Source organism: Phalacrocorax aristotelis, chromosome 13, assembly GCF_949628215.1.
Source record: "Phalacrocorax aristotelis chromosome 13, bGulAri2.1, whole genome shotgun sequence".
Taxonomy (NCBI): domain Eukaryota; kingdom Metazoa; phylum Chordata; class Aves; order Suliformes; family Phalacrocoracidae; genus Phalacrocorax; species Phalacrocorax aristotelis.
This window is the reverse complement of record NC_134288.1, coordinates 12,579,943-13,733,375: the sequence shown is the minus strand read 5'-3', so window position 1 is coordinate 13,733,375 and position 1,153,433 is coordinate 12,579,943. Positions and strand designations below refer to the sequence as shown.

The following is a 1,153,433-nucleotide window of genomic DNA, read 5'->3' as shown; positions in this document are numbered from 1 at the left end:
TATACCCTGACTACCTTCCCTTTGGCTAGACTCTGGTTTTAGTTTCCACATTAAGAGTCACTGCTGATGTGAACAAGGAGGACAGAGGGGAATGCAAGCATTTATTAATACTTTGTGCTGAATTTCAAACAATCCTAAGAAATATGGATGCTCGATGCCCATTAAAATTAATAGGAATTGGCATCCACCAAGTCTCTGCGGTTTTGATGTCTCAGCCCTAACACGCTGTTTGTTTGTTTGGTGGCTTGTTTGAAGTGCGCGTACCCTGAGCTGCATATTGCTGCTAAGATCTAACATTGTTTTCACCCAGACATGATAACGGTGTCTGTATTTGCACTGGTCTTTTCTCTTTTATCACCCTGCACACCTTGGGTCAATTCTACCCCAAGAGTTCACTTCAGACCACAAGTCGTTTAAGCTGACTCTGTTTTTCCTCTTAATAGAATAGCCTAGGGGACTGCATTGTCCCAGTGTTTTGTGACTAGGATCCTGTCATCAGTTCACACATTTGATAGATGAAGCTATGGAGAATTGTAATATTATTCATATTCACACCCCTGAGAGATACAAAGTGCAAATTGAGACAGGAAACTTTAAAAGCTCTCCCAAGAGGCAAAATCACTTCTTTTTGCTGCTGATTATAAAGAAGATTGGCTGGCAGATGTTAATATTGGCAGTTACTCTCTGACAAATTTTCTCTAGGTACGGCTAATCAATTTTTGCTGCATGGAATGAGAAATGGAGCTTGAATATTCAGATGTCTAGACATGTAAATACATTACCTTTATAAATAGATTTAAATGATTAATATCTATGAAAAAGTAAACATGAAAAACTAGAAGTGTTGGGTGAAGATTCATGGACTATTTAGATGATGGATAGCAAAATTTATCTATACGTTAGGAGGATGAAATGACCTACACAGTTATCATGTGTATTTATAGGCAAAGCTTGACTTTCTAGAAAAACTCTCTCAATGTAAAAACTCTCTGACCCTAAAGACAGTTTAAGGGACATTATTTGAAAGAGACCTGTTCTAGACAGAAGTATTATCAATATAATAAGGATAATGCAATTTGACCCATTAACACTGTAGAAGTAGGTGCTTTCTCTGTGCAGCATCCTGCAAATACTTGAAATAATTTAATAGACCCAAATGGGATGCTCTGAAGGCTAAGGGTTTTGGGAGTGACAGAAGTGATCCCATAATTGCAACATGATTATTTTTTTCATAAATGTTCTTACTTCATGGCAGTTGAGTAAAATTCTCTGGGGGAAAAAGATGAAATTTCCTCCCTAGAGATTAGCTGTATCATCACAGTGGCCATTCCCTGATGTGTTATTAACTGCTTTGATCTGCCCGTGGGAGAGGCTTTTAACACTATGATCCATCCCCAACCCAGCTACCCTGATAGTTTTATGCACCAAATCACATCAGATTCCCATAAGTGACTCTGACAATCCTTGGCGGACTGCCACAGGGCAATTTTATTATCTACAGGTAACACAGAAGATACTACCTGCTTTACCAGCGTATCTGCTCACTTAGCTATGGTAATATAATTAACCTTATTATTTCTGAATCAGTCCACTGTGGTAAATGATGAAGCACCATATGGCTTTCTGAGAATGCAAGCAACATGTCTGTGTGGTGCAAGAAATTTTTCTGGATGGGTGGGTGAATTATGTATTATGATTCACAGTTAAATACCGACCTAAAAGAAAATTCTTTCTATGGAGACTATTTAGACTATTTCTATATTTTATAAAAGGCAATGGATCAAAGAAGAAGTCTGAAGCAGCAATGCGTACTTAATGACCTGTTCCAAGGAGTAAATTATGGCTGGAATTGTCAGGGTATTAAACTTAGTAGAGCAGAGCTTAAGCAACAGGGATGGAAATTTTCAAAATATAGTTCATTCTTTTACAGTGACACAATAGTAAAATAAAGTAACCTCTGACAATATGATTTATTGAAGAAACTAAACAAAAGATGTTGGAGCCTCTGCGTACCAAAGTTATTTAGCTGTTCTATTACTTTTAATGAATAGCCAAGACCAGTGAATATATTCAGTGAGATAAGGCTCAGTGCATTTCTGATAAGGGAAGAAAGGTAAAAAAAGAAAACCTGCATCAATTTTTCATTCAGAGATTTATTTACTAGAGGTTTATATATATAAAATCCCAAACACGCAACAAAATGAAACATCCTATTTTCTCTCTGGTCCTTTTATCCATTTAGAACCAAGGTCTGACTGGAAAAATGTATTTGTGTGATAATGTTTCAGGAGAAGTTCAGATAAAAATCAGATGAGAGTTTCAGAAATTCACAGGTATTTGTGATATGTTTTTCTGTTTTCAATGGGACAAGAGGCTGAGACAAATCATGGCCTTTACTTGTAGCAAGTGGCTAAAAAGGCATTTTACAGAAATCTTACCTGAGCAAAGACCTATGGGCTAACCAGTAAAGGACTATCATTTTCATTAGAGCTAAGCCTTCAGTGACTGAACAAGCCTGAGTAAGTGGTCTTGCTGTCCTCAAATTGTGCTGTATATGAAGACCATGATGGCATTCATGATCTCAGCTTATTTTGCCAATTTAAACACTTGTAGCTTTCCCACTGTTAAAGAGGGTGAGGACATGACCTGCCTCTTTCCCAAAGATGACAAGACTGTATAATTTTTTGTGTGGACCTGCTTCAAAGTGGAACATCCATTTCTTATGCTGTATTTTCTTCTTTGCCTTCATCTCAGGGAAATACTTGTTGCAGGTGCTAGAGAGAGTAACAGAAATGAAGCATTTCTGTTGCTTTTAGATGCACAGCTGCATCGGATGTTCCATGAGCTGACTCAAAAATTATTACCAATGAAGATTTGGTGACAGCTGAAAAAATACATCTGTTAGAACTCATTTGGGCCTCCTAAAAATATATGTCTATAAACATAGTACACTAATAACTGTTTTAAAACTGTTAAAAGATATTGAATAGCACATGGATGATTAATTTAATAAGCTATCACAAATTATTAATTCAATGACTAAAATCACCACTGATCACAATTTTAGTAATATATAATGGCACCTTTTTCAAACTGAAACTACACAGTCCCTCAGGTACCATAAAATTATATAATGAAACGATGGTCTTTGCACAAAGTGATGGTTTTAGTAAGAGTAACAGGAGTGACAGCATTGTCAAGCTCTTTACATGGAATCATAGTAGTACAAGTTACAAGGCAGAGTCAGAGGAGGGCACTGTAGAAACTTCATACGCTTTCACAGGGATCACATTCCAGACATGCAAGGAAACAAAAAGGTGCTTGTGGGAAATTTTACTAAAAATCTCTTAAAGCTGGCATCGTTGAAACAGAGGGAGGCTGTGATGACAGCATGTAAGATTTGAATAGACTTTATTAATAATCCATTAAACAGCCTCATAAATATATGAAGAGCTATGCAAGACCTAGATTAATATAGTCCTTCCTCCAAAGAGATCATTCAAGTACCTCAATTCTTCTCCCAACTGAAGTAAATGGCAAAGCTCTCATGACTTCATCACAGTCAAAGACATAAAAGCAAAAGCATGACACAGTGTTTTAGAAAGAGAAAACCCTTTCTTTAAAAAAAAGTTAAAAAAGAATTTCTTGGAAGCCAGAACACTTCAAAATATATCTGGAACAAGGAAAGAGAACATGAGATTGACTTTCTGAATCACAGGTCTGCATGAAGGACAGATCTGAAGGATACTCTGAAAGACAGTTTAGAAAGTTACACAGTTTAGAAAACCCAAGCTCTATGGTGCCAGTGTTAAAATCTTGGCTAACATTTATTCTGGAAGAGATTTCTTCTGTCACTACGAGACCTGCGGTCAGATGTTGACCAGCCTGATACAGGACCTGACTATATTAATACTGCCTACTCTAGCAGTTCTCCCCCTTCAGCCCTCCAATCTCCAACCAATTATTACAACTTATCTGAGACCCCTGTGGCTATATTTTGCTACTGATCCAGACCTCTCACTGACATTAATGGGAGCTTCTGTTCATCATGGATGGAGTATAGTATGTGTCTTTACAGAATCTTGCCAATGACTGTGAATTATTTTAAAAGTGTAGTAAAAAAGAATAATAATATTCAATTGTTCATCATCAATATATTGGTACTTGAATATCACTTATATAAAAACTTTATTATCAAACAATAATAATAACAAGCTATAAAATAAATAAACAAGACAAAAATGCAGGCGAGTCTGCTATCATTTATACGCCTGTGTCATGAATTACCTGTAACTTTATAATGAATCTTAACGGCATTGAGAATTAACACTGTCAAACAGTTCAAGTCAGTTAAATGGGAAAGCAGAGTATTCTGCCTGTTCAGGAAAAAATGTCTGGTAAAACCAGTGAGGAAGGTGAGGTGTGATGGATAGCAACTAGCTGTGGTAATGCCCTTGTAACGCTTTAATGCAGAGGCTTATCCATCTCACAATTAACACATCAGCTAGGGTCCTACATTCTTCAGTGACTGAAAGCTCAATGCCTGTCTTATTGTCCCCAGAAGCCAGTGGTTTGATGGGTGACAATATTGGGAAGCTCAGCATCAAGATACTTGTCTAAGCCTGTTCTGCTTCAGTGCACCTCTGTGACACTGAACATGGGACTCCACTTCTCAGTAAAGAGACTCCCTAGTTTGGGGCCAGCCAGGAAACAAATGAACTGAGAACTCAGTCAACAAGAGAACACACAGGTTTTTGGCTTGTTATCTTTCCTTTAAAAAAGTCTGACTTGACTCAAAAAATTCTGCAGTTGATCTTGTTTCGTTATGGAGTTGCGTATTTCAGAAGCTCTGAGATAGTTGTGTCAGTGCTTGAAGGCAATGTATACAGAATACATCAGTTGGAGGTGTTTGTTACTGGGCCATTATTTGCTCAATAGCTCATGAGGTCTCCTTAACACTGTTCAAGTGCAACATGGAAGCGCAATGCAGCTGGCAATGTTATACAACACTTGGTTAATGGCAGTAACACATACCTCCTCTGCAATCAGGTTTGTAACAAGTGGTAGTGTTTTTGGGAGAATCTGGGGTATGTTTGCAATTTACCTGAGTAGGTCTGTTGCTCTGATGCTGTGATTCTTCAGCTTTTGGAGCCTGCAATGTCCTTTTGGCTCATATGTCTTTGTACAACTGCCTGAACTGTTGCCACCAATTAATGATAGCTAATAGGTCCCTGACTAGTGAGAACACTTGAAGCCAGTAATTACAGCCTGTTCACACTCCTCTGCCCTGTAGGAGCAGAGCTACTGCTGAGTAACATTTTATGACCCCTTTTAGAGGCTTGGGAAGGCTGTGATCGAGTGTTTGAGAAAACATTGATCTAGTATTTATAAAAAGGTATTTTGTAGGAGTGTGTAAAACATGTTTTGTGTCCATTTATACTGCTGCATAGTACGTGGGCTGAACCACATCTTACAGTTTTATTTTTAAGAAAGAGTTTGGCGTATCTAAACTATGTCTCTTTTTCCTCTGAGTGCATCAAAAATAAGCAGTGGTGTCAAATTACATTATTTCCCATCACTGAGGAAGAAGAGGAGGGAAAGCTCTTGTTTTCATCTCTTCACTGCTTTAAAACCAGATCCTGAACCCTGTGGTACTGCTGTATTGGTTAGCAAAGAGTTTTATTCCTGCCCTGGACTTACTTCTTGCATGAGAGGATGATGTTCAAGGAAGCAAGCAGGCTGCAGAGTTTTAGTAGCAATTCTCCTCAAAATGGTAGCCATCTCGGAGTAGAAAGCAACACCATATGGGTTACTGGCAGAGCTTATTTCTTCTGCTACAGCAAACTAGAAACTTCATGGAATCATAGAATCACATAATGGTTGAAGTTGGAAGGGACCTCTGGAGGTCACCTTGTCCAACCCCCCTGCTCAAGCAGGGCTACCTAAAGCCAGTTTCCCAGGAGTGTGTCAGCACTGCTTTTGCATATCTCCGAGGATGCAGACTCCACAACCTCCCTGGGCAACCTATTCCAGTACTTAGTCACCCCCCCAGTAAAAAAGTGTTTCAGGGTGTTCAAATGGAGCCTCCTGTGTTCCAGTTTGTGCCCGTTGCCTCTGATCCTGTCACTGGGCACCACTGAAAAGAGCCTGGCTCCATCCTCTTTGCACCCTGCTTTCAGGTATTTATATACATTAATAAGATCCCCCACCCCGAGCCGTCTCTTCTTTAGCCTAAACAGTCCCAGACCTCTCAGCCTGTCCTCATATAAGAGATGCTCCAGTTCCTTAATCATCTCTGCAGCCCTCCTCCCCAGTATGTCCATGTTTCTTTTGTACTGAGGAGCCCAGACTGGACATAGTATTCCAGGTGTGGCCTCACCAATGCTGAGTAGAAGGGAAAGATCACCTCCCTCGACCTGCTGGCAGTATTTTGGCTAATGCAGCTCAGGATACCATTTGCATTCTTTGCCACATAGGCTCATCGTTTTGGGCATGACAGGGCAAGGGCGTTGTGACTCTGTGAATGACAGCTGAGCTCAGTGACAACAGAGACCTTTTTTTTCACTGGGTTTCATATATTCCATCTCCATTCTCAGGGCAGAATGAAATGTCCCAATTTTACTTTTGATATCCTGGATATCTAGAAAATTGCTCTGAAATACACAAAATTCAGAATTATTTCTTGGTTGGTTTGAAGGTTGGGGGACTTAGTAACAAAGGAATTCACCTACAAATTCTTGATTTGTTCTTGGTTTCACAAAACTTTCTTTGCCCAACAAAATGACAAAGTTTTCTCTCTAGGTTCCTCTCTATAAACAAAGGTGAACACAATAAAGAGAAGTCAGGATGTATTGACATTACCCCACTGCTGGTTTTCTTCCCTTTTCCCTGCTATCGCCTATTTTATCTTGAACTTCAAAGAAACGTTGTCCAGCTATATCTTCTGAATATTATGCACTACTTTCATTCTCAGTTGCACCATTATTAAATCAATAGTTTTGATAATGTTGTACAGATTATAAAATATTGCCTCTGTTTACCCTTTCTCTGGCAGTAAGAACTTCCTGGGCATTAAGAAAATACTACCAATATACATTTATTTAACATAGGTACAGTCAGGCTGATGAAAGCAGTAGGTGTCCCATTTCCAATTACCCAAACATCTTCTGCCACAGAGAGCTTTACTTCCCAACAACAGACAGAGAGATTAGGAGTCCTGAGGCTTTCGACAACCTCTCATTGCGTACTTTTTTCCCCTCCATGTAATTACATGCTCCAGCAGCCACAATCGTGGTGACTGTGAAGGGAAGCAGTTTCCTTCAGGGTTATATTATCCTGCCTCTGGGTTCTAATGAGAAGAGGCAAAAGAACAAAACACCTTCTTTCTTATGATACATCTCTGGTGTCCACCCCCACGTTGCTCATGAACTCTGGTGTCCGACACTACAACAATTTATAGAGAAAACAAATTCTTTCTCACTTTATGCATAGGAAATTTTTTAAACCCTAGATACAATATCTTCAGGAGACTGCAGGCACTAGTTAAAACTCAGTAAGCACTCTTCGGAGAAGAAGAAAGACCACAAAAGTCACTTTCAGTTAACCAGAAGAATTAGCAAGTGACTCAAAGATATTCCGTATAAAAAGTGATCTACACCGAGGATACATTTCTTACTGCCTCAGTGCACATATTTCATCTTCATGATTTACAAATATAGAACTCTGGGTAATTCTAAGTACAGGCTGGGCTACTTCTGATTTAAACAATTTTGGCAGATTTATGCTGACCTGTATAGATGTAAACTTTGGAGACTGGTTCATAGGTGAAAAGGCTTTTAGGAGGTCAGGATGTTCTTGGAGAGGTTTAGAGAAATAGATAAAAATTGGAAATAATTTTCCAGCAAGGCTGCACGGAAAGGTGCCTCAGGGTGAGCAGGCTGAGTATACCTCTCCGGCAGTCTGGCAGGAAGGATAAGCTATCTTCCTTCCATGACCTTATTTTTAACAAAGAGACAACTCTATTAAGAAATCAATAACAAGTTAATTACCACTTGGTCATCTCTGCTTTGCACTCATAGTAATGATGATCAAAACTTCCTGTAGTCTGAGTTATACAAGCTCTTTACAAGCAACTGTTTATGCAGGAGGTGCGTATGTTTCTGCGGGATTGCTCTTGAGACCGGGTACCATTGAGGAAGCAGCTGTACAACCTAGCCTTACAGCATCACCAAAGCAAAAAATTCAACCCTTTTACTCCAGAAATACAACCTTATATGGCTGTCTGAAAGAAGAGGTACATAACTGAATAATTGTAATTCCATCCAGGGGACGCCAGAGGTATACATACACATAAACCAATTTTCTGGCTTCCTAACCATGCTGCTGCTCCTAAATGCCAGCTGGGACATAAAAGACTGTGAGAATCCATCCTGGAGCCTCCCCCAAAATTCAGTGTTTCACAACAGCTATCGCGAGCCAGGCAAGAACAGTGTTCACAAGACACAGCAGAGGCCAGATGTTGTACACTATTTAAGTATTTGATGTATTAAGCTCCCTGGAACTGTATTTCTGGAATGAGGAAGGAAAAATCCCACCCTCTGGATTTATTAACATATTTCCATTTTGTTAAAAAGAAAAAAAAAGAAAAAGAAAAAAAAGTGAGCAATGAGTACCCCAAAATCCCCATCAATGTAGTATAATGAAGCATGAAATGGTGTTCAGAGATTAAATCCATCTCATGAAAAGCTTTTGATGGATGTGAATTAACTGTTTAAGCTAAAAAGGATAAAACTTCAGAAGCAGTTTGTACAATTAGATTGCTCAATAGGTTTGCCATTAAGTGTCTTATTTCTTTTAATCCCCTGAGGATCTGTGTCACCACAGAGGAAGAATAGAATGCTTCATTACTAATTTCTTTGTTTCAAAGGACAGACAAAAGTCATCAAATAGTTTGTTTTGTACTCTAAAAGACTAGTAACAAATTGGAAACTCTTATTTCCAAATCACCAGAAGCTCAGCTTTCCCTGGCAAATTCCTGTTTTGCAATTGGAGGTTACTTCTAAATCTTATTTACCAAAATAGCTTTGTTTATCAACCTTTCCATCCTTCACTCCTTTGCATACCACTTCTGTTACTGAATAGATGCACCGAAATCATTAGCGCCTAAAGTGTTAGGATTTTTACCTCACATACCACATTTATTCATATCCTTGGTTTTGCTAACAGACTTCTACACATAGTGCTTATTCTGGGGAAATGGTTTATTTCCTACTAGTATTAATAACCTTCCTATGCTATTTATTCTATAAATATCTGTGCTATTACAAATATGATGTAAAAAATACACTCTGAACGTGTCAATTTACAGCTTGTCTCTTTTAAACTATCTCCCTCATTCTGTGAACTGTGGGCAAATCCGGTTGATGCTGTGCAGCAGTGAGAGAGGCAGCTGCTGCAGAACTGCAGTAAAAGGCTCTTTCATTTGCTGGAGCCAAATTAACTTTTTGTGGGTCCGTGTAACTTGACTGTGACATCTTTTCAATCCTCACGTATAGTTTACCTGTGACTGTTGCTTAACATCAGAAGCAGAACCACCTCGTTGCCTTGTGTGCTCACTGCATGGTTTACTATCCAGGGTCTGCTAGGAGCTTGTTAATAGGCTGGATGGTCATCTAGTGCTCTGTTCCATATTCATAGCAGTGCTTTCTACACTGAGGCACTGGTCTCTAGCTGTTACTGCAAGCAAGTAATAATTTCTAGCTCTAAATTGGCCAGAATAAATGAGCACTATCATCTATGAGGGAGGCAGAATGTGGACACAGCTGCAAATGGGGCTCAGCTGCTGCAGAGGGAAGACTAAAAAAGTTCTACCTCTTTCCCTATAGCAAGGGAAAAAGGCAGACGGAAAGTGTGTTTCACAGGTGCCTCCACTGCCTAGTGCTGTCTAATGTTCTGTTCAGGTCAGCAACTGAAATAATCTTTCAACCTTCAATTTATTTGAGCCAGAAAATATCAAATGTCTGGTTTACAATGCATTTTTCTTTTACTTTAACAAGCCTTTTGATTATTATTTTTGCAATGAATTCCAAGCATGTAATAAAACCTGAAGCAGGGCTACTTTCACATCATTTAGCACACAGAGAAGGTGCTATGCAAATATTTTACCCAGCTCTCCTCCCAGTCTTTAGTAACATTTTTTATACACACAACAAGCAGAATTTTTCCTATGGAATCTTGAGAACAGACACAGGAGATGAAACATGAGTATTTTCCTGGGATAGCAAAATGTGTGTATCTTTCTGAAACTCATGTAATAAATTATGTGAAAAACAACAGCTTGACTTGCTAAATGCAAATGAAAGTGGGTCTCAAGTTGTCTCTCATCTAACAGTCACTTATTTCAATGATGCACAAATGAGTAGGTCCCACTATACAAAATTATGGATTGACAGAAAAACTTAATAAAACAACCTACTCTATTAAGATGTCTAGGCAGTGTCATCTGTGATAAAACTGTTGATTTGATTGCCCCTTTTTAGTAAAGATTTTATGATAATAAAATGGTAACTAAGCTTGAGAAGTTTAGATCCTTAAAATCAACAGATCCCGCACCTTCTTGGTTGGAATCAAATCCATCCACTCAATGATCCCCAATGTAAGGCAGCTGGAGGATCAATTCTAGCAATATACTTCAAAATCCCAGTTCATTCCCATACATCAAAGCCTATGCCCCACTTCGAGGGGGAGGCTTTTTCAAAAAGAAGCAAACTACTTTAATGCTTAAACAATGACAGTCTGGAGCACAAATTCTGAGCAGGACCCTAGAATAGTCTAGGGAAGGAAGTAGCTCAGGTCATGTCAACGTTTTAATCTCCTTGTTTCAGCAGCAAGTAACTTTCTGTTTTCTTACACTATCTCCAAATTAGCTTGTCATTGAAGGTCATTATGTGTTCTGCTTTGGGACCAATGCTCTACTTGTTCCTCATTCATACAGACGAAGGGTTGGTGCCTGGTAAAGCCAAATATGTGCACGACAGGAACACAAGGTAGGCTACATAGGGCAAGCCACAACGGGAATTTTTTTTCAGTAAGAAATTGGGTAAGATTGAAGCACTCTGTTTTATTTTGCTTGAAAAATAAAACATTAGCACTTTCCACTAGGCAAGTCTTCTGTCTGCATATTTTTTATTTCAGTCCAGTAGGAATAGAAAATCCCTGATTTCGAGCACCACAGTATAATCTTGTCTACAATAAAAACTACATTACAGCAGTCTTGGTCCATAGCAGACACAGAAATACACAGCTTCTCAGTCAGGATGTTTGCCACAGGATTAACCACTACATGGTGAAGGATGTTTGACAGAGAATCATCAAGATTCCTCCTCAATTTCTACGCAGCAATTTTTCCAGAGGGTTGATTGTGATCTCTTACTTTGTTTTAGAAAGAAAATCCCTCTCTGAAATATTGCTTGCTGCTGGAGCACATGTCATCTTGTCAATGCATTCATCACCATTATCATATTCTACTAAAAGATTGGCAAATTTGTTCAGCTGTGTAAGATAGATATTATGGCATTTGACAGATTATTTCAGTACTGAAATGAATTTTTTGGATGTGCTGTATACTTTGGCACTCCATTATGCAGCACAAGAGTGAATTTTCTCTTTGTTATCAGACAAACAAGCCTTGAAAACTGGGAGTCATCAGGGAAGAATTATTCCTAAAGCCTGAAAATGGATTTTCTGAACACTATGTTTTCGGTTCTAATTCCCTTATTATAATACGGCTTTGGTCACCGATTGCTCACATTCCTATTCCGATTGGCTGGAAATAGGTTTAAGATGATGTCTTCCCCTCTTCTTTAACTCTCTAGAGAAGATGCTGTTTGGGGAGGATGTCTCCTAGCTCATCAGCTCATTTCCATAATGGGATTATGATGCCTAATGCAGCTAATGAGGAGCAAGGAGAAAAGCAAAACGGTAGAGAGAAAAGCTTGTAAGGGATTACTGCTCACGAAGAAATACCTTTTCACTGTTTCTCCTGTCTGAAACCTGAGAAAGAACCCCAGCTTCCTATTAACTAAAATAGTTTTTATGACTGAAATCTCACATAGCCTTTGTGCTGCCTTGTCTGAGCCTCAGAATCTGCAGATTACGGTTGATCCAGTGGTTGAAGTGACAGCTTCCAGACACCAGAATTCAATCTTTGCTCCACTGCAGATTTCTTACACCTCCATTACCTCCTCTGTACTGGATTTAACACTGCTTCCCTATCTCATCAGGGATTTGTGATGGTAAATACATTAAACATTAAGCGGTGCACGGGCACTGTGATGAACTGCGTGGACAAAAGATGGCATAAAGATTGAAAATCTTCACAGCAATCCTGTGAGGCAAGCTGATTTGATGGTTACTGTAGATTTGATAATCACCACTTTACTTTTGTGAAAACTGGAATATATGACAGAAATGACTGTCAACTGTAGGAACCTGAAATTTGGCATTCATGACATCACAATAACCGCTACAGTGGGGAAAGGCAACTCACTTCTCTCTGTTTTGGCTTTCGTTGAGACAAATGAAGGTGCCAAGTGGTGGAAGATGGATGTTGGGCTCAGTAAGAGTAGCAGGTCACCAGCTTTGAGATAAATTTGAAGTATGTGGAAGAAAGGTCCATATACCTGACACCTCTCTCTGAGTCACTTCATCACAGAAACTACATGTTTTAACTATAAAGTCATGATCAAAAACCTCATGAATTTTTACTGAGAAGTAGCCTTTTTCAGAAGCAGGATGTATTTGGAGGTAGGCAGCACCTCTAATATCTTCATTCTGACATGTTCTGTTACAGAAGAAGGAAGTAATATAGATAGCAGATGTTCAGCCTGCTTGTTAGTACCTTACATTTTCCAATGCAGGGTGCTCTAGCTTAAGTGACTCTTCAATTATTTTCAAGACTGAGTGCTTTGTTTTGTTTGGTGTTTCAGTGTTCCAGTAATTAACGAATGTGGCAGAACATTTGTCTTAATTGCACAATGAAAGTCCCTAACAATAGTAATTGCTCTATAAAAGTCCCATAAAACAAATCCACTTGGCTTGTGAAAAAGCACTGTCCAATAAAAAATTGATGAAAAAAAAATTTTTAAAAAGCCCATGTTCTTATCAGAAAGCTTCTATGTGTAAACAACTAACCTTTTCAAAGAAGGAAAAGAAAAAGCGGTCATGGAAAAAGTGTGTAGTAGGTTAGAATGTGAATAAAAATTGGGATTTCTTTAAAAATATTTTATGGGATGTCCCCAAATGATAGTTTTGTAGTCATGAAATAAACCTGTTTAAAAATATATCCTGTTCTAGAGTGGAAGTAAAGACAACAGTGAAAAAAAAAAAACAACCCTACAATATGCAGATGTAGAAAATAAGAAAACCAATCACAAAATATATGCCAAAAATGCAACATTGCCTCAAACATATCTGTAACTCCCCAAAATTTTTAGCTGCTTTAAGGAATGATGGATATGACAGAATCACAGACTCACTGAGGCTGCAAGGAGCGTCTGGACATTGTCTAATCCCGTCTGCCTGATCAAAGAAAGATTACATTGAGCAAGTTGTTCTGGACTGTATCCCGTTGGGTTCCAAATACATCCCAGCATGGAGACTCTACAGTCTCTCTGGGAAACCTGTTCCAGTGTTTGACCACCCCCATTGGAAAAAATAAATTGTTGGGTTTTCTCCAGTGTGTCTTGTCCTTTGGGCACCACTGAGAAGAGTCTCCTTTTCTGTCCACGTACTCATTTGCCTGACCAGTCCTTCCTAAAGATTCTGTGTACATCCATTGCAGCATTCTGGTTATGTGAGCTATCCCACCACATGAAAAAATTTTGGTTCTGCTTTGAATATAGCACAGCTTTCATGGGCTAATGTTAAAAATACAGCTTCATTTATTTTTCACTTTAAAACTACAACTTTTATTTAAATATCCTCCTGGTTCTTCTAATTTTTCATTGAAGATCTATTGGCCTAGCTTCTTCTAACCTTTCCTTTCACTCAAAGATAGGAACATTAAGAGAGACAGCTGGAACTATAGATAAATCTTTTTGGAAGATTTCGGTTAAGAAAGAACAACTATGCTTTGTGTGACTCAAAAAAAAATGTGTTGGGTACAAAAAAAAAGTTATAATCTTTACTTAGAAATGACCACCTTTTACCCTGTGATGCTATGCTGCCCAGATGAATCAGCAGAACTGCTCTACATTTGTGCGCAGTACTCCTGAGCAAGACATCCTTTTCGAGTTTTCAGAAATTAAATGACTGCACATTTCCCACCATAAAAATAATCACTACAACTTCCATCTGTAAAGGTGGGGCTGAGTTCTAGTACCTCTAAAACATTTTTCAGGGAAGGAAAGAGAAGAACAATAATGAAAAGGCAAGGAGATCCATTTGTCATTCTTCATAGGAAAGGGAATTTAAAAAATTGTCTCGAGCATACACACTCTTAAATTTCACCTCAAATTTGATGATACCCCCTTAATTGGTTCAGTGAATTAATTGTAGTGGCAATAGCAACAACATGCAATGTCAGTTATTTTGTTAGTAACATAAACTTTTAGAATAAAATATATAATGCCTAAAATGGATTTTAAGTTTTTTATTGATAACATGATAAAACTCCTCACTTCCCCAGCAGTGAGAGGAAACCCCCTATAACTGAGTTTTAACCAGACTTCTATGTTCCTCCCTCTTAATGTGCCTTCCTTGCCTGACTAAATCTCTCATTCAAACCAGTGGAATTGCCATGTGAAGATTGGACTGCATGCAGCCAAGACTCTGTACCTGCTTCTGAGGATAGTCGGAGTCAAACACTTCAGAAAAAATAGAAAATACCTGAAGTGTATAATTATGAAAATACCTGGCTTTGTAAAAAACTGTTTGAACCTTCTCTGAGATTTTCTTTATACTGTGAAATAAATGGGAATTCAGGTCCAGACATTTCACATACTCTTGTTGATTTTCATAGGATATATGGAACTGAAACTTAAAATTATGTTTACAAAAAGCAAGATATTCCATCTCTCTGTTTAATTCAAGGTTTTCCAATTAATTCCACAGCTAGTAATCAAAGGGCCTTTTCTATGGGTTGGGTTTAGGGTTTTTTTTAATAATCTGAGAATGAAAAAGGCTTGCCCCACTGCTCTCTCTGTATTCTTGCCTTTCAGGGCAAATTACTTATTGGATATGCAAGTTAAAACAGCTATCTTTGAATAGTGGCTTGATAACCTGAGAAAGGATATGAAAATATATGTCTACTTTTTCATACCCAACAACAGAAAAAAGGAAAAAGTGTTAATCTCGTAATATTTTTACCTTGCCATTTCCACGTTCCTTTCTCCACATTACCCTGCTATCCATCTTCCCAAACTGTTTAAAAGCATTTTCTTCTGTACTTAAAATAACTGTTAACATAACCAAGTCTTTTTGCATTAGAAACTCAACATCAGTTGTTAATGTGGTAATAGAATTAAACAAAGACTTTGTCTCCCAAAGAAAGTAATTCAGGTTCACCAGTCCAGTATCTCAATTAGCACAACCTGCCCTGTTGAGTAAATATAATTGCTGATAGCTTAAATATTATTTACCAAACCTAAAAAAAATAAATAAGTTATACATTAATTACAAAATTTTAGGACTGAATTGTCACTGTGTTTCTCATTCTAGAAAGATGAACTCAATAACATACAACCAGTAAGTAAATAGACATGGTGGCAGTATTTTTCGTCTAAAAAGTCATATATTCTTACATTGGATGTAATGGAAAATTCCCCTAAAAATAGAGAGAGAATAATCAGACCCTGCTGACAAAGATGTTCCCAGCTGACAAGCAAGAAACATCTGAATGTTTAATTTTATTGGTTTTGCAGTCTGTAAGGCTACAGTGAGAATGTTATTGTCTGCTTTCTCATATCTGGTTGTTTTGGGGGATTTTGTATTTTGAAGTCTATATAATGAACATTTTCATGGTTCATTTTTGTACCCAAATTGTGCATGGAATTTTCATCTACTCTTACATCTTTTTTAACCTTTGCACATTAATATATATTTTCTTCCTGAGTTGTTTGAAGATAAACAAGTCATACGCTTAGATTAGAAAGCAACAAAGTCTGTTCATCCCATAGCTGTTCTAAGAGCAAACCTTAACTGTCATTGTATTCTCAATCCCTTTGGCTTAGTAGAAACAACACCTAAAGATCTATAGGATCTATACAACTACAGCAGGAATTGTAGAACTACAGATACTAGAGATCTTTTATCAGAGATTTAACTTAGGCTTCAAATATGCTGTTATTCTTCCTAAAACCTCTAATTTATATATGCACTCTAAATCAATTTTTAAACCATATGAAATGCTGCCCTAATACACTCCAGTTGTAGTATCTTTTTTGTTAACATAAGCAACATTTACCTCATTCATGTAATGTTTCTAGGCATACAATGTTGTCAAATATTTTCTCATAAGTAACTTTGAAAATATGGCTAAGTGACAGGTAAGAACACAATGCTAGAAAATCATTATACCCTCAATTATAAAAAAAGTCAAGGCTAACACGTTAATGCTGTATATTAACGCTGGCAAGTTGTTCTAACACAGTCCTAAGTAGCTTATTACGTTATTAATAAAGACAGTGTAAACTTCCTTATACCATGTTAAATGCCCATACTTATTTTGTTCTTAAATTCAAGGTCCAAGTGACCTCTAATCTATTATGCAAACTAATGATCTTTTAGTTACATCGCTCAAAAGATCAACTTTGTATTTGGAGTAATTTCATTATACATAGTGCATTTAGAAATACAGTCAAAGGGGTAATGTTTAAACTGCTAGAATTTGGTTAGATTGAGGACTTCCAAAAGCTAGCCACAGGGTGAAGTTTCAAAGTTGCAGAATTAAGGGGCTATATTGTACTATGGAAGGGTATATAACTTTGTAACACACTCTTGAGAAGGAAAAATCAAAAGATGGACGGATACCTGGAGAGCCCATGTAGAAGAGATGGACGTGGTTTTTTAAGAGAAATGTTGTATTTGAATTCACACAGCAGGGCTTCTTAAGCACTCGTCCAAGCCAATAAAAACATAATATCACTCACTGGAAAAATTTCAGCAAACATTTCATATAACAAACAGTGATCGATCTCAGGGGAGCATTTACTTATGAATAATAGATAAATGTGAACAAAATAGGGTTCCTTTTGATAGTATTCTGAATGAAAGAAAGAGAGGTTAAATTTATTTTCTAAATTATTCATTCAGAAATCCTGACTTATTAAAAACACAGGGATATTTGCATGGTAGGACCTTTTATTCATTTCTGCTGCCTTTTGCTGAGCTTATGTACTATAATTTTTTAACACAGACACCAGCCTGGCAGTCTGATCTGTACTGTGGAGCCACTGTGCTTTCCCTGGTCTCGCTGACTTCATCAAGACAGACAGTACAGTTAAAAAGACAATCTAAAATAATCTCTTTTGTTTACAGATTAATGAATTTTTTTTTTTTTTTCCACAGGGATAAGCTACATGTCCACCAGGCCTGTGTGGCCTTAATGTTTTCAGGTGAAAGAATGTCTTTAGGTGCAGGAAAATCTAGTTATCGATTAGGTAGCTGCAAGGACTGGAACCTGAACTGTGTTTGAAGTATTATCCAGGATGCTGTCTCTCATGATTAGATGTGATTTCAAAACAATTATTTAGCATAATTTGTACGTAGATCTATGATAAAATCATACCTGATTATGATAATACCTAACTATAGGTTATCAAGTATTATGAATCATGATTAAGACATTTAACACAAAAAATTGAAGACACATAACAGACTTCATCTGTGGTACACCTGTTTACCAAGTCAATTTTCCACTTTTAGAAGGCACTATATATTATGTACTGAGACTGTATACAGACGGTGGAGATGGAATGAACAAAATGTATTTTGAGCATGAATTAAATATGCAGGTAATTTATTCAGCGTCTTCCACTACTATAATTTTAGCTGAAAGCCTCAGAAATCTTCTGCCAAAGTTTTCTCTATTGGCTTGAAGGATTTACCTAAGAATATTCACTGGATGGGGTAGAGGTGTATTTGCAGTTGTTATACACTCATGCATGCAGCCTCCAGCATACTGTGAAAAATGTACCTCTAAATTGTTGATTACTGACTGTACAACACACAGGTAGAATTCACTGAGGTGCCATCAAAATTCATGGAACCACTCTATTAAATTCAGTGCACTTAAATCAGACTTACTTTCTATTTAAAACCAGCTGAAATTCTTAGGGCAAACAGCTATGATTTTGCATTTTTTAATACTTTTTAAAAATGAAAATGTTGACCTGCTTCCCATGATTTTATCTCAATGGCTGGTTATAGCAATATGTTAGTAATTACATTTTTCCTTTCTTGCAGATTCTGAATTATTTCTATTAAATATCTAAATTAACAGATTATTCTGCGTGCTCTACCTTAGCTAGCCAAGCTTCAATTCTTTTGAATGTCATGAAAACAACATAATTAACAAAACCAATATCCAAACCCTGCAGAATACCAAAACTGTATTTAGCCTTTATTTACTTTATGGCATGCTGAGTGCATGTTCTTCCAGCTGCTAAGTATGCACTTAGAAAATTCACAAAGCTTAATCTTTATACCTGGAGATTGACTGCTTAAAGAGTACGTCTATCGTTTTAGATAAAGGATGTGTTTTGCCAGATGTGAGCTTTCTAGCCTGGTGTTAGCTAGGACACAGTACACCAAGCAAAAGTTGGGGAGCCTGAAGGACTGAGACGGAAGAACTAACACAAAATAACCCCCATGCTTATTAGACAACAAGGTTACAGCCTGTATTAGGAAAAGACAAGAAAGCAGCAGCATCAGAGGTGCTGGGAAGCCAGTAACAAAGGTGAAATGTCCAAGAAATTGAAGGGATGCTGGATACCAGGAAATGGCATAACAACCCTTGCCAACAGCTGCATCAGAAACACAAATTTCACAGCAAACCACACTTGCCTTCCTTACGGCAGGATGCATCCCAGAGTGCCAGGGTGCCGTAGTCTTTAAGTCACAAGAAGATGAAGTTTGCAATCATGTTAATTTATTCAGTTTCTGATCTGCAGTGAAATGGGACTTGGCATCAGATATTGTCATGTTAAAGTTTTTTTGTCTCTCTATAATGAACTATCATGATTTGTCTCTTAAATAAACCTACTCTTATCAAGTGAGCACATCTGTGTTGGCTTGCAGTCGATTGCTGGCCATTTAATAGTTCTTTCATTGTACAGTCCTGTTCTTCACAAACTAATCCTCAATATGATAATATTCCAGGAGTAATGTCTATTCAGCGAGTGTTACAGTCAACTTGTACTCTCCTCATGAGCCCTATTTTAAGCATTTGTAGGCCTTAATGATCCATGTGGTGCTGTGAACTTGTAGACAGTGGGATAAAATACCCTATTTTTACCAATAACTTTACTTGAAAATAAAACTGATTTCCAAGGGAGTCAGGTGAAGAAAATGGGTAAATGATTTAAAAAGTGTTTGTCGCATTGTCTAGAAACAACAGCTATCACAAACCCAGCTTTGGGCCACATAGCTGTAGTTAAAATTTGTTTATGTACCTAAAAAGCTCAGAGCTAGCCGCAAAAGACAACAACCTGGTTCAGTGTTCAGAAATCAGAACAGCACAATTCAGCAATAAATACAACTATTCTGTCTTTCTGTTTCAAACCTCACATGTATTCACAGCCTTAGAGAAACTCCAGAGCAAGAACTATTCACACATTAAGTCTTGCTTTGTTTTTTTAAAAGCATAAGCCACAGTTTTGAAGGACAGAGAAGTAAAGCATCAGCAACTTAAGTTATGGAAGCAAAGCATTTCAAGTATTAGAGAAAAATATCCCCACAACATCTGTCTGTTCTAAATCAAAACACATGCTGTAAACTGATACTATGTGGTGGAAGCTAACACCTGCCCACGATACATACCCAGACATTTGTTCTGCTTTGTAACACACGCTATCATCTAAACACCAATAGTGACTATTTTTCTTCTACTTTGTAACTTTTGCATGCCTGCTATCACAGAGTCTATCTCTTTACAAGAAAATTCTGCAAAATTCCTGTCATTGCTGTTTCTATACTGCTATATTTACAATCTGGCTCTAAATGCTACTATATAGTATAAGCCTAGAAGGATCAAAGTCTAGTGCTAATAATGATAATACTTGCATCGACTGCAGTGCGTCAGGCCTTGGCAGGGGAAAACCAAAATATTCAGTAATACACTCGAATTAGAAGACTATACTCTTCTGTAAACAGAGGCACATGCGGAGCAGTAGTCAGATCTCCAGCAAATGCAGTACTTCAGTTGAAATGAACCATTGACTAACAACCTCGAATTATGTAAACCTTCCAACATGAAGCCAGAAACCAAATGAAGTCCGACTGATTTCGGAAGATTAAAATTAAAGTAGGTTAGATTGATTTAAATATCTTGGCATGATGGCTCTTCTGAAACATCAATTTCTTGAAAGTTGACAGGAGATAGGAATAAAACACTTTTCTATAGCTATTTTAGCTGTTGTAAGCATGTCCTGAAGTATAGTTTTGTTAAAAAAAAAATCTGTTTTAATATTTATAGAGATGTGTATTCAGCACTGTAATCCCTTCCTAGACCATCAGCAAATTATTCATACTTAAAAGCCTTGCAGCTTTTTCATGACTTATTTTCATTTTTTTTCCTGTGACAGAAGGAATTAATCATAGCTCTAACAGTTCTTTGGCAAGTGCTACTTAAAAACAACAAATGCATTTGAAAAACCATTAAATTTGCTTGCCCAGTTCAGAGTTTAAAAAAAAAAGTAAAAAAGCTATTGTCTTCTAAAGTGTTTCGTAGCTTGAAAAGAAAACCATGAAAAAAGAGAGGAAGGAACAAAATCACCTCCTAGAAAAAAAATGCCCAGTACCTACCGTAGTCTCTTTAGACATATCCTGTATGACTACAGTGACAGCAAAGTTGACTAGTTCGGGAACAGACTGGCGTTGAGATCTCAAAGCAGTGTTGCAATTGTCTCTGTCTAAATACAAGCAAATATCTTGCTCATCTGTAAAATGGGACTGATGTTTCCTTTCTGTAAAAAACACCCCTGAGATTTGCTGATGCAAATCTCTGTGTGAGGGGCAAACGTTAGTGATTTTACTTGTACTTTTTAGCATTTATTTGCTTGTATCGCACAAAAAATCAGTTTCTATGCTTATGTGCTCCAGCTTGCTTTTCTTGCCAAATCACAGTAACTCTGTACCTAAACTCCTTCAGTATTCACCAGTGTTAATACTGGCAACAGTCTTCAAGTAAAGGTCCTTTTCTTAAAGTCTATTTCTGATGCTCCTAAATAATTCTATTCAAATAAGAGGAATGTGAGCTACCAGACTGCATTTGATTAGTAGGGTTACTAGAAGCCTTTACTCTAACACACCACATGAGGGAAGTGTAGATACTCTAGCCTTCTCCCTCTGAAAATAAGCACCCAATTTTTGTTGTGGTTTTTTTTTTTTTTTATCTATTTAATGGATTATGAATGACATGTAATTATTTTCCCTCTGAAAATCATGTTAATTTTCAAGAGAAAAGGCACAGCAATAGAATTAGCTATTGAAATGTGATAATGTAACACTGTTTATTGGTAAAACAGAACAAGATTTTCTAATCCTCTGTAAATTATTTCCATCAATCCAATCATAGGTGACACTGCTATATTAATGAGAATGTATTCTGTCCTCCAGGCACAATGTGCACAGAAGAGCGTTTAGATTTTTGTGTTAGCAACTTGAATCTAAGTAGCTCACAAATGAATCAGGCTTTTGGATGAGGACTTTAACTTGAGGTGGACTTAAGAGCTGTAACAGCCATCTTCCAGTACACTTTGGCTTTATGTCTCTGATGGTTTGGACCTACTGCCAAGAGACTGATGGACTTTCTAGCAGACCCCCTGGTTAAACAGAATGGTGAAGTGCAAGTGCTCAGCATCATGATTTAATCTTCGAGTAGAAGGTATCAGTTCAGCCCACTGAAAACATACTTATAACAAATTAAATCCTCTTTCTGAGTCCTCATAACCCAATTGTTAGTTCCTCTGGTAGAGCAGAGGGTAGATGACTGTAATGTTATATGTTCTAAAGATAGGTTTCTGCTGACACTTCTTCTAAACATCCCAAAATCAACAGGTAATTCTTTATTGAGCTGTACCCGGTCACCAATAAACCAAATTGTCATGTGTTCAGTAGTGCCCATTTTCAAAAAGCCCACTGCTGAACTGCCTTAATATGATAGTTTAAAAACAGTCCTGGCCATTCCTGTCATGTTCTTTTAATTATCTTCTAACACTAGTATATTTAGTTCTTAAATTTGAGATCGTAGACTAGAAACAAAATCGGACTTGATATCATGCTGCATTTTATTGACATGACAAATAACTCAGGTTGTTCTACTGAAAATGGTCAATTATTTCCTAGGTAATTGTTACAGTATAACAGTGCAGGTAATCAATCAGATGAAATAATAATGATCCAGTTTCTAGTTGAGTCCTGCTGCAAGCAATGACTGGAAATTCATAGATTATTGTATAATGCACGTTTTCTCATTTTCTCTTTCCAATATTTGTTGACTTAAAAAAACCCCAAGCTCTACATTTATTTCTACCCATCCCCATTGTTTGATTTAGACTTCTCAGTACCATTGTTTTGTAGGAATTGATTACAATTAATTGATTACATTTTTCTGTTAAGAATCAGATTTGGGGATCCACCTTTCCAACTCTTGACTGATGTGAGTTAACATAAACTGCACGGACTTCACAGATTTATGGGCTGTCAGATTTTTCAGTGGCCTCCCAAAACCCCTAAACTTCAGGGTTTTTTACAAAAAAACATGTTTTACAGCCTACCTCACTGCAAATCTAGATGTCTAGGTGTAAACAAGTATAGTACTGTTTTCCTGAGTCTTCAGCCAGGAAGGCTGAAACTATACATGACCTGAGCTGTGAACTTTCACATTCATCTCCCTTTGGAATCAACTCCATAATACTACCTGTTAGTCTGTATCAATTACAAAACAAACTGGCAGGCTTTGCAAATCTTGTGAAATGGGAATCCAGCTGAACTCTGTGATGATGATAAAACTAAGAAGTCTATGAGAAAGTGACTGCCCAAATCTGTCTGAACAGCCTTTAGAAACAGCATCAAAGAGCTGCTTCTGCCCTGGAATGGAAGAAAGATCTCCTTACATTCTTTATCACCAGAGATTTACAGAAGAGGAGAATTGGAATGTGAGGAAGGTAACGTCGACCCCTCTTGTTTCACAGATGGCCAAGATGCTGGGATAAAGCAGCCATGCATTACTGTCTCAGCCATAGCTCTGGTTCTTTTTGTTAGAGTCTTTCTTTTCTCTGCTTTCCTACTTCCTACTCTTCACATTCTACTTTTATTTTAATGGCCTTTTTTTTTCCTTAGTTCCTGAGCTAGGACTCAGTTTTTTGGTTTGGAAGAAATCCACCTAGTACTTAAAGGAAAGAATCAATTTGACCACTTGAAGTTCCATTGTAATTGACCTTGCATTGCAAGAAAGTTGCATGTCTTAGAACCATCAGAGAGATACAGATGCCAAAATCTACAATTTAATCTGGAAAGGTGGCATGGAGAAACAGGGTATAAGGAAGAGAAAGTAGAAAGAGAAAAGTACAATAATGTACAAAAGAGGACAGAAGAGCAAAACGGGTCCAGGGAGAATGCAGATTCCCTGCCTACCCTGTTCACCATGAGGTACCACTTTCCAGTCACTCCTCCCTTCAAAATCATCCATGCCATCAGCTGATCCTACATGTTATCATAGCCTTTCATCTCTCTCCCCTTCCTTCTTCCAACACTGCAAATTCACACACAAAAGGTAATAATAAGCTCCATGTAAACCACAGTATATTTCTTCAGGATGTTCAAATTTCTGTTGTATACAAGCACAATGAACTGTCCAGCCCCTCACCAGAAGATGGTTATGATAGAAAGGTTTTAATGGTCTAATCTTCAGTTTCCCTTGTTCACTGCCATCGTGATGCTATGGAAATCTCCACTGATCTTCATTTAATGTTTGGATACTGCATTGAAGATAAATTTTGGAAAATATCCCTTACAAATTAGTACATGCATTAACATTTCACAGTAGCACAAATAGTTAGAAAACTAATTTCCTGTGAAGTACAGTATGTTTTCTTTATTAATAATGGTGTTCCAAGTTGTATATATTACAATTCTTTCTTAAGTCATAATTCAGAATAGTATTCTGTTTCTTTATTTTTGGATTTCAATAAACTTGACATTATTGAAGAGTATTCATAAATTTTGCTGAAATTCAATTACTATAACAATTGGTTCTTGCACAGTGTCCTGACTGAGCCGCTGGTAGAAGTATGAGGATTATATATTCTCACCTCATTTCACAGGCAATAATGAAAGAGGATGAGATTAAATCCCTTCTATCTAGGTCTTTATTTAAAGAAATAACTAGGGATTGCAAAGATTTTCTTTCCACTCATAGTTGTTTCGTTGCTTTCAGAGCAATGAAAACAATTAAAAGTATTGAATGTCTAATTAGGGAAAAAACCTCAAAGGCGATTTCTTCCTATATGAATTTTAGATTTTTTTAAAACACACCAACTGAAATTAGAAATAGATGGCTCCACATGTAATAACCTACCTTTCAGAGGTAGGAAACATATTTACAAAAATCATCGCTCTATGCCAAAACCTTAAAGCTAACATCCTTCAACTTCCCCTTCCTTGTTATAGGCCCAACCTGCAAGTGTGGGGCAGGATTGAGCATCAGCACTGTGCAATGGGATTCTTATCACTGTTCCTTTGAAAAGGAGCAGCAATTTATGCCCCTGGCTAGCACACTGTGAGGCTGCTCTGTGGCTGGGGGCAGCTCCAATAGCTCCTTTGTGCTCCCAGACCTTATTTGACTCACCCGGGAATTTGGACTAACATTTTTCTCGGTTTGGGAATATTTTTGACTACTAGATTGTCTATGTCAGAAAGTACTTTCATTTATTTTTTCAATTTCTTATTATTGTTCTGCATTTTAAAAGAAATTGCAGAAAATGTATTTGATGTATTGTTTTCTTCAAATGCATCATTAATTATAATATCAGTTGAAGATCAGAGTTGCAGAACTTAACTCTCTTTCCTATTAAATTACAGATTGCCTGCAGATTTAAGAAACAATCATTTAGATGCTTTCAGGTTAGAATGCTCAGTTAACTAATGTGTGCTACATTACGGTGAACTCTGGACCTCGGAAATGGAAATAGCGGTGCCCTGTGTCACACCTAACCTGTAAGCAGTAAGAGGACTGGAGATACCAGCATTAGGAGTACAGGGCACTGTCTTCTAAACTGTTTACAGTTTTCATTAGTTTTCCTCTTGGTAACTTTTCCCTTATTTTATTTGTTAAGAGCAGATACTTATAATCATGAACACATTGGCTCATTCTGGAAGGATTATTTAAAAGAAAATTGTTACTCGGTATACAGGAAAATATGCCCTAAGCTCTTCGGGAACAAGGTAACAAGTAAAAAAAAAAAATCTCATTACAGTTCATCACTAGGTATAGAAAATTCAGGCCATTATAAGGTATAACCTATCAAGAACACCGGCTAAATTTGCTGCATATTATGACCCATTTTGGCAAGTAAGAATGGCAGTCAGCTTTTCATCAGAAATAACTGTGGAGACCCTCAAGAATATCCTAAAACAAAATCTTTGGGGAAATCTTACACTGAAGTTCATGTTTACTTATTATTACCATACGTACTAAACAAAATCAAACAAAAGTCTAACATTACATAGTGAGAGAATGTTGCCTATTCTCAGCTATTGAATTAAATATTAATTTACTTTTCTTATTTTTGACGTTAGATTTCATTTTCCAGTACATGTAGGTCAGGACTACTGTATTGATCTGGCTGCCTCTGAATGATAACTTTACCATTAATAGTCACAGGGCACAATGGAGCCCAGGTTTTTTTTTTTTAAATCATCTTAATTATTAGGACACTCAGTGTAGTATTTTGTCAGAAGAACTTAAAATTTATGAGACACTATATAGTATGTAAACTTTAAGGGAAGTTCATCTTTAAAAACATGTGTGTGAAACATAGTTTTCTGTTTTATTAAATAATATCTATTAACTTAGCTTTATTTTATTTTAAATGGTAAAGAATGTCTGACCTTTCAAAGCCTTTCATTTGGTGCAGTTTAAGAGAAACATTATAAATGCCAGAAGATACTGCTGAATGGGAAACACAAAGGATTCAAAGAAATTAAACTTGGATATGAATACAAAAGACAACTTGAGCTGGCATATGTACACACTCCTTGCTATTGTATTAGTTTTCTATCAAACAGCTGACATTCAGAACATTCAAGAAATATGACTGCCCTTTCAGACTTCAAATTTGGATTTATTTCCTTCCCATGCGATGTTTATTTGACCTTGTATTAATGTCAGACAGCAAAATCATGTTGTGATGAAAATGAAATATGTTATTTGACTTTTTGATTCACATATACTGCACAAATGTCATTAGAAGAAGGGAATGATATTCTATATTTGCTGATATTCTATAGATATTCTGAATATTCTGATAGCCATGTGGAATCTAAAGTTTTGTACCCAATACCAGTTGGAAATAGATAATTAGTCCTGTAAATGTTAATAAACAATAATCAAACAAATAATAATAAATTTATCTCCTTCAAAAATCTCCAAATGCTTTAGAAGGATCAAATGCGCTACTAAAACCATGCTATAAAGGACAGGGGAAAAGATCACACAAGATCCACCTATTTTTAGAATTCCAACTTCAGATATCCAATGCTCTAAGTGCTCTGCTATTCTGCAGCTACACTTACGACATCCTACTACCCAGGGAGAAGTATTTCAGTGAAAATAGATATTACAGTCATCACACTAACTCATAAGACTTTCAGTTATTCATTCTGTTTTTCATTTGTTATTGCTTAATAATGTCATTTATGATGACTGATACAACATTCCATTGGCATTTTTCACTATATTAACATAGTCATCCCAAGCATATATACTGAGGTTTCTGTTAAGGCTAGCACATTGTCACATAATTGTTATCCACCAGCATGAAATTCTGAAGGAATAAAAATTAAATTTTCCCAATTGCCATAGAAAAGCAAACAAATGAACCAACCCACCATAGGCTTTCTAAGTATTGAGTTTGCCTGTTGCGTCACTTGGGGAACTGAACAGCTATTCCAGTGTTCCTGCTAGTACAGGAACTTGACACTTTGATGGCTGGAGCAAAATAATCAAACCTGTTTGGAATATATAATTTCTCCACGAATGGCAATATATTGGATTTTTTCTGCATTTAACCTGAACTCTGTACAGTTTTAAATGCAGGTTGTGCCACTTTAAAATAATCTCTTGATGCTGCATCAGTTGGCTTGTCAACAGTTTCTTCATTTCCATGTCTGTTTGCCAGGTACTTAAGCTGACCAAATAACAATAACCTCAAGAGAAAGTGTTTGAGATGCATAGCACAAGAGCTATTAATTGAAATTTCTTAATTTGTTATTATGTAAAGGATAATATACAAACATAAGCTGATGTGAATTGCACATTTTGTACAGGAATGGTCTGAAGGACGCATTTAAAACCTCATTTATTACACTCTACTGTGCTGGGAGTGCTCAGATGGTATTCTGCGAGACATTCCTTCGTTACCATAATTAACAATTCCAATAATTTATTAAATTATAATAAATTATTGTAATATAAATTCAAGAAAAAATAACTTAGAATAAAAAACTGAAATGTCAGTTTGCATAAAAATTAATAGCAAATGACATGAGCAATTTCTTCTGTTGTTGAAGGAGCAATAGGACATCTTTAGGCACTTGATGCTCTGCTATGAGGCATATCAGGAGTTTTATTAAAGAAATGCAGTACTTGATATTCTGTGTTCTGTTGATAATTCACAATTCCTCCCAGCAAGCTTATTAGTTATTTATAAGTGAGTGTGTATATGACTTATCAGTAAATTCCTACCTGACATCTGACAACAAAACTCAGCAGAGAAGATACCTGCCAGCAAGCTTGTGCACAGTGCATTCCTCAGAAGAAATCTGTGTGCAACATAGCTTCTCAAAATTTCTTCTCAATTCATTACTTATTCCTACATGTTATTAATTGACACTTAGCTTTAGAGGTTCAGATTTTCGAAGCTAACTAGGCTTTTTTTGGTCTTCATCTGTCTTTGCAACTGATCAAATATTGGTTCAGATGACTGTACACTGCACACAGATAATACTGTGCAAAAAAATAAAAGCTGGAAAAGCCACACAGCTGAGATCTGCCATTGTCTAGGTGTGTGAGAAAATCCACAAACCCACTCTGCCCATTTATTTTAGCTGAGTCCCATTTTCTCAATGCTCCTGACAAAGGTTATAAAACTAAAAATTGCCCTTCAAACTCAGGGCCAATACCTCCTTCAAATTTCCAAAAGCAGTCATGGCTGGATAGCTATCATCTTTCCCATCCATAGAGGTCCATAATAGAACAATACACTCTGCAATTTCGTTTATTGGTCAGTTAAGGTATTTGGTTTGTTATAGGTTGATTAGATAATCCCATGAAGGATAAATAAGGACCAAGCAAAACCATGTTCTTGAGACTAACAGTTTGCTAGTCTAGCTTTACTTGCAGAGTAAAGCTGGAACGGAACATTGGAGCCTTTTCCTGCTCTTGTCTCATCATCTCTGTTAACCCTTGAAGCATACATAGTATCTTGGGAGAATGCTCATTTTGTCCATGTGCACAGAATTCTAACAGAGAGACTGGGTTTTTAAAGGGTATAGTTTGCATTTCTCCTTGCTGAAAATTGAGGTGCACAACTGGAAGTCTCCAGGAACATTGTGGGGAAGCAACAAAGTCTTGAGTTTACTTCCTTCCTTAGAAGTTTTACTGCTGGTCTTTTCATCTTCAGGCATACTAATTTACAATCAATAATTATTCGGTCATTAATTTTGAATGGAGTGGATGAAGAAAAGGTAATTAAAAATATCTCTATAGTAGAATAAAATTAAGAGACACAGAGTGGGAGGCAGAGATAGTGAACCAATATATCTGAGCAACTGTCTAGTCTTCCTTCTTCGTCTACTGGTATATAGTTCATTTTCCAGGGAGAAAGTTCATTTTCTTTCTGCAGTAAATGATATTGTTTATTGATAACATTTTCTCTAGCTAGCCTTTTTTTCTTTCCTTTTTTAAAAGGACTCAGCCTCATGATCATAGTTAAAACACTATTGAAGGCTGCACCAGTGCTACCACAATGGCAGGAGACCTTCTAACAGCTTCAGAACATATCTAGATACAGAGCAGGCCCACATAGAAATTTGAGCTACACTTCTTTAGTGTGGCTGTCTAATATCATGCTGATAAACCTTAGTTACAGTGGACCCAAAATGTCGAATTCTTCAGGCTTTGCCCGAAGGATAGATAGACTAGAAAGTACTTTAGAACAAAACAGACAAAGGAGTCCAAGACTGCAAAAACACTTTTTCTCATTGTTAACTGCCTTTTCCCCTGAAAGATAAGACAAGTCAAAAAGAAATGTATATTAGAAGAGTAACAGATAAATTATTAAAATGGAAATCTTTTGAAAGAAGAGAACTCTTAACCTTAAGAGCTTCAGGATCAATTAGAATGGCTTCAGGACCTTAGAACAATGACATCAATTTAATTATGAATGTGAAAAGAAAGCCCTTTACTTACAGAGTTACTTATGAAGTTACTCTTTGAATAACTAAATGCATGGTAGTGCAATATTTATTTAAGAAATAGGACAATGATCACGGAGTAAGAGAAGTACTGTGTTATACTAAGTACTAACAGGATGTGATATCATAACCAACAACAGTATTCTTGGTTAGTTCTTAAAACAAATGAAATAATTCACCAGACCGAAATTAGACACTGTCTCCAGTTCAATAGGGTGTGCTGATGGAGGCAGACTAACGCCTGCGGGCATCCTTGACTTCAGAGAGTTTGAGAGCAGCCTTTAGAGGGAAAGATACTGTACAGAGAAACTAGCAAGAACAAATGGAAAAAAGCATAGTGCATGCATGACATTAAGGTTCTAGAGGGGGTAATTCTTGCATAATACAGGGCTTTTATAGCATAAATTAATCCACCTATCCAAACCAATCTATACTTGGCACTTCTGCCCTATTAGAACTGGCATATCAAGTTGTGAGCAGGAACAATGCCATGGAAACAGATGGGAACAGTACAGCCAGCCAAAAGCCTATGTCTGAGCATCAACTGTGTTTGTTGAAGACAAGCTCCCCAGCCAGCAATGTCAAATACTGCAATTCAGAATATCTCTGTGGTGGAGGAATAACAGCCTCTAGCCACAAACCACTTCAGTGAAGTTTAACTCTGGTGAATCAGATTAAACCATGCAGAGGAATTACTAATGAAGGGACTGCCTTCCTCTGGTTTACACTGTAGATCTCATACCGAAAGCTTCTCTTCATATGAACGCGTAACTACAAAGAGGAATTTTCTTGTTCTTGGAAAAAGCTGTAAGAATTTCACTGGAGCAGAAACCTTAAGAAACCCCCAAACTATTCCTTCCTCTCTGCCCCCATGCCCCCAAAGTGAATAACCAAAATGAGTAAAGAAAATTAGATGACTGGACACAAAAATAGTACAAAGCTTTCTAGACTGATGGAATAAGGAAACCAAGGGACACAAAATATCAAAAATAAAAGGCACTGAAAGGTTTTTGCTACAAGAGCTATACAAAGTTAGATCCAAACCAATCTTATTAGTGGACAATATATTCAACAGGGACACACACTTTCTGGTGCAATTTCAATATGAAAGGTAAATGCATACTCTTGCAGTATAATACTGTTGTATTCCCTGTGACAGCAGCTATTAATATTACAGATGTTCCTGAAGTATTTAGTACTGAAAAACAATGAAAGACCTATACTCATTGCAGATCATGCTCTCTGCAGTTTTGTGCAGGAGGTGTTGAGCAGTTTCAAAGAGGAGGAAATTGAGGCACAGCAAGCTGAAGTCACTAAGGTCAACCAACAGGTACCTGGCAGTGTCAAAAGAAAAATATGTTCCTTTGAACTCCAAGTCAGCACGCAGGCTACCGAACTGTATTGTCTTCCTATCTCTTTTATTGATAAAAACATGGCTTTTAGAATCAGCAGGAATTAAGGCATACAGAGAGCTTTTACGGGAGTGAATTTTACTACAACACCTTGCAGGAAAACAGCTAGCAAACATAGTTTATTTCCAGTGTAGTCCCATGGAAGCTACTTTAGCTGTTTTTGTATGTAAACTTGAGAATGTGATATCTTTACAGAATTAGGGCCTTGGTTTGCATGTGTCGTCTTCCAAAATGCCAGTGGGAATCATGCAGTCCTTGACAGGGTGATGACTGAATAATTTCTACTCTACTTATTACTTAGGCAACACGTTTCAAAAGATAACCTTATTGGACAACCTGACAACATGTTTTTATCATAAAATGCAAAATCAAGTTTAGGTGAAACTTTTTGATTCATTTTTAACCAAAACCTGCAGGAGCCTTTCAGGTTTTTATCAGGAGTTATTTTGACCAAAAGAACCTCCTCCCTCCAAAAAAAGCATAATATGAAATATTTTGATTCCATATCTTTAAATCATAATTTTAATCCACCATGTGCAAAATGTTTCCTTATGACATTTATATTATTTATATTTTAAAAGTTGCCATTTAGGAAACCCATCTTTCTTTTGATGTGATTATTTTTTGTTTGTTTTTACATTGGGTTTAGAACAAAACATCCAATTATTTTGTCCAGTAACCTGAAACAGACTTTCTACAAAAAGTAAAAACAAATATTTATAATTTTACTGGACAGAAAAGATAAAAAGAGTATGAAAATAACAGACCACTAGCAAAGTCAGCAAAAATTAAAACAGCTGCATGTTTTGCAAAGCTCATCACTTGACAGAACAGCTATGAAGGAACCTAATAGGATGAATAGATATATTTTAAAAAGCAGTAGTGACATTCTGAATGATACCTTTGCTATTAACCCCTGAGTTACAAAATTAACTATTCCATTTTTCTGTCAAGCTGGACAGCTTGGAGATAAAACGCAGTCTCGGGGGGGGGGGGGGGGGAGAAAAAAACAGGAAGAAAACCACAAAATGTACCTACAAAACCCCCCAACCCTCACAAGTAAGTGTACTTGATACCATGGGGCATTAGACGACCCCTGTAACAGCCCATATTCTTCATGTAACCTACCTCACTGTCACTGACTTGGCTTTTAGATAAGACCTGCTTCTAAGTAAAAAAATAGCCGAAGCCAAATCAAACAGGACAAAGGCTATGGGGCGGACAAAAGAAAGGACTTCAAAAAGTTTGCAGTCACAGTGAAGATTTTTCTAGTTGATGGAACAACTTAATTCATAGCTAGAGTTCTCCTGGATTTGCCAACCATCCTAAGTTTTCATTCCTTATATGCATGCATAAGCAGTAACTGGTGCAGTACTCCTTAAGAAAGGAACTGAAATTATATCTGAGCTGCTAAGAACTCTGTGTGTGCACACATTTGAAAAGCTGTACCAATAGAAGACATATTTAATTTACTCTTTCCTGTGAGGCCATCTTCAGAACAGTCTAAAGAAAGATAATGCATTCACAAGACAGAACTTCTCACCATTGTTTGATAAGGAGACACCATCTTACTCTGTCTGGTATGACATTTGTCAAGTGACAGCAATGTGGTATAAGTGGTAATGAAGCCATCTGTCCTTGAGAAACACAGATCTCTCAGGTTTACCAAAACTTGGAGCTAAAAGCAAATGCAGAATTTTTCCAACTCAAACATTCTGTTTTATTTATTTTCAACCTTTTTATGGAAGCATAGCAAACCCAGTGAAACCCAATGGCTTCCAACTATATACCTCCAGTTCATGTTTATCCCCATTTTTCTCTACAGTTTCAGCTCAGTACTACTCCACTTACTGGTTTAAAACTAGTGCAGCAAAGCAGTAAATCAGAGCCAATGGTTTAATTTAAAATTCTGTGTGTATCCAGCTTTAAAACCCCATGTTTCATCAATCAGGGCATAGATTAGAACAAAGAAGTCCTTTCACCTATTCACCTTCCTGTCCCTTGAGTTATCTTCAGTAGCCTACAATGAGTCCAAAGTGTAACTGCAACTCACATTGACATACCCAGATGAGCTTTCACCTAGCTTTGATATGCCCATGTGGGATGCAGTCACACATTTGGACAGCTAATCTTTATGTCTAGGAAGGAAAGTGTTAAATCTGAAATCCTTTTGGCATAAAAGGGATATTGAGATGAAAGAATAATCAATCTTTCATAAATAATATACATGGGTGGATACATTATATATTCAAAGCTACAGTCAAATGGTTGGGGAGAATGATAATTTATTCTGTTGAATTTCTTCAGAATGAATCCTGGAACAGATCAAACAAAAAAGTTATAAAATAGGAATTACAGGTAATGAAGGGCTCCTTGTTGCACAGGAGATCTGCTAGCTCTTATACATAATTAAAATATATGAGGTCAGGGGTAAGCTTAAAGGTGATTATGTCAGGAATCATTTTGTTATTTTTTTATTAAACAATACTAGACCTATATTTATTTTACCAATACATATATATACAATACGAAATGACTGGGATTGAAATGCATATTTTAAAATAACTTGTTTTGATTAAACACAGAAGAAGCAGAGTTACTTTAATATTTGTACCACGTACTCGTAGCAGGCTTGTCCTAGATATCTAAATTATCTGCCTTATTGCAATTTTATTCAAGGAAGTAACATTACCAGTAGTAATGTTTTGGGGAACGTTGTGACAGATACCACCAAGTTTTCTTTTTTTGCAAAGTTTTTTAGCCATTGTACCTTGGGCTGCTGAGAATGTGATTAATCAATGTCTGCTTGGCTGAATAGCATTCACTACACTTAATACATCTACTTTGCATAACTTTTGCTATGGATATCCTTATTATTTGAATATTCATTTAAATATTTGATGCATGATAACCATGATGTGGTACATGCCTGTACCAAAAAAGCTACATAAACCAATACACATACATTTAAATTTCTACATATAATGTTATGTATCATATATAGCTCTGAGCTACAGGCACACTCATGGGCTGGGGAATACAGGCATGTTACTTGGTCAAAATGAAAGCATGCACATAAGTGTATTGTTACGATACCTGTTCATCTCCTTTGGTTGTAACTAGTGAATAGCTCAGAAGTTTTGATGGGGAACCCTGACAGATAGAGATGGGTAACTGGACAGTCACCACTGACAGTGTAAGCCAGGTTTCCTTATGAAAGCAAAAGGAAAACACCAGAAAAATACAGGTAACATTGGAAGAAACTTTTTTTAAAAAAAATGTTTATATATATATATCTGGGGAAATTCCACTTTTGTTGTTATCAAAACGGTGAAAACTAAAGGTGTTGAAAAAGCTATGATCTACAAAAGACAGAATTAGGAAAGAAGCTAGGAAGGCTAGATGATAGGAGATGGATGAAAGAGAAAGAAGGGAACCTGAGGTAACATCCTCGTATGAACAGTAACTGTCAGGGAAAAGTAGAGATTATTGTGTGCAAGTTGTACAGAGGCATAAACCCTGACAGCCCTTATCCTGTGGCAGATCACAGAATCACAGAAAGCTTGAGGTTGGAAGGGACCTCTAAGATTGTCTCATCCAACCCCCTGCTGGAGCAGGCACCCCCAGAGCAGGGGCACAGGGCCGCGTCCAGGCGGGGGGTGAATGTCTCCAGGGAAGGGACCCCACAGCCTCTCTGGGCAGCCTGTGCCCCTGCTCTGGCACCCGCACAGGGAAGGTTTTTTCCTCATGTTCAGGTGGAACTTCCCATGTTCCCGCTTGTGCCCGTTGCCCCTTGGCCTGGCGTTGGGCACCACTGAAAAGAGCCTAGATGTTCAATTGCATTTGAGAGAACACGACTGTGATGATTTGTCCCATTCCATTTCTAAGAGAAAACAAAAGGAAGAAAAAAGTTTCTAATATGCCTTCCCTTATGCTTTCAACCCAGATTATAGTCTATTTAAAGACTAGTGCATTCTTAGTTTTCCAAATAGTTTTAAAGGAAATATATAAAATGAATTTTTACGATTTTTATGCTTCTGCATGACAGACTGTCAGAAAATTAAAGTAGCAAATTCAAGAATGTTTTTTTCTTTGTTTTCTGTTACTTTTTTCTTGGCATTCACTCAGAAAAGCATAAACAATTCTCTTTGTACTGGCCACATATGGGTTTTTTTTCTGGGGGAGAAGAAAACAACATTCAGGGAGATAAGGAGCTCTTGGATCCCTTTCCAGCATGAAAAAAAAAAAATATTTGAGGAAGGTCATCTGTAAGATAGCAACCACCTTACCCAGGTTCACCTTTGCATTAAATTACATTTCATATACAAATATTTTATACTTAGATGCAAATTAGGGGAAGGACCTGTCTGCATTTCAGATCTAGGTCATGTTCCTTTGTGAGTCAACTGTTCCTGTGCAAACAAAAAGAAGGAAAAGGAACACAGGTGGCTGCACTTTTGGAGGCCTTTAAATTATTCCTGAAGATTTTGGTGTTTCTTGAGTTCTGATGGGAAAGTATTGACTTCCAGCATACTGCTGACAGTCAGCATCAGTTCACAGAAACAAACCAGGAGCAGAGTAATGGATGCATATAGTAATTAAGTGAGCAAAAGCAGAATGTAATGAAAGTGTAAGGAATGTAAATGAGAGCAATGTTACTGGTTATTCATAACTACAATGATGTTATGGAGGATAGATTGTACAGTATTCAACAGACTTTTGTATCAAAAATTACAAGGAAATTGCAAGTTTTTGATGATGTGTTCAAACATCTGAGGAGTTTCTATTTTCCTCTGTTTTTTCAATCTAGACAAAAACTTGTAGATGATCTAATGAAAATGAAAAAATTAATTTACTGTTCATAGGAAAAACAGTTTAATTTTACTTCACAGCTGAAATTCAAAAAAACATTCAAAGAAAATTCTTACTTGAATACAACTTGTTATACATCACATTTTTGAATTCGAATAAACGACATTTATTCAAAAGCAAGTTCCATTTTACTGTGCTTGCTTGAGCCCTATCTCATATCAAAGAGGCCAGATATAATATGTAATAATTTGCCCTATATTAAATAAAAATATTCCAAAATATTTTCTAGTACTTCTGCTTTTATTACATTCATGGGTGAATATTCCAACCCCTTGGAATACAAACATTGAAAAATTATCTCCAGATTTCTTTTGAATGTGCATATTTAAGAACTGTGGCTGAACAATATCGTACAGCTTAATATTATTTTTGTTATTAATAAAATAATCCAATTAGGGGTCGCCAAAGAGGCAATCTGAAAAGTTATCAGAAATTCTGAGTCTGATTCTAACCCTTTTATGACATATCCATTAATGGGACAACTTACACTAAAAATATTTCATAGGTCAAATTAAGAACTGAATAGAACATTGCATATTTCATGAGGTAAATAATCACATCAATAAAGTCTCTATTCAAAGACACAGCAACACCACAATCACCCATATGGGGATTTGGTTAGTAAAACTGTAATTATAATCCCAGTCTGTGTTTTGTTCCATTGCCTGTGACACACTGGAGTTACAGGGAATTCATAGTACATAAAACAAATGCCATGGCGTCAGATAAATAGTAATATAGAATGAGGAGAAAGACTGCAGACAGTATATCCTTGACATATACTTTGAGTAGAAATGTGTCCAAATGTTTTAAAAGATTTTCATGAGCTGCTCTTTAAAGGTCACATTATATTGCTGCTGTTTATTTCCTCATCAGTTAATCAGGTGCTTCTCCTTTTCGTAAGGTCGCCAAATCCTAGTAATTGAGTTTTAGATTTTTTTTTTTTAAAATGTCATTAGCCAAACCAGAGTAGAGTGTTTCTTTTTCAGATCAGGGATTACTAAGAGGTGGAATTAGTAGCTACTGTGCTACTAGAACTGTACTTAACTGTGCTCTCATCTTGAAAATTCATAAGCATGTATTTAATTCACATATTTGAGTGAAACTGTGCTTGATGCAAGACATTCAAACCCTTACCAGTAAAAAAAAAAATGCAAGAAGAAGTTGCATGGAAGGTGTCTGGGAGACAATTCAGAGCATTCACTCCTGTGGCTCTCAAAAAAGGATCAATCTCAGAATGAAAAGAAAGAGATATTGATAAAACTGAAAACTGATGTATTTTGGTGCTGTTCAGGCATGTTTTTGCAAAGGATCAAGGACCCCAAATCCCCCAGACCTGATATCCTTTACACCCTTGTAAAATTTTGTCCCCTGTAAGTCACTACTCACTCTGTGCTTACTGCTTCTTTCTGAACCAAAACTCACTACCCTTAAGGTTAGAAGCTAAAGAAAAAAAAAACAAACACGAAAAACCTAAGCCAGGTTGGCTGCTAGCATGTAAGAAGGCAAATGGGTAAAACATCCCCATACACAGTCATGCCTCAGGCACAACCTCTAAGAAATCAGAGATTATCCCCTGGGCTTTGCCAAACACACAGCAGGTTGAATACAAAGGACAACGAAGGTATTTGTTGAAAGTTCCACACGTGGTTTTTCTTCACCTCTCTGCCTATTACATTGTATCAAACCAGTGATTTTCCAAGCAGGATGCATCTGCAAGCACTAAAAGTTAAGCACATGCAATTACAAAGGCAGCTCTTCTACTGCTTCCTACATATAGCAGGAATTCTGATCCCATTTCTTTTCCTCCCCCCCACCAAGTCTCTTGAAATTGAGAGGAATACCAATCAATAGAAAATTTCAGAATCTGACAGTTTAAAATAATATTTGGAGAACTGGGGGGGGGGGAAACGAACCAAAAAAGCAACGAAAGGTAAATTTGTCTATCATTTACCATAAATCCATTTAGGTTTGAAAAGTCCAAGAAAGTCCTCATGTTGTCCTGATTCTCCTTGCCGACGCTCCTTTTACTTTGAAATGTTCTGTCTTTCAGACTAAAGACTCTTGACATCAAACCCCTCTAGTTTTCCAGGATTCATTTCAGAATTTACTACTGTTCTTTTACATTTCTGACTTTTTCTCACATTTATATTCCTCCTGGATTTTGATTAAATTCTAGCTTGCTAGAGATTTTTGTGAGAATTTTTCCACACCCTCTTTCAAAATAGTCTCCAGAGGTGGGAAAAGATATTCTACACTCCTCTTGCTTCCCCTTAGTGACTGGTTCAATTCTTGTGTCTTTCAGGTTTTTATGAATTATGCTGATTCATGGTCCAATCCAGGTCTCAGTAACAAACACATTTGACCAATGGAGTCAGAGAGAATAAATGCCAGCGTGACCCAATGATGCAGCCATTAGCCTATTTTATTTGTGGCTACCATGGTGTTACTCCCAATTTATTCCTAGTTTACATCACAAAAGACTCAGATCCCACAAGCTTGAAACTTGATAAAAACCCCGTTAGTTTATTTTGTTGCTAAATAGCTAGGACCTGATAACAGGTCAGAGTAGAACACTTATAAATTCTGGGACTTCCTTAGCTCTGTTGTTACTTCCCCCCATTTCCTTCCACCACGTCTGCATGCATTTATCAAATTATTGTTTCCACTCACCAACTGGCAGGTAAAACTACAGCACTTAATAGGAAGCATAGCAATGAAAGACTTCCTTTATGCATTTTTTTTTTCCCTAGACTCCCTTGCAAAGGCACTGAAGCAGTCCCAGAATGCTACAAGATTTCAAACACCAAACTGACAACAGTCATACCTCCAATGAATGCTCAGCTCTAAATGTTACTCAAGAGGAACTTAAAGATGATGTTGCATCAGTGACAGATATAACTACTATTTTAATTAAAGAAATACATCTTTGAAGAAAATTGATGACATTGGAGAATAAATTAAATGCATGAACTCTTGCAAGCATGAAAGGGGACATTAAAATTAGGGATTACTGAGGGTATTTTTTAATTTTAGAACATCTGTTCAATGCTAAATTTATGCATTTTTGGAAAAGCTGTTAAAAATTCTCAATTCCTCAGTGATGTCTTTACCAATTCTTAGTTCACATTGTCACTGGTCTGTAGAGCAAAGGAACTGTAGTGATTATCTGGTTTGATCTGAATCTGTAGCAGGAAATGCTTCTGTTCTACAAGGCAAGTGCAAATGCTCAGATACTTACAGAATGCGGGAATTCAAGAAATCTAATGCCAATGTACACAACAGCTGAGAGCGCATTCGGTATTCATTAAATGAAAATACTCATTTTCTGAGTAGTGTTTTCCTGCTAAGATTTAAGAATTATTTCAAAGAATCGATACAGGTTTTTGCCTACAATGGTGATGAAATGATCCTCCAAGAAGTAAAATATAATTATTTATTGAGAATTATTAATTAAAAGACGGCTTCCCTTAGAGCTCCTTTGTCCCACAATTTTTGAAGTTGGATATTGAAATATACTAGCTTAGTTTTTCCATTTTCTAGCCCTTGTTTTTAGGGGAAATGTATATAATCAATACTTCATGTACAAGAGTCTGAAGCCAGGAAATATTGATTGCGAAAGGGTTTACAAAGAGAGATCTTTCCCTTATTTGTGCTGATTTTCTGACTTTGAAAAGTTCCCTAAGTTCCTTTTTTTTTTCTAATGCCATCTTTAGCTACTCAGATTGCCCCATAGTCCTTCAGCCAACATGACTGAAGTGTATTTCATGAGGGAAGATGCAACACTGTTTTTAGTGATTTAATAGTCTTTCCCTTAGAGATATTTTCCTAATTAGAATGATTGTCCAGTATTTTTGATACATATATCATAACAAATGTTTCATTTAAAGCATCAACATCCCAATAAGCTAAGAACTGTGTAAATATATAATAGAGCTATTGCCTTCCTTAAATATCATTCATGTTTACAATTAAGATGCAAAATGAGCTAACAGGATAACATAAATCTAAAGTTGTCTGTAGATATGAGGCCTGATTCTCCCATGTTTTTAGGACATGAGACCTTGTATTTGAAGTATGTCTTTTTGGCATAATTAAATATCCTACCATCAGACAACATTCATTTTATTTGGACTCAGTGAAAATCTGTCTTACCAAAAGAGCCCTAGGGAGTTAAAATTATACTGAAACCATCCATTTATGAATTCAACCTATAGGAGAATTTCTAACTTCTATTGATAATTATTTGATAAATCATGACAAGAAACCTGTTGGCCTTGAAATGTTTACTCATTTTGCACACTACATGAAATAATCCCTAGATACCATACTGACTGCCCTGAATTTCCTTTGGATCACTAGCTGGGAAAAAAGTCTGTCTGCTGATCCTTGATGATAATTCTTTCCTGAGGATAATTAGTTATTTTTCTTCTATTAAAACCGTGGAAATATAGAATAGAACATTTACTTCAGTTACAATTTAGTGAAATTCATTCCATGATAATAATTACTCCCCAAAGAGAAAACAACTCTTTAGTAGGGTATATACACCATTATTATTCTGGTTTGTCTGCTTCACCTAAATTTAATTTAGAAATATTATTCCTTCCTTCATCAAAGTAACTTTGACACAGCGCTATGGGTGTGCACACTGACTTTCAAAGAAGTTTATCTCTGCACACTTGTGAACAACACAAGTTCTTATTAATCCTTGGACACTGCTTCTGTAGGACTTTGCATTATCTTCAGTGACCAGAATTGCTCGGGCTTTGGCTCCTGTTTGATATACCACTTCAAACAATAGATGTATGGTGGACACTTGAGCAGATGCTGATCATTTTCATCTCAATGAGACTCATTGTGTGGTTTTTTTTTTCAATCACAAATGAATAGAAGCTTGAGAATCTCATCTCAAACAGCAACGGCAGAAAAATTAAAGTAGCGACACAGGTAGGCAACAGACATCACAATGAAAGGCTTGAGATAAATAGAAGTAACTTTCAAAAAGTAAGGCTTCCACTACAACCCTTCTACACAATTTTGAAAGTGCAGAAGGGCCTGTAAAATACTTTGAAATGTGAAACACGCTCCATGAGATGAGCTCTTCTGTTTAGTGTCATCTCACTTACTAAAATTTTCAGTTGGGTTTGTCTTGTTTTGTCTTTTTGTCCATTATAATCAGTATGCATTGCCCTTTTTTGGACACTCAAACTTTTTTGAAGATTGAAGTTCAACCATGCTCCCAGTGCACCAAGAAGATTTTATCCACTAGCTTGGCATGTCTCACTGGTTTGTGCTGTCACTCCTCACTTGACTTTAATCTGTAAAATTCACAGAAGCCAAATTGGATTCAAAACTGGGCCACATTTATTTGAGCCTGATTTTGCAATCAACTAGTTTCTTACTTCAATCTATGAAATACACCATCTCAAAAACAAAAAAAAACCCATTCATGAGGATAAACGAATGTCTCAATATCACAATCTTCTGCAGTAAGTACAATGCTCTGAGTTTTCCGATAGCAAGAAATGCCAAAGCATACTTGCAAGATACTGGTTACATCACTCATAAAGGCGCTCACATATTACTCAAACACAATACAGACTTGTCCAGAATAAGCCCGATACATACATTTAATAGATCAGTTGCCATTGCTACTGTAGCTAGGGGGCTTGTTACATTAATGACAATAGAGATGTTCGACTTGAGGCATCTTTCCTTCTGTGGCTACAATCTGAAGGTTTTATAATTTTTTTCACCTCTTTAAATCCACCAAAGTATTGTGCAGAGTTTGAGCGTTCTAAGCTCCAATCCACTGCCCTTTATAAACTCCCTACTACCATTCACTTAGTTTTACATTTTATTAAGTTTCCCTCAACATAATTTGTACACACATGTGTGCACTTAGGCACATAAAACAGTGTTTAAAAAGTAGCATTTGCAGAATTTTATGGCAATTCATTAGCAAGCTAATGAATTCAGCCATCCTTGGGCAGGAAGCACTGCCAGCCACAAAGTTCTTATGTGACTATCTTTGCTGCTTCAAGATAACTAGAAGGCATTTTTTAGCTAAATGATTCTGTGGTGCTCTCATTGATGATGTATAACTCCATTTACAGTTGTAATCTGGGTAACAAAATGAATAATCCATCATTGTACTATGAATAGTAAATTAACCCAGATAAAAGTGTTGAACATCCAATCAGAATCACTAAGTAACCAAAAGACTAAGATTGGTGAGGACACATTGGAAGCAATTATAACTAATGAATACATTAACTTCAGGCATGAGAACAGCGTCACTGATATTCTAGTCCATCAAAATAAAATTAGATTGGGGGTGAGCAGACACAATATGGAACAGACTCTGAAAATAAACAGTTATCCATGAATATAATTATTTTGAAGAGAAAACTTCCTAGCAATAATATACTTTACATCACAGAAGACCTGGTAGATTCACTGAAGGTAATTCTGTGTAAAACAGAATAAAGACAAGTGCTAAAGAATATGCTGCAACAAGCAAACACATCAGCATCGCAAGGGGTGGGGGAGAAGGAAAGACAGCATAAGTTACAAATACTTTTCCATGTAATGCCAAAATTGTTATTTAGCTGCCGTGAAGATCATGGATGATGCATTATACCAATTACATTTGTTAACATGCAATGTAATAATATAGTAGCACACTGATTGAAACATCTTAGCAGAACCAAACGTGTTGCCAAAACCCAAAATACCTAAATGCTTTCATCTGTACACCTAATATATTGTGAAAGAGGATCACTAAGCTTATATTAAAAAACAAAGTTAACCCCCTCAAACAAACCTTTTACGTATACATTATTGCTTCATTGTCCTCTGAAAAGTGCTTCTGGTTATACCAACATCTACCGATTCACCAAGTCTCCTACTACAGTCTAGAGTCCACCAGTGTACACCAGCCTAATTACTGTCTTTTCCATGAGAAAAAAAGTAAAATCATCTTTGAGTTTGTATATGTAGCTCTCCTGCTTATTCCAGTTACTTGTGAAATCTCTGCATACCAGAGTGGGTGATGCTTTTTGCATTCACAATGCTGCAATATTCATTGACAACTTTAAGTAAGCTCCAAATTTGATTCAACTGTTGTGCCACAATTCCCTGGCAGACTGCAGAGTCCTGCCTGCTCCCTGCAGGCTGTGTAGGGTTGAAACGGTTACCCAAGCTTTGCATTAAATAATGCATCCCTCCATCCAATTAAATGTTTGGCCCTTCTACACAAGTACAGGCAACTGTTTATTTACATAAAAATCACCAAATTAGATTTTTAAAGTAATTTGATGATAATAATATTCAGTTTCCCAGCATTTAAGGAATGACATATTGTTTACTTATTTGTTATTCTAGAAACTATAAAACACATGTCAAAGATGGAAACTCAGGGCAAGAATTAAAGCATAAGCTTCCACTAGAAGAGACAGGAACTGTGTCCTGTCTACAGTAATAATTAACTGCATTAATTAGCCATTAATTAAGTCAGTTTTTAAGTAGTTTACAGCTGTGGTAGGTGCTGAAAATTAAACATTAAGGCACATGCATTAGGCATTCACAGTGAAGTCTGGAGTCACGTTATTTTCATCACAAAAGTAGATGCCCAGCAGTGTGAAAGCTGGAAGCAGAATCGGTGTCTACTTCTCCAAATTTGGAGGGAAGTCACCGATGTTGTGTTAAACATTAGTGGTAGCTCGTCTCCAGTTCTCTCAAAGAAACCCACCCACACTCAAATACCAAATTTTTGAAAATTTCAGAATTTGGCAGCCCTCATTCATGAATCTACTCATGCAGCCAGATCTTGTTAAAAAAACTACCTCCTATATAGCACCTAAACAAAATGGGAGGATTTTCAGAAGTGTTTGTCATCTAATGCCTTACATCTTATTATGAATGGCCATAAATAATTAACTGTTAAGTATTCAGTGGCAAAACACTGCACATTAAAGCAGTATTGTTTCTTTTGCAGGCTTATTTTTTTCTGAATTCCAAATGAGCTTTCCGTAAAAGCCAAGCTGAAATTACCTTAATTAAGAATAACAGTGAAAGATTGATTTTACTTAGCTGAAATAACTTGACAACGTCTTCCTTGTAACTGGTTACCTGCCAGTTTTTAATGGGCTGGTAATTACTCATTTTATCTTAAGGCAAACAGTACCAACAAAGTTTTAAAAACATTGTTACTGCAGAGCTATTATTTTTGTTGTGGGCCTAATACAAAAGTAATTATGTCATAAAACTGGGAAAAACTCTCAACTTGATACATTAGCTTATTCTGGTTTTGACAATATGATTAAAATTGCTATGAATCTTTCTCCCCCAACAATTTACTCCAAAGTAAAAATGCTGAGTATTGCTATTTATAACCTGAGGTTTCTACGAACAAAAAAGAACAGTTTATAAACATGCAAGGTGATAATAATGTCTAGAAAAACACAGGGGGAAAAAGCATCACTGATTTGAAGATGATTACTATGTAGCTGGAGACTTTCAGGCTGCAGGTCTCCTGAAGAAGCAGGCATCAAAATCCTTAGGAGTTGAGTCTCCAAATCTCCTATCACTTGAATCTTCTCCACCACCACCACCACCACCTCCTTTTTTTTTTTTTTAGAGATGATCTCCCAAAACAAAAAAACCCCAGACCCTTAGCAGATTTAATCACACATAGATGTAAATATAAATGGTTATATCAGCTGGACATTTGGTTAGTGCTTTGCTCCTGTAAGGCAATTAAAACACAGATTCTAGTCCCTTCTCCTTGGTTGTTAGACTCTAATTCTGACTTCCAGTTTTAGTGAAACCTTGATCATCCTTTTCTACCACAGCAAACTGAAAAATTGATACAAAGCACTTTTTACTTGGTGCATGAATTCAAATACGAAGCAGGAAGAACAAACCTTAATTTTAAATTTATATTTCAGTTTGTACAACTGTCATAAAAATCTTCACTTATAAATGCAATAGATCTGATATGGAGATCACTGGCAGGGAATTAATACAAGACTCTAAGCTGTCATTTTTATAGTTACTTTCCTGTTCATTATCATGCTTTAAAATTGACAACGCCTTGAGTTTTTATTTTCCACCTATCACAAATCCCTTTTTTTAATTACTAGTCTATGCACATTTCCATTGTTTATGGATAACAAGCCTTTTCTTCCTTCCATTATTGATTAATAACTACTTTTAGCAGGCTATTCTTAGTATTTTTAGCTTTCCTAAAGTACAGTGAACTCGATATGACAGACCCACTACCAAAGTCCAGCTACTCAGTCCTTTTCTTTTCAAATGCCTTTCCCATCCGAAGTGAGAAAATCAAATATAACAGAGATCATATCAAATTAAGAAACCCACATTATCCCAGAAAAGGGTAAGAAAGCTTAGAGGTCGAGCCCATGCATCACTCATGAAAACTGTCCCATAGCTACTAAGCAACATATTTTATTTTGAAAAAGTTAGTTCTGAGGGTGTGTAAGAAGCCTTACATCATTAAGTGAGCAGAATAGTGTGAATCTCCTAACATTTCCATTGCTCTGAGCCATCTTTCTTATGCTAATATCTTATTTAACCAGGGCACTCTCCTCCCATTGTCTGCCTTCACAGCAGCTAATATTCTAGCCTTTAAATACCATTATTTCAAGTACACCATACATTCACTGCTTACTGTACAAAAGAGTCATTCAGGTGAAGGTCTTTGCACACAAGGTGTGTTTACATTTTTTGAATAGTGATGAGTACAGCAGATGATCTCCGTAGTGAGGGAAAATATATCCACTTGAGTTCAACACTTGTATACACTTTACTGATGGGTAACAAACAAACTGTTCAAGGCTGAGTTTGACTATTAAAGTGAAGGACTTAATAGACTGCAGCTATCCAGAGAGATATTATTATAGCATCAAATTTGTGAAAAGAAACTCAAAAAACCTTTCTCTTGTGAAGTGGAAATGAGGAGGAGCAAGCAATGAATTTTTGTCTGTCTTCAAAATAGAAGTATTAGATACCCTTATTTTCAGCAGTGGTTGAGCCACAGATACCAGTCTTATACAGGGCAAGTAAATGCAATGAAGGAAACAAATGCTCATCTCAATTCTCATTAAGGAGACATTATTTTTCCTGTTTAAAATAATGATTTTTCAAATTTTATTTTTCCTCCTGCAAATTACATAAATACTAAAGTCCCATTGGATTAGGGCTACTGAGACTGACTGTTCATTGTCTTACATATTATTCTGCAAACACAGATGAAACCTCTACATGGTTAAAATATAGCACCTAGCAGAACAAAGCCATATTAAAGATTGTGTGAGTTCAGAAGATACAGGTTATTATTTACTTATGTAACTCCTAAGTTCAGGCAACAAGATTGGCCCCACTGTGGTTGGTATAAAATATAAATGTATATATTAAATATCTTTACCACCTGCCACCACTAGCTGAACTAGATGCTTTCTCCGAACAGATGCCTGACTGCTACGTTGGAATACATGACAAATGCTTCATCTGCTCTTGCTTGCCTTCCATAGGTCTCTATGCTAGTCACTAGTAGGTCCTTTACATTTTCCTAACTCTGCTCATTAGCTTCATCTGCACATGCAACGATTGCCAACAGTGGGTCTACTAAGCCTATTCTATGTGGAGAAAAGCATCATTTCACCTTAATTTAAGGACAAACACAGTTTATTTTTTATTCCTTTCAAGGCTAGGGTGGTGGTGATGTTTTCAGAACTGGGATTTTGATATTTTGTGCACAAAGTCATCTAGTCATCTAGACCATCATCATCCTTTGCACAAAGTAACAGACTAAAGCTTCTCACTGTGTAGAAAACAGTAGCAGCAGCCAACATTTATCCTTAAATCTTTGCAGGAAAACTTACCATTTACCATTTGAGATTTCTTGTAACCTCAGGATAATGTAAACAGGGTAAGTTTTGCAGCTGCAATTTACCTATCTGTTCCTATTTTAAAGAAAAATATTTGATGGTAATCTTATACAGAGCTTAAGAAAATCTGAGAGAATTTGTTTTAAAGATCTCCAATCTTATAAGTTTTAACTACTTTAAACTCACACCTATCCCTTTTAAATATGTAATTGCAATGCGGTTTTGCCACACATTTTTCAGTAGAATACATATTTTAACTGAAGTTTATTTCTTCTTCAATAGCAAATGCAATTTTCCAGTTTCAGTTCCCGTGTAGTTCTACAAACCGAACAACAATAGGGATTCTCAAAGGCTCCTCTCACATATGAATCAGGCACTGAAAACCTTCATGAAAGACCCAGCCCACTGCAGGCTGCTTACACAAAGATCTGTGTAAAACCATACCTTTACTTCAACATGTTTGAGATACACAATTACACACTTCAGTATAAGACAACCATTCCAAAGCCTTTTGAAATCCATCACAAGATTTTCATAGGCTTTTGTGAAATTGAATTCATCTAGCCCTAAATATCGTGCCCACAATGTTTTGGGCTGTACTGAATCAGGAACACTTAGGTTGAAGCTGCACCAATATCAATGACAATTCTTAATTTTTCAGAATTTAAATTGACCCATTTTCGACTGAGAGGCATTCACTTCAGCAAGTCACAGCATGAACTATGTAGCCCTATTCACATATCATTTTGCAACATTTCCATGGCCTACCACAATTAAAATGTTATCACTTGCCGAACATCATGTAGATGTTCTACTTGGAAGGGTGATTTGAAGTGCACTTGACTCTTGCTGGAGAAAATAAAAGGAAAATGTCTAAAGAAAAATAGCTCTGTGTCTACATTTTATTGCAATCAGTCAGGAACAAACAAGAGAAAAACATATTTTTTCTTTTCTATACTCCTAATCATAAAACCAGCCTTCATTTAAAGCCTATACTTAACCTTTTTGTATTATTGCAATTTGCTGAAAATCAGAAACATTGAAACATGAAATTGAGCTTAAAAATGTTCTTGCTTATCTAAAAGGAAATGCATCATTCAGCACCAGACATTTCATTATAGTAATATTTTTCTTCTCTCTTTTTCTCTTTGGATCTTTGCCCTTCTGTAATTATACAACATTAATTTCTCATCAGACAAAAAGCCAGATGTTTGCAGGCTCTGATCTCAGACTGATTTTCTGTTAAAAGCATCAAGTCCAGCATTAGCTGCTAATGGGTGTCTTCCTTCCATTAACCCGGATACAGGTAGCACTCCCAGAAGGAGGAGCTGTCAGCACCCAGTTTTGAATTATATTTTCTAGGAAGACAAGAACCGTTAGACCATGATCAGGGTCTAGACACATACTCAAATAAACATCGAATAGATATTCAGATAAGATTTGGGTTTTGGGTTTTTTAAAGTTACAAACCAATTCTAGAACAGCTAAAAGGCTGCTTCTGTGAATAGGTTACTTTAATCATTTTATTACTATGAAAGCTAATTTGTAAAAAATGTTTTTTCATTATGGCAGTGGTGTGGAGGGTTCAGTCAGAACCATTCAGCTTTGGAATAATTCTCTCTGTAATGTTCTGTGGTCTACACTTGCATATGAGTCTCACCACTAGGATTTAAAGTACATTTCTTTCAGTCTTTCCTGCTGAAGTTTTTCATACTTTATAACAAGCTGAGCATTTAGTCTGAGACAGAGAAGCTTAATCAGATGCTTATACAAGATAAAGGTTCAAATCCCTTTCTGAATCTATGCCTTGAACCCAGATTTCTCATATACATCTCATAAAAGTTAGTTCTTTCCCCATGTAGGCACAACATTTTCAAAGACCATTTTCTTTGCCCTAAAAATGGGAAAATTTCACACAGCGAAGGAAAAGGTGTTTTCTGCTGAAACATACCAATGCTTTTCTCAGCACTTCTGCTTCCCATAACAATGGTCCAAGTATTACTATTTTGGCTGCTACCAACATTACTCTAGGCATGTTAAGAGATCCTGCATAAATACACTGTCAAGATGTCACCATACAATTCTGCAGGTAAATGACACACAGTTGTCATCATTTCAATGGATTTTTACGTAAGCTCTATTTGTCAGAAAGGATTCCCCTGACAGTCTCAGTGGATAGTACTCAAAATTTATACAATGGAAGTGAATGCGAGAGTGATTTACAAATGTACAGAAAGTCTGCTGTCATTAGTACTAAACTTGCCAGCGGCAAAGCAGTACAGCCAACTCTGATTTTAATGATCTTGAAATTCTTGACTGAATTGTTATCAAAACCTTAAAATCTGAAAACAGAAAGGATTTGTATACACTGATTTAGGGGAAAACTTCAGCAATCTGCCTTAATAACTACACAAATCTTAATTTTTTGTACAAATATGAATATAAAATATTGATCAAGACTTACTACCTAAAAATATTCATCTTGTTCAGCCAGTCACATGCTGATATAACAATGCTTATTGTGTTAATTAGGACTGTATTTTTTCTGTATCCTATTCTAAATTGTCTTGCTTTACACCTAGGCTTTTGGTTTACATTTTACACTTGGCAAGCAGAACACCTCTTCCAGCATTCCCTGAAAGAAGTTACAAAACCTTCTTCTAGGAACCTCATTCATGAAGTTTAGCAAGGTCTTTCCTGGTTAATTTAATAAATCCAAAAGCATGAAATCAGTGTCCTGATGAAGACACTGGGGTGAGATTTGATCTAGCTGTTGTACACTGCGACGTGCTGTTCTCTAAGGCTGTCTCAAAGAACACCACTTGCCTACATAACCTGCATGTAGCAGAACTGGAAGGTAGTTCTGGGGCTATGCTATTGATATCCTGTAAAGGAAACCTGAGCTACATTTGACATTTGGTCCTTTTTTTTTTTCAGACATGCTTATCTATTCTGCAGAGCCAGAGCTGCCAGCTACTCCATCTTCCCTTTCCAGGAAGTGTCAATGGGAACAACCCTTGCAGATACCCTGGCATCCTCAAAACAAGTCTGATATAAGCTGGCTTGTGGACAAGAGGACACTCATAGACTGCCAAAGGATGAAATGGATGCCTGGAGCCAAACCTAAATATCATAGTAAAATATTAACTGACCAAGCAGGCATGGTATGAATGCAGGCAATAAATCTCAGGTAGAAGCTAGACTTCTCTACCAAACCTGAACTAAGAACTTCATTTTACTTCTGGTTTTCCCCTCATATCTACTAAAAAAACCAGACTTTCATTTAAAAAGAGGGAAGTTGTGATGTATGAAACACCATGTTAATAAGACAGACTGTGTTAATGGCAGCTTTTAAATGATATTCCAAGAGGCTGTTTCTGCTGTACTAGCATGAATAAATACAAAGGAATGCATCGGCAATAATAAAACCATAATGAAACGCTTAAACTGAAATTGTAGTGGATCAACAGTAGACTAGTGCTTCTATTCCCTTTGGATACATTTGTAATATTTAATCTAATCATCATTCAGCAGTAGATACAATTCCAGTCTACATCAAAGCAACTAAAATACTGCTTTGATGGTTTATTAGTAGCTGGCAGTGTAATGACAGGTGGCCACAACCACAACCTAATTTGAAACAAGCTGCAGTGTTGGTTGAAGACACATAACTCTGAATTCTGTGAAGCATATTCCTTTGAATGAAGTGACAAATTCAATTGAGACCCGACTACAGTAAATTTTGAGTACTGTGCTTGATATACCTTCCCCATTGACACTGCCTTTAGCAGCTGCTTCGGTGAGTGCATTATCCAACAGCAGCAATAATATTGCTGCTTGTTTAGCACTCATTTTGTATTAATTCAAGAGGATGAATGAAAACTGTCATTGTAAGAATTCTACAAGACATCATACAATTGAATTAACAACTGGGTAGAGGCTCTTAAGAAACTGAATTAGGATAAATACAATGCCATCAGCTGCAATGGTGTGGCTTTCATTGCCGTGCCCTCATTGCTGGACACACTAGATTTTCCATACTGGATAGGAGAAAAATAACAAGCAACCACTTTATTGAGAAATAATGAAAATACTTTTTCTGCAGTTACTTTTTAAAAGTAGCCTACTTTGGAAATTCTTCTTTAGCAAAGCCTGTTACCATAACTGTAAGATTGCCAAAACAGGAAAAGATTAATTACACGAGCCAGAAGCTAAAATTACAAGGTGCAACAAAAATTGCTCATGTACTCCAAAGTTTCACAGCAGATGAGGCTTTCAAAATATTATGGGGTTTTTATATAAGAAAATACCTGCGGTTTTTTGCATGCAGTCATACACTTTAGAAATAGTATACGCTGTTTCTAGGCTTAATTGCAATGAAGACAAAAAAAATCATTCCATTGTAAAGGCATTACTCACATATTCAGAGGGCTAGAATTTAACACTCTGCTATGCAAAAGAGAGGCTCTGAAGTCATGAGAGGTCTTTCATGTTTCTCTGCCTCAGCTTTGTAGTATGGAGGCAATCCTCTACACCTCAGATTCCACAATAACAGCAGCCACACAAGTCCTTGCACATTCAGAAGGTTAGAGGCAATGAGGAAAGGTGTAATTTTACAAGGCTAATTAAGCTAACTATTGTGTAACCCAGCAGGCTATGCAAAATATCTCTCAAATGTGGCTGGAATGGAGCGGTGGGTGAAGGCATGCTCCCCTACAATCCAGCCCTTCTGATTATACTGATATACAAGACCAGACTTTCACATAACTTTCCACAACCTGTCTGCAAAGCCTTAGTGCAACACTAAAAGCAGCACATTTTTATTAGGAAGAGATATTCCCCCATCACTAATAGTAGCAAAACGTATTTACCCTTCAAAATATTATCTGTATGGCATTAAAACATAACTGCTTTGAAATTCAGTAGGTTTCTTCAGGGAAATAGTGTAAAACATAACAGATTAAAAGGCCCTTTCATGAAGCAGTGAATTAGTGCTACTTGTTATCAAAATTCTGTGAGCATTCACATAGCAGAGGAAAAAAATTTGCAAACATTAATTGGTAGAGACAAAATTTGCTCTTAAAAATCCTGTAAACTGAAGGGAGTCAGAGAATCAATTTCCTCTGTATGTTTTATCCAAACAACAGGAGCATATTTGTAGAAATAAACTGTAAAGAATATATTATCTTGGAGTGTTATGCTACTTAGTGGAAAATTTTTATGGGTGTAATAATCAACCTTGAAAGATTCTTTTTTTTCTTTTTTTTAAGAAAAATAACTGCCCAGCAACACATTGATAATTACTATAGCAGACAATTTAGAAGGTGTTGACACTGGAATAAGACTAAACTTCAGTTAAATGATTTGTCTCTAAACCTGTTATAAAAATTAAGTGGTGAACATTCCCTACACATCTGAAGTTCCCATCTTCCATCAGTTTTGTGCAAATCATGACAAGTTCAAGGGTCTTCAGATTTTTACTGCACACTGTACTTCATAAAGTCCTCCTCTTAATCAGACTTCTGCATTGTAACAGTTACGAGTTTCACCATGGAGACTAAAAATACGCACTATGAATTTTTCCTTTAGTTTGATGTTGAAGTTGTGTGGTTTGGCATTTCAGAGAAAAAAGTATGGGCTGGTCAATATAATTACACACACTAGAAACAGTTCAATGTGTTTTACCTTAAAACATACTCTGTTTTGAAACCTATACTGTCCTTTGCATTGCTACAAAACACAGACCACCTTGTAAGTAACATTTTAAATGAGTTTATTGCACTGTGCTATATAATACTAAAAAAGGTAATAATGGATTTGGATTTAAAACTCTCTAAAATCCCAATAAATTACAAAGCGCACACAACAGAGAAGGCATTATTATGCTTTAAATTACATTGCTTTCAAGCTCAGGAGTTTGTGACTAATTAAGAAACCTTTAGAAATGTAGAAAGGCCAATAACATTGCACAGGATATTAAGGGATCAATTTTGTTTTTTTGTGCATAGTTTCAAATCACGGGCAAATAACGATCTGACTCTTCCAAGAAGCCTTCTAGATCACCTAGGAACGCTGTTATTTAACTTCTGTTTTGGAAAAAACAATGTGCACCTTTCTAGCCCACAGCTGGAGGACTGCACAGTACTTTGGCCAAATCTCACCTAGAAATCCTTCCCACTGGCTCCTAATGGCTGTTTTTCATTTTGGTTCTGATGAATTGGGGGACAGTAATAAACTCACTTATAGAGACAATGAAGAAAAGGAACTCTAACTTAAAATTAAAAACTCCAACTATTAGAGTCTGGGTAGGTAGGTACCACGTTTTGGAAAGTTTTGAAAGTGGCAAGAAGTTATAATCTATAGAGTCTTAAGGAAGATAATGCACTATAAATCTATACAATATTTTAAAAGTTTAAGGGTTTCTCCCTCAATCATTATAAACATCTACTATGTTTGTTTATCAGCAACAGAAACACTGAAGTACTTGCTAGGAGAATTTCTAGGAGCATTGTTTTCTCCCAGATGAGAGGGGCCCATACATTGCATAACTTTCAATGAAATTATGCTGTGCCACCACACAAACAGGGGTGTGGCGGTGTGGAACAGTGTTCTGACATTTTGGTGTATTTTTTGTTTAAACCTAAAGCAGAAGAAAAAAAAGGCTTTGATAATCATCTATAATCCAGTCCCACTAATACACGAGTGGTACCATCCTCCCATAGCTGGTAATGTAACAGTCATCCCAACGTATAAAGGGTTTCCATACCATTGGAATGAAAGCTCTGCAGACAAGCCAAGATTTTGCAATCCCAGCCATCAAAAGAAGTTCATCACATGCAACAGATCTTTAAACATATGATAATCTTCCATTCTATTTTATGTTGCTTTATGCTAAACTTAAAGACTGCCACCATAGACATTTGGAAACCTTTGACTTAAACTAAACTCTGGAGTACAGGATGAATGCTCAAGCCACATTTTTGTACCTTTTAAAGTGCTTTATTGAAGAATGCTCACAACTAAAGGTGAGCCACAGGGGTTCTAAAAGAATTAGAAAAGTTTAATTGTTACTTAAAATGACCAATTAAAATAAAGCCATTTCCTAAAGCCTTTTTCTTCTACTATATGGACATAATTAACTGTAATACTGTCATGTGGCCTCGTTTTCAACCTGGGAACCATAACCCAGATCCCAAGCCATTACCTTCTTGGAGAGCTTGTAACAGAGAACTTAAGTTATATGCTCAATTCTTTACATACCTGTCAGGAAATTACGATGTAAAATTTGCATCCTCATGTTACTGGCAAGTACTCAACACAAATCTTACAATCCACCGAACAGCACCCCAAAACAAAACCCAAGGACCTTTAACATTAGTTATATATTCTTCACTTAATTTTTATTAGCACTTAGCAGGTTACCCTTTGTTTTGATTTCTTTCTTGAAGTCTAATTATTCTATATGTCCTTTCATATTTTGTCTGATTTGTAATTGTATTTCTCATTATCATTTTGTGAGGATATGCTGCTATTTCCTCTGGTTTCATTCTCTCTTTTATGTTTCGCTTGTACAAAATTAATTACATTGTACCTTCAAGCGTAATTTTAACAGTGTCTCCATTGCACTGTCTGCCTTTAATTAATGCTCTTCTAATGTAGGTTTTAGAGCCAAATGGTGCAATATTCTGAGCATCAAAGAAACAAAAGATCTAACAAAGTTGAAATGAAAGAACTCGAGAAAGCAGCAGACACTGTATTCTCATTTGAAAAATGTCACTTCAATTTTATTTTAGATAGTAGAATGAAAGAAGATTGTTTCTACTTTTTCCTCATTCATCATCAAACTTTGTGGTAAGGCTCCCTCCAAACTGGGAGTAAATCTGTAATTCATGAAATGAGATTAAATTTCTCAGTTGTCTGGTTATCTATTTCAACTCCCCAGTCCACATTGCTCAGGTAGGTTTTCTTTTGTTTTGGTTTTTATTATTATTATTTTTAAAGACCTGGCAAGTGATGGAGCTCCCCTTCAAACAATATTTGTGCACTCACAAAAAAACATTGAGGCAAATAACACTGTAGTTCCCTTCAGTAGGGCAATGGGAAAGGAACATTCCATGGATTGTCCCATTTGCACATTTTTTTGAAATGCCTAGTGTTCTCTAACCATTGGTCTAATACATATTCAGCCAGGAACTTCAGCCTACCACAGACACTGAAGTATATAATTGTAGTTATACAGGACTCTGGATATTTTAGTCTCATTCAGATCTTTAGGTTTCAGGGACTGCAAAGTGAAGCCTTAGGTGTTTCCTGTTTCTATTAGGCAGAAAATGGTTTTTACTGAGGTCAGGAGTTTTCTTATCACATTAAGTTTCTGAAATTTATTTTCAACATAGAGCAAGCATGAACAAAAGTGAGCTTTTACAACCTTCTGATCTGTAAAACCCAATTTGTCAGCTGTATTTACTATTTACTTAAGTGAACTCAGGTAAGTATCAAGATCTAAAGTGAACTTTCAGTTAGATATTCAGATAAAAGTGACAATGGGATTGGTTAAAAATAAGTATCTTTCACAGTTGCAGAACCTATTGAGCAACAGCGCTTGCATATATCACACTGACTTTATTAAGTACAAAGGTGGCGCATGGTTTTCAGTAAGACCATTTTCTGGGCCATAAGAAACAGAATGTTTATGAAGGAGATGACTATAGGTAATTAAAACATTAGGGATTTAGTTTTGTTGGATGAGGCACTCAGTTTTAAAACAAAACTTTGCGTTTCAATTTTGGTTTTGATTTGCATTTGTGATTTAAAGAGGTCAAATGAAAATTATTTTCACTTAAAAACGAGGGGGGTTGTCTGACAATTATTGTAATGAAATATATTTTTAATGGGGACAAAGCTTGTCCTGGGATTCACATGAACAGCTATCACTGACTTTGATCAGCACTGTATCCACACATCAAAAGACGTAGCTTGTTCTAAATCGCTCTCGCTCATTGTTTGGTAAGTACTAGTCAGTTGAAATGAAGTTTGCACACTGCAATCGCCTGCCTACATTGATATGAATTATGCAGAAGTCGCTTGAAACGTAAGTTTGTGGATTTTTTTATTTGTTTAATTTTAAAAAGAAAAGCAAGTTTTGAAGCACTGGATGTAGAAAATAATCAAATAAGCTTTTTCATAGAATAAGAGGTAAAAGAAACAAAACTAGTTGGGTCATATTTAGTGCCTAGCAAAATTGACAAAGTCTCTTTAAGGTGAAGGAAAAATACTGTTAGTCAAAGTTCTACCTTTCATGGTCTTATAATGTCAAGAGAACAGTATTTCAAAGCATGACATTACACAGGCTCAGTCTTTTCAAGAACACAAAAACTTTGATTTCAGAAACAAATGAAAGGAAAAATGTGACTCTGAAACAAAGCACTCCACTCATGTATATTTTTAGTGCCATGTGTTCGGACTAAAGGGCCATATGCCCTCACATTAGTTAATGCAGGGAAAAAGGCATTTCCAAATCACCTTTGAAATTTCAGTTCTTAGACAGTAAATTTGAAACTGGCCAGTAGGCAGGGGCCAGAACCACATTTTGAAACATTAAATGCCTTAAAACACCTTTTGTATCTCAATTTTGCTTTCATCCCTGAATCTTTTTCTTTGAAGATTTAACAATAGACCATCTCTTTTTTTCCTCCCGCCGCTTCCTTCTAAAACCTAAAGGGGTACTTTCCACACAGTCAAAAATATGGTAGTTACTTTTCATATGCCAAAAGATCAAAATGTTCACAGAAAATATTCAATTTAAATACCTCGCATACATAGCAGATGTGGTGGAATTACACCCTTTTCCCTTTAACCTCTGCTAATATTTGTTCTTCTAACAAAGGCAATAGTCATAATAGTGTTATATCACTGTGAAACCAGCATATATTCCTTTTACCTTAAGACCATAGCAATGAGCACTTTGACACAAATGTATTTTGTGCCTCAATACCTTTTATTTTTTATAAGACAAACATTAATAAATGCAACATTTTCTTTGGGTAATGTTACACTCCAGCTTCAGCATTCACAGGACTTCTTGTCAAAACAAATAAAAGGCCAAAAGCCTCACATGATCTATTACCAACACTCTGCTACAGTCTGACAAAATGGGCAGGTTCTCTTGACATCTGTAGGTATAAATAGTGTCATAAGCACTATAATGCTGCAGAATAGATCAAAGAGAGTAGAACACTTGGTTTCAGTGTCTTTTCACTGATTCAAGGTCATTGATTCATGTGTCATTATTGGAAGAACAAGGACATTTCAGAGGCATTCACATGGCAGATCTTCATGAAGGAGAAATGGATAAGCAGACATTTAAATACCTCTCATGAAGATGATATAGCTTTTAGAGAGAATACTAAATTCATATTGGTTTTTAGATTGGGAGACAAAGGTGTAGAATTTCTGTAACATGAAACTAATACGGAGCATGTAAGCAACAAAGAAAACAAGGGAAATACAGGAGAGCTCTTGTTTGGAAATCAGAACATTGGTAGAGGGCATGTTGGTCAGTTATGCTATTTAGTTCCAGTTTATTCTAACCTATAATAAAAATGCTTTACCAGCTGTGGCATTCCTCTTGGAATGTACTCAGAACTAAGTGTGCACATCATGTCATTTGCATTGATACCTTAGGTGCAACTTCTGCATGGACAGGCTTGGACTACTGAGAAAAGTCCTGTATCTGATTGTTCAGACCTATGTATACATTTAAATTTAGCAGCCTGGTACTTAACTGGCAGGATCTGGATCTTAATATTTAATGTATTTTATATAATCATACATCAACCCACATCCTCCAAGGTGTTTTTCTTTTTTGGCAAGAGTTTCTGTTAAATATAATCTGAGGTTAATTTGCTCTAACCAAAACTATTAAATGATCTAGATTAACTGACCCCATGGCTCTTGGAAGTTTTCCTTGGAGACAATCTTGAAGTTGACTAGGTAGATTCTTTTCTCAACCTTGAGGAAAGGAGGCTCAGAGGGGATCTCATCACCATGTACCAGTACTTAAGGGGTAGCTACAAAGAAGATGGAGACTCTTTTTACAAGGAGTCACATGGAAAGGACAAGGGGGAATGGACACGTGTTGCTCGGGGAGATTCCAATTGGACACAAGAGATATTTTTCACAGTGAGGACAGTCACTGTTGGAATAATCTCCCCAGGGAAGTGGTTGACTCAGCTACATTGGACACCTTCAAGAGTCATCTGGACAGGGTGCTGGGCCATCTTGTCTAGACTGTGCTCTTCCTAGAAAGGTTGGACTATATGATCCCTGAGGTCCCTCCCAACCTGGGATTCTGTGATTTTATTCCCAACCACCAAAATCAAGAGGATGCTGCTTACTGACTTGAAGTCAAGACAAAGCCCTGGCATGTAGTGATTAAAAAGAAAAGGAGTTGGCTTAGTAAGGAAATGGGGAGACTGTCTTTAGTGAAAAAGGCATATTTGCTCTCTTAAGAGACAGCAGCTTCCTTTAGACAGCTTCTTATGCAGAACGTGGTTTCTTAAGACTGGATTGCAAAACAACTCAACAGGAGACTGTGGAAGGATTGCTATTTAGTGAGGAACTCTGAAAGAACTCTGACTGATGTGAAATGTCATGCTACATTTGAGAAAATATGCAAAAATCAATGGAAGAATCAACATAAGCAGGAGGAATACTATGATGCAGGCTTTCTGTCCTCTCAGTTATGCAAATGCTAATTCTAGGAACTGCAACTGGAACAAGGAAATCCTACTTTGACAAGAACAGGTAGCATTTCCAAAGGCAGAGCTTTAGTTTTTCTGTGAATGCAGTTCAAGTAGATACAGATATTGCAGCTTTCAAAAGAAAACTGTCTGTTCAAATTTGATTCTGATTGGTGACCAGTTTACAAAGCAAAAAAGCAGAGTGGTTTTACCTGAACCCAACCATCTGGCTTAAGGAGGACTATTATGAAACTGCTTCACATATATTCAGCTTTTAAATTCTCCCACAGTGGGAAAGTGCTAGTTTTTCTGCTCATACAGCACTTGAGAATGCACACTAATATTTGGACCTTCCATCTCCAGCCATAAGAGACAAAGCAAGGGTCAAAGGATTCTATAGCAATTTTTACTGTTTGATGATCTCCTAGGCAGAAACTGGTAATGAAGCTTGGATTAGGCCTCTGGTAACTATTTACTTCAAAAAATCACCTAGTTACCTCCATAATCACACAGTATTCCATTAGAATGAACTTCAATACTCATTATTTTATCACTGTGAAATGCTTTTTCTATGTAGTGATACCTATAAGAAAGAAAATGTAAGGATATTTTAAAGATATAGTGATATCAGAGCAGCAGTAGTTCTGTAACCTTATTCATTCTAGTAAATGAACTGGTGTACACTGTGACCATTACTGTGATAAGCTCATTCTGAGCACCAGCAGACAAGTAGATGACATTAAGTACTAGCTGGAATTTGAGAATGAAGAAAACATTCTATTAGCTCCCTACTTCCTATATTTCTTGAGTCACTGGGTCTCATCAACAATGCAACAAGATGATTGTCATGCAGCATGAAAGGGGGATTTAGGGTTCCAAAACAGCAATTCTGGCAAGAATCCCGATTGACAGTCTTCATGATCAGAAATGTCACAATACACTTAAGATAACTAAACAGTACGCAATGATTTAATGATGATTAGTGGTATAGACATCTGACTCATTTGTCACCTTTAGTGCTACTAGCTAATTTAAACTTCTTAAACACCTGAAAATACCTTTTGTCTATCTTAAATTACATGTTTGAAGCTTAATCCTTTGGCAAATGATTTAAATTTGGTAAAAGTTTACTTGCTTCAAAGCAGAGATGGAAATCTGAGGTCTGTGAGCTGTATTAAACATTCATTTTTGAATAGGTATTATCTATGTTTGCCAGAACACTAATGATTCAGTGATGTAAGACATTAATCAGATACTTACCTATAGAAGAGGCTGATTTGACATTGCACTGGTTCTCAGTTTTTCAAACAGAAGCATGAATTTTGTGCCACCACTATAGGCAATCTATACCCTCTTAACTGAACCCAGTGAAGATACAAGATATAGGTATCTAATACTAAGTTATTTTCAGCACTGAAGAACTTTCTAAGGTATTGAAAAACCCATAGATTTGAATGAAAATAGTCTATATGAAACATCTCCAGAGAGAAACTACTTAAGCATCAAGGTCTGTATTTAACTAATCAGACTTCTGTGTGCATTCAGTTGGCAGATGTCTGTATCTCAGACACATGCAGGGACAGGTCCAGCCTCAAAAATTAGGTACAGCTCCTAACATCATAGCTTGACTTTTTTTCCCAATAAGCATTTTATATGTATTATAGCCTTATGGCTATGCCTTTCAGCTCCTGTACTGTTGAAGAAAAATATTTTAATTAGGGTCCAGTTCTGAAGTCAGTTTTGTCTATTACAGAAACACTTCCATTTTACTGCTCATTTCCTTGAATCAGACACATATGAAAAGATCTTTTTAGCTGCACCACTAGTGCTGTGAACTCTTCCCTGCACCATCCAACTCTTCTAACTCCAGATATGCTGGATTATCTAAGACTTAGCTGGCTATTGTAGCTGTGCTAAAACACAATCAAGGAAGCTGTTTATTTCTTCATGTTGCAGCTACAATGCAGTACAACTGACTTTGTCGTTATTGACTAATTAGTGGCATTAGGTCACCTAAGTGAAAGCCAGAGAATATGGATAGCTCAGGTCATGTTCAAACATGGAAAGAAAGAAAAGTCATTGTTTAAGCACACCACTACGCATATCCATCCATGCTATCTACTCTTGCTGATCCTCTTACAGCATGCACATTTCAGTCTCTGTGGAGTAGGCTACCAGGCAAATAGTTGAAGCACTTCAAACATACCACTGCAAAACACCAAAGCTTCAAAATGAGTGACCCAGCAAACTGAATATTGCCACCAAAACTTCAGCACAACCAAAAAATGCTGTGGACAGTATATTCAGTCTTTCATGCTGCAGTTAATTGAACAATTGTGATTGTGCTCTGCATCCAACTGAAAGAGGCCATTTTAAAACAACCTTTCAGCATGAATTACTTTCAGATATTTCCGAAAACTTACAGCACTTGGGAGTTAATTTCTAACTTTCTCACATTTAGCACATGCACATAAGTTCTACTATGCTTTGATCTTTTCATTTAAAAGATAGGGGCTGATATTATACTGCACGATTTCTAAAAGAAAAATTAAAGTAAATTAAAAGCACCACTAAAACATGGGGAGGTTTTTGTACTAAAGAACTCAGATAGGGATAAAACATCTCTTTGGCTCAAAATGGAACTGATCAATTGTTCAACAGTTGGAATTCATGCAGCCTTATTTAATGATGTGCCCTAATGGCAGCCTTTTTATGCTTCATTTCCCAATGGCAATATACAATGACACAGAGGAAAAGCCATGTAATGTACTGTAACAATATCACGGACTGATGCTAAGATTTAAGGGAAAGAAAGGAGTGCCAAACTCTTAACACTGAGGAAGCAGGCTGATGATGAATGGGTGGTCGGTGCAAACTAAAGCCTGGTGGATACAATATACATTCTTCTGTAGCTGCACAAGCACATACACTTGCACTTGAAAACAAATCAGTTCCAGCCATTGGGGGCTTGCTTTTCAGGAATGATACTGAGAAGTTTTACTGGCATAGCTACACACACATGATCATCTGCAATATGTTCACAAGTGTACACATCAATAAAATTCTGTTTCCACCTTTGGATGTTCATCTAAAATTATCTGACTTGCTAACTACCAACATTACAAAGTGAGCATAATATCAAAGACCAGCTTATTACAAAAAGACAAGCTTCTGATACTTGTGGGGCATTTCCCAAAGGCAGCTGAATTATCCAACATTTCATACAATAAAAATATTTATCTCTAAATTCAAGACATGTAAACTCTTAAAATAGAGGGATATATAGAAAGATTTGGGCACTTCCAAATAAAGATGTGTGTGTACTTTCTAAACCTGTGTATAAAATAAAAAACCAAAATCTTTATCTTAAAATCCTAACAAGCTAAAAAACTTGACCAACAAAAGGAAAAACATAAGGTATAGTTATTTTAAATGGTGAAATGTATACTCAGGAATATGAGTTAACTTAGTACATGGATACAATAAAAGGCTTGTGCATACTGCAGTAGGCTCACATTCAAAGGTTTGTAGGTTCATATGGCAGTGAGAACTACCAAGAAATCTGAAGTGGTATTACGATGACCAACGACAATATCACCTGGATAATCTTAATTTCTTTTTCTTAAATCTAATGCTGTTCTTTGAATGCCTTTCCCCTTTGAAATGGCATGCATCAGCCACTCCTGCATCTTGCATGACAGTTTGATCCCTTGATAGAAGCCAAGCATTTAGTACTTTTTGCTCAGAAAGGCACGCTTATTTTGACTATGCAAAAAAATTTAGCTTTCTGCCATTAGTCAAGTAAACGCACTTTCCTCTGCAGAAGTGCATAGCAACTGCTTTTCCTGCCAACTGAAGAAAGTAGCATACACTGTCATATCTTTGAATCAAGTAAAAATTCAACTTCTTAACTACATGTCTTTTTGTAGTAATGAAAAAGTGGACCCCTTCCTGAGCCCGTGTCATACGTGCATACATTACATGTACTGACTTTAAAGCATATCAATCTGTTCATGTAAAGGAACAACCTCCACAAGCAATGTGTTTTCTCAGTGAAACTGCAAAAGTAATTATCCTTTTGATAAATCAATCGGACCACAAAGAAGTCTCACTTTTTCTGTAGAAAAAGGCTTTTTACTTTATTTTTTTTATTTGTGTACTAATTGGCCATTCAGAGAAAGATGCATTCTCCTTTGTCAGGCTTCGATTTATATAGCATGCTCCCATTTTAAATCTCTCTAAAGGCATCTTCACTCAAAGTCACAGTACATTTAACTAACAGTTTCATTTCAGCCTAAGATCTAAAGGAACTAACATATTTATTACAGCATTTTGATCCTTCAGAGACAGATTAATAAGAAGCTTGTGACAGTTCAGCATGATAAAATAAGTCAATAAACAGAAATGTGTGCTGACGTTAGATATACTGATCCACAAATAATACAATACATATTTGGTTTGTCACAAAGAAAAATCACTTGAAAAAGCCATCGCCATGATTAAATACTTTCTGCTATCTCACAATTTCTGTATTCTATAGACATTTTCCTTACAAATTCCCTTGACAAATAAACCCAGCAAGTCTTTTTTTATACATAAGGAAATCACAGCTTTGTATGATATCGATATGGAATAATGAGTCATCAAAATGCAGCATGAAAAGGGTTTAAATATTTTATGGATTTTTTTTGGTAAAAATAGAGCACTAGATGCCAGAAGTGCTCAGTGTTCATTCACTGTAAAACAGACATTAGGGCTTGCCTGACTAGCTGTCATTTACCTATGAATTATTATCTGTACTATGCATTTGTTTTACAGTAACATCTCAGAAGTTCAAAATATTTAATGTGGTTGTCAGTAAAAATAGGGGCTTTAGATTTGGACTTGGGATACTCTTTCCTGTCCAACAACTTTCTCTATTAGAATTAGAGCCTAAAAATCTAAACATAATTTTACTTCTCAAATAATCTACAAGTAATAGTTACCATACTTTATTGAGCAGATATCATGACCTAGGAGCCAGAAGTGATCTTGTACCACAGTTCATTAATTTCTTTATCAATACAGACATTACCTGAACTATTGGTACACTTTATAGACAAAAACCAGAATATGTGCATGCATAGGTGATTAGTGTCATTATGCCTAATTTTTAGCATAGGAGAAATGCAAGAACCAGAATGAATAGAAAGATTTTATACTGAAGGGTCAGACATTGGCGAATCCTGTCCTATTCTTGTGATGAAAATGACTCTTCCTCTGTCCCTGTTCTTGTCCATTCATTGACTCATATCACCTAAAGATGAAGCTTGGGAAAGACACATGCTTTACACACTTTTCTGCTACGAAACATTGAACAACAGAGTCAATGATTGTCTCATTTTCACTGTTTTTACATCAGTGTTGCCAAATGACTTTCCTGGTGTCCATTATGATTTATGATGTGAGAAAATACTAAAACTAATTTATACTAATAAATGTGAATGGTTCCATTAACATCAATACATATTCTAGTTTACACTACCAGAGAATCCATACTGGTATACTTGCAGCAATTTCAGAGTATTGCCTAATGAAGAGAAAAGGTCATTGTGAAAACTAGCAGTGATGGAAAGTTTACAGTAGCCATTCCGAGGTTCCAACTGCTGTACATAAAACTTAATGTAGTGTACTGCATTTTACACTAATGCTTAAAATAATGGCTCCTGAGATTCTGGTTATAATGATCCTGATATAAATGTGAAAGTAACTCGTCTTAATACATTTTCTCCTCCAGTCATTACTACTTGATCTACTTTCTCTCTTCTCATCCAACCCAGACTGATGGGACTTTATACATAGGAGGAACTGGAACTCACACTACAAGCTGCTCATCACTTCATACTATGAGATTCATGTTGCTTTTTCTAGCATGGATGTTAACAGTACCAGGTAATCATATTACATTGAAACACTTATGCAAAAATACAAATACACAGTAAACAGTAAAAAGCAACAGCAAATTAAGTAGTAATAGAATACTCAAAAGAATTAAAATCCCATGAAATAATTCCAGTTTTGTTCATTAACCAAAGTTTTTTTGAAATCAGCCTGAAACAAATGCCAAATTCGTAGTCCATAACTTTACCTTACTTGTTTTTCCCTTCATAAAAGTGTTCAGGGGAGAACAGATAACCTAGAAGGTACTGACCTGATGTTGGCATATAAATTATACTGCCTTCTTAAGTGTCTCCAGGTGTGTCACTAGGGCCAATCTTTGGCCCAAAACAGAGCCATGGAATTTAGAACACTCGTTGTTGTAGTCTTTTTCTCAAGGTGATTGTAAGAAAAGCCAGAGAGCTGTTCAAACCTTATGCTTGGTCCATGCCCATATATTACCAATCATTATAAGCACCTTTGCTACCTAAATTTCAGCTCAGATGCATCTCACCATATTCTGTCTAGTCAAACGTGCAGCTTGACTAAAGAAAAAATTCCTGGACTTTCAACAGAAGTGTTGTAACACCAAAATAGTTTTTTCTTCAGATAAAATATGCCGACATTAGTTTACAAAGTTTAAATTTAAGTTTGTTTTTCATCCAATCACCTCATCCCAGGAAGCAAAACTATTACATGCAGTTAGGAGTATCAGAAGTTTGTCAATAACAATTAAATGAATTTTACCTTTCACCTTTCAGAAGGTGGTAAAAATTTTACTTCTGGAATTTCTTTAAACCTTCATCACCTGGGAATGGGCATAATTTGCTGTCTGCATTCTCTCCTCTTGCAGTTGTCATGCAATGATTTTCTTCATATATAGATGTCCTAAGTTTGGAAAGGAAAAGTTGTAAGCCATGGAGAGTCTTAAGTGTCTTTGTACAGCAGAAACCAGATCCTGTCCTAAACAATAGGAAGATACATTCTAGTTTGGGTTTCATTTTTGTCTAATATTTTTTCTTCCAAAATACTTAAGCTGTCTTCAAATCCTTCACTCCAATGACTAGAAATATTTGGATATATTTTATTGTCTTCTCAAAACTGCATAGAACATTAGAAACTTTAAAACTAAGAGGCCATGTCTTATACTTTAGAGACAGCTTTAGAAAGTTGCAAAATTTTTACCCTAACAAATTGAATTCAGAAAACAGGACAGTAGAATTAATGTAATGCTAATTTATTGTAATAAATTTATTTCTCTACATAGCTACTTATACAATTCCCTTCTCTATAAGATCTCAGCAGTGAACAATACTAATTAATATACCCTTCCAATATCCCAGTGAAGTAGAGAGCCTGGTTCTTCATACATATACATTTAAGAAACAGACAGATAAAGGGTCTGATCCAAAGTCAACTGCAGCTAATGCAAAAAGTCCTGCTAGTCCCATTGGCAATTTCTCAACTGCACTGTACTCATAATTAAAAGCTGATGGGTGCTGAAAAGCTAACCCTCATAACTAACATATAACCCAAGGTCACATAATGAGTCTGACTCAGATCTGAGAATGGAACGCAAACCTACTGAATTTCTACCCAGGGATTTAATCACAAAACTACTATTCTTAATTTAAAATCAAGAGGTTTTGAAAGAGATATTAGTAAGGTGCTAATTTTTCACTTCAGGGAAATATATCATTACTCAGCTAACCAGCTTTTTTTCTTTCAGACCAAATAGGAAACCGAAATTCTTTATTACTGTGTTAATTAAGGATTTTTATTCATACCTCTAAGCAACATACTTACCTCTAAATGATATTCCAACTGTAGCCCGAACAGGAATAAAACTAAAGTACAATTAAGGTTTGCAGATCTGCCTATATTGTAGCCGTCTAACAGTAACCTTTTCACCCTGCTCTGTAATTAGCAAACTAGCTTGTAAGTTCTCCAGACAAAAGCATTTGTGTAGAGCTTAGACCTGCTTTACAAACTGTAGAACCACCCCAAGAAAGTAAAGTAATTCTGAACCAGAGAAACAGCAATGCTACACACAGCACCTGGCAACAGAGATTTCCCCCCCCCCCCCCACTTATCAGGCCACAGTTTTTAAGTAGATAAAAGACAGGTCTTTTTACCTTTCACATTTCTCACACAACCCAATTCTTAAAATCATGCAATTATTTTTATTTCGCATTCCACACTCAGCAGAGTAACAGCTACACATCCCTTCTGAACACAGCTATAGACAAAAGCAGCTTCCCTCACACCTCAGCTCCTTTAGAAGAGAGCTGAAACAAGGCGCAATACCTTCTGCTAGGAGACTGTAAGAGTCAGGCTTATGTGAAAGTATTGCAAGCCACACATGGGACTGGACATGCAATCACCATCTATATTATTTCTCTAGCAGTCTGTGAAACAGGGCTTTTAGGTCAAAATCCAAGCTCCTTTTTTCCTCCAGACTCTGGAACCTATAGCAAGGGATCCACAAACCAGCTCCCACAGGGCTGAGTCTTATCAAAATCTAGATGAATACCTGATATAATATTTGAGAGCTCTGGCTGCCTACCTCTCCCCCATAAGCAGTGTATGCCCCCCACCACCAACAGCCCCTTGGGGCAGCACACCCTCTCCAGGCACCCTGTAGCCTCATGTCAGCCAGGAACAGAACACTTACAACCTGCTAGGCTCAAAGGCAAAATCATCTGGAACCAGGGCACTACCACTCACAAGGCTCTACAGCCAAGCCACAGCAGACTGTGGCTTAGCAAGGTGTGGACTAGTTGAGCTAGCTTAAAACCAACGGAAACCCCTACCAGCCCCCAGGAGAACACACACCCCCCACCCACAGAGACCATCTTAGCTTTATTACCTTTTCATAGCCTGTAAGGTAATCAGGTAAAAAGCAACAATTGCGCTGAAAAAAACCCTCCTTTCCCCCTAATTGGAGCCAGCTGGTGCTCAGCTGAGCTGGAGCTGCACCTGAGGGAGCACCGTCAGCCCCTCCTCACAGGCCCCAGCCAGGCCCCCTTCCCCCCAGCAGGAGAGGACTACTAGCACAACCAGCCCCTACCCAGTCCCTAAAGCTCTTTGGTCTTTGACTTCTAGCCCTTTTATGTCCTCTTTCTCCTGTCTCTGCAGCTATAAATCCTGGAGGGAGAGACCAGGTTAATTCTTACCTAGAAAGTTGAGAGCAGATGGCTGAGGTAAGTCTGAGAGGGCTTCCTCTCAGGGGAGGGGGAAGCAGAGGCTGTTGCTCAGTTGTAATTTCAGTTAGTGTTTTGCTTAGAGTGCATTGATTAAGCAAAAATTCATGTGATATTTTAAGCTTTATTGTAAAGAAGCACACATGAGCATTCTTCAGCAGGGCTATGGTGTGGTAAAGGTAGCATTGTCAAATAGGCTTGATATAGCTAGGGCAGAGCAGGTATTGTCCTGGTAGTTATTTTCCTGTGACAGGAAAAGTGTGAGAGAACTTTGTCTGGAATATCCTTTGTTGTGGGGTGTTTGCTGGCCTCCTGAGGGACAGGGGTATGTTAAGTCATCTCAAGGACAAAAGGAAAATCCAAGGGTGATTTTGGTGGGGCACACTGTATGTGAATAACTTTGCCAGGCTGCAAAACTTGTGTGAGCAAACAGGCCATGTCACTGTAGAAAAACCTACCCTAGTTTGCCACCCTTTATGCATCATGGTAATGAGAAAGTGATACAAGTGAAATTATTTTACTGCTGTTTAATATCAAGCCTCTGCTCATCCTGATAGTGCTCCTTGGAAATACTTGGCCTATTATACATTGTACCAGGTTTGTGACATTTGTATAAAATATAGGTTTATGATCAGAATGCAGCACTTACACATAATTGCTTCATGAAACCTAGCAATTAAAAAAACCTCCAACAAGCAATTCTGAGAATACATTAAGAATGTATTCTCTGGTTTTTGTTTTATTCAGAATAAACCTTTTCTTTGCCTTTCACATAGAGCTTTTAGAGTACACTTGAGTCATACTTTTGTACTGTTCTCCAGAACCTGAGAGCTAGCAATAGAAGGATTTTTAAATTGAAGTTGGGATTCTCAAATAATCTTAAGAGCCTGAGAACTGGGACTGTAGGAGAAATAAACATCACCAATCTAAATAGCATGTGTGATAACACTGAATAAGTATAAACCAGAAATTTATAGGTGAGTGGGATAAAAGAAGAAAGCATAAGATGAAAATAATACTGTAACTTCCTAGTCTTCTTAGTTTTTCTTTTCAACTTTGATTAGCTAAAAAGTCAAAGTGGGAAGCTACTGATGAGAAAGTAAAGGGAGAACTGAGGCAAGCACTTTATTTGGGGAGGTTTATGCTTATCAACTGAAAGGGGAAACAGCTTATTATCAGTGTGGGTGAGAAGTGGGTCTTTCTTGTAATCAAAAGATAGCTGGCTGTGCCAGAATATTTGGCTGCATACTTGCTACTGTAGTTTGACTACTTAAACTGTTTTTGTCACCATGTTGGGTATCTGCTTGTATCTCTGAGAAAACAAGTTCCTTAAATAGCCCTTTTTTTGCTGCCTCTAATTGCAAACAAAGTATAATAGAAATCAGATCAAAGCATATCCTGTTGACAGTGTGCCTGCAATGTTAACAAAGGAATAAAAATTCTACCCAGATCTAGGAGAAAGGTGTTATATGCTCTTACTTTTTTGGTTTTGTTTTGTTGTTTTTTTGTAAACAAAATATGTTTACGGAATGGGTGGCTTTATGCAAGCTGTTCTTTCAAACCTGTCAATATGCCATTTGGATTTACACTAACAACCGGAAATTCAGGAGTACCTATTCCCCAAGTACAAGCAAAGCAGATCTCTAGCAGGCTCCTATATTCTGTGTGGCATCTACAACCAAGACTTTATCATCAATCAGAGCTAGTGAAGTAAGCTCCGGATAAATGAGAAAACTTTTAAAATATTAATACAGCCGTCATTGCATGAGGCTTTGATTTTACAAAACTGGCTCTTGATAATACTTCTTTGTGAGAAAACCACCACATATCCAGGCCAGTTATCTTAGCCTGACATAATTGTTTTTATATGACTGAAAGTACTTCTCAAACAGCGCTTAGACAAAACAATTTTGTTGATCTTTGGAAAGATATTGTCTGCTTTTGTCTGTCCATGAATTAACAGCAGTGGTGCAAAAGGTAAAGGTTTTTCCAAATAATGAAGATTCTATATTCTTATCACCAATTTTTCTAAAATTATCAAAACCCAGATGTTGCATTCTGTACACTTTTAGATCAGCTATTGGAAAGTAACTTGAATCTTGATAGGGTGGCCCAAGGCGAAGACCCCTGTCAAGGTGAGGACAGTAGGTGAGAGCTGTCTGAGCAGCCTAGAGACAGGGCTTCTAAAAGAGTGTTGGCAGCTTTTTCATTGGTTTGTTCTAATTGCCTAGACAGATGATCTGTTGTCAGTTCACCTGACTATAAAATTAGAATAGTAAAGGTCTTCAGAGATTGTTTGTGGGAATTTTAATTATGTAATGCTTTTAAAGTACTCTAAGAGGCTTTGGTATTTTTATTGCAGTATTTTAAAAGCATAATTATTTTATTTGTACTAATTATGTAACTGCTTATAGGTGTAATGTGTTGTCTGAGAGAAACACTGAGGCATAATATGTTTAACTTTTACTTTACGCAGTAGATCTCTTTGTACTCAGCACTTTTGCTATTTATTTGATAATTTTCCATACTTGAACAATGTGATTCACTATATGTCAAAATAAGACTAAATTTGCTTGGTAGGGGAATAAAAAGGAAATGGTACTTCAGGCAGTGGCCCTGGTGTTACACTAATTGCACTGGTTTATTTTGTTTCACTGTTAAAGTGGTTTGAAGAAGCAAAATTTTTTTTTGTCCAGGCAACCTCATTTTCCCTTGCTTGTACACCTTTTCAGAGTGATTTCTAAGAAAAAAGGACTACACCATGCGAGGTGCTTCTCAACTAGGAATAGGTACACATATTGATAATATGGTTGGCCCGTGTAAACTTGCATCTGATTAATATGAATAACCCCCCTTTCAAATAGTAGCATGAGCCAAAAGTCAACTTAGTGATCTGATGAGGCACTGACAAATTCACATCCTAACCTAAATGACATTTGTCACACTGAAGTAGAAACAATTATTAATAATTTTCATTTCATTAGGAGCACTACAATGAAATGTCAACAACTTTAAAAGTGTAGCAGAAGTGTACAAATTAATTTTGATTTTCTGAAGTGTAATTATTTTTGTAAGTACCACACTGTGTAATCACTTTTGGCGCTATTACTTGTGCAATCAATAATACTTAAATGTACTTAGCTGTTTTCAAATATGGTTTCCTAAGGTCACCCCTTTCTGGTGAGGATGGTTCAGTGGAAGAATGTAAGGAATAATTTTCCAACTGGTCAAAGATGTAGGAAAATTTAAGAAAATCCGTATATGTATATTTCTATCTTTTATATAGATTTCCGTAAGGGAGCATTTGATATGCACACACCTTTGGTACGGAAAAAAAGTCATGATTTTAATTGCAAGTCCATTTTTGTACGCCGGGTGGCAGCATTAGCTCTCGCTCATATGCACCTGCAGCTCCTGGGGCTCATCCTACTTTATAAATGCAACCTGACTGCAGAGTTAATTATATTCCCTTGAGCCACGCAGTCAGGCCAGATTTGGCCTCACATTAGCCAGATGAATTGTTGGTAATCATCTAGAGGAGTACGTCGTTCCCACAAGCTTAGCCAGTCCTCAAACGCCAGCATTTGTAATAATTCACAAGCTTGTAATGCTTGAATACAGAAAGACCAGAAGAAGATGTATCTTGATGGAAAGTTACTTTTCTACCTCGTGGCTTAAGACCTATGCAGTTCTAGCTGACGTTCTGATAGGCACACATTCATGTTTGGGCAGTATCATTAACACCATCTTGCTCATGTATTTGTTTATTTGTTTATTATTTTATCCGTTTTTTTGGTGATCAACAAGGTCAACTGCTCTGGGGGCCTCTGCCAACACTATTGTGCAGGGTAGGAGCAGAGGGGGTTGCCAGTTCAGCCTATTAGTAGCAACTTCCCATGCAGACAGTATTTAATCTGGTTTCTGGAACAAGCAGCAGGCCCTTAAAGGATCCATTTTATAAGGTAGCTTGAATGGGTCCTGGAGTCTCTTTCAACCTTAGTTTAACTTCACCTGGAGAATTGTATCAACGACTTATTTGTATTGGAAGATATCACTTAGAAGCAAAGTTGATGTAACCAGAGCTAGGAATGGAAGAATGTACTTAAATTATTCAAGTTGCAGATCCCCCCATTAAAATTGAAAAACAAATAAAAATAGATTGTTATTTCCTCCCTGATTAATAAATTTTCCATTAATATTAAGAAGTAAAACCAGGGAAAGTGACTATGCCATAAAGAAAACAAAGCCTGAAAATGTACAAAAAGAAGTGTCATCATAGCAACATGTCTTGACATCTATTGCTAAGTGTCATTTAAAATAGTAGTCCAGTCATTTATAATAACATGTTAATTCATGAATGCAGCAAATAAAGTATTTCAGGCACTAACTTCTTTAGAGGCTGAACATGCTAAAGTCCAGAACGATATTAACATAAAAGAAACAGTTCACACTTTTAAAATGTTTCAATTTCCTCCTCAGATGTTATCTGCATTTGTAATTTGTATGAAGAATAACTTCCTCGGTACATTGTGGGCAAGTTTCTTCCGCTATTTAGAAGTGCACTTTTCACATACCTTATAGGGAAATACAGTTAGAAATTGAGGAACTGCACGTGAATGTACCTACTTAATAACTGCCTGAAAATTCCTGTTTGAATAAGTCACTTTGGCTAACCTTGTGTACAACATATATCCCTGTCTCAGATTTCAGTATTCTGAAATTTTGTTTGATTCTTAGGACAACTAAAACATTAAATTCTTGCAAATACTTTAGAGTCCACAATTTCTAGGCAATTGTGCTGAAACAGTGTAACTGGGCTAACTGCCAGGAAGCCAGGTGGGTTTTGTTCTGCTTGAAACTGAGCTAGCTACTGTGCAAAAATATTTGATTTTTGATGACACAGCAAATGCTGTTGCGAAGTGTTTTGTTGGAACTTTCAGCTAAATACAAAGTCCATATATCAGTCTGTTTTCACCTGAATTTGACATTACCAAAGAAAGCTGTTTACACTAGTGGACAAATATGTTTTACGCTCTCAATACCAGTGTATTATTTCATTGTTATTCATGCTCTCAGTCCCTGTGTATTATTTTAGTGTTATTCAAGTGACCATCAGCACTATATACCAATGACTCCAATGTAAAAGAGATATCAACTGAAAAACCCCTATCAGACTTAATCAACTATACTCCATAGTCTTAGCTCCTCATCAGCCTCATTGGAGCCTCTTTGATGTGCACAGCAGTGCTCTCCATGCCTGTTCTCCTGGTTTCTTGAGAAGAAAATCTGCAAGAGAAGCTACCACAGGTTCAGCTGTTCTGAAATATACAGGCAGCTATAAAGTCCTTTGTTTCTCTTCCAGTATGAGGTAAACAGAGAATTTGATTTAAGTAGAAAATTTTACTAAATAAAACCAAAACCAAACCCCAAAACTAAACATCTTGCTGGTTTGAAATTTCTGGGTAATAATCGAATTCAATCATGTGCGTCTTTAGTTGAGTTACTGTAAATATGTTCAAAGTACTGTAGCAGATAATGATCTTGTGTTATTTCCATTTTGCCAGAAATACTGTTCTAATGAATTACAGCTTGATTTTCATAGTTTATCAGGTTTCATTAGATACTATGAATATCCAGGGTTGTGGGTAACTACCTCAGCTTAACTAGGTGACATTTGGAAGTTACACTACAATTTGGATTGTATTTTTAATTTTATTTGGATTTTGGGTTTTATTACATGAGCTGAAGCACACAAGATGAAAGAAAAAGGATATGGTAGGTAACATGCTCATTCTTCTAGGAATCAGCAAAGATACTTCTGTCTGCTTTTACAGGGATTGCATCTGTTTGTACGTTTTCTTTACTTGCCAGCAGGTGACTGTGCTAACCAAAGAACGTTTCATGCAATGAAATGTAGTTTCAGGATAATAGGTCTTATTAGTGAGTAAAACAGAGGTGGTTGATGCCCCATCCCTGGAAGCATTCAAGGCCAGGCTGGACAGGGCTTTGAGCAACCTGATCTAGTTGAAGATGTCCCTGCTCACTGCAGGGTGGTTGGACTAGATGACCTCTAAAGGTCCTTTCCAACCCAAACCATTCTATGATTCTAAAACCAGGAACAGTTAACACTGCAGTACACCAGATCACTATGGAGAAGACGTCTGAACCATATTCAGTAGATGTGTGACCTGCTGGGATGCATCCTAAATCCTTAAAAAAAAATTATGGGATTTATTTTTTTGTTTTCCATGGACTATTGTATTTAAAAGCCAGGATCATTAAGTCAAAACTGGAAAAGAAGAAAAAAATTAAGCAGACCTTGTCAGCTGCAATTACATCTTCTAGTCACTGAAATATAATTCAATGTCTGTGTTAGCATTCAGCAATCTTAATTCATGGGCGAGTAATTTAGTTGAAATCTCAGTGAGAAATTGAATTTGAGGTGACTCAGTAGGAAAATCAGTGTGTTCTATAATTGAATGGAAAATTGTTGAGTTATCGCTGGCGGTGTGCTTGATGTAACAAGCCTTTGTATTGAGTGTGCCATGAAGAGACTTAACAGTTCAACAAGTATTACATTTATTTCAGATAATGAAGCACAATAAAATGTGGAGTAATTAAGTACTAAAGAAAACTTCATGACCCAAATCCAATGAAAAAGCTCCCAATTTAGGCAGAAGCTAGAAAGTATTGATACAAACAATGTTTCAGGTACAGTGTTTCAATTTAGACATAGTTGATTCTGGCTTGGGATATGAGATGGTTAGACAATGTTTCTAGGTCCTTATCAATTTCTTTTTTACACTTCTGTGGTTGTTAGATTACAATATTCACATCAATATCCAGCATGAATTTGGAAGAAGCAGAGTGAGAAATGTCCTCTGAAAGATAACTTGCCTGATAAAATGGCTGGTAAATGTACTTCTCTCCTTTAGGAGCTGCATCACAGCACATTGCTTGTCTTACTCTGGCCTAGCATGCAGTTTGACTGCAAACAGCAGAAAATTGCCTTCTGCATTATATGACTGCAACACTTTGCAATAGGCAGTTCATTTCTGGCTGAAACATTCTGCTGAGGAAAAGGTGAAGTTCAGCTTTGCTGAACAAAGTACAAGACAAGGGAACAACCCTTCCAAGGGAACAGGCTTTTGGGGCATTTTAATGAATAAGTAAGTTTCTATAGTCAGACTTTCGAAAAGGATTTCATTCTAGAACTGATATTTTTGGTTCAGGCCAAAGATAACTCCCCTAAAACACATGGTATCAGGGAATACTTAAATTCCTTGGTATAACTTTATCTAGGGTCCCTTTTAGAAAAAGCCCCCAGGTACTCTCTGAGCCTCCAGTGAGGCTAGTGGAAGTTGTAATGGTTCAGCGGCTATGCGGCTGCAAGAGCGTTTTACATATGTGTATCTTTTCATGAAAAGGTGCTTAATTGTAACTAGGGCATTTACTCCAAAATGGCTTCCTGCTCAGGGCAGCCTCGGTTCAAAGATAGCTTGCTGGCCTTTGTCGAAGCAGTTCTAAGGCTGGAGCAGCCATTGGTTTTGGATTACAGTGATTAGGAATGCATGTAAAATCGAACAAACTCAGAAAGGGAATGGTTAAGAGATAGCGACAGAACAGTTTGCATGACTTGGAAGTCTGGATGTTTGTGTGCTTTTAAGCTAAAAGGTTTTTTCCTCTTGAATTAGGTTTGTAAGATAATGGACATAAATATTTTTAGGAAGGTCTTGACTCTTCATCTAAGTAGACTTATCCATGTAAGTAGATTTTCCTTGTCAAGGGTTTGGGTTTTTTTACTCCAAATGCAACTTTCCTTGGCTGGCTTGTTAAGTCTCTAAACATAGTGGTTAAACTAGTAGTATGTTCCCATAGATTTAGTTTTCCCCTAATATCCAAGTTTTTAGCCTTATATCCAAGATCTGTGTTAGTGTTTAGAATGCCAATCTCTGCTGTGAAATGCGTGATTGTAAACCTTAGTGGAAAATATACTTAACTCCAAGGCAAATATCATAGCAAATAGGCAACGTGTGACAGCTGATCGCAGCTTTCACAAAGGCGTGCTAAGTAGCAGATGATTATCAATAGCATTACAAGAATTCTTTTGAATGTACAGGTATCTGCATTTTTCATTTGTCAAATGCTTTAAAAAGGATGCTAAAACCTGATTTAAACATAAAAGCAGAAGCATTCTTTTGAAGAGGGATTAGAAAGCAAATAATTAATCATACATACCTGAGGATTTATGTAAGCAGCTACTTAAATAAGAATCATAAACCTACAAATACAGTCTCCCCACCTATTTTGCATTCTCTTGAATTAAAAAAGTGTGGATTTGTTCGGTAGATAGCACTTGACATCAAAAGAAAAATGCTAAAATATTCTCCTGGTACCTTACAGAAATAAAAATATTCTTAACAAACATACTATACTGTTTTTAACTAAGTGGTAAATGCTTGACAAGTACTGGAGCTGGTAAGCTGTACTGCTGATTAGGTAAATGAGACTTGGAGTTACTGGAGGCTGTGTAGTCCTCCTACATAAACGACATTTGCTTTCCATTCAGGAACAAGTTGGAAATTTGCATGAGGGTCACGAAGAAAAGATTGGCCTGAACAGGCTTCTAAATGTTACAGGAAGTGTACAAAACTGACTGGGTTTGACTTCAAGCCAGGTGAAACCAAGTTGATTTCACAGTTACGTTTTCAAATCTGCACATCAAACCAAAATCAAAAGGTCTGGATCTGAGGGAAGTGAAAGAGAAAAACAATTTTTTGCATGAACAACTACAGGATGAGATCACCAAGAGTCACATATCTTTAGTGTTTAGTGCCAGTCTCTGCCACATACTGTAAGAAAGGTCTATACTCTTTGTTTAGCTGACTGAGTTTCTAGAAGTTCATGACTTGATATGAATTCCATGGGATAACAGAGTTTTTATGACTAAGGGTATGTAATTCTGGCAAGACTTCTGGGGTTTGAGGGACCAATACTTTACATATCAGTTTATTGAATTCAGACTGAGGTCCTAGAGCTGTAATAATCAGTTTAAGCTTATGGCAATAAAGCTACCTGCAGTAACGTACTTAAGCACAAGAGCCCAAACTCCTGCAAAGAAAAACTGAGTGACTCACTTTTGTTCAAAATTTAGTTCCAATTGCATTGGTATCCCTGTTACTTCCTCTGTCATACACATGCTTCATAACACTTTTACTTGGCACTTCTCTGCCAGTTAAACACTCAAGATGTAGAATGAAACTGCAATAAAGATGGAGGAATAAATAGAAGCAGGAGGAAATGGGGTGCCTTGCCAGCTACTCTGAGGGTTCCTATACACATCTATGCTGTCTTGCGCTCTCACTCTATTCTGTCAGGGAACTTAAATGATTATTTTTCTTTTCTGGGCAATATTTTTATCTTGTTGCTACCTTGTCACTGTGTTCATGCATTGCAGCCTTGGTTTTATTGTGCTGGGCTTGTTTTCATGTGTTCCTGTTTCAACATCTCTGCCGATGAAATTGAACATTTGGGGTTTTAAATTCAACAGCTAGAAGAGGGGAGAGGGTGTCTCTGATCCCAGCCTCCAGAGAATTCCCACAGTGTCCCCTACATTGAAAGGCTTTAAACGTATCTCTCCTTTGAACATCTCATGCTGCTGAAAGTAACGCTTTTGTAGTGTCTACAACTCACTTTATCTTGTTCTAGGAACTGACAGTGTCCCTAGAATACTTTTAAAAGGAGAACTTCTTGGATAAATTCTTCCACTGTTGTGTTTTGGGCTTTTTGTTTGTTTGGGGGTTTTTTGGTTGGTTGGTTGGGTTTTTTGTTTGTTTATTTTTCCAAATGGCATCTTATTAATATTTTCCTTGGACAGTTTATTTCAACAAAGGTTACTGTGCAAATTTTTAACCCTGTACCTTGTCAAAATGGCCTCTTTCAAGTATACAGGACTATAGGATAGACAGTCTGCGCTAATTAAAGATAAAAATGATAGAATATGACAGGTCTGTTTTTTAAGGTATGGCTGTGAATCTCCACTTACAAAGTCAGTGGTGTTAAAGTACCACAGGATCCATGTCCTGTGGATCCACATGGATTTTTAGGTGACTTGTAATCTTCTGTTTCTCCTCCCAAGCTGTGAATTTTCTCATTTTCTCATCAGATGATAAGCAAGTCAAGGGTTCATCCTACCATCAGAGATGAAAGATTCAGTGGAAAAATATTTGCATTGTAACCTTTATAGTCATTGCTTATGACTCACTGCAGTCTATTTAGCCACTTCTTAAACTTCAGAGTTGTAAAACCATATTTAAGCTTGTCATTTGGAAACAATCCTACACAAGAAGGCAAAAGGAGCATTTTCCACAGCAGTTTGGTACATAACAGCAATTGAGAGGAGCAGAGTGCTATAACTGCTGTGAAAGGCTTTGGGAGGTAACTCTATTCTAGCAGTCATTAAGTCTTGCATCTCAAGAGTTGCCATGTAAAGTAGTAACTACCACTAGTGCTCTGAATTTCATTGATGAACAGCAGTTTGCCTTGAAGCTATTTAAGCCTTTACGTGCACTGGTACATGTGTCCAAGCTACCCTGATCTGTATTGTTTTTTCCTACCTGGAAAACACTTTTTGGAATTGTATGCTTCACTATCAGGCGTGTTAAGAGCAAATAAATGGGACACATGTTGACTCTCTCAGTAATGGAGGGTATTCATAAACCAACTGCATACTGGAAGGATGAAACCAAATATGTAAGGATTAAATACTTCACTGAAACAAATTATGGCACTTCTTTATAGGAGTGGACAGGTGGTGCTTTTAATCCAACCAAAACTAACCTGTGTTCAACAATTTATGCACTCAGATTGACTCTAACAAATGCTGCTTAATTATGCATTCTTGGAAAGATGCTTTACATTGGGTCGCAATTTGGAATTTGGATCCAATCTTAGTTATCTTCCCACAGCAGTTTTAGTATATAATGAAATAAGGAACTCAGGATATAAGGAATATTCAAACTTTGCTCCGAATCCAGTTGTAGTTGTCTACATAATGTAATTGTCAGATTTTCCAACAGTGGAAATATTAAAAACCTATCTTTTTAAAAAGCTGTTCATGTCAAAGAACATTCTCACAAAAAGGAAATAAAAATAGAGCAGTTCATTAGATCTGTAGCTTATCTCAGGAAAGAATACAGAAGTCAGTCTGTGTTTGAAGAAGAGAAAAGGAGGACAAACACACAGGTCATCAATAATCTTTAATGCCTTTCCACTATCTTACTCTGAAGTAGAAGCAACAGAAACTGTTGAAAGATAGGGTTACCCCATTCATGCTAATGGACTATCTCTTTCCATCCCCTGATTAGTACTTTGAATAATTTTTCCTTATTGATGTGTTATACATTTTTGTGTGTGTACCTTGCTATTCTGTTCTAAAGAAAAAGTGCTACTGCAAGATGAGCAAATATAACTTTGCTGTGCAATTTGGATTAAACTTAGGAAACTGATTTTCTTCTGCTCTTAGTGTTGTCATAAAGAAGTATTTCTGTACTTCACAATGGGAAAAATGCAAGATAATGTATTTTTCTTATAACAGGAACTGGAATAACACTGCAGGAGTGAATTAGCATTAGTTCTAATCTTGCTCTGAAAAAAAAAATCAGTCATGCTTTTACCTTTCTGCATGTGAGACGTCAGTGAGATTCTCCCCATGAATAAAGCCAGGTCCTTAATTTTTATAAGACTGAGCAGTAGCCCAGAACAAGGGGCCCAGTCCCTCACTAGGTGGTTCTGTGTAAGAAAATTGCATAGTGGTTTATATAAAACTTTACAGAAATTGGATTCTTGGTAATTTCAGTGGGGCCACATCTTCCAGAAAGTCTCAAAGTTTTCTACAGCAATAATAACATTTTCATTTTTTTAACCATCAAACTTTACTCTAGTGGTAACTTATGAATAAAACACTCAAAACACCATACGAGATCAGTAGTATGCTTTCAGTCTGAATAATGTAGCAGTGCTTGTGTAATTTTTAGTGTTCAGTTGATTAATTTTCAGTGAAAACTGAAGTTTTCCCTTTACATAAGCCTGTCGTATAACATGTCCATTGCTGCTACATGGGATGCCGCTAACTCTGCATTTGCATTGCTAAAAGTAGATGTATCGATTTTTACTTGTAGAGTTGATGAGAAGAGAAAAAGCAGTGGAGGAAAAACTAAAGCCTTTGCTGAAAGTACTAATCTCTACTCGGTCACGAGTGGCCAGCTTGAATATAGTTTTTGAGCAGTTTGGGTCCCACTCTTATGAAAGTTGCATCCCCCAGGTTGCAGCAGGCTTGCTGGTGAAAGTACGAGTTTCATTTTGACGAGCAAGCAAGGTTCCTTGTGAGGCTAGCTTGAGGAAGCTGAGTCAAACCTGGAACCAGCTGCATATTCATCCCACTCCCACATAGCGTTGGGACTTATAGAAAGGCATTGCTTTCTCTTGAAAGCAACTGTTGTCTCCTGAAGTATGTGACTTGAAGCTCCTGAATATACAGAACTTTTAGGTTTCAATTCTTAAAATCAGGAAGGCTGTCTGGTGTTTAAAACAGATTGTCAGACAGGTCTTGCTTTACAGGAAAGACCTTAAGTAGCATGGAAACCTGCAGGACATCTGGGAAACTAAGGAAAGGACTGAACTGAAACCTAAACATTCTAACTTATTCCTGATCCTCAGCATATTTAAAATCTTTATTCCTGTTCAAATATTGAAATGCAGTGAAACATTACTGTTTTAAAGAAGCACTCACTGAAGGCCTTTCATGAAAGGTCGTGAGTTGTTAGCATGAAGAACAGCATCTAACCAGAAGCCTGGATTTGCTTGTCTTACCTTGTTACATTATTCTTAGCATGTTTCTATACAGATAGCTCCCTTCTGTCACGGCATGTTGGTAGGCAATGGAAAAAATAAGATCCTGGGTGACATCTAGGGGATGTGGTAGGTAGGTAGCTAAGGCTACTGTGAATAAGTAGGGAATGCAGGCCACAAATCCATAGCAACCCATGCTTCCTTATATTTGCACCTCTTGGTACGCCTGGTGCGTTTACATATGCTTATTTACATATATAAAATAAGAAATACATGACAAATGGATATTAATTAAGAAAACTCAAGCAACTGTCACAGGAAAGCTTAGGTAGAGGAGAGTATACAGAACAGTCACATTGTATACATGTATCACTCTGCAACATGAACAGAAACTACTTTTTGTTTCAGCAAATAGCAAATTAGAATTCAAAATCTCTATTGGGCTAAAGTATTTGAAATAATATTACAGTAAACAATTTTATATAATAATTACTGAATAAAATTAGTAGTTCTACTGTACCTTCAAAGTTTGATACTTGGCTACTGGTTGCCATTTAATATGCATTCTTGTAATAATAGGGTAAAAAGGAGTACTTGGGGAAATGAGACCTTCCTGGGAAATAAGACTGACCACAGCTTTCTCCTGTGGTTCCTGTGAGCAGCTAATAGTAAATATTACACAACTCATCTTGTCTCTGTAGTATACTATAGATTACAGTGCAGAAGTTAAATTTTTAGAACTCATAAATTGTTGAGTATATGCTGTTAATTATCAGCCAATATGAATCACTGAAGTCATAACCTAACTCCTAAATGAGTCTCCCATAAATCTGTTCTATTCATTACAGGTCAAACTGATAACTGCTAAGAAGGAATATCAATGCTGCATATCATTCTAGAAGGGTATAATTATCACTAAAAACCCCCAACCCTCCCCTTTTCCTCCACTATAGATATTATAAGTGTGGAATTCAAATCTCTCAGGTAACTGCTATTTCTTAACAAGATGTCATGAGAGCAGGAGAACAAATGAAAAAACTTGCAAAATAATTATGGAGAAAAGGACGTTTATCATTATCTTGTGCATCTATGGAGTAGAGATCTAATGATCTAAGCATTTGTTGTGAAAATCTTGAAGATCTATGACCAAACCTTTTGCTAAGTATGTTATCCATTATAAGAGATAGTGTTAGGAAAAAGTTCATCCTAGGAAGAGAACAATAGGAGGAATCAATATCAACATTCAGATACTCTATGAAGATCTACTCTAGCATCTTCACAATTCAAAGAAAACCAAGTTTTCTTCTAATATATAATGGTTGAATGATTAGAAAAAGCAGTTTTTCTCATTTGCCTTTTGCTTCTGGGTAGCTGGCAAAAAATGACATTCTTGAGACTAATAGTCTAGAAAAAGATTATACTGAAATGGTCTCATATATATATATTTTTTTTAACAGATAACAGACCCCATCAGGAGTTAAGGCATACTCATATCCAATATGGCCATGAGTGTAAAGTTGAAACTTATTTAGAGCATTTTAAATTAGACCATTTCTTCTGTGTACACTATAAGGTCACATAAATTTCAGGAAAGCTGCTGAAAGAATCAAATTATGAGCTAGAAATGTAATATAAACATAGTCTGAAACAAAATCGTATACTTCATATATACTATATTTTTGGAAGTTATATTTATGAGCTTTCAATAACAAATAGAATACAGTGAAACTTTTAGAAGCATTTTTAATTTATTATTGCTTGCAATATATATTTAACATAAACATGCAAGTTGTCTTTGGAAGAGCATTGATTCAGACAAATTTAAATTTTAATTCTGAGCCTTTCTTCCAAGGTTGTTTCCTTAATATCTGTATATAGTTATTGCTTCTCAGATACAATATCCACATTGTATCCATTTCTCAAGCTCTGAAATAACATGGTCCTTGGTAAAAGATTGGAAGTATATCATGTCACATCAGGCAAAAAATGCATGCAGAAACGGTACTTCTGTCTTTTAGACCTCCCCTCAATAGTCTCATTGGGGTCAGAGCTTTAAATAAATTATCTTAATGGTAGGGGCATCAAAAATAACATGCAAATAATCAACACTGACTTTTTGATAAAAGGCTTGTCATTTTCAGGTACCAAATTATCGTGTGATAGAACACCCCATGCTTCTGCTGAAGTTAAATATCCTGACAATGATTAAGTTGGTCAGAAGAAGTTTTTTCTTTTGATGGGCCACAATTCTTTAATCCCAAATTGACTTACTGATTGGGACAATTTTGTACCAAAGGGAGTGTTTCGAAACATTTGCGGAAACTGCTGGCTAGATTCTACATACCTGAGCACCATTACGTGGTGGTTTTGCTGCTGCTGTGAAATGAAAGCTAAAATATAAATGCGTAGGAATTTCACAACATTTGAAAGCTATAAGATATTGTTCCTATATAACAGGACAAATACAGAGGAAGAGATGTACACCGATATTAATTTCTCACTATCATAATTCATGGCTCATTACTAATGTCAAACTTTCATGCATCTTGAGTCCCAGTAGCTTGGTTACATTTTTTTAGACTTGTAATTTGGTCTGAGACTAAAGGAGGTCTGAGACCTTCTCAGTCTGGTTCTTAAGTTCTCTCTCACTTTAAAGTGTTTACACATTACCAAGGAGTTAGGACTGTAAGCTTTATCCTTTAAAAAATGAAAAGAAAATATTGGCCAAAAGAAAACTTGCACTAATTTTAGGGTAACAGAAGATAAGATGTACTTTCTTTTTCTGCTGGCTTTGGGTGGGATAGAGTTAATTTTCTTCACAGTAGCTTGTACGGGGCTGTGTTTTGGATTAGTGCTGGAAACAGTGCTGATGACCCAGGGATGGTTTCGTTCCTGCTGAGCAGGGCTCACCCAGAGCCAAGGCCTTTCCTGCCCCTCACCCCACCCCACCAGCGAGGGGCTGGGGGGGCACAAGGGGCTGGGAGGGGACACGGCCGGGACAGTGACCCCAGCTGACCCCAGGGCTGTCCCACACCACACGGCGCCATGCTCAGCACATGGAGCTGGGGGAGGAGGGGGAAGGGGGCACGTTGGGAGCGATGGCATTTGCCTTCCCCAGGCACCGTTGGGTGTGATGGAGCCCTGCTGTCCTGGGGATGGCTGAGCACCCGCCTGCCCGTGGGGAGGAGGGAAGGGATTCCTTGGTTTGCTCTGCTTGTGTGCGCGGCTTTTGCTTTACCTATTTAAATCCCAACACTTTTGATGTTTTTAATCATCATTTAAAGTGTGAACAGGCATAACAGTTAAAATAATGAGAACTATGTTTATGTATAGCTGTTGATAGCCTGTTTTTATGATTCAGGTGCTTCTGGAGACTTTGGAGTTTTTTATCAAAATGAGATCATGTGCATGGTAGAAGCGTTTCTTCAGTATCCATGAGTCTCTTGATGTTTTTTGATAGCATGATGTTTTCATTCAAGAGTCTTAAAAGGCTTTCTAGGATAAATTTCATGTAAGATAATGAGAAAATTCAAGATCAAGCAGATTCAAGTTGTGATGAAAGTAAACAAAAAGCAGTTGAAAGGCAAGAGAAAAGATTGTTCCAAAGTGATTTTACTGGCTGTAGAAGGAGACGTAGTTAAGGCAGATAATTATGGTTGTCAGTCATAGTGATCGCATATGATTACATTAAATGTCAAGGCTTAGAATGCTGGTATATTATCAAGATTGAAGTAGGATGTTCAGTCTGAGTAATGAAAGAAATGTACAATTTTAGTTAGGCCAACTGCAGTCCTTCTTTGCTCTGCTGTGTTCGTACGCTTCATGTCAAGTGATCCCTGGATCATGTTGTTTTCACTTCATTGGAGAAGCAATGCATCCTGGGTGAAACTTTGAAAGACATAATGACAGAGGAGATTCTATCTTTGAACAGGATTGCAGTATAGGAGGTGAGGCAATGGAACAAATGCCAAGGAACTTTGAGACGAAGAATGATCTGATAAAGTCTATAAATTGTTAACATATTTATAGTTGGTTTAATGGACCCAATCAAATATCATTGACCTAATTTTATTAGCAAAAATTATTCTGTTCAATTAGCATAACATCAGGAAGCACCTACATCAAAAGCTTAATATTAACATCATCTTAATACATAGCATCTTACAGAGGCTATTATAGTCTTCCTTTGTACAAGATTGTCTGTATTTGGATTATTTTAAGATTTCTTCCTATAACACGGCTGATTTGCTTTGAGCCACATGAATGGTTAGAAAGTGTCATTATATTGACATGAGTGACAATAACTGTATAATGTTTATTGTATCATATGTTCATGTGTCCTACTCCAATAGTCATCAAATTAACTGGAAAGTTATCAGCTGACTTCAAACAGGCTTTTAAATAATGCCCACAGATAAATGTACTGTCATGGACTGAATGTGCAGTTCTGAGATTTTAGAGCTTCCTCACCAGACACTGCTCTTGAAGATTTTAGATGAGTTAACCCGCCAATGCCATAGGATCAGAAGCTTCCTCTCAAATCTGAACTTTGCTCTTTGGGAGAAGATGAATAACTCATAATCTTTGATTCTTAAATACAGTGGGATAACAACGAGACGTCTTGAGATTCTTCCTGAGAAGGAAAAAGAGGGTTGTGAAAGGGGTACAAAACTCAATTGTTAGCCTTAATGAGGTAACTGTAAGGAGGCAATCAAATTATTTATTTTTCTTAACCAGTGTACAATGCATTATTTCAGGATAATGGCTGTTCACCAATACATGACTTGTAAATAGAATTGAGGAAAAAATACAAGTTCTTACTCTTGCTGTTGTCTTCAGTAATAGTTTGTCCATATAGAAAGTTATGCCAAGTATAACAAAATACACATTCAAGGAAATTTATTTACATGACCAGATCTTGCTTACCTGAAGTTCATGGTCCTTTGTGCTTAGATTTGACTAAGGCACTTACTTAACCTATTCCCTACCTTCAGAATGTTAAAACACATCTTTAATAACTTCATATGCTTCTCTTTACAAAGATGAGTTCTTTGAGAAAACATTGCAATGCTGCATTTTAAATGGCCATCCTATAGCCATAGTGCTACAATCATCCAAACTTTATTTGTTGAGAATAAGCTGAAGAAATCCTGAGTGCTTTTTTTGGAGGAGTGGTTAGTGGCACTGGTACTTGAATGGCTGCAGTGGATTTGACAGAACTGTCCAGTTCTGCAAATAAACTGAAAAGAATGCTCAGCTCAATTAACAAACTTCTGTAGTCAGTAGTGGCTGCCTTTAACAGACACAGATGTTTTAAGAGTGAAAAATTATCTCTGTGAAACTGCAATATTGTAATATCAAGGTCTCCTACAAATAGAGTTTCTTCAATTTGCTTTTAAATATTTCATTGCTTTGAAAGGGCTGCAGGAAAAAAAATTGGTCAGTAAATGTGACAGTGTTAGACCCATTATTAATCTCTTTTCCTCCAAGTTTTCAAACAGAAAATGCAAACTTAAGCAACACACCAGCATACACAGATTAGTTATTTGTATGCTTTGTACTCTGTCCATTTTAACACTGATGAGACTTGTCTGTACCTGAAATCTTTGATCCCTAGGTTGGTTGTATGACAACATTTTACTTTTACCACAATTCACTTCAAATTTGTCCTGAGTTTCTGTTGAAGATTTTAAAGGCCCAGCTCCAATCTCAGAAAACCCTTCAGCTGAATTCTTACACCCTGAGGAAAATATCTCTGTATTTTGCTTTAGGCTTTTTTAGCCATCAGTTGTAGGTCTTTTACAAAAGATGCTCCAAGACCATCTTTAACCTCCTTTTCTCCTTTCACTCTCCAGCTGCTGCACAGCAGGTGAGGGATTTTTAAATACATGCTAGTATCTGTGGAAAAGTAATTCCTGACAAGTAACTGTCTTTATGCATTCAATTTCTCTTCACAAAAGTGGCTTAGTTTTTCATAAATTTCAGTATCAGCAATTATCAGTTTATAATTCATTTTTGAAAGTGACTTGGGAATATTTGACTAGATTGGTCACTTGTGTAGTATGTTGTATTTTCATTCCAGCTAGAAATAGGATAATAATGTAAAATTTTCACAGAAAAGCAACTCCATATTTTCAGTTTGAACATTTTCTAGCACATCCAAAATATTCCTCCCATATCTGTTCACTAGAGTTTTTCTAGGAAATAAATACTGGAGTCAGAAACACAAATGAAGTGAACGATTAAAATTTTACAAGTATTTTACATAATTTCTTCTGATCTACCTGTGTAGCAACTCCTGTACCACAAAGCAAACAGCATTTCTCAAACGGAGGAAAAGAAAACTAAGGAATTTGGTGTAAGAGATCGGATGTATGAGCTAGTAAGTGTAGAAATACATGTTTACTAATATAGGCTTCTAGCTCTTGTCTTGCAATAATTGGTGATATTCCTAAAGGTTTGCCTTCAGGAGTCATTAAATGGCTATGAATCATAGCTTCCTTTCCAGGTAATATCTGGCTGTCAAGGCCGCAGAGGAAAACATGAAGCATGAACTCAAGCATATCCTGAGGTTAAAAAACTAAACAAACCAACCCTTAAACAGGTGAAGAAGAAAGATAAAAGAAACTAAAAATTGAATTTCCACAGTTTTTAAAACGTATCATGGTTTTTCAGGTTCTACTTGTTTTCTGAGCATGGGGTTTATTAATACTGCTTGTATTTGTATGCTGAAGACCATAGCAGCTTTTAAGTCTTTGGAAATGAGTCATCTGACTTCCTATAGGATGCTTCTGGATCCCACTACTAGCAAGGGGTCTTGTGGTGGAGGTATTGGCATTGAGACGGATTAAAAGGCTTGGAACTCTTGGTGTTCACATACTGTAAACTTGACTAAATGCGGTTGCTCTGTATCTGTTGCACATCTTCCTTTCTTAAAATTAATTTTACAACATGTATTTCTTTCAGCAGTAAATTTCTCTTGCTGTCCTTCAGAGGCATTATTCTATCCTCTGTCAGCATCTTATTCCTTTATATACTTGAAAAATATCTTCAAACTTCAATACTTATAATTCTGTATTTTTCCCTTATTGTGTTTAAAATTCCTGTGAACCTCAGTCTGTGACTTGCCTGTTCCTTAAGCACTGTGTTACTTTCATACCTTCAAATCTTCCTGTTTTTCCTTCACCTTTTCATCATCGCTTCCTTAAAGTGCTTGCTGTGGGTAAATGTGTAGTCTGGGAAGACACATAACCCTTGACAGTATGTTGTATAGAAATACTTTCCTGAGACTAACACAATACAAGCCAGAATGATAAACATTCAAAGAGCACTGTTTTCACGTAACACCTGACAGAGAAAAAAAGGTTAAAGTGAAGGCTAAAATGAACAGTACCCCCCAACCCCGCTCTTGTCACCTAAACAGAGAGATTGGAGATTGAGTACTGATGTGCTATGATGAACTGTATCATTCCAGTGGTATTTTGCTTTAGATGTTATGATCTAAAGGTCATTGACAGGACAAGAGGAAATAACTTTTATTGGAACATCTGATATAGTTAGAAAAATCAGATCTACTTTTGGGAGCAGAGGCCTTTGTTCAGGTCATCTTAGATGATTTTTTATATTTTTAAAGGCCTCCTTTTTCTGCTTTGTAAATAATCAGTGTCTAATTTGGGGGATCCAAGAAGGACGTGGAAAGTGGCACTGCTCTTTGAAGACTTTTCTTCAGTATCAGGATCCCAATCAACTAGTGTGTTTTTGATTGTCTGCTCCTGGGTTTTTCAAAAACATATTATATAAATGTACCTAGGCTGTAAATTTGACTCTTACTTTGCCCCAGGCCTTAGTCTACTGCTAATTTATTTCTAGACTTCCTGATCAACTAATTCTCTCTCAGTTGAACCTAGGCATGGCACAGTTGATAAGAAACCTCTCAAACTGGTTATCTGCAAGCATTCAGAGCTGAAACCCCTACAAAAACTTTTTCCATGGCCCCAGGAGCAGCATCTGGGAAGAACCTGGCCAAATCCTGCGTGATGTGGATGTGGCCAGACTGTCCAGAATGTGTTAGCTCTGGCAAGTGTGGACATTAGCCAGATTATAAATGCAGATTCATGGGTGAGGTTGTCCACCTAGAGAAACCAAAGGACTGAAGTTATTGTTGACAATATAAAGCATACTGCTTAGCCGCACTCTAATAAAAAAAAAATCAGCACAAAAAGAAGTCTCAGAAGTGCCATATGCTGGATGAATATCCACAAAATGTATTTTATTATGTGTTTAAATTGAAAGATTAATTTAGACTTACATTAAGTTGCTTTATCTTATTGTGAAATTAAAAAAGTATTTGTAACTGGTTTACATGCAACTTAATACTATTTTAAGAGTTCTGTATGGCAGGATCAGTACTGTGTATAGAAGGGGAAAAAAAAATCTGGTCTTCAGATCATAGAATCATTAAGGTTGGAAAAGACCTTTAGGATCATCAAGTCCAACTGTCAACCCAACGCTACCATGTCTCCTAACCCATGCCCTTAAGTGTCACCTCCAGGGATGGTGACTCTACCACCTCTCTGGGCAGCCTGTTCCAATGCCTGACCACTCTTTCAGTAAAGAAATTTTTCCTAATATCTAATCTAAACCTCTCCTGATGCAGCTTGAATCCGTTCCTCTTGTTCTATCACTAGTGTCCTGGGAGAAGAGACCGACACCCTTTCTTCCTTTCAGACAGTTGTAGGGAGCGATAAGGTCTCCCCTCAGCCTTCTCTTCTCCAGGCTAAACCCCCCAGCTCCCTCAGCCGCTCCCCAGCACACTTGTTCTCCAGACCCTTCCCCAGCTCCGCTGCCCTTCTCTGGACACGCTCCAGCCCCTCAAGGGCCTTCTTGTCCTGAGGGGCCCAACCCTGAGCCCAGCATTCGAGGTGCGGCCTCACCAGTGCCAAGCACAGGGGCACCATCCCTGCCCTGCTCCTGCTGGCCACACCAGTGCTGACACAAGCCCGGGGGCTGGTGGCCTCCTTGGCCACCTGGGCACTGCTGGCTCATGCCCAGCCGGCTGTCAGCCAGCACCCCCAGGGTCTTCTCTGCCAGGCACTTTCCAGCCCCTCTGCCCCAGGCCTGGAGCGTTGCCTGGGGTTGGTGTGACCCAAGGGCAGGGCCCGGCACTGGGCCTTGTTAAACCTCATACAACTGGCCTTGTCTCATCCATCCAGCCTGTCCAGGTCCCTCTGCAGAGCCTTCCTACCCTCGAGCAGATTGACACTCCTGCCCAACTTGGTGCCATCTGAAAACTGACTGAGGGTGCACTTGATCCTCTCATCCAGATCATTGGTAAAGATATTAAACAGAACTGGCCCCAAAACTGAGCCCTGGGGAACCCTGCTTGTGACTGGCCACCAACTATATTTAGCTCCATTCACCACAGCTCTCTGGGCTTGGCCATCCAGCCAGCTTTTTACCTAGCGAAGAGTACACCAGTCTAAGCCATGAGCCACCAGCTTCTCTGGGAGGATACTATGGGAGACAGTGTCAAAGGCTTTACTAAAGTCTGGGCAGAGAACATCCACAGCCTTTCCCTCATCCACTAGGTGGGTTACCAGGTCATAGAAGGAGATCAGGTTGGTCAGGCAGGAACTGCCTTTCATGAACCCGTGCTGGCTGGGCCTGATCCCCTGGTTGTCCTGCATGTACCGGGTGAGTGCACTCAAGATGAACTGCTCCATAACCTTCCCTGGTACCGAGGGCAGGATGACAGGTCTGTAGTTCCCTGGATCTTCCTTCCGGTCCTTCTTGTAGATCGGCATCACATCAGCAAGCCTCCGGTCATCTGGTACCTCCCCTGTTAACCAGGACTGCTGATAAATGATGGAGAGTGGCTTGGCGAGCTCCTCCGCCAGCTCCCTCAGTACTCTCGGGTGGATCCCATCTGGCCCCATAGACTTGTGAGTGTCCAGGTGGCTCAGCAGGTTGTAAACTGCTTCCTGCTGGATTATGGGGGGTTTATTCTGCTCTCCATCCCTGCCTTCCAGCTCAGGGGGGTGAATACCCTGGGGATAGCTGGTCTGACTATTAAAGACTGAGGCAAAGGTGGCATTTAGTACCTCTGCCTTTTCCTCATCCTCATTTACAATGTTCCCCTCCAGTTGCAAAGTTACTGTGGCCCTAAGTAATACCTACTTAGGCAGTATTGTTCATGCAGCAGAGTGACCAGTGCATTGGAAAGAGCTGAATTTGTATCCCATATTGTGATGTGAAGAGGTTATGATATAACCAGTGTACATTTCTGCAGGTGAAGTTAAGGTTCCTTTTTTTCAGAAGTAAATAAAAGCAGAAATCCAAATAAAACCAAACAAATACCCTCAGTGGATGGCAAATAAATTGGGGGGGGGGGGGGGGGGGGAGAAATTAATCATGTAGGTAGTTTAGGATTTTTTGGTAGAATGCTTTCGATTTGTGGAAGGATGTGTGTACATGTAAACCTCACACCTGTTTATTTTCTGGGGGAAAAAATAATCACATTAGTTTCCAGTAACATTGGCAGCACCTTAAAATGTGGAAGTAATTGTTTAACAGTTAAGAAATTCCCAAAATGTAGATAACAAATGCAATTTTAGTAATATGTGAATTGAGTTGCATGTTTGTGTATTCGTTTGCATTTTTAAAGGAGCAATTTCAGTAAGTAAACTATGAAATCTATGTTCATTAATTTTACAATTAAACAATAATAACTGACTGTAGAATTATAGTTAAATGGAATACCGCACTAGGGTAACTTGTTTTGCTTCTGGCGTTTTTTTTTCCATTGTGAATATATTTTTTGGTGGTATTGCCCCCTAAAATTAGTTTTGATTGGGTTTTATTGATTCATGAATCCTTTCAGAATGGAGATTTAATCCTGCAAAATATGGCTATTTCATATTGCTCTTACAGCAGCTAACACATGTTAAAAGAGGACTTCTGATTGCTGTAGCTGAAGATTTTGATGCTTTGTGATTATGCAGATTTCGACAAACAGTCTGGATTGGTACCCACCTTTGGTTAAAGCACAAGTGTCACCAATCATTCAGGTGTCAGCAGGAGTCTGTATCTTTGTTCCTCATGTTAGATCTGCTATATTGACAGAAAAGGTGATTGCCTGGAGCAGAGGAACATGTAATATCTGTCTCCCTGTCTAGAAGAGTGCCTCATAAAGCGGATAGTCCTTGGTTTGCTTACGCTAGCTCTGTCTTTTCTTATGGAGATCTAGAAAAGTGTTACTGGTATATTCCTGTCACTTAAAAAAGTTTCAGAACTCCAGAATAGAGGTTGCATTATGTTATTCTGAAAATGTTGCATTCACATGAATGAATTTGATTAATTCAGTGTAAATGTCAACAATGGCCAAAAATAAACCCTGTTATTTTAAGATTTGTCACAGAAATCTATTAGCAGATTTGGAAATAGAAAAGACTGCACAAAAACAGTATCTATAGTATTTTTTAATGCAACTGAAAACTGCTAATTATTTGCTTTCTGGTTTTTTGAATTAATTTTAAAACCTCTGAATACCCGTCAGATTGTTCTAATAATCTAAATTACAAATGTGGGTGAAATAATCTTTTGAAAACCAATCATATTAAAATAGGCAAAGTAGTGTAGCGTACTGCAGAAAAACTATATATGTCTGAAGATTTGGTTTGCCATGATGCACTGGATCTCAACTCAACCAGAGCTTTCGGAAAAGCCAATATATATAAAATAACCAAATATTTCCTGATAGACTCTTTTTTATGCAGTGAGGCAACAAGGAAGTACATCTGATAGTCTGCCAAAGTGTATAGAGCATACTAGACTTCGTTCTTCCTATATGAGCATTCAGACATAAATACAAATGTTACTTGTAATACTCGGGTTAGCCAGACTTTTAGCAATATGTTCAGGCTTTGAGTCATCTGGCAGGTAGATGTGGAAAGAGATAGTTTACACTATGAACATTTGAAGTGTCTGAAGAACAGCTCTCAAGTTGATGAGATTGTAGCTAGCACAGCAGTATTCATACAACGAAGACTCTTTAAAAAAAACAACTCAATAAAATAGCTCTTTTCTGTGGCTTATAAAGGAAAATAAAAAGATAAATGTGATTGTGTGAATCTGGTTTAAAGAATTTCACCTTCTACTGTGAACTGCATTTTATTGTGTTTAAGTGGTCAGAATTAAAAGAACATATCATTTTTAATCTAAGATTTACATCATTTTTAGTTTCTATAATAGTTTGAATATTGAGATTTGAAACATTTTAGCTTAAAAATATTACTATACTACCTCATGGGGTTTGAAAAATATGATAAAACCCCCCTGAATTCTGTGAAAGGGCAGTAAAGCTGATAAAACCATGAAAAAAACCCACCCTTATTCAGTGTTTCTTCTGTCAGACTTAAACTTTGGATTCAAGAAGCAAATTCAGAAGCAGGTTTGAAAGGATGCAGCTCTGCTAATATTCCCTTACTGTGTGGAAAGATGCCCAAGTCTGCATGTCTTATTGTTACCAAGGAGCCAGAAGCTGTGATTTAGTGTACCTTATACATTTACAGACGTAGTTGCATTAGACAGTGAATAGCCTTTTCCACCTCTCTGTTAATTCTCTTTCAATAGCTTCCCACTAACTACTCATTCCTCTTAGGTCTGTGTTACTAAAAACATAAAATTCTGATAAGAGTCTTAGGGGAGGAGCAGTGTTTACAGTATTGTAAAAGTACTCTACGTACATTTCAAGATACTGGTATGAAGTGTGACTCATCAAAAATCTGGGAATGCCTTCAGATTCCAAAAGTTGAATATTTTATATGAAAACTGTCTCTGGGCATATCTACTTAATAAGACGGTATAGTGCTAATGAAAAGATACCAGTCCCTCCTGCATTGCAATCTCTGAGGATGACAAGTGTATAGCGGCTTTCAGTATATGTGTGTATTCTTCCCTGCTCCTTTAAAGGATTGTTGCATCATGGAGGATATTAATTGGTCACTGAAACAATAGTGAATGACTTTCAGCACTGAAATGAAAAGAGATTCTTCTAAGGTACAGAGATGCACAAAGCCAAAAAACCCCGAAGCGATTTCCCTGCTGATAGAGCTTAGTTAGTGTTCTGCATTATTTAGAATATACAAAAACTAAATTGCTATTGAAGATAATTGATGTCATAACAGGACTATTAAATATCCAAAAAGTCCAAAAGGCAGCTGAAAAATTTAACAGGCTTTTTGTTAGTACCTTTAAGGTTATAGGGTCTGAAAAGAAAGCAGACATTATGTCATCCTGCACTAGGAACATGTTCTTCCTTTGGTTGTGATAACAGTGAAATCAGGCTTATAATCACCTCTGCGTGTGTGTGTATATATCTTACAGGCTTCATAACTGGGGATGTAACTACAAAGTTGTCGATGAATTTTGCTATGCTGAAATGGATTACATTTTAAAAAGAATGGAATAAGATTAAATATAGTTATTTCTCCAACTAATATAGTAGGAAAAAACTGCATAGACACTTAGCGTAGCATTTCAAAACAGAAATATAAAAACCTACCTTTATTTTTGCCTGTTTGTAGCACTGTTGCATGCGCAAGCCACATATGCTAAGAATTATGATTGGTTTACTGCCTTCACATATGAACAGCTTTTGGGATCAATATGATCCAAGCTGTAGGGATGCAGTCATCTGTCCAATAAAAATAGGATAATAAAACCCAAGTCTTTCACTAGGTTATTTCACTGTATGCTTTAAATACTCTGTAGGAGAAAGGTTCAATGTACAAAGGCTTTGGACAGCTGAAGGCTTATCTAAAACATTTGTAAAGAATTGGTAAGAGCATAGAATGGGAGTATGAAAATCTCCTGCAAATTATGCCTAGGAGCATACTTTGCAATGGAGTTCAGCAGAATACTGTCAAATTATGGACTTTACATTTTTATGCCATGAATTTTCTATGCATAAGGTTTGATAGAAATAAAGTGAAATGCCTATTTCTACCATGGTTCTAAAACAATCCACCCGTAAAACTATTAGTTCAGCCAGTTTTAGCTCAGAAACAGTCTATTGCTTTCATAAAACTGGTACGTTTTTACTTGGGGGGGAGGGGGAACATGACATTAAGCATTGTTATATCAAAATGAACCAAATTGTCAACTTGCAGAGGTGAGTGCTGCTTCTCAGATTTTACAGCAACGAAACTGAATTCAAAATTTTCTGTGAAATTGATATTTATTCAATGTAATCTCTTGATTATTGAGTATCACACTTTTGCTTATTCAGCAAACATTTTTTGTTCCTAAGCTATACTGTGTGCATAACATCTGAAGTATTTCAGTATAGTAGATGAAGGATTTCAGAATAGTGCTGTTCTAAATGTTCTCATGCTACAGTGCATCACGCTGAGCGCTCTCTTCAGAAGAAGGTTAGAGACCTAACATTTGTATACACAGCTATTCAGCAGAAACTTTTCAGGACACAAAAAAGTTTGTGCTAACTTCCTTTCTTTATTCCTGTGCAGAGAGCTGAGACACCCTTGAAATACAGTACATTCTGTTCCCTTCCTTGAATGGTAGCTCTGTTTACAAGCATTGGAACACCTTGAACTGGTTTTAGTTTGTTGGAATGGACATACCATTACTCAAAAGTGCCAGTTGTAAAGAAGTGTGATTCAAATAGTCAACTTCACAGAAAAATTGTTTGCTTTTCTCTTGATGGTTAGGATGCCTAGTAGTTTTGTCTGGAGGACAGGAAGTATATGCCAAACTGATCAAAAAGTTATGAAAATTGTGGGCTCAGTGTGAGTATTGTGGACAGTTTGAAAAATGTTTACTATTAAAATGCAGTTTTAAGAAAGGCATAATTCCAAAGTTTAAGATTGAGATACATAAGTGATTATTACAGATATCCAGCCTAACATCTTGCATGACAGGTCAAAAGAGAAAACCTTACAAATTCTTCACTAGACCACTGAGTTATGGCTGGTAGCACAGTCTTGATTTAAAAACTGTTTAGTGAAATGCTGAAACCAGTGGATTGAGCACTACCAGATATTAGAGCCCAGCCAAGCACGTTATTTGCCTGGTTTAAAAGTCTGGTTATTATGTTTGTTTCCATCTCTAAATATAGGGAGATGCTGTACAGTTAAGTATGTGTTTTACCTGCATCATGTGCCAGAAGGTGTTGGGTGGTTCTGCCTATGTTAGAAAACAAAGAAAGTGAAGATGATGGATGTAATTTTATTTAAGATGACTCCCTGTAAATCCGTCCACCTGTCTGTTAGAGCTGCCAGCATATTTTTTTTCCTGACAGCTGACTACATGGGTTTCCTGTTTCAGGCAGATCCAGAATCTCTTCCCAGCTCACAAAATACCAACAAACTATAAAACTATTTAGGAGATTTGTATGGTTTTGTTGTGTTAGAACATTGTCCAGTGCTGAACAGAGATGGCTTGTCCTGCAGGAGGAGTGATAGTCTGCTCATATCAAGAATGAACAAGTAATGTTGCAGACTGTTCTGCAAGTGAACATATAATATCAAAGAAGAAATATCATTTTAAAATTAAAGACTTCCTTTTTAAATTCCTCCATATGCCAAGGTAGGATTTTACTTTGGAAACAGAACAGAGCTCTGCCTTCATTGACTTCATCTGACTATTGTTTGAAGTTGCTAGATGAGAGTCAACTATGTATCAGAAGTTGGGCACATGCAGATAGCTGGTTGCCGAACCTAATAGACCCTGAGGTATGAACATAGGTTAAGCTGAGTACTGTGTTAACATGACTTCCATAGCTTCTGGGAGAGTGGACTCCTATCCAGGTAGCTTGAGGCACATACAGAGGCATGTAGAATATGCCTTGAAGACATACCCTAGAAGATATTGGATACAAATATCTTACAAAACTGGGGAAAGAAGAAGAAATAAGAAGTGGTGTGAATCTTGCCATGGTATGTGACGATTATGTATGAAAGCGCAAGGTTCAGTGGCAAAATACTTACATTTACATGTGTTCATTTTCTGGGCCCAGTAAATCATTTGCATGGTTTGCCTATTTATACTAATTAACAAAAATTGACTTAACCAACCAAGAATATCTATGTTGGGGTACCAGAAAATAAAGAGCATGTACCTTTCATCACATGGTAGAGAGATAGTTTCACATTACCTTAGGCAGATAAATAAAATGAACACTTGCTTTGGTACTCAAAGATGAAGCTTCATGGTTTATTTTCAAAATCGTATATCTGCAAAAAAATGAGAGCTGCAAGGATCCAATTAGCTCAATGAAGCATTAATTTATGTGTCATGAAGTAGACACAGAAAGGAAGGTAAAGGTATGTTTAGGAAGGCTGAATTGGTGAAGTCTTGCTGAGTCGCAGCTTGCAAGCTATCTGATGTAGACCTCATTAAACATCAGCAGCTTAAAACCATTCATGATGATGAATAAAACTGATATGAACTTCACATGAACAGATCTTAGTCTTTTTCCTAAATGCAACAAAGAGGGATGTTTGTTATACTACATAAGGTGGGTTTCCTATATATTGAACACTGCTGTTAACAAGTATTATATAGCAGGAAACTTTTATCCAACACTTGTGAAGATTTCCCTGGTGGAATCGCTGATAAAGTGAGTCATTGCATTTGCTCACTATTTCCAGTGTGCCGAGAATCTTAACTGCACATTTGCATTGATTTTTTTTTTTAAGGGAAGAGGTAAATCAATAACTGTCAGTGGCTGAAAACTTCAGATATTTGTTGAAGAACAGGATAGTCATGTTTGTGTTGGTGGAGACATTGCTCACAGCTCAAAATTACCTGGCTAAATAACATCTAGTATAGTAGTTATTGATAGCAGACAGGTCAATGTGAAAAGCTGTTTGCTATGATTAATCTAAACAAGAGTAACCCATAATGACTTGCTCTTTTGTTGCACACTTAAATGACAAATTATTTTCACTTACAATTTGAGGAATATATCCTTATCCCTGCTGAACTCTACAGACTTCTTCAACACGGAATGTTGAAGGAATGTTTTGCAGTGCTCCCCCTTTGCTCTTATTCCCCAAGCCCAAATATCATCTATCATGTATTATCAACATTGCTGAGAAAACACAGCAATTGTTATCTCAGCTACACCCTGCATATTACTGAAAGGAAAGGCAAATAACATAGTGCAGGAAAATCCTAAAACCTACTTGCTCTAACAGAACATCTGAAATACCAAAGGGTATGATTTTAAAACAAATTAGTCATGATGACATAGGCAAAATGCAACAGAGTGGAAAAAAAAAAAATCAATAAATTGATGGTTCAGCCACAAGGGCTGTCATTTTGGTTTTTCAATGGATTGAAGGAATCTTTAAAAATAAAAACAAAACAAACAGATCAAAAACCATAACCCGCTAACTACTGCTGGTTGAGGAGCTGCCTCTTCCCTTGCAATACAGTGGCAGCTGCATTCAGGAGGGGGGCTCAAACCACCCAGTTTTAAGAGGAAAATTTGAGTAGCATTTTCCTTATTAATGGCATCTAGCAACATTCTACATAGCCTGAAAATCCACTCATTCTTATAAGCTGAAAGATGCCTTGTCAGTAGAATACCTTGGTTTTGACTTTATTCCTGTGGCTTAGAGTTGACGTTGTGCAGTGCTGTAAGCCGCATGTTCAGAAGTAAGACATTAGATTTTCAAAATTTAATCTTTTTAAAACATGTTTCTATTTTCCTTCTGGTTTCTGAAACCTTAGGTATATCGCTTAATTCTTCCAAGATCTTCTGAACAACTAGGAGCTCATCAATCACAGTTAATTAAGAAAATATTTTTACATAGTAGCCTGATTCCTTTGTCCTTTATTTCAGGAAGGATAACTAATAGTTGATTTGTGGGGAGGAAAAAAGCAAATTAAAGATGCTGGCAGCAGTAGGTGGGCAGGGTTGCAAACTTCTTGATTATTTTTTTTTATATATTTTACAGCTTGTCAATACCGGTAAAACTAGCAGTATATGCTGTAGAAGAAAAACAAATATTATGACAGTAGTACATTTCATATACTGAATTGACACATTTAGCCAGTTTGTGTACATATGTTGCGCTAACTGTGCAAACAACAGAGTGAGAAGCTCATGCAAAATTTTGCCAGTCAAATAATAGTTAAAAATGAAGTATCTTTTTTGGAATGTTCAATACACGTTAATTGCTTTTACTGTATGAGAGAACAGGTTTCAAGTCTAAGGAAACAAATGACCAGAGAGGATGAGGGAAAGAGATGAGGCAGCAGAAGTAAGACATCTCTCCCTATTCTGAAAAGGAGCATGTGGTTATCAGTACTGAAGTAAGAGCATAAGTTAGTAGGAGCTCATTGCATCTGAATGGGTAATGCAGAGTCAGAGAGGCTGGAAGAGGTGCATAGAAGTGATCTCACATGACCTACCTTTGACTCTGATATCTAGATAACAAAGATCTGAAAAGAACAGAAAGAAGGAATTACGTTTTTTGAGGAAAGAAGTAATTAACAGAAGAACTCTACAAACCAAAGGAAAAGTAAAAGATAAATTGTAGCAATTTTCCAGAAGTGATAGGCAGATTTATAAATAAGAAAAGTGTGGGAGTAGGGGGAGACAGATTAAACAAAAGATTGTTTTTCAACATAAGACATATGTTTTTGCTGTGGGATAAAATAATATAACTTGAAAAGTGTCTACTTTATGGAATTCTATTCCTCTGTAAAGAAAAAAGTACCACTTCCTTCAGAATTCAAGGGAAATAAGTAACTAGACTTTACTTATCACAATAGAAGACCACTCTTGTAAATTTGGTTTTCAGGAGATCATTTTGCAATATTTATGGATGATGTAAATCTTCAATCTCTTAATGTTTTGTCTGTTAAACCATTCAAGTTGCACTATAACAAGAAAAATGGATGCTTAGCGTTGTCAGTGCACTTGGAAAACATGACCAGGTTTTGTTTTATGGAAGTTAGGTGCTGTTCAGACCTCAATGCTTTTTTCCTCAAGTCTAAATGGAAGAGACATTTGAACAAATTATGAGTCTCTTCCTACATCCAATCCTTCTTTGATAACATATTGTCAGTTGGTATTTGGAAAACCCACTTGATCAGTTATTTAAAGAAAATGCTAGAAAATGAAACAAAAACATAAACCCACATGTACTAAATGTCTCAAGAAAATGAAGAAATAAACTAGGAAAAGGATGAGGAACTGAATCTTAATCAGTTGGCTGTTAGATAAAGAACTCGTCCTCAGTTATGTACTGTAGTCAACCACAGGATCTCTTCAGGCTTACTCTAATCCGCTAGTTTACCTTCCATTGCATGATACAGGACGATTTGGGAAAGACTGGTTACATTTTCTTTAGAGACCACTCTGATCAAGGTACTATACATTGAGTGCCTGAAGTATGCATCTCTTCTGATTTGGGAAGCGTTGTCTGAACATAGGCATTCTAAATCCAAATGAGTTTTAAAAATACTGGTCTGTAAAAGTATTGTAAGTGTCTTGTTTTGAATATCTATTAAGAATGAAGAAGGAAAGTTATATATTGCAGAAAATTAAAATTATCCTTGGATTTCAGATAAATTCTGTTCATTAACAGATATTCTGGAGGAAAAATATATGTTCAGGTTTTTTCCAAACAGATATTTAATCCTCTTTCTCCTTTGCCGCTGTTCAGTGGAATAAAAAAATCCCTAGTAATTATACAATTCTCATACTTATAGACTGCTGTGTGGCTTTAAAAAATTACTAGTTCGTATGTTGTCTTTATGCATTATGCTGTAGACAAAATAGAATATGTGTCAGAAATTATGAGATTTGCCTTCCTCTGCTATAGATTGAACCATGCACTTGAAGAACATAGAGGGACAGTGTTATTTGCAGATTTTTCACAGTTTTTAAATATTTAATTGCAGCCATGTGGTTTATTGATTTCAGAAACATTACAGTGCAATTTATAAGGACTTTAATCACAGAATGCTACTGTTTTGTTGATTTACGCCTCGGAATTGTGTCATATTATTTGCTGTTTCTCATGTCACTGATAAAGGACAAGTATCAATAATTTAGACTCTGCCTTTGCTTCAGAAAAAGGACTGCTTTCACCTGTCTTGTGTTGCTAAAATAACCAGACAGTCGCAGTGGATCACAGGGAAGCTTTACCATCCTCAGATTTGAAGAAACAGAAAAATATAAAATATTAAAAAAAAGAAACAAAAAAAAACCAAAAAAAACCCCCAACACAACAAAGCAGACACAAATAAGGGCAGAATTCATACTGCTTTACAATTTTTTAAGAAGGGTAATATGACTTAAGATGCCAGTATAGAATTAAGTGGTAAAACATCTTAATTTGCTGTTGGCCAGGATATATCACAAACCTCTTTGAGTAACACTCCCTGGTGAGATCAGTAAACAGTTCAACCTAGAACATGAAGGCACAATCTGATCCATAGCAACACTTTTGATCATTACAAGGTGGTTATATAATTGTTACAAGTTTTTCTTTCTGGTCCTCAACTGTTTGAGTTGCACAGATTCCCTCAGGTGCCACATCATTAAAAACAATAAACCAAGTTATGTTTCAGTTTATACCATTTAAGACTCCACCCAGAATGACTGCCATGTTTAGAAAGCTTGAGATATTAAACTCTGAGATTTTTGACTCATAATATTGCAGGTTAGAAGATTTTCTTTAAGGACAGTTAAATATAGTATACGATTGGGATGTTATTTCACAGTCCCTGTTGTAAAACATCTGTCACTGGTCCATGAAAAACAGCATATAGGAGTGAATGTGAAAATCGGTCTACCTTGTTTGGATGTTACTCTGAAATTCAAAGTAGTTCTCTGCTATTTTGTGTTACGGAAATACATTCTTGGCCATAAGGACAATAAGAGTGACCCCTTTCCATTATGAAATCCTTTTCTCACTTGTGTAAAGCCTAGCCAAGTCACCACACTTTGTTTCAGTGAAATTATCAAACCACAGGAAATGTTATCTGCAAAATGTAATGGTAGTGAAAACGGAGGTTTCCAAAATATTTTAAATTGAACGCTAACTAATGTGGCAGGGCCACCTGCTCCCAAGGAACAGGGAGCTCAGGGAGGTGACAGGGCTGCCAGGACAGGTCAAGTATTTCAGCTGAGTTCAACCAAAAGCCCAGGCCACCAGGCGAGTTTGTGGTGACAAGGCCAGGCCAGTACATCAGCCCACAGTTTGAGCCTGGCTCAGCAGGACCAATGGCCAGGGAGGGCCCAGCTGTGGCTGCGCTAGAGACCAGTACACCTACGGTGCTGTTGAGACAGGGACGGATGGCCCTGGGCCTTTGGGCAAGGGTGTAAGTGCAGGCCATTAAGACCAAATTAGCACAGTCAAGGTAAAAATTATCTGAAAAGGTTATATTTGAGGTGAAAAGGTTTTGCTGTTGCCAGTTCTTGAAATGGGAATATTTTGTCCATTTTAATGGTTAGTAATTATCAAAATTTCCAGTAGACCTTCATCAATTGAGTCAGCTTGATTTATTTTCCCCTTTTTTCCTTTTCTTTTTGTTTTGCTTTTTCCCTGAGTTACCAATAGCTTTAGAATTTTTTAATTGGGACAATCTCAAACTTCTAAAGGCTTTTTGGAGTCCACCTTCCCATCTCCACTGTCTTAGCAATGTCAGTTTATTGTGATGCTTCTCTGTTATTGTCAGTGTTAATTCAGTTATTTTTCTGTGTCTGTGTTCTAAAGAATATTTTTTATAAATGTGAACAAAAAATGTTGTATAGGGTCTATGAGACAGTTATTAATGAACTCCACTTTTGTAAGGGGACCATGCTGTGTGCCCTTGTCCTAATGCCATGAAGCAATAGCAAGGACACATTCAGAAAACTACTGGATTTCCTCACCCCTAGATTTTAAATCGGCCTTTTTGTGAATTCAGGTACTATTAATAGAGGTGGCAGAACTTTCCCTCCAAAAAGATTTTTAATAGAATTGTGTTATTGTTGCCAAATTAAAATTGTAACAGTATCACTGCTTTAATATGTATCTTAATGTGGTATTCTTTTACTTTTTTGAAGAGTACCTCACCAAGTTGCAAAGCTGTTTAAGGGGCTGTACAGATATTTCTACAAATGATTAGGGTTCTGCATGTTTTCCTTCCTGATACAATTCAGGAGCACTGGCTCAGTAGTAATGAACAGTACACTGGAAATTACAAATTACCTCATATATTCTCTCTGAATTTGCATTAAATCTAACATTGTCTAATTAGTCAAGAAAAGGTTTGGGAAAAGAAAAAAGAACCTTCAGAATCTGTATTTTTATTTTAACAAAGAAATGAAGGGAAATGTCAGAAATCGGGAGAGGTGTACTGTTTACAGGACAAAAGCCAGGAGCCCTATTTAATGCAGGAATCCAGGTCAATGGGATATTCTCCCTTTTCTATTTTCTCATCATGACATTTAGGGATACTGCTGTGGTAGAAACTGAAGATGTGTTTATTCACCACTTCTTGATTTTAACATAATATATGCTTAGTTTATAGGCTTCTTGGGAAATTTGTAGGTGTTCCTTTTTTTTTCTCACAGTCCTAATTTTATAACTCTTATTGATCACAAAAGTGATCCCCATTCCATATCTGGAGGTGCTTTTTAGACAGGGCATTACTGAAATGCAAGGTTACATTCTATTTTTTAACACCATAGGGTAAAAAAGAATCACAGTGGCTTTGCTCAAGCGGCCAAAATTGTATGTTGCATTGCACTCCAAAGTCAAAACCATTAGTGGCACAGAGACAGATTTTACGCTTATCGTTACCTTAGGCTGTCTTGAAACTGCAACATATTGCAACCTGTTTATAAACCTGGCAGGCCAAAATAACTGGTGTAAATCCCAGAACAACATTTTTTTTTTCCTACCCAAATGATTAGTTAAAGGAATGTTGCACTAGAGATACAGAAACTTCATCCCAAACAACACAAACATTACAAGCTCTTTGACAGTTTTCCAGCAGAAGGCAAAAAGCAGTGCCTATGTATTTTTAATGGAAAATGGGGCTTGACAATGCAATATATATATATGCAAACAAACTTTCTTATCAGTAGGTATGTTTTCAGAATCAATTGATTATCATGTTGGGTTTTTTCTAGTTGCTGCTGTTGAATAGAAATATATTCGATCAAATGGAGCTGAGTCCAACAAAAGAATATCATTCCTTGTAGCAAAGCTCCTCTAAGCTACATGGGCTTTTATCAATAATCAAGAAATTATAACAATGAAACTATTTTTAAAGAACTTTGATATATTGGGTTAATGACATTAGTTATGCTGCTTTTGATACTGCATTTATTTAATTCCCCTTAAAAGTGGGGAAAATTATGCCATGTATTGTACTGAGCAAGGCCAGACGGAGTATTATTTTCATACTTCTGGGAAGTATTTTAGTATCTTCCTGGTTGGCTTAAATGTACAGGAACTATGTCAAGAGTACCACAGATCTCCTTTAAAATGCAGAAAAAAATCTTAGGAAAGGGAAGATAAGAAACAATGTTGAATTTAAAAGACCAATAATTTATATTTCTAGTTGAGAGGACAGGACAGCAAACAAGCAATCGATAGGCAATTTCCCTCACCAGTTGCTTATTTAGTGCTGTCCAAGATCTTATTGTATACCCCTATTTGATTTTACTAGTCTTGAAAATTGAATATTTTTGTTGTCTTCCTCTGTTGCTGAATCGTAATCATTCAGGCTTAGCCTGAATAATTTATTTGATCAGGAATTTGCTAAATTTAATTTTAATTTAATACATAATTTTTGTGTGTTTTTGTTCTAACAACGGTATTTCTTAGGTTTTTTTATTTTCAAGTGGAGCCCTCTCATTTCCTTCATCCTTTCAGTGTGAGTCTTCAATCCACCACCAGAGCTCTCCACAGCCATGACAGCAGTGAGGTTCTTTGTCTTCCTGCATAAAATGAACCTTAAAAGTTCCCAGCCAGAGAGTTTAACAAAACCTCAGTTTTCATTCATAAATACCCAGTTTTCCAAATCGTAAATCCTAAACTGAAACACAGAAGGTGCAATTATTGTAGGAGTAATTTTCCTCCCCTCACCTTTTTCATATTTCTTTCATATAAACATACCAGGTGCTTGGTGCTTCTCCAAGTAAGAGTTGTGAACTCAGAGGTAAATGGAGAACAAAATATAAAACAGTAAGAAATTGGGTGCAAGTCACTCAACACAAAATGAGGATTTCACTTGGGCATTTGCAGACAAACATCAACAACAAATTTCAACCAGGTAACACCTGCTGTTTCAGTGAATCCTTGAACTCTAGCTTGAAGGTAACAGTTAATAATAGTTAAAACCAATGTTGCTGTTGATTAGTAGAATTAAACAGTATTCCACACTGCCTCATGTTTACACACAGTGGATGCAATGAGCTGCTTGTAAAAATTAATTATCTAGGGTTTTTTAGTCAGGTATCTGGGGTTTTTTAGTCAGGTATCTGTTAGAGTATGTGGTGTTTTGCTGTTAAAATTGTCAGTATTTGTCTTCTCAAGCTTGGTCTGCATTGCAGGGTAATGGGCTAATGTTTATATCAGACCAAGTTGTGGTCAGGGCTTTTAATAACTGGAAAATAAATAACTTTCACCCAACAGTAAACCTATCCATCAGGGCACTACAACGAGGCCATTGGTTGGTCTGTTAAACTCCCCTATCTTCATTTTGCATGGAGTAGACTGCTACCTTGACAAAGGTGCACTCTCTCAAGCAGCCACTCTCTGCTAGCAGCTTTACATTAGCCCTAATGAGCAGCACGATGAAAAGCTACATATATCACTGGCTGTCTCAAACCATCCAATTCTCACGCCACCTCTGCACATGTTAACATGTTGATAATGACATCTTCTCTGGGTACAAGTCCTTCATTATCAAGATTAACCTTAATTTTATTCTTCATTCTAATATTATATATTCAGTGTTAAGCCTTCTTCAGGGATCTCTTATAATTTCCTTAACCCTCAATTTAGTAAATGCTGCTTATTCATGGCCTCTTATTCTATTTATCTCCTTTAAGGGTATCTATTCTTACCTAGAATTGTCAAGGAAACCACCACCTTTGGCTGAAAAAGCATCCTCAGAGCTTGAAAGAGCAGTGTTATTAGATGGAAGAGTGAAAATTATATTTTAATTCCCTTCCTCAATTACATTAAATTATGTATGATCTGTCTTTTGCTTAGTGCATCCTTTAAATTAGAAGGTTTAAATAGAAAATAACTGTTTTTCATGACTTCCTGATAATTAAGCATATACTGAATTCTTTTCAAAAACCATTAAAGTTTTAAAGTAGAGTCCCAGGATCCCCAGATCTTTTAACAAAGCTCAAGAACACATCCCATCCTGTATCAAGTATTATTTTAGTTATTATTTTATTGTAAAAAGCTAGTTCAGTGCTGCTTCTCTTCTCACTTTGTAGGCAGGACAATGATAGCACTTGATAAAAGAATAATAATTATCTGGGAGTTCCTTCTCCCTTTGCTCTATAAAGGAACATTTCCCCCTTCTGACCCCCAGCTGGAGAAAGCTATTCCTCCTTTGAAAAAAAAAAATAAATTAAAGGCAGAATCATCAGTTAATGCTACTTCAAATGCAGAAAATAGATCAAATATACTAAATAACGATACATCTCATTTAAAATTGTAGGTGAGTAGAAATAAAATGTATAAACTATTATAACAGTATCAAGTTTCTTTCAGAAGTATCTCACCTTGCTTATTATCATAATTGTTTAAAACGTGATAGCACGGTGAGACTTCAGCCAGGTGTCAGGTCTTCATTTCACTGAACTCTGCCTTTGCTTTTAAGGAACAGGGTTGGTCACAAAGAGATCATGAACAGTGCAAGGTGACTAAGGGAAACAAAGACTCAGCAGAAAGCACAGGAGATTAGAGATCAAGATAATTGTAGCAACTTGATGGCAGTTGTCCATGGCATATATGGTTGTAATATTTTATAAAGGGGAAATCTTCCTTCTCGTGGCTTAAGTATAAATTATAACCTTTTAAACTAGACCACAGAGGGTGTGTCAAAATATAAAGCAAAAGCAGAGACTAGTGTATTTAGGAATTTCACCTACTAATCAACCCCTTTCTTCCAATGCAGGCCCTGGCTTCTTCCCTGGGCTTATTGCTTTGTCTGCCACACTTCCAAACTACTAAGAATTCTTATGCCCTTCCTAGAGCATGCTCTGGCAAAGCTTAGGGAACATGGCTTGAAAATAGTATCAGACATGACTTTTACATGACTTTCTATACACACAGTATAGACTTTCTATATGACTTTCTATACACACAGTATAGACTTTCTATATGACTTTCTATACACACAGTATAGAAAGAGGTGGTTGAATCCAGTTTTCTGTTTTTTTTTTTTTCTCTTGCTTAATGCAAGTGTAAGAGATTAAGAACATCTAAAGAATGGAGATTTTTCCCTCATTTTCTCACTCTCTTGGTTTCATTAAACCAAAATTAATTTGGTCTTTAGCAAACATCAATGCTTCAAATATTTTGTGGAGGGGAAAAATACATTTATATCTTTGTAGCAACATTAAGCAAGGCAAGAAAAGTGACAAACATCCCATCAGGCAGTATAATTAATCACTTCCACAATATCCTTAGCTATACATTTTTCTTCTGTACTTTTTTCTCCAATCCTCCACTGCAGTGAAAAAGATCATCTACACCTACACCCGCAGAGGGAACACAATGAAATTATAGACATTCTCGTTTAAATTTAATAAGGAGTAACATGTGTGTTCCAGAGATAGATCCTGGATTTTGTTACCTCTAAACACAAGAATTTTCTTAAGCTTAAGACAAGAAAATTTTTCACATCCTGGGCTAAGCTACAGCCCGCTTGAATGAATCACAGAGCTACTTACTAGCATTGTGAAATGACAGGAGTGACAAGTAATTGTAGCAGTTTGTTTCATTTTCTTTTGTTAATAATGCAATAGCAGAGGACTAGATGAAACTACTCAAACTATCCAGGAAAAAAAATAAAATCTAATTATGATGGTGTTCAGAGAAAGACAGCCAGTTGTATTTTACCATCTACTTTCTTTCAATTTCTGGTGAGGAACCTTGATCCTAAAATAATGTTTCCTGTTCCATTGGCTTTGTAGTGCTAGACTGTTATACAAGTGGAAGGAGAAAAAGGTGAAGTTCAGGCTCCCAAAGGGGAATACTCTAATAACCGTACATCTTTAATACCAGCCCTGGCAGGTTTACAAATGAAACTGCCTCTGCATAGCCATTGTTCATTGCCTTAATTTAAAAACAAAATTTTCTTTAATCACAAAAAGAATCAAAAGCTTAAAAATAACATTCTAAAAGCACAGTACGCACTAGAAGCCTGATAGGAATTTAGTTCCAAATTGATTCAGAGGGTCTTCACTAACCTCTAGCTGCATGTGGACTTTATAGTGTAATGACGTTTGTACAAAAGATTTAGAAGTTGATACTCTGGTTCAAAACATACAGAGGAGGGAGAGGAGAAACACCTTCCTCCCCTCTCCAGCCTCTTTATAAATATGTATGTATGTGGATGGTACTTTAGGGATTTTACAGTTTGAAGCCCAGAATTTTGCTTTCTGTCAATCAGATGGTCCATGAGATTTTCCTTGGTTTGTTTGCTGTCAGAAATATTCTAGAAGCCGTCTGGGTTATTCTGTAAAAAATTCTCCAAGAACTCAGCTTTGAGGTTTGTAGCTGCTACTCTTCTACTATCCCTCCAGGGTACAAGTAACAAGGGTCGGAACTTTCACAGGTGTACTTGTCCCTTGCAGAGACACTGAGAGAAAGTGCTCTCATTCTTTATATTAGATACCCTGTACTCTAGAAGCTGGAAGGATGAGACACAGTGGGATGTAATAAAAGACAGATCAAAACACATGAGAAAGGAATATACTGTCAATATGTATTAGGGTTGAAGAAACCAGATTATTTTTTTTCTAATTTTATCTCTATTGAATGATTTTTTTAATGAGAAGCAAGAGCCTGAAAAGCATATTTACAGATACAACTCCATTGACTTCACTAGAAACAAACTTAAGCCATAATTCTGAATAAATTGAATTAAAGTACGTGGGTCATATTCACCTTCTTAGAAAGGCCACTAACCAAACACTTCAGTTTGGTTTTAGCACAATAACCACCTGATACTCTAAATTCCTCAAACATGGTAAGAGTAATCTGTCAGGAATTAAAACCTGATCTGGTAAAGAATTGTGTTAAGTACTTTACTAATTATAACAGCTGAGCTTCTTGTAAAGTTCTTAAGTTCACAGGTGTCCTATTAAAGTTAAATGGTGAGTGCTTTTCATCTCTGGGATTGTTTGCTCTAGTTGAATCAGCAGATGGATTGCGGAGGTTGCTGTGGGTACTAAGTGTTTAGCTGGCAGCATTCTGACTGGGAGAGGGTGTATGTCTTGATGCAAATAGACCACAAATTCTGGAAGGTAATGAAATGTTATCCAGTTTTGTAGGGTTTTTACTAATTCCTGTGATACTAATAGAGCTAGGCAATTACATATATTTTGCTCTCTGGTGTATTGTTGTCTTAGAAACCTTTTTTTTTCCTCACAGTTCTGTCTTGTCTGTCATTCAAGGATACTAGCAGTGACCCTCGTAGTGCAGAAATAGGCGTTATTGTTTCATGGTAGTGTGCTTAGAAGCTCTTTTACTTATTATGTGTATATTGTGAGATCTCATTGTTTTATGTCCGCTCCTCAGCTTCTCCATCATTCAGGTTAACCTATTAAATAGCCTTCTAAATATAACAAATATTTGATATATCAATATTTCAACTTGGTCTTCCTTATATCAGGTATTCTCAAAGGCAATATCTCACCCTTTCAGGTCACAGTTCTCTCTTTATACCTCTGTTTCCTTTATCACTGCTATCTTTAGGATCTTTTTTGTACCTCATGCTTAAATTATTTTTTTTTAATTGGATTCCCTTGTTCTCCCAGGAAGGTTTGGCTTTTTTTAACAAAAAATTCATTTATTACCTGATGGATTTTATTTCTACTTTTCATGCTGTCTTAATTTTAAAGATTAATTCAAGTAACGGAAGCTTTCTTAGGACAGGATCATTCCATGGCATTCATAATATAGTGGCGCTTCTGTGTTAGTCTATAGCTTACAGTAATTGCAGAAAATGGACTGGTTTGCTTTAGCGTTGCCTTCTAGAATTTGGTGTGTGTGTTTTAAAAATTTGTAAATTTTTCAAAATAGAGCATATTTCTCTAAAAGTCTTAGGAACAAGTAGTTTACTATGATTTTCATGGTGGGTGTTTGTGTGGGTGTTTGGATATTTTAAATAAAATAAGGGGGAAGTTAGCAAGAACTTTTGTATAATTAATGTAATATCTATTGTTCAAGGGCAAAATGTGTAGCTGGGATATTTTTCTTTACTGAAGGCAGACAGAAAACTAGCTATGTGAGCCAGTGGGTGGAGGTCAGAACAACATCTGCTTTATCCATGGGAGTACAGCCTTTTACAGCTTGCTGTTGTTCAGTGAATCAATTGAGCATGTAATAAGAGCTCCAATATAGACAAGATGCATGGAACATATTGATTAGAGCCTAAGTAAATCTGACCATGGAGCATGTGCAGAGGCTGACTGTACCTCAAGCAATTTAATACACGTTCCACAGGCATTATTAGCAGCAGTTTTTCTACAATGTTTAGGTATAAAAAAATCTGAGATCAAAGTCTTTATTTAACAAATTATGCTGTTTGTCTCAGATTGCTGTAAAACTGTCAGCGTAGAAGATCTGTATTTCCATAACTAGTTGAATGTGTGATTCTTGGAGTTTTATTAGATTCTTCCATTTTATGGCAAGTCAGATACGGAAAAAATGTTCATCCTCTTGAACGTTAAGTGATGTGAATCTAGGCAGACCTTGGATTTACTATGGAGAAAGTAATTCATAAATGCTCTCTTTTGCACCCACACTTAATATGTATTCTGTATATAATTTATTTTTGTGCCTGTACTTGTGTTTTGTCTGGGTGTTGTCGGGAGGAATGATGCATTGCAAGTTATGGAAAACATTTTAGGACAGCTGGCATTAAACTGATCATGAGCTCAGAGATTCTGATCAAAATTAATTATGTGTCTGCTACTTTTACATTACTATTTAATCATCACAAGCCTTTTTAGAGAAAATGACTTCTTTAAAAAAAAAAATAAATTTGGTAGTCCTTGTCAGATTTTCTAGAAAAACTGACAATTTTTTTTCATTTAATAATTTATTTTAGGAAACCTGATCTCTTTCTTTTTAAGGCAACTTAAGGCAGCACTTTCTTATAGAGAGAAATAATGTGTGTGTTTGTGTATATATCTGTGTGTGTATATATGAAATAATTGACTAGTTAGGCATTGTCTCTTATCTGGCATTAACACTGACTATGTGCGACAAATCATATTTTAAACCATCTCTCTGCACAGCTTTTCTCCCTTTTAAATTTCACTGTGGTTACAGAAATATTGCTATATAGACCTTATAGCTGAAATAGCTTCTCCCAAAGTCTTAAAAAAATGTGACAGTCCAAATTAAGAAAAAATTATGCAGAGCTCTGGGCCAACTTTTTAAAAGACAACTGGATGCCTAAACACATAGCCACATTTGTTATTTCAGAAGTTCAGCTCCAGCTGGTGGTATCTCTACAGCCTCAGATATCTTAGTCTGAGTTTCATTGGGTAATTCTCAAAGTGTTTCTTTGAGAAACTCTCCCAGTATGGGGTTTGGTCTGTTCCCACTCTTCTTCACTCTGTATTACCCCTTCTAAGTCCCAAGCAAAAAGTTAAAACCAACGTCAATTATTTTTGTTGCATTGTATATTCTTTTGAAACTACAGTGGTTTAGGGGTGGGTGGGTGTTTGGAAGGTGTGTTATTACTTAAGGATACATTAAGAAAAGGGAAGGTGTAGTTTTTGAAATTTGTGCTTGATTACATGGACAGCTAACTTAAACTATTTACCTTCTAAAATTATCTCTTGCAGTTTAAGTAAACCAGTTTTAGTAAGGATCCTATTAATTTTAATTGCAGAAATGTAAGACATGCTGACTTATATAGGTTGATATTTTAATAACTTATGTAAGATTGCATGGTGCAGAAGCACTGGCAAAAAGAAAATTAAAATTTCGGAAGTTTTTTTCAAAAAAATAATTTTTTTGAATGATTAGTTGGGGAAAAAAAATTGTAAATTGAAGTAATTAGGAAACTGATGTCAAATAACAGACATTTCAGCACTGGCTAGTTCCAGAGAACTGTCTGGATCTTGAAAGAGATTTCTAGTGTGACTTTTAAGAATATTAAAATATCAGAAACTTCACATGAATACTGATTATTTATCAAAACACTGCTTTTGGCATAAAAACTCTATAGTACTTCAAAGTTTATGTTGTGCTACTGGTATTTTTAAGTATATTTCTTTGTGGGTGGGTTTTTTTCTCCTGCCTTGCACCCTGCATAAGAGCTCCTCTGGCTTAAGGGACACAGATGTTATTGGTACAATCTTAAAGTATTATGTGTGCTTTGCAAGGCAGCACAGGTGAGTGGTTGCTTATTACCATCGGTGGAGCCAGAGAGAGAGGTCAGATGAGAGGTATTTTTGCTCAGTAAGGGGAACCTCCACATCATGCACTGGATGCTCTTCAGCTTCCTGCTGCCAAAATGGCAAAGCATGTTAGCTTTGACTGTAAAGATTAATTGATAGGAAATTAATTATGAAGCAGTTGTTCTGGGCAAGCATTGTCTAATTCAAAGCCCATTTAATTAGTCGCAGGGTTTTTTCATCTTTGAACCTGATGACTACAGATGGGAATGGGAGAAGATAAATGCACTGCTGATCCCTCCTTGTGTGTCCCTCTAAAGGGACAAATGAAAGCAACTGATGGAGACTGTGCAGAGCACACCCAGTTTGGACAATATGAGTTTGTGCTGAATGTTGACAGTCTAGAATTTAGTCAATAGCAATGCAGGTGTCTCGGGGTCATCTCTGCACCACCACGACTTACAGTAAAGCTGCCTCACCACAGTCTCCTAGGTGACAAATCTAGAATTTATCTAGATTTTTTAATCTTATAATTTTCTTTGTGACTGTAATGGGTTCCTGTTACTTAGAATTAAAATATCATAGTACCAAATGTCTGTATCTCTTTCTAAAGCCAAACACTGCGTAACTGAAAAATTAATTTTCTTTCATGACCGCAATAAGTGCCATATGTTTTGCTGTTAAGGTTTCTATAAATTTGAAATAGCATAAATTTCTTCCTTTCCTGAATACATACTCATGTGAATCTATTTCTCAGAATTGCTTCCTCTGTCATATCAATAGTGTTTTTGCAAGAAGGAAAAAAGGTTAACTATTTATGTACCAAATTTGGAATACTGAAACATGATTTAATTAGTTTATTTTAGAGGTTGTTATTTAATTATGGAATTACTTTTTCTCTGTAGCAGTGTTTAATTTGGGTGAAGGGTTTTGAATGAAATTTGAAAACAACATCAGATACTTTGTTGGAACTTGGAATGAAAACTTCACCAGTGTCTAGTGTATATTGTAGGCTTTCATTTTGGATGGCTGTTGAGTCTCTTTCAGGACTGGCTTTGGATGGCAGCTTTGTAATTCCATTAAAAAGGTTCTTCAGATCCAAAAAGCCTGGAGACCAAGTGTAGGAGGAACTAGTTCCTGTCTCTGGTCTTGTGTAGCTGAAATGAGGGCTCAAACTGGGGTGTCTCACAAACTAAATATATTCAAAGGCTATCACCCGTGCTTATTTCAGGTCTATATGGGCACAAGAGCTTTTCTCTCTGCACTTGCAGTGTTCCTCATTATACCCTTTTTGATGTATAATTTCTACATTATCTCAAGTTTGATAACAGTAGTGGGAAAAGTCATCACTGTTAGAGGTATTGTAATTGTTCTAGAAGGCCCCCTCCAAGCTTGAATGAAATGGGATTCCTACATTTTGAAACGTCTATAGATTCAGGTTTCTGGATGTTGCCTATATGATGTTATCAGAGTACCATACTGTCATTTTTTTCCATCTTCTCCCTTTTTCTTATGTTCCTCATGTTTAAAAAAAAGCCAAAGTTTTTGGAATTTCCTTTATCTGTACCATCTTTTACGATTGGTGGTAAGTATTTGTTTAAGCAAGCTGAAGTTGGAACATCACATAGCTTTTGGCCAGAAGTTTATAATTTTAATACAGCAGTTGCAAATTAAAAATCTGAGGGTGCTAGAATGTACCCAGATGTGATGTATACTTCACATCTATACATAAGTAGAAAAACAAAAATTTAAGCTGTAGCATATAATCAAGTTGTCAGGCTGTTCCTTTCTACTTCACATTTTTAGGATATGATGCAAATGAGCTTTTAAAATTGATTTGAATTTGTCAACACTGTTAATGAAAATGTTAATGCCTTGTTAGCTGTCGACTAATGATAGTGGAGGTTTTCATTCCTTACTTAATGGCGGTACCGAATGTAAGAAATCATGATTTATAGCCTGCAAATGGAATAACAGAGTAAGCTTTTCTGATCAGAGAACTCCCTGAGCTTACCTAATAACTGTGCTGTACTGCACAAGGTGTGATATTGATGAATAGTTTTATGACTCATTTGGTAAGATCTATGAAGGCAGTTACTTCATAAGGTGGCATTTTATCACAGTTGCTTTTGACCTGCTGCAGTTGACTCATTGATTGGAGTTAGTCAGGGGAAGAAAAAGCTAGAGACTTAGTGAATGCTAGTGAAAGTGCTGATATTTGTATCTTTTTTTATTTTTTCTAAAGACTCTATTTCTGACAATGTGCCAATGATTGCTTTATGTATGCCTAATTATTCTGTCATTAGATGAGGTTTTGTAATTCTGTTTGGAGTGGCAAAGTCTGAGTTTAATATTAGCAGATGCTCTTTTTCCCTTTTTTTCCCCCTCCTTTTTTTTCAAGGCCTACTTTGCCAATGCCTTCTGGATTTTTGACTGAAGAAATTGAGCTTTGAATCTATATACAGTTATGCATCATTTAGTTAGTTTGCAGAACTCCACTCAAAGTTCAGAGCTGAGAGGTAGAGATTTGCGTGAGGATCCCTTTCCTGAAGAAATAATACAGGGTTTAAATGCCCTTTTGTGGATGTGGTTTAGGACTCTTGACAAGATGAACAATTTATATTAAATGCTCTGTTCACATTCAGAACTGCACCTTTTTTAAAAAAATAAAATCCAAATCTAATACTGAAGAATTATTTTGGTCAGCGTTTGGCTTTGTTTTTAACACTGTCATTGACTGGTAGTTAACACTGTGTATAGTTAGGACCCACTTCTCAGATCTGCATAGATCCTGATTCTAGTCTTGCCTTTCAGTTGGAAGATTCCTTTCTTCACTTTTAAATAAGGCTTTGGAATGAATTTGGTGTATGCATGGTTTGTTTTTTTTTTTTAATTTGTTTTGGTGGTGATTTGGTTTTGGGTTTAATATTTTTTAGCGTAGTACTATATTGTAGACACAACAAAACATAGTCACACCAAAATTCATAAGTTCTTAGGTTTTGAAGGAGATTATGTCTCTCTTCATTGAAGGAACAAATGAAGATTTGCTGGATATTTCTTATTTACTCATTCCTGATTTAATGTGCCCCCCACTTGTTGTATGAACGGTAGATATCTGAACTAAATACGAAGCTTGTTCTCAAAGTTAAGTATTTGGCATAAGGGGATTCTGATTCCAGAAGTGACGTCTGTATGAACAGGTCCCAACAGACTGGTGTTCTTTTCAGGAATGGTGTTGTCAAGAGAAATAAGTATCCATTTCCAACATGTATGTCCAGAACTTTTCACTGGAATCTTTATTCTAACATAGAACTGTTCATATTTATGTTACTCAGAACTAATGAATTTTAAATATATTGGAAAAGAGCTGATTTCTATTCTTCCCTTCTCCTCCTTCTAAACTCATGATGTACTGGAGCACTGAAAAACAAAGCAAAGAACATGCCTGTTCAAAGTAAATTGATACTGAAAACACTTGGTAAAAGAACTGATTTGTCCTTTTCCCTGCTGGGTTTAGATTTCGGTTAACAAAAAGCTGTGCAGAAGTAGCCGGTCATATATCAAAGAATTGAGATCTAATAGGTCTTTGAACAGATAGTGTAAACATATGGGAATAGAGGTTGAAAGCAGAGAAGTTCTTTTATTACAAGAGCTGCCTTTTTAATCCTGATCAGTGTTGTAAAATAGCTGTTGATAAGCAAAAACTTGCTGTAGCTGGTGACTTGGTTAAGCAGTATATTTGTTGCACATTTTACATTGTATTATTATGGTAAATGCTCTTGAAGTACACTCCTAAAAGGGCATGGACTCCTAACTGGACATAATAAAAGACTTGAGGTTTTTGGTTAAAACTTGGTTTTATTGATAGTCCAAACTGGCTCTATAAGAGTTCATGTGTACAGGGTTTGGGTTTTTGTTTGGTTTTGGTTTTGGTTTTTTTCTGCTCCTGTTCCCAGTTGAAGGGCTTGGGGGTGGAAGTAGCAAAAATTCCACTGAGTTTAGTAGAAGAATGAAGCTCTTAATATTTGCAGTGTTGTGTTAAATTATAAAGTTACTTTGAAGAAGTATTGTTTCTTCTATGAATATATCTTGCAGGTTTTTCTAGGTCTGTTTTGCTACTATGACTAAGAGGAAAGTATTTCTATATGAGAAATCCATTTTGTAGTTTGTAGAAATTAAAGTTCACTTTTATTCTAGGTAACTGATTAGCTGTGTTCATTTGCATTTCACTTTTGTCAGTGGCATAACTTATGTCCACTATACTTTGACGAGCGTTTATGTAACATAATTTCTACAGACTTCACACTGTCTCAAAAATAATTAGTCACTTGTGGGGGTGCAAAATTACTGCATGGAAGAGTTTAATTGAAAAAAGGAAGTGATGAGTATCACATTATTGGCTATAAAATGAGCTCCGTACTTGAAGTTATTCAAACCACATGTATGATTTAGGACAAAGCCTGAAATAAGTATTTGAATGTTCTAAAATATCAAATTCTCTTGTAATGGCTTGAGATTTAAAAAACTTAAGACTTTTGAGGGCAGAGTGTTTACTAATTATTTTTTATTTAAGATAGACGTTTTGATTGTGAACTTACAGATAGGATTTAACTAGCCTCTCCCAGCTAGTTAAAAGCAAATATAACAAATATCTAAAAGCAAACTTCTTAGTGATGGTTATTTTGTTTGATGTTTTTGTCTTGATATTCAGATTAGCAGACTTCGTAACCCCAGCCACCCTAAAATTGTTATGGCTGGTTACCCTCATTGTCTTAGAGAAAATTCTTAGTTTGTGTATTACTCAAATTTGGCTAAAGTCTCTTCAGATTGAAAAGACAGTTTTTACAAGGAAACATTATGGCTGCTTAATGCTTAGAGGAGATTTTTATTGAACTTGAGCTTTTAAAGGGAGGACAATTCATAAAGGAATATAAAAGCATCAGATTAGTGTAATATCAAATATTATTTCTTAAAGGGAGAAGCACATGAATTTACTGATTCCTATTATTACCTCAAATACATTCTCTGGATTTTGGTTTATTATGAAATATTTTTTTTGCAGTACTGTGCCCAAATATCTTTCATTCTTTTAAAGAATCCAATTTAACCTGACCATAGCTTTAATATAATATTTTGATCAAGAATGTAAACACTTTATTAGACTAGAAACCTTACCATTTTATCCAATTCCAGCAGTAAACTGTTCTTGCTTATCTGATGACAATTGCTTAAAAGAAGTGCTACAAGTAACTTAAGACTGCTGAGTTATTTGTGTTTGTCTTCTGCACGTTCTGTTCGCAAACATGGTTTGAGTTATACTTAGCGTTTGCTTGAAAAATGCTGTTCAGATCATCAGCTGCCTCTAAAATCATTCTGGATAAAGTTGTGTTTTTTGCATTTTTGGTTGTTTGGGGTCTTTTTAAGTGAAGAAAATATATTTTAAAATAATCCCACATTTAGGAAAGTTTGCCATTGTCTCTTCATACTATGCTGATTAGAAGCCAGAACCAATTTTTACACGACAGCACAGAACAAGTTCTGTAATTGCCTTAAGATGTTATTTATATGTGACAGCATATTACAATCAGGGTAAAGTCCTTCTCTGAATGCTTCTAGGATTACTGCCGGAAAGCACCTGGGGAGGAGTGGAGCTGTGTGCTAGTGAGTGCTGCCTATGCTGATGATAGTATAGGGAGAGAAAAGGGGCAGTGGGAAGTGTATCGAACTACAGTGCCCCTAGCTGTTGCTCTATAGAAGATTGACCTGTATTGCAGCTCTACTGCAGTGATTCTCGACTATTTTGTAGCTGCCCTGTTGTCTCTTATTTTCAGTAATAGTGGGTTTCTTTCTCCATTCTGTTTCGCCTTCTCAATATTTGCTCCTATTTGCCTCTGTTTCCCGGGCTCAGTTACTCTGCGTAGTTGTAAGCCTAGGAAAGATGAAAAGAGGAAGGCACATGAAATTTTCTTTAGATACATCATACACCACCCCTTGTTCGAGAGCCACTGTTTGATCATGAAAATAATCTCAAGAGAGGGCAGCTGAGCCATTTGTATAAAGAACCTAATTTTGATGCAATCCAAGTGATAATTGGACTACTCAGGAACAGCAAAGCACCAGGTGTTTGACAGTGTTCCTGCTGAATTGCTGAAAGCATAAGGGGCTAAGGAAGTCAAAGACTTAACAAATGAGTTCTGTTGGTTAGGAGGAAGATGTGTTGGTAGAAAGAAAAACAACTAAGAAATGGAGGCAGCCAGATGTATACCTAAATAATTTTCAGTTACCTTGTGGACTACTTGCCTTTTAAAGGTCTGTATTTGTAAAACATTCTTTTTTTCTTATATAGAGGAGATAAAGTCAAGGATTCCAACATACTAGATTAATGTGGAACAAAGGCTGTTAATTAACTAATCTAGACAGGATGGAGGGTGTTTGCATACACACTTCTCTTAAATTCTAATAAAATGTATGCTGCATAGATAAAAGAGCCTAACCATGAAGAAAGAATAAAGTCTTTAAAAAAACCTCACAATTTTGAAGTACAGTTAGAGCCTTTATTTCATAATTTTTTTTATTAAAAGAAAACCATGAAGTTAGTTGTCATCTATAGGTAGCAGACTTTTCTGACTGGTGTGAAGTTTCTTTCCATCTGTGAATGGTAGTTATTCCCAGGTCCAAACAATTAATGGCAGGAAGTGCTGGTTTGTGCTCAACTTCATTATTTTGGAGTATCTGCAGCATATTAACTGTCTCAGTGAGAAGAACAAAAAGTCATTATTAGATACTGTTCTTTCTCATTTGAAAACCTGACTCTCTTACCTCTTTACTAACTTAATAGTTTGTTGTCAGCCACTCACAGAAAGACACTGGTAAACAGTAAGTCTACGTTGATATGGCAGTTGTTGCTTATCATACAAAATCAATTTCTCTGGTAGGTGAAGAAAAATCACTCAAGTTACGACAGTGGCAAACTAAAAAGATTCTTATTTGTCATGTACTTGAAAGTAATAGTGCAGTTAGGGCTAACCAGCATCATCTGAAATCACAGGAAGAGCAAAGGCAGAGTTTGGTGGAACATGATGGGGACTTTGTCTCTCCATGGTAGAGCTTAGGAGTGCAATTAGATGCATGCGCAGTCAGATGTGAGGATCGATGGGCTTCTGTCATTTTGTGCTAGCTGAGCATCTGGCCCTCTATGTGAGGCCATTGCATTGTCAAGTTTTACAGCAAGGAAGCAAAGTCCATGCCTGTTCTGGCAGAGCATAAGAAGTAAACTTTTTGCAAGGACACAATGGGGTGTTTCCCCAGGTTGGAAAATGCAGAAGAATCTATAATTCTGTCGTCTTTGCTTCTCCCTTGTTTGATTGACCATTACATTATGCATTAAAAAAATACACATGTGCACAGCTAATTTCTTGAAAATAGACTTTTATGAAATCAAAGATGCTGTCAGCTGATATCTTTTAAATACAGCATATTCCGCCTGTGTTGGGTACTATCAGATTTAAAATGTATGGCAAGTAAATAAGAACATAAAATTGATGAACCAGAAAATAAAAGGGGTCACATGCTGTATTTTGTTAGTCAGCACAGCAGTAAAATACCAAAGGATGTTGAGATGTTGTCTCCTGATATAAAGCTAAAAATGCATCACTCATAACGATATCAGAAGAAGGCAGAGAGAAGGTTAGTCCCATGCACTGTATTTATATTTCGCTGCTGACTTGACAGCATACGGTTATTTCAGTTTTGGTTGGGGAACAATATTAAGATCTCTTCCTTTCTTTAGAGGCTCAGGCATTTAATCTATTCTCAGTATGCACCAGTTGCTCACAAGTACACTGTAAAGGAATGTGGCTCAGCAGATGTTACATGTTGAATGTGTAGCTTTGAATGCAGAGGTTTGATCAGGTGACATAGTACAAATCTCAACCACTGCCTTATGAAAAAAGGCTTTCAGATGTTTTTCTTTTCTTGTGTTTATGACTTTTATTTTCAAATCCTGACCTTAACTATGATTGGTATTAGGGTGTTGATTGGCAGTACAAAGGCTTCAGCTTGCCTATTCTTTAACTATTCTTTAATTAACTAACTCTTTAAATAAGCCCAAGCTTTAACTGGCAATTTAGACAGGTCACCCATTACAAAAAAATAAAATAAATTCTTAAATATATTGTTCAGTTTTCACCCCTGAAATTCTGCCTGCACAAGCAGATTATTTTCTTTAAGTGTCATAGAAAGGCATCTTTTCATTCTGCTGCTTAGGGGAAAAAAAATAAGCCTGCGAGACTGTACTTCTAACCACTTAAAACAGTGAAGTCATAGCGCCAATAAATTAACTGTGGTGCTGAATTCACAGAATTCTGCCACTCTATCCTTGTACGTTGAGCTCAAGGACAGCAAAAGGCGAGTAGACAGCATCAGATGTCAGGGCAGCAACTTTAGCGTGTCTGTGGATACATGATGCCCTATTAGTGTACGTGAATATGTCTGCAGTCAGTGTGATGGATAGATGGCTAAATACAATCCACCTGGCATCATATCTGGACATAATTACAAAGCAGGAAAAGTTTTCTTTTTTGTCATAAACTACAGTTTCTAGGCAAAAGGGATATATTTGAATGTTTATAAGTGGGTGTTAGGAATGCTTCTGGCCTTAAACACTGGCAAGTTACTGCTGTGTGCAAACATCCGCACTAGAGGCAACATTTGCTTCAAAATAAAGCCTCCCACTCTGTCTTGTGAGCAGTCCAAGACTTATGCAGTAAGAGTTGGTTATCTGAGGAATCTATGTATAGCTACAAACTCTGATGTTTTGAATTGTCAGTACTGAAAAGGGTGTTGATACAAACCCCATAATTATTTTCTGATCGGATCATCTATTCGAGTGCTGCTCTCCTGATTAGTAAACTAATAATCAGAAGGACCCATATCCTTTAGGTGTCCAGCAATACTGAATTTTTTGACAGGCTTTGAGATTGTATACTTAAAAAGGAAGTATATTGGAAAAAATAAAAAGGAATAAAGGATATTAGACTTGTTCAGAAAGGCTACTGTAGGTTTGGGAAGGTTTTGAAAATATCAGAATCTAAACGAAAGCTGTGTTAAACCCTGCTTGCTGTTCATTCTAACAGCAGCTTTTCACAGCTCCAAGTCTGTGTCAAATGAGGCCAAGCACGTTTTTTTAGAGGTTAAAGCACAGCATAAAGGGAAGTGGGAAGGTGCCCTCCGAGCCACTGCTTCACTTATTTCTTCTCTGTTTAGCCTTGTTCTCTGCTGACTCTTGTGTCCTGCACCCCAATTTTAATTTTGCTGTTATTACGTTTCTCTCTCCCTCCCCCCTTTTTCTACATTTTCTTCTATTTCTGGTTTGGGGTTTTCTTTTTTAATCTTAGCCCTTTTACCATCATTTGTTTATTCAGAAAATCACTGAGATTTGTATATTGCACATTCTTTCATGCTTTCCTGAAACTGGGCCAAATTTGGTCTCTTTTTTTTTTTTCCATTTCTTCCATATTTCATGTTTCAAGTCACCTGCTTTGGATTTACATTTCTTGTTTAGGAGAGCTTTTTAGGTCTTGCTTAAATCCCTTCTGCTACAGTGTTCCACTCTGAGAGAACATTCTTTGATGACGAAAGTTACTATTGGAAGAATAGCACAAGCTGGGTCTGGTGTTTGTTTTCTTCAAGTATTATATAACAAGAACTAAATGGCCAGGTGGGTAAGTGCAGAAATTGTGGCAATTTGCCCAATTGAAGGAATAGCTTTAGATTTGTCCCCAAGTTTGTTCTGGCATAATTCCTAATTCATTTACCAGCTGGTCAGCCATACCCTTGATTACTGCTTTGGCAGGTGCTAACTCCAACCCTGCAGCTGGTATCCCTATTTATTTACCTATTTAAAGGTTCAGTTGCTTTAAGCCTTTTTCTCTTAGGATGTGTTACTCATTTTGCAAGAGTGGTTACTTGTACATTATAGAGAGAAACAGACCCTGATACAAAGCCCATGAAGTCCAGAGAAAGAACTGTGTTATTTTCAAATAGCAGTTGGATCCAGCCCACGGAGAGATCAGGTGAATGTTTTGCTCTAAATATAGATCCATTATGATTTTTCTGATCTTCTTGGTTAGACGAATGTGAATCTCTCAGGAAGGATTATAGGGGTGTTTTTTTGTTTGAATTGCTTCTGCCTCGTTTTTTGAAAGGAGAGGGAAAAATACACCCAAATTATTTTATCAACTTTATTCAAACTTCAACAATTTTATACAGTGAAACTCCAGAGTATCTCAAGCTGCTCATATTTGAAATGAAAACCCCTGCAATTTGTAAACTGTCAAACTTAATACAAGATCTTAGTGTTAATAGGATTTTATTGACTTTTACCAACAGCAGAAGAAGAGGTTGATAAAGTGCCACCAAGGAAATGAAGATACAATACTCATTTTACTTGCATCTCCAGAGCTGTGTAAATTTGATTGCTGAATTTATGATAATCCAGCTCATTGGCTATTGCTCTTCTGGGGGAGTGGGGACAAGAGAGGATTTCTGGAAATGAGAGTGACTTTACAGAGCTGTAAAATCAGACTTTGTGGAGATTTTGTGAAAATGGATTAAAGTATTGGTGTCCAGTTACTGTGAGAGAATGCAAGAATGCACTGTATTATTTATTTCATATGGTTTTGCTGATATCCTGCCAGTTTTCCTTTTCTCTGCTCCCATAGGCAGTTTCATTTGCACAGCTATTTTTGAGAGTTGTTGATATAATTAGCACAGTAGAATGAACAAGTGCAAGACTAAGAATATTAATAGAGTGAAGCAAAGTGACAATGCGAACTTCATGGCACTTGCAAATTAAGGTGGTTTTGTTTGTGTTTTTTTTTTTTACATGTTCACTAAAGGCACAACCAAATATTCATAGGCTTTAAAATGTGTGGCCTTTGGGGAGTGGGAATAGGTTGTGAGTTAAGTACAACACTGAGGTCCTTGGAGATTAGAAAGAAAAATGAGGTGACTGGTACTTACCGTAACACCAATCAATTCTGTTTTCCAGAGAGAAATACATGGTCCCGTGCCTTTAAAAAGGGGTTATGTATTTAAAGTGACTGTTACACATCTTTAATGTTTTATCCATTTGATAAATGTGGAGTTAGGGAAAATGTATAGTTCTAATAGTTCTGAGAAGGGAAACACACCATCTCCCCAGTGGGTACCAGTTACTGAGACAGTTTTATGCTGAGATCACTTAACGTCTTCAAAATAGTGGTAAGAAGCAACTGGGGTGGGGGTGGGTGGAAACCACCCAGTTTCAGTTGCTGCTTTGTCTCCCTTTTTCTTCTGTCTTGCATGTTTTCACTACTTATTTGCAACTCTTGAGACCTAATTGGTGGGATTCTCAAACTCTACTTTGTGTACATCCGTGATTAATTTTTCCTTGCTGAACATGATACAGCTGAAATGGTTTGCTTTTTTAATAGCAATTTGTTTACTACATTTCATCATTCATTTCAGTTATTTTCTGGAGTCTTTAAATGTTACAAATTTTAAAATTTTAAAAGCAGAAGTATCTCAGGTTAAAGGAAATCATTACTCAATATTTTTCTGTTCCTGTGCCTCTGTCTAGTAGTTTACTAGTCTAGCAGCTTTAAAATCTCAGAATGAAAGCCTTTTCTTTTTTTCTTTAAATCATAAAGCATACTGAGCTAATGTGCTCATCCATACATAGTTATTGTTCCTACAACTGAAGGAAGGGAGCACTAGTGGAACTTGACTATCTGTGACCAATAGACATCAGTTTTTCATTTCATAATTGCATCTGTGAGTAGCATTCAGCATAATGTCTGCAGTTGCCTGATACTGTCAAAATCAGATTTTAAAACTCTGACACTTCAGGCCTTTGTATGTTTTGAATTCGCATGTATTTTCTGTCTCCTTGAGAGTAGTATTTTGCTGTTTCTACTCAATGAGATTATGTGAAAAGTTCCCCGAATTATCCTTATTGTTAGCTGTGGATAGAACTACTTTAAAAATCTGCCTTTTCACTGGAAATCAAAACCTGAAAAGTTTCACATAAAACCTAAAGCTTTCTGGTACTGCAACAGCATAAAGGTGTATGTGGGAGTTGTAGTTTGGACTGTTGAAGTAACTGTTCTTACTGGCAGATGCTTCTGCTCTGAGTGTGCATCCTGTTGTGACACATTTTGCCTCTTAGGAAGAATGAAGTTGGGATACTACAGAGCAGAAATAGCACACGACACATTTAAGTCAACTCTGTTTTGATGATTAGTCAAAAAGCTGCATTTTCAGGCATTATGGTTTTGATAGAAAAATCTGTAAAAGTGTATAATCTCTGCTGATAACAATACCATTTAAGTATCCATTTTGTGCTATCTAGACACAAGTTTTTGTTTTGTGTCCTGGAATTTTATCCATAGTTCTTTCAAAATCTTTAGCTTTTATAATTTAATGCAAATGCAGAACCATAAGCTTTGCTTTTAAATAAAGCTTCCAGATTCAGCTTCCAGTTTGTGAAGGAACTGTACTTTTAAAAGGTTCTTAAAGCCATATTTATAAGGGGTCTGAATTGCAAGATGGGGGTTACTGGCACTTGTTCTGCTTCTCCGGTTTTATTTCCCCCCCTATATGTGCATCTCAGAATCTCACATATTGTCCAGCTCTTGCAGGAAGTGCAGCATGATCTTTGCAAATATGTGAATGTACTGATGTGCTATTACAGGTGTATACTCTTCTCCCAGTGTGATCTAAAAGTCATGCTAGATTTGATTGTACCATTTTTTGTTTGTGGGATAGGCTTATTTAACAAGGATTAGGAATTTAAAAAAAAAACCCACAACAGATGAGCGGGCACTTTACTAACCTGACTTCCCCAAGTTCTTATAATAATAATTTCCTATATTTATGAAATTTCCACAAGTGATGTCCAGTCCTAGTGAAGGAAAGCGTGTTATGTAATTCATTCAGCCCCAAAGGCTTTTTACATACATTACCATTTTAAAAAAAAAAAGTTCTGCTAACACTCAGGGCAAATGATTTTCAGTATAACCAAGGAAATGAATTGTGGCCACAAAACTGCAAGCCTTGAATATCTAAACCACAATGATGTCTTCTCTATTTCTTTCATCTTGTTTCAGTACAAATTGCAAATGGCCTAGGCAGTGACTCCACCATTTCCTGACTGATCTTTTTTCAGTCATGGATGCCATGGATGCTCTTTATGACAGAGTTTGAGCACTTGAACTAAAATTACTGGGTGAAGTATTGGTACAAAAACCCTCTTCATGCTTTTCTAGAGCAGATCGAAATTTCTAAGAGGTACTGTGGCATGAAGAACTCTTAGATCTGCTCACACAAAATATTCCTTCAGACCCCTAAAAGGAGGGAGTGAGCTGAGCACCTAAACTGAAATGCATTTTCCTATTTATGGACCAAATACAGGAGGACTCTGAGGGATTAATTCAAATATTATCTACCTCATTTTAACTGTAGGTCTCCGCAAGGAGCCATTTAGGTCTCCACAAGGAACGATATAAAACTCCTGTGGTATTAGAAGCTGAGTGTCTTAGGTTTTTATATGATTTTGAAGAACTTCTAAATCTTCTAAACTAGTTTTGGATCAAGCACACAGATTCCCAGTTCAAGTATTTACATAGAACTGAAGCATGTTTTTGACAGCAGTACCTTACAACACAGCTTAACAAAGATGAATTAGCCAAACAATTATCTCTTGCTGAATATGTGCTTTTTGGCTAAAGGAAAATTTCATCCAGCCACTATGTCTCACCACAGGGAAAAAATGGCAAATCATTACTTTTTAAACATTGAGACATTATCTAGTGGTGTTTTAATTCAAAGGAACATCTAGCAATCGCTAAATGAAACACTTTCGTCTTCATTGATCCTTTCTTGACAAACAGTTTCATCTCTCCACCTTCATGTTTACGGTTTGATAAAATGGAATGGAATTATTTAAGTGATGTGAAAGACTGGCAGACTGGATTTATTAATATCTAGGATCATGTTATTACTTATCTCTTTATAAACTGAGACCACTGTCATATGCTCTCATGTTTGCTGCAGTCTGACAAAGACGAAGCAGTACTTTTGTCAGCACCTATCTGTATAGAATATGGAACTGTGGATGTTTCTGATGGTGACAGGCTGCATTTAAGAAATTCTCTTGAACAGCAGTAGTATAACTTGCCTACATCTAATCAATAATTTGCTTACAGTGTATGAACTTCATGAATTAAATGCAACCTGAGAGAGGCATCTTGCTGACCTTACTGTAGTTTTAGTGACCTGGCTAATAAGGTATTTATGCTTTGATTGCATTGTGTTTTAAATGTGTTTGAACATTATGATCTAGAAGAGGCATTAATGGATTGCTTTTGAGAATTGCTTTCCCATTCATGTAAATTTTTTTTAAGAATTGAAAATTATTATATTTTAGAATATCAGGACTTCTAATAATGAATGGCTTTTGTCATTTGAAAACACATCTTATTTTGAAGCCAACCAGTCTTTCAGCCCACACATGTCTTAATAAGGTACATTGTATCTGTTAGATATATTCAGGACAGAATTTATCTAGTTATAAGAATTATTCATAACCCTGAACTTGTCTTTGAGATTTGTTTTGAGAGATATGATGATACCTGCAGGTGATATGTTGTCAGATCAAACAAAAGCATGGTAATGTTTCTGCTGGCATTCAGACAATATGAATGATGACTTTTAAATGGTGGTTGCTGTTGAGAGTCATGGCACGGGAGCACTACTGTCAGGTGGAGGACAGCAACGTAATCCTCTCTTTGGCTGACTGCAAAGGTTAAGATTCTTCAATTTTTGTTGTGTATCTTTTCTATAAGTCCCAAACAGAACAAACTTAAATGATAAAATCCAAGGTATCTGAGGGATTTTTATGCCCTCTTTTCTCCTCAGTATGTAAGCACTTCATATTTTATAACCACATTTATAATTTTTAAAAAATATGTTTGCATGCAAAGGCAGTATTTATCAGTCCTCAGTGAAGGAAGAATTGAGGGGAGCAAGTAACTGACTTGCCAAAACTTATTGTTAACATCTAGGAGTGGTTAAGTCCTCACATGCAAGTCATCCAAACTGCAATATAGTCTCATTCTGTTTGGAATGGGTAGACAGGCTTTGTAATACTTGATGAACTACAAATTATATAACTTGTCTGGTCAAGGAAAAGTTCTTCTGAGTACTTTGAACTTCTGTTAGTCAACATTTTGAGTGAGAAAAGTTCTGCAGACCTGAAAACATGGGAGCGCCAAGCTTTCAAAATGAAGCAGTCATACAGGCAGAGAGGTAAAATTGTAACCCACCGTGGGTTAAATAAATTCTTCCTCTTTGGCTTAACCTTTATCTGTGCATGTACTCAGTTCTGGAAGTGGTCAAGTTACTTACGAAGATGCCATAAGTAGACTTTTCAGTTACAGATGCCTCTTCATCAAATGTGGCTGCTCATTTGCAGCTCATCATTGAAGTTGGGTGCCCGAACAAAAAGGAAGCAAAACACAGAAAGATGGTGCACATTGACTTGTTTGAACTTGTTTCTTCTAGTAGAAAGCTTAGTCAGAAAAACAGTTTATTAAAAAATGAAAGCAAATTCTGAGTAACTGAGAAGGAAGATACTAATCTTCCTTTCAAAACATGCAATATCTTACTTAGCCACACTCCGTTTCCACACCTGCCCCCACCCCCCCCAAATTAGGACATAAATTTTTCCAAAACTTTGAAAGAGCTAGGATTTGAAGGAACTTTCCTGGAAAAGATTCTGTCCTTACCAGGACACAGAGGTGCTCGCTTAAAATGTGAATATAAAATAATAATTTGTCTGTGTCCTCAGGCATCACTGACTGTCTGACAGACTGTGGCTAGTGCAAGATTAATCATGTGATCAGATATGTTCTAGCTATGCGGAAAATCTGCAGAGGTAATTCAGGTGTATGTGTTAGGAGCATCTTTCTTGATTGGCAATTGAGCTCTAAAATGAAAAGGAGTGTGTTTATTCCTTGCATGTGACATCTTTTTAATTGCCTGTTTTTTTTAAGTAAGATTTTCTTGTGTTACTAATGGTAAGCAGTGTAAGTACTGTAGTCTCTTAGGGAAGTTCAGCAATAATGTTATAGAACTGGTTACAGCCCGATCTCATTATTGGCTACATCTGGTTTAATACTTGTGGTTCAAAATGTCTTCTGTGGCTCATTCGAAATTTACTCTATCTCAGAAAATTAGTCCACTTTAATTAGACAAAATGTGCATGTATTTCATGAAAAATCAGTTATTACTTAGCACGTGGGCTTTTATTCCTTTCACTTCATAAGCAAAAATACTCAGTGAGATGTGGTTTAAGGTTTCCATATAGGCTAGTTATAATCTATTTTCACATATTTTATCTACCTGTTCAAGTATTTTGCTAGGGTGTCCTTTTTCTCTGGCTGCCCTTGGTTTGTAGCCTTTGCTGGAGCAGATGAACCCTGGAAAAAGCAAAACTTTCTACAGTAATGGCTATGATAGTCTGTAATGTTGCTATGACTAGTCTGTGATGTAATTTTGGGGTAAACTTTATAGAATGAGGTATTTTCAGTGTACCTGATTTCAGCACTTTTCATTCTAAAATGAAGCAACCAACCATAAAAGGAAAAAGAATAGCAATGCAGAAAAAGTAAAGGTGTAAGCTGCTATCTCAGGCTTTATACCCAATGGTGAAGAGTGCATTTCTCATTACATTATGAATAAACGTGCCATATTTAGGAAAGGAAAGAGTGAGGCATAAGCCTGGTAAAAGTGAACATGTTTAAATCAGCAGGCTTAGATTAGTTGTAGGAGTGAGCTGAAAGCTCTTGGAATCAGTATCACTTTTTATTAAAAAAAACAAACCAAACACCGAAAACCAAGGGGGAGGGGAGTAGGGGTTGGGGAAGCCTTCAAGTCCTTAAGGGATAAGCATTAATATATTTAAATGGTAAGTGCCCAGGGATCTAGGGACTAGTCTGGCATCAGTCCCAGGTAAAATACTGAAAAGGTTAATTTAATACTGCGAGCAAATTATTAAAGGTTAGGCACATGGTCAGAAGTTACACAGGTAGTCCTCCCTTGTAGGTATCTTGACAGACTTTTGGTTGGCCAAGAGCTTTTATCGTCAAAGAAGTTAGTTCTTCATTTTGAGAAGTTCTCTCTGCTTCACTGGGGTTTAGGGTTTGATAAGATCATCTGACATGATCTGAAGTGACCTGTGTGACAGATTCTGATGACCACCATTCCTGAGTTTTATGAACACTTCAAACTTCTAGCAACAAAACCGACCGCATGATCAGGCATGCTTTTTCTATATGGCAATCCCTTTAAAAGAGATTTCTTTTTCCTGCAATACAGCTCAGGAAAGAGGTTCCCTGCTTTTCATCTCTGAAGCACTAAAAGAAGTAACAAAGAAAGCTATCCTATCTTCTTAAAACAGGAGCTGAATACATAACCCTGATATACAGATTTGAAAGCTGTGGAATATTGTTTACTGTCCATACATCAGGTTTTTGTGTAATTTGATTGGAATGCCTAGCTCTTTTGTTTTTCTAAATGGAAGAAATCTTGTTGCATCTAGAATATATGCCATGTATGAAAAGAAAAGGACCTAAGGAAGCAGTAAAAGCAGTAAATATAGCGCATGCATGCACACACAGAAATCATGCCAGAAATTTATTTTTGTCTGAGGAAAACTGGATACAGAAGTTACTACAACTGACCCTGTGTCAGCTTTCAATTGCTCTGTCAATGCCTACTCAGTAGATCACCCCATTCCTCACTGAATTTGGTAGTATGAAAGGTTATGTTCTTTCTGAAATAGACTTTGATCCTCAAGATACTTCCCCACTGTGTTAGTTGCTAATGAAATTTGTCCCTTCTGTTACTTTTTTTATATAATAAATATGTGGTTGTCAGAGCAGTCATTCTGCTCTTCAAATATGTAGACCCATAACTTCCTGTACAGATGCTATTCTTCAAGAGGATATTTGTGTGCAAATTCATATTAAAACTTATTCTTGAGGACTGATGAGTACTTATAACTTTCATTGACTTTCCAATGCTCTATCTCACTGAGCTGGCAATTGTACATGAAATATAGCTGTCAGTTCAGGGTAGCACTGACAGGGCATACAAGGCTCTTGAGAAATATACTGTGGAGTATTGTGGGAAGCTGAAAAACTTGGTAAAGAACCAGTAATTTTACTCATGATTGTTCCAAAATTGTATACAGGAATAGCTGCTACAATCTCCTCCAGCTTATGCATAAACTGATTTACTTTTTCTGATACTATAGCTCATAGCTTAATAGCATGCATTTTCACAGGTGTAATATTCAATGTACGTTCTCATTTATCAGTAATTTTTGATACACAATTGGGAGTTGAAAACTATTGTGTTCTGCTGTGTACAGACCCATAAAGAGGACAGTATGAATTGGAAAGAAATTTGCCATCTAAATATGAAGCAAAATGAACTCTTGAAATGCAAGATTTGTAGCCATCTATTGGAAAATGTGGGCCGTGAACTCTGAAACAATGACCTGTGTCAGGAGGGACTATTCCAGTCCTTGTTATCTGAGTTTCAGTGAACTCTATTGTCATGGACATTTGTCTCAACTTAAAGAACATGTGAGGGAGAGGGCTGTGAAATTTTTGTCAGCCGCTAAGCCTAGAGCGAGTATCTGCCAAGTTACTCAAGTGCACATGTACTCAGTGACTCCCACTTATGTCACTTTTATGCAGAAAAGACAAGAAATTTAGTAATGCCTAAGTTGTGTTACATTTGGTTTAGTGTTTGAACTTGTTTCTCTAAGCAAGATTTTAAAAACAAAATGTACATAGACATATAGAGATATGCACAAGTTGACTCTTCTCTTTTTAAATAAATGAGATATTGCTCTAAAATTGAAAACCAGAATGAATCAAAATTTGCAACACACAGCTTGAATATGAAATAATCTGTGGGTGACTGGGTTTTCTGTGTGCATTCCACATTGTCTCCATCTGAAATTGGCTGTGCGAGAGAAAGGACTTCTGTGTCTGTATAATCCATACCCAGAAAAAAAGACTTTGAGAACGCTGCAACAATTATCAAGTTCTCTGATTATGTCTCTACCCTGTTCAGGTAGTCCTGTAGCCTGATATCTACGTAACCAGCTTAGGAAATTTCATTAAAAATAATAATTCCTATGTAGAAAGTACTTGCTGATTCATAACACTAAATTACTTGGCATTATTGTATTCAGCAGAACAATTCATGGGTTGTACTGATTCACTGCTGTAACTTTAGTTACTGATATCTTTGGTAGGCCTTATGGTTTGTTGTTTGTGCTTGTTTTCTGACTATTGGATGTAAAGGTGGTAGTGGTGGAATTTAAAAACTTGTAAGAATCGTAGAGCTACAGACTAACCTCCTTCTCTTGCCCCCCATTCTCCCATTGGAAACTTACAATTTTAGCAAATTCATAGCATTTTCTTCCTTCCCTTCAAGAAGCAAAGCTGTTCAAGTAGTTTAAAGGAAGTAGTTCAAGGTGAGCTGCTAAAATTTTAAGGGCTTGTTTGTTACATAAAGTCATCCAAACAAATTTGGTATAGCTATGTCCAGTAAATGGAAGAAAACGCTCTTCTGGGAAAGGCATTTTCTTGTTTGGTGTGTTGGGAATTTTTGCCCCACTTTTTTTCCTTTTTGATAAAACCAGTATTCACCACTTGTGTCCTCTGCCTTGTCATCATCTCCCCATGCCCCCAAAAAATAAACTCATGTATGTTTTAAATAAATAACCTTTTTCCATTGCAGTCATTCTGGTTGAAGTTTAAAGCTGAACTTTGTACTAAAATGGTAGTTTCATTGAATCAATAAGCTTCTATCTACTTTTCATCTCTAGTTCTAAAGGAAGCTTGTTTGCACTGTTTGGTTTACTTTGAATGTTAAATATCAAATCAGCTTGACATACACAGTAAAACTTGGGCAACACCTCCATGTTTCTCAAAATGAGTTTTGAATTGTTTTCTTTAAGCAGAAGCTCTATGAATTATTTTAGGTTCATTGTTCTTTATCCGTATCTGCTTTTTTCTGCTTCAATTCCAAGAAAATGGTTTACAAAAATTACAAAACAAATTAGTTTAAAAAAGACACAATTTACATCTTAGGACTCAATTCATGAAGCATGACTTCATTTTTAGGTATATATTCATACATGTATAACCTTTTACATGTCTTATTAGTGTTTGATTAAAAAAATATAATTCCTTAAAGTTCTAATTGTTACTAAGTGGTAACATGACTATTTTTGGGTGGGTTTTGGGTACAGACCATATGTGTACATCTATACATACACCTAATGATTTTGAGTGCTTCTAACATGCTCTGTAATTAGAAGCTTTTGCCAAATACATTAAAACTACTATTTGGCTCGCAGCTTGTTTACGAAAGCTGCTATTGGCCAGCTTGCTTTTGGAACATGAGCTTTGAAGACCAAGTCATATGACACTTTCTTGCTTCGGATGATTTTCTTCTGTGGCTTTAAGTTGCAATTGCCCATAACACCATAAAACACAGGCTAACATAGTGCGTAACACGCAGGACACCGTGTCTTCTAATAGCAACTCCTAGAAAAATATTTAGGTTATTTTGCACAACCATGGGAAGCATTTATTTTCTATTAGAATGAGACGTATCTAACACTTGTTCTACTATTCAGAAATGAGGATAAAACAGAGTCCTAAGTGGTATTAAATCAAATACAGGAATTCCATGATCATAATAACAACTGTAGTGTTTCACCAGTTGTAATTGTGTAGGTCCTTTCAGGTCATGCTCTGAGCCTGAAAAAACTTTCCCCAAGACATTCAGGAGACTTACATTCACTACCTTATTTCTACTGAGGTGCCTGATTTTTTGTAAAAGAAAAATTAAATCAGGTAACTTAGGAGTATAATCCTTAGTACTCAAGGAACAAATCTTCTGTGTCTTAGTGGAACAAATTATACTGCCTGTTTAGGCTATCGCTTTCTGCTCATTGAGGATAGGTGAAAAAGAAATGGTGCTCATAGATAGGGAAGCATCCCTCAAGGCAAAGAAGAGAAGCCAGCTCTGCAGGCAGCTACCCTTATGTACCTGTTTCCCTAGCACTCTATCTCAGCAGCAAGGTTACAGTTTACTGCTGAGGTGGAGCCTTTTTCATCTCTTCGCTATTCCATTTGATGCATATTTTAGAAACTCATGTCACTTACAATACTGCAGAGAGCTTTCTGGCTCTCTTTGTCTCTCCTGAAAATAGTGCACAGCACCAGCCCTGCTTTAGGCATTTCCCTGCCCTTCATGAACTTCAGAATGTGTTCCAATCCCAGGTTGTTAATATTTATTGGATTATTTATTGTAACACCCTAGCACTAAATTTCCCATCAAATAATACCATACCTTGCAAAATAATTTACAGACTCTGCATGTTTGGTTTTTTCTTTTCAGTTCTCCTGTTTGTTCTGTGCTAGATAGATTAGATATATATCACTTTGGTTTATCACTATATATGAAGAAGGTGATAAAGTGTTCCTTTGTTTCTCTCCTCTGTCTTGTTTTTTCTTTGAAGTATACATCCTTCCAGATTTGTTATTTTCTTTCTAATGTCTTCGCTCTGGGTTTTAACCAGGTCCTGATTCACCATTTTCTCTCTGTCTACTCCTCACAGTTCTTCCCTAAATACTCTTTTTATCCTGACCTCCTAATGTTTTTCTTCATCCTATTATTGCATTGAGATTTTTCCCTTGTTTCCAGAGTGAAATGGGTCTAGCTTTAGCTTGGCTTGTTGCAGGCATGCTCTTGGGACTTGGAACACTAGACCAGCAACACTAGGTTTTGGCAAGTCAGTCAGCAGAACTGATTGCACACACAGAGAAATCTGTTGACTAAGAAGATGCCATGCTGACTATTACTTTTCAGAACTGTATGTTAAGCTTTTCAAAGAATAACTAAATCAACCAGTGTGAAACCACAGAGCATGTCTCTAGCTAATATCATAAGATCCAGTCTTAAAACTGAAAGCGTGTAGTAAAGCTGATTTCACGTCAGCAAATCCCAATGCCGAGTGTCACTGCTGGGAATCTTTACCAGAATATTTCATGCTCACTACATTTACCAATGCAATATAAAGAGGAAGGCAACAGCTAATATAATGGACTAAATGTCTGCTGTGATCCCCATGTTCAATAGGGGAAAGTAGTGAAGCAGAATCTAAAAAATGGGAAGAATTTAACTCCCAGTTTTGTTCAGATGTATATAATATGTTTGCAGAAGTTTGACCATCCTACTAGCAGATGAATGTCTTCAGTCAAATGGTGACATCAGGTTTCCACAGGAGAGAATTCTTACTGTTTGAAATGGTACAGATGTAAAAAAGTGTGTTTACATGAAGATTTCTTTATCTGGAAAAATTTCTGTCTGGAAATAATTGGAAAAGAGGGTGACTTCCTGACTGTGATTGAGTTCATCAATATCTTTTGTGGATATGCTAGGCAAATTATATAACCTAGACCTTGGATATAGTTTTAGATCTGTTTTGGGGTTCTGTGTTTTATCATCCCTGCTTGGACAGCAGCAGTAGTGTAGTCCAGAAGCCAATGCTACTGCTTATGGCAGTGGAAAATTTGGCTGTCAACTTCTTTGATGACAATTAGTACTAATATACTGCTTAAACATTAAAATTGTGTGAAAATATCTGCACAATTTTTGGATTGTGCCAAATAAAACTTTTACTCCTTCACTCAAATTTGGCAGACTTTGGTTAGAAATAATTTCTTCAAAGAGACAATGGCACACTGAGTCCTCTTATGCAATTTACCTGGGAAATACACCTGTAAAGTGGCAAACACTACCAAAAGGACCTGAGTTTCAGTGGTAGCTTAAATTCTGCCACTTCTGGTTTGTTCCCCTAAAAAGAAGGGGGGGGGGGTTAAAAAGGGCACAACTCAATAGCGGTGAGCACTGGCAATAAGTCAAGTCCATATGCACTAATCACGAGTAATTTAATTTACTATGAATAGGCTTTATACAACTAAACATTGTTGTTGGGTTTTTTTTCTTTCAGTAAATAAATAACACCATCCTGCTGGCTCTGGAGATTATCACAGTTTATCCTCGATATTTACGCACCAAAGTTAATATTGTTGATCAGTTTTCTTCTTTTGAATGCCTCTCAGATCTAATTCCTTCAGCGCACATGAAACAAATTAGTAGGAACTCTAGACAGTTTAATTTATTTTGACAGCAAACACTTGTCTCTTATCTTCTGAGCAACCTGATGGTCATCTTGTCTCGTGGAACTAATGTTTTCGTCCTCCTTTTTTTGGGGTGACAGAAATGGAGAGTTCCATACTAAAAGGGCATTCCTGATCTATCTGCATTCATTTAATATTGCTCATCTGGTCTTTAATAGTTTATTTTAATAAAATCTGTAAAATTTGGCCAAATGTGTTCCTAATCACTTGCTTTTAAATGTCAAGAAACCACAGGATAGACACAAAGCCCCATGATTATATGATAGTGTTGGCTGGCACATACCATTGGAGTTTGAATAACTTTTTAAAATCAAGATGCTGTTAGGTTGTTCTCTTCTGAAGTTCAGCAGATGCAAACGAAACAAAACTCCCTCCCTGCAGAAGCACAGTCCTTGCACAGAGACTGCAGGATTTCTAGAAACATCTCTGGATGTGTGGAGCCACTTCTCTTTCCCCCTGTGTTCAGCTTAACACTGAGTGCGTAAAAGGTAATTTATGCACTATATAACTACATGCCTTGAGATATGTTTTCCTAATTCCTCCCTAAGGATTTCTGAAGAAAGCAGGTAAAAACTGTCATCTAATATGCGCTGAGATAGCAAGGAGGTATTTTGGCATGTATTCATATAACTTTTCTTCCTTCTTTTATTTCTTTAAAAGTGTATTTTGCTTTCAGGTATTGGTTGACTATATCAAGTTGTTTGACAGAAAAAGCCTGGAGTTCACTGTTCCTACAGTGGATAAGAAAATAGCTGTACTTATTTTTTGTGTCTAATAATGCCAAGCGGTAAGGGATTCTCTGAGTCAGACTTTTGAAGACATCCTATTTAACATATCTGGCTTTTGATACACCCATGCATAAAGTAGAAATAAGAAACTTGTATCGGTTGTAAATCTAGAAAAATTCTTGGATGTATTGCATCTGTTTAAATAATGCTCTGTAGTGTCAGGGAGTTTCTATGAGTGAATATGACTGTTTTACAAGGTTGGAGATCTACCAGCCTCAAAGTGCTATGAAAATGGAGAGCTTATCTCACGCTTTTCATAGTGCATCAATCCCATTTGAATGAAAAAAAAAATAAATTTCAAAAGTACTTAAACAACTAAGGAATTTTCACTACTTCAGTGCTTTTGAAAATACTACTCCAAGAAACATAAACGGGAACAGCAAAGAGAAAACTTTGCTGGTTCAGAAGTGGAGCAGCAGGTGATCTGAATGCATGAGGCAGGATTTCTTCCCCTGTAATATAAGAGTCAACTTCCCAGAAAATGCTACATGTGAAAAAGGGGTTTTAATGAGAAATCAGTTATACCTACAATAAAACTGAGACTCAACATGTCTGTCCATCTTTGATAGATGATACATTTTTGCATGCACAACACTTTTAGCCTACTAGTAATTTGAACACTCAACTATTAGTCAAGGAAGATAAAGCTGATTTCCTTTGACTTCTTACTAAGATGTCACTCAGATATGATTTACTAGGCTATCGGTTCAGTAACTTCTGGCAGGCATTTCAAAGCACCCTAAAAGGTTCTTATTTAATTAAGTAATAATGAGGTCAGGTCAAACTACAAACCTGCACATTTTGGACAATGCAACCCAAATGCTTCTGGGCATGCAGTTAACTTCACCTGGACAATGCTTTTTCATAAAATTAGAAACATACTGCTGTTGGAATAACTGTACTATGGATGGGTTATTGGGCTTCGCTTTGATTCCAAAAGAGTAGGAAAGTTAAAGGCTATTTTGCTGGAATTTCTTCTTCCTCTTCCTTCTGGAAAATCTGATTAAACCTCTTTCTAACCGTTCCTCCCTAGAGGTCTCATTTACTACTAAGAAATTTTAACATTGCTTTTGAACTGCAAAAAAAATTGCAACACAAGCAACATTTTAATGATTACCTGGTTATATTTAACATCCATAAAATTCTCTTGTTTAGGGAGCTCAAAATAATTGAAAATATATTGGTTTTAAATTATGTATGGACTGTCAAAGTGGAGCAAAATCGGAAAAAAAGTTTCTTGCAAACCAGCTTCAGCTGAAATAAGCCTCCTGTATAGTCCAGTTATCGTGCAATTTTTTGAACGATGCTTCTAACACACAGAATGTCGCACCCAAAAGGTCCTTCATTCAAATGCAGTAGACCTTCTGTATTTAAAGGTAGGCTTCTGTATATCCAAAATCCAGTCACAAAAGGAGGTAACAGTGTTGATGCGAGCAGGTAAGTGGAGAGGGCAGCGTTTTGGCTGCTAACACCTCCAAGCAACAGGAGTGAAGAGCAAGGTGCTCCCAGTGGTGGTGCTGTGGGGTGAGCTGCTGGGAGTGTTCTTCCCAACCCTGTTACCCACATTCATGCACAGTTCACTATAAAATTCTGTACCTGCTAGACACGTAATGCAGTCAAGATCAATGAAACTGAAATATCCTGATGCAATATATCCACCAACAGTTGATTTTGGTCACAGTTTCTTACCTCAGTTCAGTGTACGGTGAAATATTGACATGTTAACTGTTAACAGGTGACATTAGAATGGTACGTGTGTAACAGTGTAAAATTTGCCTGTCTTTGTGTGATAGGTGGTTGTTCTCATATTCTTCAGTATGTCCCTTAAATATATTCTGTTTCAACACTTAAAATTTGTAGCCTAAGAGACTATAAGGTTTGAATTTGCAGTACAGTTTGTTGGGGCACATGGACCAGTGGAAGGTTACATAGTTCATGTTGGTGTCTTTCTGGCCTTGTCTGTAGCTGCCATATTTCGCTAACTGCCAGGATGATGGTGCATCTGTCACAGCAGATGGAATGGCATACGTGTTTTTGCAGAGAAACCTAAGATTTCGTACTGGGTTTGAACGCTCTGTTCTGCTGTGGGGTGGGGAAGACGAGACGGAGAGAGAGCAGAAGAAAGGCTCTAGTGTGTGGAGCACTGACCAGGGTGTGGGTGGCTGCTGTCAAAGTTTATTCCATCATATACATACCAGAGATTTTCACTTAGGTCTCCTACATCTGAAATGTGTGTTAACATTTCAGGTTAACATTGAGGTTCTGACTCAATGAATGCTTAAGGAGAATGAAGAAGCTGCAAGTATGTTTTTTGCCTTTTCCCTCAAAGTCCTTTTTGGAATGTACTCATGTAAATAACACATTTTGTCATCTCTTAGCTCACAAAGGGACATACAATTTGAAATATTTTTGGTTGATACAGTATTTCAAGGACGCAATGTTCAGATAGGGTTTTTTTCACTTTTATTTCTTTAGTATTTATACTTGCATATAACTAATATTTGGAGATGACTATTCCTTTTACAATCTCCTTTCTTGTTAAGCCAAATCCCTTTTATCTATCGAAACAGAGTATAATTGCAAGAAAAATCTTATATTTGACTTTTTTGTAAGAGAAAGCATTACACTAGAACTAAAATAACACATTGTGATGATAACACATCACATGATAAATAACATCTTGTGATGGTGTAGCATCAACATGAGCATTCCCCCACCCACCCACACACCCTGCTCTGCAAATACATTCCCAAAAAGCCCTCTTCTTTTGACGGATGGTTAGTCTTGTAAAGCCAATGTACTTGAAGATGTCTTGCTAAGTCAGAATTATCTATATTTTGTGGATGTTAAAAATTTTTTTTGAAACTGATTACTTTCTAAAGAGTAATTTAAGAGGTATTAACATTCATATCTGATTCAATGAGAAATGCCTTTCATCAGAGAGATCTAAATTGTCTTTATCATTCACTTTGATATTTTCAATGACTTGAATTGTCTTGAGTCACAGTAAGAGAGTACTAACTCAATGTTTTTATGTTCATCTTACTATGTAAAGGCCTGGCTCAATATTTTTTTTTTCCTATTCACAGTATTACAGAGACATGCAAGAATTTGGTATACAAGAAAAACTTCTGAAGTTGTTACAAATTATATTCCCCAAAACATTTCATGGTCGTCATTGTATTTCTGTAAATTCTTTTAGTTTTGACAAATGGATATTTCTTATTTAAAAAAAAAAAGTAACTGAAAAATTTGTTGTTTAGTAACTTCTCCCTGGCCTTCAGTTGGAATGGGAGAGTAGAAGTATGCTATTTTCCATGCATCCAGGATTTCATAGTGTAGACCTCAGGAGTGTTGCTGTTGAGACAGTTTTCCTTCTGTTTTGCCAGCTGAGCTGGGCACTGCTGTTACTATGATTTAAAGTGAGAAGCTTCTGTTCCTGATGTTGAGGAGCATTCAAGAACTCTTCAGGCAGAGTCTAATGCACACAGATAAAGTCAAGGCAAAGTGACAAAGACAGCTTATTCTTGAGGAAAGTTAAATATTTTTTTCTCGCTAATGTATGTGACACCTAAAGGAAAACTACAGAATGAAGTATTCTGTAACATCGGGTCTGCCTACAACTACTGCTAATAGAAAGGGACAGTAACTTTGTATACTGTCTGATGCAATTTATTATTTTATTCCTCACTATTCAGATACAAATATGTTTTTCACTTACATTTTGTTTTCCTTGTGCATTGGAACAGCAGTCTGTAGGAACTAAGGGACATCTTTAATTTTTTTAATATTTTTTTAATGGAAAGTATCAGTAGTCAAGCTTGAGATTATGTATTGAAAGACTTGATCTCAGTTCATACTTGGAAGACAAATTCCAAAGTGTTTTATTAACTTTGCCAGTAAATTATGTCTGTACAGATCTGTGCTGGACTTCATGCTGAACAGACCTAGTGTTACTTATATTCAGAACAGACACTGTGCTTCTGCCACCCACCAAAAAGCCACAAGGGCTAACTCAAACCAAGAGGGGTGGTAGTGGGAAAAGAGGTTAATATAACACTGGTCCTTCTAAAGGGATATATTCACTTACAATACTTGTGAACACCCTGTCACTCCACCCCACCCTTATCTGGCCATAGTTAAACATAATACTGGCATTTAGCAGGGTATGAGACTAATCACAATATATCACAAAATGGTGGGGGTTGGAAGGGACCTCTGGAGATCATCTCATCCCACCCCCTGCTTGAGCAGGCACACCCAGAGCAGGGGCACAGGACCGCGTCCAGGCGGGGGGTGAATGTCTCCAGGGAAGGGACCCCACAGCCTCTCTGGGCAGCCTGTGCCCCTGCTCGGGCACCCGCACAGGGAAGAGGGTTTTATTCATATTCAGGTGGAACTTCCTGAGTTCCAGCTTGTGCCCATTGCCCCTTGTCTTATTGTTGGGCACCACTGAAAAGAGCCCAGTCCCATCCTCTTGACACCCGCCCTTCAGATATTAGTAAGCATTGATGAGATCCCCCCAGTCTTCCCTTCTCCAGGCTGAACAAGCCCAGGTCTCTCAGCCTTTCCTCATAAGGGAGATGCTCCAGTCCCCTGATCATCTCGGTAGCTCTCCGCTGGAGATGCTCAAGCAGTTCCCTGTCCTTCTTGAACTGGGGAGCCCAGAAATGGATGAAGCACTGCAGATGTGGCCTCACCAGGGCAGAGTAGAGGGGTAGGATAACCTCCCTTGCCCTGCTGGCCACACTCCTTTTCATGCAGCCCAGGGCACCGCTGGCCTTCTTGGCCCCAAGGGCACGGTGCTGGCTCAGGGTCACCTTGCTGCCCACCAGCACTCCCAGTTCATTCTCCGCAGAGCTGCTTTCCAGCAGGTCACCCCCAGCCTGTACCAGTGTGGGGGGTTGATCCTCCCCAGGTGCAGCACCTTGCACTTGCTTCTGTTGAATTTCATGAGGTTCCCCTGGGCCCAGCTCTGCAGCCTGTCCAGGTCTCACTGGATGCCAGCACAGGCCTCTGGTGTATCAGCCGCTCCTCCCAGCTTGGCATCGTCAGGGAATTTGCTGAGGTTACGCTCTGTCCCTTTGCCCAGGTCACTGATGAATATGTCAAACGGGACTGGACCCAGCACAGACCCCTGGGGAACACCACTAGTGACAGGCCTCCAACCAGACCCTCTGAGTTCTGCCGTTCAGCCAATTCTCCATCCGCTTCACTGTCCACTCATCCAACCGACACTTCCTAAGCTTACCTATGAGGATGCTATGAGAGACAGTGTCAAAAGCCTTACTGAAGTCAAGATAGACAACACCCACTGCTCTCCCTTTGTTGACGCAGCCAGTCCTGGTCAAGCATGATCTCCCCTTGGTGAATGCACATTGACTACTTCTGATAACCTTGTTCTCTACATCCTGGAGATGACCTCTGGAATGAACTGTTCCATTGCCCTTCCAGGGATGGAGATGAGGCTGCCTGGCCTATAGTTTCCCAGGTTCTCTTCTTTTCAGGAGGAGGACAGGAGGACACCTCTCCCATCCTCTGTGACCTTTCAAAGAGGATGGAGGGTGGCTTAGCAAGAGCATCTGCCAGCTCCCTCAGCACTCACGGGTGCATCCCATTGGGGCCCATGGGTTAATGACGATCCAGTTTGCTGAAATGATCTCTAAAAGTGTATATTCTGTTCCTTGTATATTGAACACAATAAAATACTTCAGTATTGGCCAGTCAGCTTTATTTTCCCATCAATAAGGACTGTGTTTAAAGAGGGGTTACCTTTTAGAAATAATTTAGCTGCTAGTATACCATGAATAAATGGCAGGCTTGTAGAGGCACTGCACAGCCACCCTGGAGATTTGGCTAATGCCTAACAGAATGGAAACACAGCTGACTGACAGGAGAGACCTCAACTATGGCTTGAGCCTCCAAGTATAGCTGTTAAATTCATCAGCAAGAGGAGGTTTAAGCAGTATGTATGGACCCCGTGCTGCTGGGGAAAGAAACCACTATTCTGATTCCTTCCCTGAAATCACACCAATGCTGATGGGCCTTAATGCTCCTATTTTACTTCAAAAATTCTGCCTGCATTCATTGAAACATGAAAATCAGAACTTGCTTGTTAACTAATTGCCCTAAAATGTCTTTAAGGGTTTTTGAATTGGGAGAAAATACCTTTCAGCAATGTAGGAAATAGCTGCATTTTGTATATATTTTTTACATTTAAATAGAATAAATTGTGTTACCATGCTGTACATCTGAGTGCAGAATGCTTATTACTGATGGAAAGCTTGTGGAAGGAGATTTTATTCTCTTTAATGTATTTTGGAAGTAGGATATCAGAACGATTTTTTCATTTGTATTACTTTAAGGTAGCAAAATAAGGAATTGAAGCTTTTCTTACTTGATTACTCTGATCATCTGTAATTGTGTGTTTGTTGGCATCCTTTCAGTACACTCTTGCTAAACTCGAGAGTAAGAACTGGAACTTGCTAGTGAAAAAACCATGACAGAGTTCTCCCTAAATGATTGCCTCAAGTGCAACCACTCAACCTGTGTTTATTCATCTAAATGCAGATTTTAAGAATGTCATCCTGCTTTTAGCAATGTTGCAATTTAAGAGACAATACAGGAGTTGCTGACAATCAGATTCTAGGAAGTCTGTGCAAATATAAGATTGGTTCTTCCGTTTGTGGGATTAATACCTTCTAAAACATTTAACTGCCCTTCTGGTGTTTGTGCTCAAATAGATTTTATTGTTTTCACTCACTAACTCAATTGTCCTTACAGCTTATGCAGGTACACACTTCTAAATGCAGGGGTGCTAAACTGGAGATATTTGAAGCAAACCAGTTTTATTTTGCATCCCAAATGACTAGGAGATCAATCAGCCATCTAATGTCATTTTAGTTGCTGAAAAATATCTTCAAGGAGTGAGCAGACCCTGAACAACTGAATTATTTAACCTGATTGATAAGAGCATATTTGACTATGCCCTTATATCTGTATGTACCCTCTCAACCAGATGCATATGAGAGCACAAGAAGAATTTCACAGGCTTTTGTATAGCTTTGCAACTCATAACCATGCAAAAATGTGCCTGGGATTTTCGTATGCTGAGTAATGGAAACACGGTAGCCAGCCCCTCAAGCTTTAAGGTCAATTTATTAGCATTACTGAGCTGCTTGCTGTTGCACCAGCCTGGTGCAAAGTGTCACAGTTCTCTGCTAGTAAAATTTCTACTCATGTAGAATTTTTTCAGCACCTCATGAGCTGTGGCCTAGCCTAAAGGAAGGAGAGCTGTGCTGTGACTTTGCAGAATATCGTGGAGGAAAATAGAAGGAACGGGATGTTTTTGATGAAGCACAAAACTGCTACATGTGATTCTCTGCTAATATAAGTAGTCTGGCTTTTGCTTGTATTTTCTTGGGATACTTTTATTTCATTTTTTGTTTGTTTTTAAGAAAAAATAATTCTTGCCTTTTTAGGTTCGTTTTTATACTCTGGCAAAGTAGGGAATAAAATCTTGGAGTCGTTACCCATTAAACTGCAAGGATCCAACTGCCCCATTTGTTTATATACTGACCATTATGTCCTTAAGTCTAATTTTTAGGAAACTTGGCTATTCCTGCCATCTTATTTTGACAGAAACCATTTTTGAAGCCTTTGCAGTCAAAACATTTCAAGTGTTCTCTTTGCTTTTTATTTCTCCAGCATTCCCTCACACAAATCATGTTAGTACAGCAAACATGGGGATGTGATTTATACCTTTTTTTTTTATGTTCTCTTAAATTAAATCTAAGCTGATGACAAGGGGCAAACATCTTCTCTAGAGAATCTGAATTAGGGCCATTTCCATTATGGGACCTGAAATGAAAATTGAATTGGTATCACAAGACACAATCATGTTCAGAGTCCTTTCTGAACCTAGCATTATGTTTGAATAGGAAGTAATACTTAAGTGGCTTGGAAAGTAATCTAATTTTTATGGTGGCTTTTTTTGGAGTGGGTCATGGGTCGTGTGTGGGCCCCCTCCCCCCCACCCCTGGTCCCTTTGAATTGCAACATTAGTCTCAGCCTGCTCCTATACTGAGAACAGGTTGGGTGTGGGGGTGGTTGGCTGTTTCCAAATCCATCCAAGGAGAGAAAACAAGGCAATTTAATTGTGCAGGTGTGTTGGAAAAGCATTCAGATTAAATGTTCCTATCCAAGACTTACAAACTGGAAGTTGGAACACCTCAGCAGATGGGAGTTATTTGGCTCAGATGACTACCTGTCATTGGCTGAATTGTTAAATAATGGCTGCTATAGAATATCTGTAATAGAAACCTGAATAGGGAAATTGGTGAAAAAACTACTTTCTGTACTATTTGTTACCAAATGCAGACACTTCCCCCTTGGGTACCTCAGCTCAAGAAAAGGAAACATGTAAAATTGTATCAGAAAGCCATACAGTAATTTGCTTGAATGTATCAACCACTGTTGCTCTTAGAAACTTTTCCCAGATGGCAGACTCTGCCCATGAATTGTTCAGATCTATCAGGGCTCCCCCCACCCCGTACAGTCAGAAACATTTTACTTTTTTGTTGTTGTGGAAAACAACAGGGATTTTTTTGCAAAAGAGCAAGGAGTGGAAAATGAGACTAGAACAAGCCAAAGTGCATTCCTGCTTCTGCTTGGAGATGATGATGGAATAAAGTTTGCTGTGGACTGATGAGATCCCATTTGTACTGAGTAGGCCTGACAAAACAGGAATAACAAGCACTGGCAGATTTTTCCTTTCTGTACGTTGCCAGTAGCGGGATGTTTTGTTTAAAATCTTCATTTATTGAGACTAACTCCTCATTTTTGTGGCATTTCCAATTTAGTGCAGATTCTGCATTCAGGTACTAGAAATAGCTGCTCGTTTTCTCTCTATAAAACAGATGGGAGCACATGTGGGGAAAAAAACCAGTGTTTACAGGATGAGTAGTTTTTAATGCTTCAGTCCTGAAGTCAGAGAGTTGTGTAAAAAATTCAACTCTAATTACTAAATAATAGTATATTGGTGACAGCAGAAAGCTTGAAGTGTTTCCTGGGTTTGTTTGTTTATGGGTTTTTTTTGTTGAGGTTGTGTTTGTGGTTTGTGGCTGTTTGGTTTTTTTTTTCTCTCTTTTTCTTTTTAAACAAAACTCATACAAGTCCTGTCTGGATACCGTGATGGAGTAGTGCAGTCTGCAGTTGAAGGTAGAGCTCTGGGGCTGCAGTGGGAACAGGACAATCTAGAAATGTGCGTATGTCTGGCATTTTTGTATTTATAAGGCAAACACTAGTGCTATAGCTTTATTGATGTAATTTTTAAACTGATATAATGGATATTCACCTTTCCATAGATGGTTGAGTTCTTCCAGAAACACTCCTTCCCTATTTAATCAGCCACTGCACCTGTGCAGCTACAACAGGCAGATGAGTGTAGTATCTCTCACAGAAGAATCAGCTTTAGCAAATTCAGCCTAATTCTGCAGAAAAAAGAATCCTACTACTCCTTAAACTGGCAACACTTGTGGCAGCTGCACCAAAGAAAACAGTGTACATACAAGTACAACAAATAGTAAAGGAGACACCTGAATGCATAGAGCAGTATCTGTCTAATCCTCTCAGGCTTGAAACACCATCTGGAAATATCTTTTTTTAAATTTTGTTTTGGGTTTTGTGTTTGGTCTTTTCATTTGTTTGGATTTTTTTTAAATTAGTAGTTTTCAATCTATCTTAGGGAAAACTTTAAGGAGTAGGATCTTGGCCCAGCTGATGACAGTGAGCATTTTGCTCAGCTGGAAAGGGGTGTTCTTGGAAATCAATTCCTTTGGCAGGGTATTTGTATCTTTTATGCAAGGCTGAAGAAATTAGAAAATTATTTAGTAAGAGAGGTTCTTTAACTTTTTTGAACCTTCAAAGGCAATTGTATTTGGCTCCTATCAAGTTATGGAGGCAGATTCATTCATCCCTAAAGAGATATAAACAGAAGGATGGTTGAGTTATAGTAAAGAGTCAGCTGAAAATGGTCTTACTAATGCTGGTCTGAAGTATAAATATTCAAATAAAAGGAAAAATAATGAAGCTTTTATTAAACAAAAGAGCACCATCGGTGACTATTACTGAAGCCCAAGGACAAGCATAGCTCTTGTACCAACAATAATGCAGATTTTGTGCATATATTATGGATTATATTCTCTTTTCAATGCACATGCATTAGCATTAATGGGCAAGAAGAGATGATAGATCCATTTGAACTGCTACCCAGTATCAGCAACAAAATTCATTACATTCACACACTCTCTGACTCTTTTGATTCCTTCTGAAATAAATCCAAATATTCATCACTCAAGGACGTTAGGGAATAAATTATTTTCCATTTCTAGAATGTCCACAAAAAGATCAAAATGATTTCATTTGGTAGTATAATTTACTCAACAAAGTTTGCAGTTTATTTTGTCTTAATTCATTGATTGTAGAAGGCGATTGCTGCAAAGTCAGTGCTGCAAATGTTGGTAATGACTGATCATGTAATATTGTTTTTTCTCTCCATTAACTTATCCAATGTAGGTAAGAGGAATGATTTTATCATTTGATGCACTTCTCAGTGAGGCATCTGACAGAAAGCTTTTTTGGGGAATCCCTTGTCTTCTCTGCAGCCAGCCTGACACAAGTTCAGCCTGTCTAAAATCTTTCTAAGGCATTGCCTGTGACCTTCTGCAGTTTTGTGACCTTCATAGTTAATAGTGAAAAACAACTTCATTTACCGACTCCTTCATGTGAAGAACACGTTTTTGTTAGTGTTGGTAAATACTGAGATCACTTACTGGTGTGTTTTTGGAAAAGATCTGTCGTGAGGTTTTACTGCTGCCCTGGAGGAGCAAGGGCTGTTCCATGTGAAGTTACTTCTGCTTCTCAGAACGTAAGACTGAAACTTGTTTCCAACACACCTCTAAAGGTCTGATCTGTCGAGCCCCCCTGCTGGCCCAGGTTGGACTTGAAACTAAAATTCTTCCTAATTATGAAGAAAGAACAGATTCTTTGTGTTTAACTACTTGGCAAAAATGTTAAAAGGTTAATAGGCAGAATAAGAGACTTGTAATTATGAAGTAAAATTTTGACTTGACTGAAGCATGAGTTAACTAGAGAATAACTAAAGCAATAATAATAATAATTATATATGATAACATTGTTTAAAATGTAAGAGATAATGAATTTTAAAAGCTTGGTGTTGAGAAAATACCACATGCCAACATTGCTAATAATTTTGGTCATTGCTGCATTCTTTTCTGTACAGCTGAAGCATATTATCCCAGCACTTCCCTTTAGCATACACAGCACCAATGCAGAGGGGAGGACGGGAAGGTTGGGCTGAGGAAGGGCAGCCAGGGCTGGCTGAGCTTTGCAGCAGCAGATTATCCTTGCAGGATGCATCTCTGCAAGGGATCCTGCGTAAAAGGAGGGAATGTTTCAAGTGAGATGCAGTGTCCAACACTTTAGACCTGTTGGCACTTTGCTGCCAGAGCTGCTGCAGAGGAGTCGAGATTACTTTAGTATATCAAGCTGCTGCTACAAATCCTCACCTTATATGTGTTAAGTAGGTAGGGCAGTCTTGCAAAGGCTTTCTTAGCACTGAAATGACTGCATAGTTGAAAGGGTTAATCCACATTTTGTTGTCATCTCCAGGCATGCTTCAGATGCTACATCTGCAGCGGGACAGCAATTCAGGTGTTTGCATTGTTTGATAAAACACTCAGATCACAGGAATCTACTGGTGTTTGTTTACAAGCCATAACTTCAGAGCAACGTTTCTGTGGGTTCTGTTGGCTTGGCTTTGCCTTTTTGTCTACTAGAACATGTGATGGTGCTGCTTTCAGGTGGGGAGCGTTTGTTAAAATGTTCAGTCTTAGGAAACAATGCAGGTCAATGTGCACTGATTGTGAAGTGTTTTCTGTACTAGAATAAATTTTTGAAGTTGCTTCTGAAATACAATATGTATTTATGGTTTTGAGAAGCTAAGAGATTATTTGTAGTGAATTGGTAAAAGCCTGACAACCAGTGCTATAGTTTTTCTTATTAATGCCACATACAATACTTTACCTGGGGGGGGGGGATGTATCTTTATGCCAAATGTCTCTGCTCAATTACAATTTTTAAATACAAAATGCCATCTTAACTGTGCTGGGAACCTGAATGGTTCTTTTTAAGCACTATGGTAAGAATACATTAAAAAAAAAACACTGTTCAAGTTTTCAAAACATTTGTGTGATGCTGTTATTGAAAGGAAAAAAAAGTAAATATTGTTATTTTAAACACAGAATATGTGTTAGAGATTTGTATTATGTTATGTCTTTCTCTTGTCATAAGAATAGAGAGCGTAAGTGAAGATTAATTTGGATCGTTCTTAGGGGAGTAAGCCCCAAATTTTTGAAAATTTGAAAACTAGATTAGAAATGCCATATGCAGCATATGTAGATGTGATATAAGAAGAGCAGCATGAGATACTGTTTCAATATATATAATATAAGTCAACAGTGTCATGCGGTTTATGGAAATACAATTGCTTGGTATTTATTTCATTTCTTGCCAAGCCTATGGCAGTAACACAAAACTGTTTAATTAGGTGACATTCTTGATCAGCCAAGAGGCAAAGTTCAACCCATTTATATCTAGTATAACATTTTAAAGAGCTTTTAAAAAAAATGTAATTATTCGTTTGTAAAGTTAAAAATAAATAGTGCCTCCTGTGAATAGCATAGGTCAAGACACAAATGCTCTGAAGCTTAGATGTTTCTAGTGAAAGGAATGCTCAACTTTAAAATATCAGAATAGCTTATTTCTCTTTTCCTACACAGCTGAGAGGGACAGGTATTCTCACTTAAGAATTTGGAGATATTATGGTACAATAGAATATTTTGCTGTATAATGGAACCAAAATCCAAACCCCCTGTGTCTGTGGTCCTTGTTCCATCTGATTAATCTTGGTGGATATGTGAACATTTTCTTTAACATCCCTGAAGGAAGTACTATGAGGACTACTCAGTGTCTAGAATAGAGTGGAAGTAACTCATGTAAGAGAATGTCAGTCAGCTGGAGCACAAGCCATCAAAAATTCCAACTTGCAGTCCTTAAGATCAACTCATGAAGAGGCAAGAGTGTAACCCAGGTGGTCTTGACCTTCATTATTTTAATAATTAATTCTTAGCCTTGCATGACAAAGGTCTGGATGTTCATCTCAATATCATTAATCTTACTAATATAATATTATTCACATAGAAACAGGACTACAGTAGGTTATTAATATAAAAATGTGCAGGAGAATCCAAATTTTTGCAAAACTCAGAGCTGTAACAAAGTAGCATTTGAAAACCTGTGCTTGCCCATGCCAGCAATATGATAATCCTGAATCATAACAAGTAATGGAGCTGCTATCAGCCAGTGATATGTAAAAACAGCTGTGAGCAATGTGAAGGCATGTTGTATGTCTGATATTCCTTACTGTCAATGACTATAGCAAATTCTTCAGTTCCTCAAATGCTAAAACAATTGTTGCACCAGACTTTCCAGATATGCATAATTTTTATCTGGTCTCTGCATAATGAACACTGCATTGAATCTGTTCCAGTTACCAAATTCTGTTTCTTAGTTTGTTCAGAAGAACAAAAATGCACCAAATCTCCTTTTCAGTAGAATTTCTTTATAGACATGAAAATGTTTCTTTTCCATTATTTCCCAGTGCTCCTGACTATTTTTCAAGTCCAAAGAACAAGCCAGTTCTAAGAGTGACTTTCAGGATACTTTAAAAAAAAAATAGCTCCTGTCCTGAAAATGGAAGAAATTAAATAGTATCTTCTGGAGAAAACTGTGTAGGTATTTGCTAAGTTTAATAGAAAAAAGTACATAGCCTGTTACATCTGCATTCCAAGGAGAGATGAAATATTGCTAATTAATTAGGACTGGTTGTGGAATGGGGGAGATTTCCATGTTCCTCCTGTCATAAAACTACTTGAGGCTGTTCCATTGTTATTTATCATGAAGTAAACCTGATCCTGTAGTTGTGGAAATGCAGTATGCATTCTAAAAGTGTTGGTAATCCTCGTCCAGTGTCAACATGGTTAGATGGGTCTGCGTCTGAAACGCACATCAAAATAATTGCTGGTAAATATATACAGGAATTAAGAGATGTTTTCCAGTTTTCCATATACAAACCACAACTTAAATCCACTGTGATGCTTAAGCTTTTCATTTATTCATATGCAAACATCAGATAAGAGTTCCTTTCCCAAAACCCAAGCAATTGCTCTTTTGAGCAGTTACAGGAATTTCAGTATCTAGTGCTATGCATTTTCTTGCTGTGCCAGATGCTGACAGAGAAGCAAATGGGGAGGGAGAATATAAGATCTTTAATGGGGCATATTTTCATGCCAGGAGGAGTACCGCACTGGAGGTGCAGTACCATCAGGTCAGGGTTGCACCCACTCACATAATCTGTGTTTTCATAACTGCAGTTGGCAGCTGGAAAACTGGTAATGTGCAGGTACTTCTTTGCTCTCATTTTAGAGAAGAAATGCTACAGCTGAAAGGGAGATTTTTCAGGATGCTTGTATCAGGGGCCTAAAATAGTCTCCTTTATAATTTTCCATAGGAATGTGGAAAGCGGTGGGGATTGGCACATTACAGATGCACTTTAAAACTTTACAGCTTTGAAGTCAGTGGGTGTCTTCTACAGTTTGGGATCCATCTGTTACTATATCAAATAAAGACTGGGGGGAAGAATGTATTGGTATGGTTTTGGTTCATAAGGAAGGGTACTGAGGTTGAAATGTTGTAGCTGTAGATATGAAAATATTTGCAACAAAAGGAAATAGATTGGAAGGTTAGCTTTTGGGCTACTTAGCATTGGGAAATAGCAAAATGCTAAAAACAGAGTTTTTGGAGATAATATCTCACATGTTCTTAAAATGCCTGTTTTTGCAAAGAACAAAGAATTTCTTTGCCCAGGACTGGCAGGGCAAGCATAAAGGGGAAGTGGGAAGGGAGAGGTTAATTTCATCTATTTTTTTACATAAATGACAGATTTCTTTCTGTTTAAAACCCCCACTGGCAGAACCAGGGAGAGCTCCCTAAATGGAGACAGCATATATATATATATAAAAAACAAAAATTTCCAAAAGGAGCAAGTGGGGAGAAAAGCAAATATTCTGTAAAATTTTAAGTGTTTTATCAAGGTTTCCATTCCTTTCTTAGCAAAAATGTGTAATTTTTAAGTGATACAGGCCTCAGGCAATGAATATTTTGTGTCAACAAATTATGCAGGATTCATGCATCATATTTTTTTTAATTTTCTGCCATTCAATACAAATCTTTTTGTTACTATGGCAACCTTGATACGATCTGAAATGTATACAGTATTAGATACCAAGGGTCAGATTCAGACCTGGTATCTCATGGGATGAAAGCACCTTCTTATGCATCAAGATTATTCTACAGCAAAGGGACTGACCAGTGAAATGAAGTCAACTCCCTAGCCTTTTTCTCTCCTCCTTCACAGCTACATTTGGATTGTAGCCAGGGAAAGTGTGACATGCACCTAGGCTTATTTTAATTTGTGCCCCCAGATTAAGAGACGGTAATGCCTTGGTCATGTGGAGTAATGAGACCACCCTGAAAGCTGTGAGGCTGCTCTGTGTTTTCAGACCTCTAGCCATATTGCATGCTGCCGTAGGTAGGCTCTGTTCTTTCATGGCTACTCAAAAATGAAACTACTAAATGACTTGTCCAAATCTGCTTGAGTCCAGGACCAGAATATGGGATTTCCTGACACCCTGTCTCACACTTAACCTGGTAATCCGCCCCTTTCAGTATATCATAAGTTTTTAATTACTGTGCATCTATTTATTACTATTATCACATCTAAATAAGACAGATAGTGTTTTCTGTTGCACAGCAAGGATAAGGTAGGAGCAAGGTTTAGTATTGAACATGTGCCTCCCCTGTAATACAGATACTAAATAATTCACGTTCCAAATTTGCTATTAGGAAAGGGAACATCATAACCTCCTTAAGTTCTTATTAACTGATTTTACTTTCTTTAAAATGTATTTTGTTAAGCAAAACATAAGAACTTTGCATACTCCGTGATTGATGACCTTTCTCACACTCTATGAACAGAACAACTGAAGAATATTGGAGCAATTAAGAAGTTTCTGCACAGGCTGTACACTTATCAAAATGGCTCGGACAGGCATTCAGCTGGATCATTGCCCCTTATACCTTAACTACTGTCAAATCAACTCTAACAGCACCCATGAAGACTATTTTAGGCACATCAGTAAAATGCCACTGTGAACTTTGAGCAGCAATTATAGGCATAAAATATATTGGCCTTGCAGTTATTTAAGATGAACTCCTCAACAGCATCTGTCCAGACACTAATACCTTACCATTTACTATCTTTCCTTGCCTTACAGGTAGTAGTTGTTAAGTTAGCATTCACGTTTTTCCAGACAAAACCCAGACTTTTTAAAGTGTAAAAGCTAAACTAATCAGAGTGACATAGAGCATTTGTGTGGAAAGTCTCCCTTTGAAATGCCAGTTGCTAATGCAAGTAATTCAATGGAATGGAAAGTAATTCAGGCCAGATGGCAGTGAAATGAATAAGTCTACTGGATATTAATATCTGCTGTTCTGGAATTGTTTAAAAAAACCCACATTTTTTAGGAATACAAGACTGGAAGAGACCACCTTGGGCATTGAGTTGTGCTCTTTCTGTTGATGGCATTGTCATCTACAGTCTCTTTCCTGAATTTACCATACTGTTTCGATGCAGTGAAGTTCTTAGCCTCATTGCTTCCATTACAGGGCTATCTAAAAATCATTTGCTTTAATACTTAGAAACCTTAAAATAGAATCCTAGAATAGTTGACTGGAGGTCAGCTGGTTGAGTCCCTGCTTGGAGCAGCACCAGCCTAGATCAGGCTGCTCAGGGCCTTGTCCATCAAGTTTTTAATATCTGCAAGGGTGAATATTCATTCAATTGAAATCTGAAAATATCAGTGCCAAAACTGGTCTCTAGCTTAATAGGTTGTTGTCTTCTCTAGTGCTTGCACCTTCATTTAATTTATAAAATATTATCATATTCCATCTCAGCCTTCATTTTTGTAAGGGGAGGATTCCCTCATTCCAACTTGTCTCTATAATAATTTTAAATTTAGTGGTCACCGACAACCAGTTATCTTCCAGATAATACCTAAATGTTTTAAAGTTAACTTCTTTGTATTTTGTATTCTTGAGTCTTGTCCCTGACCTCCTGGTAACATTTCATACGTCATGGTGATGTGTGAATTCAGCCCAGTAACTGTTTGGGTAAGTCTGCAATGAACAATGCAGAACTTTGGTTTTTTTTTTTTTTTTTTTCCTCATTCTGCATGTGTTCTCTGGGTAAAAGCTTCTGTAATATTTTGAGGAAGCAAGCTGGATCAACGGTATTTTTCCAAGTAGCTACACCTTAAGGTATACTACATTCCAGCAGTATATAACACCTTAAGCCAAAAAGTTGGGTTTGGTGGTTTTTTTGTTGTGGTTGTTTTGTTTGTGGTTTGGTTTATTTTTTGGGGGTTTTTTTGTCTTTGTATTTCTTCCTTTGTAAAAAAATTTTAGTGCACTGACAAGGTAAGATACCTTCCACAGATTATTCTCAAATTCTTTTGTGCCATATTCTGCAAATGGAGATTTGAAGAGAAACGTTTGAAGGGCACAGAGTATTTCAGCCTAAGAAGAAATCAGTGGTATCTATTAAGCACAAAAGGGTTTCCAAAAAGTTAGGTACCATCAAGTGGATACCAGTAATGTATTTTTAAATTTGTTGTTTGTTTGGGTTTTTTTCCTTCTTTTGTTCCCCTTACAACACTCTTACTTTCCTTTTAAATACTTTTATGGTTTCTCCTCTAACTACACAAATTGATTCACTATATGTGAGTAGTTTCTAAAGTAGGCAAAACAACCAATCCACTTTTCATAAAAAGAACCATGAATTTCAGTTTCCTTATCGTCTTTAAATCCTCTTTTTCTCAAGCCAATGTCTCACTGCAGTTTATGAAAGAATGTTCTTTGCGTGTATATAGAAGCCTGACCTGGCAGGCAGGAAGGAAGGAGAAACTCTAGGCTGCAGAAAGGACAGTCCAGGAAGATCTTAGCAAGCAAAGTTATTAGCAGATTGAGGAGGTAATCATGAATCTCCTTGTTTCTCCAACCACACAGGAGAGCCACAGTAAGGAAGAAGTACAATTTCTTTGAGAGAATGGGAAATGTCGAATTTGCATTGGTGCTCACTGAAGTCAAGGGGCAGAGAAGTGAGATGCAAATAGAACTAGCTATTGACTCAATGACAATGCTGCTGCTACGGGACATGGTTTAGGGGGTGTGGTGGTGTTGGGTTGACAGTTGGACTTGATGATCTTAGAGGTCTTCCAACCTTACTGATTTTATGATTATGCACGTGATAACTGTACCATGATATTAACAATTTTGTACATTTCTATGCAATCTATACATAGTCCTTGTTCTCAGCTTACTCTTTTCATGATACACTTGTTCTTTCTCTACAGGGCTACAACCACAGTTTTTCTTTGACTGTTGATGACCTCTCAGTAATTCTGTCAAGGTTGAAGGTGAGACATCTTTACCCGCTAAATGAGGGAGCTTTCTTTCCACAAGAGACACTCTGTTTCTTTGCTGAATGCATACAATATAAATCAAAGTATGTGCCATTATTAATAAATAAGGCATCGGGTAGGCTTTGTCTGGAAGTCTTGTTGAAAGTACTGATTACTATCCAATAACTTTTGAAAAATGCATAATTGCCTTTGGGATATTGAAGCATGGAATAATTAGAGTGCAAGTTTGAGAAAGCAGAGTTGTAACTACAGAGAGGGACTATTTGCACCAACTGTTTAATTTTTAGGGTTAAATCTCTTTTGGGTTTAGTTGTTTTGTTTGGGTTTTTTCTCTTCCTGATTTATGTATGACTATTCCCCACTTAAGTGTTTTAGAATACAAAATGAATTATCAATTATTTTCTGTAGATACATTTCAAAACTGTGCTAATGCTAGATATCTAATATCAATGGTGTTTGTTGCACTTCAGGTTTCTGATATTGATATTTAGGATTTTGGGACCATTGTGGGCCAAGTAGTCAGAAAATGAATTGACTGCTGTTGAAAGGAAATCTTGTGTAGCAGTGCTAAATTCAGATGCAACATCCATATTCTTATTAGAATTAAGCACCTCTCAATTCAAGCTTCAATCTTTGTACAGAAAGTGCAATTGCACTGTAGCTGGTTACAAACAGGAAAGTTTATTTCTTCTGGCTATTACTAGGAGAGACAGGCAAATGGACTTTTCTGTTTATGAAGAGTCAGTGCCTGCTTGTATGCTTCCTCTCTCACTGGAGATGGAGAGCTTGTCCCTGACATGCCATGGTTTTGTTTCCTTCCATCTCCAGGTCTGTTGTCTGTAGGATCAATTGTTTACAGCTGTAGGAAGTACAGCAGACAGTGTCTAATGTTTTTTCCGTATTCTTTTGCAATCACATCTGTATAATTCTCTATATATGCAAAACATACATTTCTTGGGGAAGGTATGGACTTGAAGATAAAGGTTTCCAAAGGTGTCATTAAAGCAATCTGCAAAATCTACAGCGAGAACTGCTGCTCAGGTCTCTTTGTGTATTATCTGATTGATAATCCCAGCACATCTTAATCTATCACAACTTTACAAGTAAGTGCATTACCTTGCCTGGAAAACAGATAATACAGTTGTAGGAAAGAGAAGATTTAACACTTAACAATACCGATAAGAGGGAAAACAGCATATAAGTGCAGAATAAAATTGTTTTCTGTTACAGCATTTAGCTGGAAGTACATTGTGGTCCTGGAGTTTAACAGAAATCTTTAATTAAGGACATCACTGGGTATTATAATCTTTTGGTTTGATAGCCTGTAGACTGACTTTTAAAATATGTTGCATCCCTTTTTCTTTAGTTTGCAAATTCCCAAGCTAAAAATCTTTCAGCAACATGTACTTGTTCTTCAAATCTCATCTTCTCTCACAAGTATGAATATTACAATTAGCAATTTTGAACTCTTTATATCTTAGTAACCATGCATAAAAATTAATTCAAGCAAAATTTAATTTAGAATAATAATAACATGCTTCCCAAATGTTTCGTACATTAATCATGGTGAAGACAGTTACTATAGTACCACTGCTTGATTTTATTGAAAATAAAGTAATTCAGCATGGCACACGTTCTCTTGAGAGTGTTACTGTTTGTTAAAAGAAGGGAAGGATGCAAGTATGAGACAGTAAGAGAACCTTCTTTTTTCTGTTGAGTGAATTCAATGCTTCTAACATTTTGATACAAAAGCAATAGAGCAGTGTTTATTTTCAGGGAAAGGTTCTGAACTTTGCTATTTGTCAATGGATATTTCTAAAATTTACGTACATATGAGAGTCAAAAACAATAAAACGTGTGTACCAAGTTTTCTGCCAAAATAAATTTTAGACCCAAGACAAATAGTTCACCCAAGTTATTAACTGTGTGGTAAATAAACCCACTGAAGTTTGCTTACTGCTGTTTACTCAAGGCATTTTGCTGACATGAGGCTGAATGTACCACCCAGGCTTCCAATTAAATGTCACTGAGGAGCCTGCAAAAAGGATTGACTCAAAAAAAAACATACACAGGAGTCATAGGCCAGATTTTTTTTGTAAATGTGGTTGTAACTTCGTTACAAATTTCCCAAAATGGATTCCCAATATATTAAGGTTCCAGTAGAGTTTATGCACACCATTCTGTAAGGGTAAGGCCTTTGTAGCACCTTTATAGCAGCAAACACACCCTCCCTACTAAACAAGTAGTTCTGTGTAAGAAAATTTTACTCATTGAATTGCTTGAGATGAGGATAATGTTCATGATGTGGTTGTCATGCCCTAGATTGTCATAACCCAGAGGGAATCTAATTTGGTGCAACTTGGTTTATGCACTTTTCTGTCAGTTGGTCTGTCTGCCTCCCCACTGTATCCCCATGTGTTAATTGCCTTCACTCTGTTTTCCTGCTGGTTGTTAATTTGATGCACCTGCTTTTGTGCTTTGGACCATCATTTACTTCAACCTGTCATTTATATTACTGCTGAGTTAAGTTAAACTTGTGATTCTGGGTCTGCAATCAGCTCTTTCTCATAGTCGAATAATAAATAAGTTACTATCAATAAATTAGATCTACAGTCATCTGCCAGCATGTGTCACGGTCACAGGAAGTTTTATGTGACTGTGAAGAAAATTCAAAGTTTATTAATCTTTGACCTGGCAGACACTGGAAATTCAGTCAAAATAGAGACAAAAGACCTTGTCCTAGCTCTTTATGTTCCTGGAAGAGCTCAGAAGCAGCTGGGAGTTGGTTTAAGAGGCCAGCTGGGGAGTCTCCCTGTGGAGGGGAAGGGTTGAGGAGTTGTGCAAAACCAGCTTTCAGCCAGTGGATGGGACATGGCAAGGGGGAGGAAAAGAGCTTGGGGCAGGGTATTCATGTGGTCAGCAGCCAGGATGAGTAAAGTGCTCCTAAGTTTCAGGTGGGTTAGTTTTTAGCACAGCTAAACGCCAGCTGGATAGAAGTCTTTCCTCCTTCCAGTGGCTTGTCTTCTGCATGTATTATGTTTCTATACTTTTCATAGAAACCGTTTTGTAAAATTTGTAGATTTGAGCAGAGGCAAAAAATGAAGTTAACCTTACGTTCCAGGTTAATAAAACCTTCTGCCCAAGATTTTGGTCCAGACTCTTGAAGCATTAAAATTCATCTTATTCTTAATGAGGAGCTACAAAAGCCTTTGTTTTCTTTCCCATTGTATGCAGCATTTATTAGAGTGAGGTAGGAGAAGGCAATAGAAACTCAAGTGGCCCTTTTAGCACCTGGGTTACACAAGAAAAAGAACTGCTAAATCATTATCTCAGCTCTAAGTGTTAATTACTTACTTTGCTTCAGATTAGCACATTAAATGTGTAGCACAAATATTTTTCTCTTTAGCTGCTGTGTGTGTGTGATGTAGCTTGCCAAGTGTTTCTTGTTGCGTAATGTGAGTTTTCTTTTTGTAGCCATATTTTATTTAAACTTATGCACCAGGTGTCTCCAGTAGAAACGTGAGTCTTGAACTGAGCCTTTAATGCTTACTTAGCTTCAATATGTGAAGAAGAGCTTTCACAAAATCCAACTGATAAAATAGTTGAGGGTCAGGTGAAGTCTTCCAATTCACAGGAAAAATATATCTCAGTGTGGAAATTCTTAAAAGATACTTTAGGGCGTTGGAGAAATCCTGCTTCATTCTGAAGTAGGAACTTAGAATTGTCAGATCCAGACTTGTGTGACTGCAGGCATCTCAGTGTGTGCATATATATGTATTTTATATAGTCCCTAACCGTGGCCCTGTGGAGCATCCTGTTTTGTTACTTAGCTATTACCTAGTATTCATAGAGCTTTTATTTTCCTTCTGGCCACAATCAAAGCTGGGTCTTTCTTTGAAACTTTTTTTTTTGTAATCCTGCAGTTCACATCTGTATGAAATATCTCTTAAGGCTCATGCGACATAGAAGAGGCAATTGTAGATAAAAGAGAAAATGGATAGACTGTAAAATAGCACCTTGAAAAAAAGTAATTTTCTGAGATTCCTAAATAAATTGCTTTCTAATTCACAAATAATGCAGTACATATTTAGGTTGTCATAAAGAATGATTACTGAATACAGAGCTCAGAATTCGTAATAGAGCAAAAGCATATATGGAATTGTTGAGGAAAGAATGAACTATGAAAATAAAGAACTTCTAATATTTAACTTCTTTCCTTCATAAATCATTTGCTAATAAATGCAAAACAACAGGGCATCAGAAGCAAGATCAATTCTTTAAGGAAAATAAATTTCAAAATCACTTTTGTCTATCATAAATTCTACTGCGAATATTGGATATAATGTCTCTGTTTTGCATATTAAAGAAAGCCTCAGACTGTTTGCATCTCTTTTGTTTGGTTCTGTTGTCAATCAGAAACAAGATTCATCAAATTTGGATAGATTGAAGATAAACCCATTGGTCCAATCTTGATGTGGCTTAACTTAATACTAAAAGCTTCATTAGATTCCTTAAATATAAATGCACCTACTGAATTCTTAAAAGAGGTATTGCCATGAGGACAAGCTGGAACAAAGTCTCTCAGAAAGCTAGTGTGTTGCTAAGATCCAGCTAGTACAGCTCTTCAAAAGTGAGAGATGTCTACCAAAATCCTACAAAAGAAACACAGGCCTGTATATAATTACAGCTGCTGGTAGGTGTAAAAAGTGTAAAGCCCTAGTTCAATTCTGTTTTAAAGCAGACTTGGAATTCAGCTTCTCCTAAGAATTGCTGTGTTTAGACAGAAGGCACATGGAAACACATTCTGCAGTGTTTGAAGAGAATTCTGAAATTGAGCTTTGACCATTGATTTTACTGGCATTCAGGTTAATACAAGGTTCATTGGAAGCTGGAACACCTGTACTTTCATCCGCAAAATATAGCATACAAGAAGAGGAAACAATGCTAATGTTAGGGTCTATCGGAAAATGCAGTGGAGCAGAACCAGAGTGTTCAAACACAGAATACTAAGGCAAAAATTCTATATCATACTAAAATTAGGTTTTAAAATTAAGTCATTCTGATATTTAAATATTTGGTCACCCACAATAATATTTTGATGCCTCAAAGTTGCTTGGTTGACAATAATTATTTACTAACCTTATCCTTCAGGCTTGATAGACACACTTGGCTTACTACTGTCCAAAATACTCTGCCTCCACCAGAGAAAGCTATTTTCAGATATAGCTAAGGCAGAATGCCTTTGAAAAGTCTCAGAGAGATAGAAAGTTTCATCAGGGTGTGGAAAGCATGAAAAGATGAAGTATTCTCTGCTGTATTTTGACAAATCAGCTCATTTAGCGGCTGATGATTCTTGGCACAGTACTATCTTTTTTTTTGTTTTTTTCATGCTAACCTACTCAGGGTCTCAATGGTGGATTTAGTCAAGTAAGGACTAGAGAAGTGAGCCCCTATCAACAGCCCCAGGTTGTTGTTGACTTTCTGAGTTTGCTTAATCTAAGCAGGTGTTTGTTATCAAAGCCTATTTTTCCTATTTTTTTTTTTAATTTGAATATCCTTGATGGGACCTTCTGTCCCTGGTGTAAGAACTTGTATGTTTTTGTTACTGGGAGGCAGGAATTTTTTAAACTCTCTGTGTTCAATCTTGTTATTGCTGCTCCAACAGCTTTTGTGGTGGTCAATATTACATGGGTGGAGTAACACAGACATTTTCAGACCCCATCAAGTGCACAAGGACACACTGAGGGAGTGGAAATAATAGCAGTGGCCATCTGTGTTCTTTGTTATTGTCAGTGTAGAGACAGCGAGCCTGTTCACTATTGCGAGCCTGATACGCACCATGGCAACAGAGGGATCATTATAAGTAATGCAAGTCAAACGATATCAGAGATGTATAGAAATGAAAGGAATTCTCCATTTCTGAACCCAAAAGCTAACCTTGAAATAGCTGTTGGTAGTTGTATTTTCAGGACTCTCAATTCATGTTTCCCTGCCCATTCCATCTATATGGATAAAGCCAGGAAAAGAACCATCTGTGCAAGCTCAATGCAGGCAATATTAGCAGAGTTCTAGAGAGGTAAGTGGCTCTGAATTACTTTTTAAATTCTCTAGATTGTAGTGAGGGTAAAGTTAAATGTTATGGCTGGAATAAAGACAGGGTTAGGAAAAGTAGAGGCTGTATGTCAATAAGTGCAGTATTTGACAACATCCAAATATGTAAGCATAGGTCTGGCATAAGTAGAATTGAATTAGTCATTCCTTATTTCTGGATGGTTCCTATAGCTCAGAAAAGTTTAGGGTTAGAAACCAACTAACTAGATGCAGTTAGTAGCTTGTGATCCCAAATGAACTGTGGTATTCAGGAAGTTCCAGAAAGGTAAACTGAGAGTTGACATAAATTTCTTTTGAAGTCTTTAGTCTGGATTTCTAATTTATAGCGGCATCTGAAGCCCATGTTAAAGCTAGGGTTATATTTAGGGTTAGGAACAGTATGGCTAACAGCCTCAATGACTGCAATTACAGGTAAATTCTGGAAAGTCCACTGAGAGCTAGCACCAGAAGTTACAAATTTCCTGATCTCTTTTTTTGGGGTTATAATAGGGCCTTAAGCTGATGGTACTTGGAGTCAAGAATAGCAAGGACAACATAAATTGAATGTTTACAGTATTTGTCATATTCCAAAGAGGTTAACTGAGGCTTGGTAATAATGGCTTCCTATTACTTATGAGTGAGTTGTAACAGGTTCTTACCACTTCATGCCCCTATTGGCGTTCCTGAATGTCTTTGAAAGTTCTGTTCTCACTTGGAAAACAAATGTATATGGTATGCAGAGCTAACAGGTACAAATTCAGCTGGCATGAGCCTTTTCTCTTCAGGCAATTGCTGATCTTTTCAAGCTTGTATTTCTTACAAAAGGCCACCTAGAGTGATGACCTCTTCCCTGTAGGAGTTATTCGTTTGGTTTTGGGTTTTTTTTTAAGATCATTGAGAAAGTCACATATCTGGAAGTTGCCATTCCTCATATGCTTTTACAGCCAAATATTATGTCAAAAGTTTTGCACATAGGTTTTTGACCTTATTTTCAGATACCCAGTAGTTTCCTATAGCCATTTTCACATCATTGCTGGCAAGAAAAGTATGTTAAAAATTCTGTAAACTTACCTCACATTGAACGTGGTGGTGAACATCAAGCTTCCCATAGAAATATGTGCATGGAAAAGAGCGCGTGTGTGCGCCTGTGCATTGTCTGTCTTCAGCTACCGCATAAAGCTTATTCATGTTGAGCATGGGGACTCCTTCTGTACACTGTAGTCATGCTGTAAGCTCCACTGTTAACAGGTGCTAGTTCAACTTCTCTCTTTTCTTTTTATCTATCCTGAACTGAAATTCCAAAAGGTTGAAAAGCTAACACTGCAATATTTTAAAAACATTATTCTGTTTTCACTTAGAAGCTTCCCCAAAGGTATGGCTTCTATACAGGATGTATTTTCCAGGTAGAGTTTCTGAGAAGTAGTAGAAGGTACAAAATTCAAATCAACTGACTGCTGTTTACATAGCCACTTAATAAAGAACCATTCCAGAGTTTTTCGTGACCTTGTGGAATTCTGCTATAGTCAATAGGAGCAGGGTGGTCCTTTTACTGTGATGCCATCTGAATCCTAAGATGTTGAGGTACACCTGCATCACGGATCGCTCATAGCTTATTTCTTGACCATTTATTTGGCACAGTTTAAAAATTGTTGTATGATACAGATGTGACAACTTGAAACGTTTAGCATGAGAACCGATGCCCTGTTGCATGAAAATGTGATGTAATTTTTCCATTTAAGGAGGTATTTAAGAATCTTAAATGGTGTTATCCAGCTTGGCTTTTCTTTTCCAAAGCAGCAAGTCCCCATGGCTGTCTCCAATGTTTTTAAAGTTTAGTGTGACCTAGGTGTTTTCCCATCAAAATACCATGTTTTCATAGTATAAAAACATGTGGTGACTTCTGCTTTTTAGTGACTAGAATGAGCACTGGAGATTAAATTTCCTTAAGATGTAAAGGGCTGGTTTTAATGGGAAAAGCCTATTCAAGAATAAACAGTTTACAATATGTAAAGAAATTAATAATGTAATTCTTCTGGAAGATGGACTTTTTAGTAGCCTCTTCCACAGAAGGTAAGGAGAAACATTAAAAATACATTTGCCACTGATAGGTTGAATTCATTTTAGCTGGCATAAATAGGACAGATGAGCTATTCAAATGTCTGATGAGTACTATATAATGAAATATTTATCACTTTCTCATGGTCACTGGATGAGAGGCCAATAATTTGTTTTCTCTCAGCACTGGTATTTTGTGGCGCTTATAATAAATTATACATTGCAAGCTTACATCCTTCACCCTTTTTCTATTTACCTATCTAGTCTGAGATCTCATTCATCAAAATGTAGCTAGTTCTGGGAAAAAAAGTGAGGCTATAAATTCATGTATTCTAAAGAATCATGGAATTTATAATACATGATGGTACTGGGGCAACATGGATAGAGTGTAACATACTGAAGAGGTGACCTTTAGAGCTGTAAAGTGGGAAATGGGAAGAGAAAAATTTTGATAAAGGTGTAAAAGTGTATATATCTAGACAGATGTTAGCCTCAGTCATGCTGTCTGCTGATTTTGATTTAGGATAATACCTCCAGACAATCAAAGCTGTTGACGTTTTTGCCTATTACCAAACTTAAGCCAATGCCATGGATTTAGTTCTTATTATGACCATCAAATTCCCTGAAGCGTTCCTGTATGTCAGAGGCATATAAATTATGTTTTATTTGCTTTGTATTAATGCAGTGTATTTAATGCAGGAAATTAGGATGAAATGGAAAAAAGTGTCCCCAACCAATAGTCTTTACAGTATTTAGATATAAAGTCTTCAGTGCTAAAGACAAGAGGTTGTATTTCAAAAACTGAAAACTTCATTCTGGGATGGCTTCAAAATATGAAGAAAATTAGCATCCTTTAGATCTCAAGCATAATTTTTCTTCAATGTGGAGGGGAAATGAGCCTCTTGCTTTGCATTGCCACATTTTAGCAAAGGTCCCCTGTTTATAATTCTTGAGAACTACTGCTGAAGACCTTAAGATCAAACTGTGCTCCCTTATAAGAAACAATGATGTCGTCTTACACTGTGTTCTTATGTGTTAGGAAGCAGAAGTTTTTGTCTTATTTTTGCTGTTTCCAATCAGAAGTCATTTGACCTCAGTGTAGAGATAAGACCACCACTTGCCTCATTCAGGGAAGTAAATCATTCAGAACATTGAGGAGGCTGACAAAGTTCATTACTCACTGCTCACAAAGTCTTTAGAGATCTATCATTTCTGCAAAGTCCATAAGCCTGTAAATTAATTTCTCATGACAAAATCATTCAAAATGAACAGCCTAAAGGATTTAAAAATGACCTTCTACTTGGGTGATACACGGAAAATAAACCTAGAGCCTTTCTTAATCAATCCAATTGAAATATTGTGTACATTTTGACCACACAGTCCCATAGTGAGGTAGAATTTGTGGGGTTAGTGTTGCCCAAAGATGTGTGAAATCTATAATTCACACTTTATTTAATGAGAAACTTAAGCATCAAGATTCTTGTGCATATGGAACACAGTGTTTCAGTTTAACAGTGTCCTGTCTGAGGGCTCAAGATTGCAGGTCTTGGAAAGCCACGCTTATATTTTAGAAATCCCAGAATTTTTAAAGTTGTGGTAGGATTTTGGTTTACTGATCCTAACACTTTTACAAGTTGAAAGGGCCAGTTTTCATTCTTAATTTCATTCATAATTTCAAATAGTCTTCTCAGCATGTGCCAACAAATCAGTGTGTGTTAGGTCTGGAAGCAGTGGCATATTTCTGTCTTGTTGTCACATCCATAGGGATTCCAGATATTGCAGAGTCTCCATAGCTCCAGTGTAAGTCCCAAGTTGACAATTAGATGCCCAGATGATACCTGTGAAGTCAGGAAGTTTTGAAATATTAACTATGTAGTTAAAGTAGAGCCACACAGAGATCATTGGTTTCTGAAATTTGATTTTTAGAAGGTGTGTTATACTTGTATTAAAAATAATTTGCTGGATGCACACTTTTCCCACTTCCGGGGCAAGAATGCTTTCAGGTTTGTAGTACCTAACCTACTGGTGTCATCTCCAGCTTATTATTACTTGTCCATCATAACCCTGTGGTCCCATTGGTATAATTTTCCATTATGTAGGGGTTTTTTTAATCATTCCCAGCATCTCCACTGAACAAAGGTTTGGTTCCTTTCTTGAATATACTGCAGTAAATGTAGTATACCAAGAGATTTTCCTTATAACTGCATAGAAAGATTCTGTTAGTGCTACTTCCACAGCGTGGTGATAGTTCCAGTAAGATTTTTAGAAGTGAACCTATTCTTATGAAGATAGCAAAGGAAATAAATGACAAAAGTAAAAGCTGTTGGTCCTGCATCAGGATCCCTGTGTACCGAGTACTGTGTAAACACATAGAAAGCGTGTGTGTTCTTTGCATATTTTATTAATACATAATTTAGAATCACTTTAACTTTTTAAGGAGTTAGTTAAATTACTGGGTAATTTATTGGCAACAAATAAAGTAGCCTTTCTCTTTTAATTGCTTTCGTTTGTGTACACACATGCAGATAAATACAGATAGGCATAACTGCTACATGTGTTTGTTATTTCTGTAGGCAAATTATGCTATCAGCTGTTTTTAGAACTTCTCTATCTGCAGTTCATGGAAGGATGGGATTAAATATAAAAGAGGAGCTCCAGTGTCACTGACTTTCAACACTGACTGTCCGTTGTGCTTTCAAAACCTTTCCTTTTTTCAGTTCTACTATTGCATCTGTATTCAATTAATTAAAGCTTCTGCCTGAATTACAGTTTTGTATTTTTTGGTGGTTTGGGTTTTTTTTGGGTGAACAATAAAATATGAATAATGAGTAATCGTTCTTGTTAAGAAAAATTTATGGAGTTAATGATGAAAATTTTTTGACTTTGAGGAAAGTCAAAGTAACCTTGGCCTCATCTGAAATAGTAGGATTATTTGGTACAACAAAGTGCTCATTAATAATTTCTGCAATTATGCAACATCATTTTTTATTTCTATTGTTATAAGTAGAATAATATTCTGATTAGTATTGTAAGTATGTTAGTAAACTGTATAAATGAAAACCATTTAATCATATCCTAGAAAAGCAACTAAGTTCTCAAACCTCAGCCTTTTACCACACTGCACAAGGATGATGTGAAAATACATGCTTTTGATCTTATAAATAGCTGGGGTTTTTCCTTAGACTAGATAATAGAACTTAGTTGCATAAAATACAGTTTTCAACTTTGTCATAGTCATGACAGCAAAAGGTATAAAAATGCTCCCAAGAAACAAAATGAGAACTAAAGCATTCCCTTAGGTGGTTTTAAAGCTTGACAAGAGGTAGAGAATACATACTGGAACCTGACAAATCAAGCCAGATGTTTGTGTTTTGAAAGGTACCTATATACAATAAAGGTATTTATGCTTACGCTGATTATAGAAAGAAGTCCTGGAAAGATTACTTGTTAAATTATTTTCTAAAAAATGTTCTGTTAAAAATCAAGGGAAATATCCGTATGACTTTTTTTAAACTTGTGGGCAATGTGCATGTAAAAAGTACCTTAGCTTCTGACTTCAGGTTCTTTATCTATGTACCTGTGCACTGTCTCCTTGTTATGACAGACTACTTTATATATTTCACTATAAAACTACACAGCCACTTTCTGACTGCTTTTTAGGAGCAGCTTTGCAGGGAGAGGGAGGGCTATAAGGGAATTCCCATCTGTGGTTAGAATTGCTCTATGCAGCTGATGTTTTGATTTATTTGAGTGACAACTAACTTGTTATCTTCCTTACTAAAAGCATATCTTCAGGATTACACAGTCTTGACAGACTTCAGTAAGAAATTGCCACAATGCTCCCTCTACTTCACAAACACCTACCTAGACTGGTCTTTAAATTTGTATTCATAACACAGTCACTCTCTCAGAAAGGGTAACCACTCTCTTAAATACAGCGTAGTAGGCTTTCCTTTTTTACTTAGGGTACAGTGATGGAAGAGCCTTAGTGTCTGTTGTGCAGCTGTGCTGATAAACTATTTAATGGTGGAAAGGAGTTGGCTGCTTGAACTTTCTTATTCACCTGAGCTGAAATATCAAACTGGGTGAATTTATATGTAAAGCCATATAAACTGGACTACTTATCTTACATACAAACCCCTGTTTGTCCTAAGCCTTGTCACCGAACTATGGACTCCTTGATCTCTTGCAAATATTTATGCATGTTTCTGCTGGCATAGAAGTCCCAATATCTGTCTGTTCTGCAAATCTGCAGCCCTTGTGGGGGCGGGGGATGAAGCTGTTAACAACTTGGCAAATGTGAAATTATAGGGTACTACTCTATACTAGAAATATTAGAGGATGTGATGATAGTTTGATCAATAAAGACTGAATGCAGACATAAGCAAAGACTCATAGAAGAGAGACTATTTTTCAAAATGTATTTCTAATTATAAATAAGTAGGAAGGCGGTTTTGATAATTGACTTTCATATAGTTGTACGGACAGTGCTTACTCCGGCTTTAAGGAGAAGAATGTACTGCCACGATGAATCAGAATGAAAGATGCTCTTCTAAAATATAGACTGTCTGTTAATGAACTCACGCTCTTTCATTTTGGTAATACAAATGTTTAAATACCAACCCTCGCTATCTTAAATGATAGTGAAGCTTTAAAAGAGCAATGGAAAGCCAAAGTACTCATTCATATGCCAGGAGAAAGCTAAAACTCTTGTTTTCAGGAGTACCTCAGAGAAAGTATAGTAAAATATGAGGCCCTGGCTTTGTGAGCTGTCACCTATATGCTAATTTAACATTTTTATGCAAAATGTGGTTTTAATTGAAAACTGTCTTCCTGATCTTTCTGAAAAGACTGTTGTTATGGTAGAAATAACATTTAATTTTTCTAGTTGTAAATGATTACTTCTTCTCTGCAGTTCAAAAATTGCCCGACTGTTTTCTATATATTTTTTTTAAATGTCCCTTAGTAGCAGGTGTATATGATGAATGCTAAAATTTACTTTGGGATGAACCCATCTAGGCAGTTGTTTCCAAGAACAGTTATGTTGTTTGTATTGAAAACATATTAAAACTCAAATAGTTCAAAAGCATAAACAGGCACAAAGCAAAGCCTATTATGGTACTGTTTACCAACAGATTTATAATTACAAAATAAATTAAGCATGAAATGGAACACTTTTCATTTTCTGCCATAATAGTATGAGATACTTGATGTTTCTTTACAGATTATTCTGGAAAAGCTTTGAAAATGAATAATTCTGAAGGTAGTCATGGTATTTTAGCAGAACCTAAACATATCTCCTTTAAAACACCCATGTCCTTTCCTACAGATAATCAGAATTCCCAGACGAACGGGAGGGAGGTTGTTCCTGAACTCAGTCCTCCAATCAGAATAATTATAATGCATAAAATAACTAATTTCATAAGAAAAACAGAACACCAGTCTTTTCTCTCTCATAAATACCTTCATTTAAAACTGCCAATCAAAATTATGGAATACCTTAAACAACATAGGTGTTACGCACTTTTTGAATGTGAAGGCCACGTCTAAAGGCTCCCAGTCCTATCTACCTACAATTCTGACAAAGAAGTTCAGATTATTCTCAGTTCGTCTGTCTGTCGTTACGTAAGCAATACTGTCTGTGCAGAACATATCACCAGACAAAAATCTGTACTTCAGGTATTTTTTGGTTTGGGCTGCAGGAATCTGGGCTTTTGGGGGTTTGATTTGTTTTGGGTGGTGTTGGTGTTTTGGTTTGCGTTTTTTCCAAATGAAGAATCAATTTATGTCCAATCCCTCTGTTTCGCTTCTTGGCTTTTGGCTCCCTGCCATGAGCCATTCTGTCTTACTGTGCAGCAACAAAAGACATGCAAACCTAATTTTGACTTATATACCTAATTTCTATGTATATGAACTCTGCCTTTTCCTATTTTTATGACCTTTCCATGTGAACCTAAACTTGAGCTACAGTGTTTGGTGGAAGTTAAACTAAGGGAGAAATATGTCAGTACTATGCAGAATGTTAGAATTTTTCAAGGTGATGTTTAAATTTGGTCAAAATATTGATAATTATAAGTTTGATCTGTCCTTCCCCCATATTAGGAGCAAAGGAATTGGGAGAGACGCACATGTGCACATATACAGGCATTGAGATGCACAGAAATATTGAGACTGTTACTTATTACTGCATGAAGTAAAAGCAACAGGCTGGAGAGAAAGAACCCTTACTCAAATAAACCTTTGCAGGGAAACCTACCTAGCTGCAAAAGAGCTCAGAAATATTTCTCACAACTTGCCTTTACAACAGAGTTGCATTTTACCCTTTTCCCCTAAGTATATGCCTTTGAAAAATTATTTTGATCATTCAAATCATACTCAGGTAAAGCGAAATTTCCCCATATTCCGTGTTGTTTTGGATTAGGCCTCTCAGATCTGATTTGTCTTTGTATTACTCACCTGCATCAACAATTTCCAAAGCTTGTGTTGCTTCCTTTATATTGCTTGCTTTGAAGCTGGTATTACTGAGTCCTTCCATAGTAATTATGAACAGACTCAAAAAGTTCAGTACCTGGAGAACACCAGTTTATAGAAGCCACACCTGGACACTGAAACCTTGCATAGAAGACAAATGTACTGTACGAGGAAAGTCACTCCTAGTTGTCTCAGCATCCTCATCAGCACCACATACTGCGTTCCTTCCCATCAACTGTTCGCTTTATTTTTGTGGTTTATGCCCCTGCATTTGCAGAGGAGATTTAATAGACATCCTTTCCAAGGCTGGTCCTTGGCAGCTGATCCTTAAGAATTTGGTTTGTAGGATAGGTTTTAAAAAACCCACACCAGTAGTTTAAGCCTTCTGTTGAAGGGAAGTTATGACCTTTCCAGTGTCTCAGGCTATAGAACACTAGCAGAAAGCTGCCTCTTCAGTTACAACAAACAGTTTTCCTGTGTTCATGGGTATTGTCTGTATTGTTCATCCCCATAAACGGCAGACATCTTCATTTAACACTTATGCAGTGTAAATAACTGTTGTATACATCCAACAGTAACTGCTATCAATAGCTGACTGCAGTCAGAAGCTTTCTGAAGGCCAAATTCCTGTCCTCCCAAATGGAGGATGATCTCTGCGCCCTGTGTTCCACACACGGCTGTTAGTGGCAGGGTCATTTATGTAATTAATGCCTGAGTTGATTTCAAAGAATAGACTGCAGGAAAGGCAAAGATCTCAGCATGAGTTTTGTATTTGTAAATAGCTTACCTATGTGCTGTAATCTAAAGAACTTCTTTCTCCTCATTTTTCAACAAATCTAGCACATATGTTTCACACAGAGGAAGTCTGGCTGGTTTCCCTGTTTCTGACATCTCCTGATTCTTCATTTTCCAACACTCATTCCAGTTCAGGAAGATAATGAATATTCAGGAAATCATCTCCTGCTAAACAGTAGGATTTTAAGAGCCTAAACTGCAGTTGTTTTGTTGTGGTGGTTTGGTTTCTTTTGTTTCTTTGGGGTTTTTTTGGTTCTTTTAATTTTTTTAACAGACCCAAATTAACATTAGCTGTCCCTAGATTCCTTAAAAAGGAATCTTTTCTAAAAGTTAGGCTACACCACCTGAGGGTCTTGCCCAGCCTTTACTCATTCTGCCTTCTGGCAAACGCTTTGCTTGTTCAGTGGTATTTTTGCCTACTTAAGAGTCTAAGCATTTGCCTTCTGTAATGGTGGAAATTTTCAAATAGTTTCGAACAGTGGCCAATGGTACCAGCATCCACCAGCTCAGCGTGAGGCATTGAAGCAGGCTGTGTCTGTGCTTTCTTCTATGCTGTTCTTGTGCTTGACAAAGACTCCTTGTAAACATCTAGAAAGATATATTCCTCCTCCTCCTCGGCTCTTCTTCAACCTCTCCTTTGCTACACAAATTTAACAATAGCAAGGCTTGCTGTGGTGCTGAGCCTCCTGCCCTTACTAATGTTGTGGTTTTGTTTCCCGGGACTTTAGCGTGCATTTGTATCCATATATTTTCTGGTTTGTACTTTGCAAGATCCTTGGCCTGGGATCTCTTTGTTCTGTATTTGCACCGCACCTGACACAACAGAGCCCAGATCCATTACGGCACTGTGATAACTCAGGTAGTAATAGCCAGTCTGTAGAGTTTAAAATGGCTATTGTAAGAGCTCTGTCTGTTTTCTTTCTTGGAGGCTCTGGGATTTAGGTTATCTACTTATCAGGGCTATTTAAGTTGGCCTGGCCAGACTTTGTAGCTTAGTAACTTCTTTTGTTAAAAGTAGATTTATTGTGAGGATTCATTCCCACACCCTGTCTCGCTCAGCGATAGAACAGAAGGTTGTAAATCAAGCAGATTTTAGTGTAAATTATTCAGTTTTTTTCTCTTCATTGTGTAAGATTCCCCACAGAATATGTCTGCCCAGTGAGCTACTCCTGATTATTTCTTGAGTTCCAAAACTATATGTAGTTCACATATGTGTTCCTTTAAAAACAAACTAAAAGGAACATGTTTGACTTGGTCCTTTCTCTCAAGAAAGGTGCACTGAATGTATGATCAGCGTGCAGTGGAAGCCTTACTGCTAAGCTGATGAATTCAGAAGATTTTGAGACACAATCCTGTAAAACACACAGCTTGGTGGTTCTGCATCACTGTAATATTTTTAGTGGGTTCAGTACTGTAAAACTTTGCATGTAAGTAGTTGCTGGCTTTATAATTGAAATGCTGACTTTATTAAGAAGATTTGCATTAATAAAAGGTTACACATAAGCAAAAGGGTTTGTAGGATCTGTCTTGCTTTTTCTGGAGGTGAGGCTTGGCTGGGAGACAAAGGAGGGCCTTGTGCTTTGTTTCCTCCTAATTTTCTATAGTGGTGTTGCCTGTAATTAGACAGGCAACAGGTAGTTTAATAGTTATTGCTTCCCAGGCAGGAAAATGTCTGTTTTGCTTTCTTCTCATGCACTTTAAAAACTAAATGCATAAACTCACAATGATTTCACCATATGATTTTGAGAAGATCATAGAGTGAACAAAAAAGGTATAGCATGTGCTAAAGAAGAATGGAAGTTGCTGGAATACTCTGGATGGAAAATAGACATTTCAAGTTACGTTTAAAAATATTTTATCTACCCTTTTCATCAGGGAAAAAATAAAGCATCCTTTCTATAATGATACTTTAGAATATTCATATTTCATAAAGAAACATTAATCCTATACAGCTATTCCAATTCCTTCAATTAGATTTGAAGTTGGATGCTCAGAGATATTCAGTTTAGAATAAATGCAGCAAAGTTTTCCTCAATAGCTGTGAATTCTCTTTGCATGATTTTTGACTACTGAATCTGATATCTGTATGCCAAGCTGCGAGGTGTGAGCTCAGAGCAAGCAATTTTGTTCAACAGTTTTAACAAATAAGATCTGAACAATATGAAATCTGACAACCAATGATTCTGAAAATTAGATTTACGTACAGTATTATGTTTTTCCTCTGCACTATCTTAGGAACTTTTTCAACATCTAATAAATTTAACTATCAATGTAACTTGATTATGAGTGATAAGTAGAACAAAAATTAGTTTAAATATTCTTGTTAAATATTCATCTTAAAAGATGACTTCATAACTTCAACCCAAATGGTTGCAGGAGTGATTTTGCCTGGTTGTTTTGTGCTGAATCTAGGCTTTTATTTTGTGAAGTTGACTGTAAGCATCCTTAATGCCTTTCATAGGATGAGTTCTGCTGACTGCAATCAAATCCTGGAAAAAGTAAATTCTCCATCAACAGACTAAATTTTGTTTGACAGACAGTTTAGGCAAGCACAGAGTTGTAGCTCCCATGGTCTGACTCAGTCATCTTCAACTAGCTTAGGTATAAAAGTGTCTGAGGCAAACCCTGTTTCCCCAGGGATACTGGACGACTTAGGTGCAGAGGGAAAGAGTTAAGATTAGCGTTAGGGTTGAAATAGCCAAGATTTGCAAAAAAGCAGTGAGAAGGTTTCCTGTCCTGTTCTTGTTCTTCAGCTAAAAAGCCTGAAGCAGTTAGCAGTATGGAATGTGTCCATCCCCTAACATGACTCTAGGAAGAGAGAAAATGTAAGGCATAAAGTTCTATCCTTCCTGTGCAAAAAAAAAGCAATGGTTAGAAGAAGTGTTTCAGCACATGACAGAAATCTTGCTGGAAGCTGCAGTGACAAAACAATGTAATTCCAGCTGGGAGAGGCAGGAGGAGGGACCAGCAAATCCCACTTACTTGAAGAGTATAAGCAGAGTCCCTTGGCCAAGGTGGGCTGCAGGTGTTATGTCTGTGTGAAGGCCTTTTCCCTTTTTTTTCTCTCCTCTTTTTTTTAAAGATTACTCAGGCAGCCTTTCATTCAGTGTCCCGCTGCCACAGCCTTCCCTTTCCCCTTCCCCTTCTCACATCCCTCTTTTCATTGCTGAGCTCTCAGCATTCAGTTCTTTTTTTCCTCTCTTCCCTTTCCAACTCCTGCACTACTGAAAGGTTCTTCTCGCTTGATATTCCTACTTCCCACAACCTTGTATGTATATTTAATACTATTTAAACAATTAAAAAATTTAAAGCATTTAATTTTACACACGGTTAGCTCTGTAACTTATTTTGGAGGCTCCTTTTCTCCCCCTTTTGCTTACTCAATAGCTTTTGTTAAGCACATTTATTACAGCTTTTCTGTGATTGGGTGTTCAACAAATTAGTCTAAATAAAAGCAGGTAGGCTGAAAGGATGGATGGTTTTGTAGTTAAGGTACTGAGGTAGGACTCAGGAAATTAAGTTCAGTTCCTGACCTTGCCACTTACTGTCTGTCTCTGTGTGCGTGTGTGTGTGTGAACTTGAATGAAGTCATTTAATCTCTCCATGCGTCCTTATTCATGAGGCGGAATTAATTGTAGTGCTGTTTCCCATTTACTATCTGCTTTTTCTATTTCTCCTGTAAATGTTTAGAATGGAAATAATACGTATGTGCAGCATTTAACACAATGTGTTCATGATAGTGGATGATGGTTCAAGTAAAAAAGGAATTAATCACAATAATTTTATTATGTACTTTATCATATAGACTAAATTTTACTATATATTTGCATATTGTCTAGCAAAATGGGTTCTAGTTCTGAGATGACATTCATAATAAAAATAGAAACTAATAACAGTGATAGTTGATAACTGAATTGGTCACCTGGTTTTCTAAGGCATACTGCAGTGGTCTAATTAAAGCTGCATATGATATGTTGAAGGAAAAAGTTAATTTTTTTTTTAACTTATAAAACCATTAAAAATTAATGTTGACGGTGTCATAGCATACATGATCTGTTTCAGTGTGGAACCTTGATGTGTTTAACTGTTTCACCTTCGATGGAGTCTAAACCTGCAGGGGAAAAAAGATCAAGTTGACAGACTAAGTATTTAATCCACTCAGGAAATATGAATTGTGCACCCCATCTGTCACTTAAATGGTTAGGAAAAGGTCAAAGTAGAAACTGTACTTAGGAAAACACATCCTGGACTTAGTGATGAAGGGGTTTGTTGATTCTGTTGCAGTCTCCATGTCTGCTCTCTCCTTGGGAAACTTGCTTGATGTTGACTGCATTTCTTGTTGCTCACTTACTAAATAATGCTGATGAATACGGGAGCAGACGAGTTAACTTGTTCCAAAGACATGTAGTTCCTTGGGTGGTAGTTCCCTGGGATGTTGGAGGAGACAAGGCTTACTTGGTACCTTAATACAAGGTTTCTAAGCAGCCTGGAGTGGCAACTCATTTTCTGCTACTCAGAAATATTCAGAAAACTATTACACCTTGAGTCTTGATTAAGAAAGTCAAGAAAAAAGTTTTTGCACCTCCTCTGACCATTAGAGATGCTCTTAACACACAGATCAGAGTAACACAGAGTATTTCCATTCATGTTATATTGCTCTGGACTTAGATGGTACACGTGATACAACTGAGCAGGAACTGATGATGGATGATGTTACAGCAGTTCAAATCTGTGAGGAGTCCTGCGATGGGCAGGGTCATGATACAAGAGAGAGCAAGTGGAGATTAGGAGTGCTTGTGCCACTTTCTTGAAAGATTGGATGGTGTTAGCTCTGAGAGGTCTCCTATTCAAAGCAACCTACTTCAACCCAAATGTTGGGGAGATCTGTTATAATCCAATGGAGATTTTCTGGTCTCCATGGTACTAGATGCCATCTCTGCTGGATGAATCAGGCTTGCTTTGAAAAGGCTATTCCGTGCAGATGCTTCCAGTGTCATATGAAGTTTATTGCCACCCTTTCAGGATTTTAATAAAAGATCTATCCGATCCTATGCATGGTTCACCTCTACCCAGGTCATAGTGAGCATCCAGCTCGTTCTGGTTCTTTGAATTACTTTGTTTCTGTGTCCTGGGATGTGTAATGCATGTAGCTGGATGCAGAATTTTAACTCAAAAATCTAAATACGAGCCAGTTAATGAAGAGAAATTACAAAATTGGAATCTCTGACACTATAATAATTAAACTGGTGGAAAAGAGCCATATCTTAATCTGCAAGCACATAAAAAAAATTATTTTATTTCCTTCTCACAGAGTACTTGCTGGTTTCTCAGGCAAGAGAAGCGCTTATGTTATGCTACTGTGTGGCAGTTAATTCTCCAGGTTGGTTTTTCACAACTATTAACATGAATGGTGTGTTTACAGTTGGATGATACCTTCAGTTTGTGTTTCCAGTGGGGAACTCCAAGTCATCTTCCAGCAACTGGATTGGGACTATCTGCCAGAAGGTGGGGGAAACAGGAAGGTGCTTTATTTGAAAAATGGAATCTAAATTTCTCATTTAAAAACTAAAGAACAACATGGAAGTAAAATAGTCACACTGAAAAGTATACAACTAAGCACTTGATTGAGTCAGATGCAAATGTTTTCAATAAACATTTATACCTTTAAATTATTTATTTCTTATTTTAGTACAGATGTATGCTTTTGGGGATAGAGTGTTGAGCTAAATCATTTTAAACCTGATTGCAAAGAGGGTAACTGAATGTTTCCTTAATGAATGCATGCATGGTGCTATTGCTATGATTATAGGCATGGCGTGACTGGAATCTAAGTTACTACTCCTCCCCAGACTTGCATCCTCAACTTACTTCCTATTATATTCAAGGCACCTGTTTTTTCCTGTTAAGAATGTAAAGTGTTAGCTGAAATCATAAAAGGAACTGCATGAATATATGAAAAGCAGCCACCTAGTATGATTTTAATAATTCTGTAGCATTTATTAAATTCACTGTTGAATCACTTCATGATATTGATGGCATAATTTAAAGTGACAGAAATGAAGGAACATGACCTTTAATGTCATGACATGAGTTGTCACAAGAAAGGAAAGATGAGCTTATTTTAGCCAAATGGCTTACTAGGAAGTCTTGGTACATAATAAACTGAGATTTACCTTTTGCTGAGATTACTCAGCTCAAGCTGTGATTTTTCTTTTAGATAAGACAAACTGACTGAATAGAAGATGAAAATATTGTTCTAATTTTGATCTTCATATTACATTATAGCAAATTAATACTAGTTTTTAAGAAGGAACATCTAAATGATGGCAGCTTGCAACAGAAGGGAGCTAGATACAGTGATCACAAAGGTGTTTTCCAGCACAATATCTGATGTTTCTAAATAAAGAAGTGTTTATAGTTCTCTAAGTGCTGTGTCATTAGACACAAACCTGCAGTCAGCTGTCTGAAGGCACAGATGTATTCAATGGTTGTCATCGATGATGTCCAGTTTTATAACTTTAGCAGCAAGACAAGTATAATAAAAAGAATAGATTTCTTTAAAATTTTCGGGTAATGTACCTGGAACATAAACTGATTTCCTCTTCAGAACTCGTAACAAGCATGGAATGAGATGGAAATACCTAACAGAGACAAAAGTTCTTGAGTCCTACCAGCTATAATGATTGCTGCTGGTATTGCTGTGTTAGAAGAGGGCCTGGATATGTCTGCAGATAATAGTGGCTGGAAACAGCAGGCAAGGATGGGTAAGACCACTGGGGAGAGGTGCCTGAGCTTAAGGGAAACAGTGGTTCAGTTCTTTGTTACACAGATCAAAATGAGTGTCACAGTTGAAAAATGTCTCAAACTGAATTACTCAGATGTGAATGGTGCCCCTCTTCTGTATGAAGAGATTTAAACAAGAATCTTATATCTTGGATGTTTTTTATGTCTTTACATTTTATTTTAGTGGAATGCTTTTAAGGTGAAGTTGAAGCTTTTATTGGGTGGGGTTTTTTTGGGGGGGAGGGATGAGGGAAAAGTCAAGGTGTATTAAAAAAAAAAAGGATTCTCTTTTCAAATTATAAAAATCAGTGGGAATTTACTTCCAACTAAATCTTCTCATTTTAAACAAGATTGCATAGAAAGTCAGCAAAAGAGGTGTGGAACAGAACATATATCCTCTTCCAAATGTGATCATATGGCAGCATCATATAAACTTGTTTTCAAAGTATCCGTGTATTGATTCAACTTTAAAATATTATCCCACTTGATCCTTTCTTTTTTTGGCTCAGTTTAATACAGACTGCTTCAGGACTGTGTTTATATGTAACTCAGAGAACAACGGGGAAAGTTATCAGCTAACCATCACACCACCCCTTTTTCTTTTGTTATATTATTGAATATTGGCCAGAGAGGGTATAATCTGTGTCTTAGTCTGGGCTTGTCAAATCTGAGCATCTTAGGTTGTTTTCTAGGTCTAAAAAGCACTGGTTTTTGTGTTGAAACAAAACACTAAATCACAGTGGATCAGTTGTAGTGTCTCCTTCTTTGTTCAAGTATTTGATTTTTCATGTGATTGACTCTTCCAGAGTTAGCTAAGCATCAAGGATTTTTTGGAATTATTTGGTCAGCAGGTCTTTTGTCACAGTCTAGAAGGCCAGTCTTTATTATTAGGTTGTCTTTGATTTAAGTAGAATGATAACTACATGTTCCATGATGTCAGTGAAGGCCACAAACGTGGTATCGGGGGCTCCCTACATATACCCGTGGGCAGCACGGCCACATGCTGGCTGTTCAGCTGGCACTTAAAGAGAACTTATTAACTAGCATTTTTCCACAGCCTAACTGGGTAATAAATGGAGTCCATTTCTACCTGACAAAGTCTGAACAGACCCAGAATGCTAGTGCTGTATCAAACTAACAAATCCAATAGCAGTGTGACAATTTATGAAAGCAGTAGTTGTTCTAGTGTATTTACTGGCAAAAAAATATATACATGGGGGATATCCCTTATTTGGACGTAGAGAATGTGAAACACAGGCTGAAGTTTAATTTTCTGTGGAACCTCATTTAGAAAATAGTAGTCTCTATTTTACCATACATTGTTCCCTAAAGAACAGCAACAGAAGCAGCCATCTAGAGTAGAACTTTTTACTAATGACTAGTTTTCTTTTCATGGAAAAATCCATTAAGAATGAAATGTAAAATATCTTTATGGATACACAATTACTGAAAGAAAGTACAAATAAAAAACCCAAAAATCCCTGAAATAAAGTACTTTATTTTTAAAAAGTGTGATGTATGCTTAAACTGAGGAAAAGTAATTGTTTGGGGATTTAGAGAATATATAATTCACACACTGTAGGATATTAACAGCAAATTTTTTTAGTAGAAAAAATACTGAATATTAGGATTATAAATTAAAATGGAAAAATAACTACCATGTTAAAATAACAAAATTAAAAAAAAAAAAAAAAAGGAAAAAGATGGCTTAAGGCAGAGAGAAGTGTTTCTAAATGACTATGTAAAGCTTCTGGGTCATGGTCAAACAACCTGAACTCAGTTTGAAAGTATTTTTGCTACAGTAAGTGTGACTTCTTCTCTGACTACCGTGGTTTCAAAAGGCACTGTTGACTGAAAATAAGAAGCACTAGAATAGCTGGTGTGTAGTGTCAGTTCTGCAGTGAACTTCAAAGAAGCTTTGGTGATGAGACAATTCCATATGTTTGGAACTTGGTTCACAGCAGGGTCTCTTGTAGAAGGTGTCCGTTCCTCTTGCTTTGAGGTTACCAAGTCTGCTCCTGATGGGCTTCTAAATAGTACACTGTCCTGTAGTTACCTGTAACTTTAACAGCGTTGTGTAAGACCCAGTATAAAGACAAAATAAGAAAGCAGAAAAAAAGTTCTTGCTCTCCTTCACTAAGAAACTTGAGGGTTCTTTTTCTGTTCTTGATTCTGTCATTAAATGAGAATTATTATAGAAGTCATGCAGTTCAAATAATGTAAGGGACTTTGCCCATGCAAGCATTGTTTTATTGCTTCAGAAGCAAGGAAATAGCTAACTGGGACTACAAGAAGAGTTTGCAAGAAGAGATTCACATCTGTGAATCTCCTTGTTTAACTAGGAAAGCTGATCCCTTTCAGTAATGTGTATGCTACATACTGATATTATATATTACAGAAATAGGATTTTTTTCTTAAAGGAAAATAGGGGTTGGTTTCAAAAGTTTGCCATAGAAAATCTCTCATTACACAGGGCTACAGGTCTCTATATCCCAGGGTCAATTCATCCATCAGTAGAATTATAGCACAGCCCCTTATTTCAGAATGATCCATCATTTTCTTAAGCAGGCTATTGCTTTTAGAGTAGTTTATTCTATCAGATGGTGCTTTTTTCTAATTATACCAGTACACTGATGAGAAAAGTAAATTACCAGCTGAAATACTGGGTAGTGTGTGTGGTACTGGACTAGGCTGTACAGATTTCTATATCATCTTTTTAAGAACAGTGCCAAAAGCTAATGACTGTGATTTGATCCCGCATTAGCAGGGCTCTTGTTATTGAAGGGATTCATCATGCATAGAAATTATTTGTGCTTTAGCTAGAGGCCATATTCTGTGCTCTCGGTATTCAGCATGGAATGTGCCATCTTCATTTCTACCCACTTACCCGTGAAACAAATGATAGAAGGGAAGGGACAAGTGCAGCCTATTTGTCATTTTCCCTCTGTGCCTCCTCTCCCCCGGATCAATAGAAGAACGGAAGGAATAAAGAACAATCCCACTAAATGCAAAACTAAAAAAAAAGAGATGTGCCTTTTTGATTGTCTGCTTTAAAAAAAAATAATTTTAAAAGGCACAAAAAATAATAATAATAAAAAAATGCAAAGCCCAGCAATAACAAACTCCAAGCAGTTTAACGTCACACTGCTTTCCAAAACCATTGTGTACCTGTTAGTGCTTATTATTAACAAGGGAATTGTAGCTCTGCTTCCTGACGGTTGAGAAATCCTAGTAAAGTTCTAATAACCTCATACTGTTTGAGGAGTAAAGTTTCCCATGAGAGACCAACTTCCATTGGTATGTCCCTTGCTATCCCTGCTGCTGTTAAAGGGAAGTTTCTCCTGATAGCAGGCAGCGTGAGTAAGAGCCTTTCTTCTGCAGGAGTAGGATAAATAGATCATGCCACAAAAAAACCATCAGCACACCATGGACATAGCTCCTTAAGAGCTGAGGGATACAGCAGGTGACTGAAAGGTAGGCATCAGCTGAAGCTGCAGTCAGTAACCTCCGTAACCCAGAGTCTCCCTTTGGGAATCTGTACTATAGGTATGGCATTTTCTGTGAAACCTAGGAATCATAAGAGATGAAATGTTAATATTTATTTCCTCCAGTGGAGATTAGAAAGATGTTTTAGTACAACTTCAGAATCAAATTCATAAGGAAATATTGTACTCAGAGTACATATAACGACAGAGATCTTATTTTATTTTTAGCAATGTGGAATAAGCTAGGAGTCAGCCTGAAACTAAGAACACATCTATTTAAATGTAACAAAGTTCCATTAAGTAATTTAAACTAAGTTGAGATGTCAGCAAAGCTTCACTCTACTGAATGAAATGGCAGTTTAAATAAATAAACTCACTAAAAAATTGGCAGGTTTTAAGTGTAGATGCAAAGTCCTATAGCCTTATTAAGTGGCCCTGTAATTTATGATGCCCTTGCATATATACATTGTGCTGCTAATGTAATATTTGCTGCTGGAAGTAAAAAAAAAAAAAATAAAATAAATCTTTAGACCTTTGAAAGGGCTATCGTTTTTCTCTTTCTGTAAATTAACCCCCAACAGGGTAATAGAGACTACACATTTTATGTTAATCCAGTAACAGAATATATACTATTCCTGTGTATGAATAGTTTTAAGTATAGCAGCCTCTGGTAGTACTTGGTGATCTTTAATATTTATTTCTGAATGTCAAGAGAGTTTCTATTTTCATTTAACTGACAGGTGAGCTTATATTTTAATTGAATCCAGTCACTCATGACTAGAAAATAAATGTCTTTGTAATAAAGCAAGATTGATCAGAAAATAGGAGGTTTAGTCCACTGTGTATGTCATGGATAAGGAGAATCTACATTTTTTTTTATACTTTGACTCCAAGTGACTTGGTGCTATTTTTCCCACTCTTATTTTCTCTCTAGTCTAATTACTTCCATACATTGAATTCTGAAAATCTTTCCCCTAAGCAAGCACATATTTGGGCTTATTACTCTTTCTTGCTTTCAGTAAGTGCACTTATTGCCAAAGCAAGCCCTTGCTCACATCCCCTAACATGAATAATTAGTTCTATCCAACTAAATCTTGTTACCACTTTATCACCATTCATTTTTTCCCTTAGAAATGTTTAGGTTAATGTTTTCCCTTTGCTCAAGAAACTATACCTCTCTGGAGAGCTCTCTATTTCATTGCCGCACGTTATATTTTCTCTGGACCTTGCAGCTTCTGGCAGGAGCCTCAAAATAATATCCAAGAGATCCATAACAACAACAGATTATGCTGAAAGGAAGTGTGTTTGAATGTTGCAATTTGGCACCCATTGTAGACCATGGGTGTTGTATGTGCTCTTAGGGTTGTCTTCTATACGTGGGAAAGAAACTCTTTGTAATTTCTCAGATATGACAGCACAGTAAGAAATAGGAGTGTTTGAGGTGTTGCTGCTGTTGTTTCCACGGTTTAGGTGCTTTGTACCGAAGAACTGCAGTAAAAAAACAAGTGTTTTCTCCCTAAATCTTGTGTTCTCAGGAGAAGACAAAAAGACCACAGATGCTTATGAAGGAGCTTGAATAACCCAGGAGACAATATTTCTTAAGATGCAGCACAGCAGTGTCGATATTCAGCTGTCCAATTCAAGCTGTCATTGCTTTGTAGGTCCATTACAGCACTGCAGCTTTTAAGGAGGGCTGTAAAGGGAAACTTTGCAGATGTTTACTAATCATTCTGTTTAGGTGAGCAGCATGGGAGAAAACAAAAGGGTTTTTTTGAAAGTTTAGTGTTCGAATCACGAGGGCTTTGCTGCGGCTTATATGGGACTGGCAAAGCCTGCAAGGTACACTTTGTTAGCACTACTGTACTCATGGGGTCAGTCAAGTCTTTCCACTCCAGCCTGCTTTCTGAAGAAAAGTCATCTATGCCTGTCTTTCATCCCAGTGAAAAATTGCTTTATTTATATATACCAAATTATTTTTAGTATATTTAGTTTGTTACTAAGGCCTTCAGGTTTTATTTGCCTCCTGCTATTGAGGTTCTGGGATTCCTTCCCTGCTTCTTTATTCTTTCCAGTTCCCATTTCTTTGTCTTTCTGTTTTCCATTCTGAACCGTTGTGAGAATTGAAGAATGGCTGAAAATTTCAGCATTACAAAAGAAAAAGTGGAGGAAAAAAAGAAAATACAAAATCTGGATACTGTTCACTTTATTGTCTGTATATAATATTTTAAAAAGAGCGCACGCACATAAAGGAGAAAAAATACGAAATTTTGGGAGTATTTTTTTCTTTTTCTCTTCTTTTTATTCCCTGTCTCTGTTTCTTTTTTCAGCTTTTTCCTTGAATAAGTATAGAGCTGAACTTCAGTAGACAGGAGCATTTCTAAGTTAGCATTCATGATTTCTTCAGCTTTGGTGAACGGAAGTACTTGCTTGCCCCATTAAGCAAAGCCCCGTGGAGTTTGCATTTATTCAGTTACTTGTTAAATAGGGACGTATTTTGCTGGAGGGGCTTAAGAGTTTCCTTTACTAGAGGCGCAAAAGGACATTATCATCAGTAGGTTCTTTTTGCCCCTTGTGAAAAATGAAACATGCTGCACAGCAGGGAAGGAGAGGAACTGATGTTTAAAGGATAAATTCTATTTATGGACACATTTTTCACAAGCCAAATCTGCAAGCATTAGCACACAAATTCATCCTGGGTATAGGCTAGAAACATTAACAGGGATGTAAAAGTACAGAGCCAGAAATAGTACCAGATATTTGTTAAAACATACCTATTTCTATTGCAGCTCCCTATCATCTCATAATAATTGTGATCGGAAATTGGAAGGCGAGAGAATGTTTTGGTATTGTCCTTCTCTGCACAAAGATTGAGTCGGGGGCTGACTGGGAATCTGCTAAGGCAATGGGACAAAGAACCGTGAGGGAGGAAGAAAGAGGTAAGCAGACACCACACCATCCCTTAAAGGCTGCAAAATAGAAAATAACCCGCCTTCTCCCTTCCAAGCTCTGTCTGTCCTTTTGGGCTGTTTAACATACAACTCTCCAGAACAAGGGTGCGTTACACTGTATCTTTGTAGCAGCAGGGTACAGTGGGGCTTCAATTTCTGGTAGGAATTTTAGGTGCTATTTTTTTAAATATAGCAAATAATGTGTTATTTGAATATTGATATTCTCTGTCCTACTGCCAAATTTCAGGACACTTGAGAATTATGTCATGAGTGTCTCACTGTAAAAAAGAAATATAAAATATACAATAAGGCAGAAAGGAGCAACCCAGTTAGCGTTTAAATGTTTGGTGTGGGCACCTTCTAGAAATGCAGAATGAATAGAACTCTTTCCATGTTACTTTCACAGGATTACGGCCAAGGATGTGCCATAAATCATGATGTTCCAGATGTGAGGCTAGTTAGGTAGTAAAGTTAGCCAAATGAAAATGCACCTCCTCCCCATGCAAAGCAGTCTCCTCTTGTAAGTTGTTAAAAGGTTTGTGATTTATAATCAGCTTATACGAATGTTTATTGGGTCTTTCAAAAAGATTTATAATAGCGATGCTTGGAGCAGATTGACTTGCATGGGACCACAAGGCTTACAACGCCACAAGCTGTTGTTTACTTCTGTGTTATAATTCTTTGGAAACAGTTTACTTGAAGTTCTTGAAGCCAACTATCGTGCTTCTGAGCCCTACAACCAAGACAAATACTGAGTGTAAATCCTACCATATGATGTAATCTGGAAACCCTGAAAATAGGCTAACACTAGGTTTAGTAACAATCATAGTCTATGAGATGATCCAGACTTTTTAGAACTATATGTATCAAATATTTTTAATTATAGAAATTCCTCTCAGATTTACTTGTGGCCAGATTCATGTCGCACCTGGCAGTTTTAGATAATGTGGGTGACCTTTGCTACAAGAAAGGTATAAATTAAATGCCAGTTATCAAATTAAAGGCCTACTACCTTGAGATGGTGTTGCAAATATCCTCTACATTACAAATACTGCTTCACTGTAGCACACCTAATTTGAGATTGTGCCCATGTTGCAATGAGACTTATGATTACATCATGAGCACGGAGCTGGGCTAGCTTTTATCTAGCAATTATGGAGTTCCTGTGGCAGCATGGATTTCAGAATGGACTGTTCAATGTTGTCAGAGAGGCATCCTGGACATGAACTGAAAGAACAAGCCATCAGTGAGGTCTGTGCTGTGGCAGTTTCATTGATTTCTGGTGCTCTAGGTATATTAAAGATAATTCAGATATGTCTATCTGTGTGGCACTCTCTGCTCGTATAGCAGCACACCAAATAGAATGGTAGCTTGTGGTATGGAGATAATGGTTATTATTCAGCATATCTCCTCTATAAAGATATTCAGTCAGTGTCTCTCCCCTTATGAGCTATTCATCTAATTCTTTCCTGAGGCTGTGAGTCATAGTACATCAGATTTGGGTTTAAAATTCAGAACCAACTGTGCTAATATCATATAGTGTCTTTCTGGCAAACACTGCAAATTCTCAGAACACACATCTGCAATTCTAAACATGCTAGAGACTTGGGTTACAAAGTTTAGTTTAGAAGCAAGCTGCCAATATGCACAAAAAAGTTACCGCATCACAGAAACCATCAGCCAGTTACTGAGATGATTGTCAGTTCTGCCTGAATTTAGGCTAAAAGCCTTGGTGTTCATAGGTTCATCTACCTTTTCAGGTAACTATATTTTCACTTACATTTCAACAACTCTCAGAACAAGCATTCTCTCCCACACCCTGACCCCATCAGGGCATCACAAAGATTTTACATGACCCATTTTACCATAGATAATCTCTATGGTAAAAAAATAATCCTCCTGGGTTAGATGTTTGTGTTCTGCTCCCAGGCTGCTCAGAGAAAAGGTCTAGGGAAGATACTCAACGTTAATGATCCCCTGGTTTTATTGCTGAAGATTCCCTGTTAAAATAGTGTGTATTGAGCACAGGTAAGACACAGTGAAATAGGAGGGAGAAGATGCCCGTGTCCCGCTGCTGGATTGCAAGATCACAACAGTCATGTGGATATGGAAGAGTTAGAGCAGCTTTTTGAACCTCTGCCCCTGAAGTACCTATGGAGGCAGCTGGTTAGTGTCTCCATTGCCTCGGCTGTTGCACTTTGTAAAAATAATTAAATATTCATCAAAGGATGTGAAGGTGGGATCAATAATACTTGAGGGAAACAACTGAAAGTTTCGGCAAGGTATTTTCACTATGTTCGGCACTATTGTGGATAGCAATTCAAAGTCTAAAAATAGCAATTGAGAATCAGGCCCCTAATATTCAGGAATTCAAATGAATATATGCCATACTCTGAAAGATAGCTCAAATATAACGTGAAGTCCATGACCTGATGCTAGAAGTGTTTAGCAGTTTGGTTGATGGAATAACCCTGGGTCTCCAGGGATCTATTGCCTTTTACCTCTGAAGCAGGTTCAAGTTATGTCAGATGTAATATGTATCAAGCTTATGTATATACATATACGCCTGCACATTATATGTATGATGTGTTTAAATTAGTGCTTTTTTCATGTTCCAATTTAAACGAGTGTCTTTTTCAAGTTCTAATTTTATGGATGCAGAGAAAAGAAAGATATACACGCTATGTCATAACAACAGGATAACCATATGCCACTCAATCATTTGATTTACATTATGAAAACAGCATCAGGGTTTTCTGAAAACTGTCATTTTGGAATGCCTAAGCTAACAGCTAAGTCATTCTTATCACATAGTGAAGTTCCTGAGCCTGGAGTATTTCATCAATGACACTTCAACTGAAGAATTTTTAAAATATGCTGATTTGTTTGAAGGGAAAAAATTGTTTAAAAATATCTGTAAAAAAGGAGGTTTGAAGAGATTTTAAAATTTGTATATATGTTGCCTTTTTTGAACATGTATTTGAACAGAAGTTTGAGTATTTTTCTTGAGAATCTATTTTATAGATGGGTGGCATGTGTGTATGTATGTGTGGCATGTATGTCTATATGTTTATGCAAGTACTTATATAGATGTTACTCCATAGTACACGTGCAAAGCAGGATTACATTTGTTTGGTCAAGATCTGCTGATCTCGCTTTCTCATATCCAAAACAGCACCATAACTGGAATGGATCCAGTCATTGTATAGGTCCAGCCCAATGACTGCTTGGTCCTTTATCACTGCCTCTAGCTTTGGGATGCAAGTAGTATCTATTTAGCTAGTGAAATGAGCGGCTACTTAGCTGGTGTCTTCCAAGGAATGGTGGTGAGTTATGTCCTATCAAGCTGATTCACTGCAAGACAAAGGAAAATATCCCACTCTTACCTCCAAGGCATACAGTCAGGTAGCAGATATTTATCAGTTGTTTGTACTGAGTCTACCCCAGACCTTGTGTATCACACATCCTGATTTCCCTCCTTGATTTGTCTCCTTTCTGGCATCCCTGGCTTCCTTACCGTTGGTCTGGTTGGGACCGTGCACTGGGTTACAAAGTGCTGTAGGCAGGGATTTCAGTTAACGAATGTGAGGTAGGTAGGATGAGTTTCTGGTCTCTTCATAAATGTTAAAGACTGTAATTGCTGGTTTGCCCCTTTATTTAATGTTACAAGAAGACTTAGGTTTGTCATTGCGTTTTTGGCTAACGAAGATCTGCCCCAGGTCTCTTCATGCACAGTATTTAGCTTATGGTCTTGTTTACAGGAGCTGGAATCATTTAGCCAGAGGAAAAGCATTTAGAAACAATGCTGTAGGGGATGTAGGAATATTGGTAAGTCTGTTAACTATATAATGAGAAAGGATAGGAGCAGGTACAACAGCAGCTCTTATATGGAGCACTCACCTGGGAATCAGGAGACCTAAATTTAAATCCCAGGTCTACCTTTGGACCCCTTTGTAATGGTAGGTAGCTTAATTTTTGTCTCTCTCAATTCCCCATCAGGTACAATGGAGGTAATATGCAATTTACAGGGAGGCTTAGAATAGATAAAGATTGAGAGATAGTCAGAAACAATGGGAGAAGGGGCCCACACAAGTAGCGTAAACAGACATATATCATCATTATGGATCCTTCCCTCACAGCCCAGCAAGGTGGCTCTTTACATGTATAATCCCCATAGTAAAAATCATCCTAGTGAATTAGATGTTTGTGTGCTGTGCCGAGAAATGTTCCTTATGTGAGAAATCTCTACCTAAATAAGAATGCTCTGGAGACACTTAAGGTACAAATAAAAAATGGTTATGTCAACCGCTGTGTATCTTTTAAGCAAGAGAAATGTTACTTTTTTTACATTGCCTCAGTCTTTCTCCTGATTTAACTGCCAAAATGTCCTCTGATCACAACAGTGCTGTTGTATAGCTTGACCTGCTGTGCTGATCCTAAGTGCTGCAATATATTTTAAGGTGGAATGAGCTGTGAGCATTTTAAATTAGGTTATGTGCCTTAAGGTGGCAGTTGCTGCTCCCAGGCACAATTAGAGTAATGAAATGAAAGCTGATTTAATGGTTACAATAAAAGAAATAAAATAGCGAGGTCTGGCCAGACCAGTTTTTATTCAAGTTTGTTATTAAGAAAGAATGGAACTCATAAAAGTAATACCAGGCTGAAAATCATTATGTTTTTTCATATAATGATAAAGATGGGATATGTTCTTGCTGAGAATTTTTTAAAAATAAATTATCTTTAGTATTTATACTCAGTACCAGGAATACATTTCAAAGCGTGTTCTCCCATAAGGAGGCTGGCTTACATTTATCTGAGCTATATTTTGTCAATAAAATGGTAATAATATATATAGATACACACCTGAAAATATTTTAATGGACTATTCGTCTATCATCTTTGATCTGTAGTGAGAGGGATTTACGGATGCTGGCCTGGGAAACAAGCAAACACAGAAGAACTTTGAGTTTCTTCTCCCGTAGGAGAGGCTATGTGATTATTTTTGTGCAGTAAATGTAGCCTGGCAGAGGTGAAGCTACATTCCAGTTTCCGCCCTGTGTGGTTTGTCCAGCCCAATGCTAAAGTCAGGGGAGCTCTGACAAGCCTGGTCCAGTTGCCCTGCCTGGTGATATACTCCACAGGAATCCCAGTATGCAGGAATATCCTTTAAAACGGCTAATTATAGAGGGAGTTGCTGTGTAAGTGACAAGGGGGTCTTGTCCCTGTTGCTGTCAAGCTCATGCTGTTAAGTATGGTTTCAGTTAGTTATTATCCTGGGACTGAGTCTAGAGTCAGCAGGTGCAGAGTATGTCTGCAATTTTAATTTATAAGCCTGTACTTTCTGAACATCAGATGTCCTTAGGTAAACGATTACAGCAGGGTTTTTTTTCATAGCCCGCACTGTAGCCTGTACTTTCTGGAAATCAATAAAACCTTTAGTTACAATATTGTTTGGGAAAATATACAGATAAATAGCACCTGAGACACCTGAAGTCTAATAAGGCGGAAAGAGAATGGTGTACTTTTCATGCAAAGCGTTACCTCCTAATCCACCTTTCCCTTAATAACCAAGAATTTGTCACTTTTCTTTCAACAACAGATAAAATGACTAGATAGCTTTGAGAATTAAAGATACCCTCGTATCTTTTATCAGTTTTTCTAGGTAGTAAAAAGCAGTTTAGTCAGGCCATGCGTTTACAGGAGGCCAACTCCCACACACTGTTACTGGCTTTCAGATATTAGTTGCAAAGACGGACACAAAAGCTGGAAGGGGAGTTATTCAAAGATACAAATACAATCTAGATGCTATACTATTGTGGAGTTTTTATGAGAGTGGCTGTCATAAATGAGAAAAATGTATTTAGTATAATGTAATGTATAAACCTCTTACTGAAGTCAGAGGAGAAAAAAATCCTACTGGTTTCCAAAATAAGAGAATTCAGGGGTCTTTTTGTTCTATATATTTGTGTTTCTCAATAACATCATCTTTCTCATTGTTAATATAGGCCCAGATAAAGCACTAATAGTTTACAGTCAGTCTGCTAAATTAATCAGTCTTGACAGAAGACAGATAAGTAACAGTATATTCCATTAATACACTATAATTTCTCATTCATTTCATGTTTGACTAGAATCATAACTAGCTATGAACAAACCTTAGTTTTAGAGGTAATAAAGAAATAAACTGAAGTGACTCAGGGAGGCAGCTGTCTTGTGTGACAGAAACATCTTTTAATATAGCAACTCTCTCCTAGAACCAGGTGACTGTAGAAAAAATGGCTACATCCCCATGAGAGTTGTTAACGGAGGCTCTCCTTCATGCTTAAAAGAAAACTCTAGCCACACTGCTTTGCACAGCAGTCTAAAGTTCACACAGATAAGGAGACCTTTTCTAATGTGTCATGTGCAAAACAATGTCTTTTAAAGTAAAGTGTCAATTAAAATCGACGCTTCTTACAGTGGCAGTGCTAGAAAGTACTATCATTTGTAATGCCAATTCACTGTGGACCAAATTTGTCTGCTGTATGCCTATTTTACATTCATCAAAATGACAATTAGGCATTTTAAGCAGCTCAAAACATTCCAGACAACTAAATATTTCCTGTGCAGAACACCTAAACCTTAAAAAGATTAGTGAAGTCTGAGCTGCAAATTACAACATTTCTTTTTAAACCCACTCCACTCACAGTTCTTAGGGTTTTTAGGGGAATGATACTGCACCAAGCAGAGCAGTGCAGAGGAGGTAAATTGTGGCCCAGGCACTTGAACTCCTGAGGGTTTTTCTGGGCAACATAGAGTAGAGAACTGGTTTAATGTGGACCATTCAACTATATTACTGACAGCCAGACTGGTTGAACTGTGATTCAGTGTATTGATCCCTAGATACATTTAGACATCTGACTTTTTAATATGTTGAAGTATGTGACATTTTCACCCTGACTTTTCTTTATCCTTATACACAGATATAACGGCATGGTTTAGGAGACATGGTATTGTTGGGTTGACAGTTGGACTTGATCCTACAGGTCTTTTCCAACCTCTATGATTCTATAAATATATTTATATTTTGCAAGTTCTTTCCATAAAGTGTACCTACGATATGACTTAGTAATCCACAATTTGTGTATGCAGATAACGTATCATTTCATGTCTTGATTTGTAGTGCAACACCCTTTTCTCTGGTATTGACCAATAACGTCACCCACTCATTTCCATTCAGACTATTGCTGCTGAAATCATACCCTGGATTATGTGATCATCTCCTCCTTGTCCACTGAATCAAATACTAATTATTTTCCCTCTATAAAGCCATATCCTACTTTTCCTGTCATCTTCTAGGAAGTAGAAGTAGTAGTAGCTTGACTCTTCTCCCCAGCCTGACAACTGCCCCCTTAGACTACTTGTAGTATTTTGGTGCTTTTTCCATGTTGCCTTTGATGCTTTCTGTAACCCTCAATGAAACAAAAATATTTTCTTCTTGAGAGCTCTCCTGACAGGAGTTAGGCTGCCAGTGTGCTGAGAACACTGACTAAATTGCTGACCAAAGCTGTGTCATGGTTTCCTTGAACTGTCCCTGGTTTGTTTTGTCTGTTGTTTGACATCTTCAGTTATAAACCTTTTCAGTCAAGGACTTTGATCTATTTTCTTTGTACAGTGTGTTAAGGCCATAGACCATAAGTGAAACAACTGCTTTTTCACAGTAGTGCAAATAAAAAAAACCTCTGAGGTGGGACTAAGGTACGCAGATCAAAACCTTTCAAATCAATGTTCCATATGGCCATAAGTAAAACTCCATAAATACACTGGTTGTAACTTGTGAAATACATTCTAGGATATACAAGAACCCATCTTCTTGCACCTTCCACACTTACAAAAAAGTAAATTCATGTCACTTCATGCCCAGATATTGCCTACTTAAGTGTGCAGTTTGAAATACAAATGGGCACTTGAACTTCAGCTCAGACTTTGTTCAAGTTAAACCACATAATTCCGAATGTTCCTCTGGGATAATGATTTTTTAAATATGTCATTTTTTACTCCTATCAAAGGATGAATTTTGCCAGTGTTCCACTGGGACAATAATTAAAAATAAACCAAATGAAATTTTAATTATTTTATTCCTGTGTAATACAACTTATTTTATAATTTATCTAAAATCTTATAATTTTTATTGTATGTCTTATCATTTATCTTACCATGATCTTATAATTTATCTTATAATTTATCTCCATCAATAATGGTATGACAGAGTTTTTGATTCTTGGAGAAGTAAGGAAGAGGGTCAACAGAACTGCTACCTTGGACTTCTGGAGGGCAGACTTTAGCCTGTTCAGGGCACTGGTTGAGAGAGTCCCTTGGCCAGCAGCGCTGAAGGGCAAAGGAGTCCGGGAAGGCTGGGCATTCTTCGAGAAGGAACTTTTAAAGAGGCAGGAGCAGGTTGTCCCCGTGTGCCAAAAGACAAGCCAGCAAGGAAGGCTGGCCTGGCTGCACAGAGGGCTTTGGCTGGAACTCAGGAAAAAAAAGGAGAGTTTGACCTTTGGAAGAAGGGGCAGGCAATTCAGGAGGACTATAAGGATGTTGTGAGGTTATGCAGGGGGAAAATTAGAAGGGCCAAAGCCCAGCTAGAACTTAATCTGGCTACTGCTGTAATAGATGGCAAAAATGTTCCTATAAATACATTACCAACAAAAGGAGGGTGAAGGAGAATCTCTATTTTTATTGGATGGGGGGCGGGGAACATAATGACAAAGGATGAGGAAAAGGCTGAGGTACTTAATGCCTTCTTTGCTGCAGTCTTTAATAGTCAGACCAGATGTTCTCCGGGTACCCAGGCCCCTGAGCTGGAAGACGAGGATGGGGGTCAGAATGAAGCCCCATGATCCAAATGGAAATGGTTAGCGACCTGCTACACCACCTAGACACACACAAGTATATGGGGCTGGATGGGATCCTCCCAAGGGTACTGAGGGAGCTGGTGGAAGTGCTTACCAGGCCACTTCCCATGATTTATCAGCAGTCCTGGCTAACCAGGAAGGTCCCAGTTAGCCAGAGGTTAGCAAATGTGACGCCCATCCACAAGAAGGGCCAGAATGAGGATCCAAGCATGTCAGCTTGACTTTGGTTGGCCCTGATGATCTTAAAGACCTCTTCCAAAATATATGATTCTATGATCTTGACATAACAGTTATGTCACTTGCAGTTACTGTGATCTCAATTCTGTTGAGTTTAATGGGAGCTTTCCAGTCTTTCTGGTGAGTTTTCAACCAAGTCCTCAACAGAGGATGTGCTAGTTTTGTCTGGTTTTGAGAATTAAGAGGTGACCTGATTTAATTTTTAGCATCATGAGGTGAGGATTTGCAACTCATCCTCCTCTGTCTGTTTTCAAGCTTCTTCCTGAACTTTGAACAACCGTTATTGAAAATGTGAGTCATGATAGTGTATTAAATATTAAAACCAGTTTAAGATTTAATCCCAATTTATAGTGCAGCTTTGTCTAATTTACTGCATATTACACAATTTCCTTTACAGATAACTTTTAGTGTGCTATATAAATAATAAATCAGCCTCTCATGATTCTCAATTGTTCTAATATGGTTTTATATTAAACTTACATTTGACATCATTTAAACGTTGCTAGACCAATTTATTTTATTTTTTCACTTTTACCTATTCAGCCCACACATTAGTTCTTTTATAATGTTATAGGTTCTATCTAGAAAATTATAGGTATTCAAGCATTTTAAGTTCTTTGTTTTCATTTCTTTTGAAGCAGAATAGAAGTAACCTTAGCACGCATAAATGACAAAGCAAAAACATAGGTTCAGTAGGTTATAGACGTTCATCCCCAATCAGTGACAGTAACTCTGGTGCCACTGTGTTCTGTAGTCTGCTTATACAATCAACTGAGAGCATTAGATCCTCATCTTGCTAATACTTACGCAGCACTTTGTGTTTAGTATTAAGTGTTTGCCCTTAGGGAGGTTACTTTGCCTTAGTTTAAAAACTTCAAGCTTTTAAAACTGTCCAGCTTTCAGCTGTAAGTTAAACTTGTTTTTCTAATTCACTTAGGTATTTAAAAATCTGATGTGGTAGCTATGACCTGTGAAGTATTATCAGCAATGTCTCTTTTTCTCTGACCTTTGCCCTCCATACACAGAAACACACAGAGAATTGTGCAGGTTGGAAAAGACCTTTAAGATTGCCAGGTCCAAACATTAACCTAACACTACCAAATCTCACTAAACCATGTCCCTCAGCACCACATTAAATATCTTTTAAATACCTCCAGGGATGGTGTCTCAACCTCTTCCCTGGACAGCCTGTTCCAGTGCCTGACAACCCTTTCAGCAGAGAAATTTTTCCTAATCTCCAATCTAAACCTCCTCTGCTGCAACTTGAGGCCATTTCCTCTAGTCTTATCACTCATTACTTGGGAGAAGAGACCAACCCTCACCTCACTCCAGCCCCTCTCAGGCAGTTGTAGGGAGCGAGAAGGGCTCCCCTCAGCCACCTCTTCTCCAGGCTAAACCCTCCCAGCTCCCTCAGCTGCCCCCCAGCACACTTGTGCTCCAGACCCTTCCCCAGCTCTGCTGCCCTTCTCTGGACACGCTCCAGCCCCTCAAGGGCCTTCTTGTCCCGAGGGGCCCAACCCTGAGCCCAGCATTCGAGGTGGGGCCTCACCAGTGCCTAGCACAGGGGCCCCATCCCTGCCCGGCCCCTGCTGGCCACACCAGCGCTGACACAAGCCCGGGGGCTGGTGGCCTCCTTGGCCACCTGGGCACTGCTGGCTCATGCCCAGCCGGCTGTCAGCCAGCACCCCCATGGCCTTCTCTGCCGGGCACTTCCCAGCCCCTCTGCCCCAAGCCTGGAGCGTTGCCTGGGGTTGGTGTGACCCAAGGGCAGGACCCAGCACTTGCCCTTGTTCAACCTCATACAACTGACCTCGGCTCATCGATGCAGCCTGTTCAGGTCCCTCTGCAGAGCCTTCCTGCCCTTGAGCAGATCAACGCTCCTGCCCAACTTGGTGTCACCTGTAAACTGACTGAGGGTGCACTTGATCCTCTCATCCAGATCATTGATAAAGGTATTAAACAGAACTTGCCAGCACTGAGCCCCGGGGAAACCCGCTCGTGACCAGCTGCCAACTAGATTTAACTCCATTCACCACAACTGGTTTTTACCCAGCCAACAGCATGCCCATCCAAGCCATGAGCAGCCAGTTTCTGCAGGAGAATGCTGTGGGAAACAGTGTCAAAGGCTTTACATTATCTGGTTTGTAACGCAGATAGAATTGCCAAGTCTGTGCCCAAATGAGAATGGTCTTCCTCCTTCTCAATCTCCCTTATTTTTTTTTTCTTATTCACCAGGAAGGATCAGATGTATGATTCTGTGATCTGCTGTTAGTAATGTATGGTGGGTTTAATTGCAGCCTCAGTCCAACTCAGTCTTCGGTATTTTTCAGCATACCTGCAGAGTGTTGATATTTATTTCATACTGTATGTGATAAGTAAGGCTTTTCTAATGTTTAGATTGTAACCATTAATGGCAAGATTTCATTAGGTGGATACAGCCAAATGCTTTTTTCAAAAGCATGAAGGAAACTGTTTCTAAAGGTTTTTTTATAATGGGTGAGAGAAAGTTGTGGGGGTTTTTTAATTTCTATGGGTTGATGGATGAAGAAGTAGTTAGGAATTATTTAACTAATCTTAATTTCCACCTAATATGAACAAGGAAGTAAACATTGGGGAAATTAAGCACATTAATGAGAGTTTTGATCTTGAGAATGTTTAATTGAAGATAGAAAAAAAAAAGATTGTCTTTAGGGTAAAAAAAAAAAAATTCACTAAAACTTTCTTTTCTTCCAAATCAATTGAAAAAATTCTGAAAGCAGAAGAAAGTAGTAGTATATTATACAAAGAGGTTACAGCCTATGGGTATCCTAGAGAACAAAACTTGAGACATAAAAGAAGCCAACAAGGAATAATGATGTGTTTAAGGCTCAACATCTCAGTATTTTTTATTTTCTATTCCCTTCCACTGAACAGGTGGTTCTGACATTATGCACATAAATGTTTTATTTAAAGCACTCCTTCAACCTAAGTGTAAATTTGGAGGAGGGAAGATGTTAAATATTGAATATTGACTATTCTGATAAACTCCCATCTAAGAAAATAAGTGTCTATAAACTTTTACTCTGATCTTCAGACATTGATAGGTAGAGTCTACACCCAGAATGTGACCTGCTCATAGTGTCAAGGCCTTCTGCCTTTCTTTTGCAGCATTTCTGCCTGACATTCAAATGAAATTAGAATTAGGATCATGAAGTTTCCCAATCTTCTCCATTGAACAAAAGCTATAGAGTCCGGTAGAGTACCTGCTTCTTACCTTAAAGTGAGTATTTAATTCATAGAAGAATCTGCATACTGTGGAGCTATGGCTTGAAATGCTTTTATAAAAAAAATAAAGCCTGGGGTTGTCATTCTCTTCTGTTACCTTGTTTATAGCAAAATTGCTTAGCATTCAGGGTGGCTCCTGTAAAGAAGAAAAATTTTCTTACTCCAAAAATGACATGTAGCAGTTGGGAGGAAAAATTCAGCAGACAGCATTTTCTTACAGGGGCATTTGGAGGTGCTATTGTAGCCGGCTCCTAGGAGAGGTCAGTTTTAGGCCATTTATCATTTACAGCGCAGGTGCATCATGGGCACACTGAGACCAACCACAAAGGGATGATACATGAGCTACAGTTTCTTCTGTAAACCTTCACTTTGAACTGTTATTTTATTACTTGCTCATTTTATATTCTATTAAAATGGGAAAGGAGTCTTTCTTTGCTCTTCTCCATTATCCTGAGTGTAGCTTGTACATAAAAGAAGAAATCAGGTACTTTCACGTTCTTTGCCATCATTCTCCGTCATGCAGTGTTCTCCACTGAACTGCCAAAAGGGAATGGGGGACAGAGACACTTTCCCCTACCTGATACCCCATGGTAGGGGAAGCTGTAGGAGATGGCTAGTGAGGAAGAGAGTCAAGAAACCTGAAGTTTTAGAGGAGGGTCTGAAGACTGACAGGCAGAGCCAAAAGCAGTCCAGTAGGTGGAGTGGAGGGGAAAGGAAGGAGTCTGTCATCTTTGATGTTTGTCTTTATTTTCAAAACATATCCCTGAAACTTCCAAGCAAATGGCTAGTGCATTTGACTGTTGGTTTAGATTAACTGGAAGAATAATAACTCTCTGCAACACTTTGTGACATTTTTAATTTTCTAGCAATGGAAAATTGCATAATAATTAACAATTCAATTATCATAACACTAAAAATCTTCCACAGTCTGTACCTCTCATTCAGAAGAGTTGGTGTAAAAAAAACAAAGAGGACATTATAGACAGAAGTAAAAGAAGAAGAGATTTTAGACAAGTATGGTATTGACTGAAAACAAGAATTGCTGGGCTTAGTGCTGGCTTTATTGATTATTTAACCCATAAATAAAGCTCTGCGAATTTAAGGTTTTAAGGACTTGTGGAATAAAATACCTAAGGAGGTTTATTCAAGGAAGCACTGAGTTTTTTGGTTGCTACTACAGAATCTGGTATATATGCAAGTTTTATGTTGCCCTTTGCAGTATGACAGAGACATTACCAGCATAGAGTGCCACACAGTTGCAGCATTTATTATATTCTTATGAGTTACTTCAGTAAGCATAGTCGTATTAGAAAGAGCGATTCACGGGTAGCTGGAGCGGCCTTTTCTATATATTGGGCAATGCAATAATGGAAAGGTCACCAAACCTGCCTTCTGTGCTGATTGTGATCTTGACAAGAAACTGATTTTAACTAGTCTTTGTTATTATTTGGCTTTGTCATATCTAAACACACTTCTGATATTTTAAGAAGTGTGGCTTTCTAAGTAACATCTGAAATGAATGCCAACATATAGCACTAAGGGGTGTAGTGATGTAGTGGCTCCATGTTTAACAAAAGAGCTGTAACTATAACTTTTGTTATATGTCTATGAGCAGGACATAGAGTTTAGTCTCCTGCCAGTGCTTCTGAGAGTCACAGCGTCATTACGGAAGAGACAGAGTGGCTGGCAGTGCCAGCTTTAAGATGCAAAGTATAAAGCCAAAGCCCCGGCCACCTCCGGTCATTAAAATTCTCATGGAAGCTTTTTTTGTTAGAGAAGTGGTTATTAACCCAGTGTGCTGGCAAACTTCCAGCTTGGGCCAATGACATTCCACAAAAGTTTCCTTGTGTAGAAAAGTTATTAGTTGTTTTATAACATGGAGCATTTGCTCTGTTGTGGAGGTGACTGCCACTTCTGAGAGGGGTGAGTGTTCAGGATAACTGATGCTATACAAATTCAGTTTTAGACAGAATAAATGAAATATATCATTGTCATGGTATAACTGTATCTTTGAATTACAGATTCTGTAATTGTCTCCATGAACAAAGCAACAAGGCCAAACTAACTTCTGGGGAGTACTTAGTGTTGTTGTCATTTATGGTCAAGATTTTGGGTTTGACATTTTAAGTTTATGAATATTCTTCCTCCTTTTTTAATAGTGTAAGTCCCAAAGGGACCAGCATTGTTACAGCTATTATCCTTAAAACAAAAAGGTGTTTATAGCTGAATTAATAGCAATTTTGAGGACAGCTCTCTCCAGGAACACACCCTCCCCTTTCATAAAGAAATTTCTTTGGACCATAGAGTTCTACCTTTATTATTTAAATCTAAATATTCTTTAAATCATTGGCTAATATTACACAAAGTTTTTTTAATCTTTCTGTGTACTTTTAAAATATCTGTGGATTTTTCATGTTTTCTGTGGGTATTTCATGCTCAGTTCTTCAGTCTGTCTCTCCAAGAGTTCTGCAAATTGATCAATAACTTTTATGCACTACAGTAGGAGCCAACTGCAGCAATATCACCAAGCTAAATTCTGCTTTTATATCAGCATAAAGCGAGTGAGTGCTGAAAGTGCTTATTTGAAGTCGACTTAGTTTGGCAAATCTTAGTAGGAGGCTGCACGTCGAGTGGCCAGATTTTCTAATAAATGCAGGCTTAGACTATGCATTTTTCAAAAGCCAGCATGTTTGGTCTCTGAAAGAGTATTTTGTTACTGTCTTGAACTAGAAGATACTTTACTGTTAGATTCAAGGCCAGCTGTAGAAGCGCTGTATTGGTATTTGTATTTGCATATGTAACTGCCTATTCCATGCAAAAAGAACAAGGGCATCAGATTCAGTGTGTGTCAAATCAAACACATTTGTCAGAAAACTCTGATCTTCCTGTCTGGAGCTCATTAAGCATCTCTATAACATGTTTGTAGTTCATATAATATTGCTTTAATTAAGGGGTTGATAATTTGCAGATTTTACTGTACTGTCAGCATAATGCTTGGATCTGTTTTTTTGGAATCTAGAAGTCTAGCTCTCTAGATCTCTTTCATTAGATGCTGGCTTTTCTTTCCTAATTGCTTAGCCTAGTGCTGCTGTTTAATTCCTACAAAAATTTTCTTGCTAAGCAGCATCGTAGCATCAGCCTGCAAAGCTGACCTGTTCTCTGTGGATAACCAGCTTCAGAGTTACCAAAACATCTGTGGGATGTAGCCAGCAACATCACTGAATTTCTAAGGTAACCATAGGAGGTACTGGAGCCACATGAAACCTAGTCTGAACACACTTGTAAAAGCTTTTAAGCAGCAACCCACAGTGTGATTGCCTCTGATCATTCTGAAAGAAACGTTGTTCAAGATTTTTCAAAGGCTGAACATTGATCGAATGTATTATTTGTGATGCAGAACAAGTGTGTTTACATCATGATGCCCAGAGGAAATCTGAACTTCTGTTAGATTTTCTTTAATGCATTTGCTATATTATTTTGAGCTTTAAAAATGCATATGGGCATAGATTGTTTATATGGACAAACTGTGGTCTTATTTAAAAGCCGTTGGTTTACACTGGGTTTGTTTGTGCCCCTTCATAAGTAAATTAATGATTTAAAGTTAGGGATAATCAGGGTATAGTATTCTAGGACAATCCCAGTCATGCAGAAAACCAGGGGACACAAATATTGCGTACCAGCATTGTTACAGTTCCCCTTCAGCTTTATCTAAATCATTGTTTCTTATATGTTGTAGTGCATGTACTAATCAAGCCCGCTCATTTAGTTTCTTATCCTCCTTCTCTCATAAGTGTCTCTTGCTCAATGAATATAATTAAGGTACTCTGCCTGAAAGGAAATGAATAGAGTTGATAATAGCCAACAGAGCATTTATAATGTGTCCCCAGACTTTTGAACCATGTAAATTCTGGAGATGCTTGTACCTACCATTTTGTTTCATACTTAAGCTGTTTATTAGATTATATATAGTTGTACAAATGATCTATAATCTGCATCATCCATTGACCATTAAGTAAGAATATATCTGCCTCTGTAAAAAAAAAAACCACTAGGAAAACAATATTTGATTATAAAAATGTTCTTCAGCTGTGATAGAAAAGAACATGATCTAAGAAAAGACAACTAGCTCTAGAAAAATTCTTCTTAGAAACAAAGCATTTTTTAAAGCAATGAAATACAGTCTGGAAGGGGTGATATAATATTACTGAATGTGATTAGAAGTGATGACCCAGAATTGTTTAATGACTTGATGATGCAGCTTCCAAAGTATCTAGGGATGCTACAGATTCTTCATTATGTTGCAATGCAGTATGTGCAAGTTAAACCAAGGGGTATGGGCATGATGTGGGAATAATTCTTGACTGTGTGGACATAAAGCATGGACAACCAAAATGGTCCCACCTAGCTGTAACCCTACATCTAGTATTTCATAACAGTATTTATTTTTACCTCATATCTACAGTTCAGAATTTGCAAATAATTTATGTAGCTGTATTTACATATTAGAGCTGCTTTGTGTAATTGCCCAGAACATAAAGTCAAATTTCTTTTTTGTTACTTTTTTACCAAAATACACTTAGAAATAGTTCAGGTTGTTCTGAGTTTTACAAAAATCCTTTTGAACAATTTTCAGACAACTCTAGAAGCGACATGAAACGTTATTACTGGAAACCATCAAGGTAGAATAAGACCCTAAAGGAAGCAATGCATTATCATCATTCAGTAGAAGAAAGCAGATAGTCAGAAAAGTCTGGGATTCGTTATGTCTCTGCTGTTTATTTCTAACATAGTTGAAGAAAAAGAGCTTAATCTGAAAATAACAAAGAACAACTCTGTCAATCCTGTTTAGAAAATATGTCTAAAAACCTGACATGTTTATCATGTGTTCCTTACTCATGCAGGCACTGAATCAGTGAGATTTATGCACCGGGCATGGTATAATATGCGTGTCACATACATTAGGCTATCAACCAGTAACCAATTACTCCCCAAACTGTGTGGCAGGCCTGTGACACTGAAATAGTGCGGAAAAGACTGTTCACACATCACACTATGCTAATGTATACAGTTTTGCCTTAAATAATACAGTAACTAATGCATACATTTTCAGAAAAATGGCAACCTTTTAGAGTCTGTGTCTGCCATGAAGTAATTTCTCAGGTAAACAGGAGGCTTTAGCCAGTTATTTAATAGCTCTTGTTTTGGCACACGCTTGCTGAGATATCTTGAGCAAAAATTGTTCCAAACATTAATATCTATGTCCAAAAAGAAGCATCTGAATTGTCCTGCAGGGTGTGCAATAACAGAGTCGGTCCCTCACCTGTAACAGGCAGTATAAAAATATATCAAAAAAACCAGCAACCCTAAACTGCCTTTATGACTCCCAAGTCTGGGGACACCTGGTAGTCTGTTTATCCCATGGTGTAATTTAAACAGCTTTAATGCTGCTTTCATCTGCACCAGCTAAATCGGGGATGGTCCAAGCTTAGCAGTGTGCCAGAGGATCCCCTGCAAGGTCCTTCTGAGCTGTAGACCAGGAGGGGTTTGGCACAGACCTGATGTGTCTGACTCTCAACTGCTCAGGTTTCCTATTCAAACACTGGAGCAGGTTGCCCAGAGAGGTTGCAGAGTCTCCATGCTTGGAGATATTCAAACCCTGACTGGACATGGTCCTGGAAAACCTACCCTAGCTGCCTTTCTTGAGCAGGGAGTGGGACTAAATGATGTCCAGATGTGCCTTACAACCTCAGCCACTGTGCATGTGACTCTGTGAAATACTCACCTGTTCTGCCTGCTAATAATAAATGAGGGTCAGTTCATTTGTTTGTTCGTTTTAAATGAAAGATCGTGGTTCAGGATTGTGCCTATCTGGATGTGGAACATCACCTGAAGAGATTCTTCTATAGGGCTTTTTGTGCCAGCCTGTCCTAAGATAGGGCTTCTGGGAACAGCCTTTGCCTGGATGTGAATGTACATTCAGATCCATCCCTTGTTTTAAGGAGCTTGAGGTAGTGATAAGGGTCTCTTATTAGCATATAGGCACATTTCCTACCCACGGAGGCAATAATGAAGTATAGCTCCCGCTAGCTATTGTCTGAGGCAGGATATATGCAGACAGTGCTGGGCCTGCAAGGTACAAGGCAGGAAATCAGGTTTGCTTGGGTTTTTTTTTCCCCCCTATTCTGCCTCCAAGGCTTCTCTAGGGATTTCTGTTGAAACTTTTCTTGTTTTATATCGGGCTAATAATTTGTAGAGCATTGCTTCCCTGTGAGCAGGAGGACAAAAAGCAAGGCAAAATTGTTTTACATTAATCTTATTTTTCAACTTTATACGTTTTTCTTATCAAGTATTCACACTTTGCTTCAAGTGAAGAACAGTATGATAAATTCTTTTTTTTTTTTTTTTTTGTTTTCTTTATAACACAGCACTTGCCCTGCAGTGAGAACCAGCATCTCTGGATCACTTGTTAGCTGCAAGTGCATTCATTTGAATTTTACCATCGATCTGTTCTACCCTATGACTCACTTTTGTGCTGCTTAATTTCTAACACACTGCTTATATACTCCAAAGTGTGGTGAGTTTTTTTCTGTTGCCCACCTTAATCCTTTTCTAATGAATAAGTTCAGAGCAAAACACTGCCTGCATGGATCTATAGTAGTAATTTTGCAAGCAGACAAAATGGTCTGTTTCTGAAGGTAAACTGATGAAATGTTAGTTAGCAGAGACAGCCTAGAATCCCTTTTACTGTGAATTAAAGGGTATGGACTAATACATCTGTACTGCTTGAATAAAATATGTATCACTGGGAATAGATAAAAGCCTGAAGTATTTTAAACAATGTCTTGTCTTATTGTACAGCTAGACGTGGAATTGAGGCCTTTAACTATTTTCAAATGTTAAAATTATTCACGTCTTGTCATACTTTTCTTCTCTGCAAAATGTTCTGTCTCAGCTGTAGTGCAGAGCATGCACAGAGGCAGTGCAGACACCCTCCTGGGCACCCCAGTACTGGGAGGGGATATGAGCAGCTTATGGTGTAGGTGCACAAGGGATGGTGGCTGAGACCCAGTGGTGAGCGCAGCCCTTGGCTACACAGCCTCACCTTCTTAATTGTGATTTTGTTTGTGTAGCTCTGCAGACCAGTCCATCTTCTTGCGTTGAGGGTAAATACCCACTGTGATAACTCAACATCCTGGCACAGGAAGGTACCTGTAATACTTCACAGACAGTGAGTATTTACCCTAGTGCTGTGCTAAAGAAGACCCGCTCCCCTGTACAAGCTGTGCCCATTCCTCTGTGCTGGAGATGGAAGGAAAAGATGGGGAGACTGTCTTCACCTCCCTACTGCCAGGCAGCTTCTGGGACAGGAGCAGTCCCCAAGACTGACAGAGAACAGGCAGTTCCCTTCTTCCTATGGGAAAATCCCCTGAGAACTGCACTACCGGAATAGCAATTCCATGTGCCGAGGAGGCTTAGTGGTGATGCTGTCAGCAGCGCGGTGTGAGGAGCCTGCTATGGAGAAATACTTGATGACTGAGATGCGACAACTACAGAAGGAAGCATATGCCTCGTGTGAATCTCCAATGGCTGCTTCTTAGATGTTCTTCATGATAGATGTCAGGGCCATTTGCAGGTTCTGGTGAGTCACGGGACACCTTTAAGAAGGCATCTTCCCTGTGCTTGCTGCTCACATTGTGCTGGGGGAAGCAGCTGAGGTCTTCTCAGATTTTCTTTCTGTGACAATAAGACTTTCTTTTGCCTCACCCACGTATGACATGCATAGGACTTAGAGCAAATAAAGACACCCATTTTGAGGAAGCTGCATGGATGAACTGCTAGCCCTAAAATCAAAGCAGCTACCTAGCCAGCTGGGAAAAAATGTGGTTCATGTTTGACCTAACTACATTTCAGAAAATATGTTCATTTTCCTCTATGGCTTGCAGCCACACTTGTCTGTGTGCTAGCTTTTAATAGAGTTGTGGCCTCTGTGCCGTGAGCTATCCTTAGCTTGAGTGCCGGTGTTTATAGGATTCCCTTGGGCAATCAGATACAGTCACCGGGTAGAATATTTACTATTTTACTTATCCAAAGGAGCTTGCAGAAACTCTTAACTTTTCTTTTGTTGTGGAAGTAAAATCAGAAAATGTACCAGTGCTCAGGCTATTTCTCAAAAAACATGGGTGGTGGGGAAAGGTGGCCTGACCTCTCATTAGTGTATATTCTGCAGGAACACTCTGTTCTTTTGCAGGGCACAGGTGTTGTTTGTCTTCTGCTATCACGCTTAGAGGCAAAACTCAGATGTGGAGGGGGTCTGAGAGCTGTTCTGAAACTGAGTCATAAATGCAAATGAATAACAAGAACACAGTTAATCTTACTGAGAAACAAATATAAATATTGTACAAAGAGAGATCTGTGGCATTGGAGTGTATACATCAGGCTATGAAGACATCATGTAGTTGTTTCATTTATTCTGACTTCTTTTCATCCTGTGAACAGCTGTCCCTTTATTTCTAAAAGCTATTTTAATGTGGCAAGGGTGTTTTTAGTTTAATCTGCTACAATACTCCTTTTGTCTCCTTGTCATACTTCCAGCTTTAAAATATTAATCCAAGCTAACAAAGAGCATTTTTGATGTATTCTAAAATCCTGAATGCAATGTATAATTTAAAAATAAAAACATTTTATTAGGTTATGTTCATATTCAGATCCAGATATGTTTGGCTTGAGTTAGGCTTCTACTTGGAGATGTTTTTAAAGAAATAAATATTTATTGGGCATTAACAGTCTCCCTAAGCACAGCTATTTACTACAGTGTGTTAAGTGCCCTTTCTATGCCTAGACTATAGAGGTGCTGAATCTTTGCATTCCTATAATAGACTGGACTAAGCGTTTAATACTCTAAATTGAAGATTCCACATTCGGTTCCAGTCATGATGAAAATCCATTTACCCTTGGGTTGTGTCCTCCTCCCCACCTGGGGTCCCCATGACTGAAACATTCTTCAGACCCAAATTCAGAAACTTCAGCACCAATGATCTTTGTATAAAGGTTCCAACTGGAAAGGAAAGCATTGATTAGTGAATATTTTTTAGCTGACCTGAGGGTCACGGAGTCACAATAAGGCTGTTCATAAAACTGGAAAATTGCTGGAATGGCTTCTGAATCCCAAAATTTTGGATTGTTTAGGATATCACAGTTCTGGTAAGCAAGTGTTATGTACCTATGTGGTTTCATAGGAAATGTTATACATAAAAAAGCTATTCATATAAGCTACACAGCTTATAAAAAGCAGTTAAAAATTAATCATTTGGACCATCTGATACGGCATATTTGCTGAAATTGTGTCTAGCTGGAAAGTGATTTACTAGCCAAAAAAACCAGCTGCAACTTACCTCAAAAATTTAGACTAATCAATGCCAGTTCAGACATACAAGCAACTTTTTCTATTATTTGTAAATTAATCTCTTGGTATTTAGATAATGGTATTTCTCAATGAAAGGATTTAAGAAAATTTGTAACGCCGTTTTCACATTTCCAACATGATTGCAATTAAAAACCCTGAGGAAAGAAGTACTATGGAATTTTGTTGTGTTACAAATCTTGACTTCACTGGTTTGACATTTTTAGGAGGAAAAGAAAAAAAGAGGAAACTCTCTGCTGGGATTAGCTATTTGTAGCAGTTACTATTGTAATTGTTCTGCAAATGGCTAATGTAGGGTAGGTCACCTGAGACTTGTTACGGGGGATGGTTTCCAGTGGTAGAGCTGCATTATGTGATTAGTAGAGGAACTCTGCTGTTACGGGACTTGCGGGGTAATCCAAACCCTAGCCATGGGAGGAAGCCAGCCAGCACAGGCTTTTGTTGCCAGCACTGCTAGGAACTGGCTCTTCGGTTAAAGTCGTGCAATGCAATGATGACTGGGGTCGCTGGCAAGCCTTCGTTAAGTTGTACATGTGAACAAGCTCCTCTTCCCTCAGTTCTCTGAGGTGTGGAACTTGTGTCTCCTGCTATGCATGTGGTCTATTAAGCCTGCTGATCCTGGGCTAATGTGGGACCAAAACACATTGTCTAAAAGGCTAGACTGGAAAGCCAAGGAAAGAAATGTGACAAATTAAAACTTCACGGTGGAGATTAGATATCTCACCTGAGATAACGTTAGACTCGGTAGCTGATAACTTTGTGAGATTAGCACTTTGCTGAAGTGTATTCAGTCTGGAAGTCAGGGGCCATAATGCATTCAGAAGATTTATTTAGGATAGAAATTATTTTCTGCTTAAATGCAAACACACAGTTGAAAGAGTTTTAATTCTGCTGTGGCCAAAGTGGTTCAGGGAAACATCCCAGCTTTCAGTGTTCACACCAGAGCATGTGCGAGACACTCTCTGGCTCAAAGGTCCCTCTGAGTTACTTGGCCTTTACGCCAGAACAGTTTGTACCAGGCAAAGGTTTGATCTCTTGTTTTCCACTGCTGTAGAATTCAGGAAAAGCCTTTCTGTTTGAGCTATCTACACCTCTCTTGCAGAATGATATCAGGAGCTGCAGGAACAGACAAACTCAATGCCCTTCTGGTCCCTGTAAATGCACTGTGATAGAGGCCAGCTAATTGGATTACGTTCTGAGGTTTTTTGGCCCTGATGGACATAGCTTAGAAGAATCCACTGCAATTTGTGTTCTTATGCTCTTATGTCCATACTTGGTATCCCACCTTCTGTGTGGCGGATGAAATTTGCATCTTGACTTTGTTACTCATTACACACCTGAGATAGCTCTTGGCTACTTTACCAAGGCCTCATGCTACCTGCCTGCTACTGCTCTGGGGAACTAACCAGCTCATCCTGAGCTGGGTGAGAACTGACTGAACTGAATTGTCATATTGCAGAGACTCTGTTACTGCTTTCTGTGTGATTTTTGGATACTCTCGTAAGATGCTTGCCTTTGATCTCAAATGCTTTGAACAAGTTGGAGACAGCACCTGTGTTTAAACCACTTCCCCCACCGAAAGTTACTGAGCAACTGTAGTGAATAGAAATGCAGAGTAATGTGAAAGGAGGAGAAGGGGGTGAGAACTTGGTAAAGCATCATCTAAAGCAGGACTTTCCAGCTCATTGGAGCTCTATTTGCTGCATGCTCAAGAGAGTAGTGGAACAACAGAAAGCACTGCTTGAGTGTGTAGGAAAGAAAAAGACAGCTGTTGTGCTGTCTTCAACTAAATGAAACCTGATTGCTAGGTTGGTTGCCCTTCTCCAGTTATTAGAATGACCATCTGGGAAGTCAGTAATAATTAGTCATTGTTTGGCCAGGTAGTGCCAGGAATCAGCTGCCTACATGGACTTGCAAATAAGCTGGGGCTCAGCATAAAATAAAAGGGGAGTTTATTTCTGGGGCAGAATGTGGATCTCTGAACATGAGGGAATAATTTTGTCCTCTAAGTAAGAATATGTGATGAACTGTAGCTTTTAAATATGAGCCCTGATCCTTCCTCCTATGATTTCTTTTTCCCCTTTCTTGTCAAAATAACCATTCTCATCCTATACCTTCTCGCAACAGCCAAAGGCCCTGACTTCTGCTGGACCCAAGTGCGTTGCTGCTACGTGGAAGAGAGGGGGCAGAACAGTCTTGTTGTATTGTACGCTTCATGCTTTATGCATTTCTCTTACACACTGATACACATCAGAGCTTGGAAGTGGTAGCCAGGGAAGCTGGAATAGCAGCAATGGCAAAAAATGACAGATCTATGGTTACGTGGATCTATTGCTTTCAGGTGTTCCCCTGCTCTGCAAGGAAAGACAATTGCATTTGCAAGAACACACTGATTTATGGATATGAGTAGTGTATTAGGACAAGATTCCCAAGCCTCTTTCCCCTGCAAACATGACTGTTTCAGCTTCCTGCAGGAAGGAATTTTGGTTCTTTATCTGTCTGCATGTAGTATAACAATTATCTCCTAACAAACACACCAACCCTACCTGTGAACTGCAGATCTGTGTACTGGCTACCAAACACCAGTGCGCTTTGCACAGGTTCAGAATGTCAAAGGATTTGTGCTGATCTCTTATAAAACTGTTTGTTTTTCTAATGAGATAAATTAATGAATTTGAAAGCCTTCCTTATAGGAAAAAATTGCTGTGCAGCCACCTGCAGCACTGTGACCTGTGTTGTGTGCCCTAGATGTTAGCCAATTAAAAAAAAACAAAAAAAAAGGGAAATGTGTTATATACATGGCCTATTATTTTTAATCCTCTTGATATTATTGATTTTTCTTTTATTCCTTTTCATTTCTGTTTGGACTTAAAGTGGTTTTATGTTGATTTTGCTTGTTACCATATTTCAGGTACCCTTTTCTATGTTGATTTGTCATGTAATTTTGGTTGCTTACCTTTCAGTTGTGTGTGTACGTAAATCATATGGGTGTGTATTTATTTTCAGTTCTGTTACATTTCGTCCCCCCTTTCTTTTCTTTTTTCACTGTGTTGTATGCTGTTATGTCTTATCCATTTTATCTTCATTTTAATATCTCTCTCCTGTGCCCTGTGAATTATAAGTTTTTGGTAATATCTTGTCGTGAGTTGTTTCCTGGTTTGTTGGGATTTTTCCCCTTTTCTCGAGTAGAAGAATGGTTTTTGTTGGAATAGGATTCTTCATTCTAGACTATTGTCAGAATTCACACTATACTGTAGTTACTAAGCACAATATTCTATACCTACGATACCTTAATTTAAATACTCTAAATTATTCAGTTTTAAACTTAGAGGTCAGCATTAAAGTTAAGTAAATTTAAAGTAAATTAAGTAAAATTAAGGATTAAGTAAATGAGCAGTGAATTTCTTTAGATAAAAATTTAAAATGTACCACCTAGATAAATACGTTACAAATTTCTCAATGTCTACATGAGCATAGGTTTTGTATGTTGCCTTGTGAAGCTTTGAGAACCTCAGTGCAAGTATGAGCCCATTGTTGATGACCTAAAAGTAGGAAAACTCAGTGATCAGGTGTACATTCAATGCTTGTTTGAATAGAATCAAGTGTATGAGGGAAAAGTAGGAAATACAATTCAGGTATGAAGAATATAACGAAAGTGAAGTGACTGAAGTGTTCATGGCAAAAAAGCACTTTTAATCTATAAAGCAGGTTTCAAGGTTAGTCAAGTGTGCCAGTTCATTTATTCTAAAGCTCCTATTGCTTAGATTTTAATAATCATTATGCACTATGATAGATTATTGTTAATAAGAAATGTATTGGATAAAATGAATAGCTAATGGTATCACTTTTTAAGTGCTGTTGAATGCATTCTTCAAAATGGAATTAAACAGTTTGAACCTTATATAACTTTTATGAGCAGGCTGAGTGGTAACAAGGAAAAGAAAAGAAGAGTAGAAATTGAAATGTTTGTTGCCTGCCCCTACAAATCAAGTATCTCACTATTATAGCCTTATTAATTAGAACCAGAAATGTAAGGCTGAGCCTTGTTCTCATCCATACAAACAGCAGAGGCTTGAGTGAAATACACAGATAGATGCTTTAGTACAAAGAGGATGCATGGACTGCAGACAGGCATCATTTCATTGTTGATAACTTATCACATTTACCCTCCCTGTCTGCTACAAGTAGAAGTTGTGTGCTCCCAAAATCAGCACATCGAAGGTTAGTGAAGAAAATTATTTTATATTATTGCAGTTCCATTATCCCAAACGATTTAATTTTCCAGAAAAAGCAGTTATGAAGAACTGTAAAAATAACAGATAATGTACCAAAATAGGTGATCCCTTTGAAAACCATCTCCATGGCATCTCAACTGGTGAATTCAAGAAGCTCTGTTTCATTTCCAGTTCAATTCCTAAATAAGCCGACCTTTAATAACCCTTTTTTTCTCCTCCCATGGCAGATGGAATACTCTTATAGAGCCTTAAAAACCTCAGATAACCTCCTGTCCTGCTGCAAATGAGACTTTGCAGCAGACACCTGTCACAACCCCCATCTCCTGCTCCATGTGCAGTCTGTACTGGTTCCGCACAGAAGCTGGAGCAGCCTCTCAACACTGTAGTGCCAGGAAGGAACTGGCCCAGGACCTCTGTTCCTGGCTGGCAGAAGCTCTGAGGCCTTTTAGGTGCAGACACAGCAAACAGGTTGGAGGATAGCAGGAAAAAACAGTGCTAGAAAATGGCCGGAAAGGGAAGGGCTTTCTAAGGCAGCCACTCGATGCATTCCCCTCCCACATCCCCTCCCTGAATTTGTAGGGATAGACACCAGGTGGCGATGGCCACTCTTCTTTCCTTGCAAACTGGAAAGAAATTAAAAATCCAAGGTTTCTGTGTGTCCTTTTAATCAGGAGTAGACACGGTGTGCAAGGCATTGTCATCTTAGTGTGTTCATTTTTCTTGAAGAATGCATATTCTAGTCATAGTAAGCAGTATTTAAAATGAGGGTGATTTTCTGTGCAAGTGTGCTCTAATGAACCGCTGCATGCTGCAGCGGCTGGTTGCTGTGGGCAGTTGTCCCTGTTCCTCACCTTCTGCCTGCCTGTTGGAGAAGGATGTGGTGAGCAGAAGGTGGCTCTGCAGGATCTCGCTGTATGGGGAGGCAGCGAAACATCCAAGCAGCGAAGAACGCGTCCCTTCAAGTTTGGTATCACGGTATTGTCTCAGCAGTTCACAACTTGATGCGACATATTATGCTGCTGTCCCAGTACAATACCTAATTTTTCTTGGCAAAATTAAGTGATTCTTTGCAGGAGTGGGACTCTTGTGAATTTTTTTTTGCCTGTTACAGAGTTATTTTTAAAAAGAGTTACAGCTACCTAAAAGCCTTACTTAAACCACTGGCAATCCTCTGAGTTATAAAGTGAGATAATTCCTTCAAAACTAAACCCCAGCAGCAAAGGATAAAGAAGTGAAAGGTGTTACATGATGTTCATACACGTGTGCTGTGTCATTGCAAGTATCTACAAAGGGCTCCTTTATCTTTTCTCTTGCTCAGCAATCCCATTGGGCTGCACAAAAACAGCAATCGAGTCACCTGTCTGGGGCAGATTCCCTGTTTGTTGGCTTGCTTTTTTCTGAAATTCTTTTAGTGTACGAAACCCTCTGTGGGCTTGACGTGATCAGAAGTCTGTTTTAGGAGTGTGTCTTTTAGAGTAAATAATCTCACTGAAGCATCCAAGGAAGCTGTTGCTAGTTCCCTTTTTTCCTAGTTGCATGTTGGCCACATCTGCTTTTCCTGGATGAGCACAGAAATCACGTAATGAAGAAGCGCAGTGGGAGGCAGAGCGCTACCTCTTGGTGGCATGGCAAAATAGGAGAATGCTTTTCATGTTCAGATTCAGCTCTTGCTATTAATGTGCTCACAGGCCAAGATGTATAGTACGCACAGAGCAAACTGCTGGGAACAGATTTTTTTAAACAGTCATTTCAGCATGACTAAATATTAGAAAGGTTAAGTTCTAAAAACCATTGAACTTATGGTCTTTTGACCACGTTAAAAAAAATCTGGAAAAAATGACCAGCTTGCTGTCCTGACCACTAATTCAGCTGCCAGAACAGAAAATAGTAGGTGTTAAACAATTTGAAAGCCTAGCCCAGACTTCTGAAGAGTAATTTAATAGTCTGTCGAGGTGGTAGTTAGTTGTCAAAGGAGGAGATTTTTCCTGGGCAACTCAGATGTCTCTGTGAATCAAATTTCAACAATGTCAGAAGCAGGAGCTCTCCAATGCAATGATCCTGTAAGAACGATACAAAAAGATGCCATTTTTTGGCACAAAATTGCATGGAAAACTATATATTTATATGTATTTTTAGTCCTTATTTTTTCTGGCTCCTATTTGGCACAGTATTCCTGATGTTTCTTTCTTTGTTCTCTCTTCTTAGTTATGCCAATGAACAAAGAAAATAAGACATGCAACACCTAAAACCATACTGTGAAATAGAAAGTAACCTCATTTATCTGTGAACCTTTCCCCCTTAAATTCAATTCAGGGGATCCAGAGAAGCAGCTTTTGTAAAAACAGGCTGCATGAACTTTTCTATGAGCGAAGATGCAATGCCATACTGCGGTTTAGCCTGACCTTCTTGGCTTGAGACTGCTGTTCTCCCTAAATGTTTCTTTTTGCCATCCATCTTCAAAGAGCCAAGGGGAAACCTTGTCTTGTTTGAAGTCAGTGGCAAAACCCCCATTAACTTGAATAACATCAAGATTTCAACCTAGGAACATTTCAGCCCTCAGAGAGAGTTTGAAGCAGTTATAGATGTAGAGATGCAGCTTCCTGAAATACAGAACAAGAAGCCACCCAGCCATCCGACTGAGCTGGAAATATCCTTACATCCTCTCCTTAAGTTTATCTAAAAATTATACCATGTCTGCTGTAAGGTTCAATTCTTCTGCATCTGTTAAATTGCTTTGCATGAAAGTGTAGTTCTCAGGTACCATGGCAACCATGTTTTCTAATCTGATTTTAAATTTTCACGGTGCAATGCATAAAATATTGGTACATTTTCTAGTTTTTTATTTATAGGTGGGAGTAAAGTTAGGGATAGCAATTTAAAAGGCATATGATTCTGGACAATTAAATGCTTTCTTTTTTGGATAATATATGGAAAGTGGTTTCTTATCCTATTTTCTTCTGAAAAGTAAGTATTGATTGGCTCATTACAGATGTGTCGATTACGACTGGCATTTGAGGTGCTAATAGTAAGTAGTATTTCTAGACGTTATGTAGGACATTTTCCACTGAGTCCGGGTAGATTATAGAAAATACAATTCTTTCCTGTATTTCCACATATAGAGTATATATCTGTAAATATCTGGCAAATTCTTCCTCTTACTGAATGCATTTATTGTCTCAGCAGTGTGGAGGTAACTTCATTTTTTTAAGAATGATTCTGAAAGACCTGCTAAAATCCATAAAAATTGCTCTTTTCCCAAGAAAGCTAAAGATAACACTTAGATTTTAACCTTGTATTGTATCATACTCTTAATATAATCTCTAAGTTATTATGTTTCCAGAAATGTTCTATGAAGAAAAGCCCATTGTGCTTAAATGATTGTACATGTGAAATGTGTCATGGTCAGTATGAAGCCTCTATTATCAATTGAATTATGTTGGCACAGAGCACATTCTGCAATTCAGATGTGCAAGAATGTCCCGGAAAGATGTCAAGCACAATTCATCTCAGCGTTTGACCTGATGCCCATTACACCTACCTGCAATGGAATCACAGTCTGTGCTAATATACAAACTTTGAATTTTGCTTCAGTTGAGCTTTATAATTGGAGAAATTGTGGGTTTAGGTGGAGGGAGGACACAAAGGAGCTCTTTGCATGAGGAGAAATAAAAGAACAGAAATATTTGGGTAGTGTTATAATACATCAATTAGCTTTTTAACTAGGTATGCATGACTTGCTGTTTTGACCGAATAGCCCTCCTGTGAACCTTATTCTTGTCTCCGCATTATGCCTGCTACCTTTATAAAAGTACAGCCAGTGTCACAAAGAGATAAGAGGAAAGTAAGCTTCCTGTTTCAAAATGAGTGAGCAAGGCTGCTTGTATAGCAAGAGAAATCAGAGCAAACTACGCTGTGGAAATTCCAGATAGCCTTTGTGTACGAGCTATGCCTGAGCTCCATTAATAGGGGAATGATTTGAAGTGATATTTGTTCTCAGTCTTACCCGGAGAAGCAACTTTTGATGAATTTAAGAAAGTAGGGGTGCATGTGTGTGTTGGCAATGATTGCTTCTGTTTCTACTGAATTAGATTTTCATTGGCTTCATGTGTACAAAGGCAGTTGGCAGATGACAGATATCTGTGACTTTTGCACTAGAATGTGTAGGTGACAAAGAAGTAATAAGATCTCTAGTGTATACATCATTACTGTATGGTTTATAATCATTTTAGCCATATCCTTTTCTCTTTTATTTTCCCCCCAAAGGTAGTGGATTCTCATTCTTAAAAGTGCATTTGTCGTAGCTATAATGTTGATACAAGTCATTTGTTTCGGGTGTTTTAGCTGACATGTTGTATTGGGCAAAGTCACTTTGGATTGTGTCACTCCTGGTGAATTGTATCATAGAATAAAGCAAGACTGATGCAACCTGACATCACATGCCACAATGTGATTTTTCAGCTAAAATTCTGAGCTAATTTGTTTTTCTCAAAGCTGTGAATTTCTAAAACTCAGGCTTTCTGTGAGGAAGGAAGCAGCTCTGAATGACTTTCATTCATTAGAAGTCAGTATTACTAAGGGAGAAAACAAAGCTGTTTTTTCCACTAGTTTTCTTGGTCTGAAACTTCTTTTTGAGAAACTCAACTTCATCTTAGTTACACATCTGCGAACCAAGAGTAAATACACTGAAGCTAATGGCTTATAACTGTTAAAGCAGAGCAGCAGATATTAAGTGCAAGCCCTCAGAAGGAAGCAGTAAAATTCACATTTTGCAACTAAGAATTATGCAATTCAATTTTGCAGAAGTCTTAAAGCATTTACTTAAAGTAAATGGAAGCTGAAGTTGTTCACAGAATACTGAGAAAGTAGGTGCATACTAATTTTCCTTGTCCTGTACAATAGGTCTTAACATGAATATCAGGAGAAGTGGATGGTTATATTTCTTGACTCTTAAGTACTGTAGCAAAATGGAATTATTTGTCAAATTAACTTTTTTCCTCTATTCTAAAAATTTATCATGAATATTACTGAAAATCTTAGTTCAAAGAACAATTACAATAATAGAATCTGTGTACTTATCGCAGAGTTTTTTTATTTATAACTGTTTTATCACCCTGGTACATACATGCTTGTCCAGAACTGAGAATATACACCAACAGAAAATCCTGGAAGAGCATATGGTGGGATTTCCGGGGTAAAAATGGAGACCTTTTCAGTTATCTAAAGAACTAGGTCACAAGCAGGGCATTGTAGGGTAACAGAGCTTCCATTAAAGTAACAAGAAATAAGGAAAGCTCTGTACCAGTTTGTATTAAGTTATATTTTTGGTTAGTGTTTGAAAAGGATGTGTGGCTTTGGCTTTCTATTTTGTTCTTTTTCATACTGATAAAACTGGAAAAAGTTGCCTCTGAAATCATGGCATATCGGATGAATAAATAAATAAGTCCAAGAAAATATTTATTTTACAATTTTTTCCCGATTATCTAATTTGTCTTGTATATGTGAACAAATGTGTTTCCTCTTAGTCATGGCAGCTTTCCTCCAGAGCTCAGTATATTAATCTATGTGATCTGCAGTGCTTAGTTTTGCCTAAGCTTTTTGTGTGCGAGAGAGAGAAACTTCATAAAATTTTGAAAAATAACACAGCATTGCAAAGTAATGGGAGGAAAGAAATTTTAATACCAGCCAGCTGTAAGCGTTGTGATTATTGTGAGTATTGGCATATGTAAACAGCAACAACAGTCTTCACTATTCCCCCTTCTGCTGGGGAAGGATTAAACTCCATAGTAAGATGTGCTTTAAAAGTTACTTTCATGCATTTTAATCAAACAAAATAGTCTATCACATTAAATATGGGCTGACACAAGCTTACGAGGACAAATGTATCGTGTCTCCTAGGTGCTCTCTCGGCAGCGACTGCAGGAGCTGCCATGAGCAAATGGATTGAGAGAAGTGTGGAAAAGTGTGCAAAGATGACTTGTTTACCGGTTTATGCAGTTGTCCTAGGATTGTTCTTTTTAATTTCAGATTATTCCAAAATAGCCATTATTGTACATCAAATGTGTTCAACGATTACAAAAGCATAGGAAGCTTAGAATAACTGCCATCTAAAATTGTCATGACAGTGTGAATTCAGAGGCTTATAGAGTAGATGTAACTTTAAAAAAAACCAAGCAAACAACAAAACAACCCCACCTGTGTCTATATACAGACTCTCATATATGTGAAATCATCATTGATACTGCTATGCATTTACTTTAGATTTAATTATCAAAAAAGTTGATGTTGGTCTACAAAAAATAGTGGTATGTATAAGCAATCTAATAACAAAGAGTTAAACTGTGATGTAAGAACCTGGGTGTAAGGGCTTTCTATGGGAAAGTCCTTGATTTCAGTGAATTTTATAGTGGTCATTGCAGTAGAAGTCTGAACTTAAAGGTCATTACAGAGGCAATGCATTTTCCATTAATATATTAATATTTAAAATACAGTTTGCAGCCATAATAAATATTATGGTTTTACATAGATAAAAGACTCTGTGGGTGAAGCCTTTAAAAAGGCAGATCTCTCTTTTTGTGTGGTAAAGGATCCTTTTTCTTGGATCTTTTTCTGCCTTTCATCCATTGGCAGCTTCTGCTGTAACCGTGTGCTTTTCTTGTATGTGAAATTTTGATTACTCTCCATGCTTCATGTTCTTCTAAGTCAGATTAAAAGTCTATGCTCAGTCTTAAAACACAGTTTAAGCAGCAACCATCTCTCTACTAATGCCTTGTGATAGTCCACAAGTGTGAGTACATTGAATTTTTGCATTCAGGTTACTTAGGTGTTAACAGTTTTACTGTCCTTAGAAGATGTCATAATGCCATACCTGGTGTTAACAACTGAACATGTGCCTTGCTTTATGATTTATGTAGAAAAATCTGCTTGCAGCCCAATCTAGAGATTATTAGCTCAGGCTTATATCAGCCTTCATTTTTTTTTTGCTTCAACAGCTCCCCAGTTCAATCTCCGGTATGTCAGCAAATATGACAGCTGTCACAAATATTCTAGGTTTAAGATAAGCTACCTATTTTCAGGTCTGCTAAAAGTCAGGTGGTGGAATTTGAAGTAGTTCAGATTTCTAGGAAAGCAGATAATGTGTTTGAAACTATTTGCATTTTCCCCAAAACTGCAGATTTTCTGCAAAGATTTTCTTGCCTCAGTTGGAAAAATCCCCTGAACTCAGCTTCTTAGAGTGTGACCACTTGAGTCACTCTTTATAAGCACAGCTTTTTCTTTGCCCTGTATTTCCACTCTGAAGATCTATCACTAAAATTGTTCCTTCAAATATACCCTCTTTGAAATCAATAACAAATCAAGCAGTTATTCAGTGAGATTCGTTGATGTAACCAGATGAGGCTGCCAAAATCTCCAAGAATAAGTTGTTGATTATCAGGATGGCAGCAGCGATCTAGCTGTGGTGGTACTCAGGCTGATTGGATACATTCACCTACATCATTTGGTAGTATGAGAGCTACCTGAATAGGTCTCTGAGGTACTGCATGGTTGTATCTACTCAGGTTTAATGAGATTCAGGTCAAGGATGTGAAGTACCACATAGGAATATTTTCATCTTGTGCTTTATATAATTTTAACTATATTTGTAGAATTATTTCGTGCTTGGATTGGGTGATATGGATCAGATTAAATAAGATTTGCTTCCTTTCTACGGGATTATCTTCACAGCTTTTGGTGGCCTGCAGTGAAATGAGTTGCTAGAAGTTGGGAAAGTAATAAGTACATCCACCAGAAAATCACAGTAGCATAAATCAGAATATTTGCCCACTCTGCTGATATCCTCAGCAGAGAAACCAAGAACCAAATTGACAGAAAAAGAGATGTTTTCAGTAGTCAGTTCAGAGCAATGAAATAATCTGCCAGTCTAAGGCAGAGGTCTCTAAATTCAACAGAGAACTGCATCAGCAGTTTGGTGGAAGAAAGCTTACCTTGGCACGTAGGAGCTCTGCCTATTCTGTGCGACTGGGGAATTTTGGAGGTAGTATTATTTTCATTAGTGCAGTAGTTCATTTAACAGAGCTTTACTATTCTTTTAACTTTGTAGATGTCAGTTGTCAGCGTAAATCCACATAGTTTCTTATAAATATGAGGAAATATATGAATTTATCTTAAGATTTCAGTCTACTGTATCTTAATGTACTTATTCAGATAAAAGATAAAACCAAGAATGAACACTTTCCTGCAATGAGTCAATCTATACATTAAGTATTGAAAAAATATGAGATACAGTTAGTATGTATTTTCCAAAATTTGTTCAGTTCAGAACTTTGAAATAATATCAGTTCTGCTAAATAGAATCTGAAGCATCTTTGTAATTAACTAATATCTCTTTTGGTCTTTGGCTGTGAAAATAGCCAATACTCCATGGAGAACACGTGCTTTGAACTGCAGTATGTACCGTGATCCTTTCATTGACATCACAACTCGCCTCAGATATGCAACACCCCTGAGATGATAAAACTTTTAACTGGGGCACAGTCATAGTACATGACTGTTAGCTTTATATGAGTGAAGTCTGTCTGACAGCATCGCCTGAATCAGGCTAATCAAGTGTCAGACCTCTTCAGGCATGAAAAAAGATGCATTTAGAATCTTATGAATGTAAATAATACTTTTTTTTTTCCTCCAACATTCACTCACACCAAATAGAAGATCTCACAGACCCTTTATGCTTTAAGATGTTTGACATCACAGACAAAATACAAAGTTTGTGGATGAAGCACAGCACCTGCATACAGTAGTTTGGGTTCAATTCTTGCAATAGTATTTCTTTGCTGTCTCTAGCAAATCACTTAGTCTTTCTGCATCTCCATATTTTTAATATGCAAAGTGCACATTAAAAAGAATTAAACTTTCCAGTATCCTTAAGTTTCATTTATCTCAATGAATTTCTGATAAAGTAAGAAATGCTATGAGAAATGTATGGAATAAAAGGAATACTCTAATGTGAGGCTACATAAATACTTGATTCAGTTGTATTTCCCAGTATCTCAGTGCATGAGAATTTCCAATTCGTTACTGATCACTGAAGGATGTTTCTTCTTCTCCTAATCTCTGTGGTACCAGCACCTGAACGAAGAGCACACTCTTTTACCCCATGGGTATCAAAGAAAAAACCAAAAAGACCCAACATGTCGAGGAGCAGGAGCATGAATTTAGGTACCTCAGCACTCTGCTTTACAGGTTTTCGGTACTCACAGATGAAGAATGCTTGTAATTAGCTAAGTCTCTTTGAAAATGCTCTTAACTCTGCATAAAATGCAAATAAAGTACATGCAACATTCTTAAAAGACAATACAACTAAAGAGACAGGTGAGGAAAGGATGAGAAAACCATACTTAATCTGCTAATACACAGATTAGATCTGAAGGGTGTCTCTTCCTGTATCCAGCTGCTGACATACACCTCATTAAAGATTCTGTCTTCCTGCGTCCCTGTGCGCGTTGGGTTGCATTCATCAAAGCAAAGCCCTTCTGAACAGGGCTTTTTCACTGTCTCATTTTGGAACGCTACTGAGGGTCCGGTCAGACCTAATGCCCCCTCCCTCCAATGTGGTCAGGAGGTAACCTGCCACTCTCCTACATAAGAGAGGCATTTTCTCCTTGACTGGGGGGGCACATCACATTGTGTTAGATCAAATTGTTATTTTATGTATTTGACTGGTTAAGCAGTGCTTTCCTGCTTCCACAGGAGGGAAGTTTCCCCTCTGCTTCCCTTGGCGATTCAGTGAGCATGTTTCAACATTAAGTATCTTCATCCAGAGAATTTTACATTTTAGATCTGTCTGTGTAAAAGCAGGATGGTGGCTGTTCATTTTGGGGTTACATTGGGCGGGGTGAATATATTCCTCCTAAGGACTAAAATGATATGCAGCCAATGGCTTTTGAAAAAAACTGAACTTGTGAACACTGGAAACAATCACCACTCCTTACTTTTGTGCAGTAAAATAATGCTCTCTCTCAGCCTTTGTGTTCTTGGCGTGTTCTGCCAAGGTTAAATAGTTTGTTAAAAAGGAGACACTCCAAAATATACTGGGAATATCAAACCAGTAGAAATGAGATATGCATCCCTTTTTTTGCTGCTCAGAGTCAGGACAGATTGACTGTTCAGTAATAGCCTTTATTCTCGTCTAAAAGATGTTCAGGAGCTATGGAAGCTATTTCTCATAATCTTGTCTTTTGTTTCCCTTTGCTTGTTTTTATTGGCAGGCTTCTAATTTCTTAACTGGAAAACTGTCAACATTTGTTAATGTAATATTTGAAACAAACATATATAAATAATCTTTTAATGTTTGGATAAATGGGCTTAGTAATTATTATTTTTCTTTGGAAGTTTAGTTAGAAAGGGGTTTATAGAAGAGTTTATACTGATCATGTGCCTGTGATAGTAAAAATGGGAATAAAGGTTGTGTTCTTTCCTTGGCAATTTTGAATATTCACAGCAGCCCTCTGGTATCCTCATGGCAGATTTCTTTCCCCGTTCCCACTGTTTTGAGGAAGGTTGCTACTCTGTCCTGAGGACTGCTGGAAGTTACACTCTTTCCTATGCTCCCTTGAATCAAAACTGTAAAGCGAGTTCCTTTGGAGGAACTATCTAAATGAGTGAGGCTTGTTGGGTGGCAGCCTGGAGAGTTTTGTTGGAATGTCTAATTTTGCCAGTTATCAGAGTATTCCTGTTATCATGATAGATAGATGATAATTCTGTGTGGGCGTCCAGAACTGACTGCAAGAACATTTTTAACTAAAATCCAAGACACAACCTAAATCATCACAGATCCGCCTTTTACTTCTATGCACATATAGGTCTCAGACACTTCTTGATCTGCTGATACATGAAAGTGCTTCCTTACATATCCCTCTTCAGAGAGAAGACATATTCTTCTTTTTCTGTCTTCCTGCTGCTCTGCAATTGGTTTAATTTTTCTACAGGCTTAATGTTACATTTTGTCCTTTTTATTGTATTTCAGTAGACTCTTACCCTTGCTCAGTGACTTCAGGAGAGTTAGCAGAAGTTTTCTGTCTTTTTTAAGTGATGGAACTTAGGCATCATTGCCTCAGCCTCCTTGGTCTCTGTATAATAATTGTACTTCCTGGTAATATATTTTTTTTAATTGTGGAAGCAAATATTCTGCATACTTAAAGCTTATGAATTCAAAATAAGGGAGCAGACTGGAAAAAGAAAATAGAAATACCGAAACCTATCCATAGAAGCCCTACAAAGAATTTACTTATCCACGTTGTGCTTCAGGTTTTCATTTTTATATAGTTTGACTGTTCCACGGAAAGGCTCTGATTATTTACTGGTGAAGTTCCCTGAAATTTTGAGATGAAGGACTTGATATAAATCCAACATGTGTGAGCTGTAGAAGGTGGAGTTATAAACAGCAGATTAAACCCAAAGACAAGTCAGTTGCAATGGAGCTACACTGCAATGAGAGGGCAGTCTATATGCTTTTTCTAGAACGGAGAATGCCTCTATTTCTGAATCTGCCTTCTTAATCCAGTTTCCTTTCTTCCTAGAAATAAAGAAGTGAAACCAGTGCCAAAATATTCCATCTAATATACCTGTCCACCAAACCTCTGTCATCTCTTCTTTAGAACACGCCATCTCTAGCCTTTTGGAATTGCACCTTGCCATCAAGGGATATAGATATTTAAGGAACATGTTTCTATCCTGGCTGAGATACAGCTTCAGTGAATTTGCCTACCAGTGGAATTGGGGACATGGATTTAGCACTTGCATAGCTATCAACCTGGCACGTATTCATAAATCAGGTCGTTTTCCATTCAAATGTTAATATTTGCACCAGCAATTCATGTGCAGATGTAGGTAAAAATTGTACCCCAAAAATAAAGCCTAGCATTTGAAAATGTGCATTTAAAATGCAAGCAATTATCCTTTACCATACCCCATCTATCACTGGTCAAATCAAGGAAAAGGAGGAAAAAGGGGGAAAGGGCACTGCAAGTTTTTTAGCTCAATTCTGAATACTGCAGCAAACAGGTTTAGGCGAACAAGGTAAAAACCTGTATTCTGCAGAGTATTAATATGGTTAGACACTGTTCATGCTCAAAATCTGGGTGAAGTTTAGAGCATTTTCTTACAAAACAAGCTTTTTCTGGCTTTTAGAATTGTCTATTCTGGACTGTACAATTAGTCCATCTTCTTGGCTTCTTTGTTCAGCTTTTGGGAACATTTCCAGCACAGATTTAGGCATCTGTGTGGTTTTATACAGTGAATATTTCCATTGAAGCCAAAAGGAAATACTAGCATTTTATAAAACCAGGCACGTGCATAAACCTCTGCAAGTTTGTGGTCTTGGTCCCTGAGATGATGTCCAGCTTCAGCTGGATCATTGATCTCAGTCTGGTGTATTTGACATCTATATTTCCCAAATTGTTCGCCGTGAATATGCTAGGACTGTTATCTGTGTTACAAACAACTCTGCTGGCTGTTCTCTATCACTGCATTTGTAATATAATCGTAGTTATTCCAGGGCTCCTTGCAAACATCAGGAATCATGTGCTATCACATCGGAAAGATGACAGATTGTCAGGGGTTTTGCGTTGTCATCTTAACCCTGCCACAGATAATGGCTATTGAATTGCACTCAGTTCCACAGCTGAATCTCTGCAGCTATATTGTACCTGTGGAGAGTTCAGCGTCCAGGTTTGAGATCAGATGGATGCTAGTACAGAATATTAATAATGTACTTACATCTGTGTGCACACAGGCTTCTTTAGTTTGTGTAAATCTTCACAGAAGCATGTGGTGTTAAATAACCTGATAAAGAAAGGATGGTTGATTGTTTAGGTTTGTGCTGCAGTGAGTGCATTTAACGGTTGTTTTGTTGGTAGAAAGATTTTGCCACTTTCTGGGAAACTACCTATATTTAAAACATTGAGACTTGAAGATACCAGTAACACCTTTCAAACAAGTGTGCCCTCAACATACTGTGAGAGAGCAGTAGGGTTATAGTTACAGCTGACAAATACAAAAAGGCTGTTTGAATTCTCTGGGACCGTTACATTTCTACGAACAGTTTAAGCCTGTGTTTCTCAACCATTTAAAGCCAGAGGACCAGCTACACTTTTTAAAGTATAGTGCAAAAAAATGATGTTGGCACTGTACTTTCCATTCATGGGCTAAAATTCAAATGTCCATTTATTGCTTGAATTGTCTTCCATTATGTTTCTTTTCTTGCTTGTGGGATTTATAAAGAAAAAGGAAAAAAGAAGAAAAAACAAAAAAGCTTTGCAGATCAATTCTAATTTCTTACAGGATGTGATTGGGCTCCTAACAAGGAGCGATGGCTTGCCTTGCTTTTGCTCTGTGGTTTTACCGTTCTGAAGAAAATCATTAGTTGCTGGGTTTTGCCTAAAATACAGACTGAAGCCATACAAGCTAGGCAAGGGATTTGTTTCCAGGATGAAGAGCAATGTGGTTTTGGCCTGAGTTGCATTAGGAAACAGATTCTGTGATGCACCTTGTGCCCTCAAATTCTATTGACACCAAAGACAGTTTAGATCTCCCAGCACCTTCCTGTATCCAACCCTAGATTTTCAGGACTCTTTGCAGACCCCAGTATATCCCTCTGTTTGATGACTGCTCCTAATAACTTACAGTATCTGCTACAATTTTTTAGCAAGTGAGTGAAAGCACTTCAGACAGAAAAAGGATGCTTAAAATCCACCTGTCTTACAGGAAGCGTATCCTTTCAGGTGTGAGATAAACGACAGTTGCAGTGAAACCTTCACAAAAGCTGCAGCCTAATGAGAATCCATCAGGCTGAGCTGCTTACTAACATACAGCTGAAGCCTTTCAAGGAGAAAGGTGAGAATAGACTGAGTAACAGCCATGGTATCAGCCTGTGTCTGGTAGAAGACAAAAAAAAAAAGCCTGAACACAAGCTTTCTTAGATTCCCCAAGTAAGAAGGCCAACATGCTGGCAGGAAAAATACAACTTGTTATACCGATTTTGTTCACAAAACCCATTCAGTTAATTTAACATGGCAAAGAACTTGCAGCAGCAAGAAAAAACAACCGCAGAACACTCTGAGAATTGTTATTTTGCTGAGGCAAAGGCATTAAGTTTGGATCCTGGTCTTGCTAGAAAAATAGGCCACTGTGGCATAATCTGCTTCATATTATCCACATACTTCAAAGGAATTAAATATTGTTTTCTTTACAGGAAAAAAGGTAACAGCAAAAAAAGCTATTTTTATCTAGTGACAATAGCAAAAGACTACGGACGCAAGCTGACAGACACATTTCTGCTTTGAATCAATCTTTGTGAAAATGGGTTCAACATTGGTATGAGAAAATTTCCTCAATGAGGACTTTCACTGCACGGTTCTTCCATCTACTAAATCACAACCATGATATGCATAATATTGGATGGTTATAATAGAAAATGTCTTTGGATCATCACTGGTGGCAAAATCTGAGAGCTATCAGATTAATCTAATAATGCCTATAAGGAAAGCATGAAACTACATTAGAGACAATGCTATGATTCCCTCTCTTCTCTTCCTTTCCCTACAAAAAAGATGCATATAAACATTTTCTGATTTTCTTTCATGGTAGATTAGGACACAAACCATCATGCATGCTAAACATGTAAGAATGGGACTAAATTAAATTTCTGAAACAGAGGAGGTAAAATACTGTATGGCCAATAGCAAATACTTAAAGAAATCTAATTGCTTGAAACAAGATAAATGCATAAACAAGTATGCTTCTTAAGCTTATTAAGCATCTTACTACATTTCCCTTCTGGTATTCTTGGACTATGATGTTTGAGAATCAGTAGTAATTTTGGCTGTGCCCACTGCTTGTGTTTTCAAGCTGAGACATCTCAAGAAACTGATTTTTAAAAAAATTAAAATAAGATTGGACCATGTGTGATGACTCTCGGTTTGTCCTCAGCTGTTTTTCTCTTCTACTTTATCCTTCAACAAGACCCATTCAAAACATATTCCTATGTCAGACACCAGATCTCTTAAGAATTTTATTGCCTGATCATGCCTGTGGGAGCCCTTCCAGGCACCCTCCCTCCCCATCCCTTCCTTCTTCCATTTTTTACTGGGTTTTCTGTCTCACATTCTCTAAAAAAACTCAAGCACTTCTGAAATGTCCCAAACCAAGCCTTCAGAGCTGTACATTATTCTGGAATTCACAGATTCAAAATAACAGACTGAAAGACAAAGCCTTCCTAAGCATATGAGGTTCAGTACATGACTTCTTGCCTTTCTTATGTATAGTTTGAAAACTGATGAAAGATGGTATTCAGCATGGATAGTTCCTCACAGACAAGTTAGTTTCCCCTTGTGTTATTCTTGTTTCTCTTAATGCCCTGAAATATCATCTGTGAGCTGTCTAATTTGCTGTAATTTTTTGCAGGCTCAGGTAACCTAACTGTACCTCTGCATAACCAAAGTCAGTAAATTTGAAAGCCCCTGATTAGCTAGGGTTTAAATTTTTTTTTAAATGAAAAATTAGTGATTTCTATCTTTTGTGAGAACTGAGGACCTCAATGGAGTACTATCCCTGAATTATATCTGCCTGTCAATGTTTTAAAATGCCTACAAAAGGCCCATAGAAGTGTTTGAGTTGAGTTCTCAGACCACATCCTTCAGTCAGCAGGAGCTCTTAAACAGTTTTTTTCTAAGATATATATCTAGCTATCTGGGACTGTTTGAAAGTACTAAATAGGGCAAAATGGCACTCCAACTGGTCAGATTCCAGAAGGTTTTTATCTTATGGCATGTTTAATGTGCGTCTCTGATCCCTGGTAGGCAATCACCAGCATCTTACAGAGATGTCAGCCATTTGGGGGTCCCGCTGTCCTTTTAGAATTCTCCTGGCTGCCATTCTATTGCTGAAAATTAATACAGCACAAAAGGCAACTGTAGTTATTGTTCAGTGGGTATCAACAACCTTTCCTATCTAATCCTTCCTCTGAGCTGAGCCATAAAAACTCAATCTCCACTTTAACCTTTTCCTTTGCGAAAATACAATAGGCTAAATTGTATTATTTTGTCCCTGTGCAATGTAGTGCTGGTACCTTTTGTCAAAGGGCACCCACAAAAATGTTCCTCTTTAACTTGTAATAAATCCTTTGTCCCCAGGACGCGTGTGCTTGCAGACAAGGCAGCAGAAGAGGGAAGACTTTAGTGTCTCTCTCCTATCCTTCCCATTCACCTTTAAACACAAATTTTCCCTGATATTAAGACGCAGCCCTGGAGGCAAAATCTATAAATGTGCTTGGAGGGAGGTACTTGTACATGTGTTTGAAAAGTATGCAGAAAGAAACTGAATGGTGTTGACCTGAAACTGCACCCACTAAGACTAGGATTTTTATTGTTGAATTCAGTGGGTATTGAGTTAAACTGAAACCAAATTGTTTGAAAATCAGGCTTAGAATTTCATTTCATGATGTGGATTTAGCTGGACAGTTGACTTGAGAGAGCTGCGTCATGGACGCTTCATCCCTCCAGAATACACACTTCAAATGACCTACATTCCAAAAACAAGCAAAAAATACATATCAAAAACCCTGATGTAGTCACTGGTAAAAGTGGTTTTCCCCTTACACAGCTATCGTTCCAACAGAGCTAGGCGAGACAGCTAAAAGCTGCCCAGAGTGCCAAGGCCATTCGCGTGCAAGATTGTGTGCTCTGGGATACAAGAGGGCTTGTCCCACACACAACTCGGAGCACGCTTCAACAGACAAGGGATGCATCAGTGTGGCCAGTTTTGCTTGGAGGCTGCTCTGAGTGCGTTTTACTCAGCAGTGTAGATCGTCCAAGAAAACGTGCCTCCTGTATTCTCTTTCAGTTCTGATTGATGGTAGGAAGATATGAGGACTGTTTGCTGGCCACTTTTTCAGGAACACACAGAGAGATTTAAAGCCTTCCTTAACGCTTCTATTTTGGAATGTTATGGCCCTCAGAGTGTTTCTTTTTTCTTAGATTCACATCACAGAACCACGAATAGAACCTATGTCTGCTGAACCATGGAATAAAATTTATATCCATTTGAAAGGCTAATATAACAAGGTCGTGAGAGTCCCCTGAGGTATTTTGAGTGTACCCTCCAATCACACTGAAATTAATAGAGAACTGTTGAACAACCTGGACAAAGTGACTGGGCTTGCTGGAGCCATAGATGTGACTTGAAGGATGGGAAAATTCTCAGCTGGTGTGAATATGTTTTTCTAGCCAAGGAGAAAAGAGGACAGTCAAAACATTTGTCTTTATAAGCATAACATCATTTCAGTAAAAATACTGGTGTCTCGGGTGAGATGAAAGGGTCAGAATAATTCAACTAATGCCCTTCTTTTGCCTCCAGTTACCATAGTACTATTGACCATGTGAACATAAGTTTATAATGTTATTTATTGGTAAGTCATCACAGGTGTCCCTGATGTGTTAAAATAAAATCAAGACAAGCATTCCTGTCCACTAGAACTTATAATGCAAATTAATTCTGTTTTTCAGTAACAGATGAAGGGAATCACAGAGGAAAGGTTAGCACAGTATGGAGAAATGGTCATTTTGTATGCAGGCAGATGTGTTAGGTGTTAGGGAGCACAAAAGTTATAGAGAGTGTAATGCAAAGAACGCCCAGTTTTGGATTATTATCAGCCTGGAATAAATCAGATAAAATTTTCTATGAAACATCTGTGTATTTGAGTAAGTTTCTACTTACATGTGACATTTTCTGAAGAGGACCAGGGTTTCCTTTTGGTAGCTTACAAAGGAACGTTTTAAGGAGCCGTCACTTCATTTGAAAAGACAACACTAGAAATACCAAAATATTGGAGAAATATGGCTTTTTTAACTAATTTTGCTTAACTGTACAGGGGACTCCTGTATGAGATGCAATCCATTCTGCTTACCGAGTATTCTGGCCTGCTTCTCTGTAGATATTTTTAGTTAGGGGTACAGGGCAGCAGGAACACTGCTCTAAGCAAAAGACCATGAAGGAACTACTTTTAAGTTTCTCCTGAACTCAAATTTTTGGTTAACTTGAGAAGGCTGTTGTATGGAGGTTAAATAATCTCAAGCTTTTGTTACACATGAATTATGTTATGCTGTTTTTGTAATGGCTGTGCTAATCTTTTTCATATTTGTATGGAAGACATTTGTTTTGGCTTTAATCTATATATTTTGTGGACTTTGCCCTTTTTAATATTTTAACATCTAAAGAAGAAATAGTCTTTTCAAGCTAATTGATAATCTAAGTAGCTTGGGCCTAAAATAAAACTGAATCTAGCAGGCAGTTTTCAGCTTTCACCTCAAATCTCAAAGCTACAGAAGACCTCATCATAGAAACAGAATATCCTTAACAGAGTAAGGTAATTGATTTTATACAGTAGCATAAAAACTATACAATGTGTTGAATTAGGGTATTGCCACTCCTAAAAACTTGCACATGAACCTGGCATCTTGGTCTTGATGAACCCGAGACCTCCAGTGTTTCCACTGTAGTTTGAGTTTTCTTTTGTCTTAAATGCTGTAAGTAAACCACTTGGCACTTAATGAAGAAGCAAATTTGCAAAATCAAAAAAACTATTTTTTTTTAGTTAAAACTAATCTCAAAATACTTGTACTTCTAATAATGATTTTCACAAAGATCTATACTTTTCTAGTACAGTAACTACATCAGTTGAACAGAAATTTGTCACTGAAAGAACAAGAAGAATAGAGATGATACCTCAAATTTTAAGGAAAACTCTTTGAAGTTATAGGGTAAAATATTGGTAATAATGCAAATAGAGAATTATTTCCAATATGAAAATGAGAGCTAGGACTGAAAAACAACACCCAATTCAACTTTTTACTAGGATAGTAAACTGGGAAAGTTCAGATCTGGGTCTTGACACAAATTTCTCAGCTTTGACCCCTTCTAATTAAAATGTCATGTCACGTAACTGAGGCTAACAATAGAGTATGTCTGGTTTGAACTCTCTGAGCTCTGGTCCCTTCTCGCACTGAATGCTCTAAGTGGCTTCCACCTAATTGTTCGGAGAATATCTCTGAACTATACATTGTGTAACCCTCTTGTGGCTCCTTTGTAGGAGGGAACAAGGGAAGCTACAAAGACAGCTCCAAGCTCTCTAAATATTTCAGAGCTGCTGCTTCATCAGGACCTACAGATTTTGCAGTTTGGGGTAGGTGGGGACAGATGGTGGCTCGATGTTCAGAATGAACCATTGCATGCAGAAGGAGACCATGGAATCTGTTCAGCATTGCTGCCTGACTTAGTCACAGCCCAAAATTATACCCGCTGTCCCCAAGTATCTACATGTAGTCACTACTACGAAGCTTTTGTGTTCTGACTTTGTGATAAATACGGTAGCAAATAGCAATGATATGGAAGAGGCTAATTTCACCCATATCTGTCCTAGAAGGTATTTTTTACTGTTTCTATAATAACGACAAATGTATGTCTATGCACTCTCACGCATGTATATTTTAATTGATTCCTGCTCCTGAGTTTAATTACATGCTATTCTATCTGCAGATCGTGTCTTATAATGCAGAGACAAATTGATACTTTGTCAGGGTACCCAAACATCTTTAGGAAATCGTAAATCAATCGGCACACAATATGAGGTTTAATGACTCAGCCATTCCTTCCAAATTATAAAGTGAACAATACATACACTTCTCTCCAGACTTGAGTATGCTAATGATTAACTGAGAATATTTTCTGAGTGATTTGTTACATTAAAAAGCACTAAAATTACTTATGCCAATAAGTCTGTTATAGTTAAACTCTATATATTATTTAAACAGTTTAGTTACTGCTAGCATGATTTATAAATTCAATATAAAAATGCTCAGATTTTTCACCGGTTATATTATTAGTCTGTTGATAAAAATTCCTTGCTTTTCTTCCATCTCAAGGGAACTTAATTTAAATATGAATAATGGAAAAAAGCCCACTTCCAGAAATTTAAACTAATCATGCCTTTTAAGGCAGAGAAAACTCTGAATTTTGGAGTTACTATAAAAGAATGAAATGGTAACACATTGTCTTATAACTTGACACGTGATAAAGTGCTGTACATGTTTGATGCAGCATTTGTGTTTTGAAAGTTTGAAGGATGTGTATCTCAGTAAAATACATTTATGAAGATGCTAGCAGTTGATAATTAGTAAAAAAGGTATAAATTGACAAACCTCGGAGGGAAAAAAGTCTTTAGGTTATTTGCAGTATTTTCCAGTCACAGATCCCAGTAATACTGAATTGAAAGTAAGTGCAAATACCTGGTGGTGAGAAAGTAGAATTATGGTTCTTGAATGGCCAAAGGTTTGGGGACACTAGCGTGGGGAAATAGTTCAAGCCCATCATTGTAAAGGAAAGGGAGGCATTATTCTAAGTTATCTACTATCTTAAATAGCATACCTCAAATTTAGGGTAGTTTGTTGTGAAAATCAACTCCTAAGGCTTTTCTTAGGCAAAGTCTCTTTGTCCTCAGAAGGTCTGCCTTGCAAGAACTTAAAGATCTTCTGGCAAACAGCCTTTGGTTAAAGTGGAAAAGAGTCTGCTGCAACCCCATATTACTGTGAGCAACATTGATGAGTCACATTTTTTTTAATACAATGAAGTTATTTGGCCTTTTGAAAAAAATTGAGACTCTGAACTAGACTCAGGGGTACTAATGTCTAACGATCTGTCCCAGCTGTTTTGGTTTTCAGTAAGATATGGTCCTGATGTTTGGGGGATCTTGGAGAGTAGGTGGTAAACCATCATCAACACAAGTAGTTTGTCTTCAGAGTTCCATAAATCTGAGCCTGGTTTCTACCATCCATTCCCCTGAGTGACAGTGCCTTCCAAGGGTCATCAAGGTAGCTAAAAACCAGCTGGATTTAAGGAAGGAGGAATATAAGTACGGACTAGCTTCCATGTTTGGTGCTATACGAGGGTGTGTCAAAAAGACCATTATTGAGCATATCCTACAACTGACCTTGCTTTTCATATTAGGTGTATAGATCTTTATACCCAATGCTATTTAACTATGCACATCTTTACTTCTGCACATCTTGATTTCTTTTGATCTTTGGCATCTCCATTTCTATAGCTTTAAGATAGTAAATTGAATTGCTGGGATTTTCAGTACATCAACTTGAGACACATCCTTCCCAAGAGAAAAAAATGTTTTGCTGAAATCAGATTTAGTTGGTTGTTTTGCTGTTGCTTAATTCTGGCATGTTATACAAGCAAAGAAGAGTCTGATTGGAGCTCCCACGTGTGGATGCACTAAAGCAAACGTCAATAGTGGTTTAAAGAACTTGGAAGAAAATACCCAATGGGTTAATTAGGAAAGTTCCATAGCAGGATTCAAATTAGGCTCAACGGGTCATGGAGAAATAGTTTTTACTTATCCAAAACCAGAAGTGGGATTCAAATCTTGATTGTGAGTTTCAAGTAAGTTTTCAGGTTGCAAGGAAATGACACATTTTGAATAATTTAGTAAGGTCACTGCGTGTTCTGACTGGGGCCTTGAATTTCCTCTGCAGTCCTCCTCTCTGCTGCTCCGGTTTTAGTTTACAAACATTATTGGCACTTTGGCAAGGTAAGTTTCCTTTTTCCTCTCCCTCTCCAAGATGTCTCATGCTTTTGTGAAGGTTTGGCACATGTGTGCTGCCCAACAATCACAGATGTTACCCATGTATTTCCACTCCTGGGTAGTAAAATCCCTCAGTGTGATAACCTGTGTGTTTCTGAAGATTTAGCTGCTACTGCAAAAGTCGTATTGTTCCTTGCTCAGGGCTGGAAATTCGATATCCTGTCTCTCCTTTCTTTTGTCTTCGTTTCCTTATTTGCAAAAGACACGGAATCTGTTAAGGGATTGACTGATAAATGAAAATTAGTAATTACTATTAATAAGCCTTCTGTACATGCAAATTCTAAAATTACAGCATATCTTCTAGTATAATTAACCAGTATTATTTGTGCTGCTATGGCTAAGGTTGGGTCAGCTCTCTTATCCAGTAAACTTCTTTGCGGAGCTTAAACCCCAGGAAATAGATCAATTTATGATGAAGGTCTGGCTCTATAAATTCAGGAAAGGACTGAATACTTCAGATAATATTATTTAAAAGGCATTCAGTTATTTTTCATTAGAAGAAGGTAAAAGAATATTTTGCTTACCAATTGATCATTATGATATTTTTCGTTTCGACCATTAGTTTTTTAACAGCTATTAGTATATTGCAAAAGACTGAAGGAGTAAGCGATTGTGACACTGTAGGTCATATAGTTATTGTATATACCGAGAAAATATTCTGTAACCTATTCCCAGTGTTTTTCCTTAAACATTTATCCTCACTGAATGCCAAATCGAAATATTAGTCTGTTGCTGTTTCTTCATTCTGGCAGCCTCAGAATCTGTAACCTCTAGCTGCATTTTCTGATGGTAAATCATGTCATTTAATCTTGAATAACTGAATAGTGAAGTCAGTGTTCTTCATTAGCATACAACAGATCTTGTGATGACGATGATTTGTGCAGCAGTGGTTTCAGATGAGCTATTGAGGATCCCTAGTGAGATCCCATCAGAGGGAATACTCTTATTTAAGACCATAATTCAACACCCGCTCCTCTCACCTAAGACTTGTCCATTCAAAAAGCTGAAAAAGTGCTCTGGTGGTTCAGAAGCATGATGTTTTCTGGCAGACGGTCATGTTCCTGCCCTCCCATCTTTCAATACACAGTTGTCTTAGGAAAACTGTGCCATAAAATGTGTTGAATTTCTTTGGTTTTGCCTTCCAAGGTTATTGGAATATGTGACAGCGAGCATCTCTCCTGTTTGCCCTCAGCAAGTGTGCTATCCTCCTTTGAGGAATCTATGCCTTGATCAAGTAGCGCATTTTGGAAGCAGGAGATACTCTGGGAGTCGCAGATGATGTGCAGGGATGGGTGCCTCCAGCCTGATGGAAGCAGAGGAAGGGGAGCGTTGGCACAAGGCTCAGGGAAGTTACAGACCAGTATTCATGGTAATGGAAGGAGAAGCCTCCTAGAGACTAGATGGGACCAAGCACAGTTTTCTGAATCCAGGCCGTGAAGCGAGAGTTTCCCTACAAGGACCCAGCTGGTAGGGAGATTACTGCTTATAACTTTTTCTCTCTCTCTTCTGGTTTACTTTTCAGTTTTCTCTGTTTAAGAAATCTAATCATACCAGTTTGCATTCTCAAAACAAACAGGCTTTGGTCTGTTAACAATAAGGAAAAGATCTAGATGGATGCACCTCAAAGCTCTGGCTGAGTCTGGGAAGTGGCAGTGGCAGGGTTGCCTTGGGAACTGTAAACAAAGGCTGTGTGATTTGGTAATCAGGAAGAACCATACTTGGATATTTTGTTTTTAATCTATTTTCTGCTGATATAAAATTTCATTCAAAAATGATTACTCTGTTTGGCTTAAAGCATTCCATGGGCCACTAAAGATTTCTTTTGTGGCACTTGGCAAAGAGAAAAGTAGCTAAGGTCATGGAAAGAGTTGGAAAAATGAAATATGTTTTTAAGTGAATTCATTTCTTACCAAAATAAATTTACCCAGTTGCTCTTGCCACTTACATGGACTTCACTCCCTCGCCTTTTCTGCACAGAAAGACACCTCTTACAGCCTTTATAATAAAGCACAGATCGATGCTGTTTTCAGAACAACAGTTAAACTTTTTCAGCTGCTTTGTCACTCTAGAAGATGCCATTTCAGATGTGATTAAACAGAGAAGTCAAACATGCTACAGTAGATTAAGTTTGAGCCAGTCTTTGGGGATCTGTTGAGTGATAGTGAAAAAGAATTTAGCAAATCACTTTGGGATTTGGGATGTTAGTGACTCTACAGGCTGTTTTGGGCTGTTTTCATTAATTGCTTTGTGCACTTGTGGTCCTTTTTCTTTTTCAAGCTTGTTATATTTATAAAGTAATGTAGCAAACAGGCTGTATTAGTGCCTGATTAGTGGAAATAAATAACCATATGTTTGTGAGCGGTCCTTTGGCTACTTGCCATGTTCACATTATTGTGAACAACCAATGCTTTGCAAGCAACCACATGGTCCCTGCTCTAAATGCCTCGGAATAATTTGATCACTTAGTGCATGGCTTTTGATTAAATAGAGTAATCTAGGAATTAAAAAATATAGTAATGGTAATTCTTTTTTTTTTGCTTTAATGATTGTCTTTGGATCCCTAAGTATTAATATGATTTGGGAGAATTCCTGGTTTGACTTCTATTTTAAATTGCTAGACATTTTCTCCATTCTTTTCAAACAGTAAAAATATTGACTATAATGTTAGTGGTTAAAGTTAAATGTTAGTGGGAACAGCCATTGGAAGAGAGAGGCATGGCAGTGGGGAGAAATCAATAAATACTTTCCTTTTTTTTGTCTGAAATTTATCAAAGCTGTGCAAGTGACCATAAAGTTAATAGACAATAAACAGGAGACAAATTTGGTCCAGGATAACTTCATCATGCTCTAGATTTGCCATGGATGTGTCTTCCTAGTTAATCCAAATCTCATAGGAAGTCACCTGTTTTAGTGATGGAGCAATGATGTTATCTTCAATTGGAGGCCAAATTGACCCTCAGAGCTTTGGTTTTTGGGTTAGACGTGGGGACAGGAGTCAACATGTAACAGTCCAACAGTTCAATAGTCGAAAACAAACAGAATAAGCCAACTTGTAAACTGTGTGTATACAATATTAACTTAGCTTCTGGTTGGTAAACCAACTTGAAATCAAAGAGATCTGTGGTTTATTTCTCTATGGAAGAAAATAGGCCAGACGATGAGTGCACACAGAGAAGCATAGGTCTGGTTTTGAAGATTTTATGAAGTCCACAAGCATATACAGATGACTTCATGAACTCAACAACATGTTTTTATGGGGATGCTAGCTGAATTGTTGATTGTACACTTTTCTTATCGATTAAGAGATGCTAGTCTTTATATTTGCATTTAATAGTTCTTATATCTGGCACAAGTCTTTAACTACAATGGACTTATATTTGAAAATGTAGAAAATAATGTACATCATTTGCATTTACAATATTTAAAAGCATATACAATCTGTTTCATGCTGTCTTCTGACTTCGTTAATGCATAAAGCTTAGAAGAAGCAGTAACAGTAGTAGGTTCTGCTGTATTCACCTTGAACTTCTTTTAGTCTGATTCTCAGCCTGAATCTGCACTCAGAGCTTCATTCCTAATTTACACATGCAGTGTTCTTAAGGATGTCAGCACCTAACTATTTATGCCTGTGGATCCTGAACTTAGGTATGCCTGTGCAGAGTAAGTGGTCTTTTGCACTTGCATTTGCATATTTCTCCAAACTCCGGAAGGGAAAGATAATTTCTGGTTTACAAATGCACAAAAAAAGTGCAATATTTTACATTGCTAAGGCTGCATGCTGATAGATCTAGGAACCAAATACAGATCTCCTGAGCCCTGTTTCTTCACCAAGTGGCCACCCTTTCTTTTCAATAACTTTCTGCAAATGTGGACTATTTTGAGCATATAGATCAGACAGCACTTTACAACCCCTGCATTTGAGATTGCTCTACCCTTAGTACTTATCAGCCATGTGTCTCAGCTCCCTAAATTGTCATTCCCAAGGGTGTGCTACATGATCTGCCTGAGGCGGTAATTGCACAAATTATGATACCATGATGTATCAGGGCAACAGGCAATAGCTGTAATCAGTGTGTAATAAGGTACTGACGCTTCCTATCTGTTGTGTGAGGATCAGTCTTCCGAATGAACAGGGTAGTTTTCTTTCTAGATTTCGTGGATCCCATTTATCAAATCCCAAATGAGAGGCAAGAGTTACACCTATGTTTCAGACCCACATCATCTGTCCCAGTAAATAACTTTGGTGGAAACACAGCAGTCCAGCTTTTCCTGTCATTCTTTGAAAATTTTTTGTGTGAAGCCACTTTATTTTAGCTGAATTCCAAGCCATTAGTGACAAAACCTGCTACAGAAGAATAGCAATTTTTTTGTGTACCCTTCTCTGATTAATACCCAAGATGCTGTTCTGATAGCAAGTGTTACTCCTTTCTTCCTTCTTTGAAAGACCTGGAAGAGAGCAATGTGCATTTCTGGTCTCTCTCCACATTGGACTCTATCCTAATTTAAATCTCTGCTGATGCCAGTTCTATGGTGAGTCTCAAGGATGCAGCACATTGAACTATGCATTTTCTTGTACATGCCTGCTTCAGTGCTATGAGTAAGAATGTTTCATTTTCAGTGGAAAATAATTTAAAATGGTTCATTGAAAATGCATGGTCATACAAATTCTAATCATTCTGCAAGCCCTATAAACCCAGATGCAGGTCTTTTGCTGCTGGCTGGTGTGCTGAGATCCCTAGGATTTTTTATATCCTACAAAACAAATGTTGTTTCTCAGCTCAAGCTCACGATTCTGTAGAAGCAGGTCACCAGTTCACCTGTCGTGAAAAGCAGTGGGAGATGTCTTCATGGTTTTGGTAATGTTGTTGAAGCCTGAGCAAGAAGATTTCTGCCCAGAAAATCTTTGAAAGCTGGCATGACTCATTTTTAAGTTCTTCTACAAAATGTTCTTTGCATATGGCTTTTCTCTGCGATTATGCTTTAAAAACATCTAGTACAATATTCTTTATGGATGTGTTAAAGGAGAAACCACTGCCCGAGCATTCACACGCCATTCAGGGAGTCACACACACCCCTCTCGAGACTTTAACTGCTGGGACCGGAGTCCCTTTGCAGCGGGCAGGTCTGCTGAGCCAACAGGTGCCTCTTTTCGACTCCTCGCTCACACACACGCTCACTCTGGAGCCCCTTCTCTACCCTCAGGCTTGACCCTAGGTTTCCCTGAAGCAGAGTCTCAAGACAATATAAGCCAGATGAATTTATCGGGTGGCACAGCAGTAAAAAACAGCTTGAGCTGGGTGCCTCTGGAGGGGGACCCTGGACAAAGAAATCTCTGGGCGATTATACTTTACAATCCAAGTTCCCCTCTGCTCATGTGACACATCAGTCCAATAGCAACATTTGGGTCTGGGGTCGTCTTGCTCCTCCCGGAGTTTTTCTCTGTCTCCAGGCAGGACATTCCTTTTCATAATGGATGCAGCTTCTGCTGATGGTTGTGGCTGCCTTACCTGCCTGGTTGGCACCAGCTTCAAGGTCTTCCTTCGTGTAGCTAAGTAAAAGTTCAGCCTAGGGTCAGCCTACCTAGGTGAAAGTTCACAGCTTGTGGCCTAAGGCTTTAAGCAAGCCTTGCTACTAATGCTGTGGACTGGATTCTGTTGAGCTAGAAAGTGACTTCTACAATGATGTATATCTCCCCCTGAAAGACTGTCCAGAACACCGGCGGGATTAGACCTCCAGTAATTGCAGATTTCAACATGGCTGTAACTGTTTACTGAGCATGGAAAATGATGTAAAAATGAGACCTCTAGAGTGATGCCTGATTTCATTCCACTGTTATTAAGTGAAGGTTCATTTTTACAGAATGGTTTGTTCAATTTTTCTCCATATTAGAGGAGCTCAATGAAATAATATGATATTTGACTAAAAGTGACATCTGGGGTTGTACAGTAATGCTTGCTTTTCTTAGAAAACCAGCTTTTCCAAAAAGACTCTGATCCTTTTCTTGTATCCACAGTCTTTGAGGAGTCAGTGCCTCTGAGGTACTTCAAAGTATAACCTGGTGACATTATGGTTTAATAAATATATACCTTTCCACTTTCACTGCCACTGACAGAATACTCTTCAGATTTCCTTTACCTAACTTTTAGTATGCCTATCAGCACTGAACTGGCCTGTAGCTGCTCCCATAACAAGAAAATTTGTTCTCCTAATTCTAGCCACACTGTCTCTCAGGCATCAATTCATCACTTAAATTTGTCGTAAGTGCATTAAATAGAACACTGAAATTGTTCTTGTCAAATAATCTCTAAGAAGTATAGAGTATGAGTCTGCTACATCCTTGGATTCTGCTCTGACATTTTACACTGTCAAAATAAAGCAGACATTACCCTCCTCCCCAGTAAAAATTCTTTAAGCCATTAAATTACATTATTATTTATACTTATTTTTATCTGCTGTATTTGCATGGCTATAGTTATGGATCTGTCAGTATTTTCACTGCAAACCCCTATTTCCAGGGATTTAGACAGTAACTCTGACTTAATTATTTGCTCCAGGCTAAGGCTTAAAATGCAAAGTCTCGGCCTGAGAATAGTTTTCTTTCTCTCCATTTTGAAAAGCAAATCATTCTGCCTGGGCTTAAGTATGGGAACTGCAGTTGTGCCTGCAGGGAAGAGCTCCCTGGAGGGGGCTGGGGGGGGTGTCCTCCAGGCAGAAGACGAGCCTGCTCAACTGTACCTTAAACAACAGGGTATTAAGTGGTTCAAGCAAGAGATATCGTTCCTAACCCTCATAAAAAAATAAAGGGGTGTCTATGCAATACTCTAAAGATTGACTGCAGCTTGCAAAGATGTATGCCAAATAGATTTAAATTAGGTAGTTGGACAGTGATAGCAGTAGAGCTCTGGCAATGCAGAACGCAGCACCGGTTTTTGGGTGGGGTTTTTTTTCCAAGAGTATTCCCAGATAGCTTTTGCTGCAACTGCTGAAACTTGGCTGTGCTTTGGTATTTAAGTGGAAGCAATCCCCATCTCTTGCCAGCTGCCATGGTAACAGAGTGTTGCCCTACTATTGGAAAACCAGTATTATCACCCCAAAATTATGGGAGTGGCTTTGGGGCCTCTCTTCAAAGACTTTTTTGGTGATGGCTATACTTGTCTGGAACTTTTAAGCCTTTCGGTCATTTCAAGCTTATTTTGAAAACATGCTTTCAATCTTTATGCTATGTGAGAAGCCGGTTTTATTTATTGTTATAATTAATGAATTCTGGACTAATGAGATGATTCTAGGAGCTGTGATTTTAACAAAAATGTAAAAAAATATTGCGGGGTTTGAAGTAAAATTATAAGTTAGCACAGATAATTTAAATGCTTTCTGACACTTAACACATACTTGCTCTTTAATTTCTCTCTCCCCCTCACCCCATTCTCTCCCTATCTCTCACAAAGTGCCATAGACACAAGAGCCTAAATTTCAGTCCATCACCGAAGAAATCAGATGGAGGGTGAATAAATTGATCATAAAAAGAGAAAGCAGCCATTATTTGCCTGATAATCTCTGGTAATCAGCAATAATGAGAACAGAAATAGAGAAAGTTCTTGCTAATTACATCATTTTTTTGTGTGCAAAATGTTAATGTTTTCATGAGAGGCAGCAACCATTCAGAAGAAAAGGATGTGTTTTCTTAGAATATTTGTTGCAGGTGGCTATTGTTTAACGAGGTTTCTTTGTATGACTCATGTTAATTATTTAAAGTGAGCTGCTACGATATCTAACTGAATCTGAATTGCAGAGATTTCTGGAAAAAATATTTCTGCTGCAAAGTTTAAAAAATGGGAATGAAGGTAATGAAATAACTGTGAGAAATAAGGAAATAAGATTAGAATTGACCTTGCTGCTATGAAGGCTCCTCTCAGCTCTTGTGCAGGGGGAGGGGAAAAATCAAAGATGTTAACCTTATTCTCTTTTTTCCCTTGCCTGCAGAAGGCCTCTTGGCACATACATCACATCTAATCTTATTTCTCTTCCTTGTATATATTGCATTAACCTCAGTTTGCATTTGGCTTGTTTTCTGCCTTTTAAAAAATGATATGTGGGGGAGCTGTACCTTCCATTTGGCAGTCTCCAGTGATTTGGATCTTAATTTTCACCAACAAATAATTTGGTTGGAGGGCAGGTCAAGTGGCCTCCAGGCTAACTTAAAATTGGTTTTGAAAATACACCATATGCATCTGTTGACAAAAGGGTTTGTCTTCCCTGGCTAAGCAGCAGGGAAGTCAGGCAGCAGACTTTTCCCTATACCAGGATGACACCTGCAGCACTGGTAAAAATTAGCTTCCAGGTTAGCTTGAGCTGTAGCACCGTATACTGTGGCTTGCCACATTTTATGATTCTGTGGAGCACAAAAATGTTGTTGTAGAGAGACATACTGGTTTTAGAACAGCGCTGTGGCTGTGGCTGGCAGAGATGTTGCACTTTGCAAGTAGGTGCAATGGCAGTTGTTCGGGAAGTGGCTATTTGTGAAAGCCAGAGGCACCACCGTCCCTTCATCTCGTCTCGGTAGTCACTGCTGCTGTTGAATAATTTGCTGGTTCCCTAGGCTTTTGTTGTTAATTCTGCCTAACAATAGAATCCTATGGAAAAAGTTCTATGATTTGGTGTGTGCCAAATGCCATCTGCCTGCTTGCACAATGATGCAGGGGGAAAGAATAGGACTTACTTCTGAATGCTAGCACAAAGCATACATCTGCACTTGACCTGGCTGATCAGCCAGGAAGGGTGCAAAGCAGGTATTTTGAAGAGTCGTCTTACTATGCAGATGCTTGGAGAAGCACCAAAACCCAAACCAAAATTAAGCTACGTGATGTCATTTAAAACAGAATCACTGGTTGCTACAAGGGGCAGGGAGACTTCTTGCTCAATCCTAATAAAGTAATAAGCTCCAGATGTACTACCAGAATAGCAGAAGAGCCAAGAGTTTCGTCCTCTCTCAGAGAGAGCTACCCGAGCAAAAGACTGTTGTGAACTCTCTGAATTTTATTAGAAATCTTAAGAAAATTGGGAATGTTGTTCCTTAGAGTTCCCTTGCTCAAGGGAATACACCTCTCCAATAATTGGGAAGACGTGAATAATCTCAGTCTTCTCTGTACCTCCCTTATCTACTCTGTGCGTCCCGAAATGGTGAGTTTTGACAGTATGAACAGATCTTGTCTTACTATTTGCAGGATTCCTAGTTCTTGGCAAGGCCTCAGTTACTGAGAAAAAGATCCTTGCTCTAGCGTGTGTACGTGTATATATATACATTCAAGATAAAAACATTCTAAAAGCAGAATTGAACAGAAGAGTCAACAAAGTACCTGTCATGGAAATACTTGCAGTTTGGTCTAAGAAATGGGAATATACTGCATTTGTGGTGGAGGAATCAGAGAAAACATGATGTTTATATTATTCTATGTATATTTTGAAATAGAAAACCATTAAAACTGACATCACTATTTCCTTCTGCATTGTTTAAATGACATTAAATGCAAATTTCAAGCTGGCAAAGTATCATAAACACATCAATATTTTTTCCTCAGTATTTGTGTCATATTTACAATTTTTCTAAGCATTCCTAAACCATGAAAATATTAAGTCATATTCTCTTCTATATAGCAATACAGAGCTGTTTTTTCTTTAAGCTAAGAAAGGAAAGACTTTCCAAATAAGATTTTAGGTATTTAAGGAAGCATTTTACATGATTTCCTCATTTTTATGTACATAAGGGCTTCTGCTGAGGCCAGTTATTATGGTGACAGTCTTTTTCCTGAAAAATAAAAATAAACCTGCTGCACCACCCCAACTGCAAAAACTGTAAGGCTGAATTCTTGCTTTTCATACCTGCTGAGGTAATGGTATTTTAGAGTGCTTCTACTTTCTTTAGTGTTGAATATTGATTAAGGTGCTCAATATTTGACAATAGGAAGCTTCTTTTCCCAAGATATTTGTAAGAGAAAATCTATGCTTTCCCATTTGTACTTGTACTTTTCCATGAGTACTGTGTCCAGTTCTGGGCTCCCCATTTCAAGGAAGACAGGGAATTACTGGAGTCTAGCAGAGAGCTGCCAAGATGATCAGGGGACTGGAGCATCTCCCGTATGAGGAAAGGCTGAGAGACCTGGGCTTGTTCAGCCTGGAGAGGAGAAGGCTGAGGGGGGATCTCATCAATGCTTATAAATATCTAAAAGGTGGGTGTCGGGATGATGGGACTGGGCTCTTTTCAGTGGTGCCCAACACCAGGCCAAGGGGCAACGGGCACAAGCTGGAACATGGGAAGTTCCACTTAAACATGAGAAAAAAACCCTTCCCTGTGCGGGTGCCAGAGCAGTGGCACAGGCTGCCCAGAGAGGCTGTGGGGTCCCTTCCCTGGAGACATTCACACCCTGCCTGGACGCGGTCCTGTGCCCCTGCTCTGGGGGTGGCTGCTCAAGCAGGGGGTGGGATAGGATGAGCTCCAGAGGCCCCTTCCACCCACAATCTTTCTGTGATTCTGTGATTACAATGAAAAACATTAAACACACATCTCACTGCTTATGTGTCTTCCTAAGGATAAGATGTGCAGCCTGCACCGGGAGACTGAGAAGTATGGTATGTTGTTTCTTGACACTTAATAATTCCTGTCAAGTAAAAAAATCCAGCATTTGAAAAACCAATCATTTAATTCAAATTTCCCCTAAAATTATAACCAGATGTCATGGTTTAACCCCAGGCAGCAGCTCAGCCCCACGCAGCCCCTCACTCACTCCCCACTGGTGCAATGGGGAAGAGAATTGGAAGGGTAAAAGTGAGAAAACTCGTGGCTTGAGACAAAGACAGTCTAACAGGGAAAGTAAAAGCCGCGCACACAAGCAGAGCAAACCAAGGAATCCCTTCCCTCCTCCCCACGGGCAGGCGGGTGCTCAGCCATCCCCAGGACAGCAGGGCTCCATCACGCCCAACGGGGGCTGGGGAAGGCAAACGCCATCGCTCCCAACGTGCCCCCTTCCCCCTCCTCCCCCAGCTCCATGTGCTGAGCATGGCGCCGTGTGGTGTGGGACATCCCTGGGGCCAGCTGGGGTCACTGTCCCGGCCGTGTCCCCTCCCAGCCCCTTGTGCCCCCCCAGCCCCTCGCTGGTGGGGTGGGGTGAGGGGCAGGAAAGGCCTTGGCTCTGGGTGAGCCCTGCTCAGCAGGAACGAAACCATCCCTGGGTCAGCAGCACTGTTTCCAGCACTAATCCAAAACACAGCCCCGTACGAGCTACTGTGAAGAAAATTAACTCTATGCCAGCCAAAACCAGGACACCAGAATTCTCTTTAAAAAGCAATTTCAACTTAGATAAAATGATGGTTTAATGCATTTATATTAGGTTTCTTTATAGAGAAACATCTGCTTTGATGTCTTGCTTCATAATTTCTCCCCTTTCCAATATGAGCAGGTTCTTTGCTTTTCCCACCGCCACCACATACAATTGTGCACGAATTCAGTGATCTTGACGTAATTCTGTCAGTCAGTGCTAGTTACAACAATCTGTAGGGTTGCATATTTCTATATTTCTTTTAAGAATTTCCAGAAATACATCTAATGATCATGATCATGATCATTTTGTGAAGGATAGAAAACCCTCTGTCAGAGTTAGTATGGCTAATGGGGTGAAAACTAGATGATCTAACCATATATGAACAGTTGCAGTAACTCATAAATTATAGATGAATGCTGTGATTCTACATTCTGTAGCCATCAGGTGCTGCATATGATCCTTTCTTCCGTCCTTGCCTGTTCTCTGACAAAATACAAGATTGAGTTTCAGCATAATCACTCTCTTATAGCTTTATTTTATAAATATGTCTAGTAGATATTAACTATTTTCAACTCCTTTACAGTACATATGATCAGCTCTTAAAGGAAGAGCAGATTTCTCTTTTGGTTTCTTTAAATAACTTTATGGAATATTCTTCCGGGAGACATCAAAACTATCTCTAGTTAAAGGCGGCAGCGTACATAACTGCTACATCTTTTTGGTTTTTAGCCAGTCCTTTTCTTTCAAAGTTGTGCGAGAAACCACATGGCCGCCTCCTACAAAGCCTCCACGCAGAGACCTAACCCTCGTATTGTATTAGATATATAGTGATGTCTGCAGATGTCGTAAAGGGCAGGACAGGAAGCTTATCTGCAGTTTCTCAAGAACAGAAATATGTACTATGAATTAATTTCAGTAGCTGTAAATTTTTGCATGTGTGTGCATGCATGCTTACATAGTGGTGACTTCATTAGCGAGTCATCAGAGCGAGCTGTGACTCATGCTCTGATAGTATTGAACTGCATTGCAGATATACATATTAAGACTTAATTCATACTTGATGGGCAATTTGGAAGGAAAGTTTTGAAGAAGTTGATTTCCACTTTTTTTTACCTTCTGGGCAATACTAGACTGTTAACCTCTAGTGACTGTTATGGTGAAGTAGGTTGAAGCAGCAGAACAGGAAATATATAGAGAATGAACTTTGAATGATTTGAAAAAGCCCATTTCTTTTACCCCCTCCATCACATGCACACATACTCTTCTTATAAGAAAAAAGAAGTACACCATATATTGTTTACCACCATAAAAGTAAAGACTGAAGTTTGATCATAAAATGTACTTCTGCATCAAGGAACCTGGCAGAAGAAATCAATAAAAAAGAATTGCTTGTCTTGTTTTTTTCCAAACTAATACTCAGAGAAAATATGATAACACATCTTGAAGGCAGGTCAGAAAGGGCAAGTTTAAGTGAACAGAGGCATCGCATGAACAAAGTGTGCAACTAATCCATATATTCCTTTACAGTCTGGGCACTCTCTTCTTTTCTCTGTTGGACAAAATTCAAGCAAAACATCTTTTAACGTTTTGTTTACCCAGACATTTCTACAACCATTGAATTAGCAAGATTTCAGTGGCATGCAGAAATATGGCAAGTTTAAGAATGTTTATTTCTCCTGTCACATGTTTGTACTCCCATTCCGGTGCTAGGTGAGATTTGTTCTAATCTGCAGAGCCTCATTCTTCAATAATGATCATATCTGGTGTGCTCTTCCAAAGGTACTGGCTGCGGATGCTGGAGGAGCAGAGAGGTTGCTGGTTTTCAGTGATTCTTGTTCCTCTCGATATGAGTGCAGGCAAAGTGGTTGGGTGCTGCTTTACCAGCTAACCGGTGCATCGTCACTTCTACACTGTATCATCTGAGTTCTTACCTTCAGTGCTGCCAGTGACCCTGCTGCTGAGCTCGCTCATGTCAGTCTGCAGACAGTCGTCATGGCGGAGTTCAAAATGGCTATCTGAAGGACCTTTGCAGGCAAGCAGAGGCAATGACATATGCTGTCAATGAGCATCCTCCCTGGAACACGGTAGCTTCTGATAACATTGGACGCTACCAGCGAAGCAGCCGTAGCCTGGTTTGTGAGCATTCATAGAACGGATAGTTTTGACTGCTATGGTGGAAATGACTGCAGGTGACAAAGGCAGATTTGCATTAAGTTTTGTTCATCACTTGCTTTGGATTTTGCTAAGACCTACTATACATGTGATAAGCAAAGGATTTTTATTTCTTTTGTTGTACTTGTAGATTTTTGGCAACTTATGTGGGTTATAAACATTTTACATGACACGAGAGCAGAATGCATTTTTCAGCATGCAAAAATGGCTGAGTTCCAACTATGTCTGTCCTTGCCAAATTCATCACCACTCTCTTTCTGTTGGTTTCACAATCATTTCTTGAGAAACAATTGCTTCTTCCTGAGGAATCAGGTATATTAGTGGAAGCTCCAGGCTCTATGCAGCGTATGATGTTGGAAGTTTAATTTAGACTTGGAGAAATGAAAAACTGTGAAAGAAAATTTGTGGGTTTTTTCATATATTGCAAGACACTAAACTATATTAACTTTATGCAATGACTTTTGCTCAGCCTACAGATTCATTTTGTGGAATTGACACCACCAAAGCTATAGAAAGACACAAAAGATTCTTTATAATAAATGCACTGTCCTTACCACATCCACTTCCCCAGGATAATGATTAACTATTTGTATTCTTCGGCATTTCTTTATTTTGACAGACTAGAACTCAACTCCTCGGGGTGCTAACTCCTTTTAGTAAATGTGCAGCTATTTTTAGATATACCATAAACATATTAAAGCCTTGGTGGATTTTTTTCTCTTTTCAAGGGGGTACAGGCCTTTTGATATTCTGTAACTCCTGTGCCTTAGTAATATATTATGATTCTCATTTTGACAACTAGGAACTAGGATATGGAGAGCAAAGGACAACCACAATGTACGTGGCTGCCCCTTAAAGCCAGAGCATTATCTCCTGAACACTGGGGCAGCACTCTGACTACAAGACCATCTTCCCCCGTTGTGTAACAGTATGCAAATTTCTAATGACTTCTTGGGAATAAGGTCAAGAATACAAAGCTAATGAAGACTTTCTGTAATGGTGGTAAACAGATTTTTTTTTTTTTTTACTTTTAAATTTCAGTAAGGATTAAGCTCTGTACAGAGCCATGGAAGCCTGCAGAGCTTTAATTACTCAGCACTGGAAAAGCTTAATTTTGCTGAATAGAGTCTTTCATGATTTAGTATGTTTCTGATATGCCCTTGAAACCTCACTCAAAGAAAACAAATAGACAAAAATAAAATGGTAAGGTTTTAATGCACCTGCAGTGATTTTTAATGAAATTCCATGAAAGCACTTTGAACATGTCCTAACTAAAATTAACTAAAATATTCTGTATGTGATCCTGATATTTTAGTTAAAATGCCGGTAAAAGGAGTCAGTTAGTTTGGGATTTTATAGAACTACTGAAAAGTAACTGCAGACACAAATTCTTAGAGGAATGACAAAAATATTGAGAGATTTGCTTACAATTATTTTAGCAAAAATGTGCGATTGTAACACATTCCTGTAGTCTGCATTAGCTACTTTGAATGAGGCAGATTCAGTTGTGCGTTGCATCTGTGACTCTTTTTCGGGGTATTATTCAGTCTGTTGTGCCACTTCATAGAACAGCCCATAGGGGTTGGTCATTAACTCCTTTAAGATTAATCTGCTGCCTGTTGGCAAAGAGAACAGAAATAAGGAAATATTATAAACGCACAACATACTGCTTTCTTTAGAACTGAAAAGTAGGTTCAAGGTTAATTTGGCTCTTGATTGTCATTTTCATGTTTTTTATGGGTTGACATCATTTGTTCCTTGGAATTTGGGTTTCATCATTTCTCATTGTATGATCTGTTGATGAAATAATTGGGGGAAAAATATAATAAACTACCCTTTCAAAATTGTACATCTGCAAATCCGAAAAGCTTAAAGTGCTCAACCTCGTGAGAATGCAGGAATGAGAGAGAGAGACTTCCACCACATAAATCTCCTACAAATAAATGGCAAGGACTGTAATCTGGTACTGATCTCCACCTTCCCTTGGTAACCCCTTCGCAGCCCCACTAACTCTCAGGCTGTGCACTTGCTCTGCTCTAACAGTGAGTTTCTCCAGAGCACAGCAAGAAAACAGAAATTCTCCGCAAGAGACTTTCACAGATAAGTGGCCGGGACTGAAACCTGTCGGCAGCCCTCCCCTTCCCTCGGCAGCCCTTTCACAGCCACACCAACACTGAAGTTCTGCACTGGCCTGGCCTCCCCATGTTCCCAACACTCTCTCTCACTCTCACCAGAGCCCAGCTTTGAAATTTAAATCTTCCAGCAATTGCTCCCACGCCAAAGGTGCCAGAACTGAAAGCTAAACTGAGAGGGGGGACACTTCTTGGAATAAAATTAAATGGCATTATAGATACTATTATTTTCTAAGAAATAATCTTTTATACTGCAAAGAAAATCTTTTCATAGGTACAGGACATACTACTTACGGCAAAAGGTTGGAAAGCAATTTAAAATTTCCCAAAGCAGCGTATGCCAGTGTATTCCAGACCTCTGAGAACTGGGGTGACGCTGTGGGGCGCTTAATTATAGAACAAAGTTTTGTCAAACTAAGAGAAATAGAAATTACTAGACTTAGTATAAAGCTGCAAAGACTGTTCAGTGGTTAAATACTCAAAGCCAAGTAAATTTGTTTATTTTTTTTTTTTAATCAAGACCAGCTGCAGGACCACTGATAAGAAGCACAGGGGAAAGACAGCCTTTGGGCTACTTGTTCCATTATCTCTGGATGAAGATGCCCGCGATTGTGGATGGATGTTATATCCACCTCTATCTGAACACAGGGAATATACTTTTCAGAAATATTTTAGACTGAATAATGAGTGGACATGAATTTTCAAAGGAATATTTTTTTTCTTCTAACAAAGACGTAACGTCTTTGAGGGAGGACTGATCTTCACCCCCCTAATGAAGTGTAGGAACACCCATCTCAAAAATCTCTTCCAGCTTCCCCAGCCATAGACACTCACCTACAGAATATGAAAATGCTACAAGGCATTCTCCACAGACTGGAAATGGATATTGTCTTGTCTCTGCTATTCATCATGGCTACGCTACCAGGAAGCGTGCCAGCCTTCCTCTCTGGGGTGAGCAAGGCAATCAACTCAGATGAGCACTGATGCCCAGTGCTTTCCGGTGTGAGACACCTTCCCATCACGCAGTGTGTTGTCTTTTACGTGCTAGCCCTTGTCGTGTTCAATGCATTATATGTTTCAACCTCAATTCCTTGTTCTTCATTCCCTTCCAGTGGTCATTGCATGTGAGCAAGAGCAAGGTCATGATAAAGTAGTGCAGAGGATTTGTTATTTAACTGCACTTTCATCTCTCTGCTCAGGCCATTTTCTTTCTGGTCAGCAATTCGTGATTACGATATCCAACTGGAGAAACATCCAGAAACCACATTTGTCATAAACTTGGTACCAAGTCTCTACAAGTTAACCTGAACCTAAAATTCCTGTTTGTTAGTGTTGTTCCATATATCAATGAACACAGAACACTTCTGTGTGTTCACTTTTAAGGTTTTATTCACCTTGAGATGTGTGTACTTCAGAGTCAAAGGAGATAATGTCACTCATTCAAGAGATTAATGTCCCTCGCTGAATCTCTCTCTGCTTTTTTCTCTGAATAGTGTTCCACAGATTTCAGCTTTGCTGTGCTTGAGAGCCACATGGCTGAAAGCCACAGACGATGACATCAGGTGGAGTCCATCATGCATGCCTTGATGTCATTACTCTGGGGGGGGAATCTTTTCAGAGTGACATGGCAGCCGGCCGAGAGCCATCTAGATTTACCTTAAAAGAACCTACACACTGAGAACATTTAAAAATAAATGCGTATCAAGTTCCTCTTCTCTCCAAAAAGCAAATATCCCTAAGGGACAGCCAGTGGCTTTCTACTTCTTTATCCTCTTGTTCCCTTTCCATTCCCTGTCCAGGATTTTATTTTCTGCCCATCCTACCCTCTCTTAAGGCTTTTCTCATTTCTAATTTGCTTGTCCCCTTCTCTCCATTCCCTCCTTCCTACTCAGCTAACTCCTGTCCTCCTCCTCTCCCTCGGGTCCCTGCTGCCGAGTCCTCACTAACATGCTCACAGACCCCTCCATCCCTCTGCTACAAGCTTGAAGATGAAGGGAGTGACAGGCGGAGTAGATAGCTGGAGTTTGTCTGACATGACGGTTTTCCCTTGTGCCAGAGATTAGTATTGCCACCGTGGTAGTGCAGCCAAATATAAAATACAACCATAGACTTTTTCGGAAATATGCCCTATATAAATTGCAGTCCTTGAGTGAGAGAAAAGTTGACTATATTTTATATCACCTTTTTTAATGAACGTATACAATCTACACATACTTTTTATATCTCAGCTTTCTCCCAGCCTTCAGTCTAAGCAGCAGTTCACAGGCTCAAAATGAAGTACACATATTTAGTTTTTAAAACCTGGTTGGTATTCTATGTTAATTGACAAATAATGGCAGGACTGCCTGTATCACTGTTTAACACAACCAGGCAGTAACTATCAATGTTTACTCTAGTCAGGAAAACGAGCTAAATCTATCTTTACAGGAAAAATGTTTCATTTATTGCTCTATAAAAATGCTGAGTGAGCTACAATATTAAAAGTCAAGATGACCTGGATTTTATATGTCACTAACTTATTTTAGGTATCTTATTTAACCCTTATGTTCTTTAGTCTGCACATATGCCAAAAGGGTTTAATAATTTATTTCTCACTGAAGTTGTAAAAATTAATAATTGGTAACTCCTTGGAGACTTCCAAGTAAAAAGTACCATATAGATATAGTCATAATTGCAGCTGACAGCTTTCAAAAAACCAGATAGCTATGGGCATAATAATAATATCCAGTTCCACTAGACCAATTTAAAACTACAAGGAGTATCAACCCTCCCACTTAAAATAACTAGTTTTCTTTGCCTTTGAGAAAGGAGAATTTGGGATTTCCAAATACAGAAAAGCCTACAAAAACTTCAACACTTTTTGTTGTAGCAATTACTGTTGTCTCCTGCATACAGCAACTACATTCTAGTCTATATCTGGCAGCATGATATTATTTCGCATGAGAATTCTCATGTTCCTATTCCAGAAAGCAGGATTTCATTATTCAGTCAATGACAGTAACCTAAAGCAGCACATTAATTACTTTATTTTACAGAATTCTATCATACAGTAAAATCCGAATCTGCCTTCTTAAACAGGGGGTTGAAAATGCGGACGTAAATCTCAAACCCACGTAACAGGTGGAAATTTTCACTTGAGATCACAAATGTTTTTCACAATTATTTCAGACGAATTTTGTGGTTTTCCTGTACCAATCTGAAATTTCCTGGGACTTTCACAACTGATCTAAATTAATAACTAAAATACTAAAGCTTTATTGCCATAAAAGGATTTCTGTTTTCCAAATGATAAGAATGTTATGACATGTATTGATCTCTGAGGCGGTAGTAGTCACTGAAAGATGGATCTCCCCATTTATTTTTTGTCCTTTTGCTATTATTATATTTATTGAGAACGTGTCAGAACAATTGGCACAAAACCATTGAGATGCTGATAAACTGATAAGCTGTGCATATATTTGAAGCAGTAGTTGATCAATGTATATTAACTAAGGTTATTTGGACAGGGAAATGTAATACTTTCCACATCTCCTCTTGGAAATAAATTTAATAGTGTATCTCACCTCCCATGTGTTTCCCAGTAATGGCCTTCAGTTATTTTTTTCCCAATTAATTACAGACATTTAGATGATGAACGGAGTTTCTCTCATGGGGACACGTAGTCAGAGTACTGCTCAGAAAAATTCTCCTTTGAACAAAGCAGCCTTACATGCAGATTATTTCTAAGCAGATTTTTTTCCCTGTGTCATACTCATTTTAATGTGTATTCAGAGAATCCAGAATGTATTCCAAGCTAGTTTACAACTAAATTAAAGGAGAGGAAGGAAGCACCAGAAGGAAGATTTCATCCAGTTTGGCAGTGTAAGCTCTTAGCTATTGAGGGTTATTCCCTTGTTTTTGTGGGATTTTTATGATCTTTACTGTGATTTAAGGAGGAAAGTGCATAGAATTTATCCTGTGTTACGTTCTTTTCTGCATGTGCGTGTGTGCTTCCTTCCTCGTTGTTCATTACAATGTTTGTTTAGTGAATATACAACAGTGGCAACATTTAGTGGCAGCAAAAGATTTTAATTGTAGTCATCCAAGACAACGACAAACATAAACCATTCTCTGTGAATTATGTTACAGCAGAGAATATAACCGAAGAATAATGAGGAAGCAAACAGAAAATATTTGCTGGAGGGGAAAGTTGGAGACAGGCCAGACTGCAGATTTCTATAATACTTTTTTCCTTAAGCCATATACCCACTACGGAACAAATATATCCAAGAGCAGGAATTAACAGCTTAAGAAATTCGTGCTAATGGGGATAATTTTAAAGCATCAAAAGTTATGCTGTTTGTGTTTCAACACCAGTAAAAGAGGTATCATTTGCAGGGATACTATAGTATATCTATGAAAGTAAATCTTCATGCAGACATCTTCTGACAGGTACAAATATGTGGTGTGCATAAATAAATAAATACTGTCTAACAGTATTCTCATGGAAATTACCGTATTGCAGAGAATATATTTTTTAAAAATCTTCAAGATATTAAAAGCACACCACCCACTGTGCTGCTTAGTTTCTTCTTGGATATTAGGGCACACTTAAGATCCTAGTATTTTTAATGCTGTCAGTGGGCCAGACTCCTGGTATCTATGTGACTGAGTCAATCTATCAGCTTTTGCATCATGGGTAACTTTTCACTTTAATATCAAGTTACAGGCCTGAATTTAATTTAGACTACTTGTGTGATCGAGTATATTCAGTGTGGGCTTTAGTTAATAGATGGACCAGGATTACAGAATTGATTTGCATAGAAATTAGAATTGATCAAAACTAAATTATTGATTATTTCAAGTTGAAAAACACTCTCTTCAACCTTGCATTCTCAGCAGCTCCTAACTGATTAGCTGTTATTATTATATAAATGATAACAAGGTAAACCTCTGTAGGTAGGGTGGAATTTGCTGATCTTTTGGAGCACTGTAGAACGGCTAATGAGCTTGAATCAGAAGCAGCCTCCTTTAAATGTTATGAAGACATTATGACAGACACTGATATCACTTCCGACTTTATTTGGGAATGAATAATGTTTGATTTTCAGTTTCTTATTAAAAATGCAATCTGCTTTTCCATTTAAATGTAGAATTAAAAATATTCCTCCTGCTTAGTTTTTTGTGGTCAGACTTTTATATATTAGAATTCCCTCATAGTACTTTCCTACATTAAATTGCATTGAGTTTTGTTCCTGCTAACACTTCCAATTCTTTACCTTTAATGATGAAATACTCCTCTTCCCTTGTCTCCTCTTTTCCCTGTTAAATGCTATTTATTTAAAGGACTCATGAACAGTGGCATTTATTTGAAAGCTATGAGAACAAAGTTTAATTCTTGGCTCTACTACGTGATCCCTTTATGGCACTGAACAAGTTAGTCCAGCTCTCTGTATACTGTTCCCTATCTATAAAAGGCAGATAACAGCACTTTCTAAACTGGCAAATCTTAACAATGAAGGTATTAAAGGTTATGTGTACTTGTGCTGAGATATAGCTAGAACTTTTAAATAGATACAATTTTTGAGGTAGGTTGAGAGCCATTTCCTTCCTTTTATTTTATTGCTAACCTCTGAAAAAGTTTTCTTCCTGTTCCTTCAAGAATGTGTGTGTTTTCAGGATTTGCTGCAAGTGTCACAGTTAATCACAGGTATCGGAGATCCAATTACGAAATGGTCTGATTTTAGAAACTTCAGAAGTAGAACTCCAGAGCCACTTTTTAACTATTTAGTCTTTATCTGAGGGAAGCCTGTGCAGACGAGTATCTTGTTGGAATTCAATAACCTGAATATTACTTTGATTTTCTTTTGGCAACTGAAGATAGTAGGGAGATGATGATAAGTTCAGTAGTATTTATTTTGCCACAAAGCTCTCTTGCAATGACTTCCCTTTGGTTATTAATGTAAGTGTGGTTTTTTGTCGGGTTTTTTGTGTGTGTGTGTTTTGTGGTTTTTGTTGTTGTTTTTTTCTTTTTTTTTGCCTTTTGAGCTACATTCAGGTCATCTAGCTTGCCAGTAATTTGAATACCAACAAACTGGGTCTTTCTGACAGCCTGAGCTTGACAGGTTGCTCTAAGTCCCTCCACTGAATCGTTGGTCTGTCGTGTTATTTCTCCTAGTAATGGTATAAGAGCTGATAGAAACCTGAATACCTAAAAATAGATGGAAAGAATAGGCCTTAGAATTTGTAGGTGGTATTTTATCATCTTGGCTCCCTCTGCCATTGCATGGTGGAATGTGATAGCTTAAAATAACTAAGTGCCATTTTTGTGTCAAAAATATAAAATGTCATTCAGTGTTACAGTATCCATTTCAGCTATGGGCACTCCTAACACTTGCTGCAGCAGCTTTCCCAGCACAGCTAATCCAGAGACTGCCAGAAATAAAGCTTTTGCAGGTGACCACGTTATCCAATTGGGAGAGACAAATTTATGAAACGGGGAGAGACATCGTACTCTATCGGCATCCATGTGTTCAGTTCTTTTAGACTATACGCATGGCGTACGATCTCGTACAGGCCTTACAACAGCTGCTTTGTCTTTCCGCCACAAGTCAGGTAGTGAGTAAAAGGATAAAATCTGCATTGCCATCTTACACTTTCTTCATAGCCACAGGCTAATTTTTGTTGTTACGAGGAGTACTCATGCATATAATGAATATACTGTAGATCTGATGAGCTGCAGCCTTCTGTTTCAGATGGTGTTTCAGCAAGTTGCTTCACTGCCGTAACACAAGCAAAATGTTTCCTTGTTTTGACAGAATGTGCATCGCTACCATAGATTTAACATGCCTCTCCTGAAAAATACATCAAGTGGTGGAATTACTTCATAGAAAGCCAAGCGGCAATTTTTAACAAGCTAAAAGATACGGAACTGTGTCGTCATTCATTTACCAGTTTGCCTGAGCTACAATGTTGTTAATCTCTGGGTAAAACCCAGACGAGTGCTTCTCATCAGCTTTATCATTCTGATAATGATCAGATAGGAGAACTGGAGGTGTAAAGCCAAACAGCTGTATTACAAGCCTCATTTTAAATCAGATAGAGGGACTATTTTAGCTCTTAAAACACCTCGCTCACATCCCAATTCATCTTTATTCTTCCCATCATTTCCACAAGAGCTGTTTGGGCTGCTCAGGTCTCTGCCGTTGTTTTGGTCAGAGGGGAATCACACCTGCTAACGTCTCAGATGCAGTCTCCGCAACGGAGGGTGTAGGTAGTGACATGGAAAGGAAGAGATAAATTTTTGCTGCTACGGTGGGACAGGTTTTTTGAACACTTTTATACAGTTCTCTGGCATTTGAGAGGCTTGACCAAGCTCTTGATGGGTTGAGTTTATAGGCAGTTACTAGTTGCAAAGGCTTTGTAGTTTGTCTAAACTTTTCTTTTTCCTCTTGGGAATACATTGATACCTCTTGTAACTGCCAAACATTTTGGTTTTACTGTAGTGAGGATGGGAAGGGGTGAACTGAGAACTGTATAGCATGTATTCTGTCATGAGAAATAATTAGTGGGTAAGAGAGTTGGGCTGTCATAAATTTTTATGCCAGTGTTAAAGCAAAATGAATTGCTAGACAATGAGGAAAAATAACATTTAGAGGGCCCTGTGGCTTGTCTGTTTTTGATACCTTTGCCTCAGATAGTTTCACTAGGCCCAAGTGCCTCACTTCATCCTTTCTCATCTTATTTCAATTGTTTTGGAAGTGCCAAGAGCATCTTGTTTGATTTAATAAATGTTTTGTCAGTCACAGGCAGATTGTTTGCAGAGCTCAAGTTCTCTTAGGTATGTGTTTATGAAGTATATAAGCCTGTTAGTGATGATTTTTCTTCATATTCTCTTGTGTTTTGTATTTTTGTAGAGCAGAACAGAAACACTGTATTGTGATAAAGTTGGGATGGTGGCTGACTCATTTCCTTTTTCATCCTCCTGAGCTGCAATTTTCCGTGTTTTCATTTTTTGTTCGAGTTTGGCAAAATAGTGCGATTATGCAGTTCACACTTTGTATTCCTGAGGTAATGTTATGGGTCTTGATTCTGCCATGAATTTGGATTCAACACTACCCTGGGTCGAATATTTGGATTGTCAAAAGTGTTTGAAGGGTGGCAGGATGGTCGTTTCAGCTCATAAAAGTGTATGTAAAAATCAATGAAATAAAACACGGGACAGAGGCAAGAAGTGATTCATTAAGGGTGGACAAATTGGCTTTCAAAAGACAAACTAACTGCTCTCCAGAGGGATAATACAGCAAGTTGCTGAGCAGTCTGGCTAGAATCCAGAAAAGCATTTAATTGTGTGCTTAATTTAAAATATTCAAGCAGTGCTTTAGCTTTACATGGAAAATCCATGTGTGTAAAGCAAAACAGAATAGAGTCTTCACACAATTAAGCTCTAAATCTTGCTCCATGGCTTCCAGCTGCTGATTCCACCTTGGAGTGATCTTGTGTTTCATAGCACACATCTCAAGTGTGCGTAACCCTCAATTTCTGGTGGACCTTATCTCAGAGGTTTCAGGACATTCACATACAGCATCCTCAGAATTAAGTTTACAAACACTAAAAGAGCAATCGAATACTGTTCTCCCTGACAACAAATCAGTGTCTGTCCTCCTCAGTGCAACAGGTTTCAACTTTTCATTGCAGGAAAAGAGGGCAGTACGAGAGGGCTGCTCACTTAGGCAAGAGCTTCTGTTGGTAAGTGAATATATACATTAGCAATTAGCTGCTATACGATGGCTAGGGAAACACACAGAAAAGTTTTGGATAATAAGATGCGTTCAGGAAAATGTTGCTAAAAGACCTGAAGGCCAGATTCTAATTAGTGAATGACAAAATTGTTCAGAAAATAAGACTAGGACTGTAAGAATCTTGCAATAGTCAAAGACTACCATCAGCAAAGATGCTTAATTATCCACTGCATATAATAACTCCCTTGTGGAGTTATATGATAAGTATAAAGGGCATTGAAGTCAGAATTACCCTGAAAGTCTTTGGCCTGAAAAGCAGGAGCTGTGAAAGAAACTATAACAATGAAAACAGTTTGAAACAAGTTGCATCTTTTCAGTAACTTCTTTGTTTTAGGAACTGTGTAAATAACAAAGCAGAAAAAACAATGAAAAATTGTGTGGGCTGGAGTTTCTTCTCTTTTACATGAGCTTAATTGTGTTTCACTGTTCTATTCCTGATTTTCATTAATACTAGCAAGAATGAAGTCAAGGCTTACAGCTTCTTAAGCTGCTCAGTACAGTTCCATGCAATTCTTTGAAAACAACAGGGGCAAAGCAATCTTTGGGTAACATAATACAACCCCTGAACTTTTGAACTTTGATCTCAATCAAGGCAATCTAGAAAGAAACAATAATGCCCTAACTCTTTTAAAGCTTGCAACACCAAAAAATAAAACCGCTATCAGAAACCTACCCATAAAATGCTCAGAAATAATTCTCCTGACCCACAGTACTCCTCCATAAGTTGTATATACTAAAGAGAAGAACTGATATTTATTTGTACCTACAGCTCCCACCAATTACAGCTAGAGTTGCTGCCTCCCTGTCTGTTTTCATTGACACAGATGGCTAAAAACAGATATGGGGTATAAGATAAAGAATATTATAACTCCAAGCTCTCAAGTTACACCATAGACATGATTTAAATTCCTTTATACCCTTTTAGCTTGAAAAGTTCTCTGAGAAATAGGGTCTGCATAAACTAAAACTTAAACCCTTTGTGTTAGCATTCAGGCTTGAAGACACAGCAGAAAGAAGTGATCCTTTGGGGCTAAGAGAATTTTAGTCACAAGTTGCACACGGGGATACAGACCCTGCTCATTTCGGGGAAATGGATCAAGACATATTTTCTCATCGAGATGAGCAATAAGTAACAACGTACCTATGTGCCCGCCATGCAGAGGTCTTGTCTGTGCTGGAGTTGCACTGGCTTAAGTGGCAACACTACAATTTCTTTGTCCCCTACTCCTCCACCACCTGGTGCTCCTCCACGACCTTCATATCCCCTATTGGCGCGCGTGCGGCCAGTCTGACGAAGAGCGGCCGCTTGGCCCGTAACGCTACCGACTGGCATCCAGCAGAGCGGGAGTTGTTAAGTGTCGTTGTTAAGCTCACGTTGAGAGGACTCGCTCGTTGAGGTGGTGGCAGCACTCGCTCCCCACCAGCGGGGCATCGCCGTGCCCGTCGTAGCAGCAGCAATGGCAGCAGGCTCCAGCTGGAAACTCCTCACGTCAATCATGGGCGAACGCTCAGGACTGGGAACTGGCTGTTGCTTGGTTACAGTTTCTCCCAGCTGCATTGGAAAACGCTCTGAAAGGAGGATAGCTTCAACCCAGCAGCAATTCTAGGAGAGGCAGGCCCCAGCTTTCATTTTAGAAACCAAATATACAAATGGTCCTTCCTTTGCAGTTAACATTTCATTATGGTTTGAAGGTGCTTCCCGCGGTACAAGAGCTGGGTTGTGAGGCAACAGAACTGAGATGCTGAGGTTCTGTGTCAACAGTGATCCCCTTCACCTCCAAACTGTGAGCTAGTTTTAAATATAAAAAGAAAAAAATAAAAAGAGAGATCCTGGAAGTGGCTGCAGAATACGTTTCGATTTGAGTGACCAGCAGCTCTTCTAAGAGCAGGTTTTAGTCAGTCCAGCTTCTGTCACATACGTCTAGAGGTTTTGTGAATGAGAACCTCGTGTCCTGGATGTTTCTGGTAGGGTTTCACATGGTAAATACTTTAAGCAAAAAGCTCAGGAAAGCAAAGCAGGACTCACATCAGTAACTGTATGTGCAGTGCCAAAAAAAATCACTTTTCCCAGTACACAAACCTGCAATAATAACTGATTTTAAAATTACAAGAATGATCACTATGTATCAGCAACCACGGGAGATTTTTCTAATTTTACAACCAGCTTTAAGGTTTTTGTTATTTTCAGTCTCTCTTAGATTTTCTATTCACCACAACTGAAAAATGGTGTTTAATGGCCTTTTTGAATCTTGTTAATGAAGTCTTTAAACTAAGTAATAGCCACCTTAAATCTAAGTGAAATTATTCCTTTGAATTTGCAAACACAATGATCCTGATAGGTATGAAGGCAGGTAATGTTACATATATGCGATGCAAATCTTTGTAGCTGAGAAAAGTTGTACCTTTAAATCACAGGATGTGGGAGATGAAGGGTGTAATGCTTTGAGAAGCAATTTTCCAAAGCCTATGCTTTCAGTTTAAAAACATTGCATTAAGTGGTATCTAGAGAAAATGGCAGGAGAGCATAAAAGAATGAGTGCGGACAAAACGCTTACGAAAATTAGGTAAAACTGCGATAACTTTGAGCAATTACTCCACACTGAAGTCCTGAAATTTCCATTCCACGCAAATCTACAGACCAGTCCACAAAACTAGAGAGGAGGCATAGAAACTGCAGATGTGATATAAAATCAGAAGTAACAGAGAAATACTGCGCTTTGGGGGAGGGCTCAGATGACACCCAGTAACTTTTGCCATGTTTGAAGGGATGATGTGAGTACTATTATAATATTAATCTTAAAATTTATAGCTAAGATATCTAAAGTGATTGGCTCATAAACAAATTATATGCCAGTGTTTCAATTTAAAAATACATTCTTGGGAGATCAGAACTATTTCTTAATGATTTAGAAAACAGGAGTAAAACAATCCCAAATTCATGATGCATGTAATTTGCCATGCATAGTTTGACAGGCTCCCACTAATTGCTACATATTCCCTGCAGAATAAATACCAGCTTTGGTGGCACGGAAGTTGTAGTATTACTTCTGATTGTAAGGGGCCTTCTAGGTGTCGTTATGAAATCGCTGCTTAGCCGCTGGGAGCTGGCTCAGGGTGACACTGCTGGGTTCTCTCTACTTCCATTACCTTCAGCTGGAGTAGAGGTGATCCTGACTGTGCCAGATCAGGCTTTTTTTTTTTCCTGCGGCACAGGAAGGCTGCTTCTCACAAGTGTCCGATGGCATTTCTCCAGGCAAATGTTCTGTCCGTGGAGTAAAACTTCATTTCCTATGCATATTTACATATACTTGCTAATGTTCATCTGAAATTACAAACCCAAGGTAATCTCTATAATGGGACACACCTACATTTTTTATTTCTTTATTTATACTGCATTAGGCAAAACAGAAAATTAAGTGCTTCCCACGAGACTTTTTTAACATAATTGAGGACACTGGGATCTGTATAAAATTAGCTTAGGCATCCCACCGATTCCTCTGTCCTCCATGTAGTTCTGAGTGATTATAACACATCCATGCCATTGACAGCTGTCTCATTATCTTTAAACGGCAGTCTCTGGACTTATTTACTGAAATAGTTAGGTTAAAAATGAATGTTGAGGCTTAACTATTACTTGGTTGCAATTAATGTTTATCAGCACTCTTTGCATTTGAACCGACAACAGGAAGATTGCAAGAGGTAATAACAGTGCTGATCCTGCTTAATGCAACATAATTGCAGGGTCAGGCTTAATATGTTTTATACCAGTTTGTTCATAAAGCTGAAAATGCTTTTAGGAGTCCACGGTGGCGTTGCAGTAAGGCAGCTGACCTGCCAACCAGTAGAGGTGAAAAGGCCATCCCAGCCCAAACGCTTCAAGAGCACTCAATGAAAAATCCCTTTTTTGTATGTGTGTGAATGTGTGGATATTTTTGCACACTGGAAAATCAGTTTCCATGAAAAATTCCCAGAAATGCCTTAAATAATTTCAAGTGTTAAAACATACATATAACACCAACCCTCCAATGGTCTGACTTCTCTGAAGTTCTCTCTTTGATTCTGTCCGCAGAAAATGCCATACTGTTATTAGAAAAACAAAGGGGGGGCGGGGGTGGGGAAGGGAAAAAATCCGAGGGCATTTAATGAAGAATTCTAAAATCAATTTCTCCCCTGTCCTGTCCTCCCCCCACGTGACAAAGGAAGATGTCTGCTGGGGTCTCCATTACCGCAATCTTCTTTTTCCTTTAAAGAGAACTGAAACCCAAAATAGCTCTATCGATTGACAGAGTTTATAGAAGCAGAAGTTTGCAGGGGCAGGAAAAGCAGTCTTTGTAATGAAAGATAAACCAAGCTTCTTTGGAGATTTTGAACTGCAAGATACAGGGGAGGTGGTGGTATAATATGAGTAAGTGGGCTAGCAAGTATATTCTAAAGGAATCAGCAAACGTAGAGGTTTCTTACCTCTTCTGTAATGCATAGGTGCATATTTATGTATGACAGTATATAGATATGCACATACACATTCTTACTGCTTGTGCACATATTCTCATTACTAGTGAGTTTTGCTTTTGCAGCACAACCCATTTTTCCTATTTGTAGAATTTTTATTTCCCATGACTACATGTTTCAGCAAGAAGAGAGCTGAGCCTCTCTTTGGCAATGATGCTGGTTCGCCTCTCTCCTGAAATCCATGCAAAATGTCAGACTGGGCTTTGTTGATGGTCAAGTAAAACCAGAGGGGGTTACACAGTAATGTTTGTGATCCCAAACTCTTGGTAATATAATGTGTCAGAGGAGGAAGATACAATTGCTGTGCCAGCATCTCACTTAGACAATGTCTTTTGTAGGTGAAGACTGTAGACTAGTAGATGTCTTCAATCAGTGGACACAGAGAATGATCTGTGTGCTGGGCAAGGCTTAAAATGGCACACTTCTGCAGTGGTACCTGTTGTTAAAGGTAAGTTGCGAAGTAGGAGATCTGAATACTTTCCATTAGAAAAATCACTTAACTGTGGATTACCAGTCATTGCTGATATTGATTAGCAATTATTAATGTCAGGTATTGCTTTGGCACAGTCTTTCTTCTTTCTGAAGAATATGCAATGTCTTGTTTCACACTGAGTTTTCCCCTCCTGCTACTGTCTCTTTGCTTCGTAGCAAAACAATAACCTCAGTTTTCCTGTGGCTACACAATATTTTGGCTGAGCATCTCTCTATCTAGTATCACTTTCTCTGTTTTAGAGAAATAATTATTTGAGATTGCCAGAAATAACGACAAATCAAACAGCATTTACTCCTTCCATGAGATTGAAAATGGTTGCAGTCACCTTCTCCTGAATTATTGAGCTAAGAGGTCACAAGTAACAAATGCAATAAAAAGCCATTTGTTTTAGGGCTATTAGCACATTTTGGAGATAATTATGTAATTTTTCAAATATTCCAAGGGATTTACACCAGTAGCACAATCAGGCATTTGAACTTCAGCAATGGAAAATTATAGGTAATTTCTGTTTGTCTTGCTTGTTTCTATAGAAATAAGGCTAATAATTAACAAACAGAACACTTCGTTCTGATAAGACATGTTAGGAGAGCCTCTGAAATAAAAAGCAATGCTAAAAGAGCACAGTCGCTCTCCAAGTTCCCCACTTAAGTTTCCAAGTGGTAACATACCCTCTAGTCTGTTAGCAGGCAGCGTTGTACAGTCGTCTTCTTCCTTTAGAACCATTGCCATCAGTGGAGCTACACTGGTTTACATCACTTAAAGAAATCACTAGTATGTTTTAAATACATTGTAAAATAATTTGACCTGGATAATTCCACCTGCTTTTAGTGTGTATTGATATTAGAGGTCTATTATGAGAAGCCTAGAGGTATTAGAGCTCTAGGTAGATCCCATTTTGTGGAAATGAGAAAGATGTAAAAAAGCACTTGATTTTTTTTCAGAGTTTGCTTTATTTAACATGAATTGTTCTCAATATTCCTATTATTGAGAATATAGAAACTTACTAGTTAACTGTCTGAGAAAGTCAGAAGCATTTATTAAAAGCAGGTGACTGACTGTGTAAGTTATCGGATGTTGGCACACATCTTGCTTAAAAGCTAGAACTGGAGAGAGGTACTAGGTTTGCTCGGAGGTGTGGTCAAAGCCATAGCTCCTTTATCCACTTGTCCAGAAGATCTAAACAAGGACTTAATTTACTTTTTAGAAGACCGTATCCCACAGTGTAGTCTCTTTGTTTTCTCTACCACCAGCTTCAGCACTGCTATTTGTGTTGTCGTGGCTGCTCACTTGAAGAGCTATGTTTTTCTTGCTGTCTTTCCTGGAGGACAACCATAAATATTGTGGGAGGCCTGCAGGACAGAAATAAATGCTTCTTTAAGTCCAGAGAAATCAGGGGTAGAAAATCAAGTAGTAGTTACGTTGTGGAGTCAAGTCCATAAGATTAGTGACAAATTTTCTGGTGTACCAGTATAAATTGTGCCTGAATTCAGTGTTGTGTTTGCATGTTTTACTATACAGAAAAGGTCCTGCAAACATGGGAGGCAGATTTAACAGGGGGAGTCTGCTTTGAATCTGTCTCAATCATCAGGAATAGAATTGTTAATTGTGTTTTGATTACAGAATAATTTATAGCTGCTTACACAATACCAAGGACACTGATACTAAATTTACAAGTTTGTTCTTCAGGCTGGTAAGCAGGAAAACTTTTTCCTTGGAAACTATTGCAATTTTATGTTAATCCATTGATACAAAGCTTCTATGACAAATTCTCAGCTGTAGACTCTAGTTCTGCTCAAGAGAATGAATCTGTGCCAGTTTACAGTGTCTGAGACTTTGGTCCCATGAGTCCATTTTTAGATTCACGTTTTGACTGTGATCGTATTTTAAAGTGTAAGACAGAATAAGAAAGAATGTATTATGTGACATTTTCTTCTACTCCATTAAAATGATCCCAGTATAATGGAAACAGGAAAAAAAAAATATTCACTCAGGCAGTTTCCAAAATTGCGGTTCTGCAGAAAGGAGGGAAGTGAGTAGTTATATATAAAAACATTGGTAAATCTTCAGGCAAAGTAGCATGGATGGAAGAAGAAATGAAATTGGGCATATCTGCACAGCTTTACCAATTAATCTGTATTTGTGGGCAGAATGGATGCATAACTCCTTCGGTAGCATGTGCAAAGGCTTCTGTTTGCAGAGTCAGCTGTGTGGTCTGGCAAAAATTGTGTGGGGCTTGGGTAAGTTCTGCTTTGCATTATGCTCACCTGACTGTACCTAACTGTGCACATCAGAAACCTTACTCTTCTGTCCAATAGGAAAATTACTTTGGAAGATACATAGCCATCTTTCTTGGATATATAAGAAGATGATGTCAAGCAGTTTGGTACATTCACCTATGAATAATTCATCCAGCTGCACAGAGTGGTTGTTATTGCTGTTGTTATTATTATTAATAATAATAATGTGGGTATAGCTGGAAAAGACAGTAAGGCTGTAACTGCTGTGTCATGAGACACTTAATGTTAAGAATTTGGTTAGACCAAGATGTGTCATATGAGAAAAGGAAGACAGACAGTGATAAGTAGATCAGAGGACACAAAGGCTTTAATAAGGTTGATGGGAGGAAATATTTATTTCAGATGATAGCCTTGAGAACACAGGCTACTACTAGTTCCCTTGCCAGGAGTTTAGCTCTTTGCTGCTTTCTGTGAGCTACAGATATTCAGAGCAGACCTGCCTTAGCGCACCTCTGGCTTTCATCTGCAAAAAAATCTCAGTGTGGACATGGCATCTGAATTATGGAAGCAAGTTAGGGAAAGGGCAAGACGTGTTGTCCAGTTTAGACCAGGCATCCAGAAGAACGTGCATGGGCCCAAAAGCAGCCCTGTTTGAAAAGCTGGACTGCAGTATTCTTGATATCACATTATTTAGCTCGCTGGAAAAGGAAAAATATTTGGAAGCAGAAAACAAAGATGCAAAGAGGAGCTTCACAGCAATAAACAACTCTCAGACATATGCCCCCGCATTCATACCCGCCATGCAATTCCAAGATGTCACAAAAACCTGATCAAAATTACATCAAATGTAATGTTTGGGATTTATTTCTGGTTTAGCTCAAAGAAAATCTTTACATTTCATGACAGAACTGAGTAAAGCCTTAATAACAATTAATCTCCACATAGATACTTATAATACCTATTTGCTGTGTTTAGACATTTAGGAAAATGTGTAAGGAAATAAAATGAACTTAGTGCTGGTGAAAAGTTATTAATCTGGAATTCTTTATTATGCAGTAGAAATGTAATATAGGAGCTGCCCTTTGGGAATCTTAATTTTCTTTTTTTTTAATAATGCCCTTATAATTGAAGGGCATTATAAAAAATAATTGAAAACTTTAGCAAATGGAACTAAAAGTGATCAATCTATTTCAATATGGTTTTGTCAATTCTTATTTACTTTTAACACTATCCTGGGCATTAGAATGCCCTGTGTCCTCTAGGCATGATACTGACTGTAACCATAATGCGTATGTATGGACTAGCGTGGACCCTGCTGCAGGGTCATGAGTGCAGACTCACGATCTGGAGAGCATGAGAGGCTCAGCCTGACAGCATGGGCTGCTGCTCGGGAAACGCTCCTACAGTCGTGTGACCGGAGTCAGACAGACTTGTACACTGAAAAGTTAATTCAGTCACTCTGACTTTCTTTTTCTTTCACTCCAGTTCAGAAAGAGTGGCAGCTTGTTATTCAGTTACTCAAGCACTCGCAAGCGTACTGAGACCGGCACAACATACACGTGACCCGCTTCTGCGCTGCATCGTTCTTTGCTCTGCAAGGACACCCAAAGATTCTGCTTTGGACAGAGGTACCTCCTCTTGTACATACAGATGGGAAAAACATCTGTGCTGGATTAAGTAAGTTTTTAGATAAGTGAATTTGAGTTGTTATTGACTAGACCCAATGCTACGGTTTTCAGGCTTATGGACAAAATACTATTTAATGCTATCTGTCCCAGTCATTATAAAAATGTGTTAAGTTGGGCTCAAATCAATTGTGGTTCTCTTTAAAATTAATTCTGTATTCCAAATTCAGTAATTCAGTGCTCTGGATAGGTTGTGGATTTTCTTCTCCCCCTTTCTTTTTTGTTTGCTTTTTTTTTTTTAATTAGCCATATTTGAGAAATCAAAATTTAGCCCTGAGTGTACAAGCAACATCTTTAATTTTCACTAGTATTTTCCTAGTATTTAGCTTTCTGTCTAAAAATGTTCCAGCTACTAAATAGGTGAAAGCTTACAAGTTGCCTCAATCTATCAATAGGAAAAATAATAGTTTTTCTTCTCAACAATCTAGGTGTTGAAATCATCTCCAGATGCATTAAAGCATACCGTGGAAATAATTTTCTAGTGGGGGATATAATGAATGCATGAGGCATTTTTACAACATGCAGGATGCTATAAATTTTTAGAGAGCTTTTATGACTATTTCTGTGCTGTAAGTCATATTTTGCTATATGTCATAAAGGTTTGCAAACTTAGAATGCTTTGTAATTACTCAGAAAAAAAATTGACTCATTACATCTTAAATTCAGATCACAAAAGAAATGCAGTGTTTGTGCAGGATGTTTACTAGTTCTGCGTATTCCAATGGGCCTTGGCCAAGGGCAAACAGTTCTAAAACTGTAGCTGTGTAAAACATCCTTTGCTGTTTGAGTGCACACAAACAATAACAGAATTCATCTGAAAGTGATGGCTGATGGGTTTCAAGGTGAAAATGTCCTCAGAAAGGATGTATTTTACATAGTGAGGCATCCACCTGTCGTTCTGTTATAAAAGCTCTGCGTATATTTTTGCTTTGGCAACACGGTCACTACCTTTTTTTCCTGGAGAAATATCTACACATATATGCAGTAGAACACTGAATAAAAAGTGTGTCCTCTTAAAAAATTAATAAGCATTAATTGCAGTATCTATAATACTCTTCCATAATTAATTTTCTATCCAATACAGATACAATAGAGTAACTCCTGTGCAAAATATACAGAATAAGAAGGGTTTGTGGGGATAGTAATGGAGAACCGTAGCCCCTTGGTCAGCACTGGTTGATACGATATGCACCTCTGGGTTGTGCAATCTGGCTCTTAGTCCACCCTTAATGCAGGAAGTATGAAATCGAGGGGAACGTGCTTTGACCAGTAACAGAAGAGAGTCACCTACCAAATATCCTGAAAGTGTTACAGACATCAATCCCTAAGCGTTCTCAGTGAAAGGCTCTGACTTGAATAGCCCCTTGGCTTGCCCCTCCTGCTGGCTGTGGCGACGTGAAACTCTCTTCTGCCTTCTTGTATCATGGGGTAGGTTGCTGCACCTGCTTGGATGTGGTCTGGATCCCTTTTGGTTTTAGATCATTACGTGTAAACTGGAGAAGGTTTGGTGCTCTTCATTGCTAGAAGAGCTGATCGGTCTATTCAGCGTACTAAATTTAAGAGCCATATTACTGAAAAGTCTGTTTGCAGTCATGGTGTGGGTGAGGAAGGGCAATGTGTAGGGATAATAGGCAGAAGTGTAGCATTTCTGAGATGTACTAGTCCGAGACTGAAAGGGACAGTGTACACATTGTATTTCACTTAAATGTCATTTTCCTTGGAACACGCTTGTATGAATTGCATGTACTGATTTTGTTCCCTCTCTAAGGTGTTTGTTTATATCTTTGCACAGATGTCTGAATACGTTGGCTTTTGTTTTCAAGGTGCTGTTTTCTTTTAGGAAGCTTTAGTCTTGCTGAGAAGTATTACTTTAAAAATCAAAGCGAAATTTCAGAGACAGAGTGAAGCCTTCCTTATAAACATGTTTGGAAAATAAGACACAAATCAGTTGTTTGTTAAAGGCAGTTTATTACATCGTGCGCATGACCCTTTATAATTCACCATCTGCAGTAAACATCATTCCCAAACTCTCATTTCTTTAAAACAGACCTAAAATACCTGTAATAATAATTTCAAACAAGTCACTGCCTGTCACCGAAGTTCAAAGTCCAGGTGAAGAGAAGTATAGGATGCCGCCATGCTTTACATGTCAGAATAGCTGTTGTAATAGCTAATGAGCCGATGGGTTCCTCGGTAGCAGGGCTTGAGAACAGCAGGAAGCTCCTCTTCTTTGAAAAATTACAGCATTAGCCCCTGGAGTGTAGAAAAGTGAAAATGAGCCCGTCCTTAAACACTTTGTTAATGTGTGTTGGTACAAATAAGCTGCAGAGAACCTTATTCCACCTTCACATCTGAAGCTTTAAAACTTTTTTTTTTTCTGCTTTACAACAACAAGGAAGAGAGAAAGATCTTTGTGTTGCAACATGTCGATTCCTGCCAGTCAAGGATGAGACAGTCTGCTCAGCCAAGGATATGTGTCCAAATGTGAGCGGATTTTGCTTTATCTGCTGAAGAGTAAAGCAGTGGTGGCATAGGGAAAAGTAGCAAGAGCAACTTTAACAAATATTATAAAAATATTGCAGTGAATAATTCTTACACAAAACTATGCTTTGTCTCCTTATCTGATAAAAAACAATCACGTAAATAATTTTATGCCAGTGAAGTACAAGTTTTCCAGGGAATGAGAGAGAATTTCAGGATCAGGGAGTTTGCATGGTGGGTCCTGGAATGTGATAGGATGCCGCCATCCTCATCTGACAACTCTCATTCCATATTTCGAATGAACTCTTGCCATCACTTTAATCTTTTTTTTTTTTTTTTTTAACATTGCAGTATACAGGAAGCCACAGCCTCTTAAAATTGCAGGTATTTTTGATATTGAATGTGCATTGGGAATATTTCAACTCTAAGTCAAAGAAAGCGAGGACGGAATGATGGGTTTTTCTAATGGCCCCGCTGAGGATTTTTTTGGCAATAACAATATGTCTGCACACATCTGTATAACTGTCTACTTACGGCACAAAAAGCTATCATTATATGTGATGGAACATCAAACAACTATTTCATTAATGGTCCTATTATGAGAAAGTACAGTGACATTAGAATACCAGCATCTTGTTACTATAGATACCTGATTTCTCTGTAACACTCATGTTTTTATAAACTTACATGTATCTGTGTGTGGTTTATCTATATGAATGTATAAATGTATACGTAGATACATTTCTCTCTCCTTCAGGAAGGAAGATCTTGCCTTGTCAAGCATTTAGCATACTTTGGTAGACATCATTATCCAAAGGACACTAGACAAGCTGCATTTGAATGGCTTGAATTAGATGAAAGTGTTGTAAATGCAAATGCTCAAGAAAATAACTTTGTAATTCATCTTATCTAACAGCCAACATATTTACTAAAGTCTCTCAGACTTGTCTGGTCTGTTTTACACATTTGCACTATAATGTTTGCATGTTGAGAGCAGGGGCTTGAGGGAGATCAGGTTTGGGTGTGATCGCTTTAGCTGAGGCACAGAAAATTGTTTTAAATGTGCTGGAAAATGAAAGCTATGAATAATTACCATTCTTTTCCTTAGTTGTGCTCAGATAATATGTATTCAAAGCATTTCAGAAATGGTAATTGGTTCTTACAATTTGTATGAGCTAGAGAAAGATGGGAATAATACTTTCCTGACCATGTGGTAAAAAAAAGTTACAGAAACTACATAATTCGCTTGAAAGGAGGTGGGGAGGGTCACACAGTAAATCAGTGGTGAGATGAGATTTTCAGTCCTATTCGTGTGCTTTAATCACTGGACCTTCCGCCTCTGGGAAGACAAGACTACTGATGGGTTCAGATGTGCATCACTGCAATACTGGTTTGGATTTTCTATATGGGTTGGTTGGTTTGATGGCTTGTGAATATTTTTAAGACACTGTTATGTTTAGAGATAAAAGCACAGTGCTAAGTACCAGCATGCTAGCTGGTAGATATAAAAAAATGCCGGCTTCAGTAAGGCAGTTGGACCAGACCTTACTCATTAACTTTGCAACAGCTCTATCAGCATAACAGAGGAGAATTCGTCCTCCAGCTAATGAGAAAGCCATATAGTCCAAATTGTCTATGATTTAGTATATATTTACTGGAATTTTGAGTTTCTTTGACGCTTATTTGCTTTGTATTTATGTTGACATTTTTTTTCTATATTTTCCAAAAATTCTCATAAAAATGATGTGGCAACTTCCAATGTGAAACGTAGGCACTCTGCACAGCCAATGTCTGAAGCATGCAGAGATTTAAGTTCTCTGCATTTCTCTGACCTTGAAGTCATTTTGTTCCTGCGCTGTCAGTTGGAGTATAGGCTGTGAGACGTTGAGCATCTCTGGCAAGCTCTCTCCACTTCACTAGAGCTAGCGCGTTGCAGGATTAGTCCCCTCAGTGAATTCTTCTTTGGAAAAATTCTATCAGTAACTGAATGCAAAAATGTAGGATTGTAGTCGGAAAACCTTTTCTACTTCTTCTCCACTTAAGCCATGAAAAGGAAGCGAAAGGAGAAGCTCTGTAGACATATCAAAGCAGCTCATTTTCTTTTGAACACAGCTTGATTGTGATGAGTTGTGCAGTAGTTTTGTGATACAAGCAAAAACCTTTTAGAGGTACAACTGTTACCAAGTTCCTTGGGGAGAGGAGTGGGGGTGAGTATTCCTGCACACCAGTGCAGGGCACAGTTGCAAGTTTGGTTTTCATTCAGCACGCACACGGCAGAGCAGAGAGAAAAATGTGCCATGTCATTAAATTCAAACCTTTGTTCTTCCTAGTTAAAAATGGTGGCATTAATGCAACAATGTCACCTTGCTCTGATTCAGAATCATTTCCTTTCAGAAGAAATACAAGGCCTCAGAAATTAAAAGTAACAGCTATTCTTGAGAGCCTATACTTTATCCCAAAGTTAGACAAGAAAGGGGGGGGATCGACTACTCCATCATACTTATGTTTACAAAAAAATGTAAATCATTTGCTTATGATTAATTATACCTTTATGTTCTGTTATCACTGCTGAAATTTGGAGACCTGAAAAATGTGAGACACAATATAATTTTAGTTTAAAGTTTGGATGCTAGCTAAGATTAAAGTCAAGGGGGTTTCTTACTGAGATTTTCTTATACTCCTTTCTAAATGCTACCATTTCACACAAAATTGGGTTCTCTTTGGATTAATACATTTGAAAATTAAGTTGATTTATAACCAATTTTCTCCTCATTTAAACAGCGACCTGCAAGTGTTTCTCCAGGGATCAAACAGGATCAGAGAAATTATGTGTTGTTCGAGTTGTTCACTGAAGCAGAATCCCTCACAAACATGTGCATATGGTGCTAGGCGCTTTAGGGATCAGACTAATACATTTACCTTGTTGTACATTTTTCTTCTCATCTTGAACTTGTATTTTCCCCTTACTAGGAATTAAAAAAAACAAAACCAAAACCAACAAGCTATTACTAATTTGATGGCTGCAGAAATAATATATTCCTTCTTAGTCTCTTATTCAAGTCACACCATTGAAAATGTGTAATGTGCTAATGCTGAATGCATCTGTTTGGACACCCTGGTCAGCTGCTCAATGACAGTTGGCAATTCCCCACCTCAAAATCAGAGGAAACCGGGCAGCAAAATTATCCTCCCTAAAGCTTTGAGATCATGGGATTCTTTTCTCTTTATACAGTCAATGTTCAAATGCAGGCTATATTTAGAAACCACAGCCATATGTCACCTGAGAATGAGACAAAAAATAAACGAAAACCCTAAATTGTTCTCCAAGCAGCAGAATTAATGGCACATGATTTCCTACAGTTTAGTCCCTTGCAGTCCCTTTAAGTCATTTCTGTCCCTCTGGTATTTTAAGTGTGTCGATTTCCACTGGGCAAACCCACGTGTAAATGTAATGCCTGACATCTGCTCTGCAGAAGCTTCCCCTGCAGATGCACTTACCTGTAGCAACATCTTACTCTGTGGCAACCTCTTTCTGCGTACATTACCCATAAACCAGGTCTTAAGTTTGCTGGGAAATGATGGCAGTGAAATTACAAGATTTAAAAACTTGTCAATATAATTTCTCAAATGATCTAATCAGCTTTAGTGCTATTGCTGTTTCTGCTGCTAGATAATTCCCCAGTCATAACTTGTTCAACACGTTCCTCCAAACCACCTTTAAGAAGGGTCCGCCTCGATGCGGCTCGGTTTGCATAATTGCTGTGTGTACCCTGAACACATCGGATGGCTTGCTGTGTATAATCACAGCGGGAAGTTCACTTGCTGCTTGGCTACCTGAAGTGATAATGCAGGCCCAAAAAAATGAGTTTAATGAAAATGTTTAGGATATCAAATTCAGCATCAGGGATGCTTAGAAAAGCACTTACCCACGGAGTAAGGGCGGCATAACGCACTAAGCTGTTGTAGAAAAGGTCAAGGTTTAGAATTTCTCTCTTAAATTTCATGAAGAACAAATTAAAAATAACTAGAAAAAAGAAAATTCATGAGAAAGCAACTCCAATTTTTGCTTACTCCAAAGCTGTAAGAAGCTTGTTTTCATTATTGAATATGCTAATTGTTATAATGTATCAAAGATTGTAAAATGAATACACTGATTTGATAGTAAGCATGAATTATCAAAACCTGCTGCAAACTAATTATTTCCCCTCCATTTTAAATATTTCCACTGTAATCACAGGAAAGGATATTTCATGTCTCAAAATTCCCTCAGGACACAGCATGAGATTTCTCAGGCAATTCCCTAGGCTAATTTCCCTATTTGAAAACTAAAATAAGAGTCAGGCTTACAAATGTCAGGTCTGTGGACCACATCGAAGCATTTCATTCTTAGGTGCATGACGGGGGGGTTATGCATTAGCAGGTTACATTTGATATTAATAACACCAGACAAAATCTGTCTCTGAAACAAATGGAGTTTTATTATCCCACTACTGATCGCGAATGATTGCGTGGAGCCACGGATGAGACAAGTTAAGGCGTCTACAGATTTCAAACTGTCACGTAGAGCAATAGCAAGAGCTGATTCCAGGCTCTCTGGTGCCCAAAAGGACCTGGTGCTTCTGCCAGCTCTGGGTCAAGCTGTGCGATAGGAAGCTTCTTTAGGTGAAGACGAGGAGATTTACAGTCTCAGCCAAAAGAGCTAACACCAACAGGTTTGCCGTGGATAGCTTATTGCAGTCAAGTGACTCGCCAGTGCCTTCTGCTGCATCTGATATGCTTTGCTAATGATCTCGATATGCAAGAAGATAAGAGGAAACAGGGAACGACACACTTTATTTGTAGCTGGATTCAATATATGAGTGAAGCTAGGAAAGGCTGTGAGAGGCAGAGTTGTTATATGAGAGAAAAGTTAGGAAATGTAAGGGATGAAAACTGGCTGGGTAGGGTTAGGTTTAGTCTCGGAGCTAAAGATTTAAACCTGAATGAGGAGACTCATTAGGCTTTCTGTAAAGAGAACAGTGATGTTCCCTGGTGCTCCTGTGGAAGGTTGTGGGTGGAAAGAAAAGCATAGACAATGAAATCACAGGGAGAAATGAGGCATTGCTATAGGATAGTGGTTCCACATTTCAGAAGCTACTGTTACTCAGGTCAAGAGCCAGGGAAAAGGAGAAAAGCCGAGAAATATGAAGGCTTTATTTCAGGCCTCAAACTGTGATTTCACTATTTCTGATATTTTTAAAAAACTTTTTTCTGGTGTGCAGAATCCTTAAATGGCTGGGTTTTAAGGTCTAGTGTCGCTCACTCAATTCTCTCGCACCAATATGCAGTATCGCAGAGTCAGGCAAAATGCACGCACGCCAAAAGAAGCACATACTGAAGAGACAGGCATGTAAGGGACTTGGAAGGAAATGCCAGAAGATGGAGCCGGGCCGACACCAAGGCGTGTGGCAGCAGGAGGTGGAATTCCTCCCAAGGGTGAGCTCAGTACTCTGGCCCTTGATGCATCCTCACAAAGACACAGCTAAAGCTCTGGTCAGGGGTTCCTGAGTCATGACCTTGCTCCCTGAGCACATCAAATCCTGTTTGTCATGGAGTATAAAACATTGCCTAGAGACTTCCATGAGTAGGCAGGTAGGCAGCAGTGCTCTTAGTTGCTCCATGTCCCTGTTTGATGCATACAAGGAATTGCAAAGGAAACGGTTATGTTTGCTCTTTATATTTTCTTTAACAAAAATAAAGCTATATTAAAAAGAGACTCTTAAAAGGGGATAACATCAGTGCTTTCTTGACTATGGTCTGCAGTGCATTCTTTAGGAGGCAGGAGAAGGTAAAGCCAGTAAAAGTGAGCTGGTTTACACCAGATGGGAATTCAGTCCTAAGAAATTAGCTTTAAAATTATTTTAATTTCGCACCTTTCAGTGGAGCTAGGAGTATAGTAATTTTTATGGCTTACCTCAAACACCACAAGAAGAGAATTAAGGGGAACCCTCCCAACCTGAAATACTTCCATTTTTCATTCACTGTCATGGTCTGTATTTGCCTGATGACAGATGTTAGTTTCACTGCAGTTCAGTCCTTTTTTTCCCGGTACAGATGTGATTTACTAGATCATAAATCAGTCACCACTTTTGGAATTTCAGCTAACAGATGTCCTCTTTAGAGATTTTAATATAAACACTGTTAACCCACAGATTCTTTCTGAGGACATGCCAGTTGTGTATAAGAATGCCAATTGGCATGAACGTAACTTGAACATTTGACATATTAATAGATTTTTTTCTGAGTGAAATAGATTTATTTTTTAGAGAGAAGGCATGGCTGCTTTAGTTCTCCATTAGAGCCCCAGCTTGCGATATCTGTTTGCTTGCAATGATGTCATTAACTAGAAAACAGATGCACTCGTGAGCATCAGAAATCAATCATGGCTGTTGGCACTTTAATAAACAGCTGCCTTCTTAAATGGTTTGGAATAAACACTGATCATCACCAGCTCTTTTTGAAGGAAGATCAGTAGGTTATAAAACTGCTGATTAGAGGAGGGGAAAACCTTGAAATTATAAACTTAGTGGTTGAAAACCTCTGATTGAGTTATTTTAGACTGTCAAAAGATCTACAGTAGAAAATAATTGCAAGATACTGGCTGCACTGTGGAATATCTGTCATATGGCCACTGGAATGGTGCCTGATATATTTACACGAAATTTCTTCTTCAGAAATAGATTTTATGTAGGAGAGTCAATTGTATTAATAAGTAATTTATCAAACTTGAGCACAGCAGAATCTTACCGCTTCATTGTGCGGTTCAGAAGGAATTTGTTTCAAGATACCAAATTCCTTCCCTCATTCTCGGATGCAAAATACGAGAAAATGTGTTATCCTTCTTTTCAGGAGACGCTTATACATTCAGGGCCTTTTTATGACCTGTGTATGGGCCCAAGGATTTAGCTTCGAGATAGCAGCTGCAATTCACAAAAGGTGCCTGGAAAGAGGCAACCAAATATCGAACAGTGGCACAGTGAAATAGCACATCACACTTCTCACACTGTACTCAGATTAGCTTCAACTCTACCTTGCTAAGTAGCTTATCAAGAGAAGAGATGTAAGAATAATTCTACAGCAAATTCTTCATATGGCTTAGTGACAGAAAAGGAGAGATATGTTACAATATATCCTGAAGTTGCTGGTAATCTGCTTGTTCTGGCTTCTGCTGCTGATGCATGTGCTAGGTATAACCTGCCCCTCTATAGCTTCTGTGATTTGTATGTATGCTGTATTGTGCAATCAGGTCATAATCTCACCCTTTAAAGTGTCAGTGGACCACGCTAGTGTAACTCCTGGTATTGTTGCAGAAAGTTCCTTGTATCTCTTTGTCATGGTACTGTAAAAATGTCTGCAAAACAGATTAGAGCCGAGAAAAGGAGTTTATCTGCAGCTGAGGTTGTAAGCTGTGTGAGGCATAGTCACAGGTTTGCCATGGGCCTTTTGTGCAAGGCTTTGCACTTGGGGATTGTGATCTATGGCTACGGCTTTTGGGGACTAATACAGATGATGAGAGCGATAAAATGGCATTCATGAAAGTCATACTGGATCCTTCGGAAATGTTACTTATCTCACCCAGAGCACCCATATATAGTGGATCCATGCTGCACTCTATTATGAAAAATATCTACTCCAGTGTGGTTACAAGTGCTATTTGAAACCATATTCTTCGGATCCAGACCGCCGTATTATTTTATATTTAGGCCCTGTTTCCAAATAGCTTGCAGACATCTACTGAAGGATTATTCAGTGGAATCAACATCAGAACCTATCCTTTTCCCCTGGGGTCCTAATCTCTCTGTGTTCCCTGTCCCTGAGAATTTCACTGCAGCTGTTTCCTCCTTCTCTCTGTGCTGCTCGGGCTCTGCCAGAGGGACGTTTTTCTCTCAGATCTAATGTTTCATACTGCTGTAGTCCCTGGCAGCCAGGACAAGGAAAGAAAGTCCTTAGCATCTTGCCGCATTGAGCAAAGCCAGTGTGGAATGAATTATCAGAGAATTTAGGTGCCAAACTCCTGGTCATATATAAAGTGAGATTTTAGGGGATGACACTTGGCAGAATATGAACAGATTTGGAAAATATATGCTCTCATAGGGAGTGTTAATACCTTGTATTAGTTAAACCAGTGTTCAGGAGGAAAAAAAAAAAAAGACAGGTATGAAGGCCTGTGAACCTAACCTGAAGAAGGAATATCCCAGAAGCATCTCCCCTCTCACTCCCCATTTCTCTCATTTAGTCTAATAAGGGAGCGTTACTTCTGGCAATAAGACTTGTCTGGCTACAGAACTAGCTGTGATGTTCTTCTGTTGGGAAATTATTCACACTTCCATTTCTGCATAGGAAGAACCCTGGGACCTATAACTGCCTGACCGAGTGTGAAAATCTCATAGTTCTCATAGTTGCATGTACACACACAGTGAATTGGTTTTTGCCTGTGGTTAATTCTGTGGACAATATAAGGCAAACATTAAAAGACCAAGGAAAACTTTTCCCACTGCAAACTTTTCCCATAACAAGAGTAACGCCTCATTGCCTTACTCTGGGAATCTCTGGCAAAGCTCACTAATGCCCATGACAGCAGCTGTCAGGCGGTGGATGGCAAACAAATGCTTTGCTTCATTACTGAATATTTAACTGTTTTAAATCCCACTCCAGCTTCCCTACAAAAAAGTCATACAAGTGCTTTGTCTTTCAAGTTTTGTCTCTGTATTTAATGGCTGGCTGGGATATCTGTTCTGGTGGGGATTATCATCATGGCTGACCGGTGTATGCCTCATTTACCCTCCGAGAATGTTTCAATATATCTTAGAAATCCACTCAAGATCATGGTGCATAGTTGCTAGGTTTCATTAGCTGCAATACAAAAGAAGCTTGTGCTCCTTTTTTGATGCTGCTTGGACCTTGATACTCACTAAAAGAAGCTCTCCAGGAAATGAGCAGTGTAGGAAGCTTACACTGAATTCTGTTATTAACACGGCTGTGTGGTGTCATGGAAGATATAATTCAGTGCTGCCTCAGATGAAAAATAATTTCAAAGGGAAGTTCCTCTTGCTGACTTCTTTGGGTCTGCTTGTGAAAATCGGTACTCTGAATTTCAGCTGGCTCAGAAGAACAGAAAATAAATGAACTGGCTTGTACCTTGGCCTTGCACCCAGGTTATCAGAATACTAAGATGGCTTTACTAGTTTTGATTATGGGTATAATTTCTCCAGAATTTAATCTTTTCATTGTTAAAATGGATGACACGCTCTGGAAATTCGTATTTCTATGGCATATTTTTTATAACTGTAGATTTATGTCTTCTTTTGTGGGTGATTTTCTAAACTTCACGAAAGTACTCCTGAAATTCAGGATGAGGTGCATACAGTACCTGTATGCTAAAGCATTCATGGGAGGCAGAACATATTCCATTATGTGGTGATGCTTTTGTGTTACAGACCTGGATTTAAACCTGGCTGGTTGCAAAAAATATCATGTTCCCTAGAACTGTTCCCTATCCCAAGTCCTAAAACTAGGACTATTTTTTGTTAGAATCAGTATGAATATCCCAATGATAATGTAAGCATGATTTGCTGTCATTTTGGTCTGAATAAGGCAGTGTGCTGCCCTGGATTTCATGCACAATGGAGATAAGACTCTGATGTGGAGGATTGAGGAACAAATCTCCTTTTTATGTAGGGAATTTCAGAATAGAATTCAATTTCACAGAGACTTCTATGTACGAGTAGTCCAGTGCACTCTGTGAAGTGAGGAGTGAAATTCCGTTAGTTCATTGGCACTCGCAGTTGCAGCTGCCATTGTGCCCTTTGCCACCGCTCACACGCAGCCTTGGATATTCAGGTGCTTCAAGAGAAAAAGTAGAGTAAGATAGAGAGGGATTGGCAACAGAGTAGTGCATAATACAATAGCTACTCCTTCACCCACTGCCCACTATTCCATAACCTCCCTCCATACCTTTGAAACTTTTTTTACTAAAGATTGGCCTGAAACCTATCATCTTTTAACCTTGGAAAGCCCATTCAAATTTCATGACTTTTAGTCTGTGTAATAAGCCAGGCTGAATCCCCATGCTTGAGGAAGCTTCGGATCTGAACTCTCACTTTGTGGCTCAGATCTCCTTCCCTCTTTTTTTTTTTTTATTTCATCAGTAACCAGGAAAGGAACAGAATATAAAAAGCTGTGGCAGATGATTACCCCACATTTATCTCTAGTACACGTAGGCGTTTGTGAAGTTTTCATTGGCATGACTGAAACAGGCCAGTTTATCCCTCTATCCTAATCAGACCCAGAAACAGACATTCCCCTTTATTAAGTCTCCCTTCTAAACTGAACCCGTAGTCAATTCCCAATGGATATATAACATAATCTTGGGATTTGCAAAAGATTTAATTACACCATTACAGCCTAAAGACATTTTTCCCTTTTTCTAACATCTTAAATTACCTGCATCACTCCTGTTTTCTAAATGATCAACTTGAGATGGAGGGGTGGTTGAAGAAGCATGTATAGATTAAAGATCAGTTCTGCTGTTACACATAGTGCAACACTTTAATAAGACTGTAAGGCGCTGCACAGCTAATTCAGAGCGGGAAGCTGATGGGTATCAAATAGCAGTATGTCGTGGGTACCTCTTTCATTGACTCACCAGCTGTGAATGAGATTTTAGTTATGTTTAGTGAAAAGTTATCTTACCTGCATCCTGATGTTACGCTACGCACATCAGTAGATAAATGTCACGCATGGCTAATTAATTTCTCTAAAGGGCACGTATTGCACAGTATGTAAATGACAAGGAGACCATATTGCATTTTGCACACCGGCTAATCTTAAATGAAACAGCTTGAAGTTTTGTCACATCAGATTTTGCCTACCTTTGATTTAAGATATGCACAGTAAATATATTTCCTTATTAGTCTTGATTTTTAACTCCAGCCTTTTGCTCGTCACACTAGAGAGTCACACATCACTGGATGCATGTGCGCAGAATAGGGTGAGTACTCTGGTATGTGTGTCCAAGCACACAATCACTTCAAAGGCCAGCAACTTACTGCTCTGTTTGCAAACCAAGTGTCATTGTGATCTGGATTAATAAGGAAGCATATTATATGTGACTGAAAAGAGAGAGAATCTCAGAAATCAGGCCAAGGGCTTCACATTATGAATACTGCGATTTCACTAGCCAAATCCAGGTCAAAAATGGTCAATCAGAACACAAATCTAAGCACCTGCCTAAATCATTCTACATCTATTCTAGCAGCAAGGATTACATTTTAGATGAATTAATAAAAATTCTAGTCTAGGAAGTTTTTCTTCTGGGTTATGCTGACCTGGATCAAAGCAGCCAAACTCCTGAATCATAATTGTGGCTGAGAAGGGTTTTGTCGTGCTGTAATTTATGAATAAAAACAAAACCAACAACAATTAAGGTGCAAGCCCCACCCCTCTAAATCAGTAAGGAATCATCAGAGCTGTGTCTCTCCTCATTCTTCCCACAGGAGAAAGTGGCATACTTGATATCAAAAGAGCACTTTAAACTTAGCAGGGTGGCTTTACTCACTCATTGTTCTTTCCCACAAGCCTGTCCCTCCGAAGCCAGCAATATTGTGGAGGTTTTTTCACGCATTTCTTTTCCTTTTTTCCTACCCTTCTCTGTAACGTTGACTTTTCTGGCACACCAGTACATGTGATCCTCTCCCAGCATTCTCCAATGCGCAAACCGTGGACAGCAAGGCATCAAAGCAAACAGGTTCCCTCACTTCATACTGTGATATTGTTTTTTCTGGCTATAAAGTTCCTGGTGGTTTGGGAGACGGGAGCACACATCCTGCACTCCGTGACTCATCTTCAAAGTCACGTCTGTTGTTCCCAGAGCCTTTTAAGATGTTTCCTCAAAATATTAAAAAAAAAAAACCACAACAAACAACTTCATACCTAATGGTCCTGAAGTGATTGAACACAGCAAATGTGTACAAATTCCCTGTCTTATAAAAGTACAATCTGGAGAAAGAGAGAAGGCTGGTTTTGTGTCCTTTGTACTTAGAGCCAAACTCTGGGCCAGGAAAGGGATTTTGGTGGGGAAACGGATTATCTCCCAGATCCTCAGATCATCTGAAGCTGCTGTTGCTCTTCCAAACACGCAGTTCTGGACTTAATTGTGCCTTATTTTAGCTTCGTCTTCACCTTTTGGCATTGATGTAAAGTGGGAGGCAGAATTTACTACTGCTGGAGCTTATTAACATTACCGCTATTGCTCACAAAGGATAACAATGCAGATTATGTGATGAGACTCTCATGTGATATAAAACAGCATCAGTTTAGTGAAGTCAGTAAAGGTATGGCAGTTTGCATCTGCAGAAGGGCTATTCCATTAGTCCATTTTATGATTGCAAGTTAATGAGCTTCAGAATCATAAACATAACTGTGTCTGTAATGTGAGCATCAGTGACAACCATCCATATCTAAGTGACGCAGACCTCAGTATGGGAGAAGAAAAGGCATGCAGTTCTTGTCAGGGCAGCAGCAGAAAGAAACCTCCTTGGGATAACTGAAACTTTTGCTGCCAGCCCTGAAATTTGGCAAATCTGGTTACAGCTGGTTCAGGGGGGTTGTGTTTCCCCCCGTGCATGTAGAATATTTGAGCTTAGACTGGAAATTTGAATAGTGGAGCCTTTTGGCTGGTAACTAATCTAACTGAACGCTGCTGCAGCATTACAGATTTCATTTTCATGAGAGACTGAAATATTTGTTTGAAAGCAGTGGCTTGAAATGTATTTTGACTGGGAGAACATTCGGCGAACTTAATGCAGGCCTGTCTTTGTCAGACATTCACATGTCTCCCAGGCTCATTTTCAGTCCAAAAATCCTGGACTGTGCTTGCAACTTACTGTGATTTTACACAGTTCTGAGCAGAATAACTTGGGGTGATTTGTTTTTCCTCCTCTCTCCCCCAAATAAGGCAATTTCACAGAGCCTGCAGGGACTTAGACACCCAGTTTTCCCTGAAACCTCCCCAAACCCTTCAGGGTCCTTTGAAAATCCCAGCCTAAATTTGAAGTTCTTTCCAGGTGGAATTCTCTGAACAAGTGAAGTCAATGCCAACACTTCTTACACTTACACACCTGCAGCTCATTTTCTCGTAGGAACTGCTCTCCACAAAGAGCACAAAGAATGTAATTACATGTAACTTTTTCTATTATTTTTCTATTAAGGGATTCCTTAATGCAAAAAAAAATCCCATTTTTTTAAATAACGAATGAACAGAGAGATGTCTAAGCATCAAGAGGGTTTTAATTAGAAATGCTACCTGTAAGTACATCTAAACAGTCGGTAGCAGCCATGGAACACTTCTAATTATAATCATCATTTTGTTTTTCTCTCAGGTAGCTTAGCTCATTAATTACTTTTAAAAAATCAAGTCTAGCATTGAATACTGCTGTGCAATATAAAATTCAAATTAGACTGATATCGCTACCAAAATATTATGAGCTGATTTATATTAATGGTATTCCATACACACAAATATCAGTAAGTTATTGTCTATAAATAAATTGGATGTCATAGTCCAAACCTTTTGATTCCCAAAATTCACCTGTGCATATCAAATTTCTATTTGTCTTTTCCAGATACTTTTCTCAATTACCCTGTTGGGATTTCCATATGCATCTATCAACTGTATGAAAAACCTTTTACTGCATGCACATGCCACTGTGAATATAGAGAGTTTGGGTAACCGCGCTTCTCACTGAGTGCGCAGCTGGGATTTTTGCATGCGCCAATCTGTCTGGTCCTGCCGATTTATAGATCCAAGGAGTGTGGGACTGTTGGCTGTTTCAGGATACATGAATAGAAAACAACTTCGACAGACATTTCGGCTGACAGAACGCCGTCTGGCCTTTGAGGGAGTGCATAGAACAAAATGGAGACTTCAAAGCGCTGAGAGTGAAAGTTCCTTTTCTGAAGATAGATGCTTTCTCTAATTTCCCCTAATGGTTTACAAGGCAAACCCCAGCTATCTATCACACATAGAAAAGCCAGAAGACCTGAGAAATATGGTTGTCTTAAATCATAGAATAATAGAATCATTAAGGTCAGCAAAGACCTCTAGGATCATCAAGCCAGCTCATCATCAGCTGGGACGCGGCCCTTGAGCAGGCAGGGGCCTGAGGTTGAAGGATCTCAAAGTTTCCTTCTTGTTAATAGAGTCCATTGTAAATTAGGATTATTGTTTTCAGTGGGCAAGAGGAGAAACAGATTCTATAATCTTGGAATAGTCCCTGCGTTTTGCTATGTATCAGTATCTTGCCTTCTCTGCTGAAAAGGGAGCTCTGGTGTCTGACATGGCCATATTCCTTTCTCTAATGGCCGTGAGAAAGTCTCTGCTCTGATATAGCTGAGGTGATTGATTTAGTCAATGCAAATAGCTTGATGTTCATTTTTTCTGTATTTGATCTGCACAGAGCAAAATACCTTCATGTATGTGGGCTTTCAATGCCCCATTCATAAGAAATAGTGCACTAGGATATCATTGATGCTAAAGTGCTGCTCATGGCAGGACGCACAGTACAGCAATACCAGCCTTTGCTTTTCAAAAATGTGATGGGATGTTTGTCAAAGTCAGTCAATAGTAGCAGAAGCTCCAGGAATAAGACTGGCACTGAATGTAATCCCATTTTAGTGGTATGGAAAGGATGACTGGCATGTTTTGCAATTGGCCCATGAAGCTTTAAGTATGCATATTTCTGCATTTTCACCTGTTTTATAATTAGTTCTGATTCCAGATGCAGTCTGGCAGGATACATTTTGTCAGTGCGGTAAGCTCAGGACATGACAAGCAGTACAGGATTCTTTTTCTTCCTTGAAATAATATCCTCACGTGGACAGTCTCTCATGGGGATGAACTTGAATTCCAAAACTGTGTTGGCTGAAGAAGGTCTGAGTTCAGCCTGCTAAAAATACAGCTCCGACATATTTGCTTTACTTTGCTCCTTTATGTCCCATTGACTTAAATGAGGTCACAATAGAAAACTGCTTTGAATAAGACCCTGATAAAACCAGTGCTTTGAGAAAGACCCAAGCTGCTCACAAAGGTGTGAGGAAAAATGGGACTGCACAAAGCTTCCCACCCCTTTGCTCACTCTCATCTCTGCCTGAGTCAGCACGCTCATTGCGGAGCCTTACAATCCCTTTGCATCTGGTTGCTTTGGAGGGGTTTGATACCTGTTGGGGATGTGAGGTGAGGCTTTCCTTTCTTGGTGGTATCACAGAGAACCATTGTTGAGGATTTGATGTGAAGGAGTGCAGAGATGTTAAGGAGCCAAACCTTCCATCTAAGCGTAACTATGTGCTGTCTCTTCTTTTTGCTGTGCTATATTCAGTCCAGTCTTCATGTAAATGTGTTATCCGGATGTCTGTTCAATGAGCTCGTTATCTATACAGAAAGCATCTTTGCTTTCAAGTCAAATATTTTCAGAAAGCAGTGCTCCTTCTGGCACTTTACTCAAGTTCACTTAGTTCCATGAAGAAAACTAATGAAAACCATAAAAAGTCACCCTACGTCAAATGACTGCATCAGAATAATTTTGTGCTAGTTTTTCTTAAAGGAGAAAGGAATGCACCACCCTCGCCCCAGCTTTAGATATGCAGTCTTTTCTCCAGCTTTGTAAATGTTTACCTACTTGTTTGTTCAACACCGGCTTATTTTCACACTGTAAACAAAGACCTTGCATTTAACTGCGTTAATTTGACAGTGTTCAGTGTTGGCAACATCCCGCCAATATGTGGTGGTACTTATTAAAAGGTGTATCGAGCAGCAAAGCTGTATTAAGCTTAATAAGAATGATGCAGCAATAACAACACCCATTGACTCACTGGGTGGATGCGGGTCAGAATCGCTTGACTCAGAGTCCTCTGACTCTGTTTGCAAACCTCAGTAAATCATATACAGGAGATGTGCTGAGTAGATCTGAGCACTGACGTGTCTAAAAGGAGCGCTTGGCTCTTTGGAATTTCTGTTCTGATTTATAAGCAACGGCACAACTGGAAAAATCTGTTTCGTAAGTACAAAAATCAAAGTACCAATTTGGTTACGTTTACCTGAACAAATGCTTAAATAGAATGCTTCAGAGATGCCTGTATTTCGTATGTTTAGCTTATTGCTCTGCAATTTAAGTCTTAAAGTAAGTCACTGTGGTATCAGAAACCTCTCACTGAACCCACGGTTTACTTATTACTGTCAAATTCAGCTGGCATCTATGTTTCTTGGAAATCCAGAAGAATTTATGTGGGAGATGGGGTGCTTGTTCTTGAATAAACCAGGCTAAGGATTATGACTAAGGCTGAAATTTAAAGAGGAATGAGGACTCAGGCTGGGAGCAAGAATGTTCTGAACTATGTTCTGTTTTCAAGGGCTTGAAATAAGTATCATATTATAGAGGAAAAGTTATTATTGTAAGCTTCTTCCAATTTGGTATATGTAATAGATATGTCATCAAGGAGATAAACTGTATTTAATTTTACTTTTTAGTTCTGGTTGTGTGTTGCTATCTTTGGGGAGGGGCAGAGGGTTGTTTCTCAGGCCTTTTAGTTGTTAAAAATGCCAGAATCTGTTAGAGTGCTGTGTAATATGTACAAATTTTTCTCTCTGTGAGCCAGGAATGATTGTGTTGTGAAACGCTGAAAGCTTAGGAGCTTCAGAATAGCTGCAAGTAGTTTAAGAAGTATGAAGAAGTATTGAACTGTGTTGTATCTTAGAGGATTTGGGATTGGATTTTATTTGCAATGAGGAAGTTGATAAAACCTGTCATTCATTTGCAAATTATATACCTAATATGTAGCTGGATTGCACCTGAAGAAGTGAAACGTTGCTCATTTTCTCTTCTACTCAGGACCATGCATCACACAGTAGTAGTTTAAAAAGCAGCTGCTAAATTTGGCATTTTATGCCAGCAAGAAGCAGCTTCTCCGCACTAGACTGTCTGGTGTGTTTGCACATCGCTGCCTTCTACTGGAAGGCCTCAGAGCAGCTGTCTCAGAACTGCAGCCAAAAGCTAAAGAGTCTTTTTCAAGTGTTTAGATGTCTGTGATTTAGTAATTAGAACAACAGGAATCTCTATCTGGTTTTGCTGCCAACACAAAGTTCAACAGTTCAGAGTTCATCAACAGATGAACTATCTTTTGATGTTTATAAGAGTTTTGTGATAAATGCTAGTGATTGAGGTTTTTACCTCAAAATGTCTGTATTGACAACTCAAAAGTCTGAAAGGCTATGGGGTTGTGTAATAAATATTAATTTGGTTATATGCTGGTGGGACTTAGCGCAGGCCCAGCATATGTCATTCCTTATGGGTTTTACGTTCAGCAAGAGTGTACGCTGTCAGAAGACATTTATGCAGCACATGCTATGTCCTGGTAATGGCCAACTCACTTTAACTTCAATTGTATACGAGTTTTGCTTGACAAAAACCTCAGGATTGAATCAACTTTGAATTGTCATTTCCCCTGAATTGCTCAAACCTTCCCACACCCCCCCCCAAAATATATTTAAATGATGAAAATGACTGCCTAGACACAGCTGTTAATAATATGTTAATGGTATTGGATTTCAAAAGTTCCATTAGAGTTTAAACATTAATATTACCCTATTGAAACTGTGGTACAAAGATGTGGATTCCACGTGTCCTCCAGGGAGGGGCTGTGGTAGAGCTGAAACCTACACACTGGTGGGGACCAGCCTACAAAAGGATGTGTAAGATCTCTTAATGCTTATCTGTAGTTGGCCCTACACAGGTGCTTTCATGCTGGAAACGATTTATAGAAGGTAGAAAACCCAAACATTGTGGCTTATTCTGAAACAGAAAGTTGAATCATTGTATTAATGTGTTGATTATGTATGCTTTGTAACGCAAGCTTATCTAACAGAACAGTATCAAAGATATTTGGGACTTAGGCTGTGAATGAGAACAGAATTGTTAGCACTGCTCATGGGACACGCAATGTCTCCGCGGGCCTCCTGCCCCGTCATTTCTACCATTTGTTCTCTTCTCCTGCTGGACTGGTAACAGGGAAACTCGCATAAAGTCGTTTTCCCATTGCTATATTACATTTTCCCTTTTCTGGCTTTTCTGAGCTCAAATTGTGACTATAATTCTGGCCTGCCTGAAAAGAACATTGCTGCCTGTATTCACCTGTGGGCATCACTTGGCATTTCAGGCACACGGCGGTAGAACGGGAGGTGCCGGTGAACGTACCCCCATGGGGCTGGGTGGGGTGGGCAGGTCACCCCCCTGCTGTCTCGTCCTGCAACGGTGCCTGCACAGTGGGGCTTGGGGGAGGAGAGGATTAGTCAGGATTTCCTCCTGGTGAGGCTCATTGCTTCTCCTTTCTCTCCAGGCAGGGGACACATGGGGAAAAACTTCTGTGACATATTTATGAATTGCCTTACCTTTTGGATTTTTGTGGGATGGTCTTAGCACCCATATAGACTGCTGTTACTGAATCACACTCTTCTGGAATTTGTGTCTTAACTCCTTAAAATGCACTAATCTCTCGCTGGAGTATCAGTTACTAACCTTCAGTCATTTATATGCCGGTGCCCTGTCCCCTTTTTGTGACTGCTTTTCCATACGGCACATATCCATTTCATTCAACCTGACTACCTAGGACAAGCAATGTGTCCACTTTATCATTTTTATTGCTCTCCTCAGTAGTGTCTCTAGTTTATCAATGTACCTTCTATAGAGCAGGGCCCTAAAATATATATCCTGTATCAACCTTGAGCTGAGTTTGTGTAACTGGGAATTAATCACCTCCATGGTCTAATCCACTCCCTTCAGGTGCCGAATACCTTCTGCTAGGTGCTAACGCTCCCGATTTCTACCGAATTTACTGTGAGTAAGAAGTTCCTAACTCACAAAATTGAGTCTCCTGTGTCTAGGATTAAAATAGCTTACAACTTTCTATGTGGAAGGATTGTGCTGCTCATTCATTTTCAGTTGTTCTGTTAGTGTCCTCCTAGTACCATACTTCCTTCTTATTTTTCCCTCTGATTGACAGTCTTAATCTTTCTGTTTGTAGAATTTTGTTTCCATTATTTTTTTCCTGGAAAAAACTGCCTAAAATAGAAATTGCCCTTGATTTCTACCCATCATTTAAAATATATTTCCTGTAAGCTTACTATCTGTTCTTTGTTGTAAGTGTGGCAATTTCCAGAACCTATCCAATTATTCTCTGTAGATAAACCCTAATTCGACTGAGACAATAGTGAATAAGATACCACCCCATGAATATGCTTATAGCTTTCATCAGCTGTGTTATCTAACAAAGCAGACAGAAACATGCCAGATGACTGTATGTGCTAAGGACTCAGAAAGATAAGTAGAGCGTGATTCACCACCACCAGATGACAAAGGCTAGCCTAGCAAAAACCAGAAAGCCTTAATCACTTTGTGCCAGAGGTCAGCAAAAGAAATAGTCCTTTGCTGTGTGTGACCAGAGCAAGAGTTTGTGGGTTACTTACCTGCATTATATGTTTTTATTGTTGTAATGTTTTTATGGGTGTTTTGCCGCTTCATGGGAGACATGTCCTCTCTCTTTCAAACTTATAGCGGCACTTCAATATGGATCTTTTTTTTTTTTTTAAAGAAGAGGCTTAAAGTTCTGTCCCATAGATCCAGATAAAAAAACTGTATGTGCACATGCATAGTTCACAACATCCCATCATGTGAGATGTGCACTTACTAAGTAGAAGCACAGTGAGGCTGAACGCCTGAGTAGCTCTGGCTTTCATGTTCAGAGAATATGTAACTGGAAAGCAAAATTCGGCACATACCATTTCCACAAGTTGCATCCCCCCAAAAAAATTAGTTGCTGTGACCCAGAAACCAGAGAGGAAGGAAAGGAGGCATCGCATACAGTAAACAAAAGAGCTTTTAAAAAAAAGTTTAGAGCTGTAGTACTTATGTTGCAACTTTGCATCAATACAAGAGTTCGTCTAACGTACAGTGGTATATAATATCACCAGAAGAGCATAGAGTGATGAGTCTGGTAATCTTTGCAACTGGCTTTGATCATCAAGCGACTGGCAGCCCAGCAGAGCTGGTGCTCACTGAATTGATTTATTTATTTCCAGAAAGGTTATGGCTTGATTTCTTTAATGCTTTCTAACTTCTAGTTGTTAGAGGAAATTATAGTTTATGTTCTAATCCAATCATGAGGATACTCCTTTTGGGTTGGACCCTTATCAGGCTATTCCACTTAATGTCACTAAATAGGATGACCGGGGAACAAAGTAGTACGCCACAAATTGTCTCTGGTTCTTTGACAATACATGTTGTATTTGTCTGTGCTTAAATGCAGTTCTGAACCATAATTTTAACGGGGGGACGTGGGAATATTATCAGGGAATGATTCATAGCATTAGATATTACCCTCCTCTTGCAAAGCATCTTCTCTGTTACACTCTTTAGTGGTTTTTTTTCAGGTGTCGCATTAACATGAGTTGTGAGCAGAGTTCCAGAGGCAATGTATTGCATACAGGAGTTGTTATAGAACATTAAGTCCACCTCATAATTAAATGCTCTATATATTTTCTTGTAAACAATAAGACCATAAAAGATGCAATAGGAAAAAATGATGTCCCGAGTGTAATGGTTTATACAAAATATGGCAAAAAGATCAGGGCATTACAGCATGCTGGAAGTGCCAAGTCCTTCGGCTTTGTCCTTAACCCAGCAGAGTAAAGTTAGTATCATCCATGGGCTTTTGAACACAACAGATCGTCTCTTCATGGGTTCTGAGCATTGCATGGCCAGGATTCCCCAGCTAATGAAGGAAAGAATGCATTTCTCCGGATACAAAAGTACTTTAAAAAGCAAGTTTTGTAATCAATTTAAAAGCTAGACCTGAATTAGTATTAGAATTTCCTTATGTTTAATTAAGTCTAATTAAACAATGCAGACATCTTCCTGTCACCTGTGGTGTGATTATGTTAAATATTTAATGCTTGTGAAGGATTAGACTGCACATCTAATCTATATCTAGCAATCTGTTCTCTCTCTGGAGTATTTTTTATTTAGTTCTGCTTTTGTATAATGAGTTGCATTTCAAAGGAAATTGTTAAATACTTTGGTGGGAAGGGGGACATGTCATGCTGTACTGTTTGGAGAGGAGAATATTGCTAACTAGGCATGCGACGTGTAGGCTGCAGCGCGCTGCCAAGATGGTGTAGCAGGGATAGTACCCTCTGCCTTTCTGCAAGGAGAAGGAAACGAAATCAAACCCTTTCTGCTTGTTTTAGGAGCTTCAGTATGCCCCTCTTCCACGGCAGAGCCAAATGATTAAGGGCTTTGAAAATCAGAACACAGGGTTCACATTGAAAATATCCCTTGCAGCATGCACACATTTCAAGGTTGCACATTTCTTAGACTTGTTTTCCCAAGGGGCTGTCAACTGTGTAATAGAAAAAAGTATTTGTACATCTCTCCCCTTTCTCCCCTTCCGAGCCCCCCTCCTCCTTCCTAATCTTTGCACTGCCTCTCAAACACAAGAATGCATTTGTATATATCTGGTCAACGCTTTAAAGGAGAGGCCAAGGATTTGTTTCTGGGAGCAATTGCTTTAAAAGATGGGTGTTTGCATCTGGTCCTAATAATCATCTTCTATAACAAAACCAGTGAAAAAAATTATTCAGCTATTCATCAAAAATGCGTTAAATATATTCTCATTCGTGCTATAAAAAGCACATAAAAATACTTCTCTGGCAGTTTATTTGCATTAGCCATTATTTGCATCTAAGGACAAAAGACAAATTCACATCATTATTTTTCAATTGGTTGGGTCTGTGTCTGTGTAATCATTTTTTCACAGTGTATGAAGCCCTTTCTCAATAGACCATAACAGTAATAGCTATTTCTTATTTACAACTCGAGGAGGAGATCCAGCAACCAGATTTTATTATGCAGAGTGAACTTTTCAAAATTAAATTAGCAGAGCTAACGTGGTGGCCCATAGTAAACTAATTAGTTGTTAGACTGTTGGCAGAGATAGTATCAACTATCTCAGAGTTCCTAACATCCTTAAAAATTACAAGCAAAGGTTGTCTACTGCGTTTTGGTTAAGCATGAAAATATGCATCCTCTTTAGTCGAAATGAGAAGATAATGTCATAAGAAGCAGCTAAGGGGCAGGGAAAATAGCCCCCCAAAACATGCTGATGAAAAGCAAAGCCCAGTCAGGTGGATAACAGGTTTTCATTACTGCAGTTTAAGTAGCTTGAACATTGGTAGCTTTATGATCTCTAGGTAAGCCCACACGCTTTGATCTACAAAACCAGTATATCCTTCAAGGGGGCTTTATGAAATGGAGCTCGCTAGGGTAACCCGAGTGGAACAATAATGCCCAAATGAACACACCCACTGATGTGGTGCTGAGGGGTGGGGGCTATCACTCGAATAATGTCTTCCTGGCACCTGTTGGGACGCTAGATCATGTATATTCAACAGCCTAACTGGCTTTTCAGAAGTAACTTTGCACTTATGTGAAATTAATAGGGTATTCATTCTGAAATCCATGCAGCATCTTATTAAAAGTGCTCTGTCATTGAAAGTAGAAGGTGGAGGCTTTTTAAACTGGGGTTTTGTTGCCCTCTAGTGAATGAGGTCAGCATTATGCATGTGAAACTATTTTGATCACTGCATAATTAATGTGTTCTGAATTGGTACAAAAGTGCAGCCAAATTGCATCCTGTTCCCTCTTGAATTAGTTAACCTACGGATACTGTTTCTTTCAATGTGTTGCTTCCTTGCATGAGCTTTTTTTTTTTTCCTTGCAATGAGAATGCATGATTGTGTGGGTATCATGATACGGCAAGGTAGCCAGAGACAAGGAATAAATCAGCTAAATGGATCTGCAGCACAATAGCTTTAATACATTGGTATATACTTAATATGTCTCCTGAAAAGAATGTCTAATTATACTGTCATGGCACAAAATGCATTTTCAGTAGTGATAAATTATGCCACCATTTACTTTCTGAGAACATGCTGAGATTTAGGAAAGATTACTGCAAAATTATCATGCCGGGATAAAAAAAGCCAAATGCCGTTATCACTGGCATGAGGAAAGAAAGAAAGGGGAAAAAAATTTTTTTGATAGTGGAAAGGCTAGTAGAATTGATAAAATGTTATACAGTATGAAAATATGCTACTATGGAATGAAATTCAGCTTTACATTGTAGTCTTCTTCTGGCTTGGTTACCTGCTAGAGTGTATTTTTTGGCCTCAGCTGACGAGGTTGTCCCAGTCCTGTCTATAGCTGGAAGCCACAGGGCCTAATTCTTCAGTGAGTAGAACTTGACATTTTTGTTTATCTGGTATAAAACCAGTGTGAAGTGGTATCAAGCCCCAAACAGCACATTAGAAAATATGAACATATTCTTAGTGGCTTTTACTCAAAACAGCTGCCAACTCAACATGAACTGACACAGAATGCACATGTAGAGGCTGCTCTTACTGAACATACGTTTCTTACATGTGACTTGAAATCCCCATTCTAAAAGTTTCCCAGGATTTTCCTCTTTATTCCTCACCTACGTTTAAAGACATTGACAGAATTGACGTCATTTTGTGCAACCTGTGCTGCCGTCGCCACAGCCCGCATTACGCGTTCCAAGGGGTGTACGCAGTCACCCCCACCCGCAGCTCAGTAGCGGGTCATCGTGAACCTCCCCTACTCCAGAGGCTCCTTCACTTTCGGAAAGAGGAGCAACGCTTCCATGCACCGCGTGGTCCCTTGTGCTTTTTTCTGCATCACACACAATCCAAAAATAAGGAAATTATTTTCTTCCCTCCACACGTCCTCCTACCAATCCCTTTTTGAGCTGATGCTCCCCTCGCTCGAAGGTAGCTATTACGGACTTGATTCAGACCCTTTTTTAAAAAAAAAAAAAAAAAGGATTTTTCTTCTGTTTATTCTAATGGGATTGGGAACAAGATTTATATTTCCCTGGTAAAGACACCGCAGTCCTGTATATGATTAGAGAATATAGAGTTGAAACAGCGGCTGTTAAGGGTGACAGTAGCCCACAATGGTGTGGGACTGGGTAACCCGGTGAGGTCAATTAGGGGTTCAGATAAGGTTCAGAGAATGACAACCAAGCCCTTTATTGACCACTCTGGGAGACAAACGCAACTTAGAAGCAAGGACATAAATAAAATGTTATGGTGTTTGCTGTACTCCATGAAAAACAGAGACCGGGTAAAGATCAATATTCTCCAACTAGAAAGGACAAAGTTAAGGGGAAAAGTATTGCTTTCCAAGGCACTGAGGTGTATACAAAACAGGGGCACAAATTCTGGATATTCCACACAGACCAAGCTTCGCTGTCAGCCTGGTGAAAGCGGTGTGGACTCCCCAGGTTACTCCCAGTTTCCTGTGTGAAACAATGGTGATCTGACCTGTTAACTTCTGTGAGAATTTTACTTGAACGCATAATTCAGGGTTCTGCCGATACATCTACAAAAAAGTCCAATCTGGTTTTTTTGAGAGTGCACAAAGGGTTCCTAGTTTTGACGTAGGTTGTTTTGGTTTTTTTAATTACTGAGTGCTTCGACTACTCCTCGCAGACTGGATGGGGTGGTTGGGAGAAATGGGACATTTGATCAAAATTCTTATTCAAAATAAGACAAATATACTTAGTGGCACACAGCGCTGTCCAAGCAGTCTCACTGAATTAAAAAGGCCTTCTCAGTAAAACAAGATATCACTGAGTATAACGATAATTGCTGGCGTAAGTAAACCATTTACAAAAAAAAAAAAAAAGACTTTTCTTAGACAAATAAAATACAAATACAACTCCTAAGTGTATGAGATGCTTGCTAAATGTCCCAAAGCTACCGCAAACAGCAAGGCAACCTGTCTTTCAGTAAAGAGTTGCCTTCATTGTCTGCTGCTGTATGAGAGGTTTCCAGCAAATCCTCTGTGGTCCCATTCTGATTTTCCACCTATTGGCTGTTTTTATTTGCTCAGCTATTCTGTAACAGCGTTTTCAGTACTGTCACATGATAATAGCAGTTACAGTAATAGATGGTATACAGTTCATAGCCAATAATGTCACTACCTCTCTTTGTTCTGCAGCATATGTGATCTAAAACCAGAAATGTGAAATAAAAATGTATATATTATTGACTGAGATGTTAGAACATGAGAACAGATTCTGATCTTCACTGTGCTAATGTGGGTGTGAGGTGACAGTATTGACTTCGGTGCAATTCGATGACATTTTGTTAAGCATAACTGAGTTTAGTTCAGGCACATTTTATCAGCTTTGCTTGATGTACGCAGCATATTCTCATAACCTGTAGCACCTAGCACTGAATTGCCTTTCAACATTTTAGCTCTATTTTAGCTGCTCCATGTTCTTATTAACAAACATGATTGGCAGCTGTTTTCATTAGACCCAGTTAGCAAACAGAAATCGATCTCTTGTTCCGAGCAAACTCTTAATTTTTTAGAAAGTTTTTCCCTCTAGTCATTAGCAAGTACTCTTTGCCGTAATAAAATTAACAGCTTTGGTATATTTTATAAGGACATTTACATTCCTCTTCATGCTTTACACTTGTTCCCTAACATTTTTTTCTCACATGGTGAAATTTTTGTAAATATTGCTGGCTTCCTGTCTGAGTCTACACACTCTCTGGAAAATGCTATAAATAGTGAGGATGCCATTGGAAAGTACTATTTGCTGTTTGTGAAATTCAACATTATGCTTATGCTTAAATTAAAAAATATTATTGCAAATATTACAGCAAAGGTTGAAAGCGTTTCCTAAATGCGTGGCAACTACTTCAGGGGACTGTTGTTGTTAATGAAATGGCAGGAAGAACAGATCCACGGTTATTTTTTTGCTTTCCTTTCTCTGTTTATTAAATATGGAGGTGATAATTGCTTTGTTTTGTTCACAGCTGGCACTAGATGATAAGTTTCCTTTTCATTAGACATGTAGACCGCTGACATACTTGCTCAGCTTCTCCAGTTTCATCAGATACAGTCTCAGCTGATTTTTGTATATCTAAAATGAAGGGTATGTTTGGTCCCAATAAGCATATTAAGTATTTTGTAATTGAAACCCATTAATAAAATTTTCTTTTGGTGGAAAGAGGTATTTTAAGACTTGGGTATTCTCCCCCTCTATTCATTAATGAAAGCACAAGTGGACCAAATTTCAGAGTCCAAATCCATGGGGGCAGGAGAAGTATCTGATCCACCAGTCACTGAGGCTCTCCACTGCAGGAGCCTGTGTGTCATGGGGTGAGAGCACATCTGTGACTATAAATTAGGTGAGATCTTTACACTATGGGTTTTTTTAATATTTCTGGACAATACTAGCTTTAAAAGATAAGGCAATCCCGAATGCTTCCACACTCACTAATCCTCACTTTCAGTTTATTTTAAAATGACTTTTCATTTTCTTTATATTTATTGAATCATATTTATTAAATTGAATACAATTTATGCGGAACAAATATTAGCTGTAGCACAAAATGAGCTCACAGTGTGCAAGAGAAAGAGGAAAAGAGTAGTGCTAATAAGATCTGGCTTTACTTACAACACATCTGCAACATGAATCACTAGAAAAACTGCTTGTTTCTGTTACTGAATGGACCTAAAACAGGACATTACTAACCAAGGACAGATAACTTATGCATGTGCATTTGTTCACAAATAGCTTTCAATACAATGAGTAATTAAGGAAGTCATATCTCACCGTGTTGATTCCAACACCCACATAACACTTATTTTCAACCCTAGCTCAAAAATATAATCTCATCATTAGTGAAATTTTGCATCCTGATTTCTGTAGAGCTTCCACAGTTTGCTGCATGAAGTCTGAATGACCTGAAAATTATTCTTCATCTTTGGCTGGTGGAAATAATGGAGAAAGGACTTGGAGTTGCTTAATCCATTCAGACTTTATCATAGAATCACAGAACGGTTTGGACCTTAAAGATCATCTAGTCCAACCCCCTGCCATGGGCAGGGACACCTTCCACTAGACCAGGTTGCTCAAAGCCCCATCCTACCTGGCCTTGAACACTTCCAGGGACGGGGCATCCGCAACTTCTCTGGGCAACCTGTTCCAGCGCCTCACCACCCTCACAGTGAAGAATTTCTTCCTTATATCTAACCTAAAATTACCCTCTTTCAGTGTAAAGCCATTACCCCTTGCCCTGTCACTGCATGCCCTTGTAAAAAGTCCCTCTCCTGCTTTCTTGTAGGCTCCCTTCAGGTACTGGAAGGCTGCTAAGAGGGAGCCTTCTCTTCTCGAGGCTGAACAACCCCAAGTCCCTCAGCCTGTCTTTATAGGAGAGGTGCTCCAGCCCTCGGATCATCTTCATGGCCCTCTTCTGGACCCGCTTCAACAGGTCCACATCCTTCTCTTGTTGGGCGTCCCAGAGCTGGACGCAGCACTCCAGGTGGGGTCTCATGAGAGCGGACTAGAGGAGGAGAATCACCTCCCTCGACCTGCTGGTCACGCTTCTTTTGATGCAGCCCCGCATACGGTTGGCTTCTGGGCTGCGAGCGCACATTGCTGGGTCACGTTGAGCTTGTCATCAACCAACACCCCCAAGTCCTTCTCCTCGGGACTGCTCTCAATCCATTCTCCGCCCAGCCTGTATGTGTGCTTGGGATTGCCCCGACCCAGGTGCAAGGCCTTGCCGTTGGCCTTGTTGAACTTCATGAGGTTTGCACAGGCCCACCTCTCAAGCCTGTCAAGGTCCCTCTGGATGGCATCCCTGCTCTCCTGTGCGATGACCGCACCACCCAGCTTGGTGTTGTTGGCAAACTTGCTGCAGGTGCACTCAATCCCACTGTCCATGTTGCTGACAAAGATGTTAAACAGGATTACATTATAGTCCTGATTAACGTTGTGTATTCTGATCATGCATCTACGTAGCCTGTTGAAGATTTGTCATTGTAAAACTGGAGTAAGCAGGTCTAATCTAATGCTTCGGAGTAAAATTCATTTTTGAATTGTTGCTTAGAAAGCTGCAGAAATTGTAAAAGTTGATGTGAAATGGTTTTAAGCAGATGGAGATTCAAGATTAACTACGCAGAGTTGAAAAGTGAAGCACAGCATTTGATTTCAACTATAGTTATGGATTTGAGAGGGTGAACAGATTTTGTGCTTTCCTAGGTTAGTGAGGTTGCTCTGATTTCAGCCAGTGCACTTGGAAGCAGAATTTTGCCTAAATATGAATTATTTTAACTAAAAATACACAATATTTGGATTTTCATGCACACCCTGCCCTGAGAACACTTCCTCTGGGAACCTATGAGAAAATTGTCATTGATAAAAAAGAATAAAATTCGAGGACTTCATTTTTTTAAGAATACCTGCAAATTTGAGGCGAAAAAATATTTACTGTTCCTGCTGTAATGTTCACACATCTTCTCAGTCAAGAAGGCCCTGATCTCCAGTTAGATTCTTTAGAAACTGTAGTAGTACAAATAAAGAAAACGGATGTTTGCTGTCATCTTTTAAAATCTCCAATGTTTGCTTCATTAAACTCCATGAAAATCTCAAATGTTGGTTCATGTATAGATCCTTTCCTTGCTGTGATATTTTTCAGTCCTCTTTTCTATTTGTTCTTCCTTCTTATTAGCGATTCTGAGGATATTTTGTACCTTGTGCACATTTTTTCTTATTAAAAATATAGAAGTAAATATTGCTTTTAGCTGTTTTGGAGTAAATCCAAAATTAACTTAATGCTGTCACGGAGCTGCCTTCATTTTTGTAGTGCCATATATCAGTAGTCTGAGCCAGAGTCCCTGCAAAACTTAAAATTTAAGTTCTAGACAATAAAAATATTTCAGTGGAATGTTTTTTCCGTTTTTCCTCATTAATCAAAATAACACATTTCACAGAAACACAAGCTCTGATCATTCTCATTCTCTCTGTGAAAAACTGAAAATGGATTATCTTGTTATAAAATGTAAATCTCGGAACCTGAATGACACATTTCAACTACCCACAAATCAGATTCTCTTTCCCAATAAACTTCTTTTCTGGTTTTGTTTTGTTTCATTATGAAAACCTAAAGCCTGTCAAAACCTCAGAATGACACATACAACAGAAAATCAGATTGCTGCCCACCTCTATTAGTTTCTATAATAGTCTTCAACTACAAGGAGGAAAAATGAAGCATTAGGAACAAAACTGTTTCAATGACAAGATGCATCTGAACTTCTTATTTTCTGACAAATAAGAAGAATATCTTTGCTTTTCCCTTTGCTGCTTTCCAGTATTCTGACAGTTATTTCTCTGCCTTCTCCAGCACCAACAGAAATGAAAATATAAACTGTGATTTAAAAACTGCAAATACGTCTCTGTGGGTACGTGATTGTGCACACACATGCTGGGCACATTTTTTTTTCTATGGTGCCAATTAAAAACATGCATGTATCAAGGCTTATGTGCTTACCTGACCGCGCCTTGATATATATTTATAATAAGAAGGTGTGCATTTTTCGGGACCATTTTTTTCGCCCTCAGAGAAGGACTAGGTTGGTGTGTGTCTTACTTGACAGATAAGGGTGGCATTCACTCGAATAGGATCATCAAAACCAACATACTTTGACAGAACAGACTTCATAAATAATGTGCATCAGTTTTTACTCTGTCAGTGTAAATGCATATCCTCCAGTACTGGTTTCCACTTGTTTCATCCGGAATGTCTAAGAATAATGAATAAATCATAGTCCTGTATACATGTATGTATGCATATGTATGTGTGTATATTTATACATAATTCATGCCATAAATATCTATTTTGGTCTGGCACAGAGCTCATATATAAAAGTGGAGGTGTGCTATACAGACACTGGTCTCTGCTTGACCTACACAATTAATTGAGATTCAGATGCTGCAGATTATTTCATTTAACTAGAAAAATAGATAAATGCAGATTATGTTGATGCAGTCCTTTATTTTCTTTCCCCCCACAAAGAACATGCACTGTCCGTGATCACAACTGGAAAGTTCTTTTGCTTATCACTCCTGGCTGTTTCCAGCCATTAATTGGCCCCAAATTGCTCATTAAGTTTTTCTTAGTCTGCCAGTTCTTCTAAACTGTATGTGGTGCTTTCTTCTGCCTTCTCTGTCTGGTTCTCCTGTCACATAAACCTTCATAAACAAGAGCCATTGCCTTTCCTTCCATGTGTGTGTTTTAAAGAGTGGCACCTGCCAGGGTCTTGATTTTGTTTCTTTTCTAGCTCCATACAGGGCCATAAGTTGTTGACATATTCCCTTTTACTTATCAAACACATTCGAAGAGCTTGAACAAAGCAAGAGACACAGTTTCCTTGGAGCTCCATTTATTGGGCAGATTTTTCACCACCTTACTCCAGTGATATTTAACCTGCTTGTGATTTAGTACATAAAACTGATAACTCCGGCATATGATTTAGTCTCTCTAGTTACCACATCCTCATACGGCCTTCAGCCTTCCCTCTCTGTTGTGTCTTTCTTCTCTCCACAGGATAAGAGACAGTCTTTGTTTTATAAATCACTGTGCAAATCCCCGTTGTTAATTTGCAGACTGTAATTTACAGAGTGTTGCAACACTTCATTACTGAAGCACCTGAAAAAAAAAACTGCAGAGAGAATGTGCAATATTGTCTGGAAATCAGCCCACAGGATTGTGGGGTGCAGAGTCCATTTTTCTGTGTCATTTACAGGAAAAGAAGATAATTTAGACCTCATTGATGTATAATTAGTATCCAAGAAGTAATATCTTCATCAGACAAGAAGAAAGGAATGGGAAAGGGTCCTCAAGAGAAAGGTCTCTGACTAGAGCTGTCGCATCAGCTCTAGACGCTATTGGATTTCAGCAGATATGATACACTAATAGAGGCACTTGTCCCACAGTACAGTAAACGCCTGCGTGCTGGGGCTCCCAATACACTAATTACTCTGTTTAACCCAAAGACATTTGTGAAATAGTATTTGGAAAGAAAAGCTGAGCTGTGTCATCTATATGCTGTGGGATTCCTACTAATGCTGAGTCCCGGACCAAATGCCCTCCACATGAGAATAAACGACGAATGACTTTTCTACTTTCCTCTTTCTTCATTATATTTGAAATGCAGGATGTGATCTGTTGAACGTTTTCAGTCTACCTTGTTCTCCCCAAAATAAGGGCCAGTTCAGGACACTCAGAAAGTGCCGAGTCCATCATGACTTTAGTGTATTCTAGAACGTTTTTGCCTTTCAGATTAAACGTGATTATTTCCAGGTATTGTACACTCCTGATGACTAAGCGCTAGTATGGGAGATTTTTTGTTTAAATGCACCCAAGCACATTGTAAAGGGAGATGGAGGAAATGCATTTATCAAAGATGGCTTTTACATTTCTGCTCAGGCACCAAAGAAGGGCTTGAATCTTCCGGAGGGTTGAATAGCTGCTAAGTTTTTGGCAACTGGGCCGTATCTGGGTGAGCGGGTCTTTACACATACGTGGTCCTTCTGCAGGTGTCTGACTGGAAGCTGATTCTTTCAAAAAAACAGACAAAAATATTCAGTCATGGTTGCTATGAGTTTTGCCTGAACCCTGGAAATTCAAGGTATTTCTCTACCCGTGCCTGCAGAGGGGCAGTGGATCACCGTAGGGTCTGCGTACCCTGCAGCTGCAGCACGTACACTTGCTACCTGGCAGGTCCACCTGCACTGAGTTACCTGCTGCCGCCTCTGAGCTGCCCCAGATCCCTAGGTTAGCAAGACTATATACCTTTATATCAGTCTGCAGTTGCGTACATCTGGCTTAAGTTTAGGCTGGCCAGCTCACTGTGGTTTGCAAAAGAATGCACGGAAAGTTGTGCAGATAGAAATAAAGACAAACCTCCTTCAAATGATTCCTAACCTCACCTTTTTCCTAAAGAGAGTTTGTGGTGTTATTAACCGACTGCTAAGGTCACTGTCTGGCCGCCTTTAATGATATTTGCCATTAGTCAGGGCTGTTAAGCCCAGCTATGTGTTTGTATCTTTGTTGGCCCTGGCTGGCTACAAATATCGGCGGTGCACATTGCCATTGAAAGCTGGGTAAGTCATTCTACGGGTCAGGCAGTTGTGCGAGCTGTTTGCTCTGAAATCCAGCGCTCAGTGTGGCTATCAAAGGGCACGTGCAAGTTAAAGCGGGGTAAACAGAAAAAATACGCACCAAGAATAGCAGTGAGTTTCAACGGTGTGCTGCTCTGTGGAGTAAAGGATCTGCTGCTGGATCCAGGGTTCAGTATGGTCAGTTGGTGTTTTCCTATATAACTGTGACCTTCAGATCACATTCCTAGAGATATTTCTCCTTCAAGCAATTGCCATGTTCCCTCTCAGACACGGGGCTGAGGCAGCCATGCTCAAATTCACCGTCAGTCCAAACTGATTTCACTACCAGCACGTCTAGCCTCCCATGCGAGTCAGGAATACGATTAATTCAAATTACGTAACTGATGAGCAAGTTGTATGTTTAAATTAAAAATATTAGAGTGAAAATATGAAAGGGACTTCATTTGTGATTTGAACATCCGAGAGTGAAGCAGCTCAGCAGGAAGGATGTTCCTCCTAGTGTGGGCTGCTGGTGGTTGGTGAAGACTGGAGCAGTCACTGCAGAACAGAGCAGTGGCTTGTTCGCTGGTCGGACCGGTGATAGAGGCACTTACAGGTTTTGAAGGAACATTTGCATTTCCCAGACAGCTCTGGGCAAACAGTGGCCTGGTCAGGAAAAGGCCAAACTCATTCCTAATTGAATGTTGCAGTAGAGGGGGAAAAAACAAGTGGAAGAGATCAATACTTATGTAACACTGATTCCTCCCTCTGCTTTCTTTTGCACAAACCACCCTTGTTTCAAGTATCAGAGTGTGAATGTAGTGCAAGCTGTTTTACGCTGGCTCTGTGCCTGCTGTGCAGTGTGAGAAACTCCACTTTCAGCCTGTGTCCAAGAACGTCCAAATGGAGAGCTGGTGGGGAGCGCTGAGCGTGCGGCGAATTCATCCCAGACCATGCGTGCTTAGATAAACTGCAGTTAACTCAGACAAGCTGCCCAGAATTCGCTGGTAGCATTTCAGAGATGGGACTGGGCTTGGGCTTGCTTTTTTCTGTTTCCTTGCTTTTTGTTTTTGAGGGAGGAAAAGTAGGTTTAAGTTATAGTCAGAAACTTGGCAAGTTTAGAATTGTTTGACAAATCCAATATATTGCTTGCAAAGTTTGTGAAACATCAAACTGCAAGAGGTTAGAACACCTACAGTAACAAGTAAGAAGCAAATCATGACAGACTGAGTGACTAGGGTGTTAAATAAAGTCACAACAAAACCTGTCACAGGTTTTCTGATAAGCTTTGGAAGAACACCTGACAAGTCACATTAATAGCAGCAGTTATTGTTTGATTACATTAGTGCTTTGAACTAGGAGCTATTATTTTCCCTTGCTGTCTTCATAAGAAAGAGTGTTTTGGTCACCGTATCATAGTTTGTGAAAGCTGCTGAGCGATAGTAGTTTTGTATTAATTTACGATGTCCTTTTTTCTATGGGGAGATGATTTTACTTTGACAAAGTGCAGTAACACTCAGGAACTCCCAATATTTAATGTATAGGGAAGGTCTTGAATTCATATCCAAGCTGGGGCAAATACTACAGTACATGTGCCAGAGCTGGACAGCACTCGTTTTATGCTACACTGCTAAGGAAGGCAGTAAATCATAAGATGTTACTTCTCACCCTGCTGAAGTTGTAAAATGGATATAACATTTCTTCATATTGAAAGATCCAATTAGGGATGGGGAAGGTCAGGTCATACAGAGCTGGGCTTCCCAAAAGCTACAATTACCGCTCCAGGGTAACTGAGACACCTTTTGGGACACGGAGAACAAAGTTTCTGCAGTGAAAATCAATAAATACCTGGCTATCTATCGCTGTCTCTTTGCATTCCCATAATGAAGTTTCCTCTTGGCATCTGACTAAAAAAAAATGGGCTTGCATTGCCACTTCTGTTAACACAGGGCTTTGTGCTGCTCTTGCTGTGTCAGGCCCACCGTGCAGAGCTGGTTAGGCAGCCCAAGGGAAATCCCAGTACATTACGCTTGGGGAACACCCCAGGGTTTGGGGGATACATGGGTTTTTTTCCTTTCCTGTGCTCCTTTCCGTTACTTCATCTTGCTGGAAGATTTGATAGGCTACTTTTAAGGAGGCTGCCCGGCGCATTTTAGTCAGTATGAAGGGGAATATTCGAGCACGGTGTGGCTTGGCCTCTTCACCTCCCAGCCTAGGAAAGAGCAGTCTTTGCTGTCAGTTGCTTCTAAATGAAACTACTTTGCTCCCAGGGAACTCAGCACTCCCTGAAGTCCTGAGAACTGGTAAATAGCAAAGCTATATTTATTATATTTGGCAAAACTGGAGCAGGCTTAAGTGTAAAGGCCAATTAAGTGTACAGAGGAGAGAGGAACAAAATGTTAGGGACAAACAAGCTTGTGGTACCTGGAGAAAGTGTCACACTTGAAAAGGAAGTGATGGACAGGTTTTTATTAGAGGTGGGTTGCTGGACAGGGTTGGCTATCTCTGCAGCCAAAGTCTTTAATTTTTACTTTTGTTGCTTAATTTGTGTTCAACCAATAAACAGATCAGATGGTAATCTTAAACAGTTTTTTAAAGAGACAATAATTTCATATCCTTCTTTTATTGTTGACTCCTTCCTTCATTTGGGGTTCTTTCTGTCTTTGCCATCTCCTCCTCTCTTCCCCACCTGTCTACTCTTTCTCCCCATATCTTCTGGATATTTAATATTAGAAAAGACGGTTTAGGAGACTTGGTCCTACTAGGTTGCCTTTCCTATGGATACTGATATCAGAGTGATCGTGCTCTGCACCTTCTTTTCACTACCTGTAAAAGGGGATACAGATATTTGACCCACAATTATAAAACATGTTAAACGTGTTTTGCCGGGAAAAGTGTTGCTGTTTTTACTTCATTGACCATTCACTTGATCAATCTGCCCTAATGTTGAAGAGAGTTAAGGAGGCAGTTTAGCATTACTTGTTTTTGTGGGATATCAGACATTTAACATTAGCTTAAGATAGTTACGTAGCTTTGCTAAGAATATTCCAGCTTAGTCAAATCAACTTTGCATACGTGGACTAGCTAGTGGTTAGCAGGCATCCATGTTACCAACACTTCGGTTAAGTGGGGGAAAAACTCCTGAAGCTTGTTCTAGGTAGCTGATATGGCATTAATTTCTTTTGATTTACTTCATAAATGTGGGCTTTTTGTTTCTTTTTTGGTTTAGTTTGCAGTGTGTTCACCTTGTGCTTAAAATTTGCAGAATTGAATAATCCCCCTCACACCTTTTGCAATAATCCACCTTTTACAACACTCAAAATACTGTAGTGACCTAAACATAAAATGACTTACAAAAGCCTGGAGAGCACAGATTCAAGCTCTGATTTTTATATTACCATCTTTATTTGCTGAAACAAATGGGAACTAAAGGAAGCTGCTGCCACAGGCAATCTGTGTCACCAGTTGCAATGTACATCTTCACGGATAGTTATAAGCAAAATCTTCAGAATTGTTTCTGTACAGTTTGAGGGGGTTTATCCTGCATTTGGATCCACGCTTGATAATATATGTAGAAAATAACAGACTCCCTGATAATATAATATATATATATATCTCTTTAGCAAATGATTTAAATTCATTTAGTAGTGGGCATAGAATAACAGAGAGATGCAAAGAATACTAACCAGCGGGAAGAAGGATTGGTCTCTGGGAAAGAGTCAGGGTTCGCCTTTTAAGTTTGATGCAAGTATATGTCACTCAGCAGCGAAATGTGTAGTAGTTACAACATTAGTTGTTTGGACGGTTAATAACTTTGACGCAGAGAAATTAACAAAAGAAAATAGATGGCATTTCTAATAGCAGTTTAGGGGAATAATTGTTCTATCTAACAATTGATTGAATAATATGTCAAGCAATATCAACATCAAAAAGAAGGTAAATGCCAAACAAGTAAATGAAACAATGATAGCTTTTAAAGTTGTAATATTTGATTGGGAAATAAACGAGCCTGGCATTATGTAAGGACTTGTCTACATGGAGAAATTCATCAATGTAACTCTATTGGTATAATTATACCTTTCACAGCAACATAAGCCGAACAAAGAAAAGGCACTCTGATTGCAGAACAAGATTCTCCACATGGGGAGTTATACAGCTCTAACTCCAGTGTCGTAATTATACTGGTGTGGTTACAGGGGTCAATTTGCCCATGAAGACAAACCCTAAACCATTTGATGGTGGGCCCGGCTCCCTTTGCACCAGGCGGAGGCATTTTGCTCTGCCCAGCGAAACGGAGGCTGTACTTGTGTCGATGCTTCGAAAGGATGCAGAGGCAAACGATGAACGGTGGTGTTGTTCAGGCTGTGACACACCATGCAGTAAAGTGGCAGGCCCACGCAGTAAATGTCATTTAAATGCATTTGGTTTTATTATACACAAAACAACCCGCCCTCTCCGCCATATTTTACTACGGCATATTTTCTAATTGTGATAATATAATTTTTAACATTCTTTAACCTGCTTGCTAGGAAGAAAAATAAGTCTGTTGTTCTCTATACCTTAATTAAGTTGATAAATGGTATCTTGGTGACATTTGAATAAAAAGTTAACTCGGAGCTTTGTGCTTGCAAAGAGACAGTAATTTTCACAACTCAAGTTTTGATAAGCTGAATTTGAAACCCAGTTGACTGGGAAGAAATTGGGTAAAAGGAAAGATGTAGCACTTCTTTCCCAGGTACCTCACAAGTAACCACATTCTGATGAACACAGTGTAACCCTTTAAATAGGAAAATTTGATCTAACAGGTGAAAAAGACTAAATTAACAGATCTGAAAATCTGGGAAAGGAAAAATTCATCTCCCGTCGAGGGTTTGAGCTGAGTCAATGTGCAGCAGTGGGTCAAGAGGAATGGCTAGCCTCATGTCTGCCCGCCTGGTCCTCTGCTTTTGAGAAAAGCGCTACCACAGACTACAGCAAAAATACATGTGAACAATTACACTTTCTGGGTGTGCATCTATGTGTTTCTCTATGTTCTAGACCTCCTAGAGAAACTGTGCTACAATTTGCAGTGTGTACCCAAGAATGCAACTGCAAAGTCTGCATCCAGCATGCCCTCGTAAGCAGTGTCAGCGGATGCAGGCAGGCAGAGCAGCGCCCATCCGTGTGTGTAACTTGCATTTAGGTTGTGCATCTGCAAATATTACAGCCTCAGCTTAAAGGAGCCTAAAGACAGCATGGCCTGTAGAATATTTTATGATTTTAACATGCTTATGTACTATGTGGCCTTTTTAAAAATCACTGTAAATGTATAAAGATTATAGGTGTTCATGTACGCTATACTTTACAAGAAGAAAATCAATTTTTCATTCCTCTGCGGCAGCTTGCAATACAACTGGAATATTACCTGAACCAAGTAAACAGAATTATCTTCTAACCTGAATAAGAAAAATGTAGCAGAAAGTCTTTATCTCTCTATTTTCGACTTTTATTATCTAAGTTTGACTGTGATTTAAAAGAAAGAAGGGAGGGGAAGATGAGCCAAATGCAGGATTGTTATGAGAGAAGCTAAAACGAGCCCCGTGAAAGGCCTGTGAAAGGTTCAGAATGGAAATGATTTTCCATTTAAATTACTTTTACAGGACTGGAACGTGGCAGTCAGGAAGCTTCCGTGAAAAGTCCATTCTTTTTTCTTCTACCTTTTTTTCCTTTGTTGGTTTGCATTTGTATGAATTGCCTATGGCCTAGGCTGAAAAACGCCTACCTTAAATGTACATCCCTGCATACCTGTTCCTGGAGTACCCCAGCACTCCACGAACATTAAGAATTCCTCTTTTATAAACCCTCTGTAAACATTATATTGTTGTTATTATTAACCTTCTATTACAGATATAAGTTCCTCAAGGTCACATTAAAAGAACTGGGAATCAGATTTTTGTCATAGGCCATTCTTTTCCTTGTGTGCTTATGACAGGTATCTGCTTGTAGGTATCTATCTCCAAAACTCAAATGATACCTAGATTTGGGGGTCATTGCATTAGCAGCAGCACACGGCAGCCCAACCAACAGAAGAGCTGGACCTAAGGCAGAAGAGGAGCCCCTTTACTCAAAGAGAGAAAAGAGGTTTATGGTCTTTAGCTCTGAAGCTCCCTGAAGCAGGCAAAGGTGGCATGGATTCAAAGACACTGTCTAGCCGCAAGTGCGAGGATTCAGATGAAGACTTAAAATGGGGGTTTTGGGCATGAAAAGCCCACACCACCTTTTACAGTGGTTGGTGTTTTGTCTCTAACAGCACAAGTGTATTTGTCTCGTTAAATCTTGTTTTAAATATTCAGCAGTGTACAGTGCTCCCTACTTCCTACCCCTACAGGCTTCTTTAGGTGTTGCATCTCACTGTAACACTTGGTACGTTGTTTTCAAAGGTTGGCTACTTCTCAATGTATAACACAAAGAGAAGGACAGCCCCACTTGTGACACATCGATACATTTCGGTGTTTAGAAGTAAGAATTCGGATTCTTTTTTAATTACATATGCTGTAATTACTGTATCAGAATTAATGGAACTGCACCAGGGTATGTCAGTGGAGTGCTGTACTCGGGAGATTATCTGGATCACGTCCATATCTCACATTTTGGGGGAATATTCGTCCCCTGCAGTAACACAACTGGCCCATTATCCAGTGCTGCATATGGAAACAAATGAAAATTCATTCCTGCTGTGATCAGATGACTTTCACAGTTACAGCTTCTCTCCTTCTGAATGCATAAGTAGAAACGTCTTTAGTGTCTTTAAAATTTACATTATATAGTCTCTTGTACTTTACTCTCCCTTATAAAATCCAATTATAGAATTTGACTTCATGAGCTTTTTCCTGCTCTAGTGAAGTCCACAGGCTGACGTATCCCTAAAAAAAAAAAAAAGTGTGATTAAAAAACTGTGGTTTTAATTTTTCAATATATATTGGCAAAAAAAAGAGGCATCATGCTGAATCTATACATACACTATAATAGCTGTTCTGTTGCTTTCTGTGTGGAGTGATATCTGGCATTTTACAGACAGGGCAAATGACTGTCAGGCATAGTGTCTAGCTGCTATCCTGGAAGCCGCTCTGTGCTCTTGAACTTAGGGACTTAGAGGTAACTAATGCCTGTTTTATGGATCTAAAATTGCATGTCTCAATACTTTGCAATTTTTTGTCTTTTATACTTCTAGATTTGCCTTTAATTTAAGGAATTTAGTACAGTATTGTTTTCTTTTCCTAAATTTCTAGATGATGTTTTCACCTCCTCGAGCTTTTAGTGTTTCATCTTTTGTCTTGGAAGTAGGTCTGGATTGATGTGGAGATGATAATAGTTCTGAAAAAAATAATTTTATTGAACCTCAGGTTCTTTCTCCCTTGAAATACTCTAGATAATCTTCCTTATTCTAAACTCCATAATATGATTCTTGAGTCAGCAAAAGTTTTTTGTGTGAACTTATTAGTTGCCAGTGATCTTTCCTGGAAAACGGATAGCATCTGTTTTTTGGTAAGACTGATCTTGCCTTGTTTTTTAAAGGCACCATCTGCTTTCCAGTGCTCCAAAGGGGACTGTGGTGTCCAGCGGGATTTTTATCATATGCTTGCCTACTTTTCTGAACATCTGAATATTTTAGAGAGCAGCTAAAGGCATAATTCTCCCTCCTAAACTGCATACTTCTTTGTGTCTTAAAATCACATGAAAGTATTTTCAGCAAATTGAGGTTAAAGTTGTAAAATGCTTCTTATAAATGTTATACTTCCATATGTAATAATGGATATTTAGTGTGTAGTCATCAAGAGTGATTTTTGGTACAGAGTCATTGCAAATATATTAAATTAGGCAAAAAACGGACCCATTTTCTGAAATGGGAGCTTTGGATTTGGTCCCCTAAAAATTGCTCACAAAAATGCTCTCAGAAATGCCTTTCAGTATCACCAATCACATCTACATTTTAAAAAGAACAAACAAAATCTAGCTTTATTCAACTGTGAATTCTATTGACCTGATTGAGCAACTTCTGTTCCTGTGAAAATTCGTTACTTGCATGCTAATTACAATGAAAGCCTCCGTCAGGATCACGTCAGGGTGCGGGTGAGGATTCTACTGACATTTTATTTCCTTTAAGTTCAACTAACATCCCAGTCCCTTTCGGCCACCAGCAGTAAAGCACATGCTCAACTTTAAGCGTGAGCTTTAGTATTTTGTCGAATTAGATATTTGGCAACTAGTGGGAATACTAATGTGAGTGAAATCATATAGGTGCTTAAGGCCAGAAAGATCTGAACCATAGAAATAATAGAAGAGTAAAATATAATTATTCCCCTCATCTGAGGTCACATTCTGTGTTTCAGAACCAAAGCAAGAGGACCGGTTCATTTGCCACTGTTAAAAAAATATTATTTATATCCACGTTGTGTAAAGTCCTTTACTGTGATTACTGCTTTCCTGCAGTATTCTACTGTGGAAGATCTGAGGCAGTGGCCAAAGTATCTGAGTGGATTGTTAGCACGGTTATTTCCTTAACAAGGCTCATAAATTTACTAGACCATTCTCATGTAATTTTTCTTTGTTTTCCTCTGCATTCAACATGTGCCAGATGTCATTTCCAGACTGATTTTTTTCCATGTGTGAAAGATGCCCAACATGAGGGACAGCCAAGAAAATGCATTAACGGATGCAACTTTATTGATGAGTAGCAGCGTCTGGTGTTCAATGGCATCAGGCTGCGCTCCCCACGGATAATCTCAGGAAATGCCACCCCAGCCCCATCTGTTCACGTTGAAGAGGTTCTACAGAAATAGGGAAGTCACATACCTGCCTTGTTTTATGTCACTCACCTATAGCACATCACATGTAATGTCTCGCTTTATATACAGTATATTCAATGTTTGACCCCCTTCATCCCTATACATTGCACGTGTCTTTGTAGCCTTCTACATTTTATGTATGTAGATGCACACACTTGCATAGAAGGTGTTAAATACTCATCCCTTCATACTACGTTACAAAGGCAAGACATTATTTTGCTGCATACCTTAGAAGCACATTGTCCCTGAATAAAAACTGTTCCAGAGTAACAAGATGTTGTATAGTGCTTAATTCTGTCTTGTTGCATAGAATGGAATTATATCAGAACACTTGATTCAAACATGACTGTAATACAATGAATTTTAAGCTCTATTTCAGCCACTATTAATAAAGGAGATTATTCCTACTAGGGTGTGACTTTATCACATAATGTCAATAAATGCTGTTTGGCCTTTAATTTTTACTACAGGTGTTAAGCAGGTGATTAAGAAGTTAATCAAGATATATACCTGTTTAGCGACATTTTGTCAACAAGTGCTACAGAACAGAGACATCCTGGCTGAATACTGTTCCTTTTAACTTTTCAGGTCATCCCACTCCTCTCTGTCAGACAAATACAATAGGAATTACTCAATTTAACACCATTTCATTTCTAATTGAATTCCATTTGCTAAATCCTGAATAAATACATTACAACTGCTTCTTCGGTCAAACAGAGAGAAATAGCCATCTTTTAATGACTCCCCTGTGGATTTAATGCCTATTCTATCTGTTAGAATAATGATTCCTACATCACTGGAATATATTTAAAGGATAATAGTTATTTAAACATGCCAAGTCTTTATACAGCAGATAAGTATTTTGAATTTGCATTTATGAAATCAAAAGGAGGGCTAGAATAACTAGTTACCAATTTGTCTGTTTTCTAAAGTGTCTTGGTATCAAAGCAAAGCTACAGGATTATAAAAGAGGTTTATGTTTGCTTTTAATATCAGTCTTGGGTGGGGAAAAAGGATCTCATCAAGGATGGGATTCCCGTCACCAAATACAGATAACTACCCTGGAATTGCACCCCCTGCTCGTCACCCCTGATAGCCTACTGGGGAAAGCAGGCCACCGACATGTGATTCATCTTTTCGGACAGCAGATATATGGAAAAGCTTAGACAAATGACTCCATAAAAGTAATCTCAGGAGGATTAAATTTGGAGATATTTTGTCCATTATAGGGATCTGAAGTTAGGTGAGATGAATCCCCCTTAAGACCATAAATGAGAAGTCTGTCTGTTGAAATTAGGAGGCTCTCCCTGGAAAGGCAGGGAAATGCCTTATAAGGTGTAAGATGGAGGGAACAGAGGGAGTGAAATTGTCTCACTTGAAAAAAACAAACCAAACCAAAAATTGGAATCTTTCATTTGTTTCAGACCAGCTGAATATTTCAGCTCAAATTATCACAATTTTTTTCCTTTCTTTTCATAAGAGATGAGAATCTTTGTTGCACTGCTGTCACTCATAGACTAGTGGTTAGGCATTCCCTGCAACATGGGAGCCGGCACTTCCCAAAATCCTGCTCTGAACCAGGCAGGAGCAAGACTTGAACCCACATGTCCCCGTATGGAGATTAATGTCATCGTTACTGAGACGTGGTAGGTATGCAGACTTCTCTGCCTTGCTAGTTTTGTGAATGGTCACCTAAGTTCCACTTCTTTTTTTTTTAATCAGCCCAAGTTATTTGCCAAATTCAACTCAAAATGCTGAATAATTTCAGTTCTAATTAACTTTTTTTTGAATAAACTATTCACAACCTCCCACTCGCTCTGCCTCCAAAATTCCATCTTTAGCGCAGATCTTGTGAAACAATGTAGATCATGAGAAATAGAGTCTCTAATATAAATCATGTACTTTGCAGAAATTCTTTTAAATATAATGTGTTAAGCATAATGGCCTTAAATATATGGTCTTAAAAACATATCAGCGCTAGATGACTTTTTAGGGCTGTGTGCCAATTAAATCCATTGAAGCTTGAGTTAGAGATTACAGGCTGAAGATTCATTCAGGACTTGAATGACTCTCGCTGCAGAATTGCATTTCATCCCTTTGAACAAAGGTGGTCTAATCTGTGGTTAAGGCACCACACAGAAGAAAAGCCAGTTCTCGCTATGCGGCAGGATTTCTGTGTGAGCCCTGCTCCCTTAACCTCTCCCACCCAATTAGCCAACTGATGATATTTGTGTCTTGGTAGCAACATTTTTATGAGGAAGCTCTTTGCCCTTTCTGGTGAGGTAGAGACGAACCCTCAACAATGAAGAGTTCAAAGACTCATGTTATGTTTTGTCTCAGAAAGTTGCCTGGAACGTTAAATGAGTAGAATGAACACTGAAATTGAGACTCTTCCCTTATCAACCAGAACAGAGAGAAGAAGAGTTACCTCTCCTGCTACCTCCAGGCATGCTGCTTTTTCTTCTTTGCCACCTCCTCTTTTTCTGTACTCTTTCCCAAACATTCAAAAACTCCTTTGATTTTTATTTTACCCTGAAGAATTTTTAATGTTTTACTAATGTTCTGAACGCAGATCACTAGGAGAATATAATTCACCCAGAAATTAGCTAAAATGTAGCTATGGCAAAAGTATCACGTACCAGGAAATAGATTTTATGAGTTTAAAAATGTTTGATCTGTTGCGTGTGATTCATTCTCTTTTGGAGTTCCTGCTCAGTTCTTTCAAGATAAAAGTTTAAAGCTATGCAGGTGGCAGAGTGGCTCCTGCTTTCTTTGCCTCTGGACAGCTTGCTCGCAACGCTTTCTCCACCACCAAAGGAGAGTTGTTTCAAAATATATTCACAGTAGTGTTGCAGAAAGTTACATTTTTTTTATCGCAGCTATCAGTAAATATGCACCCGGCGGTGCGTCGTCACTAAGGTGAGCCACCATGGATGTGTAAATATACTGAGTTCAGGATTTCTAACAAGTAATTTTATTTGTAAGTTTGAGCTGAATGAACGGATGCGACACGGAGCCACTGGCGATTGCCAAGACACCAGAATGCATCTTCATTACTGAAGCTAACTTTTGCTGATTTTACAGTCTCCAGGGACTGCCTTCATGCTTCCCACTCACACACTTGCCCTTCTTAGTATGTTGGTAGCCACCTCCCTCGTAATCACGGCTGATTCAGAGCCCCATGACGGCTTTCAAGACTGTACCAGCAACGGTATGTTTAACATCCCCATCGACAGCACGGTGCCACTGGGGAATTCACAGGGGTCACCTTACTTAATGTCACCTTTAAGGTGACACTTCTTGCCTTCAGATTTATATTAACTGAGTTGATGACAGAATAAGTGAATTTCCCCCTCCTTCAGTTATTTTGGTATGCTTATGGATGACGGTACAAAATCTTACAAATAGTCCACTCCAAGCTAAAAGACCAGAAACTACCAGCTCCTGAGTCTCTGTGCTGTTTTCACACCTCAGGGTATTTCCACTGTGGTCAATAAAGGGAATAAAGGAAAAAACATGCAGTGATTTTGCTTCTTCAAGAATTAAACACCGAAGGAGATATTTAGGATCATCCGGCCATGCTATTTGACCTTTTGAATATTATGGCCAAATGGTGACAATGTCTTTTTGGAAGAACTGACAAGAGATAGTATTTGGGCAGGTGTTCGGAGGATCCCCTTTAAAGTCATCTAGGTTTGTTTCTTGTATTCCTAGACCTTAAAGAGCAGTAAGAACGATTTGAAGATGTGGCTAGTTGTGATGATAGGATGACTTATGTTAGAATATATGGCGTTCTCTTTTTTCTTTTCTTTTCTTTTCTTTTCTTTTCTTTTCTTTTCTTTTCTTTTCTTTTCTTTTCTTTTCTTTTCTTTTCTTTTCTTTTCTTTTCTTTTCTTTTCTTTTCTTTTCTTTTCTTTTCTTTTTCTTTTCTTTTCTTTTTTCTCTTCTCTTCTCTTTTTTTTCTTTTCTTTTCTTTTCTTTTCTTTTCTTTTCTTTTCTTTTCTTTTCTTTTCTTTTCTTTTCTTTTCTTTTCTTTTCTTTTCTTTTCTTTTCTTTTTCTTTTCTTTTCTTTTTTCTCTTCTCTTCTCTTTTTTTTCTTTTCTTTTCTTTTCTTTTCTTTTCTTTTCTTTTCTTTTCTTTTCTTTTCTTTTCTTTTCTTTTCTTTTCTTTTCTTTTCTTTTCTTTTCTTTTCTTTTCTTTTCTTTTCTCTTTTCTTTTCTTTTCCCTTTTCTTTTCCCTTTTCTTTTCCCTTTTCTTTTCCCTTTTCCTTTCCTTTCCTTTCCTTTCCTTTCCTTTCCTTTTTCTCTTTTCCTTTTTTTTTCTTGTCTTTTTTCTTTTTTCTTTTCTTCTTCCTCAGGGTGACCTTAAACTAATCTAATCTATGTAGATAAAAAAAAAAAATCTTCTACCTAATGAAAAGATAAGATAAACCCACACAGATCTGAGGTGTATGATACACTGTTGTGTGCTTACAAACCCAAATGTATTGGCAGCAGCCCAAAAGTGTCTTAGAAGATACACAGAAATAAGATAGACAGGTAGAAACAATTATTGATCAAGACCTTTTGTACTAGGAGCTAAAGTTAATAACATTTTATATCAAAATCAAGTGTGGATCCGCAGGGTGAGAGATGTATTCTGAAACTTTGCTATGCACAGGCTTCTAGGGAAGCAGTTCAAACTCAGTAGCATGGGAGCAGAGAAATGGAAGATCACAAAAACTTTGGAAATGTTAAGTGCTAATCAGTCATTATTTGTTCTTTTTTTAATGTTGCTACATGTGGCCAAACGCAACTAGATTGGGGCGCTTTTTTAAAATTTAAAATTTTGCTACACAGAACAACTATTTCAGGAACGAGCAGTCCGATTATTATATTTGCAACATACATTCTAGTTATGCTGTTTAATTAGTGAGACCAAATTTAGTGCACGCTCACAGTGTAAAATAAAGACTCTCGGTTAAGAACGGGTTAGGAAAACAGCATGTAAAGCTAGCATTTTGCAGAAGTGAGCTGTGTTTCAGTTGCATACACAGTTATTGCAGCCACACATGCAAATCTGGAGAGTTGCAGGCATAAGACTACTTGGACACTTCGCACATTTCATTATCCGTTTTGTGTGTGCAGCCAGAATAAGTAAGTGCAAAAGCTAGGAGCATGAGTACCTGGCTGCCTTGAACGACCATGTCCAGCCTTATAATGCCTGTGGGCAGAGGAAGCCTGAGATTTTATTCTGGTCCCTACATATACTCAGTCATTAGTTAATGGGACAAATATTCTGTCTCGTCTGTGGTCAGACATGACAGAAGAGGCATAAGCTGCCCTCAGGTCTTTAGGGGTTACCTCCAATGGGGTGCAAACCCTTACCAGTGTGGGCCCAGTCTAGCCAGCTTGCCAGCTTTCCTTCCCATGGCCTGTAGCATTGAAGATCCATAAGAGCAGGAAGATCAGGCAAGCGTTAAAAGGATGGCACAGGTGATACCACGGTGCTTACACTAAAATACAGCATTAGCTTGTGGCTAGGCAAGGACACGAACTGGAAAGATTCCAAAGGTTCCCTCTCGTCGCTGAGTGCAGCATAACCTGGATGCAGGAGAGAATCTAGTTCACTGAAGATACCATGCTGTAAGATTGCTCTAAGGGAAGGTTTTACCAGGAATATTTTGGGTCTAGCCTCTTCCAGCGAAAATAACTTTGTTCCAGATTGAGACAACTGTGAACAAGGGAAAAAACCAAGCAGAGTGGCTGCATTTACACCCTGACACCTTGAACCAAGCTAACAATACTCCTGTTTTAGGCGTTAGGAATTGTCTGTAGCTCTGAACTTATATGTTCGCAGTGGGAGATTTGAAAACAATTTCCAAAGGTTGCCAGCAGCCGCTCACCGCTTGAAGGTGTCTTTGTGCTTTTGCAGGCATTCTCTCTCCCATTTCAAATTAATGAACTCTGTGTCCTTCTTTGGGTCTGACCAACTGCAGTCATGTTGTTGCTGCATGACAGGTGCACGACAATGTTTCTTTAATGTACAATTATGACTGGGCTGGGGTTTTTTCAACCAGAATTATTTTCTTCTTTCCATTTCCTACCCTGCAAAAGCATGTGTATAATATTTTATTCCCTTTCTTCTTGCAAGCTTTGCTAATTATACTACAAGTAAAGGCCTTACTCTTTTCTTTCTGTAATATTTGAAAAAGGATGCTTAAAGATGGCATTACCTTTAGGAAAGATTTCTGGCAGGAGAAATTTCTATTCTTCCAACAACACTCGAGGCTGTTTGTTTTGATTGAACACTCTTCAAATGGTTTGGGGTGTTTTTTCCTTTATATAAAAGAATAGCTTTCCTTCGAAGGAAAAATGATATCTAAAGTCTCTCTCATACTTCGGAGGTTCCCTCAGATACTATAAAGAATATTTCTTGTTTCAGAACAAAAATGAAAATGAAGACATTTTCAGTTTCCCGGGGGTCTGATCTGCATAACTGAAAACTCTGAGACAAATGGCCATTGGTAAAAAATCCAGAAGTATTAAGTAAGTAAAACAGGATTTCACCTCCTGTGGCAAATTAGAAGAAAGTGGATTACTAAGTCATATACATTTGAAAAACATGCTTTTTACTTTTTTTCCTCTGTAATCCTTGTCACAATCACTGATTGCAGCACCCTTTGTCTCCTAAAAGGCCTTTCAAAAATAGACTAATATCAGGTCTTACATGAGCTTCAAAAAGCCCTAAAAATGTCACAAATCCCCCCAAGCAGGGCAGTGTTCTGTCTTCCAAAAGGGTCCAAAACGCTATGGTGAACTATAGCTAAAACCAATGATCATTTAATATTAAAATAGCCACACTTTTCATATCAGGGATGCAGCTTTTAGGTTTTGGAATTGTGAAGAATCTCGCTGGCATTTCATCTCTCCTGCATCATTTCCAATTCTGAACTTGTCAGACTATAGAAATCTACACACAGCACCTTCGGTCACCCTGAGCTGCTCCCACAGACAGCCTGGACCGTCTCGTCTTTGGAAGGTCAGTTATGGACGGAGGTATGGAAGGAGCAGGCGGAGCCCAGAGGGGAGCCCTCTTGCTCAGCAGTTATCAAAGCAGGATCCACTGCTGCTACTGCAGTTTCACGAGGCAGAGCTAATTGCAGTAGGGATCCTACAATGATGATGTCTTGCAGGAACGGGGCAATTAGCTCCGTTTGAGAAGGTGGTCTCATGCCTTCAGATCTTTGGAGTAGTGTCTTCAGATTCTCCTTGTGGTTTTACCGACTTAATGGGCTACCTTTTATATAAGTAAGGTAAAGTGAAAGTCTCAGACTTAAACTTCTTTTTCCACTCTGTTTTTATGCAAGATGAGATGAGATGAGACTGACTTATGACCTTAGATATTAAAAAAAATCATAATTGCATACATGCTGGCTTGATTTGCACGTGTGTCTGAACATTCGAGCTAACATACATTAAAGATGCATACTGCTTCTTGTCCTGAGCACCTTTGTAACGGGGGATGCTGAGATTACCTAGCCGTGAGCTTCTAGTAGGTATTTGTCATGAAGCTGTGGCAATTACTGAAATGACTGTGCATTTGCTCTATTGATTGTTGGCCCACTAAAATAAAATTACTTTTGCCTTCACATAATTCATTTTCTGTACCTGAATATCAGTTTGCTCTCTGCTGAGACCTATCGGCAAAAAAATACAGTTAGTGGGCTAAATGCTAACATTTTTCTTCTTATTCTGAAAACACCTCGTTATAGATAAAAAAATCACAGTGAGATACAGGCATGTAAATGCCACTTCATGTTTGTATCTTGTGAGCGTTATTTCTAGAAGTCAGGCTACTTGCAGGCACCACCAAAGTAATGAGAGGAGTGGCGTGTTTAGAACAGTCCCGATGTGTCCATGAGCCTGAAAGGCACAGAAGGTAGAAGGACCGACAGCTGCAGTAGATGGGTGAAAAGGATGCATCAAAATTGAGGTAGTCTTCTGTGCATTGGACTTCAGTCACTGACTCTCTCTGATTTGTGTCGTTGCTAACTAGTAACGTAGCACTAACAATTTAGAAGGCTAGGAAACTTGAGGAGCACAATTTTGCCCAAGATGCGTATCTTCAGTGCCTACATTTTCCCTGTGCGTTATCTACGTTTAGTCCCGCAGGCACCTATTTCTTGCGAGCAGAAGCAAATCTTCAGCATTCATAATTGTACGTACGCAGTGAGGTTCTCTGCTGAAAATTTGGCTCTGTGTTCACAAGGTGGTTGTGACTAGTGCAGAAAACAAAGAATTCCTCATACAGAGAAGATACCGTGGGTTGGTAAATGCAGACCGACTTATACCAGTCGTCACAAAAGGGAATTGTAAGCGCAGTCAATAAGTTTGGCAAACGCACCGATATCTTTAGTGGCTGTAACACAGCGCAGTTTTTAAAATGTGACATATCTGAATGCAACAGCATACAGTAGTCCTAAAAACCCCCACTGTTATCACCTGATACACAGACCCAGTGATCACAAAATGCTATACATTAACATACGAAACAGCTACATTCGAGACGGTTGGGAACAGAGGGTTTGATTCCTCTTTATCTTGTGGCTATTTAGTACCAGTCTAACTGTCTCAGAAGCAAAGGCTCAAATTCCTCTTTGCATACCCTCTCTGGCAAAATGCTGAATGCTTCCTTGATTCTTTACAGATGGTTATAGCATAACCACTTCATTATATTGTGTGAGATGCACATAGCTCATCATATAGAACCGTAGACATTTAACAGGTTCAAATAATTTTCCCTTGAGGTTAATATAATGATTCCTCTTGATTTCATTGAGCATTGGACGGGGCCCTTACTGCAGCTTTCCCCCATATGTTTTAAAAAGAACCTTTCTTGCCAATATTTTCAGGTTTATTGCAGCTTCCTTCTGCCTCAGGCAAGGAAAAACAATGGGACACAATGACAGCACATTATTGGAAGTAGCGTGATAAATTCTAAATAGATATAATTAGCATGTGACCCAAAAGAGACCTGCATATAATTAATATTGAAATATGGTGCATGCATTATATAGGAAAACATATTGTGTATTCAGAGTGGAATGCTTGGAGAACGGAGGTCTGTCTGTAAATGGCTTGTCATTTCTTCATTTTAATCGGAATTGAAATTTCTGCACTTGAAGAAATAGAGAATGATCATTAAAAACACTTGGACTTTAGAAATGACACCACCTGCTTCCTTTTCCTCTTTTTTATTGTGACAGTGGGAAAAAATCCTTAAATCTTCAACTGGGGAAATGTGCACTAATGGGGAAAAAGACCTCTGAGGAGCTAGCAGACTGACAAGCTGTTCAGGAGCATGAAGCTTTTCAGCAAATAACATTCATTCCTCTAGTAGGTTTTGGTAGATTATGTCATATCTAGAAGTCCATACTTATTTGAACCCAGCAAAGTGAACGAGTAACAGATACATAATGAGCACCCATGAAAAAGGGAAAGAACATCTCAGATATAAGGTGAAGATTAAGAGGGGTAAAGCCACCAGTGAGCTGTGAACGTGTCGCCTTCTGAGTGACATTCAGTTCACATCACACAGCAGCTCATTACACAGTCTGTTTATACCACAGGGAAACAAATATGAAAGTTAGTCCTTTATATTTCACATTAAATGCAAAGAGTTCAAGGGAACTGAAAGCCTTCATTATGGAATCTGATACCACCCTTTGTATTTTGCTGGGTCCTACTTTAAGTAAACTGTATAATTTTAGTGGGTTTTAAAAAGACTTTATATCAAATATTTCATTAACATTTATTCTGCAACTTTGGAAGCTGAAGCTTCGGATCCAGGATATAATTTTTTGTCAGAAGGAATAAATATAAAACAGATATTAAGCAGAGGCAATAAATTTCATCTTAATTGTAACTCTAGAGATGATTTTCTCACCAAAACACATTTTTTTTCTCCCTCTGCAGCTTTAATTCTCAGCTCTGTAATTGACACAGCGCACTGTCCAGCTATATTTTTGGTTATATTAGCTCTTCCAGTGATATTTTTGCACTAAGTTAAATGCAAGTTCATAGTCACATTTTCTAGTAGTCATCACAGACTATGTCATGGTTTAGTAGTTGCAAAGTCAACGCCCTGGATTTTGCGGCAGTTCTGTCTGATAAGGTTCTTGCTGCAGAAGGTATCTGGCATTTTTGTCCTGAAAGTCTCGCGTGTGTGTGTGACTGTGTAACCGACTAAGGGATGGCTGGTGTCTGCAGGCAGGCTCTCTTCCATTGTGACCTTGCTAGATTTCCTTGGTTAAATGAAGTTTGAGTTGAAGCAGAGCTGAATAGATGCTCTTTAAGGTAAACCCAGATTGCAGTGGGAAGTGCTGTCAGGCAGTTACAGTCTAGCACTTCTCTGTGAGTTAGTGCTTGGGACTGATGTGTCTCTGGGTTTTGAACCACTGCCCAACATAAAATTGAGCTTTCAAATGTGAGTTCATTAAAGATAGCGTAACACTGTTCACAGAAGTGGCATAATTGGACCTAATAGTTTGTTTCACCATGTGTCCTGAATGTTTTCTTCAGCTAATAATTATTCTGCGTTATTCTTTCCCTTTGCTAAACAGTTGTTAAATATTATGGTTGAAAACAATGAAACTCTTCCCTTACTGTGATTTCCAACCAATTCGTTCTGGGCAATGGGTTGCCCATGAAAACTCCTGACATGTCTCATGGCCAGAAAAAATAAAAAACCAAAGCAAACTGAGGTTATTATAGAGCAAATTATAGACTTCTGCGCGATATTGCTCAGTATTGTTGCCTCTTGGCAAGCCGAGCTTTGGATGGCAAGCCTAGAAAAAAGCTGAACTGTCCCGTGTGTCTTTTATTTACATTAAATGCTTTTAGAATGAATCTGGTACAGAGTCAAAAGACTGCAGAAGAGGTTATAGAAAGATCTAGAAAAAAAAGGGAGAATGAGAAAGGTTCATTGTGCTGGTCATAATGATAATTGAACTTATCTTGAAATGTTTATGAATTGAGTATTCAAGCTGCTTCAATCTCCACCTTTTCATGCTTTTCATTATAAGACAATTATATTACAAAATGCAGATATTTTTATTTAATTGCTGCAGAATGTTTTATTAGCTTTATTTCCAGGACTGTCCTGTTATCACTCAGTACTGATAGCAAATGGTTCCTCTTTGGCATACAATGCACAACACGGACCTTCAGACCTCAGTGAAGACAGGCATGTTAATACATGAAGTGCAGTCTTTCCTAGGCCACTGTCTCATCCGCAGCAGAACTGCTGTGCATTTTTTTTATGACGCTTTGATAAGCAATTAAGCAAAGAAAATTATAATTCAATCCAATCATACTGAAATCAATGGAGCCATTACACTGGGCTACTGAACTGGCTGGTTGGACTGGCCTAAGCCTGAAGACCACCAAACTTCTAGCGATACTCTGTTCTTGATTCCAAAAAATGGGTGGCTACTGAAGATCATTTACAAAATGTATTGTTAAACCACAAGCGCGGTGGCCTCTCGGTTTCCCTGATTTCTCTACCCATTCAAATGGTCCACTCATTTTTCTTTTTTTGTTGTTAAATAGTAAGCTCCAAATAAGGTTCTCTGTCAGTCAACATTACACATGTTTTTATTTTACCCTTTCCAAACAGGTAATATAATTTTTAAATTGTTACAAGGTACTGGTTGTATACAAAATAATGCTTCTGATGGTAAAATTGCCAGTTACACGTAGTAATTCCTTCACTGACTGTCAGACCTGTCATGTTGCAGAAAGGTAGGTCGGTTGAATTGGTTATTAATGGATCTACTGAAAAATAAGCATTTAGGGTTTGTTTCCACATAAAAAAAAAAAAAAGGGACTGGCTGCATCATTTATCTGTGGGAAGTGAGTAATGCCTTTATCCTTTTTAGCCGATTAATAAACTGTGATCCCTAGAACAGTAATTTCAGGATCATGCCATTATTTGCTAATTCTTCATTTCTTAAGAAAATATTAAAATTGCAGTTGGCCACAGCAGGACAGGCCCATGCATCATTGAAGAAACCAGTAATTTATGATGCATTTGGAACTCTATATTAACATTCCAGGCTGTAATGAAGTTTCATATCGAACAAGGTCAGGCCTGATTGTATGATTAAATAATTTGAAAATGTTATTAAAAGTTTGCATTTCTCTTCAGATTTTCAGCATGACTATTTTACTTTGGGGCACTCCATTAATCAAACCCGCATAGGCTTCATTGGGTCATGTTCATTCCATCGCCTATTTATGTGGACCTGTAGGGGTGAGGTTAAACCAGCTGCAGAGGGGTTATAAAGTTTTCACAAGTTTTTGTTGGGGTTTTTCTCTTCAAACCTGGGAATTAGATCTGTATCAGTTGTTGTAGCCTGGTATTACTCATGCCTGGGCCACCATGCTGCGAAAGCTAATGACTTGTACCTCAACCAGCTATCTGTATCTTTTGAACAGTTGTTCTTCTGTTATACTTTCAAATAATCTTCCGTTTTTAGCAAGATCTCAGGGAACAGAGCTGTGTACCTGGTACACATCGGCAGCTCCAGCCCTCGCTGATCCTCATTATGGCAGCATCCAGTCCTTCAGAATCTGTCGGATTTGTCCTGACACCCCCTCGCAGCCCTGCAACCCCTGTTTGCCCGTGCAGAAGCAAACTACTGAGCTGAGAGGACAGAGCTGAGATTTCTCAGGGCTTCCAGGATAGAGTGGCTGGTTAAACTCAAGCCTCCTAAATCTTCTGCTTGAACCTAATCAGTATTTTGGGAAATGCGTAGAAACATTTTGCATGTTAATGAAGTGCTGTTTGGTAATGGGTGACGCCTACAAATCTGGGGTTTGAGCATAACAGTAACTCAACGGGCTTTTTTCTTGTGATTGTGACATCAGCCTCTACAGCCCCTTAAATGTAAACTGGGGTACAATACTTTAACACTTTATGGACTTTTAATTGAATAGGACTATTATTTTGTTCGCTTGTTGCAAACACCCATGAATATCCGCCTTTCCTGTGTGGAAATCTGTGAAACTGAAACCCTCTTGCAAAATTACACTAAGCCATCTTTCATCCTGCTACTTAGCAAGGACCTTTGGTCCTTGTTTCTCGCCTCTTTTCCTCAGCTATAGCACTTGTCAGTTTGTATTATGCATACTTGTAAATAACCGAAAATGAAGAAAGATATTATCCAGGTGGAAGGACAGGGGAGTTTTACAATGTGGGCTTTGAATAATCCCAAATGATAATTACAGTGTTAAATTTTTTTTTGTGTGTATATACATGTATTTATCTATATTATATGTATTATATATACTTTATATCTATATTTATTTATATAAATACATACATATAAATAATATATACATATATATAATATATAATGTATGTTATACATCCCTATATACTTATATAAGGTATACACATATACATAAAACCATTGTAAACATCTCCTTTCCTGGTAATAGCTAAGCTCCTGTACTGGAAGATGTAGCAGGAGTTTTGCCATTGATGTCAGCAGTGTTGGATCATGCCACAAGGATAAAATATAAGCCGTCATGTATGTTTTGTTCCCTGAATTGACTTTCTTTTGCTTCGGTGGCAGAGCCGGCCATCCTCCTCGAGAAGCCAAAGCACCTAATGAGGAAAGAGATCCTTAAGTGAACACTGTTGTTCAAGCCGATCCTGCACTTGAGAAGGATGGGAAGGCTGCATGCAAAAAATATAGCAGCTCTGACTTTTCCCAGAAAGCCTGTCAAGAAAAAAAAATCTTCAGAGCTGGTATTTTTGCATTACATATTCAGCACTCACAACAAACTCATAATGCCAAAAAATGCGGATCGTAATCTGAATGGAATGAAAGTGAAGCTTGGAAAGCTGAATGGCCAGTTCCCTGCCCTCTTCTCCTCTCTTTGTAAAGGCAATGAAGGTTAGTAATGAAGGTTAACCTGAGCAATCAGATAGGGATTCCCTTTGTATAATTGAATTTCTGATGGCTTTAATCCACCTACCAGGGGTGTATTGCATAAGCAGCATGTCAGGGAGCGGAAGGGGAATGCCTGGAGAGTTCAGCAATACCGAGCCAACAGGATGGTTCCAGGTGCTGTGACCAGGAGCTGCCTTCCAGCTGCTGCAACTGTCACTGCAGACCACATACTCTGTCCCCAAGTCCCCAGGAAAATCCCGGTGCCGTGAGACACCAGACACAGCTGAGGCGGATTTGCTGTAGTGCTGGATCTGCAAGTTTTGTTCTCCTTTTAACACTCTGAACTGTAAAATAATAAATGTGCACTTGCAGGCTGTTATCTGTGGGCCTTGCCAGAGATATGTCATCTGATTATGCATGTAGGTAGCATTTAACATAATCTGCCCTGACACATTCATAAGATAAGACAAAAATAATATTTTATCACCATGCAGCAACAGCCTCTTATCAAACTCCAAAGTCTTAATTAGGGATTTCTCTCCAGGTCCCCACTTGTCTGATGACCATATAAATGTCTAAATTAGATAATGAATATATAGTCCATACTGTGTGACAGTATACAGCAATTTAAAGCCCTAGGCAGTGAGCCCAACAGAAACATTTCCCTTTTATATCACCAGAAATTCAGCTAAATATGTGCATCTGGAAGTTCCTCTTATGATATTGACTCTACTTTTTAACGTCTTTATAGTTTCTGCGAGGGAATGCTATTGTCTCCATTCTTCATAAACTGAGAGATGAAAGGATATTGGATTGTTTATGATACTTGGCAAAAATGACATTTTATATTTTATTTCAAATTTTAATCAATATTTGGTCTGTAGTTTGCAGATTAATATATATATGAGACATACACATTCTACAGCAGGAAAACCTAGCCAGTGCTTCGTTTATATTAAAAAAAAAAAGCTTCTTGCAAATTTAAACGGCAGCTTTCAAGTTCCTTATCCATTTCTACCACTGTAGGAATTATGTCTAATATTAAACGAGTTTTTAGTGAGTGAGACTAACACTGAGAAGTAATATCTTAGTCTCTAAGTAATGCAAAGCCATGTTTCCAGCATATTTCCTTGATTGTTTTTTAAATATAAGTAGTTGTATTTGTTTTTTTCAAGTAATTACCAAAGATAAAACAGTCCATGAAAGTGTTCACAGTCCAATGCACGAGTGTGCGACTCCTGTCTCCTAAATGGAGAGATGCATGAAATAACTTGACATTCCTTGGAGGTCCAGCCTGGGAGAAGGTCATCAGCCCTGGGGGACAGAATTTTAGGTTAATTTTCCAGTACAAGGCGGCTGGATAGGTGGGACCGCTGTTTTTGGAACATCTCCACGTTTCCTCCAGGGCAGTGGGAGCAGCGTCTGACCCAGGCTGTGCATAGCCAGGACAAAGCTCCAGAAGCCATGAATTGAACATTGTCCCTCCTTGAACTTAACACGTTCGGAGATGGTGATGTCAGAAACCAGCATTAACTGTATGTAGCAAGATCCGAGGCCAAATTTACAGGCAACAGAATATAAAGGAAATTCATATCAGAATGTCAATAACAATTTCAAACTCAGCTGAAGAAGTGAGGTCCCTGCTACTGAATTTGTAGTATCTGCTTAGAGATGCAATAGTAAGACTTCATCAGCTCAGAAAGTTAACTTACTGTTGGCTTTGCTCTAATCAAAAAGCCTGTTACGGAAAAAGAAGGAAGTCCAAGAACAGTAGGAAAAGCACAGAGACACGCAAGGCGGACTGATGCACTGTGCAGTACTGGCCCTGGGAAACTAAACTGTAACGCTTGCAAAATATTGTAACAGCCTGCATCATAGGGAAGACATTGATGATGAAATACACTAGTTAAATCTGGGGAGCCCCGAGGATGAATGCCGAGGTGCCGAGGATCTGCTCTGTGTTTGCGATGGTGAAGCCACTGATAAAATAAAAAACTTCCCAGAGAAATTGTGAATGGTTGTAAATGTAGTTTTAAATATGTAAATGGATGGCTAAAATGTGCAAATGGAACAGTTTGAAATTTTTGAAATAGTATTTTAACTAATTCAGATACTTGATTTGGGAAACTTTTTTGAGTTTTCAAGTTTTTCCTTGTTTGGGATGGCTGATTAATGCTTACTATGAACAGCGAATAGTTCCTAGGATCATCTACCATTTAACTTGTTAGATCTCTGCTTTAAGCAAATTCCTGATTTGCTAATATTTTTGGTGGTGCTTGGAAAAGAAGTAAAAGTCAGAAGAATCGTATTGTTTCTGGCTCTGCGGCTGACCCTGTTCGTGACACTAATTTTGCATTTCTGCTGCTCTCTCCCGAGGACATTTTGGACAGCTATTGTTTCTTATTGCATGTTTCATCTAGCACTTGTTTGGGGCTCAGAAATTATGCTATAGTATAAATAACTCATGTGCCGTTACTTCGGGTGTTGCCATTTCCTCTAAAATTGAAAAGGGTTCCTTCTTCTGTTAAAAGTTTACTTATTTTTCAGCCGTTATACTCATCTTTATCAGATTTTCTGGTATGAAACTGATTTACCTCTGGTATTTCTTTCTCTCCTGAGATATTCACATCTGTCTCTAGCATCTGTCTCTAACTTCATTCAAAAACAGTGGTGGGAGGGAACATGGATTTTATGGATATATTCGTATCGTTGCGTTTCTGTCAATAAATCATTTGTTATGTTCAAGAAGAACCTGCAACCTCTACCTATCAATATTTTTCAGAAGCAGAGCTAATGCACAGCAGCTAAAAATAATCTCATGGAACAAAAATGAAAAACACAGAGAAGTCAATGTTGTGAGTTAACACTGGCATCTTCTGAATATTTTTACCAGAAAAGGACCAAAGAATCAGCAAAGCGTCAGCTTGTTTCAGCAAAATTTATAGTAGTAATCAGTTCCTGTACAGCTTTGATACCCTTTCGGCTTTTGACTCTTGATTTAAATCACTTCTCTGGGAATACTGTGAATAAACCAACACCCTGCACACAAATACAGTCCACAAAAGGCACTAATTCTCTCCCCAGAAGTTCCACCTCTTTTTTTTAGAGGCATTTGGCTCAGCAGAGCGACTCACATAGACAGATATTCCTTGGGTCTCAGCGTGAGGCAACGTTTTAGGGTCTTTAGATCTGATAAAAAATGCTGACTCCCAGATTGTGTCTGGGCCTGGCTGTAGACATGCCATCTACGTGGGGGTCTGAACACAAAGTACTGCATTGGCTCCGTCACGAGCTGAGAAATGTGCCAACAGACCCGGGGGGTCCTGGAACATGAGCGTTCCTTGCTCCATCCTCTCTCCCCGTCCTTTCTTTATTTTCTAGGACAGACCAGTGGCAGAGAAAAGGAGTAAGCTGCTTCCTAGACGCTACAGTCTAAATAAGTTCCTCCTCCCTCAGTGAAACAGGAGAAAAGCTTTGTGATTCCTGAACTCAGTCTCTCCATTCCTGGGATAGCGCAGTTCTCTCCACCGACCCTCTCCCAGGATGTACCGCCGCAGCCACGACCGAGAGGCAACGTGTACGTAGGGTTGCTCGGGGCGAGAGATCGCATTTGTGTCAAAATGTCAAAATAGCTCCTCTGCCTGCTGTATTTACACTTCTCCGGGGACTGAGGACAGCAGAAGTTGCAAGCTTGCATTCTCCTTCCAAATTTACATCCTATTTTTAAATTGCATCTTTTTTGGAGGGTGGGAGGGAGTAAATCTACACGTAGATATGTACTCCAGAAAGAACATGTTCTACTTTTTTTTGTCAGCTGATACAAAATAGGGCATCTTTTTTAAAAATAAGATTACTAGTTCTGGAATAATTGCAAGCATTAATTAAACCCACTTTTTTTCCCCCACCAATTTTATTTGGTAAGTACTTGGGTTCTAACACCCGTAAACTTCGAGAAAACATTACTAATAATTAAAAAGGAATAAAAATAAGCCAGACAAAGCTTTTAAAAAATTGGAATTGTTTTCTGTAATCCTCTGCTTCAGATGCAGTATGCCAGGGCTGAATCTTTGGATTTCTTTAATGATTTGGATTGGCCTGTTCTTCCTCCTGATTTATCCAGTGCTGCAGAAAGATTAAATCAGCATAATTGACACTTGTTAAGTGTCTACATCAGTCTAATCAGCCTGACACCGTTCTGGTTTATTCCTCCTTGTAAACTGTGGTATCATAAAGATGCTGTACTGTATATAGCACCACTTAGTGGCAGAAAATCTCCTTCAGATACTGCCTTCTGAAATCTAATCTGAGGAACTTTGTTCCAAGTCAAACCAAACCAAACCAAAGCGTCCCTTTTCCCTCCTCCCTGACTTTTCACGTTCAGAGCCTCACGATGCTGCTGTGAGTCCATCTCTCCAGCAGAACAGCACTTCGGCAAACCGATCACGGCACATCCCTTTCCAGGCTCTTTCCTCCCGCTCCCCTTGTGCGTTTTCCTCATTCAACCGTGCCCACAAAGGCGGAGGGGTATCCTTTGCCTGTGCTAGTGGCTGGCTGAAGCTTAAACAAAAGCATGCTACCCTAACTGCTGTTATACATGGTTATGAACACAATGAACAGAACAGAAAATAGGAAAACATCACAAAGCAGGCCAAGGGATGTAGGCAGGGTGCTTTCAGCAGCCAGAGCATATCAAAACAATACAGGTATTTTTCTTTGCAGGACACTGATGTCAGGGATTTTTACCAGATCATATTGAAATAATTTGTTTACTGCATTGAATTTTAGCAATGTTAGTGTGAACTTTCTCACTTTGGGGATATAAAAAGAATTAATCAGTGTTTTGGGATAAAGACACTTATAATAATGTCAATGCCTGGAAAATTAAAACAGACAGATACCCCCTTTTCTCACCAAATCCCACGGAACCTTCCAAAGGGACATCGTGCTGTCATACCACAAACCCTGCTCGGATGAGAAGAAAGGGTGCTTGATCAAGCTACATGCTATTTCCAAAACACATACTGGGCAGGCAACAGTGGGCTACAAGCTTCAGGTGTCAGTTTAATGACACCATCTCTTGTGCCATGGCACTAATTTTATTTTGCCGAGTCCTTCTTTGCAGTACGTACAGAGATGTCTCTTTTTAAGTCATAGATAAGCACATTATCGTTACAAGTGAATAGGAAAACTGTAATGGTAGAGATGGTAAATTCTGTTCTTACTGTAAAGCCCCTCACAGGCTTTTGCAGTGCCTTTCAAAGGCCCTATCAGTTGTTGTATTTCTGACCGTGTGCTACGCATCAGTTATTCCAACACGGTACTGAGAAACAATTTTTTCAATCAGTTATGTGTCCAAAATGCATATGCAATTGCACATCTGAGTTGTGTGTACAATTACTGAGATTCCATGCGTGCATTGGGTAATTTCTCACATAAATGCACTTAATTAGTCATCTGTGCATGAGTTTTCCTATTTGCATACATACTTACGGCAATTTTGCATGCAAATTAAGCACTTTATATATATATATGTAAAAGTTTGACTCTCATCATGTTTACTAAACAGAAGCTTATGTTAGATCTGGAAGAAAATAATTGAGTTGTCTGACAGCGTACAATACAACGTGGTAGCTTGCATGTGGATTATTATAGCGCCCGCATCCCGCCGAGGTTTTCACAGAAAGGTTCTTAGAATTATCTCTCATAAAGTACTTAAGGACCAGCTGTGCAAATGATGATTCCGTTGAAATATCTGGGTGGGTAAAGTACAGGTTACCCTGTTCAGCCCGTAACTTGCACCAGATATAATTTGTATTTGTTATTGAAATCTTACAATAAAAATGTCCCATCTAAATCCTGTGCTTCTTCCCAGGCTACAATAAAATCTGTTACATGATTTTGCCATTTTCTATTGATGGATTAGCACGATCGGAGTCACTGAAGTAATGTCACTTACAATAAGCTTTATTAAACCACAAGTCTGCCTGTAGTTCATAACGGAAGATGGTGCCGGAATATCTCCCATAGTATTTCTCTCTCAAAGAGATTGAAAACACACATTCATCCACTGTCTATCAGAATTACTCTTTAGCTGGGGGTTACCCAGTCTTGGATGTACCAATATTTTTAGTGCCTGTACGTGTGCCCTAGACACGGTTATGGTCTGACTCGGACGCACGTGTGCCGTTGGGTGCAGATTAGGTGATGCGAGATGGCAGGATCTATTGGCCAGTGTTAGCAGGATAACCACGGATAATCATTAGATGAATGCGTGAATTTGAGAAATTAATCTTTGGAATTCAGGTATTTCTAGACACTGGCAAAAGGCAGCCGTTACCCTGTACACAGAACTCATTGGGCTCATGCAAGAACCCCACCAACATAAAAAAGTAGCATGTAGCAGTTGAACAGCGGAGTCAGGCGATAACTTCCAATGGTGGTTACCAGGTTACCAAAATTTTAACTCCTGTGACTCTGCTCTTCCTCTTCCTTTCTGTTTATGCGTGTGTGGAGGACCTTGTTTTTTAATATTCTTGGCCTACAATTGGTTCCTATTATTCAGCTGACCGTGCATATAGTGTTCCTAAACAGCTCCCTTTCTTTTATCTCTAGGCTTTATTTCACTTAGGCGTGTGATATTATTAGTGGAACTCCTCCACATCATATTACTATCCTCATTTACAGCTAAATCGGTGATTCAGGTAGTCAAATAAATTTCATATACATCTTTAACTTGACTGAAGTTGTATGGAGACAAACACTCTAAATTTCTCACTACCTTTTTAATTGGAAACCTGCTGAATTTCTTTGTGTGTGTGATATTTTGTCGTACTCTCTTACAAGAGCACATCTCCTCTATCCTCTCTCTCCAAGTTTTCTTTGCTTATTTTTTCAGTTCTCCTATTCAAATCCATAGGCTGTCAAAGCTGTCTCTTGTAAAGTGTTTTGTCTTCTAGGTGGTTTTTGACCAAAAATGCTGACAGCTCCAGAAAATGACTTCGTATTAAAAAGGTAACTGGGGCTTTCTCTGAGGAGTTCTGCCTCGGCATTTAGCATGCAAGCACACACAGTTTAGAGTATCTGCTGTGGTGCTACAGCTGTTGGATATATTCAGGAGGAAAAAATATTTGGGAGGCATACAAACGAGCTGGGTGCCACAGAAGGCAGAGAGAGCTCAGAATAAAACTTCTATTTATGCTTTACCAATCTGTGCAGAAGAAAACATACACCTTTCTTTCTGATAAAGAAGAAAAGCATGTATTGTCAGCAGTATAAGAAAGCCTGATCTGGGCCTCACGTTTTTGCTAGATAGAAGAATGTTTATTTATTAATATTGCTGCTTGTACCAGTGTAACTTATTTTGAGATCTGGACCAGAATAAGTTATATTAATGTGAACATTTCAACATAGATAGAGCCATGTCCACCAAAAGGGTGGGAAGAAAGAGAGCTGATGGTGAAGCGATGAGGAAAATTGCTGCTATAAACAATAAAACCAGCAAAAGCTGCAAGTCTGAAGAGCCCTCATTCTCCTTTGTCAGTCGCTGTAAGAAACCAGGGATGTGAAGTGTAGTTATGTTGATATTCATTTGGAGTTTTCTGGTGTGCGATGAGTAAAAACTACAGAACTGTAAGGCTGCATAGGTTAGATCCTGCCCCCTTCCCGACACCTCGATGCACCTGTAAGTGTGAGCACACCCGGTGGCACCGGAGACCGTAGCGACGGGACTTGTTAGAAAAAGCATCTCCCCCTCAGCTGCTGAGGAGGGTGCATGGAGAGGCTGGGGAGGAAATCACTTGGTTTGTCTTCCTTCGATGAGGTTCTTCTCAGATTGCTGTTCTAGTGTAAAGCCTACTGTGAATGCAACCATTTTAGATGATGACTACTTTAGGTAACTCTTTGTTTCTGAGGTGATGGCACAATCATGCTTAAATACACACTTGTATGAAGAGCGCCTTAAAATCAGTCAGTCTGGGGAGACTTTTGGGAAACTGGGAAACTGCGGCCTTCCTCCCACTTGTAAAACGGCACAATGGCTATTGATCTTTTTTTTTTTTTTTTTTTTTTACTAACTCCGGTGGGTTTTCATTGTTTCTGTGAGCACAAGGCACGGCATCGCAGAGCAGCCCGGGGAGCCGATGGCCTGCTGTGTTAGGGATCTCTCGCAGATTGTTCTCCTTGGTGACTTTGTCTGAGGCGCACAGGTTTGTCCGCGGACCGAGAGGTCGCTCTTCTGAAGCTGTTACAAGGGTCGTATTGCCATAAATAGGCACTCCCTGTACCTTCTGAGAACAAACCTAATTCTGCTTTTTTTTTAATACCAGTACTCTAAATTCAGTCCACTGTAACGATACAAACCTATTAAACTGCTCAGTCTGCTTTTGCCTTATTTCTTCGTTTTTGTGAGAATACAATAAATGAATCAAAAAAAGTAGTAGAAATTTTGCATAGGTCAATTTTGTATTACAATATTTTAATAAGAGTTACATTAGTATAAGGTGTGTTACCTCACCTAAGGTGAAAGAGACATAGAATTGGGATTTTTAAAATTGATTTTAATATAGCCATCGCTGGCATGCTGCCATTAATGCTTGCATAGTTCAGTGAGGAGACCACAGCGTGTCTCATAATTGGAGGTCAGGCTACACTAAAGTTGGCCTCCCTTGGCCAGTGTAATTAACTGAGCAGGAAGGTTTTATATAGGGCCTCTGAAGATATATTTTCCTCATTGCCATTCACATTACCAACTCGGAAGGAGAATCAATAGGAGCCACAATGTACTGATGAGTAGATAGTGTAAAAGAGAGAAAGTTCACATTCCTTGGCATTGCAGCACGTCTAGGAGGACTGAAAATGTGACTTCAAAAGATCTGTTTAACCAGGAAGAGAGTTGTATCTTTGTCACCATCCCAGCACACAGGTAGCCCGTGCAGGGTGGTACAGAATCAGCTTAGGTTAATGCACATTCCATTCCTGTTCGGTGCTGCTTTTTCCTGTGGATTCTTTCCTCCAGTCACTTTCTCTTCTGTGACTCATCGTTTTGTCTTTAGATTTTGTACTGGAGCCAATCATAAGTAATCCAGAATTCTGAGCTCTGCCCAACCATTCCTGCAGTTCCAGTGATTTGCTGTTGCTTTAAAAAATTACATAAATGTTCCAGAGTCTGGCTTTTACAGTTAGTTATTTTCTCTCTGTGGTTGTGGTCTTCCTTACTCGGGAGCATCTTTGTTTCCTCTGTTGGCCTCTGCCTAGATCTGGTAGTGCTTATGTCTTTCCCAGATCATTAATTTCCCACAGCTTTGATTTACATTTCACTTTACTGTTCAGTTCCATCCTCTAAAAAGATCCCAAATGTGGAGTAAGTCTGAAGGCATTTCTCCCTCACTGCAGTTTTGAACTGCTGACAGAAACTCATCATTTGCCATTATCTATCAATCCAGAACCGTCACTATTTCTCTGGTTCTGTATACATGCCTGCCTTTGTTACTACTTTTGACAGGAACCAAAATCAGTAATAATTACTTTCTAATCACCGGTTAGCTAACTGTCTCCTAGAAGAAGCAAAAATCATCAGGCCAGAGAGAAGAGAGCAAAGGTGTGGTCTGCACACTGTATTAATTTCACTTCTCCTTGTCTGTCAGATTTTTTAATAAAACCACTTTTTATCCTTAGCATCTAGGCCATAATTATTTACCCGAGTTCAGTGAAACATTTCCTAACCAGAGAATTAAACAGGTTAAGCCGGGGGGAATATTTGCCAAATAAGGAATTCAGATCCCAGCACTAAACTAGGAAGGCAAAAGTCTCCTGAGACTTTGTTTTCTCACCTCCTGTCCATTTAATTTGTTATTCCCATGCTTTCACATATTTGATGGCTGCTTGACAATTTTATTGTATGTTGTACCGTCCCTCAGCGATCACACCTCCCTCTCTCTCATTTCCTATCCGTGGTAACGCAGCTCACATCTGATACTCATCTCCACCACTAAGGGTTCTATTGTCCCCCTGATATGTACGTGTAACTCCCGCTGCTGTCAATAGGAATTACATGTGTGTATCAAGGAGAGAAAAATCCCTTGTGTACTCTACGCTCCTCATTATCTTGGCACAGTCAGTTCTGTAGATGTCTCGGCTATGAGCCTTTTATTCTCTTGAGTGTTGTGCAGTATAGCAAGTTGGCTCTTAGGATCAGCAGTTTTGCTCTTGAGGTGTTTAGCAAGTTGATTTACTGTGCATGTGTACGCTCTTAAATGTCTTCATCCAGCCAAATCCACATCTTGTAGCGTTCGTACATTAGACGGTAGAGCTTCCTATTTCCTCTTTACATAAGAATACAAATTCCTAACCAGTGTGCCAGCAGACTCAGGGTTAAGCGAGAGCCTGAAGCTAACCCTCCCAAATGACACGTGCTCAGGCCCAGCTCAGGCCTGTACGCTTAAATGTAACAGTTGGTGAAAAATTCAATAGGTACAAAAATGTAAATGGCACATTTTAATTTTCCTGAAAGATCTGAAGGAAGGTATTACACAAGCATTTCATGTCAAGTGCTTCTAAACAAGGGGGGAGTTGAAATAGTAACTAATGGGTTAGCAAAACTTTAATTCCTTTCAAAATTAATCGGAGTGTCAAGAGTTGAAGGAAAACGGTAGAGCGAAAACAACCACACATGTAAATCAGTGATTTCCATTTCTGACCACTGGATGTGTATTCTCCCCCGATCCTTCTGGGAACACCGCAGCTTGGGAAGGTACCCGGTTACTGGAAACGTAACCAGAAAGCACACTCACCCCATTTGCTGACTCTTCCCCAAGCACACAGTCAGTTACCACAGCTTAGAAAAGAGGGACAGTAAACCAGTTTGGGAAAAAAATCAATTTGCCATCAGATTAGAAATCAACTGTAAACATGTTGAAGAATTCTATTTTTTTTCACTACTGCTCTGCCTTTTCTTCACAATCTGTTGCGGTGTCAGACTTATTTTGACAATACTTGTAGAACTTGTCATATTAACAAAGTTATCAAACAGAGCGAGCGCGTGCATAGCAACAGCTGTAGTCCAGCAAGAGTCAAAATAACTGGCCATAGGTAGTCACAAGGAAACATCCACACTGTTGTTGCACAAATCCAAAATATCCCCAGAAGTCTCCAGAGTTCTTGTAGTTTTATTTAAATAGCAATGACCGCAGCTGCCCTTCAACCTGGAACAATCTACTCCAAACTTTGGAATTTAGGTTAAAAATACAAGGAACAAATTTAGATTTTATATATACATACAAGGATTTATTTTTGCTATGATAGCATCACTTGATTATTTCTACTTTTGTGAAAGTGCTTCATAAAAAAGGGTATACATGAAATTTAGTACCACAATGGGATTTATTTGATGTTATGTAACAAACTCAGAAATACTTGTTTAAAAACAAAATAAACCCCATAATCCACTAAGACTGTAAATTGGTGGGGTAGGAACAATCTTTTCATTATTCGTGTCTACAGAGCTTAATACAATGAGGTCTCAGTTCTTCGCTAACATCTCTAGGTGTTAACACAATGCTATTAAATCTACTCAATAGCAAAAGATGCAGTCAGTGGATTTATGTGTCTCATTCCTTTGGAAATGTGCGAATCTAACAGAAAAGTTTAATGGCCAGATTTTTCAGCTGCGATGTCTGATTTTGCACGTACATCGGATAGTATGCATCTATTTATGCAAATCGATGTTGGATTTATATGCACAAAATATACATGCCTGAGAACTCCTATTTGGGGAGTTGAGCTGCATTCAGAAAGGAAAAAGAGCATATTTGGATGCCAGGGTCACACCAGAGGAAAATAGCAGGAGCCATACTTAGCACTCGAAAACGCTGCTTTCCATTTACAGTCTTTTGTGAAAACTAAACTAACTCGAGTTTCACTTTCTGGCCCTATTTTGATCTGCCTTTATTTTTACACCAGAAACCCTCTAGTTTAGTAGAGTTAGCTTTATCTGCTACTGAGGCGACCGTGGACTAGGCCTGACGTGCCTATTTCCCTCTAAGAAAGGAAGGGCCAGGCTCAGACTGGCTCACGTACACGGCTGAGGAGCGAGTTCAGGCACTACCCATTCTCTGCCTGACCCTGACACTGCCCTCCACTCAGATGTATTCTCTTCCCAGGAAGGCACCTGCGGCGCCTCCCCTCTGGCCGCCCAAGGAGCGAAGAACGCCAGCGCAGCGCCCGAACCGGGGTGCTCACTGACCCGCACCCCATCAAACCCACCCGGACACAAACTTCACAGCCCTGCAAGGCCCTGGGCCCTGCGGGCGCCGCGATCGCTCCGGCCGCCCTGTGAGGCCTTGCCCTCCCAAACGAGGGGACGCTCAGCAAACGCCTTTGCAGAACGGGAGCGGGTCCCTGTCACGGCTGGGCTGCGACTGCCTCTGGTGCCACTTTTTTGTTTCTCCAGGTATCCTAGTTTTAAGTCTCTGGATATGACAGTTTTTCCCTCCCCGATTCGTTATTTTCTCCTGTAGGTACACCACTCTCCCCACACGCCACCTCTTCCTCACAGCTACGCTCTCCCAGCTGGCTTCCCTCATCACCCCCTGGGCGACCGCCTTTCTCACAGACGTGCTAGTTTTCCCTCACTGGACACGCTGGATTTTCACCTGGGCACGTTAGTTTTGTCACCACTGGGTCCATCTTTCTAATGGAGATGTTACTTTTCCCCTGGATATGCTACTTTTTCCTCAGTGGCTGCATCTCTCCCATGGATAGGCTGGTTTGTTTTTTTTTTTTTTCCTGAATATGTTAGTTTTTCGCCTTTGGACATGTAAGTTTGTTCTGTGGAGAAGTGAGCTGTGGCTCCCGGGGTTCCCCCGCGCGGCCGCGGAGCCTCCACTCCCGCCCCGCGCAGCTCCTCAGGCCGCCGGCGGAGGCGGCGACACTCCCCCCTCACCGTTCCCGCGGAGGGGCGGTGCCTGTCGCTTTAAGGCGGCGCGCGCCCGCGCGCAGCGGGGCGGGGCCTGGCGGCGGCGCGCGGCAAGCGCTTCACCTGCAGCCCAGAGCGGGCGCCCGGCGGCGGGAGTGGGGCGGCAGCGACTCGCGGCCCCGGCACTGCGCGGCACGGCCGGACCCTCCGCCTCTGCCATCGCCTCCGCCACGGGCACGGCGCGGCCGGCGGGCGCCGCCGCCGCCGGGGCCATGAGGACCGGCTCGCGGGTGCTGCTGGTGTTGCTCCTTCCCGTCTGGGGCTCGGCAGCGGTAAGTGGGGCGCACCGGCGAGGTTGGGGGGGAGGGCGGGCAGGCGGGCAGCGTCTCCGCGCCCAGAGCCCCGCGGAGGGGCCGTTCCGCGCCCCCCGCCCGCGGCCATGGCAGCCGCGGCAACTTCGCGGTCGGGGCGCGGAGCCGGTCCGGGGTGGGCGAGCGTGAGCGGCGCCCCGCAGCCCCCGGCGGTCGCACCCCTCCTTCCGTTTTCCACCACCCTGGCGGTTTTCAATGATTATATTTTAGCGCCGTCGTTCGCTTTGAGTCCGGTGCCTTCGCGATGCCGGCAAAACTTGCCGCCCGTGATGCGCCTCGCCGGGTAAACTTCGGGGGTAGCGGCGCGTCCCGGCGGCGCAGCCCCGCGCAGCCTCCGCGCCCCAGCACGGCCGCGCAGCGCTGCCCGCTCCGCGCCGGGCGTCCCTCCCGTGCCGCCGCCGTGCCTTTAACTTTTTATTTTTCCAAGCCCGTAAGCACACGGAGCGGGCCTGAGCCGCGCTGGGGGGCAGTGATCTGAAAAGTTCGGGGTTTTTTAGGGTTCCCCCACCCCCCCCCGAAATATCTGCAGAACATCAACAACCGCCTGAACGCGTGGCTGCAGCGCTACGGTGCGAGCGGGGCGGCTGCTGTGTTTCCCGTTACTTACCGGCTGCAGAAACAGGAGCCGCGTATTTTTTCTGCCCGAATCCCCCCGTGCGAAGTAGAACCTGCGAAGGTGTCCCGCGTCCGAGCCCTCGGGAGGCCGGTGGGCGCGCAGAAGCGGTCCCGAGGAGCTCTCATCTAGCGGGCGCCGTTATAATAACGGGATGATTTCAGTTTCAAAGCCTATTATCTTCAGTCAGACCCTTTGAAATGTTTCCTAATGGCAACATCTTGCTAGCGACTGTCGGAGTCCACGGAGCCGCTGCTTCCTTGCGCTTCCCGTGCAGTAGCTGGCATCCGTCTCCCGAGCGTGATTTTTAGCAGAGTACGTTGGCTTGCTTTTCGCTTACTAAGCTCATCCGAAAGGACCCTTCGCTCCTCTTCCATCCTGTCTGTCTCCGTAATGCAGCATCGGCCGCGTCCGGGAGCGTTTCGGGAAGCCCGGGCGAGCTCTGCTCCCTCCCCGGGGAGGTGGGTGCGCGCCTGGAGTTGCACTTGCTCGGGGAAGTGACTCTCCAGGTCCCCCGGCTTCAGCCTGCCCAGCTGGGACTGGAGGCGTCGGAGGCGCAGCCTGCCTCGCTAAGCGATGCTCTGGCTAACCCTGCCGACGGTCCGGCAGCATTAGAAATCCCTTGCTACCAGCGCTAGTTGGTGCATAGATCACCTGGCGCTCGTTAGGCATAAATCACCGGCTTATGTGCTTTCAGTGAGTTGGTTGGAGCTGGGGTCTGGGACCCTCCTTGCTGGGGAGCGTGTGTACTCCTTCCCAAGGAGCCTGGACTACCACGACAGGACTAAGCTGTCCCTGTGGCAGGGGCTGGTTCCCCCCTGCGCAGTCCAAAGTTGCAGCAGAGAGTGTTTAGCTGGATGCTTCCCCCTGGATCCTGGCAGGCTGTGCGTGGGGCTGTGCTGTTCAGTCGTGTTATAACATTTTTGATTGGGCATACCCTGCGTCCCCTCCATCCCTCCCCACTGCTGGGGCAGGTGTAGAGCCTGGAGGTCGCAGAGGCAGCGGCAGGCAGAGCCTTGGAGGATGCTGCAGGGCGAATGGAAGGAAGGGGACTTTAGCTGGCCACAAGCTCCTGAGGCTAATGCGAGCTGGGGATTTTTCTCCCCCTTCAGTCCCGGGGCTTGCCTGGTTTTTCAGTAGTAAAACTCAGTGATTTGGATGTTGCAACATCAGGCCTTTGCGTGGCTCCAGCGGGAGCACAGCTCGCCTTGATGAATTGCTGCTCTTTGTTTCCTCCCCTCTTCTGATAGTGCCCGCTATCCCAGCCTTCCTCCAAACAATGCTGTCTATTGTAGTCAGGCAACTATTTTCTGGCCCATTTTATTTTTGCAGCTACAGTATGGATCCGCACCAACAGATAGGCACTTCACCAGGAGCGGTTTCTACTTGCGCACTGCTTTAGCGTTCAGGTTTGCCCATGCCTGAACGCCTAGTCACTGGGTGCAAAACATTTTCCCAAATCACAAAAGTCATGGTGTGCGTTTCCCTTGTTTTGTTGTTGCAGGCACACAATGGGGATCTTACAGTTAGACCCACATGCAAGCCTGGCTTTTCAGAAGATGACTACACAGCCTTCGTCTCCCAAAACATCATGGAAGGGCAGAAGTTACTCAAAGGTAAGTGGAATAAAAAGCTTAATAGGTGCTGCAATAATTGTATTTTTGGGAGGTGAAAGGAGGCTTAAAGATTCTGGTTTTGATGGTGAAATTGTCTGCAGAATTACGTTTGTAGGAGGATGAAACACTAAGTAGTTTACCTGAGCGCAGTTTTGAATATAGATGAATCATTCAAAGTCCGTGTGCTCTGTGCTGCAGGTGGATTGTTTGCCTATAGTATGCGAGGTCATCACTTCACTTTTAAGTCTCCCACTCCCACCCCATCTGAAGGAATTCTACATTTGATATTTTAGAAAGTATTTTTATGTATGAAATTCTAAGATCCTTAAATTATCTCTGCTTTGAAATGCATGATAAAGCAGACGTTGTTGTTGGAAATGTGGTAAACAAGCCTACAGACATTCTGTTCACAAATGTGGCATTCATTTTCATTACTGCCCCACTGACAACATGAAAACACAGGCAAAAAGAAACTACCAATTAGCTTTATAGTAATTGCAGGATTATAACCACTTTTGTGATTGTAAACTCTAAGATGTCTTTGTAATCCAAATAACAATACATTATGCTGTGTATTGATCTGTCTCCCTTTCAACTTAAAAATAATTAAACTTTATATTTGCATCATGTAGGAAATCATTGTTTTACTCCAAGAGAACTTTTTGAAGATCCAAATCTGCCCGCCCCGCCCCACCTCCCCCTGCACCCTCCTCGAGTTAAATCACTAACCATTAGTGGATGCTGCAGCAGTTCTAAAAGCAGTATATTTTGGAAGTTGGGGAGCACCTCAGGACTTGATGCTCTATTCAAGCGTTTATAAACCCTTTGCTACTTTCTCTCGAGTACATTTACTCCCATGCATATGTCTCTGCCAGAAAGCTGGGATTTCTGTCTTCCTCCAGAGCAAACACCTGCTCCGTTACTTTGATTTTTCTCAGAAGAGAGGCAGAGTTGTCAGTACTCTTTCTGGCTTCAGCAGAATCCAGGACTGGACATATTTTCTCTACATGAGCTGGCAATCAGTTTTGTTTCTGAGCCCAGTTGTCTTAGTTTTGCTGTTCAGGAATTCTCTTGACTGGCCTGGCATCAATTAGTAGACATTGGGGAGTTTATTTTTAGTTTGAAACATAACCAAATAGGGATTTGACATAGACGAGCCCAAGAATATAGCAACATATGAAGAGACCAAGTACCAATTGTTTGTGTTTAGCAGGGATTTCACCCAAACTTACACACTGCAGGGCTTTACAGGTCAGTCTGTAAACTTAGTAGATTTCATGTTTTTTTAGCTTTGGAAATGATTTGATAAACAATGTCCTCCAAGTACTAGAAAATCATGTCATTAACATACTTGCTTGGAGGAGTATTTTTTGCAGTTTAGTGCCTGATAAATTGTGCTGCGTGTTTCTGTAGGTGGACAATGGGGATGGAGCAGAAGGTCTGTTTAAAGGTGTTAGCTGGCAATGACTTAGAAGACAGCATAGCGGCTGTAATTTCTGTTGCAACTGATAATTTTTAAATATGAAATTATGTTTAGATAGGCTGTCAAGTTGATTTGAATGAAAATATATTTCTATCAGTCTTACCCATTAGGGGCCAGTTGTAGTTTTACATTAGTCATGGCAAACCTGCCACTGATTTAAGGCTGAACTGGCCCTCAGGGTACTGCTCACCCATGCACCACTGCTGACAATGTTATCAGGACATGAATCTTGGGAATTCTGCCATTTGTAAGGATTTTTGTCAACTGAGGAAGAAAGAAAAAAGTGCGAATGCTGTGTTTGCTAATGAGTAAACTGTCGTCTTTACACCTTTAATCTACAGTCAAATACATGCTGGTGTTTATCATAGGAAAGAAATATATCTAATTAATTTGTACAATAATGGGGAGAAAATCTGCTGCATAAAATTCTTCTTCATGCTTCTGTTGTTCTTTATATATATTCTAGCATGTAAAATTGGTAGTTTTCCAGTTTAGGTTTAATTTTGCTTCTTAACACTTGATATGTCTGAAGCATAAAATGTTTATCTCTTTCTTCCATCTGGGTGAAGTATTGTACAATAGTTCAGACCAAAAATGGGTTCGGATTGCTTACATTATCGTGTTTGATAGATTGACATATGTACTGTTTCACACCATCTTACCACGCAAAGCTTTGCTGCCAGCTACCACCATCTTATTCATCAGCATTCAGTAATTCATCTCCAGGCCAAATGGGACTGCTTGCCTGAAAAACGTGGGTAGGAATTCACCTTTTAGTGCTTTCATGGAATTGGGGCGGGGAAGTGTGTATGTAGTTCAAAAGGCTCTCAGGGGATGCCAGTGGGCAAACGTGAAGTCTTTATGCTGCGTAATCCTCACTTTGTCCTTAGGAAGGAGGTTTGATGAGTCCTGGGACCGTTTATACTGCCTAAAGGTTTGTTCTTCAGAAATCGGGTAGCATGTAGCCCTCAGCATAGAGCTGAACTTCAGCCGGCAGTGGGAAATTTGGATGCTATATAGTTTGGGGATAAGCTGCGTGTCAGTAAACCCAGCGTTTCCCTTTTAAGCTTTATAATATCCAGCTCTCCAATGTGTGCACTGTTATGAATGTATCAAAATCAAAGTTTATTCTAGGTTTGGATCAAGTTAAACAGATAATGACTGCTTATAATTGACTTATTCCAATGGAAATAGCTTAGCCTTAATTTGACAACAAGAGCTTTTACAGAGTCATTGTTTTATTCAGAGTATGCCATAAGCTATTAACGACTACTTTGTGGTTCATCTTATTTGCCTGAGTCAGCTCTCTAACATCCTCAAAACATACAGATTTTAGCAGGAGCTATTTGTTACACAGTAATTAACTTGTTTATGATAAATGGATTGAAGAAATGTCACGGCATTTTGTTTTATGTATAAATGAAAAGCATTTGCATTCTAAAAATTTCATGTAAATTAGACTTAAAATAGTTTTCCCCAGCAGTGCCACAAATACCACATATTGCACATCACTGCCAACATCGTAGCCTGATGATGGGGTATCAGCTGAGTTGATTTGTGGAGCCAGTGCCTCCCTTAGAAATGCTGTCCCTGTGTCTCTTAATAAAAGTTAGTGGGGTGTGTTCTGTTATATTTTTTGGTCTTTGGTTTTGTTTGCGGGATAATAAACTTAGTCTTGATCACTGATGCACGGTAGTGTTTAAAATAGGATCATTAACTATTTTCTTTAGCCTAAGGAAAAATCTCAAAGCTGCAGTATGTCAGAGGACAGTTACGGCACAGGTATCTTTTTCTCTTTGTTAATTATTAATGTTAACTTAAAATGGTGAGAATATTGGTCCTGAGGGGTAGGGAGCAATGACACGCAGCACTGCTCAGAAGGCAGTTCAGGACTGACTCGGGTGATCTGCCCCTTAGTATTAACTCAAGTGTATGGGAATGAGGATGCCTAGTGGCCTCTTGGGGAAGGAGAGGAGTAAGAGTAGGGTGCTAAAAGTGATATGCAGTATGATCTAAGGGGGGTTGATACTCCTGGTATTGGTTTTATGCTCTTTTCCATTTTTGTAAGATTTTTTTTAAATTGTAATTTAAAAAAAAAAACCACTTTTCTAAATTAGAAATTCAAGTTTTATTGGCACGCTGTGAGACCGTGGCAACTGGTAGTGGGTGGAATGACATCACGGTGTTAAATGCATTATTTTTCCAGCCTAGTACCATCACGGTTGTAGCAGGTCACCTCTCAGAAATATCACCAAACAACATAAGTCATAGCTTTCCCTACGATCGGGAGACGGCGTCAGCAGTTGAGACGTTCAGCCCCTTTTTTGTTTTTCTGTGCCTCTCTCCATCTGCAGTGATTCATGTTTTTGTTGCCCATCCTAAATAGTGCCTATACTGATGTAGCAGGATAGCTTCACTTGTGTAGGCAGCTACGTTTGGGTAGAAGCGTGTGGAAGCAGTTTATTTTCATATGGGAAGATGAATAAACTGTGCCAGCATGTTCTGCTTTAAGCAAGCGTATGAAACCGAAAGTAGCCAAGCTTCATGCAAATGTATAAAAATGTAATTGCTTCCACGCTAGGATTTTTACTAGCATTATTTTTGGTTAAAAACAAATAAATAAAATATATTAAAACTTTACTGAAATAGCTGTTTTTATAAGAATTCAGGCTGGAGGCTGTATCTCAAGTTTTTTTTATAGGTAGGATATTCTTCATGGACAAAGCTTTTTGTTCCTCCCGCTGAGGTTTCAAAACCTCTGTCCTATTCAGCCTTCATCACCTCCAATAGTAATACTTAGGAATGCTGCGAATGCTGATTAGAAAATATACAACAGAGAGACCAAAAAACCCCAACACCCCAAATCTTCATGGGATAGTGTAGAACCAAACATTAAATAAAAAAAAAAAAAGCGGGGGGGAGAACCTGAGCAAGCCTTCACAAACTATGTTTGAGTCTGGTTACTAGTAATCCCTGTAGTAGTCACTGTAGGGAGGGGTATACGCTGTGCCTCCTTGTGGAGGTAAATGTGCTGTGTTCTTGTGGGTAAGGTAATATAGGAAATCGAATGCAGAGTGTGTTAGTGACATGCACTAACGGCTCTGCTTGTAAATAATCGTACAGCCCCAAAATACTACCACATAGGTGAAACTTGGCCCCTGCGAAAGCATGAGCAAAAGTTTCAGGAGGAATAGTAACAGCTTTGAGTGCTCAGAGGGAAGGAGCCTGCCTCTGGGGTAACAGACGCTAACCCAGCAAGCCAGTGTGTATCTGCAGTGGTGTGTCCCCCGATATGTGAATTTGCTAATGGGGACATTCTGCCTGTCTATACATGTGGCCTGCTCTTTCTCCTGAGTCTAGAGTCCATAAAATGCATAGGCTGCTGTTAGTTTTGGTAGAAGCTTCATTCCTAAAGGCTTCTCCAGGTCAAGGTCTCCCTCTGAAGCGTGCTTGGGAGGACGCTCCATCCCGAAGGCTCGCGGCACCGCAGTGCTGCCTGGGCGTCCGGTCGTGCTTTGTCTTCCAAGTGCCCTTTGGCGCGTCGTACGGAAGTCTTTTGGAAGCAAAGACTGTGAGGAATTTTTGGATTTGTTCTGGTGTTTGGCAGGGTTTTTGAGCACCTCTTGAGGATTGCTTGGTCCTTGTAGCAGTACAGAAGCTCTGCTGCAGCCTGCTGAAATATCCAATGCCTTTTCTGAGCTGCTCGAAGTTTAAAAGGCAGAGAGACTTTTCCATTCCTGCTTTCATTATCTTCTGGTCTGTGATTCTGCATGAAAAGCAGTTACTGAAGTTGTTGTACACATAATTAGCTTCACAGTTCCCTAATTAAATCTGAAAGTAGGCGAAAGTCCACCAGGAGCCCAGAACTCTTTCCCTAACCTTTCTTCATTCCTTTCTTGGAGGAAAAAGAGGCAGACAGACATCAGCTTTCCATGTTAAGCTTGTACATGCTCCAGTGAAGCTGCCTCTCAGAAAACGCTTCTCACATTCCACAGGACGACTTATTTGAAAAGCAGTTTCTCTTGATGGGCATGTTGCAAATCAAAACCATAATTTCAATCCTGAGTTCCAGGGGAGACCCCAGAAAGAGCTGCTGCAGATTTTGGAACTGCTGATGCATATTTATTTTTAATGTTTCTCTTCAGATCTAACTTCTGACAGAAAAATGATGTTTAAGATGACATTTTTATCTAAATAAAATTGCAGCTAATGAGACCGGAGTAGTCAATAATGCTCTGTAGAGTTAATCCCCTTTACACTGTTTAATAACTGTATATATTGCTTTCTAGATCAGAGCTTTGAACCAAATTCATCAAACCCAAGTAAAATTACTTTTTTTCTGCATTCTGGGGAGCTAACGGATTTTTATCTGAATAAATCTGCTTCTCCAACAGCAGACTTGAGGCTTCTCTCTTTTTTTCAGGACTTTGTCTGTTAAAGAATTACGCTGCTTCAAATTAGGCACTCTAAACAAATAGATATTAAGGAAGAAAATGAAACAACAATTTCTGTTGAATAATTTATTCATTTATTTATGCTTAGGCTTTTAGGAAATAAGCCATGTCTGGAACAGTATCAAATTATTTATTGTGAAATACCTGTTCTCCTGATGTTTTGAACTCCAAACAGGTAACATTTGGTCTTTTAAGGTTAGAAAATGTTAATTTTAAAGTCACTTCTTTGTTAAGAAGCTGACTGTTGCTGACAGAGCTCGTGAGCTCTGATCTCTCAGAGCAGATGCTGAAAGCATTCTGGAAAATCTGGTTTTTTTCATGTAATAAATGAAACTTATTTATTCTAGCAGTGAAATATTTTCTTGCTTAATTCCAATTGACCTCGTGCCACTTCTCGTCGCCTAATTTCATTGATATTTGTGTGCAAGCCTCCTTCTGCCTTAATTTCTACCCTGGAAATGAGTGTAATGTTTTGCTAGAAATGGCTTATTTCATTGCAAACTAAAGCTGGTGAAGTACTTAGTTTGACAGTAGCATGGGCCATGTGCATAGCTCATAGAATATTTTAGTAATACAGATAATACTTGGAAGTCTTGTTTGAAGGGCAAGAAGAGATTAAAACTACAGAGAATAGGGTTTCATTGGAAATCTGCTGCTTAGTGTTTTTTGTATAATAGAATGAATTTGAGTAACATAGGGAAAGAAGGGAGTTTCTGGTCGATCTGAGGTTACTGGTATATTTGGAATTAGTGCCATTCCTGTATAAAACCTACTTTTTTATTTTGAGGCAAATGGAAATAGTAAGAACTAAGACCACAAAGGAGCGTGAAAAATAAAGGCCAGTATTTGCCTCTAGGAACTCCAGTTTTGAATGGTTTGATGAGGGTTTTGAGATGAACCAGTGCCAGTGACTAGAGACTGATTTCTCCAGGGCCCTGAGCTTGAGCACTTCAATAGGAATTCATGCAGGTTTTATGGACTCGATCTGTATCTGTTTTTCTGTATGTAAATCTTTCGTGTACTACCTAAAGGCTCTGAGGAGCATTTGGCTTCACATTTGATTTTCCTTTTGGTGCTTAAATGACCCCCCCAATGTTGCTTTTTCAGGTAAAGCTCAGAAGTGTCCGTAGTCAACTGTGCCATCAGAGGGTTTTCTTACTGCTCAGTATACTGTCATGTACTGGTTTTGATATTTGGTTTAAATATTTATTCACATTTCTGAAAGGGGAGGCTGGGAGAACTGGCATTGGTTAGCCTGGAGAAGTCTCAGACTTCATCATCATGTATAAACACCTCGTGGGAGGGTTTAAAGACGGTGAAGCCAGGCTATTCTTGGTGGTGCACAGAGAAAGGGCAAAAGGAAATGGGCACAAACTGAAACATGGGACACTCCACTTAAATGTGGGAAGAAACTTTCAGTGTGAGGATTGTCAGATGCTGGAAGAGGTTGCTCAGAGATGTTGTGGAGTCTCCATTCTTGGAGATACTCGGAACCCAACAGGACACAGTCCTGGAGCCTGTTCTGGCTGACCCTGTGCTGAGCAGGGGCTTGGATGAGATGCTCTGCAGAGGTGCCTTCCAGCCTGTGCTGTGCTGTGATCCTGTGAAATGCTTTACAGGTGAATATATGAAAAGGCAGAGTGATGAACTGAGCTTTTCCGAAAATACAGATAAAATAGCTTTAAAGAAAAACATTGCAACAGCCTGCAAAAAATTATCCTTACAGGGAAGTCGTGTTTCTGTAACTTTGTGGAAGTATAACCTCTAAGGAGAGAATAACTGAAACACCACTATTGTGGTTTAATCCCAGGCAGCAACTCAGCCCCACACAGCCCCTCGCTCGCTCCCCCGGTGAGAGAATTGGAAGGGTGAAAGTGAGGAGACTCGTGGGTTGAGACAAAGACAGTTTAACAGGGAAAGCAAAAGCCGCGCACGCAAGCAGAGCAAGCCAAGGAATCCCTTCCCTCCTCCCCACGCCAGGCGGGTGCTCAGCCATCCCCAGGACAGCAGGGCTCCATCACGCCCAACGGGGGCTGGGGAAGGCAAACGCCATCGCTCCCAACGTGCCCCCTTCCCCCTCCTCCCCCAGCTCCATGTGCTGAGCATGGCGCCGTGTGGTGTGGGACATCCCTGGGGTCAGCTGGGGTCACTGTCCCGGCCGTGTCCCCTCCCAGCCCCTTGTGCCCCCCCAGCCCCTCGCTGGTGGGGTGGGGTGAGGGGCAGGAAAGGCCTTGGCTCTGGGTGAGCCCTGCTCAGCAGGAGCGAAACCATCCCTGGGTCAGCAGCACTGTTTCCAGCACAAATCCAAAACACAGCCCTGTACAAGCTGTTGTGCAAAAAAATAACTTAATCCCAGTGAAAACCAGCACGACCGGGGACCCGTATTCTGCTGTTCGCTGCTGTTAGTGTCCAGACTTAGTCATAGTTTGCCTCCTGGTGTAAGGAAATGTTACACTTAAATGCAAAAAGCACTTGGTTTCTTTTTTATTTTCAGTAGAATAAAAGGAGAGCATACAGAGCTTGCGTTTTCCCAAAATACTTGTCATTAGTACTGGCTGCTTCACTTCTTTCAGCAGAATACTTCCCAAGCGAGTTTTCTGTGTTATAAAAAATAGTTGGGTTGAAGAAGATTTTTTTGCCACACGCTTTTTGATTTTTTTTCCTTGCTTATATTCATTGTCCCTAATTTATTTATTAATTTTGAATTGCAGTTGCACAGAGGGAGAGAGAAGTGGCAAATGTTCTGGCATATGGGCTGCACTGTCACTGGAAACAGCGACTTTGAGCCGCTCTTGCTGCCTGGTGCCTCGTGACCCCAGGCTCCAGCATCTCTCTTTCCCAGCCTGTTTAGATTCCTGCTTTCTGCTCCCTTCCAATACAAAATTTTAATTATTTTTTGCCTTGCCCTCACTAGTTTCCTGCCACTGTTCCTCACCACTTGTCAGCGTTTTGTAATAGAGAGCCAGTGGCAGTAATTCAGTGTGCTGCTAGTGATGCTGTGCAGTAGCTGCTGCTCGGAGGGGTCACATAAGCGACAGCCTATTAACATTAGCATGGTAATAGCAGCCACTATGTGGAACACACAGTGGGAATGTTGGAAGCTCCTCCAAGGACCCCGAAGATATGCATGGGCCACCCATGAAGGAGGGGGGAAAAAAAAATGCCCGTTCTGCTTCAAAATGAGCTAATCTGTGTGTTTCATTGATACCCGGAAGCACTGCAATCATTAAGGCTATTACTATGCTTATTATAAATCACAATTTTGTAGCCGTTCATAGATTAGTCACAAAAATTGCTTTTAGTCTAAAATTTCATTATACTGAGTTTGTCTAGTAGGAATTCCAATACTTATTAAGCAAAATTGTCTTTAAAATAATTATGAATATAGCAATTATCCAAAGATAAATAGTCAAGATTACAAAAACTGTTCCATAGAAAGCTAAGTATGAGCCTGCTAAGTCGGTTTGTGTCTGGAGAATCATAGAAGGTAGGTCAGTGAAACGTTTGTTACTTCACTGTGTAGCAGGAAAAGCATATTGGGATTCTTGGCATATGAAGTATAAACATCAAGGAACAAGCTTGTGAAGATGTTAGGAAAAAAAATGGTTGGACTTGAAAAAGTGCAAATCAGGACTAGTTTAAAGCATAACATTTGATATGTTTGTTCCTGATACAGTCAGTGGTGATTAATAGATAGCTCTGCATAAGCCAGCCCCGAGTGTTTGATATCTGCCCTGTGGTTGCCTCTGGCCGTACAATTTTTTTCAGGAGGTCTCACTGATTTCTCTGACAGCTGTTTGTGGTATTACCTGGGCCTGCCCGTGCTCGTTGCAGTGCGTTGGTGTTTCATGGACTCATAGAAAAATGGGCTGGAGGAACTCGAGGCTGTCTAACACACGCTCCTTCCTCAAGGCACAAGTGGCTCCTTTGTAATAGGTTTGTCCCTGGTGTGGTCTTGAAGATCCAGTTGTAGGTTCCACAGCCAATATATTATATTGCTTCCCTTTCTTGCCTTTGTGCTTATGCTGAAGCTCTCTTGATGCAGTTTAAACCTGTTGGTATTTGTCTTATTTGTCATAGGCACAGAGAACAGTTGTTGCTTTCCTCCCCCCCGCAACACGCTTGAAAAATACTTTTTTTTTCTTGGGTTCTGTAGGCTGAACCACTGATTGTTCCCTCTCGTGTGTCGTGCCTGGGCTCCCTTCTCGGAGCCCTTGTTGTTGCTACTAGCTTGATGCCCCAAGTTGATCTGACTGTGCCAGCCAAGTCTCGCAGTGCTGAGCAGACAAGGAGGACTACTTTGCCTGTTTTGCAGGCAATACTCCATTTGATTTATCTAATGTGATGATTGCTTTTTTTTCTTAACAGTATGACACTGTTGACTCATATTCAGCTTGTGATCCAGTATAACCTCCCACATCATTTTTTGAAGAACTGCTACCTACCCAGTCATTTTCTGGATGTGTAGTTGATTAATCCTGCTGAATTGGGTTACCTTGCTCCTCTTCTATTGAATTACATCTCTTTTTTTAGTTTTTATTGGCCTGATCTGACTTGTTAGGATTGCTTTGAATTCTAGTCTTGACCCCCCGACAGAGTTGCTGTTGCATCCTGCTTTCGTATCATTTGCAGATGTAACAAACATATGCTGTGTTTTTTTATCTGTTCTGTTAATAAAAGCATTGAGCAAAACCAGTTCAGAACAGGCTGTCACAGAGCCCATGTGGTAGAGCCTTCTGCTCTGACCATGACCCGTTAAAACTTATGCTCCGGGTGAAGTTATTGAAATAACTAAAATTAAAATAGTGGCTTGTAGTCTGAGCCTTTTATGTCCTGATGTTGTATATGCGGGATCTGTAGGAGCACAAATATAAATGTCCCCATTTGTCAGTACTTTTCCTGGCTTTTATGAGAGTTACAAACATTGGGATCTTTGAATTTTCATCATCTAGAAACATTCCAGATTAAAAGCCTGGGATAGGCTCATGCAAGTTAAATACGTTGCTGTTGGAGGGGAAGGACTGCAAGTCTCTGTCTGGTGTTAGACACACTGAATTTGTAGGGTTTTTTAAATGCCCCGACTCAACTGCTGGCCAACACCCCAGGTCTGTTTCCAGGCTACAAGACATGCCTTTCAGACTGGTTTTCCCCAAGTCTGCAGTGTTGTCTGCCCAGTAGAGGATGTTTTTGTTGAGGGAGCTGTTACTAATCCCAACATGAGTGGAAAGAACAGGATTAAATTAAACCTAAAGTAATAAGTGGAGCGTTGTACCTATACGTGGAGTATGGACTCTTCAATATAGCCTGTTTTCACTGTAGTGGTGGTTGGGGATTTTGACCTTTGCTGTGTCCCATTTCCCATCCTGTGATCTGTGTCGGGTCTCGTACTGTGTTGAGGGCACAATGCTTGCTCCACACAAAACAGTTAGGTATTGCGCTGTCTGTTTTTATCACATCTGTATTATTCATAAATCTTATTAAAAGGCCCAGCCCACACTTAAATATTTTAATGTTTAGTAGCTGCTTAATTTTGCCTGTCGTGCCTGTGTGTTTTTGGTAACTGAAGAAAGGAAGATGCATGCTCATCTCTTCTGTTAGGGGAAGAGACTCCCTCTGCTGATAAGATCCGATTCTGGAGCATCTCACTTCAGGGGGGGAAAGAGAGTAGGGCTAGTGGATTTCCAGATGGAAAGTTATTTATAGAGTATTTTCCCCCCAGTGAAAGTGCTTCCCTGGGGAATCAGAAAAAGTCATCGTTTCAGGTCCTGTATGCCTTGCTACTTGTCTTTCAGGAGCCTAATTATTGCTGGCTGGTTGCTTAGCTCCTTTGAAAACAGAAGGTTTACACAATTACACATGAAAGGCAACTGTTTTGCTCATCTCCAGCAGCTTTAAATATTTTTATTTTGTGCTTGAATTATTTGGCTGAATTATTCTTTCTTGTATTTATTTTTTCATGGGCTTCTGAACACTTTTCAGTTGATTCTATGTCCTTTTGACCCTCTGTGGAGGGTAAAGAAATGTGGGTAAATGGCATTAAAAATAAAGGATTGTTGATTTATTTTTTTTTTTTTTCCCCCCCTGTGGAGAGAACAGGTAGGTTGAGGATGAACAAAGATACCTGTACAGTTGCTTGGACAAAGGAGAAGCTATAGGTCATAGTAAGATTTGGTGTGATGAGGTCGTCTTCAAGGATGGCAGCTATCAAAAATGCTTGGACTGCAACCAAAGATTTCCATATACTGTGTTCAAACTGTGGGAAGAGACCCTCATCAGAAGTTTAATGATCTCTAGATCACTAAACTCTAGATGCTTGTTCAAATAACTGAATAGTAGATTGATTATCTCTGTGCAAAGTTTAATAAAAGAGATTTTTTCTTTTTTGTTTGCCTGGAGTGTGAGATGTAAGAGGAATTGAAAGTTAAAAGGAGTGTTGCTATACCTGATACCAACCAAGCTACTCTAATCATACAGGATGGTTTTTGACTAGAAGAAAGCCAAGTAGAAGGGTTGTGTGGGGCAGTGGGCAATTAGAGATGTTGGGGTTTGTGTTAAACATAAAATAGAGGTTCAGTCCCATGCTGATCACTGAATACCTGTTGCGTGAGTCTTTGCGGGAATTTCTGCGAGCGGTAATTTAACTGCGGTGTTCTGGCAAAGCTCAGTGCAGACAATGCATTTCACTGGAATGAATTCTCCTACTACTTTCAATAAAACAAAGTTTTATTTTCCCTTTCTGCTGTGAATTGAGGCATAATGTTGGCTGTATCCTGTTAAATAGCGGTAGAACTGAGCAATAGTGGCACAGCTGGCTTTACCTTTATAAGAATATAGGTTTCATTGCCTGGGTAGGCATGATGACGAAGCAAAGTTCTGTTAATGCAGCAGTAGTGTCCTTTGGCAAAGCAACTCTAAGGAGAGTTTAACATCTGTGGAGTGGGGTTGCTCCTGGGGGGAAAAAAGAAAATTAAAATTGGGGTGGGTGGGAATAAGAGATATTGCATGCTGGATGCGAGGTGACTTGGGTACCCCACACAGCTGCTGGGCCATGGTTCATACTGGGTCTGGACAACTCCAGAAGTGGAACAAATACTCCAGTGTTATGGAGACCTAAAGAGAAGGCAAAATTTCTGCCACAGTTTAATAGTCTAAGTGATTTTTTTCAACCTTTCATCTGCATTGGGGTCCCTTGTGAACAGTCTCTGATTGCAATACATGTGTCTGCACCTCCAGGAAAAATCTGTAGGGAATCCACACACCAAGAAACCTACTGTTCTTAGGACAGCTGTCCTGAAAAAAGGGGAGGATTAAAAAAAAAAAAGAAAAGAAAAAACAAACCCCAAACCCCTCAAGGTTATATACCAAAATCTGTAATGCATGCTCAAAAACGTTAATATCTGGTGAATGTCAATTAAGTACTTCCCCAGCTAATAAATAGCTTAGGAGGTATAAAATTTAATACTCTTAAAATTGCAGAAGCCTTTGAAGAACACTTTTAAATCAGACTCATTGGAAGCTGGAGGTTTAACGCTGACCTGTTCAGAGGTGAGTACTGAAAAAGATATGATGGAATGAGGGTACGTTTCTTGAATATAGAGGCATTTTGGCTTAAGCTTTTCTTTTGTTAGGTGGCTTTTGAAACAGTTTATTTTAAGTTCTTGTGTAACACATTAGTCAAATTGCACTAGTAAACAGTCCTGGTTATTTATGAGCCTGATTCAAAGTGTTTCTGAAGGCTCAGCTGGCTTGGGAGTGGGCCACTGTGCCACTGAAATAGCATGAAAGGGAACTGCACGTAGTTTTTCACATGGCCATGCCTACAGGTTCTGCTCACTTTCAGTCTTAAAACATAAATCTGTTGCCTGCGTAAGGATCTTGAGCACCAGAATGATTCTCGCTTTCCTTCTGTTCTTTCCCCATCATGGTCACATATGGGAAACAAATGAGAGATGCATGTTTCTGAGGACGGTATTAGGCACCCTCTGTCTTGGGCAAAGAGCTTTTTTATTTTATTATGGAGCTCTCTTTAAGAGGTGAGCAGACAAGCAATGGAATCTACTCTGAGGTCACCAAGACATGGTGTAATAGTTAGGAGTTTATTTGGAAATTGGAGCAAACCAAACTTTGCCCTAGTTGGCTTGCATCCTGACGAGCTGTACCCCCTGGTTTTTTTTCCAGTCATGTGTTTTTTCCTAATCCCAATGGCAGTCATTTTTTTGGCACTTACAGTTAGGAGGAAAAAATAAAATGAAGTAATACATGGCATTTGTTTTGGCCCTAGTCATGACTCATAAATAGGGATAACATCTGTGCTGATAGTTTTTCATCATGTGTAACCAGATTGAATGAACAAAGTTTCTGTTTATTGCTGTTCTTTTGCCTTTGTTATATTTAGGGAGCTCCAGTGTAAAGAGTGAAAGTATATGCTTGTATATTACTCATATATAGATCAGATTTTATATACATCTTGTGAATTTTAATTTAGTCACCATATCTTCTTAAACTAAAAATGGCTTATTGCATTACCCTGAGCTTTACAAAACTTTTTCAAGATCCCTCCCAAATCTTAGTTGTTGAATACTCGTACTGCTGCCAAGGCTACACCATTCTTCTAATTAAAAGACAAAAAGAAGTGAAACTTCCAGTGGATGTAAATCCTTATAATCCTGAAATGATGATGTAAATCAGTGCAACTCCTGAAGTCATTGGAACTATTCTGACTTACATCTAGTGAAAATCTGGCACATAATATTCCTGCTGGTCTTTTCTTTTGCCCAATAGTTGCTCTACATGGGGTTGGCACCGCAGACAAAGCGCTCTCTTACTAGCTGATAGAGGGTGGCACGGCTTCCAGCACTGCTGATTCAGCACAGCAGAGGCCATTTTCCTGATTTCTTTGTGAGCTAGATTAAATTACTCTGCAGGCTGGACTGGAGCCACAGGCCATAGTTTTACAGCCTTATAACATGGTATCCTAGCCTGTGGCATCCGAGAGGTCTGGCTGTGCGTAAAGCTCTTCTGCTTCGCTGCAGAGGATTTTTAGATTTGGCGATCCGTCCCTTTATAAGGCTAACACCGGCAGTACTGAAAATATTTTGATTGTCTAGTTGAGATATCATAAAATGGGGTTCTGTTAATTGAAGGAAGGGATATCGTGGGGATCAGGTTAGTATGAAAACTCCACTGTGTGTGTTTGTCATGGCAACATTTCTTTAGATTTGCCTTACAGAATTACAGGATAATAAATAATGGATGTAAGTTTTTAATGAATATGACACAACAGTAGCACCAGTCAGGCATCCTGCCTGAGATCGGGGGTTGTACTGTTAGAGCTGTTCGAGTGACTTAGCAAAATTTTGGGAAATCCATTTACTTTTGTGCCTCAGTATATGGACGTTTCTTGTCTATTCTGAGCAGGTTTGGAATTAAATCAAGGGGGTGAAGAAGTGGGATGCACTTTGTGGTAAGCTGTGTCTTGTTCACATCCTACAGAGCTGAGAAGTGGGATGTCTGACTACTATAATAGGCACATGGGTAGAGGCAAAAGCATGTTTTTCTGTTCACTGACAACTACTGGCTTTGTGTATTTAAAAAGTATAGCTAGCTCTGCCATGCTCTCCAGTTGGGCTTCACGATCGCAGCAGCCCATAGCAAAATTGGACTGGCTTTCTTTGGCCGGGTACAGATGTTGCTCCGATTTAACGTCTCCTTTCCAATGTTCATGAGCTATCCAAAACAGATTGTGGTGAACAGAGAAAGCAACACTGTTAATGAGGGGAGAAAAGGTCAAACAGATCAAAAAATGAAAGCCATCCTGCTTCCAGCACAGAGAACAATCTAAGCCGATCCTGTCTAAGCCAGGTGTTCAAGTGAAGTTGGGATCAGGCTTAAAGAATTTTCACAGTAACTTTAGAAGTTTCACTTTTTTCCTGCCTCGCCTGAGTGTCTAATCACATTGTTTTCTCACTTTAAGGGACTTGCATTATATCAGGAGGATGGGCACCCTGTACACGTGGTTATTTTTGAGTTGCCTGATTGCTTTTCAGCTCTATCTCTGTACCTTTAAAAAACAAAAGTACCACCAAACAATACCTCCTGTTTTTAATACAAAGATGGAACTATTTTTACAATTAAAAGGAGTTATTGAATCAAAACGTTTTTCAAACAATATTTCCCTGTGTGTGATGCAAAGGTGAAGGTCATGGTGCTGGTTTCAATGCCAAAACAAAAGTGGGCAGATTGGGAAAGTTGTTTCCCAGTGGTTTGGTCTATTTTCTGAGACCTACTTCAGTCTCGTGGTATCGAGCAGTGGTGCCAAGCAAAGGGTTTATCTATTGATTTCTGAATGTATTGTGCTGTTAATCTAAGAGTTCTTTACCCAGTGGAATGTCTATTCAGAAGGCTCTAGCCAAGCTCAAGAAAGTTATTTGATTTGGGAAGTTTGAAAGAATAATAAAAGAAGGATTGACGCGGTTGGATTTTCATGAGCTCAAGTCTTCTAGTAAAATATACAGGCTTCTTCCTCCTGTGTGTATCCGTGATGGTTTGGTTCGTTATTTGGGAGGAAAGCAGAGTATGAAGATCACTTAAGTTTTACTGTCTGAGAACTTGCCATTATTAAACTCATTCAGAGGAAAGTTGAGAACAGTTTTGGTGATATAACAAAATATGAACAGTAATGGGTTAGTGCAGCTTTCTCTTTTCATAAATGTCTGCCTCATTTCTTAGAGATTAGGCCTATTCTGCTAATTTTTAAACTATTAAAATTTAGTACTAGAAATGCCTTCTTGTAATTACCTAATAAGAGAAACGTGGCAAGGTGATTGCACCATATATACTGAGGGACTTTGCCCCTTAGATATTTCCAACATCCTTTGAGTATTTAAGGAAACTAAACCTTCTAAAAAGAGCTATGGCAGGAGAGTAGATGGTGCTTTAGGGGCATTCTAGTTATTAAAATGTTCCTTACTTTTTCTAAAACCTGATTACAAAAATAAACAGTCTTGTATTACAATAAAAAACCCATACTTTTTGAGTGGACTGGTGTTTCTTCAACTATTGTCTATAGTGCAGGAGTTAAAGACAGAAATGGATGAGATGCAGTTGGTAGCAAAATGAAAAAAACTGATATATTTTTGCCTTTTTGGGTGTACAGTCCTGTCTTGCTGAAGTCAGTTGCCTTCACGGTGCCCATGACTGGTCCAATAATAGGTTTCTACTATTTCATTAGGACACTGTCAAATTAAATCAAGGAAGGTGGACTCGTGTCTAAAAAGAGCCTCCTTGTGAATTTTCCCTGTCTCTGGAGTGCTGTAGTTTGTTAGAGATGACGATTATTACTCACTTGGGTTTGGAGGTATACTTGTTGCTTTTATTTATGCAAAATATGCAGCTCTGTGGAGGTACGTGATTAACCCGAGGCATTATTTTGTTGCATACCCAGGTGGGAAGCTTGGAAATCAAGAGTGTGCATGAAGAATTATCTGGATGTGGGGAAAAATGTTGTATTAACCACGCAGTTAGTCTTTGTCAGTAGCATTTACAAATTCTTCAGTCCTTGTAGTGAGTAACCTAGCAGAATTTATTGGTGAATAGTTCAGTTTGCTTAAATGGGCTGATTTTCTTGAGTAGGCAGAAATTACATCTTATTTCATGTGTCAGACTTACCTTAAATGAAAGGCCAAATCGAGATTTGACTTGCTTTTCTTCCCAAACTCCTATTTAAGTACTGGGCGAATAGGACACATAGGATTTGGCCTAGTGAACTGTTCAGAGTAACTTAATTTACTGGAGCTGGGGTAGCTGCTAACATTTAAGACTCTGCTAAAGAGCCGAGTTTTTGCACCAGATAAGAAAAAAAAGTTGTTGGGTTTTTTTTAAATCCCCCATGTAGAAATAAGTGCTTTGGAATATCTGAAACATCCACCAGTATCATTTCACTGCTGAGAATTGGGTAACTGTGTAAAATTATATTGACCTGAGGGGATTGAAATATAGAAGTGGCCATGCGCTTAACTGTGCAGGAATCAAACTGTTTTACTGATAACATTTTATTGATTCATCTTCTCTCGGTGTTACAAGTAGCCTGAAGCTTCGCAAAATGAGCTGGCAATGTTTTTGTGTTGTGGACGTTGCAGTATTGCAGCTCTTCATAGGTATTGAAATTTTATATATGGGCTGAGAGCTCACATAATTATTGTGATTTGTAATGACTGAGCCTGCAAATGGGCCTTCCCAGAGGTTTCATTTCAAGCTAGATAACTGGTAATTCCTCTTTTCTGTTTAAGAATCTGTTGTCCCTCCTTTTCTCTGCAGCTGTTGAGGTTTCTGTCTGTGAAAAGCTGAACCATGTCTCTGACTTAATGAAGATGTGTAAAATGATTGAAATTTCCTTAACAAGGCAGCGCTCTATATACAGTAGCAATGAAAATGTGTCTTGCTGTTTGGAAGGGATACTTTGTCCTTTTCATAAAGGAACCGTGGTTTCTAACCGTATTACAAAAATAACAATTAAAAAAAAAATAAAAATCCTTCTTAGGACAAAGCTTTAAGAAAATGAATGGCTTAAAAACCCACAATGGCAGATTGTGAGTTTAACCTGCATGTGTTGACTAATTAAATTCTTTCGAAGGAGCTAATTTCATGTATTTTATTTAATGAAGGCTTACTTAAGATTTTAATGATGTGGGTCTTTTCTCTTCAGTAGAATGCCATATTGACTCATGACATATTTTTACACAGGCTTCATTCTGCCGTGAACAACAGTAGTTGAAAATGTGAGCGCTTGATAAAGTATCATTAAATTAGCTTATTGTAGTTGCAGATTCTTATTACACTACTTCACTGAGATATGAATTGATCGTGTTGTACTTGCTGTTTTTTAAAGGTGCAGCATTGTTATTGATTATGCTACTTTATCTCAAGTGTTTCATCAGCCTGCTGGCAGGCTTGTTCCCTCTACAATTTTAGAAAGTACTAGCCTTTGTGCATTCTTTTATTTTTTTGCTGTGTATTTCATGTGTGTGCATGTCTTTTTCTATTGTAAATACAGTGAAAGGGATTGCATTTCGTGTTTGTACCGTGCCCTTGTGCACAGCAGCTCTCCTCTGTCCTGGGGCTCTGGGTGCTGCCGGAGGAAGGAGACGCGGTTGGCGTCCTGCTCGGAGGCGCTGCTGAATGGTCTGTGTCCTGGGCTGATTTCCAGAGAATCCGTGAGATTTACCAATGCCGAGGGCAAAATCAATTCTGCCCAAATTTTATAGCGTATGCATTTGGAACAGGGGTTTCATCTGTGCAGTCGGTGTAATTGTTTGTGATGCGATGTATGTCACAAATGGAGTTGGAAAAATAAGAGCCTATGTCTCGGATAGTCAAAACTTTCAGATTTTTTTCCATGCTAACTCGAACAGTGGATTTCTTCTATAAATCTTGGTACAGCCAGACCTATTCAATACTAAGTGTATTGGAAAAGGATTGCTGTCAAGGCTTGTCCATCTAATGAAATTCCCTTATTAGCACTGGAGCTGCAGTCTTTCAGGGAAGACATTACATGAATAATCTTTCCAACTTGTCTAGGTTAAAACTGGACGGCCTTTCATCAAGTGCTAAGCTAAAAGTCCAACAACAAAATATATTAAGTGTTGCTCTACTCACCCTTTTTGTGTGATCTGGGGTAATTCAATATATTCCTTAAATATACATTGGTATTTCAGCTGTCTGTGAAATATTTTCCGACTTGAATTATCACAAGCGCTTGATGCTGTGAGGGCTCTGGCACCTTCCGCTTCAGGCTGACGGCATTCCGGCAGCGATGTCTTTTGTATGTTAATAAAGTTTGCCATGATTCCTTTTGACATATGCTTAGCCAAATGTAAGAAATCTTTTGTCATGAAGTCCTGCTGATCCACAGGGGTTGTTTGTGGTCTGCCTTGGTGATTGTTGTCTCCTTACCGGTGAAGGGAATAACAAGAGTTTGATGGGGAACCAAAATACTCATATTTGAGTAAGAGCCCTGATGTTATTTTCTAACAGGTGTAGGACTTGCCATTGGAGGGAGCTGCCAAGTGAAATGAAATACGCTTTGACCCCTGAGCTTTGCAAATGGCCATTCAGTGACTGCCAACAGATGTGCTTCAGCCTAGTGTAATCTGTTGACCCTGTGGAATGTGTGCGGCTGGTGAGAGCATCCAGGGGTCCTGCTGCCTTTCGGCTCCAGGAGCACTGGGGGCCTTTCATGTGGAGGGTCGGGGTGGTGCAGGCATGAATACCTCGTCTTGTATAGATGGAAGAGAAGACTGTCCTTGTGGCAGAAGAAAGGTCTGCTCTGGCTTGGGGTTGGTAACGGAGAATATCATAATTACACTGAGCAATAGATGTTTAAAAATTGCTGGAAGTTTCAAGAAACAAGATATTTGTGCTAATTAGACTATTTGCCTGTCATCTTTATTCACTACTTTAAACAACAAAAAACCCTCAAGTGAAATCAAAGCATGGTAGAATATAATTTTTAAGTCTCCTTGATCAAAGCTAATAGAAGGAGGGGAATACTGCTTGTAACTATTTTCTCAAGTACGGATTCGGGATATGTTCTCTATTGTAGCGTGAGGACTTTTGTATAACCTGGGTGATGGCAAAGTGTTGACAAATGTCTTTCAGATATTAGACAGCCCGCTCCCTTTCAGGTGTACCTGCGATGACTCAGTGTTAGATTTTTTTTTAGGATGTGCCAAAAATGAATGCCTTAAAAAAAAAAAAACACACCACAAAACCCAACCAACCAAAAAAAACCCCAAAAACCCCCCAATCCACACCAAATGTGTATTGTTTATATTCTTATGTATTGAGTAATACTGGCTCACTGTGTCCTTGCCTTCTTCTGTATCTACCTCTTTATCTTTTCTAACATTGCAAATAATATTTGAGATGGAGATCACAGTTTTCCTGACCTGAGTTTATAAAGAATAGTGGGGTTCTGGCCATGTGTGGAGTCTCCTAGCGTATATCTTGAAGTGAATGATTAATAAAACAAATAGGAGATGCCTTTGATTAGCTGTTCAGTCTCCTGCTCAGACGTTGTAGAGTAGGGTGATAAGTAGATCTGTCAATAAATTTTTTTGTTTGGTTAGTTGTGGTGTTTTTTTTGTTGGGTTTTTTTTGTTGTTATCTTTAAGGACATGTTTTTTTCAGAAGGGGCTGTGAGCAGAAGAAAGGCTATTCCTAGATTTGAATAATTGAGAAAGAGGGCTCTTCAAGGTTGATTGTCTGTGAATGGGAGAAAGTAACTTCATTGGGTCTGGCTGGGATGGAGTTAATTTTCCTCATAGTGCTGTGCTTTGTATTGGTAGCTAGAAAGGTGTCGATAACACACCAGGGTTTTGGCTCCTGCTGAGCGGTGCTGGCACAGCATCAAGGCGCTCTCTCCAACATTGCCCCCCTCACCAGTAGGCTGGGGGTGGGCAAGATCTTGCGTGGGGACACAGCCAGGACAGCTGACCCAAGCTGACCAAAGGGGTAGTCCATACCGTAGGATGTCTGCTCAGCAATAACAGCTAAGGGAAAGGAGGAGGAGGGGGGAGCATTTTTCATTATGACGTTTGTCTTCTGGAGCAACCGTCACACCTACTGAAGCCCTGCTTCCAGGGAAGCGGCTGGACATTACCTGCTGGTGAGAAGTAGAGAATAAATCTTTTGTTTTCCTTTGCTTTCACACACGGCCTTTGCTTTTGCTTTATTAAATTGCCTTTATTTTGACCCATGAGTTTTTTTCCCCATCTTATTTTCTCCCTGTTTTGTCCTGCTGAGGAGGGGAGCGACAGAGCGGCTTGGTGGGCACCCGCCAGGGTCAACCCACCACAGCAATAAGAGAGATGGAAGCATGCATATATAGCGATTGCACGCGCGGCTTGTAGACCGGGACGGACTGCCTGAGCTGGCAGTGTGACATTGCAGAGGTCAGCATAGCTGGTACTGTAGCACTGAGGGTTTTCAGTGTCTCATTGTGCAGTCTTGAAGGAGGGCTAGAAAATGCCAAGGAGAATGGAAAGAAGTCTGCCATAATTGTGACCCAAGATAAGTGGGAAATAATATAGTACAGTGCAAGAGCTCATGTGCTGTCAGCCACTGATGTGCATCGTACTCCATTCCTGGCTTAAAAATTTGCACTGAAAATCTTTAGTCAGAAGCCAGCTGATTTCTTTGTTTCTCTTCACTCTGCTCATTCTAGATAAGGGAACGAAAGGATTACTTCATAGACATGTAATTCAAATGTCGATATTTTGGCTTGTTACAGAAACCAGCACAGCCTACTAAAAAGAGTAAAGCATCAACATGATACCCTGTCTGATCACCTACTCAGACATACCTTTAACAGGCTCAGGAAACCCCCCCAGCCTGAAGGATTTCCTACTACATGAATTCCTCACCTGTTTTTCTGTAGCTGACTTATTTTGAATTCACAAGTCACAAATGGTGTGGTGTGCCTTTTCTGTTCAGGTTACTGCGAAGGATTTCTTGAATTCGTGTCCTTTAGTCCACTTCTTCTATGCAGTGGTCGTGTTTACTTTTTAGACAAATAGATAAGTTGGAAGAAGAGGCCCAGTGTCCAAAGTCAGTGTTTAGGAATGTTTTTATTAATCTGTAAACAATAAAGAAGAAGTTTCAGAGTTGGTTGCTCTTGAGTGGTATTGGAACTGCCAAAACTAGATTTTTAGATCTGTTGTTTGAAACTTGTCTCTATTAAAAACATTAACAAGTTAAATGTCTTTCAAATTTATGAATTTTATTCTCTTTCCCTTATTTGCTCAGCTAGATGAATGCTTAGAGGAAGGGCATGCACTTCTACTCAAAGGCATGCATAAAAACAGACACCGAAAAGGGGGGCAGAAATCCAGGAGAACTCAGTTAAGTGTCTGCTGGGTTTAGGGAATAGTTTAATTTATGATGTTAACTTCTTTTCAGCAGTTGACTTGCTGTGACCTTAAAGGAAGCTCCTGCAGACTGAGCTTTCTCTATTTCTGGGAGGAGAAATTGTGCATTTTGTGCATGTGTGTTTTACTGCCATATATGGGTCTCACTGAAACTGGAGGCCAAGGGTAGTGGCTAAAGGTTTTATTTAAGGATGAGAGTTATGAGATGGCACTTCGGCATAGTAAGTTTCTAAAAACAAACACATCAGTGTTTAATGCTTTTTAACAGCACCCTGTAAGGTCTGGTTCAGAAGACGTTTAAAAACTGTAAAAAAAAAAAAAAATCAAAAACAAACCAAAAAGAAAAGAGGATGTGTTTGCCTGCTTGCATGCAAGTGTCCCTGAATAGCTGATGGGTTCAGTTTTACTTATTTATGGGCGAATTACAGAGGTGCATCTGTTCCTCCTCTGTAAACAGTCAGGCGTCTCAAGTTTTTAAGATACTTTTTGACATTCTTTGAAGATTTAATGCCAGGTGGAAGATCAGTTAGAATTACAGATATCCTAAACTTTCAAAATAATGCTCCTGCATGAAAACTTTTTTACTTTTGCTCCCAACTTTAATGAGGCAGAGTCTGAACATCATAGTAACTGAGGCAGCAAAAAGGGAAAAAGAACCAACGCAACAATTCTCAAGAAGAAAATCTTTCCACATGTTTACAGTAAAGCCAAAATATTTGTGCTGTGTTTATTTAACTTAAATGCTTAGGGATATGTCATCTTATAAAAATGTCATTTCTGGAATAAACCAATAAGTAGGATAGGAGATACCAGAACAGGAAACACTTAGCTGGACTCAAGCTTTTCATTATTTTCACAAGTTGCTTACACTGCTGTCAGTAAAGAGGGCAAATAATTGTAGATAACGCTCTTTGCCTGCCATTGGTTGTGAGGGTATGCATGTGCCTTTAGATTGCAACCAACCTGATTTGCGTGTGCCATCAGGCAGCTAGGTATCCTGCAGCTAGCCCTTCCACGCCTTAATTGTGTCTGCGGGATTGCGTCTGCGGGATGGGAAGCTTTTGTTTTAAAGATCACACTCCTAAAAGTGAGGAACACATAAGCTGTCTCACTGGGGATTTGTTTGCCTTGCCTTTTTTCTCTAAATTCAATCACTCATTCAAGTAAATACATATATACCCTTTGAAAGTATGGCCTGAGGAATCTGACACTGGCCATCAGTTAGTGGATTTTGCTTAGTAATTGCTTCATCTATTCAATACTATTGAAAATACCCTTGAGCAGAATATAGCTGCAGGGGAACAACACTCTAAAGCAGCAACCTAATTAACGAATCTCATTGCCACTTAGACAAGCATTATGCAGTTGGCCTTGGTTGTCAGTATAGATCGGTTCTTACAACGTCGTATATTTGTCCAGAAAACATGTGCAATTATTAGAAAAATGAGTCAAGTGGGTTTGGGAGGCTGGTGTGTTAGGGTCCGTTAGTGAAGCAGATTGCACTTTGGGTACGCAGTTGCATTCCTGACGTTACAGGTGGAACCAACGTCTTGTGGCTGTATGGAACAACAAATGAATTCTCTTTGCTTTTATCTTGGTAGCTGTGACCAAGATTATTCATTGCATTTAGATGAAGTAAAAACAAAGTAATTGTAGCCGGAGCGTGAAAGCAGGTAAATTGTTTTCACATAATAGAAGGGAGAGCAAAACAGAAACAGATTTTTTTATTTAATATTTAAAAAGACACAAGCCTTTGTGTGCAGCCAGTGAGCACCTGATTTTTGTAGTCTGGATGGCAGGTGCAGTGTTTGTCTCCAATTGAATAAGTTGGGCAATAATACCTGCTGGTGATGAGCCTTTTCTGAAGACCTTCTGAAGAAAGTTATTTTAATAAAAGTCATGCCTAGAGTTAACGAATTCTTAATTCCTAGCTTTAAGAAAATAAATGTGATGCTTGAGATCTGCATTCCTGAAGTCATTCTACCAACAAAAACTGTAACTGTGGATGCAAGTCAGAGCTTGTGTTTTTAACTAAAGTCGTACAGCAATTTACTGAGCAGTCAATAAATAAAAATTTTGAGGTTAGACCAGATGACCTTTCGAGGTCCCTTCCAACCCAGGCTATTCTGTGATACTATGAAAAAGGCACATACATTTCTAAAAACTCTCATGTAAATTAAAGGCTAGAATAACCTGCTCTTCTTGAAGTTCTTTTCTGGATGACGTTGAGCCTTTTCCAGAGCCCAGTTCGGCAAGTCCCCGCTATGATGTGATACGGCCTCTGTGCATATGAGACCCTGCATTAAGGGCCCCTCTATTGCTTATAAATCCTTCAAATTTATGCAGCATTTTAAAATGTAATTTTCTGCTTCTCTATGGAGACTTACTGAAACCTGTGATTTCTACTTCGGCTTATGAGAGCTCTTTGGATAAAATAATTTTCATTAGTAAATTCCTCTGATGGGGTTATGGACCTTTAATGTGAGATCGTCACTGGACCTTTTTTCTGGTCTCTGAAGTGACCCTGGTACCTGACGAGTTTTGATCCTGGAGTATCTTTACTGGTTTGCATGTGGTGATTAACATGGCAGCTTGTCTGCTTCAGCCTGTTCCTGCAGCCGGAGCTCCTGCCTGGCCGCCTTGGGCTGGCACAGATCTGCCCCTCTTCTGCCTTCCCTTCAGAGCTGCTGCGGGCATTCCTTATCTGTGTCTTGGCGTCAGGTCCTTACTCTTTCTTTTTTATTTTGGCCATCTAAGCCAATGCGTTAACACAACTAATCGTGAAATTTTGTGAAAAACGTTTAATACTTGCAAGTGGCACTTGAATGGGGAATTGTAATAACTCAGGCAGACAGTTGATGAAGTATTCTTTGCCTTATGATTTGAGTAACAGAAGTAATAACATCTGTGGTTCTATATCAGAAAAATAACTTACCTAGCTGTGTTCAGTCACTTTTATCCACTGGACGTGGCCACAGTGCCTTTTAGTGCTGGTCAGTTGTCAAGTCGGTGAGCATCTGGGTTGGTCATTAGCCAGCAGAGAGTTCAATTAGGGCTAGTGGGGCTGTGTTAGAAGGAAAGGATTGAAATACATGAATTCGATTGATCAATTGTCCTGTACAATCAGCGTCCCCACAAGCAGGTCTTAAAGCTGTGTGAGAACTCGATGGAAGTTCTGTTCTGCTCTTGCATGTCTCTTGAATCAAGAATGAATCCTCTGGTCAACGGAGATTGCAACTTTGGGAGGTTCAGAATTCCAAATTTTGATAAAGCTACAAGCTAATTAGTAAAGCATAAATTGTTAGCATTATTATGCAAAGCAGTGCTGAAGATCCATTATTTTATTTAGTGTATTTGTCTTAAAGTGATTATGTTGCTAATTATAAGGCTCACTAGTCTGTTTAACAGGAGTCCAAATAATCATAATTTCTTTGCAGTTCCCACCCTGTGTATTTTCATGCAATAAGACAAATATTTTGCTGAATGTTTCATTTCCTGCATGCCTTTTTGTGTGTTTAGGAAAAGTAAATGTTTCTTCTTTGTTCTAAACCAAATATTTCCAATTTCGCTATTCTTGTTCTGACAGTATGTTAGTAAACTTTGAAGAAACTTGAGGATAAGGCCACAGGAGGGATGAATGACTCTCAGGGTTGGAACTGAGTGTGTTCCCAGTAAAGGCCGTAAAAAAATCCTTTTGGCATCAATTGATTTTCCATAATTTATTTTGCATTTAAACAAAATAGATCAAAGTTCTTACTTACAGGTTATCTTGAAGCAGGAGAAACCCTCCGGCCTTGGAAGCAATTTGGGAGTCAAGTTCCATTGCTGTTAGGGGAGTAATTTGAAGGACAAAATTCTTAACAGGCTTTTCGGTGAATGATCAATTTGGGCACCTTGGAATCAGCAGCGGGCATCTAAAAACCCTGTGTGAACTTGGAACATCCAAAGAATGTGTTATTTAATGTTAGGAAAAAATTTGTCAAGCTTTTATAAAAAGCTCAGAAAATTGAGGCTAAACTACCTAAGTCACTCTTAGACCTAGAGCTGTACTTCAGAAAATGGCTTAAATGAGAAGTCAACATTGTGAAGTTAACTCCTTCTTTTATGGCAAAAAAAAAAAAAAAAAAGGTATGTAGAGTTCTGTCTCTGAACCTACTTGTAAGTTTGCTGAAGTTTAGGTAGCAGAATGCTTGCTTGGAAAAAATACCTAGCAAAAAATTCACAACCTCAAACTTAGATAATAGTTTCTGAAAATAGCTGGGCTGCCAGAATGTCAGTATTTGGAATGAGAAGATTGCTAAGGGGAAATGGCAAGTAATAAGGGGACTAAAGAGACATGAAAAGCTAGCAGCTTCATTTTAGTTTGAGGGAGAGAAAATTGCTTAGCACTACTTAGAGCATCTTTCATTCAAAGATCTCAAGGCTTGCTGAACCAAACATAATTCTTTGAAGAGAGGTATAGACTAATGATCACTTTACTCATCATTGAAATGCAGCCTTCTCTGCACTGGAGCACACCGACTATTTGGCAGCAGGCATCAGTGCTTCCCCGTAGCTCAATACAGGAGGTAAAGAGGAAGAATGCAGTGGGGAAAAAGCTGGGGCAACAGAAGGCACTGAAATGCCATCAGCTAAGTCTGGACACCACCATGCTTTTAATTTAAAAAATAAAAGTTCATGAAGTGCAGGTGAAGATAATTCCTCTCTTCTAACATTCATGTTTGTTATTCTGCCAAATGTTTCCTTTATTAGGAAAAAAATTGGGGCAGCCAAGATTCTTAATATTGAAAGACCTTAGTGGAACTGTTAAAATTCCGTTGTGTTCAAAACTTTAATGCCACTTGGCTGTATTATCTCCTTATAATTTTCTTCTTCAGTGCATACATAACTGCATTAGTTGGTCATTTACCAACAGACTTGAAAGACCAATACCATTTAGCTGGGAAAATAACTAGATTTTTTTATGAGGGAGAAAAATGGACCAAAGTGTTTCTTGCTTTTTGATGATGATGATAGTAGTAGTCTTCATCTGTTTTCTTCCCACCTCCCATTTTCCCATAGAGACAGGAGCTGCTATTTTATTTACATTAGTGTGAATAAGGAAAGTGCGTCCTCATCCGAGATGCATAGATAAAACCCCTTCTACTATGCAAGTAATAATTGCACTTGTAACTCTCTTAAGAGCTGTTATAATGCCTGAACAAGTCCTGAGAGAGCATTTGTCATGGTTATTTCAAACACAGACCTTCACTCTGGAGTTTATAGCCTGGGTCCTGCAGAAAGAGCCTGTGTGGGCAGGGCTCTTCACAGCATCGGCCTTCGGGTGGAGCGAGGGAGAGGACAGAGAAAGTGGGAACAACTGGTGAACACAGGCATTAACCTGGATACTTTCTGAGTGTTGGAAAGTCTTTGCAAGCAAACTATTACTTGATCGCTGCTGATTATATATTGTCAGGCGTTTAAGTGGCATAACTGTGTTTATGCCGAGGTCTCTGGACCAGAAGGAGAAGGAAACTTCCTAATGAACCTCCTGGAGAGCCAAGCCCCAAGCATTGGGTCTAGCACTGTTTTTTGATCTGATGCCAGACGGCTCTAAATAGGTCTTAAAGCAGCTCCAACAGTTTATGCTATTTAATAAATCTAATCTGTAAAACAGGTCACGTAAAAAACCGAAAAACTTTTCTTCTAATTACAGTAAGATTTTATTGAATGCAAATTATACATATAGATCATAATACTTATTAAAAAAGACTATTAAGATTTTACAGTTCAAGATTTTACAGGCAATGGGAACAGTGGAAGCCTAATGCTTTCTGAGAATCATATCTGCATTAGCAAGATAAAGGACAATTTAGGAAGATTACAAAAGCAATGATTTAGAGTACAACATAAAAATCTGCTGAGAACTAATTCGTAATGCCAGCTGCTGCTAAGCTTCTTAATCTTTATCTAGTTCAATTAAAATCTGAATGTTTGGGATTTCATTAACAACTGGGGACTTGGAAATTACATGCACTTTTACACTGTATTCAACTGCTTATGCACATTATTGGAAGTTGCCCAAAATGTCTTCAGGTAGACTTGAGATATAATTAAAACTTAAGTACTTAAAGGATAATGCAGGGGTAAAAGAGGATTATTTTAATTTTTCTGTCAGATCCAATTGACCAAAAAAAATATAAAAATTCACAAGTTCAAATGAGTTGCAAACCAGTAAGAATTTTAATGCAAGTGATATTTACAGGTGATTGTGCAATCAGATGTGCAGATCAAACAGCTTCATTGGAGGGTAGAGTGAATTGGATACTGTAATTGTGCCCTGCATGGGTTGTATTTTTTTTTTGAAAACCCACTTCACATCTATCGTTCACTTCTGTACTGATGTAACCACGCTGCTATCAATTAATTATGCATTTCAAAGAATCTGCAAGTAGGCCTTTCTAAAATTAAACTAAGCAAAGTGATGAACAAGCTTTTAATCACTTAATGCTGTGTATAAAAAATAGTTTCTTTCCATTAATTCCTCAAGAATAATTCTTCTAAAAGTTTCTCAGAAGTAGAAGAGGATTTTGTGTGGTTTTTTTTCCCTCCTTCATTGTTTTTCTTCTATTTTCCATTAAAGATTTGCCCATTGTTGGCATACGTGCCTATTTGAACAAGCAAAATAAAAAAATGTGTCAGCCTTTAGCAGAGCAGCCCTGTGTTTTGCAGAGGTCATTGAAAAGGCTGAAGATTTGATTATTTGATGGAGTACAAGAATACTGACGTTTTTTTTTTTTTTCCATAGAATGGAATAGATGTCATGCTGGCTGTGTTTCCAAGGAGAGGAGGGGTGCTGGCAGGAGTGCCGCCGGGTAGGGTTTCGCGGGGTCGGGGACAGCACTGTGGGACCTGCTAGTTAAGCTCTGGGTCAAATTCTGAGCTGGTTTAAATTTTCAAAGTTTCAAACTGGAATGGATTTCTTTCTCTTTAATTATTCAGCTCTAATGATCTCAGGTGCCACTATAGGATGTGGAGATAAGAATATTTTCAGAACGAATGAGGGTATTTAAGGTGGTGATATTTCTCTTGGAAATGTTGAAAAGGTGTAGTACTGCAGGATAATTGGTACAAGACTTAGAAACAGCCTGGACGTGTTTAAGTGGTGTGTTTTGATCGCATTAACTTTTAAAATGATATAATAAAAAGAAATTGTTCAGTAGTGAAATTTCTTAACATGTTCAGGGAGGTTGTGCTAACTTTTGTCATAGGAAATTAGGATACTATTCTCAGCAAAATAAAACAGGGAGGTTGTATCTGCCTGGCTCCTTGATCTTTTTTTTTCTTTTTTAAAAGAAGTTTTGTTTGTAAAGCAAGACCAGTGTGTAGGAAAACTGCCATATGTAACTTTCAGAACCAAAATGTCCCCATCCCCCCACCCCGTGCCATCATCTTTCTAATGGCTCAAGGTCACTCAAGACAAATGGAGAATGCAAGAAAGAAAAGTGAATTTTGACTTTGGCATACTTTGGCTGAGAGGGTAGCTAGTGTGTTCTGTCCTTTCATATTTGTGCCTAGAAACTTTTTGATATGCTAGGTAGAAAGGATGCAGATATCTCCTGGAAGTAAGGTTGTTTCTGTTTTTAAGCAAGTATATATTATGTAGTGTGTGTATTTGTCATAATGAGGGGAAACGTCTTTATGGAAATATGTATGTGGTGGTTTTCTTTCCCTCTGCACGTTTGGATTTTGGGTTTTGAGTAGTGATGCCTTCTATACTATTTAATAAGGTAGGCTGTAGTTTCAGAGTTAAAAACAGGCCTTTTGTGTCCTCATTTAAAAACTGAAGTCAATGTGTCTAGATCGCAAGAGTTAAGTACTCTTGAAAAATCAATTACATGTATGTAGGGCTTTGCACTTCCACTGCAGAGGGAATCTCACAGATGATTTCCCCATACAGAATTGCCAGGGCTGGAGCTATGGGAGGTGGGAGAAGATGCAATACCCAGCAGTGATGCCTGAAGGTGTTATCCATGCATACGGGAGATTTTGGTTATGTAGAAGAAACCCTCGTGGCCGGCTGTACCGCTGGAGCGGTCGTGGTGTGCTTCCATTGCAGGGCTCTCGTGTGGCGAGCTGCGGCAAGCCTGAGCTCCGCCGCTTCATACCATCACCCGGCCGCGCTGGCACAGGGAGGACTGAGCTAGCGGCATGGTCAGCAAATTTGGAGAGGGAGTTTGGGGAGAACAGTATCGCATTGGGGGAGGGCGGGGGAGAAGACAAAAACAACTTTCACCTCTGTTCAGAGAGGTGTTGAGAGCCTTTCGGCAAGCCTCTAGCAATAAAGCACTGCTGATGTGACTGTCCCTGCAAGGTTAGGTGCAGTACAGATACAGAACACTTTAAATCACGCTGCTGCTCCCGCTTAGGGCCATCGGTGGGAGATGGGCTGAGTCTTTTTTTTCTTTTGTCGAGCTGATCCTATGACTTCAATAAATTGAAATCTAGCTATAACCTTCCTCATACATGGATGCTGAGCCCAGTGAGGTATATAGTATTTCAGCTTCAGAGATCTTAATTTGCCCTGATATGTACTGGGATAGGTGTCCTCAAAAGAGCAGAAAATCTGCTCTTCCCTCTGACTGTTGAATACATTGAGTATTTTGAGGTATTTCTTTAACTCTAGGGTTTTAGTCTCTGATCTTAAAATGGATCTGTCGTTACGTAGGTAGCCTGGTATGAAAATCTGGACATAAGCTTTTACTCCCTGGATTTAGGCCCTTTCAGAAATGTAGGGGTTGTTATCAAAGATTAAAATAAGCTTCCTTTTTTCTTACAAAGAGAAAACCAAAATAAATAAAATGAAGAATATTGGTGTATCACAAATGGAAACAGTGAATGTGTCGCTAGGGAGATGAGTGAGAGTTGAGAGCAAAGATAACTACAGATATGATAAGTATCTGTACGTTTGGCTTCAGATATGAAAGTCTGTGCCACAGACTGATCCTATAGGAGTAATAAATACACATTATCTGTAATTATTCTCAAACTTCATAAACCTTACTTTAATAACATCCTTTGCATCATCTTTTCTGAGATCTTTTATTTTTATGACACTGTCAGGCTTTTTAATTTTAATTCCAAGAAAATTGCTCCAGCTGTTACGGATTTTGTTTTAGCTTCCATTTCTGTCATTCTCTTGAAAGCTGATAAACTGTCCCACTTCTGTTCTCTGGAGGCTGAGAGTTTCCTTTGGCGAGTTCTGGTAGCAGGTTGGAGGGGTTTTGTTTCTGAGCTATGCCTAGATGATCTTTTTTTAAGAAGATCACAGGCGATGAATTCGCAACTTTCACAAATACAATTTTGGATATAATTCCACCTCAGGGTATGATCCTACAGCGGGAACCCATTTTAATTTGGGTATATTCCCTTTGGTGGAGCAGGAGTTGCTGAGAGCTACCATAGTGCGTGATGGGTCTCCTCATGGTGACGGCAGTGTTACTGGGTTTCTTCAGCTGTTGTAAGTGTGATCATATTTTATGATGAGCTGAGGTCTGAAAAAATCAAGAACCGACAGCAGAATTTCAAGTGCAGCTTTTCTGAAGAACAGAAATTAAATATAGACTAGTGTATTCTTTTGCATATCTGATATATTGACCACATGTTTTGAGATGGAGCTGAATTTTAAACCAGTAGATTTGTGTACACAGTTTTATTTCCTAATAGCAATGAATATTCCAACTTCTTTAATTTCCGTAAGTGTAGTCCTCCATCTCCTCTTCTCTAAGGGGAGGTACTCAGCTGCAGGGTGAAGGCCACATCTGCTCCAGTAGAAGCAGCCATGCTTATGAAACATGAATTTTAGTGAAAAGCCTCAAATATTTCACTTGCCTATAAAAAAAAGATTCAGTTTTCAGGTTAATGTCTCCATACTGCTCTTTTTTAAACTTTTTGTAAAAAAAAAAAAGGTAAATTTTTAGGATGAAAAGTAAAACCAAACCAATAAAAAACATTCTGTAACCCTTTTTGTCTTTTATAAGATGAAACTAGAGTAATTCCAAATAACTTCTGAGCAATTTCTGCCCTTGAATAGAATATTTTTTTCTCATACAGTTCTAATTTCAAATTTTATATTTGCTAATGACATATTTTTATTATATCTGAAGATTGCCATCTACTGGCATATAACAGCTTTGGGGTCTGTTATTGTTCATAACTCTGAAAATTCAATAAAGTTATTTTCTCACTTGATTTCGTGATTGCATTTTGCTTCATAAGATAGGGGCAATAGTAGGGGAAACATTAACAGCATTTACTTTATCATACCAAGCACTGTGCAATGTCTGCTTAATTAAAAGCTCATTATAACGAGATACTGATGCTTCCCATGTGAATGATCTTTCTATTCCCCCAAGTTAATCCATGTTTTGTATTTCTTTTCTATAAGAACAGAAGAGCACATTATTAAAAGGTTAAAACGTACAGTTTCTCTAAGCATTTGAAGTGATTCTGACCTTCTGGCATGTAATGTTTAGGTGGTTCAATAAACTAGAATATAGTAGCATGAATTCCAAAATCATGGGAGGTACCTCTCCTTCCTCAAGCAAATTTTTAGTTAACCTTAAAATTCCTTAGGCTTCCAGACCCTGATTCCTCCCAGCATCCTCTCTAGTCAGTAGGGCGTAAGGCTTTGCAGGGAAACTGAACGGGCTGATGTGACCCCCACCAAGCTTTGAGGGGGTAAGGAGGAGCAGTAAACCTCTGCTCTCAGGCTGAATGTTGATGTGCACCTGGAACAATCGTCAACTCCGGGATTTGGGGCAGCTGTGGGATTAGAAGAATGCTCCTGCATTGATTGCATGTGTGGGACCTGTTTTTAAGGAGGCTGGTGGGTGCTGGGACCCGGTGCTTGCTGGGGTAAGCCGAGGAGCCAGTCTGCGTGCCTGGCAGGGGCCGTGACTCCTAAGCAGGTGAGGACGCTGTAAGACAGTCAGAATTCTGGTTTTTGCCCAGTTCCTTGATATTTCTCAATGGCAAAGTGCTCAGCGTGCTGCCTCTTCTGTATCTTATTTTTAGATATCCCTTTTCTGTGAGGAAGCACTCGGGTGCCTAGCGTGTGGCTTTGCTTTCCCTCCCAGGGACGTGGCACCTAAACCTGAGCTTTAACTGGCCCTGGCCTGCTGTGTGTGACCTATGTGAAATATTTCAGCTGTGCAAACTAATGTTTTTGAAGTAATTTGCAAAGGCCCATGTTGTTCTTTTGGTGAAGATAGTGTAATTTCAGCTGCGTGGGCAAGACTGTGGTTGGTATATTCTTGCTTGAAGCAGCGCTTGCCACAAAAGTGCCAATACCAAACAGATGATATTGTAGATGTGAATATACTGTTGCTTCTTCCACCGTGCATGCAAAGACTTGCTTTGCTCTGGGAAAGTGGTCTGTAGCTCAGGAGTGAAGCACGTGTTGAAGGAGCTATTGCCGTACTGTAACTATTCAAGCTTTACTGAATTGTGAAGTAAATAGTCATGTAAAACCTGTGTAACTTGCCGAGACATTAACTAAAGCTGCCCTAGGGCTGCTGTCGCGCACACGTGCTGTTGTTGTTGATTTCCTATTCGCTATTCCGATTTTATTTGGCTATTTGCTACGTTTGTATATTGGCAGTCCTCCTGTCTGAGTTTTCAGCCCTCTTAGTATCCGCTATTCCTCTTCTACATGAGAGGTCTTGTCTGCAGGGAAGACTGAAAATAATGGGAAAACAACAGGTGCGTTTACATAAAAATGTGTGTCCTAAGGTGGTTCTGTATGAACTTCGTAAAGTGTATTTACTTCCTGTAGATGTTCAGCTGTTGGCACTGCATTTTGATTTCTACTAGAGGAGGAGTTGTCAGTTACACACTGGGTGTATATTTCCTGGTAATTATAAATGCTTGTCTTGGATTTTTAAGGCAGGTGGGTTTTCCACCATTTGCTTACATAAGCTTGTTCGATGCTGCTTTGGTGTATAAGTATTTTGAACATAGAAGAGTGGGGAGATCTACTGAGAGGCCATACAGCGTGAACCTACAGCCTGAAGTAAAGCTGACTGTAAAGATAATTAGATACAAAGAATGAGAGCACAAAATTATCCCATCTCTAGTAGATTGAGGGTGTTTCTGATGTACACCAGCTTGTGCAAACACTAGATTCATGCAATAGTGCTCCTGACTGAAGTCTTCTGTGCATGAGGAACGTGGCAGCATGAGCCAAGCCATCAAACCAACTGCTTGTTCCTTCTCCCACCTAAAGAGAACATTTACCTCAGATTTTTATTTTACCCCTCGTTGGATAAATATTGACTTTCTTAATTCTTCAAGAAGCACCCTTTGAGAGGTACGTGCCGATTCCCGCCTTCTATAAGCGTCTCTACAAAGTAAATACATGTTTACAGTGGAAAATGGAGCAGCCCATTAATGTGGTGATTGATTGATGTGAAAATGCAGTTCTGTGACTGATGAGACAAATGTGTGTTGTTCACAGAAGCTCTGAGGAAAGGCAGTCTATACTATACTGCTTATTACAGAATTTTTAGCGTTTATTTTTATTATAAGCAGTCAATTTGTTTCCAATTATAACATGAACTGCAGTAAATCTTGCTGTGGTGGTGGCGGTTAATCACAGATCAACAGGCATAAATCACGTAAGACAAGTCTTGGCTACTAAGAGAGGGACCATTCATTAACAAAAGCAATTGCATCATTCTGGTCTCCTCCATGGCACACGTAAGTCTCATTTCCTGCAAGATGTTCACAGTGCTCGTGTTGGCCTGTAATACGTTTCAGTGTCATTAGATGTACTGTGGAGTGAGAAATTCCCTTGGCTACAAGAATTAGAGAAGTAGTTTGAAGTTTCTCAGCTGCTGACTTGCCCAAAGATTCCTGTCAAAATGCAAGCACAAATTATTCAGGCACACACCTGTTCTGTGTGTAAGTATATAAAAAGCTGGTGAGATGAGAACCTTAAATTGAGAGACATTTGACCTTTTTTATGTAGTGAAATTATCTTACCTCTTACCCTGAGCTCAACCTTAGCAAAAACTTCATGTGGATTATTTAAAACTTGTGAATCACTGTTGTTGTGATTTTTTTTTTTCCTAACAGTTAGGATGATTTTGGAGAAAATCAGTCCAGTTGTACTTGTGTCTGCTGGGTAGCTCTCCTAAATTGTCAGTGGTGACAAAACACATTTTTAAAGTGAGGCTGAATAAATCTTTGGCTGGTGTATGGTAGGGGGAAGGGCAGAAAGAGGAAAGAGAAACTCATCAGCTTCTCAGCTGTTAGATTTTTTTTTTTTTTGCAATACTTCCCTTCATTAAAAAATGCTGCATCTTTTGAGAAAATAAATCTCTGTGCTTGCTAAAGGCAGAGCAGGCTGTCTTTGGCAATGATGGGTTCCAATATTTGATAGTAAATAAACTTGTTAACAAATGAAATTAAACATGAGACTAAATTGAAGTGTTTTCTCTGGTTTGTTCACCAGTGTGAAATGGGATTGATCAAATGCCCATAGCAATCCATAGGAATCGCTGATTCTGATGGACTTTGGAACAGGATTAAAACTGTTTACAGCTTTTTGGTTGAGTTTATTTACAATAAAGTGTGCTTACAGCTAATTGTGTGGTTTTCAAGGCCTTCAGATAGCTGACTGATGATTATGCCTATAAATGTGACCTTTAATTACAAACAAAAAAGGGAAGGGGGAGCTGCCCTGCCTCTCTTGCTGATACTCGCAAGAGCAGAAGCGCTTCTCTCAAAAATATAAATTTTCTTGCTGTGCTTTGTCTGCCTCAATAGCTCCTTATCTGTGAACCCATGAAAAATGAGTCTGTGTCATGGATCATCTACCATTTGCGTTTTGATTTGCATTCCGGAATGTGGCTTAGATCTGATATAATGGGTTCCTCCTCTATTGTGGTATCTCTCCCTGGCTACACACTATTACCTCCTCACAGGCCCTTATTGTGCGGGGATCTTATGCCTGCCCTGAGCACCCCCTTTTCGTAGGTCTATAAATTACGTGTATGACCTCAGGAGAATCTTTGTGCAATTCTTCCATATGTGGCAGAGATGATAAAGCTTCCTTATCTCATTGCGGCATTTTATGGATAAATTCATATATGGCTCTGTAGGGCAACCATCAAATAACCTGCTGCTGCTGTTAAACAAGCTTGGGAATGTCCACCTGTGGGTTTAACTGTCCCATGTTTCTCTGTGTGAAGGTCTGCTCAGCAAAAGCCTTCTGAAAGCAGTTCTTGCACATCTTCACCTGAGCATCTGTGATAAAAAAGAGTAAAAATTTGAATGACTCCCTTTAAAAGTAGGAACCATGTTGAGTCTTTGTAGCACATTATCCAACCTTGTTCCTTCTACTAGCAACATAGAAAAGCTGGTTAATTACAGTACTTATTTTACCAGCTGATGCACTTCCCATCACTAAGTCTGTATAATACTGCTCGCACTGTAGCGTGTACCTCCAAAAGGGCACCCCAGGATGTGACCCAGGATGTGATTGGATAGGTATATATTTAGTCAACATATTGTTTATTATATGAAAATTTGACCTCATTGGCTGTGGTCCCTCTGTATCTCTGTTATCGGAATTGTATAATAATGAGGAGAACATCGTCTCAATCAGTCAGTGCAATCAGACAAAGACATTCTGTTGCAAACCCAGGGAAGATTGTGTCCCACATGGGAAAAGCAAATTTAATTACTGACAATGGAATGAGTACAAAGTGTTTCTGCACGCACGGTCCTGGACAATGCACTGCTTCAAAAGCCATGAAACTTGATTTTTTTTTTTGCAACATTACACTGGGAAGGGTTAGCGGATGGTAACCACCTAACCGGAGAATGAGTGCGTGTTACTGAAAAGCTGATGAAATGCTAATGAATTCGTTGAGTGAAGTCAGCGAAATAGCTAAACATCTAAAGAGCAAATATCAAGCACTGATATTTATGTAGAGATAGTACAGAGGACAGGAAAACTGTTCATCTTGGAGAAGCTCTGTCCTTCCAGGGATGAGGTGGTTGTGGTTTTTATTACAGTGTGTTTTATTTTAGGTGGCTGCCTTACCTTGAGAACATACCTCTGTGATGGTGCTGTGGTTTTTCCTTTGTAGGCAAAGGGCATAGGGTGTGTAAGTCAAGAGTCACTGAACAAATACTGCACGTATAACTAAAATCTTATTATATTGCCACTTACAAGATGAGGTAGAGACTGATATAGCACCATGTTTTAGAGCCCGTGAATCCAGGCTAGGTCTGCAAAAAATTGTCCAGAAGTTGATTACAAGCTCTAATTCTTCCAGGACTTGTCGAACAGCTGCCTGTTTGCCATCTCTCTTGCTCTCCAGGAGATGGATCCCTGTGTGCTGGAGGTAACTACCTTCTCGGTGCTTTCTAATAAAACAATGCAGAGCTGACTTTATCATCCTTAAAGCAAATTACTTTTCAAAAACGCTTTACAAATATCAAGGGTGCTCTTTAGATAGGGATGTTTTATATTAAAAAGTGTCGAACATTTCTCTGCCCTTAAGTGGAAAAGTTTTCTCAATCCACTGAGGTATATAGGTATAGCTCGTACAGAGAAGGCAGGGGTTATTTTCTGTCTAGATCTGTCTAGAAGAGCAGTGTCGTCATATTGGTTTGTTTTAAGTTGTCTTGAAGAAGGCATAGTAAATTAAGTTTTTTTTTTTTTTTTAATTTTTTGTTGGGTTGTTTTTGTCGTCTTCAACTAATTATATCACCTTCATTTCTCTACCTAAAATGATCTCGTGTAGAGATGTGGTAAGTCTATTGGTGTCTTAAATGTTTGTCTCGGGCTCTCTGTTATGGCAAGACGATAGCAGTAATGCTGTGAGGCTGGGGCTGTGGTTTTACGGGAGGGGAAATCAAGGGGAAATCCTCAGTCTGCACACACAGCGTGTGGATGTCTTGTGGCTCAGCCCCATGATGGTGTGGATCTGGTATTGCTGGTGCTAGTTATGCAAACACCTCGGTTCCCCAGTACTTTAGTTATCTGTTTATGTTAATATCGGATAACAACAAAAACACTGGGCTTGGCCCCAGTGTACGACCGTGGGCTTCCTGCTGACTTGTTTACGCCTTCTCATCCCACAGGTTTGTCTGTTGTCATAGTTCCCGTTTTCTTTCCGTTCTGGAAAGCAGGACAGGAGGTCTCTATGGAGACAGGCATCAGTTCCACTCCGTGCGCTAAACTGTAGGGGTTGCTGTAAGAGCAGAGCTGCGAACATGCTCCATCCCCTGTGGAAGCCAAAAACATTGCCACGCTGACATCTCCAATACCTGGTGTCTCCGGGAATTAACATTTCAGGGTTGCAACAGCTTCACTATAAGAATATTGCATGCTATTACCTTCATTGCATCAGTAACACTGTAACAGGAACATCATCTCTGCACAGTACAGCTTCAACTTCAGGGTTTTTTTTTCATTAACTGCGTAAAAGACACCAAACCATGACGATGTGTCTTTAGAAGTAGGACAGATTAAATTACTCTGAAATGAGAAAGTTAAATGTAGGTTCCACTAAGTCACTGGGACATGGGCAAAAAACTTTTTAGAGATGTCTTTGCCATAGAGAAGGAAGTTCATGTGTTGTCTTACCTGGTAGTATATGTAGTTACTCAAACATGTACCCAGCTGGGTGGCTGAGAAGTGTTGTGTACAAGACATGACTTACAGCTCCAAAACCCTCTGAGCAACAAATCACTGGGGGCAGGGAGGTATCTGTCTCACGTGCTGTGCTTGTTTGGGGTTGAACATTGTTGTTGTCAGCCCTGTGATGGATATGATGGGAAATGCAGTCAGGTTTGGCTCAAACAACTTCTATTCATGTAATGATGAGGTAGGTGTTATGGGTGTAATTTTCAGGAGTACCCAAGCAACTTAGGAACCAAAATCTGTCAACGGTGTAATCATTGAAGTTCAGGTTTGTACATCAGACTGCTTCAAGTGTTACTCTGTCACAGTTTTGGTTTGTGCCTAGCTTCATCTGAAATTGAACCAGGGATCCAGAGAAGTGTGAGTGTGTGTGTATATACACACACACATCTGTATATATACACATGCACACACATTTCTGCCCAACCACATTTCGTGTGTGTTTATCCGTAATCATAGACAGCTGTACGGGAGAAGCCTTTGCTCGCGAGGCAGATGAAAAGGGAGAATCGTAAGTGAGACTGCTGTGAGAACAGAAGGGTTGAACTGTGCAGGATAAGTAGAATCTGAAGACTCTACCAGACAAGGAATAAGAGAGTTACGTGATGTTGTGTGCTCCATTTTTCCCTTCTGGGGGGATGGTACTGATCTTACACAAGGTTTACTTCAGAGTCCTGAATGGTCTGAAGTGATGCTGAAAAAAAAATATCATCTCTTGTTAGTTTGCAGCATATGCTATGGAACAGCAGTTGAATTTTACAGCAAATTTCCTGGGTAGTGCACGCATAATTAGCTAGGTGTGCTGTTAATAGCACATTGGCTAAGTGGAACCCTAAGGAATGTTCAAAAAAAAATCAGTGATTGAAAGGCGATGTATTATTTTGCTCAGTATTATGACCCCAATTTTTAAAAAAATAAAATTCTAGGATCTGGTGTCACATAAAGTACCCAAAACCTGGAAATGCAGATCATCAGTTTGCTTGAAAGATAGCATCTGAATGTTGTGTTTCTGGACTCGTGGTCCTCAGCCTGTTACCGGTACCACAAAGCTGTGTATCATAGTACCAGATTTAGAGGGAGAACAGTGAGATTGGCTGTATGGTATTGGTTATGAAAGAAAGGTCAAGTTCTGCCATCTTATAAATCTCTTTTCTGTTAACCTCCTTGTATGCTATGAAATCAAGATTAATTCAGATGAAGTCATCAAGGAATATTTTGGTGGGCAGAGGGTTGATGTAATGATTCCAAGTCTGTGCATAGTTCATGAGAGGGAGTAGTCCCTGCGGGCTGTTGGCAAGAGATAAAATACTCTTTTTAGTACTGTAACGTCTTTTTTCATGCATTTGTTGGTTGCTTCGCACCAGCTCCTTAGGCACAGGTTGTTGGGTCTGTCTCAGCATAGAAGCGTATCAGGTTAATACCAGGTCCCTGGGAGCTCAGCTTCTTGGCATATTTTCACAAGCAAAGACAATTAGGAGGATTAAAACCACCTTTATGTTGTAATCTAAGTTAGTCTTCAAGGCTCCAGTTGTAGTTGTACAGAGAGGGGGGAGTCTCCAGAGAGATTTGTTTTGTCTCAAGATAGGTGTCTGATTTAGGCCATCCTCTGGGACTGTCTGTTGGAAGGGCTCATTTGCTATGTCCACTGTGAATGGATTTTTATTGTATTTCTCTATACTTCTAGGATGAAACATTACTCAAAGTGTAATGATGGCTTAAGGCGGTGATTTTGTATGGCTTGCATATGGTATTGAAGGAGTGTCATAAGATTGTACTCCTTACCCTGGGTGGAAAAAATGAACACAAAAGTCTTCTGACTTACTGACATACTTCCATTTTCTAGTAATTTATAGATAAGAGCAAATGTAGGAGCTGTAGATAGGAGCAAATAAGAATAGGCACCAAGTCAAATAACAAAATTTTGAAAAGGTCAAATTAATATATTTTTACAGCTATCTCTCACAGAATGAACGAGGCATTAAAATTCTGATTTTAAGTTCTCGTGAGAATGGATTGTAATGAGAACAGGAACCAGCACATTATAAATCCACTCTCCTGGTGATAATTTAACTAGAACAGTAACTGGTACAAATGTAATTCATTAATTCATTTTTATGACAATTTAAAGACTGAAATCTGGTTGTTATCATGTGGCCTTCTTATGCCATATCTAGGACATTTTTTCTGTAGTTACTGAGTATTGAGCCTAAGATACGCTATGAAACAGATGGATATAAACTTTCTTGGAGTCTACCTTATCACAATTGCTGCCTTTTATAAAGTTCTTGTTTAATTTGAGATCGGGTTGAAAGAAAGAATATTAAAAAGTAGTTCTGATTTGTGTTTATTTAGGACAGATGGCTAATTTAACTAGTCTGATCAGTTTCTTATTGGACTAAAGCCAGCGGTCCTGGGTAGTCTAATATCTGAATTCAGCGTTTCCCAAAACCATCAGATGCAAATAGCAAAAGTAATTAAAAGACTGCGTCGAACTGTAAATATCCATTAAGAAGTGTGAAATCTTTGCTAATAACAGTTGTGGAGCTTTCATTATTTTGAAGAGTTTTAGTTGCACTGACAGTAAAGACTGACACCAAATATGGTGAGTGGTTTTATTTGTTTATTTGGGGTTTTTGTTCCCCCTGCTGCTTTGAAAGTATCTTAAAGGCACTGTAACATGCCTGATGGTCACAAAACTTCTGCCCTTGTTTTAGCAGGGGAGTGAAGGGAGCGATGATATGACTTTAGGAGTTAGGGTTGTTCAGGATTTAGGACTGACGCTCTCGGTGTCCTCTTATCTACAGATTCCGCTCGCTGTCCTTAGGTAGGTCTGTAGGGCTTCACGTGCTTTGCCTGCCCTCTCGGGAGCTGCTGATGGATGTGGCCTGTGCAACTGTCATAGAGGACATTTATATGACAAAATTATCGTCATCTGTCAATGTAAGACAGCTAGTTTTGTTATCTGAATTTTTGTGTGCTGACCATGCCAAAAAGAAGTATAGCCTATTCTTAGTAAACACTTGTGATTGGGGGAAAGCCTAGAAAAATTAAAATCTGTATTTTAGTCTGTCGTGCTTAGACATCACAAGTGAAGCCTTGGCTCTGCTGAAGTCAGCAACATAACTCCTTATTGATTATACCTTGATTGTTATTTATGCTGAAATAGATGGGTAGAAGACACGAAATGATAAAATCCCTGTTATTAATCTTTTTTGTTGTTTCAGGTTTTCTTTCGTTTGGTTGTTTTCTTCTGTTCAAAAGACCAAGCACCTTTCCTTAGCCTGGGTTCGTACTTGTTCTGTTCTGCCTGTCTGCATCAGCTACGCCGTTGCCCTCTTGTGTATCAGCTACTAGTTCACTGTAACTGTCTTTTCTGGCATCTTCGCCGTGGGACACGTAGCTTCATCTTAATAAAGATGTCCACATGAACTCCCATCTGATGAACTGCAGCTGGAGGGTTTCTCTTTAACACCTCGCTCACGCATACCAAATGATCAGTGCTTCCAGTATCTTCATTAATATCATCATTAATGTCTCTAAACATTGATAATCTTTATCGTAACCATAAGCTTAATAGAAGATTGTTCAGGCAGTAGAAGAGACCCAAATACATGCTGTTAGGGTGTTCTTACAAGGATTGCTTTAAAAACGGGTTTATTTGAGAGTAATAGCTGTAGTTTGAAATATTAAACTGCAGACACTAATAGATCTTCCTTGTAAATAACAATGTGTCTTCATGAAATGTCTCTCCATTATGTTTTTTGGAAACGTAGGTTCTTCCCAATGTCTAGGCATATATTTAGTCTTAACCTTGTTGGTGAAAGTCTATTTAGACCACAGGATTTTGAGTTTTATATCTAAAGTCTCTTTTTGTCCTTCCTACTCTGTAAGACTGTCTCTGTATTAGATTGCAGGTTTTCTGTTTCAAAGATCTCTTAAAACACCAGATTGTTGAGTTCCTACCAGAAAAAATTAGAAAGGAAACCTTGCCATAAGCAAAGTTGCAATCATAACATGTCCTGAATGAGGATATTAAAATTCTGAGTAGAAGCAATGAATTATTTCTCATAAGCCATAGACTAATGGAGCAGTAGCAGTTTACTATTCCACAAAAAAGGTCTCTGTATTAATTAGGAGGTGCTTTGTGCAGTGCCAAAATCCACTATAGATTGGTTAAAATGAGGGGATAAATGTTGCTACAGAGAAATCATTGACAAAAATGATTTTACGTAGAGACCTGTGCCCGTGAGTAGTTTATCCCAGCAGTGTGTGCTAGTTGGTGCGGTACTGCAAGTTGAAGGGGCTGAATAGTTAAACTAGAAAAATTGCAGCAGCTGCTACGCGCTGGGCTTGGCTAACACATCCAAGTGCTGCAGAAACTGAGCGCCCTGCAGTGGTGCTTCAGGGGAACGTGGCAGAACAAGAAGTTTATAGACTGGTATGAACATGCCTAAATCTTCTCCTCTAGGCTGTTGGGGAAAATATGGTGCGAAAGCATGGAGCATAAGACTAAAATGCCCTTATTTATGTTACTGTAAAGTGGAGCAGAGAGAGGGTGTGGCATGTGTGTGGTACCAATTTCATCAGTTGAAGGTCTGTGGTGGCTGTTCCTGCCGGTGGACTCAGCTCTTCAGCATCAGATGTGGCGGCCAAAAACTTTGGCTTCCCTATGCCCAGTTAGGCCTGCAGTTGTCCAAGACAGAGGCCATCCTCTCGTTGGGTCTGCTATATGTACTCATTAGGATAAATTAATATAAAAGCGGCCTGGTGTCAGAGGGCTTTCGATCAGCTCAGCACACTGGCTGCACAACTGCCAGAGTTCTCCAGGAAACGTCAGTAATTTCAGTGTACAGGTGGGTCTTTGTCCTGGCTTGAAGACACAACAGGAGCCCTTTAATCAAGCTTGATCCACTGACATTGTATGTGCAACTTTCCTGTTTGAGGGACGTGTGGTTTACTGTGGGTTTTGCTTTTGCAGAGTCTGTAAGACACTGGTATTTTTAATTTCGATCTTGCTGCCCAGAACAATTTTCATTCCACAGGCATCACCTCAAGGGTAGGTAGATGGTAGTGCATCCTTAATATTGTTTCCTTGCTACTGCAAATCAACATAACCTCATTGAAATTCAGCTTTCCAGCTGGAACAAGTGGGAAATGGCTTAGAATTGTTGATTGTGGCTTATGGAGACTCTGGGAGTCCCTAGCTCCAAATTCTAGGAAGATCACTTAGTTCTTGTGAACTGGTCGTGTCTCAGATGCTCTGTCCAAAGAAGCTGCTGACAGCAGAACTGAGGAGTGAGCTGCCCAGTTGTAATCTCTTAGTTTTTTTCTGCTAGTTTCCTGGCTATATGAACTTAACTGTAGGCTATTTTTCGTGGCTCAGAAGAGTGATGCAAGGATTATTTCTGTCAGATGCAGAATAGAGAGAAGAAATGCTTGAGTCTTCGCTCTAACTTCAGAAGATCTTACATGGCAGTGGGAATTTTTGTCATGGCAGATTTCCCATAACTTTGAACAGGGTGCAAGAACATAAACTTGATTGACATTTGTTGCTGAGTGAAACTAGTAGGATGCAATATGTTGACGAGTCATGGCTTCGTATTGTTCAGCCTAAGTACAACTTGAAAAGTCAACAGTACTGGACAAGTACAACTTTTGAAAATGTGAATGTATTTACATGATTTGATACGCAATGTTGAAGCCAATTTGTTAATGGGCAGCTTCAATGCTTGGTTTTATATACTTAATAAAAACTAATAGGTCAATTGTAACGCAAAAATGCATGTTTTCTTTTGGCTTTCTGTTTCTAGGATTAAGCCACATATTCAGCGTAACAAGGAGAGCAATAACCTCCTTCTGATTTGATGATATACAGCACCTTTTATGAAAACTCATGAAAAGTGATTACTGGTATCATGAGGAAACAGCACCTTAGGGAGATGACTAGGCAAGGCAAACAGCTGGAACCCATAATCTCCTAAAAGTCTGATTGTCTGTGGATCACCATGTCTACCCTAAGGTGCTATAAGTAATACTTTTGTTAATTATGCAAAACAATAAATTCTTTGAGAATTTTGAATTTAAAATTGTTAGTAATCATGAAATTTAACCATGTGTGAAGCCAGATGTTCACAGAAATTTGTAGTTTAGGACTGCAGAACTTGGCTTTTTGTATGTAGATATGAGACTTTTCCTATTACTTTTCTTGACATTTGAGATGAACTATTCCATCAGTTTAACTGAAATGTAATGTAACTGGGGGAATACATATATCTAATCTATTTGACAGGTTGTTTTTTTCCCAAGTTAATTTAGAAGAAATTTTAACTGCATCTTTAGCTGAAATAAGTCTAGCTTTGTGGATGTTTGCATTGATTTCATTAGATAAGCCTAAAAAAAAAAGACAACTTCAGTGGAGATAGAATGACTGTGTTTTTCTCTTCTTGAGTACAAAAGTCTTGAGAAATGTTGCTGTCTGTCCGTTGACCTGGTAGTTATGCCCTTGGTGTTACTGGTGTGTGTTAGTGTTTGAAAGGCTGCAGTTTGTGTGGCTTTCCTACGGGGTTTAGTCCATGCGTATTCACTTAAGTCATGAAGTGCGAGCTATGCTTTAAAAAGGGAAGTTAGATCATTCTTGTAATCTTACCTCAACCATCCGCTGAATATTTTAGTTTCTTACAATTAAGGTAAAATATCCAGACCACTTCTAGCACATGCAGTGATCTGACATAATGTTTTAAAAAGTATATGAAGCCTATGCAGACCTCGGTGCCCTAAGCTGTCCCTAGCGATGCGGTACGGTGTTGCTTATGTTGAGGGAGTGTTTCTCTTGGCGCTAATCACAGGATATCGAGCTTCTAGTGTTGGTGACACAGTGCAATGAAACAAAAATTACTGTTTTCAGCCAGGCATCCTGCTCCCTGTTGGCTTGAGAGCCCTGATGTCACATGGCTGGCTACTGACTCCAGAAGTGTTTCGGAGAGGGGTTGTCAAATATTCAGGCACCTGCTAGAGATGTCTGCATGGTGTGTTTGTGTCTGTCAGCTCTTCCAGTGTGCTAACTTTCCTGGCAGTTTGTATCACTCTTCCTCCCAGAATTCTCGTGCCTTTTGCATGGTCTGGATATCTGGGGGAACCGTCCGAGAGGCACCTGGGGAAAAAGGTGTTTGAGCTTCTATTGTTAAAATCCTACTTTGAGAGCCTTCCAGAAGGGTGTTCCATTATCTTTGCAACTAGAGGTGCTAGCAAAATCTGCAAAACCAGCTGTTGGACTTAACAATATAATTTTCACCTGAAACTTTTTGTTTTAGCAGGTGATAATGATTAGGAGTTGGATATTAAAAATCTGCTTTTTTTACCCCAGGATGAGGTTTTAGCCAGACATCAACATAGGCAGAATGACTATGTAGCTAAAGGCTGTTTTCTCTCATCTTAAATGCCCCGTTGCAAGCAGCTGCATCATTCTTGAAATGTCATCGTAAAGCTTGTCAAGCAATTTCTGCCCCTCAAAGGCAGATTCTAGCTGATCTAAATGTGTAACTTGCATGTTAGTTTAAATGTGTGAACTGGTTTGGGGTCAAACGCACTGTTTTGATGAAAGCATTGAGGAGAGATTATCAAACATCAAGATGAGTGATTAACAGGCATTGTGCAAGGTGAACATCCAGCACTTCTTGGCACTTGTGGGGGTTTGTTAGAAAGCCTCAGTTCCAGCAGGATCGTTAAGTCTTTGAGCATTTACGTTATCTGCAGTAGAACTGTTATGTCCTTAAAGATAGGCATGTGCACCTTCTTCAGGAATAGCTCTTAGAGCTATGCTGGAGGACAGGCAGACCAGCATCTCCAAGTAGCCATCTCCATTTATCATCAATAAGGTTTGGATATTCCCTGTATAACTGTAATTGATTAAAATGCAGTTTTGCTATGTGTGACTTTTTCTGGCTACTGGAATTATCAACTACTTCAGAAAACTTTGAGCTTTCTTCATCTTTAAAGTTCCTCTGATTATGTATCCCTGAATAGAGACAACAGTTGAACTTCTTCGCCACATGTCTTTCTGTAAGTGTTTCTTATATAATATTAATTGTGCCTTGCCATACTGAGAAGTAAAATTTTCATGAAACTTGACTTATAGGTCAGGGTAAAGGGTATCGTCATTGTGTACTGGGATGCTTTTTTCTTAAACAGTTTATATCTATCCTGTGTTGGTGGGGGACGGATTATTTGGCCTAATTGTTCTTGCCTACCTCTAATTTCCCCAGTTTTATCATAGCTAGGACATTAAAAATCATAATGAGGAGAAACTTCCCGTGCCAGCTGCCAGACTACTCATAAATTCTACTCGGGGACCAATATTTTTCTCTCATCTTACATTTTATTAATTATTCTTTAAAAAATTCTTTGTTATTCTTGTTTCTCACTACTTCGCTAAATTAGCATGCTGTGTGATGTTCCAGTCTGAGTCATTATGGGATATTAGAAGAATCCTGAGGTAGAGAAGGACAGACACTTAATCTCAGTGGGAGGGACGGGTGGTAGTGATGGTGTCATGACAGTACCACATGCAGAATTTTAGTAAGTTCCCTAAGCGTTGATATTACCTTGGGTAACAGTAATTCATATAATTTTGTGTTGAAACAGTGCCTTAGAGCCTCATTTTCAAGCACAGAATAAACCCCCAGAAAGATGTACAGTCTCTGGACTAAAGAAGCACTAATCCAGCTGTGAGATGTCATAGAATCATAGAATCATTAGGGTTGGAAAAGACCCTTAAGATCATCGAGTCCAACCGCTAACCTATCGCTGCTATGTCCAGCACTAAACCCCATCCTCAAGCACCACATCTACCCTTCTTTTAAATACCTCCAGGGATGGAGACTCCACCACCTCCCTGGGCAGCCTGTGCCAATGCCTGACAACCCTTTCGGTGAAGAATTTTTTCCTAATGTCCAACCTAAACTTCCCCTGGTGTAGCTTGAGACTGTTTTCTCCTGTCCTATCGCTTGTTATTAGGGAGAAGAGACCGACCCCCGCCTCGCTACAACCTCCTTTCAGGTAGTTGTAGAGAGCGATAAGGTCTCTACAGGTCTCTCAGCCTCCTTTGTTGCGGGGATACCAGCAGATGCAAGGTGTAAGAAAAGGAGCCAAAGCTGCAAAGAGTGAAGTTTTGTGTTGTTAGGTTTTAATTTTCAAATATTGATAGATAATTGATGCTCTCATTTTTCAGTAGGATTCAATCCTCCCTTTTGGTGTTACCTGAGAAGCTACGGAGCTCGCGTAAGCCTGCTATGCTGTGCTATTCCTGCTTGAATCAGCCCCTCCTGATACGAGTTATGACATTGCTTTCCCTTCAGTAGAGGCACTTCAGGCGGTTTTGGAAGAAGTACTGATCTAATTCTGCCTTACCCACTCGTGTAGTTCATGTGATGAGATTTTTATCTCTTTTTAAGAAATATTAAGGTTACAAAGCTTGAAAAAAAGATGTATAAGGTGTCTCTGTAACACTTTGAAAATTTTCTGTATGGGAGAATACTTGATATAGTGCTACTATCTTTTTTTTTTAATCCATAACCTTATTTAAGAAAAAGCATCTACAGAGTTTACCTGGAGAAATCCTTCCAGAGCACAGTTCCTTGTGAAATGTTAATGAAATACCAGCTGTGACCAGCTCTGTATTTCTCCATTCAGGATCACAGCAGTAACCCTCCTTAAAAACTAATGTTTGATTTTTATGACAGCGTTTGGAGAAGAATAATCCTGATTAGGCTGCTCCAGGCTTGCCCCTTTGCTTTCCTCTTCGCCTTAGTGACTGCAAGACAGTGGAGATGATAGCTGTATGTAAGGAGCTCCATACCTCCATGTTCTTTGAAAATAAACAGAAAATCATGTCCTCATGCTAAACGGAGCTGCATCAGCCACTTTCTTGGAGAAATAACCAATAGCCTGTTTTATGTTTTTATTTAGACCAGAGAATGAAGTAATTCTGGAATCAGGTTAGTAAATGCTGTGGTCTGGCAATTAGGAAGTTGATTGGGGACCTAATTCACTATAACATAGTCCATCTTTGCCAGGACTGTAAATATCTCCTTATTGCTTAATTCTACAATATCCTTAATAGGAGACCGGGTAATTTGTAAGAAATCAGCCATACATGTGGGAGGTCATCTGTCTTTTTTTAATGTTCATTTGCAACAAAAGCAACTTGGTACAGGTAAAAAAGAGCAAATGGTAATGGGCTTGAAGGTGAGAGCTCTTAGCTTTTACAACTCAAGCCCTTGAAGTGGAGGATTTGGGGATAAAGAGACTTTACTTATGGGTTGCAGTTCCTTTGTTCTGTGGTTGGCTGTGGTTTTTTTGTTTGGCTTGGTTTTCCTATAACATTAGTAGATGGCAGGTTGCGTGCAAAGTAAAGACACTTAATTCTAGGGTCTTGAGCTCATAAAAGATTTTTAAAAATGCAAAGGCAGCACTCACTGGAGGGCCTTTGGCACCCATGACACTGTGTCAGGATTATGGATTACTGCCAGTCGTGCATTTCAGTCTGAAAAATTGAGTTTTAGCTTTCTGAGAACACGCGCGGATTGTAAGAGCAGTCCATACCACTTAAACTACTTGTACCAGGCACCCTGGGCCTCCTGGATTCACAGTAGCTATATGCTTCACTGGAGGTTTGCAGCGTAACTTTGAAGTGATTTCATGAGAAAAGGAATAAACCTACATTGTAATCCTTGAAAAATATATACCCAAAAGATCATATATGTTACTTCTGTACAGTGCATTTCCACCTGACTTGAAAGTGGGTAGTTTCAAGGCCAAGCAAGACTTATTACCAGAGCCAAACAGAATCTCAATCAATAGTAAAATGAACTTCTAAATCCTTGGCTTTTGAAGCTTATATTAAGCAACAGGGAAAAAGTATTGTTATGAAAATGCAAGTACAGGCTTTATTGTTTAGGGGCAGGATTGACATTTGAAGCTTCTTCTTAGACCTTTAGGAGTATCAGCCTTGCCAGAAAAGAAGGGCAGCTTCCAGCTCCCGGTGAAGTGGGTTTGCCCAAGCTGAGGGAAAGGGTCTCTCTGGGCCAAGCAGCAGTAAATGAAGTGATGGCTCCGTGTTCCCGCGTTGCCACTCCGCTCATCCTGATGGCCCTGTGGGCAGCACTATGAAAAGGATATGTGCTACAGCCTTAAAGGTTGGCACTGGTGTACTTCATTTGCAGAAGGCACACCCTCTGTCGCTTGACGCAAATACAGATAGGTGTGTTTGGTGAGGGGTTACGAGTGTGAGGTGTTTTTATAACACTTGACACTTCCTCGACTCGTACTTAACAAAGAGGAAGAACAACCTGGGATGTGGACTCCTATGATCCATCTTTGCGCTGACTAAATAAAAACATCTATGACAAATTGTGGAAGGATGCTTTAATGGCAGTTGTCAGAGACATTTAAAATGGATTAGACCTTTTCAATTTTCCCTCTAATAATGAATATTTAGTAAGACTTTTAAAGCTGTTAGCTATTAATTATAGTACCTAAAAATATGATCATGTTCAGTCAAGTAGGAATCAGAACGACTATGCAAAAGTACGTTCTCCATCTAGCTTTTGTGACGTAGCTTACTGCTTTACGTTTCCTTTATAAATACAAGAAATAATTTTTTAATGATGACAGCTGGTGATGAAGCCGCATTGCCCTTGAAAGTTGTAAGCAGGCTGAGAATATTAACGCTAAGGAGGTAAAAGGATAGATTAATAGATAAATGTTCTGATACTTAAATAATATATGATAAAATTAGATTACCATAAATTTAGTTCGGTTGTAGACATTAATATTGTTCTGAGGCTAGAAATTCAAGTGTGGAAATAGAAAGTTAGTGATTGCATTAATAAAAATGCAGACCATTGTCCTTTGCTAGTGTTGTTGCTGCTTTCTGCAGATAAGAAATCGCCTTTCTCTTTAAATTCGTTTATACTACCAAGGGTTACTTTTGCAGATTGGAAATAAATAGGGTTATATTTCTACAGCTAAAATAAATGTTTCTACTGTTGAAATAAATGGCTTATTCCAACAACAGAAAGCTGATTATACTATTGATAAAGAGGCTGTCAGTCAAATAATTCTCATTTATGTATTCAAAAATCTTAACTAATAGTGCAATGAAAAAAGCTCTAGTGGCTTTATTAAATTCTTGCTTTTCAGGGTAATTTTTTTTTTGTAGCTGGAAATCATCTTCTGTTTGCAGCTTGCAGTCATTTCCCCGAGTGAAGTGTTAAGAGTAGAGCGAACAAGCTTAGAGTCTTTGTTTAGGTTTGGTTACTCTGTTTTGTTGGTGGTTTGTTTTGTTTGTTGTTTTTTTTTTTCCACCCAAGTTAGTCAAGTAGGGGGAAACCAGCTTGTGGGATCTAGTTTCAGTCTTTGCGGGTCAATTTCTTTGGAAGAAATTGCATCTTGAAGACAGCTCAGCAGTGTATTTGTGCTCTGTGGAGACCTGGCCCACTAACCTCTTTAATAATCTGTCTGCAGGCTCCGCAGACCGTCCATCTCGGGTCGCTTGGCCTCCCAGGGCTGTTGGGTAGCAAAAACTGCTCTTGCCCCTGTTTTCCTGGCTGAAGGATTTATCTCCTCTGCCATTAGCTGTGAGAAGTTAGGCATGTAGCCAGTGCTAGTCTTCTGGGCTCCCCATTTCCACAACAGGGAGAGGGAGAAATGTCCCGAACGTTTTGTCCTCTCCTGGTAGGGGAGGTCTGAATGCTTTTTTTCGAACATGTTTTTCTGTGTTAGTAACAGAGACTGACTTAGACTGTGTGTTCTAAGCTCAGGTTAAGTGATGTGACTCACACAAAGCCACGTAGGAAATGTCTGCTAGACCAGTGTCCTACATGGTATATTTTTTTTTGCATATCACATCTGATGCCCTGGTCAATGGATCGTTGTTCTGCTATTGACGGAGCCGGGGGCTGGGGTGACTGTTGCGCAGCCCCCTCACTAAATCTTCCCTGAGGGGCAGCATCAAAAATATTCAAATTCTCCCATGTCTTTCCTGCTTTCTTCCTGGAAATGTCTTTGTGCTCCAGGCTTCTCATGAAGACCCTTCCACGGCTTTTGGCCCAGCAGCCTTGCCAGACCTGGGTGAAGTAGTTACGGTGTGAGCAGTGGGGAGACAAACTAGGCTGAGTTCCCTTCCACATATAAGACCAAGGTTCTTGGGTGTTGATGGGGATGGGACTGGAGCCTTTCGTGACGCTTCGGCAGAGCACGCTATTAACCTCGTGAGAGCTATCACAGCTCCAGAGAGAGCAGTGGGTGAAACTTTGAGGTTATCTTCTATGGATTGGAATGCTTTTCCCAGCTAACTTTTGCTGTAAGAAGTGTGAGAAAATGAGAGCAGAGATACATAGAGGAGAAATTTGATGGGGAAGGAGCCCAAGAATTTATTCTGAGTCCACCTGTGTGTGTGCGCATGCATTTATTTCTACTTAAGCGTTGACATTCCTCAAAGTACTCTCATTTGATAGCTCTGAGTGCCCTAATGATAATTACATTTACACTAAATGTGGAGCAGCATCAATACTGATATACAAATAATTTAAATCTGCCAGCCAGCTGTCTTAACTAATCAAATGGAGATTGCCCTCTGTCTCAGTCAGTAAATGCAGAGAAGAAGTCATCTTCTTTAAGCAAGAGCAATACAGAGGGTGAATGTGGTGGCCCTTCCATGAGGTGGGGTTGTCCTTCTAAGAAAAAGGATACAGAGAGGAACAAGCAAGCTTTGTCTGTCTCCAGCCTGAAGAAAGCTGTGCTGACTTGCACCAGCCCTGGGGTCTGGAGCGTAGCTGTGTAACTTAAAACAAATGGTTAGTTTTTCAAAATGTACAAATTTTGTAGCAGCGCTCTCAAACCAAAGGACCTCTGATTCCATCCCTTGGTATGGTCATACCCAAAAAGCAAAATTTAACTGATATTTTTGGAAGGAAAATAGGCTTTAACCTTGAGGTGCTGAAACAGCAAATAAGATACTGTGTTCAGGTAAGGATCTGTGACCTGTAACAGGTGTGAGGGGCTGCAGAAGTGACCTGCTTTTACTTCACAGCATAGAGTAGAGGGAACCTTGCTGAGTGCTAATTAATTGTTGCTTTCATGCAAAATAATTCTTACCTTCAAATAGCCTTGAAAAGAGTTCTCTGTTTTTTCATCTAGGAAAAGTTGATATTCAATTACAGCTCCGTAAAATGGGATCTAACTCCGAGGACTGAGCTCTTTAAAATTATGGATTTTGACCTTAAATAGTTTTTCTACTATTTAAGCAAGCCATGCGTAATTTAAAAATAATCCTGTCTGTTGAAGTGCATTGTTGTGAAGGGGCTTTGGTATTACTGTGGAAATACCTTTTTTTGGTGGGTAATTTCTGGGTAATATTGCCTTTTGGGGGCTCTGCATGCAGTACTTCTCTGGGCTTGCTTCTCATGCCCATGCTCACAGTGGGATAGAAAAGAGCGCTCAAGCACGATGAGAAGTTGGGGAACGACTGCCCAAGCTGGGCATGAGCAGCTGGGTGAGACCAGGCTGGCCCCAGCCTGCCTGCACACAGGGCGTTATTGAGCGAGCTCACCTGCAGGTGTGAAGGGGCGCAAGCACGTGCTGTAGCACAGGTAATGCAGGTCCCGTGGCACACTGCTTGCCTCGAAGTGTGTGTCGTAAGCAGTTGTGTGGGAATACCTACAGTTGTATTCATTCATCCCATTGCAGTGTCCTTCATCCTGAGCAATGGGAACGGTTTTGTGCCAAAGGAACCGCCCATGCAAAATACGTAAATGAGACTCTTTGATATGTGATACTTTAAAATACAGGAGAGGATGTGGGAGATTTCCAAGGAGTGTTTATTATGGTGACAAGTAGAACTGAATGAGTAAAAGCCTCGGCTGGCTCTCAGTTCTGGAAGGTCCTCATTTGTGATTATAGTCATGATGATAAAGCAATTAAATGCCAGTGCACATATATCTTCCGTGTCTGTGAGGCTTCTGGCATAATTATATAATCAAAAATGCCATTAAAGAGCAATAATGTTATTAGTGCGTCACTTGGAAGAAATGCGCGGCTTGGATGCTAAGTGTACAAAACAACAAAAGTCCAAAACGTACCGCAGTGTTTAGGGTAGGACATGCATGGCTGGATGGTGCAGTCAAGCTCTTTGCTGATTCCTAACCAGCAGCAATTACCTAATCTGTATGGCACCTTGATATTTCAATGTCGCATAAATTAGAGTAGAAAAGCATGCAAGTGCGGCTTCTGTGCTGTGTATTTCCATGATCATTAATTTTAGTATTATCTTTAAAACATTTGTGATTTCATCAGGGTGGGAGCCCTGCTCGGCTTTGATTCGGTCCAGTCTCCTGGACCAGGTTCTGGGTCCCGTTCCACAATCACAATTGTCTCCGTGTACATCATCCAGACAGAGCAGGGGCTATTAAGCTCTGGACCTGTTGGTACACAGAGAGGATAAAGAATGTCTCTGTTCCTGAACCAGTGAAGCATCTTTTACGTTAAAACTTTAAGCTCAGTTCATGGGAGGAAAGCAAATAGGGAGTTTTGAGTAAGTATTTAATTTCCGTTGTCAATTCAGAGTGTGACGAGCACTAGCATCAGCTATTCCTGCTGAACTGTGACCAGTTGGAGGTACACTCATTGACTGAGAGTTGTCTAACCTTGAAGCGATGAAGACCTTGCTGTATAGTTTGGTACTTATGATGTAAACACGGGTGAAGCTAGCGAGTCAATGGAATGTGAAATAAAGTTGATGGATTCATGGATATTAGGGTCAAAAGGGTCAACTAGATTTTATTTTATTTTTTTCTGACTAACTTTGTAGCACATCAATGAATGTCACCCATTTATTCCTGTTTAAAGTCTAATAACTGTATTTAACTAATGCATAAATATGTTACAGTAATGCTTGTGTCTATCACTGATTGAAATATTCAGCTGAATTCCCATGAATGTTTTTGAGTGGAACAATTTATTCTCTTTTTCTTAACCTCCTTCTGGAAAATAGGCACTTAGAAGAGAAGGAACTTGACAGAAAATGCTGAAATCAAAATGAAGTTGTTTTTAAAATTAGAGGCAAATAGATAAATATAAGGTTCTTTTCTCCCATATGTAGTTGTCCGTTAACAAAATGCTAGCTGAAATCAGTTTCTGTGAAATATTTTGATTTATGAAAGTTGTCCTTTGGGGGATAAATTAAAATACAAGTGTATTGAGCTTAATGGCAGCAACCCCAAAAATAAAGGGTAAAAAAATCTCTGTTCTTACTAATAATTTCCATGATTTTCAGGGAAAACTTATTTTCCATAGTAGCTCTCTTTTCCTGCCCAGCCTCTGTTCTGGGCTGAACTTGGATCAGTTGTTTTTCATTCACATATTGATTTCTTGGTGCTTTCGATAGATCTGCACAATGTCAGCTCCCTTAGAGTGTTTTGCCTTTTAAGTATCTGTAACCTATCTGAGAAGAGATGGCAAACAGCAACGTGCTGCAGCTTTACATTTAAATGAATTTGTATTGATTGTAAATAATGTAAAATACTGTTGCAAGCGAACTGGGTGATGTCTCCCGGGTATGAAACTAGGAACAGAAATATGTTCTGTGCTGGTTTATGCATATGATACTCTGAGGCACCAAAGATACTTGCATCTCCGATTAGCCAAATCTTTTTTGCTGTGAGTCCTTTTAGCTTAGAAAATCTAAACCCCAAGTTTGGCATTGTCCATTAGAAAACACAAGACACTTAAAGTGATAATCCCTGCATCCTGGCTAGTGTCGCCTCTTTCAGTAAAACCACCTGCAAGATCAAACCTTGCAAAAAGAGGAAGATACATTTCCAGAGTGCGAAGCCCGTTTTATTCCAAATTCTGTGTGGATGTGTGTTTCTGTTTTTAGACCATATACATTCAGTCACTGGCACAGTCCTGTCTTGCATCTACCGAGATGTGCTGTGTGAGTGGCACAAAGGCTGCTTTGGTCCCATCAGTCCATGGTCCAGCTCATCATTCTTGAGTACTTCAGGGTTTAGATTAAGGCAGCAGACCTAGGATTCCTAATTCAATTTAATCCTATAGCTAGAAGAGTTCTTGTTTAATAACTCGCATTGTATTCCCTATTTTTAACTTTTGGATAATCAGTTGCTCTGAAGGACAAGCAGTGCTGGTGAAAATATTCTAGAGTGAAAAGCACTTAAGTAACAGCTGAAACTAGTCATGTAGTAAATCTGCAAAGTATAAAATACGTTGAAGGATATATCTGGAGGAAAAATGTTTCAAAATTCACTTTTTCTGGCTTGATTCTTGAGACCATGGATTGATCCGTGGCCTGGGTCACTGCTTGCTCAGTATCACCTCGCTTTTGTATGAGCGACGGGCATGCGGGAATGGAATGGCTGGTAAATGAATCTGTTCCGATGCGCAGAAGGTCAGGCAGTGACTCCTGGCCTTAAACTCCAGATCACCTGTGGAAACTTAATAGTACCCTGCACAAAAGGGGCAAAACATTTATAAAGGAGGTCAGGCATGCAATTCAACTAAAACATAATAGTTTTGCTTGTAGTCTTTTGAGGTTAGGATTTAAAATCTATTGTTAAAAAAAACAACAAACAGAAAAACCTGCAGTTGCAGATTTGTTTCGTGTTTTGTTTTCATCACTCAGGGAAAGTACTTTTTAAAAAAACATTGATTTTAAGAAGGAACAAACAGCCAACTAAGTGAGAGTGTGTTTTTTTTCTTTGTCTGAAATTTTTTAGATATCTGAGTGTAACACAAATAAGAGTTACAACAGCCTGCAATTAATCTAGCTCAAAAGCGCAGATAGTTTGGTTGGGGGGGAAAGGCAGCACTGAGCTGATTTTGCTTGATCCATCCCAGCATTGCCGGCCCCTCCGCTGTGTGCAGAGCCTGTGTTTGGTTTGCACTGACTATGGACGCTGCGGTGCCCCAAATCCAGCAGCCTGAGGAACATTATTGCTGGAGGATAGCCATTACAGACCTGTCAGAGACGCTTCCAGCCCAGCCTTTGCGAGAGGACAGCGAGCCACGTGTGGGTAGGGAGCAGGGGTGGATTCTCTAGCTTAAGTTTATAACAAGCACAGGGCAAGATGACTCCAGCTTTATTTAGACACTGCTTACGTTCACATGTAACGAGCCCTTTAATTAAGTTTTCACAATGTGACAAAAAAGTCTCTAATTAAAATATTTATAGTTGGTTTTTGACTTGAGTCGGCTTCACATATATAAAACAAAATTTGTCATCTGAGATAAAGCATCTGGCAAGTTGGTAAGTGTTAGCTCATGAATTGAGCGTGACTATTTTGGGATTAGGAAGTTACTCAGATGTAGTATGGATGTGTCCAAACAGGGATGTGGCTAAAATGAGGCTGGCAAGTTTAGGATGTGGTTTTTCTTAAGGCTTTGTTCAGCCAACAAGTTTAGACATCAGCTTCTCCAGCTGCTTTTCCAGAGTTAGAGTTGACAGACACAGGTGTTCATGGGAGCCCACCACAATGTTAATTCATAGGTGACACCTATGGGAATTAGACTCTAGGTGGGCTCAAGTCTTAGGGAGTGGGGATCACAGGTACACAAAGGTTTCTTCCAAAATACTGTTCCTGCAGTGCTGTGATGATGGGGATAAACGTTGAATTCCTAGTTATGATCTGAAGTCTGCTTGTTTTAACCTGGTGGCGTGAGGCGGCAGAGGGAGAGGGCAAAGAAATCTGCTGTGAACTTAGAGCTGAGTAGCAGCACGGTGGGACCTGATCCTGGGCCCCCTGGGTCCCCTGGCTGCGCATCCCCGCCCCGGCTCCCGAGCTCTGGCTTGGACAAGCAGCCCCACAGTAAGTAGCTGGAAATCTTTATAAAATGGAAACTTCTGTGAGCCTGGTGTTTGGGGAGGAAGGGGAAGAGCTTATCCACAGCTCTAACTGTGGAGTTCTCCCAGACCCGTTTCACATCCTGAAATGGAGCAGATGCAACTGCAAGATTTGTTTGAATTTTGATGGGAAAGTTTGCCAGTGTTTCTGGTTTTTAATTTTTTTTTAGCATTATTTGTAAACCCTTGCAGAAAACCTCTCTTTCTTTCCCACAGCAACTCTTTTAAGAGGACTGTTTGATCTGTTGTCTTATCTAAGATTATGGCTAATTACTCAATAAAGAACTTACTTTCCAAGGCCTTTTTTCCCCCCTTTTTAAGTATCATCTCATGGGGTGAAATTTCTTCCTCTTTTGATTTTGCTCCATCACAACTGAGCTTTCATCGAGACACGTCTCAGAATCTGAAGGGAGCAGTTAGTGCGAAATGAAGCCTTTAGATTTTTTTTTTTCTTTCCTTTTTATGCTAAAGCTGAAAGATGAAGCATATGGGAAAGAAAACAGCATTAAATCTCCCACTCCAAAAGGAAAGGCACTAAGGATCTGGCCGCTGCAGGAGAGGTTTGAGCTGCATGCTTCATTTACTACTTTGTGTAGACATAACAAAGAATTTACTTTAGTCCCCTTGGTACTCACACAACCTATTGCGCTGTAGGCAGAGAGAAAGCAATGAGCCTAGTGTTACAGTACAGCAGTGACCTGGGAATTAAGGTGGTTTAAAGACAAATGTTTCCTCAATAATCTCATAGCATAGACCTAGTTCCTTTCCATTTTAGCTTTCCTATTTCTGAAAAAGGTGCTTTTGTGCAATGTGCCAATAGCTTTATTTGAATGAAGCATAGAATGGGGTCCATAGCAGAAATTGTACTCAATAATTCAGAAATTCCTTTAAAAAAAAAAAAGAGGAAAACAAAAAAAGACAAACTGTCACAGGACATCTCTCAGGATTATTTCTTTTACCAGAAAAATGTAGAGGGGGAAATGTCAAAGACCTGAAGTCAGATTTCACTTAAAATTAGTGAACTAGTTCGGTTAAGGAAGGAAAAATATTCCGGTGTTGCTTAGTCTATCTAAACTGAATTCCAGATTTGAGAATTCATCATTTCCATACATTATTAGCCCCTTGGAAAAGTCTTAAAGATGAAAAGCCCCCAAAGGGAGTTTTCCTGCTAGGGACTGGGGGGACTCCTGTGAGATTCCAATCCAAAATGAACCTTAATTCCTTGAAATATTGAAATGCACAATGTGGCTCATCACGGCCATTTATATAGCACTGCATTGTTATACCGCAAAACACAAACTTATCACTGAAGCGATGGGACTAGATAAAAGGCTGATCGGAAGGCAGAGGTTTCTGTATGTGTGCATGTCTTTGCATTGACAAGCAGAAAAATATTGAAAAGCGCTGGAGCATTTAATTGAGTTTGTGAAAAATGTCCAGGTATGTATGGCTGGGCTGTGTGTGCAATTTAAGCATTTGTGCTTGCAAATGAAGTGGGCCCATCTATCCTTCAGGTTGTTTTTATGATGATATTTTTTACATTAGAAATATCAAGTAAACAACTTGATGCTGTCCCACCCCTGCCCCAAGAACCCAAACAGCTTGCGTGTTTCTCATGAGAGACATCTCGTCAGACTTAAAAAATAACAAGCAGGAAGAGAAGTGGGTTCCTCTATATCCCATAGAGAGGAAAGAATGGTAGAAATAAGGGAAATTTAATTAAAAGTAAAAGGTCAAATGGATTCAGCTCTCCTCCTGCCATGTTGCTTAGGCTAAATTATCTTAGGTAAAGGTGTGCCTTGGGGGAGGGAACTTTTGTTAAACGCATACACAGATGGGGTCTGTAAATACTGAACTGAAAAAGAAATAATTTTAAAGCTCACGTTCACTGTCTAGAAATATTGTGTAAAATAAAGAATTGAAATTCTATTTTCTTTGTGTTCTGACAGTTCTGAGTAGGGAGTGTTTCACCAAGAGCTTTTCAGCTCATTTTAAGGAAACAAAGCTGGATGCCCCTTGTCTCTCTCCCCTGTTGACTTCCCAGTAATTTTTCAACCAGCTGGCCAGCTTCACTATCCCATTCCAGATTTTGCAGCAAGAAGCAGAAGGGTCAAAGATAATAATGTTGCTTCAAGGGTCATGGGTGGGCTTAAGAGGAGAAATCTTCTACCGAAGGGAAAAATATGTATCTTACATCTATTTGACACTGGAGCATCTAGGTGGCAGGCAAAACCTTAGAACTGCTTCAGCTGGGGGAAACTCTTGCCTAAGCTTGCGATTGACCCTGGGGAAGCCAGGCTTTATTAGCGCTGGTGTTTCCAGATCTACTTGTTTCATCAATGGTGAGGAGACTGCTGCGAAGGGGGTTGCCCAGAATTCCACACATTTGCTGGGGTGCAGTCCCCGGACCTCCTGTGTGTCTTGTTCTCTGATTGCATGAGCAAGTGCCATTTGACTTTTACTTCAGTGAAAATGAAAGTGTTTCCCTGACTTGAGAAAATATTTTTGTTTTAACACATGTTAAAAATAATATTTTGGCACTTCGTGTGTATGTTCTGCAAGGCAAAATATGGAAACAATGAAGTTCAGTGTTTGGTATTGTTGCAGCAATGCCATCATTTTACCCACAGCTGAATCTTCTCTTGGGGCTGTCCCTGATCCTCTAATGGCAATGCACTTTTTAATTTATATGAAGTTGTCTTTCTTAAGTTTTCACAAAATGTGATCACCTGAAGAGATCTTTCTGTGTGGGAATTCAAGGCAGACTTTTGGTCTTGCCCAGTCCATTGTTGTGATTAGAACTTCATTAGTTGTCACTGCATTTCAGTGAAAAAATAGAGAATGGTGGTGAATTAAATGAACAGAAAAATCAGGTGTGGAATGTCTTTTGTTGGCAGAGAAGTGTCACAGTATTTAAACTGTAAAGTAATTTTTCTGGATTAGAACAATGATTGCTGTCAGCTGACAATCAGCTCATTATTCAGAGGACTCTGTCATTCCCATCAGCCTTATTTTTTCACATTTCCCAGCTTTCTTAGAAACTGTTAGGAGAAAGTCCTGTTTACTGAGGTCTCTGGCATTCCCTGAGATCCTGGAGTTAGTCCCAAGAGGAGTTTTAGAAATTGGTGTTTCATTCAAATTGAAAAATGCCACAAGTTTGAGCATAAGGACTTGCAAGCCTAATTATTTGTTACGTGTGTGTTTATAGAGTAAGACCTAGTGAAAAAAGGATCGTATGTCTCGGGGAGTGCCTTTATGGTAATGATGGGGGAGAGGACTTAGCAGATCTTGGGGCCGGGCGGCTAGCAAGCACAGGCCAGTTGGCATGCAGAGCTAGCATCTGTCCCTGATGCAGAACTTTGCCTGATTAGACATGTTGAAGCACATGTTGGTACTAGTGAGTAGAAAAATCTGCTTCAATTTTGAACTTAACCAAATTAAAGAGAGTGTAAATTTAAAGTTGGCTTCTGAGAAAAGATTGTCTCTCTAATTGTACCCATCTTTGGCAAAGAAAATCTGCACTTGCCTGTTTAGCCTAGTTTCAGAGAGATCCTTTCACTTCTGTGTATGAAAATGAGATTACATCCCAAACAGTTCTGTGGACCATTGTCTTCTGTTTTCCAAATTAAACACTGAACTTGCTAGACTGTTTTTCACCGAGTGACATTTTTTCCTAGCTAGACTGCAATTTAAATCTTCAGAGTTTGCGACACTTTGCAAAACAAGAAATTCAAATGTCAATATTAGAGGTCTAATTTCTAATGTAACTTGAAGAACTATTTACAAAAATGTTTATGGATTTTAAGCCCCCTACTTCTTGAAGTTTCCCAGAGCAGTTGTTGGCTCTGAGAACTTCTCACTTGTGAGCACTGGAGTTCTCTTCCTCTGCTGTGATATCGTTATTGACTTGTGGTTTAGCTCCACTAAAAGGTAAAGGAAGAGTTGAGCTTCAGCAGCATTAACACTGCCGGTCAAACGTGACGAGCCACGCCAGTAACCTTCCCGAGCTCAGCAAAGGTGACGCAATTTGCTTACTCTATTCTTGAAGAAAAACATAAATATGACTATTTTCCCCCAAACGATAACTTGCATCTGACATACGATTTCTTTTGATGTAATGCTAGAACATGTGGCCAAAGACAATGCAGCCTGTGGGCCCTTAGAGTGGCAGCTTAGGTACCTTGAAAACTGCTTAATAAAATGATTATGGAAAGGAAAGCCACTATGTGTACTCCACCTGAATTCTGATGACACCCTGCGGTTTCTGTTTTGACGGTAGTTGTGGCAGCCGGCGCATACGCTATTCTGCGTGATTGTTAGCTGCAGGAAGCTGGTATTTTTATTTATCTGCATGCCACCAAGTTTCCCACAAACGTTCCACACCTGCGCTAGCTTGTTCAATAACTGAAAATTAGTTAAAGCCAGCTGTTGAGATAAGGAAAGGCACTTTGTCATACTTTTATTTTTGTCGTATTACGGTGGGAGCTTTCTTCAGGGGTCTGAGGCAGCTACTGAGAAGACACGTTAAAACCAAAAGATGTTCAGCGTGAACACTTAGGAGTTTGGGGTGTTTTTCAAGGAAGGGAAAATACAGTGCCTTTGTGGAGATCGCTGTGTTCTCTGTATTTAAATGCAGGTATCCTGATTGCCTGTACATTAGCTTGAATAGTTACAGTAGCACAGGCACTGCTGATTTGAAGTAAGGCTGTCACTTATATATGTGATTAGGGCACAAAGGATTTCTGCCACCAAAAAAAAATTACTACAACGTGGCTTTTCTTATTGGCCAAAGTGTTTTACAAGAGGTATTTCACAAGAAGTCCGCTCTGGTGGTCAGCCAGGAGCTGTGCCAGAGGACTGGGTAAGCCAATGCATTTCCAACAGAATTGCTCTTCCCTTTCTTTTCCTCCCTACGTTCATTTGGCTGCTTAGGTCTAAAAAGATAACTGTTTAATTTTGACAAAGTTACCTAAAGGGAAGGCTTTTCATGCTATTTCTATTAGGAGAGGGAATTGCAGATGTGTTTGAAGGTTGCAAAGGGAGTGGGAAGCCCTCTTTCCATGAGAGGCATGGTGCCTTCCTCCTCGTGGCGGTTCCGTGGGTAAAAAACATTTTCAGAGCCTTCCCTCAGGGATTTCCCTCCTTGATTTGCACAGGCCATGCCCAATTTTTTTTTTTTTTTCTTCCTCCTGCCTCTCCTTTTAGCATTCTTTAGTTCTAATGCAGCAGGGCAATAAATCCTCCCATCACCTGCAGGGGTTGGGATTGCTTGGTGCTGCGTGTCAGTGTCTTGGGCGTAGTGGGCAAAACCCCATGTGGCTCTTCTGGTTGCTTTGTATGAAGAGTAGGAAGCCAGTGTGGATCATCATTATTTCTAACACCCCTATTTACCTGACTTTCCTCTCAGAAAATCGCTGCTTCACAGGTAGTACTGTTGGCCCACTGAGTCATCAGCATATTTTTTGATGACCATTATTTATTTGCTCAGATTTCAAGCATGGTTGAAGCACCTAGTATTGAGTGGTGAAAACAAGACTACAAATAAGCTCCAGAACTGCTGATTGCATTGATTGTTTTGAACCTTTTGATAATGATGTTTTACCACAAATACGATGAAAGCTTTCTTTTTTACTTCATACTAAGTCCTTTAATTAGAGGACAAAATTCAGTTACTGTACGTAAGTTACTGTACAAGAAGCAATGCTGGAGTTAATATTGTATTAAACTAATAACTGCTTCATTAACCACATTAACGCTCCTGTAATCAGAGCATGGAAGTTTGATGTCTGTCTTTTAATATCGTTGGGTTTCAGCTTTGTTTATAGCTCTCTTGGCATTCCTGGAAAAAACACGCCGGTATGTCAGCAGGTATTCTTACTTTATAGTATGCAGACCTTTTAATTGCCCTCATTGTAGAGGAATTAATTTCTATTGAATTTTGAAAAGTGATAGCTGCTGAAGCGTGTAATCGGGTTGGGATGTATTCTGCAAACATGAGTCCGCGGCCCCTGTTGTGACAGCTGTTGTGCCACCTTTGTGTTTTGCTTTGTGTTGCAGAGATAGGGACAGTCAGTATCGAGGGAAAAAGAAAGATGTTTGACTGGGTCAGCAAGCTTCACTTCTGCATTTGATGAATAATTAGGTGATGTTAATGCTATTGTGATAGTTGAGGTGACTCTTCCATTGAGAGTTCTGACTTTGAATGAAGGTAAACACCTATTTATCCTGCAGCAGAGTTGACGTCTGTGGTTTTATCTCCCCCAAAATTAGTTTTTGGAATGAAATGTCTAGTGCTGAAGTAATATTTTCTTAGATTTTTTCCCTTTATATTAATTTGTACATTAAATTATTTGGCTTATTGTAGCATGCAACATATACTGCAGTGTGTGCTTTAAAAGTAAACACCCCCCACCTGCTCTTGGCCAGCAACTGCTCTCCAGTCTATTCATGCTGTCAGAGCTGTTGTGTTTTCCATAAAGCTTGGAAATGGGACTTTGACCGGGTTCCTCAGAGCACCCAAGTCTGAATTGACTTGCTTTCCTTTCCTGACCTCCTATAACGAATGCGGGATGCTGGACTATTTGACCACTTGGTTCAGTTGCCTTGAATGAGAGTAGAAGTGTTGGTTCCTCTCTGGACCTCTTGGTATTCTGAGAGTTCAAGTGCTGCCCTACAGCGTTGTCTTGAGCACAAACCCTTCAAACTAGGACAATGGCTGGTACCATGACCATTGTAGCACTGTGACCAGTCAGTGTAATGGCATCCCGTAAAACTGAAGGCCTGCAGTGATTAAAATGTCAGTATGAATCCTTTCTAGGAAATAGCTTAAGAAAGGATGGAAATAATTGCATATAAATACCTTATGAATCCAAGAGACTTGGGGTTGTAAGGACAGGGGACTGGAAGGGTACATTGACGACATTTTTCAGGTCACTTCATAGCTGATGAATAGGTGCCATGTAATGAAACTTGCTGGATTTTGAACTTGGTAAAATACTGAGTTTTCTGGGACACTGTAGGGAATATGTGCTGGGTTAATCTTTATTTTATTCCTCTTTTTTTTTTTTTTCATTGAATATGTAGGAGTTCTGGGAGCCAGTGTTCAAAGTAATCCATCAGCTTTTCCGTTTGATATCGCGCAGCCTGGCTGTGTGAATGTCGGCTGATCCCACTGTCACCATCTCCCACGTGGCATCGCGGCCGAGTGCTCTTTTGGGTCACTTTCCCTCTGCTTGTGATCCTTGTGGGGAGCAAGCAGAAGGGATCAGCAGTTCACATGCACTATTGAGAATAGCGAAGCTGGAAGTCCCACTGGAGTATGCTTATTGGGGCTGGGAAGGCAAAATGTGGCTTTCTCTTGAATTTGACCAAAAGTCCAATCTGTTTTCTCAGTCATTGAGGCAGGATTTGGTTCTCTGGGAAAACCAGAAAGAATTGCTATCAGTGTGCATTGGTATGAAGATAAGCTTGTATTTCAGAAGATGTTGCAGCTGGGCGGTTTCTTTCCCAGCTGTGTTCACCGTTAGCCCAGTTTATCGTCCCGGGGTGACTCGGCTCCCCAGACCCGCTGGCCGTCCTTCAGCCCTTGCATCCCAAGGAGGGAGACATTGCTTGTGGGGACAGTTCGGGGTGGAAACTGGAGAGTCAAAGGCAGATTTCTGTCTGTGCTGCTAATCGTCATGGCCCAGGGCCCTGAGAGATCAGCGACCTGCCAGGGATGCCAAACACCATAATACATACCTTGTTTGAGTAACAGACTATCGACAGCAGGCGCGGGTTGGTGATCGGTCTCTTAAACACTCTCCCAAACGTTCTGTTATTTTCCAGGCTGAAAGAATGAAATGAGTGCTTCTAGCAGAGTAAGTACAGGAGCATGTAAATGACAAAGTAAAATATTGCATCCTTGATAAAACTGCAAAGTAATCCTGAAATCCTCTCTTAATATTCTCGAGTGTGTTTTGCCCTATTTCTAGAAATTACACTGATGCTGTTACGGCTGTTAATTTCTTTCACCCGTTGCTGCTATTCCAACTTCTGTCATTTATAAAAGTTCAGTTTAATACTAGAGACAGGAAAATAACCTCCAAAAATGCTTTTACTATCTCTGGAGGAAATAGGTTTTTTATTTTATATATAAACATTGGATAAATGCATGCATTGCCACTGCAAGTACCACCTGTAGTTAAATGGCTGCTGTTTCTGCAGAGAACCAGAAAAGCTCTATTTTCCAATTACAAATGGGAAAATCCACAGGGTGATATTGGATTAATTGACAGGCAGCCATGCATGAGTAATCCTGCACTTCCAAATGTAAATAACAAGTGCTTTGGAACAGTTAGAATAAAGATTTTTATATTTATTGAAATTAATCCAAAACTCAGAGCTGTGTCTGTACACAGCAAAGAAATAAGTGATCATTAAACAAAATCCACAGCCTTGTCTATGCTGCACAGAACTTGTGTACCAGCCTTTTTAAAAAATCATTGTTGGGGTAATTGCTTTTCTTTCTGCTTTAGCATATAATGGCTCCAACATCACAGTTTTAAAATGGGAAGAAAAATGTGCTTTAAGTGGTTTTACTTAACTAATTACATGGTTCGGCGCGTAATTTAAATAAAATGGCTTGATTTGTTAATAAGTTGTTTAAATTAATGGGGGGGGGGGGGGGGGGGGGGAAGTGCTGCAGCGGTTCATCTTATACCCCTGCAGTTTAACGTGGTCTATGACATGCTCCTGCTGTTTAACAAAGAATACAGTGTTTAATGTGACGACTGAACTTTTGGAAGTAATGCACCACCACCACCAAAAAAACCCCAAAACCCCAACCTGAAAAAGAGCCTTTAAACCCCTGGTAAGATGTATTTGTCTTCCTCCCAAAAATAAATCGGTGGAAGGAAATCGCACTCTGGGCATATTTTTGTTTTGTTTACTTTTATGCAAATCAGGCTGCGGTAGGTGAATTTGTTGTAAACTCCCGTACAGACTAATTTGATATTGTCCTAGGAAGATGTACACTTGAATATTTAACAAAGGCAACAATGCCAGTGAATAGATGACATTAAAAGTATTACTTTTGCATAATTTATGTTCAGTGGTGCCGATATCAGGCTTCACTTCATCACCCGCTTACAGAGAGTGCTAGATGTTTCAAATCTCATTAAGCTATTTATTCATTGTAATGAATGATTTTAATGTACTGTATTAAGGTTATGCCACACTGCACTGTTCAAAAATCCATCTTACTGTACATATTTTAATGTTTGCAGCCAAATTAATACCTTTATTACTGCCTCAATGGTTGAGTGGACACTGTTCATACATTAATCATTGTTGTCTCTGCTTCATCCCACTCCTTTGCTTAAGTTTATAATGCCATATTCCTTGATAGAGATGTAATAATCTAGCCATCTCTGTCTTTGTATGCAAAGCCTAATGTCAGAGGCTCTTGGTAGTCTTATTACTCAGATGTCCTTAGATCCACAAAACGTGTGACATTTCCCTGCATGTTGTCAGAAATATATCGAATTTTGAAGTAAAATAAATGTACACACTTTGCAGCTCCTGCTAACTTCCCCTCCAGAAATCCTTCATATTGTCTTCTATACACAGCAAAGGCAGGCAATAATACTCCATTGCACCGAGAGCAGGCAATTTTAATTTAATTTCTTGTACTCCTACAATAAATCTGATTGGATTTCCCCATTAGATGTGTTTTTAAAAACATACTAATTGCCAAGCGCCAATATTCGGGTGGCTGATACGGGTTTCGTACCTCACTGTTAACATATCAAAGGGCAGATGTCAGGTGTTACAAATGAACTTGCCAATTATATGTATTCACTTAATGTGGTTTAATAAATAATGTCTTTTCAGTTGATTGTTAGTCTCTTCCCTGGAGTTTTTTTCACTCCTGGTTCTTTATCACCCACTCAGTGTTTGAAATTATAACCATGTAAAAGGTGAGTGGAAATTGCTCAGTTGAGGGGGAAAATAAAAAGTTAAAAGCTGTATTTTACTGAAAAATGATTGTGGAAAATTTGGTTAAATGGGCTTCAGGTGATGAAGGGCTGAATCTGGTCCTAAGACTGAATGATTTGACGGCAAAGACTCACTACTTATATTCCAGCAAAATCAGGAAATAAAAAGCAAAGCCTCAGCTTGGGTGGTAGTTAAATTGACTGCCCAAATGTTAGTTACCTAAAATCTTGATTTCTCTCACAGTACTTCAGACTAGTAGTGGTAGCTTTTAGCCTTAGATTAACTCCTTAATAACATCAGATAATACCTGTGTATTAGAAGGATACAAGAATAACAAAGGTTTTTCTTCAAAAGTTGTTTCATGTCATTAGAAAGCAAAACAAGCGCCACTGAAATGCATACATTGAACGTGTGGCATCCTATTCGATAGCTGTGCAAGAAGTAAATGCTGCTTTTTGTCTGAAGACCACTAATCTCCAATGGTTACCAGCACCCTTGTATAAATGCTGTATACTTTTTTAACCGTCCGTGCCAAGAAATGCTGCGTCGCTCACCGTTGCGTTAGAGTAAGGGGGAGTGAGAGGGTCCTTAGCTTAAGTCTACCTTCCTAGCAGCTGCTGTATGAGAGCGTGGGTGGTGCTCAGCGCAGTCAGGTTGAAATCAGTTCCACCTCTGTGGCAGAGCCTCCCATTTTGGTCAAGGAGGGCTATAAGTCCCTCCAGTTGGGAAATGACGGTGAAATTTCTGTCCTTACGATTACGTTAGTAAAGTTTGCGGACAGAGACATGTAGGTGGGCTGAGAGCAGTGTTTTCTAGTATGATGTTACTTAGACATTTAAAAGACCAAATGAAATTAAACCTTCTGCCCACAAATTCTTCCTATTTGATAAGCAGTCTGGCACTAAGAGGCATTAGTGGAGTTCTCGGACTCCTGACAGTTCACATGATCAGGCTTTTTGGGAGTTTACCCTGGGCAGATGCATACAGCATTGGCACGCTACTGAGCAAGCTAAAAGAATTCCCAGCTATCCCAAATTTGGGCCAGTTTTTTTCCTAGTTGACAGAATGTCAGAGAGCCAGGAAGAAATTTAAAGGGGTTATCTTCTCAAGATATTAAGCTCTTCCAAGCTGACAGCTTTGTTGCAGAGGTCAGCTAGGAGGAACGAGAAAGAGGCCCTGTGATCTAAAGATGGACTGACAGATATGATTTCTTTTCCCTTTATTGAATTATAATGTCAGTGGTTGCATCCCATTGCTCCTACGAGGCTGGAAACCTCCATCTGAAATTGGAAGAAATGGATTTTAGGTGGTAAAGATAGATATTATTTTTTTTTGTTGTTCACAACCACCCTTTAAGGTAGCTCCAGTGTAGAGCTGGCATGTGGGTTGGGCCTGACTGATGAAATCTGAATTAGTTCAGCATATTGAAGAGAAGCAGTGTGAATGCAAGCACTGAGTATAATTTTTTTTCCCAGTGATGAATCTGCTGAGGAGTCAACCTTGCAGTCTACAAACAAAGGGATTTGTTTAGCTCAACTCAGGAGATGCAAAATGCTGAAGGTGTTTTCTGTTTGATTGGGTCTTTGTTTGAAGGGGAATTGCAGGTACAGTTTTTCTGTGTAAATTTTCTCCATAGCTGCATGGTTGTGATAATAGTGGGCTTCTTTTTTAGCCTCGTTTTCCATCTAATTTGTTTCACTTCAGTCTGTTGCTACATATCCAGCGGAAAGGTCATCTTGCCTTTTGTGCTCTACTTTTGGATGGCATTGGCTCCATTTTGAAAAAGCTGTATCATCAACTGCAATCAGCAGCCTTCCTCACGTAATTAAAGAGAAGACAATCCTTAGGAAAACTGCACCAAACATGCACAATTATTTTGGGTAGCATTATGTTCAGCAAAGATAATTGGAGAATTTGAAAGTGCATCTTTTCAGCTATATGTGAAATGTCTCGCACAGTATGTCTAATAGAGTGAATGTATTTAGTGTTTAAACTTTCATGTCAACAGCTCTGCTGAGTAATAGTATCAGAGAAGAGGGAATAGACTCAGTCAAAGACTGTTGGTTCTGTGGCTTCGGAGAAACCACCCAATTTCTCTTTTCCAGTCCTAAAATGTCTTTATAAAACTGTGAAGGCAGTTCCAGACATCAGAAGAAAGCATATGAATTAACTAGTTATATGTAAGAACCATTTTTTTGACTTCATGTGTTCGTATTGCCTAATGCTCTGAGCGGCAAGGGTGGCAGAACCTGGCTCTAATAACACTGAACTTGAGCCTTATCTGGTTGTGTCTGGTGGTAATAATGCATATAGTGACTCTCTGGAGTAGCTGAGCTAAAGGTTTGGTCATCCTATAGAGATGCTTATAAGGGAACAATTAATTTAAAAGAATGCTGTTAAATACACAGTGTGCTGCTGTTCTCGAAAGACCCTATATAAACATTGGAATTGCCTGGCCATTGGAAATAACAAAGAACAGAGAAAGGTTAATTAGAAGAGTGAGTCATGTGGTAAATTCTGAGACCCAGAAATTATGGATAGAAAAAAAAAAAAGGAAAATGACTTTTTATATTTTTTTCTTCCCCAAGAACATACGGCTAGCTCTTAAGTGTGTGAGATCACAGCCTTTGAGAGCACTTTACTCTCCTGATTCAGAGGAAAATCTTAAGTTTTTTTTCTGTAATGTTAATTATCTGATTTTGTCCCGCTCTTAGTCCCAAGGACTGATCCTGATTTCCTTGACAGCAGTGATCTAATTGAAAAGTGAGTGCAGAAGACAGACAAAACTAAACAACTTCTGTGATTGTGCTTTATTCATTAAATGGCAGCATTTGTGCCTTCCCTTCCCTGAGGAGGACAAGCTCAGCTTGCGCAGACATGGTGGCTCTAATTTGGATGATTCCTTGTGCATCTACCCCTGCAAAATGGCGTAGTGAAGGGGGAGAGCTGATGGGTGTGAGGTCCCTGCTGTGGTTCCTCCTGGAGAGGGTTGAAGTTGTGGAGCCCGCCTGCAGCTGGGCTGCTGGAAGAGTTGTGGCTGGGGCACCTGTAGGGCAGACTGGGAAGCATAGGAGGTGAAGGCACTTCACACACACCCCTCACCATCTTGTGCACCTTTAATCAGCATCATGTAGGCAAAAACCTGTTTTAAAGCACTTGAGGAGCACTCCTGCTGAAGCTCTCGCGTTGGTGATGTTGTTTGATCCACCTCCTCTTGCCAAAGCAGGTAGAGATTGGGGATCATTATGCTGAGTAAATGGGCTCTCCTGATTTAAGAGGTCATCCAGGAGATTGGTTGAATATTTAGCTAGGTTACTGTCAGTAAACTGTAATTTCAAATCTGTGCAGTTTTATAGCTAAAAAACTAGTTGCAGCTGTGTGTTATCTAACAGAAAAATAAACATCCCAAAAGAGCTGTAGAGATGCGAGTCGTACCTTGGCCAATCTCAGCAGTTTTGCAAGGGAAGTGTTTCTGGCGGAGCAGCGCAGACGAACAGACGAGAACCAACATCACGTAAAGTGGGAGAAGGTGCAGAGAAGGTTTATTAGAGGAGAAAATGGAAAGTCTAAGTGCTTTGCGTTGGTACCTGCAGAACACATTAAATCTGACAAGAGCATCTGATGAAGAAGGCCCAGGTGCGGGCGCGTGGCCCCACTGGCTTGTTGACAGAACACTGCTGGGAATAACAACAGTTTTCGGTGGTGACTGATTAGGCATGGCACTTCTGTCACTCCCTGTAGTGGACCAGAATGACAACCTCCTGTGTCCCATAAAAACGGTTAAACCTTTTTATTAGACTGAGGAAAAAATTTAGGAAGCAGTGAAATGAGTTCTCTGTGACCCAAAATGCTTTTTCATGGATGCTTTCAGTGCAAATTATCTGTGCAGCTTGAGAGACCCCACAGAACTCTTTGGATGCAAGGCAGTGTGTTTATGTAGTTAGATCTCATGCAGATATATAAGAAAAATGCATGCTGGCTTTAAACTTCTTTTTTTTTTTTCCTTTTTTTTGATACCTAGTAAGTATGATTTTAGGGAAAGGTGACATAAAACGGTTTCTTACATGTGCAGAGCTAAAGTGAGCAGAACATTATTTTGTGTCTGTGGAGTTAGTTACTTCTCATGAGAAGAATCCTTGCGGAACTCACACGGTATATCCTGGCTGCTATTTGAAGCTAACAGGGATGTTTTACTAAGGCATGGTTCTGGGAATTGAAAGAAATGTGGCATGAAAGAGGTTAAACCAATCTACAGATTTTCAGAAATATATTTCAAAAAGAATTGCAGCAGTTGCTTTTCTCCATTTTTCAGGGAGGTAATGAAAAATAAATGGGTAGACTACTTTGTACTTTATGTCTGATAAATCATATAAAGCATATATACAAAACTGTAGACAATTTTGAAGGCATTTAAGGAGCAATGTACTTGCATATGAAGGCAACATGGATGGTGTCCTTGGATGTACTGTCTCAAACAGGGTCTGTGTGTGCGGCAGTGTGGTCACCTCTGTACATTGGATTCTCTTTCTTTGATATTCTCGTGCCACTGACCAAAACCTCCTGATGCTTTAATTTTGTTTTCTCAGATATGCCATTGTGATATCAGGAGGTGGTGTAGACAGAGAATTGTGAGCTGCTCTTGAACAACTGCAGGCAGATGCTCTTTATAGTACTGACTAAAAATACTTTGAATTTAGAGATAATTGAGAGGCTACGTTAATAAACTTAGTTTTAGTGCTTCCTACCTCTTGACTACTCAACAATGCAATTTTTGCAATCTTTTAATGCACTACTTCTGGATGAATGTTAACGGGAGCTACACAGCTTACAGGTGTTATTTGTGAGTGATATTACTGCAAGAGTGGCTCTGTGTGCATGAATGATGACAGAAGAGGGATGTTGTCGCACTTCTTGGTCCCACCGATGACAGTGGCAAATTCCTGTTGACTTCACTGTGACAATGATTTTTGCCCATCTACTGGAGTCTTTGATTCATCCAAAGCCATGAAATAATTTAGTACGTTCAGGATACACGTGCCAGGATCTTGCAGAAATGCTGAGCCAGTTCAGGTGCTTGATTTTTTTTCAACACATTTGAAATGTGAATTCTGTGTATTTTTGAATGTCATTTTATTTTAGAGTTCCCATAGATCTACCGTCTGTTTGTTGTAGCTACATTATTTTGTGTATAATGCATTAATACGCAATAATTAGCTAGGTCTTCACTTTGAGGTCCATCACAAATTTTTAGCTATGTGAATTCAATTAATTAAATAATTTCTTGAAATCTTAACCTCCATAGTGACTAAAGGAAGCCTTGCTGAGGGCTGGAACATTTTATAGATAGCACTATTTATCCAAAGTTCTATTATTAGCCTAGAAAGAAGGGCTCGCCATGTATTTTTATTAAAAATGACAACGTACTTAACATCTTTAATGAAAACTAACCATTGTGATATGAATTTAGAAACCCTGACACCTTATTTCATAGAAATGAAGTCCCCATGTATATTAAAATTAACATTTTTTAATAACAAAAAGTGATATAGTCTGCTGGAGTAGGGCTAAATTTATCTTATGATTGTACTTGTCATGGCCTTGAGTATTTATTGAGTAGTTTTAAAAGTTCATTAAACTCAAGAGATTAAATATTGCCCCGAGCAGTGCTCCATAAAAGAAAAAATATAGTGCTATTACTTGGTAAAATGTTGTGCTATGTTGTTAATTTAACTCCCCTGAGTGCTCATTTTCTGATTCAAAAGACGTTTCCTCATGCTGTTAAATTTGACATTTTCAAAGAATCTTGGACTGTCTCTGCATTCACCAGAAACTCCCTATTTCACGTTCCTTTCAGAAAGGCAAAAAGGAAGCGCGTGACTTCAGCAGGCCGTCCTTCCGAAATGTCAAGTGTACCGGGCTCATCCATTCAGCCAACTATCATTTTACTCCCTCTTAGCTTACTGCCATCTCGTTGCTCGCCAGAGGCACATTTCCAGGCACAGGGGCAGAGAATAAACTTAGAATTAATGCTGTTACTGCTATCAATAATTGAGCTTTTTTTGGTCCAAAACTAGTCGTTGTTTTCATTCTACTGAAAGGATTAATAAAAACAATGTTACAAAACACCTCCACAACGCTTCCTAACATCATTAGGTGATGTCTGCTGTTTATTTTGCTTGTGATTTCCCACAGAGCAGTTTCCCACTGAATCTCCATAGGAAAATACTTTTTATCTGTTTATTAAATAAAGCTGGAGGCACATTTAATTGATGCATATTTATCATAATTTGTGACCTCAACCACAGCGCTAAATCTTTTTCATGTGTAGTTGATACAGACGTAACTTTTTATGTTCTGACAAAAGATTACCTGCGTGTGGGGGAACGGGCGAGAAGAATGCTTCCAAGAAGAAATGTCAAGTTTGCACTGGTTACCCAGCACAAAACCTGAACTGTTCACATTTCTGAGCTGTGCTCTCATTCTTTCAAGTCAACTTAAATGAAATTTTGCTGTGCCATTGTGATTTTTCTTAACAGCATTTCAGTGCATCTTGCTTGTTTGCTTGTGAGCTCCTGGGCTTTTTGATTCCTTTGCTATTGTATACCTGCTCGCTTCGGGCCTTCTGTGTCTAAAGCTGTTCTTGCTTTTATGCTTTATCACTGCCAGAGCTTGACTGGGGATGGGAGAAAATAATAAGGCACTTCAGATGCAGAAAGAGGTTGCATATCCAAGTCAGGGTTTAGTTACGTTCCTCTGGTTGTAACTCGTCTCATTAAGCATGGCAGATGTTGAATTCACTGCTGGAGCATTTGGTGTTGGATAGAGGCAGAAGTTCCCTCTCTCATGGATGTCGTCATCTTCAGTGATTCAAAATTCACGGGGAACATTAAAATGTTGTAAATAGCAAGATAAGTCATATGTTTCAAATCCTTTGGTAACCTACAGGTGGTGATGTGTGCATGGCCTTTCCTTGCCAAAAATGCAAGGAAAATGCAAAAGTCCTATGCCATTGGTCTGTCTTAGTAAAACAGTTGTGAGGTGGGTTTTCTGCTGCAGTTCCTGTTCGTGGAGCTCCCTTCCCCCGTTGTGAGGTAGCATCGGTTCTGTCGGACACGGCGCCCGCGACGTTTGCAGGCAAGGCCCAGCGCTGCCCACGCCACCACGCTCCCCTGATGCTTGTGAATGCCGGCCGAGCTACGCATCAGCCAGGAGAGCTCTGCACCAGCACAGGGGTGAGCCTCCGAGGACTCCTGGGATACCTTCCAAAGACTTTGCTCCTGCCTTTAGAGTTTTCTCCAAGAATATGCCTTTGAGGCCGCCAGGTAGCAGAGTATTTCGGATTTTCAAGCTGAAAACACGTGGGACAACTGCGTAAAATTATTTTAAATAACGTAGTTAGTGTTGCATGTGATCTCTTGCGCTTACGGAGCAATCTAGTAAGAGCATCTTGTGGCAAAATTGATGTGCTCCTCTTTGACTTTCAAATAAATTTCAGAGGAATCATAAACTGAATCATTTCTAAACGATTTAACATCACTTGCAAGAGATCAGTCTTAGCAGGAATGTTGTTATACTTTGTGTAGCTTATGCAGAATGACTCCTTTCTAACATATACCTGTGAAAAGATATTCTAGAAACCTAGCTTGCTTCTAAGATTTGCTTATTTACTGGTGTGCGTTTTTCTGCACCAGGTGCTTCGCATTTTCTGGGCTCTTGAGTTTTCTGTACTCCTTTCTCCTTATGCAGGTGTTTGAGGGCTTTCTGTAATTATTATTTTTAAACCCCAAGATCCATGTGTGCAGAAATGAGGTAGGTAGATATTTTTCCAATTACGTTTGTATAACAGTCATGCCTGGGGACGTACCGTTTACACATTACACATGCACACCAGTCAGGGCGTGTGTGTAAATCAAGCATTGATTTGAAAATTAAACTCACTGGCCCTGTAGCAAAATCTAAGTTTACAGTGACAAAACAATAACAGGGAATTAGAGAGAACCTCTCCTAAAATCAAATCAAGCTCTTGTTTTGCAGCAGGTAATTAGATTGCAGTTTGTTTCACTGCAAAACTCGCCATGGCCAGTAAATTAAACTATCACTTGTCTTGCAAAAATAGTAGCCTTTGGACTGTTTGACGGTGGCCTTTCTTTGCCTGTATTTTCCCTTTTTGTTACCAAATCAAATAAAGTTTTGTGTTAGCATCTGTAGCAGCTGCTGCTGTTAACTTTATAGGCTCAAATTTGTTACTCTGTTTACTCTGGGCTCCATTAAGAAATTTAACCTATTACTGATCTGTCTGATAATGTTATGTATCTTGGGACAACCTGAGTGCATCAGAAAAAGGCCTGAATGAGACGCCTTATGCAGGAGTTATGCAGGATACTGGAGTCTTATAGCCAAGCCTGTGGTCAGATGTTGTGCATCTCTTTAATTGCTTCAGTTAAAAAGGGTTCCTCTTCTTGATGAGTGACTCTCAGGCTGGTAAACTTCTGTAACCATGTTTCAGTGGTAAAGAACAAACTATAAGATCATGTGAAAACTAAAAATATGTTAGAAATACCATGACATACTTCTGCCAGTGGTTTTCTGTATGGTTGCAGTAGTGTGTGTTATGTGCCTTATTTTGGTTTTATTGAAGATCCTTGCTGTGGAAGTAAATATGTGTGTGGGTTTTTTTTCTTTTTCAATACATTTAAGTACAAATCTTCCTGAGATCTCATCTCTAAGACAAATACTAGGTTTGATTCTAGTTTTGCTGATAAATACACCATGTGGCTGTTTGTTCATGCATGCCTGAAGTCGATGGGTAAATACCGGTGTGATTTTGGAAGCCAGATGCCTTGTGTTGCATTTGCAGTGGTGCAGTTGAAGTTGGGTGTTGAATTATTCAGGGATGTCAAAGGGAAGGCTGCAAACCTGATTTAAGGGTGTGTGAAATCAAGTTCTGGCACAAGACATGGTGAGACCTTTTAGTGCTTGGGTGTGTCAGCTTTTCCTCTGTTTTTTTGACAGTTCTGTGGTGTTTGAGACCACAAGTCAGCGATGCAGCAACTGTGGGACTTGGCTGGGATTTGCACGCACGTCAGTACGTCCTTCTTAGCAGATACTCATCAAGCCTATGTGACAGGTTTTTAATGGTTCAGATGGATTTTTGTGACTCACTCCTTTACATAGCTGTTGCAGAAGTCCCCTAAAATCTTCCTCTATTTTTGAGGTAGAAAGGCCATTTCTAGCTGTTGCTCTTGTTCTTCTTTAGTTTTGTTTGTAGGGCAGTAAAGCTGCTTCTCCTGTCCTTTTGTTGGTTGTGTGGTCATGGATGGCTGGGACAGATGGACAGGAGAGAGGATGGGGGTTTGGAGAGGGGCATTGCACTGTGGCCACTGGGAGCTTCTGTTTTCTCGTGCTTCTCTTAAAATCTTTCAGGTCATTAGGCAAAAGACAGACTGTGCTGGACCTTCACCCGTGTGCTGGTTTAGATTTTAAAGTAAACTACATTCTGGTCAAATTTATCATGTAATGAGGATTGCTGAAGGAGCTTAGTCTCTTCATTTAATGTAATGAATCCATACCATCAAAGAAGCCACATGGGATTAGATTTGCAGCCTTTTTGGTTTGCCAAAACAGTGATTGAAATTTTCTTTAGAGTTGTGACCTTTGCCACTGTGCAGGACAGGAAAAATAACATATGGTTCATCTTTTGCCATTATATCCATTTAATGCCTCCTCCTCTGAGCAAAATGTATTTAGCAATTAAAGGAGTTGCGTGGAATATTCCATTTATCAACTGATTGCCCTTATGCATTTTTTTGAATCTCAAATGTGTTTTTCAGTTGTGGGGAGATGTATCTCCTGTCTGTACAAATAAACACGAGCTTTAGCCTTTAGCGAGATATTTCTAAAGGGAGATAAATACATGTTTAACTTATGAAGTTATGCAGAAAAATGACAAAACAAAATTGGATGATGTTGTAGTGCCTTTTTGTGCGCAGGGGAATGAGAGATGTAGCTCTTCTGTGGCCAGGTAATAAAAGCTGATGTTTGGCCATTTGACTTTTAAACTCCTGTGCACCTTGCAGGCCTTAAATGGCTGATAGAGAATCTGGGAGATGTGCAAGTAGATGATAATCTGCAGAAAATGAAGCACTTCACAGATACTTGCTGCTGTTGCCGAAGCTTTGACCTCGGCACAGACATATTTAGAGGCTCATCCGACTTCCCACCAGCGTGTCCAGGCTGTTGTCCTCTCTTACGCTCCCATCTGTAACACCATGGGACTGTTGGTGCTGGAGGGGTCCTCAGCGATATCAACAGGGGCGTTAGATGTTGACCATGACTCTGTGCATCTGGTATCTCATGGATGTGCTGCCAATAATGAGTGCTCTGTTCTGTAAAACTCTGGGTAACAAATTGCTATTTTTCTAAAATTTTGGCTATGTAGGGACTGGAGTGTTGCTCAGCATTTGCACGTGCTGTGCCAGAATCAAGGTCAGTCTTACTTGACGATCGCTTTTGGTGTGCAGTGGCAGTTTTGCATAGTAGCGATATTTTTCCTTGGAAATGATTGAGAGAGAATTTACGCTTTGAAGCATGGGGGAACAGGCTTTTATCAAGGTAGGAGAGTTGTTTGGTTTCACTGCCAGCTTTTTTTATTATGAGCTTATATTACAACCAGATAGCTTTGTAGAAATGGTCAAAAGATCAGTTAAATTCAGTCGTAAATTCTGCTGTGGTAATATCCAAGTGTTGAATGGTAGTTACATTTGACGGCATCCTCATTGCAAAATACCAAGGTGTTTGTTTCAACCCGATCAAAATATAAGATTGGAACCCTATTGAAGCAAAGCACTGTTTTATGCTTGTTGTTCTACGATTTGTAATGTGAAAACTCTACCACATAACTTTTCAGGTGATAATTTATTTTCACAAATAACTTTGCATAATGTAGGATGAGTTCTGAAGTAACGATCTAATTACAGGTTGAATATTCAACTTTTCAATCAGTTTTGATGCGTTAAGTAAGCAAATTATTTCTGCTTGCTTTTCTAAATTAATCTGGCTCTTGTCAACTCTAGCATTAAGGAGCTGTGGTTACACTCCTGGCAGTTTCAGGTTCAGATAGAGCCCCAGTATTTGAAGTGGAAAGGCTGGTTTAAAACTGAATGCAAGACTACAGGTGCAGACTTCTATAGTTTGTGTTTTCAGGCTCAAATTTGATTTCCTGTAATGTTTTTGCTGCAAGTATGTTAACATGGACAAACACGATTAATAAGAGAGCTGATTAAATGTACCAAGTAAATTATCTTACCAGGAAGCGAATTCCTATATTTGAGTATATGGGTAAACTTTTCAGTTTATTTCCCCGCAGTTCACAGTGCTTCTCTTAACTGAAGTAATGCTTACATGATCTCAGCTATTGGTTTTTCTCTTTAAGTAAAATCTGAAGATTACAGTAGGTAACCGTTAGAAAACATAAAGATCTTTGTGCATTGTTTTAATTATTTTCTTGAAAAAACATATAAATGACTGGAAACCATGGTAAATTAAAATGATAGGCATATACATTCCTTTCACTCATTATTGACCATAAAGCTTATGGAATTGTGACACATACCAAACTGTTTTAAATTGGCAGCCTGAAAGTAAGAAAATATTTGCTATTCTACTGTTTTGCCTGATACCATTTGTTTGACTCAATTTTCTGTGTAGCAGTAAGAATAAGAATTCCATTTTACTTTCAAAAGTGAGGTTTCCTTTTTTCCTCATGTAGGCAATAACATCGCATAACAATGCTGTTTTTTTGAAGATTGAGCTAATTTATTTAATTTTCACAGTTAGCATGCTCTGTCACAATGGTGGGTTACTGCCACATCAGAAAAAATTTTATGCTTCTTAGCATTTCAGAAATGCCCAGTGACATTAAAACTGTATATAGCACCTGGTTTGGAGGTAATTCTTTGAAACTTAATTGTACTATGATGGTTGCAAAAAAGCTATATGATGATTCTTGATGATTACATTGGGAAAAGGTAAACCTGTCAGGTGTGGGATGGCTTGAAGAAGAATTTTCTGCCTTTGTTCTTCCTCCGGTTTTGTAGTTTCACTGTAAATTTATTATATCTCTAGTGCCTTATGCGTATATAGTACATCTAAGAGAGAAAACTACAGACATAGTCAGAGATTGCGATGTTTCAGAAAGTCCATAGTGTGCTATCTATCACAGATGCGTGAGGGTTTTTTTGAGTGGGGAAACTTGTGTATTCAGTTTATGCTGCGTTGAAGTCAGAAGACCTAGTCCAGCTCAAGTGAGTGCATAGCTCTCTGCATTGAGACATATATACGTATAGAGGGGGGTGTGTGTGTGTGCATATATATATATATATGTGGTACAAAGGGAATGGTTACCTTAGGGAAGCACAAGACTGATGATATCTTGGCTTTTGTCATCAGATCATCCTATCGGCGAGAAGCCTTCGAAGCCCGAATATGTTGACTGAGTGGTTTGGCTGATGAAACAACCCTGGCACAAACTGAATGGAGCAGCAGAGAGGCAGTTGTGGTTGGAAAACTGCTTGAGAGAAGGGAGTTTTGTGAGGGATTTGGAGGGCAGAAATGAGCTTACAGCACCCAGCATCAAGGTCATCTTTTTCCCAGAAGAGCTGCCGGCTTTGAGGCTGGCGATGTGCAAGCTTTGGGGGAGCAACGCGCCCCGAGCCCACGGCGTGTGGGAGAGGGTGAGAGGTGAAGAGCGTGCAGGGGGCAGGATGGGGTCTGCACCGCATGGAGCGCCAGGCTGGCAGACCCTAAATGTGATACGAGCGAAGCTCACGTGTAGCCAGAGATGTGGAAGCAGCACGTGGATGGATGCACAGAGAGATCAGAGGTGTGAGGGGGCTGCTGAGGGCAGGGGGAATGGGGGCCTGAGGAATTGCTCCTTGGCATTGCTTACGGGTAAGATTAAGCACCTGTATAAACACTTTACACCATCCAGGCCCACATTTTATTTTTTTATTTAAAGGATGGATTCTAGCAACATTATGTAGGAAGAAGTGGCATGAGCTGGCAGCACCGTTTCCACTGCAAAACTGTTAAACAAATAAATGTTACAGAAGTAAACCTGTGAGAAATGAAACATCTTTGTACTTTACTGAGCCAATTAAAAAAAAAATCAGGGAACCCTTCCTACATGTATTAGAAATCTGTTTTAAAATCTGTTAAGTGGATATTTTCAGTTGAAGGAAGTTTTGTTGCTGTAATGTTTTCTCATTCGTTTCATCTCAAATATGCGAAACCTGCTGTTTCCTAAATAAGTAAAAGCAGATGGAGCAGCCTCGGTGATAGGTTTTGCTGAACACTTCAGCTCTCTTAGTTCAATTCTCACTTACTTAATGCTGTTATATTAGAGATCTACTTGAAGGTCGCAGTGTGGAATGTCTCACAAATACAACATTGACTGGAAAAGTCAGTGAAATATATAAAAATAGTATTTATCTAATATGTTTTATTCTCTTAAGTAGCTTTTACTCCAAAGGACTATTTTGGCCAAATCATAACATACTACATCAGAGTTGTGCCAACCTCAACAAAAAACAAAACAAACCAAAATTAAAAAAAAATCATGAGTCAGTCTCCAGATGTTTGTGAGATTGGTAGTGGGAGTTCCCAGTTGTGTTTTAAAGTTCTTTATTTGTTCCTTGGTCTCAAGGACTTCAGATGTCACAGTAGTAATTTAATGTTTTCCAGCTTTTGTATTGCACCTCACAAAGGTTTCTATATATTTGTTTTAAATGAAGACTTTTCAAGTAACCTCTCTATTTTCCAGGATTTAGAAGAAAAAATAAATGTTGCAGGGCTTTTAGTGTCTCTGGTAACAGCGACTATCATAACCGCGAAGTGAATTCACCACGATTTTGTTTGGTTTTACTGCTTTCAGAGTGAGGTTGGGCTGTCAATTATTGGAGTGTCAAGGTTAGCAGTAAATTTTTAGTTGTTGCACATTATGATTTGTACAAATTAAGTCTTTGACCTTTTGGTTTTCTTCACCCTCAGAGAGGGATTGCCGATGAAGGTGTTGGAAAGAGTGTTGTAGAGGAAATGAGAAAGGTAAGGTGGGAAGGTTTCCAAACAGAAATCAGTCTGGAATCATGTTCATTAATCTTTGCATCAAATCCATATGGTGTAATCCTGCCTAGGCCAAAGTTATCACATTCCCATTGCTTCCGGTAGGTAAGGGTTTCATCCCAGAGCGCTGCTAGAGTGTTGTGAGCTTTGATGCAAGTAGCTGATGCTGCCCGATAGTCATGATCTGGTGAATAAAAGGGACGTTGTGTAGGATATATCCTCTTTCTTCAGGTACAGCAATTAAATTCATTCCTGAATTTTTGCGTGCTGAGAAAATCTCCTTTGAGTTGCATAAATTTCTTCACATTCTTTATTTACTTTATTGAACACGTGTAGTAAAAATATCAACCCTAAAATTAGTCTTCCTCATGGAATTAGTTTTGCCATCTGGTAGTCGTGAATGAGAGAGAAACTTTTCATTCCTGCTGAGAGAACTGTGAAGGCTCCCCCCATCCTCCCTTCCATGTTTTGTTTAATTCCAGTAGTTTCTGTGGAACAAAACCCTAGCAAATGGCCGAGATGGGACCAGGCTTCTATCAGCAGGACCCTGACTTTATCCTCCAGATACGTGAGGAGAACAGCAGGAGTGGAGAGCGTGATGCTGTTCTTGGTTGCATTTGTTTTCAGAGCTCCGTGTCGTTTCTGTACACAATGCCCTTGGAACTAATATATTTAGGGGTAGTGGAGCAACTTGCATTTTCGTAATGAGACTCATGATAGTCAGCATTGCGGGTCTTTTGGAAATGTTAGTGTAATAGAAGCTTTCAGTGATGGGTATTGTATCTTCTTGTCTGCCTTAAAGCCTCTCTGGCAGATGGACTACAAGGAAAATAGTTTAAATGGGGACATGGGTTCAAAATAACTAGCCAGTTAATTGCTCTCTTTCAAAATCACTGTGTATCCTGAAGGTTTTACTACTAGTTAACATTGCATTTACAATTCTTAAGTTGTTCATTATAGAAACACAGTCAAGAGACTTTTCTGAAGGGAGCTGGCTTGAACATTCCCAAGATATTGTAAGCTGCAAGGCACAACTTTTTGTTTGGTTTGAAGCAAGGTACCAAGTGCTTTGTGATGAATTTTAATTGATTCCAGTTGCGGTTAGTTTTCAGCTTGTCATCGTTAAGGAGAGGCTTGTTTAGCATGGGGCAAAATATCTCTGTATTTTTCATTCTGACATATAGGATTTTATCCTCTGTTGGTGTAAATCAGCCGAAAGCCATTGACTGCAATGAAACTGTGCCGATTTATGCCACTTGACCTCCTCTTTTTGCTGCTTTACATACAGAACACAAAGGGATTACTGACTATCGAGTGCCTGCAGAATCAGGCCCTTCAAAACAAATTAGTCGCATCTCTGTCCAAGCAGATTGCAATAAAACAAGAAATATGAGTGGTGCTCTTAGAATAATTTCGAACATAAAATTTTTACTGTGTTTCTTTTCAAAGGAACTAAAATGTGGTCTCTTACAGATAAATATAAATGAGCAGACCAGTGAATTTGGATTAAATCATACCTTTTTAAAGATGCAAATTGAAAATTAAGCCTCAAAACAATAGAATCCTCCTGGGCCTTTCAGGAAGGATTGTATATTGCTCATCAGACTCCGCTGCCAGGTTGCAAATTTTATTTCACAGTGAATTCCATGGGAGAGCTGTTGGAGCTCGCTTTTATGATGAAAAGAGAAAGATCTATTGAAAAAACGTGTAGCTCTTCTCACAATCTGGATCATCTTTTTTAGGAAGGATATTATTCTTTTATGGGACAGGAACTGTAATATGGAGTGTTGGATTTACCGTGCTTTGCCTGGGCCTTTGTATTAAAACCAACACTGTTGTGTGAGCATTCATACTGGTAAAGGAGAACCTCATCTTTGTCCCCAGTTTGTGCCAATGCCAATGGCAAATCATTTATTTATATTTTTTTTCATGCCATCCGAAAGCCAGCTCCTTTCTGCCTTCTGCTTCTCGCCATCCATACTTTCTCATTTTCTTCCAGGGAAGGTTTTTGCCAAGCTACTTTGTAATGGCTTTTGACCGCAGTCATTCAGCTTGGAAGTATCTTCCTGAACTGAAAATATAGCAGGAGAAGAATCTGTTCAAGAGCTATTCCAAGCAAAATATTGTCCTAGTAGCAGAGGTTAAGCAGTTTACCAATTGGTAAGCTCCAGGTGGAAAAAAGGCTGGTTAAAACATATGAGAAATTGCCTACTTATAAAACTACAGTCTTCTAAGTAAGGAGGAAAATTCTGTAGTCTGGGTCAATCTGGTAGGGACACAGCAGGGCTTTTAGGAGGTATTTCACAGCGGTATCATCCTGTTTCTGCCCTTGACTGCTGCTTTTTATGGGATGCAAACACTGGACAAATGTGGGAAAGATAACAATGCATTTACAAACATAAATCCTAAGGGTAATCTGGAAGTGTCTCTCAAACCTCCAGTTGGCCATTGGGTATGCTTGAAATGAATCTCAGACTTGGACTTAAATATTTTCAGTGATTGATCTTTATAGCATATTGCCATTAAAATATGATATGTAGAAGCAGTATGATTTGGGTTTGTATAGTATAAAATATCATGGTTAGTACCACAAAGCAGCTGCTGATCACAGAAAGCAGCTTAACTTCAAGAGCAAAGTATAATTCTGATTATGGAGGAAATATTTCCATTACTTCCAGTGCTGTATTCAGAAAATTCTTCTGCTTGTGCATAGCTCTGGTTGATGCAGATTAGGTTTAAATACGCAGCTTTACTGGACAACTCTGAACAAAGTCAATAGTTAAAAAGGCAGAGACTTGCTGCCGGCAGGAAAGGATTCAGGACCTCTCAAATTCAGCTGTTTACAAAAGTTGTTCATTGGTCGTTTGATAAACTGACCCCCTTACGCGTAGCTTCAGTTTGGGCCTGGTTATAGTAATTTTTGTTATGCAACTGCGATATTAATAAGCCCATGAAATACTATAAGTACAGCAGTAAGCTGGCATATAGAGGAAATAGGAGAGGAAGTGGTTTAAAAATGTGGCTTTGCATATGTTTTCAGTGAGCTAGAAATGTATTTTAACTTGGAAATTTGCAAGTGCAGTGCTGTTACTAGCTGAGAAGGGGGTTGGACCCTGCATTACAAATCAGCGTTTTCTTCAATAGATGCATGCTTCAGATTATCTTCAGAATGTGCTTATTCCCCCCCATCAGTTTTTATTTAATTGCCAATCCCAACCTGTCTTTGCATCCGTGCCGTATTGGGGTGGAAGGAAAGTGCGTTTGTGTGAAACTGTGTGCGCTGCAGCCTTTTCTGTTTGCCCTGGTTGTGAGAATGGGGTCAGAGGGTTGATTGACTCCTGGGTGCATCCAGTCAATCACAGCAAATTCCCTTGGTGTAGCCAGGCTGAGATGGACAGAAGCAGGGTCCAGTCACACTTCAGGTTTCATCTCAGCAAGACTGTTTAGCTTTTTAAATATTCCAGTTTAAAATGTTCAGTTCAAGGCTGAAAATGCACTGCAATTAGAATTTAATTGCAAAGAAATACTAGAAAGCATACCCTGACATGCCTCCCCCATAGAAAGTTTAATTCAAATTGTTAGGAAGGTAGAGCACTGAGTAAATGAAATGTGAGTAATAACTTGCAGATTGCCAGAGAAGTGTATGCCTAGGCATTTTAAAAGTAAAGGTAATATTCCACCAGCTCCTGAGAAATATATCAAAGATTCATAGATTTTAAGGCCAGAAGGCACTGTTAGATCATCTATTCTGACAACCTGCATAACAAGCTAAAAACTTTTCCAGTAATTGCATCAAACATACACAAAAATATAAAAGAAAAGTTTTGATTAAACAGCAAGAAATGTGCACATTGAAGGTATCGTTTCTTCAGGCTTCAGTTTGCAGAAGTTTTGTTTGCTTGCATGATGCAAATTGGATCTGCTCCCTGGCTCATCCAGCAATACACGGTTTCTGATTCCTTGTTTCATCATTTATAGCCTTTAGGTGGATTAGATGTTTTTATATATGAAGAAGTTGTTTCACACGGAGGTGACTGAGTCCTGAAGGGGAGAAGCATGAACTGAGCAGCTGGAGCTATCCAGTGTTGCCAAGTCTGGAGACATCCAAACGGTGCCCACTTCATTGGCATGATTTCTGCTAGACATCACAAAATACCCAAATATTTTTTGGAAACAAGCAAGTAACAATAATTTTAAAAAAAATCCTAAATAAAAAAACCTCATGACTTTTTGAGTATCAGTGGCCTGTTTGGTTTTGGAGCCAATTCCATTATTTCCTGCCGTTTAGATTCAGTTTGAGCTCTTTGTCTGAACTATTCCTATGCCAACATATCCTTTTTCGCCCCTCACCACACCCTGAGTGATTTGGTTTGCTCTGGAAGTAATGCCTTTATGCAAACTCTGCGAATGGTATGCATATGGGTCACTTACAAATAAATCTGTGTACAGAAAATATAGATTGCCACATAGGCCAAATACAAAGATGTCTGTGTACTCGTAATTTCTTAGTGTTACTGTGCACCACACTTAGGCAGGATTAAGAGCTGTGTGTTTTTCCTGCAAAACATACGTTCAAACTGGAGAACCACTTGCATTAATTTTCGTTTTCAGCTGTCAGTGCACACAGATCTTCACTGCCTGTCGGGATTCATATAAATGGCTGATGTTGCATCTGAAGATAACACGTTGTACTTGGAGGAAGTATACTGTATGAACTTAGATGCTGCTAATATTAGTGGTGTTCGGCTTCTCTGGCCTCCGTCTGCTTAGCTATTCTCAGTGCAGGTATCCAAGGCTACTTGGGTACTCGCCTGGCTTTAACCATTGTTAAAGGGTGAGTTTAATACGTGGTAGCTGTCAGATAGAAGGCATATCTAATTTTACACAGGGCATTTTATAAAGTGCTTTTCATTACTGTAGTGGTGTGCTGATGGTTATGATGAGTTTGTATAGTGATAAAATCATTCAATGGTGCATTTGTCAACTGTGTCGGGGTAATAGAAATGACTTGAACATCACCTCCTGCAATTTATGCTTTGAAGGAGCTGAACTCTTCCATAAACATACTTGAATTTCAAATAATTCTAATATATCTGAGAAACATAGTTTTCTTTTGCAGAACCTTTAGTAGTTACTCCCTGCAGTTTCACACAGGTGCCGTTTCCATTACTCTACATGCCGTTCGGCTGGTATGGCATCCTGTCTCTTTCTCCCTCCCTTCTGCCAGCTTTGTTTCTGCATGTTTGACATAATTGTTCAGGCAAGATGTACAGCAGATGGATTGTAGAAAGCTTACATTAGAATAAAGTGAACAAAGATACTGACTAAAATCACTTACTGATGCGGATGTGGTAAGTGATGTACTTGAAAATGCTCATCCTTTCTTGGTTAAGTAAGTGATCATGGTTAAGTTTTCCTCAGTAGTATTTAATAGTCCATTAAAGACTCTTTGAAATACAGCTTTTCTGAGAAACTGAAGATGGAAGGATGCTCTTGTTCTTTGTGCTGATTGATATCAACTTGACCAGCATCCACAACTAAAGGACTTACAGCATCAGTTGAGATATGTGCTTCTCTCAACCACATTATTAACCATGGTGGGGCAAAGGTTATTCACAGATGATATAATCTAAATTTAGTAGAGGCCACTTAAATTCTGACCACAGCTTGTTTCTGCTCCTGTTCATAAGGAGACTTTCAGGGCTTAATCTTTCTCCTTAACCATCAAACCTCACCTGTGAGAGGACATGTTGAAAACAGTCACTGAAATCTTCTTTGCAAAGTTGGACCTACCTCACATTCAACAGACTAATTCAGGGTGGCGTGGTTCTGATGGGGTCTGGTTTGGCTTTGGCACTGGTTAGTCATCGATAGTCAGCAACATTTCATGAGGCTTATTTAAACAAGTATTTAATGTGATGAGTCCTGATTTGCTGCTTTGCAAATGCACGTTATGCAGAAATGGCTATTATGTATGAAGTTTGTTGACTTTCTCCTTTTATTGGTAGCAGCACGGTCTTTATTGCAGACTGGTGTCCTCTGTCTGTATCTGCCTTCTCGCACCACTTTACCCATTTTTCTCATTCTCTTCTTCGTAGTTCTGAATGGAAGGACCAGCAAACCTCTCCAGGTTTAAAACCAACAACAATAAGACTACCAAAAGAACCCACCCAGCCATACTTTAATAGTTGCTTATTTTTGGAACTTTGAAGAGGTTTTTCTTATCCCTGATAAGATTTCAATCTGGAGCGGCACTTGAGAATTACAGCAAGCGTTGTAACAATGCCGCCTAAGAGAAGATGCCAAGAAAGAAGGAAATGGTAATTTTATGATGAACAGCAGTGGCTAAGTTAGAGTAGCGAGCAATGCCAAACGTGTCTGAGTTTGCAGGAAGTACAAGGGTTAGAAAAGGTCTCGTCGTGGGATGGCAAAGGTAGAGTCAAAGATACAGGTAGCAATGAGGATAAATACGAAGGGCGGATGCAGCGCTTGCCAAGGCATAGATCACCATCAAAGAGGTAGATAAATCTTCCCTGTGTTTACTTAAATTTCCTGCTATACCAGCAGTTCCTCTCCCATTCAGGCACATTACTGACTTGTTTCACTGGTCCTGTTTTACTTACCAACATGCTAATATTCAAAGCTTTATTAAGTTTTATTGAGGTACCAAGTGCCCTCTTCCGCCTTCCTTGCTGGCACCTCTCTGCTTCCTGGCAGTGGGGTTGGTTAGGCTGGCGATGCCGATAGTTCTGGAGCCCTGCGTGTGCGCAGTGCACGCTCTGCGCATAAATGCGGACAGCGTGGAGTCACAAGTCGGATCATCTGACTGATCATTCTGTTACTGTGAACGACTGCCTGAAGCTGTTGACTCCTTCCTGAAAGGTCGTTGCTGCTCAGGAAGTTAAAATGTGTTTTGAAATGGACACGGTGCAGTCCTGCTTGGGAGGGCTGGCATATGTGCGTATCCTTTGACAATTGATTTAATCAGAAAATTAGGTATATGTTAAACACCATTAGTTCAGAATGTCTTTTTTTCAAAAAAAAAAAAAGAAAAAACAAACGAAAGCCCATTTCAGGCAGCAATGACAGCTGAGCTTTTCAAAGGTTGGGAATGAATACTAACGTACCCCGAGGCATATTAAAAAAGGTCCATGTTCCTCATGGATGGGGTCGTTGGAGAAGCACAGGAACAAGCTGTCAGCTATGGCATGCAAGGAACTGCTTGTTCCTGTTCATTTTCAGTGGCTAAATGCTGCTGGTTCACGTTTTCTCTGACAGTCCCTTTGTCATGCTATCTCGCAGGGGTGGAGGGGACACAAACCATCTATTATTTCAGATCAGTCCTAAGACTTGTGTCTCATGTTGCTGTTGCCATCATTTGGCAAAGGGTATAATTCAGGCAGCGCATATCCCTGCTGTGCAACTGTCTGTGAGGGCACGGGTAGAGGAGGAGAACTGTGTGTGCTGTGGCAATGGTGGTCTCTTCTTAGTCCCAGCATATCATTAATGGTATCTCAGGGGTGGCCGCTGGGAGAAACTGCGTGTTCTGCAGCTGGCAGCACCCGTAGCAGTTCCGTGCATTTTCGTTGCTATTGAGAACACCATGTGAGTTGACCATATGCATCACAGGAGCTGCAGATGTTGTAACAGCTGTCACGGTGTTGAGTTTGGTGGAGTCCTCCTGAGGGCTCTGAAGCTCAGAAGCGGGTGGTTTGTCATGGGCAATCTCGAGCTGGTGGGGATTATGGCTTCTGCCATATCTCATCTTTCTTCTCATGGCCAGCATGAAAACTGAGTAGGTGAAAGCTGTAATTTCTGGGTGGGATTTGTCCTCTGCTTGGGTCCATAGATACCACTGCAGTTGTGTTTGGCTCATACTGGGATTCATTGGTGTTATGCCAAGTTAGATATTTGCGTTTGAGCAAATCACAGTGCTGGTATACTTAAATGTGGAGAGCAGTAACTTTATTTAACCTTGCCTTGTTTCCATCTTAGCATCAGTCCCAGCCTTCAGCTTGCATGTTGGAAATTCAGATGCTACAAGCATTTTGCTAGTTGTAAAGATCTCCGCCTATCAGGAAGGCAAGAGCTACATTTATAGTCTCAAAGTGTTAGCACACTTTGGGAGCAAGCATGAAATCAGAGGATAGCTTTCTGGTGGTGTCAGTGTAATCTTGTTGGTACTATCTACATATCTCCTTGGATCTCTGTGCTAAAGAGACAAAGCTGGTGAGCAGAGAACAGAAGTGGCTGCCTCGCAGCTGCAATCAGGTCTGCAGCACCCTGTCCATAAGGATGCACTGGCTTTGCAGAGGGTAGGTAAGGAGCTGCCTCCCCTCATTTACAAAGGAAGTACAGTCAGGCAGGAGGTGGGGAAGGGGCGTTACATCTGTGAAAATAAACTGTTTGAAATATCTATACCAGAGTGCATGAATTGCTTTAAACAGAGCAATGGGAGAAAGATACAGTCTTGGCAGCATTGCTGTAGTGTGAAGCAAGGTTTGGAGCATCTGAAAACCAGACTCTTCAGCCTATTATCAGTCTGGGATTCCAGGTAGCCTTGTAGAGGGGAAAAGAAAAAACAACCAATGAACAAAACCAAACAAAACAAAAGAAAAAGCCCACTGTGTAAATATGTAACGTTATGAACAGCCTTCTTATGCAGACGGTGGCATGCTCTTAGTGTATGCATGGCTTTCATCTCCTCTTAGAGGCAGCTCCCGTTAATGTTGATATAAAACTGCCTGTTAATTGGAGTACATGGAGATAATGGCAGGAATAATCTCTAAGTAAACTCTTAAAAGCTCGGGAAAAAGGGTATTAAAAAAAAAAAAGCCTCTCCCCAAAACCTGAGTTTGCACTCTGCTTTGAAGATAGACTCATCAGTGTGCGAAGCAGACTTCTGCCTTGAGGCCATTTATAGTGCCGAAGCTTGTGAAGCTAAAACAGTTTGATGTGTAATTGCAGGAGGAAATGGAAAACCTGCTGAGCATGGCAGGATGTAGTGCCTTATCACCCTTTATGTGCATCCAGTGCTTGCTGAAATTGCCAGCGGATCCGCAACATCGACAGAACGGTGACATTTTTCATGGGCCGCCGTGTTCTGAATCAACACTGCAACAGTGCGATTAGAGTAGGTAAAGTAGGGGGAACAATCAAAGAGTTGCATGTGACAGATCAGGTTTTAGTCATTCCCTGCTCCTTATTGCCTGCTGTCTTGTGTGATATGCAAAACAGCTTCTCCAGACACATTACACCTTCACATTACCTGAAAATTGAATTTTATTTGGTGGCCTGCATATAATTTATAGCAGTCTTCCAATGCACTTCAGTTCTCATTTAGCTAAAAGTGTGTTCTTTATTTTCTACTGGCAGGGAAACAGAGAAATAAACCTGAATATTCAGCACCACTTACAGTATATAAGAAACCAGGCTATTGAAGTTTTAAGCTGCTTGGATACGTTATTGACAAGAACTGTCTATTCTGGAGTTAAGCACACGATGTATTTGATTCCCAGAGGTATCATCTCTCCATAGTAATTAATCAGGGAAAATGCACTGACTGAGTAGCAGTACTTGAAGTTATGGGCCACTACTAGCACTCAAAAAATAAATGGAAATTGAACATACTGTATGGAGGAGAAACGGGTGTCTGGCCAGGCTAAGAACTTGGGATCAACCCTTGCAGGGCAGGAAGAAAAAAGGTATGTTAATTATTCAAAGAGAGTACTTCTTCCGCTGAGCGTTTCACTGTCTGGAAAAATGCACTGTAAATAATTTACTGCTTGTGTTGTTCTGTGTGTAGTACCTCCTGTTGGAATCAACTCTCGGTCCAGCACAGGTTGCCCACCCATGCGCTCTAAAATACATAATGCTTGCAATGCAGTATCCCTGTATCAACAAGTTAGTTACACATGGAAGAACTGGCAGTGAAAATTCATTTGGAATGTCAAATAAATATTTTTAACTAAGAGTTAGGGTCTGCATTTATTTCTCTTCCACCTTAAAGCATAACGTAATGGACTAAAAGATCCTGGGAAGTTCACTCAGCAACCAGAACGTTAATTGAATCCATGGAAGGATCAAGAGCTGGAAGAGCTGGCCAAAAGGCAAAAGAAGTCATTAGAAACAGGGAAGTAGCTAGCGAACTGTGCTAGAGAAGTAGCAAAACTTGTGACTGGCAGACAGGCGAAGCATTGATGATAAATAAATAGCACTGTCTGTTCTGCACCCAAAGCATCAACGCGGCGACGTCTTTTGGGTGGAGGGCACAGATATCTGGCTTGTGCTGCGGGGGTGACACAGCTTATGTTGATTTATGCAGCCCTCGGAGAACATCTAAGGCAAAGACGCATCAAGTCTCTTGGCATGTCTTTCGGTCAAATTTAAATTGCTCCATGGTAAATCTAGCGATATTGGCGTTACTGTGTTCTACAACTGAAGCTGGCGGTGGGGATATCCCTCATTTGCAGTGCTGCGTGATCCGCATTTTGACTGGGGGAACCTGTGTTTTAGCTGATGCTTTTTTAATTATTTTGCAGCTACTTGTCTTTTAATCATATGGGTTCCTTCTTAGAACTTTAATTTTCCTAAGTTGAATCTGCAGAGCCGATGTCTGCTTTTTTGCGCAAGTTCTTTGTTCATATAATTTCTGAGCTTGATTTATATAGCAGGTCATTTGTTGTAACCAAACATTTATTTTGGTCTTGTCCTTACAGCTTGATCTTTCAAAGAAACTCAATTCAGTTTTATTCTTCAAGAAAATTTCATCCTACCTAATGTGGTTTCAAATTTGATACGTTTGAGAAAAAGGAAACAGCTTAAATGCTGTTTTCAGGAAAAACTTGGGCCATGTAGGACAACTAACGGTGTGAATTTCAAAGTCTAATTACAGATGTTATCAACGATGAAATTTATGATCTTTATGAGGAATTTAACTGTACAAATGTATGTTTTAAATGAAAACAAATCTGCAAGCACTGAGCAGAACTCATTCCCACTCCTCCTTTTTGTTTTGATTTTATTGCAAGGCTTAGATGCGAAGGTGTGTCTTGAAGTCAGAGGTGATTTCAGACAGGAGGTCTGTTGGCAGCACCTGCTTGGAGATTGGCCTGATCTAAACATATATCCTTGGGTATTGCTTCCCATGTTACACGTAACGTGTTCTGGGCTCGCGCTGGATTTCAGTTTCACTGGCCTTCTGTATCTCTCTGGTCCCTACCAAGGCTGTCTTCCTTCAGAAAAATGTAACTTCTAGTAAAGACCAATCCCACAGCTGGGAGCTGAGACTCCTTCTTGGGGGCTTGGGAGGAGAAAAGTTGCCAGGTGCCCAGAGAGTTTGTGAACCTTGGTAGAGGAATCCTGCTTCCAGTGGGGCATTCAATTAATTTCTCTTTCCTATTAGAGGATGCAGATGAACCAGCTTTCCTTTTATCTCATAGACTCAAAGGCTTCCAATTTTTGGCAACATTTTCCAGGGATGTTTGTTTAGCAAAACTATTGCTCCAGTGAATACAAGATAATGTTCTTTGCATTCTTAATCTGACCTATTGAGCAGTGCTGCTGGATTGATGTGCTTTTGACTTGTAACTTCTTAAAACTAAAGAAGTCCTATAGAAGTGTGCGTTGTGGAGCATAGCAGAGGCAGTGCAATTGCCAAAGGAGAGCAGGAGGAACTTCAGCAGCAGCTTTTCCAGGATTCTCATGCATCTTCTTGATTTATGTAGTTACATAACACAGAAGTAGTGGATCAGTAATAGAGAGTATATTATTATTAGGTATTAAAAGACCTCCTAATCAGGTCTGTACACACCAAGATCTCTGCAAATTCAGGAGTTACACCTTTCACATCTTGAAGTGTACTGGCTATAAACTTCCTCCACAAAGCCTTGGTTGTGAGACTTGTACGTACGGCAGTAACAGGGTGAGACTTTTATGGATGATGTGTTTAATGTCTTTGAGCTGTAAAGCGTGACACGCTCTCACTTGTAATTATTTTGCTAGTTGTTTACACCACAGTTGTAAGCTTAAGTAAACTTTCCTTAGCAAATGAATAACGGTTCTATTTTACCTGCGGACTCTCTTCGTCATTGCTCTAGGATGTTTTACTACAGAAGCCCTTCCCTGTGTACTGATTTCCTAAATGTGGTAGCAGATTTTTTTTCTGTTCTCATGAGAACCGATACTGTTACCACGTAGGCTTGAACAACATCAACACAGATCTCATCTTCCCAAGGTAGAGATGATTTTTGTTACTTTGCACAAGCATAACCATTGCTTTGACGGAGTAGCAAGCATCAGCAAGGTTTTCCCCATACCCACCTGTGACTGACTCATTGCACTTTATCTTGATAAAACACTTTGTAAACAAAAATTTATTGAAATAGAAGTTAATGGCAGGAGAAGAAAACCAGCAGCAATTCTGTTCTGAACACGCGCAAGTCTTGATTACAGTCCTATGAGAAGTTGGTAAGTTATTAAAGAATTTAAGATTTAACTGCAGAGCAAACAACTTGGTTTCCTTGTATACCTGTTTGAGGCTCAGATCCTATTCTCTAGTACTTTTAACAAATGGATTTTTAGCAGCTTTCAATTTCTTAAATAACAAGCTTTGTTTAAATTATGCATTACATTAGAAGTGCTGATTACTTTGTACATTTATAGGTGCATTTTTTTGCCTTTTATTTCTCTTTATGTGAAGTAAACAATGGTAGAACATAATCTATCAGAATTGATGAGAATCTATATCCCCCTCACTAATGGTATGGAGCTTCCTTTGCAACAGTCAGTTGTGCTTTCTCCTAAATTTTAGCTTTATAGACTATGTTTTGTTCTCCTTGAAAGTACATTATAAATCAATAAGATGCATTTTACTGTAAAAGGAAAATGTTACATGTGTAGTGTACTCTTTGGAAGACTTTTATATTTTATTGAACACTTGAAAAGTTGCAAAGTGCACGCTTGGAGTAAGAGTAACTTGGCTTTCCATTGCTGCTGCCTTCTGATTATTGTATATCACCTCATATGCAAAATTTATTGCCGATTTGGGTATCTGTATTTCAATAATGTCTCAAGAGTGTTTATCAGAGTGAGCTCCCCTCTGCAGTAAGTGAAGGCAAATACTTGCCTGAGAATTGATCGATATATATGGAAAACTAGAGCAATAATATCAGTTACTACAAAAATATTCTGGGTGAAAACTTGGAGTAAGTGGGAGTTTAGCTGTTGAGCTGTAATGAGCTGATGATGTTTTTGTTGTTTCTGAGCACAAGAGTCCTCAGGTGCTCATACAGTGGCAGTGTCTTAGTCTAAAGCCCTTTCCAAGATCTTGCAGTGTGGCAGAGCAGATTTTAGAAATAAACCTTGAGGATGCAGCAAGCTGCAAGGGAGGGATGTTCCTAGTTTTGAAATTACTTCTTTTTCCTACTTGGAAAACACAAGAGAAGAATTGCAAACAGGTTTTGAAGGAGTCTGGGGCTCCTCAAGAATCTGCCTTTTAGCTTCACGGGTGATCAGCGGGTTTGGCCTTGGTCCTGGTTTAAAGGACCATCTCAAAGGTCAGTTGGAGACCCCACCAGGAGTCCTTGTCAGGGAGAACTGCTGACCTGAGGGCCACTCGTGCATGCAGTTTTTGGTACCCTGTGGTATTGCTCGCTGTGCTCTGAAGGCATGCATGGACCAATGAGTCTCGTGCCGGCTGTTTCTCTTCTCGCTCATAGACGTACCTCCTCTTCCTCGTGGTTAACAGCGCAATCTCTGCCACTTCAGTACAACGTCCAAGGCTTTACAAAGGCTGACTCTGATTCTCATTTAGTTGATTAAGAAATTAAAAAAAATTTCTTTTTTGCTGTTCTTATTGTGTTTGAAACATGATGTGCATGCCCTGAAGAGGAAAATAAATAGAGTTCAGACACTAGAAAAATTAAAACAGCTAAATTAAGCCAAGATCCCAAATCACGGGAAAATACTTTGATTGGTATTTCCCCTTCATACTTCGCTGTGATGGATTTATTTTAGTCACCAGTAAATCTGTCAAATCAAAAAGTGTTTATTTAAAGGAAATATTTATAGCAGTGTTTTCTTTTAGGAATCGTATAATCTAAAATTAAAAAACCCACCCCTTTTAGCTGTGTGGTTAAAGGCAGTTCAGCAATGTTAGAATGTTTCATTTTGTTTCACCTGGGTGATGCATTGCCTTGCTGTCTGGAGGTTCAATCTTTCTTTGAATACTTGACCTTTTTCTAATAAACATCTGCTATATTAAAAACCTGTGGTGTTCTCTTTTCTTCTGCATCATCAAAAAAGATGCAGTGAGAAGGGGGAAGCAGGATTGTTGTGGTTTAACCCCAGGCAGCAGCTCAGCCCCACGCAGCCCCTCACTCACTCCCCACCGGTGCGATGGCAGAGAGAATTGGAAGGGTGAAAGTGAGGAGACTCGTGGGTTGAGACAAAGACAGTCTAACAGGGAAAGCAAAAGCCGCGCACACAAGCAGAGCAAGCCAAGGAATCCCTTCCCTCCTCCCCACGGGCAGGCGGGTGCTCAGCCATCCCCAGGACAGCAGGGCTCCATCACGCCCAACGGGGGCTGGGGAAGGCAAACGCCATCGCTCCCAACGTGCCCCCTTCCCCCTCCTCCCCCAGCTCCATGTGCTGAGCATGGCGCCGTGTGGTGTGGGACAGCCCTGGGGTCAGCTGGGGTCACTGTCCCGGCCGTGTCCCCTCCCAGCCCCTTGTGCCCCCCCAGCCCCTCGCTGGTGGGGTGGGGTGAGGGGCAGGAAAGGCCTTGGCTCTGGGTGAGACCTGCTCAGCAGGAACGAAACCATCCCTGGGTCAGCAGCACTGTTTCCAGCACAAATCCAAAACACAGCCCCGTACGAGCTACTGTGAAGGAAATTGACTCTATCCCAGCCAAAACCAGCACAGGGATCCAGAAACATTTGGAGTCACAACTCTTCCAGCGGCACTAATGCCACTGAAATGCAATCAAGCTAGCTATCCTCCATGTTATTTAGTCAGTCTTTCTCAGGGGGCAGTGTGGTCTGTTGGTATATGCCTACAGATGGGTGCAGATCCTGTGAGTGTTGACTTCGGTCTTGTAGTTAGGTGGAAAACACTTCAGACATGCAGAAGTGTTTATTTTGTGATGGGGACTTGGAGTTCTAGATTTAATGCAGATTATGAACATTAGAACAGTAATTATATGTGTGTGTTGTGAGAGGGAAAAGACAGAGGTCCATTCCTTCATCTGAAGCGTGGTCCTGCCTGTGTGGCTCTGAAGCCACTGGTTTTAGAGGGAAGATGATCCTCAGTGGGAGGAGACCGCAGAGGAATGCGGTTCATTATAAAAGGGACCCTTTTTCCTTTATACCTTGTCCTGGAGCTGTTTGGGGAGAAAGTAAGTTCTTTTCATTAAAATATTTTCTTAACCTAGATAAATCAAATTGTTTTCAGGCAGAATCTTACAAAAAAAGACATCGGCTTTTTATGGAAAATCAAACTTTCAAGAAGCATCAAAAGCTTTTAAAATGTAGCCTTGTATTTTGATGAAAACACTTGTCTGGATGCAGCTGCAAATTTTTGCCACTGATGTGCACCTGACTTTGTGGTGAATAAAGGTATGTCTCTATGCCTTCGCCGTTCTCTCGGAGTCTGGATGCGATCTTGCTGATGGAAAAGAGGTGGTCAGCAGCAGGAGAGGCTGTGTCTTTGTATGTGCACATACACTGTGTCCGTGGGCAGGCCGTTGACACGCAGCACGCTCGGGCTTTTGCTGGGCGGTAGCACAAAGTAATTGCACGTGGAGAGTTAAACACAATCCAGGCTCGCTGTGTTTCTCTCTTGCTTTAGTTCCAAAGACGCTTCATTGTTGCAGTAAATACTTCAAAAGGTTGCAAAGCTCTGTTCGTCTCTGATGCTCTCTTGGAAGCATCGGTGCTGTTTTAAGGATCATCAGACAATCTACTGTTTGGTGCTCAGACTCGCGCAACTGTTATTTAACAGTGGTTAAGAAATGACAGGCTGTCAGTACTGGTTGTGAAGGAGCTTCAAGGAGCCATTGTTCTTTCAAATTAAAACATTTAAACATTTAAATCCAAAGCTAGGACTGCAGGCTCATTTTAATTATTCCTTTTGTCTTTTGGAGATACTTTCCTACTGATGATCACACAGCTGTCACATATACATTACCTGTAGTCAGAATACATGACAGTGCTTTCCTATTAGCTGTCATTATTTTACAAGGAAAACTGAAAACCGCTAGAGCAGATATATTAATTTCAAAAGAAGACATTGCTGGCAACGTTATTAAAATACGAATATCTGAAGACTCAAATTCATTTGCTTTATAGCAAAGATCTGCCATAATGTCTCTTGGCAGTTGGTGTGACTGGATTGTTTTGGCTGTGTTATGGAGATGCTTTGAGTCCTGTCTGTCTGATCCCACTGCATCAGGCTGAGGAACGATATCCAGAGTAGCTGGTGATGTGTTAGTTATTCCTCCTTTGTAAATAATTTTTGTCAGAAAGATAAATATCTTACTCTTATATCTTACTGCTCTACTATATGTAGTAATCTTAAGCAGTCATGAAATCTCAAATTTCTCCACTCTCTTTACCTGTTGATCTTGATTCTTGGCCACTAGTTGCCAAACTCAGTTACGTGTGAAACAATGAAGAAATGCTGAAAAATATTAAATGCTTTGGTTAAACATATATGGACAGTATTGGGCCTTTTTGGTGACCTTTCTGTAGGTGTATCTTTGTGGTTTACCAGCATTTTTATATCCCTTGAAGCACTCTGTGCTTCCAGCATGGGGCTCATAACTGAGGAATAATTATCAAAATGGTAGCAGAAGAACAAAGTTATCTAAGCTTTATTAGCAAAAATGATGCTGCTTTTTTCCGCCCTGAAGTCACCGGTATTCACCAAAACACTGAAGTGTGAGTCCAAGTCTCACTAACTTTAAGCATATCTTTGAATGGTTTCATAAGCTGGTTTCCTGGGAGAAAAATAAAAAATAGTGCGTGTACAGGGGAGAACGCAGTGTGCTGATAAATCTTCCGCTCCGCCGCGGCGTAACGCCTCCAGTGTAGGGTGCCCGTGCTCTCCTTCCCGGCGGGTCTCGCGTACGCAGGCGTGCGCCGCGCTTTCGCCGTCACAGCGTTGAGGTGGCTTTGCGATCCTCTGTTAGTGCCAGCGTGGCTGAGTCCCATGGGCAGATGCATCCGTTTTGTGGCATAAGGTGAAGTAATGGTTCTAAAAATGGGTTGCTATGAGAAAATTTCTGATAGAATTATTGTGGTTTAGTGTCCATTTAACTCACTCACTGGCTTTTAAGCCACAGCTGAAGAGTTTACTTTTAAGATTTAGAAACCTACCTGTTGCTCCACTTAACCGTGGTTCAAAATAGTTTGTGTTTCCTGGGAGGATTAAATAGACGCTTTTTCAGTTGTTTTCCTAGGCGAAGTTTTAGTAGGCAATCCTGGGTTCTGGTGCAGCAGCCATGCTATTTGTTTTTCATGGATATTCTCTTATTTCTTATGAGAGAATACACAAAATAGAAAATCAAGAGTTCTAAGCACAAAGGCAGGGTGGAGTTATTTGCCATTTATTGTCCAGCTGGGTACCGCTAATAACATATGCCTCTTTCATGTATAATCTCCTGAAATATGTAATGTAATTTTATCTTCATTTGTATTTGCTGCGTTGGTTTGGAAATACATATATGCAGTATGTTTTCTGAGAGTTCCAGAAGTATTGTGAAAAAAACAAACCAAATTGATTTAATAGCAGATATTTTTAAAGGTTCTTTTTTAATGGAATGTGCTGTGATTGCTACTGCTAGCAGAAGATTTTCATTTTTTTAAGTTGTTATTCAAAGCGAATATGCATGTCCTGAGAATAAACTACAATATTAAAATAATAACCCAAACAAAAAAAGCCCAACAACAAAGAAGTCATAGGGGGAAAAGATTCTTGCGTGAGGATAGTTTGTATAAGAATGGAGCATATGATAAAGTTATTAGGAAACACAAGCTTTCAGACTCCAATTAGTTTACTTAAAGTTAAGTGCAGGGGAGGGAAGAGGATGACTTTTCCTAGAAGCCGCTGAGTTCGAGTAGAGATATTCTGATCCCTGGTAGTTTGCTTTTTGCTGTGAACATGACACATGGAGGCATTGTCACTAATGGCTTGTTAAGAAGCCTGGAAAAGTTGAGGGTGGGAGTTGTGCTTGCTGATGGATTACTTTATTACAGCGTATGTGGCTTGCAGTACTGCGGGGCGAATGGCCTTGGTGTCGGCGCGCTGGTGTGTGCTGCCGAGCAGCCCGTTCTTCGGGAAGCATCAGCACAGGAGCAGATGTGTGCTGAGGAGAGGAGGGGTTCAACAAAGGTCGTGTCTGATGGCTACAGGTAGATGCCAGCAGACTGGAAGAAAAGGAAATAATTAACGCTTTTAATAACCTATTATACAAGTTTCCACTTTAGCCTCATTATACAGAACAAGCTGCACTTTGACAAGGACCGTTTTATGCTCCCTTTCTTTTCCCTCATTACATTAACTGAGTTGCAGAACATGAACAGCTCTTTATGTAAAGACTGCTCTGTCCTGTATTGTTTGCTTTTAAATTGCTTGGCCTAAGCTTTGTTTTCCCAGACCGGGCACTGTGAGATACGTTTGTTAAACCCTAATTTCAGGCTGGTTTTGTTTGTTTGTTTGTCTTTAGGTTTGTTTTTCGGGTTTTGTTGTTGTTGTTTTCCAGTGGTGTGGGTTTTTTGAGGTTTTGTTTTGTGGTTTGTTTTTTTTGTTTGGTTGGTTTTTTCATAATGCAGAAAGCTGCCTCTTGCTCCCCTGCTGGTGAGGTCACTAAGGTGAAGATGCTACCTTGACCATAAGAGGCAGCTGGTAAAGACTCTGCCAGGGCTGTGTGCAAGAGGAGACATGCTTGTATCGCTGCAAATGGAGAAGTTGATGCCATTTCTTTATACAGCGAAAGCCCCCACCTTGCCAACATGTACTAGTCGGCTCGCCTGGTCAAGCTGTAGCCTGTGTTGTCGGCTTTGCAAGTTCCCCATTCAGTTTGACTTCGTTGGCAGTGCTCATCAGGGGACACACGCAGCAGCGCATGTGACGACATATCCTTTTGAGCTTATGCAAACCCAGGAGCGAACAAGCAGAGTTTAAGGTAATAATATGGACAGGCAATGTAAGACTGAGATGGTTTTCATGGGATGCTACAGAGAGAGCAAAGTATGAAGAAAGTTAAATGGATCCTTTTCTTAGAAATAAACAGTGGGTGGTTTGTGGGCATAAAGTCAAAGTGAACCAGAAAACAATGTTTGGAGTATAGGCAATGTTTAAACATTTTCAACTAAGTGTCTGAAGTAAAGGTGCAGCTAAGGTGGCTAACGGAACCCCGTGATTAAATCCCTACTGGAGGCTCTAGCCATTATTCAGCATAGGCAGTCAAGGAGGTGATTTAATTTGAGCAGTGCCTGAAACGATGGAGGAGTGATTTAATAAATGAGCAAGTGGATAGTGTAGATTCATGGACTGTGTGGGTATTTGCGCTAATTCTGATCGTGATATTTTCAAGCATATTCCGATTTCTTTTCACATCTTTGCATACAAATTAAAATATTTAAAGAATAGCACTCTTAGATGGATAACGTATGTGACTATGAACAGCTTCTGATGATGTTTAAATGCTAACATGAACTTGAGGTGCTTTCTGAACTGTAAAAGTTATTAACAGGGGCTCTTCATTGGTAGGAACATTATTCTTTTCATATTGTTCAAGGAAAAAAAGAGAAACTGCAGTGTAAAACTAAGGAAATACTACTTTATATTCAAGTGGAGGTTTGGAAATCATTGGTTATTTCTCTGGGCTTGATTTTCATAACTGCTGAGATGGGAGCGTTAACAGGTGTTAGAGGGCAGAGCAAGCACAGTGCATTTTCATTTTATGTTCTTACAAAGCATGTGTATCAAAATTGACATCCACTTCTTACATACAGATGCATTTTTTTTTCTGGTGGAAACACTTGCATACAAAAATGAAGACTTCTGCCATAATGCATGTTCTGAATTGTCTAACATCTATAAACCTGCAAGTGTTGGATCTTGTCTGGGCAGTGCTGGTGCAAATTTTAATATGGTAATTTTCTTCTGACAGTTGTTTTCGTTTTGCTGCTGCGATGCTAGTTCCTGTGTTAGTGCATCGACATCTGCGTTGGATGTTCAGGTTCTGTCTTCTGTATATGGAAATGTCCGTGTATCTGCAAATGTCCATCAAATTCCGAGTCCATATTAAGCAAGGAAATGAAGATATGCAAATGAAACTTTGAGAATTAACCATGCCAATTTATAATAAATGACTAAATACCACAAAGAAGTCAAGAAATATAGTCAACTTAGCTAAAACCAAAATTGAGTATATTAAGTTATGCAATGCAATTTAAATGTCACTTTAACATGAGAGAATATTAGTGATTTCTCTCTTACACATCTAGTGCAAGATTCTGACTTGAGTGGTAATCCAAGAAGCTCACTTGTATTTCACTGGAAGGTTAGGTATCCATCTCATGTTTTGCTCAGATGAGGAGCTGTTGACGTAAAAGAGGGTGAAATGATAGATTTGTGTTTTGGTGTTTTTCTTATTACGTATCGGTGCAATTGCTGGATGCCAGTGTAATGCATCAGGTTCATACAATCTGGCTACAGGCAGATGCAAATGAGGAAGAAGAAGCTTCCTAAATGTAGCTGAGCGGAAGCATCTCGCTTCTGAATTATAATCCCTCTGGTATTCTAGCGTTAAAGACTTCTCCTCTGGCTGCCAATTTTGCTGAATTGTGCGATGGCTTTGTGATGTACACAGGCGCTCGCTGGGGACTAAGGTAGATCTTTTGACCTAAGGCAAATAGAATTTAATCTCCGGCCCTTGGAGGTTTCCTTTATAGTTAGAGTGGCTTCTGCGTTATATCAGTGTGCCTACTGATTGTTGGAAAATTGGCGTACCTTATTAATGCATGCCAAGTGACTTGTGTGTCGTACATCTGAAAATACCCAGGGGTGTTTTTTTCTTGTGTAGGAAGTGGGTCTTTTACAGCCTGAAAAGTACTTAGCTGTGCATAATCTCATCCTTTCAAAATTTCTTGACAGTTATTATGGCAGCTACTCTCACAACTGTTGACAAAGTCCTGACCAAGTAAGGGCTTACATAGATGCTCACCTTTCTGCGCTGAGGGCGATCATGTTAACTTGAATAGGTAAAATAACAGCATAAAAAGTTAGTACTGGTGCCAGTTTTGAAGTCATTTGAGGCTTGCATTTGTACTTCCCTACTTGTCCCCCAGGTAGTCTGGGGCTGTAAATCCAATTGCTTTTGCTACAAATTTTAGTGACTGGGTCCGCAGGGGAGAGATAATGTGCTTGAAAATAAGTTCCTTTTTAATTGGGATGTAAGTCTAGGAACTTTATGTGTAGCTATAATTTTGTAGAAGTACTAAGGTTAGGGTAGTTAAACTTGTAATATACAGTGAGAATTGTTGTCTTTATGCACATGTATTGAGCTAAAATCTGATTTCCAAAATATGAAATAAATTGCTTCCATTGCCAGTAAAATGATTGAGAAGACATTGTATGACTAATCATTTTGTTTTAATGCAGGATGCTCTCCTTCAAATTGTGTACAGGGTCACTTCTATCTCAGTTATCCCAATGCAGGCTCTGAAGAGGAAAATGCCCTAAATAAATTTCCTGAAGGCAGAGTTTATACGCTGGTAACTATGATGAATTCTGCACTAAACAATTAGTCATTGCAACCATTCACTTTTCCGTCTTCAGCTGAGCCTTTCTCTAACATCTTTCCAGAGGTTAACAGCATCTCCAGATGGTTTTGTTTGTCCCCAACAAGGTGTAAGCCAAGGGGAGCTGTCTCCATGGGAAACAGGGCATTTTTATTCAAATAATCACGTAGCATTACGCTCCATGAAAGCCGGGGCTTATGTAAGGCTGGGATTTCTTTGGTAATGACTGCTACATAATAGAGCCACCTGGTGATTTGTGTGTTGCATTGCTCTGTAGGAAACTTGAGTTCAGGAGCTACTTTAGGGCTCTGTGTGACAGGGAACACACTGGGCAGGTATGTTCAGCTCATTTGCTTCATCTCCGAGTGAGGTCATGCTGACCAAGCAGCACTTTGAATTTTCTTCACCTGCTGGCAGATGTAGCAGCAGTGAGGAAGAGTCACTGCACAAGAAACTCTTCACAGTAGACGGATACTGAAAGCTGGGAAATTATGGAAATGAGCAGCCAGCGCAATAGTGGGAGATGTATTTTCCATGTATTACCTGGCAGGAAGGTTATTGCATTTAATACCGTTTATTAAACTGCTCTATGGTTTCTGTTGTCTATCCCTTGTATTTCTTCATACAGTGAAAGGGTACAGTAATGAACACTGCTGCCTATGAATAAATGCATTCTAATTGTATCATCTTTTTTTCATTAGAGGCTGTATTTTGATAACTGTTGATCTGCATACATTTCTTTCCAGAGTTCATAGCTCTAACTATGAGTTTTAATTACTCTGCTTATCTGCGTTATCAATCGGGTGCTCACTCTTCGTGAAGAAAAACCCAGGACCGCCATGCCGTATGCCGAGAGCTCTCTACAGACAGCAAAGCAGACATAAAAAGAATTACATCAGAGCAGCATTATCAATTTATACCAGCTGAGAATCAGACTTGGAAAGCAAGGCTGAAAAAGTCGGTGTTTTTTTTTAGTATTGCAAACATGCTCTTAGGACCAAACTAGCTTTGCTTTGTTTTTAAAAAAAAAAAAAAAAACAAAAACAACAAACAAAAAACCACAACCCCAATCCAAGCCACACCTTTCCGCTGTTCCATCTAGTCAAGTTATGCCAAACAGGCAAAGTTGTCTAAAACATAGTAATGGTTTTGCGCCCTTTTTGATAAGTGAATCTCTTTTTTTCCTGCCTCCCTCCTGCTTGGTCCCTGGAAGATCTGCTGGCAGGGGAATTCTCTTTGGGACAATGGGACTGGGTCCCTGTGGGAGTTTGGGGACAGGATGCCAAAACGTTTGCCTCCTATAAGGGGATGAGTTAGATTTAGGTCCTGTACCTATTCACGTATGTCCTGTGTCAGCCTGGACGAATAGCCTAGTCTCATGATTGTCCTGTAAATGGAAGATAACTTCTCTTCCTACGAGAACGTGTCTAGGAGAAAAATGTGAAGTGTTTATAAGCATTCAGCTAGTGTAGTTGTGGGACCTGCAGATGCTCTTAGGTGAAGCACCTGTGGCAGTTCCCAAAGTTGTGCTTTCTGATCTCTGTGGGAATAATCCCCAAAGGAGTGAAATCATCAGGATTTACCCAACTTAAAGGAACTTTTAAATACTTAAAAAAAAAAAAAAAAAAAAAAAGAAAAAGAAAAAAGTCTCTTCCAGCATTCCTTTATGTCATAACCAGGGGATAAAATAGACCATGCGAAATTCACCACAGCTGAATTAACAGGAGAGGAGGTTGTTATATTTAAGCTATGCATTTTTCTGTAATTAAATGGGTTTCATAGAGAGAATGTTCCTCCTCAAGGAGAAAATCTCTTAATTGGCAGTTATGAGGGGTTGATGAACTACTTAGAGTATGGAGGGGAAAAAAAGGGGGGGGGGGACGACCCTGAACCCCAAAACATATAGAGTGTCAGAACTCAGCAAATCCATTTTCAGAGAGCTTTAAACGAAAACTGATGAGATCAGACTGGCTCTGAGAGAACGGCGCTTTCTGCTAGGAACGCTCGGAGAGACTGGGGATGCTGTGGATGAGCACAGTTGACTAAGAAATGAACGCTCGAGGGAGAGCCAGTCATATTAAGGAGGCCATAAGTACCAAAATCTTAAATAAATAAAAGGCAGGGGGCGCGGATCTGGAAGGAGATGGTAGATCTGATTATTTTCTTTTTTAGAATGCTACTGTGGGGAAATTGTAACAATCTCAGTTTGTGTTATTTCTGCATTTGTGAGGTTGTTCACTTAACCTGTGCGGTGACCTGGAATACTCAAAGCCACCGAGACAGAAAGAGTAACTGAGAGACTTGTGATTTCAAGGAGGAATTTTATTGAACAGCAGCAGATTTACTTTCCACTTCAGTAGTAAGTGGTAAGAGAGGAATTATTCAACATGCTTTCTTGTTCCGGCCCTGGGAGGTGGTGTAAATTTTGAGGGCACAGAACATAGTGCCTCATATCATGAAAGTGGAATCTCTTATAAAATTAGGATGAGAAATGCCATGTTTCACAGACATTGTTTAAGTTTCTCTAGCGTTCCTCTGAACTTAAAGTTTTTAAGTCATGGTAATGCCTTTTGACAAGACATTTGGACAAGAGCAAAATGCTGAAGTGATTAAGAGACGAAATCTGAAATTTACTTAGAAATTTCAGAGGGCAATGGTTTTGGCAATATACATAAACACTAGTTATGATGCGTCAGTCTGTATTAGACCCTGCTTTTCCTATCTTTCCATGGGCAGATGTTTCTTTTTTCACTTTATAGGTCTGTTAAGGATTTGATCTGCCTTTCTGACACCCTCAGGCTTCCCATCAACCTGACCGAAAAAGGCATGTCATACAGGATTCACCTTTTCCCATTAGATTAGATACTCCTGGGTGGCCAGCTGGAAGCTTTTTATTTCCCCTCCCTCTTTTTTTTTTTGCGGAGTGGGGGTGAGGAGGGGCTGAGACGCTGAATAGACTTGATTATTGGTATTTGCCTTCATAGCTGATAAGCACCAAGGAAGCAAACAGAACAGACTGTTAGAACAAGATAATCCCTCTGACAATTAAAATAAAAAGGCTGATTTGAAAAAACATACATAGTGCCATTTACGCACTGGATATTTTTCCACGTGACGTTCTGTGTCCGTATAATTGATGGTAGTTCGTGCTATGGGTAGCTCTGTGCAGGTGGGAGATAGTTTGGGTCAAATCTTAAAATGCAAACCAGCTTTCTGTAATTCAGTATTGGATTCATACATATAGTGCTTTTGATTTTTTGCTCAGAGGTGAAGTGTGATGAAAAGCTTATTTGTTAAGGAACAGTGACGTGGTTAACAGACCTTCAGTAAGGCACTAAAATATCACTGTGATTTAGCCAATTGACTTGTGGAAGGGAGGAAATCAGGTAAACTATTTGGTAAATCTCCCCTAGATTCTGCGCTGACATCACTAGTGAAATCTGTGAGTATATATGCATTAGATTGTTTTAACGAACTCTTGGCTCAAATATCCTCTTGGTTCGTCAGGCTCCAGTCTGCCTTCTGCACGCAGATGTAACTTCTGTAGGAGGTACGTGATCGGTTATACCAAATGTGTATCTTCTGATCTTTGGGAGTTGTTAGCCTGGTGTTTGAACATGCCTGAGCATCCTTAACATATTTCAAGATTTTCTAAAGATGTGTTTTCAGATTTTTAGAAAATGAAAACTCTAAAGGTTGATAGTTTTCATCTTTTGGATATTAAGTAGTATTGCACATTTTTTATTAATATAGTGTTCTGGTACCAATGCTAATAAGACGTTTTATCTGGCATTGCCGGGTGTAGCTTTGCTATGTAGAGAGTCCCATGAATGCTGTCTTGCCTGGGCATCTTCGCCTTTGTATACAAACTCAGAAATTGGAGACTGTGTGTGTTAGACACGCATCTTCTCTATCCATCTTTCCACTTTCTGAAAGGCTAAAGATACACGTATTTTGTTAACCCCCAAATGCATAATGTTTTGAATACTTATAAATATATACATATGTTCAGTGTAGAAGTGAACAATTCTATAAGACAGAGTAAATGGTTGGTTTTTTTTTTGAAGGCCTGTGTGCTCCTTTGCCAGCTTTGTATGCTGGAGAGTTATCTAACCTAGGAGAAACAAAGTGCCCGGGTTTGGGAACAGATTTTTGGAGCTGAGGGAGTCAAATTTGAAACAACACGAAACAACATAATAACATGCTGCGATCCTGTGCATATCTGTTTGAAATTACCTCTGAAAAACTACTCTTAGTATGAATTAAACAATACTTTTAAAATGCATTATTATATTTAGTTTTCTGTAGTGTATAACACTGTCAGAGGTTAATTGGTTTGTGTACTGCTTGAAACTAGAGTCCTTGATACTTCTACTAGTCTGAGTTAGCACGAGAGCTGCAAGATGTTCATACCAGCTTTGCTGAGCATCTAATAGCTAATTTGAATGCCTCAACCATCAAAAGAAGTAAGGAATAACTCCGAGTTTAATCAGGAATCTCTTTAGAGCAGAACTGGACATAGAACCAAAGTAGGTCAGGTAGTTTTATTACATAGATTTTCATCCAGTGGGGATGAAGTTGTTACCAAAGTGGCTTTGCTAAGAACAAAGTCCCCAGCTTCAAAAACTTGGGAGCACAGCAGTAAAGAATACTTTCATCCAGGTCATGCATTTTTACATTTTCCCTATTTAATAAGCTAAAGCCCGGAGATGTAGAATTTGGTGCATGTATTAGGCAAGTCTTTGGAGTTACTGCAGGTCTTCAAAACACAAGAGGTTTGGTTTCAGTGGTTTTTTTTCTTTAACACTGCTTTACATCTAAAGGTTGTGCTTCAAAATCCCAACTGAAAACCAAGAGAAACTTTGATCATAGACGCTGAACGTTGGCAGGGGTGTTTGCCGAGGGAGCAGAGTGGGCGTTCTGTTGCGGAGCACAGAAGTGAATGCCCAAGAAGAATATTCAGGGGACAGGCTTTTCTCTGTCTTATTTAAATGGGAAAACTCAGCATACTCGCCTCCAAATTGTAACATCTTCAGATGAAAGTTAATAATGTATATGTATGGAATGCACTGGGGTACTCTCCTATTGCCTTACCTGATACAGCTGGGATCAGGGTACTGGCACGTACCTCTGCTGGTTTGAGGACCCTTCTAAATTAGGTCAATAATTTTCCTTTTTCTTCAAGAAGAGTTTTCAACTGCTCATTGATAGCTGCACTGCTTTAGGTTAAGGCAATGGTTTTGACCTCTTTACATTCACCATAATTCTTTAACCTTACAGTAAAGTGCAACTTTGAGCTGCTGCATTAGCTGGTTGACTTGCTCTGGATTTAAGACCTGATTCTTCCCATGGCTATTCTGGCCGATTTAAAATGGGATTTCTGAGCTGGGGTAGGACTGGGAATAGGCCTGCGGCCAGTTCGCTGAGAGCGGTGGATTTTTACAAGAGTCTTTGTACATATTGGGAACGTCTCGGTTCTTTCTTCCCAAACTTCAACGGCAACAAGTTTGGGCTTACCATGTATTGTAAGGGAGTAGCTGTTCTTCACCAAGATACTTGTACTTCTCTGCCAACAGAAGTATTTGTTCAAAACTGAATGAAGCTATGAAGCCAGAGACACTGAGCACAATATGCAGTACTCGTTCAAGTACTGAGATAGTATCAGAACAAAGCTAAAGATTTCCAGCGCTGCCCAGGCATGAATGCTGCTATTAAAGGAAAAGTGTCGAAGTGTGACTGCCTTTGATCCAAGGTTGGTGCAGATCTGGTGGAACTGACAGTCATTTAATAGGAGGCAATCATGTTTGATACTATGTGGCTCTTTTTTTGCTGCTTTTATCTTAAAGTAATTTAGGAAAAGAATTATATGAGTAACAAGTATGCACTTAACAGTGGTTAACATGACCTCAAAGGCACGGGTCAGTGCTTGTATCTACAAGCTCAAAAAGAAACTTGAACTGTCACTGTGCTTGTGAGTACCATACAAAGTTTCCTAATATAAGCCAGGAATTAAAACATACTCTTCTTTAGGCTTTGGTCTACTTTTGGAATTGTTTGCTCTAATCTGAAGAGCTGTGTCTTCTCAATCAAGAAGTGTGTGAGCATTGAATCAATTTTCTGCTCTGAATGGGGTATCTATTCCTAGTAACTTTTAGGCAAAAAGTCACCTGCTGCAGTGGATGTGATATACGTGTCTAGTTCTACACTGTCTGCAAATCTGTACTTAAAGGCACCTTTGGGCAGTCCTTTTACAGTGGAAAGGACTTAACTGGGCAAAATGTGCTAATCTTGCCTGAATCAGGGGAATGACTTTATTATTTTCACCATTCTCATGCTATCATTATGATCTAGTGTTTTCCCGTCATAAATGAGAACAGTAGCCGTGTCTTTGACCTCCATTAAAGTGTATCATAAAGGCTGCCTTTATAATATGCTTCTCGGGAAGACCTCATTCCCTTGCAAGCCGTTCTTTGGTGACAGTTCAGGGGAATGTTATGGATTCCCATGAAACATATCAAGTGGCTGTGATAACCCCAGTGTCAGAGGCTGCGTGAGCCACGATTGAGCACGTGTTGGATAGTCTATTCATTATTAGGTAAACACTTTGCAATAAGATTGGTAAGAAAATAGTTGGATAAAGTCAAACATTGTTGGATCCTGTTGTAGTAGGCAAAATATGCAGCTGTCAGATTTGGGATCTGGAGAGAAGGAAGCTTTGATCATAAGCAGTACAGGATCTAGAATTTCAGCTGTCATTGTGAGCGTCTTGCCGTACGTACTGGTTTATCCCCGAGTACTCTAGAAAAGGTGGAAATCGGAACAAAAATGCTGCTTGATAGAGCAACATCTCTTCATGATCCTGCATATTTGAAGTGATGGACGCAGATGGTTTCTACTTCCAACTGCATAATCTGACACCTATTTGCATGTAATTTAATATTGCAGAACTTTATGGAGCAGTGAAACAAGCAGTGAGTAGATACTGAACAGTGCCTGGCACACAAAGGGCCTGGTCTGTAGATATGTTCACAAACAGAAATCTGCATTTTGCCTTCAGATGTCAGAAAGTTGTTGGAAGAGTGGCCAAAGCAAGTAAGGTACTTCATGTGTGTGCTGTGTAAAGGATTTCCTATTGTGGCTATTTTAGTTTTTTTATGAATGTGATGTCAGTTAATCCTAGCTATATGTAGCCTTGGGAAAATCACTTTATAAGCTGTCCCTGAGTTTCCCTGAATTTTGTAATATGGGAAATTTATTCTCTTTTGCAGAAATGTAGTGAAATAACTTTTTTTTTTAAATACAGCAGTTGAAAAAGCGTGAAACAATTCCATGTTATCTTGCCATCATTTAATTTGTGAGAACAGAAGAATGTGATATGAGTAATAAGTCAGGGATTGTATTGACCAGACTGTCACTGTGATGACCTATTAAAATCTACGATGTCTTATAATTGTCTTAAATTGGATTCAAAATCTATACATAGCTAAGGATAAGGTTATTAGATATTCTGCTAGTAATGCTCATATACATGACGAACAGACGTGTTGGAAGTCATAGAACCATGGAGCAGTTGAGGCTGGAAGTTACCGGTGGTGGTCAGGTAGCCCAATCCCTGTACTCGAGCAGGGTCACCTAGACGAGGTTTCTCAGGCCTGTGTCCAGTTGGCTTTTGAGTATATCCAAGGGTGGAGACGACACAGCCTCTCTGGGTGACCTGTTCCAGTGTTTGACCGCTCTTACAGAAGAGGAGGAGGGAAGAAGGGAAAAATAAAAGTTTTTTTTTTTCTTATGATTAAATGGAATTTGCTGTATTTCAGCTTGTGCCCATCACTTCCTCCCCATGGGCAGGGACGGTGATGGTGGAGCTCAGGATCCTGAGAATCCTCAAGAGTACTGAGGATGGCACTTGGCATCTTTTCAGCTGTATTTTGCTGGTTCCACTTCTTTAATCCATTATTTCCTCCAGACAGTTCGTCATAGACTAGTTACTTTTGATGGCCTGAGCTGTCAATATTAAGTATCAAGACACTAGTAATAGTAACTTTTTCACTAAGCTCTGCATTTCTTGGAGAAGATTTTCTATTGTGGCAGAAGTGCCAGGCATGGAAAATCCTGCTTCGGTAAGTCAGAATGAAGTTACTGTGGAGTAAATCTCATTTAATGCCTTGAAACGTAAGAGCACATTCCTATTTTGATACATATGGACAATAAATCAGGTCTCATAAGTCGTTTTCTGTCTAAGAATAGCAAAGTATAAAGAGAAACAAAATTAATTCATATTGCATATAGATTTAAGCATTAGCCCTTTCTGATATCCAGGATCTTTTCTCCTTTACGGTGTAATAAATTCTCACAATTTCACAATAATCAGTTATTATTCTAGAAGGCCAACAATACTACTTATAGCTCATGAAGGACTGACTTGTTATGTTTGTTTCCCTTTCATATGCTTGCTTTACCCTTTGACCCAGAAAATTTGGGACAGTAACACTGTCTCCTTGGGTGCCTATAGAGTGCACAGGACATGTGTTTTTGGCTACTGTTAAATTATTGGTAATAAAAACAGCACCTTTTGTGTAACTGTGCCCATGTATTTGTTGTTCATCTAAACATGGAATTTCCTCTTTATTAATGCTCTTGAGATAACTCTTGTCTCGGTTGACTCCAAGCTCAGTAGCAGGCGTGGTGGACTCTGTGGCATGTGCTGGAGGGGCGCTCCCGGCACTGGCTGGTGTCAGGTTCGGGCGCTGAGCTTGATTTTAGCACCATCTGGAATTTGCATTGTGCCTGTGATAGCTTTCAGCTAAGGCGGTGTTTTCATCTGAGAAAACAGGAATCAAGTTAGATGTTGATTCTTCAAAAGCAGCAAGCTTGGTCTGACTTTTCATGTGTTTGAATCAGTCAAGGAAAAATTCCCAGTATTTGAGTCAGTTGACTGCCTTGCTAAGAATTTAAAAGTCCCACAAAGGAAGGTGCAAAGGAGTTTAAAGTCACAAACACTTGGATGCCAATGTCGTGGTAACCAAGCCTGTTTTGATATCCTACTTGCTGAGATCTTTGTAGGTCTTTTCTCTTGGGCTCTGCTTTATATAGTTAATGTAGAAAGCGGAACACAAAAGAAAAGATTTCACAAAATTAGCATCCCGTATTAACAGTAGGGTAGGGTTGGGTTGTGTTGTCCTCCATGGCATCATCTGCTGCTGACATTCAAGCAGTTCTAATTACTTTAATGACTCCCATAGGTCCCCTCTGTAACTGCTGGATGATGCTGGATGCTTCATAGGTGAGAGAAGAAAAGCCAGGGAGCAACCAGAGAGTGAAGCACTCTTCTTGCAGGCAAAAAATTGTTTTACTGAACGTCTATGGAGTTATTAGGCCAGACGCTTTACTGTTTCTTTGCCAGTTGTACCTTCTCATCCTGCTTCTGGGGAATGCTTGTATCTCTGAATTACTTTGGATTTCAGAATCAATGGAAACTCTCTGCTGTCTTCTGCTAATGTCGTTTATGTATATCATTTTTTTTTTTAAGCAAGTCTAATTTGCTCAGAATATTTTTTTGGTGGAGTTAGGCTGTAAAGTTTTCCTGTCAGACTATATAAAATGTCTTGATAGTTACTAGTCTCCATTTTTCATCGCATTTTTATATGGTGAGCTACAAACACCTGAGATTCCCGCTAGTGGGAGAAGATTGACATGTTTTCTTGGGATCACAGGTACTGAGTTCTGATTTTCTCATTTTTTGTAATCTTAGACAGTTCTCACTTTCTTGAGATGCGCTTCCATAATGGAATTGTACATTATTATTGGTGTTCTTTGATACAAAAGAAATTCAGTACCTCGGGGGCTATAAATATCATTGATTCACTCCAAACAGAGAAAGATACCGCAATATTTTTTAGATTATTAAGACTTTTCCATTTACTCTCTGATGGGGAAGAGTTATGAATTTGGTAATCGCTATGCCCTAGGTGACTTAGGTTCAGCAATCAAAACCTCTCTTTAAAACATAATTATGATTGTTTCCAACGTTTAATTTTTTTTCTTTTTCAAAATATTAATTTTTAACACCTTGAGCATTTTTTGTTTACTGTTTCAAAGAACTTCTGTGGCCTGTGTTACAACAGAGGAAAGTCTTAGTAGCTGTATGTATGTATTTCTCACCTGCAAAACTTCTGTGGAATTACTGAGCACTTCAAGATGTTGTAGTAGGAATCCAAGCGTGCAGTAAATGTATAGGATTCTTTTTCCCTACTGAGTGACTGGGGTGAAAAATCTTGGGTCTTTTCCATGTGGATTTCAGTTTCTTGACCCGCTTGCTTTAAAAAAGGGGGGAAAAATTAGAGAAGAGCAGGGGGGAAAGCGTCTTGGAGATGCTAGATTGAACCTTACAGAATTTGATAGTTGTTTTAGTAAGTAATATAAAAGCGTGTGAGGCAGAAATTTAACGAAAGTCCATGTGTGTGTTTATACACCAGTCAATAATACATATGGAGATACATTAAAGGAAGATTTTGTAAATGCATCCACACAAATTCTATGTATAAATTTAAGATCCGAGTATCAAAAATGCCTCATTATTTTTAATTCACTTACACTTTTACAAATTGTAATGGAAACGGGTGACCTGCGGTGCATGCGCCTTTCCTCATACTGCCGAAGGGGGACATTCAGAGTCGGGTGCTGCATGGGTGACATGCTTTGGAGTCAGTGATAAGGTTCCTTCTGAGTTTTATGGGGACAAAGGTGCAGATATGAAGAAGCCTGGTCAGAGTTTGTGACTTCAGATATCCTGCTGTCCACCGCTCTTGTATCCAAGTCAGGTAAAACACAAAAGTTCTGCTATATTTTGTTTAGTTTGTTAAACTAATGCTTTTGAAGACTGGGCAGCAGAGAGCTCTCAGGGCAGACCTGGTGGGGCTGAATTGCTTTCTGTCACACCTGCTCTATGCCAAGCAATACCTTTACAACCAAACAATTTTCCGTGAGAGGCTCAAATGTACAGTAAACAAAAACAACAGTTGAAATGTATGCTGTAAAACCACCAGCCTTGTTTGCTTTAAGAAGTTCCAGAAAGTTTTTCTGGGATGGGCGTGAATCACAAGTTAAAACACATTAAATGGTGTGTGGATGTTGACATTCAGGAGAAAAACAGCTTTAAAGCTAAAACCCAGGAGGGTGACTGTGCTCTCTCGTGGGAGCGTTCATACTGGGGTTTAATGTACTGCGACTTCTGCACATTGACTGCACACCATTAGTTGATTTGCCTCAACTTTCCTGAGTGTCCTTATGTTGATATGGCCTTCGGTCCTGCTCTCCATGCTCCCTGCAGACTTAAGGCCATGGCTTTCCATGGACAGACCTTACTCCACAGATTTTGCACGATGTCCCCCTTACATGTCTGTCATTTAATTAACCTCTCAAGCTGTCTCTTCAGTCCCAGATAGAAAGGGCAAAGTCCTGTGGCCTGTTTTAATATTTAAAATGAGAAACGGACGTTCATCACTGACGCTTCGTTTCCTGTAGAATGATGTGCCTCAGAGCCCTTTTATGTGCTGGACCTGATGTGCATGATGATGCCTCTACTACGTTAACGCGCACTTTTCAGCAGCGCTGTTCCTCGTTTCACCTGATTAGGTTAAAAGAAGATCATCCAGAATGTGATGATGATTCAACATTTACAGTTTTTATCCATTGCAGGCTAAATATAATCTCAGCAGGATATTTGGGGGTAGAGAGGGGCAGCGAAAATGCTCTGCTCTGTTGTATTTCTAATAGGGTTAGTAATGCTCAGTAGAAATGGTATCTTCAGTTTTCTTGGAGCAGACCTTCATAACAGAGCACTCTGTGCTATAAATGCAATTAATTGCCTGTCTGATGTGCTTCCTGTACATCAGAATCTGCTGTTTAATTGTGAGTATGAAACTGTGACTGCACAAAGGATCAATTTTTGATTTCCTGAGATATTTAATGAACGTGTTATGAATAAGGAAATAAACCTACAGTCAAGTTCAGCATTTTATTTCCTATTTTAAAATAATTGTCAAAGTTATGAAAATATTTATGCAGAAACTAGTGTTTTAGTTGTCTGATTACATAAAAAAATGTGAACCTGTAGAATTTAATAGTAGACAATGAGGGTTTTCCCCCCCTAAGAGATCTAGCAGCTTTAGACGCATTTTCCAATTAATTCAATAGAAAACATGAGATACCGACACCATCTCAAAACCAGCGACTAATTTAGGAGTCTGTTGGGAACTGAAGTTCTTTAGATAGTACATAAAGTTTCCAGAGGGCTCTGACTCATTGTTCAGAGACTACAGTAGTTAGGTGGAAGCTTGGGTTCCTGTCTACGCCTCTAAACTTCACACCCAGTAGGAAGGTGTGAATACTCTCCTGTGCCTCTAAAGCCACTTCTTCAGGATTTGTGTCCATATGGAAATATAAATGATTAATAATATTTTTTTTAACTGATGGTTGGAGATAAAATAAACATTGTTCTAGAGCTTTATAGTTAAATCTGAAAAAAAAATTTATATATGACAGTATTGAACTGAAGGCTATGTTATAATGGGATTTCGCAGGAAATTCGCAAGTGGTACACTAAGAATAAATTTGCTGCTAGGTTTGAGGATAGAGCAGTTTCAAAATTATTAATCAACATCGAGGGGGAAAATTTGATTTGTCACTGCTTTATGATCTAATTTTGAAGGAGGGTGAAATCCTTTGTTCTTTCTAGTTGTGCTCTTTCCGCTGATAGAAATCTGTGAACAATTAGCCAACGTAGAAAGAGAACATGATAGAATTGGTTTGACCCAGAGCAGCATGAGTCAACTGCAGAATAAACTGTCTGAAGGTACTGAAAAGTGCTCAGCAACATTCATTACTATCCAGAAAAGAAAATATATATGTTTATCCAATTAAAGCTCCAGAAATAAATAAGCACTTTAGGCACAATCTAATTATCCGGTTGGAATTTGGCCAGGATGCTAGGAGCTGACAGCCCGTGAGTTAGAGGTGTCAACAGGGAATTAATAGCAGAGCCCGAGAAGTTCAGGTCTGTGGCTCAGGTGTGGGGTGTTGGGCAGTACTGACAGTGCCCACCATGATGAACAACTTCTTTATCCCTGTCCTTCATCAGTGTGTCCTGAAATAACGTGAAACATAATTAAAATAACCTTGATTATTTTAAGTGCTGCTACTGGCGCCATTTGAGACAGTGCCTGTTTCTACACAAAACAGCCCTTGAAGAGGGTGGTGCTGCATTACGGGGTATCACAGAGCTCTGGATTCTTCATCTTCACGTATTTAGGGAGAAAAGATTTTTTTGTTGTTGTTTGCCTTGTGTGGGGACAGTCTCTGCAGTAGAAAGTCCTGGTTTTAAGAAATAATAGCAGGTATCTGTGCTAATAGTACCGTGTTCGCAAATGTTTTTTCACAGACTGGTTCTTTGCAGCTATAGCTGTTTCCCAAAGAGCAGCTCAATTACAGGGATAAACTGGCAAGATTCATTTTTTAATGTGATAACTTTGGCAAGAGTTTTATTCTTTACCAGTGAAGTTGAGCACCTGTGGACTCGGGGGATGCGTGTCTCAGCAACACAATTTTAAAATTTGGTTCTCCCCCTTCTTCCTGAAAAAACAGGGGAAACAGTTTAATTCTAAGGATCAGAGGTTGTTTGAGATTTTAGTGTTTAATGATTTTTGCGCTTTGGATTTTCTTTTTCCCCTCTTGCTGTTTGGTTTGGCTGACGTGCGTGGGTGTGCACTTCTTGGGTCCACTTTTGAATTGCAGCATTGGTAACAATCACAAATGCCTGCAGGTCAGTTTATGCGCCATAGTCACCAAATATAGAATCATATATAGAATCATCAAGGTTGGAAAAGACCTCTAGGAACATGAAGACCAACTGTCAACCCACACCTCTCTGAATAGAGAATAGTGGTGTGGTTTCCAAATGAGTTGGCGTATCCTTCCTAAGCATTTTGGCTTGACAGCTGATGATGGCTTGATCGTCAATGTGAGCATTTAATTGCTTGCCTTGCTCTTCTTGATGCCATAATTCTATATGGTACTGGTTGGACTGGGAGGAATCCTGAATACAGTTTTGTGTATGTGTCTCGTATTAAAAGTGTGTGTGCTCCAGGAACCAAGGTTCAAAAGGTCCCAGTGAGAGACTAGTAAAACTAGATGAAGTAGTTGTAACCCCAGTCAACCAGGGCACTTATTGCTTTGGACACAAAACTGCATGGCTTTGGCCATGCGCTCCAGTGTCTCGCTTGGCATTGATCTCTGGTAGACACGAACGAAGTACAGTAGTATTGTGAACCTCTAATATTCTCAAAACCAGGCTTTTACACATCTATGCGTGTAATGAAGCGAAGTGGTATATAGCAGAGACTTCATGACAGTTATCTAGACAGGATGATCTTTATCGATTGAGCTAAGTTCCTTATGACCAACTAAAAAAAAAAAAAAAAAGATAAACACTGCCTTGCTTAAGCAGTACCTAAGAGTGATGCCGTTCTCACGGTTGGTTGCTCAACTGTTAAGGTGATGTTGGGGATATTATTGAACAAGACGGAAGCAAGTACCAACGGAGAATTAGCCACTTGAGCTTAATAAATGAGCATTTCATATTTGGGTGGGAACAGGCATTTGCAGATCTTTTAGGAGAAACAGGTAAATTAGGTTTTTATTAAGAGATTCATCTGTGTCAGTACTTATGTCCTAGAAGATTTTCTATCATAGCAGAGACTAATTCTTTCCAGACAGAGTTCTGGAAGCTCTGCCTGGGCTTTCCAGCCACCTGGGCAGCTGCGGTTTCCCTTAATGTTAGGAAATGGGCTGTCGGGTCTCCGCCAGCTGACATAAATAGCTGAGTGCCATCCGTTTTGTCACACATCAGGCACGGGGCGTTTCTGGATGTGTTGCAAAGCACGGCTGTGATTAAGGGGCAGACATCATGGGGACGGTGTCAGGGATGATTCAAGGTCCTCACAATGCTCTTTAGGGAACCAGTTTCTGCAGCTGCCAGACCACGCAAAGTTACGCCGAACCGGAGCCTGGTCACTGGCTGGCGGCTGCTTTCTCGCCACTCCTTATCTGCCCCTCTCATTTACTGATGAGCTGCTGCAATACTGCACTGTACTTCTTTCCGCTCATACAAGAGAGAAAGCAGCGTGTGGTGAGCGAGCTAATGAACGGCACAGCTCATCTTTGCTCTTCCCTCGCCGTGCGTCGCTGCCGTGCTGCTCACTGGCCTCGTCCTGTGCGACGTCTAGCGACTGCCCCACAAGCCTGAACGGTGCAAAGGGGATGCGTCGTGCAGTCTCCCTCCGTCTGATTAATACAGCCCAGTGCTGCGGCTTTGGAAGGACCACGAAGACAAGCCGCCTCTTTTTCTCCTCTTAGGAAAAACTGTTAAATACTTAAATGCAGGCTATTTTTTTTCCATCTCCCTGTGAAATGCCTCAGGGCAAGGTTACAGTAATTGTGTGTTGTGTAGCCCCGCTATACAGGGTCCCATTATAACCTGGTTTATTTTTGGTGCATTTATCTCTGGGGGATCAGTTGCAGTAGCTGTCAGTGTGGTATTAGGAAGGGATCTCTTACATGTGCATGTTTCTTGGGAGGATGTCTTCCAAGGTGTAGTAGTAAGGACTGCTGTGGATTTTGTGACTGACAGGTGGTTTTTACCTTTTTTGCCTTTTTTTTTAACGGGGCGTTGAAAAAATAATATTTCTTTAGGCAAAAAGGATGTTTTTTTTTGTAGGTTAGGTAGAATTGTGGTCTTGTAACTGTCAAGCAGTTGATCCTTCTCTGGAGGAGTACGTAGTGCACAGCACTGCTACCCAATGATGCTGCAGGTTTTCACTCATCCCTCCTATCCCTGTTTCTTTTCCTAACTACTAATGCGGGTCAGCCTGACCCATTTCTGATCAGACGTCTTCATCCGATTCAAGGACAAATTAATTGGGGATCGTGTGTAAAATGTCAGTTCTTATAAAGTCGTGAAATGCTCCTGAGCTCATTTATTATCTTCCTCAGAAGACAAAAGCACGTTGCTGCTCAAATGGGGCCCCTTTTTTAGACTTCACCTTGTCTTGGTACAGGTTGTACTTTGGGGACTGAAGATCTCTCAGGCCAGACACAAATCCCAAGTACTTTTTTCTTAATGATCACTAAGACTTTACCATTACAAAACAGGAATTTGACAAGTTAGAACAAGATTGATTTAAGATCTAGTTGTTTTCCCTCAAGTCGCTGCAGGTTCAGAGAATGGGTTACTTTGTGCGTTGTTTCCCTGCAGGAACATACTTTCTAATATAATGCACTCATCTCTGTCTGTCCTCATCACTTGAATTGTGTTCCACCACACTTCAGACCTGGAACAGTTAATATGGGCCATTCCTCATGACCCTGACCATGTTTGTCCCCATCAATTCATTTCATTTCAGAGGATGATTCCCTTCTGGCTGAGAGTGAGGTGCTGGAAAGCTTTGCTTTCCCCCAGTGCTTTTATCACCTCTTTCAGATGCTAGAACACCTTTATAGCTGCATCACATGCTGTTCTGTACTTCTTCTCTGAGCTAGGTGCTTTAACAGAGGGACAGCTTGAAAAATATAGGGTACAAATAGTGGTTTTAGACATTACTCCAAGCGGTGGGAGTTAGTCTCCTTGTATTCTGCTCTCCTGACCTATTTTATCCCAGCAGCTAGAAGCAGTCTGACTTTCTTAACATGCGTCATCCAATTCATTGCAGTTGTTAAAAAAGAGATTGTGTGGTTTGAGGTGTACAGGCAGCAACATTGCCTAGAAGCTCCCTTTTAGCAAAAAGAAGAAATTCTGTGAACATAGGACGCATTAAAAATTTAAAATGCAACTAGTATTTCCATACTGTATGTACATAAAGGAGTAATACGAGCCTTTGCTAGGGGGTCGTGTCTTTCATACACAGCTGATGTATTGTGTCTGGACTCCAAAAGCTTTCCTGTCCCTGCCTGTTAAACTTCGCCTTACCGCTTTAGCAATCCAGCCCAAACCGTGAGCGCTCCTGTCATCTCATGGGTAATCTTGGATGCAGCACACAAATCCTTATGCAAGTTTTCAGGCTGAAGAGCTTGAGTTAGACCAGGCATATTTCAGAGAGGTGTTCAGCACCATTTGTATTGCTGTTGGACTGTAAACTCAGCTCAGATGTTTATCGCTGGGGTTTTCAGACCAAGTCTGCTGTGTTCCACACAACTTCTTTTCTTGATGGGGTTTGTCTCAATAAAACTTCACGCGTAGCAGCTTCTCTGCTGGACAAGGATGTGTTTGGTTTTTTTTGCTTCTGAGTCTGTAGTCAAGCTCTGTTGAAGAAGAAAAAGCTTGAACGTGGCATCTGAATCCTGTTTATAAAACTGTAAAGATGGGGCAAAATATTTATCAGGAACAGGATTTTTCTGCAAAACACAACAGCTTGCACTTGCTCTTGACACTGTTACCCCGTGCACTGCTTCACCGTTCTCTGGTGTCTTGTCTCACTTCTGCCATCCTGAGTCACTGTTGCACGGAGCTAAATCAGTGAAGACCATCTTGGACGTTCTTCAGTGGGTGACTTGAAGTCCATTCAGAGAGAAGAAAAGACCAAGTCTGCCCTGCCTTTTTTTGTCGTCTTGCATTGTAACGCAGAGCAGTGTTTGGGCTTTCTGCGTTAGGCAGAGCCAGAGCTAATTCTCTGCAGTCTGGTAGTACCATGAAGCACCACAGAAATGCCACGAAGGGGTCCAGAAAGATTGGCCCTGGCATCAAGTGGTGCTACCGTGTCGGTCGGACACATAGTCCAGGGCTGATGGAGCAGAGAGCCCTTCTGTGCCCTCCATAGCTCGCTGTTGTCAGCCTGGGCAGGACTCGGAATGGCTGCGTCTCGCCTTCGCACCAGCAAAACGGCACTGGGGCGTGACCTTGCTCTACAAGGATGCTCAGGGGCTGGTGTCACCATGGTTATGGGAATATAAAAGCTAGCTGCGGCTGTCCCTGCGCGGGGGCCTTGTGGTGGACGAGGCTGCGGTGTGCGTGGGCAGGGCTGTGCAGGAGGTGGTTGTGGCTGTGCGGAGGCGAGGGTGGGCTGGGCAGGTGGCAGCCCTGGAGATAAAAACAAGCTGGGCAGCAAGAGGGGGCTTGGTCTGATGAGGACGTAGGAGTAGGGAAAACTTGTGGGTGCAGAACAAGGGAGGAGACAACTACCAAAGCCAACCGAAGTGTTAAAATGAATTAAACGAGAACCGTTCCTTGGGTTTGCATATTTCCAGCTGATTCCAGTCTCAACTTCCTCTAACTATCCATTTCCTAGCTCTGTGGAGTATGTGTGGCTCTTCCTGAGGGACCTAAGGGCTGCTCCTAATGAATTACAGGCTTGCTAGGCCTCCTAGTTTCTGTTTAATTTGTTTTTCTTTTACAAGGTGAATTTCCTTTGGTTTCATACAGTGGGAGGAATGATTTTTTTTTCTCACTATGCACAGAGCATTATTTTATAAACTGTCTAAGAGGATTGGAGTATCAAAGTTCTGGATAAATCTTGCATTTGAATTTTTGTGACTTCTTCACAAATGTATCATTATTCATTTCCACCTTTACGGGTGTTGCTTTCTGTATGAAATGCAGAATAACCAGCTGCTAAGCGAGTATCAAATGGAGCTTTTCATTTTCTTTTGAGGAAATAACACGAGCTGTGGTGGTAATAGATCATCTGTATAGGAGGCAAATCTATTTTTTATGAGTGTGGTATTTTGATGGCAAGTGCCAAAATTTTATAAAAATTAGAATACATATTGCAGATAATGAGTTCTGTGATTTTTTTTTTGTGCTCTTTTTTTTTTGATTGTACTAAACTCTAACTTCTTCATGGGCAGAGGTGAAGTGATCTTCACTGTAGATTGTCTACTGGAGTTTCACTCAAATAGGTGCAAAGTAATTGTCAAAATTCCCAGGATTTATCAAGAGAAAGAGGTATAGAAAAGAGAAGAACTGAGCCAGTTTTTGAAAGCAAATCTGCCCAACTCCAAACGCCCTCAGCATCAGGGTAGACTGTACTGGGCATCAACAACTCTTGTAGCCAAATTGAGAAGAGGCTTTTGCAAACATTTGTGCCTCTGACCTGGCTGTAAACCCATCCTGTCACTTCTGTTCTCTTCCTAAGCCCAGTCTAACCCCTGCTGAGGGACACCATGTGGATACGGTGGTTGTGAATCCTTGTAGTGCAGCATGAAAACCAGTGAATATGTTGATGGGTCTAGAGGTGGCTGTACAGGCTGTTGTCACTGATGCCGAGAGGAGAGCTGTCATGTTAAGAGAATAAAGGCTGAAATACAATTGTTACAACCACTGCAAAATTTTAAAGGTTGCTTGATGCAAAACTGAAACAAATATTCTCTAGATGATGCCATTTCACGCCTGTGCCCCTCTTTAATTTGTTCATTGATAATGTTTTTTATTTGCCAAATAATGAAAAATATTATTGCCTAAGTTGAAAATGAAAATTAAATTTCTGATAAGATATACTGGAGTAATAAAGAAAAAGAGAACATAAAAAGGATTCTTCCATGATAATTAAAAATTATAAAGTCATTACTTAAACTTGCTTTCTGAATTACAGAGAGAATTAAACTGCTTGTTTCAGAGCAGAATCCTTGTAGCATTCCTTCATTAAAATTCTACATTGTCAAAACGGATAAAAATGCATATACAATGACTAATTTTGTTCAAACCTTGCCTCTGCTTTGGGCCTTATCTCTCTTCACAACAAAGCTCACCTTGAAGGGACTGAAGTAATGATATATATTTGCTGAGCTGGAAAAAGAAAGAAAGAAAGAGCATCTAGTTTTTGCAATCTGTGTTCTTCCCCCTCAAGATACTGAGAAGGAAAAGACCTGTGGGGTACTAAAGCTCTCATGTACCATAAAGTGGTATTATAATGAAAAGTATTACTTTTTATGGCATCTCTACAGTATTAGGGAAAGGCATTTTTCTATAAATGTTAATCTTTAATCTTTATAAATTGCATTCTGTAAGACTAGAAGGTCTGTAAAGAATTTGTCCTGAAGGCTTAGAAGGATAAAAATAGTACTGCAGACTTTCTCTTTTTTCTTGTTTCTTTTTTTTTTTTTTTTCTTTTAAACTTCGAAATATTAGCTTGTTTGGAGGAGAAATGCATGAGAGTGATGTAAGCCATTAGGCTTCCCTTCCAGGTAGCCCTTAAGCTGATGTTCAGCTTTACCTATCTGAAGTCCGGCTGAGTCACTGGGACCTAAGTCTGTGCTAAAATTCTGTCTGGAATAGGAGGATTAATGAATGGAAGCCACAAACTGAGCTTCTCTCCCAGGTTTCTACCAGCTCTAATCACAAGATACTTTGGGCACACAAAATGTCCATGCTCGCTGGTGTTGCAGGGAAGCCCTTGCCAGGCGATAGCAAAAACAAACAGATTTGGCAGATGATTAAAACTGTTTCATACAGTTACTGCCTACGAGATTCTTCCCCATTCTCCTTTCCAGGGAATTTTCTTTTATGTTTTATGCTCTACCTCATTACGCTCAGCCTTTGCTCCGGGTGCTGTTTCTGAGCGTGCTGATCTTCCTTGCCAGGACGAGGCTTCCAGAGGTGGAGCTGGTGTTTTAAAATGACCAAATTGGTTGCACCCTGGTTTTGAACCTTAATATTAAGTTTTATTTTGATATTAGCTTGCCTAGTGTACATGGATTTGTAAAAGCCTGGATTTGGGGCTCTCTTTACCAGCTGGTGAACAAGGGTTTGATTAAACTTAAATTGGGAGTATTAACAAATCACTGCTGGAGGTTGTGATAAGCATCAGCAATTTCCAGTTTTGTTGAACGTATTAAAATTGGTTAGCCATTCTGAAAAATATGCACTAATGGTGTATTAATACTCGATATCTGTTTATCAACGAAACCTTACTATAATAAATTATTTATGATCTGTAATTATAGTCTATAATGAAAGTTTGTCCAATGCAAGTTCATCGTTTATTAAGCAAAACTTTTTCCAGAAGTTTTAGCTCTGCCTGATGTATCTCTTTTTGCTTTCTTTCTTTCTCTAGGTAAGTGTCTCCATTCTGAAACTGCAGGGAAGTTGTCTGAATGCAGAAAAGTTGGATGCCTGTTGAACAAGTAAAGCTCCTCTGCCCTTTGATTTTGATAAAATCTGCCACAGACTTGCAGTGCTTTCTAAGTTTGCAAGAATGTTTTTATCTCCTTGTAATTTTTATGCGTGCCTAATGGGTGTTGGGCTCTCGAAGGAGCGGGGACCAGACTCATGGGCAAAACAGATTTTTAACTGAGATACAAGTTTGAGGCTGACGGTAAGTAAAGACTGAATGGAGTAAAAGTGCGAATAGCCTCCCAGCTAAGTTGAGACGCTAGCTCGTACAGTTGCAACAATGACTACAAAGTCACGTTAACTGTGAAATTGTGTGTGAGTGTGCAGAAGGGCTGAAACAAATGGGTGCTCGTTCTCCTTAATGGATCCTTGACAATGCCACAAGAATATTATGGTGTAAATGTCTGTGATTTTAACTTTCACAGGTTTTTGAGCCATGGAGGTTGGATTAAGGGTTGTCAAACTATTTTTCTTGTATATAGTCTGGTTTGCAAAGCACTTTATTTTGGTGTTCATAGGGGCGGAGATTGGGTTTTGAGCAGTGCACCAGAAGAGCATGTCTCACTTCCCCTGAAATTCAACCCTCCCAAAAAGTAATGAGCTGGGTTACTGAGGGCAAAAATTATCCTGGTGTAGTGCTCTTGTTTACTTTTTTTTTTTGAAGTGGGAATTGCTCCAAATCTGGGCATTCTTCTTTCTTTCCTGAGATTAAGGTTTTTTACTACATCCAGATCTCCAAGGCTTAAAGACCTGGTGCTCTGGTTTCACTCCTGAACCCAGATCTCCGAGGTTTCGGAGCAAATCCAGTTTCACTGTGGTATTTTCTGACTTAATGAGAGTGGCAGAACCACGTCTTGCCTCAAGATTAAAATAATGAGGGTGTGTAGCAGGGGGAAAGGGAAAGAAAAGGTTCTTGTTTTGTTTTTTTTGTTTTTTTTTTTTTTTTACTTCAGAGGTAAATGCACTCGCTCAATGCAGACGTAAATTGTAATTGTGGCTTTACGGTGTGTGTATTAGAATAATGACCTGAATTGATACTACAAATATAATTACATTGATTCTTTACTGATGGCTATAAACAGTGACACTTCCCTTGATCTCTGAACAGAGGTAGTTATAAAACACATGCTCCACTTTCATATTCACACATTGCATTCTCATCACTTTTGTCTCTTACTCCCCAAGGGCTTGATTTAGAAGTGTCTGATTTAATGGAAAAAATGATGAAACAACACAGAGAGCAGTTCAGTGCATTTCTAATGTAAGAGAAAGTGTTTCTTTTTGATTACGTTCCTCAGACTTCATTGCTTATATTTTAATATTTTGCTTAAGAAAAATATGATGCCAGGCTGTTTTCACTTCTTAAATTATTTTAAAACGTGTATCTGTTTTCATTGATCTCAGAAATTACTACTACTGAAGTAAGAGCTATTGCGCTGATCTCATTTATCAAATCATGCTCCCAACTTCCCATCATGTTACCAGACTGGAAAGAGCTTTTATTTAAAAAGGCAGAAATTAGACATGGGAACCTCAGACACTGCAGTTTTTACTAGTGGCAAATATATATGTCATAAAAATAAGAACTAAACATTAGGAAAATTGGTTGGTACTACTGCTTTTAATGTAGCCTCATGGCTTCGTTTCACAAATTCTGTAGAAAACCCTCCAACTTCTGCTTAATGTTCTTCCAGGTAGGTATTGAGAAAAAGATGTTCACAAATAAGCATTTAAAAAAAATGTTGATTTTGTTCAAGAATATTATTGCTTTAAAATTACTTCTGTTCACTTTTCTTGTTCCTCAGTCTCTGCTGCCGAGTTATGGTCGTATCTCTGGAAACGGTTCCTGATTCCTCCCTAACATCCTCAGAATCATCATCCTGAGGATATTGTGAAATGAGACCAAAGTAATTGTAACTGAGATTGCTAAATATGCTGTCAGTGCTGAGATTATAAGTGTGCTTGTTCTGGCAGTGTGCTGTGATCAAGCCACCATGTTGTTTATCCTTATTTAGAGAGGAGTTTTTCTGGAATCTTATTTTAGTAGGCTACAAAAGGAATGATTATAATGTCTTGTTTAAGGAGACAAATGCCTCTGACTGCTGCAGTACAGAACAGTTTTGTGTACCGCTCTCAAAGAAGCAGTAAGTCAAGACAGTTTTCAGTCTCAACAGGAAAAATACCAGTAATGGCATCATATTAAAATGTTTTTAACATCTCCCCTCTGCAAGAGGCACCCATTCGACTTCTAAGAAGCAGAGCCAATAAAGCTGGTGTTTGTGTGAGGTTTCTGTGTAATCTGGTTTATACATAAAGAAGTTATAAAAAAAAAGAAAAATACTTTTTTCCCCCCCACAAAATCTGGAATAACATTTGCCAGTGTCTCATTAGGAGACTGTAGAGTAGAGCAGAGCTGTCTTGATTGTAATAACCATCTTTCAGATAATGCAGCATTACATTAGCACTTTACAGTTGTTTTGTAAGTAGATTTGCTTTATTTTCAATTCCTAGCAGAAGCCAAATGAAAGTGGCTTACGCTTTTGACCATAACAAAGAGATTCCACCCAATCTCTCTTTTTGATTTCAGTTGCTGCTTTTAGAAAGGGTTGGATAGTTTTGAGGCAGATGTTATTGGTAACCACCTCTGTCAGGGAGAGGGAGCCCGGGAAGAGCCTTTAGCTCTAGAAAGATGGACATCTTTGTTTAGCAAGCTGGGTGGTACGTTAGGCTAGGAAGTTACTAACTTCTCTGTAGGTGTGTGTTAGTCCAGTGGAGCCCCGTGTGCTCTCCAGACACTGATACTCTCTGAAACCTTTCATTGCTGTTTGCCTGGGACATGCAGCCTGTGCCACACATTATTTCTGTGATTTTGTAAATGGTTGCAGAGCACTTCGGGATTTCTGCAGTTTTCCACGTGTACTTGCAGAACTGCTCAAAGCCATGATTGTTCCCTTCTTGGACGTTTGGGAATGTTCCAAATTGTTGTGCTTTGCTTCAGCTTGCATTTATTTTGGGCCCTTCTGCTGACAGACGGTGCCCATGATTTGAGGCACCACCAGGGCTTGGCTCAATGTGGTTGGAATGTATTGATTCTGGAACCCCCTGTTGTGTGAACGCTGCGGGTTTCTCTCTGGACTGAGCCACATATGGCGTGTTACGGCCCCTAGAAATGGAAATGAGTCTTTTCAGATCAGACTCAAGTGACCCATTTTTGTGGTTCCTCAGATGCCCTGTTGAGGCCTTGCTTGTGGACCGTGAGGGCAGGCAGCAGGCTGGTGTGATACCAATGTAGTTATGAGACCTGTGTGGTTTAAGTGTAGCATAAATGAGCCACAACCAAATGCTCTTCAGTCCTGAGTGAACCTCAGAAGAGACAACAAGTGCAATGAAATATGTCTGGCCCCTCACATCGACGAAAGAAAAATTGCATGTGGGTGGGCCCAGTGCATGTTGCTGAGTATCGGTTCGGGGTGTACGGGTCGAGGTGCACAGACCACTGTTGCACTTTGCTCCTCAAAGGCTCTGCGGGCACCGCCTTGCCTCAGTCTTTATCCTGCCGGAGACCCCTTGTCCTGGTTTTGCTCTTCTAAAGCACGTGCTATGGCAAATAGCATTAAGAAAGTGGAAGCAGTTGGAAGGTAACGGGTGCATGCATATTCACTTAATATAATAAGTTAGATGAAGAGAGGACAGCGTATTTCAGTAGAAAGTGCTTAAATCAGGCAGAGAAATGCATAGTCTGATCTGTCTTTCAGATATGGTACTGCCTGTCTTGCTCTGATTGCAGTACAGGAAAATACTGGTGTTACTTTAAATACCTGGGGCAATTATCACTGGGGTTTTAATATTGCCTACGATATTACTTTACTGTGATTAGCTTAGTGATATATTCCATAACCTCTGGGCTATTCCTTTGAAATATATTTCCATTTTAAAAGTATAATACTATGACTATACTAAGAGGAAAATTACCGAGTTCAAAAGTCATTGATGCTGGGTATCTTTAATGGCACATAAAACACTATGCTGTCACATTTTGCAAAATGTGCTTTAAACATGCATCTCTCGCTAATTGAATAGACGCTGTTGTTTTCTATATCATGTAAAAATATTGCCCTTACACTTGTGTCAATTCAAAGGGGCTTTTATATAGGTAGAATTATTTGAATTAGCTGATCAGAAAGTGCTAGGACTGTACTTGGATATTTAAAGCATTGCATCTGTATAAATCATGTGTCAGATACTTTTCAGTCACACTGCTAAGTGTGAGGTTAGGCAATTGATTTATCTGGTGGAAATATTCAGCCTCTTCAGCATTCACAGAATACTTTTCTCAGAAAAATTGTTACACGCAAAAATACCTGCATTAAAGGATATTAGAAAGGCTGCTAAACAGGGCACACAAACCTTAAGAAATCCTCAAATTAAGGTTGTCTGAGCAACCTTTATTTGCATCTTTTGTGCATCTGGATTACAATAAAGCCTTTATATGGCCTCATGCTATTTTTGCACAGGACCCTGGCCTCATTCAGTGCACAGAAAGTAGGATACTCAGTTAATGAGAGGCTATTCAATATTTTGTTTTCCTTTCATTAATCAATGTGTCCCCTATGCCTTATTTCTGCTCATAATTCAAACCATGTTCTGAAGACAGAATTATTAATTTCCTTTTGGGCTCCTCTGTAGTGCTCATCATTTTAGTATTTGACTGGTTCATAAGCACTTGGGAGTTTCTTTTGTTGAATTAAAAACTCCTTGTGAGGTAAGGGAGTTCCAGTTTTTCCCCACGTCGTAGGATTGAATTGACCAACAAGAGATTAAGGTCAAAACTGCCCATTAATTTCAGGTGTCCAATCTGAGATGCCTTGGACCTGTTTTTTTCAGCCTACTTAGCAATGTACAGCACTTTACACAACCAAATTGCAGCTCCCACTGAGTCCATTTGCAGCTGTGAATATACAGCCCCTGCACTTACGATAATGAAATCCCCGACAGCAGTGGAAGGATTGCGTTCCTCCATGCAGGCAGGCGCTGATGAAGGGGAGGAAGGACTACATTGGCAGGGGCTTCTTAATTAGGTATGTGCTGGAGGCCGTTTGATCAGACTCGGGAATCTTTAACCTCCAACTCCCTGCATGTTTCATCCTTTCTGCCTCTCCCCGCTGTACCTTCTCCAGCCTGTGCCCCTCACCGCAGCCTTGTCCTCCCCGCCTCCGACACCCCGGTAGCCTTCCTTTGCCTGACTTCTTGCCTGGCCCTGACCCATTTCGTCTTTCCTGTCAGTCACCTGTGTTTTCTGCAGGAGCCCTGACCTGTTAGGTGTGAAATATCAAACAGTGAAACACAGGTAAGTTTTTTGCTCATTGCGCGGGGACTGAGATTCCAGTTTTCACAGGACTAGAGAAGGGGCATAGCTTGTGTTCAAGGGCTGCTGTGCGAAATTCCCAGTCGTTACTCAAAACCATGGAGATACTTTGGCTCTTCAAATGAAAGATTACCAGATTGTTTTAATGCATACGTGCATCTTGTTCACCCTTATCTTGAATCCAGTTGACCTGTTTCAGCTGGAGCTTTCAACCTGTGGAGGCAGTTGGGAAAGACACATCCTGGCCAGCCAGCTAGTGCTTTGGTTAAAAACAGCTGAGATATAGGATTTTACAAAAGAAATATTTAATCCTAGTCAAGCTGTAACACATCTGAAAGGTACCACATGTACGAGACGTGAAGTAAGGCTTTGGATCATAAGAACACTTCTTTCAATGATTTATATTGCAAAAAAAGTGCTCTGATAACCTGACGTGAGTTGACGACGACAGCAGGTATTCAGTACACATTAGTTTGTATGAAAATTAAATATAATCGTTGTCTTTTCTTTCTGATGTATGTGAAAAAGGCTATGATGTCTGCTGTCAGAATGACAATATTGGTTGGGTTCCGTGAAGGTTCCAGCTGATGAAGAGTTGTGTCTCTACCTAAGAACAAAGCCGGGCATAAAATGCCCGTTTCTATTTCCCATCCTAATGGAAAACATACTTGGTTTCTCAGTCCTGTCTTGCTTGTATTTAATAAGTGAGACAGTCACACCTGTAGTAGATTAGGATTGATCATATGCGACTCATACTCTACTGTGAACCCTTGTGGCATCATTATTTCATGAACTTCTACAGTCTGTGTGATGCATTATTACCAGTTTTTAAGGAACATCTGTAGCATTCAGTTTTCTTATATGTCTGACAATGCAACGCTACTAAGACTGTGAAAGGTAAACGAGGCAGCTAGCCCTTGTGAAAAGCTAATTTTGTTAATTGGCGATTGCTGTGGTGAGAATGCAGGTTATCTTTGTTTTGCCACCGAAAAGCTATACGTTTTTATCCTGTAAATGGGTTGATAGAGATGAAGCAAATTGCTGAAGTCCTGGGCTGGAATTCTTTTTGTGTAACTATATATAAAATATACTAATATATGCATATTGTATACTAATATACACGCATATCTAGTAATGTATATATAGTAGTATATCTATATAAATTATATTTTAAACAACAAAAAAAACCTCTCATGGAGTCTCTCTGGTGTTTTAAGTCTTGAGACACGTCTCTCTGTGTAGTGAATGGAAGTTTATTCCCTGTTCACTTCACAGTTTTCTAGAGAGGGGCTCTTGAAGCTATTTCATAAATTAGAGATAGAACAAGGACATAGAGTATTTCCCTGTTCTCAGAATATCTTCTGTGACTGTGGCTATTCCATGCTGCTTGGGGACCTGTTCCAGTTTTAACAGTTTCCAGAAGTACCACGGGCAGAAGGTATTAATAAGAATTACAGACTTTTGCAAAGATTGACAAAATGAAGCTGATGGGATTTTATCTTTCCTTGAAGACTAGGTTAAATAATAATACCTTTGTGTGGTGTTCAGAGGTAACATTAATTTTAATCAAGTAGGGATAAGTACTTTTCCCTTTCTGTCTGTGCTACAATAGACCTGAGAAGCGGTGGCAGGAAGACATCGTTCTTGGATTCAGGGAAGAGGCTTTGCAGGTCTCTGCAGGCTGATGGGGCGCTGGGGGGTGGCCTGGAGGTGCAACCATAGGATTGAGAGCAAGAAGTTGTGGCAACGGAGAGGAATGGGTTAAAACCAGTTTTGGTGCTGTTTTCTGAAGGGAGAAGGAGAGGCCAGGGAGGTCGTACGTGCAGAACCTCTCACTGTTCTTTGATACGTGCTGCCTTGTCCAGCCAGGTAGGTGCTCACGCTGCCGTCCGTGGTGGCCGCGCGATGAGAAAACTGTACTTCTGAACGTGTGTGTTTAACAAGGCCTCCTTGGTTTTCTGGTTTGTAAAGCAAGAGGAGACAAGACTGGTGATTACTGTGAAAATAATGTATTTCCTTCTCATGAAGAGAGCTGTAACTAGAAAGTCTGAAGAAGAAAGGAATCCCATTTTCAATGCCATGATTATCCATTATTGTCATTGCATGTAGTTAAATACCAAATGCACTGGTACAGCAGCAGCAAGTGAACATTTAATTCATGTAAACTGGGAGAGTATATTAATTCCAGAGCTAACTTTCAAATATTGCCCTTTAAATTCTTATTAACTGGTGAATGCATTCATAAATATTTTAAAAGTACAAAAAATACACACCGACAGATGCTGGAGAACGGCATCTCCCAGTGAAGCATCAAGTTGGAGGCAAAACTTCAACTACACTTAAAGGCCTTATTGTGCAAGGATGGCAGTGTGCTGTGAATGCTTTCTTATTAGCCCTCTAAAATGGGTGAATTCACCCATGGTGATGAATTTCCATTTGAAATGAAATTCAAGCAACTGCTGTATAGTTCATCTCCCCTGTACTCACTGGGTTAATTGAGGTGGATCTCACCTGGAAAAAAGTCTTCAGAAGAGTCATGTGCTGATTTTTTTTAATAGTATTCACAAAGACAGAATCTATCACCTAAGGACATCGATACTACAATAAATTGGAAGGACCTATTTCCACATCTCTCATGTATATTGTATATAATGAGTCTCTGGGATGTCTCCATGCTGCTGATAAGCAGCCTGCAGCAAAGTAGATACAGCTCGTTTTATCTTGATTTCAGACTGCGGCACTTGACTTCTGGGACTCGGAAACTTAGCGGCAAACCAAATAACGCCCTTCGCAGGCACTGACTTTCCTGGGCTGCATCTCCAGTCCAAAGTCAGATGATCCCAAACCGTTTTGCCGCGGAGCTTTGCAAGGGCGCTTGTCACTGGTGACGGCTGTTACGTAGTTGAATCAGTTCCTGATTTGCTGAAAAGTCCGACTTTAGTGCTTCTGCATCGGTGCATGTTCTGCTCTGAAATGGTTTCAGAGCAAAGTGAATTCTGACCATTCCCCAGTGTGCCTGCAGGTGACCTTTTTTCCTCTCACTTTCTCCGTGTCTCTTCTAAAATCTCCCATTACGCTACTGTGGCTGCCATGGTAGCGTCTACGTTCATGCAAAAGAACGGTCTGAGGACTCCCCTGGTGGGATTGGTTTTGGTGCACCGAATGTCAGGATTAAGACTGTAAAAATTAGGTTGAGTCAGTTCAGTTGACCGAGCTTTATCCAAGCAGTACAAGTCCAATTGCGGTAATAGGCTTCATTCTGAACAGAGCAGAGAGGAATGAGAGGTTTAATAACAGGGTTCGCTAAAATGTACGTTACTACAGTATTACTTACATGACCCAGTTCTGCTATTGTGAGCCTTATAAAAGATAAAATAGGCCATCAGATGGAGATAAATCAATGGAAGTAAAATTGAATGTGTTCATAATCATTTTAAGATCTTTATATGGGCAGAAGATTAATTAAATAGACAAAAGTAATTTTCAAAAGAACCTTTTTAATACTAAGCCTCAGAAAAAAGGGTAAATGAAGAAATACATTGTGAAGCATGTAAGTGTGGCCTAAAAGTGCTTGTTTGTAGTCGTTTACATGAGCAGCAGGACAATTTCAAAAGGAGAAGGCAGCGCTGGGACCTGCGATCTTGGCTTCACTCACAGATTGGCCCCAAACTACATCGCTGCCCTGGGGCTTGTCTCTGGGTGTCCTGACAGTGCTGTGTTGATTACAAGTGCAAATTTGTCATGAAGGGGGAGAATACTATGGCACAAAAACCTCTTCAGTGGTGATTCTTGAAAATGCACCGTATGCATTATCCTCCTCATATTGCTTTGGATGCATCTCCTGTGCGTGAGCGTGGCCGGAGAGCAGCGCGTATCCCTGAGAGGAGCAGTTCAGGAGGATTTGTATTGCCTAGGAGGTGTTTCGCCCTGGTTACTGATGTTCTGGCCCGTGTGAAAACCGTGGCAGAGGTTTTTAAAGCAGCAGGTGCTGAATTCTGCATGCAGAAACCCACAGTGTGTCGCCCTGTCTGCGTGGGCCGCGCCAGTGTATTGGCAGAGGCGCCGGCGGGGGCCTGCAGTCGCGGAGGTTGCCGGCGTGGTTCCGGGCCCGAGGCACATCTCCTGTGATACAGATCTCGCTCTCCACACGGTCAAGATGGGACTGTACCATTTTGTGTGGTTTCTTATTAACGGCACTAAACTCTTCATTAGGTCACTGAGTAAAGAGGTGGCATGAGGGTATTTCACCCCTTACTTTATAAATCCCTGTGCTTACATAAAGTTAATGGTTCTATACAGTGAGAAGCAAAGTGTTGGTCTCTGATTCGCTCTGTGGGTTGCGTAGTGGTCATACACGAATGCTGCCCAGCGAGCTTTGACGTGCTGTGAGCAGTGCAGTGAGATGACACCGATTTCTTTTTTTTATGCACCAGTCTTTCCCTCTGTTTGCTCCTCTCTTACTGGCTCCGCTCTACCCACGCACGTCATTTCACAAAAAAATTCTCATGGATAAAAGACTTCAATAGAAGTCAGCATGGTTTTGCAGATAAATCTTAAGGCAAAGTCTAGCCATCAGACTCCATATTGCAATAACAAAGCAAAGCATTGGAAGCAGCAGTAACTACATGATGATTTGTAACAATAGAACATCGTTATCTTAATATGCAGTAAATAATACCTGTATGTCCGGGTTCTTTCTCAGCTTCAAGGTGTTTTTTGAAAGGGAAGTCCTGATCAGTTAACTCAAGTTGCAGCGTTTCTGTCAGCCAGAAACCCCCAAACCTAAACAACCCCACCACTCCTAAATGAGTAAGGATTGCTGTAATTGCTGCCTTTCTAGCCTGTTTGCCTGCAAATGCCCATTGCTTGTAGTATTTTCTTGAGCTTCAGATATTTATCATGCAGATGTAATTGAGCTGTGTGCTTTAGGTAGAGATGTCATTGACACTGAAATTTCATGGGTACATCTACAACAATTTGGCTGCTTCAGAGCCAAGTAAGACTGCCTGGCTGTTCCAGGTCGCTGAATTTCTTTCTTCTGTCACCAATTTAAAAAAAAAACAAACCAAACATTATTTGCAATTACAACTAAGTGGACTGTAATCGTATTTGACTTCCCCCGTCACCCCCTGGAAAGGAAGGCAGTGGCTTTTTCCTTTCTTTTTTCTTTCTTTTTTTTTCCCCTAATAAGTAGCATTACCTGGATATATGCTGTTCCAGAGTCTGAAGATTATGCTTGCATTTGTGAGGTGTGAAGTGTGCCGGAATGGAAGCAAGTGTGCTTTATATCCCAACGTGGGAGCAGATTATGGGGGTCTGGAGAACATGTAAGAATTACAGGTGGAAAAAAATTCTCCTCTCTGGAGAAGATGGGGTTTGTATCATGGGAGCATGATGGGAAATGAGGGCTTGTATGGAGAACGCAGCTGTTGCTGAGATTTTGTGTGACACTTGTGCACAGTCCTTGCTTTCTGCTTGCTCATTCTCTGTTTTGTATGTATAGTTTACTTGTCATAAAATTCACTTTTTTCCTGTAATTCTGTGTTTAAATGTAGCGATGGTGACAATTTTCCATGTACTGTTCATGAAGTCATTTGAACATAACTATAAACATGAAATTGAGGATTTTCTGGTTGTTTAAAATGATTATTCTTTCTGGAGGGAGGAAAGCAAGGTGAATAGTGTTAAGAAACTGCTTTACAAGTGTTCATTTAAAATTTAAATTAATTCACCTTGCCCATGATTGCATCACTTTGCTTTTTGCTTTCTGCATGCATTTGGGCAGTCAGCTTTTACTGCTGAAATTCAAAGCCAAGCTGCATTTGTCACAGTGTGAAATCAACTGCATAGGCCATAGAAAAAGAGAGAAAGCATAACTAATTCAATTTTAGATGTTTCACTAAATCAAGGGTGCGGGGGAGATGGTTCTTTCATTGATGCTAAGGCCCCACTCTTGTAGTAAACACTCGGCGAAGTCAGTGGACACCTGTGCAGGCGCACGCTGTAGGAGCTGATACCGCAGTACGTTTGATGGTGACTCTAACAGTAGAGCTTGCTAAAAATCCAGCAACTTCCATGCTCGGGTTGGTTGCCTGCACTCCATAGGTCTTCTGGAGTCCCAGCCCTGCAGCCTTTGGTTGGTTGTCTCCGTGTTATCCTTGAAGACCGCGCTCGTGTTGTGGTACAGAGTGGAAAACCTCATTTCCAGGGAATGGGGAGAAGGGTTTTCTGCATAGGACAAACAAGGATACAATGCATTCAGCTTTGCATGTTATACGTGTGTGTGTGTAAATAAGGTTGAAGTAATAATGACTTTGCAGAAATAATAAGCAAAACACCCTTCACCCCAAGCAGCTAAATTTGCAGCGCCTGCTGTTGTGGTTAGGCATTAAGCTGTTTGTCCCCAGTTAGCATTTACATAGCATGGGAACTGACTGTTTTCTACATCTTTGTGACTTTTTCTAATAAAAGAGTTCTGGCATTCTGCTGGCTATGATGAAAGGTGTCAAACTGTTCAGAGTGTCTAAACAAAAGGCTCCTTACATGGCTTTGTGTTTTTATTATATGCATATTATTACAGCACAACTTCAGCTGCAGCAGCATGGTACTTTGCAAACACAAAGTTCTTCCATTGTTTAGAAACTGTAGCTCTGGAATCCGGTCAGAAGTACTTCTGAAAAATAATTCCTGTGTTTGGGAACTGGTTTTGGCGTCAGCCCTCTTCCCCTTCCCCACAGACATGTGCAATGACATGGTGAAGTGCAGGAAATAGTATTTAGTTTTCTCAGGAAGGGCTTGCTGAAAAGTGGATTCAGAATGAAGTATATACTTTATAGTTGAAAGATGTTGTAAGGGAAGGCACTGCTCTGTCAGCTGCTGTTGCAGCCACTAAAGTTTAATTTGATCTTTTTTAATATCATGCCCAGGTGTCTCTATCTTCCAATGATGTGGTTAGCATAAATCTGCCATGTGCGTTGGTATTTCCTTTTTATTAGCTTTTATTTAACTTGGTAGAAGGTAATCTATTTTTATTAATTGAATCGCTCTCCCTCCTCCCTCTGTCATGGGCAAAGCTTCACTTGAGGGACTGTATTTGAAGGGAAGAAAAACCCAAACAAAAAACCCTAAACACTGGTATGCCTCAAAGCCAGGAGCTTTCTGTGTCTCCCACCTTTTTCCTTGCTGCTGTCTGCAGTAGCTGCTTTAATTGACTGGGCGACTGCTGCTCCTGTAATCTGCTTCAGTGCTCTCGTTCCCTCTAGGTAACAAAACAGGTAACTCCTAACCTGCTGCGTGTCGAGTTTCTCAAAACCGTGACATCGCGTCGAGCGTCTTTTGAGACGACTCTTGAAGACCCGCCAGCTGGAAGGATGCTCTGGCCGTTCCCCATGGGCCGAGTGGCCGTGCGAGCACCGAGCAGTTGGTATAGAGGTGCCTTTGAGCTCGTTGTGTCGGGGTGTTTTCCCTGAGCCTTGCTAAACACACTGAACAGGAACTGATACCTGTTCAAAATAGCTGGTGATAAATTTAAGAAGAATTTGTAGTACTGGGCTGCATTCATAGGGAACTAGCTTTTGGATGATAATCTTCAGGTTTGCCCAGTGCCTGAGCTAAGCTATTATAAACCATTCAGGAGTGACTGCTACAGCTGATTGATTTTTTTCAGGGTAGCCAAGACTTCTGAAAAGGAGTGAGGAAGATTTGGATTCCAACAATGCTTTATTGCCTTGTGCAGAGGGAAGTAAATATTGATACGGAATGGTTATTTACTGAGCAGGGGTAGGGTCAGCAAAATTAAGGTGTATACTTTGCTCCTCGTTTTACAGAAGAAATAGAAGAAATTGATAGAGTTCAGAGTGATGTATGGGACAGGGTAATTCCACACTTCATAGGTTTTGTGGTTGGTTTTTTTTTTCCTCTCCTCTCTTGAGAGGTGTGACTGGGCCGTGATGTGAAACAGATCTCTCTGAACTCTGGTGATTTTATTTTTTTTTTATGGGCCGAATGCCGAGTGGCGTGGTGAGGGGGAGAGAGTCCTCTTTCGCAGGGTCAGGTCAATTCTGTTTCTATAATGTGCAGGCTTCTAAAGAGCTGTTTGGATGCGATAATCCTCCTTCAGCTGCTGGGGGCTTAGGTGGCATCACCTCTTCTATGGGCTTCATAAGGGGAAAACTGGTAAAGATCCAAGTTCATCAGTAATGCCCTTTGTTAGCAGAGGCTATTGACCTGCCTGAAAAGCCCTCCTGCCTTGCGTTAGATGCAGACATGGCCTCTTCCCCAAGTCTGGGGTCACAGGGAGGAAATCCGAGCAGAGCCCCAGAAGCTCCTGCTCCCCATGGTGCCGTCCCTGCCCGGTGCCCGCGTGGCGAGGCTTGCCCTCGTTTATGGGGAGCACTGTAATGTTAGCAGCGGGTGCTGCACACACCGCACAGCCTGAGAAACAGATACCCTGCAGCGGAGGGGAAAAAAATAAAGGCAGGGAATTAGTGTAACTTTTCTACTACCCTGCTAGTAACTGCTGCTGGATCAATGCCTTGTATTAGCAGGACTCTGCTGCAAGGGGAGTTTCGGCGGCATTGCAGTGTAGGCACTTCCACTGGGAATTAGCACAGTCATAAATGTAGGAGAGCTCAAAAAAGGAGTAGCAAGGGAAAAGTATTGTATATCTGTTAATTATAAACCATAGATTGTACTCGCAGAAACAGCGCTGGGAATGAATAGCTTATATTGTCCTATTTCCAGCAGCACTTTAGACTATGAAAACTGATTTTATTTTAAAAGGCTATTTTATTTTCAGCATTACTTCACTCAGCTTGATCAGGGAAGCGAGACTGGAGAGGTTCACCTTCTAGTAATCACGTATAAAACAATGCTTCTGACTCAGTGCTGGTAGTAGTAATAGTAGTATTTTTATGATGATAGCCAGTAATTAAGATCAGGGTTTCATTGTGCTGAGCACAGTGAAAATACATGCAAACAGACTGATAACCTCAAATTGCTTACGTTGTTAAGAGCTGAATAGTGCAATTGTCCATTTAGAAACGACTATCGGGTTGCTCAGGCTTTGACTTCCTCCGTGTAACAACGAGAGTACAAAGAAGAATTCAATACCCATGGATGGGGTGCGAGGAGCATCAGTGAAGGTGACACTTGCAATAAAAATAAGGTTTTAATTATGCTAAAAATAACACAACCCCACCCCGCCATGCACCCCCACCCGCCAAAAAAAAATTCTGCCTACGGTCAGAATTTCAAAGGCACTTCTTTTTCCAATAGCCCAGCCTCCAAAATTGGGCTGGCAATTAATTGTATTTGTACATTTTGAGGCTTAAAGGCTGATATTAAGCATCTGCTCATTACTATTTAGCTACCAAAACAGCTACATTGTAGTGCTGAACACTTTATTAGTGTTTGTTCAGAGTACGTGCAGAGGAGGTTAGATAGCCTAGAAATTTAAAATGCTAATTTGTCATCACAGATTGTTTATCTACTTTTTTATTCATGTTATAAGAGCATTTTATGTAGGCATAAAAGAGATATTTATCACACGTGCCCCTTCTTGGCCCTGGCCCATAATCACTCTAGTAGAGTTGCATATCAAGAGCTGGGTAATTCACAAATTGAGATATCGACAGAATTTTGTACCACTTTTTTTTTTTCAGTTGCATCTTTGACATGGTTTTAAATAGTGCAGTGTTTCAAAATTTCCTAAAAATAATTTTCTACCCAATTGTACAACCACGATGACTAGTTTTGTGCAAAATTGAAATTACTCACATGCTTATTTCAGTGACTAACTGCAAAATTACCCAATGATGTGTTTTAATCCAATTACGTACTTACTAGAGTGAAACTTGCCTAATGCTTTGCATGTATACAGCCACGGCTTTGGTTTCTGGCACGACTTTTTTGTTACGAGCTTTGTCAAGTTGTCCGTTAATACCTTTTTTGAGGACAGCAAGAAGAGTCTGATAGACTTAATATTGCACCAAAGGAAATTATTAGCAATACCAAAATGTTACAAAAATATTCTAATAGTCTTAACTTCTGTGGCATATGTGTGAAAATATTTAGGAGGGACCTGTGGCCAGAAGCAGAAAATTCATAGCAGTGGCAAGATTTTGTATCTTTAAGTAAAGTTTTAGAGCAGAGGGAAATAAGGTTGAAACACTGCTTTTTACAGCCTTGTTTGAGATGTGCAGCTGTACAGGGTGTATGAACATAAATTGTAGGATGCTTTGTAGGGGTTTCTGGTTATACATCTGTGTGATCAAAACCCCTTTCCAGAGACATAGAATCTAATTATGTCACATTACTTTTTAAATAGCTCAGTGTATGCACATGCTATGCCCCTATTTCCAGTTAAGGATTCTCGATGCTTTCCATTGTAAGACTTTTTTTCAGTAACTTTGGCAAGTGAAAATAAAATATTCGCATGGTTATTTTGCCTGGTACATGCCTGCCCGTGCCAGGTAGATTTTGGAAAGCTTCAGTAGTGGTTACGCAGTCATACTCAGCGATGTACTTTGGTGAAAAGCCATCCTGTTTTTCTAAGCTTGTGTCATGTATTTGCAGTTCTAAGGTCTTGCATGACACTGCATCAGAGCAGGAACTTGACGTTTGGCGCAAGGTTGGAGAAGACAAAGGATGTACTATTTCTTACAGAAGTTACAACCAGATTTCCATAGTCTCTGGAAAAAAAAAATTGCGTGAACATGGTCAGTAGAGATGGGTTATGTAAACACCAGACAGGACAGGTCTCGCCTTTCTTGAATTTGGCTCTTACTTCTTTGGTGCCAACACAAGCGCTTGTGTAGCTGTGGCATTGAACAGTCACCTAGCAAAAACCCCCAAGCCCAGGCCATGTTAGATTTGAACTGAGTCCCTAGTTCCCACTGATGGGAGATGAAGGAATGAGGGATTAGCAGGGGGGGACATGGAGTCTGCCCCTTCCAGTAAAGCCAAAATTTAGGTAAGAGAGATAGCTCACCCTTCCTGCTTTCTGCTGCGTGGTCTACACAGGGAGGGCGCCATCCTTTCCCCATCATCTGCGTGATGAGATTGCTTTAGGGAATCCCTCTTGAGGGCAGTCATCAGCTTTATAAATATCAAAATATACTGGGTGCTGTATAAAGGATTCCTTAGCACAAATGTAAATACATGCCTGCTCCAGGTACCTCTATATGTGCCCTTTATATTATGAGCTTGAAATATCTAAAAGAATTATAATGAAGGAGAGCTAATTATAAAACAGGTAATAAAAGAGCTTATTCAGGTGATGCTGTTTTATTACCATCTCATTATGATTAAATAATTCCTATTAAGTTCTGGATCAAAGAGAAATTTCTCACAGGAGAGTTTACAGAGTAGTTTAATGGAGTCTATTTATTGTATAATCCCAGGGTGAGTATTGGCTTTTATACTGTCATATTAACTTATTGTGACAATTCTATGCAGCATTCCTCTATGAACACTGGAGAGTATAAGGGTGTGGGATTTTTTGCCTTTCTTTCTGTCTGTCTGTCGTCGTCTTTTTCTTATTTTTTTACACATTGCTGTCCAGCAGGCTGCAGAATGGTTGCTTGGCTGAAATATTTTGATCCTGAGCTTCTCTGGCTTTAAACTGACCAAACTGACATGAGGCTGTCTTAAGGCTCAGATTAAGAAAAAAACTGCATTGCTTTTTATGTTGTTTATGCTGATACTTGGAAGGATAGAGGCACAGGTTCTGCCCATCAAGGAGATAGGGAGCATTTGACTTTAAAAATAAATAAAATCCATGCAGAGCTGTGCATCCACTTACTTCATATGCATGATGAGCTCTTGGCACTTTCTTTTTTACTTCGTTTGGAGGGTTGGTGGGGTTTTGTGTTGTTTTTTGGGTGTGGGTTGTTGGGTTGTTTTATTTTTTCAGCTTGTGAAACCTTCTTTTAGACTGAAATGTCACAATTTTGCTGTTTGATATGTTTAGGCAGCGTGGCTGTCTCTGGCAATCTGGAGTTGCCGCAGCCTGGCAAGGCTGGACACAAGGTGGGGCGGTGATGGCTGCTGAGAAAAATGCCATAAACAAAAGTAACAAGTTAGAATCTTAAAAAGAGAAATCGGTACAAAGGCATAACTCGGATGAAGCAGAAACAGGAGCTTTCCCAGGTACGTTTGCACCCTGACGTGCCACATGCCAGGGATCTGTTCCCCCCACCAGAAGCATTATGTGTTTGACAGCTTGATAACTTGGGGTGAAGAGTGCCCCATGCCATGCAACTGCTGGTGTCATCCTGGGAGTGACACTTCTCTGCTGTCTGCTATGTTTCACCCCCTGCAATCAAGTAAGTTGAGTGTACCTGTGGGATTCAGGGAGGCTTCAGCTACCTTGGGTGTCAGGGAGGAGCACGATGACCTTCAGGATTCCCTTGTGATAAATGCTGTTTTAACCCTCCACTTCCTGGAACAATGTGAGTGTGAGAAAATAGCCTTTTTCACACCTAATGTATTAATTTTTGTAGTAAATTTCTTAACTTCTTAGGGGTGGAAGGAAGCAGCCTGAAATTGAGTGATATAGATACATGTAAGATAAAAGGCAGATTAAATAGAACCTGAGAGTTATGTGTGAATTGTCTCATTTTAAGTCCCTGAAATGATTTCAAGGGGAGCTGACTCATGATGTTTGAATACTTCAGGCTGAAACACTGGGCCTGGAACCAATACCATGTGATGGATATGAACCATCTTCAAACGAGGAAGAGCTATTGGAATACTTGGCACAAACCTTTCACAGTCATCTTGATTATTGGAAATGTTTGTACACATTTTTAATGCAGAATTTCAAATGCATGTTCAATTTGCTCCTGTTTGGTTCATAAGCTGAGAAACAAATATGTTTTAATGGAAAAAGACTTTTAATGCATTTGCTCTATAGATGAATTCGTTTGGGAATGGATCTTGTTCTGCTGTTTATATGCCCTGTTTCTGAAGATCTGGTTTCCCTTATTCGCTAAGGAGGAAAGGAATTATTCACTCATTTCCTTTCATTTCTTTAATTGAAGACCGCATCAAGGAGACTGTTTAACTGACTCAGTTTGATTTCAGTACAAATTATTGTCTTTCATCCTATGCATTACCATTAGAGCTTACTGATTTCCTCTTGCCCAAACCTGGCAGCAAAGCTAGCCAGGCGAGGGTTTGCAGACGTGACTCTTGCTGCGGTGCCGCTCTCCACGCAGCACACCTGCCGGCCACGTTTGCACAGGCAGTGACGCGGCCTGCGTGTGCAATTTCTTGATGTAGTTGTGCTAATTAGGGACACGGCTCTGCAAGCTGCGGGGAAGTACAGCATGCCGCGGGGAGATCCTCGTTAGATCAGAAGTTCTGCATTGCTGTTGGATTGGCTTCGTCAGAGCAGAGCCAGCTGGAGTACAATACTGTGGCTCACAGTTAATCTTCTAAGCAGGACGCAAAATTAAAACTGAAACCAGGCAGAGTTTCCGCAATGTAAACGTTTTCAAGCTGTGATTGTGCTCTAACTAACATTTGAACGACTGTGTTACAACTGCAGCTGCATGGCAAAGGCTGCTGCAGGTCAATACATACCTCTACAGCATGAGGAAAGTCAATATAATAATTTCATAGCTCTCCTGACTCACCTTAGGAAAGCCCCCTGTTTGCTTTAAAGGACCACCTGTGTGGTGCCCATTTCTTTCCCCCACTTTCCTAGGGGTGGCTCCCTACGGTGCTATTGAGAGTTAATAAGTTGGATGTACAAGTGTCGCTGCGCCCCACGGTCGTTGTGACCACCTGTGCAAATTTGGAGCAATGAGACCTAGATCTCTAGTTAGCCACTTCTTGTGCTCACTTCTTGATTAGTAACTTGTGCATTATGTTATTTGAATTCATACTCTGGACATAGGCTCCATCTTCCAGACCAGCCCTGTCTCTTCCTATTAGGAGAAATGCATCCCTTTGACTCAGAATTTGATTATAGGCTGTTACAGGTTTTGTGTGAACATGTGCAAGTCACTGTAGCTTCCGGGGGATTTTATCGTGGAGCAAGCCTCTCAGAAGACTTCTTTGGGTTGTAGATAAAGAAAAAAAAATGCCTTTCTTTTGTGTCTGTGTGTCCTGCTGTGGGGCGATACTTGCCGGAGGGTCCTCTGGGAAGTGTTCTGCATTCAACAAAAAGTTTGGAACATGCTGGTGAATTAATTTTCATATTTTGGATGGAACTTCGCTTCCTCCAAGAATTCTGATCAGTTCTCACCGGGACCAAGTGCATCAGCCCCAAAACCTTGTGTGAGAAGGAAGCCTGTCTCTTTGAATGAGTTACAAGGGAGACTCGGGGTCTCACTGGGAATTGCAGGTTCTGCTCTGGCTACCCAAAGCTGGACATTGTTTAGTCAGTGCTGAGGGCCCCAAATTATAAGGGCCTTTGCAAATCCCGTCTCTTCACCTTACTTTGCTGCAGTTTCAGAGCCATAAAAGCACCGCTTTACCTCCCGAGGGTGTGGAGGGAGTAAGTGTTTTGCAGTACTGCAGGCTGGTGCTGTGAGACTGGAGCGAGCGTTAGGGTGGCCAGTGGGAGCGGAGTACCTGGCACCTTGTGGGAGGGAGCCTGGAGAGAGCTAAAGCTCAAATTATCAGGAGAGAGGATGAGGATGAAACTCCTGGCAGCTGAGATGAGGAGGACCAAAGAGCCCCTGCAACTTGGCAGGGGCTGAGGTTAATACTCGCTGAATAGAGCTGGAAATTGGACGTGGTAACTTACTTCCCGTAGCATCACTCAGGGAACCACAATTTTTTAAGGGAGGATTTAGATAAAATTGCTTATTAGTAAAGTGAGGATTATCCAGGATTTTAAAGTTTGTTCTTATCTCTAGTGTTGTTCAAGTGTGCAAACTTGAGGATATTTCAGTCCTTCATCATGGATCTTCAGCTGTAAAAAGCCACAGACAGTCTTACTGGACTGAAACCTGTCTGTAGCTCGAGGGCTTTTACAGCTGTGGAAGATTCATGATAGAACAGGAAGAAAAAAGGACTACAGAATTTATAGAGAAGAGAGTAAAATTATAAGCCAGAGCATCTTTCTTATTGTTCTTTGATTCTATTTTTTTTTCTTTCTTCTTTTCGGCATCAAATGGATTATTGCAGTTTTTAACTGCATGAGTGAAATAGGTCTTTTTATAATTTGAACATTTTCTTCTCCCTTGAAGTGTCTTTCACATAAACAATCAAATCCTGACAACTTCTCCCCACACCTGCTTTTGCCATCATCAGTCACTGTGGGTGCCTGACATCAAAATGACCTCATGGCTGTGGAGGCACTGAAAAGGCTTGTGGCTGCAGTTGTTGTTTTGCCTTGCAGTCACTTGGAGCTCTGCCCCGTGCTGAAATAAGGGTAGGGTAAGTAGATGTGCCCTCGTTCCCCTGCTGAGCGATTCCGTGGCTGCTTGTGTCGCATGGCAGAGCTTCAGAGGTGTGGGTCCGTCAGGGCAGAGTTTCTGGTGCTCATCTGTAGAGATGTCAGACTTGAACATGGCTAGAAGCCATCCGTGATGGAGCCTAGAGTGGGGTTCAGTAAATGGTGCAGCAGTCTTTGCTGATGGGTGTATGGGCCGATGTGGCATTTGTGGTGTCCCATCAGGAAGTTCAGCTGACGATCCCTTTCTGCCTGCAAATTTGGCTGCATGAATAATTGATTTTTCCAAGTTGGCAACCAAAGCAGAAGTATATCTCTGTTTGGATTGACATGCTTTTAAAGATTCCCCGCCCCCCCCCCCCAATCTCTTTTTCTTCTCATTTGAAATTAAAAAGAAAAACCAAACAAAAAAGCCAAACATACCAAACCCAACAACTCCCCCCACGCCCCTCCCCCTCAAAAAAAAAAGCGGGGGGGGGGGGGGGGGGGCAAAAAGTGGTTTCTGTTACACAGACCCTTCCACCTGACCTGATAGAGGATATTTTATTTCAGACACTTGCAGGCGAAGCAGTGATGAAACACCAAACTCAGGGAGCAGAGCGGTGGAAGGATGTTGTCCTTGAACAATCTCTCTGTCCTCACCTACGGGCACAGAGTTCAAAATGTGGAAGTTGCCAACTCGCCTTCCCTTCTCCTCCTGCAGGGTCGGAGCACACCTATCCCATGTCCTGGGAGGCCATCGTGGTTCCCCCAGCTCTGAGGATGTGGGAGGAGGAGAGGGTGCTCACAGCTTCCGTGCTGCCGGTGTCCTGCTTAGATAAAATAGTCAAATACTTGCCAGAGAAGCTTTGGTGCCTGGGTGTGCCAGCTGCCGGGTGTGTTATATCTGGGCACCTCTTCCCGGCGCTGTTTCGCTCCGCACCGAATACTGAGGTAGGAATTCAGCCATGTTTAAGGGGCAAATTTACCATTTGCTCAGACATTTTCAGAGAGTTGTACTAGCGACATTCAGGCTCACATCTCCCGTCTGGCAGGAGAGTGCAGGAGTTAACAGTTCTCTCTAAAATGATGTGATGCACAGAGTGATGTTATTTCAGGCTTGGCAGCAAAGCAAGCTAGAAAGTTAGGAAAGGAAATACCAGGAAAAGAGAAAACACGAATGTGGGGTTTTTTAAGGCTGCAGCTCCTACTGCTACAGCTGCTGTCGCAGTAAAAGCTGTTATTGCTCCTTGCTGACTGTCTTGCCTAGGGGCACGAGCATGTTGTATGACTGTCCTGTAATGCATCCTCCTCGCAGAAAACCTCTTTCTTGCTCCCACCCTCTTACCTCACACTTCTGCTTCTTGTCTCTCCCTCTTTCTTTAAGAACATAGTTGGTGGCAAAAACCTTGCTTTCTTGGCTGTGTCGTTAGCGCCCTTCCACACACGTATAATTTCTGTCTCATTCTATTACATTATTGAGCAGGCATCTCGCGGGGCCGGGAAAAAAAAATCTCAATTTTTCAAGGAAGAAAAATAGGGTGAAATTCTTTCTTTCATATGGCATAACCCAACCAAGTGAATATTACACTGCCACTGTCAGCTGTTCAGATACATCTGCTCAATACATGACACTTTTAAAATGAGAATTTTTTAGAAGTATGATTTGAATTCTGTTTCTCTGCTTCCAAAAGACAGTAAGCTTGAATTTTTGCTTTTTTTTAAAAAAACAAAAAACGTTAACGTAGATTGATTTAAATGCAGTCTGCTTCAGATAAAGAAATGCACGAGAGAGTAGAGGCTGTTGGGTTTTTTTCTGGTTTTTGGTTGTTTGTTTTAAGTTATTGCTTTATTTTGTGTTTCAGCATTATCTTGTTTCTACTTCCAGCTGGTTGTATGGATTTTTCTTTTTTTAGAAGTTTATATTTCATATTACGTGCAAGTGTATTTGCACTGCGCTAATGTAATATTACTCTGTGGATTAGAAATATTATTTCGACTGTTATTCAAGGAAATGATAGGTAGTGGGAATGAATGTCCTGTTGTCTCTGCTGCCTGCATTAGCAGTGCATCTCTAAAGAGCACTACAGCAGGAATAAAGAGAAATGCATAAGCTGAACAGGAGATAAGATACAGTCAAAAATAGAGAAGGAAGGGACTAGTCTGCTGATGTCAGAGTGACAAAGCTTAGCCTCATCAAAGGTGAGAAATTAATTTTCTGAATTCATGAAAATAATCTAGATTTATAGAGACAGCTACATGGAGTTTAGGCTGGGTTTTTAAATTCTATTTTATTATTACTACTACTACTCCTACTACTGTTAAATCTTGCATTTTACCCTCAACTTCACTTCCTTTTTCTTGTGGTATCCATTCATAAAAATAGAGTATCTATAAAATGTCATCTTCTCTGAAGATGACCTCTGGTATTTTATGATATTAATGAAGCTGATATGTAAGCTGTGTATTTATTTCCTTGTGGTGTGCCTTTCTGTGTCCCAGAAACTGGTTACGATCTTGAAATACTAATCGCCCCTTGCCTGAAATACAAATTTTTCAGCTCTCTGTACAGCAGTAACAACGTTACATGCTCATGTGCCTAAATTTGACAGTGTAAGGCTGCAATTCCTCAAAGCTTAAGCTTATACTTAACTTTAATCATGTACTTAGCACCATTCCTATACAGCTAAATGTTTTGACATGTGCTTTTGTCCCATTAATACCGATGGGCTTTAAGCATATGCTTCAAAATGCTTTGAATGCATGAAAGTCCAGCTATCAGTGAAATAAGTGATTTAGGGCAAAAGCAGTGCGTGTTTAAAAAAGCACAAGCAAATAGAAGAACCCACGGGTCCTTATATGCTTATCATTGCAAAGATTGAAATCAATTTCTCTTGTGTTTCTACTTTCAGTTGTTTTTTAGGTGGGTTATAAATTGGGAGCACGCTGTAATTTAGCAGGGGAAGTGCTGACCATGAGCAGGCACTTGAATTAGGAGCAGGTGTTACCATGCTGATCGGAGAGTTTGCCTTTAGTCTTGCTTCTCAGCACTGAAAATTAGGGCCCTCTCTTCAGGGCAGAACTAGCCGACAAAATGGAGGTGCTACCAAGTGAAGGTCTCCAACGTGCACAGCAGTGTCCAGCAGCGTAACTTTGCTGAACATTGAGAACATGAAACAATAAATAAAACATTCCCTCAGTGAGGGTGGTCCCGTATCTTTCGTATTCCTAGGAGGTAGCAGTTGCTATGGCAACTCCTCATTTACTTGCCTTTTTTTTTTCTTCATATATTGATAATTATATTAAGCAGCATGTAAAGGCTGCTAGCTGGTGCAGAGCTGCATTGCTGTCCTGGTGCTGCGGTACAGCCTATACTCTTCATTTTGAAAATACATCCCTTCATGTGTTTGCAGTGTGCTGTGCTGCCCTCTCATCACACTACAGCCTGGCTGGTCGCGTAGCCCAGAGCAGTATTAAACTGTACGATAATTGCGTGTCTTTGGTTGTGTTCATGTAGCCCTTCCCAAAGGTTGCCACAGCACCTGCTCATTTCTTTTCCGTGCTTGGTCCAAGACAGTGTGCTGCGTGTGGAGGTGTCCTCAGCAGTGTACCTTCATACCCCTGCTAGCTGCTGCTCGGTCTGCTGGGCTCCTGAGTCCTACACAGCTTTGGCGGGAACAGGTGCTGGGGGGAGAACGTGACGCTGAAATAGGAATCGAAGAAAACTGGAGCTGGGCTGGGAGATTTGTAAGCTGAGTGTAAGTTCCTTCATCAGCATCACCAGATTTGTAAGGCTATGCCTCAGCGTCCTAGCTTAGTGCCTGCTGTCTCTGGGGACTTTTCACTTGAATATGTTAAAGGAAAGCAAGGCAAATGAGCCAACATCCACCCGTCCTGCTCTGGACCAGAAAGCAAGCCTTCTGACTTAAGGAAGTTGCATCTGCTCAGCAGCGTGTCTCAGCATCACTTAAGAATACTGGACTGTAAGTAGAAGCGTAGCATCTATCGGAGAAGAGCTTGTCTTTCACTGCAGCTTCTGAGAGATTCTGTGTGATGCATCTGAGACCTCTTGTTCAGTGTTCAATTTATTATTGTCTGTCTGATAGTTTAAAAAAAAAAAAACAAGACCCCAGAACAAACAACAAAAACCAAACAGAAAATTCCGGAATACGGCTGTACTGTAGATTTTGCGGTGCAAGTGGCATGCAGTGCGCTCCAGCCAAGGCTCTCGTCATATCTCGTGTTCCGAAACTGGGGCTGGTCTCACGCCTGGGGTCCAGCTGCAGCCACCGCTGCGTCTGTACCCAGGGGAGAGCAGGGTCTGGCAGGCACCTGCCCTGCGCTGGGAGAGTCTCTTTTCCATAAGGCCCTTAGTGATGAGTCCAACAGGACCTGACCTTCTTTCTGGTTTTGGGAGTGGACTGGTGGCAAGGGCTTTACCTGTCATTTGAAAGCCATTTGCTGTTCGTACATATTCTCTCAGTTAATTTAATCCATTCTCTATCGTCCTTTCTCCCTCATCTGTGGGTGCAGGTACCCATTACCACAATATGATGGGGTGTAAAATGATTTTATATATTCTCAGCTTCATGGCCAAGGAAGCAGCCTTAATTGCTTTGGCAGTATTCCAGTAGTACTGGAATTAAACGGCTTCAGCGTTATCACACTGACTACCAGTCGTATATAGTCCTAATCAAACAAACAGGATATTCAGTTAAAAGCTCTTTGCCAATCTCTTGAAAGCCATTTTGTCTCTGTGCATCACCTGCTATGAGTAACTTGTCTTCCAAAAAAAGTATCAGTGGGAGCGTGGGAAGGGGATTTAACCGTTTTGCTTGCACAAAGTAACTTGCTAATTGTATATACCCAAATACCTTCACAGTTTAAAAAGTTGTGGTTTCAAACTGAAAGTCTGTCAAGGAGGGAAAACAAAAATGGGGGGTGTTTGTGTGAATTTTCACCTGCTCATCAGAATCAGCAAATTATTAGAGAATTATTTATAATCTGTTTGGGTTTTTGTTTTTTTCCAGTATCAAGTTGGCTGATAACAAAATGGATGTTTTTTGATTGTTAAGTTCCTAGCAGTAAGTTTTAACAGGCAAAGATGACGCTAATTTCATCAGTGTCAGGTTCTCATGTTACTTTCACAGCCATGATACATTACCCTTATGACAGTGTAAACACAGCACTATTCTCTTTAATTTTAGTGATAAAAAATAAATTGTAAAACATCTGTGAATTGTTGCTGCTAAGAAAAGCAGCTATTTTAGTGAATGGCCTACTTACAGCTATATGGCAGGCTGAAATAATTTCTTAAACATTGTGTGATTACAAGTAATCTTGAAAGTGTAAATTGGCCTTTTGTAATGTTTATTTCAGCTGAACTACAGAAATGGTACTTTATTCTACCCAAATCCTGTTACATTAGAGGGACAAACACAAACCCATTTATCGTGGCATGCAGTACTAATTTTTTACAACTGCTTGAATTATGTTAAGTGATCCTGTGCAATTCGAGGAACATCAGCAGAGGTTTTGACCTTGCTTCTTTCTGCGATCAGCAAAGTTGAAATTAAAATATCGAGAGAAACAATTTCTGCAGCAAAATTGTAAAAGTTAATAGAGTTGAAGCTACTTTTGCGTTCATGTTCCCGTTAAGTCAGTTCTATTCACATTATATTTCTGAAGCACATGAAAGAAATAACACCACTACTTTTTTGATATCTTTGATGTAACAGATAAAAGTAAAAAGAAAAGCTTTAAATTGAATTTCCTAAGTGCATATTTAATTTGCATTTAATGCAGCAGGTATTGTGTGTTAATCAAATTGAAGGTTACTGTTAAAAACTATTTATGAAGAATTAATTGCGTTGCCTTTGTGACAGTTGTTGCCTGATGTATTTAGAAGGACGGGATAGTATAGGCCAGGGGCCAAATTCTGTGCTAGTTTCTGTCTCAACCAACTGTCTTTGATTTTACTAGCAGTGTGGTTGAATTTTGCTCTTTTTATGTTGTTTAGCAGAGTTTCTTTTAATTAAATTCAACGGATTTCTCACAGGCTGGTGCTTCTCAAAATGGGCACGGGCACAAGGTGTTTGTTTAGGCTGTGGAAGTGCTTGCTTCTCTGTAGCCGTTATACAGGGACTTTAGGTGCACCGAGTTGGTCACGCGTTAGGCTCAATACCCGCCTGTCTGCCTGACCCACATGTGGGGATCTTCAGTACTGCAAATCACTGAGTGCTGCATTCAGCCCGTTCTGGAGCTCACCACTTCAAATGCTTCCAGATGTGGGGTGATCCATTTGTTTTTATAGTGTTAGTTCTGCTGGTGAAACACAGGGAATGGCTATTTAAGACTCTTCTCCATCCCATATAGTCCAGCATGTGACCAGATGCAAAAAACATGCAAAGCTGTCAGCCCTGAGTAGTAAAGGAGAATAAATTGTAGGTCACAGATAACAATCTCTTTGCCTCACACCACTGAGCTGAAATAATATGGGACTATAACATAGCAAGCTGCCACTGATAGCTGCAATGAAATGTTCAAAAGAAAACATGTTTTAAGAAGACTTGGTAATCTGATAATGTATTTTTAAGGATATATGCAAAAAGGGAAATTGTACTTGTCACTATCTGGATCAATACTTTCAACAAATCATAATAAATGCTACTTACTGCTACTTAGCAGAGCATAATTAGTATTCAGTAAACCAATATTAAAATGTATGTTATGCTTTAAACTGTTTGACTGTATTAGCATTTAAATACCCTATTGCATATTTGCTGTTTCTTCCCTTCTTATAAAGCTGTACTCTCCAGAGTTCAAAATTATTAATTTCCTTTAGAATATGTACAATGCAAGGATTTAACAATTCCTTGTATTTAATAATTGCTCAGTAGCCAGGCTTATTATTTCGCGTAAGCACTTGGGTACAGAGCCATCCAATATTAGGTCAATCATGCTAATAGCGAAATCTACATAGCGCTTCCCTTCCCCTCCCAACGGCCCCCGTGGAGCGGCTGGCCAGGAGGACGAGAAGGGTTTCCACCACGCAAGCACTGTATGAATTCATTTCACATGTCATCCTTCATTTTCTGCCTACGAGAACAATTGACAGCTGGATCAGGGGCTTGACATGTCTTCAGAGAGTTTTGCCCTCCTTGGCATTTGCAGACAGTAGTACAGCTCTGTCTGACAAACAAAACCTAAAACCTTCCCCCCCCCCCCCCCCCCCCCCCAGCAAACTGACTTTCCCTTCTCTTGCTCTTGCTTACAAGCAGTTATTCCCTCCTGTGCACACAGGGCATCAAACACCACCAATATAATTTAAGTCAGACTCCAAGTTTAGCCCCTGCAATGGGATGAAAGGGCTTCCCTCCACTGTAATACTCAAATCAAAGTATTTATGGAAAGTCCTGTGTAACTCTCGGAAATTATATTCCCTCTTTGTCTCCCCAACATATAATCGAACCTTTTTTCCCCTCCTGCAACTGTGAATAAGTTATTAAATACATGGCAGCTGAGCTGGTAAAGTGATTTACATCCTGCTTGCAGGGCTAGCTTTGAATATGATGAGTGTGCCTGTCTGAAAGATGGAGCTGAAAAGGAAAATTCTCAAAAAAAAAAAAAAAAAAAAGTGGTGAGGCAACTTCTCTGTGAGCAGAGGGTGTTGAGGAAATTTGGTAATAAAAATGAGCGTGGAGTTTGGCCGGCTCGAGGGCGGTGTATCGTGCCTGCAGGCTGTTTTTGGAAGCAGCTAACTATGTCATCTCCGTGTCATCCTCCCTGAGGTGGAGATGGCGCGGTCGGAGCTGCCCCGGCTGCTGGGACCTGGCACCGCTTGCTGCCACACGGGGCTGAATGCCCTCGCCGCCTGCCTCAGAGAGGGGGTACCTCCATTCACGTAACAGCTCTGTGCAGTGAGAAAGGGCTTTTAAACTCATTTTATAGGAAGGAAACTGAGGACTGTTAAGGGATCAACATACAAAGCCTGCTTTATAGGTGTTCCTGCTCAAGCAGAGGGGTTGGACGAGATGATCTCCAGAGGCCCCTTCCAACCCCCTACCTTTCTGTGAAATACGGCTCCTTTGTCACAGTTCTTAGACCACAGGGCCAATTCAGCGCATCTTGTATGACTTGGTTCGTCAGTTTCTGGGGAAGAAGAAACCCTGTGGTGGTCCTGTTGTAAAAGCTCCCTCGCACTCCTTTATCGAAGGATGTGGTTTGGGGTGTTTTTTCCCTCAGCATTGCTGAGGAAAAAGGTCTGCTTTCCCAGGGTCCCTCCTGAGGCGCAGTGTCCCCTCTCGGTGTCGGCCTGCAAGGTTCCCGCTTCGGGCCCGTGGCCGCCTTGTTCCTGTGAGGTAAGAGTAGGAAAATGGTCCAGTGGCCAAAAAAAAAAAAAAAGGCAGAAATGTCAGCAGAGGTGGGTGGGAGTGTTTTGGCGGGAGGCAGAGGGTCAACCTTGCCCTTTCCTGAGCACCTGCTGAAGAGAGGGAGTGGGGAGCTGGGCAGAATTCAGCAGGCCTGTGATCTGAGGTAAAATGCTGTGATTTTCCTGCAAATCTAGCCGTGAACATTACAGAGTGATTAACCAAAGCAACCTCTTTGCTGTTTGCTGTGTAGGTGTTGCTGTGCTTAAAGTTTGGAGATGGGAATGTTTCCTTATTCCTGCTGTTCCTAGGGGTGGGAAAGAGAGCTGTTTCCTCAATTAAATAAAAATGTGATTCAGCTTTTTAGCTAGACACAATTAGTAATCTTTAGGAACAGCTTCCAAGCTCAGCATTTTTAAAAATACATTAAAATCCATCTTTTCTTTGATCCAGACATATGAGCAGTTAAAAAGAGAATTAGGGATGGGATTTTAGAAGGAAGGGGTGGGCTTAATAAAGCCACAAATTTATTAAGGTATTCTATCAAGCATTTTTTCAAAAGGATGATACGTGTGAGTTAGGGTGCTTCTGCTGCACTGTGACACAGGTCAGCCTGTTTGTGTGCTGGGCAATTCATTTGTGCCCTTGAATTCTTCACCTCTTCTGCCGGAGGGAGAAGACACCGCAGGGGGAGATCACCGCTCCTCAGAGGTTTTTCCTTTGACTTCTTGTCTGCATAGGCCTCCAGGCATAAGTGGTTTTGTATTAATGTTCCCCTGAATGACTGAATAATGAAGTTGTGAGTCTGCACCTTTTAAGGCGATACCATTCGCAGGAGTCGGCTGGAAACAGGACGTCTGCCTGCCTCACCTGCAGGGGAGGAGGGGAGTGCTCAGACTGTGGTGTACTGAAGGTGCTGTCCGGAGGGATGCCAGAGAATCAGGGTGTCAAAACCGCCTGGTGAACATCAACAGTATTGAGGGTTGCAAATAAGCGTAGAAATGTGTCCTGAGAGGTTTTTATTCCTCACCTGCAATCTGATCAAATCTCCTGCCTTGCTGCAGGATTCTCTCTTCCTACACATTTGTGTGGCAGGGATATGAGAATCCCTGCTCAGATAAGCTTCTGAGTTTGACTGTGTGGACTGAAAGTGTAACTAAAAACCACCCGTGGCCTTGCAGTAATATTTTGTTTTTCATAAATGTAGGCTTTCTAGCCTCTGCCAGTCTGTGCTGCTCAGAGATGGATAGCCTTGAACAAGCCCGCTGTCTGCTGCGGGGGTAGTATTGATAAGTGCTTAAAGAAGCACTGTGCATCCTTCTTTATCAAGGGGATTGCATCTCCGATAAGGAAAAGAACAACAGGAGTTGGATTGATATTTGATTTGAATGAGAGGGATTTCTTAGATCCTTCAGTCTAGCTAGGAGATGAGAGATAAGCCTTATAGAAGAATTGCATATGGTTTCTGAAATACCCGACATGACTCTGGTCCCTCTCCCTGTAGGCTATTTAGCCAAGAAACTCAGCCCGGTATCTTGTGTAGATAAGATTGCCATCAAATCTGTCTAAACTCTTTCTGCTTTCAGAAAATATGTCACCGAGGTGAAGATTTAAATCAGGCTTTTAAATTCTACTGGTAGTGGTAAAACACATTTCACACTAGCACATTAATTGGTGAATTACAATTGATTTCCTGTAGAAGCACGTATTATATTTTCAATAATACCACATGATGCACCATAATTAGTATTGGTATGGTGAATTCTGAACTAATTATTAATGTCTTGCTACTTACTTTAATGCCTCTGCTTGGGTCATTTACACCTCTGACAAGGAACTGGCGTTATGTGCCGCTTTTGCGTTTACTTTCACTGTGATCATAACAACTGTTAACTGAGGATCTGCTTAAATGGAGTCTGATGTTGCCCTTTATGAAAGGAAAGGATGTCCAAAGCCTGTGGTCCTTCATACCCTGCAGAGTACGCCAGTGGGTGCCTGCTTGTGGTGACGGACCTTTTAAAGGTGGTGAGACCACAAGGATAGTGTGTGCTTTCCTGGGTTCTCCACTGGCCTGGGGTTTGTCTGAACTGTTGGTGTGATGGGGAAGGGTGGTGACCCCTTCTTGGTTGTACGTAATATATGGTGCCTTTATTGAACTCTGCTATTAATAAAACTGATTTACTTGCATTTACAAGGAATGGTAAGGGGAGGAGAGCAAAATGGCCAGAAAACGCTGAGAAAGCTGGAAGTTGGTATGCAGTGGCTTTGATGCACCCACCCTGATTTACACCACCTGAAGATCATACCCAGTATATTATACGCAGCAGATAATGACGGGGCAAGAAATTATTATTATGCATCAGAAATACTCAAAATTTTTGTGCTTTAACTGGAGATGCGCATGTTTTCTGTAAATCAAGTAGTGGCACTTGGTATGAGAAAGGTTACTTTACCTATCTTTCCCTCCTTGAAATGTTTTCGTCGTTCGAGTTCCTCCTCGTCTCCACCCTATTTACCCTAACCAGTGAAATACTAATGAGTTATTCTGTATTATAACATAAAGTTGTTTTTTATTCCTCTTTTTCCTATGTATTTGCTGCTTAGGGTCTTTGAGTTAAGTACAAAAAAGTGAGAGAAGGCTTAACAAATACAGTGACTTCCTTCAAAGTGACCTGGATTGTGAGAGCGTTTAAGGTGGAAAACATACGGAGCATTCACTCAAGTATGTATCAACTTAGGAAATATTTTAAAGACCTTAAAGCGTGGTACCATATAATTAAAAACACTTTGGCGGTGATGTTCACTAAGCAAGCTGATTTTTGTAGTAATGATTTAATACAAATACGAGATGTTCCAGAGATCAGCAGTGGTTAAGGTTTGTGTTCAGTTTACAAAAGGATCTGGTTTTCTAAAGCAAGATGATGTCCAACTGTATCAGTTTAGTAGCAAGCAAGGTACAGGCTTGGAGGTATGCTTATGCAAGAACATTATGTCCGAATGAGTCTTGAGGAATACCAGACCAGGCTCAGCTTTGATGAGCTAACTTCAAATATGAGAAGTTTAATCATGAGTGATATGACATTAGTTTTAACTGTTGGAACAACATAACATTTCATGAAGAAAGTATGTCCCTTATGAAACAACAAATAGGATCGTTTTATAAATTAGGCATGGGTTTTGACACACACGTGATGAACTTGTGAAGTTAATAATTAACTGTGTTGAATAAAAGGCACTGATCTTCTTTCTGAAGAGAGAAAATAAATAACTTCACAGTTGTAAATGGGAATCAAAATCCATACAGAAATTATTTTGAAAGAAGGTACTGTAAAAAAAAGTGTTCCTGTCATGGCAAGACTGCGTAAGGAATTAAAATTTCTGATGTAAAAAGGTGAGAATCTTATTAATTATGAACTTACAAAAGAAAATAACTGCTCTCTTGAGGCAGCTGAAAAATTCAGCGAAGCCAAAAACTTTGCTTTGGCAGTGGTCTCTAACACAAGCTTAGGGAGCATTAGATGTTTGATTCTTCCCTGCTAAATGCTTTCAGTGATCAATGAAAGACCCTGTGCACTTCCTTTGAGTATTTTATGTTGATGATGATCTTTTGTAATATTTCACACTGTTGTAAAATCCCGGTATCTGATTCCATTTATACCTGACATTGCAAATTCTGATAGTTTTTCAAAGATATTTTGGAGGTAGTGAATAGAAAAAAGTAAAATATGTATTGGGCTATTAAGGACACAGAAGAAAAATGCAAAAAAATACTTGCCCTGGTAATGTGTTATTAAATAACAAAAATTTAGTGTGATGTCAAGACAGAAATCCATCTTTTTGCAGAAGTCTTGAACTAGCTACAGCTTCTCTATTTTGCTGCTGCAGCAATCAGGTTAATTGATGTAAAACCAGGCTCCGGGACACGATTAGTCCTCAGTGTTCTTAAACTCAGTGTCTAGAAACTCAAAGTCCTTGTTACCTTTCTGATCTTTGGTACCAACGTCAGTGTATAAGACAAGACCAATACATTTTAATTATGTATACTTCAGTGTGACAATGTTCTGTTCTCTCCTGTGGTCAAAAATGGCATGAAGCAACGCTATGTTGTGTGATGTACTCACGCACCGTTAAACACAAGAAGGATCTCTAATTATAAGCAGTAATTAGTATAAGGATTTTTATAAATCTTTTATCTGTATATATGTGAAAAGAAGAATATAGTGTTGATCAAGTATGCATCAGTGTTTTAGAAGAAATACTCCTCAGCCTTCATGGCTCACCACGTAGACTGATAGGAGTTTCAGCCACAACAATTAATTTGGGCTTGAGGTGAATTAACGTTCTCATCTTTTAAGGGGGGAAAAAAACACAAACAAACAAAAAAGCAAACCAGAACAAGCTCCCAAACCCAGCTGTTTCCAGCCAATTTCTGTCTCTTCTCAATCCTGGGTGAGCTAGAGAGACTTGTTGACATTTGAATCTCCACCTCCTGATTAGCAGGCTCTGCTGCCCAGCCCATGTGAAAGCATGAAAAGACATCTGTGGCAAGGCCGGATTTCTGGAGAATGGCTTGTTCTGGTGCAGAGCCAGTCTGCTGGGCTCCGCGGGGGGCTGAGGATTGCTGCAGACCAACAGAGCTCTGAACCTTTCTGCTTGGACTTGCAGGAGGTGACACTACTACGGGTATTAATCCCTGGCTTTAAGATTACTGCTTGTAACAGGGAAACTAGTTCCATGTTCTCAACAGATGGCAAATGTTTTCATCTACTTGTTTTTGCTAAGTAGGTTCTATCCTTAACAGTTTTTTATATTATTTCTACCAAATTTTCTTGGATGCAAATGCTGTGTTTTTATTTCGTTTTGGTTCTTACTTGGCTATAAAATTCATCTTAAATAATGTGGGTTATGCTTGTTTTAATTTTCCACTATCATTTTAACACTGGCAGCTTAAAGTATATTTATGATGCAATCCACTGTTGGAAAATGAGCTGTAATATACATTATACTCAGTTTCCTACAATGTAAAAATAACTTTGCAGTTATATTCTGAGCAATAACTGTCCTTAGGGGCTAAAAAAAGCACATGCAGTTTACTTTGTTTCTTAAAGTTAATCATCACAACTCAAATATAAACTTAAAAAGCATTAAATGCTGAGATAAAATGTAAGGAGTATTTTATGGTTTAAAACCATGAAAGATAATACAAAGCATTTTATTGCAAAGGGAACTTTGTATTTCCTTTTGCAGAAATACGCTCTAATAACTGATGATCAGACAGACTCTTGCGTTGGCCACATATAAAGCTACAGTGGCAGAATACCAGATTAGACACAGCGAGCTGCACCATTCTGGCTGAGCAGCCAACCAAGGAGGAAACTGCTGAATTCCTAATTTTCGTCCAAGTGACTTGTTACTTTTCATCATCTTTGCCTTACGCCTTATCTCCAATCTATTGAGAACATAAATTTCACAGCTGTGGCTTGCTTATTTATTTATTTAAAGTATATTTTGGAAGTAGAGAGAAAACAGCAGAAAGACGAAACAGAACAGAGATTTCACTTACCTTCATGTTTTCAACCATATGTGAATTTCTAGGGCCGTTAGTAGAAGTCAGCCGGCCTAACGCCCATGCAGCACTTAGTGTTGGGCAGCCTCCTCTGACTTGTTTCCTGCATGATTCATGACTCTTTCCTTGGTATAAATAATTTGAATTCTGCTTCTTGCTGAGAGAGTTTGATTAATGTGTCTTCAGAATGGGCTCAGTTCTTAAGTGGGGAAATACCAGCATTAAAAACAACGGCCTTTTGGTTGGGACCAGCAAGCTGTGTGTCACAAAATACCTTATTCTTGGAAAGTTCTGCACAGATCAGCTTTAACAAGAGTAAAATAGGATGTATTTAAAATAATATATGAGAAAAGGGAGGGAATATTCTTTCTCATTAAATGATGCCAACAAGTAGGTTGGCGTTGTTAGTGTGGTAGAAGGGATATTTCCCATTATTAAGTATATTCATATAGCATGAAATGTCTGAGACGAAAAGCAATTTATATGTAACTTAAGGAATAATCGATACTGATTTGGAATGAAGAATGCTATAATCTTGTTTTTGAAAGATTCATACAACTTGCAATTGTATGAAAACTTGATTCTATTACAACTTCCCTGCAGCAATGGACCATAAAGATTGATTATACATTAAAAGCAATATTTGGGTGAAAAAATATGCTACACAGATTTTCAGCTGTCTTTTCTCTAGCTGCTTTTACTTCCTCCTTTCAGATGTGCAAGCATGAATGTTTCCAAGAGGGGCCACAAGCACACTTAGACCCTGGTAGTGTAATAATACCTAGCGCTTAGATAGCAGTGTTGCACCTTTGCAGAACTATACAAAGGGATGAATTCATTCTCAAAACACCTTTGAAAGAAGAACTCTTTGAATACTGTGTATGAAAGGGATTAGTGAACAATCGTATTTGTAACTTATTTTTCATTTTCCAGGAACACTTGTGCAAACAAGATCCTGCTTACAGGGTGGTTCACAAATAAGAAAAACACTTGTAAATACTCAACATACACTATGCTCAAGTGTTTGCATCAGCAGAATTTGATCGCTTTGAAATATCTTTTGGAGATGAGGGAACAAGAGCAAATTCTACTTCAGAAGGTTACCAACACCGATACACACTCAAAGTGGTAATTCTGGCAAGTAGTATATATTGGCAGCTTTGGCTGGTATTTGGTAGTGCATGGACATATACCTTTTTCTATTTGTGGTAGCTCATGCTTCAGAATCTACCTTTTTATTAACCGTGCTTAAAAAACCTCCCCCCGACACACAAATAATGCCGTGGTTTTGCTTGAAAAACTTACCTGCAGAGTGTGAAGGAGAAACGTGTAACGATTCATCTTTCATTTCTGCAGCCAGCTAGAGGTAAAAGTTCTGGGAAAGGCGTACTTTGTGTCCTGCTGGTTTGTGGGTTCTCGTTCAGGAGCCTGATGATGGAACTGAACCATCAGCACTGCTTGCCGTGTCAGTGCTGAGTAAGCCGCAGCAAGAAAAGGCAGCCAGTAATGTTATGAGAAGCTGATAAGAGTAGCTTTTTTCCACCCAGTTTGCAGTTAGTGGTGCTGGTTATTTCACAAAGTTTTCTGGGTGTATAGAAAGGCACTGTCTGGGGCTTCTCCTACAAACAAAAGTCACTGCTTAGGGCTGACTGTTTGATGAAACAAAGAGAAATAATTCCTTTAATGTTCTACTAACTTTGAGACAGCAGCACAGCAATACTCCAATTGGCACACCATAACAGGGCTTTCATTCCTCTCAGTTTCAGTGCACATACCTTCTTTTACTACCTCAATGTATTTGTCCGAGAAGGTTTTTGATTTCTCCATCTTTTTTCTCCCTCAATCCCTTCCAAGTTTTCCATATGTCTGGCACTTGGTAGGAGTTCCTGCGCAATAGGTGTGAGCAGATCTACCATCTGAAATCCAAACAGCCTTCCCCAAAGCTTTATCAGTTTATTACAGGAAAAGTCATCCTTGAGGGCTTGTGCGCTAAACAGTTCATTTGAACGTGCGTAGTAGGGCTGTTGCTTCCTGTGCAGTGCTTGCGTACATATTTATTTTGGGGAAAACCTGCACAGAAACATGGCTGCTTTACTGCACAGCAATCCTCTGGCCGGAACTGGGTTTTGGCTTATTTGCTGTCGCTGCTGAGGTAGTGCAAGTTTCTGAGTAATCACTGGGATAAAACATGACATTAGCTCTTGCCACGTAATGTGACAGCTGGTCTGGGTCACCTGTACTAACAGTGGGTGGAAACAGAATTGGTGTGCAGGAGGCATTGCCCATGTGTTGAGGAGGATGAGGGTTATTTAATAACTGACGCAAAAAGAAGTGAAGCCCAAAGTCAGTGTGCAAGGTTTCCAATATCACCAAGATTGCAAGGAAGAAGAAATTTGTACAAAGACTGAATTGAGCATGTACTTGGGAATTGTGCTTGTTCTCAAGGCTTCAAACCACGTGTGTGCTTCCCCTGCTGTTGCAGCATGTTGTCTGCGAAAGTTCACTGGTATTTTTCCAAAGAAATCCTGCTGGCCAGTTGCTGTAGGTTGTGCTGTACAATTGCTTGAAGCCACAGCACCAAATACTTGAAGACATTTGAGTCCTAAATTCAGTTAGAGATGTTTGTTTGCAATGGACAAGAATTTTGCACAGAGGTTGCTGGGCATCGGGGAAGCTGTTTATCAGCAGATGCTTTTATTTTGCTAGTTAAGGACTCAGAAGCAGTGAATTTTATTGTGGACTTGGAATCCAAACCAACTGCTACTGTGGTAATATTGTGGGTTATACTATTAAAATACAGTTTGTCTGTGGTGTATAACTTTTTTTTTTTAGTTTCTGAACATTCCTGAATATTTTTACTTAGTGGAGATGATGAAGGTTATCCATGCTTAGGTGATTAAGAGGGCTGGGTTCAGAACCTGAGCCTCAGAGTTTTATTAGCCACACAGAAGGAATGCTGCAAAGAGAGAGGGCATGTTGTCATCATGGTAATTCCAAACAAATTTCTAGCTGTGGCTGTAAAGTAGTTTTCAAGGCAGGTTAGACGTGATTTTTTTTAAAAAAATGTGCTTCTCTAACATGAGGATAACTTCCTGATCTTCCTCTTTTAGAAGTCCAGATCTTTCATTTTTCATTGTATTAAATTCCTGAAGGATTGTCTTTTAAATACAAATGATGTATGGGCTTCGAAATAAACGCGTGAATGTCAAAATAAATCAATGAAATAATATCAAAGAATAATAGGAATGAATGAGGCAAACATCGCTATAAATGGGAATCAGTGAAACCCCAATCATTCCAATTCGACGTACATAATTTCGCAGTGAGGCTGTACATACATTAAGGTAACCACCCATGTAAATGTTTGCAGAGTTGGGATCTGACTTAATACTGTGTCACAGAAGTGCATAATTAAATGCATATACAAATTAAAGCACATATGAGAAAGTAGATTAAAATGGAATTGAGTAAACAAGACTTAAAAGTGTCCCCAAACTAATACTGTTGTGTAATTCACAAATGAAAACAGTTAGGAACCTATTTTTGTATATGTACTACCGTATCTAAGCAACATGTACCCATTCTTTATAGCATATTGTAATCAGAGGAAGTAAGATTCTCTTCTTCAAAAGTGTAAAATGGCTTGATACATTTTCCTTTATTTTTCAACTCCCTGAAACAAGGTGACTGCAAACAGTTGCTTGCTATTATGGTGCAGATGGTTTTGAACACACTAAGACACAGGGGTCAAGAGACTGTAGTCCTTGCTCTGCTAGTGACTTCCCAGGTTACCATCAGCGACTTACTTCCATCTACTTTTTTTTTTTTTCCCCCTCTTCTTTTCCTCTGCTCTGTATAGAGACAGTTTTGTAGGGCATGGCTTCCTGTTCGTTTGTATGGTATGTACTGTATGCTTGCCTCTTGTCCTTAGAATAGTTCTTGCTGTACTGTAGGTAGTATGAGAAATGGTGTTTAAAATGACTGTTGTACTAGGGCAAAGCTCAGCTTCATTCCTTCCTCACATTCACCAGTAAAAAGTGGTTTTGGCCCAGGATCTTGTGGCATAACATTATCATTGTCTTCCTCCTGTGGCAGCAGAACCCTACTGAAATTGGGAAACCTCAAGTCAAGAACAATACAGACACATTGCTTGGAAAGACTTGGTCTTCATGTTTTAGTAAAAAGAAGCACCATGCAGAGAGTCCAGAACTGTAAAGATGGGGCTTGTTTCTGGTTTATATGCACATAAATTCCATGATAGTCAGGTCTGTGCAAAAGCTCACCTGCAAACCACATCAGGAGAAAGAAAATAGATGGCACCATGCATAGCAATAGCCATAATACCCTGGTCCTGAAATAGCCTCTTGTGCTCTGCAAGTCTGCCAGCTTTTTGACATTTTTAATCTTGCCACTCTCTTTTCTTCATTTTTTGTTGGAACAATAATAAACCTATGAAAAGAGATGGCTGTTGTCATGCTGATCTGAGGTTTGAAAAATGTGAGTTGGCTTAAATGCAGTTGTGGAGACTCAGCTCTTGCAGAGCTAGGATGGTCTGGTTTTTAATCATTCTCTTCCACCACCTCTGCGTGCCCTCCATTTCCTTCAAAACTCTGTACTGAGTGACCCAAAGCCAAAAGTGATACTGTAGCACCAGGCAGTGAAATCGCAGGGATATAAATTATATATCAGGCAAGCTCTGGCTATACTATAGAGAGGCCCGAACATGTACAGTAACGTTGCCTAGCGAGTCACCTGTCTACAGCGGTCAGCAAACTGCGGTCCCAGGGGTGACTCTAATAGACAGCCTTTGGATGAGTTTGTTTGGCAGCCCGCTGACCCCAGGCTCCGGTACTAATCTCTGATCAGTAACCATCTGCTCGGTGCAACCCAAACAATGAAGCACTTTTCTAACTGTCAGGGATGACCTGGAGAAACTCATGGGGGAAATAAAACTATCAGCCACTGATTGGAATACTGATAGCCATCATTTAGTGTGGTGCTGCAGGAAACCAAATTATGCCTGCACTCCCTGCCTCGCTGCTCAGCAATATTGTCAATTTGAAGTTAAATCTTCTTGATCAATCCAGGCTCAATTTTGCCACCTTTTGTTGTATTGAATTATGCTTCCTAATGGGGATAGTCTCCTGTAATCCGGTGGTATTTATCACTCTGTGAGAAAGTGCAGTTACAGGGTGTGGTGTGTTTGAAATAGTTTGTGTCTTTTTTTGCCTTACTTGGATTAGGCTCCGATCCCAGTTTTTATGCAAGTCTGGAGTTACTTCTTCAGAGTGAAAGGTATTCCGGTAGTTTCACTGCGGTGCAAACATGCAAAGAAGTTGGGTCATTGGAAATCATTGTGTATGGAGGAGAGATTTACTTTTGACTTGTCCAACTCTTTAATTTGCTGTGGAGGCAAAGCACAGAGGCTTTTATAGTTACTCATCTCTGAACAGGAAACAGACTTTTTGGCTGTGGCACGTGTAAACCCATGGAAGCTAAACACCTAAAATATGAATCCTTTGTCAGTCAGCATCAGCTAGTGTACACAATTTCCTAAACATCTGTTCAGTCATTACTATATTAAATCTACAGTACCACAAACATCTGTATGTTAAAACAGAGGTGTGTATTTTAGATGCCCTAACTGAGTTTTACATGTTATTTCATTACCTAGGTTGCAGGACACAGAGAGAAACAAAGTTGTTTGTGAAAACTCAGAGCCAAATACTCCAATCCTCTCTTGGTGTTTGCTCCGGTAAAACTCTGGCTGGCTCTTGCTGGGACTCAGAGTGAGCAATGCAGTATTTGGCCTTGTGTGGGAAGGGTTGATGACAATCTATTGACACCCGCAATGCAGTATCATGATGATACCAGCCAACACGAAAACGATCATGCATCAACACATCATGGTTTTCTGTACCTATGAGACTGGTCTTCCTGACCCTCTCTCTGCTGCCCTGTGTGGGCTGGTCTGACACTGCTCTGCATTGTCTGCAGAAGTCAGGTAATATATGCGACAGGATAATAGGATATTAAAGGGAATAAAAAAAAAAGGCGGCAAAGATTTTCATGCAGGAGCTTCTTTCGTTCAGTGTGCCATGTCTGGGAGTTTTTCTTCCCAGTGGGCAAAGGCTGTGCAGGAATAGACTTTAGTATTGGTGATGTGAAAGATTCAAATCCTGATGCGTATTCCTAGGCTGAATGTGTTGTGAGTAGCGGGCAAGTGCTCTGCAGTCTTTCCTAAATCAAAGCACTCAATTTCTTAGAGGCGAGTCCTGGATAGGAGTGCGTTTCTGACCATGTTTAATTTTTGGAAAATGCAAATGGATTTGTTATGCTACAAAGGTCACAGGAAGGAATTGGAGCATGGGAAAGATGGTTTAAAAAATAAATTATGTATAGATAAAGGAATTTCTTTTCTGTCCTCTAATTCTAGGCATGGATCTTTGAAATGAACTTGGCTCATGGATTTATAGGGATTGGCTTATAACCGTGCCATTTTACTGTCTCTTCTTATTTTCACTCTTTGTTGATGCAATGGTTACTGATAGCATGTGAAATAGTTTGTTGGTCCTGCTAAAGAATCACCTTGCAACTTGTGCAATCACTTGTACCTCGACGTTTATTCCAAGATGCACTTAATACCTATTTTTTGTATGTATATATGGATCCTTTTTAGCCCATAAATACTGAGAAGGACATGAACACCTCTCTCAGATGGACTGTCTCAGGAGAAAAGCTGAAAGATGGACTGTGTTTTTCTGGATATTTGATGACCACTAAAAATTTACTGTAAACTGCCTGGAAAGTGAGAGAATGTAAGGGAAGAGGGAGGTGCGTTTGACAGAATCAAAATGAGGAGAGAGGGAGTGAGCAGAAGTGGGGAGACTTCTGTGAGAGAGTTCATGCACTGAACTCAAGGCTAAAGGGAGCATGTGGTGGGATAAGCAACAGCTAAACTGGAGGTGGCAAAGTTTTTCATGGAAGAGCCCTCAGTTTTTCAGTTTTGGTGCTCTTTGGTGGCCCAAATCCATGACTCAGCCCCTGGTGGGATTGACCAAGCAGCTCCCTTAGCAAGTGTCAGACAGCCTGAGCCGAGGCTGTGCTCAGATCTTGCCTGGGCTTGTGGCCAGGGGCACTTGGATGCCAGTCGGCAGTGCTTCAGAAGGGCAGATGGAGCACAACTCTCATGCCTTTGTGTTTCCTCCGCCGCTTGTAGCACACAGTCAGAGCGTGGTATACCTGGCTCCGGTTTTCCACGTGTGGAGGGGCAGTCCGCTCATTTCTCATGGGGCTCTGCCTGGAGGCATGACCTGGCTCTGTTCCCAGCTCCAACGGGCTGGGAGTGATGGGCTTTCTCTGATGTGCATCAGCCAAGGGCTCGGAGGAGGGCGATGCCAAGTCAGCACACTGGCTGCTGGAGCTGACCCATATATTGTGTTGTAGCAGTGCCTTCCTCCCCTGCCCTCCTCTGAGGGTGCTGTGCCTGGCTCGAGTGCCATAGTGCTGGGACTTGACGCTGGGCAGTGAGTCTTGCAGCCACAAACTGAGCAGCTGGAACTTAATCACTCCAGCTATCCTTAATTAAGCCTTAATTAATACCCCTATCTGCTAGCCAAGTTAGTGTTAGCCCAGTCCTACAGATGGTGAAACTGAGACACAAGGAGGTTAAGTAACTTGCCCAAGGCTGTGCAGTGAATGGTGACAGATCTCAGATTAGAGCTTGCGAGTTCTTGGCTCGCAGTGGCTCCCGCGGTCTGCTGGACCATGCTGCCCAGCCAGCCGGTTTGGTCATGCATGCTGCTTGCATCAGAGCTCTCCCAGCCAGAAAATCTTGTCTCCCATCTCCAGGGGGAAATCTGTCATCCTCTCAGCACAATCAAATCATTTAATGTTTTGGGGTTTTTTTTCATTTATTTATTGATTTGGTTTTAACTGGTACTTCAGCTTCTCTGATTCCCTCAGTCCTCCCAGGATCACCTAGCTGATCATAAAGGGTACTGTATCATTTTTGCACTACCTGGAAAGTCCATGGGTGTGGAATAGCTTTCATTGTTCACATGCTATTTGAAAGCCTTCTCTGCATCATGCCATTAATGTGAAATCACAGGCTAGCTGAGAAGCAGTTATTTTATATACCTTATGGTCGGTAAACAGGTGCTTTGCAAATGGTGGGTGGTGTATCAGTATCATCATAGGAGATACTGACACAAATACTGGTCTTATGCAAGAAGCTGTTATTTTTCAGAGATACTTTGTGCTGAATAGGTCACCTCTTCCCGTTACAGGCAGTTGAATTTTTCACCTGTTAAATTCCCGAATCACTCCGGAGATGCATTCCTCCCTTGCTATTCCAGGGGAGGCTCCATCAGCTAGTGCATGTTGCTTTCACCAGCCCCACCATACCACATCTCTCCGTAGCACAGTGAGACCCCAGAGTGTAGCAGACCCCTTCCACCCTCTGCTCCGCATAGAGACCCCAGTGGTTCCCCACAGCCAGCACCCACACCCTGTTTCACTACATAGTTGATGTGGATGAGTAGGGAACCAGGACGCCTGCACCAGCTGCGGTGTGCAGAGGAAGGTCTAGGGGCAGCCTCTGCAGCGCTGCTCCAGGAGAGGTTTCCGCAAGGTCTTGGCTAGCAAGGTACTATAACTTTCAGCTAGCTTAGGCTCTGCCCCATGCTAGTACCGAATGCCTCGGGCAGCGCTGTTTGAGGATGATGGGGTGCACCCCTCAAACACTGGAGTGCGAGAGGCACAGTTTGGCCCTCAGATTTCATGTTGTGAAGCAACTTGTTTGTGTGATAAGCTCCTAAGGATTAAAAGGGCTAAAAAAAAAATACTTGGTTATGTGATTGTGGTGCCATGGATGGATGACAAAGAGCAGAACGCAGCTCCTGGCTGCAGGCTTTCACTGCGAACTCTGCTGCAGATTGCTGAAATGTTTTTCTCTTTCATTCTGCATGTTGTGCGTCTCCACCCTTCCAGCTTCCTGCCACTACGACAATATGAAATGTCAAAAGAGAAAGATACTGCAGAAATAATCTATCTCTAGCCCAACTGGAAGCAGTAAGTGCCAGAAATGTTAGGCGAATGCCTGTTCTGACCAGACTGCCAGCTTCGTTTTGCTGGCCCAAAAGGTTCAGGTAGGTCGAGTAAGCTTTGGATAAAAACCCATGCTTCTGGGCGCTTATCTGAACTGAACAGCCAAACTGTTTGAGATCTGCCCGTTGCTTCTTGAGACCAGGTGTAAACCCATATTGTGCTTGCAGGGATGGAGGGAGAGCTGGCATGCTTGTTTGTGCATGCTTAACAGTTATGAGGCTGTTAATTACTATTATTTAGCAATATTCTACTATTAGAATGCAACTTTAAAAGAAATATTTCTGATTACTTATTTTCATCTCTTCCTTCTCTATTCTTTTGATCAAGGCTGAGTAAATAATTCAGATATTTTCCTTTAAGGAATTCTGTATTAAAGATTTGACCATGAAATCCTTAGTGGTTCCATATTTGAAATTATTTGTAAAAAGTTTTTGGTGCATCATTCTGGGGTTTTGCTTTCTTTTTGGATTGTGATTTTTGCCAAATTTTGTGGTAGTGGATTTCTGTATTATCCTGTGCTTTAGTTTCCTTTTCCATATTTGACTGTTACACAATTACCCAGCAGAGGATAGGCTGGAATTTAGACTTGAATACATTGTTGGAAATTATTTACAAGTTCAAGATCTGTTGCTTGGCTTATTCCTCAGAGTTAGCTACAAAACCTGGATGCAAGAATGTTTATGGAAAGTGGTAACAAAAGCTTTGTAAATATCATTGAGCTGAATGTGAATCTTGGCTTTCACATTCAAGAAGCCTCTCTCCCCCCGCTCACTTTCTCTCACTCTAATTTCTATTGTAGTCAGATTGACAGAGGCCTTGAGTTTATCTGTGGATCTGATTGCATTTACCCTGCTCTGGTTTTCTGTGTTCACAATCCATAAATGTATTCTTATGCCAACAATCTAGGGATACCCATCACGTTGCTGACGGGCAGCACGAGAGCAGTTCAGAGCACAGAGGGGGAAGGAGAAGGTGAGGGATAGGGACTGTTCTGCCCTTCAGCGGGCGGAAGTGCAGCTCTGTTTCCCGTTTCAATCCACGACAGTTCCTTTGCCATGTAATCTCAGCGTGTAATAACACAGCCACGTCAAGGGAACCAATAATATTTTCTATCCCCAAAATAAATACATAAACAAATAAAAATCGCTATCTAAGAGCCAGAGATGGAAGGAAATACAATATCGAAGAGAATTAAATTCAAACCTCAGGTATGCTTCAGGCATTTCAGGACAAAGAATTGCTTTGTTCTGGGTGGGACTTCAGGGAAGCAGAGGCCATCATTTGTCATTGTCAACACTCGGATTGAAGTTTAGAGGGTCTGAAAATGTTTTCTGAAGGGAAGTGGTACCATTGCTGGTTTGGCAGGGCAATAAAAGGAATACTCAAATGTACCAATTAAAAGGTGTGAATGGCATTTTTATGGCTTTGTTCTCATGCAGACTTTGAGCAACAAATGCATCCTGTATCGTAAGCCTGCTTTGGTCTGAAATGATTCACTCTGATTTATATTCTTTAATTAAGGGCTTTTAACATTTAATTGTATTGGGGAAAATAACATTGGTGCTTAGGTCAGTTTATGGCACAGGAAATAATCTTATTTTTATTTTCTAGGCTGTGATTGCAAACCAGAACTTCAGAATCTCCCCGAGTGGGCAAACCTCCCAAAACATTAGGTGTGCAGAATTGTGCACGCACTTGCACACCTTACATAGCAACTCAATTATTGCACTTACCTGCTTTGCATGCATAATCGCATTAATTACGTGGGCAAGCCAGCTATGCATTATGCATATTTTTACAATCACTGGTTGTACTATACGCTTGTAAATATAACTGAGCTTTTTCTAACTGTAGTATGTAATGTAATGAGAAAATTATCTGTGGAGTGGTAAAGTGGTAGCTTCTCTATTGCCAGGAAGGATTTCCAGCATGCGGCAATTCTAGCTGTGAACATATCTGATTAAAATACATGAGTTTAGAATGAAAGTTGAATCAGTAAAAAGTATTTTCATCTTCTGACTGAAGGCCAGAATTTTCAAGCTGGGCGTTCAGTGTTCTGTACCAATTTTTCCTCCTCTTCATCATCATCCCCCAAATAATATACATAAAAGACTGCATAAAATTGATACAGGCTTAACAATTAAGAGAAAAAAAAACCTAACTGATGACCCTCAAATTGTGCAGTACATATTTAGCTTCCAGGCGATGGATGTATTCTGCGAGTCCACTTAGCTTTTTATCTTAAATTCTTGGATACAGGCCTACCCTTCCAAAACTCTCAACACAAAACTAGATCACAGGTTGTCTCTATCTGCCTGCCAAAAACTGTTGAAGCAGAAAGGGGAAAAGATGAGGACTGCAAAGAACCCACACTTCCTCTGTCACTCAGATATACCACGGTGGCTATCATTCTCTTCCTGGCACTGTTATCTTTCTTACTTTTGGTACTATTGTTCCTTGCTGGTCTTCAGTTTTTGTCTTGATTAAGTATGCAATTTGAATATTAGTGCAAGACTTCTTCATTCATTAGCTGATGTCATGATTTCCAGGCACTGCATATGTTGCATTGCTAGGTAGCACTTAGCAATGTTTGGATCCCCATCTGTTACCTCAATTTGGCACATTGTGCCTGCACTTTAAACTCTAAAAATGTTATGACACTGTTTCCTGCGTTTCTGGGTGCCAGGTGGATCGGAGCCATTCCTCGAAGGATGCGCGTGTGCAGTGTAAAGGAGTAAATAACTTGGAATGGGCATTTGTCCTTGCTGTGAAGGACTGAGGGTGTCATTGTTCAATACCCAGCATAACCCAAGCCAGCTACTTCCCAGAGTAATACTCCAGTTCACGTTAATTATTTACTGAAAAGATGACAGCTATTTGGATGTTGTTGACTCTGGTTGTGTTTATTTTGGTAAGCTGCACACGTCTCTTACAGCAGAGGTACTTTGCCATTACTGCGCCTTTGCACATCCCAGAAGTACATGGTGGTATTAACTAGGTAAACTTCCCGCAATGTATCTGCTTGTTTGATAATCCCCCAGCCGATTTGTGGTGTATGTCTGTTTGCCGTGTAAAGGTTGTGAGAACTACATCCCTCCTTGTCTTGGCGTCCTTTCTGTCAGCTGATGACTTACCTGGTAAAGCTTTGAAACAGTTCTCTCTGTCTGTCAAGCCATCTTTGCCATTTCCCTTTCTCTGTATGTCTTCCGAGTTTGTTAGAACTTACAAGCCATGTTTCTCCTTTTTTCTTCACCCTTTTTTTCCCTGGTTTGGGTGGAGGATTGGGCCAGGTGACCTCCCAAGGTCCCTTCTGGCCTAAACTATTTGATAGTGGTCTTTTGCTCATGCTCTTCCCGCCTCTCTTCACGCTGCAAGTACATAGTGGGCACCTCAGCAGGTTGTACAGAACCATAAGCACTGGAGCAGTGAAGTCAAAAGCAAGAATTTTAATTATTTTACACAAAAATGATGAAATCACCTCAAAATAACTTCACTAACAGTGAACTATATAGTTAGCTCTGTTTGTATTTCTCCTAAAATTCATCAGAATTTAGCTCTGTCTTGTGTTGATATCCTTGAGAATTGGATTAAAAGAGCTCAAAACTGAAGGAAATAATAAACTGGTTTGTAGACAGCACAAATATTTCAGAACTGACCTGTTTCCAACACGTTATTTTTAGTGTATGACATTTCGCATCACTTTGCATTGATATTCCATGTGACAGTATTAATAAACTTAAGAAGAAGAAAAAAAAACCCAACCTTTTTTTTTTGCTGGGCAAGCACTGCTTGAAGTCCTATGGTCTGAGAAAGCCACAGGTAGGGACCGGGAGAGTGGCACCCTCAGGGGCTGGCGTTTCCCATATGATACCTACAAAAAGAGATCATGTAACAAGATACATTTAACCAAACCTCTCAAAATCATTTTATAATTTAGCAGTCACCGCCTGAGGAGCCCAAGGGATTTCCGCACAAAGAACAGCGGAATAAAGCAGAATCCCATTAATGGAAAGGGCAACAGGGCTGCAAAAATGGAGCATTGTTTTTGATAAGCCGTTAGGTTTGCGCTAGTCTCACACACGTCTTCTGATGGCAGGGTGGTGACTCTGACCTGAAGGGCCTGGCAATTATAGAACCAGGCCTATCAGCACCAGGCAGGGAGAAGCGGCAAGAAAAAAGAACAAGACGCCTGCTATCGGGCAGCAGAGTGTAATAGCAAATGTGCTGGTACTGCGTGTGACTGCAGTGCCCGGTCCTGGTCCAAAGATGGGAGCTTTATACTTAGAAAGTCAGCGCTCATGTTTGCTCCACTGCTGTGCAGAATCTCGTAAAAGGCAGATTCTGTTGATTTTTTTTTTTCTGAATTTCATTACTTTTAAATATCTTCGGTGAATGAGCTGCTGATCAGGGCTGACTGCAACCTATAGCTAAAAGTTCACAGAGAAAAGAAGAGGGGGAGGAATAGTGCTTAGAGCTATGCTGTGTTACATAAAACTCATGCTAACGTATGGCATCTGGCAAGGTATGCCTCTTGGTCTGTACGTAACAGGTGGAGTTCATTTCATTTAATTTGTTTTAGCAGTTCTTCAGGTATTTGTTCTCTCTTTTTTTTCCAAAGGAACTAGTCTAAATGACATTTACTCCCCATCTTCCAGATCATGATTGAAATACAGCATTGAAAAATTGAAATTATTTGTCTTTTCCAGCATTTAGTGGTTTGCATTTTTTCCCGAGTTTGCCCCGGGTAGATGTTCACTCTGCAGAGAAAGTAACAGAGCCTAGAAACTTGACTGGAAAAGAATTCTGCTTTTAATAGAGTGTTTGGTTTGTAGTTGTCGCCCGATTAACCACAGCTTTCTCCCAACAGTAGCTGTCACCAAAACCAGAAGATGAATGCTTGACTGAACTGAAAAACTTAGGATTTGGGGAACAACTGAATTGTTGTCATCCTCTCCTATTTTATCTAAATGGTAATTACTTTCTTTATGTAACTTTGTGAGCAGCAAATGCTGTACGTTTCTAAAACAGATCTAAAAAGTGGGCATGCACATGATGCTAAAAAAACCTGTTACAGTTTACAGGAAACAATCTTTTTCTAGGCAGTTACAAAGGAGAAGGGACTTCAGAGCTGAGAAAATGCATATTATTAACTAGAGAAGAGGCCAGTATATCCTGCATTTTAGCATCTCTTTAGTTTGACCATGAAAATACCAATTTCTGTTTTCCTGAATTCTGTTTGAACATTTCCCGTCACCAGTTGTTTAAGTCAAAGAAATGTGTTACGCATAGTCATCCAAAGCTAATTCCTGCTTTTCCAGAGAGGAACTTTCCCATTTATTCTTGACTACTCGGTTGTTTTCTTTAACCTGACGGGGCATGTGTTTCTTGCGATATGCAGGGAGAGGGTTCAGTCAAGAACGTACAAAGAGATTTGAAGTTGGCCAGAAATGTGACCAGCTTGAAATATGACTTGCTTGTCCCTTAACTCATTCCTTTTGAGAAAAACATTGATACTCTGAATGATAAAACTGCACACTCTGAAAAATATATTAGAGGAGAAAAGATTTTGGGGGTACCTGGCTGAGTGTGTAGTGGACAAAGTTTTGAAATTCAGCATCCATTGAAAATAATTTTATTTTTTTTTTAACAAGACCTTTGAAAATACAAAGCTAGTAAATACAACCCATTATGAGATGTTTTTTAAAATTTGTTAGTGTCATTCTTTTCTATGTAACTGCTTTTGACTTCCCTTTGACCTGCAGTTTTAAGTACAGTTTTTGTCTGGAGGCAGTAGTGATACTAAAACAGTTTGGTTTCTGTCTCAGGTACATTTAGAAACCACTGAGCCAGATTTAACCCTACTGTAAATTCCTAAAAGTGAAACTGCACCGTATCAGAAGAGTGAGTTTCAGTTTGTGACTTAGTGAGATAAACGAACGCTGGCTTCTCAGCAGGAAGAAATTCAAGGCTAGGGTAGGCTCACCCTGTAGCAAGACATGATTTGCAGCCGTAGTCGTTGCATCCCAGAAGAAACACTTGGAAACGCAGATGTGAAAGTTCTGCAAGAGCTGGAAGCTTATATCCCCTGTTGTGTCCTGGATGGAGCGCTATCCATGTTGCTGGGATTGCCTCTTCCTCTGCCACCTCCCTAGCCCCATCTTTATAAAGCTCTGTAAGATTTGTCTCTCCAAGAAGCACCTGGGTAGAAACAGATTCACTATCCAAGTGTGCTTGTATCTACATTTCCAAGGATGTGCACGACCTACTTCTAAATATATTGCAACCCGTGCCTTATTCCAAGAGTTTTTTTTCTTGTGGAATGCTTTTCTGTAGCACATAGGCAAATAAATTGTCAAATGCCCAGAAAAGTGCTGTGAGCGCAAGCACGTAATTAGTTTTAGGTAGAGCATTCATTAAAGCAAGTCAGTGAGTTTCTTAAGAACAGTGAGCCTGATCCTCAGGATCCTGAGCTGATGTAACATCTTGCCATATCTGCCCTGCATCTGGGAGAGGAACCGTCTGTGAAAATGGTGTGTGAACCTTCCTAAAGGTAGTGGGCAATGAAAAACACTGCTTAAAAGGAAAAGGGTTGTCTAAAGTGATATAACGTCTTAGGGACTATAAGTGGTTTCAAGCCCTCTCTCCTTTACTTAGATCAGGTTAAATTCACTTTCTATCTTTAAGTAAGAAAGAACTGAGTTTTAATTGTGGCTGCCTACGGGTCAGCTGCAGCTGGGGCTTGTGATTGATTGGGTGCTCCAGAGTAAGCCAAAATGAACACAGGATAGTCAGCAGGAGTAAACTCAGGCCAATTAGTTCCCAGTGCTATCGGCAATGCTATGGGAAATCCATTTTTTTTATCAGTAAGACTGCAGCTTGCATCAGCAGTCTCCATTCCTCATAAGCAGATCATTGACTTATAAATTCCTCTGGTATCTTTGGGATGTTTTTATCCTCTAGCCTATTGCGTGTACTAAATTTGAGGGGACACACCGTCAGCTGTAGCTGTGGCAAGGCCAGTATTTTCTTTTGGAATATTGTGTTGTATGTCAGCTGAAACAGCAAATGCATTTTTACGGTGTGTTTTGCTGCCACAGAATTGCATATAAGAAACGGAACGTGGTCCTGCTAGCAGCCCGTGTTTCTCCTGATTTAATGGGGTAAATGATCAAGGTTTCTAAAACTGGGCTGAAAATTGCATTACGTATTGCTACTCATTTAGAAAGTGGTAAAGCTTAGTAAATCAAGGCCATTGATTAAGCATCTGTCCTAAATTATAACAGAGCAGGTCTTCACGCGGCGTCACTGGTAGTGTGTTTATGGATTGAGTATGCATTGCTGCGTCCTTCAATTTAAATACGTACTGCTGCATAAGGAGTACGTGTGGGACTCCCTGCTGAGTGGTCCTTACCAAATACGGGGCAAGAGTCCAACCAGTAGCTGGAGTTGGTATAGGCCAGAACTGACTGTCGGACCTCTGGCACACCATCCCATGCGATTAATTGCATGTTTAACGTCCTGTCTCTGCTGGGAAGTTGGCCCCATTCCGCAGCTTTTCTCCAGCAGTCGGTCATGCGAGGAGTATGAGGTAACCTGTCACCACTTACAGCGCCTGTCTGAAGAACGTAATGATTTCAGCAAAAGTTTCACTGGCCTGTGTAACCCTTCTGATCTTCACTTAAAACATTTTTGTTTATTCGATACTTGAAATATCCTTGATCTCTTCGAAAATGCTTGTTTGCGTTGTCTTTCTGAAAGTTTTGTCAAAAAAAATAACTAGAAAAGGGAGCAAGGAAATGTGGATCGGTGGTTAACCTCGTAAAGCATGAGAAACCTGTGGGATTTAATGGCACAGGGAAATTGGAACCTCCTTGGTCTAGAGAGGTTTTGGAGCAGGGCAAATAATACTGTGAAAACCATTTTAGTACATTACCTCATCTCATAATAAATTCAGAGAGACCATGCATATTGCATGTACACTACTGTACACCAGCATTCATGTGCCATTATGCTTTTTTGAGTTGCTCCTGCATAAATGGTTAATATGTAAATTAGTAATGAGAAGTATATTTAATGTTTGGTCATAGAAAAAGCTTCTTAATGAATGTGCATTTGATGTGTTTTCCAAGGAAGCCAAGACTTAGGGGCCAGCACACTGCCGTCGCTTTGGGCAAGCGTCTTGTAAAAGCCAGTCAAATGATAGGACAAGATCTGATCCCTTTCCTCATCTGCATGTTCAAGTTCATAGGGTTTTATTTGTCTGACAGCTCCATCATTTATTATCTGTGCTGTATTTTTTTTTTTACTATAAAATGATGCTGTTTCCCCATGATCAGCCAATTGTTCTGTAAGGGTTGTCGTTCATCAAACACGTGTCCACTGTCAAACACAGTGAGCCTGATCCAAGTTGGGAAACAGTAACATTGCTGCTAACAATATGATACACAGTAAGATTTATTCTTTTAATGAAAAGAAATTAATCCATCAAGAATTTAAGAGAGGAAGATGCACCTTCATGCATCATCATGGGACATTCGTATTCTAAATAGCAATAGATAGGCATTTGAAGCAAAAAGGTATTTTATCCTTGTTGTCAATCACTGTCAATTGGAGCTAGATGATGTTTCCTGTGAGTTGCATTGAAGCAAGGACAAGGAGAAAGAGGTTGAGGTTTTCTTTCTGAGTGTGTAGGTCAGGCATGTTTGCATTCAGAAATCCTTTAAACAAAGTGCTTATTGCTCTAACAGTTTCAAGATGTTCTGTAGTGTAATGATTTGCCTCAGGTTACTCCAATTACAGTTTTAACGCAATGAAGTGATAGCAGTAAGTGCTAGTTATTCCGTGCCCCTGGTGGGGTTTCACAGCCAGAGGATACCCGGCCTGTTTCTTGTCAGGGTGTTTGGTTTTGAATGAAGACAACTGTGAAGATTCACCCCTTCTCTGTTACCTTTTATCCCATCATGATGAATCTAGGACTTCAGGGTATAGGGAAGGGCCCTGGGAGTAAATTTAAGTAGACTGTATGTTTTAAGTACGTGGCTGTTCTATGACTAATTTATGCTTTAATACTTTGCTTTTATCACAAATGGTGGTGTGAAAACAGTGAGTAAGATGTTAACAAGAGACTCTGTCTTGTTTTCTGAATCTCCTGGTAATGCCTCAATTCAGGCATTTTAATTTGGGTGGTTTTCCTTCATGATGCAAATATAAGCCAGGGGAGGAAGGACATATTTTTGTCCGCTGGCCATGAGAAGAGTTTTTCTCAGAACAGAGCTGTGCAGGAGCAGCATGCATCTTAGGTCCTGCTTAAGCGCTGGTTTGGGTCAAGTAGTGTGTGGGCCCGTGTCAGCTCTCCAGGCACAGGTAGATATTTTATCTTGGTGTTTTTTAGAAGTGGCTGGTTGACATTTGGCTCCACAGATTGTGTTTTTGTTTACCCAGATATCTTGGATATATTCATGGCCTGGATGTCTTCCCTGGGGTGTCTGTGCTGCCTAATAACTGCAGATACAGGAACCTAATTGTTGTGTTTTCTCTGGCAAAACCCACAGCTCAGATAACCCCTTTAACAGTGCTGGAGCTTGGAAATGAGGAGTCACATAATCCACATTCTCGGATAACCAGATAAAATCAGAGGCAGGGGAGCTGCTACAGGAAAGGGCAGGCAGCGTGTGATGAGAAACTAGAGGGCTTTGGGGGGCGAGATGGCTCTGTGATAAAGTCCCCTGGTGTTGCCTGTGCTGCTGCTCGGTTGCAGCAGGGCTGGGGGGATCAGTGGTGCAGATAACCTGGGGGCATACGGGAGAACACACAGTGTTTTTCGTGTTTCTTGCTTTCTTAACCTTTTCATTAAGATTGAATAATACTTAGGTACTCCTGCTAGGCATTGTCACTGTTTTTTCTTAGCTAGATTTAAACAAATGTAGAGTATGTAAAAGCTTCAAATCAGGGGATCAATCTCCGTGCAAGTGTAGCTTAGCTCTGCTTCCCCATCGTAATGTTTCTGAAACGGAAGCATAATGCTTATTTTCCACGCGCTCGTCTCCCTCCCTTGTAGGCAAATGCCTTGCATTTGAGTCGTTCCAAGTCCAACAGTGCCAAAATGTATTTTTGTGAAATAAAATGGCTAATTAGATCACATAAACTTTCAGAATGTAAAAAATAAAACTGTAAAACAAGCAGCTGTGCACTTGAGGTTCATCCAACCCCTTCTGCACAAGTTGCATTTTGATCAGCATGGAGACTAGGAGTTCATGGCATTCACCCTTTCTATGATCCAGCCTCAGTGACGTTCTTGAGGAACTGCCTTCTTTGTAAGAATCGAGCCTGTAACTTTGCTGGGCAGAGGCTCACTTGTAGAAGTTTTTCTCTAGCACCTTCTTGTAGACATCAATACCAGTTCACCCCACTGTACTGTGGAGAATGATGTCCCTTTAAAAACTTTTATTGCAGTCACGCGTCTCTAAAAGAACATATCACAATGCAAAAGGAGAAGTCAGAACTTATTCTCCTTAACACGGGAAGGGAAAACACTGCCACCTTTCTTTGTGCAAGTTTCCTGTTAAGAACTGATTTGCAAGGAAGAGGAGGAACATCATTCGTTGATTGAGGAAGTAAGGTGGATATTCCTTACTGCTGTCATCTGGCATATGTTAAATAACTCTTTTCCTGACAAACAGTGAATATTCATCATCTTCCTTGGATTCCTGCTAATGCTGAGTAGTGCCTTGACTTCCAAAAATGCCTGCGTGCTCCAAAGCTGAAGGGGCTGAAGCCCCTATGAGGGAGACTTCTCCACGCTGCTGTTGGCCTTGCAAGAACTATGGGCCACAGTCAGGGTTACGTGCTCTGTCGGCCCAGACCATTGAGCCAAGAGGGTCTCTCAGAAATAGGTGTGCCGGCAAGAGAGCTTATAGCCGAGCAGCTCCCAGATTCAACAAGCCCAGTATTAGACAGAGCCGTGCAGCAGCGTGGGGCTTGGCTGCCCTCAGCAAACACCGGGAGGGTCTTTGTACAACTTCCCCACCTCAGATGCACAGTTTTGTAAAATGCAGTGAGGTCTGAGCATGTGCTGCCTGAGCCCAGCATTTCTAATTTCGTTTCTGATGTTTGTGTCCTTCGCTGAAAAATTATTTCTGTTCTTAGAGTTCACATCATCAATATTTTCATTTGTTTGTAAAACTATTAAAAAACAAATAGAAAAGGAATATTAACACACGCAAGCAGTTATTGTACTGAGAGGGGAAAAATTACTTGAAAGATCTGATTATTAGTGTCAGGATTTGACTTTAATTTTTTAAACAACTTAGCTTCTGAAATAATGAGTAGATGGCAGCAATAATTAGAGAGTTCTTAGATTCACAGTGCAATCAACAAGTCACTTGTGTAGTCTTCCTTACCATTTTGAACAGTTTTAGAAAGACAGAAAATTACGTGTTTGTAGAGATACATGTATAATATTATGCATTTGTGTTTAATGTCTTCAAGTCCCCATGCTTCATAGAAAAAAAACAAGTTTTTCTGAACTGTTTTCTTCTGAGGCTGTGGATGTTTGCTTCTGACATAGAATATCCCCCTGTGTTTTACAGCTGTTATTTTTTACCGTGTATTTATTTCTATTCACTGATGATTTGGTACTCCAAGACCTACGCGTGTAAACTGCTCCTGAAAGCGCTCTGTGCTCAGAAGTCCTATTGAAATCAATATGAGAATAAAGAACAAATACTTGCCGATTTGAGCTCTGGGTGCATACAAATACAGCTGTAGTGTGAAAAAGATTATAAAAGCTCAAACACTTCTGCTTTTATAGTTCTACAGAAACGTGCCGTGCTGTGGGGATAAAATGTATACCTCAGCATAACTGTCTCAGGTAGGTAATTAATATTATCATCATCGTTTTACAGATGGCAAAAAAAAATGGCAGCAGAGGAGCTGTAGTTTCCCCAAGGCAAAAAGGCGCATTCAGAGCCGATGCTGAAATTCAGGTTGGCTTGATCTCTGCTCCTCTTCGCTGCGTTCTCTAGAGCCAGTGCCGAAGCAGATGCTGTACTTAATTTTCATGTTCTCTTTCACTTGAGTGAGGAGCACAGTTGCTTCTCAGCTTTCTAGCTTGTTAGTGAGGAGTGAGAGATATTTCCACTGGGCAGTTCAATCCGTTCAAAAACTGAACTGCCATTTTTCTCTTCCTCAACTTCACAAGCAACCTCTGTGTCCTTCTGCTCTTTCAAAAGTGTTTTGGCCTGAAGTGCAAGGAAAATTCCGACTTGGGGAAGCAAAATGCAGTTTGAGTTACTATCACAGATACTTTGGAGATATGATGCCTTACATAGAAACTATAATCTTTCCTGAACCTTTCATTTCAGTTAAAACAAGAGGAATGCACAGTGCTAGTGCAATACTCATCATCCTGGCTACCCCACTGGCACACGTACGGCCATGTGATGTGAGCATCCCAGGGCTGTGGCAAGGCCTTTGCAACTCACGATGGTTTGTCCCGGGAACACCTCTGGCAGTGCTCCCTGGGAATAGTGCCATCAATGCTCCTGGTGCTGCTGGTGGCTCTCTCGGTGTCTGCCCCAGCCCGGTGGAGCCCACAGAACAGATTCTGTGTGCTGATAGACACACGCTGTTGAGATAAACGTAAGGGCTGGGTAGTTTGATCATAAAATAGAAAATTGCTGTCCCAGTAAGAGCATGGTTCTTCCCCGTTCTTGATACCTGGAGGGGTGCTGCTGTTGGAACAGCAGGTAGGAAAAAACTAGAGGCAAATATCAAACTCTTGTTGGAAAAATAAGGGCAAGAGGCAGAAGTTGATTTTCCATAGATTTCACACTGAGACAGGCTCGAATAGAATGTCTTTCTCAGTATGTTAGGACTAATAAGAGCATTTAGTTATTTATACAGAAGAGCCGAGAGTGGTTCACAAAGAAGAATAAACATTAAATTACCATAATTCTTCCTTCTTTCTTTACAATAAAATGCGTAAAGGAGCTCTAAGAGCCCAGGAGAAAAAAATAACAAGAAAATTTTTAGCTCAAATGAGAGCAAGGGATTTTCTCCCAAGCAAAGATTTCAGAGAAAATACTATTTAATATTGAGGCCTTGGAAAGCAAATGCATTCCTTTGTCTTGGTCAGTTCAGCATACAAATAGTGCTCAGCTTTTACTGTGAAAACGTTGGCTCTAAGTTACGTTAGGGTTTTTGTTTTGGGGTACAGTGTTGTAGCACCAGATTTAACTGGCGTTTTCTCTAAGGCAAGGAACTCTAATGATGGAGTTTAACTTCAGCCTGAGAGCTGGTTGGATTTCAGACAGTCAGTATGCAAACACTTTATTTCGGTCTTAGCCTTCATTTCTGTTATTGACCCAGTGAAAGGGAATCTGCAGGCACTGAGCGTTTCTGCCTGTCCAGTGACACACTTGTTCATGTGTCCCATTCATATGGATCAATAAAAAGGCTTTCCTGAATGTTAAAGACAGCAGGCTGGAACTTTAGGTTATATTCAACAATAGAAGAGGGCAAGGAATAGAGATTATTGGTGATGTGTTGGAGAGTTCCCTAATAAGCACTTTGGTGGAAGGGATGCTTTGAAGCCAGAAGTAGAGGAGTACCATCCACATTAAGTTATGCAACCTGGTGCTGTTCAAGAGAACACAAATGGGCAAATGAGCCTACTTTGAAAGGTAGCCAAGATTTTCTTTTTTTGAATAATCCCTTGATGTGTTCGAGAAAAGGAAACAAGGGAATAATATGTTTTAATTCAGTGAATGTTGTGCAGGAAGAACAGGCTATGACCTCATTTAACTTAAAGAAATACACACAAGTATCCACCATGTCCCTGATAAGCATTAGCCCAATAGACAATATTTTGAGTTGAGGGTGGGAGAATATGTTGTATGAGTGCAGGTTAAAGAGGTAGCATACGTTATCATTATTTCTGTTGTTTGTAGAGCTCCTAGCACAATGACTCTATGAGTTGGCCTCATTAGTAGTATTGCAATAGAAATAATAAATCAAGGTAATAAAAGAATTTTAAAGTAGAAGGAATGAAGAAACAACAAACTTGCAGAATGCTGAATTATTCTTTATTTTCATTATATTTTTAAATGCATGATAAGCTGAAGGTATTTGAGTCTTTTAATCATAAGGCATTGTCAAGACAAGCAGGGTAATGTGTATCTTTGATGACTGTCTTTAATTGTGGAGAGGGGAGGCAAATCAAGAAACACTCTCCTTCAGGAGTACAGACAATAGTACTAGCAGAATAGTTTAAAATATTTTAAATTTATTTTTTCCAGTGTTTAAGAGACATTAGACAGGCTTCTTCAGGACTGTGCAGGCTTCAAGAGAATGAGAATAACAGGAACTCATTTAAATTCTAAATGCATCCGTGTCTGTGTAACCAGCTTGTTGTTGTACTCTGCAGAATTGTTCAATGTGGATTAATATTGTTGACTAAATTTACAGAGTTCAGGGGGGAAAGGATTGAACTTAGCTGGGGTCTGGATTTTTTCTGTTTCTTGAAAGGAGGGCAATAGATGCAGATTATTTGTGCATAGAAGGAAAAATTGAAAAAAAAATCACTGACTATTTGCTAAGGGCAGAGAGAGGGCACAATTTGCTTTAAGTGGTGTCTCTACATTTAGCTATTGGAGGAGCAAGTGCTTGGGAAAAACCGCATGGTGCTCAAAGCTCTCTTCCTATTAAAAAAAAAAAAAAAAAATCTGTCCATGCTCAGCAGTCAAGATGGAACATTAATTAATGCAATGCTGAAATCACTAGGAACAAAACTGAAATTAATCCTTTAAATATGCTATTTTTATTCCAAGACTTTAGCCTCTCTACCCAACTTGCATGTATGTGTTTCTCTGTCTCCAGTGAAAGAGGAGCAAATGTATACATGTTGGCAGCATGAAGACCTCCTCATAATCCTCTATCTCTCCAGGGGACAGAGAGCAGTGAGCCTCAGTTTCTCTCCAAATGACCTTCAGAAAGAGCTGTTTCGCAAGGGCTCCAGTGCTGGTGGTCGAGTATTTGCCGATTGCAACAGCTACAGCTGGGCTTTGTGGATTAGTTGGGAAACTTCTTCAAACTTGGCTAGTCAGACGGCTCGGTGAGCCAGAACGGTGCAGCATTACCATCAAAGCAATGAACCCAGCTGATTCTAGAGTAAATAGACTACAAAGTGTAGGTGGGACTTTAGGAACACTAGGCATATCTGCTAATTATTTTAATTTCTTATTGCTCACTGGAGCCAGATCAATTAAGAGGAGAAGGTGATAGTAATTACTGTCTGAGATGTAGACTATAGAATTCCTTCTGGGTTGCAAGAAAGGGGGGGGATAGTCACTGAAACTGAAGGCACCCTGAAGGAAAAGCTTTTCTGCAGTGTCTAATTAGTCTGTGGAGCTCACTGACACACAGTATTGTTGGGAAGTTTCCAAAACCTATTTGGCTGGAGCAGTTGTGACAGGGAAGATGAGCAAACAGTTATAAGGAGGTGAGTTGCTGAAGCCTGGTTTCCTGCTGGGGCATCTCTTGGAGCTGCCCTCTCCAGAGCCCGTGCTCTGACAGCTGTGCTCTGTGTGTGCCTTCGTGGGGACACTGTCCTAGGGGGATTGCTGGGAATATGGTAGGAGCTGAGCTCGCACTGCAGCTTTCCTCGGTGGACTTACAAATACAGTTTCTCCCCAGCTGCCTGTTTTTTCTGGAACTTGTTGGAAAATTAAGTTCTCAAGATCTCTGTCTGTCTGGCAAATTCAGCTGAAGTGGGCTAAAAGCTTCTGAAGTAAGGGTGGCGCATAGATGTAGAGGTGCCTAAATAGTGTTTCCTTGAGAAATGAGGCTAAAGCACCAAATAGTCATACCTCCGGGGGAACACATAATCTCCTGGTATGGTGAATCTGTGAATTTTACTTAGTGGTCATGAGGACGGGTGCTAGATTATTCCATGTCTGCCAAAACTGACTATTTTGAACTCTGATCCAAATTAGGTGTTCTGAAAGAATGTCACGGACATGATACACGGGAGATGACTGTAGTGCCCTGATACTGAAAGACAATTTCTGTTGCTCCTTATTAATAAATATTCCTGGTAAATCAAAAAGTAAATAAATGGATAGGAGAGCAAGAGGGAGAAGAGATGAGGCGATGATATTTACACTTTCTTCCTTCTATTTCATATTTGCTTCCAGGAAAAAACTTTGTCTGTCGTCTTCCTTGCCAAAATGAAATTCTGTCTGGTTGCCATGTACATGTGTGGTGCCATGAAGGGAAGGACAGACTTTCAGTTTCTGCACTGTCTTGGAAGGAAAGGAGACCAGGCTAATGGTCATTTAATGAGCTCTTCCCAGCAGATGCTAATATGCCCAGAAATAATGTGGCACAAACACAGTTTTAATGAATGAAGAATGTAGAACAGGTTTTATTATAATTTTCAATTTGCTTTTGAGTTGAGCAAGCTGCATGAATATCCAAAGACATTTCTCTCTATTTGTCAACAGATGAATGCCCTCTGAATTGTTAAGGGCAACATTTTGTGAGCAGAGAGATGTTAGCCCCAGGCGTCTTGGCTAAATTGCAATTTGGGTAATTCTGTTTCACCTGCCTAAATTCCCCCTGTAGTTTCTGTTGGATGCAGAGCTCTTCTGTGCTTCGGCCCTGCACTGCTGTGCAGTCGTACTATCCACTATTAAACAGCTGCTGCCCATAAGTAGCTGAAACATTTTGGGATCCTCTGGGATGAATAGCACTGTATAAATATAAGATGATACCATTATCATGTTTGAAGTAAGATTTAATATAAACAAACGATTGTTTCAGTAGATGGTGCTCAGATGAGTTATAGCAGCTCAGGGGCTCTGGGGAAGCAGTGGAGTACCAGCAATCCTTCCCACATACCACTGTATGTACAAGTTTTTTCAAAGAAGGGAGTAAGGGGAGAAAGCTTTTTACCCCTTCCGGCTGATCAAGGGAATGATGCTTCCGAGGCGCTGGAAGCGAGCGAGCCAGCTGCTGCTACCCAAAGCAGAGCCCACAGACTTAGGCAGGCTTAGGCTTGTACAAATCCGTTTCTTCCCCATCACCAGGAGGTGAGTTGGTAAAGGGAGATATTTTTTCTGCCTCTGGAGAGAGGTTCATTACTGCCTTCCCTGTTTTCAATGGGATAGAAAAGTATGTTCATGAAAGAGCGGACCTGGTGAACAGTTTCTGTCTACGAAGTTACCTGGTACATTTTTCGGGTTGTGGTGTAACTAGCGGGAAGGAACCGTTCCCCTGGATGCTCTTGTAGGTCAGCTGCTATTAAGTTATCGCACAGCACTGTCACAGTAACGACCTGGCAGTTAGCTGCCAGACACCAGCTTCTCTTGTTTCGTGAAATATAGCTTCCCACAAAAGTTCAAAATGTCACTCACTCTACATTAATGAAGGGAAATTGTATTGTAATCTACAGACAGGGAATTGCTTAACGCATACAGGCAGTCGTGCTGGACAACACCCAAACTTTGCAAACTAGACATACTTTTCAATAAATATCCATTTTGCTCACAGCGTACTTGCTTTATTACAGTAGGTGCCATTAAAAATGTGCCATTTAGTGACAGAATCATTAATATTTTTAATGGTATTTTTTATGATTCCCCATTGCAAGCGTTAGCAAGGATGCAAATTCCGTCAGTAATGGCCAAGGGAAAGTTATTAGGGCACGGAGCTGCACATCAAATAAATAGGTCTTTTCTAGATATTAGAGGGAAAAGAGAAAGTGCTAAATATATAGCCAGGACAGTGGCGATGGCAGTAGCTGTTCTGCGGTGGCACAGCCACATATGCCCTCTGCCCCAGAGATGTGAACTGGAGTCAAACCTCTTGCACCTTCTGCCTGTGGAACAGATGCAGCATGATCTCGGAGTTCCCGGCTGTAACTGTGACTGTAGACTCATTACCCAAAGGATTTGAGAGGATCCCTTGCAAGAATGTAGCCTGTGCAGCTTCACTAAAGTATTTATATTGAATAAATGCAGTATTTAAAAGATTACCCTCTGTGTTTCCGATGGAAACCTCTACTTCAAACAGCTCCTTTTTTGTTGCTTACAGCAACACCAGGAGAATCGCTAGATTTACCATCTCATTATCACCTTCGTGGGGATGCTTCTTTTCTATTAATGTTTTCATGTTGCCTGACTGAAAAAATGAGAAATAAGTATATAGAGACCTCTGAACAAAAGAAACCATGAGATGGATTCTCAGCTGAAGTCTAATATTTAACTGTGATTGTAATCAGTGGAGCTGTGTTGATTGACATCACCAGCGAATCTGGGCAGGACTCTGGGTGGCTGCTGTGGCTTATCATCGACTGTCTGGAAGGCTTCTGTTTCTGAATGTCTCTGATTTTTAGCATTAAGTGTTCTTCAAGGTGCACACCACTTCCTGATGTGTCATCTTCTGAATCACTAAGAAACCTCTAATAATCTCTCTAATAATACTGAGTTATCTCATCATTTACAGAAGTTCTGAGCAAAACATCACAGCTTTAGTGTCATAAAGCATCCTTTCTTAATGAAGCTCCTGTCATGCAGTCCATGCCCCATTTACCATGTGTTAGAGGGGAGTGCTTAAATTCCTTGGTGTCAGCCTCCAAATGAGGTGACTAAGTCAGAAGCCTGTTCTCCCCAGGTGTCCTGTGTAGTCAGTGCAGACAGGGATGCTCCTTCTGTGGATGATTCACCAACTTCCAGGTGAGCCTGTCTTTCTCTTTTATAGAGGAGCACAGACAGATGCTTGCAGCGGATAGAAATGCTCCCGGAGTGCAGAACAGCATTTCCGTCTGTGGCTTCTTGCCTTGTCCCTATCACCAGACTGGCTTCTGCTGGTGCTGATGCTTTTAAGAATCCTGAATGCTCTATGTACCAGCATGTTATTGTGATTTGTTACTGGGAGGTCGCAGTCTTGCTCATCTAATTATTTTCTACTGATAATTACTACTAGTATTTTATGCTTACTGTTTTGTGCTACCACATAGGGATAGAGTCCTATGGTGGTAAGCACAATGCATACCATAATAAGAAAAAGGTGCCTACATGAAAAATTTACAAAGGTAGTACAAGGTACAATCCATCATTGTAATAGGCAGGAGGAGTAGGTGACCTTACGGTGACAACTGAATATGATGGGTAGGATGCATCCTCCAACTCCGACTCTGAAAAAAGAGCAAGCCTTTACACCCATGCTAAGCACGCATGGACAGCAGCAAGCACTGAAGCAGCATTTACCATTCCAGCTGAAATGGGACTGTAGTTGTCAGTTTAATGTCTCGAGGAAGTAAAAAACTTGCCTGTGAAGAATGAAAGAGAAAATCGTTTAGGGTTCAGTTTTAAAAATTAGCTGATTTCTTTTTGATCAGTCAATAGTAAAAGACAGGTGTGTATTTCAGATTTATCTGCAAAGGAGGGCTCAAAGTATTCTACACAGTATATTGTTCATACAGAAAAATGGACCTTGAATTAGCAAATGCAAAGGTGAAATCGGTGAGGTGTCTTCAAAAACATAATAAAAAATCAGGAATGCTTATTAGCCTGTTTGTCATAGGTTTACATAAAATGTAAATCTGGCTGCAGTTCACCACCTTCCCCAAGAAACACATTTAATTCCTGCATCAGGAAGTACAGTTTATTTATAAACTAGGAACAGGTTGCTAGGGCTTTCCTTAATCTTGCTTCAGAAGTGTTGGTGGTAAATTTACTAAGTGTCTTGAATCAACTCAACATTTATAGGAGTTACAACTGTCATTTTTATAGTGAATAAAGAACCAGGAGAATGAGGGGAAAAATACCAGTTAATTAGTTGTTGAAATCTCCATAAATGTTTTGCAGACTCAAGGCAGTGCAGTGATTTACGAAGGCTTACAGCTGTAAATATTTTGATGTATATATGTTTGTGTATATATATCTGTAGATATGTTCCTCATTCAGATAATGCCGCCTTCTCCTCCTCTTTCCATCAGATCAAAGCAATCATAAAATACATCCAAGATTTGTCCTCATGCAAGGTTAGTCCCATTACTTACGTGACATGCGGCTGCAGTTCTCCACCATTGCTCTGTTACGTTGGCAGTACCTCACCAGTCCTCCCAGCTTTATTTTCCTCCTATGTTGTTTTCTCCTTTTCCCTCCTTTTCCCTACGCTCTGATGCCCCTCATGCTGCAGGAGATACCAGGCATGTGACAGTCGCCAAGTCTTTCGTCTTCGGGGTGATACGAATAAAATGGAGGGAGAAATAGGAAAGCTTTCCAAATGGAGAAAGCAGCTGCTGACTCATTGTCTTCTCAGAGCGTGAGCGGGGCCTTCCTGAGAATTTCTGTGGGCTTCAGGAAACCCAGCTCTGCCTTTAATCTGGCTGTTTGATTACAGTTACTGAGGCAAGCCTTTTAACTCCACTTTCCTGCAAATAGGACTTTTCTTGGCCTTTCGCTACAGTGTTTCTTTCAGCGGTGTCTTTCTATTACCTGATATCATAGCAGGCTGTTATAAAGAGCTGGAAACCTCATCCTCAAGTTAAAAGGGAATTTCAGATTATTTTACTGGTGCTAAAATTTGGCAGAGTTTCATGGGCCAGGATAACAAAAGGAATCGATCTGTGTAGTCAATAGGTCGTCTGTCCATTTCTCCCTGTTCGACGACGAAGCCTTTGCAGACAAAGCAGTTCTGGTGAGCTTCAGCATAACATCATGCTCCCAGGCCTGTGCGATAGAGAATATAAAACAAATACATTGAGACAGAAGTACCGTACTGGTCTCAGCATGATGCGTTGGTATGCCAGAGGTCCTGTGTCAGTGCTCCTCAGAGCTTTTTGCTCTAATACCACTTTTCAACAAGAGATCCCCATTATTTTTTGTCTCTTCACAAGGCTATCGGTTGACCTCCAACTAACAAGGCTGCTGTTTCTCTCAACGGACTCACCCTACCTTGACCGTTCTGGCTGGAGTAAATCCTGACACAGTCTCTTTCCCAAACCCCATTTGCTTTGAGTTGTCCCCCTTAGCTCCGAACTATGATGTTTATCATTAGATCCAGTGGCATTAGGGCAAGCGTTTTAGGTGAGGAATGTATATTATGTATAGCTGCCTAAAGATGCTTAAATGGATGTTTGCCTTCTGGCTGCCTCAGGTTTCGTGTGGTAGCTCAAGAAGTTAAGAAGTGCTCATAAGTAGATATTGGGAAATTGTGTAAAAGAGGGAATGTTGGGAGGAACCTGCTGTGAGACGGTGAATAGGAAACACTTCTGTAAGATTCTGCTCAGCAAAAATAGCCTGTTTTCTGTGATTCTGTCCTTAACAAGTAGAATACGGGAAACCTGTATTCCCATTTGTCATTGCTAAACAGCTTGCTATGATGGTTAAACATAAGAAATAGGTATGCCATGGGCATTAATAGTCTGTGTAATTACTTATGGCTCTGAGGATAATTTCAAGAGGAGTAGAAGTAAGCAGCATATAGCAGTTTGGGAAAGGAATCAAGGTAAATGTTTTATCCAGTGGTTTATATTGACAAGGGGTTGGGTTTTGCTCAGCCCTCGCAGGGCTGGAGCAGTGAGTGCATGGCAGCAGGAGTTCAAACCTTGCCCTTGGTATACCTGGAAAGGGAAGTGGAGACACAGGTCAGGGTTGTTTGCCTGTCTTACCTGCTTTATTAATTTGTCAGCTCTAAGAACCCCTGAGGTATGGCAGTTGTCCAAGTTACAAGCTAATATGTGGAATTACTTTGAAACCGGTGGGAATATTGCAGTTAGTTTGAGTAGGAGAAGCAATTTGCTCATTGTAGGGTTAAATATAGTAGTGGTGCAGTATTTTCATATTCTTTTATTTATTGAGTAATTCTTAAAAAGCCCACTTTAAATTTTAATGGTCATTTTTGAGCTATTAAGTTATCAAGTAGTTAATGGTTTAAAGACTTTTAAAAACTGTTCAAAGGGTTTTAGACTAAATATTACAGTATATCAGTTAACACGTTGCCTTGCTTTAAAAATGTAGCATTTCCAATGCATGTTTGACATGCTTGGGGCTGCTCCAGGTCTTGATACTTAGTAGGAACCAACTGCAATATTAAGCTTTAATATTTTATGATGAGAGTCAAGCTGTTTACGAGGTATGTAAGAAAAGTCGATTACATTTTGTCACAGTGCAGGTTCTCACTCAAGGTTAGGTGCATGACTATAATGGAACAGGTTTAGCTCCTCCCCAGCAAAAAAATATAATGCAACTGTCAAAAATTTAAAGAATATATTGCCTGTGTTGAATAAAATGCATTGAAAAATATTCTCGGGAGAACAGGCAGATTTTCAGTTCTGATCCAGCAAAATGCTACTTTCTGTCCTGCTCCGCTAGTCCCCGTTCCTGGAAACGTCCGTAAATCTGGCGTAGGGCGAAGGCTGAATTCACGCACCAGTGAGAAGCTCTTTGATGGCTGGAAAATCCTTGCAGCTGGTGATTTGGATATCATGGCCATTTTGTGCAGTTGGAGGTGGCAAAACAACTGCAACTTGACCGTAGAGTATGTTTATTATAGTGGTTGGAACAGCCCAACAAGGATGTGTTTTTTCCAGTCTTATTGCATTAAGAGTGCTGGATACCCAATTTAAGCTGGATCTCAAAAATGTCAATTCACTTTATCAAATGCATATTTTTAGCAATTTCTGTATGTCTTCTTCAGGCTACCCTAGAACCTTACATTCATTTCTCCCCGAACAAATGAATCCTTTTACTATTTATCTATCTGTACTAATTATGCATAGTTCTCTTTTTACCTTACTATTTCAGATAATTTGGATTTCCTGTAATAGTTTCTTAGGCTCAAATAATTTTTTAGTCAGATGTTAATATCTTCATGAAATAGAAGAATGGCGCCTTGATTTTTTGTTTCCCCCTTTCTAATAAAGGGTGACTATTGAAAACTGAACAGCCTTGGTGACTGGAGAACTGTTATTATACAGAGTGTGAATTACAGCGAAAGGACTGTAAAATGCACTAGAATTTCAGACTTTGATAATAAAGATTCATCTCAGGTCTCCTGAGATTACAAAGGTGTTAAATGACTTTCTTTTTGTGTCTTTCTAATATTTCAGATTTCATAGTAACATCACTGTCGAGATCTATTTGACATTCTATAACACTTTCTCAAACAACAGCCTGTCTCTTCTCCTGACAGAGAGCATGCTTTGAATGAAAGTTCATTAGTCTATTGAAACATCTCAGCTAATTGCTAAGCTAGTACCCGGAATTGTCAAGTTCATATTTCCATCTGTGCCACAAGCATAGCAATAAAGAATTTTTTTGGACAGGTTAATTTGCCTAAAATACCATGTAGTCAATCAGAGTAACAAAGTTGTTGATGGGAGCATCTGTCAAACTAGAGCTTTCATCAGAGCTGTCCCTCTTTGCTAGACGAACATCTCTGGCTTCCACGAGTTGGCAGAAATACAGCAAACAATAACAGCAGCTGCACTAGAATAATGTTATTCCGATGCTAAACACCAAACAGCTGGGTGTTGCATTGGTAAGAATGGTTTATAGTTTAGCTTCTTATGAAAATAAAATTCAGTCATTCAGATATAGCATTGTTTTAATATTTAATTTAGATTGTTTATATTATTTGCATTTTGTTAATTTTACATTTCATATAATTTGCTTGAAAATAGCACTTTCTTTGAAATTGTGTATGTACATGTGCGTGCATAAAGATTCCTAATACGTGGTCCTTTAAAAAACAAAACAAAAACAAATTAAATCTCTGCATTAAAAGCAAATTAAATGTATAAACTGAAATTATTTAAATGAGTTGGGAACTTGCATTGAGATTTCAAAGGCATGCACTACATGGCCCACAGTGTGCCATTAATTTTCTGACAATCAGAAAGATCATTTAACAATTAGGTTCCAATCTTCTACTGCATTTCTCTCATCACTGGTCGTGCATACAGTGACTACATCCAGTGCTTGTTATATGAAACACATCAGTGTTAATGGAGACAAAAATACAATAACTTCATTTTCCTACAAATAACATTTTTCATGCTCTAGAAAATGAGCTCAAACCTTGAGTAATTCCAGCTGAATCAGTGGATTTAGCCTAGATTTACTGTAGTGTGGAAAAGGGTAAAATTTGACCAGTAACATCCAGAGCCACAGAACTTAAAAAGGGATGTGATGTGATGAGCGTTACAGTATCCAAAAATAGTTTTTCATCTGTACCTTTTCACTAGTTTTAAGAAGAATAGAGCTTCCTTAAAATGTTTCCTTGAAAACACCTCTTTTTATTGTTGATGACTATAAATACACATGTACCTGTGCGAACTGCATAACTGCCGAGGAGAAGATAGTCATGTATATGAGTCCTTGTTTATGGGCACACCTGCGTTCTGTCACAAAATTTAGAATCTCTGAAAACTGACTTATGGCTGTAAAGTAGTAAAATTCCTAAATTAAGTACTGATGATTTGATTTCATGTGTGATATGCCACCACCGTATGTGCAGTAAGAGTTTTAAGTGGAATTAGATCTTCTCTGTCTTCTGGTAGGGGCCACTGATTCACGCAGTGCTAGTGCAGGTACTTGTTCATTCTTAGTAAGTACGTGGCATATTCTGTGCAGATGGAATGTGGTGGAGCTGATAAAATTTATAACCTGTCTTCAAAGCACATGTGCGTTTGGGATACATGTAAGCGAGGACAGGATAGGAATCAGTTGAACGGAGTGAAATGTTGCCTTTATTTAAGGCAGAAGAAGCTTCACTTAAATAGGACCAAGATTTCAGCCAATACAGAATTATGTTGTTATATGATGTAACCGCTTTGGAAGGATGCAAGAGGCTGTAAGGTCTTTGTTACAGGGTAGTATGGCGGCAGCACACTAAGGCCAAGTTGCAGCAATGGTGTGTGGAGGATGTGAGTGGAGGTGAGTGAGACAGTTTGAAGAGGAGGGAAGACTACCCTCTTTTTGGGTTGGGTTTTGGTTTTTTTTTTTTTGCCCTGAAAATAGAAGGTAATGTTTCTCATTGCTCTCCTGCTCCTCGTCCCCACCAAGCCAAGGAAGCAGCTCTTTCCCACAGCTGCACAGCTGACTTGCCGAGCTCCCTACCCTGTGTCCGTCTATTTTAGCTGCGCAATGGGATGACAGCCAACCGGTGTGCAGGCTGGAGAGCGCTGTTTGATTGAGAAGGGTTTTGTTGCATCGTACCAAGTAATGCATACTGAAACTTTCCATAGGTGTATAACTTTTGAGAAAGCTTTCATTAGTAAAAGTTTCAAATGTTGGTCTGGGGATATTTTTGTGCGTGTGATTTTCTTTTTTGTTTGGCTTTATTTTTGTTGATGATGATGATGATGTTGAAAAGCCACAGGGCATTTCTGCACATACCTACACAGGTAGCACCAGTAGCTGCATATCTACCAGGCCCATGAGAGACCAGCAGGGAAGGGTCCTGAGTCCGTATGTCCCATCCCTCACAAGGGGACTGTGAAGACATTTGGAAGCACAATGCCTTTTTTAATGAAAGTCAGTGAAATGTCTGAGGTTCACCCCAAGACAGCATCAGGAAAAGAAAGGGGAAAAAAAAAATCACAATCCTCTGCACGGGAGAGTGTTTCTTGGTCATTTGTAGCTTTTAATCTCTGCTACAGTGTGAGGCTTGACCTTGGAAATTAATAATACTTAACAAACTAAGAGGTGTTGCAGGCTGTTTATTTCTAAAAGATGGTGGAAGTCTACCCAGCATTAATACTATTTTGGTCCTTCCTTGAAAAAGTGTCATTCCTCCTTCTGAATACATTTACTTTTCCATCATGGCTGGGCTCCCTGGCAACTTGTTCAGTGAAGTCAAACATATGTTAGAGAGAGAGAGAGAGAGAGTCTGCTGAAGGGGAGAGTGTTACAAAGCTCTTCCGTGGGATACGGAGTCCCTTGTCACTGCCTCATGCTGATGTTTGGCAGTGGGTGGAAAGGAAGAGAGGACAAGGTGGGTAAAGATGAGTTGTGGAACATTTGATTCCATCCCCCATTCATGCTGTCCAGCTTCTCTCCAGGCCTCTTAGATGAGGAGGGAGAGCAGTTGGCAGGGGGAAGACTTGGGCAATAAGAAAAGTCCATCAATTCTGAAAGAACATAATCCTGTCAGCTACTCTGTATTCTGTCAGGCTGTGGGGGAGAACTTAGCTTGTCTTATTAATGTCATATCAACATGTCTTCTTAATAATGATAGAACCACTGAATACCATCCAAAAAGAATATAATAAGATCAGCTCTGGTAAGAGGTCAGGGCATGGATATTTTTTTTCTGAATACAGACTTCCATATAAATGTATATAGGTTTCTCTCTCTCCTTTTTTTAGAGTTTGTGTTCTTAGCAAAGTCAACAGAGGTTTGCAGAAAGCCTCTACCGTTTTCATTGTCCTGACATTGTGACTTTTGCCCTTGGAATTGACCTTGGATTCAGAGTATCTCTGAATCCACAGATGTTTTCAGGCAGGTAGTCAATGTGATATTGTTCTGAAAGTTTGCCCTTGTTTGCCCCAATTACTGTATCTTGTAATTGGAATCAATCTTGTCCTGAGAACCATTTCCTTATCAAAAATATTGCCAATAAAACCTGTGGCTTAATTTACTAGGAGGTAGGGCTTTTTTTTCAAATTTCCAGCTTCAAAGTAGAGCTTTGTAGGTGTGGGTTTCTGCAGAGCTTTGCAGATCAGCCTGCAGTGCCAGGCTAGAAACATGGGTGCTGGAAATCTGGATGCTGGGTATCAGGGCATGCCCCAGCTAAAAAGTAAGTAATATTTAAGTCAAACTGTGGCCAGAGAAGGCCTCACCCCACCAGTGTTTTCTCCTTATTCTAGCACACATCTTCATAAATGCCCTGAGTTGGAAGTGGTTACTTCCAATTTACTTTGTGAAAGAAGGTGGCTCCAGATCATAACATTTTTTTCTTGTTTAAATTATTGGAACTTTTTGTTTTAGATGAATGACGAATTGGAGGCAGTTATGAAATTTTCCGTGTGGCTTGTATAATTTGAATTTGGTTATGATTACTCGTTTTATTTAGAAGTAGAATAATTGACCAGCTGCTAATGGCCAACTTTTGAAGAGAGGTCTTGATCCTGTGTTAACTTTATATTCCTGGAGGACAATTTCTCATGAAACCAACATAATGTGTTGCTAATGATTACTTTACAGACTCCATTGGCTCCCTAGGAACCATTAAGCTAGCAGACCATCTGCTGCTATTAGTCCATGCCTGCCATTCCTCTGGTTTGACCTGTGGGTGATATGCGGGGAGTTTGGCCAGCGTGTGCAAAGCAAGAGTCAAAAGCTGGAGGCTTGGGCAGGTGTGGGCTTGCACTGTTTGTCCTAGTAAACTCTCAGCCACAACTGTTGAAGTAATGCAGAAGACCATCGAGTCAGAGCAGTTCTGAATTTGCGAGGGATCCAGAAACAGCCATTTATGGAGACTTAGTGAGACTGTTAAGTCTATGAACAAAGCCAGAAGTAAAGAAAGCCTAAGAGAAGACAATTTCCCAGACAACAGGAATAACGGGAGATATATTGGAAATTGCTAGAATATCCTCTCTGAACTGACCATGCTGTCTTAGTTAGCTCCTTTTAGCAGATGAACTGCAGTGTGGAGTCTGGACTCGGAAAGCGGCTCGCAGGACACGCAGAGGTTAACGCAGCCCGAGTCCCTGAGGGGCTGGTAGGGCACTGAGTGGCTTTCTGTAGGTCACAAGCTGTAGGATTTTACCCAGTGACTCTGTTGCTCCTGTAACTTCTATGCAGTTGAAATGCTCTTTCCAGACAGGCAGCTAGTCATGATTTGAAAGCAGCAAGGTGTGGAACATGCCCCTCCTTTTGACCCTTTGTTCTGTCTCATAAGTGCCTTCGCTGTAAAGAAAGTCGCACCCTACAGCTTATTTTTTGCCTTCACTCTGTGGCCATTAATTCTTGCTATTTCTTTGTTGGGTGGAGTTCCTTTGTATCCATATTTTCACCCTTCGGTTGTACAGAAGCCTTGAAATGTGATTGTTGCAAGTCCGAAGATCTCACAAGTACATACCAGAAAGCATGCCTGCTTTTATTCTGCCTATCAGTTGGTCTAATAAAATACATTTTCTCTTCCTATAAACTGTGATAACTTAACCTAAAAACCATTAGGGCTGTGACAACACACCACTATGTTGAATTCTTATGTTGCACCTTCTAACTGCACTAATATTTCGGGTATGCGTGTGTTTTTGCTTCGCTTGTTTCTGTCTGTGACCTCCTGCACTTCATGGCACTCTAGATTATGTCATATGAGAATGACAGTTTTATTTGCTTTTATTGTCCACTGTGGAAGCATTGCAGGTTTGATTCTAACTTAATCTTTATTGTGTTTTTAAATTTCTTCTTATTCGTTGACATAACCTGCTGTCAGCAAAGACTTAGCTCAGACTTAGCTTTGCTGGCTACAATCAATTTATTATTCATAAATTCTTGGTTTTGACAGCAGTAGACTGGATTCAATTACTGCCAAAAGGCCCAGTCATACCAGGCTGCGGTGTTAGAAAATTAATTGTTCAGTGACGTGATCTGTCTTAGTGAACATTAAGTGATGCTTTGATAATTATATAGACATATGTAAGCATACGTTTGCAGGGGGGCAAAAAAAAAACAAAACCCCAACAAAAAAATCTTTGGGAACATTTTTTGTTACCCCCTGTGGAAAGCAGTACTGCACAGTGGAGGAAGATAAACTGATAGATTGTTATTAGCTGAGGCATCGTGTAAAGTCAGCTAAGGCCTACTGCTACAGCTCCGCTGCGTGTGCCGCTGGAGGGTGGACCGCAGCAGAAGACTGAAGACTGCAGCATAACACGGAGCAGCAGACAAAATTAACACCATCATTTAGGTTTATTTGTTACAGTTTTAAGTGAGCTGGAAGATAGAAATGTTTAAAATAAGCCCTTAGAGAGAGACTGTGCTGGAGAATCCCAGAATCTTCATATTTCCAAATGACAGAGCCGTACCTCTTCTATTATTTTCATGGAGAAAAAGGAAGAAGGGAAGACTGGTCCAGGTTATCTTTCAAGCTGACAGGTGAGAGGATTGACTGTAGGAGTTCTGAAGGCTGCACAGGGTGTCTGTCAGAAGACAGCAAGTTTTGCTGACGGCGTCAGAATTACACACTTGCATGGGCGCACACACATCCCATACAGCGAGACAGTGACTAAACGCTGGTTTCTTTCCTCAGACTACATTCCCCTTCCAGGATAAAAACACTTTCTGAAATAAGGCCCTGTAGACACTGGGGGGGGGGGGGGGGGGACCAAAAAGCTATTTTGCCCTAAGGTCTTCTTTGAGTCTCTTTGTGAGAATTAATTTTTGTCGTTACTGCTTTCCCTAATCAGAGTTGCCTGTGAGAATAAAACAGATGTAGGAGGAGGACAGAAGAAATCTCCATGCTCATTTGTCACGTAATCAGGCTTTTTTCTAGAGTGAGAGTGGAGAAGTTTGGCATGTGCTGTGAAAATACACAGGTTTGGGCGCTGAAATCTGCCCCATGGTGATAAGAAGGGATGGAGGGATTCTCGGGAGAGGCCGAGTCCCCGTTTCCAGCAGCTAAGCAGAGTTGTGGGAGTTTTAGAAGAACCTCTCTGCAAACGATGGGATGTGTTGTGGGAGAAGCATTGTGGAAATGCGGTCATTTCTGAATGTCTAAAAATGTGCCAGAAATTGGAACTCCAGGGAGCTGAATTCTTTTGAAGGTCAAGACCTAAGTCTTTCAGATAACAATTTCATGTAACACCTTGAGGAGGAAAACTGACTTTTCATTACTGAGTCAGCTGATTCACCTCACCAGCTTACAGCAGACAGCTTGGAAAGTGATAATAATTATGCTCAGCTCTTCTAATAGTATTTTTCATGAGTAGCTACTGAGGCAATGAGGCATTTCAGGAAGTCTGTGTCAATGCAGTTACATTACACTCAGAGAAACTGAGGCAGAAAGGTGTGTGCAAGGTCATTCAGTAACCCACTGGTAGAGCTGTGGATACAGCCCAACCCTGCGCTCTGTGAGCTCTTTTAACTGTTCACACCTTGTAATTCTGAGAGATTCTTCTTAAAAGCATTTTATCTTTCATGAATGCCAGCAAAACCAAAACAAGAGAGTCCAATAACAACTCTTCTCTTCTGGACTCTCTCGCATGCCTTTTTTTTCCCCGTTTCTGTTTCATTATTTTGTTTTTCTTCAGCAGTGACATTCAAAAGATGAGGGAAATGTGAAGGAGAAAAAATGAAAAGCCTCTGCATGAGAAAGGGAATTCTAACACAGGAGCTGGAATAACAAATACTGATGCTGAAGCTAATAAATGTTTTAATATTGTCAGGATAGGAATCCAAAGGGGGAGTTGTTTGTTTTTAATGCCAGTTCTCAGAACAGCAGATAACCTATTTAATTCAGAATAGGGCACTGCAGTATATCAGTGAGCTTGTCCATGATTACTGTATTCCACAACCTTATGAACCTCCTGTAGCTGTTACTGGTTGGTACAGGTATAATATTGGATGTCACGCCACCACATATACTTCTGTATTTAGTTCTGCTTGCTCATGTGAACGTGAACAAGTACAATCAAGTTAACTTCGTCTTTAGTTTCTCTGTATTTTTTTAATGAAAGTGGTCATTTTTGCCTTTTTTACCTGTTCAGCTCTTGAAGCTGCATCTTCTTCACTGCATGCTATCAGCCCCTCCCTGTGAGTTTCCTCTGGCACCCCCATTGATGGTATCATAGCTGCTTGCAACATTGCCGGGGCATTTTGCAAGGAGCAAGAAGCTATACAGCATGCAGACATCTAGCATGACCACGTATTTTGCAAGTAGCTTTTTAGTTTGGCTTTTATGACTGCTTGGATCAGTCAAGGCTTTTTCTGATACCTTCTGTTACCTGTGCTACAGCTTGCCAAATTATTAAATGACGGATCAGTTGTTTTTATTCAGTAATGTATTCTGCACATTAAAATATTATTCAGGGGAAAAAAAAACCACAAACCTTATTCAATTAATATCAATTGCCAGCGCTTCTTAGAATCGTGTCATAAAATTCTGCTATAACTATCTTACCTAGGGGCAAAAAGCAGATGTTTTCTCTGCAAATGTTTCTTATAATGGAAAAGGAAATGGTGGAAAGTAGTGAAGGAGAAAAGCAGAAACAAATCACCCTGCCGTATATTTCCTATATTAACTACCATTCTGTGAGATAGCAGTGGGTGTTTAAAAACCTATCGTTTCTTCTTGTTACTGATTAATGCTAGTCTCTAATACAGCAGGGGTTGCATTAATTGCCACTCTTCTTACTTATGGTAGCTTGACTGCAATATAAATAGGATGTTTCAGCATTTCATTTTTTGGTTACCAGGTCTAATAGATATTTCAAATTCTCCATGCAGAGTTTGGCATCTGTCTGCATCCCTTCCTTTCAAACTGATTATCTTCTACTTCAAACAATGAGTTTTCCCAAATAATAAAATGGTTCCTGGAGAAGCTAAAATAGAATGTGAGTGGGACTGAAAACTTTGCCAAAGTAGCAGCAAATATTTTCTTTCTTGAGTCATGCAATTGTCAGTAAAACTCTAGAAAAGGAAGGACCAAGCACTCATTTGGGCTGTCAGGGGAGAGATTGTATCTGCATGCATGGCTGGGCAAAATGGCATTCACAGTGGGCCAGAGTGGGCTGAAATATGCTAACTACTCATGCTGAGACAATGACACATGGGCAATAGATCTTGTTTCCCCAGAAAATGTTCTGGAGAGATAGGAGCAGACTAGTTTTTGCTACTCCTCATTGCCTTTCTTCCCCTCTCTGTCAGAATCAAATCTTCCACTGGAAAGGAGGAAGATGTAAAGAATATCCTCCTTCTGATTTTGTTTTAAAAATTAATAAATAAAGGCAGGAGTTTATTTCTTAAAATTGTGGACATACATAAACTACCTTTGAATCCATGGGAGAGCCCAGCCTACACTGAGGTCCGGATAGCTCTGGCCAGACTCTTAGGTAGGTGGTTAAAAGCAATATGGTGCCTTGAGGTTTCTGCTGTGATGACACTGTGCAGCTACGCGTGTGTATTTAGTAGCAAGAATGTCAAAAGGTGTGTCTTCGGTGGTTAGTTATCTGCTTCATCAATCTTCAGAAGCCTCAGCTCAACAGAACAGAAAGAGTAATAGTTGAAGAGAAGCTGTGTAGCTCTAGGAGGGAGTCAAGTGTCAGAGCGTCCAGAGGAGGAGAATAGTGTGGATACTTTTCAGTACTATGTCTCACTAGGTACCTCTGCAATCATTGATGGCTCCTCCTTTCCTGAATGGCTTTCGTGCTTGGGCATTACAGATAAAGAACATGTCATCTTCATTTCATTGAAACAATACATCCCCTCCCAATATAGGGAAGAAAACAGCAAACCAAAGCTCTGTTCTGTAAGAGATGAATATTCCAGGAGGTCTTCACATTGCCACTAGATCCGTCTTTAGCATCCCAGTAGGAGAACCACTTTTGCAAGCTCAACTTTTCCCTCGCCCATTCTTCAGCTAGCTGAAATGCTGCTTCCCCTACTGCAGCTGCCACTTCCTTTTGTATATTCAGTTGTAATCCAAATTTCATGCTGTCTTTGGTCATCCACTATCTACCAAAGCAGTTTCTCAGACTTTCTGATAAGGAAATCATCATCAGCGTAAAGTTGATTGCAGCATCTGCACTCCCCCCTTCTTCCCCCTCCCCATCGATGACACCATCAAGTCTGGCTCCACTGATAATGAAGCAAAAAAAGAAGAAACCAGCAAGAGTGGATATTGCTGTCAGAAAAAAACTACGTACGTGCAGCACATAGTCAAGTAAAAATACTGCAGTCTATGAGATTTGGAAACCATTCATGGAGCTCATCAAAGGCAATGAATTGAATATGCTAGATCAGCAATGATTTATTGTCTGTCTGTCTGACCCCTAGCTGACGTAATCAATATGTTTATGATCCAGACTGTGAAGCGTCTAAATTATATAACGTGCATTCAGTGACATCCTACTCTAGCAGTAGGGGAGGCAATTACTCAACAGGCTATTGATAATAACCACTGGCTACATCAACTCGCATGGTAATTTAACATCTTATGTCTCATTGAATTAATTGATTTCCGTCATTGGCTGTATATATAATTTGCTGTGTTTAATTTTTTTTCCTCCCTCTCTTAGTGAATACTTTGTGCCTGTCCAGTGTGCTATAGTAAAAGAAAGAGAATGTGTTAATTGAGGTGTTCAGGTCTTGAGGAGCAAGGAATGGGATATTATTACATAACATATCACGTTATTTACTGATAACTAATAATCCTATTTGTGTCTTACTCATGAAGCAGTTACTGAGATCTCAGAGCAAACCCAGGTACACTCTCTTCCACCTTACCTGGGCTGCAAGTTGAGAACCTGCAAAATACCTGCATGGCACAGGAGTGCTGTGCCTCCCGTGCAATGGAGAAGTGCCCATCTAGAGCATTTTTCTCCGTGAGGTGGTTAATGGGACTTTGCCAGCTAAAGAGATGGTGGAGCTTGTGCATCCGGCTATATCTGTTAATCGCCGTGAACTTGATAGCAGACTTGCCAACCTCCCCTGGGCAAGGAGCAGTTCTTGGCAGTGGTTGTTTGCCAACTCTACCTCACTCCCTTCATCCCCTACACCTCCGCCCCCCAAAGCCCCTGTAATTCCATTCTGCCAGGCTTTTTTAATAGATTTCATTTGAGAAAATAATGTTTTCAAAATGTATCTTTTTAATTGTGATCAAAACCACCCAAACCTGGTTTTGGGGGCTTTTCATCTTCAAAGCAATTTGTAACACTAGCTGATAAATATTATGTTACAGTTAATATATCAAAGCATAATGTGGTTTGAAACAGAATTGGTAGGTCATCCATCTGTGTCACATGAAAGGAACGGTTTTCTTGGTTTGGTCTGCTATTTACCTCTTTACCAAACTAAAGGAAATAACTTTGTAGTGAATCTTCAAAGAGATGTTAGATTGCTTTCTCCTTTCTCCTTTTCTTCTTTTCATAGAGATTTGGAATAGTTTTAAAGCATCAGTATCCTGTTGTGTTTGGAAAGGGTTTCATATTCTGACCATAATCTTCATACTGTTTCAGCTGTTAGGTCAGCTGTTTTACCAAAGTTAATGTCAGTCTCTTCAGAAACAAATGCCTTTCTGGAAAAAAATGGGTGATATTTTATTGAGTTAACCAGATTAGGTGCAGGTGCTGGCTGAAGAGGCTTCTATTTTTCAGTTTCACATAAACTCAGTTCTGTCCCTTTAGATATTTGCTGAACAATGTTAAAAGAATATTACCTTATATATGAAAATTAGGGAATGGCAAGATCTCAAAGTAATCAGAGGGAGCTGTGCATCTGAAAGACCAGCATTTCTCATTTGTGGTTTTGCAGCCCATTAGATGTGTGACTCTAATCAGTCACATGAGAAAACTCTAAAGGCACCTGGTGATTAAAGCCACCTTTTCAAAGATAGCCTCTAAAAAAATATACATGGCAATTAGCTTAGTAAATTGGCTTGCTTCCTGAAACATATTAATTCTTTCTAAATTATTTAGTGACTTCTTTTTAGTTTATAAAGTTAAAGATTTATTGGTGATCTTACAGCCCATGTCCTCAGACTCTGAATTAAGGATAAAATTACACATATAAAGTCCATGGTGAAATGTGAACAACTGCCAGCTACGGCTGTGAACAGTTTTTACAAATAGAGGTGATCTGGTGCCCCCACTCACTCTGCCGGCCTGGAGGAGCTTACAGTGACCCATCCTCATATCTCTGTTTAAATCCATAATCTGATATTCTTGAAATGTGACAAGGAGTCTTGAAAGAAAAAAACTGGCTACCGTCTTTAATTATCATCCTTAAGAAAGCTACTGTAGTCTTTTATTAAACTATTCTGCTGTTAAGCACCATTATAAAAAATTCCATAATCCATCTTGAAGCCGTTAGATTGAAGAATCAAAAAAAACCAAAAAAACAAAAAAACCCCAAAACAAACCATAAAGAGAGGTTGAGTTACAAGCACAAAGCAGATAAGAGAAGTGAGAGCTTGAGAGGAAATCCCTGGGAAGCAGGTGGAGCTTTTACTGTTTCTCTTAAAACCTCAGTTCTCAGCAGGTCATTTTATGGTCTGTTAACTCCCAAAAATTTGAAGGGCAGATGCTTCTTGGCCCTTTAAAAGGGGGACCAGCCCCAGTGCCTCAAGCACTGGTAGTGAAGGAGTTGACATTATAATAGATACTACCTTATCTCTAGCCAAGTATTTTGGATTTCTTAGCATCCCATTTTTGCTGTGCTGTGGGAGCAAGGAAAATGGTTTTGATAACCAGCTATCTTGTCTTGGACTCGTTCCTGCTGTTGCCTTACACACGTTTCTCTTCTATCTGATGAAAAGCATTGCACTCATTTTTATTTCCTTATTATGCTAAGAATTAAACTTTGAGAATGGTGGCTGTTGCATTCACTAGGAACTGAATTCTTTAGCTATAAAATTATGTTCTACTTATTCATGAAAATGGATCAGTTAAAGTCAAGGGGACTACTCGCATAAGTAAATGCTAATTAACAAAACTGATGCTCTAATGAAGAGGACATCATAACACTGCAGATAGATCCTGAATATTAAACGTACTTTGCTTGGCAGCAGAAGAGGTGTTTACTCAATAGTATATAAGCGGTTTATTAAATTTCTGGTTGTAAATAAATGCTTTGGGTTGACTTTGTAATTGGTAAATGTTCTGTACTTCTAGGCTCAAGTGCTGTCTTGAGGTTAGGATGCATACATCCTAAGCGTGCTCTTAAGTCAGTGCTGATCTGTAGCTTGGTGATACGTAGATTGCTGATACCATCTAACTAAATCAATCTGTGATGTTGTCATTACAAGCAGGTGGCTTTTCTGCAGTAAGAGTTTAAGGTATTTCTTGCCCAGCTGGAAAAAAAGCTGCCTTTTCTTTCCCTCTGAAAAAATAAAATTAAAAAAAGCTCAAAAAGCCTAATAATATAAAGAAGGGACATCCATTATCACATGTAAGTCAGTGGGAGAGAGTCTTTAGAACAGCCTGGTAGCTGGATTTTCACATTAATTTATTTTCCTATTCATGGAAATTCTACTTTCATCACCAAGTGAACTTGGTGCTAATTAATTAAATATGAACTATTGATTAATGTATGAAGAACGGTGAAAGCTGTGGCTACAGGACTGGTCTATTTTCAGACACTTTTCTGTATTCTAACTAATATCTTCTTAATATTTCATAGTTCAGGTCTGAATTAGCAGAAATAAACAGCTACTTTAAGGGAGATGAGAGGTGGTGCCAGCAGTGTGTGTTTGCAGCAGAGCTGTGTACAAATCGGAACTTAACTGGGAACAAGGGCTGGGAGCCCTGTGGTACGGTGCCCTGGCCGTGATTCCTGTCCTGCCCGGCAGATCGACAAAGCACTGCATCGATGGCTGCGGTAGCCAGTTTGCCTCAACACAACAGGTGGGGATTTCCGGGCGGCACCAAGAAAAGCAGGACGTCCAGGGAATAACACTTTTGTCTTAAGCTGGAGTTGGATCAGAGGTGTCACATCTTCTGTTAGGTCTTTTGGGGCAGAACTGAAATAGGTGGAGGATATCACAGAATCACAGAATGGCAGGGGAAGGAAGGCACCTCTGGAGCTCATCCCGTCCCACCCCCTGCTTGAGCAGGCACCCCCAGAGCAGGGGCACAGGGCCGCATCCAGGCAGGGGGTGAATGTCTCCAGGGAAGGGACCCCACAGCCTCCCTGGGCAGCCTGTGCCACTGCTCGGGCACCCGCACAGGGAAGGGTTTTTCTCATGTTTAGCTGGAACTTCCCATGTTGCAACTTGTGCCCGTTGCCCCTTGGCCTGGTGTTGGGCACATGATATGTCGCAGAAACAAGAGGCGCGCAGGAGGGGAGGTGATGAGTGCTAATACGGCTGTATTGCCAGCTCCTGAGCATCTCTTCTAGTCTTTCAGCTCTTTATTCCTCTGTTCCTCTTCCATCCTTTACTTTTCCTTTCCACATTTTTTTCTCAAATGGAAAGGGGGAGAAAAACAAAAGCACCCAGCAAGTCTTGTTGACTGAACCTTCTTTCTGCGCACTGCTGACACCACCTAAATCCAGGCTTGTCCTTCTGACTTAAAGCTTAGTTGAAAATGCAAGCATGAAACCAAGCTGATTGAAGTGCCTGGGCATGCCTCTGGCATAGAAGTCTTTCGCATGCATCTAGCAGGGGAGCTGAGGAATGTTCGATGAGGACATTCAGCTGTGACAGATCCTGAAAATTGGGATCCTGGGAAGAAATCCTCTCCATTTATACTTTAAACAGTGGATTTGTTTGAAAGGACTGCTAACTTTGGGCTATTATGGGCATGTATTAGTTGGGCACCACATCCATGGTAAATGGGACGTGTGCTATTGCTGGGGAACCAGCAACAGTGTGTTTCATGTTACTTCTCAGTAAGTTGTTATTTCTGATTTCTAAAATTACTTTATGTTAATCAAAGTTCTGTACAGCCTTAGCACTGAACAGCAAGACAAAATGGACCATAATAAAATGTGTTGTGGGAAAAGGTTTTGAAGAAAAGCAAAAGTTAAAAAATACCCAGCTTTCAGATGCTAGTTTTTCAGTAGGTATCGTGCTCATGGAAGTTTTGTCTTTGCGTTTCTACAAGAAAATAAGAAGGGTAGTAACACAGTACAATCTCAGGCAAAACCAATTTATCCTGTGGCATGCATTGTTAACAGTATATCCAGACATCCACAGTTTTGCAAGCCCATTCCCAAGATGTTCAAAACAGTAAACAGATACGATTCCATTGATGTCTAATGAGGTTCAGTACAAAAAAGCTTTTCCTAAAGAAGGTCTTTCAGACTGAAGTGACAGACAGATGTCAAGGTGATTTGCTAAGTGTGAGATGAAAAGTGGATAGCAAACAAATTATTTAAGTCATTTACAGGATGTGATTTGGCCCAACCACGAAGAATGCATGTCTTTTATGGGTGGGTTGGAGTGTTATCAATCACCCGCGACATATGTTATTTGTGCATAATTATATGGCATTGACCCAATACTCAGTAATAAGGGTTTTGTGCATGCTTATCACATCATTTGATCCCAGCCTCATCAGTCAGTAAGACATAAGGTACCAAACGTAGCGTATTTCCACTCTCCCTGCGGGTATAACTTACTAGTATCTCCACTATAGTCTCTAATTGCCCTAATACCGATGCACAGAAAGCTAAACCTCCCTCTCCAAGACAATCCTATTCTAGCACTCTCAGGAAACAACAACTTTTGGTCAAAGAGGATATATCTAGATTTGAGCAGGGACTTCCAAGGTAATACATTATGGTGTTTTGTTGGTGTTGGTTTGTATGGTAGAGTGCCTTTGATGCATGGTGCGTTACGTAGCCTCTCACATTCAGTCTTTCAGATCTTCATAAGCCTGATAGATAAGTGGGTAATTTCAGGGATGTGATGAACAGTAGGACATTGGCTGGTTAGCTTGGAGGGCCCCGCAGTGCTCATTAAGCTCTCAACCCCATAGCAGTGCTAATTAAGATCTCAAACGTGTCTTGGTGACCTTCGCTCTGCTCGCACATGTTGTGTGAAGGGACACAGTCAGGTGGGGTCAGGACAGATAGGTTGTACTCTGACATACTAAATATCAGTTCATTAAAACAAAATGGCATTGGAAGAACTTACAGGGAAAAAAGTATTAGTGAATGAACTGAGGGCATACGGTCTAAGCCATGATCTGCTGAAGTCAAGGTAACCCAGAGGTTTATATTACGCTTAAAGGAAAATTAAATCATTGCTAATTGGCGCAGACAGTGATAGGGGTGTCTGCGTTTCCAGTGATGGTGTTCTCTGTGTTTTACAGTAAAACATATTTGCCTTTTTTCAATGAAATCTCAAGAGTAGTTGAACTTATATATTTTACAGCATTTTGAGGGATTAAAATACCAACTTTTTTCACTTGCTGGGAATGCACTAACAAGTATCCTTTTCTGTTTTTCATGATTTTTTGCAATGACATTTATTAAAAAGTAAATTAAAATATTTAAACACAACACACTGAAAACATTTGTTCATGCCTGCTGGCCAGATTCCAACTTGTGTAATTAAATCTTGCAGTCTGTTACCTAAATGCTTCCTGCAGTTTCTACTCAGTGCAGTCTCTTCCCTTAGTTTCTGGCCTCAGCTAGTTTTATTGTTGCTTTGCACTGCAGCACAGCTGCCACACTGTATCACAAGGATGACTGCATTTCTTTGGTAAAAATGACAGTCATATATAAATAATTGTTAAAGTGCTTTGGAAACCACCCTGGGGTGAAGAGCACCATTGAAAAATAATAAGCCTTACAAATACATGATTAATATTGATACCGTTGTTGATCACATTCAAAACCAGGCACAGGGAGAAGGTTAATACAGTCTGTGTTGTAGCCTGGGACTCAGGAGACCTGGGTGTGAGATCAAGCTCTACCCCAGAGTTCTCTATGAGATTGGGCAAGTTGTTTATCCCTTTGTGCCTCACCCATCCCTTGGACTTCCTTGGTCTGTGGCTTATTTAATGTTTTTATGCTTTTCAGAACAAGGGCTTTTGGTTAGCGTGGGTAGCCTGTTCTGTGCTGGTTTGTGCTGTTGAGGTAGAAACCATTAAGGCAGGCTGAAATGGGCAACCAGAAGGACCTCGGATGTGGGTTCAGGTTTATGCTTCCCTTCCTGTCACTGCCCTTTTTGTCATTAACCTTTATAGGTGGACATAGATATTTTTCTAAATTGGAAACGATGGAGTATTTCTCACTGTTGGACACAAGGGATCACCCAGCAGACTGGTTTGTTCTGTGTTGATTTTCTGTTGCACAGGGTAGGCATTTAAGCTCCATCCACTGCCAGCTTTCTTATCCTTCTTCACCCCTTATCTACTCTTTTGTAACCTTGGAAAGCAATTTGTAATGCATGTGAATGTGCAGAAAATACTCAGTGCTGATTCCCATACAGTAGAGCAGTTACTTATATCTGTCCTTTAGTTTGAGTGAAGTCCTTCACTTTATGCTCAAATTAACCAATGTTCCAACTGAATTTGATGTTATCTCTCTTTTATTGATGTGAATTATTTATAGCAGAACTGTTGAATCATCAAAACGCGATTCCAGAGACTATTATTTATGCTAAGATATTAATCCCATGTTCCTATTAAGATTTATCCTTCTGTTCCTCATTCTGGATTCCTGAATTAAATTTAATTATTCCATCTTTCTCTTTAGCAGTCTAAGTGCAGCTAGGTTTGCACAGTAGAAGTAGCAGATTGTGGGTAACTGTGTTGAGGTCAACCACAAAGTCTGTCTTTCCTGCTTACCTGTAGGTGTGGATTTGAGTTTGTATTACAGGTAAAGGTAGCTCATGGTTAGCATCAGGGTTAAAGATAAACCTCTCCTGTACGTGGTATATTTCTGCACCTGTGGACGCAATGTTTGGATTCGTCCAGACAGAGGCTGTTACACTCATTCTCTCCGAAGGTGACTTTTTGGCTGTTGGTGTTTCCTGTGTAAATAAGTTTACCCTAAGGGGGGAAAGAAAGTGTTCTCCAGTTAAGGAAATGTGCAAAAACTCCCTAGCAGGGAAAATCCTTAGCCTGAGTAGTAGAAACTGTGCTTACCTACTCTGCTCCTTCCCGATCAAACAGTAATTCGAGAGGAGTCAATCTCTGGCAAGTCCGCTTTCTTTCTATGTTCACTGAAGTGTAAGTTTTTCCATCTGAGTTTTTCAGAATGACATTCGCACGAAACTGGTCCCAAAGGGTGAGAGCGCCCAAGTGATAACACATGGGTGGCCCAGCAGTTTCGCTGCTTACCAGGATGCTTCTTCCTGAACCGCCGACTTGAGCCTCTTCTTTTCTCTTCCTGTTTTCCTTCTGCAGGATAAAGCTTCAGGAAATAGGTGCAGGTGGCAGTTTTTTCTCTCCAGCGTGCAGTTCCGTGGTTATTTTATAAGTAGCTTCTTGGAACAAGTGTTTCCTTTCTCCCTTCTGTTTTTCTCTTGCGCGGCACCAGGGAAAAATGTGCTGTTGGTTCTGATGAACAGAAATCCATGTGCAGCCTGGAGGTAGCATCCACAGCCTACATTGTATTGGCTGAGGGAAGGGGTGTTTGAAGACATGCCTGGGGCAGAAACATGGGCTGAGCATGTTTCGGAAAATCCCAGCAGCCAGGAGGAGCTATGTTGGATGAGTGAGTTTAAGCATTATGGGACCATTGCAAAGGCAGGTTCCAAACTGGTTCTGTCTGGTAGCCTGCAGGATTGGTGCAACTTCAGGTTGAAATGTGGATGCTTTTATTCTCCTGCATTGTCTTCCCATGAGCAGAGACCAGCAGGAGTAAGGACACGGGTCTGTGAGTTCCCTCCCTCGCTTTGGGAAGGAAGAGTAATGAAACACAAATGAAAACTTACTTACATAAACAGATGAATCAGAAATGTCTGTGGAGGTAATTAATCTTCCCAGGCTCTGCAGGCTGGACTGGGCGGCTCAGCACCGCTGTGCACAGCCCCCAGCCCAGAGTCCCGGCACTCCCTGTGCTGTTCCCGTAGGTCTGCACCACCCTCCCGCATTAGCCCTGCTTCTTTGGAGTCAGCGGGGCTCCTGCACTCGGGGTCTGCAGGTTACGGCACTGCGTTTCGTTTTGTGCAACTACAGCCATTCGCCACAAGCTCTCTTGATTTTAGGACCTTTTATAGTAATTACTGTTTTCTTCTAGGCATTTCTGCATCTTTGTATTCTAGGCAAGACTCCCATATCTTGTGCTGTTAGTAATGATGTTATGGCGGAGACATCCCCCTGGCTTCATGAGACTCAGATTTGTACAGTGGTTCTATCTTGCTTAATTCAAGAGAGGACCCAGACCAGGCCTCTGGATAGAAGTCACCCATAAATGTAGGGCAGCCCAGGTGTAAAATTTTGCAGCCATGGTTCTAGTTCATATCGATAAAAAATAATTTATTTAAAAAAACCCAAACTGATTTAAATAGAAAACAGCTCTTAGGAACTCTTCCTTCAGAGTACATGTATATTCACATACCCAGATTTAGAAAACCTTTTGGCTTTAGGTACCTACAGGTGGTCCCTCAGCATCCAAAGCAGGAGTAGGGCCTTCTGTTTATACACGAATGTCATCTCACCTCTGAGGTTTGCTTGCCTTTGATTTGTTCTGAGAACAGAACTTAACACGTCTTCCTCCAGGGTGGCAGGGTTAAACAGCTTCTGATGCCATTCAGTGGAATAACAATAGCGCCAGCCAATAAAGTGCAGCCCATTTCAAATCATTCCTAATGATTTAAAGAAGGAAGAATGTCACCCAGAAGAACCATTTCTGCATTTTAAAAGATTTTCTACAATATTTTCCCGTGAACGATGTGCTAGACGCAAGCCCTTGATCTTCAAATCATTGCTGTCGTTTCAGTGATAAATGGCAGGGTTCTGCGATGTTTGTGTGTAAGCACGAGTCTCCAGGTGTGCTGTTTGGCATTGCTGGGGTGACAGCTTCCCTGCACTTCCAGAAAACACTTACACGTTCATTTAAATAATTTTGCAGAATATGCAGGTAGTCCTTTCTATACTTTTTGAAGACCTTACTTGACCATTTGAAGCCTGGTGCAGCACTGAGATCAGATTAACATTACTGGTGTCAGTGGGGCTTCCTTCATTTACAGTTGTGGTAGTTAGGTTTGGGTTTTCGTTTGCCCTTTTTTTTTTTTTTGTTAAGATCCAGGATGCAGCTTGTTTGCATTGTCGTATGCAAATAAGAATAATATTTAAAACAGATAGTACTTTACATATTCAAAACACTGTGGAAACATTTGCAGTCATTCTCACAACACCCTTGTGAAGTAGGTAAATATTGTAGTATTACTTTAATGCAGTTTTGCATGGGAGGTAACATATTGCAGCATTGCCGGTGCAAAACAAGCATCAGACCTCCAACACCGAGAGTGATGTGAAGGGACCTGACACATTTAACACTGTTTATATTTGTATCTTAGCTTTAGAGCTTTCAGAGATTACTTTTTCAAGTTTTCTTTACAGTGATGAATACTTAAAAAAACTCTGCTTTTAATGAGTGATGAAATGTCACATGTTTCCTGAGGCTGAAGCCCCTCAAAAAGCTAACAAAATTTCACAAGACCTACAGGCAGGGACTGTATTCTGTGCCCTGAAGTTGGTAGAGATATTGTTGCTGAATTTGGTAGGATCTGTATAACACCCATGTCTCCTGGGTAGAGTTGACAAATTTCAGGGACTAGTCGTGGTAAAAATATCAGGTTTCATGATTTGCCATAGATTAATGAAAGAATTATATTTAAACCGTGTGCAATTACTGGAAATTAACATTTCTGGGAAAAAATAAAAATTAAGTGGTTGTCATTCTACATGCCGCAGTAGCATTTGTGTGCCTCCCACTGGCCCCGGGCTATCCGCTTGCTCGTCCGTTGCGTCGGTCTGGGCGTCTGGCTGTATTGAGTGAGGAGGTTGCAACCACATCTCCAACAGTTCTTTATGTTTCTGCAGCTGGCAAACCTGCCGAGGTAGACTTCTTTTCAGGTGGAGAGGATGACTGTTATTGGAATGAACATGCCGATTGAGTGGGACTTACATTTACAAATGCGCAATGCACAGTGTGATGTGGTGTTTGCATCCCTATGAAAAGGCATCTGGTGGCTGGAGTGGCGGTTCTTGACTTCTCTGCAACGGCTTTGCAGCTTGAGCGCTAATCTGTGTCAAGATTCCACATTTTCATGGAAGGAAGGATAACCTCGTTGTAAAAAATTACACTGAGATTTCTAGCAAAAAATGGGGAGCTTGACAGTGTTAACCTTGCATTCCTCTAACTGGATTTCCATTTCTACAAGGAAAGAATAAATGAAACAACAGTCGGTCCATTTATGCACTGCTGTTGGGAAGTGAGGGACCGTAGAAGAAAACCAGACATCCTGTAATCTGTGGTCCATAGGAACTCTTTATTTAAAAAAAAAAAAAAAGATATTTATCCATGATGGTGCCCTCCTGCATTTATACAGATTTGAATGCATATATCTGGTTATCGGTACTAATGAGCTTATAGGAGTCTTTAAAGTGTTTTCAAGATCAACTAGGCAGAGCTTACCCAGGCTGTCCTTGAGGCATCTTATTTTTCTTTCTTTTTTAATAGATTATTATATTTCTTTCTCTGAGGTATTTACGTGATCTCCAATACCAAGTACTGATCTTCAGTACATCTCCAGGAATATAGATGGGACAGGGAGGAAATGACTGATTGGAAGGTGTGGGGAATTGAGACCTACTCTGATATCCTGAATCCTAAGCAAGTATCCAGCCTACTGCAGTTATTGCTGTCTCATAATATTCATGCGGCTATATTCAGAGGCAGATGGGCCTTCCCTCCTGTGCAACACTCTAAAAGTAATTTCAGCTTATGAAACAAAACAAGTATTCTGCAATTATTAGGAGTTTATCGTTTACTTTTCATAATTCTGCCCATCGTAGGGAAGGATTTCAGCAGCTCTGCAGAATTGCAGCAATTTGAAGGATGCCACACTCTTAATATCAGTTTTAGTAGGTGTAATCTTTCACTTCTCTAATACCTATCTGATTCTGTAAATGCGAGGTGCACGTTTCTATGGATTTTCTTCATCGCTAAGATAAGTAAATGAAAAAATTGTCTTATACCATAAGGTCTTTCAGCTGCTTTTACAGCAGAGAATGTAATTATGCCTGTATCATTGATCAGGGGACTCCTCCCATTGCTACAGTCTATATAGCATCAGGATTTAGCATTTAAACTATATTTAAGTAACTGATGTATTAGACAAAGGAAATCATGCAGTAACTGGATTGCCATTCTACTTTTAGCTCAGCGTGCTTGTTGAATGAGGGCCAAACTTAGTGGTTTCCTGGCGTTTCCTTTATTGTAGGCTGAGGAGCAGTGAATATCTGTGTGCAGTTGGAGGTTTCTAGCATTTCACTTCACTGAATTCTCTGTTCCCTGTTGTCTCGTACAGACTGTCAACCATTTGTATTTCTGGGTTGGAACTAATCAGACCCATCTGGTCTTGCTGACAGTGCGAGCCAGGAGAATAGCTCTGTATCATGATACAAGATCCTGGAACTTGGGATACAGAGAAATTTACTGCCTCGCCTAGTCCTCTTTTTTAATAAACTGAATAGTGCCATAGTGCAGCTCATTTTCTCCTTTGTTTTTTGATCAAGGAAAGCAATTATCTGTCAGAGCACAAATATATAAATGCTAAGCAATCTATAGGTTAAAACATTTCCTTCTTGCTTAACCTGTGCGTAGTTCTTTGCATTCGTACTGGGTGGAGAATTTTGTGCTGGAATGAGTCTTTCAGCCACAGAATAAATTAGAAACCAGACAAAGAATAATGATTGTCTTTTCAGTGTTTCTTAATATCAGCTCGTAAATGAAGGTTGGTAGTGTAAGAGCTCCTGTTGTCTAGCCTGCGTTGGAAAGAGCATCCAGGCAGCTCCTACGCTACTAAAAGAATGCCAAATCAAAGGCAATGTGAGGCACTAATGCTGCATATTGTATGAAGTGTGCGTACCTGTGAGTATTTGAATTATGTGTTCATTGTACGTTAGGGAGAGAATTTAAGACAAATCAGAGTTTGTATTGATTTTGGGACTGGGGGAGGGGTTGGGGAGGATTATCTGAATAATTCTGTTATTCACTTTTCTGTTGGAAAATTAAAGTGGATAGTGCAAAGAGTGCTACAGAGAGAGATAAATGAGCTGCTTCATTTCAGAATGAACTCTCGTCTCGGAAAACTTGATATTATGTGCCTAAATTCCTTATGTACTACTTAGAGTTATCTGCATAAAATATCCTTTAAATTCAAGAATGATTTCCATCAGCCCTGTAATGATACCAGAGGATGATTGTGCTCCCATTTTATTTCAGTGGGTGTACACAAATACTCCTATTGTATAAGATTATTAAATCGCAAGGGGTGCATTTTGTGATTATTTAGGATGGATTCCATTTCAGCAGCTCCAAACCTTGCAACCTTGTTCAGAGCAGCAACATAAAGCTGTAAGATGAAGGGAGACATTGTTGTTCTTTGAGTGAACATACCAAACAAGAAGGGAATCTGTAATTGAACTTCTACCAGCACCTTTGCCAATGTAGTATCAAAGGTACATAATATGATACAGCCAGTTACATGCCTTCTCACAAATCGTGAGGCAGAAATGCTGTGCTGGAGGTGTGCTGGAGGACTTAGGGACCGTACTTAAAAATGTGGGAGCCAGATCGCAGCTTTGCGGGACCCAGAGGTGCATTTGTGTCACTACTGCATCATGGCTCTGCCGGGCAGTTTTGAAGTAGTTTTAGTATCAGTGCACTTAGTTTGGCAACTTTAGCTCTTTGAACTGATAACCGTGAAAAAAGAGAGAGTTAAAAAGTCCAAAATCTCAATTGCCAACGAGCAGAAGACCTAACCTGACTGCAAGGGGGGAAGGATGAAACTAAACAGAAAAAGCAAGATATCATGCTGCCCAGTAAAACCGGGAGGAAGAACGGGTAAACGAGGGAGAGCATGGTTTGCTAATCTAGTATGGAAATAAGAAACAAGCACCAGGTGCAGCTGTGGAACTACCTTACAAGGAGTTTCTCAGCCTTTCTTCTCCTACCCCAAAATCTGTTAGAGAATGTGAGGAATGTTTGTTCATGCTGTAGGAAGGGGTGAAAAGAAGGTGTTATATGGGTGAACGCACAGCACTGGTGGAAACAGGGCACTGAAGGAAGAGCTAAGGCTTTTGCAAAAGCTTTTTGGCATGAATATATCTCTAAAGGTTTCTGTGGATGTGAATATCCCATTTTCCTCATCCTAGAGAGGAAAAGGTACTGGGGGGAAAAAAAAATAAAACTACTTTTGAGCATCTCACAGGGTTTTCACTCTGTTTTTCGAGTCCTGTCTCAAATAAACTCCTACTCAAGTCAATAGAAATTTGCTTTAGTCCTAACACTATAAAAACTGAGTAAGCACTTTGAGATTTGCCCCATTGATTTTGCCAAGTTTTGGTTGAGTGAGAACTTAATAAAGATTTTGGATTGTGAAGATACAGAACTGACTTTTGACATCCTGATTCAATTTCTAGCCAGTCATTTTACAGATTAACTCCCATTGAGTTCAGCAGGAGCGTGTCAGTTCAAGGGCTGAGTCAGGATCCAGCCCTCAGTCCACTGCCAAGAGTTGATGTCTGCTTCTTTTAATCTGCCCATTGAGTGAGGATTTTGAAACTTCAGGGTAGAAACAACCACTGTTTCTGTGACGAGTCGATCGTGGGGCAGGGGTCGTGCTGACTCCGAGACGCAGAAAGTTAAAAGGAGCCAAAGCAGAGGGAGGGATGGGGAGGACATTTGGTCCCTCAAGGAGAAAGGGGTTTCTAAGGGCCAGGGGCAACCCATGTGTATAAGCAGAGGAGAGTGGCAAAGTAGTTGCGGCAGTTACAGGGATGATGGTTAGCGGTGTTGGATTAAATTCCAACGTGTAGGAGGAAAAGGGCTATGTGAGGGTTGTGCCTGGGCTGGCAGTGAGCAAGAGGTGCCAGGAAGGTGAGTGGAGTGCCTTGCCATGGCAGGGGAGTTGGGTGCCTTGGTGGGGAGCATTCACCACATTGATCTGCACCACCAGCTGCCAAAATGGGTCCACCTTTGGAGACCAGTAGACTGAGGGCATGTCATTTCTCTATAACCCAAACTAAGCATTGCAGCTTCAAAGGGATTCAGGAGTCCAACAGTTCCTTATGTGTTATTGGAGGGTACCCCTGCAGTGGGGGTGGTTGGTATCCGTGAACTGCAGGTGGGGCAGCTGGCTGCTGCAGCTCTCCTGCTTCAGAGACATCACCTCTGTGCCAGGCAGAGGTGCTAACGCCTCCCTAGCAATGCATCACTCTCCACACCCCTATATTGCACAATACAGGCACTTCAAAACTCCCTGTCAGCCTTCTCCAAAATGGAGGAGCAGCAAGGATGCAGCCACTCATGCTGTAAATATCCCTCCTTCCTTCAAAGGCAGAAATCAGACTGTTTTCATATGGCTTCCGGAGTTGCTGTCATCAACATCCTTCCTTTTCTATTCTTTTCTTTCATGTCTTTTTTAAAATCACATATGTCCACCCATTTGAGCACATTCTTGATGTATCCAGGCTATTTCCTGGAGGAAAAATTTGAGTTTGGTGGGATGTTATGTAGCGTTTGTACAAGTTCCCACATGTAGGAAGTACATTTGGGAAGGGTGGAGGATCTCTAATTTTGAGGGGAGATACTTTTTTTTTTTTTTAAAGCAAACCTGCTTGGCTTATGGTAGAGACTAATACACCAGCAAGATTTTGTTTAGAAACACCAATTTTAGTTTTTTGAGTTACGTAAGCATGACATAGTCTCCTAAATATTTTAAATCAATTTCCTTTGCGTTCTTAGAATTCAAAAACCACAAAATTAATGTCTTTGAAGTTTCTTGTATGCCAAGGTTCAGCCCAAAGGGATTTTTTTTGTGGTTTAGAATAGGGGTTTGTAATGAAAAGCCTGACAGATCCTTTACTATACTGTCACTAGGTACACTGTTATATAGTATGAGATTAACTCATACTTTAATAAAGCATCTTGAACAGAATAAAGGGAGCATTTTAAAGTATTAGTTGAAATCTCTTAGTCTGGCTTGACCCAACGATAAAAGAATACAGCTTCATTTGTTTCCACGACTCAGTCAAGTGAGAGCATAAGTAGCAAAAGTGTGATATAGGGAGCTTTGTTTTTCAAATGGTTAAATATTTCGGTACTCTCTTCCTTACAAAAGTTGATTCCTTTTGAAAATGTAGCTCCACTGTCACCTTCTCAGAATAATAATAATAATGTGCTATATTTCTTTGTGTAACATATCCCTTCTTCCCAATTTCTTCCTAACCAACAAAAAAAAAAAAGGGCAAGCCCTTTCCTTCCATCTTTTTTAAACCGTGGCAGTCATTCGCTCGCTGCCACTCACCAAAAGAGGCCCCAGAGCACAGCCATTCACACAGAAAACCAGGAATGGAAAGAGCACGTTGTACACCTTGCTAACGCCGGACTTGGGCTGATACAGCAATGTGGAGTCACGTTTCCACAGGAGCTATTCACAGCCTGCAGAACTTCTGTGTTCACTTGCTCAGCTTTTGCTTTCAGTTGTTTCCACCTGCACATATGTGTGATCGCTGCTTTGTTGTGCGTGTTGCACTACTGAAGGATTTAAAATTGTTCATTATTAGAAGGTTTTTTTGTATACATGCATGCATTCTAGTTGTGTGCATTGGCACGCATGCGTACATGTGTGTAAAAATATATATATGTATGTTTATTTATCTTATTTATTATCTGTCTAAAGTATCTAGTACTGCCCATTGGCAAAGGTAAGATGCAATTCATAGCAGGACCTTCGATCTGATCCAGTGTATTAAATCTTGCGGGGCATAAAGTTTGATAAGATTTGTGAGAACCCTGATTACTCAGGTAGGAAAGATGGCCAGGGTTGGATCAGTAAAGACTATAACCCTTCACTGTTTGGCACAAGCTCTAATTAAGGGAGCAATAAGCAACATCCTTGTGCTGATAACATCTTCCATAGCTGACTGCTGGGATGTTGTTAGATGGGCTCTGCAGCGTGGGGATGGACTGCAGCTGAGAGGGGAAGAACCTAATGAAATTCAACAGAAGCAAGTGCAAGGTCCTGCTCCTGGGGAGGAACAACCCCCCGCACCGGTACAGGCTGGGGGTGACCTGCTGGAAAGCGGCTCTGCTGAGGAGGAACTGGCAGTGCTGGTGGGCAGCAAGGTGACCCTGAGCCAGCACCGGGCCCTTGGGGCCGAGAAGGCCAACGGTGCCCTGGGCGGCATGAAAAGGGGTGTGGGCAGCAGGGTGAGGGAGGTTATCCTCCCGCTCTGCTCTGCCCCAGTGAGGCCACATCTGGAGTGATGTGTCCAGTTCTGGGCTCCCCAGTTCAAGAAGGACAGGGAACTGCTTGAGCATCTCCAGCAGAGAGCTACCGAGATGATCAGGGGACTGGAGCATCTCCCTTATGAGGAAAGGCTGAGAGACCTGGGCTTGTTCAGCCTGGAGAGGAAAAGGCTGAGGGGGGATCTCATCAATGCTTATAAATATGTAAAAGGTGGATGTCAAGAGGATGGGACCAGACTCTTTTCAGTGGTGCCCAACGATAGGCCAAGGGGCAATGGGCACAAGCTGGAGCACAGGAAGTTCTGCCTGAACATGAGGACAAACCCCTTCCCTGTGCGGGTGCCAGAGCAGGGGCACAGGCTGCCCAGAGAGGCTGTGGGGTCCCTTCCCTGGAGACATTCACCCCCCGCCTGGACGCGGTCCTGTGCCCCTGCTCTGGGGGTGCCTGCTCAAGCAGGGGGGTTGGGCGAGGTGATCTCCAGAGGTCCCTTCCATCCCCTGCCATTCTGTGATTCTGGACCATTGGCTTAATCTCAAATGGCAATTTCCATCTGCCAGTTCACATGATGCACTCAAATATAAACTGCTTTAACATTGCTGTAGAATAACTTCGTGCAGAGTTACTTCAGCTTTACCAAAGCCAGGACCCAGTCCGTACTCAGTAGAAGAGGATCATGTGTGCAAAATACCGTACACCACACACTTTGTGCCACAGGTATGTTACAGCCATTGGGCACCGAAGTGATTAAATGTGCACTGAATTAAGCTTTATATTTTCGTGGGTGCTGTAAAAAGCAGAACCCTTTTTCCATGTTTCTGCTAGGATAGTTGTATACCATGGATGTCTAATCCCTGTTGCACATCCACTTTGACTTTGAAAGTGGAAACTATAATATTACGTAATCTTGTCCTGAAGGCAAATATTAGCTAATTTGACCAGATATAATCTACCCCCAAATGTCTACACTACTCACCACTGAAGCAGTGCTTTTAAAAGGTTTCTTAAAATAAGCATACATTTTAAACTGTATGTTTAGCTCACAGTGAAATAACTAGTATTTAACTTGAACATTCGTTTCCCTGTGCCATGCACTGCTGATTTACTGAAGCTAGACAAAGTAATTCCCATCAGCATTGATTGAGAATGTCCAGGTTTTGCCTTTCAATTAATTATGAAACAATCTGTTGTCAGCATTCCCAGCAGATAGTGAGACTTTGCCTTTCCGAGTTAATGTGGATGAATGTGGATGTACTGAGACACTGGGAAGAAAGGCTGTAATGAAATTCAGACTGAACTGAACTGGAGAAGAAGGGCAGAGAGGAGAAGAAAAGAATGAGCACATTGAGATCCTGGACAAATAGAGAGGGGCTGATGAATCGTTCAGTTCAAGCAGGCAGCATGGCTGCTGAGCTCAGAGGGACTTTGCACGAGGAGCAAATAACGCAACATCTCTCAGTGAGCAAAGTCCATCTGGGCCCCATAAATGAGCTGGGCTGGCAGGGATGAGAGCGGTAGAAATGGAAAAATGAGAGCTGCTTTGCTGAGCTGTCACCAAGGTAGTGGTGTGTTCGCACGTTCACTAGCTTCCAGGTGCTCATCTGTGATAAGGACATAGTAGCAGCAGCAAAAACTTTCAAACCAGATAATATTGATGTAGCTCCATCATCATAATATCTCTTTCATTAACGTTTATTTCTAACTACTCCTCCCTCAGAGTACATCGAGGAATGTTATATGAATGCAGATCAGTGAAAAGATCCATTGATGTTGATTGCTGACGTACTTAAATGTGTAAGACCCAGGAAGGTGCTGTGTTTCACGCAGGCACACTTGTCCCTACCACATGCATGCATGGTTGTTCCTCCCTGCCCGTAGTTATGCAGACGAGTGGACATGTTTAGTGTTTATCTGGATGTCTAAAGGGATTCAGTTCCCCAAGGATGCAGGCAGGTGCTTGGTGGGATTTGCAAAATGCCAAAACCAGGTGGTTCCCTAACACCTGATGAAATGAGTTTGATCAGGTATGTAATTCACTCCTTGCAAGGCACTGGGCTGAATCTCTGGGCCAGCAAAATGCTCTATGAAAATCTGACCCCCAAAAATAATCTAAAATATCACTGAATTGCACATAGGAAATTTTGAAGATTTAGCCTGTATTATGTGCACTGCATGACACAGCTCTTGCATGAGTTTGCTTTTTGATGATATTTTCCCCTCAGTAACTTTAGAAGTCATTTTCCTTCTGTATTTTTAATGCCACAGGGTTTGTGCCTGCTGAGAAATTAGCAGAAAGCCGTGCAGTCCATCCATCATTGTTGGTGTTTCTGTTGTTTTTTTTTTCTCCTCACATTGTATATTGAAACCCATAATTAAGACTAATCTTTTAAATGCCTTTGTAAAAGAGGAACACAGCAGGCACGGAATGGACTTTTTATTAAAATTAACAAAAGAAATGAAATTTGTACATAACGTAATTGCTGAACATAGACTTAATAATTAAAATTACTCCTGTAAGCCTGTTCTTATGGATATTGAGTAAACAAAATTGCTATTTGCTGGTAGACCGTTATTTTTGGTCACAACAAAAATTTATAATTTAGGATAAACAGTTATTCCATTATAGGCTATGAAATTCAGTGGAATATGTCCAGCACATTAACAGCAGCAAAAATAATTAAGAATCACCAGTAGTAGCTGAGAACTGTATATTTATAGTTAAATCTGGGCAGAAGAAACTCTATTCTCGGGTAGAGGATACTGTTCAAAGACTAAGGCGCACTAGCAGCGTTACTGTTTGTAGTGGCCACCTTTTGGGACTTAGATACACCCTTTTTTTTAAGCACGTGCTTATCTGCTGTCCTGGGTCTAACTAGTGACCTGTGCTGAATGAATCAGAGCACATGCCGGTGCATTTTATAACCGTGAAAATGAGGCTATTTACAGCTATCAAGGGACTGATGCCATAAATAAGCCTTGATTTTGGCTTTTTTAGCCTCTCCAATTTAGCATTTAACAGTCCAGTTTTTCATAACCAATAAAACTGCTTTGAATTCTTATTGATATTGACCACTCCAGATTGTGTTTTAATATTCCGGAAGAATTAGAAAATATTTTTATCCCTCTCTTGTCTGTAGTCTTACCTAAAAATGAACTCCAGATTTTAATCTCCTTAAGAAGACATGAATGTTCAAAAGAGGGATTGGGTGATTTCTCTCTTGGGTGGTACAAGTTGATTATCTTGCTGATTGCCATTTCTCCTTGTTAAATGGTTTTAGGGACTACCTAGGAGCTGGAATGTCCCAGATGTAGCTTCTTAACAGATGATGAATGCCTTTTATAACATGCCCTTCGTAGGGGCTTAGACAGTCTGGAAGGATTCACAATAATACCTCAGGATTACTCTGAGCACACGTACACGAAAGCAGACCAGCTTATGTTTATTCATCTTTCGTGAAGCATGTGTAGCCAAGGAGAGCAAGGTTGCTTTATGATTCACTGGGGTCGTTTAACACCAAACATGTCCGAGACCTTTGAGTATATAATGTTAAGGCCAGGCTGCCACTATGTGCAAAGATTACATTTTTAACTGGCACAGTCTGCTGTCATGTGTCATTTTTCCCTTTTCCCCTTCACCGTCTCTTTTTTTCTTTTTCCCCCCCCCCTCTGAATCCTCGAAGATTATACTAGTTTACAATGAGCTTTATTTTTGAATGGAAAAGCTAACGTTGACAGAGGAGCAACTTGATGAGGAACGATTGCTCTAAGCAATCCTATTAAGGTTGTGGTCATTACAGGAAAGTGATTTTAACCCCCCAAATAGGTGTAATGGAGTTGCAACCTTGAAAATTGCTTTCTCGAGGTGTGCTACTGCGGTTTCAGCAAGGGTTTCATGCGGTTTCATGTTGTGTTGTTCTTTTTGCTCAGAGACGTGGCTTTGGAAAGTGCAGGGATCTGCAGGACGCTCTGCATAACTCTCGACACAGGGATTTTAATTCAGGAAAGCTTGGAATTGTTTGTCAGACATTTATGATATGAGCAGGTGCTGTTAAGAGCCTCATCCTGGAGTTAAGGGCTGGCACAAATGTTGTCTTATATAGACGCGAGCCTGCCCATGTTTCAAACTTTTCCTGAAAGGGTGCGGAGGACAAGAAAGGAACATGGTCAATAATTGCAGTTATATCAACTAAATTACTAAAATTAAACACTTTGTTAGCATCCCATCTGGATTGGGCCATTGTGCACAGTGATTTGGAGATCAAGCCTCAAGAAGGGTATTGGAGCTCTACAGAGACCCGAAGGGCAATTGCTGCAGCCTGGCTATAGATTAGGAAAAGGTCCAGTTGTGAGGATATCTCACCTTCTTTTCTACAGCAGGGTACACCTATTTACAGTAGGGTACCCTTGGTTTTGCTTGGATAAAGCCACGGAGTTAGTGAAGTTACAATTATTGCTTTACAACACTTGTCATCTCTTGAAGAATAAATACACGAAATGGAACTTTTTGCTTGAGTGTCTCTTTTATCTTCCTGGAGTGAATATCTGCCATGGTGTTTACTTGTTCTGCGGTATTGTCTGGGAAGCTTTTCCCTTCTTCTGTATTCTTGATATTTTCTCTTCAAAAAAAAAAAAAACAGCAAAACACAAGCAAACAAAAAAGAAGGCGTCTCAGCCCTGACCTCCTTCCTCTACCAACACATTGGAAGGCTTTAATGAAAATAACTTTTGGCAGCTGTGTTTGAGTGACCATTGTGGAATGGGATGTGACATTGGAGCATAAACAAAATGTATAAATGTATGCAGGACGCAATTCTACAGCTGCAATAAAAGATTCAGATGCCTTTCTTTTTGACACATTGCACTGTAAGGTCACAAACTGAGTTGAAGATGCAACTTGAGGAATGAAAATGTCTAGGTTGATGTAAACTGGTTTTAACCCCCTCAGTATTTCAAGATAAATAGCGTTAACTTGGAGGAGGCACATTCTCACTTTACATTCAGCCTCTGTGCTTCCTGTAGAGCAGTTTAAATCTTAGGGGCCTGAGCCAGCCACAAATTAGGCAATAATAGTGATATCAGCAAGGTTGCTTCATGGTGTTGATCTCTTAAAATTAAAGGAACTCTTGGTGAGTAACCAGCAGCTTGGCTCTTTTTTTTTTCTTTGCCAGCTTTTCATTGTATTCATTTTAAAATTCTTCAATGAAAATTGGCATGGTAAGATCAAAATCAGTGCTGTGAAAAAAGCAGGTTTTTACAGTTCAGACCTTTTTTCTCTTGTACCTGGTAAGAAAAGATGTCATTAGGAGGACTGGCAATTTTCACCTCAAATGAAATGTCAGATCTAATATTTCATATGCGTATCTATGTCTTTGTTAAGGTCTCATTATCTCGTGAACATGTGGACCAAGTCCAAAAGAATTATATCTTTAATATTTGTCTATCAGTCTTATGTCCTTTCTGCTTCTAACAGAGTTGAGACAGGGAGGGTTTGTTAGTGCAGGGGTTACTTCATTAGTTTGATTTGGCATGTCTTGGATTCACAGTGCTTTCAAGAGACATCATGAAATAAATTCAGAATGTGTTATGAGGATGCCCACAGAGCAAATAACATGGGCAAATTACCTCACCGCTAAAGGGAAAATAAAAATCACATGTCTACTGCAGACAATATGACAAAATAGAGCAGAATGCAGGGGGGGAATCTCCTGTAAATACTGTACATTCATATTCATGTGTTTTACATTAAAGCAGTAGAACCCATATAAAAAACTGCACTTATTAAAATAAAATGTTTCTAAGAAACAAAACAAGTAGCTAAGTCCTGTGGGAGCAAACTGAAGCCTTTAAAGCACTGCTTCCTAAAAGAATAATCTTCTTACGTAACTTAATGGTTTTTAATTATCTGCACAACTACAGCAAGTGGAGCGGTGGTGAACTTGGTAATATGTGACACCATTTAAGTTTCAAGTGTTACACATTTGGCAGCAACAGTGTTTTAAGTAAGACGGCACCTTTGTGAACTTTACTACATGTAATTAATTTGGAAAATCTCCTATGCACTTGTAGCTGTTTTGAAAGCGTATCCATATGGATTAGTGTTGTATGCAATGGGTATTAGTTTGGATAGAGCGGCTCCCAAAATCAGTTGTTTTGAATAACATGTGTATATATGTATATGTGTGTGTATGTCTGTACTTTGAAAGGAATGAATGAAATCATTGCTTCTGGAAGGATGGATTTGGGTACCTATAGCTTAGAGAAGCTGACAGTGAGTTTGAAGTTTGAGAAATGCTATCCTATATTTTTTATTATGGGTCTGGCAAATTCAAAGCGTAATGAGGTTTATAGAGATGTTACTGTTGACTTCAGCAGCAGCAAGATTGGGTCTTCAGAAGTTTATGTGGGAATAATCTCTGGATAGCTCATTTACAAACATGAGCGGATCACTTAAACTCATGGGACATGCTTATTATTCACATATAAGTGATTAATATTCAAGCATAAGGGAGTTTATTCCTCTTGTTCGCCTTACCGGAACTGACCCTTTTTCCATACAAAAGACACCCCCTTCCCACATGTTCTGGCAAAAGTTGCCCATGCGATGCAGTAGACTAGAGGGGCTTCATCTGACAAAGGGAAGGTTTTTTGATAAGATGCAACTTGTCCATTTAGACCAATTAGACATGTTATTTCCTGCCTAAACAGGTTCATTTGAGGAGTTTGGAATGCAGAAAGTGACAAAATCTCAGGAGGAAGAACATCAGGCACCCCCACTGCTTGGTGTTTTTAAAAAGCTCTCCAGACACTTGATTCCTTAGAATTCAAATGTTAAAATACTGCAGTCATTAGTATAGGGATTAGTTATGTGTGAGCTGGCATGTATACACATACTGTAATTAGGTTTTTTATTTGATCTTTTATATATTTGTTGAAAGTAGTGTGAGGAAAAGAGTAATCTCAAAAAGTATTCCACTTCTCCTGTGATTGCTCCTCCGACGGTGCTTACAGGGCTTTTTCTGAAACTCCTCCTACAGCTGCGGGCAGGGACGGCTGTTGGTGAGATCTTGCAGGCTTGCAGCCCCACTTCTACAGGTGCGTGCAATGGGGCCGGCAGCAGTACTCCTCTTGACGTTCCCAGTGGGATTCTTGTTTCTTCCTCTTTCTCACCAGGGAGAAAAGAAGAACCAGTAATTCCCCTGCAATGGAGTCCCTAACTTCTATCTGACGGGGCGAGTGCCACCCACCTGGGGTGAATGTCTCATTTGCTTTTGTTGACTGAATATTCCTAGGAGAAAATTTGCTGAAATTACTTACAGTTTTGCTGTTACCACTAGGAAGGGCTGTTCCTCTAAATGCAAGAGACTGCTCTGGATTTTTACTTTGGCCTTCTGTACTTTGGGTTTCTAGAAAATCCTTCTGATAAGCTGCCATTATGGTTTTTTCTTCTTTATATAAGGAGGGGGGAAAAAAGTCAGTGTTGACCCAGACTCAAAATGTTTACCTATGCCTCAACACTGCCTCCACATGTGCTGAGAACCACATATTTGCAAAACAAAAATCTGCTAACATTGTGACATTTTTGGAAATCCCTTAAATAGCCTCACACCTACATGACCCAGAATTCTCTCCTGGATTGGTATGACACACAGTTTCTGCTGCTGTTAATGCTTATTTTGGGGTTCCTCCATAGGTCGGTGTTAGTGCAGGCGTGTGCACGCTTATGCTGAAGAGTAAAAATTCATCCCTTCTTCAGAACAAACTCTTTCATTTCCTGCAGACCACACTTGAATTTATTACAAAACATAATGGGACTTCACACTTCTGGAAGCCGGTACATACCGCCTACTTGGCTTTTTGTTATAGTGCGAGGGAAACATTAGCAAAATCATATTTCATGAGGTGAAGAAGAACCTGTGACATCCTGACACCCACATACCAGAAGAGAAAAAAAAAAACATTAGACTAGATCTGTAATTTTACCCTCCTTAAAAAAAAAAACAGAAGCAAAGAAAGAAAGAAACTTCCATGGCTCTTCTTTGCAGTGTATTTTGTGTTTTTATATTCAGTATAATGGGGAGAGAAATTTATCTTTTGTCCTATTTGGTGGCAACGTCCCATTGACATAAGTGGTATCAAAATGTGGCCCTTGATTTAGGGCATCCACATTTCCACAAGTCGTATCTGGGAAGAATATGCCTTATTGTGAAATAATCACAGACTCTCTATGCAGATGTAACATTGTCATTCTTGCAGGCATATCTTTTGTTCTGTAATACACAGTGGAATGGGAGATATAATTTAATGTGAATTACCTACAAATTGTATACAGTGCCAGTAAGTAGCTCTTTGCAATACCTGGTATGAATTTTCTCACACTGACAAACTGAACAATGTGTCTCCTCTGAAATTTTAAAATAAATAAATAAATCTGCAGCAGAATACAGTTAAATTGTGAGGTGGCAAAACACATTAGATGCTTTATCTATCTATCTATCTCTTTGTCTATCTGCTTCTAATGTTAATTTGGCATAATTAGTAGACACCTAAGTATCTTTTAGAATTTGGGTACAAATGCCCCTAAATGGAGAAGACCCATTTGCAAGCATTACATAACTGCTCTCTGTCAGCTGTCAGGCATACAGCACAGGGTCTTGGTGAAAGGACTGTTTGCCCATGAATACACAGGAGCTGACTTCTCAGTATACCTGGCAATGCACCCATGAAAGGGTTGGATCCCTTAAAACTGAAACAGTATTACCTAAAAAAGAGGCAGGTTATTCTTCCATTAAAGCATATGGTGAACTTGCAAATTTTGGAAAGCTGGGTGGAAGAATGGACTTTTATATGATCAGATTTGTCATATTGTTCCTACTGCAGTATAAAAGAATTACTGGAGCTGAAAGTGTTCTTGTCGTAGGTACACACCGGCTGCAAAACGGCTTTCAATGCTGCTGCTCTCCCCCGGGCTGCCTCCCGTACATGGCTGGTGCACTCGCAGCTGCAGCTTGTCCTTGACTCGATCTTGGATTCACCAAGAGCAAAGGCTGGGTCTGCTGTCCTGGAGGTGGGACGTGGATATGGGGACTTGTGAGCAAATACAGCTAAATTGCTGTTAACGCTCTGCCCGTTCTTTCTGTTGCCCAAATGGCCAAAAGGTTAATGCTGGTCTCCCAGGATCTCTGTTAATGCACGTTATGTGAAGTCATATGTAATGCACAGTCATGGCATTGGAAAGTCGGAGGTTGGAAGGGGTGTATCTAAAGACTGAGTTCAGCGGTCCCAAGGCATCGTGTAGCTGTGCGACCAGGGGCCATGTTGAAGAACTCATTTTGGATGGGCTAAAACCAGCGTCAGGCCGCGCAGGGTCGCAAACCGTGTCCCTGGCCAGGGCAGGAGTGGAGTTCAATGCACAGCTCTTGCAGGTTAGTTAAATGTGCCGCTGCCCCTGCATTTAATGCTGCTGCCTTGGGTGTGGTACTTCAGGTGTCCAGATGTTATCCGGAGACTACCAAAACGTTGCTGACAAAGGGAGAGAACAAAATGGAGATTTTTTTCAACTCATTACCTGTCAAATCTGAAATGAATTTCATGGACCAAGGAAAAGCCTTCGGGGCTTTTTCTGAATTTCTAAGGCTAGCTGCAAACAATGACAGTGTTAAGAACTCAAAAAAGGTCACAACAATATTTTATAATAGCAAGTGGTAGGTAGCCTAAATGCAAGGGTTGGAGCCTGCTCTCCCCATAAATAATATATACAAACAGAAAAGCAAGGGAGACAAGAGGTCTGTGTTATTCCTGCTAATATACAGCAGTATCATTTTAATGGAAGGAAATACATATAGAAAGTACAGAAAATGTTGAATACTTTTCAGGCTGCTCTTGAGAAACTCGGTGTCTTTGTATAAAGATGGGAATGACAGCTCATAGTACATTAAAGTGAATAGAGTTCCCAAGTCATTCAGCAGTGGCAGAAATTCACTTAATCTCAGTTTGATATAAGGCAATTTTTTGCTTCCCACCAGAATGATTGTCTGGGCATGTAAGAGTGCTCTTGCTCTCTCTGCTTCCCCTCCCCTGCTCAGCTGGGCTGTTTGTATATGCACACACACCATTTCTGACACTCGGGATGCTAAGAAGCTTTACAGTTGATTTCACTTGTACTATTCAAATTTACGCATCTAAAATAACTTTTAAAAATACTATAAATAGACTGTTACAAAAGTCTCGTGTTTATCATTACCCAAACCAAAAAGAAAGAAGAAGATGAAGACACAGTTTCAGTCCCTTAATTGTATGAAGTCCCTGACAGAATCATAGAATGGTCTGGGTTAGAATGGACTTTTAAAGATCACCTAGTCCAACCCCCTGCCATGGGCCAGGACACCTTTCACTGGATCAGGTTGCTCAAAGTCCCATCCGACCTGGCCTTGAACACTTAGTGCTGGTAAATGTAGCTGATAGAAACATTGCATGGATGACACATGGTTAGTGGTTGGAGTAAGTGTTCAAAGTGATTGTGAAGCCTGGCTGATAGCATGAGCCCTAAAAATCTCTTACTTCCAGCTATAGGACCAGGAAAGCTGCTGAGAAGAATGAGCATTCTGTAGCATCTGCATAATTTTTTCAACCACACTAAGAGATGTGGAACCTCATGAGATGCTGCTGCAGGCAGACATGCTTCCTGCCTTCAAAATTCTGCCTAATCTTGAATGTAAAATCTTTGGCTGTCCTATCGCATTTGCAGAAAGCCAGCTGGAGTAAATTCAACTCCAATTACGATAAAAATTTGTAGGCAAGGCTTCTCTTCAGTAGTGTTCTTGCTGCACTTCTCTAAATCAAACCTTGGCGATCCATAAAATTGGAGAGAGGCAAAAACTGAACTGAAAAATTTAGCTGTAGAGCAAGGGAGCTTGGGACCTGATATTTTAAATGTGTTTGGATAGCCAGCTGACCCCTGTAATTATACCTGCACCGGGTTGTACGCTGCGGTTTATATATGTTGGGTGTCCAGGTGTGTGGTTTTGCCTGCTGGACCCATACAGGCAAATGGCAGGTTATAGACACTGAAACAGGTGCAAGTACAAAGCACGCGATGACTAATTTGCAGGATGCCCCTATAATTTCATGCATATTAAGCCAGTTATGCAAAACAGTTTCAGTGCAGCCTTTACATTTGGAAGCACAGATTTTGCACATTCAAGTTGATCAGTGAAAACAAAGCTCACAGCGGTTTGTGCAGATTAGCATTTGAATATCAACCTACCCAGTTTTGGGGCAGAAAGGGAAATATCCCATGTGATTAGTCATAAAAGTAATTCGAGGTGGTTATTTTTAAAACTCCAGTGTCAGTAAGTTATTTTTGAAACAAAGTAATTCTATTCTAGTAGTTAACTAAACTGCATTCACGTTCTGTTGCACAATGTTCAGTATCCTGCAGAATTAATTTGCCAATTACTTTTAAACATCAGCAAGTCCGTTACCCATTCCAACATCAGAGGAATTTGAAAGAGAGCTCCATGCAGAAATTATCTGTTCCAGCAACATCAGGGTTAGGTTTTCTGGGTTTTTTTCCCAGGTGAAAGTAGACCAGTATGTTCTCAAATCGTAATTTTATATTTTTTTTGCCAAGGTGCAGGAGAGCCTGCCAGTTTTTACTGAAAGAATAAGAATTTTCACAAAACTCCTGTAGATCTACAAACTGTTCGTAAATTTATTGACAGTTGGCAGCCCTGCTGTGCGTGCTGTACTGTTATATATCTGCCTTCTTCACATCTGCTTTGTCGGGGTATGAGACAGCGAGTCAAAAGTAGCTTAAGGAGGCTTAGCAGTGTCTGTAAATAAAATGGGGGAAAAGCTTTATTTTTCCCTTCCTCCAAGAATTTCTTTTTTTCTAACGAGAAAGGATTTTAATGAAATTCTTGAGTCTAAGAACAGCGAGTGCAAAACAAAGGGGTCTAGCTCCTGTGTTTCCTGTGAATAATTCCCTCAGGCATGACATGAATGAGTGGAAAAGAGCATCCTCCAAATGCAGAAAGCAAAGTCTCTATTACCAGGCGAATAATTCTTCTGCTGCTGCTCTTACTGTTGATTAAAATAGGTAATGATAGTGCTAGGATCCCTCTGTTAACAGGTGATATTTAGATTATAATAGCATCCTGGCTATTTTTTTGTCTTCTTCCATTAAAAGGCTACCAGTCACATACAGCATTACAGCTCAGAATATCGATGTATTTCCAAATCTTTCGTTTTTACAAGAAAAACAGGCTGCTTTGGTTTTCCTCCCACAAAGTACCTTGCACAGAGCCAAGCCCAAGGAGGCTCCTGCAGTTGCTCGGCTGTGATGCATTGCGCTGTGGATTGTGCTGACCACACTGTATAAATTGCACCCCTCCAGTCCAGTCTGCAAAGTCAAATTTAACTGGTAAAATTGAAGTACAGTGTCTGGGGCTTAGTGAAGCAAGGCAAATCCTTTCTATAAGCTATAGAGGTGACCTTTTAAACCACCTCCCACACCAAGCCTCCTACTTTTATTTTTGACACTAAATATAAACCATAGGAAGGGCTAGTGAGAAGGCCGTAATACTTGTGCTCTGCTTGTGACTTTTAAAAGAATTCTAAGCAAAACTACAAATCTCTCCTATTTGTGATTTGACACAGTTAGAGGGACTTCGGTGCCATGACGAATGACCATATTAACTCAACACCCTAATTCAGGTGAACAGAGCCATTGGCCAGATTTGATCCTTCCATAGGCAGTGGATAAGCACAGTGACAGAGCTGCTGAATCAGATGATAGTTTAAACATCTACTTCATTTTAATTTTACAAAATGAGCCTAAGAAGTATTTTTAGGGAATGTTTAAAGTACAAAGGAAAACGTCATTTAAAAATAGATTTTTGATAATGTAAAATAGGTTAGTGCTTCCTTTGAGGCAAACAAACAACCCACTTAAGAATTAAAAATTTCCAAGCAAATGATTTGGAAATCCTTCCTTCTTGAAGCATGATCAAAGTAAAGTCTTGACAGGTAGCGTTTATCACAGGTAGTACCTTCTGCTCAGTAAGTACTTGATGAGGCAAAAAGAAAAATTAAAATGGTGGTTCGTGGTTACACGAGTATCTATTGTACTTTGAGCATAAAAAGACTCCCTTTATGAAAAACTCAGTTTGCACCGAAGCTGCAACTCTGTTTTGAAACTACAGGTTTGTCATTACGTAAGGGGATTTCTGGTCAAAAGAAACAGAAATGGAAAAGAGGTGTTGAATTGCTCCTTCCAGCCTACCCTGCGGAGCAGCATCGGTTGGCCACTCGTGTGCATTTCCCAGGGCGCTGGTCCTTTGAAATGTTCCACATGGTGGGACTTCAGCTTTGCTTCTGCAACATCATCCCATAATCTTATGCAAAGCACCTGAGTGCTTAATTTTCAGCCTGGGCATGGACCAAGTGGAATGAATAAGGATTAGTTAGGCTCTGAGGAGAAAACTTCCACAGGTGTAGAGGACAGTTAGGGCATCTAATTCTTTTTGAAAGCCATGGGAAGTCAAGCACCTACTGCACACATTCAGAGATTGCAAATCTTTCCGTAAGGCAAAAAGCATGCATTGAAGTGTTGTGCTGCATTAAAAGAAAGAAGCCTCTCTATGACGAATTCCTCCCCCATCTTAATATTCAGCCTTAATTTCTCTTCATTAATTTAATTCCTTCTCTCCTAGGTATAGTAGCTGACACCCCTCTCAGTATTCATGTTCTTCTTTCTTGCTTTCTTTGAGGTCAGGCTTTGAACCATTATATTGTGCTGTAGGTGATGAAATGATTTTTTTAAAAATCTTTTTTTCCCCCAAAAAAAAAAAAAAAAAAGATTCTGAAAGAGAAATTTTTGTTTCCCTCTTCTTTTGCTTGATTTAGATGTCAGGACATTCCCTATTCGCACAATAATGCTTCCTCATGTTAATTGTGTAGAAGCAGAAAATTTGTCAGTGAACAAGGAGATGATGTGGGAACTGGGATCCTGGCAAGAATGCAAAGAAGGGGTCTGGGTTGTGTTTTTAAATATTTCTGAATTGTCATCATGCTTGGAACTTTAAACACCTTTTCAAGAAGAATTACAGTGCACTAGCAACAGGTTTCTGGTCTTGCTTGAAGTGTCATCAGCTTGATGCTTCTTGAGTGGGTAGATGGTGTACAGTTAATTATCCCCCCCCCCAATGAAAACTGTGTGGTTTCAAGAACAGCCATACCAAAATTTAGTGAGCAGTGTAAGTGGTTATGAAATACAGCAGCAGCCTGTGGAAGGCATCCAAATAAATCCTATTTCAGCTTTTCAGATCCACCATTTTAGATTTATGGGCACTCTTTTCTATGCATGAAGGACAGGATCTCAGAGCAAGGAATGCTGATTCTATTTTCCTGGTGAGAAGTGATCCTTCTCTGTATTTTACCAAGCAGCTGATTCTTAAAGTTAATGGACTAAATGGGGGAAAGATTTATTAAGCATACCTGACAAGTCACAGCCCCACCCCAATTACAGCAAGAATATACAGCCTGAGCTCCAGCCTAATGGATCCAACTTAAAAGAATTTATTTAAAGAAATTTTTGGTTTCTTGTCCATCCTTCACAGCAAATGGACTTCAGTCAGCAATATTCCCTTCAGTGTAAGTACAGAGTTGCCTGATGCCGGGATCCCGTGGGAACCAGCAGTGTGGAAGGTACACGTTTCCTGGGGTACCTATGCCTACGACTGATGTCAAACTTCTAAAATATTTAGGAAGGTACAACTGTAAATTGCAAATAGGAGCATTACCCATGCAATGCTTTTAGTATTTTTTGCTGGAGATTGCAAGACTTTGCAAGGAAGGCGTTCAGACTGTTGGCTGCACTCAAATACCCCAGCTTGCACTTGCAGTAAAAATGAAGCCTTTGAGCCAGCTTTTTTCTTTTGCAGATGTAGACACTTAACTACAAGCCACCTGATTGTCAGCGGTGGTGAGCAATCACAGCTTCCATTCATCTTTTTGAGAGTCTCAGTGCTTGCTACTATTGGAAATAAGGCCGCTTGTGCTTAGGTGCCTAACTTTCAGTGAGTGAGTTTGAAATTGTTTTGCCTTGAAAGGGAATTAAAGTGATTTGCCTTCTTGAAGACGACTGAGCCAATCTAACACACTTGGGTTGACTGTGGAGTCTGAGTTGTTCCTGGAAGGCTTCTCAGGTGACTTCACGGGTTTCAACAATCTTCAGGAGATGACACTGCTTTTCTCTCCATTACATGTGTGCTTTGTGTTTGTCCTTGATGTTGATTCACTGGTCCAGTCTTGACTATTGTCTGTGAGCAAATGAAATGCCATCCTCACTCTGTTCCTCTTGATCAAAATGAGTAAGAAAAGAAGAGTTAATGCATTCATAGTGTTCCCCCAGCAGCCAGTGAATGCACAGGTTCGTTGGTCTAGCACGTTCCTGGAGTTGCTCTGGTTCATGCTGTTTGCAGACATCCTGACTTCTTGCTTATGTTCTGTCCGTGCTGATGTAACAAAATGCACTTCCAAAGGCCACAGATGTCAACAGCCCATCTTGTTTTAGTAACCCTGGTTCGTACAAATACAGAGGGCCATCACCCAGCTGTGGAGGTATGTGACTTTTACAGCTGGTGCCTTATTATTTAAGGACAAACACATACAAAACAGACAAAATCTGGCATGGAAGTGAACCCAGTTCTTTGTGACAAACATCTACAGAGTTTTGGCTTTCTGGAGGCAGGGGACTTCCAGATTTCTGTTACCAACATTTCATCTTCAGCCTATTGTGCATTAGGAACACTTCAGGGGATAGATTACATTCCTTCATGTTTGCTGATCAGTACAGATCAGACACTTCCCGCAGTACTCAGAATCCCGTCCGTATCTAGTTCAGGTATCTGTTCCTCATAGGAAAGGTTCAATTCTTAAGTTATTCTTCAACAAGAATCCTTACTAAAGCCATATTTACAACTGTTTAGTGCAACCACCTTTGAGTCAGTTGAAGGACTAAGTGTTACACGAATGCTGCAGGGAAGTTCTAGGTCAGGTTATGGACAGAGATATATTTTTAAAAGAAGTTGCTACCCCTGTTTATGACATAAATAATGAATAAACTGTCTTTAAATCCAGCCAACAAACTAAACTTGAGTGAAACCATGTGTGGAAGCGGTGTGCCAGTTCAGAAACCCTTCTGCTGAATCAAGGCCGCGCAGATCAGGGTGTGTTTTTGCAACAAGGTGCTCGCACAGAGGCCTGGATTCAGATGGCTTTGGGCTTTTGAGCTCCTGATTCCTGGTTGCTTGGTCTGCAGAGATACCTCACTAATTGGAAACATTAGGTGCAGGAATTCAAGTGGAATTTAGACTGTCTAAATCCAGGCTCAAGTGCTTTCATTTTGCATTTTTTCAGATATGCAGTGGAAAAGTAAATTGATGGTAACACATGTAAAATAGTACAATTGCTTTTTAATTACTTGTCTAAATGGGAAACAGTTATCGGGAGAGTAGGCAGGAGTCTGAGCAAATGTTTAAATAGCAATTGACAAAAATTTTGGTTTTGTCCAGTGTTTTTTCCAGAATGTTCCCTGTTTGCTTTGAGGCACGACTGCAGTGAGAAATTAACATCTTTAGATGTCTTGCTGTAGCATATAGTAGTGGGATTTCCAGTGCCTGAAATCTGTGTTAGGCACTGAGCAGACCATTCAGACAATTTTCCAAATGAAAGAGACTGAGAGGTACTTGAATTATCTAATGCCTTGCCATTTGCCTGTTAAAATTTCTGCCTTTCCTACCTGTTTTCTCCTCAGGCCATAAAAGGCTGGTTGTTGTCTGCCTTTTGTATTTCACAACACAAGACCCTGTGAGTCTTCATCATAAGTTCTCATAAGATGAAAACATTGACATGTTTCAGATATGTATTGTTTATGGTCAGCTTTTAGCAATCTGAACGTACCTAAGGTAATTAGGTAATAAGTCTAGTTTGCTGTGCTTCACTTGCTTCTCTCTTTCTGGGATCCTTCTTTCCCCCGACCTTTAAAAACCTGTGCAAGTAACCTGTATGGAAGTGCTTAATAACAGTACTGAGATACAGAATTCCCACTCACAGCAGTGCTGATATGTGCAAAGATGTGTAAATAAGCTGAATGTTGCAAGTGTTTGAGAAACAACCGTAATGCAAAAACACCCTTTTCTTTAAGGCTATCAAAGGGCTTGACCTCAGATTTGCTGAGAGTAAAGAAGATTCCCACTCGCTTAAGCAGAGTGTGTATCAAGCCATAGACTTTTTGGTGGTTTTTTTTATACTCACTAGACCAACAACACAAAGTGACAGAAGAAGTCTGAAAAAGAAAGTATTAGAACAGACGGAAATGAAATGCAGCTAAAGAAAATTGATTTTGTTTCATCAAATACTTTTTGAAGTTATGAAGTTGCGGTATTTATCTTAGAAATACTTATTTTCTGCATGGATTTCAGAGCTATAAAAAAATATACATTCTCCTTTGTCAACATTTTTTCCTAAAAGGGCTCAGTTTAGATAGCTGGACATGCACTAATCCCTTTTTATTCTACAAAAGAATGAATGAGAAAAAGAGAAAACAAAATGATTTGAGTCCTTATGAACTCAAACAATTTGTTTAAATGTATTTTATGCCAAATTTGCATACTGAGCTGGGAAGCTCTTGGGATGATTCATACAGACTTCTGAAGCCAAAGCATTCAAGCAGTACAAAGGACAAGAAATTTGAAAAATCACGTCTAGATTCTGGGTTTGGTATAACCCTATATATTTTCACTTGGATAGCCCTTTGTATAAAGGGTTATGGCCTGAAAGGGGTTATAAACTCTGACTGCTCAGGGTTTAGCTTTGTGCTGGGCCGAACAGGTACAGGAGAGGCCAGCAGCTGGGATTTCTGCCTGTCCCTCCCATGCCAGCCTTTACCATATGCTGTAGCAAAGAGTTCATTGCCACAAGATGTCACTGACACGAAGAATTTACTGAGGATCTTGAGCGGGAAATATGGCGTTTAGATGGCTGAGAAGCATTCACAGCCTCGAAATACCTTACTTGATAAATAAAAGCTTGGAACTGAGCTGAGCTGCAGTTCTTGGGGTCAGGATAAAGTGCCCAGTTGTCCCCCTGTCTTCCCCCTTGTCTTCGTCTGGCCTGGGGAGGGTGCAGTGTGCTGGGAGAGACAGCTCCAGGTTTGGTCCTGTGCAGCAACTCCTAACATCCCATTTCCAGTTTCTGTTCTAGTCAGCAACTGGTGTTTGCCAGACCCTCAGTCTGTTCGATGGAAGTGACAATAATTACTTGTTTCCCAGGGATGGGGAAATGCTTAATTGCCTGAAACTGTAGTCTTGAGATTAAAATACTTGGAAACAAAAGCATTACTGGGATACTGTATTGCTGTTAAAACAGCAGCTTTCCCCGTCATTAATATATCCACCACATTGTGGAAATACACGCATATGAAACACAACACAAATGACAAATAACACCAAACATTTCAGATAGTGGGTCTGTACTGTATTCACTGCTAGATTTGTGGTTAGTCATAGTGAAAAACAAAATAGTAGCTGGTCTAGCTGGAGCACGGCAGAGCTCAGAGAGGGACAAATACGCAAGCCGCCTGTGCTGAAGGTCCACACTGCCTCTGGCTAAACTCTTAAGGCTGCTGGGGTGAGCTAGTGAAGATGTTATTGAGATATTTTAAACTGTCTCTCAATCACAGGAATGCCTGGAGTGTAGAAGGGATCGCCCCTCAACCCCAGGTCTCCTAACATTTAGTGAGGAAAGCATCAGTATCTTTAGGGTGGAGCCAGAGAGAAGTGGTTCAGCTGGTGCCATGGGGCAGGGCGCTGGCAGAGCTGGGAAGATGGTCCTTGCTCGGCGCAGGTTGTGCCAGGTCCAGCTGCGTTTGTGCATGCTTTGACGTGGGGAGGGTGCAAGGACCGAGTAACTTAGGAGAGTTTTTGCCTCCTCCAAGAAACAGAGATTTTTCCTTATTTACTCGCTGGCTGTGTAGCTGGGTGACTGGAAAGAACTGGCAAACGGTCCTTTGTCAGTAGGTGTGCACCGAGGTGGAAATTGCCATTGCTCATACACATTTTCTAACATATATACAGATTTATTAACATGAATATACTGGATTTCAGTATTCCCACTGAATTGAGGGCAGACTGAGCCTCAGGCAGGAGCACAGTAAAATTGGAAACATCCACTGTGAGAGAAACTTTGGAATTTCAGCTCCAAAAAAAAGGAATGGAAAATTCTCATGCAGTTGTATGTCTGAAGAATTTCAACTGGAAATATTTAAATATTCCTTCTGTTTCAATGAAGTCAAAAATGCTTCATGGCAACTTTATCACAGAACATTTATACTTGAGGTTCTTTCAGAATTTTTCAAGCCAGTTTTACCTATTGTGGTAGTATGAATACTTCCTCAGGGAAATAAATCTAACTGAATCTCCTCTGTAGCATATCGTGATGGTAGCCGCTGGAAGGTTAATAGGAAACTGTGCATGGCACTTCCAGCAAGGTATAACTTTTTGATTGAAATTTTTAATGTGTCAGAAGAGACCCTTCTTTGTGAGTTAGATTTCACAGAGGAAACTCTTAACACTTCCAAATGTGTCTACTAAGTAAAATAGTAGTAAATCAAAAATGTAAGACAGTATCAAGTACAGCTTCATGAAACACCCCTCAGCATCCCGAGATCACTCCGACATCCCTGCCTGCGGGGCTCTCCCTTTTGAAGGCACTGCCAGGAGTCTAGTACGGTCTTTACAGAGGCGAGTTTACCTCTGGAGGTAAACCTTCAACATGCTCTGCGTTTATCCAGATGTGCGATCAGTCAGGGCGAGATGTGCAAAATCACATTCAAGGCGAAGGCAGGTCTCCCTGTGATTGCCAGCTGGCCCTCTGTTGAGAAATGTCCCTAATTCCCATAATAGTGTGCCTATTTCATGGTACTTTAAAGTGAGAACTCTCAAATGGCTGGCCACATAAGCAGCTTTCACATAAACACTTCAGTTCTGCTTCACCGAAAATGGCTTAGGTGCTGATAAGTGAAGCTACACACTTCGACATGACAGAGAGAGCTGTTTATTTTGTGCGGTACAATTACATTGTCTCAGGCATGTTAGACCCACCAGGTACACACGAACTTCTCAGCGATCTCCTGCTGTTTTGCCCTTTCGGGTAAGATCTGTCTTGTTACACCCCCCCACCCACCCCCCATTTCGCCTACTATTTGGATAGAACCAAAACTAGATGCCGCGGGCAAAGCATTATCTGCTGAGCACATTTATTTAAGCTCTGCTTTTTGATAAGGTATGTGTGCAAATTGGCAGGTAGGAATCCCGGCACAGCTGCGCATCTACAGGCTGTGATCATTTCAGGGAATCTCTGTGCAAATGGCAGTTTGACGCACAGAACAATCGTTCTGGCGCGCACATACTGAATGTACGCGAGCATCTGTCATTACATTCGTACATCAGTCAAATTCTTGTTGGGATGCTTGACCTTTGTAAGACGAAGTGTTTGAAGACTTAATATGGAGGTCTAAAGATCCAACAGGTTTTACTTAAAAGACATTTTATACACGTTTCTCACAGCTTTCTCGAGGGCTAAGTCGAGATGTATTTGTACAAAATTCCAATTCCAGACATTCCATGGACTGAATAGGTCAGGAGGCAGATGTATTGTGAGGTCTCGCTCTTTGCTTCCCATGTACCACGCACGGGTTGGTCAGAGCTTCTTGCATCCCGGGACACGGCAGAAAATATAAGTATTGTTGGTTGGGTGATAATTAGACCTTGACTCAGCAGACATTTTCTGTTGCTTAAAGTGTTCTTTCTAACCGGTGTGGTCCTGTCTGGTTGGTATTCCTGAAATGCCATGCTTCCTTTTCTGTGATCCCAGCCACCTGATAAGTATGGCAAAGCTCCATCGGAGGAGTTTCACTGAACAGGTGGTTATCTTCAGACCTTGTGTGCCTTCTTTCTCAAGTTAGCGGTGAGCAATAGATTTGGGGTCTCTACGGCTCACTTCCAAATTTCCTGGAGTAGGATTCTCAAGGGAGGCGTGTTTCTGGCACGCATGCTTCCCCTTTTACTAACGCACTTTCGACACCATTAGTACCCCACTGATTATTCTTGCCATATGGTCTTGGGACCCAGAAATTGTTACGGGAAGACAGGAATGAAGACAGGGTGTTTTTCAGCAAAGGCTTGGAGGTCAGTTTTCTCCTGGTACAGCCACTGCACAGCTGCAAGGCTTGAGCTGTCAGTCAGCTTGCACAGGGGGACAGGACATTTTAGTTGAAGAACCTGCTGTCCGCAGTTCATTCCGGTATCCTCCACGTGCCATAGGGCATAGCTCATAGGCGCTGCCAGAACTTCTCCTCTGCCAGATTTTTCCAAAGCAGATGGGTTGTGAAGGATATTTGTGTTAAGATATTGGCAGAGGGTGCTTAGCACTAAGCTGCTAGAGTTTGTGGCTGAATGTTATTACTTGAGAGAGGACCCCTAGTAAAATGTACGTTTCAGGATTTCACGTGCATATGAAATCATGATGTAGACATTTTGGCATGTTAATAAATGTGGACAGTCAGCCTGTAGGCCAGAACTTGCTTTACCTTGAGAAAATAAGGCATGGGCATTAGTGAGAGGGGGATGCTGAGCCTGTACTTCTGTTTCACAAGCATGAATGGAGTCTGAGGAACATTTCTGGGTAAGTTCTTTGATTCATTCGTACTTTTGTGTGAATGAACCAAAGAACATCTTTCTGCATCTCTTCTGCAGGACCTCGGGTAGATGCAACTAGCTCAGTTTGAAATTAAGAGGTTTTGAGGCTTCAGCAGGCTCTACTGTGGCTGGTCATTGCAGGTTAATGTCATCATCCAGTGCGGTGCTTGGTAAATGGGCATGTCGGGATTTAACCAGCCTATCTACCTAGTGGAGGAGTATTTGCAGACTACGAAGATTAATAAAGCTAAACTAAATGGCATTCAATTATTTTATTATAGGTATTGCTTACAGTATAAATCTGCCTTGAAGGAGGATGGTTGGTCTCTTTGAGATTTTGTTTTCTTCTTTGGCTTTTTATTCCTAGTAGAATTATGCTGGAAGACTCCAAAGCATGGGTTTGACTTTATTATGAAATGCAACACTTCAGCTGTTACTGAAGTATTCAGTGTGTTCTGCTGTTCTGCTGTGAAGCCAGGTTCTCTTATGTGAACACTGATATAAGCATAAAATAGTTTAACAGTAATAACAACTTGGAGGATCATCAACAGAAGTGATGGATGGTCCCTTGTCAAAATGAGTTTCATATCATACAGTTTCTGCCCAAAGAGTTTTAGGTGCATTGGGGGGGAATATTATTCTGTTTCATTTTATTGTATTCTTGTTGCTGTTGGCAGATGCCTAACCTGCTGTCTGTTTCTACTGTGTTAGGTTGCGGATGGAGAAAAATAAATAGTGAATCTTTAAAAAAAACCAATCTTTTATTAATAGGGACAGGATTAAAACCGAGCAAAAATCCATATTTTCATTAAATGTTTCATGAAGTGTTCTTGTTTTGTGGAAACGTTTTAAAAAATATTTGTCAGAGAACCAGGTTCTTGCAGACTGAACTATTCCTGCTAAATACCAAAATATTCAAGGGGGGGGAAGAGCAGTTGTAAAAATCACCCCATGCATTTATTTCTTGAGGCAGTTCAAAACCGTTCTTTCAAAATTTACCTCTACTGTGCCAGTGAGAGGACTAATTCTGTTTGTTGCAAGCCAGGGTTGTATGCTAAGGCCCATGACCAGCCACGGGTGTGCTGCAGAGGGATGCAGGAGTGGTAAAACCCATCCCCAGCTGGTACCCAACTGGGACTTCGGCTTTGCAGCATCACTCCCATGGCTGCAGTAGCTGTGCCCCGCTGCCAACACAACACTGACTGGGAGGAAGGAGGTTTTCTGTAAGGAAGAACAGCATACCTAAAGCAAGCAAACAGCTGAAATAACTGCACAGGCGGCTTTTTGAAGGCTCCCTTTGTTGGCTGGGAAATACAGTGGGAACATCCGTTCCGCACTGGAGCCAAGCGCATTCACTTAAGAATTTTACCACCCAACTTCTCAGTACTTTAAAGGCAAGATTAATGAGCACTTTATCCAGCGCATATGAGCTGCCTATCAAGAATATTTTCAACAGTGCACCAGTGATACACTGCAGATAGTGCTGACAGAAGCTAAAGTGAAATGTCATACTTTCAGATCTGACGCTGTGTGCAGTTGGAAGAAGGCCTGTACTGCCTTCAGAGACTGACAGCTAAATCCTTCATTCTTTCAGCTTCCAACATATGGCATGAAGTAGGGTGTGAAAGATAAATTTCTTTGGATAGGTACAAAAAATATGTGCAACATTTTTACTGGTTGGCTGCATAGAAAGTTCAAAACAGACTTGTTTTCTGAGAGCAGGAATTTAAGGCTTGGAAACCGTACATCCCCATTTCCCGTGTTAATGGTGGGTACCCACTTGGAGGAATTAATGGGATTCTCCATAAGCTTAGCAATGACTGCTTGAGAGAAAACAGGTCAGTGAAGCCACAAGAGTTCCATGTCTGTCCTCAGTTGCCTTGTGCCATAGTTACTGGTAAAATAAAGAGTTGGAGGAAGGTTCCAAACGTGACTCAACTTTTCTTTGCATCACCGGAAGGTGTCCGTGACGCCACGCTGATCTGTCTGTATGAGCACACCGCTCTACGGCTATGTGTAACGCGTACTCCTGAGTTATTTCAGGATGTTGTGACGGGACTGACTATGAAGCAAAACAGTCAGTCTTAATCATACATGACCCTGATACAACCCTGTCAAAAATTTGGTATGTACTTAATATTATGTTGCTTAAAAGATTTCTTCATTACAACTGAAGCAAAATGCTTCATATAGGTGGGTGTTTTAGCCAGACAGGAGATAAAATATTAATCTTGATTAACTCAAAGTAAACAGATGTTCTCTGATGACAATATTACTAAAAACTGTATTCATAACTGTATATATTAGGATCAATGAAATTTATTCTCTCAGGAGATCTTAGCTATTTTGAGTTTACAGGCAAAGTAACTAGGCAGATGTGGAAACCAGATAATATAGAGAATGTGAAAATGTGGAATTTATGAATGGAAAAAAAAAAGGCACTTTTAGATTGTCCTTCATAAGAATTAAGAGAAAAAAATCATACCTATCAAATATGTCTCCTTTTTCAAGCCTCCTCCCTTATCCATCCCCCCCGCCCATCTGCAGGCTGTTCTCTTAATTTTGTGTTCAGTAGGACAGGACTGACTTTTTATGCTGTTCCCCAGACAACAGCTCCCCGTACCCAGTGGTATGGGGTGTGGTAGTCGTACAAAAGATACTCTTTGTTTCTGGCATGCAATTTAAGGAAAATTCTCTGGCACATGTTTTCAAGTATTTATTTTAACTCCCTAAAATGTTACCCAGAACAAGTTAAGCATATGTGACATTTTCACCTGCAAGTTGGTGAGAGAAGCACCCAGTGGGAATATTCCCAATAGAAAATGCAAATATAAAAGGCCTCATTTTGGTGAGCGTGGAAATCAGATGCCTCTGGAAGCAGGATTGCTATTTAAAATGTCGTATTCTGAAAGTATGGCTAGAAGATTTCTCATTTTACAGAATACTTGAAAATTATTGTCTTTATGCCTTTGTCACAAAACCACTGTTCTGTGCTGTTGCATGTTCTCATTACAACACATTATAGCAGTGATGTGTTTGAATTTTAATGTGAAACATGGTCATCTAGGACACGCTTTTGACCTTCTCGGTATTTTATATGTTAACTGGCTGACCACTCCGGGCTTCCATAAAGGTTACTCGGGCTGCAAACAGAGAAGTGCACGGGCCAGCCAAACAAATAAGAGAATACTGGTAAGCTTAGCTCAGGGCACCCCGTGGCCTGATTCAAAAAACACATAGAGCATTGAAAGTCTGGTGTCCTCATGCAGTAATACATATTGTAATGGAAACGCATCTAGTCCCCCAAGTTAATACCTGTGCCATGGACAGCAATAAGACTGGGAAGAGGTATGACGTTAACTTGTTTCATTGCAGCTTTAAGATTTATCCTACTTTTCTTCTGGACTCGTACCTTTCCAGCAATCAGAGGAAGAGTTTGAACGCTGAATATTCCAACAAACTGTTTACATTTTAAAATAATCTTCAGATTTATTAAGGTAACATCTCTGCAGGATGAAACATACTTTAGAGGGTAATAATAATAGCAATAATTTATATAGAGAGGTGCTTTCTAACACGGATAATTCTAAAGCATTCCACAAATGTCTTTCACCTTGGTCTTGTAGCACTGCTTGTACAAAAAGATAGACCATCTATCAACAGAGAGAGTGCTTTAAATTGCCAGCTTTAGGGACAAATGTGTTCTTTCCTCTCCTCCCCTCTGTAAAAGTAGCTCTGCCCAGGGGCTGTGATACGTACAGATCATAGCCTGTGCTTCAGGCAAGCATCCATTTTCCCAGGTGTAGAGACAGGACTGCCCAAGAAATGTAGCCCCTGTAGGGATTTCTGGAGCTCTGAACGTGTGGGAACTCTGCTCCTGGAGGGAGGCAGGGAATGGAGATAGTACAATTTACTGGAATGTAAATTGGGAATAATGCCAGTGGAAGTCGTGAATGTGCTACTATTTAAGACAAGACTGAAATTAGACTCCAGCTGCATTTATGGATATGTGCCCTGGCTATTTGCTGTAATAACCCAAAGGAGCAAACACCTTTGAGTGTATTCTTCTTTTTATTTCTCCTTTTTGGTTACAAACCATGTCATTTATGTATAGTTGATTCATATTATTTCTCTGCTTAGCACTTTATGAGCAAATGAAACTGCCTGCAAAGTTGTCAGTTAGTTCCAGCTGAGCTTGGAAGCCTGCCCGTCAGAGCCAGCTGTAATTCCCCATCGGCAGCCGCTGCCAAAGGGGACTAGCCCAGCACCAGCTTTCAGTCCCTGCTGATCCAGGCTGGCTCTCACTGGGTGGATGAAGTAGGAATATATTTTATCCCAGTATCAATTTTTGCAACCTGATCCCTATCCTAATGTTTAGTTTAACAAATCAGGACCGCAGAGGGAGAAGGTGTAAGTCACATAACATCCTATATCCAGTTCTCATCTGCGATACAAACCTCGTCCTGTCTTTCACCCCACATCCCATCTGTTTATAAATGGCTTAACTTAGCTTTACCATTATTTGTTTGGGGGAAAAAAAATGGAGGCAACCCTGTAATGTTTCTTACAAAGCTTTTTATGATGTGCCTATACCTTGCCTACCGCTCCGGGACCCAGTCTCATTTTGACTCTCTTTGAAGTTGCTGTCAGGAGAAGGAGTAGAGAAACAGTATTGGTTAAACTGAATTAAAGCCCGGTCCTGGTGTCCTGCTAATAGGGATAAATAAATGCCAATCTTTTGTGCTTGCAGGAAGTGGGCGGTGGTGGGCAAATCAGAAGTCACACGTACAGTGAAGTTTGTAGGCAGCAGGGGAGACAGGAACCTGTTAATCTTCTTCAGACATCTGTGGAATAGCACCTGATTGTCTTCATCCTACTAGTTATGGGATATTCCCCTTTAAATCCAGATGCAAGTATAAATCCAGTGCAGAGTTAATGAAAGTATTTTAGCAACAGTGGAAGAGAGACCTGCCTGGCATTGGAGGGGACTGTCGATCTCTGAGAGACATGCGACGATTACAGACTGCCCTTTCTTCCTCTCTGTTCTTCCAAGTATCTTAATATTATGACCTCTAGGCAGGCTGGATGCCGAGCCATAACGGAAGCTGTGCGAGATGGAAGAGCACCATAAGCAAAGAGAATCATGCAGCTCATTGATTTTTGCAGTTTGTGCATTTGCCAGTGTACAGCAGCAAGAAGTTAGTGGCACATACTGTTTTCATTCTTTTTAAAAAATGACTCTTTTCAGTGTCAAAGGAACTACACAAACAGTAAAAAGACCATGAAGGAGTTAGTAAGCAGTTCTGAGAAAAGCCCAGGAAGTGATTACTGTTAGCCATAGTGTTCATAGTATTGTATGCATTAATGTATGTAATCCAAAAATTACAGACCATTAATTCATGCATGGATGCCAGCTTGATTGCATTGTCCTGCTTGTTTTCCTCTTGAGGTATTGAGCCATGGCCTTTCTGCATGCACAGATTCTGTGATTTGGATACCAGTTTTTCTGACAGGTAACTCCAGGTCCGTGCAAGGCACAATTTGAACATGAAGATTTCTTCAAAGGACTCCCGAAGTCTAGGAAAATGAAACAATACATGTACCACAGGATTAAGTTACTTTACAAATTATAGGAGCATCCTTTGTCATGGGCCTAGATAGGCTGTGAATAATATTATACTTCTAGAGAAGTAGAGCTGGGGGGAGGGAGGGTTTATTGTAGTCTGATTACAGAATTACTTTTGCTTATTAAACAGACTACTTACAAAATCATCTCCATGTTACAGAGGTTAATGGATACCCCAGTTTGCCAGTTGTTCAAACTGAGCTCGTGGAGTACAGGTTCATTTCACTGCTTCTGCTCTTTGGCTTGCTGAATTTCAGGATGCTCCAAGCATTTGGCTTCCTGGAACCTGAAACTGGATCGGCCGAAGTGCTTTTCTAAAAGAGGTTCAGCTGATGCACTTGCGAGTTTGTTACCCTGCCTAGAAAATGGGATAAGCAGCTTTTTATTCTCTTTTCTTACTCAGCTGTAACTTTAAGAACTAACGTAACAAATAATTAAAGCTAGAATTTTCAAAAACTGCTAAGCCAATTATGCTCAAAATACAATGGAAAGTCAAGGTGAGTTAGGCTTCTAATTCCCTTAGGGTCTAATTTCCAACAACGTCTAAGAGATTATATTAAGCCTATTAATGCAATATGAAATTATAAGTGTTTTATAAAAAATTATCTTGTGCAGCTATCAGTTTACTTCAACTCGGCAATGGTGGGTTTTTTTAAGAAGGGGAAAAAGACAAGCAAGCGAAAGCAGTAGAAATTGTCTGGCAGTTAAACCAGTTTAGGAATAGAGAGGAGATTTTGTCATACTCCTTTGGAAGACAGAGATCTCGTACAGAAATTTATTACGGCTATAACGGCTAAAAGTAATTTGTAGTTTTTCACAGTCCTGGGTTTCTCTGGGGGCTGGGGAGCCCCTCAGCCTGTGTTATATGGCCCCAGTACCTCTTGTTGTGCCAGGGTCTGTGCTACCATGAGTGTCTCCAGCTGTCCACACCCTGTCCAGCAGCCCTGTCGGGCTCCAGTGCCGGTGCCCTGCCCACAGAGTGTGGCCTCAGTATGGGAGACCTCAGGTGCCAGTTTGGGAACCGTCTTCTCTGGTGCCTCCACCAGGAAAGTCCTGCTGATGCTGGAACTAGGTTCTTAGAAAAATACTGTCCTTGCGACTTATTGCCACATCAGAGAAACGGCGAGGGCAAAAATCTCGTCCTTGATGCCATTCCATTATTGTAATCCATATGTTGTCTTCTGGTCCCAGACAATGTCATCGAGTAACACGTGGAGTGTAAAATTTCTTAAAGCTCATCATCTCTTTTGAGTTTGCAGTCTCAGAAACCAGATGCATGATAAAATGGAGTAACAAATGATAATGTGCCAGCTGTCTCTGATCACCGTCTATTTCTGCGTTCTTCCCTCATGGCGTAGGCAGAGTAATCTGGATTAGCCTAGACCATGGTGAAGCCAGAGGGGCTGTTGGGCTGGTTTGTGCCCAGCACAGCTTGTTTTGCTGCTGGTATGCTCTCGCGGTGATTCATGTCATGCACATAGGTTGGGGGCAGCCAGGCAGCGCGTCCAAGGTGGCTGCGCTGGATCTAATGTTGGCACCTTACAAGCGACTGTCCACGTGCTGCAGCTCTCACGCGCCCCGAGCATTGCGCCTGCACAGGTCTGCTGCTGCACGTACCGACGTGCTCCAAAGCCCACAGGCCTTAGTGGACACGTACGCATTTCATGTGTGCAGCGGTCACCGAAGCGCTTAGGTAAGGCGTTTAGTTTGCCTGATTTTTCACTTGTTAACCTGATGAAAGCCTCACTGAAAGCCAAAATGCTCAGCCAGCTATATGAATATTGGTTTACTCCAGTGCACTTGAAGAAAAACGATGTTTAATATAGTATTCTGTAGTGTGTTTCTAAAACGCGTGGATTTTTTTTTTAACTACACAAATCTGAAATCATCCCTCTGTACTTTCGCATAGCATGGAGAGCTGCATTTGAACATAATCACTTCTTATGTCAAAGCTTTAATTATATGATTTACACTTCTAAAATTAAGCATGCAAGTACCAATAATAATAAAAAGTGTTCTGGTTAATTCTAAAATTACTTCAGCTAGCAAACAGATTAGTGTATTCTTTCTTCAAGTTTGGGAAACATTTTGCATAAAACAGTTAAGGCTGGCAAATGTCATCTATAATTTTATTCCTAAAGTGTCTGTTGGGTGTGTCTGTGTATTTAAACATCCTGTGACTTTAGTCTTAAAATGATACATAATTGTGCATTTACTAAAAATACTAACATATTTATTCCAACACATGGATGCAGACGTGGACTGCGTCTGAGAGACAGCAAGTCTTGCATCATTTTAGCTCTGGATGTAGATTTAGCCTCTGTTTTGCAGGGGAAAATGCTGATTAGTTAAATTCCTCTCTGATAGGAAAGCAGAGACATAGTCGAGCACAGGGTACGATCTGCACTGCAACATCCCTGTGGTGTCCTTCCCATTTAGGCAACCTGTATGTGCAATGGGGGTGCATGTGGGAAAGTGAATTTGCTTTCCAAAATCTTCTTTAAGACTCCTCCTCAAAAAAGAGGGTTGGGGTTTTGGGGGAAATTGGTGATACTTTCCGAAGATCCCGTGACTAGAAATGACCTGTTTTGGTTCTGCAGACTTCAGATGGCTGCTGCAGGTGCAGTCTAGCTAAACCTGTGAGGGCTTCATGCAAACTGTGCTCTTCACCTGGATGAAACTACAAGAATAAGGTCTTTTGTTTATATTTCTTTGTAATGAGAAAAGTAAAGATGAGAACTTAATGAATCTGGATATAAATTGTATCAGAGGTGGTTGTGATTTAACCTCAGGCGGCAACTCAGCCCCACGCAGCCGCTCACTCACTCCCCTCTGGTGGGATGGGGGAGAGAATCGGAAGAGTAAGAGTAAGAAAACTCGTGGGTTGAGTTAAGAACGGTTTAATAATTGAAATAAAGTAAAATAGTAATAATAATAATAATAACAATAATAATAACAATAATAAGTTTATACAAGGCTAGTGATGCACGATGCAGTTGCTTGCCACCCACTGACCGATGCCCAGCCCATCCCTGAGCAGCGATCACCGCCACCCAGCCGGCTCCCCCCAGTTTATACACTGAGCAGGGTGTCATACGGTGTGGGGTATCCCTTGGGCCAGTTGGGGTCAGCTGTCCCGGCTGTGCCCCCGCCCTCCAGGATTCTTGCGCACCCAGCAGAGCTGGGGAAGCCAAAAAAATCCTTGACTTAGTGTAAGCACTACTTAGAAACAACTAAAACATCATTCTGTTATCAACATTATCTCATACTAAATCCAAAACGCAGTGCTGTACCAGCTACAGTGAAGAAAATAAACTCTATCCCAGCCGAAACTGGGACAGAGATATAGACACCACAGTCCCCACCCTGAGCCTGCTGGCAAAATGGCTTCATCAGCTGCTTACGACTATTTTCTGTTTTTGTATTTTACTTTTTAACTTTGTAGACATTTAGATTTTGCAGTTAATTATTCCAGTGTACATGAAACTCTTGCATGGAGTGGATTTGTGCTGTTGAAATTAAACAGGGAAACAAAACAACTGTTGGTAATTAGACACATTTCATGTATCTGTGTACGCATCTTAAAACAACAAAAACTGTCTGTTTGCACTGGAGCCTCGGATTTGATAGCATTCAGTAAATCTAATTATAGGCTACGGGAATTTGTGAAAGTCCCTGAATGTTTATGTACAGTTTACCACTTTTCCCCAAAGTACTTTGATGGATTTTGCAATTAATCTTCAGATTCATTTGATTGGAATTTAGAATTCTTGGGTTACATCTGTTGCCGGTTGTATGGGGCAGGTTTACCCTACAACAGTTAGCATAGTGCGTCCTTTGCATACTCGTGTACATATGGTTTTTCTTTCGTGCCAATAATATTTCTTATATAAGTTTCAAATGAGAATGGAATCAAAGAAATGGAGCTTGCTTAAGTCCCAGAAGATTTTGAGCACTGCAGGCATTGTTGAGGTGCTGAAGATAACAAGAGAACAAAGAAATCCAATTAAAAAAACATTTCTTTTCAATGTCCTTTCTTACCTGTTTTCTGTGAAATATACAATCCTGTTAATTTTCTACTACATCATCAGGACCCATACAATCTGAGGCACTTCAATTAGTTCTAGGATGTCCTTTTGTAGAGAGGAATTTTTTTCTAGATGAAGCCCTAGAAAAGTCTTATCTTTGTATCTGCTCTAAACACTCACTCTGTTTGCCTTTGCTGGCTGTTGTTGCTGACCCCTGGCTCTAAGGCTACTTCTGGAAGGAAAAAAAATGCAGAAGAACATGCTCTGAGGCAAATCAGCCTTGAAAGTCCTGTGGCTTCTCCCCTGCTGGTCTAGAAATGCAGGACACAAGTTGATAGAGGAGCTGGACTTCTCGCTGTCCTGATTTGTTATACTCACGGTGCCTCTTTTGCTAGAATTTGGCGAGGTAAAGTTCCCCAGTATCTTTAAGAAAGGAAAAAAAAGCTTATTAAATCTGGATGCTTGCACTTTACCTGCTCATTTCACATCAGGAGTTGCAGCATTCTCCCAAACGAATATTTGAAACCCTGTTAAACAGCACGGCTGGGATTTTATTGCTTGATTTTCCTGCTTTCGGCTAGAGGGGCACAGTTGCTGCTTAGCACCCCGGCAGCGCCTGTCTGCTAATTTCTTCCTAAATTACAGCACATCCCCCTGGGCCCGGGCCGCTGCTTGGAGCTGGAGGGCTCTTTGCTTCGGCCGGGTACCGCTGAGCCCCGAGGACACCTCCTCTGCCCAAGCTCTGCCTCCCCGCACATGCAGAGTTTCCTGTTCCAGCTTATTTCTGGATCTGGCAGCATCTCTTTACTAATTTTTTCCAAAAAACTGTCCCATCGGCTCTGGGTAGATAAAGCTTTTTCCCTTGTCCTCTGCCTGACTTCAGCTGCAACTCCCAGCACCCGGGGGAGCAGCGGGCAGTTGAGGGGTCATGGCACGCTCTGATTGCAAACTTCTGACGGTGACATAACTTCACGCCTAGAGAGATCCGACGGGCTGGCGCAGTGAGCGCACAGGTTTGTTCCCGAGGATTACCTTTGCTACTTGCACAGGTAATTCCTGGAATGACCTTCTGCATTTGAACACATTGTAGAAAGGCACTTGCGAGATGATCCCAGCAGTGTCTTTATAGATCTTGGCGGTACATGACAGGCAGCAGTTAGCAGGAACAGCAGGCAGTGAGTGGCCTTTGAGACACTGCAAAAGGGGTACTTTGACACGTTATCCGTCAGTGAGGGGAAGTCGCTTGGGAGTTGCTTTTGTATCACTGCAGGGGAGTACAAGGAGCTGCTGAATAAAAAGTGCATTTAATCAGACTTACTTGGTGATATCCTTTCACCTCCCCCTCCTGATTGTATCTTCGCAGTGAGGAGCTAGTTAATTTTAATGATAAAAACGGAGAATCTCCTTATTGAAATTTAAATTAGGTTAATGACTAGTGATATGGCTAAAGGGTATAATTTACAAAACACAAATCCCATATGCAAAAGTGCATGTGTGTGTTCAGTATCACACATGGAAATCCCTTAATTTTGATTTGACTCATTTAAAGCCAAAAATCAAACACTAAAATCTTGTTAGCATTTCCAGGGCTGAAAAACATACCTCTTGAGCGTGTATTTTCCTCTTCGAAAGGGGAGTCTGCCTCTGAGCAGGCCAGACTCCTGCCTGAATGTTTCCTTCCTCCTTTCCTCCCCAGGATAACACCTGGGTCGTGAGAAGGGCTCAACCTCCATTTCCAAAGGAGGCTGCGGTCAGATGCTCAGATGTTCCCTTCTCATAGCTGAAACCTGATTTTTAAGGATGGAGCCGCCTTTGAGTCACCTAATGAAGTTACCAGGTTTACAGCAAGGTTTGAGTCACTGGGGGCTGACCATCTGTTGTAAAGCGTTGTAATGGGAGTGGAGCATCGCCAATGCGATGCCCTTAGTTATTTGTTACCTGTGTTTCCACAGAAACTGCTGGGATGCTGGTCTCTCTGGCCTTGTGTGCTTGCACTGGGCTTTTACAGTGTTGCTTGATACTAGGAGATACTGAAAAAACGTGATAATCATAGATCCCTTGCTATGACAGGAGTATCCAGCTGAAATCGTAACGCAGGGTAATAGTATTCAGCCAAGCTCATCTTCATGCAACTGGTACACCCCAAAATACTCATACGACCCAAAATGTTAGGAATGAGTGGAAATGCATGTAAGATCGCAGCAGCAAAGGAGTAACGAGCTGAATCACCAGCAATCAGCACCATTTTCTCTCCCACTTGCAGTCACCCACTTTACCCTTTCATAGGTGCTGGTCTTGGGCTTTCCCCAAGCATATGTCTCCTCAGCTCTCCTTGCCTCCTGTCCGTTTATGCATTTAAAGTTACACCTGTGTTGAGTAAACAGGAATGAAATGAAGTATGTGGAAGCGAGGGAAAGAAGGTGGGGGACTACCGCTATATGTGGTAATACAGCGAGCAGGGCTTTTTCTGGCTGACGGGTTGACATCATCAGCCACTCTTGTGCACATTAATGTGGGCAGAAAAGAGATCAGAAAAAGTAGTAAAGTGCAGGAGCACCCAGTGCACGTTTCCTTAAATCTTTCGTGCCTCCTGCCCATCCAGCACAAACTTGTCACCTTTAATCTGTGCAAGGGAGCTCCAGAGGTGAGCTGTCAAACACAGAAGGGTAGAAAAGGGGGGCGGTGCAAAACTTTTGAGCTATCAGTTAATTAAAATGAGAATTTCCTGTGCTTGCCTGTGTGAAGGGACGCAAGACTTTCCACAGGGTGTTTTTGAGTAGAACATGAATTGCTCATCTCTTTGGCACTTAAAACAACATAGAAACTAGACCGTGTCTCTGTACTGCCCTGCGCGGCTGGTGTGCCTGGCTGCTCAGACTTGCGGGAGAGCATTGCTCAGGCAGGTACTAATGGGCAGCACGGTGCTGAAATGAACATCGGTTTCCCATTAGAACCAAATGTTTCCTGGTGTCTCTACAAGCTGTGGTGTGCATGAAATAAAAACCTCTGACGTTTATGAGGTTCTTTACGATATAGGAGCAAACATTTACTTTTAGTGTCTTAATTTCATATGGACATTTTACTTGCCTGGTGCATTCAGTGACATCCTTGAAGAACAGGAATTACATTAAAGCACCACACTGAATTGCTGGTAATTTGTATAACAGAACTCATTCTTTTCTTATCATTTCCCATTTTATGAACATGACATTGTGAATTGATTTGACTTCAGAGTGCACTTAGGAAATAGCAATGCATGCAGGCTTTCCGAAGTCATCTCACAGTAAAGTTATGCTACTTTCTATCCAGTGGGGGTTTGGAAAAGAACATTTTAAAATAAATTAATTAGCAGATACTGTAGCTTAAATGAGCACAGCAGTAATAATAAAGGCAGGTACTCTCAAACCTTCAACAAACAGGGCCATGCATTTGTATTTCACAAATAAATTCAACAAGAGGAGGGAAAATAGGAAGTCTTTCAGGAATAGGAATTAAAATGGGTCAGCTGAAGGAAACTAGGTTTATAAGGTAAAAAAATAGTAAGTCCTTGGACTGACATCAAAGACAGACTAACCTCACCTGTGTCCCTAAGAAACTTAGAAAATGGGTGAGGTAGAGTTGCTGTTATAAGTTGGGCCTGGCCTTTCCACACTTTGAATCTTAACCATCTGTAACAGGTAAATCTATGAATGTTTGCTAAAGACAGTAGGTGAGTCAGTATAACAGTAGCTCAAATCAGAAAGTACAGGATGGGTTTTAAATGAGTGAGGCCACAAAATTGTGTCAGGAGTGGGCACTACTCAATTAAAAAATGCTTTCAGTGTCTTCTGCCTGTTTCCTAATGCAGTTGTCCTGGCTTCAAGTGAAATATGAATAGAGATAGACCTTTGCTGGTATTAAAACATGCAACAGATAGAGAGTAAGGACTGTGTATCTTTATACTTGCAGCTACGGGTGTTAATGCTAGGATTACAAGGTGAGCACAAGATGTGTTACATATTTTAATCTGCTCTAGGTGACAGGCTGTTTGGGGCACAGCAATTATGGTCTGGACCTTGCATTGTACAGCAAGGGTCAGCCACCAGCATCTAACAAAGCAATGATAAACCATGAAATAATAAATAAAACATAGCATTTGTTGACCCAGTGCTCAGGGCTTAAGGTCCATTTTGGAGCTCTGTGTAGAAAATGCTGTTGAGAAGAGTACTGGGGTTTGATAGCAGTTTGGAGGCTGAAAGCTGTTTGCCTTTTCCTGTGTGTGAATAATGTAAGAGCAGTTCATGAGTGGAAGAGGGCTAGGAATGGCAATGGCAGCAGCACGTACTCTGCTTGGATTTAAGGCAACAGCGTTCCAGCTCTCAGCATTGCATGTAATTGGCATTTGCCCACTGCACGTTATTCGTTTTCACTTAATATGAAATGAAAACCATTAATATGGTATTGTTTCAGTACACACTTCAAAGAGAGGAGCTGAATGGCGCATGGAGGGTTATATTTCACACCAGTGCCTGCTGAGAGAGGGGATGGGAGTGAACTGGGGGAGCAGCTTCTCTGAGTGTTCCTGGTGCTGGTATTTAGAAAACATCTGTGTAATGCAGGCTCCACTCTTAGCCCTCCTCGCTGGGTTTCCTCTTTCCTATCTGGGTCTCCAGCTTGAGGGCACCCAGCATGAGCTGGTATAGTGCTATTTAAAATGCTCTTCAATTTTTTGTGCAAATGACCTGACTCCTTTTGCACCGATAATCTCTCCTCTTGTGCTACAGAAGCGCTAGCGAGAACCAAGCTGGTACAGCCTGCAAGACCAGCCTTCCTGGTCACTCCCCATTTTCTGGAGGCTGAGGAATAAGAGTTCTGCATCCCCAGTGTGTTTAAATGTCTCCAGGACATGTTATACAGAATCAGGTGAAAACCAGTCCTGGATGATGATTATTTTTACTGTTTTCCATCTAAGGCTCTCATCAATATTAACTATTCCTCATCAGATGCTAAGGGCATCCATTCCCAAACTGCCCTTCCTGCCTGAAGACCTCAGGTGTGCAGCACTGCATGTGCAAGGACAGAATACGGCTCACCACTAAACCTGGATTGGAAAGACCTGGGAAGTGTTATCTTGTCATTAAGCCATGTAACATTGCAGGGTGCAATTCCTGCAGCCGTTACGTGTAGGTGAGCTGTGAGACTTGATCACGGACCAACACTCGTTAGCAGTACTGAGAACTGGATAAAATTGATGTTTTAGCCAAGTGTCTTCCAACGTGCTTTAAAATCTTCAGAATTAATCAGTGAATTGTCAGAGAGCTTCAGATTTATTACTTTTTAATAGCATTTTTTATTACTTGCTAATTATAAGGTGAAAAAGGTGTGAGGCACAGCTGGTATTATAGTTCCTTAAGTAAATTGGAGCAGAAGGTCACAATAAATTGAAAAGTTATTAAGTGCATACTTTGCTGGAGACATAATGCTTATCATTATAAAACACAGGAATACAGATACTCTGGTTTTTTTAATGTCCACAGATGGCACAAGCTAATTATTCTCATTTGTATAGCACCTTACACCTCTGTAGATTTTTTTCAGAATGTTGAAAAACAGATGATCACGTCTGTTTTTGTAGCTGTGTGAGAGTTTTTCATTAACAAGATCAGGCAGGACCATCTGTGTGTTCTAGTAAAAAGTTTACCACCAACAGTGAATTCAAAACTTTCAAACAATGGATGAATGCATAATTTGTCATGTGTAGATACAGTGCATTGGCTAACAGCCCACACAGCTTAGTCACAGGCTCCTGAATGCATTTCTAATCTGTCTTGAGAGGAAAAAAATGCCAGTCGCATTCTGCATTGTATTCTTGACCGAGGAAGATGTTTAGGTTTGTGCCTTTTATGTAAGTACACGCGTTCACCTGGTCCGCCTGCGGACACCTCATTCAGTACTGTCACGGGAGAGGAGCGGCCCCGAAGGATGCTGGCTCCAGAGGAGCAGCTTTCTCTCCCCTCGTGTGGGGAAACGTAGGAAGTAGCCAGGAAATCTAAGGGAAGGTGCAAAGGTAGTTTTACATCATAGGTTATGTGATTCCTCCTCTCCCATAATGAGCCCAGCAGAAGGACGGGCAGGTACGTGCACACCTTGCTGAAAACATGCTGCACAGCCTAACTGCAGCCTAAAAAGTGTTTGGAACATGGTAATGTTGAATACAGCTGATGATGGAATAAAATAGCATATGGAAGTTAATTGTCTGCTAACTGTGATTCTGTAAGAGTGTTGTCCTCGTCCTTTCACACTTCCCATGCAATTTCACGCTGCCCCAGCATTTTCTCACTCCCCAGCTGCCTCTCCCACTTCTCTTCCTTGGGTTCAGCACAAAGAAGCAAAGTGCTTGGAGGCAGGCAACCTTCTAACTTCATGGAGGACCTTGTGCAATCCAGATCCCAGCTGCTCTCCGTTCCGTGCCGGGGTAACCGTCCCCAGAATGTGGTAAATGCCCCACCAAACAAGCAGCCACTGAGGCAAGCCTCTTCCGTCCCTGGTCCAGAGTTGTTCTGCAAAAGGGACGGGTCGTGTGTGGAGAGCTAGGCTGGGGAGATAGTGCTCAGCGCGGGAAGTTGTTCGGAAAGGACAATAAACTGTGCAAACAGATGGGGGCAGAGATGTCTGTGTATTTTAATTTTATTTTGTCACTTGTAATTTCAGCGTGTTGGACACGGCCTGGAGCGTTGAACAGGCGCTTGACAAATACTCAGGAAATCAGCGATTTGTAACCCTGATCACTATCAACTTTTCCAGTGTAATCTCCAGCTTGAGCATCTCCCTTGTGAAGTTGTCAGCATTCGCTCAGAGGTTGTATGGCTTGTTAGCTAGAGATGTGTATCACTCGTTAGAGATAGAAATGCATCCTGCCTTTCCGAGGGAAGCGTTAACAATTTTACTGTGCAAATTAAGGGGTTCATTTAAGTCTCTTCCAACATTCCCATGAAAAATTGTGGCTCATACACACGTGTCCTCAGCCAGTCTCATTTTCACTGCAGTACACCAATTCGAGAGAGGATTTCATCTCAGAGTGTGGTTCTTTAATGAGAAGATGCCTTTGTCCCCTACATAATCCCTATAATTAGTGTATTTTGGAGTCAGCTCAGATGGGATTTTGGAAAGCTCAGTGCATGGGCTACCCTTAGGTTTAGTTTTATTCAGAAACTTAAAACTTACCCCAGGCTAAAATGGGGAGCTTTCGGCATCCCCATAGCCAGTGTGAGAGCAAGTGGCTGATGTTACTTGGAGTGTTTTGCAGTTTGGCAGCTTTCGGCTGGGTTTTCTTGGACGAACCATTTAACTTTTCTCCTTCTCAGGTTCACGATTTTGCAGAGGGGGAATGGTGATGCTTTTGTCTCACAAAGAAGTTTTCTGAATTTTAATTAATGAGTGGCATGTTTTGGTATTCGGGGAAGAAGTCTCACTTGAATTATTGCTTTGTGAGATTATTGTTTTTAGAACGGCATGCGAAGAATTTCTTCACATATATTTCATCTTCTCTTGGTATCCTTCATCTTCCTTGTTCATATGTCCAGAACTTAAGGATAAAATATTCCCTTAGGAAATAAAAATTCTATGTGGACTCCCTCAAGGCGTGCTTGAAATTTGGGGAGGAAGGGGGGCTACTTCTGTTACTTTCTTTGTACCGCAGTGGTATTTAGCAGCTGCAGATGTAGACACCATTGTACTAGGAGCTGTACAAAATAAACACAGAAAACTTGATCCTTGCCCTTGTGGGTTTGGCATTTCAGTGTTAGGCAGGACACGTTTGATGAATTGAGATGGACAGATGGGGTGAGTCCTCAGAAAGAGAGCGACAACAATTTCCGCACAAGAGGCAGGCGTCCAGCATGCCAGCTGCCTAGCCACTGTCCAGGGCTTTATATCTGCTCCGGGAAAGGAGGCATTTTAAGGAGGGAAATGTGAAGGTAGCATTGCTTCTGGCTCACCAGGAGCTCTTCCAAAGTGATGGAGCAGCAAGGGGGGAAGGGCAAAGCTACTTTGTTGGGAACGAGGGGAGCAAATGCCAAGGCTCTGGTGCCTTTGGAGAGGGAGAGGTGTTTGAAGGGTCAGACACTGAGCTGCTGCTCGCTACAATGGAGAAAGGAGACCCAGGGATGTGCGACGAAACAGCACGGCGTGCTGGAAGGGACAGCCAGGAGGGGTGATCCTCACGGGGGGCTGGAAGCTGGGCTCAAGCAGAACAAGATGGCATTTGTGAAGATGAGAGGAGGGAAGCAGAGATGAAGCTCTACAAGCAGTGTTAGGTATTTGAAGGAAGAAAACCCACTCTGTCGCTGAATATGACCGAACTCAGATGGGTGTAGAATTATTTTTCTGATTATAGTCCTCTATTTTTGTTGTAAATATAGATGGTTGTAATCCATTTTGCTAATCCAACACCACCCCCCAAAACAAATGATGGAATGATTCATTGCTTGGCTGGCACATAATTTTGTTATAAAAATATAACCTTCTGAAAATAATAACCAAAACATTTAGGCACAGTATTCTCCAGCCACGGAGGATGCAAGAGTTCATTTTCAGAGTCTGCCGTATTTGCAAAAGAAAGATAAACCTTCAGGATATACTGATGCCTCCTACAATTTGGGGATTTTAGATCCACATACAAAATGTGCTTTGCTACACCTTTTTGACTTGCCCTGTGCCTGCATTTTTAATGATATGTGTGCTTCCAACTAGCACTCAACTTCCTGCTTTCTCATTAAAAGCAAAGGCTAAGGATAGATCGAGTGTTACGGTGAGAAGATGTGTCACAGGAAGAAAAGAAAAAATAGCAATCCAGAGAAACCCATCCCAGTTTGGTACTTATTCTGTCTGTTACAGCCTGAAAGGTATTATTAGCTAAAGCATCATTCCTGTAGTTATCTAAAGGCATAATTGAGAATCATTTTGCAGACTGTGTTCTTTTGTATTTTAAAATAATTAAAGAGAAGTTATTTATCTCTGCCTCTACCCTTACTGGGAAAAAGACCTCTGGTTACTTTTAACCAAGGTTCCCAGCTTTAATAGTTGCGCTGTAAGATGATCAATAGCCTGGTAATGAGCAAGCGCTCTGCCTCCGTAAGAGCTGAGAATATTACTATGGGTGTGATCACTTTAACTCAGTATTGTGGGATGATAAACTACCTTTTAATAGAACATTAACATTAATCTAAACAAGATTAGTGGAGCAAAGCATTGTACGAATAAGCTTGCTCAATTAAAACAGATGGTCTTCCATGCTGAATTCCATTATGTTAATAAAGCCTCCCTTGCATACCCACACTCTTGCGCGTGCTCCTGTGAGCTCTCTTTTTTCCAGTTGCAAGGAGTGTGGTACATATAAATTTGCTTAGCTTTGTGCTACAGTACTCATTTTATCATCTTTTACTCTGAGAGCTCTTCAGAATTTCATATTTATCAAATTATTTCTGAATGATTAACACAAGATCTTTACATTTTCTTCTAATTACACATCTGTCATTAATCTTCACTATTTCTCTTGCCCCAGGCATTTTAGAGAAGGTGGAGAGCGATACGATTCAGCAATTAGAATCAGCTGTAAGCATGATTAAAGCTGTCTAAAACCAGGGGAGAAGAAAAAATCTAAGACTGCAGCAACATTAATGTGTAGTGTTAGCCAAAATTAATGATCAAACCTTGCATCCTAGCATCTTAATATTGTCTCAAGCAAAATGGCTTTGTATTTGGAAGTAACACACAGTCTCAATCTAATCACTATTCCTTCCCTCCAGACAAGCTTTCGCTATTCATTACTAGAAGAAACAGAGTTTTGTTGCTTCAATAATTTTTTTTTCCAGGGCTGAAACACAGCAAAATAGTCACATGTATTAGGAGGCCGTAAGCTTTTCAGATTTTTTTTTAAATTCCTTGCTTTAAAGAAACCTCTTAAGGAGTAATTCATCTCTAATGCAAGCCTTTCAGCCCAAATCAGCTAAATTAAAAGGTGGCATAAACAGACATGATTTCACCTCGTGTCCCCACACCCTGCTTGCTGCTAAGACAGAAGAGATTATTTTAGTATTCTATCTGTCTAGAGCTATGCAAAATAAATCACCAAATACGGTTTAGCTTCAGTTTTAAGGCTTGGAGCTAACGGGATGTAACAATAGAATACAAGTTACTGCTTTCATCATCGCTTATCCTAACGTATTCTTTGCAGACTTGATCTTCTTTTGGCCTTCATTTGCTGCTCCAAACAGTGTCAGGAAACTGCCTAAATTCACAGCTAATGGAGAAAAAGCCCGGTCAGGAGGTTGCAATGCAGTTACCTACCAGTCCTTTGGATGCTCGTTATTTAGAGCGACCCTAAGCCTGCTAGGACTCAGCTGGCTCTTCTTTGTTCGCTGGTAGATCAGGTAGAATTTCAAAAGGTGAAGTGATGGTATTTGTTTGTCAGGTGATGTAACTTGTCAAAATGAGTAAGGTTTGGCCAAGCTGAGGACCTTCATCCTTTAGTCTTCCTCCCTCTATCAGCTTGAAAATCAGACAACAGCATATAATGCCAAATGGAGCCAAAATTTTCAAGACTGTCACCACCAAGCATTGGGGTGAGAGGTTGGAGAAGGCACAAACACCTTTGTGGCTCTTCTGCGGGACATTGAGTAGTAGGTGAAGAAAATTCATTAATCCCTTAGTTGATTTTCTGCCTTGGCTGAGGCATTTGGCACTGCTCAGTTTGAAGCTCCCTTTAAAATCAAAATTACCTGAGTGCTTTTCCTGTACCCAGAAACAGAGAGGTGGCTTTTGGAAAGGAAGTAAACCATCACTAAAAGAATGGCCATGTGTCTGCTCTGTGTTTCAGGTGTGAATTACTTTTTGGGGAAATACCATCGTGAGAGCCAGTCTGCCTGGTAGATGTCAATCTGGATTTGAGAGACAACATTATAGGCTGAACAAATGCTATTAATTATTGATGGTCACTGGAAACTGGTTGGTGGACATGGGCACCACTGCTCAGTCCACTGTGACTCAAACATAAATGAAATTTAATGTAAAATTATTAATGATTGACAACTCATTAACTGTGGTCTAAAACGAGCTAATAGGCTGGTGGGGCTGTTCGCTTTTCATTTCTCGGGTTTCTATGGCTGGCTTTTCCATAAACCAGAGACTGAGATGTCTCTAGTTTGTAACTCAGAAATATCAGCATTCCAGTATAGATAAATGAACAGTAAATCACAGGAGAAAGGAGGAGGTGTTTTAGAAGTGAAAGACTGTTCCAGAGGATAAGCTTTCTACCCTTAAAGCTCATAGAGTTTGCAAGATAAGGGTTAGCTCATGAAGAAATATCCATTCTGCTTGTAGGAATAGCAAACGCAGGGGCTTGGTATGAGTCGTCAATCATTGTCAAAGACAAGCAGTGCCACACAAGGACGAGAGGTGTATGAAGTGAGCTGCAGAGCGGTATCTCACTGATTTCTCTTGCACCAACCGAGCATAGCTGAATGGGATATTGGTCTTTTGCTGCTTAAGCAGCCAGAAATAACAGGGTAGAGAGCTAACATATAATATCACTGCTCCATGGGGGCATTGTGTAGTGCAAATACCCAAGGAGGAGGGCTGTGTAAACATATGACAGTGGTTTTAAACTAGACAGCCTGTATTTTTCTTTCTGAAACTACTGGTTGGGGGGATCTTCCCCAGACGGTTACATTCCTCCTCACTACCTTTTCATTTTACAGCTTCGATCCCTTTGGTGCCCAAGGAAATAAGCAGCTATCAAGCCAAGCATGCTGCGAATGGGTGCCATGCAGGTGTCCTGGCCACATGCAACAGAGGAGAGCACCTCAGCATTGCTTGCCCTGTTGCACATCCCACCTTCCCGTCCGCGTGCAGTGGTGGGGGCTCCTAGTGCACCTCCATGGCCTCATTTTCACCACGTGAGGACACAGGCCATGGTGTTTTGGGAGGTGCATTCACAGGGGAGAGTCCTGCAAGGAAGAAGGACTTGCCGATGGCAGCCAGGTTCAACAAAAAAATTTGCTCATTTTTGTTTGATTTTTTGTATAAACATTCAAAAAAACATCAAGGTTAACCACACAGATCTGAACCATCCTCATTCAGGGCTGGTGGTGTGGCTCGTTGGGGTTCAGTGGAGCTCGATGGCTGCCCCATCCTCTGTGTAATGACCTGGTTCTGAGGTGGGTTCACCATGCCAACCGTACGCTCAGGTCAGACAGGAGCGGTGGGAAATGGCTAAGTAGAATGATTTGCAGTATAATTAACTGACTTGTGCACATAAGTGTAGTGACCGAGCATCAAGCAACACCTCTGCTTGAGCACAAAAATAATCAAGGCTACATGTTTTGGTAGTGAAATAAGGGGTATCCTTAAAAGCCCAGGACCCTGATGCTTCATACAGACCAAGATAAAGTCGTTAATATATCAATGAGCAGGAATCAGAAGGGCTCGTTGAAGTTCGTAAGCACTTTTGGACAATTCTCAGTAATTCAGATGAGAGAGTGTGAGCTCTTGCTAGTATTTGCATGCAAGAAAAAGAAAATAGTATTCTGTTTTGGTAACCACGTTTCAAACAAGTCCTTAGTACAAGGCTACTTATCAGAAACTTTTGGATGTTAGAGTAATCAAAGCAGCAACCGGGTGAGCAATAGGAAGTATCTTCAGACAAAGTGAGGGCAGTGGCTTGTGAAGTTTTGATGGTGTTTTATTTTTACGGTGTAGAAATATTGTCATATTGGAGCCATGGAGAATTCCTCATGGTTAGTTCCTCCTTTCTTTGCTGTCTTTTCTTGTTACTTTTTCTATTTGCCCAGTGGTCTGTGTGAGTTGTTCATACTTTCTGTTTTAAAGGTCAGAAATGTCATTAAAACTGTATGAATTATGGACTGAATAATATTTTTCTTGTTTCTTTTCCCAAGTTTTTTGTTAAAGAAAAAAGGTAGAAGATGGTTACTTTTAGCAGACATTTTGAGGGATTGGAAGTTTTGGTTTTGATTAATTCAGGTCTAGCACCTGGTAATAGACATGAGATTGCTGGTTGATCTACCATTTATTGTCAGTGCAGGTACGGAAGAGGAGGGAAATTTAGGAAAATTTCATATTTCCAGGCAAAATTCTTCATGAAACCTGTGCTAGTCTCCATCATAGAATCTGTTATTAGGTCAATTCACTCATAATATTGTAGACATTAAAGGCAACAAAGAAGAAAAATTTCCCTTGTAGGCTGAGTCAATAAGATGAACCATCCCTATACATGAATATTTTAATTGGTTTAATGGAGTCTGTTCATGCAAGTAAATTTTGTAGAATAACCTGTTTTTTTCCATAAAGGGAGTCTTTTTTTGTTGTTTGGCTGGTTGCTGGGTTTTTTTCTTTCTTACCACATAGTATAAAAGTAATGTGATTAATGAACAACCTGAATTAATTGGGAAAAAACTGAGATAAACAAGTGCCCATTCTTCCTCATCTTTGCCTACTAGCTTAAATTGAGACCTGATCCACAATGAATAATCAAACGGTAAAAATTAGAACTTGTGGTCATAGCCGTGCAGTATAAATGAAAGCATACGTGTCCTGTGAAAAGGTTTATTTCAGTAGTTCGAATAAAACCTGAAGGTGTAATTTCATCACGTTACTAACGAAGTGTTTACATTGAGCTAGACATTACTGACAGTGGTAGCTGACAGTCCTTGCTGAGGCCTGGTTTTGAAAAAACTGCAATGTTTGACTTGGAAGTGTTGAAGTGCTGCTACCCGTGTTGGTAACAGGACGTAAGAGCCAACGCAGTGTCCTCGTAGGGTCGGTGCCAACTGCTCCCTTCACGTCTGTCAGGGGAGGATGAGGCTCCAGCTCAAGTGTCTTCATCACTCTGCAGTAGCTATCTGTAAATCGGGATCGTTGTATCTTTAGGCTGTTGATGTCTGTGTAGTTTGTAAAAGAAGTGGGAATCAAGCTTTGGTAGGGCTTCCTCTGATATCATTCATCACGCTCGTTTAACCTTTAAAATATATCAGCCAGTCGATGTTTCTTTATCAACCAATCGATAAATACATAAATAAAAACTAAAATGACAACCTTATAGCTGACTTTCATGTCTTCAAGTGGCCTGACTTTTTGATGTCAGCTTAAAACTCAACATTGAGCTGAAGTGAAAAGGGACCAGACAGCCGATGATGGGCAGTACTAAGGAAAACTCCATGGAATGCGAGATTTTTTAATCATGTGTCCTCTAGCGATCACTTCAGAATGATAAGTAGTGGGTGTCGGTGTGGATTTGGAAGAAGAGAAGGTATTTGTTTACGTGCAAAACTTTTTAATTAAAAAAAAGATACAAAGCCAAGATATTTCTTGCATTCGTGTTAATCCACCTCGAGGGTTTATTGTTGTGAAGAGGAGGGTTCAGCCTGCGAGTCACGCTGTGTGCTGACACCGGGTAAGGGAAACTCAGCTATCGGCCCTTTTTGCTTTCCAATTTCAGCAATTCAGACACCTGTGGCAATTTCTGTTTTCCGTCACATTCCCAGAAATTCTATGCCATGAGTAGGACAGGATTTCTGCATGCATAAGCGCTTGGGCCTGAGCTGCCCAGTGTGTTGGGCTTACAGAGACAAGGGCTACTGGTGCTTGTGGGGGATGTTTCTGTAGGACCACTGAACACTTCCAGAGGACTTAATCATTTAATAGAAACGTTACGACATTTCCAGAAATAGATTTCAGTCTTTTTGTAAGAGGGGGGAAAAGGCTGGTTGAGTTTGTCACATCTTTTACTTTTTACAGAATTAGTTTTGATGGATGAAGCAGTGGCAGAGAGTTCTGAAGTTTGCAAGCGGTATTTATTTATTGCACTGTGTGGGTTTTTATGGTGGTAGTTATTCAGCCGTACAAATTAAAAAGTCACTTCTAAATCAACTTATTCCCAGAAAGGTCAAGAGTTTCATCAGAAAAAAAAAAAAGTCCTGGGACAAAAGAACTCTCACTATGAAGAGTTCACTTCCAACTATTGCATTCCTGATCGTATTACTCTTTTCCAGGGGAGAAAGAATGTTGTATTCTTCAGGCACAGTCTGGATCTGTCTCTTCTGCAGAGGAAGTGCCACCTTAGAGAGGTTTTTTTGAAACGTTGACACCTGACCATTGAAGCTGGCTGCACGCCCCCTCGAACGGCTCCCGGGAGCGGTCACAGTGGTGCAGTAATGGGAGGTTTTAGTTCATTACCACGCTGGTTAACATTAGGAGCTGTAGTCAGTTTTGTACTCCATTTCTTTGGGGTTTTATTGTAATCAAAAGCAATTTCTTCAGTCTCATCCTATTCAGGAAATCAGGTAAAGGCTTGCTTGCTAATTAGTGGTTTCAGTAGTACTTTTACTTCATCTAAAAATTCAGTATAGGGATTTCCTTAATAAAGGCCGTATGCATATTTTAAGTATATTTTATACTATTTTTAGAAAGAGCTTTCAGTTTGTAGTTAATAGCATAGAAAAACATCTAGATGGATAAAACAAATACAAATATAATAGTTACAAGATCTACTCATTATTAAAATCCAAGGGGAGAGAAGGCATGCAGTGAATCAGAGTTTATATGAAACAGATGTTGTCTATTTTAGGTGGTGGTGGAATTCCATGTGGCTCTCAGAGATGAGGCCGATGCTTTGTGGACAATAAAACACTCTTTTCTAACAGCATCTGCTTGCCTGTGTGTCTTCTGCCAGAATTCACACACCTCTGTCATTTGCTGCTCTTCAGACTAAAGGTGGCCTCGTTTCAGCCTTCTGCAGTTGGAGAGTTTATGGAGCTTGGTAGTTTTAGAAAGCTTTAAAATGGAGGAGGAAAGAATTTGTTTTCTTCAGGAGACAATCCACATGGGTAGTAGGATGCTACTGGTGAAGAATCGCATCCTGCTTCAAAGAACTGTGCCATTGTTGTAAGTGTTTTTGCAAAAACAGTTCTGTTTTAAAAGCAAAGTGAAAAAAAAATCTGATATATCAAGGCTGATGCTGTCTGCGCTCAGGAGCAATTTGATCACAACCCTCTCCTCCTCTGCCTGAAGTTCCCTACCTTAAAATGAATTTGTTCCTGAGACTACTCACTAGGGTAATCTAAACTGGTCCTCGCTATCGGTGACACGTGTATAATGACATTTTACTGCTTGTCTTATCCATCACGTCTGAGGAATCCTACTGCTAATTGTTGTATTATTAGCTGCCCACGCAGCCCTGGGGGAAGAAGTGGCACCGGCGCTGCCGGGGCTGCAGCGCCACGGGGTTGACAAATGGGATGGACTCATACCGGGTGTGTGGGAGACGCATCCCTCCCGCAGGACCTCCCGGCTCCGTCCCCTCTAAAATGTGTGGGGAAATAAGAGAGCAAGGTGGGCTCTGACCGACTGACGGCTCTGCACACGGGATGCTACCGAGAGGTGGTAAAATGCAAATTTTATTGCAGCAAGACAATGTTTTCCTTTTGGATTCTGGGTTTTGTGTGCTTTTGGAAAGCATTTGGCAGCCACAGCAAGTATGTTTACAAAAAGAGCAGAACTGGTAAAGTTCAGGTTCGTGTTTGGATTCAGCCCCAGCAAACTGAAGCTGAAGCTGTGCCAGACGTTTGAAGCTGCCAGACGACAGTTCATCTCAAACAGAAAGCTGAAGAGGGGGAAAGAAATTTGTCAAATGTATTCCATGTGGAATTTCAGGCAATTTAATTTGATTCACTACACTCTGAAATGTCTTGGACTTCCCTATTGTTTCTTTACTTTAACACTAAATTTGATACCTTCTGGGATCGTCAGTGCTTTGTGCTGCATTTGTCATGTTCTCTAATTTACTGGCTTTAGTCCCTCTCTGTTTTAATTGACGGTACTGAGCCCTGCCAAAAGCACTCTGTTAAATTTAAGGTTTCTAGTTGAATCCTGAGGTCATTCTTCAGGCGAGGGGAGCGCTGCCTTTCCGTTGGAGACCGCTGTAGTAAGAAGGGGCAGAGGGGGTAAACGCAAAAGCGGCAAGGGAAAATTACAGTAAACGTCATTCCTGTGTCTCCATCGGAAGCATCAGCAGCGAGCGCCACGGCTGCGGGGATGCGGTTGGCAGGACATGGCCTGTTCAAGGGTGGCTGCAGAGGCCAGGAGGTTCATTTTTATTCAGTGATGACCAACAACAGAGAGCATGGAGCTGTGTTTTATTGTGGTTTTGCTTTTCCAATTAATTTCTTGCTCCGTGGATGAATTTCCTATGAATTCAGTGTACACTGGAGCCCAGTCCTGGGGCAGGATGCGATGGCTCTCTGCAGCAACGCAGCCCTGCCGTCTCTCGACTTGCCCAATATTTATTACCCACTCAAGTGCAGCTTTGGCATCAAGGCCACTTTTTCTTCTCCTGCTCCCTCTGACCGAGTGCCAGAAACAGAACCCAGAGCCTCCATCTGTAAATAAAGCTCTCTGAATTTGTCCAAATGTCAGAGCGGTTGAGCCCACCAGGTACCAGTGTTTTATTCCACATAATATTAATTTCTCTTGAAACCTGAAGACTTGTGTAGGCTACAGCTGAAGGTAAGGACAAACAGAGGGGCACAGCAGCTGCAGGTTAAATATAGCTACCCTGCCTTGATTCTTACAGATAACAGAATTTTCCATTTCTAATATTCTTGCCTGAAACAGCCATTCATTTACTACATTGTGATTTGACTCCCTGGATCACTGCATGTTTGCTCCTGAGCCAGGCTAAAGAAGACAAGAACAGTCAAGCCCAAAGTTGTCAGTGTTTACACGCAAGTCAAGTCCATGAGGAGTTCTGTGTCTTTACTGGTGTGTCTGATTTTTTTTTTTTCCTTGACATGTGCAGCCTCTGTTTCTAGGTGTTGAGAGCTTGTTTGTTTTGAAGAGTGTGAGGAGAGAGGAGCCCGAGGCTATCTGACACGGTTGGAGCATCTCTTTCAACTTCTTTTCCTAGACTGCAAATGGCCTGTGCTCACATTATTTTTTTTCTCCCTAAAATCTTCCTGCAGGTCCCCATGTCTTTCAAATACAGTTCTGGCAAGTTGAAAAGAGATCTGTGACAGAGAGGAAGAACCCCCAGGGCCGTCAGTGGGGCAGCTGGGAGCTGGCAGGGATGGCTGCGGTTGTGCTTGCCTGCTTCCCCCCACTGCTCCAAACACGGGGATGTTCCTGGTACCAGCAGAGCCGGGCTCTTTGCTCTGCCTGGGAGTGCTGGGGAGAAGGTGCTTGGTGCGGCACACCTGGGGCTTCTCCCAAATAATAGCCCCAGCCACCCTATAGCATCTCCCAGGGACACTCCTGCCAACAGGGAAGATGGGCAAGCAGCTGTTGTAACCTAGAGATTGCCCTACAATTATACAGGCTCCTCCCTTTACAATTATCACATTAAGCTACCATAAAATTGATAGTTTTTTCCTCAAGAAATGCATAGTGATGCTTAAAATCTTTTCCCATGTAGGTAGTTTGACAAACATGGGAGCATTGTGAAAATCATTAGCGCTAAGGGTAAAACCTCCAAATAAAGCGCCCTGGGATTTATGTACTGTGTGCTGTAGTAATAATAATTAAAACAAATCCTACTGCAGGTAACTCCCACAACTTGCACTTTGCTCTGAAGCTGAGAAACTCATTGATTAATCCATGGGGTCAATCAGTCCATCTTGTTTGGAGAGTTAATCATAGAAAGCCTGTGCACCAGGACCAAGAGTGAAACAGGTTTATTTCTGCTGCTTAATCAGAGAACCCAGACTCTCCTGTAGAGTGGTGAGAGGTTTGTTTCTACTTAGCCTTTAACTGCAAAATGATCTCATTAGTGCCATAGCGAATCTCAGTACTATCCTACAGATGTATGGAATTTAAAGAAGAGCAAAGAACAAAAACGGTTGCCCGTAAAAAACTCAGCATTTACTGAAAAGTGTGGTGCTGTTGGTATTTGTGAGATTACTCAAACCAGGCTTCTCTTTATTTGCCTCTTAAGCTGAAGCTGCACATCCCAGTGGCTTTCAGTCCACCTTACTGTTAAGAACAGAGGAGGACTGTCATAATGGAACCGCTGTGAAAGGTTTTTATCCAAGGATAAAGATTTCTATTGAGAACATGAATGGAAGCCAACAACATAGTTGCTATGGCATTCACCAAAGAGAGGGGTAATCCTCTGAGTTATCTATCCCAGCTTGGGGTGCTGCTTTGCAGGGGACTTCGGACCATATAAGTGCCCTTCTTACTAGCCTCTGGCATCAGTCCCTGGCTCATTTATTAGTTAGTCATTTCTGAAATGTCTCAGTAGGGTAGAGGGAGAGTGATGGGATCTCAAATGAGTAATGAAATCCCAAATAAAGCAGTCGTTGCCAAAGCAGGTGCTGGAAACCCGAAGGCGAGCTTGCACACTCACGCTAAAGCCCTGAGCATAAAAATGTGGAAAGCAGTGAATAACGTCTTTAACATGAGGCGCTAATAGATGCAGGTTCATGTTCCTATGCTGCAAAAGAGGCTTGAATGTGAGTTCCACATCATGCAAATCCAATTCAAACTCACTGCCCTTTGAAATATGGATAGCAGCTCTCTGCCTTTGCGGTGGGAAGCTTCTGGCTTGGATTTAGAATATTGGGGATGAAAAGACTCATCCTTTAGCCCCGTGCTAAATACCAGGAAGAGAATAGAGGGGAATATTCCCTTTACTAATACTTGTTTCTAATCAGATAAAAATAAGTGACAGTGTAGGAAGAATCCCTCTACTGACTGCCAGAACATGTCAATTTATCAAATTTTTCCACCGTTGCTCTTTTTTGAGCTAGCCTGAGAGCTGACAGTGTATGTTTTACAGTGCAGCAAGGTAGATTGATTGATCCTAAATAGAAAAGCCTTTGGGGTCTTGAGCTGATGTTTTAGCTTTGGGAAAAAACTGAGTAAAGCATGTTAATGTAGAGAAAGGAGCCTGGTTTAATTGGACCAACTCCTGGCTTGCTGAAAATTAATGGCTGGCTGGCTGCTGCCAGAGTGATTCATCTTTTCTATCATGTTCTACAGTCCTTCTCTCCAGGGGTCTGTACTCCCCTCCAATTCCAATACCAAAAGTGAAATATGCTGCTTTTTTTTTTCTTCTTCTTCCTTAAAAACATGTATTTTAGTTGGATTGGCTTCCAGTAAATGAAAAATAGCACTGGTGGTGGTAGTATGAAGGAGACAGGCAGTGTATGGGAATTGGGTTTTGTTTACTGTAGGCCTGGTTTTGTTTTGTTTGAATGGGATTTAGATCTTCCTTTAATGTACTCTCAGCTCCTCGTTGCTACTGGCTGACTGTACAGGTGACAGAATGAGTTTCTAAAGGATCCGGATTTCAGTGTGTTGAAATGTATTGTTCCTTTTCTTTTTATCTGGCCGTGGAAACAGAAACCCTGTGTAAGCAAGAGCTATTAAAAGTGACTATAAAGCTGGAAAAGGTGTTGAAAGCATTTAGGTAGCTCTGGGAATGAAAAGATGAATTTTCCATGTAGCTCTGCCCACAGAGATATATTTTTATTTTTTTTTTTAATAAATGACTTGTGCATGAACAAGGCTTGCAGTTTTCTCCATAAAACCTACTGGAGGCAGTCCTGGCTTTGTGAAAGCAAAACAGCCTGCAAATGAACACGAGGTAGTTGGGACTTTACTAGTGTGCGCCTAAAACCTGCGTGGATAATTTGATCATGGAGGGGGTTGAGCTTTGGAATTTGAAGTGGGGAAATTCAAAATGTACTTTTAAATGTAAATTACTTTTATGTGCCATTTCAGATCTATGTTACTTGCTGCTGGAGACAGATTGCCGCTCGTTTGCTGATTCAGAGGTGTAGCCCAATGACTGGCACTTGGAGTCGCTTCTAAGAAGCGTATAATAGGTTGGGAATGTCGTGAATGTTGTATTATTGCATATTCCGTATAGGAGGATTCACAGTGACTGAAGATTACAGGAAGATAAATAAAGATTTTGTTTAACATAATTACATATGGTAAATTGTTATGGTAATTTATTATTATTCCAGTAAGGCAAATATTAGCAGTCATAGCTCAGAGATCATAAATAATGCACTGGAAAATTGGATGTAATGTTTCACATTGACCTGAGATATGGGAAATGGATAAAATTGCAGCAGATTTCTGTACCATTAATTGCAAGAAAATAGCATTAAGAACATGCTAAATCATGCTAAATATTTTCAGCAGGTGATAGACTGTGGGGCAGTTCATTAATTCTCTTAACTCATCTATTATTTTTGTTTTTTACTCTGAGAACACTTGATGAATAGTCAGTGCTTTGTGAAGCCGAGGGTATGGGCATGCACATTTTTATATACACTCAAATACCAACCAACAAACATCCATTTCTTTCCAACAGTTTTCTGTATCAAAGCATTTTCTTAAACTGTATAGTCTCAAACTTGATCACTAGGGATATGTTTATTAGACTCTGAAGTAGCTGTTCGAATTGCTGTTTTTACCTTTTACCAGTAGAGTTTGGTTCTCCCACAGTGCTATAAATTATTAAATAAAGACACTAAGAGTTTATTAGTGTAATATTTTTTATGGGGACACGGTTGAAAATGTAACCTATAAAATTAGTAATGGGAGGATGAAGATTGTACATTCCTTCTATGAGTTTTTACGGCCATCATTTTTTCCTATTTATGCATTGTTTTTCTTCTACAGAAGGAGAAGGGCTCTGAGTATTTTATTAACTGCATGAAGCAAATCTGGTTGTGTATTGTATGATAGTATGGGATTCACTGTAAGCAGGAATGGGACAGAAACAGGACTCCGGACTTACATGTAGCATTGCATGTAAGCGGAGTGGCTGAAGTCGGTTTTCATTTCCAGCAAACACTGAAACAGCAACGTCTCCGCGTTCTTCCAGTGTGGTCGAAAAGCCTGTTGTACCCAGATACATTCATCCCCTTAGTACAAGAGAAACAAAATCCTCTTGCCTTCCCTTCAGTGTTAGCCTTTTGTAGACGAGCTATTTCAGTGCCAGAACTCCACCACGTGTTTACGTTTGTTCACAGGACTCACTTCTACAAAGCAATTTCAATAATAGGTCGTGTGACATTTCTTGATTTTTTAACCCAGAGCTAATTTGGAAATACACCAGTGGTTTGTAGGACCAAGAATCTGCCCCTGCTTGCTTTTTGAAGTGCCTGTAAAAGTCCATTTTCCCATTTAAAACTTCTGTCTTGTATTTGGTTAGCCTGTATGTGGGCGGTGGAGGCAGTGTGATCTGGCAGTTCAGATGAGAAACGGGGAGCCTGAATTTCAGGATTCAGCGCCCAGCTTTGCTGGGGATTTCCAGCATGGCCATGGGGAAGTCACTTGACTGCGGTTTGTTCCCACTGCTGTAAAACAGTTTTCTCACAGAATTCCGGAGGGGTTGCGTGAACATAAAGGAAGATGCCTCAAAAATGTGGCCACGTAAAAGTTTATACTACATACTTACTTTCTCAAATAAATGAAGCTTTCCAATGAGGCACAGCGCGCTCTGTTTCACATTAGCACTTAACGGAGGAATGAGTTTGTGTGAATGTAATGCACTCACAGGGTGCCCAGGAACACATACATTGTTTTCATTAACTGAATGGTTTCATGCCTGTTCTTAGACAACAGGTTCCTATCCACTAGAAGGCTGGGGAGTTAAATTTCTGATGTGGTGACATGTGGGGGAATGCTGGCCAGGACTGCCGCCCACCCCGCAGAAGCCAGAGAAGAAGGATGGGTGCAGACGTATGGGAGCATTGGGCCAGAAGTGCCAGGGCAGGAATACAAGTGATTTGCTAATGATGACACAAAAGGAACATTTCTATACATGCTCAGGACTCTGCAGGTTACCTGAACATCTGAAATTTCCAAAGGTTACAGTTAAGCCATCCTCATCTTAATGGTGTTCACAGAAGTGGTGCAAGGGGGTGGATTTGGTGGCTTAGGTTTATCACAGTCGCGCCGGGTGTAAAGGGAGCTGTTCAAGAGACACAACTTGAAAAGCAGAAAGGATCCAGCTGTAAATAGTGGTGTGTGTTTGCTGCTTTGAAGTTCATCACGAAAGAAACATCTTTGCAGCGATAATCCTCAAAACCATGGCGAAAAACAGAGTCCTGAAGGGACCCATATCCTGAACTGTGGGATGATGTCCCGCCAGGGGGTATATCCTAATAAATAAGTATTATCCCTCCTGCTCTTCCAGCCCTGTGCAGCTTGCCCGAGGGGGCACTTTTTAATGGACTAGGAGAAGTTAAAGGAGAATCCAGAAGGATAAGGCTTAAAGTGAATGCTTTGGTTTATACCATTTACAGTCCTATTAAATTCAATATATTTCTCAGACATTTGGGGGGCAAGGAAGTTCAGTGTATTCGTACATCTTTCAAGATCCTCGCTTGATCATTTGACTCTGTCCAGCTAGCTTAACAAGCTAAATAATAAAAGGGAACAATGCAAAACTTGTTGAATTTTTTTTCACCCTGTGTCTTTTTTGAAGAAGGGTACTATTTTTTTTCTCAGATGTCCAGCAGATTGCTGCAGACTCCTGCAGCTTCGCTGCCCATCACTCAATACCTATTTCAGCATATCAAATTGTTGTAGGTTCTGCTTTCATAGAGGAGCAATTAAAAATGATGAGGGTAAAGGGTTAAACCTAAAAGCCTGCTAATGAGGGTGCCTTCTTGGTTTTCTTTTCATCAGGCATTTGATGCTGTTTTCAGCATAAGCTTTCGATAAGCATCACTGAACATTTTTCCAGAGTATATTAAAAAAAGTTTTCTTTTTTTACCATCCTGTAAAAATGACAGATGTGTGGCTCTGCTGTTTATCTGAAATCCTAATTACTGATGCTGCAGCTTTTGAATGTTAAATTCATGCAGTGTTCTTCAGACTTCAAACTAGTCAAAGAAAGATGGATTTGTGTCCACAGAGAGATCTAAGTCTAGTAAACAGAGCCAATGTTTGTTTGTTTATTTATTAAATTATTTTAAAGTCAAGAGTTGCATCAACTGCAAATTACGTATTCTTAGAGCTTTGTAGAGGAGAAAAAGAGAAAAAAAAAAAAAAAAAAAAAAGCAGAAGTTTTCTGCCATGGGATGAACTTTTAATTCCTGTTTCCATGAGAGCAAAGAGTAAAGGTAAGAGGTGAAATTTGAAAATATGGGTGAGATCTCCTTTCCTTGAGCTGTGGTGTTTATTATAGAACAACAGCTTGCTTTGTTTTCTAAACCTATACACGTGTATTTGGATAATATATATAAGAAGTACATACGAATGATGTATATGTGTGTGTGTATATATACAACAGTGCATCTCAGTAGTCATGTAACAGCCCAAGGAAACATTCTCCCAGGGCAGCAAGGAGGATGAGCACAGGATTTCTAACGAGACTCCTTGCAGCCATGTGGCGAAAACGTGAGCGGTTCATCTATACTGTGTTGCAGATGTGTTTTCTACGCTGCGTATAAACATGTATAAACGTGGTGATACCTAATATTCATGAATATTCTGAACTGTCTCCCCTGTGTGGCCGCAATCTTCTGCAAAGCCACTCAGGTGAGCCATGGCCTGTTTGGGCAGCTGTGCAAGGTGCCGTCCTTCTTAGTGACTAAACGCTATGGAATCCATACGTCCGTGAAGCCTTTTTGTGTTAGCAGCTCCTAAGGACTCTTCAGAGAGGAGTTGGCTGTGTTAATGCATTGCTGAGCATTCATCTACCTGTGCTACCTGAGAAGAGCAGTGTGGAGCAGAGACATTGCTTGTTTAAAAAATTAGTCTTAATTTCTCTCAGGATTTTCTCTGTCTCTAGTCAAGTTTATTTTAAACTAATGGAAGTAATTAGCGAGTCACAGAGGGACTTTGTCTAAGAGGTAGCCATTTTTAGATAATGGAGCATAAAAGTCGACACAGTGACATATGACACCAGAGCAGCATATTGGAGCCATGCGCTGTGTCTTAAGCAGATGTTTAAGTACTTTGAATACTGAAATCACTACATACACGTATAGGAAGGGGTTGGTTTTTTTTCTTTCAGGCTACTAGTACACTGTAGGGCTTTCTTTTAATCTCAATAAAATGAAAGCAAGCTCTGAATTGTTTTTAATGTGCAGTCATGATCACTCCTTTCTTCAATGCCTTTCTTCAAATGTCTTTTTGTATATGATATGTGGGTACTTCAGGAGGTATAGATGGAACTCGCTTTTTGCATTGCCATTATATAGCAGAGAAGTGCAATAATACACCAACTGATGTACCTCATTTCTAACAACACTGATGGCGTGGAGCTGAAAATAAATAACATCCTAGCAGCGAAGCACTCAATGTGTTCACACGTATTTGTTATAGCTGTGAACTCAGGGGAGCTTTGCAGAAATTCCTGAGAGATGGAGATCTCGCAGCAGGGTGGTCCCCAGGGGTGCGAGGGATCTCCCCTGGCAGCTCCAGCCACCTCGCGGGTATCCGGGGACATCCCGGTTTCTCTGGGTGTGCAGCCCTGGTTCTTGTAGGTGCCACCAAACCTGGTGTGTGTTTAACCTCATTCAGTGCTTTCATGAATTTTTAACTTTCAGACTAATCTAAAAATTGTGTCTTTACTGTTAAAGCAAGCAGGGCCTGGCAGGGATGTGAGAACTGACCGGGGATTGCCCATATGATCAGATCGATGGTGGCACCACAGAGTTTTGGAGTTAGTGTTGACCACGCGTTGTCCCCAGCAGGCCGTTTAGAAGTGAAACTTCGTTTTGGGGGATAAGAAATTTCAGCCTTCAGGAGACAACCTGTTTTGTGCCGGTTGACCTCAAGGCCAGAGCATTGCCTTCTTGGCGTGGACTGGTAGCCCTCAGCAGTGGTTGGGTCTGGGTAGGATGGCCCATGCACTACATGGCGCCTCGAGAAGGGCCCAAGCTCCAGCTCTGACAATGCTCAAGTTCGGAGCCTCAGCATGGTCACATATTTTTTTTAAGTTTGGCTTCCAACTTGTAAACCTGAGCTTTGAAGTTTGAGGTAATTCCTGGCTTTTCTGGAAACTTATGGAAGACTCAATCCTGTAGGTTTTCTTCTTTGTTTATTTAAGTGGATGGAAGTTTCACTTCCGTAAGGCAGAGATCCCCTCCTCCAGGCCACTGAATATCTGCCCTGTGCTCTGACACTCAGCGGCTGAAAGCAAGAGCGCCAAGAGCGTCAAACTGTGGTCAAAGTAGTGATTAAATAATATCCTGTCCCTTAAAAATTGTGACCAAGGTTTCATTTAAACTTTGAGTAATGCAGGAGATGCTACTTCCTGTTACACTGGAAAACATTTTTATGCTTCTGGAGGTAGAAAGTAAAGATAACCCCTCAAATGTCTCAGCTAAAGCATTTCAGATGAGATAGGCGTGGAGGTTATTTGCTGCAGTCTGATCTACAGTGAAAAGTAAAGACGGGCAAACCCCTGCTCTCCAAAACAAAGTTGAAGGACTTTTGTTTTCCCTGGATTCTAGACTAAACAAGATTTTAATGATGTAGTCTATGACAATGAAATTGCTTGAAAGCATTGCCCACAGGTTTTTTGTATGCTAGATAACTTTATCCATCTTCTTTTTTATAAATCAATGTGTGACATTTGCTGTTTGTGCCCAGTAATTTACTGCAGCATTAGGTAACCGTTCCCACCACACACACATAAAAATGTATGATGTGGTCTAAATAAATACATAGCATAGAAAGCCTTTGAAAGATATATAGTTAGAACATGCTGACAGCACCCCGGTTATTGTGGGGTGCTGTTTGGTGAAGGAGGGGCTGATTTTCCTTCCGCCACTACAGTCTGCTCCTCATTTCTCCATACTGTGATGGTACCGGGGGCTTTGGCAGCAGCACTGGTCGAGCACTTCCCTGGCTGCTTTTTTCTTTCACCTGTGCCATCCCTCAGATATTTTTATTTAAATCCAGCTTAGTCCCTGATTCAGCTCAAAGCACCACTGCAGAAGCAGTCAGCTCTGGTATGGGAGGAAGAGGATGGCTGAGGTAAAACTGGCTCAAGAGCTCCTCTCGCCTGGATTGCCACTGCATCCCTTCTCCTCCCACCACAGCCAGTCTAGGTAAGCTTCATCTGACTTAGCTTTTCTCGTGCAAAAACGAAGTGTTTGCTGAAGCTCCCTGAGCCTTGGGCTAGCAGGTTTTCCTTGTCTCATGGCAGGCTCGGAGCATCGTGGCAAAGCACTCGGAAGACACAGCATGAGAACCCCTATAACGATCCTAGCTAGAAAGCTGTGTATCCGTTCTCACTCAGTTGAGATGTTTTTATGGGTACAATATGTTTTCCTTCACCACGTGTGTTCCGCCCCGTGGATTACTCGAATGGCAGAAAGTGTTTTGTTTCCTATCCGATTAGCTGCAGGTTCAGTCTCTATCAGATTTGTCAATTTTGTCATATAATAGTTTGGTTTTCTGCCAGCCTAATGTATGTGACATATTTCATAATGCCAAAAAAAAAAAAAGTTTTCAAACTAGACTGTAAAAGAATTTGACCAAAAAAGGCCAAAAATAAAAATATCAGCAACTGGGGAGCTTTGATCTAAAAGTGTAGGCTTTTAAATGACAAGTTGTGGTTTGCAAAGTGAAGTTTTACAGTTCTTTGCAGTAGCTGTAACACGCGGAGGGGTCGGCCAGGGTGGGATCGCAGCTCTGCTTGCAGGGGTCCAGTCCCAGCAGTGGATGCCGTCTGCAGAACGATTTTAATTTTTCTTCTTTGTTTAAGTTTTTCGGTTTTATATTTCTGATAATGGAATTGTTATGGGCTTTTGAATTTCAGTTAAGAATGTGCAAATAGCCTATCTGGTAAGTAGGTTATTGAAGGGTTAGGGAAATGGAGAACATTTCGTGCAAAAAAATACCCATGGTGTGGGTAATAGACTCCAGTCGAATTTAAAAGATAATGGCGACAAGGGAGAAATCCGCTTGTAGAAATGGGGAACAGCTGTGTTTGAGATCTAATGAAACTGTATCAAATACTTTAAAAATGGCTTACAACTTCTTCCCTGGGGAACAGAGATAAAGCACAAGAGCACTTCTGAAAGGTCGAAGAAACAGTTAAATCATTTCCTTGATGGTTATTAGAGATATAGAAGACATCAGTGAAAATTAAATGTCTGAAACTTGTATTTGATTGCTTTCCTTATCACGCCAATCTCACACGTTTCTCCCATATCTTGTTCTCTGTTCTAGTAAAATTTAATAACTGTGCCAGTAACAAGGGAGTTCGGTATGAAACCAACAGCCTAGACTTCAAGGTGAGAGCAGATGGGACCATATATGCTGCCCACCAGGTGCAGATGCCCTCGAAGCAGCTGATACTGATGCTGACCGCGTGGGATCCCGAGACCCTGCGCCGATGGGAGGCAATCGTCAGGTTTCTGGTGGCAGAGAAGTCGCAACACAATGGACACAAGGTAAGAAGTTTTCAAAGCTCTTTTTCTTCTTTTGTTCTTCCTTTGCTTGCGTTCCCCAAACCTTTAAAAGTTACGTGTGGCGTTGGATTGTTTGTGTTGCCAGAGGAAGTGTCTGGGTAGAAAACATCAAAAGCAGAAGCAAATGTCTTGCAAGTGATCCTTGATCGTCTCTGACAGAAATGATTTTAGGTCACCAGCGAGGGAAGCGTACTCTAAGTTCACAATTTCATATTTTAATGTGATCACTTGGCTCTGCTATATACTGCAGGTTATGTACCTTGTGTTTGCATCTCACTGCTGATACTCTCTTGACGTGAAATAAAACCTGCAAATGAAGGGTGCCTGCCTCTCTCCAGAGTCTAAGTCAACCATCGTCTTCAGAAATACAAGATGAAGTTGAGGTTTGTTTTGTGACAGCATAGTCCTGGGGTCGCGCACTGGCTGCTGCTGCCATGCTGCTAAGACATCTCCCTGGTTTTTGCAGTGATTCCTTTCTCTCCGCGAGCCATCTGCACGGCCCCGCAGCTCTGTGGCAGGCTTCCAGAGGGGAGATTTGGGCTTGTTCCCTTCCGACACATCAAGGACGGGGACATTGCTGCTGCCTGATAAGGGGCATATGCTTACATGCAGCACAGGCCAGCAGGGCAGCAGAGCACAACATGGCATCGCAGTGGCAAACGTACCCTCTGCTCAATGCCAGTGTCTTCCCTTCCCCACAGCCGAAGAGTGAAAAGCCAGCACCGTTCAGTATTTCAGACGAAGGTTACAGATGCTTTCTTTCTTTCTGAGTTTCATACAGGTAGCTGAAAAGCAGGAAGGATCTGTCCCTGCCCAGCAGTCTGAGAGCAGTATTGCTTCAGTTAAATACAGCGGTGGGCTGCACAGTGCTGTTGTAACTGGGGACTGCTCCATGAAAACACATTTCTTCTGGTCTGCTCCTTGAGTAGCTGTCTCTGTCCCACCTTTTCCATATCATCTTTGGCAGCAGCAGTTCTCCAACTTTTCATTTTCTCCTTCCTTTTCAGTGTTAGTCTGGGCTGAAGATCGTGTACTACACTGAGTAAATGCAGTTATATTGTCTGGTGCCTACTCAAAAAACCCAATTCTGTGATGGCTGGGTGGTTACATTTAAGCAGGATTTGGCAGGAAATTTGCTGAAGAACCTTATTTATTGCTGGATCTTGAAGACCTGCAGAGCAAGGATGAAGGTGTGTGTCCTGGGGAACAGTCATGGCTAGTTCAGGGACCAGCAACATCACTTGGCCACGGCTGTAGTTTGGATTAATGCACCACAGTAATTGTCAAAATAGCAAGGCTGGCGTCTCCTTTCCTTTTTTTCCACAGTGCTTGGACAGAGAGGGCAGGGCAGAGAAGGAGGGGGAAAAGAGGGAGGGACTTTCTGTGCCGTCTTGCCAGAATGCCACTATGTGAGCCTGTGCCATTTGGGAGAATTTTTGCCATGTGTGAGACAAGAGGAAGAGACTTGGAGAGACTGAAATCTAACAGTTGCCCAGTGGGCTGACCCCTGAGGTTTTGCATGGCTTAGAGTTGTATAAATACAATTCTGCTGCTCTTCAGTAAGACTCTGGCTTGTGCAAGATATAATTAAGCCCTGTACGTTATGTCAACTGTATTTGCCATTTTCTAACCAAAGAAATACTGCTTCCTTCTAAAAGTAATTAAATATTGAAGGAACAAAGTAAGGTGTCTTATATACTGCTTTAAATTTCTTCGTAGTGTAGCAGAAGGAAAACTGAATAAGCACACATTTCTGTTTTAGTAAAATATTTGGTTGGAAATTCATCTAATGTTAATGTAAGCTGAACTCTGGTTCAAAACAGAGAGAGCTAAGCTTTTTAAAATTCATATCCCTTCTTTCTAAAAGCCTTATTAGTGTGTAGTTCGAGGCTGGAAAAATATGGAAAACAAGACTAATGACAAGGTCATAAGCAGTTTTATTGTGGGTCCCTATAGCAGGCATCCGACTTGTGTTTTATTTAAATGCTTGTGCTTTTTGCAAGCAAAATAATCCTTTGTTTACTAAAGAAATAAATATGATTATGAGATTATTTTAAAAAATAATAGTGTTTATGCTAAAAAAAAACCCCAAAACCTAACAATATCCAGTTCAATGTGTTTCAGGCCATGACCCTAATATGCTACATTTCATGGCTTGTACTAGAAGCAGATTTCACGTTTGGTTTTGTATAGGATAATATGACTCAAGCAGAACTACATAATTTTTTGAAAGACATTTTAGACTGTTGTGTTATATTCAGGCTATGGAGACAGCCAATCTGGGAGAGAAAGGAGGAGGTGACCTGAGAAAGGAATGAGACCAACTCCCTGTTCTGGCGCACACATCCGTTTCCATTTTACTTTGTAAATTTGTGACTGATTTTGTGAAAATGCTGAACAGTTCCCAGACATTAAAAATAATTGGCATGAAATTTGCCTTACCGCACCTACCGGTCTCTGCTGGCACCTACAGCACAAACAAGTCCTTCTGCCTTACTCGCCCATCCTCTGTGTTTCTGTAGGCTTCTCCATGACTGATGGCCCTCAGCTGGGGCAGCCCCACGGTGCGACAGGAAGCGTGCTGCCTCTCTGAATCACCTCTGAAAGGATAAATCAGAATTTAGTTCACAAGTATCCATGGATTGAAGCTTCACGAAAACATGATTAGCCCTCCTGGAGTGGCCGTTATTAGACATTTGGTTTATTATGGAGGTTAATACACAAGAAATCTTATAGGAGAAGCCAACACTGTTGGGAGGCCGTGGGGGACCAGAAGTGAGGTCCCTGCTCTGCTGCGAATTCCTGGTGCCTTCTGGGGGGGAGCAAACCCAGGCTCCTACAGCCTGCCTCCAAAACGGAGACAGTGGTCTACTTCCCAGGAGGACACAGAGGATAAACCCCTCAATACCTGATCCTTTGGATTTGTGATCCTTTATCATCACAATTTATAAGACTGGAAATCTGTGAGAGGGGCTGGGAGAGCTTTGGTGGTTACCAGCATGCTTTCAGGGTGGCAGATCAGTTCAGGATGGCTCCTGTCGGGATAGTCGTCCCCTTGTGTGCTTTCATTGCAAAATCAGAGGTTTGGGTGTCTATACCTGTGTCTCAGATCCCACAGCTGTGCTGCTAATCTCAGTGCAAGCTGACATTTTAATGGTGAGTGACCCAATACAATGACGGTTTCCCCTCCTTCATAGTGTTGGCCTTATAAATGTACTAATTGCTTCAGAAGACTGAATAACCTGGGAAAGTTGCAGATTTTCACTGGTAACCACTGTAATGAAAGAACTCTAACTACTACATTAAAGTTTAATGCTAGTAGAATGAAACGATACGAAAGAAGGCAAATATTTTAAAAATGTATTTTATGATACATGAAGCATACATTTTCCCCTCCTCCTCAGCAAGCGCTTGAACGTAAACTTTTTTTCTGGTTAATACAAGTGATATTAGTAACTCTAGGAACTTTTTTTGTTCAGTCTTGCAGGAAACCTGATAGCAATTCAATTAGAAAATGCAAATGAGGTCACATATTTCCCACAGGAGTGCTGAATTACCCCAGAGGAAATTGAGTGATATTCTAGCATAACAATAAATACTTAAGATAAAGTTTCTTGTACTGTTCTTGTCTGGCTGCCTGTTGTTGCAATTGAAAGTATCAATAGGACCTGTGGGGCCAATTTGGAAAGAAGACTAGAAAGAAAGAAAATAAAAGAAAAAAAGTTTTTTATGAAATAATATAAAGCCCTTGTAGCTTGTGTCAGCATTTATGAAAGATAATAAACTTGAGTGGGATAATGCTCCAGAAGAAGACAAAGTACAGCCAGGCTTTACTTATCTGGAATTAGCAGCACAATGTCTTCTTTTTCTAAGAGTGCTTGCTATTATTTCTAACAATTGGATACTGATTCAACCAAAAGTCTAAAAATGAAGATTATGTTTGTGAACAGTGGTGATGCTGCTGAAGACTTCAGTCTTCAGGGTGTCCTCTGTTTCTTAGCTGCAGAAACTCAAGTCTTCCTAATTCCATGGATAGACGTGTTCCATTTGTCCTTCACTTCCCACACTACCCTCTGTGTCTGTAAGGTCCAAGCCCCTCCTCCTCACTCCTTGCTAACGATCGTCTGCCACTACCTGTGTTGGCTTCTCCCATCTGAAGTTCTGGCCTACTCTTCCATATTGATCTTTTCGTTATATTTCAGTGCTTGTATGTGTCTAAGCACGTTAAGGCACATCTGGCAAATTTTCTTCATTAGATTGTGTATTTGTCTGTAGTTCTCACCTCATGAGTTAAAATCGGGATCATAGAAATACAGCATAGAAAGGAATTCACAGCAAAAGAGCTTGGAGATGCAGGATATATTCAGTACATGTAGGATGCCAGTCATCTGCTGCCAGTGACTTATTTTAGAAAAAAAAAATACTGTTTTCTTTGAATCTTGTTTATGTCAACCTAAGTTTCTCATTGTCTTAGCTTTTCAAATTCTGAGCATGGAAGTATGTAAATTTTTGCAATGTTGAATCACCGAGAATCGTGCAATTAAAATCTTGCAAATGTATGGTTATGCAGCTAGTGTTTAAAACATTGAGAACTACTGTCAAAAATCAATCCTCGCTTAAGCCCAGCTTGTGTTTTATTATGTCTCATCTTATTTTGGGCTTCTTTCATAACCCAGGCATGAGTCCGCAGCCATACAATATGAATGTGAAAAGCTGGTTCTCACGGCCAGGGTTTTTTTTTTATTTAAAGCCTTTAAATAATCTGGCATTTTACGTGGCTGAGATTTTAAATTCTAGTACAGCCTTTGCTGATCACAAATACAAAGGTGTCTGGGCAAGAAAAGGCTTATTCAGCACTGATCTTGTTTATGACCTCAGTTATTGTGCTAGCCAGGATGGTCTGCGCCAGGCCTGGGAGGGAAGAAGATGTAGCCTTCCCTTGATGGAAGAAATGACAGCTTCAGTGGGAGTGGTGCTTCCAGCACTCCTGGTCTTCCTGATGCTCTCAAGTGGGCATGCTCGGAAGAAATGGGAAAAAGAGCCACCACATTTATTCCCTTTCCTGCCTTCCCCGGCATTGGGATGAAATATATATGGCATCAGGGTGATGGAGTTTGCCCCATCAAACTGTGTTATGCCTAGAGAGGGGCTGAAGAAATGAGACTGTATTTGTCATCCTGCCTCTTTCTGGACATATTTATGCACATGTTAAGTACTGGATTGTTACGCTGGGGCTGTCCTGTTTGACTGCCTCTGGGGGAGATCCAAGGTAGTAACTAAGTCCAGTAAAACTGCAGCCGGCGTAATTCCTATTTTTATATCCTCACCAGTGAAACAAGGCTTTGACTGATCAGTCAGTGAGAGTAGATAAAGAGATTTCTGTTTTCCTTAGGTAACTTGTGAGACATTGTTTGGGGTTTTAACAAATCAGATCAGTGGAAAAGATCAGAAAGCAGATGACTAATAAATTAATATCATATAATTGTTACCAGTGAGACTGCTCATGTTAATTGTGGAAGTCTAATGAAGGTGCGTCAGGCGACCTTGTCTGACCTCATGCTTATGAGAATGGGAACATCTAGCATTTAATCATCACATGAGATGAGAGTGTTTGTGAAAACATGTGAACTTAGTTGGCTTGATTTTCAGGTGTGTTGAATCACATTGCCTTACACTGAAACCAAGATAAGATATGACATACAGGTGCTCATTGCCTTGGAAAATCAGCCCACTGTGGGAAGTTTCCAAGTGCTGCACTTGCTGCATTTAGTTCTTAAACAGTCAGCATCTTACCAAGGGTCAGGCTCAAAGCCATACTAGAAAGATCATCCGTAAGTGAAATTCACTGCAGACCTGTCTTCCTTCAAACAAAAAGAAGTCCTAAGGATTGAACTGCCTCCACGGAAATAAGTTTCTTCTGATAAAACAAAACCCTTGGACTGCTGTGTACTGCCTGCCTGTGATGTGTACCTTGCCCTTACGAGATCGAAGCCTTTGACCTCGGGTTTCACATTCTTTGTTGGTAACTGCTGAAGTCTGACTGCCACTTCCAAAAAATATTTTGGACTGAATCTCCGAAAAAAACCTTCATTGCTGGGGTAATCCGTTGACAGTTGCACATAAACATGAATTTGAGTAAAGACAAAAATTGCTTCATGCAGGCATATCTACCAAACCTTTTTTTAGGGGCTGCGAGTGTCCACTTAGCTTCTCTGTAGCCCAGCTTGCTGAGACAGCTTGGTAGTTACAAGCTCAGGGGGAAGAAGAACTTCAGTTCCTCCCGACCTCTGGAGGCCAGGTCCTTGCTCGCCAGACGTGGTCCGTGGTAGAGCAGCTGCATCGCATTCTGCCCCCTCGGCACTGCCGGCGGGAGAAGCGAGGAGAACCAGCCAGGCGCAGGTGTCCGGCGTGGCGGGGAGGGCTGAGCGGGCTGTCCTTACCACCAGTGAGGAGTGGGATTTCAAACACTGCCTCCGTCCAGCAAAGCATTTAAAGACACACTTAAATTTCATCATGCAAATGGAGACGAATTGCACGTGTCCACGTGTTCAAATTTAAGCATTTGCTTAGGTGCACTCCAGGATTGGAGAATAAAAGAAGAACAGCCTTTTCTCAAGAGCCTCTTGAAATAACCAAAGGATGACTTGAAAGGGCAAAGTCACACACTAGCACTGGGGAGAAGTACCGGAATGAATTACTTTGCTTTGTGCTAAAGTAGCAGTGGTGCTTGTGATCTCTTAAATCTCTTGTGATCTTTTTACTTGCAAACATTATGAAGAGAAGGAATATTGTTACATTTAATTCATTATGATTATTTTAATTCATTTATCTTTTGAACCTCGTGGCTTTAGAAAATAAAATTAGATTAAAACTTTTCGCAGGCTTGTTAAGGGGTAGATTTGCTCCTGCTTCTTTCTGTGATGAAGAACAATTGTAGTAGACTGAATTCTAGAAGCAAAGAACTGTATTTTGGAACATTTTTTCAAATTATTTGCTAGAAGCTTTATCTGGGTAGAAGACCTCAGCTTGCTAGCCCAGATATTTCGTACATTTTTCTCGACAAGATATGTGCAGAATGAGAGAGCTAATATGAAGCTGCAGTAGCGGTTTTTACTTAATAGGATGTGACGAGATCTACCACCTTTATTCCTGTCCTATAGGTATCTGAACAGGTAACAAGGATGTAGTATTCTGTAATTAAATAGCCACGCTCTTGAGAAGTACTTGTAGTTCTGAAGCCATTGTGTGTGGTTTCTTCCAATTATGAGAATGACATTAACTCGAAGATAGAAGCGTCTTTTTGTAAACACTAGAAGGTAGAGTACAACAGTAATTTAGATGTTTCTTAAACAATCCTACCTAAGAAGCACTGTGAGATGAGATCTTACAAAGGGGATGTGAAAAGGTCAAGTTGATGTGGGGAACTTTACAAGGAAACAGCCTCATCAGAACTTTTCATGTTGGGATAAGATGTTCAAGCCCTAAAATGAGAAAGAAAAGTACATCGAGAGCTGTGCTTTGTAGGTGATGTCATCTTCTTCTGTTCGTTGAAGGCTCTTGTAATATTCAGAGCCTGACAATGACAAGAAGAGTATCACAGATGCTTGAAACCTGTGGGAACCATAAAAGATTCCACCAAAGGCAGATGGATTTCTTATGTGTCCGCTTCAGTATGTGATTCTTCCAGAGAATGGAAGAGGAAGAACATAATTTGAAATCTTGAAAGCAGTGCGCAGTCCAGGAGATACGTCTAATCATCAGTGCAGTGTTGTGATACCACAGAATAAGTTTCAGCACGGCTCTGCCTCTCCACCCCAGCTGAAACTTCCCTCACCTTAGAGATACCGTTCGCATTTCATCTCTGCTCAGTAATGAATGTGAGCACGCGTTGCCTGCAGGTGTCCTTATTCTGCTAGTACAAAAGCAAAGCATATTGAAGTGCTCTGGTGGCTTACCAGATCTCAACTTAAAACAGTGATAATTTACCAAACATTTAGGCAAATAGGTGTGGGTCAGTTCAGGTAATTTCTGAATTTCAATTAAATTGTACTGGAAAATCAACATATTCTGTCCCAGCGTGGGTCACCTGGTCAGCAGCCACCTGTAAAGCCATGTTCAGGATCAAGGCGCAAGCTTGCATGTTAGACACTGCAGACTGTTTACGAGGTCCTTACCTGGGCTACTAACCTTGTTAGGTTTTCTGATCAAAGAGAATAACCTGTATTTGGTTTTTTTTTAATAAGAGTCTTTTATGGCAATCTTGCGGGTTTTGCTGAGAGCTAGTGGGTGTCTCTCTGCTCTGCAGTCAGACTTAACTTTGTATTTGCAGTTGCCCGCTAAGGGCCCTGCTGCACCTTTCGTAAAGAAAGGATCTTCTGCCTGACTTACGAGCCAGAGTGTTGCGTTCTCCCTATTTAAACATTTCCTGCTTTTAGCTGTCATTCTTCTTCAGCTTCTTTCTTGCTTTACAGCCCTACAATGCTAAGGAACATTTTGATTCCTTGGTCACACCGATTGGGTTTTATTAGTTATACTGGATAGAATTTTCCCAAGCCCACAAAGCCAGCCAGATACCTAACAACCTTATATTTGCATGCCTGCCTCGTTTGTCAGCTGTCAAGGAACCGCGCGCGTACGGGTGGCTGCTCAGCTTTGACACAGACTCCTTGGGAGAGAGGGGCATTTGGCATGGCCAGTGCATGTGTGTGCGTTTTACGTGGCTCGTTCTCCTCCTCTGGGGGCAGTAACCCCCTTAGATTTTAGCAAACTTTTTCTTCCCTGTCACCTGATGTGTTCTGGAAGCTCATGCACTTGCCAAATCTGACAGTTTTTCTTACTAATTGACTCTAATGTGAACGGCTCTATGCAGCGCCACTGCTAGGTGATGATAAAAAAAAAAGTAATGAATTTTTGCCTAACTAGCTGATTTAATTAAAATGTTTTATACTGTAATTGTATGGTTTCTATAAATGGAGAGGTAATTTTGTTTAATGAGTTCCTAACCAAACATAACATTCCTGACTGTATGTAGCCAGATTTGATAAAGGTCACAAACGCTGAGATTCCACTGTTTGCTTTTGTAAGTCATGATGATCAAACAGCTTGATTTGGCACTTGAAATATCCTGTCAGGATTGGTTCCCTGTATTCCTGTTTATACCAGAAATTATTAGTATAGTTTTAGGAGCAGAGGGGGTTCTTCTCTGTATCTGAACGCTGTTCATTATCTTTAAAGTGGAAATCTACTGCCAAAATCACGTCTCATTGTCAATTAGTGGCTTCTCTGCAAACACATTAATTTAATGCCCCTGCTGAAGAACTGCGCACATTGGAACATCTTGCTGCTAAAACACTAGTTTTCAGAGCACTTTGACACAAATCATTCATGAATAGCAATTTATGCCATGATGGTATTGGGACATGATATGAAGCTATCTTTGATTAAATTTACCACAGCTTACAACTATTAGTAAATAGAGCTAATATAGATAGTCATTACAGATTTCTGGAAGGTGGATAAGGAGAAAAACAGGTTATGGATTCCTCACCTGTGTGTTTCTTAAAGAATACCTTCACCTAGATCGACTGTAATGAAAGAATGTCTAAAATAAAAAAAGTCTGTTCTTCCTAAAACTATCTTTTCCTGTCTCCAACTTTGGCGAATTCAGCAACGACCTAAATAGAAAAGAATCAATTACCCTAAAATAAATAAATTTGCCTTTTGTTCTGCAACCCTTTCATTATACTGTACGAGAACACGAAATGAAATATCTCTCTCTGCTAGAAGATCAAAAACTGGGGAAATGGTGCATTTTGGGAAAAAAGGGCTCATTCGTCCTCCACTGCCGTCCCTGATGTCAGCAAAATGTTGTCTCCTTAGAACAGAATTCATGCAAATGTTTATTTTACGGGGCTCTCATGTTCCCTTTGTTAAAGAACTAAGCTATATTTTCGTTGTCTTATTTTCTGTTTGGTAAATATCGTTTTCTCCTGTCCTTTCCACAGCTACCATGGAAACAAGTAAAAATGCTTCAGATTAAATATTTTTAAATAGATTTTTTCCTTGGTAGAAAATGGTACCAGTTTTCAAAATACCTATTGATGTAGGAGATGAAGGGGAATATGTTTGAGCAGTGGGCTAAAGGTGGCTTTGTATCCCCTTGTATTGATAAAAATATATTAAAAACACGTAGCCTCAGTTAAACCCTAGGAGTGACACTAGAAACAAAGCAAGCCAAGTATTATTTCTTTCCTGAAAAATGTCTAGTGTGACGTGTTAAAGATCCTGTAAAAATAATAAGACTGGCATATAAATAAAACACCGGTTAAATCGTAAATAATTTTGATACTTGAGAAATAAAATCCTTATTACCTCTTCTCCAATTGCAGGTACTTTTCATTCCAAGTGCAAGACTAATATATTTTAGTGCTGAATCTAGAGCATTTTGTTTTGCAGGTTGAGCCCTATAAAATTAATAATCTCCAATAAACGTACCCTAAGACGCACTGTTATTTATATGCAGAGAATGGTGGCTTATTTACCCAAACATTAGAGTGATCCAAAATGTTCAGCTAAGCAGGAACACAAAATATGATGTTATATTATGTAAATGGGTTTGTGATACGCTCTGCTGGATAATAACTTCCAGATGTCTCTGTAGCCAGAGGCTGACGGATATCAAAGGCAGGTTGGCTGGGAGGGGAGACGTGCCAGCTGGCAAGCCTGGCTACTGCTAAGTGTAGCGGAAGGTGAAAGCTGGTATTTCTTCACACTCACTGGTTTTATTTGTGGACTAGTGAAAAGTCAGCAGCTCGCAGACTTCTTTTCATGAGCGGAGATGGGGCTTGGGGGACTGTAGGGATCCCACGTGTCCTGTTCTTTCAGTGAATTATTTTTTGACCTCTGTTGGGAGTAGGGGTTGAGTTTAGCCCGAGTGTCCCAAAAAATGAAAGCCTGACAAGCCACGGACTAACAGTGGCAGGAGCTCATAGGCAGCCACTAGCTAGGTGGCTATTCTGACTGTCTTTTATTGCCAGAGCTGAATGCAGACGAGGAATCTCCCTGAGCTCTCAATGCCATGGTATAAAGGGAATCAGAGCACCATGAAGCCTCACCAGCCTGGAGTAAGGTTTCCTAAATCTGTTTGGTTTTAAAGTCTGACAGTCTCTAGGGTTTTAGCTACGTCATTAAATGCAATGCTAGACTGCAAAGGGATTGGAAATTACTCCTGTAAGATGCCGTTGAAGTCAATTCCATGGACTTCAAGAAAGCCCTGCACCTTCTGTGGAGCAACCTTTGAGAAGAAAGATCTTTGCACAATCCTTACAGAAGAAACTGCCTCCTTCAACCTTGCGTTGCTTTCTGAGAGCTGGACCTGTCATCTTGGTGAAAGGTTTCCAGTTGACTTAGGTGTGTTTTTAATTGACTTGTAACTGATAGCCCAAAAAACCCCAGAAGAGTGGTAAGGGGAATTGTAGGGTAGATTCTGCCACACTGCACTGCAGTTAATCCTCAGGTCATTAGTGTGACTTCCTGATCAAACTCGGAGAGGATGGTCTCTGAGAGACTCCTCCCCTGTCCTACAGCTGCTCACAGCCAATATTGTAGCTGCACTTTTCGGAGAAAGAAGCATTTTATTATCAGAAGATGCAATGGCTGCGTTATGATTTGCCCACATGGGCGTTGTGCATACATATGTTGCAGTTATGGGCCACAAACCCATTGGAAGAGACCCTGGGCAACTCAGAGCAAAGTTGATCCCAGGTTTGCAGAATGTAGGCTTTAAATAATACAGCTAGCACAGCACGCTTTACATTGCTTCATTAGCAAGCTCTAAAAATTCTGCCCTAATATGAATACCGAGGCATTAGATCATACTGAATCAAAATTCATAACAAATTTACATCCCAGCATGGTCTTTTCTCCTGTTGTTTTTCTTCATCCCACACTTTGTAATCACTTTTTCTCCTTGAACTTGAAGCTTTTCATCTGTTTTGGTTCAGCTATATTTCTCTAGCTTATCAATGTCCTGAAGTAATAGACAGGCATAATTACTAAATTATCTGACTATTTTATATCCTCGTTTAATTGTCTCTCTGTTGCCAAAGACCACGCTCACATGTTCCATGCTTGGTGTTTGATCCTGTTGTAACGAATTATAAATGTCACCATGTAATTTTCAGAACGGAGAGTGGATTTAACTTCCACTGCGCATGTGTTTCATGGACTGGCTTCTCTGTTTTGCTGCAAACGCCCGTCATCCTTTTGCCATATGTAAGAGGGTGATGGCACCTCACAGAAGCCACGGGAGGGAAGCCACCCTAAAGCAGTAGCACTAGAGGTGCTCAGTTTGGTAGTGAGAAGGAATATGGACAGATTGTGTTCTGATGACACTACAAAAGGGAGAGGAATATTTTATCTTTTTAAAATCTCTGCCTGAGATTCCAGGAAGCATATGGCCAGTAAGGCCATGAGAGAAGGAGCAGGTTTTTTCTCACTGAAAACTGTTATTCAGCAAAAACGGAATCAGAAGCTGTATTTTATAATAAATTTAATTTGGTGTCGCGTTCTGCTTTTGAGTTGAACTTTAGATCTTTGCAAACTCAAAAGTACAGGAGAGTTTTCTGGGGCTCGGGGTTAGTCATTGCTGTTATTCTAGAGATGTTCTTGGATGTTTCAGTCAGAGATCTGAATAGTTCTGGCATTTGTACTCACCAGACTTTGTTACTGCATTTGCCTCACAGCTTTTAAACAGGAGAAAACATGTTCAACGTATTTAAACAACACCAGAGAAATTAAGGTCATGGGAATGCATTGTCAACAAATGAAGATAAAAAAGAGCTGTTGTTTTAAAAAAAAAAAAAAACTGTTGTTGCAAGACGCTTTTGAAATTCTACATACCAAATTCAGAGTCATGTTGATGATTTATTCTAATGCAGGAAAACATCATCAAGAGTGACAAGCAAGCTAGTCACTGTCTAGTCACCTGCCAGCAAATATTTCGTAAAGACTAAAAAGGCTGGTACTGCCTTGCTGAGCTGACACTAATTATTTCAGTATACATGGAGCTTTGGGATTCATGTTAATTCTCAAGTCTGTCTTTAGTTCAGACTCATTCCACTGTGTAAACTCAGCAGAGCACAAATTATTTGACCATCCTTTCATAATCTGTCCCCACGCTCACTTGCCAATTATATAAACTGATCCAAATACCTGCTCTCAAAGGATCCACATTTGGGAATCACAAACCAATTAAAAAAAAAGGGATATCCACTTTTCTGTAGCTCATGTCTGGCAGTCCTATTTCATGTTGACATTCGTGTCTGGGTATCTCCTTTAGATAACATTGTTTTCATCAGGATTTAGAAAAGGTACCTTTCTGGTGATAAACCCTTTTTAGATTAAAACTCTATCAGATATTGCATATTGCATCCCATTGGAAGGATGAGCTCAACACTACCTACCAATATCCTGAACATCCCGAGAAAGTCACCCACTGCTGCATCATGATGCTGTTTCTTTGTTCGTTACACACTTACGTTAGTATTTTTATAACAATACCTAAATGTTGAACAGTGGTATAGTGATCTTGCAGCAGCTTAGTGACGATACTTGTTGAAGGTGTATAAAACAGCATTCAGGCAAACACAAAACAGCAGTCACCCTGGTGGCATGAGTTAGCATGAGAGAGGATTTGAGAAAAGTGGCTATGTGTGTGACTGAAAAAGATCACATTTGCCTGTTCTGTGAAAATTCAGTTCTGGAACTGGTTCATTTTTAAGGTTTGCAGTAAAAATAGCTGCATTTCTGCACAAATGCGTCCAACCATTGCAGCCAGTGGATGTCTGCCCTCCACAGGGAACACTGATCAGAGCCACGATCAAGCTGTACAAGTGGCCTCCTTGCTGCGGTGTCCAACTTTCGGCATCCAGAAGGTCCACACGGCTTTGGAGCCACCACTCAGTTCCATATACTGTTTAGATTAATTATACTATGTAGTTTTTAGGGGACTGCCTGCTTCACTGCCCTTCCAGATCAAGAACTGAAATGTACTAACAGATGGATTTACATCAAATTATAAACCCGAACGCAATGATTTCCACCAAAATCGGTGCCTACAGATAACTGCTTGCAAATGTTTGTAGGATGTTTGAGTTTGTACATTTCGAGTAAGACTGAAAGTGTGTGGCTTAAAATTGCAGGTGCCTCAAAAAATTATTTTGCTGGTTTTTCCTATGATGTTCTTGGGCGTTAGGGTGTTGGTTTTTTGGGGGGGTTTTATTTTGAGAGAATCAGCTGAAAATTGTAAAATGCAAAGAATGGTGTTCCCAGTGGATCTAACCTCAAATGAAGAGAATGAATGTGGCTTACAATCTTTCTGATTTATGAAAGTTTAAACATTTTCTCACCATATGGTAAAAAAAGCTTGTCTTTGTTAGTTATCTTTTCTGTGGACTTTCCAGAAGCAATGCCTCGGATCCAAGTATTGGGACTGGGTAACATCTGAAAAGCTTCTCCAAATGTACATGTCATTGATGCATCATTCTGTAAGGCAGAAATTTTCTAATAATGAACCAGACTCTTTAAGTCCAAACTGTGGTCGCACCAGTTCCATTTTTCTGCCACAGCGTTTTAATGTGTCCAACACCAAAGTATGCCATGGCCAGAATCCGCAGTTTAAAAAAAACTATTGCAAAGGACTCAAAAGCGCCCCAAATAATGAAAATTGTTTTCTGACTGAGGTATGTTACGCTTCTCAGGCTGCACGGGAAGACGTGTTTTTGGGATTTGTGTTCAAAACCCAGCTCTTATAAAGAGGTCATTCCTCATGAAGCATTAAGAAGTTGAACTAATTCACCTTTGTAGCCATGGATCTGATGGTCCCCCGTTCGTGGTTTGGTTTGGCAGGACATGTCTCCAGAACCACCGGCTGGAGGTTACTGCAACCCTGTTAACGCCAAGGAGCAGGGTAATTTCATACTATAAAACTGGGCCTGTGACAAAGGCTGTAAAGGAATTTTGTGTCTTTTTTTGTGTTCTGGTAGGTTGCATTTATTAGAAATTTGCAGAAACTCTTTACCCCAATATGCCACTAAAGCTCCCCGCAGCTGGTGTAATGAAGACGATATATTCAGGGAGGCATCTTGATTTGAGAGTGACAGCTCCGTATATTTGTGAAAATGAAGTGGCAGCAGAGTTGCCAGTAAAGCATATTGTGTCTTCATGGTGCAGAAAGATATCATGTTAATAACAATAATTTTCACAGTTACATGTGACCATTTGCACACAGGGAAGCGCCGCTGTTGGGAGAAGTCCTACGAAGCGAGGAAGAAGCTAACTGGTTTTGCTTTCTCGTTTCCACAACAGCCAAAAGGAAGGAAGACCATGCCTGGAGAACTGGCGCAGCAGCAAAGCGACACTCTGCTCCCGTGGCGCCAGCATCAGAGCGCTAACGGCCTGCGGCGGCAAAAGCGAGACTGGGTCATCCCACCGATCAACGTGCCAGAAAACTCCAGAGGACCCTTTCCACAGCAGCTGGTTCGGGTAAGTTAAGAAAAGAACCAGAAATAATAATAATAATAATAATGGTAATCTTACAGTGGGTCTGGTGAAGTAGTGGGTGTGGTCCAAGCTCATGGCATGGGAGGTCTGGCTCGAAGCACAGGCTCTCTGCTCTTCCTCTCTCATGCAAGAGAGTTGTCTTTTTACACGCTGCTGAAACACTTCTTTTCCAAAGCGACTTGCCCCAGTTTTCCCTCCCTCAGCTGAACGGCAGCCTAATCGCCTCCTTCCAGCCAGTCCCTCAAGAGTCGCTGGTGTTGCTGCCAAGATGGCAGTTTGCCCACAGTCTCATCCAGAAAACGGCTGCAGGTGTAAAGCTGGGCTTGGTGACACCCAGCGATGAGGGGGTGCTGCATCCTTCCCTTCCATCGCAGAGCCGGAGTGCAGATGCGTGGCGGGGCTCGAGGAGGTTGGCTGCCTGCCGCTGCTGCAGATGGATCCCTCATCCTCTGTATGTTGCTAGTTTCTTTCTTTACAAGGATGATCTCTGAGATCAAGTTTACCCATGTGGTTTTCTGTGACGATTATTGGATGACAGGAAAAGAAAAAGAAGGGAAAAGGGGCCTTTGACAGACACATTTGGTTGATGTATTATTGCTATTGATGAGTGTTAGCAAAATACAAATACATGTTGCTATTCCTCTTGCGGGTGCTGGTTTCGGGTTTTGGAGCAGTAGAAAGATTAGCTGCAAAAAAAAGAATTCCCTGGCAGACTTTTTCAACTCTTCCCTTGGAAGAAAACGGCGACAATTACAAAATGTCAGAACTTATTTTGAGCAACACTGGTGTGTCATTGGCATCCCTTCTCAGGAAGTTCACCTAGTCATCTTGAAACAGTGCCTGGATTCAAATGAGTTGTCATCATTACCTGTTCCACACTGATGAGCTGAGACTTTTCTGCACAGCCCATATCTGGGAGGAAGAAAGGAGTTTGCTGAGTCCTTTAGAAGTTCAGGTGAACTTTGCAATGACTCGTGCGATGGCTGAAGGTGAATGCTCCCGATTCACCAAGTATTGGGTAAACTTGAATTGAGAATTTCTTTATGCAATTAGGGAAGAACGACAAAGAATAAAAAAATAACCGGTGGCAAAAGTTTTTATGTCTGTCCTGGAAAAACAGGGAAGCCAAGGAGTCTTTGTGTGGTCAGCAGTGCTGGGTATGGAGTGGCCCATTAACGTGTTGTCCTAAGTTGAAAAAATGTCTGAAGAGGAGAATAATCTGATGTGTCAAAAATATTGTCCTAAATCAGATTAATAATGTAAATTCCTGAATTCCTGTGAAAAATAACCAGGGTACTTACAAAATTAACTTAGGCGCTGTCCCATTTCCTGCTGATTTCTTTTGAGCCTTGACTAGACAGCGAGAGGACAACTTGGCACCAGCTTCCCATGGCAAATTCATTGATTTATAAGGACTGAAATCTCTGTGGCACTTTTTCTCCCTACAGTCTGGAGATGAAACAGAAGGACTTAAGAATGCAAAACTCCAGTATTAATGAAAGTGACAAATAATAAATTTTATATAGGTACAGAAGAATTGATATTCATCACTTAAACTACCAGTAACCTTGGAAAGATAACCTAGCTGATGAAAACACAGAGCTCCCAGATTTTCAGCTATATATTCCATTGCAGTTTTTAAATACAGATGCTGGAGGAAACACTGAAAATGAAATTTAAAAATGGGGTGGGAAGTAAAGAAGTGGCTTACAGAGGGCTGCTTTCCTTTTCACCTGACACGCAGAAAGTATTGTAATGACCGGGAAGATCATACAAATAGTGTAAATTGATTGAGCTTGAGACCCCTGATGTTTCAGGCTTGGGTTGAGTTTGCTCATCTGCAGCATCCTGTTTGCTGGCTCCTGAATGTGAAGCTTGGGTGATTCCTAGGAGGAGTTACAGCTTCCCCTGTTAGGCTTTGCTCTTTAATTATCCAGAGTAGGACAAATCAACGTCTTCAAAGACCAGCACTATCTGATTATTTCCATCCACATAATCTTCAGGTTGCCCTTGAGCATTCAGCTGTCTCCTAGATCTAGGTAACAGTTTTGATCTGATTTCCCATGCTTTTGCTCACTGGGTGCTGAATATTTTTGTGTTCATCTGCTCACAAACTGGAGCTAGAAGTGCATGTGTGAAGGTACAGCTCAGATCCCATTTGTACAGAAGGAATTCTGTCACAGTTTTCTCTCTTGCTTTGTGGGAGGTGTTCAAACCTTACACTAGCTCCTGGACACTGAACTTTTTTTGGTCTGGAGACCCCTGCTTGAGCTGAGCTTACACTTCATAGGTATAACTAAGAAACCAGTCCCTCCATTATGGTATCTTTGGTTCTGGTTACCTCCAAGGAGAGGAAGGGATGGCATGAAAAAATCTGAATATTAAGAAACCAAAAAGCCCTACCAGAAGTACATTTTCATTGTACCATTCGCTGTTTGCGTTTTTGTAGGTCAGACTAATTTGAAATGCATAGGCAAGTCTTTTGGGTTCCCTCCTACTCCTGCTTCCTATTGTGAAGGTAAAAATTCCATTTTATGGAAGTTGATTAGTTACTTGTCAGTATTTTTAGCAAGGCTCTGCCTGAATGAAGTTTAAATCATAGCAAAGGTGAATGCAGCTTGATGGGAGCCACATACCTCGAAATGCAGCCCTATCTGGTTCAGCTGGGATCAACTGTAATTCTCTGCTCATTAAACCATTTCATTCTGATAAAATACATTAAATGAAAAAGTTTTTAGAAAAAAAAAGAAAAAAGGAAGACGTCACAACATTAGCCTTGCCAAAAAAACCCTCTGTTAATTACAGGGCTTTTTCTTTCAAAGGAACATCCGTGTCTGTTCATATGCAACAACCAGACTAACTAGGAAATTTAGTTCAGAAAAATAATATGTAAAAAATAATAATAGGAATTTCTGATTAGCTTTGGCTGCTGAAAAGATTTACTTATTCTTCAAAGAGTTTAAATAAACATCTGACATGTATAAGCTAAAAATAATTTTTATCAGTATAAAAATGTTTTGCAAATTTTGGTTTTGTCTTTGAAGCTGAGAAAAGTTATCAAATTTTCTTGATATATGCTTATTTATTTTGCAAACGTTTATGAAAATCTTGGGTTTAATTTCCTTGTGCTTGACTTCCACCTTTGTATTAGGAATAATATTTTACATGCTGTGAAATATTTTACTGTAGTGAGGATAATTTCATTACTAATTGTCAGGTACTCTCATTATTATAACTATGAGGTCCATAAAAATGCCCATTAAAAATACAAAAACAATATGAAATCCCTCTCCTTCTCCAAGCAAATGACTCATGCAGGCACACTGATCAGCTAAGATAATGTATTAAATAGTTGCGCCCTTGCCGAGTACCATCTATTTTCTTACTGACTCATCCTTTTTAGCTACATGTGTAGCTAATTCTTAATTATCATTATCTAATTATCTATTAGCTAATCTTGTATTTCATCTGCTTTTCAACTTCAAAAAGTACCTCCGTTATGGATCCACGTGCAAGCCTCTAGCTTCTAACGGGAATCGAGTCAGTTTTTAGGCTGAAGTGTTGGCCCATCTCACTGGGCTGCATGAAAATAATTCATTTAAAAGACCAACAGTCTTGTGCAAGACCGGCCTTTGGTCATGGCATGCTTAGCTAACAGACTCCTCTGTCAACCACTGCAACCATATTCACCTTTATGAATGCTCTAAACTTCCAACTTTGTCTCCAGGACCTTTCTAGAGCTCTTGTGAGCTGGCTGTCTCTGACTTGGTCTGCATAGACCCTAATTTTGCCAGTTTGCCTTTATTAAACTTGGAACTGAAAAATGTGGTACTTGCTCATTAGATCTCTTACGATCAGCAACTTATTCATTCTCGTTACACTGGTGTGAAAATCTACTGAGGATGACCAAGGCAGGATCTTGGTGCTTTTACAAACTGCCTTGATTGCGTGCTACAGGCACAGCATGGTCTCTCATATCCGAGCGCTGGTAATCTCAGATACAAGAATACTAGAAATAATCTAATGTGTATAACAGGGAATAAGAGGGAAGGATGCATTTTATGTAAATTTAATCAGAAAGTCCTGAAGTGGTTTGGAAAGTTGGCGGAATGTAACATACCTGAAGACTCTTGCGTTGCTTCTTAGGAGAGGTGTTATTGATTGGTTGAGTTTCGTGCGGCACTGTGCATGTTAATGGAACAGAGAGCTCTTCTTAGCGCTCTAGAAAACCCTGCGGTGGACTCATGGGTCGGTCTAGCACATGTTAAGCTATACGGTGAAATTGGATGCTTAATATGAAAAAAGTTGATAGCGCACTCAAGAGCTCCACAGTCTATCTGTGTGTCATAGCCCGTCCTGGTGCAGGAAATAGGTGTAGTGAGACAGTTCTAAAATCACGCTGTTGGAGATACACTCGTGTATCTCATGATATACCTCATGGTATACTGAGCTGAAAAATCCCCACCGGCTTGGACCGTCAGCCCTCAGTATTGCTATTTCCTTTGCTCATCATGGCTATTTCAGCATGCACCTTTGCACTGTTTTAAATAGTTTTATTGTAGGCAGTCCCTCATGCCTCCTCTATCAACCACGTTGCTTAGTGCTGTGAAATTGGCAGCTCAGAATCCATTAACTCCCAGCTTCAAGACAGATGGCATCTGTCTGTGGTGAGAGAAGGTTTGTTGAGAAAAGGCCTTGCAAATGCTTCCCAAAGGACATCAGACCTTACTTTTCCTGAGAGAGACATGGACAGGCTTGATTACAAATAGGCCTCGATCTTCCTTGTTCTTCATGGAAACGGGTGTTTCTTTTGCCTTACGAACCACAGAAGAAAAGAAAAAATAAAAATCACTAGTTCTGGCTGTCAGTACATCTCATCTTTAGTACCTCTGTGAGCATCACCAGCTGAAATTCAGAAATTAGGTGATTTGGTCTTTATAGTGACAGTCAGAGGTAAGAAGCAAGCCCAGAGGGTGGAGAGGAAATGGCACATTGTGCATGTCCCGTTGCTCTGTAGGGGCACAGCCTTTCTTTGAAAGCTGGTTAAAGGATGTAGATTGCAACAGCTCTTGGCTCCTGAGTGTGATTTCAGACCACAAACCAACCTGACACCAAAGAAAGATTAGAAGGAAAATGGTTCATTAAGCATTTGTGTTGCCGTGGTCTTGGCTCTGGTGTTGATCTGTCTTCTGTGCGTGTTACCAAACCAGGACTCGGCACACTTTGAATGAGTGGAGAAAGGGAAATACAACAGATTGCTGCGTTCTTGACGCATCCATCTGAAATTTCTTATAAACGGGCAGTTTAAAGCAGGTTCCTAAACATATACCACACTATATATATTCTTCAAACTACCTTCCTTTGTTAGCCTTCTCCCTGGCGTATGCAGATGTCATCCTCCATCTCCAGCATTTCACAGAAATAGAAGGCCAGATCCTGATGTAAATTCATGTGTCTCTGCCAAAACTGGTGGGGCTAAACCAGTGTATACCATTTGGGAATCTAGGTCGAAGAAAGCAGATGCCCAGTGCTTTATGGGCTTTACAAGCACGCGCACACAGAGCATTATGGATTGAAAAGTGCAGCTACAGCATAAATGCTCCATTTGAAATTCTCTTACAACAGCATTCAAGCCTATACTGTAATTATACATATTGTATTTCCTTGTATTCAGACCCATGGGGAATTTATATTGTCCTTGCTAAAGCCAGAGGGACTGAAGGAAAGCAGTCATTTAATGATTCAGCTGTCTTGGGCTCTATGATTTAATCAATCATATGAAAGAAATTTTTAGATTCTTTGTGTTTAGAGTTCTCTTGTCTGAGCAGAAAATGTTCCCTTTTTGAATTGCTTTAATAGCTGTATTTATGCAGCTGAAAGTTCCTTAAGAAATGAAAGTAAAATCAAATTGCTGAGAATGCCTAGATAATTTCTCGGAGAATATTCAATTAGAATATATTAATATTTTAGATTTCCATCATTAATTTAATATTCAGAGATTTAATTTAGTCGTTGAATTGCTGTAGTGCCATGCGTGGGTAGATTGTTAGGCTGAGTGCTTAAAACACCTGCCACAAATGGGTGAATCTCACTTTGATTCCCAAGAGAGCGCAAATGCCTTTCTACTGACACAAGTCTTGCAGCAAAAACTCAGACACTAAATCTTGCCTGTGCTCTGCATTTTTCCATAATTGCAGAATGGAATAATACAATATTCTAGCAGAAAAAAATGCAAGAGTTTTACTTATTTATGCATTCAAATCCAGACTGAGAGGGAATTTGGTGCTTTGTGGTTCTGAGTTTGTCGGTGTATTACTGAAGAATTCGTTTCGCCAGCCCAGCCTTGTTACTTACTCAAGAAGAACCGTCATAAGTGAGGTTGGGATTTTAAGGTAATTGACATTTTGCAGGCAGATATCAAGGACTCCCATTGCCCAGTTCAGCTAAAAGTATTGCCCTTGAGATTTTGCCATTTTCCAGGATGCTTTGGGAAGAGTAACATGGGTGGAAAATAGCCCCACTAAATAATAAGAAACCACTAAATCATAAAATGCCATGTGATTTAGAAGTGATAAATTTCCATCAGATACAGGCCCAGTTGCATGAAAGAAATGGAACCCATTATTAATTTCCCACACAACATAAACTGAGATTCTCAGAAGCCATTGGCAGCAGTGAGACTGCTCCCACCCTGATCGGGAAGTCCCAGGATGAAATTTCAGAAGTCTCAAAATTCACTGATAATATCTCTGATTTTCTTTAATCAGGTTTAAGCAGAATCCCAGGATGTTACTTTTTTGTTTGATTGCTTATAATATGGGTTAAAGTCAGGTCGGGGTCCAGGTGCCATCATTAGAGGACCAGTGTTTGTGCTTTGGCACTTTGTGTCTTAAAATTATATCCACGTACAAGGATGATTACCTACTGTTGGTACAAATCCTGGTCAGATTCGTGCTAATACATTCCTAGAAAGGAAAGCCATGGTGTAGCTACCAAATTTGCAAGCACAAAAAAATGGAGAAGTTATGAAGAGTGAAGGACAGTGAAAATCTGGGGTGCAGTGAGTCAAACCGAGAGGGTACTGGGATAACTGACCTCATTTACAATGTTTTGAACTGTTTTGCAGTCATTCAGCATCCCCGTGAGGCAGTGGGGGGCGATATACTAACAGGTATTTGTGACCCTCCCACCAGCTGCTACTTGTTAAATGAAAATTGCAGTCTTTGCTTAGGTATTTTTCCGTACAGGATTTGATCTTTTCAACCTGTTTGCATAAGTGAGGATTGTTTTCTTTCACAAATAAGAAACTGAGGCAGTGAAGATGAGTGGCTTTGTTCAAGACCATGGAGCTGTTGCCATGGCCATGAGCAGCACTTTCTGGTTATCGGCATCTGGGCCTGTCCTTGGGTTATTTGAAGAACCTCATAATGGACTTGGGTTTTATCGAGTGTCCAGTATTGATGGTTATATTCAGTCACTTCATTTAGTGTCTGAGTTCAGGTGCTACATCTGTGCATCGGGTCTGCTAATGTACAGGCTTGTTTTTACAGTGATTCAAAGGTGTTTGTCCGCCACGATCCAGGAACTAAGCAGCAGCTCCTTCTCTGCTGGGTCTCGGTTGATTCCTCCACCACCACCCCCATGTAGCCCTTGCCTTTTAGCTCCTGCGCCAAGTTCACCTCGGGAGCAGGAAATGTAGGAAGCACAGAAGGATAAGTACCCCACGCCTTGAACTGTTGTACCAGCCATACCGCAAAATAGTTCATCAATCACTCCAAAGAGTATTTAGCTGCAATACCCCATTGCACATATTGCAACATATCATTACATCCCCATCCTCTCCAGAAAGTGAGATAACTGTAATAGCAGCTCGGTATGGCTGTCATTATGTGTAGAGGCAAAGACAGGAAGGCATAGTCAGAGCTAATGTACACAGCTCATGAAAGCTATTGAAAATCTGTAAAGACAAAGTGTACACAAAAACAGTGGGTTAATTTGCTAAGAAAAAAAGCTTTGGTTTTGCTCATGCCTTTTCCAAAGAAAAACAGTAATAATGAAAAAAGCTGAGACACGAACAGAGACAAAGAACTTGCAATCTGCCTCTTTGCTGCAGTAGTTCATTATTTAACACTCATCACCCACATTAGTAATAGGTTACTGTGGGACTTGGCTTCCTTGATGAGTTGAAATGGAGTCCCGAAGACATAGTGGCACTGTGTAGGTGTGAGTTTGGCTTTGCAGAATGATGGTGCAGATATAACGTTGACAGCTAGGCTGTTGCTGAAATTCACTGTATCAGGCTGGAATGAGATAGGAAGCAAAAAACCCATCCACACTTTTTCTTTCCTTACTATTGCGTATGTTCTTGCTAGTCTGCACCGCCGAAGAATTAAATTCAGCACCCAGGAATTTCAGATGTCAGCTTTTAAGATTTTAGAGCATTTACTCTTGGTCTAATTTTAAGCTTTCACTGCTGCAGTTAATTGTTTTATTTATAACTGCTGAGATTTTCAGTGATAAAGGTGTCACCATCTAAATCCTTTCTCAGCTGTCTCTAATGCAGACTGATGAGAGATGTAAGCCATGGTTAGATGATAGGGCAGCAAAGAGTGATGTGCAGCAGTTTACCACAGTTTCATGAAAGGCCCCATTTCTTTGCAATTTTTTCTTTCCCGTAGCTCTTACCATATTTTTAATAACATTCGTATTTGTTGCTAATTTCCTTAATTGAATGGACATTTTTCTCCTATCCGAACAGTTACACAACTTAAAAACAAACAAACAAAACCTTGGATTATATTAAGTGAAACATTTTGCCCAAGGCAGTTTGGGTATCTGCAGATGGTACTGAACATTTTGGCCCCTGTTCAGCAGAGATTTTCAGTACGTGCCTAAATTTGAGCCTTTAAGTAGCTCTAGTGGCTCTTCTGAGTCTATTTAGTGACTGGAGACTAAGGACATGAATAGTGCCTTACTAGATTAACACCAAGCATTCAGCATTATGCAGTATCAACCTCTATGGCCATGCTTACAGTTTCTCTTAGATTCCCAATTTTATTTACATTTCTCTGCATGTACTGCAAGCGTACAGAGACCACAATTCCAGGCGTACACACGCATCCAAGCCCTTGTGTATGTCATGCAAGCATATTCCTTTTCTTCTAACAGACACCAAGCCAGAAGACTGTCCTGAAAAGCCAGTTAGTAAACTTTGGTTTCATATTTTGGCATTAGGTAAAGAGAACTGAATTTCTTTTCCCTCCATGAACAAACAGAAGCTCATGCATCCCCTAAAAGCCCCTGCAGCAGCTGGGCAGTGGGAGCTCACTCTTCAGGAGGGATGGGGTTTGGCCGCAAGTGCAGGAGGTTTTGTTTCCTTCTCTGTTGAGAAATGAGGTGTGTTTGACTGCAGCTGACCCTGACTGTGGGTATTCTGTGGAAGAAGCCTCTAGGAAGAGCAGGGGCTGTTTATGCCTCGTTAAGGATGAGGAAGACATGCTGGTGAAGGACTTCAAGGTGAGTGACTTTTCAGAGCACGGTGCAGGGCTTGGGTGGAAGGGAAAGCAGAGGAAGCTGTTCTGGCCAAAGCTCAGGTGTCGCATGTGAAAGAGTGTAAGTGTGCAAAAAAGGATTTGGTGTGGCTGAACATGCGCCCAGCCTCGCGCGGCCCTGGGGATGTGCTTCCTCACTAACGTATTCCTGGAGGTTGACAGGCAAGTGGGGAGATAACAGCGGGGGCATGAGGAGTCAGCATGGGCTGTTATTCCAGTAAGATGATGTTTTAGAAAACTTTGATATAATGTGAATAAGGGAACTCTTCCCTGCCTTACATCTGGGCATGGTTTCTGGGATGTGTCTGTGTGTGTGTATATATATCTATGCACGTATATATGAAATATGGCTGGGAAAGAAGTCATTCAGAATATTCACCCTTGTCATAATGAACTGCTTGGGTGTGCCCTCGCCCTGCAAAGCTTTACATGAGTAATTCTGCTTTGGGGACTGGGTTTTGGAGACCAGGACTAAGCCTCTGTAACTCAAGTTGTAAGCTCCAAAAACCAGAATTTTCTATTGGAAATACTAACAGACCCTTAAATGCCGTAGTGCTGGCAGGTGCCGCTGGGACAGTTCACCTTCCTGACTCCTTTTTTCACTCGTGATCTCTGCTGCTTTTAATCAAAACATTATATGACCTGAGGAGGTATTTGCATCTGTACTCGGGTTTACAGTCCTTACAGGCTGTTTTGCACTTGACTTATTTGTTTGATTTGTGCTTCAAGGCTTTGGGAGCTACAACATTTATTTAAGCAAATAAGCTAGTTTTACTGTTGTAAAAAGTGGGGCAGTTTAAGGAAGCAGAAAGGTCGCGTGGGCTTGTTGTTTCTGTCCAAAAACTGAAAGGCATGCATTGTGTTTTGAAAAGATTGGATGTAGGGCCTGGGCTTGCCCTTTTAGAGGAACTGGTAATCTGTGATCCTCCAGCAGGCCCCTTTGCTAATGAAGCTCTTTTGGGGGAAGATGTAGAGCTGTGGTGCACCTGTTACTACAGGACTACAAAAAAATCAGTAGAAATGGCCAATTTGCTGTATTTCCAATTCGCTGTGGAAAGTGTGGCAGCTAAAAGGCAGTGTTTCTGACCGCTGTTTGGAGTTATTTCTGGAAAGGGAGCGTATTAGTAGAGAGGGAAAGAAATTAAGATTAAGGATCTGCACTAAAAAGTGTTGCTAGTTAATCCACAGCCCTCTGAAGGGATTTCTGTGAGTTGGAAAACAAAAATAAATGTTTGGCCAGCTTACATTTTCAATGGTGTGCTTCGCAGTGAAATGATGACACAATTTACTTACCAGTAAATGGCATTCAACTGCATCTCACAATAAGAAATTAGAGTAGAAGGATCAGACATCATCAGAGCATAAATCTTTTACGGAAGATTATAGCGGTTATTTATTATTTGAAAGCAAAGAATTGAGAAACAAGGTGGCAGTTTTCTTTCAGTGATGGGAAATGCACCCTATAATGTCTCCATGGAAAAAAAATGCTGCACCGAAGCATTCACATTCAGCTTGATGGTAAAAACACTATTCGTTAGCATCTGTTTTTGCAGGGAAACTCCTATTAAGAGAGGAATTTAAATATCGGAGGAAGCATTTCCAACAACTGTCTGGGTTTACCGAATATTTTTCAGACAGTGTTATGTTTATGGTGCAGATTTTTGTATGCTAAAGGAAAAGGCAATTCAAAATTTATGAAACAGCTGCTGTGTCTTTTGAGCACCTAAGGGACAGAATGACACAACATATATGTATTTCTGAAGTCATTAAAAGAAAAAAACTTTGTTATTCCTTTTGAACCATAACCCATGGTATCTGCAAGTATTAGAACGTTTTCTTATCGTTTTTTAATTAGACGTGAATACAAAATCTAACGTTTAGGTATAACGCACTATTAGGAAATCAGCTCTTCTCTTTCTGTATCCATCCAGTTGTTAAAGTCCCCCTCCCTTTATTTTTTTTAACCTCTTGTTCTTAATGAGGCTTCCTCCTTCTCCCCATGACTCTTTATGTAAGCAACCTTAGCTCTTGATTAATCAGTAATTAGAGACGGAGTCATACTGATTTCAAATCTCTAGTATCATACGCTCCAGCTGAAATTCAAAACTAAAATCTAAAGGAAAGCCATAATGTCAATATTATGCTATGTCTAAGCATTCAGTGATAAAATCACATCAGAGTCAGATCAGGCAATATCTATTTATATAGGCACAAATCTGTCCTGCTTGATATTGGGTGTAACATAATCATCATTCTCTCCCAAGGCTGCTTGCTGCACACGTTCCCCATTATTGCCTGCCTTTGTCATGATCAGCATTCAATATTTCGCCTTAAAGTTTACTACACCCTCTGTCATCTTATCTGACACGTGCTGTTTCACTTCACTTCATGTTTGCTGAGCAGTTAGGGCCTAATTCAAAGTTTAATGAGCCCTCATTAACCTCCGTGAGCTTTGGATCAATCCCTTGTAGTCTAATATGGTAATAATGCCAGGGTATTATGGAGTTAAAAGCTACCATACAGTGGTCTGAGGATAAAGTCACTGCGGGCGTGCGGCTTAATGGGGTATTAATTGGATAGAGGGTATTCATAAGTACTGAGCACTGAGTGTGTATATTGTTGGAAGAACTGAATAAATGCTGAATGGTATGATCTTGAAGTAAGGAACACTTGAGTTTCCCTTTGCATCGGTCTTTATTATAACTATGCTTCAGGCATTTGAGGAGTTAACACAGATGAGGGAGAGTTTTCTGGCCCGGGTTAATGGGTGCTGTCACTCACAATACATGTTCTCTCTTGTAATCCTGTACTGAGGTGCTGCCTATGTTGGCTCCATCAAATTTATTCCTCAAGAAGCAAAGTATTCGTGAAGAGGTGGTAGCATAGGAAAGGAGTCATCAAAGGGAGCTGCTAATTACACACAGAAGCTTTTCCATTTCCTTTTTTCTTCTCTGGCATAAGGTACTTTCAAGACATCGTTTAAAATCTAAAACGTTGTGTTGTCTGTGCTGTTGTTGCCAGTAAGCCTCCTGTAAGCAAGCCGTTGAGGCTGGCTCCGTATTTCTGTGGACTGCTTGTAATATCCCCTTGAGGCTGTGCTGGTAGAAGACTTACACCAAGGCATGTCAAAGCATCCCACATTAAATATTTTATTCTGCTTTCTTCTTTTTTACCCTGTCCAGATTTTAAAAGCTCTTAATTCTTGGAGGTGCTGTATTTGTTAAGAGCCACATATGGGAGCTGCTGGGGCCGGGGGTGGGGGAGGCTGCACGCAGTGGGGCTGTGCATGGCCCTGCTCTCCCGACCCCTCCTGCTGCAGCCTTCCTGTAATTCTCTTTCTTTCCCTCTCGCATCGTCCCTCCAAAACCCTGACCCATGGCAGGGCTCAACACCCAGCCGACCCGCGCGGGGGCAGAGGTTGCCTCTGCCTGCGAAGACCAGGTAGACTCGGCCTGCCTGTCTTCAGTCACAGCACTCACCTCGTTGCCCAAGTTACCTGTTTCGACGATCAGGGTTAAGAGCGCTGCCCGGCCTTGCGGGGGATTTTTGAAGATGAACACGTTTCCCTATTTCTTTGTGTCGGGAGCAGCGCGGCGATGGAAGCTATGCCTCTGCCTCAGGCGGTGTGCAGGGGAGGACTGGGCACAGCGAAGAGTTAATCCTTGTTGATTTAGATTCCCTTATGGGCCGATGGGAGTTAGATACCCGGGTGCCTTAGCAAATCCTGCCTCATGCCCAGATGCCTTTACAGTGGGGATCTTTATAGCTTAGGACCGTTTTCTAATTTTTTCTCTGCTGTGTCAGGGGTAGGCCCTTAGGATAAGGAAAAATAGAAAGCGGGAATGGGCCTTCTTGACTCTTTTTATGCTGTTTCAGATCTTTAAAGGTAAAAGCTCTTGAAAGAAAGAGTGTAGCAGTGTGGGAACATCAGCAGGGCAGGAGCGAACCTCGGTCTGGTGCAGCAGAGACATTCCAGTACCCTCCCAGTTCTTCCCAGTAACAGAATAAGGGAGACCACGAGCTCAGGCACAGACCTCTGAGTAGTAACGACTCAGAGGACAGGGATAACCCCCCGGCTGGTCCTTGGGCCTGACCAAGAGAACAAGATCGCTCGGCAGAGCTGGTGGAAGCGGCCAGGCCACTGCAAGTGCTCTCATTCCCAGGGGCACCGGCTCCCATCTTCTCGCTGGTCTGGCTTCAGCAGACTGCGCTGGCTTTCACAGCTCCGTGGCGGGGACACCAAGCCGCTGCCGCCTGTTGTTAGCTGTTACTGCGTGTGCAGCCGTGGAGGGTTTTGATATTTTGACATCATCTTTTCATCAGAGAAGGCCTAATTCCTTTCTCTTATTTATCCTAGATATTCTCTGTGCTGCTTGCTTTTTTAAAGAGCTGTTCCTTTTCCTTCTGTGAAGCCACAGATATAACAAGTCCCCATGCAGCCAAGTGCTTTTCCCTTTGGGCTGATGACAAGTCACTTTTTCTCCATATAGCTAAGAAAAAAAGAACAATCACATATGTAACCATTATAGAAATGTTTTTCCTGGAAACTCCCAATACATGCTAGCTCCAGAAGACATGTCCCAGTTCTATTTTATTTTTAAGCAAAAGGCTGTGTAGTAGTTGTCTCTGTACTGCCTGTGCCAGCCTACGGTTCTCAGCACCAGTTCTTGCCTATCCTAATCCCATATGTGAACCAGGTTTGAACATATATGCTAAGAAGGACTAGGAAAATCTGCTTGATTTGGTGCTGTCCTTTTTATTTTTGAATTGATTAAACCACTGCTAGAATAAGTTCTTCCTTTGAGGTGTTTTATAATGTCCTTTTCTACCCTCCAGAGCAATACTGTAGCCTACATACCTGCCTTTCCCATGTCTCAACATTCGCAGTGCTCCCCTTAGACTTGTGTCCTGTGCCTCAGTTTCGGGTCTTATCTACTTCTGCCTTCATGTTTTGATTTTTGCTGTTGCGTGTTCCTGGGAAAATCTCCCCAAGTGGTTTCTTCATTTCTTCATACCCACACTGCTGCTCACATTCTAAATCAGGAGTTGATCACTGAGAACTGTGAGGTCTGCTGAAGTCTTGTCTATCTCTAGTTCTTGCACCTTCAGTTTCCAATCCTGTGTCACTCCAAACCTTTCTTCTAAGGCGTGAGAGTAAGAAATTTTAAAAAAATGTATCAGGTATACTTTTAGTGACTCCAAGAATTGAGAGTGTAAATACAGAGTAATCTGTGAGGAAACCTTGAGCATTCCACCGTTGTCTTTCCTTGGACTTATGTACCAGTTAAATATCACCACTCCAGTTTTCTTGAAAGGCTGCTGTGTTTTCCTGTGGGACAGCATGGGTGGAAGCATGGACATTTTCCAGCTGAGGGTGTTGCTTAAAGTGTTGAATCAAAGTGTGGGAGATTTTGTTAATCTTTTTCATTCAGGTTTTCTGGTTGAGCTTTTTTTTTTAATTATATATTTATCTGATTGAGAAAGAAGTTTATCCATTCAATTTGATGATGAATGATCAGGAAGAAAGTATGGACAGGATGCTTTTAGAGCCTTTCAGGCCCATAGCTGTAGCCACTTTTACTGATGGCTCACACTGGAAAATGGAATGTGAATCAGAGAAAACATGGGAAATAATAGGAGGAAAATGCAGAATCCATTTCTGATGAGTTATATTAAACCCAAAGATCTTCCACTTCATAGAGAAATTATTTAAGTTTCATGCAGCTTTTGAGATTATGACAAGCTGAACAACTTGTTCTGGCTTGGTGCTCAAGCGCCATATGGTACTACTTCAGCAATTTGATGTGATATTATGAATAAGAGTGCATGAGTAGTGAAATGTTTGGGGTTTTAGTATCATATTGGCCTTCTGCAGTAGACATTAAAAATTAATTCCGTTTAGAGTAAAGGAAGGGGGAGAAAAAAAACCAGACCTGCAGGTTGCAATAGCATAATTGCAGCAAACAAATGGAAAATAAATTTGTGGCGATTAGGAAACCAGTTGCTGAGAGTATCCCTTGGACATGTGGGGATGGCCCATAATCTATAGGCCCTGCTCTTCTTTTAGGTGTTCTCTGGTACAATGCTAATATTATCTTTGAGGAAAAATCTTTATATGCGGGTTTCTATGTTCAAGACTAGTGTTTCGCAAATAATAACTGTTATGCAAGTAGAAATTAACTCTGTGTGTGTGTAAATAAAACTGTAGGGTAAGCATTTAACCTCAGACAAGTGTATGAAAGTAATGGTCAGCAAAAGATAATAATAAAATCTCAATGTACTTGTCTGAAGAAGGGCCATCACTATTCCGTATGGTACTTTTCTACTAGTTACAGGAAATTCCTTCATCAAGTTGTTCATGGGTAGCAGAATGTGACTGAATGTGTGCTGAATTTTGGAGGATAAAGGTGAGGATAGGAAGTCTGGCACAATTTTCAGGTAGTGATCTAACAGTTTATAGTGAATTCTGTAGATACAGCGAAGCCCTCTTCAAATATATGCATCAACTAGGATGGATTTGAAACAATCATTTGTGTAAATTATATATCTGGAGGCAGCCATGGTGAATGGAGAAGACCATGCTGGCAAGTCGCTCTGCAAGACCATCGTGAGCTATAACTGTCAGTCCCGGTGAGCCCGGAGGAGGTGGGACTGGTCCACCAGTCCGGATCCAACAGGAGGAATCACTGGGAGGTGGAGGGGAGGCACACAGGCTGTCTGAGGATACGTGACTTTATTCTCTTTCCTGTAGCTGAAAGGACCTGCTGAGAGAGTTCGAAGCTGGGGCTTTGGCCCAGCAGCTTAGAGGGTATCAGTATTGGGTAATTATATCTTCTTTCTGTTTTTAAGTACACTTCAAAATGGACAAAAAAATTATTTCCCAGCGTGTCCAGAGCAGAGACCCTTGAGGTTGTGTGTCAGGTACTGGCTAAAGAGAGATGAGCCCAGGGCTATTGCTGTTGCTCTTGAAGTGCTTGCTCTGAAACAACAGGAAGGTCTCCTGACCCTTGGGGTGTAAAGGGGAATTTTTCACACGTTCACCAAGATTTTGCTCTCTGTGCTAGCTGCAAAGGAAGGAAGGTCTGGCCTGTGGACAGCAGGATTGATATTCTCGCAAGGTGTGGGTTGGCAGCTAGAACCGGCTGTATCTGCAGCTGTTTGCACAGAAGGTTGCTGCTGGGGCCCAAATGTACGGACCTCTGTAGCTGTGGCTTCATGGAGCCTGCCTTAAGGTAGGTGCTACGGCAGAGAGAGGCCCTGGCGAGCACATCCCTTCTAAATGCAGCAGCTGGGCCACACTTCACCTATGCAAGAGAAGCCTCCCCTGTATTAATGCCCTTGCAGACTCCTTGAAATAATTCTTCTTTGCATGTTTTAGTTTCCTCAACATGCAGTTAATAAATAATAAATTACTAAACGTACTTTCCTTTTTTTTTTTTTTTTTGGAGGGGAGGGGGGGTGTGCAGGGCAGCAGGGGGCTTAAAAATTATAAGAACAGCTGAGACCAAATTTTCTAATTTTTGAATGCAAACTCTTGTGAAAACTTGGGTGTGAGCTTTGCACAAAGGTTGCATGATGCGTATGGAAACACAAGCAAGTGACCAGTTAGATTGACACAGAGCTGATCACTTGAGTGTTTATTTGTGATGCTGGAATAACTAGCTGTACTAATATGTGCCTTGAAAATTTGGCCCCGTTTCTTAGTCTGAATTAGAGCTATAATAGGAGAGTTTTAAGGGACAAATGCTACTTTGAACACAAACTGTTCATATGGAAAAATGTCTGATTTTTTAAAAATAATTTTCAGACTGTAATTTCAGGATTTGCCAGGTCTGGATGTTTCTCTGAATTTTTTTTCAAATGGCGTTTGGCTCAGAATACAGTTTTAGTTCATAATGTGTGTAGTGCCTCCATGCCACAGAGCTGTCTGGTTTTCACGAGCTGTTTTGCATTGGTTTTCTACTCTGAGGATTCCTTTCTTGTTGTTCTTAATATATTCCCAGTTGGAATTTTGTTTCAGAAAAAATTCTGCATTGCTGCAGTGATTTTTAGCAGCTGTACCCTTCAATGCATCAGTCTCACACAGCGTGAACATTTTAACCTTTTCTTAATTATTAGCATTTCCATTCCCACTGTTCATTAATCTACGCAGGGCGAGGACCACGATGCATCACCCGAGGATGCTGCTGCGGCAGCCGCTCGGCTCTTGCTCTGTGGAAGCCCCCTGCCTACAGAGATTTTCATGGGGCATCTACTGTTTCCCTTTTGAAGTCTGAACTTAAGACTGATTTATTTATTTTGTAATGGATAGGTTGGCTTGCCGTCCTGGTGAGTTATCTCCTTTTGTTAAGCTCTTTGAAGCGCTAGATATGCTAAAATGTTGTATAAATCCAAGCTGCTGTTACTGCTCTTGAGTAGTAAACGGTGCATAGCATATTCATAATACAAGTACACAAAACCAATTGCAGCTGAATTATGGCTGTCACCTGGTAAAACCTAAAATGAGGAACTGATAGAAATTAAGCAGTAAATTATCCAACAAGGGTGAGGTTCAGCCTCTCTTCTTATGGCCCCAGTTCTCTCTCTCACTTGCAAATTGAATTGTGGCTGAATCTATGGCTTAAGTTACCTGGCTTTTGTTCTCAGATATTTAGTAGTACGTGGTCTCGGGCTTCAATTCACAATTGAATTGCAGGCACAAATGCCGTTGATGCCGAGAGAGGCTAAATGACTTGGCAGAAGTCAGAAAGGAAATCCAGGGTGTAGTTGAGAACTGAACCGAGTCTCCCAAATCCCCCGGTGTAATCCTCCCACATTACCTTTTTTGCATTTGCTCTGGAGTTGATAAGAAGGTGCTGGTGGTATCTTGAAAGCAGAGCTGATAGATATTTCTGCAAAATCTAGATCTGAAAATAAAATTCAGCCAAACAAACTTATTTTCAGTGTTCATGTTCCATATTATCAGCAGCTTTATACTTTCAATAATGAACAAAGGCCCCAGTATTCAAAATGTGACTGTATTTTGGCTGAAATTATTAAGACGCTATTTTTTACGTAGGTTTTGTTTTTCGTTAATTTTCTGCAGCTAAAGAAAAAGCCCCCTTTCTGAATAGCTTTTCTTTAGCCTACAGTTGGGTTGTGCTTGTGAAACATCAGTAGGTAATTCTCAAATTCATTCAACCTCAGGTTTCCAAACGATACGTGTTGGAAAATGTAACCACTTTCCTCTTGGTGAGAGTATAGTACTTAGTATTCTTTTAAGTCTAGTACTGGGTGAACTGTGCTGGGTTTGATGCTGATGATAAAGCTTTAATTGCACTTCTGCAGTCCTCATCACGTGTAAAATACTTTGCTTTTTAACACTTTACCACTTGTGCAATAGCACCTATTCCCTACCACTGTCCAAAGATTTCCCTCCAGTCTCATAACTTTGTCCCACTCCATTCTGCATGGAAACAGTGAAAACTCTACTTGAATCTTAAAGAAATTAAAAACTGTTAAGATTTATCTGCAGCCAAGCCGTATTTGAACAGCTTGCTGTATTCACGGCTTCGCTATGTTTTGAACATGTTGCCATGTTTGGATGGCAGGAGGTTAGGAGAAGATGGCACCGCTCGGATGCGTGCCCTCTTCGGAGAGGTGCTGGTTGACCCTTAACTCCATGTTTTCATGCCTGATGTGGAGTGCTGTTTTACATATGTAATGATATCGGCTGTGTGGTAGTAAAGCAAAATTACTTTAGAAATTCTTAGTAACTGGAAAACGGGAAGAAAAGATGTGAATGTTGCAAAAAAATCCGCTTTCTTCAGCGGGTGCTAAAGCTGCACCTGCCAGCAAGCACTAATAGGGCTTAGTTCATTTGATTGAACATAACTCGGGGGAGATTTTGGGCCAAGTTTTCGGTCTTGCCAACGGTTTCTTTCTCCACTTTAATTCATTAATTAGCAGCTCTACCTGTTTACATAATGAAAGGTGGGAGAGCTTTTATCAGTGTGTTGCCGTATGAAATGTCACAATGTTCTCTTGATCAGATTAGAAATGTCTGACCAGAAAGTCTCCAACATTCCAGGACGTTGCGTGTGACTCATGAAAAGTGAGCAGCTAATGATGGTGCTATTGAAAAAGTCAGCCCAGGCAAGCTTTCTACAGGATAATTTCCCAATGCTCAAATATTTGAAAGTAAAAAAATTTCCTACTTTTCTGCATGCATTGTTTCAATTTAAACTTGTATTCTCAAATGAGACGTTTTAATTCAGTTGCTCAGTTTTGCTTAGAAACAGAAAACTGTCATTTGATCACAAGTCAGAGTGGTTGGGAAGGAGCGGTGTCAGGCGTCGGGCTGTCCTGCCTCGCCGCAGCGTGCCGATGCCGAGGGACCGGTCCTGCGCGGGGTTGTACGAAGTTGCTATGAAGTTGGCACCAACGCGTATAAAATTTTGGCAGCTCCCTGCCAGAATAGTGCAGACGATCCAGTGTATGATAGCGTGCCAGACAGGCAGTTCAAACACATGCATGGACATTTTTCAGACAGGAGCTGCACAGCAAGCAAGCTTCATGACAGGACGTACACCTTTCCACTTCAGCCACTGCCAGCTGCGTACATAAACTGGTGCAAATCCCAGTGTGAAGTCTCTCCAAACTGTTTAGCCTCATTAGGTCCCTAACCAGTTCATAATAAATGTGGAGATGGCAGGTCTACCTTGGTTTTAAGAGTGACCATGATGGGGTTCGCATCTGCTTAGCTTTTTCTGATAACTGAGTACTGACATCCTCAGGAGTGGAGCACAGCTTGTGGTAGCTACGTACTGAAATCACAGCTTGAGCTGGGGTTGTGGTAATAAGTTTGTACAGGTATGTATAGCTTTCTGCAACTACGAAACCTAAGTATAGATTTCTGGAGAAAGATGTAGGGCTGGCAGCGTGGAGTATATTGAGGTGTGGGGTTTGGGGTTTTTTTTGTTTGTTTTTATCAAGGACCTGTCTCCCTTGTGATGTGATTGGAGATTCATTTCAGTAGATATTAGTATTTAAAAGGATTTTCCCCTCATCTTTCCTTTAATCCCTTTTTGTTGAATGTATGCTTCACTTCTTTCTGTTCTAGACTGAGGTTTGTTGAAAGGGACGGGGAAGAGAGTTTGTATTTCCCTTTTTGGCAGCCTGAGCCTCTATGTGGTTTGTGTGAATTCACCTTTCAGGATAGAACATTTAAAGGCAAGAACTCCTCTTTGTGTCTGTGGAAGGGTAAAATCAAGCTTCTCCTACAGCGCGTTTCAAAGTGCTTCGTTAGGAAACAAGAGCATTTTACATTCACGTATCCTATACCAGAATTCGTTTTGAAGAGGCTTGAAGGCAGTGACAAATAGAAGGGTTTTGTAGTGTCTAACTTGGCTGAACTGCTAGCGTTCTGCAGAGAGGCATCCTTTGTGCAAAGCTAAAAATGTCACAGGCTAGAATGAAGTAATAGTAAAAAGTAAAATGTTGAGATTTTCCTTTAAAAATATGCTTCAAGCATTCACAATAGAGCTGTGCTTTTAAAGCAGTCAGACCTATCCCCTACAGATTAATTAGTAGTACAATGCTTGATTTTGAAAAGGAGAAGATGGTGAAGGTGGCTGCATTGAAAAACTTCCCAAATGTCTTGAAAATACAGAGAGAATAACCAGCAAGAATGCTCTGCAGCGAAGCAGAAGGATGGTCCAGAGTCAGACAAATCCCTCTACTGTGTCCCTGCTCAGGAGAAGGCGGCATCACCCTTCTGGGTTCAGCACGGTGTTCCCTCCGGCACGCAGCCCTGCTCAGCCCTCCCTTATACATTTTGGGACTCTCAAATAAATTATTCCTTTGCTTTGTTTCAGCCTGGGGACTGTAATATCCCTTGGCCATCACAGCAGATCTGTAAGGGAGGGAGACCAAATTCTCTCTGTACTCCAGCCTCTGCCTTCCTGAGAAAACAAGCCACACTGGTTCTGGAACACGTTACTATTAAACTTTACTATTAGTCTAGAGGGAAGAAACCATATCAAACCAAATAGCTCGGCTTTGTGGAGGATTTAACATGCTCTTACAGTGACCTCATGTGGAACAAAGCAGACACCTTGGTGCCCTGCGCTGGGGTAGAAATGCTTCTCACCAGAGCCCATGGCACCTCTCCTCCTGCGCGGCTCTGCCTGGTGCTCCAGCACGTATCCTTCCTCGTCTCGGGGAAGGAGAAGCAGATTTCTTTCCAGCTGAATGAACTCTTACCTTTAGGAAAGACTCTTCCGTTTATTGTTTCAGAGCCACAAGCTGCTTAGCTCGTGCACATCTGAGAGGCCAGAACTAGCGCTTGCCTTCAGCAGTTCAAGTATCCAACCTTGTTCTCTGCATAATGGTTTTAATAAATGTTATATCAGTTTTAATATCGTGGGTATTCCATTTACAAGGTGATGATGTGTTTGTAGAGCATGCAGTGCATTTCATTTAGCAGTTACATGCACTGAGGGATGCATTGAATAAAATATTACTTTAAAATTAAATTATTTCTTTAATTCTATGTACCGGCTCTGCAGGTCGATGCATTTTACATCTGATTCAAATGGTGGTGTAACTTCTGTAACCTACTTCTTCATGCAAGATAATTTTTTCCATTGTGTCGTCCAGTGAATTTTATGAGTATTATTTGTTAATATTTTCATTTTTATGCCATTCAAATAAGAAAGCAAGTAATTCCAAGATGGTAACTGATCATGCTGTGAAATTAGATTTTTTGAGAGCAGGCTTTAAAGAGAAATAAGGGGTCTGTTTGCCTTTTTATTTTTTTGGAGAACACTTGTTCCTGTGGCGTTGGCTTTGCCTTTGTGAGAGTCTCTGTAGCTCTGGAGCGGTTCCTCGGGAGATGGTGTAGCAGCAGCTCCTCAAAAGTAATTCCCAGCCGAGATTAGGGAGAGCAAACATGCGGTCTGAGGAGACGCTCATCGGTGCAGGGGCCCCTTCGTTTAGCAGAGCCTCCACCCGCAGAGCAAGGTATGGGGACACCTCGGATTGTGTGAAACAGAGGAGTGCTTTGAGCAATGCTGGCCGGAGGCAGGACAGGAGCGGACACAGATTCCCCCCTTCATGTGAGGGGAGCTGAGGACGTACCCTCCTGCTGGCTGAGGCTACGAGGACTCTTCCATAGGGGCTCCAGCCTTCCCACAGCACTACATATGTCACACCAGTAGCCTTCCACATTGGGGATGCACTAAACAGTATTAAATTGTTAGTTAGCTGAGGGCTTTCTTTTTGTCTTACACCTTATGCCTTGTTTCGAGAGTGTGTAGAAAGAGAAACCTAGACATTCGGCCACCATGCTACCCGTGTTACTTGTGTTGACCCACTTAAAAGACATGGGGGATAAAAAAAACCATCCTGGGCTTTCTTGAGCTGTGCTGCAGCACTTCGGCAGTGTGCTGCTGAAGGAGTCTGCAAGACCTCTCAAGTACCTCCAGGCACAGTTTCTAAGCCCTTGAAAGTTTCATTGCTGTGTTTTTTGATACGTTATCCAACAGAATAAAATATTTCCAGTTAATGTTTTAAACATGTGCAGCACTAACCAGCTAGTGCAGAGAGGCCAACAGCTAGCACTGACGAGACAGCCTGCATCCCAAGGTGCTCCTGCTTTACGCTTACCAGTAAAGAACTGCTCAAAATTATAGTCCCCTTATTTGCTGCTTTCATGGAGGAAGGGGAGAGGAAAGCAGAGGAAAGGGAAAGCTTTCTGGAGCTGACGCCACCGACCCTGTGTTTCATTCATGCTCTGATGTACAAAAGGGAGAGAGATGATTCTGCTGCCGTGGAGTAAAGGTTTTGTTGGCATGAAGTTGAGATGATCAGAAGATTGAATTCATTCTGTGGGTTTTAGTTCATCAGTTTCCCTTCCCAAAGATGGGCCTTCCCTCCATAAAATCCTGATCATTGTGCAGGGAGATTAGAGATGAGCCCAGCCTGGATACTGGGAGGCAAGCAAATGACTCTGGGGTAGGGCATTGGGTCTGAAGGCAAGACCTGAGTCCCTCTCCCATCTGCAGCTGGGTCTGTGCTAGAGCCAAACCTGAAACTGGGAGGGAGGTTCTCGGGGCTTAGGTCTGGGTCAGTCAGAAGGCCAGCTAAGCCTCACAGATTTCCACATTGTTTTTTTACATAATTCAGTGGGGGAGGCCAGCAAGACTCCACAGGCTGAAGTCATCTCTGTCCTGGAACTGCTATAGTGACCCAGAAGGTGCCAAAAGGCTGCTCTTGGCAAGGAGGCATCATCTCTGATTTCAAACACAACTTCTGAATAGTAGTAGATTGGCTTAAGCAGATGATGCTTCTTGTGTCCTTGTAGCGTGATTTCTATTGCTGTGTGAATGAGCGTGTGGCACAGCAGCAGGTGTTCAGCAAGTTTCAAGCAGATCATTAGTTGCTTTGTAAATTGGCCTTGTCTGATGAAGTGGAGGGAGAGGGGAGGGCATTTAACCAGGTGGCTAGAAAGTTGACCTCAGTGAAGCTGTATAGGAGTTGCATCTTCTGATAATTGTATTAATTATATTCTGAGGGATTTCTCATTTTCCTTGTATTTAAATCAGGTAGAGCTTGACTTTTTCCCCCCCATTCCATTTTCACCCCTTTTTCCTGCACAGGACTGCTTATCTAATCAGCCACTAGTGTTTTCTCTGACAGTCTCACAGCTGTAGTGACGCTCAGTCTCAGCCACATCAAACAAGTAAATGACTTTCATTCGCAGCACCTTTTGTCTGATCAAATAGGTAATTACTATGTGAAATTAAAGGCTTCTTTAACAAAAAAGTTCTATATTGTTCCTGATTGACAGAGGCAATACAAAGAGAAAGTGCCATGATTCAAATGCCATGGTGACACCAGCCCCATCTTTGAAGCAATCAAAGGCATTATTTATACACACTCATTGGAGTGAAAATACAAACCAGGCAGAGTCAGACTGACAGTCTGCCTTTAATCTTTGCTACCCCCCAGAACTCCCTCTTCCCCCCGCCTTCTTTTTTTAAAGGAGGATATCAGTTTATGCAAATAGTGAATATGACAGGAAGATCCAGATATTTGAAATGTATTAGTAGGATCAGTGAAGTTCCCACTATGAGTAAATAGGGTTCTGTCTCTGATTGCCAAATGATAACGGGCTAATTCATGCCTTGGCTTTTGGGACTGGTGCTGTTGATTTCCTTGAAGCAGAAAACAAAGGCACCTCTTTGAAAATGAAGAATTTCAATATTTATCCCCAGCATCTCTTCTTAAAGGCAACACTTCATCCTCTGTTCTCTCTCTCTCCATCCTTTAATCACTTCCTCTCTCCGCTGGTGAGCATCAGTCTCTGCTCTTTGCATTTTACCTCTGGGAGAGGTAGATTTACCACCAAGGTGCTTTCAAACCAACTTTCACAAAGGACTGATGATAGAAAATGGAATGGATACAGTTTCTTGAAATGCCTTTCTTTAATGAGGGCCACAGGGTTACTGCAGTCAGCAGAACTAATCGGGGACCCTGGTTCTGCGGCATTAGCCTGTGCAACGGAGGTAAAGAGAAAGGTAAACATAAAGTAAATATCCCTGTTTGTCTATCAGTTATTAGTGGCGCGCGGCTGCCAGGGACTGAGTCAAGGTCGTGTTTGAGCAGGTATCTGTGACAAGAGATTGCAGTTCTAAATTATGCCAACAGGAAGATACAGTGTATTTGCACTCGCCTTCCCTGTGTCGTAGGCCAAGTGGGTAAACTTTCAATGTAATCTGCTTGTTTTTCCCCTTAGTGCTTGCCAGGGAAACTTGAATTGATGGAGCTGGTTTCAAGTTAGGGGTATGATGTGCTGAGATCAGTATCCCGCACGGATGCTCCCACAAGGGCATCCCGCAGGTTTGGGCTGGGACGGCGCAGCCGGCGCTGGTACCTGTGCTAAGTCAGACCATAATCATGGAGCTGCTCCCATCAACTCTAGTGATATTAGTGGCAGAGCTCCGTATTAACCTGACGCTCAATCTGAACCCAGGCATTTACAAATATGTAAGGAATACTAATAGTAGTATGCCGCAAGAGTATAATCTCTCCTTGCTATGTGTGCCTAAGTGGAGGATGTGCTTTGTACCTTTGCTGGATACACCTGATCAAGTTCTAGAGGTGAGATGACAGCACAGACGAAGTTTCTCAGCAGCAATCACAGATCTTGGAAAGAATAGATTCCCCTCATCTGCAGGAGTAGCACAGAGTGAGCTAAAAGCCAGTACTATATAGTACCGGCAGGAATTACTGGCCACAAACCACTTTGGATCAAACTGCGGGTCATAAATCCAGCTGGTTCACAGACTCATTTGCCATTCTCCAAGCCTGCATCTTCCATGCCCTCCGCTCTTCACTGCGGTGTCCCCACTGAGCGCAATTGAGTGTGGAGTTTTATTAGAAGCAGAGCTGCTTGTGGAAGATCAAACGGCAATTGTAGCCAAAAATAGGGTTTTTCCTCATCTGCCTCTAGCTAGGAATAGGAGACCAATCCTTTCTCTGCGGCCCGTGCTGTACATGAGGTTATTCATTAGGACTAGTTGGGAGCTCAAATTAGAACACAGCTGACAGTCGTTGGATAGTTCATCACGTGGAGAGCAGACCACTTCATGGCTTCCATGACTCTATGGGAGCCAAATGAGCTTTGAGAGGCTGCTTTTAACCTACACATCACCAAATGGTTTGAGTGCAGATTGCTTGAGGGGTGGAGAGTGAGCTCCTTGCTCCCAGGGCTGCTCCATCCCAGGAGTCTGCCTGCCTGCTCCCAGTAACCTCCCAGGAGCCCTGCAGACCCGTCCCTTCTCACAAGCCCTGGGCAGGAGTAGGATTTAGAAGTGAAGGCAAGGTGGGATTTCATTATATGGTTCTACGGGGCTTCTTAAGCTTTTGAGAGTCAATTTAATCAGCTAGAAAGAATGTATACAAAATATGTGCTTGGCATTGAAATGCCTCTGAAGCCTGGGAAGAATTGCGGTATGTGGATGCAGGCTTTCTCTATTCTTGCATGAGGTTTATTGTAGCTAAGGTTTAGCTGCCTGCGATATTTCTACCTGTAAACTGAAGCTACTGCTTCTGCCAATTGTCAAAGGCATCTATGGAGTTTGTGGATCTATAGGAAAATGTAGACTAAAAAGCTTAAGGAAAAGAGGTCTAGCAGACTTCTGCATGGGTATTAGAAAAAATGATAAGAAATATACAAAACAGAAAACTACAGAAAATTACTTTATAATGTCCATTTAATGATGGTTTGGGAGTGGAATGAATAGATAAAAAGACCACAGGGAGTAAAGACAGCAATACACTTCACTTAACGTAGCAGCAGAGATCCCGTTTGCATAGCTTCTGGTGTCAGAGCTTAGCCCGTTACCAGGAAATGTGCACTCCAGCAATGGAAAGTTTGATTTCTAACCTTAAAGATACAATCTGTTTTCTTGGATTTGTTTCAAACTCTGCAGTGCCAGCTGCATAAAATACCACTAAGCTTTTGCACAAAGAGACATTTATAATCACTTTACCCTGTAGCAGAAAAAAATGTCTCCATTTAGACACTCATTTTGAGTTCACAGGCACATTAAGGACAAACTTTAGATCTTAATGAGGTGTAGGAGGGGTTTTTTTCCCCTTTAGTTCTGTTTTCTATTCTCTTATAGATCATACTATATTTCAGAGCATTAGGAAAAGAGATGCTGAATCTTTAATGTAATGTGAAACAAAACAAAAATTCTGAACTGCAACAGAGATGAACTTCAGAATTGTAATCTCTCTAAATCCTGATCCAGCTCTCACTGAAGTCAATGGAAAGGCTTCGATTGATTTCAGTTTATAAAGCTCAGTGGGTTATGTTGGGTTTTGTCTTGTTAGTATAACAACTTGCACTTACTTCTTTGGAATTTTCTTCTGGTAAGTTTATAAATACAAAAGCCTTCCAAAAGCCACTTTAAGACTATAGTAAAACTGCAGTGGTTGTGCTTAGTGCTGGCTGGAGTGGTTTACAAAGAAAGGGTTAAATGGGGACCTTCTCCGCCTTTCCTAGTCCCTCCGGAGTCATTTGATCCCACCACTGACCTTTCCATCCATCTTTGGGAGTATGCCTGTCCAAAGTGCACACCCAGAGCCAGCACAAACGGTTCAGGAATCAAGAGGCACATGCCGTGGTCTGTGTGCACGTCCCCTTATGAATGCTAAACCACTTCCCCGTGTGCTGCACCAGTTCACAATGCAACAGCTTTCTGCAGGAGCAGGTTTCTCATAGTGTGTTATTGCGTCTCTGCGTCCTTGATTTCACCACAACAAGAGTTTCCCAAGCTTCTGAACCTGAGTTTGTTTTGTAACGGGAAGAAAATAAAACACTTCAGATGTCTTTACATTGGGGAAGGCAAGTTGGATGAAAGCATTGCTTTTTTTAATCAAAGAGGTTGTTTGGGGATTTTTTTTTTTTTGTTAGATTGAATTTTCCTCTCTCTGCTGAGAGGTGACCAAAGAGTTCGATACTGTGGACACCTCTTTGTAAGCAAAACGCTGTAACTGCGGAATATTTTTGTTTCACGAAACCTCCTCTTTCAGCAGAGATACCAATTGTGAAAAGCATGTTTGTAATTTTGTCTTAAAAGTGCAGATCTGCTCGATTGTATTAAACTAGAGCATGAACATAAATATTAACCAAGGGCTCTGTATAATTCAATATTTACTCAGCCTGTGTCCCCTTGCCCAACGTTTATAGCTAGGTACAAAAGGGTTGGGTTTTTTTTCTTCCAGAATTTTGTATTCAGACCTGAGGAGCTTGCTTTGACTACTGAAAAAATATGTGTCTCAAACCTTTATTTGCATCTGAGCATTTTGGCTATGTGCTTTGTGTGCCTGGTTGGCTTTGATTCTTGTTAAATGTTTGCAAGTAAGGAAAGAATAAAGAATGTGAACAAAAGGCTTTTAAGGATGTATCCTGCTGGAAAGCAACCTAGAAGTCATGACCATGAAGAAAAAACCAAGTACGGTAGCTTTTATGTATGCTGCCTTTTACCTCTGCAGATCTTATTATCTTAAATGTGATTTCTCATTGTGTTCCATGACAGATTTTACCATTGACGGTAGAAATAGAAAAGTTGTAGACCTGATGCTTATGTGCAGAAGTTAAGATCTGAATGGAAAGGGTGGTCACCTCTGACACTGCACCATATCAAGCTTACTAGGTATGTTAGTAGGAAAATCAGTCAAATCCTACCGTATCTGGTTTATTTAGCAATAAGCCTTTTCAAATAAAAACAGATGTTTCTGATAAGCATGAGACAAATCATATTAAATAAGTACGCAGTTAGGATCCAGTCTGACTGTGGTTTGCTTGTTTGAGAATTGCCGCTGATTTCAGTAGTCTTAGAGCAGTTGCAGAATTGGAAATTGTTGGAATTTGCCATTGGGATTGTAAAAAAAAAAAAAAAAAAAATTGTTATTGAACATAAGGGAACACTTGGTAAAATAAACAGGTTATGAAGATGTGTCTGGTAGAAATTAATGTCTCAGCTAATGTGTGGGCTTAGATTTTTATTCTCCTGTGTAAACCCAAATACAGGGGCTGTTTCAAGTGAGTCACTGGCAGATGAACTTGCTTGCCTGAGCATGAACTGAAGTATTGTTGTGTGTGATATGCACCGGCACAGTCGGTGGGACTGAGCACATTTTGATTTGATGAGATCGGGGTACCAGGGGGTGCGTAGTATGCAAACTGGACAGCAGAGAACAGCATGCAGAGAGTGAGAGCTTTACTCGCTGGATGAAATGGAAGGTTGTATTGCTTGCACTGGAGTTTGTCAAAGAGCAGCTCTGAGAAGGCTCCCAAGTGACATTCCTCAAAGGAATATTTGTTGAAAGAGCTGCTGGCATGGCTTGCCTGGCCTGGGTCACAGAGAGCGACTGGGGAGCATGGAAAAATGCGTGGCCACTTTTTATTCATGCAGAGGTTCAAGTGCACAAAGCACAGGACTGTAAAACAGGTGTAATCTTAATCTCCATGAATGTAATCTCGACTCCACCACTGACTTGCCTTTGAATTTTATGCAGATGGTTTCAACTTCTTGGTCAGTTTTTCCCATGGAGGAACAATTCATCCTATTTGCAAATAATTTTTGCTTTGGCTAAAGAATACAACTCTTAGGCTCCCCCCCTCCCCCCCCCCCCCCCCCCCCCCCCCCCAAAAAAAAAAATACCCAAAGCCAAATATCTGCTGCCTCCTTTAAGGCGGATACTAAACTAGAGCCAGCTCAAGACTTCCCAATGCTGTGGGTAGATTGAAGTGGCTGGTTGCTCCTGCCACAAGAGAGGGGACAGAGCTGGGAAGAGGACAGAGAGCTCAGGAGCTCAGGGGGTGCTGAGCTCTGTTCCTGCAGGGAAAGATGGATGTGCATGGAAATGGTTGCCCTGGGCTTTGGCACTACCATTGCACAATTTCTTTCTTCTTTTTTTTTTTTTTCCCCTCTTTTTTTGTGGTAACAGTAGCAGCAGCCAGGCTGGTTTTCCAGGGCTCAGAAATAGCTAAATGAGGCCAGAGGGAGCAGAGTTGTTTTTGTCACAGCCTCACAAATCGGCTTCCACACACAGCAGCCTTCTGCTCAGAGCCAGCCCTGCATAAAACTGTCACAGGAGTTTCATCTCCTTTCTTATAACATAAATGCAGAGCAGCTCAACTGCCCAAATGGAATCTTTTTTTAGATTTTACAGAGTAAAAACCATGGCCTGTTATATGCACTTGATATTTCCATCAGTTCCAGCATGCAAGCAAACCTGGTCACTGTGGGATCCGTAACAAGCGTCGGGTTTTGCAGTATTTCAGGTAGTGCTCAGATGTCCAACTCTGAGCAGAGCGTTGCACGATCCTGGTGCCATGAAGGAGGGTTGAGCTAAATAGTCACTGCTGGGAAGGGACCCGGGAGCCCCGGGGTAGGCTCAGATCTGAGCACTGCCTGAAAGCATTGAGAGCTCAGCGGTGGCTCTGGAGGGACATCCTCGTTTTAGATCTGGGCAGAGAAGCAGCTTCCCTCTCAGAAAAGGGTGAGGGGAAAGCGTTCTCTCCTGAGAGAGAGGAAAGCTTGCTGGGGCTGTGCTGTGGCCGCCAGGTCCCTCTCGGCACTGATCTGGGGAAGCTCGAGTCGCGCTTAGGGGTAATCAGTCCTTGTATCCTGGGAAATGATCTCTTGCCTAATTCACATGTGAAATGGCTGCATTGAATAAGGAATTGAACATGCTACTTTTCCAGTTTCATGAGAAAGGAGGAGTGTTCCTCTGTGTCTGCTTGTTGGGGTTGGCAGTGATGGTTTTGGGGTGGCCTCTTGGCTACGGGCCATTTCTGTCCGAGTGGGAATCTCGGGGAAAGGGGACCAGTCTGCTGCTTGCAAGGCACATGAAGAGCAAAACTCCTGTAGCTCTGAATGTGTGCTATAATCGCTCAAATCTTGTTTAGAAAGGGCATAATATCTTTGCCAAACACATTTGCAGTGCTGAAGCTGCTCATAATTACGACCTTCATGAATTTATAACACTGTATGCTCCAGCAATGGAAAAGGCTCCTACACTTGAGTGATGAGATTTTGATAAAATAGGATTTAAATATTCTATTACCAGAAATGTTATATTAGATGATGAGGATGCATTCAAATACTGCCTGACTTTCACCATGTGACTGTGAACTACATTATGCTTGGGTCAATTAGGCTATTTTAAACCCATGGCTTTCTTGCATTAATCCTTTTCATAGAAAGCTGGTGTTCCCTCTAAATTTCACCATTTCTCTCCTATGGCCTCCCTCTAATACATAGCAATGTCTCCTGCTAGCAGATCCAGCAGGTTCTGCTTTTTCCCCTTCTGCTGTACTACAGACTGAGCTACAGTGCATGACCACCAGGAATGGGGCTAGCCTTGATCCAACTTGAAATGGGTTCCTCCAGATAGACTCGCAGCTCCTGGTTGAATTTCCCTCCACTCTCCAGCTGCCTCAGGATCAACTCACACCTAGCACCGCAGGGCTCCAGTGTGCTCGGAGGCAGAGGGTGATGCTCTTTGGGGTGCACAGCTGGTGCAGCTAGACATCTAGGGAGGCTGCAGAGGGAGCAGCTTTGTCTGGGTATTGTAGCAGGTTGGCCATCTCTCAAAGGGGAGGGGATGGCTGTTCTGAGTATTTATTTCCTATATTGTGGCTAAAAGCTTAACACAGATCAAATGGGAGTGTGCGGTAAGATAGAGTGGGAATTTACTGCACCCTCATTATTTGCACACAGACGCTTTTTAAGGAGTATTTCATGGTGAAAGTGGAATAAGCTGTCGCCCACAGTGACGTTTCTAATGCTAATATCACCCTTGGGAGAGATAGCGGGAAATAGCCATGAGGTGGAAGGGAGGGAAGAGGGAGTTGGGCCACGCCAGTGTTCTGGGTCAAGGTGGAGGAGAGGTTTGCCCCAGAATTTATGGCTGTGGTCCAGGTGATCAGTAAATCATTACATTTCAGTTTAGAAGTATCTTGTGTGTCTGTATGCAATCTTTTTTTTTTTATTATTGTTTGATGGGCTTATTCTTTTTTGTACTCTAGTGGCCTCTAAAGCAAAGCCGGCACACCTGTATGTCACCAACACGCTATAATAATGCTTGTCAATCTTATTGCTTTTTCATGACCAAGAGTTGACCTGGTTCCTCTCGTTTACCAGGTGATTTCAGTGATTCAGTATTAAAACACAATGACTTTAGTGGGTCTGAGAAGACACAAATCCTGTAATATTAAAATCTTAGTCAAATATTTTGAAATGTGCTGAGGCCACATAATTCTTAATCTTTTTTGATTTTTCAACAAGAAAAAACACCCTGCAAGACCTGAAGGATCACTCAGTGATCCTCCACTCAGTGATGTTTTATGGCACAGTTGGCGAATGTACAAAGGCATTGGATCAGAATCAAGCCAGAATTAAATTTAAGCTCAAGAAACTTGGTTCTCGGTTTTGATTCTCAAAGCTGCTAATCCTAAATTATCATGAGAAAACATGTAAAAAAGAGACATAAAGACATTAGAGTAGCTGAGCTTTCAAGTGGAAAGTCGTCAGACCTGCTGTCTGCACCCTCTTTGCTTGCTAGAAATGGGACATTGTAACTGCATTGTGATCAGGTGTAATTCTGTTTACCTAAACCTGCAATTTTTCTTTTTTTTTTTCCATTTACAGATGTCTTAAGACAGCTATTTCTATGAGCCATTGCAAGAAAACAAACAGAAAATAGAATAAATCACCTACAAAAACCCCACACAAATCAATTCTTGGGGCAACCTATATTATTTCTGAATGTTTTCTCACATCTGGTTGTTGTAAGTGGTATTTTACGTAGCAAGAATACCAAAGACTGTAACCATCCCACAGAACTCGAGTTTTGATGCCAAAGCTGAAAAGCAGAAGCCTGTGGCTCTCTGATGAAATCCAGACAAGCAAGCAGCAAGGAGGAAAGTGCAAGTAACGCAAAGGGGGAGCAAAAGCATGAAAAATTAGGGAACACTTTTATTATTGACATCTTTCATATTGACACCTCAAGTAATTGTCTGGGGTGGACTTGTGCTAGCTCCTCTTTAAGGAATAGGTAAAGGTCATGCAATTTGGCCAGGCAAGATTAGCCATCTTTACAGGCTAAAAAAATCAATTTTCTGACAACATCACAGCTTGCGTTTAGGTGCAACGCATTCCAAATATATGTTTTAAAACAGCCTTAATGCATGGAGTGCAAATTGATAATGAAAACTTTTTAAAGGTTGTTCCATTCTTGCAGGAATGAAAAGAACATTGAGTTCTCCAGTTTGCAGAATTGAGTTTGCCCGTGTGCATTCATTTAAGCAGCCTGGTTGCTTGTCTGTCACTGCTTCTAACGTAAACTTAAAAAGCATCCCATACGGGGGGGAAGAGAAAGGAAGAAAAAAAAAAAAAAACAACCAAAAAGACTCTTAAATTACTAGTCCTGGATTCTGTCTATTTGTGTGTATGGTCATGACAGCAGCACTAAATATTAGTTTTCATCCCCATTAGCATCTCAATGTGTAATTATTATTGTTTGTATTGCAGCAAACAACAAATGTCATCCCCATTGCTAAAAATAAGAAGGTTACTGTAGGTCTCCTGAAAGTTCAAACATTTCATTAAATGGTTTTATGTTAGGTATGTAACTATGCTGGTGATAATATAGTGTAATGGTGATATAATAGAAGCTACAAATAACATTTTATGACTGTTTTGTTCTCTATACTACTAGTCTAAATGGTTTCCCTTACAAGCCAAGCAGAAGGTATTTTATAACAGTGTCTTAAAACCTCCTAATTAGCAGCACTTTTAAGATACACACTTCTTGGCAATCTTTTGGGGATCGATGGAGAATAACTGTAGCAGACTTTAAATCTTCTGCCTGGAAAGATTATCCTAATTCTTTTTCTAATTCCCTTGTCCCAAGGCACCATGATTGGAGATTTCCTAACAAAACATTGTCGTGCTGGCTCCCCTAGCATGTAGGTCAGAACCACCATACCCCATGTGCTGGTTGCATGAGGTTTAACAAACCCATTTGCTTATCACACCCCAGAAGCTGTTGAACCTCCATGTTTAATCACACAGTTAAAAAAAAAATCTGTGCAATATGCGGTACTCCAGTTCATTTGCAATACGTTTTTTCCTCCAGAAGAAAATCTCCACATGTATTCACATTCCGTGGGGTCTTTTAACTCTGTGATTTATCATGTCTCCTCAAAATACATCATCAAGATGATCATATGCATTTATAGAGGCAGCAAAGCTGTAGATGGAACTCATTTTAGGATGTCATTTTTTGTCCGTGTTTTCTAAGGCACTGTTTTGCCATGATTTAGTACTTGTGTGTATCAGTTATACAGAAGTGTCATATTTGATGTCCTCAGTGTTTCTTTTCCTCCTTTCTGTGCTGATTGGTATAATTTATATGAATGCTTTAAACCCCCCACTGTGTGTAGTCTACTTGGAATGCACATATAATTACTGGCCCATCTTCCAGCTTTGTTTGGCTATGTAGAAGTATTTTTAAATCTATTTTAGTTCTGGCAGTGGATACACACCCACACACGTACACACACATTTTGGGTACATGGTTACTTAGTCTTTATAACATACTGTGCATCCCTGATAAGGCCTCCTCAAGAAGTGAACAAAATGTCTTAAAGATAACAGTATTCTGAAGCACAATGTACAGAACGGAAAGTTGTTTTTTATTCTTGCTAGGCTAGCAGTATGTCTCAAAGGAGACAGGCTAATTTGAATGGGTTTCAGGTTTCTGATGCTTAAGTTCTTCTGTAGTTTCTGAAATGATGTTTTTAAGCTCACTGGCAGCTACATGTTCTCCTCCTGATGAGCAGGTGAGCTGTCCTTAGGAAAGAATTCTCTGGTCAAGATTCAGACAACTTCATCGCGCATTACATCTTTTGGGGTGCAGAGATGGAAGAGTCTTTGCAAATGCATTGCATTCTATCATTCCTCTAAAGCAAACATCAAAATGCAAATGAAGTACTACAGCCTTAATTTTTGACAGGGCCTCAAAGGCTCCCATTGGCATCAGTAGATTTGGTATCGGCACATGTTAATAATGTGATCTGGAGTTGTCAGCTACAGGCTGTGCTTCTAAAACCCAGGGTCTGCTTTTGAAAATGGGATTCATACATGTAAACAGTCAAATCTCTTCAGCTTCCTCCTACTTAAAAAAAAAAAAAATAAAAGAAGTCTTAAAAACTAAGGAATTGCTGTCCTTCAGAATGTGCTTGCAGCCCTAGTTTATAGAGGATCGATATACAAATGTTGGAGCTCTAGTTCTGTGTTTCAGGGTTACTCATTTTCTCAGCTGATAGTACATCAGCCTTTAATCCCCCCAAGTGGCTTTCACTGTTGCATAAACTGCCAAATTTGCATTTGTTTTGAAGAGTGTTTGTGCACAGAGGTTGAAAAAGCCTGAAAATCAAAATGTAGCCACTGGTCTCTAGATGTTATGAATTCTGTAGTTTGTTATTCCACTACGGAGACTAATAAGAAAACTGATTTCATTTGCAGTGTAGTGTACAGCTTCCATAAAGACCCCGTGCTCCAGGGAGCGATTGCTGCAGCCAGTGCATCTGCATTACCCACAGGGGCTCTCTGGGAGAGAAAGCAGTCTAAACCTCTGATCCGCTTGAGTAGTCTCTCACCCTCCCTCACATTATTTTCCTTCCCTTAAAAGGCATTTGCTAGCAACATCTGTCCTTCTAGCATGGCTGGGAAGCCCGCACCTGTATGGAAACACGAGACACATGAATGATCATGTTTCGTTTCTTCTGCATAAAGATGCAAAACAAATGTTAGCCATCAAGACCATCAAGTTGCTGTGGACGCTCCCTGGAGTACACGTTCTCTAAAACCACACAAAATCTGCTTGGCAGTTTGTGAAATATGTCATCTGGTTTCCATATGTTTCCTTTCCAAATTCACAGCAATGTCAGAAAATTTAAAGTTGCTTCCCAGTGCAAAGGGCCCAGGTCCTCCGGTGAAATTCGCCTCCCAACATGGCTTAAATTTTCACTTTCCCCTGAGAAACTGAGTGCTTTTAATGACATGTGGGTCTGTGAACTGTTGGTCCATTCTGCACCATAACGTCACTTGCTGCAGAGAGGGCATGTTGTACATCACTGCGTTGCATGTAGGTAGACATGACTTTAAGTGCAAGTAACGGTCTGATTTTCATCCCATGCTTGATTTTTATGACAAGAACAAAACACATTAGGAGGCGAATGTCGTGTTTCCCTGGTGAAGCTCTCCCTGCTTTGCTTTGCCTTCCCATGTTGCGTTCACTGTATTCTGGCATTAAACTGGAGTCACTGGTGACCTGAGACATCTCAAACATGTGTTTATGTTGTTTTGACCTTCCTACTCATTACTGCAGACAGACTGCCGGCGAGTTCTGGGGGCAATGGATGCAAGTCCATTGGAGTTAGTGGAAAGGAGGGAATAAAATCCAAGGCCTGTTTGCCAGTCAGATACAGCAGGTTGTATTACCTGATTTAGGATTACCTTGTAAAAAACTTAGGAGATGTACAATAAAATATATAAACTTGATAATGTTTTCAAGCAACAGCCTGACATAGCTCTGACCTGTGCAGATGGGTTTGCGCTCCTGGTCGCAGACGTGGCTGGGAAGGTGCCTCGGATAACTGAACGATCCCTGTAATAGACCCTGTCAGATAAAACGCTCCGCAAGTCCTGTGCAAGGAGGGCAGGGGCTGGGGATGTGATAAGGGGACATTATTTTCCTCCTTTTTAATGGGGAAGTAGCCAGTGTTATTTTAAATCATCATTAGAATTCAAAGAGCCCTAACATTGCCAACACTGTTTTAGGATTAGAATTTGTTGATTAATTTAATCCTCTCCCCTCCTTCGTCCTCGCAGATTCTGCAGCTGCAGATGGTAAATGCTTAAGACTTCAGTAGGAATAAAGGGTTAAAATCCCAAGGCCTGGATTAGACGGGATTGCAAAAAGTGCCTGAACAATTCTCAGTGTCTGTCTTATGATTTGCCAGCTTCTTGGGGAAGAAACTGCTGAAGCGCAAAGCAGGCAGAGTCCCTGGCCATTAGCAGTATTTAGTTACAGTAGATAAGATTTGGGGCCACATTTCCTAAGCATGTCGCTGTAATAACTTATGTGTTTGTTACAACCGTTTTCCAAAATCACAGGATTGTTCCCTAATGTGTCGGTGAATAATGTGTTTATTATTCTTGTCTGCAGTAAAGGGCATCTCAGTGCCTGGAAAATCACTCATGTAATAAAACCACTGCCATTTTATCATTTTAATAGAATAACAATTTTGTATAATGTTGCAAATATTACTCTCCAATATATGATGGTGGCAATAACAAAGGAAGACAGGCATTTTTATAGCTCAAAATTATTACCTTGTTTAGATTATCAGATAAAATTTTTACCGTCACATTAAAATGAAAATGAAATGAAGACCAATAAAACAAAGAAGGGCCCCGTCCAAGCAGAAGCCCTGGGAGGTTGGCTGCTGGCCGCGGGGGCTGCCGGTCTGCGTGGAGGGCACTCGTCCAAGGAAGCCACGCTGAGGGGTTGCCAGCTGATTTTACACGGACAAATTCAGCTGCCCAATATGCTATTGCCAACCGAGGATAACTTCTTGAAATGGTTTTAAGGTATAGCAGTAAAGGGAGGAATACGGAGGAAGCCTCAAGCTCTCTCCTCTTGCATCTTTGGGAATACGTGTGAAAAATAAGGCAGATCAGGTCTTTTGAAATGTTCTTCCTATGTAACACGCAAACCATTTGCGGGAGCAATACAGCTCTCACTGATTTGAATCAATACTAGAGCAACCTGTTAAAAAGAGGAATATGCCATGAAACCAGTGGGTTGTAGGAGAACAAGCCAGTGGTAACACAGCCGTGGCTCCTGCAGGGGTTTATCGCTTGGCCCAGCGTCTGCCAGGAATGGCTGAAGAATTCAAGAGGGGGTTGTCCCCTCGATCCCTCTTCTTCAACCGCTGCTAAGAGGAGACAAGCAGGATTCTGCTCTGTGAATGAGCACTAACACTGTAGCCTGCTTATTAAAAATCAAATTTGTGACTGCCTCCTGAAGGTCAGTGCAAATTAAATTGTTACTTGTGGTCCAAGACATAAACCACCATTTTTAGTATCGTTATTCTCTTACTGCACATTTTTCTGTCTTTTATTTGCATCCTGATTGGTATCTGCTTTTGATACCTCCTATTAGATTTCTCTGATGCTCATTAATATCTTTCCTACTGGCTCATAGAAGTTTTACACTACAGTCTGCAGATACAGTGAGCTCTTTCCGCTTTACTATGCGGCAGTGACTGCATTCTTTACCATCTCTTCTTCCTATTTTTTCCCTGCCACAGTATCACACAAATGTGTAGTCTGGTTCAGTATTGGACTCATGTTACGATTTTGCTCTGTGAACTCATCCTAATGTTATACCAGTCTTAAAAATTGCCGGGCCAGATCAACTCGGCGAGAGCTATTCCAGCACAGTTGGTAACGTGGGGTTTTGGAGAGATGCTCACACGCTTACCATCAGCTCAGTCAGCCTCGTCAGTGTGAGGCATCTGAACATTTGGAAATCAGAGGAATGATTTTAGTGTGATTTGGTTTTAGCCCTGTTTCCAAAGGAGTTATGCCCATTTGTTTTTAACCTTTCAGTTGACTGAAGCAAATTTTACAGAAGAGTAGCATTTGTTCTTGCAGAGATCATAAAAATGGGCTGCCAGATGCAGGACACCTTGCTGGGGTAAAGAGCGCCGTGTGAACTCAAAGCTTTGGATGTAGCGTCCTGATGGCTTCAGTCTGAGGATCCCATCGTTTCTTACCCTTGAGAATCATGCAATGCTCAGTGCCCAGGAGCCCTTTCGGTTTTGAAATGCTGGCTTCTACCATTCAGTTCTTAATGTGTCATCTAGATCTCAAAAACATTTGAAGTAAAAAAACCCTCTGTTTATTTCTTTGGGCTGATATCCGCCAGTGCTTAGGATATCACAGTTAGCTCATCAGTCCATTGGGAAAGGTATTTGTGTCCGTAACCTGTGTTAGCACCAGTGGTATAACAGGTAAAGTCCTAAACTGGAGCTTTATTAATAGCTCTCAAAAGAGCAGGACAGGTGAGTATTCGTCGCTGAAAGGTATTGTTAAGTTCAAGGTAAATGCTTCCAAGTACAATGTGATATTCTCTGCTAACTATGTTTGGCGTATCTCCCAGCACATCCCAATCAATGCGGAATAAGGTCTACCAAGCGTTGGTGAGAGCTGCATATATAATGTATATGCAGATATACTCTGAATAAATCACTGTAAACAAAACTGAAACAGTGGGACAAGTCGTTACCAGAAATAAATTGGCTGGGACCTGCTGCAGAGCTCCCTCCTAGCATTGCCAGCTCTCCCAGGATCAAAACGCAGTGCCCCGTCTCCTCCACAGGAGCCTGTAAAAGGTAAAGCAAGCTGGTAGCTCTGGGACATAGTGAATGCAGCTTTAGAATAACGAAGCTCCTTTATCCGGTCAGAGCTTGTTTCACCATCAGCGCTTGCAGGAGGCAGAGCTCCCCGTAGCACAGTCGCAGGGCACGTCAACCCAGCGCGGAGCAGCAGCAGGTGGAGATGGCGGCGGTGGCTGTGAGCAGCCTGGAAAGCCTGCCTAGCACAGGGCAGTGTCCTGCAGAGCTACCAGCCCCGGTCCCAGAAGCAGTACAGCTTCATTAGTGTGGCACTCTGCCCTGGCTAATATACCCAAATTCTCAGCAGGACCAATTAGCGAGGGCAGGCTTGGATACACGGCTTCCAGTTCTGGCGCTAACTCGCTGTGCCCTGTAGACATCGCATCTAGCGCTACGCGCTGAGTGGCCAAGCTGTGCCACCCCTCGATGTTTCCTTGAATGCGGCCTTTCCTGAAGACTGGCTCCCTTTCTCCTGTTGCGCTCCTCACGCCAAGGCGCCCCGCGAGGGCAGGGAGCAGCACAAACACCACTTGCCGTCCTCCAGTGGTAATTCCCCATCCTCCCATGTCCCAGCTGGCAGAGTAAGACACAACTTGCCTATCCCAGCATAAGTGGAACAATACAATCTCTTTATTTCTAGCCTCTTTTTTTATGGCGTTTTTCTGCTAATTCCTTAAATTAGGTATTTTTCACATGAAAGGTTTCTTTCTGACTTCCATCGGCATTTGTCAGATTCTTGGGGCAGAGGGCAAAACTCAGAACCTGCATTGGGGAGTGCGGTTCCATTGATGTCAGCAGAAATTTGCCTGCTTTCATCAGTCCTGAATTTAGCCCATAGTGGTTCTTTTGTAGCATCAGAAAGCTTTGTGTGCGTCTGAACTGAATGTCCGCGCTGTAAGATCAGAGTGTGTCTGGGACAATTGGCATGTGGGTAATTGGTACATTTCTGTAAGAGAAAATGGTTCATGATCCTTGTAAAGGAAAGTAAAATAAAGTAATGTTATTCCCCACTGACATATTAAGTGAATTGATAGTGTTTGAAAAGGCAGGTATTAAATCTGGAAGCAGCATGAGTGTTATGAAGTAGCTAGCAGTTTTATCCCAGCAATTTAAAATTCCTATCATTCAGCTCTCATTGATTTGAAAGTCACACATTTATTTTAGATTGTAGCCATGAATTTCTTGGGAATTACCTGACATGAAAGCATGGAAGAGTCACTTGATATGAACTGACAAGACAATATCAGAGAAAACATCTTGATACACTTAATCCAGTTGCAAGTGACTTTATGAAAGCTTTTTCATCCAGCCATATTATTCATTAGTAGCATTTTGATATTAGGAAAACCATTAAGTTAGATAAAAACTCTAAGCATCCTGCAGGGCAATAATCTAAAGCATCCCTGGAGATCTGATTTCAGACTCCAAATGGATTAGGTCTCTTGCTCTCCTTGTACACATAGTTTACTCATGAACACGAACTGTCTGGCATTTATTTCCTTGCTGCGTTGTTAATGTGAAAAATGTTACATAAACATTCAGCATGTCAGGATAAGAAACTTGGTGAGAGAGCCTGGGACTACACTAGTAGGTGTATTAGAAGATAGGGCTGCAGTTTTTACTTTTGGACTGTATCTGTCCTGTTCTGCCTGTGTTTAATGGTCCCAGCTTTCATGGTCACTAAAAATTCACCAGCTGATCTGTGCTTTAAATTAGTTCAGACTGAAGGTGCGGAAGATGAAGCAAACAAGAAGCCCAGATGCATTTGGCACGATCTGACACCGGCACTGGTCTGATGTAGATGACCAGATGTTTCAGGGCACGGGAGATCTCCAGTTCTCTTTTGACTGTCCCAGTGTCCTGACACGATGTCAGAACGCAGAGATGTTCTGGCTCTTGCTGCTGGGGAGCTGTCTCCTCCCATTACTCTACCAGATGATTTGGAAAGCGTGACCCTTTTCCCATGTGTGTGATAGCCACACCATCAAACACACAGGCTGTCAAAGCCAGCTGTTACCCTGAGGAAAGGGCAGCGCAGTACGAGGGGAGGGGGCACACGCTGCTCAGACACCTGCAGATTCATCTTCTGAGGATGCAGAATGTTCCCGGGGGATTCTCTAACACTCCCCCGAGAGCTGATGGGACAGCAGATTTGGTCCGGGTAATATAGTGCTTAACAGTTGCAAAGAGCCGGTACTCCCATACTGTGAGTTAAAACAAGCCAGTGAGCTCAGTGCTGGCTTGGTGTCGCGCTCTGGTAAGAAGCTGGGAGGAGCAGGACAGGGAGGTATGGATGTGTTTGCCTTCCCTCCCCTAAGAGAAGAAAAAAGGATTCTGGTCGGGGTTTTTTTTCACATTGGCTTTAACTTTATGGTCAGCATCTGTCGCTGATGAGCAGTGGGAGCTCTGAAGTGCTGACCAGCTCTTTTCACAACTCTTTAAATAACCAGAAAGACACACAAAGTAATAAAAAGAGGAGATGAGAATCCATATTAAAGGCATTAATAACTTGAACAGAAGTCTCTTGTTTAAATAGTGTTTTGAAGCATATTGTCAAATGTTTGTTTATCATATGGGGTTTGTATCCCAGCCTTTTTTTCCCCTGAAGACCTAGGGCCTGAAGCGTGCCAAGTCACACAAGTGCAGCTCTACATTCAGGAATTTTTCATTAAAATTCTCAGGAGATAGTGGTACTCTTCTGTCACGACTGTCAGTGGAAACAATAAGACCCTTGTACAAGTAAGGATTTAATTGCTAGCATAATGGATGTTTATTCTCTTGCAAAACTTCTTGTGGATGTGTTTCTATGTCAGAACTGAATGGAAGTAGGTTTAAACCGTCGGCGTTCTCATCAGAGGTCCTGGATGTTTTGGATGTTTGTGTACCTTACACCCTTTTTTTTTTTCTTTTTTTTTTTTTATAACTACCTTGTATCTGTAAAAAGATACTGCTTAAAGAATAAGCAATCAAATGTTTTCAAAGCATCTTCTAATTCCTCTCTTGTAAACAGAATTCTTTTTAAGCCAATAATTTTTTAACAGCATTTTCCAGGAAAACAAAATTGAATGCCTTTGTGCTCTGGGTATACGGCATCTCACAGACCTCACTGCACAAATAAGCGTTTTGAAAGAATCTGCTCTGAAAAAAGCAAGAGCCTATGACTTCATAAGTGATAATTGTATATTCTATGTATCATTTCAATTCTGTTGCTAAAACAGTATCTTTGTGTGTGTGCCTTCACACCATGCCTGTCTCTGCAGTATCCGGGAACCTCATGAGAACCTAACATGGAAGTACACTTTTCTTAATCAAATCCATCTACCAGTTTCCAAGGGAAACAAACAACTTTCCCCCATGCTTATTTTCATACTTTCACACATCATACACACAAGAAACATTTCTGCTAATTTAAGAATTATGACAGTTCACCCCTTCTTTCCTTCACACTACAGCAGCAGTACAGTTTGAGTCACATCAGTAGCATTCCCGCTGACCAAGATTATAGCTCAGCAGGAAAACAAGTCATTCCAAATTGTCTCCTGGCGTAAACATTTTGGATCATTTTTATATTACAGCTGAAAGGGGAAAAATCTTGGGTTTCAGACTTTTTTGTGTTCTTGTCATGTGAAAAATGACAGGGCTTTTATTTTTACAATGAACATTACTTTTGCTTCTCTTTACTGCTTTAGCAGTAGCAGCTTTTAAGAAAAAAAAAAATACCGTGTTTTTAGTATGCTGTTATTACACATGCATCCGCAGATTAAAGGCTCCCTAGGTACCTATTGATAAAATAGACCATAACAGCTCCTTTGGAGTCATGTCAAACTGTTATAATCAACCCTGTCAGTGATCCACAGATAATAGGACATTAAGAGATGCTTGAACCATATCTTTCGATCCCAGTTGTGGTTTTCTGAAGCAGTGTGGTGCTACCCACTCTTTGGTCACTGCTCCAGTCGCACGCTCTGAGGTGACCACTGAGGTGATGCTTAGCTGGGAGTGATGTGAAGGAAAGCAATAAACAGCATCTCCCCTAGCTGAACATCATGGTTTAAAATGGCAGCATAGCTGGAGAAAGAGCTCCCAGCAACTACTGCTGTACTTTGCATTCGTACCTCTCAAAGGGTTTGTCTGGAAAGCTTTGGGCCTGGAGCCTTTGGTGGACAATGTTCTGGCACCTCTTCTATCAAAAGCCTGGCGGTCAGGGCTCTGGTGGCTAGACGTTTGTTGGCTGTTTGCATTCTTGTCCTGTTGGTAATGGTGGTGCTGGGACCTTCATCTGGCCATCAAAAGAAAAAAATCTACATGGGCAGATTCTGATACTTACTCGACTACACTTTGAGCAAAACATCCCATTGAATGTTGACGGAAGGAGGAACTAGACAGGATGGAGCGTTTCAACCCCAAATCTTTCTTCATTTAATTGCTGCCTCAAATTTTTCTCAACTGTTGTGTGATCAAGAAAGCCAGTACAGCCTCTGCTGCCATTCGAGCACGGCACAAGTGACTTCAAGTGGGATTTATCTGTTTACCTGCTAAACCTCTTGAGTGAATGAAAGCTGGAGAAATGTAATGCTGGAGTTGAGAACAATATGGTGCTGCTTGTCCCTACAAGCTATTTAAAGTGCTTTCTCAGTTTAGCTTCTTTAATAGGAAAAAACTTATTTCTTCCACAGATCCAGTATGTAATTACACCAACTCTGGGAAGAACCTAATATTGTGAAGGTCAGTAAAGTAATGACCCCCCCAGTATTCAGGCCCGATTTTTCCCTTATAAAATTTAAACGAAGAAATCCCTTTTATACCTCTTAGGCCTTAAGATTTGTGGGGTTTAATGGATGTCTGGCTGTCACATAAATATATAGCTTTAAAGACAACAAAATGTTCTAGGCAGTAAGAGAGAGGCTAGCTTAAAGAAATTGCTTGTGTCATGATTTCATATTCATCCCTCAGAGGAGATGATTAGGTCCTGTGAAGACAAAAGGACAAATGATACATTTGTAGCAAGGAATTAAACATTAATATTTTTCTAGTGAAAAAGAAAAAACACCCTCCTCTTTCAGAGAGAAAATAAATTTCAGTGGAAAGTAAAACTAAGTCAGTGTATGTATCTAAACATCCACAAAATTCTGACATTTTTTCCCTACTTAAGCTAGTAAAGGTCTGGTATTTCTGTCAGTCGGGCTAATGTGCCTGTTTATAGGACTCCGGTACCCATAGCTGGCCGCGCTTGCTGTTATCGGACTCTGTCCTTATTCGCTGGTAGCTTTGCTGGATTTTGACCATTTGAGATGTTTCCTGTTTGTCTCAGGCAGAATCGTTTCAAAAAGTTTCAGCTGAAACAGTTCTTTCATCTCATGCAATTAGAGTTAGGCTAAAATGCATTTTCTCATTTTGATACGTGCTTGTTTTCTGTGTTACAGGCTGTTCCAGAGCCCTTTGAAGTCGATGGAAATCTGTCCATTAACTTCAATAGACTCTAGTTTGTCCCTAATCGATAGTAATTTGATTAAAATAGCTCTGAATGTTCTGGATCCCAGTGGACATTGCAGTTGTTCGTTAGGTTGCAATAGCCCCCAGCTTTTCTGTGCGCGGTCGATTTTGTTTGCCAGGGTAAGGGAAAGCGTAAGGAGACATGTGAGTCTCACAATTACCGCCGTTCTTGCTAAATCGTGGTGGCCAGGTTTGAGTTAAGTTAAACCCACACTGTGCAATGTGCATTTGAATGGCTGAATCTTTCCCTAGCCTGCTTTCTGCAAGCAGCAGGGTTATCCTGGTACAGAATGGGGAGGGGATTGTATTTTCTTTGTTTTCCCTTTTTTTCCTCCCAGCCAACGGGCATGCAGAGTTAGTAATGGTTCCTGAGACTGCTCTTCCTTCAGGTGGCTCAAGAAATACACAGGCCTAGAAAAACATCGTGATGTTTCTTTGTACGGGTTCTCATATTGCTCTGGAACATTCTTTGTGTTTAGACCATAATCCTTTAAAATCTGCAGTTTCTTTCCGTGTCTCTTCTCACCTTGAAAGAGCTTCTCCCCTGGAAGGGGGCATTGGTCTACGGCAGACAGGACACCTGGGCTGTTTCGTCCATCCTCCCCTCTGAAGCTGAATCACCAGCGCCGTGCCCCGGTCAGCTGTGGCTTGGTCTGGCCGCATCCTGGATATCTGTGTGGTCTTTTCTGCCACCCGCTCAAGTGTAGCCAGTGAAACCTTTCTATACCGACTTCCCGAGCCTTTGAGAGAAATTAGATCAGGTGGTCAAAGATGCTCTCTGTCCGATCTGTTGTTTATTCACTGTCACCCTGAGGTTTGGAGCTGAAACGCTGGTGCTTCTTAGATGCCACGGGCGTCTTTTTCTCCTTGCCTGCCACCTGAATGAATGCTCGCAATCTCCCATTACTGTTACCCTGTACCAGTGCACCAATTTCCTTTCTCAACTCCTGTGTCTCTTAATATAGAAGTGAAAGAGAGGAAAAACAGCAATGAAGCTCTGCATTGAAATTGAAGTTCACAGTCTGATACAGATGCACAGTCTCTTCCAAATCAAAGAGAATTGATGAGCCTTGCACAGGCAGGTGCCCTGGCTCAATCACAACCTAAATAATCCTGAAATAAAGATCAGAGTCTGTCGCTGCAGTTGCTGCCATATGTAGCCAGTACTTGGTTCTGACTCCCATGCTGAGGCAGGGAGTTGGGTGCACGAAAGCACCAACCTGCGGAGCGATGGGAGCCCTGGCACAGAGGGGCAGCCTGGCAGCAGGCAGCAGGAGCACTGCTCCTCTGAGGGGAAGGCAAATTTTGGAGTCCTGGGGACTCGGGATCAAAGAGCTGTGGAAATGACAAGTGTGGCACGTCACAGTGCACCCCCTGCTAGGTGATTCAGGGCGCAGGGTGGACAAGCACATGCCACCTCTTAATTAGAGGAAAAATTCTGTTCCCCAGTAGTGGCCTCGAACCAAAAGGGATGAGCTAAGGGGGGTGTCATCCTCTGAATAAAGAGATGGGCAAGAGCACAAATGCCTGGGAACAGGGCCATGGAGGGAATGAATAAGATATCCTTCCAAAGCAACTCTTTCTTTGTTAGTCCTATTAAAAATATATAAAAATAAGCTGCAACTATTATGCTCACCATAGCATTTTAAAAGTTCTCATGGTTTTCAAGCATACCCTGCTAAGCACAAACTATGATTCATTTGGAATTTGCTAATTAATACTGGTATGGCATTGTCCCCTGCTGCGGCCCAACTTCTTGCTTGAGAGAACTTTGTCTTTTGAAAGGAAAGAGGAAATATTTTACCTTGGAACAGTAAGGTGCCTCCTCAGATGTGAAGTCTGCCAAGACAGAACAGGAAGGGGGTGAAATGTGGGGGATTTTCCCTTTGCTTTCACTGATTTACTTTATCATCTGTAGCATAACCTGACTCTTTAGTAAGGTGATGACCAGAAATAACATTGCAAGAAATGCTAGCACTTCTCTCATCCCCATCTTTAAGTACTAAAAGCTGGGGGAGAGTAAATCATCATTTAAACTCTGGATATTGCAGCAGGCAAAATGATTTTGCCTTTTTTCTCTATATAAACTAATGGATGTAAAGTAAAAAAGTAAACCAACTCCTCTTAATAAAGCTCTGCATACAGATATTTAGCAGCTAAGCACTAAATCCACGGAATGGGGGGGAAGCGCAGAAGTAGTGGATTAATATATAAAAGGATGCTTTTTCCCCTTCAAAGCCTCCTTAAGTGGTGACTGATGGAATAAACCCTGAAAACTTTCTCTGTGCTAATTATCGTGTTCCTTGGCTTGCATCCCATTTGCTGTCCATCATCCTCTGCAGTTTAAGAAGTTCCACATAAGAGCTTTCTTCTGTTTACAGGCATGCCATGTAGCGTATTCAAAACCAGGGATAGTTCAGAGGGTCAGGAAATCTTCCTCCTGCTTCTTATTAGAAAGAAAAAAAAAAAAAGAAAAAAAAGCCCTGAAGACCAGAAGATTTCAAGTTTGAAGAAACATCTTTCCCCCACATACATCCAGCTTCTCAAAGGCACAAGAGCCAACTTTGAGCTTTCCTAGAAATAAACATGAAGCGATATCCCACTCTAATCACCACAAAAATACTGGGTCAGCTTGTCAGCCAGTGGAAATCGGTGTAAAGCCACTGAACTAAAAGAAGCCATGCTGATTTACACTAGCTCGGAGAGCAAGGCATGGCTTATAAAGCAGCCACATGATATTGGTGTGTGTCAGACTTTTCATTTCCTCTGATAAAATGATACTGTATGAAATAATAATAATATGTTCCTTTTTAGTATCACCTATTGAGTATGTATGGGACCGATGGAGGAAGATGACCTGTAATGCCATTCCAATTAAATGACGAAAGTCAGCAGTTCACAATTCTTTCACTGGAGGGATATTTCCAACCCTCCCAGTTCCCACAGGACCTATTCCCTGCGTCATTATCAACTTTTTAAAATTGAAAGTATTATGAAGGCTGTTTCCTGCCACCAGCGACTTTCACATCACTTTCTCAGGGCCCTGCAGCCTGAGAAACAACCACTGGGACTAAATCTGTCAGCAAAGGAGGATCAGGTGGAGTGACCTGAATTACAAAAAAACCAAAATGCTCAAAAATGTTCTATAAGAAGTGGCTTTCCTTTACTTACTGCTGATGGTTTTAAAGGTTGTTGAGGACCAGGGTGTTTCAGGTCCACTCTTGCTGTCACCAGTGGTGTATCCAACAAGGCTTTAAGAAGAGACATGTACTGGAAGGGGTGGATCTGTAACAGCTGGAAGGCATATTTCTGACTACAATTGAACTGTAAAATCCAACACGACAGTGGATATAGTGAACAGACTAAAGAGCACAAGAAATCACAGATATGTTGTAAGAGCTCGGGTTTCATTTGTGCTTCAAAATAAGAAACTCAAGCAGAGTTCCCCAGCTTTGTTCCTGGATGGCTGCTCGTGGGAGCAAGGACCAGGCTGGGTGCTGTGCAGTGAAGGCGTCTGCAAAGCAACACCATTGCTTTCCATTTGTGTTAAGTAAAAATCCCTTCCAGGGCTTGTAGTGAGGCTACAAATGACCTGTGGATGCACGACGGGAAGCCAGGGCCAGATTTTTCCGTATATTCATAGTAACGTGTGCGGCAAGCCCTAGAAATAGTTTGACTTAGGTTTCAGGTGTTTTGGCACAAACACAATTGCACTGACAATCTGGCCCTAATTTGCCGGTGTTTAATATCTTGAAATGCGTCATTGATGCTGTCAAATGCACAAAGGAAATAACATTTCCTTCCAATCAGTTTTACTTCTGTGGTAGCACGTGTTAGTTGTAGCTGTACTTGACTGAGAGTAAAAGTGGCAGCAGAATTGTGATGTGGGGTTGGTAGTACTCCTTTAAAAAAAGCCCGGCATACAGATTTCCTGCTTTGTTTGGCCATTCGCAGAGATTGCTGCTGGTCCTTATTCTCAGTATTGCCAGATATCTCTATTACACAGCTTGGAAAACAAGCAGAAGGTCGGACGGGTTCTCTATGCTTGCAGTCTTTCTCTATTTTATTCCTCCAGCTGCGATTGATAGACCCAGTGGTTTGGAACAAACATTGCTCCTGTAATTAACTGCTGCCTGTTAGATCTGCAGGTAGCACACAGCTCTGGGGCTGCGTCATGGTTTAGCCCCAGTCAGCAACTGAGCCCCACGCGGCCGCTCACTCGCTGCCCCCACCACAGTGGGATGGGGGAGAGAATCGGAAGGGCAAAAGTAAGAAAACTCATGGGTTGAGATAAGAACAGTTTAATAATTGAAATAAAATAGTATCAGTAATAGTGACAATAATAATGATAATATAATGAAAAGGAAAATAACGAGAGAGAGGTGAAACCCAGTGCAGGGCGGTGAGAATAAAAAACAAGTGATGCAACCATTCACCGCCTGCTGACCAACGCCGCCAGTCCCTGAGCCGCAGTCGTTGCTCCCTGCAGCCAACTCCTCCCAGTTAATATACTGGGCATGACGTCATACGGCATAGAATATCCCTTTGGCCAGTTTGGATCAGCTCTCTTGGCTGTGCCCCCTCCCCTCCCGGCTTCTTGTGCCCCTGGCAGAGCATGGGAGGCTGGAAAAGACCTTGCCTAGTGTAAGCACCACCTAGCAACAACTAAAACACCTCCGCATCACCAACACTGTTTCTAGCACAAATCCAAAACATAGCCTCCTACTAGCTACTGTGAAGAAAATTAGCTTTATCCGAGCTGAAACTGTGACAGGCTGCAGGGGGGTTTGGTGGCAAACCAGAAGTGCGCGTATCAGAGACATAGATAGGTGAGGTACAGACTCCTGCCATTTCCTCACGTGGGTCGCCTCGTTGCAAGTATTGATATGTGTATTGGGGATCTGTAGTTAAGAAATGGAGTGGCATTTACAGTATTTTGCTAATCTGTTCTTTCAGGCACCACAAATAGTGTATTTCATTGTGCTGTTTTATTGATCAAAGGAAAGATTTGATTTGACAGCAGTTTCAGAAAAGGCTTCAAGTTGTCCAAGATGTGGTAGAATTATTAACTACACTAAGCTGACATATGGTAATTTAGCGTTTAATGTTTGCCCTGACACGCTGAGGAGTCATCATGCCAAGTTACCAGCTGATGCCCAGAAGTTTATGAGTACATAAATAATAGCTAAAATAGTTTTCTGGAGCCTTGTTTAGATTTAATCATCCAGCCTGTGATTCGTTGTGTGTTACAGTTAAACTTTCTTTGACAGGGCGGTGGGGACTGGAACCCCGTTGCACTACCCACTGCAGTTGGAATAAATTAATAGGATTTTGCAGCTTTTTGCAGCTGTATTTGTACAACTTCATCATGAAAGAATTTTAATTTCTGTGCCTAGGCTTATAATTTTTTCAAGCGCGTTACACAGTTGGCTGTACATAATTATGTCTTACAGCCATAAGCACTGACAATCTGCTTACCTAAACTATTCTGCTCTAAACTTGTCATTTAACTGATGGTGAAGGAATTGCATGTAATTCACCAGATCGAAAATTAAATTATCAATTAATAATACTCAAAAAAAAAGAAACAAGAAATTTGGTATGTCTCTCAGAGTATCTGCAATTAAAAAGGCAGTCGAACATCCCAGATCGTATTGGACTCCACCATCCTCATTAGCCAAGTCCACCAAGCTGCAGGTTTGCACAGCAGATCCGAGTAAGTGGTTTGCACCTCGTACCTCTTTGTGGAAGTGCTGAGAAGGGCTAATGCCTTCAGCAAGTTAACAGAAATTATAAGTAAAAGGAAGGCTTCTCGTTGTGAGCCTCTTGAGATCCTAGAAAGTACCTGGCCTTTGGAGCATTAACCGAGCTCCAGGCTACCTTGCAGTGCATTTCACCTGCAGCGCGCCGGCGCCAGGCATGCCGGTGCACGCGAGCGCAGCTCCTCTAACTGCCTGTGCGGTGTTTGGGTGTCCTTGCATGAGTGCATCTGCATCAGATGCCTGTTCAGGAGCGTGGCCGCTCAGACGCTTGTTCAGGCATCCGTGCTTTGTGCCTTCTGCAGACAGAGCTACCTGTGCAGCCGTTGTTGTTGGGGCTTTTGTGGGGTGGGAGGCTTGTGTTTGTGTCCATGCTTGTGGCTTTTGGGGACTGTTACTGGCTTTGGGGGGTTAAATTCAAAACCAGAATGTGCCGTAAATTGAAGTGAGATGTAAAAAGGTGCTAAAACATGTCAGAAATGATTGCTTTTTTTTTTTTTTTTTAAATATATGGCGCCATGTCCTAAAACAGGGCTGTCTGCTTCTTGTGATAAAAGCGTGTGGGCAGGAAGCACATCAATAAGTTATATGAATTAAGTCTAACTTTAATTCAAGTAAAAGTAAGCAGGGATCTCTGAGCTAACCTGCACAGAAGTACAGTTAATGAAAGAGAAAAACTTGCCAAAAATTCAGCCCTGTGCATTCATTCCAAATGAGCAGAATTGAGCTAGGTTTGAAATTTCCTAGAAGGCAATCTCCCGTCCCTCATGCATGAAGCAGATCTGCAGAAATAATGGGTGTTTGAGGGCACTCGTGCCAGAGGGAAAGGCACCTCTGAAAAGAGGAGCCTGAGTGCAGGAGCTGCAGCTGCCGGCGGGACCCTTAGCAAAGCCGCTGAGCTGCGGGAAGATGAGACAGGGCAGCCAGGGCGGAGGAGAGTTGGCTGGGAGAGGGGTTTGCAGGAGGCTCGACACCTGCAGGTGATGGCAAATGCAGCTGGCGCGCACGCGGCAGTGTGTGCATGTAGCTGGTCTCCAGCATGGTTGCATGGGTAGCTGGTGCGCGGTGTATGTAGCCGTACGCGCGCACGCTGAACGTGCACACGTCAGCACGGTGCTGGATCGTGCGGTGTGGGCTGGGGTTCACGTACCTGACTTCTGCCTGTGTGCAGAAGGTAGAGGTAGCCTTTACAGATTTTCCTGACCACAGAGTTCCCGTGGTGTCTTGCTTAGCAGTTGCTTAAGGGAAAATGCAGCTCTTGGGTGTCCTGCTTAGCTGCTGTTACCCATTGCAGAAGGAAGCATGTATCCATCCATGGGTAGACTTTGGCCATCAGGGAGAAGTTATAGAGGATCCAATATTTTGTCTGCATAATGTATGAGGATGAGTCCTAGGACCAAAGTCACCTCACACTGGCTTGGTTCAGTGGCTGATAAATCACAGAATCATAGAACATCTCAAGTTGGAAGGGACCCCTAAGGATCGTCAGGTCTAAACCTGCACTGTTGCCCACTAGCATTACTCCTGTAGCGCACAGGGAGAACTTCATTTTCTGCCTACTCAGAGTTGGCGGTTCCCTTTGCCGACCATTGAAATAACTTCTGTATACACTGTGCCATGTAGTCTGCCCTACAGAACAAATGAAAGGGTTTGCTTTTCCTATAATTAAACTTATTAGAGAGACACTGAGAACTGCAGAGCTTTAAATCCTGCTCTGCAAGCATCCCAAAGTAGTGTCTCAAACATGAACCTCAACAGATTTTTGTCTCCAAAATAGATACACTAGAGGGTTTTATTGTTGTTTCCTATTGTTAGCTATTTGCAGACAGGTCCCAGAACTTAATTTTTCACTGAGACTAGCATTCGCAATCACGCCACAGCACCACTTCTCCATGATCAGTAATATCTGTAGGTGTCATGCAAAATGTGAATTCAGTGCATGGCTATGTATGACTGGAGAAGCCAGAGCTCATTACAAAAGCAAAGGTCATACTAAGACCAACTATATCCCTTGAATCTGGGGAAAACTCCCTTCATGAGGCCACAAGTGTGTTTGTTCCCCACTGAATACTTTTTCCATGTGTCCGAGCTCACTGTCCTACAGAGAGGAATGCCACTTGTGTTAAATTGCTGCATGTCGTTGTGCAAAAACCATTCTTCCCTTGTTCTTCTGCTGTGCAGCTCAATTTTTAAATGCCATGGACCAGATTTTCAACTGAAATAGATTTGCACACCTCTGCTTGAAGCCAGTGAGTCTACACTGATTTATACTAGCTGGGCGCTTCAATCATTAGTTACAGTGACCAGGTAACTCCTGCATAGGTCAGTATTTGCTACCCTTGGTTATCTTCTGCACTGAGTACTCAGGTTGCCTGCTCAGTTTTACCCAGAAAGGTACTAGATTCTCTTTGCCAGGCTGGCTTGGTGGCAGACGTGGCGAAAAGCTTCAGGATGGACACCCTTCAAAAAGAAATGAGGACAAAGTGCCACCACCACGATTTCTTTTTCTTGACTTAGCCTTCATTTAGGCATAGCCGTATCAGGCAGCAGTAGGGTCAGCTGCAAGAAGGCACTGCAGGGTGGTACCCTATGTAAGGATAACAGTGTGTAGCCCTTCATAAACAGATTATGAAGGATGATCTTCTCTTGCCTGTCAGGACTCCTCTATCGCAGTATTAAGAACAGTGTGTTTTGAACTCTCAGAGGTATTTCCTTGACCTTTTGTCATGTAGCATCCTCTACAGCAGAGAAAGGCTTGTGCATCTGGTTCAAATCCCAGTTACTTAATATCAGCCACTTGCATCTTGCACAGTGTGAACCAGCCTCAGTTCTTCAGGGCCAAAATTCACCTGATAGCAGCACATGCAACTCCGCTGGGATGTCTTCAGTCGCTGCACTGAAGAGTCTGCTCTCTTGTAAGAGAGATAAGAGAAAGAGTTGTAAGAACAAGTTTTGTTGCTTCTGCTATCAACGTTCTGGCAGTGATAAGATGTCGGTCACGCGGTGGTATTCTGCTGATCCGTAATAATCTTCCCTCGCCATCAGAGCCGCTCTGCTCCCTCTCACTCACCTTGCTACAGTCTGAAGCATTTCCACAGTGGAGTACTTAAAAAGTGAAGCGGCTGCAAGAAGAAAGGCACATGTTGCTTTAGAAATTACTCTGCCGTATCAATTACCATTAGATGTGGATGATCCATTAGCATTGGCCAGTTCCTGATACAGGCACATTAGCTTCTTGACCTTCATAATAGCAAGTAATGAAAATTGCTTAATTATTTAATCATGAAGACCGTGCAACAAATTGCAATTTACTGTGTTTTCACTGTTAAAGACAGAGGCTTGGCAGGGCTGGCATCGTCTTAGCTGCTGTCAGTCCCAAGTCACCACTCGGAAACTTTGGCCCAACTGGAGAGTTAGGCAGTGAGCAGACTGGCCTCCCGAATCCTGCAGACATCAGTCTTGTTCTGTCCAGACAGTTCATGCTAAAATATAAATTCTTTGCTGTTTCATCAGGTAGGAAAGCAAAGATAAAGTGCAGCAGATCCTGAGCCTGGTTGCGCTGCTGCGCACCAGGTGTTCGGTGCTTGTAGCATCTCATGTGATCATGTACAAAATTCAGTTTCCTAGGTAAAGAGATTGTTACTTTGCTTTTATCCCAAGCAGAATAATGGTAGTTTCGAACTGGACCATAAGTCTGACAAGTCTGTGTTCATCCCACACTTATGCATGGGGTCACACGCAGTTATCGGCCAGAATCACAGGCAGAAATTCTTCTCTCCTGCTGCATTACAGTCTCATTGAGCCTGATTTATATTCTCCTGTCCTCTATCTGCTCGATGTTACATTTTCATCCAGGTAGAGGGGAAAAACCCTGGAAAACAATTCAAAAAAGACCTGGAAGGGAGAAAGGGAGTGAAGACTATCAAAGCTACCGATGGGCATAGGGGAAGCTCCAGAGAAACGTATCCATGTGGACATAATTAGCCTGAAGGGAGCTGCTGGGCTGCGGAACAGCCCTTGGACAGAGGGAGCTGCATGAAAGCCAAAGGACCTGTGAAACGCTGGAAGCTTTCAGCAACCGAACAGTTGGTGAAGCGCCTCAGCCAAGCACTCGCAGGGTCAGTGCAGAGGAAGCAAACTCCTCCTGGTAAGAAGCAGGCGAGCTGGCTGGGGAACAGGTTCCTCTGCGGGCTGCAGGGCACGGGCACTGCAGTGAGAGGTTCCCTATTGGGTTCAATCATTTTATAGTTTCATTTCTTTCTCTAACGGAGGCTGCATCATCAGTTACATCAATAACTTAAATGACAGCTTTAATGTCTCTGATACAGTAGTTTTACTCTGTTTTATCATCAAAATAAATACATCATACATCACTTTGCACAGATCTCAACTGGAGCAGAGGAAGATTTAACCTGACATGAGAGACGACCAGCCATTGGGACAAAGGGAATGTTTTTTAGCTTAGCTTTGGATTTCTGTGTTAAAGAAGAGGAAGAAACTTAAGCTCTTGCATAGTAGTAATGATAGTAGCTAAATGCTGTGAGTAACTGCAGGAAGAACGGCATTCATGGCAGTGAATCTCGACCATGTAAAAATTAGGCATCTAGTCGAAGTGTAGGCTTTGGTTCTTCCTCTACAATACATGGAAAGAGAAAACCACTTCTTCAAGGAAATTTGACATGTACTTAAGGATGCAAGACAGGAGGATGGATTTCAGCCTGGAAGGGCTTGCTTGTCTTCTGTTTATCTGGCTATCTTAGACCAGATACAAAGTTTTTAGCAAGTTATGTATGACATGAAACCAGTCCCACTTGAGGGAAGAAAGAAATCCACAACTACAAATGTGCATTTCCATCCTTTCTTTTTTTTTTTTGCCAGTAGAGATCTTTTCCTACTTAAAGTTGTTTGCAAATGCTGCCCCCATGGGAAACTTTGCTCAACTGATAGTCATATTGTCCAGTAGTGGATAAAGACTTGCAGGCTGCTATTAAGCCCAGTGTTGTAGTTAGTGGAAATAGACCTTGCCATGTCAAAGCATCTTCTTTGCAAGGCACAGAAGAGATGGTTTTCTCTCAAGACAGCTGAATTGTTTTAGGGAATCTTCTGTTTTCTTTTTTCCTTTCTCTCGGGGAAGTAGCTTGGGATCATCGGCAAGTGTGATAAAAGGGAGCAGAAGTTAATAAATATCACCTTAAGCTGGTTACATCTCCAAATCTGTCTTATTTTTTCCCTGTCCATTTGACTTTTGTATCTGTTTATTGAAACCATATGTGAGTCTTTAGGCCACACGCAGTAATTTGTTTGGAAATACAGGGCTAGAGAGGTGTCTCTTCACTGGCTTCTCAAACAACTGTGAAATAAGAGTTAAGAACTTTTATACAAATGAGTCTTAAACATATTGCAGATTCAGTTAAAAATAAATAAGTCCTTAGCAAGGATTTCAATAAGCAATAAGAGTAGCTGAATTAAAATATTTCCACTAAAATTAATGAGCCAATCCTGGAATGCTTAGACTGACTCTTAAGTGTGCTCATTTAAAGACTTTGAATATGTTTGCCTGTCTGAATTTCTGTGGAGCATTTTGAATGCATGACAGATTATAGTCTTCAATTATTTTAATTTGGTTCTCTTAATGGGCAAAATAGCTAAGAGCTTAATAATAAAAAGACACTTACTGCTTATCATTTACATTATTTTATGTGTTCATTAATAATTATAATGGGTTTTATAAAACAAAAAAATCAAGTCTAAGTCTCCCCAGGTCATGTTAGTGCAAATGTTGCATAGTATTCTGTGGGAGATTTGGGAAACTAAGTATTTTTTGAAGGGCATTCTTAACTCCATACGTTATAGAGCAAGTTGAAGAACTTCAAAGGAAATTTATTTTCTGGTTTTCTCTGTGGATAGAAAATGCAGTAGAGTATAAATGGCCTGCTTTGCTTTCTCTAGATACGTTGCCAGGCACTTACATATACCATCACACAGTGATGGGCAAAACCCAGACCATGCACTGCTCAGTGAAATCTTCTAAATATAGTTCATTAGGTACAGGAATATTTTTGTTACAGTCATGTCTTCTCTTCTGTAGGCTCCGTTGTCCTCGTTTGTTCAGCCTTTCCTTACACACCCGGTTTCCTAGGCTTCCAGGCATTTCCTTTACTGATTTCTAAACAATCTCTGACAATGTTGTGCTCCAAAAACTGTCATTTCTGGACCCACAGGTGTCCTCCTCTCTGCTGACCATACAGCTTCCCATAGTCTGCATTGCCTCTGCTCCTGGCGCAGGGATCTGTGGTTCTTCTTGTCGTCTGCTAGGATGAGAGGGTTTGTAAATTCAAAACCCCACAGTGAGATATAGAAGTGCTAAGAACACAAAAGGGATATGGATCAACAGGGGCAAAAGAGAGTGATAAGATCTGGTACCTCAGAGTAGCTCATCAGCTGAAATTTTGCTTATCAGTAGAACTTGTGGGAACAGTTCAGCTGCCCAGTTGCTCCTGATGGAGATGCATGAACCCTAAGATTTTATCTGTAAAAGCAATGTCACAACCACAAGCTGCTTTTCAAGCCCATCTAAATGTGAGACTGCTACAAAGAAGAAAGCAAGCTCTGAAGGGCTTAGCCCTGTATTACCTCCAGAGTTGCAATGTTAATTTTCACACAGTTTAGTTATATCAGAACCTGCAGTGGAAAATACCCATTTGTGAAATCGCACCAATTTCTACTGTTCCTGGGATTACTCTACAGAAGTGAGAGCTGAGTCAAGCTCTTGGTGTTCTGGTTCTGAGTTGCGAACGTTGACTGCAGCTATTGTGCTCCGTTTGGGATGGTGCATCCGTGCTTCAAGCTCAGACCCTCCGCAGTCCCCCTCCTTTGCCGTTGGACTGTGAGCCTGCTCTGTCCTTGCTTGCCGCAGCCAAGCGGAGGCCTGGCAATGCAAGTTCGGTGCCTGGCTCTGCTGCATGTTCCCTCTGTGGATTTGGTGGCTGGTCCTAGAGTTCCCAGATGGTCCATTTGTATCTGTCAGTGTAGGTGAGGATATTCAGCATCCCAGGGTTCCTGCACGGAAAATTTCACCTGTGTCCATGAGATAGGATAGGATCAGGGGATCACATCTTCCACCATAAATTGTCTTTCTGTCTGGGCCATTTTCCTTCACCAGTGTAACAATCCAATCTAAGCTCCATCCCTGAGGGTTTTTTTTTAGAGAGTAAAAGCTGCTTTACCAGCAAATTCCTCCTATGACAGTCACCAGCCATCATCGTTCATCTTGCTCACATCATCGTACACAGCGTTGTACCATGCCTGGTGCTGGAGATGCTCAAAGCTCCATGGGTTCTCCAAGTCAAAAGAAAAAAAAGTATAAATGCAGCTAAGGAAAGCTATCCTTCTGCCATCTGTTCTGTAACCCAGAGCCCTTGACTGCATTATAAAAGGAAAGATAAATGAAAAAAAATTCATGTGTGTGTTCTCCAGTCAGAAGATTATCATACAGATATGTTACCATCTTCTCACTTCCCAGGCATAAATGAATGAAAAAGCAACTCTCTCCTGAGCCAGTAAATTCCCCCAGCCAGTAATTTTTTCTGTTGATCTAGTGAGCTCCTTGGGAATTGAGGTTTTTTCATTATTATTATTATTATCATCATCATCATTATTATTGTTATTGTAAACTGCTCCAGGAACAGTTTCAACAAAAGAAGTAAACCTTGCATTGTATTCAGATAATGTTCTTAACTTCTCAACAAGATTTACTAAATTGCACCCTGGGAATTATGCAAATGAAACCTTTGGTCAAAATGTTACAGGATTACTGTAAAAAAATTCTTTTTTTTTTTTTTAAATCTCATTAAGAGTGCTAAAATTACATGTTCCAATATGAAAATCGTGTGCCTTTGTGCAACGAGTATCTCCCTGGTAGTAAGACGTACTATGCTTCATTGTCAATGGTCTTTGCAACTTTCTGTGACAAGTGCTACTTCTTACACGATTTTTCTAAACACTTCATATCCTTGTATTCTTACTGGAAATGGAATTAAGTAGAGGTAACAGGCAAACCATTGTAGTGTGTTGGCAATTAAAAGAAAATAACAAGCCATTGGTGAGTATTTGCAACATATTTCCCCTGTCTTTGTTTTGCTCAATGCAGTATAATTATCTCATGGATTTTTTCGTAGTGTAATTGGGTAAGTCATGTGGGTCTTATATTTCATCTCTTAGATCTGCAATGATTTACATACAGACAGCTTAGACCCTATTAATGCTAATAAAAGTGCTGCAAGGACATTCTATAGCATACACTTTATTAAACTGTACATAGCTTTCTTAGAGAGCTTCTGTTTATCTGTGTTTCCTGAAAATATAGTGCCTTTAGCACTGAATATTTAAATCCAGGCTCCTTCTTCCTGTTTCTGTCTCTATGCATTTCTAATGCTTCTATCACAATGGGATCTGGGTACTATGTGTAACAGGAAATAGAGCAGAAAAATGCCTACGAAGAACTAACCGACTCTCCCCTTCCATGATTCAGGTTAAAATTGCTTCCATTTTAGTTCCGTGGAGGAAGACTGGTTTGGTGCTTGTGGTCAAGTCGTGGCTGTAGTTGAGCTGGGCTGGGGCTGGCACTGCGGACACCCTCCTGGCTCCCATGCTTCAGTGAGCAAAAGGGAAACAAAAGTGCAGATACCCTGGGTATTGTTTTTTTCTTTCCACCTTTACTAAGGGAAAGCTTTGTTAAGGGTGAAGGGCTGGTTTTATCCTGACACATTACAGGTCCTTTGGAGCCATGCAGGTGCTTGTTGGTAGAGACAGGCGTACAACTGTGCGTCCCAAATGACTGGTTTTTTCCCTTTCTATGTAATTGCTAAGGTGGGAACCCCACGCTGACTCAAAGCCGGAGATCCAGCAGTGGCTTCCTAGATATTCACTTCTGTTGAGCCTAGCTACAAACATGTGGGTAGTGGGTTAGAGCTCGACCTCCCTGACCTGAGCTATACATTTGCACATTCACATAAATTCAATTGTCAGCCCTTTCCACCTGACAGGACGAAATCTGACTTTCTAAAAATGGGGGCTGTGGACTTCAGTTATTGAACTGTTGAGTCGGTTGCCGTCATTAAAACCACAGTTGTGCAAGCAAAACTTGATGTTAACGTTCCTTTTCACCCAATGATTTGCTAATGAAAATTGGATTCATACCTATCTACTTGGGTCCCTATTGCAAATACCCACTGGGCACAGAGAAATCTGTAAAAACTGTTGTGTGCAGCATGAGGGCGCTTTCACTATGTCCCCAGTACCTCTTTTAAGTGATTATACCAGTGTAAGTCCAATCAGTTTTCCTTGGTACTAATAGCCTAAACAAGCAGTGAATCCTGTAGAGGGAAGACAGATGAAACTGTCTGTATTCCCTGACCTTCAGCTCCAGAAGTGTAGGTGCAGCACGAATCAATCCTGGCAGTGTCTAGTAATAACTGACATTATTAGCCGTTAACGGGAGCAGACTGTTTGGTGGAGGCAGTACAAAGAAAACAGTGTACAAACTTGGTAGTCATCTGGACAAAGGCATCAAAGGAGATTCTCAGAGCCAGGGGATCTGATGTTATTCTGCATCGACACTTTCAGCATCTTGTCAGCCTCCCGCGTCAGGTGAGGAAGAAATAGCGGTAGGTCACATGCAGGAGGAGTGCGAGAGCAGCCCACAGCCCCATCCCAATTCCTTCACTTGACAAGTGAAGCCTCCTTTTCCCTTGGGAAACAACCTTCACTCCCCAAATTGGGGCTGCCAGGGGGGCTCAGGGGCCTCCTGCATCCCACTGAGCCCACTCAATCTCCTCCAAAAGTGCAGCTGCCGTAGCAGAGATGCTAACATGCACTCAGCTACGAGATTTCTATTATCTTCCCGCTACTTTGTTGTATTCATAGACCTGTTAGGGAGAAATTTATGCACATCGCTTTTACACTGCCAAGACAGTTTGTGATGGTGCAGGGGGTGGTAATTTATTTGTACCTTGCACATTCTTTCAGGAATAGTCATGCTGTTGCAAGAACTTCTTTCAGCATTTGATCAGAAAATTAAATTTGGGTTTAAAGAGATAGTCAGGGTTGCTAGGACAACATATTAACCTTCCTTTTTTATTTTCTCAGCTCTGTAGCCAAGGTTCATGTAATTCGACATGCTGTGTTCAGTTTGTGGTGGTGTTCTGAAGGTATGGGAGGGAAGAGGTTTCAAAAGTATTGTGCTAAACATGCTTTTCCTCAACAAATAGTCAAATGAAATGGTAACAACCCTCCGGGCATTCCCAGCCTTGCCTTGCCAAGCCAGCAGGGTTGGACAAAGAGGGAGCAAACAGCCCTGTTCTTCCAATTTCATGGGAGTGTTTGTGTGACAGTCACAGGGACCGAGAACAGGATGTGGGAGCTTGCAGACAGCGTTTGCTGAAGTGATTAATGGCTGGGAGACTCCAGGTATGGCTGAACAATTTGGACACTTTAAGGAGTCTAGGGTTTCGATAACACGTAAACAGCATTTTTTTGTGCATATAGGTTCTTCCACATCTAAGGCAAAAAGACAGAATTTCAATGATTCGTAGAGAATCGTCATGAATAAAAGAGGAGAAAAATAACTGAAACTGTGTGGAATACACTTTTCCTGGCTTTTCCCCAAACCTTTGGCGTGCAGCTCCCTTGTCAAAATTGACAGCGATATTACATTTATGCAGCTTTCAGGCTCAGCTCTTTAAAGTTGTTTAAACATCCATATGGCTTTTGTCCAAAACTTATCGATTGCTGTCTTTATTTCATCCAGATTCGTTCTGATAAGGACAAAGAGATCCATATCAGATACAGCATCACTGGAGTGGGAGCCGACCAGCCGCCGATGGAAGTCTTCAGCATTGACCCCGTGTCAGGCAGGATGTATGTGACTCGCCCGATGGACAGAGAAGAAAGGGCCTCCTACCATGTAAGCATAAAACATGTTGAGTTTCATCTAGGTTCACAAGCTCAAAGCAGAACTGTACCAGAATTACTGGATTCAAGCATGCAGCTTTGAGAAGACTGGGATCTTTGTTCAAAATCAGAGCCCAGTTCACAGTTTGGACTGGCTCCCCGTGTCAGCAGAGACCTGAGGAGCTGGCTGCGCAGAGGTGCTCGGGCTTAGCTAAGAGCGCGAGTCTCGGTCTCACTCTGCTGGGGCGATTGCATGTATATACGGAGGTGCTGGCTTTGTTTCTGCTTTCCTTTAGTGTAACCTGCGCGTGCTAAATCAGCCAAACCACTGCAAGGCGGCATTAAACCGGTGTCCTTTTCGGACACAAAGTCAGAGTCATTTGTTTAAAGTGGTGCAACTTCACGCTGCTTATTAAATCCATGCAAATTTATGTGTGAACTGAACCCCCCAAAACCATGAGAAACCAATCGCTACATTAGCATGGCTTGGGAGATTACTAATTTAAGAATCATTACTGCAGCTAAACATGCAATAATTGGTGTAGTCATTTTTCATTTTAAATCACTAGGAGATGTTCAGGCAGGATGAGGGGGGTGTGTCAGATTGGTTTTTAAATATGCAGATAGACTAATATTAAATATGAGAAAATTAATTAAGATTAATTACACTCAAAAGTGGTGCCTCATACTATCCTAGTTCATAAAATGCTCTACCTGCAGAATACTTAGAGTGTAATTGGCCATTATGTTTGGATATAAATCCTAGCCCCTATATTGCACAGTGTAATTGCACAGCAGACACAGTCCCACAGATTGCTAAAAAAATGCGTTGCACCTTGCATGATAGCCCTGCAAAATTTCAAACACTTTCTGCATCTACGCTTTAGTTCTCTCCTGGAGTGGTTGTGAAAGGTTGTTTCATGGATTGCTTTGTATCAGCATTAGCCACATCTATCGGCATCGTAATAGCCATTCACAGGGATGCTGTAATGTCAGTGAAACGGTACGGGTCACTTCCACTGACACCATATTCCTAACTGCGCCGTCGGAGATGCACATTCTGTCAGCTTTATCAGGTATCCAGTTAACCATGTTGACACAGCTTCTGGACTGGGGTGGAAGGATAAAGAAAATAGATTACCTCTTTAGTTGGGTGGAAGAAGATACTTCCCCTGGGTAAAAGAAGATCTGAAGAAAAATTATTTTATCCTCTGTGAACAAGAACAATTATTTTGTTTGTCGTGCCTAGGAAAATATGAAGAGAGGTTGTTTTGAAAAGAGAGTATTTGAGCTACAGTGTGTGTGTCATCTCAGCATTGTTGATATTGTTTCAGCAATGCCACGTTATTATAACAGTGTAGTCAATAATACAATACACAAGTTAACACTTTTGATGGAGCCACTGTGATGTCTGCTATCAGACACTCTCAGCCAAACACATAAGATGCAAAAGATTTTGTCCTCCACGAAAGCAATTCATGTGCCCCCTAATAACGACCTTAACCTACTGGTTACAGTGAATTCAGTAAACCGATTTCTCACCTCGGCAACGGTGACTGGGTAAGTCTGCCTCGTACGCACCGCAGGGTTTCCAGCCTTTTCTGTTCCTTATGGAAACCTTGAGCTAGAGGCATCTGTATGTAAATAAGCATATTCATACTCTGAAGGTTACAGGAAGGTGTAGTTTATAGAGAGTGAGTAACTGATAAGTGTGTTATGAGGCCTTATAGACAGAAATAGTGAGTGATAGGAAATCTTTCTTAACAAAACAGTAGAAGGTGATGGAGAACATTTTAAGTCATGGCTGTAAACAACCTTTAGATCCTTCAGCCTCAGTAGCAATGGATTGATGATTTATTGAACCATCAATTGTTCATTTAAAGACCCTTTACAAAGCATTTATAAATACACCATGCACGAAGCAATGACCCAAACACTAGTGCAGAGACTTACAGTAAGAATGGACAGTCCTAGAAGCTGGAAAAAATTAGGCCAGCTTCCAGAAAGAAGTTACAGTCCAAAGTCTTGGCTGTTGCAAATATTGGAGAAGTCAATTTATGCCACTTCATGTAGCTGAGTCTCTAATTGAAAGGAAAGCAGACGTGGAGCCAGGCTTGTGCCAAGTACTGGAAGAGCAGTGTCTGAGGTGTAGGCTTGGGTCTGAACTGGAGAGCTTGGACATCTTTAAATTGGTTTGACATCTGCTGTAGAGTTATCTTTAGCTCAGAGTAGTAGCTGATCTCTTCAGCTGGGATAAAGGATGTCGGTGGAGCTGCAAAGCACCATCCCTGGGCCCTTCTAGCCAGTGGGACATGGGCTTCTTGTCCGGTACGGGCTTGCTGCTCTGGCTGAAGATGGATGCGCTTATACAGCTTCAGGTTTTCTGCACTCCTAAACAGAATGACGTCTTTTCATCATCTCTGTCACTGTCAAGTGTTGTCCTCGCTGTTTTCATTCCCAGGTAATCTAAAAACTAATTATAAAAAAAAAATAATAATTTGCAAGTGTTTGTGAGGCTACATATGAAGAGTTCTATTTCATTAACTCCCACATTTTCAACACGTATTTTCTTATGCATAATTATCTGTATTGCTTCAGGACTACTATTTTTAAAATACTAGTGTTTTAACTCTCCCTGCATTTAGCAAGCCATTTGTCTGATGAAACCTGCCTTTTTCCCTAAGGTGGAACAGATTTTTTTCTAATTAGATCAGGAATTCTGTAGCAAAACTTCCCTGTACATTTTCAAGATGGTTCTTGAACTTCAGGGAGGATCGTTCTGAGTTTGATGTATGCAGAGATGTATATGCCTCTGGGACTCAGTGTCTGCCCAGGTGCCGTGTGTGCTAGCATTGCTGTGTTAACCTCCCAGCACAAGTGGCAGTGGCGATGATTGCAAGTTCAGATGTATTTTGGCCTCATCTGTTTTGTCGCCTGTGCTACAAACTCTCCAGGGACCTTGCAGACATCCCAGACGCAGAGTCAGCTGCCAATATAAGCAGAGAAAAATGAGAAGGGCTTTGCAGCCACTTAACCAACACCACATTGTGGTGCAGAACTGAACGTGTTGCACTGAGTGACGCTGTGGGAGCTGCTCCAGTGTCTTTAGTGCCCGCGTCTGGGGACGCGGCCTCGGGACACACTCCCAGCACAAGCAAGAGCTCCTTCCCCCCATCTTGCTGCCATCTCACTGCGGTAGGCTTATGTTGTTGCATCTCCCCTTGCAGTCAGCCTTTAATGTTTATTGCATGCCAAATAAATTTCAGCAGGTAGTAATATTTAATATGCATGAGTCCTCTTGGCCTTATTTAACTGCGTTCCCAAAGTCCCGTTTGTACTGCTGACAGAATTAGTGACTCTGAACGTCTTTCTGATCCAGACACCAGTTTCATATCAAGCTGCAGTTAGGCCTGGCAAGTACAAGGGATTGTAAATTGGCAGGTTGGTTTTCCAAGACGTTTTTGAAGCTCTGTTTTCAAAAGACATCAACATAAACATGTCAGTAAGTAGTCATTGCTTATGATACTCAAGTAATGTGCATTATGGGGAAACTTTGAAGCAAGCCCTAATCCAGTCCCAGACATGTGTATGCCTTCAGCATCAGACTGATAAAATACTGTCTCAGAAATGGCTAGAGCAGAACAGGTGGGTTATAGTCTGAGAAGGAGTCGTTTGAGTGCAAGGAGACAACAAAGTTTACTAAAAATGAAGGGATACAAGAGCTAATTCCGGTATTTTGAACCAAGTTCTAGTGAGTAATGCCAGCCATTTGTGTCACAATACTCTAATTTGAACTTTTAATCACCATTAAGAGCACACAAATTAGGCATGACATTGTATGCTTATTGCTTAAAGGCTCTGTCACTGATTGATAATGTGTATTTGTATTAGTAGTATTAGTGTATAAGTAATATTCATATTTAACACAATTCACTGTGTTGACTTTGACTAACTACCTTCAGATATCACCAGCCTCCAGTGTAATCAATAATCATGATACTGAATTATTTGTATGCCAACAGCTACACTTACACTGGAAACTGTCAGTAGAAAAACCTCAGAGACCTGTGGTAGCTGCTGCTGAATATGATAGCAATGATTGTCATACTTTTAAACAATATTTGCTAAAGAATATCGAGCTAGCTGCTTGGCTGGTGTACAGCAGGGCGATACACCAGCTAGAGATGAGCTGGCTACGTGTATTAATTTTTCAGAATCCTCTGCAAGGTATTTCATTTAATATTATTTATTCCTTCTCTACTCCTGTCACATTATCCCTCTTGGGGCCAATGTAAATATTTCAAACCAACTTTATAAATGTTTCTCAACTGTGTCTCCAGCTAGCCACCAGCTTCTTCCATTTGAATACTCTTCCATGACCTGTGTTGGCGTGTGTCCCGTGGCCCAGGTTGTGCTCACTGGCCATTTCAGCAGTGGCTTTTCCAGCTCTGAATGACAGGTGTGTCTGACGGAGCAAAACCATCACACTTTGGGCCATGCTGTGCTGGTTTTGCCTGGGATAGAGTCAATTTCCTTCACAGTAGCTTGTACAGGGCTGTGTTTTGGATTTGTGCTGGAAACAGTGCTGCTGACCCAGGGATGGTTTCGTTCCTGCTGAGCAGGGCTCACCCAGAGCCAAGGCCTTTCCTGCCCCTCACCCCACCCCACCAGCGAGGGGCTGGGGGGGCACAAGGGGCTGGGAGGGGACACGGCCGGGACAGTGACCCCAGCTGACCCCAGGGCTGTCCCACACCACACGGCGCCATGCTCAGCACATGGAGCTGGGGGAGGAGGGGGAAGGGGGCACGTTGGGAGCGATGGCGTTTGCCTTCCCCAGCCCCCGTTGGGTGTGATGGAGCCCTGCTGTCCTGGGGATGGCTGAGCACCCGCCTGCCCGTGGGGAGGAGGGAAGGGATTCCTTGGTTTGCTCTGCTTGTGTGCGCGGCTTTTGCTTTACCTGTTAAACTGTCTTTGTCTCAAGCCACGAGTTTTCTCACTTTTACCCTTCCAATTCTCTCCCCCATCGCACCGGTGGGGGGTGAGTGAGGGGCTGCGTGGGGCTGAGCTGCTGCCTGGGGTTAAACCACGACACTTGACCAGTGCCGCAAAGCACTCGCATGAATGTGCTTTTCATCCCATCCATCACTCTACCACCAAAACACCCGCTTGGTCACAGGTGGGAGCAGATGGCAGCCTGAGCTGCAGAGCACCACATTAGGCTCAAACTGTGCCTCGCATCAGTGAGCCCCGTCTCGGCATCTGAAGAATGACTCCAGAACAAAGTGTGTTGTCTGGCTTGAGGTTGCCTCATCAATACAAAGAGTAGTGCTGGAGAATAAGCGAGAAGGTGAATTAAGGAAAGGAAATGTAGTATCTGATCTGCCTTGGAGATACGACTAGTTTCCCAGTGGACAGGTTGCCCTACTGGAGTTGCCCCTCCCTTTGCTCCCTCCACTGCAAATGGTCTCTAACAGGGCATGGTCTCTAACGAGGAAGAGCTCCCATTGAGCTGAGTTTAGATTCAGCCCTCTGACTCAAGCCTCTCTTCTGCCTCTGCTGCAGTTGGCACTGACCACAGAGGAGCAACGTGTTATGGAAGGATACGGAGGCGTTAGAGAAATGTTAAAAGGGTACGAATAGAGAAAATTCATGCAAGCAAGCACAAGATAGAAGAAGAAGTTAATTGAAGTCAGGAAAAAAAGTAGCAGAAGAGAGAAGAGGGGTGTGCAGATAGGGTGGCAGTAACAACTGCGTTGGAGGGCAGAAGAAGAGCAGCAGCAGCACCAGCATTATCCAGGGCATAACGGGGCAGGGTCTGCTGGGCTGGGGGAGTGGGTGCTGTCATCCCGGCTGCCCAAAAGCCATCAGCCAGGGCACAAGTGCCCGTGTCCCTAGGCACTGTCCTCCCTCTCATAACTCAGCCCAGGGGCTGGTGCGGGGCTCAGGGCAGAGGTGGCACTTGTGCATGTCACGGCAGGTTTGATGAGGTTCCTGCAGTCTTGCTTATTGAATCTTTTTTAACCTGAGTGCAGGCAGTAACGCATTTGTGGGTACATGTGCTCAGTGAGTGCAACAAGCAGATAGATGTGCATTGCTGAGAAATCCCTTACCCTTGGAGATTTCAAACAAAAGCTATCAAATGTAATTAAAAATTTGCAGGGGGAGAGTCAGATCTGAGGGGGAAGATACCAGCTTTATCTCTGAATGGAACCATTTCCGCTGCTGGAAATGCAGCAAGAGAGAGCCCAGTGCTGCCGCAGCTTGGAGATAATAACTTTAATTTTAACTCCGAATTACTTTTTTTCAAAGGCAGTATGACCTCTGATTGGTGAAGTTATTGAACTGCTACATCTGACGTGACGAAGGCTAGCTCAACAGGTGGGAGTCGAAGCAGTTTTATGCAGGCAAGAAATGCAGGTATTAAGAGCATTACAAGTCATGAAATACAAGTGGTACATCCTGTATTGAAAATGAAAGCAGACTTTTTCAGTCTTTAAAGAAAAAGTGCTGCTTAACTTCCTTTAAAAAAAATGGTTTTCTCCCAGCTCATTTCATGTGGCAGTTTGTTCTCTTTGCTTGATTAAATGTTAATCCAGCCCATCCTAATAGTGTGCAGTTTCTTTTGTTAAGCTCTGGACTTCTGAACACTGTACATGAAGAAGAAAGTTGCATCAATCACAGCACAGCGAGAGCGAAAGACGGAAACCAGTGCTAATGCAATTAGCACATTTATTTGTCATGCATCAGAGGAGCTAGAGACCTCCTTGGCACAGGAGCTCTGACTCCTGGCAGCATCCCGATGGGCCGGGGAGCTGCTGCGAGGGACCAGAGGCGCCTCCCCTCTGAAGACATGAGCTGGTTGTGTGTCGGCACGTTCGCGGGGCTTGTGTCATACAAAATGCTCACTGCGGGGCAGCGGGTAGGTCCCCGTCCCTCAGCCCCGCTATTCCAGCCAACCCTTGTGCCAAGCTAATGTCCTCCGAAGCCTTCATTCTTCATCCCGCCAGCTTTGCAGGATGTCACACAGCTGTCCTGAGCACCATCCCCAATTTTCGTGGCGGTGCGGAGGTTCAGCAATGCTCACCGGTGCTGAAATGAAGAGAGGCTAAAACAAAATCTGCAGCGCTCGCACCCAGGTGATGCCTCTCCGCTGCCCAGCCATCATCGGGGCTGTGCAGCCCTTTCCTTGCTTGTCTTATTTTTTTTTCCTGAAGCCAACACCGGCAGCTCCGTTCAACGCGCACACCATTTAGAGTAGCCATCTGTTCCTTTTAATGAGAAAGCTATCCATTTTTTTCACCTGATTACTGATTGTTCCAGACTATTGTTGATCGCTTTGTTTTATTAATTACTCATTTTGACATGCTGTATCTGTCCCTTTTGTTCAGAAAACAGATGCTCTTGTTTTCGAGTATTATTGCTGATGGTTATTGCTAATAAGATAAAGACGCAGTTCCACTTTAACTGAGGACTTAACACTGGGGCTCTGGTTATTGTAATGCTTCATCACTGGGTATTTCAGTTAAGCCTGAGAAAAATATTTCATTCTTAGTGCTACAGGGGCTCCCATCATGTGCAGGAAAGGGACTTTTTTTATGTCTTCTGGTGCATAGAGCAATGGGGTCGGTAGCTCTTGCTGTTCCTAGAGACCGTGATTAAACAAAGAATAAACAATACTAATGCCATTCTGAAATCTCTTCGCTTATTAATCCCTGTTATTGTGGGTATGAAAGGCCGCAGGTTCCCATAAGAAACCTCTCAAGTCAAACTCATTTCCTTGCTGTGTTTGGAACTAAGCAAAATTTGCTTTTCAGATTCTCAGACAAGGTTCACCACGTCTTAAAAATTAAAATATAGCGATCTATTAGCAGTGAAGGAGATAGCCTCACTATACTATAGTTAAAGTGTTTCCACTGACAACTGCTATCTTAAAATATTATTTCAATATTATGTTAAGCCTTGAAAAACTGTCTGTGTCTAGAGTCTAGATGGAAACCACGTTGCTGCTTTCTGCTGGAATTAAATACCCGCTCAGTTCAATTTTGAGAAAGTATTTATGAGGCGAAGTCAATTCCTTTAAAACATGGTCTCTCATTCTGTGACAAATCCAGTTGCTGATATTATGCTTTCATTGTGCTTATTCCCAGCTCCGGGCTCATGCAGTGGATATGAATGGAAACAAGGTGGAGAATCCTATTGACCTTTACATCTATGTGATTGATATGAATGACAACAGACCGGAGTTTATAAACCAAGTCTATAATGGATCTGTTGATGAAGGCTCTAAACCAGGTACAGTTGAAAAAAAGTCTTAAAGTTATCACAGGCTTTCAAACATTAATCTGGCATCATGGATTTGCCTCCTTTTGGAATAGAGAGAACGTAGGAGAGGTTTGCTGTTGCTGGCTCTTTGTTGAAGACTGATGGAGGTGAGAACAATCTGGTATCTCTTTCTCTGGATGCAGAGAAAGTGGAGACTTGGCTTAGAGGGATCCTGGAGGTCCCTTCCTAGATCTGGACTTTGGAAAAGCAGCAGTTTTGTGGAGTGATTCTCTGTATTGCCAATCTCATACACTCATTACATGTGTACAAGGTTGTTATTCTAACTACAGAGTACTGAAGCCAAACCCAGCAGTGGCCTTTCATTGACCCTTTGCCTGAAATGCTGAATATCTGCCACCTTGGTATTTAATCCAGTCATTTGCAAACCCAATATCTGGCTCCCAGTCAGACTCCAAATAGGTCTGTGTCCCAAAGTGTGCAGAAAATACTTTCTTATTTGGGGCCTGATGCAAACCTACTGAAGTGGGAATATTCCCACTGAAATTGCTCGCTCATCCTCCATCCCCATGGGCTTTTCTTCAGAGGGTGAAATGGGAAAAAACCCAAAGTTCATGGAATGCAAGTGATGATTTTTACATTAACGTATTTGCAAGCTTGGAAAAATGCAGTTATAAGGGTCTTTAATGTTTTATTTTCAACTATGTTGTTGTTTTGTTATTTAAGTGCGGTGTAACCCTGCAGTTTCCAATATGGTAGCAGGGTAATAGCAAAAAAAGCATAGCAACAATATGGTTGTTTTAGCTTATTGCTGAGCATAACTAATATGCATGTATTTGTTCTTTAAACAGAAATTATACTGTGAAAACTGTCACCAGTACATTTGTAAATCTCCTAAAATGAGAGGGAGATTTTTCCAAGACACATTTTATCCTCGGTGTTTGCCAGCTGAGGGGTTAAATACTGTGTGACTTTGTTTTCTGTCAGCAAACATTTATCATGGCTTCTCCGCTGCCTGAGGTGTCATAGGAAAGTCTCCAGTGGCCACTATTTTTAACAAGGTGATTCACAGTCGTGATTTATTGTCTTTCAGCATTGTGAGGAATGGGCTGCTGTGGTGACACATAATGGGGACAGAATGTGACATTTTGGGGGGGAAAGAATAGGTACAGCTCCCTTCCTGATCTGCTTTGGGTGGTGACGTACTGGCTTCAAAGTGCTGATCCCGGTCCTGCTCAGCAGAGGGGATGCGAGAAGTCCCCGAGCTGATGGCTCTAATGACATCTTCCCGGAGGATTTTCCGGCTTTCATTTGAAGGCCACTGTGGGGCATAACAAGGTTTGAAGATTGATATGACATTTCCGTAGCAAATCAAATTTCTTACATCTTATTCTAGGACAGATCAATATTCAAAGTGTTCCCAAATGTTTTAACTAGCTCTGCTCATTTGTGTGAAAGAAGCAGTAAATTGCATCCGCTTCTTGTCTGAAATCCAGATAAGCCTTTGAGGTATTAAATCAGAATAGGATAACTTTGCCTACAAAATACTTGTGCCTCTGCTTCTACCAGTGATTTTTGGTATTCTGTATCCCAGGCTGGAGTGCTTGCCTTTAAGGCAGGTAGGTAGAAAGCAATCTGTTTTTATTCAAAAGCAATTACATTTGTCTTTGATGTTTTTAGGAGCTTTTTTCCCTCTAACCTGTTTAATCGGTATGCTTTTAAAGGTTTATATTAGCATTGAATTTCTGTTCTTTGCTGTTGTAGAACCTCCTGGGAATTTGGGTACCCGAGGCCCTCATTCCATGTAGTTGGCAATAAACACGACGTTGTACCTTTGAGAAAGGAATAGAGAGATCATAGAGTTGCTGTGGGTGTCTGCGTACTCCTCCTTTGCCTCCAAGTTACGTATCCCTGTTTTGCGTAGAGACAAGTCTAGACTATATTTAGCTAAGCGTAGATCTTGCAGAGATTTGGGATCTTTTTTGTAGTTCAAGATGCTTCAGACTATTATAATAACTAAGGAGGTACAACGCCAGCCTTTGCAAGAGAAAAAATATGTGGGCAGAATTCATGATTGTTTGTGGCAATGGTCGACAAATGAAAGACATTGCGTATTCTTAGAGGAAACAGTAAAATGTGTTCAGTATTGATTCAACAGTAAGTTAGATTTGTATATGCATCTGCAAATATATATATGCATATGCGTGTATATCCATGTATAAAGTACAGATTTGCTTCAAGCAAACTAAAAAATCTTATTATATGTTACAGGAGTTCAGCATTCATTTTCCACAGTTCATTGCTATTGAACTATGCCTAAGGACCAAAAATGCTTCCCCGGATATCCTGTACAATTGTTATTTCTCACATCTTCCATATGCCCATTTATAATGGCTGTGATTAAAAATGTAGTATTACTCGATTACCACAGTATCTGCAATGCTCTTAATAATTCTGCGCACCTTTTATGAGAAAAGTAGCTAGAGTATCAGAGTATCCCAAATAAATGCTGACTCTGAGGGCAGCTAGTGTGAGCAGCCAATGGCTGTTTGAAGTCAGTAGGAAATTTGCCCAGATTTTAAAAAAAAAAGGAAAAAGGGACATATGGAGCTCAATCTCTACCCATGGAAATTTTGCAGAGCAAGATCGTCAAAAATATGCTGTTGAGCACAGACTGAGCAGGGCACAGTGACCTTGAGCAGCAGGGAAAGCCCCTGTAAGGATTCAGCAGGATCAATAGAGCAGATCCCATTCAAAGAGAGCAGGAAAGGGCTCTGCGGTGCTCTCAGGGCACCCCGCAGGGTGCAGGGCGAAGCGAAGGCATCCGGTGTGCAGGCGCTGCAGGCAGGGCTGTGCCTCCGGAGGATGCTGCGCCACGAAACGCAGCACGGTCCCCTCTTAGTAGCCAGGGTGCAGTGAGCTGGAAGAGAGTGCCGTGCTCTCTGACCCTGTAGGACAGCTGCAAATTGTGCCTGACTATGGCAGGGGGTGGAGGGCGGCCAAGATGTGACCTACTGACTGCAGTGAATAAGCCAAAAGGAGGTAGAGCGAACCAAGAAAATGGGATGTGTACTCCAACCTTCAGCGCGGTGTGATACTGCTGGGCACTCAGCCTCCCACGGAAGAAGCAAGTTTGCTTTAGCCTAAAATACAAATAGAGACAGTCTGATGGGGTTTAAGTGAAGGGGCTTCCCAGACTGCAGAGCACTCAGACTGCCTGGGTTTCCAAGGAGCCTGCTCTCTGCAGTGTACTAGTCACCTTGAAGCAACCCTCGACAGGAATAGAAAAGAAATCATTGAGTATTATTAATTATAATAGGTTGTTGTTGCTGGTTAAGATTATAATAACATAATTGAAATACTGTCTTAACGCTATTGCATGGTGTTCTTGAAATCAGGAGCTCGTTCTTGTGGAGTGAAGTTCTCTGCAGTGTGAACACATGTGTCACAGCCTGGCCCCTTTACATCCTCAGATGAGTGCTGGCTCTTACACTGAACTGCATTTCTTTTTCCTTTTCTGATACTCTCTGGAAAACATTTTAAAGCATTTCTAGCTTTTATAGCCTAACGTCATGCAGCTGGACGATTTAAATGTGTAAATGCAGGCCCTTCCAAAAATGCAGAACAGGAATAGCGATGCAGGATTTCCTTTTCCACAGGACCATCTTTGTTTCTTAGTCTCCCCCTCCACAAGTTGTTCTGATTTAAAGTACCACTATTTGAAAATGTATCTTAAAAGGCCATGTTTTACTCATATTGAATAATGTTCTGCCTCTTTGAACTTTACCTCTATATGAAGAACACAGCCAAGTTTTAAAAATGCAACTGCAAGCTTGAGCTGAAATTCCCCTGGTCCCTCCGGCAGCCTTAATCAGCAAAGTTCTCCCGGAGCTGCAGAAGTTGCTTTTCAAGAGCTGATAAAGCGGGACGGGTTGCACAGCTTCACTGCCCAACGCCGCCTGCCCTGCAAGTATTCTGGTGCCCTTTCAAAGCCCACATCTCTGAGCTGTGCCGCGCAAGCTCCACTGCCTTACAGCAGAAAGGGGCTGGGGTTTGGGGTGGGTTTTTCCCCTCTACAGCACCAATTACTGCCTGCCATGAGCTCAGCCCTTGCACTTGCACCTCTGGGCTTGCAACATCCCAGGGGTGTCCTTGGGGAAGGCTGTTTCAAAAGAAATTCTACAGTTCCCAAAAAAACCAAATTGCTCGATAAGATAGAATGAAAATGCTTAAATATAAAAGAAAAAAGGGAATTTAATCATAAAACAAAAATGTGATGGAAAAAAGATTATTTTGGTCACTGCAGAAGCTTAGTTTTGATATAACCACCGCAAAATATACCTTACCGTAGGAGGTGGATGTCTTACTTAACTGAAGCGTTCAGTTCTGAAAAGGTCAACGTGAAATGCTCAGCAGTGACTCGAGTCCTTTGCTCTGGGTTGTATCTATTTTGTTTTAGCAAAAAGATTGTCAGAAATTAACACATCTCTCCAAAACAATTTGTTCCTGTCAGACTGGCCTTTTCCATTCCCATTCATCCTTTCCACTTCACTAACTCTCTGGATAAATCTTGGTCCCTTTCAAGGCAATAGCAAAAGTCTACGTGCTTTCTTTTGAACTAGGGTTTCATCCAGCTCCTTCTTTCTCATGGTGGTGTGTAGGATAGTTTACTCCTGCCACCCTCCCTGGGAGTGGTGTGAAAGAGTGCTAAATATGGACAGTCCTCCAAAATAAAGGGCTATTAGTATTTCTTAAATGAGAAATGTTGTAATTTAAAATTTCCCCATCTCCTGATTTCATGGAACTCTGATACAATAATTGTTGATAGCGTGCCACGTGAAAAATTAAATAGCTGGGAGCCAAATCTATATGTGGCAAATTGAGTTAAAGAAATCTCATAAAAATAAGCAGTATATAAAGAACCCAAGGATTTTAAAAGCCGATTATTCTACTACTGTCCCAGTTTGTTTATTTTATTTCTATGCCAGCAGAGATTCCCTCAGAGATTAACACAATGGACTAATGCACAGATGGGGCCAGAAACTTGAAAGTCATCTGAATATTAAGAATTTAAATCTTTAGCCTCAGTGATTTGAACAGAAAGCCAATTATGAAGCTGAATTAGTTTTCAAATTAAACTGCAATTTAAGGCTTTTGAAATTAATCTTTTAAGGCATATAGTTACATTTGTGTGTGTGTACATATATATTCATGTGGAGAATTTGGACTCTGCATTTCTGGCGTGTTCCTATTCTCCAACCTGACAGTACAATTCATAAAGAGGCGCCTGGTGTCCTGCAGGTTGTTCTTTCAGTGAAGGAACAGGGCGGGTGTTGCCAGGTGGCAGGGGAGGAAGCAAAAGCAGGAATGCCTGAGACCTGAAGAGAGAAGATGCTTCATTTTATAAAAGGAATAGGACACTGAGTGAAAACCCTTTTTTCCATTACAAACCATTCCAAAAACACCATAGTGCTGCTTTTAATTAGAACATTCAATATTCTTTTACCAGCTTGGAGGTAGATTGATTTACTCTTTATTTAGGAAAGTCCTAATTCAACAGAGCACCTGAAGAGGTTCATGGACCCGGGCTGACTCGGCTGCTGGCAGTGACATGGCTCAGGAAGGCCAGGGTGTGTGCCAGGTGCCCGTTCCTGCTGGTAGCACCAGAAGCTAGAAATAATGCAAATGCTGTATGTTTCACAGAGATCACGTGAGGGTAAAATCTTCAAGAGCCAGAGTAGGTCTCAACAGATTCTCCCAGTTGTCCCAGAACTCTTCACAGGTTGGGTACGTTACTTCTGGGTTCATCACAGGCCTAAATACATGCGTCAGTGCAGTGCCATCTTCTGTGGCTTGGGTGGGTGCTACTCTTATCCCTGCACTTTATATGCTGTTAAAAATGGCTTTGTCCAGCCTGACTCTATTCTCCCAAACATTATACACAGTCTTAGGATACACAGTATTCTTTTTTAAAGTTCTTTTGCTCAGCCGAGCACAATTGTAAGATAAGAAATTGTTTTTCTGCAGACACATGTGGTAGTGCTTTCCATTTTGTTTCGAGGTGAGTGGTTATGAAATCTGTGCTCTTAATTTCCTTTTCAGAAGCATCCAGTCCCAAGAGCAAGGAAGTGAATTATAGTACTGTAGGTGAGAAAAAATGCAAATCCCTAGACTGATGGTTTTCCTTCCTGAAAATGGCCGTGTTGATATAAAGAAAAAAAAATGTGGAAATCATGTTCTGAGACTGCTCTAGAAGCGAGTTACAACACTGCAATAGTCCACTCAGCCTCCTTTTAACCAGCAGTTAACAAACAATATCACAGAATCCCAGAATGGCAGGGGAAGGAAGGCACCTCTGGAGATCATCCCATCCCACCCCCTGCGTGAGCAGGCACACCTAGAGCAGGGGGCACAGGACCGCGTCCAGGCGGGGGGTGAATGTCTCCAGGGAAGGGACCCCACAGCCTCTCTGGGCAGCCTGTGCCCCTGCTCGGGCACCCGCACAGGGAAGGGGTTTGTCCTCATGTTTACCTGGAACTTCCTGTGTTCCAACTTGTGCCCGTTGCCCCTTGGCCTGGCGTTGGGCACCGCTGAAAAGAGTCTGGCCCCATTCTCTTGACATCCACCCTTTAGATATTTATAAACATTGACGAGATTCCCCCCTCAGTCTTCTCCAGGCTGAACAAGCCCAGGTCTCTCAGCCTTTCCTCACAAGGGAGATGCTCCAGTCCGCTGATCATCTTGGTAGCTCTCCGCTGGAGATGCTCAAGCAGTTCCCTGTCCTTCTTGAACTGAGGAGCCCAGACTGGACGCAGCCCTGCAGATGTGGCCTCACTAGGGCAGAGCAGAGGGGTAGGAGAACCTCCCTCACCCTGCTGGCCACACTCCTTTTAATGCAGCCCAGGGCACTGTTGGCCTTCTCGGCCCCAAGGGCACGGTGCTGGCTCATGGTCACCTTGCTGTCCACCAGCACTGCCAGTTCCTCCTCAGCAGAGCCGCTTTCCAGCAGGTCACCCCCAGCCTGTACCGGTGCGGGGGGTTGTTCCTCCCCAGGTGCAGGACCTTGCACTTGCTCTTGTTGAATTTCATGAGGTTCCCCTTGGCCCAGCTCTCCAGACTGTCCAGGTCTCGTTGGATGGCAGCGCAGCCTTCTGGCCTATCAGCCACTCCTGCCAGCGTGGTATCATCAGCGAACTTGCTGAGGTTGCACTCTATCCCAGCATCCAGGTCACTGATGAATATGTTGAACAGGACAGGACCCAGGTCAGAGCCCTGGGGAACACCACTAGTGACAGGCCCAACCAGACCCTTCCCCATTGATCATGACCCTCTGAGCGCTGCCATTCAGCCAGTTCTCCATTCACCTCACTGTCCTCTCATCCAACCCACACTTCCTAAGCTTACCTGTGAGGATGTTGTGAGAGACAGTGTCAAAAGCCTTTCTGAAGTGGAGGTAAACAATATCCACTGCTCTCACTTCATTGACCCATCATGCCATCATAGAGGCTACCAGGTTAGTCAAACCTGATCTCCTCTTGGTGAATCCATGTTGACTAGTTCTGATAACCTTCTTTTCCTCTACATGCCTGGAGATGACCTCCAGGATGAACTGTCCCATCACCCTTCCAGGGATGGAGGTGAAGCTGGCACCTCCTATTATTATAATGCTATAATAATATAGTTTTATATACATTATAGTATTTAATATTTATTATATTAAAATTGAATTATAGTACATATTATATTTATTACATTATTTTATATTATATTGTCAAAATTCAGGGATTGGATTCAAGCCTTGTGGAAGGTGTGTTAAGTCTCAGGTTTTGTGCAGCCTGGTCTGCATGATTTCACTAGTTGCATATGCCGTCAGTTAAGCATGAAACCCAGTCATACTTTTAAGCACAGGTCAGTGATGGTGTTCAGGATATCTTGTCCTAAGTTACGCTTTCTCAATTTTTTGAATTTGCCTCTGGGAATCGAGAGGATTCATCTGCAGGAACTCAGCCAAGCTGAGGCTCATCGATTTATGCAGTCGAAACTATTTGCTCAGAGGCTGGATGTGCTTTTGCCCATCTTGAAGTTTTACTTCTGTTATTTCTCTGCAGTACACGGGGTCTCAGTAGGCTGCAGGCTGCTGTACAGGAGTTACCTTCAAATCCAGCCATGCCCACGTGTATGCTGCATTCAGGGCATCCATTCATTTTCCCTCTAGGGATATTTATTTCATTTTTAACAATAAGGTGTTATTTCAGTTCCGGGTGACGGCAGCCTCTTCAGCTTGCTCAGTCATCTCTCCAGGCCCACTTGCTCTATTCTCATTATGTTGACTCTCACCTTGTTTGAGGCTGAGAATCTGATGCCTCCACTAACTAGGAACTGACATCCTTTATGAATTAGGTTAGTAGCTTGGAAGGTCAAAATTTGCCAATGATTACAAAAATAATGGTCAAAGAGAATAACAGTAGCTATCAATTACGACTGAAGGAATATCCTTCAGAAGGGAAGTGCTGTTTCTATTTAGTTTTCTATCTAGAGCATGTGGGATGCAGTTAAATTGTAACTTGGTTTTGACGTCTTTGTTTTTCTAGCAAGCATTCAGTTCTGGAGACCTTGTTGCAGGAATGAAGCCACTTAAAGGGTGAAGTGCTCCTATTGTGAGTAGGGGCATGAGATTCCCATCCTCAGTGAGGAAGAAAACGAGTATCAAGAAACTCTTCTGAATTGAAAATGCTGTTTTCAGGAAATTTTGTAAATTTTACACTGCTTTTCAGTATTTAGTCTTCCCATCAACAATTAGTGTCTTCTCGCTATCTAGCATCGGATGCAGAATATTCACTAAGTGAGCTTTCCAATTTTGAAAAAAAAATTAGGAGGAAGGGGAGGTTTCCATTAGTACAAAGCCATTATTAACTTGGGTTAATGAAGATCTAATGTAATACAGCCATCACCACATGTCTGCACATAATGATTCAATCCTTTTCTACGGGGGAATGATTAAATTAAGTGTCTTGTAGGTCAAAATTAGACTGAGAAGGTTAACCAACCTTTAATGATTCTGCAACCATTTACCAGCCATTAAAAAACATAAACTGTAAGATAAGGCTGAATAGAGAATCAACGTTATCAGTAAAAACTGGATGAAGTTTTAGCTTTTTATATCACATGAGTAGACAGAGAGGATTGTGTATTTTTATAGTGATGTGTGGTATAAAGGGCAAAGTGAAAGGGGTTTTTTATCTTTTTTTTATTTGGATTCCTGATAAGTGCCCATTAGCTCTTTCTTTTAACATGCATTAAATCTAACTAATGGATATCAAACCAGCTTAGAAAAATGGTAATTATAAAGCAATTGTAACAAAGACTTTGGGAGCACAACTGTGCTAAGATATTGTTTGTATGCCTTAAAACCATGAAAGCTCAGTCTTTACGGAGAAATGAAGTTGCATAGATAGGAGAGCAGAGATTGCAGACAACGTGATGTGAATTAGCAGTCCTTGGCATGCTTTGGGACTGTCTGAGCTAGAAAGAATTGAGCCAATTCTCAGATTCCAGAGCGATTTGGGGAAGCCATTTGTTTGCAACTGTGTGCTTATCTGCTTATACATACACAGGGTGGCTATCTTTCTTGTTTTGCTTCTTTTTTTACTTAACATGTACAGATCAAATGAGATATAGTGAACCTAACAAAATCTTTTTGCGGTCTTTTACAGAGAGATGCAATTAATTCTAAAATAGATAAACAAAACTGAATATGCAGGTAAAAATTATCTCCCTTTGCTTCCATCCCCCCAGATTTTGTAAGGTTTTATTTTGCCTATCCTGTAGAAAGCATAATTAATCTAAGGGGAATATTTTCCATAAGGGGTGCTTTCAAGCATCTCTCTCGTGTCTCTAGTCCATTGTTAGATTGAAACAAAAATGCATCATTTGACAAAATAACATCTAGGAGATTGTGGTCTCTGGGAAGGAAAAGGGAATGCATTGTGAAGTTGCAGATTCTTGGGGTCTTCTATTTTATTGATAGATCGCCTTCGTCATGCCATACATTAATTTTAACTCAGGTGATATATGAACTTGGCATATTAGTTAATGAAAGCTAATGCACAGTAATCTTGTCATCACTAGCTGTGCATGATAATTCAATCCGCTTCTCCGAAGAGCTGTTCAACATGCAACAAATTTGATTTTATATTGACATGATGTACTAGGTTAGGTATTTTATTTAATGTACCATGTGCCTCATTTGTTGAGAAATGTTTTTCTTTCAACAGGTTATCTACCTGAGTTAGTAGGCCAGGTGTGTAGTTTAACGCAGTTATATCAAACACCGTCTGGACTGGGTGTTCGTTATGTGACACACTGCGCTGACGGGGGCAAATTCCCGAGTTTCAGCACTTCATGCGTTGACTTAATGTTGTCAGCGGGCTTGAGAGCAAACCCTTCAGAGCGGAAAAATAAAGCTAATGCTTCTCTCACACACTGAAAGCATAAAGTCCCTCTTGCCCCGTTTATACACCTCTCTTGTAGCTTCATCACCAATGGCAGGGGCTGTCCAAAAATGGGAGAGTACAGCGTGGGGGGTCTTGATGGGGATTGCGGGAGTTTTCCCAGTGTTTCTGGTCTGTAGTAACTGTTGCCAGTCTCTGCTTAGGCAGAGTGCAGGGATTTAAAGATGGTGCGGTTAATACTTTGGGTCCCACAAAACGCATACACGCGTCCTTCAGCCCGGATTGGGCAGTCTGTACTTTTTCACTTAAACCCTAACAATACCAGATTCAGTCCTCAAGTGTCTAAGAACTGTGCAGTCTGCCACTGTGTATTTGCCTAATTTGTATAGTAACGGGCTGGATGTGGGGATGTATTTCCTTCATTTTAATATAAGTATATGAAGATACATCCCCATGTATGGGACATAGAAACATGACATTATTTATTTTTATAGCAGGTAAATCATCACCAACCATCTTAATATAGTGGAAGACATTATATAGCACCCAGAAGACATTAGACACTGTAGCAGTATATATCCACATTGCTCTACTGAATATTCTTGTGCACAGATATATGTTTGTGTTTATGTCATCCACTGCAGCATGCAGGTATCTAGAGGATATGTCTTGCTTAAAGTCAGACCAAATGTACAAAAAACTGAGTGGAGCGTCGATGGTGAGTGTAGGTTACACCAGCCCATCCCCTGCGAGCGCTCCTCGGGAGTGGTACCCTCAGCATGGGTAACAGGAGATGCCATCACGCTCTTATTCTTGGGTCAGCATTGCCAGGTGGGAGATATGTGTGCATGGGAACGGGAATGGACATATCAGCCACCATCTAGACTGCAGAGTGGAAGAAGTAATTTGCAGGCGGTTTACAGCAGACTGTGGTCAGACAAGCAGCCCCAGGGAGCAGCGGCAAGCCGGGGAAGGAAGCGGCTGCTGCAATTCCATCATGCTCTGCAGAGCGCTGCAGCCACACAGGGCCCTTTGCAGAGGATGCTTTATTAAGTTACAAGTTAGTAATTAATGCCAAGTTCCTCTTTATTTTCTCTGTGGTTGGGTTTCGTAATCAAAATTAAAGATATGAGATAGGGAGCAGATTGCCTTTTGAAATACAGCTCCCTGGTGCTCAGTTCATGACTTTAGAGACATTTGTTGAGTTCCATCTCCCTTTATGGGGGTGCAGGTCAAACGCTGTTGTAATAGTCTGTTTTTCTAGAGCAGATGTGCTCAGTCCAATGCTGCGCTACAGAAAAGAGGCAAAAAGGTCAGGGAAAGAGTGAAGGAGACCTACTATACACTCCATCCACAGTATAGCTGCTGTCAGCTCACCCCATGCCCACCACAGCAGCAGCCTGTTGGGTTCCCCTGCCAAGCTGGGAACCCCCCATCTTCTGCATGTCCTGGTTTATTTTGGAAACCACAGTGCAGTCTGAGATCCAAGATGAGGAGGGACCAGAACTGCAGGGTGCTCTCATCTGAACTGAGTAGACACAATAACTTTCCTTCCTAAGCTGTTTCTTGCACTAGAAGTGAATCAGGAGAAAACACCTGTTTTTTGGAATACATCCTAAGACTGCATGTCCTAAAATAGATTCTGTTTTCCTCTTCCACTTGTTTTCATTAGCCCTAGGTTTTGACATTCTGTTCAGAGATATTTTCAGTATAGAATACATTAAGATAACATAAATTCTGTATCAAACATCTCATTTGGCGCATTTAAATTTCTCCTGTACGTTTCCCCTGTACTTATCTAAGGGTTGGCTTCTCTATTCGTATCAGTTGTCTCATGTTAACTGGTTTTGCGAAAGAGTAAAAAAAGAATGCTTGAAGAGAAAGGAGGAAATTCATTGCCTGCACAGCCTTGTTTCAATTCAGTGTTCCTGCCCTCTCCTGAAGTTTATTATCGGGAAAATGTTAAAGTTGTTGAATAGTTTGTTTTCATTTCACAAATGTGAGTCAGGATTATTGCAGAAAGATAGGAATGTATTCATCATTAGAATTTACTTTACACATTCATTTATTTTTTAATCTATAATTCTTATTGAACTAAGAAAACTCACAGGGATATGTATCACCACAGAGAACAAAAAGAGCCTGATTGAGCCAGATGGAAGGAGATCAGCAAAGCACTTTCCACAGTGCAAAAATACAAACTTAAGTGCCACTTCTTGCTAATACTGGGAAATGTTGCTTTCCCAAAGTTGAGGAAGATACTGGGGGGATTGCCTACTGCCGAGTGGCTTAAAGACACCTGCCTAGGCTACAAAATTTGGACATGCTGCAGCCATTTGTAGATCTGCTCATTTAGAGCATGGGATATCCTTTTAAAATCTTGCAAACAGATGTAAGCTCTCCAGCTCTCTGCATTCTCTGAACTGGGAACTTGTGAGCAAGCTGGTGATCTGGGCTTATTAGATGAGACACGATGCAGTGCTGATGTAGCCATGTGTCCTCGTGTTTGCCGGTGGCTGACATATAACCAAGTGGGCAGAACGAACTCAGCTCTTTTTGTAAAAGAATGCGTGGTTCCATCTTGAATCAGCTCAGGAGCTTGTTGGGACCACTTTGCATCAACTCACGGCAGGTTCATAAGTCAGTTCATCCTGTTCAGAGTTCCCGAATGAGCAGTGTTCAGGCAGCACCTTCCATCTTTCCATTGATGCTGTTGGGTTTTGATGGTCACTAAACGAGGTTATGTCTGGTTTCACTGTCTCTCTTTGCCTCCCACTCCTCCTTTCAGGTCTCATATCATTAGATTCATCCACTGTTGCAGATTGCTTTTTGTAAGCAGTGTGTGTCTGCCCTTTTAGACATTCTCTCCTACCAATATAAAAAGCATAAAGCTGGGCCCTATGAGCTCTGGGGGGTCACAGGACCATGCAGCTGCGGGGGTCCATCCAATCAAGAAACATCTTTTACCCTCCTAATGATAATTTCCCACTTTAGCAAAACACCCTGCTGCCAAACTCCAGTGATAATGAGCCTGTCAGTGCATCAGTGCACTCCCAACAGTATCTAGAAAGTAGGGATTGTTTTTTGCAAGGCAAATGAAGATACTGATCATTAGCAAGAAACAAACCAACAATTCAATACATCGCTGGCCACACATACCAAATCATTGATTTTCTGTCCTGCTGGGCAGCAGCTGTTCCACTTGCTCTGCAGAAATGTTTTTTTTTTCTCCAGAAGGGGCTGGAAAGGTGGACGTTTCTCCAAGAACTGGAGGCAGCAAGCAGTTGCTTCCTGCACTGGGCATGGACATGTTGATGGGGTCCTTCTGAAGCTGCTGAGAAGTGTGATGGGCTTTCTGCTATTAAACTGTGCTTCTGAATGCATGTGAATGCAGTGATTGGATGGGAAAAAATCTCCTGTGAGAATCTATATGAAATTGCAGGACAAAAAATGCTGCCCTAAAACTTAAAATCACTGAATGAGTTAGAAGTTAATCATAGATATCCTCATATGACTTCTTGCTAGATACCAGTTATGTGTAATCAGTATCCTTACAGATCATCTAGTCTCAGCAGTGTTGCCATTTTCATAATCCTCGCCTTGCCTAGCTGGCTGGATTGAAATGGGATGTCTACTCCGTAGCATTTCTGAGTAAAATGCATGACCCCGAGTCAATGGGGCTGCAATCTGCGCTGCAATGAGATAGGCCTGATATTTCGTCTTCTCTTGTTCCAAGGTACCTACGTGATGACAGTGACAGCAAATGATGCAGATGATAGTACTACAGCGAACGGGATGGTGAGATACCGAATCGTGACTCAGACCCCGCAGAGCCCATCGCAAAATATGTTTACTATTAACAGCGAGACGGGAGACATTGTCACTGTGGCTGCTGGACTTGACAGAGAGGTGAGTTTAAACGCCATCATACCAGGTTTTGAGGGTTGCTGACTTGCAAAGTCCAAATCCTGTTTCAAGTACAAAGCCTCTAAAAGTTTGAGTTGTGGCGTGGAGATCGTGGTCTTTGCTTCTGCAGCAACTGTGGGGCATCGTGGCTTTGATGTGGTATTTTTGTCTTAATCCATATCAGTCGATGAAACCCTAAAAGAATCTTCAAGCTCGTGAAGCTGGTATTTTCCTTGCTTAAATTTGTACAACTCAGAGACGTAGAAAATACTCCAGAAGGACCAGGGGGATGAATAAAGTGGCATTTGTCCCACTTCTGTTGGGGAACAAATATATGCGATACATCTACAGCCCTTTCTAGACCTGTCTTGCTTAGTTCTTTGCACATTGTCTTTGGAAGCAGTTATACAACCTATACTCGAAACACTTTGCATGTTTCATGATGGCATCCTTGTGTTGTTTCCTAACTAGGAAAATGTCTTCCAGTGATTTTGCTTTTTGTGCAAGGCTCTGCCTTTAGTACCTCTTCTTTCTGACATAGTTGGTCTGGTTCTCACTGCAAAGCTTCTCTAAGTGCAGAAGCAAACTCTGCCAGCGTAAGCCATACGGTATGATTCTCAGAGCTCTGCTTTCTCTAGCTGTGAATATAGCTCAAGGAGAAAGCATTTATACCTCGTGCATTAAACAAAAATTAGTGTAGTATCAGTGGTGGGTTGGAGTGACCTGGGAAGGAGAGGACAGGGGTCAATGAGTGTGAAGGGAGAGCGGGAACTTAAGTTCTTAGATTTTTCCCCATTGGACTGTGCTGGTCGTGAAGTGTCACCAGTCCAATGCAGTTAGGAGATCTTGATCAACCGAGTGATGGGAAGGATCATTTGTTCACGGAGCAACAAGCCGCAGATAGTATGGCTGTGTGGCAAATACGAAACTAAGTACTTACACAGTCTTAGGCTCAGATGTTTAAGTTCAAGCAGTCCCCAGAGATAGTAAGTCCAGTGAAGTCCATTTTGAGAGAGCCCAGCATGCTGCATTTTTGAGAGAAGGCACCAGAAACTGTTTTGTTCTCCTTTCTCTCCTTTCCTCCCCTGTGACCGATGGCTGGGACAGAGCAAGTGGGAGGCCCCACATATGTGCTGGTGCATGGGTTTCCTGCCTGGGACACCAAGCTCAGAGGGGTGAAAACCTGCAGCACCTCAGAGGTTTTTTTTTCCCTTACGCATCAGCCCCGGTGGCATTGTTTTGGCCCCGCTGCAGGTTGCTCTGCCAAGCGCCGGCCGACAGGCATGGCTCTGCCGGGGTTTGTGCCCATTTCGTGTGCGCACCTGGGGCTGCTGTTTTGCTTCATTGCGGCATAGCGGCTTTGGGAGGAATCCCGAACACAGCCGCAGATGAAAGCACCGGCAGCAGCTCAGCAGCAAGCAGAGTGCCCCGGGGCAGCCAGCGGGACCAGCACGGGGACCGGGACTGCCAGCTGGGAACGGCGCAGATTTGGGGCTTGCCCAAGGCACAGTTTCAGGGCGAGCCGACCTGGGGGGAGACGCTGTGTGAAACAGCTTTCCAAGGAGGAGGCCGGCTGAGCGGGGAGCTTTCCAGATGTGAAGATGTGAAGGGGGAGCAGGAGGAGCACCACAGCCTGCTCCTTCCCACCTGACGTGGCAGACTTTGTAAGCACAACCTAGGGCAGATTTGACCTTTCCCTGCTCTTTTTATTTAGACAACCAGAAAGTTAGCTGAATCTTAAGCAGGTAGATTATCCTAGGCAATGCTGAAGCCTGCAGCGTGCTTGCAGTCGAAGAGGAGAAGCAAGTGCTGTAGAGATTGCTGGCAGCCCTCGGGGGACAGTGGCAGAGCACTTGGAGGAGGGATCTGAATTCTGGCAGGAAAATGCTGATTTTATGGAAATGATGGAACTATTATTGCCCCCTTGACATCAGTGGGGGCCAGCATTTTAATGTAGGGCTTTAAGGGTAGAGAAAGGTTGTCAGTTTATATTAATTTCAGAGACATAGATTGGGATAGGTTGGTGGGAGAGAAGTTTTAATCTCAGCAAATCAGCTGAAAAAAGAGGCAGGTGATAATTAGGGGGAAAGGGTAAGGCGGAACGGTCATCTTTTTCAGGTTTATCTCATTGCATCTGAAGTATTTTAAAAATTTGCAGGGGAGCCATATGCTTCCTGTTAGTTCCCCTGTTGCACTGAGTCTGGGAAATCAAAGCAAGCTGGCACATTGTATATGGAAATATGGTGTTGTGTCCCAAATTGAGTTCCGGATTGGGCGAGGGGCATTTGGATCGAGGCAGAACAACCAGCTCTGGGCACAATCCTGGGGCTGCCCTGAAGGTACGGGACACGCTTATTCCCAGCGCTCTCTGCTGTGTTTTAGGATTACATCTGGAATTGGCAAAAGTTGCTGGTTTATTAACATAAAATTGTATTAGGTCTAAATTGAAAAATGCATTTAAGCGCTCCCATAACTGTACCACAGATTGTTTTTTTGTTTTTGTTTGTTTTTCCTGAAATCTTGAGAAAGCTATTAGAGGAGTAAATTTGGTTTTGCTGCTGACATTTTCTTGTTGTTAGGAACAGGAGCTGAAGAGCAGTATTTGGAATGCAGATTTGTGTAAATTAAAATGTTAACAAATCTGACCTATTCAGCTGAAACTACTACAACCAAGATAAATTCCCTGGATACCAGTTATTTCTCCAAATGCTTATTGACACATTTATCAGTGCCTATGACACCATTATGTTAAGCTGTGTTGAAACAGAACCAGGTTTTCAGTCTCCGTCGGACCCTTCTACCTTGCTCCTGCAATGCAAAGGTGCCTCAAAGCAGGCACGAAAATAACGGCCAAAGCTATTCCGTATCTGAGAGACAGGTCCATGTTCCAGATCCAGCATTTGTCTTTCAGAGGGGAGAAAAGTTGCTTCAGAACTGGTGTTTCTAGCTCAGCATTTCTGCTGCATGCTCATTAAATGAGACTTCCTGGTGCTCTCAGCATCTCCACTTAAATAGTGGTTCTTTACTGGTTTCTTACATTACCTTCAATTCATGAAATGTCCAAGATACTGGACGAAGCATTCCAGCTTGTTTTGTGTCATGAGAAACGTTTTGGTTTAACTGCAAGAAACCTCTTTTAAGACAAATGCATCTATTTTGCTGCTGTTCCTAAACCCTCGTTTCCACAAACCAAGGAGGAAATTAAAAACACAGCCTCTCAAATTGTGTTGGTCTCTCGAAATGTGCCTGACGCTGAAGATAACAAAATGAAAAGCCAAGGTATTAAAATATTGATGGCTTTAAAGTTATTTTACCTGCTTCCCTTTAATCTGGATGTAAATACGGTTTCGATGCTGTGTCCATTCACTCATTACAACTGCGCTTAATTGAATGGATCTCCAAGAAAGATAAAGATAATTGGACTGCACTTCATAAAAATTATTAAAGGAGGACAGTTTAGCAACAGCCTGATTTAAGCTCCTGGATGCCTAGGGGTGAGAAATGCCAAAGGTGGAACAAAGGAACATCTGCCCCTTGAATTAATAGGGAAAATGATAGGGATTTAGGGTATGCCAGAGGTTCAAAGGTGCATTCAAACAGCCAAGCTTAGATGAAAAGGTTAAAAGCAGATGCTTGCTCTAATACAGGAAAACGTTAGGGAAACGTAGCAAATCCATAGCTGATTTAATGAAACTAAGGAGGGGAAGATCAAATAGTGGTGGGAGCCCAAAATGTGTGGATTAATGGGGAAAGCTCTGAGCACGTGAGATAGACAGGTTGTAACAAAGTTCAGGGGGTAGGAGGGGACCACACTAGTTATTTAATGGTAGGTTGCTGCAGAAATGGGTGGTGCCACTAGCAGTTGCTACCCAACTGATAACTCAATTTAGCAGTGCATCTGAATTCTAGATTTCATTGCCTTTTTTTTTTTCACTGGGAAGGAAATAACAAGAGGTAAAAAAGGGTCAGCTGTCCCCACTGGGGCTCAGAAACAGGCTGAACATTCATATTTCTGTTTTCTATTCTAAAAAGTTACATTTCTCCTTATAACCATGCAAAAGGGACCAGATCTATTCTGTGTGTTTGCTATTTTGTCCGCTGCCGCTCACGCTGACGTCCCAGGCGGGAGTGGAGCCCAGACTGTCAGTCTGACAGCAAGCTCCTGGTACAGTAATTCAACTCCATCAGCTCTTTTGATTTCTCTGGTGGCAGAGTATCTGTCTCAGTAGCACAGTAAACCTGCACTGGGGCTATAATATAGGCAATATCATCCTCTGAAGAGCTTCTGCTAAATATTTTATGAACACGGACTTTGAGCAAGAAGGGGAAAAAAAAAAAGAAGTGAGAGAAAAGGAGCTGGTTGATCCCACACTGTGCTGGCAGGCCAATAAATGTCGAGACATCTCAAATGTCATCCAGGCTTATTTGAGATAATAAGTATTTCAGTTCTGTGGTGCTTGTAGTGTAATGTTGCTAACTTTTTGAGATCTCCTTTAGAAAGTAGTCCCTTCCTGGTACATTCGTCTCACGTTGAAGAAATAAAGTTTGTTAGGAGCTCTGAGTTACTTCTTCCAAATTTCTGTATGTTTATATTTCTTTTAAAAGTGATTGGAGCTCTGCTACTGCAAATGCTTTTAAAAATACATGAAATCTGATTCTGTGACTACTACACTTGGCTTTCCGAAAACGTGATGTTGCTAGTCTTTCTCAAGTGAGCGAAAGATAAAAGGGAGACCCTGCCAACAACTGAGTTAGTGGCTTATTTTATTTATGAATGAAATGGCAGGATTTTTTTGAGGAAGAGGAAAAGTTCTTCTTATTGGCAGAGACAGTTGATTTCATTTCCAACACTCTGGTTTTGGTGCAACTAGACATTTCTGATAGAGCAGAATTTTGAAATGTTATATTTAAAAAAAAGCAGTAGTCTGCTCCTCCAAAAACTGAGCAGGGATTGGTTTCTGCCATCTGTAGGAACTATTTTAGGTACATTTATCTCCAGGTCGTTGCAGTAGCTTTTCAAAACCTGCTTGTTACTTCATTTCAGATGTTAGCTGGAAGTAAACAAGCCATTGCACTGGTGATAGGAATTAGTTCATCCATTGGGACTGCTATAATTCATCCTTTGTGAAATAGTCCCATAGACAGCAATCTACTAATTTGAGATGACCCAAATACAGTGCTTTTAATTTGGGTCTGGCTCTTCCAGCCAGCTGATACTCTTAAGTGTAGCCAACAGGTAACGCAGGCTGAGCCTTGCTTTCTGTACCAGGAAAGTTTCCTCTGACAGGACAGTCCACCAGCTTTTGATCCTTTTTCCACCCCTGGAATATAACAAAAGGATTTTATTCTGTTCTAAATTATGGTCACCTGTGTTAATTATTTCCCCTCACTGCATATCAATGCGATGTTCTGCAAAGCTGCACCTCCTCCTCTGAGCAGGGTTGGAGGAACACCTGCTGCAGTGTGAGGCTGAAGGATCGCGACATGATATGAGTGATATATGAGTGAATCTGTGCAGATTCTCACATGTGTATGCGTACTGACAAAATACAAAGAATGAGGGAAAGTGACATCTAAATGGCTTGACTGCATCCTAAGAGGTGCTGTTTCCCATTTTCTTCACGCAGATTAGCCATATCCAAGGAGCAGTGAGGACTATTGCAAAATTGGTAAGAGGATGTCACCTTCCGACAGGCACAATCTAGCATGCGCCATATTTGCTATTTGTATCTGTTACAGGAGTTCTTCAAAGTGACTGGTTTTCATGTTCTCTCCATTATTTTTTCTGGAGAAGAACAAAAACAAGGTGGTTAGATTCTGCTGAGCCACGAGTATCTTGCTATTAAAGATGAAGTTCCCATATCGCTGCATTAAAACGTACGGTAAAATGCATTCGCAGCTGAACTCGCAGGAGAACGAGTGAGAGATGAGCAATTATTTTGCCAGTGAGGCACATCCATTTCTATGCATTTGGACCACAAGCCCCTATATCTAGCTTCCAGACTCACAGGCTCCCAAACTGTTTTCCAATGACTGAGATGATGAAGGACTGTAACAGATTTCAAGGGTAAGTGGCTTTCCTACTCCTCACAGCGTTCAGGTAATGACTGGAAGTCCTTGTGGAACATGTCTTCAAGCCAGACATAAACTACTGGAGTCTTAACAGAGGTAGGCAAGTAAAATACTATAGCATCCTCTGTACAGCAGGTCAGACTCTGTGTTTTACTTGTCCCTTCTAGCCTTGGCCTTAATGTTTCCGACAGTTTCTCCCTAGCCGTGTCGCACAGCGGGCTCTGCCCTCGCTGCCTGCCTGGCTGCCTCACACCATCCCAGGGATTTGTGGAGCACAAAGTCATGCTGAGGGATGAAAGCCACTCTATAAATGTCATTTATCACTGAATGCTGTGTTATTTCTGATACCTTGTAATTTTTCAGGTCCATGTAAAAAAAATGTAAATACTGAAGCTTTATATATTAATATGCCTGAAATCATTACTTAAAGATAAAACTGGTTAAATTATTCAGTTATAAAATTATCCCATTTCCACAGCAGCGTATCCTGTCAAAGGAAGAGCTGATTAGCTGTAAGCTGAATATAGCCAGTAGATTTATGCTTGATTCTAGTTTATGTTTCTACATTGTATGTAGGACTGATTTGAGCTTGCTCCATCATTCCAGCATGCATTTCATTTTCTCATTACAGACAAGAATGACCTTTTTCAGCAAATTATAGTGAGGAGCTCTACCACTCATCAGTGGAGAAGGTTCAGTTTCTTAACCCCATTTAGTGCCTTTGGAAATGCGTCGTGCACCCAATGGAGGGCCACTTGTAGTAATTTGAGATACCAGAAGTTAGTAGATGGGGAGGGCCTGAATCTGCTCTGAGTGCAGCTGGCCCAGCATTGCTTAACGGATTCCTCGGGAGTCCTTGTTGCAGGATGGGAAAGATGTGAGCAAAGCCTCGTCATAGAAATAATGCCATTTGTTTTAATTAAGACGGGAATTATGTCAGTGGTTCTGAAGCCTTGTAACAGTACGTGGAAAGAACATGTCTCCCCGTTTGCATTTCTCCACTAGCAGTGGCTGCGTGTCTTTCTGGTGGGTGTTTCCAGAGTCATCTGTACCTTTCGGTCCTCTGCATGATTGCTGTAACTCTCTAAATACAATGCTGTCAATCAGGTTTTGGAGCTTGTGTGTATGGAAGTGTTTTTTGATTATTTTTCCTTGATAAAAACCTGATAGCTAGTAGAATATTACACTGATAGAGGAAGAGCTCTGAGCCATGGGCCTTTGAAGACAATAACATGATATTATAAACAGTTACAAGTAGATATGATAGTGTTTCACTAAAAAAAAGTGTTTGGAGATAATAGGTGAAACTTCTAAAGAAAAAAAGAGCTTTCTAAAAAAAGGAGGTTGGTAAATAGCTTGGAAGCTGTGGGAAACCAGTGAGTAGATAGGAAAACAGCCATGGTATTTACCTCCCAAAAAAATTCACCTGCAAGATGATCAGGACACAAATGTAATGGGCTGGAGACCAACAGGTTATACAAATTGTGATGATCTGCTGGCACCGTTTGAATGTGAGTTTGTGTAAGCTCAGCCTAGCTGAGGTTTCATCCGCACATATTCACTCATTATCCTCCCTCTGCTTAGACACTAATGGCCCTGTCACCACTGGGGGGTTTAGGAAGTTAATAACATTGACAAGCAAAGATAAACACTAATGAAGGAAGTAAGACAGCACAACAAACACGTATTTAATCATGCTCCCTGGACAGGCAGAGCACGCTTTATGGCCACCTGTATTACTAATCCTTGACCAATAGATGTGTGACATTTAATCCTTGACATCTCTGCTTTTGGGGAAGGAGCATTTTGCACGCTCTGGAAAAACATGGCAGAGCAAGGCCTGTTTGGTTAAGCAAGCTGCTCGGTCTGATAGGTTTCCATGAAACCTTATCAAGCTCTTCCCGTTATTTCAGTCTATGCGATACAAACTCTCTGGGATTCAGAAAATCATGGTCAACCTGTCGCCAGGATAAGCAGTCCTTCCAATTCTTTTAATGCTAATTTTGAATCTGTCTTCAGTAATTCTTTGCCTTGCTGTTGGCGTTGCCAAGATGCTTTATTTACGACTGGGACACGCTGTGTCTTCTTTGCCACTCCCCTTGCCCTTTGAAGGAGGAGAGCGTCAGAGCTCTTTGTGAGGGAGGCCACAATTTTGTGGCCATGCTGACGCTCTTGAGAAGTTGGCTTCACATTGCAAAACAGTTGCCAGGGAGGCTTCGTGTCTCCTGATGAGGCTGACAATCCCCGTGCTCCAGTAAAACATAGCAGAGGGGCTGATGGGGAGCCCACCTGGGCACCACAGCGCTTCTCTGCAATACATATCTGACAAGGTGATCTGCTGCACATGGTTTGCATTTGTCTTGGCCCCGCTCCTGTCCGAGGGCATTTCATTCCCCATAAAATTATGTTTTTAATAAAGAGGATCAAATTGAGCAATGTTGCTGCTTTTATCCGTCTAGCTGTTCTGTGAATTTTTCCAGTTCAAGTCCCTGTCTGTTGTGTGTCCCTTCTGAAGATGTGCACAGAAGGACGCTCTAACCGCAGAACAGAGAGAACCAGTGTATAAAAGTAAACCTACAGCCAGTTTACATCTCCTGTGGAGCTGATTCCACCAAGCTTGAGTCCTACCCTTTGGCTGAAACAGAGTTCCCTCCCACAGAGACAGAACATATGGAGCTATTTACTGCCTGCCAGAGTAGCTGCCCAGTTTGTTTTTTCTATTCTTTGTTTCCATTTGGTTTAAATTCTTTTATATACCTGACTTCCTTTAAGTATTGCTAGCATTCAGATGCTGTGTCCTCTGAAGGAGACTGTACGGATTTCCATGTTAAACTGAAATGACTGCTTATTCATCTTTGGGCAAGCTATTGAAGAGATGGTACCAAATTGAAAACCTACATGATGTGGGGTTGACCTACTCAGATAAAACAAACCTTTGAGTTTAATTGGATCCGATTATAGAGTCTGAGCAAGAATAGGACTGATACCCAACCTAATCAGTTCTCTTTTTTTAAACGTGGAAATCTTCAGAGCCTCTCCTATAAGAAAATTCCACATACACTAATAATCTATAGACCCTTTTCTTTCTTCACACACATTTTAGTATGTTCAGAGACTTCTGGTACAGTCTGGTTGCACTTGTTTCAAGTTGCTTGTGAAATCCCACCTCTGACTACAGTGGGTTGGCTTATACATTATTCAGTAGTAAAATCCCAGCTGAATAGGGCGGGGTGGGGGGAAAGTTAAGTATCTGAGTGGAAGGCTCACCAGGTCCTTAGCATAATCTCTCTGGTTCAGATCTGCATTTCTTTTTCCATTTGAGCTTGTCTTACAGTGGAGAATAGTGTATCGTTCCAATTTTAGATAGAAGACTACCTGCTCAACTCAGCCAGATTTAAAGTTTTTTCTTCTGGTACATCACATACTTTCCAAGAGCCCCTTCCCCTCTCGAAAGGGATTATTGTCTAAATCTGCACCAGGTCAAGTGAAATAATTAAACACAAGCTGGCTCCACTAATTAACTTATCCACAGACCATTCTCTGTTATTAGCATTTTAAAGAGAGTCTTTGTTAACTCTTTCTTCCTAGACCTAGTAGTGCTTTTTTAATAACACAACCCATTCCTATAAGCATCTCTGGCTGCATTTCTTACTAAAATATTATCATCCACATGTCTGCCAGAGCATGGCAAACGTTTACAGGATGTTTCAGTCTGCAGCAGCTACTTTTCTTAACAGAGCATAAGAAAAAGGCAGCTTAAATGCAAAGGAATGTAACTGTCAGAAGACCAGATGTAGAGTCTTGTATTCTGAGAGTATTCTTAAAATGGAAAGTCATCAGTGTAAACAATGGGGAGACTTTGTCTTATAGTGCAGCTCGTCAGAGCTTTGGAACCGTGTCAGGATCATGGAGTATGGAGTTGCAGGGGATGTAATACTTCCAAAAAGACAGAAATGTGTGCACAGAGACAAAAATGTGTGAGATTGCTGTTCCGCACCATGAATACTGTCTAACTCCTTGAGTTCTACAGTAATTAGTATCCCAGAAGGTGGCTCTTTGAAGGGGAGAACTGTTCTTGATAGATAGCTCCAAGCATCACTAGACTGGCTATAAATAATCACAGCGTCAGGTACTGAGGTTTGGGATATTCTCCATTCACTACAGGTTGAGAGAGGGTCTCTTGGATAAGGCCAGCACGGTGTCATGTGCAGGCAGGGAGGAGCTGTGTGCTACTTTTTCCAGAACTGCACATTAAAGCACCTCGGAGCTTGCAGTAGCAGAGCAGTGAGGCGGTTTGTCCTTTTGTCATAGTAACCTCAGCATTTTTTCTCATCATTTTTAGGCTAAATATTTTCCTCTCGTTGTTGTTCTGTTATTCCAACTTTCAAAAATTGTAGGGATTTAGTATAAGAAATCCTCATTAAGGAGACTATGTGTCAGTACAATGATGTTGTATTCAAGCTATTCATTTTTTGCACTTAAAATGTTTTCTGTTCCAAATGCCTTTCTAGAAAAATAAATGTAGTTTTCAGTTAAAGTAAACAGGTCACATACTGAGTGACCTCAAATCTGATGGCTAAAATTTAGAAGGGGAACTAATTGGATAAAAATGCGGTGACTCATGCCATCCAGGCATTCAATAAGTTGGCCTTTCCAGTCTTAATTTATACAGCGCTCTGAAAAATAAATAGATTGCAGTTTCACATTTGTACCAATGTGGAATTCATCTCAGTTTATGAGGAATAATCTTGTTTTAATGGTTAAAGGTTTGGGTAGATGCTCAAACAGAGGTAAACTGGCCAGGCTGATTTCTGTTGCCTGAGGATGGGAAGTGGGGTTTGTAAGTCAACAGCAAGTGACTCTTGCAAAATTGGTACAGCTTTTCTGGTAGGTATCTGCTTTTCTAAAGGGAGCGTTTGATGCCGCCCAAGCAAGCATATGGCAAATAACATGCCTGCTTAGGAAGCGTTGTTTTCACCTTCTGAAGGTGAATTTCAGAGAGATAAGAAGAGCAGCATCCTTCTCTCTTTAACTCCGTGCAAACCCTGCGGTTTGCTCGCAGCAGAGTGGAGCTGGCCCAGCCATAGAGATCTGCAGTGTTTGAAATATCCTACAATATATTGTATGTGTTTTGCTCACAGGGGAGCTTGGGCTGAGATGAAGTGAAGTAGGAGATGAGAGGATACTCCACGCATTATTCATTCTGGAAGTGGTTTGTTTTGGAGATATATATGTTTCTGCAATTATTTTAGCCATTAAACTTCAGCCCTGAAAATGTTTTCATCTTGTCTGATTCCATCTTTTTGTGGCCATGGCAATGCAGAGGAGTGTGATGGGAAATGCATTATTAGATTTGTAAATTATGTGCATTTTTTCCCCCCTTGATGTTTGATATCAGAAGACATGATGTTTGACAGAAAAGGTAATGAATGGTATTTGCTTGTAAATCAGCAGCTAGATGTGGTTTGAATGAATGCATATTTAAGCATAAAGAGAAGACTCTGAAAGGGTTACCAGTGCTCCTCACTATCAGAAAATCTGCCCTGCGGATGAGAAGTGGAGGCAGCTTCCATCAGTGTGTGCTGGAGAGGCACTGAATGACTGCCTGACTTCAACATACCAACTGTTTTCAAAGCAATCACTGCCCAGCCTGTGGTGCATATAGACATATCTAAACTGACTTTCCACGAGCAAGGTTCACTAGTGCTAGTAGAATAGCTTGAAGACTGGGGAAATCTGCAGGACATTGGATGAATCTTTGGGTAGGAGGCCCGCCTGCAGCTCCTTTGGCCATGGCAACTTTTCTGTGAACCCACAAACTAGAGAGCTGGAGAATCACTCAGCTTATATCCATGAGTAAAAATTGAAGCATTCGCAATCATTTATGTAGATGGTCCTGATTAGGTAGGAAATGCCCCACAAGGGTTTCCCTCCCCCAGATTAGGACAAAATAATGAGAATTGTAATTATCAATCAGAAAAAAATCTGGAGAGAAACAACATTTTTATTTTAATAGCTGCAAAAATGTCACATTGATATTGGTCTTCTAAAATGATGTTTGACATTTTGAAAGATCAATTTTTGTCAAAGTTATCTCAAACCATTAAAACCATTTTAAAAGGGACTCTTTAGCAAAGTAAAAATAAATTTCAACTGAGGGAGAGGTTTCAAATGCCCTTCCTTGGAAGCAGTTTCACTCTTAGCATCTTCTGATGAAAAACCACTTTGTCATAATATTCTCCACCAGCTTTCATCCTCAGGCCCCTTCAGCTCTCTATATGGTCTCTGCCACTACTGTCATCCTACCATATCAAAATGGGTATTTGGGGATGTTCTTCTGAAAGCTAATTCCACTGCTTGTAATAAGAGCCCATTAATGTAACTCAGAGTGACCGTTGCCTGCAGTATTTAGCATCTTCAAAGGCTGACTGACAGATCTGAGAAAGGGATTTTGCATTATTGTGCTGACCCCTGATGCTGTACCAGGGCAGGTTTAGAAAGCAGCACAGGCACGATGCTTTTCTTACAACGTTAATAGGAAAAATAAGGTAGGCTGAATTACATGCTTAATAACCAGATGTGCAGAGGAGCATTCAGGGAAAACGCATCAAAACATCTTGCAAAAACTCATTTAAAGTTACATAAATTATTGTTTGCGTTTTCACATGCAGTTATTTGCAAGTCTAACCAGCTGTATCTGTTTGGAGTGGCCCTAAATAAATGCATCATTACATAAACACAGAATTTGTTTGGGGATTTTTTCCAGTGAGGTCCAGGCCCTGTTTGCTTCGCAGTATTGCACAGACTGTGAGAAGGAGGTGTCTGAATTTCAATGGGACACTTTGACACAGCAAATCCCATTCTTAGTATGTTTGGTGTTTCTATATTGTGTGGTGACAGCTACCTTAAAAGAAGACACAGTAAATAATATGGCACATTTTTTTGCTAGAGAAATTTGAATGTAAGTAGAAAGTCCAAGCGGGTGATTACATTTCGTTTAACATTTTTCACCCCCTTCTGGAGCATGCTGATGCACTGTACAGGCGTTTTGCTGACAGGCTCCCCAGCAGCATATTGCTTTGCTGCTTATTCAGGGAGCCGGATGATTGCTATTCAAGGAGTGAGCTATGTCATGATCTGGGGTTGATAACGCCGCAAGCCCGCCGCCACTGCATTATCATCTCACAGGATGCAATTACCTGATAAATGGTGATGCTCTCCGTAGCCGTGCGTTGGTTATACGCCACTGCAAGTCCAGTCCACAAAGTTCAATCCAGTGTTCAAAAGTCCTTAAGTACCATTGAAGCGTTCTCTGGTGGGTCCCCGGGTTTTATAAATGAGAAAATAAACGAAGTGACTCAAGGCACAGAGACGCTCATCTGTGACTTCTCCGTTCCAAACCAGAATACAACATGAAAGACTAATCTGAAAGACATGATGGTTTTTATTGAAGAAATAATCACAGAGTCACTTATCAGAATCAGGAAACCTGCTTTATCCTTTGTTGCATTATAAATAAAAATTATATTTGTTCTAGGGAAACAAGGCTGAAGTACACTGCAACACGTTATTGTGAGTGACGCAGGGGGAGCGACTGAATAAATATTGCCTGTCTGTTCCATTAGGTGATTTTGTTTCTTATGTTTCTCTGCATTCCTTACCAGGAATTAGTTATTTTATCATTTCAGAGGTGCAGTCTGACCATTTATTGGGTCACCCGTTACTGGGTCTGAACTTGACGCGGACCGAAGGGAGGATGCTGATTGCCAGGCAGGTGATGTGGTGGTGGAGAGGAGGCAGGGGCTGGGGTCTCCAGCTCTGTCCCCGTCTGCTCACTGCCAAGGTGGGCTCTTCAGCTGTGGGGAGAGCACCATCGGCCGGGCTGGGCCAGGATGATGAGGAGGAAGGGAGAAGAAAGAAGAAACACCTGTCCTGCACCATTCTGCCTCTCCAGGAATGGGGAGATAGAAGGGGGTCAAGGGTGGAGACAGAAAGAGGAGGAGGAGATGTTTGCAGGGATGGAAGATTAAGGAGGTTGTCATGAAGGGGTTGGTAGCAGAGCCTAATGAGGCTTAGGAGCATCTGCTCGCCGAAACTAGCCTAGCACTTACTTGCTTGGACTTGATTGGACATAAGGAGCCTTGAAAATTATTGAATCTGGTTAATAAATAAATAGTGCTGGTAGTGTAGGATGTCTTGTGTTGAAGGAAGAAAAGCGATCCCATGAAAAGTGTGAATACTCGTGATTGTTTGGAGAGAAGTCAGGTAACGATGAGGCATAGCTGGGATGTTGCAACTGGAGGAAGAGGTTGAAGCTCTCCTGTGCACCACAAGAAGAGCTTCTGCAGTTACTATTTTTTGCCCTTTTTCCACTCCTCATGTGAACTCTGGCAAAGGCTTTAAGCTCTGAATTCAAAGGGATATAGAACATGCCATTCTAGGTGGGACAACCCACATAGTTCAGCATCCCGCTCATGATACAGGCGTCTGTCAGAGCTTCAGGCGTGAGCTCTTAGAGCTGTGTGTTTGGTGGTTATGTCTCACACTAGGTGATTAGATGTAAAATTACACAGTATCATCCTAACTTGGAACATAAAACCACTTCCATGCTCTGCCTTGACTGCTCATACGTTTCTTGGCAGAAGTTGTTGCAGACACCAGCTTTCAATCCTTTCAAATTAAATGTCAGTTGATGGCGGAGTCGGCGTCAGCATGAGCGTCCTGCTCATTCTGCTTCCCACGGCTCTGGAGAGCAGTTCTGCACCTCCCGAGCTTGCTGATGAGCAGCTCATCTGGGAGCAGTTTCGAAGGAGATCTTTGACTTTCTTTGGCTTCCCAGAAGAATTCATAATTATTTCCTCCTTTATCATAGAGTGCAGCTGGAGGCTTCAGCTCCATTAGAATTGCCCTGGTAATTTCACAGTGTGAAATTTACAGCAAACAAGGGACATTAACGTTAAATAAATTTATGCAACAGCAACCCTCGCCCAAGTCATTAAAAGTGTGTGTGATTTTTAATGGATGCTTCGGCATGGCGTTTGATAAGTTTATTCATTTCTTTTCCCAGTCTGTTAAGTGTACCTATACACACATACATAAATTTTTCTGCCGGCGGTATCAGTAAAAGCTGCCTATGGCCTCAAATGTCACCTCCTTGTGAACATTTTCAACATGGCTATAATCCCAGCCGCAGCGCAGTGAAGAGAGGCTGTTGCTGAAGAGCAGATTCGTGTGTGTGCGCATGCGAGTGTGGGTCTGTGTGTGACTCAAATAATCCAATTGAACTATGTGGTGATTCTGAATTATGGCTATTTGAAAAGACAGGATACCATAAAGACTGCTAATATGGTGGAAAATTATATTAAGCTGAGACAAGACAAAGTTGATTATGTGCTAGACTGTTGCAGATGTGCCTGGCGCTAGTCATTTATGCATATTGATTGATCTTAAATATAGCAGAGCAGAGGATAGGAGTGGTGTTTGTATGGTTATTGATTTTGTTTCAACTTCTTGGGCTGTCATCGTAAGCTTTCAGATCCAACTACCTTGACTGATACAACTCCTGATCAGAAAGCAAGATAAGAAAGCAGGCATGAGGCTGATGTCCTAGCCAAAGAAAACATACCAGTTACCGTCCTTTTAGAAGCAGACTGTTGCACTTATTTCATGCAGATATTCAGAGACATGCCAGCTCTTTATACCTCAGTGGAGCCTGAGTGTAAAATTAATTGGAAGGCTGCAGTTGGGCTTCAGCAGGTTTTGGGTTTCAGCTGGGTTTGGGTTGACCCTAGACTTGGTAGATGTTACTGATCTGAGCTGTGCATTAAACAGCCTGAGAATGCTCACGTGAGCCAGTTTGCTGCATAATCCGCTTTTCCTCACTCTGCTAGAAGGAAGTTATTTGGTTTCTTAATTGCTTAATTTTGGCTTTTACAAACCTGCACAAGCAGAACAGTTGTTTCTCCACCTCTCCCACGTTCCAGGCAGTGAAGCTGTAAACAGGAGATTTTCAATACCGTTCTTCAGTTGTTCTCTCATTCCTCACGAGTCTCTGTTAGGAAGGTACTCTCTAGTGTGGCTGTGCTCAGGGCCACTGACCATTGCCACCAGGAAGCCAGGCTTCCAAGGGCTCGGTAACCCTGCTGGCATCATTTGCATGGAGCTTGAAACGTGACGGGGGAGTCAAGTAAGAAGCTGGTTTTCTAATAAACAAAGTCTAAACAAAGGAGTAGAGAGAATTAGACCTCAAGCAGTCAATAAAATGGATTTGTGACTGTTTGCCCTGGAGATTTCCTAATACCCCAGTCCCGAGAGTTTATACATATGTATGGCCATCTCCACTTACCTTGACTGCAGAGTGACCTCCGTGCAGGTGACGTCTGCCGACACAGATGAGTTTTCGTGATTATGGTTTAGTTCTGAAACAGAAATTTGTAAGAACGTTGAATTGAGTGCATATCACTTACTTTGATTTATGTTTGAGCTTAGGTGAAAGAACTCTATCTGTGATTATAGACATCAAAGACAATATATTGAAATTCGGTTATTATAATGTACACATCATTTATCAAGTCCCTGCCCAATAATGCCAGCATTTGCTTCACAGAAAATATAGCTTGATGGATTACCTGCTTCTCACCATCTTTCTGAAGGCCAAGGAAGGCAAACACAGAATTGCTTTGGAAATGTCAGACTCGGGCTCTTTCAGGCTGGGGAGAGGGACTGAATCCAAAAACCACAGAGCAGCCAGCAAAATACATAGGCAGGGTGAGAATTTCAAGGAGCTTACAGTCCTCAGAGGAAATTAGTTTCTTTGTTTCCTGCTCTCATCAAGAACAGGAGCGACCCACTGACTGCAGGCAGGGCACGTATCACCTTTTGCAGAATTTGCCTTGGTTTAGTGCCTGCTCTTGAGATGCTGCTGATCTAACAAAAGCACATTTTAACATCTAAAGCAGCAGTGATCTGGACTTGGATCCATACTAGCCAGTTCTTGCCTGGGATCTAAAAAGATATCTTTAAAATATGAATTTAATATTAAAACCAGCAAAAAATAAATAGCAGAAAATACTTTTCTTTCTTGCTGAGCTTCCATTCGGCTCCTGCTTCCTGTTTTGACAGTGTAAGTTATACTTGGGCAGGAAAAAAAGGAAGCCCACAAACATAATTGCAACCATGTCTAATTAGGCAGAGCTATGTAAATTTAGCGTTTCTACATGATTATAAATGTCAGGAGAGCCTTAGATAAGACATGAGAGTTTTGAGTATCTCTTGTGTACCTAGTCTAAAATGTCCTTATTGCTAATCCTATTCATCTGGAGTTGCTTCCTAATTAGAATATTTATGGGCTAATAAGGAGGTGAACAAGACACTCCAGTTCTGTTCCAAAGGTGAGAGTAGGGATTCATTAGACTCAGTGTCTCTGTTTTGATTGCTGTACAATGTAATTAACATTGTGCTAGACAATCATTTTAGATTTACCTTAACAACAAATATTTAAGAAGATTCCTGTTGTTGTTCTCGCTTTGAGTCTAGGTCTGCCGAAACCACGAGCAGTTATGTCATCAGCTTTCAGAGATTTTGAGGTTCCAGGATGGGTTTTTCCTACTTTATTTTGCAAACTGTTTTGACCTCTGTTTGTCAGTTATTGACGCTTCTGAATTTTGTCCATACTAACTAAAAGTGAATCTCTTTTGCATATTTTATTCATATTTTATGAATTTTATATCACTAAGACCGATTTTATAGGAAATGCTTTTTATGGGGGGTGTGGGGGGGTGTCCAGAATTTTCAGTTGCATGCCTATATCCAGTGACATGGTATAGAAAAGAATTTTTAAAGTCAGAGATAGTTTAGCTGTTTGGTGCCATGAAAGCATAGTTATGGGCTGATGTTCAGTGCCCACATCCAGACTGAGACCATACCAGGGCAATCCCATGAAATTTACCCCACTGGGTTGTAGGCATTCATGATCCACCACTGTGTGAGGATTTGGATGGATGGGATTAGATCCTTTAGGGATCTAATCATCCCCCCTTTTCCCCCTTGAGGGAAGATCCTGTCCCTGCCCACCCTTTCAGCTCAAGAGCTGGGTTGCAAAAGACATCTCCAGCCGTCTTCATGCTGCATCCTCTCTGGCTTTGCAAGATGTTTCTTTCTTCGTGCTGCCAAAGCCCCCATTTCAAAGGGCCCCTGAGCACATCCTAAGGAGAGATGCTGTTTCCTTGAAGGCCAAGGGGAAGCTGTGAGGACTGCCAACCCCAAACCACTGGCACACAGGGGAGCAGTGCCTGAGCAGTGCTGCTCGGGCCAGGGAAGCTGCGGTGCAGTTTCCCCAGCCTCAGAGGTATCTCCTGCTGGATTTTAGAATGGACCGAGGCACAGTTTCTGTTCTCCCTCTCCCCATCTCCCTTTACTTTAAGGCCAACTTGTATCTGCAAACCATGTCGGAGTTCTGCAAAGCAGTGCCCGTAATAAATACAAATGCTAAATTGTTCTCAAATTTTTGCCGATGCTGTGGCCGGTCTCAAAATCAGCTGCTTTTCAAGGGTAAGCTGCTCAGAGCAATACCTGGGGGTATTGATCTCCTCTCTTTGCTTTCCTTCACATACTGAGAAATGGACTCCGTTGTCTGAGAAAACAATGTTCTGTGACTTTAAAGGTGCTATCAGGAAAGTTGTTAAGATGGCAAGTCACGTTACTTCAAGTCTTCTCTGTATAAATTACAGTTATGTACGAGAATCTCATAGATAATGATAAATATAGCATCATTCTACTGCTGATGGAAATCATTATCAGCCATTATCAACTTTAATTAATATATTCACATTATTCAAATCCAGGTAGAAAATGTTCTTTGGCATCAAGTCTAGAGTAATATGGTTTGTGGCTTTTGTGCTGCTGGAAAAGCAGCTGACAACAGGGGAGGAACTCTGGGGAAACACTTTGTTTAGACACAGGGTCCAGCAAATTACGTGTCCTATAGATCTCACCCATTTTCCACACCTGTGTAGAAGGGCTGGAAGATCTTGTGTTTCCAAAGGATATTTCTTTTCTTGGTGCATGGCTTCCGCCCCAGAAGAGCTTTGCTGTTGTTTGTGGCGTCTCAGTTGTCTCCGTAGCAACCAGGGTAATGCTGGGGAATACACAATTGAAGATGTTAGGAATGAGCACTGGTAGCAAATGTTCTTTGCTATGAAAAATGATTGAAAACAAACAGAAAATATGGGCTAAATAAACCTCTGCTAGTTCTAAATGGAACGCTTCTTGAAAATTTCCATTAGACCTTAGCAGCTCTTTAAATAAATCACCAGTATGTCCCCTTCCATCTGAGGATTTCCATCTGTTGATTTTGTTTGTTTGCTTTTTTCCCTTTTATAAAAATACCGAGGTCCAATTCTGCTACGTGCTGCGCACACAGCCCCAGGGAGCAGCACTGGGCGTGTGAGGTTGAACATCCCCTTCCACTTGAAAAAGAATCGGAAAAACAACATCAGACAAATGTACAGACCCTACCAAACCCCACCTGCCACTCCAGAAACAAAGCCATAAATCCCTGAATCCATACCTGCCGTGTGCCCCTGGAGTGTAGCCAGGGGTGTTTAGCCACCACGGTTTTCCAGGGTAGTGGGGAAGATTTCTTACAACATGCAGTCCCTGTTCATCTGCTGCGCTGAAGCGGGCCCCGCCGCAGCTGAGGGCAGCGGGCTCCATTTCATGTACACAATAAAGCAAATGAGAAGACTGCCTGAGGAGATGGTCCTGCCTCCGTCTCACCCCTTGTGCCCACTCCAGCCTGCTCACAGCATGCCAGGCCCCCGCACGGGCCCACGCCATCCCTCTGCAGGCAATGCAGTAATACCGGGATAACTCCCCCTCCCTTGGATGCGCACCTTCCAGCATTTAAGCCAGAAGAAGGTGCCAGCCCTGGACAGTCTATTCTGTTTCAGATCAAGCAGTGAAAATGGGATCTCTGTGATGTGTGTTGTGTTTTCCACTTCTATCCCTTCAAAGTGACAGGGCTGACTTTATGTGGGGCAAGGTCTGTCCTCTAAATCAATGACTGCATGGGCTAATGGTTTACTTACAGACCTTAAAGATTCAAAGTAAGGACCTGTTACAGCTGGTTTGAGTTAGCACTTTGTTTCTGCTCTCAGATAATACATTTCTAAACCTGGACTGTTCTGATATTTGCTAGAAGAAAAGAGAAATAAAAAATCCATACAGCTCCCATTAACTGAGAGTGAGGTAAACACTGGAGTTAGTGGGATGACCTAAAACCTTTTCACTTCAGGGACACAAATGTGAGTGCAACTTATGATAAAATTAAATACATTTCATGATCTCACCTTATTCCCTATGGGGATTTTATCCATCTCACAAAAATCTTGACACATTCTTGTCACAGCCTCCAGCTTCTTCTTAGGAGAGACCAAGGACCAGAGTCCGAAATCCCTTCACATCCTGCCTGAAGAGGATGGTCCCACCGGGTCCACATGGACCCCAGTCTTACAGCCTTGCTTCTTGCTTGCAAGGGAATACATCAGCTTCTAGTCCTTCTACTTTCACACCACAGTTTTGTCTGAGAAGCGGAGGAAATGAAGCAACACACATGTAACATTTACTTAGCGTAAGTTTGTACACCACCTCCAGAACCTGAGGTGAGCAGCTCTATAGAAGTTTAACATTTTATACTGCTGTAGGAGTAGGATAAATACTTATTTTCTTTTCTAAAAGTACAAGTGTCACCAGTATTTAGGAGAGCATTTAGGAGAGCATTAAACTTAGAATCTCATCAGCCCCTTCTAAATCTGCTATAGGGGTAAGACAATAAATTAAATTCTGAAGAAAATACTGGTGAACTTTTGGGATGTTTTCCTTGTGCCATACGGGGAGCTGAGGTTATAGAGCACGGGGCCACAGACAGCTGAGATGGTTGCATTTGAATTCCACGTCACAACCAAAGCAAAAATACTTAGCTTTGAGGGATTCTTCATACCACAATGTACCCTTTCCTTTCTAATTGTCAGAAACTATCAGCGCTGGAGTAAGGACTATCGTTTGCAACTAACGTAGCCTGAACAAATTACAGCTAGCGCATGGTAGCCTGAGGTGGGATGAGATACCCCAGGCTTACTGCGGGTGAATGGGACCATGGAAGCAGATCCTGCGGAGGGGCTGAGGCACTGTAAATCCACACCCCAGATTGTCTCAGAATATCCTTAGTCTGCAATTACATTTTGCGGGGCTAGTTCTGTCACTGAGTATAAAGCGATGAATTGCTGCCCAAAACTTACAGTCAATCTAGTTAGAGTGGCAGAAAGGTTCTTTCTGCTGTAAGTAATTCTGCTCAGGAAACTGGTGCGTCTCAGCAAAAGGACTTTCTAGCACACAGAAACAGGTCTCAGCTGAGGGTGGGGGGAAAGGAGGTAACATCGCCAGCATGGATTTGATCAATATAGCTTTACTTCTGTGCATAAAGAAGGCTTGAAACTGTATTCGTCATCTCAAACTGGACTCCCCAAACTGATGAATGCCTCTGAAAAAATAGTCTTAACTCCTCTGCCTGTTCCCCATTTGAGAAATGGGGATAATTCCCAGCTCACAGAAGTTTAATGAATATGAATTTGTCAATATTTATGCCTACAAAGAAAATAAAATATGCCAGCATTATTTATAGCATTTCAGTAAGCTCATCAGAGCAGCATCATATATGATCAGGTCATGGGTTAACAAGGATTAATTATCTTGGCAGAATTACGCTTTGCGAAATTTCATTTCAGTCTGTTACTTTTGAGTATTTTATAATACAGGCTACTAAATTCGAGGTCATTTTGCTTCTCATATGAAATTCAGCTCTTCTATAGGTAAATGTTTTTTAAGATGAAATGTAGCCAGAATTGGAGAGAACTGGAATGCTAAAACTCCCTCTTGCAGCTAATAGCCAAGTAAGCGTTACATTCCTCCAATTTTATAACTGCAAGAATTACATTTCATCACATAAAGATGGTTGGCAAGTTCCTCTTTCATACCTTGTGGCAATGTGAAGTTAATTCCGTATTACAAGAGTGTGGGAGGTTGTCAAGGAGGGGTCTCTATGGTGCTGATTCCTTTATAAAATTTCCCCTGCAAAGGTGGAACCTGCTTCTGGTCACTTAAAGGCCTTTGACGCTTGCAAAGATCCTGTGCATCCCTTAGATGACAAAAAGCATAAAAATTAAATGCCGCTTGATTAAGGCCCTGATCTGAGAAAATTAAATTCTGCCTTCAGTTATTGAAATGGCTTGTGGCTACTGCTCCATCCTCATCTTACAGTCACAAGAAAGGACCCAAGTTACCCTGCCAAAGGTCTCCCTGTACAGCTGGGACATTTTAGGATTATCGAAAATCTTGGTCCACTCCCTTCTCTTTCAAACTAATAAGCCCAGCCTTTAAATTTCACACATTGTATATCAATACACTTCTCCCAGAGTACCTTCTGTAAAACTATTCTGACCAGACCTTCTCCTCCTGCCATTGACGTTGAGCTGTTTGTTTCCTGGATGTTAATGATTGCTCCTTTTTGTAGTCTCACCTGGACATACAGTGACTCTGCTAACGGAGATCTGATTAAGGCTGACAGGCCCAATATGGGAAGGAAAACGCCCCTGCTCATCACAACGAATTCTCGCAGTGGCACCCTGCCAGGCCGGCTTCTCAGTCATTTAGTTTATCAGCAGTTTTTCAGTTTATCATGAAGCCGTTCATTCCTGTTCCTCACTTCCCCTGTTTTATCTCTTGTCTGAAACCTTCTGAGCTTGCAGTATATTGAGTTGTACAGATCTTTGCTCCCCAAAGCAGAAAACACATACCCTGGAGGGGGGTGAAGTCCCACTGAAGCTGGGCTGCCGTAAAGCTGGTGTCACATCCTTCAAAAGGTGGCCTGCAAAGTGTCTGAGTCAGGAGGCTGGGTTTCAGACCTCATTGCAGTGTTTCTCTGCTGAGTCTTCGGGCACAATAGAACCCAAAAACTGCAGACATCATCACCAAAACGGAGTTTGCCCAAATGCCCTGCAGCCAGTTTGTATTGCAAACCTATGATTGCTCAATATAGCAATCAATATTTTCCTGGGGTCTCTCTGTTTCTCATTTCCCAAATAATGTACCCCAGAGAGCAGTGAGTGCTGAGAACATCAGCAAGCTCCACAGGAAGCTCTGCACTATTAAGACTGCTGTCTGCTAAAATTTCTTTATTTTGGTGGCCTTCCTTTTTGTAAGCGTACACATAATCCATTCATTACTTCACTCAAATCCATTAATACAATGTTTAATAAAAGAATCTTTCTTTTATATTTATCAAATACATCTACATATAAACATTAGGATCATTATCTTCTAAAAAATAGCTGAGATGCCTCGTTCCAAAAAGTACAGCGTATTATCCTCCATTAATCCTAGATCTTGTTCAGTGAGTGATTTGTACCATCTAAGTGATCATAGCTGTGTTACATTTGCTAAGTTATCACAAACTTCATTACCCTATTCTCCTCTGGACTAGTGTGTTTTTTCCCATCAGGTTCAGTCTGAATTATATCCCTCCTTCTACACCAAGACATAGTACAACAATCAAGTGTTGAATCAACTGCATATTTTTATTTCTTGGGTGTTACATTTTTGGCTTTATTAATATATACAAAATGAACAAGGTCAAACCTCATTCTTGTTCAAATGTCATTGTTTCATGTTGTGGGTCAGAATTTCCAGCCAGCTCGAAATCCATCACTCATAGGATAAGCTCTTGGTTACTTTTCCCACAGCATCGAAGATCTTTTCCTTTGCACCTGTTTTCACGTTAAAATTGCCTTTAATGAGCACTGCTTGCAGGTTAGCTCAGGTATCATCCACGTGGCAGTCAGAGCAGGGGCTGGGTCGATGCCATACAAAGCAACTCTTCTGTTGCTGCTGTAACAAAATGGTTGGCGCGCTTCCACAGCTTTCGGGGTCACAGTTTGCAGAAGAGGAGTTTGCAACGGAAGAGGCAGGCAGGACTTTTGCTGTATGTCCCCTGTTGCTCGATCCCCAGCGCTGGCCCAGTAGACCAAACATTAATGATGCATACAAGACGTAGTGCCCATGATGGCTTTTAAACAGGGGGTCTCCCAGCTGAGTCTACACTGACTTAACCTGCCCAGTTGATCATGTCTGGAGTATTCGTCTATAGCACCTGGAAGAGCGTAGCCCTCTTAAAAGCCAGGTAAACAAAGCCATTTGCAGGCAGAGCTGGTTTTCACAGAAGCCCCCATTGGCATTTCCGACTTCACAACCAAACCAAGTGTCTTTTCCAGTAACTCTGTCAATCACGTTCTCTCTGAGCAAGTCGACAAAACGTGACCCTTCCCATACTGGGTAAAACAGCTCTTAAGGGAAATACAATAGAGAGCATCTTGCATTAGTCTCTTCTCAGTTATTTGACTGTTTTCCACTAACCTTTCATTCTGCCAAATTTAATTAAATCACCTGCTTTTCCAGCTATAACGTGTTCCTTCACTATTTGGATCTTCCCTTCGATTCATAATGATGAAGGCATATATGATACCCAGCTAGCAAGGACATAGCCAAGCTATATTCTTAAAATAATTCTCAGCAATGAATAACAAATGACACCAAATCCATTTACTTTATCCAGACCATATGGAGTCAACACAGTACAGATTCCCAGGACTTGGGTTGTGCTCCTGACTGCCATTAATTTTAAAATCCGAGGTCCTTGTGTTGTAGACACCATGTGTATATATACAGGATTAGAGGGAGCGGTTTGAATATACTATGTTGAATATATTATGTTGATTTTATTTTTTTAGTTGCCACATTGATAGGATTTAGAAAACCTCATGCTCCTAAGAATAAAAAGGTCTGACTGTAGCAGCAGTGTCATGAGCCTGGAATTTCAAGCCTATCTGCAAAAATAAGACCAAGTATAAATTATGAGCAATATTATGAATAGTTATTCATCTACACTGATCTTCTTGATGATCTTTTTCAAGCTTCCAGCCCGACAGAGCTTAAAGAAGAAGGCAGTTCTACCTGAATTGTGAAAGGTTTTTCTTCCTCTTTTTAATCGAGCAAGATACACCAGAAAACAAATCAGGCTGATAAAAACAGAAGTCAGACTTACAAGAAAAACAGCTGTAGCAGCTAAATGGCTTAAAGCAGAGAAAGTAGGAAAACAGCGTGTGGGGCTAATGATGGGTGGTTTTCAGGTTTCAGAATACATTAAGGCATTCTCCCTGTTTATTAAATTGCTCTGGCAGCATTTGACAGGGAAGGTTTTGTGGATTATAAGAGTGCAATGGACATAACTAGGATTTTTTTTTTCCCTCAGCCTGGCCTTTGGGTAATCACCAAGAAGTTACATACTATAGGAAGAATTTGGTTTGCACAAGTCTAAAGAAGGTATTTTTTTTTATTTTCAAAAATGTGTCTCAGATTGTTGTTTACTTTCCCCTCTTTTGGTCTGCCTGGGGTTTTTGGATTTTTTTCCATCTCTCAGCACTCACTCCTTTTGTCAGAAAGTGGCAGACACAAACTGGAAGCAGCATCAATTTAATGCTGGCATATTTACCAAAGGGCACCCCTCAGCAGCGACGGTTGCTGTGTGACCACCTAGACATTGAACTATTGCTCGTCTCTTCCTGTCCAAAAAAAGCTGAACGTAATTTCATGGTTTTACAAAAATTGCCTCAGCCAAAAGTTAGAAGGCTTATTCCTCAGGTCTCCTTTTAAGTGCTTTGCAGGATGACCTAGCATCTCTGGGGCATAAAGCCTGCAAAATATCGACGGGAGTTGAAAGCAACGTCTGCTGGGACTGAGTTGCTCCTTGTTTCTGCCAAGATGCAGAAGGATGCCAACTTCTGCGCCGGTACCCAGTGCGGTTGCCTCCAGAGGGAAGGGTGCTGGAGACGGGTCCTTCTGCAGCCCTCCTCATCAGAGTGGCTGAGTGCTTCAGCAAACTAATGGATTTTTATTCTCACAATATCACTGTGAGATAAGAAAGTGTTTTCATTTCATTTTGAAGTGTTATTTTCAATTTCTTTGAGGCACAGAAAAATTAAATGACCTACTAAAGGTCACTTGGGGAGTGTTTGGTAAAATGCAAAAGAAATCCAGGTCTTCCAAGCTGCAGCCTGCAGCCTTAATCACAACCCTGGTCTGTTTTGACACCGACTCAGTGGCTGTAGTCAGAATCAAAATACATTATCCAAGATATTCGTCATATCTCTGTTTTTAATGAAATTTATTTGTAGCTCATACCAGCTCACTGCCACCCCCTTGCATGACTATCAGTGGTTACAATCAAAAGCATGTAATTCATGTTCCTTAGTTCTCTCCTGCTCCCTTGTCTTATGTCTGATCTGTGGCTTGGATCACTGAGGAGTGAGACGTAACCCATTCCTAATGATTCTGTGATTCTAATTTTGGCATTAAATGAGAGAACCATATGAGAAGCTCATTAACTGACAGTCTTTCTAAGCAGGAAAGTCAATACTATCCAAGGACAGAGCTACTGTTACAATGGAGTTTCTGATAATAATTTTGAAGTCAGTCCACAGCACCTGACCAGCTTCAGTAGACTGTGCACAACCCAAGTGCCGTTACAAGACTCCTTGGGGCATGGAAATCTATTAGGTCCCTCAGTGGCAGCATCAGCACATAAAACATTTTAAGACTGGAAAATAAGTGCTACAGAACACTGGCCTCTTTCTGGTGGTGGTGTTCTTTTCATACTTATCTTCTGAAAACAGCCCAGTCCCTATTTTCTGTTTGCTCCAAGCCTGGTGTCTCACTCGCCAAGGCTCAGTCAAAAAACAAAAAAAGTCCCAACAAACATTATGTTCATGTTACAAAACTTCCCAAAACTGGAAAATACTGTCACAGTCTTAAACTTAGAGGTGGTATTTACATTTTGGGTGAACTTTAAAGAATGAGGACAATTTTAAAGCACCATTTCAGATATGAAAAAAATTTTTTGGGCTTAAAAGTTTTTCAGGCAACTACATTCAAGTTTTGACAAACGTCTGCGCTCAGATGTCAGAGAGAAAATTTTGTGACCTCTAATCCCCATCCTTTGCAGCTTGAAGTCTGGAACAAGTATCAGGTTAAACGGGCCCTACTTGGCTGTTAACCTTGTACACAGCATACTTCAAACATGCTGTTTCCATACGTGGTGGCCAGCTGGGGTCAGAGCGTGGCAAACCCTCTGCGAGGTGCGTTTGGCTCAGTTGACTGTTTTGGTGGGTGTGTTTTCCAGTAGGTCCCTTTCCTTGGGCAGAAGCTGCTGCATTGGTAATTCCTCATGTGTTCCACCACAGTGGGGTTTCAGCTTGGGTGTTGTTTCAAAACCTTGATAGCCCAGGCTCAGTGTCTGATCCCTCAGGAATAAAACTCACTCAGAATAACAAACAAACAAAAAAATATATATATATCTCAGATTAATGTGGTTGCAGCATATCGCACTCAGAAGTATCTCTGTTCCTGTTTAATACACCCCTTCCTATGCACAGTATTGCCAGCACCCGGCATTAAGACAATCATGAAGATGATCCGCCAGGATCGCCAGGTCTGTGTTACCATTTTCAGTTATTTGTCTGCTGGGGTTTTTTTCTGGTTTTGTTTTGGGGCTTCTTAGGGTTTGGAGTTTGTATTTCTAAGCTTCTCTTTGTATCCCTGACAACTAGTAGATCGCTTTCTGAGATGAGATTCTCGGTCAATAACGCCGCTCCTGGTGCTGGCTGTTCAGCAAAATCTTGGCTCTCACAATGAAATTAGGTGGATGAGCAATTCAGTTCGGCTCATATATCTTCTGTCTTGAAGGCTACGGGGACATACAGCCAGGATGCTTGAAGGCTTTCAGTATGACTGCTAGGATCTTCTCTGTACCTAGTGTGTCCTTTGGAAAGGTTTCCACTTTCACCACTTTCACTGTCTGAATAACACAAAAAAAGGCAGCCAGGGGCAACAGCCACTGAACTATTTGGTCTCGCACTACTGAAGGCCGAACAGAGTAGACTCCTGAAAGGCTTTCCAGCGTTCTTTGATTTTATAACCTCTCTGGGATAAAAAGATCATGTTTGCTTTCTTTCAGGTAACTTCTAAAGCACTTCCTCATGCTTCCATACAAAAGCTCAGTTCGCTGTTGCCGGGTGTTGTACCCACCACCAGAAGCTGTTTTGCTTTCAGAAGCCACCGCACAAAAGAGAAAATAGCTGCTAAGCTGGAGCAGGTCCCATTTCCACCTACGTGGGAGATTCAACACCCACCCTGGCAGAAGCTGGAAAAGTTAATTGCGTGTCTGCTGGTTCTAAATGGGTTAAATTGTGTAAATTATAACACATTAAAACACTATCTTAAAGTGCAGTAGCTTAAGAGGGAAAAAGATTAGTATAAGGTGTGAGATCCCACAGATTACAGGCCTCAGGTGCTGAGAGGGAAAGTGTTAAAAAAAGTTTAATTGCTGGTTGTTAATCAGGCTGCCAGGTGAAAGCTATTAAAGGCTGATTGTCAATATAGGTGCAGTGCCAAATGAAAATCCTGATGCTGGCTTGTGGCCCCTGGACCTTTATTTGTCTCAGGAAAAAAAGTGATTGCTGAAGATTTGTGGAACAGCTCTTTCAGCCCGGTGGTGTGGATGAAAGCCACCGGTGCTTCAGCCGGTGAGTCAGAACAAATACTAGAAGTGCTCATCAGAATGACTCCAGAATAAACATTTTCCTTCTTTCCGAGTCATGCGTGTTCAGCACTGCTAGCAGAAATCCTCTGCCGTGGGGAGGGTTAGCAAAAGAAGTCATCCTCTCCCTGCCTCCTCTCGATGCTCCGGTTAAGTACGACGTGCGTGGGAGTGGAGCAGCGTGTGAGCTGGGGATGACCCTTAGCACAGGGGGTGCCTCAACCTTTGAGAGAGAGGAGGAAAATCTCCCACGGGTGTTTGCTTGGCGTGTGCCAGCTTTCCCACCCTCTGGCACTCCGTGCAATGCCACCAGGCTGAAATGCGGTGGCGTGAGCAGCCAGGCAGCCCTGCAGCCTTGGTTTTAATAGTATGGGAGAAGTGGGAGCATGTTACAAAGTGCGATTTGGAGAGCTGTGGGTGGCGGGACTGACACTTTTCCTGAGCTGGAGGCATTTATCGATACCCGGATGACAGGCAGGTTCGGTCAGATGTTAACAGGAATTCACGGGTCTGGCCTGCATGTCAGAGGCCAGGATGTTTCACATCAACACCTTTGTTAAGCAAGAAAGCCAGCTTAATTAACACACCCTTGTTTCCAGGAGGGTAAACTGCTCATTGCTAGGTAGAGGTAGACCAAGGCACTGCCCCTGCTCAAGAGCTCTGCAATTGCAGGTAGCTCATAAACTTAAATATGCCGAGAAGCTTGCGGACGGGGAATACCATGCCGTGCTGGAAGAAAAGCCAACATAACCCCAGCCAAATGGAGGAAATAAACCTGTCTGCTTCACCATTCATGGCTGTGCAGCACGAAGTAGCCCAGTTCATTCTGAAAATGGGGTCCCCTCCCTTGTTATAGCCCTGTCCTAGCAGAAGCGTGAAACACCTCTGACAGTAGCTGCACCTGTATAGCAAGGTTGAGATGGAGCAAAACCGCATCTTTTTAGCTCGGGCAGCAGCAGCTTGTGCGTTAGGATTCATGGGCCCAGGGTTTGATGTCTGCTGAGGGTGGTGCATACACGACGTGATGCTGCGCTCTATGTACGAAATGAAAAGGTCAGGTTATATCAAAGACTCTGCTCAACTCTGGCACAGAGGTGAAGCTCACTCACCACCACCACTGTCTCTGGGGGGGAACTGCGAAAGGTGTCGGGTGCGCTGGTGGTCCTGTGAAAGCTGCCTTCTGCACTGACCTCCCAGAACAGGGTTTTCTTCTGGAAATCCGTGTTCGTATTTAACCATGACTAAGTAGGGAGTATTAAGGGATAAATGCTTTAAAAGGTCTGCCTGTGAGCTTTGTTTAAATGATGGCTAGTTAGATCTTTTTGGAAAAAGTATTTCTGCTAGAGTCAAGTGGATATTTAGGGAGAGTTTGTTTTCAGATCGTCTTCCCTGGCTCTGGTATGATATTCATTGCTAGTGTGTTCACCATCAACTATCTTACACCAAAAAAAGTGAACATCAAAACTTCAGTAACATGTAAAGAAATTATTTAGGAACAAAAAAAAGAGGAACATCTCACGTTTCTTCTCATTGGTATTGCAAAAATAAGGGGAGGTGGAAAAACACGTAAATATAAAGATGTGAGGATAGCCATGGAAGGAAGTAGGATTTAGATTTTCTAGCTCCTTCACCAATAGATTCCTACTCAGTACATCCTAAAGCAACATCCTGGTAACCTTATTTGCTTTACCAGACATGATGCTAAAATTAGCCAGTCATACATTTCTCAGGAAGTGGTAATTAATTGGACAATATTTGTACAGAGCTTTGAAAATGTAGGTCCTAATTTTGCAAACCCTTTGTCCATAATGTAGATTAATTTAATCACATAATTACTGCATTTCTGGACTTTGGCATACACAGTTACCCAGCTTGTGTGTGATTTATAATAATTGCATGTGTAAACTAGGAATAGCCATATTCCTAAAAATACTGTGCATGCACATTTGAAAATTGGGATCGCAGGTAACGCTTCATTACCAGGATTTCATTTTAAAATACTTTGTTCTTTTAGACTTTCTCTCTGAATATGATTTAGTTCTATTTATAACATCTCAGCAAGACCATGTGCAGGTCGGCCAGGGATTTGAGATGGTGTCTTCTGGGCCAGCCTGTGTCTTGATGGGGAGAGCCACTTGCAATAACTGTAATTGTGTGGGGTGCCCCTATTTCTTTGTGCATGCCTGTGGAATGGGCTGGTTCAGTGATATCAGTTGGTGTTAAGTCTTAAACCATTTTCACACAAATATACCGTGGCATTTGGACTAAAAGAGGTTCTATTCTTTTTCTTCCTAAGAAGTTGTTTGTACACAGAGAATGCTGGGAGATCTGACCTGCTTTAGCTCAATTTCTCATAATTCCTACCTAAACCAAAAGGATTTTATCCCTAATTTAAGACTTTTTTTATTTTTTTTAACATTTTTGGTTCCCAGACCCTGTATTAGAATGCTCCAGCATCTCAATCCTTTAGTGATGAAGAACCTACTAATTTCCAGCCTAAATTTATTCATGGCCGGTTTATACCCATTTGTTCTTGTGTCAACATTGTCCTTTAGTTTAAATTGCTCCTTTGCCTTCCTAGTGTTTATCTTCCTGATGTATTTATAGACAGCAATCATATCTGCTATCAGCCTTCATTTTGCTAGACTAAACAAGCCAAGCTCTCCTAGGCCCTTCTCCGGTGATGAGCTCTTCACTGCCGGCACCTGGTCGGATCCAGGTTGCTCAGCAGTGAATACAAGGGAGCTGGATTGTGCACAGCATCCCGATGAGCCCTCGGTGCTTGGCTCAAGGAATTAATATTGTCGTATCTGCAGTGCTAAATCTGCACTTGATGCATTTGCCAACAGTGTTTGTCTCTTGCTCAGCAGCAGGGAGCTGGTGGGACATGGGGCCAGTCCTCCTTGCTCCTGTCCAATAAACCAGCTTCCTGAAAAGTTTTGTTACTCGTCCCTTCCTGCATTATCTTGTATTTTGTACTTTTAAATCATATCTTGCTTCTGTTACTTAATTGTCAAGTTACCCTTCTCCCAAGCTGTTACTTCTTCTATGCAAGGCACTGATATCTTTTTAACCAAGCCCTTGATAAACTTCCCATTAACCATCTTAACAAATTTCTTCAGCTAATTCCCATCTTCTGGAATTTAGCTGATGTATTTCTTTGTGGCACTGTATCAGATGATTGACAGAAGAGCAGACAGATTAGATCTGCCACAGTTCCTTTAATTATTCTTTCCTTCACAATTTTTTCCTTCAAAAGCCCTTCTTAGTTTTTAGGTCAGACTAAAAAGCTCTGCACTTATCAAGATGAGGTTTGTTTTTTTTTTCTTTTCCTTGGCTTAAGTAGAAGCAGCACATTTACTTCCCTCTAGTGTGAAGATTTGTTAGATTTATTATAAATACAGGCCACTGGACCTCCCAGGGACTTCACTGGGGCTGCAGTTTTAGTCTAGATGCCCTCGGGACAGAGGCTCATTTCTTTAGTTCCACAGCATCACCATCAGAGCAAACGTGTAGTAACTGTTTCATTTCTCTGGGTTAGGAGCATTTTGTGTTACCTCTGTGCTGTAGTTTCTGCCCTGTGCTATTTAAAATGTCATTTTTGTGAAGAAAGAGAATAAGAGAATTATTCTGAATAATCAAAATGCCATCAAGAAAATGTCTCTCATGCTTGGGGGCATGGGGCTGCCTTTTTTTTTAATAGTTGTAACAATAATAATAATATTAGGACAACAAACTAAGATGCCCCTGGAGATGTTGTGACAAATTAGAAGGACATGTTGAAATTGAAATTGATTGAATAGTTCAATAAAATCAGCTTAATGCATAAAAGCAAAAAGGTTAGCTACAGAAAAACAAAAAAATCAGTAATTTTTTATCTGCTGGGGCCACTCTCACTGAAGATTGAATTAGTTATAAACTAAAACCACATACTTGAAAGCATTGCCCTTGTATGCCCACACTGGAGCCTTTCGGATGGAACTGGATGTGGATGGCAACCAAGTGCCTAAAGGTTAGACAAATCTCGGACGATTTCCATATGGTGGCCTTGGCAGTGTTAGGTTTACGGTTGGACTTGATGGTCTCAAAGGATTTTTCCAACCTAAATGTTTCTGTGATTTTATTCTATGATTTACATGTCTTTGTGTTTGATACAACTTTATGTACAAACCAAGGCCATTCTCCATGTCAGATTGCACTTTTGTCTTCTGCTGATGGAAATCAGTGTAACTTTGGTGATGTCTCAACTTCCACCAGCAGCTCACCTCTCGCGTCCCTCATTGCTGCAGCTGCCTCCGGTATCCTGAGATGTAGTGCCTGTCTCAAATGCACGCGTTCCCATAATGATGCTACCTGCTCACTCAATCCATTTGAGATCTGCTGTGTTTACTTGCATTTTCTCACGAGGCCTGGACTCCCTGCACTTGCTTGCACACGTGCAGTGCTCCTTTGCCATCCTTCACCTCTTCCCATCCTTACGCACCAGCTCTTTGTGGCTGGTACATTTGTACATTACTAAATTATGGGCATTTTCATTTCTGGCCCTGTATTATCTGATTGATATGATCTTTCTTTTAAATTTCTTTAATTTAATGTTCCAAATCTGTATGCGGTTTTTTATTAACACTGTGCTACAGTGCTTGGTGAAAGGGGCTTTGTTAAATAAAAAACTTTTTATTGTAAACCTGAGATTAATAAGACATGGTCTATGTGTATGTGCCTGTGTCATCAGAGTATGTCTAATTTAATAAGCAGTAAAATGGTGAAGTTAACAAAACTTTTAAATGAAACTTTCTAGTCCCTTACCCCCTCTTGTACAAGAGGATTCATTTTTCCAGGGGAAGCTTTGGTTAAGACGTGAATAAAGCAAGCTAGAAAGGAGCTGAAGGCGGTGGGAGGTTCGCAGGCTGGGTCCCAGCATGAATAAGTGCTGTGCAGACGGAGTGTGACCTTACCCAAGCTCTGCAGTTTGTTCTCGCAGTTCAGATTAAAGTTTGCATAATGGTGTCACGAGTTTCAGAATTGCTTTTGACACAGAGAGGGAGCTGCCTTTGCCATGCCCTAGCTGGAGGCATGCTGCCGCGCCAGTCCCGGCTTGCTCCGGTGGGCACACCTGGGAGTGTGAGCTGGGAGCCCAGCAGCTGTAGAGAGGTCAGTCTGCAAACACGGTAAAATAGAAAAACGCCAAGTTAAGAAAGACACCCCCCCGCCAGTGGAGGCTGTTTCATCACCCTCTCGGCTGATGGAGAGGAAGGAACGTTTTTTTTCCTGCGGTCGCTGCCGAAGCACTGAAGCTTTTACAATAATGTGCGACAGCTCCGCCATCAAATCAGAAACGCTATGAATTACGTGTCTCCGTCTCACTGCAGTGAGGAACATTAGAGGTGGCTTTGCCATTTAAATGCACTATTGAAATGGAGTCTCTCATGTGGGCCTCCGATCTGTTTCTCTAATTTATGTGGAATCTGATTGCCACTATTTTTTAAAATATCTTCCCCCCTTCTACGATTTCAACCTATTTGGCTCACAAGTATTTGGCCTGTTAGGAAATAGTTCTGTCAGCATCCCAAGTTCTCTAGAAGAAAGAATAAGGAAAGAAAAGCTAAATGCGAAATAGAAATTATGTTCACCAATAAGGACACTTCAGCCTTACAATCATCCAGTGCTTTACAAATGGAGTAATGAACGGCAACTTTTTGCGTGAGGAAAAACAAGGGCTAACAATAGTTTCTCCCTCATGTTTTATTATACAAGGTAGCAAGAGATAATGAAAGTGCATTTCCATAATATATTCCAGTTGCAACGTGCTGATGGATCCATGTATGTGAATCCTGTCAATTTAGCAGGTTAATATCTGTCAATTAAAAGTCCTGGAATCAAGATAAAGCTAAAATTCAGAGCTCTGTCATTCTAGCAACTCAGAAGAATTAAAGAATTAAACTAGTTACAGCACTTGCAGAATGTTTATGTAGGATTAGAGAGACCCAATTGACCTAATTTTTGCCCTTTGAAATTTCAAAGGGCATTTGACATTTTATACACGCTTGTAACATTGGCACATGAACGGAGCAGCCCTCAAGTATCTAAGCTGTGTTCCGAGAGCAGGAGCAATCCAGCATGTGGCAGGTCTCTCCTCCCAGTGAAGTTCCTCCACTTGGCTTTGCACAAAGCTTTTCCCGCATAACATTGTGCATCCATTTGATTTTCACACCCTTCGGGCTTTTCGATGTGCCGTTGGAGCCACTTGGTCCCTGCATCCCAGCTCGTGTCTGTAATTCCGCCTTAAGCCTTAAGGAGTAGGGAGTGAGGTTTAGCTTTGCCCTGAGTCACGCCGTTCACTGGATCCCTCCTTGGTTGTCAGTGCATCACTTTGCACATATTTCAGGAGAGGAGCTTTGCTTTCATGTCTGTCTCTAAAGCGCTTTGTGTACTGAGCATGACGTGCATAGGCATCAATAGTAAATTCTGCAGATCCAAATGAAAACCTATTGTTGAGACCAGTTTTAAAGATCAGGAGGCTTTTCTCAGTGTGGACAGATATTCTTAAGTAAAGAGACATCCCAGGGAGATGTACACACATGCAAGACAAGATGCCCTCTCCTATTTTATTCAGGTTTATTTTCCAGTTGCACTGGCATACAGCATCTTTTAGAAGAACTTCAATGTGTGATTTTTATGGCTGACTGTGTAAGGCTTTTTCTTTGAGACCCATGTTGGTTGGGGTGCTCAGGAATTTAAATCGGTTCTGCTGAACTTTGGTTTATTGCAGTGAGTAATTTTTTTCATACTGGACTTAAATTCTCCTTATTTATTGGGTTAAGGACTGAAACATGGAGGGTATTTTAGGTATCAAAATGCTTTGTGAGCATCAAACTGTGTGAGCAGAACAAGCTGGAGGGCCACCAGGCAACGTCACTGTCAATTTTGGGGGTATAATGTTCTTGGTGATGTTTTCAGTGAAAACATATTAGTAAAATTTTTACTGCTTTTCAGAAGACAGAAACTAATGTTGCTTAAAATGCTTCAAAACTAACAAAAACATCTATTTCAACCAAGGATTTTTGCCATAAGATTTTTATTTTCCCATAAGACAGGTGATATCCACCCATCTGTGCAAAAATCCCTTCAAAAACATGATAGGAAAAATTATCTGTCTTTTTTTACTAATGTTTTTGATCCAGTTAACTTCTTAGTGTGCCTTAAGATTGCACTTGTATACAGAAAATAAACCAAGGCATTTTACAGAACGCATTTTTGTTTCTCATCTTTCCCTTTTTTTCCCCTCCAGAAAGTTCAGCAGTATATAGTCATTGTTCAAGCCACAGATATGGAAGGAAATCTTAACTATGGTCTCTCAAACACGGCAACAGCGATCATTACAGTGACAGATGTGAATGACAACCCACCCGAATTCACTACCAGCACTGTAAGTATTGATACATCAGCACGGTGATGCATGGACACACAACATGTTGGTAATTCATGGATGTTTATATCCGTCGTCTCTCTTAGCTGGTTTGGCAGATAGGAGGAACTTGATAGATAACCGTGGAACAAAGACTTTCGGGGCGGGGGGAAAGGAGGAGGAAAGGAAAAAGGAAAAGAATGATTCATAAACTAGCAAAACTATTTGGTGACCGGTTTTGCTGAGGTACTCAAGGAGCTGAAATAATGTGGCAAACAGGCTGTGTCTGATTGCACCAAAGAGGATACGGTTGTTTCACAGCAATTGGCTGTAGACATATCAGAGTTATTATTACTTATGAGTGAAATCCTGAGCAGTAAGAGATATTTTGGGTTTAGTAGCTCAGATACGGTTTCAAGGAAGCAGTAAATACTCTAAATGGTAACAGGTATCCGGTAGAATTTGTATTTCACTGATAGCTCTAACAGATGTATTTGTGCGTGCCGGCAGTAAACGTGTAGAAATACCATAGTACATCTGGTTTTAATCAGTTAAAGATCTTTCTTATATTAGTATAGTATTTCTCTATTCTGTTCTCATGTGCTCCAAGTCGCTGTTACTGGGAGAAGAGGGGAAAAAATAGAGAAATTGCAAACTATTAGAGCTGGCTATGGTAAAAATGAAGAGTTGGAAGGTGAAACGATGCAGTCTGTTTTTTTCCAGCCTTCATAATCCACAGATGTAGAGCATCCAAAATGTGTGTGGTAATTTTAGAAACCACAGAGAAGTACAGAGGTCTACATGCTAATAAATGAGAAATCATTGTGTATCCACCGACTATATTCATATGAGGGCCAATAAGGAACAGTAAATGATGTGTCTTAAACTGAAACCAAGTCTTTAAAAACACAGAAAGTCAAACTGCATTGTGCTCAAGTCACTGAACATCATTTATTTTTATTATTTTTATTATTCTGAATTTTCATTCCATATTAAAAGATCTGCAAATATATAGTCATGCGGTATCAAAGTTTCCCCTTAGTTATACCCTACAAACAGCTCAAGGAAGTCATGCAGAGCCCAATTAATGCTGCTGTGGACCCATATCGGCTCCACGTCAGCTACGGAGTCTGGGTCCTTCCCTCCCATCGCCATGGGGCCAAGGCTCACAGAAGGGACGTGCTCAGCTCTCGAGCAGTGCCAGCATTTTGTGATTAAGTGACTTGGACCTAGATTCTCAGAATAAGGAAGGCACTAAATTCCTCCTGAATCAGAGGAAAATAGGCACCCAAAATGTTTTCAGACCTGGGCATCATTCTGCAGCCTGCATTGCCAACTCCAGCGAGTGTAGGGTGGGTTTAACAGCAGCACATGTGCTTCATATGTGTCATGGTGAATACACCCAGCTTTGTATCGTAAAGTTGTTGTTAAATATCTCCTTAAGTATGATACATATGTTTGTGAAGGGCCATAAAAATCTGACACAAGTCTTGGGCCATGTGGTCCTTTCTCCTGCCAGCATGGGTTCGTTCTCTTTTGAAAGTTTTACAGTGGCTAGTCTTAGAGTTTGGTGTCTCTCAGGCCATGGGACTTTTCACCACAGCAGTACATGTGCCCCAGGTTGCCAGTGTTTGCGGGGAGGGGAACCTTATTCCGCCAGGTAAATAGTTCTTCGACCTACCTTTGAGTGAAAAAGGAATGACATCTAGTGGCCATGTCACTTAAGCACAGGTTGTTCCACATGACCCAGGTTGCCTGGTCCTTGTCTCCAACGCAGGTTAGGAGGTGAGGTTTTGGGTAGTGGGATGAGCTGTCGGTGCCTTCTGGAAGGCGGCATCCCTCCAGATGGGATATATTTTAATGTCTTTCCAAAACACTTTCCAAAGCCGAATCTGATGGAAAGTGAGATAATGGAAATTTGCCTTCAGGTGAGTTCCGAGTATTTAATGTCTCCGTGTGTGTTAGACCTAGAAGGAATAAAAGCCATCAGGAGAATTACCCATAGGATTGTGTTAAATGGATTAGAAAATGCTACTCTTCCTCTAAGCAGGGTTGATGTGTACCATTATTTCTCTAATTTCAATCACTGAAGAAAGAGTTTTGCAAGGGCCAAAGGGCTTTACACAGTAGTGCATGGGACTTCATAAAGATTAGAAAACCAAGGGTGTTTTACAGTAATATTTTCTGATTCTATGGAAACAAATATCTCTGATATACTCCCGGGTATAGCCAGGATGAATTTCATGTGAATATGGAAGTATAATGCGGTTTTTCCCTGACTGACGGAGAGAACAGCATCAGGCTGATCAGTCTCTTTAAACCTGAGCTGAATCTCTTTGCTGTCCTCAAATAGTCTGATCTGCATTTTAACACCTCTAAAAAAAAAATAGCAAAAATCTCTTTCCAGGAAATCTACAGTTCCTCAGAGAGTAAGAAAGCCCATGGTCTCTTTTAAGACTGGGGACTGTTTGGAGAGATACAGTATATTTTTATTTTAAATACTTCCGTATTGACATGCTGCTGTAAAAACAAAATAGGCTGAATAACTGAAATTGTGGTTTGCTCTTGGAAAGCTGCCAGGCGAATGGAGCTCAGGCAACTGAATTCGGCATAGACACATACAAAGGCCCACCCTCTATAGTGCTCCTAAATTACCTGTCATTCAGCCAGGGTGGTTTTAGACTTAATCGTTTCTGGATAAGAATGTAGCTCAGGAGGACACTGCACCATGCTGGTGTCACAGCTCATGTATTCAACAGCAGGAATTAATGTTACTGTGTAAAACTTAACAACAGGACGGGAGAGAAGAAAACAGCCACTGCGATGGTCAAGAAAGTCAGATCATGTCTGTAGTCAGGCACGCCATGAGGGGGGCGAAGAGACTGTGTGCAGGGACCGTGTGAAAGTTCAGACACAAGCATACAAGAGCTAAAATTGCAGGAGCGATGACCTGCCGAGGTATGGTGGTTAACGGACATCCAAGATAACGGGTGGCTGTGATCAAAATGTAGTGCTAGATGAGAAATGGAGGAAGAGCATTAAAATCACACAGATCCTTAAATGTACAACCTGAAGATACTCTGATAAGACTCCAAAATGATTGCTTGCTTACGTGAAAGTGGATCGATGTGGGGTTTATACCCTTTAGTACATCACCTGAAGGGCCAGCAGAAGGTCTTACACAACAGCAGGGGAAGAAGAAGCCCCACCTTCTCATACGAAGGATTCTGGAATTATATGGAGGAGAAAAATCACAGTCCCTAGATGAAACAATTTTAAACTAAAGTCTGCTGTTAACTCTAAGCCCAGTCTCCATCAGCAAGAATCATGGCCAATCGTGATAGTCACGACCAGGACTACCTGCATCAAACTGCGAGGCGCTGGGGCACAGTGGGGACGAGGTGACCTCTTCTAGCTTTTCCAGCTCTGTTTTTTTGAGATGGTGAATGTTTTCTTTATCTGTGATGCTATCGGACCGTGCTGAGAAGCATCAGAGAGCAGCTAACAGTGAGGAAACGTCTCATGAGAGACTGCCCCGGAGTGGGAAGCAATCAGATCTGCACCAGAAGAGTGGAGCATCCTGTGAAATGCCGTAAACATCATAGGCAGCTCTTTTGGGCAATTCTAATGATTTAGTGCAGGACCGTGACCAAGGGAAAGCTCTCCTGGCTAGCTAAGGGACTTCAGCCCACTCTTTGTGTTATGTTCTTCATGTGACATTGTTGCTTGGAAAAATAAAGTAAAAGAGGCAATTCTTGTGTCTGCCGAAGAGCAGGGGTACAAATTCCAGGCGAGCAGAGGTAACGCTGCCTCCGCGGCATGCTCGGAGCCAGCCCGTGCCCGCAGGCTCTGGATCAGATGCCTTACAAAAGGGTAGTTTAATCCCTTATGCCCAAGTTTTCCATTGTCCTTATGGCATAATTAGCAGCTGTGCTAGTTCATTCCCATGGCATTTTTGGTGGGTTTTGCATCTGCCAAATTAGCAGCTGGTGTAAAATAGTGAAATTTTAACTGGACTGTGTTACAAAGGCTTTGTTGTAAATTTTACTGGGAAACTGGCTCCATAACTGTTACAAGATAAAGGTACTGGTATCAGTGTGCCCTCCGTTATCCAGAGCCCTTGTTACTTATAACAGGGTCACGTCCTCTGACATGTCTTAATTATGTGGAAATTCCTCTGCCTCCCTTCAAATATTTATCTCTTCTGTGCAGGAGAGTTGCATTTTTTTCCATATTAATATAGATCTGTAGCTGAGTGTCTGGCCAGATGCTCACCTCAGATACGGGGGAGGTGCAATGAAATTAGTGTTGGTATTTCAGAGATTAAAAGTCAGCCGAGACAGAATAATTCTGGATAGTCTCAGGTGAGAATTTATGCAAGGTGGAGGCATCTTTTTTGCTCACAGAAGGAATGCCTTTAATTCCAGTGAAATCTTTAACTCTATCAAGCAGGATGCCCTCTCTAGTCTGACCCATGATACCGTTAATAGCCATCCAAGGGTTTCCACTTTAGCTAAGGAAATGCATAATCAGAGGGGAGGAGAAGTTAAAGAAATCCTACACTTGACTCATACAAAGTCTATTTTTATCGTATTCAATCAGGAACAATCAGGCACAGAGAGGAGACGCAGATGAATTTGCATGATCAGACTTCTGTGTCTTAAATGTTAATTAAAAGTTATTTTAAATTTGCCTACTGTGCAGAACTTGTTTTTATAGTAGCCCGTGTAAGGGAAATATTATTTCACAGGGCTGAAGTGCTCATGATTAGTGATTAGTTGAGCTTGTGGATTCTTGGGAAAACCTGCCTGGCAATCAACCTCTCCTTTTAAAAAAAAAAAAAAAAAGGAGGAAAAAAAAAACAGAAAGAAAAGAAAAAAAGAAACTGGGCTATTCAAGTTCTTTAAGCTCCTGAGCCTTAGGAGGTCTTATTTAAAGCTACTTTAAAATTTGGCCTTTGGCACTGCTTTGAGAATCTCTTCTGAGACTGAAACCAGTGGAGTGTGTTTTAAAGCGGCAGCTCCAAGACCACATCCCCTTCCCCACTGCGCTGCCTTGCTGGCTCATCTGGGCACTGACTCCCTTTAGGAACAGCTCTAAAGGTTTAGGGCCAGACTATCAGGCATGAGTGGACGCTTCCACCAGCGCAGTGGTGACTCTTGCTAGCCTGGGAAAGGCAGTCTGGCCAAAGGCGGCCTGTGAACTTAGAGCAGAATAGCTGGTACAGAATAACACCGTGCATAGAGGGATGCTCGTATTCTAACAGAAGGGGATGAGTTGCTGGGTAAGGTTAATCTAGTTGCAAAGTGGATTTGGCTAACCAGTCGAGGAGCAAGTTCTTCTTGCAAGTACACTGGAAAAAGCAGTTCTTGCCAGTTTTTGACTGGGCTATTTAATTAATAGTGTCAGATCAGTCTCCTGTCTGGCTGCTACAGTAATGCTGAGTTAGTAACCTGGCTCGTATTGGACTGAGTCCGTCAGCAATGAAACCTGCAGAGTGAAGGGCTCGGCACCTCATGAGCAAAATGGCATAGAGAGAGACCCAAGTTAAAAGGGCTTTTTGTTTTTGGCGCTGCACTGCCAAAAATGTCTGGCCTTTGTGCAGGTATTCCGGCTCCTCCAAGTACTATGGGAAATGCTAATGTACTCTGAAGTGCTAAAGCACTCTGAAAAGTGCTTTGAAATTTGGAAGTGAAGCTGGCTCTCAGTCCATCACTTCCATGCTAGCATTATCCTTTACCATAAATAGTTCTTCCTTCTCCCATTTTGATGTTTCCTTCCTGTTTTCTCTCCCATCTCCATCCTGATATACTAGTGCACATCATTTTGTGAAGCTAAACAAACCACTGTCCTCTAACCCCTTTTTATGTTATAGTTTTCCGTTCCCCTGGTTATCTTGATAACCCTGCTGTGTACCAGGCTCTGCTCAGGTTTCTTTCTTTTCACCAGATCTGTATCGAGTAATCCAGATGAGATTTTTCAGTGACTTGAACAAGAGCACTAGGATCAAATCTGCCTTTTTCACAGCCATGGCATCGCGCTCCCTTAGTCCTCCTGCTCTGTGAACTTGCCAAAATTCTGGAAAAGTAAACAAGCATAAGCCAAAATTTTATTCCTTGTTCTGTGTGCATTTGTTCTCATGTTAATGCTATTTGAGAACAAAATATAGCTGTGCATCAACCAACGCAAGAGCTGTCCAGAGCTGCAGAAATAGCTGATGTGAGCTGTAAAAATGTGAGTTTTCGCAAGTGGCAACACTCGGGGTAAATGCTTCACCTGGTTTCCAGCCCCCTGAGTTGAATCTTGCTGAGCTGTTTGTAATGGTGAGTTCAGAAATGTCAAAGTAGCAAAGAAAACCCTCAGTTTTTCCTTCAGGCTGAAAGATACTGACTTCCAAATGACTGCGATGCAAACATGTAAATAGGCCTAGTTTGGAGAAGCGATCTTGAATTGTGGTAGGAAACCAGAATAGGAAACCAAGTCAGCCTGCCAGCCGTTTGGGGTTTCCTAAGCACGTTTATAGTCAGATGTATCCGGAAACATTCAGTTCATGTGAGCATTATGAGAAATCCCTTTTACATGCATGCTCATGTCTTACAAATTAATCGTACGCTGTGAAGGGAGAGCCCAGCAGGAACAGGATTTCAGTGGGATTTCCTGCAGACAGAAGGATGGACCAGGATGCCTACCAAGGGCTGTCCTAAAAAGAGATCTTACCACAGCTGATCCAGGGAAAACCAGCAGAAGTGGGTAGCTAACTGTCCTCCAGGACCCGGGCACATGTCCGGATCTAGAAGAGATCAAGGGGTTAAATTTTGAGCACCGTGTACCAAATCACCCAGTGTATAGACTAAAGCTGCGTATGCAGTTGCCCATTCTGATCTCACGGTCACCATCATTACACTGGTGCCATTCAGAAAATCCACAATGACATTTGAATATAGATCAGCCTGGATGCTACAGTGTTTTAAAATTGTCAAAATTACGCCTATGGCATAATTCAGAGGCAGTTGTCACAAGAGGCAGAAATCAAGGTGAACAGCACAGGTCAGAGCTGGCAAGGGGAAAGACCTAATACCATGGTGAGAAAATTTACAGGACTGCGTTTACAGCTGAAAACAAACCCAGGAGTTCTGTACAGTCCTGCAGACAGGATTTATCATTAAAAATCAATTGTGCTTTCATGGAAAATCCCAGGTGACTGTATTCACTTGCCATTTTCCAATCAAAATGTAGCTCAGCTGAACTACGCAGTAAAGCTTGGGCTGTTGTAGAGCTGTCATCATCTAACTGAAATAAATTATTATATTCAAGTGAATTGAATATGCCCGGTAGCATTTGGGTACATGAGCATCTACCTAATTCGGTGTGTGTTTCAATTAAATACATAGCTGGTGAAGTCTAAAAACTACAAATCAGTTTAGTTTTCCTAAATAAGCATTCAGTGTTTATAAATTGAAATGGGCTTTCTGCCTCTCATTACGATGCAGGTCCTGGTGAAAACCTTTGTCATGAGCAATGAATTAGACTAAGGGTGGTAGGTCAAGGGGTAGCGGTAACAAATGGAGAGAGAGCAAGCAGAAACAATATTCTTTCTTCCCATCCTGTCTCCGCCTTGCCAGGACTCCCCACGCTAATGCCAGGGGCTTTGCTGCTGCGGACATGAGGTTAGCCATTGTTAGGAAAGTATTTATGTCTTCATAGACATTATTTTCATCTTGATCTGCCTTTTGAATCAAACTCGCCTTTGGACATGGATCCCGACCTAAATTCAAAGCCAGTCCAACGAGGCTTAGGAGATGTGATGCCTACACAGTTTTGATTCCGATAAGGAATGCGTGAGATCCCCAACTCGGGGTGCTGATTTTTCGAGAGCAGCATGGCTCTTCCCAGGCACAGCATCTTTAAGTGCCTGGAGGCCCTTCCAATGCGATGCTATGGAAAACAAGACTCACTTTATGCTCTCCTGTGGGTACTCAACTTTTGTTCTTTATTTTATCCCTCTTTCATCTAAAATGAAAGATATTTCTCAGTTTATGAGAAAACAGTAACTCCCCATGTCTTAACGAAGAGAGCATCAGCCCCTTCCGTGATTTCTGTGAAGTCTTTACACCAGTGTAGCATATGACAGAAAGGATGAAATACCTTCAAGACTACTTTGTGTAGTCTGCAAGATGGATAGATAGATACAAAGATGTGTATGTACAAATACAGATAAGCATATAGCTAGCCTCAAAGCATAGATGGATACTGATAGAAGGCAAATGGTCATCAATAATCCCCAAGTCTCTTCTCCAAAAAAAAATTGTGGTTTATGTTGAATTATTCCATTACAATGTGTGGGTATATATGCATTGATATGGAAAAATGTGGTCTCCTTGATAGAAGCCTCTTGCTAATAGAACCCATTAATCAAAACCTAAATTTACAGTGGCTTTTGTTTTGTTTATTTCCTTTCAGTACATTCATTTTCAAATTATCACCAAATTAATCATGTACAGTTCTTTAAACCAACTGCCGTTTGGTGAAACAGTTCTGGTTCCTCTCCATTACACTGAGCATTAGTTATTAAGGCACAGTTCGAAGCTCTGTTTAGCCTGATTCCGTCCTGAACCTAATTGGAGTCAGCTAGATTCTTCCTTGTAAATGGGTCAGTCACACTGAAAAAACATCAAATGTAATCTTGAGATTGCAAAGAAAAAAAAAAAGAGATAAAAAGAAAAGAGAAGATAATTTTATTTCTCTTCATTGATACCTGCCTGGTGGTTAAAAGAAGGTTTAAAATGAGGTCATTAAACTTTCCTTGGAGACAAAACCCAGACCTCAGTGGTAATATGATTAATCAAATACAAAAGTGAAGCTACCCTGAACGAATAACTCATTTTTATAAAATATCTAATTACTGAAATGTCGTCTGCTGCAGAAAAAGAAGGGGGGGAAATTAATTGCAATAACAACTGAAGAAGATAAAGTTTTTCTGAATTAGGTCTACACAAGAAGCTAAATTGAGTTGATTAAGTAATTTTGGTTTCAGGAACACCCTTGATGGAAGTTAGTAGTAATGAATTTTTCAGACCTTGGAGTTTAAAATTGCCAAAGACCAGTGATTTAAAAAATGGGAACGATAGTTTCATTACAGATTTCAATTTTCTGTCACCAAAAAAAAAAAAAAAAACCCAAAAAAACCCCTCTTTTGGTCTCTCTCAGATTGGACACATGTACTGCTTGGTGTAAAATCAAGAATAATATAACCTCCTCTGTTGATGCTAGAGAGCGCAGTCTCAGCCAGTTAGAGCTGCAGCACCACACGGGAGGCAGAGCCCACGATGCTGCTCGTGCCCTGCTTCTCACCACGTAAGCACTTGAAATCCAGAAGTTACAGCACAACCTCTGTGCCTGTGTTCCTCATGCAGACATGCCCACCTGCAGGGCACAGCACAACGCTTCCCTTCCTTCGCAGTGCTTGTAGGAGGCTGTCGTTAATGGGGCTGAGCGGCACGTGCATATCCATCATCAGCATCGCTGTGATACATAATAATTTGTTTTGACATTTGATTTTCTAGCCTCCTGTTTTGCTGGTTTATGCAGTCGGGTTAATATTATCAAAACACAGATGATACCTGTACGCTGGTAAGGCCACCCCTGACCCTTGCAGTACGACAAGACCTATCAACTATCGCTTGCCATAACCCATTTGTCACGAGCAGGTTCATTTGCAACATCTGGCAGTGCTGTATCTCCTGGTGTGATGTGTCATTTAGCAGGGGATTCTCCTCCTTCCCTGTTTAATGTGTGTAGCTGGAGGGGGAACTGAAGACCACATCCCACACCACGGCTAGTGGCATGGAGGAAATGTCCAGTGAGAAAGAGGTGCTAGAACACGCGTGAGCTATGTGTGTGCACCGAGGTGACACAGCCAGGCGTCGCGGGCAAAATCTCCGTAGTCAAAGAAATCTTCAGAGAAATACTGCGTGATGTGCTGGGATGGAAATCACCCTGGTCTCCACCACCTGATACATGTGTGCGGATCAGACACCATTCCCATAATCTCTGGTGTGTCAGTCAAGCTAAAATTTCAAGGAGAAACCAGACATTAATACTCCCATATCTCACATATCTACCCACACCAGCATTTCTTGTCTAAAATTTATCTGTCTGTAGCATTTCTCTCAGATTTGAATTATTTTTGCTAGGTTATGTGCCTCTTTCTGCCTTTGGATACATATTAAATGTCCTAATCCTCCTCCTGAGCCCAGACGTGGCCTTGGAGGGCACAATTCAATTGCCTGAATGTAGACACCCAGCACCACCCAGGGGTCCCTGGTTAGGCAGGATGTCCACGCAGCCCTGGCAGGTGCACCTCCACATCTGCCAGATGTCCCCTGCAAATACCCATTTGTAGTGGATTATTTAATTATCTTAAAAGTACACAGCATCCCAGGCACTGATGCGAGGCTGAGAAATTTAAATACATTTTGTAACTCCATTATTGCCAGGCACTGAAATAAATCCCCTTCTGAAGTTGGCTAACTTCCTTGGGTCGGCAGGTTTTTAATTCTTCAATATTCTGTTGCCTTAAAAACAGTTGCTTCCAAGGGATGTCATTTTAAGAGGATATATATCTGGAATTTCATTAAGCACATTTCAGTTATGAAATCTTTAGTGACATACTGGGCGGGGAGATTTAGCAAAGGATTTGGTAGTGCTGAGAGTTTTCTTTTATCAAATATTTCTAACTGTCCAGGATGTCTTCACGCTTCCCAGTTGTAGAAGAAAGGGTCAGAACACAGACAACAGCCAGAGTTAAAATCAGAGAGGACGGTTAAAAGGTTTCTTATCAGTTTTTTGAGCATGGTAGAGTTTTTCAAACTGTTCCGCTTAGTGCAATAACGTGTTGTAATTACCAGAAAATAACAGAAAATAAATAAAAACATTTTCCTTCCTAAATTTACAAGTTTATAGTGACTCCCTCTTTTCTTTGACCCAGTATGCTCCCATTTCTCACTGCATTTCTCTTCCCTGCTACATGCACTTTGACTTTCTTGTTGTAAACAAAATTTCAGCTAGAAGCCTCTTTCTCGTAGCAAGTCTGATGAATTACACAGCATTTAATTTAGTCTTCGTTCCATGCTCTGAATTTCTGCAAGCAGGCAGGCATGCACTTTTCTGTAATGCCAGATTTTTATCTAGTTGAAGATGTCCCTGTTCATTGCAGGGGCTTGCAGTAGGTGACCTTTAAAGGTCCCTTCCAACCCAAACTATTCTATGATTTTAGGGACTCCAAGGGAAGGCGAGTTCAGAAGGGCAGGTTTCCTCTGCTTGCTTCGGGGCAGTGCTGCAGCTGAACTGACTGGGTTTGTCTGCAGACTGGAGGGGCTCTTCAGCAACAGCTGCAATGTGGAGAGGCGTCCCCCACTCCTGATTCCCTTCCCGTAGAAACCACAGCACAGGGGAGCAGGTGCTGTGCACACAGATCTCCCTGTGGGTGGAAGCTCTCGCCCCACTGACAGGCACTGCTGTTACATTTTACGCAGCAGTAAGGACATAAAAATATTGGCCATTGTGGCACCAGATCAGAAGGTCACATCTTTAAACCACAGTAGCAGCACTTTTACAATAAAACATGTTTCAGTGTCTTTCTCCTACAAGGATGCTCTGTCCAGACAGGAACCCTGTTTATGACCAGACCTTGTGCGTTTTCCAGCACCTGATTGTAGTGGTCAAACCTAATCATAAAAAAAATAAATCCCCCTGTGTGCTAATTCTGAGACTAATCTGGAAACAACAGAGATTTCAATTGCAGTGCAGAGGAGGTTTGAGCTGGAGTCAGCATGCAGACTGGCTGAGCTGTGCTATGCAGGAAACTTGTTAAAAATCTTGATACCAGGATTACAGTGCATACAAAAAATTCAGTTTCAGTACTCTTAAAATTCTCCCTTTCCCAGATATCTGTCTTCAGATCCCAAAGGCACATGAACAGCTTTTATATGCCTTAAAATCTGAAAAAAAAATTAAATTAAAAACTCATTATAAGAAGTGGGCAGTTAATAAGAAAATCCTAAACCAGACTTATCAGCTTAAGGCCCTTCTTTATGAAAGTTTATTACAGGTGCCTGAATTGAAACATCCTCTTCTATACACATCTCACCAAGAAATACAGCGTCAGACCTGTGGAGCAGATTTTGCTCACTTAGGAGCTGAACTCTGTCACACAATTTTTGTTAGTCTGGTTTACATGTAAATCGGGAAAAATGTGTTTCCAAAGTTTTGTTCAGTGCAGTCATTTGCTACTTTGCACTTTGAAGAAAGAGAAAGAAATTTGAGCTTTAATGTTCCAACAACTGAATTAATTTGAGCCTCCTTTAATGAAGGTGGGATATTTTAGAGAGCAAGGGTGAGCGACACAGTCTACACGTTAGAAAGCTCTCCCGCCAGGCTGGGTGGGATGCTGGCACTGCTTTGGCAATTCAGGAAGGTCAACCTACTGAACCTTCGGTATGGCCTTCAAGATGATGGAGCTTTACAGTCAGGGTTGTTCTTCTGGCCTGTTTTTCCCCAGCTGTACGAGCCTGTTCAGGTTCCTCAGTTGAGGCCAACGCGGTGCCAAGCCTGGGGAAGAGCCGTGCTGGTGATCCAGCTCATCCCCAACACACGGTTCTCTGCCAGCCTTCCCGTCTGGGAGCTTCTCCATCTTGGGAGCTCAGCGGGGATCACAGGGCTACATGGCAATGCACTGGGGAGATTGACAGACTAATCCAGGCTGACCTAATGCATTTATCAAGTAATACATAATTAATTATGTTCTTGGTATCCTGCCCCAACGCAGGCAGCGCAGGGCAGGACACAAGGCTCCAGCGCCAGTTCTACAACTGCCTTGGGAGACATCAGCAAGTCACTTAGCCTTTAGTTCTGTGGCTGAAGGGAAGCACAGGGCTGTCAACCATTGCAAAACAATGATGTATCTGTGCAAGAATATTTTATTATATAAATGTATGTATATAACTTTTTTTGTCAAGAATGAGGCTTTGTAGGCAGTTCCGGCTGTTTTAAAATCTACGCCTCTATTTAAAAGATAGAATTACTAATTACACCTGACAATCAAATAGTCTGCAGAATTGTATCAGCTACTTTTTCCTGCTGTTCATTCTTTAGGCAAGAAACAAAGGTATGTTAGACAAGAGAGCAAATGAAATGTTCAAAGGATTCTTCTCTAAAACTGGAAAATAAAAGGCTGTGCTATCAGATTGGAATTTTAACATATACTGTTTCCACTGGCTTCCGAGATAAAATCTTTTATTGTTGAGTATAACCATTGTTAAAGGTCACTGTTGCAAAGGCTACATCATTTAGATGAGATGAGATCCCATTTTGGATAAATTCACAATTTTTCTTCCTAACAAGGAGATAGTATCAGGATTTGAATGTACAAGAGTGCCGGGTTACAGATTAAAGGCTTTTGTGTTCTGGAAACCACACTATGCCAGATTTCATGAGTTTCAGTGAGACGTGCAAGTCCCCAAAGTCAAGTAGGTTGATTAAAGTGGTTCTTTATAGTCTTTGAAATACAGATAAAGTACAACTTTCCTACACGGGGTTAATGTAGATTTTTTTTTCCTTGACAAGGCTATATGCCTTTCCAAGGACATAATTTTAATCTCTTTTTAAACCTTTCATATGAACGTTGTAAAAAGCTCCTTTGTGTTGTAATGCGTTTTTATAAAATATCTAAATTTCTATGCAAACTTCGAACCTCGTTTCGTAAGATATATTTATCTGGAAATGGTTATCTTGCAGTAGAATAGTGTCTTGTGTCATGATTCCTGTGGCATCTTTTCATACTGTCACAAGAATGTAACATCTGATAATGAAAAAAATTAGTGCTCATTGTCAGACATGCAAACTACTTTTTTTTTTTTTAATATCCTTTTACTATTACATGCTCTTGTCTCTGAATTCCTGGCAAGTACTGTAAGAGTCTTTGGACCAAGGTGAAACCTGCACGTTCCTTCATCACACCAGAGAGTCTGAAATGAGAGGGTTTTCTGCTGCGGCTTCTGAAAGAAAGGCTATTGCTTTCTTCTCCTCTGTTCTGCTTTGTCTTCATATTCAAAGAGTAAATCTTGTAATTTAGTCCAAAACTACTCATTACTTGAGATTTTTGAAACATAACACCAGTAAAGACAACGTATAAAGCCAGTGGCTGCCATCAGCTGCAGGAGCACGATGGATGTTGTCTGCACCCCATCATAAGATCAGCTTTAGAACTGCAAAAATTTAGGGCTTGTTTTTCAAACTTCTCCAGCAAAGTGAAACCAGTGTGTTAAGCCCGCAACGAACATTGCTCATCATTCCTTGTAGAATCTCCCAATAAACAAGTGGGTGGTCTGGCTCCACCACACCATGCATAGAGCTGTGAGAACTCCTTTGCAGGCAGGTGAGGCATTTTGGAACAGAATAGAAATAGGAATGGAATGGAATAGAATAGAATAGAATAGAATAGAATAGAATAGAATAGAATAGAATAGAATAGAATAGAATAGAATAGAATAGAACAGGTTTCAGTTGGAAGGGACCTACAACGATCACCTAGTCCAACTACTTCACCAGTTCAGGGCTGACCAAGTTAAAGCATGTTGTTAAGGGGCATTGTCCAACTGCCTCTTAAACACTGACAAGCTTGGGGCATCAACCACCTCTCTGGGAAGCCTGTTGCAGTATTTAGCCACCCTTTCCTAACAAAATGCTTCCTAATGTCTGGTCTAAACCTCCTCTGGCGCACTTTGAACTATTCCCGCATGTCCTATCACTGGATACCAGGGAGAAGAGCACAAACCACTGAAGATAAAGGCAGAACTTCCAAAGCATCCTTTAAAGGTTGGTGAGCTAATTGTGATGCGCTCCCCTCCGCTCGGCTGGGCAAGGCTGACTCCTGCCCGACCGCAGCGAGCCACTGCCTGTAGCCCGAGCAATTCATTTCTGAATGAGCACTGTGACAGCTGGACCTCGTACCAGCAGAGCAAAACTGTGAGCTGGCAAGAGTGCATTGGACTTTATAGAAAACATTTTGGGAAGCATTTGCCACATGGCATATAACTATTCTGAAGTATGATACGCATACGTGGATTGACTGTAGAGTAGATCCAAGTGAACGTGAGGTTGAATCACAGACGCTGCAGTGCAGGGGATGTTGTGGGCATGAGCCTGAAAAAACAGCAGCAAAGGGGCTTATGTAGGGGTTGCTGGCTGGTGTAATGCAGAGCAGGGGTGCTGTGGGCTGCCTCAGAAAAAAATGAGGACGTCAGTACTTAGAGGGTGATCATCATTTGAGACCACACCAGAGTGAGTAGTTCTTTAATAAAATTTGTTTAGGAAATGAGCATCTCAAAATCTGATTTGCACACAAAATATTGTTGACTTTATGGAGATTTTGTGGAGATTCAAGTGAGCTTGTGGTCTCTGCTGCACGACAGCAATGGTGGAGCGAGAACCTGAAGGTCACTGTTTCACTGTCACAGAAGCTGATACCCAAGTCTGACCCGTATGGCATAGAGAGGGTAGGATAACTTGCAGACCTAGTACAGTCATCCGTACAGTAAATGATATTGGAAATTAAAGGTCAGAGGATTGATAGTAAGGCTTAAGAAAACAGCAATTAGGCTGCTAGGAAGAAAAGCTAAATTACCGGTAGTAAGAGGAGAGGGGGGGGGGGAAAAAAGAGAATTATTGATCTAAATATCAAGTTGGCAGATACACAGAATACAATCTAGAGGTTTTTTACACCTCTGGGCTTATTCAACCCTCACAATAAAAAATGCAGGCCTATAAAGATGGAATAAGAAGCAATCAATTAGGATGGCATTTGCTTGTTTCCGCGCTGCAGCTGGGCAGGCACATCACAATTAATGATTTATTAGGAGATTTTCACCTTTTTTTTTCCATTTTACACAGATTGCTGCGACCAGACTGCAGTTGTTTATTAATTTCCCTGCTATTCAAGCATCTTTGTTAAATACCGTGCAGAAAAGGTAAACCGCTGGCTCGCATGCCAGCACCTGGTCGGCAGTATGCCCTCAAGCATGGCGGAGCTGTGGGTTAGTATTCAGGCTGGGGGTCTGCTCACACGGTTTGTGTGGGCAAACGCAGCCCTCTCCGTGCTGGGTTCCCCGGCTGCACGTCACATCATATCCAGAGCTTGCTGCGTAACGGGGCCTGGCAGCAGAGCAGCGAGAGCCGGGGCACCCCACGCCGTGTGCGCACGTGTGCTCGCTCACCCTCATTTCGCCTTCCCGTGACCTCGGGGACCTAGAGAGGAGATGCAGCACTTCGCAGCAGTCATAGCTGTCGGGGGAGTGAGTCTAATAAGAGGACTAAGATGCCCTTACTCTTCTAAGTTAATCCATAGCTATAGGTCATAAAATACTCTATTTCTCTAGGCAATTCAGCCCTCATAAACAATTCTGCCTGTAACAAACGTTGTGTCATCATTAGCAAATCTTGGAGACAACATAAAAATATTTTCTGCAGACATTCGTGTGAACAAGTCATTGCTTTCACAGCTTTTTAGCAAAACCAGCTAGAAAAAAGTAAGAACAATGGAAAAAAGGAATTCCCTTCAGAAGGAAGCCTGAATAATTATCTTTGTATTCATCCATCTCAATTCCACACCTCCCTAGGAGTGGCTGCAGTGAGCTAATTGGTTTTACTCTGCTGAGCGTGGCTTCACCGCCCAGACTCCAGATTTATTGCACAAAGTCAAGTCATTGTGTGAATTCATCATTTGTCCCCCCAAATCAATCCCTTTTTCCTCCGGAGTGATATTTGTCTGCATGTTTATATGCTGTCAGGTACCAAGTGAGACAAAAGGCAAACTCTGGGATTAACCAATTTTAGGATAATCTGATGCAACCTGAAAATCAGAATGGATTATTACCTGTTCAGCAAAACATGACTTCATGAGGACTGAGAGGAGGACTTTTGCCAGCACAGGCTTTTACAGGAGGGGAATTAAAAAGACCTTACAGAATTTCAGGATTTAAGAATATGCAAGGTTCAGAACAAATCCTTATCTCAGAAGGGAAGTGGACTGTGTAACAATCAGCCATAGAAGTCCAGGTGAATGGTCTTTAAAAAAGCACTCTGGAAATTAAGGACTTCAAATGCAAAAATTGAAAGTGAAGCTAAATGAATTATAGGGGAATACAAGTAAATGCTGCAAGTATAGGTCAAGCACCGCGTTATCAATCCTATGTTTACTTCAGCAGCTCCTCCATTGCCTATTGTTTTGCCTTGTTTGAATAGATATGCTTCTCTTCATTTGAAAATCAATTGTAATTCTATGAAAGGGAACTTACAGCACAGGGAACGCTGCAAAGCAGCACAGTGAAAGATGGCATTGCTTATTATCCTAAATTACTCCAGGGTAGGGAGGGAATGACATTAAGGAAGTGTGGGTCGCTTTGAGCTGCCATCCTTCCTTTAGCAGATGTAATTTAATGTCATTACTTAATTTTATTAAAGGTAAAGACAATTGTGGACAATACATGTTACAGCATTTACTTCTTATAATGATAGTGGGGGAGTGTTAGAAGGAGGAAAGACAGGCTCCAGTTTAGATTCCCAGTAGCTGCCGATCGGTAGCTGATGAAAATTGTTCTGTTCTTCTTGGTGCATCTCTCCATGATTTGCTTCTTAACCTGAATAGCTTTGGGTGGCTCTTTCGATTTCTGTGTTTGCACCCTGTTCTCATCAGAAAAATATTTGGCTCTATAAGCATAAGAGATGATATCCATCCTCAATGCTGCAGAGGACTGATCGTTCCCTAACTATACCTAATGGGTATCAACAATTGGATGATCTCCTGGATTGCTCAGTATATGCAGAGCATTGTGATTTTTATCCTAATGAAAAAACTATACAGACAGTTACGGTCTTCCTCCAGGCTTTATACTGAGATGCACTTGTGTATTTCTAATTTTTTTATATACGTCATATTTTAAAATATGTCTTGTAGCAAACTTCATCACTGTGAGCCAAAAACGGATGTTGTGATGGCTTTTACAGAGGCTGCTGTAAAATCTGTTGGTGATTGTGTGCGATGTTTCCATGTAACCCAAAGTCACTGGCAGAACCTGGGTTATGATCTACTAGAGGTGTTCAGCAGCCTGTAGGACTGGCCCTCTTAAATGTCTTAACTACAACTGATAGCTTGCTCTTGATGAGTTAATTCTGTTTGGTTCTGCAAGGTATAAGCCTGGTAGTAATGGATGAAAAACTGTGGTCCTAGGTCAAAGATTTGAGGTGGTTGCCCAAAGTGCTTAACTCCTTTGAAATTACAATACGATACCCTGATGTTAGCGGTGCAGCCATCTCCTAAAAGAGACTGGGGATTCATAAACTTGTCACTGCTGGCGTGCCATACAACATTAATTTAATGTAATGGGCAATAACTAGAGTGGATTTAGTAAGAGACGATCCTACTTAACTAATCTCCTTGAGTTCTTTTAGCAGATTTCAGACAAGGTTGATAATAGGAGTATGCATATGACATAATCTAATGGATTTTTCAAGAGGCTTTTGATAAATTTCCATATGATATTTCCCCTGCTTAAGCTGTGTGCCACAGAGATTCCAAATTGGGCAAGAGAATGGGTAAAAAAATCAGTAAAATAATGGGAAATAAAGAGAAAAGAAGAGCTGTAGCGTGTACTGGAACTAGAATTATCCCACAGCTTCCCACTGTTCTTCCCCAGCACTCAGCATGGCTGGAAAGAGATGCCATCTGCATTCACTAATGAAAACTTGTTAGGACAGGTGCATAACAGAAAAGAGGGCAAAATGCCATTCAGGATACCACTAAAGGGCAAATTTAAAATTGCGTTACCATAAGGCAGATGGAATATTTTTGCTGTCAGTGGTGGAATAATATATACTAAATATAAGTGCACATAACTGAAAGACTCCAATGGATGGGTATGGGTTAGGAGTGGAAAGGGACTCTTGTGCTAACAAAGGAATGATTTATTATCATTTACATAACCTGGCATTTGTGCACACCAAAGGCCAGATTTTCAGAAGTGCTCTGCTCCTGCAGTTTGGGGCCAGGATTTCAGTTGCAGACTCTGAGCCAGCCGCTCCCATCTTTTCCCCAGTGTTCAATTTGCCATATGTCAATCAGAGTGTTGATTTGCAAGTGCTGCTAATAGGCGATGCTGAGAGATGAGGACGGTTGAAAATTTGGGAATGTGTCTTACTGGCAGCTTTTGAGCTGGAAGTATTCATGTGAATACTGGAAGTATTCACAGGCCAGGATCCCTGATCAGCCGTGTGATAAATCAAGGACTGGAAAGCAGAAAAGAATGCAGCTAATGCATCAGGATATGCCTGAACTGGACATGCTCCATGAAAATCAGTGCTAAATGAGAGAATTAAGCACCAGGAAAGGCTGTGGCAAAATCACAAGAAACACTTTAAATAATGAGACAAAATCAAATCAAGGGCAAGAAAGAAAGAAATGAAGTGAAGTCACTGAAGAAGCAATAAAATGCCATCACTGAAATCTGAGAGAGGCAAAATACCTCAGGTTAAAGAGGCATAGTTATCTCAAAAACTGCACATTTAGTCTGCCGTTTTTTACCTGGTGTTGCCAATTAACTCTCCGATTGCTGTAAGTGAACGATAATATCATGAACATTTTTTGTTTGTTTACTTCAAGCATTTGCTAAAACTTGGGCAGTGGCTGGGTGATAGCAGATTTGTTCTTCTTTGGGCTGAGGGGGGACACTAGACTTTGAAAGGTTTGGAAAAATATTCAAAGTAAAAAAATAGGAAAACCAAAGGGATGTGTTGCTTATAACATATAACCCCATGGGTCCTCTTCATGGGACTGATCTCCCAGCCGGTGTGCTGCTGTAGATGAGAGGGGAGGTAGCCATGAGGACTGACAGAAAGCTCCCACCGTGACCGCTCCTGTCTTTTATTTGCAGTATTCAGGAGAAGTTCCTGAGAACAGAGTGGAGGTTGTGGTGGCAAATCTGACAGTGATGGACCGGGACCAGCCTCACTCCCCCAACTGGAACGCCATCTACCGCATTATCAGTGGAGACCCCTCTGGCCATTTCACCATCCGGACAGACCCTGTCACCAACGAAGGCATGGTAACCGTTGTGAAGGTAGGGGGAAACCAAAGCAAATCCATGTTTGTCACCCTTTCACCTTGCTAAGGCCACAAGTTTTGGCGGAAGCCTGCAGTTATTTCATGCCTTCTCTACCTGGGAATGTGAGTGCTCGAATCTGTTGTTTCCCACCTCTTTCTCTGCAGGAGTCCTGAATACTTTTACTTCAAGTGTATTCCACTGGTTCTGGGTTTCCCAACTCAGCCTAGCTCGCTGTAAGCTTTCATAAACTCTTACCTGCTGAAGGCTCTTCCCAGCATCCGAGCCTGACCTCCGTGTCCTGCTCCTCCTTAGCTTTTTGAGCTCTGTAAGATGGAATGGTGCCTGGGCTGTGCAGCCCTGCCCTGCCTGGCATGTTGGGCAGAGGCTGCACCTTCTCCTTTTTGAGCCAGAAGACTCCCCGTTAGCTGTGTGAATCAAGGGTAGCATTTCACTGCAGGGGATCAGTCAAGTGATCTTCCGTGAAAGCAGGGAGTGCAGGAGAGATTTCAGGAGCAGTGAATTTCCTGGTAACAGGAAAGGAGAGGTTTTCCTCTGATTGAGTTGCTTGGCAGGAAAAAGTTGGAGAATTTTTCCTAGTGTCGAGCAATAAACACAGAGTGTGGGCCAGATCTTCAGCTCAGAATAGCTCCACTCAAGTGAAAGCCACTCCCCAGGTTAGATCAGCATTGGGTCTTGTCCAAAGACTCTGAGAAATAAGACTGGAAATATCCACCGTCCCTTCTTTCCTCCATCCGTTCGTTTCAGCGTTAGAAGAGCTAGAACCTTCAAGGTACCTGCAGCAGGTATGAAATTCTGTTTCCCTCCTTGCCTGCAAAGAACATGATTTTACTTCCGTTTGAGCGTTCGTTTCCCATTCAGTTACTGAGGCCAGCAGCCCAGGCACTGAATGCTTCTGAAGTCATTACACACAGTCAGAACATAACCGGATCCATTCAGCATTCACGGAATCTCTTCCCAGATAAGATGCCTATGGATGCTCCCTCTGGCTACCAAAAAAGTGAAGGTGTCATGAATAGGCTCCTGTGATCTGTAGCTTGCACGACACGCACTGTGCACTGCGCCTGAAAAGGATGGTACATGCTGTGATGGGCAAAGCCTGCATCTTTTGATACGTCTGTCCTTCTCTAACAAAAAGTTTTAATGATCAACTTAGGATGAAACACTAATGTTTAAAGAGCAACATGATTAAGAATAGCTCTGTGTTGAAAAAAAGAGCCCCACTCCTTTGTAGCTAATAAGTTGCAGTCATTCTTAATACTTACAGTTTGGATATTAGGCAAAATGACATCAGTGAAATGCCAATGAGGTTACGCTGGTAGGAACGTGTGAGCTTGTGAGCTTGTCCTGTTCTCTGACCCTTGGGCTATGTGTGTGTGTCTGCAGATGACACTTCGCTGAAACTTTAAGGGAGAGATCATCTTACCTGCTAGATGGTATTTCAGCAGGGTCCTTTTATTTATTGCTCTGTAATGACGGTTGACAGCCTTATCTGGTGCAGTGTTACAAAACTTCTTCAAGCTTAGCAGTAGTTCTAGACACGGTGTGTATATGGATGCATATATATATGAAAGTATACCCATAACCATATGTATATATTTTCTGCTTAGACAGAAAACATTCAACAAAGTAGAACGCAACAATTTAACTTCCGTTGACATCAGCAGCCAGTCTAAAATGGAAATGCCAACGTTTTCACTGTGAGCAGGGGAGCACCCCTTATTCTTAGTCAAGTAAAGTGTCACGGCTGTAGTTTAAAGGCACATCAAAGTGAACAACAGGGGATTTGTGTGATCATCACTGCTAACACAAGAACTTCTGCATAATTAACCATCCCTTATTCAGAACTTGCAGGCAAAAAGCAGGGCAGATTTGTCAAGACACCATTGATGCTGGTGTTGACTTTCCGCTGTTATGTAACTCACAGTGATCACAATGCAAAGAACCACATGAAAATCGTATCTCGTCAAGCTGAGCTCAAAGCTTGAAATTGCATTGAATGTCTTCACTATATAACCTCACCTGATCCTCCTGGGCATCCAGAGTTTCTTACCCTTATCAAGCCAGGAGGCTTTTTGGTGTATTTTCAGCAAGGAGAATGAGTGAAATTGCTTGTGATTAAATTTTCATGGTGAAGAAGGGAAGACTCTTAGGATTCCACAGTCTTCTCTGAAATATTTTGTTCTCTGTTAATAAGTGAATATGCTTAAAGGTTTGGTGAATGTATGCACGTCAAACTGGGTGGCCGGTTGGAGCTTGTTCTTAGTGGTATGGGAGCAGCCTCTTGCAGCTTTGATCCCTGGTGTCGACGGAAAACACAGGTAAAAAATTAAGTCAAGTAATGAACCTTTTATACAGCCCCTACATGGCTGGATTTTCATGTGAGTCTTTGAAGCCGCTTATACATAACTCCCTGCTGCTGCAAGCAAAGGGTTTTGCATCTGGGCTACAGCAGTCACAGAAAAAGTGCAGAGAAGGGCATTCTGTGAAGGCATTCCACTGGCAGTGTAGGGGACGAGAAATGGAGGGCCAGAAATGCTTCCAAACCAAGAAGCCCTTTGGAGTTCAGGTGATGCTCGTGGGGACCATTTTGCAGCCACTGTCAACAAAACCCCATCTGCAGCTCCAGTCCAATCACCAAAAATGTAACTTTTCCTTTTTCTCTTCGTGCCTTTCCAACCCATTTCCATAACTGTGCAAGACCCTAATCTTCAAAGAAAGCCTTGATCGTGGGGAGAGAGAAACTCCTCACTTGGATGAGACACCGCAGAGTCTGGAGACAATCTCCAAGAGCAGCAGTGGCTGCCCTGTGGCAGCTGGCTAAGTAAAATGTTATTATAAACTCTGCATGGATCAGAGCTGTGAATTTATAATGGAGATGCTTCCGAAGCATCCGTTATTATTTGCCTCAACAATAACATACGGCAAATTTGTTCTTTTCAGTTAGAAGTACCCTGAGAAAAGGAGGCCACATGGCAAGCCCTTGGCTTCAGTCTGCTGCATCCAGGTCAGAGAGGCTAGTGAAGGCGGAGGATGTGCAGCATCTCCAGGGGAATGTTTCAGAGCCATTTGTGCCAGATTGGACACTGAACATCCAACAAGGGCTATTTGCAAAGGTGCTACTTTTTAACATCATGTCACGTGCTTCTTGGACATGAAATTAAAAAGTAGGTGACAGTCCAGCCCCTCCTTGTCCCAGATGTAGAGGCTCTGTGGGCTTTTGCTCCTGCTGTTGGCTTAATCAATGATGTGCAGCATTTTCAGAGAGATGTCTGGAGATGGAAGGGGTTAGTGCACTGTGAAGAACATGGTGTGCTCTGTGCACCGTTGTCCTCAGAGGCAGGCAGTTCTAGGAAGGAAAAGTATGAACTGCCCTGGTAGAAATTGCTTATTATGGTGTGAAAGAAGTTCGTCTTAAGGCTGGACTGTGTGTGACTGCAAGGGGCTCTGGTCCCACCGGGGACAATAGCACAAACACTGCTGTGAAGACACAGGCTCTTGATTTTACCTATTTTTTTCAACAAAACATATGAAATGGAAGTCAGATGAGCACAGAAGAGAAGGAGGCAGATCAGCTCTCTCTTGCAGACTCAAGCATGGTGGACGCCCTGCCAGCACATGGCACTTAATGCCTCCTGGACAGTCTGTGGGATGGGCGTTACTGGGTGATCCCGGTCCAGCCCTGCTCTCTGCACTGCTTTTCTGCAGTCCTGATTTTGTTGCCAGAGGAGAGGGAAAGAAGCTGAGTAAGCAGCTCTACATTTTGGGCGGGGGAAAACCCACTCCCTTGCATCAGGCCACATCCCAGCAGATATGTGTGTGGTCAGTGAGTCCTGTGCATCGTCGGGCAGGGAGCCCAGTGACTTCCCACATCAGTTCCCCTCTGGAGCTGCTCAAATCACCCCCCTGGCTCCATCTGAGCCCCTGAGGGGAGGGGGGGTGCAGACTGGCTGTGAGCAAGGTTAGCAAACAGGCCAGCACACACAAGAAAAATGAAGACTGGAGGAATATAAATTAGGGGGGTGTGAAAAGAAATTGAGGAAATGCATTAGTCAAATTGTTTCAAGGCCTTGAATAGTGTTTAAATGGGAACTTTTACCGTGCATCTTTTTTGAATGCAGTACAAGTCCGTGAGTCAGTGCTGGTGGGTGTACTGGGAATCTTTATGCTTCCTTTTATTTATTAAATGTTGGCCCTGCCTGTCAGAAAACCATTTAGCAATAGGAACATTTGCACTTCAATCGAATAGCGATTCCACTGTTTTACCTTTTGCCCCTGAAATTTGTTTCTCTCGTGTAGCCTCCTATGATTTCATTTCTCTCCTGACAATACTGGGTTTTAAACAGAACATGGAAGCCAGATCTTGCTGATGTAAATCAGTACAGCTCTACCGAAGTCAAGGTAACTGTGGCATTTTACATCAGGAGAGTACGCTTTACAGACTCAGCACTGGAGAAGGTATTAGGGAGAATGGTTACGCTTCTAAATTCATGAATTACAGCAAAGCATTTTTTAACAAGCAGAGGTGTGATCCTGCATAACTCAAGCCTCCCTGGCAGATGATTAGCAACTTCCCTCATAATAATTAGTGGGATGGTTTAGAAATTATTATTATACTGCGGTTCAGTCAGTTGTGCCAGCAAAGGTTTTTCACTCCTTCTGGCTCCTAAGACACCCCGTCTTTATGTGCATGTTGAAAAGAGATCTGTGGCCACCCAACAGGATAATACATCTGTGGGAGTGTGCAGGCACCCTCGGGCGATGCAAGAGGATGAGAGGTCCCGCTGGAAGGACCGCCTGGTTAACCGGGCCAGGCGTTGTTCCTTGCAGCTCCACCTTTGCTTATAAACTCGCCTAAGAGGAAACATGAAGAGCACTTCAGGTTCATGAGTCTGCATAGAGTGTCCTAGTTACTTAGTCAGCAGCTTTAAATGCTAATAGGACTGTTAAGTACCTGTCCAGTCCCTCTTAACAGGCTCTGCCTGTTGCATTTAGAGCAGCCCTTGGTGGATTTGTTCATTCAGTGCTCGACTAACCCAGGCAGGTTCTTTTCTGGAAATCATTTAGCATTGGAACAAAACATAGGGCAAATCCTCCCTGCTGTTTGTAATTTTTACTTTGTGGGGGTTTTTTAACTATTTGACCCTCCAAATACTGGAAGGCCAAATCTTCCACTGGATTGAAGCTGGTCTGGATTTACACCTTCAAAAGAACTGAGCTCAGGAGGAAATGAGATGAGGCAATGACTTTGATATCGTCTGCCTTCTAAATCTTGCAGCTTTCAGCCAGAAGGTAGAATTTATTCTCTGCTTGGCTCTATACTTGCTTGTTTGTTTGTTTTAGGCAGTCGATTACGAGATGAACAGAGCTTTCATGCTGACAGTGATGGTCTCAAACCAAGCTCCCCTGGCCAGTGGCATCCAGATGTCCTTCCAGTCAACCGCAGGAGTCACCATTTCGGTCACAGATGTCAACGAAGCACCGTATTTCCCAACAAACCACAAGTTAATCAGGCTGGAGGAAGGGGTGCCTACAGGAACAGTCCTGACAACGTTTTCAGCAGTGGATCCTGATCGCTTCATGCAGCAGGCAGTAAGGTGGGAGACCAGGCAGCCAAGTGAGCTCATGTACAGGAGGGGGATTTCAGCTGCAGAAGTTTGGGGAGCAAAGCAGCTGAAGCTAATTCACAAGCTAACTGATGTGATATGAGTAAAATGCTCGGCAGGGACTGGCACCCTCAGTCGAGTGCATGCAGAGTATCCTGCAAGCTTGTAAACTCACAATCCTCCCCGTTCCAGGTAAGCCAAGCTCTGAGCAGCTGAGTCCAGGAGGGCAGACAGAGTTGGATCCCATGTTACTGGCTTGCAGAGGAGCATTTTGCAGCTTCGAATGCAAGCAGTTGATAGCAAGGGATCCCTGTGTTGCTACAAAGGCAGAGGTCAGGGCTGCTTTGTACTATCTTTGACTTTTCAAGGATGCTTTGGTCTATGTTGTTCGTGCACTTTATAAACACAGACATTTAGAAAAAGACAGCTTTGATATTTCTGTTTTACAGAGGGGAAACTGAGGCACAGAAAGGGCTAGGGCTAGATTTCCAAACGGAATGACTGGGATTTTTAATCATGCCTTTTGTTGCTTCCAGAGGATTTAGGTTCAACTTGGCTTAAAAAATGCAGTGCGGGAGGAGCTGTCAGCCCGTTCAGAGCAAGGCTCGCTTGGTAACAAACAGCTGCTGAATTAAGTTGCCGTGTAGTTAAAAATTGCCCAAGCAGTCAAACACCCATGTACATGCCATTGGTGTTTGGTCTTTATCTGACTAATGCCAGTCCATATAAAGCACCCCAGCAGCCCTTGCCTGCTCTGCAGTCAGCCAGGTTTGTTGTGACCTTCCCTTTCCATTCAGACCTAACCTCCCTGTTAGCTGCTTTCCCTATGAATGGGATTCAGCTGGCAAAATTTTAGCCTTCTAAAAGTCAGATGTTTGATCTAAGCAGTTTAGGATTGGATTAAGTCCATGCTGCAACCGGTAGGGTGTCGCTTGCTGTGTTTTGTCTCACCTGGGCAGACTGGGGATGCCGACTGGCACGCCTTCCCACTGGGAAATACAGAAAAGTGTGTGTGAAAATGAAAGTCCTTGTGACACCTTGCACAAGTATTTCAGCCTCCCTCTGTGCAGATGGGAAATGTGTTTCGTGCTCTTGGATACTTCTACATCCACATAATTTTGTTTCTTTTTTTACTCCCAGTCTGTAAGGACTGCAGTATTTTTGGCAAAACCTGAGTGTACGACATGACCACAGCTGAGGCAACTTAAACTTCCATCAGATGTGACATTTCATGTCAGGAAGAGTTTGAAATATTTCACCTGGCACAGAGCTGTCTGGTCTAGAAAATGATAGTTTATTCACTGCCTCATCTTGTTGCCTTTAGACAGGTATTGTGACTTTTAAAGAGAGAGACCATCCTAACTAACAAGCCAGCTTTTCTTACATTCTTTTTGAAATATTGACCTTTGAAGGGTCTTTATTTCCCTGATGTCTGTACCAAGGCTGGTTTTCAGAGGAGAGGACAGCTCATTTCTGATTGTATACTCCCTCTAACCTGGAGGTGGATGATCTGTAATCCCAATAAGCATCTGCCATTTCTGGGAGAAGAACCAGCTTTGCTGAGCCATTCCTGCCATCACACAGTGCATGTGCAGGGTCTTGTAAGACTTTCTGTGAATATGACAGGCAATTACTTGAGTTGTTTTTTCCTAGGGCTTCCAGGGCACACATTTTGTGTACCCACCACCACTTCATTTCCAAACCCAAGTACAATCTCTTTTACCCCCTTTTCATCAGGACAGCCCAATGCCAAGGCTTTGCAAGAAGCGGTGGGGCGTTGCTGGGGTCCTGTCTGGGTGAGCTATGCAAAGGATATTTTGTTTTTTCTTCACGGTTGGAATTGGTGAGTTGAGAAGATACCCAAAAAGCTAAACCTACAGATCCATGATAAGCACTTCGCAGAGAGCCGATCCAGCTGCTAGAGCCTTGCATGCAGTTTTCAGTCTCACTTTAAATAGTCTTTGATGAAATAGAGTTTTTACAAATAGAAGATAAGCAAGCAGGAGCATCCCCAGTAAGGCACAGCTTGGCATGGCCAATGTCACACCTCAAGTTATCCTCATTAGCCACAGACACATTCACAAAGCCAGCTTTGAAACTGGATCCCTGGTCATTTAGCAGAGAAAGGGCAGGAGACTCACAGCAGTGATATTAAAAAGAAATGAAAACATCCCAAAGAGTCTAGCTCCATGAAATGTAATTCTTTCCTTTGGCAGGGGCTTGTGCAGCTCTGTGTTGCTTTCCTGCTCACATGGATTGACGCAGCTCAAGTTTCACTTTGAGTTTCAGCTTCAAACAGCCCATCTCTGGAAAGGAATATTCACCAGGAGCCAGAAGTTCTCCCGCCTGCATATCTAACTATAAAAAACTTATATAGAACTATCAGCAGGTCTGAGTTACCCATGAAATAAGCTCAGCTTTTGTTTGCTTATTTCAGTAATTTATAGTTTGGCCATTTATTAGCTTCCAGTTTAGGTAATAAGGGTCCATCTCAACTCAGACTGTACAAAAGTGAGAGGTAGAAAGCAAAAGCAATGACTAAAATAAAACCGAGAAAACAAGCAAGTGAGAAAGGCAAACAGAACACATTGATCTGGAGTATGTGGAAGAAGTTCACCCATAACAAGCCATGTTCATAGCTGGCTGCGTAGGACATGAACAGACTTGGGCTATGAGTTGACTTGAGTAGCTGGGAGGTGAGTCTGCCATTGGGTCCTTCCAGCCCAGGGCATGCTGGGGACTGCCAAGGGAACCCCCTTGTCGCTGCTCTCTTCGATTCTCCCACGTGCAAAGGATCATCTTACCTGCTATTTCAGGAACATAAAAACATTTCAGGAGAGCAGACCTGAAACTGCTTCACCCTTGGGTCAATGTCTTAATACAGCTGTGAGTTCCCATTATGGTGTCCCCAAGGCAATTGCTGATAAAGATATGATTCTGATACAAAAGAGTGGCCTGAAAACTGCTATTCTTCCAATGTGGTATTTCCCAAACTCTTGTTCATTAGTGATAGGCAGAAAACAGGAATATCCTGGGCTTAAAGCAAGAGCTATTTTAGGAAGTGCAACGTTAGGAGAGAGCAGGAATCCATCCTCTAGTTCAGGCATACCGATGCAGTGGTCACGGCAGGCCCCATTCTCCTCAGCTGCAGAGACCTCGGGCTGTGTCCACTTCCAGCAGCAGGAAGCTGGCATGTAAGTGGCACTTAGTGGAAAGAAAAACCTTTAAAATGAAAGAAGTAGAAAAATTGAATAATTGTAGAGGTCAAAAACCAGATACTCAATTAGCATTTTGTTTGTCAACAAAACCAGTTATCCAAAGGTCCTTTGAATCATGGGTCAGGAGTCCAGAAAAAACCTTATTTCAAGCAATATTAAGGATATGTCAGTGAAGAGACTGCTATGTATTTATTTCCTTTCTCCATAGATACTCTAAGCTGTCAGATCCTGCAAACTGGCTGAACATTAATGCCACAAATGGTCAGATCACTACTGCTGCTGTCCTTGATCGAGAGTCAGACTACATTAAGAATAATGTCTACGAGGCCACATTCTTGGCGGCTGACAACGGTGAGCCCAGGCTTCACATTGTTCATGCTTCAATAAGACTCTAATGTGATGCATTAAGAGAAATGATGCCCTGACAGAGTTGTCAGTATAAGTTATCTTTTTCCCAGGTTTTTATGGTCAAAATGTGAAAGTGGGATGGGAAATTGCTGGAGTAAATTAAATGTGCACAGTATACGGAGAGTGTTATTAAGGGAAAGGGAGGGCAAATGGAAAATCGATTTGGGGAGTTCAGTGTAGTGGTGTAGCCTGAACTTAAAAACATATCAAAGGGGTGTGCTCTCCAAGGGCTGCCAAACACACCAGTCCTGGTAATCGTCCCAAAGGTGCTGATCAGAGCATCCAGGAAGCCTTTCCTCAGGAAACCAGAAATAATTGGAGGGGATGGCAGGAGGGTATTAAAAATAAACCAGTCCATTGAACTGCTGTGGCTTTCATGAAACGTGTCTGTCCGTCTGTCATTGCAGCTAATCTCTCTCCACCCGCCACCATTTCTAAAATGGCCAGCCATCATCAGGGTGTCTGGATGCTGGTGTACTTTATTATCAAAGTCACTGAGGGCAGTACAGATCCCACAGAGAAGCCCTGTTAAGGCTTCCTCTCCCCTACTCATTAAAGATCACACAGCACTATCGGTAAAATTAACACTGTGAACCTCAGCGCTGGCCTCACTCAAGGGCAAGCGGTCCATTGCTGCTGCCCTGGATTTCTCTTTCTAATTCTGATTCGGAGTCGATGACTTTTATGCTAACCATGCCTAGATGTGGCCATGCTGTTATTTCATTCATCGGTACCTCCAGCTGGAAAAGGCTCTGTGGAGGGTGCAGTAGCTTGCCTAGGCAAGGAGACGGCCTTCCTCCCCCTCTCCCACCCTCACCTTCCCCCTGCAGGGTGCTGAGTACTCCCATCAAACCAGAGCCAAGCTTCAACATCAAAATTAAGTCTAGGCTTGGCTGAGCACCTGAGTATATTGCTCATACCCTGTAGGTGCTTTCAGGACAGTGTTTGTGTTAGCTCTTGTCACCCTTCAGGCTGAAGGGTGCCATGTCCATTATGAGCGGGTACGGCGGTGCTTGCAGGGCTAATGAAAACTTGCTTGCTCTGGGGTTTCATGCTTCACTTGAGTCATTGCATCCTGGGTCACAGGGGCAAGGCAAACTCATGGAAGAGTTTCCATGCTGAGTAGCAGTACCAAGAAGAAAATTTGGCTCCTTTTTTGTGCCATCAATGGTAGGACTGGTGTGGTCCCACAGCCCCATCCTAAGCTTTCCCACTGGGAGGGCAGCCAGGGCAGTGAAATCCGACATAGTCTCAAGGGGATCTAGCAGTGTTCATCTGCAAGAGCCGCAGGGCAAAACAGGTCAAATGAGTTGGCTGAAGCTGTTCACAAAAGCAGTGGTAGAGCTTGAACACATCGAACTAATCCTCACCATCTGACCTACCAAATCCTGGGCGCTTAGTACAATGTAATTTGGAGTTAACCCCTTTCCTTGGTTTTGGTGCTGATGATGCAGTGCATCAGCACCTCCACATCCATCATTCAGCAGCTCAGAAAGTGAGGATCTAGATAAATTGCTTTATTCTGAAAAATTAATCTATCACTGGTATATTGCAGACATTAAAATGCACATAAAGCAACACCTTATTTAAAATTCTGTCTAGAGTGCTTAAGATAACAGCTAAAGTTTCAGCTAGGCTAATAGCGTCTTTCTACATTTCTCCAAAGTTCCAGGTTTTCCAGCATCGCATACTCATCAAAGAAAGGCTTTGAGTCAGGGGTTTTGGTGGGGATTTTTCTTTCTTTCTTGAAGAAGCAGCAGCATCTTGTTCCCTTGTGTCGTGGTTTAGCGGCAGCTCAGCCCCACACAGTCGCTCGCTCACTCCCCCACCGGTAGATGGGGGAGAGAATCAGAAGGGTAACGCTCGTGGGTTGGGATAAGAACAGTTTAATAATGAAAATTAAAAGAAACAACAGTAGAAATGCAATGTGAAGGAGAACAACGAGAGGCGCAAAGCCCCGGGGGAGGGGGGAAGGGAGGGGAGGGGAGAGGGGGAACGAACCGCCGGAACAAACCGCACGCGCCGCAGCCGCTCGCCGCCCGCCGACCCGACGCCGCGCCGCCTGCGCGCTGCCACTGCCCCCCCTCAATATACTGGTCATGGTGTCACATGGTATGGAATGAACCTGCCATTGGCCAGTCGGGGTCAGCCGCCCCCACCATGGCCCTGCCCCTCCCAGCCCCCCCTGCCACGCCACGCGGCAGAGCGCGGGAAGCTGGAAAGGTAGCTGACCCCCACAGTGAGGAGAATTAACCCCTTCTCAGCCAAAACCAGCACATTCTCCACCCCTTATTCCATACCACTTACACCATGCCCAGGTCCCATATGATGCAATACAACCGTACCAACCACCACCCCTCCCCTTCCCATCCTTTAACATAATACACAGACATCATTCCCTTAGTTCATGGATCTTCCCTGTAAAATGTCCATTAAAATGTCCATTGAGTTCACGCAGTCCATGACTCTGGGCTCCATCTGTTGTATCAGTCTTTCCGGGTGGGAGAGATGGTGTGTGGCGTTGGGTTGCTGCATACCGAGTCAGTCATCGTTCCATCACTGCTGCACGGCTTGTTTCATAGTTGATCTTCCATGGGTTGGGAGGCTCGTACTCTGATATCATTGATACAACACAGAGGTGACACACAATATTATATAGCAGTTCACATTGTGCCATTCAGTTCATTGACTGTTTTCACCCAAAATCAAATCCCCTTGAGGCACACATCGGATTTCTCCATCCTCCCGCATCACCCACCAAGTGCACCCAGGTCCTCGAGCAAAAACAATCCCACGAATGGGTTTGCCTTTGCCAGAGGCAGGAAGAACCCAGACTGTTTTGCCCAGCATACTTTTTGTGTGCACTACAGGGACTCTATCCCCTTCCACAGTATGTAGGATTTCTGACTGGGCAGGGCCAGCTCGGTTGGCAGATCCCCTCGTGTTGACTAACCACGTGGCTTTTGCTAAATGTGTATCCCAGTGCTTGAATGTCCCACCCCCCATTGCTCTCAGTGTGGTTTTTAACAGTCCATTGTACCTTTCAATTTTCCCAGAGGCTGGTGCGTGATAGGGGATGTGATACACCCACTCAATGCCGTGCTCTTTGGCCCAGGTGTCTATGAGGCTATTTCGGAAATGAGTCCCATTGTCTGACTCAATCCTCTCTGGGGTGCCATGTCGCCACAGGACTTGTTTCTCAAGACCCAGGATAGTGTTCCGGGCAGTGGCGTGGGGGACAGGATATGTTTCCAGCCAGCCAGTCGTTGTTTCTACCATTGTAAGCACATGGCGCTTGCCTTGGCGGGTCTGTGGGAGTGTGATATAGTCAATTTGCCAGGCCTCCCCATATTTATATTTCAGCCATCGTCCCCCATACCACAGAGGCTTTACCCGCTTCGCTTGCTTGATTGCAGCGCATGTGTCACATTCGTGGATAACCTGTGCAATAATACCCATGGTCAAGTCCACCCCTCGATCACGAGCCCACCTGTATGTTGCATCTCTCCCTTGATGGCCTGAGGTGTCATGGGCCCACCGAGCTAGAAATAGTTCACCCTTATGCTGCCAGTCCAGATCCACCTCAGCCACTTCAATCTTGGCAGCCCGATCTACCTGCTGGTTGTTTCGATGTTCTTCAGTGGCCCGACTCTTGGGGACGTGAGCATCCACATGCCGTACCTTTACAACCAGTTTCTCTACCCGGGCAGCAATATCTTGCCACAATGTGGCAGCCCAGATGGGTTTGCCTCTGCGCTGCCAGTTGCTTTGCTTCCATTGCTGCAGCCAGCCCCACAGGGCATTTGCCACCATCCAGGAGTCAGTATAGAGATAGAGCACTGGCCACTTTTCCCGTTCAGCGATGTCTAAGGCCAGCTGGATGGCCTTTACCTCTGCAAACTGGCTCGATTCACCTTCTCCTTCAGCAGTTTCTGCTACTTGTCGTGTAGGACTCCATACAGCAGCCTTCCATCTCCGGTGCTTTCCCACAAGGCGACAGGACCCATCAGTGAACAGGGCATATTGCTTCTCATCTGCTGGCAGTTTGTTATACAGTGGGGCTTCTTCAGCACGTGTCACCTCCTCCTCTGGTGATAATCCAAAATCTTTGCCTTCTGGCCAGTCCATAATCACTTCCAAGATTCCTGGGCGACTGGGGTTTCCTACTCGAGCCCGCTGGGTGATCAGTGCAACCCATTTACTCCACGTAGCATCAGTTGCATGGTGTGTAGAGGGGATGTTTCCTTTGAACATCCAGCCCAGCACTGGCAGTCGGGGTGCCAGGAGCAACTGTGCTTCAGTACCAACCACTTCTGAAGCAGCTCGAACCCCTTCATATGCTGCCAATATCTCTTTTTCAGTTGGAGTATAGCGGGCTTCAGACCCTCTGTATCCCCGACTCCAAAACCCTAGGGGTCGACCCCGGGTCTCCCCAGGTGCTTTCTGCCAGAGACTCCAGGTAGGGCCATTCTCCCCGGCTGCAGTGTAGAGCACATTTTTTACATCTTGTCCTGCCCGGACTGGCCCAAGAGCTACTGCATGGACTATTTCTCGTTTAATCTGTTCAAAGGCTTGTCGTTGCTCAGGGCCCCATTTGAAATCATTCTTTTTCCGGGTCACTTGATAGAGAGGGCTCACGATCAGACTGTAATTTGGAATATGCATTCTCCAAAAACCCACAACGCCCAAGAAAGCTTGTGTTTCCTTTTTGCTAGTTGGTGGAGACATGGCTGCTATTTTGTTGATCACATCCATTGGAATCTGACGACGACCGTCTTGCCATTTAATTCCTAAGAACTGGATTTCTCGTGCAGGTCCCTTCACCTTACTTTGTTTTATGGCAAAACCAGCTTTCAGAAGGATTTGGACTATTTTCTCACCTTTCTCAAAAACTTCTTCTGCTGTGCTGCCCCACACAATGATGTCATCAATGTATTGAAGGTGTTCTGGAGCTTCTCCCTGTTCCAGTACAGTCTGAATCAGTCCATGGCAAATGGTAGGACTGTGTTTCCACCCCTGGGGCAGTCGATTCCAGGTGTACTGGACGCCCCTCCATGTGAAAGCAAACTGTGGCCTGCACTCTGCTGCCAGAGGGATTGAGAAGAATGCATTAGCAATATCAATTGTGGCATACCACTTGGCCGCCTTTGACTCCAGTTCGTATTGAAGTTCTAGCATGTCTGGCACAGCAGCACTCAACGGTGGAGTGACTTCATTCAGGCCACGATAGTCTACTGTTAGTCTCCACTCTCCATTAGACTTCCGGACTGGCCATATGGGACTGTTAAAGGGTGAGTGGGTCTTACTGATGACTCCTTGGCTCCTCAGTTGGTGAATGAGTTTATGGATGGGGATCAGAGAGTCTCTGTTGGTGCGATATTGCCGCCGGTGCACTGTTGTGGTGGCGATTGGCACCTGTTGTTCTTTGACCTTCAGCAACCCCACCACAGAAGGGTCCTTTGAGAGACCGGGCAAGGTAGACAGCTGTTCAGTTTCCTCCGTCTCCAAGGCAGCTACACCAAAAGCCCACTTGTAACCTTTTGGGTCCTTGAAATACCCTCTCCTGAGGTAGTCTATACCAAGGATGCACGGAGCCTCTGGGCCAGTCACAATGGGGTGCTTCTGCCACTCATTGCCAGTTAGGCTCACTTCGGCCTCCAATACAGTTAGCTCTTGGGATCCCCCTGTCACTCCAGCAATGCTGATGGGTTCTGCCCCTATATAGTTTGATGGCATTAAGGTGCACTGTGCGCCGGTGTCCACTAAAGCTTTATACTCCTGTGGGTCGGACGTGCCAGGCCATCGGATCCACACAGTCCAGTAAGCCCGGTTATCCCTTTCCTCCACCCGGCTGGAGGCAGGGCCCCTCTAGTCCTGATCATGGCAGTCACAACTCACTTCCTGTAAATGTGAATCAGGAGTCCCTCTATTACACTTAGAAATAAAATCTGCGCTTCTACTCCTCTGTCTGGGGACTTGCTCGCTGGAAACTGGAGCAGCAGCTTTCCTGGAAGAGCCTCCCTGAGTGACTGTTCTTCCTTGCAGTTCATGTACTCGTGCCTGTAGGGTCGAAGTAGGCTTGCCATCCCACCTCATCATGTCCTCTCCGTGGTCACGCAGGTAGAACCATAGGGTGGCCCGTGGTGTGTATCCCCTTCTTTGAGCCAAAGGACGCTTATTCCTAACAGCTGAGACACTGCTCTGTCGAGGTGGGGAGTAGGACAGATCTTCTTTGAGTTGCTGGACCTCTTGGGATAGTTTCTCCACAGCAGAGACAAGCGAGGAAGAGATATTTGTGTCATAATCCCGGAGCCTATCTATCACCTCTGCCACCGTTGGTGTCTCGTCATCTTTCCAGGACATCACTGCCAATGAGTTTGCATGCGAAGATGGTGCGCTCCGTACAAACTTCCGCCACATGGGTCGTGTGCACTCGGCTTCATCTGGATCTTTGGATGACCGTTGATCATCCAGGTCACCATAAATCACCTCAAACACAGCTAATTCCCTGAGATACTGGATGCCTTTCTCCATAGTTGTCCATTTTCCTGGGCGATATGTAACATCTTCTTTAAAGGGATACCTTTCCTTCACTCCAGACAGGAGTCGCCTCCAGAGGCTGAGGGCTTGTGGTTTTTTTCCAATTGCTTTGTCAACGCCCCCTTCCCCAGAAAGGGATCCCAATTGTTTGGCTTCTTTTCCCTCTAGTTCCAGGCTACTGGCCCCATTATCCCAGCATCGGAGCAGCCAGGTGGCAATGTGCTCACCTGAACGACGGCTATAATCTTTTCGCATATCTCGCAACTCGCTTAAGGACAGGGATCGGGTGGTCTCTATTTCATTTATTACTTCTCCCTCCTCTCCCCGCGATGGCCCTGGTTCTTCATCATCCCGTTCTAAACGAGTTGATGTCCGCTTCCAATATTTCGTCTTATGTATGGGGGCAACTGATACTGGTACGGGTTTATTTTCTGAGCTAGCTCCGGTACTTGTTGTGGGGGTTTGAGTGGCTGCAGTGCCTGTTGTCAGGGCTGGATTGTCTACAGTGCCAGTCACTTTGCATTTCAATCCAGAGACATTCTCTTCCCCCTGGGGGCACTGAATACTGTTGAGCAGGGCTCGGTATGCATGGGCCAGACCCCAGCACGTTGCAGTTATCTGTGTCTCTCTGGAGTTCCCAGCGTAACAACATACTTTCTCCAAATATTCTACTAGTTTTTTAGGATTCTGCACTTGCTCGGGGGTGAAACTCCAAAACACTGGGGGTGCCCACTGCCCTAGGTATTTGCCCATGCTATCCCACATGCCCTGCCACTCGTAACTATCAAGCCTCGGGGCAGATTTCTGGGTGATATTCTTAAGTTGCTTAGTCAAAACCAAAACAACATGCCCAAAAACTAACAATGACTGCACCTTAACCACCCAAGGATGTTCAAGATACAAAAACGTTGTTGTAACAAAGGCACAGACATCATAGAACAAAGTTGCAAAGGTATTATTCTGTATTTCCTCCATATAAAATCTCTCAGAGGAGGAGGTATAATTGCTAATTGCCTCAACAAGGTGGTATCCGAAGTACAGTAACGGTTTCAGCAAAAACCCCAAATACCAGGTAAAGCTGAAAACGAGTGTTTGTATAACAAATCTCGTAGGCAAAACATTACTAATCACAGCAGAACACAGCAGACTCAAACAACCAACACCGATTTTTAACACCCACTGCAAAAAGGACAACATGGTGCTGTGACCAGCAGCTGTTGTTATCTCCAACCCTCGTGCCCCACGTTGGGCGCCAAAAAGACTGTCGTGGTTTAGCGGCAGCTCAGCCCCACACAGTCGCTCGCTCACTCCCCCACCGGTAGATGGGGGAGAGAATCAGAAGGGTAACGCTCGTGGGTTGGGATAAGAACAGTTTAATAATGAAAATTAAAAGAAACAACAGTAGAAATGCAATGTGAAGGAGAACAACGAGAGGCGCAAAGCCCCGGGGGAGGGGGGAAGGGAGGGGAGAGGGGGAACGAACCGCCGGAACAAACCGCACGCGCCGCAGCCGCTCGCCGCCCGCCGACCCGACGCCGCGCCGCCTGCGCGCTGCCACTGCCCCCCCTCAATATACTGGTCATGGTGTCACATGGTATGGAATGAACCTGCCATTGGCCAGTCGGGGTCAGCCGCCCCCACCATGGCCCTGCCCCTCCCAGCCCCCCCTGCCACGCCACGCGGCAGAGCGCGGGAAGCTGGAAAGGTAGCTGACCCCCACAGTGAGGAGAATTAACCCCTTCTCAGCCAAAACCAGCACACCTTGAAGTTCTTTTGCTGTTTTCAGTATATGATAAAGAAGTTTAGCCAAATACTCCTTGGACATTCTCTTTTTCTCTCCCCAGACTGCAGTGCAGAGATACTCAAGTGTTGGCTGCAGTGTAAGGGGGAGAAGGGGGAATCCTAATCAGCAGCATATTTTTAGCCTGGTTTCCCAGGAGAGGCTCTTGGATCACATTGTGTCTGCACAAGGGTGGAGCCTGGCAGTGTTTGAACCCTTCAGCCAATTTTGACCAATCTCACAGGGAAGCTGAGAACTCAAACATACCATGTTCCAACAGGTTTCACAGGGAGCTGAGTACAGGAGAGAGACTTTGTAATTGAAGGAAGCAGGGTCCCGCCCCACCTCAGTATCAGAGCACCCCATGGGAACTCACCTTTGGGGCCCAATCCTGTAGGAAACCAGGCTGCACTAGTGACCCTGCATGCAGGTTTCTGCTTTTCTGCAGGCACACAATGACAAGAAGATGCCAGTTAGCCACAGGCACAGTTTACTTCATTTCTGCCATCATTTGTCAGGACAGTGGCCCAAGTGCCCTAGAAATTCTTGCACAAGCAAGATGGGAGTGACTCCTGCTTGCAGCTGCACGTGAAAGCCAGTTGGCTTGTACCTTGCTCCTGGAGTGCTGACACTGGCACTGTGAAGAAGGCAATGGTGGGGAATGCAACAGTTAAATGTAGAAGTAGCCATTGTAAGTTCCCCTGTCTTTTGAAATGCAGTCATTAGTATTTCAATCTTAATTTCAGGGAGTGGATCGCCTTCTCCATGGGAGTCAGTGGTGCTATGGTAGTCCTCATGTCTTAGGCATAAAGTCCAAGGATCTTTTGTCATATATCAAGAGCTGCTCTGTCCGTATCCTTGCTTTCTCCGCATAAGAGAGCTGAAATAATTTGAAATGTTCCATGGTTTGCAGTACTTGGACTTCTAAAAAATTGTTTACTCTCCATTTCTCCTGAGAGCGCCCCAGAACTTCACTCAGGAGCACAAAGAACCAAAAACGCCAGGAACCAGAGCCCAACAATACCCAATAGCGCTACAAAGCTGCATTTGCATGTGCGGCTATTGCAGGTTATTTCAGCCACATGCAGTTAGTGCCTCTCAGGACTGCTAGTTTGTGTTCAGTCTGTCTCAGAGGTCAGAGTGTAGGCCTTGCATTCATCCCAGAAGATATTCTGCGTAACATGAAAACAGCAAAATCACTTTGCATGGTGCCAAACGTCAGTCTTCATGTTCAGTCCCAGTATCCTGATGGGCTGTCTGTCTCTCCAGAAACTTTCAAGGCTGATCAAAGACATTGTTTTAGAGGGACATCTACCCCATGCTTACTAGATGAAAGGATGAGATCAGTGATTGAAGAGCTTATGTAGGAACCATGAAAGAAGGATTTTCAGGGCTCCTTCAGAGTTTTCAAGGCTCCCTTGAAAAAGGGAGCAGAAATGAGAAAGGAATGTAGGAAGGAGAGTCTGTGGAAGCAGAAGCAATGTTTGAGAGCCTAGTGGGGAAGTGATTTGTGTAGCTTTATATCTAGCACTGGGAGGAAGAGCCAGGACAGAAATACAAACTTAAAAAAGAATTGCTGAAGCAACGGTGCTTGAGAAGGGAGGCAGTGGGCAGCCAACACAGAGCTGCCAGATGTATGTGTGGGGAGAGAAATGTAAAATACTGCACCATTTTGGGGAAGACTGTTCTCTCTTGCCAGGGCAGGTATTACTTTGTGTAAGTGGTCACTAGTCAGGCGAATGTGGCTTTTCATCATTAAGGGGCTGAAGGACTAAGACTGCTGTCGTGTGGCATCCCTGCTGGTTGGGACAAATGTAGAGAAGATGGAGAACTGTATATTGGGGCATACTGCTGCAGCTGTGGGTTAGTAGCACCACCCAGCATGTTTGGTGATGGTTAGCTCATACCATAGGCTTTGAGCAAAGACCTTTCACCACTAAAGCTGGGGCTGACTGTGGGGTGGGCTGGAGAGTTGGGCTTTCTTTGAAGCAGTGTAATAGTCTGCAAATCTAAAAAGTGGCTAGCAAGTGCTACAGTAAATGATGACCAACGGATTACACCACTTACTTTTTTTTCCCGTCCAAGCCCTCTTCTTCCTCATTAGCTATCTTTCTAATGGTTTTTCCTCTTCAAAACAGCCATTACCAAAATTTGCACTAGCCGTTTGGCATCACCTCTTTCTATTTTTAGAGTTTGACATTGCTGTAGGCTACAAATCTGCAGAACTCAACCTCTATGTTCTGCAGGAGTGAAAAACAGCAACATTAGGAGGCTTGGGGAAGTTTTAATAACACCTCTTAAAGCAAGGGACCATGAAAGTGCAGTATGTCCCTAATAAGGTCCAAGGAGGGAGGGTGAAAATCCTGGTTTATTGAAATTGGAAGGCAGAGAGTGGGCAGGTCCACGGTGTTGTCATTCCTGCTGCTTCTTGAGTGATGGTCATTGGTCCATGTTCGACTCTGCCTCTCCCGTTCAGGTATACCCCCCGCAAGCGGCACTGGCACTCTGCAGATCTACCTAATCGACATCAACGATAATGCTCCTGAGCTCCTGCCAAAGGAGGCACAGATCTGTGAAAAGCCAAACCTGAATGTCATCAACATAACAGCAGCGGATGCTGACATCGATCCAAACGTTGGGCCCTTTGTCTTCGAGCTGCCAAGTGTGCCATCTGCGGTGAGGAAGAACTGGACCATAACACGGCTGAATGGTAAATGGGGCAGGCAATCCTGAGGACATTTGGACTCTGATTCACTAATGAGGCCACGTGCGGTTTCAAACTTCCAAACTTTCTTATTTTTTTAATCTGATTTTTATTTTTTAAAGCACATTATGGCTGACATTATAGGCAAGATAGTTAATCAGAAATGATTTGTATCAGACCTGCAGCATAACTCTAAGAGCCTTGGCACTTGGCTTTTTTTAATGCAGTTCATAATTATGAACCGTTATCAGTAGTGAACAGAGTATAAATCATCTATAATGGCCAAGAGGAAAAAAGCTATTATCAGTCTTCCTTATGTTCCAGTGTAATTGTCATAAGCCACAATCAGGATCAATGTTCATTTCTCTGACCATAATTGCGTAAAGGCAGCCTTTTAATTTACCATGGAACCAGGAGGGCTAGGTAAGTGTGAAGATTACCGGTATGTGAAGGATTTTTATATTGCAGCCTGCAACCATAAATGACCCTAATTGCTCCTCTTACTGGTAGTTTCAGCAGAGGATGGAAAATATGGAGCCGTGGGCTGGTTTTGGCTTTAAGCTGGTCCCTCTCGCTGAGGTCTGGCACCCTCTGCCAGGGGCAGCAGCTTGTGCCCTCGCAGCTCAAGGCTCAGTCCCACAGCTCTTGTATCACAGTGGGAGGGAACACGAGAAGGATTACCTGGCTGAGCATGTTGTCAACGAGCGATGGCCTTCCAAAAATCCCGAGGTGGGATCGTGGGCAAGCAGAGAGCCTGCACAGTGGCCCAGGGCAGCTGAGACCAAGGGAGCATCATCCATGCTTCAGTATTTGCGTTTCTTGCTATTTTGCATGCGTGCAGGTGGATTTGCAAATGGCATCAAGCTAGGTTAGTGCAGCAGTGAAAACACACAGTATTTTGCAAATACAAACAGGCTGATTGTTGACCAAACTGTTAGGGCAGAAGTCTGAAGCTGTCCTGCCTGGGTGTGTTGTTGATAGCCTCTTCCTCAGGACTCAGAAGACTGCTCTGGCAGAGGAGCCCTGCCTGTACAAGTGTGGCTGCAAGACTCTGCCAGAGTGTCTGTCATCTGTCTGTCTGCCTTGGTCTCTCCAGGTGATTATGCCCAGCTTAGTTTACGAATCATGTACCTGGAAGCGGGTGTGTATGACGTGCCGATAATCGTGACGGACTCAGGAAACCCCCCCTTGTACAACACCTGCGTCATCAAAGTGAAGGTGTGCCCGTGCGACGAGAACGGCGACTGCACCACCATCGGGGCGGTGGCTGCAGCGGGGCTGGGCACGGGGGCCATCATCGCCATCTTGATCTGCATCATTATTTTACTGAGTAAGTACCGCAGTGGGTGACACTGCTGGGAAACGTCATGTTTCCCATCCTGTTCACCGTTTCTGTATGTGGTATTTTTCAAGAGCCGTGCGAGCTCCATGCTAAGGACAAAGCCGTGAGCTTTGGGCTGCGGGGGGTGCTTCACACATCCACATTCGAACCTCCTTCACCGCAGTGTCAGCAAAACGAGCTAGAGCACTGTCTGCATGCCTTCAGCTTTCCTTCCTAAGACTTCCAGTAGCTTTACAAACATGATTACACCTGACAATGTCTTGTAGGTAGCGAGTGTGATATGATTCTCTACATTTTGCAGAAAAAAAGTTGAAGGACTTGTCCAAAATCCCATGGCAGACTCCCCCGTGGCTCTCAGGTCCCTGGCTGGCTGTGGATATACTGGTTCCCCGTACCAGATGCACTGGTTATGAGAGTCTGGCTAGTCACTGGCAGAGTCAGAGCATAGACGTTGTCTTCCGGTTGTTCACAGGAAAAGAAGAATAGTAGCTATTCCCATTGCTTGTAAAATGACAGCAGATTGGAGAATCGTGGTGGATTGTTAGTGTCTTTACAGGAAGGACCCCCAGTTTGTCAGGAACACTGGAGGGCTGGGGGTGCATCACAGAGGAGGGCTGGCCATCCCTGTGCTCGAGGCAAAGCCATCCCTTTCGCCCAGCAATGCTGTTAGTCCTGGGCTTTCAGGAGCATTACCAGTAGCCATGTGTGCACACACTTAAAAATAAAAATGATATCATTATAACTTCAAGCAGGAGTTGGCACAGTAGGAATAGATAAAAACGAGTGCTGAAATGAACAATGAGGTAAATATTCATCAAGAAACACAGGATGAAACCATGGGACTCCCATTAAAGCTAATGGGAGTTATGGTGCTAAATCACACTTAATATTTACCCCTAATGTGTTTAAACAGAGAGCAGACAGAGCGACGTATGCTACAAATGTCACCAAATGTGGATATGATATGGCACATTAAGAGCATGGGTCATCTCTGGGCAAACATCCACCCTCCTAAGCCAGCAATGGGAATATCTTGTTGTATAATTGTATAATTGTATAAACTCCTATCAGTCTGGAGAGCGAGCAGGAAAACCGGGTGTCTGTGGCCCTGCCGTCCCCGCTCCTCATCCAGCCCGTCTGAGCTGGCGGAAGCTTCCCCACGCATAGCCGCGGTGCACAATTTCTGTCCTTCATTGGGTGTGGGGTGCAAGTAGCAAAATGTTTTAGGCTGCTCCCTTCAGCAAGGGCATTTGTTGGAAATGCACCGCAGCTGCACACCCAGGAGACGTCAGTCCCTCCACATTTGGTATGCTGGGGCGTGCAGGGCTGCTGCTGCCGGGGGGGCTAAAAGTTTGCACTGGAAGCCACAGAGGTGATAAAACACAAGACTTCTTTTTGCTGCTCTCATATAAATCTAGTGCTAAAATATGATTTAAACAGTTGAAAATCCTATTGACTGAAATTAACTTCAGCTGAAGGACATTTGATTTAGGAGATTCCTCTTTTCATTTTCAGATACATTATCCCGTTTTAAATTATGGTTTTTATTACAAAAGCTTATTTTTACATTCATTGTAATTCTAATTGACTTTTTTTATCTACAAGAGCTGCAAAGCACTATATCAGTGATGAAAAATGTAATTTGCGATAAGTGGTTTTTCCAGTTACATCCTTCCAGTGTTGTGCCTCCTTTCTACCTTTTTTATATCGTGACCTCTGAACAATAGCCTGGAAAAAGGCAGATGCGGGATCTTTTGTGCTATTTGTCCATTTTAGAGTCAGCAGGTCAAAGTTTGATGGCTTTAAAAGGAAGCATCAGCAAGGGGACAGATCTGAGGTTGTTCAGGTGAAGGAAGTTTCTGGCTTTACCTTCGCTCAAAGGTTTTTTCTTATTCCTGATACCCGATTTATTAGCTGCACGAATAACACATTTAGAAGAGCAATGCAATAAAAAATTGTGAAGGGTGAAGACAATAGATTTCAAGGAAAACTACATGCAGAGTGAAAATGGGTCTAACAGCAGTAATAGCACTTCCCATTCTGCAGAGTGAATAAAAGGAAGGAGAGTGCACTACGTCCGCTATTGACACTTCGAAGGTCTTTTTTTTTTTTTCAAGGTAGCTGTAAAGGCGTTAATGGCACAGGTTTTTTTCCACAAGTGCATGAAAAAGTAGCATTTAAAAAAAAAAAGAGGGGAAAGAAAAAGATAAACCCTGGTAACCATTATAATATTGTCTTTGTGGACTAGGCAGGTATCTTGTTGTGAGAGACTTGAAAAGGAACAAGGAGAAAAGGACTTCAATAGTCTGCTAAATAGCTGAGGTTTTATATTGCAGATAAGAGTTACATTTTCTTTTCTTTTTTCTCTCTTGAATAGATCTAGGATAAGCATTAAAGAAATGCTGAACTATCTGAAAACAATTCTGTTAGCTGGCAGGCAGGGATGGCAGCCAATTGGCACACAATAGCAGTAATTAGCTGTCCGGTCCTCTTCTGCTCATTTCACTGAATTCCTGTTGGGTATAAACACTTGGTGCTGGGAGGAAAAACTCAGATCCTCCCAAGCACCTCCCCACAGAGCGGGGCTGCAGGCTGGTCCGCCTGTCCGTGGCCCAGGGCCTGGTCTCTTCTACATCCTCGGTGAAGTGATGCCAAGGCTTCATGAAAAGGCAAAGAGAACCCTGCAAAGTGTGAGGTGGTGGGGAACAGCGGTTGCTTATTCTCCTTATGCAGCTAAAAAAACACAAAGAGAGTTTGGGATCTTGCGTCCTGCCTGGGTTCGGTTGTGTTGACTGATTGTTTTGGCACAGTCAAGGTTTGACCTAAATGAAGTAAACCTGGGCCACATGTTCCCACCTCCACCGGCCATCCATCTCTCCCTTCTCCTGCAGATTGCCACTGTCACAGCTTTGTGAGTGGCTCAGGTGGAGAGCAGAGGGAAAGCAGACACAGGGAGGTGTAACTGCATCAGCTGCCCAGGCTTAATTTCATTTTTTATGGCATTATTTGCAGCTACTGACTATGAGAATGAACACTAATGTATTAACAAGTTCTTGAAGAAGGCAAGATCTGGTTGCCGTATGTTAGTGGAGACCTAAGTTCCCAGAGCGACTTCCATGCAGTAAGTCACAGGGAGCGCACAGCCTCTGGGACATGGGTGGCCCTTTGAAGAAAGAAGTTGTGGAGCAGGGAGCCAGCATTCCCTTTGGGTAAAGTTGACTGGGGAAAAATTCCTCATGATTCAAGAACTGTTTGTCTCTCTCTGTTACAGTACTGAGGGAGATTAGCCAGAGCCTGGCATATAGATGCTGATGCCTGAGGAGGTTGGCTGTGCTCCCCCTTGTTCTGCAATGCTAGCCCTGCTGCCTGAGAGGATTTCAAATGATCTTAGATCTGCTTTGCAAGTTGATAGCCAAATGCGTATGCTAATGTCCTGGCTAATGTGGTCGTGGAAGTCTAGAAAGCCTTCCTCACTCACCAAAAAAAACTATAAGTGAGCCCAGATCAGATTACGCGACCCCGTATTACCCACGTTCCCTAAACCAGTCTTGGGTGGCATACTGCAGACAACAGCAAAATGACTGCCACGGCCAGGGCTTGCGACCTGGACGGGCATCGCTGTGTCACACTGGTGGAGCAGCCACTCATGCAGAGGTGCTGTCATCTCTATCTGTTTGCTTCTCAGCACCTCTGCAGCTGTCTTTCCTCCACCTTTATTTTATGCCCTTGAATAAAATAAAGGTGGAAATCTAATCCTGAAAATTCAGGATTTAGATCAAATATTTTCAGAAAGCATCCGTTTTCACACTTTCTGTTTGCTTTTCCTTTGATTGTGTGTTTGGCTTCTGATAAACATCAGCTCAATCAGCATTCATGATGGATCTTAAAGAAATGTTTGTAGTGGAGGCCTGTCACAGTATTTACAGCTCTCACTGATGTCTCCCTTATAAATTAGAACATGCAATAGGATAAAATTTCATTCCTCTTACTAGCAGCCAGTGAGGTTCTCCATAGCAGATGAGGGCAGGTGAGGCATTAGGACACACTCTGACACACACAGCTTGGCCCTCGTGCCGTGTGAGATCCCAGCTCACCCCTCTTCTCCTCCATTACAGCCATGGTTCTGCTGTTCGTGGTGTGGATGAAACGCCGGGAGAAGGAGCGCCATACCAAGCAGCTCCTGATCGACCCCGAGGACGATGTCAGGGACAACATTCTGAAGTACGATGAAGAGGGAGGTGGAGAGGAAGACCAGGTGAGAAGAGCCCATAGGTCATGGCCAAGGAGCAGCTGTGCAATCTATACTCTCAAAAAGGCAAAACCCACATTATTTTCACTAAAGTACTTGCAAAGGGTTGCGTTCACCCTTGTTTATGCCCAGGAGGTTTTATTGGCTTCCCCAGCGTGGCATGGACATTGGTGAGAGCCAGCTTAGATCCACCATGTCACTGGAACACTCGCCTGTGCAAACAGGACTATGCAGGGAGGCCGGTGCTATGTGGATTTTGCTAACCCACTAAGCCAGCTTCCTGGGATGGGACTGTAAATCGATCTACTGACACTTATGTTCAAACAATATTTCTTCTATTTTGGTCATAAAATCGTATATTTTCCCATTGCCTATCAGAGATCTTAGTAAAACCAGCTAGCAGCTACCACCCACCCCCAGACCTGTGGCGGCAGGCACTTGCCTTGGCTTGCTTGAGCCAAGAGCTTCTGTGGGCTTCCCCTGCATTTTCTTAATCATTTCTAATGTGCCTTTAATTTCTTTTAATTTCTGGATGTGGTTTGTGAGAAATGTCTAAATACATTTGGGGATTCTCTTTTTCATCACGAAGCATATGGTGGCAAAGCTTTGCTTGGTGACAGGGCCCTAAGCCACAGTCCGCCTGAATGCGTCAGCTTTTCTGCGGTGGCTTCGTCCTACAGACACCGATGCTGATGTTGCATGAAAACTTCCCTGGCCTGGACTCCTGGCATGTGCTGTCCCTCTGCTACAGATTGTTTCCTCAGCTAAAATAGCAACGTTTTGTCTCTCATGTTTAAGTCACTGTTTTTTTATTCCTACCTAACACAAGTAAGGAGCCCATGACACTCTCAAATATAATGTTCATACAAATTATGTGACTCTGCATCATATAATGGCTTTATTCTTGCTTGCTTAAATGGACTGCATGGTTCACGGGTCTGAGTGGAGGCTGCTGTGTGCATGGCTGGTGTCAGGGAGTGCTAAGGTCAGTGCTTAAGGAGCAGACAAAACCACTGCAGCACGTCGTGCCGTGGAGTTCCCGGTGGCATCCGGAGGCGAGCCCGTGAGCCTGGCGAGAGCCACTGTGGGGGAGCCCAGGCAGGGAGTTCGCCCAAAACTTGTGAAGTTCTTATTCAATGGAAAAAATCCTTGCAATTAGCGTTTCTTTTTTCTTGTCACTGACAAGTTATTTATAAATATTGCTCCTGGAGATTCAATCATTCCCATCTGAGCAAAAGAATGGTTTTACCAGTAGAACAAAGTACTGTTTTAAGCATTCAAACTAGCTGAAGTATCTGGTTTCAGGCAACTACACTGTAGGCTTAAATATTTTAGAAAGGATTCGTTAAAAATAACAGCAAAGGAAGAGCAGCAAAACACCATTACCTACATGAATACATTTTTAATGAAATATTACCTGGTTCTCAGTCCTTCATAGAAACCTATTCTGTCGGGATTTTTCACAAGCAGAAAGAACATAATTACTTTGGAAGGCCTACGTGCATAAATACCATATATATTTTAATGTTTTTATTTCTGCACAAATGTAATTGCGATAATATGTCTACTAACACTGTGTCTTTGCATTATATTATGTGTTTCATCAAAAAGTTATGCACATGTAAACCAAAGCCAATTTGTTTTATCCCAAAGATCTAGGCACTGTGTAAAATATTCAGAAAGTATTTAAATATTTGATTTAACTTCTGTTTTAAGATGCACTCTTAGGTCAATTGTATGAGCTACTCAGAATTCAGTTCATCTTTAATTAGGTAGGTAGAGGTGCGGCGTACCTGGGGATAAGATTCGCCATTGACCTTCAGCTGAAATAGGATTAGATCCCTCGACTTGTTTGTACATCGGGTGAGTGGGTGATCTGAATGACAAGCTCTTGGTTTCACTCTTGTGCCTTTCCATTTGTCACAGGATTACGATTTAAGCCAGCTGCAGCAGCCAGAGACCATGGATCATGTGCTGAACAAGACACCTGGAGTCAGAAGGGTGGATGAAAGACCTATTGGTGCTGAACCGCAGTATCCTATCAGACCAGTAATCCCACATCCAGGGGATATTGGTGACTTTATTAATGAGGTATGTTCTGTAGGGTGTCCTGTGTCACATCTCAAAAGCTTGAGCAGCCAGCTAACATCAGCTATGCTACATGGACCAAGTGATGCTATTACTCACATGAGGAGTCTGATCAAAGCCAGGGGAACGATTGGCATGAGCAAAGGACGCAGGACTTGGCCTAATAAAGGCATTGAGCCTGTAAAAAGCCAAAGCGGAAACAAAACGCCTGAGATTTCTGACTCATGGATATCACAAACACTGTGCTTTTCAGCATCCAGGCAGTGATCTGGCTCTCTCTTGGATAACTATGAATATTGCAGTTGCTGTCAGTGAAAACATTATCTGGAGGTGGATGAAGGAGGGTTTTCCTGGTGGGGAGGCGGCGGCAGGGCAGCTGCGTGGTTTGCTTAAAGCCAAAGGTGCCATTTGCGGCTCCTGGACTTGTAATTATTTCACCAGTCTGTGTCTTCCCCTGGTAAGCTCTATTTGGTCTAAAACCTCAAAGAGTTTCCAGAACAGAGCGATTCATCTCACATCAGAGAGGGTTTCTTTATGTTATGTTAGATTACCACTTCTTTATCTGCTTGTACAAATATCTATCCATTTAGTATTTCTTATCTCATTTTTAGTTTTGAGTGATTGAATGGTTACAAACCAATCAATGCATTATTTCCTCTGAGGCAAAACGCACCATCCATTTCCCAAGTCAGAAAAATAAATGTTATAGCGATTTAATTCCATTATTATATCCACTTCCTGCTGTGCTTTTTCTTGTTTTCATCATTAAAATTCCTTCTTCCTTTGTTCCTACCCATCCTTCACACACATTTACACACATCCATGCACATGAACGCGCACCGCGGCTGCTATTCACTGCAGTAAAACCTGTTCCATCTCCCCACGCTGAGACTGGGGTTTCTAAAGGTGTGAGTGCCCAACATTTTGCTTTGCCGCAGGTCTACTCTACTAGGCTTTTCCTGACACGGGGCTGCAGCAAAGCAATTCTTTTTCTCCATATCCCGAGGACATATCCCTGGCCTGCCTACACTGCTGCCCACAGCGCACAGGAGCAGGACCAGCAATGCTTCCCAACGCTCTGCCCAGGGTTTCACACCCCAAGCCTCTCCTAATAGCAGAATTTTGCAAGGAAGTTTTGGGGTTTTTTCCCCCCCTAAAGGAATCAAAATCAGCAAAATAAAAATCAGGGCAATTGGTAGGAGAGGAAGGGTGGTCTTCATTCTTTCATTGGCCAAGCTCGAAATCTTAACAGGCATCCCCAGAAAAGACACGCTGTCTGGAACTGAGAGCTTTCCAGATCCACAGCTGGATCCTCGGAAACACCTCCCTTCCCCTCCATCCAACTTTGAGGTGCTGGGAGTTAGTGAAATCTTTGCTGAGAGGGCTCTGCCCGGGAGTGCATCTGGGCATGGGGAAGCCCCAGGACCCTCATTTTGTCCCCATTCTCATTTAGCTTTTCACCATCCTCTTCCAGCTTTGCAGCAGGGTTCCCAAGCGTCCCACCAGCCCAGACCCTTACCCGAACACCCTTCCTTAGCACCATCTCCATAAAACCCCATGGCGGGTATTAATGCTGTGTGTTTGCCCCCCAAGGGCCTGCGCGCAGCGGACAACGACCCCACGGCCCCCCCCTACGATTCCCTGCTGGTCTTCGACTACGAGGGCAGCGGCTCCACCGCCGGCTCCGTCAGCTCCCTCAACTCCTCCAGCTCCGGGGACCAGGACTACGACTACCTTAACGACTGGGGGCCCAGGTTCAAGAAACTGGCGGACATGTATGGGGGAGGCGAGGAAGATTAAACTGACCTCACGTTATTTAAAATAAGAAAAAGAAGAAGACGAAAAAAACAATTAAAAAAAAAAAAACACAGACGACAACATTAACAAAAAGAGCCGATGCAGAAGCAAGAACTGTACAGATGTGGCAGCTTTTTTAATTAATATCCCCTGCTGACTGTATTGTTATTTTTAGTGGTGATATAGGAGTTTTCTTTTTTTTTTCCTTTTTTTTTCTTTCCAATTTGTTTTTTTTTAAATATTGAGCTGTCTCGCATGAACACTTGTCTCTGCTGCAGGTTTTTTTTTTGTTGGTTTGGTTTGGTTTTTTTAATGTCAGCTGGGATATTGCTCGTTTATCTGCTTTATGACTAAAGAGAGTGAAAGGCACTCTGTCTTAACTTGAATTTCTTAGAACAGAAGCACTGTTTTTAAAAAAAATATATATATATATTTGAAAGTGCCTTTTGGTGCATGTATCAGATTCCCTTCAATCTCAGGAGTGACGAAAACAAACATACAACCATCCTGGGCAGCACTCCCTGTGACCCTAAGCCAGTTCTAGCTGGGAAGGAGTTAACAACAAGGAACTGTGGAGATTGTTTCTTTTTTGCCTTTTTTTTTTTTTTTAATGGGGGTGACTCATTCTGGGGTGGAAGAGGATGGGGGTGGGGGGTAGGGGGAGATGTTTTGAGTCAAAATCTTAACAGCCATCTTTAAGCCTCAGCAGGTGGTGAACTAGTCATCATGTTGTATATAATTCAGTGTTATCAGATGCAAAATACCGACTGGGGGCTCTGCGTCACCTGGTCACACTCAGTGTAGCTGCATAGAACTATAGCATTGATAAAGCCTTTGGTTATTGCAACAGAAATCTCCAGCAGCCCTTGCCTAAACCCTGCTAAGTAAATCATGAAATGACCAAAGGCCCATTTGTTTGTTTTTTTGCTATCGGCGTGTTTTGGCTCCCACGACCTCTTGAGTGATGTAAATACCAGCTGGGTTAGTGGGTGGTGTCCCGCATCTCCGCGGATGCCTGCTAGCACGAAAGCCGATGCTGTTCTCCTCGCGTAAGGCAGGGGTTTGTGAAGCTCCACTCGAGGCCGGAGCAGTGCTAAGGGCAGGAAAAGTTTATCAGCACTTTTGCCATCCGTAAGTATGAAGTTAGTCTAGTACAACATTAATGCCTTGGAGCATTAGTAGCCAAAGCTCAACAACATCGTGTAACTCAGCTAATGTGTGTCCTTTCTCTTCGATGGGTAGGCGCTGCTATCTGTAGTAAATGTTTTTTTGGAGAAGTGCAACGAGGGCCTATTAAGTATCTTGTGGTTAATATGCTCAAGCATTGCCAAGCAAGCAAGAGGTTTTGCAGCATCCAGGCGTAATTCAACATCAGTATTATAAATGGTAGCATACTACCTAGTTTATATGTAGGGTCAGTTTAACCAATAACAAATAGTTATTAGCTTTTTTTATTACATTTTTCCTTTACTGATTTGGACTAGTGGGTTTATGTCTAATGTTTGTAAAATGATTTAGACTGCATGGATGTGTAATATAAACCACATTTAATGGATTATGAGCCACTTAATTAATGTGCTATGAAATCTTGGATTACCTGTGTTTTATATTCTGCAGACGATTTTGCAGTGGGTTCGCTAAAACTTGTAAAAGTGCTTAGATATATTTTCATTTAAATCCAAGAATGTGCACAGTATTGGAAGGTGATTATCCAGGGGATAATCCTGCTTTTTTTGATATCTCGATTAATTCTCAAGTTGAATGCTAAGAGTTAAAGGGGGGGCGGGGGGAGCGAGCGCGTGCACGGGAGAGAGCGGGAGAATGAGAGGACGAGAGCTTGCGGTGATGAGTGGACGTCGGTTCAGAGGGTATACTAGGCTGCAAGATCGTCTCTATAGATTTTTGAAATGCTCCTAGTGCATTTTATATTTCATTGTATCATATTTTCTATAAAATGCAATTTCTGTAAATTAATGAGCATTTGAAATGTGTCTTGTATGAAGTGGAATGTGGTAAAAGTCTGCCCGAGGGGACTCCAGCGTTACCGGTATGTTATTAACTACCACGGATGCGATCGTTCCTTTTTTGTCTTGGTCAGTCGGTTGGTCAGTTGATGGGTCAGTTTGTCCTTTCGCGGCTCGGAGAGCAAACACACGCTCACCCAAGTTTCTTGAGGAAACCAGGAGGCAATGGCTCAGACCTCGTGAGAGGGACGGCTCCGATGGCAGCAGCAAGGCGAGGACGTTGTGCCGGCAGCACGTGCCTCGGCCGGGATGAAGCGCAGTGCCCGGCAAACTGCTGGCACCTGATGCCTTTCCAAATTCCTGCTCCGTAGCTGGGAACTCGGTCATCTTGGGTGACCGCTATGAAAGTCTTAGTTTGCTTCTGCCATATACCGTCCACCTCCTCCTGGCCACCCTTGGCAAACCTTGCAGCCCCTGTCCTCCAGCTGCCTGGCGCGGGTGGGCTGCATTGCCCTGCAGCCTCTGCTCTTTACCCACGGGCAGCCTTGATTTTTCCCCTTTTCTTTCGGAAAAGCCACGGGCTGGAGTATTTCACCATCTGGGTTTTGCACCTCCGCAGAAGCTGCCCAGTCACAGCAGAAATAGTGACTAATAAAAATGCACTTAGTGGTTCTCGCTGATGACTACCCGCCAGTGTTTTGCGTCCATCACTGTAACCTTGTCACCAACTCAGAAGGACGTGGCTCGAGGGGCCGGGGCGATGCCGATGGTTCTCCACCCGTTGGGTTGCTGCCACTGCCTGCAGGCTCCACGTGGCTCCTGGGATGCTCGTGCGGATCCCGCGGTGCCGGCTGGCTGGGTCTCCGCTGTAAGCCGTGCCGTGCAACCTGCCTGGCCCTGCTAGCCCGAGAGCAGTAGCTAAATCCCTGCTCCAGAGCACTTGGTGCTTGAAGTGTGCTGCAGCTTTGGCTGGGGTGATGGATTTCAGGTAGGGAAGGGGATGGCAGCGGTGTGGGACGGCTGCGTGGGGCAGGGGCCGGAGGCTGTAGGGGCCGGTCGGCAGCATCCGTCGCCCCGCCATCACCTGGGGGGACGTGCCATGCGGTGAAAGGAGCCACTTGGCCGTGAAGGAGATGTTGTCAGACTTCGGCTTTCTAAACATTTCAGGTTTTTAAGAACGTTTATGCAACCTAAGTGAAACAAAACTGTTGGAGTGATTAAAAATAAACCAACCTGTTTCCATTGGCAACTTTTTTGAAAAATCAGCGGATATTTTTTCTGCAGCATTTGCAATTCAGCCATTCCAACGCCACAAGCCTATAAATCAAACCAACTAGTTTATTGTCTTTTGACCCCGTTCTGCTTGGTCTCCCTCTGCAGGACCCCCTCCTCCTCTTCTTCCTCCTCCTCTTTCTCCTCTTACTCCTCCTCTCCCTCCTCTTCTTCCTCCTCCACCACTGAGCTTTATGACCCCCACAGGTAGTGGCAGCCTCAGGCCCCTTCCTTTCCTCACAGTGGGACCTGCAGAAGGTAAGCGAGGAGCACATGGAGCAATGAAAACAGGTCACTCTTTGCAAACCTCCTTGCTTGTTAATGTTACTTACGTTTGTAACCCAGCTAAGAAAACTTACGTTAATCCAAGGGGTCCCGTTGAAAAGGTGACCGTGCCACTGCTCTGTCCCCCAACTCTGATCCTGGCGGGTGGGACATGGAATTGCCATTCGCAGCTGGAGATGACGGTGGCTTACAAGGAGCCAGGTGGGGAAACAGCAACTTTGGCTGAACGTACGGTCGCTGGTTCTTCCTTACAGGCCACAGAAGTGGTTAATGCATCGAGACCAGAGTCCTTGTTCTCTGACTAATCTAAACTAAAGCATTAAACTCATTAAAGAAGTGGTGCCCACACATTTGAGCCCCCGCTCTTTGCACGCCATGAGGCGGTGGGGAAGGACTTGCTTTCAGGCAGGTGGAGGGGAGCCGGTCCCCAAAATACCAGTGTCACATCCCGTTATCCCCCTACCCCATAGCACTGCCAGGGGACACCACCACAGCTCTCCGTGCTGTCTAAGGGACAGGGACGACGAGCTCCCCAGGCTTTGGGTCATGCTGGGCACCTCCTGTGGCCTCCCTACCTGCTGCATGAAGATTGCACACCCCCAAGGCAGGGTCCAACATCACTGCGGTACCCATGGCCACCTCCGGCACGGTGTGGGCCTGCAGTCTCGGTGCAGCCCCGGCCACTCTATTTATTACATAGCCTTGAACAGGGAGAAGCATCAGTCATGGAAATCCTTTGCAAGGCAACGAGGAGATTCAGCAGGTAATTAATGACAGTAAATAGGCAAGTCTCTTCTAGGTCTTCTATGTGCTAGACATAGTTTTGCTTCTGGTTTTGCATTTTCTTTTTCCTTTTCTCTTTTGTTGGACCAGGCGATGCCATTGGCGGTTGTGAGGTGGTGGTGGGGAGTTCGCTCCCCTACGGCTGAGCCACTTTGAGCCTCTTTCGAGGGGTTTTGAGGGATAGTCGGGTCTGAATCCAGCCTCCAAGAGTAAGTGGGACTTAGGAGATGGCTGTATCGCCTGCAACTGCTTCACATAGGGTAGATGTTCGGGCATTGGAGAATGGTAATGGTCAGTGCAGGGTCTGTACAACACAATATGCCAAGATTGCAACTTCATTTAGTCTCAAAAAAACATATTAAAGGTAAAATACGGGACTTTTATTTGTGATGTCTTTTGGAGCTCTTCATTGTAAGTGTGAAAAAAAATGGGGGGGGGGGAATGCTGTATAACGATGAATGCGTATGTTTAAAACAGCAGCTAGACAACGTAGGTGTCTCCCACGCAAAGTTAACTCAGTTTCATGGGGAAAATAAAAGTTCTCTCCAGTACACACCAACCCCATATACAACTGCTCACACAATGTGTACATAATGTAGTTAGTGCTTGAAGCTACAAATCAAATAGGGGAAAACAGAACATATAGATGTATAATTGGAGCACTTCCTCTTTTTATTTTCTTTTTATTTTAATTATGATTTTGCATGTTTCCTTTTACAATGGAGAAGCTGTGTAGCAGCCCGCATGACTGTGGTTGTTCTCAAGGAAGACTTCTGCTGTTCTGCTGTATTCACGCTGAAGCGCAAAAGCCGTTTGCGTCCGTTAACCCAGTTCAAAAACCTTTTTTTGTAACCGTCAACAGCACAAATATTTTGTATTGTTGTTTGTACCATTTTTGTACCAAAAACAAAAGAGGGAAAAAAAAAAAAAAAGGGAAAGAAAGTAAATGTTTTCAATGTGTTTTTAGTGCCACTGCAATCTTGGTTTCCAAACTGAGTAACAGCTTTGCTGATTTATTGTGTATCAAAGCTGAACTGGCGCACTGATGCCTGGCTCCAGTGTAATAAAAATAAAGTCCCCCTTTTGAATAGTCTCACTTGCGCTTTTTTTAAATTTTGGGGTTTTTTTATTTTGTTTTCCTTTCCCACATGCACACCCCAGCTCATCCCCCGCTAACAGCAGACTTACCCTTGCAGTGAGCCAGTAAACAGTGGCCTGCTTGCAGGCGCGGGGCCACGTATACAGGCATCAGTGGGGTTTTCAGAGATCCCGGGTGCTTCTGCACTTGTCTAGTGCTGGGAAATTTGCATTCACTGAAGCAAGACGCGGGGCTCGCCCTCAGCCCCTGTAGTTGTTTGGAGCAGCGAGGAGGCAGCGGCGCAGGTTCCTCCGCAGCCTGACGCAGACACGTTTGTGCTGCTCTACACTGCTGGTGCAAATCACGCGGGTGGCAGTTTTGCTCCTGCCACACACGATCGTTGTGGTTTTGCACAATTCAGGCACATTCAGGGGTCTTCACTTGCTAGCACGTTGGTAGCCTCCACGGCCGCTGCATCAGGGCGTCCAGCCCCTTCGCCTGCCCAATGCCCGGCAGCTCGTGCGCGTGAGCTGCAAAACGCAGAGGAGCAGCCAGCCCTTTTGCTGCCAGGGAGCAGGAGTGGTTCAAAAGAAGTCTAGGGAATGACTGAGCACCCTGGACCCGCTGACGCCCAGCGGAGGAAGCCTGAGCTTGCTGCTGCCCGTTGTATTTCTCCACCTTCTCTGCACGTTCAGGAGCAAAGCCATGACTGGGGACACTGCTGTGCACGTAGCAGAGTGGCAAACTCCTTCCTGTTGGCACTGTGGAGCACAGCAGCACGCCTCTGCATGCACTCCATTAGGGCCATCAGCGTCTTGCTTTTCTAAAGCTGCTCTTCCCCTGACGTTTAACCGAGAGCCCTGGGAGAGACACAAACACCCTGCTCCGAGGCCGAGCAGCAATTGCCTGGCACACAGATAGCAATTAGCAATGGCAGCAACCGCTTACAGCCACCCCGGGGACTTTTGCAGGGCCTGAGCAGACAGTTGGGTCTCCATCACCCTCATACCAACATCGACCCACATATGCCGTGAGTTAGCGCGAGGCCTCATCAGGTCCCACACTCACCCGGGGCTGAGCAAGGGCTGGGAAGACGCGCAGTTCCAACAAACCGTGGAGCTATTCCAGGCGAGCATGTGGAAAGCAGCGCTGTCTCATTTTTAATAAACATTAAGATGAATGCAAATCCTGTACATGGCAATTTACTTCCCCCCGGAGTCAACTAAGAATATTTTATTGCTAGTTTTGCTAATTCTCAAGCTGTTCTGTTTCTTAGAATTATCTTTAACTACTGAATAATGCAAGAGTGTTGCATCACAAATATTAGTTTCTGCTATATCTGTGGAAGTCTGGGCTCTCATCATCACGGTATTAGGCTCTTATCTGCCTGCAGAAAGTCTTGTTCCTCAAATGATTTAGCTGCGTGCTTAACTTTGACCATGTGAATAGTTTTACTAAGCTGATGGAAACAGCCAACCTCCCCTAAATCCATGGACTTTTGTACCAAAGTTAAAAATAATAACATTATTACAGTTATTATTGTAGGCTGTTGGGGTGGGGTTTTTTCCTCCCAAGTCAAAGGCAGATGCCAGAATTTGCAATAGAATTTGGTTCAGATCAAACCAAAGCGCGCAGGGATTATTTTTTCTCAGTAAATGAAATAACTGAACCTTTCTTTGTTTTCCAGAATAAAACCTCTGCGTTGCCAAGACCTTTTTTCCCCAAAATCTTTTTAAATAGAGATAAGTAAGTTTTTTAACCAAAACCTGAGTTGACACACATTAAGCAGTTTTAGGTAACAACAAAAGAGGCCAACCAAAACTCTATATGCGATACTACACTACTGTCAAAACAGTCCCCAGGTAGGGGCGGAGGAAGCAGCGGGAAGATTAAACGCTTTTATTAACCACTGCCCAAGCTGTCTCCTTGTCTTAAAAGATTGATAAAACAACACAAATTCCTTTTTTTTTCCAAATTCCTTCCACATAAAATGAAAAATCTCTCGGCTGTAACGAATGACACCATGAGGTCCTGTGTGTGACCAGGAGTGGGCTTCAGCTGAGCACTTTCACCTTCAGTCCCTTGGTGTGCGCAGCCCTTCTGCCCACTGTTAGCACATACTGGGGCTAACAGGAGCCCTGGGACTGAGCTTTGGCTTCTTCTCCAGGAGGAGGAGGATGACGACTATTATTATTATCATCATCATTATTATTATTATTATGGTGATGATGATGATGATGATGATGCAAAGAAGGCCCCATGACCAGCTCTGCTGCACAGCAATCCACCTCCCTCCTCCAAGCAGGGTCGGATGTGCTGCAAAGGACCAAGGTGTGCGTGGGACAGACAGGACACACTGGGACATATGGACATCTGTGGGAATCACATGCCCAGCTCAGTAGCTCCTTCATCTGGTTACCTTTTAAAAAAGCCCTGGCACTTCTTCCAGCCACAGCGACGGCAGCACCGTGCCGTGCACGCTCACTACCCAGAGCAGCCGCATCCCTCTTAATCCCAGTGTAAACTGAAAGGCTCAAAGGACAAGCGAGGGGAGCCCAAGGGGATGGGCTTTGGCAGTACTCGCACGGGCGCTTCCTTCGGCTCAGGCGGCAGCAGCGATGCTCAGGTTATTATTTATGACATCCTCCTTTCTCACACGAGGCAGATCCTGCACAGGGGGACAGAGTTAATGGGACATTGAGGATTTGTACATCAGTGCAAGAAGCAGAGAGTGCACTGGATGCCAAGGGAGCGGGGAGCAGGAGCCTGGGACCGGGGATTCCCTGCCCTGTGGCCGGGACAGACCAGCTCCCAGGCAGGGACCAAACCTGGAGCAAGCCACAGGCACACCAGGACCTTTGCAGCAGAATTGTTTCACAACAGCAAAGACTTTCTCCTGATAGAGCTGTAGGATTTTTGCCCCCCTCCCCTCGCGCAATGATTAATGTATAGCTTCGCCGAACTCATCTCAGCGCCACAGCACAATCCATCTCCCCTGCTCATTGCCTCGCCCTCCCCCTCCCCACCTTCTTTTGTTAATGAGAAAATATTTTTTTTTCTTTGCTGTAATGCTCTTCTGTGAGGCAGCGGCGGGGGGGGGGGGGCGGGGGGCAGCTTTGAGTAATGGCAGAGTCTCTCTGCGATGGGCACAGGAGGCCCAGGCTGCAATCTAGCACACCTCCAGAGCCGTGACAAGGGCCTCATGCGCTGGCCAGGGCTGAAACATAAAAATTTAATGCACCCTCCTGGCTACTCCTGGGTTTTTTCTGAAAGGCCGTGGCTGGCTGGCAGGTTTGCCCGTCCCGCTCTTGCCTGCCATCCAGCCCCCCCCCTTGATGGAGATAAGAGCAGTGGGACGAGGGATGCCTCAGTCAACACCTTTTATCCACCTCCTCGGGAAGGTGGTTTTTAAGCCGGCCTAACCCAAATGACCCCAAACCTTTTCTGAAACACCTGAAGGCTTTGGTGAGCTGTGCTGTGTTGGCAGGGTTGGAAGGGGAAACCTTACTTCAAGTAATGCTGCGGTTTTGCGTTAATTAGCGACCTGTTGGCTTTAGGAAGGGTCATTTCCACCTGCAGTGAAAGGGAAACTGTCCCTCCCCGGCTAATTGGGGATTCACACCCAGGTGTGGGGGTCTCGCTGAGCCTGGGGCCATTAACCCCAAACCACACACAGGCTCTACGCTGGAGCCAAGGGTAAAACAGGGGGTAGCTTTATACACGTGGTCCATAGCAGGAAAGGCCAAAAAAAAGAGGATTAGTAAGGTCTAATGAGATATTTTAGCGCCAGTGCAGGCTCCGGCGCTGGCTGCAGGGTGCTGCCCAGCAGGCTCCAGCACCGCTTGATGGACGCTGGGGAGCGGCTGTCAGATCTGCCCCCAGGAGTTATTTTTCTCTGAAGGTGGTAAGTCAAATAACAGCTGGAACCATCAGCATGGGGAGAGCCCTGGACCTGTCTGGGCCAGGGAAAGGGGGAGCTGCCCAAGCCGCTCCCACAGCCCCCGGCTCCCCACAACCCCCGGGCGCTGGCTGAGGCTGTGAGCACGCCTGCCTCCTCCTGAGAAACCTCTCCTCCTCCCACTCGGGGGATGTGGCTGCCTGCTGAAAGGCCTCTTCACCAAGCAGCACCTGCACCTCCTGTAGGAATTTAATTTAGGGGTATTTCTAGTGGTCAAAGTGCTCTGTGGAGGATGCTCCTGGTACGTTTTCCTTGGTGAGCAAGATCCAATGCTGTGGACTCCCCTGGTGCTGGATGCATGCTTGTCATGTACACTTTAAAAACCTACCTTTGGATCTGGTAATAAAAATATGGAAGAATCATCACCTACTGCTCAGCAGTTGTTAAACTGAGTCAGGCAGCCCTGCGCAATGCTCAGGCTGGGAGGTGAGATGGGAAGGATGGCGAGCTGGCCTTGCCGTGTCTGGCCAGCGTCATTTCAAAGTAGTTCAGATCTAGCTTGGTTTGGAGCACAGTTCCTCTGGTTTATGCTTATCCTGGCTCCATTTTAGCCTCCAAACACTTGCAAATGTTTGCAAATATAAATTAATGCATTAACACTTACACAGCAGTTTTCCTCTGAGAACTTAGTCTCTCTCTATCTTTCTGTGCTGGAAGCTGGCAGAAGTGGATTGTCAAAAATCCTTGGAAGGCTGCAGAAGAAATAGGGCAAAATCAGGTCTCTGTCAATATTTCCATTCTTAACAAACCAGATTTATACTATCTGAGGCTGCATGGAAGCTTTATCACTGAGTACATAATGGGCGCGCCATTAACTTGTGCTATCTACAGCTAAACTCATTACTTTATGAAGTACTTTGAGTTACCTTGGCGTACAAAAGGTGCCATAACTAATCCCTGTCTGTGAAAACCATATCGATTGGAACTTAACCACCAGATAATGCAAGGAGCATTTGTAGCCCTCCGCAAATACACTCTTTCAGCGCTTGTTGCTCCACACACGATACCCAGCTCTTTGCATCCCGTCACTGGGCTTCGTGGCACAGGCGAGGCGGGGGTGTCTTGCCATATCCCGCACAGCTTTCCCCAGGCGAACAGTTGAAGCCGGATGAAACACCAGTGCCAGACAGCGCTGGCGATGTGCTGCGCCGGTGAGAGGGTGATGTTGGTGCTGTGCAAGTGCTTTGGGTTTGGGCGAAGGCAACCACTTTGCCCACTGCTTAAAGCTGTTGTATACATTTTTTGTATACATTTTTGCAGGCACCTTGGTTTACAGCCTGAGCTTTCCAGAGCACATGCTGTCTTGCAAATGCCTATGATGAAGTGACTGGTAAGGCAGTCACTCATCGCCCAATTACTGCAGCTGGGTTGTCAGTAAATGCAAATCAGACATATAGCTATATACGTTTATGTGAAGACTCACTACTCTGTGCCTTCTAGCTGTTCCCCCACCGGGGTCCCTGGCACCCAGCGCGCAAGCTGCTGCACATTTATCATCATGAATCTCCCTTCAAACTGCACCTTGAGAAGGACCAAGTACCTTGCCTTAACATAGCACTATTGATCCTGAGAGCTTAAAACAGTGACCATCGTATAATCAGAACTCACAGTTTTCCAGGAACAACAACCGAGTCGCTCTTACAGTTGCAGAGACAGAAAGAAATTCAGCGCCTTGTCAAAAAGGCACACAAGGTTCTGGAGAGGCCTCAGGAACCAAGCCCCGCGAACGGCCCCAAACCCCAGACCTTGGACAAAAAGCAAAGTATGTCAAGAAGGCAATACAGCACATTACTATAGTACTGTATAAAATATTTAACTTCTGAGTACATTACCAAAGTGGTTTCTTTTGACATTACATTTGTGCCCTTGTAAAAGACATAGAGCCGGAAGCAAATATCCACCCCAGAACAACCGCACATCGCTGGAGCGCAGCGTCCGCGTTGGCGTGGGGGACCCGGGACAAGGCTGACACGAAATCTGCATTACCTCCCACTCCCGAGGAGGGGTCGTCCCAGGTCTGCCAGTGCGAGATGCCACCACCGCCGTGCGCCACGCACCATCACAGCCACCGAGCCCCACCTGAGACATGCTCCTAAGTACATCAGAGCAGGAAAAACATGCTTGTACGGGAGAATTCTGCTATTTAAGTGCTTTTGATCAAAAGCATTTTATCATCTTCCCTGCTTTAATGCAAGGAAATGTGCAAATAGAAAGCAAGGCTTTACTGGAGGTATTCAGCCCTCTGCAAGCGGGCAGCTCCTCACTTCCAAAGCTGATAATAAATAGAAGAGGAACACTCTTTTCTCTTGCTCAGAATGATTTGCTAAATATTTCACTGAGCATGTTGGTTCTCCATTTGTCCTGCTTCAGTTCACTGCTTGTCGCCCCTGTTTGTTCTTATACCTCTGCAGCTGCAGACGGGCCCTGGTGGCACCGAGGCAATGGCACGTGCAACAGGAGGGGAGACACGCTCAGCTTGCCGTCTGAAAATGCCAGCCCAAAAAGCCCCAAATGAGAAAAAAAAGACAAACTACAAAGCCCCCCACTTTTAAGCACATTTAGCAAAGAACCAAGAAGTGAGACTTCACGTAAATCGGAAATGATGTCCAGCCGCTGGGGGAGCCCCTGGCAATGCCACCCCTCTGCAGATGGAAGCTCAGTCCCCAACGTTTGGGCTCTCTCCTTCTAGGGGGAAGCTACGGTAAACCCATAGACTTCAGTGCAGGCTGAAGAGGGGTTTTCTTTTTAAGATAAACTCTCCGTTTCATTGCCTAGGAACAATGTAGATGAACAGCCAAAGGGCTGAGGCCAAGCTCAGCCTACCTTCTGCAGGAGTGTATCAGGGCAGGGTCCTCAAGGCTCACTTTTCTCAGAGCATCCTAATAAGCACGGCCGAACAATGCTTAGGCTCCTTTGCAGGCAGCGCATGGAGCAAAGGGCAACACTGGGTCATCTCCAGAAAGGAGACGTCTTTTTAGCAGGGTTTCTTAAGAAAAAGCAGCCGTGTTCTGCCTGCATCTCCTTCCCCTGCTTCCCTCCTGCTCCGCACAGACCGTTGAACTCATTGACGAGGAGCAGCTAAATTGGACAGAGCCAGAAAGATAATTAAGTCCCTGCACCTTTTGTGAAAAATAAGGGGCCAAAGGAGAGCTTTGTCAGCTCAGACGCTTCATTCAAGGAGCAGATAAAACAGAATTTATCTAGGCAAAAAAGAGCCTCCATGGCAGAGAGACTTTAAACCTGCTCCAAACAGGGATAAAACCTCCAAGAGGACTTGCAGCCAGCTACAAGGAGCCATGAGGAACCCAACATCTCTTTGCATCGGCACTTGTGAAACAACTTGTTTCCTGTGAGGTTACCTTCCAGCATCCCACCAAGTGCTCAAAGCCCCAGGTCACTGTTAGAGAAATAAGCCCCGTTTTCCCTGCGAGCAAGGCGTGGTGCCATGGGGCAGCTGGAGGAGCAGCGAGTTGGACCCCTGGGGTGAAGGGCTCAGCGGGACAGGGAGCAGGGCAGGACCCAGCAGGGTCAATCACGGCTGGGTGGCTCCTGCTCTCCCAGCTGCTCCCTGAGCTGAGCGAGGGCTGCAAGGCCATGGCCCAAGGTATTTCAAACGCCTGAAAATCATCCCATGGGCTCCGTCCTAGTTACTCATAGGAGCTTATTCTTGAAAGTCTCAGTGGGGATTGGAGCCCTGCTATGCTAAATCCTATACAAACACATATTAACAGACCCCAGACAGGGCTTGCGTCTCAAGTTGTGATTTAAAGTCTGCATGGAGATGGCAAGTCGGAAGCAATCCTTCCCCAGGAATGTGCTGCAGACCTCAAAATATTCATTGCCCTCTGTGTCTCTTTTTGTCATGGGTTTATACAGCTCTTCTCAAGAGTGAGTTCCGGCCTAGGCAGGGTGATGCCAAGGCACCCGAGGAACACACTCAGTGGCTGATAATGTAATCTCTCTGCCCAAGAAATGTAGTTTCCTGGTGAAGACAAAGCGGCCGGCATGGGCTGAGTAATCCTGCACAGGCAGTGCGTGGCTGCCTGCTCCCGGGACAGCCTAATGCTGCTACTTTCAGACAGACGGTCTTTCAGACTGATTGCATTATAATTTAATCCATCCTTCAGCGATTTTAGCTCTCAAGATTGTTGTTATTTTACACCTCAGCAGAAGTTCATGAGGAACAAAATGAGGTTGCAATCCTCCAGGGAAAGCTGGCAAGAGTCACAAATCCATCTTTGTGGAAACAGATTTAAGCTTAGGTCCAAATAATTAGTTCTTTACCCAGGTCTTAAGCTAAAGAGATGGTGAGTTCATCTGCAGAGGCTGCAGAATAACTTCATGGAAAGCTGCATTATGCTCACATTTCTTTTGCACACTCATTTATAAAGTGGAGGTTCAGAGCAGGGCTGGACTCGGCTCACAGTCAGGAGCCACAGCACGGTACGGGCAGGAAGACCCAGCGCTCCTGCCTGCATCGCCAGGAGGGGCTTTTGCACGGGGACTGGAGAGACCTCCTCGCTCTGCATTGAAGCTCATTTGGATAAAAATAATTTTTCCCCCACCTTCTGCCTTCTCGGGGCAGCCTCGCGCTGCCATAGCACAGGGGGATGCCTGGTGCCATTGGCTCATCGGAAAAAAGTCCGGCAGGGTGGGAGGAGGGAGGCTGCACACACGGGGACTTGGGGAGGGCTGATGCCTATCGAGCTGCAGAGCTCTGCCTTTGCAAACTCAATGATGAATTGACAGTGTCTTTGGCACCTCTAATCAGACACACAGCTAAGAAATTCTCATTGTGCAAACAACATGAGAGCCTTGGGAAATAACAAGTGGAGTCATCCCTGTCCTCCCATAAGTTGTTCCCTGCTCTCTCCTGGCATCTGGATAACCACTTTGTGGAGGAATCCCTGGTGCAGAGCTGCTGCAGAGCAGTGAAATGCTGGGCTTTATTTTATGGCCACAGCATCCCTGTTCCAGACATAGCCAAAGCAAAGGCAGGGCTGAAGGATCCTCCATGCATCAGGCTTATTAATGGGTATGTGCTCAGAAAACATCATTTTTCATCATTGCTCTCCTCCATCAAAACAGCGACCAAAGCTCTTCAGGACAGGAGAGCACAGCAAAATGGTGCAGGGGAAGGAAAAGATGAAGGAAACCATCTCCTGAAGTTAAACAAAAGGGAGGAAATCCGCCTGAAGAACAAAAAGTTATACACAGATTTCTCAAGCTCACAAGGTGGGATAAAGCTCAAACCTCCCTGAGGCAAAAAGTAAAAGGATAAAATCAGTCCTGTTACACTGAGCCACTTAAAGCCATTTGAAAGATAACGGCGGTTCCTACCTGTCAGATGGCTGCTGCAGGGGCAGGAATTCCCCCTCGCATTGACTGAACCTGCTTCCAGGAGCACATGCTCTGTAATTTCAGCTCGTGGGGCTTTTACCCCCAACTGTACACGCATTTCTCCCTCTGCCCAGGAGTCCTGCTCAGCCTTGCAGGTGGTTCCTGCACAAGGGGAAGAGCTGGACCTGTACAAAACTCCTGCTGTACCGCACACACCCTCACAGAGCCCCTCACGTTGGCCCAACTTTAAGGCCAGCCCTTTGGTCTTGAGCATCAAACCATGCATCATTGTGGAGGAGACATGGGCTGAATTTGTCTCTGTCCACCCCAAATCCCAGGAAAGACCCTTATAGCTGGGGAGCTGCTGCCCTCCCAGGCATCACTGCGACAGGGGGTGTTTGCACCCTGGGGACACCAGGTGAGTGCACTGGGCCACCCAACAGCCTCTGATTCCAATTTTGCTGAGTGCTCTGCTCCCTCCCCAGGCTCCCAGCCCCCAGCTGTGCCTTCCCCTCCATCAACACAGCAGAAAAGTCATGAGAACCCAGAAGTCTCTCTTCACTTCTCACCTTTCCTCAAATCCAACCAGAACAAGTCCCACCTGCACCCGCTGCCCTGGTCACCCCACACAGCCCCTCTCAGAGGCTTTCCAAAAGGGTGGAAGATAAATCTTTCAACCCACATACACGCTTTAATTCCCCCTTTGCCAGGCTGTCAGGGAACAGAAGAACACCATGCTCACCATGTGGGCTGTCGTGCCAGTCGGGGAGTCTGTGGTGAGCAACAGAGACCTGGCAAACTCAGCTCATGCATCATCCCTCCTGCTCCCCATCGGATGGCCCAAACCCACTGGGAGGCATTAGGCAACCACAAGCCTCCACTCTTCCAGACGGGAGGAAGGGGAGCAGCAGCAGCAGCATGCTTTTGGGGCCTGTGGGGACACCATGGGGACATATTTCTCACAGTGCCGCTGCCGAAGCTGTGCTCAGGAGTGATGGCTCTGTCAGCTTCCCTCTGCCCAAAACCGACTGTGCTTTCCCTTATTTATTCCCTGCTTTGAGCTGCAGTGTGTGGTTGCAGAAGCGTTTGGAAGTTTTTCTAAAGGTTTTATTGCTTCATTTTTAACCTCTGCACAAACGTCTACATCATTAGCTTGGGGGTTTTTTTCCCCCTCCTGTATCACCCTCCCACCCACACTTTTCTCCTCCTGGCCATCTCTGTGCTCCTGCTGCCTGTCAGGCAGAGTAGGATGGGGAGCTGGGGAGGGACATTTATTAATGCTGAGGTTGTTTCGCTGAAGGAGGGAGTTGGTCCAGAGATTTTCAGTACCACATGCAAAGATGTGCATGCACAAGGTCTGGTGCTCCATGACACAACTCACTTCCTTGAACTGCTAACAAAACCATCCCGGTCCCTCTCCCGCAGCCCATGTGTCGGTGCAGGGGTGGCAACGTAAAGTCATCACATGCAAACCAGTCTCCAAAACCCTACGGAGCGGTAAGCCTCCCTGGGAGCCATTGAGGTGTGGACAACAGCCCCGGGGAGACCTGGGGCCCCCCAGCCCAAGGAGTTCCTGCAGGAGGTGCAGCACCAACTCGGCAGTGAAGACCTCTGCATCACCTTCATGGATTTCACATGTAGTCCACTGCAGCAAAGCATCCAATTGCATCTAGTGCAACTGAGGGGTTAAGAAAATGCAGGTGCTGCAAAATCTGTCATGCCCTGGCATTCCCATCTGATCTCTGTGCTTACCCACAGGCAAGAAAGAGGCAGCACAGATCTTTTCTTTTTTCTTTTTGAAGATGTGCTTCTGCAGCCCTGGGTACACACATTTGCCATTTCACCCTCATCCTGACCAGGCTTGGCCCCACTTTTCTGTAAGGAAAACAGCCCATGTCCTTGTCTGCAGGTCTAACCCTGCAGCTGGGCACACAGCACGTAAGGACACAGCTCAAACCTCAGCACAGAAAGGGCCCTTCCCTTTGCACGCCAGCAGTTACTTGGCCTTCCAATAGGCTTTTGACACCTTGGACTTCGGAGTCCGCTTTGCTGCCACCAACAGCAAAACTCATCCCCCAGGAACAGTGTGTTCAATGTTTTAGATAATCTCAGACCATATTTTCAAGGTGAGGGGTGACATGCAGAGCAAAATTCTTCCAAAATAGGAATCCTGCCTCTGCGAATATTAGTGATTCAGGCATCGTATTGAGGATTATCCACCGTCATGGCGTGTAGAGGGAAGATGGATTTCAAGATGATAATAGGAATGACACACGTTGCTTTTTCTCCCTTTCTGCTGACACACAATTTAGCAGTAACTGCAGAATTTTCTTCCCATTTAAAATTTCCATTTAATAGCCAAGAAGCTCATGTTAATTCAGATGATCTTTTCCGCAGCACGGTAAGGACAGGTGCCTCTTCTACAAGCTTTTTCTGAGTCTCAGTGGTTCTGTCTAATCAAAAAAACCACTCCTGTGGCTTCGCAAAGACCATGGAGTATGTTTCCTTTACCACACTACCAAATACCACTTGACCCAAGGTTGGGCAGGGTCAACAGTGTTTAAAATCGAAACTCTCCTAGAAGCATCTCCTCCTAAAAGGCATCCACGAAGCTTTCTGAATCCATTTGCAGGATGAAGGGGATTTAAGTGGGCACCCACCTGCCTGCCATCCCGTGCCTGAGGCAGGATCCCTGTGGCAGGCAGGCCAGGCACCCATGGGGACCCCGTAGGGATGGCAGTGCTGGGATGCTGGGACACAGGGCTGCGGGGCTGGAGCACCAATGGGTGCCCCCAGCTCAGGGTGGGCATGCTCCCCCAGCCTCTGCTGCAAACTTCACCCTCAGAGGGTTGGGCAATGCAGTGTATATTTTAGATGCACGTCTTGGTTTTATTCCAGTTTTCACACTTCCCCTTACCCCTGACTGTGCCCCACACCAAAGCCATGCTGACCACTGGAGTCGGGCTGGCCCTGGCCAGGCAGCGGCTGTCCCCACCAAGAGGAGATGAGAGCAGCATTACGGCCTCCCCAATAACCCACCTCTCCCCCACGCACCAGTGAAGGCGCCTTCTTGGCAGCTCACACCAACTGGGAAATTGCAGCTTGCTTTATTTATATATTTTTCCAATGAAGTGTAGCTTGTGGTAAGGCTAACCCACCGAGTTAACTTCCTCCTCAGTTAAACAAACAGCAAAATCATTACAAAATTATCTCCTGAGCATTAGAGTTGCATATATTCACTTATCCTATAGAGCAGAAACACGGGGCATTGCTTAATTAAAGATGTGGGTGTAGAGGCTCCAGGAGCGTAGATTTAGCATGCAAATCTCCAGGCTGTAAGCATACAGCCAGGATACATACAGAGCATATTAATGTTTTGTGCATCGAGCCCTGCTGTTTAAAAAGCAGTGGCTAGACCCAGTCTGAAGGAAGGAGAGCTGGCGCTGATTAATCCTGGGTTCTCTGCTCTTGCTGAACTTTATTTATTTACCTAAAAGCATCCCGTGACAGAGCTAGAGAAGCGAGGGCATCTTCACACCAACCTCGGTGAATGCCATCCCCCATCAGAAAGCCCCTCCCTCATTCCTCTCCCTGCCATGAAATAACTATATAAACCCAGCATTTTCAACTTCTTTTTTTTTTTTGTACCACATAATTCAGGTTATTGCCAAGAACTGCAAATTGTTTACCAGCCTCGTGCAAACAAAGACTCCTGATCAGCCGCAGAAGCACAGCCCTGGGGCTTTCCAGCCAGCCTGAATTCTTTAATTACTTAACAAAAGCTCAGTCTTACCTTTTTTTTTCCTTTCCTTCGCCTGTTACCTTGGAAAACCACAATCCTGGATGCCTTCCATACCGCACGCTGCTACAAACCTCGTTTAGCAATGATTTTGCCAAAGTAGTTCCCAAGCTGAGGTTGAAGCAGGACCAAAGCCCTGCTGCGGTGGGAATAGCTGTGTGGCATGAGCAAACCAGCGTCGGCACAAACTTGCTTGCTGGCAAAAGCTTCTCCTGAAGACACACATGTGCTTGTGCACGCACGTGCCTGAGAAGGAGCATCTCCTACAGCTGCAGACCCAGCCTGGCAGCTGCCCCTTGAGCACCTTGGGGCATTTCTCTCCAGGTTTTATGCCTTGGTCTTTGCTCCTGTCCGGTTTTGGGCACCAGGACCCCAAAAATTGTTTCATAGAGAGGCAGACAAATGACTTTTCACCAGTGTAACTGGAAAGGAGAGCAGGCACTGGGAATGCATGGGCCAGCTCTCGCAGGTAGGACAAGCAGTCCTGCAAAATCCAGTTCTCCAATTCTCTTCAGTTCCATTCTCTCCAACAATGAAAAGAGTGAGAAAGGCATCTCCGTCCTTCAGCTCTCACCTAACATCTACATTCCACTGCCACTGTAGTTACAGAAAACTAAGCAGGTGGAAGGTAGAGTTTACTAAAATTTTTAAAGATGGCTTGTTTTTTTCCATCTTGGAAAAGCTTCTAGCCCCTTTCATTGAAAACATAATCTGCATGGTTTTAAAAAATCATTTTTTAATAAAGAGGCAAAATTTGCATTGCATTAACTAAGTAGCAGTTCAAGGTGCAGAATAATTCACTGTCAATCTCAGGAAGGAGTCTGTGGAGGGTAAATAAGCCTCGTGCACAGCCGGTTCAGTGTAAGCTGTCATTGCAGCCAATGCATCAGTCAGGAGAAAAATGTAACGTTGGCGGCTCTCTGAATACATAAGTAAAACATGCTTACCACTTGCCATCAGCAAAAAAAAAATTAAAAAGAAAAAAAGGCTGCTTTTCTAGCTCCCCTCCCCCCTTATCTATACCGCTTTGCTTTGTGGCATAAACTCAGTTTCCAACACCTCTGGTTTCAGACATTCAAATGGACTCTAAGGAAAGGCTGGAAGGATGGAAAACAAACCCAAAATTTTGGCAAAGCTGAGAAAATCCCAACTCAACACAGAGGGACTGCTTCAACCTCATCCTGCCCCAGCCCCTGCTAGCAACACCCAGGGTTTGGAGCAGGAGAGGCACGGCAGGGGCAGGCTGAGCCCTCGGCATGCTGCGAGAGTCGCAGTTTTCCAGCCCGGACTCCGGACAGCCACAACACCGACGGCAGCGGCATCTCCCAGCCCTCTGGCAAATAACCCTGTCGATTCTCAGTCAAATCCCTGGCAGCGTGGATGTCGCAGTCAAATGCAGTAAATTGATTTGCCGTAAGTCATATTTACTGTCTCAGCCATAAATGTGTCAAACCGAATCTTTTTAACTGTAAATAATGCCAGAAATTCCCCTTTTTTTTAGAAGACTCCACTACAAAACCTCCAGCAGAGAACTGGAAGTGCTGTATGAAAGGGGTGGGGGGGTGGTGTTGAGATTGCATTTACAAAAAAGTTCTGATCCAGAGAAGTTTTGCTTCAGCCCCCAGGATGCACTGCAGCCAGGGAAGATGAGCACGAGGCAGGACAGTGGCAGCTGTGGGATAACCCTGGGCTTTGCGCCAGAGGAAGATGCAGGTGAGACCCCCCATGCACAGCACTCCCCAGCTCTCCCCTGCAAAGAGAGGAAGGTCAGAAGGGAGAGCTGATATTAATTATCTTGCATTGGGTTTATTTATTCTTCAGCTCCCAGGGGATTTGCACACCTGGCACTGCTATCAACAACCATGAGCCCGTGGATGTCTGATGCTTCATTTTGGGAGGCTGCAATAAAAGCACAAGGCGACTGGCTCCGAGACAGGCTGGCAGCAGGCAGGCTGCCAGCACCTGCCTGCTCTGTCCCCACGTCCTGAGTGTTGCCAGTTGTTATTTCCAGAGCTCCCCATGGCTGCATAGATCACTGCCCCACGAACAGGGATTTGGGCAGCTCATCCCTCACTGAGGCCATTGCTTCCAGCTCATTCAGTGTCTTAGTTCCCACTAAAACACCAGGAACAGCACCAAACCCAACACACTGCCTAATATACGGCTCTGCATCACGTCTGCGAGTCAAACACATCTGTCTCTGAAATGCACTCCATGGGCTGCTGCGAAAGCAGGGAGAGACAGGACTACAGTAATTGATGTCAAACTGCCCTTTCTGCCAGTGGTTCAGGGGCTGATCTGACAGTACCAATGGAAATCACAGCTTAGGTTTAAGAGAAAGCTCTCCCTGCGAAAGGGACCAAGCTCCCAACCTCCCCCTGCCTATTTGAGCAGTGGTGGGAAACATATCCCCCCGCACCCATCACCTCCTCCCAGTCTGCCAGGAGCATCGTGACGGCACTTCTCACCTCCCCACTCCCTTCCTCACACTCTCTTCTCTTTTCCTCGCTCTCCCATCTCCTCTGACATGATCAAAGCTCTCCATCAAAACCCATCCAGCTAATCATAATCATCCTCTTTTCCATGGAATTACACAGGAAAATCAGAGCGTGCAGCCATGGGAGCAGTGCTTCCCTCCAGCACGTGGGAAAGGCTACCAGCCCCTTCCTCCAGCCCTGCCCAGCCTCTCGCCGTCCCACCGCAGGCATCACCAGCCAAAGCAGCACATCCAAATCCAGCCTGCTGAACAAGACCCATGGCTGAAAGAAGCGAGTTGGTAATGAAGGTGAGTTCTTCTCCAGCTCTGTGCAACAGCAAGCTCAGCCCCGAGCTGAGGAGCCCTATACCTCCATCACAGGTCTTTGCCTCCAAGGTTACTGGCTGATCCCACTTCATCAGTTCTGCATTGCCCTTGGAGCCCACCGAGGCATCCATCTGGAGCCCTGTCCCACCACTACTCATGGCCATCGCCACTGGCTGTCTCTTGTTCTCGCTGGCAAAGGCCACCTTGGAACAGGGTGACCTGACACTTGCTTTCACCTGGCCCAAGCTGAATTGCCTTGAGCATAAGGCAGATTCTCGCAGAATCTGGGTTTCTCCTCCTGTTACACAAATACTGAAGCAAATCCAAGCCTCTGCTAAAAGTGGAGGAGATGCTGATGCCACCGTGCTGTCCCACCACACAGGCTGTGTTTGTGCTGGAGAGAACAGTTGCTGTAGACACCAGCATTTCGGTGTGTGGTATGGTGGTTGGATTGCTGAGTACTGCAAGAGGGTGAACTCACCAGATGAACCGCAGCTTTTCTCATGCAGCTTTCTAAGCACCATCCCAACGTGTTTTACCATGAACAGCAGCCCCAGTGCAACACCCGCTTGCCCCCAAAAGTCTGCTCTAACACCCCCACCATGGCTTTGCAGCTGAATCATCACCCATCCTGCAACCCGCCCCACCCAGACCTAGGGTCCCCCACGTTATGAAATTGCAGAAGCCACAGACAGAAGTTCACACTGGAAATCACAAATAAGGGCATCGCTTTGTGAACTTCCAGGTCGCTGACACTTTCTCTGATCATTAAAAGCCTGCATCCTTTCAAGCCGAGCACAAACCTCCCACTAGCCATGCTTGAAACCAGAAGGCACACAATGGAGACAGCAATTAGGAGCAATTGCTGCATAGACAGAAAAATAATTGATCGGTACTTCTTCGGATGAGGCCAGCACTGGCAAAGGAACTGAGCTGAGGTGGACCGAGCTCCCTGGCCATCCCTGTGATTTGGACGTTTTTCACAGTTTCATACTGGGATAGAATTAAATTAAAAAGGGTCTGTGTTGGGTTTTCTTTGATAAATATTGAAAGGTGGCAAGCATCACAAAGCCTTGGGAAGGCACTCACTCCAGGTAGGAAGGATGGGGTTACTTTGTGCTGAGCAAAGAGAGTAATGACAGTTTCAGTGGGTACCCACCTCTATAAATGGCATGTCCAAGCACCCAAGATGCTGCTCCAGTGGGGCAAGCCAAGGCCTGATGTATCATTTATTTCTTTTCAGAGCAGGTTTTCAAATTTGCGTTGCACTCAGCATCTCCTGGGGCTTTGGCTGGGAGCCATGAGCGGCAGAGCAGACCTGGGGTCTGGCCCTCCCCATGGGCGCCCGTCAGCGTGGGATGTCCCTCACCTGGAGCGAGCTGGCTGCACAAATTTGATGTTGCATATGTAACAGCACCAGTTTGTCTCCTGATCTCTAATCAACATGGGGTCTCTAAAGAATCCAAAATGGACTTTGAGTTTTTTAATAAATGGGCCATTAATATTCCCTCGGTTTTCTACATTCAGCAGTGTCAATGTGTTTCTAATGCAAACTTTTTGGCAGAGCTTCCCAATGAGCCAGGTCCAGGACTCCCCTGCTCGAGTCAATGAGATGTTGTAGCTTGAATTAAGCTTCCTTCTTCCCTCTGCTGCATCAGTCTAAAGCAAGTGTGCTGTAGCCAGCCTGGCATGGGAGGGGTTATGAAATCCTAAAAAAGCTTATGCATTAGATCTTCACAACAGCAAAGCCTTTCTTTAAATCAAATAACGAAGACAGCCCCTTCCTTCCATCCACTAGCAAAGTTTGAACTACAAGGATAATGTCTGTCACCAATTAAAAAGAAAAATGTCCTACGCTAAGCAACGCGGAGGGAAGATGGTGGTGCTGGATGTAACAACCTGTGAGGGAAGAGTGTGCTTAGATGCTTGATGCAATTTGGACTGAGAATTACACGCTTATCTACACTTTTTCCAAGCTAATTGGAAATTTCATAGCTTTTCACAAGTGGCTCATGGACCATTACTGAAGTACCTGCATCCAGCTGACCCTGGCAGCACCGTGGGCAGAGCGGTAGCTCGGCAAAGCTTGGGCTTGCTCAATTCCCAGCTCAATGTGTGCTCAAGGATGCAGCGCGGTTTGAGCCTCCATGGAGCCAAAGGGCAAGGTTGGGCAGACGTTCTGCCTTGATGGCAGCTCCTGGGAGGAAGAAGAGGAGAGCAGCAGTCCCTCCTGCCTCCCCTGCACTCCTGTGCCTGGAAATGGTGGTACGGCTGAGAAACAGCCTAATGCAAACACTAATTACCCTAATTCTGATACAGTCTAAACTTCCTACGCTTGGCTTTGTAACAGTAGTGTTTCTTTTCCATCATCTGGTTGGGTGTGATTATATATAGGAGCGAGTAAACATAAGAGAGCATAGCTGAGCCGTGCTAGAGGCACTGCATGTGTGAAGGAGTTAATGCATTAGAGGCTGCTTTTGTATTATCTTGCACCTTAGTCACTATATAATCAGACATAAATCCAATATGTAAAAGAGGCACTACATAAAAAAAGCACTTGAAAGTTGCTTATAGTTTTGTTCCACACAGACAGCATTGATCTCTGAAAACATGGGCATTTCAAGGTGCAAATGAGCCTTTCCTGCCTCTTACAGGCTTTTCTAGCGCTTTGACTTTGTGTAAGTGAGGTTAAAGAAGGTGTGATAGGCATTTAATTACAAACACACCAAATTCCTTTGACAAGTTCAAATGAGAGTTTGCCTAAGCAAGAATCATTTCAATCCTAGCGCAGAGCCACCGCATGCTCTGAACCATGCACAAGAAGGTGAAGGCAGAATAATTTAAATAAGAGTCAGGGAAAACAAATCCTTTGACTGCAAAGTTCAGCACAGAGAGTTGCTGGTTTTATACAAAGCTATGGATCTTGAGGGGGGGGGAAGAGTTTGCAGATTCAGTGAGGGAGAAATGCAGAAAATTTGCTCAGAAGTCCAAAACACAGACTCAAATTAATAAAGTGCGGGAGCTAATGCTCGGGTGAGTGCTGCAAGAAATAGCCGCTGAATTTTGAGCCTGAATTTTTAAATGAACTCTCCTCATTTAGGCTTGTGCCTCTCTTCACATTCACTTTCCATGAATATTCAAGCAGAGCAGAGAATTTGCTGGCAAGAATATTAGCAAAAGTGGTGCCAATATTAGAGCATATATTAGCTGGTACTGGAACGTATTCACAGGAAAGTACATTTCAGAGCCATAATTGCACTCGACGGCGCCCGTTCAGCGGAGCCTGGCAGTGCCCTGCCTGTGCTGGAGCTGCTGCTGGGCACGGAGCCAGGCAGCCCCACGGCGGAGCGCCAGGGTCCAGCACCTCCTTGCACACTGAGCACCCCTGAAGATGGTGCCTGCGCCACCCATGGGGCTGGCAGCCCCTCTCAGGGGTAGCTACAGCCAAAGGGTGCAAAAACCAAGTCGGGGGAAAAGGAGGCTGCAGAACAGTACTGGGGAGGGACCCAAACTGGTGTGGGGTTGCAGGGAGAAGAGCAGAAGATATAGTCCCCGCCATGGTGAGCGGGCCTGATGGCCCCATCGAGGCACTGTTAATATTAACGAAGACAAAACCTGGCGGGTCTTTAGCAGATGCCATTCTCCTCAGATGGGATGGGAACATGTTTGTCCCCCCCATGGCAGCAAAAATGTATTAATACCCTTGATACCTTTTGCTTGACGCACTCCAATTTCTTTATCCAGCCAAGTGTTACATAGAAATGCAAACTGAAAACCATGAAAAATACCAAGTAGGACAGGACTGTGCTGAGGGCATTGGGTATTAGCTGGGGCAGGCACAGCAGGACTCAAAAACACAACAAACCTGGGGGTACCAGCAAACGTGGCAGGAGCAGGGGGCCGGGCAGAGGCACCCACTTGCCTCGGTGGAGTGGCAAGACCACCTCTGCGGTGTGGCTGTAAAGCTCTGAGTGATGAGAGATGCAGAAAGCTGCAGGGGTTTCCTACGAGAGGGAGGACCACCAGCACCAGCCGAAGGGTTGCTGCATTCACAGAACAGGGTCCACAGAGCAAAATTTAATGGATTTGCTAATGTGTGGCATTAAGCAGTTGCCTGTCGAGCCCACTCCCACCCCACCTCCTCCTCAGCCAGTTGAAAATGCATTTCTTGCTGCAACAGGAGGAGGGCTCGTCCACCGCTCCCTTTCTTGGCAATGTCCATATATCTCAGGAAGCCTATAGCTGATGAAATACATGACACGCTGAGGGAAGTGGCACTGAACATATGGCTCTGCAGTGTAATATATTCAGAGAAGTTTGATTTAAACATAGTGGAGAGGTAGGTGGAGGTCCTACAATCTGTTTATGGGGAGCTGTGCCCTTCAAAGGATTTTGAGGTTATTTGTGATGGAATCAGATGCGACACCGAGCCAAGCCCAATGACACCAGTGCTGAGAGTGTGGGGACAACATCAAAGACAACTGCAGGAGATGCACCGCTGTTTAGGTGTTTCTGGACTACCGGGCTCAGATGGGACTTTCCCACTGCTCAGAGGTCACTCGTCAGCGAGGTGCCCCGCTACCGCTCCTGATAAAGGCGGGGTTGATGGCGAGCAGCTTCCAGGGCTTTTTGTGAGCTCCCAAATCTTAAAATAAAGAAAAACATCACAAGAGGCCATGTGCAACATCCCCACACATCCTGGCTCCTGCCCTGGAGCCGGAGGGAGCCAATGCTGAGCCTCCAACCTGCAGCAGGGGTGTGCTGGGCTGACACAGGCTACTCCACGCAAGGTTTAAAAAAAAATAGTTATAGTAGTTTAAAACAAACACAGCAGCATTCTGATGGTCAGATGACTTTAATTAGACTGTGAAGTGGGGAAAACATTAATAGGAAACAGTGCCTGCCTGGAGGTGATGAATAAAATGCATTGATCTCCAAGTACCAAGCTGGTAACTCCTTGTTTGGAGGAAAACATACAATTAAAAGTAGCCCAGCAGTAAATATAGCGCAGTCCCCCCCATTCATCTGCTGTGGTTCAGGTTGGTCAAGCACGCCTCTGTGTTCAGCACAGGACCAGCTGCATGGAGCTACGGGTCAGTCTTATATAGAACCTTGTGATATAATTGCCCTTCCTGACCTCAAAGCTTGGGTCTGGGCAGCCATCAATGCCCTGCTATTGAGGCAGAGTGAGATTTCCTTGCAAAATCCCACTTCAACTCACAGATGCCAAAACAGGGAGGTCTTAGCTCACCTGCCTGTATCATGTACATATCACGCCTTGTGTTACAAGCAATCTCTGAAAACCTCACGCAGTTCCTCGCCAGTAGAAATGCAGCCACTCTTTTCTCAGTGCTTTTATTCAAGTAGCCTCGAAGCCTGAAGGGTCAATGCAATGTGCCAACATGCTTCGAGGGCACCTGGGGCTAGATGGAGCCAGGTATTTAATACTTTCTTATTGCTAGTCTGGCTATAAACCGATTCTCTGCAGAGCCAGGAGTTCATTACTGGAGTTGTTCGCTACAATTGCTTTTTCTGGGGCACGGCTGTGAGAACCAAGGTGAATCTCTGCAAGAGCAGGAGAAAAGAGGGTTTCAGCACAGGTGCATCCCCAGGGCTCTGCAGGTGGCTTCCCCAGCAAGGGATGCTTGCAGCAAGGCGTGTGCATTGTCTCCTCCATCCCACAGAGCTTGAGAATGGATTTCCCCCCACAAAGCCCCTTCCTCCCTTTTACCACTCGTCCTGCAACACATCCCCGTTTTTTTTTCCATCTGCACTTAATGGCACCGCGATGGCTGGCAGCATCCGCATGCTGCTGCCCCTCGCTTGCTGGCGGAGGACGCGTGTCCCAGGGGAGCGTGCATTGGCGAGGAGGGGGGGAAGCAAGCAGGGAAATTATTTTGTTGTTTTTACCATTTAAGTAAAGCTGTTTTCGCCTCCGCTCAGCTGAGGAAGTCAGAAACTTGTGGCAAAGGAACCAGCAGAGAGCAGGATTTCTTTTGCTGTTCAGTATTTATGCCTTTCCGCACTGTCCATATTTACAGGGTGTTTTGCTGGCCCATTCCCATCTCGTTTCTCAGTCTCCATTGTCGCTTTGCCTGCCCTTTCCACTCCTGTATCTCTTGCAAAGCTAGAGAAAACCTGAAATCAGCCTGCACCCCAGGCTGCAGTGGGGTACCACGCTACGTGCTGAGAGACCGGCAAAAACGCTGGAATGAAGGCGAATACCACATCGACATCCAATTTGCAGGCTACAGCAAGGAACCCAGACCAGTGTTTCTGTGTGTGTGCACTTTCCATTGCTCACGCCCCTCCTTTTCACCCAGAAGTGCTTTATTTTCTGAACCACAGTACTGTTTTTACATGATGCATTCTTGTTTCAGGATGTCGTTTAAGGAAATTCTCTGCAGAACTATATATTAAATTTCTTTCCAATTCATGCTCCTTTTGGTATCAGAAGCATGTTATCAGGCACCAGATGGAGCTAAATAAAAATACCACATGAGTGCTGGAGTACACTGATGTGATAGATATATAATAATTAGGATATGCTGTAAAGCTATTAAGGCTGCAAATCTGAAGTATCTATTATATTTTCTCTATTTCTATTTCTACAACATTTCTCATAGCATGGTGACAACCAGCAATGTTAGCATCCAAATACATCTTTTTAAGGCACACACAGACTGCAATGTCTGCAGTATTTATCCTGGTTTGTCTTAGTCTATCTGATAATAACAGAATTAAAGCAAAGCCCTCTCCCTGCATAGGAGACAGCAGCGGTGCTTGGGTCCAGATACACCGACCTGGACCGATTCCTCCCAGCCGGTGAGTGCAGGAGCAGCAGAGCATCCATGCAGTAAGGACGGCCAGGGACACGGGGACAGGGGCCAGGGCGTTCAGGGACAATGTTTCTGACTGTGGAAGCGTCACAGCACACTGGCCGGAGGTTTGCAGAGACACCAGCGTGGGGACACTGCTCCCTGCTTGCAGGCAGCAGGAAGACAAGCTCCGTGCTGTTGCGTTGCATGGGATGCCAGTGGCTGCTCACGGTTCCCTTGGGGTCATAAGGCCCCATTGCACCGGCACGGGGAGCCTCAGCGGCAAGTTGGCAGAGACGGGGAGGAAAGAACATGTCTGAGCCAGCACAGGGGAATGAGCTACTTGTGTCCAGCAGGTCCTCTGGAAAGACATCCCTGAAACATCACACATCTCCTGTGTTTTCCCTTCAAGTGTCCCTTAAATTAAGGGACCAGCTCTCCCTGAGCTTGCTCCCCATGAGCAGCGTCAGCAGCGGGGTGCTCAGGGGGAAACGAGCTGCCAAAATATTTACCTAGCTTCTCTAGAGACACGGCAGCTGGCAGGGAATGCCACGACTGAGGCATCGGCTCCAGAGCGTCCGTACAACGTGCTTCAGAGGAAACCCGCCCACTGCTCGTGCCGAAGCACCTGCTCCCATTCGGCCCAGGGCAGCTCACCCCGCATGCCCTGGTGCCATTAAGCAGGTGAAAGGCACAGCCACCACTGTGCCCCACACAGCCCTCCTGTGCAGCCAAAAGCACCCAGGCTCGCACCTCCCTGTGCCAGAAACGCCATCGCCCGCTTCGCTGCCCCTGTTCCCTGGCAGGAAGAAACGGCTTCGCAGCCCGGGGTGGTGCTGGGCACCAGCCCCAGTGCAGCCGCCCACCCTTTACCCATCGGCTTTTCCCGTTGCCGGGGGGCTCTCGTGTTGGTGTTCCTCTCCTGAAACACTGGATTTTATAACTACCCCGTCATCTGTGATGAGTAGGGTCTATTTTTTTCTCTATGTTATTCAACTAAAAATATGCCACCTCCAAAAAAAAAAAAACCCAAAACCCCAAAAACCAAAACAGACTGAAAAAAACTCACAGAAAGCCAGCTTGGGAGCACTGTGCCAGCACCACGCAGCACAGCAGCCAGCGTATTCACCCCAACAAATATGCACCGGACACGCAGGTGACACCCTGGGGTACACATGGCTCAGCAGCCCAGGTGCCTGTGCCCCCACCACCCGCCAGCCTCCCCAGAACCTAGGCAAATACCATTTTGCAGGTGTTTTGACCAGTTTACCCTGTCCTTTCCACTTTCCTGAACTGTTTTTCTCCATCTGCACAGGTGAAAAAGCCACAGCCAAGCCCCTGCAGCCACGGTGGCTGTGCAGGGAGGGCATGTTGGCCCTTGAGAACTGCTGAGCTTTGAGCTGTGATTGCCAGCTCATTCCATCCCCCTCCACAACTGCTACGACCCCACTGAGGCTGCTGCCAGCCTCCCCCAGGGTCCTGCCCTCGCCGCAGTGGGGTCCCATCCCCACCTTTCCCAGATGGGCAGATTCATATCTGAGCCCCAGGATGGCCAACATGCAGGGATGGGAGCTGTGATGGGAAACAACCGACCACCAACCACCGCTGACGCAGCAGCTCCAGCCGCTTTGGTGACCTGCAACTTGGCAGGGCCAGACTCAGCCCAAGGGACAGACACCAAACCCCTGTCCCCTGCTCTGCCCCTGCCTGGGTTGATGGAAAGCAAGCTGAGCGGGTGGCTGCTGTAGAGGACAGGCACGCACCAAGGCGGCGCAGACGGGGCTGGGGTTGCAGGGCTGCAGGCATCGCTCCTCAGGAGCTTTCCGAACCATGCTGGCTTGCCTGGTCACAAAGCAGAATTGCATAACCCAATTATTCTCGTTTCCCCCTGCACTGCCTTCCTGTATTTGAGCTAAAACTAAAGCATAAGGGTTCCCTTTGATTTTTAATTTCCTAATAACTTGAAGCACAGCAATGAACAGTGGCTCCCCCAAGACTGGGCTTTGCTGTGTGAGGTATGTACAGGGAGAGACAGCCCTTCCCAAACAAGACCACAGCATGATTCAGGTAGGGAGGCAAAGATGAGAACAAATTTAAAAAAAAAAAAAAAAATTTTCTATTATGTCCCATCAGCTGCTTTTTCCTAGTCTTTCCATTGGGGCTGCGATGTGAGCACAGTGCCAGTTTCCAAAGCCCACCTACCCACCTCTCTGCTCACATTGATAACTGGCCATAATTAGCTTGCAAACGTCCCTGGCTCTAACACACACTTGACCTCCTCCCCTCCTCATGCACAGCAATCTCCAACTATTTCATTATTCCCTGAGATAGTTTATTTTATTTGACTCCCCCGTTCAGCCCTGCTGTTACTGCATTAACGTCAGTGAGACAAGAGCTCCCCGTTTCTTCTGGCCCACTGCTCTGAGCTGCTAATTAGCAATTTTTAGCAAAGTAAAGCAATATGACACAATTTGATTAAAATGACAAAAGGAGGGTAGAAATGATATATGTTTCGCTATGTGATTTTTTCCTTTGGTCTAGGCAAGGGATGAGCCCATTCCTCAGCATCGTCAGCGCCAGGGATGTAGGAAAGCCTTTGTGTGAGCAGGGCTGGCGGCAGCCCTTGGCTTCCCTGGGGAGAAGTTCTTTGAGCTGCTCTGCACCCCAAAGCCCTCCTGGGTCATAGCAGGGATCCCCCCAGTCCCACTGGAGATCCCCTGCGCCTTTTCCCACAGGTGGGAAATAACATGCTGGGGAAGGAGTACTGACAGCGCCTGTTCTGGAGGCGGCAATGGAGGGTTTTTTCCTACCTGTTTAATTAAACATGTTAAGAAACTGCAAGGGGGAGTTTATTAGATTTTCTCCCCCTTTTCGATGCACTGGAGCTCATTAAAAAATAAAGGGGAAAGGGGGGTGGTTGCTGCAAACACAGCTGTCAAATAAGTCTTAATTTAAATAATTAAACAGGCAGCATTTATTTTTTGTGTTGTTTTTATTTTCCTACCAGCTTCCTTGTCAGTTTAGCTCAGATTTAAGGTGCTTCGCAGCAGTGGGGTGGGTGCATGCCTGTGTGGTGCCGTGGGCTCTGAACCCTGAATGATGCTGCAGGAGTTCAGCACGTCTGGCCAAGCCCCATCAGGGTGGTCCCATTCTGCCTCTCTTGGATGATGTTTCCGCCCTGGTAGGACAAAACATACCCCCCTCACTGTGGGTCTGCAGGGGCTGCATTAAACTAAGCGGCCATCCCTTTCCCCTGCAACTGCAGCCAAACCTCCAGAGTCTGTATTTTCAGGTTTTAAAGAGCTTTGGGATACATTAGACAGGATAAAAATTTTATAAGGGAAACATTATACCCTTTTATATGTATAACCCTTATGTTTCAGGATAAAAGGTACCTTCTAACTTCCTGGGGTGAGTGGGAAACTCCTCCACTGGGTGCCAATTAGAGCCTAATTGTTTGTTATGGATGTTATGTGTTGCCCTGTAGGTTTTTACTAAAACTTCCAAACTTTCCTGAACACACACACACACACACACAAAAAAAAAAGTCTGATTTTTCACACTTCTGACTCCTGCCTCAGCTGGCACTGCCCAAGAGACACAGTTCTGAAAACTCACCTCCTGACAGCTTCATTTTCATCTCCATGCTCATCCCCACAGCCGCCATGTCCCCGAGACACTGGGCCCTTTGCCATTTATCCCTCATCAGGCTTCATCACCGGCTCTGGCAGGTTGTGCCTGTGTAGCTCTGACGGCCCGAGCATGCCATAACCCTCTCCAAGAGCCCTAGAAGCAGCAGGCAAGCAATTCTCAGAAAACCCTAGTTATTTTAGCAGCAGATCCTTACTAAGGGCATCCAGTGGATGAGAAATGTGTAGCACAGAGGTGGCTGGTGGCCGTTCCAGGCACTGGGCTGGGAGAGAGTCTTCGAACCCTTGGTGACAACTGGGATCTCCCTTCCCACAGTGCTTCTGCTGAGCCAGGCTGCTGCTTGGCAGCTATGTGGGAAGGTGCCAGCACGCTGTTCCCTCAGCAAACGGCACAGGCCTGGGGCTTTGGGAGTGTTCCCCCAGTGGATCTCATCCTCTGACACAGGTGATCCTGCTGCAGCAGCTGCCCTTGTGCTGGGGCAGGTCCTGCTCAGGGCACTGCCGGCTCCTGCCCATCCTCCTCCTCGCACTGCCTTTGCCTTCCCCAGCCCCATGTCCCACGCAGCCTGATCTGGTTCTGCTCAGCACGGGACAAACCTCACCAGGACAGCGTGACACTCCTGGTTCTTGATCCTTGGTGTTGACCCGAGTCAAGGGGGTCTCCCACCATGAGCGTGAAGCAAACCAAGTAGTAAAAGCAGAAGATAGGCTGAAGGCAAGGCACTGGCACTCGTCTTTCCCCAGTGGAAAGTGCTGGTTAGGGTTTTATAATGACATGTTGAACTAAGAAAAACTCTTTCAGCATCACCTTAATGAGATTAATATACCTGACCTCACGGGACAGGAGACACAGACTCGGCTCGGCCATCAGCATCAGCCACAGCAGACTGGAGGTGACCGCCTGCCCACGAGCCCAGGGCAGGGACAGGGCACTCGCTTGGAGATGGTGGGACCAGGAGCTGAGGAGGGGCTCAGACGGGGGTCGCCTGTCCCCAGGTTCTGAGCAGGCAGCGTCCCCACCGCAATGAGTCGTGCCCCCTCCCCAGATAAACACCCCTGCCAGCCCTGCTAAAACATAGTGGTTTTTTCCTATTAGCAAATGCGGTCAACCAGCACATCTACATTTGAGTTGTGAACGGTGTCACATCCCCCAAGTATCGTAAAGGAATACTTGATGATATTCTCTCCTTCAGTAAACATATTGATTAGATTACAAATAAGATTACCACTAAACAAGGCCCTTTGCAGAGAGCGAGGCAGCACCTCTGCTTCCTCCTGTCAAGTAGGTTCGAGTTCATTTGTTGCAGAAGCTCTTGATTATTGCGATTTAATGCAACTCTGCTTTTCCCCTCCCCAAGGACACCAAATAATTAGTGGCTGCATTTTGGGGTGATTATAACACACCTTAGGGGTGTTCACGAGGCAAAGAACTAAAGAGCAAAGGACTTAATGACCTAGAAAACGCAGCGATTCCCTGACACGTTGCTGCCTGTGGGGCGGTTTGGAATCGATGCGGCGGCTGGGACCGGGACACCACAGCGCTGGTAGGCAGGGCCAAGCCAGCCCAAGCCATGGGGTGATATTAGAGTGTGGTTTGGGGAGCATCTCAAAGATCTGCGGTGACCTGGGCACCCAGGGAGAGAGGAGAAGGGGCGGGCTCGACCCTCTGCTTGCTGCTGGCAGCGTGGAAGGATGGGGTCAAAGCAGGGTCACCCCACAGACTGGCCCTGCGCCCACCTCTCCCTATCACAACATCTCCCAGCAATGGATGAGGGGGAAAAAAATGCCACTGCTGCTCAGCTCAGCACAGATTAGCAGGGATTTAGGGCCAAGAGCTGCAGGGAGCCTGGGTAAAACCCAGGCAGTAGGGAAACCCACACCAACCCACCGCTCCATGCACAGAAGTTGTCCTGCAAAGGCACGAGAAGGAGCAGGGAAGCTATCTGGGACAAGAACCAGGACAGACCCTGCTCTGCATCGGTGCCCTCCCTGCTCTCACAGCCTGACAGCCCTCCCAAAGCACATTCCCGAGATATTTGGGATTTTCAACCTCCAGCAGCCTCAGCTCCCAGGGCCAGCTTACCTCAACCCTCCTCAAACACATCTTATATCGAGCCTTACAGAATGGTAACTTGTAGAAATGGCAGCACTTGAAAGAAGGGGGGAAATTAAGACATGTTGGTTAATATGTTGATTCAGTGTGCACCGTGCTTTTTGACACTGATTTTCTTACATCTTGCCATCACCAAAAGCTCCCTTTGAACATGTGTCCTGTTTTGTAAATGTTTCTAATCGGCAGCTCCCTTTCTTCTGCATCTTGGCTAATTCCCCTGGCTTGTACCTGCCTTTGCACTTACAAGCTCACAGACATCTGCTACGCACAGGGACTGTGCCCTCCGAAAAGACTTAAATAAATAAATAGCCTGGGGCACCTGTCCTGATCAAAGTCTGGTGCAGCACACAGGGCTGTCCTTGTTTCTTCTTTTATTTATTCATTTTTTAATTGGAGGTTTGGTTTTTTTCCTACCACATCAACTAAGCTACCTCCCCTTTCACCCTTTCCCACTTTCTATTATTTAGCACTCAGCAAATGAATAATTTATACTTTGTGTTAAGCAGAAAAGCATTCCCCTGACCGCGGCCTGTGATTTCAGCAGGACTGTGTTTCCCCAAGGAGGAATGAAGAAGGGATGGAGGACTCCGTTGCAGCATAGCTGGGCTCAGAGCACCATCTGCCGCCCGCCGAGATGAGCTGGCTGCCAGCCTTTCCCAGCGCAGGGGAAAAACTGATACAGCTCCTTATTAATGAAATAACAGCAATTACAGAGCATTTCCCAGCCGATGGATTCCGTGTGCTCCCTCAGCAAGGAATTCAGCTGAGGCAGGAATGGGATGCAACATTAATCCCCTCTGATGGGTGAAGGTACAGGACAGCAAGGACCAGCTGCCTCCATGACCCTCCCCTCTGTTTTTAGGTTTTTTTTCCCCGGAAATTATTATTTCCTTCTCCCTCAACCACAAAGCACCAAACCCCCAGCACTCACGTCTTTATTCCCTCCCACCTGACTCCACACTGACCCCAGTTTTCTGACATTAAGCTCATGCTGCTGAGTGTTGAACTACTTTGTCAACACTCTTGATATTTTCTTTTTTTCTCAGCTGCTCACGCTTCCTCCACCTGCCCCCTTTCCAAATGTAGCCACAAAATATTCTACAACAGAAATGTTCACCGTTGAAGGGGAGGGAAAAACCCAGTAGCTTTCCCTGAAGTAGGTATTAGCATCCCCATCCTCAGAGTGAACATCCCATTGCACATCTTTTGTGCACAGGATGAAACATCTGCAAGGCTCCATGCTGCAGTTACAAAACTATTCCCTCTTAGACCTCTAAGCAGCTTTGAGTGACAACTTACACCTCCCCAGTTCTGCAAAATCAGCTTTAGGCAGGACTAGAGATACAGAAGACCTACTGGGACACAGAGCCGTCCCTGCTGCAGGGAGAGGAGGAGACTTTTGTACATATAAAGCAGACTTATTTAAATGTATGTGTATGCATGCATGTGTTTATGTATAAATGTATATTAAATATATACATGCACACGTGTATTAAGTGTATGTATATATATGTAAATAAATAAAGTGGGCTGGGAGCAGGGGCAGCTGAAGCCCGGCTGTGGGCAGTGGCTCGGTGCAGGCCATGCCCTACAGAGCCTGGGGTCACGCAGCACCTCCTGACCTTCCTCCATGTTGGCAAAGCAACTTCCTAAACTCACAGAAGAATCCAGCCAAGCCTACAAAACCCCCAAGACAGCAGTTCACGTCTCAGGGATGCAATGCTGGCGCTGGGTGAGGGGAGCCCTCTCCTCACCTCCTCCACAGCAGCTGCCCACCAGGGCCCACCCCGCACACCCACGACACCCAACCCTTCCCCACGCTCCTGCCTGCTTCCGTTGCCAAGGAGACGGGATGCTCGCACAGACCTACTTTGTGTTGTGTAGGTACCTGGTACCTGGCTTAGGTTTTGGGTTTTGTTTTTTTTTGTTGTTGTTGTTGAAGTTTATGGGCAGCCTCAGGCACCTTCCCATGGGGTGAAGCTGCTCAGAGCGTCCAGGTCGCTCAGCCCCGTGTGCTGCCTTACACCTCAGCTGCCCAGTCTGCTGCTGGGCAGGGGAGAAGGCCTCTCGTTCCCCCCTCCCCAGCCATCAGCTCCTGCTCTCACCCCTACACACACGAGCTATCGGGCATTATGCAGTCAGGGAACTGAGGAGTTCTGGGGAATTTTGCTGTGTTCAAGCTGCAGCAAAACTGGCCTCGCAGGGACAGACCTCCGCTGGGGTTTGGGGGAGGAGAGCGGCTGGGTGGGAACAGCACTCACCTCCACCAGCACTCAGTTCTGCCAACACAACTATTTTAGGGCTGTGCTCCAAACAGGGACCCTGAAATATCTGCATCAAGAATAAGCATACACACACAAAACGTATTCCCACTATTCAAGAGGAATAAGGACAAAGACTACTGTATGAAGGAAAAACCCCACAACATCAAGTCACACACCACTGCTGTGCATCAGCATGAGAAGAGTGAGATCATCTAATTTTTTTTAGGCGCTCTTCACAACTCTTACTTCTCAGATACGAGCGATCAGCCCCACCAACTCCACCTCTTGATGAAGGGCCTTACCCACGACTTACCCATATTTTTCCCTTCTCCCTCTCAAAGTGGAGTAAAGGAGCCTGGGTGCTAAATGATGACACACCTGAGATGACATTAAGATTCTCATTTTCTCTTAAAGTGGCTGAGTCTAAACATCATCGTGTTGGTCTCATGGGAAATTAGATATACTGTTCTTCAAAGCCCCATCTGCAATAATTGGGCAACGCTCCAATGTGTTTGCTTGAAATTAGAGCACCAAATGCATCACAATAAACTAGAGAGCACTTGCAACTTTTGTTTTGGCAACCTAATTTTGTTATTGGATTAAAAAGTACATAAGAGCTCAAGTAAAACCATATAGTACTTCTACAGTGCAGTAAAAGCAAGAGTTGTTATGCATTTATTCAGTGCTTTTACAGAAGTGTGGTACATATCACAGACCAAACGCTGCTCGTGGTTTTTGTACAAGTCTGTTGACTTCAAGAACAGGGAAACTCCCAGGAGAAAACCAAACACTGTGCAACCCAGCTCCTCGCAGAAAATAACTGTAAATAAGCCAAGCAGGAAAACCAAGAGAAAATATGCAGCGTTTCATGAGGAAAGCTGCTTCTGAAGTAGCAGAACAACAGTAAAATCAGGTAGCAGCTATGAAGTGCAAGGCCTCCCCTCAGAGCATCTGGAGCTCCTTCTCGTACTCCTGTGTCTGTAGCACCATGGAGCAAGTTTCTCTCCAGAGCCACGGGAATACAAGGACTGCGACCGAACTCCTAAAAGCAAGTTTTAAAGAGCTTGTTGCCTTTCTCACAGCTCGGTACGTCATTGGGTAATAACAACAACACACAAAACAAAGGAGTTGGTCTTGGTCTCTGGTCCAAACTGTGCCCAGGATGGCCATGTGAGAGTCGAGAGAGCAGGTTTTGGCCGGAGCAGCTTTGCAGGGGGAGGACAGATCTACGCTATTAAAATGCAATTTGAATTACAGTTCCAGTTTGCAGCCTGCGGGATATTCTAACTGGGAGGACTTGGACACTCGCCTACAGAAGCGGCACATGTTGGGCAAATTAAAGGCAACTCAGCAAAGCAGAGCAGGCATTGATGTGCTGCCCTCCCTATTTACCCCTTCAACAAACAAATATCTCCCAAATTTATCAGCCTGGCAACTTTCACAAACAGGGAAACGTCACTTGCTAAAAAACACTGCAAAATACTAAGAAGCCAGTCTTATCCACAGTGCTGCTTGCGCGACAATTTCCAAAAATCTAAAGATGAGTAGTACCTCAACGTTTTCCTCTTCGCGCTTTATACAGCATTTTAATACAGCACATTGACCTGCACTTGCCTAAAGCACTGATGTGTAAAAATCCTTGCACAAACACTGAAAGTATTTAAAGAAGGGAGCCCTCCCACCTTGAACTGACAAGCATAAGGGGTCGCACGCTTACCTGGAGACACGGGTCTGCGTACGCACTGCAGGGAAACACTACTGCTGAAGTTGTCACTACAGTTGTGTGCCCAGCCGAGCTGCCGTCCTACCTGACCTACCCCCGAAAGTTACGACTCTTCTGTGCAGATGGACAAGTAACTGTAAACATAAGAAACGTTATCATTGCATTAGACTTCTCATACCATTATTGGTAATTTAGATAATCTGAGAAATACAGGGAAACTCCTTGGACCATATTAAAATCCCCCAATAAAATCTCAATTACTGTGAATTGGATGGCATTTATCAGAGCGTTCGTGCACGCGTCACTCACTATGTATTTCAATACGTTCCCTGAAAACATATCTACTTAATTATGCACCTGTGAAATATGAAAAACAAGCTGAGTTCATAGTGTCTTATTATATCCTATTTGTTCTGCTGATTTTTTGGGCTAGAAAAAGAACGATATCAATAGTTCAGGTACATTATAGCTATGCACTATCTAATCAAAGGTGTTAAAAAATAGAGACATCAAGACTTCTGCAGAACAGGGTAGAGCGCCCGCCCCCAGGTCACACACACAAATGCCGGTGAGCTTACAGGCAAGAGAGAAGCCCCAACATGGGGCTGAATGTGATAAAAAAAGGTCTAATAAAACATCACAGGCTCACACCCGGGGAGAGCCGCCCAGCTGTGGCAATCTCCAATGCACACAGCTCCAGTTTTGAGGGGGCTGCAAACAAGTTGAATCACTCTTTGCACAAAAAGGCCGAAGGAAAGGGACAGTAAATTCCCTCGCACATTATCACTCACTTTTTGGTAGAGCTGTGCAAGCTCAAGAGAATCAGTTTCCGTCTTTACAGGTCACTAACGCTCAGCAGAAGTGCTGTTGTACACACGCACTGCCCTGTAAATGCCACCCCGCCTCAGTTATGACTTTGCTCTGATATGGAAAGCTTCTGAGCAGCTTTGAAAAGTTACCATTTTTATCATTAAAAACAAACAAAAACCCCACGAAGTCAACAACTGATCTGCCATGAGAAGATCTCCTCAGACGCGGTGGCCAGGAGGCAGTGTTCAGTCCAGCACCAACAATGAAGCGTCAATATCCCAGTCAAAAGTTTAAACTACTGGAGGGAGATGGACGCTACCAGTTTTTCAGACTAAAAGACGCGGAACTTCTAAAAGCTGAGAAAAATTATCCGGAGTGAAGGGTTGACCGTGCATTTAAAAAACATGTTATTTAAAACAAAACCAAGAGCTATGGTCTCATAGAAGACCTCTCCTTCCTCCCAACTCCCTTGGCCTCTCCAGCGTATATCTACGCTACTACCTCTACTGAGGAGGGAGCGCAAAGTCGGGCGCACTGTGTAATACCTTTAATTTTTCAAACATGTCTTACCCCCAACTTGCCGTTGGAAGCAACACCTGAAGGTCTGTTTCCTCCCAACTTACCTGCCTTAGCCTTGCGGAAGCTGTGCTCGGTCGCTGGACGGCCAGTGCTGATGAACGCTTACAACCAACCCTTGTTACAATTAAAGGAAGGCTATGACAATGTTTTGGCCAAAAGTCAAAGTTGTTTCTTTCCACTTAATAACATTACACATTTTGAAAGACAGTTTGGAGTTTACAAACAATTAAACTCTTCAAGTAAGTGTCATACGCGGTGTCAGGTGAGTGCGTCCCTTCGGCAGCTAATCCGTTTTTTCCAGAGGCAACTGGTCTCCGCGCGCGGACTCAGTCAGTGCCGGGCTGAGTCCAGTTCAATAGCGGTGTGCTTGGTGCAGCAGCCTCTAGGTATACTCGTCTGTATGCAAGAAATGATTATCAAATTAATGTGATTTTTCTATTAATCTAATAGCAGGATTAGGCTCTCACAGTTGTGAATTATTGGTTTGTGGTTTTGTTTTTGTTGGGTTTTTTTTTGTTTTGTTTCATATTTTTTTTTAAGTCACCCATGAGAGGGGGAATTAAAAAAACATCCAAACAAACCAAAAGCTAATCATTCAGTACAGACCATCACGAATACACCTTCTCAGATTTTTACATTAATAATCAGAAGTGTCCCCAATTATTTCCTTTTATAGTTGTGCTCCAAATTCTGTGTTTTATATCACACCTTCTTCTGAAAACCACGGCAGTTAATTGTGTTTGAGGGAGCAGGATGCCCTCAAGGAGAGGGTGTTTTATTAAACCTCCACTAGACAAAACCAAAATACTTTTAAGATCTCTTCAGAAACTTTCCCTGGGTAAAAGCCAAACCAAACAAAACCCCTCAGACAACAATGAAATTTCGAGATTCACAAAGTTACATACCACCAAAACACTGACAAAACAAAATATATAAAAAAAAACCCAAAGTGCATCTTTAGGAAACAGCATCCCCTCAGGTAGGCTAATCTTTTACTGTACCAAGAAAAATAAATCCAAGATGAGAAAAGATTTAGAGAGAAAAATACATTAGCAAATACAGATAAATTTGTTTTTAATAAAGGAGTTAATTTTCTTTCAATCCTATATAAAACAATAGCAATTAAAAACTTCATTTTTGAAAGTAAAATATTTACATATGAACAAGTAACTGTGCAAAATTTACATGAAAAAAAAAATATGGAAAGACAGGATTTCCTAAAAGACAAAATAAAGGGGGTGTAACAGTTGTCAGGTGTTGATAAAAATACTGATCAGCATTCAGTTTACACGCAAGAGAGTTAAATTCTACCATGAGAGTTCACACAAAGAAAGCCAAAGTATTTACAGTCATAAAAGTACTATCAATAGACAATTTAATACAATAACCTCTGAAAATATAAAGAACCAATTAGTATATTTGTAATAAAAAAATAGGTACAAAGAAGGGACTTTGCTCTGGACATCTTTAAAGTAGGCCCACAGCTTGCATACAGTCTTTTAGCAAAATAATTATAGTTTACATAGCCATTTTTATGTTATGTGCCAAAAATTATGTACAATTACTGACAAAATACACCAACCATTTTTCAACACTTGATTCACACTGAGAAACAGTCTTTTGATGATTCCTCTCAACTTCGATTTTATTTAATCTAAGCTTTCACTTTAGCTAAAAAACACAGTGCAAGTAAAATATATTTATGCTGAAAAGGTTTCTCTTTTTTTCCTTTTTTTCCTTTTTTAACTTTACAGCTTTACAAACTATAGCAAATAAAATGCATTTTTACAGATGCTGCTAAAACATTCAGAAGTAACCCTCCTTTATGGGATTTCAGGGCCTCTAATAAGCAATAATGTGATTAAAATTGAGGTTATGTTTAAAATTAACTGTATATCCCTCTAGATTTTGAACATTTTGGGGAAAGATAAATATTCTTAAAAAAATCAGTTTGCTTTGCTAACTGACTGTTTAAAAAAAAAGCTAAATGAAATGAGGTCATCTGCTGTAGACATATGCCTATATAATTGATTTAGTTGAATAAAACGGAACTAAAATGCACAATTAATGTCGAAACTGCTACAGGGCTGACAAAGGGTAGCTAGTTATTTGCTAAACGATTCCATCAGTCTTTATATATGGCTTGTTTGGCAAGAAGGCCACTCAATCAAGAGATGAGTTAAAATTTAATTGTCCTTTTATAGTATCCACAGGCCTTGTAAGTATTCTCACTGTTACAGAAATGTATTTCTCTCATACTGAAGAGTTTATTTATAAACAGGAATATAAAACTGTTCCATGTAAAGAGGTGGTTGTTTTTTAAACAATATCCCATTCGCTTGTTACAAAAAGGCGTAATTTGCAAATATATAAAAAATGTCCTCAGGCGTCTCTCCGTCAAAAATACCTTGATCTTTTCCATTTTACTTAAGGAATGCTTTATATAGCAATAGTGAATGGCTTGTCTCTCGCTCATTTTCTAAACAAAATATGAGGTCCCTGAGGTTCACCCGCGTTATCCTTTGTCGCGTAAACTGTCTGGTTGTTCCAACTCCCGAGCTGCCTGGGACTGCTGCGCTTGAACCAGATCCCTGGAAATGAGAAGAACATAAATCAGAACATGTCAGCGCCCCCAGGTATTCCAAAACTTTTCAGAGAAAACATGCAAGGTAAGAACTAAGTGACTACACACAGGAAGCTGTCAAACAGTATGCTGTATGCTACCAGATGAGAGATTCAATTCTTATATATAAACAAAAGTTGAACAATCAGAAGTTTTCAGAGACATTTAATATAGACAAAAAACAGCCCCAAAGCACTGCTCCTTAGGAAGGTGCTAATGACAAGCAATCCCAACAACTACAACAAACAGAAGAGACAGTGTTCTTCACAGTATCGGCATACAGATCCCAAGGGCAGCCCCAGAATTCCTGAAGAATTGAGGAGCAGTCCTATCTCCCTGCACTGTGAGGTCTTGGATAATGTCCTAGATCCCCCCTGATCTCCATGGTAGGGTGCCATGAGCTCTCCTTTTGGTGACAACAGCTGCCACCAAGCTCAGGTTTACATTAAGAAGTAGCTACCCTAGACACAGTCAGACAATCTCTAATGATCTCTGAATTCTCCATCATTCAGCAACACTTATCCCTCTGGTACACACTAGTAGTTTTCCACAGAAACTAGCAAGATAAACAAGTAGTATAATATATTTGTCAATTCAGAAAAAAAACAGGTAAAAAAATAATTCTATATCTTTAGATACACCCACATCCTTTGGCTGTTTAGAAGTACAATGCCTGGTGAGTGAGTTATAGAGTGAGTCTGCTGGGACTAACTCCAACGCATTTTTCACTTGCAGAAAACACAGTTCTGATAGGACACATCCAATTAATGCAACTCTTCCATGACTATTATGTTTTCCTTTATACAAGCAAGGAAATCCTGGAGTGCTTTAAAGTCAGAATTGGCAGGAACGCTATCCCGTAACAAGGTGCCTCTTCCAGTGAAGACTGGGATTTGATCACATCCTGTGCACACGCACCAGAAACACTTTTTCAGTAGTGGCAGGAGGGGTGCCGTCCAGCTCGAGGCTGGCAGAAGGGCACGGTCCACCAAGGGCAGCCTGAAGAGCAGCGTGGCTCGAACAGCAGCGACCAAAAGCACTCTGGAGCAGAGTGGCAGCAGTAAGGTACAGTCACCAGCAGATGGCACGCAGAGGCCGACAAGCCGACTTTCACCTTGAATTTTAAAGTCGGGAATCTTTTTTGGCAGCTGCCTGTTGCCAATACCTCGCTCTGTGTATTTATGTAAGTAATTAAGGTGTTCTGAGTGATAGGGAACAGGTTATATTTCTGTGGCTTATCTATGGATTCTTTTTCCCCCCTCCAATTTCATTTGCTAGAATAATGTCTTCTTTTCTTTTTTAATGGAACTTCAATATTTACTGACATCAGAAGGTCCAAACACACTCCACTAATGAATAGATTTATTTGCTCAAGAGTTTGGAGAATTTTAAAGACTGTTTTAAATAGGAAAACCCCAGACTTGAGAAAAGCCAAAATTTAGAGTAGTGCAAAAGCCATGTGAATAAGATGCTGAGGCTCACACTAGTACAGTCCTCCCTCCGTGTAAAAGTAGTATATTTATTTCTCAATGTGCATTATTAAGAAACCAATCAAAACTTGCGCTGAAATTACCATCTCTGGGTTAGTAACACTGTGTGCAGTGCAGGTGTTCTTGCTTCACCACACTGCTAACAGTGAAGTCAGACTTTTGTTACTCAAGTAAGTTACCTGTTGAACCAGCAAGCGTCAAATCACTGAACTCCTATAGCTAGAACAGTTTAAAGGCTGGATTTTCAAAGGGGTTTTTAAGGCACTTGCACAACTTCATTGCCTAATTTCTATCAGCTTCAATGGAAATGAGAAGATGAAGGAGTGCATCGGGTGGTAACTAAATTTTGTCAAACACATACATATGACCACTAACAAGACAACAGAAAGAATGGTTAGAAGTGGTTTTGATTTTTGTGGGTTTTTTTTTTTTTAATATTCTTTAGCAGGAGCAACCCTCATTTTATTATGTAGACTATAATGCTTAAATGCAAAGGTAAAATTTCAGGAGTCTTTAAAGATGCAGAACTATGCTACCCCTCCAGGCACGGAATAAGTTAAGAAGCATTTTGGTAACTTTCAATAAAACCACGTGGACATAAAACTAAAACTGACAGCAACCTGTTTTGTTAAATTCTGAAACAAACCAGTACAATTACTATTTAGAAGTGATTTTACATGTTATTAAGATTCAGCTTTCCTAGACATCAAAAGCTTACATTTACAAATCTGTGTCTAAATAATGACAAACCTTATTTTCCACACTTCTTGTAATATGCCTTAACTACAAACTGCATACAAATGGTGACAAGTGGAGCTCAATTTAAAAATGTCAAGTGACAAGGCAGCAAAAGCACAGCTGTGAGTCTATCAGATCAAAAGCAGCTGGTTCTTAATTAAACAGACAAAAAGATTAGATTTCCAGGGAACCTGGAGTTAATTGGTTAACCAGTAAGTGATTAATCTAGGATAACTAAATTAGTCAGATTTCGATGAAATACAAACAAGTGTTCACAGTATATGTAAAATATATTCCATAATCTAAGTGACATTAACAGACTATTAATGTTGCACAGTTGAGCATGCATAAGTAAGCAATGCCAACATTAACGCTGCATGAGATACTTCCTCATATTCCTCAGAGACGACTTCATTTATATACACATCTATCTTTGTAAAAGTGCCACATTCTGCAATTATTATAATTTTAAACCACAATTATAAACCTTAATACAGTAATTTGTTAACTTATGTAGAAATAAGTCTCATCAGGAACAGGCATTTTAGTAAATTTCAAAACCCAAAATTACTTTAAAAGATGCTCAAGAGGCTTAGTTTTTTAATAAATAAAAATAACATTTACTAGTATTCAGATTGTTCTCTAACATTTTACATCAAGCACATGTAAATTATTGCTTCTAGCAATTCAGTATAAAACAAGGTGAATTCTTTTGAAATGAGGCTTTTCTACAGTATAAATGCTTTAGCACTAAAAATTTGCAATGCTCAGGGAGCAATAAACAGAACTATTAAACTATTACTATCCTGTCACTTGCTATCAGACACAAAACTCTGCAGGGAAAATCTTCAAATTATGAAGACAGCTTTTGGCCCTGTAAATGACAAGTTTCAAGAAGATTTTTGTTCTTTTTAAACACTAGAGAAATCCCACACTGAATCTCTTCCATGCAATTTTATACCATTTCATGTTTATTAACTTGTTTAGAAATAGAGCAGAGTCTACCAGTCTACCCGAATTTAAATTAACATTAAACGAAACAGACACTGAGCATACTGATACTTAGTCGGCCAAGAAATTTTTAAAAGGCCAGATTAAATAGCAGAATATACAAAGGACATGCAAGAACATCGTAATCAGATAGACTTGGTCAAACTGATCTGCTCTAGAGATACTAAAACTAAGGCCAATCAATAACTGAAGAAATTAGGCAAGTTCCTATAGCCTGAAGCTCCTGCTGTTAAATTTAGCAGTGATTCAAATCTACCACCACACCCACCTCAGCGGCATTAATCTGCACTCTTATTTAGTTAGATTGGCTACAACCACAATAATCTTTTCCCAAAACTATGGAGGTCCAAAAAGCAGATACTTGAGAGAACAACGATGGCTTCTCTAACATTCCTCCAGTTCCACGAATCAAGGAATGGTAACTCGAATTTTTTTGCCTATGTCACTACACAGATGCTAAAAATTGATGTTGGCCTTGGAGCAAGCAAATCTGATCACAAAATACACTTCTGCTACTCAGAAAGCTTCCACAAACTAAGGAAAATCTCTGAACAGAGAGGTTTTTACAGGGACTGATGCAGCAATACTGAGGATTAGTTATACTGTACCTCTGTCCCTGATCCCGATCCCGGTGAATCTACTTTCCTTTTCTTTCTGGGTCCAATAGCAGCTAACGCAGTCAAGTTGGCATCCCTCTGTCTCATCTGTGCTAGCTCTTGTTGCTGCATCTGCATTTGCCAGAACAAGTTAAGTTAATTATTTTTCTTTCAATTTCCAAAACAAAATTTCATGTTAAGGTGAACACTTACCTCCTTGGCCTTCTGTTTCAACCTAAGCTGTTCTGGATCTTCTTGTCGAGATCGAGACTGTGTTGATAAATGATGAACATGGAATGGTCGGAGAAAAAGAGAAATTAATTCAGTTACAAAAGCAATTGAAGCCTTTAAGTTTAACGTAGCATATGAAAGTTTTCCTTAAACTTCAGCAGGAAGTAGAGAATAACTACCACTCCTAGAGAGGGCAAAAGGGGGAAAATAATTTTTAGAAATTAAAAGCAAGTTTCCATTTCTTAGTTTCAGGTATCTATTTTTGAAAAAGCATCCCCTTTTTTCAGCTTTGTTAAAAATAGCAAAGCAGTAGCTTAAGCATTTATGCCTTAGACAAAGCCATTTTAAGACACAAACTACACAGATCTGTGAACTGAAATATACACACTTTACAGGTGAAAAAAGGAACCAGACCTGTACTTTTTGGAAAAACTCCTCCCCTTGCTGTGTAACTCCGCACTAAGAACATACCTTTCTGCTGCACCCACACATACAAGTCAGCCTCGTGTTTGAATGAACTGCAGCTAACTGACCAACAGACCATTTACGTTAGCAATTGCCCGCTTCACTTATGTACAAGTAATTGTAGGTGCCTATCATACTTTTAGAAATAACAGAAAGTATAATTCCAGCAAATTTTATTGTCTAATACTATTATTAACACAAATTTGCCAATTTGGGGGTTTTGGTTGGGGTTTTTTGGGGGGTGGTTATTTTTTATTACATCTATCATTTCTTTTAGGCTCTTATTTCTTCCAAGAACTCAAACAGAAAACAGGAAGAACTTCAAGACAGTCTTTCATTCACATCTCACATGAGGCAAGACTAACTATATTCAAACAAACCCTGACTGTTGTTACTCCCATATATTCTTTAGACCTACGACAAAAGAAATTATTTTAATTCAATGCTCAAGTATCCTTAAAACTTTAAGCTTTTCCTAATGATTAACCTCTGTCTTCCCTGCTGCACTTTAGGCACAGCAAACACAGGGAATTATATGAATATGCAAACACAGTCATCAAGACTCATGTCTCACCCCACTCTTTTCTGAAGTAAATGGATCTACTCTCTAACCTTGCTTCATGGGTCACATTATCTAGACCTTTAAAATGCTTTCCTTCTGAAGCCTACTTGGTGTAGGGCCCAAAAACTGGATAAAGTATTCCAGCTTCGGTCTAACAGGAACCAACTGAAACTGAGGTGTTAGTTCACAACTTACGTGTGAACATTGCATAAAAAAAAAATAATTGATTTTGACGTTATCAACTCATACTAGATCACAAACCCAACAGAAACCTTAGGTTGTTCTGTCAGTTATTTCTAGAGCACTCCTGCCTAGCTAGTCATAGTTATCCTGTAGTCAGGTCACTGAGTAAAACCACAGTCTAATGCTTACATCAACTGCTTCCTCTTTATTGTATTTCTCCAACTTGTAAAAATCTTTCTGAATTCAATTTCTAGTCTCCAAAATACCTGCAACCTCTCTATTTCATTTAAGAATACCATCATCAAGCTATAAAATTAATCTTTTTCACAATGGGACGTGCAAAAACTAGGTTTTAAGACCTACTTTAATTTGGGAAAACACAACGAGACTGGCAAAGGAGCTGTCTCACACGCTTCACCATGAAAAGCGGAACAGAGCTCTAGCTAAAGAACACATTCATCAAGCTCCATCTTTGAAGATTAGAGTCTTCCCCTTCATTGCAAGTGTTTTAGAATGTAAAAAAACTCTGCAGTTTTGACGTCAAAAATGACACTTTGCAAACACGTGTGAAATCCAAGCACTTGCCTTTGCTGCACGCATTAAAATTTCCCTTTCTTGTTCATCTTTACGCTGCTTTTCTATTTGATCAAGTTGTTCAAAGAACTTGAGCTGTGCCCGAACATCACTTGCTTGTTCGTATCTTTCATCATCCTGAAAACACAGCAAATATGTTTCTCATTACATTTCTTAAAAACAAAGCTGTTAGCTTGTACTGTACAAGAACATATACATTTAAAGCTCAAATGTTCACTTTGTCCTTTTCAAGCAAATAGCAAGTGCATATTTACACCAGTCAAACCAGCTAGAATTCTTAAAAGAATTTTGTTCTATTTCATGAATCATAGGATTTTGACTTCTAAACTATTAGCCTCACAACTTTAACCTCACAGACATATTTCAGAGCTGTGCATTTTTTAAACGCTGTTTAGACATTTGCACCTATTAAGAACACATATCTGTCGGACACCAGTCTCATGAGTATTCAAAAGCAGCGCTTTTATCTGCCTATCTGATTGTACCATCACTCAGAGTCTAAACATTTGACATAATAAGAGGGAGGGCACAGTTTCTCTGCATTTGTTTTAAAAACATTTTATATTCGCAAGCTTAAGGGTTCTAGTTACCCATGTGTATTAAAACCTTAATACAAGATGAATCGGTCAAAGTGAACACCCAACCTAACTTCACAGAATGAAGAACACCTGAGCTCACACATGACAGCCTCCTGAACTTGTGCGATTTTGCCATTTTATTTGTGCAATTAAATACAGCTACCTTGTACGAAATATTCTTTTGTTGAGCAGTCTCCGATAATTTTTCCACGAGGTTTTGTAGTCTTTGTTGTGTAGCATGTGATACGTAGCTAACTACATCAGGATGGATTTCTGTTATTCCATGTTTTTTACCTATGATCAGGACAGAAGTCAGTTGTAAAAAAATGATTTTTGCAATACAGCTAAATGTGCGACTAATCTCAGTCATGGAAATTTAGATGATGTTTGCAAAATAAGGCTTTCAGGTATTTCTCAGACAAGAATTAAACAGGAAATGGCATACATAAAAATTTACATTAGCTTAACAAAATTCACAATCTATCAATAAATGCTGTATACCACAGTGTAACAAATAATTGCAGAATGCTTTTTGTTCTACCATCAATTCTAAAGTAGTAAGTAAATAATAGAAGTATTTCTGAATTTTTTTTTTAAATGTCATTATTTTTGTTACGCTTTATCAGTGTACACAGTCAGAATTTTAACCAGGTCCAGTAATTTTGATGTTAAATTGCCATCATTTTAGAAGGCAACTCTATAGGTTTGCTCTCCCTTAACACTATGCCACTTCCGTAAGCTGAATGATTGCCCACAAGGATCAGAATATACAAAAGGTAATGGCTCCAGCAACTTTAAACTGTTCAAATCAATTTCTATGGAAAAGGCCTTCAATTAAGCCCAAGACTAGTGACATTTGTTTATTAAAAAGTTCAAGAAAAAACAACGTACCTATTTCTAATATCCTTCTTTGTAAAGGTGCTGGGAAAAGGAAGGTTTCGTCTTTACAGGACCTTGTTAATGTGCCTACTAGCTCAGAGTTTGTTGCCAATATCCGAGCACTTTCTTCTGACAGGTTGACTCCAGCCATTGATGCAACATCATTAATATCATCGTCATCCCTTAAGAAAATAAAACTCATTATAATCATAATATTTATTGCTCATCTGCACACTGGTACAATACCTCAGCTGCATATAATGAATTCCACAGTAAACCTGAACACTTTATTTCATTTTTGCATTTTATTTGCCTTTACTATATAATAAAATAAAACTAACATAACTTGATTCCAAACAGCACTGAAAGTAATTTCGCAGTTTTGTACTTCCTGTTTTCTCAAGACCCTTCCTTACGTGATGTTTCAACACCAGACATGTCACTACCACAAAACAATAATAAATTGCACTCATCACTGTAAGGCAGGCTGTACATCTGAATAACCCGAGCAGAGTTAGGAGGAGTGAAGGAATGAATTCTATTTGCTTGTCCAGGCAGGAACTGTTTGTGAGGTTTGATATTTATCCTTAGTGCCAACTAAATACTAAAACCAGTCTGGCACAAGTATGTCCACAGCTGTTTGTTAAAGTCTTTATTAAAGCAGCAAACCTGCCCACAGAAAACACACCTCTAGTTCTTACGAGTTTACCCAGGCTGATTCAGCACCACTGGAGTACACAGAAAGGTTCCCACTGAGTTCAGCAGGCTGCGGAGGCAGCACGAACACAAATAAGCGTAAGGTTCCTCACCTAAAAGAGCCTCCCCCAGGTTCTTTCAGTTTGTTCTTCTGAGCAGCAGCTACTTGTGTCGAAACGGTGGCAATTGCCTTGTTTCCAGGTAATACTGCTGGTTTTACCACAGGTACTGCAAGAAGACAGACAAGATTTGTACTCATCAAATTTGTATGAGCTCAGATCTACAAGCCAGTCATGGATAGTAATGGCAATAGGTCTGGTGCAAAGACTTCACCTCAGTAGTTTATCAGCATTTCACCCCTCTAAAACAGGATCCTCCCACACAATTCCAGTACCCAAACAATTTCTCTGACTGCAAATGCTGCCCTGACATATGTGTATCCCTAGCCACTATGGCAGTATGCACTGAAGATTTTAGCAACAGTACAACAGCCATCATACAGCTACAGGGCACTTAAGAGCTGACATTCATAAACCAGACTGCAGTCAATGCTATCAAATATAGCATACACCAAGTATCTCGATCTCTTACCTGTCTGAAGTTGATTCAGTTGAATTTGAGGAGTAGCGAGCATAATACGACTATGTGGTTGCCGCAGTGCTACCATTGGTGCCTGTGTCAACGTTACCTGTGGAGGCCTTATCAATGCCCCTGCTTTTTGAGACTGTTGGATAACCTGCAAATAATAAGAAAAAAAGAACTGTAAACAATCTGAGAAATAACCCTAACAATCAACTTGTAAGTTGTGATCTTAATACATCTGTTCATTGATCTGGGATCAGCACATTTTAAGGTATTTAAAAGTTTCTTTAGATAAATTATACCTTACAGGAAAACTAATATCCCACTTTCTGTGATACAAAAAAGAAATCAGTAACCTATTTCTATTAAAAAACCAAACCAAACAAACAAAAACACCCCAAACTCCAAACATCTATAATCACAAAGGTCCAGTTACAAACTTTCTACATGTGATTCCTGTATTAGAGATACAGAGGCAAACTGGATCTGCCTGAACAAACTCTAGAACTAAAAATAAGAGAGACATGATAAAGATAACCCAGCTGGTTCTACATGTGCTGTTTCCATTCAGAACCAGCATAAGCTACAGCTGTGCAGCTTTGTACTATCAGATTGTCAGGCTGTAGCCATACTGCTTCTGAACGTGAACTCATAAATGCAGGGTTACATTGCAATGCTACAATCAGAACTATCCATGCAAACTCATCTTCTGGCCAGAAGTAGTTTTCAGAAACTTACTTTCAAACTTCTGTACAGAAATTTACTGACTGTTTTGCAAGCTCTGCTTCTATAACTCTGCAAGTCTCTCTTTTGCTACTGTTTTATGTATTTAAGGGCCAAATTATTTTCTTGTAAATACAGCACTAATTAGTCAATGGTTAGTTTTTATTCCTTCCTAAGTTCCTAACCTCTTTCTACAATACCTAACTTATAAAGACAGTAAGACCAATCTAATCACTAGCTTTTCTCTCAATCACTAGCTTATCTCTCAAGGTAAGTGAAAAATATTTGTGGTTTGACAAAAGAGATCTCTCCTTTTCATGTTATATAAAAATCTCTGGCCAGAGCAGGACGAATGCCGAACATTCTACAGGGAACATTGAAGTACTAAGTAGCAAAAAACCCCTACTAATTTTATAATGTGTATTAATAAATACACATTCTAGAAGAAGCTTACACTCAGACACTGCTTTGCTATGAGAAGAGTCAAAAGAGGTGCTGCACATTATACTGTTCTTATTTGGTTTACGTGCAGGCCTGAGAAAGTTATTCTTTCTCCTCTTTTGGTGTAATCTGTTGTTAGACTTCTGAAATGGGGAGTGAAAGATCCTCCAGAACACCACTCTCTCATAGATATGTGGTGATTTTTTCAATCTGCCAACATTTCATGCTAAAATAGGAAATAATACAGGACTTTAATCGACAATGGATTTTAAATTATACTTTTTTTTTCTTAGTAGCTAGTTTCTCTAAAGAGGTCAAAGACCTCTGAGCTAAACCACCAATTTAAGAAGAGAAGTCACTGCCTTATCAAAAAAACCCTGCGTGCAATAAGAGATGATACACTTCAGCTTACATACCAGTGGTGTAGACTGCCCTTGTTTACTAACACCAACTTGTGTAGGCTGAGTTAGACTGATTACAGGTTGTTGGAGAGTACTCGTTACAGTTGCAGTCGCCTTCCCTGCTGTGCGCTGAACTGAGGAGCTTAGAAGCACCGCCGCAGATGGAATCGTTGCTATCGTTGCTTGCGTTGTCGGCTGTTGCTGTTGACTTTGTTGAATGAAAGCTGCAGAGTCTGGTGTTAACTGTCTCAAGGCAGGTAAACTCCTCTGAAAAGAGGAAAGAGTTTATTTTAATCTTACATCACACAAGAAAACATTAATTGTCAAAAGCAACGCTTTTCATTTCAGTCCATTTTATCAGTCTGCGTGGACCTGAGAACACACAACAGCGGCACACACAAATACCATGCTACTTCACATTTAAAGCCGGACAGAGTGACAGTACCTTTAGCTGTGGAAGCTTGGGTATCATGGGCATCTATGTTACGCAAGCCTATCTCGAACCCCTGGTGTGTATTTAACAATCCAAGCCCATGCTGTCTTCCTCGATTGTGTTCCTACATGTATACCAAGCTGTAACATGTGATGGCTTAAAAGACATACTGGAACACCAGTGAAGATTTCAGAATAGCTCAGGGACCAGTGTTTTACTCGATTCTTAACTTAGTTGTTTTCTTACGGTAACAATTTTTGTCCTCATGAACAGCTCAAGATTGAACAAGCATTTAAGGACCCAGAAACGTCAAAGCACACTTGCAACTACATCCCTTAATCATACATTAGTCAAGCAGAGTTATACTCTTACCATCCAGTGATGATGTACTTTCTGATTTTCAGACGATAAACATTTCAGAATAAAGATTATTTTGAGACGTGTCCAATTACTATAAAATTTATGACAAAGGAAAATTATTCAGAAGTGACAAATCCCCTGTTTATCCATACAAACAGGTAGACAGTGCAGGCAAAAGAGTATGAGTTTGTCCAGAAGGTATTTTTCTGTATCATTTAATCCCTTGTTTTCTTTCCAAGACTAAAAAGAGGATAGTAAATCAATTCATAGGTTTGGTGCTATGGAAAAAAGACTACTTAAAAGTCAGAAAACTCTTCAGATTTCTCAAGAGCTACGATGTGATACTATGGTAGAAATTACATTATTGACTGCGCCAATGAACCATACTAACAAATTCTTGGAATCAAGAGGCAGAAATATTTTTTAATGGAGCAAAAGTCTAACAAGGCACCATTTAAAACTTCCATTTACACAATTTTGAAATTCCACCTATACCGGTAAAAGATGTGTTTGTGTTCACTGCTGCTGATACATAAGCACAGAAATATGTAACGACTCGGGGACATAAGTTACCTTCAGGAAAGGCACAAGGTAAGGTTGAGGTGAAGAATTAAGTTCTCTGTACAGCCTACTGGTAAAGTCTTCTGCTTCAATTTTTCCATCCTTCAAAACAGAAAATCCAAGTGAAAAAACTTGCAGAAATTAACTTTTACAGATATTCAACACCAAAAAAATTTAAGACTTAACAATTTATTGAAAATAAGTGGTTTTATCATCCCTCACTATTTTTAGTTATCAATAGCTTTATGGTAGTAACAAATTCTACTACAAATTTCAGCTAGTAAGACCTATATCTTTCCTTTTCTTCTTCCTGTCTTTCAGTCAATTTCAAGGAATATCTTTCAGTTGTTCTCACCATTACAGGAATGTCCTATCTATTGATCAAAGGGCCAGGTGGAACCTACAGGAATACTTCATGTGACCTGCAGTCAGCCACCTATCAACTGCTCAGAACAGCTGGGCAGCCCCATCTCTGGCATTCCATCAAAGCTGCTATAGTTCCTCCATTCCGAATACCTGAAGTTGTGACCATCATATGCTCAAAAGGCATGTGTCTCTCACAAAACTAAATGCATATCCCTCATGGGAAGACACATTTCGAATTTTGGTCTTGTGACAGCCTCTGGTTATCACGTGATAACATCTGGAATACACAGCTCTACCTTAACTTAAAGGTTGGTAACAACTAGGCTAAGCAATACTAGTACTCATTCTATAAACATTAAGTATGTCAAACTTTTACATTAGCTTCAGATAGTATTACTTACTTTTTTTTGTAAAAACTTGTGATTTCCTACGCTAAGCTACTGCACCAGCTGTATCATCTTCCTCAGGTACATAATTCATCTTATTATTCACTGTTTTATCAATAAAAATGTAGAATTTAAAGTCACCATTTACATTACTTGCACTTCAATTTAACTCATGTTCTCATGAGTTTGCAGTAATGAGCAGTAATGTCTCATTTACAAGCTTAAAGGAGAATTTATGTATCTATTTTAATTCAGAAGCAAAGCTTCAGTTTGATTTATCTTAGACTTTATAACCTCCCTCTCCAAAAAAAAAAAACCACACACCAAAAAAACCAACCAACCCACCCCTTCAGTTCTGAGCCTACATTTGCCCAGATACTGTTTCTTACAACTTTTAATGAACTTTTCTTACCAGCAGGTTCTGTACCAATTCTTTCACGTTAGCCGCAGTCTCTGAAGACTGTTTTCCAGATGATGCCAGTTTTATTAATGTGGACAGAAAGTTTTTGCATTTCTTCACATTTTCCATAGTTTCCTGTTACAGGAGGAGGAGGGGTAGAAGGGAAACAGTCAAGGAAGGGAAGATAAACTCTTTTTAATACATGATATGACCATATCCTCTGAGAAATAAAGCCGTTCTTTAGTTCATCACTACAGATTATTTACAGATTCGTGTCCCTCACTGCTTAAGACACAATCAGACTAAAATTATTATTTTACTTCATATATACCTATGTATTGTACTTTTTTGTTATCAAAATTTAATCAATTATTATTCTTATTGAGGCTAGGAAACACCAAGTATTTTAAGAATGTGTATGGGAAAATGTGCATTTTAGCAGGGCAACAAAAAGCAAAGCTCCTCCTTCCCAGTGCATAGTGTAGTGCATGGATTCTCCCTGTTGTGCAGTCCTGGAAACATGCATCCAGAATGAGTCAGTGCCAACTTCTTATCCCTCCTCATACTGATTCTACTCTGCAGCGCTGAACAATTCTCTTTTCTATAAGATCCAGCTAATATGTTTTTTTTAAAAAAAAAAGAAGTGCTTTACAAACTCTTACATAAATCAAAATTAATACTCTGACAGTTGTCAAAATTCAAGTGACCTCTGTTCACACTTTGGAAATTATATGGTTCTACTGAAAGTTTACTTTTTCAAGACTAATAGGTCACAGAACTCCTGCATCTTTACTGCTCTCCACTCTGATCTATGCTTATGTGTATATATATGCATGTATGTATATACGCACATGCATATATGTGAATGAACGAAAAAAGATTCTAAATGCGCTCAGTATCTTACTGTGGCAGCAGTGGAGGTTGCTGTCGTTCCTTGCACTGTTCTCTGAGGAGTTCCAGTTTGTACAGCTGTTGCTGTCCCCAACGTAGTAGTTTGTGCAGTACCACCCAGAACAATCTGAGGCTGCAGAGAATACAAACGTAAGATTATTTTACTTGGAACATACCAAAAGCCATTTTCCTGAACTGTCAAACAGAAGCTGAGCCACAGGACAGTAGAACATCTTTCACAGCTACTATAAAAAGAAGTCACTAATCTGCCATCTGTTGCAGTGGAAAGAGCGAGCCACCAGATGGCACAAAACACTACACATTAAAAACTGAAATCCTAGAAGTTGATTAAGAATTGCACAAATTTTGGTTACTGAATAAAACGGCAAAATAATACCATAAACATACCCTCAGACACTGTCGTTTCAAAACACAATTAAAACGAATGCTAAATTTCTGTGAATGCAATAGCTTTTTTTGCCTGTTCCCTTCAATGCCACTTTTCAAAGGGAGGAATTTCTAAAAAGGCATAAGGACACAAAAGCTCAGGTCTTATCTAGGTCTTTTTGATGAACAATGGGACAAAGCATTTTTCTAGTTTTGTAGACAAGTTGGTAATTCGAAGTAGGAATACCACCTTAAAAAAATCAACATCGTAAACAAGAACTTTACACGTATGCAGTTCATTCATGGACATCCAGCAGTCTAACTACTAATGACAACCCAATCAGAGAGACAGTAATTCTTACCAAGCTAAAGCTAGCTCTCAGAATTTTAACAAATCATTTGTAAACTTGCTCTTCATATAAAGAAAGATACACAAGAGGCTCCAGTGGTGTCAAAGCTAATTTCCACTGGTATTTCAGGAGACAGGAGACAAGGATTTAATTTGTCTCATTTTTTGAAATCAGAATAAATGAAGTCCATGGTATGCTCATTACAGCAAAAAATATGCAAATGGAATGATTTATTCTTTTTTATCCAGTGTATATATTTTTTTTGTCCAGCAGCGCAAATTAAGGAGACCCAGTTAGGTAAATTAACTCTCAGATCTGGAAAGATCACTGGCACAGGCAAAGGCTCTCTGAGGGAAAAAAGGTTAACTGGATGCATAGCAAAACCTGCATGTTTTAAATTAAAACTCTCTAATCCTGTCTACTCAAAGGATGAAGAAAGCACAATGAAACAGATTAGGCGACAGCAATCATATTGTATCACTCTTGCCTGGAATCATGTGGAGAATTTCACACTTTTGCGCTGTGTTTCAAACTCACACCACCATCCCTCAAAAAAAAAAGAACGAACCCTACAAGAAAGCCTATCATTAATACAGGCCAGGCTATTAGAAGAGAGTCCACATACTAAGACACCACTATTTATCCTTGAGTTACAGGATCTCCCTAAGTACGTAGGCCAACGCAGAGACTTGTATAAGAGGGAGAAGGCTCGTGGAAGAGAAGGCTACCAGTGCAGTCTTTGTAGTAATAGATTTTGCTGCAGAATTCAGAGGACTACAGATCCATCACAGGAATAACATCACAGCTCCAAATCCAAAGGGAACTGGTGTCACTTCCTCAAGACAGAAAGCATAAAGGTATTCTATTTTAGTCAGTTCTGTAATTATACAAACTATTAACAGGATACCTTTAAATATATATGCATATAGGTAGAATATGAAATAATAATAACACACATACTAAAAATTATACATATGTGTCCAAAATATCAAGTAATTTCAGATCTGCACACATTTTAGAAAGGATAAGCCAAAATATATTTCTTCCATGCACTTAGCAATTATATTTCTTGTACTTCTGGCAGTCTCAAGCAGGTTTTCAGCTAATTCTAACTGATATATCTCATGTACTTTTCTACAAACTCACTTGCACAACAGGAGGACGCTGTAGCGTTGTTGTGGGTTGCACTGTTGTTTGAGCCTGAGACACTTGCTTGATAATAGTAGTTGGTGTCACCTGTCGTGCAATAATGGGCGTTCCTGGAGCCTGGGGAGGAGGAAAAAACAAACACATTAGATCCTATATTTAAATATAATCCACCTTGTCTAGGGTTTTGTCTCTGGATAGTTGCCATCGTTACAGCTACAGAAGAACACACCTGGACCACTATAAAACTATGAGAAGGATTTTTAGTCTTAATGCAACTGTGATGATCCCAGTATACATATTTTTTATATATATCCATATCCATGTTTTTTCTTTTAGTCTTATAAAGAATAATGATTCTTTGGGGAAAGAAGTTCTAGATGTTAACCATGTATGGTCTTGAATGGTCTTTATATCAAATAGGGTTAAACTTAATGCCATTCAGGTAGGTAAAAATATTTTTGATGAGTAACAGCCAAACTGTAACAGAATTAGGAACAAAACACAATACCTATGCCATGTTTTTTCACATCACTAACATCATACCTGTTCTTCTGGTGTAGTCTTCACAAGAAGAAAATCTTATGGTTTTTAACACTATAAATTACTGAACTAACCTGCACTGTTGATATCTGTACTGGAGGAGCACTGGTAGGTGTAGCAGGACGAGGAGTCATAGTATTCTGAGGCTGAGACTGGGCATGTGCCTGTGCTTGCATCTGCGCCAAGGCTTGTTGAGGGATCATCAGCAACTGCCCATTCTCACTACGCACAAGGACCATACCTGTTAAAAACGACATTGGTCAAGAAAACTTACACCCTTTTCAAATATGAAAAAACATTTTTTCATGTTTTTTAATCTAAGTTGGATACATATGGAATTAGTGTACTTCTGAAGGACTGCACAGCTAACAAAAGTCATTTAAAATAAAAGCAAAATACCCAGCTGCATTATCACATCTTGTATAAAATACCTTAATTACAGAGATACTCCTTCTCTATCAAAACACTCAGGATGGTGTGCATCAGAACACACAATGAGTTTCTTTTGCCCCAATCAAAAAATTCCATGTGACTAGAGGTTATAATTAGCAATCATATAAAAGTCCTACCTGCTCTTCACTAAGAAATGCGTTTCATAAAACACTGCAGAGAAAAATCTTGCCATTAGGCAAGATTCCTGTTAGTTTTTCTTTAATGGAAAAAAAAAAACGTATAATCAAACATAGGCTTCACCACCAACAGGAACACAATTGTCTAAGTTCTAAATTAATTTCCCATAACAAATTTAGTAATGAAAGCAGCTATAAAATTGTAATCTTTCTCATGTGCATCCGCAACAGACTGCATTGTGCCATGGTACACCCCAAAAGAAAAATAAAATGAAGAGGGAAATAAGGCAGTCATTCCCTGCTCAGTCACTCAGATCAATACACTTAACCCCACTGGGTAGCTGTAGGGAACCAGATTTTAACAGGCAGATTTTCAGATGATAGTCTCTCTTGAAGGCACAAACAGGACCTGGACCACATGAACTGTTTTGCAAGACCTCATTCATTCAGCACATCTCAGTCAGTCCACGAGAGCCTCGGGACCTCATCAGCTCTGAAAGAGACACCTAAGGAAACAAACTGGGCACTCAAAATTAGCCTTTCTGAGCCACAAACTACAGGAGGAAACTTCACCATGAAAAAAATCAAGAGGCACTACTGAAATCAGAAAGTTTTTCTTAAGTGTTGTTCAGTGAAAAAGAAGCCTATACACACTCCCTAACAAGATCTGGAGGTCTGGTCTATGCCTTCTCAGAGCATGACTACTTCAAAAGAATCAAGCTTTTATTTGCTTTTCTATTCAGATGAAGTGCTGACATGTTTATAGACAATGCCTTAAACAGTTTTCCTGGACTGTTCGAAAATTAGTGTTAAACCACAAAAATCCATATACTGATTTCTACAAAAATTAGTTCAAAAGAAAAACAGATTATGTTAGTTGATTTGCCCCCAATTTTTTCCTTACATTCTCTACATTTACTCTCTTTCAAAGAAGCAGAGTCACGTAGAGACATTAAACTAGTTTACATCAAAAAGGTGACTTTCCATTGTGACTTTTTTTAGAAGTGTTAAGGTGGGACTGCAATGTGCTATGGACAATATTTATATCTAGAAACAAATATTCTCAAACTGTTTTTCTGTAGGAAAGGAGGAAGGGGGAAAGCTTATTTATAGTCCTACAGCCTGTAGAAATAAATACTCTTAGTTTAGCTGTCAAGTCCACAAAAACCTTTTCCAAGCCATCCCAAAAAGAAAAGTATTTTCTCCCGTAACTTATGTAGGGAGAAAGCATTTTCATTAAAACAGAAAAGCCATACGCCACCACCACAGCTTACAAGAAATTAAAAAACCTCAACAGTGAATACAGAGTTTGACCCTGTCAGCTGCTCATGAGAACCATCACTACTTTCTCACCATCAGCCTCACACTACAGGGAGGGGACTACTGACAAAAAACAGAGAAATTCAATATTTTAAAGACTAGAGGGTGACCTGCTACTACATCAAGTGCATTCCTGCACAAACAGAACTTGGCATCCTCTTCCAATGTGCAAATGTAAAATCCTGGGAAATGAACTCATGTTGCCCGTTTTTGTCATCCCTCATCAGCTGAAGAAGCTAAACACTGAATCAGTGGAAATCTTCAATATTATTATAACTGAAAACATCAGTAGAGTGGAAGTCTGATTAGAGGAGCTATTTTCAAGTCAATGTCAAGTATTATGGCTTGTTGACTACCATTTAGTTTCTAGCAGTTGAAAAGGCCCAATGGAACTAGGTATGCTTGTGCTTTCAGAAGCCTTTAAATGTCACAGAATTATACTGACACCCTATAAGAAACTTCCTTAAAATTCACCATTTTGGAGGTCCCTAGGATATTCTAGGGCTAATGTATCATGCGAGTTCTTGAGAGTTACGTATTTTTCTTTCCAGAAGCAACATAAGAGACACTAACTCTAGTCTTGGGTTTGGGGAGAGGGGGTTGTTTGTTTTTAAACTCCTCTCTCAGTGCAAAAGTGACTGAAGTAATTTGAAAGTGCCAACCCAAAGCAGCTCACCTGCATGTGAGAACCTTTATAGCATCCGGCACTTGCACGGCACACAGCTCTATGCTACCTGTTCCAGTCTCCAGCTCAATACACGCATCAGGCTCAAGAACGGGTCTGCACCTCCTATCAGCGTCCTCCAGCAGCACAACCACCCCTCAGGACACCAGCAGTGGCAACTCATTGTTTTGTTCCCCAAAACATGAATTAGAGAAGAAGGAAGATAACCAAAAAAATGAAGGCTGACTACCCCTGAAGAGCAAGCACACCATCTGAACAATGAAATATTCTCCCTGAGCTACATGCAAAATTAGAACATGCCTACACATTAACATAGCACAACTGCTGAAACAGACAGTTGAAAAGCATATTAATGTGAGCTTTCGAAAACATATCAAGAAAGTTCAATTTCTGGCAGCAGACAGACAAAACAATCATTTGTAATTCAAACCCTGACTCTGAGCACTATCCTGCTAGATTTCTAACTAGGGGAAGTCTGAACCTTCCCTCAAGTACTGAAGTCATAATAAAAAAGTAATTTATACAAAGCTACATTCATATCTGTCCCTATTTAAATAGTTCTTTTATACTGCACTCATATGTGATACACAGTTATTTTCAATTTATACAGTTTCTAACATGTCTTTAACTTAGCATCTACCACCAATAGATAAATTGCTGCTCAGACTTAATGGGCTATATACAAACATAAAGGCAATTACAAACACCAGACCAGTCTTGCATAAACTTTAATCATGGTATGATAATAAAAGACATCTTACCTGCTTGAAATTATATCTTTTTAGTATATGGGTGATTTCAGAAAAGGTGTAAAAATGCAGATCATGAGGGCCTTTGATACTGAAGTTTCTGTGCAGAAATTCACCGGTAATACAGCGTGCGGGCAAGTAATTTTTGACTGAACGCTTAACACCTCTCCAGCCTTGTTGAGAATTTTTTAAAAAGGGAGATGGAGCTGCTTTCTCAGCTTCTCTTCCCCCAGCCCAACTACAGACTCTTTTCCAATCCAATTAGCTAAAAACCAAACTCACTAACCCAAAACTATACCCAAGCTAGCATTAAGTGGGTTTTCAGTGAAGTTCAGAAAGCTCAATGGAGCTACCTCGATTAAGAATTAAAAAGGAAGTCCCATTTATTTCCCGCTTCTAAACGAAGTCAATGTAGGACTATAATAGTCCCTTTCTCCATACATTAACTATCTCTCAGTTGATTCATTTATTGCAACGGAAAAAAGGAGGGGCCGACAGCCACGGGTAGGGAAAAAAAAACACAAACAAACATTTCTTTCTCTTATGTTCCAAACCTTATATTTTAAATATTTAAATACAGATGAGTATCATAACATCCACTCCAATGTCTAAGGCTGCAAGCACTGTATGAACCAGATCAGAAATGACTACCAGGTACTAGAAGACAGCTAGAATTGTACCAAGGTATCTCACTTCCCTAATTAAATTCAGCAGCATATTTAAAGTAAGGATTAAAAATATCTTTGTTTCAAGTTTACCATCCAGGTTTTTGTTCCACAAATGGATGAGTTGCTATTTGAGACCAAACAGCTAATAAAGATCATTGGAAACGTTCAATTAGAAAAAGATGACAATAAAACTTGGCCGTTTTAAATATTTCTCTGCCTCCTTTTTCCTAGAAAGTCTGATCATGTGTACTCTAAAATCATATTCACTGTTAAAAATGCAAACATTCAAGCATTCTTTCCAAGTCTCTCATTAAATAAAACTAATTAAAATTAAAATTAATTACCATTTTTGTTAGAAGTTGGAGGCTTAAGAGAATCCTGAAAGAAGCTCATATTTTAGTTTGAATTAAACAATTCATCACAGCTCCAAATGAAGGATTAACAAAATTGAGTTGGATTGCTCTTTATGCCAAGACGACTGTGCTCCGACAAGTACAATGGTCACCTCATCTGTTCCTGTAGAGCCCTCCCTGGATCTCTCCTGTTCTCCAGAGTGCTTGGATGGAAGAGTTCATTATTACGTGATGTTGCTGCATGATTCTACACTGTGTCAACTCTGCCTCTTGCTATTTGTGTTTCCATTTGCTAACAGCTTTTCCATTTACTAAGTGTGTGTTTTGGGTTTTGTTTTTGTTTTGTGTGTGGTTTGTTTAGTTTTGGTTTTGTTTTTTAAATAATAAAACTTGTAAAATCATGCACTTGAATAGAAAGTGAAGAGCTCTGGCCACATAACATATCACAAAAAAACACAAACCAGTTTTTTTTTTTCTAATGCCTTTCTTTTCCTTCTTTCTCTGAAAGATGACTCGGCTTAGCAAAGACTAAAGAAAAAAATTATCAGAATAATAAAGGAAGAATAAGAAAATATTTTGCAGGCCACTCTGATAATGTGTGTAACTCCCTAGACGTACAAGCTTTCTTGCCAGAGAACCTCTACGTCCAGAAAACCCAAACCAAAACAGTTTTCTGTTTTGTTACCAGTTTTTGCTAGTAAACTAAGATTAGAAGTATTTATAGGAGCTGGATTTCCCAATGACAGAGTTAAAACTTTGTGCAGATATAGCAGGCATCTTCAGATTAATGTTCTGAGGAAATACACAGTCCAGCAAATTGTCACCTCTAACAACCACACCTAGCAGGCAGCCACTCAAACAGCAACATATCTAGGTGTCACCCTCTCTCAGAATAAATGCTCCATTTCTCAGGGACTCGATTCACACAGTAGGTGACATACTGAGAGACTTCACTTACAATTAGCAAGCACCTAACATGAGGACCATAAAAGGGTCTGCCCATGCTTGTCATTGGGCATACCAGAATGCAAGAATGAAATTCCTGCGTATCTGTGAAATATAAAACCTGGAAAGTATCCTATCAGATCACAAGTGGCAACATCTTTTTTTCTGATGCAGATACCGAACAGAAGAACAGATAGGTTCAAGTATACAGATTTTGCTTGTTACCCACAATGTAGCTCATGGTCTAATCCAGATCAATTCAGAACCATTACTAAGGAACATAGACTTTTAATAAGTTGGGTTTTTTTAGTAGCTGAGACATAACAGAAGGAGTAATGGATGTATAGTCTTGAAATTGCATGGAGATTGCATGCATCCTTTCCAGACTCCTCAGAAAAATCTCTTCTTAAAGTGAAAAATTAACTGAACTTTATTTCCAGAGGGGGGAAAAAAAAACAAACAGTTAGGGTCAGGGAGAACTGTTAGGTAGCAAAGAATCATCTTCAGTACACACACATGCTGATGTTCAGAAAGAATGCCCAAGAATGAAAAAGTAACTAGAGGATTGATGCATCTGGTGTAGGAAATGAAAGTCCTTACAAACATCTCTAGAACGAAAGAGGGTTATTGATCATAAAGTCCACTGACATCTGACAAGTCTTCAAATTCTAACTAGATTTGCCAGGAAAGTTCACTAAAAGGTTATCTTAACGTCAAAGTAGTTTGTGCCTTAAGCTCTCAAGCACATGCTCATTTGTGGCAAGATGCTGCAAGCATTTGACATGGCAAAAAAATCTGACAGTAATCACAAGCGGGCTGTGCCATATTAGCAGAAGAAAGTTTGACCAGAGTATTCCTTATGTATTGTGAGAAGTGATTCTGTTGCAACTAAAAGGAAAGCAAGTGTCGGTAAGGTTATGCAAGTTGGTATCATACACACCACAAAAACCATATACAGCAAAGGGGATGAGTCAATGCTCTGTAGGTGATTGGCTCAGGCTATACAGAGAGCCTGGAACGACAAAACGTTTTTGAAAGGATAAAGTTTCTAAGATTTTCCCAAAACAAAAAGCTAGAAGAACACTGGAGCTGGAGAAAATAATAGCTGCCGATACAAACTACAGGAAGAACTTTCAGCAGAACTGATATACATGATAGGGTCACTTATTGCAGAAAATGAAATGATAACCTGGGACAGACATCAGCGAGGTCTAACAATCCACCATTTCTCCTTTTATGATAACTGACCCACCTGGAAAAGTTCTCACTCTATAGGAATGAAAGGCCAGGAAAAAAGGGAAGAACCTATCAACCTCTATAGTTCACTGCAGCTCCATAAAAATCTGAGTAGTTAAGGGGATCTTCCCTAACAAAAGACAACTTTTAGCAGTTTTAGAACTATTTACATACATCAAAGAAGAGCATCTGTAATAAACCAGCAGACGCGTAGCAGCTCACAAGGGACAATCTATATACCAGCTCATGAGAAACAGTGATTACAAATCAAGAATAGCACAGAACTTTAAATGGCAATGCAGCTGTGGATTAGATGTTATTGAAGACACATTATTTTGTACCTGACAAGAGATGCGCACCACCACATTAGATGCACTTAGTTTAGGTGCTTAGAGCCTCAGGTGATCTGTGCTGCACACAACAAATCCAGAAAAAAAACTTTTCCTTGAACTTTCATGTCAAAGTCTTTGCACTGTCAGCAATCCAGGCTTTTACGTTTCATGAACAAATGTGGTTGGTTTGTGACTTCTATAAAGGTGCCTTAGCTCCACGAGGATAACCAGAGTGCATACGGAGAAGTCTATGTAGCACAGGCATCAGCCCCTGCAAACCAGCTAGCTGAAAATGAACCCACCACTACCTGTGACTTCACCTGCTCCAGAAGTGCTTGCGCTACACTGGCACAGATGAGGTCAGCCTGTACAAACATGAGTTAGTAGTAGATACTTTCCCTGCTGAGTTGCAGGTCTACAGGCCATAAACCTGCCAGGCAGTGATAGAGCTGTCCAGCACACTGGAGCCATGTGAGATACTGAACCAGATTCCCTCACATCTTGTTTCAGAGTAATTAGCACCCTAAAGCAATGAATGCTGAGGTTTTGCACCCAATTTTCTTGAGAGCTGAACACATCTTAAAGGTGTCTGTTAAACGTTCAGCACCTGTTGTGCTGCAGGTGAGCTGCAACTTGGCATGAAAACACATGACTGTCAGGTGTTGCTTCAGAGCACCTCTAACACAAAACGCTTGGAGTCTCTCCTGACAGGCACTAAACTTTACACCATAGGGAAGACTGGCAGAGCACAGAGCTTTGGACAAGAACTTATTACAGAGCTACAAAAACACATCACTCCTTTCACTTTTCAAGTCATGTCATTCTGGTATAGAGTCAAATTTTACCCAGATACAATGCCTAAAAGTTCTGGTACAGCATTAGTTTACTACAGCACTCTACTTCATTAGCCCGTCGTCACTCTCCCCACATGCCCAGTCTGCACACACAGATCACAGATCATAACTAATGGATATTGTCTGTGAAATCCTAATTCTTGAACAGTTGATTTTCAGTTATCAACAACACAGATGAAAGGTACATTTCTCAAAAATCATCAAGAATCCTGACTGCAGTGCACAGAAAAATGTATTTTGTACAGACCAAGTACACAAGTTCACATTAGAAAAACTGTTTTTGTTTTTTTTCTTATAAAGAGCCAAAAGACAAAAAGAGACTCAACTTCATAGTAAAAGCTTTTGCTTACTCTTACTATGCAAGAATTCAGTTTCAAACTACAGAACTCAACTGTACTGTCTAAAATGTGAAGAAGTGAGTCATTTGTAAAGTATTGATTCACACGTCTTCTAAGAATGTAGTTAAAGGAATAATGTCATGCTGGAGTGCCAAAAAGCCACTGTATTTAACAGTGATCCCATATGGAAAAAAATCTTACCTGCTCAGCTGAAAAGGTGTGTGAGAAGTATTCTGGGAAATACATCATATTACATGGCAACAATTGACTAACACTTCAACAAAAAAAATGTGATTTGAAACTATTTTGACTTTTCTGGAAAGCTATATTCCTTGAAAGTGTGTTAACATTCCTTTCTAGTCAAGCATACAAAGCCAAAACACCAGAGCACTCTGTCAAACTGCAACCCAATCACCACACAAATCTGTCTTTGGCCTGATGCAGAAAGAACTAAGAAAAATGCTATCAAGAGCTAAACCAATTACTTTAATTATTGATCTCTAAGTGATTCAGATTTAGCTCTGCCATTAATTTCAATATACTTAATATCAAACAACAACGCAGTTATACCAAAATTGGATTTGTTTTTCAGAAAGGAAAAAGCAAAATAAAGTGTCACTAATTCTTTTGATCCGTTATTCTAAACTGGAGATTTTAAAACTCAACTAGTCTTCATTTCTGGCAGACACTTTGTCTATACCAAGACATATCAACATTAGTGCTGTTCAGCACCTGATGAAACGGCAACAGGCAAGCTACTTTGCATTTACCACAGTCTGCACAAATCCTTAATGAGGAGTCATGCATGAAGTCCACTTTATCTTCCTTCAAAAAGCAACACACAAGAAACTATGTACATGAAAAACCATTTAAAAATGCATTTCTTAAATTCGTCCCCACTGTGAATTCCCTACTCTAGGCACATACCCTTTGCAATTTCAGCAGTGACAAAACCCTTTGCTGATGCCACCTTTTCACCTGGAGCTGTGGAGACCCGATGGTAGACAATTGGACTGACTGACAGCTACCCAGGGCAGCCTCAGTGGAAGTGTTCCCTTCAAATCCTCTGCAGAAACGGCCTGCAATTTTATGACACTCTCACTGCCAATACAGAAGTTATTCTGCTTTGAGAATATGCCAAACACTATGCCTGTGAGTTCAAACACAAACTATCAACATGGACATGATATTACATGTCGTTTGGCTGATAGCAACATTTATTAAATAGCACTGCTTTTTCAGTCAGCCTGAACACAGAAATAGAAGTATTTTCACACCTGTAAGCTTGAATTCAAGACAGCTTTTAAACAAAGTCAAGTCTCATTTTGATTTTTACTAACCGTCAAGTGCACAGTCCTGAGTAATGACTAAGCTTAATGACTGGGTATGACTAACACTTATAAATAATTAGTGCCTTCTCTCCCCTTCCCCCATGGAGGAGAGGGAAGGAAAGAGAACCAAATGATACACTGGAAAAAAGGAAGAATGAAAGCAAGTAAGAGGCTGAAGTTCATGACATGAGCACTTGCCTCTTCTTCCAATGCACCCTTAATACCACTGCAAACATTACTGCACATGATTATTAAAAACTAATGATTCCTCATGCTTTTCTATAAACTTGTGCACAGTTTAGCCGCTCTCACACTCACTTCCCACTCCACATCTCTTCTTCCAACCTCCTCCACCAATTCCTCAGCAAACACTCTTCCGGTCACCTTCACTGACTCTTGCCACAGGTGCTGCAATTCCTCAGTGCTACTCCTTGGACTTGGTACTTCTGACTCATGTTGAGTGCAACTGGCCCCACTCACCACACCTCCACGCATGCTGAATGCACCTGATGTCATTATGTTCCGAGAGAGAGGCACTAAATCTAACCCTCCCTTACAGGAATATTTGATTAATAAGCTGAAGGAAGGTGTGAAGACAGCTTACTACAGCCTTCCTGCCCCCTCAAACCATTTCAGAAAGACTACAGCATGGCACCACACCTCATTGCTTAGCTTTTGTTTATACTCTTGATATCTAGAGGACACATTTTTAAACTGAATCTATACCGGGTGTCTGTACAGAGTCCATCCAGCATGAGCTTTAATCTGTACAACAGTACTGTGATGGCTTTTACCTCTTCAACTACTCTCAGAGGCATATATTAATCAAGTTATCATTGTAAGTTAGACCATTTTTACTACAAAGAGTTACTTGATTCATCACAAATCTTAGAACAGTCATGCTAGCCATGTAGAATAATATTATATACTGATGAAAGTTTTACGTTACTAGTTGTGTAGGTACTGGTTACAATGTGTTATTGAAAAAATATTTTAGTAATTAATTTTAAGGAAAAAACTGTCAAAATTAAAAGATGCACAGTGCTCATAATCTACAGTTCTAATTTATAAACAGAGTTCTACACTGACAAGAAGTTACTCAGTTTTTATCAATATACTTTTCCAAATCCCATAAAAAGAGCTTAGCAACTGAGTCGAACCTTGCACTAAATCCTGTATAAATACACAGTAAAAGGACTGTCCTTGGGTAAAAGGATTTAACCTATTTATGCACTTTGCTGAGAATCAGCCTTTTATGTTCAAAGTGTAACTTTCTGATCACTGGCAATACAAGTACTGAAACTCATCTTTTTAAAATGTTATTTCTAGTCTGACAACAGTTACAGAGCCCAGGATTATCTGCATTTGTACAGTGCCTTAAGACAGCTCTGCTGAGGTGATGAACTCTGCCTATACAGATCTCACTGCAGAAACAGGAGGCAGCTGTATCAATTCCTTATGATTATCACCTCTTTCCTGATTATTGATAATCTATACCATTATATAGTGATGATAATCAAGGTTTTGTTCTCACAAAAAAAACCATTCTACATTTAAAAAGTCTTTATTTAACTTTATTTATGTTAAAGGCATAAATAAGGCCTCAAGGACAATTATTTCAGTTTACGCGAAATAATATGCTGAAGATACAAGAAGAAAATTACTCCAAGACAGGAGGCTTTGTGGTAAGAACTTGTGTCTCAGTTCCTTGAGACACCCATACCTCGAGAAGACAACCAGCATTTCTGGAAGGAAATTACCACAGAACAGAACCAGGGTAAAAGTTTCCAGATTAAATTGAGGTAAAACTGTCCTAAAAGGTTAAAAAAACCCAATCATTTGCTCTATTCATGTGTCCATGGTCTCAAAAAAAGCCTCATCTAATTTAAAATGAGAGATCACACAGTCTTTACGCCTGTTTAATTATAGCTTGGTCTGTGTAGTTTTTACACTTCTCAACATTGAAGCTGGAAACAGGACCGTTTCGCCACAATAATTTAGTAGTACCACCTCCAGTGTGGACACAACTTTATCATTGTAAAAGATGTTTATTGTATAAGCTGTTTTCCTTCTCTTATGAAGAAGCAGCATGCAAAAGGGCTGATACAGCAAAAACTGTATCCAAACAAGAAAGGTTTTACAACTTTCAAGAAACCGGTAACAGTATAAATACACTACAATATCTCGCATTTAGGTAAGACCTTAATTAGTTAAAAAACAAATACAAGTTAATGCATTAACAACTTACAACAACACAAAAACAAAGCCTGAATATCCCCACAGCCACTGCCTCTGTAAAACAACTGCATGCAACCTGTCAAAGGGATAGAGACATACTGAGGGTTCAGTCCCAGAAATGCACAGGGAAACTTTGGCAACATTCACAGATCACACAACTATTTGTACACAGGATCGTCCCTATGATCGTGCACAGAAAAAGCCCTTTGTAACTTGTGAGCACCACATACTCTCTTGAGTTTGGCCTTCCTTCACATAAACCTTTACAGTTCATAAAACAACTGAAGTAACTGCCTACTGTCCTTTCTATCGTTGTCTTCAGTTGTGAGAAACACTGTTTTCAAAATTTTGTTTTTCATGCCACTACCTCTTCAAATCGTCTTTCACAAGAGATGATACGACGAACGTAAAGTTAAAACTTGCTAACACTTACTGTCTTCCAGCTGGCAAAAGCCTCCTTTTTAACATCAATGGCAACAAGTTCAAGGAGCAGATTCAGACAGATAAATGGAGTTATAAACATTCATAAAGTTTCAACACAGGACAATCCTGACAAGTAGTTATTTTCAGGTAAAAATGCTGATTTCAAGTATTTCTGACAAAAGCTGCATAAAGTAACAAAAGATGCTTAACATGTTGTGTTCTTAAGTGACTTCTACATCTAGTTCCTACCAAACAGGCTCTTCGCATTTGATCACACAGTTTTTATGAGAACAAAAAGCTAGAAAGCAAGCTTTCCACAAGCCAATCTCTTCTTGCTAAAACCCACTTAGGCTTATATCAGTATTTTCAACTGCGTTCTTGAACAGTGTCATCCTTTTTTTAGCATTGTTTACATATCATTTCCCAAAACAGAGGAGACAAACAATAGTAATAGTTTTCATACACCAAAACACTGCATTTGAAGAAAGTTCGTGATACCTAATTTGTGTCTTATCAGTGTCCAAACTTTTGTGTTTTCATCTCCGACTGCTAACTTTGCTGCAGCATCCTGTGTTAGTAAGTGATTCAAGTCCTGGGCAGCATCCAAATTTGTGGCCCCCAAACCAAGACACTGCATTTTAGACGTAACCCACATTGATTTCCAGACATGAAAAACTTGTTTAGCTCACTGAATGTAGAAACACCATGTAACTTCTGGAGTAGCAGAGTGAAAAACGGCTCAAAAAAAAAAAATCATTAATTTCTGGTCATTGACCAACAACCTAGTGATACCACCCCCCAAAAAAAAAAAACCCAGAAAGACCACATCTTGAAGTGTAGATAGGTATATGAAACAAATCCACACATGCTCTTCCAAAGGCTGTTGGTAACAACAGTATTTTCCATAACAGAACCGAATAATATGTAGTCAAAGTTAATAGCTTTCATAGGTTAATGGACTCACTATTACATTCCCATTCGATCCCATCACTTAAAGAGACACCCTTATCAAATGTGCCTCATGACACTCATTGTAATAGAACCAAAAAAATCCTATCACACAGCTCCAAGTCTTAAGTTCTTTGGGGTACAATGCTAAGCACGCAGGATTCCTCAATTATGAAAGTTGCAATAAGAACAAATACAACTTTCAGTCTGGTGACATATGGCAGATCTGATGTAGCAGATTTCAAATAAAGCAGAATGTTCCTTTTGCCGATGCATGATTTGAACATAAAATCCACCCCTCACCCAGAAGAGTTCTGCAGAAGAGATCCACAGTTATCTTTCAGAGATACCACTTTATGCGCCAAGTATAGGGCTCCCAAGCTCTTATCTTGGCAAAATATCGATTCCCTCATGGCCTTGGGCAGGTCAGAACTTCTCTAACTTGCTCTTTCCCCCAGCTCTAAAGCAGAGTTCATACTACTTTATTTACCAACCACACAGGCATGTTGCAAGGATTAAGTTTTATAAAATGCTTTGAAAGTGAAACATACTATAAGGACTACAGGAAGCTCCTATTATCATTGTGCATTACAGACATTATTTTTAACAAAATACAGCCTTGCCGACACAGTTAACAGGCATAATATTGGCAGCACATGCAACATACAGGGAAAATATAATCAGGATATGTTTGAACTCGCTTGCTAGTGAGTGAGAAATAGAAAACTACATTCCACTACTTTGTAGTATTTCTTCTGTTCCTTTCTGTATTTCTTGCATTATAGAAGTCTATAGATTTCGTTGCCTCTTTACATTCCTTGGTACTTTAGGCACTTCTGGGGTACATGTTTCAAGTACAAAGTAACCCAAAGAATGCTACATTCAGTATGAAAAAGTAACACAAATTGTTTTACAATGAAAAGATTGTCTGATTCTTCTCAGCCTGCCACCTTTCTCCTTTTTCTATCCACTCTCTTTTGCCTGACAGCCTAGCATCCCAACCCCTTACCAAAGGAAACTGAACTACTCCAGCTGAAGTTACTTTTCAGTGACTCCAGCTCCAAAAATTATGACTGCTCAAGTCAAAAGGACCTGAAATCATGCTTTAAAATAAGTATGTGTTCAGATAGTTTTCCCATCCTAAAGCCACTATGATCAAGGCCTAAGTCAGAATCCTTCTTGGAGAGCTAACATAAGCTAAAAATCATCAGTTTCTACAGAAGTTAAGCTTCCATTTAACACAAGGTGAAGTTTCCAGCATCTAAGGCCATAAAAAAAACCTTGAACGTGCAAACAGATGTAGTCCATCCTCCAGGGTCTGCAGATGTACAGCACCAACGTTCCTCCAGATACCCTTTGCTTCTAGAAAGCGCCAACAGTAAGTTTAAACCAACTGTTAGTACTGTTCAGAACTCTGGAACATTCAAATTTTAAAGGAGCCCCATTGGTTTCCCAGTTGGGAAACGGCCCATCCTGTAGGCACCACAGAAGTGGCACATGAGATGCCTCCAGAAAGAAAGCGATGAACAAGTCTAGGCTCATCCCCTATCATCAGCTATTGGCAAATTCAAGTGAGTTTTGTGAAAGTAATAAAGAAGTTTTACCATTAGATACAAAGCAAAACAAATCTGTGATAGCAGTTCTACTACAGCTGTGCAACTGCACTACTGTTAATAAGAATACTGGTCATGATGGCAGAAGTAAAAAAATTGCATAAACTATAAAGACAACCTATCCTATCTGCTGTCTTCAAACAGGACTGAGTGTCACAGAATCTTGTTTATTCCAGAGGGAAAAAAAGAAAAAGTTAGTCTTTAGGATCAAGCTAGCAAATCATCTTAAATCCTAACATTCACCCAGAAGGGAGAAGAAAAGAAGGGGATAGCAGGAAGCAAAAGCTTCTAGATTTCAGTTTCACCTGAGCTAGTGGAGAAGACTGTCGAGACCTACCAGCTCTATATTGTTCTTACTGTATACCTACAGCGCTCTCTCCAATCTGTTCCTTTCTTTAAGCAGGCACCTTAAAAGCTTATTATGAGATGCTTGTACATAAAAACAAAGCGGACGAGAGTAACAATTTAAAGCATCTGCAAGAACAGAAACCAAATCTTTGAACCCTCAAGTTGACAATACTGCTGAAGTAAGCATAAGCTCATAGACGCTGGGTTTTAATTTGTATTATAACATTGCTGGAGAAGACTGTATTTTGAAAAGTTATTTTAAAGTACAGAAGTTTTGCCATTTTACAAAATGATTCTACCATGTGTCAGCGATGACCTCTAAATGCTTTACAAACTCTTACATTGCAGAAGATTAATATTTGGGCATAATCTCAGTTACATTTTTCTGCAGACTTTTCTAAGCATCTATAACAGCAGAACACTAACTTAATGCTTTAACAGGCTCACCAAGATTCCTACCTCTTACCATAATATTGTGCTCCACACATTTCATATTACTGCTTGAAGTACTCCAAAGTAAAGAACTTCATACAATTTGTTTTCAGTTTCAAAAGATGCTGCATCTTTAAAGTAGCATTGTATAAAGAGAAACTTGTGTTCCTGCCCCTTAGAAAATTATCTGACAATATTTGCATGTCTTTGCTAAGCAGTTATGAATAAGGTTATTTTTGGACCTTCACTACCCAGATCTGTGCAACTGGACCACAAAGTTCCAAACACGGGCTCCTGAAGAAAAGGCTAAGCGCAATAGTCCTCTTCCTCAAAGAGGTCAGTAGCGTAAAACCATAATTAGTGCACAGATGCTCTGAATAGTCCAGTTTCTTTGGGAAGCAATATACCAGAATCCAGTAAGGTCACAATCATGGCCCATTAGCTCTTCAAACATCTCTAATTTAGCCAGTTGACGTTTGTTGCACAATTGCCTTTATGCAATACAAAACATTATTCTAAAAGTAATATATTTTAAAGAGTGTTGATCAAGCTTATTTTCCACATGCTCTTTTTAAGAGAACATTTGAAGCCTTTCACGGTTTCTAATTTTCAAGTCCCAGGTTAATAACACTTACTGGCATTTTATATTCTGCTTTCCATATACGTGAAACACTGTTTTGGAGAGCTAGAAACAGTAACTCAGGGTAAGAAAATAACTACAGAAAATGGGCTGCGTATTGGTCAAACCTTCCATAAGAGTTTTTTTAAGTGTTTGTAAATCTCAGCGTAAAAAGCGACACGTGCAGTGTACGTATGATCTCAAGCTATTTCATATACTAAGGCTTACAAACGCTTATTAGCACATACTACTAACACTTAAAAATGTAAAATTTGTGCATACATATCTGATGCATACAGTAGATGCAGAGCATACAAGCAGTGCAGTTGCAGCTTCATACTACCAAACTGCCTTTAAAAATCTGGCCTATGACACCATAATTTGAAATACAATTTCAAAAGCATAGTCATCTATTCTTCTTTCACTATGAATGTATATGCACTTTACTAAAGATTAAAGCAGTTGCATGTGGCTAGACTTTCAGAGGTGCTTAGCCCTTGCACCTGTGAGATGTTTGTATGAGCTCAACATCCATCATTTCTTAAGTGTTCTGTAAGAAATGCCTTATGCAAAACATTTTCAAAGTTGGCTACTTTCACAAGGTATAAAAACGTAAACCAAAGTAAATTAAAAAAAAACTGTTCCCCTAAAAAAAATCCTTTCCAATATTAAGTTTGTCTCATCACGCAAGAACCCAACTTCCAATTTATCTGTATCCAGGCATGCACACTTGCTTATTTTGAGCCATGCTATTCTTTTGATGTTAAAAATATTTTTAAAGTGTAGGACAGACAAGAAAAGTGCTTAATAAAAACCTCAAGTGTTTAGAACCTATAGTGTTTTACTTTGATCTATTGAGACCTCCAAAGGAGCAATTTATGGTCCAATTATGCTTAAGGACTGGCAACACTGCTTCTAAGAGTAACACATTTCAGTATGCTATGGCAGTTTGAAAACATCAGCTACCTGGAAAAAAGGTCCCACTGGACTCAACAGTAGTATTTTTCCCATAATCAGGTTTATAATGCAGTATTAGTGAAAATGTAGGTATACAAGGCAATAGACTGGAAACCTGAAAAATCCTTTGATACACTGTAGCAATAAATAAATAAATAAGGCTTTTCCAGCCTATCAATTTACAAGCTTCAAATTAAGCACTGGGATTTCAAGGTCTGAGTTTCACTGCTATTTTTTAAATTAGCAACATGTGTCATTCAAATTGCTTATATAGGGAATAATCTTCTATATAAAAAAAAAGAGGAATATTTATGCCAGTCAGAACTCAGATACACAGAATGTTTGACAGACTTCATCAAACTACATGGCATCACATACCATAAATAGTGTATTACACAAAAAGATGGTGTGTAGTAACACAGTATGGTTTCTGATCTACCTTATGTGACAGGTGCATTGCTTTAAGGTTGGTTGGGAGTTTCAAGAGATGTATCTTTACTAAGACCAATTGAAAGAGATGATATGCAACCACCACTGATTTCATTCGGTACTAGTAGTAAAATTTAATTAGTTGTTCTTTGGATACTGCCCTGAAAACAGTGAACAGTGAGAATATAGCTATTACTATATATCAATAAAAAGACAAGAAACTATGTGTTCACACAAGTATTTTCACCTAAAAATGAAACTGGATACAAGTACAAGCCTGGTTCAAAATAACAGCAAATATATAACCTTAAGTCTCCAAATCTAAGATATTTAAGGAGGGACAAAACAGTTCTCAAAAGAAATGCTTCTCATCCTGCTTTTTACTCACCCACTGAGTTCAGGACTAGATTGCTTGTCCAGAGATGCTCAGCACTAAGCACGAGACTAGCTACTACAAAAGCTGCAACCCTAGACACAACAGGGTGAGGTAAGGACATAGGAAGGCTGCCTTTTGTATCAGAACTCCAGTGACTAAAAAGATCATCATAAGCTTCATATCAGTGAGTTTTTAAGTCATACTTTGAAAGTATTTAAAGCAAAGGAAGGCAGTTTTCTTGTGTTGTATCTGCTGCTTCTCTATTCATGAATGCTCTGTGGTACCGGGGGCATGCAGGGACAGAGAGGGAACTGAACAACACGGGAAGGTTATACGAACTACCGACAAAGCTGCCTTAAAAGTCAAAATGCCTTAAGTGAAAATGAAATAGCAACATTTCATTTGATAATATTCCATTGTCACATCTTGGCAGTTTGCAGCTTCATCTACACTCACATTGTAACGAAGATACCAGGCAGAATTATTTTCAAATTATTACTGCTGAAAACACTTCTTGGTCACCTGAAATTGTACGCTAAGTAGTGGAATGCTACTATTTCTACTACTCAAAACCAGATGATTCTCATTGTTAAATGTAATGCCTTTTCCACAATTCACAGTTAAACAGCAAGGAATCTTGTCTGGATACCTTCCTTCCCTGTGACAAATACACCTCCAAAATAAAACCCCTCAATCCTCTTACTTACCTGGTGGTAACTGAAAGTTCTGAATGTTAGTTGGATTCTGAGGCGGCTGAGGCAAACGAGGTGCTAAAACTGTAGGAGTCAAAGTTGCTCTGATTCCACTCGTAGTTGCTGTTGGAGTCCTTGGCAGACTTTGTGCCACCGTATTCGCAGTGCCTTTAGCCATTCCTGTGGGGGTGCCAGGAGCTGCAGGAGGTATCCCACCAGGATTGGGAGCAACATTGGAGAGCCCAGCTTGCATAGTTTGCCCAATAATCATGTTACCCCCTGTAGTACTGGGCTGGCCAGCAGTAGCCAGCGTCTGCTGTTGGGATACTGCCTGGACTATAGTTTTAGGAGACTCGGATTTGATGACCTGTGTGGCAGGAGCTGCTGGCACAGTAGAACCAGACTGGCTGTTCACAAGCGATGTCTGGAGGGAAACTCCAGATCCCACAGTGGCTGTAGCAACAGCAGGAAAACTCCCGACACTGATGGTTGAATTGATCACAGTATTGCTCCCATTTTGAGTGGCTGCACCAGCTGCAGCTACTGTGGGTCCTGCTGTGTGAATCGGTGGCCTCACAAGCGTTACTGTAGGTGCCCCAGTTCCAACACTTGGTGGTGGCTGTGAGGAGATAACTGTGGGCGAGGAGGAAGATGCAGAGGACACAGCAGTATTAAGGAAAGAAGTCTGGATGACAGTGTTGGAAGCTGACGGCAAAACAGCATTAACAGTATTTCCTTTCCCCACAGATCCAGGTCCATTGTTAACGAGAGGGGCGACAGCAGGTGCAGAAGCGGGGTTAGCAGTCACAGGAGTCCCAGAGAAAGCAGCACTTCCTGTATGGTGAGAGTTCATCACCACGTTACTCCCATTCAAAGTTTGCACTGTTGTGGTCCCAATCTTGCCATTCCTGGTGGACAAGGCAGTTGCCATGGTGCTGATAACCACCGATTTGCCCTGACTGAGGGTCCCTGGAGCAGCAGTGACTTCAGATCCTCCTGCTGCTGCAGTGGTGGTGCTGGTGCTCGTTGTGGTGGCTCCATCCAGAGCTGAAGTCTGGGACCTGGTGTTATGATTAATAACACCCCCTTGCACTCCTCCTGCTCCTGCAAAACAACAACAAGGTTAAACAGGGAGAATGAGCAAGAAGAGAAGTCCAGCGAAGACAGAATGTTCTCCCTCATCACCAAGTCTTCTCCGTCTCCCAGGCTGCCTGCCTGGCGCCAAGAAAGCGGGACAGAGTACAAACTGAAGATTGTTTCGACGACACTATCTTGAAGCCTCCAATTCCCCACCCAAGGCTGATAGATTCAACATTAATTGTCACACCCTTGCTTTCAACACCACAGTTAAGACAAAATAGGGAAAACAGATTTGATATGAACAAAGGGAATGGAGGAGTAAGGTCATCTTAGACCTCTTCCCCAGGCAAGCGCCTGACATCACATTTAACAACAGGAGTACAACTGCAAGGAGGGAAAAATGTCAATGGAAGACATGTTAATAAGACGTATTCCCTATGCCCAACATGTTACCCTCTAAACCCTTCATCTCCTACAGAGCAAGTCAGTTAGATTGAGAGGCTCAACAACAGCAAAATACGAAAAAGCAAAAGGAAAGCAAAACGTCGGTCTGGTGAGATAAGAAGTACTGCAAGGCCTGGAGTAGGTTACCAGAAAAGCCCCTCCACTTCGTTACAGAATTTGTTCTTCTGGATCTGAAGTTCCCACAGATCCCACAGCGAGAGACAGTTAAAAATAATTAAATAAAAAGCAAAGCTGGTTTTGAGAAGGGACAAGATGATGTAGCTTCTTGTCCTGAATAATCCTCACGACCCTGGATGAGGCCTGGTGTTATCACAAGCACAATCACACACAGTCCAGGTCCTGGCCCTAAGGAGACAGAAATGGGAAAAGAATAGTGACAGACAGATACTGAGATGCACGTTATAAGGGTTAAGGAGATCCTCCTAGAAGAGCTTCATTAATCATGACAGAAGGTCTGTAATATCTTCTCACACTTCAGCAAGAAGAAAGCAAGAAAAAAATGGGGGGAGGGGAGGAATTGCAGAGAGATTCTGGGGAGACATTTTTTTTAATTCCCCTGAAAAACAGCTTCCCTCCATTCTCATGTAGGGAGCCCTCAGTCCCAGTCTTCACACTATCCCCCTGCAATCTTCACAACACGAAGAGGGGCAATATTCCCAGGTAGCTACGGTGGGTGGGTGGGTGAAGACATTGTACAAGGTGGGGTGTTGTGGCCTGAATTCCCCCCCTTCCTGGGACCTGGTGTTGTGACAACACCCCCTTGAGGGCAGAGGAGGAATGAGAGGTGTTGAATGCCCCCTCCAAGCCCCTGGAACAAGGGAGGGGGTGGGGAAGGAATATCCAGGCAGGCAGATATGGGGGGGAAGCATTTTGAGGGACTTCCTCCCCTTGAAATCCCCCCTCGCTTCCTCCTCTACAGGAAATAGGTGTCATGATTAATAACACCCCCTTGCACTTCAGCAACAGCGAAGGGGGAGGGGAAGGAGCATTTACACAGACAGCTACGGCGGCATTATCGAGAGGGAATCCCCCCCATAACCTCCACCCCTGGAAAGGGAAGGGGAGCAGTCACAGCCGGCATGGGAGGCACAGCCATTACCAAGGGGGTGGGTTCTGCCTCCCTCAGCCCCCGAGATTAAGAGAGCCCTTTTACACTCCAGCAACAAGGGCAGGAAGAGAAGAGGGGACCGGCAGAGTCACGGACGGGCACTGCCGGCTTATTCTGCGGGGAGGCTGCCCCCACACATGATAAAACACCCTCTAGTAAGCAGAAGCGAGGAGGGAAAATAAAGGGGAGGGAGCAGAGGCGCGGATACACACCAAGGGGGCATGATGAGGGGAGGCTCTCCCCCATATGATCGATACCACCCTTTGCACTCCCGCTCCTGCCACAACGAGAAGGAGGAGAGAGGGAAAAGGGGGGAAAGCAGTGAGGGAAGGAGGCAGCCGGAGCTGGGGAGTGGGGGGAGGGGAGGGCCCCTCTCCCTCAGAGCCCCCCACCCCTGCCCATGTTACCTGCTTTTGTGATCTCTGGGGCACTCAGTCCCATCTTGCTGCTGCTGCTGCTCTCTGTTTGGGCATTAGCATTGCCTCCTACTACTACTCCTCCAGGGCTAGGGCTAGGGCTGCTGCTGCTACTGCTGCTGCTCACAACATGGTTCCCCAGCAGCCCCCCAGCGGCCCTCAGGGGCTCCTGCGCCTTGTGGTGCTGGTGGTGGTGGCCGGAGGCCGCCAGCTGGGACTCCAGGGAGCCCACCAGGTCGCTCACCACCTTCTCATCCACCTCCGTGTTCAGGAAAACCTCATCCAGCAGATCCGAGCCCGCCGCCATCTTTTTTTTGGAGGGTTCCTGTGAGCTGCTCCCTCCTCCCCCCCCTCCCCTTTCACTCCTCCCTCCCTCCCCCCACCCCACACACACACACTCGGCCTCCCCCGACTGCGCAGGCGCGCGGGCCCAGCCTCACATCACCGGCCGGAGAGGGATTCCGCCCGCCGCTGATTGGCCGGCGGCCGCCTATAAAAGGCAGGGCAAATGGCTGCGAGGGCTTAGTTGGGAGTCGGGCGGCAGCGGCCGGGCGGCGGCAGGCCGGGGCGGCCGGGCGGTGCGGGGCGGCGGGCCGCGGCTGTGGGCGTGGGGGCGGCTGGGGCCGGGCGGGCGGCGGCGGGAGCGACGGACCGATTGACCGACCAACCGGCCGCGGCTCTTTGTCTGCCTCGGCCCAAAATGGCTGCATGTTTCCCTGCTGCTCCCTGCGTCCGGGTCTTCCCCCGCCGGCGCGAGTCTGAAGGGCGCCCCACACCTGTGCCAGCTGCCTGTAACCGATCCACCGGCGGCGGAGGGCGGGCGGCCGGGCCCCACGCCCAGCCCCGGGCGGGGGCGGCGGGCGAGGAGGAGCCCGCCGGCCCCCGCGCCTCCCTCCCTCCGCCGCTGGCGGAGGCGGGCTGCGCGGCCGGGGGGCCGCGGCCCCGCCGGGCGGGAGCCCCGCCGGCCGGGCCGCGGGGGCGGGCGCCGCCGCCGTGTGCCAGGCGCGGTCCCCGCAGGCTTCCCCTCGCAGCCTGACTCAGCACGGCGGGCCCGCGGCGGAGGGGCTGGGGCGAGCCCCGGGAAAGCGCGGCCGGGGAGGGAAGGCGGCCGCAATTTCGGCGCTGGGAAGGGAGAAGAAGGGAGGGAGGGCGATGGCAATTTTAAACGGTCCACTCGCAGCTCCGAGGCGGGGGCCCGGCCGCGCTGGAGACGATCCCCGCCCGTGTGTCAGCCCGCGTTACACCCCCGCCGCCGCTTAACCCTTTGGGGGGGGAGAGCCGAGTCTCCGCAGCACGGCGCTGTGCCGGGGCTCCCCGCGCCGGCCCCAGGGCTGCGACCCCGGCCCCGGGAGCCCCGGCCCTGCCCGCGGGGGTGCTCAGCCAGGCGCCGGCTGCAGGTGGACGCCCCTTGCCAAGCGCTGGCCTTGCAGCAGGGAGCTGCACTTCGACCTTATTGTGCAGCCATCATAAAGGAAGTAAATATAGTTAAAGTAAAAATACAACCTGCCTTTTAATAAAAGGTCTCTTTTGGCCAGGCACTCTTTCCCCAGAAAACTGCACTGTTGGAACAATATTAACCGAAATATAAATTCTAGCGTGTGGTAAGTTTTGAGGTGTATTGAGCTTAAAATAGCACCCCTTATTTCAGTATTATAAAATAAGCTTTGCTCTTATGTATTGGGAATGGGTGGAATGAGAGGCTGGAACCATGTTGCAGTGGGACGGGCTCGGCACCTGCTAATGCCCTGGGTGATGATGTCCAGAATTGACGGCCCTGATAGCTGACTGAAGGCTGCAAAGGTGGAGACCTGCAAGAATAAGAGCTATGAGTTATCTACGAGAAGGGATTGCTTTAAATAGGTCAGAGACAAAGTATTCTCTACTTAGGGTTGCCCAAACATGGGTGTCAACTCTTCCTGTGTTGCATATTTGTGCGTGAATTAAATTGCTCTGCTCGCTAGCTGGCCCCACGAGCGATGGCAACAGTGCTGAAGTAGTCCCGTGCCTTATCCTGCCCCCAAACATGCAAACGTGTCTACAAGGGAGAAGCTGTTTGCTGAAAGCTTGCAGGGAAACAAAAAACTGATAGGTATTTGTTCTTAACATATAGGCCTTGAATAACAGGGTGAGTGAATATCTTTAAATCAAAAGTCTTAGAAATTCACAGTTTCTGGTAAGTTGCAGTTCTAGTTTCTCGTGTCTTCCTCTCACCTGTGATAAACTTCAGCTGCTGAGTAAAAATTACAGTGCTGAGCCTTTTCTAAGGCTCTGATCGCTTCACCAGGTGGCATCGCTAGAAGGGGCTGCCAAAGTCCTCTGAGAAGTTTTATGTTAATCTCTTATTCTTGTTCTCAAATGTTTGGTACTCAGCAGCTTTTCTCAGCCATCATTTGAAACTCAAGGGAGAGAAAGAAAATGTCCTTTCCTTCTCCATGACTTTTAACTTCCATTTTATCAATTTTTGCCAGATTACAATGGTGCAAAGTAGCTGTGATTTTACAGATGTTGTAGACCATGTTGCCCGTTTCTTAGAAGGCAGGAATGCTGCCTCAAGCAGGGTAGTCCCAACCAGTCTGCTGCTGCCACAGTCAAGCACATTGCTAGTTTTAGCTATGGTGAAATTCTATAAGCAACATACCAACGAACTATCTAGAATAGAAGTCTGGTCACATTTCCTAAGCAGTGGAAGAGTTAATCTAGATCAGCTGCTCAAATGATTTATTAAGGGTAAAAAAGCTAGACTTAAGCTAAACCAGCCTGAAGGTGCAGAGTGGCTGCAATTCTTTCTTTCACAGCATCTACGCGGGAGTACAGCCCAATGCTGGGCCACGGTGCCCGAGGAGTGACGGAGGAGGAGAGAGGCACAAGGGATGGATGAAATTATCAAGTGGCAGTAGTAGTCAGCATGAAGAGTCAGAGCAGCCTATATTCTACTGCTCACGTTCTAGGACAGCTTGAATGTAGTTTACAGTTGCATACAAAACTAGAAATAAAAACCTAGAAATCTTCATGTCCTTGTTCTAACACTCTCTTTAGTGTACCATATGGCATATCTACCATATTAGGTAAACAACTTTACAAAATTACAAGAGCAACTGAGCTTCATTACAACTTGTGCATTATAAGTGTGTAGGATTCATTACTGAATAATTTATCTTTCCCTATTCTCTGCCTCTCGTTTGACATTGGAATTAACTTTCCGGACTGGATTCTTCAGGACTGGGACTCCAGCTCCTCTGTACTGTACTGCTCACCTTCTCTTTTAAATGGGATAAAAGAGCAACTTGCATAAGAATTCTATTAATGGATTACTAGTAATTACCGGTGTCAGTGTAGAAATAGTCGGACTCAATATACAGTGAATGCCATCAGCAGCTACATCAAAAGATGTCGAATGTTGCAGGCATGTACGGGTTCTCTCTAGCGTTAAAGAGTAGAAGCTAGCAGGAGGTATTCAGGAAAAATGGAGGACTCTCAGTTCCTTTAACCTGCTCCTTTTAGTATATTATTTTAAATACCATTTTTCCCCCCCTAGAACTAGCCGATGTAGATCATGGCACAGAGACTGTGTCTCAAGATACAAACGGCAATGCAATTGTCTTTGTTTGTTTTCCAGAAATGTAGTTAACCTAGAGTTCATTACGGGACCATCTGACAGAGGTGACAACACTATGGATTATGGTGATAAGGGACGTATCAGAGAAGTCTACAGACGGTTTGTGAGGAGAGTTGCTTTTGGTTGTCTGTACACAGCTCCTGTGAGTCTTAACTAAGCAGTCAGAATACTAAAGTCCCATCAATAGATGCAAAACTGACAGTGACAGTTTTGCCTGGTGAGTTTTTGCTCTCCTTTCCTGCCCCTTTCTCTGCTCCTTACCCAGCCACTGGTCATTTAAAATGCTGAAAGTAGGGTTTTAACCAGTCATACCTTGATTCCACAAGACAGTCATGAGTGGGGTTCCCCAGGGCTCAGTGTTGGAGCCGGTCTTGTTTAATATCTTTATCAATAATCTGGATGAGGGGATCCAGAGCACCCTCAGTAAGTTTGCAGATGATGCCAAGTTGGGCGGGAGTGTCAATATGCTCGAGGGTATGAAGGCTCTGCAGAGGGATCTGGACAGGCTGGATCAATGGGCTGAGGTCAAATATATGCGGTTTGACAAGGCCAAGTGCCGTGCCATGTCTTGCGCTTGGGACACAACTACCCCAGGCAACGCTCCAGGCCTGGGGCAGAGGAAACACAGAGGAAAGTGCCCAGCAGAGAAGGCCCTGGGGGTGCTGGCTGACAGCCGGCTGGGCATGAGCCAGCAGTGCCCAGGTGGCCAAGGAGGCCACCAGCACCCGGGCTTGTGTCAGCTCTGGTGTGGCCAGCAGGAGCAGGGCAGGGATGGGGCCCCTGTGCTCAGCACTGGTGAGGCCCCACCTTGAATCCTGTGTTCAGTTTTGGGCCCCTCAGGACAAGAAGGACATTGAGGTGCTGGAGAATGTGCAGAGAAGGGCAACGGAGCTGGTGAAGGGTCTAGAGGGCAAGTCTGATGAGGAGAGGCTGAGGGAGCTGGGGGTGCTTAGTATGGAGGAGGCTGAGGGGAGACCTTACCACGCTCTACAACTACTTGAAAGGAGGTTGTAGCGAGGTCGGTGTTGGTCTCTTCTCCCAAGTCACTAGAGATAGAACGAGAGGAAATGGCCTCAAGCTGCATCAGGGGAGGTTTAGCTTGGATATTAGGGAAAATGTCTTCACTGCAAGAGTGGTCAGGCATTGGAACAGGCTGCCCAGAGCGGTGGTAAAGTCACCATCCCTGGAAGTGTTTAAAAGACGTGTAGATGTGGCACTTTGGGACATGATTTAGGAGACATGGTAGTGTTGGGTTGGTAGTTGGACTTGATGGTCCTACAGGTCTTTTCCAACCTTAATGATTCGATGATTCTAAGATGACAGAATCCACACAAATCTTGGTTTTATTCAAAAGCTTCACTGTCCTTCTAGCCAGTATCCCACCCTACCTTTCTGCCTTGTACTCCATTTCCAATGTTTTTTGAGGAATAAAAGAGCTCCAATGACATTTTGGTAAGTACAGAGTGTCAGGAGGAGAGAAAGGAACAGTGCCCTTGCTGAAGATGATGCAGTGCTATGCAGAAGCTCCCAGCTGGTAAACTTGAATGTCTACGTGCTGATTCTTCTGCAAATGGGTGTCAGTCTGCACTGAGCGTTCAGCAAACACAGCAAGACTTCATATGCATCTGGAACACAAATGTTTGACAATCTGTAGGAAAATATTCCTGTTTTAAGTATTTTACTTTGAATTTAGGGGTAAATGCAGTCTTACTACAGATGTGCAGATAGAGATAAATAAAACAACTTTAGTGCCTCTTTGCAGTGTATGCACTTTACTGTCTTCTCCTTGGAATCTCAAAATACTGTTAAAGTCTTGGTCTTAAAATCATCCCATGTACTTCGGCTGTCCTTAGGTGAATCCGTGAAGAAGTCTAATGCTCCTAATAGTCAGGGATTAATGTTCAATATTCAGTATGGTGTGCTCCAGGAAAATGTCTCAACCCTTGCATTGTAAAACAGAGAGAGATGAAAGTAGATCTGGGAAGCAGCTGTACAGTCCCTTTTTATTTTACGATAATCATACCTACCTGTGCTCTAATTTCCACTGAAGGACAGTGTCTGTCCTGATGTGTACTAGACTGTTTCAGCTAGCTACAGAAGCATCAACCCTTTGACTGCAATTCAGTGTTCCATACAGAACGCCTAGCACAATGCTGCTATGGAAGAGGTATGGCAAAACCACCCACTTATTTAAGTGTTTATGTCTGCATAACAGTTACTGGAACTCCAGAAGTGGAGCAGAAAAATGAACAACTCTTCTCTTCATAAGACATATTTAATTATAGTGAGGTATGATTGAATAAATATAATATGTGACAGCATAAACAATATCCTGTTTTTAAAAACAAGGTATTTCACAATATCTAATTATTAATTGGGAAATACATAGAAAATATCTGTTAGAGAGCAACTACTTATGAACTTCATTTTCAAAAATAAAAGTTAGCTGAGCACACAACTGCCGTGACAATCTTCTCTAGTTTTTATGAGACAGTTAGAAGACTGTGTCACTAACACATGCTACATGCGATTCACACGGGAATACCAAAGTCCATGCAACTCAACACCCTGTGCCCAAAAGAAGATGCCCAGAGAATATACTGTGTAATAAAGGGTTATTGTCTAAAGGCCTTCAAGGCGTTTCAGTATAAAAGAGCCGTGGAATACTGTTTTTCCTTCCCAACTGCTCTTAATCTAACTCGTCATGCTTGTTACTGCCTGCCAAGATAGGAAGGATCAGTATCCAGACTCATCTGTAAGGGAAGAGCTAGGGAACCTTACTAAGAAAAAGGAGCACTTGTAGAAGAAGGTGGAAGTTCCCAACTACACACCCCAGCAGCTAGCAGAAGGGTTTTTTAAGCAAATCTTCTGAATGGAGATTACTAGCAAATGTCCAGAATTATGTCTGTGGAAGAGACAAGAAGCAGGCATGTCAACAAAGATTTGTGTTTTACCTGTTCTGAAAAACTTCATGTGCAAGTCTACATGATTCATGGGGAAAAATATTATTAGAAGACCAGCAGTCCTTTCGGTCACTACAACTAGCTTCAATAATTTTGCATATTTTGTATTTAGCAAGTTATTAGAACTGACTGGGAAAAATGAAAATGCTTTCCTCTCTAAGCAAATTAAAGTAACTTTTGGAAAAATGAATCACTATTTCCAAGTGATACTCTGACAGAGTATGTCAAGAAAATGTGCCTACTGATGGGTCTCATTACTGGAAATCCAATTTGCACATTTTACAGTCAGGATTTCTTAGAATAAGTTTGAAATGTTTCTTTTTAGTGAGAGGTGACTTTGGCAGGTTTTGGTTCAATTGTTCTGGGATTCTTTGTGAGCAAAGTATTACCTGCCAGGGGTGCTTTATCAACAATATATTCTCAGACAACCTAAACGGTATACAAATGCAATGGATATTCCAGTTCTGGACTCTTTTGTGCTCTCTTGATTCAGAGCTGTTCGAGTTCTTCCCTGAGCTTTCCAGCATCATTCAATATCTAACATTCTCTCCACCAGTCCTCACTCATCACTTTTTCAGCAGTGCAGATCACTAGTCCACTTCCTCCTTTACTCCTCTTCTAGATTCCAATTCTCCACCTCCCAGCAATTTAAAAAACAATGGACAAATCAGTCCATTGTTTTCAGTCCAGCTTCACACGTGGCATAGTGTAACGGCCACTCGGGTCACTCTTAAGAGGTACAGTTAGGACGACTTAACTTGAGATGTAAAGGCCACAGAAAATTTCCTTGTCTATGTCATTACACTAACAGTTCTCTTGTCACTGATCATGCTGTATGTGCTGCTCAGCAGCTTCCTCATCTCTCTAATAATCTTCGGTGTATCAGATGGAGCCAAGAGCCAGAGGATGGAGGTGAGGACCTAGACGGTGTGATGCTATTACACTCTCCATCCTGTGTGTCAAGAGCAAAGCAGCATGCACTCTTAAAACTGGAACTCCTTAACAAACTGAAGCCTGCTTGATTTTTCCCAGTCAATGCCATGACACAGCGCTCTTAGATCATTGCCTTTTTGCCCCATCAAAAAGAGTTTTTACTGGACATTTGTTTAACCATTGACCAGTTATGGCAATCGGTGTTATCCTCTTCCTTTATGTGCTTCCCTCCACTCACTCACCTTCAAAAATACATAAATAAAAATAAGTGAAAGAATGAAGATAAATCTTCATCTTCTTTGTTCTTGGTCAGTGCCAAGAACAGGTACAGTTAATGCCACATCAGTTGTGAAACACCAGTTGCTGTAGATGAAAACATTTGTCCTATGGAATTTGATAGGCATTTGTTTTATCAGAATGCCTAGAGACCACAAGTTACAGGATCAGAGCAGGATGCATTCTTTGTCCCTGTGCCCCTGAGTAAATCATTCAATAGCCCCATGGCACCCTTCTTTTAAAATAGAGGAGTTATTTAAAAAGAGAACTGCGTGCATGCTTGAATTTACACATTTTAGGTCAACAATAAGAAATATCAAATGAAACTAACAGGCCAAAAAGTTGGTAAAACTTTCAGTGTATGTACAATACGTAGGTCAAAATCCAGATTCTTGTAGACTTGAACTGGAAGAACAATCACATGTGCAAGCATTTCTGAAAGTTGTCTTCAGATGACAAAAATGGCTAAATCATTTTCCCTACTCCATCTGCAGTTCATAGTCTGCCAAATGCTCTTACCAAGCCTTATGGGACGATAGGATTCCTCAGAGCAACCTGACTAATCTCAGTGACATTATAAAGAAAACAGACACAAAAGACAGTGAGCTGGAAAGCCAGCATAGACAGAAGAGGTATGGAAACATCATCATTTAAAGAAAAAAATGAAGGAAATCTAGTAAAGGAGGTTTATTTTGGTTATAATGAAATGAGATTGTATCTAAACATTTTGCGGATTTGGAATGCAAGAAGTATGTACGCAAGATTTTGCCAAGGTTTTTTTTTAATGACTTCTCTGTAATAACCGATTAAAATAAATCACGCTGTAGCTTCTTTATTGAGCTGCCTCAGACTTAATGAAAACACAGCACAAAAGGCTATTAGACATGGGTTTTCTTCTGAATTCTCCAGCAGTCTAAAATTGTTAGGGATGTGATTCCAGACTATAGGTTACTTCCTTACACTATCTAAAATATATTCCCACTATCAGAGACAGAGTTCAAGGACTTGCCCCTATTCTTTTAATGAGCTTTTGATAATTTTTGAAACTCCAAGCAAATCCAATAACTCAATTAAACATGGGATGTGTTCCCACAGTTGACAGAAGAAACTAGTACATGTTTTGAAGCAAGTCAGACAAATATTTTATCTCTCAAAATGCAAGATGGGGAAAACTTCCAACCCAAAGGAAATGACACACCCAGACGGAGGGCCAAGTTTTTTATGTTAAGTTGTTCCTTATTGTCAGTTTTGCCTGCATGGGGTTACTTGCAGTACTCTTACATTACCACAGACGTGTAACAATACTGTCGTCAATATTACTTAATTTTCTAGCTAGGACAGTAAACCTATCCATCTGTGTAAACTAACCATTTACTAACGACCAGACAAAATGGCACGCAACAAATATAACATCTTGTTTAGGAAAGATGATTAGTTAAGGAAGCAATAGACAATTCATACATTCTTGTGTAAGAAAGATTGTTTTTATGAAACTGTAAAACTTGTTTCTCCTAATTATTTTCAGCAGAGCAAGAGAGGGAGCTAGTTTTCCTGCTCTGTACAGTTTAGTGGGCCAGTAAGTTTACTCATTCATTACTATTCCTTGACATGAAGCCACCTAAGCAGAATTGTACTACTTGTCATCCCTGCGATACCCTCATCTCCAGCAAGAACCCATCAAACATAACATCCTTATGACTTTAAAAGCTATGTGAAGTTGCATACTGGTGCATGTTTTGGTAAGATCATACAACACGCTAGCTCTTACCCCTGTACTATTACCACCATTTCCACTGACTCAAAGAGAAAAAAAAAGTCTGCACAGGGCCAAGTTGCCCCCTTCCTAAAGCTTTCCTGTCATTAAAAGAAATTCACAGAAAACAGAACCCTTAAACCTTCTCTTGCAATTTGACTGCTTTTAGGTGTTCTAAATTCAAACTTTCTAATCCAGAAGGATCATCTCTCCTACAGGAGCCACACCATCCTCTTTTATACCTGGGTGGAGTCGTGAGCCGCCTGCATCACACAGAGACTGAATCACTAACTCTTGCCCTGGTAAGACCAGAATGCATTATTATCCTATTACAGCCCAGATAATTATTTGAAAAGTTATTCAGTGCTATGTCACTTTGGGCTTCCAGTTCATTCTCTTGCAGACGCAAATATCAGATTTCTTTCGGTTTAGAAGATACGTTTTTTTTCTAACCCACAGCCTCGCCCTCAACTCTACTTGGGGTTCTTTCTGCTTCATCAACAACAATTAAGATTTTTCAGACCAGTTTATGCTCTGAGTTATACTGGCACAAACCTTTTGCCTTGAAAACAAACCTTTTGCCTGTCTTACTAACAACTGTACGTCCCAGATAGCCTGTAGAAGTTTGTCATGGGTGATGTCATGAGCAGAGTAAATGCTGAGGATGCTGCTGAGTAAAATGCAGAGTCCAAGATGAAGCTGTGAGGCGCTCTGAAAAAATGTGCCAAATCTCAAGTGCTATTATTAGGGTTACTTTACAGAACAAAAATGTGGTTTAAAAGTGCACTAACTAATAAAACCCTTGTCATATATCACCTAATAGAGAAATGAGGTATGAAGTACAAAAAATTAAAGACTTTGGAACAGTAAATGTCAGAATTTTCAGGTGTGCGTGGGAAGCATGTATGCAAATACTACAACAGTAAGGAGAAGCGCGAGTTAGAACAGACCAGCCAGGGAGACACTGCTGGCTTATGTGAAGTCTGATTTACAGTTTAGCTTCTAAAACATGGAGATTAAATGCCAGTTTATTGTCATACAAAAATAAATTACTTTCTGAAACTGCACTAAAATCCTATTGCTATGAATTACCTTACCATTCTTGGTATCTTTTAGCCTAAACCTGAATTAAAACCTGTAAACTCTAAACTCCAAAGCCTGTTTAGGCTTATTTTAAAAAGTAAAATAACAAATATAAATGAAGAACACCCTAGCAGACAAAACAACAAATAGTTCACATCCTGAAAGACACTTCTGACACATGCCTTTTAAAACAAGTCCAAGAACAATTCAAGCTATGAAAACTGCAGCAGATGTTATGCAGGGAAAGAACAGCACACTGCCGAGTCTAGGTAAAATGATACATTACCTAGCTGAACAGACAGAAGCAGAATCTACTAGCCGTTTGTAAAACAGGTAAGGAGAGGGAGATTAATTTCTTTGGCTCAGGAATAGAGAAGTAATGCAAATGAGGTCTCTGAAGTAAAACATCTAAAAAAGCAGCTCTTTCCTCTCTGTTCTCAGCCCAACGATGTGTGTTGTCCCCTGATGTGATTTGCACTAGCAAGAAGTGGGCAGCAGCGTCTTGGTTCAAGCCCATTCAAGCCTCAGTGCCAGTGAAATAGCGCTCAATACTGATAGCCGGAATGTGTTCAATACTTTGTAGAGAGAGAAAGAAGTACGGAGAGAGAAGGAGGAGCTCTTAAAGAAACACTGCTATTGAGCCTTCTGGAATTTTAGCCAAACTCAATTAGAGAAGATAGATTTCTGTACAGGGAATGGTGAAATTTGCTAGTCTGTGACATCCAGGGGTCTGAAGTATGCAGTGAATGCAACCTGTACCCTCCAAAACATGATTTTGTTCTGAAAACACTGACCACAGAGCTATGTATCAGGCTGCACTCCCATCCGTTCCTTAGTCTCTCCACTGAGACTACTGTCAAGTGTACCAAGCAGGTCAGTTGTGATAGTCGAGTTGTAACTTGGACTCTTTTCAGCCTACAAGTGGATTTTGATCAATGGTTATCACTGCAGCTCTTGAAGCTCTTGGAAAGTTGGGCATGAAACTAAATACACAGATTCTTATTCTCCCAGTTAATGCATAAACCTGAAAGCCTACAAAATCTTTATTGGCAGACTAATCTTCTGCAGCATTTCATCCATCAAAGACAATTTTTTGCCTCCTTTCTCCATTTATTATCCCCTATTCGCCTTTCAGCATGCTCTTCACTCCACCTTTTGTTCACTTCATGCCTGAAGAAACATTATGAAATCCCACTTCCATCCCCTCACATCAGCGCCCCTGTGAGAAGGATACATAGGGGTTAGCAGTTCAATTCAGCACAACACTACCCAAGAAAGCCAGCCTATGCAGTCAAAAAAAAAAAAAAAAAGATTTTTCCTATTGGAACTTTGTATTTTAGGCTATGTTCAGTGCTCCCCACTGTCCTAGATAGACAACTATCTCTCTTTATGCCCTAATTATTTCTAAACTTAGGTCTGAATCCTCTTACTTATTTGAATGGGAGATAGATGCCTAAACACCTTTTTTAGAATCTAGGTCTGGCTTGTAAGACTTCATCCTTCAATTTTTGTGACCAAACCGCAAACTTCAGCTTTGTCAACCTTTTTTGTATCACATACATTAACCATTTACACCTGCTTTCATGAAAGGATCTCTTAAAATTATCTCCAGCTTCCACATCCGTGAATAAATCACCACCTGGTTAGCCAGGATAACTCCATCTTGCCATTTGTGATTCAGAAAGCCTCAGTATAAAAGGTGTTTGCACTTCTCTAACGGCTGAATCCCCCCATGGTTCAAGGATTAAATGGTCTTATGTCTACTACTGAGTGTAGTTTTTCAGTCTCATTTGCACAGCTTGTAAAGCAGACACTGCAGTGTAGTGATGTGAGTGTGAAAAAAGTCTGGAACAGCTGTTGTGTTCATTCTAATAAAAGATGTTATGCAAGTCCAAGATATTTCAGTTTTACAAAAATAAGTATATGTATGTTCCCTCCTTACTCTGTTGCATCAAAAGCATCCCAATGACTTCTAACCTCTACAGGTTCAAGTAATCAAACACAACATTTATAAGTACGCCCTGTAGATTCATGAGGCCCAAACAGCAAAGACTGGGCAGGTCAGAACGGCTTATCCCATAAATTTAAGTGGATATGTTGAACCTATCTTAAAAACTTGAAGAGTTTAGAAGTCAGACTGGTAATTTGAATCCCCACATGGTAATTTGAATCTTCCACATGGAAGTGCTACACAAACAGAAAAACCCTCCGGCTTTTTTTTTTTAGTAATTTTACCATTGGATTTTCACAAATACAAAAAGAAATTATCATTTTGTGTTATAGCAAACAACTGTCTTTCCCTATAGAAAATGATTGATTTGGCAGGAAAATGAATAAACTGACTACAGAATGAAAAGTGGTATTGAACGCATACGTGGAAAAAGTAAATAAACTATTTTAACGTGAGTGTAATTATAATAAAGCTGGATAAAAAGTATAGATTAAGAGCCTATTAAATCTAGTAGGTAATTTAAAATGCTACTTTTTAAATGTCTATAGGCAAATCTTAATCTCAGATACTGACACCATACCTTGTAAAGACTGTGTATCTGTACGAAATAAGAAGTTTCTTTTCAGCTAAACTCACATGAACATTTCCTCCTCTTATATTTGTATTTCACGCAGTCAGGGCATTGAAATAAAGAGCAATGCCCAAATTGCAGTCTTGCTTTGACACTCACAAACTTTGTGGGTCTGGATAAGAAGTTTAAGGTCTCTGTCGCATCCTTATTGGTAAAATATATTTTGTCTTGACTGAGCAACGCACTTGGACTGCTGAGAAATGCAACGGAATAATGGATATTTATGCCAGTTCCGCTAAGTACACAGTCAAGGTACTAATTAAGAGAGCCAATCCCCACAAACCTAGAACTATGACATTTTAGAAAATATTTCATTTGAATCCAGGAATTAAACTGACTTTAAATTTGATATATAGGGGTGGAATGAAAGATGTCAAAATTGAAATGTCTGAGGCACAGACTTAAAATTGAGGAAAAGAAAAAAAGAGAAAGGGGAGAGAGGACAGAACAGTATTACAGGTATGAAAATCTCTGTATTTATTTCTGGAATAAAAAAGAAAACAACATCTATTGTTTTGATGGATTTTTTTCAGAGGAGACACCCCTTTCTTCCTGAGATGCAAGACAAACTTGTGTGATGAAGCACTATATCCTACATACATCACTGTACTTCTTTTTCTTAGACTGGGGGAAATGGAGCAACTAGTTGTATGAAGCACATATTACCTAAATAGAAGTTACCAAGTTTTCATTTTTTTTCCTACTTTTTAATGTTTCTATTTTTTCTTTGCTTTCCCTTATTCCATTCTCCTTCCCTCTGTCTTGCCTTTGTTCTAGTTTCCTTCTGTTGACTTTACATGTTTTTTTCTTTTTTCTACTCTCTCCACTTTATTTAGAATAAAAACATTTACATAGATGGATCTTTTTTTTTCCTTCTCATCTTTCCTGCATCTTTTCAATTTCTCCATCTTTTTCTAGTCCCTCCTTCATTCCTGGGCTCTTTTCTATAACCCATTTCTCACACCACTACAGAATCATGTTCTGTACTTGGTGACCTTACCCTCCTTCCCTGCAGCGACCACTTTTTCCTTGGAAACTACTGCTATGTTTCTAATTTTTCTTCCTCTAGGGCTCACGTTTCTCCCTTTGTGTCGTTTTGTTTGCCACACCCAAATTCAAATCTCCATTCCACTTTCACCTCCTCCATTTTCCATGCTAGTCTCTCTTCTCTCCTCTTTGCCACCAACGGCAAACATATTCCACCATCCCCAGGTGCAAGGGGTGGTGCTTCAGCAGCCAGTGCCCGTCTCACTTCTGGTGGTTGGAGCTTGTTGCAGATGTCTTTCCAACAGCTGCCCTCTGACATTAACTCTGCCAGATGTCAGTTCAGCTCACATTGCCACAGCCATAAGCCACCACATAAGTGCTCTCTCACCATCATACACCCCACAAATGTTCATCATTGCTTTAAGCCACTGGTTTCTCTTTTAACTGCTATGAAATGTCATTAGATATATTGGTGGTGACCATCCTAAATGCCACTAGTTGCATTCTGACTGCCATGGGAGCCTCCTTAGTTCTGTCAACAGGATTTCCTGTAAATGAGCTGGCTACGTAGTTCCATACTCTGACTGTACCCTACCTCCAGTCTCCGAAGACCACAGTTACCAGTGGTCCAAAATGCTGTTCTGTGAAAGCTGTGTCTGCTGCTACCATGAGGTGCAACTCTGCTAGGCTTCTTAGCGCCATGACGAACTGCAATCAGCTTCCTCACACAAAGCCACATATTCCCTCTTCATATGAGGGATGCCCAGAATCGCACACTTGTCATGAATTTACACAGCGAAAGATGCTCTCTCATTCCCCCTTTCAACACTTAATGGATGAAGAACTGTATTTTTAGCAGAATAAATAACTAACAGGGCATTTAAAATGTCAGGTGTCATATTTCTTCTTGCTGATCACTTGTTATCTCTGACTGTTGTCAAATAAAAGATACAGAAGAAATTCATTACGAGTATCCTCCAGAGGCAGGTCAATTTATGGCCATGATGATAACTAAAATCCTATGTTTGCATATCTCTCCTTGCCACTGTAGAGTTTATGCCACTTTGGTGTATTCTTCTGTTTCCACATTGCTTTAATTAGTCTTCCTGTGGGATCCACATTGCTGTATAGGGACATGATCGTCCCTTTCTCTTGCCTGGTATTTAAATAAAAGTGAAAGGATAAAACAATCATAATGCCTTTTGCTGAATACAGAGCAAAATACTGAAACTGGAGGTGCTTATCAATCATTTTGGTGTGCACAAAGAAAAAAACTGAGTTGAACTGAAAAACCTGGAGGCCTATTTACTATTTCTAAAAATATATTTTGAGAGTGGAAATAAGGAACATCAAGTTACATATATTGTGGAGTTGCAGAATATAAACCAAAAGAGGGAGTACTTCTCTACCTTTGGTTGCATTGCCAATACTGACATCATTTTTCCCATTCAAAATAATTATTTGTGACTGCCCCGAACTGAGCATTTTAGTAGTAGTAGTAGTAGTAGTAGTATTTCTCACCCTACTTTTTTCTCCATTTGAACTTTTCCACATTCTTAAACTAGACACTCCTCATACAGGGGAGCTAGATGAGTTTTTTCATCAGGGAAGTTTCTAACGAGTAATTTGCCCACTAAAGGGCACTGTTTACTGCAGTAAAAAAGGAATCTTTTCTTGCTCTGAATAGGTTATAAAGGCTGAGCTAAAAATCTACAAGATTGGTTTTAAGGGTTGACTTTGTTATTCAAAAATACTGTTTGCCCAATTTATATCTATGAAAGACTTTTTTTTTTTAGCAACTCTTGCCATGCTAGAACGATGAAAATTTAACAAGAGAAAGACTGCACATGTGTCTATAAGATAGAGTGAGAAGGAAGGCATCTTCCCTGTTCAGACAGGGAGATCTGCTCTCTAGGCTGTATAAACAGCATGAAGAGTAGGACCATAAAATACCGAAGGTCACAGCGTGGACAGCTTGGGGCATTTGGAGAACAGCTCCCTGAGCCCTGGTGTGCAAGGAAGCAGGTCGTCATGACATGAGGATAAACCTGTGGACTGCATACTGTGTCGCTGTTGTATCACTGGTGGAAGACATGTAACCAAGGCGTGGGCACATGCAGCTCCAGCAAACCTCTTTACACGTAGACAATGGCTCCCACTGTATTGTCTCCAGCTGCTGGTTTTGAATCTTATTCATTTGCGTCATACAAATTAGCAAGATTTGTGCACTCTGACCTGCTGCCCCAAATATAAGTGCCCTGCCTGCTCCCCATCCACCCTCATGTTGGTTAGTGACTTCACCTCCCGTGACTATGTCTGCCAGATGCTACCAGTTGTCTCTCATTGACCCGCAGATGGCTGGGGAGCCGGAGAAGTCCCAAGAGACGCTGCACTGAAAGATTCATTCTCCAGCTGCGGCCTAGCATCACGGTCCCTCTGCCACGACGTGACTCGCCGCCATCGGCACAACGGGTACACCCGGTCTTGCCTGCTGAACAAAGGCACGGTGCACGCCTCACGGGGCAGGGCCCCGCCGTGCACCAAGGGCTCTTCCAGCGCCCAGCCAGGTCCTTCGGCTGCCGGGGCACCGGAGGGAGAAGGGGCTGGGGCAGGAGGCAGCCATCCCTGTTCTCCTCAGAGTGCTGCCGCTGCGGCTACAGGGAAGCCTTGGAGCAGCCTCTCTGCTGCAGAGCCGCGGGGAGCCTGGTGGGGAGCGGTGACGCGGCTCTCAGGGCGGGAAAGGGCTCCCCTCAGAGACCAGCTCGGCGCCGAGGGCGGGGGCAACACCCCCGACCTACGTTATATGACAAAATCCCCGCGACACGAGTGAGCGGGCAGCGACTAGCTGCTCCTCCGTGCCGGTAACACGTCGCAGCCGGGCCCGACCGCACCGATACCCGCCGCTCCCCTCGGCCGCGTCTGCGGCGCAGCGCGGGAAGGACGCGCGCTCCCGCCCCGCGCCGCCCCGCGCCGCCCCGCCCCGCACCGCCCGCGGCGCACGTGGCACCCGCGCCGCGACTGATCACGTGACGCGGGTTTTCCCCCTTCTCACCGCCCCCCCCCGCCTCTGACCCCGTCTCCCGTCTGGTCAACAGCGAGCAGCGGCGGCGCATGCGCGGACGACCGCAGCACGCCCCCGCCCTGCCCACCGCGGCCCGTCTCCCTCCGCCCTACATAAGGCGGGCGCGGCGGGGCTCCCGACTCCGCAGTGCGCGTGGGCGGGCGCGGCGGCTCCGTGCGGTGGTGCGGTGACCCACGGGCCTCCTCCTCGTTCCCCTCCTTCCCCTCCCCCCCCCCCCCCTCACGGCCCGCCGCCGCCATGAGCTCGGGGACCCCCTACATCGGCAGCAAGATCAGTCTGATCTCCAAGGCGCAGATCCGCTATGAGGGCATCCTCTACACCATCGACACCGAGAACTCCACCGTGGCGCTGGCCAAGGGTGAGGCGGCACGGCGGGGCCCTCCCGGGGCCGCGGCGGTGGGGGGGAGGGGGGGAGCGGTCGGGCCTAGGCTGGCTCCGGCACCGTGGCGACGGCCTGGCACTGGCTGAAGGGGCGCGGGGGGCCCGCCCGCTTCGCCCGCCGCCCCGAACAATGAGCCTGGCCTGAGGGGGCTGCGGCGGAGCCCGCTGCTCGGGGCGCGGTGCGGGAGGCGGCGGGGAGGGAGCCCCGCGCCTTCGGCACCGCCGGCTTTCCGTGAGTCAGCATTTGGGAGGCCGCTCCGCGACGTGGGGACGGGGACGGGCCGCGGCGGGGCTCGCCGTGGCGAGCCGAGGGGCGCTCGAGGCCGGTGGGGTGCCCCGGAGCCCGTAATTGCCGGTCCCCTGGAGAGGAACGCAGGCTTCTCTTGCTGTTGTCAGAGCCGCAAAGGGGATGCTCCGCACCGCGGCTCACGGCTTGGTGCCCCCGTCCTGCCCGTACGCACATGCCCGGTGTATCTCGGTGCTTGGCTTGAGCAGGGCCCCAGGCAGGTGCCGGTGAGGCAGAGTTGCTGTTGACGTCTCTTTGTTCCTCTTGTGATCAATAACTGGGCTCTGCTCAGGTGAAGGGGGTGAGGGCTCGTGTACCGAGTGCTGCGGGGTCTCCGCACACGGGCCTGGCAATCCCCACCTTGCTGGCTGCTCATCAAGGCTTGGCGGCTTGTTCCCCTGTAGAAATAGTTTATCTTCCACTTAAACGGTGTCATTTGGATTCAGTTGTCATCTGTACTTGGAACTCCTGTATTTACTCTCAGAAAAACCTGTTCTGTCTTGTTTAGTATCTCAAACAAGATCTTATTACTGTACTGCTTCTAATGTCCAGCTTGACTACCCCAGCTAATGTGCATCAGCTGCTTCTTTCCCTGAGTTTTGTCATTCCCTGTTCTGGGAAGTTCACGCCTTCTTCACTGCCTTCAGCGACCCATCAGGATCGTCCACAAACAAAACATCTTTTGTTTTGAAAGACTTATCTGCTGGCATGCAATGCTGACTTGCCTGATCCTCAACTATCCTTGAGGTAGTGTGTGCCACAGTCTTTATTCAGTATAAAGATGTTTATGTGATGCTGGACCATGAGTATTTGTCACCTATTAGTGTGCATTCTGAAGTTAGAAATTCAAGTTTTCACAAATTCAGTTTTTTCTAGGGGTATAGCTGTTTAGCTCCATCTGTTCATTTAATAACTTATGTTATGTTCCATTCAAAGTAATTGAGAGATTACAGGAAAGATGCAGTTCTTTTGCTGTATGTGAAGGGAGGTCTTCACCTTTACCCAGCAGCAAGTAGAAATGGTTTCTCAAATAGTTCTGGCTTTCACTTGCTACTTCAGAGCTTGAGTGGTGTGTTTCAAAGGCATATGTGATTAAAGTGCTCTATGGTGTGAGAAAGTACATGCTCTGTATAAGACTTCTGGCACTTCTTGTGTTTATTGGTCTCTGTGTTCAGTTTTGATGAACTGGAGTGCCTAAATAGTTGTTGTTACAATAGATGGAGAATACATTTTTTTCCCCACTTAATGTGCTGCTCTGTAAACTTACAGTACAAATCCTCCTTTTCATTTTAGCTCAGATAGTGTTTTTTTTTTAATTTAGAGTGTCAGAATTATGAACATAGTAACAATGTTGAAGTCCGTGACAGCGATATCAACCCTGTGCTTAGGAGGGACAGCAGTTTAAAACAGTTGATCTCTGAAGGGTTGGAACCACCACGAGTTACTGACAGGCAGTTGAAGTTGTCCAAATAGTTAGTAAATTATTATTAAGCTCTAGGTGCCACCGTTTAAGGCTCAGACAAGTTCGGTATGAAATTCAAGTCCTATTCTCATTTTATTATCCAAGTGATGTAAAGAAAAACTTCAACTGAAAGTGACCTCAGCAAGGAATCTAGTTTAGGCTCTTGCTCGAAGGAGGGCTAACTTCAATTGATTTGTATGTGGTTCCTGCTAAACCTCAACACATGCACAATATCTGATACACACTGGCTAAGGAGATTCCATGTGCTTGATTAAGCACTACAGGAAAGTTATTAGTCTTGTTAGATGCTAAACTTAAATTGCAAACAAAGGAAGTTTAAGCCTGGTACTGTTCTGTCAGCAATGAACACCAGAAACCTACACCCTTCTGTAGAAGTCTGAAGAAACAAGAGTTTTTGAGTAAGAAATAGCCATGTAAGCTAGCTCTGCTTTCCGGACAGCCAATCACTCTTGTTATGCTTCCTGACCCCTCAGAGGTCCAGCTCAACAGAGCCCTACACATGAATATGAACTGTATGGTAAAATACTAGTTGTGGCATGGTGTGGGATTGATTTCCTGTTCATCTGTAAACAATAGCCACTATAACTTTTCATAGGAGACAGCCCTTTGGACCTCTGCAGAAATGTAAAGCTCTACTTTGTGATGTGCCAGAAACTGTAAAACGCTTCAGATGCAGGGGCAGGCAGGCTCAATCCTAGAGCCCTTTCAGATGCCCTCACTGCTGTTTTGTCTACAAGGATATAGTTTTCCACTTTTTAAATTGGAAACCTTGGGACCAGCCAACTGAGAGGCTGCCTGGGCAGCTTTGGGCTTTGCAGGTCATGTGTTTCTCCATGTGGAAGCTGACAGGCTGATCCTGGTGCTCAGGGAAGACCTGGTGCTTTCCAAACTGGCTGTGGGATTCTGTAGCAGTCTGTGGATAGCTTTAGTTTGTCTTCCTATGAGCTGTGTGCTGTAATAATCTAATCTTGAGCAGGGATATCAGTGGTATGGTTCATGTCTAAAAGGCCACAAGCATTGCTTTCAGTTTATAATCTGTTTCTAGTTGACTAGGTTACAGCTGTAATATGATCAAACAGCAGCTGGAGATCTAAAATAACTTGGAGAGGTTATATACCCTAGGAACTAATGAAGACTGTTATTCAAAGGAAGTGACTGACAGCTTGTCTTTGTACCACATAAGATTCCCTTCCAGTTAGGTGTAAGCTGAGGTGCTAAACGGCATCAGCATGATAGGGACAAAGTTTGGCATCGACCTGCTATACCTTGGGCTTACTGTTCCTTGTGGGCTGACATACATGTTGAACAGAGGTGAAGACTGCTTGCAGCAGTAACTGCTGCTTGGTGGGGGGAATCTGCTGGATACAGCTTTTCATCTCTGAGAACGGGGCTACTGATGAGTAGCCCTGTCTACAACCAATAGCACTCCAACTAAGTTAGTAACAGTATAGTGTACTGGGGGTGCTCAACACTGGGGGTGAGTGGATCCCCTTTTTTGATGCCCTTTTTCTGGGGAAGCTGTGGTGCCCCCATCCCCATGTGACAGGGCTGTCTCTGCTTGTATCTTCTTCCCAGCTGTGCAGTGGGAGTGGCAGCTGGCTGGCATATGACTGCAGACTGTGACACGGCAGGTGCTTGTAAAAGGTCTGTTAAGGATGTAATTTGTAAAGGTACTGCAGGAGTTGTGGCATGCCAGGCAGAGAGGTTGAGTACTTCCATGGTAAGCTGTTAAAAGCAGTTCCAATTAAAACTCCAACACAGAACTCTTCTACTGGCAGAAAGCATACATCAAACCAGTATGTGCTGGTGCTTATCTGAACTGGCAAAGCCTCACAAAGACAGAAAACAACTAGACTAGGAGACTTGTTATGCTCTAACTTGTGGCCAAAATATCAAGCTTTTGTGTTGGTGTCCAGTGTAACTATGCTATGTATTTTCCTGTGCTAACAGACCAGTAAGTCTCAGTCAGACCTCTTCCTCTTTAACGGCTCAAATTAGTTTAGGCTTCTACCTGGTAGCTGCCACACAGGCAGTTGCCGCTTTTTTCCTGCTCTAATGTGTAACATCACTGGTTAGTACCTGCTCAAGTGTTCCGATAGCTGGGACTCCGTAAAGCCCCAGTAGGCACTGATGTTTTGGATTTATCACTAAAAGCTTGCTTTGTAGTCAGTGATTATTAATCATAAAACCAGTGGCATGCAGTAGAGAGTTTTTATAGGAAACTTGTAATTGATAAAACTTGACTTCTACCTGTATAATAAATATATGCAACCAAAGGTGCAAATTTGAGCTCTAAAGCCATCTAAGGTTTTCCCCCTGCTGCTTTGGGGGCCTCTCCTATGGTCTGTTGCAGTGGTGGTGGTCTTGAGCCGAATGCTTACATGGGACAGGGGCTGGGGAGGGAAGGGAAGGGGAATATGGCAGTACAGCACTGCGGGGGAGTCTGCAGGTTTGGAGTAGGATTCTTCACTCCAGCTGGTCTGTGGTCTTTACCTTCACAGCTTGATGTAAACAAAACTGTTTATACAGGCTGCTGAAAAAGTTGACATTTGAGGGAACAGATGTGTGCGATAAGGAGATTCAAGGTTCTGGAGGTAACATTTTTTGTTACTTTTGGCAAGTATTACAAGAGTACTCTTTAATTGCATAAATCTTTTAACTTACACAATGCTGCAATGGTAATACTTGACTAATAGAAATTTCTCTAATGCTAAAGTGCGATCCTTTGGTACTGAAGACCGGCCCACAGACAGACCTGCTCCTCCAAGAGAAGAAATCTATGAATACATTATTTTTCGAGGAAGTGACATCAAAGACATCACTGTCTGCGAACCTCCAAAAGCTCAACATACTCTGCCACAAGATCCTGCCATTGTTCAAGTAAGCCTGAAGTGTTGATAGAAAGCTATGATAAAACATTGGTGATGCAAGACTTGATCTTGGTATAAGCTTCTAAAAGTGAAGGCCAGTAAGTGTCTGCAGGAATCTTCAGATTGAAGCATCCTGAATTTTGTTGTAATATTTAAAATAGCACCAGCATTAAAGACTTCAGTCAACAAAAGCCAGAGCTAGTTTACCTAGCTAACAATGCAGGAAAATCATAGAGGTAAACTAATCCTTCTCAGTATTTACTTAAGCTTTAGTAATGCTGTGTGTGAAGTAGAGAATCACTGCCAAAGCAAGTTGACTTCTGGACACTGTAAATGGAAATGTACTTTGTCTTGTTACAGTCTTCACTGGGCTCTGCCTCTACATCATCCTTTCAGCCACATGTGCCTTACAGCCCGTTTAGAGGTATGCCACCTTACAGCCAGCTTGCTGCCAGCTCTTTACTTAGCCAGCAGTATGCAGCTTCATTAGGTTTAGGTAAGTAAAAACTTTACTTGCTGGAATAAAGGTACAGTCCTTGTATGCAGCTCCTGTGAAAGCAAATAACAGTAACTAATACTGAATTCCTTGCCAAGTGTCAGGCTGCAAGAACCAGTGAAAAAGTAGTTAACAACTTTGTGCAATGATCATATTGCAAGGAGGCCTGTGTTTTGCTTACGCACACACTTGCACACAAAAGAAATTTAAAAACTTCCTTTCTGAAAGTAATGTGAAGACCTAACAGTTGAGGCCAGTTCATTCTAACCTAACATACCTCACACATACATCACATGTAAAAAGAACTTGTATTCCCAGAGAGGACTGTAAATAAGCTGCTCTAATGCTGTTCGAGATTCTTGTATCTCTTTCCAAGTCCTTCAGATGTTTCGCTACCTTGTATCTTATCCATATATCTTTTGCTTTCTCTTCTTCCCTCTATCTCTTTAGAGAAATTGGTAAGCCCTCCAGCATCAGCAGCTGCTTCCAGCCCTAGTTCTTCTCCGTCTCCACAACCTGTTTCAGAGCCTGACATGTCTTCAGAGCCCCATCAGCTCTCTTCTAAGGGTAACAGCAGTTTGAGGACTCCAAATATTTGGAAGAACTGCATGGCACTTGCAAGCACTCTGTTCTTGTTAACCCCTTCTAGAATGATAGTACTTATATGGGTAATGCTAGTAGAACTAGTTTGTTTTCAGTTGGTTTTGCCTTTCATTACATGAAGTATTTCTCCTGTCTTAGAAGTATCATTTAGGGAGACAGGAGAAAGAAAAAGTACAGGACAGCGGATCCTCTTGTGTAAGTATCAGGAGAGGGCTGAGGTTTAGGGATGTTGATATGCTGCATCCTATCCAGGAACATGTGTCACCTTAGAGACTGGGCGAGGATTTAATTAGTCTTTCCTGGAAAGACAAGCACACTGCTTAAATTGTGGGTGGCCTTGCTGTTAGAGACAAGGGTTAACAGAAAAATCAGGAATATTGCTGTAATTGAGGAGATATCAGGCTAGATTTCATGCATGATGGGGCATAGTACCTTGTCAAGACTCCCAATTTGTAAAGCATGACTAACAGTAAGAAATTTGAGTTGTGGTAAGCTGAGATAACATAGTTCTGGGTGCTTGCTTCTGTGTGTAAAAACTTTTAAAGGAGGTTGAGTAGAGATACTAGACTGACCATCCTCAGAGCAGAGAGACCAGGTGCAGCCTGCATTTAAACATGGTAATTAGTTTCATCTGTTTTTAACTTAAGCATGTATGCTTGCGTTGGCATGAAACTGCTTTTACTTACTCTCTGGTTTTGGCCATCTGTCTGTACATACTTTCTCAATATTCTGGCTAAGCTTTGAAACTTTCTTGTGTTAAACTTGCACAGCAGCTTTGTCCTACTGAATAATCCTTAGGATATGTCTGTCTTCCTTGCAAGTTTTCCAGGCGTACATTAACTGGGAACCTGCATGATTGTTACCTACTGGGTATATCTCATGTGGACTTGAGTGACCCAGAAGTGTCAGTGGCTTGGTTTGTGTGTACTCTTTGGCTTTTCACTTTTCTTGCTCTTAAAGTATATTCAGTTAAAGTTCGCTACCAAGCAGTTCTTGCGCATAACTACATAAACCTATAGTACTCCAAAACTTCTAATTAAATCTAGAATGCAGTGTTTCTTCTGAGTACTGAAGACTGTCACTTTTTTAATATAATTGGTGCAAGGTATACCAAACCATGAAAAGTATTTACATGTTTTGTAGTGTGAATAAATAAGCCTGGATGGAAGAGCAACAGAAGTCTTGGTAACACTTTGGCCTTGACCAAGAAGGAATTTAAAAGGGTAACTTTGAGATCCTGGTCTGGTTTCAGGTTTTCTTTGTCTGAAAGCTAACAATAAGCAATGAAGTTGAAGGACTTCTAAAAGCGGCTTACAAAATGGGATATAGCTGAGGTGGTTAAGCTTTTGCTGCAAAACGTTTTTGACAAAATGGGGAAGCTTTGAGCAGTTTCAAAATGGTGGATTTTTGCTTCAGATTTAAAGTATCGTGTAAAGTAAAATCCTGCATAACTGAGGATACACCTAGAAATTAGATTTTGGTATAAACTCTCTAAGGGACTGACCTGGCTTGCTTATCTAATGTGTGTCTAACTTGGTTTAAGAAATAAATGGGTAGATTTCCTGATTTTAAGGCTCTGGATTTGAGAGCTGTGACTTGGGTGGCAGTAATGCCTTACCCAGTGTGTATGCCACTTAAACATAGTGTGTAATGGTAAACACTCAAGGCTTTGAGTAATTCTTGACAAAATGGTTTCTCCATAGAAGTGGGTAGGGTTTGAATGGCGTTGGCACGTTTTTCTGAGGGGCACTTAGTCATTGGGATTTTTTCTAGGTGCTGGCTTTCCTTCTCTTCACCCAGTCCGCAAAAGCCCCATGGTAGAGCAGGCTGTTCAGACCGGCCCGGTTGACAACATGAATTCACAAAAGCCAACCCCAGCGAAAGTGACTCCAGGGGTTCAGCGCAATGGACGGCAGGTTCCACAGGGCAACAGTAAGATAAATGGTATGCATGCACTGCTTCGTCTTTAAAGTGCTGTTCTGAAGTATCCTTCAAGGGTGCATAGTAAGACTAAACTGCTTGAGTTTTGTTCTTTTGCTCCTTTATTAAGTTTTTCCTTCTTGTTCAGTAGATACAGTTCAGGCAGCACCTGTGCAAACCCAAGGACAGGTGAATGATGAAAACAGAAGACCTCAAAGGAGAAGATCGGGTAGGTTAACCTGATGCTAAACAGTTGTGTTAGCCTCTAAAGGCAACTATTGTTAATTTCAGGGAAGGATTTTTGGACAGAGGACTGAGTAAAATAAAGCTTGATAAGGCTTTGGTCGTTCAGAGATGCTTCCCTAACAAAATAGGTTCTGGAGTCACAGAAGTTCAGAACATTCCAGGGGCAGCATTTTAGTATCTTTCTAGAAACTTGAAGGTATGTTATACAAATTGGTGCTATGAGTTGGCAGCAGCAACTAGATTTCTCTGAAACCTGAAGTATTTTCACTGGGAAGGGCGGCCTTTTTAAGAATTCCCAGAATTCTTGTAACTGAGAGGAACTATGGAGCCCTCACTTCCATAGAGCGGAGATCTTATCTCAAGACTGCAGTTTAAGCACAGGTCAAAAGAAAGTGAAATTGAATTCAAACAGATATTTCTGCCCAAGCAAAATGAGAAAAGGCAGGAAGCAAAACCTCAGACTCTCAGGTCTTCAGATTAATTTGCCTGAGGGCAGCATTGTAGAAGGGGTTGTAGCCTTTCTAAAAAGGAACTGATAGCTTCTTGGTTGGAAACCCAAAGCTATACAAAGTACATGCTCCTTTCGTGGGTAGATGAGTCCTGAGTGGATTTTCTGAAGCCAGTGACCTGTCCCTCTTTGCTGTCATGACAGGCTTGTAGACTGATTGTACCATGCTTGCAGATGAATAGCAGACAGAAAAGATAGCTTTCCCTGCTTCCCTCAGCTTTTCTTGTTCTGATTTCCTCTCCTCACACTGGACAGAAAGCTGGGCATACCCTGTCTTAACGGCAAGACTGACATCCAGGAATGCTTTTCAGAAAGCTGAAGTATTGCTGTAATGTGTCTTCTACAGCCAAGTTCAAAGGCATGTGGCCTAACCACAGGACTGGAAGCCAGAAACTCCTGAGTTCTAACCCTGGTTTCCCCTGGTCTTGCTCAAGTCATTTAACCTCCCTGTGCGTTACCAAGTGTTTAAACTCTGCTGCTTTCAGGAAACAGGAGAACCAGAAACCGTTCTAGAGGACAAAACAGACCAACTACTGTGAAGGAAAATACAATAAAGTTTGAAGGTGACTTTGACTTTGAAAGTGCAAATGCACAATTCAACAGAGAGGAACTTGATAAAGAATTCAAGAAGAAACTGAACTTTAAAGGTTTGTGACTTCATTAAATCTGTATTGCTGAGATAGTAATAAATGCTGCATAGACAAAGTCCTGAGAAACTGCATGATTACATGTGGCAGCATCTCAAATCTTGTTTGAGGGAGCAAGAGAACAGATGGCTCTTCAGTATGCATCAAGGAAGTGTAATACACTTTATTATCTTCAGATGACAAAGCAGAGACGGGGGAAGAAAAAGGGGACCCTGGTGTGGCAACTCAAAACAATGACGGTAACGCAGAGGAGGACCTTCTGGGACCCAACTGCTATTATGATAAATCCAAGTCTTTCTTTGACAACATTTCTTCAGAACTGAAATCTAGGTGAGTATTTTCCAAAAGGTTGCTTTTTTAATGCGATTTTAGGCATAGAATTGTAGATGTGATCTATGTCACATGGTTTGATTCTTTAAAAATCTTAGCATGCAAGAAAGTCAGCAAAACAGTCTTTAGAAGGGAGTATTGCCATACCTTTGATGGCTCACAAGTGATATTAAGCAAGCTTCATGCAGTGGAATCAAACGAAAAGTAAGGATTTCAGCTGATGCTGGTACACTTGCCTAAACCATGATACAGGAATTTCCAGTTCTGTTTCCCAGTACTGACTTTGAACCCATTGATTTTAAACAAATTTCTTATCATTTGTGGGAGGAGGCATCGGGGTCACACTGTGCTGAAGATGGTTCAACTTGCAGACTGGAGAAAGCGAAGCCTGGAGTTTGGGCAGAGAGGAGGTCAGCTCTGTCTGTGGAAATGCATTAAATTAAACGTTGGGAATATTAAAAGAAAGCTTAATCTTGCTGCTGACACAGATTTTAACTGCCTGGTGAAGTCAGACATCCCTTTAGTGTCAGTATGTGAAATTCTCTTGGTAGTGTTGCTGCTTCCCTTTAGCAAAGCTCTCCTCCAAGTGTCCTCTGCATGGTGTTTGGGCTAGGCAGGCTCTGCTAAGGAAGGAGCACACTGGTGCTGTGGAGCTACCCCAGGAGCAGCCTGCTGAACCTCCGTTGTCTCGGGGCTCACCAGGTTTCTGGAGAGGCTTCAATGGAGTCAAGAGTTTGTGTTTTCTTGAAAAATAAGATAGGGTTTGAAATACTAGTGAGACCGTGTTCAGCCCTTTTCTAGGCCCATCTTCTAGTCTTCTGGTATGAAAGTAGCTTATGAAAGCCAGCAGCTGTCTCTTCCAAATCCATGCTTAGAGGAATTGAGTTAGTGAGCACATGTATGCTGCAGCTTGTTCTTGTTGCAGTTCAGTTCAATAAAATGGGGTGCTCAAAGCTTCCTAGCTAAACGAGTTGGTGGCTATTTAACATTTATATTGTGTCTGAATGCAGTTTTGTTCAGTTCCAGGCGTACCACGTGGGCTGAAGAAAGGAAGCTCAATACAGAGACGTTTGGAGTGTCTGGACGGTTCCTTCGTGGCCGCAGCTTTCGTGGCGGATTTCGAGGTGGAAGGGGTAGCGGAGCTGCAAGGCGAAACCAAACCACTCACAGAGCTGGTACTGGCAGAGTGTAACTTCAGAGGCAAGTGTTTTAGCAAGGATTGGTACTGTCTCTGAGCCAGGTTTGTCTCTTACTCCTTGCCTGAACTGTCTTTGCAACCTCTTCTGCTCTCCAGTCTCATGGATACATCAAGAATTGTTCCTTATTGTATCTGATCTATCCTTAGAAGTGGTAGAAGGAAGTATGAGTGTTTTTTACATGTTGATTTCTTGGGCTAGCCTTCTGAGAAAGCAAGAGCTGCTTGTTTGAGCTTAGGCTCTGGCTAAGCATTTCAGTTGATACATGGGTGCGAACTTTGCTGCTTTTCTTTTCCTTGGGGGAAGATCCCCATGATATCAAATCTAATTCTGCCTTTTTTCTGAATAGGTTCTAACATCTCTCCTGAGAGGATGAAACTGTATATAGAAAGAAAACAACCAACTGCTGCACTAATGTGGGAAAATGGTTCATATTGTTCACTGTCTCAGCTCAAGTGACAGATTTTCATGTACTACTGCTTATATTCTGGACTTATTTTGGACCAGCAACTGTCAGCTGGAATATTGTTTGGAAGAGGGAATGTGTTCAGGGGTACCTTCTTCAGGGTGTCTTTTTTCTTTGTAGTTTTTTTTTAAGTGCAGACTAACTTACATGGTTCTTCTTTCTGGGTCTCTCAAAGGCTGCTATAGTTGAAGTTTAAAGTCAGACTCCTTTTCTGAACCCTGAAGAAGATAAATCATGCCATTTTAACACGGAACCAAAGCTCACTTGAAATAAACCAGCTATAATTTGTTCTGAGTAACCAAATGGATTCTTTGGTGCTGCTGGTCTCACTGGTCTCAGCAGCAGGTGTGAAGTAGCACTTGGTATCTGGAAGAACGGATTCCTGGTGCTGAGGAGTTATGTATATTGTCACTTGGGAATACTGGATTGTTGATCATGTAGTAGTGTAAATGACTGTACGACCGTTTGTCGGCTGGTACTGCTGTGGAGGTGCTGCAGGCTTACACAGAACCGTGACTTTCCCTCGAGCTGGAGGGTGCTGGTGCTCCTCGGAGGCTTGGAGCTCCACGCTGGCTCAGGGCAGCGGGGGACAGCGTGTGGTGCCCTTGGGGGACCGGGGCCGTGAGCGTCTCCGCTCAGGCGCGCAGAACAACGAGTTTTTGGCAGTCGTTGGCTGTCTGGGAAGGGAATCCAAAGCTCTGAGTTCTTGCCTCAGTTCGTACCTTGCTCACAGGTAGTACCAAGCGCGAACAGGTCTCTGTACACTAGTAGACTGTGGTGGAACACTATGGAATGTTTTCATTAAACTAGGGATGGGAGTCCATATAATGAAGCTTAACAGATGGGCATGTTTAATTTGTTTCCTCTGTACCCCCCCATACTGTAAATAGTTTAGTTGGTTTTCTTTTGTTTTTAAAAATCTGTATGTGGGGAGAGGGGCTGGGAGGGGGGTTACATTTGTTTGCATGAATAAGTGGGTTAAATTGCTATAGGCATGTGTCCCTTTTTCGTTTGGTAGGGAATTTTGTTGAAAAAGCACCTTGATGACTGAACCCCTTACACAGCTAGAATTTTTTTAGTTATGCATTGACCTAGGTTACTGTAAAAGCTTGGATTTATTTTTGTAGGACTTTATTGCTAAGAATTAGAACATAGCAGTGGGGCTGCTCTTTGGAGTAATGTAAATTGTAATTATAATAAACATGTAAATGTTTAATGCTTCCCTCCTCCTTTGTTCTTTACCTAGCTCAGGAACATCAGTCTCTCCAACTAGTCTAGCAGGGCTCAAATCTAAGTTGGAAAAAACCCTGCTGCAGCTTTCTGGCTGGCCTGGAAAGTGTTACACAGTATTTGAGAAGGGCTTAAAAACCCTGATCCAGGTGCTGACCCCCTCATTAGTGTTACCCTGCGTTCTGGCTCTTGGTGAGGAATTGGCCTCATACCTGTTGCTGTTGCCCAGACTGCCCTGAGCCTGCACCTCTGTGATGACCTGGTGGAGCCTGAGTCCTGGGGCTGGGGGGGCTTAACTGGGGTTTGTTTTGGGGGGCAGTGCTGCTGGCTCAGAAGCCACAAATGCCCCTGGTGTCTGGGCTCGTACCAGCAAAGCAGGGCGTGTGCTGAAACAGCTTCCTCGGAAAGCTGCTGCAAGCCTCTAATTTCTCTGCTGGCAAAACAGCCAGCATGACATGAAGTGAAAGATGGAATTGCACTGCCAGAGTCAACTGACTTGTCCAAGGTGGCTGTGGCAAAACGAGAAAGCATTAATGTCTGTGTAATGATGCCTTTTTACTTATTTTTAAGGCAGCCATTCCCCTTTTTTTCTACTGTGAAGCCTCACGTGAAGCACAGTCACTGTTACTGACACTGCTGGAGCTGCTCTATGCTGCATGTGCCCCAGCCTCTCCCTGTGGAGCACTGGGCTGGGCTCATTCTGCTGTCTGGGAGCAGTGTGAGGGGACCAAGGGCTGTAGCCCAGCCCCTGGGCTAGTGAAGTGCTACAGCCTGAGACCCCTGTGGCTGGTGGCTGCCCCTGTGGGGCTGCTGCAGCGTGGTCACCTTCCAGGTGGAGGATTCCTGGTGTGAGGGAATGATGGTGGTGACTTGGGCAGAGAACCAAACAGCTTTTTTAACTTCAGCATTCCAGTCCAGGGACTGATAAGTGAAATGCTGTATTCCAACCACTCGCCTTCTCCAGCTGATGAGGTCTAATGCTTTCCTGAGCAGAAGCAGTGCGGCAGCTTTCCTGTCCTTGATGTGATGTTCTGCCCACGCTTTGCTCTGCAGCATTTAGCTGTAAACAGCTTAGTTGTGGTGCGAGAGGCTGGGGAGCGTGAGAGTTGCTGCGGGTGGCTGTCGGCCGATGTCCGAGCAGCCGCTGGGGCTGGTGCAGCTGAGCTGCCTCTTGCAGGGTGCTGGGGCATGTTCAGTCCTTGCTGTGCCAGCTGGCAGGAGTCTTGCTTTACACCTGTAAAACCATGCCTTGGGTGTCAGCAGGTGACTGAGGAGCTGCTTGTTCCAGCTCCAACCTCTTGGTGGATATAAATAGGGAAACTTTTATAATAGAGGCACCTATTGCAAGCAGGTACTGAGTCTTGTGGGGGAGAGGCCTGAGGCTTCTGGGAGGGGATAAGACAACACTAACTCCTACAGCACAACTAGCAAAGTGACTGACTTCCCCTTTCCCTGGAAGCTGGGAGTAGAGGTGCCCTTAGGAACACAGCCAGGATGGACAAAGCCTTTCTTTTATTGTGCTTAAGGGTGGTATTGAAAGATAAACAAGACTGAGGAACAAAAAAAAAAATTACAATTTTTAGCATGGAGATGATGTGGAAGCCGGGGCTGGCGTCAGTCCCAGTCCCCCTGCGCAGCAGGAGGGAGAGGAGCCATGCACTACCCTGCACCCACCTTGCTTCAGAGCAGCACAGCCCATGAGCCCCACTGGGACAGCAGGATGAGCCTTGCCTGGACAGAGTAGGATGTCCCACTCCCACCCAGCTCTGCCTCCCCATCACAAAGGGGCTCAGCAGGTCGGCTGCTGTCACCAGAACAGTGTCCTGCTCTTGCCCAGCACAGACAGCAACAGCACGTCAGTCAACTGGGAAGAACTTTTTCATGATCAGCACCAGAGATGCCACAATGCAAACCAAATGCCCTAGTCCCAGTCCCTCTGGGCCAGCTTTACACCATTTGAGTAAAGCTATCGCCTAATGCCTTTGAATGCATGTATTTCCAAGTTTATTACATTCTACATGTTGTCTACAGCGAGTAGCTGGCACAGAGCTGATCCAGCCCCTCAAGAGCACCATGACCAGGGTACACAGCAGCACAGGGTCAGGTTCCCAGCACCCCTTACAGCACCCGAGCACTCTCCCTCTGCAGAAGGGCACAGGGAACTGGCTCACGCCATTGCTGGGACTGGGACCAGACAGGCCCCACCAGGAGCTGAGTTAAACCCAACTCCTGGGGCTAAGGTGCAGAAGCAGCAGCACGAGGGCAAATACACACGGAGAAACTGGACTAGGGCTTTATGGTCTGACTGTGTTGTACATAACATTCTTCATGGTTATTTTTAGCATTAGGAAGGGATGGGTCTGTAACTCCCCTGGTGGGCAATCACAACAGAAACACTTTATTCTGAACCCAATGAATCATGCACAGCTGATGCAAGCACATCACACACCATGGCTGTGATGTGCCTGCCCCAGCCAGTTCCCGTCCTGACCTCCCAAAACACAACCCCCAACACCCCTGCGCTGTCCTCCACAGGCTGCTGCAAAGCTTATGCCCAGATCCCAGCCCTTGAAACACAAAGATGGTAGCTGGGGAAGAAGCAGCACAACACTTGAGACAGCTACTAAAACAAAACAAGGGGAGAAGCTAACACAGAGACAGTGGGGAAGGGAATCACTGAAGAAAGTGAAGCATCCAAGGGAAAAAATGCAAAGTCTTTGTCCCTTAATGGATCACTCATGCTGTTTTGTAGCCAGCCACATCATCCTAGGTAACTGAAATCCAAGGAACAGACAGATTTTTTTTTTTTAAATAACAGCCTTAAAAAAAAATCAGTAGGTTTATTGTAGGTCTCAAGAGGGGGACAGTATGATTAAGTGGAATGCCTACATGGTGTCTATACAGAATAACCCATCACTTGAGTAAAAAGAAGCAGCTAAGCGGTTGAATTTCATTCATCATGACGTTTTCTTCTGCTTTTTCTTTTCATTTTCTTCCTTTTCTTTTTCGATTTCAGCAACATATTTCTCAATTTCTTCAGGGTTTAGGATCTAAAACAGAAACACAGGTGACCCTCAAGATACAAACACAGTCTCTAAGCTGTGTTTATACAGACACAACAACATTCCTTGGCCACTAATAATAAACAGAAGTATTTGCCAGGACAGCATGTTAGATTAAGGGCTGGGAGTTAATGCAGATCAACACAGGCAGCATCAGAGAAACCGGCCACAAAGGGAGAGAAGAAACAAAGACTTACCTTCAGCGGCTGTTCCCGCCTCATAACGGCCAGCTCAATGTTCTTCCCACCAGACTGCACAACCTTCACAAAGAGAAGATGTAGCTATAGGCACCCGTCCATTAATTAATTCTAACAGCCCCCTTCCAGGTCGTCTCAGAAAGAGAAGAGCTGTGGATGGGGAGTATTCCGCTCCTCAGCTCCAAGCTCCTGCCCCCAGTAGCGGTGTAGCTCCCTAAAAATAAGGGTCTCCCTTCTGGCATCAGTGTACTCGGTGGCTGGTGCAGAACACCTTGCTCCCACCACCTGACTTTTGATTTTCTGTATCTTCAATAAAAAAGGCAAAACATTCTGCATGTGCTTTAGCACATCTCTGGTGCATTTGTTTTAATGCCCAGGACTGAAGTCCGCTTCCCCCCGCAGAGAGCTTCTGTGTAAGCTACAGCAACTGTTACCTGAAATATTCTGAACCTTGAATTTAATCCCACATGTATGGCCTACAGCAAAGAGTCTTCACAGATCCTTGGATAGAAACCCCTCGTGCATGTCACAGGGAAGCATGTGTACTCACGTTTAAGTTGTTAAGACAGACATGCAGAGAAAAGTCACACGAGGGATTTGAAACAGACTCACCTCAAGAAGAGCCTTGATGACAAGTTTAATAGTCAGATCATCTGTTTCAATGGCTTCATCAGTATAGTTTTTCTCCAGAAATTCACGCACAGATTTGGCTCCTCTGCCAATGGCATTAGCCTGGAAACACAGCGGGGGACAAAAAGATAACGAACGGAAGTTTAGAAAAGACTTCATCTACAGAATAAGCAAGAAATACAAGTTGTGCAATTATATAATCTGAAACCATTTTGTGATCACCACCCCACATTTTTCAGGAGCCGAATGCGTTGCTGCCCAAACATCCCACACAAAGACAGTCGTCAGGCACAGGTGGTTTTTTTGGAAAACAGGACAAGATTTCCCAAGTAAAGCCGAACTGCAGACTGCCCTTCTCAGTAAATTTGATCACCAAGGATTTTTGCAGCTGTGAGCCAGCACCATCTGGCCAGTCAGATCTCCTTTCTACACCAGCCTCTCTTTAAAGGAGACAAACTCATGAGTATTTCATCACTTCTCCGCAAGAGACAAAAATCAACTCACCTTCCAAGCATGATAAGTACCAGAGGGATCGGTCTGGTACAGCCGCGGGGTTCCGTCAAAGTCAAATCCCACGATAAGAGCAGAGATACCAAAAGGTCTGCGACCGTTGCTTTGTGTGTATCTCTGAGCAGAAAGAAGAGATGCTTATTTTGGAAGCAGTTCTAAAAGCATTTTCAGAGTAGAAAGCAGGCAGTGTAGAAGTTACAACCAGAAGAGACACCAGAAATATTTTTAGCGGGCTCTTTTACCAATCTACCTGTTAAAGGTAGGATTCCGTGTCTTACAGCAGACCATAACAAGGCACATAGGAGGCGGTTATTGTTCAAGCCCTGCTCCTCACACCTGCTGAAGTTTGCTGCGTGATCACTGCTATCAGGGGAATGTCTCCTGGCTGGGCAGTGCCAAGCAGCAGAGCAGAGCACGCCAAGGCTGCGGGCCCAGGTGTAATGCTCCGCTTTGACAAGCACGCTTAGGAAGCCAAGAGAGGGGATGACAACACCTGAACACAAGGGTAGCTTTCACCAGTGATCTGCAACCATCCCATGAGGCGCACGGCACCCTCCGCGGCCACAAGCAGGCTACAGGAAAGCCCACGCCACAGCCCTCCTGCTGCCACTGGGTCAGCAAAGGCGCCGCCGCACCGCATGCCGGAAGCGCCCATGATCAGGGAGGCCTGAACCAGCAGCGTTACCGCAGCTGTGGGAGACTCATGGCACGTAACAGTTTTAGAGACAATCAGGAGTGTGCCAGAATGAAACACACAAAGGTGAAATCACTGTAAAGGAGCGAAGCGGAAGCGATATTCTGCTCTGGCAGGCTAGTGATTATTGCAAGGATTACACTGATATCACCTACACTAAAACATGTCTGTGCGTAATTAGACTAGACTTTTTCTAATCCCCACTAGTTGCTGAAAATCAGTTTAATACACAGGCAAATGAATAATTTTATCACAAAACACAGTTGGGCATATTTTGACACTGCAATTAATTTTAAATTCATGAATATCAAATGTAAAATGTATTTAGTACTGCAGTGGTTTGCTCCCCTCTTACCCCTCCCTGCAATGGCTTAGTAGGAAGGAAAAGGAACAGGAGCCATGAGGACTTTTTGACAACAAAACAGCCCCATTGTTAGGAGAGTGAGTTAGAGCTCCAGATTATAGAGGGTTCCTGATGGTATCACAGATGTAGTTATGTGGTCCTTACAAGTACTAATTAATTTCTTCATCTTTGGAAAAAAAAAATAAAACCAAACAGTAATCAATCTGCCCTTTCTATCACCACATCCCTGTTTCCAACACACACCCACAAGGTGTTTCGTTACGCTCATTTCTACCAGCCAAGCAGAACGAGGCCAGGACAGGCATTTCACATACTTCGTCTGAAGTGCTGTTCATCAGGACATACTCTTGAGCATCTCTGCACGGTCCAACATACCTGTTTCAGACTAGCAATGTAACGCGTGATGTACTCCACAGTGACAGGATCTTCCACGGTAAGTCTGTGGCTTTGACACTCCACACGAGCTCTATTTATAACTATTCTGGCATCAGCAGTCAGCCCTGAAATGACAGCGTGTTCTCAGATTCATGCTTCCTACCACAGGCACAAATAAAACGACTAGTCTTGCCCCAAAAGGCTCACGAGGTCAGTGTCAAGAACAATGAAAAAGCAAATGAGAGATCACACTTTCTCACATTTGCCGAGCAAGAACAGCATTTTTAAGGCAACAGAAAGAGGCTCGTGTACCAAAATGAGTAGAGGATTTAGTTTACAGCTTTTGGGTTTGTGAGTTAGGTAACACATGCAATTCTGAACCAGGTAATCAGACTATTACTGACAGGCTGGCAGCAAAACAGCAAAGCCATCTCAATTCTCACACACGTTACGTTTATTTCATACGCAGTCCCCCCAACTATAAGCCAGCTTTATCTGCACAGCAAGTCTTGCCTAGTTAATGAGGCTATGGCAACGTGATGTTAGTTGACAAAATGAGTATGATCCTTCAAAACTATTTCAAAAGAATTTTATTTCTTATTTTACTTTTTAGCTTATGATGCCATTTTCAGCTGACAGCCTTGTTTCTATTAGAGAGCTCTTCTTCAAGCCTGGGAGCCCACTTCACATACCACAGCCCTCAGCTAAGGAAGCAAGGCAGCAGCAGTCGCTGAGCCTGTCACTCTGCACGCTAAATCTGAAACCCATGATTTTTGCCAGTTAAATCAGGTCTCCCCTTAAAGCATCAGTAACACTGACACAAAGATTCTAAACTACTTGGAGAGAGGAGAAACCTTCTGAAGTACATGTTCTCTCCATTTAGATCTGTTTTCTTAATTTTCACACCTCCTGTTTAAGATTTAAACATTGGGAATTAAGGCATTTGGAACAGAAAGAATGTGGGACCAGAATAAAGACGCTTCAAATCCAGAGCTGTTTATTCAGGAGGAGTCTTTTGAACCACAACAGAGGAGATTTTTGTTTGTTTTATGCAAGACTGCAAAATTTAGCTATTTTTGCCTTGATGCATGTGGGAAAAGGTCCCCATAACTGACAAGGGTCTCTTATGGCTCCTGTAATATGTATTAATAATAGAATTTTATATATATGATAAAAATTAAGTATTTAAATACATAAAATTTCTTAAGTAGGTATATATAGAAATTTAAATATATCTATTTAAACAGTACGTATCTGTACGTGTGCCAACGACACAGCAGTTCTCAGTCTTCATCTTCACATTAAACCTAGAGGAGCTCGGTAACTTTAACACGTATTTCCTCTTGTTAGATCATTGGCGCACTCTCTGTAGTCATCCATCCAGTGGGCTACTCTTATTTAAAGAGGAATAAGCAACCGTGGAAATATGCTCCTTTCCCACAGCCCTCAGCCAGTTATGCTAAGTATTTTGTGCTCTCAGAATCCATAAACACACCCAAAGGTGTTCCAACAACCGCCAAAACCCCTGAAGGGATCATTTACCTGCAAAAGCCATGCAGACATTGTCATCGAGAGCGCAGATCTTCCGTACAGTTCTTTCATCCTGAAGTTTTGCCACAGACTTCTTTTCCACACCAAGAACAACAATATCCTTCCCTCTCACTCCAACCTTCAACACATTGAATGAAGAAAAAAATGTTAGGCTGTGCCCAAAAGACCTAGTAGTTGCAGACTTTACTCCACATTGTAAACACAATTTCAACTTGAAGTCAGTATTTTATTTCCTATTGCCACAACGTGGTGAAAGGACTAATGTAACAAAAGTTGCATTAGATTCCAGGGTGCAGTTTCATAATCAGCTTATACCAGTTTAAATCTGTGTGGCTCCCAAGAGAGATATTCTCACTCGTCTTACCAACTGCTTTTCCCCAACTCTCCCCAATACCAGTAGTAGTGTTTCCGCAGCCACAGAACCAGGATCAACAACAAAACCACCTCTACAACTAGTCCTCTGGTATTGCTCAAATCAGAGGCCCAAACCACTGAAGATTAGACCAAGTAAAATCTGCAGGCAGCCTGCCAGTATCTTGCTTCCTTAAGGTCCTAATTCATACTTTGGGTAGGCCTTTTCCAACATCAGGGAGGGGGAAAAAAAGTGTTGGCCTTTCACACTCATTCCCACTGCTTCTTACAGGGTGATGGGAATCATTTTTTCTTACGGGGTGGCCCTGCAGTTAGCATGTTACAGGTGTTTCCAAAAAACACTGCACTCAACAGGAGACATGACAGAGGTAGACGATATGGTATATTAGCTCCACTTGTACAGCGTTTTTAATTTCTGAAAAAAAAAAAAAAAAGAAGAGCCTAATTGGTGCTAAGCTTTGTTACATTTATTCCCATCACAACGGCAGTACACGTTCTTCCAGGGATTTTGTTATTTGGGATTTTTTTTTGTCCTCTCCCCCAAATAAATAAAAACCTCTTTACTGAGCAAAAGCTTGGGACAACTGGAAGGTAGGGAGGCTGAAAGTTGCTTCTCTATGCTTTTAGTGACATGTTCCCCAATCCACCAGGAATCCTGCACATAAAGAACAACGAAACATAGGATCACGGCTCCGCTGCGCCCGCCGCGGCTCTGCTCCCTCTCGGGGACGGCGGCTCGGCCTCCCAGGGGCCGCCGGCGGACGGGCCGTGCGACGGCTGCCGGGGCTGCGGGACGCCGCCTGTGCCGGGCCTCGCGTTCGGGACCTTAATACAGAAAATCTCCGACGTTCCCCCCAAAAAAGCCACAGCAGCGGCCCGAAACAGAGCGGGGCTCTGCGTGCAGCACGCCTCCCGCTCCGAAGGAAGCGGCGGCATTTAGACCGCTCCAAACCCCGTATTTGGCCCGAACGGCGCCGCCGCGGCCTCAGGGCATCTCCCCAGGGACAGGCCGCCCTTTCCCGCGGGCCCAGCCCCACTCGCGGCGTGTGGCCGGCCTCACTCATGCCGTGGGCCCGGCAGGCCGGGGAGCGCGGCGAGGGGCAGGCCCCATCCCGGGCCTCCCTCCCTCACCGGCCCGGCCGTCCCCTCCCGCCGCGCTCCCTGCGCTCACTCACCGCCGTGGAGCCCTTCTTCACCGCCTCCTGGGCGTACTCCACCTGGAAGAGGTGCCCGTCCGGGGAGAAGACGGTGATGGCCCGGTCGTAGCTCATGGCGGCCGCCCGCGCCTCCCGCCGGGCCGGAACCAGCCGCCGCCTCCCTCAAAACCGCACACTCATCCCCCCGCCCCCCGCCCGCCGCTTCCGGAGCCGCGCGCCATTCCGGCGGCACGCCGACGGCGCCCCCTACGCCAACTCCGTACGCTGCACCCTGCCGCGCGGCGCGGGGCCGGCTGGGAGGTGTGTGGGGGGGAACTCCCAGCTACGCTCTTGGCGTAGGGATCCCGTGTTACGCACCCGGCGTAGGCGGCCGCGGCGCTCTGCCCGCGCTGGCGCGCTCGGCCGTCCTACGCAGTTGGCGCAGCTGGCGGGTGCCGGCGGAGGCAGGGGGACGCCGCTCGCCTGTGACAGGAAGCCCGGCGGCAGGGACGCACCATGTGCGGCCGGCGGGGAGGAGGCGGTGGCGGCGGCGGCGGCCGCCTCCCGCCCCCTTCCCCAAATCCCCGCCGCCGCCCCCCCGGCCCGAGGCGGCGGGGCGGGCGGCGGGGCGGGGGCGGCGCGGGGCGGCCGGTGGTGCGGCGGCCGCGGCTGGTTGCGGGGCGCAGAGCGTACCATCTGCGGCGCCCCCCCCCGCGCACTGCGGAGAATCTGTGCACGGCAATAGCGGCCAGATAATAACAATATTATTAGAGCCTGGAACCGATATATTATAGACACATAAAAAAAACCCCACCATGTCGGTTGCCTTTGCTTCTGCTCGCCCAAGAGGCAAAGGGGAGGTCACCCAGCAAACTATCCAGAAGGTAAAAAAAGCATGCTTTTCTACAGACAATTTTAGACATTTATTCCCTCCGAGCTCCCGCAGCTGAGGAAGGAGGCTTATTTCTAGGGCGATCAGGAAAACTAGTGAATTGGTGAGGGCTGCAGAGATGGACAGCTGGAGAGAGAGGTGGGGGAAGGAGGAGGAGGAGGAGGAGGTGGAACAAAGCAAAGGTGTTCAGATCACTGCAAAGAGAGAGCGAGAGGAGGACTTGGGGAATAAACCGGGGTGGCACGTTATCTGCTGCTCGCAGAGGGGGAAAACGCTGCCAGTGATACATCGGGCAATTGCAATAACATCTGCGAATACGTGGTTAATTTCTGATGGCACGTCAGCTTCTGGCCCCCAAAAAATCCAACCTCAAAAATGAATTAAAATAAAATACTGAATTTGCGAGGGGCTTCTTTTGTATTTTTGGATGCAGAATTTTAATCTCTCAGAAGATAGAGGGAGCACCAATCACTGGTATTTCTTCATATACTATCGTTATTATTATTTGTGATGTGTTTATCGATGTTTAATGACAAACAAAGGTTTTGAAAGATGCTCTCTGGAGAGAAGGTCTCCGTGTGGGTCTCCTGCGGAGGCCAAAGCAGAGGGTTCCTAGTTGGGAAGTTATTGTTCCTTATTTCGCAGGGTTGACGGCAGGGACTGTGCCCACACGCCCGACACCCCCTTCCTCCTGCAGAAGGTGACGGTCAGTAAGGAGGAGGCTGGAAATGTCAATAAAGAACATGAATGTTTTTACTTTGACCGCTATTTGTCATTCGTACTTCTACCCCGTGTTCTTTGCGTGTTTCCCCGCCGCGTAGGTATTTTGTTCCTGCGGGGCTGGGTGGTGCGGTGGAAGTGAGGGGTGCGTGTTGGATGTGGTCCATTCCGAAATTGTGACCAGTGAAGAAGTGCCGTTGCTAGTACGGTAGTTTGCCTATCACTGGTGGGTTTTGCAGCCAAACCATTACCTGGTGCCGATTTAGGACTTCTAGGGGAAAAAAACCTCAGTGGAAGAGTGTGACAGACCAGAGGATAAGGCAGAACTGCTGTGAGACAGGCTGAAGACATGACTTGAATCTCAGGAGGCTGTTTGGAAACTAATCCCGTTTTGTGTGGCTCTTGCAGCACATGTAGTATTGCGAACCAATTAATTTTCAATACCAAAATATTTCAGACTCAGTGGATAAGTTTTTCTCTAACCCCCAGATTGGTTGGGGTTAGGACAGAATTTCATCATTCAGGTAGTTTGTACTTAAAACCATGATGGTATCCACAGACAAAGGGCAGCCAAAGTAGCTGCAGCATGATTTTCAAGACCTTTTCTTTTTGCATATTCATAAACTTTATGGAAGCTTCAGAATGTTATTTCTCTAACAATAATGTGTGAAAACATTTCCCATCTCAGGTACATCTGCTGGCATGTTATCTGAGGACTGTTCATCGATGGTGGGCTGTTGGCGGTGATTTTCTTTTTGACAGGCGGCAATGCCGAGGAAGAGACTTGCAGGCACAGTGACTCGGTGGGCTTTAGGGTCAAGTACAGAAATGGGGCAGTGAGAGAGGGAGCAGGGGCTGGGCTGGGCACGAAAAAATCCTCATATAAAGTGAGCTTTTTAGAACACATACCGATTTCATTGAAAACCAAGATTATTTTATTTGCATTTGTGATATATAAGCAGCTTATTTTTGTTTATAACCCAATTTTAACAGTCTTTCAAAGGTGTTGTTATTCCAGTACCAACTATTCCTAACATAGATTTCACATGGAGGAAGTTAGAGTTTTTGACAAGACAGCTGTGATGGTGGTGCTTTAAAATAGTTCATCAGATAGCATTTGCAGGGCAGTAAACTTCAGTTTCTTCTGTGTAATAGAGATCAGAACTTGGTCCTTTTTTCCTGGTAAGTTAGGAAAAGAGCTATTCCTGATTCCTTTTCCAGTAAGCAAAGCATTTTTCCACTAATTGTAGAAGCATAGCCCTTCTCTGCCAAAGATACCTGTAATATTGCTTGGATTCTTGCTGCTGAATACACACCTTAACTGAATGGCAAAATATTGCCAGTGATATCTGTTGCAGAAACTGAAAAGGAGGGATTTATATTCTTTGCTAATTCAGCATACAGAATTTCTACCGACACAGGTGAAAATTCTGTACAACAGTGAGTACAAATCATGAAACAAAGAGCTGCATCAGGCAGGAGTATTTTCTCTTAAAATGGGATGCTGTACCCAGGTTGCCATGTGAGCATAGGCACACATTCAGGAGGAACATGGATCCTTGACTGACACAGTTCTGACCTTCCCCGTCAGCGTTCGAGAGAGTGGCCTGCCGACCTGCCGTGGCAGGCCACAGCAACGCCCCTGCTCCTCAGAGCCTCGCTGACTCGAGCCACAGGGGACCACTGCGAGTGCCGGCAGTCAGAGCCCGTGATGGATGAGGGCGTCCAGCAAAGTTGAGACCAACTTGCACATCGCAAGCAAGAAGCAGGACAAGCTGAATTCTCTAAGGGTGTGACTAGCTAGATGGAAAGTGCATCAGAAAGACTCTCCTGCACATTTTCCTATAATCAAGTCCTTTGTTTGCATCCGAACAGGTCAAGAATTTGTTCTGGTCAGAACACGTACCTACATAGATTAATGAACGTTTAACTCACATGAAAACATGTATTCTTTCCTCAAGAGGTCTCCTATCCTGATGACACAGTGGTTCAGAAGCCCAATCTTGCAAGCACTTAATAGCAGCAGTACCTACAAACTGTATTTTGTAGAGAGTTTTCGCCAGAGGCAAATCTAAATTTGTAAACACTGTTGTTATTTTTCCATTCATTCGCCCGCAGGAAGCTTGCCCTATTCACAAGAAAGCTGGGTGAAAGAGACAACCTATCATATTTGAAATTTTAAAACAAGTCAAAGGATATTTTAAGCTTTTAATTGTATTATAAGTTCATTAAATAAAGGTCAGTGGTCATTTTGTTCAGGAGCTCTGATCTTCTTGGAAGAAGTCAGTCACTAAAATTTACTGAATGAAGCTAAGCTAGCAACCAGTGATATGCATAAATTAATTGGTACATAATTACGCTGTGTTTTCATTTCAAGTCCTCCCCATATGAGAACTGAACTACCCCAAAGGACATATTGGGATGTAATTCTCTTAAATGTTGTTTCAGTAGATCCAGTAATGCAAATTTTATACTTTATCACATTCATTTCTCTGCACACGCTAGTCCTGTGGAGGAAAACTAGTAGGTTTAAATTGTTTGAAAGTAAGTTTCTATTTGAAATCAGGCGTGTTAGTAAAATCTGAAGTTTTGGAAAGGGTCGGGTGATATTTTAGAAGGAGGCAGAGGTATTGCATAGTGAAAGCGTTTTCCTTCTTCAGCATAAAAATCTATCTGCCATTTAAGGACCAGAAGAGGTAAGTCCATTAATTCTTCTGTTTGGGTATTTCAGCTAACCCCTTTAAAGATAACTGTTCGTAAATGAATGATTTGAGAAGCACAACCTTGTGGCTCAATAATGTGTAGGTACTTTGTAATGTCCCAAGGCAACAAAACTTCACAAAACACCATCCAGTGCAAAGAAGGGTGAATGTGGAGTGCCAGAGAAACACTGGACGTTAATACAATTCTCATAGTAACGTGTTTTGATCGTATTTCTTTTATGCAGATGCTAGATGAAAATCACCACCTAATACAATGTATTATGGATTATCAGAGCAAGGGGAAAACTGCAGAATGTACTCAGTGAGTATTGTGAGTTTTGGAGTATGTTAGAAATTTTTGGTGTACTTTTTCTCAAGAACAGGACTATGAACAGTTCTGTTCACGGATCACTGAGACAATAGTTGGACTGGTTTTTTAGATCCACTTGTATTAAGAAATGTATATTGTTCTTGGAAGAGAGTTTTCTTCTGAAGTATTTGACTATTTAGAATTTACAATATTTTTAACAGATCATTTATTAAAATAATTATAACCATTTATGGTTATTAGACCATTTGCTCTATGCAGATTCATTAAATACAAGTACAATCATGTGCAAAGTTAATAACACATTTTCATCAGAAAATAATTCAGTGTTCAGGATCAGCCACGTGGTTATCTATGGCTAAAACAATATGCATGTAGACATACCAGTTTGTACCACTGCTTATGATTCCAAATCCTGAAAGCAAAATACGTTTATAAACTTCAGGGGTTAAATGTCAGTCAGGAAGACCAGCCAATCTGCCCCATGAACGGTCAAGTCATGGGGACAAACCCAGAAAGCTGTACTTTCAAAAAAAAATTGTCTAAAAAAGATACCTTTGCTAAAGAAGTCATGTCTCCGTTCTGGCTTAATTTTTGCCACTTTCCCACTTCCCAGCCATTTTCCCTGTATCAGAAGAAAACTGCTAAAAAGGCATTTTCTCTTGCTTTCTCGGAACCCTCCCTGTTTCCAAAAGTTTGACTTTTCACTTGGCTGGGTGGCACAGCTGTTAGTTTGCTTTGGATCCTCTCCTGTTCTTTGTTATGAGCTTTTCCAGTTCATCGAGAACTGTGAAGAAGCATAAATGGTTCTGGTGGTGCTTACTTGAGTAAACACTCCAGTTAGAGCACTCTTGAAAAAAAATCTTGCTCATCCTAGCTTCCCAGGGCAAACAGGTTTTGGTTCTTGGAGTTGTAGAATTTCATTACTACTGGGACCCTTGTTAAATAGAGGAAGAAAAAGAGTTTAATTGTTAGAGCAGCTGAGCGGGTGTCAGTACTCAAAGACTGAGGTCTCAGCTTCACAGTTCACTCAAAGGCAAGTGTATTTTACCTCTCCCTTCCCCCAGGTTTAGCCATTTGTAAGAGAGGTGTTGAAAACACTGATCCTTGATGGAAAGCCTGACAGCACAGATACAGGTCATTGCTATTGCTGTTTATTATGACAGATGAGAAGTGGGTTAATATAATTTAACTAATCATTTGTAAATAGCAAATTAAAAAAAAAGAGGTTTGGAATTTTCTGTATTGTTAACACTTTCCAAATAAGTTTTACTCCTTATTCTGTAGATACCAACAAATCTTGCACAGAAACCTGGTTTACTTGGCAACAATAGCAGATTCTAACCAGAATATGCAGTCCTTGCTTCCTGCTGTAAGTACCCGTGCTACCGTCACATACATTTACTATGCCAGAGGTCAATGTTTGATTCTGTCACTGATCATTGTCAATAAACCATTTTTAGTATTTGACACCTAAAAATTTTGAAGGTGTTAAGTAGGCCACTAAACAAATCAAAAGCTACTTTTGCTGTGCTTAAAACACGTTCTTTGGGACATTTGTGTTAAACTCTTGTCTCTGTAGCTAAAGGTCTATATACTATAAATGGTGCAGTGGTACAGATCTGAACAGGCTCCATTCATTCCAGATTCATTATTCTTTACCTATTCTTACTGTATGCTTTACTCGGGGAAAAAAATGCCACTGTTTTATGTAAAAAAATCTAATTCAGCATTTGGGCATTGATTTGGCTTTAAACACTGTGTTATTCTTCCTAAATGGATCAATTTTGGCGGTATCACACATAATGCAAAATACAGCATCGCTTTACGCTTGACAAAGGTCAATTTGTCAGCACGCTTCTGTATTGTCTTTGCCGATGCATATCCCCTCAGCAGTTATGTTCTGACCAGCACAAAATGAAATTCATGTACGTACAGAAGAATGGGCACAGAAGCCAGACTCTATTTTAAGCATAATTTTAAGATCTCCACTGTGCTATCTGCCGGCTTCTCTGTATCATCCTGAATGTCATCCGCACATCGTAGTCAGACCACGAAAGGGTTACACAAGCAAGCCCAAAAAGTGACGGAAGCACATATTTGGTTGAGGCAGTTTTTTAGTCATAGTCAGGCTAACTTGGGGGTTATTATTTTTTCTAATTAAAACCTAACCAAAAATTTGCTTCTCCTTGTTATTCGCAGCCACCAACGCAAAACATAAACTTGGGCCCAGGAGGAATGACTCAGAGTGCATCCAGCCAATCTCTCCATTCACAGAGCAATCTCAGCGATGCAATTGGGACGGGCCTTCCTCCTTCCTCCCTCATGCAGAGTCAGATTAGCAATGGTGAGCTTCGGTCCCCTTTGTGCTGCTTTGCTGTTGCTTGGCAACAAAATCATTAATGCAGAATATACTTACAGAGCTGTAAAAGACCTCTCCTAACTCACCTTTCAGGCATATGGGGATTCCAGGCACATGCTGAAATCATCACAAAATGGCTACAGCCAGTAATGATGTTGGCTTCTGCAGGGACTCCAGTCTGCTTAGTATTTCTGTAGGGAAAATTAAAAACATTTTCTTAAAAATGAGTAATGAAAATCACCAAGTAAAGATGCATCCAAGTTTTTAGTAAAAAAAATTATATATTGTGGTATTTTTCTCTTGAAGGTGGGGTTGGCCAGGGTAAAATGCATGACTAACCACACAACTGAGCCTTTACATTGCAAAGACCTTCTTGCAAATTTTTGTCTTCTTAAAAATAATTTGGTGTTGCATCAGTCTTTGTCCTCTACAGAAGCTTGCAGAGATTGTACTACATAGCCAAAGAGTCTGCACAGACATTTCATGTGAATGTCTATTTGGTTTTGTTTGTGCAACTAAAAGGAAATAATTGAAAGACAAAAGATTTTTTTACACTGTGCATTTTATAGTATGAATAATCTATTTCTTTATCTTGTAGTTCATAGTTATTAGTTGTTTCTGTGGGTCTTTCCCAGAGTGACAGAGGGAGAAAACAGTTTCTATAAATAGAAGTATCTGATTGTAAAATCACAGGCTTTGGCAGGGGAACTCAAGAGCAGATGCAAGCCATGAAACTACTTCTGACTTTCTAAAAATCCATTTGTGGTCAAGCTGATAGTACCTTTTAAACTAATGGATGAGGAACCCACTTTAAACAGTTACAGCTTGTAAAGTAAACTTACTACATTTATCTGGGCCTTCTTTTTGAAAGATTTATTACCTAGTATAAGTATTATAATAAGTCAGTCAAGACATTGTTTTGTGTTATGAAGAATCTACATTTTCAGTGTTAGTGTTGCTGGTTTTTTCTTATTTGCTCCCCAAACTCCAGTTCTTTTTCGTAATTTAGTGCTGACCAATAGAACCAGACTGGCAGTCCCGAAGACTCGAGTCACCCACAGAACAGAAGCAGCCAGGGCAGTTTACCTCATGTTGCTCCAACCCAGTGCTAAAACCCAGCCTGAGCTCTGGGGGTCTCAGGGTAGTTCATTCTCTGCCCAGTCACTGAGACCCTGTCACCTGGGTAGTGCCAGGTGTTTTATCATGAAAATACCAGTCCACTGGAAACCAGACTGAGGCCGTAGCTGCACTTCAAAACGAAGGTGTGACTGGGAACGCAGCAGCTTGCTTCTCCCGAGCAGCCCAGGTACCAGCAGCAGTGATGGCATGTGCCCTGCTGCTAGAGCCTGCTGGGAGAATGGGACCCTCACAGCCCTGGGCTTCGGGACCCTCCCCTTGGCTGCCAGGCTCTACCGCCACTGTCTCTGTGCCAGCTAGAATCAAGTTAGCACAGTGATGCTGTACGACACAGCAGTCTTGATGTGCAGATAGACTTTGAGACTGAGAAATTATTTCACGTTGGTGAACAGTTGTCGGACAGCGCTTTTTTGGAAATTAGGAATAAATATGCACAAACAACTCAATATATGGGCCCTAGTACTTATGAAGATTTCTCATCTAACGGCAATAGAGATGCAAGTCTGGAATGAACAGGTACAGCATTGTAATAGCGGGAGGAACAGGGAAGAAGATATAGAAGCTACTACATTTTAGTCTTTAACGTCCTTAGTCAGGACTTCACTAGGTAATTCCCGACATGCATGGTAACTCTCTGTCATGGCAGCTAGGTCAATTGTAATGATGATTCTGTTGATAGGAACAAGTTAAAAAACAACCCACTGAGATTTCCAGTAATCCACCATTCCCAAGTCAGTGATTCTTCATGCCACAGCCCTTCAGGCAAACCCAATAGATTCAATAGATTCAATAAACCAACCAATGAAACTCGGCTGCCTCAGGACAGAATTGGGCCCAACTGAGGATTTTCACTGTTCAGAAATCATGAATGAGCCCTTTCGAAGAAAAACCCAACTGCCTTAGGTTCCTGAAACTATGAAAGATATTTAATGCTTTCTATTTATCTCATTGTTTTTTATTTAAACACTTTTGGTTTCCTTATTTCTTATTTCTTATTCTTATTTCCATAGTCCTCATATTTTCCCTTAGAATCACAAATTAGCAAAAACTTTTTTTTTTTTTTTACACGAAAGGCCAAGATTCTCTACGTTTTCCCATGCAAATACAGCAAGGTTTACCAGCAATTGCTCCACTCCATCTCCCACTCAAAGCAACTGCTAGCTGCATTCAAATACCATGTGGTCTTGTGTTGCACAAGTAGAAGCATCAGCTTGACAGGACATACAAAACTAGCAAAACCCAGGGCTAGATTGACCTGGCTCCACTGATTTCAGTAGAGCTGGCTCTCTTTATCTCTTGTTGAAAATGCTGCTTGCATCTCTCCATCAGAGGAAAATATAATAATCTCCAGTAAATTTCCTCATTTTGATGTCTATAAAAACCATTAAGAGTAATTAATGAGGTTTGTACTAAGAGAATTAGACACAGTTTTCAGAGGCTGTAGATACACTTAATAACCATGAATTAAAATATCATTATCTAAACATTACAGCATAATTCTGTCTCTTCTAGGGATTCTGCATGTCTTCCATTCTACCTAAATTAATTTAGATTGACAACAATACAGCTGAATTTAGATAGACAACAATACACACTATCACAATTTAGATAGTAACAATACACAATGAGAACAACTTTCCAAAACTCATTCATAAAAGCATTTACAGCAACGAACAGCAAAAAATAAGGACCAGATTCTCCCCAATTTTAGTTACTCAACAGCAATAGACTTTTTAAAAAAATAAGCATACTGCCAGGATACTTTCAAACCCAGGGTATAATTGGAGCAGTCTGATAATTACATATGGTGATGTTGGGAAGGGAGTACCGTAACAACAGGGATTATGATGGTGACTTGGAAAATTTACCTTCCAGAAGTCCGAGGTACTTTCAGTCAAACTTCAGGAAAGGGAGGGACAGGCTTGTCCTCTGAGGAGAGGGTCCCTTGGTACTTTCTAAGCCCCAGCTGAGAAGGCTAGTTTGTTATAGAGGAACCAAATTGTTGCAGCAATGTGCAAAGCGTTTCTCAGCTGCTCCTGTGCCTTCCCATGGTCACCATCCGTGTGAAGGGGGAAGAGGAGTCAGCAGCAGGACAGGAGGAAGCAGAGGACAAATTTCAGAAGGCCGGGATGTTTCCAGAGTCCATGTATTTTCTGAAGTGTCTGAAATTACTGGCATTTGTTAATTCTGCTGCCTGTGAGGAACTGGTGGTAGGGCATTGCTGCTGGTTTTGTTCTTCCTGTCCGCAATTCTGTACAGCCTGGATTCGGCTGCCAGGAGGAGGAGGATCACTCTAACTGTGCAGTAGGCAGTTTTAATTTCTCTGTAGACAGCAGGGAATTTTAATAATGAGGATTTTTTTTGTTTTGTTTAGCCTTATCATAAGGTATTTTAGAAAGGCCGCGAGGGCTTTAATGCTCACTGTACGTTGCCAATAATAGCACAGATTTTCTTGTTGCTCTCTTTAATTTTTCTAGGTCCTAATCACGTGTCTATGCAGCAGTCAGGCCAGAACACTATGCCCACGACCTCTCTGAGTATGACTGTCAGCAGTCATGGAACTGGGCCTGGTTATAGCCATACAGTGCCTGCATCTCAGAATGTGCCAATGCAAGGCCAGGGGTCAATAGGCAATTATGTCTCTCGAACAAACATCAACATGCAGTCTAATCCAGGTAAACTCCCTCTTCCTCCTTCTGGGCCAACTTGACTTTTCAGTGACCTCAGAGGTTTACCACACATGAATTTGTTCTGTAAATATTTTCTGTAGACAGGGACAAACATACAAGAGGAAAAGACAGCTTTAAGACATCTCTGAATTTCAAGGTGTCAGGCACCAGCGTAAGTAAGTCAGAACAGTTTCAGACTGGCTTTAACTTATATAGACTTGCTCTGGTTTGCAACGAGTTGGGGAAAAGAGGGTTAGCTAAAAGTACAGCAGCACTACCTGATAGCCCCTGGCAGCAGATCCCACAACCATGGGGGGGGATCTGAGAAGCACCTTTATCCTAGCTGAAAGAGCCTGCCAAAGAGTATTACACATTTACTGTTTGAACATTACTACCCCATTTTTGTTATTTTACTGATACTTCACACGGCTTGCAGAGCATGGAGAGACTAGCAGACAACTCAGAATTAATCTCTTAATTTGTAAAAATGTTTGCTGCTGAGTATTGACTGGGATGTCCAATGCTTAAGAATTCTTCCCGACAATACAAAATTTAGAGATCAAATAAATCCTAGAATGTCAGTTTATTTAAACTGTATAATCACCAGGTATATAATAAGATGGAAGTAGAAGAAAGAGTTGATTAGAAAAGAAATGCAGCAATGAATTAGTCAGGAGGTAGAACAAATACCCATTCTTATTTCTTTCTTTAATCCTACTGTAATAAGGATTACATTCTTTTAAACAAGCTAACAATAATCAAAGCTAGATGTATTTTTAAATGTCTGACTGAAGCAAATGGCAAGAACTGACCATGTAATAACATCCTTTCTGGATTACAGTGGAGAAGAGTTAAATTCATGTAGTAGGAAAACATCTCCCCCTGTGGAAAATTCACAGAATTATCAGGACGCATTAGTTGAAGGCTTTAACTTGCTTCCAAAGAGACTAGGGAGAGAACTGACACATCCTTTTAGAAAACAGTATTTTCCATGTACGTTGTAGTCTCCATGATGCACCAGCAAGCAGCAACGTCACATTACAACTCGGCGCAAGGAGGGAGCCAGCATTACCAGGGGCAGTCCTCCATTGCCATGATGAGTCAGAGCAACCAAGGCAACAGCATGATGGGTCAGCGACCGATGGGCCCCTACAGAGCTTCACAGCAAGGTAAAAGCTATTACTAGATTATTGATGTAATTATTATCAGACTGATGATATCCAGTCTGTCCTGTGGGGTAGGTAAGTCAAAAAAATTGCCAACTCACATGTACAAACAGGGAATCCCATCCGAGAATGCCAGAAATCTCGAATGGTGGAAGTATCGTGACAATCAGATGAACTTTAACCTATTTTCAAGATTTACCTATGTAATTATTTCAGGTGTTTAGAAAAATAATTCTGTCTAAAAGGGATCATATATCTCTAAAGAAGCCACTGAGAATCTTTTTGGTTCTTTCAAATGGTGTTGGATCAGCCGTAGTACGGCACAGTTAACAAGGAGCACATTTCTGCAAAGAAGATACAGTTTGCCAGCAATTAGTACAAAAAATTAGGCCAAGGAAAGGAAAACACCAGAGGATAACTACCATGCTCTAGGACCTCTGGAAAAAAGTTCTAAGAGGTAATAAAGCTGCTAGACTGATTCTAACATAAACTGAACTTTGCTAGGAAACAAATTAATATATTAATTAATGTGTTCTTGAGCATGGAATAATTTCCTGTGCTTTCTAATAACTCAGATCAGTAGACAAAAAGTAGCAATTGCTTTTGGTATTGCCACAGAAGTGAGTGTGTTTGGGACCTGTTACTGACAGTTGTGTAATTTCAATTTCAACCAGCTTTTTCTCAGAATATACATTTATTTCCTTTTTCTAGTGAGCAAAACATCTTTGAAACTGCTCTCAACATACATAGCTTGTTTAGCTATCTGTTAGCTGTTTTCTTAAAAATAAATTAGATAAGAAAAAAACATCCCTTAGGAGTCCTCGGGCTCAATTTGCTCTCTCTTGCCTCTGCCTTGCAGGTTCCTCGCAGCAGTACATGGGTCAGGAAGAATATTACAGTGAACAGTACAGTCATGGACAAGGCTCATCAGAGCCTATGAATCAGCAATATTATCCAGACGGTAATTGCTCTGAGCTGTAGTCTCTGTAATAGTGCTAAGGCGTAGACCAGCATGACTGCCACATCCGAGGGCATGGCAAACCCATTAGAATTCGTTTCCCATTTACATGCTAGAGAATTCCAGTCCCAGGCCACGGGAGCCTGGTACACAAACATACACATCAGTGCACCCTGCTATCCAACCTGCTTCAACAAGAGCACAAAGCCAAGTTTGGATTAGTAAATGCAAGAGATCTATCTATAGGTGTAACTTCCCTTGCCATGTATTTGCCCTCCTATCTAAGCATCTTGTTATTTTCCCTTAGCCTCATCTTTGTGCATAAGCAGCTTCATAATATAGCACTCAACAATATATCTATAGTTATATTAACAATGTATCTGATAAATCTTTGCAATTCCTTGTAGGACATGGTGATTACGCCTATCAGCAGTCATCCTACACTGAGCAGAGCTATGACAGGTCATTTGATGACTCTACACAACACTATTATGAAGGAGGTAGGGAAATATATTGGCAATCTTTGTAAACCAAAGCTCTAATCCCCTAAAATACTAATGAAATACTTGAGAAAATGTAAAATAGGACTTGTAATTTCTGCATCACTAACTGCTACTTAGCTATTACTTAAGGAGTGTCCAGGAAATTGCATTTAGCTATGTATAGCATTTTGTATACCACGACTACAGCAGACTGTGCGCACAGTGCCACGTCAGTAACTGGACGGCGAGGCAGTCTCGTGCTGTGCAGCCTCGTGGGATCACTAACAACTCGTGCGTAGCCTCAGATCTGTCAGAAAAACAACCCTCGGTTGTAGCTGAGGCAGGTGGAATTATAGCTATGGATAGGGAACTTTTTTTTGCAGTAAGAGAAAAGACTTCCAGGACATTAGTATCCTCTACTCTTACAAAACCATTTAACAAACATTTTATATACTGCAAATAAAAATGGCTGTATTAACATAAACAATTATGCTGACAAAGGTAAGCTAACATGCTTGCAGTTAGAAAGGGGGTTCAGAGCTGGAAAAAAATGGCAACCATAAATGGAAATTTCTCTAAAGTAGTAAAGCTTACTGGTTAATTCCAGGTCCAACTTTTTTAATATGACTTAATTCACCTTGCAAATTGTGAAAAACAGTGGGTTAAATGAAACTAACCTTTGAAAATCACCAATACTATGCATTTTCAATTCTACCAATAAAAAAAACCTGTCAACAGTAGTACGTCAGTAAATTCAGTGATCCTGTTAAGCTATCTGAACTCTAAATTAACTGCAAAATATTAACTTAATTATGATACAGCGAGGTGGCTTTTAGGAAAAGCGATGGCGTCTGTATAGTCTGTGTTCATTTTGTTGTTTCAGGATACTGCAAATGGAATTTCCATCATAGGTGTTTCAAAAAATACCAGTAACAACTAGATAAGTTGTCTTTCTGGGATATGTGAATAAACGTCATTATCTGGAAGAAAATCGGCTATTTACCCTGGCACCCTTATCTTCGTGACTCTGTGTCTTTCTTCTGAAACACTTCTGGGGTAAAAATACCCCTTTGGGGAAGAGGTTGTTTGTTTCTGTAGTAATGTGTATAAATAAACAACTCTTTCCTGTTCAAAAGAACTAAAAATCACTGAAGAAATAAACATCCTGATTGGCAAAATGTTATCATCTACATCTGAAAAGAGTACCAATGCTCCTTAGGCCTTTGTTTTCCTTATGGACCACAGGTACAGCTGCATCATCTGTAACCAAACTATTTCAATTTTTCCCGCTTTAGGAAATTCTCAGTACAGCCAGCAGCAGGCAGGATACCAGCAGGGAGCTGCACAACAGCAGACATATTCCCAGCAGCAATACCCAAATCAACAAAGTTACCCAGGACAGCAGCAAGGATACGGTAAGAAAATGGTCACTGACCAGTCAAGCATTTGCAATGCTTCATCCTGATGCCTCCATTCCTAAGCTAAAAATGCTGTGAACTATTTCCTTGATTAACCTTGGATAGCCACGTATCAAAACTAGCCAAAGAGCATCGCCTGTAAAGGGATCCTGGGCAGTAACATACGTTAGAATAGCACTGCATTCCGTACTGTTACGCTAGCATCCTGAATCCCTCTCTCTTTTGAAAGAAAATGAGAAAGTTAGAAGATACACTTTTGCCTCATGCTGACTTCCTGGTAAGTGTCTGCAGGAGGTGACTGCCTGGATTCTCTGGCCTCCTACACATCTTACAGTTCTGCAGCCGGCATGGAAAAATAACATCAACGGTCCAGAGAATCACTACTCCCTCCCTTAGATCTCTTGCAACATCACAGAGGTTTTATTCCTTGGTGAGGGACTGAGGCAAAAGGGAAAAAATGGAATTGCTTTGAACATGCAGCTAACACTGGCGCAGGGCATCCGAGCCCTGCAGGTCACCGGTGGCAGATCTCCCCGCTGCCAGCAAAAGAATCTGAGAATGATGGCTGTCTGAGTTTTCTGACTGATTGGAGCCATCTTGTATGTATCATTAGCCTTTGGGAGAAAGAAACCATTTCGGGTTGTTTAGTACAAAAACAGGGTACGGAGAGATTGGTATAATCTAAATACTAGCCTCAAGGCAAGGTATTTCTGCTGCATCTCCCAAATGTGATGGTATTTGACCTTGACCTGGCAATGTTAACCAAACCTGATAACTTGATGTTGATATAAACAGCAAATACATTTTCAAAATGTAACATCTTATGAAAGAGAACCTACATGCCTAAAAAGTTAATTAAACTATTAATGCCTGACTCTGCATTGCCAGTAGATAGTTTGGACTACTCAAACCAGACATATTCTGTGAAATTAAACCCAAATTCAGTTTATGATGTTAAAATCTGGCCTCCTCTTTCTAAAGGTTCTCCTTCATAAAAATCCACCACTAATGCTAAAAAGTAAGTGCACATAGCAGTCTATACACAGAATATACAGTCCCAAATAAAAGGAAATCAATATCCCCATGCAGTTGTGTATCTGATTTATGTGGTTTTTTTAAATTATCTCTACGTGCAAGAGATTTTGTAGGTTCTGCCTGGTCAGCAGTGCTTATGGTGGCACAGCCAGATTAAATAGGAAGTTAAACGTGCAACTGTCACTAAAATAAAGGTCAGGTGGCTTTGCGTATAGGTAATAACTGAGCTGTGCCAATACAGATTTCAGAGAGGCGAATCACTTCACAGTATATCACATTTTCTGAGCAAAGTTTAAGACCTGAACGGAAGTTTACACTGCTGCAGCTAGATCACTATTAGTTTTAACGCTTTCTAGCGTAAAGCTAGAGGGGAGGTCTAGGGGAAATTTACTCACAGTTCATACTCACAGAGCTTACTTTGTTCCCATCATGTTTTACATCACGTTAATGGTAAGAACTCCCCCTAGCAGAGCAAGCCTTAGTCATAGATTTCTCTGTCTGCTCAGGTCCTGCGCAAGGAGCCTCGTCACAGTACTCCAGCTACCAACAGGGGCAGGGGCAGCAATATGGAAGTTACAGAGCTTCTCAGACAGGCCCATCTGCTCAGCAACAGAGGCCTTACGGCTACGAGCAGGTAAATCGTCTAAATCTCTGCTATGAAAAGGCAGATTTAGCGGTTAGCTCGGCGTATAAATCTGTCTGATAATTTGGTGCAGGCATATAGGTGATACTTCAGTGTGTCGTTCAAAATTCATACACCAAAAGAAATTGCCTAACTTACGGTTTGTAAACCCCTGATATATTATTTTCCAACAATTTTCTTTCTCTTTTTTATAGGGACAATATGGAAATTACCAGCAATAAAAGAATACGATCTTGCGTCCGATTCATTTCAATAGTATCTCCATCTTTTGAACTGGATGTACAGGCAGTTTTGATTAATTGTAATATGTTGGTTACCCCTTAGCACAAAGCAGCGTCTGTATGTGAACAGTGTTCATTTCATGCTGGATATGAAGCAGTGCACTACTGGTAACAAGACAATGCTTTAATGGTTTGATATTTGGTGCTGTGTATAGTACTGTATGTTGATACAATGCAGAAGTTTTTCATTTATCCCCTCCCCATTCTTGATGTTTCTAAATAGCTTTAGGATCATTTGATCACAGTTGTGCCCCGTTCTGGAAAACAGCCAGGTTATCCTGCAGTCTGGCTCAATACCAAGCCATGCAGTCATATCTCAGTCCAGGGAGGTCCCTGTGGTAGGTTACTGATCTTTTTTTTAACTGAATGCATTGAAGATTACCTGCCAGCTTCTGAAATCCATGGCTCTTAACTGTACTTAAGAATAAGGGGATGGATACATTCCTTATGTGAAGACAGTTCTATGCTGTATGATAAAAATAAAATTAACTGCAACTTCTGCAATACCTACCAGGGCTAACTACCCAAGCCTTAGAATTCAATAATCTGCATAAGCCCACGTTTCCGTTGTAAAAGGTACAGAAAGAGGTTCAAAACCCATATTCAAGGAAATGTTAATCACTAGAGGCACTTTTTATACATCCACGTGAACTAAGGTATTTCTATTGTGGAAAGAAAAATAGAAGGGAGCTCTGAGATCTGCAGTGTCAGCCTACTAGACGTCAATATTGCTTCATGTTGTGCTCAGCTGAGAAAAACATCTGGCAAAACTTCAGTCTTAAATATGCTACTCCAAATTTTGTAACTTGAATATATATTTTCATGCCAAATTTTGCAAGCAGGTGGCTGGCATCCTTCTTTATTTCTGATTCTTCCGTTGCCCTTGCTTAGATTTTCCAGCAAGCATTATAACCATTGTCAAATCTTTTGGTCGACTGTTCTTACAACTCATCACTTTTATTTTTCTCTTGTAGCTTGACAGAAATAGTTCAGAAGAAAAAAAAAATAAATCCATCTTTAATGCAGATAAGCAACTAAATTCAGCTTTGTGAAACAATATTATGCATATAGAGAGGGGAACTATTAATGGGGTCAGCCAGTGAGAGAATACCTATAGAGGGAGAATTTAGAAATAAAATCTAGTGGTATGTAAAAGCCAGTATGAACAATGTAAGTCACTTCTATTCAGTTTTATATGTTCCCATAAAGTGTTGAAAAAACACACTTTTATAAGTGCTGAACAAAATACCATGTCCAAACTTCTCTGAGGCAAAAGGCTAGGCTGACTATACTCCATGAGCATTTTTTAATATGAGATTAATTGCAAATTTACAGTATAAAGTAAACACACCCTCTGTAGGATTTTCTCCTTTTCTTTGTCTGAACTGGTGTATTTATGGGATTTCAAGTTCTAGTACCTTGTATTTTCAAAAACCAAGACCACAAGGAAAATAAAACGTCTCTCCATTCATTACCTGGTTTTTTTCCTGTAGAGGAAAGTCTTTAACTGGACAGCTGAAGAGTTTACGAAGTTGTCCAAGCACTGCCCTTCCTACAGTAATAATTTTAATTACTGATAAAATAGAAGACTTTTTTTCAGTCAGTCCGCATTTCTCTCATCTTTCCTGCTGGTGTTTTCACACAAATAAGTACTCTCGAATAGCAAGGAACAGAAAAGAAGTAAGATTGTTTTCTTTACAATACATTAATATTACAGGTAGCCAGAAGAATGCAATATTGCTCTTTGCCAGCTTGGAAATATGCCTTTTGTGTGGTTTTTGAAAGTGCTGAAATACTTCTGGGAGAATTTGAACAACACTTAAAATGAAACAGCAACATTACATCAATCTGAAATGTCTTACATTAAGAACTTCTTGAATGTTGTGTATATAATGTATTTGAAAGAGCACTTTGGAAATAGTTTGTACATTTATTTCCTAATTTATACATGATTTTTGGTGTTAATATTTCTAACTGTTAATAACAAAATGTTTATTTAATGTGTTGTCCATTTTTATGTATTAATGTGGAAACAAAGTGATGCCAGCATTTTGACTTATTCCATTAATTGTGTCATTTTCTGTTTTGTAATACAGAATGCTTGAAAATTGTTTAGGTTAAAAATTATCTGGAAATGAAGTTGGTGGTACTTTTCTTACGACGCAGACTTTTGAACGGAAGCAACAGATAAAGGGATCCTTTTGAGTTACACCTTCTCCCCTACACTTTATAGTTATATATGACGAAAGCTCGTCCCAGCTTTCGAATTACTTGACAGGCAAAGCCGGGGCGCTGTGTGTGCGGAGCGGGGGTCCGTCATTCACCGCTCACCTGAGAGGTACCGCGGAGCAGGGGACAGGCGGCCGCTGACTGACGGCGCAGGAGGGACCCCCGGGGGCCGGGGCACCGCAAACCCCTCGGGAGACACCCGCACACGCATTATTCCAGCCGCCACTGCCCGCTCCAGCCTCGCTGCGGGGATAGCGACTTCTAGCGCCGTTAAGGCGTGAGCGGGCAGGACACTCAGCGCTGCCCTGAGGGGAAAGGGGTCCCCTCAGGCTTCCCGCCGCTCCGCACCCGTCAGCCCCGAGAGGCGCAGCGCCGAGCTTCCACAGACTGGCTTGACCCTCGCGGAAGCGAGCCGCGTCCGCGGGCGAGCAGCGTGGGCCTTTGTGCGTGGCCCGGCGACCAGGCTCTCCGGCAGAGGCCACTGTGAGGCAGGGCGGGACGGACCCAGCCCGGGCCAGCGGAGCGAACCTTCCCGCGCTTTCTCCTCGGCGGCGCACGCGCGTGGCCGCGGGGCGGGGCGGGCTGCGGCTGCGCCTTGGCCGGGCTGTCTCGGCGGCTGCCGGTACCGGGCTGGGCCGTCCGGTCCCGCCCCGTTCCGTCCAGCCCCGCCCCGCCCCGCCCCGTCCCGTCGGCTGCCGGTACCGGGCCGCGCCTCTGGGCCATCCGGGTGGCTGCTGGAGCCATGCTGCTGCCTTGCTGGGCCGCCTTGCTGGGACGCCGGGCCCCGTGGAGGCCGGCCCTCCTCCTCCTCAGCCCGGTGCTGCCGCCGGCGGGGGGCCGGCAGCCGACTTTCTCCACAACCTGCGCGAGATGCTCAAAGAACAGGCGGCTGAGGCAAAAAAGAGTCATTTCGGAGAGAAAACTGGTAAGTTCTAGAGTAAATTTGTAGCTAATGGGCCGCCACCTCCCGGGCAGGCGTTAGAAAAGAGCTTACCTGCTCCTCGCCGTTCTCTCCTCACAGTGAGCAAACGCATACTCTTGGTGTGAGGCATTATTTTTCTAAAATCTGATTAACTTTGTGAACGGTGAGGAAATAAGTCTGCCATCTGACATTATCGCTGTTCAGAAGGGCTGTAGTGGTCCTAAGTGTGCCTTTAACCGCAGCGCCTCTTGCATAGTGCTCAGCGACCTGTGTAGGGCGAGAAAGCAAAAAGTCTTACGTACCTTTAAAGCTAAAATACTGGCGGGTTTTTCTCACTGTTTTTATAGTCTTGAGCAAGAGTCAGCTGCCAAGCAGACAGCATTTTATATCAGAGAAACTGCAGGATCTGAGAACTTTTTCTTCATGGTGTTCTTCTAATTACGCATCTTTGGAAAATATGATTTTTCTAATGATCAATAATTCACTTCCCATTTAAAGCAATAGTTTCCTGTCTCGCCGTGTGGTGGTGCCAAATACTTTTCTAAAAGAGGCTTTTTAAGAAATCACTGGTCATAGTATACCTTTAATTATCAAGAGTTAGGGGTATTTTTCATTTGCTTATCTTGGTGTCATAATACTAATAAGGCTTTTTCTCCCTTGTGTACTGTTTGGGCTACTTAGTTAAAGTGACCCTTATTTCTCATTCTCATTAAGTCCCTTAGTAATAGAATTTAAATGTTACCACAGTCAAGTCCATGCTTTCTCTTTTCACCCTGACGTGTCAATGATTTCACCTACCTGTATGAATGTTCTTCTCTAATATTTTCCCTTGGGGATTTCAGTCCACTTCCTAGAGATAGGGAAGTATCATCAAAACTATTTTGCTGGCAGAAAAGTTGAAACATAGTGCAGCGTAATTAGTTTGCCAGAAGTCAAATATCAAGTTCATGTCAGAAATAGGGACAATATCTGTGATTCTCTTTACACTATATCTTTTTACCCCCTGAGCAACTGGTTGTGGCATATATTAAGATTTCCTTTGCTTATTCTGTTAGCAAATACTTTCTGTTCTTTGTCTTTAATACTTTTCTTAATTGTTAGAAGATTGAAGTTTGCCTTAATTTCATCACCTGGTATAGAAAGTGTGAATCAGTATGAACATATCGCTCCTGGACATACACTATGTCCTTTTTTTGCAAATTTCAGTTAAATTTAAAGAAGTAAAACGTTTATGTATGCAATTTTTAAAATTTTTGTTTTCGTGACTAGGGACACAATTACTGTTTGGTTTTGGTTTATAGTGTGGCAGCTGTCTTGAGCTACCTGTCAGCACTATATAACTGCATTAAAAGGACATTTTGCTGCCATTAATTACCTTAAAGTGAATTTTGTACTTCTGGTATCTGAGCTGCTGCATTAGGTTATATCAGCACAGCCTCAGACATGTACTTTTAAGGGGATTCTTAAAAATACTTGAAAAATGAGATCTATTTTTCTTTATTGTTATACTTAGTATGCTGTATTTAGTTGATCTGTGAATGGCAGCCGAGTTTTAATTTTTTTTTTAATTACTATTGAATGGAACTCATCCTGACTAAAAATAGCAGGTCTGCATATTACTAAGTTTTGCAGAACAATCAACTTGTTAGAAGATGACTCTGAGAAACTGTACTTCAAGGGTACAAACCCCATCCTTGTTACAGACACGCTATTTCATGGATCACCGGACAGTGCGTGTGGTTGGAGGACGAGGAGGAGGAGGAGGTCATTCTTTTTATAGTGAACCCAGAAAAATATTTGGAGGTCCTGATGGTGGAAACGGAGGTGATGGTGGTCATGTCATTTTGAAAGGTAAAACTCTATAAAACTTCTGTTTCATGTTGCCTTATCACTTAACACCCCAGCCCCCCCAGCAAAAAGAACCCTACAGCATACTGTTTGTGTGGTGGGAGCTGGTAAATGGAAATGTCAAAAGCGTTAAAATGGTTATTTCTGTACAAGATGTCTGCTTAAAAAGCTTTGTCATGAGCTGTGGTAAGAGGGACAAAAATGACACTGGCAGCTTCAGAAACCATTTTGAAAATCAAGATATTTTGCAGACATTTTAGTGGCTGGTACCTGGCTATGTTATGATAAGGTTGGGATCTGATCAAATTTTACTCCTAAGATGGATAAAGCTGCCTGTGCCACCACCCTGGTGCAAAATCTGCTAATCTAGCAAATGAATTTTCCAGGGTATTTTGTAATGGTTGATTTTGGCACGACCACATAATAAAGTGCATGGTTAATAAATCAAAGTAAAGGCAGTTAAACTTCATCACAACTTATATAATATTCGTTTTCCCTGATAAGTTGTTGTTGAGACAGTAAATAGGGTATTTTTCATGTAATATTCAAAAAGGGAAAGAACAGTCAAAAGGTTGCTCTTCTGTGCCTACTAACACAATGCGTTTAAAATATGCTTATTTTGCTTTACAGCTGACCAGCAAATGAAATCACTGTCTTCAGTCCTCCCCTTCTATCAGGGTTTTCATGGAGAGAAAGGAGGAAGCAAAAACTGTTACGGAGCTAACGGTGCATATGTGTATGTTAAAGTAAGTCAGTTAAGGTTGCATGCTAGTGTGTTAGCTTTGTGTTAACATTGCTGATTTTCAAGCTGGGTGACCTTATTGTGAGAAAATCTTGTGCTTTTTTTAGGGAACCTTGTGCCTCTCTTCTGAGACAGGGCTGGTTGTCACACAGACAGATCAAGCTGCTTTAAATTGTTTGTGAAAATTAGACTTCTTTGGAAGGTACATCTGGCCAAAAATATGATTCTGATTTGCGTCACTTCTAGGGGTCATATGCTCAGAGCAATCAGAACACAGAACTTCTGAAATAGGAGCAGACTTTTTTCTTTTGTACTTTCAAAAAGACATACTTTCTTTCATACCTTCCTTCAACATGCCTGTTTTGGTACACACCTACCATATGTTTCTTAGCTTACTACTGTGCCTAGGCTTCTTTGCATAAAAGGAGAGAAAGAGGATTATGAAGTGCAAATGTCTGACAGTGCTGTTGGGGTCCAGAAAGCGAGCCTCACAAAATACACTTCTGTTTTTGGATTCCCCAGCTTGAGAATATGGAGGAGTGATTTTCAAGAAACCTGGAATCTGATGGTAAAGGATCTGCTGAAGACAGCTCTGCTGCAGATGTTGAGCTTCAGCCTAATGCTTGAATCTCTCTTCACTTTAAGGTCCCTGTAGGTACATTGGTTAAGGAGGATGGGAAAGTTCTTGCTGACCTCACTCGACATGGTGAAGAGTATATTGCAGCTTATGGAGGAGCTGGAGGGAAAGGTAATCGTTTTTTTCTTTCCAATGAAAACCGAGCTCCAACATTATTTACACCAGGAGAGCCAGGTCAGGAAAGGGTACTCCATCTGGAACTCAAGACGACAGCTCATGCGGGATTGGTGAGTGTCGCTATTGTTCTTCAACTTCCTTATTGTTGTAGGATGGCACTTGACTGACTGAAAAAATAATGTTTGATAACATTTTTGTTAGCCTTTTGGCTTGCTTGTTTAGAGATGCAACTTGATGCTTCCTTGCCTTTACTTGGTAGAAGGGTGTCCAAAGTGATTTGCAGAGCTGTCACTTTCTTGTTATTTCATGTCATCCTAGTTCTGCTAAAATCAACACTGTATATACAAAAGCAACATGCAAGATTCATCAGTGAGTAACAGACTCTCTGATGATGTACAGCAGGCTTTGTCTGCTGATTCTGCAGATATACAAACAGTACAGTATGGAGAGTTCTTCTATATTAGTTTCTCTTTTCTTGTTCTTTAAAACACATTAAACATTTGACTTTGTTAGTTCCAGGTTTATCATCCTCTGAAATGAGACATGAATTCTATGTCAATTTAGGGCTTAAGCTGGTTTAATTTTTAAATATGGAGATGTTTTAACACTAGCTGGTAAAGCAGTTAAAATTATGCTTTGCTGCAAAGAGTTCTTGCTGTTTTAACAGCAGCAGAATAACTGTCTGGTCTAGCAGAATATTTTTTAATTTATATGTAGACCAAGAAAAGAGTTGGCATTGGTGGATCAGTACACTTAATTGTCTAACGAGATGGACACTCTGGTCCACTTCTCACATTTCTGGTACTAATTTGGAAATCTGAGATTAATCTGTTCTGTACTTCAGTTCCTCAAGAATTCAGAGTGTCTGACATCAGCAAATAGGGAAATTTAGAATTTGATCTACTTTGACCTGGGGATTATTGACCATCTATGTAGCTATCGTGTGTCAACTACAGGACATCCCAGAGTAACTTCATTTCTGGGATAGGTTGGTTTAAATTCTTGCCTTCTCCCCAGAAGACCAAGTTTCAATTTACTGCTTTGATGTCAAGACTATGAAAATCGCAAACTTGTAGGCATTCTGGTTACTTATAGGCCAGGAGGCCCTGGCATCGCAGGATGCAGAGAAGGTGGAGTTACTGAATGCCTTCTTTGCCTCGGTCTTTACTGCTAAGGCTGGCCCTCAGGCATCTCAGCCCCCAGAGAAGAGAGGAAAAATCTGGGGAAAGGAACACTTACCGTCGTTTGAGAAGGATTGGGTCAGAGATCACCTATGCAAACTGGAGCCTCGCAAATCCATGGGCCCTGATGCGATGCACCCGTGAGTGCTGAGGGAGCCAGTGGATGTTCTTGCTGAGCCACTCTCCATCTTTGAAAGGTCATGGAGGACAGGAGAGGTGCCTGAGGACTGGAGGAAAGCAAATGTCACTCCAATCTTCAAAAAGGGCAAGAAGGAGGACCTGGGAAACTACAGGCCAGTCGGCCTCACCTCTGTCCCTGGAAAGGCAATGGAGCAGTTTATCCTGGACGTTATGTCCAGGCCTGTAGAGGACAAGAATGTTATCAGAAACAGTCAACATGGATTCACCAAGGGAAGATCATGCTTGACCAACCTGATAGCCTTCTATGATGTCATGACTGGCTGGGTCAATGAAGGGAGAACAGTGGATGTTGTCTATCTTGACTTCAGTAAGGCATTCGACACTGTCTCCCTTAGCATCCTCACAGACAAGCTAAGGAAGTGTGGGCTGGATGAGTGGACAGTGAGGTGAACAGAGAACTGGCTCAACAACAGAACGCAGAGTGTCGTGATCAGTGGGGCAGATTCTGGATGGAGGCCTGTCACTAGTGGTGTTCCCCAGGGCTCTGTGCTGGGTCCAGTCCTGTTCAACATATTCATCAATGACCTGGATGAAGGGATAGAGTGTAACCTCAGCAAGTTTGCTGATGATCCCAAGCTGGGAGGAGTGGCTGATGCGCCAGAAGGCTGCGCTGCCATCCAATGAGACCTGGACAGTCTGGAGAGCTGGGCCAAGGGGAACCTCATGAAATTCAACAAAAGCAAGTACGAGGTCCTGCCCCTGGGGAGGAACAACCCCATGCACCAGTACAGGCTGGGGGCTGACCTGCTGGAGAGCGGGTCTGTTGAGAAGGACCTGGGAGTGCTGGTGGGCAGCGAGGTGACCATGAGCCAACAATGTGCCCTTGTGGCCAAGAAGGCCAACAATATTCTGGCGTGCATGAAAAGGGGTGCAGCCAGCAGATTGAGAGAGCTTATCTTCCCCCTCTACTCTGCCCTGGTGAGACCACATTTGGAGTACTGTGTCCAGTTTTGGCCCCCCCAGTTTAAGAAGGACACAGAACTGCTTGAGCAAGTCCAGTGGAGAGCTACCAAGATGATCGGGACTGGAGCATCTCCCTTATGAGGAAAGGCTGAGACACCAGGGCTTGTTCAGCCTGGAGAAGAGAAGACTATGGGGGGATCTTATCAATACCTATAAATATCTGAAGGGTGGGTATCAGGATGATGGGCCTAGGCTCTTTTCAGTGGTGCCCAACAACAGGGACAAGGGGCAACGGGCACAAGTTGGAACACAGGAAGTTCCAGCTAAACATGAGAAAAAAACCCTTCCCTGTGCGGGTGCCCGAGCAGGGGCACAGGCTGCCCAGAGAGGCTGTGGAGTTCCTTCCCTGGAGACATTCACACCCCACCTGGACGCGGTCCTGTGCCCCTGCTCTGGGTGTACCTGCTCAAGCAGGGGGTTGGATGGGATGATCTCCAGAGGTCTTTTCCAACCTCTACCATTCTGTGATTATGTGAAACTATTTTGATGAATCAGGGACAAAGCCAATTCTGAATTCTTCTGGAAAATAATAAATCAGAGTTAGAAAACACAGATAAAATGGGAAGTGTAGGGCAAAGTGTCTTAACATTATTTCAGAGTAAAACTGATCTTACGGTATATACCCTTTTGGCTCTGAACAAAGTAAATACTTAAGATGGCATAAAAAAAGTTAAGGGGACCCATCTATGTTTGATCTATCTAAAGTATATGAGAAAATACACATTTAAATAAAACAGGGTTTAGAAGAAACAAAAAGGGAAACCAGCATGCTTTTCAGAAATAAGTATGCAAAATTTCTGTTGTTTTATTCATGCTAGAAGAACCTTGCCACATCTGCAGAAGCTTCCAGGGTTTGTTTTTTTTCTATTGGGGTTAAAGTAGAACTGTGGCTTTAATGAGTGTTTGTATTCCAGGTGGGCTTTCCCAATGCGGGCAAATCATCGCTTTTGAGAGCCATCTCCAATGCAAAGCCAGCAGTGGCTGCCTACCCATTCACAACCCTAAATCCCCATGTCGGCATTGTCCACTATCAAAACTATGAACAAGTAGCAGGTAAGAATTGTAGGAGGTTGTGTGTACCTTGACAGCGATTTGTGTCAGCTGCATTATTCTTTGAAGTGTTGTAGAATTCTTGCTAGTTCTAAAGGATTTCAAACAAAACAATACTGAAAGCCCATTTCATATTCACTTGCATGTGCCCTTACTATCAAACCAGCAGCCTGTATTCTGTCTTCACTGGAATAATCTAAGTCTAGGGGGTTTTAAAGATAATAGCATCCAAGCTTAATATGAGGTATGTTTTAATATTGATACATTGAGGTGTAATTCTAACAGTACTTGCACTGGCCAGTAAAAGAATGTGGTTTTGGGGTTGGTGGTGGTTGTTGTTGTTGTATATGTTGGATTCACTGTGAAATTTCTCTCACTGTAGTTGCTGACATTCCTGGACTAATAAAAGGTGCTCATCAAAACAGGGGCCTCGGGATGGCCTTCCTAAGGCATATTGAACGCTGCCGCTTTCTCTTATATGTGGTGGATCTCTCTGTGTCTCAGCCATGGACTCAGCTGCAAGACTTAAAATATGAACTGGAACAGTATAAAAAAGGATTGTCTGAGAGGCCTTGTGTTGTCATTGGGAACAAGATAGATCTTGCTCAGTCCAGGATCAATCTGCCACTCCTTAAAGAACAGGTAGATGAGCGGGTCATTGCATTGTCTGCACTGACAGGAGACAACCTAGAGGAACTGTTGTTGCATTTGAGAGAACTCTATGATGCTTATGTGAAGACGGAACAATCACAAGGGCAAAGCCCGGTCAAGTGGTAGGAACCAGAACTACTGTGAACTGTACTGGAAGAAAAAAAAAATCTTATTTGCTAAGATGATGTCTGTTTGGTGTTCTTTGGGCTTGGACTTTTTTTTTTAAATGCATGGGGCACAGCATGTGGAGTTGTTCTGGACTGCTGCATTGGAAAGAGTTGTTTCCTTGTTTGTTCACCTTTGAGGTGTCTCAGGTGTTTTACAATAAAATTTGAAAATAGTAATTGTGATGGGTGTTGAGTGGGAAACCTGGATCTTGTTTGGTATTAGATAGTATTCTCTTAATTCCATAATTAACTATCCAGTAGAGATGTGGGAAGTTCAGGATCTGCAGAAGATGCTGGCATCGGAGTGAAGTGACTTCTCAATTTTCACTAAACAAAAATTCTAAAATAAAAATAAGGTGGTCCCACGTTTGTCTGTTTGTTTTATACCATAACCACTTCCAGTCATCTCTTAAACTCTTCCCCTGTTTGGTTGGGGTTTTTTTCCTTCTCAGGAGGCACAGCTGCTCAGTGTTTACAGGGAGGTGGAGCATGAAACAGCTGCAATTAATGATTGAAATTATTTCCTTGTTAGTATAAATAATTAACTATCTTTAAATGCTGGCAACAGCTGAGTAGCTGTATAAACTAGCCAGGGAACAGTCATTTGAGACTCATTTCTGAGTTCTTCAGTTTCCTTGAGGAATCTCAAGCAATGTTCTGAGAAATCCTAGGCATAGATATTCTAAATAAAAGAAAACTACAGTTCTTTGCCCCTCAGATTTTTTACTGTGTCATTTTTTGGACAGTGATGTTAAATTTTGTTTTCTAGGAATTCAGAAATCTTCATTTAGAACAGTGGGTCTTTGTCCACATGCTGAAAGAAGAGCTGGTTCTGAATACTGTGACTGTATTGTGTAAAAGATGATTATTTTGATAGTGACAAGTCAAAATTTATCAAAACACTTTATTAAGCTTTTTTATAAGGGACCCTAACAGACTTGTGGAAGGCTGAGATGCAAATGCTTAGGTAGTCAAGAGAAACAATTGTTCTTGAGCCTTTACTTACGTTTCTTGGCTTTAAAGCAGATTAACTTTGCCTTCCAAACCAGCAATCTGGAATTACAGACCTTGCACATACTTTGTCACATCAGGGAAGTACAAAGTAAACTCATTAGCACCATCATAAGCTAGATTATCTGATGTTTGTGAACTTGGCTTTGTTTTTTTCAGGAAATTCAGTAGTTTTTAAAGACCGTTTGGGTGCATTATAAAACATGCACCTACCACTTGTCTTTGGATAAGCTTTGTTAGCTTACAAATAAGAATTTCATTATGTTCAAACTAAAACTGGCTGTTTTCTGCTTTATCAGCAGTGGTGGGAATCAGTGGGTTTAAAAAGAAAATCAGCTGTAGCCTTTAACTACTTTTTTCTGTACAGCAGAGGTGAGAATTCTCTCTGCTGCTGTCACTTTGAGATAAAGTCAAACAAAACATGCATTGATGGTGGGTCCTTAGAAGGCTGGCTTTCTCGGCTTCCATGAACGATGGACTGCCTCTGACTGGAAAGGGGCAGTCTTGTTCAGTCTCTAAAAGCTCAGCTCACGCCCTCCTACCCTGTCAGTGTTGGGGTCAGTGCTGTGATTGTGATTATGAATTAAACCTAACTTTGCATAAGAAGGAAGGTGTATACCTCTTCTTACTCTTAAGAGCAGCAGGTTTTGTTCTGAAAAGTACAAGGTTGACTCAAAGCCTGAATTATTAAACAAAAATATGGGCAAACCAGGTAATTACATCTCCTAAATTCGCATTCTGAGTACTTCCATCTGTGATCAGGTGTGGAAAGTACTGAAAGTATTATACGTAGTGATAGTGGTATGAATGTGATCGGGAAAAAGTGAAAACAAATATTAAACCCCAAAGTCGCTCTCATGTTTTTGTTTCATACATGCTTCATCCCTGGGATTTACCAAACTGAATTAGACAGAAGTTAACATCTCCAGATCTGTCCTCCTTTTTGGTTTTGTGCAGCATTTTCAGGCTTCACTGATGTTTTTCTTTCTATTGCTGCATGGTTTTCTGCCACATTTAATAAAACCAAGAGGAGATGGTCTACAAAGAAGCTGCACCAGCTTTTGTGTTCAGACAATTTGATACCAGCAAATACTTTGCGCTCTCTCTGAGTGTGTTGTAGCATTTGGCAGACTTTGAGAATGACAGAAGCTGTTTTAAGGCTGCTCACGGCAGCTTGCTTCCTTCCTTCTTAGTGCTCATGCGACCTCAGTTCTTGGAGTGGAGAGCATTTTGTGTACTGATGTGCAAGCAGCACAGCAGGTTGCTAGATAGCTTCGCAGGATGTCATATTGATCATATAATTGGTTTCTTTGTTCTTAACATTTGAGCCACCTCTTCTGAGATGACAGTACCAAGCTCCCAACCCCACGCTTGTGGGGTTCAAAGAGCCTTTACAGGAACATATGTTCCTTCGTCGGTCAACTGTAAGTGTCAAATAGCTTCAGCTTTAGTGTTGGAACCACTGTTTGTGGGAGCTTGGACTTAGTTTACTCAATACACATCTATACCAAATAAAGTAACCTCACGCTGGAAGTCCCCGTGCTGCTGCCAAACAAAAGGGGCAGCTGCGTGCCCCCCTGTGCAGTGCTGACTTCACAGCTTGGGTTGCGTTTCTCCATAGCGCTCCTTCAGTTCTAGCATGAAGAGCTCCTGCACCCCGTTCTGATTGTGGGGTAGAGAACTGAGGAGTAACCTCAGATTCTGCTGAAAGTAAGGTACTCGCAAAGGAACTTGTTTTACATTATAGAGAAGAAAAAATCATGAGGTTAAGAGAAAGAATTGATGAACCGTTTAGAGAAGGACAATGTGCTATAGGATTACTTCCCACTTTTTTTCTGCCTGGGGTTGGGGTGGGTGGGCTTGTTTTGGTTTAAGTTTTGGAGGGGTTTTGGTGGTTTTCTTCTACGTGACTTTCCTTAACTAGCTTTTGCTTTCCTCTGCTGAAACCTTTGATGTTGTCCTTGATTTTCAAGTCAACAAGAGGAAAGAGATGGGAGATTTTATTTCTCATTCTGACAATAACCCTTATTGTAATGTGTATTGAAGTCCAGGCTATTTTACATTTCCTAGAGAAGCTTAAGCCATAATTTTGTTTGGCACTTGACAGTTCCAGTACTCACCTTTTTAATACATTTTTTTAGTACCTGATTACAAGAGTATATTAGTGCTAACTGTGGGGGGTTTATATTTATTTGCAATTCTCTCCCCCTTTGTAGGTTCTTGGAAACTGCAGGTGACAACAGTTGAAAAGAAAAAGAAAATTTAATGTTAATGTGGGAGCAAGCATTGAAAAGGACCACGCTTTTTAAACATATGGATATTGAGGATTCATTGCAGTACATTAAATAAAACATTGAATCAGCATGTTTAAGCGTGGTATGTTTTGCAATCTGCTTTAGGTTTCATTAAGCACTTTTTTTTAATTCCATAATATTTTAAAAGATGAATCAGAATGCGTCTGCAACAAATTGAACTGACAGCAATAAAAATGAGACCCTCGCTGAACTTGTACTGAGTGGTTCCGCTGTGCCGCAGCACCGTGCTGGGGGAGGGCGAGACCGGCCACCCCCCTGCTGCCAGCACCGGGGAGGCCGCAGATAGCGCGGGTGGGGTCTCCGCAGGGGCAGGAGAGGCAGGGCACGACACCAGATGCTCCGTCATGGCTGCCTGTATTCGTTCTGAAAATAGGGGTGCTTAGAGTTGTGATATTGAAGTAGCGGTAGGTCACCGGTTGCTCAAATGCAATGAAAAGTGAAGGCTGCTGCAGGTGTCAGAACTCACTCGCTTTCTTTTTCTGTTGCAAGGAAAATTTCTTTCACTATTATATGTGTATTTATTAAGCCTCTTCATAGTGATTTTTGGTTTTAAGTAAATTTGTGGTAAGTGAATAAGTACTCTGACTTGAGCATGTTTAAAAACTCATCACCTGTTGGTTTTAAATATTGATTCAAATTACAGAATTACAGGAATAGCTACGAACCAGAGGTGCTATGGCTGGTAGAATGGGACCTGGCTGTAGTTTGCAGGTGTTTGTACAAGCTACTGGGTACAGAACACCAATCTGACTTGTTTGCTGCCTTGTCTTCCGCAGGTTATTGCTAAGCGGGCTCATTAGCTGACACCTGTAATGTAAGATTAACTTTGCAACCGGAGGTTAGGTGTGTTGCAGGTGTGCAACTTAATGAGTTATTAATTGAATGGCAGGTGGAACACAAATAGGGAGCAGGAGGGCTGCTGGAATGCTCGTGTGTTGTTTGAACTGTTAACTCTGCAATGGAAATTAAAAGGCAGTCTTTCTACAATTGTAATTGTTCTGTAAAAATGGATTTTTACTAGTAGCAAGATTACCTTTACTTAGGGAGCTCGTGCTTTTGGCGACACCATAGCCCATAAGCTGGAAACTGTTGTCTTGCATACAAGTTGCGAGAGGGGGCTTTTGGGGAAGAGGTACTGCCTTGTATGGTGTATGTAGGGGGAACAGGTAAGTTTGGAGCTCAGCACCTCTGAAGAGGTCTACAGCCCTGTCATTCCTGTGGAAGTTATGTTTTGGTTTTTAGACCACTTCTGTTAATGATGTTGTTCATCACTATTGTGAAAATGAGCTTGATATAAATTAAAACTTCATTGTGATATTGCTAAACTTCATCCCAATATTGATTCGTGCCTGGCCTTTAAAGAACAGCTTTGTTTTCTTCTGTTTGTCTTCCATGCTGCAGTTTCCAGTGCTCTTCCCCATTAACAAGTTTCGCATCTTGTTAAATAGGGATTAATTGTGCCTGCACTACAGAGGTCTGGAGAGACTCAAGTTATTAATATGTGGAGGGGAGGTTATATATGTGTGCCAGTAACGATAAGGGATGACTTGGCAACTCTTGATGATAGAACAAAGCTGCCTTCAGGCTGCTATCTTGATTTTTCTCTATGTGGTTCTGAAATTTATTACGTGATATGTTCTGAGACATAAAACATAGCTGGTAGGACGAAGGCAGGGAGATTTTAATACTGAGATTGTGTTTGTCCTTCATTTTCCCACCAAGTGATTTTTCATCTCCTTTCCTGACTGAAATAGAATTGTCCAAGAAGGCCTTAACAGTATCTGATTTGTTATCCACTGGTTTGTTTTTTTTTTTCCTCTGCCCTTATTTATATGAAATATCACTTTGACTCCTTGAAATGTGCATGCCTTGGTTAGGTTCTTGTCTTTGCTTATTGCTATAGCGTTATGTCACCAAGGTGGAAGTATTTGTGCGTTATATATGTATTTCCTGAACAACGAGTGAAGACAAAAGGCTAGCCGTACTACTAAACCATATAATTATGGTTTAATAACTAACTCGTGTCTGCATGCTCAATTTCAGTAAGAGGTAATGGGTATGGCTGGTTACTTTGTTACAATCCATTTTATACTGGTAACATTCCATTAATTTTAATTGGAGTCACTCTGGCATAATGCAGTGGTGACCCAGGCCCAGGTTGGGTTTTTTTCTCAACCTGAATGCAGCATCGCAGTATACTCAAATGCTGTTATTTTATGTCATGGTTATTGGGTAAAATAAGACACAAAACATGAAAAGCCTTGTGCTCATTCACATATGCTGAAACTGTTTTACACAGACTAAATCACCTTTTAAAATGCATGCTTTAGAAGTGCACTTCGATCGGACTTATTAGCACTGATTGTAAAGCAGGACTGAAAACTAACTGCAGAACAAATTATCTTTTGTTATTCAAACCCGCGGTGGGTGCCTTTTGGTCTTTGTAACTGGAGAAATCCATAGTCAATTAACGTGTATGTAAGAGTCAACATTTTGGAAAACATCTATGGTTTGGGATCAGTTTTAGCATATGGAGAAGCTTGGTCATAGTTTTAAAGATTTCTCATTTGAATCTTGATGTTTGGTTCCTCAGTACTTAATTACCATTGAGATTGGAACATCACTGTTTTCCAAAGACGTGTGAATCCCCACCCAGTGCTTCCTTTGTGCGCGCACTAATCAACCCTTGATAGAAGTGAGCTATTCACTGTCTAAATCTAGATAAATTAATCTTCCACTAACAGTGGAAAATGCTTATGAAGAAAAATATTTGCATGAGGCAATGTAATTGCTAAAACACTGGTTGTCAAGAAGACATCTGTGATATTACAGATGAAGTATCCCTATTTTGATTATCTTATTCATGAAATCATGCTGGTTTGTGGCTATTAATTTTCTGTTCTTTTCCTCTGTTACAAATCAGGAAGATGAGTTTGGGCAGCTACTTTGCTTTGTCCAGACAGGACACGCATTTATCACATTTAAAAAATAACCTGGTAAAACGTCACTGTATTAAATAGACATTTTTTTACTGCATTATTTTAGAAAATATTTTCTTCATTTACCCACCTCCATACCAGATATGTAAATGGAAGTTTAAAACAGTGGTTCAAATCAACAATTTTGGGGACAGTGAGCTCAGTAGAAAACAAAAACTGGTAACATTTAATAACTTCAGTGCCAGAAGTTGTGGTTTTGAAACTTGCCCGTCTATGCTATGGGTTAAGTCCCACGTGAGCCGTGCAAGGTCCTTATGGCCCATGTAACTATAGATGTAAAAATTGTATTTTATTTTCTTAAGCTAACTCATCTCTATTTTTATATCAACCGAAATTTTCTAGCTTCATTAACTAATTTATCGCCGTTAGGAAAATGGCTTTGAGGGATGAAAATGTAATGTGTTTTTCATCTCTTTTTTTTTAAGTATTACAATACCTTATGTTTGAGAGCGATTTATTAACCTTCTCTCACTGGTAGAAATGGAATCACAGGAGACTGAGGTCCAAACCTAGCCAGGCTGGGAAAAGCCTACATCTCACTGAATTTTAGAAATTTTGAATTTAAGTATTTGGCTGAATTTGGACTCCAGTGACTCGCACAGTCCCATAGGAAATCCGTGGCAAGGCAGAGGACCTGGAATTTGGGAAAAACTGAGTGTAGCGCTAGTCCTGTAACACTACTGGTTTTTATCCCAAGTGCCTTGCACAAGCATAATTTAGAGCTAACCTTATATGTCATATTTGCATTTGTAGCTTCAAAATACTTCACCTAAATGGTGCAGAGAAGCACAGAAATACAGGATGCACTGCAGAGACACCGAGTTCAGCATGCTGCTGCTTATCTGCCCTCCTCAAAATCCTCTGCTATCCATTTTACCCTCTTCACGCTATTGCAGTCTCTTTTAGCGTTTAGGAGCTTTCTGGGAGCTGACACAAGATGTCTCCTATTTTTTTTTTTGTAGGCATTCAGGATTTTTTTCACAGTAAATAAAACTTGATTTGTGGATGAATAACAAAAATCACCATGTGAAACATGTACAGTTTATTAACTGGTGCTGCTAATTCGTGGAAATTATCACTAATTAAACATTCTGAAGGTGGTGATTTTTTAAATGCTTATTAAATGTATTGAAGTGGCTTATGAAATTGATCAACACAGAACAGTTCTAGAATTGTATATTAAGACTAAATTAAGTTAGTGCTACGGCAGTTAATTTCCTAAAGTATTTAGCCTGGAACAAACCCAATAATGCATTGGGTCGCTTGATGAATGAGTGCAGAGTTGGAAATTTGCTTTTAGTGAATATTCAAGCTAAAAAATAGCTGTATTCCCACTTCCATGTTAGTAAAGCCTAAGTGCTTATATATTAATGGAGAAAATAATTGCAGAGGGTCACAAACGTAATTGAATAAAGAAGGAACTTGTTCAGATTTTCTCAGAAAATAGTTTATGCTTGTTCTTGTCTTTGATAGCTAACATCTGTTTTTCTTAGGCAGTTTGGTAGATCCTGTCAGCACACAAATACCTATTCAGAGATTGTTGTACAAGTGGCATTTAGGCTAACTAAAATTCATGTTTTGTGTTGCTTTGGCGTGGAGGAGGCCATTCTTCTGTTCTGTTACCTGCTGATTTGATAACTTGTCATGCTGCACTTGTGATTAATATTGATCAGAAATTTTCCCTGTTTATAAACAGTGCTTGAAAGGCACTCTGCTGAAGTGTTGCATAGCAAGTAATACTCAGTAAATTAATTGCTGAGGTGAAAATGGTTATTAAGATGAGTTGATCATAATGACCTTAAAGGGTTGATTTCCCTGATAGTCTTTTGGTTTGGTATTTTAGCTAGGGCAACTTCTCAAGAGATGAATGAATGAAGGTTGTATTTATAGGGTTTTTTCAAGGGAAATTACTATAAACCCCACGTTCTCAGAAACTGTTTTTGAGATGGTCACTTTGAAGCAGAAGTCAGGACATTTTAAGGGATTTCAGCTCTTTATGTTTCTGAAACAGATGAACTGTTCTGCATACTTGCATCTGCCTGAGTTCTTCCCAGTGAGAACTTCAGAAAGGAGATGTTGGGCATTTTGGTCCTTTGCTGAGGTTTTAATTTACCTTGTTGCTGTGTTCTCGCAATGACTATCATCCATGCACGTTTGACTTCAGTCTTTCCCTCACTCTAGAATTAGCTGTATGTCAGCATTCTTCTGTCTATATGGTTCTGTAAAGTACTTTGTGATCATCATTTTGATTAAAAGTATTAACAGGAACAACAAAGGAACTTGTTACTTGTTACTTTCATGAAAGCTCTTGAATAACAGCTTAATTCCTAGTTCTCTGAGGGCTTAACATGGGCTTCATGCGAGTATTATACATATTATTTTATCCCTGTGTATTTTGAATACAAGCTGTATCAGAGATATTAAACACTGCTTTAGCTGTAATGGTCTATTAAATTTGTGCTTCGTAGAGTGTAAATTATTTTCATAACGGAGGGTAATTGCTCTGGTTTTTCAATCCATCATCAATTCATGAGCACTGCAGGGTGTACACGCAACCTCCTGTTCAAGGAACTACATATGCAACTCCCATTATTGTTTGTTGTTCAATAAACAGCGTCTAATGACTAAAGCTGTGTGTGAGCTGTTACTTAACGGCTAAAAAAATTTGCCAGAGCTGTCGTTGCCTTTCTAGCAGAGAGCTTGTTATTTGTGAATGCTCAGAGTTATCTTGAATGAGATTATTAACTACTTTGCAATCAGTTTTCCTTCAGTGTTAGTTGTGCTGTAAAATTCTACGATATCATGTTAAAAATCATTCAAAAGTCAGTGTTGCATCACAGATGCACTTTTACGCTTAAAAGAACAGATACCTAGGTTGTGGGCACAGTCTGCCTATAAAAACTCTATTTTTGTCACGAATTGTGCATTTACATGCACAGGAGGGATACTCATGGTGTTTGTAAACACACGCACCACAGCTGCCTACCTTCATACCCCTTCCTTGCCGTCTCTAACATATAATCATTGTGTGTTATGGCAGGGGGTCCTAGGAATTACTGACAGGTATTTGATGCATAAGAAAAGCCTTTACAATACAACAAAAAGTCCTGCGTGGTGCATCTGAGTCATTTAAAAGAACGTTTCCGGTTGTAGAATTTTACAAATGGAAAAATAATAGTCTTGATTCTTCCCCCACAAAAGTGCATGCGTAGCTCTACCTATAACGTTTGGTAATTGGATTAAATTTTAGTTCCCTTTTGTACCCAGACTGTGCAAGCAGCTTGTAAATTATGGAGTAAAGATGCAGGGCTTGTAAATACTTAGTAATAAGTAATGCTCATGCATCCTGGACTGTAGCAATAAAAATAGCGTTCATTTAATGAGTCATCAGCATTCCTGAGCTCACAACTTTTAGGGACAGACCTGGGTTTTCTCGCCTTTGAGGTATGTACGAGTCTTCCTCTCCCAGGTAGCAGTTGGGTTTGTCGAAGTGAATGCCAATGATAGTTTTATATCTCAATAAAATCATGGTACCAATTTACAGATAATACCTTTCACCCTGCAGAATTCCTAGTTGCTTTTCTAAACCCTGTAATTCCTTAATCCTTACTATAGAGGCAGAAAAGTATATTGTGCAAATGGTAAGGAGGAAAGGAGGAAATTTAAGGCAAGGTTAAGGGAACACAGAAATGCTGTGAGTTCACTACTATCCACAGGGACATCTGTGAAATCTTGTGTGAAAGGCTAGCTTTGTGGTGGTACCGATCGAGGGAGCTTTTCCCTTCTGTGGCGCTCCTCCAGGGCAGCTAGTGAAGTGGTTTTATTCCTGTCTGCAATTTCCACATCAGAAGTAAAGATGATAATACTCCTTATTGTGTCCCATCTATCTGCAGAATGAGTTCTGTAGAGTGGAGAAGGTCTGCTTCAAGACCAGGTCTACACTGCAAAGTTGTGCTGGTGCCACTGCATGGGAGCTGGGGTTATGAAAAATTACTCCTCCCTCATAGAAATCATGTTGTTAAACTTCTTTCTAGCAAGGATATTAGCCTATGGTCTTTCCATCCTAGTTCTGCTATGAAAAATGAATGTTTGTTTACAAACATGGAAGGAAAGCCACTAACATTCTTTCAAATCAAAATATAATCACATCTTCCCGATTGCAAAGCCCACCCCTCTCAGTAAATCTCATCAATTATCCAAGACAAGCGTTCTTCAACAAAAGCTCCTTCTTGCGTTCCCTCTTCTCTAGCTTCCTACTTGAGCTAATGAAGCTTCAGTGATGCCTCTGGAACAACGGAGCAATTTATACAGCTGCAGGTTGGAGAGAACAAATACGGAACGGTGGCTGAGGAACGGTGCTGAAGGGAGGCGGTGGGAGCAATGCTCCTCTCCGTAAAGAGAGCTCTCGTTATTGGTGATTAGGGGGGAAGTGCTGCAGAGCCAAAAAGAAAGTAGCTGTGCTGAAAAATGTTCTTTGATAGTTTTCTGATATGCAAACACTGCTCTGTGGAAGGACCACAGCCCTTGTTAGGGTGGCCTTTACCTCCTCGAGTTAATGGAGCATAGGTTTGTATTAAGAGAAGGGAACTGGCATCACCTCTGCATGGGTCTTACGGGAAGTCATTCAGCCCATTGCTTTAAAAAGCTCCTGGGTACAATTTACAGCTGCCTGGACATTTTTTACTAACACTCCGTGCATAAATTGGATACTTTTCTCTCGAAATAGCTGGGTTTCTTTTCTGTGTGGAAGCCCATGCATGTCCACAAATATTTGATGTGCATTCATAATTACAGCAAGTGTTCTTTTATGGTTTTTGAAAGCAGGTCCTGCCTGCTTGGTTTATGTCTTGACAATAGGAATGGGGCATTTTTTTTAGCAGGTATGGTAGCAAAAAATATATACAGGTGTTTTGCTAAGCTAGTTGACAAGAAGCCCTACCTTGCCTAAAGGTAATGTGTTTTCACAGTTCATATTTGATTATGCCAAGAAGCTCCCTAGTCCCTGCCTGTTCCAAATGCATACAGATGTTTATATTCTGAACACAGAAAATCAGCAGAATTCAAATAGTCTTCTAAGCATATTTGAATTAGTCATCAGCCACTCTGAAACTTCAAACCAGCTTATAACATTTTCAGTATGAAAACCAGGCTCAGGTGTGACCTCATGTCCCAGCATAAGTAGTTATTTTTCTTTTTTTATTTGTCAAGGCAAAAGCTCTTCTTCCAGGAAGGAATATAAGTATCTTCCCTGCAAAATCCACCTATCAATAAAATTACTTTCAGCTAAGTTCAGGTAATTCTGCCCACATGGAGGTCAGAGACCATAAAAATACTGTGCAAAAGGCTCACAGTGAAACAAGTCCATTTCTTTACTCTTTGGGGAAAGGACTAAAAGCGCATTCTGAAAGCTCAGAGAAAAGTACTATTAGGATTTTAAATTATACAGAAATATATTGATGTCACTAGTGGGACTCAGAAAGCGCGGTGCTTGTGCAGATGGCAATTGCACTTCAGTGCAGGTATATCACAGTCTGACAGATCGCTGAAAGCAAAACCAATCTCCACCAACTCCCCCTGAGTATTATGAATTTTATGAATCTCTTAAAACTGGGTATTTTGTTTGCAGCTTTAGCTCTTTGACTGTGTGAACATGTGAAAGAAAGGAATTCCTAGCCCACGTGCTTGCAAAGGCACCATAACATTTAAAGCTGGTGTCACTACTTTTGAACAGGGTTACTACTAATGGATGTAGGGGAAAACCTGCTGTTTGCCTTCAAGTACCTAAATACTTAATCATAAGCTAAGAATTTCAGATCAGGGGCTCAGACTATCTGGAAAAAGTAATGTTCAGAATTTAAATAGTTGTAACTCCTTTTTTAAACAGCTGCTTGCTCAGCTCACCATGTGCAAGAAAACCAGTTCGGGAGCTAGAGGTGTTAATGTCTTTTCTTTTTTAATTTGATTCAATGAATTCAAGCTCTAAGAAGGGGAAATTTACAGAAATGGGGGGGGGGGGGGGGGGGAAGCCTGCTAAAATGATTCAGTATATGCTCCCTGTGGCTTAGCTCTTGCATAATAATGTTTTAATGTTCTTGACATGTATTGGAATGTAGAGGAAATAAGAAAAACAAACCCAACCCCTTCTGTCATCTTCCTATTTTATTCTGCTAGGAAGCCCAATTACCTGTCCCTGCTCAGGCAAATGCCTCACGTAGGAAAGACTGATAAATTCGTTGTTCTTTCATTTAATCAGAAGTAACAAAAGCACAGTATTGAAGGTATTCTCAGGTCTAGTTTGTCAGAGATTCAGCTCACAGAAAGCTGTGAGAGTTTGTTTAGAGGAACTTCTAAAATCTTTCCTGTCAAGTTTCCTCTCTCTCAAAATGGTAGAAGTGTCTGTGCTTATAAGATTCCTCGGCTTTCAGTTATGTTTGGGGGTATTTCTGTGAAAAAACACACACACGCACCCCCCAAAATGGGAGAAGGGAAGGAACCCAGCAAGGTGCACTACGCTGGAACCTCATTCAGTTTTGTTAAATAAGTGGTATCTGGTTTGACTCCTGTGTAGCTCCCTGTAGCATTGTACTCGTTTTGGTGGCAGCGGATGGCATGCAATCAACAGTCACTTGCAAGCACGCTGACCGGTGAGCAGAAGGCAGGGGATCAGAGGGGTGAGTTCTACAGGTACAAGAAATAGCCTTTTGGTCATGTGTGGATGAAAGAGGTGGCACAGGTGCAAGTGTTGTGGGCATGACTTCAGAAGCTGGTAAACTCTGCCTGGAGAAGGCGGCTCTTTGAATGATGGAAGATCACCTGAAATGGGGTCTATTTCTCTCTTGCAACCAATTTAGTATTATTTTAATAGTTACTTGGCCTCTACTGTATTTCAAAGACCTTCCACTGCCCATTGAAGGTCATGCAGGATTATCTTTAAAGGAAGAAAAGAAAATCCTTTTTCTGGAGGATGAGAACATGAAGTAGGGAGCCACTATTTAATACCAGGTTAAAAAAAAAAAAAAAAAGACAGACATAACAATTTCTCCACCCTTTCGTGGAGGTGTAATGCAGTCGGTAGCTTTTCTCTTTGCCAGACTGAAGGTCCTAGCGGTCCCACCTCTCTTTAAGAACAAATGAAGAGAACCACAGCTGGAGGCTGGTACTTTGTTCACGTTATGACTTTGTCATTTTCAGGCAGGCCAGTGGATTTCTTAAGTCGCAGGAAGAATTACTGTTAATGTAACATTTTCAGATCTAAGTTGCATGTAATTTGCTCTGGGAAAGAGCCAGATTTGGAAAGAATTAGGTGATGTGCTCTTCCCACACCCTGAGTGTGCTGTCAGGAACCTGTTAATCAGAGGTAAGAGAAACTCAGCTGTTTCAGGAGCTAATTGTTTGCAAAATGTATATGCTTTAATTGTGTCCTCAGAAAAATCCACAGAAGTTTTACTTTCAGTTGCATTTTCTCACTTCCAGAAACTCCCTGTTTACCATAAAATCTTTGGCAAACTTGGTATAAAAATACTTTATTGGGGTTTTCAGAAGGCAGCAGACACAAGGAAAGGTACAAGCAGGCTCAGCAGTACACACTGTCAATTCTTAGCACACACACTTCAAAGGATGTATTTTAGCCCATATATAATGGTCTGACCAAACATGTCACAAAACTGAACTATCATGAACACAAAACATCATTTAAAACCTGACTTCAGATGACAATACCGATCTACTCAACAACATCACTGGAATAAAGTTGGATAGCATTTTCTTTTGTTCCTACCAGCAGCCAAAACGCAGTTTGCTCACAACAGCTGAGTGTCATTGGCAGTCACAACATCATAAGCTTTTGGGTACTACCTTACAGCATTTGGGTTTCTGTTTGTAGATGTAGTTTTCAGACTTATGATCTTGAGCTTCCCTGTACAATACTGTTAAATATGAGCGTTTGCCATGGCAACTAATTACGTATTTGCATTACTATATCACTGAGCAGCTCCAGCAGAGATGGGGAGTCAAAGTGTTTTGCTTTATGGTCATACTACCTCTGTTCCCAAAGAGTTTACAGACTAAATGGGCAGTATGATGAAGCACGAGATGGGATGCAGAGTTAAAATGCCCAAGATCTTGCGTTAACATTGAGGATAGAGCCCTGGTCTCTTGAATCTGGTGCTCTATCTGTGGAATTAGTTGGCTGCTTAAGAAATAAGTAAATGGATTGATGTTTATGTTACCCGGATCAGCTCAACCCGGGTCTCCAAATTATTTTAAAAGGAAGCATGCAAGAGTTCTGGAACTTGGTAAAATTAAGAGGTCTGAAACTAACTGAAAAAAATGGAACACAAGCTTCACTTCTCCCAGTGTCTGTCATTTGCTAGCACATTGCCAAAAGAGTATTTTTAAGATCCTGCAGAAGAGGTTTAAACATGTCCTTGGGTCATCATGAGGGAGACTGTGGAGAAGGTGACACTCTGCTGGCACCTTTCACGTCTGCACAGCAGCTCTCTCTATCAGGTCTGCCAGGGCTCCCGTGCCCTGCAGGGCCAGGGCCTGAGCTCCGGCCCTTGGGAAGTGCTCCCATGTGCTGTGGGAGCGCTGGTCAGTGTGTGGCTGGATGCAAAGGAAATCGGGTCAGTTATGAAGCAAGGATCAGGGAATGCCAACAGCGTGCTTCAGGATACTCGGCGCTTCTGAGTCTGGCTGTAGACTCCTTAGGGCAGAGATTTGTCCCTTCTTGAGGAGGGGAAGGGACATTTACTGCACCACATGCAGTGGGAATCTAGATTGTGGCTGTAGCAGTAATGATAAATGAGGTGTTTTCCTTCTGAGGTTCATTCTTTTCTTTCTGCATCATCACATATGCGTAATATCTTAAGCATAAGGAAAAAACCCTCCCATTAATGGGAAAAATCAGGCCTGCAAGAGGGGAAAACTGTAGTTTAGTCCAGTGGTTTTACATTAGATATTTTTTGTTAGCTTTTACTTTTTCAGTTTTTATTTTAACAAAATGCTGGTGCCACTCTGGCTGACTAGGTGGCAGCAGAGCTCTTCTGTGGCACCTGCAAGTGGCGGACACAGATTTCGCTGCCTGCGGTTAATGTCAAGAAACTCTTACCCTTCTATTCTGCGTGGTTTTGTTGTTGATGGACTAGAATAAACGAATAGTGGTTTCATTGCTGCCTTCCTCACATGCCCCAGACCAGGGCTCCTGGGTTCTTCCAAAAGAGGAAGGTACAGTACTTTTCCATAATACAGTTGTATTAAAACAAGGCTCTTCTCATCCGCATGCTTCACTTCCAGCAGTTCTGAAGGGGATCGTGAGGTTGAATCTTTAGCTTCTTGGGACAGAGGAGTTTAATAAAAGCTCTTCTGAAGCTGTAGTGGCAGAGAGGGTACAGGACAGGGTTGACAGCCGAGTTGATCCACAGCAGCCAAAAGGAAGTCTCATACCAGTAGCTGGAGATGCAGTGGCCGTGGCAGCCAGCGCGGATGATCATCAGGAGAGTGTACGGCGCCCAGCAAATCCCAAAAATGCCCACGATGACTGCCAGCGACTTGGCCACTTTTTTGTCTCTAGAGAGTCTGAAGCGTTGAGTCATGCTCTGGGACACTATCTTCATCCGTTTCTCTAAGGACAGAGTGGATGCTGAATTTTTACAGCTCTTTTTGTTGCAACACTTAGGTTTCCCAGAGCTCTCCGAGCTTGTTGACAGCAGGTCTTTGGCACCCAGGCTGGCAGTGGAAGCTGCTGCTTGAACTTTGCTCTTAGAGAGATCGAGGGTTTCAGCTGGCTCCTTCTGCTCCCACTTACAGCATTTCAAAGAAAGCTTTGCTTCTGGGCTCATTTCCATCTCTTCAGTGAAGGACTGGTTGTGCACTTCGTGGAAAACATCCAGGCGTATTTTGGTACGCTTCTGTATGTTCAGGTAAATGCTCAGGTTGAAAAACATTACACTGATGAAAGGGGTGAAAAACTCCAGTGTGGAGGCTGTCATGAGAAAGTACCAGTTGTAGAAAAATTCAGCGTAGCATTCCCCAGGGGGTATGGTACTCTGGCCTGATATATACTCCCAGCTGATAATGGCAGGTCCGTAAAGCAGGAATGCAAATACCCATACCATCACCATCTTCAGCACTGCTTGCTTGGTGTTGCCTTGCTGGGCTCTGTAGGCAACCTGCAACGGGGAAACCTTTTCTTAAGCACGACCACACACCCCAACTGTTTGAGGCTCTTCACAAATGAACCGTTAGCGTTCCTGGTAAAGTTGCTAGGCAATATCCCAGCAGTGTAAAAAATTCATATGCCATAGGCAACAAAAGCAATTGCTAGATAAATCGCACCCTGCATTCCCTTATGCAGACTTAGAACCCTCATCTTCCAGCTCCAAAACCAGGTGTGGCTTCTGCTCACTGGAAACGTACTGACTCGGTTGGAGCCTGGCAGCCTGCTGCACCCCACCACTGAGCTGTCCCCAGCTACGCTCTGCAACTCCCAGGGAGGGGCATCCATCAGATTCCTGGGCTAGGCAGGCATCCAGCTCTGCCTCTCTCTCAGCCTTGCAGCTAATCCGTGGTGCATTCAGAGTCAGGGAACAAGCAAACAGCAGTGGATCTGATCTGCAAGTTGCTCACTACCTCCTGCAAAGGACTGAGCGTTATCATCTCACCATGTACCCAGAGACCTCAGGGCAGTGCCCTGCTGAAGTTGGCACTGCAATCTACTGCCTTGGTAGCCAGCGAGAAGCTGGGGGGCCGACTGTAATCCGCTTGTTCGTCCTGGTGATAAGAAGCCCCTGCAAGTTAGTAACAGGTCCGCTTACCTCTTTGACTCACTTGTACACTACTCTCCTGTCATTTGGGAAGGGAACACCTGCACAATGGGGTCTGAGCCTTAAATGATTTAATTATGCAAGAAATATACTAATCTGAAGCTACAGCTGAATTATGTATTTGTGGATAATGATTGCTTTCCATCACCGGGCTGAAAGATTCCTAATTTCTGGAGGATTGGAAAAGCTTTTAATTATTGCAGGGAATCTGGAGAATAAAGCAGGAGGAGAGTTATTCCGCTCTCAGCTGCCATGACAGGACTCACCGCTCTTGTCACCGAGAGGAATCTGTCATAGCTAATCAGTACGATGTTGAAGACCGAAGAGGTGCAGAGCAGGTAATCAACTACCAGCCAGAGTTTGCAGAGGCTTCTCCCGAAGATCCATCTCCCCGTCAGCACATAGGGCACGTACAGGGGAATGCAGAAGGCACCTGCAGCCGGAGGGGTCGGTTGGCACCGAGGTGCGGGGTCTGTGCGGCGGCTGCCCCGGGGAAGGGGTCCCTCCCCCGCCCCGCAACAGCCCCGCGCCCGCCTGCGGCTGCCGCTCCGAGCGCTGGGGGGTGTCGGGAGGGGGAAAGGGGGGGGGGCTGTAGGGAAAGGGGGAGCTGGGGGGATGTCGGGAGGGGTGGGACCCCGGGGCTGCGGGGGGGATGTCGGGGGACAGGAGCGGGGCACGGCCGGAGGGAACCCCGGGGGTGCCGGTGGGGGGGGGACCCCGGAGCAGCCGGGCCGGGGGCAGCCCGGGCGCCGCTGCCCGCCGCGGAGTTGCTGCCGGGCCGGGCCGGGGAGCCGGACGGGGGGCAGCACTTTACCTACTAGGAAATCCGAGATGGCCAGGTTGAGGAGGAAGAAGTTGTTCTGGGTGCGCAGGCTGGAGTCCGCCACGAAGGCCAGCATCACCAGCGCGTTGCCGGCCACGGTGACGGTGATCAGCAGGGCCATCAGCGCGCCCAGCGCCGCCGTCCTGGCGGCGGGGAAGGGCCCGGCGGCGGAGCCGGAGCCGTTCAGCGTCCCGCCGCTCTCCATGGCCCGGCTCGGCTCCGCGCCGCGGGGCTGCCGCCCCTCCCCGCCCCGCCGCCCCGCCCCGCCGGGGGCCGCGGCCCGGCGCTGCCCTGCGGCCGGCGGGACCGGCGCTCCCGCCCCCAGCGCCCCCCCGGGCGTTCCCGAACCCCTCGCGTCTCTCCGGAGCATCCCTACCTTCCCACCTCGACCCATCGGCACCCCTGCGTTACCCCAGGGCATCCCTCCTTCCCCCTGAACCCGGGAGCATCCTTGAATCCTCCCAGAGTACCCTCGCATTCCCCACAGGAACGACCCTGCATCTCCCCAAAGCATCCCCCCCCCAAGATAAAGGGAGTGCTCATGGCTCCTGCCTCGGGGTCTCTGCCTCGAAGGAGAGGAGTGGAGGTCAAGGCTTAACTTGTCCTTTAACCAGAGGTCACCCGGGAGCGGTCTCCGGGCAGGCGGAGGAAAGAAGGTGATGCCCTTGACCGTGCCCCTCACTCTGGCCAGCGGGAGGAAGAGGTGAAGCTGCCTGGGAGTGGGCAACTCCTTAACAAGCGGCCATGCCACTTGGTCTGCAAACGGAGTCATCCTTGCCCAGTCTCCAGCTCCAGGGGGATGATTAATGCTCCCTCCTCCTTCCACTTGTTTAGCTTTTCATAGCTAAAAAATACTTTTGTTTGAATACTTTCTTCAGCTGGCGATACTCCAGGATGAAGTTACTTGCCACCGTAAATCCCCTGTGTGCAGTGCCTGCTCCAGACTGCAGGATTGGAAATGTCTCCATGGGTGTCATGTCACCAGGGTGGGATCAGCTCACCACAATCCCCCCTGGAGAATGGCATGGAGACATGCAGAGCAGCAACGCTGGAAACCAGAGAAGGATACTGGCTGGAGACCCTGGCCAAGCGCCTTTCTTTCTGTGGAAGTCTGATAAGTCATGTACGTCTTTGAAAAACAGAGATCAAAAAAGCAAAGCAAGAAAATTATGCACCCAGACATATGTATGAAGCTAATGCCCAGGGGTTTTGCTGCCTTTTGATTACTCCAAAAGCTATTTTCACATCAGGAACTGCTACAGCCTCACAGAATCCCTCTTCAAACCCACCGCCATGGCCACTGTCTTGATGGTGGGTGTTGATCCTGCTGGGAGGATGCCAAAGGGGCTCTTCTAAATCACGGTAAATCATGTGCAGCCAGCAGAGCCGGGAGGTGACAGCACCTCTCAGCGCAGTGCAGGCAGGGATCCTGCCAAGCGCTCCCGCAGGGGTGGCCTTTGGTGGCACCCACCAAAGGGTGGTCTCCAGGAAGGACCGGCCTCCTCCTGTCCCTTAACCTGCCCAGCACTGAGACATCATGCTGGGTCCGCATTTAGATCCCGGCTTTCTCTTTCCAGGTGCTGTGCAGGGGCGGCAGGCAGGCTGTGCCTGCCGGGCAGGCCTGCAGCTGCCTGGTGCCATGTGTCCCCTTCCCCAGGGAGCCAAGTGTCCCCAGGCCACTCCACAAAGCAGAGGACTTGGTCCCCACCGCTGCTGTGTCCCGAAGGAGGATGTCACTGTGGGCTCATGGGAGCCGTGGGTGGGAGAGCGGAGGATGCTGCGTGTGCAAGAAACTCCTGGTCAGTGGGATAACGGCTTCGAGGAGCTTTGCGCGTGGCTTCAGGGCTGCCTTGAGGAAGATCAGCTTTAAATACACGCCTAACTGAATTCGCACCAGGGTGGTGAGCAGCCCAGCTGTGCAGCTGCAGCATGGCCGCAGCAGAGAGGACCTGAATTTCATGCATATTGCCTCAGATATGATGGAGAAAGGCCTTTTTTTCCCATTATGTTTAATGAACCCACAGACCGCTTTCACTCTGTGACAGTTTGTGATCTGGTGTTAGTTGTAATCTCTAGCTATTCAGGCAATCATTAGCATTCATTGAAATGTTTACAAATTCCAAATTATTGTGTGCATGTTGCAGCGTTATCACTAGGAGCTGTCTGCTGTTTGTTAGCTGTCATTCATTATTCAGCGTTTTCACCATCCAGACAGAAAGCAGAAACTGTACTTTGTACCTAAGGTAATTTACAAAGTGATTTGCAAAATGCAACATAGACAAATCTCAATTATTGTTTATCCAGAGTAATTTGCCAGGAGTGCTAGATAAATAAGAGATGACAGACCTTAGCAGACTACAGTTTCCTTGGTCCTGATATTTTTCTCTTGCTTCAGCAGAAGGACAAATATATTTCTAATATATTTCAGGAAACATGCTATCTTGTTAATAAACAAAAGGAAATCACCCAGCCTAGAAAGAGTAGTTAGAGCAGATTACATACAGACATGCAAGCAGATGGCACGAGAGCTAACGTTTTGACCTGGCTTACGCAATACGTAAGCTGCATGTGGATATCCCGTAAGTTCATAAGTCCTTATATACGTTCATATAGGGTGTATTGATCACCCCTCTTCTGGGATAGGAGGTCTCTGGAGCCTCAGAACCTGAAGGCTGCTTAATTCTTATGTACATACAGGGGCCAAAATGGGACCTCACTAGAGAGTCAGAGCTATAAGCTCTCACCTATAAGCTCTCCTGAGCCTGGTTTCTGTTTCCTCTAAGGCTGTGACTGAGTAGCAGGAACTGGGGACGGCAGATGCTGGCATCCCAGCCCAGAGCTCCCTCCTGAACCTGCTCTCGAGGGCTGCTGCCCTGCTGCAGGGCCATCCCAGCTGGCTGCAGTGAGGCAACTGAAGAGCCACAGCTCGCAGCCTCGGTGCTAAAGTAATTCAGTGTTTCCTGAATGCACATGTGAGGTTTGCTGCGAGACAAGCCCTAGAAGCACCCAGGAAGGGTGAAGAGCTGGGGGCAGCCTTGCTGCCACTGCCTGCAAAGAAATTCCTCTCCCGGGAGGTTCCTGAGCAAGGGGCTGGGACCTATCCTCCCCTCTCTGCTTCCTTTCCTGCTTTACTTTTGAGAACCGTCTAGCTCGATCATGAATTCTGCAGACTTTCTATATCTTTAAGAAGAGGCAAGGGTAATATGTGGCTTTTTTGAGGTCACTTGGCACTGGAAGAGAAGTCTGCACTCGAAAGTTGCTTCACATTCAAGCAGAGGGTGATTAAGTGACTAACACTCTAATAAGATGGCTGTTCTGGGGAGTTTCTCTATGATGTGAAGCCTTCAGGCTAAGAGACAAATAGCTTCTGCAGCCTCCTGGTGTTTAGGGAACTGAGTTTTGGATGTAATTTAGCAGTTGGCCCTGTCTTGGGTTTTGGGTACTGCAAAGTCTGTGTATTGCCACAGTTGTGTAGCAGCGCCTGAGGACCAGCTACTGCTGCCGGCTTTGCTAAGCCTTGCTGGTGACCATCACCTCTCTGCTTCGTACTGGTTACTGCAGGGAAACAGGCCATCGGACTGACTCATGGGGTGTTTTGTGCATGCTTTGTATGCATATGGCTTAGTGCCACTTGCTTCTGTTTCTGTTGTTTATTAGTTTAGTTTGGAGGTCCTAGAGGGACCAATTTGGAGTTTCCTTTGCACTGATATATTTCCTCTGTTCAGCATCTCATTTTTTTCCGACCTGTGACTTGCAGAATTGCACGTAGATTTACAAGCTGGACAGAGGAGGTATGGAGAAGTTCTGCCTTCTCCAAAAACTCTCATCCAAATAAAGTTTCCATGCAGACTGATTATTCTGGCCACTGAAGACAGATCCACTCTTCCCAGGGAGACACTCTCTTCTACAGGCCAGGTTTAATTCTCCCTGTTTCTAAAATCCCATAGTTTTATTAAATCCCCATAACTCCCATATTATAAAAACACTACAGTTTTATTAAACACCCAGTTCGAGATGTTCTCACTGTAACGCTCGAGGGATTCCTTGAGCTACAAGGCATATGCTACAGTCCATGTCAAATCAGAGCCTCTTATACATGCATCTGCTTTGTCTTGGACCACTGTCACACTGGTTACCTCCTGCATTTATTTGCAATTCATGAAAACCTCAAGACAACTTGGCCAAAATACTGGATGTAGAGAACCATGCCACAAAACCTGTTTTCAGCTTCTTAGGAGTGCTCTAGAGGTGCTGAGATTTTGTTAGATACTTGCACACATTCTTAGATTTTGTTAGATGCTCCTTATCTTTCTAATGAACCAAGAAATCCAGATGCAAGGAGCTGGATCGCTCTCTGCTCTGGGAGGCATGTCGATATGCCCGTGATGAGATAACTTTAATGGCTTGCTATGTTATTTTTATCTGATCCACTTAAGTTTTATTCCATTAAATGTCTTTTTAGCTCTGAAGAGTACACTAAAGAGTTTCTTAAAGATGACATCATCTTGCCCGCAGGTAGCTCTTCCACACAGTAAACCTGGAGCTAGGAGGATATTCCTTTTTAGGTGGTTGATTAAATATTGCTACATAATTGACAGCATCTCCCACCTTCAGAGACTGTGATTTTCTACAAATGACAAAGCAACAATCATGCCTGAATCATTAAAACAAAAACAAATTTATGCTTAATACACACTGTCTCCCTGTGGTTTGTCTCAGACAATATATAACCTCAAATCGCTTTCACACACATTCCCATCCAAACATACCGAGATGGCCACAGCCAAATTCTGTGTGCAAATACCCCCAACTCCATGAAGCAGCTGATGGCTGATAAGGTTCAAAAATTTGCTACCCCTCTACTCCAGGCACACCTATAATTCAGTGCTCGCACCGATGTGCTTGGCTGCAGCTCAGGAATCATACGGCGCTGCGACATCAGTGGAGGTGCCTCCATTGCTGGGCATAGATATGTGGGTAAAGCATCCCACCGTGGGTGAGCTCAGCTGCACCGAGGCACACGTGTGTGCCCGTCTGGGCATTACTCTCGCTTGCTTCTTCGTGAAGGGGAGGGATGGAAGCTCCTGTTTCTCCTGGAATAAATCAAATAAAACCAGTAAATTAGGTGCTAACAATGAGGGAGTTATTCATAATCCACAGGGACAGAAGCAACATCCCCTGCATGTCGATCAGCCTCATCCCACCCTCCCATGGAGGAATTTGCACTTTGGTACAGGTTTGGATACACATCATTGCAATTACACAGTGAGGACAGCTGTGTCCCGAAATCAAGAGTTATGGAAATCAGAAGGCACATTAGCATCAGTAACATGTAATGGGGAAATGAGAGCTTTCTTGATACCTTCTCTTTGATGTATGTCTGTCTTTGCACTTCCATGGAGGCAGAGCTTCCACACTGAGGAGTTTGCTCTTCCAGGGGGCAGTGAGGACGTCCAGGTCTGGAGGCAGTGCAAGCTCCAAACCTCCAGGAAAGATGCTGTTATTGCTATGCATAAATTGTGTTTTTCCATTGCTTATTTTTGTCCCATGGAGCTAGCTTGTCTGTGAAATAAACTTTAAAGATGGAGACGATTAAAAAACCTTTTTGTGTTCATGTGTTTACTGATGAGGGTTGAAAGTGCTCTGGCATTCACACAAGTATCTGTCCCTATGAAACCCGTCCCTTTTTTTTATTTCCTTTACTTCTGCCTTTCATCATGGAAAATGTTTATTCAGTTTGGAAAATTCCCTTTTTTGAGATTGCCTTGCAAGTTACCAGCACACGTGGGTGAGGCTAAGGGCAGTGGGGCAGAGAAAAGTGATTCCAGACCGGCTGAGAATGAAATCTCCAGAGAAGGCCTTGAGCTCCTGCTTTCCCAGACCATCGAGCTATTGTACAAGCAAGGAAGACAACCCCTGATATAAATTTTTTACATATAGCATCAAGGGTAGGACACAGAAAATGCCAGGGAAGCATTTCCCATTCTAGAGACACCTTTCCAGTGAAATGCTACTCTTTGATATATATTTCTCTTTTAAAAGTAAAAACAACAGCAACAACTTCTCCATCAAACCTGGGGAGCTATTAGGACAGAAAAATAGCATGGCAATCCAAACCTGGATGGGACATCATGAAATCAGTTGTTGGGTATGCTTCATCCTGCTGCTCAGGCAGGTGTCAAAATGACTTCTGCTGGTGGCAGAAGGGCTTTTCCTTACCATATTGCAAGGGACTTAATTGAGCAAGTTTAATGCTGGATAAAGACGATGACAAGAATAGCCCTCAAAAAGACTAAGAAATACCCTGTGAACCAGCTTTCAGAAAGGTAGGAAGAGCACTAACCTCTCTACTCTCAAAGCAGCACGTACCGAGAGCCGTACCGCATGGCACCAACAGCCCCAAAGCCACCGCCTCTCTACAGGACTACAAATGCTGGAGGGGAATTGCCCCCAGCCTGGGCATGGTGTGTGTCCATCTGTGTTCAGAAAAAGTCCTACACCTTTTCACTTTCTTTTCCTTCCTTTCCCCTCCTTCCTTCTCTCTCTCTGTTCCCAGCTGTAGCTGTAACCTGCAAATCCAAACTCCCAAAGTGTCCAAAAATGTAGCCTTTAGTGCAGGGAGACTGTTTGTAGTTGGACCCATCCCAAACTACTGTGACTGTTTTTGGCTTCTTGGGAACCAACTTCTTAAAATTACAAATCACCCCGTCGTCAAAGAAAGTCACATTTCTGGTCTTGTGCAAACCAACCACACTTTTGTGAGCATGAAAATGCTGAGTTTAGCTACCCTGGGGGAGGAAAACACAGCAGAGCAGGATGAGTAATGCGGTTAGTAATGAAGCAACTGTCTGATCAGAATTAACACCTGGTTCTTGTCAAGGCCAATTCAATATTGCATTTTGAAAAGAAAATTTCAGAGCACAAGGGGAATAAAAACAAAAGTCATCCTGCATCTGTCAGCTTGGACTGAGTTGGCAGCCACTGTTAAGACCAATGGATGTTTTCAGAGAAAGACAGCAGGGTCTGAATAACAAGACATGATATCCATGTACAGCTGCTATCAACGACGCTGGAAGCATTTTACCACATGGAGGAGTAAATGTTAAAGCTCTGTTGAAAAAGTATCAGTTAAAATTGGTACGCCATCAGGGGACGGTTTAAAGAAGCAGGGCTGGGCTTCGTTCCTAATACTCTTAACAGCAGTAAGTGGTGTAGGTTAGGAGCGATGTGAGGACACATGGGAAGGACTAAACAATTTATTACTGAAGCCAGTGCTGTTCCCAGGCAGATGGAAAAACGGGGCAGCTGCAGAGAAATGAGCTGGGTTTCTCTGGGCTTTGGTGCGAGCTGCAGCACAGTGTGCTCCTTAACATTTCATCAAACTTTATAAAACTTCACGACACTAAGCAATTAGAGGGGTAGAGTTTAAGACCGCTTATGGGGTCCGTGGTTTTCTTCAGAGCTACCATCAGGTTCTCGTGGGAAAAAACCTACAAATGTCAGCTCCCTCACTGCCTGCTGGCCCGCAGGGACTTGGAGGTGGGGAACTCATTGGTAACCTCATGTAATATTTAACAGACTTCCTGGGCTAATTAAGCATATTACTTTATATAGTAACTAACATATGTCTAAATTTAATTCAGTTTAATACGTTACTGCCGCTCAACGTGGGTCCAATTCTCTTCAACCTTACAAAGATGCAGCAGCATTAACTCACTGTGCAACAGGGAAGACAACGTAGCCCTTGTTGCGCCAGATCATCTCCAAGCAGAAATATAAAGACAGCTTTGCTCTCGTTTCTGCACAACTTGACTGAATCAAGTGAGTTCCTTCAGAGTCACTCCAGCATAGTAGAAAGTGGAAGCTGTCCTCAAACCCTCCCGTCAGATGTTCAGTGTCTTACAAGCTGGGGAGTCCTTCAGGCACAATATTTGAGGGGCTTTTCTCTAAGTCGAAGCTTGGATTCGCTGTCTGGTCCTTACTCCCCAAGCATACGCAGTTGTAAAAGCAACACAGCACAGAAGGAAGCATATTTCTCTGAAGAGCAAAAAGCAAACAAGATCTTTGTTGCTAAGATTAGGAAAATCAGCAGTCTAGCTAGCTTTAACTTGTTTATTTGATCATTTGACTTCTGCAAAGCCCCTGATAATGATGTTTGGTGTCTCCAGGATGCTAGGCAGTGTCTAGCCAAGACGGACTGAAGCTTGTTGTTATTCCCTCTCCCTGCAGTAGCTCCTTTGAAATGATCCAGCAGCGTTTGTTCAGGTCCTATGGACAGCACTCTCATTCACCAAGACACCCTCTTCAGAAGAAGTCCCTCTGCCAAGCAGACAGGGCAATCTCCACCGTTCCTGGCTGGGCTGCACCTCTTTGGGGTAGGGGACTCTTAATCTGAGGCAGCCACAAGAAACAGAAAAGGCTCCTGTTCACACGCGGGGCCTGAGAACAGCCCGACACTGCACTGACAGAGCCCTGGGATGGTCCACGGCTTCTCACCAGTGACCTCCATGCCGGCTGGAGACCTCAGCTGAAGCGTGCGGGTGGTCCCTAATCAGGGAGAACAGGACATTCAAATTAAAAACTCTGCTCTGCTGCCCAGGAGGGCAGGAAGGAGATGCTGGGGAGGCACAAGTGGAAATGCAGGCAGAATTGGCTTGGCTGGACCAAAGCTCCCTGTCCAAATAGTGGCTGTAGGGTTAGGGGCTGTGACCGGCACCTTCATCAGATAGGCACTGTGGGCTGACGCGCAGATCCATCTCCCAAGGGATCCTGGGGATGAAAAGCAGGCGATAGTTACTGGAGATGCTGCTGTTGTCACTCTCAGCGGGAATTTCAAATGGCTGTGCTGCTAAAAGCACTTTCAAGGGCAATCTGTGAAAGGCTGTAAGGTCCAACAGCTTCATAATCAGTTATCAAGTGCGTTTTCTCCGAAGGAAGGTACCCTTCCTGGCGAAAGGGGATCGTGTTCCCCTGTCCTTCCAGCCCTCGTCAGCTCTGCCAGGTTCCCTGTCCCAGCCCCTGAGAGCCACCGTGACCCTTCTTTTCTGTGTTTGAAGCGGCTGGATACTGCTCAGCTCCCCAGTTACAAGTTTGCTGGCAGAGGGATGGATGCTACTCCCCCCACCCTCCCGTTGCCTTCCAAACCCTGTCCCCTAGTCACCCACAGTCTCCAGATCAGTCTAATTTAGAAAGACCTTCATCGGTACAAAGATTTTCCCAGACTCCTGGCTTTTCTCATAAAAACCTGTGTCTCAACCCCACCTCTTGATGCTCGTGGCACACCAAGCCTGCCCTTAGATCTGTGTAACAAAGACAGACGGAAAATGTATTTCGTATTGAGCCTCAGTGTGCCTAATGTATTCTCTTCTATTAGCTATTGCTCCAGGTCCTGATCTCTGATTCCTCATCTTTTCAGGCTTCCTTTTGATGTTCGTTATAAGGCAGCAGAGACTAATAAGGAGTATGTCAGGCAGCTGACTACAAAGCATGGAGAAACAGGATTAAAAGGGACACAGTGACAGGAGGAAGACAAAGCGTTTAGGAAGCATCAGGTCCCTGCAGCCGAAGCTGCAACGATGCTAAGGACGTTCTTGCCTGTGCTGCTGTCTACCACCCTCCCCTTCCAAGCCCAAATCTATGTTCCTGGAGCTGCTTTGGCCTCTAGACAAGCCAGTTATTCAGAGTCAGATTTGTGCAGAGAGAAATAGTACAGGGCAAAGGCACCAGAGCTCTCCCAGGTCTGGAGAGGAGCTGAAACCCCCAGCAGGTCTGTTTATTGGTCTGCCTTGCAGCGAACAGTGTTTTAGGAACAAAATCCATCTCAGCACCCAGCCTGGTGTTTGCTGAGGTCTGTGGGCCGTTCCTCGGTAAAGAGAGGGAGTTTGCTGCTGCTGTAAGCAACAGGATTCTCATTTTCGTGACTGCATTTATGATACTCCTCTCCTCGTGAAACCGCTCAGCTAAGCTGTCTCGGGGGATTCCAAATGCTACTTAGCTGCCACCCAATGTAACAGTCGCTGTGATCTTAGCAGAGTTCAAAACATCCTGGAACATATAACAGGAGAAAAAAAGGAAAACCAAAAGTCCTCCTCTCTGCAATAAATAATCATGTCCTACCAGCACTGACCTCTGCCTAACCAGGGTGCAGCCACGCTGGAGGTGGGAGTTGGGGTGCTGGGAGAAGCCAAGGACAAGGAACAACATTAGACACCTCCGTTGTGAATTAAGGGACTGAATCACACAAGAACTGTAGGAAAACAAGTTGTGCAGGAACCACGACTTCCTTCTGGTGAGTGTTTGCTGTCATCCCCCTTGTCGTTGGCTGGTAATGCACAGGGTCACTGCTTGGATCCTGCACCTCCAGGGGATGATGGTCAATCAGCCACTTTCCTGCGTGCTGTAGCGCAGGAGCACATGTTATAAGAGAATTTGGGGGATACCAGGTGCCAGGTCTCCTTTTAGCCTGCATGATTATTGCAAACCCAGTGGCCACAGAAACTTCTCTTACCCTGTTGCTTCCCACGCTTCTCTGCCATGCAGAGGCTGTGAAACATCGCCTGTTCACAGGGAAGGAGAATTGAGAAATAATTCCCTACTTGTCTCTTTTGTTCTTCTTTCCTTTCTTTCACAGGGCCTACAAGACATGGGGAAGCTTGAAAATGAATGTCAACCAGACACAAAACTCTGTAGTGCAATTTTTGTGGGTGGTTTGAGCTGATAAAGGCTGGGTTTGTGCTAGGCAGGTAGAGGATTCCTCAGTAATTTGCTTGGAAAACAGAGGAGAGCAGCAAAAATAGAAATGAGATGCAGACCTGCATCTGCAGTGAGGTTTTCTGCAATTATACAGCTCCCACGGGGTGCAGGGGTATCTCTCTGGACACTGCGCAGAGGTGGTTTTCCTATTTCCCAACCAGATGCTGAAGGAGAGAAAAAGCAACAATTCCCCATGGGCAGAGGGGTGCTCCCCGGAGCTGCCGCTGGTGCCGGGCAGAAAAGCACAGCCAGAGCAACTGGGAACAGAGGAGGGGACCAAACTAGTGCCAGTTGCCTTTAGTATTTGCCTGGGGGTTAAAAGCTTTGGCAGAAGGTGTGGAGCTGGGATATCCACCTTCCCCACCCCTCACTGGGGCCCAGGTCCCACCATCCTGCTGTCACTTCCCAGCCAGGACCCAAATGCAATTTCTCTTTTAATTTCCCCTTGTCTTGCTCCACGTTAACTCTGTGAGTTAGGTTGTTTGCGGGAAAAGCTCTACCTGTCACCTCAGGTGTTATTTTCCCTTGTCTTTGCTCTCTGCTGTCTGTCAGCATTGTCTGATGGCATGACATGGTGCGATAGAAAAAGGGAGGGATCGCAGAGTGTGGCGATAACTTAATTGCATTTGCTCAGGTATGAGATGAATTGTCCAAATAATTTTGCAAACAATTGTGTGTAGAGGCACAGAGCAGTTTTCTGAAAGGGAGTTAATAATTCCAGTTGCTAATAATGCGTCACATGCCAGCACCCACATCCGGGCTTTGTGGATCCCACTCGTTTGCGGGCAGGTTGGGAAGGAGAGGGAAGTGATTCTGAATGAGATTTCATGTGACACTTGGCATTTAAGAATATGACAACATTGTTTTAACGAACTTCACCAGTTTCAAAGCAATCCCGTCCAAGCTTACATGTATAAAATGTGCTCATTTGTTCGCACACGTCAACGTTACACATGTGATGTCCCCAGCCTGTCACAGCCCCTTTTTGAGCATTGGCACACACTGGCAGGCGTTCATATCCAAATTAATTGTGCAAAGTACACAGTATTTTGAAAAACAGTCCCTAAATAGATACTCTGTATTGAGCAAGAAATGAAAGCGATTGGGAAAACACATGGGCTGCTATTTACAGCAGCTAGACTTCAAAAGTTTTAGCAAGTTACAGGTCCTCTTGAAAACAAGCATGAATATTCCATAATAGTCTTTTAATTCGATTATCATGATTACGATATTTTTTTTAAAATGATGCTAATTTTAGCAACTCAGACCAGCTGAAGTCAACCTCCCGCTCACTGCCCTGGCCATGCAGTCCTGCAGAAGTGCACCGTGATGAGATGATCAGGGCTGATGGGGCTTCAGGGAGATGTGCTTCAAGAAGCTCTTCTATTGCTCTGCTCATCATCTTCACAGCCCCGGTCGCTGCGTCAGGCTCAAGGCAAGTGTGAGCAGTGGAAAAAGCAGCACAAGGACAAGGAGGAGAGAGGATTGTGTCAGTAATTGCTGGCTTGTAATTATCTGCCATTGTGCATTCTGTTAGCTCTTCCTGCTTCTCATTAGCATAGAGCGGGGAAAATATTTAATTGCAACACCGCTCTGTCTATGGCATTATCTGCCAGCAGCGCAGATCAAATCAGCCTGCCTTGTGGGGACAAGTGAGCGATTAGCTTCTCCAGGGCAGCGGGGTACAGCTGAGGAAGATCAAGAGGCAGAATACAAATCGCAGGGTGCTGCACACCAGCCTGCAGTTACACAAGTGCCGCCTTGAGCAACCTTTTCTCTCCTCTTCTTTCTGCTGATCACTTGGTGGAGGCAGAGGCCCACATCCCAGTCGAGGTCCCAAAGCACTTCGCAACATGACGCTGATTTTTCCAAAGCATCCACTTCAGCTTTGACACTCTCTGCAGGACACAGCTGACAGTGGGGACAGGGAGTTGCAGCGTGGCTGCTAGAAACCTGGGTTTGAGTTGGGCACACACTTTGCTGTGTGTCAACACCATGTCCTGCGCACCGTCACTGCACGCTGGCATAAAAATGCAATCCCGGGGTTGCACAACTGCAGCAGCTGGGTGGGTGGGAGAGGAACAGGCTTCTCCTCCCAGGAGGCTGTGCGAGGAGAAATGTCATTGAAGAAAGCATCAAAAAAGTTGCATCTTGCAAGAAAGAGGGTCTGTAACAGCAAAATGCAGCTGGCCACAGACTAATTTTATCGATGTGCATGTGATAGCGTGAATCTGAGCTGCTGTACGCAGAGCAACCAGAAGTGGAGGCAAAACTACCCAGACTTGACCTGCAGTCTGGTTTCCAGTGCAGTGAGAGCTGAAAAAGCTGCCCTTTCCTCAGTCCCTGCTCCTTTCGCCTGGGCTGGAAGCCCAGCTCAGGTCCAGTTCAGCTGGGCATGGACCAGTGGCAGCCCCTGAGGCGTGGGCTGCCCATGGGCATGGGGCATAAAGCTGGCTGAGCTGGCTTCATGCTGCGGGCAGACACTTTGCTACCAGGGGACTTTGGAGAGAGCTCTGGCAGAACTTTTCCCCACAGTTTGTGCCATGAAGTAAGGAGCTGGGTTTCAAACCAATGCTTTCTGCTTCCAGCTGCCCTCTTCTCTGCAGGCAAAGAAGTTTTATCATGCCCTGGATGGATCTGTGCTCAGCAGCTGATCTGATCAGCGAGGGTGATAATATTCACATTATTACTCTGGCATATTAACCCGAACTCTAAGTCATCACACAGCTCCGCAGCCACCTGATCTCCAGCACTGATTCCCACAGCCTCCCTGAAACGCTGCCTCTAGTGTTAGACAAAACAGCAGATTTAATTAAAGGGTGGCAGCCTGCCAGCACCCAAGAGGCAGAGCTGAGCTGGCTGCGCTGGTTTCAAAGGGATAATTTAAAAAAAGACACTGGGAAATAGCAGGGCAAGCCTGCCGCACCTATGCCTGCGTGGGTCAAGCATCTTTTTCACCTCAGGGTTGTCCCCAGGAAGGAGCACCGTGTGGGGGCTCGGCTGGTCCCTGATCCTGTAGCTGACCCCACTCCGGGGTTGATCACAGGGACCTTTCCCAGTGGGGTGCATGGCGAGGTGTTGCCTTATCTCCATCCCGCCCTGCTGGAGAGGGTGATGGAAAAGTGGGGTCCTCACATGTCTGCGGGCTGGAGGAGATCACGGGAGCACTGGGCTTTCCCCCTGCATCACTCTGTGTGTGACAAGAGGTCGCAGGTGGTGGGCCACAGCCTTGTACTCCAGATGTGCGTTGGCAGAGAGCTGAACACACAGACCTGCTCCCCTGCCCGGCTCGCCTGCGTCAGCCCCAAGGCAGTCTTGCTAATTCCTCACTTTTTGGAGCCTCAAGTTTATTCACTTCTGCGACAGAATGAGATGAAGCAGCATATTTCTATGGCTATTGGGGGTCTAAACGTCTCCTCCCCAGAGACCCCAGCAGGAGCGAAGGACAGCAACCACCTGATTTAAGTCCCAGCCCTGCTATGGAGTTGTCGTAGCATCTGCCCCTCCAGGCCCTTCCCAAGGCCATGTGCCGTCTGATAGTGTCAGTGTGATCTCGATGCTGGAGGATCCCCAAGGATGGATGCTCGCTGCCCCGGCTCAGAGGAAAAAAGCATTTTTGCATCCTGAACCGAGCACGAGCAGCCACACAAAACCAGGACAGGGATAAACCACCTGCGGGAGGAGAAAGAGAAAATCCTTGGGTACCACTTTGAAGGAGGCAGATCCCCATGGCACATGTGTTTTGCAACTCTAGGCAGATAACGGACAATACCCTGATTATGGGAATGCATTTAGCATTGTGCACCAAATTGTGTGAGCCCCCAGTTGAAGAATAGCTATTCCAACAAAAAGAGAAGACAAGAGCAAAAGAAATCAGTCTTTGGTTTCTGAGTCATTGCTTTGCTTCACACTCAGGATTTGGTCCACTGTGTGTCCAGAATAATTATTAAGCAAGTTCTGATAGAAGAATTTTATTTGCCCAGCCTCAAAAAGGAAGAAAAGAATCCTTAATAGTTGATTAGATCAAAAAAGCATAATTTATTTTTCAATAAGTGCTTTAGATGTAAGATCAATGGCTTGAGGTTGATTGACAGAAGCTGTTTGCAAAGACCTTAGATCTAATTGTACTCAGGCAATCACACGGACTTCTTCTCTGACTAATAACTAGGCACCATCCCTCTTGTACAGATGTGGGAGGCACAAGAAAATAGCTATACTTCGCATTGGAGAGTTGCTCAGCAACTGCCCCATATTATTTTTGAGTTGTCCCTGAGTACAGCCTCCTTCCTCTTTGATCTTTGCGTAATTTTTGTTGCTGCTACTTCTCAAAAAAGACAACATTTTAAAAGAATTGCATCTCCATTTGCCACAATGTGTTTTTTTTCTTTTCCTAAGCACAGCTGAAGCCTGATGACATCAGGGAAAGCAAAGCATTTCTCTGCAGAGGGGAGGAAATTAAGGTCCATCTACTCTGCTACAGCCTTTCACAGGGTATTGAGAAGCTGGGCTCCTACAGAGATTTAGCATCCGTTTCTGTACATTGTCCATGTATGATATTCAAAGGCACAACAACGATGCTTAGCTTGTGCCACTGAGCTGCCACACAAGCCGGTACTAGCACTCCCATTTTGGCAGCGTTTCATTAAGAAATGGTGATGTGGTGATTTGGCTGGAGTAGAGGGTGCTGGGGCTGGGATTTCTTGCCCCACTGTAATCCCAGATGGAGCTTGGCATGGAAGGCATTGCTCTACAGTCCTCATTTGGAAGGAACATCACAGTTTGCCAACAAGTTATTATCAGTCCTGCTGATTGATGTGCCTTCATGTGTGAAGCACAACGTGATCCACCCCTGGCCTGCTCATCCCAGACCGGTGCTTCTTCCACGCTCTGGATGACACAGAGCCCTTGCAGGGCCCAACAGAAAGGAGCTCCTGGTTATTGTGGTGTATCTGATCCTTTTCTCTCTCATTTATTTTCTGCTACTGCCACACACAATTGGGCAACAAGAGGTTTGCACTGTGTTTTGACCTCTCTTTTGTACCACAGACAGAAAAAGAGCAGAAAGTAAAACATCAAGTCCCTGCAATACAGAAAAAGAAAGCCTTAAAAAGGCTAGAGAAGAAAATAACCCATGAATTGAAATGGCATTTGCAAACATGAGTCAGGAGCATCTTTTCTGAAATCTCTAGACAGCAGAATTGTACAACTGCTGCCAGTTACATGGACTAGAACTGGAACGATTTAGCAAGGGTTAGGATAGCCCCTGCTCGAGGAGGACACACAGCTCCTGAGCCAGGTTACATCCCAGCCAGAGGATGTCATCAAGGGAAACAACCAGTTTCATTATTTCCCTGTGATCTCAGAGTAACTCTGTTAGACAATCAATTACCCAGGCAGAGCTGCAGAGCCACACACGGGGGCTTCCTTCTCACACTCTTTCCCCAGTGATGGATGGCAGAAAACAGCTGCTTTGTTTTGCTGATGTTTGACCGGCACCACCCAAAAGTCTGAAAAACAAAACCCTGAAACTTTTAACACAATTTAACACTCAAGGCAGCAGAAAGAAGCAAATTTCTACACCTAGTAAAAATTTCACCTTGAAAGGTCTAAAAATAGACATTTCTTGCCTTGGGTATTCTAGCCTTGCCTTGTAACTTGCTGCAGATTATTGCATTCATAATTTAAATTTTGGATGGGTATAGAATTACACGTGTGGGAGTTATTCAATTTTCTGGTAAGTACATTTACATTAAATAGCGGCTGCTCATACAAAAGATAGGAAAAAGCCCTTCCACTTCTGTTTGCCTGAAGTGGTGAGAACATGTGCAGCCTCACAAGGCTGCTGTTGTGAGCAGATTATTTTTTTTTCCTATTGGAAACCTGATAAAGTTCACCATGGCTGAAAGGGCACTTGTGTCTCCTCTCTGACACTTGGCATAGGGCCGCTCTGGACTAATCCCTCTCTGGGCTAGAAAAACACCCAGCGCTGATCTGAGCGCTGCCAGGGATGCCTATTTGTCTAGTTTCCAACCATTGCATTTTGTCACTTTGGCGCCTGCGAATCTGGGAAGCCCGATATCACCATGTCCCTCTCCTGGGAGTGTAACTATTCCCCTCTACAACCAGAGAGAGGGTTGGGCTTGCTGGGCATCATCAGGTGGACCACCTTTGGCACAAACCAAATGAGGGGTGGGTGGCCGCTCCCGTCCTCACACTTGGTGGGCTGAAGTTTCTTCCTTGCCTGTCCCCATCACTTCCCTGGCTTTCCAGTTGCCTCTGTGCGTTTGGTTTTGCTGTGCCCATGCAGATATGTGCAGGAGACCCTCCTCTGGTGCTGCCTGGTGAAGCAGTGGTGGGATATCTGCAGGGCGCCAGTCTGGGGCCATGCACCCAAATTCATGAGTTTGTACTGAATAGGTGGGAAGAGGAATAGACCGGGAAAGCGATCCACCTCGCAGCAGGCCCTGGGTGAATGGAGGGTTTTGCAAAGGCAGAAATGATGCTAAGTCAAAACAAGCCTCACCCCAGCCCTTAATTTGGAGGCAGGAGTTGGGGTTCCCTTCGAGGTCCATTCTTCCTGCTGCCTGAAATTCTCCCAGATCTCTGCTCTGTGCTTCTGGAGTGGATGCTTTGTGTTTACAACAACTGAAAGTTGGGGTTGTTCAGCCCAGAGAAGGCTCTGGGGAGACCTTATTGTGGGCTTTTAATACTTAAAGAGGGCTTATAAGAAAGATGGGGGCAGATTTTTTAATAGGGCTTGTAGCGATAGGACAAGGGGTAATGGTTTTATGTTAAATAAGGATTGATTCATACTGGATATAAGGAAGAAATTTTTTACTATGAGGGTGGTGAAACACTGGCACAGGTTGCCCAGAAAGGTGGTCGATGCCCCATCCCTGGAAACATTCAAGGTCAGGCTGGACGGGGCTCTGAGCAACCTGATCTAGTTGAAGATGTCCCTGCTCACTGCAGCGGGGTTGGACTAGATGGCCTCTAAAGGTCCCTTCCAACCCAAACCATTCTGTGATTCTATAATTCTGCGATTAATCTGAGGAAATTGGAGGCTCGTTTGCCATTGTTCCTTCCTCACCCCACTCCTTCCTTCCCCAGTCTTCGTTCCCTCTGCCTCCGTGCTCCCAGAGAAGGGCTGTTCCTGGTCTGTGCAAAGCCACCGCCAGAAATCCAAGTGGCTGCACCTGGAGAGCCATGGAGGGAGGATGGTTCAGCTGGACCCAGCTCGAGCTGCATCATCGCAGACCCCAGCTCTGCACGTGAAGGGCTGCAGCAGCTCCAGCACTGCAGCAGCCTGCAAGAAGTCCTGGCTGTCCCCCTCCAGCACGGCAGGGTTACTGGGGCACTTGCTTGCCAGGCAGCCTGGGGGATTCATGAATTTTTTTTTTTTTTGTGATGCTGTTTTAATTCAGACAGTGCAAGCCTACAAATGAATCACACCTTGGTCAATTAGAAGTTGCCTGTGAGTCGTGCCTTCTTGGATGTTATTCACGCCAGTGTAAATGCCATGCTTGGAGCCAAAATTGAGCTCCATCAGCCAGGGAGAAACCCTCCCTATGTGCAAATGAGGAGAAAGGACCTGCAAAATCTGCTTCCCAATGACAGGGCTTGAAAAATGCTAGTGTGCTTTGCAACCAGAGCAGCCGAGCACAGGTAAAGCAGCTTCTCCTTCTCCCCTCCCAGCCAGGTCCTCTTCCCCAGTGACAAGGAATAAATGGAAATGTGAAAGGGGCCCTGGACAGCGATGCAGGCAGAGCAGTTTCTCACTGCTGGAAACCCTTAGCAGGCAGCCAGCTGGCAGGGCTCCTTCCTGCCTGCCCGCCTGCCCGCCTGCCCGCAGCCGTGGGGCCGATGGCTGGGGACGCGAGCGTTTGTGCTCGGCGCTTCGGAAACGCCACCGCCAACCCAGCCGGGCAGACACCTGGGCATGATTTCCCTCTTTACAAAGCTCACTGGTTGCATTTGCACCCCTGGTGAACGCCTACCCTCAGCACAGCTCCCTGGCCTGCAGCAGGGTTGTGCTCTGGGTTCAGGATGTCATTTCTTTTGTGTGGAAATGGGGACAGGGAGGGATTTTATCCTTCTTTCACCATCAGGGTGAGGGAACCGCTACTTGCCAGCTGCAATTTCAGCCGATCTCTCGGCATCATTAGAGACTTCTAACGTGGCACTTAGTCAAGGTAACAAACCCTGTTTTTCCACAGTGCTCAGATGGAGTCCACCTTACTTTTCTGTTACCAAATATACACACAGTAATCAGAATGATTCCTGGTACTTTAATACACAGAGTAATACAGCCCCTTCCTCCACAACAGGGTCCTTTCTTCACTCCTGAGGGCCATTCTTCCACCTAATCACTCGTTTTCTCTCATCTTCTGAAAGAGCCCCCTTGGACAAAAATAATGCTGGACATGTAAGACATCATTGTGAATATCAATGAAGGTTTTTTTCTTTTCCTTCTGCTCCCAGTTCCTCCTCTGGGCTAAAAGTAAATAGAGTCAGCTGTAGCTGACACAGAAGCTGATGAGGGAGGCACATAGTTTGTCTGCCTGTCGGGGACTTCTTGTTTGGCAGACTTCAGATCCAGAGCCAAACTTCCCAGCTCCATCTGGGACAGGATCTGATTTTTTTCTTTGTCTGTGCTCAAATATCCTATCTATTTTATTACTTTTTTTTTTTTTGGTGGAATTTAATGATAAGTCCCTTTTTACACTTATTTTTAAAACCAATCTGTAAATTAGTATAATTTCTTTTGGGCAAGTTAGGATGCTAATTTTCAAGCACAGAAGATCCTGAGGCAACATAAAATTAATCTGGACCATACTTTGATGGATGTGTGTGAATTTGTAGTTACTAATGACTTTGTTCTAGTGGTTGCCTAAGGACCAGTGAACAGGACTTTGTTACATTCAGCACAGGAGGCTGTCGCAGAAAGTAGTATGTGCATATAAATACTTGCTGGATCAAAGGTGATAATTTTACACAAAGCTAAAGAAAACTACAGGCTGAATTGATTTGGAACAGTCTATAGCGTATCAGTAAGAAAAGCTTAGTGCCTGCTATACTCCGTTGTTTTTTCTTGTTGTTTTTTTGGTTAAAAAACGCTGCAAAAAATTGCAGGTGTTGCTGGCAACCACAAGTGGTAAGGTTAAAATCCAGGGATTTTTTTGCAAAATTGCAGGGCTGAACTGGCCTGAGCCCATTCCCAGGGTGGGCAGAAGCTGAGCTCTGTGCTGCATTGTGAGGAGGTGGTACCCCACGAGTGAGAGCAGTTGTCCTTGCGCTGTCACCTCGTCCAGCCCCGGCGGCTCTTCCCTGTGCTGTGGGGCACAGTGTAGATGTGTCATCAGGAACATTTGAAAAATACAAGTGCACGCTACAGGAAACACTCTTCTGCCGTCTGTTCATCCACAAAGCTAGCAAAACAGAGAGGGAACTGGTGCTGACCTGGGGAGACACCGTGGTACTGAATTAATAGTGTCTAATTCACTAAATAGCTTAATGAAATTAATTTACCTGACATCAGCAACACCTCCATATTATCTGGGCAGTAGAAATCTGTTCTACATTATGACTTAGCATGGGGAGTATCTGAAGGAAAATAATGCTCGTACTGTGGGCTGTGAGGAGCATCCCTTTGCCCTGCCTCGTGCGCACCCATCCCACTCAGCCGCTTGTGACGGGTGAGGTCCTGGAGACAGAGATAAGTAACCAAGGAAGCACTCAGACAGGTTAAATTTTACATACACTTCAATTATGATCCTGCATCAATAAGTATAATTAGCTTCTATTTACTTCAATTTCCAGAAAGGAAGCATCATACAAGCCATTGAAATCTCTGATGTAAGCACTGCCATCCAGAGATAGATATTTGGTCCGAAGAGTAAAAGGGTAACTCGCTATGCTGCTGTACATGTAGCTAAAACCAGACATTGTAATTAATTCTAAAGAAGACGCTCTTGTGGCCAAGTTTGACAAATAAACTTCTATTAGGATATAAAGCATCATTGATCGTTGGCAGATCAACTGGCGGCAGCATGATGGCACATGGGCACTGGAAAAATAGAGCATCTTCAGATCTGCTCCTCAGAGACGGCTGAAGCTCGTGGGTACCCAGCGAGAGCAGGCTTCTAAAAGTCAGGCTCCACGGGGGCTCTGGTATCCCCCTACAGTGCTTCCCAAGCCCTAAACAGGTGTGGGGGGGATTGAAGTTGTGAGTCAAAGCTGATCCGTCCCCATCTTTCCTGCTATGGAGATCCAAGGAAATCATGGTCTTTCATCCCAGGGAATGTGAGATGTGGAAGCAACCTATTTTTGTCTGACTGTTTTTATCCCAAGCATAACCTCCTGCTCATCTCTACTCAGCTCCAGCAGCGGGAGCTTCCAGTGCCAGAAGTCATATCTGGAATTAGGAGAATTCAGGATTCAGCAGAGAGTAACATCTAGACATTGTGAGAAAGCATATTTTTTAAGAAGCTTTCTGGCTTAATGTGGAAAGCCCCCTGTATGCTCAGCATGCGGCATTTACGCTTTCACAACTTTGACCATGGAGGTTTTCAAAACTTTATTTTATATAGAAGAGAAGTGGCTCAGATCCTGAGCTGCCCCCGGCTGAATGGGTGCAGCTCCCAGGGGAATTATCGCTGAAGCGGAGGATACAGGCTGTTGTGTCTTTTCCTCTCCATGCCATTACAAAGAACACACTTATTCAGCCTTTTAACAGACTGGCTATTTCTACTTATTCAGCTTTTGCCATGTTCCTCATTATTTATGGATTCCTTTTTCTCTTGAATTGCTTTTCTTCAAGATTCTGGTTAAAATTCATGTGGTTTCAGCATTACCAAGTTTTCCACTAAAGCCTTATTAGTGTTACCAATGTCTGCTTTTTAAATATCTTTTTTTATATTAAATAAATTTATGTGACTCTAGCTCTTTAACAATATCATCCCTTTTTAGTGCCAGCAACTCAAAATACACTATCATCATCAATAGAATTTGTGTCTATCTTGTGAGATGGGACAGGCTATAGGATGAAAACTTTATTATTCCAATTGTGGAAGATTTGGATGTTTCCTGTTTTGCAAAGTGCTCTCTGGCTCACCTGTATCTGAATGCAGTCTCCTTTCACCTGGGAAGAGAGAGAGCCTACCGCTACCAGCTCTTTAAGGCAGAAAGTTTCTTTCTATTCCCTGTTTGCAGAGCCTCCGGCACGGCGTGACAGGGGTGTGCCATTTTATAATAATCACAATTAATATTTAACAAGAAAACTGCAGAGAACAGGATGTGAAAACCACCGCCTCCACCTGGGCACAGCGCGGCCGTCCAGGCTGGTACCTGCCCTGGGCTGGCGAGCTCGTGCCCCGACAGCCAGTACCACCCAACGGGCAACAACCAGATGTGGGCTGCGCTGCTGGCTGCCGCCCTGCTCATCCTCTTACGAGGTTTGCTCCTTCCCTACGTCCCGCTTCCACATCCACATCTCCCCGTGGCTGATGGCTGAGGGTAAACCCAAACCTGCCCCATCCCTGCTAGTGCCAGGATGCACGACCTTCTCTCTTGAGCACGCTTATTTCCCTTCTCCACTGATTTTGCAATTAATGACCGTGCATTTAATCCACTGTTTGATAACTTGGGGCTTATCTGCCCAGAGGTATTTTGGGATTCCCACTCCGCTTTTAAGTCACACCCTCCCTTAATCCAAATTAGCTTTCAAGTGTGGACAAGCCCCGTACTCCTCTGAGGTAAAGCTGTTGGTAAACAGAAGCCAGAGTGTTTCCAAGCACAGAACTACAAGGACAACGCCGTGTCTTTGAAACCCTGTGGACGCACGGTGTGCCGGGAAGCCCGGCCTCACACCACAAATGGGCATGGCACGGAGGGACCACAGCAACACCAAGCAGGAGATGCTGGAGCACTCGCTAAACAAATGGGTTTGGTTTTGAAGTTCCCTGGCAAAGAGTTGTTGTCTGAAAAGAACTTCCCATGGCAGAGGTGAGCACTTGCCCACACATGTTGGGACTGAAGTGGCTGCCTTTGGTCACCAGCTTATTTGGAGGAGAGAAGAGGCGTTTGTCTCTGCCCACATACAACTGTCGAAAGATGATCAGTATCTTTGCTGTAGCGTGCCACATTTCCTTGCATTCTGTCTAGATCACAGGATCAGTGTGGGTTTTTTTCCATTTTGCCCTTCTTTTTTCTGCTGCAATTTAGGTTTTGTACATCTACCGCAGTGACAAGGTTTGCTTGGATCATTTTTCTAAGTGATTGCGTTGCTCCGCAGGAGGGGAACAGTTGGATTTATTATAGGTGGAGCTGATGGTAACACCTATGCCTGAGACAGTTGCTCAACACTTTCCACTGTAAATCCCCGTTTTAATTACTTTTAATGTTGCAAAACTTCTGCCAGCAAGGCAAAATGTTACTTGCCATCTCCTTGAAAAGGTAACTGCTCTCTCCCCTCATTGCCAACACAGGAGGGAGACAAATACGGAGCTAGATTCTTCTCCGTGTCCCATTTTGGGTTTTTTTTGTGATTTTAGATTGCTAGAGAGTAGCTCCTGAATATTCAGCAAAGGAAGAAATTGTCAATTAGCCTCGTTTTTGCCAAGCACGGGCATTTAGCTCCAATGCCCACAAAGTGCCTGGGAGAAGGGTTTTTGTGGCAGGCTCAGAAAGCGCACCCTTTCAGTTAAGACCTGAAAAAGCTATACAAGTTCAGTATTCCTTGGTCATCTAATCAGTGGATTTCTCTTTCTGTGATCCTTTTGGAGAACTCTTCTAGATCAGCTGCTTAGTAATGATAAAGGCTTGCTCAGTCAAAAAATAATTTAAAATCATGCTTACTTTCTGTTTGTGGGCCTTTGCTTAAAAGCTGCAGTACAAACATCTCTGTGCTTAATGTTGAGCCTATAATACTGAGCAATCCGGAACTGGATTGCTGAATCAGGGCTTACTGGAAACAAAATAATCACTTTTCTGGGCAAATCAGAAAAATCTTAAAAACAGATTTGGAAAGATACAAATTACCCTCTACTCCTAAAGATCAGTATTGCCTCAAGACGAGCCCAACACCTGCCTTGCAGCTTCGCCTGGGTGAATGCAGAGGTGAAACAACAGGTGGGTGCAGCAAGACTGGGTCCAGAGAGACCTACAGACATCCTCAGAGCCAGCTGTGTCCACCCTAAAACACTCCTCAATCCCAGCATGTGAGAAATTCTCAGTGTAGATTTCATTTAAAATCTTACATTTGTGCCAGAGCAAAGAGCATTATCACTGTTAATTCATGTCTTGTATATTGTCAGCATGTGGCTGATGGCCAGGAGCTGTCAGCCCATTCAGGGGTGAGTAATTCTCCAGAATCAACAGCCACTGTGCCAGGTAAAGTATTTGGGGAGGGCAGGAAGGAGCCATGCAGCAAAGGAGTGGTTCGTATTTTTGCTGCCGCGCCTCTGAAAAATAGTTTACACAAGTGCTGGTAGAGGAATAAATCCCATCACGATGCGGGCCTTCGCTGTCGCTCCTACCTCTGATGACCACCCCTCCTCGCAAGGCTTCTTTGGTGCCCATGGCAGATAACCTGCAACAAAGAGGGCATCCATGGCACGTCTGTAGCCGGACTCTGGCCACCAGCAGGAGCCCTCCCGTGGTGCCCAGACCTGGGTTATCCCCCTGAGATGCAGCCACCCACAAGGACAGGCCCTGCAGACCCCTCTTCCACCCCCTGCCCAGGCAAAGGTCTGACGTAGCGATGATTTCCCCCCACCAGCCTTACAGCCGTTCGCCTACTAAAAAGCATTTGTATCCACCTCTGACAAACAAGTTCTGTGCTACAGAATTAACATGCTGATTCCTTTGCACTGAGAAGCACATCAATGGTAGGAGGTCATTCTGAGGATAAATATTTCTGTGACTCATCTCCCTCCTTCACTCCCTACCATTCCTTACCAGGCTCCAGCTCATCATTCCTGAGTCGTTTCTGATCACTTGTGTCCCTCCTGACATCTCATATGATTTCCTGCTTAAGAGGACAAGGTGGTGTCCCTCAGCAATTATATCAATGGGTCGCTCTGTCTTAGTCCTGAGTGATGTACTTCACCCAGACCGATCGGTTTCTAGCTCCTCAGGATGGATGCTTGTTATCCCTGTGGCTGATCTTCTGAACCACCTTCCTCTGTACATGCTTTCAAATTTTTTTTTAATTTTTTATTTTTTCCCTTTTAAAGTCCTGGCTGCTGGGTCCAATGAGGTTTCATTTGATACTTAGCTTTCAGGTACGAAAAAGGGAGGGAAGAAGACATTTCAGTGGAAAAGAGTTTCCAATCTCTCTGATCATGTAAGAAGTTTAAGAGTATGTGAAGGAAAACACCTGCAGACTCAGAAATTACAAAGTAAATAAAAAGAGCAGAACAGGTGTTATCTAAAACAAATGTTATGAGTCAAATTATAACTCCTGACTCACAGTTTTGATACTTGCATCAACATCTACGAACAATCTCAATTGCTTTAGCACTCCAGTAATTACTCTGAAGTGAAAGGGATGATTACGAACTTGCCTCCAGTTACCTGTTGTGTCTGAACAAGTGCAAGTTCAGGGCTACAGAAATAAAAGCACCTGCCAGCTGCTCTCCTGGTAGAGAATGACTCTAACCCGTGAGATGCCAGCCCATGGTGATTTCCACTGCAGCTGCTTGCTGGATGGGCAGACGGAAGGGCTCAGGCCGCCGGGAAGGCCGGGCCGGCAGGGTGGGCTCAGGCCGCCGGGAAGGCCGGGCCGGCAGGGTGGGCTCAGGCCGCCGGGAAGGCCGGGCCGGCAGGGTGGGCTCAGGCCGCCGGGAAGGCCGGGCCGGCAGGGTGGGCTCAGGCCGCCGGGAAGGCCGGGCCGGCAGGGTGGGCTCAGGCCGGCAGGACGCAGGGGATGTCGGAGCTCAGTGGGATGAAGGAACGCATTGAAGATCCAAACGTCGCATCCTGTGGCCTATGGGTGACACACGCCATGTCTCAAAGCCAGCTAGAACGTTAAAAACATCACAGAATTTGTTAAATCCATATCCGCGCGCAGCAAACTAGGGCGTGTACGACCCTCCCGGCTCGTGCGCCGCCCCGCGGGGACCCACCCGTGACACCCCCCACCACAGACGGGTCCTGAGTGGTAAGACCGGCTACCGTTCACCCCCCTCAGTTAGGAGAACTTTTTCTGCTACAGCAGGTAAGGTGAGCTAAGCTTACGCTCCGCAGGTGGCGGACGGTACAAACATCCCACAAAGCGTGGCCACGGTACCGGCTGCCGCAGCGGAGGCCGCGCCGCCCCTCCGACAGGCGCCAGGTGAGGCCGCCCGGCGCACCGGGGGCTCCCGCTGCCGCCTTCATCTGCATATCCCCGCCCCCCGGCGCGCCATTGGCCAGCGGTCTCCCCAGCAGTGGTGCGGTCCGGGGCCGTGAGGCAGGGCGTTGATTAGCATTCACCCCGCCTCCGGACGGGTGGGCGAGAAAGCTGGTTCGTCGCTTCAGCGATGGTGAGGCGGGACCAAGCACAGCGATTGGCAGAGCGGCGCGTCACTCCGCCGCTGCCAGGGCCGCACTTCCGCCTCGGTGTCAGCGGTGCCGGGCCTGGGGGGGAGGGGGGGGGGGCTGTTGCGGCGGGGCCGTCGCGGGAGCGCGGTGCCAGGTAATGCCGCCGTCCCGGGCCCGGCCGCGCCGCCCTGCTCTGCCCGCCAAGCCCAGCCGCTCCGCGTCGCTCCCCTCAGGGGCTCGGCTCCCCCTCCTGCCGCAGCTGCGCCCCCGCTGAGGGGAGGGCGGCAGCGCCTCCCCCAGCCCCGCCCGGGCCCGGCGCGGCCCAGCCCGGCGCCGGGGTCCCCTCCCTGGTGGGCTGGTAACGGCGCTCCCCAGCGCTGCGGGGCCTCCCGTCAGCCCGTCGGCGACGGAGGGCTGCACGGCGGGGCGCTGGCGGTCACCGGGTCGGGGGCGTGGGGCGGGCGGCCGCCCCAGCGCCGCGCTCCCTCCCCCGGCGGACGCGGGGTCCCGGGCGCTGCGGGCCGTGAGGCTGGGGGCTGAGGTGATGGCGTGTTGGGTGGAAACGCGGGACCCCTTCCGTGTCCCGGGCTGGGTGGCAGAACGGCCCCCCAGCCGTGGGGCTCTGCCCCGGGGACGGGGGAGGCGGTGGGGGCTGAAGGACGTGGTTGTGCAGGGCAGGCGTGCAGGGCAGTGGAGCTCTGTCCGTTCTAGCGTAGAGGTTTTTCTGATTTTTATGTCTTCTACTGATTGCTTTTGGTTTAGCAAAGGAGCCTGTGACACCCAGTTCCCAAAACGAACGCGTTGAGCTCAGCTTCAGCACGATATGCGAGCCTCAAGGGGCCTTTTAGGCCACAGTTTAAGCAGTTAGGATCTGTTTGAGTTTGGGTTTCTCTTCGTTCTTCAGTTACCTACCCAATGTTTCTCTTACAGAACTCCTGAAAGGGAGACAAGCAAGATGGGAAAAATAGCAGGAAAAAAGGCTTTTTTTTAAATAACATACCACCAGAACTTCTGCATGGTAACAAAGGTATAAATTATGTTGCCATTTATTCAGTTTGGATATTAGTCATGTTTGTGCTACCTGTATGTTTGGATTCAGGACTCCTTTTTGGAAGCGGTTTGTTACTCTGCAGCACTTGCAGGGCAGAATTTCAGATGTTTGAAATCACCTTCTGTTTTTCATGTCTGTCATAACCTTTTGTTTCCTGTCAGAGGTATCTGCCAAAGCATGTTGAACCAAGCAGATATTGCTTTTGTTTACTGTGAATTTTCTCAGTTAAAATACATAGCCTTCATTTGAGATCTCAGAAAGGAAGGGTAAAAAGAGGACACAGTCTCCTTACAGAGTCTCTGTAAAAAGACAGATCTCTGCAGAGTGGACTGGCATTACTGTACCACTCTTTTCATAGTCTCTCCTTTTCTAAAGCTTATGCATAGAAGAAAAAATAAATTTGTTTCATGCCAACTTAACCTTCCAAAGTTCAGTAACTCCACGTTCATGTTGACATCTGGGGGCAAACACTTATATATCATATTAACAAACTTTATACCAGTACGCTCTGGGACTCCTGAAACCTCAGGGCAATTTCTGGAAGCAGTGACTTGGGTAATTTCCAAACATAAAGCACTGCGCCATGGGACGGAAGTAGGAGAACTGGCTGAACTAGCATGGAAGCAAGAAATTCCAAGCAATTATTTTCCCCTAAGTAACCGTCTGGGTTTTCAGTTACTGTGAACACAGCTTTTCTTAAAATAGTTGTCAAGTCATACAAATGTTGGACCATGTGTCAGAAAGTTGAGGGAGATCTAGGATAAGATCAGGTGCGATTCTTAATGTTGCTTTCCTGAACCAACAGCACCTCATAGCGCACTTGTAACTACAGGGAGTGCTCAAAAGGAAACACAGAGGTGTCTGCTGTCCAGGAATAAATATGCCGTTTTTCTCCAAAACAGCTCTGCAACCCTGCCAATATAATCTTATAAACAGAAGGCAAGAGTTCAAGATAGGGTTTGTTGTCTAATCATAATTTTCTATGCCTGCAAGTAGTTGAAGACTAGATGGGTTAAAGGTTTTAGTTGGTGCAGTACTGAAAAACAGCACATAGCTGTTTGTTTGCTGACATCTGCATGAATGTACTTGATTTGGTAACTGATCATGGAGGGTAATTTTCACTGTTGGATGGTTTCTTTAAATCAATTTTAATACTGTTACTGCTTTCTATGATACGTATTTGCTTCAGCTGACAGGTCTGATGATCGAAGCTGGTATTTCAGTCTTTCTTCTTGTGAATTCCACTGTGCGAACTTCACACATGCTGACCTAGAACAAAGGTGGAAGGCTTAGCTTTCTGTTACTTTAGTGTTGCCTGGAAAACATACCAATCAGTTTTTTTCACTTTGATAAGGCTATATTTTTAAATCACTGTTTGTAGTGCCAGTCAGATGATTTTTTTTGTTGTTGTTTGGAAGCAAGATCCACATGCAAGTACGCTGAATTTTTAAGCAGACAATTCATCAGCTTTGGTATTTGAAGTAACTTGTCCTTGAACAATGCAATGTTACATGATGCTACTTGAGAACTAGAACCTCTGTTTACAAGTTGGCATTTTTTCCTAGTCCTTCACTCAGTTTTGTCACCTGAGTCATGAGGATATCTGCTAAGAGATGTCTGTATTTGACACTAAGATGATGTTTTTAAATGCTCAGTGTTTAGTCAGTTCTCTGTGAAATAACTAAAATGTTACTTTTAGTGTTCTACTTCTCGTACGTTTTTTGGAAGGAATGCATAAAATCAGGCGTGCAAAGAATATGTGTTAAATGTCGGCTACTCAACATCTTGAATGTTTTTGCTGAGTTTGAATATGTAACTGATCACAGGGGCCTCTTCACCTAGCTGAATAAATTGGAAAGTGAGAGCAATGAAAAGATTGGTCACTCTGTGCCTGCCACTTTGGAAGATTTGGGACTTTGATATGCTGCTTCCTGTTGCAAAAACAATATAGGTTATGCGTTATATCGAGTCTTTTATGGTTTTTATTATTTTATGGAGTAGACCACTATAGAACTTGGAATGAAAGAATACATTATCTCAGTCCTCATACTCTTAATAGTTACTATGCAGAAGAATGTATGATGCTGTAATTATGTACTTTGTATTCTTAAAGGCTTGTAATAGCAAGTTGCATGAGAGCAGTAAGCAATTAGAATGTGTCAAATGTGGCTTACCATTACTTTCAGTTATACTCTTCAAAAATCTGTTGTTGATTCAGTGCAAAAAGATAATGTCTTAATTTTCAGGATCAATAAGTTACAAGAATAGACTAAGTTTACTTAAACTTGATTTTTTTTAATACAGTTACAATTGAAAATTCATTTGTGCGTCTAGACAGATTCTTTAGATTATTTCAGTATATTTTATTATGCACATAATTTAATGAGACAGATTTCTAGTAAGTTACAGCAGCCCTCCATTCAGAAAGTGCAGGAGGCTGGGTCGCCTCAGCTGCCCGTGATTGTTTATAAAGTTGGCGGGAGCATGCACAAAAGGTGAATTGTGCCTGCAGCTGCAGAAATACATCTGGACCTTTTAGTCTTGGCCCTCATGGCTTTACAGTCCAAAACTTAAAATGGATATTGCTCCGTTGGACACGTAATGTCGGTGCTTGGCATTAGATTGAACAGAAACCTTGATCTGTGGCGTCCCTCTTTGAGTTCAGTTCCTTTGCTGTGCTGTCAGAGGTTTAGATGAGATAAACTTTGTGGTTGTTGGGATGCTACGAACCTCTGAGGTATTACAAAGAAGTCTGCAAGCTTATGATGTTTGTCAAGAGATGTGTTTTCATGATGGATAACTTCAATATATTCTTACTAGCATTATTTTTACTCTTCTGAGTGAGGTTTTTTTAGGGCTCCCGAAAGAATCTGTGAATATATTTCATTGGGTTTTGACTCTAGTGATAGTTTAAAAGTAACAATGATAAGGAAAGTTTGAAGATTATAAGCATTTGAATTCTGAGGTGCCTGTGGTTCATGTCACTCACTTCAGACCTAACTAGCTCCGGCCACTGAGGTAGACCCTGTTCCCTACAATGTGTCAGTGCGATCAAGTGAGAACGAGAATCCTTTTAATAATGCTCAGTTGTAAAACTCGTACCTGTTAAGGCTAGGGAGAAGTTAGCTCACCAGCCTGTTTATAATGGTCCATTTAGCAGCATGTTTGCTTACTGGATGAAATGAGAACTTTGTTAAAAGAACAGAACTTCTCCCCCATGCGTATGTTCTTTCTAGGTTTTGCGTGACATCAGTGAAACTGTTGAACAGTTGTTTAATAGTGAAACAAAACCGCTAACTATATTTAGAGATGCAAATAACTTCATTTACATGGCCTTATTTTGTCTTAATTGTAGTTCTAAGTGCTGCGCAACCATTTTATTATCTGAGTGGGTTGATGTTACTGAGCAGAGAGCTAGGTGGTTTCTTTATTAAAACTGAACTCTGTTTAGAGATACTTGTCCTGTCTTGAGAGTCAATGTTTATCTTTTTTTTTAAAAAAAAAAATCTCTTGACAACAGCACAACAGCAAACATAGTGACACCCTCATACTGGAATCCATTAATTATTTACTATAAATGTAGCTTTAAAGGAAATTCAACCATAGCAGAAACTCTGACTTTCAAAAGTTTTTGCAAATTTGTGGTATCATCTTAAAACTCTTTAGCAAATAGTCTGCTAGCTGTGCGCATGAGCTCGGGCTGCAGAATTTCAGTGTGAGGGGAATTGTTGGTAAGCATAAAAATATAGTTTCTTATGCTCTAGGGCTTTGCACTAGGTTAGTCAGCTGTTGTCATCCTGCTTTATTTGCAGTATGATTCCTATCATAAATGTGTAAGAGTCTCCATGAAAATTATTTGTAAGATACCTTGTATGGAATAAATGTAAAACTATACTGACCTGGAGAGAATGGGTCCACAGAAACAAAGAAGGAAGGAAGATCTATAAACTAAACCTGTAATTATTTTTACTGTTCTAGGGTTTTCTCCAGTGGTGTTATGTGCTGTAATTCTCTTCACATTCTTAAACTTCAGTGATCAATTTATAGGGCTGATGAGAGATATTCAGGCATATTTAGTTTCACCTTCAAAGTAAATTTCAGTTCAAAGAGAAGTGTTTATAAACAATTAATTATATATCATTTGATGCTTGTGTCCAAAGCCACTGTGTTTGGAGTTATTGATTGCTTCCCACCTTGTCTCTTGCAATAACATAAAACAACTCCTTCAGGAAACTAGCAAGAAGTAACTGGTTTTACATGACAGTATTGCTAATTTTTTAACAGTGGGGCTAGAAATGAGCTGACATATCAGTCATGATCAAGCCTGGCATTATGTGTCATGGGTAAGGAAGGCACGTAAACCAGAATTTTGCGATCTTCTATAATTGCGGACAGGGAAATAGTTTCCAAAGGAAGACTACAAAGTGCAAAGAATGCTGTACCAGATGCTCTCAGGTAGAAGTGTCTCAAATATTGATGTAATGCTAAAAAAAAAAACATTTACAGAGTTCTGTGGGAATTTCAGTGAAGTGTTTTGCATCTGAAAATACTAATCTGCTGGAATCGAGTTTCCCTGGCCTTCTTTTGTTAGGTTTAGTAGAAGTTCTGTGAGCCAGTACCCTTAGCCATAGCACAGAATTCTTGGCTGAAGTGAAACTGAGGGTAGCTGTAAATTCTGTAGGTAATTGAGCGCTCTGCTGCTGGGTATTCTCTATCCAGTGTCATCTTTACAATTTTTATGTTCAGTAGATAATGTTTTTGATAGCAGCGCTGTAACTGTGTGCTGGGGGCAGTACTCAGTGCGCAGGACAACTGTTGTGGTTTGTTCTGGTGCAGAAATAAATTTTGCAGCCTGAACTCAGTTGCAAACCAGATTTTAGTGTTTCAGTTGGCTCTAATTCTTGTGAAGTATCACCAAAAATCTGTATTCCTGAGAGAGCAGAACGTGATTCTCTCTGCCATAAATCTGTGTGGCTCATGTGTTCAAAGCTAAATTTTCAGATGTTCAGTTTGCTGCTACCATTGTTTCAAGTGCTTTAAAAATAAGTTCAGCTAAACTGTCAGCTTAGGATGCTTCACTGCTTTGGTTCTGTGGTGGGTGGACCCTGGCAGGCAGCTGGGCCCCACACAGCTCCCCACTGTGGGGTGTGGGAGGGAATCGGAAGGGCAAAAGTGAGAAAACTTGAGGGTAGAGACAAGGACACTTTAAAAAGTAAAGGTGTGGAAAAAGCCAAATAGAAATAAAGAAAAATGAGAAATGCAAAAGCAATTGCTCGCTATCAGCTGATCCATGTCCAGACAGTCCCTGAGCAAGGCCAACTCCTGCAAAACTCCCCTCCAGTTTTCTTGCTGAGTGCAATGGTATATGGTATGGAATATCCCTTTGGTCAGTTGGGGTCAGCTGTCCCCACTGTGTTGCCTCCCAGCCTTTTGTCCACCCCCAGCCCACTTGCTGTGAGAAAGGGAGAAAGCCTTGATGCTGTATAAGTACTCTTCAGCAATAAACATGGGTGCGTTATCAACACTGTTTTGGTCACAAATCCAAAGCACAGCACCATGTGGGCTGCTAGAAAGCAAATTAACTCCATCCCAGCAGGTCCCAGTACAGGTACTCACCTGTCCCCAGGGCATTTAATAACTCCCAGCTGCACTAAGGCCTATAACAGGGATAGCTGCAATCTTCAAAGAAATGGAAAAGGGGTGCAGTGGACCAGGTCTTCAGCTGATCCTCTTTGCTCAACCTCTCTGCACTTTGTTTAACAGGCTTGAGAAGGAAGTTGCCCCTCTCTTACCGTGGATGTGGAGTGAGTTTCATCTTGCCATGACATCTTGGTGGAAGATGCTATTACATTCAAACTTTGGAGTAAGAAACAAATAAAACTTAGTAAATAAAATCCTCTTCGGGTTTCTGCCATCTGTGTAGCTCTTCTCTGGTTTAAGAGATATTAAGTGCATGATAATTACAGCAGGTATCTTAATTGCCAATTAAATTGACTTCTTGGATAATTTTTATACATGTTTTAGATCCAGCGTTGTTGGTAACCTAATTTCATGAGTCAATTAAGACTCACCCTTGCTGAAGCTTTCATTCAGAGATGAAACACTGCAGTTTGATGCTTTCAGGAGCTGTGTATGAAGCAAAAACACATGAATATTTATCTTCCAGTTCAAGCTATTTATTTCTGTCTCTTGAAGTACTACAGCTATATTTTATTTCAGATGGCAACTCAAGAGAAGATGGGGTTGGCTCTTATTCCACCAGTTATGCTGTAAGACTGCTGGGGTTTTTGTTCTGTTTTTTTTTCTTTTATTTTTTTTATTTGTTATTTTTAGTGTTAATATGAAGGGTGTGTATATTTGATCTTCTACTGGCTGTTTTGGAGTCTCTTTCTGGACAGAAGGTGCATCCTGAACACAGGATATCAAACTAATGAAAATGTTGCTCTTCATTAACATATGCTGTTAGGTGGATTAAACAGGGAATGGAATGAATTTTCCTTTGTATCGAGCTAATTTTAAATTCTGTCGATACTATTTCTATTAAATTGAGTTTGTGCCCTTCTGATCGATTAAAGAGAAGCAAAAACCTTAAAAGTGCATGTCTTTTCAGAGCTTGTGGGATTTGCCCCTTCTCTTCCTCCCCCCGGCAATACTTGTGCAGTACTTTTATCATGTGAGATTTGAGAGAAAGTTTTCATTATTTCGTTGTTTTTTTTTTTTTGAGGAAGGCCTCAAGCAACCCCCCCCGCTTGCAGGTGTTCTCCTTACAAGTTAAAAAACTTAATCTGTTTTAAAATTTGCTATGGAAGTGTGCATCCAAGAAAACCTTGTTAGGCATGTGAAAAAGCTGATGAATGTGCTAGTTCATGAATTCTTTGGTGGCGCTTTAATTCCAGTGTATTGAACTTCTAACGCCCTACCTGCTCATGCTGGTGAATGTCTGTGTTTATTTTCATGACTGCTTACTGTTTCCGTACTTGGTTTTACTTAAATGCTCCTTGATCTCACAAGTAGATTCGGCGTATAATGAACATGACCTAGTGTTTTCTATACATCTCTCAGAGCTAGAACATGTGCTTTAAGAGCAAAAAAACCCCAGGATTTGTAAAGGTAGCAGGTTGGTGTCAACAAAGCAGTGGCTCTCCAGAATTGCTGCATGATGTGAAATTGCAGCTTCAGGTCTGGAGGAGTAAGACACTGCAGCTGTAGTCAGCCAGCCAGACTTCAAAACTGATCTTGCTGAACCGCATTCCAGTCAAATTAGTCACTCCAGTTTACCTTTCTATAGAAATGTAAATGTTTCTTTAAGGAGGAGTAACTTTTGGTTAACCAGCTCGGTCTTTGTTGAGGATTAACAAAGGAGAACAAGTTAGTATGGAGTAACTAGTTATGTTGAATTAATTAAGTCATAGTAATTGCATGTTTAAACTCTTACAGGTTGTTTTGAACAGGTACTAGTGTTTGGGATTCTTTGATTGGAGTATGAGTTCTGAGGATCCAGGATCTTGGCAACACAGGCATAACCTGTTTTTTAAAATTTTTTCTGTTGAGGAATGGAATTTGAGAAGGAGCAAGCACATGGTGATGACAAATTTGAGGGGTTACTAACCTATCTAGATAAATGGCATAGGAAATATCAACTTCTAGTACTTGATAGAGCTGTAAGCAAATTAACTGCTGTTATGCACAGCCATTACAGGTTATCTCCACAGCCTCATCTGGCATACAGGTTTGGAGAGTACAGGTGCCAGAGACCTGGCAGACGGTGGATCTCCACACCTTTGGTTTCAGAGAGAAGCTATGAAGGTAGAACCTCTCTTTACAAGAGGTGCCTGCTTCTCTCCTGATATAGGCACTCATACACGTCACAGAATGCGTGGGGCAAATCAGATACTTTATAAAGTGATTGAAAAGTCTTGCACTTTTGTTGTCCTGGTTTTAAAAATAAATTCACGTGGGAGGAAGTGGTTTAAAATAGGTGGGAACTGTGCGAAGTCTGGGACTGATCTTACTGATACTGTACCCCTGCAAAAGAGTTCCGTGTACCTTCTGCTGGGGACTGTGAGCTTGTACAGGACCCTGTGAACTGCACAGAGTTAAGCTTTTGAAAGCAAAGTGTGTTGCTGGAAGCAGGTCACCTGGTACGAGTTACTGTCGAGTTACATGTTCAGCTCAGTGCTTGGCAGAACACCGTGACAGTATTCATAACAAGCTGATTGACAGGTACGGTATGACTGTTCCTTCCTTCCTTCGTCACAGGACCTTATTTGTCACCGTAGTGTAGGTGGTATGAATAGTTACATTCTCTGCATCAGGGCTGTAAAGATCACTGAGAGAAGCATCTTTTCTCCTGACAGTGGGCTTCTCGGGTTCTGTCTTACCCGTGTTGTGACCACTGGTGTGCCATTCGTATTTAGGAACAGCCGTTTCAGTTTGTTTTCTCTATCTGTGACAGATGTGCTTCTGGAAAGCAGAAAGTCAACCTTAGTAATTTCCTCCTCTCTGTAGAACCTGTTTCAAGGTGTGCTATGGATGTGGGGCAGGTATTTTCTTGTGTTTCCACAGTATTTATTGCAACTGCATGCTTTGTTTCATCCTTTGCCTTTGCAAAACGTCCTGTCCCTTAAGAAAAGGACTGTCCATGTCATTAGTCACACAGGAATGTGCGAACCTCTTCTGATAAAGTGCGAGAATTTAAAGGAGTTTTAATGAGTAACCTGCTTTTGGCTGTGCAGCACCGGTGAGACCTTTTAATAACAAAAGTACAGAACAGACTTTGTGCCCCTGTGACTAGTAGCTGTATTTCTGTCCCTTACCTGTTCAGGTTTTGGGGTTACTTGCTTGGAACCGACATGGCATTCTTATTTCAGCACTGGTATCTGCATTTTTAAATTGTGTTATTGGACAGCACAATATCCTGTTTAACCTGTTTGTGGGTGGCTTTACAACATCACTAAGGTGCAAAGCTTATTTCAGAGGAACCAAAATGGTAGTCGTTTGATCAGAAGATACCAGAAGCTCCTACAGGTTTTTGACTTGCATGCTATGCTTAGCTTAACTCTTGCTAGTCTGGTTTTGTATATTCTAGGCATTGGCATGCAAATAAGCAAAATGACTAGAAAAACTAGCTTCCTCCCAAATAACTTGTTCAAGACTTGCTTCAGTCAATTACGTTTGACTTCGTTGTTTTCTGTTCATTGCTTTGGCAGTCACTTTAAATTTAATTTCAAAGAGTAAAATTGTATTGTGAATATTCTGGACAACCTAGTACGGAGAATTTCTCGGAGCAAAGTATAAGATAATAAAGCCTGCAGTACAGATTTACCAACCAATTATGAAGTTGTACTGTTGTGATGGGTATTATACTTTTTTGGATGCTTTTATCTGTTGTCTTTCAGTTTGAGCTTCAAAAATAGCATCTCTCCTCTAGGGAAATCAATCTATTACAAAAATAAAAATAAATGTGGCAGTTTTTATTCATGCACACAAATCTAATTAGTATATACAAATCCATAGCCTTAAAGTATGAGGAAGTAGATGAGCTTTGTCGCTTATCTTGTAAATCACGAAGTCTGGGCTGCTTGTGGTCAGGGGTGTGTTGTCATCATTAAATTACAAATTTTGGTTCTCTCAAGATGCGTCTACTTGCAGCTTTTTCCTTTTATTTATAAAATTATTTCTATACAGTCTCTCTTTGGTCATAAATGTGGCGATGCAGCTGGGCTGCAATCCCCAGGCAAAAGCACCTTTCTGGGTGTCTGTGCCTTGAGTACCCAGGCCCAGCCTGTGAGCACTGGCTGTTAAAGGGAAGCCCACTAAGATAAGTTTAACCTATAAACCAGCAAACCCTGATTGCTGACGTAGTGTTCTTTACAACAAAGAGCGAGTGAAGTCCTGTGTGGAAAACTTGTTCGTTATATTCCTAATGATTAATATGTATGTGAGAAAAGATCTAAATATACTTTGTATTTCTTCTACACTGTAGGACTAAAAGATGTGAACGTGATATGACGTTTATGCTTAATGAAAGATTTTCCAGGATGGCAGTTGGTCCTAAGCTCCTGAAGGTCTGTCTGACGCAGGAGTATTGCACCTTTCCCCGAGTGGCAGTTTTGATAAAAGCTGCTGACTAGAGTTGCTAATGTGTAAGTGGATTCTTCTGGGTACATCATGGACATGGAGGAGGAAATACAGATTACAAATTTTGAATATGAAACAAACAGGATGTTTTTGTCTTCTGGCTTTTCAGCCTAGTTTAAAGTAGCTTTTTGCTGTTGCTTTTAGTAAGAGAAAAAGACTTAATCCTAGCTTTTTGGCTCATGAAAGCTAAACGTTGTTTTTGTGTATTCAGCTACACACAAATTCATGTTAATCTCTGCTAAGAGCGTTAAGTTATTCCTGGTGTAACTCAGATGCAACATGTGTTATTTTATCTTTTTAAAAATGCTCCTAGAACCTTAGGAGAATTTGTGACTTTTTTAAAGTGACTAGTTACAAATCTTTGTATATGACTTACAGAGATACAACTGAATTTTCATTGTCAAATAACAGTGAGCTTGAGGTACGGAGTGAGGTGTGTATCAGGAGAACACAGCATAACTCTTGCTTTCAGTTAACTCAGGCCTTTGGTTCTAGTTACTTCATTTGTACTTAGTGAGTGTTTTTATAGGAAAGCTTCATTGTCTTTGTAGTGAAACTACATGCTGTGTGATGTAGTTCCACTTCAGAAGTCCTTTATAGTGCAAGTTGTATTGTGCAGGAGCAGGGCGAGGAGAGACTGGCATTCATCTGTCTGACCCTCTTTACTCTAAGGCTCTTAATGATAACTGGTAATTTTTTAAGTCATAATTTTTATTTCTTAGTGCCTTCTCTACAAGACTATAGCATACTGGAGTTGCTGTTACAAAGCATCTCAGGAGCTTGCAAGCTGATATGTAATGTGGCTGTGTTTGCATAGGGACCCTGAGGAAGTGTGCTTTTTGCATTTGAACTGCAGGGGGGTGGGTTTTCAACTAGCTTTTTTTTTTTTGCTTTTTGTGTGTTGTGGGTAGATGTAAGGCTGTTTCAGAACACAGTCCCGCCACGTGAGCTGTATGCAACAACAATAGGATAGTCCTGCTGCAAGAGCTTAAATAATAGAGACTGAACATAAAAAGGGAAGATGTAAGAAAACATGGAGAAAATTAAGAAATTTTAGCGCTGATCATGAGGGCTGTATCTTGTGCATGTACCAGTTTCCTTCTGGAAATACTGGCTGCTGTTTTGCTTAAGGGATGCAATACTTACGGGCAACTGAAACCATAAATGAGTTGCATCTGCAAGGATACGGTACCTTGGAGGGTTAAAGACGCCCTCTAATAATGTCACTTCTTTTTTGGCAAACTAGTGGAGTCATTCCAGCATGGTGATAATGGCTTTTGGGGTGAACAGTTGTCCCAAGGTGTCGAGTTCCTGTTTTCTGTAGCAATTTTTCTTTGGCTTCCCTCTTTCTGCCCCTGTTGAAAGGTTTACATAGTTGCATCCTCAAGGACAGATTTTCTGCAAAGATATGACGTATTTGGAGATCTCAGAAGAGGTACGTCTGAATATATTGCTGGTAGGGCTGGAAGGTTTGAAGAAACTGTAAGACTGACAGCAGCTGTGGTATGAACAAGCTTTTTTTTTTTAACAGAGTCAAGGACTGGCTTCCACTAGGCAAGATAATGCGGGGACAGGTACACTGACTTGTACTTGCAGTACAGATTTAGAACAATGTAATCAACGCTGCTGTTCAGTTCACCCAGAAATCTGAGCTAGCTGCTACTCTTGAACCAATGGTTCGTTAAGAAGGTTTCTTCCTTTCTTTGATTCTGTGGCACCATGGTGGCTCGTGGCGTGGACTGCCTGTATCTTTTTGAAGTGAAGCTGCTGCTCCTTTGGCTTATGCAAGCAGAGTGCTTGCTGATAGCCTTGCACTGGAAGTCTTCAGACATACATGTATCTGTTAATGTTTTGAGCATCCTTGCCTAGGAGAATGCAGCACTTTGACAGAAGTGAGTCAGAAACTTGTTGCTGATGAGCAAGAAAGTTGAAGACAAGTTTAAAGGTCTGTGACTGGAGGACAGCATGGGAAAAAGGGAAGGAAACTATCTCCCAGCTGAGAACAATTGCAACAGCACTGTAGCAATAGTCAAGAGAAACAGCTGCGTAAATTTTTGTCCTTGTGGAGGTGAGGACTTGTAAATAAGAAAATGCTAAAGATTATGTGGAAGCTCAGATACTCATCATGATGCAGAGATTGATGTAAAATCCTATAGTGGTAAGCAAAATAGGGAGTTCCTAAGGGAAAAGTGACAAACTGAGATACCTGGCCTTTGCAGATGTTACACTTCAACACGAATGCTACCTTCATTAACTTAGATGAGGTCCAAAATTGGCTATTCAGTGAGGTAAAAAGACTTGAAACACAGGAGGAATCATGCAGTTTAATTTCGTGCAGAGAGGAAGAGAGAAGGAATTGGCTTCAAACACTGCAAGCTCTTCTAGGAGTAGAGTGTGCTTCTGGCTTTGTTTCTCTTAATTGGAATGGAATTGTGCAAGTTATAATTACTCTGGAAAAACTACTGTCACAAAAGCAAGGATCATAAAAAATTGAGACTGACAGATTGAGGTTGTTTTGGAGGAGATATTGATAGTGTTGCTGTGCTGTCGTTTATCATTGTGTACTTGGCTCATCATTGGTACCTGATGAACATTTATAAGAGTGCAAACTAAGTTTTCTCATTATTCTCCTTTGACTAAAGTTGGGTGAAGTAAAATTGTTTATGTTGCACCATTGCCAACCATCTGGAAAAAATCTAATTTAGCCTATCCATAAAGTAGAGATGGAATGCTTCATAAATTTGTAAGCTATTTGCAGTGTGCTTGGATTTACTGAGAAAGTTTGTTGTTTCTTTTACACTCTCCCTCCAGAGGGAAAAATCTCTAGTTGTCTCTTGAAGAGTTCATAGCAGTAGCCTGACAAAACTCTAATTGTCACTAGGTGCTGATTGCGTGATGTGCAGTGAGGGCCAATATTTTTATGCAACAGCAAGACTTTGGGATATGAGGTTCTCTTTCTTATTCCCAACTTTCTTGATTAAGGATGCTGTAAAGCTTATTCTCTTGCTGAAGCGGGGAATTTTTGTTTTGCCAGCTGTCTTTTTCTTCCTTCAGTTCTCTGCTCCTTCTAGCTGTACTTGCCTGAAATTTAACTTGCAGTAAATAAGGTATGTTTTACAGTAGTTTGATGTATTTATATAGAGAGAAGTGTGGCATAGTACCTCAGCTGTTCTTGGGATAGGTAGTATTCGTCTCCAGAATGACTTTGGTATCAAAGAAGGTTATTTACTCATGAATGCAAGAATCCATCTTTTGCCATGGGAAGAAATAGGAAAATTAGTATTTGTCAGGTGTATGTGTTTGTGCACATAAGTAATGTGGAAGTTGCTAATTCTGTTTCCCTGTCTTGTCAAATAGATCATCTAAAGCAGCTGGGTATTTGCAAAAGGCGACTTGAACAGCACACAGATACTTAATCTCTAAATCAAGTTCAGCGATGCATTAGAGGAAGCTGGATTGGCTGTACAGAGATTTCACACTGAAGGATGAATAGTGAAGAAGAGTTTTATGATGCCGTTACGGGTGAGTGATGGGCACAGTGCCAAAAAAAACCCTACCCCAAACCCCAGAAAACTGCTATAAACTGTGTTGTGTATGTGGTAAGGGGTTAGTAATATATTGCTGTTAAGAAATAAATGAAAAGTAAAGTGCCGTTGGTAAAACTCATAGTGCTATCTTCTGAAAAGAAGAAAGGAAGAACCATAATTCAGGTTCAGACTTGGAAATGAGGGTTTTTTTATTAAACTTAATGCTGACTACCATTTTATCACTGTAATAGTCCTTTAGTGGCAAAGTCTTTCTTTAATTTTCTGTAAAATGCAGGTAGTTTAACAGCAGCTTGAGAAGTAATGCTTTTAACACCCTTTGAAAGATGAAATATCTTCCATGGACTATTTTTATTGTTGTTTTATTTATTTTAATGGAAAACTTATCCTGAAGAATTGAAGTAGAAACTGTTTTTCTAGTCAGAAACAAATTACTGTAAAAGTAGGCTTTCAAGACAGGGAGGCAAAAGTCTTTGCAATCCAGTGTTTTCTTCTAGGAAAGCAAACATGAATCACTTGATACACTTGAGCAGTGTATCAAATAGTACTTCTCTTTGAACTAATAAGGATGAATGGTTATTTATAAGAGCCTTACATGGTTTTAGTGGTGAAGTAAAATGCTTAAGTAAACCTTTCAAAGGTCTCAAACAATTTTGAAGTCTTCCAGTTAAATGTCTCCTCAGAAATCCTGTAATAGAGGTAAAATGAGAAATGCTGGCGGTGGTGAGCGTAGAGTGCCTAATCTAGAATCACGGGAATGAAAAGAGAATAATGGGAAGCATGAAAGCTGAAGGAATGGAAGTAGCATGGTAGATAAAAGTGAGTAAGGAGGACTTAGATATGGTTGGTTGGGAATTCATATGAGGAGTAAACAGAGGGGGCTGGGTGAAGCAACATGACTGACAGCAGGCTCTACAGGACTTGTCACAGTTATGTCATGGAAGAGGAGGAGATTTGGATTGCATTCACCCTAGCTAGGAGTGATAGGGCTAGCACTCCAAATTAATCTGTAAAATCAAATTGTTGTACCATAAAAATTTTGAAAATGCAATGGATTGTTTCTATGTCTTTAGTAATCTTTCAATTCCAAGAGCTCGGCACCATGGCCATACATGAACTAGATTTTTTTCCCCCACAGAAAAAGATGAACAGAAATGTGCTTCTAAGCATGAGGTCTGTGTCGTACAGCTTTGATGTTGATGCATTCCTTTGTCTCTTGCTGCAGAAATACACAGCCCCCAGTGTTTGAGTCATCTGCGTTTGAACACTCTGGTTTTGTCCTCTTTTCTCTTCTTTTTCCCCTTTCCTCAACCTCAAAAGGTTGATTTTTCCCTGCAAGGGCTCAAGGTGGTAATGACTTCTGAACTACTGTGCATGAGATGTCCTTGTACCTTGCAGTCTTGGCTGGCTGTGCTCAGAAGTGGGGTGTTGTGCATCAGTTCTGTGAGCACTCCTTGTCCTGTTCTAATCTTATTCTTCCACAGGGAGGAATGTGATGGCAGGAGAGAAGTTTCTAAAGCACAAGAAGATCTGGTGTCTTTATAGGCTGTTAGCACAGCCCTCTTGATATTGGTATGCAGCAGCCACTCCAGGAACTAAATGAGGTTGAACCTTTCCCTTACATATGCTGCCCTGGAGCATGCCCCACAGGTACTTGGTTTAAGAGGGGTGCTGAGTTTGGAATAGTTTGTTTCAGATTCTTTCTCCTTTGGGACTGTCTTTAAAGACAGGTGCTCAATCTCTTCCTCCATCTAGATGCTTTAGAAGAAGCTGACAGTTTGATGGATTACTTGCACAAACCTAGTGAAATCTAGACCTAGTTCTTTGTGGCTGTGTCCTGTCCAAGTTGTACATAAATGTGATGCTAAGAACAACTGTAAATAGGTCTTTCTGCATTTGTCTTCCCCAGCTGCTGATGGCTGTAGCAACTCTTTGCTCCTGTTAGCACCATGGACTGTGTATCTTTCAGACAATGCTTTGCTGAATTTTTTGGGTTCTAATGGGTCCTATCTCTTAGTTTTGAATGGTCTGGACGTGATAGGTGTAGACCCAGTAGATCAAGCTCAGAATTGAGGTCCTTTCTGAGCCATGGTAAGCTTTCAGGTTCCACAGCAAAAACTTCAGGATTTGGGGTTCCAAATTTTGATAAAAAAATGAAATGCCCTTGGCAGACTCCTCAGTCTGTTCTTTCCAAGGATATTCTCCTTGGTTTAGGTCAGATCAGTAGATGGGCAGAAGCCACCTTTAAGCATGTGCTTGTTCTGCTCTAAGTCTAGGATCGGGACATGGCTACCAGGAACAAGCATGTTCTCTAGCTGTGTGTTAGCTCCATGTTGAGAAGAAAACAGTGTGCATAGCATACTCTTCTCTTGCTCCCCCAGGGTCCTGGGCCCTGGTTTCCCCAGAGGGAGCTGCAATGTGTTCCCATGAGTTCACCGATTTTAGTAATTGTGGTTTGTGTCTGTAAGTTGCAAACCAGGCTTAGCAGAGCACTTGGACTCCACGGGATGTTATGTTTTAGAATTCTGCAGCAGCCCAGGTAGTATGCTGCCTCCTTTAAGATACTGTGAGTTCACTCTTTGAGGAAGCCACAACTTTTCTGTAGTTATTAATTGATGGCATCCACTTCTAGAAAGAGACCCCTGGTTTTTGTTGTGGTGGATTTCATCTGTTGGCTGAGAAGTTTCCCACTTCTGACACTGTCCCCAACACATCCAAAAGATGTGCTCATGTGATGGAATTGCATACTGTGTGGTTGGGAATCATCCTCCTGGCAGATGGTTTGACTCTGACTGGGTCATGATTATGCTTGTAAACGTGCAGGGTGGACTGCATTATATAGGTGATGAATCGAGTTAGTGACCGGTACAGAATTTCCATGGAGAGAAGTTTCTTTGGATTCAGAGGTTATTAGCATTGCTGACTTGTTGGACACTTGACAGCCTTACTTTGTGGATGGGTACTCCCCTTGGGAATCTCTTGGAAAGGTTACTTGTGGTCTCAGTTAACTCCTGACAGTGAAGCATCTGCTTTTTCTCAAACACAGGAGGTAGTCTTCTGTGAGACTGGATCAGGTAAAGTGGTCAATCCTTTGATGAATTTCAGATTCTTTGAAATTTTATGTGAGACGGAGCATGTAGCTTTGATCACTTGCCTTTAGCCTATGTCACCTTGGGTTTATTAATCTCACCACAGAGTTGTTAAAGACTGTATGCCATCAGGTTCTTCTGTGTCAGAGCTGTATCCTTCGTTAATTCTGTCAGAATCCTGTTTTCCAAAGTGTTTTTTGAAAGGATTGTCCCAGAACAGGAAAATGCTTGGCTAGTTACAGGGTAATTCATTTGTGACAAACATAAATAGTTTAGGATTGCTTTTTTCAATATTAACCTGCAGTTTCATGGAAATCTGTTTGGTGCCCATGAGGTTATCTGGCCCAGTGTATTAGTGAGGCTATTGCCCTTCTGTTTCCTATTGCTTGGCTGTTGTTCTCTGTAAACTATTGCTTTCACCTGGGGAGGAGGAAGTGAGGTATCTCCTGCCAAATTTATGTATTTTCATAATGTCTGGATTGAACTAAAGCAGCAATATCTGCCATAATGTTTAAGTACTGCAAATCCTGTGAAAGGCCAGCCTGCCTCCTGTCGGAGCAGTGTGATACGGCTACGGGTTGTGAAGATGAGCTCCTTTTGAAAAGTGGAGAACGGTAACTTCTGGCGAAGAAAAAAAATCCCCTCTCACTTCACTTGCTATCTACACTTCCAGCATATTTTTCCATATTCCTTATGCCCTTTTTAGGTCTGAAGTTTCACGGTACAATGGTATTTTGATTCCCTTTCTGTCTTGAGTGGCAAGGTTTAATTAGTATTTAAGGAAGTTGCTGACTCTATGAAAGGGGCGGTCTTGTGTTCGTAGGTGACTCATAGCACAGTGTACCTCTCTGCTCCCTCGTAGGCAGATGTATAGTGTAGTCTGAGTGGACTCATTTTATTTGCAGGATGTGGAAGAAGAAGAAGGCTAAGAAAACTAGAGTTACTGGCAAGTCACTTTTCTTTAAGCTCTTGAAATAGATTAATGTTGGCACCCAAGTTAAGTATTTGACTTTGAAAACTTAAGACTCTTTGAAAGCTTCTGTTTCACCCTTAACACACATAAGTTGGGACTTTTGATTAAGCTAATTTTTGACATTTTATTTCTGCGTCTGGTCCCCTATCACCCTTTTAAATCCCCGTTTTTATCCTCACTCCAAGCAGCTCTTCACTATAAAAACTGTCCTGTAAGTAATACTTATCTGATCAGTTTTGCAAGTTCAAGGTTTTAATGGTAGCTGGAGAAGGATTCTTTTTGTAACTTAGAAAACCTACAACTAATCATTTCAGTGAGCTGTTTTTACTCTAGATCAGTACTTCCTCTGTGAAGAACATTCTCTGGATAGTTGTTCGCAGAACTATAATACTTAGATCTTCATTAAGAAATGGCTTTTGAAACTTTCTCAATGGGCTTGTAGTAGATAAGGCAGCTGATACTTAAGATTGAAAGTATAGTTGAAAGTTTAGTGATTACCTAGCTGTGTTACCCTAGTGGGGTTTTCTTGGGGGGCATTGCTTTGTTTTTTAAAGTAGTTAGGTAGAAATGCAGTCTAATAAAGCAGACTTTACACTAGTGAACTATCTTATTTTTCTGGAGCAGGGATTTAATTTTTGTTGTTTGTATTAAAGACACTTGTTTGAATTGGCATCGGTAAGCAAATAAATGCCATGTTGTTGGCCATAAATAATATATATACCTGAATCTAAATTCCCGTTGTGTGGTACAGCAACAGGGCAAAACAGTTGTGAATCGTTGTGAAACAGGAGATCTAGTGTGGATAAAAACAATGAACATTTGATAGGATTTGCAAGGTTTCAGGTACAGTGTAAAGACTGTAATTCCAGTAACATTTTTCATAACCATTCCCCTATAAGCCAGTTGACTATTCCTGTTATGAAGCTTTACTTCTACGTTTAGGTGAGTTTATCTCATTTGAAGCGCCCATTAAATGTGATGCTGTTCCTTATGTTGTGCGTGCTTGGTCAGATTTCTGGGTGAGGGCACATGTGCCAGAAGGCTTGTCTGTTTTTTCCAACTTCATCAGTCAAACTAATTATTTTGTATTGCCCTACAGTACTTGTCTTTTCCATCTCCTTGTACTGTGACAGGTTCCAGAAAAAGCTAATCTGTCGTTAGAAATGCCATTTTAAAATAAAAAAAAAAATACATGCCTATCTTCAGTCAATGCACAACAGAATATTTGTGAGACAGGTGTTTCAGGGTAGTCTTCATTTTAATGACCTGAATATATATATGACTATCATACTTTCTAATTAAGTACTAAGACTGCTAAGGCGTGGCTATTGCTGTATAATTACATGCCTGTGACATCAAAATGTAGGAGACAGTTTAATACGTGACATCACCCATTACACCTGCTGTTTACCAAGTAAGATCATATCGGTGGTACTTCCTTGTGCAGCTTTGCATGTTATTGTCATGGTCTTGATCCCTGAAAAAAAACACAGCTCTTTGTTTCTGATCATGTGCCCTGCATGAATTGCTCTAATAAAGTAAAAGCACCCTCCTGGAGATGTTAACAAAAAGAAAAGTTGAAGTACTGCTTATGATAGATAATCTATATTTTTAAAAAGTTAGTGACAGAGGATCACAGAACTTCACTAGTTAATTTTAAAATAAACTTTGTCAAAAGTGACTTCTTTACTCCGTTAGTGTGTTTACACGCTTTGCAATATTTTGGAATCTTTCTGTACCCACAGCTGGACTTTGGGATGGGCTGTAGCTGAGTGTGATGATAACTGTCAGCACAATATCACAACGTGGGCAACCATGTGTCTAGCTGGAATGAAAGGAATACAAAAATGATGTTAATGTATTCCTTAAAACTGTGGCAAGAATTGTATGCCAGCAAATATGCATGTTTTCAGGTTGCTTTTGGATTCTGACTCTTAAATTGGAAGCTGAAAACTAAAGTAGTCTTGTGGTTCTTGATGAAGAATTGACCCTTGTGGCACTCAAAGGACTTAATGCTCTTTGAATTATTTTCAGCAAAAAAGTTCCTTTATTACACTGATCAGCAGCACTTTCTATTTTATTACTGTGACAGTTGTGAAGGGGGATTGTATTAGTGCATCATTTTAGGTGCATAAATGCATCATTTAGGGTGCTCTGTATTGATGCTGCAACTGATCCTTATTGTTGTTAACAAATGTTTTGTTTCTGTAGTCAGTCTGTGTAGCAGCATTTGACAAGAGGCTGTTGCTGTTGAGAGTGATGAAGTGCAAGTGTGTGTGTATGCATAAAATGTTTTTTAGAATTTTCTTAAAGGCACATGCAAAAATAAATTGTAGTTATTCTGAGAGTGTGGGGGGCAGTAATGTGACTTAAAATCATTAGACTAAAATCTTAAATTGTTGGTTTAGTCCAACTTGTACTTAGGGCTGCTTGATTACGTTCCTGTAGGTTTAACTTTTTGTATGGTTAAAGCTGTTCTAAGCATGTTGTTGTTGGGGGTGCTGGCATTTAGTTACAACGGTGTTTCCAGTAGCTGTCTACCCAAGTGTATGGAATTGGGTCATAGGAAATGAAATCACCTACTGCCAGTCATGCTTTGGGTCGCTTGGAGAGCTCAGGGAGTGATTCATCTTGGTGTCCACAGGCTCTTGCAGTAACCTTTAGGGAAGTGTTATAAGGTTCGCACACATGGATGGACAAAGAAGTTATATATCCTAGATTTCTGTTGCTCTGGTAGTCTGGATGTTTGCCACTGGATTGTGAAATGGCCATTTTGTCTCTTTTTTTTTTTTCCCCTCTCTTTGTCTGTTAGCAGTATAAGTAGGCTAAGTTAAATTTTTAAGGTCTTTGAGGAAAACTACATAACTGAACAAAATTACAGTAATCACACTGCAGCTCTGAAGGAGAGACAATACAACTAATCTGATTAGGAGCTACTGAAGAACTTGTAAGATTCTAAATTGGTTTTATATTCAGCAGGATGAAAAATTAGTTGAGAATGCTTGATTCTAATGCAATACTTGGCTCTAAATACTCTTGGAAATTAGGTCACTTAATAAGGGGTTTTCACTCTGATATTCTTTAAAATAAAATAACCTGGTATAAGTGTACTTATGCTGTGAGAGTTACAAAATGTGAGTGGCACTCTGTGGCATAATAAGGTTCCTAAGAAAACTATTTCCTTATGGTTTTTATGCAGGCTTTGATTCTGACAATTCTTCAGGAGACTTTTCAGAAGCAAATCATAAAGTTGCAGAAATGCTTGATCTAGATCCACACCAAAGCAATAGGACTGGAAAGCATCACGGAGAGACAGAGATTCAAGAAAATGGGATTAAGAGACACAGGTAAACAGATAGTACTACATAGTAAATGAGAAGCGAGTATGTGCGGGCTCATTATCTTTTGGGGCATTACTGTTCTCATTGGAAGAGGTTAATTCTCTGGAACCTGAAAAAACATTTCACTTGTCTGCTTCCTATGTCAACTCTAGGTTAATGCTTTGCTTCCTTTATAAATTACTTCAATATCTACAAATGAAAATGTAATGTTGTTTAAGGGGCTAACAATGACAGTTGGTTTTTTTCCAATTACAGGACATCATTACCTGCCCCAATGTTTTCTAGAAGTGATTTTAGTGTTTGGAGCATATTAAAAAAATGCATTGGACTGGTAAGTTAGCTTGGGTGAAATATGCTGATGTTAGGTCTCCTGACTTAAACTGGTTAATTTTATTGCTTAAACCTTAAGACATAGTATAATATCTGGTGCATTTTGCATTTTTTTCTGTAGGGAACGTCATCTTAAACTACAACTATCTAAACCTCAACATCCATTTACTAACAATACTGTTTCCTTACTTGCTTTAGCTTTGGAGCATGTGGATTGGCATTTCTAATGCTGTCCTATAAGAACTAGACTAAAACCAACAAAAATATAGTCAAAGATTGTTTGATTAATGCAATGCTCTCTGCTTTTTTTATTCTTTACTTAGCAAAATGTGATTTAGGGCTTTATTTTGGTGCATTTGTGTGGGTTTTTTCCTCCCCATAGTTTAAGCAGTTTGTACCAGGAAAATTGTTTTCATCTGATTGAAGGGATATAAAAGTTTTGGGATCTGTTAGAGCTTCTTAGAGAGCCCAGTGTAGTGTGATGTAATTGTGTCACAAGTTCTTGGACTCAGACACAGATCTTTACATTGGTCTGTGGTGTTAAAGGACTCCCGATGCTTGCATCGTTATTGGCCATCACTGCTGTTTTCTGTTAATCCTTTAAGAATTCAGTTACATGTTTGATCGCGTCATTCATATTGGGAATGAAAATGATGTTCTACACTGGAAGGCATTGCTGTCATAGCTGCTTTTCAGAAGTGTTAAGCAATTACGTTCATATCTAGTCTAGGTCTGCCAGTACAGTTCTTTGGGAATGCAACAGAGAAGTCGGTGAGCCCTTCTACTAGCTTAATTTATGTCATCTAAGAGATACAGCTGTACTGTCAAAACTCCTTTTGTTAGGATGAGTGACCTATCTACTAGAATGCTTTGCTGGGACCGAATCAATTAGTCAAGTTAGGGATCAGTTAGGGGTAACGTTTGTTTTTTTTTTTTTCCTTATTGCCTGTGATAATGTGAGGAAAATGCTGCATTAACGTAACTGGTGGCTTTCTCCTTTCCACTAAGTTTTAAGCACTTAAATGATGCTTCAGTCCTCAGTCATGAGTGCAACTTCTTAATTAAACAGCCACACTTACTTGGATGTAGTAAAAATCTTGGGGAATTGGAAATCTCTGTGTGAACTTCATGTCTGTCTTGTATCCACATGCAAAATGAGAAACATTCTGATGCAAATAACAGGTTGCTTAAAGCCAGTAAAATTTGTTAGAGCAATCCAAATCCTATTATTTATGCAACTGTTCCTTTTAAAAAAATAATTTGTGGTTACTCCAGTAAAATAGTCAGATTTTATGCAGATAAGTATGTGAGGATTTCAAAGGAATGCGTGGTACTTAAATATCAGTAATGAGCTGGCTGGCACATTATTGCTGCTATCTATGGAAATTTTAACCTCCTCTTTTTCATACAGACCACAGAATAGAAGGCAATGGTTTTCTTGAATTTACTAGGTTAGCTAGATCAGTTTTTGAAGTTGTTTATTCTTTCAGATCTTTTCAGATCTGAATCTTTTCAGATTCAGTATGGGTCTGCAGCGCTTCCAGCCCCTTTCAGTTGTAGCACTTAAAGGTCTACTATAGGCTTGCCAAATGCCTTTTGGATAATGCTACAAAATAAACTAACCCACAACTTATTTCAAAATTCTTGTTGTTGTCAGTTGTTAACTTAGTGTTGTGTCTAAGAAATAAACTTATCCTTTTGTTATGTAGGAGCTGTCTAAGATTACGATGCCTATTGTCTTTAATGAGCCATTGAGTTTCCTTCAACGAATAACAGAATACATGGAACATATATACCTCATTAATAAGGCTTGTAGTCATGCAGACCCCCTGGAAAGAATGCAGGTAAGTAGCAGCTACCACCTTCTGGTTAGCTCAGAAGAAATTTCGCTCCCAAAATATTTCATTTTAAGACCATTTCTCACTTGAGCATATTTATTCCTCTGGGGCTATCACAAGAATGTCCATATTTGTCTGTCTAGACAAACTTCTTGTTTCATAGTGGCTGTATCAGATATTGGTGATACTTTTACACTTGATGCTGTACACAGAGCTTGAGCCAAAAGTCTAGTGCAGGAGAGTGACACAACTGACGATGCCCAAGGACCTCAACCCTTTTCAGGACTGCTTTAATTTTTTATGGTTTTATGTGTTGCGAAGATGAAATCTTGGCTTTAAGTCGTCCTAAATTGATAGGTTGAGTGGCTCCATGATTTTTAAGTTAGTAGATGAAAAATTGTTGTGACAGAGACAAGCTTTACCACGGTTTTCTTCTCCAAAACTGGTCACTGTTGAGAGTAGAATATAGTACCTGGCTGGTCTCACAAGGAGGAACTGAATATAGTGAAACCAGGCCTGTGTACATTAGGTTATACTGGTATTGCTCATAGCTCTGCTTTTACTTAAGTGAAACTGGAATGTATATTGTGTATTCTGTGTTTCTGTAGAGCATACCCCTACTTATCAGCCTGCAGGAGCTTCTAAGTGTCATTTGTACCTGCTGGTTTGATTCAAGAAATCTCACCTGTGTTAAAAATAATGCTTGCCTGACACTAGGGAAAGCAAGACTCTGTTCCCAATGAGCTGAGTGTGGGGGACAGTCAAAATAGGGGAAAAGTACATTTAAAAAAAAACAAGCTGTCCTCTTACAGGTATGTGGAGAAGCATGGGGCAGAATGTAACCTGACAAAATTATTACAGAAAACAATTCCTTTTGGAAGTGAGATTCTTATTAATGCTTATTTTCCCACTTCTCTATCACTTATCCTATGGCTTACAAATGTTTTGGCCTTAAGCAATATATAGCGCTTTCTTTTTGGAAGAATAATGAAATACATTGTATTTGTTACCTATTACAGTATTAAACTTACAATTTTAATGTACTGTTCTCATAACATGTTCTTAATTTGCTTACAGGCTGTAGCTGCTTTTGCAGTTTCTGCTGTAGCTTCTCAGTGGGAGAGAACTGGCAAACCATTTAACCCGCTGTTAGGAGAAACCTATGAATTAACCAGGTAATAATTACTTTAAATTGGGAGCTGGGGCTATTTGTGTTCTTGAGTTAGCAGGCTCTCATACTAGTTTGGTTGTTTATTCAGTGAAATAAATAAAAATCTACTAAAATATATTTCTGAGTATAGCTGAAATTATTTGCCCCAAACTATCTCAAAATCTTTTGAGAAGTTGTTATGAAGCGAATAATTTTATTTCTAGGTTTAGGCAGAGTATTCTTTGAATTATTCAGAAAAAAAAAAAAAGTGTCCTTGTTCTTCCACCAAAGAGATTTCCTGACTGGACACTATTAATTAAATTTAAATAGTGTTTTGCTCATCATGTCAGATAGAGGAGTTAGTCTGAAGGACTTCCAGCTTGCTTAAATAAATGTGTGATATGTCTGCAGTGGAGAACAGAAATTTCAGTCAGACCTCCTGCTGCTGCCCAAGGAGTTTCAGTATTCTCATGAGTTCTTTCAGGGAAACTTCTTCAAATGCCTTTCTGGGTAGAAGGTCATTGAGGTGTCTGAATGTGGGTTGGTTTTGGGTATAAAGAGCAAGTGTTCAGAGTACAAATTCTTTTATTTCATTAATTGTAAATGTGTCATGGGACTAGAAAAGGAAAAGTCTCACCTTCAGTTTAATATAAGCCCTTCAAAATTTTTTGAAGTATCAAGCAACTCTTTTCTCTTGTAACGTTAAAAAATATTTACTGTTTAATGCTCTTTTTTTGTTGTTGCTAGGGAGGATTTAGGATTTAGGTTTATATCTGAGCAAGTCAGCCACCACCCACCTATTAGTGCATTTTATTCTGAAGGCCTCAATAAGGACTTTATTTTTCATGGATCAATCTATCCCAAACTAAAATTCTGGGGAAAGAGTATAGAAGCGGAGCCTCGGGGAACAATTACTTTGGAGCTTCTGAAGTGAGTATGAGAAGTAAATACCTTTTTCATGTTGATCTCCTTAACATTTACTTGAATAAAAAGATAGGTGATAATCATCCTATTGGCTCTTCATAGGTGTGATTATCTAAAAACTTCTTGCTGAAGAGTTTGTAAGAGTTTATTTACAAGTTAATTTTCACTGCTTAATTTCAGAGCTCTGTTTTTTTAAGTTATGCCACGCTTGCATAGCTGTAGCAATTTGACCCAGGTTTTCTACTATGAAAATTAGCATTTCTTAAAAATCGAATGCTACTGAAAGCTAGCTCTGTGAAGGCATGTAAAATTTAAATAGATGAAATTCTATTACAAGGCTATTCAAGCTTCTCTGGCTTTTAAATATTGTTGTTCTGATTGTTTGTATGCATATGGTTGTGTGGAAAGGACTGCATCTTCAGAATAGCTGTTCTGTGTGATAAGGGAATGAGACACTTGTCAGGATTGCCTTGTCACCTGTTTAACACTTCCTGTGTATGAACACCTTCCTATTAAAATCCAGATTACTCCCAGGCTTGTCTCTAATTGCGTATGTCTCATAAATTATGTGACTACCCATAAATTGGTTTGTGCCCTGGTGGCACAGACTCCTGAGCTTTCCCAAGTAGGACACAAGGATGCACGAGGTAGTAGTTGCAGAAAAAAGTATTCTGCAATTGAATGCTTAAAAGTGCTTCTATAAAAGCTTTCCTCAGGCCTAATTCTGATGTTGTTTTGAAAGGTTGTCTTATGAAATGTCTAGCCATTTGGTTTCAATAAAGAGTGAACTTGCCTCCCATATCAAGCATTGACTTTTTCAGTAGTTCCTTTTGAAAGTATAGTTTAATTTTTGAGCTGCTGGCATCTAATCTTCCAAAGCTTATAAAAGTATGAAATGGTCTTGGATATAAATGATGATGGAAATAGAGGAAATTTCATCTGAATGTAGAAGGAACTATGAATGTTAGTGTAGAACGCAGACCTGACAAAAATCAAGTTCATTGCTTGAGAGAGCGCCTTTATTTAGAAGACTAGTAATGTTCTTGCTCTGCCTAATCAAATTACAGGGCACAGACTGAAACTGGACCGTAAACGATTACAGCATTTGTTTTAAATAATTGCTTCAAGTTAGTAGCAGAAGTTGAAATCAAATTTTGAGCCTCCTGTGTTGTGTTTCTTACCATTCTGTTGGTTTGAGTAGTCTGAGAACTGCTCAGGGCCTGAGTGAGCAAGTTCAGGAAGCAACATTGCAAGTCAACGTTAAGTACTGCATTTCTGTTAACCGTGACTATGTTTTCAAAATGTGCATTAGAAAACACACTTCTTCCTCACTTCTCCAGCCAAATAAGTGTTTCAATTTATCAGCACTGGCCGTGAGTGTCTTGTGTTTTGTTTTATGCTATACAGCTTTTGGTGTCAAGTAGTTCATGAATAAAAGTGTGTGCTATGGCTGGCGGGATGAATTTAGGGGATTCTGGTATTTTTTCCCAACTTGAAGAGTAGTCATTGTTCTAAAGTATGCTTGAAGACAATTTGCTGTGGAAAACAGTCAGACTTAAAGGATCTGTTTTTCCTCTGTACTGGAAAATGACAGACTGGTTAGAAACACTAAATAAGAGAAGTAGAAGTACAAAGCATTTGTTACAAAGAGAACACTGCTTGTTTCTGTATTTTTTTTTTATTAAAATAGAGTTTGCAGGCTTTCCTAAAATGGATTGATTGCCTACCAGATAACTTCAGCATTTCTTATACTGGCACGGAAAGATGAATGAGAATAGATGGCTTTGACTCTGCTGAGCTAGGTGTGATAGGAACCCTGTTGTTTAACATTTTGACCACTTTTAGAATAATGTCTTTCAAGGATTTAGAATCTGTTAACTCATCTTTTTAAAGCTTTTTGCAAAACATTAAGACCAAAATGAAACTAAGTGAAAAACTCTTCACTTCTAGGGCTTTTTCTTCTTCTCAGTAAATCCTTGAGAAAAGGATGGAATTGAGTAATAAATTGGATTTTTAAATATAATTTTTATGAACTTTAATATAGCGCTAGTGTGTCTCACTGGTGTTAAATAACAAACCAAGAAAACCCCAAAACCACACACATACCCCCAGAGTTGCTCTCAGTGACACTGAAGCAGACCTCGTATACCGATGTGGAAACTTGCAGCATGTTTGCGGAAACCACTTCTGCAGTTTGCTGACTCGTGTCACTCTCTTCACGTTCAAGAGCCTTTAACACTCAATGTTTGTAAAATGAAAAATTGTGTAAGTGGGTTCATCTGACCAGCCCTCGAGGATGGGTGTCTTCATGTCAAACCTTTGTCAGAACTGGTAGTGACTAACCTCTCTGCTAGAAGACTCAAATACTTATGTTCTGTTCTTTTTTTATCACAAAAGGGTACTCTCTAGATTATGATGGAGGTTTACAAGAAAGAGCTTCAGGAAGAAGCGTGCGGTGCTGCTGCAGTAGTTGAATAGAGAATGGTATTAGGCGTTAGTTGGTCTGTCCAGTTCTCCTGCAAGTATTATGTTTTACCACGTGCAACTTTAAAAGTGCAAATGAAAAACATGAATTCCTGGACTGCTGTTGATGGTAGGCTGGAATTTGTAATTAAAAGCACAGCAACTGTAAAACTTAGTATTTCAACTCTGTGAGAAGGAAGAAAAATAACGGGGATATCACTTTATTAACTTGCATAAATGTTTAGATACAACACACTGTTGGCTTATGAAGAAAGGTATGTTTCTCTTCTATTTTGAAGTTAACTGCTGGTTGTTCACAGGAGTGCTAAATATTCTGCCCAGCCATGAACAGAATTGAAAACAGGTTTACATTCCACCTCAAGCTAAAGAAAATGATTTATTTCTCTATTTTCTTTGCAGACATAATGAAGCTTACACATGGACAAATCCAACCTGTTGTGTACATAATGTAATTATTGGTAAACTGTGGTTAGAACAATATGGATTGGTAGAAATTGTAAATCACAGGTAATGCAAATTATGAAATTGAGGGTTGCCTTATAGGGACTGGTGCATGGTCACTTTTGTTACAAAGCAGAGTGTTTTGGTTTTTTGGCAGATTACACAGGAAGCTTTGTTTCATAGGTCCAAAGTCTTGTCGTCTTTTTTTTCTCTCTTTTTTTTTTTTTTCCCTTCTGACTAATGGAAACTATTTGTTGGACTGGGTTTCGTATCGTAATGATATTAATGAAAAGGCACAGGGCTAGATGGCTTATGGGATACACAGATTTTATGTTTGTGAGTTACTCATTCAAATTCAGCCCTATTGACAGAGAACAGAAATGAAATTTAATACCAGAACCATTAAATGGAATAATTGTTGGAGGCTTGCAGTGGACCTCCATCATGTTGATTGTGATTTGGTCCTCTCTTTAGTTTTGAAAATAGATAATGTCTTAAATTTAAGGGTACAGCACAGAAAAATGACTGCGGAGTAGGATAATGTGAACTTAGAGCATGTCAATTGTTCTTCCAACTGCCTATGTAAAAGCTTTTTACCTTATATAAAATGAATTACCTCCTGTAATAATGAGGAGAGAATTCTGTGAAAACTCTATTACTTCTGCACATGTTTTTCTATGAGTAAATGGGACCTTTAATCCAGCAGGGCTGCTGTTTTGATACTTCTCATAGCATCAAATCTATAATCCTGTCTCTTTTATTGGCACAAAAGACCCAGGATGGTCTCTGCATGCTTTGTGCTTAACATAGAACTTGGCCTGGTACTTCACCAGGAGATATTAGTTACATATATGTATATCTCAATGCAAGGAAGATGCTGAAATATAATGCTCTTTGATGTTTGTAAAATGCTTAGTTCAGAATTTTTGATATTAAATTTAGAGGTAACTTTTGAATTCCCTTAACCAGATTTTCCTGCATAGGTGATTTGTAAAAGTTATTTCACGTTACAGTTAGCTGTAAATAGGTATTAGTCTGAAATGCAGTGTGTTAATAGTGTGGGTTAAGTAGTATGCAAGACTGCATTCTGTTTTATTCCTAGTAGTTTTGATAAACTTTAGATATACATGAAACTCAGAAGTATGGTCATATTTTCAGTTGGCTTTCACAGGCTGATGTCTTCACGTGCACATTGATATCTTTTTTTTTTTTTTTTTTTTTTTTTGTCCTTTGTGGAGTTTTGAAAATTGTGTGCCTTTTTTAATGTCCTGGTCAGATAATAAACCATAGTTAAAGAAAAATAATGATATGAATAACTACCTCCCAGCTAACTGTAACTATATGACGAAAGTTGTAGAAGGTAAAGAAGTAAACGTACTAATGTATTTAGAGGCTTGCTTCTTTAAGCATGTACTTATTTTTTCTACAGTACTGGAGATAAATGTGTCCTTAATTTTAAACCGTGTGGACTGTTTGGGAAGGAGCTTCACAGAGTAGAGGGATACATTCAGGATAAAAAGTAAGTGATAAAATCCTCTTGGCCTCTCCATTTCTGAGCACTGTGGCATTTCTGTAGTGCTGGCATAGCAATCACAACTGATGTGACTGCAAAGTTGCTTGCAATGCAGATTTTGTAACCCATTTCTGTTCTCTGTGTCAGTATTTTAAACCCTTGATTCTTCAGTCCAGTCTTTGGAAATAAAGGTATCCAGGGAAAATACAGGGTAGTCTGTTTCACTGTTGTACAGTCACAACTCCAGTCTTCAGTTTAAATTAATGAGAATATGATGATTAGAGATTTTTAATCAAACCCAAACCTGTTGCGTGATTCTGAGTCTCTGTATTGTGAACCCTTGGCTTTATTGCACCCACGCTCATTTTAATGGGGCAAAAACATGCAACTGAGTCATGAGGATGTGTTCTGCAGGACTGAATGCCAGGAAGACTGGAATAAGATGAAACCTTTTCTTTGCATTATCAAATATCTGAATTCTAAGAAATCTGCAAAGAAGCATAAAATACAACAAAGTAGGAAGCTGGGTGTTTAATATAGATCAGAATATGCATGACTTAGCTTTTGCTTCTTATAAAGCCTTCTAAGCCAAGTCTCCTCCTTTGCTTTCCCTGCAGCAGAAAGAAGCTGTGCGTGATCTATGGCAAGTGGACAGAATGCTTATGGTGCACTGATCCCACTACATATGAGACTTACAAAAAGAATGAAAAGAGAGGTGGTGAGCAGAAGAAATTGAAGCCGGTAAGGTTAAGGATTCTTTAGGGAGAAAAGATACTGAAATATGAGAAATTAAAGGGAAGCATCTTCTTTATGGAAATGGTCAGGTGGTGGTGAATGGAGAGTTAAAACAGGGGTAGGGGGGAGATGTGGGCAATGTTAGTCCTATGAGAAGGCATTGCACTTGGAACTTCAGTATGAGCTCCTGGTATGGAGCAGTGTTCGCTAGGGATTTGTCAAAGAAGTCATCAACTATCAAGCCTCAAGCTGATGTTGTCCAGTCCTTGAATGAGAAAGTGGCTATACTGCCGACTCCAGATGTAGAAATACTAGGATTTGGGCATTTTAAAAAAGACATGTTTTTAAAGTCAGTTACACTTCTTGGTGATAGAGCCTTTCAGACTTTATGATGTAGATAACCTTGACAATAAAGGGCACTGGAAGCGTGCAGGGTTTTTTTCATCACACGTAAGCGGTGTCAGGTTAAGGTACTGCCAAAGCCTTGGTGTTACATGGAAAATGCAAAATGTGTGGTGCAGCAGAGGGCTGTTGGGCTTCCTGATACCAACAGGGTCTTGCACATCCTAGTTGCTCATTGCAAATGCAAATGGAAGTTAAACAGAAGCTAATCACTCTTAACACTGAGGCTCAGACTTTTATTAAAAAGTATTCACATCAGAAGAATCTAGAACAGCAACAGGCCTTGCTTTTGGCTCTGGATTCCATCATGTTACAGGCTTATATTTTGACTTTTTTAAAAATAATAAGTTTCTGTTTATCTTACGAAAATCAACTCTTTCCTTCCTTCCTTCCTTCCTGTTGAATCTATATTTAGATGGGGAACTGTCTAACAGTAAACCAGATGCTGACACAGACAGTAGCCTGAAAGAGCCTTTTTAAATAATGAATACTCAAACCAAATGATTGAGATTAGACTTTTAACCATATGGAGCTGTTTTAAAACAGGCCCTGTTTAACTTCATAGAGTATTTTTGAATAAAATAAATGAGCCATGTCAGAGGGGCAGAAGGAAAATAGGAAGGGGTGGGAGAGAGAGGAGAGAGGAAAACTCTGATATTGTCACTCTGGGATGTTTTTGCCTCAAACTTCCCTTCTGGTGGTTGTGGTTTTATATGGTTTCTCATGGTGAAATCCTCTGAAATTCCACAGCATAGCTGTCTGTATTGTACAATAGTGTCTCTGAGCCTGAGAGCAGACGCTTGAGGAGTATTGCTTTTGATTTTGTGTACGCCTTATAGCAGTGCATCTTTTTTAGTCGCACATCCAAATCTTTTGCAAATGATGAAGCAATATCCAAAAGCAGGCATGCCCTATTTATCTCTCTTAGGCCATCCTGGGAACTGGATTAAATTAAAGCCTCGGCTCATTTCAACCTGAAGGAGTAATAGTCATGTTAGGTGAAGTTAAGCTATGGCATGGGATAGAAGGGAAGCTTCAGAAAAGACTTCTGAAAGACATTGATTTACTATTATAAATTTTTTTTTAAACAGACATTCAAGTTGTGCGTAGGTGGTGGGAGACTATTCAGAGACATCAGGAGCAAGACATTCCTATAAAAATGAGAGGAACAGTACACAGAGTGAGAAAAAGCGAACACGAGGAGTGAAGCAGAAGTACAGGGGATGGTTTAATATCTCAAATTTGAACAGATTCTTCAACAGTCGCTGTAGAACTCTAGATGAAACTGTCCAATTCCCATTTGCTCCCCTGCTGAATGTTATCTCTGTTTCAGAGTGAAGATGTTATTAAATCCGAAAATGATGAGGCTGATGATATGCCAGAGGTTCAGGACACGGTACAGTTCATACCAGGCAGTAAATTGCTTTGGAGAATAAACTGTAGGCCACCAAACTCATCACAGGTAACTGTTTCAATCAGTCTGTGTATTGCTATCGCTAGAGACTTGTTCAAGGGAAACCTTGTTGAAGCGTCTGCCGTTAGCATGCATATTGACAGGCTCTGGCAGTTCTTGCTGCTGCAGTAAAATTACACTACAGCAAGCTCTCTGCTTTGTTCCTGTGCTGAAACCCATTGCTCCTGTGCCGAAGTTGGTAGAAAGAATGTGTGCTGTGACTGCAGCTGCTTCAGTGTCAGCCTGGTGTCTTAGGTTAACCTGTCTGCAAGATCTTTGCACTTAGAGCAGCTGCAATATGGATACACGTTCCCTTCTGCTGATCCTGCTGCTAGAAGACCAGCTTCCAAAAAAATGCAGTAACTGGACAGCTGGGTATTAACTTCAGTAGTTTCAACAAGACGTCTTGGTCTTTTAGCTGTGGGTGTTTGGTTTTTTTCTTTTTTTCTTCATAAAAATCATTATGTTAAATGTCAATGTGGAGGAAGATCTGTTGTGATCCTCTGAAGCAAAGACTGCTTAAAAAATGAAACCTGTGATTTCCACCCTGTTCTGCCCTTCCTTGACCCTCCCCTCCAACAAAAACCCTAGTTTTGTACGAACCTGACCTTGCTTTCAGGGTTGCCAGTGGGAGAAGGTTTGACTCAGAAATTTCTCTTGGAAGTTCTGTTGTATTCATTTGGTATCGGGAACCCAGTGCCACTTTGCGAAAATAACTTCTATGTTACCTTTAATTTGCTTTTAAGATGTACAATTTCACCAGTTTTGCTGTGAGTCTTAACGAGCTAGAAAAAGGCATGGAAGCGATATTAGCTCCCACTGACTGTCGGCTACGTCCAGATATCAGAAATATGGAAAATGGAAACATGGGTATGTGTTTGCTGGAGGAAGTATTTTCACATTTGTAAGTTTTGAGGGGTGACTGAAGGGAGGTTGGTTGTTACAGGAACGCTGTTTGCAGTCTCTCATTCCCAGAGCAGCCTTAACTCTTTATCATCCTGTGTAATGAACGTGCTAATGAACAATGTATGATGTGTTTTCTCCCAGAAAAGTCTGGGGGAGCAAGTATGTCCAAGGTGGATCCCAAGACTCCTATGTTATGGTGTGTTTGCATGCTTGTTAACCTGAGGGGAATTGGCAGACATGCTCTCTTGCTCTGGTGTTTGTCTGGAAAGACATCTGGTGAACAGACATGCTCTGTTGCTCTGGCATTTGTCAGAAAAAACACATGGCCAAATAGTGGAGGGGGGGAAAAAATCACCCTCTTTATTATGCCTAATCTAAGTCCTTTCCTGCTGTCTCGGCGTAGTGTTTCTGATAGGTAAAACATGAGAGTTTCAGTTTTGACTCTGTGTTTGTAGTAGCAACTCTTCTGAAATGACAGTTTTAGTTTTTTCTTGCTTGAGATTTTCATTGCTCAGTGAGATTGTGTACCGCAAATGCTTTCTCTTACTTAAATGAACTATATTTCATTTCTCTGCAGTCTTTTCTGTGTTTTCTGCATTTCTGTTTCTATTTTGCTAAGTAACCAATTTCTCTTGAAATGTTTGTTAGATGTGGCTAGCAAAGAAAAAGAGAGACTAGAAGAGAAACAAAGAGCTGCTCGCAAGGAGCGTGCAAAAGATGAAGTGGAGTGGCACACACGGTAAGGGGGAAGGAAGTGGGGTGTTCGTTTAATGCTCGGATATATTGCATTGGTATACTGCTCGAAGTGTTTTTATTCAAGACAGCGTGTATTCGCTTTCCTGCATGACAGCACAATTTGTAGTGTCACTTGAAGCATTTGCTGGGTCAACAATTAAATAATGTAGCTGGAAGCCAAAATTGCTGCTAACTTTGTCTATGAGAAATTATCTAATAATAAATGCTGAAACCTGTCATAAGTAACTACTGTGGTAAGAATGAATTTTTTTGTTTTGTTTTTTTTTAAAACCTACAGAGGTCATATTTTTGTTAGAATGAATAAGATGTTAAGTCTCATCTCTCCTTTAACCAATTCCTGTCCAGCTTTTGGCAGTTGACTAAGACTACGTGGCCCTCTAGGGCCTTTTATTTTCACACTCTTAGGAACTCTTGGCTTGGATACTTCCAAAATTGCTTTTTTGCTTGCATATTCAAGTGACTTCTCAATCATAGAATGCATCATGGAGTAATGTGTAATTTGGCTCCTGCTCTCGCTGGCTGTTTTTCACAGATGCCAATGCTATGCCCTCAAGGGTACACTCATGGCCAGTTACTGCAGCTGCTTCCTTCAAAGGCAAGAACTTTGGGATGCTCCCATGATTTAATGAAATTCAGAAGAGAAAGCATTCTCTTCCCAAAGCCTGGAGGAGCAGCTCCAGACTGATTCCAGTTAATGCCTTTGACAATCTCTTCCAGAAAACGTAAAATTGTTTTCAGTCAACATGGCTAAAAAGTGAGCATCTGTTAATGCTCTGTGCAAAGTATGGCTCCGTAGAACAACACTGTTTCCTGTTTGGACAGGTTTGCAAAAAGGGTCGTTTAACTGATTTGGCGTTCTTTTAAAGTAAAAATGAATATATATAATCAATATATAATCTAGAGTATCAATGTTATTTTTATTTGGAATGGGACAGCAATTTTAAAATCCATTTCATACTCCTTCATGACTTCATGTTAAAAAAAAATAAATTTTTAAAAGACGCTTTATCAGGTGTGGTGATAATTGTGTATGACGCTTAATGCCTTATTTTTCGTGTTCAGAATATTTCCTGAGATTTTTTTTCTGATTAGAACTACCAGTGTCTTTTCAATGTTTTGTGAAAGAAGCAAAGTTGTTCTTTTCACCATTAATTACTATTAATTAATAACTGTACACTCTGTTTGCTTTTTTCTTTTATTCTTTCTTTTTTTATTTTTTTTTTACAGATGGTTTCATCAAGGCACTAACCCATACACTGGGACTTCAGACTGGCTGTACTCAGGTGGCTATTTTGATAGAAATTTCTCAGACTGTCCAGACATATACTGAAGTTACGGAGCCAATTGCTCATCTCATCTGGACATCTAGTTACTAGATTTCATTCCAAGCCAGTTACTCTGGTTTTGTTGACAGCAAAAACCAGCTTTTCTAAGTAAATTTTAACAAAAATACTATTGGTCAACAATCAAGGAATTAATTATCACTAATGTTGGATTGCCAAATATTTAAATACTGTTGCATTCTTTCCATAAAGCTGCACCTGAAATCATCATGTTTTCACTAATTTTCAAAGGGACCTTTGGTTCTTCATTTTTTCCCCTAGTTTCTTTGTCAGGAAGATACGCTGTATCTGGTAGAGCACATAACATCCTTGAAAACTAGGTAACTTAAATAAAATAGCGATAATATCCTTGTTACTTAGTACCATAGTGAAGAATCTGAAGTTTTTGGAACTTGCAGCAGGGATGAAAAGCTAATACGGTACCAACAGGATCAAATCCAGTACTGTCAATACTCCCCATGAAGAGATGCATGTGAACTTCCATATGTATGTAGCACTACGTGGGGACTGGAGCTCCTGGCCCCTCTCTTAGTACGATTCAATAATTCAGAGACTTGGAGAAACAAAAACCAACCTGAGCTTCTCAAACTGTAGTTGTCTGTTACAGAGTCTTCACAACTTCTGGACACTGTGAGCATTAAGCTGTATAGCTGTGATAAAATTACATAAAGCATACGTTAGGAGAAGGGAAGGGTACAATTAAAAAGTGTGCTTTTTCTGAAGTCAAATGCTGTTCTTAAAATTGAGAAGCTTTGGAAGCAACTGTAGGAATGTAGAGGTTGTTACAATGTAAAATATATTGCTTGCTACCACTTGGAGGCTTAAATCTGCACTACCTTTGGCAGCTTTGGCACTATGTATGCTTCTAGACTAAACTTTTATTTGGAAGCACTTTGGTCTGTATATCCACACAGGTTCATATTTTGGGGAAGTTTTGGTTTGCATGATTTTCATTATTAGGTCATGTCTGTTCTGTATGTTGTGAAAAAGAATCAATTTAAAGCTTTGGCAGAGCTATACCTACTACAAGTTTTCTGTGAGCACGTGCTGTCCAAAAATGGGATTTTTTTCCATATTGAACCATCAAAGCCATATAACACTGGAAATAATCAGTTACTGAGTTGACGCATTCATTTTCTTTTAAGTGGTACACTTTGGGGGCAGCAGGGAGAGAGGCTTGAAAAATTAGGTTCAGTAATTAAAACTAATCTTCATGTTGCTGCTTCTTCTAGGAAAGTTTTTAACTGAGTAACCCAGCAAAAACAGAGAGCGGCTGTACTGCTGTTACGTTTACAGTCATTCAGAAATTGCTGGTGTTAAGTGCCAGCAACTTGAGGAATTTGTGGAAGAGCTGGTGTGACTGATGTCCAAATGCATCAGTGGTTCCATCCAAAGAGTAGATTTTTGAAGTGCTTCTCTCCCAGCTACAGGATTAAAAAGCAGAAGAAAATTTACATACGGATAAATATTTTTCCATCAAATCATGCATCTAATGATTGGGTTAACTTTACATTTTTGGGAGATTTAGTTGTTGTCTTCATTTGGAAAAATAAGAGAAGCTGTAAAACTTCAAGGCAATAAATAAGGGCCTTGTCTGAAACGTGCTCGTGGCAACTGTATTCTGTTGCCAGAAATTGTACTTTGTGCTGATGGAAAGTCTTTAGGGCTCACAAGCTAGACTTGGTAACGCGGTGCAGACAGGAGGGTCATATTTGTTCCTAGTTAAGTGCGCAGACACTTGACTTTTAAAAAGACATTGCTGATCCCTACGGGGCAGATGAAAATAGTTTTTATTAAAAATTGGACTTTAATGACAGTGCCAGGCACTGTAACCCCCTTTCCAAACTTGCTGCCAGCAGCGTAGGGAACCATTTGTTGGGTGAGGATTGAAAGGATTCACACATTAAGCCAGTTGAACATCTCATGGGAGTTTAAAACTTGCTTAAACTAAATAGTATGTTTAATGCTGGAGTAGTGTTTTTAAAACAATACATACAAATAGAAATTGCCTGAATGGAAAAACTGTAGAGTAATTGCTAAAGAAATATTCTGTTTATAAGTAGTCGTGTACAAGTTATCATCCTTCTCGTCTCTGTTATGCTTTAAATTCAAAGACCTAAACCCTTTTCATTATGTGAAAGCATGAAAAAATTGTAACAACATGCTGAATCTGAACGTCAGTATAGAATCTTCATGGAATTTAAAAAGAAACTGGGAAGATTTCTAAAGTAAGAACACTTCATCAGTTATGTCTTTACCCCCTTCTCCCCTTCCTTTAGTGCAAAGTTTTTAGTAAAATTTCATCTTAGTTCCAAATCCATTTTTAAAATTTATTGTTCTTCATTGACAACACTTACAAAACACTTTCCCCTCACTGCCGACACGTCTATGCTTGGCTAGCCATGGGACTCCTAACGCCGCATTTCGATTGCTCTGAAAGTGAAAAAGTTTTATTTTCGATGCAGATCTCGCCTCAGTAGTTTACGTGTCAAAACGTTAATAATTTTGCACCTTTTGAAAGAATGTCACTTTTATAACTTGATTAAACACTGTATATAAGATAATTGTGTTAGAATATGTTAATACAGCTATGTAGAGAAACCATCTAGAAAGAAATTATAATAAATACTTAATACCCTCTGGGCCTCTAGATGGTGACAGATTTTTTTGTGAGACTTCGGTACCAGGGCAGCTGTCTGGCGAGGGGACGGCTGAAGATGACTCTGGCTTTGTTCAGCCAGCTCCGGCTCTGTACTTTTTGATTTCACAATGATGCTTAGCAGATGAAGACGATGATTTAAATCAGAGCTTTGCACACCCCTGCCCTGCCATCGAGGCTTTTCCCCAGCCGTGGGTGAACTCGGTTCCTTTGCAGTACGTCAGGCCTGAGAAGCGTGGGGTGATGGCAGCATGCGGCGAGAGCGAGGGACGTGCGGCGTGGAAGTGGTGCTGGACACCCGCGAGGTGGCAGGGAGAGGGGAGGCCACCCTCGTGCCAGCGTGAGGGTGGCGAGGCCGAGCGTTACCTGGAGTGGGGAGCGAGTGGGATTTACTTGGAAAATGCAGGGGAAGTGAAAAATTAACTTGATAGTTGTTGTGTAGCATCTGCTTTTGTGTCTTTGAAGCAGCGTCATATTGTAAATTGGGAGCAGCTTTTTCAGACATGGGGTGTTTATATGATTATTGGTACCCAGATTAATGAGGACAGGAACCATGTAACCTGTATTACCCAGAAAAAACAGAACTAATTAGGAAACAGGAACAAATACTGCTAATTAAAAATAATTTATCAGTATTTTTTTTTGTCAAAAAATGGTTTTTAAAAAAACCACCATCAAGCCTGTTCCGGCAGGGTGGGGGCGGGAGCAGCTCCTCTTGGGAAGGACCGTGTCCCTTTGCATGGCGGGAGCCGGGGCCGCGCTGCAGCTCCGGCCCCGCGGGAACGCCCGGGGTTGGGGCTGCGGGCACCGTAACGCGGTACCTAAATTCGGTACGGGTAAGGCGGGAGACGCGCGCTGCGAGCGTGCGGGGCGCCCATCCCGCTCGGCGAAGCCCCTGCCTCGCGCCCACCAGAGACGCACTTCCGTGGAACGGCTTTATCAAATATTGCAAAAATAAGGGCCGCCCCCCGTCGCTGTACGGCCCTGCGGACGCGAGTGTTACGCTGTAAATGGGAATAAAGGCGGTTTTGGAGAAGAGCCGGGCTCCGGCCTCTGCTCGGCGGGCGGGGCGTGGGCGCCGCCGCCATCTTCCGCCGCCGTGACACAGCAGGGCGCCTCGGGCCTGGGCTGCCTGACTGACAGCCGCGCCGTCCAACCGCGGGGGAGGGGGTGCCGGCTGCCGGCCCCGCCCATGGGCGGGCGGGGTTCCGGCGCGGGAGGGGTCAGGAGGAGCGGCACGGCGCAGGGCCTGCGGGCGGCGGTGGCGGCAGGTACCGGGGTGGGGGTGGCGGGGAGGGCACGGTCGGGCTGGGCCGGGCTGGGCTCTCCCGCGGGACCCTCGGCCCACTGCGGCCTCCGGGCGGGCTGGGAGAGCCGGCTGCGGCCAGGGCCGAGCGGGCGGCCTGTGCCGGGGCCGTGCCGGGCCGTGTTACCGGCCCTCCTGCCCACCCCGGCGGCTCCGCTCCTGCCGTGCGTGAGGGTCTCGGGCAGCGCTCCCCGGCGGCGGTGCTGGGCCGGAGCGGCTGCTGCGCCCGGGTGGGCCGGCGCGGGGCGGGTTAAGCGCTAGTCTGAGCTTAAAACCAAGTGCAGAGTCATGCAGGCCGGTCCGCCGGCCTTAACGGCGCGACCCGCGGGACCGGGAAGTGCTGCCCTCGGGAGAGTGAGGCCGGGTGCTGGGCCGCGGGGAGGTCGCCCACCCGTGCGAGGGTGCTCCGGCACAGGGCAGCCCGTGCCTCCCCGCCGGGAGGCTGAAGCAGGGGTCTGGCGCTACAGCAGGGCTTCTGGCGATTAAACCGTCCCCGACCCCGTGGACCGAGGACGGAAGCGTCAGGGGGAAGGTGGTTTCATTTTCACGTACCTTAGCAGATACGCTCCTCGTTATCGGTGGAGATTCGTGGGGCGTCCTGTCTTCATCCTGCGCTCCCCTCTAGCTTTTGTGGGTTGCCCTGAAGTTCTGCAGGCAGCGAGGCAGATCCTTTTTTTTGTTTGTTTGTTTTTTTGTTAGCTCGCTTGATAAAGATTGAAATTTGGTACTAAGAAGAGATATACGGGAAGGTTCCTCATCACATCCACTGCTCTTTCTCTCTTTCCAGGATGTCTTCAGGTGCGTTATTTCCAAGCCTGGTGCCAGGCTCGCGTGGCTCTTCTAGCAAATACCTTGTGGAATTTCGGGCAGGGAAGATGTCCCTGAAAGGCAGCACGGTGACCCCAGATAAGAGAAAAGGCCTTGTGTACATCCAGCAAACTGATGACTCCCTCATTCACTTCTGCTGGAAGGACAGGACTTCAGGCAATGTCGAAGATGTGAGTATGCTTTTTATGTTTTGGTGCTGAGGCATTAAGTCATAGTCTGTCTTCTTGTTCTGCTGGCACTGCTGAAAAAGCTTCTCCAAGACACATGGGAATGAGAATGGGAATGTCACTGTAGCCTGACAGACCTACACTACCAAATCCTGCCTGCCCCTCAGAGGAGACGGAAGGAGGTTTGGGGAGGAGGGCAGAGGACTTTGGGAGGCTAAAAGGAACATTCATGTATTTCCTCAAACATCTGTTTCTACTGTGGCGTTTTCCAGGATTTGATTATTTTTCCTGATGACTGTGAATTCAAGAGGGTACCTCAGTGCACTACTGGCCGTGTGTATGTACTGAAGTTCAAGGCAGGATCAAAACGACTCTTCTTCTGGATGCAGGTTTGTGGGAAGCTAATAATAAAGGTTTTGGAACAAAATGCTTCCAGTTTGCCTCGTACCAAGAGCAGCTTTCTTGCAGGAGCCGAAGACCGACAAGGATGAAGAGCACTGCCGTAAAGTGAACGAGTATCTCAACAATCCACCAATGCCTGGTGCTTTGGGTGGAAATGCAAGCGGAGGCCACGAGCTCTCGGCATTAGGAGGTACAGTCCATTCTCTGCTCCTTCATGTGAGAGGCTTTTTTACAAATTCTTTTTTAGAACAAGCACTTAAGAGTTCCCTAGGAAGAAATTCCTGATGACTATGGAGGGTGAGTTGGGGACAATGTTAATACCAGAAGTGTAAACGTGCTTTCAGCAAAATAAACTGTTCTGTTGTTATAGGTGCAGGCTGAAAGTTAAGACTGCCAGAAGAAACCTCTCTCTGTCTCCAGTAGATTCTCTGGAGTCTTACTGCTTTATGAAGCCAAGTTGCATTTATCTTTTATGAGCATCATGAATCAGTAAACACTTGAAACTGTTTTTTTTTTCCATACAGAATGTGATGCCAATTAATCTCCTGCTGTTTGAGCTGGAGTGCTGTGAAAAAAACTATGTGAATATGTTGTGTTTCAGAATGTTTTTGTTTTTAGGTGAGGGTGGCTTGCAAAGCCTTCTTGGAAACATGAGCCATAACCAGCTCATGCAGCTGATCGGACCAACGGGCTTAGGAGGACTTGGTAAAATGCTTTAATATCTTTATGCCAAAATGGTATTTTCTCCTGCCAGGTTAAATCTTACCTGACAATATTTTCAATTAGTGCTATTGATTTGAATAGCGCTGCTTTCCTGTGAGAAAGCAAGGCCCTGCCTCAAAGATGAGCTAAGAGGCAAAAAAAGGATGCAGGAAACAGAGGGTACCAGATTCTACACGGCACTCGTCTTAGGGCTTGATCTGCAAGGAACGTCGGTTCTGCTCCTTGCTCTGCTGAATCTTCTGCTTTTTTTTTCCCCTCCTTTTTTCCTCCCCTCCTATTCCTCCTAAATAGTCACTGGAGCAGGGACTGAAAATCAGGGACTCATCCCTGGTGAATGTCCCAGTTACCAAGCTGTGGAGTTGCTCATGTTCTCTGATCCAGTGAATATTTGTGTGCAAAGTAGAAAGAGTTCAAGAGGAAGGCTGGAGCGTACCCACCCCCAGCACTCTCTAGTCAGAGGAGTAATGCTCAGGTTAGGGCTTTCTCTCCTGGGCAGCACTGGGGAGAGCTTGAATCGCCGTGCTGTTTTTCTGAAGGGGATGAGAGGTGTGTTGGGTGCCTGCTGTGGTCTGTTCTGAGTGCTGCCTGTGCTCCAAGTCCAATAGAGTCTTTGCTGAGCAGTCAGACCCTTGAATGGAAGTAGGCAAAGTAATAACTTGGCAGGTGGCTGTGACTAAGGTTCTGTGCTTAAGCTCTGAAGTCCATTTTTGTGGATCTAGTTCATGTCTTTTTAGCTTCAAATGCAAATCTCGTGTTGGTGGGATGTTCAGATGCAAATCTACTGTTAGTGTTGGAAGATTCTGGCTTTTTAGGATGTGTTTGGAAAAGATCTTCCTTCTTGAAGCTTCACGGGACTTCTGAGACTGTCTTCCTCTTCGTCTCAACACTTTTTCTCAGCAGCTCTTCTTTCCTTGCCTTTACATTTAGCCATAAGACAGCGTGACATGAAGCTCACTACAGTAACGCAAGGAAAACCATCTGCTTGCCTTGGCAAACAGTGGTCGTGGTAAATCTGTGTGGATCTCTTCCCCAGGTAGCATCTTGTTCTTTTGCATCTGGTTTGCATCTCGCTCAGGACTCTGCCTTTATTGCAGAGCTCCTGCAACAAAGGAGCTTTCTTGCTCCTGGGTAAACTTCCCTAGCAAGGACAAGCTGAGTAGAGTAGCATGCGGTACAGCCCGGTTAGCTTCACGTTCCTGCTGCTGTGGAAGCTCTGTGACTAGTGAACGTAAGTGTTACGGGCGTGGTTCCGCAGGAGTGGGTCCTGTACAGAGGAGAGCTGGTGGCTGGTGCTCACTCTGACCTCCGGATGTCTGCAGCTTCACTTAATCACGTTTGCTAATGGAGTGCTGTTGTTCTGTCCTCGGCTTGCAGATAGTTTCCAAAAGGTGGGTGATGAATGCAGGTGTTTGTGTAGGGACCTGTATCTAATGAGATGTGGTACAAGAAACCTCTGGATGGGAAGCGTGTGGTAAATGGAGCATTTGGCTGATGTGGCTCAAAGGAACCATAGGGGGACAATCGGTCACTGTCTGCTCCAGTGGACCTGGAAGCCAGGCCTTTCCCCAGCTGTTTTTAGCTGATGTTCATGTGTGGATGAAGGAGGCGGAATCTGATTTCTTTTGCATAGGGCAGTTGGCTCAAAGGCTGAGTATTGGTTTCCTGCTGCGTTTCCTGGTTGCTGCTCTACTGGGAGCACTTTGTGTGGGGTTGTCTGTCCTTTGCTCTGCCTATGAAGTGTTTAAGGACTGAGCTGATTCTGCTGCCACAGCTCTGTGTTAGGTTTGAAGCTGCAAAACCCAGGTGTATGGGGAGATGTAACTGAATGGCTGCCTCTGTAGTCTTCTGCTGAGGGCCTTGGCTTTAAAATTTAGAGAAAAGTTGGATTTTTGGGATTGAGTAGAGGGCTGTGTTACAATGATCATGTATATGCGGCACAAACGGAAGTAATTTTATCCCTGTGTACGTCTAGAAACTGAGTAATTTCTAAAACATTGCAACTCTCTAAGGCAGTTTTCTAATAGGGATGCAAGATTGGAAAATGAGAGCTGTTAATTTAAAGAAAAGGGGGGGTTGGTCTGGGCTCTTTCACCCCCTCCTCCTTTATTTTAGCAAATAAAACCTTTCAGGTACAAAAGTGACCTCTCTAGAGCAGAGAGGTGCAAAAAACCCAAAGAAACCAATTTCTAAACCTATTCTTCTTTTATGTTTATGGAAGGTGGGCTGGGTGCGCTGACAGGTCCTGGGCTGGCCAGTCTGCTTGGAAGTGGGGGACCCCCAACCAGCAGTTCATCATCAAGGTAGGATGCCTGTTTGGGCTGGGTTTGTAGTATTTGTGTAATGTAAAGTTGCCACTTCTGTGGGAGGAATGTGGCCTACTGAACAGGGAATATGATGGGAATTAAGATTGCTTATTACCTCTCTAAAAAGAGGGTAGAAGCCCTTCATATTGTAAGGGCTTGACAAGAAGCTTTTCAAAATACAAGAGGCAAAGCTGTTGTTTTTTCAGGGAATTAATTATACTAATTATCTTCTCCAGCTCTCGCAGCCAGTCAGCTGCTGTGACACCATCTTCCACTACTTCTTCGACACGTGTAACGCCTGCCCCGTCCGTTCCTGCGGCTGCGTCTGTGACCAGTCCGAGCCCCGTACCAAGTTCGGGTAATGGAACCAGCTCAGCCACAAGCCCAACCCAGCCCATTCAATTGAGTGACCTTCAGAACATTTTAGCTACTATGAATGTGCCATCTGGAGCAGGAGGACAGCAAGGTAATAGTGTTCTGACCAGACAGCTGTTGGATCCAGGAGCCCTTTGGAGCTGTTTTACTGTCCTATCCTGTTCCAAATTGGTTTGAAAGGTCTCTTAAATTTTTTTTGTTCTTTTTGAGTGTTCTTATTGGCTGCTTTAAGAGTCTTACTCAGTCTAAAACTGAGAGGGGGAGAAGGGGTGCTAGCAGTGTGCTAACTATGTTTCAGTACTCCTCTGACTAGGTCATTTGGTTTACATGACAAAAACAGGGCAGCTGTGCATAGTCTAACAGCCAACCGTTTATTTTCTTCCTAGTTGACCTGGCAACTGTTCTGACTCCCGAGATAATGGCTCCCATCCTGGCCAACGCTGAAGTTCAAGAACGGTTGATGCCTTACCTTCCCTCAGGGGAGTCTCTGCCGCAGACTGCAGAAGAGATTCAGAATACCCTGACGTCTCCTCAGTTTCAGCAGGTAGATGCTGTCACGGGAAGTGCCGTTCTTCCCTCTTCCCCCATGCGCCACAATTCACCTTGCCCTGCTTTTTCCAGGTTCCTGACACTGTTCAGAGTAGGAAATTGCTCTCTAGAAGTGGAAAGGAGGAGGGATGTGGTTCAACGGAGCACTAGTTCTTCCTTCCTGCGGTCACCCAGGGGCAGATCAGAATGTTTTTACTTTTTCTTTTGGAATTGGGCTTTAACTTTATTATAAATGCTGTCTGGAAAACTATAGTAGCAGTAGCAAATTCATTATTCCCTGTCAAAGAGTGGCTTGTCAGCATTCTCCTTAAAGGTCATTTCAAGTGACTGAAGGGAAGAGACGCTCATGTTTGTTACATCCCTTGTTCCTCCTGAAACACTAGCACTTAATTCCAGAAGTGCCTGTGTGTGATTAAAGCTGGTGTATTACAGGCCAGTTTGAACTAGTGACACTGATTTATTGAAATCTGTCAATCTGCAAAATTTCAGTGGCTAAGACGAGTCTTTTTAGCTTAAACCACGGCAGCTCTTTTTTTTGCAGACAAGACTCGGAAATGAGGGATGTTGTTAACTGGTGATTTGATAGAGTAGCTGCCTTTAGGTAAAAGTTTGAGTTGGCTAAAGTTGCGTTTACCTTAACTTTAAGTAACTTAAGTTGCACTAAGCCAGCTGGAGGTTGCGTTGCTCAGTCTCGCAGGGCGTATCAGTTTGTGTGTACTGGCATCTAGCCGAGTCCGCACCGGGCTGTGGCGTAGCGGCCCTTCGAAGCCTGCCCACAGTGCAGTAGTGCATAAAGGAGAGCGGCTGCTCCCCAGCCGGCCATACGGTCGCTGTGCCGTGACAGGGCTGCTCTCCTCAGGCGGGTGTTGCACAGTAGCTGCCTGATGCTGGAGAAACATGATGTAAACTTTTTTTTTTGATGCTGTTGACTCCACAGGCATTGAGCATGTTCAGTGCTGCCTTAGCTTCTGGACAGCTTGGCCCACTAATGAGTCAGTTTGGCTTACCCGCAGAGGCAGTAGATGCAGCAAATAAAGGAGGTAAGTGTTGGTGCTGTTGGGAACACGATGAAGTGGTTTGTTTGGGGTTTGTTTTTGTTTTGTGCCGCGCACAGCCATTGACTGTGGAGTGCCGTGATTAGCTGCTGAGTATCTGTCAGAAGCTGACTCTTGCACTGTTCCTTTTACACGGCAAAGGTGAGTGGCTCAGGTGTTCCACAGCAGAGGCAGTGTGTTGTCAGATGTGTTTAGGGAATTCAGGGTTCTGCAAAGAGATGTGCTAAGCAGCCTTGGTGGTGTTTTTTTGATAGATGCAAAAAGACACTGGAGCTGTCACAGTCACCTTGTTCAGAAATGCCTTTTTTTGTGGGAGTTTAATGATTCATCTGAAATAAGTGAACACAGCAGGGGCCTGTAGCACAGAGGGGAGGGGTATTGTTTTTCCCTGATGAGCTTTTAGACTCCATTCCATGACTGAAGTAACTCTGGTCTTAGGCTGCCTGTGCACAGTTAAACGGTAGAAAATGCTGGCAATGTCAGAGAGATCCAAAGCTGTGTTATATATTGAATGAATGTTAAAATTGTCTTCCCTGCTACTAGATTTTTGTTAAAGCAAGTGTTTACCTTCCAAGTAATGAAGCGTAACCTCAGGTGGACAATGAACTCCAGCCCAGAAAGTGCAAAGTTAAGTAACTAATGTGTTTAACTTCTAGATGTAGAAGCGTTTGCCAAAGCAATGCAGAACAGTGTCAAGTCAGACCAGAAGGAAGGAGACGCTAAGGACAAGAAAGACGAAGAGGAAGATATGAGTTTAGATTAAGTTATTTGCTCTTCCTTACAGATATTCCTAGATACTAACTTAAGCAACTGCAGTAGGATTACTAACTTCATATTATGCTTATATAAATCTACAAATAAAGGAATTTTCTTTATCTGCCATACTGTTCTTTCTCAGTCTGTTTAACACACACACACTTAAAGCAGTATCTATCTGCTCTTTATTTTCAGTGGAGTTGCTTACTGTTCAATTTTGATGCTTTTGACATCAGGCTAGACAAGTTACTTTGATTTCCTTATGCTGAAAGGGTTGAGCCCTGTGATTGTATGAGTAATGAGCATCTCAAGGACGCACTGCCGCCTGCCATCCAGTTTTGGGCCCGCCAGGTTGGGATCTGCAGGGCTGCCAGCGCACCCAGTCGTTGTCCCATGCGTAGTGCTGCAAGGATCGTCCCGTCCTGGGTGCAGGACTTCGCCTTTGAACACGAGGACGGTCACCTCCCTGAACAGCAGAGCGCTACCCCTGCAGCTGCTGTACTAGGAGGGAGCTGCTTCTGGCAAGTACTGCTGTAACGCCCCTGGCGTGCCGCTTCCTGAGGCGGTGATTATCCCTCTTCCAGTTCTGCACTTGCTCTTCACCAGTAAAGTGAAAGAGTAACATAAAACTTTATTTGACTCCAAAGTATGTACCAGTGATTTACAAAGACCATCTTTAATACTACAACTTAAAAAACAGATCATAATTACATTTGTTTAAGATGGACACGTTAAAAACCCATTTTACAATATTTACCCCTCATAAAAAAAAAACAAACCCAATATAATGATATAAGTTATAAGTCCATTTCAGAAGCAAGATTTTGTCCCCAGGTGGCTAGATATATATATATACACACACAAAAATATATATATGATGTGTAAGTGCACAAGTGAACTAGGTGTCTTGGGAGAGTTTTTTTTCAAGTGACAACTGTACTACACCAGGCATGAGTGAGGCTGAGCAGGAGCAGGCGACTGCTGGCGGGGCGGGCGAGGGCCGAGTGACACCTTGCGCCCAGCCAGACTCGGAGGTAACCGTTCTTTATTCCCTTTCAAGCAAGTTTCTTGCTTCATGCAACAGGACTTCTGTCAGTGTATCTACCAGTGCTGAATGCAACTGCGGAGGGTCAGTGGTACTTGTCCTTCTGCTTTCCCTCAGCAGTTCTCCCAGCCTATTTTGTTCCTTTTTTTATTCTTATAAATTAAGCTGATAAAGAAGATGTTAATTCTGTGAACAGAATTTTGTCCAAGTTTCCCCTTGCAGCGCTCTTTGCATAGTGGTGGCAGGTGAACCGAGACTGCCCTTGGGGGAGGTTAAATGGGCCCTTGCTTATAAAAACACAAAAGTGACGGAATTAATCCAGTTTGTCCTAATTGCATTTATTATAAAACAGAAACTGCCTACAGCCTTTAGCAGAAGACAGTCTGTGACTGTTATTAATAGCCTCAAGTGTTCTGTGAACTAAATCTATGTGCGTTGTAAGTGTGGGGTAAAGGGAACAGGATTTAGGACATGATGCACAGCTGCTGTGTGCTGCAGCTCACGCTCCGCAGAGGGCAGCTGCTCTTACCACGAGCCGTGTGGCAGCGGGAGTCCTGTTGCAGACGCTTGACCACTGGGGAAGGGCTCAGACCTGTCTCCACACCCTGCTCTGAGTTTTTGGTTATATTTGTGAAAGATGTCCCTGAAGTGCCCCCTTAACCCCACTTTCCGCCCCTGCCCACCTTCCCTGTGGATTCGTGGTCTGCCTCTGGTTTTGGCTCGAGACTTGCACCTGCAGTCACTGGAGATCAGGTATGTCTGACCACGGTTAATGCTATCGAGAAGGTGTTGCCTGGGACCCAGGGAGCACGGCAGCTTTCTGTCGGTCAGGCTGTACATGGAGGTGCACCTACTTACAGCACGGGGCAACCCCTAAGGCCAACGGAGCCTCTGACAGTCCCGGCTCGTGGCAGGTCCACGTGGCTCCAGTTAATCACCAGGTTCCTTATACAGCCCACGTAATGAGGGAGGGGAGGTAATGGTGACACTGTGCTGGCCTTGTCGGTCTCTGCAGAAGGAGCGAGTAAAAGCAAACATTAGTCTGGCTAATAAGAAAGAGGGCAGGGGATTAAGTACCCCATCTTGCACCCACAATAGCCTCTCTTAGCTGTGGGGTATTTAATTCTGAAGCGTGTCTTTCCCAACTCACCTAGCAGCCCTCCCATGTAAAAGGTCGCCCTTGCGCTGGGTGCAGGAGGCTGGCTGGGTCCCACGGTGTAGTTGCCTTCTGTGTCCACGCGCACCTGGATTCTGTTTCTCCATTTGGTAACTTTGAAAGCAAACAAGGGTCAGTGCTGCTTCCTCTCACCCAGAGAGCGAAAGTCCACCTCTGCCCCCTGGCACAGACCGGTGCTGGAGCAGAGCAGCACTACTGAGAGGGTCAGGGGACCTGGCCTGGTTCTTGGGAAGCACCCAGAGTTTGGAGAGCCTCCCCCAAAAACCTGTCCTTTGGCCACAGCAGCCACCCATAAAGCACCATGTCTTGATCTATTGGGGTGGGATGGCACACGCTGGGCGTAAGGGAATCAGCTCAGACTGGCTCTGGCCACGGATGGGGAGAGGTCCTGAAGCTGAAAAGGCACCAGCAGTACCTCATGGTTCTCACCCAGCACTGGGCTGAGCAAGATAAGGGCTTAAAATCGAGCTATGCTAAGAGGGGGGCTGTAGCTGTGACCCCACCCCCACCCCCAGAAAGGGCTCGATGCAAAACCTTAGCACTTGCTCAATGGTAAATACATTAAAGGCTAAATTTTGCCCATGCAAGTATGAATCCTGCAAATGGTCCCAGCTGGGGCCTTTGAGCACTTAGGACACAATCTGCACACGTCAGGCTTTCGCTTTCAGCGGGACAGCCCTGGATGGAGCCCAGGCCAGGAATGGCCCAGCAGAACTGTGGGACATCCCCAGCCTCACCAGCTGCTCCAGGACCTGGGGATGCACCCTGTCTCTCCTGCCCACCAGATCTGACAGACTAACAAGATTAGGCAAGGACTCTTAATTAGAAAATTACTTAAGAGCAGCTATGATCTCCCAAATTAAGTGCATACAGGTGGGAGCTGGGGTTTAAATAACCAAGGAAGGGCGCTGGTCTCCCCCCAAGAGATATGGGCTGAGCAGCATCCCAGAGCCAAGTGCTGGATGTCACCTCACCCGTGATGGTGTGCCACTGCCCGTCACAGAGGGACGGGCACATCACCGATGCGGAGAACTCATCAGCCCCAGCATTCGCTCTCACAGTGACCTGATGTGTGACAGACAAACCCATTAGATCCCAGTGAGCTGAGCAGGGGGGCAAGGAGATGGCTGCTGCCTCTGAAAACCCATGGGGAAGCCACCCTCCCACTACCTTCGTCTGCTCCATGTACAGTAGGAGATGGTGGCTGCTTCTTGTGCTGATGTGGAAGATGAGGCCAGAAGCACTGCGGGGACGGACCTCCAGTGTCACCTCCAAGTCCTGCTCAGTTGCCACTGCATTAGCTGGAAGAGAAATGCTGCTGGTGAGGAGGGGGACAAGGGACCTCCCATGCGACACGTCCCTCCCAGGGCCATGGGAGCCAGCCCAGGCTGCTATGGGGTACCTAGGACGACGGACCCGCCATCTGCAGTGAAGAAGACTCCACTCTCCAGTACGCCCTCATAGCATGGTGTCACCCCAAAGGTGCGTGAGGGGGCACCCAGGGGCCTCCTGTCCAGCTGTGGGTTCCGCAGGCAGCCGTCAAAGCTGGAGGCCGATGCAACCTGTGGTGAGCGGCCACCAGAGTGAGCATGGAGGGGCCAGAAAAGAGCACGCATGGGACCTGGCTGAGGTAGGGTAATACCATAGGACCACCGTGCCCTTACCGGTATGTGAGCCTTGGCTTTTCCAGCCGGGATCCCCCCCACGTACAAGGGGGTCTGGGCCACAAAGAGCCTCGGGGTGGCCACTGCAGCATCCTGGGCTCGCAGCCCATCAATGACCAGCTGGGCTTGGCTCTGGTCTCTGCTGAAGAAGACCTGCAAGGAGCAAAGATCAGTGGCAGGGCTGGGGTCTTCCTGGGTTGGGAGGAGCCCCAGGGCTGCATCCAGGGAAGGGAGACCTCAGCTCAGAGGTTCAGCCAGCCCTGGCTGTGTTTTTGCTGTCCCCTTTGCTCCCACGGGACCACGGGTGTCCCATGCGCAATTAGGAAGCGATGCCTAGAGCAGGGCTGCACCAAGCCAACCCCTGCTCAGGCACCCAGCCATGGGGGGGCTCATGGGAGCAACGTGGCCCAACGAGGTCCTGCTGAGCCCTGACCGTCCGCTCACCGTGTGCCACCGCCGGTCGTGGTACTTGTCCTTGCTCCGGATGCGCAGCCGCCGCCCGCCGACATTCAAGAGGAAGACAAAGCGCCCGCTGGAGACGAAGAGAGCCATGAAGGTGCCTCGCTTGCCCTCCACATAGAAAAGCAGCCCGCTGGAGGAGTTCAGCTTCACCTCCAGGGAGAAATGGGACCTGTGGAGACAGAGGGGTGATGAGAGCACCCTGCTCTCCCACAGCTGCAAAGGACACCCGCTCTCCAAGCGATGGTCCCTGGGGCTGAGCTTGTATGGGGTGGGCATAGGGTGAGCCTCACCTCCAGCGGAAGGAGTCTGGGATCTCCTCAAACTCCCAGCGACTGCTTGGGGTACCCCCAAAGCGGAAGGTGCCCCCGGCTGCATGGGGCTGTGGGTGCAGCCGGCAGAGCCCATCCTGATCGTGGCGGCGGTCCTTCAAGGCAGGCTTGCCCAGCACCTACACAAGAGGCACCAAGGAATGGGGTGAGGGGAACATCCCTGCAGGAGTCACAGGGCACAGGTGCTCAGTGAGAGAGCAATCGTGGCATCTGAGGAGAACGGGGAGGAGGATGTGGGGAGTTTTGGCAGCAGCTGGTACCTTGGGTTTCTGCCTGTCCTTCTTCGGAGTGACTCTAAGTTGCCGCAGCTGCTCACCCCAAGGACAGCTCATGGTGACATTGATGCTTTCCACGTTCTGCTGCAGGTCCACCACCATCTGCGGCTCTGTCGTCCTACACACAAGCAGAAGGGGTCCCCATCACCGGGCCAGCCAGGGGGCAGGAAGGGGCTGAGCCCTGCTCTCTGGGAAGCGGCACAGCAATGCTCACCGCTTGACAAAGACGTTCCCGATGCAGCCGGTGAGGTTGCTGAGGGCACCGGGCTCTGGTGAGCCCCCAAGCTGGAAGAGTGGCCACGCATTCTGCCGTCGCTGCCTCCGGCTGGACCCAGTGCCTGTTGCGGTGTCTTGCAGCTCGTCATCCACGTACAGCCGGACCCTGTGGGGAATGAGCATGGGCCAAGAGGGTCTCTGCGGCCATGACCACGCCACCCCCCCGCGCACCGCCAGGACACGTACCCATGAGCATCGCTGTAGAAAGCCACGTAGTGGGTCCTGTCATCTGCATAGGCATTTTCAGTGGTGACTTCGGTTTTCAGCAAGTTCAAGGTCAGCTGGCCCCTCTGGAGGGACACCTGGCACATCCCCTCCTGCAGAAAGCATCACCCCATTTCTGCTCAGTAGCTGAACCCCAAGGACGAGCCCATTTCACCCCACACACACCCTCCAGGAGCTCGTGGTGCAAATTTTACTGTGGATTCACCCCCTGGCCCCACCAAAATCCCGCCCTTTCCCAAGGGGGAGCAGCACCGTCCCCAGAGCAGGAGCAGACGTTTCTGCCCTGCTGCTGGGATACGCCAGGGGACTGCAGGTGCCCACCTGGGTGGCGTGGTGGTAGAGCAGCCCCTCGCGCTGGCTCGTCCGGAAGCTGAAGCCGCTGTAGAAGTCCTGCAGCCCTGGCACATCCTTCAGGGCCAGGGTCAGGTAGCCGTGGCCATGGACGCTGACTGAGCGAGCCACCTGCAAGGAACACCATGGAGGTGAGGTGAGAGCCCAGCCCTAGCATTGCAGGAGTGCTGGGAGGGTGACCAAGGCACTTAGGTCCTCACTGGGTCTGGGCAGTGCTATGGCCAGCCACGTGGAGCACCTTGCCAAAAGCCCCTGCACCAAGGACCTGGGGACTTTAAGTTTGTCCCTATATGAATGAGGGGAGATCAGGCCTGTCCTGGGGGTCCTGCACTCCCTTTCCATGACAGACCTTTTCCTCAGCATGCTGGCCAGGCTGCTAGGGCTTTGTGCTTACCAGGAGGTCCGAGGTGCACCCATAGCTCACACCGACAGTGCTCATGCGCTTCAGGTCGACGTATTTGCCGAGAGCCTTCAAGCCCTTCATGCAGCCTCGGATGGGCCCACCCGTGGGGAAGAGCACTTTCAAGCTGCAGGAGAAGCAAGCGGTGTTACAAGGACAGCCCCAGGGAGCATCCAGCCCTGGGTAGGATCTGGCCCTGCAGCCCTTCGGACAGAGTGCCTGGGAAGGGCCCATGACAGCCATGGGTATCTCCGGTGCCTCAGGTACAAGGCTGCTCCAAAGCACCCAGCACGGCAAAGGAGGACTTGGTGACACCCACCAGCACCTCATCCCTCACCAGAGATGGAGATGTCCCATCCCCAAAAGCTCACGGTGATGAGCAGGAAGAGGAAATCTCCCCTCAGAGCTTCAGCAGGGTCCCAACAGCCCTGGATGTGGCTAAGAAAGGGCCAGGGCCACCACCAGGGACACTGGAGGGGAAGATGTGGACTGTCCCACCCCACCATGGGCTAGACCCACCTGGGGGGCAGCACAGCTGGGGGCACACCACCCAGGTAGTAAGAGACAGCGTTCTCCAGGGAGTTCTCCTGCTCCACCATGAAGATGGTGAGGCGCTCCAGCCGCACCAGGATGCGCTTCTTGTTATTCATTTTGAGGAGGAAAATCTGGATCTGGAGACAGAGGAGAAAAATGATCTTCCAGCCTGGGGCGATTAGGTCCCTCACAGAGGGCAGCATGAGGTGTCTGGTTCATGTGTTTAGTCAAAGCACTTCTTGCAGTTCTTCCCCGCCAAAAACAAGGGTCTGGGTGCCCCGCTCCACCCTCTGGATGAGGAGCCCTCCAAGGGAGCCAGGCAGGTGGCTGTTCCCCCTTACCGCTTTGTTTGTGGTGCTGCTGATGGTGAGGGAGGAGGAGTTGCTGCTGGGTTTTGCCATCTCCAGGCCGGTGCTGAAGTCATAGTAAAGCACCAGCTTCCCATCCCGGATGGCCAGACACAGGAACTGGCCCTGGGGGAGGCAGGACAGATACTCAGCCCCACGTCCTGGTGTCCAGCGAGCAGCCGTGGTGCTGAGCCTGACCTGCCCTTTAGCACTGGTGGGAGCAGGTCCCGCTGCTGGTGCCTTGGCACATCACTCTGACAATTATTGGGTATTCATCTGCAAACAGCAGCCCTGTGCTGGAGCGCAGGGATGGCACCACAGGCTGGAAATGCTCCTTGCAGCATTGCTTGGCCCAGAGACCCTGGACTGGCTTGGAAGGTCTGTGCGAGGGTGCTCTTGGACTTTAGGGGACTCCCTCCAGCACCAGACAAGTGATTGCCTCTGCTGCAAGGTCTGGGTCCAGTCCTCTTGTGGCTCTTAACAATAGTGCAGAAATGCTGCTCCAAGTAGCACTGCCACCTCCAAATCCCTCTTCTCCCCAGGGCCCTGAACTGGGAATGCCTGCAAGTGGGGCTGGGATTGCTGGGGCCCACCAGCTGAGGGGTGAAGGCCCCCCAAGGGAGCAAGCACCTGCCTGATTCTCCAGGAAGAAGAGGATGCCATTGTAGGAGACCACCCGGATCTCCTGCTCGAAGCGCTTGGTTGTGCCGAACTGGCTCTCAAACTTGATCTCCGCGTAACCAGTGCCATCAAAGTAGGAGCCGTCAGTCAACCAAGGGTCTCCTGTTGACTTGGACCTGTGCCACGCAAGAAGAGATCCAAGGCATCACTCCAAAGCCAACTGCCATGCTCTGGGGCAGCCAAGGGTCAGGGTAAGTGCCACAGAGCAGAGCTGCCCCCAGCCTGGGCATGGTGTCCTACCTTGCACAGGGCTTCTCGGCAGTGGTATCCACCTGGAAGGTGCGTTGGAAGTTGTACAGGCTCACCACCTCCTCATTCAGTGTGTCCAGCTCCAGGCACCCGCGGTAGTTGGGATAGCGCAAAGTGGGAGGAGGCTGTGAGTGAAACCAGATAATTAGGGCAAGTTTGATCCTGGTTTTCCCATTAAATCAAGGTGTTTCCTCCCCAAGAGGCTCCAAAGGTATCACTGATACCTCCTAGAAAACCAAGCCTCCTGCCCTGCTGCCTGTCTCACCGTGAAGCTGGAAGGGTAGCCACCCATGTAGAAGACCACGTTGCGCGGGTCGAGGTTGAGCAGCCCCTGCTCCCCCTTGGCCACACTGTCTCCCTTGGTCTCGTGCACCGTCTGCCTCTCCACGATCACCGACATGTGCCCATACTGCAGGATCCTGCAGCAGGGAGGGAAGGTCAAGACAAGGGGAGACCCCCAAAGAGGAGCAAACCCTGCCCTCCCTGAACAAAGGGCCTCCCCACACAGCCCTACCAAAAAGGAGTGCATCTCCCACTGGGGAGCCCCACAGAAGCAGTTCATTGAAAGGAGTCAGCACTTGTTATCAGCACTGCCACATGTCTGAATGGATCCTCCATGACAAGTTTCATCTTTCTGCTCCTGCAGGAGCCTCCAGACCCTCCATGACCTGGTAAGACACCATCTCCCTGCTAGTTTTTTTGAGGTATCTCAGTGTTGGTCATTTAAGGACAACTGGATGATGGAGTCCACAGCACCTCTGCAAGCTCAGGGCCTGTCTGGGCTTGGGCATAGCGCTACGCACATCCACTGCAGGGACAGCCTCCCTCTGAACTTCCTCAGGATGTGTCCCATCAGTCTCCTACCTGTTGATGCTGATGGTGGCAAACTGCTCTCCAATATCCTCGTCAACAGTTAGGGAGGCTGGCTCCTCATCGCCCAGTTTGTAGACCCACTGCACTTTGCGGTCCTTAAGCACGATGCCCAGGTAGTCTCCAGTGGCCTGAATGCAGGGAGAGACAAGGCCACACGTTGGCATTTGGGAGAGGCAGGAGCGCCAAGTGATGCTCTCCACGATGCTCCCAGGGTTGCGCTGGCCAAGCACCCCATGCGCACTGCTCTCCACCCCAGCCAGGCTGATGGCTGCACCCAGGGCCTGTTCATCTTCCCCACAAAGACACACGGGGAGCAGGTGAAGGGAGAGGGGCTGACATCCAGGCGTGATCCCCCACCAATGCTACCAACAAGGGCTCCCGCTGCCCTCCTCCTGTCCACAGAGCCCCATCTCACCTCCCGGCTGCCCAGGTACAACACAAACCGCCCCTCCTCTGTCCCGTCCTGCTGCCGGCTTCTGGGCTCAGGGTTTTGGATGTAGAATTTTAGGGATGTATAGGCTGCCAAATCCTGCAGGTTGCTGGGCATCCGGACCTGCACACCTGAGCTGCCGTTGAACTTCATGGGGACTTTCACCTGAAGGGAGAGAAATCAAAATCCATGGTACTGAAACCACTGCTGCTGCCTCTCTTGTCATTGCCAGCTCTAGCAAGTCAAAGATTCTGTTGTTGTCCCATGAGAAAGGGACCCTTCCTGGTGGCCCCAGAGCTCTTCCAGATACCCCTCCCACTTGCATACCACCATCAGGTAAGCCCCCATTCACCCCAAGCCCCTGGCACCCTGTGTACAGTCCTCACCCTCCCATGAGCCTACCTTGCTGGCGGCATTTCTCGCCTGCGTGATGAGCTGCCGGATCCGTACAATGTTCTCCGACACGGTGGCATTCTTATTCCTCCTGTTCTCTAGGCTGCTCAGCTTCCCCAGCAGCAGCGGGATGGTGCTTTCCAGGCTGGACACTGGGGTTGGAGGGGAGCCAGGGGTTAGTGAGGAAGGGAGATGTAAAGCTCAGGCAGTTTTGAGACATGCAAGTCAAAGCAGCAGCAGCTGGAGGCAGAGTCACAGAATGATCCCCTAAATCCAGCAGCCTTGATGGGGGCTTGTGAAAATGCTCTAGCGCATGCAAACTCCTGCAGTAAAGGTACAGGTGATACAGACACTATAGGGTGAGAAAAAACCTAAAGTGCCAGGACTTAAAGCACCCAGTACTGGCTGCTACCTCCCTCTGCCTTTGACCTGGAGATGCAAAGCACAGTTTCCCAAAGCACAAACTCTGGGGACATCTGTCCATGCACTGGCTCATGCCAGACTCAGCCCTGGCAGCCCAGCAGGCTCCGCACTCACCAGATTTCCTGGCATCCTGGACTGCCTGATTCAGGTCTTCATTTCGAAGGTCTCCATACTGGTCTTTCCACTCATCCAGATTCTTCTTCATGGTGCTCAGGGTATCTTCCACTCTCGCAGCTGTTTCATTGGCCTCAGCAGCTGCCACTTTGGCATTCTGGATTGCCTTTTTTGTGTCCTCTGGAAAGAAGGGAGGAAAATCTCTGAGATGGCCAGGAGCAGGGAGGAAGCACCCTTGGGTCACAGCCTGGGCGTGAGGAAGGTAGCAGAGAGAACCGGCCTAGCTACCCCAGGACAAACCTTGGTCCCTGCCCAGCATGTCCTGCACAGACTGGAGCTGGCTCAGGAGCTGCTCCTTCTTCACACGGAGGTCAGCTAGCTTGTCCTTTGCTGTCTGCAGAGCGCCCTTAATAGCTGCAATTAAAGAAATGCATACATCATGTGTTGGATCTTAGTCCAGCCTGAAGGACATCACACCCTGCAAGGAGCCTCCCTCACCCCCGTTGAGTTTTCTCTGCTCTCTCCTCACAGCCTCCTCCAGGTTGCTGCTGTTCCTCTTCAGCTCTTTAGAGATGGCCCCGAGATTTTCTGATATGACATTCTGTAAAACAAACACACACTGCCTGCAATTCTGAAGAGGAATTCCAGTCTCTGGCCCTGACTGCACACAAAAATGCCCATTCAGACAGCTGCAGCGGGGTGTGCTGCTGGGCTGTGATGGGGAGACCCAAACCCCAAGAGTCTGGCCCCAGCCACGGCAGAGGTTCTGCTCTCTGGCACAGAACAATGTGCTCAAGTCTCAGAGGGAAGGGGCAGCAGATCCCTGTGCGTGGGTGTCAAAAGCTGGAGGACTGTTGAGGGAGTCTGGCTTTTGCTCATCTTCACAGGGCTCCCTATAGCACGTACCATCAAAGCCTTGCTGGCTGCCTCATCAGCATCGTGGGCTGCTCGCTCAGCTTTTTTCACAGCTTCAATGATGCTGGCGTAGGCATTAGAGGCGTCAATCGCCCGCTGGATAAAGCCATCCTGGTTTGTGTCCTGGATAATGCTGTGTTGGAAGATGAAGCCATCAAGTCCACGGAGACCCCTCAAGCTGGGCTTTTGCCCATGCCCCCAGAGACATACCCCTTTGGGTTCCTCATCACAATGTGTTCTCCAGGATAAAGCTTTGGAGATGGGAAACTGCTGTTCCCCCGCCATGACGTGGGACTGCAGTTTCCCATCCTTTGGTAGGAGATGGCCTGACTAGTCCTGAGTGTCAGGACCAGTGCCTCACCTGGACAGGTTCCTTGCGAGCTCATCGAGGAGCCGGGCATGCTCCTCTGCCTGCTCCACAATGGGGATCTTGCTGCTGGCTGGGGAGAACTTCTTGACCCGCTCGGTCAGGGGCAGCTTTGCCCCATCCAGGAGGGCTGCCAGCTTCTCGTATGCCTGCAAGGACACACGTCACTCCTGAGGGCTGCCACCCCTTCACACTCTGCCCATGTCAAAGTACCTCCACCGCTCACCTCCTTTGCACTCTCCATCTTCTGCAGGAAGTCAGAGACCTGGGCCAGAGAGTCCTTGGCCATCTGCAGGGTCTCCTGTACCAGCGTGTGCTGCTTTTGGAGTTCATGGCTCTTTTGCTAGACACACAGACGAAGGGTTAGGCACTGGCAGGGCTGGGGTAGGCCCCCCCTCACTGCATGGAGGTATGGGACCACCTGGTGAAGGCCTACCTGACTCTCCTCCAGGTTGTTGCGGTTCAGGCTGTTCAAGTCCTCCGTCTGCCTGGTTTTGTTCACAGCCTCATTGAGGGCGTCACGGAGATCCATCAGCTGGGAGCTGTGCTGCGCCAGCCGGTCCCGGATGCTGCTCACCAGGTCCTGGTTGGACTCCCAGCGGGCGTGCAGCTCGCTCTTCACCTGATGCAGCACTGAGGAGGGAGGAAATGAGAACCATGGCTACTTCATCCTCCTGCGTTAAAGGGCTCTTTCTGTGCTTTGCTGTGGAAAAGCCTGGTTCTGGTCTCACTTGGCAGGTATCAAGGCCAGAAGTGACCTTCTTCCCTCCCTCTTTAAGCCTGGATAGCACAGCAGCTCGTCCAAAATGGTCTCCAAAGCCCCACTGCTGGTGAAAGGGACGGGACCTCTTTCAGAAAGACACCCAGCCATGCCTGAAAGGTTCCAGATGATGGAGAAACCCCACCTGAGGCTTGTTCCAGTGCTTGATTACTCCCACTGTGAAAAATTACTTATTTCTACGAAAAGCCAGTTTATAGTTCCCGCTTTCAGCAGGACTGTGCTTTGCCACTGCCTGTTAATCAGAAGCGCTTGCTCCCTGCAGTGCCAGCGTGCCTGGTTATGTAGTGGGGATTTGTGTGGGAGCACAATCCACGCCCTTGCTCACACAAGGGATGCCCTCTGGATAGGAGAGCTTCTGAGCGCGGTGGGCTGCTGGTTGTTACTCTGGACCCCTTTCCTGTGACAGTGGATATGAAGAAACATGGGGTGATTTATTCACATCCACAACTGATGCATACATAATGGGTATGCATAATACCCTGGTTCTAGGGTTGTCATTTTTGGTCATCAAACAGAACAACCCGACTAATACAATCTGCTCTAAAATTCACCTTAAGGGAAATCTTAAATCACGCATTTAGTGCATGAACGTGGGCTCCACATCAGGCTTCAAGGAATGGCTAGACCCAGCAGGATCTGTGCAGCCCTGTCCTATGACGCTGAGCCAGACTCACGCTTCTGAGCCTCCTCATGCTCGCGCCTTGCAAGCTCCTCCTGGCTGCCCAGACTCCGCTCCTTCATCTCCCTCAACATTCTTTCCACCTCGGCCATCTTCTGCCGAAACTCCTCAGTGGAGGTGGTGCTGGTGTTTGCTGCCCCAAGCCTGGCCATCTGCCGCACCAAGTCTGCAGAGAAATCCAGATCCCCCGTTAGCATTGACCAACCCATGTCCTTCATAATCCTCCCAGATCCTTCCCCTCTTACATCACCCTCAACAAACTGCAGCCAGCTTTCGCGCTGGTACCCGAATTGTTTGAAATCACTCGGGTATTGCCCCATGTTTCTGTCTCCTTGGCCTTTACAGTAACACATGCTATATCCCAAGCACCTTTTTGTGGCTTTACCTCCTCTCCTAGATCCAGTCACTCCCTGTTTTGCTAAATCTCTCTGAAACAGTAGTGCAGATTTGCCCAGTTTTATGCATTCTAATAACATTTGTGCAAGTCTAATGTGTTTTTTTTTCCCAAAGACTGGGTTTGGCCAAACAGCTGGGACTCACAATAAGCCTGGTCTACCTGAACAGCCAGAATTCTACAGGGATTTCCATTTCATTTGTATTTCCCCTTGTTTTCTCCATGGCTCTTTCTAAGCAATGCAGTACTCGGTGCTGTTTGAAAGCAAGACCATGGCATTCCCAGCAGGAAAAACCTACAAACCAGACACCCTTCTTTACCTACCTGCAATGCCTTTCTGAATGCTTTGGATATTTAGCAGGAGATGCTCCCCTCTCTGGTGAGTCTCTCTCGTGTGCTGCTCAATCCGTTTTGCTTCTCTGTGAGTCATCGTCATCTACAACAAACAACGCTGGCTTAGCTGAAGTACGAGATGATGTTTTATGTGATCTCTCAGCAGGAAAGATGTTCCCAAAAGGCACATAAGCCTTGGCAATGTGCAGCTTTTGAGGTCCTTGAACCATGACTCTTCCAACAGCCTGCCCTGTGCTGCTCACCTACGATGCATTTAGTGATGGTCTTACTTAGCACCATCAGAGAAGCACAAGCAATGAATGCAGCTTCACTGCAATGGGCTCTGGATCCTGAAACAGTCCTAAGACCACAGAGGACAGTACTGTCCTGCACTCTTAACACAAGAAAAGCCCTGATCAGGACACAAGAACAGATGGAGGGCTGCAGTTTGGCCGTTCAGAGCATAGACTGTGTATACATACGTCTACACACGAGACAGTTTGTCCATGCAGCTGCCTGGAGACATACATCATCAGAGACTTTTCCCTCTCCCTTAGATTAGGAGCAGGCAGTTTATAAATAAAATCAAATCTTATTCAGTTTTTAAGTTCGCTGAAGACACAAATGGCATTTTTTGGACTACATACAGATTGCATCTTGCAAAATGTGTTGCTGTACTGAAGCCTCCGAGGACTATTGCAATAAAAAACTCATTTGGTGAAAGGGCCCAGGCTCTCCCTGCCACAGCATGGATACATCCAGGATGGACCTGGATGTTTACATTCCTTCCTCATACGCTTCTTCTATAAATGACATATTATTGAATTTATTTTTACTGCTTGAAGTTGGAGCCCCTCAAAAGCAAGTAATTAATCAAGAAACAACCATCAATATCACAATGTTTAACAGCCCTCCACGGGAGGAATGCAGGTAATCTAGCTTGGGTATCTAAGTAAGAGACCCCAAGCCTAGTGCTGGCTGGGCAGGAGATCCATCCTGCCTGAACTATGCTCCTCGCAGCCTTCAAAGCCCTTATTTTAGGCAAAAGGAGGGACGCGTGATCTGGCAAAGGAAGATGGAAAATACCCTACTTTGTGCTGCAGCGCGTTCAGGTCCTGTGTGAGGTCCACGTTCTCATCCTCCAGCTCGTCAGCCCTTTGCCTGACCTTGTTCATGGCTCTCTGGTACTCACGCAGCTGGTTCTGGAAAAAAAGAGCTGAAATCAGGCCAATGGGCCAAGAAACATGGGCAAAAAGTGATGTTAAACCTTCCACGTACAGCGACGGTCACCATAGTGCTGTTCAGACCGTGGAGGCGAGCCCAGGCGATGGAGCTGGCACTGAGGTTGACCAGCTGGTTGCGAATGGAGGGGAAGGACATCTCGATGCTCTGCAGATCCTCCAGCAGAAGCTGGACACAGCTGTCGCACACTGCCAGGGGAACAGAGCGGTCAGCACAGGGCCCTTTCCCGGGGCTTCTCTCACCTCCTTCCCCAGGACTGCAGGACACAGACCTTCACACCTCACGCTGTCTGGACCATTTGCCACGGGGATCTCGTAGTCGTGCGTGCAGACGTCGCACTGCTTCCCTGTCAGCCCGTTGGAGCAGGTGCACTCCCCGGTGCGCGGGTCGCAGGAGCCTCCTCTGCACTCACACTCTGCCGAGTTTAATAACAGGAAAACACCCAGGGCATCATTTTGTGCTGTTGCCACCCCGGTAGGAGGGGAAGGGGTTGTTATATTCCAGATGTGCGATTGCATCCCTGCTTATCCACATGCTACTGCTGGGGATTCTCCCTGTGCAAACCAACAACACCCACAGGAACCCAGAGAGCAGTCCGTTGTTTTCCACCTTCCACAATTCAATTAGCACACGTGCCACCAATGCCATGCCCCGCTTCTCCGCGCGTGGGACCCAACACCCGGGAAGCAGGACTCACTTGTACAGCCGCTCTCGCTGAAGCCCCAGTAGCCCGGGGCGCACTGCTGGCAGCGCAAGCCGCTGACGCCGGGCAGGCAGCTGCACTGGCCTGTCTGTGCGTGGCAGCTGCTCCCCACAGCGCCGACGTCGCAATCACACCTCCGGCAGCCAGAGCATCCCTCGAAGCCGTAGTACCCCTCCTAGGGAAAAGCAGAGCAGCGGGTGCTCTGTTCAGCAAGAAGGCATGCGTGCTTCCATCCTGGGGCAGGCTGAGGTGATGTGAGACCCTGGTCTTGCTTTCTAGGAGTGTTTCGACCACCACAAAACTCATATCAACATGGCAAAGACACGTAGCTGCAATAAGAGCCCAGACATACCACAGCACTGCCCTGCAAACCTGCTCTTGCCCTGTAACTCCCACACTACATGCATGCAGGGAAACAGGGTTTATTGCAGTTTCCCAAAGAGTACCACATTACTGCCCAGGCTGCAGCTGAACCCTGCCTCCATCACTTGCTGCCAGGTATTTAATAGGCTTTCGCCATTAATAGGCAGATCATGCAAATCCAGTCTTAACCACCTGGCTGCCAGCGCAGCTGCCAGCACCGCTCTGCTCACAGGCCTGGGGACAACACACTGGGGCCACCCGTCATCCCCGTGCCAAGGACAGGCACCGTCCCAGTACGCAGGCGGCCCTCACCTCGCAGCGGTCACAGTGCCGGCCCGTCACTCCAGTCTTGCAGAAGCACTGGCCGGTTTGCGGATGGCATGACTCTGTCCCACAAGGCGAGCAGTTGCACTCTGCCAGGGAAAAACACAACCAGTTATATGCCAAGCAGACTGCTCAGCCACTCACAAACCTTATTCCTGGCAGGGAATCCTATTTCTCCCATATCTATCACAGTCAGAGCTCCCGCCAACAACTCATTCCCGTGACACCTGCCCAGGGCAGACCCCCTTTTGTGAGCTGCAATTCGGCTGCTGCTCCTCACAGGTAGATGAGCAGGGCTGGGAGTGGGCTGTGCAAACCCACACTCCCAAGGGAGTGCCAGCGCTGCTGCTGCAGTAGCTGCTCGGGGCAAGGCTGTTTCAGCCTGGCTGTGGTTTGGCGGCTTGCATTCGGGGGTGGATTGGAAGTTATGGAGTTGTGATGCTGGAGGGCAGGTTTTTGGATTTGTTTTTTTTCTTATTATCATCTTTGGAGGATGCCTGCAATGTGTACAACTGAGCACATGACTCATCAGGGCAAGACACAGCCTGGCTAAGGTGCTAAAAACATCCACGGTCAGTCTGTCCATCTTCCCCCCCCGCCAGTGCTTGCTGCCTGCCCCACTCACGTGTGCAGTTCTTGGCTGCCACCGCATCCCCGTAGTAGCCGGGGGTGCAGACCTCACACCGTGCGCCAGCCGTGTGGTGCATGCACCCCGTGCAGGCGCCGGTCAGGGAGTCGCAGCTACTGAACAGCATGTTGGGATCTGTGTTCCCGCTGCAGTCACAGGGCTGGCACGAGCTGCCTATCACCAAGGGATTGCCGTAGTATCCTGGGGCACACCTGGAGAAATACAGCAAGTTAAAACACAGCCAGGCATTGGGGGGGATTGCCACAGCTCATGCCCACACCATGCCTGAGTCTTGTGCAATTATAACAGCACAAGCATCCAACACTTGTAACTGCTGCAACCCTCGGGGATCTCAAAGCACTTTGTGTTTTGCCTCACGATACCCCAGAAAGGTGCATTTATCACAGACTGCAAGTCAAGGCAAAGCACAGCTAAGTAATAGACCTGTGGCAACACAATAAATCAGCAGTGAAGACAGCAATAGGGCATTTGCAGGCTGAAAAGGATTGAAAGAAATCCTGCCAGTGCAAAGCACACTGGGGGCAGAGCCAACCATGTCCTTTGCAGTCTCTACTAGGACAACTTAACTTCTGCCACAGCAGTGGCTGCAGCGGACTTGGGTGTACATGGCCTCAGAAACATGGGTGCCATCACCCTTACCGCTCACAGTTGGGTCCAGTGTAGCCGGGCTTGCAGAGGCACTGTGTGTTGGATCCCTTGTGGACACAACCAACGGCAAAACTGAAACGACAAGGGGTAAACAGGAAGGTGCAGCTACCCCTGATGTGGCACCATCACTTGGCGTGGGCTGCTGGGACCTTGGCTGAGAGCCCATGGACTTGGTTTGGAGCCATGGACAAGGCTGGCATTGGGACACCTACCAGTGCCAAGCCAGTGCCCTGATGTGGCACAGCGTGGTTCCCAGTGGTTAAACAGTGAGGCCAAATAGACAATCCCATCCAAGGGTGCTTACTTGTTGGAGGCAACTGAAAGAGGGCACGGACATCCAACACACTGTAGGGGTTCTTCGGCAGAGTGGCTGCCCACGTAGCCATCCTTGCATCGCTCACAGTGGTCTCCCTCCGTGTTGTGCTGGCAGTTCTGCAAGGAAAAGGCAGGCTGCGGGCTCAGCACTGACTGCAAGAAATGGTGGGTTGTACAAAGAATTCCCCACCAGATGCTTCAGTCCTTCCTCTTTTCCACAACTTTCACCCTGTGCTGACCCTGAGCGGGGACCACCCCTGAAATGGCACATGCAGCTAATGCTCCAATTTAGGCACATTCCTGCCAGCTCAGTTAGCGTGCGAAAAGCTTTTTAAATCACATGCTACAGACCTTATAACTCAAAAATGTCATGCTGCTTCACTGTTTACTTACAAGGCATATCCCAGAGCCCGGCAGGCACTGATCCGAGTGGCCGTTGCAATGACACGGGATGCATTTTCCCAGAAAGAGCCCCTTGGTGTCCCTGTAGTAACCTGGAGCACATTCCTGAGGAGAGAGGAAAAGGCAGATCTGAAAAACAGTGCATGACAGAATTCCCACAGGGCTGTACTGATGGAGAAGAGATTAAAAGCAACAATGAAGACTTTTCAGTGCAGCTCCTTTCTGCTCCTTGTCAATAGGAGATAACTGGCCTATTCCAAGGTACTGCAATGCACTTAATTTTGGTCTACACTACCTTCCAAGAGGGCAGATGCAGCTAACGCACCTCTCCCAGGTGCAGTGTGTTGTGGTGGGAGGGGAGCCCGGCGGCTGCTGTGGGGGAGCCTGGGAGATGTTGTGCCTTTCTCCAGCACAACCTGAGCTGTAATTTCAACTGAAGCCCTCAGGGTCGGCTTGGAAGCTGGTACTCTGGTACCACTGCTTTACACAAATATTCAAACCCCGCGGCTGCCACCTGTACCAAGGGTGGCTGAGACCCAAAATGTGACTGTTTGACTCCCCTCTGCCTGGAGCAGCATGTCTGCTTTCACCCTTACCTGGCAGGAGTCCCCCTGGTAGTTAGCTGGGCAGAAGCACAGCTCCACGTTGCTGGCGCGGATGCCCGTAGCTGTATCTGTTGCTATCTCCAGGACCACACGGCGCAGAGACACGGAGGAAGAGAGCTGGGAGAAGAGTGCCCGGATCTGCAGCTGTTCCAGGTTTGCCAGCACCATCATGAGCTCCTCTCTAGACACAGGGTTGTGCGTCTCTGTGTGCCTGAAGTTACCCTAGTGGGAGAAGACCTGACATTACTGGCAGGAAGCACAGGCACCTGAACATCCACAGCCCAGCCTTCATTTCCCTGCTGCTGAGATGTCTCCCCTTTGCACAGGTCAAAGAGCCCCTGGATCTTCACAGACAGTTCTGCTGCAACAGGCAGCACCTAAAATACTGAGCTCAATGCAATTGCCCCTTCTGCCTACATGCTAGTCTTGTTCTTTCAGTAGCATCTGAGCACTTAACTTGGTACACACTTGCGTGTGCAAACTCACCTCCACCAGCTGCACCTGGCCTTCATGTACCTCCCCTGGGGAAGGGTAGGTGCCTTCCAGAAACATGATGCTCATCTGATTTCCCTGGGAAAAGCAAGGAAGGTGTCAGTCATCACCTCATCCTGCTCATGAATTAGCAGGGGGCACCAGGGAATTTCTCAGGCTGCACCTTCAGGATCACGTCTGGGCGGGACTCCATGGGAATGAACACGTCACCCCTCCGTGGGTCAGAGTGAAGCTCGTAGCGCAGGTGCCCACCATAGGAGGAAACCTAAGGGAGAGCCAAACTGCATGTGTCCACACCCCTGAGCTGGGTCAGAGCTTTCCATGTTCAACTCAGAGCATGAGCAGTGCCTGCACGTCAGTGGGCATGCTGCTTGCTGGCACACGGGTTGGTGGGGTCAGGGGTATGCATGCCTGCTGGTCCAGCTGCCACTGTGCTCTTACCCGGTCCCCGAGGTAGTTGCTGGGTGCGACCCAGTAGAGCTCCTGGTAGGCATCCAGGAGGTTCTTGAGATCGGCGTGGAGGAGCTGCTCCCGCAGGTTCAGAGTCGTTGGCACCTCCTGGCGGTCACTGCTCAGCAAGAGCCACCCGTTCATGTCAACGAACTGGGGGGGGAAGAGCAACTGTAGGTCTCCTGGTGGAGCTACAGAATGTATTTGGGTGCTGATGCTTCACAAGAGCAAGTCCCAGAGCAGCAGAAAGGCTAATAACAAGCTTACAACCTCACATGCATCCTAATGAAGCCACTGGAAAGCTGAGCACCACCCCTGCCTCCTGCCTGGCACAGTGCCCCCACACTACAACTTTCCACATTGTGAGACCCCAGAGGCCAGGAAAAGGGGCACACGGAGACAAAGATAACCATCCTCACAGTGTATCTTCCAGAGGGGTAGGATTAACGCAGAACAGAGACCCGAGGGCAGCATGGAGCCAGGCAGATGGGAACACAGCTGAACTGCAGGCTCTGGTGGTCCCCGGCCGCTCTCACCTCAGCTCGGTGCTTCTCAGCGCTGCGGCAGCGATCGGTCGCACCAAAGCAGAAACACTTGGTGCAGCCCTTGGGGTTGCTGGCATCCAAAGAAAACGTCCCCAGGCGGCACTGGTCACACCTTGGACCCTCCACATTTTCCTGGAAGAGAAGCAAAGCTCAACAGCGTCAGCAGCTCCTCACTAGACCTTAGTGGAGGACAGAGACAACCATACAAGCGATCAAAGCACAATGATGTGACGATTAAGCAGTCCCTGAACAGGTTTGCTTGCATATCACCCATCAAAGATTAAATTCACCCGGAGAAAGCACCTGTGAGCCCTGCAAAGGGGCTGGAGCAGGTAGCTCAACGGCAGTTTAGGTTACTCTGCTGTCACACAGAAGCAGGAGGAGTTGACAGGGCTGACAGCTCTACCTGCAATGGGCTCTGACATGGGGCTGGACTCAGACTTCCTGTCTCCCCAGTGACAGCCCGAAGTAGGCCTTCATGGCCAGGAAAGATGGGGAGAAGGAATCTTTCGGGGTGCTCTGAACCCACCATCACATGGGGCGGGCTGGCTGCAGCTCAGCACACAGGCATTCTCCTTCTCAAGCTCTGCTCCCTCCCAGCGTGCCAGACACCCAGAGCCCCCCAGGCTGAACCAGCTGTATTGCCAGAGCAGGAGAGCTGAGCCAAGCAGAAACACACCGTGTGAAGGCATTGGAGGACTGACCTTGCAGTGACACTGCCCTGTGACCGGGTCGCACACGCTTGCTTCAGTGCCAGCCTGGTGGCAGTCACACCGCTGGCAGTTGGGGTAGTGGTAGAAGCCCGGGGCGCAGAGGTCACACTGTCGCCCTATGATATTGGGCTTGCACCTGGGTGGGATGCAAGAGCCGCAGCATGAGAAACCTCTGCCTTGTGCTGCTGTGCAGGGAGCAGCTGGGCTTTCAGAGCTTCACCCACACTGGCAGAGACACAGTGCTGACGAGGATTTCCCCACCCTGCATGTTTCCTCCCTGCAACCTCCTGTTGAGTCCCACCACTCCAGCAGGGACCAGGGATGCTGCCACACATGCCCTGCACTGGGACAGGGCTCCCTCACCTGCACTGCCCACTGTCCACATCGCAGCCCGGCTCTGTCAGCTCCTGCACGCCGGGCCGAGAGCAATTGCAGTCCTCGCAGCCGATGAGGGGGTGGCAGCCGAAGGTCTGGGGCTCGCAGACAACGCACTCTGGCTTCAGGGTGTGCGGAGGGCAGATGCACTGACCTGTCACTTCGTCGCAGAGACGTGTCCCACAGTCGCAGGCTGGAAGAGGCAGAAAAGGGGCTGTGTTTGGGGGAGCAAGACCCATGCAGCCCAAGCAGGGCATGAGGCAATGGATGCAGAGCTCAACTGCTCTGTGGGCAGCTGGGCTGTTTCCATTTAAGTGGAGCCATTACAGGTCTGGAAAATGCAGCTATTTCCCAAATCAACCTCAGGCCTGTAAGAGGCAAAACATAAAGTGCTGGGAAAGAGACAGGACAACTCACGCCTGCAGCTGGGGAAGCCCCAGTAGCCGGTGGCACAGCGGGAGCACTCTCGCCCGATGACGTTGGACTTGCAGGGACACTGCCCGCCGAAGGGCTCGCACTGGCTGCCCCGTGCCCCTGCCTCGTGGCACCGGCAGGGCTGTGCCCCGTTGTTGTAGAAGAGGGAGAGCGAGATGGCAGAGTCACGGCAGAACCTCGACGATGTGCTGGGGCTGCAAGGGGAATGCAGGATGAATCTCTGTGCTGCACACACCCACAGCCTTCCCACCACCCCAAAACCCAGCAGGATCTCCTGCAGCAACATGTACTGACTTAGTGGAAGGATCAACCCTGTGACACCGAGATCCCCCAAATACTCTCGGGTGTGGTCATTAGACAAAAAAGCTTTAACAGATCCCTCCCCTGCCACACACAGGGCCCACGAAGGGAAGGGGTTTTTGCTCCCTGAGGAGTATGCAGCCTGCAGACAGCAGAGCAGCCACCCAAAACCAAGGGTCTCACTTGATGTAGAAGCTGTTGATGCCACAGCTGCTGATGAAATCATAGGACTTGTCCAGGGGCTCCTCCTGCAGGTACTGAGAGCTGTAGCTGTCTTCAGGCACCACAAGGATGTAATCCTGTGAAGCAAGGACAAGATGGGTGAGCCAGGTTCCTTAGCCGAGCCAGACAGATGCAGTCACTCAAAAGTCCAGACGCGTCAACTTCTCATCAGCTCATCCCTTGCTGGGATAGAACATAACACACAACGTGTCCAAGTACTTGAAAGACCAGGAATGCCTCTCTACTGGGGTCTGTCCATCAGGGACCATCTACTCTAATGCTCCATGTGAGAAGTGGTCCAAATTCACTGGAGTAAAAAAATGCAGGATGCCCCAAACAGGCAGCACGGGTTGTGCTTCAGCACAAAGGCAGGCAGTCACTGTCATCTCAAACTCCTGGACATGAAGCCATTTGGGTTCCAATTCTGTCTTACAGCGATTTATCAAAATTTTGATCAAACTTCTAGTCCTGTTGCTTGAGAATAACAAGGGCTACCTGCTCCCATGATGAGATCTGCCTGGACAAACAATGCTATGCAGGTGCAAAATATTGCTGGGGCAGGAATAAGGCTTATTCTGGATTATCACAAGCTACCTATGCAAAGCAACAGCTTCCAAATCTGCCTTGCTTTGGTATCAAAACCACATAGTGAAGAGTAACTGTCATATACAGATTCTGCGTCTGAGAATTCTGTCCTCATTTCTACACCACTAAGGTTGGAGAATGCAACTTTCTAGCATAGTTCAGAAACTGAATGATGGTGGGAAACATTCCTGTAGTCACACAGTGACAAAAATCCCCAAGGACAAACTCCAGCCCTGCCGGAGCCTGGTCCAGCATGCCCTGGGAGCTTCCCGGAGACAGGCTCACCAGCCACAGCTGCTTGCCCTCTGGCACTCGAACAATGACAGTCAGATCATTGTCGGTAACATCCAGGATAATCTGGTCCTCAGAAACTACCAGGCTTCGGCACCCATAGCCATGTGGGCAGAAAGTAGCATTGGTCTGACCTGAAAAGACAACAAATATATTGGTTCCGCATTTCCCTTGCAGTTCCCATCACACCCTCCCAGTTTGGAAGAGATGAGTCAGTCTCACTTCATCTTTGCACTCCTTGGAGAACCCGCAGTTAGCCTCTGGCATGAAAAACTTTCCAGGGCTTCTGCCTACCAGCAGCTTCCCCCAGGTCCCCACTCTTCTCACCTTGCCAGATACGGCCACCGTTGATTAACACTTCCACGGGGAAGGTGGGATGGTTGGGCTGGTAGTAGTGTAGGATGAAAGCATAGCGTCCCAGCGTCTGGATCCGGCTGTTAAACACAACGGCAGCCTGGCCCAAAACAGGAGAACAAAGAGACAAAAGCCCACATCTTACAGCTGCACTCAGAGCTGAGATACTTTTCATTATTGCACAATTTTCTGCTCTTATTGCACAGCTGTCAGGCCTTGAGACTTTCGGTGAATCAATCCCCCCCGTCTCCACACTCCCCCCTCTAATGGTGCTACCTGCAAAGCTTCTCCTGTGAGCCCAGAGAACCAAGCAGGGTTGGATGGAACTAAGACAGGAATGTCCACAGGAATTACAGGTTCAGGGGTAAGTTTAAAGTCCTGATCAAATTCTGAAAATGCTAAATTTCTAATTGCTAAAGCTACTGAATAGAGCGGGAAGACTTCTCTGCGCCCCAGGTGCCTGGTGTCACAGCACCAGCAAACCAGTGCAACCCGTACCCCTGCCACTACCTGCGGTGGTTGCAGGAGGATGAGCTCTGCAGTGGGGTCCACTGCTGTGGGAGGCCGAGGTGCAGGCTCCACCGGGACCCCAGCAGGAACCACGTGGACCGCCTGAGCCAGGGGGACATCAGGAGTGATGGGCAGAGCCTGGCCGCCCTCCAAAATGATTGAATGAGAAAGCTTCAGGAACCTCGAGGGAACACAGGAGCTGCTGCAAGGCAAGGAGAAAACAGGATGTAACGATCTCCAACAAAGAAAGAAAGAGGCTACGGGGTCATGGCAGCAGAAGCACACCCTATAACACCTGGCTGATTATGAGGCATGCCTGCTGAGGGAGAGCTTTCTACAAGGACCTCTCGGGCTCCGGGACACAGGCTCAGCAGGAGAACTGGGACTTTGCACAGGCTAATTCCTGTGAAAGTATTGATTCAAAGCAGTGTCAGGAATTGGATACAGAGAGTGTCTCTCGCTGTGTGTGAGTAAGCACAGGAAAGGCTATTCAGGATGACACTTAAGTGCCTGCCACAGGAGGCAGCGTGGTGTTCAGGTAAAGGACAGCAGCCTGACTTCCAGTCCTTACTCCATTGCTGCCTGTTCGGTGGACATGGGCAAGGTGCTTCACCTCAGCCACAGGTTTCTTCCTGGGTCTAGAACTGAAAAGGCCCCAAACCTCAGGGAAGTGGGGGAAGCAATTGCTTCTGGGAACAGCCACATTCATGTTAAAACCCTGGGGGACCTGAGACTCTTACCTGTTGGATGAGAACGTGCCGTGGACACTGATGCAATGTACCTTCGGCTCAATGAACTCCATGGTGAACTGTGCAGCAGGTATGAGGTACACTTTGTGCTGCCGCACATGAAAGAGAGAGATGCCTGGTTACATGACAGCCACTGCCATGGGGACCCTACAGCAGTTTTTGTGCCCACCAGCAATCAAGACTGACCACACTAAGGACCTCCTCATCAGACATGTCAGCTAATGCGTGGCAAGTCACACCTCTGCTTACTGTCCCTTCTTCCTTGGCACAACCCTAAGGCATTTAGAAGCTCCACATAGTTACAGGATTGTTCTATCATTGGCTAAGCAACTTTGAATGCCTTCAAGGTAAAATAGAAATAAGCACTGCCACACTGCTGCAGAGCTCCCTCTGCAAAGAGCAAAAACTTCTCCCCATCTTCTCCAAAATCCCAGCCCCAAGATCTACTTCAAAACACACCACTGACCACGTTCTCCACCTTGGGCTGCTCATGACATAGACTAAGACCTAGTATTCAGTCCAAACAGGACTACGAAACCCTACTACATGCTAGGTACTGCTCCTGCCTCTCCTCCCCGCAACCTGCAAACAGAGTTGCCCTCGCAGGGAGCCTTACCAAGAAGAAGTCAGCCAGATCAGAGGTGAACCGAATGGTAGCCTCTGAGGTAAGTTCAAACTGTGCCACGCGGCTCTGGGAATCTACAGCAATCCCTCGACAAAGGAAACTGTAAGAGAAACACAGATTTTGAAGCCAGCTTTGAGCCAGGTCATGACCCATTTCTTGTCTTGCCAGCTATAGGTCCTGAAGATATTTATACAAAGTCCCTGTAAATCTTTTGATGCTTTTTCTGGCAAGTTATAAGAGTAAAATTTCCCAAGGACACCCCAGACATTTATTTCCTATCTCAAAGGTTGCAGTCTGAAGTCAGACACTTTTACAGTAAGGCACAGGGTTTGACCTGCACCAACAGCTTCAATAAGCCTGCCCACAGGCCATTCCCTAAATCAGGACCCCTACCAATGTACCCAGCTGTAAACGGGAGCAAGAGAGTACCCCCTGGAAGAGGCATTAAAGGACTACGTTGGCACAGGTAGTGTGACAGGGATGCCACGTATTTCCCAGTGATGGACAGTCACTAGAATCCAAGTCCAGTTAGAGTGAGTTTGGATATACATAGCTTAGATATACAACGCTGAGGCATTGCTTTGTTGATGTGATAAAGCAGAAAAAGCTCAGCTGAGAGGGCCTGTCCTTGCCCTGCCAGAGGAGGACCAAACCCTTTCTCTGTCTCAGAGCTGACCATACCTGTAGACACATGGGTAGAAGATGAATGTGGCCTGCTGCATGGCTAGGTGCGGTGAGCTCACAGCAATGCCCACCATCTGCAAAGCATTGCTGTTGGCATACTCCACCACCAGCACGTACTTCCCAGGCTGGGCAATAGGCAGGGAGAGCTGGACGTCCACCTGGAGGACAGAGACAGCTGAGTGAGGGTCTCCTGTCCCACTCCCCAGAGCGGGCGTGTTCACGGTGCCCATGCTACAAACCAGCCTCCTCTGCAGCCGAGGGGACAATGGCCCAAGTCTTACCATACGTGCCCTTGCAAGCGAGACTGCTTTTGGGTGCCTTGAACAACAGGGCATGCAAGCACAGAGCCGCAAGACTGACAGGGCAACAATGGGCTGTACATTGATGCAAAGCCCTTCTGCTAACCTTGCCCAGGTGTATGTAAAGCACCAGACGGTGGGAGCAGAGGGAAAAGAGCCGCAGTGCCCATGTGAGGGATGAAAGAGAAGTGCCACTCACATCACTGCCGCTGCACATCGCCATCCGGGGATGGGAGGGGCTGAGCTGCTCTGTGGGACACACTCTGGGTAACCGGTTGTCCAGCCTGCACACTGCGTCCACCCCTGATGCAGCAGGGAAGCCGTCCACAGACAGGTACTTATACAAGAGGCAGCTAAAAACATTAAGAAAAAAAATTGTGAAGCATGGTTGTTACATCACGACTGTTAGAATCAAGAACACCGACACAGCCTGATCCCAGCAAGATTTGCAAAAGGCTTTCATCCAACATGAAGGCTCTGCTGACCAAAGGATCACCTCTGGTTAATGCGGAGCAAGAGATTCTGTATTATAGGACCCATGATGGCAGTAACAACAAAAAGCTTCTCCCCTTGCAATGTGCTTTATCCTGGGGATCGCTCCTATAGCGGAGGGGACAACTGGTGTCCAGAGCCCAACCAGCCGTCCTGCCAAGACGAACAGATCGGTCCTGGGCAGAGCAAGCAGATGCACTGAGATGCTCTAAGCATAACCAGACTCTGCCCATTCATTTTAAACAGTCCAGCAAGACCTAACTCATTGTAGCCATTTTCCAGGGCTGTTGACTAGCATACAACCCAGCGCTGGGAACCCAGCAGGGAGGGCTATGGCCTTACTGGATGAGTTGGCCCTCTAGGGTCCATAAAAACACACAGACTGACTGTGCTATGGATGAGGAGATTTATGCATTGGCTTTCTAGGACAGCACAGGTTCAGCTGACTTTATCAGAAGTGCTTTACAGTTTTATTGCATCCAGACCCTCACAATGTGGACTGTATACATTTCTTAACCCCAGGCCAAGAGGACCTGAGTAGGTCCCACACAGAACAAAGACATGGAGGTCCTTACTTCTGGGTGGCTTGTTCTGGGGCTGGTTGGTAGGTACATGGCTCCGTGACCTTTAGCTGCAGTATTGGAGCTTCATAGTATGAGCTGGGTAGCAAAACCAGATAGTCCTAGAAGGAGAGATGGGAGAGTTGGTTATGTTCAGGACACTTGCCCCCAGGGAGCTGCTGAGGCCCCCTGTGGTGGATGGACCATGGGGGCTGGTCCTTACCAGCAGCACACCCTCTGCTTCAACAACCAGAGACCAGGTGTTGGGGTTGAGTACGAAGGGCTCCCCAAAGCTGTTCTGGGGGACGGTGACAAAGGCTGGCTCTGTGCTGGGAGCAAAGACAATCTGCTTGGTCTGCTCTGTACCTGGAGTGGGAGGGATGAGAGGCTGTGAAGGGAATGGGATGGAGAACCTGAGGCTGCAAATAGGAAGCTACACTCAGGGAAGCAGCTCTGTAGTGCAGCGGGGAGTCCTGGGATCCTGCGCTTTCAGCACTGCCTTAGCAGATGCACCACAATCCCACACTGTCCCGTAACAGAGACATTCACTCTGAATCTGCTCAATAGCTTATGGGAGAAAAAAAACAAAATCACTGCAATCCTTAATGTTAATCCACAGCTCTCACAGCGTGCTCTGCATCCCCAGACTGCAAAGCACAGTGTGTGACATGCCAAGGAGTGTTTTGCCAGCTAGAGAAGGAAGGAACTCATTTGTGAAGAATTTATTCCAAGACAGACAAAAAGAATCGCCCAGATGCTTTCTTCCTGAGGGATATGCTGACCCCAGCTCCACAGGTGAGACACCTGTCTTCTGGCAAACTCTCAAAACCCCAAGTTGTGCTCCTGTCTTTCTTGCCAGCCACAGACCTGAGATTTAGACATTAATTTTAACAGACAGGACAGAACAGGTTTAAGGCCTGATCCTGCTGCTGTTGAACAGCTCCTTGGCTCAGCTGACACAGCCCCATAACCTTCCAATTCAATAACTTTGGGTGCAATAATGATACAGCACCTAGAAGCAGACTGTCTGCCTGTGTAGCAGTCTCAGGAGCGTTTTGAAGAGCATGGGTGAGAGGGATTCACCAAGTATGGCTGCATGGCGAGCAGATGAGATGAAGTGGGGAATGCAGCACGCTGACTATCCTGGTGTGGTACATGGACATCAAGGCATAATGCAGAGGGCCAGAAGCTAAAGCAAGGGCTTGTGCACCATCCCATGTGTGTTAGCTCTGCGACACGCCTGGCATCAGCTGAGGCTGAGCCCTCGCTTCCTCACACGGGAAGCAGAGGTGAGGATGAAAGGAATAAAGAGGTGTCCCTGAACAGGCAATGGGGTACATTTCTTGACAAGCTGAAGTTTTGTGTCCCTTTGAGATGATACACAACTCAAACTGAGATGGTTTCTGGAGGTGGGGTGGGAGAAACAGGTCTGCACATCATATACTCGGAAAAGGCTTCCCTTCTTGCAAACCACATCTTCCAACCTATCTTCTTTCCAGGCTGCTTGTCCTTTACCATGTGAAGCCCATTCCACCTGGGCAGAAGGTGGCTCAGCACTGCTGGAGCTGATCTGGTCTATCAAGGAAGCTGCCCTCCCAGATCCCATTGCTGGTGAGTCAGTCTGGAAGCTTGCTTTCAGCACTAGGAAAATCAAGTGTTGCTTCTGAGCAAGGAGGGAAGCACCACATAAGGCAAATGAGCTCTGCTGCTGGACAGGACAGATTAAATACTTCCTGACCTTTGGTGGATCCTAAAGCATGAGCACGGCTCATGCTGCTGTTGTCTTTCTGCTGCTTAATATGACTGGCCATAAAAATAACCAGCTATTTTTCCCCTTTAAAAAAACCTGGAAAAATAATATCTTGGCATTTCAAACCTTGCATATCACATCAAAGGCAAAACACCTTCTATGTCAATTCAAGACAGAAGAGAGAACTTCACACACTGATAAATTAGGTAGCTGGTGTCGACAGCCTTCTGCTGTGCACATATGGTCTGGAGGAAGAACTTCAGCAGGACGATGTGGCCGTAGCGTCAGAAGGGGCAAAATCAATCAGCCAACCACCCTCTAGAGCACTTGCATGGCCTCAGGTCTGTCCCCATGCAGTCTTGCTCATATTGATTCCAAGAATATTTGTTGTCCAGGTCTCTAGGCTTGTTCATCCACCTTTTGGTGGCTTTTCTTCTTCTCCAGCAGCTCATGGCTTGATGAGAAGACATTGCACCAGAGCGCAATGCTTGTATAACACGTGCAATCCCACACCGCTTCCAAACCCCACACCATGGGCAAAGCCAGCAGCCTGGTTTGGGAGGAGTGCAAGGCAAGGGCAGGACTGCCAGATGAAGGAACCTGCGAAATAACACCATATCCAGCTGCCAAAGTTTTGATCCAGTTCCCAGCATTTGGCCCATTCTGGCTTTGTAGAAGCTCAGCTCAGTTCTGCCTGGGGCACCAGGGTGATCTTGTCCCATGCCGGAAAGGTTGTATAGAATCGTACAACAGCCTTATCTCACACCAGCGTAGCTGGTAACAATCCTCAGCACGCAGCTCCAGGACTGGGGGCCAGCTTGCTGCTGCTTTGTTAAATAAAGGGGGCTGCAAACTCACATCAGCCTTTCAACTGGAAGGGCAGGACTAATGGATAAAGCCATATGGAAGTGTCTTCTGGAAAGGATGATGCAGAAGGTTGCCTGGGATGGGGAGGAGGTGGCGATGGTGCAGGGGAGCAGAGCAGTCTGGGATCCTTACCTCTCCTTCGTGGCTGATAAGCTGTAATTTTGCCATACACTGTGGCCCCTCCTGAATTAATATACCTCAGGATGACATGGAACAGATAGAGCTCTGCTTCCTTCACGTCTACAGTGACTCTGATTTTATTCTGCAAAAAGCAAAAAAGCACACGGGGCACATATCACTGGGGGGCCAGCTCCTGACCTCCCACCTGCTCTGCGGGAGAGCCCTACCTGCCTGCCTGCCTGCCTGCCTCTCTTTCCCCTCCCTTGCCATCCCATGGCACAGCTCTTTCCAGCCACCTGAGATGGGCACACTTGGGATGGGCACACCTGGGACGGGCACACCTGGGGCAGGAGAAGGGGCAGAGGAGCAGGATCGCAGCGTGGGATGCTCTGAGTTAGTCTAGAAGTGAAAAATGCACTTACAGTTGCCACAAACATTAAACTTCCCTTCCTCAACGACCGAGACCCTCCCTTCCACACTGGCGGGCCCCCGGCTGACGTAGCGGAAGACGAGGCGGAAGAGGTCGGGGGAGGTCACATTGAGAGTCACCACTACCTTGGGCTGGTGGGAGAGAGAAAGGGGAGAGAAGCAGAGCACACCTTCAATTACCTCCACCGCTGACAGCTACCAGGCCAAGCGCAGCCGCTCGGCTCACTGCTCCCAAAGCAACATGCCACAGCGGAAGGAGGAGACAAGCACACCGGCTCTGCTGCACGGTCACGGCACGGGCGCCTCGCAACGCCGTCCCTTTTGGGGCCGGCCGCCGAGGGAGCAACCTGCCTGCGGGAAGGGGGTGGAAAGGCTCTGCCCACATCTGGAAGATGCTGTGGCACAGCAGGCTGGTTCGGCTATCCTGGGGCATACGCCACACCACAGGAAAGGTTTTAAGAAGTTCTTGCTTTTGTTATCGGCATGTTGCTTTTGGGCTTAGCGTGCCGTAACCAGCCAGCAGGTACCAAACGCTGAAGCATCTGCCCTTCTGCTTACAGGGCTCTGCCCAGATGCCTACAGAGAAGGCTGTAAATGGAGCTGGCGCCTCATCCCCAGGAACCTGCAGCACTAAGGACTAGTGGTGTTAATGGCATGTGCCACTGATGGGTGCACCGGCCCCCTGCCTGCCAGATGTTCAGGAAGACTCCAGTTAAGCAGATGCTTAAGTCCTATCCATTTCAAAGAAACCTAAGCACCTGCTTAAATACCCTCCTGCCTACACTACAAAAGTTGGGGTCTGTCCAGGGAGACTCCTAATGAGGGCTCTGTGTTCCTCAAAGCTCCCGTTACACAAATCTTCCCACTGGAGAGCAAAGTGGAAGGATCTTGCAGAGATGAAACTACAGGTGAGACCTGCCAGCAGAAAGCCATGTGCTAGCCTTTCTGTCAAGGCCTATTTCTATTTCAAATGCCAACACTGGATGCAAAACAAAAGCCTTGAACATGAGCTCCATCCTTAAGCTTTACAGCTGGGGTTTTCTCAAGGGACGCTACAGGAGTTAGTTGCTCAGCTCCTTACCTACAAATTCAATGGGAAATGGCTAACACATTGGCTCCTTCTGTTATTTTATCTAAGCATGACAAAATGAAGAAAACTGAAAGTACTCGCACCAGGATAAGGAATATCTTACATGGGACAAGACTGTCAGAGAATTGCTGCCCTGCACCCCATCCCCAAACACCCGCACACAGGCAACACTTCTGCAGGGGCCATGCAGAAGAAGAATCCACCGAGGAAAAAAAACGGTCAACAGATGAAATAGCTTAACTTCTAGGGCTTAGGCAACTCCAGGTTAGTGTAAACCATCGTTACAGCAAACCATCTAACAGCAAGAACACAGGCAGAACGGTAACAAGAGGTCCAAGCTGAACACGGCAGCTAAGGAGGAGCTAATTTATTTTTGGAAGGGGGAGGGAAGGTTATGCAGACAGCTGCAGGAAAGAGCAGAGTCAGATGAAATAGCCGCAAGGAAACCCAGAGACAGTGTTTACAGACATCCCTGTAAGTAATCACCAAGCTACCACCTTTGTCTAACCAGATTAGGATGTCAGGGGATTCCCAATTTAGGATCTTACCCCTCATCAGTCTATGCCATCCCCAGCACTACAGGAAATATCTGCACAAACAGACTATATATACACTGTGCTGTTTATGTTGGCCATCATGTGACTTTGGGGGTTTGAGAAGCACTTGGGGTGAAAGATGTGTGCCAAAAGCACGTCAGTCCTCCACTGGCTGCATCCTCCCCTAGGGGAGCCGGGCTGGGATGGTGACACCAGGCGTACCTGGATGGAGGACATCTGTGCGTATCCTCGCCAGCTGAAGCCCTCAAACTCCAGGGGGTTGTAGCCGAACCGCACGGCCCGGCCGGCCGGTGTGGTGCCTTCCTCCAGCTCGAATTTCAAGTGGTGAAGGTCAGGGAAATAATGGTCCCGTGCGGGTCTGGGGAAGAGAGGGAGCACCGTTACCTGCCGGGCTAACTGGAGGGAGAGGCAAGAGGACACCTCCGCCAGGCACGCGGCTGATGTGGCAGCAGCCCAGACGATGAGGTCCCCATCCTCGTGGTGGCCGAGGACACCATTCCCGAGGGAGTCAACAGAAGGCGCAGCACCCCAAGGTGCATCTCCCACTGGCAGCTTACTGGGTGCAGGTGGGGCCGCGTGTGCTCTGCCGGCAGCGACAGGCTCCGCTCCGTTCGTCGCAGGATGGCCCCAGGGACCCGCCGACATCGCACTGGCAGCCTGCGGGCAGGAAGCGCCTGTTTACATTCCTGCCACACTAACGAGCTCCTGGTCACTAATCAAAGGCACACCCCAGTGGGCGAGGAGGCTGGGGCCGCTATTTTTATTCCATTGTATCCTTTTTCATATTGGCCCCGACCCCATTTGGATCAGCTCCTCTTCCACCTCAGCGATGAGCTATTTCCAGACGACTGACGGCTGCGGGAGGAACAAGGTCTGCAAACCCTCATGGCTGGGCGCCGCAGCCCTGCCGCCAGCAGCAGCCTTGTTCCCTCTTCCCAGCCCTGCCAGGACCACGTGGGCTGGCTGAGTGCGGCCGGATCTCATCTTTCCCTGCTTCCCATAGGCATGATGGAGAGCAGCCAACCCCACATGTCCATGCCCACTTGCTCCCAACAGGAGGAAGGGATAAAGCCTGCAAGGGCATGGCCAGTGGTTAAAACATAATGGTTTCTGGCACCCAAGGGGGCACCTTTCCTCGTCTTTCATTCCCCAGTCTGATGGACCCGTGCCCAACAGCGGCAAAAGCATGAACTCAGGTCTCCAGATCTGCAGCAAGACCCAGGCCCTGCTCTGGGCCATGGTGTGGTCAAAAGCAAGAGGTGGGACTTCTCCTGCCCCTTCTTTCCAAGGCCAACAGTCAGTTGGTATGTGCAGAGCCACTTGCTCCAGGGTCAGCTCTCGTGGGCCCCCTCCTTCACCCAACACATCATGAAGGGAGCTCACCTTGGCAGCCAAAGTAATTTGCGTTCTCCATATTGAAGTAGCCGTCTTTGCACGCTGAGCAGAACTGGCCGCAGATGTTTGGTTTGCAGAAACACTGCCCATTGCCCTAGGAGAGAAGCAGGCATGGAAGCTCATTCCCACCGGTCGCTCACCATGGTGAAGCCATTTCTCAGTTATTTGGGTCCTAGTGTGAGACACTGGAGAAGCATCTTGAGTTTCATGCTCTACACTGCTTCCTGTGCGTGGGTGGGCCAGATAAGGGCCAGATAGATTAAATTACCCAACAGTGCAGGCAAACAAAAATCCAGGCATCCTGGGCCTGACCCAGAAATATTTAGGTGCCTAATTTATGACAGGTCTTAATCCTATGTTCTCATGCAAGCCCAGATTGTGGTGCAACCTTTGAGAGTTCAGCGTCAGGACAGGCCTCTCCAGCAGCTGCTGGGAGAGATGCAGCTGAAACACTCCCAGCACAGCACACGCTCAGAGGTGCCTGGAGGCAGAGAGGAGCAAACCCACCTGCTGGCACTCTGCAATTCCACTGATGGTGCCCTTGGTATCACACTTGCAGCCTGGAGAGAGACAGATGAACAAGACAGAAGATTAATCAGCCCCTGAGAAGCAGCCTGATGGGGGACAGCACCCACCACACCAGAGGATACCGGCTGGGATAAGAGGAGCTGGGAACTGGTCAAGTAGAGGGTAGTGCTGCACAAGGGCTCTCTTTTCATTTTGGACAGTTGCTCTTGAGGACAAAACTACCGAAGATGTTTGCCTTCTCTGCACATTTGGCCATGAAAAGTACGCAAACTCTGCATGGAGGGCTGAGAATGATACAACTCATTGCACAAGCCCTGTGTTTCATCCCAAGCAGAACCCTTTAGGCTCTAGTCTTTTCCTTCTTCAAGTGGAGGTTACCCAGACCACGCCAGCTTTAACATGTCACTTCAGGGTGAAGAAGGAAGGAAGGCTATCATGTCCATCCAGCGGTGATGGTCCCCACTGGCTTGCGTTTGGGTCTTGCACCATTACAGCATGGAGGGAAGTTTTTGGGGTTGTGCAAATGCCACTTCCTTACTCGTGCAGCCGTAGGGGTTCTCTGGAGTCAGGTTCCAGTATAAGGGCTTGCATCTGTCACAAGCTGGGCCTTCAACGTACGCCCGACATGCACAGGAGCCCTGGAGAAAGGGAGGGGGAGGAAAGAGCAGGTGAGAATTCGCAGCACTGTGGCTGAACGTGCCGTCTGCTACTCTGGTGTGGGCAATGGCTTTCAGGCTGCGCTTAAGGAAGGACGTGGGCCAAAGCGACTAAAAGGAGATCACAGAAGAATGACCTGCAGAGGCTGGCAGGTTCATTTGATACTCACCGGGGCCAGTGAGGGATCTGCAGTCACCAACCCTGCTGGGTTACAGGAGCCCACTAGAAAAGAGAGGCACAAGGAGGGATTTATAAAGAGATAGCTCACACCCCAGCTGTTCCTAAAGGGGGTTATTTCTTCCCTTGAAAAGCTCTTGGGGGATCACAAGCCCATTCCAACCCAGACTATTCCATGACCAGCATGGCACCACTATGTCCCAAGACACCAGAGTGCCCCCCATCAGGGAGGAGAAGGTGGCTACCTTCGCAGTGCGGAAATCCATAGGCACCCGGCACGCAGCTATCGCAGCGCAGTCCTGTCACTTTGGGTCGGCAGCTGCACTGCCCTGTCTCCTGGTCGCAGGTGCTGTGCAGAGAGCCCTCCCGGGAGCACTGGCAGGCTGCAAAAGAGGGGAGAGCAACTGCTGGAGCTGCAGGGCACAGGGGCTCCTGCATTCAAGGCTTCCCACCACCAATCTCTTTTGTCTTCCTGACCTTCACCACCATCAGATAGCCAGAGACATGGGTTATAAATAACATACACACTCATTCTTTGCTTTTGGTTAAAAACACCCCATCTTTCATGAAAAACAATAGAAGCTGCAATGTTTACCATACCTGTTCACATACATTTACTGGGGGTTGGGGGGAGGAGAAGTTCTGGTTAAGGAAATGGAGAGCATGTAATCTCATCCCCAAAAGTCAGCAACCAGTGACAGATCAGACCCTACAAAAGCCCATTTGCACCCAAACACCTAAAGGCAGCGTTCAGCCATCAGGGTCTGCCCTGCGGACATCGCGCAGTCAGCAGGCCAACAACACCCACGACACTGCCAGCAGCCAAGGGCAATGGCTCTGTGGCTTGCTGCACGACCTGCCTCCTGCGAACGCACACAGAGATCCTGCTGCTCTATCGCAGGAAAGGTCAGCAAGCTGCCAGGGAGCTGCCCATGCCCTCCTTGCCCAGCCAGCCCTCCTCAAATCCCTGCCAAAGGGGACGTTTTAGGCTGACACCCCAGCCTGGCTGACAGCAAAACATTGTTCATAAAACAACCGATTTTAAAAAAAAAATAAATGTGGTTTTCCACTTCTTTACTTCTTTCCTTGCTGTGGCTCCTCTACAGCTCTGCAATTTGGACACTGCTTTATGAGACAAAAAAAAATAAATAAAAGGAGTGACTACTGAACTCCTGTGAGACCATTTCATCTATGCCTCCAGCCTCTTCAAAGACATACTGCCGGCATCAACATTTGCGAGCAGCACTCTGCCAGCTGGCCACGGCTCAGGCGTCTACATTCAGTATGGTGCAAGAGGGTGATGATGCTCTTTTGTTGCTTCAGGGAAATTGTATCACAGATTATTTTTTAATGAGCAGTAAATTTTTGCTGTGAGACATAAGAGTACATCTGGCTTCCAGTCGGACTGCCGATGGGGAGGGAGATGAGGACACTCTGCCCAGAGCTGGGGAGGGCTGTTCAGAGCATTTGGGGCCACAGGCACCTGCCACAGGCATTGCTCAGCCCTGGCACCAGCAGCGATGCACAGTGCCCAGGGAAGTGGATGCAAAGCTCTCACCGTGTCAGCAGACGCCTTGAATTTGGGGCTGACATGAAATCCCAAATCCTGATCCTTGTTGCTCACCCTGCTGTACAACTGTACTCCTGCCTGTTTCAGCACACTTGCTCCTCCTGTGCATTGGCATGAACCAAGGTGGAGTAAGCCCTGAAGAGCCTGGATGTGTCATGTGAGCCACATCAGAGCACCTCATGGCACCAGGGTATAACCTCAACATGTGGTTTGAGACTTTGCTTACCCCACTCAGAGCCCTGCTCTCTCTGGCTGCAGGCACTCAAGTCTGAGGCCAGGCAGATGCAATTCAGCACGTTTATGTGCATCTGCACACAATGCTTTTGGAGAGAGAGTCTGAACCACAGCTGCTCCCCAGGTCATACTCTGTAGCTTTGTTACTTAATAGGTTGCTGGATTAGAGGCCGTGCATCCAGTCTGGGTTTTATTTCCAGATAGAGCAGGCAGACCCAAGCTCCTGCTGTTAGTGACAGTGAACGAACTGGGGGACGCAAACCGCACGGCCTTTGGAGAAGCATTTCTTCAAGATGTTTACTCATTATAGAGCATGACTGTCAGATGAGATAGCCAGGTGAACTGTGCACTGGAAATTGATTCCTGCTGCAAGAGCCAACTATATTCATATACAACCTTGGGAGACGGGTTATGGAAAGGAAAACCATCACAAAGCCAGTATCAGCAGCTATTCCCTTCCCTGAGATCTGACAGTGGTTACTCACGTGTGCAGCTGGGGTACCCATAAAAGCCCAGGGCACACTGGTTGCAGGTGTGTCCCACAAAATTTGCGTGGCATCGGCACTGGCCAGCTGGGCTGCAGTTGTTGTCCACCGCACCCCGGGAATCGCAGGAGCAAGCTGTAAGAGCAGGACACTCAATAGTCTGATGAAATGTGTGATCCGTGGCCAAGCGCTGCTGGTCTGAATTGTCATTCAGCCCCACGGGAATTAGCCATTTCCATCAGAACTAAATTAATTTCTTAATCCCCTGGAGAGAGAGGGAATATTTTCAGCTATAGTCATGGCCATACCAGGAAAAAGCCACTGAGGGTTTTTTACAGCCCATTGAATGTTCCTCAGCAGTTTAGTAGGTTAATGCACTAGAAAGACACAAAAAAAGGCATAAGCTGAGAAACCAGGTCACAGCAGGGTTGTGATGAGGAAGTGTGACTGATAAAAATGGCTTTGTCTTCCAGGCTTTGGTATGATCCATGACCTCCAGAACAAGCCTGCCAAATTCACAGTGCAAACCACATGGGGTTTGATTTTGTGAAACACCAACGCCTTGCAAAAATAGGCATGCTTTTCAGAAGGTGACAGACCAGCAGAAACTGAACATTAATGTTCTTACCGTAGCAGTGAGGGTAGGAGTGGTGCTCAGGACTGCACTGCTCGCACCGCGGCCCAGCAAACTCGGGTCTGCAGAAACACCTCCCAGCGGAGTCGCAGCCTCCCGGCAGCATCCCGACCACGCTGCAACCACATACTGCAACAGAGAGAAACCATTTGGCCTGTGCTGGGAGCAGGAGGTAAAGCTCATGGTGATATGGGTTTTTTTTTCTGAGGTTCTCAGATGAGCATTTGGGTCCTGCTATAAGTGTTCAAACTGTCAGTCCCAGCCCTTTGCATATATCCTCCAAAACACCCACAAAACAACTTCCCAGTCCTCCTTCAAAACCCTGCCAAAAGACTCTGGCTTTGTTCATGCCCACCCAGGCCCAAGGGAGGACAGATACGCACGCTGGCACAGGGGGTAGTTGAAGTAGCCGGGAGCGCACTGGTCACACAAGTGCCCTTCAAATCCTGTTCGACACAGGCATTGCCCTGTCTCGCTGTCACAGGTGCCGTCATACTGACCGGGGCCGGAGCACTGGCAGGCTGGAAAGCAACAAGGGCACTAGTAAATAAACAGCTCCTTAGTCGTTTCTCTTCCTAGGAATGGAACCAGAGTGCCTTTTCCTCTGGGGTAGAAATGCAGTTGCTGGAGAAACCATGGGGGACACAGCTGACAGCAAACACGCCTAGCCCATAGCTCACATCCATAGGGGATTTCTCAAGAGCCCCCCCCCAGGCTGGGAGGATGCTGGAGGGTTAGGGCTGGGTGGAAAATACCAGCTAAAGTCATGGGAATCTGTCACTTGGAAGTTGGGCTGGAGAATTCCTCCTCCCCAACATGAGCGGAGGATGGGGAGAGGCGTGCTCCTCCCCAGCAGGGAGGCGAGCAGGGCAAGCTTGGGGTCGCTAACCCCGAGTCACTCACGCTGGCAGCTGGGTCCGTAGTGGCCTGGAGAGCACTGGTCACAGTGTGTTCCCTGGAAGTTGGGTTTGCACACACACATCCCCACCCGAGGGTCTTTGCGACAGGCGTTGCCTTCTGTCCCACCGGCATAGCAATCGCAGTCTGGAGTGGGGACACACAACACATGGCTGTCAGTTGATCTCTGCTGCTGGGCAGAGGTCCCATAAGGACAGGGAAGGAGTTGCCATGAGAGGCAACAGCTCGAGCATTTGCCTCCTAATAACCTTCCTACCAGATGCAAAAGTTTTAACCAAACCCTGCTCAGGTGACAAGCACACCTGGCTCTCGGGATTACAGGGCGGCTGGGAGACCTCAGCATCACGCAGATGCGCAAGGTGCTGGAGAGGCAGTGGGGCAATGCCCAGGGCAGACGAACGCGGCTTGCACAAGCCCAGACGTGCAGCACTGCCCAAGAGCTGTGTGGGGATAACCAAAGCTTTCGGCTAACCAGGGTGGGGTTTGGGGTTTCTCTCTGGTCACCCCATGCTCAGATCTATCCGAGACCTTCCTGCTGCCAGGGCAGGCAGGTGCTCCGGGCCAGCAGCGCTGAGGCCCTTGGCCAGCCCTGCCTTCACTGACGGCAGCAGTGCGGGGTGCTGGGCTGGGAGAGAGAAGGGCAAAAATCATCCAAGAACCAGAGGGAGGGGGAGGTTGGGAAATGAGAAGGGAAGTGAGAAATTCCAGCTCAGGAAATAAAAACCTGTCTGGAAGATACAGAGTTTAAAATATCAGAAGGAAGGAAAAGGTTATCTGGAGCTCACTGGGGAGCATGAGACAGGGGAGGACCCGGTGAGAAGAGAGGTGGGGAAAAAAAGGCACAAGGGAGGAGATGAACCAAGAAGAGTGAGCATCAGAGAAGAGGGAGGCGGAGGGGAGCAGGAATGAGGGCATGGGTGAGCTTTCAAAAGAACAGAGAAAGCAACACAGAGTGAGCGGCCACTTGTGCACGCTTCCCAGGCACCTGCAGCCGTGCCACCCGCAGCTTTGTGCGGAGGGGGCCATCGGCACGGACCCGCTGTGCTGTCCATCACATGGAAAATGCACAGCATGCAGGTGTGGCAGAAGGACAGCTTTGTAGCTAAACCCAGAGGCTGAGATTTAGAAGAACCCAGCTCAGGTTCCAGCTCAGCTACAGCCCCTCTGTAGTCTTGGGATGTTCCTTAAAGGGAGGTCAGGAGGGACCCCAGAAAAAAGCATACAATCATGTGGTTACTCTGGGCTAGTGTTTCCCTGTCTATAAAAAGGGGATCATAAACCTTCCTTTCCCCCACCCCTCTGCCGCCTCCTCTCCCAGAACCACTCTGTGTCAGGGCTGCCTCTTACAACATATGTGCCCAGTAAGCTGAAGACCTCATCTTGCATTGGTTGGTGAGATATAAGGGCAATAATACTATGGTGATTGCCAAAGCAGCAAGGAAAATAGCACTGCTTACTTATTATCTGTCCTGCAGGGAGCACTTGTTCTCCAGTATCGTTGTGAGTGAAAGCTGGAATGGCTGGGCAGAGAAAGAGACATTGTACAGGTCATCACATAGGCTCAAAGAAATCCTGTGGGGATATCAATGGGTTGACAATCCCAAAGCTGAACAGGCTGGATGAAAACATGGAACATGCAAAAAAGTGCAGACATCCCACTAAACAAAGATCCATTACAACCATTTTTTAACCTGGGCTCTGGAAAAATATCTTTCACAGAAAGTGAGAGATGAGACTCCAACCAAATGGGAAGCTCTTGCTGATTCCAGAAAGCCAGGTTCAGCCCAGCCCAGCTCTGGTGCAGCCTCCACCAAAGCCAAATGTGGGTTTATTCTCACCCACAGGAACTCTTCCTGGTACAGGAGTGGTATGTGGCACAGGGAGAAGGCACCTGGAGAGCAGCCCCAATGGGAGCTGTTGGCCCTTCCTGCACCCGCTGGGTCTGTGGGGTCCCAGACCTGGCCACCCCACGGCCCCACACCCCCCACTTACGGTAGCAGTGGGGGAAGTTGAGGTATCCCTCGGCACATGCATCACAGTGCTCCCCGGTGTAATTGGGCTTGCAGTAACAGCGGCCGGTAAGGTCCTCGCAGGTGCCATCGGTGAAGTCAGACTCACAGTTACAGCCTGCAGGGAGGGACAAGCCGGCAGTGGTTGTCACTAACTGAGACCCTTGGCCAGCCACGAGCACCACAGAAGCATCACTATGACACAGAGCCTCTATAAGGGACCCTGTCATCTGCTGTAAATTCTCTCCAAAAATAAAAAGTGCAATTTTGCGCCTTCAAAAGGGGTCTGGCTTAGAGGAACTGCTCTCACTGTGCTTGTCCCACTGCAGAGTCCCAAGTAAAGCAGCACAGCCCCAACTTGCTTCTCCAGAAGACCCCAATTTCCCTGGAGAGGCAGGGGTGGCACACTGCCACGAGGATGCCACGCAGAACAGCTGATGTGTCACAGCTACCAGAATGAGCTGGGCTCCCCAGCAAGATGGATATAACCCACTGCTGCCTAGAAATCCCTCTTAGGGCACGGACAGTAATGGTCTGCAAGTGCCAGCTGAAAGGGCACAGAGATGACAGATAAGACTGGATTGCCCTGCAGGCAACAGCAGGGGTAATAACACATTTTTAGCTCATTCCAGCCTTAGAATATGTCACCACTTCTGATTTCACAGGTGCTGTAGACACACATAGCACCTGCATGCACAGATGGCTTATGTGCGCACATACATTTCCACGGGCAATGCCAGCTGCAGCAGGAACCACCCACATAGCCACATCTCTTATGGGGCTCGGCTCCCTACACCAGAAAAATCTCTCAGCCTAATCCTTCAGACCGCCTTCCCCAGCATCATCAAGTCCAAGCAGGCATCTACAGCCTGCAGAGGAAATCACACTCACGATAGCAAATGTATGGAGAATCGATCGGGTGGTCAGGGGACCGGTAGTATCCTGGGATGCACCTCTCGCAGTTAATGCCCGTGGTGTGGTGCTGAAAGACAGTGGGTTAGAGGGGCATCAGTTCCGCTGCCCCCAGGGTTCACATTCATCTGCCAGATTTACTAACAGCTTCAAGGTCCAGAGGGAGCGACTCCAAAGTCTCAGCACACAGAAGACCTAAATCTGCTCAGAATTCCACACGCACTGATTTGAAAACAAATCTAAGGCTAAAGAGATTGGCATTTTGGTGGTCAGAGAGAGATCCAGAGAGATGGCAGCACCTGAACACTGCAAACTAGGCAGGGACTTTCTAATGTGCTCAGCACCAATCTATTGCTCCCAATACACAGTGTCTCAGCAGACCTAACGCTGAAGCATCAGAAAAGAAATGGTACTACCCAGGGGATGGCTAGGAACCCAAGTGCTGTTTTCTTTACTGGTGCACAGTCCGTTAATCTACAGCAAAGAGACTAAATTTCCAGGGGTAGACCTAATAAAGATAACAGAGGATGTGTGATGGGGCTGGCGGAGCTGCCAGCCAGGCTGAACTCCATGGCAACAGCAGAAACAAACACAAGAATCTGCAGCGTTTTTTTCCATGGGAGATCTTCAGACCTACCTGACAGTCAATGCAAACACCTCCCCCTTCAAACTTGTCTTTGTGGCTTCTGCTGGCTTTGTGGCGATCCACCTCTGGGTCATAGTAGCAGTCGTAGGCATGGCCGTTGCAATTGCAAGCTGAAAATACAAAGAGACGTTAGCTAAGCCGCAAGTCCAGGGGTCCTTCAGTCACCAGCTGGATCTCAAGATATGAACTCTTCCTCATGGGTTTGAACATGGGCACAAGCTGGAACATAGGAAGTTCCACTTAAATATGAGAAAAAAACCCTTCCCTGTGCGGGTGCCTGAGCAGGGGCACAGGCTGCCCAGGGAGGCTGTGGGGTCCCTTCCCTGGAGACATTCACACCCCGCCTGGACGCGGCCCTGTGCCCCTGCTCTGGGGGTGCCTGCTCCAGCAGGGGGATGGATGAGATGATCTCCAGAGGTCCCTTCTAACCCCTGCCATTCTGTGATTCTGTGACATTGGATGGGTTACATTTCAATGAGGAAAGATGCTTGAATGCATCTGGGGGTTACACGATCACCCAGGCTCCCAGAAGTCTTCCAGTTCAAAAGTGTAGAAGCAGCCACTTCCTCACAAAGTCTAGTCTGCAACCAAAAAAACGGCAGCAGGCACAAAATCAGAAGTAAAATATATGCAGGCGCGTAGAGACGAGGAAGAGAAATTACCCAACTTTGGGACCTCAAGTAGTGTCATTTAGAGGGCAATGTTCTTGCCTCTTTTATCCCATTTGGGATGAAAAAGTGAGCTGTAAAGTTCAGCACACAGTGAGGGTGCTCTTTATAAACCCACAGGATTAAGATCCAACTGTCCTTTGCTGCCCTGCGTTTATAAGAGATCGTGTGAGGTAGCTATGCTCCATGCTCTGCATTCCCAGTGCAGCATAAATTCCACTGTCGGCATTTACCAAAGGTTTCTCTAGGCAAATAAAGATCTCCTGTATGTAAACACATCCAAATGTAATTCATCTTGGAGACAGAATTGAGCAACGAGACTTGCCTGCACAAACCCTTAGACACAGAGGAGGGACTAGAACATAAGCAGAATCAAAGTCCCGCACAGACCTAGTGGCCCCCCTGTTCGAGCCTCGACTGAGCACAATTAACCGTTGTGCAAACTGTCCTCTCTGCAGTGCCAGTGATCTCCACTTCCCCCAGTGCCACGCACCGTAAACCCGACCATTTTGGTGAATGGCTTCTCTACACTGCAACGTCAAGGGGCTGGTGAAAGGTGGTCAATCTGTGCTTTGTGAAACAGCTGGAAAAGGAAGGAAAAACCCAGCTCCCACTTACGCTGGCATTCGTTTGCACTGTCGGCAGTGGCGGGCTTCCACGGGAACTGGTTGAAGCCGGGGCAGCAGCGATCGCAGGACCCGCCGCAGGTGTTGTGCTGGCAGTCACACTGCAGCCTGCAAGGGAGGGGAACGAGGTACAGCCAAACCTGGGGTGACGATGGGGATGCGTGGGATAGGGAGCCACCGCATAACCCTGCTGTGCATAACTAACACTAGTCAGACACACAAACGAGCAATATTTGTTAATCCGAATATTCTGGAAAAGAGGTTTCTAAGACATTTGTTTTAAACTTTTGAATTGCTTATCTTTTTTTTTCTGAGCCAAACACCAAACTTGTCACTTGAGACTAGGATTAGAGAAGAATCAGTGTGCTACTGCCTAGCCAGCTCTACAGGCAATAGAAAGTGAAAGGGTTTGAGGTGGCAGTGGTAGAAACCTGAGCTGAAGTAAATTACTTGAGCGGGAGCTGCGTGGTGCAGGGGCACAAAGATGTCCCCACCACTGTGCAGGGGCAGTGTGAAAGGAATAAATGACAGCCCAGAGCCAGAGAGGGATAGGGCCTCACGGTTCCCATCTGCTCCTCCAGGTATATCTGTGCTTGCGCAGAGGAAGCCTTGAAATTTGAATTAAGTCTTTTAGCAGATGCTGGCCCCACACTCCCTGTGAGATGCACCTCCTGCTTTTCTCAGCCGGCACAGACAGGGCTGTGCTGGGTAAACAGGCGGCTCCGGAGGCACCAGGCAAGAAATCTCGACAGTCAACCAACGGATCTTGTCCCTGCTCAACCGCAACGGTGATTCATTAACATCAGTGACATCATCCCCAAAACTTCCACTTACCAGAAGGCGATTCCCATCCAACACAAACGCTTTCTGTTGTATTAGACTTATGGATAATACAGCATGTTCCAGCTTTTATCTGTGCAATTACTCATTTCCCCTCAGGGTTGGTCTGCCACTCCCATCTTTCCCTCCTCCAATGCTTTTCCATTCAAAAGCAGTGTTTAAAAATAAATGTAATTTTTTAAAACATTAGAAACAAATGGAGCAGTCATTCTGGGTGAAATACAGGGGTGCAGACACACTCTTCCATGTCTGCAGTGAGCTGAGCGTCACGGTTTCCCCCACATGTATTTTTAAGATGTGGGACCTGCAAGTATACGTATAGTGAAAAGCCAGAGAGAGGCAGCAGCATGGGACAAGTGAAATCATTTTAATGAAATATGGGATGATCTGAAAGTTTGGGGCAAGGCGGGCAGGACCCACACTCCGCATGTTTGCTTCAGCCGGAGGGGTTGAGAGGCAGGAGGTCCTGGCCCTGCTCCCAGCCCTGCTGGCAGTCCTCCCCCTGCAGACACCATGGAACGCTTGGCCGCAGTCAGCTCTCTGAGCACTTGTGATGCTCTGTTCCCACCCGCATTCACAGGCTGGGCTGTGGCTGGCAGAGTCCAGGCACGAAACCGAGCCCCTGAGAGGTTGGCTGGAGCTTAGGCGGCAAAAATAAGCCCTGAAACATTCACCAGGAACCTTGTTCTCCCTGTGTTTTGCAGACCCAAGGGGGAGACTCAATAAGAGGCAAACCTTGGTCATCCCTCTGTAATGAAACCAGCCGCAGACCTCTCACCTGGCTGGCTACCACTCAGCGCTTCCAGGGAAACAAAATTTTATGTTTTTTTTTTCCATGGCAGCAGCTGGAGATCAAGATCAACGTGCATATACATACGTGTGGAGAAAGATGGTCACTGACTCAGGGAACTTATAAACCTGCTGAGCAGTGTTAATCTTCCTGGCTGGAAGACGTGACTCCAGCCACACACCCTGGCTCTTGAATGTTCGAGATGTTTGAAAAGCACTAGTTCAGTTCCCAGAATGCACAAAGATAGCACTCAGTGAGTAAAGATGCACATTTCAGATGGAGAAGGAGCTATTTATTTAGTCTGTGCCGTCCGGAGCTAGCAACAGCCTCTCAGAGAACTCATCTATCACGGCAGCTTGACCGCACCTTGTGCTGAGTCGTGCTGCTAATGAATTATGGACAAATGTGCATAAGCTATAATATTTATATATTCCATTGATTAAATATATACAAGCAAGAATAGGGAGCGGCTGTGTTCACATAGCACATATTTCCTGGTAGTCTTGCCGTAAAAAATAAAAACCACAGTCTTCCCACTGGAATTGATGCTCAATAACGGACTATAAACAGTTTCCAGCGAGTAGCTGTGTCAGAGCTGAGAGCGGTACACAAGCGCTACAGCATCTGGATTTGGCTGAGACATCTGAGTAGCACAAGCAAGAATAAAAAGCCCCTTCCTCTAACTGCTTCTGACTGAACTGAGGGAAAGCCACCTGCAGAAGGGACTCACAGATATCACAAATCTGCCAGCACACATGGTGCTTCCCCTTCCAAAATGGGAAAGAGCAAGCTAGTGTTCAGGATCCAGCAGTGCGAAAGCATCCTTCATCTCCTGCAGATCTGCTTCTGACCTGCCAGGCTACCGTTGTGTTGCTGGTTATCTTCAGCATCTGGCACAGAACCAGCATCTGGACTCTCTGTTTGTCTCCTCTCTTGCTTGTGGCATCCATGATGGGGCAATGAACCCATGGGAACAGTTGCTCTTAGCAGACAGATGCAGAGCCCTTGCCGGGTTCTCCCGAGCTCACATCAACAGCAGCCACATGTTAACACATGATTCCTGCCTGGGCCCTCTGTCTGCAACATGCCCAGTCCCTGATGATGCCTATCTTGCTGCTCATGGGATTTGCCAGGAGAAAGGTTTGTGCCTGATCCTGCTGGTGTTCACCTTTAACCAGGAGAACTTTCCTTCCCTCTGCTTCGTTCAGGCCATTTGATCTTGGGGCAAAGAGAGACAGTTGTGAAAAGTGCAAAGGACCCTTGAGGAGGCTGTATCTGCCCACACACTGTAGGCCCTTGCACATACACACTCACATGGGGACCAGACATGCTGCCAACTTAAGACAGCTGGATGTGCAGCCTCCGTAACTTGGCACTTCAGAGAAACTTTCCAAAGCTGGATAAACATTATCATTTATGGCCAGGAAGTCAGCTCACGAACATGCTCCATCACGTCCTAAAGTCTTTGCCAAGATTTCTAGCTCACCTCACCTCTATCAAAGTGCTCATCCTGCCTCTCTGGGCAACAGGCACAAGAAACATAGGCAGAAAAGAAGAGTTAAAATGAGACACAGGGACCTCCCAGACAGGCTGAGACATAACTGGGATTTTTAATAGAGCTGGGCCAATTCTCATTCCTTGTCTCCCTCTATTTGCATTTCCTTGCCCTGTTGCTGTCACACATCGCCATCTGAAGAGGCAGGACATGTGCAGAGGGGCACAGACCTCCTACTCAGACGGGTCAAACAGATTTCTGAAGGAATGATGTTTCTGACAGCTGGGGCCTGTGACACGAAGGGACAGTGTGTCTGAGCCCCTCCCGCCTCTGCGATGCCTCCTGTCATGCAGCGTTATGGCAGGTACCACCTTACGGGCTCCGTGCTATGTCGGGGCAGGAGGGGTGGGGTGACTGCCCAGTAGTGCCCACGTCAGTGGAAAGGCTGGGCACAGCTGCTGCTGGAGCCTTGGAGAATGGCAGTGTTACACCGATTACCCATTTTCTCAACTGAAAGCATCATATTTCTGCTGACTTCTACATGCTCCTGGGCTTGCTAACAGGGTACAGCAATGCCATGAGAAGTTCTTCTATTTACCAGCATCTTTGCCCTGATGTATCCCAAAGGGCTTTACAGATGTTATGTGCTGAATGTACAAAGCACCCAAGTAGGAAATGTTTTCTCCTCCAGGCAAGCACGATCTGCTCTGGGTGAAACGCAACAGCTGCTTACGAACATGTGCTGCAACATTAGAGCACAATTTGGGGCCAAGAGCGAAGATGCCAAATGCATTCAAATGAGAGTGGAGGAGGGGAGTTCTGGGAGGCAGAGACAGTTGTCAGCAGAAGTGGCACTGAACAAGGATCCCAACACATCTCCCTCAATTTTTCCCTCCCCTCCTGGAGAGCCCGGAGCCACCAATATACCCAAGAAATGTCAGGGCATTTTAATGTTAAACAATTACTTTGCATCATGAAGCCCTTTTGCCCTGGTACACGAGTGTCCTGTGCACCCAGCAACACCGAAGTCTAAAACAAAACCAAGGAACTGTACACTCAAATATTTACGAACTTCCCTTTGTCAGAGAGTTAGGCACACTAACGCAGACTTGCTTTTCAATACATCTTTGTTTTAACACTTAGCAGCTTTTAACCTTGGCTGGGACTCACTGGAATTTTATTTTAGAAGATCCAAAAGCTCTACACGATCCTGATGAGAAAGAAATATAACTCCCCTCGTCCAGCTGAATCTACCCATCCCTTTCATAAAGGCAACATTCAGGCTGCAAACAGATGGCTAAGAAGCAACACTTTCACGGTTGGAAGCTGCTCTTTGGCATTTCAAGTTGCCAAGGCGGATGGGAAGAGTCCTGTGAGCCAAAATGTAACCGCTTTGCATGCACTTCTCTTTTGCAAAGAGTGGTTACATAGCTACGTACATAACCAGTCTATGGTTCTTACGAGCAGAACTGGGCAGTGGAGTCTGATTTCTTGGGAGACCATCTATTTATGACAGCACTGCCCCAGTTTGTAAGAAGTCACTTGGGAAGCAATAGACTTCTTTGAACAAGTTCAGAATCCAGTCCTGGGCTTTGACAAGCAACCTCCATATGTTCAGCAGCAGTGTTGGCTTTGTGTGCCCACCCTCCCATTCCAGCACCCTGCTCCCATGGGGATGGCAAAGTTGCGGGCAGGAAAACCAGACCAGGGAGCTGATCTGGCTGAAGAATAGCCTAACAAAACCTTTAGGTTTTGCTACTCTGGCTGGACCAGTTTCTGATTCATTCTCAGGGCAGAGCCACAAACAACAGTGCTGGCACTATTATGAGTTCAGGAAAAATGAAAAAAAATGTACCTGTAAGGGTCATTAGGGTCTTTTGCATCACAGACGTCTGCATGGCCATGGCAGACACAGCGCCCTCCAATGCTGATGTCTTTGATGCTGTAGTAATACTGGAGAGCACAAGAAAAGTTGGCCATTAATATCTTTACGAACAAGCTTCATAACTGCCCTACTCAGGATTCAGGACTTTATCCAGTAAAATGTGTTGAGATATTTCCCTTACAGTGACAAGCTGGGCCTTGTAGGCTGCAATATCTGCCTATGCTAAGACCCACCACCACCAACAGAGCCCATTAGCTACAAGTTGAGTCTCCCAGCACAGTCAGAAAGCCACACATGACACCAAGAGGTGTTTCCCAGCTTCGCACTGTTGGTGCAAAGCACAGTTCTTCCCAAGCAGCCTCCAGCTCCAGTAGCAGTGGCATCTGCTGCAGACACCTTCAGCTGGGGGAGCACAATAACAGAGAGAGAAAATCCCCACAGGCAATATCCAGGGATGCCTTCTCCCCAGAGGTGGCACGCACAGCCCTCAAACACTTCCACCTCATTAGCGAGAGGTATCAAGGCCTGCCTTACCCTCCTTGTCACCGTAGGGTCCCTTAAAGCTTTGCCCATCAGGTGTCCAAGCAGAGTGTTTGTCTGTAGGAAGCGCAGTCTGATGTTGGTGGCTTTCGTGAAATTCCGCAGCAGAGGAGAGTAGGAGAAATTCATGGCTCCTGGGCGCCCATTTACCAGAGAGACAACAATCTGTGAATGCAAGGAGGGGAAAAAAATCTGTGTAATCCTGTGAGGCAGGAAGAAATTAATCTCTCGCTTAGCCAAACCCAATCTTTACCTCCCCTCAACACGACTGAATCAGTTCCCTGCCAGTCTCACTTGGTTTAACTGAGTAGTTTAAGTGGCATCCAAAAGGCAAGAGGGAACCAATTAATAAGAGTACCTAGAGTCACTGAGAAACCCTGGAAACTCCAGGGGATGAAAATATGCAACTGCTCACCTCCCCATTTTCTAAAGGCACAATCCGGGAGTATTCAGTAGTGCAGATGGCATGGTCGTCCTTGGTGATACGATCCACGGTTTGCAGTCCAAATTTCTCAATGCAGTCCCTCTTGGAAGCTGTTCATCAACCAGAGATGAGTGCAGTAAAAGAAAAGGATCAATTCAGACTGATTTTCCCACACTGACCAACAGGAGAGAAGGGTGTATCCTCTTTGTTAAGTGTTTACTACATACAGATTGCTTTGTATTAACTCTGTCATTGCTAACATACATATACTCCAGTAAGGGAGGGAGTCACTATGAGAGTAATGGGCATGGTCAGAAAATCCCCCAAATCACCTCATTGCAGTAAATGAGGAAAGTGAGAATAGTCATTGTACCTACTGTGACTGCCTGCAGAGAAAGCCACTCCTTAATTTTGGCTTTAAGCTCACAGTTTAACCAGCTTGAACTCCAACCCTGGTCTGAATTTGTTGCCTTGCTGGCATTGGACTTGCTACAGTGCTTCTGCTGAACCGATGAAGGCCTGTTTGCTGCTAGAGCTTTGCTCCTGATGTAGGAGCTTGTACCATCATGTTCACATAGCTCCTTAACTTCTTGGGTAATTCCCAAAGAGCCAGCACAGAACTACCCGACGGGAGCAACCACAAACCACAGCCACCACTGCGCCATCTCCCATCAGGCAGGGTGGACACGCAGGTGTGGGGAGGGGGCTTGCGGTGTTTGGGAGAAGCAGACTGCCTGCCTGCAGGACACCTCCTTCTCCCACCTCACTCTGAACTCTGCAATCGCTCTTAAGCCAACGCTACATAACAGAAATGCTGAAGCCACCCAGAACCACCCCTTGGGGACAGCAATCGAGGGCTCCTGCCACTAAGTGGCAATGCAAGGCTGGCTAAAGCCAGGGGACAGGCACGGGCAGGCAGTCACACTGCTGACCCTGCAAGCTGCTTTGGGGACACTGCATGCCAAGAGTCTCCTTGCAGCTGCAGGAGTGTCCTGGCTTCCCTGCACAGCCACTCCTGCAAGTCCAGCGCCCTTGTCCCCAGGACATCTGACATCCCTGTGCTGGCAGAGCCAACCAAACCACAGTGAATGTGCTGGGGCAGTTCAGGACCTGATCGTGCAGGGTGGTGAGCACCCATCTACCCATGCAAAAACCTACACGGTGCCACTATGGGGCTGTTCCCCCGGGAAAGAGCCTGGGACAAAGGCTGCTGCTCCTTCCCACTCCCATTTTACCTGCACCAGGAGCTCTCAACAGTGCATGCCCGAGCACACATTGCTGCAGCGCTCCTGAGGGTGTTTCCACGGGGAGAAGAGGGAGGAAAAGGCAGCCAACACAACCTGCTGCTCCTGCCAATGCTGCTCAGCTCATACAGGGAGCCGTTAGGGAAATGTTAGCCTAATTCACGGGAATAATCCTCCAAAATCTGTTCAATGTGCCTCCAGGATGCCCCTCACTCCACATGCTGCACTGGTAGGCTAAACCTGGCAGGAGGAGCAGGAATGGGGGAGCACAGAGAGCTTCTGCCTCCCCTGCCTTCACCCCTGGATTGCACCCGCCCACATCTCATCTCCAGCAACGTGGCCTCGCTCCATGAAGCACTGTTTTGGCAACAGCAGGGCCTCAGATGCATCCACAGGAAGATGGTGTGGAAACATTTAACATCAGGTCTCTGGCCGCCAAGCTTTGCTTCACCAGGTGCTTTTTTAAAGGCAATTTATTCCAAAGCCGCAGGCAAGGAGCCTGTCATCACTGGCTTGAGATGATTGATTGCCAGAGCACTGCCACAGCTGGGCATGGAGACAGGGTGCTCGGGCAAGAGCAGCTACTCAGGAAAACCAAAAAATTCCTCCAGTTATTGCAAATCTACATGACCGTGTGAGCCAGAAGCCAAACACTCTATCTCTGAGCTAAAACAGAGTGACCCATCCTTAAACCACAGCAATGCTTTAAGGAAACAGCAGAGTGGAGAAGCCTACCCTCAGCGGAGAGAAGGACAGAGCCTCACTCTGTGCTGTGGCTCCCTTCCCCTCCCTGGTGACACTGCCCAGCAAAGCGAGACGGAACGGGCTAATCCTGCACCCTGATCCTGTACAACACGATGAGCTGGGGCAGGCAAGGCTCTGTGGGCCTGGATGGACAGCTGGGACCAGGCACCTTTCACGTCCTGTCCCCATTTGAAACGGTGTGTGGGGAACCCTTCATGTGGATAAACACCGTCATAAAACCCTCCCTAGCGCTCCTGCTTCTCGTTTGGTGGCCGAGAAAAGCACAGTGCCTCCCTGCCGCGATGCATGGAGGATTTGCATTGCTACGGTCCCTCCAGCCCCCCTCCCTGAGAGAGCCCACCAGCTGCACTGACAGATGCTTTCCATGACAGTCATTTCTTCCCTCCTCCCAAAAGCTAAGCCCAAAAGCACTTCAGCAGCCTGGCTGAGGGACACGGGGAAGCCTGGGGGACTGAACGCCTCCCACGAAGAGTGGGGCTCGAGGGGCAGCGCTGAGCTGCCGGGGATGGTGTCACCCATGGCAAGGCTTGTTGGTGTCTCTGGTGAATGCTTACATTTCTGCCAGCTGCTTTTAACCCTCTTACTGAAGTGACTAGTGTTTTTATTAGACCACCTACAGAATTCCCCATGCCAAAAATAAACCTCCGCAAAGGACTTCTTGTGCTAGCAAATCTGGCAGATTTTGGAGCAGCCACCTCTTTATTTCCATGGGAATTTTCCACTGGGCTGTATCAATGCATGTTGCTTCTTGAGGGGGTGGCTTAGACAGTCTCTGATGGTGCGGGAGGGCAGAGGACTCCAGATGTTGCAGCGTTGCCACTATAGGCAGCAACAAACAAGTGGGGCAAGAGCTCCCTGCTCAGCCCCAAACCATGCAATAATGTGACCGTAATGGGCCCCAAGAGAGGCTTCAGAGCTGGAAGGGAAATTCTCAGAGATTAAAAAAAGCAAAGCAGGCCATTTGACAGCAGTAATTCCCCACTAGCACACAGCAGAGGGGAAAACATCCACACTGGAGAGGAGCTACCATCCTAAGGCAGCACAGCAGGTAAAATGTCTGCAGCTCTTCTTGCACAAAAGGCCAGCAAATCTAAAGCACGGGCTCACAGGTGAGCCAGAAATATGAGCCTTCCAGGGCAGCCCAGGGCGAGGCCTCTGAGTGCTCTGAGGTTCTTCCTTGCCAGGGTTTAAGCTCTGGCTGTAGATCTCAACTCACATATTCTCCCAATTACTGCTGCTGCTTCTGGGAGGGGCTGGTGGCTAACAAGTTCCTTAGCGTCCAGCTACCCCATAGACCCTTTGGGAGAAGAGATTCATAGAACCAGCTGTTTCTAAAGGGATCGGGTTTTAATCAGAGAATTGGGAAGAAAGGATTTCAAATGCACAGCCTGGATCTCCGCAGCCACCCTCCCCAGCTGTCTCTCTCCGACCCCACCTTGCACAGTGGCAGGACAGCGATTCCCTGCCCTGCACAGGCTGTATCCGATCCCTGGTAACGGGTAAGGGCAAGGAGACTGCTTTTTGCCTCCAGACTTTCCTGTTACAGCAGCCACTTGGAAGTGAGTTGCTGGTTTGTTTCTGGAGGAGCTGAAATATGCCAGTCTTGATATGGTACAGGGCAGAGAGACAGAGACGGGCAGGCAGGAGACGAAAGAAATCTCATATTCCAGTACTAGATCAGCAATGCCCAACCATTGACACTGGTGCCAACTTTGGCACCCACGGAGATTTGGGTGGCCACCAATGACAATACTTTAAAAAAGACATTTAGCCCCAGAGAGCAAAAAAGTTCTGCTCTGAGGAGCACCGTGACTTTACACAGCTGCTCTGATCTGAGCTTCAACTCTTGCAGCCTTATTGAGCAGAAGAAACAGAGGACGTGTACCACATCTCAGCAATGATACAGAAACAACTCCAAACCCAGCCCAGTACTTGCACAAAGAGCCGTCTTCACAGCGGCAGGGCTACCTGGCACTAGCAGCTCTCTTGTAACACTGCCATACTTACAGGCAAAATACTGCCAGGGCTCATAAGTAAGGCCGAAGTCGGTAGATCGCTCCAGTACCCAGAGGTCAGGACGAGGGGAATTGGCAAATTTGATCAGGACATATGCCACATGGAAGAGCTGAAATAAAGGAACACAGAGTTAGTTGGCTGCTTGAGGCATCAGGAAAACCAGGGAGAGCTTAGTGGGATCCAGGCTGGATAAACAAGCTGGCACTTTGCAGATCCTGCTGCACACAAGGAGCCTGTGGAGCAAAATCATCCATATCTAAAAGGATCGTGACATGACATGGCTGCTGGAGAGAGCCAGATAAGGGAACTCAGCTCCCACCGGTCCGAATACAAACAAAACACAGACTTTGTGGCTACAGGCCGTACGCAGGAGGTTTTGCTGGGCGATACCTTAGACTTTGCCTCAACCTGAGCAGGCGGCTGTATAAGTCAGTGCCGCTGCCTTATCAAAGCCCTACCGAGGGAATCTCATCCTGGCTTGGCAAGCAAAGGCTTGGCCCCAGCCACCAAGCTCTGCAAGGTGGTCATCAAAAGTTGGTACATGCTACGAAGCTGTTTCTGGGGGACTTGGCTTTTGGGCTGTTCTTGGGGTAACAGGTAACACCCTGGACTGCCAGCCTGGGAACATCCGGCTGCGCTTTGCACACAATATCACAAAATCAATTTGTTTTTTTAAAGGCTTTCTGCATGGCAGCCCTGCTTCACCCACACAACCTGTGTTTTTAAGTTGGTTGCAGAAAAGCCCCAGCACGGCTCCTTTTCCCCAGGTGCCACAGGGAGGGTAGAGCAGACCCACTTGGCTTCAGCACAGCTCTAACACTGGGCTGCTCCCATTTGTCTGGACACTGATGTGTGCACACACACCCCTGCCAAGCACAAAATAAACGTACTCTTTTAAAGAGCTAAAATGTCAGTGCTAGAGAGAAACAAAAGCCCCAGCAGAATTTCCCTTCCCCGGCTGGCACGGGCTCGCTCCAAGAATCCCCACTCCATCATCCTGTCACAAAGTGATATTTAAAGGCAAATAAAGTTCTCTTATCAGAGAAAATTCCTAAGGTCAAAAACAACCCAAAAGGGAGTTTAGTGCTTGAAAAGCAGAGATTTATAGCTCAGGAGTCCCTCCTCATACAAAGCTGGTGCTGTATGAGCATACATCCCCCAAAGACTAACAGGTACCCAAGGGACACCTCTGCACGGGGAGGAAAAGGATGGCTCCGTGCCCATCTCAGCCCGCCTGCCCCAGCCATAATGTGCTGCAGGAGGGCCAGGACAGCAGCCTGTACCTCAGCCCTGCCCCAGCCACACACATTGCCAAGCCAGAGGGCAAGTATTAATAATAACATGCCTCAAAAATAGCCCAGAAAATCCACAGAAGACTTTTTAAAGGATAAAAAGAGACAAGGAAGAGGCATTTAAAACTACTAAGTCATCCCTAAAGCACTTGTCTTCCTACGGTCATTCAGACAAGGTGGTCTGAGTGCTGTTGTGTGGGTACGGAGCAAGAAGATGGGTGCAGCCCTGCGGATTGGCACCAGCTCAGTCTCCTCCTCAGCAGGATGCACAGCCCAAAACTTCCCCAGGCTCCTGCCAGATGCTCCTCTGGCTCCGGGGCAGCCTCTCCTCCACTTATCAGGGATTTCTCTGGTTCCCACCACAGGCTGGTGGCACCTGAACTTAGGCCTGGGTGTAGGCTATGGGGGCTTGAGAGAGAGACTTGCGGAGAAGCGAACTAGATCCAGCTGGGAAATCTGTGTGACCCAGCAGGTCAGGTGCCATTCTCCAGCTGTGAACAAGCAGGAGGGGGGGATTTGTAACTGCTCTCAGGGTTTGCACTGGTAAGGACTGACGCCATCCAGAATGAAGACATCAAAGTGGTCACCCAACACAGTTCCCTGCTGCCAAAAGACTTGCAAGCCCAATTGAGGGCAAAACAGACATCCTTTTCAAGTAGCTAAAAACTGAGGAAAAACAGACCTAAATGCTGCCTTAACTTCCCTCTGCAGTTTATGTGCTGTCAAAGCATAGGAGACTAAGCTTTTCTGGAGGAGCAGCATTTTCTGCCCACTTACACTTGAGCAGAGCTGTTATTTGTTAGTGAAGCCCAAGAGACTTCAGCTTGGGCAGCTGCTTTCTCTGCAGGACCAATTCTCACAGCTTAAAATCTTCCTCTTGGCACGGGAACAGGGCTGAGTACCAGCCAGTGAAGTTACACCTTCCCTCCACTGCAAATTCTCCTCCGGCTTGGTTCTACAGGGAATAAATTCATGCTCCTGCTGGAATCTGGCATAACCCTTAGCTGGGCAAAATTCACTGTGGCTCCAGTGTACCCGTAAGTGTTCTGGTCTCAGGCACTGGGAGAGCCACTGGGCTACAAAAAGGATAACCTGCCTTTTCACACCAAAACACAAAACAAAGCACTGATAAAACAAAGCAGTATCGCAAAACCAAGCAAAACAGCACGCATTGGGGTTACACGTTTGAATGACTGCTCTGGTGTTAACTCCATCCCTGGGATCTGCCTTCAGAGCTACCAGACCTCTGTAGCTCTAGCAGACGCCTGACGCACATACCCTGTGCCTCTGAAAACATGGTCTTTACCTTACTTTCCTCCGTAAGCTGGGGTTTATACTCACTGCAAAGGGAGAATCATTTTGTATTTGTAGTGCCTACATCTAACAGCCCCTGAGCTGGAGCAGAGCCCCATGTGCCGTGTCTGCACAAGCACAACAGCCATCACCCCTTTACCAACCGCTCACAGCTGGAGGACACACACAGCAACACTGCAGCCGGCAGCTGCGGGCAGATGTGTCAGGTCAAACCCAGACCATCTCCCCATCTGTTACACGTTATCTCAGACTTCAGCTGGTGAGGAAGAGCCTCGCTCCACTGTTCGCAATGATGAACTCTGATATAGGACTATATCCCTACACGATAAAGTCTTACAACTAACCGACAGCAGCAAAACAGAACAAAACAGAACAAAACCAGAAGTAGGCAGGAATAAAAGGAAACTAGGAAGAAATGACAGCTCAAGACAGCGGTCTTTGCAGGCAGGAGCTGTGCAGGATGCAGCTTCGTCAATTCAGCTGGACAGGCATTTTCGTGTGAAACCTCTGAAGAACAGTAAGACGACCAGTGCCTGCCTCATGCTGTGGTGGAAGGAATGACTGTCAAATAAGACAGCCTAACCCCAACATCAGGAATCTCTATATTCAACCAGCGATCTTGGTGACTGATTTTGGGGTACCCAGCTTGAAGTGCTGGGAAGCACCTGATAGTGAAAGGAGCCACAATATAAAATCCCCTCAGCTGCCTTTAATGCATCTTAGCGAAAACCACCTGTCAGGTCTGCAATACGTGCTCAGAGCTTCCCTCAACACAGAAGAAAGATCACTTTCACAGAAGCACTGTGAGTTTTACTCACAGCACATCTAAATTGTTTTGAGATCCATGGAGGAAAGATACTTTCCAAAAGGTCACCTGTTTTCACCACTTTCAAAGAGCAAGGTATACATTTCTGTCCTCACACTCAGGGGGAAATGCTCTGAATGAACAGCAACCACAAACATAAAATTAGAAATGTGAGGCCTATCCCCATCTTCTGCATTCATCTTCTTGCAAAGACAGCCAGCTACGAGTTTATAGTCAGTATATCCCACAGAGGTTCCAGGGCGTCCTCCTTGCTGCCCAGTTTCATGCTGGAAAGAAGGGTTGTTAATTAAACATTCTTGAGTCCAAACTTCCTGCATGCTTCTAGCCCTCGGAAGTCCCCTGCCTCTGGAGAGCATGGGCTATGATCCAGTCAAACTGGTGCATGGTGAGAGTCGGTTTTTGCACAAAAACTGAAACTTGATGCAAAAGCAAGCCTAGGGCTCAGTGATTTATAAAGTGAAAACAACAGCCAAAAAAAGAACTAATGCTGCTGGTTGCACGCCCTGGCGTAAGCACTCCTGGGACAGGGGAGTGGCAGGGTCGGGCAGCACACAGGCTCATGACCCATACAAGACCTCTCTAGCTCAAAAAAGATGATGTAGCTGGTTTCAGTACATTTTAAGTCATAGGAGATGTGGGTTAATGCATGTACGTACATTGGGCCTGGGGGAGAACTGTGTCCATGCTTGCAGGGAGCTCTCTGAAAGGCCAGTCCCTACCCACACTGGGAGGGTTAAATATCCAAGACCAGGCCTAGCATGCCATCTTTTTATCTTTTATTGATGGTTTTCATAGGAAAGAACAAGAACCTCTGGGTTCTTGCTGGATCAGCTGCAGTATCTCATCTGAAGCCCAGTTCAGACATTCCTACCGTGTTCCTGCTCTCAAAGCCAAGCATAATTCCTCTGCTCCATACCCGAACCCATCAGCAGCACTGCTGTGTGCTGTTAGACCACTGCTCAATTTTATTCCAGTTGTGACCACAATTTTGGGACACAAAGAAGCCAGCCAACACAGCACGCCCACTCCCCTCCACCATGTAAGGGTCAGGGTCATTCCTACATTGAGCACAGAAAATATTCACGAGCCAGTGACCGCAGTGAATCAACCCTGGAACAGGAACTGCATCCTGATATTCAGGGGGATTTTTGTCAAATCTGGTGAGTCTCCTGCCCTTCCATCCAACATCCTTGTCTTGCAGAATATCACAGCCTGCTGGAAAAAATAAAGGCAGATTGCCTGCTTCAAGTGCATATGCTGAGAAAACTCAGAGATACAAAGACGGAGCAGTAGCTCTAAAAATAGAGCTGGCAGAAAAGCCAGACTTCTCATTCCATGTTTAGTTCCAGTACGGTTCTGCCCAACCAATGTTGCAAGAGAAATGGTCGGGCTTTTTCCAAAGCCTTTATTTAGCTCATATTATCAGTCAGATGAATAAAAACCTCTATGCTTCCAGCCTCTCAGGCAATTTTTTTCCACTTCCCCATGGAGGAAGGAGGTGAAGCACCAGATTTGGTGCACACACTTGTCTCCAGGCAAGCAGATCCCTTGCTCTCACCACCTCTGAAAGCACGTCAGGTGCAGCTCAACCCCCCACCATCACCTGGGATTTAATGAACCAAGTTTTCAGCCAGGAAATTCTGACAAGAATATTTTAATTAGCAACCAACTTTCTTTGAAAATAGTAACATCCCTACATCTCGCTGATACTGCTGTTAGTGGTTTTGGAGCATGTTTTCTTCGTAACAACCACTCGTGGCTGCTCCAGTGCCTGGAAGGATGGAGGAAGTCTGGGAGCCAGCAGAGGAAGATGGAGATGAGAGTGTTTCCTCCATCTCCCACCCACTCCGTCCCTTTGCATGTTTGGATGGTGGGCAGCTTTATCCAGCACCAAAATCCCATGCATTCTCATTACTGCCCAGTGTGATAGCGCAAGGATTTGAAGAGTAAAACCAGGACCCAGAGAGGCAAGAGAAACTCAGCTGCTTTTGGAGCAGCACATTCTCTGTCCTTCCGTCCACCTATCCTCCTGCATAAGCAGCAAACGATGGCAAACTTGCACATTCCTCCTCTATTCCCTCCCTCAAGACACTGATTTCAGTTTTCCAGCACTGGGAGGCACATGTGGAAACAAGAGAGCAAGCTGGACCCAGCCACATGCCGTGTTTCTTTGGGGAGGGATTTTTGATGAAGTCTCATTGACGTTCCTCCAAGGTGCCACAAAGCCATACAGTAACATTTAATAAACAAAATAAATCTTCACATTGTTGTAATACTGGCAATTACATTTTGACAAACAGCAAGAGAGACCCTTTTTTGGTCCTCTGACAAAAAGCTACGAGCAGGCTACGTTAGCTGGGAGCTATGCGCAGCTCTACGCCCAGCCCTGGAGCGCACAGGAGTAGTTTATATAGTAAACCACTCTCATTTTCTCCAGGACAAATTTATCACCTTTAATGTTGACTTATTAAAATAGCACCATGTAAAAACAAAGCAGTTCATCTCCTTCTAACCACTGCTAAACATCCCCGCGGAGCACGCGTGTGGATAGCATCACCGCACTGCTGTGTTCCTGCTTGGGACTTCCTGGAAGCATCGGATGGACCAGGCGAGCAGGTGCGGCTCAAAGCGCAGGGCGTGGGCAATAAATCCCACTCTTAAGGGGCACATGAGGCCTCTTGGGTACACACGGCACAGCCGGGGGTGGTGGTCAGCCCACAGGGCTTGTGCACAACGGGCACCTGCCGCATTTTGGGGCATACTGCACCCCAGTCTGGGTCACTGCACTGCAGCGCTCCAGACACCCTGAAAACCTCCTCAAACCCACCCCCTCACATCTGGAGGGAACCCAGATGAACCATTTCAGAAAGGCACAGCTACAGAGCAACTGTGGGAAGTAGTGGGGTTTTTTAAATTCCCCCCCCCCCCCCGAACTTTCAAAAGTGACCAATGCCTTTGGTTCCTCCCAAGCACATCCATCCCCCAGGCACTGCCTTAGTGCAACGCTGCAGCCACAAGCCCACCTGGAAGATGTGTCAGAGGCCAGAGCCTGGATGGGGTTATCTGTCCACAGCCCGAGGAAAGCAGCTCCCCAGGAGCACAGGTCACCTCTGTCCACAGCCCAGGAACCAGCATGCAGGCAAGCAGCTCCCCAGGTGCCGCGGGCACTACAACCACTTGTCAGGCTTGGAAACACTTGGCAGCATTGGCACTGCGTCTGCTCTTCCCGATAGTGGCAGAAGCTAAAGCTAATAAGCTCTTTGTGCACATTTTATCCCCACAAACAAGTGTGTAGAAGGTGAAGAAGCCCTGCAAAGCCAGAGCGCTGCTCACTTGCTTTGAATTTCTCTAGGTCAGTGTCTGCCCTTTTTGCATCTTTTGCCTGTAATCATTTATTCTCATTGAAGCAATGGATTTACTCATTAACAGCCTAACTGTCCCCCTGCTGAGCTTCTGCTGTCCTACAACAGATTTATTTCTTCCCAGGCCATACATCAGAATCCTTTATTAAAATCTCTCACATTTAGCTGCTAATGAGTATGTGCCTACCTTTGATTTCCAAACACACATGAACTATTTCAACCCTTCTAAGCAGTAGAAAAAGGTGCTTCCCCTCCAAGCAGGCATGTTTTTTTACCCAGCCATTTTTTATAAAATACTCTGGTCCCTAAGACCAAACAAACCCCCCACAAAAAAAGCACAAAAGTGTTTGAAAGATGGGCATGTACCGAAACACATGCTTTGCCCCCACTTCCCTCTTTTGCTCACAGCACCTCCTGCCTTGTTCTCATGTGTCTGTGTCAAGTCCTCACTCCTAAAAATGAAATTTTTGCAAGTTGTTTCTCCAGTGTTACAGGGTTCTGAATGAGAAGCTCCCATATGCTTGTATCCCAAGATTTTGATGGCCAAGTTTTAGAAACAACCTCTTATCCCCTTTCACCATCTGCAGGGCCCATTGCAACTCATCACACCCATGCTCAGAAACCCATCGGGCTGCCCCGTGCCTCTCAGAGAGAAACCAGAGCTGCCTGCCCCAGTAGGAAGGTTAGCACTTATCTTCCTCCAGGAAGCCTGGGACAGGGCAGAGGCTTGGAGGCAGCAGCGCCCCGGCTTCCCTGAGCCCGCAGCTGCTGCAGGAGGTGACAGCCAGCCCCTGCCTGGCCCAGGACACGCACCAGGGCCAAAGCCCTCTGCAGCCCCAAGCCTGAGATACCTGGAACAGAGGGACAGAGCTACAAAGCTGGAGCTATTCAAGCATCTCTGCAGGGCTGGGGAGAGGGGCGAGCACTGAGACTCGGGGGACAGGAAAGGGACTGAGTTTTGCACCAACCCATTTTCAAGTTTTTCTCTCAAAACTCATTTTATTGACAAAGATCAAAGAAAATACTCTCCTGGAAATCACAGATTCAGAACTACCAGCCAGCGCAAAACCCGCTCAGTGTCACAACTAACAGTAACAGCAACCCAACGCTTTACAATGTTATTTTCTAAGCAGTGACAGTTTCCTTTCTAAGCAGCTTGGCTTAGGTGAACAGCTGATAGAGTGTTTTCCACAAAAGACTTTTTCTTTAAACACCACTTCTGAGAAGGATTTGGCTCGTTCACTAATTTCACACACAGCACTGCTTTATCTTCGCAGCATCCTCCTGGGTTGTTCCTCCTCGGCCAGCACCATAAACGCCTCCTGCCAAAAACCTTGGGTGACGAAATCTGCAGGACTTGGCACAAGCCAGGACAGAGCAGTGCCATCACTTGTGGCTCAGCGAGTCCGCACAGTGCTGAACTGAAGATTTAGATAGCGAAGCTTTAGAAACGACCACCAACAGGCAGCAGCAAGAGCCTTATGTGCAGCAGGTTCAGCTGGCTGACACTAAGGAGAAAGGCACGGAGGAGTATGGGCAGAACACAGGGTTTGGGGAGCATCCCATTAAATCTGTGCCTGTCTGGAGCTGCAAACAGCGAGTGCCACACAGCTAGACGTGCAGCGTTCAGGGGATGCTGACACACGCTCAAACACAAGCTTGTGCTTAAACCTCAGCAAGCGGGGTCCCTTCTGAATCCAGAATCAGCCCTTTCTGCTTTTGCCCAACAGCTGTCCCAGTGTCACTTACTCGAGTCAGACGTGCCCTTGGCGTAGGTAACTGGAGGCGTCCCAGCACAGCAAAACACGGTCAGGACAGAAGGGGATGTCTGGAATTCCTCAGGCTAAGGCTTCAGTCACTTACAGATAAGGACTTCGCCCACACTAGGCTTTCACTGTGCATTAGGAGACACCCTGCACTTGGCTGAGACGGCCTTTGCACTTTCTAGGTTGCCGGGAGAAATGTAAAGTAACCCCGTAGAGACAAGACTTAAATATTTGTCTTTTAAGCCCGAACTTGAACTAGCACGCCCTCCGGGAAGGGGGTCAGTGGACTCTCCTGCCACCACGATGTGGACAGCCTTGGGTGCCCCATAAAAGGGGACAAACGCTGGCCCACAAGGCCAGCCCAGCCCAGGAGCAGGCTGATGCCATAGAACGTGGAGAGGAGGAGGTGCTTCAACCACGAGGACTGCAGCCCTCCCCAGTTACTTTAATCCTCTTGGCAAACACCGGCGGAAGCCCAGCACAGTGCTAGCTGTAAAGATGCCCTTAAAACTTCCTAATGCTTCAGAGATAAATCCTGAATACAGTTACCATGCTGTCAGATTCTCAGACTATTTACTTTAAGGTGCCAATTGTCTTTGACTGTTAAACGCCTCTAGGAAGCTTCTCGGAATGTTTTTTGGGAGCTGTGTGTTCTGGGAAAATATCTGAATCACCATTAGCCGCTGGCAGGATTAGCAGCAGTTCGTACCAGGGTCTTCCTTCCAGTAGAATATGACATTACTTAAGAGGGGTAAGGAAAAAGCGTCTCAGAGAAGAAAAATGGAAAGCGAACATCAGCCTCTGGGCTCACAGAGGCACAAGGTGCACAAAGAGGCAGGTACTGATGGCCCCACTGTGAAGCAATGCGGGCTTGTGCCGTGCTGTCTGATGCGCAGAAGCAAAGCGGCCAAACTGCCTGCAAGCAGCTTCATGTAGATAGGTGAGCAATGCGCAGGTGCCCCAGAAAGACTTGGTACTGTAGAGGGATTTAACTGGAAGTCACTCAATCCAGACAGCTAAATAAATCCAACCACCTACACGATGCTGGCTTTGAGCAGAAGAAAAAAAAAAATACCACTTTGCTCTTGGGGCTGATTTTCAAAGGCCCTTTGCCTTAATTCTTCTCCTTTGAACTAACAGAAGTTTGTGACTAATTTTAGCAAAATGAAAACTACACCAGCAAAAACTCCAGTAATCCTAAAACATGCAGGAAAAAAATGTGCTTTTCTAAACACAGAAAAATCAGGGGGTTCCTACTTGCTAATACTAACTGGTATGCTTGCATCTTAAATCTGAAATTGCTGAGAAAAAAAATGACTTGAGGGACATCCTTGTTTGCTCGATCACTTGTCACCTCAAAAGTGGTATTCCCCAGGTCTTAGTTTTGGGGCCAGTCTTGTTTAATATCTTTATCAATAATCTGGATGAGGGGATTGAGTGCACCCTCATCGAGTTTGCAGATGACAGCAAGTGAGCGTCTGTCTGCTTGAGGGCAGGAAGGCTCTGCAGAGGGACCAGGACAGGCTGGATCGATGGGCTGAGGTCAGTTGTATGAGGTTGAACAAGGCCCAGTGCCGGGTCCTGCCCTTGGGTCACACCAACCCCAGGCAACGCTCCAGGCCTGGGGCAGAGGGGCTGGGAAGTGCCGGGCAGAGAAGGCCCTGGGGGTGCTGGCTGACAGCCGGCTGGGCATGAGCCAGCAGTGCCCGGGTGGCCATGGAGGCCACCAGCCCCCGGGCTTGTGTCAGCACTGGTGTGGCCAGCAGGAGCCGGGCAGGGATGGGGCCCCTGTGCTCGGCCCTGGTGAGGCCCCACCTCGAATGCTGGGCTCAGGTTTGGGCCCCTCGGGACAAGAAGGGCCTTGAGGGGCTGGAGCGTGTCCAGAGAAGGGCAACGGAGCTGGGGCAGGGTCTGGAGCACAAGTGTGCTGGGGGGCGGCTGAGGGAGCTGGGGGGGTTTAACCTGGAGAAGAGGGGGCTGAGGGGAGCCCTTCTCGCTCTCTGCAACTCCCTGAAAGGAGGTTGTAGCAAGGTCATCGGTGTTGGTCTCTTCTCCCAAGTCACTAGAGATAGAACGAGAGAAAATGGCCTCAAGCTGTGCCAGGGGAGGTTTAGCTTGGATATTAGGGAAAATGTCTTCACTGCAAGAGTGGTCAGGCATTGGCACAGGCTGCCCAGAGAGGTGGGGGAGTCACCGTCCCTGGAGGTGTTCAAAAACAGTGTAGACATGGCACTTTGGGACATGATTTAGGAGGCATGGTAGTGTTGGACTTGATAATCTTAGAGGTCTTTTCCAACCTTAATGATTCTATTTAATCTGACAGCGGTTATTTGAGACAGCAAGAAGCAGCAGTCTTTTCAAGGAGCTGTCAGTTCACACATAGAGAAAGTGGGTTTTTGGTAACTAATGGGAAAGAACTGACTCAGTTTTTAATACTAGCTAGACTTCAAGAGGCTAATGAGGGAAAAAAAGTGTCCTCTGAGTGCCCCACCTTATCATGGCAAATTTTAGACAGTGAGCACGTCTCTGGCCTGGAAGGACGTGGCTGGTCCCCATGCCCAGGATGAAGGGCTCAGTGCCTCACAGTGAGCTCCAGCATGGTACTGCTCTGCAAATAAATCTTTTAAGTCTACTTCACTCTGCATCTGTCTGGGTCACTCTACAATGCTCCTGTCCACACAGACAACCTTCCTCAAGAGCAGCTCACCCCAATGCCACCATTGCTTAGGGAATAATCTTACACCAATATTTCAAGAACATCAATTGGTTGCTTTGTGAGGGAAGACTTGAACAACAGACAATACACATGTACGAAGGAGAGGATGGCACAGCACGTTGCCACCACCTCTCCCCACATGGCTAAAACACCCCATCTATCTATTACTTCCGGCTGTGCAGAGGGGAAAAGGTCCAACTGTGGGAAAAACCTTTCCCTCTCTTCTTCCCCAGTGACTGACTACCTCTGTACAGCAAACACTAGCACAGCTGGGAGGAGAGCCCATCCCAGCCCCTACCTACTGCCCAACTGTCCCAGCAGCCCTAGATAGAGTCTGTAAGGCCTCCCTGGGCATCCACTCCTGCGACAGAGAGAATGGGCTTGAAGTCAAGAGCTGCAATACTTTTAGTAACGATGGCCCTGCCTGGTACCTCCTGTTTATCAACATGCAGTCTAACAGGGTAGAAACTATGACCTTGAGCACAAGGAAAAGAAATAATCCCATTAACAGACCATGTTCATCCCCCTACCTGCCAAGGACAACGTCACCATGACAGGATTTCACCAAGAGTTTGCCAGTCAGAGGTCAGCGTTGCTCCTGATCTTTCTCATTTCCTCCAAGTATAATTTAACAGCTTTCAGTTAAGTTGGTTAACTGTTCACCCAGCCGCATGTGTACTGAGATGCAGAGAATGAAGTGTCCGCAGTCACAGAATGTTTGCTTTTACACATAGAAGGAATTTGTGACTTTGGCTGGCAGTGATCGCAACGAAAGCAAGTCATTAAAACATGGCACATTCCAGACCCAGATGTATGGGCACAGCTGTGAGAAAGCACAGGTCCATGGTCCAGCACAGCACAGCTCAAAGCCTCCCGGGTCCTCCGGGCTCTGCCCATGCTGCAGCCCATTCTCCATGAACCTTCCTGGGAGGAGGCTAGGGAGAGCAGAGCGGCTCTTCTGCACAGCTCCTCTGATTCCTGCTCTTGCAAGTCACCACCAGTTCAGGTAGGCACAATACAGTTTGCATCTTGCAAAGTGTTTGTGCCCTTATAAATAAAAGCCAAGGTGAAGCCTCAGTGGATTTGCAAGCAGAGCTGCCTCCCCTGAGCTGGAGCTCCCAAGCACAACCAAGCAGGAATTTCAGCATGCTCTGGGCCAAAACTCCTCAACTGCCTTCAAACTGCCCCTCACTAAGAAATCTGGCCTGACCTTTCATACCACTTCATTTCTACTGCTCCGTAATTAAAAAGCAGCAGCAGCACAGCACGGCCATCAATTTTTGCACGATTTCTGTATAGAAACAGCGTGGGCCACTGAAGATCAGCTTGGGAGTGCTGAGGTAAATCATCTGCATTGTACTGCTGCTGTCTAAGCTCAGCGAACACCATTTGTGGCTAAATTACACCCCAGTAAAGATGGGGTGCCTACCGATGTGGAACCCCTGAAGGCATTTCAAGCCAAGCAAAAACATGGGCACAGTCAGAAAGGAGAGTCTGCCTGGTTCTCAGTTTGGGTCCAAACTGGGCAGGAAAGTAGATAGCTCAAGCTCTCTCTCAAGCTCCTAAGAGATATAATGCTTGGCAATTTTCAAAACCATCCTTTAAAAAAGGATTGCGGTTTGAAAGTGTCTTAAACCCCCTGGAGCCAGCGTGACCCTGCAACCAGTCCCTGCAGCTCACTGTATCTCCCTGCCATCAATCTCCCTTCAACACCTCCTGAACTCAGGCAGTTAGAGGAAGAAACCTGCAATGCAGACATGCAGAAGACCTCTCTCCATTGGGTTAGCAAATCCCTAATGATATAACGCCGACTTCCCAAGAAGCTGGGGTGGGAGGGAAGAAAATCAAGACAAGACAGAGTGATGAACTTCTCTTTGTAGATGTGTCAGACATCGCAAGATGGATTCGCGGAGCAAGAATGCAGGGGAGGAAAAGCTGCGGAGGGCACATGAGAGACCTTGTGATTTAGGCCAGCTATAAGATCGAAATCCTTTAAATGGACTAAGATTAGAAAACTAAAAATTCAGTGCAGTAATATACGTGATGTCATACAGCTCTGAACATAATGAACTTGTATCTAACAGGTGGCCCAAGTTAAACTAGAACCTTTTTCAGGTACATCACAAGCCAAGCTGGCTGTACAGAGCGGTTGGTGAGAAAAGTAAGCATCCTGACTGGCAATAAGTTTAGATTTCCTTGAACTTTCCAGTCTGCCAGTTCACCCATATTCTCTGAAGTGCATTATCTCTGCTCACAGGGTTTACTCCAGCCGTTTATTGTCGTCTTATCTCCAGCCTCTTCCTGCCCCAGCTTCAAAAAGAACATTTAACATCACAGAACAGTATGAACGAGCCAAAAAATAAAGGAAAAAAGTGTATATATATACACCAGTCCAAACTCTTTGGCAACCTGACTATCCAGCACACTTACAGGGGTAGGATACGGTTTTGCATGAAGAGATGAGGAGAAGCAATCTCCCTGGCTGATAAGGGCAGATTAACTACAAAATTCCCCCAGCACCCTGAGTGCAGCTTAGTAAAGCACTGATCAAACCAGACAGACCTATCTGCAGCCCATCACTAATCTCAAGGTAGGCAGCAACCACTGGGTTCATGGGAGGAGAAAAGGCAAACACATCCTGGCTACATTTGCGCCAGGACCATAAAACATGGTCTACTCCTGGGTATGATGGACTAATTAAGCAGTTTATCTGCAATCCCTGTTGTAACCCTTTTAGGACAACAACCATAAACTATGTAGCAGCTGATTCCTGCAGTTATATTTGTGAGAGTGAACTGAAAAGTGTTTCCGAGGAGCTGGAGAAAACAACCTTCTCTGTCTGGCTGAGGAGACCATGTCCCAGAGAAGACCTTTTTTCTGGACAACATGCATTCGTAACTACTGGGAGAAATCTCCATGCCTGTCAGACCAGCAAGACAGATCCCAGGTGGCAGGCAGCCCTCTCCCTTGATAGGACAGCAGGATGCGTGCGTCTGCAGGGGCACAGACCCACAGCAGCAGCCAGGCACTGATGAGATACCTCAAAAGGCACCTGAGCTGCCCCACTCAGCAATGTGCAGGACAGCAAGCCTTGCAGCTCTTCTCCTCTGCCAGTTTAAAACAAACACAAAACACTAACCAAAAAACAAACCCCAAAACCCCCAAATCCCTGGTCCCAGCACCTCCCACACAGGCCAGGGCTCATGAGTCATGGCCACAACCAGAGCCCAGCCTGCCGCTATGGGATTTTTGCACAAGCCTATATCTGCCCAGGAAGAGCGCGGTTATGACACCAGAGGCTCCATTTGAGACAAACGTAATCTCCTGAGATAAGGCTTGTCTGTGGTGAAAGGAAATTGGCTGCTTTGTTTCAAACCAGACCTCTGTTGTAAGTACCTTTTTGCATATGCTTGCATCTCCTCCACTAAGCTGCTCGGCCCCATGGGTCAGCACTGGGGCTCGTGCAACAGCAGAGCCCAAGAATAAATCACTGCAGCAGGCTCCCTGCCAGCATGGCCAGCAGCAGCAAGGGCTGCAGTTTTCTGTGAAACAGCCCACCCTGGGACAGACTTAATTGGACCCTTTAGACTCACTTCACATTTCCAAAAGAGGCCACTGTCCCCCATCGCTATTTGCTCATTGCAGGAGCAAACTCAGGAGCCCTATCCATCAAAGCCTGATGCTAACGAAGACCAGTAACCAATTAGCAATCCTACTGCCTCATCAGGGGTTTCTGAAACATAGATGTGCTGCAGGGTGTTCACCTACTCTGGCTACACTGCAAGTCTCTTGCAAAGCAGCTTCGAGGTCATCCAGGCTATTCAAGTTTTTTATGTTATTTTTAGGGCTCCATATTATGTAGGGATATCCGGGAATACTTCAGAGATCTAGTCCAATTCCCACAGAGTCCCACAGACCAAATTGCTCACAAACTCATTTTATCCTCAAGGGTTTTTTCTTAATGCTTGGCTTATGCCCTCCTGCTTTTATTGGTATTTTAATTCTTTTTTAAAAATCTTATTAAACATTATTTTACAGGGAAAAATATGCTGCAGTCTTTGTGCACAAAACAGATATTTTAAAGTATTTCCCACATTGGGAATGAAGGTCTAGAACATCCACAAAGTCCATTCACTTCCTGCCTCCCTAATTAGCTTTGGGCTGTTACCACAGAAAACAGGAGACACAAAAAGGATGGAGATATCTTTAGAGGTACGTAGGCAGGAAGGAGCACAACAGGGGATTTAAGCTTCAGGTTAGTCTTTGCAGAAATGGCAGTTACAACACCAACATTTGGTAACTTGCCCCAGTCCACAGGCAGCATTCACGTCTGTTCCCGCATGGGTATCTCTGTGCCTCCTTACCTCCCCACACAACACGCGGGCCATGCGGGAGCCATCCGTCCCAGCTGCAGGACAGGGACTGCATCAGAGACCCGGGAGAAATGTCAGCTCTGTGGCTCAACCACCTTCCCACCTGCTGGGCTACTCCTTCCTTTCCTGTCTGAGAAATGCTTCCCTTGCATTTTCCAGCTCCGTTCCTCAACCACGCCCTCTCAGCTGGGCCTTATGCTGGCTCATACTCCTTTGAATTTCAATTAGCCCGTAGCAAAACTTTCAATATTTTTTTCCACTCACACCAAATTTTAATTTACAGCATCAGACACTGCTGCTCTGCTCCAAGGGATGTACCCCAATTATAACACCACTGTCAGCTAAGGCGATTTAGATAATGGGCTATTGTTAACTGTCGATGACAGTCCTCTCTGTCCACCTCACACTGCCTTTCTGAGAAGATCCCCTCAGACCTAGACGCTGCCATTGCAGTCACCTCTGTGGGAGCATGGCCAGGTGCAGCGACTACAGACAGCAACTCCTGCAGATGCCCAAAGTCACCCCGTCTACCTCCAGCCACCTTCTCGACCAGAAGGAAACTCCTTGCCAAGCTTCAGCAACTTAATTACCTAAAGAGAGCTGGGATAAGCACAAGGCAGTGTCCTGCAACCCTCCTATTTGTGGAAGCGCCCAGCCACTCTGACCGGGCCAAGATCACTAGAAAAGCATGTGAACTGGAGCATCCTTGCTATGAGCAAAGCCAACACCGGCAGAGGACAGAATAGTCCACAAAGCTGGAATTCACCCCTCCTCCTCTTAATCCAAAATAGCCCCATCACCAGCTCATCGGGCTTGCTCCAGAACTCAACCGCTCTGGGGTCAGATGAGGAAAAAGGAGTTGTAGGCTAGAGGTGTCCTGCGAAGGCAGCAACGTGTTTGCTGAAAGTGGTAGCGCTGGAAGGTTAATGCAAAGGGGCTGCTAAGGATTGCTAATGATTTTTGCTTTGGTTTTTTATTAATTAATGCAAAGCTGCCTGAAGGCAGAACTAGACACTTGGTTATTGAATCTATACCCAAATAAAGTGTCTGTGCACGACCTGGGGACAGCTGATGTATTATGGCATGGCCACAGCGACTCCCCGGCCCGTTCATCATGCCGGCATTTGCTCCTCACTGCAGCCAGCTCGGCCTGCTGCATGCTGCTGTGTGGAAAACAAATGATACTAACTCACTTGTCTACAGCATATTATGTTTTGAAATATTTATTGCCACCCCAATCGGAAGAAAGAAACATTTCTCTTGGACATAATGAAGAACACATTTCCAGTACTTAACAGCTGGAAGCTGGAAAGGTGGCCAAAGAAAATCCCTAAGTATTTTTTTCTTTTCCTTTAAAGTAAGCATCTGGAAAACTTGTTTGCTGGGAAAGAGGAACCCTCCCAAACCAACCTCGGGAACAAGTCAATTACACTTGGTCACAATTCATGGGCAGAAGCTGATAAGATCATTTCACAAATGTGGTATCAACGTGTTTTCTGTCTGCCCCTAGCAGCTCGACTCCAGTAGGACAAAAATTTTATTTAATGAAATGCAGCAACTCACCCAGATAGAGATTTTCAATACTATTTCAATCAGCCACTGAAATATCAGGGAATTCTTTCATCTCCACCCTCTCTTCAGCTGACACACTCTGGGCAATGCTAACGCACTCCTGCCCACCGCAGGATGGCAAAGAGCCCCCCTCCACCCATCCAGCTCCAAGCTGTCCCTGGGAACAACTCCTCTAACCCAGGTCAGCATGAATGCAGCAGACGGAATGACAGCCACATGTTCATCCAGGCCAGACACTCACACTGACCCTTCCAAATGACCAGGGAACCCCTATTCTTTCCATCCGCTGTTACACCATCACTCTCTGCACCTTCAGTGCACCCCAAGGTCTGGAGCCAGCTGCTGATTAAACATCGCAGAGCGGCAGCGTTGTGTTGCGGTGGGAAGGAGCAGGGCTACACATTATTCTCCAACACAGATCCATGCCCTTCATCGTGTCTGAATCACAACAACTTAAAAGCTGGTGCCAGGCTGCCCAAACCTTCCTCCGCTCCAGGCACCTCTGCCGGGGAGGTTACCCAGGTCCTGCTGGATGGGCGATCCCCAGGGCAGTGCTTCTTGCCCCCACACCTCCAGGAAAGCCCTGCTGTCGGATGCGCCGATTGCTTTTCCCAGAAGTGTGAGCAGCTGACAAGAACAGAAATGCTCAGCTTCTGACAGGCTGCCTGGGAAAATGTTTCTCCTCTAAATTTCATGACAGGTTCGAATTCTTTCAGAGGGAGGACTACTATGGGGTTGTTTTTAAGTATGCGCTGTGTTATTGTAACTAATAACAGGAAATTAATAGCTCACTATGTGGTGGGACAGAAGGCTGTCCCTCTGGGGCAGGCTGCTGACTGTCCCCACCACAGCTGTATCCTGCGTGCCAGCTGTCGATGCTGGCTGTGTAGCGGAGACTGCCGAAAGCACCGGACACCCCTCAAAGGGCCAGCAGCAGACACAAGGGAAGAGGGAAGGCACAAACCAGAGCCAAAGCCTTCCCATGCAGTCTATTCAACACACTCTTTCCCCTACAGCTGTGGGGCAACTGAAGCCTAAAGCCTTTGCCTGGGTCTGTTTTATCTTCCCTGGACACCAAAGGCACTTCCGAAATGAACCATGCCACCTCTCCTGCTTTGGGGACAGGCAAAGTGACCCCCCCCCCCCTTACCGTGTCCCTGGCTGCCACGTACCAGCCACTGGGAGAAAAGCCACTTCTGGCAAATGCAAGACAGTTCTTTTTGAGAAACAGAGTTAGCTCACGCTGTTTTTCCAGCATTCAGTTATCTATCTCAGCAGGCCATTGGCTTTGCCAGAACAAACAGGACTTCAAATAAATAACGCATTAAGACAAAGCACGCTGCAGACACGTGCGGTCACTCTGGTCTCAAGCCCCAGTGGATCCCGCAGCTCAGAAATCTGCAGCTGCTTTGCTCTGCTTGCCACAGAGCCCTGCTTTTCTCTGGCCTGGCCTAGAGCTGCCTTGGAGGCACTTTGCTGCAGGAAGGGGGTCTTGCTGCTGGCAGACAAGACCAGCTCAAACGTAACAGCTTCACTTAGCTGAGGACTGATGCTTTCAACACACTTCCAGCTATCCTGGTCAGAAAGGTATCAGCATACCAAGAGACCAACTGCAAACGACATTACTCCTGTAAGCGGTTCGAGCCAGAAGCAGCACTAATCCACCTGCTCACATTTAACACTGAATTTCTGGCCGATGAGGCATGCACAGACCCCAGCAGCCAGGGATGGGAGGAAGAGGCGCAGCCCAAAACTTCCTCAGCCCAGCAGTGTGTTTCAGGTCATGCTTCTGACCTAATTTCAAATCCGGGCCAGCGATACACCTGTCACTGCCTCTCCCTTTCAGCAACCCGACCCAGGGCAGCCACGCCACGAATGCGCTCGCATCCTGTCCTGGCCCTGGGGACGCCGAGGCACGCTGGGCAGGAACACTGAACTGCACCAGGTCTCGCTGCTGACGTGAGATGGAGATGTTGAGACGTGGGGAAAATAAACCTCAAAGCCTTTCCAACACTGGCACCAAAGACGGCGATCCACCCCACACAGCCGCTGTCTCATGTTTCCCTCTTCCCAGTGGTGTAGGTATGTGGTAACTGATTAGTCCCACCAGCGCAGAAATCCAAGACCCTATTCCTGCTCCCTGCCCTGAAAACAGCATCACTAGGGACATTTACTACACCTCAACGCAAGAAAAAAGGACAGAAATTCAAGTAGAGTTATGGATACAGTGTAAGCATGGGATTACAAACTCAGCATGCCCTGAACATGGAGCTGACCTCCATCAGGCTCCAGGATTTGCTCCGCTGTTTGGGCACGGACAGCACGCAACTGCACGCAGGGAGGTGCATGGTATCCCGCGCTGCTGCTGATCACCACCTGCATCTGCGCCGCTGCTCTGAGCCACGGAGCAAGAGCGAAGGACACAAGGCTGTTATTTTGGAAGCAGCAGTAGCATTGCTGTAGCATGTCCTGCTACTATGAGATTAACGAGAAGCTTTTAATGACCCGATGTTAATATCCCAAAACACCTTTAGAGCAGCTGCTGAGAGCAGCCGTTTGACTTCTGTCCTTGGCCGAACACTCACAGTTCTTCTAGAGGCAGGGACCTTGCAAGTGCAATTTAGCATTGAATACAGCACTGTGTATAACAGCAATATAAACACCATGGGGTCAGTAATAAGTGGCTGTAGGGAAGAAGCGATCTCCCTCAGCAGGACGCACGCTAACCTGAGCGGGTTTGGCTCACAAGCTGTTAGAAAGATGTACTTCACAGTCTAAGGGAGGCCACTGTACTGTACGGCTCTGCTCCCAAGGGGAGACTTGCAAATATTTTCCAGGATAAACATTTGTAAATAGTGTCTTTCAACTTGTCCGAGACCAGATTCTTGATCTCCTGTTTTCAAAGAAAGTCATCGTCTTCAGAGGAGGGGATGCAAAGCCATTCATGCAAACAGGGTAGCTAGAAGCAAACCACACTGTTTGGCACTTGTCTCCAAAGCTGCTGTGGTGGGTGTTTACACTAGATGGTGCATCTACCAGGCACAGCCAAAGCCTCCCCTGCAATGCCTCCCAGCACCATTGCCAGGCACAGGGTACATCACCCCGACAGCCTCCAGAAATCGGATCTGCCTGGGGAAACATGATCACCTCCGTGCCTCTGCTGCTGAGGGGCAGGGGTCACATTCTGCTAAGATCACAGCAAAGCAGACTGGCATCTGACGCTGAGCCTCACGGTTCATGAAATCAATATACAGGCCACAGTAGTAGTTTCACCTCCTCTGCTCTTCAAAGAGTTCCTTCTCTTCCCCCTGTGCTAGCCATGAAGCTAGACTTTGGGTGGTCCCTTCCAAGAGCGTAAATTGGCTTGTTGAAAGCCTTAGCAAAAGAAAGGTCAGGTGCCTTATAAACTGAGCAAAACCAATAGTACTATGCAATTATTTGCATATTATGCAAAGGATATGCACATCCATGCAGCTGCTCGCACCACAGCGAGCATCGCACCTCATCCAGATGCACCCGTCTTGCACAGGTTTCCCCTAAAGTGGCACATGAAGGTGCAACTCTTAGCACCACCCCCCCAAACCTTCAACTCTGCTATGGAATGGGGCAAGGGTGGTGAGAGTTGTGGAGTTATTGCCCTTCGTGGTGGATGGTAGACCCCCCTCACAGAAAACAAACCTGTTGAGAAGCAGAGTTCAGACTCTGCGCTCTCCAACTCAAAGGGTCAACAAGCAAGTAAGGTGTTCTTGCAAGGCACAGCCATAAAAGCCACAGCCTTCTCTGCAGGTTCAACCACAAGAGGGCAACAGCATATACGTGGGCTTACATATGGACCCACACACCTGCACATGCACCTACACACACAAGGTTCATCTGGAACCTGTGGACTGCCAAGAGGTGACTGCACGCTGCAAAGCCACTGCTGAACGCTTACTGTAGGAAAGGGAAGGAAAACAGGGCAGCAACCACAATACTTCTCAGACAGTAATTTCGTGAGCAGGGCAGGACATCAGCCGCACTGTACTTGCGGACAGTGATCCACGCAACTGAAAGGCACAGCAGAGTGTGTGGGGCTGCCCAGCCGTGGCTTGGCTGGAGGCACTCACTGCACGGACAGCAGAGTCCTGCCCCAACACCTGGAGCACACCAAGCATACTGGTCCCATGATGCTTACTGGTCCCAGAGTCTGCCTGGAATTACTGAAAGCACTTCCCAGGACTTCACAATATCCTTATCCTGATTGGAAAGAAGGACAAGGAAGAGACGAGGGGACAGACGGCAGAGACAAGACCATACAGACACTTGACTGAGACGTTCAGGCCAGTTTCCAGCTCCTTTCCATGGGCTGACATCCACATGAGAAACTGCAACTTTGTGCTGCACTAACATGCTGCAAATCCTACTGCCTCAGGCCCTAAAAAAGATAATTGCTTTGCAGAAACCCCAACTGCCCAGCGATTTGCAAACACCCAGCTGTCCTATAGGTGCTCCTACTGCTCTCAGTCTTGCCTTTTGCCCTAAGCCATACAGCATCACTGCAGGGCAAACATGCATTTACAGCCTGCTCAGCCCCTCCTGCTTCCCTGCTCCCACTGCCCAGCCCTGGGAAGGAACAGAGATAAGGGGAGTGCTACAGAAAACACAAGGGCTTAAGAAAGCTATGATTTAGTGGAGATAAGAGGTCTGGGTGTGTAAGCACACACCAATGAAAGAAAGACCACTACTGAAAGAAGGGAGGGCATGTACGATGGCATGCGTCCAGGGTGGGGGCATAGCACAGGTATGTAATTTATGTTTAAAACCAGTTTAAGCAATAGCTGCATTGCCATTCTCATGGCGCCATGGTCTGATGAAATATGTCCAACTGGCCTCCCATGGAAGTGGCTCTCTGCACATGGCTCATGGATGTCAGAGCAGCCCAGCATGGTGCAGAAAGGGGCCCCATGGCTCAAATGGGCACCCTACTCCTCTGCCCTGTGGCCTGGGGTAATCACTTGAGCATTTCAGACAAAAAGCAGCAAAGAGGGAAGCAAAGCCATGTGGGTCTTGCCTGCAGCACCCATCTACCCTCCCTGGAAGCAGACCTGCTTTTCTGCTGGGCAGGCTACACCTGTCTTCACCCTGGTCTGGATGAGCAGCACATGCTGGAAAAGGAGGGATTTCCAGCTGCATCTGTCAGTGCAGGAGGTCCAGATCTGCCCTTTGCTCACATTAAAGACGACACACAACTGAATCTTCTCTGTGCAGTCTGATCACCTTCAGGGAACAGTCTCCAGTGCTTATGCTCATGGTGTGAATTTAAGCTGCACTCTGGATCACACACACAGTGGTAGAGATTGGGTGCTAGACTGGGATGGAAGGAGAGTGCTGTTGTAAAACAGAGGATGTAGAGCAGCATCCTCCTCTGGCTCACGCTGACAGCATTATGAACCCAGACTCACCAAAAGCTCCCAGGCTGCTGTTCCAACAGGCACCCCCATGCAAAGACCTGTTTGAGCCAAGTTAACGACAAAGTGGTGGGGGAACAGAATGAGGAATTAACTGGATAGAAAAGTCACATCTCCAAACAACATGGGCCTTGCTGTATTGAGAGGTGATCCCATCCCTGTACCAGGCTCAGAGAGATGGAGGGAATACGCTAGAAATGACACTGCAACAACTGGGGCTCTACAGAGCCCAAACCAGCTCCAGTCTTTTACCCAATAAAGCTGAACCAAGCCTTTCAGCTGCCAGCCCCAGAATAACATAAACCAGGTATAATATTTTGGTGTAGCCCTTACTCTGAGCACACAATCACCCAGGCTCCTTAATATGACATATTAATTTTTTCACACTGTTAAAGGAAAAGCAAACAGCTTAGGCATTTCTGTTCCTACATTAGGCTCTCAAGCACATTTGCTGCATATCTTATCAGCACAGTCTAGCAGCCTTTCCAAGCTGTTTCAAGATTTGGCATTCAAAAACCTGGGAAGGGGGGGGTGGTGGAAAAACCCTCTATTCATACTTACCAAAGCATAGCAGAATTTTAAGAGGACATTCCTACCATCCAGAGCAAACAAGTGTTCCCAACTGTACATTCTACATGTTGTTTAAGTTACAGTAATACCAATCTAGGTTTACTGTGCAAGACAATTTAAATATTTTTAGGAGTTCCTGAGCCAGTTTACAACTCAAATGGAGAAGCCAGACAAAAGAATATTTGTTTCTGCTTTAAAGAGCTTGCAGGATGGTTTACGCCCAGAGTTTTACAAGAACAGCTATGTCAGCTAGGACCACAAGCCTGTTGGGACGGGGTCTCCAGAGTGTGCTAGGGAGCTGTACAAATCTGGGACCTTCTCCATGACCAGACATTCTAGGCCCTGCAGTACTAAAAACTAAAAAAATACTGTGAAAGAGCTATAGTAAGACCCTTTTCAGTACTAACAGAGCCTTGCTGATTTGCTAAGTTTATTCAGGAAGTCCTTGGCCAAATCATAGACTGAATAAAGAAACAAGTCCCTTTCCATAGGATACAATCGGATTTTGTGCTTTAGGCACGAGATGCAACTTGCAACAGCTCCTGCTCTTTTTGTAGCCAACAGTGAACTAGGTGTCTGCAAAGTTCCCAGAGCTTTCAGGGGAGGCTGGGGTAGCAACGTAACAATCCCACTACAACACAGCATGCGCACAGATAAATGCCACTTGATCTACTATGACAAACAGAAGTCAATCTTCTGTCTTCCAGGGCACAGTGGGCAGAGTTTAGAGCATCAGCCCAGGTGCCAGCCCACTGTACTACCCGCTTCTCTGAGGAAGAGCTGTCTCACCCTCTCTATACAGCCCATGACCCCATCATCGCTTTGGCCATACCAAGGAGTTAAAACCCAGACACTGCAATTCACTTTTTGTGCTACCACTGTTACAGCTCTGAGTGTTACGAAAAGGCCTTCTGCAATCATGACAGGGCTTGGGTGTCATGAAGAGCCTCCGGCTACAACATGCTGAATGGTGCAGGGGTAACCACCATCTTAACCACACAACTGAATTCCTGAACCCAGGCCTGTTGCAACCTCAGCTCTTAATACACCTAAAAAACCCAAGACTGATTTTAACCTTGATAAGGCACAACTTGACGGCTGTAACACAGCCGTTTCCCATCAAAGAGAAGATTTCAGACCCAGCCTGCCTGTAGCCCACCCAGGACTTTTCTATCCTTGTGTTTATGGGATTTAAAAAAAAAAATCCCAGTGTCATACGTTTCACTTCCAGAGCTGCAGGAAATCCATTCCAAGTCACATGCCAGCTTCAGCTCCGAGGGTTTCCTTGGGCTGTCCTTTCAGCGTCAAGGAGAACAAAGCAACTTTGGCAACTGGCCACACTACAAGCAAATATTTCCCCCATTCCCTTGAATGGAGTGGATATCCTGTCGTAAACCCACACACATGGGAAGGGTGAGGAGGGGAAGGAAACGGAAGAGGATGAATTAGCTAAAAATTGGCACAAAGTGAGAGGTCTCAGCTTGCCACCAAAGCCACTGAAAGGCGTTTCATTTTAAATGGCCAAATGCCGAAGATGAATGACTCACACAAACCTCAGAGGAGGCCTAAGCTCTCTGGCACCCAAGAACAGTATACCTGAACAGAGGAAGGATTTGATTAGGAAGAGGATATGGATGCTCCAGCTCTGACACCTTATTCCTGTCTGCTTCTGATCCCAGTTATAGGAGGTGGCAAATACCATTTCTTTTCTGCCCTCCATTCCTTGTCTGTCTTAATTCCTCCTTGTCTGTCTTTATTCCACCTTGTCCATTCCCAGGGCCAAGCCGTGGTTTTGGAAGGTCCCTTTCCAGACCATCGTCAGGCAGCAGCTCCAGGTCCCACAGGTAGAGAAGACCTGGCTCCAACAGGAAGAGCAGCCTCCCTTTCACCATGTATTAGCTCCCTGCACCAAACCTGACTGAACCAGGCTTCCAGACATTTCACAACCTTGCTTTTCTGTAATTCTGCATGGCTCCTGCAAGCCATGACAACACTGGGTTTAAAGCTATAGCTGTTAGCAGATTACAACAAAGCCAAACCCAACACGTGCAAGGTTTATTCTTCTAAAAATCTGCGTTGTAGCCACGCGCTACGTTAGCATTTGTCAGCAAGTTTCTCCACCATGACACTGCCGTTCAGAGCCGGGTTAGCTGACCCAACGGCAGCGCATACCAGGGCCACAGCAGGATTAACATTCCCAATGTCATTGCTAACACCAGCAGAGATCTGCAGCTAGCGTTTGCGCAGCAGTTCTTGCTGCTGTTCAGACGTACAAGGCTCACAAGAACACAGGTTTTGTACTCGCAATCCCCCAAGAGCCCCCTTGTATTTACAGTCCCATTTACAGAGACCTGAAGTAAGCCTACTCCAAGGCAGAAAGCAATGACTAGTAAAGAAAAAAAACTAAAACCTCAACCTGGAGTCCAGCCAGAATATTCCTGCCCACTAAGTTTGGGTAGATGCAGACTTTGCAAATGCCTGGAAAAGGATTAAGGAACAGCTTTAACAAACAGCCAGGACAACAACAGTGAAGTCATGATGAAGCCAGGACTGCACAGAAAAATCTGTACCGCTAAGTCTGTGTTTACAGTTCGCAACTACATGCAAATACCAGAAAGCCATTCTTTTCCCCTTCCCATCAGGGCTTGGCATCATACACCCTTAACTAGATCCAAGAGATGCCTACAGCAGCATGCCAACTGTTTTTTGGTCACAGGACATGCTCTGCTCCACAGTGATAGGAACTTGTAGGAACCCATAAATAGAGCTCAGCTGAGTTTGTGTGAGAGCAAGCTCTGTATCAAAGCGGGCAAAGAAAGAAATGGGAAGGAGCAACTAAATGCACGTGTGAAAAATTGTGGCAGTTCTCAGGGTTTGGCCATTTGCTTGTCACTGAAAAGACTCAGGATGCCAAGCAAAAGACGCAAAGTTATTTTCAGGCAGAGCACACCAACTAGAGCAGAGTTATACACATAGGCTTTGCCAGTAAATCTGCTCCATCAAAGATGTGGTTTTCAGCACACACAGGTACAATTGTAAAACTTATCATTGATGTGCAAATCTTCTAGGATAAAGGCAACTTATTCTAAGGGAAACTGTTCTAACTTCCAGATAATCACGTACACCATGCAACAGACAAGTGTATCTGTGCAACAGGAGCTCGGCTAATTTAACCCTGCTGGCAGGGTCACAGCTCCTCAGGGTAGATGTGGCTGAGAACAAGAGGTATGAAGCTTCCCACCACATCCAGGAGGCTCACGTCTCCCATGAACATTTTGTTATTTGATGGAGGGAAGGACAAGACAGTCAAACTACCATCCTAACACTGTCCTCCAGGAGCTCTGACCGACAAGCCCCTGCAAGTCTTGTTCCAGCAGCAATTGCTGGGCCCCATTACCTGCTCATCCCCTCTGCCAGAGGCTGTCACCCCTGAGCAGACCTGTCAGGAAGGAGCATGTCTCCATCCCTGCTGCTCCGGAGCTACCTGACATCCTAGCAGTGGTACCACCGTGCTGGCAGGCAGTTTGCTACACACCCTTGCTGACATCAAGTAGGTGATACCCAGTCACCCAGAGAACATAACGAACCATCTCAGGAGAGGATCAAGAATGGAAGTGGATGCTCAGTCTCTAAACTGCACCAACAGCCCCAACTCTGTTCTCCCTCTCCTTGGGTGGCCACCCTTCCCAAAAGTGTTCATGGTGCTGGACTGGGGCACTTGGAAGAAATGGGCACCGTTGCTTCCTGTGCTGCACAAACAGGAGCCGGCACCATCCAGACCCATCTTCCATTAGCAGAGTGACTTCATGGTAACAAAGGCCTTTTTTATGGTCATGCCTTGCAAGTAAGTCCTTCTACAGAGCACAAAATAACATCATTCCTCCCACCCTTATCAGTGTCTGAGGTAGCCCAACCTACTGTACCATCCTTACCTTGCGCAGAGTCATCCATGTGCCACTCTCAAGGCTTTGTCCTCCTCCCTGGATCTCCCAGTATGACAAATCCCTGTTCCAATCTCTTCTCTCTAACCACCCTCTCAGCACACCTCCAGAAGCAAAACCTGAAGTCACCAGGTCTGTGTGAATAGGCCACATTTCACTAGTTAGCTGCCACTCATCTTGAGTCTACTTGCAAACAATTTAGAAAGACTCTTCCATCCTATCACACTGGACACGTGCCTCTCATTTTGTGTCTTCCTACTGGTCTTACTTTTATTTTCTATCAAACGGGAAGCAATGTACTATTTATTGCACTGGTTGGCATCACACATAGGAGGGGAGGTCTGGAATTTGAAGATTCTCAATTATGAATCCAGAAAACAGGAAACTGCTGAGGATCAAGGCTGGGCACAGCCCGGAGGCCCATGTTTATGACTATAATAAAAGGATAAGGCAGAGATGAAAGCAGGGTTGAGCCAGGCTTGGTAAAGCATCAAAAGAAAGGTGCAGGGGGCTAGAACAGGCTTGAAAGAGCAGAGAAGCTGACTAGGCAGATGATCAGAAGTGTATTTAGCATCCTCCCTGCCAGCCCGGTGGATCTGAGCCAGGTCATAGCTGTGCCGGAGCTGCAAAGGGCAAGGACAGCTCCCAGAAACCTGCCCTAGGAAGCAGGAACAGCCCACTTGAGGGGCTTCTCATCACGATAAGCATCAAGAACAGAACTGACTGTGCAATGCCACAGGATGAGCGTGTCTTGTAGCCCGTGCCTGGGTCACATGAAGAGCAGGACAGGCAGCACCTCCAGGCTCACAGCCCTCGGCGTCAGCGGCGTGCACTTGGGCGCGCATTCAGGGCATGAGCTCGTGGATGGCCGAGCACCCTGAGTGGTGAGGAATGCTGTCACTTGCTGGAGGAAGATGATGGGCAGAAGAGAATGGCTGCACAGGGCCAAGCCAAGAGCTGTCCTGGGGGCTTGACTCAAGAAATCATTCTCTTCTGCCAACGATTTTGTACTCATTGATCTGGTGCTGTGCAGCTCCAGCACACAGGCTGTGCACACAAAATGGAGAGAGATGCAGTATTCCATTTTGGAGATGGCACAAGCCAACATGCAGCCAACTCGGATGCCAGCACACTCCATGTCAGAGCTGTGAACCTCTCCAGTTCCACTGGGTACACTGACCTTCACAAAACGCTCCCTGCAACGTCCATCTGAAGGAGTAAAACACAATTCTCCAGTAAATAGAGGCCTGACCTAGACAGTTCTGGTCTGTTTTAACTTGCCTGGTACAACCACAAACAGGCTGGACAAAGCTGACCCCCAGAGCACATGTATCTGTACCCATTCACACCCAATTCAAGGCATGCTCTTGTTTACCAGCCCAGCCAAGTAGACACTTTCCAGGAGAACAGCAAGAAATTACAAGGCTTGCCTTCCAGCTATTCATTGCAAACTAAAGCCTCCTATAACACCAGCTTCCAGCTTGCCTGACCTCTCCCCAGCTCGTGTTCACCCCGAGGCTTTCTCCTAATCTTTGAAGAATCCCAGGGAGTTGAGCAGGAACAGGCAGCCTGGAGGGAAGGGGGAGTTCCATGGCGGGAGACCTCACCGTCAGCCTCCTCATTTCTCATCACGCCAAAATTAAAAATAGGCAACAATAGTTAGGGAGAAATTACAGTGGAAATCTTGCACGCACTTTTTAGAAACAGAGTAATTATCCTTTCATCATTCGTTACCTGGAGCTGTTCGGGGCGGGGGGGGGAGGCTGAGGCTTATTTTAACACCTGAATCCTCCAAAGCTGGTTCAGGTCTAGGCAGAGCAAGCACAGCCTCTGGGAAGATTAAGCCATTGAAGCACAAGGGTCATTTGTACAAGAGGCAAAGAACAGGCAGAAACACCCTCCTTGGAGGCCACAAAAGGTGCCACAATGCTGAGTGATCTGCCCAGAGCCTCCTGCTCTGCTGGGAGCCTTCTCTTCTGTGCTCACAGCCTGGCAGACACCAGGCATAGCAGGTCTTTTGGGAATCAGATGTTACATGTGAAACACCATCTAGTCACTGCAGCCCTAGAAAACCAATTTTAAGTAGTACTGGTTCATGACAAAAGTAAACATAACATACAATTAAAATTCACATGTCGTCCATGATTTCGCCAAAGTGATATTCTGCACATCTTTTCCCTTACAGGAACCACCACCAGCACTAACAAAGAGGAAAGAAATTTCAGCCTTGGCTGTTCTGGATCCTGGAGAGGGGAGCTTGGCATCCGACTTGGCAAGGCTGTTTGAAAAGGAGAAGACAGATCCCCACTTGATGAACAATCAGGCACTCCCTTCCTGCTCACCTGAGCAGCTCCTGCGCAGCCACTGGAGCCAGGAATCCGGTGGGAGCTGGCAGAAAGCATGGAAAGGTCGAGAGGGGCCAAAGCAAAGGCAAGAAACCTCCCCCTATTGGCACCAAAAAAACCCCCACCCAAAAAACTAAAAAACCAACCACAAAAAAAACCAAAAAAAATGCAGCAAGCTGCTGCTCCAGGTCAGGGGAACTGCAACTTTGAAGAAAACAGAACAGCCTTCACAAGCTAAGTTATTTCAAACAATGAAGGGGAAAATATTTTGGGAGAGAAGATTCATACACCTGGGCTCCGCGCCAGCTCCCACTGCTGCGCGCTCTCTCACAGTCACACCTTTTCTGCTTTTCCCAGAGAAGCATTACAAATATGCACCCTGCTTCCACTGGACCGTCATGTTAAAATGCAGCGGCACTGAACAGGCTCCGTAGTTAAAAGGGAGCCACAGGCCATTTCAGATCTGGGAACTAGAATTCTGAAGCCTGTAAATGGACAAATAGATCTTGATCTACTTTTGGAGGATTCTATGGCAATTGCAGAGGACTCTACACAGGAGAAGAGACTGTAGGCTCAGCTGTTGAAAGCAAAAAGGATTTCTGCTCAGCCTGCTTAATGTGCTTTATTTTTAATACTGCTTTTGCTCCAAGGGCCAGAGAACAATTTGGAGAAAGAATGTCTTTGTTGGAGATTTTACGCCCCAGCCCTTTACTTAAGGTGCAAAAGCTCACAATAAATGTCACTAAGCCCTCCTACTCCTTTCCCACAGTGGTGCCCCAGCACAGTGCAGGCCAAGTAGTCCTTACAGTAAGAGAAATTAAAAGAAGTAAAAACTACATACAAAAAAAAAATCTTAACTCTTTACCCATTCTTACAATGCTCCATGAAAAACACATGCCAGGCAGATAAGGCAGCCTGTGGCCCTGAGAGAAATGGAAGCTGTACATTTCCCAGTGATGTGGAAAATGATCCAGAAGACATCCCCACGGAGGGGAAGGAAAGGAAGAGACTCATTTCAAGTTTCACCCTGTATATAGCAAGAATGAACAAGGATGCCTCAGAGGGAAATGTAGGCAGCAGCTACATCACCTGGAGGCAGTAAGAGCTCTCACAGCAACTGAAACAAAGGTGCAAAAGAAAGAAGGTAAAAGGAGGGAGAAATTTAACTAGTTTCCAGCTGAAAATGAATGACTGTCACCCCATCCCACCCCAAGCCTAGGGAAAGCAGCCACTAGGACAACAGCTCTATTCAAGAACGACCATGAGCTTTCTCTTTGGATTTCATGAGTCTACTCATCAAGAAGGATTTTTCAATTAATTAAGCCCAGATTCATCTGTGTGCTGAAGGATTGTGCTGGAGACAAGGAGGGAAGCCTCAGCCCATCAGTTTACAAGGCTTTCCTTCCAGCTGCCTTTCAAAGAGCGCTCCTGAAGATCTCCACCAGCAGCTTCCATTACTATTTCAGTTAAATGAAAATAAATGGGAGGATAGAAACTGAGTTGAAAGAAGATTTCAGACCACTGTGACACACAAGATACTATGCTCTGCTTCAGTAGTGTTCCTTTACCATTAGGCCAGGTGGCGTTTTCACCTACAGAACCCAGCTCAGATCTACCAAGGATGATTAGGAATTTAATATTCACTAACAAGAAATTAGTTTGCACAAAGAGGATTGACTTGTTCACGCAAATCACACATTCAGCCACATTCACAGAACCTGCGAGCGTCCTGCACGTCTAACCGTTGTGCAAAGCCGGTCCCGAGGGGCCATGTTTGCAGTGCAAGAGGGAAGGGAAGCAGGTTTATGCCCTGGAATCCACCACAGGAAAACACACCCACCTCCTTTTGAGAGAAGTTTGACACTGGAAGAATAGCAGCCTGTTGGCCAAGGGCTGAAGCATGTAGTGTGTATTGTGCCAATGAACACCTTTACTTCGGAGCTAGAAGAGCCTGGCAAGTGTGCATTAATTGGTTCAACAGAGGCCAGAAAAAATGGTAACTTTGGCAGATCCTGTTGTAATTACTAGAAAGCTCAAGAGGTACTTCTGAAGGCACCTGGTAAGCTATCGATCTACTCCCTTGCCTAGACACATCTTACAGTGACTATAAAACACACCTTCAGACTGGCCCAGGGGCTCAGCTCACAATCCTTTTCATTTCCTTCCTACCTTCATGAGTTACCAATGAATGCAACTTTTTTTTCTTTTTAACCCTAAAGGGAGCTGCATTTTAAGCAGTAACAGCCTGAAGCTCTCCCAAGGAGGAGGTTTTCTTCTCTCCTCAGTGGCAGAGGTGAATGGATGCAGGTCTTTCTTGCTGGTGACCGGTATGTAGGGGAGGCTGTGTGCCCTCTGTATGGCACTGCTGAATTAAATACCTTTCGGGTGCAAATCAAAACTCCCTGCAAAGCTTCAGAACTGTTCTTTAGTGTCACCGGGGCCAGCAGACTCTGGGGATGAGGGGGAGACCGGGGATGCTATCCAGCCACCTTCTCACTGCAGTAATTAACCTCAAGCAAGCACTGGCACGAAGCTCCTGCTCTTGCATGACTGCAAGCATTCCTCTCCACGGAGTTTATCATAAAGCACCAGCTATCCATAAACATCTCTGGGAAGGGCTGGCCTGGGTTCACCTTCACGCAAGGAAGATGTCAGGCCCTGGCAGGAAGCCAGCCATTCATGTTTCTTTAAACCTCCTGATTTTTGTCAGCCCTGACTCAAACGACCTTCTTGAGAAAAAAAAAAAAAAGAATCTTCCATCACACCCTTTCCTCCCCTCCACCCACTGTGGCACTTAATCACAGCAGGCTCACAGGGGACAATTCCCATGGTAGCAGTGAGTCACGGTCTCCTGTCCCTCTGCTCCCCTCACAGCCCCTTTGCAGCTGAGGCACTTTCCCATTTCCAGCTGGGAAATGGAGGCTCCAGGCAGGAGAGGAAAGAGCTTGGAGCTAAGCAGCAGCGGGGCACACTTAGGAGCCTCCATCACAGCACAGGGCTTTGCCCTCCAAGCCAGGCAGGATGGCCAGTTTTGGGGACAAGTCCAGATTTCCCAGCAATACCACAACACACCGAATCCTCCCAACACACAGCATCCTTCAATTCTTCCACCTTGCAAAACCTGAACTATGCTTCATCACAGTGCTGTGATGTTGTACTTTGCAGCAAAACCATGCAGTGGCCCAGGCAGACATCCTAAATATACTAAAGCTTTAAGCACAAGGTCATGATTAAAGGCAAGAAGAAGAAAATTCCCTCTTCGTACTCCCTTTCTCAGCAGCTCCTAAAAACCATTTAATTTTCTTCCTTGGAAAACTTTCCCTATTTCTGGCAATCATACCCTGGTCTGACATGGGAAACCTCAAGTGACTTTTCCTCCTCTTCCAGCTTTTCTCCGCACCAATTCTGAAAAGAAAAATCACTCCTCCTGGAGGAGGCAGGAACAGACACAGCACAAGAGGGGGCAATTCAGATCCAACCCCCCCAGCAGATAATCAGACAATCTCTTTCCATGCTGTAGTGGGAGCTCTGATCTGCCTTGCTGATGAAGCCATTAAGATTAGGCCACTGCTGGCACTAAGATGACATGACGCGAGTGTTTAATATACTCACACCAGGTGGGTGGCCAGCCTGAGCTGGTCTTTAACTTATTTGCTGCTGTGAATATTCCCCTCTCCTTCTCATAGGATTTTAACATCCCTGTGAGGAGAGCAAGCTCCCAGCCAGCAAAAGCAAAGACCAACAGGCTGCTTAATCAACTGCCCCTCTCCCAGTTGCCACAGCCTTGCCAAATGTTGGCAAAACTTAATTCCAGCTGGTAATTAAGCACTTATGATTCGAGAGGGACAAAGACAGCAGGGAAGCACAGCAGCAAAGGCAGGGGGGCTGACACCAGAGCCTCCTGTGCCAGCCCCTGCCATGCCATCAGCACAGTGCTCCAGGCACTCCTGATCCCCCAAAGGGACAAAAGCTTTTACTAGCTATCAGTCCCTTAAATTAAATCTTAATTGGTCCAAGAGCTCCCTAGAGGGTTACATAGAGCAAGGAGAAGCCTTGTTTGCCAGCCAAAAAAAGTCCCTGCTCTCAGACATGCCTTTGAGGGTGTTACCTGTGCTGTTTCACAGGTATCCAAGGAATTTGCAAAGCCTGGCTGCCAGGTACACCAGCCTGATCCAGCACTTGCCCTGCAGACCCCACTAGGTCTCAAGAATCCCTCTTTTTATCTTCTATCCTTTCAACCAGCCTCAACTTCAAGAGGAGGAAATTACCGATTCTGTAACATTTCATCTTGTTTCTATTGCCTGACCTACCAAAACAAAGGAGGGAAAAGCAAAGAACTGACTCTCACCAGGAGCCTAAACAGGTTATTATAGCAATTACATACAATAAGGGCATGTATAAAGAGGAAGCCACTAAAAACAGCTGAAGCTTTAGGTTTGCACAGCTGGTCTCAACAGGAGCACGACCACTTACTCTACAAAGGTGGCAGGGAAGCAGGGGATCTGTGAGCCCAGAGAAAGTCCCCACCAGCTGAAGCAGCTGCGACCAGCACCACACATGCAAGTTCTGCAAACAGCCTTGCAGAAACAATTCTGCAATCCCACCCCGCAGGGTGCCAAGAGCAAATACAGAGGCTTGGGAGAGGAGGGCAGGAGAGAAAAGGTATACTTAGACTAGCTCAGTTTTAGCAGTACTGCAGCCACACACACACCCCCCACCAACTATTCCAGCCTCTGGCTCCCAGCACTGCAAATCTCCAGGTTCCAAGTGCAGTAGCTCGCAAGCGCACGACACAGCTGGGTTAGCTTTGGCCTAAAGCCAGAAAGTTGCCACAGGGAACGACAAAGAGGAGGAGGAATTCTCAAGGAAAGCTGGTCTTTGAAAATCCCTTTCCAGAGAAGCAGTGAGCAACCAGAAAGCTGCGTTGCAGGCTGGCCCTTGGTCAGAGGAAAGAGTGCAAGCAATCCACCCACCCAGCACACCCCTGCCATCTGGGAAGTTTCTAAGAGCCACAGCAGACGCCACCTACGTTGGATAACGGGATCAGCACGCTGCGTGCAGCCCCAGGAGGCTTTGCCCACGCAGTTACTATGCGATGCATGATGTGCCCCAGGCATTAGGAGACATTTTGCTGGTGCTGTGTATAGCACAGCTTTAGATAGCTGGCACTCATGAAGAGAACAAATTTATGGAGAGTGTTTGAGAGGCTCCAAGCAAGCGCTACCACAGGGCAGCGAGTGGATCAGAGACAATCCTAGGGATTAAAGTGTGTTTTTGAGGCATCCAACAAAAGGGTATCATCATCAATACAGCCCAGGTATCTATAGTTGTATATCTGGAGTCGGACACCTTGCAAACAGAAATGACAAAAGAGCCTTTACTGCTCCACAGAAGGTGAAAAAGCCACCTGCAAGGTCAGTGCAAAGCTCCAGTGCCCAGCAAGGCTTGAAGTCACTGCAATCAGTGCAAACTCCCAAATAAAGCAGCAGTGTGCACTCAGCCCCTGAAAGGCTGCCTGAGCAATCACAGCAGCCAGGTTTCCTATGCAAGAGGTGGGCTGTCCACAGCTGCACGGCCACCCCATCCCGGAGACCTTCCAGCCCATGGAGAAGTCAAACTCTGCCTTTGGTGCTACAGGCCTGGGAGCAGAGCTCGGGGAAGTGCAGCAGAGAAGATGAAAGCTCATCTCTACCTCTTCATAGGGACACTTCAGTAGTTAACTGCTAAACTGTCATAGATTACAGAGCAAGCGCTCTGAATCCTGAATTACAAGGGCTGGCTGCTCCCAGAGACAGAGACAAGGCTGCATGGCATGGGAAGGAAGGGGTGTCTCAAGCACCCCCTGCCCCGGGCCAAAGACTGAGGAGTTCCCCCATCCAATAGCCAGAGCAATGGCCCCATACGAGAAAGCAGACCCCACATCCCACAGCCCTTCAGGTCTCTGGCTTATAATACCTTTCTGCCTCTGCAGCTTCAGCCAGGATATCTTGTCTGTTGCTTTCCTCTAAGCTGAGGAAAGTCTGCGAGAACAACCCGTTTCCAGTGGGGTAGTTTTGTGGATGAATAGGAGCAGCAGAGGAGTTGGTGGGGACCAGCAGCCGTGCTATTACAATGATAATTCCCTTTGACTTGCCAGCATTGGAGACCAAACATCCATTGTCATTCTTTGTCTTTTATAGGAAGAGCTTCAGCATGGACTTGCTGTTTTTAAAGAGTTTTAAATGCACCAGTTAAAGTTCCTCAGGGCTGTATTTTGGTGTTCTGGGGTGAAACCTTGCCAACCATCCCCCTTTGGGAGCCAGGTACCCTCTTTAGGGGAAGGGTACCTGTATAGTGCGGTAGGCTTCCATAAGTGACTCAACTTTTAAAGAGAATCTAAATCATAACAGCAGATAGCAGAGACTGCAGTTAATACTACAAACAGACAAGAGCCTCCTACCCTGTCCTTAGATGAGAGGGCTTTGTCCCACCCTTCCAGCAAGGACCACTGAAGGATTTTAGAAGCAGAGGGGCAGGTCCTTGCCAGCATGGTCTACAACATAACCAAGAAGGACTTGGGTTACCTGTCCAAGGTCCAAAGTGACATTGACCTGGTTGAACTCCAGGCCCCGGGAAAGCGGGGGGCTCTGCCACCAGCGCTCTGTCCCATCAATGGCATTTGTTATGGGGTGGGCCTTGTTGCTGTTTGCAGAGGAGCAGATGTCGCAGTACTGGCCCTGTTGGAAAGTAAAAAAATAACATTTAACTGTAGCCAGAAAAACATGGCACAAAACAGACAGATATCACAGCAATTCAGAAAATATAGAGTGTAAGCAAATCAATAACATTTTTTGTTTGCACCAGTTCAGAGCATGGACAGAAAAAGAAACAAGAAAAACTCAAAACACCCCCAACAACAACCTAGTGTAGAATCCGGGTTGCTCTAGGAAGTCCCCCTTCTGTATTTCAGATATGCACTGAGCTTTGGCAAAGGGACCCAGACACAAAGAACTGGTTGCCAGATGCAGAAGGGTATGCAGAGGGAGAAGCCGCACTGCAATGGCAAGCAGTAGCCCAAGCTCCAGGGCCACCAGCTCCTCTGCTGAGGCTGCCACTCACACTCCTGCTGACAGCCAGGGATCCTGACCCAGACCATTCAGCCATTCCTATGGACCCAGACTGGCAGTGCTTCTGCCCAACTCCCTGCAATCTGTTACTTGTCGACCTATTCATTTCACAAGTATAGTCCTTTCAGCTACATTTTCAAGCTTAATAGTCTAGCAGCCAAGTTCCTTTTGCTGGTGATGCTGCAATGCAAGGCCAGAAAGGGACAGCCCCTGCTGTCAGCTGGCCAGGGACCCAGCTGCAACCACTTTTCTGACTTGCTTTTGTGGTGCGGGTGGCTTTGTCAGCTCCATGGACACACTGCCAGAGAAAACAGCTCTGCAACTTTAACAGCACCTCCTGAGCAGGATCAGACAAAGACCTGAGCTGTTAGGGGCAATTCTTTCTTTCCCATTTAATGCCCAAATGAATGTGTCCATCTCTTAGGGAAACCTGCAAATAGCCCTGAAAATTGGCAAGTTATTTGTTTTGTGGAGCTGCTGTTCTGTCACTTAAATTGCTGCTACAAACATCCCAGAAGGGAACTCTGTTACAGGCAGTTCTCCTTTTAAAGGTGCAGTTATCCCCAGGCAAGCAAGCTGCCCTTACCTGTCCCAGCTGCAGCCAGCTTTAATATTATACCAGGTACGTGACCTCAAGACAAGCAATCTCCTTCCTGCATACTCCATCTGCATCCCTACAAGGGCTGAAGCAAGACAGAGCCAGAGCAGAGCATGTGATTTTCCAGATGCTCCAAACTCTGGAGGAAGCTCAGTGCAAAGGAAACCGAGTTTTCACAGCATTCTTCCCCACAGCCATGTCCTATGTTATTTTCAGGCATTTATGCAATGCAAATTGTCCTGAGCAAGAACAGAGTTTAATTAATTCCTCTAGAGATATGAAAATAGCAGACAGGCAAGCACAACGCCAAAAAAAAAAAAAAAAAAAGGCAGCTGAAGCCATCCAGGCAACCCCGATGCCCATTCAGGGAGCTGCTGCTGTACAGAGAGGTCAGGACAAGGCTGGTTTGAACATGCACTGAGCAAGGAAGGAGAGCAGACCAGATAAAACTGACCCAAATCTTCAGCTCAAACCTTTTAGAGGAACCGGTGCAACAGGTTGTGTGGAAATTTCTGCTGAACGATACACAACACTGAGGTGGGGGGAGAAGTGAGGCAAGGTTACAAAATGGGGATAAATAACAACAAAAAAAAGTGTTTTCATGCTCTAAGTTCTCGCCACAGAGTGAAAACCATTTTGAACCCAAAGTTCACACGGACAGGCAGCAGTCAATTCAAGTTTAGTAATAGGGGACTAAAAATTAGGATCAGCTGTGCCACATTTGTAACGCTGCTGTTATCCCTCCCCACTGCTGTGCAGCCTGCATGTGTGAGCTGCCACTGGGCTCCTAACATGTCAACAGCTGAACTAAGTTTGCTGTTAAAAGTGTGATTAGCCTCTCTGATGCACCAGTTGCTCATTAGCTGTTTCATTAGAGCCAGACCAAAACCTGATGAGAATCATTTCCAGCTTTTCCTATTTTAGAGCAAGCCAGGCTCCTGCACAGTGCGTCAGGTCTCTACAGGGAAGAGAGAAGTTCTGACATCAGCAGAGGATTTTAATTAAAAAGCAATTGTGAGCCGCAGGCTTAGCAGAGACAGCAGGTTGCCAGAGCCCAAGAGGCGTGGACATCACCAAGACACACTGGGGAAAGAACTTCAGCAATGCAAGAAGTTGCAAGGCAGCTTAGAGAACTTAAAAGTGCCCCTATCAAAGCAAACTGCAAAGGGAGAGAGATAAGGAGCAGGTTTGAATGGAGGGCAGCTTCCAGAGACCTGCAAGGCCTGATCCTGTTCCCGCTCACGTCAGTGGGAACTTCAAAGTTTCCCCTGAGCATAAAGACCAGCCTGGCACCCCGCTGGCACGGCTCGCCTTGGGGAAAGCAGATGGCTTTGTCCTGGTTTATCTGGCCCTGCCATAACCCAACCTCAGCTCTCCTCACCTAATTTATTGTAAAACCACAGGGAGCATGACCCAGCCTGGGCCCCTGGGGATGAGGTAAGAAGGGCAGGAAATGGGGGGGGCAAAAAGTATTATTTCAGACAAGGAAAGTGCATACTTGCAAGCTGTCACCGGGGCTGTCCTCACAGATCAAGCAACTGCTCACACAGAGAGTTAAGCAGGTGCTGTCTCACCAGGTGTGTTTTTTCTGCAGGCAACAGCAACTTGCTTTAAAACCTACACGGCTTCAGCTGCAGTTAAACCACTGAAGTCCAAAGTTATCATATAGGTAAACACAAAGAGACACATCCAGAGAGGTACACCACCACCTGTCACCCAAACCGCAGCGAGCCCTGCGCTGAGCCAGCTCCCCCCGCCGCGCAGCGCCACGCACGAGACACGCGCCACGGGATAAAGCACCCCAGGGCCAGAGGTCACTGATGCCTGCAGGATCTCAAAAGAGAATGCCACTTAGTTCAGAGACATTCAGGTGTGAAACAGCTTCAGACCTCATCTGCTACTAACACCTGGAAGAGCAAGAGGACAAAACCTCTGGCAAGCACCAGCACTGCTCAGGCAAGCGTCACTCAGCACTGCCATTCAGATCAGTGCTGCTTTTGCTTTGTTTGCACATTGAAATCGGTAAGGTCTGTTGTGCATTTTTAAATTCCAAGGTTTATAATTGCTTCAATTAATGCTAGCAACTTCCCTTATTGTTATGCAACTAATCTCCTGAAATAAACTAATCGTCTACAAGCCTCCCTCACTCCGAGAGCAGCTTACAATCCCTGCCAGCTTTGGCAGGTCTCTGGAAGAGCCCCCAGGCAGCTGGGCAGGATGGGAAACATGAGCACACGGCTATGCCTTTGCAGAGCTGTCTGTCTTGGAAGACAAATAGCTACAAGCATCTTCAGTAAAGCTTGATCAGAAAAATAAACCTAAAATATCTCTTTTGCCTCATGTTCAAGACATTATCCTCAAGGTAGGATTGCCCATGCTGATTAGCAAGCAGGACAAGGGAAGCAAACCTCCGTGGCGAGTCCCTTTCAGCACACCTCAGCATCGCCGTGCATCACATCCTCGCAGACTGAAAAGCCCCCCACAGTTAGAAATACTGTCTTCTGCCAAAGAAGCCCTGAATAAAGCAAAGGAAAGTCCTTGAAAGGGTTTAGAGTCTTCCCACAAGCTGTGCCAAAAACACTGCAAGCGTCTTCAGGGCAGCATTATTTCAGAAAGCTTAACAATTATCAGCATTTTTAAGACGACTGTGTTTTAAAGTCAGTGAAGTCTCTCCCCTGAAAGTCTTCCACAGTGTCAAATAAAAACAAGCAGAAAACAGAACTGACTGAACCCATTGATAGATGATTGTATTAATGTTTACGCTAGGTCTTCATTCAAGCAAACATTCCTTCACCACCACAGCACATGGACATCTCTCAGAGCATCGGTCCCCAGATGCATTCTTCCAGAATTCCTGACCAAAACCCCCTTCACACCACAGCCACACCGTGCATGAGCAGCACCGAACAGGCGAACGGAGAAGGGAAGGGACTTGGTCTGGCAGGACACGCAGGCAGCCAGGACATGCACGGGGAGTTCATTATTGCCATTTCAGTCTGCTCAAATTGAGCACTTCCCTCCCAACTCCCTCATTGCTTTAGTCACCGGGTGGTACCAAAACCCCTAAAGGGGATGAATTGGGAACTCTGACCTCTGCTCTGATGCCTCCTGTTTCCTCCCCTCCCTCTTAGGTGCTGCCTGTGGTCATGGAAAGGAGCCACTACAAAAGGATTTTGCTAAAGCTTTCAGACTGAGCCAGTACCACTGGCTTGGGAAGAGGCGCTCAGATCAAAGCGACGCTGTGCCAGAGCTGCAGAGGGGACAGGGAAGGGGGAGGCACTGCAGAAATCCGCAGCTGAGGAGCCCTGTGTGGCAGCAAGGGGAAGCCAGGAGGATGCGCACACCCTGCGGCACCAGGAAAGGCCTACGCTTGAAGGATGAGTGATAACTGCCCCCGAACTTGTGCAGCCTGAAGGGTTTATTTTAGTCACCAGCATCATTAGTGCAGTGTGTCATGCTGAACAGGTAGACAGAAGTAGAGCAATAAATGCATACCCACATTTGCCAGCAGTCTTATCCTCCCAGTTTTGCTTGGCAGATCATTCACATCTGTTTGCAACTGCATGTAGTAGCAGCTACCTCTCTACCTTTGCCTCACTGTAGGCACAATTACTACATCTAGGTCCCTCTAAGTCTCCTGCTACTAGTACTTAAAGCAAAGCACCTTCAAGTTACATTATTTTACAGTTCAGCAAAGTGAAACAGATCACTTTAAAAGGTGGCAAAACTCAGAGGAGGACATCAGCTTTTTGCCACCCAGTAGCATCTTCAGCAATTTCTACTACAAACACAGCAAAATCCCGTGTCATAACCACACAATAGCCAGAAAATTCCTAATACAGCACTAACTCAGGAGAATGCGGCCAGAATGAGAAAAATGTTATAACAAAGCCACCCCTACTAAAAGGCCAAGAAAGGCTCAACCCGAGAAACTGAGTTCTCCCTTACTCTTCCTTACTGTTACGTACAACACAGACAACCCTACTGCTGCATTGCAACAGGTGAACTGGCACCGTGAACCTCATAAGCAACGAGCAGAAAATGCTGGCGAGCAGCAGCTGGCAGCTCCATGGCAGGCTTCAGGCTGCAAAGCATTTCAAATGAGAGCTGCTCTTCCCAGCTTGGGCTGCCCTGAGGGGGGGGCAGTGGGTCTGGAGTTCCTGCAACTAAAACTAGTGTTTTACAAGCCCGTTTACAACTGTTCTTTCCTCTTTTCAAGAGAGCCGTAGCTGTTACACTGCACACCAGTTTTTACCACCTACATTCCTGCTCCAAGTTCCTTCTGGTCCACTTAAAATGGGATCCCTGAGATAAGTCACCTGATATTCGCTTGTAAAATTCACCCTCTTAACTTTCTCTTTTGCTCATCCTAATGCCCCACTGAACACAGAGTTAAGACCCATAAAGGTAAATATTACCGTGTTTATCATACGTTGATTCTCTGACTGGCAGAGGAATTTAAGAGCTCGTTTGCCCAAGATTTTGCCAACATAAAGACCCGACAACTTTAAAAATAATGCCATGGGAACCCAGCAAGCTGTGTTTCACGTGTGCAGCTTCAGGCAAGGCTGGGAGAGAAAGAGCACGTGTGTCTCCTCACCCCACTGCTCCGGGGGGCTTCAGGTGGGCTCCCGGCTCCAGCCCACAGGCCTGGGCAGAGGCAGGTGCCCTGGGACCACCCCTGCCTGCCCTCTGTCCCCTCCCAGAGCCCCCCACCGCTAACCCACCGGCTCTGCACCCCCGCCGGGTGCAGTGGCCAGGCAAAGGGGGTGCGTGGGAGAACACCCGTGGCAGCGGGGCCGTGGGGCTCCGCACGCCGCTTGCAGACCCATCCCCGAGCCACCCCGCTCTTTGCCCCCCCCAGCCCCCGGCGAGGCCAAGCTTTGCCTCTCCTCGCACCGACGGCTGAAAACCAGGGGTGGGACGAGGGAGCGGTGGCCGGGGGAGCACAAAGCGGGGGGCTCGGACCTTTCGGCAGCCCCCCCCCGGCCGAGAGGAGGCTTTGCCCTCCCCCAACAAGGCTCCGTGTGTGCCCCCCCTCCCCCCGCCGGCCGTACCTGGATGGTCTGGTTGGGGTCCCCCCCCGCCACCGGCCCCCCGACCAGCTTGCAGTAGAGGTCCTCCACGGCGCGGCGGCTGCCGGCGCCCGCCGCCTCCTCGCCGCAGGTGGCGGTGGCGGAGATGCGGGTGCCCTCGGCCAGGTTGAAGTAGGGCGGGTGGAGGCTGTGCCCGTTCACATCGCTGGGGAAGGAGGCGGGCGGCCGGGCGGCGGCGGGCACCACCAGTAACCCCACCAGTATCCCCAGCAGCGGCACCAGCCGCGCACCGCCGCGCTCCGCCGCCCTCGCCATCTCCACCGAGGCTCCCGAGCGGCGGGGGCGGGCAGCGGCCGCCACCTCCCCGGTGCCGCCGCCTCGGCACTGGGGCCGCGCCGCCGCCGAGCCGCTTCTTCTGCCCCGGCGGCGGGGAGGGGCCGCCCGCCCCCTGCGCGGCCCCGCCGCCCTTAACCCTTTCGCTCAGCGCCGCCGCCGGGGTCCTCTGCACCCACACCACCCCCACCCCCCCACCCCCCCCCCCCAAAAAAAAAAGAGAGGGACCTCCCCCTGGGACCCCCTCCCCCAGCCCCGCGGGCAGCCGCAGCCTTGCGGGAAGGGAGGGCAAGTGGGGTGAAGTGATTCCCCCCCCCCCCCCCCCCCCAAATAAAAGCGGGGATGGGATCCTCAGGGAAACAATGTGCCTATTGTATCTGCGGGGCTGCGCTGCCTCGGTCGCGCTGGCTGGTATTTTAGTACGTTAAACTCCATTAACCGACAGACCGCTTTATCTCCAGGAAAAAACCCTATTACTAATTAACAAAACGGTAAAAGGGTCCACAAAATCCGTTCCGCTCTCCTCGGGGTATGCTGTTGGTTCTCATTAAACTCGGACAGTGAAAATTTGCTTCCACTTGCCCCAGAAAGGCTGGCTTTCCGGGAAAGGCACTGCCTTCCCACCTAAGGGGGAAAAGAAGCAGCTCAGCAACCTCCTCCCCATCCCTCCGCTACCCACGGGCAGTCCCTCCGTGGTGTGTGTGACTTACAAGGACACGCATGCTCTCAGGTCTTTATATATTACTGGGGGGAATACACTGTACAGATAAGAAGCTGAACATATTACGAGAATTTTTATATAACAATACATAAACTAATTCATCAAAACACTACTTTGATTTTCTAGCACAGACTTTTTTAAATCCAAGAATTGAACAATACACACAAGATGTTGTGCCTGAACTGGCAGATACTGTTTCTTTAAACTAAGACGACAGAGAGTAGACCAACAGAGATCAGGTCTGGACCCCATACAGTCGGATTGCTACGGTATTTGAAACCCACAGGAAGCAAAACAAGCTCTTAAGCGTGTCCAGGTCTTCATAGGCTGCTGCTGGGCATTTGCTCATTGCCTCACATCATCCTCTTTGTTTCTCTTTCTGGAAAGCCTAGCAGGAAACAGCCATCTCAGAAAAGTTACTGTCTTAAATACGAAAAGCTCTTTTTTAAAAAAAAAAAAAGGTTGGGATGCATGTGGTTCAAATACGTAATTCCACAGACTGCATTTGCATATGGCATGTACCTGGCAGGCTATGCAATTACACTCATTTTATCGCTTTCAAGGGCCTTTGAAAGATCCATTTTACTGTATCCAAAGCACTCTATGTGGTCTATCGTGAGGTGATATATTGTAAGATTACTGTATGGAGCCCTGGTCACCGCAGTGCCCTGTGCTGCAGGCAGTTGGATACTTGCAGACCTTGGCCAGGTGCTGCTTGGGAAAGCTGGTCGGTTCAAACATCAGGAGGTGGAGGACTGCAGCCACACATGCCATCACGAGCCAGGGAGCCATCCAGTGCCAGCTGTTTCCCTCCTGGCACTACGCACAGTGCAAGATCGCATTAGCATGACAGCAGGGCTTGTGAAGGCAGGGTGGTGAGAGGAGCCTGGTTCCACATGGCGAGGAAGCACTGAAGCACAGGAAGCACAGCCACCAAGCCCGTTGGGTTAGAAAGGCTTCCTAAAGGGCTTTCAGTCAGCTTTTAACCCCTTCCTGCTTGTCCATCTCTTTGGAGACCTTTGCCCTGGTTTTCCCACTTCGTGCAAGATCTTGTCACTCAGCAGACGAATGTATCCTTTAAAAGCTAAATAGAACCTTTTAAAACAAATTCCTATAAAGAGAACAGGCAGTCTATGCCCTTTAATCTGTGCTTGAAAATGGGTAGCTTGCTCTGGGGAAAGTGGAATAGTCACCTTTGAAAATACTTGTGCTCTGCAGTAATTGTTAACTAGCATGTTTATGTATGGGAGACCAATACTCCACAGGACAGGAATTAAAACTTCCTTAAACTTTATCAAATGCCCTATTTAATTAGCTACTTACACCCCATGGCACCTGTGAATATGTAAAAAGAGTTAACAAGGAAAGCAGGGCACTGATTAGAAAAAACAACTTTCTCCCACCCCTGCAAGAGAGTTACAAGGCAAAACACTTGGGCCTGTCTAATATCCATAATCCCTCTAGTGGTAACGTTGTGGCACGTAATTAATCACCTTCCAACATGCAATTACTGAAAGTGAACAATCCATCCAGAGTGAAATCACAGTTAGCACGTGGGTTTTGCGGCACAGACTCAGGAGGACCATGCAGAAAAAATGACCCTTCTGCAGGCAGACCAGCCTCTAGTCAACTGCAGAGCTACTTTGCAACAACAGTTTGAAGACTGAAGACGTACTTGGGCTACCTACACTGAGGGGATCTGAAGTTTTCCAAGAAGCAATGGAAATGGGTTAAAGAAAGAGGATTCTGAGGTGGTTTTTTTTTCCAGCGCAGAAAGAAAGGGGCCACGGGTTTATAACATAGCTGAACATCCGATTTAGAGGTTAACCAAAAAGTTGAGGTTAACAGCTTGAGCTCCTATCCTGATGCCATCTCTGGTCAGACACACTCAGGAAAACATGACATATTTGCTAATCTGGACTGGACACAAGTCCCATCTGGTCCAACATCTCCTCTGAGAGTCACCAGCAGCAAACATTCCACATGAAACCCCCCATGGGTGGGCAAGGAATACTCTGCTCCCAGAAGAGGTGTCCCCTGATCTGTAACAGCTAGAATTTAGCTTGAATACTGAAGCCTTTCTCCCATTTAAGAAGATTTTCTAAGCATTAACTTCAACAGCCCTGGACAGTTAGCACTCATGTTATTATCTGCTCTGATCCCTCTTGGAAGTTTACTAGTTTCTTGAGCCTAGCAATGGTGCTTCTTGGCTTGGCTTCACAAAGCTACTGGTCATAGTGACATGCTCTCAGATGGGAGGTGTTGAAGCAGAAGTGACTTTTCCATTTAAAACCAATCCACTACCAGGGAATGCAGAAGAACTGGGGAAAAAAAATCCAGCCTGTAGCAATCTTACTCCAATCTTCTCTGAAACCACATGTAGCAACACACTTCAGCCATGCTGCTATCCATCTACAACTGTTAAAGGCATCTGAGTTCCACTGAAGTTTTTACTTTTGCCATTGGGAGCTTGCCAGAAACTGCCATCAGAAACGACAAGCTTTTTCTTCAAGGAAGCTGTAGAACGACAGCAGGGTCTGGGGAGTGTGGAGAGACAGGAAGAGCTTAAAAGAGATCTGAGAACAAATTCAATGTTCGGGCTCCCAACAGCTTACCTTAACAAGGGAACCCGGTTCCTAAATCTGAACAAAAATTCAGCAAATCACAGGCAAGAGTTTTCCTATCTACACAGACCCTTTTAACCTACTGCAGAAGTGCAGGGAAGCGTCCCACACAGAGAAGCAAGGCCTGTTGAGTAATTCAGTGGCAAAGAAAACACATTCTGCTTGCTGTGAATGAAGTCTGTGGTTTTGTATTGTCTAATATAGAGAGAAATGAAAGAAGCGCTCCTCACTCTGGGAAAACAAACATATGGCCAGTGGAAAAAGAACTACTGCCTTCACATGCAGTATTTCCTAGCAAGGTACAACCACAGTCAGAGCCGTCAGCAAAAGCAGTGCCTGAGCCAAGAGAAATAGGTGAGCATATGGTTCCTGTACCATGTAGTGTATAGGGTCAGGAACATGTTATCTTACGGAAGATTTAATTACTTTTCTACTACCCCACTGCAAGCAGTGTGAAGGAATGTGTTTCCTGAGCTTTGCTCTGTGGTGACCTAAGAACATTATACCAAGATCACCATTTTCATAAGCACGTCGTGTCTTGACACGAGTGTGTCAAGAACAGCTACTAGAAGCTAAGAACTAATTCCACGTGAGCTGGATTTGAACCAACACAAGCCAAAAGAGCTATCAATATCCTTCAAGCACATCTCCAGCTTTATAATTTTACAAGCCTCACAGGCTGTACCCGAGAAGACTGTGAAAATTTTTTTAAAAAAAGACATAAGCAGGTTTCAAGCGAGGCTTGCATTGAGTTTGCTGAGTTCCCAGAGGCACGGAAAGGGGTTCCCCGCCTGCTCACACAGACCCCCGCAGACGTGCACATACAGACAGTTCTGCAAACAGCCCACAGAGACCCCAAGTACATTTCCCCTGTTTGTTCTTCAAACTGGCAGCTCAATTACAGCTTTTTCAACCCTCCTGCACAGAGGAGCTAAGGCACAGTTTGAATCTACAGTGGGAAATGACTGAAGAGTTTTGTTGAAGGCATGAGGAATTTGACCAGGGTCTGCCTCGCTTTCTCAGACCGGTTCTATTCTCAGGCACATAAAGCCAAAGGCCAGATGGGATGATGGGACCCACCACACTGCCTCATGTGCTATCTACTACCAGCCATAAACTTCTACCCCACAGTGTTATACCCAGCAGAGCTCTGCTTTTATGAAAATATTCCTGATGCTGGTTTTGCAATCTTAACAGAAATAGTTAAAACTGGACAAACCAGACCAGACTGATAAGGTGACGCAACAGGCAGCAACTCTAGGAAAGACAGCATCCTTTGTATCTTTTCGGAATTGAATTACGTTATGTGAAATTGCAAACCCCTACAACTGGCAAGCGCCAAATGAGCATTAGCAAGAGCTGAATCAGGGCACATCTGGAATTAACAGTTACTTTTCCTCCCTCTGTAAAATTACTTCAATGTGTCTTTTATCTTCGCTTCCTTTACAGTGCTTCCCCTTTAATAGTTATTCAAATTTGAAAAAGACTGTTTTGATACACAGCTGGTCAATTTGCCATGCCTGGGCAGCACCTTTTAGTTAAAAACAAAAGCAGGCATGCATCTGTGTTTTGTCTGCTGTGGACATTTTCAGGAAGAGATCAAGAAGTTTCATAATGTAGCAGGACATGTTACTCTACACCAGAAAATTCAATTCACTTTAAGGTCAGCCTGTACCTTCCCTGTAATCAAATGGTTCCAAAACCCTCCCAAAGCCAGAACAGGTGTTTCATTCATACTGTCTGTCTACCTGGCAAGGACCCAAATACTTTCTTTTAAAGCCTAAACTCCGTATTATTCTGGGGCACACTGAAAACATGCATATGTTCTGTATCTTAGGCGTGCTTCAGGCCCGGTCATCATTAGTTACGTGCCTTTTCTTTGCGCAAATCAAACAGGAACACAGCTGCTTTTATGTTAATAACTAAATCATGCTTTAAATTCATGCCACAGAGCTCTCCCTTCAGCCAGAAGGGCCCTGCAGATTTAACGAGCTGACATGTCAACAGAGATCAGTTCACCCACCAGAAAAGTGCAGCTACTTCTAGGGTGAGACATGGTAGCTGTTTAGCACTGCGGGAGAAGGAAGACTGCTGTGTCGAGTTGAAGCCACAGAGGAAGCAGGGGGATGAGCGAACGCGCTCAGGATGAAAACCAGTGCAATGATGGGAGTTAATGCACCCGCTCGAGTGTGAAAGAGCAGTGGGGGCAAGCTAGAGACAGAGCATGCTTTCACTTCTCGTCTGAAAGGTGGGACACATCCAGCACTGCAAATGGGAGACTGACTCAAACCTGACTCAGAGGATAGGATTTTTCCTACTATGTCATTTTAATGTCTTTGAATACCGGGAAATTCATTCTCCCACAGATCACTTCACCAGGGTTTGTTTCTCTACCCTGTGGCTATGTGCACAAATATTCTTCAGGCACGGGGTCATGACAGACTCTTGCTGGCTTCTGCAAACATCACAGCACTCCCTATTTTTAAAAATCTAGGTGGAACTTATTAGTGGCAAGGAACTTCAGGGAATTCAGAAAAAACAGTTAGCACTTCTAATGCAAATACACACATTTCTTTAAAGGAAGGGAAGGAATGATTCATGCCAATAAGGATTGCTCAGGTTAAATCATCCACTGGGTTTCCATTCGAGGGGTTCCTTTTCTCCTTGCTGTTCTTGAGAGCTGTTGCTAATGTCAAAATAACTCTGAAAACAATAGGTCCTGGAGAAAGTTAGTAGCTAACATGGCAAAAGGAAGATCTCATCCAGATCAGAAAGGCAAGGCACCAGCTGGCCACAGCACAGTTTGCCTCTGCCTGCCCTGCCCCTGTGACTCTGCTTTCACTAACTGTGCATCTGTTCAGCTGGAAAGCTATGGGTTTGCTTAGGTCAGGGAAATGCTCTGATTTCATTAGCGCTACTAAACCAGCACAAAACTGAGCTTGTGTGCTGGTTTTGGTAGGTAAGACGGCTGTCTGCAGGGGACACAGCGCTGTTACAGATATACCTGCCCCCAGGCAAGCACAGAGCTCCTACTGTGAAAACAACTTCTACCTTCAAACTGGTCTTTTGTCAGTAACTTTTGTCACTTAAGCTTAGGGACTTTAAGGTCAGACATTTTTCCTATAATCAGATTGATGGAAACCTACTCTCCTGGTTTTGCAGGGGAAATCTTTCTACTTATAACTTAGATTTACCTGAAGTCATAAAATGGTGGAGCACACACTGGAGTACCTGGTACGAACACAAATGGCTCCTGTTAGGGCTAATTGCACTATCATATCATATAGACTGAATTTCCCCAGGACTGATGAGACCTAAATCATGTCTTAACCCCCTCCACTATCAATTTCTGGTACATGGACTTCATGGAGACACTATCTTCTCTGCCATACAGGATAGTAGTACTGGCATTTTCCTATTGAGTACTGTTTCTTTAATGAGCAGTAATACAGAGTTAATGAAAAGTGTAATTAGGAACAAGCAACAGAACTCAGCAATGTTACAAGTGCCAAGATGGCCCCAGAGGAAGGATCATCCTGACAAATATCCCACACCAGCAGATGTCCTCTGGTTTTCACTTGTGTTTTGCCAGCTGAAGGGGATGTCCAGTCCAACACACAGTGGCTGTGGCTCCCCAAAGGAATCAGCAGCAGCTCTTGTGTCAGTCACGAGGAATACAGTTAGAGGAAGGTGCGCAGACCCAGCAACCCAACGGACTTGTTGGACTTAGCAGAACAAACGTTTAAATTTGGAGTTTCCCTGTTACCTCCAATCTTGGGGTTGTCCTGAACAGGGACAGGAGTTGGTCTCGATGATCCTTGTGGGTCCCTTCCAACTCAGGCCATTCTATGATTCTATGATCTGCAGATTAGCTTGGTATTTAAAAATGCACAAAACTGAATAAAACAGCAGAGACACATTCCTGCCATAAAGCTCCAGTTTTTGCTGCTCTCCAGCAGCTTTTCTAATTGTGCTGCACATGTTTTCCCAGATGAAATGAGAACTGTGGGTCTTATAAAGAGTGCCAGCTGGTAAAGAGGTTAGATGCAAAGTTTGAAAAAACAAAAAAGTTAAAAATGAAGGATTTCTCCCCTCATCCCTTTCAAAGCAGTTTTTGAACGTGGGAAATAACCTCATTCCCCACGTCCAGGAAGGTGACTTGCGCGTTACTTGTCAGAATTATAAACTAAGACCATTACTAGAACATTCTGTGTACAAGCTGTCAAGGCAAAAACCAGTTTCAACACACAGGTTTTGTGTTTTCTTCTCACTTCAGACAGGATATGGGCAACAAAAGGTGAGGGAGAGGATAATTCCTCTGGAGTAGCAAAGATCAGTGGAGCCAAACGGAAGGTATCAGGTACCATCGACATTAAACACCCTTGTGTTTGCATGATTTGATTTAAGCACATTAGGAGACATAAATGTGATACCACTAACTCGGCCCAGTAATCCCCATCCTATACCGGGGCAGAAGCTGCAACGCAAAGAAAAAAGTCAACAGACATTTGTGTGCAGTGCCTCGGCCCCCAGGCCTGGGGAAGGTCAAACATCCTCTGCCTGCCGTACGCCCACACACTGGCACGCGGGACGCGATTCCAGCAAACACACCGACCACAGCAGCTCGGTGTGAAGTTGGCCCATCTGGAGCACGCTGGCCCCTCTTTCTGAGGGCACCGGCCTGTACCGGTGCGAGCTGTGCTGCAGCCACTCTGAATGGAACCCGCCTCAGCACTGCTGCAGGGTGTCTTAGCACCATCTCAGCACATATGAGGATGAGTTAATACCTGCATTTTCCACTTATTTCAGAGCTGGAAAGACAGAGATTAGTTACTACCCGACACTCTCCACAGGGCACGAGGCAGTGCTGGATGACAGACAGTTTAGCTCCAGCTGTGCATTGCGGGCTCTGCCTATAGGGAATATAGGGAATGCTTTACTCTTTTTTTTTTTTTTTTTTGCTCTGGGATACACTCAATCCAAACACAATATTGACAATAAACTCTTCTTTCTGAGAGTCCCAGTCCTAATCCATGGGACTTGCAGAGGGCAAAAGCATTGTAATGAAATATTAGCAAGAGTTGCCTTGGTAACTGCCCAGATGAAGGCCTCTTATATTCACTGAAGTTCTCCCAGCGTGACTAATACCTCCTGGGCTGTAGTTACACCACTCTGAATGTCCTGAATGCATGACCAAGTCAGCAGAGCAAACACACTCAAGCCCCATTTATACAGTTATGGCTTAATCTGATTATTTTGTAGTTTGACCAAGTGCAAGAGAAATTTGCGGAGCTTCGCTCTGCAGTCATTAGGTCCTCACTTTCATCTTGCCCCTCTTGCTAATTCAAGCTAGGATTTCCCATTCTGTGTCTCCTAAGACAGAAAAAACAGCAGCCTAACAGCTGAGTGCAAACTGTAGTCATCTGTTAAAATGCATTTGGTAACATTTTCTTTATCCTGTTAACCTTATCAGTGAGCGTAACACATGGGGAATGTGGAGGGCCTTCATGCAACGCAAAGCAAGAAGCACTCCCTGTACAGGCCTCGCCAGCCCCTCTGCCGCAAAGTCCAGATCACAATTTTCAGCAACCTAAAACTGTTGGTGTGAGAGAAAAACCAGCAGAACCATGGGACACAGGGAAAGGCATGACAGAGATTTTCACCTGTCCTGAACAAGCCTTCTCCCCCCATCACTCCCCTCCCCACAAGCTCCCCGGCACTGCATGCACACTGTTCCCCTTCTCTGGGTGGAATCTGAATTGCTCAGGTACATGCCCTTGACCATGCACAGCTTAAGGCTTGCACAGAAGACAGCTTTTCTTCTGCTTGAGCAGGGGCCTGAAAAAACAAAGCCCTAGACTGCAGTCCTGCTGTCCCCAGGGAGGCTGGCACCATCCCACCCACAGGACTGTGACAGCAGTGGAAACTCAAGGGGTTCCTTTGTAAGAGGCAGCTGACAGCAGCAGAGTACTATCATTGCTCCAAACTTGGGCTCACTCCTTGTGCTGGCTCCCTCCATCCCAGCTGTCCACCCAACCCTTAATTTTCCTTTTGTAATGTTCCTTTCACTGCCAGGACTGAGGATTTATAGGTCCCAGAGAGAACAACTCGGTGTCCTGATCCTCCCTGCTTCTCACTCTTATTTCTAGGAATATGATTAATTTCCCTGAGTGGGATCGGAACAGAGTGCCTGCAAGAGAGGGAGGAAGACTTGCAAGATCAAGAGTTTTAATAGATTACTTTTTGGAAATAAAAAAAATAATTTCCTTTGACAAGATAAACTCAGAACTCAGACCCCCCTATTTCTGTCCAGCACACCAAGCTCCCAAGACTCCTGCTTTAGATGTGAGAGAGGGCAATTGCAATATCAGAGACAGAATTGCAATATCAGAGAAGAGAAGGTTTGGGTGACCACTGAGCTATATCTTATTGTGGCTACAGGATCGATCACTTGATTCTCCACAACGGCCTGCGGGCTTTCATCTCCATGAGCCATCACCGTAGCCTCTGCAGGGGATAGTCTCAGCCAGCTAAGGCCTGGCTTTCCTGGTGAAAGCAAAAGGTCACAGAAGTTTTGGATCTCCTCCCTACAGCTTAAGGTGCACAACCAAGGGCTGCTGCAGGTCTGCAGCTGTGGTTCCTGCAGATGTACCTGGCTTAGCTCTGAAACAAGTGGCACCAGATTTGCTAACGGAACAGCTGCTGCAGGGCAGAGCTCCTTTCGGGCTGCAATATTGCCTGACCAGCTGGTAAAAACTAGGACAGCTGCACTGCATGGGGCACACGAACTTCCTGGTGCCTGCCCTGGACTCATAACATAGCCTGTTCCTGAAAAAAGGCTTCCTTAACAATAAGGAAAAAAAAAAATAGCAGCACAATCTCTCCTGGCACTAGGGTCTCACGGTTTGGTTTTGTGCTGCACTAAGCTGCATACAAACCATCTTTTAAGAGTCAATTTTTAGGGGATACAGGAAAACCTATAACTGCCCACTCTTAAGGTATTCACCAGTACCAGCCGACTCACCCTCTAATTGCACACGCAGCCTGGGTGTGCTGCAGCAATGGGGATATTTATGGCTTTCATTAGTGTTTGTCCCTTGCATGCAGCACAAGTGAGTTTTCACACCTGTGTCCACCATAGATAAGAACCAGCCATGGTCTGGGCTCCATATCAGGAAAAGATTTTACATATTTCCATTGTCACAGGCATTAATCTGAAATCTAAATTACTTCCTATTTGGGAAAGCATCTGAGTTTTTTCCATGCAGATTATTCCTACAGTAGCTTAATAGGAACAGCTAGCTATTTTGCGCTTAAAAAATAATTGCCCCCAGTAGGAAAAGACAGCAAATAGGAAAATAGGTGCTTTCTCCAAAATAGAACTATGAGCCTGTTTCTAACATCACAGAGAAAGATGGTGCCACAGCTAAGAGCCTAGGCCATGGCTGAAGGTGAAATCCTCTCTCTGCTAGTTTCCTGCGTGACATCGGACACATCACTTAATTTTTTTTTCATTAACTCAAAATGAAAAGAAGTAGCAGCCATGGGGTATGATGAGAATAAAAGCTGTGAGATACTCAACCATCAAAGGTAGGTGCATTTTTAAGTTTGTAAAAATGGATTTAACAGCTAAGCCCTGCTTGATTTTGTAGGTCCAATAAACTTCAGTGAAAATCCCTCACATTCTGCACAGCCTCTCCAGTTTGCCTTCCAGGAGATTAAACAGCAAGCACAAAACCCGGCAGGTTTGTCAGGATTTGCACAATTGAGAAACCAAACGGTCCCTGAACTCAGCTCCAGGGGCTGGTGAATGGAAAAGCCATCTCCAGCTCTTGTACACCAGGCAGCCCAAGGGATTCTCTAAGGCTATGAGCTCAGGAAGTTGCAGCACGATGCTACAGCAGCCTCTCTACAAACTACTCTGCTAAGCTGGAGAATTTTGGTTCATCCCAGAGGACAAGCTGGTGTGTGAAATGGCTGCATCCCTGGAGGTCAGAAACCCTTGTTTGTATGCAAGGGGAAACACTTTGGGATCCTTCAGCGCAAAATTCTGAGTGCGGTTTTCCAGCCATAACACTTCAAATGAGGTAGCTGGAAACATAACAGTCCGTAGTCCTGGGTTCATTCTTTGACTACTGGTTTTCAGCATGAGATTTTCCTCCCTTGCAATAACCTCCAACTTCCTCAGCACTTTAAGGAAGGTTTGTATTGTACATAGCTTTTGCACAGTCATCCAGGCAACCAAAGAAATCTTCTTAAACTCAGAATGGCTGCTTTGCTGGGATAGATCCTGTTACTGCTTTTAAATACTTTGCATTAATATCAAGGATAATATGTTAAATAAAGAAAAAAGAAACCTCATAACCACAGCTGGGCTATTTGTGGGAGTCTTCTCCTCAGTTTTCAAAGATCATTGAAAAACTGGCAGGGAAACCAAAAGCTGTTTTACTTTCTTCAGGAACACTAAAGCGAAAAAGGTACTTTGCAGATTAGGAGATTAAAATTACAAATACACTGTCTGGTAATTTTATAGTAATTAAAGTCGTTAACGTGATTGTATACTGCCATTTCAGCTGGCCCGAGCTTTTAGAATTTTATTTAAAGGAGCCATATTATTAAAGAGCTTCAGATGTGGAATTACTGCTGAAAGGTATCCACTTTGGACTGATCCATAGCTCTGAACTTTTAAGGACTCCCAAGATGAAAGCCGTTTGGAACCTCCTTATGTGATTTATGCATATAGTGCCTGACATCCTCATCTTCATGCTAGGGGATTTATTCCTTCCCTAATGAGGTGAAGGTCAGGCATGCCACGCTCGTTCTGGAAACAGAGAGGGTATGGGCGTGTGCCCATTGGCATTCTTGCCTTGAGCTCTGCACTTCAAGCATGAGGTATGAAAAAAGGAATTTAATTAGTTCTTGCCTGCTTCTAGTAAACCGCTCTAGAGGGAGGGATGCAGAGACAGTGTAATAAAGAGGGTATGTGATTTGCATGCTAAGAAAGGCACTTTCTCTGGACAAGCCTTGACTTGATACCAAGATTAGAACTTGCACTAAACCCAACTTTGTTCCAAAGTGAGCCTGCCACACATAGCAGCGCGAGTTTCACAAAGTTTTAAAGTTAACTACAATCTAGTCTGCTTTTGCTGTTTAATGTCTCTCTGGCTGTCCCCTGGCCTGCAGCTCACTGAAAAAGCAGATTAAGTGCTTTGGGATGTTTATCAAATCCTTATTATTACAGGCACTCACTGGCTTTGGGAGAGGAAGCGTCAGATTCTCTTTTGCTATTTGTTGATAAGTGTTTAGGGCTGAAGAGAACGGAGGAGACCTGCTACCCACACAGGAGGGACCGAGGCCGTGGTTTGACCACATGTTGTCTTTGGCAGCAGTATTAACCCCATCTGTTTCTGCCCTCTTCCCCTTCTGGTTGTGCCAACAGACGGTTTGTGGAACCAGGCTGTGATCCAGAATAGGGAACTGACCCAAGTATAAAAAGGGGTGTAAACAATTTTTTTTACAGTTTATTTTTTTAAGCTATCTTAAGCCATTTAAGAAATAGCCCTCCCTGTGAGACTGTACAAGTCAGACATCTGGAAGCACAACTATTTCTGTATGAGACTGTTAACACAGGTAAGCACTAGAGGTTGTTGAAAGGGACATCCAGCTCTTGCTGTTTTAAGACAGCAATTTCTAATATTAAGAGCAATGATGTATAGCAAAGTGGAATGTCACTAGGCCAGAACTGAAAGTGATCCAACCATTTCGCGGGAAAGGAAGACAGGTCAATGCACTTATAGCAGAGTTTTTAATTCTTGGAGCACGCATAAGTTGTGCTGTTTCAGCTAGCCTCACAGATCTCGTTAGGGGAAAATCCCAAATGTTTTGCTGAAGTAGTCTCCAGCCAGATCCAGATTTGCTATAGGGATAGCAGAGTTAGTCAGGAAAGATAAATCAGCTGCAGTAATCAGCAGCAAAAGAATAAAAACAAAAATATTTGAACTGCTTCTCTGGGTGCTGGATTGAGTCCTTGATTTTCATGAGCTTCCTACATGGTCTTGGAAGAATTGCTTGCCCACATCCCAGTTTCCCAGCTGTAAGACAGATACAATAGCACTGCGGACGCAGCAGACAAGATGCTAGACACGGAGGTAAAACACTCTCCTAGGATAACTGAAAAAGAAGACTCACATAACAGCATGTGGCATCAGCAGGGGACAGGCAGCTTGTACCCACTGCGGGGACAAGATGGCAATGGGATCTCCTGGCAGGAGTTTTGCAACACAGCCATGTTCTCAGGGAGAGATCTGGGTGGTCTCCAATGCAGCTTGTGCTGGTAATTTGCAATAAAACACCATCTTGGCAACATACCACAAACACCTTCCTACTAAATGAAAGCCCAACTTTGTCCCTGGAGCATATTGTTCAACCTGACACAGCTGCTCTGAACACAGTCCAAAGGCCCTGCAGAGGGTGGGAGGTACATAGGAAAACCCTGCATAAGTGTAGGTGAAACAACCTCCTCGTTTCCCCCAAAACCCTCAGTTTACAGCCCGGGCACAGCTTCTGCATCGGTGGTTTAACCACACCACAATCGCTCCATGAGTTTGTTCCCTGCCCCACCGAACCGCCTGCACCAGCTGGACCTTCGCCCCCCCGCCCCATCCCATCCCAGAGGATGGGAACATCTCTCATGTTGAACTGCATCCAAAGCCTCCCCAAAGCAGAGCTCTGTGAAATGACAAGCTTGGTGAACGGCTGCTGGCGATTCGCCCAGGACCCCCATCGAGCTCAGCGGTTTACACCCAGGGAGCAGGAAGCAGGAGCCAGCCAGAAGTTTAGCTCTTCTGTTTTACCGCCTGCTGTGCATTAGCAATCAATCATTAACCTCCTCCAATCTATCATGAACCTCTGAATACACTATTACAGGTGGATCTCAAGACCAACAATATCCTAACTCACAGGTGTGGGTAAAGACTAATTTGAATGCAGTTTCCTCTCCTCCAAATTACATGACTATCAGCAGTTAGCAAAAAAGTTATCTCAAATACAGCAAATCCCCCATATGTGCAATGGGCTTGATTTTTCTCAAAGGCTGCAGCTGTCATAACCCAGTTCCCAAATATTCAGTTTTTGGGAAGATCCACCTTCACACTTTTTAACCCCAGAGTAGTTCACAAGGTGTACTAAAGGAGCAAGACTTTTTTTGAGAGATACGTGACTTGCAATCCAAATTTGTACACTGTAAAATGGTTCTATGAACTTCTGAAAATCAGACACACTACACCAGACACTCAAGATCAATAGCTGTGTTCAGAAGTGCTGCCCTGCATGCAAAATATTAGAAGAATAGGATCCCACATGAATATGCTGAAATGTGTAGAATGACAGAGGGTTGCTGTTCTGCCATATAACATCGACGCTTCACTGTCAGACTCCCTCCCTGAGAACATCACAGCACCATCTGAGCCAGCAGTAAATCCCCAAATTCTTTGACAAGTACATACATCCTGTTACTCTGCTTTACAACTGCAGAAATTAAGGCAAACAACAGTTATGTCATTTACACAAGGTCACAGTGAGTCCATGCCAGAATTCTTTAAAAATAGTTGAAAATCCTCCATGAACATCTCCACTCTCTCCAGACAGCAAGTTTGAAAGGAGATGAGCTGGGGAATAGCACAAGCTCCACCAAAGAAAAGGAATCCCTGCAGAATTCCTCAGGAATGCAGAAAAACCTTACAACTCTTCCCAATATTTTTTCTACTCTCTCAGTGATTACTAATCTTTATGGAGTTTACATTCCATTTATCATTTTTATAACCAGAGATCAGAAAGAGATTATGACCGGGGGCTGCAAACTATTCACACAGGGACCCTGTTTATCTAAGCAAAGAGAACAGCTTTTCTACTTTAACCATTTATATGGTGGCAGAAACATTACAGTCTGGGACATGTGCAAAGCTGTCCTACACCAGTAATTTAGATGGTGCCATCTATATCAGCAGAAGCATCTCTAAATACATAGCAGTCACAAATAACAAGCACACACCCCAAGAGGATTGTAATTTTTTTCACCCAGTTTACATCCAGCTTTGTTTGAAATTAATATCAATAATTACATCCCTTCTCCCACACAGCCTGGAGTGCGCTGGGAGCTGGAAGTACTCTGACGATAGAGCACTGTGACCCAGAGACCTCTGGCAGGCATGATTTAGAAAAGTCACAGCACTGATCTAAATTCATACTAAAGGTCAAATCATCCCCTGGGGGCTCACTGGGGCCAAAGCTCAGCTACAAGAACGGGGCTGCCCAAACTGACCAGAAAGTAACTGAAGTCCAGCCCACACTGCTGGATTTAGTACGTCTCAATCACCAATGCCTACTCCCTTGCATGAAAAGGCTGGTTATTTAAGATGTGGCTGCCACCTCTTAACGGTAACAAACAATGATGTTTGAATGGGTTCCTTTGAACCTCAGCAAACATTACAGCCTTGATATCAGAAATACTGTAGCTTTTGTTTTGAAGCAATAAGTGGTATCACTCAGCTTCCACTTCCCTTTGAGCTGGAAGGTTAAAAATAAAAATTAAAACAAAACAAAACAAAGAAAAGGAGCAAGACCTTAAAAAATAAAAAGATCTGTAACCATTCAGTGGCTAAGAAATGAAACTGATTCCTTGATGCATGACAGCAGCATCTTGAACATCAGGAAGAACAGCGTCTGCTCTAATCCAGAATCTTATATGTGATAAGAACAAAGCAACTGATGAAGGGAAGGAAAAGGGACCTCAGGAGACTCTTTGGAGCAGGAAGGTGTTCCAGGGAGAGTCAGGGACTTAATGCTTGTAAGGTCATATTGCGGACTTTCTGGGGAGTGG

The 1,153,433-nt window shown here is 42.1% G+C and overlaps 10 protein-coding genes across 33 annotated transcripts; 6 read left to right on the top strand and 4 right to left on the bottom strand.

Annotated features, from left to right (window-relative positions):
- Nucleotides 1-335,005: 335,005 nt before the first annotated feature.
- CDH4 (cadherin 4) lies at nucleotides 335,006-804,766 on the top strand. The gene is made up of 16 exons (XM_075108659.1): nucleotides 335,006-335,574; nucleotides 337,731-337,842; nucleotides 616,896-617,119; nucleotides 632,504-632,680; nucleotides 694,343-694,498; nucleotides 702,633-702,777; nucleotides 716,953-717,125; nucleotides 753,185-753,322; nucleotides 773,284-773,469; nucleotides 778,816-779,069; nucleotides 782,505-782,647; nucleotides 793,501-793,734; nucleotides 794,825-795,058; nucleotides 799,186-799,325; nucleotides 801,246-801,410; nucleotides 803,001-804,766. The coding sequence occupies exons 1-16, from the start codon at nucleotides 335,119-335,121 to the stop codon at nucleotides 803,205-803,207; spliced, it is 3,144 nt and encodes a 1,047-aa protein (XP_074964760.1). The 5' UTR covers nucleotides 335,006-335,118; the 3' UTR covers nucleotides 803,208-804,766.
- A 38,734-nt stretch (nucleotides 804,767-843,500) lies between these two features.
- Nucleotides 843,501-882,923, bottom strand: TAF4 (TATA-box binding protein associated factor 4). Of its 2 annotated transcripts, XM_075108604.1 has the most exons (16): nucleotides 882,575-882,923; nucleotides 879,530-880,618; nucleotides 861,134-861,300; nucleotides 860,517-860,636; nucleotides 858,647-858,766; nucleotides 857,755-857,877; nucleotides 856,603-856,692; nucleotides 855,252-855,503; nucleotides 853,681-853,825; nucleotides 853,203-853,317; nucleotides 852,406-852,575; nucleotides 851,678-851,808; nucleotides 850,928-851,053; nucleotides 849,115-849,171; nucleotides 848,914-849,033; nucleotides 843,501-845,034 (listed from the first exon to the last, which is right to left on the bottom strand). In XM_075108604.1, the coding sequence occupies exons 1-16, from the start codon at nucleotides 882,888-882,890 to the stop codon at nucleotides 844,867-844,869; spliced, it is 3,309 nt and encodes a 1,102-aa protein (XP_074964705.1). In that variant the 5' UTR covers nucleotides 882,891-882,923; the 3' UTR covers nucleotides 843,501-844,866. The 2 variants fall into 2 exon arrangements, 1 of the variants encoding a protein (XP_074964705.1); XR_012662975.1 differs by lacking the exons at nucleotides 843,501-845,034; nucleotides 848,914-849,033; nucleotides 849,115-849,171 and having other exon boundaries at nucleotides 851,678-851,806; nucleotides 852,403-852,575.
- A 17,033-nt stretch (nucleotides 882,924-899,956) lies between these two features.
- LSM14B (LSM family member 14B) lies at nucleotides 899,957-912,506 on the top strand. 4 transcript variants are annotated; one of them, XM_075108940.1, is made up of 10 exons: nucleotides 899,957-900,216; nucleotides 904,725-904,888; nucleotides 905,239-905,374; nucleotides 905,825-905,941; nucleotides 907,751-907,921; nucleotides 908,049-908,126; nucleotides 909,137-909,298; nucleotides 909,475-909,628; nucleotides 910,649-910,828; nucleotides 911,174-912,506. In XM_075108940.1, exons 1-9 carry the CDS (start codon nucleotides 900,096-900,098, stop codon nucleotides 910,818-910,820), a joined length of 1,275 nt encoding a protein of 424 aa, XP_074965041.1. In that variant the 5' UTR covers nucleotides 899,957-900,095; the 3' UTR covers nucleotides 910,821-910,828; nucleotides 911,174-912,506. The 4 variants fall into 4 exon arrangements, with proteins under 4 accessions (XP_074965041.1, XP_074965040.1, XP_074965043.1 ...); XM_075108939.1 differs by having other exon boundaries at nucleotides 908,046-908,126; XM_075108942.1 differs by lacking the exon at nucleotides 905,825-905,941.
- A 2,834-nt stretch (nucleotides 912,507-915,340) lies between these two features.
- Nucleotides 915,341-921,898, bottom strand: PSMA7 (proteasome 20S subunit alpha 7). Its single transcript, XM_075108947.1, has 7 exons — nucleotides 921,451-921,898; nucleotides 919,895-920,021; nucleotides 918,353-918,477; nucleotides 916,914-917,036; nucleotides 916,392-916,511; nucleotides 915,780-915,842; nucleotides 915,341-915,570 (listed from the first exon to the last, which is right to left on the bottom strand). The coding sequence occupies exons 1-7, from the start codon at nucleotides 921,544-921,546 to the stop codon at nucleotides 915,478-915,480; spliced, it is 747 nt and encodes a 248-aa protein (XP_074965048.1). The 5' UTR covers nucleotides 921,547-921,898; the 3' UTR covers nucleotides 915,341-915,477.
- Nucleotides 921,899-922,139: 241 nt separating this feature from the next.
- Nucleotides 922,140-940,263, top strand: SS18L1 (SS18L1 subunit of BAF chromatin remodeling complex). 2 transcript variants are annotated; one of them, XM_075108943.1, is made up of 11 exons: nucleotides 922,140-922,295; nucleotides 925,971-926,047; nucleotides 927,341-927,425; nucleotides 928,256-928,400; nucleotides 932,030-932,227; nucleotides 933,226-933,390; nucleotides 934,247-934,348; nucleotides 934,753-934,845; nucleotides 936,123-936,242; nucleotides 937,787-937,914; nucleotides 938,118-940,263. In XM_075108943.1, the coding sequence occupies exons 1-11, from the start codon at nucleotides 922,227-922,229 to the stop codon at nucleotides 938,142-938,144; spliced, it is 1,209 nt and encodes a 402-aa protein (XP_074965044.1). In that variant the 5' UTR covers nucleotides 922,140-922,226; the 3' UTR covers nucleotides 938,145-940,263. The 2 variants fall into 2 exon arrangements, with proteins under 2 accessions (XP_074965044.1, XP_074965045.1); XM_075108944.1 differs by lacking the exon at nucleotides 932,030-932,227.
- A 755-nt stretch (nucleotides 940,264-941,018) lies between these two features.
- Nucleotides 941,019-949,087, top strand: MTG2 (mitochondrial ribosome associated GTPase 2). The gene is made up of 6 exons (XM_075108946.1): nucleotides 941,019-941,358; nucleotides 943,059-943,206; nucleotides 943,834-943,949; nucleotides 944,591-944,809; nucleotides 947,959-948,097; nucleotides 948,477-949,087. Exons 1-6 carry the CDS (start codon nucleotides 941,176-941,178, stop codon nucleotides 948,869-948,871), a joined length of 1,200 nt encoding a protein of 399 aa, XP_074965047.1. The 5' UTR covers nucleotides 941,019-941,175; the 3' UTR covers nucleotides 948,872-949,087.
- Nucleotides 949,088-962,631: 13,544 nt separating this feature from the next.
- On the bottom strand, nucleotides 962,632-967,127 carry HRH3 (histamine receptor H3). Its single transcript, XM_075108803.1, has 3 exons — nucleotides 966,875-967,127; nucleotides 966,327-966,493; nucleotides 962,632-965,406 (listed from the first exon to the last, which is right to left on the bottom strand). Exons 1-3 carry the CDS (start codon nucleotides 967,086-967,088, stop codon nucleotides 964,522-964,524), a joined length of 1,266 nt encoding a protein of 421 aa, XP_074964904.1. The 5' UTR covers nucleotides 967,089-967,127; the 3' UTR covers nucleotides 962,632-964,521.
- Nucleotides 967,128-993,248: 26,121 nt separating this feature from the next.
- On the top strand, nucleotides 993,249-1,032,221 carry OSBPL2 (oxysterol binding protein like 2). Of its 11 annotated transcripts, XM_075108731.1 has the most exons (17): nucleotides 993,257-993,311; nucleotides 994,088-994,184; nucleotides 999,972-1,000,071; nucleotides 1,007,706-1,007,870; nucleotides 1,009,378-1,009,543; nucleotides 1,015,155-1,015,302; nucleotides 1,015,552-1,015,627; nucleotides 1,017,336-1,017,470; nucleotides 1,018,542-1,018,639; nucleotides 1,019,362-1,019,544; nucleotides 1,022,422-1,022,529; nucleotides 1,023,893-1,023,982; nucleotides 1,024,594-1,024,717; nucleotides 1,026,447-1,026,575; nucleotides 1,027,313-1,027,436; nucleotides 1,028,121-1,028,211; nucleotides 1,029,456-1,032,221. In XM_075108731.1, exons 5-17 carry the CDS (start codon nucleotides 1,009,468-1,009,470, stop codon nucleotides 1,029,556-1,029,558), a joined length of 1,485 nt encoding a protein of 494 aa, XP_074964832.1. In that variant the 5' UTR covers nucleotides 993,257-993,311; nucleotides 994,088-994,184; nucleotides 999,972-1,000,071; nucleotides 1,007,706-1,007,870; nucleotides 1,009,378-1,009,467; the 3' UTR covers nucleotides 1,029,559-1,032,221. The 11 variants fall into 11 exon arrangements, with proteins under 11 accessions (XP_074964839.1, XP_074964835.1, XP_074964838.1 ...); XM_075108733.1 differs by lacking the exon at nucleotides 994,088-994,184 and having other exon boundaries at nucleotides 993,256-993,311; XM_075108736.1 differs by lacking the exon at nucleotides 1,009,378-1,009,543 and having other exon boundaries at nucleotides 993,256-993,311.
- Nucleotides 1,032,222-1,032,925: 704 nt separating this feature from the next.
- On the top strand, nucleotides 1,032,926-1,040,820 carry ADRM1 (ADRM1 26S proteasome ubiquitin receptor). 8 transcript variants are annotated; one of them, XM_075108743.1, is made up of 10 exons: nucleotides 1,032,926-1,033,060; nucleotides 1,034,324-1,034,534; nucleotides 1,034,804-1,034,920; nucleotides 1,035,000-1,035,123; nucleotides 1,035,552-1,035,638; nucleotides 1,037,875-1,037,956; nucleotides 1,038,196-1,038,425; nucleotides 1,038,721-1,038,878; nucleotides 1,039,821-1,039,923; nucleotides 1,040,595-1,040,820. In XM_075108743.1, the coding sequence occupies exons 2-10, from the start codon at nucleotides 1,034,325-1,034,327 to the stop codon at nucleotides 1,040,699-1,040,701; spliced, it is 1,218 nt and encodes a 405-aa protein (XP_074964844.1). In that variant the 5' UTR covers nucleotides 1,032,926-1,033,060; nucleotide 1,034,324; the 3' UTR covers nucleotides 1,040,702-1,040,820. The 8 variants fall into 8 exon arrangements, with proteins under 8 accessions (XP_074964844.1, XP_074964847.1, XP_074964846.1 ...); XM_075108746.1 differs by having other exon boundaries at nucleotides 1,032,953-1,033,060; nucleotides 1,038,196-1,038,317; XM_075108745.1 differs by lacking the exon at nucleotides 1,032,926-1,033,060 and adding an exon at nucleotides 1,033,409-1,033,501 and having other exon boundaries at nucleotides 1,038,196-1,038,317.
- A 485-nt stretch (nucleotides 1,040,821-1,041,305) lies between these two features.
- LAMA5 (laminin subunit alpha 5) lies at nucleotides 1,041,306-1,137,275 on the bottom strand. 2 transcript variants are annotated; one of them, XM_075108726.1, is made up of 80 exons: nucleotides 1,136,900-1,137,275; nucleotides 1,130,702-1,130,854; nucleotides 1,094,606-1,094,723; nucleotides 1,090,581-1,090,699; nucleotides 1,090,160-1,090,330; nucleotides 1,089,596-1,089,693; nucleotides 1,084,608-1,084,723; nucleotides 1,083,313-1,083,431; nucleotides 1,082,655-1,082,745; nucleotides 1,081,747-1,081,881; nucleotides 1,081,212-1,081,274; nucleotides 1,079,740-1,079,880; nucleotides 1,079,220-1,079,357; nucleotides 1,078,831-1,078,965; nucleotides 1,078,203-1,078,337; nucleotides 1,076,159-1,076,296; nucleotides 1,075,906-1,075,958; nucleotides 1,075,618-1,075,717; nucleotides 1,075,059-1,075,111; nucleotides 1,074,540-1,074,645; nucleotides 1,073,714-1,073,813; nucleotides 1,073,358-1,073,514; nucleotides 1,071,503-1,071,641; nucleotides 1,068,567-1,068,709; nucleotides 1,068,359-1,068,465; nucleotides 1,067,491-1,067,644; nucleotides 1,066,990-1,067,150; nucleotides 1,066,300-1,066,408; nucleotides 1,065,675-1,065,772; nucleotides 1,064,935-1,065,136; nucleotides 1,064,398-1,064,524; nucleotides 1,064,065-1,064,204; nucleotides 1,063,156-1,063,271; nucleotides 1,062,655-1,062,866; nucleotides 1,062,226-1,062,430; nucleotides 1,061,854-1,061,998; nucleotides 1,061,141-1,061,281; nucleotides 1,060,596-1,060,757; nucleotides 1,060,318-1,060,419; nucleotides 1,060,149-1,060,232; nucleotides 1,059,654-1,059,884; nucleotides 1,059,049-1,059,162; nucleotides 1,058,645-1,058,772; nucleotides 1,058,332-1,058,412; nucleotides 1,057,669-1,057,883; nucleotides 1,057,032-1,057,132; nucleotides 1,056,351-1,056,531; nucleotides 1,055,925-1,056,068; nucleotides 1,055,690-1,055,841; nucleotides 1,055,503-1,055,613; nucleotides 1,054,403-1,054,514; nucleotides 1,053,680-1,053,850; nucleotides 1,052,661-1,052,857; nucleotides 1,052,451-1,052,567; nucleotides 1,052,219-1,052,373; nucleotides 1,051,849-1,051,990; nucleotides 1,051,441-1,051,543; nucleotides 1,051,243-1,051,356; nucleotides 1,050,943-1,051,122; nucleotides 1,050,415-1,050,557; nucleotides 1,049,998-1,050,177; nucleotides 1,049,574-1,049,710; nucleotides 1,048,975-1,049,128; nucleotides 1,048,701-1,048,834; nucleotides 1,048,414-1,048,576; nucleotides 1,047,774-1,047,905; nucleotides 1,047,418-1,047,569; nucleotides 1,046,893-1,047,025; nucleotides 1,046,469-1,046,609; nucleotides 1,046,109-1,046,239; nucleotides 1,045,861-1,046,028; nucleotides 1,045,632-1,045,764; nucleotides 1,045,333-1,045,490; nucleotides 1,045,025-1,045,211; nucleotides 1,044,581-1,044,733; nucleotides 1,044,319-1,044,478; nucleotides 1,044,087-1,044,217; nucleotides 1,043,891-1,043,981; nucleotides 1,042,890-1,043,009; nucleotides 1,041,306-1,042,748 (listed from the first exon to the last, which is right to left on the bottom strand). In XM_075108726.1, the coding sequence occupies exons 1-80, from the start codon at nucleotides 1,137,191-1,137,193 to the stop codon at nucleotides 1,042,594-1,042,596; spliced, it is 11,085 nt and encodes a 3,694-aa protein (XP_074964827.1). In that variant the 5' UTR covers nucleotides 1,137,194-1,137,275; the 3' UTR covers nucleotides 1,041,306-1,042,593. The 2 variants fall into 2 exon arrangements, with proteins under 2 accessions (XP_074964827.1, XP_074964828.1); XM_075108727.1 differs by lacking the exon at nucleotides 1,071,503-1,071,641 and adding an exon at nucleotides 1,071,093-1,071,222.
- Between the last annotated feature and the right edge of the window lie 16,158 nt (nucleotides 1,137,276-1,153,433).

Bases quoted from the DNA above. Each gene is read 5' to 3' on its own strand.
- OSBPL2 (XM_075108733.1), top strand. From the start codon at position 1,009,468: ATGCAGCAGCCACTCCAGGAACTAAATGAGGTTGAACCTTTCCCTTAC. The intron at 1,019,545-1,022,421 runs GTGAGTATGAGA...TTTTCTTTGCAG, and splicing joins ATTACTTTGGAGCTTCTGAA to ACATAATGAAGCTTACACAT. The intron at 1,027,437-1,028,120 runs GTATGTGTTTGC...AATGTTTGTTAG, and splicing joins TATGGAAAATGGAAACATGG to ATGTGGCTAGCAAAGAAAAA.
- LAMA5 (XM_075108726.1), bottom strand. From the start codon at position 1,137,193: ATGGCGAGGGCGGCGGAGCGCGGCGGTGCGCGGCTGGTGCCGCTGCTG. The intron at 1,061,282-1,061,853 runs GTCAGTCCTCCA...CTTCTCTTCCAG, and splicing joins CAGGGCAGTGTCACTGCAAG to GAAAATGTGGAGGGTCCAAG. The intron at 1,048,577-1,048,700 runs GTAGGACACCAT...TGCGTGGCACAG, and splicing joins GCCGAGAAGCCCTGTGCAAG to GTCCAAGTCAACAGGAGACC.
- TAF4 (XM_075108604.1), bottom strand. From the start codon at position 882,890: ATGGCGGCGGGCTCGGATCTGCTGGATGAGGTTTTCCTGAACACGGAG. The intron at 857,878-858,646 runs GTAAGATACTGA...CTCCTGTAACAG, and splicing joins CAACCTCCACTGCTGCCACA to GAAACTATGGAAAATGTGAA. The intron at 853,318-853,680 runs GTAAGAGATCGA...GTCTTCTTGCAG, and splicing joins ACTGAATCAACTTCAGACAG to TACCTGTGGTAAAACCAGCA.
- MTG2 (XM_075108946.1), top strand. From the start codon at position 941,176: ATGCTGCTGCCTTGCTGGGCCGCCTTGCTGGGACGCCGGGCCCCGTGG. The intron at 941,359-943,058 runs GTAAGTTCTAGA...TCCTTGTTACAG, and splicing joins TCATTTCGGAGAGAAAACTG to ACACGCTATTTCATGGATCA. The intron at 944,810-947,958 runs GTGAGTGTCGCT...TTTGTATTCCAG, and splicing joins CGACAGCTCATGCGGGATTG to GTGGGCTTTCCCAATGCGGG.
- ADRM1 (XM_075108743.1), top strand. From the start codon at position 1,034,325: ATGTCTTCAGGTGCGTTATTTCCAAGCCTGGTGCCAGGCTCGCGTGGC. The intron at 1,037,957-1,038,195 runs GTAGGATGCCTG...TATCTTCTCCAG, and splicing joins ACCAGCAGTTCATCATCAAG to CTCTCGCAGCCAGTCAGCTG. The intron at 1,038,426-1,038,720 runs GTAATAGTGTTC...TTTTCTTCCTAG, and splicing joins TGGAGCAGGAGGACAGCAAG to TTGACCTGGCAACTGTTCTG.
- SS18L1 (XM_075108943.1), top strand. From the start codon at position 922,227: ATGTCGGTTGCCTTTGCTTCTGCTCGCCCAAGAGGCAAAGGGGAGGTC. The intron at 927,426-928,255 runs GTAAGTACCCGT...TGTTATTCGCAG, and splicing joins TGCAGTCCTTGCTTCCTGCT to CCACCAACGCAAAACATAAA. The intron at 937,915-938,117 runs GTAAATCGTCTA...TCTTTTTTATAG, and splicing joins GGCCTTACGGCTACGAGCAG to GGACAATATGGAAATTACCA.
- CDH4 (XM_075108659.1), top strand. From the start codon at position 335,119: ATGTTAGTTTTTCGCCTTTGGACATGTAAGTTTGTTCTGTGGAGAAGT. The intron at 337,843-616,895 runs GTAAGTGGAATA...TCTCTGTTCTAG, and splicing joins AGGGCAGAAGTTACTCAAAG to TAAAATTTAATAACTGTGCC. The intron at 779,070-782,504 runs GTGGGAGACCAG...CTTTCTCCATAG, and splicing joins TTCATGCAGCAGGCAGTAAG to ATACTCTAAGCTGTCAGATC.
- LSM14B (XM_075108939.1), top strand. From the start codon at position 900,096: ATGAGCTCGGGGACCCCCTACATCGGCAGCAAGATCAGTCTGATCTCC. The intron at 900,217-904,724 runs GTGAGGCGGCAC...CTAATGCTAAAG, and splicing joins CACCGTGGCGCTGGCCAAGG to TGCGATCCTTTGGTACTGAA. The intron at 909,299-909,474 runs GTTTGTGACTTC...TATTATCTTCAG, and splicing joins GAAGAAACTGAACTTTAAAG to ATGACAAAGCAGAGACGGGG.
- HRH3 (XM_075108803.1), bottom strand. From the start codon at position 967,088: ATGGAGAGCGGCGGGACGCTGAACGGCTCCGGCTCCGCCGCCGGGCCC. The intron at 966,494-966,874 runs GTAAAGTGCTGC...CTCCGGCTGCAG, and splicing joins CATCTCGGATTTCCTAGTAG to GTGCCTTCTGCATTCCCCTG. The intron at 965,407-966,326 runs GTGAGTCCTGTC...TCCCCGTTGCAG, and splicing joins TCCTCTCGGTGACAAGAGCG to GTTGCCTACAGAGCCCAGCA.
- PSMA7 (XM_075108947.1), bottom strand. From the start codon at position 921,546: ATGAGCTACGACCGGGCCATCACCGTCTTCTCCCCGGACGGGCACCTC. The intron at 918,478-919,894 runs GTAAATGATCCC...CTGTCATTTCAG, and splicing joins TGTCTGCATGGCTTTTGCAG to GGCTGACTGCTGATGCCAGA. The intron at 915,571-915,779 runs GTAAGTCTTTGT...TTTCTGTTTTAG, and splicing joins GGCGGGAACAGCCGCTGAAG to ATCCTAAACCCTGAAGAAAT.